Source organism: Periplaneta americana, chromosome 15 (genome assembly GCF_040183065.1).
Source record: "Periplaneta americana isolate PAMFEO1 chromosome 15, P.americana_PAMFEO1_priV1, whole genome shotgun sequence".
NCBI lineage: Eukaryota > Metazoa > Arthropoda > Insecta > Blattodea > Blattidae > Periplaneta > Periplaneta americana.
The window spans coordinates 152,719,437-153,872,869 of record NC_091131.1 but is presented as its reverse complement, the minus strand read 5'-3'; the positions used below and the strand labels follow the sequence as shown (position 1 = coordinate 153,872,869).

At 35.8% G+C, this 1,153,433-nt stretch overlaps 9 protein-coding genes, 3 long non-coding RNA genes and 3 other non-coding genes across 22 annotated transcripts; 8 read left to right on the top strand and 7 right to left on the bottom strand.

Moving 5' to 3' along the window:
• Positions 1–27,591: 27,591 nt before the first annotated feature.
• TRNAS-GCU (transfer RNA serine (anticodon GCU)) lies at positions 27,592–27,665 on the bottom strand. The gene has a single exon. It is a non-coding gene; the product is annotated as a tRNA-Ser (tRNA).
• Positions 27,666–50,143: 22,478 nt separating this feature from the next.
• On the bottom strand, positions 50,144–52,508 carry LOC138715463 (uncharacterized). Its single transcript, XR_011336357.1, has 2 exons — positions 51,569–52,508; positions 50,144–50,976 (listed from the first exon to the last, which is right to left on the bottom strand). It is a non-coding gene; the product is annotated as an uncharacterized lncRNA (long non-coding RNA).
• An 84,088-nt stretch (positions 52,509–136,596) lies between these two features.
• Positions 136,597–143,301, top strand: LOC138715462 (ecdysone receptor-like). 2 transcript variants are annotated; one of them, XM_069848387.1, is made up of 2 exons: positions 136,597–138,207; positions 142,027–143,301. In XM_069848387.1, the coding sequence occupies exon 2, from the start codon at positions 142,233–142,235 to the stop codon at positions 142,776–142,778; it is 546 nt and encodes a 181-aa protein (XP_069704488.1). In that variant the 5' UTR covers positions 136,597–138,207; positions 142,027–142,232; the 3' UTR covers positions 142,779–143,301. The 2 variants fall into 2 exon arrangements, with proteins under 2 accessions (XP_069704488.1, XP_069704486.1); XM_069848385.1 differs by having other exon boundaries at positions 136,597–140,076.
• A 55,499-nt stretch (positions 143,302–198,800) lies between these two features.
• Positions 198,801–203,337, top strand: LOC138715461 (uncharacterized). 3 transcript variants are annotated; one of them, XR_011336355.1, is made up of 7 exons: positions 198,801–198,966; positions 199,098–199,257; positions 200,223–200,379; positions 200,480–200,730; positions 200,993–201,118; positions 201,335–201,532; positions 201,815–203,337. It is a non-coding gene; the product is annotated as an uncharacterized lncRNA (long non-coding RNA). The 3 variants fall into 3 exon arrangements; XR_011336356.1 differs by having other exon boundaries at positions 198,801–199,257; positions 200,996–201,118; XR_011336354.1 differs by having other exon boundaries at positions 198,802–199,257.
• A 19,410-nt stretch (positions 203,338–222,747) lies between these two features.
• LOC138715460 (micronuclear linker histone polyprotein-like) lies at positions 222,748–288,579 on the bottom strand. The gene is made up of 7 exons (XM_069848384.1): positions 288,422–288,579; positions 286,523–288,309; positions 284,614–284,719; positions 267,344–267,498; positions 264,797–264,947; positions 238,694–238,870; positions 222,748–224,214 (listed from the first exon to the last, which is right to left on the bottom strand). Exons 1-7 carry the CDS (start codon positions 288,447–288,449, stop codon positions 224,150–224,152), a joined length of 2,469 nt encoding a protein of 822 aa, XP_069704485.1. The 5' UTR covers positions 288,450–288,579; the 3' UTR covers positions 222,748–224,149.
• Positions 288,580–363,362: 74,783 nt separating this feature from the next.
• Positions 363,363–448,993, bottom strand: LOC138715457 (probable methyltransferase TARBP1). The gene is made up of 11 exons (XM_069848377.1): positions 445,946–448,993; positions 441,100–441,269; positions 427,615–427,686; positions 422,283–422,514; positions 417,654–417,806; positions 403,223–403,384; positions 401,467–401,655; positions 379,715–379,883; positions 378,798–379,105; positions 374,345–374,481; positions 363,363–364,691 (listed from the first exon to the last, which is right to left on the bottom strand). The coding sequence occupies exons 1-11, from the start codon at positions 448,844–448,846 to the stop codon at positions 364,541–364,543; spliced, it is 4,644 nt and encodes a 1,547-aa protein (XP_069704478.1). The 5' UTR covers positions 448,847–448,993; the 3' UTR covers positions 363,363–364,540.
• A 280-nt stretch (positions 448,994–449,273) lies between these two features.
• On the top strand, positions 449,274–478,327 carry Dtd (D-aminoacyl-tRNA deacylase). Its single transcript, XM_069848383.1, has 4 exons — positions 449,274–449,717; positions 449,790–449,880; positions 461,172–461,407; positions 478,146–478,327. Exons 1-4 carry the CDS (start codon positions 449,675–449,677, stop codon positions 478,259–478,261), a joined length of 486 nt encoding a protein of 161 aa, XP_069704484.1. The 5' UTR covers positions 449,274–449,674; the 3' UTR covers positions 478,262–478,327.
• Positions 458,209–458,281, top strand: TRNAK-UUU (transfer RNA lysine (anticodon UUU)). Its single transcript has one exon. It is a non-coding gene; the product is annotated as a tRNA-Lys (tRNA).
• Positions 477,374–898,290, bottom strand: LOC138715458 (A-kinase anchor protein 200-like). Of its 4 annotated transcripts, none has more exons than XM_069848378.1 (10): positions 898,136–898,290; positions 897,871–897,946; positions 736,254–736,321; positions 608,931–609,117; positions 580,308–580,574; positions 496,231–496,299; positions 488,499–488,663; positions 485,082–485,594; positions 483,738–483,800; positions 477,374–480,022 (listed from the first exon to the last, which is right to left on the bottom strand). In XM_069848378.1, exons 4-10 carry the CDS (start codon positions 609,102–609,104, stop codon positions 479,969–479,971), a joined length of 1,305 nt encoding a protein of 434 aa, XP_069704479.1. In that variant the 5' UTR covers positions 609,105–609,117; positions 736,254–736,321; positions 897,871–897,946; positions 898,136–898,290; the 3' UTR covers positions 477,374–479,968. The 4 variants fall into 4 exon arrangements, with proteins under 4 accessions (XP_069704479.1, XP_069704483.1, XP_069704481.1 ...); XM_069848382.1 differs by having other exon boundaries at positions 488,499–488,660; XM_069848380.1 differs by lacking the exon at positions 897,871–897,946 and having other exon boundaries at positions 898,136–898,273.
• On the top strand, positions 648,684–653,055 carry LOC138715456 (uncharacterized). The gene is made up of 3 exons (XR_011336352.1): positions 648,684–648,891; positions 649,314–649,407; positions 652,613–653,055. It is a non-coding gene; the product is annotated as an uncharacterized lncRNA (long non-coding RNA).
• TRNAC-GCA (transfer RNA cysteine (anticodon GCA)) lies at positions 704,836–704,908 on the top strand. The gene has a single exon. It is a non-coding gene; the product is annotated as a tRNA-Cys (tRNA).
• LOC138715455 (piggyBac transposable element-derived protein 4-like) lies at positions 841,493–848,848 on the top strand. The gene is made up of 2 exons (XM_069848376.1): positions 841,493–841,805; positions 841,899–848,848. Exon 2 carries the CDS (start codon positions 841,908–841,910, stop codon positions 843,660–843,662), a length of 1,755 nt encoding a protein of 584 aa, XP_069704477.1. The 5' UTR covers positions 841,493–841,805; positions 841,899–841,907; the 3' UTR covers positions 843,663–848,848.
• Positions 898,291–945,849: 47,559 nt separating the features above from the next.
• LOC138715454 (sphingosine-1-phosphate phosphatase 1-like) lies at positions 945,850–986,542 on the bottom strand. Of its 2 annotated transcripts, none has more exons than XM_069848374.1 (5): positions 985,544–986,542; positions 985,226–985,389; positions 982,499–982,588; positions 966,759–966,931; positions 945,850–947,574 (listed from the first exon to the last, which is right to left on the bottom strand). In XM_069848374.1, exons 1-5 carry the CDS (start codon positions 986,055–986,057, stop codon positions 947,157–947,159), a joined length of 1,359 nt encoding a protein of 452 aa, XP_069704475.1. In that variant the 5' UTR covers positions 986,058–986,542; the 3' UTR covers positions 945,850–947,156. The 2 variants fall into 2 exon arrangements, with proteins under 2 accessions (XP_069704475.1, XP_069704476.1); XM_069848375.1 differs by having other exon boundaries at positions 947,015–947,574; positions 985,226–985,403; positions 985,544–985,711.
• Positions 986,543–1,014,281: 27,739 nt separating this feature from the next.
• CCT4 (chaperonin containing TCP1 subunit 4) lies at positions 1,014,282–1,114,500 on the bottom strand. The gene is made up of 15 exons (XM_069848372.1): positions 1,114,256–1,114,500; positions 1,108,452–1,108,504; positions 1,095,813–1,095,902; positions 1,094,259–1,094,510; positions 1,087,526–1,087,621; positions 1,083,385–1,083,546; positions 1,078,508–1,078,647; positions 1,070,373–1,070,469; positions 1,065,380–1,065,487; positions 1,061,753–1,061,883; positions 1,047,076–1,047,174; positions 1,034,219–1,034,354; positions 1,025,822–1,025,935; positions 1,021,242–1,021,300; positions 1,014,282–1,014,444 (listed from the first exon to the last, which is right to left on the bottom strand). The coding sequence occupies exons 1-14, from the start codon at positions 1,114,362–1,114,364 to the stop codon at positions 1,021,283–1,021,285; spliced, it is 1,605 nt and encodes a 534-aa protein (XP_069704473.1). The 5' UTR covers positions 1,114,365–1,114,500; the 3' UTR covers positions 1,014,282–1,014,444; positions 1,021,242–1,021,282.
• Positions 1,114,501–1,122,559: 8,059 nt separating this feature from the next.
• On the top strand, positions 1,122,560–1,141,548 carry LOC138715452 (hemolymph lipopolysaccharide-binding protein-like). The gene is made up of 4 exons (XM_069848371.1): positions 1,122,560–1,122,757; positions 1,128,272–1,128,383; positions 1,132,686–1,132,955; positions 1,139,935–1,141,548. The coding sequence occupies exons 1-4, from the start codon at positions 1,122,614–1,122,616 to the stop codon at positions 1,140,084–1,140,086; spliced, it is 678 nt and encodes a 225-aa protein (XP_069704472.1). The 5' UTR covers positions 1,122,560–1,122,613; the 3' UTR covers positions 1,140,087–1,141,548.
• Positions 1,141,549–1,153,433: the final 11,885 nt, after the last annotated feature.

Sequence of the window (1,153,433 nt, the reverse complement as noted above, 5' to 3'; positions counted from 1 at the left end):
TCTAATAAAAATAATTTAACAATCTGTATCTTGCGAATTATTGATATGACCATTGATTTCCTATCTCTAATTGTTTAGTTGGGTGTCCTCTATTACTCCTGGAAATTTGTCAGTTGAATTCAGATTCACCTGTACAATCACAATTCACGTAATGAAATTAATTTCGTGTGGTAAACAAAAAAATAAGAAGTATTATAAACTCACAACTCACAAGTAAAGTGCTTGCTTGCTTGCTTGCTTGCTTGGTTTGTTTGCTTGTTTATTCTGATAGAGTTATGGTCATGAGGCCTTCTCTTCCACACTACCAGAAGTGAAATACATAATGAAACAATGACAAAAATAGTAAAGTCATACTTAAATATAAAAATCACTTTCATGCACATTAACAAGCTTACATAAGCTATAATGAAATATTAACTAAACATGATACATAATTAAGTTATTTACCATTGATATCCTAATTCTACTTTAAGACAGGCGTAAATGACAATTTATATACACACAGAATAGCCTATAAAAATCGGCTAACACTCACAAATCAATTTCATGTAAAAGTATATAATTCTTAATTCTTAATTTAAATTGATTAACTGTTCAGCAATCCCTGACATGACGAGGTAAGGAGTTCCATAGGCGACAAACTGACTCAGTGAAAGAGGATGAATAGAAAGAGATACGGTGATGAGGAATGGATAATAAGGCCTGATGTTGATTGTGTAACATTGTAAGATATTCAAAGCGAGTTCTCAGATATTTTGGAGTAGAAGTGAATAATATTCTAAACAGAACAGATAAAGAATGTGCTATTCTACGTTCCTTTAGGCGGATCCAAGAAAGAACTTCAAAAGATGGCGTTATATGGTAAAATTTACGAGTATTGCAGATTAAGCGGACACACACATTATGAACACGTTGTAGTTTTTCAACTAAATTGACAGTTATATTTGTCAAGAGAGAATCGCAGTAATCAAAATGGGGCATCACTAGCGATTGAATAATGTTTCTTTTTATGGAAAGAGGCAGACAGTTTCGCAAGTGATTTAGAGAGTGGAGCAATGAAAATATTTTCTTACAGATGTCAGTTACTTGACTCTTCCAGTTTCGATCTCTGTCCATTAATAATCCAAGATTTTTTATGGTGTCGCTATACTTAATAAACGACCCATTTATTGACAGTCTTAGTACGGTAAACTTGATGAGAAAATATAGGAACCTTTGAACCCCTCTGAGTTGCGTAAAATTACCAAGAAGAATTACAAAATAGAAACAGACACCGTTTAAGACCATACAAGGATCTAATGTAAGTGTTTACACTCTAGCTGATACGCCAACAGCAACAGCTAACTCATTTCAAACAAGATTTCAGCAAAATGTACATCCTGAAGATCCAAACTGCAATAGAGACATTGAATTTCGTGTTAGTTATCTTTAGGAACCATCCACTGTTGTAATAGACACCATCATTTCCCAGGAAGTCACCACACTCATTAAAGGGTTACATACTAAAACATCTCAGAGCCTTTATAGTGTCACCTCTCTACATTTCACTAGTTACTGCAGTTACATTACTCATGACTATATTTAACCTTTTCCTCTCAGCCGAATGCTGAAAAATGCTATTTGTCACAATACCAAAAAAAAAATCTTGTTTATCTGCAAACTTTAAGAACAATTAGCCTCCTATCAAGTATTAGCAAATTATATAAAAGAATCTTATTTCGACGTTATCTGGACACATATTAATCTGCATCAACAGTTTGGATTTCATACTGGTCACTCCACTATGCTAGAAATATAACATGTTGTCGAACATATTACTATTACAGCTCATATCAAGGTAAACAGCATACAGTTGCTTTATTTTTATAATGTCAAAGAGGCATTTGACAGAGTGTGACATAATGGTCTCCTCTGTAAACTCATTCAATTCAACTTTACTGACACACTTGTCCATTGCATTGCTCATTACCTTACATCTCGTATCTTTCAAGTATACCTTCAACACGAACATTCATCCATTACTCCTGTCAAAGCTGAAGCCTCTCAAGGCTCTGTCCTTGGGCCTACATTTTTTATCGTTTGTATACATCTCATTTTCCTAAGCACAGATCTTGTCAGACTGTCTTTTTTGGAGATGATACTCTTGCATATTAATATACTAAGAATCTTCCACTTATAATCCGTATTCTCTAGGGTTATATACGTCAATTTGAAGACTGGTTTACAAAATGGAGAATTAACATTAATACTTGAGGACTGTTTTAACAAAACTCAACAAACGCCATTTTTTTCGAATTGCGGATTTTGACAGATTCTGGTCAATTGTAATGAGAGGAAAATGATGCACTGCTCATAATATCACAAAACTCAATATTTTCCGTTGAAAAGAGTGCATCAATGTAGAGAGTTTTTACAAAACTCAACATCTCCATTTTTAAATTTTCACAAAACTCAACATATCCTCTAACTCAACATTTCACACTTCTATCCTGTTTCACAAGCGACAGTATTTTACAACAATGTAATACATTTGCATTTTGACAACAGTGACACATTTCGGAGCTCAAATATTATACAATATTTTGTTGCTTGCTGCATTAATTTAGTATAAATCTGGCCGCTGTTTTAAGTGCATGTATTTTGTGAATACTGATGAAAACTGGATAAGAACCCTGAGTATTCTAAATCCGTTCAAGCTACTGAAAGGGGCAGGAAGAGTAGAAGCAGAGTACATTAAACTAAGGGTAAGAAATATACAGTTGCGCCTAAAAATAACGACATTCATCCAAACTAGACTGTAATCATTGAGAACAGGGAAAAAGAAAACGTGCTGCAGGTTCTTTCTGCTTAACTGATCTAATTAATTTTCGAGACAATTTATACAGAGATAGCACAAAAGTTGAACAGGATAATTATTTGCTAAGACATATGAAAGTTGATCTACCTAAACGGCATAGAAGGACTTCAAAAAGTTAGAAAGATTTGTGTCTATTTTATATTTCGTAAGAGGTGAAAATGGAGACGATTTCCTAGTAGGCCTATGTGCTGCTACGTTTAGAAAAGTGACAGGTATGTTATTACGACATTGAAGGATTACATAGGTAATTTAGGAAAAAAAATGTTTACTCACAGAAAAATCCTGAAATTTAACTCTTAGATATTGTTTTCAGATTCTTGTGAGTCTCAGAATAAAAATTGCATGATGATTGCTATGCTTGTTGGTTGTCTGGAAAGCTCTGAAGTTTTTAAAGAAATTAAACATTTCTTTCCTATCCGTGGCCATAGCTATATGCCTCCGGACCATGTGTTTCAATTGATAGAGAAAGAGCTGAGGACACATGAACACATCATATTGCCATCATATTATTGTGAAATTATGACAATGTTTGGGGACGTAAAAGTTTTGGGCAAAGACTGGCATACTTATGATTTAAAATCGATGACAAAAAATATTGTAAAAGTCAAATTACCATTTAAAATATCTGAGATGAGAGTACTTACGTACCAAGAACTTGTAAGAATCATGTAAAGTGTTATGTACAAAACACATATTTTTCTGCACCAATAGAAGTTCAAGTGTTTAAACCAAGAAAGACAAGTGCTTCTGTAATGTCTAAAGCATCTGACCTTTCACTGGTGAACCATGTGAGTAAAAACAAAGCTAATGATATGAGGAAGTTAATGAGTTACTTCCATAATGGTATTTCGGAGAGGGGAAGCAAGGTATTTTATGGTTAAGTTTTAAAGGGATGTGCCAAAGATTCTGACAATAGAATGGATTATGATGAACCATTGCACTGAGATTATTGTGCACGATTTTGATATTCAGTGATCTGTGTAATGTATTGCACAAATAGAAATAGTTAATTCGTGCAAATAAAGAGTTCTTGTAACTCAATAACAAATTTTGAAAAAAAAAAAAAAAAGCTTGAAATTAGGTTTCTGTGTGTTCAATTAGCAGTTTTTAATTCAGTAGTACTTCAGCACTATTTTAAAATACGTATTTATGATTTTGATGAGGATTTTACAGCTGCGAATGAAAAATAATTTAACATTTTAAGGTATGTGCATTTAAAAAAAGTGGATATGTTGAGTTTTGTAAAATTCTTAACTTTTCTCATATTTTTTTCCAATAAAATAAGATAACAATAATAGTTGCACTTCATATCAATTAATGCATCTCTGAAAGAGGAACAATGTCCAATTTTTTTCAGAATTATAGCATCAAAGGTCTGAAAATAAACTAAAAAAAACGTTTCCTGTAAAATTTTTAGAGTGGCATTTGTTGAGTTTTGTGAAAACGGTCCTCACTTGTAAAACTCAAGCCGTTATATTCTGTAAGAGACGAGCTCAACTACCTCAAAAAATCAGTGTATTTGGAATCATATCAATTATGAACCTACTGTCAAATATTCGCGCACGCACGCACACGCACACACGCACGCACGCACGCGCACACACACACACACACACACACACACACACACACACACAACAACTACAGGAAGCAGAATGGCAAACATCAAATAATGAAGGAATAACAAAAAAATACTTCAGAACAGTATGGGACCAACTAAAGATCAAACTACCAATCAGCCACAATTTAATAGCAATACTCACAGGACACAGTAAATTCGGAGACTATTTTCACCGATTTAAGATTGTCGAAGATCCTTCATGCTTGTGTACGGAAAGTGTACAAACAGTGCAACATATCCTATGGGAGTCAGAAGACTAAAAAGTGAGAGAGAAGACATTCGCAAAAGTGTAGTGAGATTGAGTGGACAACGGCCAGTAGAGAATAGTGAACTAATAAAAACATTTAAAAACAATTCCTGAAATTTATGCACAGCATAAACTTTGACGTTTTACAACTTAATATGTGATAGAATTAGAATACAAGACAGAGAAAAGCATAAACTGATGTGATAAGAAATGTATAAATCATTTAGAACTATGTAAATACTAATGCATGTAGTATGGCACACTTTTAGTGCAATGGAGCATGCAGCAATAAAATACGGCTTAAAAATATATACACACACACACACACGCACACACACATACGTCTCCATGTGCCCACTATAACATCTTAGGTCCTCACAAAAAACCAGAAGTCTTTTGTGTTTACATATTTTTTCAGTGCTGTTGATCGACCAAAATATTTAATCGATTAATCGAGATTAATCCAGTTTTGATCCAGTTGAAAAAATGTTTTAAGATACTGTAATACACAATTATTGTTAAATTTAACTTGTGTTTGGTGATAAGCATAAATATTAGTATTAGTATTATTTATTAATAGTTCAAAAGTACATAAACTTAATATTAAAACTGATACATGCACAAATGGTGATAATACACAATATTTACACAATTTAATAACAAATTTTCTATCATTTAACTATTCAACTTATGTTGGTTTAACTTACACTTACTTCTGGTTTTAGTGCAAGTTTTCACTCTATCACATTTATTTTAAACATTCAAATTTCTTTACTTGCTAAGTTTGAAATTCTCTTTTTTAGCTCTATAATAAACAAGTTTATATAAATTGTCCCTATTCATCTAATTATCTCTTACAACAGTCATATTTATATTCAAATTTCACTTCCTCGTTTACATAATATTGTATTGATTAAGGCTGGTTGAGTGGAAGAGAAGGCCTTACGGCCTTAACTCTGCCAGCGAAAATAAAACATTATTATTATTATTATTATTATTATACTTAACTATTTCATGTAATAAATATCGCATTGAGGTTAGCAGATGTCGACAGTAAGTGAACAAATTGAATAGCTGAATCAGTACATTCTATGTGTATATGTAGGGCAGTGTCTAACCTCGTGCTTACGCTTGTCAGCAAAATCCTCGACGTAACCTTATTACAGCTGTCAGCTTACTTGTTTAAACACATTATTTGTCAATCTAATTACATGATAACATCAATTCCACTTTAATCAATTCAATCGCATGCACTCATTTACATTCATTGCTATTATGTTTCTAATAAATTTATAACTTAGTACAATCCTGTCTAATTTGAAGTATAGTATTTACCAATTTATAACGTTTTAATCTTTTGATCATTTACTAATCAGTAAAGTTATTTGCAAAAAAACTTTTCCAGTGAGTTATTATTCAGCTATTATAATTACGCTGTTATTACTTGGCGGCCGGGTAGCTCAGTTGGTAGAGCAGCTGGCTACGGACTGAAAGGTCCGGGGTTCGATCCCAGGTGGTGACAGGGTTTTTTATCACTCAGCCTCCTATAAATTGAGTACTGGGTCTTTCCCAGGGGTAAAAGGCGGTCAGAGCGTGGTGCCGACCACACCACCTCATTCTAGTGCCAAGATCATGGAAAGCATGGGGCTCCGTCTCCATGCCCCCCAAGTGCCTTCATGGCATGTTACGGGGATACCTTTACCTTTACGTTATTACTTAATAAATTCATGAATGTATTGTGATGTTATGTGAGGTTTTATGTCCTCACAACTAGATGGCACCTTTTATATTGTTTTGTATGCATTCCCGCTAGATGGCGGTCTCCATATTGTTTGAGGTGCATACCCACCAGGTGGCATATTTGTGTTTGCTCTACCGGGTCCGAGATTAACTATCCTTAGTTTAGTTTTGAGACGAGCAATCTGATTCGCTGATTTAAATGTTAACGGATTTTTCTTGTTTTGCTTGGAGAGCTTGCTGATAGAGAGGGAGTTGACTGCAGGACGCATGGTCGGAGAGTTCACTACAGGACGCGGTGTTGGAGAGTTGACGATAGGATGTTGAGTCGGAGAGTGGCATCACAACAGTGAACTTCGAGTCTGGAGACATCTACGCATGGGAACAGGCAGTGTGTCCGCTCAGACTGGAGTTCGTGCATTGCTGAGTACATCTAAAGCACTTCTATTCGTGAATACGTGAGTCTTCAGGTGGTTACACACCAGATTGGATTGGATTGGTGTATCCGGTTGGAGTGGAATCTTCTGGGAGTGAACCACTACATTGGAAAGAAGGCAGCAGTCTTTGTGATTGGGAATCACATTTTCTACGGGGTGGTGCACGCTGATGGTATACTGACTACGCAGCGTCAGGGATGCCGGAGTCGAGTTAACCACGGAACATCACACACATTTGTTACGAGTTATTTATGGATTGTCGGTGGTGCCGAGGTATGTGCTGGCCATAGGATGCTGGGCACATTGGAATCATGCTGCCAGGTTGTGGACTGCTACTCGGGCTCGAGTGGTATATTTCAGGTTTTGTTATAGTGCTAGTGATATGGAGGTATGTACTCAGTTTTATGGCAGAGGTGAAAGTACGATTACTCCTGTTAGTGCGGAAAGACATGTGTGTCTGGATGATAAGTACGTATTTACTGGAAGTACGTGTTGGACTCATATGGCAGAGTTATGTAGAAGAAGAATGGACATCTTCCCTAGTTGTAGTGTTTGCTACATTTTCGTCAAGTCTCATCAGTCATCTCCTCACTCATTTTAGTGTAGTAATATGTATCATAGTTTTATCATTGTTACTTTTAGTTTTTCATTTAGTATAATATGTATCATAGTTTTATCATTGTTAGTTTTAGTTTCCCATTTAGTATAATAAATTATCATTCAGTTGTTAATGATTTATTATTTGTTATTTACTCGCTCCTATGTAACAATGAGACAACTCGGAGGTGCTTCGATAGAAGCACGATCCAAGGATTTTAGGGAAATTGGACATGACGTCCCACGGATGGTGTGCGACACAATGAAAGCGACGTCTCAGATGCTAAATGACGTCACAGCATTATAAAATAAGTAGTAGATTACTAAATGACGTCACAGTATTATTTTCAATTTTATTTATTAAAACTTCGACGTTAATAAATCTTATTTTTGAAATATGGCTACCATTCTTACTTAGTTAATTATTAATTTTTCTAATAGCAGAAAAGTTTATTCGTTGTTGCTGCCTACCTCTTAGTGAGTAAATTCGTTCAGTAACTATATCCTTATTCAAATTAGATTGTTCATATCTATTTCTATTAAAGTTCCTATGTGTCATTGTACCTCTAAGCAAATGTTCGTCACTTGCATCAACCTCATCAATTGATTCAGCAATGCTTCTCCTTACAGTAGACGTTTCGCTTCCTCTCAAGCACCACGAACTTCCACCAGACTGTGTCACCAGATCTTCACTTGCGCTGACCTCATTAGTTGCTCCAAAACCTTCTTGCTATACATCCACTCAACCACCTCGACTGCCCTCCCTTATGATTCCCTCAGCCTGTGGTACATCTCCCCTAACAGCATCCTCTCTGGCTCCTGTAACTTCTTCCAAACTAGGTTTTCCTTCTCCACTCTTGTTTCTTCTATTGGGATTTCTGTTAACATCGTTCTCAATTTTATTTAAGTAGATTCTTATATCATTCGCTCCTGTAAGCCCATCCATTCTCCAATTTGTTATTTCAGATTGCTTAAGCCTATTAGTAGCATTACTTATCTGCTCAGTTATCTCTACGCTTCTAGATTTTCAATTTCGTGACACACTTCTTCTTCTGTTTGCGTGATGTGGAGAGGATGATCTACTTCTATCTGTCGCCATTTTCCTATTACTATTATTTTTGCAGCTGCTCAATACATCCTCAATATTTTGATTTTTGAGGAATTCTAGGTCGACTATATTCCCATTTATCTTTATTTTATCATTCACTAAGATTGCTTTAAAGCCTTTAAAGTGGGCTTCTTTTAATAATGGTACTAATTTCTTTTGTTTCTCTCTTATTTCTTTCGTGAAGTCATTCTCGATGTAGATCTTAGATCCTTTAAGTTGACTCGTGTTAGCCATAGTGTGTTCTTTGATAAAATAACTGTTTAATTTCACGGCAATTGGTCTATTCTTTCCTCCACCAGCTCTATAACCATTATTTATTGTGCTTACGTCCAAGTTTAGTCTGAAATATTTAGTTAATAAGTCTAACACAACGAAACAAGTGTCACTTCTTTTTTCATAATTATCCTCTTTCACACCATAGTGCACAATGTTATTTCTCCTGCTTTCAATTTCCCATCTTTTCACTATTGCTTTTAACACAACCTCCTCTTGAATAACCTCTTTTAACTTATTTTCCACTTCATTATACCTATTAACTAGCGTATCTAAGTCATTTGAAACTTTTTTTAGTAAAACAATTGCTTTTTGTCTGTCTTCTCTCGTTTCTTTCATGTAGTTTATCCATTCTCTTTGAAACACTTCATCACTGTTGTCTCTTCCTTCCCTAGAGCCTGGCCCAGGGTTTAACTCCACATTTCCAATAATTAATAGGATTGATAAAACAGCCGCGGTCAGAAATATATTGAATCTATCTATCACTACAGTATTTTCACATTTTGTATGCCTGTGGTAATGCCCTGCATTATAGCCTCCAATTCGTGCTCTGTAGGAAACTAGGTCGTCACCCATAACTTCTTCACACACGCTAACCTACTTATAGACACTGTTTACCACTCGACCGCTCTCTACGACTGCACTTTGTGAACTGATAAATATTAAATGTATTAAATGTAAGAAGAAATATAAACAAACTACAAATCCGGAACGTGCAACTAAAAGAGATCGACTGAAACGTAGAGAAAAATATAAGTTTCAACTTACACAATACCTCTATTACAACCAACGGAGGAAAGCAGTGAGGTCTGTCCTACGTTCTAAAGCCGAAAGTTGTGATGTTTCAACTGAAGCTATATTTAAATACTTTTCTGATACACACGGACAGCCTAATCATATGGTTCGCACTGAATATTCTTCCACCCTAAATGTAGATGAACGAATTCAAATGGACGACATGTTCATGGAAACAATAAGTACTGGGGAAATTGAGACAGCCCTAAGGAGTATAGCAGTAGATACATCACCTGGCCCTGATCACATTATTGTGAGAGTAATTAAAAATAAAACAGCAACAGAAATAATAGCTTCTATCGCTACACGAATGTTAAAAACTGGCTTCGTACCCTCCAAGTTTAAACAAGCCCGAACTACATTAATCCATAAAGGTGGTGATACAATGGATTTAACAAACTGGAGGCCTATCACAATATGTTCAGTAATCAGAAGAGTAATTGAACGTGTACTTGACCGACGTATCCGCGAATTCGTGAGTTTTAACCCCAACCAAAGAGGTTTCACCAACTCCTCTGGTACTCACATCAACACTGCAATTCTAGATTCCCTGCTACGTGAAGCCAAAACAAATGCAAAAGATCTGGCTGTTATTTTCATTGATATACGGAAAGCTTTTGATAACATAGGTCATAACCACTTAAGAAATACCTTAAATGCATTACCCATTCCAACTAAACTCACAAATCTGGTCTTCAGCTTACAGACAGGCAATATTACAACGATTCAATCTAACAATGGTAAAACAAAATCCATCACCATAGTCAGAGGTGTGTTACAAGGTTCCCCTTTGTCACCTACTCTTTTCAATCTATGCATTGACCATATTTTGAACGAACTTAGTGAACACGGCATGACTACTCAGTATGGATTTAACTTTTAAGTCCATCTGAAGATCAATTAACTGTAATGGGCTTCGCAGATGATATTGTTATCATTGGTAAAGACAAAAAATCCGCTTTAACACTCTTCAATCACGCAGTTCAACAATTCCATGAAATCGGACTAGACATTAACATTAACAAGTGTAAAGGCATGTGTATTAAAAAGGGTCAGCTGTTTGAGTCCCATTTTCGCTGCTAAGGATTGTATCCCGAATATATATGTTTCCATTCTTTCATTAACCTTTTCCTCACTAGATGGCTACAGACGTTAGTAATATTCCTATATCTGGTGATGTTTTTTGTACTTCTTTCTTACGAGTGGAATTCTATGCTCATATAGCATTCACACACAGTAGTGAGTAGATGCTAGTTAGTTTTGGCGGTTTCTGTTTGTGTTTAGTGTTTTTTGTGCTGTTTTGTGTAAAGATGGATCAAGTTAGTGATTCCGAAACTTTTGATTAGGAATATATTCCTGCAGAAGATTAGGAAATGATACATCAGTATCAGAAGACGAAGTTATAGACCAACAAACAAATTCAGATCAGTTGATGTCTTGTCTTTTCGACAGTGGTTTGAATAGAAGACATCTGGCACCATTTCTTCTGCACCTCCGAGGTCCCCATTCCCTGAAATTTTAACATTGTTTCTGATAACGATAATTCTCAATCTTTTAAATTATTCTTTAATAATGACCTCATCAACATTATATTCGAGGAGACGATTCGGCATGCTAATAAGTTTTCACGGAATGCTGAAAATAATTCGTGGCGGCCTGCTACAGACTCAGAAATAAGTGTATATGGGCATAGTGATACTGCAGAACATTATTCACAAACCTGAAGAACAGAAGTACTGGTACAAATATTCAATGATTGCTACACCATTCTTCCCAAAACGCTCTCATATAGGAGAGCAGATACTACTATCCGGAATGCAATGTGCCACTGAGCGTAATACCCTGCTTTTGAGTCTATCACATGACAAGCAACATTTAATGCCTTGATAACAGCACTGGTATTGTACCTTATAAATTAATCCATAAAAAACATAAGTTGGTAAATAGTTCAGGAGAAAATCAAAGTGGGACAACTACCTGAGCTGGAATCAAGGTGCACGAGATAACTCGGGATAATAATTCAGGTATGAATGTATGTCTATTTCATAGTGATTTTTAGGTATGTAAGAAAATTAGTGATGTACAGTGATTCTGCAATATTAAATGACCTCTACGAAAATAAAAAAGTATTACATTTTTTTTCACAAAACTGGTAAAATATATAGTAAGGGAAGAGGTTAAATGCCACAACATTAATTTTTTTGTATTGAAATTATTTTGTATTATTGAAGGCTGGTCTCCTCATGTTTGACCAGAAATTCTGAGAAGGCCAACACACTTTTTGGTATGATACTTGAAACAAAATAGCATAAATTTGGTTATACGTTACATTGGCTGGTTGATTGGCTCCAGGTAAGACAATTCCAACTAGGCCTAGGCCTAAATATAACATATCAGTTGCATTAAAATGTATTGATTATTTAATCTATCTTGTTAATAAGCAATTAATTGCAATCTGTTTCTGATTTCTTTTGTCAGAGCCAAATTCTGACTGGCCCCACTCTCAATATCAGAATGGATTCAACCAGGGGACAGTGTACATGAGAAAACACAATCTATTTCCCATTTATGCAATAAAATTAATCTTTAATAATGACAAAATGGGCTACTATTCCTAGGAATAGAACACCTAAGTTAGAAACATGATTCTACATTTAACAGTGTCTCTAGGTAAAACATGCTCATGAAATTTAGGTTTTAGTTCAGACATTCAATATCCTGAGGAGTACTTATGAGAAAAAACGATATTCTACATAAAGAAAGTGAAGTAGCTACCGTACAAAATGTTTATTATGGTAAAATATCAATTTGGGAAGCAACAAAATGCTACAAAATGTCAGGATTTTCCTTATCACGGTTTGTAAAAACTCTCAATGAATTTGAGAAAGAAAAATTAAAATAGAATTGAATCTGATGTCCTACACGCCATTAAAAGTTTCCCTCAAGGATCTGCTTCTGGTATTGATGGTCTGCGACCTCAGCATCTAGTTGATTTAGTGTCCATTTCAGCTGGTGACTGTGGTAAAAAGCTCCTTTCATCCATAACTAATCTCTGCAATTTTTTGTCTCAAGGTAAATTAAATGACAATGTACGTACAAATTTCTTTGGTGCCTCTTTGCTTGCAGTTAATAAACCTGGCAGTGGCATACGCCCAATCGCAATAGGTAATACTTTCAGGCGCCTTGTTTCTAAAATTATTTGTCACGCTATTAAGATTGAAAGTGGTCATATTTTTCGACCTCATCAACTAGGATTTGGTTCTCCTAAAGGTTGTGAATCTGTTATACACTCTGTACGATCCTTCTTACATACTTATGATAACTCAGATAAAATTCTATTGAAGATAGATTTTAAGAACGCATTTAACAGCATTGAACGTGATATCATGTTAAACTCTTTTTTAGAAAAATTCCCCAGCTTTTACCCTTTTGTTTGGCAGTCTTATAGATATTCGTCCAATCTATTTTTTAATTCCAAAATTATTTTATCACAAACAGGCTGTCAGCAGGGAGACCCTTTAGGGCCTTTACTCTTCAGTCTTACAGTCCACTCCCTCATCCAAAAATTAACTAGTGACTTAAATCTCTTTTATTTGGATGATGGGACTTTAGCTGGAGATTCCCATGATGTTCTTTGTGATCTACAGAAAATCATTCATCTTGGGTCCGAACTTGGTCTTGAGGTTAATCCTAATAAATGTGAAATTTTTTTTTGCTCTGATATTAACCCAAATATTTTATCTTCTTTCCAGAATATTGCTCCTGGCATTAAAACTGTCACAAAGTCAAATCTGTCCGTCCTGGGTTCTCCCATCTTTTTAGATTCTGTTGATGAAATAGCTACTCAAAAATTGGAGCTCCTGAAAAATCTGTTTGGTCGTCTTGAACATTTTCACCCCCAAGTCTCTTATTTCATTGTCAAAAATTGCCTATTAATCCCTAAATTCACTTATTTTTTAAGAACTACGCCCTTATTTCTTTTTCCTACTTTTCTCCAGCAGGCGGATGATTTATTAAAGCAGTCTTTACAATCTATTTTAAATACTTCTTTTGACAACGACAGTTGGGTACAGGCTTCTCTCCCAATTAAATTAGGAGGCCTCGGTATTCGTACACTTACTGATATTTGTATACCAGCTTTCTTATCTTCAGTCTTTGGCGTTATTGACTTCATCAAATTTATTTTCCCTATTTACAGTGATGCTGTCGACATTTGCTATGTTCCTGAAGCTTTAAATAAGTGGTACGAAAAAACGAATAACTTTGCTCCTCCCCAGAATCCAGCCATTCAAAAAGCCTGGGATGAGATTATTGCAGGTCAAATACTTGATTCTCTTATATCCTCTTTCACATCTGACAAGGACATCGCTCGTCTTAAAGCTCTCCAAGAGAAGGAATCTGGATCTTGGCTCCATGCTCTGCCTTCCTCCTATGTTGGTACCTTGATGGACGGTAAATCTTTCCAAATCGCTACTGCATTGCGTCTGGGCTGCCAAATTTGCCATGTACACCAATGTATATGCGGAGAGACTGTGGATTCCTTTGGACATCATGCCTTAAGCTGTGCCAGAAGTAAAGGTCGCATTCCTAGACATTCTGCTATTAATAACATCATTAGTAGATCTTTAACCTCCTGTGACATTCCAACTCTTCTTGAACCATCTGGTATTAGCCGGTCAGATGGTAAACGACCTGACGGCTTGACATTAATTCCTTGGTCCAAAGGTAAATCACTCATCTGGGATTTTACATGTGTAGATACATTAGCCCTTTCCCATTTAAAATCTTCTGTCAATTGTGCCGGATCTGCTGCTGAATCCGCTTATCATGCTAAACGACGCAAATATGAACATTTAACATCAAATTACATCTTCGTCGCTTTTGCAGTTGAGACCTTTGGTCCGTGGTGTAGAGACGCTAAAGATCTACTCACCCAAATTGGTACACGCCTACTGTCCCGTACCGGCGATCCTAGATGTATCAATTTCCTTCGTCAACGCATTGGAATAGCGGTTCAGCGAGGGAATGCTGCCTCCATCCTGGGATCATTTCCTAACGCTGTTTTGTTAGAAGAGATCTTTCTCATTTAATGTGTAGCGTACCTGCTTGAGCACGGGTAGAAAGTTCACAAGAACAAAACTTCCACGAAAAAGGAGAGAGGATGACCGAACTTTAATGAAGCCATGGTCGAGAATATCCACAAGGCGAGGTGCTCCCCATCGGCAACATGAAGATTAACTCTATGTCTGAGTTACGACGGCTGGCCGGCGTCAAGAGCATGGGCGATGCGGAATGCCCCACGCTGCTGGACATCGAGATCTGCAGCGAGCAGGACGACCCCAACTTCGGCGTCAAGTGCAAGATCTTCGAACTGGACGCTTGCCAAGGCATCGGAAAGGTGTGTCTGGTGTACATGGACAAGAGCGAGTGCGAATCCGATCTTTAGAAGTTGACCAAATTCTACTCCAAATTGTAAAGGGCTTGCAGAAAAATGACTTTCAGATTTCACTTGTTTATTGAGTGTTTATCTGGATTACATTCTCTTCTCATATGAACTTGAATACTAGACACAGAACTTTATTTTTAATTTCATATATTGTATCTTATAGAACAACATTGTATCTTTGAGATGTGAAACAAGTAATTTTAAATAAACCTATTTACAATAAAAAAGAAACTATCTATGACAGTAAGGAGTTCAAAATTTTGGCAAAGTTGACACAAAAAAAAAACTTCATGTTTAATACCTTCATGGCCCCACATTATGATCAGTTGTTCTTTCTTTATGATGACATGTATTTTTAATTCATGTCCATACAATATTATTCTTAAACTACCTGCGCCTAATTAAAAATTCTAGTTTTAGAGAAACAGACATAAAAACTCATTCCACATTTCTTTTGAAGAGTACATATCTGCTCAAGTATAATAATTAATAATTTTCACTTTTTATAAGTAGCGTACTCATCCTCATCAAATTACTCCCACTTATGAATTTACGAATGATATTTTCTTCTTTATCTAAAAATAAAAATAGTTATTGAAATCTGTATAGTCTGTCCTCAGGTGTACTAACCATTCCAAGATACAACAACACACTCGAAACACTTTGCAGATAAATCGTAAAGGTGATGGGCCAAAGAGGTACATAATTAATAGAAAACTACAGAAAGCTTTTAAAACATGAGCCAATGAAAACTAAAACTGAGTTCCAGATACAACACATTCCCTTACTTTTACTACAAAAATAAAATCTCTTTCATGGTTTCGAACACTTAATTGCATTTTAAAAATATGTGATACCTAGAGATAAATTACCTGATTGAGTAAAGGGTCATATCCTCCACTGACAAAAGGATTGCATACTTCACATGCTATATGTCGTCTCAGGTTAACTGCACTGTATACAAACAAGAAAATTAGAACTGATATAAAGACAATAAGCTTAAGTGATATGAGCTATATAAAACATACCGTGTATATAAATGATTGCTACACTTTTGTTTTACATACAACATTACAGCTTTAACCTCCTGAGTCTTGAGAGTATAGTACTTAGTTATAGTGAGGGTCACATAAGAACAGTTCCTAAACAGCAAATATTGCCGTCTTGTTTTTTATTTTAGTAGGTTATTTTACGATGCTTTATCAACATCTAAGGTTATATAGCGTCTGAATGAGATGAAGGTGATAATGCCGGTGAAATGAGTCCGGGGTCCAACACCGAAAGTTACCCAGCATTTTGCTCATATTGGGTTGAGGGAAAACCCCGAAAAAAACCTCAACCAGGTAACTTGCCCGACCGGGAAACGAACCTGGACCATCTGGTTTCGCGTCCAGACACGCTGACTGTTACTCCACAGGTGTGGGCTTGCCATCTTGTCAGTGTTCCCAAATGTTATCAGATATCACACGATCCTATGTACTAAATGACTTATTTACTTACCTACTTTATGTTGGAAGGTTATTCTAAATAATTCAATAATTTGTAATATATTTTCATTGGCAAACTATACGGGAAATGGATCAACATGTCAAGTATTTTGTCTGCCAATACGAAATTCATTGGTTTGACTACACAATTGACTCACGAGACATAACCTGTTGGTGTTGTTGTTTTCTAATGCCAGGTGTTTGACAATAAAATCAGTTGATCTCTTGCACTCCAATATTTTTCAAAGATATTGTCATGGTACGAGACATAACCTAAAAATGTATTTTGTTTGACCACATGAAATTATTAGTACTAACTCCGAAAAATTACCTGACTATAGTCTTGAATTATAATCACAACGCAACACATAGCCTAAAATATATATATATATATATATATATATATATATATATATATATATAGTAATATTAATACTGATATTAATTAATTATTAGTATGTTCAAATTTCACTAGCATCCAGTAACCGGCTCAGAAATCTAGTACAACTTTAATTTCATGGCACTCCAGTACCGACAAATATTGTCGATATTTGTCTCAGCTGCCAACATACCAGTTCTACCATTTGTGGTATTTGTCAGTATCGAAATTCGAAACTAAGTTGGCAAAAGAAAATTCAACCTGCAAACTAGAATATCACTACAATCCACTAGTATATGTAGTAATAGGGGAAAAAATGGTTAGGTTTCACCTTAGGATATGAAGTAAGCTGACCCAGACTTTATACTATACCATACTTCATACATGATTATGATATAAGGTGCATGTGCAGAGACCCAAAGTATAGCATTTGTGCTCTAACTGTAATCTGCAAAAATTTTTCAACATTTTTTCCTCTTATCAGTGACTTTTTTCTGAAGTGTAGAATTATACTGAACTTTAAACAACAAATGTCTCGGGACTCAGGATGATATAGATGTAACTGTGAAAGACAAACTCTGAAAGTTTTACATACTCTAAAACGTTAAATGTAAGATCCATTCGTGACCTGACAAATGTGAAATGTATAATCCAGCTCATCCCATATTTTTTCTAACACCATCTTGTCAATTGTCTTGAGTAATTCTGAACTTCAATTCATCAATATCCAGTGGTAGAAACATTTTATTCTTTACTTACTGCAATGAAAAGATGTCACATGGAGTGAGATCAGGAGAGAAGGAAGGCCACTTCATTCACTATTCATTTGCATCTCCAGCTCTCTCAATCCAACAGTGTAGTAAGCCTAGCTTGGCATTCAGGAATTCACCAAACTCCAGTGAAAATAAGGTTTATTATAAGATGAACATGTTGCCATGTTCTGTAAGCTGCAGCATCATAATGTGAACAAATCACAAAGTATTCGAGATTTTTACACATTAGGCCTAACAACACCTGTCCCGAAAGAAAGAATTCTATCAGTGGTGAAGTCTGGCAGTAAAGATAGTTGATATGAGATAGGTAGACCGCCAAATTTTAAATCACTAAGAGTTTGACTTTCCATGTAGTTCCCCTCGTATTTTATCCCAGAAAGTGTATCAATCATTTATGCACATGACCTTTGTACATCAGCAAAAAAAAATTAAGGTTACAATTCAAACACTTACCATCCAGAGCTTTTAAGGGAGGAATGAGGTGAAATTTGAATTTTCTAAACCAATAGAGATAGACACTTGAAATTTGGTACACAAATGTACCTTAGTATGTTATGTATGTATACCAAATTTGAATATAATCGAACTAAAACTGTATAAGTTATAAATTTTTTTTCTTAAAAAATTATTTTTTTGTAAAAATCTATCTTCTCCCTCAAAATTGAAGTTTTTCGACTGAATTTTTTATCATGCTTTCCTAAATGCTCAGTGAACACACAAACAGAGAGATATTTGTATTTTATTAGCTCACACCTGAGGAAAAAATAATTAAATTCATAAAATAAAAAAAAGTTCTGATATGATGTGCAATTTTTTACATTTCAATTATTATATATATTTTTTTTCTAGCCCTATCTTAAAAATCTCTCTGTTTAAGTGTTAACCACTGATGGGTTACCATGCACAAAAAAAATGGTGGTTCTAGGACAATATTTGTGGGAGGAGATAGATTTTAAAGACTGAGCAATTACAAAAAATTTAAAGCTGAGAAATGAATTATTAAAGTTTTGCATTCAACTAAACATAAAATCATACATATAATTACATATTTTCCTCCTAAAATTTTCCTGGTTGGTATGATGGGCCCTCCCTCTGTTTGGCAGCTTCCTCCAGCTCATTCTTGCAATTTTCAAGGCCCTACGAGCCTTTATCCTCATAGCTTCAGCCTGCTTATTTGCTTTCTTCACGTGCATCTTGTCACGTTGCTTGGAAAGTTGCAGAGTCTTGTTTCCAGGTGAAACACCAGCAGCTTGTTGAGTTTCACTGATGGTTCTGGTGCATCCTGCATTGAACTCACTAACAGCTTGGCACACTGCAGATTCGACCCGTCGTTTTGAAGCAAAAATTTCCTTTGGGCACCGCCTCCATATCATTGAATGAAGACTTTCGTTCGCATTTTTGTGTCTTCCCCATCTGACATCTTTTCAACAGACTGTCAGAAGCAAGCCTCTGGTATATGGGAAGAATCTTTGCAAGATAACATTCTCTTATAGGAGTTCCAACACGTTTCTTATGGGGAGGCGGAGGTTTGCAATCTGCCTCAGCTCGCTTATAAAAGCACCAGGAATTGCTACCAGGAGGACATAGGAAATGTTGGGGCTTGGAGTCTGTAGATATACTGTGGTGCAATGTGGCATAAATAGCTGACTTCATGTTGTGAATGTTCCCAATATTGCTCCGGATACTTTTATCATAATACTTTTGCAACTTTGTAATAACATGCTTTGTTATTGCACCATCTCCTCTACCCCCAAGAGTGACACCTAACACTTTCCACTTATCAACTGCCCCTCTTAGAGCTGTACCCAATCTCTTTCCCATATGGTTAATGCACTCTTCTTTTTCTATTTCTACATTTTTCCCATATGGCTTCACGCTGTTCAATTTTATATATGTTTTTGCATCACCGTCACATAACATAGTTGTATACTGGAAGCCAAACTTTGTCGTTCACTGCCACAGCCTGACTGCTGCTTTCATCTCCATGGCTCCGGAGGACCTTCATGGTTAACGGAACATACTTTAGCATGACCCTCCTGCCACATGTTGTATTCACAAGAATCTTTGTCAAGATCTTTCGCAGCTATATGACACTCTTGGCAGTATTTCGACATAATCTCATAGTCTATAATGAAACCTGTGAGTAAGTCTATTACACAGCCAACACCATAGCATGATGTGTGGCCACGGGTGTGCCAAGTACCATCATAGCTTACAGAAATATTTAATGGTGATGGTATTTCTCCATCAGCATACAATTCTGAATAGGCCTTAGGAACATCACACCTAGCCTCCTCTAAAATTTTCTCAGTAGCAACTTTAATTGCATGATCATGAAATGATCTGCCAGAGAGTTTAGACATATTCATGATCATGGCAAACTGTTCCATAGCTGTATGACCCTTACCAATATATAGAAAGGCTTGGGTCATTGGGTCATACGTTGGTTTATGTCAAACGGTGGATGGTTGGTAGAAGAACTTTCTACTCTGCCTGACGTATAATCTGTACATTTCACAGAGTTGTCTTCACATACACTACAAACCAAAGACATCCTGTTTGCAAATCCATTTTCACAATGAAATTCTATTTTCAGTCCATTATTTTTACAGTCTGGACACAGTGCAACATTTATCAAATTTGATATAGGCCTACGAGAGACATCAATTATGGCATATGTACACTTATCATTGTCACTACATTGGCCTGCATCAAATGAATCACTTTCTAGTTTTTGTTGCCTAACATTTTTCTTGGCAGGCCTAATTAGTGGATCAACATCATGAGATGTGGAAGGTTGTGCAAGATCAGTTTTACTGGTGACAGAAATAATTTGCTCAGTTTTATCTGCCCACCGTTTGTCTCTGACAACCTTCAAACTTCTAAATTGTTTCTTTAATTTAGGCATGTTCATAAATTATAGACCTAACTGTACATGTTAAATATTCACTAAGTAGACATACGCTATAGCCTACACATTACACTTAGTCTAGCGTACATATTACGTACATCACTACTGAACTAATAAAATATATACAAAACACACACGCTATTGGACTAATATTTAACTAACTATCCATTTAAACTATTAAAATAAACTTTTTCTAGGTTATAAATTGAGTTGCACAGAGCAATCACAACATAAACACATGTTCGTGTAACAGTTCATAAATGTTAGAGAAAATATCAACCAAACATGTTGAAAAAGAAAGAATCATAGAACTCACTCAGAAAAACATATGAATATCGAAAAAGAATGCCATCTATTGGTGTTTCAAATAACCATTAACCAGTCTCGAAGGCTCAGTCAATGAACATTTCAAATAACACTGCGAAAAAAAATGTCTAGCATATTCGTAGGCCATAAACGAAGCGCGTGAGTGTCATGTTGACAGCTTGGCCATTTAAATATTGTGCAGGCATTTAATAATGGCTACCAAAACAGCTGATCGGAGGGGCAGAAGTGACTGAAAATCCGTGCACATATTAACCCTTTCCAGCCCAATGATTCCATATGTTATCATAGCCATATTCTTACTTATTATCAAAGAGTTTGAAATACTCTTTGGTTATTATTAAGATAGCTGGCACCCCTGAAATCCCGAAACAAAACACTATCGGGCAGCGTTTCTCCTTCAAGTCAAAATATTTTTTTTAATTTTCAATTTAATTTGGGCTGGAAAGGGTAGATATCAGGGATTAATATTAAAGCAGAAAACTAAAATCCAAATTTTTGATGAAATTTACGAAATTATCAATTTACGTCACTGAATATTATTTCTTTATATCGAAGGAGAAGGACCTTCAAATGTTTTATTGTTGTATACGAATTTCTGACCTCTGTGTACCATAACAAAGGATTCTTTTGTCTGTGGCTCCTCATCATGCCTTATTATCCACTGATTTATTATGCCGCTGGATTAGCAATCTTAGCGGTGTTGTTATATCTTCATGAGACAAGAAATCCTGGACCAAGACAGTAAGATGTTTTTTTTTTTTTGACATACCGGTATTGAATTGACATTTATATATTTAAGATTCAAATGACAATGCTTCATTGCTTTATTCTGCTTATGCACCGACATTAGAGCCAAGCAAGTTGCAAACTTTTGAATAATTTTCTTATTAAAATCCGATATGTAGTTTAACATAATCTTTACAGTGGAAAACATAGCTAATGCGGTCAGTCTCTCTTCTCTCATCGTATTTCTAAGACAGGGCTTTACTCTCTTCAAACACGAAAAGCAACGTTCTGGTTCGGAAGTTGTCATTGGTATGGTGATAGCTATGCGTAGTAGTTCCACAACTTCTGAAAATGAGGCCTGCAAGTTCTCAGATAGAAGAAACTGCAAGAGCTTGTATTGTATTGTATTTATTAACATTCCGTGGTATTCATACATTGCTTACAGCTAGAATATGGAACAAGTCAAAAAATTTAATACTATTTAAAGTCTTAATTTATAGTCACAGTCTAGATGAAATATATACAGACGAGATTTACAATATAGTCTACTAGTACAACACATAGTTTTAGTATCAATTTCATGAAGTGTTATTGAATGTCATGAATTCACCTACAGAATAGAAGGCGTGAGAAATTAGGTACTTCTTTAATTTGGCCCTAAATAATCTTATGTTTTGAGTTTCATTTTTTATATCGATAGGGAGGCTATTAAAAATTTTTACTGCCATATAACGCACTCCTTTTTGATAGCATGATAGACTTGCCGATGGAGTATGAAAGTCATTTTTTTGACGTGTATTTATGCTATGAACTGTTGAATTAGTTACAAAGTTTTCACGATTACATACGAGGAAACTATTAATGAAAAGATGTACTGACAAGCCATGGGCATTATTTGTAGTTTTTTGAAAATAGTCCTACAAGATTCCCTAGATTTGGCACCTACTATTATTCTAATTACTCTTTTTTGTAATAGAAATATACTGTTACTATCTGTGGAATTTCCCCAGAATATTATTCCAAAACTCATTACCGAATGGAAGTATGCAAAGTATATTGTTTTAAGGTATTGATATTTACTGTCTTTTGCATAGATCTAATAGCAAAACAAGCTGAATTTAGTTTGGGAATAATTTCTTTAATATGATTTATGCTCGACCATGCCGAAATGTAGTAATTATAAACCTGGTAGCACACCTTTAATGGACCTCATTAAAGTACACCTACTCATTAAAGGTCAGGTCTTTCAGCCAATGACGACTCAGGTTACAACTGTTCAGCCAATGACAGGTCAGCTTTGTACCGTTATAAAACCGCAAGTATCGATTATTCTCGGATATGCAATCGAAAGAGAATTAGCGAAAAGTCACGGAGGCTGGAAATCCAACTGTCGCAGAAGGTTATGTTCTGTTACTATAATAATTAGCGTTAATTGTAAATAGTATTCAAATAAATTCAATTTGTCATCTCGTTTTTCAATGTCTAATTAATTTTTAATGTTATCTCTGTAGGTTCTTATGGCCTAGCAAGGTCATTGTGAACATCTGTTCCTCGGAAAAAATCAATACTTTCGCGTCTGCGCACATCTCACAACATACGGGACATTGGCCTAGGTCAGATACAAAGAAATTTAATAATATCAAGTTAGAAATATGGTCGAGCATAAAAAGTCGTATGAAACTCGCCTATAATGGTAATTAAGAAGCTCGTATGAAAATTATGAAACTCGCTTGCGCTCGTTTCATAAATATCCATACTCGCTTCTTAATTACCTTCATTATAGGCTCGTTGCATAATGTAGGCCTACTATTTTCCAATTTAACACATTATCGATTTTTAAGCCAAGAAATTTGGTTGTCGTTGTTTCTAATAGGGATCTGTTGTTAATTATTGCGCTAGAAATTTGCGAGGTTGAATTTGCACAGGATTTAAATTGAATTATGTTAGTTTTGTTACAATTTAATACCAATTTATTGACTGAGAACCAGTCACATATTTTGAAGAGAATTTCCTCTGTTGAAGATTGGAATGTGTTGGAGTTATTGGCTGTAATTACTATACTTGTGTCATCTGCAAATAATATAGGATGACCTACCTTTTTTATTAGGGGGGCAAGATCATTTATAAACACTAGAAAAAGTAGGGGACCTACTGCGTCACTGATATTTCTGAATTCTTGTCTCTGATACAACACAGTGAGTTACGTTTTTAGTTTGTCTTTATCGAGAATTGGGAAAAGCTTCACACATACATTTAGGTCATTTTCAGGAAATGAGCTTTTATAGCATTCAAATTTTTCTTGACACAGAAGAGAAGATAATATCAGATGATCTATGAACTGGAATCGGGTGTTAGCTTGTGTGGCAATGAGGTCACACACTTCCTTGGCTGCCGCAACCTTTGTCTGAATCCCTTCAACCTTACGACACTTTTTAGGATTTTCATTTTCACAGATCTCGCAGCTCAACTGTGCACTGTTCCGTATTGTCTGTGTGGCATTAACAAAACTTGATATGCGACTATGCGGTAGCATAGTAGGTTGCGGGTTCGATCCCGACCCAGGTCGATGGCATTTAAATGTCTTTAAATGAGACAGGCTCATGTCACTAGATTTACTGGCATTTAAAAGAATCCTGCGGGACAAAATTCCGCCACACCGGCGACACTGATATAACGCCTGCTGTTGCGAGTGTCGTTAAATAAACCATAATTTAATTTTTTATATGCAGATTTGAACCTTAGAAATATCTAACTGGCGATTTTGCAGTTGGTTGTATAATATATCTACATGATACATCAATAAATGAAAAAAAAGAAAAAAAAAAAAACTAAGCTAGAAATTGAATTCAGGATCTTCCACAGTACGCACCATAGCGCTTGTCTCATTTATTGTGATGTTGTTACATGTTTCAGATTGCATTGTGGTTTGAAAACATTCTACCAATGGCTCCTTCTCATGAACAACAATTATTGTTATTATTTAAAACTCCAGCTTGTTGCCCCAGCTGATGGAATTGTCTTTGAAACACATTAATTTGATACAGACTGTGTGGAGATCGAGAGAAGAAAGCAGGGATACTGGATACATTAGCAAAAAAAATGCGAGCTTTGTAGGCTATTTTGTTTCTGTACAATATTTACAGTCTATTCAGTTCAGTACCTTAACAATTCAGGAGAAATGTGAAATTAAGTGCCCATCAGTTGAATCTCGTAATGGAAAGAGCCGCTAAACAAAATACAAAGGCTCGCATATTTTTTTTTTTTTTGCTAATGTATCCAGTATCCCTGCTTTCTTCTCTCGATCTCCACAAAGTCTGTATTAAATTAATGTGTTTGAAAGACAATTCCATCAGCCGGGGCAACAAGATGGGGAATTTAAAAAACACACTGAAAATATCTTTGATTTATAGTAGTAGAATCTCGATGTGATCACTGGGAGAGCCCTAATACATACCTTGTGTATATGAAAATCGTCGTGTGTGAACAAAGATGCCTTGACGTCATGTATGTATGTATTTATTTATTCACACTGCAATGGGTATATACCCGGTGGCAGTGGTAACTAATTACTCTCAATAATGACAATAATATACTTATTAATTAAAATACAGTTAATAATACCAATAATTAATACTAACAATAATTTATAATAATAATAATAATAATAATAATAATAATAATAATAATAATAATAATAATAATAATAATACTTACTGGCTTTTAAGGAACCCGGAGGTTCATTGCCGCCCTCACATAAGCCCGCCATTGGTCCCTATCCTGAGCAAGATTAATCCAGTCTCTATCATCATATCCCACCTTCCTCAAATCCATTTTAATATTATCTTCCTATCTACGTTTCGGCCTCCCTAAAGGTCTTTTTCCCTCCGGCCTCCCAACTAACACTCTATATGCATTTCTGGATTCGCCCATACGTGCTACATGCCCTGCCCATCTCAAACGTCTGAATTTTAATTATGTCAGGTGAAGAATACAATGCGTGCAGTTCTGTATTGTGTAACTTTCTCCATTCTCCTGTATCTTCATCCCTCTTAGCCCCAAATATTTTCCTAAGCACCTTATTCTCAAACACCCTTAACCTATGTTCCTCTCTCAAAGTGAGAGTCCAAGTTTCACAACCATACAGAACAACCGGTAATATAACTGTTCTATAAATTCTAACTTTCAGATTTTTCGACAGCAGACTGGATGATAAAAGTTTCTCAACCGAATAATAACAGGCATTTCCCATATTTATTCTGTGTTTAATTTCCTTCCGAGTATCATTTATATTTGTTACTGTTGCTCGAAGATATTTGAACTTCTCCACCTCTTCAAAAGATAAATTTCCAATTTTTATATTTCCATTTCGTACAATATTCTCGTCACGAAACATAATCATATACTTTGTATTTTCGGGATTTACTTCCAAACCTATCTCTTTACTTGCTTCCAGTAAAATTCCCGTGTTTTCCCTAATCGCTTGAGAGCCCGTTTTTGAACCTTCTCCAGTGTTGAATCTTTTCCAGTCATGATCGATGCCATGGCGCACCTTGCTCGAACCGCCAAGTTACGTGACGATTACTATAGTACCCATATTGTGTCATTAATTATTTTTCAGAGCTAGAGAGCCGCCCATCTGTTGTGTATGCCTACGACCAGCAGTGGTTCGGTTCGTGGTACTCCCTTGTGAACATCGTTTTCACTCACGCTGTATTTTGCCTTGGCTGTCTAGACAGGTAAAGTCAAATACAATATGAAGGATGCAACCATTAAGGCATTCAAAGCAATAGCATTTTAATTGCTACAAACTAAATTTATTTAGGGCACACTTAACATTACATATTTCAAATATTATGTTCTGGTTGAATTCTTGGCGATAAAACCATTAACTCTGTTGTTCTACAAGAAAGATCTGTCTCATCTTTTTTGGACATTTCTTTCACAGAGCAGGGTTTAAGCTAGAAAATAAATAATTGTGGCAAAAATGAGTCATTCCAAGTCCAATCGCACAAATTTAACCTGGAATTGACTTTCATGTCTCTGATTTAGATAAAACAAATTTTTCACATTCTATGGATTGAAAAAATAAATACGTGTTTTATTATTGTTGTCTATATCGATTATTGTAGTAGATATGTGAGGAGCATCGTTTCAAAACGTGTAATGATCCCGAATTCTAATTTTACAGGAAACAATAAAAACGTTTCTCTCCTAAAGTGTTTTGAATATGTATAAAAATGAACTGCCATCATGTTAATATAGACATTTAAAACTAATACTGATAAAATATGAAATGTGTTTTCTATCACAATGTGGAGCAATTTGACTTTTAATTTGTTACTTAATACGTTTTGAACCTACACAATGAATTTAATACGTTTTGATCCAACACATTTTGTTTCTTACACAATGCTGTTTCATTTATTTACCTTATTCACAAAGATGTCATTTATTATTTGTTATAAGGTAACAGAAATGGTTATTTGAGATTAAAATTGTGTGTTCCGTATTTATTAACGACGAAACAGGCCTATCATAAATTATACTAGTGTACTAACAAAATTGAAGCTACATTGTTTCTTTGTACCCTTTAGTCTAAAATGAATGCACATAAGTAATATAATTATGAAAATACAGTCTTTCAGAGTCTTTCAAAACCTGATTCTTCATGAAGATGTTCACCATATTCATTATTTTCAGTAAAAGATCCTGTATCAATGCTGATGCAGAAACATAGAACCCCACGTCATCCAGTTCTTCCCAACTATCTCCAAATCTCACTTTCAGCAAAGTATCCACATCGTTGCAAACCTGGCTTTCAGGTAATAGCTCCCTGTAAAACAGGTTTTAATAATTTCAAGGAAAAATTGTTCCGGGGCCGGGTATTGATCCCGGGACCCTTCGCTTAGCGCGCGAACGCTCTACCGACTGAGCTACCCCAGGAACCATACACGACACCGTCACAATTTTTCCTTTATATCCACACAACTCAAGTGAGCTGCCAAGACGCCAGAACTCAACTATGAGTGCACACAATACTCTGTATGACTTAAATTGTGGCTTTCTGTTAACGTAACACAGTAACGAATGTATTATGCAAATCTGGCTTTCAGGTAATAGCTCCCTGTAAAGCAGGTTTGAATAATTTCAAGGAAAAATTGTTCCGGGGCCAGGTATCGATCCCGGGATCCTTTGCTTAGCGCGCGAACGCTCTATATCGTTCTTTTTAGCATCAGTGAGATTTGTGGCTCTGTTATTCTTCTTACTCCTCGTTTTATAATACGAGTGCCTACTTTGAAAAGATCACCATATCTAAATGTGGGTTCCATTTTCAAAGTAACCTCTGATTTTCCATTTTTATAGATCCTTTTCAACGTAACCTTTTTCATATCCTTGATTCCGTCAATCTTTTTGTACTGTGAAGCTACAGATTTATAATCCCGAATTGTCCAATTTTCTCCTAGAGTTTTAACGGAACCCACTGTTTCATTTAAAAAAAAAACCCTATATTGATGAGGGGTAATTATCTCGGCTTTCTTATGCAACGTTTTCTCTAAGACTCTGAAAAGTCTATCAGCCGGTAAAAATGAATGGCCCCGCACTGGAAAATTCATTACAACTTCGGAAATATGTGGGGGGGTTGCCTTGCTTTGGAGCCAAAAAGGAAGGACGTGTACTATGTGCATGTTTTTATTATACCCGATGCTTCTGCCAAGAAAAGTCTTATGCAAGTAACATCCTGCTCAAAGCTGAGTGCTTCGAGAAATGATATTATTCCTGATGCCCTATTCCAAATTGAGTCTCGTTCCATATATAGAATGTTGGAAACTTTGTGGGAATGATACACAATGAATTGGAAACGATTAGTTGTAGAAAGGTCCATTTTTCCCCATTGTGTGTATAAGAAAATGCATGTAGTTCAGAATATATTATCTCACAATGTGATGTTTAATTCAATTTATTGTAGTAACACAGCTGATGTGGGTACATAACCTTGCTCTCATTTCAATAGGCCTATGCCTTTTTGTTTTTGTTCTCAACCTTTTCCTGATCCTTTTCGATCTTTCTCCAACTATTGCATAACTATCCATTTTGCACAAAACTAGTAAGCAACCATTATTCGTTACATCGTACACAGACGCTGACAACTTAGGAAAAAATGCGGCACTTCGTTCAGGTCAACCAATGAAAGAAAAACGGTTGGGAATTTAATACGATTTGAACCGATCAGTTTCGCGAACATAACACGATTTGATCCGACGCATCAGAAAGCGCATACAAAAAACACAGAATATAATACGAAAATGCTCCAATTTTGTTATGATTTATGATAGAAGACATGCTTATAAGTGCGAAATCGCATCAAACTAAATTTCGATGGAGGGGGGACTTAACACGTTTTGAAACGACACTCCTCATATATAGTTAGGAGAGTGCTAAGTCTTTTTAATGACACTGATGACAATGATGACAAAATGGATTTATGGCCATTTCCTTTTTTTTTTTTCAGCGAACCTGTCCATTATGCAGGGCACATGTCCCTAATTTTTAAATGGTAAGTTTTTCTTCACTTAACATCAACGAATTCTAAACCAACCCACCCACCCACCCACCTCGGAGTTAGTTCCGTGAAATAGAACCAAAGAAAAGTAACGAAGGAGGAAGTCTTAGATTTGGCGCAGACCGAAAATTTGACAGGAAACGATATCTGTCTATGTATCGTGTATATCTACCTAATATAATCTAATATAATATATATTTGTAATATGTCTAATCTAATGCACATATCCTATCGATTTATCTGTCTACCTGTAGTAAGTTACGAACTCCTGCTTGCACTGAATTCTTGCCATCTGACTAGATGCTGCTAGAAGCACTTTGAAGTACTTCTTAAACGTCACGTTATATGAACTGCATAACCCCCAGGCGCAGCCAACTCACTCAGCTTTTAACATTCTTCATATTGCTACGTTCTGCCTGTGTTCGACTTGCTTACGTTTTCGTAAGTGGCTCGGGATGTATGCGTAACCTTATGTACCTTGAATTTTTCGTCTTCAGCGAAGTGTCCCTGTCTTGCCTTCTCGATGTGATCTGAAAGTAAGAAAATGAAGTGAGAGCTTGAAGCAAAATGATAAAGTTTGTGTTTTCAAGGAAATTAATCGAAATGTTCTCATTTTGCTTGAAAAATAAACTACAATAGGCCTACTTGTCTTTTCACAATGAGCAGTCTGGATATTTCCTAAGCCATTCTGGAGTACCAGGAGGATCGAACTTAGGACTTCTTTATTATTTTTTATTTGGTTATTTAACGACGCTGTATCAACTACGAAGTTATTTAGCGTCGATGAGATGGGTGATAGCGAGATGGTATTTGGTGACTTGAGGCCGAGGATTCGCCATAGATTACCTGGCATTCACCTTACGGTTGAGGAAAACCTCGGAAAAAACCCAATCAGGTAAACAGCCCAAGCGGGGATCGAACCCGCGCCCGAGTGCAACTTCAGACCGCCAGGCAAGCACCTTAACCGACTGAGCTACGCCGGTGGCTCCACTTTATTATTAATTATAATCAATTATTTACCTAATTATAATCAATTATTTACCTAATGCTACTCTGTATCTCATACAGGGTAGCATAATAAGCCAATAGGCTGCAGTTTGTGCGTAGCTGAATACATACTACGAACTAGAAGAACCTGGAGTCAGTGAGAGGTAGGTGACAGGTTTAGAGGGTTGGCTGAGGGGGTAACTCTATCTTGCCCAAAGATTCAGAGACAAGTGAGTTAAGTTCTGTGAGTGGAGCATAGCATTTACTAAGGATCCACACCTGTGGAGTAACGGTCAGCGCGTCTGGCCGCGAAACCAGGTGGCCCGGGTTCGAATCCCGGTCGGGGCAAGTTACCTGGTTGAGGTTTTTTCCGGGTTTTCCCTCAACCCAATACGAGCAAATGCTGGGTAATTTTCGGTGCTGGACCCCGGACTCATTTCACCGGCATTATCACCTTCATTTCATTCAGACGCTAAATAACCTAGATGTTGATACAGCGTCGTAAAACAACCCAATAAAATAAATAAATTTACTAAGGGGATAACTATTTCTGATACAAAAAATGCATTTGTAATTAAAAACATGTGCATAACTCATTTCCCCCTCTAACTCGCATTCTTTCAGAAGATATCCACGAAATAATTGTTTGTCTGCAATTGCATCATGTTCTCCGTTTACGATTTTCTTTTATTTGTCCAAATTAATGTTACTGTAGGGGGCCAAGATTTACACCCGCGCAGCACGGCATGTCACTAATGCTATAGCAGTTGAGTTAGCTGTATTCTGCAGTCACTCCCATTATGTTGACAATGACACTGTTAACAGCATTGACAACTATAGCAGAAAATCTGCATATGAAAGCAGCAAACTGGATGGAGTAGAGAGAGATCACAACAAAAATCTCTGAAGTGGATTCACTCTAACGTGATCTTTCCTCCAGTTCGTTAGCGTGTAGTACTGGACTTCTATTGCCTTCTTGATACTTTACCTTTATCAACTTTAGTTTGATCCAGACATGTGTCACGGAGAAGGGACAACATCTCCTTGGTGTCCTCGTCCAGTGCGTTCAGCTGTTAACAATTACAAACCTTTGTTAACACTACGCAAATTGCGGAATGAATACAGAATCATGTTGAATAAAGACTTTAAGAAAGAGTTCGCTGTCGTTTGGAAAACAGGATGCACGAGCACTTTCATCAACCCTGATTTGTAGAGTAATAATGTGAAAATATAATAATAATAATAATAATAATAATAATAATAATAATAATAATAATAATAATAATAGAAATAATTTCTAACCTAATCGGATTCCTATGGAAGGTCATATTTTTATTCTGCTCTCTTTTTTACAAGCTTAAGTTAAATTGAACACATTTCTAGCTTTTCTGAACACAATGACACGGTTTTTATTCGTCACATAAATTCATATGTCAGCATTAAATCATATTTGATCCAAAAATGGTAGAAAAGCCTATTTTTGGTCATATTAGAATTAAATTTTCTAACAGTTCTGCAAGTATTACTGACATATTTTGTGTCAATAATGGCCAGATATGTATATTGCGTTTCGTTAATTATTTTGAATTTCCTTTCCTTAGAAATATTTTGTGGTTAAATGAAGTTTGAAGATAATTAGATTCGCCAGCGGTAAGTTATCAAAACTACAAAGGACAAAATAATGTTAGGAGTATGAGCAGATTGTTGCTGGTCAGTCTTGCCTTCAGTCCTCCCAATCATGTGACGCTTAAGTGGTTCCAACCCCGCTGTTGCCAGATAGTAATTCGTAAACAGCCTGTGACTCTATTAACATAGCTGTAAAGTAAATAGTCACGCCGAGGGTATTTTTCATCCCTTCCCCCCCCCCTTTCTGTTTTTATAGGCTGAGGAATGTAAGGGGTTAATATCCACAAACAAATTGTAGAATAGTAAATAAAAAGTTCGTTAAAGTAATTTTGCACAATATTTAATTCTGTGGCCGGGAGGAAAAAGGTCTTAAGTAAATTTTTTGTGAAAATGAGTTTTTTATATATTCTGAAAGCGGAAACAATTCTCTACAATCTGGTAAAACGGTTAAAGTCAAATAAGACTCCTGACTGGATTTATAGGGTGTTACCAAATGTCCTAAGTACTTTTTGAATCGAGCACATACAGAATAAAGGACTTAAGAATATTTAATACTTTATTCCTTACAAACATCACATGTTTACTTTCCATGCTTCCCTATTAAAAAGGTCTAACTTGTATTTTAGCCATTTTATCACATACTGATGCCCTTTCCTTTTAAAACTTTAAGCACCAGGGTAAACATTCCTATAATTGTTTAAGACCCATTTTGCATTCCTAATAATTTGAATTTCTCAGTCGACCTAGTTGGTGAGTTGGTATAGCGCTGGCCTTCTATGCCCAACGTTGCGGGTTCGATCCCGGGCCAGGTCGATGGCATTTAAGTGTGCTTAAATTCGACAGGCTCATGTCAGTAGATTTGCTGGCATATAAAAGAACTCCTGCGGGACGAAATTCCTGCACATCCGGCGACGCTGATATAACCTCTGCAGTTGCAAGCGTCGTTAAATAAAACATAACATTTACATTTCTCATTTATTTTCACATGAAAAAAGGTCTTATGTTTAAATAGTCCCTTCTACTCAGTTTGGGTTCTAGTCTTAAAAGGGCTTAAGTGCGGCTATTTTTGGAAATAATCAAGAAAATTGTTAAATGAGCAATATTACCTATTTTAGAAGAAATACAAACAAATAATATCCAGGAAAAGCCTCTTAATTAAAAAAACTCTATAATTGACACCAATTTCAATTTTTCTACTGCTCTCCTGAAAAGTATAAAATTTTTACTTAAGACCTTTTTCCTCCTGGCCACAGATGTTGCACCATATTTGCAAGTTTTTATGTTATATTTTTAGGATATAGGCAATATAAATCAGAACCTTAAATTAATAATGAATGGGGACATTGTAAAATATAGTAACGCAGTTAAAAATTTCGGAGCCCACATGGATATAAATCTAAATTGGGAAGTATGGGTCATACAAATCACTAAAAAAAAGTGTTTTCAATACGCCACTGACTTAGGATCCTAAATGACACTCCCAGCAGCCCTCAAAATACGCTCGACTACTGCGGCGTTCTCTTCACGGTCCTAAATAAGTCTCTTACAGACGTGCCCATAATGCTTCCAAATGTTATCGTCAGCTACACGGTCTATCGCTATTATTCAAAACAGTACATTCCTCCACTGCTCAGTATCTTGCTTCACGTTTCCGTCCCTAGTCATTTAGTTCTGTTTCTAATCCCCCAACACAGAACTTCTGATATTCTTCATCATTTAGGGCCGTATTCATAGACATTCTTAGCGCGGGCTTCCTGTGGATGATCAGCGAACTAACGTTTTTCGTATTCATAAACCAGTGTTAGCGATATCATATGATATGAATCCTGTACAAGTAATCAGTCGATAGCCGGGGCTAGTTTAGCACGCTCGTAGCGCGGGCTAGCGAAATGTCTATGCATAGCACCCTTAGTGATGCAATCCGACTTTGGAATTCTCTCCCGTGCTAGATCAGACACTGTCGGACCCTAACGTCGTTTCAGACTAATCTTAGAACGTTATTAGATAGTAGCTAGACATGTTTATTCTATATTACGAGTAGCTGAAGTTTCAAGCCGTACTGTTACTTTATTATCAGAATCCGTAGCCTGTATCCTAGATAATTTCATTGAGTGCTACAGTACGAATTACATTGTAGTTCAGTTGATATATGTTCAAGTGAAAGAGAAGGTCTACTGACCTTAACTTCACTCTAACAAATAATTCTAATAATAATGATGTCAAGTTCAGAATGTAGCTTGGATCATAATTTTATTCAAAATGTTGATCACAAACTGTACGACCTTCCATAATACTAAATTCATCTTCATAACTTTCACTCCTGTCAGTATGATGATAACTTTACTCATGTCTTAATAAAATTATGCTAAATTAATGTCTTATGCTAATTACTAAACATAGTCCACTGATTAAAGCTATTTTTTCAATTGTTTCTATACATAGGAGTTTAATAGTGCCATAAGAAACCCGGTGTAAAGGAAAATACATATTAAATAAACTGTGTTCGAACCTTCCCGAAATGGCTACCCGAGAACTACTTTTTCAAGAACCTGACTAAGCAAGAAGTCCTTGCATATATCAGAATTTTGTGGGCTAATACTAATATTCAAATCTTAAAATGTGTGTGTAAAGTCAGATTTCTTACTTCAGGAATTATAGAGAAAGCCTTGTGTATGCAAAACAGAAAATGAAAATTTATCTTCTTGTCAGAGTGCATGTTAAAATTGTTTCATTTACATAGATATTTTTAATAATAATAGTTCAAGAACATGAACTACAAACAATATCACTTGTAACATGAAACTCGTAGAAACTATAACGACTAATGAGGAAGTATGTGTCATCTCTGACATACACTTTATTTACAAAAATACAAAGACATTTATGACACATGAATATAAAGTTCCATGCTTTTATAACTTCAACGTAGTTGAAGGTGAATAGTTTCAACATCACTACTGCGTTCTTACTTGCAAATGGCTTTTAAGGAACCCGGAGGTTCATTGCCGCCCTTACATAAGCTCGCCATCGGTTCCTAACCTGAGCAAGATTAATCCAGTCTCTACCATCATATCCCACCTTCCTCAAGTCCATTTTAATATTATCCCCCCATCTACGCCTCGGCCTCCCCAAAAGTCTTTTCCTTTCAGGTCTCCCAACTAACACACTATATGCATTTCTGGATTCATCCATACCTGCTACATGCCCTGCCTATCTCAAACGTCTAGATTTAATTATGTCAGGTAAAGAATACAATGCGTGCAGTTTTGCGTTGTGCAACTTTCTCCATTCTCCTGTAACTTCATTCCTCTTAGCCCCAAGTACTACCGCGTCCTTACTTTCATGAATTCTGTCTATTTTTGGTCAGGCTGTAGAACCACACAGCGGATACATCATCTGATTGTAAGGAAAACACAAACCCTTACAAACATTATGTAACAAGTTAAACACAGGATATGAGGGTTGATGCTGTAGGCTTTGCTCTCATTTCTTAATTATAATAATAATAATAATAATAATAATAATAATAATAATAATAATAATAATAATAATAATGTTTTATTTTCGCTGGCAGAGTTAAGGCCATAAGGCCTTCTCTTCCACTCAACCAGCCTTAATCAATACAATACATAAATTTAAATTACAAATATTTTCACTACACTTAAAAGGTTCTCCAGCAATAATCTTCACTACACATTTATTTAAATTTAGATAAATCTATAAGGTAAAGTAGTAACTTAATTTATGAGCTAATTTAATTCAATGAATTATAATTAATTTAATATTTGAGATAGCTAGTAAAATGATGAAAATTAATTTAATATAAGCTTACTAGGACTATGTTACAGGGAGAATATATATATTTCTATTTCTATAATGAGAATATTAATGTAATTGTCATTAGAGGTTTTGTAAATCTATTTAGAGAAATTAAAGATAATAATAATAAGAATGGACAGATGTTAGTTTCATTATAAGTAACAAATATTAATCAGCAATTCATCTGTTAAGTAAGAATTTATGTAATTTTGACCTAAATGAAGCTATTGTCCAACAACCCCTTATATCACTCGGAAGCGAGTTCCAATTTCTAGCAACTGAAACTGTATAGGATGAAGAATATAAAGATGTCTTGTGGTAGGGTATAATGAGTAAATTGTTATAATGAGATCTTGTACTTAGCTGATGATATGCGGATAAATTTTGAAAACGAGAAGCCAAATATATTGGGGTAGCGGTGCGCAGAATTTGAAACAAGAGAACAAGGGAATGCAGAGCTCGTCGATCACTTAGCCTTAGCCAAGACAGAGTTTGGAAAGACGGGGAAACATGATCATACTTACGAATATTACAAATATAACGGACGCACGCATTATGCACACGTTGTAGCCTGTTGCTCAAATTTGCATTTAGGTTACTTAATATAATATCGCAGTAGTCAAAGTGTGGCATCACGAGTGTTTGTACAAGGATTAATTTTAATTTATCAGGAAGAAAGTTCTTCAGTCGCTTTAATGAGTGAATAATGGAAAATATTTTTTTGGAAGTGTGATTCACTTTATGTAAACAAGAATATGATTAATGTCGATGACAATTGAGGCACTAACATAAAAAACGGGACTGGTCATGCAGAGGTTATTTTGAGAAAAACAAAAGAAAAAAAACTTCACAAAATGCTCTGTACTTGCTTCAAACCTTTGTCTTTTTTTTTTTTGTTACTTTACACTTGGCCACATTTATTTGTCCACAAGGAGTTAATTTCTTTTAAGAAAACGGAACATACAGAAAAATATTTTTGAAAACTGCTCACGTGTCTCCCTTTTTATTTAAATATGTGAACTTTCATAAAAAATAGTAAATAAATTTAAAAATTGTAATCATATTTTACATTATATCATATTACCATTACCTCTGATTGAGGTTCTAGCTGATATGTAGGCCTACACTTATTATCAGGCAGTACATCTCACTTGATATGGGTCAAAGAAAGAACAATTGTTTGTATACATCTGAAGTCCGATTAATGTAATATGTAGCTAATCGGCGATGTATACAATAGAGGGAGAAAGAGGCCATCTATCCCATTATCTCCTGGCCTAGTTGCTTCATAAGTGATACCATGTTGGTATCACTTGTGAGGGACAGACCTGTCTTAGACGGTTGACTAAACAAGAACAACATATCGATGGCTCAGAACCAGACTGTTCAAGTCCATTTTACTATTTTTTTTTTCAGGAAAGCTATTTTAAGCTCCTGACATTCAAAACTTCATGAAATAATTTGGAATAGCTTCATAGCAACCTTATGGTGAGAAATATTACAATTTTGTTCGATTCATACATGCTGACAAGGACATGCAACACAATGAAACACAGATTTCTTTCTTATAAAAATTTGGACTTAGAACAGTCTGGTTCTCAGCCATCGATATATTATTGCTGTTGTTATAGAAACGTTAAAGCACAAAATTAAATTTGTAAACAAGTTGATATCTCTGTAACACACTATTCAGTTGGGTCATCTTCATTGTCCCACAACTCACTGCCAGAATCTTGGGGTGTTGAGAATTTGTGCTTAACATGAATTTGTTGGACTCCGGACTCGTTTCACCGGCATTATAACCTTCATCTCATTCAGACGCTAAATAACCTGAGATGTTGATAAAGCGTCGTAAAATAATCTACTAAAATAAAAAAACACTGAATTTCGAAGCGGGTGAAACATTTTGTTAGAAAAAGAGGACTAAGCATTTGACAAGTCCTATTTTTCAACTTTGCGCTAGAATTCTACAATGTTTCACGCACGTGACAACTTCCATTTGTACATTAAACGATGAAGGGTCGCTCATATAGGCCTACAGTTCTTACCAAAAGTTTAAGGACAGCCCTCTATAAGTGATGTTTTACTCCTGCCTTATACTTATGTGGAAACCCCTGATGTTTATACAGGGACCAAACGCCTGTGAAAAGTGAAGCTTTTACTGCAAATCTAATCTGTCTATCTTCCAAACTGTGGACTACATTAATTAATTTATCTGTTGTGAAATTTACTGAATAATTACATATGAATTTTGAAATGGAGTTAGATATTATCTCCAGCCATTCTTCCACATCCCAATAATCTGCAACTTCACGTCCATACTCTCTGAATTTTTACCTATTTTCATTTATTTCAAGTAAGAAATCCAACCTTTCCACACTTGTAGCAAACTCCACAGTTGATTACTAAAAATGGAGGGAATAAGCTGATTGACAAATATTACCAACTCACTCACAATGTTATGATGTAAATGGCAGTGGCGGATCCGGGTCCATTTACAGCGAATTATAAGCTTAAGAGAATTTTAGAAAATTGCCATTTTTTCCTAAATAAAAAACAAAACAATCTGGAATACAATGCCTGCAAGAATTGACACAATTTTTAAAGCAAAAAGCAACCATTGCACAAGAAATCTTTCAGATATGTCTAACTCTATTCCAAAATGCACAGATCTAAGTCAACCCATTCTGGAATAATTAATTTTTTTCCTAGAAAATATGTAATTTTTCAATAAGTTTCATAATTTAAATATAAATAAGACTGTGGTAAAAGATAATTAGATGAATATAGCAGCAGGGACGATTTATATACACTTGTTTATTATAAAATTAAAAAAAAATGAGAATTTCAATCTTAGCATGTAAACAAGTTTTGAATGTGTAAAATAAATGCGATAGGGTGAAAACTTGTACTAAAACCAGAAGTAAGTGTAAGTTAAAGCAACATAAGTTGAATAATTATATGATAGAAAATTTGTTATTAAATTGTGTGTAAATATTGTGTATTATCATTATTTATGAATGTATCAGTTTTAAGATTAAGTTTATGTACTTTTGAACTATTAATAAATAATACCAATATCAATAAGTTTCATAACAAACAAATCGTTATATGATCCACAGTTTGGAAGATAGACAGATTAGATTTGCAGTAAAAACTTCATTTTTCACAGACATTTGGTCCCTGTATCAATATCTGGAGGCTTCACATAAGTATAAGGACAGAGTGAAACATCACTTATGGATGGGTGTCCTTAAACTTTTGGTAAGAGCTGTAAAATGGGAGCACTCTTAACTCAGATAACTCAAAATTATTACAAGTCCCAATTTCTATCTCAGCGCCTCAATTATGAGATTGTAATAAATTTTATTTCCTATTGTAAATCCGTTCGTCGGTAGGATACAAATTTATTTCGAAACACGTTAGTTGAAGAGTTTCTGAGTCCGCTAAGCCACTTTTCCATAAATGCCTCGACTTAGCAGTATTTGCTGGTGGAATGTCAGTTATTTACACGCGTTGTAAGTTGCTCAGAAATAAATTTGGAACGAATTGAGAATGCGGCACTGAAGAGCAGAGGTGCCTTCCGTAGAGACAAGGCTTCAGTGTTTACTTGCGAATGTTTAGTCGGAAAAAGTGTGACCTGAATTAAGTAGGTATCCTTATTTCTTAGAACTTGCAAAAAGCATCAGAACACTGGAAATTCCAATCTGAGGAATAATAAGTAGACCCAAGCTGTGTCCAATATAATAACCGTTATAGTTTCTTCCCTGGCGATCAAGACAATTCATTAGAAATACGCCAAGGTGAAGGTAAACGTATAGAAAGACGAAAGATATTATGCTTATAAACGATTGCAAAAAAATTAATATATCGATGGCTGAAAACCAGACTGTTCTCAGTCCAACTTTCTGTAAAAAAGAAATCCGTGTTTCATTGTGTTCCAGTTCTTGTCTGCATATATGAATCGAACAAAATTGTAAATATTCCTCTCCATAAGGTTGCTATGAAGCTATTCCAAATTGTTTCATGAAGCTTTGAATGTCAGGAGCTTAAAATAGCTCTCCTGAAAAAAAAAATAGTACAATGAACTTGGAACAGTCTGGTTCTGAGCCATCGATATGTAATTATTATTATTATTATTATTATTATTATTATTATTATTATTATTACTATTATTATTATTATTATTACTATTACTATTATTAAACCCAAACAGAGGCTATCTTCCCATAAACAGACGAACCAAAATAGATACAATCCTCTTCGCAGATGACTAGGTTCTATCGACCACTTCAGAAGATGATCTCCAAAAGTCAATATATTCATTAAACACAGTTGCAAAAGACTATAATGTGACTATTTCTGTAGAAAAGTCAAAAGTTATGGCGTTTAAAGGTAAATATGAAGTAAAATCTGTATTGGAAACAGAATTCTAGAACTTTTCAAGGTAATATCTGCAGTGCTTGGGAAAAGTGACATAAGTCAGTTTTCACAAACCTTTTTTGATTATTTATTGACAACTTACACTGGTTTATGTCAATTGATTTTTTTCTGTATGAATTATTGTAATGGGAGGAATATCTATGTATTTTTTTCCAAGCGAACAGATGTTCCGTAAGTTGTCAATAAATTGTCAAAAAAGGTTTGTGGAAACTGACTTGTGCCACTTTTCCCGAGCACTACGTATTTAGTACAGAAACATACAAGATTAAAGATATGCAATATTTTAGCAAGACTTATTTTAGTCTATGGATCAGAAGTCTGGGCTTGACAAAAAAAAAAGATGTTGAACGTATAACTACCAACGAAATGAAATTCATGAGGAAAACGGCGTGATACTTTGGGATAGAAAACGAAATACAAAAATTTTCGAAGAATTGAACATCCAACCTATTTTAAATTTTCTTCAAATATTTAGAGTTAATTGGAAAAAGCATATAGAGAGAATGCCAACAGAAAGATGGCCAAAAGCAGTGCTACATTACCGCCCTTCTGGACAACGATCTGTTGGAAGACCATGATGATGATGATGATGATGATGATGATGATGATGATGATGACTATTATTATTATTATTATTATTATTACACAGCCATGCAAAATTAAGGGTCATAAAAACTTTTCTAAAAAATTATGCTACATTTACAGTTCCTGAATCCAAAACTGAGCTCAGGTTTTCTCTATCACCATTTTTCTGCAACATCCGTTGACACTTTTGTTTGGAGGCGTTGTTAAAAATTAACAAGAATCTTATCTAGCTATTTGGGTTTCTGATGTGCACCGCGATTTAATACTGTGTATTCTCTTGTTGCAGTATGTGATAGATCCGGTTACCTTTGCAAGAAGACACATGGGCTGTACCGGCAAAGGAAAGGCTGTTGGTCATCCAGAGTCAAGAAAATTTTAGTTGATCAATTCTTTAGAATTCAAGAAATTTGATTCTTAAAAAGCTATTTAGTTCGTAAACGTTATTTAAGTCATTATTCGTTATTTTTAAAATTAATAAATTTCTGTAATAGTAGTAGTAGTAGTATTTATTCCATATTTATAAACCCTATTTTACATATAGTATATTAGGGTTATATTTTAAACTAATCATAACAAATTGAAACTTACAGACTACCATACAATAAATATACACTTGTAAGAGTGTAACATATATAAATTAATTAGATTAATGCCTTGAAATTACAGTCGAAAAACATAGAGAATTTAACATGAATAGCATGTTGCACTTATAGATAATATTATGACACTTAGCTAATATACACACATACACACATACATACATACATACATACATACATACATACATATATACATACATACATGCATACTTACGTATGTAGAGACATAACATATAGATACATACGGTGAATAAACATTAATTTGATTGAAGGCTTGAAATTATAATCGAAATACCTAGAGAATTTAACATGAATAGACATGTTGAACTTGTAGATCATATTAAGACATTTCGCTAAAATATGTACATTTGTAGACATAATATAACAACATGTAGACATATATTTATAAATATACACATGCATACATACATACACTCACACACAGTAATAAATAAACTTTTATAAGTTACTTACCTATTAAATACATTTTTCTTTAAATTTTTATACAATTCTAACATGACTTACGTTAATAAAAAAATAAGTGATACAGCAAAGGATTTAGTATGTATTTTCAAGATTGCAAAAACACACAAGCATATAAAGTTTCATTAAAATACCTAAAAATAAATTTCGATCTATCAGAGAGAATAAGGTTCGGAATACGAGAGACAAAGAATAGTTTTAAAGGACAGGTTGAGTGTAACTATTAGAGGTATCTAAGAAATTCTTTCATCCTAAGAAAGAAAGAAGCGTATTCCGTAATGAAAGTAATAAATTGAAAAAATGTAATTTTTTACCCACAAAAGTGTACCTCGCCCCTTAACAAGGAGTGTTGTCCACCGCTGTGGAGTAACGGTTACCCTGCCTGACTGTGAAACGAGCGGGTTCGAGTTCAAGTCCCGGTTGGGACAAGTTATCTGGTTGAGGTTTTTTCCGTGGTTTTCCCTCAACCCATTAAGAGCAAATGCTGGGTAACTGCGGCATTATCACCTTCATATCATTCAGAAGCTAGATAACCAAAGCAGTTGATAAAGTGTAGTAAAGTAACCCCTAAAAAAAACAAGGAATGTTAGGGCCGATTCAGTCATAACCAAAGCTCGGAACTTGGGGACTTGTGTGTCGTGTGCATGAGTAAGGTTACAGGTACAACGTATACAAAGCTCACGCTGTAAGCGCTCAAGGACAGTCGTATGTACTAAGAAAGTGGTCACATCTACGCACGAGGAAACTGTGTCATGTTGAAGCCAATGACAATCAGAGAATTACAAATAAACGGTCTGCTAGAGGAATTAGAAAATACGTGTTATTCGAATGGGTATTATAGAAGTTTGAAAATACATTTTTTAAATTTTAGGTACAGAATTTCGTGGAGAAATTCGGAGGAGATACATTATTTTCTACGAATGGCGAGTTTATATTTTGTAAGTTGTGCCACACACAAACTAAAGGCTGGAAACGGCATTCATTGAAAGACATTGCAGTTCCTTAAATTGGTAGAAAATTTGTCCATAGCCATGGATCAAGTCGTAGAGGGATCTGCCCTAGTAGTGACACACAAATTCAAAACTATTTTCGAGAAAAATTTAGAATATACTTATCTTTCTCAGATACGAGATCAGCTAGCAACTGCTGAAAATCGAACAAAACAGTGACAGTTAAAACATTTATTTTAAGGTTGCTCCCGTCATTTCATGTGATGTGGAAATAAGTTTTTCTCGTTTCAAATCATGTTTAACTCACTGACGAAGAAGTTATGGGTTCGAAAATCTTCGAATGTAAGTAGCCATACACTGTAACATAATGTACAGAGCAGAACAGTAAATTTTATATATTGCTGATGTTTATTTTTATTATATATATGCTATAAAATACGTGTTTCAACCTACCACAATACTATCAATATGTTGCTTCAGCCAGAAACCACTTTTATAGCAGACCTGACAGTACCTCCGTGCTGGAAGCGGGAGTTTGTTGACATTGAAGTCCGTCGCTTAGCCAAGTGCAAAGACACAAGTCCCCAAGTTCCGAGCTGTGGTCATAACCAGCCGACACTGCGCTCTCATCGTTACAAGCAATTTCAGAGAGCAGTGGCGTGTCTGCATGAGATTGCGCGGCATTTGCGCTTCGCAGCCCACGCTATTGCATAGTCATGAACAGCTGCTCTGTCTTCCTCGACCTACAGTATGTGAATTAACGTATCGGGGCTATTAGTGTGCGCGACTAGCTTATTTTAATGTAATCACGAAATTATCATAATTTTACAATCTTAGATATCGGTAAGGACGAAGCAATAGTAACATCCTGAATCTATTGAAACTTGCGTAATGATTACATATATCAATTATTCATAGACATGTATTTCTTGCGATCTGTTAAAATATGGACAAGGAGAAACCGATTGATGAATGTGGGCTTTTGAAATATATATATATATATATATATATATATATATATATATATATATATATATATATATATATATAATCACTAGTGGCGTCTCCTAAAGACAGATTCTGGGCCGCCACTATCTCTCTTTCTCTCCCCCCTTCTCTCTATAAATAATTAAAATGTAGCTTCTTCCATTACCAAACTTAAGTTCAGGGGCGTACGCAAGGGAATGTTACCGGGTTTGAACTCCCCTCCCTGGAATTTAAAAAATGACATATTTCTATTTAAGTATTTTTTTATACAACTCTGGCTTTCAGGTAGTAGCTCCCTGTAAAGCAGGTTTGAATAATTTCAAGGAAAAATTGTTCCGGAGCCGGGTATTTTTTAAATCCATAATCGTTTTCCGTTCTCTAATTTCTCACTGTCAGAGTAACAAAGTCTATATCGACATAGGCATAGTCCTCCTACCGCTCCTTCATTATAATCGCTGTCCTTGGTGCTGCGGCACGTTTGAATTATAACAATGCTATCTTTATTATAGAGAGACCTACCGCCTACCTATCATATACAAATAACTGTTGACTATATAATTATACAGAGTTGTTTCCGAGCTCTGATAACGAATTTGAATGACATCATATGCGTCAGGAGCCACACGACAGCTGAACTGTGGCACGAGGTGACAGACCAGTAGTGAGTGATCTCACGGAGTGCACGGCGACTCATAGCAGAAATTCCCAAGAAAATCGAGCCGTTTTTGGAGGGGTACATAACAACCCTTTCCGATGCCAAGTACATTTAAGTGAAAATAAAGAAGCCTGCAATAAACGAGGTTTCGTTATTTCCAAGAAAGGCATCTTCTGTGTACTCAATAAGATAGGTAAAGCTCGAATGGAATTAATTTGTATCATCTCGTGGGGCATGATACTTGTGACAGGGAGTGGATTTGCTTGCTTTTTCCACTCTGGAATTAATCCCATCCGAGCTTTGCCTGTCTTATTAGGTATACACAAGATGCCTTTCTTGGAAATAACGAAACCTCGTTTATTGCAGGCTTCTTTTATTTTCACGTAACTGTACTTGGCATCGGAAAGGGTTGTTATGTACCCATCCCAAAAAGGCTCGATTTTCTTGGGCATTGCTACTGTGATATACCGTGCATTCTGACTATGAAATCACTCACTACTGGTCTGTCATCTCTCACCGCAATTACAAAATTAAATAGAGGTTAAAATTTGTTAAAGATAGGATGGCTCTGAAAAGATTAAGTTTCAAAGATTTTATAAGGATATTCATGAATCTGTTCTATGAGAACATAGTATAATATTAATAAATATACTGTAACATAATAATAAAATAATAATAATAAAATTTTAAATACTGATAATATAAATTGTAAACAATTTTAATAATGACCTTGATAAAATTCTGCGTACGCCACTGCTTGAGATGATCCTATATAGAGAATCAATGTATTTCCTCGTATAAAACATATACTTAGTTCTAAAATTAGTAATAAATGATCTACCTTTAGCAATGCAACATCAATCATGTATTAATAAAATTTAACGGATGATGATACTAAAATGATGATGATGATGATGATAATAATAATAATAATAATAATAATAATAATAATAATAATATAGTGTTAAATAAAATTGCAAATCCCTACTGGCGGATTTCCATATGAGCAACAAAACAAAAATAAAAGAGAAATAGTGTCGTGCTCGCAGAAACAACACAAGTTCAAAATGTTTCCCCCTTCCCCATAAAACACAGCCTGCCTGGTTACCTGGTTATCTTGCCCTAAATTCAATCTTGCAAAACTTCGCAGAGGGCATCACATATTTCAAGTACAATTCAAAATATGAAGTAGATACTTTGCATAAATACATTAAACTTTGAATGCTGTCACCAGTGGCTAAAGGTATTGCCAGACGCTCTATGACCGAAATATCGTTTCAATAATTCATATTTTGCTTACAAATTGTTGGGCCCAGGAGGTTTATCAATTTCTCAAAGCCCGTTGTAGACATTTCCACAAAATTGTGGAAACAAGATCGCATTCCTCCATACATCCATTCTTATGTAATCTTTCCTCAAGTCGAACATCAATTTCCCCGTTCCATAACTTTTCGCTGCTTCAAAAGCGAACTCATCCGGTACCTACATCAGCTTTTTTCGATCTTTCTTCAGTAGAGAATAATATATTCAAAACCCACAAGCTACCGTCGAAGAACAAGACTTGGCTGTTCTGTTCCTATAGTGGATCGGTTTGGTGGAAACATAGTTTCTGTTTCGTTTTTAGTTTGTTCCTGTCGCAAGTTTGTCGGGATGGTGGAAACCAGCCTTAAGGTTTACTACTGTATCTCCAGCACATCACGCTTGCTGTTTCATTATTGTCTTCAGGAAAAAAAAATAGTCTGAATCATCATTGCTGTAACAATTAGAAACCAACAAACGTAAGAAAAAATGCTTCAAATTGTTGTAGTTACTGAATAAATGAAATGCTCAAGAATGTTACTGCGCCTACACGACGTGTTTGTTGTTCTATATTACATTATTTCCAGTTTTCTATGTTGTACTGTATTTAGCCCGTTAACTAAACCACACTGTTTACTCAAGTCAGCAAGTTACAGAATATCAACCACGTTAAGCAAGTCTTGTTGTCATTAATGTGTAGTTTATTTTCATACACCTCCACAACGGTTGAGTCCGTTCTATGCAAATATTTTGCAGTTTTCACGAAGCGGCTCGTGCGCGATGACATTCCACAACACACACAGCTGGCTTGCACAAGGCCCAATGACGCAACAATTACCCACTATATCGATCATTTAACACCGCAATTAATGAGCGGCTTAAACTCTTATTAGTTATTATTAAGCCTATTCACATTTCTCTCTGGTCTATATAATACATACATACATACATATACATACATACATACATTCATACATACATACATACATACATACATACATACATACATACATACATACATACATACATACATACATACATACATACATACATACATACATACATACGGGCTATTCCATCTCAAATCGACCGAAACATAGAGAAAATTGACCTTGCAATTTTTAAATATAATGAAACTTTTTCTGTCCGTAGACAACTGTGATACAATGCTTTGTGAAAAGTTTAAGGCATCAGAACTTCATAGTTTTTAAATTAAAAATATTTAAATTTGTCGTATTTTCATAAAATTAGCAACTTTAAGCTGTTGCGGCTCCGAAACCCTTTCACCCAATGATCAAAATCATAGTTTATTTTGATGCTGAAAAGTTAAAGTTTATATTCACATGTAAACAGTTTTTCCTACTTTTTATGGAAATGGAGAAATTTAGATTTTTCTTCATTAAGACGCCTTTGACCACGAAAAAATATTTTTAAAATATATGGTTAGATTCCGCATTGAAAATACAAATAAACACATATTTTTTACTGGTGCACCGTTGATAAGAAAGTATTGAAAATATCAAATAAAGAAAATAAATAGTACGCGCGTGAAGTAACCAGCTGACTGTGAGGCGGAAGCTAGCCGAGACCAATGCTCTGGCCGAGACAAGCAAGGCCAAGAGACAAACACGTGATGTTTCGTCTAGTAGCGCATAACTGGGCTAGCTTTATTACAGGTTTTCATAAACACAGGAGTGAAATGACGCCCAACGCTCGCTTATCTTCAGCTCTCGGCCAGTTCGTGCGGTATTGCGCCGTTCAAGTCCAGACGTGTGAAAATAATTTAATACCCTCGCAACTTATTGCCGAGCCACTAAGCAAACAATGCCGAATCCCTCTTAGTAATGCAAGGTTTTCTCTCAATATTTTTTTACATTTTTACAAACAGGCAAAAAGCCTAAAAGTAAGTAAAATCATATTATCTCTCTCTCTGTATACAATAAAAATGAGGTTTACTTCTTATCATAACCTACCAAATGTCAGCTTCAAAATGAGCTCCCGTTTAATGTTCTGCAGTAAATGGTTCCAGAGTTCTGAGCGCTGAAAGAGGCTTGTTTTTCTAAAATACGCTAAATTTGTCGCTCATCAATACGAAAACCGTTTGACTTTCGATAATATATATATTTTTGCAAATGCACTGTCCTCAGCACCTTGTATAAATAGGGAAAAAATTAGAGTATTAAAAAATGCGAGGTTTGTTATTGATCGATTTCATATGGAATAGCCCATACGCAGGCTATTATTTGTTTCCTGTGCGGAGATAATATATACAGAGTTGGGCAGATAAAACCGGCCCCATCTCATGTCATATGATTTGGAAAATAAATTATGTTGGGTATTGATTTCTTTTCTTTCTTTTTTCTTGAAAATGTAATTATGTTGGCTATACTGTATCTTCCGCGTGTTTTGTGTCATTGTTGTTGCGCCATTGTTGCTTATAACCTCTTCTGGTTGCTGTTTAAAAGTCAGACGTTCTAAACACATGTAAAGAGTTGTTCTTTAAATAAGCATGACTTATTCAATATCAGAGCGAATATTCATTGTGGAGGCGTACGTACAGACCAGCTCTATTAAGGAAACACAACAATTATTCAGAGACAAATATCCGCTTCGCTCAGTACGAGCGAAAAGCAGCATTCAAGATTTGGTGCGAAAATGGCGTACGACTGGATCCATCAGAAATGTAACAAGGAACAGAACTCCTCCTGTCCGGACTCCTCAACTTACGGCGCGAATTAATGAATTTATGACTAGGAGTCCTCGAAAGTCTACCACGAGATTGACTCAACAGGTTCATGTGAGTAGGAGAACTTGCGGACTGCATCCGCAGTATCACCCATGAGGAATTGACACGTGTTTTCATGAACCTGTTAAAACGTGCACAGAAGTGTCTAGATGCAGATGGAGGGCACTTCCAACATTTATTATGAAGGTAAGTGCATTTTATTTTCATTCCATTTGAAGTTTGTTTCAAATCATTAGTACCTATCAATGTCATAACACGGGCCGGTTTTATCTGCCCAACTATGTACATGCAGGCCTACACCACCGCACATGGAAATCGCACGAACTTACATACAAATCCTTGAAGTTATCACTCTACTAGCATCAAACCCTGACCCCTACTGCTAATTGACTCATTGCCTGTTGAAGGCCGAGCACCCATGTGGATGTCAGTGCCCCTCGCCCCTCCGAATCAATTTATCTGCAGTCACGCGTGCGTACCGTTGCTTACGAGATTATACAAGCTGGCGCATAGAGCTTGAAAAACGAGTCTGAAGTGGTTCCCTCGTAATGCCAATTCCGCCGCTCGGAGCGCTGTTCTGCCCTATATATTCATAGCAGAACACTTAAAAGACATTGACATTTGGGGCATTTAAAGGACTCACCATTGCTTATTAAATGCTTCGTACAATATTTTATGGACAATAGACGTAATTTGCAAACTTCTACTCCTCAATTATATTACAATAAAAGGCTGTCATTCTTGATATTAAAACATATTACATATAAACTGAGGGACTGTCTGCTCTGTACTTCAGTTCATACACCAAACATTTCCGGAAATAAATTAACTAGACATCTTACATATACGCACTATAGCCTACCCTTTTCACCTAATATTATTAATATTGTTATTAAATAAGATATTGCAACTAATTAAGGTACTGCATTATCTTTAATTTCCTTGAATTCATAATTAAGCATTTGCAAGAAGGCGTAACTTTTCCCTCTCTTTTAAAAAAAAATACGAACGGCACAATAATTGAGAAGTATAATTATTACGCGATTTTTTCTTGCAGTGGTGTAAACATTTCTATAGGCCTACTGATTAATCTATTGAGCATAGTAATAGTACACGCTGTAGTATTCTTTTCTGAAGCCAAGATTTTCGCAAGAACTGAAGTGCAACACATGTAAAGATGAGGAAATGTCCCACTTTCTTTTGGGAAAACTTGTGAAGCCACTGACTATCTCCTATCGTGTTATAAATATTATGATTATTTCAGATTGTGATACAGTTATAAGCGTACATTCCTAAAACTTAAAAGTAACAATGAGGATGCCCTATGTTATAGGAAAGTTTTAAACGTGTACATTTAACTTTTTTATGAATGATTTCCTGATCAAGATTTTCATTAACTATGTGCCAAACTTTTGAAGTGAAGAGTGCAATAAGAAACTGTTGGACATCTGATCAGTATTTTAATCATGTGCTGGTTACAGTACATTAGATGTCTTCTTGAATATACCTGGTGAGGTATGTATATGAAGTTTGTATCGTCAATATTCAAGTAGCCTACTTATGTATGTAATTTTTATTATCTGTACAGAAAAAATTTAGCTTATGTGATAGTATGAAGTAATCTCTCACGAAATAACAAGGAAGAGAAAGGTGCTTAAATTTAAATATTGAAAACAGGATGATAAGAAGAAAATAATTTTTACTTCCTTTCAATTATTAATGAAACCTGGCCACTCACCATTCGCAGTTGATTTCTATGGTTACAGGTCTATTCTTCATATTCTGTAGCTTTCAAATAATTTCTAAAATAAATATTACGCCTACTTAGCTCTTGTAAAACGAAATTTTCACTTTCACTTTCAACGGAACACTCACTTATATTCAGTTCTTGTATCTTGCAGTAAATTATCCATTTGTGATCATGTTTCCAATATAACCTCCCATTGAAACGACCACTTAAAATCATGAGCTAGAATTTATTATTTTAAAAACATTTCCACGTACATACTGTTATAATTGTTATGAACCACAATACAAAAGACAACACTGTGAAATTGGATTAATGTACCAAGATCAACATCAATACTGGTAGTATAAAATCACATACAACTTAGGCCTAGGCTAGGCCTATATTATTTCATTACTTTATGGTATTAATTAGAAGAATTAATTTTGAAGAATTTACAAATATGCTGAAATAATTTATGACACCTCTTATAGAAATATAAAAATATGTATGTACATTTTGAAACAATGGGTATAGCACCACTTGAAAATGTTGAGCACTTTAACAGTAACTTCTAAATTGTTCCATCACGTTGTCTATAGTGTTCATTTAATGTAGCACTTTTAGAATGAACGTGGTTCACATACATAAGAAGAAATGACGATGGAATGAGTCGAAGATATACAGTTTTCTTTAATTTTTAGCAAATGATGAAATTGAATATATACTGTTACTTCATATCCTAACATAAGTAGAGTTGCCACCATAGATGTAACACCTCCGTAACACCTGAAATGAATATGAAATAAATTAATGTATTGGTAATGATACAAGAATAAAAATAAATTAGGCTAGACATAACCTCACAAAATTACAAACACATGCTAAAACAAAAAAAAAAAAACTTTACGTATCCGTATATAATAAAACTAGATATTCTAGATATAATTTGATTCACACGATAACCACCTCAGCCTATTTCGCAGCAGCCATTATTAGTTACCAGTTTGAGGTGCATTACCTAATCTCATACTAACCTTGTTAAGTTCTCTAACCTAATTCACTGATAATTACGTAACAATACACAGGTCTAAAATACAGACAAATACACATTAATTACCTAATAAGTACAGCATGAAGATAATTCATTACTTTTGTCGGTATTTTCTAAAAGAGAAAGGGAAAACAGTAACAACATTATCTTCAATGTTTACATCACGTCGTTCACATTTTCATTAGGCCTATATCAGTAATGCTTGGTAAGTGAAACAATGCATGAAATTATTTTACATTTCGGGTCACATCATTCGAGAGTCGGAAAATGCAATTCGCCACTTTTAACATAGCATTGCTTGTTATATGAGAGAACTTTGACATTTACCTTAACCTATAAAGATACGACCTGTTGGTACAGAGTTCTTCACATAGCAAAACACAGACAATTTTCGAATATAACTTAGCTGAACAAACTTCAAATAACACTGTAATATGCTTGGCATATTTGTAATATTCGTACTCAATGAGTAATGCACAATTAATCGAACTATTTTCACGATACACAATGCTTTGTAATGGTACTATTCATCATTTCATAGGGCAGAGAGGCGAACCTAGCGGCAGAAATTGTCATGACTCACAGAGACCTACTCTCGATCGTGCTATGCGCCAGCTTGTATAATCTCGTAAGCAACGGTGCGTACACACGAGGGAACTGCAGAGCTTTCCTACAGGGCTAGCAGTCCTTACTACGTCACGAAAACAATCGCCAGTTCGTCACAAAGAAGGCGTAAAATAAGCTCAAGAATAACTACCGGAGAACTTCATTCTGACTAGAAAATACTAAATTTATAATGTACTTCCCACTGACCACCGCTTACACTACCATCCAGGAATACCTCTGGTACTTATGTCTGTTACGCCTTAACCGCGACGCCATCGCACGTCTTATAATCTCAACAACTAAGGCCCGATTGTATAAACCATTTAATCTTAGATCAGAGGTTGAATTGATCCTTGTTTCAGCTGAACTTGGAATTTTGTGTTGTATAAAGTCTAATCTGAGATTAATTTGTCTCAAACAAAAGTCAACTTTGACTGAAGAAATTTCTCCGATTAAGTTAGATGATCCAAGTTCAGTTATTTCTTTTCTGTTTGAAATATACAAGTGACAGATTGTGCAAATAAAATATCCATTATTATTAATATTAATAGATATGATAAGTATATTTATATATATATATATATATATTTCTTTCAATTTCTTGCCTTAATACACAAACAATCTTGTATTTTATAAGGCCCTATCGTGTTCAGCAGTATCAAATAACATAACCTATAATTATATTATGTTTATAACAACCATTAATTATTAATGGATATGATAGGTACATTCATAAATTTTCAGTTAACTGTATTACTAAACGAAAATTGTCGTTTTATAAAGCCTTATTATGTTTAACAGTATCAAACACCATAACATGATAACAACTCTGAGAACAGTCAACCTTCTTGTTATTGTCCGCCATTATTTACATTGCACAAAAAACCAGTGTCTCCAACAGAGTGTACGGAAAGTCGCCAAAAAGTAGTTGTAAAGTCGCTAGATTTCTCATTATCAATAAAGAAAGATTAAATTTTGTCACTATGGGGTGCTAAAAGGTCACTAAATCCCTATTTAAGCAATATAAAAGTTAAAATAAATTGTTGTTGAAAAAGAGTTAAAGTCGCTAGATTAGCTACACTGAACAAACCTGTCCGCTCATCACGTATTTCACCTGTTTATGCGATGTTGCCAAATCCTTTTCACGTGAACTTAGATTGCACTTGAACCAAGGTAATTTGATCGCAGACAAGTTTTATACACTAGAAGAAGTGTCTGAACTCGGTTCACTTTTCGATCTTCGATCAATGTTGATCTTTAGTCAGGGAGTTTTATACAATTGGGCCTAAGTCTTTCAAGCAATTGATTATGAGAGAATGAAAATATCCCTACTAAACTTGGGGTAACTGCAATCTAGTTCTGAGGTAATTGAACTGAAAAGTTTAGTACGTATAACATGTACACAAATGCACATTCCCCTAATTGTCCTACATCATTTCTAAGGTATTTAGAGTCTCGATACGACAATAAAACTCTAGTTGTTGTTTAGTCAACTGTCCGAAGACAAATTTGAACCTGTAACACTAACAAGTCACCACTTATGAGGCAACTAGATCAGGAGATAATGGGGTAGGGTGGCCAGTTCCTTTCCTTCTCCATTGTATACATCATCGATTAGCTACATATTACACTAATCAAACTTCAGACATATGCAAACAATTGTCTTCCTCTGACACCTGTCGGCATGTGAGATGTACTGCCTGATATTAGATATAGGTCCTACATATCAGCCAGAACTTCAATCAGAGGCAAAACTCTAGTATTAGGTGTAAAATATTCCACAGAAATGTTGCAAATCATTATCTCATTTTTTTATAATATTTGCAGTTATCTCCTTTGTGCTTAGTAAGGCATTTGTCATTCGTAATAACCCCAAAAATTACGGAATGTAAAACATTTTGCATTAGACTCGTTCACATTCAAAATTCAGATAAGAAAGAAGACTAACACGATATCAAATCTGCGTGAAACTGTGTGTGAATATTTAAAAAACAAGATTGAAAAAGAATTTCAAATATGTCTTTCTTCTTGTAATGTATCAGCGCTATGTAAATTAACAGTGAAATACAGTTATGGATTGAACTTCTTCCATTGCTGGCGAAAAGTTAACTTATGCACTGAGGTTTCAGAGCTATAGAACTTTTCAGAGTTTCGAAGATTGGAGCTACCTTTATCGTGAAGTAAAGAAGCAACGTAAAAAGTAAAAACAACCCTAATTTTTGGGGTTATTGCGAATGACAAAAATTTGCGTAACTGATTCAGATATTTGTAATGATTCCAAAATATGGAATTCATTTTCCCTACTAACTTTGTTTGTTTGTTTGTTTGTTTTTTGGGGTGGGGCGGGTGCTTTTTTGTGGCCGCGTAGTTCAGTTGGAAGAGCAACTGACTGTGCACTGGAAGGCCCCCGGGTTAAATTGCGAGTAGTGGCAGAATTTTTCTAGTTGCTAAAATTACCAGAATGCCTATCCACTCAGTTCCTATCAAATTGAGATTTTTCCGGGGGTAAAAGGCGATCGAAGCGTGATGCCCACCTCATTCTATTATTAAGCCTCAGGAGCAGATGAGCGGAAGGAATGCGATCTCCATGGTTGTGGCTGCTGATTATGATAAACATCACTCAAACATCCCAGCAATCAGCTTATTATTGATGCCGAAAATATTAGATTAGTTACAATAGGCGTATGAAAATTAATAGATAGTTACTAAGTAACTATTTAACTATTAATAGTTCCTTAATCTAGTGCGATTTATAAAAATTATTAATAAACTTTTCACTTCCTATGCTCAAGAGCAATGACCAATAACTGTTTTTTTTATTTGGTTATTTTACTACGCTGTATCCATCTAGGTTATTTAGCGTCCGAATGAAATGAAGGTGATAATGCCGGTGAAATGAGTCCGGGGTCCAGCACCGAAAGTTACCCAGAATTTGCTCGTATTGAGTTGAGGGAAAACCCCGGAAAAAACCTCAACCAGGTAACTTGCCCCGACCGGGAATCGAACCCGGGCCACCTGGTTTCGCGGCCAGACGCGCTGACCGTCCAGTAACTGTTGAATTCTACATATTTGTTAATGAATATTACTGCTATTGCGTTACATAATGTAACCATTCATTTCACAAACGTACTGCCCCCTGCCGTTTCATCACTCCCTCATATTTTCCTGGTTAACAAACAATAGTGTCAAGGTCACGGAAGCATGAAGTTCTACTACCTTCATACAGCTTCATGGCTTGTGAAGGAGATATATTTCATTTTATTTTGCTTTTTATTTGAAGACGAACGTAGATTCAATCTTCGAAACGTTGTGAAATGTCATATATATTTTGTTTCTCTTATTATCAGTGATGGAGAAAATTCAATTCAAACTTTTTCTCAGAAATCTATCACAGTAGAACCTCTATTATCCGTGGTAATGGAGGGGGTGGAGTGAACGGTTAATTGAAAAAATCGGATAATCCGAACCATATAAGGTTTTCATAAATTAAGTGCATAATACAGCTTCGTAATTTCCTCCATGGTCTTCTGTTGTATCACATTATATTATAGTAGATCAGAAGTTCACTAATTTAAATCTGGTTTTCAACGACAAAACTCCTTATGACGGCTGTCTGTGGAAAGATGGGAATAGTACTGGTCTCATGTTGTAGATTTACATACTTTATACACTTTCTATTTGTATTTCATTAAATCGTGCACAGTTGTAATTCCGATTTCTTATTCTGATGCGAGATGAACCACAGTTTCTCTTTTCTCAAAGCACTCAATTACTTGCACTTTTTTTTTCGTAGCACAAAACGTTTTCTTTTGACACCTGTGGAAGACATGTTGCATAGAAGTTAGACAGTACGGCCCCTCGATGAGGAGACCATACTGTATAAGTGTAAAAGTTTATTTAAAAAAACCGCTCTGTAGAAAAATTTCGTACTAATATAATGTACAGTACTTCATATTTTTTCTGCAGCAAAAAAAAAAATCGAGAGAGAAAAACAGTCTGATAATCCACCAATCGGTTAATAGGATGACGGAAAATCGGGGTTCTACTATATTGTTTTCTCTTTCATTCAGAACGATGAACAATCTGCTTTAAGTGTACTTCTTTAGATATGTAGCTAGAGTAACACTACGTGAAATGATATCAGAAACAAACTATCTTGGCTTGTTCGAAGGAAAATAATAAAAAGTAGATTCAAAATGTAAGAAAGTCAGATTAGCATGGAAGATGACAGTACTACGAGTATTATATATTACCAGATCACAAGTATGAAAATACGTGAGCGGTCTAAAAGCGATGGCTGGTTGAATAATTCTAGATAATATATTTTATATGAAACAAAGTAAAAATTCGCTCCTTAGACACGACTAAGCAGCCATTAAGGTTCTAAATGTAAATATTCTAATGTTTTATTTTCAAAGGAAAATATTTTACATTTTTATGGACATTGAATCTAAGTGGTCTTGGCTACGTAATATATACTGTTTTGTTTCCCTAAAGTTTGCAGCACTTCTCATAGAGAGATCAGCTGTTAATGTGTGTTTTTCAAGGAGCTATTGTTGAAGAAATATTTTGAGAGCCTGCACTGTTAATTCCAGAGCTCCAGGATCAAGGAACCTTTACTCTGTACTAATTCTTTCTGACATTTATTTTAAGTAGATTGGGTTAATAACAATTTAGCAATCTTAAAGTTCAAGTGAATATTTTGACTTAGAAATGTCTTGGCTCCGGCTCAACGATCGCAGAACTTTACACTGTCTTTCTCTTCTATTTCAAATTCTGCGCACCTCAAACACAAGTTATCTGTCGTCTCGTCTTGTGTATTTATGCTCAAAGCATAACCTAAATACTCGATCTGAGATCACTGGTACATTGAGTATACCTCATCATAACACTTCCTGATACTTTTCATCATTCACCGTTTCAATTTATCGTTATTGAAACTTCCTACCTCATACCTTAAGGGGCTATCAGACATTTACTAATTTCAAAACCCGGTCATCAAATAGACTGCTTAGACTGTGAGCTTTCCTAAAGTATAATTTTTTCTAATATATGATTTTTAACATATAAATGTTCTTTATTATTTTAACAATTCGATTCACATTACTATAATTTATTTGATTTTTAGAATTACATATAACTAAACTTGTCTTCATTTTGTTATTGTTATTATTATTATTATTATTATTATTATTATTAATTGTAGGCTTATATTGTTCCTGTATTTCTGCTATTGTATTGCTATTGCTCTAATACTGGTTGAGTGGAAGAGAAGTCTTTATGGCCTTAACTCTGCCAATAGAAATAAATCTATTACTATTACTACTTGGACTCTCACGTTGAGAGAGGAACAGACATTAAGGGTGTTTGAGAATAAGGTTCTTAGGAAAATATTTGGGGCTAAGAGGGATGAGGTTACAGGAGAATGGAGAAAGTTACACAATGCAGAGCTGCACGCATTGTATTCTTCACCTGACATAATTAGGAACATTAAATCCAGACGTTTGAGATGGGCAGGGCATGTAGCATGTATGGGCGAATCCAGAAATGCATATAGAATGTTAGTTGGGAGGCCGGAGGGAAAAAGACCTTTGGGGAGGCCGAGACGTAGATGGGAAGATAATATTAAAATGGATTTGAGGGAGGTGGGATATGATGTTAGAGACTGGATTGGTCTTGCTCACGATAGGGACCAATGGCGGGCTTATGTGAGGGCGGCAATGAACCTCCGGGTTATTTAAAAGCCACTATTGTAAGTAAGTAAGTACTATTACTACTACAGTTATTTTGAAACTGTAAAATGAAGGACTTTAACTCATCTGTAACATCCGTGACAAAATGTGTGTAACATCCGTGACATGGAGAAAACAACTATAAAATATTTACTGATTATGTTTTTGTGAACTAATTGGATGTCATGAGATTTGTATAAATCTCATACTTCTTAAGGCAAAAACCTGTGTTTACACTTTTTGTTAGTAAGGTGTGAAGTGAGTTCATAAATCTTGTAACATCCGTGACGGAACCTTTTCTTTATTTTCAAATTTTATTCAAACAACTTTTTTTCTGTAAAATCATACTTATCTTCTAAATTTATTCTAATAATAAAAGTTGACAAAATGAATTTCATTTTCAATACATAGAATTTGAAAATAGTAAAAATGTAAGATCCATGACAACTGGAATGGCTGTAAAACTATGATATGAGGACAGCAATATGTTTCAGATATTTTGGTTATGACGATGTTGAGAATTCTCAAGACTGAAAACGAAATGAGTCAAATTGTCTAATCCTTTAAGTAAGGTAATGAATTCTGACACTATTCATAAAGAATGCCTCAACACTTGTATATATAAGTTATACAGGGACATCATTTTATTTTTACTTCAAGTTTTATTGTACCTGAGTTTTTTAATGTACTTCACTGCCACTCCTTCTACTAATGAAGTTGCAACTGTCCTCTACACACAGATCCAAGACCGTATATAGTAAACAGCACTGAGTTAGTGAGTATAGTACGTTCCAGAAATATGTTCGCGTTTTCCAGTGACGAAAGAGCTTTCAATATTGAATCATATTTTCGCACAGGTATTGTCCGTTTGCCTACGTCGCATCCCGATTTCCCCCACCCGCTTCTGTTCGCCCCTCTGTAAAATCTGGACTGTCTTAGCTCTTTTCTGAAAACATTAATTTCTGTTAGGAATTGGACGTTTACGTAATATTATACAACTGTTTAAAATAACTTAAAAGGGCCTCGTTAAGTAATTAACTGTCACGTGATTTCCTCCCTTTCTATGATCCTGCGGCATAACCACTTGGACGGACAGTAGATAGTATGAGTAACTTTGTCTGTGCGGGTCGGGCAAAGTGAAGATTGAATTTACAGTACGTAAGGTACTCTTTTATAGAGTAGGTACAGAATTATTTGAACATGAGTTACTAGTACGAAGGACGAAACTGACAATTGGAATTAGATGCAATAGTCTATAGTGCGATAATATGCACATATCCATATTATGATTATTTTTCAATTTAACTTCATCCTCTTTATTGTACGCTAATGTGCTGTAGACAGTATAATATACACTGCATAATGAATACGTTCGCATGACTAACTCAGTTCGCGAGTAAAAACACTTATTATAAATACAGTACTCTCTTAGAGAGGAACAAGGTTAAGGATGTTTGAGAATAAGGTGCTTAGGAAAATATTTGGGGCTAAGAGGGATGAAGTTACAGGAGAATGGAGAAAGTTACACAACGCACAAATGCACGCATTGTATTCTTCACCTGACATAATTAGGAACATTAAATCCAGACGTTTGCGATGGGCAGGCATGTAGCACGTATGGGCGAGTCCAGGAATGCATATAGAGTGTTAGTTGGGAGACCGGAGGGAAAAAGACCTTTGGGGAGGCCGAGACGTAGATGGGAGGATAATATTAAAATGGATTTGAGGGAGGTGGTATATGATGATAGGGGCTGGATTAATCTTGCATAGGATAGGGACCGATGGCGGGCTTATGTGAGGGCGGCAATGAACCTTCGGGTTCCTTAAAAGCCATTTGTAAGTAAGTACTGTATTAAGATTAAACAAAAACCTAATGAATATTATCGAACTCAAAATCGCGATATTTACGTAAATGGATGAACTACTTTTCTTCCCTCCTATATCTGGTAGAGTGATTTGTTTGTGTTTTACGCCAGTATCATCGAACTCCAGTCGTGGAAGGGGATAGTAATCTGTGTTTCCGGTTCTCTAAAGGTATAGCCAGGTTAATATTAAAAATGTTAGTAAAAATAAAATGATGTCCCTGTATTTAGAACACAGTCCTACATTTAATGAATAAAGTTTCCTCTTCCATCTCAGATGTATGTTTACATTTCAGAGTCACGTGACATTACCTGAAGAATGAGGCATCCGAGGGTAGGTTTCAAATGCTACTTTCTATATCTATATGTCCTTGTTATTCACTCTTTATTAGGCTAAACACATTTGTAAGACTTTTTTGCTCCATTAAGGCCGTTTCTTTTTACAGCACTTTCGATTGCATAGAAAATAACACTGGCAGGTATATTGGTAATACATGTACAACAGACAACGAACGTGTAAATAAAAACTGGTGATTTACGGTTGGTAGCGGCAGGGAATCTATTACAGCTTTCAGAAGAGTTAGAACTTTAGTTCCTTCGACAAGAAACGAACATTTCAAGTTTACAGACTGTAGATAAATGTGAAATTATCGCAGACCACTCCGCATCATATTTCTATTAATGACTCTTATTTATTATTCATTCTCATTGTTTACATGTACTATACACCGTATTCGTCATATTATTATATTAATCATCCATATTCATGACTTATTATTTATATTCATAATTAATATTTTATTTATGCCCTTTTTTCATATTCATTGCCTATAGGCTTACTCAGACACCTATAAATATTAATTATTCTCACATCTTGTTCATATTTACATTCACACTCATTATTCACATTTCCTTTCATATTCCCGTTCATTATTCACGTTCCCATTCACATTCAATTATTTATTTTTATATTTCCATTCTCATTCACATTCAATATTTATTTACATTCTCATTCACATTCATTATTCATATCTTTATTCCAATTAAAATGTATTAATTTACATTGACATTCATCCATTCACATTAATTATTCATATTCCTATTCACTTTGAAATTCATTAATTCATATTGACATTCATTCATTCATATTACTAATTCATATTCCTATTCACTTTAAAATTCATTAATCCATATTGCCATTCATCCATTCACATTAATTATTCGTGTTCCTATTCACTTTGAAATTCATTAATTCATATTGACATCCATCCATTCACATTAGTTATTCATATTCCTATTCCCTTTAAAATTCATTAATCCATATTGCCATTCATGCATTCACATTAATTATTGGTATTCCTATTCACATTCAAATTAATTAATTCATATTGACATTCATTCATTCGTTTACATTAATTATTCATATTCCTATTCAGTTTCAAATTAATTAATTTCATTGTCATTAATCCATTCACATTAATTATTCACATTTCTATTCACATTCAAATTTATTAATTCATTTTGACATTCATTCATTCACATCAATTATTCATATTCCTATTCACATTCAAATTTATTAATTAATACTGTCATTCATTCACATTAATTATTTATACTCCTATCCACATTCAAATTTATTAATTCATATTGTCATTCATCCATTCACATTAATTATTCATATTCCTATTCACATTCAAATTTACTAATTCATATTGATATTTATTCATTCACATTAATTATTCATATTCCTATTCATATTCAAATTTATCAATTCATATTGCCATTTATTCATTCATTCATGCATTCATTCATTCACATTAATTATTCATATTCCCATTCACTTTAAAATTCATTAATCCATATTGCCATTCATTCATTCATTCATTCATTCATTCATTCATTCACATTAATTATTCATATTACTATTCACATTCAAATTTATTAATTCACATTACCATTCATCCATTCACATTAATTATCCTTACCCTATTCACATTCAAATTTATTTACTCATATTGATATTTATCCATTCGCATTAATGATTCATATTTCTATTCACATTCAAATTTGTTAATTCATATTGTCATTCATTCACATTAATTATGCATATTCCTATTCACATTCAAATTTATTAATCCATAAACCATTCATCCATTCACATTAATTATCCTTACCCTATTCACATTCAAATTTATTTACCCATATTGATATTCATCCATTCGCATTAATGATTCATATTCCTATTCACATTCAAATTTATTAATTCATATTGACATCCATCCAGTGACATTAATTATCCATATTCCTATTTACATTCAAATTTATTAATTCATATTGATATTCATCCATTCACATTATTGATTCATATTCCTATTCATATTAAAATTCATTCATTCACATTAATTATTCATATTCTTATTCACATTCGTTATTCATAGTCACATTCAATATTCGTATTTGTATTCCCATTCACATCGGTTGTTCATATTCACATTCATTATTTATATTTGTATTCCCATTTACATTCCTTATTGACACTCACATTGATATTTAAATCACATTCACATATTCATATTACTATTCACATTAGAATTCACGTTACAATAATTGATATTCATGTATTCACATTGGAATTTACGTACATTTATTCACAGTACAATTCACATTCATTACTCATACCTCCACATTCATTATCCCTATTCCCATTCACATTCATTATTTACATTCCATTTCATATGAAGTATTTACATTCGACTATTCATATTGAGTGACCGTGTAATAACGAAAAGAACTTCACTTGATTACAACTCAGATATCTTTTACTGAAAAGAAATGTTCATGCAATACGTACGCAAAGAACTTTGGTGGACTCATCTATTATTTTGAACTCGGCTGTGCCTCGTCAGTAAACATGTAGATTCGTCCGTTGTAGCCCTGCATTCCGTAATTGTTGTTTATGTAACTATTAGTGTGGTAAAGTAATATAGTTAGGCACCTGCATCTGTCAAGCATTGTAAATATATGTCCTACTTAAAAGAGTGGTTTAGGGAAAATTAATAATAATAATAATAATAATAATAATAATAATAATAATAATAATAATAATAATAATAATAATAATAATTTATTTAACCTGGCAGAGTTAAGGCCATACGGCCTTCTCCAACACTCAACTAAGTAAAATTAATAGAAAAAATAGAATAGTATGAAGTGTGCACATAGAACAAAACAAATATAATAAATGAGTTGTTTAAGATTGGATAAATATTTTGCATAAGGTCACGAGTAAAATCTTAACGAATGCAGAACAAAACGTTCTTAACAAAAATCTTGACTTTTATCTAATTTAAACCCAATGCATTACTCTGAACATTCATTTTGGAGGATAAATTATTCTGCAAATGTACCGTTACAGGCAAGCTTTAAGCGAAAATAATTACGAAATAAAACAGTTCTGCATGATTTATACTTCATACCTTATGGAATACCTAAAGACTCATTTCATTTCGTATAAATTGCTTTAAGGTTTTTATAGTACCACAGTCTAGTGTATACAGTCACGAAGCTTGAGTTGTGAGGTTGCTAGGAACAATAGACTGTGCAGGTACTATTTCGCATTGTCTGTAATGAGGCGATAGTAGCGATCCTAGTGTTTAGCAAGTATGTATGGATGCATATTTACTACATATTGAGCTTCGTGACTGTATATACTAGACTGTGGCAGTACTTTGATATTATACTCAATTTGCACAGAAGATATTCTTGCGACTAGTTTCCTATATAGGATATTCTATTACGAGTATAATGTAACAGACACGAACAAATTCCTACGAAATTACACTACCTACTAATTTAGAGACTTTATCGAAGACTCTAAATGACAACAACACACAAAATGTTTTTGGCGTAAACTATTTATAATTTAAAGTCGTGCACTGAAGAGAAATGAGATATATTCTTGAGTGGAATTGCTTGAGAAGCTCAAATAGAGCCAGATTTCAAGAAGCACGCAAGCAGCTGGAATTATGTCACAGCTTTCTTAATCCGCAAACTCAGATATGGCACACTATGCTGATAGACTGTCTTGGCATTTCATGCGTTCAAGGACACAGCAATCTCATAATTATTGAATGTTCGAATATCAGTTTCGAAACGACCTTAATTGCAACAATAAATGTTCGCCGCATTACTTAACGGTCGTCAGTTATTTCGCCGCCCGGAGCCATGTCTGTTAAGTGTGTGTCGCCTTCTAGGAAAAGGGATGAGAACTATGCTACCTGTATGTTACATTTGGAATAGTTACAATGTCAAAATTTATCTAACGGATTATTTTCTTGACTTCTAAAATGAGAACATATAATCTGTAGAATGACGATGTGCAATAATTCTAAATATTCTGACAACGTAACAGGTTATTTGTAAAATTGGATAGGAATTTATTTATTTATTTATTATTTTGCTAATAATTGTAACATAAAATATAATATATACAGAAAAACTTTAGTTCGCCCCTGAAAGAGTAGAACTCGTGCTCAGTGGCGGATTCCTGAATTGAAATTAGTAACTATACAACACAATTTGTCTTGTGTGTACTATGCAATTATAATATATAAATTTAAATTTACAATTTTTCAATTTTTATAAAATCCATACATAACTTTTTAAATTTAATACTAGAACTATTAGAATTGACAAGATTAGGATATTAGAATATAAATTTGTTACATATTCTTGGGCCTAAATTACTACTATGATTAAATACTGTAACAGTATTGCATTTTGGTTCAAACAATCTTACAGAATTCATACCTTTTGTTTCATAACTATGAGAATACAGTTCAAAATTATTTCGATTTTTATGTATGAATTTTATTAATACAATATAATAAATTTCTCTTACGTTAAGTACATTAAAGCCTAAAAACAAATTTTGAGATGGAAAATCAATAGGTTTATGAAGACATATTTTAATTATTTTCTTCTGTAATAAATAAAGTGGATTAAAATTGGATGTAAATGAGCTACCCCATCCTATAATTCCATACATAATTACCGATTGAAATAAAGTTAAATATATTGTGCGTAATAAACTTATTGATTATTATTGATTAATTTAATTATTAAATAAAATTATAAGTATCTTCTTAAGTGTCATTAATAATAATCATCATCGTCCTTGCAGGTATTAGGCCTAGTGGCCTGTTACGATCTCCGTCCATCTTTTCAGGGGGCGTCCCAAAGATCGTCTTCCATGTGGTATATAGCGGAGAATTTGTCTTAGGAGTCTGGAACGGTCCATCCCATTGACATGGTTAAGCCATTTTTGTCTATAGTGGTTGAGATGTTCATAAATAGGTGTAATTTTCAATTCTTTTGTAATTAGTTCATTCCTTTTGTGGTCAAGCAAGCTGTAGCCGGCAGTCCTCCTTAGAAATCTCATTTCCGCAGTTGTTAGGCGTTGAACATCTGAGTTTCGGACAGTCCAGGCCTCACTACCACACATGAGGACAGGTCTTGCTAGAACTTTACATGTTTTTAACCTGGTATGTTTTTGGGTTTTCGTGGTTGTGAAAACCTGGTTCATGGTTCTTAAGGCTCCATTAAAATGTTGAATATTTTCAGATGTATCAGTAACAGGTAAATATATCAAATTATAACGTAAATATTTAAATGAGTTTACCTGTTCTAACGTATGGGTTCCAATGCAAATTTTACTGTCATTAATAATACTAATAATAATAATAATAATAATAATAATAATAATAATAATAATAATATTAATAATAAAGCTTTGTGTTCAAGATATATGCTGGTAGACAGAATCTACGAATTTCCCCTCGTTTATCGGATTTTCTTCCCTGGTAATGACGTTGTATGTTCCCTAATTACTGTATGTATTGATACTGATTATTTATCTTTTATGATACAGTAATTTATCTTACAGTAATTTAGCACTGTAAAGTTAATGTGTGCTTTTAAAAACCATGGAAGGGAATATCTTAGTTTTCTGGCCTTGATTCAGGTATTAACATTCATGTTAACCGGCTATCAGGGAACAAGACTTCAGTGAATTCCATTCTTCCGTCCGGTCAGACACTTTTATCTGCTTCACCTTGTGTCACACAAAAGAGTAGTCAAGGATTACAAAATAAGTCAACCATCTCGAATTTGTTACGTAAGACATTCTTCAAAGTAGTTTTCCTTGTAGTTTAAAAAATGACTGATTGTTCCGACTGGCCTGAGAAACCGGAATTGCACAACTAACATCATTTCCTCAAATTAATTAATTTTATTAACAGTCATAATATAAATGAAAGTTGTGTTTTATCTAGAACGACGATTTTCATAGTAATGCACGTTTTTTTTCTATTGATACCGATACGTCATGTTTAAGAAGTATTCATATTTTCGAGTTTCCAACGAAGAATAATCCAACAAGACCAATTTTGTTTTGTATAGATATTTCAACAGTTTTATGAAAAAATACATATTTTAACTTAATATTGCATATAATTGCCTATTTCCTCATTTCTTTTACGTTTTCCAAATTCTTTACGGTGAAACTTTAAAAAGTTCCTTGAAGTAAGAGGGGTGATTCTCACAAATATATTTAAGGATTTTGTGACTCATGAGGATGGCACAAATATTCTAATATTCGTATTTGGTACTTGGTGTGAGTCAGTCTCCAATAAAAACAAAAGAAACTTCTTATTTACAGTCCACAAATGGACGACTAAGTTCCAGCGAATATATATTTTAATAGAGGACAGGGCGCTGGTTCGATTAGTCTGCAAGAGAGCCCGGAATTTCTAGTAGCACACTACTAGTTCCTACCTAAGGCCACTTAAAAACTGGAGACCAGGGGTCTACTTCCCCTTGATTCCTTGGCAATAGTTGAAGAGGCAGAGGAGAGGCTGAGACGAGCATATACGGGTAGAAATTCTCTAAAAATTCATCGCAGTGCGCCCAAAAATTTGCGAAAAGTGGAATCTGTGTCAAGGAGCAGATGAACTCTGGGCTAAGTTCTGGGGATCTTACAAGGGTCCTTCTTTTAAAGTTCGCCATCATTACATCCTGTAATGATGAACGTTCATTTTCATTAACTGAAAAAAGGCGTTCCTTCGTAAAAGAAAACCTGAAAAAACTTAATTATTGCCATTTACTGTAACTGAACTGCACCCGAGCACGAGCTTTTGCTCTTTCTTCAGGATGTTATAATGATAGACCTACAGCTACGACATCTGTATAATCAGAAGGAAATATATTATTATTTATTAAATGTCTTATTATTCTGTTGAGAAGCTTTTATCATCCAGTCTGCTCTTAAAAAATGTGAAATTTAGAATTTATAAAACAAATCATATTACCGGTTGTTTTGTATGGTTTTGAAACTTGGACTCTCACTTTGAGAAAGGAACAGAGGTTAAGGGTGTTAGTGAATAAGGTGCTTAGGAAAATATTTGCAGTTAAGAGGAATGGAGTTACAGCGGAATTGAAAAAGTTACACAACGCAGAACTGCACGCATTGTATTCTTCACCTGACATAATTATAAACACTAAAGGCAGACGTTTGAGATGGGCAGGGCATACAGCACATATGGGCCAATCCAGAAATTCATTTAGAGTGTTAGTTGGGAGGCCGGAGGGAAATAGACCTTTGGGGAAGCCGAGACGTAGATGAGAAGATAATATTAAAATGGATTTGAGGGAGGTGGGATATGATGGTAGAGACTGGATTAATCTTGCTCAGGATAAGGACCGATGGCGGGCTTATGTGAGGGCGGCAAGAAACCTCCGGGTTCTCTAAAAAGCCATTTGTATGTATTTATTAAAGTATGGCAAAGTAGCTGCATTAACATACGTGAAATTATTTGATATTTGTTATCAGAAATTTTTGAAAGTGAAAAGTTGTCTGAATCTCTCATTGAAGTGCACTAAAGCGTTTCATAGTCTGCTTTTTTTTATTTTTTTTTAGTGTATAATAAATGCATATTTCTAAGGTTGTTGGAGTATATAAATCCTCGGTCTAGTTATATAATATTCTGGTAGATTTCAGTCCATATTTCTTAATAAGAGTGAATTAGTTTTTCTTTAGTGCTGTATGCTGATCTGCCGTTTGTATCACTTCCTGATTACCATCTTCATCAACTAGGCTACAAGAATTGCTCCGAGAAAAATCGCCAGTTACATTTTGATACCAGATCAAGACGAAATGATCTTGGATTAATGTGTAGATGCAACCAAAAATCTAAGTTCAGTTTGACTGAAGGTTTTTTTTTCATTTGCCCGATCTGAGATTAATTATCTTTTTATTAATTAATATCTAATCTTCCTCAGCTTGGTGAGGTTGCCAAAGACAAAGAATGTTAAACAGTAACATTAAAAATGTCTTACAAGAAATTTGTTTCCAATAAACTGAAATTTACAGTAGATAATGTTTTACACTAATGAAAATTTGCAGTAAATTAAAAAATACATATACAAAATAAAATAGAATGAGAAAATACAACTGTAATTTGAATTGAAGTACAAGTATCGCCATAAAATCTGCAGAGAACCTTTTAAAAACTATGATAAAATGTTTCTTAATTGTTGTTGTTACTCAAAATTTATAACAGAATGACACGAATTGTTTTGTTATGGTCCCTCTAGCGCCCACCATTAATCCGATTACTTCTATATTCCTGAATTTATATGATGTTTTATAATAAGGGATAGTTGGTTCATAAATTGCCCTTTTCTCTATATTAACCCCCTCGGGTTTATTCTGGTGCATCTAGGATCTGATGGTCGGATCCAGAATATAACTTTTTGTCTCTCCAGTTTTGGCCCGATTTTATAAATACGGTTAATCTAAAGATTATGTTAAACCTAAGTTAAACCTAACCACGAGTTTAACCATATTATAGAGTCTCATTTAAGTTAAACCGTGGTGGAAAACGATTGGTATTACTGCTAGGAAAGAAAAGAAAAACATCGCAACTGTTTAATTGTATTATTGATTTAAAATAGCCGAGCTCGTGGAGAATCTTCATTAAGAAACATCTTTGTTCTTCGATATCAGAGAGAGAGTATCATAAAAAAAATCTAAAGAGGACCAATACAGCGTACTTCAGTATGCTTGTCAGACTTAACCTCAAATAGTTTCTTAACGCTGGTTACCAACGTTATACTCCCAAACACAATGCAACCAAACTAAACCTTGCATGACCATCCGGGACGTAACTCCATACAGAATCAATTAAGTAATGAAGTAATAATATCAGTGTGCGTATTTTATGTGTTGTCTAGAATATTTATGAAACAGAATTCAGTCAAATAATAAAATTATTTTTACGAATCTAGTAAAATTAGGTAATATTATTAGTGTCTTTATAAATCAGGCCCCATAGTGAATTTTACCAGGAGACTGTCTGCCACAAACAGTACAATGCGCAGTAGATTTATAGTAGATTTACGGACATCTCCGAAATCTTCCATCGTTTTCAGTATGCCTACTACCAGAGGAAAAATAGCGCAGCGTAACTAGTAACTGATGAGAGATTCAACAGAATGTTTTCAAAAATAAAAAAGAAATCATTTATCTTTTCAAAGAATCTTTAAATTCAAACCTTAAAACATATTTTTGCATGTTGTATCCGAGTTTCAATTTTTCGAAACAAGGTTAGGACTATAAGCCTAATTCTGAAGGTTAGGACTGTCTGCTTCGAAAGCCTCAATTTATTTTTAAACTTATGTTGATTTATGTATGTATATTTCAAATTGGTGCACTCTACTTCGAAAAATTCTTGGCTGCCGTGTGATATTAATCACTCACGTATAGTCACTCATAAGTTCTTGGAAAACATCTGCAATATCCGTTTGTATTGCGGGAACCGCCATCTTGCACTGTTGAGCCTTGAACTGCAATTTAAACGGCAGAAAACTGCCGATCAAGTTAAACTCAAGTTAACTCAAGACTAACTGGTAGTTTTCTTTCTTTCTTTCTTTCTTTCTTTTTTCTTTCTTTCTTTTTTCTTTCTTTCTTTTTTCTTTCTTTCTCTCAGTTTAACCTCTCCCTTCTAGGTGCATTTACACGACCCACGCCACCCGGGCCTTACAGGGCCGCGACCTGTCGGGAGAGGTATTAATCTATGGATCACATACATACTTTTTTGACCACACAAGGACATGGAGGGCCTCTCCGGATGAGGGATCAGCTCAATGCCAGGGCCACCTCCGATACAACACAAACATTTAAGACATTACACATCATTCACTCACACATATGAAAGGATTAAGGGAAGGATCGCCGTCCATGGCCGGACTTTCAAGAGGTACAATCGCGGCATTTGCCTGGAAATAACTCAGGAAACCATGGAAAACCTCAGTTAGGATCGAACCCCGGACCTCCCGAATGCGAGGCCAGCCCTCTACCACGCCGCTAGCCCGCTCGGTCTAACTGGTAGTTAAGGTTTATAATACGAAGCAGAACGATAAACTTCAGTTTAAACTGAACGTAAGGTGTAAACGGCATTTATAATACGCCAAAGATTGTTCCTAAGATTCTTAAAACACGTGGGCAGCGACAAACAAATGAACGTGGTGAGGCGTCATGTCAGCAGTGATTTACGAGTGCGCCTTGTCACGACTCGGCTGCGCGGATATGGTGCGAAGTTCAAGAGCCAGAGTGTCACGATATAGGAGGACGTCTACCGATGCAATGTCAGAAGCTGCTATTTGGGTTAGCTACGCTCTTATACCGGCGTTGAAATCTCCGAGGTGAATGGCTCTCTTTGAACAGACATTCTTATTATTCTCAACTTTCTTCTTCCGCTTTTCGTCATCACCTCGTCAAATATGGCACACGCTATCCAAGTGAAAGGATAAGTGTGCCATAAACACACCTTGCGCTTCCAAAATTTTCACACAATATTTTGCTTTCTCGAACAATAGAGTCATTGCGTCATTATTAGAGAAAAATAAATAAGAATCCATTATATTTCTGCTTGCTTTTTTAAGGTCTACTGACTCATTATAACTTTCACACATCTAATTGGTGCTTAAAATGAATTATTTTGAAATTTCTTTCACCGACTGGTCATTGTTAAGGGCTTAGAGAATTCTTCTGTCAATAATTTAAGTCATTAAGTTTCACTTATAATCATGTACGTTGTCGCATTTAGTCAGGCCACGGTAATAGAATATCTTAACGTCACACACAATATGATTTATAACTCATTTTGCTAGTTACGACTAGTCTGTTACAACCCGAAGACTATACCACGCAAGAAATCTAAAAATTCAGGCGATTCAGTGTTGTTAATACCTACTAATTTGTACTGAACTTCTCGTGCATAGATTTACAATATTAATAAAACAGCATGACTGGACTTGAAGTGTAACATTTCGTCACAATTTTTAAATAAAGATGAAAGAAATTAACGCTATGGGAATCAAGAAATAATGCCACATTCGCAGTGGAATATTGAGGCAAACATAATTATTTAAGGGGAGATTAACTCTTCTATACAGCCAATATTAAATTTGCTTATTTAATGACCTTAGGAACTACTGAAGATACGGCACTGAAATTTTTGTACAGTGAAGATACAAGGTTTATAAGAAAACTGAAGGATTGTACCTATAGTAATGTCACATTCATTAGGACTATTTCGTGAATAAATAAAAAATGAAAATATATCCCTAACATTCGCTCACAAAATGTTAATAATTGTATATTTATAGATGCTTAACCTATTCAGACATTGTGAAGCTGAAATAGATGAATAACGATTACTGCAATAAAGAAATTGGATGTTATTCAGTAATGCCAATTGAGAAAAGCGAAATACAGGTTTAAAAATGTTAATTACATGTACTGCACTTTTCTCTTGCTATTATAACAGAAATACATTTTCATTATCTGCTGAAATCATAATTTAATTTAAACATTTTATAATATAATGACACCTGAAAGGCTACAACACATGCTGATGGAATGGAACGAAGGGTTAATAAGAAAAGGGAGCGGATTAATGTCAACAAGAGTAAAGTAATGTGGATCTCTAAGGAAGAAAGACAGGAAACAGAATTCAACATTGAATGTGAAGGACAAAACCTGGAGAGAGTGGAAAGTTTTAAATATTTGGGGACACTAATAGCTAGTGATGGAAGAGTAGATCAAGAAGTACTGAACAGGATAAAGAAAGCAACATCAGCATACTATCAAATAAGTAATACAATAGTTGGGAAAAAAGAAATAACCACTAAGACAAAAATACAGATATATAATTCAATAATTAAACCTATAATCCAATATAGTACCGAAAGCTTACCACTCTTAGATAAACATCGAAGTAAATTAACAGCAGTGGAAATGAAATATCTTAGAAGAACTGTAGGAAAGACCAGAAGAGATAGGATAAGGAATGACAGGATAAGAGAAGAAGTTAAAATGAGAAAAGCATTAACAGAGGTGATTTATGAAAGGCAGTTGAAATGGTTTGGGCATGTATATCGTATGGGAGAGGAAACGAAGGTTAAACAGGTGATGGAAATGAGAGTGGAAGGAAGAAAGGGAAGAGGAAGACCAAGGATTAAATGGGAGGATACAACAGAAAGAATAGGCCAACAGAAAGGAAAAACAATGAGATGAAGAGAATGTGTAGAGACCGGGAAAATGGATGAAATGGACGGAGAGAGGCGAACCCGACTGAAGAAGAAGAAGAAGAAGAAGAAGAAGAAGAAGAAGAAGAAGTAATATAATGACAAATAACCTGATTAATACTTTAATTAAATGAACAATTGTTATGAAGGAGTGTCATTTTCTTTAGATGCAATGGGCATGGAATTAGAAGATGAAGATGTAGATGTGGAAGTAGAATTTCGCAATTTATTTAGTATGCCCTAAAACGGATTCATCCTCATCGATTTACGGGGAAACAGTTGGCGACATTGACTAAACAAAAGAATGACCATGCGACAAATTGATAGCGATAAATCGAGCTGCAAAAATTATCGCGATTTATGACTTTGATTGGTTGGAATTCAAAATTTCATTATATTTGATTGGCCGAAAATAGGATGTCATATAAACAAAATAGTCAATAACTATAAGTTCTAAAAAAAAAAGAAAAAATAAGATTTGAATTACCGTAGTTAAATAATGTTGAAATATTTTATACAAATGCCTCATTTTCTCATGAACTATAAATTATAGAAGAATGAAATTTTAAAATTATGTTGATAGCAGTACATTAATGAAATGGACTGTACATTAAATTGTGTATGTCTATTAGTTTTAACAGAAAAAAATATTATAGATAAAAAATAAAAAATTATAAAATCAGCATTATTTTTAAAGATCTTTTTTTTTTTTACACTTTGTACTTCCTGCTAAATCGAAGTCAGTTTCATCAAATACTTTGTATCTTTATCCTTAAAATTTTTCAGTTCAATATTTTCAGTAGTTGCTGATATAATGGATCATTTAATAAGCAAATTTAACACTGACGGTATAGGGCAGTTAATCTCCCTTCACATAAACAATAACATTAGCAAACAAACTTGAATATTCATAATGAGAAAAACATCGTCGTCGTCATCATCATTATCATCCTGCATCATCATCATAATTATATTAGTAATCATTAATAAATAACGCTTCAAGGTTGCTTCTCCATTAGTATTACTTCCCCCTTTCAGTTGTATAATGTTTGTATGAAACAATTTTTCATTTGGTGCTTGCATACAAACTTATTTTGGGTGGTCAAGATAAATGGGACACTATGTATATATATATATATATATATATATATATATATATATATATATATATATATATATTCACATTCTCTGTTATAGAATACGGGTACTAATTTTGAAACTGAATACAGATTTTGCAGTTCCATACATTCAGTGGCGGAAAACACGTTAAAAATACGGTGATATACTTATCCTGTACTTCAATTCAATTCTAGTCCTACTATTACTGCGTCACTCATGTCTTTTGATTGGCTGGATGCTTCGTTTTGACGTTAAACTTATGTATAAAACCTTGACGCTATCAAGCTTCTAAATTTACGTCAGTACGGCCAAATCTATGTTAATGTAATGTTAATGGTCACACTTATTGACCTATTTTTCATGTAAATGTGAAGTTTACGATAAAGTTTGCACTTTGAATGAGGTCTTCTAATAGTATTATATGCAAATAAGCTGCCATTGACAGCTGTTTTGAAGGAGGTTCTTTTCCTTCGTTGTCAAGGCAACAACTTTGTTCGCCCCAGTCAGTTCTTCTTGCTACCATGAATGCACGTTGTTGTCTTTTGTTCTGGTACCCTACTTGGCCCTGTACTTCTTGCTACAAGTTGCACTGCATAAATCACAGTTGCCGCCTCTCCCTTCGTTGTGTGGGTTGTCTGAAATCGTACTTCTGTGTTCTGATGAATATTTTAATACATGAAGTAGCACATTCTAAATCATAAACGTCACTTTATATCACAGTCAACATCTTGACACTATTGTGTAAGCAAATCTTAAGAGAAGGTATGAGATTGAGAAAGTTATATACAGTATAACACGAGTTCGTCGACGTTATACGCAACAGAAGGTAACATAATACAGTCCGATCCGTTTGGGTATGGATAATATTAATTTATTATTATAAAGCTATTATGATAGTACTTACTTACTTACTTACAAATGGCTTTTAAGGAACCCGAAGGTTCACTGCCGCCCTCACATAAGCCTGCCATCGGTCCCTATCCAGTCTCTATCATCATATCCCACCTCCCTCAAATCAATTTTAATATTCTCCTCCCATCTACGTCTCGGCCTCCCCAAAGGTCTTTTTCCCTCCGGTCTCCCAACTAACACTCTATATGCATTTCTGGATTCGCCCATACGTGCTACATGCCCTGCCCATCTCAAACGTCTGGATTTTATGTTCCTAATTATGTCAGGTGAAGAATACAATGCGTGCAGTTCTGCGTTATGTAACTTTCTCCATTCTCCTGTAACTTCATCCCGCTTAGCCCCAAATATTTTCCTAAGCACCTTATTCTCAAACACCCTTAACCTATGTTCCTCTCTCAGAGTGAGAGTCCAAGTTTCACAACCATAAAGAACAACCAGTAATATAACCGTTTTATAAATTCTAACTTTCAGATTTTTTGACAGCAGACTAGATGATAAAAGCTTCTCAAGCGAATAATAACACGCATTTCCCATATTTATTCTGCGTTTAATTTCCTCCCGAGTGTCATTTATATTTGTTACTGTTGCTCCAAGATATTTGAATTTTTCCACCCCTTCGAAGGATAAATCTCCAATTTTTATATTTCCACGAGACATAATCATATACTTTATCTTTTCGGGATTTACTTCCAAACCGATCTCTTTACTTGCTTCAACTAGAATTTCCGTGTTTTCCCTAATCGTTTGTGGATTTTCTCCTAACATATTCACGTCATCCGCATAGACAAGAAGCTGATGTAACCCGTGCAATTCCAAACCCTGCCTGTTATCCTGAACTTTCCTAATGGAATATTCTAAAGCGAAATTAAAAAGTAAAGGTGATAGTGCATCTCCCTGCTTTAGCCCGCAGTGAATTGGAAAAGCATCAGATAGAAACTGACCTATACGGACTCTGGGAGTTTTCATATATGACAATCAACAATGCATAATCATTGTAGATGATTAAAATGGCTACTACAAATCAACAGCGGGCACAATGTGTTCTTTGGTATGCTAAATTTGAGAGTGTTCAAAGAGTTCAAAGGGAATTTCGACATGAGTATGGTGTGCGCAATGTACCTAAATACGGTTCCATAATATTGTGGTATCGAACATTTGTAGAAACAGATTCTGTGTTAAAAAAAAACATGCAGGAAGTCGCAGACGAAACCCAGTGTGGGGTTTTGTTAAAGACAATGTCTATTACATCACATATTTATTTTATGAGGTCTCGCCACCCTCATTCTGTTCATAGTGAACTATTTAAATTTCTAGTTCGATGCAGTACAGAAGATTACAAACGTTCACAACTGCACTGTCTGATAGTCCCTTCACTACTGAACAGAATACCACACCGCGAAACATTTCGTGAACGCATGCGCAATAATAAAACTTGTTTTGTTTGTTGCTATACCATATTTTGGTACGGAGGGAGTATAATTTACTTAGAAATATTGATTGCTATATTCATGTTATATGCTACTCAATACTGTTACATATTGGTACCAAAGTTTCTTGGTGAGTTCCCAAAGCCGTTATGTGCTGGTGTTCAGTGCATTAATCTAAGTCAAACATATCGCATGCATGTAAAGATGGGGTTGTGTCGACATTTCTAAGGGCGTGTAGACATTCCTGCACGCCTAAGGGAATATCAGTCGATGGCAAATCTGTATTTAAAAGATTTCTTGCTAATTATAAAAACTGAACTGCATGACATTTCATGTTACCGGCTTGTAGGCTAAAATCTCAATCATTATCCAAAATCAGTTTGCTAATACTGTATAATGAAAACATACAGCCTTATATTAGATCTGTAATTCTCCTATATTCAGGTCTGTATTCTCAGAACGTGTCGTTACTGCGAATCAGGTATCTGGAAGAAAAAACTGGACTTGAACCAGTAATCGGAATTCAAACAGCGCGTGGATTCATCATTTAAGGGGACACTCAACTTAAAAATTGGAGAAAAAGTGTCATAGAAATGAAAAATTAAATTTCTACACTAATTTACGTGACAGAACAAAATCAATACGCAGAATTCTTCCCCTATTCATTGGGAAGTCACAGTCAAATGCACAAAGCCAAAAAATAAAAAATGATAATTAAAAGTGATATTTCAATTAATGATTGATTAAAAATTGAAATATTTTTTATTTTGAAAAGTATTGGATCTAATGAGCTGAGATTTTGCATGTTACTTTCCATGTGTATATTAAACTTTTTCTCCAAATTTGAAAAAGATTGGTCAAATAGGAAAAAAGTTCCAAAATATAGTTGAGTGTCCCCTTAACGAACTGAAAAAAATAACACGAGATATCATGTGATCACCTTAAGAAGGATGTTCTGAAACTATTCGATGTCAATAAATTCATATGAAGACTCTGAAACTTAGAGGGCATGTTGAATCCGCATACAGATGGATCTTCTGAAACTCAAAAGACATACTTAACTCATATGAAGATGGATGCTTTGGAACTGAACGGACATACTGGTCCACATGGAGACGGATATTTTGAAATAAACATCAGCACATACGAAGGTGAATGCTCTCAAACGAAAAAATCATTCTGGATCCGCACGAAGGTGAATGTTCCAAATCTCAGCAGACAGACTAGACTCATATGAAGATGGATGATCTGAAACCCTTAGATTTGTATAACGTTAATAAAATCTGTAAATTCCAACCGATTGTGCTAATTCTTTCAGAAAGTATTAAATTCGTGTGTCTACACCAGTATCTATCATAGGTTTCGAGGTTCGATGCAAAGAAAATAAATTACGAAAATTTATTTTTTTGCGAGATTTTCAAATATGATTCAAATATGAAAACATCAATAAAAATTACAAATCCCAACAGATACCTCTAATTCCTTTAAAAAATTATTAAATTCATGTGTCTGCACACATATCTATCAGAAGTTTCATGGTCCCATGCATAGAAATATAAGTTTGTTAGGGTATAACGGTCACACGATGATGGATGTTTTTAAATGTAACAAATACCCCAGATTCACTTGAAAGTGGATATTCTGAAAAACAGCAAACATTTCAGACCCACATGCAGGTGGATGTTCAAAAACGTGGCAGACATACTAGACCCACAACAAAGTGAATGTTCTGAAACTTGGCAAACATACTGGACCCACATAAAAGTATGTATTCTGAACCTTGGCAGATATTTTGTTATACAGAGTGTATCAAAACTCGACGGCAAAACTTCAGGAATGGATTACTCCTATAGAGAGTATAAAAAAGTGTATTATAGCATGGGTCCGAAAATACATAATTATAGAGTTATCTGGACTTTTACTAATGTTAGTGCAAGCCGACATGCCTTGATCACTGGACTAAAACGCGACATTCGACAGAAGTTCTCCGTTAATATCTGGGCAGACATTGTTGGTGATTGCTTGTTAGGAACCTACGTTCTTCCGAACAGACTTACTGGAAAGAACTACGCAGATCTCTTGCGCAATGCTTTGCCTGATTACTTGGAAGAATGTCATCTAGCATCCTGTCGATGGTTATTCTTCATGCATGATACTCCCGCACATTTCAATCTTCGTGCCCGCAGGCACTTAATGCACATTATCCTGGGTGCTGGATTGATGGGGGTGGACCAATTGCTTGACCACCACGCTCTCCTGATTTAAACCCCCTGAATTTTTATCTTCGGAGACATTTAAAGTCTTTGATGTATTCGACTGCTGTGCGTGATGAACTAACTCTCCGTGCATGCATAGTGGCAGCCTGTCAGACAGTACGGACCACACCAGGCATTTTTTATTTTATTCGGCACTCAATGTAAAAACAAACGGAGATCTGTATTCAGGCAGGAGGAGGTCACTTTGAACATTTCATCCAATACGTGAACAGAACGGCCCAACTGTGAGTCTGGTAACACTGTTATTATGCATTTCTGGACCCATATTGTAAAACACTTTTTTCTTCTCTCTATATGAAAAATCTATTCCTGAAGTTTTGCCGTCGAGTTTTGATACACCCTGTATAAAAATAATCATTTAAAATTTCATTTAAACTACAGAGATTATTTAAGAGAAGAACTTCAGGAAACTTGGTCAATAGTTTTCTGTAACCTAAAAGAATTTGTTAGGATATGTTGGGCAAATAACTACGATCTGTTTGAAGATATGTTGATCAAGAATTTATAGTGTATTTCAAAAGCTTAAATTAAGAGGAGCGAAAATGGGCCACTACACGATAATCGTTACTGTGGACTAAACAATTGCTACTTTGACAAGGAAAAGAATGATTATTCACTACTTTTTATACATTTTATTTACAGAAAACTTTCTATTATAATGCTTAGAAATGTTCATTATGTTCAATAAAAAATATGCATTACAGCTACTTAGCCTCAAAACTGCGAAAGTTAACACAAAATTGCTAGAGAAAGGGAGATATATTTGACATATAAATAATAGTATGACCTGCCTAACTACCTCTGCTGCTTACTCTCTAAGAGACTCTTGGCTTCTAATGAATTAAAACTTTCGTGTGTAAGACGACACATGTTTAGACGATTATCATTACTTGTTACATGTATAATCAATTTATTTTAAAATCATATACATATCACACTTTGTAATAACATCTAGTGGAGTGAAAAAGCATAAGCTTGTGCTTACTTCGACACATTTATCTTATCCTTCGCATAGCTGAGTCTGTGGAAATCTTATTTACAAGCTGATGAGGTCATTAATATGACATAGTATACCATATTTGTTTGCAACGATATGCCTGCCCACTGATCACTTGTTTCAAAGCAATAAAGCCGAAGCAAGTTGGATGATTGTTACTGTTACAAGACCATTGAAAATTTAATTAACAAAAAATGTTAGCAACAGTATTTTTTTGTCTTTAGTCAGTGTAAAATGTTGAAGATAGCGTATAAACTGGCCATGACAACAAACTGTCTTAGATCTTCTAGGTAGGCCATATTTATAACCCATGACGTCAGCTGTGACAAATTACGTTACCGTTGTCACTAATATGGACATGAGAACAAAAAGAAAATATTTCATATTTGTCTTCCATCCTATGGTTTACAAAGGCGAGTTTTTTTAGTTATGTACGATAATGTTTTAAACATTCAGTAACATATATATATATATATATATATATATATATATATATATATATATATATACATATGAAAAAGGTTTAGATTCACACAAAAAGACAGAATCTAAAAATTTAAAGCTCCAAAAATATATTGGCGTACAGACAGACATACAACCTCATGGTAACTAAAAGAACCACAAGAGATTTACAGAAATAGATGTTTTTCTATTCAATATTCAACGATGCTGTATCAACTAAAGATAATCACTACATGGAGGAGGCAGTCAATATTATCTACTAAGAACAAGAAATGTAAAATACAAAAATAATTAATAAACGATGCTTCGAATAATATTTAATGCTTGAATGACGAGAAAGAAGAAATGGCGGAATTTAATTTTAAAAAAAGTAGGGCGAAAGAAGATTTGGTCCAACATGTTTTACAAATGGAAAATAAATGTAATTTCAAAGCAAATACTATATCATGGGTTGTGTGTCTGGGGTTCAATGCCATTGATCTATACCGCATACTGTTGCGGATTGATTGGTGACTAGGTAACCAAACGCAGGACTCTATTAGTGACTTTAGTGTAATATCTGTTTCATGAAATCCTTTCATTTTTTCTTTTAATTCAGGTTGAATATAGACATTACTTGTCAAAATCTGTTAGCATAGGAATAGGCCGTGTTCTAACCAGAGAACATCGAATTTAATGTCAATAATTGTATAATTGTGACGACTATTTTAACGAAGACAAAGGAACGGAGTACCAGAGTAGCTTCAGTTTTGTTGAAGTCGAACAGATCTGATGATTTGATGACGTGACGAACTCTTCAAGTACGATAAATAAATTGATTTTGCGTGCGTTTCTGTAACATGCATGGAGTTTAAAAGTTACTTATGACCCAGTATCATGCAATAGTTCCACATTTGTGGGTTGAGCAAGCCGTCATTTCAGTCAAACAAATGTGACATAGTTATGCCTACTTTCATTTATCTAGCTCAGATAAGAATACTAATATGGACATTGGACAGACTGACATGCTAGTTTTGCGAAGCACAATCGCAACAGATGTCAACAGTTACTGGAACCTAACTTTATTCTGCGTAACTGTAGTTTAATGCTGGAAATCATCAGCGAATAAGTGGCGAAATGCACTTATAAACACATTAGCAATCACACATAAAATTTAACTTCAATGTAATTTTGTAGATTTAGTTGAACTTAAGAATGTTCCACACAAATCAATGTTATTCTGAAGTTTATTTTTTATAATTGATAATGCAATACCTTTCTTAAATCGCTTATTTAACGACGCTGTATCAACTGCGCTATTAGGTAGTGTCAATGGAAATTGGTGACAGCGGGATGAGTCTGAAGATTCGCCACGAGATTGCCTAATATTCGTCTTATAGTTGGGAAAACCTGTTAAAAACTCAGCTAGTCAACCTAAGCGAAACATAGGTTTTAATGAGATTATTACCTTGTAACTAGAGTTCTGCACTTGGTTACCTAAATCCTTCAAACGACACTCAACAGTGTAGTTATGTATGGAGTACAGCTCGGCGGCACCCGAATCTACTACACAGTTGAGGTCTGCTGTTCAGTGAATATACGAAAACAAAACAAAGCTAGGCGGTTGGAAATGAGTGCTACAGTAGAAGAATTTGGTAGCGAGCACGTTATTAGGAAAGAAGAAAATGTATTTTTCATTTGAAATAGGGTAACGTTGCCTATTTCCGTGATATCCCTAATCCCGTGATACTATTTTAAAATTGAATGTCAGTCAAAGCTTTGCCGTTTGACCATAACGCCAGACATCTTTCTCGAAAGAGTCCATCTTTCGCCTACCTTTGAGATACCGGTGAACTTCATAGCAAGATACCCAATTCCCTAACATTCAGTGAAGAAAATGTACCACGGAATTAGGAATATCACGATATTAGGCAACTTTACCCTACTTAAAATGTTTACAGTCATTTATTATAATGTATAGAGACTCGTAAAGCACGCATTGATAATTTGTCTTATTTTAAGTTTAATGAAACAATACTGAGATCCTTTCTGATATTTTAATTTCTCTTTTTAACCATTAGTCTCAGAAACATCATTTGCGCTCTCTGGAGTCGTTTACAATAATTTTTGTTAGTGTTCAAAGTTTCATATTCATGTAACAAGATAGAAACCTCCATTATGTAGGCTACTTATAAACTTCAACTTTCGCCTTTTGTCGTTAAGTGTTCTAATAAATGTACCATACATATTTTGGAACCAACTTTAAGTATTATTTTCAACTGTTGAAATTGTAATATACTGCACCGTAATAACTGAACAAATTTAATTTGCTCCAATATCCTGTTATTTAAAATGATATTTTCTCTTATACCTATTAATTTGAGAAAAATTCGTTCCGGCACCAGGAATCGAACTCGGGACAACTCGATTCTCGGTACCGGAACGAATTTTCCTCACATTAATAGGTATATACATGTTGACTACTAAATAGTAGTCTTGATTATTTAATCATGAATATAAGTATATACCTTTTCTCTTATTGGCTGTTTTCCACAAAAATTATTAAGCTTGGAATCAAATGTAACAACGTATAGGCTACAGCAGACGCCGGCAAACAGGTAATCATGATTACACCCAGTAGCGTGGAGGGTTCTGACGTCACGTTACTCCCACCAACTTTCACCCCCTCTGTAAACGATCCTTAGTCGATGTGACGGATTGTCTTTGCGATATTAAACATGTGTGAATAGTCAAACGTCCGTTCTAGGTAGATTGGGAAGAAAAATTATTTTGTTATGCTCGTGGAAAAAACGTGATATGCTTACTATGCAACAAAACCGTTATAGGAACGCACAGAAGCATTATAAACAATGCCATAAGAATCACAACTAAATTACAGGTAAGTAATCGTAGTTTGAAGTTCAATATATACACAATAAGCTAAAATAATAATATTAGCTAGATCATTGTTCTGTTTTCACAAATTTTTAAACAAAATTTCGCTCTATCCATTCTATTTCTCTCTATCTCAATTTATAGGGCCGGAACATACGGAGCAGCTTGAAAAATTAAAAACTGAAATATTAAGTAACCAGAATAGAGAGGAGGTGAATGCCTTAAAAAAATTCTTGCCAGTGACATAGTTGCATGGGAAGTCGCAGAATCATTGAAATCTTTAGTGAAGGGGAATTTATTAAATCCTGTTTAATAAGTGTGGCAAGCGTTATGTCTCCTGAACAAAAGGAACAATATGAAAACATTAGTTTGTCTCGTCGTAGTACAGGGAGAAGAATAGAAGATATTTCCTATCTGGTGGACGAGCAACTAAAATCTAGTATCTCCCAATTCATGGCGTATTCACGTGCTTTAGATGAAAGTTCGGACATTGCTCAGTCAACATGGATCTTAAGGTAATTATCATTTATTTTTATATCAACGTCTTGTAATAAAATGTGTACAATTAATTTAATTGTAAAACATTGATGAAAGCATGCTTAACACACGGCAGAGATAATGTGTGCTCATACCTTATATTATGTTTCTGTTACAGTTCGCCACTGTACATGAAAGGGGTGAAGTACTGTAGTGGCAAAAAAAACCAGACCGACCTTGTAGCTGATTTCAGAGCCTTGTTCACTCCAGAGCACGATAGACTGGTAACTAAGACTTTCGTGGTTCGAATCCTGCCTGGGAAGGAAACTTTTTTTTCTTCCTTATTCAAATTTATTCCCAATACCTTTCGATTGCTGGTAAAATTCATGTTCTGGGAATAATAAGTTAATTAAGTAGTAAAATATCGCTGCAATCGAAAAGTATTGGGAATAAATTTAAATAAGGAACAAAAAAAAGTTTTCTTCCCAGGCAGGATTCGAAACACGAAAGTCTTAGTTACCAGTTTATCGTGCTCTGGAGTGAACAAGGCTCTGAAATCAGCTACAAGGGTCGGTCCGGTTTTTTATGCTACTACTGTACATTCCCCTACCACAAAAACTCTCCTCTGTGTGGCGGGTAGTATCTGAAGATCTGCCCCTCACTGGAATACAGGCTTCTCACTCCTTTCATCAGTTTAACTTAAGGGGACACTCAACTTAAAAATTGCAGAAAAAGTGTCATAGAAATGAAAAATTAAATTTCTACATTAATTTACGTGACAGAACTAAATCAATACGTAGAATTCTTCCCCTATTCATTGAGAAGTCACAGTCAAATGCACAAAGCCAAAAAATAAAAAAATGATAATTAAAAGTGATATTTCAATTAATGATTGATTAAAAATTGAAATATTTTTTATTTTGAAAAGTATTGGATCTAATGAGCTGAGATTTTGCATGTTACTTTCCATGTGTATATTAAACTTTTTCTCCAAATTTGAAAAAGATTGGTCAAATAGGAGAAAAGTTCCAAAATATAGTTGAGTGTCCCCTTAAAGTGCTGAATTTTATATTCATCTGTTATTACTGCAGATAATTCCAATAATATTTTAACAGACATAAGATTCTTTTCATCTTGTGACACCAAGTTCAGTTAAGGGAGAACAGATGTGTTTGAATTCTGTATTTGAAAGTGTTGGAAAACGTGTCCTAGTAAGAGTTCCAACTAAGTATGAATATTAATTCAGAGATGTAGAATTCTAGTTTCACGTTCATCAAAAGCAAGGAATGCAGCCAAACTAGTTGTGAATGTGGCCGTGCTGCGAAGAATAACAGGCCTGTATTCGAGATGTACGTATCTTTAAATTCAACAACAAATCTGAATTAAATTAACATAGGGACAGATAGTTGAGACTACTAAAAAAAAAAGAGATACATGTGTCTGGATTTTAATGCGTGAACGAGGTATCGCAATTTGTTTGAACGAAAAATAATATTTGCTCAAGATCCCTTTTTGGATATTCTAACTCTATCCCAAAATTCACTGATCTAAATACATCCAATCTGGATTAATTAATTTTTTCCTACAAAAAATGACATTTTTCAGCAAGTTTCCTTAACAATAAAATTATTACATAATCCGCAGTTAGAAAGATAAAATGATAGACTTTGCAGTAAAAAAGCGTATTTTTTCACAGACATTTGAAGGGTTCAGAACCATAGTGGGCCAAGCGCCATTTACTAAAACCGTAGAGAAAAAGAGTTAAAATAAAGTTATTACCATAATTCAATGGAAACATATAGCAAGTAAAATAAAGTATACACATTAAAACTAAATGATATGTCAATCTTCATTAAATTATGGTATTCACTTAACTTTAACCCTTGCTTTCTCCGTTTTTAATAAATGGCGCTTGGCCCACTATGGGTCTGAACCCTTCATTTGGTCCCTTTATAACCATCAGGGGATTTCATATAAGTATAGGGACAGAAGTGCAACATCTCTTTCGAAGTGGTGTCCTTAAACTTCTGATAAAACCTGTAGCTTTATGGCTTGTGTATGAAAAATTTTACGCCTGCTAGAACTACTTTTCACGGTGAAATTTAATGATGACTTGTCTATGAAAATCTGCTAGAATTACTTTCCCCTGTAAAATTTAATAAACAATCTATGGTGTGCTAAATGTTTTAATAAACTAAAACTAGTCCATAAATAAAATTCAGAACAAAATTTCACCAGCGATATATTCTACCCAGAAATGAAACTGACACGTGACAGAAGCTCTCAACAGAAAGTGATCACAGACGCAGAAAAATTCTAAAATGGGTCGTCTTCTGACATGATGGATATACTAGTCACCTAGCATAACAGCTACAAACTAGTTCGTTGGGTCAATTATGTCATGACAGCCCTCAGAATTATATAGGCTATCTCATGAATGAATGCGTCGTTTCCTAAACGACTAGCTATGATTGCAACATAGCAGATATCAGCGAATGCATCTCCCGAGAAAAAAAGGGTTTCGACTATAAGACTCTCTGTGTCGTAGTCCGTTGTGGATACAAAGATTTCGATACCTTACCTCGAATAGCTGCTCACAATAATTACTACAATTACAACTTAAGTAATTAAGTGTAATTTAACATGGGATTAGATTAAAAATTAGCATATGAGGAAACAAGGAAGCGCGACGAATTTATTCTTCGAAGGAAGATCAAAAGCACGAAATTGCGTTATGAAATAACTCGTGAGTTAAATAACGACAAAGTAACAGTTTCTTTAAATTAAATTCAGCAGTTTCATTACGAGTCGCTATGGTGACACCACAGTCTAGTATATACAGTCACGAAGCTTGAGTTGTGAGGGTGCTAGGAACAATAGACTGTGCAGGTACTATTTCACATTGTCTGTAATGAGGCGATATTAGCGATCCTAGTGGTTAGCAATTATCTATGGATGCATATTTACTACGTATTGAGCTTCGTGACTGTATATACTAGACTGTGAAGCTCTGTGTGAACAGCAATATTTACTGCATAGTTTTACTATATGCAGTTCTCACAATACCAATAATTCTAACAACTTTCTTCCGTAACAAACATATTGTTTTTCTATTATGAACTGACATAAATGCTGATGGCAGCTACTCACTAATAAACAATATTGATTTTTTTTTTTTTCGGAAGATGTACTTCTTTGAGTTCTTAGAGATTTTCCCCTAACACTATTATATTCTTGGTACGCCTATAAAGAAATAATGACGTAGACTATATGTAACACACAATATTTACGTACTTATAAATGGCTTTAAGAAACCCTGAGACTCATTGCCACCCTCAAGTAAGCCCGTCATCGGTCCCTATCCTGAGCAACATTAATCCATCATATCCCACCGCCCTAAAATTTATTTTAATATTATCTTCTCATTTACGTCTTGGCCTCTCCAAAGGTCTTTTTCCCTTCGGCCTCTCAACTAACACTGTATATGCATTTCTAGATTCACCCATATGTACTACATTCTCTGCCCATCTAAAACATCTGGATTTAATGTCCCTTATGATTTCAGGTGAAGAATACAATGCGTGCAGTTCTGCGTTGTGTAACTTTCTCCATTCTCCTGTAATTTCATCTCTCTTAGCCCAAAATATTTTTCTAAGCACCTTATTCTCGAACACCCTTAACCTCTGTTCCTCTCTCAAAGTAAGAGTCCAAGTTTCTTTATAGAACAACCAGTAATATAACTGTTCTAACTTTCAGTTTTTTGAGAGCAGATTGAATAATAAAAGCTGCTCAACCAAATAATAACAGGCATTCCCATATTTATTCTGCGTTTAATTTCCGCACGAGTGTCATTTACATTTGTTACTGTTGCTCCAAGGTACTTGAATTTTTACACCTTCTCAAATGATAAATTCCCAAATTTTTATATTTCCATTTCGTACTATGTTCTGGTTACAAGACATAATCAATAATCATATACTTTGTTTTTTTCGGAATTTACTTCCAAACCTATCCCTTTATTTCCTTCAAGTAAAATTCCCGTGTTTTTCCTAATCGTTTGTGGATTTCTTCCTAACATATTCCAGTCATCGGCATAAACAAGCAGCTGATAACCCGTTCCATTCCAAAGCCTCTTTGTTTTCCTGTACGTTCCTAATGCCATATTCTAGACATGTTGTACGTTTCAGAGACACATTTTAATTAATCGAACTAGTTTCTTGGAAATAACAAGGGCATTCCTACTACTTAAAAGAAAATTCTATGAACTCTACAACACGTACTGCATACTTATGATTTTTTTTTTTTTTTTTTTTTTTTTTTTTTTTTTTTTTTTTTTTTTTACAAATGGAAAATGAAACATACAAATTTAAGAGTGATAGCTGAAATAATTCAAGAAATGTCGATTGAAAGGTCGAGCTACAATTCCATTTCAATTTCATGCAAATGAGCTGTGAGTAATCACATGATCTGACGAATTCTCCAGGGCACTTGAGACGTATTATTTCTTTCACAACACTTCACTTAAGCTTACTACATTTGACGCATATTGACAGGTGAATACAAGCTTTCAAAGATTAGAATCTCTGTTGCCCACATTATTATTTAAATTATGTTTTCTTTATTCACAATAGTGTAGCAGTTACCATTAGTTAATAAGGTTTAAAACCTGCACTATTTTTTTCACAACTTCTTCATCTTTCAGTCTCACGAGGCTAGAAGAATTAATTAAAAGCCATTCTTCAGGAAGATCACATTTCGAGAATTGGAAAGCCTCGATCATGACAAAATATAAAGGTCATTACGCAATCTTTCCAGCGCTGTAAGACAGAGACGCAACGTATATGTATTAGGTCCGATTACAGTCCAATTAGATGCATACTTGCCAATTCTCCATTGCAAATTTTCAACAGGAGTCTCTCATCTTGGCAAGCTCATGATCTTGTTGTCTCGAAATACGTAAATAACAAAATAAATAAATATGTACATAAATAGATAAATGGATAGATAAAAAATAATAATTAATCAACTTATTTATTTATTTACTTATCTACCTATTTATTTATTTACTTATTTATTTATTTAGTTATCTACATATTTATTTATTTATTTACTCGTCTATCTATCTGTCTGTCTGTCTGTCTGTCTGTCTGTCTATCTATCTATCTATCTATCTATCTATCTATCTATCTATCTATCTATCTATCTATCTATCTATCTATCTATCTATCTATCTATCTATCTATCTATCTATCTATCTATCTATCTATCTATCTATCTATCTATCTATCTATCTATCTATCTATCTATCTATCTATCTATCTATCTATCTATCTATCTATCTATCTACCTACCTACCTATCTACCTATCTACCTATCTACCTACCTACCTATCTATCTATCTACCTATCTACCTACCTACCTATCTATTTATTTATATGGCGGAGCTAAGGCCAGCAGGTCTTCACTTCTGCCCAACCAGACTGTGAAAATAAGTAATATCAGCTACCAATGCTATGTAATAAAGGAAAACAAAAATAAAGAAAGGTAACTGGAAGACAGCTCAAAAGAACATTATTAGGATAACAAGAAGAGATTGCGTAATATATTAACAGATTCGGAAAAACGTTTTACATAGAAAATATGATATAAATTGTTGAAATAATTCATTCTAAGTGAAAGGAACATATAGCTGCATATAATGCGACAAAATCTATTACCTTAAGCTCATATTACGAACAGATTATTCACAAGATATTTGTAGCATCAGTTCTAAGAGATGAGTTCCTGTTTAAGTGCGGAGTATTTAATACCCAAGATTTTATAATTATTTATTTCAATATCAAATTTCAACGTAAGGTTCACAGAAGTTATCAGTGTTCTAAATCTCTTTGGCTGTGAAGGAGTGAGAATCAATTTGAAATAAATTAACTCAAGTTATTATAAGTCCATCAAATGGTAATGGGTATGTATGTTGCATGGCATCTGTTTCAATTTTCGAAGTATCTGACCATTTAACTTCTCACTTTTAATTAATATATATTTTCGTTTCTCGGTCTCTGAACGGGTCAAAAAGTCTGATACGAGGGTCACTCCAAACGTACTGCAAAACATTTATTTAAAAATTACATTTTTATCCTACAGCTTGGCTATTTTCACAGAATGTAGATAGTTACATCCTTTAGGAACAAAATGTCACTTTTCCATATAATCTCCGTTCCTTTCAACTGCCTTACGCCACCTTGGAACGAGGGCCTGTATACTAGAGACGAACAACGATCGAGAAAACAAGACTAAAGGCTGATTCACAATAAACCGGGAACGAAAACGACAACAAGAACGAGAACGGAAATATGGTTAAAATAAATGTATTTAAATGTGAACATTCACAATTAACTATTGTGAATGCTCACATTTAAATACATTTTAACATTATTTCCGTTCTCGTTATCGTTTCCGTTCCCGGTTTATTGTGAACCAGCTTTAACAGGCCCGCAAAGCCGAAAACCCGCACGACAGTCTTGTATACGTTACATCCTTGACGTAAAGACTGCTTGTGAGTGTTTCGAGACGTCGAGATTGATCACTCCCGAAGCCCCGAACGTCAAGCAACCTTGGATCACCACAGTTGTTTATACCTGACTGAACTTTTATCTACTTTGGCAACTGTTATATGTATAAACAATCAAGTAGCCTATTTGAAACATCATCTCTACCTTTCAGTGTATAATTATCCGTTCTCCAATCTTTGTTTAATTACTAGACCCTTTTTAAAAGGCTAGGAATTTTCTTTTCATATGTTTGAGATCAAGTGTGCAATCTCAATTAAAAAGATATTAACGTTATGTTTCTTAGAAATGCAAATTTATTTGAGAATTGTTTTTTTTTCTATTTATATAACCATACGTAATATACTACTAGGTTCAAAAAGTTCCCGGAATTTTACTACCATTTTTCGTATTAATATATAACAAGGGATATTATACATTTGTTTTGTTGGTAACATTCATGATGTCATTTTCTTTAAGTGTGTTGATAATGGCGATAGTTGGTTTTGAGTTGTAGGCAATTGTTTATCATAGTGTTTTGTTTGTTCGTCGCATTTTGTAATTATGTCCACAGAGCAACGTACAAACATCAAGTTCTGTGTTTTGATACACAAAACTCCTGCAGAGACATTAAGATTGTTGGAAGAAGCATATGGCGAAGTAGCAATGAAAAAAAACTCAAGTGTATGCCTGGCATAAACGCTTTTCTGACCGACGTAAAACCATAAAAGAGATAGCATCAGAGGTCGGAATATCAGTCGGAAGTGTACACAATTTCTTCACAAGCATCTCAACATGCATTACGTGTCTCAGAAGTTAGTTCCGAAAATGTTGTCGCCAGAACAGAAAGAAACAAGAATGACATGATCAGTATGGCTGATGAAGATGGTGATTTCTTAAACAAAATTATTGCTGGTGATGAACTTGGTGCTACTTGTATGACCCAGTCCCTAAACGACAGTCATCTGAGAGGAAATCGAAAACATCTCCTCGGAAGCAAACATTTCCTAGGGACAATTTCAAAGGCAAAGTTATGTTGGAAGTTTTCTTCGACTCTCAGGGTCTCATCCACCATGAGTTCATTCCAGAAGGTCGTACTGTAACGAAATAATTGTACGTAGAAATCCTCCGTCGCCTCCGGGACGCAGTGAGAACTGCTTTGGACCTCCCACCATACTCTCCTGATCTCTCACCGCCTGATTACTTTCTGTTTCCCCGTCTGAAAGTCATCTGAAAGGACGGAGATTCAATGCTGAAGAGGTTATCGCAAACGCGACGAGAGCACTAAGACGGGTTTCACAAAATGGCTTCCAGGCCTGCTTCCAGGAACTCTACACGCGTTGGCAAAAGTGTGTTGTTGCGGAAGGCAACTATTTTGAAGGGAATGCTGTAGAATAGTGTTTAAGGTACGTTGTTTCTATGATACAAGCAAATTCCGGGAACTTTTTGAACCTAGTATGTATAATAGAACTAGAACATTTTGATAACTAAGATACTGTTCTGTTTTGTCTTTTTGTCTCATTTAATAAACATTTATAATGTTATTTATTTCAATTATGTATGTTATTCAAAGTTACGAAATCTTTCCACGCCGACCAAATGCTATTTCGAGAATGACGAGCGAGACTCGAAGCGCACGATAATGACGAGACGGGACTCGAAAGACAAATGCAACGAAGACAGCGAGCGAGAGCGGGAGTTAGTTTTGTTCATCTTTACTATATACCTGTGATACCTGCACAGTAAAAGCAAAGTCTAGTCTAGTATATAGTCACGAAGCTTGAGTTGATGAGGGTACTAGGAACAATAGACTGTGCAGGTACTATTTCGCATTGTCTGTAATGGGGCGATAGTAGTGATCCTAGTGGTTAGCAACTATCTATGGATGCATATTTACTACGTATTGGGCTTCGTGACTGTATATACTAGACTATGGTAAAAGTCTGGACCAACACGTCTGAGCCACTCTTTAGCAGCGTGCACGAGGGAGTCGTCATCTTCCAATCTCGTTCACATTTCTCCGTTTCATCATTCCGTAGCATTCCCCGATCGCCGGCTGGCGACGCACGGAGGGGGCTGGTCTAGGGATGAGTGGGGTTGCCTGCTCGAAACCTGGGTACGCAGCGAACTTCAAGGCCCATTCACAATGGAAATTAAACATAACCGTAACATAAACACAGAAGTTTGCGCCCAGGCTACCAAATGGGATCATTCACAATGATTCACATAAGCATTGACATAAACATTACCGTAAGACGTTAACATGAAAGTTTGCAAACTCCAAGCTTTCATGCTTATGCTTACGTGATTTGCAAACAGAACACAATCGTGGAGCGCTGAAGTATACGACAGAATATGAGGAAATGGCGCTGTTGTTATGTTTCCATGGTTGCCAAATATATTTGCGGTTATGTTTATGTTTCCATCGTGAATGATGGTATGACTTCTTGATTTTACCGTAACGTTTATATTCTTAAGTTAACACTTACGTTATGTTTAATTTTCATTGTGAATGAGCCTTTAGTGTAGTCAGCTAGATCTTTAAAGGTCGCAATGCTGGATCATAGTGCCCCCTCTCGAAATTTCATTCCAACCTTCTCTCTCCCTTTACTTTCCCTGCATCCCTGCCGTACATAAATTTTCTCACAGAACTACTGAATAAGTTTCTTAATTCGTAAGGCAGGATATAGTCGTTCTGTGCAGACAAGTGGATTAAGACATACATGAAGGCATAGGATGCTTTCTACGTATGCGCAACGTTGTCTTAGGAAATTTCAGGTGACGAATGAGCGTTTCGTCGGTTGAATCGGTGGGTCAAGCACGCCACCAAGCCACTTGGAGGTAACTGCGCGTGCTTTTCTGTTTGTTTATTTGCTAGGAAATTGGGTCCGCGCTCGCTGCGTCTCGTTCCACATACTAACAACGTGGCTCGCAGTGAGAGCTATGCATTTCTCTTGCTTCTAACCTTCCCCAATCCCCACCCTCTCACTCACTGGAGTCAAACTCCGTTCCATTTGTATTTGTCTCTGACCTGCGAGTGGCATATGTCTCTCTCGAAACCATGTACCTCTCCAAAATGAAAGTTTCAAATAGGATGGAAGGACGCATTTTTTTGCTGTCAATATGATGAGAATATTAAATGTATGATTTGTTCACGAGGAAAACGGTTGTATAACATAAAACGCCATTATACTAGGCCTGCATATTACTCATGAAACATTAAAAGTTAGGTGTTAATAATAATAATAATAATAATAATAATAATAATAATAATAATAATAATAATAATAATAATAATAATAATAATATCATCTCTGTACGTAGACCCTTTTTCAGCAGATGTACGAATAATGCGATTAGCTCTTCAATTTGAACTCACTGATTTACTACGGCTAAAGATAACCTCTACAGCCCTGCATTAAATAAATAAATTTACTATGTGACGTCGAATGAAAGCTAGATGTAAGGACTTGACAAATGTTGAACTTTCAAATCTTTGCCAAAAAATAAATATCCGAAGCTTCGTTCTTTCGCTTGTTCTGTTGAAGCCATGTTCGCTACAACTTACGTTTGTGAAAAATAATTTTCAACAATGGAAATAGTAAAAATCAAATTTAGATCACGACTGACAGACAAATACAGTACCTTCGTGATCAACTACGACTGGCAGTAAGTGACGTAATTCCTGATTTTGAAACTTTGTCGCAGAGACATTCTGAAGACAATTAATTTTACGTTGTGATATTGTTAATTTATTGTTCATTTCTTTCTTCGTTACACGTACTAAACATTAGTTTGTAGTTAATATTTGAGGAGAAAAATTCGCTCCGGCGCCGGGGATCGAACCCATGTCCTTGGTTCTACGTACCAAGCGCTCTGCCCACTGAGCTACGCCGAATTCAATCTACAGCACCGGACCGAATTCTCCTCCTTCACTATTTCCCTTTGTGGCCTGACTCCAAGTTAGGCATATATGTTGACGTATATGTCCAATGTCAACTGCCTCAAATATTAATTGTCAATATTACAGAAATTATTCTGTAGGACAAATTAATAAATCTATAATATTAGTTTCTAGCCTTGTACTGTATAAAATTATATTTAAGCGCTTGACGTAAGGAAAATGAAAATCCGTTAATAATTCAGACACTTGCTTCACTTCCCCTTTGGGTTTCCGTCTCCTTCCATAGGTGCTATGCACGTTGCAGGTTACACAGTGGCTCGGCGCACAACTACTTTTTCGCCACGGCTGCTATAAACTATGATAACGCGCAGATTTTTCAAGCCAGGCAGCCAGATTCTAAACTCGTCGTGTTCAAGTGGAAAGTTTCACGGGCAAAAATTGTGTTTGGGGAAATTTTCTCGACATACTGCCGCTTGGCATGATTCCGTAACTTCGTAATCATAACCATCCTTATCAAAGGCTCAGGAAGCAACGGGGAACTATTTCGCTGTAACACATTCACACAATACCAACTTCAGAAGAATTTTCTGCTGGATTTAGTAGCCTCTAGCCATTAGACAATACTTCTCGAGTAATAAACAATATATTTGTAGTAACTGGGTTGCAGATAACCGCAGCATACTCTAATTTAGATCGAATAATGGAATTATATTACAAAATTATTATAGTTTTGACTTTAAATTTACAAGAATTTCTCATAACAAAACCTAAACTTTTATAGGACAAACATAATATTATTAATATGAGTATGAAATGTAAAATTACTCCTAAATAAAATACCCAAATCTTTATATTCATGCTGGTAAAACTTTTGCCTTTTGACTTTTTAAAGAGTCTTAGAGTACCAACATTATAAAGCGAATAAAAACATCAGTTGGACAAGTGGACATCCCTGACGGGAGTTCCATTCACCAATTACAATGTTCAAGACTGACAAACTAATTTATAAAACATGAACAAGGAAAAGGAAACATACACTTATTAAAAACTGAAACAAAATAGAAATAAGATAAAGAAAAAAAGATAAATTGAAATAAGGTGTGAAAGTAGCTTCAAATTAACTAACAACAATATTGTGTAAAATATGATAACAAATAATTCAGTATTTAGAGTAATTCATATTGAAAATATCAACATTCGGATGAAGATGTAATTTATTGTATAACTGTAACATTTGGCGAAACGGGGAATTTTTGTGGGATTCAGTATTTGCCCTTGGTATGAAAAATAAATTTCGAAATTTTGTATTAAGCTTAGGTGCATATAATGTTATATAATAAAATAAACCAACACAGTCCAACTTATTGTTAATAATGTTATAAAGAAAGTTTAAAGCTTGACAATTTCTTCTAATTTGCAAACTACGGAAATGTTGAAGAATTGTAGCATAACTCTCATAAGTAGGATAATTATTATAAAGTCTATAATATAACCATTTTAGAAATTTATTTTGAATTTTTTCTAGTAACAGAATATAACTTATTTGTAATAACTGGGTTCCAGATAACCGCAGCATACTCTAATTTAGATCGAACAATGGAATTATACAAAATTATTATACAGTAGTTCTGACTTTAAATTTACAAGAATTTCTCATAAACAAAACCTAAACTTTTATAGGACAAACTTATAATATTATTAATATGACTATGAAATATAAAATACCTAAATCTTTATGTTCATTTTCTGCTGGTAAAACTTTTACCTTTTGACTTTTTAAAAAGTCTTAGAGTACCAACATTATAAAGCGAATAAAAACATCAGTTGGACAATTGGACATCCCTGACGGGAGTTCCATTCACCGTTTTCACGTGTAACAAGGTGTCCTTCGGTGACGTCATAGTGCGAAATTATTGAACTCAATACAAAAAACTTGACTCAAGCACAGAAAAAAGCTGTTTTAAGATTTTAACAGTCTGTATCCCAAGAGACAGGGCAAGTCACGGCGTCCGACGTACCGCTAACCGATTAAACTATGTCCAAGTTCGCTGTGCGCAAGAATCTTCTTTCGACACCTCAAACGTCAATCTGACAGTTAAGTAATATAATTTCACAAGTGCCGCTCTCTATCGGGTAGACATTAGAGTCATTAGACTAATCTGAACGAGGCATACAGGTGAAGGACGCTCTCGCAACATTTCATATTGATTGCAGTAGACATTTCTTTCAATTAGCTACGCTTTTCAGTATGCAGCACAACAAATTATCCAAAATATTAATTATAATTTATACAAGAAGCTTTAATTTCAGTAAAAATTAGTGACAAGTTAACAGCCTGGAAAGAGATCTTCATTTAATGTCAGACAAAATTTTTAAATTAAGGTTTATTTAACGACGCTCGCAACTGCCGAGATTATATCAGCATCGCCGGTGTGCCGGAATTTTGTCCCGCAGGAGTTCTTTTACATGCCAGTAAATCTACTTACATGAACCTGTCTCATTTAAGCACACTTAAATGCCATCGACCTGAGCCGGGATCGAACCCGCAACCTCGAGCACGTCAGACATTGATCAGAATGTTTATATTTCTTTACTTACCTATTTATTTAGTTATTTATTTGTCTATGTATTTATTTATTTATTATTTAACTATATAGGCCTACTTATTTAATTATTTATGTTGATTTATATTTATGTATTTATTATTTATTTTTTTATTTAACTATGTATTTATTTAATTATTTATTTGTTTCTTTATATGTTGATTTATTCATTTATTAATTCATTTATTCATTGATTGATTCATTTATTTAATATTTATTTATTTACAACCACACTAAGTTGAACCTAAAAAAATAAATTTTGAAAGTGAGTGAATGTAAAGATTTTTTTTATCGAATTCGAGATTCAAATTTAAAGTGTTTGTTTCTTTGTTTCTTATACACATGTCATGGATGTTCTAATAAACATTTCAGGAATTGGGTTTAAATTTTCTAGGATGAGATAGGTTTTGAAATTACGCATTTTTTTTTCAAATTGAGTAACACCACAAACTGTTGAACTGAAAATGATTGAAACTTACAGGCAATGCTCCCTATTCCAGAAGAATTGGGTGCACAAAACAACAGATCTTTAGCTTAGAAAGTTATTTTTATTGCAGAGTCATAGCGTTGGTTTAAATGTAAATATTGAACCAATATTCGTTATGAGTACTGGATATAAGATCAGAAAGGACTGATCGCTTCGGAAGGTGACAATGAAATGTTTGCATTCTCCAAAAAATAATGAAGCATTAAAGAATTATGCCGGGGAATTGACGCTTTTCTTCTACAGAGTGTTCGGAGTTCAGATAATACCATAGGCGTCTTCTCAGCGGATATTCCCCTCTTTGTAATACAATTAAAATAAGTTATTTACGTATTTTATACCGTATAAAAATAACAGAAGTAAATCTAAATACTGTAAGCACAGCTTCAAATACAAAGGTTTTATATTACTTATAAATATACGTAGGCTAAAATTAGTTCATTGTATTTCCAATAACCGATTAAATGAAATAGACTTACTTCTGTTTATATACGTTATAAAACATGTAAATAACTCATGTAAGTTATATTACAAAGAAGGGATATGTCCACTATAAAGACGCCTATATACTAAATGTTACTTTCTTAACTCCGAATGCTCTACAGCAAATATGTCCAAAAACAATAATTATTGTCAATAAAAAATCCAACTTTAATTCTTTGCGATTTAAACCCGATTCCACAGCATAGAAAGCCGGGATTTTAAGCTTTCGGCTGGTAGTTGGTGAATAAATACGATCGAAAATAATTTGCAAGTAATCCAAAATGTAGGGTAGCCGATCACCTGATGAGGTAAAAACTATATTGCCCATTTCCTTGTCGGTTTGGTAACCGAGTTCAATAAGGAAGTCAATGTGCCAAAACTTTACATGGATGCCTACATAGTGTAACAATGTTTTCTCTTTTACACCTCCTGACATGCAATCTCTACTCCAAATATTATGGCGTTACACAGTAGCACGAAACCCTTCCTCTCTCTCTCTCTCTCTCTCTGCAGGCTCTTAAGATGTTCAGAAAGATTGATGATGATGATGATGATGATGATGATGATGATGATGATGATGATGATGATGATGATGATGATGATGATGATGATACTCGAAACAGAACAAAAACAGATAAACATAAATGAAATTCATCAGCATATATCTTAAAGAATAATAAGAGAAATTAAGATTATTAACACAGTCCAGTATATACAGTCACGAGTTGTGAGGGTGCTAGGAACAATAGACTGCCGGTACTATTTCGCATTGTCTGTAATGAGGCGATATTAGCGACCCTAGTAGTTAGCAACTATCTATGGATGCATATTTACTACATATTGAGCTTCGTGACTGTATATACTAGACTGTGATATTAATATAGGTCTTCGGAATTACAATAATTTTAGAAAAATATAAAACAAAACAGAAGACATGTACCCACGCATAACAATCCAGAGGAAAAAGAAGACTCGGCAGATACCTAAAACGATTATAGACAAAATTTACTTAGCCTGAGGTATGACTTGACACTTAGGAATTACACTTAGAAGTTTCACCTGTACTTTTTTTAAATTTTATCACACAGAATATTCATAAAAACTAAGCTAACTACAGTAAAATAAATCAGTTCCGTTAACAAAGTATCCTATAACCATATAACGTCGTTGTTAGTGTAGGTAGCTGTTCTTTCAACTCCTCTAAATTTAATTTCTGTTGCAGCCATGATAAGTTCATGATTCATTTTTCAAATTGCTAGGTTTAAGTTACAGTAGAATCTTAGTAAAATATCTCATGTGACTAGTGTTTCAAGTTTAAAAATGACTATACGTATACTTATTGTTAGAAAAAGTTTTTGCAGTTCAATACTAATATTCGATTATTAATTTTATAGAAAGTTAATATTATGTTTTTAAAAGTTCGAGCTTTAGTTTGATAATTAATGCATTAATTTAAAAAATAATCACGTTAATAGCTTAATAATAATGGTTATTAGAAGAGACAAATTCGCTCCGGCGCCGGTTATCGAACCCGGGTTCTTGGTTCTACGTACCAAGTGCTCTAACCACTGAGCTACGCCGAAGTTCAATCCACAGCACCGGATCGAATCCCCCTCCTCTAGTGCTTTTTCCCTTTGTGGCCTAACTCCAAGTTCGACATATATGTAGACATATATTAAGTCAACTGTCATTATACAAGGAGCGCACTCATTTGAGTGACTTGGTGGCCGGGATTCCACAATATTATACACTGTTTGGCGAAGAATCTACGTAAAGATTAGTTTTTGGTTCTACAGAATATTTCTGTTATGGTAATAATGGTTATTAGTTAATAGTTTCAAAGGTGTTACTATTTACATTTAGCAAAGCACCGTAAGATCAAAACTTTAGGAAATAAGGGATGAAGTTTGAGCCTACCTGAGCTATTTAAATCTGCAGATTAAACTAAAATGCTTATTTCTCGAAAACTATTTATTACATTTCCATTAAACAAATACCATCTTAAAACTAAGAATTACAGCACAATTTTTTAAAAATGACAAAACTGGCCATTTCTTGCTTTATAAGTGTCGAGTCATATCAGTCCAAAACGGATCACTAGATCTATACTCACGATGATATTGATTTTTTTTACTTATGGTTTATTTAACGACGCTCGCAACTGCCGAGGTTATATCAGCGACGCCGGTGTGCCGGAATTTGGTCCCGCAGGAGTTCTTTTACATGCCAGTAAATGTAGTGACATGGGCCTGTCGCATTTAAGTACACTTAAATGCCATCGACCTGGGCCGGGATCGAACCCGCAACCTCGGGCACAGAAGGCCAGCGCTATATCTCCTGTGCCACCCGGGACGACACGATGATATTGATGATGATGATGATGATGATGATGATGATGATGATGATGATGATGATGATGATGATGATGATGATGATGATGGTTGTAATAATAATATATCTTGTTTGTAAAAAATTTGTTGCACGGATTCAAATATTTTTATGATCTTATCAAATCACCATTTAACGAAGTTTTATCGTAATCACTTGATCTGTAGACTTCTGACACTTTATCTGTGACTTCTCGGACCGTTAGTATATAACAGAGAAGGAAGTTGGAAGACAGAGAACAAAGGATCTGCGCATGCGTAAAACAGCACTCCATCCGCGCTACGGCATTTCCAGAAAACATCAGTTCTTTTTTTTTTTAAGTTAGTTATCTAACGACGCTGTATCAAATACTAGGTTATTTAGCGTCGATGAGATTGGTGATAGCGAGATGGTATTCGGCGAGATGAGGCCGAGAATTCGCCATAGATTACCTGGCATTCACCTTACGGTTGGGGAAAACCTCGGAAAAAAACCCAACCAGGTAATCAGTCCAAGCGAGGATCGAACCCGCTCCCGAACGCAACTTCAGACCGGCAGGCAAGCGCCTTAAGCGACTGAGCCACGCCGTTGGCTAACATCAGTTCTTGTCTCTGAATAAGAAGCACGTGTTCCTATCTTGTGTTTCAAAAAGCGTATATTTCCTTCTTTTGTTGTGTTTATTTAATTTTTCTAAATCTGTCGTCGATTTGCAAAAGGGGACATGTCCATTATAACAAAGTGTTGGAAAATCTCAAAAAGTATAACTACGTTAACAAATTAAAATGGACATATATTCTTAATATTGTAGTTGTATTCTTAATATTGTAGTTGTAATCCCCTGGTAGAGGGGAAGAGAAGGCCTGATGACCTTATCTCTACCAGGTTAAATAAATAAATAAATAAAATATATATATATATATTTTTTTTTCTAATCAGATCACTATGGATACATACATTCAGGTTTCATGAATATTTAAATTTTTTAAGTTTGTTATGGTTTTTTTCCGATATCCAAACACTTTGTTATTTTGGACGTGTCTACTTTTGCAAATCGACGACAGATACTCTGTACTCCAAAGACGAGAAAGTCTTTGGGAACTGAGACGAAGCGGCGTAATCTTGTGAATGAATGTTGATTCATAAGATGTCATAAGGTCACACACGTGGGTACTCGTATCTGTATTGGCTAGCTCTCACAGCACAAACAATAACATTGATACACACATATTGATACTACCCTAGTTACAAAATTAGATCACTATTAATCTCCTGGCCTTTTAATCTCTCCATACAGGAAATAACATATGCAGGAGAGCGCATGGTTTTTAAACTGATGTTATAACGGTAATATTATCTATCTACTTCGCTCCAATAGATGACGCAATAGGAAGCACATTCCTTTCATGGTTGATCTTCTGGTTGGAGAACAGTAATATAATAGCGTATTTGTGTATTACGCCTTTGAACTGATATTTTTGTAGTGAGTTGTAGCGAGACAACCCTCCACCGCTCTGAAGTCGGCCGAGCACACCGATGAAGTGTCAATAGTTTAACTCCTGTTAATAAATTAACGTCGTAAGTTTCCTTCCACCTTGTATATCAGCTGCTTATTCTTGGCATTGATATGTTAATAAGGTTTTGTGAGAGGTTTAAAATTAACTGCTCTATAACAGGTAGCTAGTAGGCAATTGCGACCGTTTCGAACGATGTAGTAACGTACGAAGTATGCGATAAAATGAGCCTGCCTTCTTGAGAGATACCTTATGTGCACTTTGGCATTGCTTGTGGTTAAGGGCGCAGTTCTTCACGTGCCGAGACCTCGCATTGTTTCCAGTTTACGACTGCTATTCCAGAAAAGGAACGGACCTAATAGAACTTTTAATTGCCTGCCCCGAGCGAAAATGGAAAGGCTGTAAACATTGATTATCACATCAGGTCGATTCGAATTCATCGCTCTTAAGAGTGCCGTGTTTCTTTTCTTGAAGAAAATTACGTGTTGCAACTTGTTCGTACTCTGCTACTCTGGAAGGGGAGGAAGTTACAAGGGATTCATAGAATCCTTGTAATTGCATGAAACGTTTACGTTCTCGGACGGGACGATTGTAAATTGCATTGGAAAATAGTGAACTGCATTGGAAATAAACCGGACGGTTAATCAATTACCATGTAAACTGCGCTGGATGACCGAGGAATAGAAGTTATAAACTGCACTGAAGCTATGAGCTGATATTTGTTGCATAGACTGTACTATCACTTCGTGCCGATTATTAAACACTTTTTCATCACTAATACTGTACTGTACCACTTCAATTCATTATGCGTGTCGATTATCAAACACTTGTTCAACACTAATACTGAATAGTAAACAGTTGGCAGAAAAATTTAGCACAATAATTGAAAGTATCAACATACACTAAAAACGGTTTAGTAAAAGTACCAAAAAGTACTAAAAATAATAACACCGCTATCCTTGTCATTGTGGAGCACAAACTCTTCTCCTTTATTAGTTACAACGAGCTTTGAAAGAATTACATCGTGAGTTTCATTTCGATTGCTTGGTAATTTCGGATACATCTTCTTGCGTGCATACGAGTATACACATTTCTTTTTATTCGATTTAAATCATTATTGTCAAGACAATTATTACTCTGGAAAGGTAGTTCTCTTAGAATTGTCCGAATCACTTTGCTTGGCCGCGAAGATATATATTATCTTTCATTGCTTTACATTTTGCAATAGCACTCACAATTTGGTGTTCTGACTTATTCATTTCTTTATCATGGTTATGATAACAATATTATTGTTTCCTATCGTATATTTTCGCATTACACTTTCGGAGTGTACATACATCTCCACTTCACTTCACCAGATTTAAGTTCACTATATTTGTAAAATTTAAAATAGTCAAGAATGAGTAACTTTCTTCCTCGCTCACTAGTAGCAACAGGCATTCCGACCGTTAGAGTACACATAACTATAGTGACTGGAGTCTGTTCAAAAACAAACATCAGTTTCAATACGCAGCAAAAGCCTACGTCATGAAGGGGTCAGTTCATGAAGACAAACCCTATCAAATTCAAGCAAGGCGATGTATCGATTGTCGAGAGTGTACAGACCGGGAAAAAAGGTTGTGCAAAACTTAATAAAATGAGATGTGCAATTTACAACATCCAGTGCAATTTACCACATTCAAAATCGGTGCAATTTACATACAGGAAGTTTGAATTCCAGTACAATTTATCACCGCCCCTCGGATGGGCGTTATTGTGATATTTAAATTTTTAAGGAACTGGTTCATATTTTTTATAAGAATTGTGAATATTAGATTCCATAATGTCGAATATTCCAGCAATTTTCTTGGTGAAAAGCGCTAAACGCATAACCAGTAATTGTTCCCTCCTCCCCCCAACCAATCGCAGAAGAATTCGATGTCAAGTTCACAGAAGCTACCACCAATAGCTTAGCTACTATGCCGTAAGATTATCGGGGTTTGGGTTTTAAATATTTGAAATATATAAAAATATCATAATCATGTTTTCTTCAATTGGCTCTCGCTTATACAAGTGATTCACAAGGAGTTACTGCCTATTCTCAATATTTTCAGAATTATACTAATTTGAAGTTGTTACAAATACCTTCTTTTTCTTCAGTTTTAAGGGTAAAAGAATATTACAATTAGAGAATGAAGTAATGACTAATTAGAGATATCTCAAAACAGATTGCAGCATTGTTTTCTTTTTCCAGAAAATTTCACATGATTTTGAGTACCTACATGACCCCCTTTCCATTTAAAATTTCAAAATTGCATCCAAAATGGCGGCTTTTGAGATAGCTGAGGGCTAGAATAGAATGTTTCACTGGCAGAGCATTTGGTCTTACAAATACTGGTAACACCTATAGTAATCGAAAATCAAGCATATGGAAGATATTTATATGAAGAGTCCACTGCAAGAATGATGGATGTCATTTGGAATACAATTTGCAGGAGAAGCAATTGAAAGTTTGAAATGCTTAGCGCTCAAAACTTAACTGTGATTTTCCGATCATTACTGGACAATGACTATCAGTGTTAATGCCATATAACTCTCTATGTACATTCTATATGTCTTAAGCTATGCATTGACAGTCTTGGTTCATTTTCGACAAGAAAGTGACATCCATCATTCTTGCAGTGGACTCTTCATATGGTTCCAGACTTCTGATTCACGCTGTATAATATATCAATTCGACCAACAAATGAGCCGTTCAGAGCAGAAGTGGTGTAAGTCAAAATTGGGTAATGAGGTTTAAATGTAAAATTCTGTAAAATACAGCGCAAAGTAGCAATTAATGTCCTTCGTGCTATCCACTGACTACTAATAGTTTAAATAAATTGAATATTAATTGCTACTTTGCGCTGTATTTTACAGAATGTTTACTTTAACCCTCATTACCCATTTTTTACTTACACCTCTTCTGCTCTCAACGGCTCAAATGTAGAACATCAACAATTTTTTCCTTCAGTAAAGAAATAGGAAGATGAAGCGTTCATGTAATGTAATTAGCCACTTTTCTAAAACTTCGGTCTAATACTTAAGTACCGGTATTTGGAAAAATATCTCATCCAGAAAGTTACACGAACCATAGTTTAATGAAGTCTTCAACCTGCTACTCTATTGGTTGGTTCTGGGACCGATATTCTAAAACTGACAGGGCACGGATGCTGAAGTCATCATGCGTGTCAGGAGTTTATGGAGAAGATAATTTTAATTGGTTATTTTACCATGCTTTATAAACCGCTAAGGCTATCTAGCTTCTGAGTGAGATGAAGGTGATAATGCCTGTGAAATGAGTCCGGGGTCCAACGCCGGAAGTTACCCAGCATTTGCTCTTAGTGGGTTGAAGGAAAACCCCGGAAAAAACCTCAATCAAGTAACGTGTCCTAACCAGGATTTGGACCCGGTCCGCTCGTTTCAAGGTCAGACATGCTAACCGTTACTCCACAGCGCTGGATTACTTGGAAGAAAAAGTTGATAATGCTAATCGAATTCTGGCGGGGAAGAAAAATTATTATCAGATTCAGACCAATTAGGGTTTTAGATCGTCATTCCTGTGTTTCAAAGGCAGAAGGTAATACGTCAATTTTGACGAAAATGAGATTTTGCGATATGATGTGCATCCTGATTGTATCTTTGTTATAGCAAAAATTACATCCACATTTATATTATTTTGTGCGAGATCGTGCGTATTTGCTTGATTTCCGCACAAAACCAATCCGCGGAAAATCTAAAATTCCACATGCAGTATTCCCAACCTAACACACATAACAATTTCCATCTTCTTACCGCTTAAGTGACATATTGATTTTACTGCTTTAGGCTTTTAACATATTATTTTTAGAGACGTTCAATATAGTAATAATTATAAATTGGAAACTTACCACTGCAATTTCACCTGAATTGCACTGTTAATTATTGTTTTTAAATATTTGAAAAAATTAAGTAAACTCTACAACTCCACTAAAATTACTGCATTCGTGATGCAAGTAACATTAAGGGAGCCGTGAAAAAATCAACAAGACTCCAGACTCATCATAGACTGGGGGGGGGGGAAAGACAGACGTATATCACGGCCTGCTGGAGTATAGTAAACACAGAAAACGTTTTAAAGCAACAATGTTGAATTTGCAATTCATTTTGTATTTCAGATGTGTCTGGTAATATCATAAAATAATGTTATCAATTTCAATCAAAGACACAACTATCTGCAAATATTTATTTGCTGCATGAATATAAAGTATATGAACGTTTTCGCCTTGTGGGGCATCATCAGATATATTAAAATTATGTGATCTGAACTTAGATTAAATTAGATCACATCACAATCAACCTACAACATCGATTACTACAAACTTCGGTATGATACACAGTTCTCCAAGACGTTGTCATTTTCTAAACATTGAATAAATTTAACCCAAGATTTTATCCATTTATTCATTTGATTTTAACATGATCATAATTTGCATAACATTATTTAATAAATATGTATTATAATGTAACATGAGTTATATGTACACACAATTCCAATTTAATCATATTTGAATCTACACTACATTGAAATTCATCATTTTATCTCATTTCTTGTTACAATTAGTATACATATAACTCATGAAATATTTTATCACCATGTATTACACACTGTTCGTATTTGCTTTTATAAATCTAATTTAATCTAAGTTCAGATCACATAATTTTAATATATCTGATGATGCCCCACAAGGCGAAAACGTTCATATACTTTATATTCATGTAGCAAGTAAATATTTGCAGATAGTTGTGTCTTTGATTGAAATTGATAACATTATTTTATACAGTAACAATGTTGAAGATAGATATTTTTGTTTTGCAAATTTGCCGTCATTGAACAGAAACCAAGATGGAGATTTCATTGCAACTAATTAGAAATTCCTCTTTCAGGTATGTAATAAACGATCTTCGCACAAAATAATGTACGATACACGAGCGGTATGTTTTCTTTCAATTCTCGGAAATTAAAAAAGCTCAACTACGTTTCGCTTTTTCAAACTTTTCCTCGAACATGAAAATTTCAACATACCGCTCTTGTAACGCATATTACTATTTCTCTCTAAAACTCGTTGCTATGAAACATGATAGCATGATTTTATATAGTAGTTCAAACTTTAAATTCTCGTTCCTGATAAACTACAAAAAAAATTATATAACACATTTTGCCTTGAGCTCACAGATTTGTTACCTTTAATTTCTGAAGATTTAAGTATTGTTAATATTATTAATAGTACCATAAATGTTACAGTTAGGTGTAGACACCAATAACTTAATACATGTTTTTCTACATTTTTCTTGTTTAATAGTTTTTCAGCCTGAAAAATTTCCTTCCTACTAAACTCAAAGAAATTCTAGTACAGACCTTTGTAATGCCTCACTTTGACTAGTGTGATGTATTATATAGCGACCTAAGTGCTGAATTTTGTCAAAAACTTCAACGTGTACATGATGTCTGCGTCCGATTTATTTTCAATATCAGCCGTCATGATCATATAGGACCTATCGGAATATTTTCTACGACTCTCCTGGCTCCTCTTGCAAGATCGACGTTTAGTACATTCTCTTTGCCTACTATATCGAATTATACATGATTCCACACCCAACTACCTTGCCTCTCGGTTTACTCTCCTAGCTTCACATCATAATCGAAATACACGTTTACAGCACGATCTGATGCTATCAATACCACGTCATCAGACATCTCTGTACTCAAGTTCTTTCTCAATAGCCATGGCCCGCTCATGGAATTCACTGCCGTTGGAAATCAGGGGTAGTCTTAGTCCTCAATCGTTTAAAATTAGGTTGTTTAGAAATATTTTAAATGCACATAATTAGTTTTTTTAGATATTATTATTATTATTATTATTATTATTATTATTATTATTATTATTATTATTATTATTATAGTGATATTTAACATTAATTTTACTTTATCACACTCCGTACAGATGTTTAGGTTTGACATACTTGTGGGTTTTCAATTTAGAAGCAGGAAGAAGAAATACTGGGCTATTGCAGTACAATAGTGAAATGATAACATAACGCATGGCATACCCGTAATCGTGGTAACGATGTCTCCGAAGAAACAAAAGCGAAACACTGCAATTATAAACAACTTTCGTCTTAATTATTATTGTTTGTACGATACGTGCTATCTGCACACAACATTATCAGATGATTTTTAAGGAATTTTGTACAAAATAACTTCCGTATTATTTACTGCTAACGATGCAGTTATTCCATAAAACTTGTATATATGTGTGTGTGTGTGTGTGTGTGTGTGTGTGTGTGTGTGTGTGTGTGTGTGTGTATGTGTGTGTATTGTCACAATGTCTGTAATTTTCAGGAAAACACATGACAAAATACGAATCTGCCGATTTCTTAAACGTATTATGCATTGCAATTACTATCAATTCAGCGATTTTAAATGTTACTTATTGGACAACTTGCCTAAAAAACGATATTTTTTGGCGAGACGTAACAAATCTAAAAGTTTAACTTGATTTTTTTTGTTATTTCTTGACTCTTAAATCTGGTTTGAGCTTCGGCTTAGACTTTTATAGCCTACTCTCGGCTTGACATTAGGCTAAATCATCTATGTATTGTGGACACGATATTGTACGTCTACCTAAGCCAACACGTGATATGATGCTAACAATTGAAACATATTTCGAAGTTTCTTGATTCAGAGATATAATGAACCTTGGACCTTCATTATAAACAAAAACTAAAAACGGTTAGAAAGGAAAAAAAGAGTAATACATCTTGATTACACAAAATTGTTACAGATGACACGACTCCTAACAACTTGATTCTTTACAGTTCAAATTTGCATCCTAATGTACAGTCTTAAAGAGTTTAAAAAATTACGTGTTTTGTAACGATTGTTGTGATAAATGCGTAAGAAAAATGTAATTTTGTAGTTAAAAATTAAAAAAAAAAAAAAAATGTGTACGAAGTAACTATGGAATTAACAACAAATTTATAGCTTCAAAATACTAATCAATTAAAGAAATTATACTTATCAATACTTCATTCTCTAATTGTAATATTCTTTTACCCTTAAAACTAAAGAAAAAAAATGTATTTTTAACAACTTCAAATTAGTGTAACTCTGAAAATATTGAGATTAAGACACATATTTTTATGACAGTTTTTACTCACAATGTCTTCAGAAATAAGCTCCTTAAGTGGCTGTAAGTCCTCGTGAATCACCTTAAGAAATGAAGACGAATATGATTATGATGATGATGATGATTATTATTATTATTATTATTATTATTATTATTATTATTATTATTATTATTATTATTATTATTATTATTATTATTCTATATTTTCATATAATAGAAGTTAATTTAATACAATGACTAAAGTTTCATTTCACTACTTTAAAATCTCCCGTTTCTTTCGCCTACTCTGTAATTCGGCCGATAGGGCAATCCCGATTCTTGGTAGCACTAAGTATACGTGAAGGAAAAGCGGTGCCTTCCCTACATTCCGAGCACTGTAAGGCCTTTTACAAAACGGTACGGTTACACAGCAACACTCTGTGATTCCACGAACATTCCTGGGTTTCGAAAGTGGAGTCTGGCGATAGATATAGGCTACCTACAGGTAACTAATATTTCGTGCATAGCCTGACCTGGAAACAAACATGTCTGATCGGATCGCGCTGTTACGTCATCCGCCGGTCTCTCTCCTCGCGATGCACCTCTATTATGACGGGGTCGCGAGGGATGATGCCCCGAAAAATCGAGGTCGTAGAAGTGTGTCGGCTACTTCTGAAAGGAAACCTCTAGTGTAAAGCGTGTTCAACAGGTCGAGAAAATGGTATTTCCGCAACGTCCAAAAGGAATACTACATTAAAATTTCAAACCTGGTCATGTCATCTTTACTTTCATATGTAGAATATCTATATATATAATTTGAACTGGTAATGGAAATTACGGGAAAACGGCTGAACGGATTTTAATAAATGACCCCTCATTTTGAAGCTTGGAACCCAAAGTTTTTCAGAAAAATAGTACTTCTCAGTGAAATGTCAATTTTTCAACATAATTTTCCTATTTCCCAAAATCCATCTCTCGTCAGTTTTGAGAACTAGCTAATTGCATTTCAGAATAAAACAAAACACATACTACAGTAAACAATATTACACGAAGGCCATGATCTCCAAGAATGCTGACATATTTAGAGCTCAAATTAAATTGGTTATTAAAAACTTAATTTACTAAAAATAATTTACAGGTTCGATTCTGTGGTGTGTAATTTTCTGGGTAAAGCTGTGTATTGAATATTAAAAACAACAAAACTTGAGGTGGTTTGATGTTATTATTACCATTAGAAATGAAATATTATTGTAGTTAATGCCATGATGTGACTATTTTTCATTAATTATACATATTAATGCTATATTGATGATATGAAAGTGAAACGTTTTGGGGTTATATAAGTAGATGTAGAGAATAACTTAAATTAGATTTTGATTTCTATATTGTACTGAGTGTCGGCTATATAGTATATATAGTATATGTTACTGAAAGCTATAAAACTTACGTAAGATAATAGTATTATTAAAAATGAAATATTTTTATAGTTATTAATCAAGTGGGATTGGGTCTTTTTCATATATTTAATGGCGGTATGGTGTAGATATTTATATGCGTGGTTCTCTTCAGTATTGGCTCGAGAGAGAGTATCTTTCATTATTATGGACGCAAATAACTTTCCGAATGTCTGGTATTTTTCATTGAAAATAAATCTGAAAAATGTTTATTTGAACGTCTAATGAACTTAGTTTGCAGCATTTGCTGCACAACCTACTAGTAAAATATAAAGTTGAATTTCATGTTATTCGGATCGTGTCACATAATAATGCAAAGTCACATACAGATGATATGTCACCGCATCTTAGGCTGTGTCCCAAAGTTCAAGTTAATACTACACATTAGTGACTAGAAACCAGGGGCCTATTGCATAAAATATAACTAATGACAAGTGACAATTTACCAATGTATGGATGGCAAAGGACAAATCTTAGTAATTTTTGTTGCATAACACAATTTTACTGATTTGTCATAACTAGACTTCGGATTTTAGGTAAAAACCTATTTTAATCCTTAAAAGATAAGTTCATAAAAACTTCCAAGTACACGTTTCATATAAAACTATGTCTAAAATTGGCATTTTAGTAGCACCTAAAAATGTCTATTTTGACGACAAAGTCTATTTTGACCTATTAAGTATGTTTTATCTATAATAGGTCAAAACATCCATATTTCTTTTAAAAAATTGTATTTTAAATTTCGAATGTGTTCCTGGTATTGTTGGAAATAAAGTACGGCATAAAGTGGAGCAAGTTCTGCAGAGAAATGTAGGACTAAAGGAACTGCCTACTGCTTTAGATATCCTAGTAGGGAAGAACACGGATTTACTGTACAATGTAACATTTCTGTTCAACTAGTGTCAGAATTGAAATACGCTCCTGTTACTTCAGTGGATGTGGAGCGTTCATTTTCAGCGTACAAATTTGTGTTGAGTGAGAGACGGCATTTCTTTCTAGTTAAAAATTTAGAAAAAGTATTAGTAATTTATTGTGAAGCTAATTATAGACATTAACGGACAAGACTTGGTAAAAATTGATTATATTTGACTTGTTTGTGTACTGAATTTATTTCTAAAACTTATTTTCACATTTAATTGTTTAGTTTATGTATAACTAGTTACATATTTGTTGTTCTTATACTTTCAGTAGTAGTGTTGGTAACGGTGTATAACCATTTAAAATTACTAAATTCTAGAAGTGAATTCCTGATGATTTGGAACACGTTTTTAAAGAAAACATTATTTTTTGTTAGAGCCTATTTTGAATTCTTTAGATACTATTTCCTATACTATTAAGCCTATTTTAGGCACCTAAAATTACATGTTAACGACTTAAAAATCCGTACCCCAGTCATAACTAGCATATTTTACAAGTGAAATACTGATATTCATGAAAATTATAAGGGAAATGGTATTTCAATGCACAAAATACAGCTAACATTTTGAATTACTAATTACCCGTAACGGTAAAATAACTATATTAAATCTAAAAATATTATGCAATTACAGAAATGGCGTTTATTTAGCATATGAAATTTCAAGGTTACAGCACAATCTAGTATATAGTCACGAAGCTTGAGTTGTTGAGGTTGCTAGGAACAAAAGACTGTGCAGGTACTATTTCGCATTGTCTGTAATGAGGCGATTGTAGCGATCCTAGTGGTTAGCAACTATCCATGGATGCATATTTATTACATATTGAGCTTCGTGACTGTATATACTAGACTGTGGTTACAACGCAGTCTAGTAGGCCTACATACAGTCACGAAGTTCAATACGTAGGGAATATGCATCCAATGACAGTTGAACTTCAGTTACTAGCCGTTAGGATCGCTAATGAGTCATTCCACGTCAAATCGCACAGCAATAAAACACGACCTTCTCGGAAATGGTCGAATTTTTTTTCATGAATTCCAGACATCAAATAAGGAGACCCGTATTTTTTTATTTTCACAATTATTAATTATTTGTGCAGTTATGAATATTTGAAGTTACGCAAATTATGCGCGCACTGTTACATAAACTCGCTTGGAACTTTGTGTCTACATATAATTGAGATTTGCGGTTTGGCGCATTTGAAAGACGAAATACAACACTTTTTATTACTTTAGGCCTATCACAAATAAACTTAAAATTTGGCCTATTTTTTTAATCATTTCTTTTTCAAAGCAAAATTACTATATTAAATAGCCAAGTTAAAAATCTGAAAAAAAAAAATATAGACTTGTTCGCTGATGTATTATCTGTAAACTACTGCATTTATAAATATGAGATCGGCACCCATACATTTGTAACAATTTATTTTCCGGAGGCATGCACGCGCTCGCGATGCCCAGCTAATGAACTGCTTGCAGCCATAGGCTAGAAGGCTGCCCGTGGAAATTTCCCGTTGCATCTGATGTCACCATACTAATCATCAAATGATTAATACCTTAAGGAACAGTAAATATCTTATCTAAAATTATTTTATTATTGTCAGCTCAGGGGGAAGCCCTTCACAGTTTATACTGTAATATAGCCAAGTGTTTGATGATAGCAAGACTGGGTTAGGCAGTAAACTTTATGGCAGTAAACAGATGGTATGAGAGAAAAATAATCAGTTTGGGATTGAATTTCGCGCGCAGTGACGTGACTTCTATACAACATGAGTGATGGTAAAGATCGCGTAATATATAACAAGTGTTTAAATCCATTTACCTTCCTAATCACGCTTTTAAAAAGAAAAGTACACTAAGACGCGTAAGTCGCGACTTATTGATAAAGCTCAATTTAAAGGAGTCTTTGAGTGTGCAAATATGTGATTTGTTCCGTAAAAATCAATCAATTTCCGCATAGGTCAGGTGAAATTATATGTGAAGCCGGTAGTTCTTGTGATATTAATAAACATGAATCAAATGAAAGTGCTGACAGAGGAACTGATTATCTCAGTATTTCTTCTAGCAGTTCTATGGATACAGTGCTAGAAATCAGTAATATTGAGGAATTAAACAAGAGTTTGATGTCAATAGAATCCCCTATCAAGAAAAGAAAGATACAACAAAACGATACCCCCGTGAAAAGTTTCAAAAGTAAAAGGCTCCCTAGCATGTTAAGTTTTTCATGTAGAAGATGCATCATCATCCATTCAAAAGTCAGCCATATTTTATTTTTGACATAATGCAAAGAAAGTACAACCTGAAAATTACATAGTTATTGCAGACTTTTCTGAAAATTATTCATTTATAATACAAGATTCAATACAAGGTGTGCATTGAAACATATGCCAAGCCACAATACAGTACAATTTTAATTTTACTTCCTACTTTATTTTATTTTATATTCTCTTATAGGCCTATTAATATTATATCTGAACTGTGATCGAACACGAGCGCTGCTCATGCGGTCTCAAATTTTGTTAATACTACTGCATCGCCTTTTTTTATATTGATTGTATTATTTTATTTCTATTTCTCTTATTTGTAATTATATTCTTTATTCTGTATATTTAAATAAATAAATAAATCCTTTCGTAGTATATTTCAAAGGAGATACAGAAATTCGTTACAAAAGTAATGTCATCTCAGCAACCATGAAACATGACACCGATCCCTTTCACTCTTTTCAATCCGAAGCAATCAATTTCTTAAAGCAAGAATTCAACGATATGAAAAAAATCATCTACTTTTCCAATGGATCAAGTTCACAAAAAAAAATAAATAAAAATAATTGCTTACATGAAGACGATTATGGAATTAGTGCTGAATGACACTTCTTTGCAATGTCACATGGTAAAGGTCCATGTGTTGGCATTGGAGATACTGTTAAAAGACTTGCCACGAGAGTTAGCCTATACAAGATGTTATAACAACACAAAAAAAACTGTTTGATTAGTTACAAAAACATTTCTAACGTGTCATTTATATTTTGTCCATTCAATAAGCACAAAAACCAGACTGAAAATTTGCAGGCCAGATACTACAATCTAAAACCAATAACTGGTACATTAAAATTATATTCTTTCATTCCGTTGTCAAAAACTGAAGATTTAGTAAAACAATTTGCTTTCAATAAAGAAGGTAGGCGAATGAAAATTTAAAATGTGAATGAAAAGAAACATTTGAAAAGCATAATGTACAATTATTTGAAGATATCATAATAAGTAAATTAGCAGTGTTTCCTCGAGTAACTTGATCCGTACTGGGTGTAATGTTGCAACGTTCAGTCAATTATCCAGCGCCGATAAACCTCTTAGCGCGCTTTAACGCTTCCCGTCCACTGCTGCTGCGCCGACCGCTACACATTCTGTCATAAGTAATTAAATTTCCATTAAACTGTTGGAGATCCCATTCTGACTTTTTCTGGAATTATTAAGAATACTTCAGTGCACCTAGTAGGCATTTTTTTAGATTTTTAATAGGGCTATTTCACATTGATGTATATGTTTTAAAAAGTGAATTATAAAAAAATATTTGAAATAATTATATTAAAATTAGTTAATAAATATTTAATAAAAGACAGTACTTTAAGCTTTTAAATGCATTTTTCAAAAAAATTTTAACATCAATATCGTCAGAAATATGACGCTTTAAATGTTGCATTGTGCGACATTTTTAACGAATTTTAACATGTAATATTTTAAAAACATGTGGACTTAGGAGGAAATAAAAATACACTTGTTGGTTTATGAGACCCATAGAGTTGGTAAAAAAAATATAAACGCAATCAGATATGAAGGTCAAAATTTGTATAATTTTGTGCGATTTGACGTGGAATGACTCCGCTACAGTATTTAAACATAGTTGTAATTTAGGCCCAAGAATATATAACAAATTTATAATTAAATGTCCTAATCATGTCAATTCTAGTAGTTACAGTATTAAATTTAAAAAGTTATGTATGGGTTTTTTAAAAATTGAAAAATTGTAAATTTAAATTTATATATTCTTATTGTGTAGTAGATATAAGACAAATTGTATTATACACTTTTTAATTTTAATTCAGGAATCCGCAACTGAGCACGAGTTCTACTCTTTCAGGGGCGAGCTAAAGTTTTTCTGTTTATATTATATTTTATGTATATGCATATCAACTTCTGTATTTCTAAGAACCGGTCTATTTTACATTGTATTAACCATTTCATACTACAAAAACCTGTCGGATAGGTATGCGTGTACCTACAATTATGTTTCAAGAGTTACACTGCAATTGTGAGTCTCTCTTTACAAAGTGGTAATTTTCCACAGCGCCCGAACTCTTTTATTACGAGCACCGTCTCTGGTTACCACAGTAGCACTTGTCCAGCGTTACATAATACAAACAACTGCTACCACTGCGGCAACTTCTCCGACACCTGCGTCATGCGGGATGCAGGCAATTCCGGCGATATACAAAACTTGACATATTATACTTTCCAAAATAAAATGAAATACCAACACTGCACTGGCTTAAATTTCTTATGCGAAAGATAGTTAATATCTGCTATATTTGACTATAGTTTGACGATGTTGGAACGCGGGAATTTGATTGGATATATTCCAGGTAATTCTGTGTTGTTTTCCGACAGCGTTGGCACTTCTCTCAGAAGTCGAAAAGAAAATACTGGACCTCACAAGTAATCACGTCGTGAACAGAACGAATTTTTTCTTCGCAATGAACTATTTGCAAAAAAAAAAAAAAATTGAAAATCAGAATTTATAAAACGGATATAACATAGACATTACGACGAAGTGAAGAGAAACGACTAGAAGCATTTGAACTGTAGATATGGAGTAGAATGGAGCATTGTGAAATGGAGAGGAAAATAAGAAACGAAGCTGTGTTGGAAAGAGTGGGTGAAGAAAGAATGGTGCTGAAACTGATCAGAAAGAGAAAAAGGAATTGGCTGGGCCACTGGCTGAGAAGAGACTTCCTACTGAAGGATACACTGTGAGACGGTTCCTCGTATAGGATGAGGAGATTTTCATTAGATTAGTATTTCGTGTTAATATTCTTATATGGATAGGATGCGCGGACGTGTAAGTTAGTTTCAAAATCTGAGACGGAAGTAACAGGTGGACAGGAAGGCCGAAAGGAAGCTAGGCGGACAGGAAACATGTGTCCAGGCGTGGAGTTGACTGATGAGGGAATGTATGGACTTTGCCTGCGGGTGGTCAGTAAGATGACGCCAAGCCAGGTTCCAAAAGAGATGATCTGGTATATGTCAGAGAATTGTCAGAACCCCGGAAGTAAGGGGATGTTCTAGTTAACGAACAATTTTTGAAGAACGCGTCTTAAGTGACGTAAGTGTAATCATGGCCAATAAGGATTCTTAATAGAGACACGTGATATATAGATAGGAGGGCGAAATTCTATGTTTGGCGGTTGAAAGTAGGGGATAGATTTGGCAGATAGGAGAAGGCATATAGAACGCGTACGGAGAAGTTGCACTCCACATATTCTCGGCAAACCTAACTCGGAAGTATAACAATTTACGGACTTAGAATTTTTTCAGTGGGTGTAGTAAGAAGTCGTGTGTTGCATTATTATTATTATTATAAGTCTGAATTCTTTTCTCTCATCGCGTTATCAACTATCCGTTATATTACTGGTGTTTTATAGTACAAAAGATATAATTACGTGAACTCAGAAATTAGTATACCAACTTGTGGGAAGTGAGAGCGAGATATTATACACTTGGACGCGCATTTCTGCTAATCTGAAACGAACACTTAATAATAATAATAAACGTTTTCATAGTTCTTACCAACAACTTCTGGTGTGCGCCTACATCATTTCAACCTACGAGCACGTCTCCCAAACCCCATGTCCCGACCGTTTTGCAGCTGACCTGGGACCTCATCCTCTACCGGAGTAATCTCGAGGAGGCTGGCGCCCAAATTAATCAGTGTACGTAGTTAATTATTGACATCGACGTGCCATCCTCGAGATACTTTCCATATATGACGGAGCTGGCAGCCGAGGGCAAGGAAAGGCGTCGTGGGCAACGACGACGACGACGACGACGACAGACGACCGCTGCATATTTCGGCGCCCCAACGAAGGCCGGCCGTTACATATTTTGGCGCCCCAACGAGGTCCGGCGAAGGAATGGTGAACGGGAGAAGAGTTCAAGGCAGAAAAAGATATCAGATGACAAGATATCTGGATCATATGCGGAGACTAAGAGGAAGGCAGAAAATAGGAAAGATTGGAAAAAGCTGGGTTTGCAGTGAAAAACCTGCCTTTATGAGTTTAATTTAAATAATGAATAGTAAAAACAATGTTGGTACTGTAAGGTCTTGTTGGAAAAATAGCTTCATTTAGGTCAAAATTACATAAATTCTTACTTCACAGATTAATTACTGATTAATATTTGTTACCTATAATGGAACTAACATCTGTCCATTCTTATTACAGTATTATCATCATTAATTTCTCTAAATAGAATATATAACCTCCAATAGAAAAATTTCATTATATTAATATTCTCATTATATAAATATATTTTAGATTTATATTTTTCTCCTTATAACATAGTTCTAGTAAACTTATATTAAATTAATTCTCACCATTTTACTAGCTATCTCAAATTAATAATAATTGACTGAATTCAATTAGCTCATAAATTAAGTTACTACTTTACAGGTTTATCTAAATTTAAATAATGTACTAGTCGTTAAAACTTAACTGAAGAATATTGCTGGAGAATCTTTGAAGTTTAGTGTAAATATTGGCAATTTAAATATGTGAAGAGTCCACTGCAAAAATGATGGATGTCACTTTCTTGTCGAAAATGAACCAAGACTGTCAATGCATAGCTTAAGACATATAGAATGTACATAGAGAGTTATATGGGATTAATACTGATAGTCATTGTCCAGTAATGATTGGAAAATTACAGTTAAGCTTTGAGCGCTAAGCATTTCAATCTTTCAATTGCTTCTCCTGAAAAATGTATTCCAAATGACATCCATCATTCTTGCAGTGGACTCTTCATGTATTCTATTGATTAAGGCTGGTTGAGTGGAAGAGAAGGCATTATGGGTATAGACCTATCTCATAAATAAAGGTTTTCATTGTTCATAATGTCATCAATTCGTACCTTGAGGTCGAACACTTGACGTTCTCCGTTCAATGTCATCGCATTAAAAGTGTAACAACACCTGGACGGAAATGTGACAACATTGCAGTGTCGCAACAAGTCAGTATGCGGGTGATGGGAACACAATACTCACGTAACAGTGCCGTACCATAACGTAATGGATCCGTGGCAGCCAAATGTCTTGCGTCTAACATTATCACTTAAAACGAGTGTCACGTAACTGACAAATACGAGTATTTCCTCAATAGTACCCTTATACAATTAAGATCTCTTATAATACAAAAAGTAAGATATTTGATTTTATTTATACATTGTACGGTTTATATAGGGCGTTTATTAAAAAACTTCCCAGTCTAAATAACTAATTATTTAAATTGAATTCAATTCAAACAAAAAACACGTCAATTTAAATACTGAGGGGGAAGTCTGAAACCAGGATTAAGCTTAATTACATTTTAGATTTTACCTCCCGCTCTCCAGCCACCCCCACTTTGAAATTTCAAATGGCACACCTATATTTTTATATTTAAATATGAATAAGCATTCAATTGTTTATACACCTCATTCATTTGTTTTCGATTCGTTTGTTTTCTATCGTCGCCTGGCAACTTGTATTGATTGTAGGATGAAAACACAGCTTATTTTGTGTAATTTCCTAAATTTAATCAATAAGGATGATTTATGTTCTCTAATGAAAGGTATACACCATTTTAAAATAATTTAATACACACACAACTATTATGAAATGCTCAATAAGTTTTTGTAGCTTTACTCTCTTCACCTCTAATCAACAATAACATCAAATATTGGTAAAAAAAAAAACAAATTTCATACTTAAGTAATATAATCAAACTCAAGTTAGTTGTTTAACTGTATTTTATATCAATGTAGGCCTACAATGCTCAAATTTGAACAAATGGAGTATATTTTGTGGTTTAAAAAACTGCCACCTTTTTACTCTTACTTACTTACTTACTTACTTCCTTACTTACAAATGGCTTTGCCGTCATCACATAAGCCCGCCATCGGTCCCTATCCTGTGCAAGATTAATCCAGTCTCTATCATCATATCCCACCTCCCTCAAATCCATTTCAATATTATCCTCCCATCCACGTCTCGGCCTCCCCAAAGGTCCTTTTCCCTCCGGCTTCACAACTAACACTCTATATGCATTTCTGAATTCGCCCATATGTACACGCTCTGCCCATCTCAAACGTCTGAATTTAATGTTCCTAATTATGTCAGGTGAAGAAAACAAACCTTTTTACTCTACCTATTTAAAAGTAAAAACATTATTTTATGGGCTGTTATTTTTCGGAATTTATATTGAATATTACAGCTCATATTTTAATATTTTATAGAGTATATTTGCATGCATATTTCAAGCTTTATAAATTTGGGCTCTAAGAATAACAAAATAGTAACTAACAAAACCGTCCACCGCTGTGGAGTAACGGTTAGTATGCCTGACCGTGAACGAGAAGCCCGGGTTCAAATCTGGTCGGGACAAATTTACTGGCTGAGGTTTTTCCCGGGGTTTTCCCTCAACTCATTAAGAGCAAATGCTGGGTAACAGGCGCTGGATCCTGGACTCATTTCGCTGGCATTATCACCTTCATACGCTAGATAGCCATAGCAGTACATAAAGTGTCGTAAAATAACCAATTTAAAAAAACTAGCAAAACCGCTGTTTTTAAATAGATACAGTCCATATTCTTGCAGCGTATAAAGTTAGCTAAGTCACTACGAGTTACCAGAATGAATTTTATTAGATTGAATTGCTGACATTTTAATTAAGGCATTAGCTCAGCGAGCGCCCCAAGGAGTTACGTAAACCACTAGCCGGTTATCCGATTATTTTGCTAACACAGACAAGTAATTCAGGATTCGATACGAGATCCCTCGAATGTGACGTAATAAAGATTCATCGACCGTGTCGTGGGAAACACGTCAGGGCTGATGAACTCTGCTAGTGACATTCATTTTGTGTGGAGTCATGCAGTGTTCATTTGCAAAACAAGTTACGAAGAAATTATGTTTATGGACTGTCATTCATTTGCTAGCACTGAAATAAACTCAATGTCTTATCTGGCTACCTTCCTCCACGTATGGGCGTATGATTCATCCTCCACTTTCGCCGTGTCACATAAGGCAGCCCGGTTTCTTTAAAAGCAGTCCTTTAATAGGGTATTATTTTTTTTAACATTCACATTCTACAGCAGCCGTGGCGAGAACGTGACTCGCGAGACAATGTGGCTCCCAGTGATAGCTGTGCATTTCGCTTGCTTCTAACCTCCGCCAACCCCCACCCTCTCACTCATGGAGTCAAACTTCGTTCCAGTTGTATTTGTCTATGACCTGCGAGTGGCATATGTCTCTCTCGAAACCATGTACGAAAGTTCCAAGTAGGATGAGAGGACGCATTTTTTTGCTGTCAATATGATGAGAATATTAAATGTATGATTTGTTCACAAGCATTACGAGGAAAACGGTTGTATAACATAAAACGGCATTATACTACATGTTACTGATGAAACATTAAAAGGTTAAGTATTATTGTTGTTGTTATCATCATCATCATCATCTTTGTACGTCGACCCTTTTTTAGCAGATGTACGAATAATGGGGTTAGCTCTTCAATTTGAACTCACTGATTTACTATGTGATGTCAAATGAAAGCTAGATGTAAGGACTTGACTACTGTTGAACTTTCAAATCTTTGCCAAAAAATAAATATCCAAAGTTTCGTTCTTTCGCTTGCTCTGTTGAAGCCATGTTCGCTACAACTTACATTTATGAAAATTATTTTCAACAATTAAAATAGTAAAAACCAAATTTAGATCACGACTGACAGACAAATACCTTCGTGATCAACTACGACTGGCAGTAAGTGACATAATTCCTGATTTTGAAACTTTGTCGCAGAGACATTCTGAAGACAGTTAATTTTAGGTTGTGATATTGTTCATTTCTTTCTTCGTTACACGTACTAAACATTAGTTTGTAGCCTTGTACTGTATAAAATTATATTTAAGTGCTTGACGTAAGGAAAATGAAAATCCGTTAATAAGTCAGACAGTTACTTCACTTCCCCTTCGGATGTCCGCATCCCTCCATAGGTGCTATGCACGTTGCAGGTTACACAGTGGCTCGGCGCACGATTACATTTTCGCCACCGCTGTTCTACAGAAACAAGCCGATGAAGACAATACTCGGGATTCGAACTTTTAACAAACCCGCAGGTTCATTGCCGCCCTCACATAAGCCCGCCATTGGTCCCTATCCTGAGCAAGATTAATCCAATCCCTAGCATCATATTCCACCTCCTTCAAATCCATTTTAATATCACTCTCCCATCTACATCTCAGCCTCCCCAAGGTCTTTTTCCCTCAGGTCTTACAACTAACACTCTATATACATTTCTGGATTCGCCCATACGTGCTACATGTCTTCTCCATCTCAAACGTCTGGATTTAATATTCCTAATTATGTCAGGTGAAGAATACAATGCTTGCAGTTCTGCGTTGTGCAACTTTCTCCATTCTCCTGTAACTTCATCCGTCTTATCCCCAAATATTTTCCTAAACATCTTATTCTCGAACACCATTAACCTCTGTTCCTGTCTCAAAGTGACAATCCAAGTTTCACAACCATATAGCACAACCGGTAATATAACTGTTTTTTAAATTCTAACTTTCAGTTTTTTTAAAGCAGATTGGATGACAAAAAGCTGCTCAATCGAAAAATAACAAGCATTTCCCGTATTTAATTTCCTTCCGAGTGTTATTTATATTTATTATTGTTGCTCCAAGGTATTTGAATTTTTTAACCTTTCCAAAGGATTAATTTCCGATTTTTATATTTCCATTTCGTAATATGTTCTGGTCATGACACATAATCATATACTTTTTTTTTTTTCGGGATTTACTTCCAAATCTATGTCATTACTTGCTTCAAGTAAAGCTGTCTGGTTTTCCCTAATGGTTTGTGGATTTTCTCCTAACATATTCACGTCATCCGCAGTATTATTATTATTATTATTATTATTATTATTATTATTATTATTATTATTATTATTAAGTAAACAGAAGAAAGTGTATTCTCCATTTTGTGTTGAAACATAGCGTCATCTCGGGTTCTTACAAATCAAACAATAAGACCCAGTAAGTTACTTAACGTTACGTTGCAATGCATGTATCGGTGTTTTGGACCACGAGGGCCCGCATCGCGCTAGCTGTACGTGCTATAACGCCCCGCGCTTTGTCCGTTATGCAAATGAGAGACAGGAGTCACCACCGGGCCAGTGACGTCATTACCTCGCTCTGGGAATCAATGTAGCAATGTTTGGGCACACTTACAGCCAAGTCGTGCATTTCTAGCGACATATGTATGACCCTGGTTCATGGCAGCTCAAGTATTTTCCTGCATTTATTTACAAACAGGAGAGCAGAGATTCAACTCAGAATAACAACAATACCGACTAGAAGTGTGGGAATTCGACTCCCAGTTTAGTCAAAGGACAGCATCCTTTTCGTCGTGTACATTCAACAGTTATGTGCAGTGTCACTGATTTTGCACAAATTCGCATATAAAACAGCTAGTCGTACATTGGTATTATTTATAAAACTATCTTTACATTTACGAAAATTGGCATTTTAAAAGTGACACATTTGTTAAAATATATTTGTGATTTCTAATGACATTCCTTTTGCTATTCTTACCTATGTATTTCATTCTTGAACTTTAACATAAAGTGAAGAATATAAATTTAAATATTTGAAAGGAAGGTGTTGAGGAAAATATTCGGACCACTTCAAAATAATATTAGCCGAGAATCAGAAAAAATGAATAAATTTACAATGTACAGAACAATTCACATATGATTGCAAAAATAAAGGCAATATGGTTTAAATGAATAGGTCATGTGATGAGAGCTCCACCAGACGCCGAGAAGAAGACCGCTGGAAAGTTCTTGTATTAGAATTTAGACCAACGGTATACAGAAAAAAAATTGTAAACAACAGGCATAAATAGCTGAAAAATGTTTCTTTGTATACAGTCATCTGGCACAATATTTTTTGTTCTGCAACGAAAAACCTTCACAACTTGTAAAGCTGCTGCTAACAATAATAATAATAATAATAATAATAATAATAATAATAATAATAATAATAATAAAATGAAATTTTTAGTACAATCATTCATTTTCAAATTGAGAAATACTGTCATTAATATTTATCAGACCAATTGCTTATGTTAACACATAAGGTTTTACAACTAGGGACTGGTAATCTATTAAGGAAAAGGGGAACTCTCCTCTATGAGCTTTGTAATCTTTTCAACTTCTCAGACAGATGGCACGCTAAAATAATTATTTTTCGATATAAGATACGAAGTCAAAGAAAAGAAGCATGAAAGAAGAGAAACAGAATAAAATAATAAAAGAGAATGCATTAAAAATGTACGACAGATCTATATCAATGGATAAATAGTATGGTTTCGTTATTAGGAATTGGAAAGCGTCACTGACATTAAAAGAAACCGCTACATAGAGTGTAAGTAATATAACTACAGTCTAGTATATTCAGTCACGAAGCTCAATACGTAGGGAATATGCATCCATAGATAGTTGCTGACCAATAGGATCGCTACTACCGCCTCATCACAGACAATGCGAAATAGTACCGGCACAGTCTCATTGTTCTTAGTACCATGGATGAATATATAATAGGATGCGAAACTGCGGTCAGCACCATCTGACGGAAGAGGGTTGAAATAAGATGATCAGCGCCCGACGTCGTGAGTGGTGAACATTAGAACTACGTAAATCTAGTCTTTCAGGTAAAGCTTCCTGTAAAGCAGATTTGAATAATTTCAAGGGAAAAATTGTTCCCGGGCCGGGTATCGATCCCGGGACCTCTGGTTGAACGTACCAGCGCTCTGCCAACTGAGCTACCCGGGAACTCCACCTGACACCGTCTCAACTTTTCCCTTTATATCCACACAACTCGCGTGGGCTGACGAAACGTCAGAGACCCACATCGAGTGCACACAAACTCTGTGTGACTTGGAATTGTGTTTTTTTTCTGTTAACGTAGACAGTGACGTATATATTATGCAAATCTAGAACTACGTGTTGGGTAGATTACCCAGAGTTTTCTATTTATCCGTTCGTTCGAGACGAACAGACGATGCTCGAGAAGACAAAATGGCAGCCACTTGCTAATGAGTGAACATAAAGTGTTACTAAATGTGTGTATAAGCAGTATATGTTAAACAGTGATGTTTATGGACGTTGTAAAAATAGTGTTGTTGAATGTATTGTAAAGTAATACTAATATCATAAATTTAACTATCTAAGTAAGTAGCGTTTGCAGACTTTTCCATTGCGTTGTACACTAAATACCCAAAGAATACAATCCCAACTATCTAATCTTTTGCTTTATTTTCTGTCTCTATCTGGTTATATTTTCATTGGGTAGTGTAAAATAGATCGTCTGTTTTACCTTCCTGTTGGGTTCGATAAGATTTTTCAATGGAAGATGGTGTGAGAAATAAAAATGTAAATGTTTTATTTTAAATTGGGTTAGTTGAGAATATCGATGAGAGTGGGAGGGAAGGAATATTTTCTGCATAGTTTAACATTTTCGTCACCAGGTGCGCTCCTAAATGCATGGATTAATTAGTTTTTGTTTTCGCTACTTGGTGCGCTGCTATATATAATAAGTTCTCCACCGTCCAATAGATGGCAGCAAGATCAGTTTCTATATTAGCGCCTCTAGCATGTGTTACGGGAAACTCAGTAAGTTTCGCATCCTATTATATATTCATCCATGCTAGTACTCTCAACAACTCAAGCTTCGTGACTATGGGTATATACTAGACTGTGATATGATATAACTCTGCAGAGTTTAACAGCTTAGTTCTTGGATAGAATTCAACAAGAAATTCTAACACCATTTTAGTCCGAAATAAATATTTCTCAGAAAAATAATTTTCCCTTAAATGTTAACACTGTTTTATTCCTTTGCAGTTTTCAAATAAAATGAACGGGTTTCTTGCAAATTAAATAAAGATTAATACGTACCGTTATTTCATGCTATTAGGAAGTCTGACAACCCTGCTGCAGTGACTAAAGGACAGAACTCTGCTGTTCAGAGAGAGTGCGTGTGTTTTTGTACGTGAGCCAGCGATGCCCTGTTGCCAAACTTCGCAAACTTTCAGCGTAATTTTCTAATTAACCATGCACTTAATTACAAAACGCATAATGGACTTTTTATTTATTTTAATGTATTCTACAGTTATATCATTTCCACCGAATCTTCCTAGTCTTTTTTAATCACTAACTCAGAGACAGCGCTTTTACTGCATTCAGCCTCCTACCAAATTATACGGACTATTATTTCCCATGGGATTAAAGACAGCGGAACGAAATGCCATCCACTCATCTCCTAGTACTGAAGTTAAGAAAAAATTACCAAAGCTGACACATTTTAATAGCTATATTGAGAAGGCTTGCTTCTGAATTCGCAAATAAAGCTGTGCGTGTCACATCCCCGCTGTAGTCAAACAATGACGTCATCGTCTGTGTATTTCGATCCCATCAAGTCAGTCAGTTTTTTTCTTCGCAAGAGGGAGCTGTATGAAGGAGACGTAACAATAACATCCTCATTTTTTTTTGCAAATTGTAAACATCCGCAATTTTTTTGTTCCGCGACAGCTGGGGCAGAACCTTGATAGGTTCAGCAGCTTAACGTCTCGTGAATCACAGAGATATGTAACAGTGACGTCCCTTTCTCGGCCAAGCAGTCTAGCCGTAAGCCATGTCACTTCAACCATGACTTCTCCACCAAAGAAACCAGGCTCGATCCCCGAGTAGGGCTACAATGAAATTTGTTGTGCACAAAAGATATGGGACAGTTTTTTAAAACTATTTATTCTTTTCTCTGACATTACTGAATGCATATTCCTAAATTTTTAGCCTTATCATTTCATCGTCTTAAATGTCCTTCTGGGTAGTTATTGTCCTTGCCTCTTCACTGGAGGTACAAGAGTTCAATTCCGGCAGAGGAGCGTTCGCTGGTAATTCTTCTGTGAATTTCGCAATCGTTCAACTGAATTTATTACTTGAGCTGTGAATAAGGTAAATTTGTAATGTTTTCTCTTATGATAAAATTAAGAAACATTATACTATTTCAGAAAATGTTCATTGATTGAATAATTTTTTGCAAACATTCCGTACTATATTTTCAACGGGATGAGTATCAAATTTGGGCTTAAAGATGCCGCTTGAAGAAAATATTATATGAGATGATATTTATTTCCCAGCCAACTTTATTCACAGTTATGGTAGACCATCACATTTCTGCTTTTCCATCCACCATCCCTTTAATAACATATTCGTTTTATAGTACCTCCCTCATGCCAATAACTCTGCTACAGAAAAGAATAATAAAAAATGCCTTAATAAACCTCTTGATTGTCTTTCAAAGCTGCTGTATTCAGAATTTAAAGTATTTGACTTCCATCAAATTTATAACAATGTATTAATGAATTTACATAAAAACCGAAACATATTTAATTTATATTCACATAAATATAAAAATAAAAAGATCAGACAACATATGCTTGACAGTTCCTAAATGTTCTACAACTGTAGCATATAATCATAGTAGCAACTTCGGTCCAAGGCTTTATAACATGATAACAGATAAATTCCCAAACATAAAATTTGTTAACGCTCCTTATTTAAAAAAATCTATTAAAAATTGCTGTTAACAGAGAAAATTTAAAGTTCAATTATAGGCTATGAGTTTTTTCTTCTTTTTTTCTTTTATTACTTTTTATCCTATTATTAAAAAAAAAAGTCTTAACTTTAATTTATGCGGAATGCCCATGAGCACGAGTATGTAACTTACTCTTTCTGGGGGTGCTAGAGTGTTCTTATATATATAAAAAAAATCAATATTTATAAGAAACGTACAAAATATATATCACAGTTGTATGAACACTATTAGAATAAAATAATTATTAAAATTAATAAAATTCAGGCATGTTTCGGAGACTGCCTCTCCATCCTCAGTGAGTCGATCACCTGAACCAGCCGTCGTGGTAAAGTCACTGAGGATGGAGAGGCAGTCTCCGAAACATGTCTGAACTTTATTAATTTTAATAATTATTTTATTCTAATAGTGTTCATACAACTCTGATATATATTTTGTACGTTTCTTATCTAAACCATGAACACTGTTTAATTGACCCATATGTGTGATTTAAATCAATATTTATCTTTGTTCCGGCAATAAAGTATTATTATTATTATTATTATTATTATTATTATTATTATTATTATTATTATTATTATTATTATTATTATTTGCCAAGTATTTCTTGGTTACTTCCTACTCTTCTGTTTTAACTGAATTGCTATATATCCTTCCCTATCTATCCTCTTCTATTCTCTCTCATACCTAGACTGTCTCCCTCCATTTCTCGCTTTCGTATTAAATATTGCATATTCCTTTCCTTAATAATTCACATTATTCATTCATTTTCTACTCTACTCTCAAACCTATCTACTCTTAATCATTCTTTTCCAGCTATTTTCTCCTAAATTAATTAGAGAAAATAGAACTTTTCCTCACGAATATCAAAAATGAGTTACTAATGAAAACCGAATTATATACCCAGGCTCTTTAATAATCAGTGTCGCCAATCGTATATAAATAAACTCATATTATAGAATTCAATATTTCTCATTTTCCCCGACACTTTTTAACCGCCCCAATAATGGTGCTATTTATTGAGAACTATCGGAACTATTTCAAAGTCTGTCAATTTGTTATATCTTCAGTTCTGACTTATCCCGTGGTCAGAAAGTTCGCAAAATCGTAGGTCAGATCTCTTTGAACGTCTGTACACTGGTGTTCAAAAATACCCGACCCTATTAAGCGATAGTGATCGATAATTTGTTAATGAAAATGTGTCTTCTTTAGTTATTATTTCTTTGAAATAGATGGCGAAGATAATAGTCAGTGTCGCGAATCGTACATAAATATACCCGCGTTATAGAATTCAATAGTTTATCTCCATTTTCTGATTGTAAAACAACACTGGGTTTAGCTAGAAACCGCTGATATTGTCAATTATGAGAATAATTTATGCTTAATCTATATAATAATTTTCCCCGACAATTTTTAACCGCCCCAATAATGGTGCTACCTATTGAGAACTAACGGAACTGTTTCAAAGTCTATCAATTTGTTATATCTTTAGTTCTGACTTATTCCGTGGTTAGAAACTTCGCTTACACGATCATAAAATCGTACGTCAGATATCTTTGAACGCCAGTTTACATTTCACATAGAATAAATTCAACATTTTGATTACACAACTTTTAACACTCTATCACTTCGGAATATGTATTATATGTCTTTCTCGTGTTAAATTCTATCGTACCTGGTTAACATGTTTCGGCCTGTTATTGGCTTTCTTCAGAACTGGCTGTTGCTGGTCTTGGCGCCTTTTGTTTTGTTTCCTCAATTCAACTCAATTTCAGAACACACACATTCTTTAACTCCACATTACACTACACAAACACACCCCCACAGGAAACAAAACAAAAGGCGCCAAGACCAGAAACAACCAATTCTGAAGAAGGCCCATAACAGGCCTAAACATGTTAACCAGGTACGATAGAATTTAACATGAGAAAGACATATAATACATATTCCAAAATAAATTCAAATTTATTATTATTATTATTATTATTATTATTATTATTATTATTATTATTATTATTATTATAATTATTATTATTATTATTATTATTATTATTATCATTATCATTATCATCGTCAGCGGTAGTAATATTAGCATTAATTATTGAAGTTGTTGCTGTAGTATGTAGTATGTTGATAATAGTATTGTATTTGAATACAATTTTAAATTCATTATTCACTGTCGGAAATGAACGTGGACGTAAAATTGACAACGAATTTTGCCTGGAATCCCTTCATCAGGGACGGAATTGTTTTACACGCCACAAATCTAGAACACGGGCCTTCCAACTTTACTTTCCTCCTGGAGGAAGCAAAGCTAAGGATAAAATCTATAGTCCTCGGTCGAGCACGAACTCATGAATCTCAGATCTAACGACCAGCATGGCAACCGCAAGACCTCCGGGGACGTCAGCGGCGTGGTGCAAGCTAATTGAAGGGAGGGAGGTACTCGAAAGCCTCTGCTTTACGTAAAGACATCTGGCAGCCAGTCAGCAATCCAGAGCGACTGCCAAAGGCGACACGCGTAGGGGATGACTCAAGTGCGAAATCAACTGGCGAGAGCCGCCTGGCTTCGATCCCATGACCTCTAAAAGCCATGGGAAGTTCATAAACTCCGTAAATACCTCCGTATTTTAGATCTTAGTTCACAAGTACATCCATAACATGTATTATTTTTTGTGCGAGATCGTGCGTATTTGCTTGCTTTCCGCACAAAACCAATACGCGGTAAATGTGGAATACCACATTCAATATTCCCAACGTAACACACATAACAATTTCCCTCTTCTTACCGCTTAAGCGCGACATTCATTTTACTGCTTTAGGCTTTTAACATATCTTTAGAGACGTTTAACATAGTAATAATTATAAAATGGAAACTTACCACTGCAATTTCACCTAAATTGCACTGTTAATTATTGTTTTTAAATATTTGCAAAAATTAAGTAAACTCTACTACTCCACAAAAGTTATTGCATTCCTGATACAAGTAACATTAAGGAAGCCGTGAAAAAATCAACAAGATTCCAGATGCCGATGTTATTACTGCAATATGTTATATAAATAATATTGTTAAAATATTAAAATGAAAAATAAATCATTGCATAACCTTACCGTTTGTTTTAAGTTCGCATTTATAGACTGGGGAAAAAAAAGACAGACGTATATCACGGCCTGCTGGAGTATAGTAAACACAGAAAACATTTTATAGCAACAATGTTAAAGATAGATATTTTGGTATTCCAAAGTTTCCGTCATTAAACAGAAACCAAGATGGAGATTTCATTGCAACTAATTACAAATTCCTCTTTCAGGTATGTAATAAACGATCTTCGCACAAAATAATGTACGATACACGAGCGGTATGTTTGTTTTCATGTTCTCGGAAATTAAAAAAGCTCAACTACGTTTCGCTTTTTCAAACTTTTCCTCGAACATGAAAACTTCAACATACCGCCCTTGTAACGCATATTACTATTAATTTATTTATAGGGAGGCAAGGCTTTTGTTCTGAACTAAATTATATGAGTTTAGATTACAATATAGCTCTATGTTTAAGTTTCAATTCGGTGTTTGAAGTCGATAGCTCAATTCTGTGCATACTTTTTACTTGCTCAAAAACTGAAAAATGTTGAAAAAACTGAAATAGGGTGAAAATGAAGTTAACTAGGTAACAAATAACATACTTTCAATGCTAAAACCCTCTTGTAACATAGGTGAGGCTCTCTTCTTGTGTTTTGAGGTCAATTTTCCTCTTTTTCACAGCCTTCCGGTATCGTCTTCGCTGCTGTTGCTCTAGAGTGCACTGTATGTTGGCCTTCAGGGTTCGAGTCTCGCCTGCAGCATTCATACCAGCCATTGTGTATTTTCCTGGGGTGATACCCATCTTCCGAAATATGTCCAATTCAACTTCGTTGCCACAATTCAAGTGGCAGATAACATCCATGACCCCAAGTTTCAGGGTTGTACGACCTATATACGTTTCTTTGGGGCAACGTCTCGAAATCAAATCATTGAAAGACTCGTTTGCATTCTGAGTCTTGACATGCAAACATCTATTCAGCATACTTGGGTCTGTAAGATTTAACCCACTTCTTGGCGCAAGCAGCTATGTATGGAATATGAAAAATTAAATTTCGTCCATCAATAGTGGGAAAACCTAAACATGTTATAAATGTTTAAAAACTAGAAGAATCTGGCTATAATATGAGACAAGAAAAACACAACAAAATTTTCATATTTTGAAGAAAAATTGCCATTCTAGGAGTAGATGTAGGGTAAAGGTGCCTATTTCCGTGATACCTCTAATCCCGTGATACTTTTTAAAAATTGAATGTGTCAGTCAAAGCTTTGCCGTTCGACCATAGCGCAGACATCTTTCTCGAAAGAATACATCTTTCGCTACTTTTGAGACATCGGTGAACTTCCTAGCAAGATACCCAACCCAGTGACATTCAGTGAAAAAAAACGTATCACGGAATTAGGCAACTTTACCCTATACCTTAAGACTCAGTCGTTGTTAGTTATGTGCCCAGACAAAACATTGTAGCCATGAAGAAGATGAAAAGGTATGAACCAAGTCCCGTGAAAAGCATTATATATAGTTTTATCCTAAGCCAATACTCTGGAATTCTTTCAACTTAATCTTTGACGAGCACAATGCAACTTCAATGACTTTCATTCAGCACTAAGTCTCTGAATGCATTTAACATCCATGTTTGGGTGAGATTAGAATCCACTAAAAGTTTCTGTCATAACAGCTGTCTTCGTCACGACTGTTCAACACAAAGTCGTAAGAAATGGAATACGGTGCCAAAACTCTTTACGTCCACCCAACCGAGAACTGTGTGGGTCAATGGACCGAGTGAATCTGGATCATTTCTGGAAATTCGATGACAAAGGGCAAAGAAAGAGGTAAACATCTGCTAGAAGAATTCTGTTTCAGATTAATTTGCAGAGCTTCAACTGCCAGACATTTGTTCCATAGTATCATTTAACTGAAGATACCAACTGTACACGTGTCTGCCCTCGCATGGATTGGCCCGTGGCTGTATTAAGGCCCGTAACACACTTGAAGAGTTTTCGCTAGCGAAGAGCCTTCCTCCACACACTTGGCGAGTTCTCGCTATCATAGATCACACCTCGCTATGATCATCTATGCACTGCCTTCATGCAGTCAATCACTCGTTGGGGGAAATATTTTATTTTTTATTGGGTTATTTTACGACGCTGTATCAACATCTAGGTTATTTAGCGTCTGAATGAGTCCGGGGTCCAGCACCGAAAGTTACCCAGCATTTGCTCGTATTGGGTTGAGGGATAATCCCGGAAAAAACCTCAACCAGGTAACTTGCCCCGACCGGGATTCGAACCCAGGCCACCTGGTTTCGCGGTCAGACGCGCTGACCGTTACTCCACAGGTGTGGACGGGAAATATTATAGGTTATATTTACGTATATTGTCGTAATTAAATATATTACCTGTAAGTATATTGTCGTACTTTACAATTACGTACGAACGCTATGTTGAATCTGAGTATTCAGATGATGAGGAAATGGACTTACATGAACATATTTTGTTAATGAAAAGAAAAAGTAGACCTAAAATTAAAGCCAGAAATATCTGAAAATCACATTGTATCTTAAGAAAATAAGGGCGACGAAGTTTAATTGGACATATTCCGGAAGATGGTTATCACCCCAGGAAAATACACAATGGCTGGTGTGAACGCTGCAGACGAGACTCGAACCCTGAAGGCCAACATACAGTGCAATCCTGAGCAACAGCAGCGAAGACTGTACCGGAGGGCTGTGAAAAAGAGGAAAATTGACCTCAAAACACAAGAAGAGAGCCTCACAAGAGGGTTTTAGGACCATTAAAAGTATGTTATTTGTTACCTAGCTTCGATTTGAATGATGATACGTTTAGGCGTTATTTCAGGTTGAATGGACCTCAGTTTTTTGCCATTCATGATATGATAGAGAATTCTTTGCTATGTTCTGATTAAAATTATGTAAACTGTTAAGACAGATACATTATTTCAAATGTTGAATTAATACTATTAAATCTCATCAAAATAAAATATAGCCCTATTTATTTTCAGATAATCTGATATTTGTCTCCAGATTTCTTCTTTAAGTTTCGTGTTTTTATAGTTTTCATCCCGCGTGTCATATAAATAGGCCTACGGGTGACATCGTACAAGTACGATAAGTTTCTGACTGCAATTATCAGCCATCTTTCCTCATTTTCAAATAAAAACAATACAATTCATCGCCACCTGTGGTATCTTTTTCTACATTCAATCGTCATAAAGAGTATAAATGTCAAACATCTTTGATAAATGTGTCAAGAAAATTCGCTTAGCTACCGATTCCAGCGAGAAACTCGCGCGAGGTTTTTGCCTCAAACGAGAATCTCTTCCAGTGTGTGGACGTCCATTTGAATCATGTTATTAATCTTTGAATTTTCTTGCAACACATTTCTCGCTAGCGAAAACTCTTCAAGTGTGTTACGGGCCTAACTCCAGTGTTTCACCATCATCACTACCAGACTCAATGTGAAGTCTCCATACTCGGAAAGCGACATTAAATCAAGAGTCTTCAATTATTTCGCATCCCCGTACTTCAGCATAACCAATGCTACTTACTGGAAGATGATTCAGTACGTCGCCGTATCCAGTCAGCGTATAAAATTATTTCATTTTTCTCGTTTGTGTCAGTTCGGTTTCTTTTCATTTGAAAACATGCTGTGGCATCTGAGACTATCGTTAACTTTGATTTATAACCGCGTTTTGTCTCTCATTCCAGCGTTCTTTTTTTTTTTTTTTTTTTCTGCGGAAAGTTGACTATACAGAATTAATTGCTTTTCCAAGTAACACCAGATGGCAAACGTACTGGATTATGTCTGAGAATCCATTTTATACTGTAGAGTTTACTGCATTTTAAAAATGCATGAGTCTCTGTTTTAAAATTAACAATCAGTTACGAAGGAACCTCTAGGCTTTATACAACACACAGCCTGCAGCGTTCCACATGTCTTCAAATTAGTAACCAGTTACGAAACTAATCTGGAGTAGCTGGTTTCCTAGCTGACGGTATATTTTAATGCTCTATAAAATCACTTATCCTCAACATTTCATTTATCTGAGGTTTAAGTGAAAATTATGGCCATAAGTGATCCATGTTTGGTAATGGAATAAATTTGGCTTTTATTCCATGCATCTTCTCAACTAATATGATCCTGAGAGGTGATGGGATAACGATCTATAGTCCCGTCGCTCTAATTTCCGGCAGCCAATCACGTTGCAGGTCGGCTACATTTAAACGTGTGCGTCTTGTGATTTGCTGTGATAAATACTTAATATATAATCGCCCGCCAGTTTGGCTCTTTCGTTGGCGATCGCAGAAAGCACACGAGGACGTTATTTGCCGCTCAATTATTTGCTGAATAACTGTGCGTTTGATTTATTATCATAGGAGCTACGACATGATAATGGAAGGGTTGATAGGAAAAATAACCCATGTCAAAAAAGCACTTTTTTCAGGGGAGCGAAAAAACATTATATCTCGTTATGTAAAAAGGTTAAGAAACTTAAAGTATAGGTATAAATACCCCAATGCTTTATAAATATATTGCGTGTGTTTTAAGCATACACAGACGCCACATGATTTTAGCTTTCCATTAGTACTAATATCTCATTTTCGGCTAAAACTGACATGGGTTGTTTTTCCTTCAATGTTTAATGGCGTGGAAAATACTGTAGATACCTCGTCTGGTAGCTCGGCAACGAAAGAACAAAAATGGCGAACGGTATTACCTACCTAGACTTTATAGAGCCTTGACTTTCTAAGAAGTAAGCAAAGAGGAGGAGTCACACCGGGAATAACAGCGTCGCGACTGTAGTGATAATGAAGCTATGGGGAAACTAGACCATGTATGGGGTTGGTTCCTATCACCACGGCATGGCGCGTCCTCAGGTTGCAGAAACAGGAGACGGCCTCCAGATATGGAGGGGTCATTTATCTGCGGTTTAAGTGAAAATTATAGCCACAAGTGATCCATGTTTGGTAATGGAATACATTTGGCTTTTATTCCATGCATCTTCTAAACTAATAGAATCCTGAGAGGTGATGGGATAACGATCCAGTGATAATGAAGCTATGGAGGAACTAGACCATGTATGGTTGGTTCTTACACCACAACATGGCGCGTCCTCAGGTTGCAGAAAGAGGAGACGGCCTCCAGATATGGAGGGGTCCACCAGCTTGGAAGTTGTACGAAGGGCTAATAACCAATCACCGTAAAAAAAAAACAGCTTGTTACGAAACCATAACATAATTCAAACGTAAACTTACTAGGCACTTGGTCAGTAACTGAGACTCGTTCAGACATGGTTTCTTGTAAACAGTTCTCTTAATCTATCACAAAATATTTCAATACATGGTAATTTCATCACTATAGAATTTTGTTATTCTAGGTTTGATTCGCCATAGATTACCTGGCATTCACCTTACGGTTGGGGAAAACCTCGGAAAAAACCAACCAGGTAATCAGCCCATGCGGAGATCGAACCCTCGCCCGAGCGCAACTTCAGATCGGCAGGCAAGCGCCTTAACCGACTGAGCCACGCCGGTAGCCGTGATGTATTATTGAGCAGTGGTGGTACACATAATCATGAGTTGAGTGATAATTTATACAGGCACATAGTTTCAAACAGTATAAAGAGAAAGGCAAGTGGAGATTTGAATGAAGTTCCTATAGTATAGAATTCTTTAGTTGGCAGAGAAATTTAGACAAAGAAAGATATATTTCTTACCTCTCACTCACTCAGTGGCTGACCGGGCTGACCGGACATCTGCGGGGGGGATGGTGGCAAGAGACAGACACTCTCCATAAAATTATTTGTATGTGCAGTGGCGGATTCTTCTACTTCTACGTTGTCGTCACCGTCATCGTCATCACTATCAGAGTCCAAACTTATTACGAAACGATCCACCGCTTTGTCAATCTTTTCATCCCTTTCCCAATAAAAAATCCTCCTCCTTTTTAACATGTTCACACGCATTTTTCCAATTCTCTGGCGTGAACTTGGACAACGCTTCTTCAAATAATTTTATGACTTCACTGGATTTGAAAGGTACATTATGTTTAGCGACATCATTTGTCACTTGTGCCCAGATGAACTCAATGACACTAAAATTGCAGTGGTATGGTGGCAGTCGCACTAGGGTACGCCGGTGTGGTTCACTTTGAGCTGAGGTATCCAGTTCGTACCTTACCATTTTCTCCTTTTTAAAATTTTATTATGTCCTAATACGATTTTTGTCGCCTTTGGGTCGTACTCTATGTTGTTCTGACGTAACCAAGACAGCATGTCTGATTTAGAGGATACAACAATGGGAGCTGTACAGAATGTAAGAGGCGTTGTCCATTACAATGATGCTGTTTTGTGGAATGTTCGGAAGGAGTTTCTTTTCGAACCAATGTTTGAAATTAACGGCGTTCATTTCTTGACTTAATGCACAATAATAAATCGTCCCCCTTTTCCTAAGGGCACGTTCAGAGGAATGTCACCATCGTCACAAATCCAAATTTTGCTCTTCGTGTGATTAATGTTTATCCATGTTTCGTCCAGGTAAACGATAGGGCGGCCGGTTATTCGTAAGTCGCGCATCCTCCTTAAGAAATGGAATCGCTTAGCAATTATGTCGGGTTTCTCTGTCAGAATCTTCCGTCCGAAGTTATTCTTAGCGTGACGGAAATTAAGTTTTTTTAGTCTTTACCGCACCGACCATTTGCTGCCATAAAATAACCCAGACTTATCGAGAGCATCACGAATATCTTCCACACTCGGACTAAAATCAGTCTTGTACAAGGAGTAAATCTGTCTCTTGATGGCAGCCGCAGTGAATGAGTGTATATTCGTTTTCGTGGGAGTTCTTTTCGGCCGCTTTTTGCCCGGAGTTGAAACTCTTCTTCCTGATTCATCTGCTTCTCTCTTTTCATTTAGGATACGGTAAACAGTGCGTTCAGATACTCCACACACAGCAGGAGTTCGCTTTGCTACTTCGACTATGTTTATTGTAGGGTTTCCGACTTTCAAAGCATCATACTCCTCCACGAAAAACTTATGTATATTGTACACTATTTCCCTGGCGTCAGACTTCAGTGGCTTTCCTCTTGTTCCTACACCAAGACTCACAAACAGTAGGACAAGTACGCCTAATATAAAGCACGATACTTCTAACATTTCAATTATAAAATTATTATAAGGGCCTTCTCAAACTACACTGAAAAATGTTAACACATAGTTGTAATAACATCCGCCACTGACAACCTTTCCAGGTGTCCTGGTGAGGGAGGGGGAGGAAAGAAAGAGGAAATGCTGTTCTACAAGTGTCTGTGTCATAGGATTAGTTCAACTCACCCTCCCTGACCCTTCCCAAGACATCAGGTAGCTCTGCCAACATAGACCTTCCCAAGTATAGTTCCTTACATGTGAAATGTGTTAATATTATAAGAATACGATACTGATAGGATTGAGTGAAGTGTTAACTTATCAGGAGTACCAATATTCTTCTGTCGTAGGTAAGTTATTACTTATCAGGATTGCCAACAACATGTTTACTGCAAGGAAGAAAATCAAGAACGTGGTATAATGGATAAAATAACCACAGTCTTGTCAGATGGTAGAGAAAATCCCGTAAAACGGGAATTTTAGCTACAGGGCGGGTTGGCAGGATTTTCTTTTGCAATAAAGAATCGAATTCAGGATTTTTAGTATTATATTATGTATCATCTATGACTTCTTAAAATTTTTCCAGTTACGATGTTGGTGTAATAATATAAATTTTCGCTTCTAGACTTTTCAAACTTATTTATACTTTTTACATTAATTACTTTTCTCCATTGACCGTTTATATAGGGCGATTCTGCAATTTTACATTGCATCAACTATCAAGACGTTCTGCACTTGTACAAAAATGGTTATCAAATCATTTTCAAGCTAAGTTGCAAGTACCACGTTTTACTCGTGTCTTCAATTATTAAGGGTCATATTACACTCGAATTTTCATTACAATTTAATCTAAGCAATTGTATATGTAATTTTATAAATGGGAACATTAAAAGAAAAAAAAATTGTGAATTGAACATTTATGTTCACCGTGTGAGTCGAATATCAAAATAATACTTAATGTGATTTTATAATGTTTGTTTACACTTTCCATTCATAACAAAAAAGGCGTGTAAATGGAAGCTTTATAGACGACTGCTATCTGTTAATATGTCTGTTTTTGTCTCCACTGGAACATAACAGAAAAAGTGAATATGAGTTTTTATTTATTTTAAGTTTGGATTGTTTCTAAACGACGTATTGATTTGACATTTCAAAACAATCTAAGGGCCTGATTTTTTTAGATACTTAAGTGTGGTTCTAGGTCAGGATGTTTTTTTATGCCAGGACGGGACTTCTTTCACAGTTTGGAGGGAATCTAGATACAATAAATCTGACAACCGAAGCAACGCTGACAACACTGAATAACCGCAATATTATCGCGTTTCGTTATTATTTCGGTCTGTTGTTTTATTTAACATTATACCTTATTAACTTAAGTATAATATTGCCATGTTAATTTAAAACTCTTGAAGAAATTATATCTTCAATATTTCCATTGAATAGTCATTCCATAAAATAGTATCTGAATCAGTTACTTCAAATTGTGAGGTTATGTACCAATATAATTACAATGTAAAATTTTTAGTTATTTGTTACGATGTTTTGCTAATGTTCTTTTTTTCGTTTTATAAATTTTTAGATCTGTTTATTGAGCCATACCTATTTTGTTTTAATATTAAATCAAAATTAAACGTTTTGTCAATAAGAGATTATTTTATTCAACATTGTTTTTGTTGTTGTTGATTTAGGTGTACCGACATTTTGTTATTTTCGAACTGTTACGTAAGTACAACAGAACGACCGAGTCATTGAACAGCCATCCTAACATCTCAGCGTCACATACTGGACGGCAGCTGTTTTGTGAAGTGTGAAGTCATAATTAGAAATCATTGTTCTGATTTCCTCTTTTGTTGCATACATTTCAGTAATCAGTAGTTTTAATATTTTATGGTTGTATTTTGAGCCGCACGATTTCTTTACTTCCCGAAGTTTTGAGGTATTTCATTTCTTCCAACAAGTATCATTAATTGAATTGAATGATAGACTATATCAATGTACAAATGTATTATAATTATATAATTCTACAATGCCAACTGTTAGGCAACTACGATCATTTTATAAACATTTCTAATACAGTGCTGAATCTAATGAATGAATGGTTCCATGCAAATAAACTAGCACTTAATGTTGATAAAACCAGTGCAGTCAAATTTAGTACACACAATAGTGCTCAGGTTTCCTACAGTATTCGATTAAATGGAACTCATCTCAAAGAATCTATAAGCACAAAGTTTCTTGGTTTAGAATTGGATAATCACTTGAACTGGAAAACGCATATAGAATGTATTACTCGTAAATTGAGCTCTGCCTGTTATGCATTAAGATCCTTATCTACTATTGGTGATATAAACTTACTTAAAATGTCATACTTTGCATATTTTCACTCTGTAATGAAATATGGATTAATATTCTGGGGTAACTCGTCTGAAGCTAAACACGTTTTTGTTTTACAAAAGAAAGCTTTAAGAATAATGGCCGGTGTGCATAAAAGGACCTCATGTAAAAATATTTTCCGAAACTTAGAAATCTTGACTTTGCCATGTCAATACATTCTTTCCCTAATGATGCTGTATATTAAGAAGCAAGATAAATTCAGTACTAATCAAGACATTCATCATTTTAATACAAGACATAAATCAGATCTTCATCTACCCTCTGTTAGTCTAAGCTGTTTTAAAAAAGGAGTTCGCTATTCATGTATAACAGTCTTCAATGCACTGCCTAATTATCTTAAAGATTTGAAGAACAACGAGAAAAGGTTCAGAAAAGAATTAACCAAATTTCTACATACTCATACCTTCTACACAATTGATGAATTGTTTATGCTTGTGAATTGAATTATTCTACTTAAATGACATGTACAATTTTATATAGCTCAACTAAAATATGTTTTTATATTGACTTAATCTGTTTACTATGTATTGTATTTTTTGTTTAGCATAACTGATGAATTGTATGTACTGTAAATTGAATAGTATACTGTATAGGTCAACTGATGAATTGTTTAAGCTTGTAAATTGAATTAATCTACTTCATATGAATTGTATAGCTTAACGAAAATAAGTTTGTAAATTGAACTAATTTTATTGTATATGTTTGTATAGTTTGGCTGATGAATTGTATATGTTCTTAAAATGATTACTAGTCTGTGTAGCTCTACTGATGAATTGTATATAGACCTACTGTAAATTGAATGGTAATATGTATAGCTCAACTGATAAATTGTTTATGATTATAAATTGAATTAATCTACTTGATATTAATTGCACAAATTTGTATAGCTTAATGAAAGTATGCTACTTTGTATTGTATATATTTGTATAATTTTGGCCGATGAATTGTATATGCTTTAAATTGAATAGTAATCTATTTAGCTCTACTGATAAATTGTTTGTGTTTGTAATTTGAAGTAGTTTGCATGATATGTATTATCAATTTCTGTATATCACAACTGGTTGAATTGTTTATGCCTTAAATTTAATTAAATTGTTTTGTATTATAATATAGCTCAACTTATGAATGATCGTTTGCGTTTGTAAATTTAATAATCTGATTGGCTATGTATTGTATACTTTTAGTAGAGCCATCGATGTAGATCAGTCGGCAGACTCTCTGGGCTGCTGATCCGGAGCTGCGTTCGGGCTTGGGTTGGATCCCCCTTTGGACTTTGGTTTCTTCGGAGGTTTTCCCCAGCCGTGGGACTGAAGCCGGATGGTCTATGGCGAGTCCTTGGCATCAACCCCTTTGATTTGATTACCTGGTTGGGTTTTTCCGAGGTTTCCCCCACCGAAAAGGCAAATGCCGGGTAATATTTTGGCGAATCCTCGGACCTCATCTCATCTCATTACATCTCGCCAAAATGTAAAAAAATGTAAAAATTGTAACTGTAATATTGTAAAATGTTGACATGTTCCACATCTTAAAGCTTCATTGCTCATGTAAGATCTATGGAATAAAATAAATGAATGAATGAATGAATTATTTCGTTCTTTCAATTTGGCGGGAAAAATATTAATACAGGCAAGGTGCAATGAATTTCATATCCATTTATTTTTTCAATGTTAGTCAATTCCTTCCAAAAACGATTTCTTCTCGAGCAGTATGATCCATTATTTAATTCTATTCTTCTCGAACAACAGCGTGGGCGATTTTTGGTGTAAATTTAATTTGAAAACCACTAATTTCAAGCCACTGAACGATGCGACCAGATTGCAACGTCGTAGCCAGAGAGGGAGGTGGAAGGTACTTTACCTAGGGAGGCCGACCTAAGTTCGTTGACCTCTTACATCTGTATTACTAGAAGAAAGAGCAGTGTGTTAGCGGCGATGTTGCTACAGTGCTGAAACCTTAATTTTATAGTTAACTGTGCATTTAATCACAGAATGTAATATAGGTTTTCTATTCATTTATGTGTACTCTAGCGCCTCTTTCATGTTCACATTTCACTGCGATATGATAATTATGAGGTAGTACTAGAGTCTTTCACTCCTTGGTGAAGCATAGGGCATCATTTGACCCGATTGGCTGCTATATTAGCAATTTGTCCGTTCGGCTTTCTCTCATATCAGTTTTTTCAATCGAAGTAATTTAAGGAACTTAGGTGATTCGCCTTCTGTCCCCGAATACCCTGGTAGGAATTCCACCTTGAGGCCTGGGTACATGCCCGCTTGCTCAATTTATCTGCAAGCATTGTTGAGGTATTTCCCCCTCAACAGAAAAATGCTATGGTTATTCCGCCAACACTCAGTCACCATATCCTCGTTGGTAGGAACAGGGTCCACCACTAGAAGTTGAGGAGACGTAACAAATTCTTAGTAGGATCTTAATAATAATAATAATAATAATAATAATAATAATAATAATAATAATAATAATAATAATAATAATAATAATAACTTACAAATGACTTTTAAGGAACCCGCAGGTTCATTGCCGCTCTTACATAAGCCCGCCATCGGTCCCTGTCCTTTGCAAGATTAATCCAGTCTCTGTCATCATATCCCACTTCCCTCAAATCCATTCTGATATTAGCCTCCCATCTATGTATCGGCCTCCCCAAAGATCTTTTCTCCTCCGGCCTCCCAACTAATACTCTATATGCATTGCTGGATTCGCCCATACGTGCTACATGCCCTGCCCATCTCAAACGTCTGGATTTAATGTTCCTAATTATGTCAGGTGAAGAATACAATGCTTGCAATTCTGCGTTGTGTAACTTTCTCCATTCTCCTGTAACTTCATCCCTCTTAGCCCCAAACATTTTCCTAAGAACCTCATTCTCAGACACCCTATATTCTGTTCCTCTCTCAAAGTGAGAGTCCAAGTTTCACAACCATATAGAACAACCGGTAATATAACTGTTTTATAAATCCTAACTTTAAGATTTTTTTTGACAGCAGACTGGATGACAAAAGCTTCTCAACCGAATAATAGTAAACATTTCTCATATTCATTCTGCGTTTAATTTCCTCCGGAGTGTCATTTATGTTTGTTACTGTTGCTCCAAGATGTTTTAATTTTTCCATCTCTTCGAAGGATAAATCTCCAATTTTTATGTTTCCATTTCGTAGAATATTCTGATCACGAGACATAAACATGTACTTTGTCTTTTCGGGATTTACTTCCAAACCTATCACTTTACTGGCTTCAAGTAAAATAATAATAATAATAATAATAATAATAATAATAATAATAATAATAATAATAATAATAATGACTGGCATGTAAATTGATTGCTCTCTGTTTGTTGTTGCAGATGACAACCGAGTCGAACAGGGCGCTGGTGTGATCAACGGAAGACAGCACTGCCACAGACAGACGCCGTTGCGGGATGCTTCGCCGACGTCGGTAATAGTGCTCGCGAGGCAGAAGAGGAGCGCGGGGTTCGCCTGCTGTAGTGAACCCTACGCCTTACTCACCTGACCATAGACAATCGTAGTGTCTCGGGGGGGAGAGAGGGTCATGGACTTGAAGCCAGAGCTCGTCTACCGCGGGGGTGGCGGTGTCGCGGGGGGCATCATGAAGGCGGGGTTGGGTGCCAGTGCGGGCGGCAACTGCCTCACGGAGGACCTACTGTGCAGCATCAAGACCGAGCCGCGAGTGCACAGTCCCTGCGACCCCGGCACGGGCGCCACGACGTCGGGCGTCGAGCTCGCGCACCATTTCGCCTCCGGCGCCACCGCTACGCCCAGCGGCAGTGGCGGCTCCACTACTCCTAACGGAGGGCTCTTCAGCGGTATCACGTCCAGCAACAAGCGACCGTGGCCAGATGATTGGCTGCCGTCACCGTCCCCCGGGTCCGCGGGGCCTCTCCCGCCCCTCACACCCTCGCCGGGACCTCCAGGCCACGCCTACACCGTCATCTCCAACGGGTATTCCTCTCCGATGTCTTCAGGCAGCTACGACCCTTATAGTCCGAATGGAAAACTCGGTGAGTACTTTACGAAAACGTCACTTTATTTATACTACCGGAATTTTTACATCACATCCTTCTCATTAAACCCGTAAAATAGCTTCGTTGAAGTTTACTTTTTCAGTATACTTTATAAAGATTATGGTTAGTGTACAGAGAATTCTTCCACTGTGGAAATCGGCTTGACTCTCACTGTTGGCTCTGTAGCGGAAGGTGATTTCAGTAAGTTTGTTGTTTAGTCATCTGCCCGAAGATAGATTTGCACCTCATAAATGACACCAGTAAGTCACCACTCATGAGGAAACTAAGCCTGAAAATAATGGGGTAGGTTGACCACTTCCTTCTCCCCTCCACTGCATACATCACTAACTAGTAATATGTTGCACCAATCAGATTAATACAAACAACTTATTATTCTTCCGCTAACACACATCAAGTGAGATGTACTGCCGAATAATGTACATAAGTTTATCAGCCAGAACCTCACTCAAAGGTGGTTTCAGTAAGGTGATGATAATGATGATGATATGAGCCCAGATAATCCCTAAAGGTCCACAGCTGTGGAGTAACGGTTAGAACTTTTGACCGTGAAACTATCGGGCCCGGGTTCAAATCCTGGTTGGGACAAGTTACCTGGTTGAGGTTTTTCCGGGGTTTTCTCTCAACCAGCAAATGCTGGGTAACTTTCGGTGCTGGACCCTGGAGTCACCTCGCTAGCATTATCACCTTTATCTCGCTCACACTCTAAACAACCTTAGCAGTTGATAAAGCATCGTAAAATAACCAATTAAAAATCCCTGAAGGGCAAGGCCTCCTACTAGTATAGGATCAAGTTTTCTCATGGTGAGCCAGACCATAAGACAACTTAAGTCTACCTTTGTTTTCACTCACACTCGCTTGAATATTAACCCTATGTATCTTGATCTTAAATGTATAAATCTTATTACATGCGTAACCTTGCTACAGTTTCAGTCTTTTGATTTCACTAACACTGCCTAAAACTACAACTTTGAGCAGCTACAGCATTTTCCTTGTCCATTCTTTCGTTTCTCCGGCAATATCTGAACCATAACCTTTTGCATGAATTCCTTTTTTTCTATTGTTAGACTCTTTTTACTTGTACCGCTTAAAACTAAACACCGTTTTCATCCACAACTGTCTTATTGTCTATATTTTTGTTTTATTTACACTTAAATATAAACTCTAAACATTTACAATTTTTTACCATATTCAGTCTTTCGGTTTCACTGGCACTGTCTCTCACTACAACCAAAGTCTAGTATATACAGTCACGAAGCTCAATACGTAGTAAATATGCATCCATAGATAGTTGCTAACCACTAGGATCGCTTATCACAGACAATGCGAAATAGTACCTGCACAATATATTGTTTCTAGTAGCCTCAACAACTCAATCTTCGTGACTGTATATACTAGACTGTGCTCTAACTACGTAGCAGTCTTCTGCCTAGCTCTTTCCATCTTCCCCTGTCTCGTGCAGTCCTTGTCCACGTATTCCCACATACGGTTTTGACGACTTCGGACCATCTCTGCTTGGTACGTCCTCTGTTTCTTTTCCCTAGTCTGGGGTCTCAAAGTTTATTTTTCGGGAGCGTGCCAGAACACTTTATCTCAAGGAAACACTTCCTCAAGTAAAGAATGAACATTTTGGCTACTTGCAGAGTTACTGGATTTCCTCAGTCGAGGAATTCTCTGTATAAAACAATGTACTTTACCTATCAGTAGTCCGACCGTGTTTTTTTTTTGCATGATTTACACAAATCACCTATTGTGTATCGTTTCTTATAGTGGCCGGCCTTCTTTCTCTATTAACATTCTCCGAATGTTAATACAAAGATTGACAAAAGACAAAGCTGTCCTTCTACGCGTCACGAAATCTTACAGGGAGCAACGAGGTAGAAATCTCTCCTTTTTTACCGCGACAGTGGAAGGCTAGTAAGTGGTTAGCATCGCGTTCTGGTTTCTGCGTAAGAGTTATGCAGGATTGGATAATCATGACATTAGTTCTACTCTTCCAAAGCTGGAATAATAACGTAAGCAATTTCGACAGTTGTTTTTGAGGATGTCGATTTTCAACAGTAAAATTTTGGAATTTACAAGTCACTTAAAGTATGTTTTTTCTTATGTCGCAAGAATTGCGTGTAACTTCTAAATGCACTTTTCCTTTTCTTGTCGCTCCGTTCATTCATTCATTCATTCATTTACTCATTCGGGAAATTCAAATATGCCCTATTCAAATATAGCAGTCAATCTCAGATCTGAATTCGTATGCAAATCCTTAAATTTGGAACACTATTTACAACTTATGTTGGCAAGTCCATAGCCCAGGCAACATAGGAGTTTTCTTCGGGTCTCCGGGTATTCCTGTTACTCAATCACCATTAGGATTGTATAATTTATATCTATCGCCTGTGGTACACTCTGGATAGTGTCTGACGAACTAAGGGTCTGCGTTTCTCGTCACTAGCGACATATATATCGTTTTTCCATTGGTAAAGGATTATATATAAAACAATGTACTGTACCTATCAGTAGTTCTACCGTGTTTTTTTTTTGCATGATTTAGACAAATCACCTATTATATATTTATATCTTCTTCTGCCCTGAACTTTTTTCCCGTTCACTTTTCCTTCCACTGATTCATTAGGCGGTTTCTTCTTTGCTAGTGATCCAGCCGATTTCCTTTTCTCTTCCTGATCAGTTTCAGCATTATTCTTTCTTCACTCACTATTCCTAGCACAGCTTCAATCGTCCTGTTATCGGGAATAATAAATTTTGCTTTCAAGTTCCATCATCTCAGAAACAGAATTCGACACAGCGAGAGACTAGCTGAGTAGGTATCTGAAGTGTTAGCAATCAACTACTTCTCTTTATGAAGTGTTTTCAATATACATACAGAATTTCCCAGAAATCAGTATTCCCTTTCGCAATAATCTGTGGCCGGGAGGAGAAAGGTCTTAAGTCAATTTTTTTTTTTTTTTTTTTTTGTGAAAATGATTTTATATATTCTGGAAACGGAAACAATTCTCTACAATCTGGTAAAACGGTTAAAGTCAAATAAGACTCCTGACTGGATTTATAGAGCGTTACCAAATGTCCTGAGTACTTTTTGAATGGACCACACACAGAATAAAGGACTTAAAAATATTTAATACTTTATTCCTTACAAACACATAGGTTAAGGGTGTTTGAGAATAAGGTGCTTAGGAAAATATTTGGGGCTAAGCGGGATGAAGTTACAGGGGAATGGAGAAAGTTACACAACACAGAACTGCACGCATTGTATTCTTCACCTGACATAATTAGGAACATTAAATCCAGACGTTTGAGATGGGCAGGGCATGTAGCACGTATGGGCGAATCCAGAAATGCATATAGAGTGTTAGTTGGGAGACCGGAGGGAAAAAGACCTTTAGGGAGGCCGAGACGTAGATGGGAGGATAATATTAAAATGTATTTGAGGGAGGTGGGGTATGATGATAGAGACTGGATTAATCTTACACAGGATAGGGACCGCTGGCGGGCTTATGTGAGGGCGGCAATGAACCTTCGGGTTCCTTAAAAGCCATTTGTAAGTAAGTAAGTATTCCTTACAAACATCACATGTTTACTTTCCATGCTTCCCTATTAAAAATGTCTAACTTGTATTTTAGCTATTTTATCACATACTGATGCCCTTTCCTTTTAAAACTTTAAGCACCAGGGTAAACAGTCCTATAGCCTATTGTTTAAGATCTATTTTGTATTCCTAATAATTTACATTTCCCATTTATTTTCACACGAAAAAAATCTTATGCTTAAATAATCCCTTCTTCTCAGTTTGGGTTCTAGTCTTAAAAGGACTTAAGTGCAGCTATTTTTTTAAATAATCAAGAAAATTGTTAAATGAGCAACATAACCTATTTTAGAATAAATATAAACAAATAACATATAGGAAAAACCTCTTAATTAAAAGAAGTTTATAATTGACACCAATTTCAGTCTTTCTACTGCTCTCCTGAAAAGTATAAAATTTTTATTTAAGACCTTTTTCCTCCTGGCCACAGAATATTAATAGCAGTTAAACATTCTCTTGGTTTTAATTTTAATCCCGTAAGAAATAATTGTTAAATTAGGCACAAAGATGAAGCTCCTTACGGATTGGAAGTCCGTATCGTTTTTAATAGAACATATTTTACTGAATGGATCGGACGTCGTGGGACTCGATTGGCCACCACGTTCGTCTGACTTGACGTCTTGTGATTTTCTCTATGGAATATTATTAAGGATATGGTGCTTTCCTCATCACCAGGAAACTTAGATGAACTTAATCTGTGCGTTGAAAATGTATTTTATGATTGTAGTAATGATACATATTTCCAATCATGTAGCCTACATTTAAATTTCTTGCAAGTCATATGAACTGCATTCAATATAGCTAACAGCGGTAATTTGAGCATGCGTAAAGAGAACTGGCTTTTAGGTCATCTTGTTTGTTTTCCAGACACGGATCAGTTTGAAGACTCTACAAACATGAAGTAAGTTTCAGTTGGAAGAAGGTGAAATTCCTTTCCCTGATTTTCCCCTCGTTAATTAATACCATGAACAACAGTTAATACTTTCATCACGCGAGATCATGGTTAAACACGCTAGTTGGTTGAAGTGCTTGTCCTTCTCATTTACTCATATTTCAGACTTGGAATTGGGACAAGTTGATTCGAATAACGTGAATCAAATCATGACATCCACTGCTGCTGCCTTGTTTCTGTTGCAAAGTTCCGCGTCGGAGCGGTATTACAGATTTTTATGAATTTGCCGGCTATCACCTTGGCAGTGAATCACACGGAGTGACGCACTCCAGGTGCGCGCGCCGCCATGTTCGCGTTTTATTTCTCCAGGAAGCGGTGGGCGGGTTTTTATGCTTAGCTGAGAGCTGAGGTTCAGAGCCTTTGTAAATGGCTGCTAATTCCCAGGCACTTCTTGGATCGTCAGTAAAAGTTGCACATTCTGCACCGCTGTCTCAGATCCTTGTTGTTTCTATTACTCTTGTTGATTTCTTCCTCTCCTACTTCTTTCTTTCCACTAATCTTGTTTCCCCTCCTGTCCTTTTATTTCTCTTCTACTTACTCATTCTCTTTATTTATTTTTGTTTCTCGCGCAATATCTGTGGGTAGAACGACGGATTTTTAAAATTGCGGTCGTGAAGAGTTAAATTTGTTTTTAAATCAACAAGAAATTACTTTTATTATTATTATTATTATTATTATTATTATTATTATTATTATTATTATTACTACTATTATAAAGTAGTTTAAGCGATGATTTTACAGTGTCACACAATTTTATCTGTTTAAATACTGTAGTACGTCTTCAAAACATTTTTAAATGACTCTCAAAATTAAAAAAAAAAAATAAATAAATAAACAATCGCAATTTTGGACGCCTTAATAGTTTCTTCATGTACTTCTGATCAGTCTGTTAGGTTTAGATCTCGTGATATGTCCAATCCATTTAATACGTATGGTTTTAAGTCTTGTTATTATGTCTTACTTTTTAAATACATAATATATTTCTATCGCTCCAAAATAATAATAATAATAATAATAATAATAATTATTATTATTATTATTATTATTATTATTATTATTATCATCATCATCATCATCATCATCATCATCATCATCATCATAATTGTCCGTAATTTTTGCGCATGAATTTTGGTTGTGTCCATGTTTCGCATGTATAAATAGTATAACAGGCTGTCTTAATGCTTTGTAAACGTGTATTCTAGATTTCCTGGATATAACGTTGCTTTTTAAAATATTCGAAAGGGCATGATAGATTTTATTTGCATTTTATATTCTAATGTTGAGTTCCTCTTTCACTTCGTTGAATTAATGTTCCCAGATATTTGAAGTTGCTTACTCGTTAAAATGTTTCAGTTTAACAAGATATAGAAGTAAATACATTTGAGTACTTTTCATCTCTAGAATATGATCTTTGTTCAGATATTACTTTTGTAGAATATTATTTTTATTTTTAATACCTGCATCAATTTTCCTTCATTATGTTAATCATTGCTTGGGGCCAAATTATCTTATTTAACCCTTAATTTGTAATTTGTTGTTTTACTCTTAGAATTACATGTATCTAAACACATCTATATTTTGCTCTTACTACTGTTGCGATTATTATTATTATTATTATTATTATTATTATTATTATTATTTTTGTTATTATTATTATTATTATTATTATTATTATTATATTCCATTGCTGTCTGTGTTGCTATTATTTATGATATTTTCTATGTATTTTTATACTAGTTGAGCGGAAGATAATGCCTAAGGCCTTAACTCTGCTAGTAAAAATAAATCAGTTAAATAAATAAATAAATAAATAAATAAATAAATAAATAAATAAATAAATAAATAAATAAATAAATAAGTAATTTAAATTGTAGGGAAGGTGACCGTAGTATCATTCTTTATCACTAGAATGCATTGTGAATAGTCTACGGGGTCCAGTTTTGAATCATGAATAGAACGTCAACTACATCACAAACGAGACGCAAATGTTCCCTAATAATACCTCGCGAAACGTAGATGATGATGATAATGATAAACGTGGTTTTGGAAGAATTTTAGGTATGGGTCCAAATAGCCATGATAGCTGACGCGTACTTTTTAAACCCCATTAACTAAGTAACAAACGTGGTATAATTATTTTGGTTGCTTGGCTGGCTAGTGTACCAGGGAAATGAGGTTCGTTCCAACAAGCGGTTCATGGATCAGTTCATGTACGGTTCCTGTACCATCTTATGCGCATGCGCTAGTTCAGCATCTGCTATGGGATTGAAACTGGACTGGACGCTGTTGGAACGCTTTCGCGGATCGTTATGTACTAAATCCAGAGATGCTATAATTGTGATGATCTTTGCTAAGAACGGGATGCTTAATTATTATCGTTTCGCAGCTAATTCTAATTGCAGAAAATAGAATTTCGATCATTTTCTATAAAAAGATGACAAAAAATATGGAAGGCAAGAATTCCGATAATTCAACGTCGTGTACTGGGGGACTCTCATCTAAAAATAGTTCCTTTTTTAATTATTAATGTAGGCCTATGTACGTTATTTATTATACTTTTAATCAAAGCTGCATGTTGATATTGTAATTAACTGTTTCAATACCCAAATAATTCCCATTCCCTTTCTTTTTGGCGAAAATTTAAATTAAATCTCTAGTTTTATTATTCGTCTTTACTGTCACTTTTCATCTTTAACCTCAATAATGTGAACAGTCGATCATGTCTTTCTTCAGTATCCAGGAGTCGTTGGTGAGCTTATGCGCATGCGCGTCTTGCGTACTCTTCCGTACATGCCTCAATCCACGGACTATTTCTGACCGTTCCGAACCCGTGTCAAAAGCTTGTTGGAACGCCCGACTGCAGTACATGTTTCCGGTTCAGGACTGGTTCGGATTGTGTTGGAACGCTTTTTCTGTACTGCGCATGCTCACGATGGTTACGGACGGTTCCTGACTGTTGTTGGAACGAACCTATGGAAGTTGTTTCTTTGTACGATTAGATAATTCAATGACCATGGCCGGAACAGGAGCTGTCTGCAGGCAGTTTGTTGTTGGAAGATCCAGGACCTCCTAAATTACCGGACCTGACACTGTAAACGGAAGTAAGCAAACATGGTGGACAACTGAGTGGTTAACGCAACTGTGAAAGTATAAGTACTTCATGTGATGTTTATTGTGTTTCTTATACCATTTGCCTCTAGTATAATTGTTGAAGGCTTTATAAGTTAGTATATAATAATAGAATTGTGATATTATAATTAATATAAATTGTTTTCGTAGAGAACAAAGCTTGGAAGTGTTGTTATGTCGTTAGAAAGACTTAACCTTAAAATGCCTTGCACGTGTAGTGTCCCAGGTTGCAAATCGAATTACGATAAAGAAAGTCCGTTTGTATATGTATTTTTGTTTCCAAAAGATAAAGATTTAAGGGATAGTGGACAAGAAGCATTCATTGTGAACATTTTGTCCCAACAAACAACTCAGTGGTTTGCATAAAACATTTTGATTCTGATTTCGTTATCAGAGAAGATAAATTTCAATGTGCGGACGGTTCGTTTATAACTGTGTCTTGAATAAGTTTGATGGTGCATTAGAACATCTACATACAGTTGAAATTGACAGAAGTACACAGGAAATTCTAATCTGCATTGGTGGCTATGTTTCTCATAGTGTACTTAACTCGTTAGGATCGAATACAGAAAAGTATGTATCATGTGTGTCAACTTTGTCTACAGCCAAGGACTTGATAATTGGAAACAATACAACATTTTCTTATTTTAATGGCTTAAACCGTGGTCTGAAATGCCCTTCCAATTTTGTTGTTAGTTTGTGTACACTTGTGTATAAACTATTTAACATTTTACGAAACGAAAAATTTTAAAATGACTTCTTACAGTTGAACTGTCAGAGGAAGCTTGTCATCAATTTAGCAATGGCTTTCTTCGAATTAAATGCCACAGATTTTGATGTAATGTGTAAATGTGAAGTGACTTTAAGTGAAGTGCAGCAAGTATTGGCCAACATATTTATTAATAATTACTGCAAAGTTCAAAATGAAAAGCATACATTGAAAGACAAAAATAAAACCCATCGAAAGTGTTCCAAGTTTAAAAAATAGGCTGCTGTGCTCTCCAAGCTGTGAATTCCTCATCCTTTTTAGTTGTATAGCCTATCTAACCCCTTGTGTATGTATAAGTGGATATTACAGTGATAAGCTATAGTGAATAGTGTCATTTCATTCTGAATCAACATCAGTGGATATAGTGAGAAACTACAGTGAATAGTGTCATTTCATTCTGAATCAGCATTAGTGGATACAATGAGAAATTACAGTGAATAGTGTCATTTCATTCTGAATCAGCATCAGTGGATACAATGAGAAATTACAGTGAATAGTGTCATTTCATTCTGAATCAGCATCAGTGGATACAGTGAGAAATTACAGTGAATAGTGTCATTTCATTCTGAATCAACATCAGTGGATACAATGAGAAATTACAGTGAATAGTGTCATTTCATTCTGAATCAGCATCAGTGGATACAATGAGAAATTACAGTGAATAGTGTCATTTCATTCTGAATCAACATCAGTGGATACAGTCAGAAATTACAGTGAATAGTGTCATTTCATTCTTAATCAGCATCAGTGGATACAATGAGAAATTACAGTGAATAGTGTCATTTCATTCTGAATCAGCATCAGTGGATACAGTGAGAAATTACAGTGAATAGTGTAATTTCATTCTGAATCAACATCATTGAATATAGTGAGAAATTACAATGAATAGTGCCATTTCATTCTGAATCAGCATCAGTAGATACAGTGAGAAATTACAGTGAATAGTGTCATTTCATTCTGAATCAACATCATTGAATATAGTGAGAAATTACAGTGAATAGTGTCATTTCATTCTGAATCAGCATCAGTGGATACAGTGAGAAATTACAGTGAATAGTGTAATTTCATTCTGAATCAGCATCAGTGGATACAGTCAGAAATTACAGTGAATAGTGAGAAACTACAGTGAATAGTGTCATTTCATTCTGAATCAGCATCAGTGAATACAGTGAGAAACTACAGTGAATAGTGTCATTTCATTCTGATTCAGCATCAGTGGATACAGTGAGATATATAGAATAGTGTCATTTCATTCTGAATCAGTATCAGTGGATGAAGTGGGAAACTACAGTGAATACTGCCATTTCATTCTGAATTAGCATCAATGGGCACAGTGTTAAACTGTACGTAGTAAATAGCTAGCTTTATTTTCAACCAATCTCAGTGAATACAGTGACAAAGTTTAGTGAGTAGGAAGACAGGACTCCATATTATATAATTTCCAGTTGCTGATGAAATCTATTTGTATAATCCAGGTAAGATTTCCTAAATCCTGAAGTAGCAGCTATTCAGTATTATATCACTGCCTTCTATTTCCTCACAAATCTGAATTTTACAAGAGTTAATTGGTCAATTGCCAATATTCATATATAAAAACATATAGGCCTAAGCCTAATATAATAATAACATATTGAAGCTTATAATTAGTTTTCTTTTATTATTGGTGTATATGTAGATATATTTTTATGTTACTGAATGTCCTATGTTCATTTATGTAGTGTAAGGAACTTTATTATTTATTATTTTATTGAGAATTTTGTTAAAATAATCTCATCGATGCCGTATTTATTTTAACTCATTGCAATCTACGAAAGCCCTCTCCTGGCCGCCATCTTGGATGCCAGTGTCAGGTCCGGTAATATAGGAGGTCCTGGAAGATCGCAAATAGTTTACTTGTATGCCGCTAGATGACAGGTAGTGTTGCTCGCCTAAAGAAATCTGTGAACTCTCTGGCTATATTATAAATAAACCACAGTCTAGTATGTACAGTCACGAAGCTTGAGTTTTTGTGGGTGCTAGGAACAATTGACTGCGGCGGTACTATTTCGCATTGTCTGTAATGAGGCGATATTAGCGATCCTAGTGGTTAGAAACTATCTATGGATGCATATTTACTACGTATTGAGCTTCGTGACTGTATACACTAGACTGTGAATAAGCTAAATAAATTTCAAAGAAATTGTCGAACGATTCACAGAATGTACCTTGGGGGGGGGGGGAACTATACCAGACTTGTGACGTTGCTAATGCTGTAATTACAAACGTAGCCTATCAGCGTATTCCGAATCTCACCGGTCCGGTGGCATCAATTACGTCACGTTGCAACGAAAATAAGGAACAAAACTGCTGGAAGAATCGATGCTGTCATGGCGACTGTGTAAGTGGTTATCTGTGCTACGCTAGCAAAATTTTGCGAAATTTCCGTACTGCCATCTCGTTCAAATAAAAGAGATCATAAACAACTTATTTCTTGAACCGGTAGTAATAACTGGTCGGTTGACATGTTCGCTCATAAGCCATTAACATATTGTTTTTACGTTGTGCTCATTACAAACAATACAGCAGAACACACCGCCATGACACAACAGTGCACGATGTCATTCGTCTGCTAATTCCCGCCCTATACAAGAACCAATCAGATTCACTGATGACGGCTGATGGAGCCTGCCAACACTTCTGCAAGTTGATGGCACCGGTGCGACACCGGTGGAGCATCAATGACGTCATCGGTGGAATTCGGAACACCGTGATGCCATCGGATTGCTCACCGGTGAGATTCGGAATACGCTCTATATTTACTTTTTATAAAACTTGTCACAATCTATACGTCTTTCATATACTGAGTAAAGACTGTTTTTACAATTTGACAAACGATTTCTTTTCCTCAAGCGCTGTTATCTATTATGTGGTGATAATAATATGAAATTTACATATACAGATAAAGGACAATGGCCTCTGATAAGGTGTTTTATAGGTTTTTCACATTGCATACCTTGAAAACCGAGGCAAGGTTAAGCACCGCTTTGCAAGCATTATCGAGTCTTTACATTACTGTGGCTTTAGCTTAGACAACTGCTACATCCCAGCTATTTCACTTGTGATGGATTTCATTCTTCCGCTGTATGACTGGTTAATGAATTAATAAACTATTTTGAAAAGAAGATAAATCTCATTTCCCGTACCGAGAATCCAAACTCAGTGATCTGAATTCGTAGGGAGAAGAAAACATCGGTTCCCAGGTTAAGGCTGGTTCACAATAAACCGGGAACGGAAACGACAACGAGAAAGAGAACGGAAATAATGTTAAAATAAATGTATTTAAATGTGAGCATTCACAATTAACTATTGTGAATGCGCACACTTAAATACATTTTAACATATCCGTTCTCGTTCTCGTTTCTGTTCCCGGTTTATTATGAACCAGCCTTTACCGTTGAATAACATTATGTAATGTACGCTATTTGCACATGTATTATTTTTATTTTATGAATTAATACAATATATTCGTGCATGTACTCCGAACGCTTGTTTCTTCGTGCCGACATATCTTATTTGTAAACGACGTCACAGCGAACTGTGCAACAATCTTCAATGTAAGGAAGTTTTATTTACGAACTGTACCAAAACTATAAAAGCTAAGTAAAATCTGAATACAAATTTTAAATGTTCGTGTTTACTTACGTTTTTCATTCGTAATTGATGTTTAGTCAACTGTCCGAAGACAGGCTAGAACCTCATAAGTGACACCAATAAGACATCACTCATGAGTCAACTAAGCCAGGAGGTAATGGGGTAGTGGGTCAGTTCCTTTCCCCCTCCATTGACTAGTAACACATTATACTAATTAGACTTTATCTACCTAAAAAGACCATTTTTCTTCCTCTGACACATATCGTCAAGTGAGATGTATTGCCTGATAATAGGTGTACAGTAGTGGCAAAAAAACCGGACCGACCCTTGTAGCTATTCCAGAGCCTTGTTCACTCCAGAGCACGGTAGATTGATAACTAAGACTTTCGTGGTTCGAATCCTGCCTGGGAAGGAAACTTCTTTTGTTCCTTATTCAAATTTATTCCCAATACTTTTCGAAAATATTAAAATAAAGTTATTTAAATGTGAGCATTCACAAGTAACGAGAAGTTTCCCGGAACCCGGGAACGGGAACATGAAGGTTGGCCAAGCTTTAACTTTGCCGTTCTCGTTACTGATCACGGTGTACTAGATTCATTGTGTTTTCATCAAAAAGCTATTTGGTCGTCGTATATTTTGTAGGAAGGACGCCGTGTCATAATTTCTTCTTCGTGCATCGTTTCTGACTAACCCAGAAATTCAATAGTATCACTTTCAATATAAATTCTACGTGTATATGTGGCCAGACTACCTCGTCACTTGAATTCTTAAATATTCTATGTCATAAATTTTGAAGTTGGTTAACCTGGATTGTATTCATGAGTGAATGCCATTGATCAATATTACACAAATAACATCAGAATGCGTAATATCGACTTTCTATATCATTATTCACATACACATCAATATGCATACGTTTACGTTCTCGGTATATTGTGAATAAAAAATCTTCACGTTCACGTCCTCCGTTTCCCGTTCTAGTTCTGGTTTCCAGTTTATTGTGGACCAGACTTCACCGACTTTGACTTGGCTAGGGTTTTAGAGAGCTGGATTCGAGATGGGTCCATATACGTATGCTTACATTGGCTCATTGCGCGCCCAGTATGTGATGATTGTTCAAGTCCGACAGGTTACCTGGGTGGCATTCGTGAATATGATGCTGACAGATGGGCCATCTTATATTATAATTGGAAACCTTTACTACCTCCAAGACTTCACCCCAGCTTATTTTTATTATTGCAGATGATAGATGAAATGAGGGAGAGGCAAAGACTGTAGGTGGAATGATGGAGGGAAACGGGAATATCATGAGGAAAACCTTCTGCAAAGTCTGCCTTATCCACCACAAATTCCATCACGACCTGGCCGGCCGGGGCTCTGGTTACCGGACAATCTAAAGAAACGAGCGAGCGAAGGAGTTTTGACTCTGCATAAATTGGTCAGCGTTATGATCTCTTCACGCAAGCAACGAGTCTCAAATCAGAGAATGGAGCTAACAGCGAGGAGTTTAATAAGGAGAGAGCGATAAAGATATTGAAGGGTTGATTGCGATAGCATCTCCAGTGAAGTATAATCGGCCGATCTCCTGCAGTATAATCCGTCCAGTTCCTTCACGTGATGCCTCCATAAAACGCCGCTGGCGATGTGGTCGTAAGAGTTCCCAGTTCTGTCGGAGTTTCATTTGCATATAAGGATTCCCCGTCCGCAACAGTCGGAAGGAAGGATCCAGTAACCTGCGCCGTGTGATGCTCGTTTTTATATAGTGAACAGAACGAGCTGCCAGAAGTTTGTGAATTTTATTGGGCAGATGCCCTACATGGTTCTCATCAAGTTACAAGATGCACGTTCAATATACATTATTTATAATTATTTGGCTGATCCTTAGTAGGACTATTGTAAATTAGTTTATAATGAACACATAGGCGTAGCCTACATGCGTGAATATATACGTACAAATGCACAGACCGATTATTTAGTCCTGACAGCTCAGCGACGCGAAAGAGGGGAAGTAATAGGAGGAGTGGGGAGAGTTCCGGAGTAGAGATAAAGGCGAGCGGTCGGTAAAGGAATGCAGTACAGCTTGAGGGTATATGTACGTGAACGACCACAAGTATTATCAGAAAATGCAGACTCTAAATTTCTAAAATTTTATAAGAAAATGAGCTCCCAATTGGACAAAAAGTACAAGCCACCACACCAAGATTTATTAGAACTTAAATATTTGATATAAGTATAAAAAATGGTTGCTAATAATATTTTTCAAACCAGTTGTATCAGAGTTGTAAAAAAATAAAAAAAAAAAAAGAGAATTCTGCAGTTACATCATTTGATAACCATAACATTGTTATGGTCTCTCTGACATCTTTAATATTTTTCCTGCATGTAATAAACACTTATTTCTAAAAAGTAGACAACCTTCAGAACTGTAGAGTTGTTAATTTTAATACAGTTATTTTTTTATTTGTCCTATATAAAAATATTAAAATTCACATAATATTTTGTGACCTAATTGTTCTATTTTAATAGAAATGGGCATTATTGTAGTCTACGTTTTGCATAAATGCATGTTAAATCGGTGTACAAAATTTCAGAATTCTATCTCTATGGAGTTATGAAATAATATGTGAAAATTGTCAACTTTTGGAAAATTTAATTTAAAGTAAAAAAGTTAATTTCTTAAAAATATTATTAATAAGTTTTTTATACTTTTATCAGATATTTAAGTTCTAACAAATCTTGTGATACCTTGTAATTTTTGTCCAATTGTGAATTCATTTCCTTGCAAAATTTTAAGAATTTAGAGCCTGCACTTTCCAGTGATATTTGTGGTCGTTCACGTACATATACTCTTAATTGTCCTGGAAACATACCTCTATACCGCACGCATGACATCCGATCGCTCCGAAGGCAAGCGAGTGAATAACCCAAACACCCCTTGGCGTAACTAAATGGACTCACCTGTCCCAGGCGCACATCTCCGGCGACTGTCAGGACTAAATAATCGTGCTGTACACACATATACACGCAAGTCGCCCTCGGTAGCGTAGTTGGTATAGCGCTGGCCTTCTATGCTCGAGGTTGCGGGTTCCATCCCGGCCGAGGTCGATGGCATTTAAGTGTGTTTAAATGCGACAGGCTCATATCAGTAGATTTACTGGCATATAAAAGAACTCCTGCGTGACAAAAATTTCGGCACACCGGCGACGGTGATATAACCTCTGCAGTTGCGAGCGTCGTTAAATAAAACATATATATTTTTTTGTACACAAATACATACATGCATACCAATATTGTGGGATTTTGACATAAAATTGTTGCAACCTATCCTATTCTAGCCTAAAAATCCGATGCCTACTGGTAACTCGGTCTCCGTGTCAATAATTATAAGAGATCGTCATGATAACTTCTGCGTGAAATGTCCACTATAGGAATACCATGCGGTTGCTTCGTGGAAAAATGAAGAACTACAATGATTTACGAATAGTTTAAACCTTGAAGGAAGAGGATGGAAATGAACATAAGATTCCTGATATTTAATAAGCATGTCATAGTTTTCAAGGTTTGTCCATCGCGCGATGCGTTTTTCGATTGGAATAACAACAAAAAATAAATCTAAATGAAACCCAGAGGTCCAGTAAAGGCAAAACCCACGCGTTCTCCTAGTGTGCGTCGCTTTGAAATGCGATGCTTTTCCTCGCATAAGGCCACAGTAATATCGAATATCTCAACGTTATCCTACCGCTGGCCAGCCACAATGATACCATTGCTATACCAATATGGACATCGCTATGGAAACTGAACAGTTGAAATCGCCACTGCTCGCAGTGAAATGTACCACGTTTTTGCATACAAAGAGAGATTTAGATCTACCAATGCAGTCAGAATTATGTCCACATTTGGGGCTGTTTGGTCTGGAGTTCGATTTATAGTAGGAGAGACTCGGCTAATTCCGCAATATTAAGAAGTAAATCTATAATATTTTTATCAAAATGTTTATTGAAAAATATTGTCAAGGTATGTAGACATAGACGAAACCTTGCATTACCAAATGAGATAAAGAGACCCATTAAAATGCATATACGAGTATATCTGTGGCTGGGAGAAAAAAAGTCTTAAGTCAATTTTTTTTAATGAGATTTCTATATATTCTGAAAGCGGAAAGAATTCTCTACAATCTGGTAAAACGGCTAAAGTCAAATAAGACTCCTGACTGGATTTATAGAGCGTTACCAAATGCCTTAAGCACTTTTTGAATCGAGCACATACAGAATAAAGGACTTAAGAATATTTAATACTTTATTCCTTACAAACCATCACATGTTTACTTTCCATGCTTCCCTATTAAAAAGGTCTAAATTGTATTTTAGCCATTTTATCACATACTGATGCCCTTTCTTTTAAAACTTCAAGCACCAGGGTAAACAGTCCTATAATTGTTTAAGACCTATTTTACATTCCCAATAATTTACATTTCTCATTTATTTTGACATGAAAAAGGTCTTATGTTTAATAGTCCCTTCTACTCACTTTGGCTTCTGGTCTTAAAAGGGATTAGGTGCGGCTATTTTTGGAAATAATCAAGAAAATTGTTAAATGAGCAACATTACCTATTTTAGAAGAAATATAAACAAATAATATCCAGGGAAAAACTCTTAATTAAAAAAAAAAACTCTATAATTGACACGAATTTCAATCTTTCTACTGCTCTCCTGAAAAGTATAAAATTTTTACTTAAGACCTTTTCCTCCCGGCCACAGATATTTAGTTGTACATACATTACAGTTGAAAAGGAACAACTCCGCAACATTGCTAATAAATCCGCAGTAGGACTTGGCTAATTCCGCAGTCGTAAATAATTATGAAATACATTATGAAAGTAACATAAAAGGAACTATTTATATGTAACAATGCTCACTTTCTTCACAACTGTGTAGCAGAACACGAAAAACAGCCAACTTTCGATGTTTCACTGTATTTCCAACAGAGGTGTCGACCAATAACCTTGATTTTTTCTGTAGCACTGCAGAGGACATACCACCTGTTGACAGTCTCTCAAAACTTAACGTTCACGCTATTGTAAAGCCGCAGTAAAATCATATATGCACTACTGCGGAATTACCCGTACTGCGGAATTAGTCGAGTTTCCCCTATGGCTAATAGTACGAAATTAATGTCAGGCGAAGCAACTGTAGGACAATATTTTTGTGCGAGATCGTGCGTATTTTCTTGGTTTCCGCACAAAACCAATCCGCGGAAAGTCTAAAATTTCACATTCAGTATTCCCAACCTAATACACATAACAATTTCCCTCTTCTTACCGCTTAAGTGACATATTGATTTTACTGCTTTAGGTTTATAACCAGGGAAAGGATTTATATGTAAATACATATTTACTTATAAAGCTAATATAATTTATATTTTGCATTATCTTTATGTTTCACAATGTGTAGGGTTGAAAAATCCTACTTTTATTTTCCATATTTTTCCATATTTTAGAGTTTAGTACATATTTTCGTTAATTTCCATATATTTTCCATATTTCATATAAAACAGTCCATATTATATTAGGTTTAACAATAAAACAAAACAAAATTACATTAACTTTTAAAAATACATTTCAACAATAGAGATTTAAACACATGTTCAGTAATCCCTTTAACATCAGAGTTATTTGAAAATTAGCAGTCCTATCAACAATGGGAAAGTAAGTTACAAAACTGTATTAATTTAATTTAAAATTTTTAACAGACTTCAGTTGTGCAGCTCAACAGTTAAATGCCAGTCAGAGTACACATAGGTTCAGTTTTGTAAATCATACTATAAAGACGGTAAATATGCCAAAAGTACGTCATTCAGTCAATTTAAAATCAAAACTAACAAGTTACATTTCAGAATTTAAAGAAGATGGTTTATCAACTGACAATAAAATATTATTTTGTAATTTGTGTCAGTGTGCAGTATCATCTACACTAAAGTTCCTGGTGCAACAACACATTACAACTAGTAAACATCAGGCCAACAAACAACTAAATTCCAAGCAGAGACAATTGTTTTTAACACAACCAACAACATCGAATGTAAGATCTGAGTTTAACATCGACCTGTGCCGTTCTCTCATCTCTGCTGATATTCCTCTCTACAAACTAAAGAATAAGGTCTTCAGGGAATTCCTTGAAAAATATACTCAACATACAATCCCGGATGAGTCAACACTTAGGAAGACGTATGCTCCATCCATCTACGATGAGACAATACAGAAGATAAGAGATGAAATTAAAGATAGTTCAATTTGGGTTTCCATTGATGAGACTCCCGACAAAGAAGGTAGACTTGTTGGTAATGTAGTTATCGGTTTGTTAAGTGAACAATATTCTGAACGAATTCTTTTACATTGTGATGTTCTAGAAAAGTGCAATAACAAAACTATAGTTAAACTGTTCAACGAAGCTATGGGTATCCTGTGGCCAAAGGGTATTATGTACGATAATGTGTTATTCTTTATTAGCGATGCTGCCCCTTATATGGTCAAAGCTGGACAAGCATTATCTGTTGTATATCCTAAATTGACTCATTTTACTTGTGTGGCGCATGCATTTCATCGTGTGGCAGAAGTGGTCAGAGACAATTTCCCTGAAGTAGATTTGTTGATTTCATCAGTGAAAAAAGTATTTCTCAAAGCTCCCAGTAGAGTTAACGTGTTGAAAGAAATGTACCCTGAAATTCCATTGCCACCAAAGCCAATTTTAACTAGATGGGGTACATGGCTAGAAGCAGTTGAATATTATGCCGAACATATAGACTCTATTAACAATGTTCTCCTTGCATTGGACTCTGAAGATGCAGTCTCAATTGATACTGCGAAAACAGTTACCTGTGACATAAGTGTGAAGAATGACTTAGCTCACATTCAGCATACATTTTCATGCATCATAAAAACGCTCAAAAGTCTCCAAAATAGGCACCTTTCACTATCTGAAAGTTTTGAAATTATAAATAGTACTGTGGAACAACTGAATCGTGGTAGAGGTAAAGTTGCAGATGCAGTAAGAGCTAAGGTGGACACTGTACTTTCAAAAAACCCTGGATATGAAGAACTACAAAAGGTTGTTGCTGTGATGAGTGGTGAATCAACAGTGAAGATTAACTTGGACTTATCCCCAGCAGACATTGTGAAATTGAATTATGTACCAGTTACTTCTTGTGACGTCGAACGCTCTTTTAGTCAGTATAAATCTATCCTCAGAGACAATAGAAGAAGATTCACTTTTCAGCACTTGAAAGAAATGTTTGTAACCTATTGTTATGGTAACAGACAATACAAATTGTGTTTTGTTGAAACTACATTGGAAGATAAGGTACGTCCATTATATTTTTTGTTTAGTTTGATTAAAATGTACCAATATTTAACGTACATAGTCATTTTTTTATAATTTTAAGTCCATATTTAATTCCATATTTTGGTAAAAATCCATATTTAATTCCATATTTTGGTAAAAATAACTACATATATATTTACATATTTCATATATTTTTAGTCCATATAAATCCGTTCCCTGTTTATAACATATACTTTTAGAGACGTTCAATATAGTAATAATTATAAATTGGAAACTTACCACTGCAATTTCACCTAAATTGCACTGTTAATTATTGTTTCTAAATATTTGCAAAAATTAAGTAAACTCTACAACTCCACTAAAGTTACTGCATTCATGATGCAAGTAACATTAAGGAAGCCGTGAAAAAATCAACAAGATTCCAGATGCCGATGTTATTACTGCAATATGTTATATAAATAATATTGTTAAAATATTAAAATGAAAAATAAATAATTACATAACCTTACCGTTTGTTTTAAGTTCGCATTTATAGACTGGGGGAAAAAAAAGACAGACGTATATCACGGCCTGCTGGAGTATAGTAAACACAGAAAACATTTTATAGCAACAATGTTGAAGTTAGATATTTTGGTATTCCAAAGTTTCCGTCATTAAACAGAAACCAAGATGGAGATTTCATTGCAACTAATTAGAAATTCCTCTTTCAGGTATGTAATAAACGATCTTCGCACAAAATAATGTACGATACACGAGCGGTATGTTTTCTTTCAATTCTCGGAAATTAAAATAGCTCAACTACGTTTCGCTTTTTCAAACTTTTCCTCGAACATGAAAACTTCAACATACCGCTCTTGTAACGCATATTACTATTATGCGATTGAATGAAAGTTTTGTTTCTTTTTGCACACAAATCATCTTGTGTAAACATGCATTCACTGTCAAGAGCTTTGAAGAGAAAAAGAAATAGCTTGTAAAGACCTACACCTGAGATGTTGCAAATCATAATTTGTCACCCAGTAGACAGAACCAATTCGGCTGCTTTTAGTTGAATGGTGTATACATATAACAAACGTTTATCTCCGTCCGCCAGCGGGAGCGTTAAAAGAAATTCCTGAGCGTTACAATGTGATTGGCACAGTCTTTAAACTCGTAAATCCATGTTGGAAAATTTTTAATGGAAATTTATGTGAAACATCCTCACTAACGCTGAGATATAAAGTACAAATTTAAATTTTATTGACTAATTAGAACGTGTTATTTACTGGAAGACATAAACTTTTACGCTTACTCGTTAAATGTACGTAAAAACATAATAAAAATATCTATATTTCAGGCCAGACTTGTACAGCTTAAACGAAATTGATCTTTTATAGGTACGTAGACTTCATATTTATCATGCTATGGGCCGTTCACATTAAATTATTATAGATCGTTCCGCGTGAACTGTGAAGAATACTATTTCTGTTTCATCAACTTAAATAATACATTGAGCATTGAACTTCACAACGAATGCTTCCATTAAGGAAAATAATGTTCCTGCATTGACAAGTCACTGTTCTAGATTTCTTCTAACATACTGTTCCTTCCTTTCTCTCTCGATTTCTCCTTCTGTCCTATTTGAAGACACAGTTGTCGGCCAACTTTAATGTTTCCTAAGATCAGTAACTGCATAGTATAGGCCATTTAAACCCCACTGTTCATTTTTTCCCCATTTATTGTTTTCTGTTTTATTTTTCTTTCCCTTTTCTTCACTTTCTTTTGGTGCTTCTCTTTTCTTTTCTTTCATGCCTCTCATGGGAAAATTCTATTTCTAGAATATCACAGAAATATACCTTTGAAGGATCACTGAAACCGAAAAACTAGCCTTGTGCTTGTTGTTTTCCTATCTGCTCGTGATTGGATGTTTATATTCATTATCTACGACTCAATTTACCCAGAAATAATGCACATGAAATATAATAACTTCAGAAAAAATTAATAGGTTTAAAGTCCAGCGCTGAAAACGTATTGGAAACCGGAGACTCATTATTAGGAGAAATTTTCGCCCGCGTATAGATGCGTTTGTTATATTTGGGTGAACCTTTGAAAGAGCATTTGAAAAGTTTATAATGCAAAGGGATGGATTTGTTTTTATATAATATATCTCAGATGATTGACGACATTCAGATAGGCTATATGGATCATGCGGAGACTAAGAAGAAGGCAGAATATTGAAGAATGATGGGTTTGCAGTGAAATCTGCCCTTGGGCAAAATGCTATGAACGGATATATATACAGGATGAACCGTAAGTAATGTCATTAATTTCAGAGGAGTATTCTTTGAGATATTTCAAACAAAAAAGTTTTATATAACTTTGCTCGTTTTTGTTTATATTTCGAAATAAAAATTGTTTTATATGAAACATTTCATACCGTGTTTTGGGAGAGACATTGATTTAATTTCCAATATGCTCGGTTAATTTAAGAGAGCAGCGTATTATGATAATAAATGGTTAAATTTGATTTGTTCTGAAAAGTAATTTTAAAATGTTACATTTGTTCGGATCAAAATTCTGCATATTTAAAGCACAAAACTAGAACGCTTTCAATCATTTATTGTCATAATACACTGCTCTCCTAAATTGACTGAGTATATTGGGAATTAAATCAATGGCTTTCCCAAAACAAACAATGAAATGTTTCATATGAAACAATTTTTATCTCGAAAGGGAAGAAAAAACTAACAAAATTGTATTAAATCTTTTTTGTTTGAAATGTCTCAAATATTAACCCCTGAGTTTAGTATATATATACTAGGGAGGATCGGAAAGTAACGCACAACAATTTCTTTACGGTATACTACTTTGGTTAGGACGTTCAAAGTTGGAATATAGTTAGTTTGGCTCGATTAGATGTCACACTGGCGGAACGAGCGATAACTACTGAATAAAGATGAAACGTGTGCTAGCATCGTCTAATTGTGAAGAGCAGCGAGGTGTAGTCCGTTTTTTTCTGAGCAAAACAAAAAAGTCCGAGTGAAACCCACAGGGAAATGTTGGAAGTGTATGGTGCTGATTGTCTGGACCGTAGCAACATCTCCAGGTGGTGCAGATTCTTCGAAGAGGGTCGAGTAAATCTTACCGACGAAACACGTTCCGGCCGACCAGTGACCGCTGCAACTCCACTCAACGACAGAGGCATTGAGGCGGCAGTCATCCACCCTACAGCCCAGACCTCGCACCGTCTGAGTTTTACCTCTTCGGGCCAATGAAAAAGTTCCTATTAGTCCAACGCTTTGGTTCGGATGAAGAAGTGAAATCAGTCGTGCGCAGGTAGTTTTACGCCTAGAAAACGAAGTTTTATGAACGAGGTGTACTGGGGAAATGTGTCGAGAGACTTGGTTCCTGTGTTGAAAAATAGGTAAAACCTGTAGTTTTTCTGCATTATTTCGTTTTGCTTACCTGTTAAATACGTTGCCACAAAAGTTGTTGTGCATTACTTTTCGATCCTCCCTCGTATATAACATTTGAATGCTGATTTCGTTAAAGGGTTGCAAAGGGTAGTGAAGTGCATTCCATCTACAACCTCTCCTATCCTACTCCCATCCTCACCTTCCCGTGGTGCAACCTGTTTTTTACAAACGAGGCTCTGGGGACCGAAACACAACGGTATAACTGTTACATATGTATGGAGGAAATGCCATACCACGCCTATTCAGAGACTCTTAAGGTGGTAGCCCCACCACTGGACTGCCTAGCGATATCCTGGGGGACTATTGTGTTACAGTGAAGTCTCAAATGTTATTCATTTCTATATTAATAGTTATTTATGTACAGTTATATTACCGGTTTTTCTGTATGGTTTTGAAACTTAGGCTCTCACTTTCAGAGAGGAAAAGAGGCTAAGGGTGTTCGAGAATAAGGTGCTCAGGAAAATATTTGGAGCTAAGAGGGATGAAGTGACAGGAGAATGGAGAAAGTTACACAATGCAGAACTGCTTGCATTGTATTCTTCATCTGACATAATTAGGAACATTAAATCCAAACGTTTGAGATGGGCAGGGCATGTAGCACGTATGGGCGAGTCCAGAAATGCATATAGAGTGTTAGTTGGGGCACCGGAGGGAAAGAAGCCTTTGGGGAGACCGAGACGTAGATGGGAGGATAATAAAAATTGATTTGAAGGAGATGGGATATGGTGGTAGAGACTGGATTAATCTTGCACAGGATAGGGACCGATGGCGGGCTTATGTGAGGGCGGCAATGAACCTGCGAGTTCCTTAAAAGCCATTTGTAAGTAAATATTGTTACGTAGTTTTATTGATGTATGCATGTGTTTCTGTATGAGAGAGAAAAAGAAGATTGTTTAAGTTATGCCCTATTATAATAATTTGTAGTAGACCTACAGTTCAAGCCCTATACAACTCGGTCCGAAACATCGCGAATGTGGATGTAACACTGTAAGAAACATGCCCTTGAAAATATCTTTAAATAATCATATTCCGATATACCGTATCAAGGTCAAGCTATAACGGGGGGAGGAGGTAAATGATATCCCCCATAACCCCGTTATATATGGGGATTCTATGGTTTTGCTTTGCTCCCCCCAAGGAAATGTTTCTCTCTCCGCCTATGATTAAAGCTTCGTTGCATTCTGGTAAAGATACGATATGGCTAATAGACAATATCTGTTGGATTGAGACTATTTAACACACATTCATTAGAAACGAAAAAAAAAATTGCAGCCTTCAAATTAATACTTTCAAATTATTAGTGAAATGTTGAATTCTCCGTCTTTTCAGTTCACTAATGTAATCAGAACATCTGGAATATCGTGTAATGTAGCTACTTGGATATATAACAAATTGAAGTGAAAAAAAAAATCGAAAAAGAAAACTCAATATGAAATTCGCTACCTATAATAACAACGCAATAGTAATACTTCGCGAATGTGTCCATATTTCGCTATTAGAACTCTATTTCGCGACTTGTCGCGATTGTTTTATCAGCGTATTATTAATCAGAATAACTTAATTCCTAAAGATTAGTAAAAATCAATTGTGTATCTATTATTTCGTGATTTTCGCGATCTCCATAAATACCCACCCCTGTATATAACTTTGGAACAAAGTAGATACCATGGTTAAGAGCTGTGCTTATGAAACATTTTGGTTCCTCCAGACGTATAAAATTGGATCTTTTAATTTTGTACAACACATTTCTCTCGTAAGCATGGAATTAATATTAACATTACTTTATTCCGTATTCTTACAACTGGGCATTAGTGTTTTTTTTTATTTTATTTTATCCCATTCTATTTTCTTTTTATTTCCTTTGCTTGCTGTCTGTCTTCTATGTCGGTCTGTTTCTATCTCCCTACACAAGTATATCTCTTTCTACTCGACTTCCAACTGGTTCGCGATAAAAGTCATTTTTTTCCAGTTGGCTTCTCAAGCTAAGTGTCTTATGTATGCAAAAGATAATGTGAAGTTAGTGAAGGGATGTGAACCCGGAGCGGCTGGCTGAGGTATCGCTTTGCATGAAATATGATGATGCCTCGCCGCGTAATGGCATGCAGCGCCTCGGTGCGGCTGTTATGTACACTCGCCCGCTTATCGGGAAACACGATAGCGACTGGGGGTCGGTAATGGCCGTGGGAAGTGTAATGGGCAGCTGACAAATGGAAGGGAGTAAAGCGAGAAGAAGAGAAAAAAATACAGAAGTTCAAACACGGCACGAGTTCCTTCCATTACACTTGGTTTTTGGTCGATCTTTTTGAATAAGACGAGAAACGTCGTATCTCTGCACGCGACATTGGATATCGACAGAGAATGCTGCTTTTAGTTTGGTGGATGAAATACTAAATTCATTAAATTCGAAACTACATGTAGGTGGGATTTTTTGTGACTTGGCTAAAGCATTTGATTGTGTAGACCATAGTATATTAGTAAAAAAAATTGAAGTTTTATGGTATTAAAGATGAGATGTTGGGTTGGTTTACATCGTACTTATCAAATAGAAAACAAAAAGTAGAAATAAATGTACCAAATAGTCATAAAGTTACTTATTCAGAATTTAGAAATATTAAACATGGTGTTCCGCAGGGGTCAATTTTAGGTCCATTGTTGTTTCTAGTTTATATTAATGATTTAGCCTTGACCATAAACAATTTATCTAAAGTAATTTTATTTGCAGATGATACAAGTGTAATTATTTCAAGCAAACAATACGATCATTTTATAAACATTTCTAATACAGTGCTGAATCTAATGAATGAATGGTTCCATGCAAATAAACTAGCACTTAATGTTGATAAAACCAGTGCAGTCAAATTTAGTACACACAATAGTGCTCAGGTTTCCTACAGTATTCGATTAAATGGAACTCATCTCAAAGAATCTATAAGCACAAAGTTTCTTGGTTTAGAATTGGATAATCACTTGAACTGGAAAACGCATATAGAATGTATTACTCGTAAATTGAGCTCTGCCTGTTATGCATTACGATCCTTATCTACTATTGGTGATATAAACTTACTTAAAATGTCATACTTTGCATATTTTCACTCTGTAATGAAATATGGATTAATATTCTGGGGTAACTCGTCTGAAGCTAAACACGTTTTTGTTTTACAAAAGAAAGCTATAAGAATAATGGCCGGTGTGCATAAAAGGACCTCATGTAAAAATATTTTCCGAAACTTAGAAATCTTGACTTTACCTTGTGAATACATTCTTTCCCTAATGATGCTGTATATTAAGAAGCAAGATAAATTCAGTACTAATCAAGACATTCATCATTTTAATACAAGACATAAATCAGATCTTCATCTACCCTCTGTTAGTCTAAGCTGTTTTAAAAAAGGAGTTCGCTATTCATGTATAACAGTCTTCAATGCACTGCCTAATAATCTTAAAGATTTGAAGAACAACGAGAAAAGGTTCAGAAAAGAATTAACCAAATTTCTACATACTCATACCTTCTACACAATTGATGAATTGTTTATGCTTGTGAATTGAATTATTCTACTTAAATGACATGTACAATTTTATATAGCTCAACTAAAATATGTTTTTATATTGACTTAATCTGTTTACTATGTATTGTATTTTTTGTTTAGCATAACTGATGAATTGTATGTACTGTATACGTCAACTGATGAATTGTTTAAGCTTATAAATTGAATTAATCTACTTCATATGAATTGTATAGCTTAACGAAAATAAGTTTGTAAATTGAACTAATTTGATTGTATATGTTTGTATAGTTTGGCTGATGAATTGTATATGTTCTTAAAATGATTACTAGTCTGTGTAGCTCTACTGATGAATTGTATATAGACCTACTGTAAATTGAATGGTAATATGTATAGCTCAACTGATGAATTGTTTATGATTATAAATTGAATTAATCTACTTGATATTAATTGCACAAATTTGTATAGCTTAATGAAAGTATGCTACTTTGTATTGTATATATTTGTATAGTTTTGGCCGATGAATTGTATATGCTTTAAATTGAATAGTAATCTATATAGCTCTACTGATAAATTGTTTGTGTTTGTAATTTGAAGTAGTTTGCATGATATGTATTATCAATTTCTGTATATCACAACTGGTTGAATTGTTTATACCTTAAATTTAATTAAATTGTTTTGTATTATAATATAGCTCAACTTATGAATGATCGTTTGCGTTTGTAAATTTAATAATCTGATTGGCTATGTATTGTATACTTTTAGTAGAGCCATCGATGTAGCTCAGTCGGCAGACTCGCTGGGCTGCTGTTCCGGAGCTGCGTTCGGGCTTGGGTTGGATCCCCCTTTGGACTTTGGTTTCTTCCGAGGTTTTCCACAGCCGTGGGACTGAAGCCGGATGGTCTATGGCGAGTCCTTGGCATCAACACCTTTGATTTGATTACCCCCTTTGATTTGATTACCTGGTTGGGTTTTTCCGAGGTTTCCCCCACCGAAAAGGCAAATGCCGGGTAATATTTTGGCGAATCCTCGGACCTCATTTCATCTCACTACATCTCGCCAAAATGTAAAAAAAAATTGTACAACATTGTAAAAATTGTAGAAAATTACTAAATTGTAAAACTATAAAAATTTGTAAAAATTGTAATTGTAATATTGTAAAATGTTGACTGTTCCACATCTTAAAGCTTCATTGCTCATGTAAGATCTATGGAATAAAATAAATGAATGAATGAATGAATGAATGAATGAATGAATGAATGAATGAATGAATGAATGAATGAATGAATGAATGAATGAAGGCCTGTACCTCCACTGCAGAATACCGACAGGCTAAATACAGAGCCATCTTAATAATACGTTCACAAATAAGTTATTTATAAATATGAATTTATTACGTTTACTTACATCAGTTTTGACATTACAGACGTGGACAAATTATTAGCAAAATTGAAGATTTTTATTATAATTTTTACAAAATATGATTCTTCAATTCAGACTACAGTTGACATTTTTGCGTATTTCCAAATTATTAGCAAAATTGAAGATTTATATTGTATATTTTTAGAAAATTTGACTCTTCAATTTGGACTATATTTGATATTTTTGCATATTTACAAATTATTAGCAAAACTGAAGATTTTTATTGTATATTTTTACCAACTCTTCAATTTGGACTACACTTCACATTTTGGATATTTCCAAATTATTAGCAAAACTTAAGATTTTCATTTTATATTTTTACAAAATTTGACTCTTCCATTTTGACTGCAGTTGACATTTTTTGCATATTTATAAAGTTTTAGCAAAATTAAAGATTTTTATTGTGTATTTTTACAAAATGTGGCTCTTCAATTTAAACTACAGTTACATTTTTGCATATTTCTGTCTACTATAATGATGGAAATATGAAAATTGTCAACTGTAGTCTAAATTGAAAAGTCAAATTTTGTAAACAGAATTATCATAAAAATCGTCAATTTTGATAATAATTTGTCCACGTCTGTAGTTACATCAGTTTTCACATGAGTTATACTGAGGACAGAACATCTAGAAGCTTGGAGACGGTTACTTTTAAGCGGTCCGACCACCCCCTCCTCCCGCACTAACAGGTACGGTACCATTCAGCTGCAAAACATTTTCTGAACAGACGTTATTGTATTGTGAGAGCGCAGCTGGATCAGTGAAAGTAGATGGTCAACGTTTTCAGTTTGTAGTGCAACGAACAATTCTGCTGTGTGTGGGTTCTTCTGTAGTGACGTCACTGAAGCCTCTAGTTGTTCTGTCCTCGGTATACATCATTTTTCACAATATATGCTGAAAATGGCAGCCTCGTTCAGTAATGCATCTACAAACTCTTGTTACCATGTTTGCGGCCACCTTTTTGAGCACGCGTACACTTGTTAATTTCCATTGTTACGTTCCTCGTTAATTCCTCCAGAGTGTGCGACCTGTTTTTGTATGAATGAATGAATGAATCCACTGTGTCCCATGAAGGGCTAGGGCCTCCTACAGGAGGGGAAGCTCGGTTGGTGTGGTTCACATGATGAGCTATTTCACGTGAACAATATTTACATTCACATTCACTACGTGAGATACACTAGAGTTTGTCAAATTTTAGATCTATATGAGTTTGTTCACTATCTGTCTCCACTCGTTCCTGTTGCGGGCGATGGTTGACCAGTTCCCTCCCAGCTGCTGCTTGAATGTATCTGCCCATCTTCTTCTTGGCCTGCCTTGTGTTCTCCTTCCTATGTACGGGTCCCACATGGTGGTTTCTCGCGCCCATCTGCCTTGTTGCTGCCTTGCTACATGACCACCCCACTTCCACTTCGTTATGAGGGCTTTTTCTGTGATGTTCTCAGAAGCTGTAATTTTCTGCAGTGCTGTGTTGGAGACCTTGTCTTTCAGTGAAACGCCAACTATCTTCCTCTCTATTTTCCTTTGGCATATTTCGATGTTCGTCTTTTGCCTCTCTGTGAGGGCCCAGGTTTGGCAACCGTATGTTAGCACCGGGAATACACAGGAGTTAAGAGCCTCTAGTCTGAGTCTGCGGTCTATGGACCTGTCAAGGAGTATAAACTTTAGCGCCCAGAAGGCTTTCCAGGATTGTGTTATTCTCCTTTGTATTTCTTTCTCCATCCCTTGGTTAAGTGAGACAGTCTGCCCTAGGTAGATGTGATCGTCCACGTGTTCTATCTCTGTTCCTTGTACAGAGATTGGTGTTGGCGTTCTATTTGAAATTATTTTTGTTTTACTGTAATTGACTGAGAGCCCAACACAGTTGCTGAGCTCGTTCAGTTCGATAAGCATTTGCTGTAGTTCCTGGCAAACAGTACAACATCATCCGCGAATCTTAGGTTGGTTAATCTTCTGCCATTTATTATAATGCCATATTTTGTATCCCATTTGAGCTTTTGTATATCCTTCCTTTAAGGAGAAATCTGAAGATGTCAAATCGGGGGAACGTGGGGACCATAATCCTTGAGAAATGATACGTTCACCAAAAACCTCGCGCAAAAACTGCATTGTTTCATTAGATGTGTGACATACGTTCATCATTGTCCATAAGCGCTGATCCATATTCCCTAAAAGGGGCGATTAATCTCGTTATGGTCGAATTGTTAGGCATTGCCACATCCGGGAATTTCCACGAAATTCGTCTACAACATGTGCATAAGAACGACTGGAAAAATAATGTTCAACAATGAAAACTCGTTGCTCTTGGGAAAATGATATGTTTGTCGAGCAATAAACAAAGGACTGCTGCAAGCGTCAGTGTATACATACAACGCTTGCAACAGGTTTGTTGTCGTTAATACCCATGATGCTATCCAGCGGTAGCCGATAGCACTTTCCAACTGCATTACTCAATATAAGCACTATAATTTTAATCTGTGCGACTTTTGGATCGCTATTTAGTTCTTGTAATCTGTACTTATTAATTTTGTTATTTCACTTCCTTGTTTGTCTCTTCGAGTTGGTTTGAAATATTCAACGGTAAAATTCTTATTGACTCTTCGATCTCGCTACGCACAACGTAAGATCTATCCCGAATAAGGATTTAATCAAGTCTGTAATTCATGCTTCTGGAGATAGAAAAATAATTTCAGAGGCATATTTCATTAGGCCTATATTTGCAATCATTTGACTAAACAAGGATACAAGTTTATTCAGTCATTGAACACAAGAATTTGATGTTACATTCTTGTTCCGGGGAGGTCTTCATAATACAGGATGTTAAAAAATAACGTTTACAACGTTTCAGGGATGATAGAGGAGATAAAAATAAACATCTGTTTTAAGTGACAAAACTTTAGTAGATGCGTCGTTTTGCCGCCAGATGGCCTGAAGGATAGATGACTTGACTTCCGTCACAACACACACTGGTTAATTCTGTTTGTGCACGACCATCTTGTAGGGCCTTATCTGCTGCCTAACAGTCTCCGCGGTGGTAATTATTTTGTTTCTCTACGCGACGTCCTACCAGAACTTATAGAAAATATCCCATTGAACATCAGAGAACGAATATGGTTTCAGCATGACGGTACCCCTCCACACTTTGATCGTCGTGTCAGGAACCACCTAAATGCTACATTCCCCGATCGTTGGATTGGCAGGGGTGGGCCGGTACCGTGGCCACCTCGATCACCGGACCTAACCCCATTGGATTTCTTTTTGTGGGGAGACGTGAAACTTTTTGTGTATGAGACACCGATCGATACGGCAGAAGACTTAGTTGCTCGCGTTGTTGAAGCTGCACATGTTATTAGAGACAATGTTGGCCTTTTTGAGCTCTCGCAGACACTCCATAGTACGAAGGTACCAGTTGTGCAATGCCTTCAATGGACGGCAGTTTGAATACCACCTCTAAAACGACAATTGGTCTTGTTCTTTCTGGATTATACTAACACTTACATACACAATAAACGGCGCATCTGCCAAAGTTTTGTCACTTACAAAAGATATTTGTTTTTACCTCTCTATTATTCCTGGAACGTTGTAAACGTTATTTTTAGCACTCTGTGTATTTGATTTTCGTTGCGTTTTTTAACAGGAGAGGTGGCGGTGCACAACTTCTAATCACCTCTCATGAAGTATGTGCACGTGAGAGGCCAGCAGCCAACTGGTCGGCCTTGGCACTTCATGGGCTATCGGGCTACAGATTGATTTATATTCATTCACATGAACTTATAGTTACGTTGTGGTAGACTGCAGGCTGGAAGCGCCCAGATGAAGACAGAATCGTTCATCTCGCTACAACTTACAGAAAGGCCCCAGAGTCCACGCAGCATCCTATAACATTGAGTGTTCATTGGAGGTGAAGAGGTGACATGCTAAGGAATGCGGCTAGAATTCCCACCACCCCCTTGTTACGCATGTACTATCTCTCATGGAAATAGTTTCGATACAACTTACCTTCGTCCACATCTCAGCAAGCCCATTCTTGTGAACGTTTATAGCCTACAGATCGCTTGAATTGGCTTGACATTTCAAGGGCCGGACCGGGACGAATACTTGCGCCCTATGCAGGGTGGAAGTGAAATAATCCTGCACATTTCCAGAGCGGATAGCTTATGTTGTATGTAACAAAAAATGAATACAACGGTCCTATTCCCCAGCTTCCGAATTGATGGCGTCTACAGTACAAGCTTCATAAAAACATAAACGAATCACTATACATGTAATAACCCCTGCAGTAGCTGAATGGTCAGACTTTCAACCTGTTAACACCTCTTATCAGTTCGACTGTCTCACTTCGACTGCTTCCCCACTAGAGCAGTGTTGCCAACACATAAATTGTATCCCCGTCAGTCTAGCACCTGGAAATCCGTCAGAATCCGTCAAAATTGAAAATAATAATAATAATAATAATAATAATAATAATAATAATAATAATAATAATAATAATAATAATAAGATCCACTCAAAATAACTATATATATATATATATATATATATACATACACACAAATAAAAAACAAATTTTAACATAACTTACCAATCCTGATTAAAATAATAATTCGTCAATCTCTAACTTGATTACGAGGAAATCTGAAACGGGGATTCTTAAACATGGTACGGAACAGGCAGGGCTGTTCAAATAAAAAGTAAAATCTCCCAAAAATTAGACAATTAAAAATGTCAAAAGACGATATAAATCGTAATTTCCGCCAGAAAACCCGTCACCCGTCAAAGCCATTCTTTTCCCGTCCGCTATGTTGAAATTCCGTCAGTTTTAACGGCATTTCCGTCCAGTTGGCAACACTGCACTAGAGTTGGATCGATTCGTGAACGAATCGTTCATTCAAACGACTATAAAGAATCGTAAGAATCGATTCGTGGTGTGAACGAATCGTCGTTGAAAAGAATCATAACGAATCGTCGTTCAAAAGAATAGTAACGAATGGCCATGGTATCGTAACCCACGATTCTATTTACTTGTTTGATGTAACCTATTAGCGGACATTTCCGAACCGTGCCGAATGCTCCCGAGCGAGAGTGAAATCAAAATACTGCATTTGTTAAGTGTGAAAAATAATGAACACAAACCTGAAATTTGCATGGTTAAATAGAGATGTTATGCAAAAAATATTCTTGATAATAAGGTTCAGTTTATAAATTATAATTAAGAAACACTATCTTGAATAATTTCGTAGGCTAATGGAGGTCATGATTAGGGACCGGATTTTTATGTAATCACATATTATATTCCTTTCAACCTAACCGTATATAAATAACAAATCTTTGCGAATCTTGTAATTACCATTAATATAATCAAATTTGATACTACATACTTTTATCCCACATTAGATATTATGGCTTGGTATTACATAAATCTACATATTTAGGGGGTTTATTCATTTTTACTTCCCTAAAAGGAAGAAAGAAACTTCTGTTAGGGAAGTTTACAATTTGAAATAACAGATTTAAAAAGCCTTTTTCCCTACCCAAGAAAATATATATTTCGGCACGAAACATAACGTCCTTAGTTCCAGGCAAACAACAGTTTGTAAATGCCTATAGTTTGAGGTTTTAGTAGATACTTTGTTTCTTACAGGGAGCAACTAAAATGCATGTGTCCCACATCTCCTCTTATTTTCTCCTAATCCAGTAAAGCGAAACAGTGCTTGCAGTACTGTTGTGTCATTTATTTCACTCAGTTCTCTAGTTTTAGTACTTACAGTATAAAGTGCAAGTGAGTTTATCTACTGCTTTTAATAACTAAAATGGCCCCTGTATCTTCAACCCTAACGACAAAAATGAAACCATGGATTGCGATGGACGAAGGTTCCACTACAGATGGAAAAATTGCAATGTGTCAAGTATGCGGTAAAAAAGTCGGGTGCTCTATGAAATCACAAGTGGAGAGTCTTAACTATGATATACCTGCCACATATTGATATTAAATATTTTCATGATTTTACATATTTTGGTACATATTCAGCTTATTTTTCTTACCTTGATATTACATAAAAATCCGGTCCCTAGTCATGATGAATGGTTCCAGCCAATGAGAAAGAGACAGTCCAATGTCTCGCCTCTTATGCCATCTATGCGAGAGATGTAGAACGTTTTTTGTTCTACCCGTGGTTTGCAAAGGAAAGTGTCCTGCGAGTCGTTCGTTGACGATTCAGGAGAATAGTTGGAATCGCAAACTGGAAAGAATCGTTAGAATCAATTCGTAATGTATGATTGAATCGTTGCAATCGACTTGCGAAAAAGAATCGTGTTGCCCAACTCTATTCCTCACTCCCAGCCCTAGCTTTCCCTGTGATGTTTCTCTACGGCCAGGACCGGTAAGCTAGTCCCACATTGTAGGCTAGCTTAAACATGTAATACAAATCATACATATTATATATCATCGTTATAGTTATCATTATAATTTTCAACTTCCCGAGAAGATCTATAGCGAGTAATAGATGAACGCATAAGGAAATGTAGCCATAATATAAAGAAATATAATCTCTGACATGGGTTAAGTGAACTATTCATAATCGTTCAGCTTCTGATGTCACTGTTCCCTTCACCGACAAGAATAAAATGTTTAACGACATCTACTACACGTTTATTGGCACTCGAGTGCACGTATATAATTCATCCACCTGTCCCTGGCATTTTTATGTGCACCATTATTATTCTTATGTAGATGCAAACAGGTTTAATTCTCTGTTCTTGCGGTCTAGCTCCGTGGCCTTGAGTCACTCTTGCGATAAAATGCGACAAAGCGTTTTATTATTAGTCATAGTGCCTGAGGCAATTCCAGCCTTTAGCGATGGATGGCTTCTTAGAGAGTTATAGTTGCATGGAAATAATATGATGGACTGCAGTGTACGGGCATCAGCTAACAATCGAATGCTTGATCTAAACGTACAAGAGACAGCCAAGAAGTATATGTACTCATGTATGTTCTACTGTCTGGATTTGAAAACCGCTTTATTTCGATAACATTAGTCTACATCATCATCATCATCATCATCATCATCATCAAAATAATAATAATAATAATAATAATAATAATAATAATAATAATAATAATAATAATAGTAATAATAATTTTTAATTTTTAACAAAATTGGAATTAAATATATGAAAATCAATAAAGAAAAAACTAAAATTATGGCCTTCTGTAGCTCTGTGCCTAGCAAAATATGTTTAGATTAAAATATATTAGAAAGAGTAAATTATTTTACAATCTCGGATACACATTATCTTTTTTCGATGAAGTAGACATTTCACAGAAAATTTCTAAATACACCAAAACAATGGGAATAATTAACAACATTATGAAAATTTTTCCTAGTACAAAGGCATACTAGACTTGTACTTTGTTATGGCAGTGAGGCATGGACATTGAGGAAGAAAGACGAAAGCAGAATAACGTCTAATGAAATGGAACGAATTTCTTACAGTGCCCTATTGCCAAACTTATTTACTTACTTACTTACTTACTTACTTACTTACTTACTGGGTTTTAAGGAACCCGGAGGTTCATTGCCGCCTCACATAAGCCCGCCATAGGTCCCTATCCTGAGTAAGATTAATCCAGTCTCTATCATCATATCCCACCTCCCTCAAAAATCCATTTTAATATTATCCTCCCAACTACGTTTCGGCCTCCTCAAAGGTCTTTTTCCCTCCGGCTTCCCAACTAACAGTCTATATACATTTCTGGAGTCACCCATACGTGCTACATGCCCTGCCCATCTCAAACGTCTGGATTTAATGTTCCTAATTATGTCAGGTGAAGAATACAATGCGTGCAGTTCTGTGTTGTGTAACTTTCTCCATTCTCCTGTAACTTCATCCCTAATATTTGGCTAAGCACCTTATTCTCAAACACTATGTTCCTCTCTCAAAGTGAGAGTACAAGTTTCACAACCATAAAGAACAACCGGTAATATAACTGTTTTATAAATTTCTAACTTTAAGATTTTTTGACAACAGACTGGATGATAAAAGCTTCTCAACCGAATAATAACAGGCTTTTCCCATATTTATTCTGTGTTTAATTTCCTTCCGAGTATTATTTATATTTGTTACTGTTGCTCCCAGGTATTTGAATTTTTCCACCTCTTCAAAAGATAAATTTCCAATTTTTATATCTCCATTTCGTAAAATATACTCGTCACGAGACATAATCATATACTTTGTCTTTTCAGGATTTACTTCCAAACCTATCTCTTTACTTGCTTCAAGTAAAATTCCCGCGTTTTCCCTAATCGTTTGTGGATTTTCTTCTAATATATTCACGTCATCCGCATAGACAAGCAGCTGATGTAACCCGTTCAGTTCCAAAACCTCTCTGTTATCCTGGACTTTCCTAATGGCATACTCTAGAGCGAAGTTAAAAAGTAAAGGTGATAGTGCATCTCCTTGCTTTAGCCCACAGTGAATTGGAAACGCATCTGACAGAAATTGACCTATACGGACTCTGCTGTACATTTCACTGGGACATTTTAATTAATCGAACTAGTGTATTTAGTCCTATGCCCTTTAAATACACCATAATAAACGTGTTTTGTTGCTGTAAACGGAGTTTTAATGCATTTTTTACTGTTCTTTTAGGTTATTTCAGTTAATCCGGACTTCCGTTAAACTGATTAACTTATCCCTCCAATTGGTCCGGATAAACGGGGTTTTACTGTATTTATTGTGCGTTTAATTTCCTCCCTAGTGTCGGCCCTACTGCCATGGAAAACAAAAACGCTACGTAGTCGTGCATCAACCTGTTGCAATAATTTGTAGACTATTGTTCTCTATGCTAATGCAATGTTGTGTTTATGATTCATAGAGAGACTGCATTGCTGTATACGGTATATATCATTAAATTATTTCATTCTATTATTATTAATGCAGTCAAATTCACACAGGCGTTGTTAATAATGTGAGAGTAGCAAAGTTAGAAGAGGATTTTAAATATTAATGGACTGCCCGCAAAGTGACTAAATCATGTGGGTCAAGAGCTTTTCGTAAGTGAAGAACTACTTTTTTTATGAAGCGGTTGCTCGTAGCTGTTATCATATCTAGTTCGCAATTAGGGCATGACATTATTAGATGCCAGCACTCCGTATTGTACAATTCTCCAATATTTTTTTTTTCTGTCCCGTTTGAATTGCCGAAAGCAATGCGGGATTGCAGCAATCAATCCCGGAAATAATAGAGGGGGATTGACGCTCGGGCTTAATAATATCCAGTCGAACAAAAACATTTGGACCATAAGGCGGATTAAGTCAATTGGATTACGTAATTGAAACGCTGGAATCGTTATTTTTGTAAAACGTAATGTTTTCTGTAATAATAAGGCATTATAATGAGCAATTGGGAGATATTGTGTCCAGAATACAAATATAGCTTGAATGTTTTATAGTTTTAGTTATTTATAAAGAAAATAATGTATAAATCTACAAGGAGCAGAGGTTAAATGACCATAGATAGATCGAAAAAATATTCAATTACAGTTCGGAATAGAAGTTGCACCCAGTCTTGCACAGGTTGTTGTTGTTTAGTACTGTCCGAAGACAGGTCTGAACCTCACAAGTGATACCAACAAGGCACGAGCGCATAGGAATTGAGCACAATATACCTGAACAATCCGTATTTCTTATTCGAGTAGAGCACAAACAACCTGAAAATGTCCATTCGCGTTGAGCACAAACCATTTGACACATTTTCCTTCCCATTTTCTACAGACTTAGGGCTGGTACCATTGATTTTGCTGTTGTGGTTAAAAATGATCGTTAAAAATGTTGGTAAAAATTTAAATCATGTAACTGTCGTAATTAAAAAGATTTACAGTGATAGGTTGTTCGTTTTAAATAATCTAATCGAGAAATTACTCCTGTGTCATATTTTAATAATACATCTGTCAAAATATCTGGTTTTTTTATGTTTCGTCGAGCGGTTTTCTTTTGGCGATTGCAGCTGTTTCCGAATCACTTTACTATACTTGGGAAGGTCTATGTTGGCAGAGCTACCTGATGTCTTGGGAAGGGTCAGGGAGGGTGAGTTGAACTAATCCTATGACACAGACACTTGTAGAACAGCATTTCCTCTTTCTTTCCTCCCCCTCCCTCACCAGGACACCTGGAAAGGTTGTCAGTGGCGGATGTTATTACAACTATGTGTTAACATTTTTCAGTGTAGTTTGAGAAGGCCCTTATAATAATTTTATAATTGAAATGTTAGAAGTATCGTGCTTTATATTAGGCGTACTTGTCCTACTGTTTGTGATTCTTGGTGTAGGAACAAGAGGAAAGCCACTGAAGTCTGACGCCAGGGAAATAGTGTACAATATACATAAGTTTTTCGTGGAGGAGTATGATGCTTTGAAAGTCGGAAACCCTACAATAAACATAGTCGAAGTAGCAAAGCGAACTCCTGCTGTGTGTGGAGTATCTGAACGCACTGTTTACCGTATCCTAAATGAAAAGAGAGAAGCAGATGAATCAGGAAGAAGAGTTTCAACTCCGGGCAAAAAGCGGCCGAAAAGAACTCCCACGAAAACGAATATACACTCATTCACTGCGGCTGCCATCAAGAGACAGATTTACTCCTTGTACAAGACTGATTTTAGTCCGAGTGTGGAAGATATTCGTGATGCTCTCGATAAGTCTGGGTTATTTTATGGCAGCAAATGGTCGGTGCGGTAAAGACTAAAAAAACTTAATTTCCGTCACGCTAAGAATAACTTCGGACGGAAGATTCTGACAGAGAAACCCGACATAATTGCTAAGCGATTCCATTTCTTAAGGAGGATGCGCGACTTACGAATAACCGGCCGCCCTATCGTTTACCTGGACGAAACATGGATAAACATTAATCACACGAAGAGCAAAATTTGGATTTGTGACGATGGTGACATTCCTCTGAACGTGCCCTTAGGAAAAGGGGGACGATTTATTATTGTGCATTAAGTCAAGAAATGAACGCCGTTAATTTCAAACATTGGTTCGAAAAAAAACTCCTTCCGAACATTCCACAAAACAGCATCATTGTAATGGACAACGCCTCTTACATTCTGTACAGCTCCCATTGTTGTATCCTCTAAATCAGACATGCTGTCTTGGTTACGTCAGAACAACATAGAGTACGACCCAAAGGCGACAAAAATCGTATTGTAGGACATAATAAAATTTTAAAAAGGAGAAAATGGTAAGGTACGAACTGGATACCTCAGCTCAAAGTGAACCACACCGGCGTACCCTAGTGCGATTGCCACCATACACTGCAATTTTAGTGTCATTGAGTTCATCTGGGCACAAGTGACAAATGATGTCGCTAAACATAATGTACCTTTCAAATCCAGTGAAGTCATAAAATTATTTGAAGAAGCGTTGTCCAAGTTCACGCCAGAGAATTGGAAAAATGCGTGTGAACATGTTAAAAAGGAAGAGGATTTTTTATTGGGAAAGGGATGAAAAGATTGACAAAGCGGTGGATCGTTTCGTAATAAGTTTGGACTCTGATAGTGATGACGATGACGGTGACGACAACGTAGAAGTAGAAGAATCCGCCACTGCACATACAAATAATTTTATGGAGAGTGTCTGTCTCTTGCCACCATCCCCCCCGCAGATGTCCGGTCAGCCCGGTCAGCCACTGAGTGAGTGAGAGGTAAGAAATATATCTTTCTTTGTCTAAATTTCTCTGCCAACTAAAGAATTCTATACTATAGTAATTATTATTTTTATTACACACACACACACACGCACAATATGTAAGGTTGGCATTACTTCTTCTGAAGAACGCGCACTCCTTTAATGTAGAAACACTTTAATTCTTTGGCAGGTTAACCTCACAGGCAGAACTTGTGTAACAAGTGGACAACTGTGACGACAGTCTTTATATATGCAGAATACAAACACACTCCGACTTTAAGCACAACACGTCTTCACAACGAGAAGAATATCGCTTAAAACTTCCGGCAGATAACACAGACGCTCGACTGGATTCAATTGTCACCCGAAACAAGCGACACGAGCCGCGCAACTAAATGTACCGCTCACGTTCTCATAATATAAATGGTATTGGTGCTCCTGTACTTTGCGTGATGTCATCGGCCGCTCCTGCAAAACACATGACGATCAGCTCCCTGCGAGTATCGGAAACGTAGGCCCCCTAAGTTGCAAGCACAGAGAGAGAGAGTTAGTTAACTGTGTTCATCTTATGTAGAGATGGCCGATATTTCACAAACCGATATTTTGTCACAGGTATTTTTTTGTCACAGATGAACCTGTGACTGATGATGCGAAATATCTGTGACAAAATATCGCTACCGAAATCTGCTCCGTATTCAGTAGTCTGTGACTAAAATATCACTAGTGATCGATTCAGTACTATTATCTCTTAGGAACAGGGAGTCTGTGACGTTCTCAGAACTTTCTCCTCTACGTCGTGGGTTTGCGCATGCGCATGATACAGTAACAGCAATCGGGCGGTGACATTTGATTATTTTTTCGTGATATTTTCTTCAATATTATTTTTTGCAAAGTGATGATTTGTTGCAAAGTTATTAGCGGCATTATAATAGGCCTAATATAATTATCAGTCTGAAATTTTTGTTTTCATAGTTAGTCTGCAGCCTATATATGTTTTATAAATATTTTATGCATTCTCCGAGATCTTTACATTTTCATATAACTGTGAATTCATATTAACTTATATGTATTTTCCACTCAATTTTTACGCAGTAGCAATATTTTTTCAGTTATACTTTTAATTACAAACAGAATAGTTAAAGGAGCCTACAACATTATCTTAATAATGTCACTGAACGTTATGCTCTTCCGAACTTTCGAAGCATTTCTCAGAAGCCGACAACAGCACCTATAGTATTAAAACCGAACGAGACAAAACTGGCTAATTTGGTGGGCAACTTATTTGACTAAACTAACCTTGAGATAGTTTTCTTCGTATTCCCCTTATACACTTTGCATATACGAATCTGTGACAGGTCAGGTTTGGTTAGTTTAAGCTTTTATTATGCCTAGACATATATGATCAACAACTAAACTAGCGTTGAGGTAGTTCTCTTCGTACTCCGCGCATACACCTTACATATACGAATCTGTGACAGATTAGGTTTGGTTAGTTTAGGCTTTGCTATGCCTTGCATATACGATCACCTGCATCTCCACAAAAAATCAAATTCAACGATTTTCATTTCCGATATCACCGAAACTACCTCAGCGCTAGTTTAATCCGATCAACTGCATCTCCACAAAAAATTCCTTATAAATGCAATGATTTTCACGTCCGAAATTGCCAAAACTACTTCAGCGCTAGTTTCACCATCTTATTATAAATGATGTGATTACTTCAGATATCACCGAAACTACCTCAGCGCTAGTTTAATCCGAACAACTGCATCTCCACAAAAAATTCCTTAGAAATGCAACGATTTTCACGTCCGAAATCGCAAAAACTACTTCAGCGCTAGTTTTACCGTCTTATTATAAATGATGTAGTGATTACACGATTTAAATAATACTCCATTGATTACCAGTACCACTTTATCTTTTGTAAAATCCTATCTGAACAACTGTTTTGTTTCGTAATTATTTTCCAATGTTTTTCCGAATACTTATGTTTCGTTAATTTTTATTCTATGACTGAATATTATAATGTTAATGCACGACTTAAAATAATTATCCATTATATTATATACAATAAAAATGATCAATTTTTAAAACGATTAGGATAATCACATAACCTCAATTTCTCCATAGCCAACTACATTTAAAAATGATCAATTGATTCAGTATTTATAATATAACCTCTTGATACAAGAGGTTAACTTTTGACATTTATTTATTTATTAATGGTACATGTACATAATTTATTTGTTGGATTTTCCCATATAAATCACTGATGTGTGGCGCGTATAGAGAAATCGCATTCACATTTCATTGCTCTTAAATATTTCCTGCTAGTTTTTATCGGTGTGACAAAATATCGGTGTAATTCATGCATATTGTGCTTACTTATCGATATAAAATATCGGTGTGACAAAATCACAGATAAAAGTAACAGATATTTAATTGTCACAGTCACAGTTGTCACAGATACTTGAAAATATCGTTTAAGCTCATCTCTAATCTTATGTCTGACCCTGTTCGCTGCAGTGAAGGTCATCCAGTTGGTTAACGTCCAACAGAGTTCTCGCTAACATTCCCTCTTTACGATACCCACTTGTCTTTTTTGTTTCCATAAGACGTAAAGGAGTGAACTTGGGGGACTCATGAGACAAGATCAAGGAGACAGCAGCCACGACCACGCTCTCGGCATACTATGGATATGACAACTATGGAGTCCTCTCTCTTGTTGGCGCTGTTTCCATAATCGACCAACATATCGATGCCAGAAAACCACACGATAAATTAGTGTACAGTAAATGGGGAAACTAACAAGCTATCACGTACTTATTGTTTATGACTTCGGACTACATCGTTAGGTAACCAAGAGAACCCAGGTTCGATATCCTGCGAGGAAAGTTCAAGATTGAATACATATTTTCGTATTATCTCAAGTTGCTTTTACACGAATACTTTACAAGAAAACTTGTCAAAGATTGATCAATGCTAAAAGAGATTTGACAAAGACTGTTTCATATTGCTAAAGATTTGATAAGATTTTAAAATACGTTCATCAAGTTCATTCTAGTCGACCTGGTTGGCGAGTTGGTATAGCGCTGGCCTTCTATGCCCAAGGTTGCGGGTTCGATCCCGGGCCAGGTCGATGGCATTTAAGTGTGTTTAAATGCGACAGGCTTATGTCAGTAGATTTACTGGCATGTAAAAGAACACCTGCGGGACAAAATTCCGGCACATCCGGCGACACTGATATAACCTCTGCAGTTGCGAGCGTCGTTAAATAAAAACATAACATTAAGTTCATTCTAACCTATGTAGATCTACCTACCAATTATTCCAATGTAAATACTGTATGTACGCAATTAATGCCTGTTATTATTCAGTTGAGAAGCTTTTATCATCCAGTCTGCTGACAAAAAATCTGAAAGTTAGAATTTATAAAATAGTTATATTACCGGTTGTTCTTTATGGTTGTGAAACTTGGACTCTCACTTTGAGAGAGGAACATAGGTTAAGGGTGTTTGAGACTAAGGTGCTTAGAAAAATATTTGGGGCTAAGAGGGATGAAGTTACAGGAGAATGGAGAAAGTTACACAACGCAGAACTGCACGCATTGTATTCTTCACCTGACATAATTAGGAACATTAAATCCAGACGTTTGAAATGGGCAGGGCATGTAGCACGTATGGGCGAATCCAGAAATGTATATAGAGTGTTAGTTGGGAGGTCGGAGGGAAAAAGACCTTTGAAGAGGCCGAGATGTAGATGGGAAGATAATATTAAAATGGATTTGAGGGAGGTGGGATATGACGATAGAGACTGGATTAATCTTGCTCAGGATAGGGGCCAATGGCGGGCTTATGTGAGGGCGGCAATGAACCTCCGGGTTCCTTAAAAGCCAGTAAGTAAGTATGTACGCAATTTAGAGAATAACTAGGCTATAAGAAACAACTTATATTTATATTCTTAATTGTACGGTAACCTAAAACTAAGAATATTGAGATTGAACAATGCTTTAAAACAAAATGTTTAAGATCAGTATTTGCATAGGTTTTAAGGTTAGAATCTTCGTCATTACATGTACTGGGTACTTAACTCGAGACATCTGCTTTACAATTTCCTTAAACGCATTATTTTTCTTCATTTTATTGTGGTATTCCACATACCCTACGGCGAGGCGGACAGTTATACATACCTATGTTTAATTCATTAATTGTTGAATAAACTCGCAAGTAACTTTTCTCGGCCAGGACGCCATTTTTTTGTGATTCTTGGCATCATAATTATCGAATCTTGTTGGCTAATTCCTTCAAAGAATTCCCAACATGCTCTTATTTATTTTCAAGATTAAAGGGAGGCAGAGGTGAATATTTCAAAATCCACAAAATTTATCCGATTTGTTTGAAATTGATCATGGATACTAAGTATGTTATTAGTAATGGACATACCAAGTTTCAACTTTCTAAGTGCAATAGTTCTGTAAATATTAATAATTATATAAAACTTTAAATCGTTTGATATAAAATGCTCCATGCACCATATTGTAAGAAATTTTCAATATTTCTTTTTATTTATATGTTCAGAGAAGGTATATAAATAATGATAAGTATTAGTTTATTATGGAAATAATATAGTAATACAGTTATCTTGGTTTTAATTTCATACTTTTAAGGGCACAAAATCAAAAACTAACATCGGAATATCAAAATAAAGATAATAAAAATGGAAAAAACCAAATTTTCATTTTTTCTTCAGTTTTGTTCGAAAATTTCACCTCTGCCTCCCCTTAAATACTTTTAAAATATTTTAAGTGATTAGACAGTAAAACTTGTAAAGTATTGGCAAGTCTTGGAAAGTATTGTCAAGCGTTGAATTTGATGAAGATTTGATAGTTCACAGTTTTAGACACAATGATGACCATACGACTAAGAAATACTGATATTTCTACCTAGTAACACTACAATATAGATCATGGAACGACACAATTTTAAAGATGTGATAGCGATGGTGGTTATGTATAGAAGCCTATTTGTTAAGTACTTTATTTTGGACTACTGCACACATGAAGAAAAAGTGAATTTATTCAGTATCGTCGGCCTGCGTAGCGTAGTCGGTATAGCGCTGGCCTTCTGTGCTCGAGCTTTCGGGTTTGATCCCGGCCCAGGTCGATGGCATTTAAGTGTGCTTAAAAAGGACTTCAAAAATGACTATATTACTCCCTCAAAAGGGTGCTATTCTAATTGAAAACACACTTCAGCACATTCATGGATACACATAGCACACACAAGCTTATATTTATCGCTTCACAACAAAAGGAAAATGTTGTATTTGATCACATTCAACATTTCAATATGTTTCAATATGATTCTGCCTCTTTGAATGCAGAATGTCTTCATAAACAGAAAATGACCGCTCAACATCAACTGAAACCAGAGGTGAAAATTTTCTTTTTATCCTGAACTCTATAAATCAGCACACTTTATTAGTTTTTCAATGTATGGAATCAGAAGAAGAACGGTATTTATTTTCGTTCGCTCAAGAAGTTATAGGCCTATCGGAAAAAATATAAAAATGTTTGCGATATTCTGTCAAAAAGGACTAAAATAAGAGATGTTTTAAAAAAGGGGAAAAAGGGAATATGGACTAAAAAAGGGGACAAAAGGGAAGTCAAAACCATATAATTTGGTCGGTGGAAGATAGTTTTGAACATCGTAATTAATTATTTCATGTTTCGTGTTGAAATAAAAAAGGGATTCCCTTTAAAATCCGGTCTCTAATCATCATCATCATCATCATCATCATCATCATCATCATCATCAACCTTCATGCACTGGGAAACTTCGCCATTAGCTTTTCCAAAACACGCTATGAAATGTTTCATATAAAACAATTTTTATCTCGGAAAGGAAACAAAATCGAGGAAATTTGTATTAAACCTTTCTATTTCAAATATCTCAAAAGAATAAGCCCCTAAAATTAATGACATTACTTACTGTTTTCAAAATTTATCCGCATAACATCAGCTAAGTACCACGTCTCATCATAACAATTTACTCATTATACTTTAACACAAGACATCTTTATATTCTTCATCCTATACAGTTTCAGTTGCTATGAATTGGAACTCGCTTCCGAGTAATACAAGGGATTGTTGGACAATAACGTCATTTAGGTCAAAATTACATAAATTCTTACTTAACAGATTAATTACTGATTAATATTTGTTACTTACAATGTAACTAACATCTGTCCATTCTTATTAGGTCTATTACCATTAATTTCTCTAAATAGAATACAAAATCTCTAATGGCAAAATCTCAATTTATTTTAAATTTATATTTTGCTCCCTATAACATAGATCTAGTAAACTGCCATTAAATTTATTCTCATCATTTTAACCAACTAGCTATCTCAACTTAATTATAATTCTTTACATATTGCGTATAGACTGAACTGAATTAATTAGCTCATAAATTATAGGTTTTATTTCAATTTAAATAAATATGTACTATACATGGTAATGTTTATCTTGTCTCAGTAGCAATAAAACTAAGTCCCTTCAAATGAGGGTGGAGATTATACGAGGGTTGTAAATTTTCAGGATTTCTTTCAAAACCTTGTTATCATACAGGCTACCAGATCTCAGTTTCTTGAAAGACAAACTCAGTGACGTATCTACATAGTACCAAGAGAGATATTTTGTTATTTTATTTTGTGCTACAGAATGTATCAACTAGTCCCTTCCGCCACTGGATGGATGGACGGCATCGCTCCACTCCCCCATCGCCATAACAATACAGACGAAGTAAAACATATCTCCTTTCTCTCTCTTTTCACAGTGAGAAAAGATACATCACACAGACTTTAATCGTTAAAACTTAACTGAAGAATACTGCTGGAGAATCTTTTAAGTGCATTGTAAATATTCACAATTTAAATATGTATGTAACTATTGTATGAAGGCTGGTTGAGTGGAAGAGAAGGCCTTATGGCCTTAACATTGCCAACGAAAATAAAAATTCTACTCTATTCTACTGTTACCCTGTATGTAGGTACAAATTGATCACTAGGGCAAGGCAATTAATGATTTTGCATCTTTTTCTTATGAAGGTTTAAACACTGCTAGCATATATGGAAATGTATGACATTAAAAACTGGTTAAATAAAAGCAATTCGTTAGGGCATTTTTTTTGCATTTTCTTAAGTTTTTTACGGATATGTCATTTTTTAGCAATTTTTAGGTCATTTTGAGCATTTTTTTACACTTTTCAGGAAGTCTGTGACATTATTTGTATTTGATTTGAGATTTTTATTATAATTCAATATTTTCCTTGTCAGTACAATTTCTTGGAATTAAGTAGATGTTTGCTAGCTTCTACCCCTATTTTTCAAGGTATGTGCATAATGAACTTGCCCACTTCTAGGAATTTTATTCAAATTCTTAGAGCGTATGCTAGCTTGTACCCCTATTTTTCAAGGCATAATGAACTTGCCCACTTCTAGGAATTTACCCACACTCCCACAGAGATTCCTTTGTCCAGGTAAACTGGCATTGTTATGCTGTTAATTGAGGTGGTCAGTTGTTTCTAGTCGTCTGTGTGAACAAGTCAAGAGCAAAATGCCTGAAGTAAAGGAAAGTGCTAGTGTTAAATTAAAGGCATTTGTTTCAAAATATGGAGAAAATATTTTTTCAACGGACGGTCGTATTTTATTCTGCAAGATCTGCAATGTAAGAGTAGCTGCTGAAAAAAAGTTTACGATAGAACAACACATGTCACGGGAGAAACATAAACGTGGCCTGCAGAGACTTGAAAATAAATCCAGTGTAAACTTACAGCAAATGCTTCTGGGGGATACGTGTTCAACGTTTTCGCCATTTTGTGAGAAACTATGTGAAGCTTTTCTATCGGCTGATATTCCACTTCACAAACTGAATCATCCTAAGCTGCGAACTTTCTTAGAAGAGGAGACCGGAAAATTAATTCCAGATCCCAGAACATTGAGAAGAACATACATAGCTCGGTGCTATGATAAAACTTTGAAAAAAAATAAGAGAAATGATTGGAGAAAGAAATGTATTCGTATCCATTGACGAGACAACAGACTCTATGGGCCGTTATGTAGCTAATGTTATTGTTGGAGTTTTAGAAGCACACAGCCCTGGAGAACAATTTCTACTACATTGTGAGCAGCTAGACAAAGTCAACTACTCAACGATCAGCTTAGTATTTGACCATGCATTGAGAATATTTTGGCCTGATGGGATTCGAAATTCCAGTGTCTTGCTTTTTATAACAGATGCAGTACCCTACATGATGAAAGCAGCTGCTTCTTTAAGTGCACTGTACCCAAAAATGGTACATGTGACGTGTTTAGCACATGCATTACACCGAGTCGCAGAAGAAGTACGTGCAAATTTTCCTGAAGTGGATAAATTAATTGGATGCGTGAAGAAAGTATTCTTGAAAGCCCCCTCTCGAATTTCAGCATTCAAAACAGAAGCTCCAGAAATCCAATTGCCATTTTCACCTGTTTTGACTAGATGGGGAACATGGCTCCAAGCTTGCAGTTATTATTGCAAGAATTTCGATGTTGTGAAGAAAGTGGTTGATTCTTTTGATAATGGTGAGTCATTGTCAATAAAAAAGGCGCAAGAACTGTTAGCTGATAAAGAAATTGCTGGTAAACTTTCTTACATAAATACTAATTTTGGATTCCTTCCTGATGTCATAACTGCACTGGCAAAATCCCAAGTGACATTAGTGGAACAGCTACAAATAGTGGATAAAGTGGTGAATGATTTGAGCCGTGCATGTGGTAAAGTGGGTGATGCAGTGTCAATGAAAATGAAAAACTGTCTAAGCAAGAACAGGGGGTACACAACATTGTGTTCAATTGGCAGAGCTTTGTCTGGTGAAAATTTTTCTTTTCCTGACTGTGAGTTAAATCCAGGAGATACTGCTTGCTTTCAGTTTGCTCCAATTGTTTCCGTTGAAGTAGAGAGAAGCTTTTCCATTTATAAGTCGGTACTAGCAGACAATAGACAATCATTTTTGTTTGAAAATCTCCGCCAAGTTTTGATTGTTAACTGCAATTCAAAATTGTTGTAAAAGTGCACTTGAAATGAATTTTCTGCAATACAAGGTACTGTAACATGTATTTTTTTTATTTTATGTAGTTCAATAATCAAGTGAGTACTTAACGTAATTAAAAGTATTTTCATTGGCAATGCTTTACTTTTTATTGGTCATTTTTTTGTTTTTTTTTTTAGGTCATTTTTTTGTATTTTTAGGTCATAAATGCATTTTTTATTTTGCATTTTTTACCAATTTATAGGTCATTAAATGCCTTGCCCTATTGATCACTAAACAGAAAACATTTTTATATTACAATAGCTGTCACTAAGTGAAAAAAACAGGGTTATGAACTCTGCTATGGACCCCCTGGTTGTGTCATAAACTTCTCCAATTAAGTTACATTAACAACTTGCGAACCTTTGAGGAGGCGTGTCCTTCACTTTGAAAACCGCAGTAAAATACGAACAACTTCCAATTTTCACTAAAATCTATGTTATAAACGGCTGATTTACATTCAGCATACACCTGCCTTGAATGTGAGCTTGTTAAGTAGTGGATAAAGCAAAAACTGTTTTGTGGAGGAGAGGAGAGGAGAGGGGGACTGCGGGCGATAATAAAACACAGATTTAATGTTCCAGAGCACTGATGCGAGACCTTTCCTTGGGTGTGACTTATTTATCGTATAAAAATCGCATACAACCCACTCATTAAGACTAAAGCTTGTCTCACTTCTTTTCATTTTATTTTCTACGGCTGACTTTTTTTTTCAAGTGTCTTTACCATGTCAGCTTCAATAACCCCTGTGCTGAGAGATATGAAGGTATTTCCTAAGTATGAATGAAATCCGGCCATCCGCTGGGATGCTATAATAGAGAAAGGATGGAGTGAAGTTAAAATGGCTTTTATAGAAGTTTTAAAATAGAAATAATTTTCTGCACGAGAGAGTTCAAAAGCGCACTTGCTCGGAAATTGAGGCTAATTAGTGTTGTGAGGGAGCAAGATTCACTGAACTACAGTAAACCTGGATCATTATTATTATTATTATTATTATTATTATTATTATTATTATTATTATTATTATTATTATTATTATATTATTACTGTATTACATTATATTTTATGATAAATTATACTATAGGGTAAAGTTGCCTAATTCCGTGATATTCCTAATCTCCTGATACTTTTCTTAAATTGAATGTCAGTCAAAGTTTTGTCATTCGACCACAGCGCCAGACATATTTCTCGAAACAGTGCATCTTTCGCCTACTTTTGAGACATCGGTGAACTTCCTAGCAAGATACCCAATCCCGTGACATTCGGTGAAAAAAATGTGTCACGGAATTAGGAGTATCACGGAATTACGCAACTTTACCATACATTATTACATTATATTACGTAACTATGACCACAATACTCCACACTAGTAGATCTGGAAACAATTTTAGTTTTTTACGCACATTACTTTTTTTTTTAATTGGTTATTTTACGACGACTTAACAACTGCTATGGTTATATACCGTCTGAATGAAATGAAGATGATAATGCTAGCGAAATGAGTCCAGGATCCAGCACCGAAAGTTACCCAGCATTTGCTCTTAATGTGTTGAGAAGAAAACCTCGGAAAAAATCTCAACCAGGTAACTTGTCCCAACCAGAATATGAACCATGGCCCCTTCGTTTCACGGCCAGACATCCTAACCGTTACTCCATAACGGTGGACCACATAACTTCTATCTACAGTTCTATAGCTGGTCAAATCAATGGCGTCAAAGAAAATGTGAATGTTCCAAAATCATCAGATGAAAACCCTGCTTGGAAAGCCATAGACAGAAAGGTAGGTGTACTCCCTTCATTCATTCATTCATTCATTCATTCATTCATTCATTCATTCATTCATTCATTCATTCATTCAGTTTTCTGCCCGAGGGTAGATCCTTCACTGCAAACCCAGCATTCTCCAATCTTCCCTCTTTTCTGCATTTCTCTTCGTCTCCGCTACAAACCATATAGGCCTATATATAAGTTACCATTGAATAACGATATAATCATCATGTATTTGCATATACAGGATGATTCACGAGGATTTACCGTCCCTTACGAGGCTTATTTCCGAAGACATTTTGAGCAAAATATGTCATATAAATATTTGTCCTAATCTCAATATTTTCAGAGTTACACTAAGTTGAAGTTATTAGTAAAATACCTTTTGTCTTTAGTTTTAAGAGTAAAAAAATATTAAAAATAGAAAATGAACTATTCATAAGTATAATTTCTTTAATTGGCTAATGTTCTGAAGCTAAAAAATATGTTGTTAATTGCTTTGTACAGATTTTGTTTTCCAATTTTTAACTAAAAATGGCATCTTTCTTACGCTCTTATCATAAAAATTGTTATAGATCATACGACTTTAGGAACTTGATTATTTACAGTTCAATTATGCATCCTAATATACAGTCTTGAAGAATTTACAAGAGTGGCGTGATTTGTAACAATTGTTGTGCTAAATGATTAAAAAAAAATCTGTACGAAGTAACTATGGAATTCACAACACATTTTTAGCTTCAGAATATTAGCTAATTAAAGAAATGATACTTCTGAATAGTTAAATCTTTATCTGTAATATTCTTTTACCCTTAAAACTCAAGAATAATGGTATTTTACAAACAACTTCAAATTAGTGTAACTCTGAAAATATTGAGATTAGGACAAATGTTTATATGACATTTTTTGCTCAGAATGTCTTCGGAAATAAGCTCCATTAAGGGACGGTAAAAATTCTCGTGAATCACCCTGTATAAGTTCTGAATTTTATTAACTAGTCTATTACAGTATATTCGCGCAAGTGCTCGTCACGCTTGGTTCGCGCCGATATAGGCCTATCTCATCTGTAGATGACATCACAGCGGACTATGTAACAGTCTTCTCGAATATTGGGTGTTCATTTCAAAGTGTGTCATGACGTCACTCTTGTGAGTCAGCGATTTGAAGCGAGTTTCAGCTTTTATGTCAGAGAAGTTGCCTATTAATCAAGGCGTTCAATCTGAACTTGAGAACGTGTACGGTATAACTTGAACATCGTAGCAACAGATGGCGGTCTGTACGGTCTGTGTGCTACCATAATCTCTTTCGAACTGTGTTTTGCGCGGGCAAGTCGTACGCAGGGTATTTGTTATCATCGGTTGCGTACCGCAACATTTCACAACACAAATCAAATGCTCCGTGTCCATGTTGACCATCCAAGTTAATGTCAACAAATACTGTACGTAAGTAATCGTCTTAACCCTCTCCCCATATCCCGACAGTAAGAAAAAAACTCACCTCAGTACGTGTTTCCAAGCAGTTCACATTCGTGCCACTACCGGCGTTACCGTACGTATCGGTAAGTTCTCTTCTGAATGAACGCCGTACTTGCTAGGCAACTTCTCTAGCACATAGGTAATACGCCTCTGCGGAAGTGTAGGAAGATTGAATTCTCTAGGCTCATCGGCTAGCCATATGACGACATACAGCGAGCCATGACACACTTTGAACTGAACACTCAGTATAACAAAGCTTTATTAACAAATTGTATCAAAACTCTTAAACAAAAAAGGGTAGCTAAAAACTGAATACTTATTCCAAACGCAATATAGGCCTATAGCAACCCAACTCTTGTACTTTGAGCGTGGAATGCGATTGAAAAATGTTGTAGTTCTCAGTAATTATGTACCAATGTGTGAGATATTAACTATGGAATAATAATTTATAGTATAAGAGAGTAAAATTAAATTTTATGCGCGAGTGGAAAGTTCAGAGCCCGAGACGAAACCAAGGGTTATAATTACCACGAGCGCATAAATTCCGTTTACTATCGTGTGCTATACAGCATTTTACCCATTACTGCTATCTAAATTTAATTTTTAATTGCACACCTTTCCTTTGTAATGTGTTGTTTGTGAAGAAGTAATAAATGAATTAAAGTATGGATTTTATTTCTAACGTTATGGCTACTCCAACACAAGCGTGCACGAGACAGGGTGACCAGATGTGAAAATATCTTTGGAGTACAAAATGATGAGACAATGAGTACATTTTATTCAAAAGGGGGTAATTCCACAGTATTCTCATGCAGTTTTGTAAACTTGAAGTGTTAATTCTATGTCCATTATTGCTTTCATAAGCCTACTGTTCATCTAATTATACTGTATAATATATTAATTCTCAATGTAAACGAAAACAATAATACTAAATATTCTCCCGAATAGGACTATGAGTATTACATGTGATAAATTTAGTTTAGGAACAAAATTACCAACGCAAATAAAAAAAAGACTATTTTTTTTTAATTATTACCACAACCTACGTGTTATGAAGAGTTAAATTTTCAATAGTCATACTTACTTACTTACAAATAGCTTTTAAGGAACTCGCAGGTTTATTGCCGCCCTCACATAAGCCCGCCATCGATCCCTATCCTGTGCAAGATTTATCCAGTCTCTATCATCATAGCTCACCTCCCTCAAATCCATTTTAATATTATCCTCCCATCTACGTCTCGGCCCCCCAAAGATCTTTTTCCCTCCGGCCTCCCAACTAACACTTTGCTGTGGTCGTGCCAGAGAAGCAGTCCCATGCCGAGGCTTATTGGATGGATTCGTAACAAGCTGCTTTTTACGGTGATGGGTTGTTAGCCCTTCGCCCAACCCCCAAGCTGTAGGACCACCCCTTATCGGCTGTCCACTTATATATGAGCCGTTCAGAGGAAAAGTGGTGTAAGTGAAAATTGTGTAACGAGGTTTAAAGTAAAAATTCTGTAAAGTACAGCGCAAAGTAGTAATTAATATGGCTTTCGTGCTATCCACTGACTACTAATAGTTTAAATAAATTGAATATTAATTGCTACTTTGCACTGTATTTTACAGAATGTATACTTTAACCGTCATTACCCATTTTTGACTTACACCACTTTTGCTCTGAACGGCTCATATATTCAACATACTCGCAGCTACCCTCCATATCTGGAGGCCGTCTCCTCTATCCGTAACCTGAGGACGCGCCATGCCTCGTGATAGGGACTCACAATACATGGTTTCAATAGTCATAGATTTTAAAAATGTCGAACATTTTGTTCCATTTTTAAATGCCTGAAGGACAGGAAGACAAAGCTTAAAAATGAGGATATTTCCTCCAAAAGACGGGCGCCCGGTCATCCTGACCCAAGCTATAGGGAAGACCAGGTAACTTGATACCCTAAGGGTGAAACCTAACCATTTTTCCCCCATTACTACAAATGCTAGTGGATTATGGTGATTTTCTAGTTTGAAGGTTGAATTTTCTTTTGCCAACTTCGTTTCGAATTTCGATACTGACAAATACTATAAATGGTAGTGATTTTGTAACTGGTATGTTGGCAGCTGAGGCAAATATCGACAATATTTGCCGGTACTTAGAGTTGAGCTTAAACGATATTTTCAAGTATCTGTGACAACTGTGACTGTGACAATTAAATATCTGTGACTTTTATCTGTGATTTTGTCACACCGATATTTTATATCGCTAAGTAAGCACAATATGCATGAATTATACCGATATTTTGTCACACCGATAAAAATTAACAGGAAATATTGAAGAGCAGTGCAATGTGAATACGATTTCTCTATGCACGCCACACTTCAGTGGTTTATATGGGAAAATCCAACAAATAAATTATGTACATGTACCATTAACAAATAAATACTAATCTAACTGAACAGTAACATGTAAAAAGTTAACCTTATATACCAAGAGATTATATCGTAGTTGATTGTAGATATGGAATCAGTTGATAATTTTTAACGTAGTTGGGTACGGAGAAATTGAGGTTATGTGATTATCCTAATCGTTTTAAAAATTGAACCTTTTTATTGCATATAATATAATCGATAAATTATTTTAAGTCGTGCATTAACATTATAATATTGAGTCAGAATAAAAATTAACGAAACATAAATATTCGGAAAAACAATAGAAAATAATTACAGAACAAGACAGTTGTTCAGACAGGATTTTACACAAGATAAAGTATTGGTAACCAATGGTATTATTATTATTTAAATCGTGTAATCACTATATCATTTATAATAAGATGGTGAAACTAGCGCTGAAGTAGTTTCGGCATTTCGGATGTGAAAATCATAGCATTTATAAGGAATTTTTTTGTGGAGAGACAGTTCCTTCGGTTAAACTAGCGCTGAGGTAGTTTTGGTGATGTCGGAAGTGAAAATAGTTGAATTTGATTGTTTGTGGAGATGCAGTTGATCGTATATCCAAGGCATAACAAAGCCTAAACTAACCAAACCTAACCTGTCACAGATTCGTATATGCAAGGTGTATAAGGGGAATACGAAGGAAACTACCTCAAGGTTAGTTTAGCTAAATAAGTTTTATCTCGTTCGGTTTTAATTCTATAGGTGCTGTTGTCGGCTTGTGAGAAATGCTTCGAAAGTTCGGAAGAGCATAATGTTCAGTGACACGGAGTGAACTAACATGATTTACGTTTGATACCCCTTATTTTCAAATGTAATTAATTATCCCATTTATGTGTAAGTGTAGGTATATTTTAAAAGTGTGCAAGGGCAATGAGAACGATTTGTTGGAGCAGTGTCTGCTAGATGTCAGATCTTTTTGGAACTTATAAAATTGACAATTTTTGCTAACTACCCCATATTATTATATTTAAAAGTTGAAAATTACTTGCAAGTTGATGATTTTAACAATATCTAGATAAATATCACTAAATATCAAGTTTAGAACATTGATTAGGCCTATTAATTGGGTGAAATAACACCCCACACGAGTACCAATGTTTGAAAGCACTGTGCGATTTCCTAAGAGTTAATAACCATAAACAACATACCGGTACTGAACTTATTACAAATAATTTTATTTTAAGTTTAATTATTTTAATTAATACTACCCTGCACTGTTCGTGTTAGAGCTATACATTAAAACTGGATCATACATAAATGAGAGAAGTACATGTAAAGTTATTAAAATAATGTAGGCTCCTGTAACTATTCTGTTTGTAATTAATAGTATAACTAAAAAAAATATTGTTACTGCGTAAAAATTGAGTGGAAAATACTTATACATTAATATATATTCACAGTAATATGAAAATGTGAAGATCTCGGGGGAATATATAAAATATTAACATATATTCAGACTTAATATGAAAACAAATTGTCAGATTCATGATTATATTATTATAATGCCGCTAATAACTTTGCAACACATCATCACTTTGAAAAAAATAATATTGAACAAAATATCACGAAAAAATAATCAAATACCACCGCCCGATTGCTGTTATTGTATCATGCGCATGCGCAAACCCACGACGTAGAGGAGAAAATATCAGTCGCAGACGTTGCAACAGTCACAGAGTACTGAATACGGAGCAGATTTCGATAGCGATATTTTGTCACAGATATTTCGCGTCATCAGTCACAGGTTTATCTGTGACAAAAAAATACCTGTGACAAAATATCGGTTTGTGAAATATCGGCCATCTCTACCGGTACTGGAGTTCCATGAAATTAAAATTGTACTAGATTTCTCAGCCGGTTACTGGAAGATAGTGAAATTCGAACTTATTAATAATTAATTAATATTAGTATTAATATTAATACATAATAGTTATTTTATGTGTTGCGTTGTGGTTATAATTCAAGAATAGTCAGGTAAGTACGAATAAATATAATATACTTGGGCGTGATAATGCACGTGGGTAATGGATAGAAATATTATTTCAAATTTTAATGAATTTCTTTCGTGTTTAGATTTTTATTACTATGTCAAAAAAATGAAATAGTGTTGCAGTGACTCCTCCAAGGAAGAAAATATGTGGCATTCAGAGTACGCTTCAGAAATCTGTAGTTCACGTGTATAATGAGTTGAAGAAAGAAGATAATGAAGAAGGAATTATGCTAACGGAGACAGCAATTACAATCAGAATAGGAAAATTATTAGGAGTAAGTATTCTTAAGCATACATTTCAAAGTGGTATTCAGTTTTTAGGAGTTTGCACTAATAATTTCATGATTGTGGTCAAACAAAACAAATTTTTAAGTTAGGCCTAGATGTTTAATCAAGTCAGTGATTTTCATATTGCCAAACTAAATACATTTAAGATACTGTAATACTGCAGTAGGTGATAGCTTAAATACATTTACAAATTAGACGAACAAATAATCAAACAGCACGAAAGTAAATTTCCAGTTTTCTCTTTTAGTATTAAATTAACCGTTCAGATCACAATTTACATGCCACATCGGCCGAAGAAAATACAAGTGATATTGTAATTATTAACTTGATATTGCAGCAAATATTACATGAATGTTGGCCTGTTATGCTGCTTAAAAATAATTCAGTTTTATATAATAACTATATAACATACTCTATAAAGCATAGGAACGTTGACTCTGGCTGAATAATTTATTCATGACTGGTCTAAGTAATATTAAATATGGTGTTTCTTCAGAAAAGCTACCCCACCCAAAGTACTTGTTAAGATATAACACTCGAGAGGACGAGGACGCACTACTGGGAAACTAACCATTTCTCTTCGTCATGGACCTCTCGCATGTTATATTGGTAATTAGTAACAAGTTTGAGGGAGGGACTACAACAATGCATTAGAATATACAGGTAAGTGTCAAAGGATTTTTGTGCTGAATGTATTTGTGGCTGTGCACTAAAACCACGTGTTCATCACTATGTAAATATCATAGAAATCAATTAAACAAAATAAAATTATGCCTTCTTTGATGTAGCTTTTCTGGAGAATTACCTAAATATTAGCCTACTTAAACCTATCGTAGACCCAACCTAACATGTTGATCATTTTCTATTTATATAGCTGCAAATGTTGGTATCATGCATGAATTTTATGATATAACAATTTTTAGAAGTGTTATGTTATTGTTTGTTATTACAGCTTGGCTTTACTACAGCCACGAATGTGATAAATTCACAGAAGGGGACCCCACTTGTGACACCAGGAAAACATAGACTACGTAAACATCCAGTGACTGATGCTGATGATTTTACGAAAGATGCAATTGCGAGATTTATTTATGACAAGTTACATAAAGGTAGGGAAGTTACAGGAATTATTGTGTTGATTTATGCAATGTAATTCTGATATTAGTCATATGTATAAAAATATGGCATAATTTTCATTTACTGTTACAGGGGAAGTACTAACAGCAGCAAAAGTTCTGGAACATATGAATGATGATTATGAAACATATTTATTTAGAGTATCCTTATCATCGGTGAAAAAAATTTTGAAAGAGATCAAATTTCTATGGAGCAAAGGGGATCCTTATACACATGTACGAGAAAGTGATGTTATTCGTTTTTAAGAGAATATATAAGAAATGTGGAGCGTGAGAACCCTAAACCGGTAGTATTCTTGGATGAGACTTGGATTTTTATGAATGGTAAATTTCAATGTATTGTGAGACATTGAATGATTGAATTTTTTACTAAGAAATAGGTTAACACTTATGTGGAATATGAAATTGCAATTAATATAGGCTACTAGTAATGAATTCAGGTGGGAACAACATGTTTTGCAATTAATAGTTTCATATTATAACTAGAGGTTAGTTATAAAATTCTTGAACGGTTTTCCTGTCTTTAAAATTTTTGTGTCTCTTAGAGTGTCAATGTGAATTGCTTTTCTCTCTCTGTTTTTTTAAGTAGGATCACCCACTTATTCATGAAATAAACCAGGTGAAGTTTCCAGTGACATGAATGGTGTTATTCATAGACCAACAAATGAGGGTGGAAGATTAGATGCCGGAACGAAAGGTGGATTTATACTCGGTAAGTTATATTGATTTATATTTTACATAAATTTGGCAAGAGTAATTTTTTAAATCAGGGTACAAAAATATAAAAATTGGTGACTAAATAAAAACGTGGGAAAGCCTTTCACCAAAGAGGATCTCATGTCATGTTATGTTATGTTTTATTTTCTTTATTTAAATGCTGTGAATTCATGTGACGTAATTATATGCCCAGGTATAATTTTTATTGCAGGTGCTGATTTAATTTTTTCATGCAATTGAAAGAAAAGTCAGGACTACCATAGTGCCCTGTAGTTGAGAAGTGGGTGCAAACACAGTTGTTGACCTGAGAACATTAGGGCAATGCGTTATTGTCATGGATAGTGCTGCATATCATAGCAGACTTGTGAAAAATCAGCCAACAACAAAATGGAGGAAAGAACAGCTACTGGTGATTGCAACTGAATATAATAGATTTGTTGTACTAAATGATAAGAGTTGATGGTGTGAAATCACCGTTTGATATTATATTTCAATATTAATTTCCATACTTTGCAGTTATTATTATTATTATTATTATTATTATTATTATTATCATCATCATCATTACTACTACTACTACTACTACTACTACTACTACTACTACTACTACTACTACTACTACTACTATTGCAACCGTTTCTCTTATTTCTCATAATTAGGCATACTTATAGATGCTACTTTTTTCTTTCAGGTGAAATTGAATCTACATAAGAATCCTAAAACAACAGAGTCTTGCCAATTACTGTTCTGAAGCGGCCTTGTCTTATGTGTTGTGTCTATATACAATTAATTCTTTCAGTTTTTTTTTCCCCCCTTTAATCTAATGAAGTTGTTGGTTGATTGATACCAAGTGTTCAGCAGTTGTTGTCATTTGTTATCTTGCACTCCAATATTTAACCAGATGATTGAAAGCTGTGTAAAGTTAAACAGTCAAGACAATGATCCATATCTTCATTGAGATTTCAGAAATGGCATGGGGAGATTCTGAAATATCAGTTCTTTGTAAATATTTGAGACAATCATGGCCTGTAATAATATGAGTACTGCCACTGTAGATTTTCATAGAAGTTCAGTTATTAAATTAGGTGTATTATTTTTACTATGTATTGTACTATATTTTTGTTTCGCTTAATTGATGAATTATATATGCTGTAAATTCAATAGTAGACTGTAGGCCTATAGCTTAACTGATGAATTGTATGTGCTATAAATTAAATAGTAGGCTGTATACCACAAGTGATGAATTGTTTATGTTTGTAATGTGAAGTAATTTGCATGATATTTATTATCAATTTCTGTATATTTCAACTGATTGAATTGTTTATACTTTTAAATTGAATTAACTTGCTTGCTATGTATTATATTTTATAGCTTAACTGATGAATAATTGTTTAGGTTTGTCAATTTAATAATCTGAGTGCCATGTACTTCATATTTTTAGTGGAGCCACCAATGTAGCTTAGTCGGTAGACTCGTTGGCCTGCAAATTCAGAGCTGCACTCGAGGGTAGTTTGGATCCCCCATTTGGTCTGATTAGTTGGTTTCTTCTGAGGATTTTCCTCCATCGTGGAGCGGATGCCGGATGGCCTATTGCAATTTTTTCATTTGCTTTAGAATCATTCCGATTTTTGTTACCATATTGTCATGTTCTGATCTTGTTATTCTTTTAACAGTGTGGTAAGATGCAGGTATAGATAACCTTACAGTAATTTTGCTACCTTTCAACTACCTCATTACTTCCCACTCCATAAAGTTCATGGATCCACGGAAGTACCAGTCGTCGATGTAATTCGACCATTTTGCTTAAAATATTAAAACACTGTAAAATATTGAGATTTCATGCTGTTACGTCCAATACTGCAGCAAGAATATCTGATTTTGAATCTGATAGTATGACAGCCTTCTCAGATTTATGAAGTTGATACTGGAGATTTTGTAAGCTTAAAAGTGTATCTAAATTTTCACTATCAAAATTAGTCAGTGTTTGAAGTTAGTTAGTTAGTTAGTTAGTTAGTGGCGTTTAAAAAGGGCGCGTCAGCTACTATGGCTATTTGCGCCCTTATCTAAAATCTTTCACTAAACACAAACACAATACAATAACCAGAAAGTTTAAAAAACTAAAAAGCGTTGTCACGGTTAAAATGGGGCAAACAAGTGTTTGAATATAATTCCCTGTAAAAGGGAATATACTGGTATTGTACTACAACACCACTACATCTATGGCTTGGTAAACAGGATCCATCTATAAAAAATACTGTATGTAGTCACTCACTGACCAGATCATTTATCGTTTCTAATGATTTTTAAAATGTCTGGAGAAGTATCACATTTCTTAACATCATCTGTTAAAGTTAACTTATATACTATTCATTTTGAAATAACTTGGGATTGTGTTTTATTAGTAAAGTTTCCCTTGATTGAGCAAGTTTGAGTTCTCCAAGTAGAGTCAAAAAGTCTGTTGGGATTTTGGCTCAGTTTTTTTAATATTTGTGGACTGTGATTTTTTGTTCTAGACAACCATATTATCTGCAAATGATGAGATTATCATAAGATCTATTTCTTTAGTTAGACCATCGACATTAATATTGGAAAATGTATTCCTGAAAACAACAATGTGGGAAGCCCAGATGAATCTGTCTCTATTTACATATTTGTGACAATGAATCAAATAATCAAGTCACTGACCCAGTGTAACACTTTATCATGGACACCCTAAGTTTGCAATTTCTTAAGTGATTTATATTTACAGAGCCATATGATCCTTGAAAATAAATTAAAATTGCTAAGGTGTTTTGTTTTCTGTTTAAAATATCTTTAATATCTTGACTAAAATTTAAAATCTGTCAATTTGTTGAATGTAATTTTCTAAAGTCAACTCAATAAGATGAAAGTTAGTTACTAGATTCCAGGAACCAATTCAATCTATGAAATCATCTCTTCCATAATTTTGGCTATCATACTGGTAAGTGGTATCTGTCGATAACTCGAAAAGATATTAGTTGAATAATTGCTTTTCAAAATTGATGTTATGATAGATTTTCTCCAGACAGATATTGTATTTTAGATGAGATTACAAGATAAAAGTAGTGAGTTTGCTTGTTTGCCAACATATTTAAGAAAATCAGCATGTGTATTGTCTGGACTTGGAGATGTTTTGGGTCTTATGTTATTAAATGAATAGTAATATTCAGTTCTTGATTAAATATTGTTATATAAAGTAGATTGTAGATTTAATATTTCTTTCAGTTTTTCCTTAATAGTCTGATGTACACAGATAAAACTAACACCCACACCACCAACTAATCTAATAGAAATTAAAATATAATTAAATGTAGAAAAAGTAATTAAAAATTATAAATACACGTAATAAACCATACCCCCTAATTTCAACAATATACTATTTTATTCCCTTTTACAGCTTGTAGATAATTATTAATTATAGTTATTACTTATTAGCATAATATTTATTGAACTTATTGGCTATTTCACTTCGTTTGAAAGATGTTATTGTGTACAAAAAGCATTTTTTGATGATCGTTTCATGCTGTATGTTGTGTATAAATCTATGATTTCTGGCCATCTGTTCTGTGTAATGCATCTTTTGTATAGAATTAATAAAATACTATTTTGGTAGTAATTATTTTATTAATTGAGTATTTAATTTTCACCAGCTCACATTTCTTGAATATTTGTTTTTTCTTATTTAAATTTAGGACACAAGAGCCAAAAAGAGACTTCACAGTTATGTATCATACATTTTTTCAATGACAGACGTGGAGTTGCAGAAATAATAAGTGTAAGTGTAACATTATTAAGCAATTTACAAACAAATGAAATCTTTAAAAAGGTATCTAGAAGTGAAATTACTTATGGCTTTTAAGGACCAAAATTATTTTTGTAAGTTGATTTATTATTATTTCAGTTTTAGCCTAGTTGTATTATCCATTTCCTTACTAATTTCAAAAGATAATCAGAAGTTCATTCGAATTCCAACCAAAAGTCAATTGGTTATTAATTTATCTACCTTTAGGAAGTACAGTATATGTACGCTGGAATCTTTGAAGTGAAGTGACAATAATTTAATTGGTCTTGGAACAGATTTGATTCTTGAATATTATATACTATACTTTGTTGTATATTTACGTCTAGTAACCTATTAATGCTAATACTAATAATAATGTAAAGGAATAAAAGAATAGAACATAGCAATACATTTCTCATTATTACTGAAACTATTTAGAATAACCTTCCAACATTAAGGTAAAGTACGGTGAGTAAAGAAATCATTCAGTACATAGGATCGTGATTTTACTACATGTGGTGATATCTGGTAACAGTTGGCAACACTGACAAGGCGGAAATATTTGCTGTTTGGGAACTGAACTTACGTGATCCTCACTTATACCTGGTGGCAGCGAAACTACCTGATGGAACCAGCAGATGTACATATTACATATTACACGTGCCTCAGCCTCTGTCATCTCAATATCAAATCTACAAAGAGACACCTACACCCCACTGCCGGACATTCTTATCTCCCTCCTCCTTACGGGCATACACAGTCTGGCCAATAATACTCAGGATTGTTTATTTCAATATATTGTATGCTTCTATTTCATTTTTAGTAATCATCACAATACCCAAGTATTCTGGTTACCCAGGCTTAAAGGAAGTAGTACACCGTGAGGATTAACATGAATTGTTTTTGTAGTATTTGAATTTGTAATAATACATATTTTTGAAACTTACCTCAATGTAATTGTCAGCCTTTCTTCTTCACTTATCGGGGTCCTCCAATAAGTCTGCTTGGTTATGTAGGGGCGTATGATGCTCAAGAGTTCGTCGAAGGAAGTAGTAGACATTCGATAATACTCAAAAAACTTATTTTCATACTGTCTTATTTCACTATAAAATTTCAAAAACCTTCCATTCTCACGATTGACATGAAAAGGATGAACCCAAAATCTTCTTTCTACCGGCTCTTTAAGGAAGCCGGTAGCTTCAACACAGACGCAACTTGCAGTTTCGACAACATGATAATGAATAGCTGTCAGACTACTTTGAGAGCACGGTTGGGGTCTCAAAATTACGACCTCCCACGCGCAGGGATTGCATTTTCGCGGGAAATATGTGGACCGACGAAGGGAATCAACACAAAGCACTTTTATCGTCCGTGTTTTTGTGGATCTGCACTCTACAGTGAATGAAGTATTCGAACACCGACAAACTTGTAAGAAATATAATATTGTAGATTAATTCACTTGTTTACATGAAACTTTTTTCTACACTTACTGAAGTGTAGGAAATATATGGTATTGAAAAGAAAATTAAAAATATGCATATTTAAAAAGACACGTTTAAGTTTCGTAAGATGTGTAATTGTGTAAATTGAAAAAGTATTCGAACAGTTTAAACTCCAGTGACGATTAGACCTGTGACTCCTAAGCGTCTGATCATGGGAACTTCTTACCACAATGGGGTTCAGTCTCCAGTGGCCAAAGAAAAAAATTGGAAAGCATGAAAATAACTTGCCGCTCAAAAAAAATGTCCGAAGCATATGGAAAAGCAATTCTAAGAAAAAAAAATCCCGTTTAAGTGCACCGAAAATTGCCTGTCATCTTGAACTACAACTAAGTGTGACAGCACAGTTCGTAATTATTTGAAAAACAATGAATATCGTAATAGTCAGAAGAAAATATTTGTTAATGAAATCTTTAGGAAGAACGATTAGAATTCGTGGAGAAAATTATATATACGGAAAACACCTCTAATCCGTTCTGGAACAAAGCGAAATTCACAGACGAGAGCAGATTCATTATTTTTTCTTCAGGTGGAAGATGTGACCAAACACTGGACTCTACTCATGAGTAAATCCTTATTGGTGTCACTTATGAAGTTCCAATCTGTCTTCGGCAAGTTGGCTAAACAACAACATAGTTATATTGAAATTTATTCAGTTTATTTTGTAAATTTTTATTATATATGTTATACTACAGCCCAAGTAACTGAAATGGTTGACTATTGTGTTCATAATTATCTTTGATCGTATGGGATACTTTTCTAAAAAGCCATAACTTTTGTCTTTTTAACTGAGCTTCCTAAACTATATTCTACAGTAACCTTGCATAAATACTGAACGGCTATCTGTAACTCATCATCTTAAATTGGCAAGTATCACTTGTTCATATGCAAACATTATAGAATTTAAAATCTGTGAACCTAATTAAAATGTGTTTCGAGATTGTTTTGCTGATAATAGGATGACCAGAACTCTTAACATTCTGAAACATAGTGCTGTAAAGATGATGATGAAGAGTTCGTCGAAGAAATTGGATATTCGATAAAATTAAAAAAAAAACTTATTTTCATAATGTTTTATCTGAGTAATTTTAAAATTTAACAAACCCTTCATTGACACAAAAAAGAATGAACCCAGGATCTTCTTTCTATTGATTCCTTTACGCAAACTAGCAGCTTCACAGACAGAGCTTGCAGTTCTGAATGACAAGCTGTCAGACTACAATAACGGACCTTCGGCTGGGCCTCAAATTTATCATCACCCACACGAGGGATTGCGTTTTTGTGGGAAATGTGTAGACCGATGAAGGGCATCCCGTCAGCTCTCGGCTGCGCGGAACGAGGAAACCGGGGCAAATTGAACGCTGCGCTTGCCGCCATGATGTAGGAGAGCAGACGCATAATAGCAGTACGTAAATCGCACAATTTAACGCTGTGATGATCTAAAATTGACAGATTAGGTTCATTTTCGACGTTTAACATAAAATTAGAACGAAATTAATATATTCAAAGTTTCATTGATATGGGTCAGAGCATTAAAGAAAAGAAAATACGTACGCAGCAATTGATAGAAAACATACTCATACATCCATAAATAGGCCTACACAATACACATTATAGAATGCATAATTTTACGTTAATCAGCATATTGTTAGGTTTCAGAGAATCGAAAATTATATTAATATACATTACTCTTAGATCACAAGACGTAAATACATGCACATTGATTACACAATTTCTTATTATAATCAAATTCTTAAGTGAAATAAATATGTGATAATCAGTATAGACCTGTTGTTAAGTTTTAGAGAATCGTAAATTATATTACCGGTACTTTTAGGCCACAGGACATAAGTAGCCATGCAAAATATAGGCCTAATGCGCAAATGTAGCAAAATTACATTGCAGTTATAAGTCATTCTTCAATTAATAAAGGGAATGCTATCAATTATAAAAAGTAGCCTACCAGTACCTAATACATTGCAATTAATAGGTAACATGAAGACCTAAAAACTGAACATAATCACATTGTTTAAAAAAAAACATACTTTTTATGAGTGGATTTCTTTACATAATATATTGTTATTTTATATATATATATATATATATATATATATGTAATTTTATGCACATATGTAATATCAATAAGATGACATTCCTTGCTTTTTTAATAATATATATCCGGCAAAATATAAAAGGGTTATTTGTATGTGAACTATATGCATTTATAACCCCCCACCCCCAGTGAAAAATAATGCACTAGGAATATCTGCAAAAAAAAAAACCAACAAAAATTGCTGTGCAAATGACAACATAGACCACTCCCAAAAATATAAAGTAATTTTAATGGCCTACGGGGTTATGTCTCAACCTACAAAAAACAACCTCTATTAAGTTACAAAATCTGCTACAATGTAATAGTAAATGTTTAAATATTTATACATTTAATTAGATAGATCATGTTTATTTGCTGTTAAACGCCAAAAGATGGTTGAACAGAAAATAATAACTTTTCTCTCCCTCCCCCCCCCCCTCCTAGAATCCCATTAGTGATATTTAGTTCCCACAGGAAATCATGTATTCATATCCTTACATCTGAAACATAGCATGTTCTCCAACAGGATCAAACCCACGGTTGGCTAATTTATTAGTCTAGTTAGGCCTATGCATATTGATCATGAACCCTGAATCATAAGTCCACAAAGTAGGCTTAGCTATTATAGCCATTTATTTAGGCTATTTATTTACTTACTTATCCACCTTTAGATTTTGAATCGATTTTTATTATCTTGCAGATAAATTAATTTACATAATAAAAACAAAAAGTTATCTTTCCACTAATTGTATTTAATAACTGATGTGTAAGTCTAAATAATTCACTCAGTGGGATTTCTCTACAGTCTGATATACTTGTACTAACAATTAAGTATTCTTTATTGTCGTAAAGTACTGATTGATTTTTAATGACATTGATAGTGTAACAGCAGAGATAATATATCCTACCTCTTGCAAATGGCTTGGAAAATTAAACAGGGATGGTACAGCATCATCTTTCAAAATTCTATTGCCATTACTTTTTCCAAAAATCTGTGTCTTTAAAATGAGCCGAACACAATTTCACGTTCGGTGAAGACACAAATTTATCTCTTTTAACAGCAAGAAGCCACTTTGCAAGTAGCTCAGGCTTCGTGTTTACCGCTGTTTCTACCTATTTAATGGCGACGTAAACATGCGCAGACTGGTTTCAATTTTGGACAGCTCACCACCGCTCCGTGTGAGTCTAGTATACTATATAACGTCTTTGGTTATGACGGGGATTGAAACTGCTTTCCTCAAAAACAGTTCGAAAAATTTCATTGCAACTTATCTTGGCGGTAGTCTTAAGTAAAGATGATGAGGCTCGTTAAAATGTTCTGGGTAATTTTTCTGTGTCATTCTTTTCACAGTGGTCACTCGAATGCGACAAGTAGCTACACAGTCTAGTATATACAGTCACGAAGCTTAATACTTACTAAATATGCAAACGTAAACAGTTCAAATATGCATCCATAGGTAGTTGCTCACCACCAGGATCGCTACTATCGCCTCATCACAGACTCTTTCCCTTCTTTTGAAAATATTAACACCTTCCTTCCACTATTTAAATATGAATACATAAGGTTTATATGAATGGGCATTTGTTAAAAGGGCAGATGTCACATTTTTTGTGTTTTTTACTTTTTCACAGATAATGAAACTTGAAGGGTAAATACATCATTCTATGTTAAAAGGGCAGCAATATCTTAGTTACAAATAAGTTAAAAATGCTGTCATGATCTTGAGATTCTGTTTAAAGGTCAGATGTCCTGGACATCTGCCTTTTTAACAAAAATTAGTTGTATTGTTAACTTGGGAGCAAATATCACCAGTTAGATCAAAGGCCAATCAAAACCCACTCATGCTGTGTGGAATTTGCATTGTTGTAAACTTCAAAGTTTCAAACCTTGAAAAGCAACATTAAGCATCACGAGTTCTACAGAAGAAGATGAATTCTCTCTTGGAGGAAAAAGAATAGCCAATCCTCAAAGTTATAAAAGAAATGTTGTAAAACAAGCAAGACTGAAAGGAGAAGCTTACACAAATTACTCTGGAAAGAAAATAGATGCCAAAACAGTCGGTGAAAATTGCAGGTAATTTAATATTTCAATATTAGTAACTTAGCGTAGTCCTTATATTTAGGCGCTTTGAATGTAGGCATATTATTTTTTATTGGTATTGCTATTGTTATTATTATTATTATTATTATTATTATTATTATTATTATTATTATTATTAGCTTTAATAATTATAGACTATGTACACGCTAATGATTAACTTTGATTTATCATTGGCACCATTATTATATCCATCAAAGTAAAGAATAATCATAATATAATATTAACATTGTAGATGCAGAATGCAGTGCACACAGAATATTAGAGATGTTGATTACGTGGAAATCTTCAAACAAGTACTGTGAAAGAACTAGATAGTTCTACTATTTTAAACTTCAAAGACTGGTGGATCAAGTTTTATAAGATGACAGCTATTTCCCTGGAAAGTGAAGTTTGTTACAAAATTCATGTGATGCTCTTTGTAAAGAAGTACTATAACTAGCAGATAACTGGAAAGCCAGAAGTAAAATGAATTTATAACCACTGTTATTTCATGCTGTGTGACATGGTGACACAATACGTATTTAGGATATGGCCTTTGATGATTTACAGATACGATAATTATTCATGTTCCTTGTTCTCTAATACGAGTAGTGTAAGACCTTTGCCTCTCAAACAGAGCAGTGCTTAGTTTGTTTTGATCTCTCTGAATTGTGTAGATATGAAACAAAAATATACTTCCACAATTCATTTCGCATATTGTACTTTCTTCATACACAATATTACTTACTTACTTACTGGCTTTTAAGGAACCCGGAGGTTCATTGCCGCCGTCACATAAGCCCGCCATTGGTCCCTATCCCGAGCAAGATCAATCCAGTCTCTACCATCATATCCCACCTCCCTCAAATCCATTTTAATATTATCTTCCCATCTACGTCTCGGCCTCCCTAAAGGTCTTTTTCCCTCCAGCCTCCCAACTAACACTCTATATGAATTTCTGGATTTGCCCTGCCCATCTCAAACGTCTGGATTTAATGTTCCTAATTATGTCAGGTGAAGAATACAATGTGTGCAGTTCTGCGTTGTGTAACTTTCTCCATTCTCCTGTAACTTCATCCCTCTTAGCCCCAAATATCTTCCTAAGCACCTTATTCTCAAACACCCTTAACCTATGTTCCTCTCTCAAAGTGAGAGTCCAAGTTTCACAACCATACAGAACAACCGATAATATAACTGTTTTATAAATTCTAACTTTCAGATTTTTCGACAGCAGACAGGATGATAAAAGTTTCTCAACCGAATAATAACAGGCATTTCCCATATTTATTCTGTGCTTAATTTCCTCCCGAGTATCATTTATATTTGTTACTGTTGCTCCCAGATATTTGAACTTCTCCACCTCTTCAAAAGATAAATTTCCAATTTTTATATTTCCATTTCGTACTATATTCTCCTCACGAGACATAATCATATACTTTGTCTTTTCGGGATTTATTTCCAAACCAATCTCTTTACTTGCTTCCAGTAAAATTCCCATGTTTTCCCTAATCGTTTGTGGATTTTCTCCTAACATATTCACGTCATCCGCATAGACAAGCAGCTGATGTAACCCGTTCAATTCCAAGCCCTGTCTGTTATCCTGGACTTTCCCAATGGCATATTCTAGAGCAAAGTTAAAAAGTAAAGGTGATAGTGCATCTCCTTGCTTTAGCCCACAGTGAATTGGAAACGCATCTGACAGAAACTGACCTATACGAACTCTGCTGTACGTTTCACTGAGACACATTTTAATTAATCATACACAATATTATGGCAGCTAAATGAAGTGAACCTCACTCGTATCACAGAGTACCATAAGTGAAGGGTGTGCTTTTTATGCTGTCAGGTACAATAAATAATTTCTCGTGAATACAATTTCTTTAAAAAATATTCAAGTGAAGAACAAGTGAAAACTAACTTCAGGAATTATAACTTCTGAAGTCTGTTAAGTGAACGAAGTCATGATGTCGAGAAAATGTTCTTCCCTGTAAGTCGTAACAAAATTTGTATCAAATACAAAATTTCGTCCCTCTATGATAAGTGGTTTGCATTTTATTAATAACTTAATAAAATATTGTATCATTTTATGCAAGAAGTCCCTTGCGCCACAATTTACATTATTTTAAATTGATATTCAGTTATATGATTCTTTATATACATTGGAACAAACATTACTATTGGAATTTTCTGTACAGTGAATGGGTAAATTACTAGGAATTTTTTTATGAATATTAATTTTTTTATTTTATAATAAAAAATTTTAGTAATTTACTGATTAATTTTACAGCAAAACACTGTCGTAGGCCTAAGCTTTGATTCCTTGTATGTAAGGATCCATATAAGTGAGTATCACTTAAGAATAATGTCAATTGTAGTGCAAGCGACTTTTATATAAAGTGGTTCAATATTTTAATAAAATAATTAATAAAATGCAAAACACGTATCATAGGCAGTTGAAATTTTGTACACTTGTCACTATTAAGTAGATATATACCAGTGATCAAAATTTGGTGTAAGTATGGTAGTTCTTGATTTCACTGTTGTGAACTCTTAAAACTAAGAAACGGCGAGAAATTTCAGTATAGTGTCCTCTTAAATGCGGAAGCCGGAGATTTTGCACGAGGAATGCAGTTGGAAATATTTAGATTTGTTGTTTTTTTTTATTTACAACATCATTGTTTTCATTTGTTACTTGTAATTTATGAAGTTCATGTTGCTGTAATAATAATGTGTTAAATTGGAAAAATCATATTAAAGAAATTACTCCCAAACTAAATTCAGCTTGGTTTGCTATTAGATCTATGCAAAAGATAGTAAATATCAATACCTTAAAAACAATATACTTTGCATACTTCCACTCCGTAATAAGTTTTGGAATAATATTCTGGGGAAATTCCACAGATAGTAACAGTATATTTCTATTACAAAAAAGAGTAATTAGAATAATAGTAGGTGCCAAATCTAGGGAATCTTGTAGGACTATTTTCAAAAAACTACAAATAATGCCCATGGCTTGTCAGTACATCTTTTCATTAATAGTCTTCCTCGTATGTAATCGTGAAAACTTTGTAACTAATTCAACAATTCATAGCATAAATACACGTCAAAAAAATGACTTTCATACTCCATCAGCAAGTCAATCATGCTATCAAAAAGGAGTGCGTTATATGGCAGTAAAAATTTTTAATAGCCTCCCTATTGATATAAAAAATGAAACTCAAAACATAAGATTATTTAGGGCCAAATTAAAGAAGTACCTAATTTCTCACACCTTCTATTCTGTAGGTGAATTCATGACATTCAATAACACTTCATGAAATTGATACTAAAACTTTGTGTTGTACTAGTAGACTATATTGTAAACCTCGTCTGTATATATATTTCATCTAGACTGTGACTATAAATTAAGACTTTATAATAGTATTAAGTTTTTTGACTTGTTCCATATTCTAGCTGTAAAGCAATATATGAATACCATGGAATGTTAATAAATACAATACAATACAATACAATGAAGGGGTGTATTTAACACTTAAATGTATATTTATGCTGTAATAATTATTAAATGAAATTTTTATACATTGGTATGTTGTCTGACAATAATGTTTTGAAATGTAAGAAGATTCTTTAGAAGTTTTTGCCCTTCAAATTAAAAATATCTGAGTTTTACTTTAAATATTCCTATCCCAAGCGTGTTGAAAAGGAATAACAATGGTGGCCGACTAGGTGATTGCGCTACTCTGGTATATCCACGGACTCTGGATGCACAAAGAGCATTAATTGTACTTCAATGTTCACCCATTTTGATTTGGCGAGTTTGTGTGTCATACTCTTGCTTTGTGTTTTAGTCTAAGCGCACATTTTTACTCTGTCAGATCTGTTTGTGTTGCGTTTTCCGCAAATAACAACATATGAAGTCAAGATCAAGAGGACATAATACACGTGTGCAGTAGTTAAGTTGTTATTTTGAAGATTTTTAAGCAAAAAAAAATTTAGGTTAGCACATGCTTATGTTTGCTTTGTCATGTCTGTTACCTGTCAGATCTGTTACTCCATGTCATGTCTGTTACATCATTCAAAACAGTGCCTTAATTTTTTTTCTAATTATCTATCATAAGGCTCAAACATCTTCGCCTTAAGGACAATCTACTAAGATAATTGTTACTGAAAGAATGGTTTTCTGTTAGTTACTGAAGAAGTTATTATCCTTATATTAGTAACAAATCTGATATTAAGATATTTAAAATGTTTGTATGACTTGAGGCTTTCCCGGCGTTTGATGTAGAATAACTCTTCTCGGGTTCTCAGCCAGGTGAGTTGAAGCTATCTCCAACTCACCTGGCTGAGAACCCGAGAAGAGTTATTTTAAAATATTTGTTCATTTTTGATCTGAAGTTAGTCTGTTACTATTCTAAGACCTATGCACTGTTTAAAGAAAATCTGATATGAAAAATAAAGGAATTTTACTTCTATAAAAGATCCATTGTCTTGTCCTATAACACACCTGACATTTAGCAGTGCCATCAAAGATTCATTGATACTTGTAGAGAATGCTGTAAAGCGAGGTGAGTGTACAGTGGCTGATTACTATGGCAGAAACATTGCACTATACAGGGTGTTTAAAAAATACGGGGCATAATTTCAGGTATGTATTTCCCACATGTAGACAATCAAAATAGTTCATTACAACATGTGTCCGGAAATGCTTCATTTCCGAGTTATGGCCTTCACAACATTGAAATTCACCGGAACGTTTTTCTTTCCGCAGGTCGTTGTCATTATAGAAGATGTTCAAAATGTCCAACTCCTGCTTGCATACAGACCTCACATCGATGTCTCATTGACCTGCGAACACGATCCCAAACTCCAGCGCAGCATTGCCGTCCGCCTTACCGTACATGAAGTGTATCTCTGCCAGCTCTTGATTTGAATACATGTCGCACAGTCTAACACCTACACAACACTGAATGTAACCTTCGCCTCGGAATGAACTGTCAGAGTGCATTCTTAATGTCTCCTTTGACGGCAACGACCTGCGGAAAGAAAAACGTTCCGGTGAATTTCAATGTTGTGAAGGCCATAACTCGGAAATGAAAAATTTCCGGACACATGTTGTAATGAACTATTTTGATTGTCTACATGTGGGAAATACATACCTGAAATTATGCCCCGTATTTTTTAAACACCCTGTATTAATACATGCAGAATATGCAGTAAATAGTACTTTAACTTTGAAGTTTTCAATCGTCCATTTGTTATACAAATTTTGCAAATGACCCATATACAATATTAATGAACATTAACAAGATTATCATCATTTTCGATTTGATCATACAGAATACAGTAAAATGTTAAAAGCTGATTCAAAAAAGTGCTTACTTTCATTGAAAAAATAGCTAAAGTTGTCACAAGTAAACAATCTACTTATTACAGTTCCATAATGTCTTTTTTTGAACTTATTTCTACTCACTGCCCACTTGGAATAACCAAAAGAAATTTAATTCTTTTCTTGCCTTTCTGACGCCACAAGGCAAGTGAAGACAGTGTTTACACATACAGTGTGTGTGTGTATCTAATGCTCTGGATTTAACAATGAAGTCATCATCCTTCTTGCTTCCCAATATTTTGATGGAAGGTCCACAAATGTCCTAAGAGTTTCACAATTAGCCAGGTGCTCCATCTCCATGTCCTCTTCTCTGGTGCACAGTAAGCATTTAGGTGAATTCAGTACTCCAATATGATGGAGGTGTTTACTGAGGCAATCATGACCAGTAATCAATCTAAACATGGCCACGGCAGATTTTCGAGGTAGATCAGGAATTAGTTTTGGATCTTTGAATGATTCTTTCCATTTTAAATTTTGATGTTTTGCCTGTTCGCTGTAACTTATTCTTTTTATGACTTGCTTTATTGATTCATATGGGAACTTGAAATTTGTTTTTAAGTTGATATAAGTTCCTTTCTTTGCTAACATATCTGCTTTCACGTTACCGTTCAGTCCACAGTGGGCCGGGATCCATTGGAAGACCACTTTTTTATTTAGCATTTGAATTTGTTTTACCAGGCAATGAATTTCTTTTACTTTTTCCATTTTAGGGGACGTAGTTGCTCTGATGGACTGGATTGCAGCTTTGGAGTCAGACAGGATGACTATGTTTTTGCACTGGTTTAGCCAAACAAATACATTTGAAGTGATGTATAAATGGCTTCAACTTCGCCATCAAAATTTGTTGTGTACTTGCCAACATTTTTATAAAGAGAAAAGTATTGGCAAGTAGCTCCTGCTCCAGCTCCTTCATTTTGATCCATGAGAGATCCAGCAGTGTAAATGTATAACCAATCCTTTTGTGGATATTTTCTATTAATTGTTTGTAGGGCAATGGCTTTTGCTATTTCTGGATTTATATCTTTTTTGTTGAAGACTTCATCAAGATCAAGGCAGCAATCTACTTTGAAGTTATTAAGTGGATTATATCGAGACATCAAGTTTTCCTTTTCACTTGGTATTTCTAGAATTTGCTTAAGCTTTTCTACCTCTTGTATATATCCGTTTTGGGTCCTCAATGTAAATTTAGAATCTTTGTATTTACTCCATTTATCCCAAATTGGAAGCCTTCTTAATTTTTCATAGGTTAAAAGGGCTTGTGTTTCAAGATCTGTTACATACACATACAGTAAAACCCCGATAAGACGCTGTTCAAGGGACCTGTGTAAACCACGTATTAGGCGGGTATACTAATTTTGACTTATATACAGTATCTATTAGCATTTTTCTTTATTGAAATACATGATTCGTGAAAGGTAATAATATATAGTATTACTCCATTATGTAATTACTGTACTGTACGTCAAACACATTTACAATATGTACTGTACTTAATTCTTTTGGAAAAAGTCATTTATAGTAGTTTGCCATGTGCATGTTCTCCCAGTCCTCGTGTTTACCGCACTTCAGTTTCTGCGATTATATCCTCCGAACGACGTCGCAGCTGTAGTGATTGAGTCGCGATTTTTTATTATCGTTCTTAATGTCAATGATGGGATTCCTAATGAATCAGAGAGTTGTTTCTGAGTAAGAGTACTGTTCTCATCGTACTTTCGTAAGATTTCCAATTTTTCCGACATAGAAAGCGCTTTTCATTTAACGCTCATTGTAATGACATTCACAGACATTTCAATATACAAAAGGACAAAAAACTGCCCAGCAAAAATTTCCAGAATTTTATTATGGCCGAGTGAGGAATGCTGTTTGAGAGAGAGGGTTAGCAAGAGGGTGAGGTATTGTAACTGTATGTAGGCTTTAAGCGCGCAGATGAAGAGTTGAATAAGAGAGCGTAATAAGAGAGTGGAGTACACTAAGGTATGAAGTATGAAGGTTTAAATGCGCAGGTAAAGGGTCGAATACCAATACTTTTCAGGTTAATGGCACCAGTGAGTTCAGTGACCAAGATGTTTCATTGCTGTTACAGTATATTGCTGAAAATTACATCGAAAATATTCCACAAAAACAGCGTATTATGCGGGACTTGAGCGCAACAAACGGGGTATTTTGTAAAGGCGTTATATATGAAATGTGCAGGGACTGGTCAAAAAAATGCGTATTACGCGGGATAGCATAATAAGCGGGCACGTCTTATCGAGGTTTTACTGTAGATGCTTAGCTCAGTTGTAATCATAATGTTAATATTTCCTTCCATGCTTGACAGTAATGCCTACGGGAAGGGGAATCCTGGTAACTCTGGCCCTGTACCTTTTGCGTGCTTCACCAGATGTCAGAAATCACTTTTTTTGGCTGTGACAAATAGTGAGTTGGCAACACTGCCATGTTGTGCACTGGCTCAGATCCAAACAGTTCATATGACATGCTTATCTACTCTACTCTAATGAAAATATTGTTTCTATATAGTCAGAGCTATTAATGGCGAAAACAACTACAATCTTTTCGCTGTAAGAAAAATCCTAATATAAACAATAGCACGTGACTGAAGTGAGGCTTCATTGGCCGCTGTTTGGCGCCATAGATTCTCAGTACGTGTTCCCGCCTACTGTTGTACATTCTGTTTCATGTTAAACATTTCCCGTTACTCGTCAAGTAGACCTAACCTCACTACTATGATTTCGTTTGCTTAGGAAACATTTACTTTATAATTACTTACTTACTTACTGGCTTTTAAGGAACCTGGAGGTTCATTGCCGCCCTCGCATAAGCCCGCCATTGGTCCCTATCCTGAGCAAGATCAATCCAGTCTCTATCATACTGTAATTAAAACTCACACAACTTATTATATACATTTAAGACTATTTGTTTTTCTCCGCTTTTGAGAGGGTTTCTACTCTTATGGTTAATAACCACACACACTGAGGATGCAGAAGCCATACTTCAGTACCACGTGCTCACGTGAACAACTACGAGCTCAAGTGACGCCAGCTTGTTACAAGAACAGATTACCTCAGTATTACTGTTGGTATTCATCCGCGTTCATAGTACATAACAAAATATAAAAGTAGATTTTCTTTTATATATGATTTTATATATGAGTGAAGTTATATGTTTCATCGTATTTAACAACTAGAATTCAATTTTTTATTTTAAAATAATACAAGATGATAGTTTCCAAATACGGACTATTGGCCGTGTCTCACGTCCTGAGCCGAGAGCTCCCTAGTGCTTATAACCACACCTCTTAGGTCTGCTCGGACCGTCACGGCAGCTGCAGTGTGCGGCACGGCAGCATATTACATGTGCTGAAACATTATCCTATGCCAATGCCGGGGTCTTTACTGTTTATAATACTGGAGACTCTAATCGTGGTTACCACTATCGCTATTATCTCTGATGGCAATTTCCTAAAATATATGTGCACACTAGGCCACTCTTCGTTCAGTCTGGACAACTGCTGAATTACCATAGAGCAGCATTTCTCGAAGTATATTCTGGGGTTCCGTGAACCCTACATGATTTTAAATGTTATTTTATACTTTTTTTACTTGGTTATTTAACGACATTGTATCAACTACTAGGTTATTTTGCATCGATGGGACTGATGATAGCGAAATGGTATTTGGCGAGATGAAGTCGCGGATTCGCCAAAGATTACCTGACATTCGCCTTACGGTTAGGGAAAACCTCGGGGAAAAATTCCAACCAGGTAATCAGCCCAAGCAGGAATCGAACCCACACTCGAATGCAACTCTGGATTGATAGGCAAGCGCCTTAGCCGACTGGGCTGCTCCGGTGGCTATTTTAAACTTAGTAGATACAATAAAAATATATACGAGGGGGATCCAGGAAATAACGACAGTTCGCGCATATCCGCCACGCAGCTGACTCCCCTTCCTTGTTTGAAGGTCAACTGGCTTCCTTACCATGTGTTCTCATAATGTTGTGAGTACTGGTTGCAACAAGTCGCCATTGTGCATTTTGTGTTACTTCAAAATGAACGACGTGATTGATAATCCCGCCAACTGTGAGGTGAGGAGTGTGATTCCATTTTTGAATGCCCGACATTTGAAACCTGCAGAAATTTACCGGCAATTGAAAGAAGTGTATGGTGATACTGTAATGAATGAAAGAAATGTGAGAAAATGGTGCGAAATGTTCAACAATGGGCGAACAAATGTCCATGATGAAACTCGACCCGGACGCCCATCATTCATCACAGAAGACCGGAAGACTAAAGTGAACGACAGAATCTTGCAAGACAGGCACATATCACTCGACGAATTGCATATTGCCTTTCCTGACATTTCTCGTTCTTTGCTTGGTGAAATTGTGTCGCAACATCTTGGCTACCACAAAATCTGTGCACGATGGGTTCCACGGCAACTGAGTGACCAACACAAAACTCAGAGAATGGCCTCAGCATTGACGTTCTTGATGCGATATCACACAGATGGAGACGCCTTTCTTGATCAAATTGTGACTGGTGTGTCTCACAACATCCCAGAGACCAAGCGCCAATCACGTCAGTGGCATCATCCCTCATCACCCAAGAAACCGAGAAAATTCAAACAGACTCTCTCAACACAAAAAGTCATGGCTACTGTCTTTTGGGATCGCAAAGGTGTTCGTTTGCTGGATTTCATGCCAAAAGGCACTACGATCAATGCAAATCGTTATTGTGAGACTTTACGAAAACTATGGCGAGCCATCCAAAACAAGAGGCGAGGAATGCTTTCGAGAGGAGTTGTGCTTCTTCACGATAATGCCCGCCCGCACACTGCTGCTTCAACTCGAGAATTGCTGGATCAATTCGGCTGGGAAATCTTTGATCATCCGCCCTATAGTCCAGACCTTGCTCCTAGCGATTTTCACCTTTTCACTAAGCTGAAAGACTTTCTGGGTGGTACGCGTTTTGGAAGTGATGAAGAGTTGAAGAAGACAGTGAACACCTGGCTTAATGAACTGGCGGCAGAGGAGTATAACACGGGAATTCTAAAGCTAGTGAACAGATACGACAAATGTTTAAATGTAGGTGGTGATTATGTAGAGAAGTAAAGGAAGCTTCAGTTATGTAACAGACTGTTTTTTCAAATATTTTTTTTTTAATTATTACAACAACACGGTCGTTATTTCCTGGATCCTCCTCGTAGAAATGTTACGAAAATATGAATCAATAGTAACATGAAACCACGATGATAATGATGATGATGATGATGATGATGATAATAATAATAATAATAATAATAATAATAATAATAATAATCCAAGAATATGCGTAATAATAATATTCCAATAATATGCGTAATAATAATAACTTATGTTTAATGAACATCTAAAACGGAAAATACCCAGAATACTTATCATTTTGATCACTGGATTCTCTGCGTATGTGTTCACTAAAACAAAATACCGAAAAGACAAAATGCAGAAGTACAGCATTCTGCCATAAAACCAGATTGCAGGCTTAAAAAGCAAATACATTCATCCCACTGAACAGAATTATTGAGATAGTAGCTTTCACTTGTCTGTTAATTATTAAACACTAATAAAATATTACAAGGATTCCGCAGTTACACTTTATATTAAAAGGGGCTTCGCAGTGCAAAAAGTTTGAGAAAGACTGCCATAGAGGAAAGAGTTTACGGATGTGTACACATGACAACCGTAATCGCGATTAGGTCGATAATCTCGAGTAGAGATTGTAGTCTACCACTGGTATTAGTGTTTAGTTACATGAATTGATGAGGACAGAATTTGTTTTGTGAGGGGATAGCCTATACATTCGCTTGTCCATGGCTGATCTTGCTCCATAGCTGTCGAAAGGAATCCTGAAAAGGCCGATGTGTTGAACGTAGGGTAGTAGGCACATGCGGTACCCAGCACCTCCTACTTCCCCCCTCTGCATCTCGCCCTGCAAAGAAACAGCTCAGGAAGTGAGGCACGGGCAGTATATTTTCCTGTGTTGTGTGAGTGTTTCGACTGTGAGCCAATCACGGGTATGACAGCCAGGTGCTTGTATTTACATTAGGATTTTTCTTACAGCAAAAACAGTATAAGACATACTCTGGCTGCACTGTGATTTGTCTATACAATTCACCACCATGTAGTACAAACTAAGTGTGCACTAACACTATAAAGAGGCAGACGGGAAAATGGAATTTGAAAATAAAAATATAAGACACACGTTGTTAAACTGTAATTAGAAACAACTTGAGTAGCATTTATTGAAAACTATTATACATGCCAAGGAAGTTTACACAGATACACGACTTTTGTTTCCTTCAAATACAAGTGGACTGTTAAACAACATTTTCGAGCACTTCCTGAAAATATGAATAATCTAATGAAAACTGGACAAAACCGTCAGATATTTTAAGCTGAAAAGTTCACATAAATAAATACAAATATAAATGCTAAAGTTATATTAGTTTTCATAAAGTGGACTATATTTATCACTGCCTATATAATTACTCGAAATCATACTAAGAAATGTCTACAAATCTGCACAAATTAAAAGAATTAATTCAGGAAATACAAGCTAATCAGAACCAAGGCTTCTAAACTTCTCATAGGTTGCATTATTATCGAGCTTGTTGGCGAGGGATTGAGGGGGAAAGGAGAGCGATTCTGACATCACAAGATAGCTAAGCGCGTCAAAGCTCAAATGCTTCAAAGCAGTGTCTCGTGTTTTTTCTGGTTTATGTTGTTTTGAATGCATTATGCCAGGTCAAAGGTGTGCTGTTGCAGTATGCAACAATTATAACCATAAAAATAAAGAGTTGTCTTTCTTTACCATTCCTAAAGATTTAGGAATTAGAAAAAATGGGTAATTGCGTGCAAAATACAGGATAAATTCAATCCTGATACAAGCAGATTATGCTCTGATCATTTGAAAGATGACGATTTTGTTCCTGATTTTCGAGCAGCTTTAATGAAAATAAAGTCGAAACAACCGAGAATGTTAAAGCCTACAGGTAAGTTTAAATAAATCACGTAGGTCTATATAAGTAGCCTATGTTAATACCAGCTTTATATAATTAGATTAGGTTCATCTGTGTTAACCTTCAAATTATTTTCTTCTTTTGTAATCTTTGCTGTGTCGTACATAACTTACAATTAATAAAATAAGCATGCTACTTATACTAACAGTCGCATACCAAAGGGGTGGAGGGTTAGCGACTGATACCAGTAATGTTTTTTCACTATAATTCTCATTATATTGATTTTATATTTACGATTTATGACATTTTGTCCTTATGGCATAATCAGTGGGTTAATCAAAAAAGCCTCCAGTGACAATTCATTGTTGAGTTATAATGATTATTGCAAATGAACGTGCGGCTGACATTTCATTACCAATACATGCTCCTTTTTCCAAACTTTAGAATGAGATATTAAAAAACATTAAATGTTAGAACTTTTATAAACACAAGACTGGAAACTAGCAGACAAAAACGGAGGGCAGACACTGAGAACAGACGAATTGTTAAGAAATATAGAAAAATAATGCAGTGACAAGTGTAAGTACAGTTTTTATGTAGCCTACACGGTATAAACACTTTCAATGTATTTATATTATGCCATGATACATACACAATTGGTTTATACCCATTGTAATATTTTTATTTCAGGCGGTTATGTTTATAATGTACGCTGAGGTCGCTATCACTTTGAAAATAAAGGACCAATGAGCATGGACTCTTCGCGCGTCATCAGCCAATTAGCCATTTGATTGGCTAATGAAAAATGAGATAACCTATTGAGTGTATAGAAGCCTTGAATCAGAACAGAACTTCATGTATATGAATCCATGAACATTGTAAGTTATTTGAAGCGATAATTCATTTAGAAGCGAGGGCAATCAATTCTCTCGATTTTCGACACTGATAATTACACTCTGCACAAAGAATCTATCGTAATGAGGTAATATATACATATCCATTAAATGAGAGAGAAGCCCCTGCTATACAATAAGATAAATGAAAAATTAATATGTAACTGAAACTTCGTACAGTCCTCTTATGAAAGAGTGAACACATGTTGATATGGTACAGCTAATGAATGCTTCAACATTAAATAAGAGTGACTAAACTAAAACTTCTCTTCGTTTCTACCTGACAAATGCATCCTTGCCGGAAGCTTTCAGTTTCTGTTGATATATGGCCTGAGAGTTTGCTGTAACAATGAGAAAAGCATGAGATATTTACATTAGTACACTGCTGAATTGCATACCATGTTGTGAATGGAACTGTCTTCGAAGGAGTCAAACTTTTTAACTAGTTGCATCTTTAGGGACAAACAGACATGATAATGATAATACAGGTAAGGATATACGTGTACATGCCATGAGTTGCAGAGAGGTCGAGCTCTGTACTATGAAGAGATGTCCATACATTGGCAGTGCTACATATAAATTACTATGGTCACAACTTACTTAGGCAGAGCTTGTACTCAGTTTATGACACTGGCAGGGACGGCCGGTCCTTATGTGCTCATGTGCTACAGCACATAATAAATATAGGAGAGAAAAAGATTTTTTTATTTTAAAAACCTCAAAAATATTAATTTTAATTGCAATAGTTACCGTATGTTTCCTTCTCTATTGTTAAAGCATTTGAATCTTCCGCCTTGTCATGTTTCATCATTCACCCTCCACTGTAGTGTGAGATGTGCTAAGCACAAGAAAGATGTCGACAAGGAGGACTGCGCATACTCCAGTTACCCTTTTCTCTTCCCCGTAAGCACCAAAAACCTCGTGAAACTACTCTCCCTTTTGTGCTCACGGAAAAGTAGCCAGACAGAATAGCCAACTTATGTATTTAGTACCTAAAACGTCAGTTATTAAAATAATGTATTTAATTACAAACATTTCTTTTTTCTATTAGAAATTTGGTTTTTAGTCGTTGTTTTCAATTCTTCCAGTTAATAAAATTAGACATACATGTTTGTAAATATATGCATTTTAGCTGTATTCAATTGCGCATTGTTCACCGTTTGACTAAGAAGGTTGGGGACAACTAACACGTGGTTAGTGACACCGGGAAGGCTGCACGTAGTCGTGTTTTTCAAATCCGTGTCTAAAGTGAATGGTTGTTTGCATGGTGTATTATTTTGTGTTGTTAAGTGTTGTGTTCATACTTCTCCGAGGTGAGTGCCAGTGTTGGACCATTGACATGAATTCAGTTGACAATTTGTTAAAAATATTATTTTTTTCTAAATCTCTAGAAGACAAAATACAAATTAAACAGTTAGGTAGACTGGTCCCCAACTTAAACCTAACACAAAAAGCTAAAGGAGCCGGAAGTCAGGAATACACAAGACAGTTCAATAGGAAAGTTTATGATACATGTAACTGGATTAAAGTTGTTGTTATGTTGTTATGTTTATGTATTTCGATCGCTTCTCTATGTAGACGGGGGAAGAAGTGCGTCGTCGTGCTCAAGATGTCCGTGTCCTTGAATCTTATGTTGTGATCGCCCTCTTGAAGGCGTAAAGCTAAACAAGTGTTGGTACCCGGTCCTAAACAGAACAGATAAGAAGCCACTACAACAAAAGGACGGAACCCAGAACGGGAGCAGCGAACAAAGTGGCGCGGACCGCAGCGACAACAGGCCTCGGACCGCGGGCCGCACTATAAATACGCCCGCACAACCAGACACAGGATCAGTTGCCTCAGGTACGCCGAGAAGAGTCTTGCGACCTCGGATACCACTCCACTGAAGATGTCTGCCGCAGTTGCAGACGAAACGTCTGGTATAAAACCAACTAATAGACCACGGCCTCTCAGCCCGGAAAATGAATCTACATCTATTATTATTATTATTATTATTTATCAGCAAGTGTTACCATAATTCTTATATACGTGCCTGAATATATAGGGCTACATCTTCCCTTGAAGGATAAAATACTTGCTACGCTGTACCCCCTTTTTTTAGTTTTTAAATATTTTGATGACTATTATCAGTTATTTACTAGTTATTGATTTAATAATAATAATAATAATAATAATAATAATAATAATAATAATAATACTGATAGCTTTATCAGTAGTAGCAGTAATAATAATAATAATAATAATAATAATAATAATAATAATAATAATAATAATAATAATAATAATAATAATAATAATAATAATAATAATAATAATATAGAGAAATTGATTGAATATTATGTGCTAGTGTAGTGGTGAAACGAGCTATTAAACTCCAAGAACTGAAATCGGCCTTAAATCATCGTCATAAAGAGAAAGATGACATAAATAAATGTGGCGAACGAAATAGCTCATTCTCTTAAGTCTTCCAACGAAGCAGAGTTTTATAAAAGCATAATGATCAAGGTGGCTGAATTATTTGTCCAATGAAAGTTGTTAATTGATTTTGAAAAACTGCGCATTTCTCGACTAAATATCCAAAAGAGAATTCAGGAAATGTTTGATTGTGTTCATGAGGAATATTTTAAAAAGCAAGACAATTTGCATATATTTTTTATTGGCTTTTGATGACAGTAGTGACATTACTGATATGGCAAAGCTTGCGATTTTTATTCGCGGGGTTTATGAAGAACTCAATGTTAGTGCATGAACCACCACTGGTTGTAGTTTTCATGCCATGTATCTCTCCCCCGTCTCCTGAGGCGTGCTCGATGCCCCAGTCATCCACCTAGTACATCACTTCGCCCAACAGAGTGCACTCAGATAATATACCATAGATAGTGCTATTATTTCCTTCATTTTCATACCAAATTTTCCTATTGGCCGGTTGGTTTCGTCAGACAAAGAGAGAGGGAAGACGAGGTTACTTGGCTACGATCAGTTACATTTAACCTCACTCAGGAGCCAGGCCGCATACCGACAAATTTACTCAGGAGCCAGGCCGCGTACCGACAAGTTTACTCAGGAGCCAGGCCGCATACCGACAAGTTTACTCAGGAGCCAGGCTGCATACTGACAAGTTTACTCAGGAGCCAGGCCGCATACTGACAAGTTTACTCAGGAGCCAGGCCGCATACCGACAAGTTTACTCAGGAGCCAGGCCGCATACCGACAAGTTTACTCAGGAGCCAGGCCGCATACCGACAAGTTCACTTAGGAGCCAGGCCACGTACCAACAAGTTTATTCAGCAGTCAACGTTCGTACCGACAATTCATTCAGGAATCAATGCGCATATGGATAGCTACTCTTAGGAATCAGCACTCAGGAAGCAGAGCTCGAATGTATACTACACTTTCTAACTTAAGTTCTTTGTGTTAGATTGTTCGAGAATAGTGTATCATTATATTTCACTCAGCAATTTACGGATTACATGAAATCTTGTTTCAAATATATCTTGGGATTCAGTGCTGCAATAAGTTTGCATCAGATTTATTATTATTGGAGTAGTTATATTAGGGTTGTGATATTATTTTCATTTTTGGTTGTATATGTTTGCGATATTGTGGTGGATCATGTATGGAAATCACTCGCGGATGATACGTCTTGGGTTAAGTGATTGGGATTACATGAAGAGATATAATTTTGATATGTGAGGTTGTATTGAAGTTTCAAGGCAGTTTTGGTGATATCGCGGTGATTACGGTCTCTTTGCTTACATCGTAATAGGCTGTGTAATGAACTAGAATTGTATGGGCCTCGCTATTATTCTAGTACTTGCTACTCCATGTTGGTTATCATTAGTTCCCACACGCTGGTTTTCAGGAATCCGAGTGTATTGAGTTTCCGTTGCTATTCAAATGAGTATTCGTATTTTAAAACTATCATCGGTTACATATTATCTAATTATCATATCTCTCTCTCTCTCTCTCTCTCTCTCTTGGGCATTATTTGATTGTAAGGTACAGAGATTATTGTTAGTACTATCTGCAGAGTTTATGTGAGACATATGTTTAATTAGGCCTACTTATCTGTATATTGATCAGTCGTGTGACAGTTTGTATTGGGTAAATTCTTTGTGAAATACTGAGTCAATGTGTACGTTGAATTTGCTTGCTGCATTTTATGTTAACTGTAATTTAATGGGGCATGTGTTATGAGTTAGCATACTGACTGGGCATTCATGTTAAAGTTTATATGTGGTTGGCTATATATATATATTGAGAGAATATTCCAACGAGTAGATGCTTATAGGTCAGCAACTTGTTATTGAGAATTGGTTTATCATATTGTATCATGACTTCTAAGTACATTGGCCCAGTCTAGTTAAAGTCTCGACGATTTAGTGATTGGTTTATTGGTTATTGAGATTAACTTCCAATATTCTTCAGTTCACTTAATTTCATATCTACATGTTACTTTCATTTTATCATTCATGTTATTGTTATCCATTATTTGTTAATTATATTTGTTACAAAAATTCACACTATTTATTTCTAAGTCTTCCACTGCGCATATCCCAATCATCCAATGTACCATGACATCTGGCGAATAACAGCCCGGTAGAAGATGAAGAAGAGGATGATCGTACGACCGATCGCACGATCGTACTCCTCACTCCTTACTTGTTAGACTGTCTCTCGCGTGTAATCGCTGCCGTTCGAGTTTTGGTCACCATTGGTCTAGACAATGAAATGGAGAGTGACAGGCATGCTGATTACTCCTTGGTCAAAGTGATGGAGTCTCCTCCAAAATACCGATGTTTTATAGAGATCTCTGCCAAACTTTAATATCTTTATAACAAAATTCAATAATCTTTCATTTCGACAATTTTTGCAACAGCATACTAGGAAAAATATTCCAGATGAATTACATTTCTGAAAGGGAATGTCATTATAACGACACAATATGAAGAATTCGCAGCTGTGTGGGAAACATGATTTTTATCTGTATAGACGAACAAATGACCAAGAAGGATATTCCACTGCAAATGTTATTATAGGTACCTGTCAGTGGCAGTTTCTCGGGAGAGGGAAGGGAGGAACGTCCTCCTCACATTTTTCTTTTTTTGAAAGTAAATACCAAATGCCTTGAAATTCGAGGAAGATTCGATCATTTTTAAGTTCACAGCTATAAGAAAACCTCGGTTGATGGAGTTTTAAATGACGCGCAATCATGTGCTGCTAGAAAACTGTGAGATCCGAGATTGTTTGTGTGGAGGAAAGTCAATCCTTTCCTCCTTTACTGCAGTTAACACACATAGACAACAGCGCACTAGCGGCCAGAGAAAGAAGCAGAGTTTTAAAGCAAGTAAATGAACGGATAGGGTGGAGATCCTCCTCTGAATCAGCGCATGGGCGGAAAATAGAAACCGACTGGTCGTGCAGCAAGCTCGCTACCGCTGCGATCTAACGATGCTGCATTCAACCAGACTATAACACATCTAGGAGAAGGCACAATAAAAACAGTTTTAACGCAAAGCTATGAAAGACACCATATAATTTTTTTTTTTTAATTATAAAACGAAATATATTATTCATTGCACTTTATATAAGCTACTATTCATGGTTTGAAACTTTCGAGGATATCTGAAAGTTGAAGTTAGATTTATATAAAACAAAGAGGAAGTAGTTCTACGTTAGTATTGCAGATCTTTTTTGCCCCTGAAATTCACTTCCATTCATTGTCTACTACACAGGACAACAGCCAAGTTGTCAGTTTTGTACAAATATATTTGAAATTGAAAGAACTCCAAACTACATTATTTTTAACATAAAAATATTAATCGGTCATCTACAGCTTTGAACAATAATGATAGTATGACCAGAGCGGTATGACTTTACAAGAATTGACATTCTTCAAACGCATGTGATACTGAATTTGTAAAATGTGCATGTGGCAAAGTAAACCACGTGAGTGGGTGCAGTGTTCTCGCTTTCCTAACAGATTATTTCCCATTCCCATTTCCGTAAAACGGTTTTGGTTATGTGTTAGTAGCTATAATGTCTTTCAACACGTGTGATGCGGTAGTGTGCGCGAAAAATGCTGTGAGGTTGTGAATTTCCTTGTAATTGTTAATTTGTACAATTATCCAACAATGAATGGAAGTGGAAACATATTTTGGACAATTTAGGAAACTCAGTTTACAAGAACAGATTATTGCTATACAAAAGAGAAGGCCAACCCTAACACTATCTGTTTGCTGACAACATAAAGTCCACTGTAGTCTATTCAGTTGTTTTTCACGAGAAATGAGGGGTATTTTGATCTGTGTTCATTATAGATGCTAGAGTCGGGCAAACAGCCTCTTACTCCCGCTCGTTCTCGTAGGTGAGGCTAGCTGGCCGATAATGCCAGTTCCGAGAATCGTATTCTCGAGATTGGCACTCTCGGGAACGAGGAATACTGGGTCCCGGCCTGTTATCGCACGGCTGACTTATCATTATGAAATGCGTACACTGACTGCCGGCTTAATTGCCGCTCATCACTGCAATTCGTGACTCTTTCTGAAATATTAATGTTCATAAAGTAATTTAAGAAGGCACAGCAGTGTGGTATGCAATAAATAATACAGCACATTATGATTGTCGACATTCTTACACTATTTTAATGAACTATTTATTGCCTTTCCGGAGAAGCAAAATAATGCAGTACTTTCAGCCATTACCTAATCCTAAGCTAGTCTAAAATAATAACAAGTTATGGTTGGAGCTATGATATATTTTCTCGCTATCAGCATTTTGTTGACATTCCATATTTAATCATTCGATAGTGTTTTGTATACGCTATAGTAATGGATATCACACGACTGTATTATTATTATTATATTGTGCGTTCACATCTGGATGTTTCGTTGTAATGCAAGGGCATCTTCATCAGCATGGGTAATTATTGCGCTGTGTAAGGACGAAATAAAATAATGCTTATTTATATTATTATAAAGGACCAAAGGCTCTGACAAAAGATATTTTTGTTTTCCAACTGATAAAATGCTGAATGTGAAATGGAAACACTTTTGCAAGGGGAAGGACAGAATTACGAAATAGAGTAGATCCTTTCACAAATTGATCATAATTACTTACAAATGCGTTTTAAGGAACCCGGAGGTTCATTGCCGCTCTCACATAAGCCCGCCATCGGTCTCTATCCTGAGCAAGATTAATTCAGTCTCTACCATCAAATCCATTTTTATATTAGCTTCCCATCTACGTCTCTGCCTCTCCAAACGTCCTTTCCCTCCGGCCATCCAACTAACACTCTATATCCATTTCTGGATTCGCCCATACATGCTAGATGTTCTGCCCATTTCAAACCTCTGAATTTAATATTCCTAATTATGTCAGGTGAAGAGTACAATGCGTGCAGTTCTACGTTGTGCAACTTCCTCCATTCTCCATCCCTCTTAGCCCCAAATATCTTCCTAAGAATCTTATTCTCGAACACCCTTAACCTCTGTTCCTCAAAGTGAGAGTCCAAATTTCACAACCATACAGAACAATCGGTAATATAACTGTTTTATAAATTCTAACTTTCAAGTTTTTTGAGAGCAGGCTGGATGACAAAAGCTTCTCAACCGAATAATAACAGGCATTCCCCACCCCCCATATTTATTCTGCGTTTCTTCCTGAGTATCATTTATATTTGCTTTATCATAACAGAGAATAAAAGAAGGTTATTATTATTATTATTATTATTATTATTATTATTATTAAATTACCTAGTTACTTTACGACGCTTTATAGCTATCTAGCATCTGAATGAGATGATAATGCCAGCGAAATGAGTCCAGGGTCCAGCGCCGAAAGTTACCCAGCATTTGCTCTCAATGGATTGAGGCGAGAAACCTCAGCCAGGTAAAGGTTGGTTCACAATAAACCGGGAACGGAAACGACAACGAGAAATAATGTTAAAATAAATATATTTAAATGTGAACATTCACAATTAACTGGAAGATTGCCGGAGCCCGGAAACGGGAACGTGAAAGTTAATTGTGAATGCTGACATTTAAATGTATTTATTTTAACAATATTTCCGTTATCGTTGTCGTTTCCGTTCTCGGTTTATTGTGAACCAGTCTTAACTTGTCCCAACCAAGATTCGAACCGGAACCCGATCGTTTCACAGTCAGGTGTGCTAACCGTTACTCTATAGCGATTATTATTATTATTATTATTATTATTATTATTATTATCATTATTATCATCATTATCGTAATCATTAGGATTAAGATTATGATTATCAGGATTATTATGATGGTTATTATTTATTACTGTCTTGTAAGTTATCATTAGGTACCGGTACAAGTATTAGAAATCTGATTAATTCTTAATTTGTTATTCTCGTTCCTATAACATATAGGATAATTATTATAAACCATATAGGCCTATATAATTTTATATTGTAACATGGCTAGAATACACTAATGATTGTTCTGTAACAATAATTTATAACGTGCACACCAATAGAAAGTGTAGTTTTCTATAATATAGGCTGGTTCACAATAAACCGGGAACGGAAACGAGAACGGAAATAATGTTAAAATAAATGTATAGTATTTAAATGTGAGCATTCAGAATAGTTAATTGTGAATGCTTATCTTTAAATACATTTATTTTAACAATATTTCCGTTCTAGTTCTCGTTGCCGTTTCCGTTCTCGGTTTATTGTGAACCAGCTTTTAATATTTTCATGTTTCATATCATTGTGTTACAAACTATTTTTTTTATTTAGTTGTTATAAAAGATAGCTTAATTACTGTAAAGTGTAAACCATCTTGGACTATACGAGTATAGCCTCATTTTCAACTACCTGTATTAAAATACCATTTAATACCATCCGTACAATAACGAGTTTTCAAGCGTTGAAGGGTTCCGTACAAATTTTACGGAACAAACGTTTGAGTCATGAGTCCCGAGCTAACAGGTTAACTCGCCGTTATTCGAGAACCAGTAAAAATTTTGAGTTGCCATCACTTTTAAAAGTAATTTCCATCCTTTCTCAACATTTCTCTCGCTTTGACCCCCCATCTAACGTGAAAAACAAAAAAGTTTGCCGCTTACCAGCGGTGAAGTCTGAACAGATCAATCTCCATCGAAGTTAATATATATTTTTTTTCACTTTCCAAAAAAGATTTTCAGTTCGATTTGTTTTTCTATGCTTTTCTTAGACACTGAGCTATCAATCCAAAAAATTACAGCGCAATTGATTAAGTATTATAGGAGCTACGACATGATATATATTTAAAGAACCGGGAAATGTATAAGCCAATGCTTCCTATAGAAGCATGGCCCGAGCGATACTGCTTTCTTATCATTACTACAGTCCCGCATAGACGTCCGAGACTGTCGGGAATGACCTAGTATCGGTAATCTCGGGACCAAGAGAATCTCGTATTCTCTATCAATGAGTCATTTGGCTACGTTAGGTACTCGCGCACTGGGCGAGACTGCGGTGATTACGCAACCGAGAACGGGCAATAATATGAGGCAGTCTGCCCGACTCTAATAGATGCCTGTTGCTAGTAGCCAGAGGTGGGGTGTAGTCAATATATACTGCAGGGCTGTGTCTTCTGCAACCGGTACTGATGATTTTAATTTACAGAGTGAGTATAAATGATTTCCCTGATTACGAAAATTATTTGTGGACAAACGATTGAACGTAGAAAATTTTTAAATATACAAGTGTATGGATAAACTCTCCAAGTTTTTAAACATACCTTATAGGTGCTCGATATGGACTCCACTTGTGTCCCTGCAGACATCAAGCCGATAGTTCAATTCGTCCCACTCACGGCTAAGTGTATCCATATCGATTGCAACGATGGTGTTGATGATGGGGGCGCGTAGCTCTGGCAGATTTTCCAGTAATGGAGGTACAAAAACAGAGTCTTTAACATACCCCCACAGGTACAAGTCACACGGTGTTAAGTCAGGGGAACGTGGAGGCCAGAATAAGAGATGCATTTCGTCTTTGTCGTTGCAAGGCCCTTTCTTTTTTCTCGAACCCACCGTGTCAAGGCATGTTAGAAGAGTGGCTGATGCCACAGCTGGGGAGTGATAGTGTTGATTTCATATATCAACAAAATGGCGCTCCACCTCACTTCCACAACGAAGTCCGGACATTCCTGAACGACCGATTGCCAAAAAGATGGATTGATTGCGCGAGGGGAGACGACATGCAGCTCTTGTCCTGACTTCCACGTTCTCCTGACTTAACAACGTGTGACTTGTACCTGTGGGGGTATGTTAAAGACTCTGTTTTTGTACCTCCATTACTGCAAAATCTACTATAAAATCTCGTCGCATGACAGGGGTGAGAGGGGGTGTGCGAACTGCCATTTAATATTGGGGGTGTATAAGCCCATTTGGATGTGTGGATAGGATGTACAATACATTTATTTTATTGGATGATAGACTTCACACAAATATACCAACGGATGTGTTATTTGGATATTTGAAAGTCGCACGAACGATAACATAATGACCTTGCTATCAAGTAATAAAGATAACTATTGCTATATAAAGCTTAAGTTATCAACGCAACGCATACTATGGCTCACGCCGGACCACTGTGCAAACATAATAAAGCATTTTGTAGTTGTTCAAAGTGTTGGACTTATCCAAGTCAGTGTATTGACAATGAATATTGTGTTAATAAAGCGAAAGAAGCATTAACTAAACATCGTAAAATATTAAAAGATAATAAGTAGTTAGTAGAACAAGTGAAACAACTAGGAAAATCATCAAGTGACTTTCAAGACTGGGATTACGCACCAGAAGACTTTGAAACTCAAAGTAAGTACAATGAAAATAACGGAGTTATGGAAAGATCAGATAGGAAACAAAGACAACTTTCCCGAGATAGAGACATTAACAGGGAAGAAAATAAAGACAGCTCCACGGATGTATCTAATAAAAGTAACATCAGTGAAACCATTCACACCCAACTAAGGACACATAACAAGATACGAAAACATGTCCCGAATATTCTCAGCAAATCTAGAAAAAGGAACCATTACAAACACTAAAAGCAAACCTGTATTGGCTGATAGACCAGATAGATTTTTACTTTCTACTGACAAACATGAGCTGTCATCAGGGGAGAATCGATCTACTAACATACCTACTACAAATGACACAAACACTTTACCCAGAAAAGGTATGGTTTTGCCAGGGAGTAACAAACTACAAATGGGAGGAAATGGATGTAAACTCGAATCAGAAATTCATGCAGGCGATACTAGGAACGAAAGACCAAAGAGAAGAATTACTAACAGACAATCAAATTTACATCAAAGAAAGAGAATTCGATATTATAGCACAGATAGAGAGAGCTCATGCTCTCCCGACGGAAAAAAAGAAACTGACCAAAGTAGAAAAACAGATCAAACGCCAAAAACCGAAACAGACACAATTGACACAATATATGGGACAACAGATAATCAAGAAAGTATACAATAAAAGCTACAGACATAGTTGTTCCTCCATGGCATAAATCTTTAGGAGGAGATCTTCAAGATGGATGTTTCAATTATAAATTGGAGAAGAACTATCTACAGAACATATGAAGACAGTATATATTCAACCAACAGAACTAGATTCCAATATGTGTTGGGAAATACGATCTCAAAGCATACCAAACCAATTGGAAAACAAATGTATACACACAACAATACAGAAATAATCCTGGTACAGCACCAGTATTATTTCTTGATTGTCCTCATATCAAGAATGAAAATGATATAATGAAATTTAATTATAGACTTCGAATAGATACAGAAATACAATATTCTCTTCTACCACTACCTACTCAAAAAGATGACCAATCAATATGGAAAAATGTAGTACCGCTACCAAAAGCAAAGTTTACTGCACCATCAACACCAGGAACAGATGCAACATATGAAGTATATTGTACTGTCTAAAGGATGTGATGTTGGATATTTCAACGTACAAAGTGGATTAGGCCTCCAGGGGAAACCACTATAAAAAAAAACGATGCATGTGACTACCACCCTATATGGCTCTGGTGCATTGGAAATGTCACTCTAAATATCCAATACAACATCCAAATAACAATTTCCCCGATGTCTATCATCCGCAGTTCCACCGACTCATGAGTATCACGACATTCAAGCCATTAGTGTCAACAACTGTAGCGCCACAAATGTACTACTACTTCCATAGTATGAAACCGCTAGGTATCCATTGAAATGTTATTTTCTTTTGGAGTTCTTTTAGTTTACTTAGTTGTTTCTGAAGTGGAATAATTCTATGTGCATATAGGTTTGGTACATATTTAATTATATCAAATATGTACCAAACCTATATGCACATAGAATTATTGATAAAGTTATTAATTTTCTTTAGATGGAACGTTTTGTCCAGACAAAATCTTAGACATGCAACAGAACTTTACGCCTGTATGTTATGTTTGTTCATTTCAATTTATGTCTAGAGCCAATTTTGAAATTCATTGTGAGAGTTAACCAAAAGTAACCGAAATGGATGGATCAACATCAAAAATGAAGTTGAATTTGTTTTGCTGCTATCAGCCCAATACACTAGGACACAATTATCACTAGAAGAATTTGGAATAATAATAATAATAATAATAATAATAATAATAATAATAATAATAATAATAATAATAATAATAATAATAATAATAATAATAATTCTTTATTTATACGGCAGAGTTAAGGCCATAGGACCTTCTCTTACACTCTACCAGGTCACAAAGTATACAAGCAGTTAAAATTTAACAAAAAGTTAAAGAACAGAATACTAATATATTACAAAAAAAAATAATAATAGCATAATAAAATCGACACTAAACAACATGAAAATAATACCATAATAGAAAAAAGAAAGTAAAATACATTGGAATATAGCAAAAGCAACTCATTTAGTACAGGTGAATAAGAATCTGTCTGAAAAATTTAGTCCCAAGGTGAAGTGTGGGGATAAGGTATGTGATAATTATCGCAAATTATTGTCATTCTGTGAACAGAGATGAGTCTCTGATTATACATATTTGAATTGTCAATAGGAAAGGCGAATTTCTATTCCTGAAAAAGAGGATGCTTTGGCTTGTACGAACTGTACCCTAATAGGGATATCCTGAACTAGCACCAACAGATAGTGCACGTGTACTATGAGGGATGCGCTTTGCGTGTGCATTTGTTTTTCGGTATATAAACATTGAGGATATACGTAGTGTATTAGTATATTAAATACTCTTAAAAACAACTAAAAATGGCAAATTTTTGTTATGTTCCTATATGTAAAAACCAGGGAACGCTTTTTGTCTTCAATCAGGTCCCGAAATATTCTGAATATATGCTTTAAACCTTAAAAAATATAAGTAATAAAATTGGGCCTCGAAAGTGCTAGCTGTTAAATAAAAGTAACTACTTCAAGTAAGGAATTGTTGACTATAGTTTCATTTTGGAAGAGGAAAAATAAAAATTAATAAAAACATATGCAACCTCATGTTAGCTTAGATTATATGCAGTAGTTGTAGGAGTCTCTGAATTTTACGCCTGCAGTAAACTCTCGATAAACTGGGATGTTTATTATCCAGGATGATCCCTAGTGAAATCCATTTCGTGAATAATGTTTTTAATGTACTGTACCCTAATTATTAAAGCCATGTTTCAAGTTCAAATTTTCAAAATCATCCCACACAGTATTCAAAACTGCATGTCCTTAACCTACAAAACACACTACTAATCGTGATACTATTGCGATCATATTATATCATCCTATTACAAATTGCATTTGATCTTTCTGCAACTACAGAAAAAATACAAGGAATTCAATCTCGATAGTCTCTTCCCTATAAAAAAAAAAAAACACAATGGTGGCTGCATATCTTGTTTTTAGCGTACGGTTCTTAAATACTAATTATTAAACAGGGCAATATTCACTTTCGACATATTTCCTATTTTTTTATTTGTGCATATTGTTCTCAAAGTTCTCGTTTAGGTTCATGCACATTCAATTTACTCGTATTTATATTCTGCATATTACAGATTTCCCCACCCATTTCGGGGAATCGCTCAATATTATACAGGTTTACGTCATTATTTATTGTAAATTAAATTAAATTATGAGGTAAGAAAATATTGAATTATATTAAATTATACTAGGTTATACAAAATAATTGTAAATATAATTTTGACACGCACAGAAAACCAACAAGCGGGAAAACGTAATCAACTGTAGCATATGACAAAACATAGCCCTACAACATGTTGCGCCACATGGAACACTCCTGCCATCTGAAGGTAAAACTTCGCATAAGATATCCCTATTGCTTCGAATGACTCTCCAATATAAAAAAAAAAAAAACAATGATTAAAAGAAAGAAGTATCCAGAAGAAAAACTCAAAAGATCGATCAAGTGAAGTTTTTGGCTCCAGTGTTAGAAATTAGTGTAATTTCTGATTTTCCCCAGGTGATGAAATACTCGAACAAAATTGATTCAGAACATATAGATCATGTTTCGTATCTCCTGAGGTTTAAAGTACAATCGTGTAAGTGTAAAAAACGTTTAAACAAAAAACCTATAGGCCTAACCAAAGTAAATTAACACTGAAGCAATAGGAGTTTTGCTGGGACTTCAGAAAAAACATATGTGTGAAAAACGTATAAAAAGTTTTACTGTATTTATGGGGAGGAAAAAATATAATTGCATAGAATTTCTAAGGAACACCTCTCTTATGCTACAAGCAATGATGTTATACCACACGAAGACAAAGTCCTACTGTCATTACATACCTCGAATTCTCATGATGTGGCTGCCATACAACATTTTCTGTCTGAATTCCGCAGCCTGCTCAGCCATTGACTTCGAAGCCTTCTTCAGTGTGTCGAGGGGCATCACTCCAAAATCCGTAGCCCCATACGTGTTGAGAGGAATAAAATCAACATCATTTCGACTCCTAAAATCTCTACCTGTAAAACGAAACATAACATGTATATAATGTCTAATCTGTACTGTATAGAAAGCAAGGATTATGATCAATCAATCTTCTTAATGTATCCAGCTATTTGCTGACAACATAAAGTCCACTATAGTCCACTGTAGTCTATTCAGTTCTTGTTTTTCTCGAGAAATGAGGGATATTTTGATCGGTGTTCATTATAGGTGCCTGTTGCTAGTAGCCAGAGTTGGGGTGTAGTCAATATATACTGCAGGGCTGTGTCTTCTGCAACCGGTATTGATGATTTTAATTTACTTCTTTTGTGGTTTATGGATGGACAGTATAGAAGAATGTGTTCCAGATCTTCATCACCACAGACAAGTAGGATTATCAGAAAGGTGAAATCGGTGTAGGTACAATTGAGTGACAATGTGACCTATTCTGGCCCTTGTTAAAAATGTTTGAACATGTCTGGGCAAGTTTTTGTACATTTCCATTTCTCTATCCAATGCTTTTGCTTCAGTAAAGTCTCATTTTAAAAACCTATGGATCAACAATTGGCTCTCTTCTGACAAAGGAAAAATTTTAGTCTGTACAAAAGAAACCAAGGATTATGATGAAACATGCCATTTTAAGCTTACAAGGGGAGTCCACAGTGTTCCAGTTATCGATTTTGTAGAAACTTCATGAGGTAAATTTAGATATGTGGAAAAACAAATATCCACTGGTACTTATTGCATCCAAAATAATGGTAAAAATAGCCTAACTTCAAGCAGTCGGAAATGTAATACTACTTATTGGAGCCTTTTCTTTTTTTTAGTGATGTGTGTATACACATTAAGCTTTAAAATACCACTTACTGCTCATAGCTACTAAAACACACCCTACCAAAATTATTAATATATTTGCAATATTGTGGGCATAGGGTTTATACCAATCTTCATCATTAAGGAGTGGATTCTTATGTAATTAAATATTCTTTTTGCGTGTGATAAAACACAATTAACAAAGTTAAACATTCCGAACATGAAGTTTCAAGTTTAAAACCCGAATTTTATTTCACATAACACATATTTTCACAAAAAAAAATTATGTAAATACATATTTTCAGGAAATATATTATAAACACATAAATCTTGGAGTTTTTTTACTTAAATAATTTTTTCACAAGAACTTTTAAATATTTTAAATCTAAATCAATTATATCACTCAAAATATGTTATCTTTTTTAAGAATTCTTGGTTGCTTCGTGTTTCTAAGCGCTGTGTGGTGTATCCATTTTTGTAATAGTATCGCCTCAAGTTCTGAGAACTGCTAAGCAGCATATCAGTGTTATTATTAGAGAATAAATTAACATGGACAAGAAGGAGAGATTTTGCAACACATAATTAGGAATGTTTATTGTTGCTGAAGATGATTTCATTCCATGCTTTGTTTGTGAAACACAACAGATAAGAGCACGGATATGAATATTATTTAATTTAAACAAATCTCTTGCCTCTCGCTCTTGTCTATCAAGTAAGGCAATATATCTTGTTGTGATTCCCTGTTATCGGGCTTCGTCAATCGATATCCTTCAAGATATACTGAAAGATGGTTGTTTGAAAAACGATTTGGCTTTCCTGTTAGCAAATCTAAGTTTTTTGTGTGACACCATAAAAAAACTCGATACATCCAAAAACCTGTTGTCTGAAGCAGGGAAGTGCATGCCGTGGAAATTAAACTAGACTCGCTACCAGTTCAGAAGTACAAGTACTTAGGGACAAATTCTAGAATGTGTTTGGGAAAAACAGTGGATATAAAAAAAATGTGTAAAGTTGCTCAAGTTGGGTGTGCCTGTAGGTGAAATTGATGGTGTTTATGTTTGTGACAGTCCTCTCTTTAAATATGCACGTCTGACGTCCTGTGATGTGGAAAGATCGTTTTCACAGTATAAGTCGTTGTTCAGAGATAATCGGCATGCATTTGTGATGGAGAATTTGGAGATGACCTTTGTTGTTCACTGCAATTCTCGGCCAACTACTAACACTCAAGTATGGTTGGTGAGTACTTAGTAACATTTCTTTTTTTCAAGCTAAGTAAGGTATTTTTCTCATATTTAAAACAAAATATTTTTTTTTTTTTTTTTTAGCAAATATTTTCGTACTTTTCAGCACACAAAAAATAAATATATTTAAATTTTTAGCACATAAAAATCCGCTCCCTATTCATCATCATAAAATTTCAAAAAAAATTTTTGACGGTGAAGATTGATATAGACCATATGCTCATAATATTGCAGATATATTAATAATTTTGGTAGGGTGTGTTTTAGTATCTATTAACAGGAAGTGGCAACATTTTAATTCAATGTGTGCTATAATAAATGAATAGAGTGTACCTAATCACAGACATGCAGTGAATTTATAAAAAATTATGTTTAAATTCAAAAATTATTTTAAGAGTAAAGATTTACTCTAGAGTAACCATTCTTTTTTTTTTTTTTTATTTTAAAGTTTAATGTGTATACACACATCCCTCAAAAAATGAAAGAGCTCTGATAAATAGTATTACATTTATGACTGCTTGAAGATATGCTATTTTTACCATTATTTTGTGTGCAATGAGTACCAACTTCCCTTAAACAGGTGTTAATTTTTAGATGTTAGCTTTTGAATTTTCTTCTATAACTTATAAGTAGGGGGAAAGGAACTGGCCACCCTACCCCATTATCTCCTGGCCTAGTTGCCTCATGAGTGATGCCTTATTGGTGTTACCTATGAGGTTCAAACCTGTCTTTGGACAGTTGACTAAACAACAACAACTTATAAGTCATTATGTAAGGGACCACAACACCAAGGAGTTTTGTAGCCTAGTGCTGGGGTTCCCAACCTGTTGTCTGTGAACCCAGATTCCTAAGGGTCCACAAAGTGATTTGAAAGGGGTCCTTGGAACCAAGGTATGTATCGGTATTTTAACTAAGTTTAATTTTAACACGTTCTCTGATTTTTATCAGTTTGCTGAATTATTTTTTGTTTATCTTTGATTTTTGAAACACAACATTCAACAAGAATGAGTTTGCCTAAAGGTACGGTCACACGTCTCTACTTTAGCAGTGCTGCAATACAAAAACTGCGCAATTCTCATACTGCGACGTGTGAACAAGGCTGCAACCTGAAAAGTAGCGGCTGCTGAACCTGCTGCCCACTACTTTTTCATGCTGCGCGCAGCATTTTTGATATCGGTTCTGTTGAAACTTTTGCTGCAGTTGCGACCAGTGTTGCCACCCAAATGTGACAATCATACTTTTATTGTTTGGATATATTTTAATGTTAGATGTGATGAAAATAAATTATTTGTAACAGTTACTAAATGCACAACACAGTCTGAGCATATTTGCTGATGATATAATTCATTTTTTTAATTTTCCGTAGTGTAGTTTCAAACAGGAGGGTTGCCAACATTGATTACGTGAATATGCTGTTGGTTATAATTTAAGTATATAGGCGTTTTTAAAAGCGTCATAGTAAAAATAATGCCAATTTCTGAATACAGTTAGGACAGAAAAGCAAATAATAGATAAGTAAGCTTTCGCATGAGTTTCTTAATAATGCGAACATAACCACAAAATGTATATTGAGAAGTCACCACGGAGATGGAAAACCTGCAGCATGACTGCGGCTGCAAAAGTAGCGCCTTGTGTATAAACAGACTCGCAACCTGCAGTTGCAACTTTTGTTGCACTCGGGTTGCACAGCACGAAAAGTAGCGTGCAGCGCGCTACTTTTGGCTTATGTGTGAACATGACACACAACTTTTGCAGCTGCAGTACAAAAGTTGCGCAGCAAAAGTAGCGACATGTGATCGTACCTTAAAGGCTTTCTCTTGGTTGCAAGTCTTGCGTACCTATCCGATATATTTGGTCAGTGTTCATCATTCAGGGTAAGACTGAAGCAACGAAAAAGAAACTGAACTTGCAGTCTCGCTGAGTTATCAATCGAGAACACATTTTATTTCCCACTCTCAATATTGCAGCAACATGATGGACTATCATGTGATATCTTAGGAAGTATACAAAAAAATCTTCATTGATTGACATTGAAATTAAGGGAATATTATCCTTACTGCATTGGAAAAAAGTAACTGTATAAAAATATTCCTTCTTAGTAACGAATAATAGTTCACCTGTCAGAAAAGAAGTGTTTCCAAAAACAAATCTGTTGCAATCTTGGTTACATGCACTACCCATATATCCCAATGTTCCCCTAATGATAATAAGAATTCTTGAAATATAAGAACAAAAAAAAAAAAAAAAAATGCAAGTTGTGAAAAAATTGCAATTTACGATGGAAGTTCGTGAAGTGAATAGTATTTTTACAGGAATGTAGGTTTGAGAAAGGAGGCTTGCTGGCAGATGACAGAATTCTGAGACCTTCACAACATTATGAAGAATAATTTCGTATGTTCACAATTTCACTAATGCTGATTTTCTGATATAAAAAAATTGAAAATATGGCTGATATAAACTCTGGCAAACTTGAAATTGTGGCTGGTAAACTTTGGCACTAAAAGGGTTAATCGAGTGGCATTGGAATCAAAAGTGCCTAACACAGAGTTTGAAAGTCACCGAAAATTCAGTTGAGAATTACTTCCAAATTGCTCAATTGTTACATGAGAGACTTGTAGACCTTTATTTATTCAAACTAAAATTATGACAGTGTATATATATATATATATATATATATATATATATATATATATATATATATATACACACTACTGTGCAAAAGTCTTAGGCAGGTAATAAAACTTGTAAAAAAAGAACAAAAATACCATGAAAAATAAAGTACTTATTACCAAAGTATTTAGAAAACACAGAAAAAAGCAATATCACACACAAGAATCACTGAGTAGGTTCATGACACTAATATGATGTGTGACCGCCTTTAGACAACAATACCTCTTGAATTCTCTTAGGCATACTTTCTTGCAATTTTTGGAGAATTGTGTCAGGAATATTCCTCCACCTGCCACAAGGTAGCTGCAGACTTTGGCTGCTTTTTCCACCTTCTCTTTGCCCAGATAATCCCAAAGACACTTGATAATATTTAAATCTGGACTATGAGGAGGCCAGTCCAACAGCTGAACATCTCTACCTTGTTTTTGCTGCAAGTAGATTTTCATTATATTTTCTGTGTGCTTCGGATCATTTTCCTTTTGAAAGACAAAATCTCTTCCAATTAATCGCAAATTTGATGCCATTGCATGATGAATCAATATTTGTTTGTATTTAACAGCCGTCATCTTACCTTCAATTCTTATTAAATCACTCATTCCATTAACTCCGTATTTCCACACTACCACCCCCGTGTTTCATAGTTGGTTGCAGACATGCCTCCTTTAATTGTTCTCCTTTCCTCCGCCTGTCATACTGCCTTCGATGCCTTCCGAAGATTTCAAATTTTGATTCGTCGCTCCAAAGGACTTGTTTCCATTATTGGCTCCCTATAGTTTGTGTTCTCTTGCGAATGATAATCGCCTTCTCCTATTACCCTTCCGTACGAAAGATTTTTTTGCAGTAACACGTCTATGAAGACCATTTTTGATGAGTAACTGTCATACTGAAGATGCATGTACTTTAGTATTACTGTTTTCAGAAAGTTCTGCTGCCAGCTGTGCACTTGAAGCTGCTCTACTTCTCAGGGCTGTCACTTTCAGATATTGTTCATCCTTTGCAGTCAATTTCTTGGGCCTGCCAGTCTGCTTTCGATCATCTACTGTCCCCAAATGTAGCTTTTCCCTCAGAATCTCCTGTACCACACAACGCGATACACCAGTTTGTCGTGCAATACTTGCAGATATTGTTCATCCCTTGCAGTCAATTTCTTGGGCCTGCCAGTCTGCTTTCGATCATCTACTGTCCCCAACTGTAGCTTTTCCCTCAGAATCCCCTGTACCGCGCAACACGATACACCAGTTTGTCGTGCAATACTTGCTTGACAATGATACTGCTCACTCAAAAAACAAATTTTGTATGTCATTTCAACTGAAATGTTTACCATAGCTGCTTTTTTTCTTGTTCAACCTGCTAAGGAGAGACTCAGTCTATTACTAACTTCAATGTTGTTCTATTCTTAAAGAAACACATTCATTTCATCTAGTACACAGCATTGATTACAACTTGTTCTGTTTATATGCAATTTGTAAACACAGCAATCAATATACCCGAGCGAGGGTTGTGTCATGGGTCTATAAAGGAATGTGGTGTTTCCATGGTTTTAAATTAAGCTTGGTTCTGATGACGGAGACGAATTCTTGTACTTATTTCACCAGTAAGACTTCATTCTAACTTGTTTTAGACTACTTTCATTCTGAATTCTAGGAACTAGAACACAATATAAACGTATTGCATAGGGTGCCTAAGACTTTTGCACAGTAGTGTATGTATATATATATATATATATATATATATATATATATTGTTGTTTTCTAATGCCAGGCGTTTGACAATAAAGTCATTTGACCTCTTGCACTCCAATATTTTTCAAAGATATTATCACGGTCAGCCACTGAAACACAGATTTTGAGGTGTTCCGAATCCATTTCTTGGTTTGAGTTGCACAATGGGCAGTTAGGGGACTGATATATTCCAATTCTATGCAGATGTTTGGCCAAACAATCATGGCCTGTTGCCAACCTAAATGCAGCTACAGACGATTTTCGTGGTAAATCGGGAATTAACTGTGGATTATGATGCAGAGAGTTCCATTTTTTCCCTTGAGATTGTGTTATCAAATTTTGTTTGTTGAAGTCTAAGTATGTAGGTTTAATAAATCTTTTCACAGTGTAATACGTAGATTTAGTAACAGGTCTGTAAGTAGCAGTGCTAATGCATCCACATTCTCGTTTCCCAGGATTCCACAATGGGATGGTATCCATTGGAATACAATTCCTTTATTGAGTGATATTAATTGAGAGAGCATTTGAGTTATTTCTGCTGTTTGAGATGAAGGTGTGTGTGTTTAGAGACTATTGATAGAATAGCTGGTTTGGGGTCTGACAATATAACTGCATTCTTAAATTTATTGATGTGGCATAGAAGATTCCTGAGACTTTCACTTATTGCAATGATTTCTCCATCAAAACTTGTTGTTCCATATCCAAGCGATCTATAAAGTAAGAAGAGAAGCACGTAACACCTGCACCGGCACCTTGTTCTCTGGAGATCAAGGATCCGTCAGTGTATAAATGAAGCCAGTTTTGTGGAGGGTACCTAATATTAATTGTCTCTAAACACAATTGTTTTAGTATTTCAGTATTTCTTCTGTATATATATATACCGGGTGTTCCAAAAATACGGGGCATAATTTCAGGTATGTATTTCCCACATGTAGACAATCAAAATAGTTCATTACAACATGTGTCCGGAAATCTTTATTTCCGAGTTATGGCCTTCACAACATTGAAATTCACCGGAACGTTTTTCTTTCCGCAGGTCATTCCCGTCAAAGGAGACATTAAGAGGGCACTCTGACAGTTCATTCCGAGGCGAAGGTTACATTCAGTGTTGTGTAGGCGTTAGACTGTGCAACATGTATTCAAATCCAGAGCTTGCAGAGATACACTTCACGTACGGTAAGGCGGATGGCAATGCTGCGCTTGCTCATCGTTTGTACCAGGAGAGGTACCCACAGCGACAATGTCCAGATCGGAAGACATTTGTACGTCTCCATTACCGTCTGTGCGAGTATGGAACATTTAACTCTCCTGGTTTGAGAAGGGGACGACCAAGATCTACAACTCCAGAAGTACAGGAGGAGATTCTGGAGGCTGTGAACATGACTCCTTCTATCAGCACATGAAGGGTAGCGTTGCAAGTCAATGTTCCTCATACGACTGTCTGGAGACTGCTGAAAGAGTATCAATTGTATCCTTATCATTTGCAACATGTACAGGCCCTGTCACCAGCAGATTACCCTGCACGAGTTAGGTTCTGTCAGTGGTTCTTGCAGCAGTGTGGTGTAAATCTGAACTTTCCTGCCTTAGTATTATTTACAGATGAAGCACAAGTTCACACGAGATGGCATAACAAATTTCCACAATCAGCATGTATGGGCGTAAGAAAACCCACGTGCAACTGTTCCATCTCATCACCAGGTGCGGTTCTCCCTCAACATGTGGGCCGGTATCATTGGTGATTGATTAGTTGGACCCCATGTACTTGTAAACAGACTTACGGGGCAGGCGTACACAAATTTCCTGGAAAACACCATACCTCATGTTTTAGAAGACACTCCACTGATCAATCGTCAACACATTCACTTCTTGCATGATGGCGCTCCTGCACACTTCAGTCGTACAGCTCGCCGGTACTTGGATCGAAGATTTCCTGATCGATGGATAGGTAGAGGTGGCCCAATTGCTTGGCCTCCACGCTCACCTGATCTGAACCCTCTCGATTTCTACTTGTGGGGCCATTTAAAATCATTGGTTTATTCATCTCCGGTGCCTGATTTGGAATCCCTTCGGAATCAAATTGTGGCATGTTCTGAGGGCATACGCAATACTCCTGGAGTTTGGGATCATGTTCGCAGGTCAATGAGACATCGATGTGAGGTCTGTATTCAAGCAGGAGATGGACATTTTGAACATCTCCTGTAATGACAACGACCTGCAGAAAGTAAAACGTTCCGGTGAATTTCAATGTTGTGAAGGCCATAACTCGGAAATGAAGCATTTCCGGACACATGTTGTAATGAACTATTTTGATTGTCTACATGTGGGAAATACATACCTGAAATTATGCCCCGTATTTTTTAAACACCCTGTATATATATATATATATATATATATATATTTTTTTTTTTTTTCAATTTAGTGGAACACATCACATCATGTTTATTTGCAAATTACATATTTCACGTCAAATTCACAGTCACTTCAAGTCTAAGGCAATGCCAAGCTTTATACCATTAATCTGGTTTTGAAGTGCATCATCTTTGTGACAAGAAGACTGAACTTTCTTCTGCTACGATTTTGATTTTCTTCAACATACAATGGACACTGCAGCAAACCAAATTCTTTGTATGGGTGTAGTCTACGTAGAAGACATTAATATTTTTGTTGCTATAACTTGTCTGGTGCACCCACCAAGTGCCAGGTGAGCATGTGGCCACTGCTTGCTGGCACACCAGATGCCTAATGATCGTCCAGGCAGGAAGTCAGCTTCTGCACAGTCTGATAGTTGCAGATGTATCCCACATACTGGAATGCAGCAATGCATACTTTCAGTTGCGGTATCAATCAATCCATCTTCTTAATGTATCCAGCTGTTTGCTGACAACATAAAGTCCACTATAGTCCACTGTAGTCCATTCAGTTGTTGTTTTTCACGAGAAATGAGGGGTATATACAAAGAACTTGAAATAAAGGGAACAACTGGATAATACGCACGGCAGACCAATATCGATAGTCGACTCTACTCGCTGGCCACTAGTCACCGGGCCGTACCGAGCCGTATCAAACAAAATATAATCGAAATGGTGGTAGTCAAATTCGCGACTATATTCTTAAATAATTCACTCCATTAGTCTAGTTCAAGGTTTTATGTAGTACAACGGCGGTTTTTTGAATGCATTAAAAGAAAATGAAGATGTAATAAGATAATAAACTAGGTTATCACAATGAAATTAACAGGAAAAAAGGTGTGTTTCACGGAATACAATTAAAATGACGGAAAGTAAATTTCCGGTTAATGTTCGCCAAAGCGTAAAGTACGTAATTATGACGGCGTTGCTGTTTTATTTCTGGCCTATGGAAAAATACCTAGCCTTTTACGAAAAAAAATTTAAGGACCATGAAATTATTCACCGCTTTCATTATAGGCCTATTATTTTTTAACAATATTACGAATCAAAAACTGTCATATTATATAATTTTAACTACTACATGGACGAATCAAATCAAGCTAACCTAACCAAAGCTAACCTAACCTAACCAAAGCTAACCTAACCTAACCAAAGCTAAGCTAACCTAACCAAAACTAATCTAACCTAACCAAAGCTAATCTAACCTAACCAAAGCTAATCTAATCTAATCTAATCTAACCTAACCTAAGCTAACCTAACCTAATCTAAGGTAACATAACATAACCTTCGTAAATGCATGGCCTGTAACCGGAGCAAGAAGGGATCTCAATCATTTAATCTGCAAGTACACGCAAAAATAAATTCAAGTAAGGATCACGCTCCCACTGCATGAGAGGTCCGCGCATGCGCTACAGCAAAACTGTTTCTGTCCCGAGCCTCTCATCTAAGGCACTCGTCATAATTTACTCGCAATATTTACGCAAATACACATTGTCGCTAACAGTGGTGCTATCTCTCAATAATGTTCAGAACGAAGGAGGTAGACAGAGAGAGAAAAAATTTCTCCCGCCAACTACGCCACACACCAACGTCATGTTCTTATGTTGGTGACATTGTGTATTTACTTAAATTTGGTGGTAAACGTAACGGCACGGTTCAAAGTGGCCGTGCTAATTCTCCAGTATAGCGAAATAAAGTTCCAATCAGTTACCGGTACTACACAGGTTCAGATCAGGGAAACCAGATGCACCATTACCCCATGTTCTGATATTTGACCAATATTTGAAATTTCGAAAATAAAATATTTCCTCCAAAACCAGTGTTTGAAGAAATGTCCCCATAACACTGGTAACATTCCCAAGCTGGATAGCAATAGTGATTCTGTCTCTCAGGAAGTCAGTCGACCTGGAATCTCCATTGAGTGCTTGCAGTTTTTTCCCCGATGTCTGAAACCAGCATTTTAGCCTCTGAGCACCAAGGTCCCGTCTGAACAGCAAAAGCACTGAACAAGTATCTGTCCTGGAGATCCCGATACTTATTCCTTTTGATACTCACTGCGGATGTTGCAGCAGAACCAGCGACTTTAGAGGTGACAGGAAAATGAGATGGTGCTAAAGCAGAGATGGGCATCATGCCTCACTTGAGAATTTGTGCCTCACTGACCTTCACAAAGCTTATCGCTCTGAGTGACATCATCTTCACAGTCCCCGTTCCTCCCTCAGGCGTGGGCAGGTTCTATCTCAGTTTCATAAGCAATATCAGTGGTGGCATAATGGCATTATTAAGCAATGGTATTGTTGAGCAATGGTAGGCTGAAGTTGTGTGGAGAAAGAAGTTGCTTCGATAAATTTGTGTTTTTAATCTGCTTGATGAGATTTATAAAATATTTGGTAAGTGTGTTTGTTTGCTGAAATAACGGAGTACTAGTGTGAGTGAAATGTGAACTTAATAATTTGTGCAATTTACTATATGCTAATAAATTGTGTGAATATTTTCTCGAAACATCAACAATTAAAATTGTCACCAAATAAAGCGTGAAGGAGCATTTCCACAACTCATCTTTCGATCTATCGTTTACAACAATGAGTCGATGCTATGAATGTTCAAAAGCTATAACTAAACGGGATGATAGTGTCAAAATTCAGTGTAGTGAATGTAAAAACTGGTTCCATGATAAATGTATTCCATTAAATAAAACTGATACTGACATTTTTCATGCTAAAAATGAAGTCTGGGTATGTAAATATTGCGCTGGACAGAAGGAAGAGAGTTCGCCTATTGAGCTACATACAACTGTACCATCCATTGTGGATATATATAACCTTCTGAAGAGAATTGAAACAGAGTTTGCCAATAAGTATTCTACCCTGGAAAGAATTAATAAAGAAACTGAGCAGGAGTTAGGGAAATCACTTGATCTGGACCATGAGAAGTTGGATGAAAATTCACGAGTAATCAAACAACAAGCTGAAAGCATTAAAACATGCTTAGAATCCATTGATGGTTTAAAAAAAGAGAACATGCTACTAAAAAGTAATCTAGAGGAAACGAAAGTTCAGTTAGACGATTTGGAGCAATATGGACGCCGAAATTCAATATTCCTGAAATGGCTAATGAAAATCCGTTGGAAATAGTAAAGAATATTGGATGTGCAATGGACATAGAAATTCTGCCTCAAATGATAGATTCTTGTCATCGATTAGGAAAGTCTTCCGGTCAACCATCTGCTGCAGTAATTGTTAAGTTCGTCCGACAAATGGACAAGGATCAATTTATTCACAGGCGCAAAGTTAAGCGCAACCTGAAAGCTAGTCAGGTGGGCTTTTCTAATAATGACAATATAATATATATAAATCACAGTCTCACACGCTTGCATAGGCACATTTATAGTGAAGCTAGAAAGTTGAAGAAACTTAAAAATTTTGCCTACCTATGGGTTGATAATGCTGGTAATATTAAACTCAAGAGACAAGAAGAGGACAGAAATATTCAGATTTTGAAAACAATAGACGATGTAGCTAAGTTAGCTTAATATCTATAGAATTTTACACATTTTTCAATTATTTTAAACCTCTTTTAAGCATATTATGAGCATTAGTAGTAGATCTTTTACTATTTACTACCAAAATGTGAGAGGTCTCAACACAAAGACAACTGATTTATATTTAAATAGTCTTGTAATTTCACATAAAATTATAGTATTGACTGAAACATGGCTACATCGTGGGGTATATAAAACAGAATTGCATAATTCTAATTAAAATGTTTATTGTTGTGATAGACAGAGCAGAAGAGGTGGTGGAGTCCTCTTTGCGATTTCGTCGGACATAGCCTCAAAAAGTGTCCATTTACCATTTGGTGATATTGAAGCATTATGTATTCAAACAATTATTCATGGCCAAGTATATATTATTATTGGAGTGTATTTTCCGCCTGGCTCAAATTTAGAAAATTATTTGTCATTTTATAGGGTTTTTGAAAATAATACAAATCTTCAAAATAAGCATTTATTAATCGCAGGGGACTTCAATTTGCCTCTTATTACAGGCACAAATTATAATCTTTTATGTGCTGGACCTTGTTACAGAGCTTTGTCACATTTTGTTTCTATGCATGACTTACAATCTATAAATAATATTTTAAATTCTAATGGAAAAACACTTGACTTGATTCTTACTAATTTCCATAGAATTGCCTGTGTATTACAAGATGATTCTCCCCTTATATTTGTTGATACTTATCACCCTGCTTTAAATGTTAATATATCATTAAAGAGACAAAAATCGTTTGTTAAACAGAGTTATACTCGTGTGTATAATTTCCAGAAAGCTTACTTCCTAGAATTGTATAAATTGTTTTCCAATGTTAACTGGCAATTGTTATCACAGTTTACTGATATCGATGTTGCTACGGATTACTTTTACTCAGTACTATATTCTGTAATGGATTCTACAGTTCCAAAGAAAAGAGTTTCAGCTAAAAAGAAATATCCATCCTGGTTTACAAAAGAAATTATAAATAATCTCAAGTTGAAAGAATATTTCAGGAGAAGGATGCATTTATCTCAGTATAATAAAGAACAATTTAAACAAATTAGAAAGAGAGTTAAAACTATGATAAATAATGCGTATCATAGTTATGTTACTGAGATAGATAATACTTTTAAAAACGACTCTAAAGTATTTTGGAACTATATAAAAAATAGGAGAACTAGCAAAAATATCACAGCAAAGTTAATGACTAGGAAAGATCACATTTTTATAGTAATGATTCTATTTCGGAAGCGTTTGCTGATTACTTTAGTTCGGTTTACTCTGTAAACATATCACACAACCCTCAAAAAGAAAATAGGTAATATCGGATTATATTAATTATCCATTAACAACTGAGCCTATAACTAGACAAGAATATTTGACTGCTATAAAAAAATTAAAGCCTAAAAAATCTTGTGGCCTAGATGATTTACCTCCTTATGTATTGAAAGCTTGTTTCGAAGTACTTATGTATCCTTTATGTTTGTTGTATAATTTAATTTAAAAAAACAAAAACTTTTCCGAAAATGTGGAAATTAACAAAGGTTTGCCCTGTGTTTAAATCTTGTGATAATAGTAAAATTGAAAATTATAGACCCATTGCAATAGTTTGTGCCCGGTCCAAGGTATTTGAGCAGATTCTATATACACGAATTTTTCAACATGTTTATAGTGCAACTGATATAAATCAGCATGGATTTTACACTCATAGGTTCTACCACAACAAATCTAATTAATTTTACACAAACGGCATTTAATACATTACATAATCGCAGAAATTTAGACGTGATATACCTTGACTTTTCCAAAGCGTTTGGTAAAATTGACCATAAAATTTTAATTAATAAACTTTCAAGTTTTGGATTATCTTTTTCATACTTACAGTTAATAACGTCATATCTTACAAACAGGCAGCAGTATGCTTCATTCAATCAAGTAAAATCGAAACCATTCACAGTAACTTCAGGTGTACCCCAAGGATCTAATCTTGGTCCCTTGTTCTTTTTACTTTATATCAATGACTTACCTAAACAGATTTTGCACACTAAATGTTTACTATATGCTGATGATGTTAAATTGTATAAAGTCATTGACAAACAACAAGACGTTTTTGATCTACAGCATGATTTGGACAGACTATATAGATGGAGTATCGATAATTCTCTTCTATTAAATCTTAATAAATGTTGCTTTATGACATATTCTAAAAATAAGATAGTTGCTCAAAATTCGTATGAAATTAATGGTGTGAAGCTACCTAGAGTAGAATCATTTAAGGATTTGGGTATTTATTTTACACACAACTTATGTTTTAAAATGCACTTAAATCACGTAGTGATTGATGCATATAGAAAATTAGGATTTATAATCAGAAATACAAAAGAATTAAAAAATATAAATATACTATTGATACTCTCTATAAAACCATGGTTAGAAGTAAGCTAGAGTATGTGTCTGTAATGTGGTCACCTCAGTTCCAGTCCCATCAGATGCAAATAGAAAGGATACAGAAAAGATTTTTACATTATTTATATTTTAAAAAACATCGCGTGTCATCTTACGACAAGCAAATTTCATATAATCAGTTACTTTTCGAATTTAATTATAAAACTTTAAAATCTCGACGATTAATAAATACAGTAGTCAAATTTTACTGTATAAGACTGTTAACGGTATATTGAATAACTGTGATTTTCTTAAATTCCTTCAGTTCAATATATAAAGAACAGAATTACGTCATAGGCAACCTTTTATTATTCCTATTCCTAGAACTGTTTTCTTCAAGAACTCTCCATTGTTTGTTATATGTAATACTTACAACTCTCTGTCTTTAAACTGTGATTCTCAATTGGATTTTAGTTTAACAATTGAAAAATTTCATACAATATTAAAAAGAAATGTATTTCCTTAGATTTTTAAATTATAAAGAAGTGTATTATAATGTTTTCACTCTAGTTTTTAAATAATTTTGTATAATTATATTGACATTCGGCACTATATTAACTACAATATTATATTCTAGCATCTATTACCATTATGTATTTTCTTTCTTTCGTTTGTGTTGTTTGTTTTGTTGTTTTTTTTCTCTTATCTATGTAAACCACCTGTAATTGGAAGCCTGCTTCTGTTGGTGGTGGATTTAAAATAAAATAAAATAAATAAAATTATCAAAGCAGTGTGTACGCGTTAGAAAACGATTATTTCATGAGAAATGGGAGGAAGAGTTTTTTTGCTGTTTAGAAGGGGAGAACATACGATGTATGTTATGCTCGAAAATCCTAGTAGGCATTAATAAATGTAATATACAACGACATTACTCCTTATGTCATAAAGGACATGCTGAATTAGGAGGCAAGACAAATTAAATGTTATTTTTCGTACTATTCTGAAGAAAATTTATGATCTTAACATTTGCATAGTATACTAAATACGAATTATACCTTAAACACGCTGCATTAAAAGGTAGCCTACGAGGAATTAAATGTTGTTTGTAATATTATTTCCAAAAGAAATTTATAAAAAAAAATATCAAATGTGCGTAGAAAACGAAATATGATTTTCTGAAATTATTTTAGGTCGAGAACGTGCAAATCTATTAAGTAATCTTGAGAAATGCCAGAATATTCAAGAAAATAAACATAGACAGCGTGATGGAATATTATTGGCTAGTTACTCAATTTCTCACCTGTGATTTAAATCAATTCAGCTACGGAGAAACAGTAAAGAGGTTTATGATTAAAGCTGTCGAATTAATTTGCCAAATCAAATAAAAGTTTTCGAGTCTCTCACATTAACCAAGCGCTTTCCTAATAATTCGTCACTGACAGCCTTAGCGATTACGATAAGGTGACGCAGGTCACAGCAGTTTATATTTCCCATCCTACTCTGCAGTCTCCTCTCCTAGTAAACAAACTATTTCAAATCGAGTGCCTCACGTAACCGAAAATTGTGCCCATGTATGTGCTAAAGTGTCGACACAAGTGGCATCCCATAGTAGAGATTTTCCGCGAGACCAGGATATCAAGGTCAATCCATCTGGTCTTTTTCCATCAGAACGGCTGATTCCAATAGGTTCCAGGATTGATGGAAAACCAGCAGAAACAAATGCCCTTTTGATGATGTCATTTAATTGAAAGTGCCTGAAAATCTCCCGGTATTTTGGGGGCAACTTAAGCCATGGTGACCATACAGTAGGCATCAACAGCAGCTCCACAAAGACATTTATGTGGGAAACAGATCTTGCACCTGAGTCTTTAGGCCAGAGCAATTTTAAAGGGCAATATTGTCCATTAATGTGCCAATATTGAAGATGGTATTGTCTTAAGCCAAGACCCTGATTCCTTCTGTTGTATTGCATGGTATCTAGCTTGATCGACCTCAGACGATGAAGACGCTAGTAGAGCCTGGTAGATATCAGAGGCATGGATGTGGTCCCATTGTTTCTGAATATCACGAGAAGCTGGGGGTTTGTTGTTTCCTGTAATGCTGAACCATTTCTCCAAAGCCTCATTCACATAACAGATCCCGATTTCATCACCGTTAATTGAGAGAATTGACTTGACGAAATCAAGGACTCCATATGCAGAAGCCAAGAAAGCAGGCAGACAAACATCACTCACATTCCGGATTCCAAGACCTCCAAAGACAATGGCAGAGTGGCTAAAATCCAATTGTTATCTTCAAGACGTATATTGAGAATCGATTCCAGACAGTTTCTCAGTAGATCATCAGTCTCTTGAAGTAGGGATGGAAAAAGCCATAATGGGGTGGTGCGAAGAAAATACGTTAATTTAGGAATTAAATAACAGTTCTTTATGAGAAAGTACGCTGTATGTGTGGAAAGAGACTGCAGACCATCAAACAGTTGCTTCATAATTTCAAATTTTTCTTGCATACTTGACTCTACAGCTGGAATCAAAATGGGAAATCCAAGGAGAGTCAAATTAGATCGAAATATTATCTTAATCTCTGGAGCTACATTATTGGACGTGGACACTACAGTATTGTCTTGTGTAGAGCAGAAGTATAATTCGCATTTATCGGGATTAATCTCCAAACCAATGGATCTGCAGGAATCTATAAGTTTTTCAAGATCGGAAAGAACCATATGTGGATCTCCTCCCCACAAAGTACTGTTGTCCAGGTAAAAGAGGTTCAAGGTACTATTCAAATGGGTAATGAGAGAATTCAGGGTTAGACTAAATGTCAGTGGACCTATCAGATCACCTTGTTGAACTCCAGTCTGCAATGAAATGATGTCAGAATTGCAATACAGGTTAGATGGGTTTCTATACACTTGCCACAAGAATGCATAGAGTTGAGGGATCTTGTTCTTAACAAGTTCAAGCAATGTATCTCTTTCAAGGCAATTAAATTCATTTCTAAAATCAATCTTAAGTAGAACATTTTGACTGCCTTCGTTCTGATTTAGAAATGAACGTACCAAGTGAATGATGACTTCACATCCTTTGGGGGTGCCAAAACCAAGCTGCTGAGGGCGTAAATGATGTCCAACTTTCTCCTTAACAGAAGTGCAAGCTTACTTAGCCGATAATCTGCGAAAGGTATTTCCAACTGCGATTGGACGTATCCCACCATTTTTCTTGTCAATGGCAATTAAAGATGCTCCATATAAATGAGGACAAATTTCAGGATTAACTTTACTGGCCAACATTAGATTAATGATCTAGCATTTAAGAGTTGCCTCCAGAATCTCGAGAAAGTTTAGACTTATCCTTATGTGGAGAAACTTCCAGTGTAAAATCATTATGATCTCTTTAATTTTGGAGACTAAAGATTTGCCAGATTTCTTCTTTGATTGATCAGGTATCCAAAGAGCGATATATGCAAAAAGCAGAAGCTCTTGCCAACATTCTTCAGTATTTTCGGAAATATATTTATCAATGAGTTGAGTCAATTTTTCGGCTGGAAAATTTCTAGCTCCTTTAGGAATTCTTCTTAAATCTCTTATATTAAGTTTAAAATTAGCAACGTTTTTTTATGGAAAAACTCAAATGAAGTATTTTCTAAATGTAATAGAAAATAGTCAGGAGGTTCATTGGGATGAGCCCTAGCCCAGTGTATTCGTAGTCCTTTCAAGCCTTTGTAAGATTTAATATCACTTACTTACTGGCTTTTAAGGAACCCGGAGCTTCATTGCCGCCCTCACATAAGCCAGCCATTGGTCCCTATCCTGAGCAAGATTAATCCACTCTCTATCATCATATCCCACCTCCCTCAAATCCATTTTAATATTATCTTCCCATCTATGTCTCGGCCTCCCCAAAGGTCTTTTTCCCTCCATCCTCCCAACTAACACTCTATATGCATTTCTGGATTCGCCCATATGTGCTACATGTCCTGCTCATCTCAAACGTCTGGATTTTATGTTCCTAATTTTGTCAGGTGAAGTATACAATGTGTGCAGCTCTGCATTGTGTAACTTTCTCCATTCTCCTGTAACTTCATCCCTCTTAGCCCCAAATATTTTTCTAAGAACCTTATTCTCAAACACCCTTAATCTCTGTTCCTCTCTCAAAGTGAGAGTCCAAGTTTCACAACCATACAGAACAACCGGTAATATAACGGTTTTATAAATTCTAACTTTCAGATTTTTTGACAGAAGACTAGATGACAAAAGCTTCTCAACCGAATAATAACAGGCATTTCCCATATTTATTCTGCGTTTAATTTCCTCCTGCGTGTCATTTACATTTGTTACTGTTGCTCCAAGATATTTGAATTTTTCCACCTCTTCGAAGGATAAATCTCCAAATTTTATAGTTCCATGTCGTACAATATTCTGGTCACGAGACATAATCATATACTTTGTCTTTTCGGGATTTACTTCCAACCCTATCGTTTTACTTGCTTCAACTAGAATTTCCGCATTTTCCCTAAGATTTAATATCACTGCCATCTAATGTAAAAGACTGCCTACAAATATGTGGAAAGTTTCAGAGAAAATACACAAATTCAATCTTCTGACATGATTTTTTTGTTCTTAAATTCGGTAATTTGCTAGAAGACGTTGTTAGACATGGGCCACTCTTACCTAAACCTGGAGTAATTTAAGCTTATCAGTTTCTCTTCTGAGTTCATTGTTCAGTTTCCTGTAGTTTCTTCTACCTTCTTCTGTGTTGATGTTTTTTCCATTTTCTCCTCTCCTCCATCTTCTCCAACATTTTCCCTTGACCTAAGGTTTCTTAATTCTCGCACCTTCTGCTGTTGTCTGTATACAGCTTTTAGATGAGTCCAGTACTAATTACTATTCTCAGGTGTGGATTCTAATGTAACGGCTTTCTCTTGAAAATTTTCTTCAAATTTTCTTCTTTCCTCTTCATTCTTCAGTTTTTTCATGTTCAATTTCTTCATCACCTGTTTTCCTCTTATTTTCTTCAGACGAATATCTACTTCGCCTATCAGCAGGACATGATCTGAGTTAATATCTGCTCCCAGTAAAGTTTTCGTATTTTTTAAGAATTTCGGAATCTTTCCTGTACCAGTATGTATTCTATCTGGTATTTGTTTTCGTCCCTTGGGCATGTCCATGTGTAGATATTCTTCGTTTATGTTGTTGGAATAATATATTTCCAACAATCATTGCATTTCTTTTACAGAAATTTATCAAAGATTCTCCTCTGTCATTTCTTTTTCCCAATCCATATTTTCCAACTGTTCTTTCCTTTTGACCTTCTCCTACCACATGCGTTCCAATCGCCTGTTAGGATTACACATCCTTCCTTCTTCTCCTTCTCAACTATCTCTTCTAGCTCGTCATAACTTTCCTCCACTTCCTCGTCTGCTAATCCACTATGTGACATATAAATTTGCACTAGCACTGTCCATCTTCTTCCCTTGTAGTCTCATCATTAGAGCGGTGCAGACGGAGCACATGACAGACAGAATGTCATCATAGCAAGGGTTCCGAAGTTACTCGGCGTGTTCCCTGTGTGCAAGCGACGTCATGTACACGATGTGTTGACGTACAGACGACACAATAGAAATGACACAGTTCCCTAACTTTTCTGCAATTAATTTCCTACAGATACTTTAAAAAGAATTCAAAATTACAAAACTAATTAACCATTTCATCCTAAACAAATAATGTACTGTATACTTTACATGCATGATTTCATACAGAACGCAAACAAAATCACTGTTTATTTGTAACGGATTCATGATATTCTATTCGCAAAAGCACTTGAACAATTATTTTTTGTCTTTCCTTTTCTTTACAATGAGTGTGATTTATTAATGCACATGTGATACGTTATCAGGTTTCTTCCAAATGTTGTTACAATGCACAACAAATGACATTTGTAAGTTATTAACAGAAAACGATTGTCGTCTATCTGATAACATGGCTTTATATGTGGAGAAGCTTCTTTCTACGTCTGTTGAAACAACTGGGGCATACGTAAAATCCTGTACAACATTTTTTTTCAATTTCTGTTAGTTCTTCAAAGGAATCCTTATCTCCAGAAATACTGTCACTAATCTTGCAGAGTTTATAATATCCACTATTTATTTTCAACATAATTGTTATTTTCGCAGATATTATTTTACCACTTTTATCGTCTACTTGAGTTACTTTCTTCCTGATATTTCGCAATATGGAAATCTGATCAACCAGTTTTGTACCAGACTTTTCTAAAGCTGTTATACAATCAGGAATAAACCCATAATTCGATTCAATGTATTCCAATTGTTGTTTTATGCTTGAATCAATCAACAGACATTAGGCTATTGGTATTGCAGATGCATCTTTCACATCAAATGATTGAATAACATTCTGGACCTGGTCGAAATATTTACAGTAATAACTGCAGACCTTCAACCAGGAACCCCAACGAGTAAGTATAGGGGAAGGAGGAAGAGATACACCAGGACATATCTTCTTGAATGCTTTTACGCGGGCAGGTGCTTTAACAAATATATTTTTCACAGCCCCAATAAGTTCATCAACACCAGGAAGATGACGTCTAATTACTTCTGCAGTACAATGACAGGCATGGGCGAGACACGTTACATGAATCATATTGGGGAAATTGAGCTTCAAATATTTACTAGTTTTTATCATGTACGACATTGCATCTGTCACAAATAAGAAAACGTTCTCACTCTCACCACCTGAAGGCCACAGTAAATTCATAGCATTTTCAAATACAGTACACACTGAACTATAGTTCACTACATCTACTATTTCACACGTAAGAAGATGTGGTCCATTAGGTCCTCTTGCATCCATTGCACCGACAACAACAATAACCACATGATGACCAACCGTATCTGTTGTCTCAGCAACTGACACCCAAATCTTACTGTCTTTCAATGTATTTCTTAAGTCATATATACACTTGTTGTAACTTTTCCGTATATATGTCCTGCGCAATGTTGATGGATGTGGAATTGATCTACTGGTATATTTCTCCAAAAAATTGTTGTGTTGTTAAGTTTATGAAGAGGATTATTTGCTGCTAAAAACGCATCACATATTTCTTCATAGAACACGGATGAAGAACTATGACTCTGTTCACATTTTTCGCCTCCTTCTTTCAACTTCATGAGAGCACATTTATGTACATCCCTATTTACATGTCTTCGAACATTATATGCTCTATTTACTGAAACTGATATTTTACACAATTTGCAGAACAGTTTATCTTCGTTGCAACAAAAAATATCACCATATTCGGAAATGTCTCTTAAACTTTGCCGAAGGAATTTGCTCCTCCTTAGGCATCGTAACACTAGAACCAAACTTTTCTTATGTTTCTTCAGTACTGACGTTTGCTTTACCACGCTGTACCTACTGCTTGCAGCTATCCTGTGTACTGCAGAGTCAGCAGACCTCTGCAGGTACACACGGTGAATTTACAACCCTTGCCCTGTTGCCAATGTGACAAACAACTGCTCCCTTTGCACTGCTCTACTCATCATTATCACCCGGTCATCTACATAACACACTGATATTACTTTACCTTTCACACGTGGTCCCAGTAATACACCAACACCATGACTTCCTTTGCACTCACCATTTGAATAAAACAACCTAAATTCATTACTCACCAACTCATCACTATTTTCCCACCTCACTTCTAATATTCCCATCACATCCACTGTTTCTTCTTTCAAGTTTTCCAACTTATCTACTTGCAGAAGAATCCTTACATTCCACGTTCCAATCCTCAATCTTCTTTTCTTCTCTCTGCTGGGTTGCTTCATAATGTGTCCTCCTCTCAGTAAAATAATCGAAAATATACAATCTATACTATGGAATACTCGAGTTGGAGCCTATAATGCACCTATTCCACAAAAGTTTATTATTTTGCAGGTACCATGTAGTAGATAGGCCTGTCAGCCTGGATGGCACAGTCAGTAGAGTGCTGGCCTTCTGTGCCCAAGGTTGTGGGTATGATCCTGGCTCAGGTCAATGGCATTTAAGTGTGTCAGTAGATTTACTCCAGCAGAACAAAATTTCAGCGCACCTGCGACGCTGATATAACCTTGGCTGTTGCAAGCATCGTTAACTAAACTTATTTACTTACTGGCTTTTAAGGAACCCAGAGGTTCATTGCCGCCCTCACATAAGCCCGCCATTGGTCCCTATCCTGAGCAAGATTAATCCACTCTCTATCATCATATCCCACCTCCCTCAAATCCATTTTAATATTATCCTCCCATCTATGTCTCGGTATCCCCAAAGGTCTTTTTCCCTCCAGCCTCCCAACTAATACTCTATATGCATTTCTGGATTGGCCCATACGTGCTACATGCCCTGACCATCTCAAATGTCTGGATTTAATGTTCCTAATTATGTCAGGTGAAGAATACAATGCGTGCAGTTCTATGTTGTGTAACTTTCTCCATTCTCCTGTAACTTCATCCCTCTTAGCCCCAAATATTTTCCTAAGCACCTTATTCTCAATCACCTTAACCTATGTTCCTCTCTCAAAGTGAGAGTCCAAGTTTCACAACCATACAGAACAACCGGTAATATAACTGTTTTATAAATTCTAACTTTCAGATTTTTTGACAGCAGACTGGATGACAAAAGCTTCTCAACCGAATAATAACACGCATTTCCCATATTTATTCTGTTTAATTTCCTCCCGAGTATCATTTATATTTGTTACTGTTGCTCCCAGGTATTTGAATTTTTGCACCTCTTCAAAAGATAAATTTCCAATTTTTATATTTCCATTTCATACAATATTCTCGTCACGAGACATAATTATATACTTAGTCTTTTCGGGATTTACTTACAAACCTATCTCTTTACTTGCTTCAAGTAAAATTCCCGTGTTTTCCCTAATCATTTATGGATTTTCTCCCAACATATTCACGTCATCCACATAGACAAGCAGCTGATGTAACCCGTTCAATTCTAAACCCTCTCTGTTATCCTGGACTTTTCTAATGGCATACTCTGAGCAAAGTTAAAAAGTAAAGGTGATAGTGCATCTCCTTGCTTTAGCCTGCAGTGAATCGGAAAAGCATCAGATAGAGACTGACCTATACGGACTCTGCTGTACGTTTCACCGGGACACATTTTAATTAACCGAAGTAGTTTCTTGGGAATACCAAATTCAATAAGAATATCATATAATCGTTAAATAAAACATAATTTAAATCTAGATAGGCCTATTTGGTGAACAAATGAAAATCCTTATGTAAATAGTATGCGACCTTTGATGTCTGAACTTAATTCTTCCTGTCAACATCTTCCTGAACTTCGTATATCTGTGACTAGGAAATTAAGAGAGGAATTAAGAAATGCAGAATTCGAATCATGGAAAGTAATGCCTGGAAGAGGCAGAGGTGTAGAATTGTACAGCCAAGTACCTAAAGCCAACGCCTGGATTTTTAATAAGTCTGGACTATCTACATCTGAATGGTAACCTGCCTCAAAATGAATGTCAATTTAGCAGCAGTTAGAGGAGTACCTGGTCGCTCTTTGGACGGATCCCGGTGCAGACATGGATGCCCAGAGACTGAAACCCTTGCCCACGTCCAAGGTCAGTGTAACAGAGGTTTACTCCTCCGAAATGATAGACACCATCATGTTCGATCCTTAATTGCAACTGCTTTAAGAAAAAGGTCTTGGATAGTAGAAGAGGAAGTCTTTTGCCTTGCTACTAATGGCTCCTTTAGACGTATTGACGTCATAGTGTATTCCCAGACTACCAAGAAAGGATATATAATTGATCCTACCATAAGGATTGAAACGGGGAGTAGCCAGCCAGAGGATGTTAATAAAAAAAAGATCAACATTTATCTGCCAACAGTTGATTACTTCAAAGCAAAATACCAGCTTGAAGACATTGAGGTGATTGGTCTTCTTATTGGAGCTCGTGGTGTGATTCCCAAGTTCTTTGAAAGCTTCAGGAAGACTTTTGAACTACCACAGACACTTACTGCTGACATCATAACTTCAGTTTTGAAACCTCTTGCCAAACTCTGAGTCATCATATTCACTCTGTTTAATTTCTTTTTATTCACTTTGTATTCATATATGTTTATTTTAATTTTCTTTCCACAAAATTTATGTAAACATTTAATATTGTAAAATTCATGTATACTGAGTCCTTCTGGGCTACCTCCAATGGGAGGCAGTTATTATCTTATCTTATCTTTTAAATCTACATTTAACTTAATATTTACTGTAATACACACAGTAGGTACAGTATATATATCACTTTACAAATAAGATTAAAATTCATTTACAATTTAAGATTGTAGAAAACAAAAGTAAATTTGCTTCCCCACCCCCTCAACAAGGAACTGTTAACTTCGAAGTAACAAAGCTTAGTTCACAACCTACTGTTTAGTTTGGAGGCCAGCAGAATTTTTTCATGGTTTGATGTCACTTTATATTAATAAGTAATACATTATTTTCGAGCATAGCCATGCATGGGTAGTCCGGAAACCAGATAAACCACCCTCGAATAATCGAGAGTATACCGTCCTGTATAATACTTTTAGAACTATGCATCTGCATCAACTGCCGCAGGTAGTCATCACTACAGTTCAAAGAAATGACCACCACAGGAAGAAATAAGAGAAGATCTAGTCATCCTTGACATAATTAATTAATCTGTAGAAAAATATATATGTGAAATTGTTATCCATATTCATTCTACGGTCCACACCTGTGGAGTAACGGTCAGCACGTCTGGCCGCGAAACCAGGTGGCTGGGTTCGAATCCCGGTTGGGGCAAGTTGCCTGGTTGAGGTTTTTTCCGGGGTTTTCCCTCATCCCAATACGAGCAAATGCTGGGTAACTTTCGGCGCTGGACCTCGGATTCGTTTCACCGGCATTATCACCTTCATTTCATTCAGACACTAAATAACCTGAGTTGTTGATACAGCGTCGTAAAATAACCTAATAAAATAAATTCATTCTACTGCAATTTTTATTTACCAGTTGTGTAGACCAATTTACGAACAGTCATTGCCCAGGATGCGACATAGGAGGCTGGTCTATGCTACACCTATTGCAACTGTTTATGTACAGCTTTGGTAGATACACAATACCTGTCCTATGAAGTTTTATTTCAGTCATTATATACTTACATTGTAACTGATTATCTTTCACTCTCTCATGTTTGCCATGCTTTTCACGTTTTGAAACTGTATCACTGCCCAATTTTGGAAGCTTATTTGGAAGCTGGTCTGGCAAATTTTCTAACACATCATCGGGAAGCGGTCTCAAGCTGCCATAGTGCTGAAAGAAACACACATGCAATAAAGTGATTTGGAAATTAATTGTATTACATTATTGTTTGAAAGAAACTGTAATTATAAATTAAGGTATATGTACACCTTTACATACAAAAAATTCAAACAAAATTTGATAACACAATCCCAAGGAAAAAAATGGAACTCTCTGCATCAAAATCCACAGTTAATTCCCGATTTACTACGCAAATCGTCTGTAGCTGCATTTAGATTGGCAACAGGCCACGATTGTTTGGCCAAACACCTGCATAGAATTGGAATATATCAGTCCCCAAACTGCCCATTGTGCAACTCAAACCAAGAAATGGATTCGGAACACCTCAAAAACTGTGCTTCAGTGGCTGGTCATGATAATATCTTTGAAAAATATTGGAGTGCAAGAGGTCAAATGACTTTATCATCAAACGCCTGGCATTAGAAAACAACATACAAAAAATTTTGTTTTGCATAATTTTTCTCTGTAAAATTTTTATACAATTGAGAATGGTACCAGAAAGAGAATGAAGAGAACAAATCCCTTGAAATTATGTCTAAATTGTTTATAAAAATTATTTTGTTTATAATTTTGACATACAACTTGAAACATGATAGCTCATGCAGTTTTTAAGATAGAGCCACAGTTTTTCACTGTTTTACAGCTAAAACTATTCTTTAGTCAATGAAAGAGTAATGGAACGGAGAAAAATTCTCTCCAGCGCCAGGATTTGAACCCGGGTTTTCAGCTCTAAGTGCTGATGCTTTATCCACTAAGCCACACCGGATACCCACCCCGGCGTCGGACAGAATCGTCTCGGATTAAGTTCCAACTCTTGGGTTCCCTCTAGTGGCCGCCCTCTGCACTACGTCATAGATGACTCTTTCATCATATTATGACGCAGAATATCTGCATGGAAATATCATATGTACTTCGGTACATTAAAATAATATCTATTCTTTAGTGAATGACATAGAGCTATTTTTTATTTTCATTTACATTAATTAAATATTACCATATATGTAACTTATATTAATATTTTATGTTGCATATAACATGTAAAAAATCCATAGATAATTATTAACTATATTAATGGTATTTTACTCACTGTCAGACACTAGAGGACATTTCAAGCTTCAAAATGACACCAATATCTTCTTGGTATCACCATATTTGACTGAGATATCATGTTTAAAAGAATTAAATATTCTGAAATTACTATTTGCAGGAAATGAGCCACAAACTTTCAGAGCCTAGAAGACTCCATCACCATATGTCACCCCTTAAGCAGCTTCATGTCGGTCCAGTTTCAGCTTCTTTCTGCCTCTCAAATACCTCCTCCTTGTTTTAACTTCAGGTGTTGAATGTTTTTTTTTTTTTTTGGCATTTTTGTCCTTATTTTCCATTGATGCAACAAATCCTGTGATGGTGCTTGTCCCAGGGTTTATGCTCATCCTCCTCAGAATTTTAATTTCTCCTTTTGGACTCTTATTAAAATGACGTACAACATCACTGACACACAAATTTACAGTTTTATGACTAACAGTAAAAGATTATAAATTACTTCATTATGTAAAAACGTGTTTTCAATCTAATGATCATGCCTTGATATCTATGCATCTATTTTGGGACTAGAAAGAAGTTTATTTTACAAGCAATGCTGGACAAGGGGATTGACTGCTACGAGGATCACTCCAAAAGTAATCCACAATATTTATTTAAAAATTACATTTTTGGCCTACAGTTTTGCTATTTTCATAGAATGTAGATACATCCTTCAGGAACAATACGTCACTTTTCCACATAATCCCCACACCTTTCAACTGCCTTACGCCACCTTGGAATGAGGGCCTGTATACCTGCACGATAAAAGTCTGAACCAACACGTCTGAGCTACTCTCTGGCGCCACTCAAGGGAACGAGTTAAATTAAATTTGAATACAAGCGGGAAGGATGTATCTATGACCTCCATAAATTGCAAAGGTTTAGAATAAAAAATAAATTTAAAAAAATGTGCATTACTTTTGGAGTGATCTTCGTAGAAGTGACCGTGGCTGATGACGCAGAATTTTGGAAAATGGGACTTATCTGAAAAACCATAAGGCATAAATCGAAAATTCTTATATCAAATTAAAGGGGAGAAAATTCTCTATTAAAATGGTTATATTTAGAAAGTTCTAATTTTTCATCATTTTTTGCGTTTTGTGGGTGTACATATGTGTGAAACAAGATCAATATATACAAAAGACATACTTAATACTCTTTCGAGTGCTCCTTATATGTATTATATACCTTAAATACAAGTGACTGAAAGAAAATATATTAAAAAAATGTACGTATTACACTTCAATGCTGTACCAAAGCATACATATAAGCACCACTAACTGTTCGCAGATTGTGAAACTTACACGAGAATCATCCCTGTGCTCAAGCTTCCTTTTCTTCTCCTTCTTCTCCTTTGGCGCTGCTTCATTGTCTGATTCGATCTTCTTAGCCTTTGACTGTGGCACATCATCTAAATTTTCCTTCTCTCGCTTAATGCCTTGCTTTTTAGTTTCATTTTCTGAAAAACCATAACAGGGATAACTGACATTATTTAATTAAAGTTACATAAGTGCAACCAGTGAACACTACTTCTACTTGTTGATTCATCAAAGGCCTCAAAAAGAAAATAACAAGAAAAAAGCACCTGCCCCACAGGTTCTGAGTTTATTTGCTAAAAATATAAAGGTCACTGAAACTGGATAACAAGCCATGACAGGCTAGACCCAGTAAAAGATGACAGTTACAACATAAACGAGGGAAAATAATAAGTCAGGTATATCATTAGTCATAATTTTTTTATGCATATAAAACCATTTTACTAGCCCTGTAAACACTCACAGAGGACTCATCAATGACAACTAAAAACGCATTTATGTAGAAGTAATGAATGAATTACACGGAGCAAAAACTCTTCAGAAACTTATTTTAAGAGGAAATTTGATTACAAGAGTTGAGATTCTCAACCAAGTTCTAAGCGGAAGAAGTGTAGGAAGAATATAGTGATGTGTTGGTCAGATCAAATCTGATCCTCAGAATGACATCTGGAGGCCTACGCCTTCACTGATAGAAGAAGAAAAAATGAGAGGAAGAAGAAAAAGTACCCCTGGGGGTACGAGCATGATATTTAGGGGGTACATGAGCAGCTTTCAAGGAAAAAAAAAAACATACACACACAGAAAGTGAAAATATTTTCCTAATTGTTTAAGGAGACCATGTCTTTTCAAAGTTGGAAACCCTGTGTTTATTTAGCAATTGTTTCAGGAGGCCATATTATTTCAAAGTTTGAAAATCTGTGTTTATACAGCAATTGTTTCAGGAGGCCGTGCTATTTCAAAGTTGGGAAACGTGTGTTTATATAGAAATTGTTTCAGGAGGCCGTGCTATTTCAAAGTTGGGAAACATGTGTTTATACAGCAAATGTTTCAGGAGGCCATGCTATTTCAAAGTTGGGAAACATGTGTTTATACAGCAATTGTTTCAGGAGGCCGTGCTATTTCAAAGTTGGGAAACATGTGTTTATACAGCAAATGTTTCAGGAGGCCATGCTATTTCAAAGTTGGGAAACATGTGTTTATACAGCAATTGTTTCAGGAGGCCGTGCTATTTCAAAGTTGGGAAACGTGTGTTTATACAGCAATTGTTTCAAGAGGCCGTGTTATTTCAAAGTTGGGAAACGTGTGTTTATACAGCAATTGTTTCAGGAGGCCGTGCTATTTCAAAGTTGGGAAACGTGTGTTTATACAGCAATTGTTTCAGGAGGCCGTGCTATTTCAAAGTTGGGAAACGTGTGTTTATACAGCAATTGTTTCAGGAGGCCGTGCTATTTCAAAGTTGGGAAACGTGTGTTTATACAGCAATTGTTTCAGGAGGCCGTGCTATTTCAAAGTTGGGAAACGTGTGTTTATACAGCAATTGTTTCAGGAGGCCGTGCTATTTCAAAGTTGAGAAACAATGTGTTTATACAGCAATTGTTTCAGGAGGCCATGCTATTTCAAAGTTGGGAAACGTGTGTTTATACAGCAATTGTTTCAGGAGGCCGTGTTATTTCAAAGTTGGGAAACGTGTGTTTATACAGCAATTGTTTCAGGAGGCCGTGCTATTTCAAAGTTGGGAAACAATGTGTTTATACAGCAATTGTTTCAGGAGGCCGTGCTATTTCAAAGTTGGGAAAGGTGTGTTTATACAGCAATTGTTTCAGGAGGCCGTGTTATTTCAAAGTTGGGAAACATGTGTTTATACAGCAATTGTTTCAGGAGGCCGTGCTATTTCAAAGTTGGGAAACAATGTGTTTATACAGCAATTGTTTCAGGAGGCCGTGCTATTTCAAAGTTGGGAAACATGTGTTTATACAGCAATTGTTTCAGGAGGCCGTGCTATTTCAAAGTTGGGAAACATGTGTTTATACAGCAATTGTTTCAGGAGGCCGTGCTATTTCAAAGTTGGGAAACGTGTGTTTATACAGCAATTGTTTCAGGAGGCCGTGTTATTTCAAAGTTGGGAAACGTGTGTTTATACAGCAATTGTTTCAGGAGGCCGTGCTATTTCAAAGTTGGGAAACATGTGTTTATACAGCAATTTTTTCAGGAGGCCGTGCTATTTCAAAGTTGGGAAACATGTGTTTATACAGCAATTTTTTCAGGAGGCCGTGCTATTTCAAAGTTGGGAAACGTGTGTTTATATAGCAATTGTTTCAGGAGGCCGTGCTATTTCAAAGTTGGGAAACATGTGTTTATACAGCAATTTTTTCAGGAGGCCGTGCTATTTCAAAGTTGGGAAACATGTGTTTATACAGCAATTTTTTCAGGAGGCCGTGCTATTTCAAAGTTGGGAAACGTGTGTTTATACAGCAATTGTTTCAGGAGGCCGTGTTATTTCAAAGTTGGGAAACGTGTGTTTATATAGAAATTGTTTCAGGAGGCCGTGCTATTTCAAAGTTGGGAAACATGTGTTTATACAGCAAATGTTTCAGGAGGCCATGCTATTTCAAAGTTGGGAAACATGTGTTTATACAGCAATTGTTTCAGGAGGCCGTGCTATTTCAAAGTTGGGAAACATGTGTTTATACAGCAAATGTTTCAGGAGGCCATGCTATTTCAAAGTTGGGAAACATGTGTTTATACAGCAATTGTTTCAGGAGGCCGTGCTATTTCAAAGTTGGGAAACGTGTGTTTATACAGCAATTGTTTCAAGAGGCCGTGTTATTTCAAAGTTGGGAAACGTGTGTTTATACAGCAATTGTTTCAGGAGGCCGTGCTATTTCAAAGTTGGGAAACGTGTGTTTATACAGCAATTGTTTCAGGAGGCCGTGCTATTTCAAAGTTGGGAAACGTGTGTTTATACAGCAATTGTTTCAGGAGGCCGTGCTATTTCAAAGTTGGGAAACGTGTGTTTATACAGCAATTGTTTCAGGAGGCCGTGCTATTTCAAAGTTGGGAAACGTGTGTTTATACAGCAATTGTTTCAGGAGGCCGTGCTATTTCAAAGTTGAGAAACAATGTGTTTATACAGCAATTGTTTCAGGAGGCCATGCTATTTCAAAGTTGGGAAACGTGTGTTTATACAGCAATTGTTTCAGGAGGCCGTGTTATTTCAAAGTTGGGAAACGTGTGTTTATACAGCAATTGTTTCAGGAGGCCGTGCTATTTCAAAGTTGGGAAACAATGTGTTTATACAGCAATTGTTTCAGGAGGCCGTGCTATTTCAAAGTTGGGAAAGGTGTGTTTATACAGCAATTGTTTCAGGAGGCCGTGTTATTTCAAAGTTGGGAAACATGTGTTTATACAGCAATTGTTTCAGGAGGCCGTGCTATTTCAAAGTTGGGAAACAATGTGTTTATACAGCAATTGTTTCAGGAGGCCGTGCTATTTCAAAGTTGGGAAACATGTGTTTATACAGCAATTGTTTCAGGAGGCCGTGCTATTTCAAAGTTGGGAAACATGTGTTTATACAGCAATTGTTTCAGGAGGCCGTGCTATTTCAAAGTTGGGAAACGTGTGTTTATACAGCAATTGTTTCAGGAGGCCGTGTTATTTCAAAGTTGGGAAACGTGTGTTTATACAGCAATTGTTTCAGGAGGCCGTGCTATTTCAAAGTTGGGAAACATGTGTTTATACAGCAATTTTTTCAGGAGGCCGTGCTATTTCAAAGTTGGGAAACATGTGTTTATACAGCAATTTTTTCAGGAGGCCGTGCTATTTCAAAGTTGGGAAACGTGTGTTTATATAGCAATTGTTTCAGGAGGCCGTGCTATTTCAAAGTTGGGAAACATGTGTTTATACAGCAATTTTTTCAGGAGGCCGTGCTATTTCAAAGTTGGGAAACATGTGTTTATACAGCAATTTTTTCAGGAGGCCGTGCTATTTCAAAGTTGGGAAACATGTGTTTATACAGCAATTGTTTCAGGAGGCCGTGTTATTTCAAAGTTGGGAAACGTGTGTTTATACAGCAATTGTTTCAGGAGGCCGTGCTATTTCAAAGTTGGGAAACATGTGTTTATACAGCAATTTTTTCAGGAGGCCGTGCTATTTCAAAGTTGGAAAACATGTGTTTATACAGCAATTTTTTCAGGAGGCCGTGCTATTTCAAAGTTGAGAAACGTGTGTTTATAAAGCAATTGTTTCAGGAGGCCGTGCTATTTCAAAGTTGGGAAACGTGTGTTTATACAGCAATTTTTTCAGGAGGCCGTGCTATTTCAAAGTTGGGAAACGTGTGTTTATACAGCAATTGTTTCAGGAGACCGTGCTATTTCAAAGTTGGGAAACGTGTGTTTATACGGCAATTTTTTCAGGAGGCCGTGCTATTTCAAAGTTGGGAAACGTGTGTTTATATAGCAATTGTTTCAGGACGCCACAGCTTGTAAGGTTGTAACTTTCACGGAAAATTGAGTGCACGAATACTTTTTGTGATTTTCTTAGTTTTTAACACAGGGACTTTAAGCCTTTTTAATCCTTTTCTCATATTAATTGTGATGGATAAGTGGTTAATCAAACCACCTGTTAAAAGGCGAAGACTGGAATCTGAGAGTGAGGTTACCAACCCTGAAAATGATGATTGTGATCAAGTTGCGCTGAAACTTTTCTGCACGTTGCCTGTAACTACAGCAACACCAGAACGGTCGTTCTCAACATTGCGGTGTTTGAAGACTTACTTGAGGAGCACGACGGGAGCAGACAGATTAAATGGACTGGGCTTGATGTATATACATAAAAATGTAGAAGTAAAAGCTCATGAAGTACTGGATGAAATGTCTAAGAAGCCTCGTCGCCTTCTTCTGTAATTGTCATTCTGTCATTGTTTTTGTATTAGTCATTGTAAATGTTAAAATTTAAAAAATATGGTTTATTTAACAATGCTCGCAATTGCCGAGGTTATATCAGCGTCGCCAGTGTGCCGGAATTTTTTCCCTCAGGACTTCTTTTACATGCCAGTAAATCAACTGATATGAGGCCTGTCGCATTTAAACACACTTAAATGCCATCGAGCTGGGTTGGGGTAGAACCCGCAACTTGAGCACAGAAGGCTATACTGACTACGCTACTCAGGTCAACTTGTAAATGTTTGTGACTCGGAAACAAATTGTGAGTATATAAACGTATTTCTCATTACTCCATTTTTACTATCTTCTCAAATCCCTCCCCGAAAAAAAATCCTGCGTCCGCCCCTGATCAAGACTACCTATATTAGTAGTAATATTTGTCTTTAGGATTTTCGTATGCAGGAACTGACTCTATATCAACATCTCTATGTGCTGTTTGTCTTGAGACCCTTTCCAACAAATCAATGAAGCCATATTTACTAAAAAGACAATTATGTACAAAACATGAGAACCTGAAAAGTGAACCTTTAGAGTTTTTTAAGAGAAAGGAAGCTGAAATACAATCTGGCAAACAAAAAATTGCCTCTTTTTCATCTCTGAATATGAATACCCTTGAAGCATCATTCAAAATCAGTTTGAGAATAGGAAAAGTTGGAAAACCCCACACAGATGGTGAATCATATTTACTGCCTGCTGCCAAAGACCTGGTGGCATGTGTTATTGGCGAAAAATAAGCAAATAAGCTGGATTTTACCCCTTTATATAATTATACTGTGTCATGCAGGATCTCAAGTATAGCTATTGATTTGGAAGAGCCACTCATCATCAAACTAAAGTCCACAAAATACTATGCTACTGAGTTGGACGAGAGTAAAGATTGCAATAATATGGCACAGTTGCTAGCATTTGTTAGATATACTGATTCAACCTCTGCTGAGGCAGAGGATTTTCTCTTCTGCAAGGGGCTTCCAGGTAGGACAACATCACAGGAGATATTTGATATTCTTGATGCCTTTGTAACTCAGCACAGTATAGACTGGAAGAAGTACGTTGGAGTTTGCACTGATGGTGCACGTGCTATGACTGGTAAGCATAGTGGTGTGGCTTCAGATCAAAAGGGTTGCGCCACAGGCAAAATTCGTTCACTGTAGTCTTCATAGGGAAGTTCTAGTTGCCAAAAAATGTCCAATCAATATAAAAATAGTATTGGCACAAGCAATGAAGACTGTTAATTTCATAAAACCAAAAGCAGGCAATTTCAGATTATTTTATTATTGTGTTTTTAGTCACTTGTAGTGACGAGTTGTAAAAATATCTGAAATTAACCAAAAGATGTTTTTTATAATGTAATTTGGAAAGGAGAAAAGCATGAATAGTGCTTTTTATTAATATTTACAATAAGTAAGAGAAAGATGTATCCAGATGTTGATGCCATCTCATTGCTGTGTTACAGTTAATGTGACTGATCATGTGTATCTTATCAGATGTGGACAAGAAAACAAAAGAAAGTAGCCTGGCAAAACTACTCGATGAATGGTTTTATGGTAATGCAGTATAGGGGGTTTTAAAAGTTCGGAATCTGTTCATTTAGTAATTGTATATTATGATTATAGTTTCTGGCGATGAAACACATGTAGAATGCCAATATCTACATCTTCTCATAGACTTTGCTTTCTTGAACATTGTATCACTTGTGAATAATTCTGTCGTTTTTAAACTTTTAAACATTTTAAAGTTGATTTTAAACATATGCATATAACCTGTTATTAGTCACATAATACCTATAGAATTAATCAAAGTGTGGTCTTCATACCACAGGACTATTTTAACTTACTACTAATTGTTATCTGTTGCAAGCTGTTGTGATTTACGTTAGAGCCACACTTATGTTCTTTTATAATGAGTATACAGGTTTAATTTTGTAATGCATATAAGTGTTCACTTAATGCAGGCATGTCAAAACCCTGCACATTGTGCAGTTGCGCACATTGTGCACTGGTCTCTGTGCAATGTGCAGTTCCTATTCCCCAGTGGCGTGCAGTCAACCCCATCAACCCCAGCACTGCTGGGGGTAAGTAATTTCTATACACCATTATTTTACTATACTATATTCATTGTTGCATAAATCTAGTTTGAATTTCCCACGCGCGAATCCACTATGATGTGCTGTCAGATGAGAGCTCGCCAGACCCAGCAATACTGAATTTGCTGAGTTAGCGCATGCGCTCTCTTTATTTCGGCTGTGCTTTGCAGGTAAGAGAGTGAAAGGGGGTTAGTCGTGTATAATGTAAGAAACTCTGCAAGCTGGCGTTAGATGACGTCACAATTCTTAGCCAGTGAGAGCTCACTGTCAGCTCGTTGGCTTGGAGCCATAGAGGTATAAATGGTGGATTGATCAGATCAGGATAGCCAATAGTGTAGCCGCAAGGTTTTAAACATATTGATGATAATATTATTGAACATATTTCACTCGTATCAAGTTGGAAGTTTCCTTTTAGCTGGAATGTAAACTTGTTAATAAACAGTAGGCCTGCATAGTTAATTTATTTAATGTTTTATAATGTAGTTATTTCTGGGCTGACTTTTATTGCATTCAGCTTGTTAACTTGGTAAGCGCGGCCAACTACAATTTGAATTTGTGTTTACGCTTAGAATTTACACATGTCGCGAAGTAGCTAATGCAATTCGCTTTGTGGCATTGTCATTGAAATATTCTAGTTACATTAATTTTATTAAGAACATTTGTAATTTATATGAAAAATGAGTATATTGGAGTGCATAATTGAGAAGCTACATGAGCGACCGTTTTCAATTAGGCCTTTTCAAGAAAAGAAGAGCATTATACAGGAAAGTAAGCCAACCCCTGAGTTGCCAGATTTGGTACATAAATCTAAAAATTGTACCAAACATTTTACAGTTTCTTCTTATGAGAAATATTTATGGCTAGCTGGAAGTAGAAAATATAACTCTTTATTTTGTTGGAACTGTCTATTATTTGGCCAAGATAGAAATACCAGCTGGACAAAATCAGGTTACATTAACTTAGGGAGCTTCACAAAAGCAGCAGTTTTTCATGAGCAATCTGTTGGGCACATTAAAGCATCCTATTTAATTGCCTCTTTTGGAAGAGTTCGGGTTGACATGCAACTAAGTGACAGGCTTAAAAATGAAATAACTTTTCATAATAAGAAAGTTCAGCAAAACAGGGAACTCCTTAAGAGATTTATTCATGCTGTGTGTTTTTTAAGCAAGCAAGAACTTGCATTCAGAGGCCATGATGAATCCAGTACTTCCATTAATAGGGGTAACTATGTTGAACTTCTGAAATATACTGCAGAATACGATCCCCTCTTGAAAGCACACTTAGAAACCTCTACAGTATTCAAAGGCGTGTCTAATAGAATACAAAATGTTCTAATAGAAGCAGTAGCCAAATCTTTATTAGAAGAAATAAAATTAGAAATAAAATTAGTCAATTATGTTTCAGTTTTAGTTGACGAAACAACAGATGTCTCTAATACTGCACAATTTTCCATTGTACTCCGGTACGTACATAATGGCCAAACAAAAGAAAGGTTTATTGGCTTTCAAGATGTAAGTGAAAATCGCACAGCTCCAGAGATTGCTGAGCTAATAAGACAATACTTGACGGAATTTGACAGCAATGATAAACTAATCGCACAGTCTTATGATGGAGCGGCCTCAATGGCAGGTCGTATAAACGGAGTACAAGCACTTATTAAACAGACACATTCACAGGCGTTATTTGTACATTGTTATGCGCACTGTTTAAATTTGGTACTATCAAACACAGTCAATAACATAAAAGAATGCAAATTTTTTTAGTATTCTGAGTGGCATTGTTGCCTTCTTCTCCCGGTCACCCAAGAGAACCAAGTTCCTAGATGCGTTTCTACACAGGAGGCTACCTAGTGTTGCATCAACTCGATGGAATTATACAAAGAGATTGGCAAATACAGTCTGTCCACAGAAATGACTTATATAAGGTGTTTGATACAATGCTAGACAATTCAAATGAAATTGAGAAAGATATTTTGGCGCCTGTAAAGGGTTACCTTCTAAATTTGAGAGACTTCACTTTCTGTTTTCTGCTGAGAAGTTTTGACAAAATATTTGCATTTACTAGTGTTCTATATAGCATTCCCAATTCACAAAGTGCAGTCATAGAGAACGGTTGTGTAGTAAGCAGCATATGCAAGTAGGTTAGCGTGTGAAGAAGGTATGGGCGATGACCTAAATTCTTACAGGGCGCGAATCGGGTGCTTCAATGCAGGGCAGTGTTGCAGATGTTCAAAAGGTGAATATGCTATAGTGTCGGATAGAATCAACACATTTGTGGCCACGGCTGTTTTATCAGTTCTACTGATTATTGGAAATGTGGAGTTAAACCCTGGTCCTGGAGATACAGAAGGAAGAGTCTTCAGTGATGAAGTGTTTCAAAGAGAATGGATAGACTATATGAAAGAAACGAGAGAAGACAGACTAAAGGCAAGTGTTCTACTAAACAAAGTAGCAAGTGATATAGATACATTAGTAAACAGGTACACTGAAGTGGAAAAGAAGTTAAAGGAGGTTATCCAAGAGCAGGTGGTGTTAAAATCGATAGTTAAATGGGAAGATGATAGTAGAATTAATAACATTGTAATTTATGGTGTTGAAGAGTGCAATCATGAAAAAGGAATTGATACTGGTTACGTGGTGTTAGAATTATTAACTAAGTATTTCAGTCTAAACTTGGACATAAGTGCGATAAATAACGCGTATAGAGTAGGTAAGGGAAATAAAAGACCAATTATTGTGAAATTGAACAGTTACTTTATCAAAGAACACATCATTGCCAATACGCATCAACTCAAAGGCACAAATATATTCATACAAAATGACTTTGCAAAAGAAATTAGAGAGAAACGAAAGAAGTTAATTCCAATATTAAAAGAGGGAAAGGATTTAGGGCAACTTTAGTTAAAGATAAAATGAAGATAAACGGAAACATAGTTAACGTAGAGTCCTTAAATAATCAAAACATTGAGGATTTATTCAGTTGCGGTAACAAGAACAGAAATAAGGAAATAGAGACTTGTGGAAATAGAGCATCATCTACACCACACGTAAACAGAAGAAGTGCATCACGAAACAGGAAGTCTAGAAGCGTAGAGAGGACTAATAAGAATAGTAACTCATCAAGTGGGCAGAAGAAATCAGAAATAACAAATAGAAGAATTGATGAGCTTACAGGAGTGAATGATATTAGAGCATACCTAAGTAAACTAGAGAACACTGTTTTTACAGATCCCTTTAGAAGAAAGAAGAGTGAAGAAGGAAAACCTAGTATGGAAGAAGATGCTGGAACCAGTGAAGATGCTGTTTGGGGAGCTGAGGCACAGACTGAGAGAACGACCAGTGAGGGTAGGCTGAGGCACGCAAGTGAAAACTCAACAAGGAGAAGCGATTGTGGATCAACCGGCAAAGTCAGCGCAAGTAAAGATCAATTTATAAGAATGCCACATGCCGTTGGTAGTCCGGGGTGCGCGAGAGGAAGTGCTACAATATGGAGGAACTGTGCGTTACCGACCGATGGAGTAGGAGAAGGTGACGAACAGTTATTAAGAGGTAAATTGACAAATAGAAACTCTATCAGAAATAAAGTAGATTCAATCAAAACTATAGATACTGAACGAAACTACCTACTAAGAGATAGGCATCAGCAAAGACTAAATTTTCCTAAAATTAGAAACACTTATTATTAATTAAATTAGATAAGCAGACAGGTTTTGAAAATAAGATAGAATTACGTCAAGGTTTTAAAATAATAAAAATTGAAAATAGAGAATTAAGACAGTTATTAATGTATTCAGATAGCTATATTATTTAGTAAAGGTTCAGAAGATAATTTTGACTTTATAAATTGCTTTACTAATATGTCTTAATTTCAATAATAATGCATTTATAATAAATTTAGTAGGCATTATAATAGTAATGAATTGATAATGAGTACATGCGACACAATAATGAAACTAAATTGAGGTTGATTATGTAAGCAACTTGTCAAGTTTGTTTTTAAGCAGGTATGCGGTAGTCTTCATTGAAGTTACGCAAACGTTTCTGCTGACAAGGAAATATTGTAAGAAATAAAGACAACCTACATATAGAATGTATCGAGTCAGCTAATTCAGGTTCATGACTTACAGTATGTCGACATCTGATCACCTAATTGGAATAATAAGTTATTATTAAAATAAGACCTAAATAATTACAATTAAATTGTGAAAAGGGGCAGATAAAATAAGGTTTAATGTCTTAATGGTTATCACGATTGGTTTAAACATGCACTAAAACCAGATGTAAGTGCAAGTTTGAACCAATAAATTATTGAGATTTGCGATAAAATAATGAGTCTAGGAAATTGTATATTTAGTATGTAGAACTACATTTGTTTATAGATCTTTTGTTATATTATTAAGTTTTGTACTTGTGAACTATATCAATAAATCAATATGTCAATATGTCAATATATAGCATTCTTCAAAGTAAATCTTTTGACATTGCCTTCTGTAGGAAGAAAGTAGATGAAACTCGCAGAAACATATCAGCCATGAGAAATGAATTTGAAACTGTTTTTGCAGAAAAAGCAGATGAAGTCGGAGAACCATGTAAAAGAAATGTGAATTACAAACAAATATATAATGAAATATTTGACAATGTTGACAGCCATCTAGAAAGTCGATTCCAAGACTATGGTAGCTTAGGTTTTATAGGACTAATATCAAGTGAAAATGGAAAATATGATATTTATCAAAAACAGTTCCCACAGATTGAATTATCTAACTTACTTAGTGCCTATGGTTACCATTTTGATGAAGTCAGGTTGCGAAATGAGCTAAATGTGTTCTATGCTGCTGATGATTTTAAAGAAAAAAACTCGTTTGAGTTATTACAAATAATGTCAGACAAATCCATTTCGACATGTTTTCCACAGCTTTCAAAGTTAATTTCACTAATATGTACAATACCAGTATCTACAACTTCAGTAGAGAGGTCTTTCTCAGCATTAAAACGAATTAAAACATATTCAAGAAACAGGACTGGCGAAAAAGACTATCAAATCTGGCGGTACTGTCAATTGAAGCAGATCTCCTTTAAGAAATCAGGCAAAAGGACACATTCTTCGAAAGGACTGTAGGTTTCTTTGCTGTGCAGGACAGGAGAATGGAGTTCACCATTAAGTAACAAAATAGCACTTTCATTCCTGGCGTACGGTTATCCCATAACATACGTGCATTATGTAAGTAGGCTATTTTAAATATTTATATTAATATATTTAAGATGATTAACACTGCACTTATTCCCTATTATGTCAAACAAATTTATGTTTTTTTTTTATTTGCTGGGGTGTCAATGAATGTCACCGCACGCCACTGCTATTCCCCTACCTGGAGGGAGTGAATCGGCTTGGAGGGGAATGCGACAGGGCTGTACATTACCTGCAGTAGCAGAACAGCTTTGGTTTCAGTAGCACAGATCAGTACGGATGCTCATTGAGCTGTGATTGTGAATGCGTTATGAAAAATAAAGTGAGGAGTCCACAGATATAACGAAGAAGAGAAAGCACGAATCATGTAACATAACTGTTATGATGTTTTCCTCAGCCAACTGTAATTATTTTAAAATGAAAGGCTTTCATCATATCATGTGGACCTAATAGTGATGTGAGAATTTAAATCAGATTAGTAAAGTTCTCAAAATATGATATTCACCAGCTCTTATTTCTTAATTAGTACTTTCACGGCAAGACAAACATGACAATGATGTTGTTTTGGAGTCTGTACTAACACAGCCATGAATGGTTAGACGACTTACAACTTTTATTTGATAAGCTGATAAGTGATGAGAATATTGAGTGAAGAATACATATTATGAGGATCTTGAGGTTGTAAGGGAAAGAAGAAAGCAACTATTTGTAAAGCGAAAAAAATTTCTCGAAAAATAATACATAATGGCGAATTTTTATCTCACGTTACTATATTATCTTAATATATTTACGTTAATAAATCTTTAAACCTGACATAAAGAAAATGTCCCCGTTTCACAGCTTGTGAAGTACTCTTTTAACTCAATTCAGTAACGCTCCCAACTTGCTGATACTTGCTCAACGATTTCCAAATAAACTATATATACATTTAAATTCAAGCTTAATTTACCCAATTTATTAATAATAATGTGAATTTATATTAATATACAGCAAGGAAATGATTCCAGTGTAAAAGCCTCACAATGTCCTATTGCATGTAATTGGGAGTAAAATATTTTCTTTAACATTTGTGCACCAATGGTCCCAATAATGCTTGAGGAACAATGAAAAAGTATTACTTTGAAATAATCAGTACCTACAATGTAAAATGAAATACTGTGTTCGTTTTTTGTTGTTTCGAAATTACTGCAATATTTATATTTTCTTCAAATACTGTATACAAATCGTGTAAATAAATGATTCTTTACAAACGACTGCTTTGTGAATTGTTACTGAGTAAGTCTATTGTTTCTTGTGTTACAATTATTGTCAAATATAGACACTGACAATAATTGTGTTTTTTCCTTCTGCTAAGTATGTTTATGACGTCCAAATGTTAATTTAATTGAACACTAGAAGTGCAGAATAGATTCTTGTACTTCCCTCCCGCTAAGAACTGGAAAGAGCAACACGTGAATGACGCAATCTCCACAGACCGGCGTTCTGCGCACATACACTGCACTTTCAGTGTTTGATTTCTGACATGCCTGACTTAATGTATATCACCTGTGTTCAATGTTGTTGTTTTTTATTGTGTCTATTACCCGAAGATAACTTTATATAAGTTGAAAATATTCGTGGAAATATAATTTTAATGTGATGTGACAGAAAATTTATTCTGTACTTATATACTTTGATAAGTTTCTGACTGAAACTATACAACCACATCTATTATAATTCTAATTTATCTGAAACCAAAATTTTAGTATGACTTTCAAATTTAAGGGTAGGCGTAAACCTGATCAAGAATGAGAATAGTGATTTGCTTGCAGACTCTAATTCAATCCTAAACAGATGGAAAAACTATTTTTGGCAACTACTAAATGCACAAAGGCCAAATAGAAATGCTCAGGATGAAATTCAAATACAAACTGCTGAGCCACTTATACCCAAACTCACACTTTTTGAAATCGAAATTGCGATAGAAAATCTGAAAAAGTAGAAGTCTCCAGGTATCGATCAAATTCCAGCAGAATTAATACAAGAGGATGGAAGCGCATTATCTAGTGACATTTATAAGTTTGTACTTGCTATTTGGGAAAAGGAAATTGTACCAGAACAATGGAAGGAGTCCATAATTGTACCTATCTTTAAGAAGGGGGACAAGACTAACTGTACTAACTATCGAGGAATATCACTTTTGTTGAGTCATACGAAATTTTGTCTAATATTCTTTTGAGGAGACTAACTCCCTATGTAGATGAAATTATTGGGGATCATTAGTGTGGTTTTAGGTGTAATAGATAGACTACTGATCAGATTTTTTGTATTCGACAGATATTGGAGAAAAAATGGGAGTATAAGGGTACAGTACATCAATTATTCATAGATTTCAAAAAGGCATATGACTCAGTTAAGAGAGAAGTTTTGTTATTGATTAAAATGCGTCTCAGTGACTCTTACAGCAGAGTCACTTTCTGTCGAACACTTTTCCAATTCACTGCGGGCTAAAACAACGAGATCACAATCATCTTTATTTTTTAACTTCGCTCTAGAATATGCCATTAGGAAAGTCCAGGATAACAGAGAAGGTTCGAATGAAACTGAATGGGTTACATCAGCTTCTTGTCTATGCAGATGACGTGAATATGTTAGGAGAAAATCCACAAACGACTAGGGAAAACATGGGAATTTTACTTGAAGCAAGTAAAGAAATAGGTTTGGAAGTAAATCCCGAAAAGACAAAGTATATGATTATGTCTCGTGAGCAGAATATTATACAAAATGGAAATGTAAAAATTGGAAATTTATCCTTTGAACAGGTGGAAAAATTCAAATATCTTGGACAACAGTAATAAATATAAATGACACTTGAGAGCAATTTTTTTTTTACTTGGTTATTTAATGACGCTGTAACAACTACGAATTTATTTAGCGTCGATGGGATTGGTGATAGCGAAATTATATTTGGCGAGATGAGGCCGAGGATTCGCCATAGATTACCTGACATTTGCCTTATGGTTGGGGAAAAACTCGGAAAAAACCCAACTAGGTAATCAGCCCAAGCGAGAATCGAACCCACACCTGAACGCAACTCTGAATCGGCAGGCAAGCGCCTTAGCCGACTGAGCTATGCCGGTGGCCTGGGGGAGGAAATTAAACGCACAATACATATGGGAAATGCCTGTTATTATTCGGTTGAGAAGCTTTTATCATCCAGTCTTCTCTCAAAAAAGCTGAAAGTTAGAATTTATAAAACAGTTACATTACTGGTTGTTCTGTACGGTTGTGAAACTTGGACTCTCACTTTGAAAGAGGAAGAGAGGTTAAGGGTGTTTGAGAATAAGGTGCTTAGGAAATTATTTGATGAAGTTACAGGAAAATGGACAAAGTTACACAACACAGAACTTGTCGCACGTATGGACAATCCAGAAATGCATATACAGTATTAGTTCAGAGGCTGGAGGGAAAAAGATCTTTGGGGAAGCCGAAATGTAGATGGGAAGATAATATTAAAATGCATTTGAGAAAGGTAGGATATGATTGTAGAGACTGGATTAATCTTGTTCAGGATAGGGACTGATGGCAGGCTTATGTGAGGGCAAAAATGAACTTCTGGATACCTTAAAAGCCATAAGTAAGTAAGTATTGGACAGCATTCTGCAAAAAGGAACTGAACCAACCCACAAATAAAGGTAATATCTCAATAATTAAATAATTCCAAGGATCCATATTTTGATATGTCCTACAATATCCTTTTGTCTAAAGTAATAAGCATTTCATTATATTTACTTGTGAATTTAGTACTGACATTTAGCTTTAAAGTGTATTTTTCTCAATTTAGGTATCATGTGGGTTGGTTCCTTTCTGCAAAATGTGGCTCAATTTGAAAAGCAGAGTGGATTAAGCTACAGTGACTGGTGCAAACAAGCTTCGTTTTGATCACCCTGACTTTCTACCCAGCGACCAGCTAGGTTACGAGCAACGAACTCGGTAACCAGCCAGGCTTCGTCTTGTACATGGCCACCTGACTTACACATCTTTAACCAATACCTAGCAAAAAATTAATCTCCTGCCAATTTCAATTATTGCAATTTTTGGGTTCCAAAAGTGACGAGTTTCATGAGAATGACTTATATATGGATTGTATGCAGAAGTGAAGACAAAGGTGGAAAAGAAAGTAGACTGGAGAAAGCTGGGTTTACAGTGAAGGACTTACCTTTGGGCAGAAAACTATGAATGAATGCAGATTTATGGATAAAATCTATCAGTTCCACTACCTACTACATACAAACAGAAGAAATGAACTGTAAATGGCGATAAGTTAATTTCCATATGGTAAGGTATGGTAAGTGACGAGAATATTGTACGAACTGGAAATATAAAAATTGGAAATTTATCTTTTGAAGAGGTGGAGAAATTCAAATATCTGGGAGCAACAGTAACAAATATAAATGATACTCGGGAAGAAATTAAACACAGAATAAATATGGGAAATGCCTGTTATTATTCGGTTGAGAAACTTTTATCATCCAGTCTGCTGTCAAAAAATCTGAAAGTTAGAATTTATAAAACAGTTATATTATCGGTTATTCTATATGGTTGTGAAACTTGGACTCTCACTTTGAGAGAGGAACATAGGTTAAGGGTGTTTGAGAATAAGGTGCTTAGGAAAATATTTGGGGCTAAGAGGGATGAAGTTACAGAAGAATGGAGAAAGTTACACAATGCAGAACTGCACGCATTGTATTCTTCACCTGACATAATTAGGAACATAAAATCCAGACATTTGAGATGGGCAGGGCATGTAGCAAGTATGGGCGAATCCAGAAATGCATATAGAGTGTTAGTTGGGAGGCCGGAGGGAAAAAGACCTTTAGGGAGGCCGAGTCGTAGATGGGAAGATAATATTAAAATGGATTTGAGGGAGGTGGGATATGATGATAGAGACTGGATTAATCTTGCCCAGGATAGGGATCAATGGCGGGCTTATGTGAGGGCGGCAATGAACCTGCGGGTTCCTTAAAAGCCAGAAAGTAAGTAAGTAATAAGATTCGATTTTAGCTTACTTCTTGAAAAAGCAGATGACAAATCATCCTCCTCGTAACCCGATTCCTCTGAACTACTGCATGAGGCATCTTCCTGACTAGCTCTCTTCTCTTTCAGTCGTATCAACTGAAAATAAAATATTTCAAGTTATAAATCATTTCAGATGGAAAGCACAGTAGGCACTTCATGTTTGAAATGAATAGAGAATCGATCATTCACTTGTCTGATTAAGTTTTCTTTTACTTAAAAAAAGAGAAATTGAAATTGAAATTGAAACAATTGATTCACCATAACTTACCTCTAGGGTAAATTTTCATAAAGCTGAAATATAATAAATGATATCTTTATGATATCTAAACCATAACGTAATTCGTGACTCCTTGGCAGTCCTCAAAGTGAGCATGCCACATTCCGGCCTTCTATTGGGTTGGTGCACAAGTTCGTAATGTTTTTCGTTGCTATGGTAAATGTGTCATTATAGTACTATTAAATGAATGAAAGTACAGAAAAACGTTACGAACTTATGCACCAATCAAATACTTTTACATCGAACAATGTAGAAACAGGATCTGAGAAGGAATGCTTAAGTAGGCCATAACACAAATTAACGAATCCCAAAGTTGAATTTATAAACAAGTTAATTTTTAAATGTTAATATTTTAAGCAACAAGTCTATATAAGGTAAGTATGTGTCTATGAACTATATTAACCACTTCCCTGATTAACCTGAGTTAACTCGGGTTGCTAACCTGTGTCAAAATTTATTATCCCGAGTTAACTCGTTTGAGTCCCATTTTCGCTGCTAAGGATTATATACCGAATATATATGTTTCCATTCTTTCATTAACCTTTTCCTCACTAGATGGCTACAGAAGTTAGTGATATTGCTATATCTGGTCGTGTTTTTTGTACTTCTCCCTTGCGAGTGGAATTCTATGCTCATACAGCATTCACACACAGTAGTGAGTAGATGCTAGTTAGTTTTGGCGGTTTCTGTTTGTGTTTAGTGTTTTGTGGTGTTTTGTGTAAAGATGGATCAAGTTAGTGATTCCAAAACTTTTGATCAGGAATATATTCCTGTAGAAGATTAGGAAATGAAACATCGGTATCAGAAGACGAAGTTATAGACCAACAAACAAATTCAGATCAGTTGCTGTCGCGTCTTTTCGACAGTGGTTTGAATAGAAGACACCTGGCACCATTTCTTTTGCACCTCCGAGGTCCCCATTCCCTGAAATTTTAACATTGTTTCTGATAACGATAATTCTCAATTTTTTAAATTATTCTTTAATAATGACCTCATCAACATTATATTCGAGGAGACGATTCAGCATGCTAATAAGTGTTCACAGAATGCTGAAAATAATTCGTGGCGGCCTACTACAGACTCTGAAATACGTGTATGTTTGGGCATAGTGATACTGCATAACATTATTCACAAACATGAAGAACAGATATACTGGTACAAATATTCAATGACTGCTACACCATTCTTCCCAAAACGCTCTCATATAGGAGAGCAGATACTAGTGTCCGGAATGCAATGTGCCACTGTGCGTAATACCCTGCTTTCGAGTCTATCACACGACAAGCAACATTTAATGCCTTGATAACAGCACTGGTATTGTACGTCATAAATTAATCCATAAAAAAACATAAATAGTTCAGGAAAAAATCAAAGTGGGATAACTACCAGAGCTGGAATCAAGGTGCACGAGATAACTTGGGATAATAATTCAGGTATGAATGTATGTCTATTTCATAGTGATTTTTTAGGTATGTAAGAAAATTAGTGATGTACAGTGATTCTGCAATATTAAATGACCTCTTTACGAAAATAAAAAAAATATGACACTTTTTTTCACAAAACTGGTAAAATATATAGTAAGGGAAGAGGTTAAACAGGACATGATACCAATATAGACATACCGTTTCCTCTTTCTGCTGTTTATATTTCTCCAATCTCTGCTTGCGTTTTTCTTTTCTTCGCTGTTTCTCTAATTGTATGCTCTCAACGGCATTCTTCAGTGAATCCATTGCCAACTTCCGTCCGGCACTAAAAGATATATTTTCTGGAGCGCTGTCTGAATCAGAAGATATTTTCTGTTTGGATGATTTTAGAAGTGGCTTCACAAATTTCCTCGATTCAGACTCTGAAGTGCTTATATTCTGAATGATCCTCTTCTGCGCAGATTCCATTATCGCTTTCCTGGACTCAGCATCTGAATCAGAATCAGAACTCTCGCTCTTCTTAACCTGAGTCTTTAATACAAGACAGCTGTTTACTTTCGGATTACTATGTACCACGCGTTTCTTTGTATGACCTGGTGACTCTGAAGCATTATAACATTGTTGGTCTCCTGGTGGAGATGGTAATCCAATCTGTGTTGAATCTATTTCTTTTTTTGGACTTATATTTGTATCTTTTTTTATAGATGTTGATTGTAGGACTCGAACACCGCTTTCCACTTCTTCCATGAATTCATCGCATTTCTTTTCACTGCAATCTTTTGTTGCCTCTTCATTAAAGTCATCGCTTGGTGAATCATATTTCACATACTCATCATCACTACACGTTTTATGTTCCGACAAAAATTCCGAATCGATTTTATTGCATATGCCTAACTGGGGCTTATGAGATGTTACTGCTGAAGTACTTACACCAGGACTGCAGTCATTATTACTACCTTTCGCTTTCTTGGAAGATTTCACTTTACAAGTCTCATTTTCTGATTCGGTGTTTCTGTTGAATTTGTCATAAGATGTTTGACGTTTTTCATCTAGTCCCTCGTTTGAGGCATTCATAGGTGGCATCCTACTCTTTGTGTCACTCTGAGCTTCAATTTCAGATGTTTTCTTGGACGGTTCATCAGATGAGTTAAACGTTTCGACTGCTTCTTCTTCTTCTTCTTCTTCTTCTTCTCCTCCTCCTCTTCCTCCTTCCGGTTTTATTCCTGGTGACGATGAACTCAGGTTCATAATTTCAGCTTTATCAGATTTCTTTGAAGATGTAATTTCACCTTCATTTTCTACTTCAATATCATGATCCGAAAGTACTAGAACGAGCGCTTTGTCTTCCTCTGTTGGAAATGATTTTCTCTTCGAATTCGTTTTTTTATTTTGTTTATCTGTTACTGGTGGTGAGAAATTTAACAGTTTCTTGCTTCTTAATGACCTATTTGCACCGGTTTTCTTATTTTCCTTTTTAACATTATCTTCCACTGTATCACTTTCAACTTGCACGTCATTTAAATCAGCTTTTTTAATATGCCTACCTTTACTTTCCTTTCTCTTCGATGTAGAATTACTAATTCTATTATCTTTCTTAACGGGTGTCGTACCATCATTTGACGATAAAAACTTTGTATTTCTCGAACTCCTCCTTACACGTGAAACAGAAGTAGGCCTACTACCGGACAGAGTTGTTGCATCTTCTGGTGTTTTATCTTGGATCTTCCTCTTTGTGGTTGACTGTGGTGTTGATGCATTCCCTGAAGATTCTTCAAGAGATTCCAATAAAGCTCTACGCGAAGAATTTCTTGTCTTTGACGCAGACCGTGATGTTTTGCTAGTACTACTAGGGGTCTCATTTTTGGCAATATTTACAGATAGTCTTTTTTGCGATCTTGTCACTACACCAACCATATTTTCACTTTGTACACTGTTGGACTTCGAAGATATTTTAGCTTCTGAGATTTCGAGTTTCTTTTTCTGGGCTAAAAGTAAGATAGAAAAACAAATAAGTTATACGTAACCAGAACAAAAAAAAGAGGCTATGTTATGACTATTACTACTATAAACACTGTTTCTCACGCGTTTGAAACATACCCGATTCACTTTCGTTCCTGTATCTCATATTCTATTGTTTTATATAGTTCAATTTCCTCAAGTTTTACGCTAAAAGTTACTTTCAAACACATTTACGCCACTCCCAAGTCCTACACTGTACACGAGTTGCCACACGCTTTACGATTCTCAGCTGTTATGTAGTGTAGTCAGTGTAGCCAATAACAATATACCACAAAATACTAAAGAAATTTCCCAGAGTATCAGAAATTTCCGGTGAATACTATTATAAAGAGATGGCTTCTTAATATGGAGTATACTAGCCCATTACACGAAAGTATAAATTTTATTAGAATTCACAGGAGAAGAATATTACAAATTCACTTTTTTACAAAGATACTCATGAAAAAAATAGTAGCAAATACTGTACAGAGTTAATACCAGAAACCTGGCTCCTGTATGAGCAACATTAGTGCAAAATTGACATTGGTCTATAGGTGTGATATTATAGAGATTATAGGGTTCCTCGCTATTAATAATGCGACAGTAGCGCCCTAACGACTACCAAATTAAAGCAATAGGTAATAGGATTGCTACCATACACAAATAAATAGACTGACTACTGACAGCACATGGGATGCCGTTTTAATAATGTTTCTGAGTAAAGGAAATGTGTTTAGTGCTGTAAATTGCAGTGAAACAAACTAAACTCTCCGAATCTGTAGTTATTCAGATTTCCTAAAGACCAAGAGAGGTTATGAAGTCATAACCCATAATCATAGTAGTATCACAGTCTAGTATAATAGTCACGAAGTTTGAGTTTATGAGGGTACTGGGACCATTAGACTGTGCAGGTACTAATTCCCATTGTCTGTAATGAGGCGATAGTAGCGATCCTAGCGGTTAGCAACTACCTATGGATGCATATTTACTACGTATTGACCTTCGTGACCACTTTGTAAATGCAGTTGTAATGCGCATGCGCTAACCTCCCCTCCCACAGTTCTTGTTCATGGCGAACGCTGAGTTCGAAGGGAGTACAGGTGCGCCAAAGTGAAGTGAAGTGGTAGTATAAAATAAATAAATGAATACTAGTAATAGTGCTGTGTGTTTAAGTTATAACCAGAGTATTGGCATGTCTTTACGTGAGAAATATTGTTAGATCATAAACTCATTGATGAATATTTCCCCGAAAAATAGATGAAATTATGTGAGCATGTGCGGAAAATAGAGGACAAATATTTTGACCAGATGTGTACAGTTGAAGCGGAAGTAAATAACGCAATCCAATAAGAGTCACGATAACAGCGGCCTAGTATCGCCAACTTAGGTTAAGACACGGATTCTGATTGGTGATCAACGTCGGGGAATGCACAGAGGGGAACACGCAGCGAGTGTGGGAGAAGAAAATGATTTAGGTTTCCGCCATAGCTGCCTTTTCTAAAGCGCGTAATACACTTGCAGAGTTTTCTCCAGCGAGAAATGTGTTGCAAGAAAGAGGCGAAGAGCCTCCTCCACACACTTGGCGAGTTCTCGCTATCACAGATCACATCTCGCTATGATCATCTATGCACTGCCTTCATGCAGAAAGCAGTTTTCTGATTATAGTAATGACTCGTTGGGAGAAATATTATAGGTTATGTATTTACGTATATTGTCGTACTTTTTTATTACAGATGAGTTTATTTTTTTGGAATTATACATAATATTAACATTACTTAAACTATACAATAATAACAGAATAACTTTTTTTTCAAAGAAATAAAATTAATTAATCAAAATAGATTACATTGCAATAAACTAAGAGTAATTTAAAATTAATTGAATTAATTGGAAATAAATTAGTTCAATTAAGATCGCAGGGTCGAGGTGGTTATACGGCATGTCACACCAGTCCACGCTCTGTGTGAGTGGGTTATTCACATCAGATTGGAGCAGATGCGGTGCGATCAACACGAACATTTGCTCAGCCCACGGTGTTAGGTCCATGGGCGTGAATTTGAACTGCCACTGGGGGAGACCTTGGTGTACTCGCATCATGCGGAAGTACTGCGTGAAGTCTGCAGTCAGATAGTGCCACTCGAAACTTCTGTCCAGCAGCCAGATCTTGGGGTCCTCTCGTTTTAGATCGGATTCGCACTCGCTCTTGTGAATGTACACCAGACACACCTTTCCGATGCCTTGGCAAGCGTCCAGTTCAAAGATCTTGCACTTGACGCCGAAGTTGGGGCGCTGCCTGGGGTCGTACTTTACAAATTACGAGAAATATTATAGGTTATGTATTTACGTATATTGTCGTACTTAAATATGTAACCTGTAAGTATATTGTCGTACTTTACAAATTACGTACGAACGCTATGTTGAATCTGAGTATTCAGGTGATGAGGAAATGGAGTTACATTAACATATTTTGTTAATGAAAAGAAAAAAAGGCCTAAAATTAAAGCCAGAAATATCTGAAAATCACATTGTATCTTACGAAAATAAGGACGAGTTTTGGACACTGGTTTCGATTTGAATGATGATACGTTTAGGCGTTATTTCAGGTTCAATGGACCACAGTTTTTTGCCATTCATGATATGATAAAGGATTCTTTGCTATGTTGTGATCAAAATTATGTAAACTGTTATGACATATAGATACATTGTTTCAAATGTTTAATTAATACTATTAAATCTCATCAAAATAAAATATATCCCTATTTATTTTCAGATAATCTCCAGATTTCGTCTTTAAGTTTCGTTTTTTTTTTTTTTTTTTTTTTTTTTAATTTTCATCCCGTGTGTCATATAAATAGGCTTACGGGTGACATCGTACAAGTTCGGTAAGTTTCTGACCGCAATTATCAGCCATCTTTCCTCATTTTCAAATAAGAACAATACAATTCATCGCCACCTGTGATATCTTTTTCTACATTAAATCGTCATGAAGAGTATAAATGTCAAACATCTTTGATAAATGTGTCAAGAAAATTCGCTCAGCTACAGATTCCAGCGAGAAACTCGCGCGAGGTTTTTGCCTCGAGCGAGAATCTCTTCCAGTGTGTGGACGTCCATTTGAATCCATGTTATCAATTTTTTAATGTTCTCGCAACACATTTCTCGCTGGAGAAAACTCTGCAAGTGTGTTACGGGCCTAAGTGGTCTGGCTATAGTATATACTCTAGTTATTTGTCTATGGCAGCGTTTCTCAAACTATGGTCCGCTTGTGGTCCTCTAGGTCTGTCCTTGTGTTCCTTCAAAAAGGACAGAAGAAAAAATAAAATTCAAACGAATTGCGTATCACACTATAGCTGAAAATCTCAGAGTTTGGAAATGACACATGGCAATCGCCTTTCACTTTTTCTCCCAGTACTTTTAAAAAATTTATTACCCTACCTGTCTACCGACTTCCCACTCTACTCTCAACAACAAAAGAGGTATTTAAAGCACTATGAACGTGGTGTTTCTCGCCATCTTTTTCCTGCACATCAGCTGATGACATGTAGCTAAGTACATTGGCATATCTTTCAGATGTACTCTCAAAACTAAACGAACTAAATCTCTCTCTACAAGGAATTCTTTCACTGTTCTCAATGCGCATGAGAAAATAAAGATGTTCGAGAGGAAACTTGGTTTGCGGGTCATTTCCGTAAAACAGAGCATTTTCTTCACTATTTCCAACCCTAGAGTCCTATTTTGGTTGAAAATGCTTTCGTTTTTGGAAAAGAATTATGCAATGACATATGTTCGCATCTCGAAATTCTGAGGTCACAATTTGAAACTTATTTTCCACGTAAATATTACAAATTTTCATGGGTTCGTGATTGCGATATTGAAAATAAACTTTCATTTGAGTGAAAGAGAGACAGTTAATTGAACTCTCGAATGACACCGGACTTAAAATGAAATTCCAAGCGGAAAGTATGGTTAATTTCTGGACCTCATCACAAATGAAAAGAGAATATAGTGAACTGTACAATGGTGCTTTACAGATTATAATTCAGTTTGTTTTACGTATCTGTGTGAGAAAGAGTTTTCATCATTAACTCTAATAAAAACAAAGTAGGCTACCAAAATCGACTCGATGTATGTGACGATCTCCGACTTAAGCTCACCAGCATACATCCAAATACAGAACAACTGCGCAAGAAACTTATTTATTTATGTAGGCTATGTATTTATTTAATTTAATTTAATATATTTATTTAATTAATCTATTTATTAATTTAATATATTTATTTATTTTATTTTATATAATTTAATTGTATTTATTTATTTACTTATTTGTTTAATTTAATTTATTTAATTTTTTTATTACTTTAATTAATTTATTTATTTATTTTTGTATTTATTTATTTTTCTATTTATTTTATTCAATTTTATTTAATTTTATTTATTTATTTAATTTTACATTATTTATTTATTTAATTTTATATTATTTATTTAATTAATTTATATATTTAATTAAATTAGTTTAATAAATTAATGTATTTTAATTATTTATTTATTTTATATAATTTAATCATATTTATTTATTTACTTATTTATTCATTGTATTTACTTACTTATTTTATTTCATTTAATTTTATTTATTTATTTTATGTAAATAATTCATTTATTTATTTATGTATTTATTTGTTTTATTTAATTTTCTTTATTAATTTAATTTTATTTATTTATTTACTTAATTTAATTAATTTATTTATTTATATATTTTATTTTATTTATGTATTTAATTTAATATAATTTATTTATTTATTCCATTCAATTTAAATTAATTAATTTATTCATTTAAATCAATTTAATTTAACTTTATTTATTTATTTTATTTTATTCAATTATATTTATTTATTTTTTGTATGTATTTATTTATTTATTTAATTTTATTTGTTTATTTATTCATTTATTTAATTTTATTTATTTATTTTATTTTATGTAAATTAATTTTTTTTCTTATTTGTTCTATTTTATTTTATTTATTTATTTAATTTAATTTATTTAATTATTTAATTATTTAATTATTTAAATTTAATTTATTTATTTTATTTTATGTATTTATTTTATTTTATTTTATTTTTGTTTGTTTGTTCGTTTATTTATTTAATTCAATTTATTTATTTTAATTTAATTTATTTATTTAATTGAATTTAATTCATTTATTAAATTTAGTTTAATTATATTTATTTAATTTATTTCATTTACTTTATTTATTTATTTTATTTTATTAATTCATTTATTTAATTATCTAGTTTATTTATTTATTTTATTTTATTTATGTATTTATTTGTTTTAATTAAATTTAATTAAATTTTATTTAAGATTATTAATTTAATTTAATTTATTTATTTGTTTGTTCGTTTGTTTATTTATTTAATTTTATTTATTTATTTATTTAATTTAATTAATTTAGTTATTTAATTTAATTTATTTAATTTATTTTTTATTTTATTTATTTATTTAATTTAATTATTTTATTTATTCATTTTATTATTTATTTCATTTATTTTATTTTATTTATTTATTTATTTTAATTTAATTTCATTTAATTCTATTTTATTTTATTTATTTATTTAATTTAATTAATTTATGTTTTAATTTTATTTTATTTTATTTGTTTATTTAATTTAATTTAATTTTATTTATTTATTTTTTTAATTTTATTTGTTTAATTTAATTAATTTATTTAATTTATTTATTTATTTCATTTATTTATTTATTTATTTTAATTTAGTTATTTATTTAATTGATTGATTGATTTATTTATTTTAATTTAATTCTACTTTATTTAATTTTATTTATTTAATTTAATTTAATTTAATTTTATTTTATTTATTTGTTTGTCTATTTATTTATTTTATGTAATTTATTGTTTATTTTAATGTAATATATTTATTTATTTAATTTAATTAATTTATTTATCTCTTTATTTACTTATTTATTTTGTTTATATATAAATAATTATCCTATAAAATGTCACAAGATAGCACAAATGAAGAAGTAGCACGTTGTCTAATTTGCAGAAAAGTATGCAAATCCATTGCAGGAAGAAATATACATATGGGTAAAGCCCATCCAGAAGAGAGAAAAAAACTGGCACATAGGTATACTACAGCATTTTCTCATTCATCAGATTTTAATAACGCAAGCAATCTCTCACCCAACAAAAACAATTACTGACACCTCAGCTACATATCAACACAGTGTGCAAAAACCCCTCGAAACAACAAATCGAAATTCTGTAGTAGTTAACAATCAGGATCCTCTTCAAGTTTTCCAATGGAGTGAAGATGTAATATCTTATCCAGAAAATACACAAAAAGTTTTCATCCAATGAAAGAGTGGGAAGAAAAGCTATGCCACATCCAGTCTGTAGGAACGAGTGAAGATTTTGAAGCTCTAATGGAAGATGTTAGGCATTTTTTCACACAGCAAATACTGAATTGCCAGGACCCCAACACCCAGCTGTGAAGCATTATCAAGCTTGTAAAGTACCGGTAAGCAAAATTAACAGTAAATGTAATTATAAAACAACATCCACCACAAAAGAAATCTAAGAGACAGCGAATGAAAAATAGGCAAAAATATGAGTATGAACTAACCCAGTATCAATTTTACAATCAAAGACGTAAAGTAGCAAGAAAAGTTTTACATAATTTAAATCACAAAGCTACTTGTAGAATCTCGACACGTCTGATAACCGAACATTTTGAACATGTTTTTAGTACTACAAATAATAGCTTCCCTCTTTTCGATGAGGATGAAGATTCCATACAATTTCCTGAAAATATAGTGATTACTGAGAGTGATATTCATAAAGCGTTATTTGGTATTAAAGTTGACACTTCCCCTGGACCAGATAGAATAACAGTACGCGTTTTAAGGCATCTCAAAGCTACCAAATTTCTTACACTGCTTGCAAACACTAGGCTTCATTTTAATCATGTTCCAAAATTCATGAAATTAGCGCATACAATTTTAATACATAAAGGAGACGACGTGAACGATTTAAAACATTGGAGGCCAATTACTATTCACTCCATCATCGAAGAGTCATTGAAAGAACCCTTGACATTAAGCTTCGGTCTTATATTGTATTAAATGCTCATCAGAGAGGTTTTATTAATATACCTGGAACTCATATCAATGCATCTTTAATAAATGGCTGTCTTCAATAATCTAAGCTTAATAAGAAAGACTGTTGTGTCGTGTTTCTGGACGTGTCTAAAGCCTTTGATTCTGTTGGCCATGAACATATTCTTAGAGCCCTTAAATCATCTGGTGTTCCGCAGAACTTATTCAGACTTATTGGTTCCTTATTAACTAATAATACAATTCAAATAGAAACTAACCACACAAAAACCAAGCCAATAAGCGTAAAATGAGGCGTTGCTCAAGGATCTCCATTTTCTCCAATACTTTTCAATTTGGCACTGAATTGCGTTCTTGAAAATTTAACAGATCATGACATTAGCAACCAATATGGTTTTACACCTTCCAATGATCTTCAAAACCTAAGTGCTTTTGCATTTGCTGATGATTTGGCTCTCGTTGGAAAAGATGAAAAGTCAGCAACAGCTCTCATTGATATGGCTGAAAGTAAATTACACGAACTAGGTCTTGAAATTAACACTATTAAAAGCAAGTGTATAATTCTCGAAAGAGGTGTTTTAACTAAAGGAGCTCTCATTTCATTTCATGGATCAGCTATACATAGTACTGATGATAAATCTGAAACAATTCGATATCTGGGAGTTGATTTTCGCGACAAAATATACTTAGATAAAAAGAAAATTATAAAAAATTTAACACGTGATCTTAACAATCTTACACAAACTCCATTACTGAAGCCTGATTAGAAATTGAAGATTGTGAATGAATATATATGGCCTGGGCTCATCTATCCTTTGCAATGTGCTCCACTTGATCAGCTCCCTGACAGCTTCCTTAAAGATCTAGATAAAGTAATTAGAAGTGCTGTCAAAGAAATGATATCTCTTCCTGATGATACACCTAATGACATGCTATATTCTTCTAAAAAAGTACGTGGCCTAGGACTTATTAAGGCTGAATGAGAAGCTAATATTCAGCATTTTAACATCTGTAAACGACTCTCACAAGTCAGTGATGATCATCTCCTTCTTGTCAGGAATCTTGAAGAGGAGAAAAAAACTGCTCTCAAGCGCCTGAAAATTCCTGAAGCCAACATAACACCTCGAACAACTGGAATACATCTACGTGATGAATTGCGAAAGAGATCGTTTGACTCCTGGTGTCAGTTACCTCATAAGGGGAAAGGTGTAGTCATCTATGAAGAATATCCAAGAGCCAATTCATGGGTCAACACCAAAAAGAATTTGTCGTCTTCAGAATATATTAATGCAATCAAGATGTCCTGCAACCTTACTGCAGTACGCTCTGTTCCTGGCAGAGCTTTCAGCATGACCCGTTGCCGTCAACCAGGCTGCAACGAGACAGAAACTCTTGGCCACGTGTTGGGCTTTTGTCGGAAAGGAGAGTTATTGCGTAACAACAGGCATCATAGAGTCCGTGGAGCTATCGCCTGTCTTCTTCGGAACAAGGGTTGGGAAGTTCATGAAGAGGTCCACTGCATTTCTGAAGATGACTCTCACAGAAGAGCGGATATAATAGCAATAAACAGGCAACAACAAAAGACTATTATCATAGATCCAACTATACGCATGGAGAGAGATCTAAACCAAGCTCATCAGGTTGATCAGGAAAAGAGGACCATTTATGAACCTTGTATTCCCTACCTTAGTGCCAAGTATAACATCCCTCTCTTCAATTGGTCAGTGACAGGTTTATTTTTTGGTGCTCAGAGTTCTTTACCAAAATTTACATATTTTTTAAAACAATTATCAATATCATCTTTTGAGAATCAAAAAATCATCTCGCAAATTCTCAAAGATTCCCTGCAGATTATACAATTTCATTTATACCACTCAGACGGCCTTAATTAAGGATATGCTAATTTTACATAAAATCTTTTATTTGTCAGTATAATTTTATAGTCATCTTCTAGGATTTTATTTATTTTATAATTGATAGGCAATGGTGCTTAATTATTACACTTTGTTTTTATAACAATATTCATATTTAATTGATTGTATTTGTTTGCTATTGATTTCTGGATCCTCGTGGTCATCCTTAATTAAGGCCGGATGAGTTTCTCTCTCTCTCTCTCTCTCTCTTTATTTATTTAATTTGTTCTATTTATCTATTCAATTTATTTATTTAATTTCATTTATTTTATTTACTTATTCATTTAATTTACTTATTTAATTTATTTAATACACTTATCTAATATATTTAATTTATTTAATTAATTTATTTATTTTATTTATCTATTTATGTATTTAATTTATGTATATAATTTATTTAATTAATTTATTAAATTTATGTAATTTACTTATCTATTTATTTTATTTATTTATTTAAATTATTCAATTTATTTTATTTATTTACTTGTTTATTTAATTTAATTTACATTAATTTAATTAAATTAATTAATTTATTTATTTAATGTAATTATTTTATTTGTTTAATTAATTAAATTTATTTATTTATTTTATTTTATTTTATTTATTAATTTATTTATTTCACATATTTAATTTATTTATTTTATTTTTTTAATTTAATTTATTTAATTTATTTTATTTTATTGTTTATTTATTTAATTTATTTATATATTTATTTATTAAATTTATTTATTTTATTTTATTATATTTATTTAATTTATTTAACTTAATTTAATTAATTAGTTTATTTATTTAATTTATTTATTTAATTTTATTGATTTATTTATTTACTTATTTACTTACTCATTTATTTATTTATTTATTTATTTATTTATTTATTTTTATATTTATATTTATTTATTACTTATTTTTGGGTATTTATATTGAATGAGGTTTGGGGGCTAGGATAGCCATATCAATATGATTTCGGGTAAGATATCTAAAGGAATATTTATGTTAAGATGTTTGTCCAAAACTGTGGATACTAAAGTGCTATTAACAGTATATTTTTCATATATTCATAGCCATCTTCAATATGGTGTTTTATTATGGGGGAATCATAGTTCATCTTTTAATATTTTTAAATTACAGTAGAAAGCAGTGAGAATTATATGTGGTGTTGGACCAAAAGAACATTGTAAACCATTATTTCAATCCCGTAAAATTCTCACTCTTCCATCGCTATATATATTGCAGTGTTTGTTATATACCAAAATGAATATAGATAATTTCCCTTTGAACTTGCATTTTCACGAACACCATACAGGAAGTTGTAACGATATAAGACTTGATTTATGCAGATACAAGACTACACAAAACAGTTTTTATTATATGTCTCTGAAGTTTTATAATAGCTTACCAAATTCAACTAAAAATTTAAATTATGATTCATTCAAATCGTCAATTAAAAGAAAATTGTATGAACACAGTTTGTATAGCATTAACGAATATTTTAACCTGGCAAATAATTTTGTATGATTTTATTTATATTGACGTTGCTATGCATAATGTACTTCCATCCATCCATCCACCCACCCACCCACCCATCCCACCTACCTACCTACCTACCTACTTACCTACCTACCTACCTATCTATCATTTATTTATTTAATACTTTACACTTGAGCTACATTAGGCATTGCAGCCCGAAAGACAGAAGCATCAGTTATACAAAATATATCACAAAATTAAGAGAGTTCATTGAGCACAATAACATTAATAAATGGTAAAATACATACAGCATGTAATAATAGGGTCTATATACAAATAGAAAATACAAAAGTACATGAATTTTAGAGTATCAATTTTTAACTCAATTAGCTTAGACAATTAAATAATTAATCTGATTTGTTTCTTAAATCTATGTGTGTTAAATGTACTTAGCTCAGGGTAAGCTCTAATTAATGTATTGTGACAGCGACGTGAGATTCGAACTCACGACCAGCGTCCCGCAAGAAAGCAGATCGCACAGGCTCCACGGAACATTGAGTGACGTCGCGCGGTGGAGAGAAGAGAGAGGGTGTATTACGTCAACGCGACGAGTTTGCGCGCGCATCTGGTGCTGGTAGAGAGGAGAGGGCTCTGGATTTCTCTGGAGTGCCATCTCTAGAGACGCGTGGAACTTTCGAGGCTACGTCGCTGTGGTTATAAATTACGGTCGCGAAGGAACGACAGCAGTTTCCAGTTTTCAGTTATTTAGTCAGTGAGTAAGCCAGAGCAAGCAAGCCAGACTTGTGTGCCGGAGTTCGACTCGAGTGTGTGTCCGCATCTGCGTCAGCATCTGAAGGCTTGAGTTCGAGTGCAGTGGACCGCAGTTGGAGGGACCTGAGTTCGAGTGCAGTGGACCGCAGTTGGAGGGACCCGAGTTCGAGTACAGTGAACTGTCTCTGAAGGTCTGTGGTTCGAGATACTGTGAACTCGAGTGACTGAGATAGAAGAACTGTGAACTGAGAACGGGTAGTTCTGATTTGTAAATAGTGCTTTGTAAATATTAGTTAAGATTAACAGTTCATTGTTGTGCGTAATAGTCCAAGTAAATTGTCATTGTCGTCGGTGGAGTGCTATAACGAATACTTTGTTGAGTGAAGATCCAATTGTTGACGAGAGCGTTTAAGGTGAATTGTAGAAAGGAATTATTGTTGTGACGAATAAATTACATTGTTGTTACTAGTAAAATTCACAGTATTATATATTTGGCGTCCAAAATTTCTGCTGTGTTTTAATCCAGCAGTTGTGTGGCATTTGGGAGTATTTAGAAAGAAACTATAGTTTTGTCTCGTATGGTATTCATGAGGATCAAATTTAAATGTATTGTGGTTTTTATGGAAGTAAATCAGCAATGTTTGTTTATAAATTTGTTCTAGATTTGATACACCAAATTCCTGAAAAATTAATTTTGTTGGGATGGCAGTACATGATTGTTACTGCACTCTGGATTGCACTCTGGATGAATTAATGATCATTTGTAAAGGTTTCAATTTTTGTTAGGTTGGGCCAGTGCACACAGTACAGTCATATTGTTTCGGCACTCAGTGCAAGCAGACTGGTTTCATATTTTAGAACCTCGATGAAAGTACAAGGTAAAATACACATTTGATATTTATCATAATTTACCTTTAAAAACACATTTACTAGTATCTATAACTTTAGTGAAAGAAATTTATTGGTTGTGAAAATATTTTGACTATGAAATGAACCCAGTAACTGGGGACAGTGCATTACTGTCTGTGTTACGTTTTAGGTTATTTTTCGACTTGGAAAATGCCAAAATTTAAAGTATTCGTATTCATATTCATATTCATATTCTTTATTTGTCTTAAAATACAAGAATACAAGAGGCCTTGTCAATGTAATAATATAAAAAACAATATGTCAAAATTTAAAAATTAAAAGAGTAAAAAATAATAAAATTTAACTAAAATACTACATCATTTTCAAAAAATTAATTCATACTATAAAAGGGATTATTTTGTAGCCATCTCTTAAGCTGAAGTTTAAATTGTGTTTCATTAAGTGCCTTTATATTTGTTGGTATCTTATTATATACTTTTATTGCAGTAATTACATAGCTTGATTGTGTTTTTTGCAACCTGACATGTGGTACATTTAATTGATCATTATTTCTGGTTTCATAGCGATGCAGATCAGCTATACTTGTATAATTAGTAATATTCTTGTTTACATACATTAAAAGTTCAAAAATATATAGATTGTAGATTGTCATAATATTTCCATTTTTGAAAAGAGATCTACATGATAGTCTGGGTGGTGACATTGTTAAAATATGAACTGCCTTTTTCTGCAGTAACAAAATGTTTGGAAGATCAGAACTATTTCCATATAAAAGTAATCCATATCTAATAACACTTTCAAATAGTGCATAGTAAACTTGTTTTAAATAATGTTTGGGAATCTTGTACATGATACTTCTCAAGAGATAAATTACTCTAGAAATTCTTTTACATACATAACTGACATGGCTGTTCCATCTTAGTTTAATAATAAGATTTATTAAACACAATGTGTGCATTGTTACATTTTAGTCAAAAGTTGTCTTCTTTTGTCTCAGTCCTTGCTTGGCAGGTGAGTATATGGTACTGACTGCAGCTGTGCCCACAGAGGGTGCAGATGCACTGCTCTGAGGCCGAGTGGTATCCTCGTTTGGCACAGATCCTATGGTGGAACCCGTGGGCCTCCGTCCTCGTGAAGATGTGACGTAGCTCGAAGTTAGGCTTCTTCCATTCTTCCGTGTTCATGGCTGGCGTCTGAAGGAATTCCTGGTCCACGTCTGCTGCTTTTTCTTCTCTGTCCCTAACGTGGGCCTCATATGCTGGTTCCATCTTAGTTTAGGATCCAGATACATACCCAGCATCTTTACAGATTCATTTATCACATTATTTTGGGTTTGTTTCAAACTTAGAGTTAACACATGAGTTTTTTCATCATTAACAATAAATCCATTAATTGAAAACCACTTTCTTATTTCAGCAAATACAGCTTGCTTCATAAAATCTAACTCAGCAGTATTATTATGTGTGATAACAAAAGTTGTATCGTCAGCATACATTATAGTTTTAGCCGACACATTGTATGGCAAGTCATTTATCATAATAAGAAACAGGAATGGACCAAGAATAGAGCCCTGAGGAACACCACACTTAATTGGAGCTACAGCACTTCTTTTTCCATTTACATCAACAATATGGGAACGTCCAAGCAAATATGAACGGAAAAATGTTTGTTCTATCCCCCTTATGCCGTAGTATGCAAGTTTCATTAACATAACATCATACAGAATGGAATCAAATGCCTTACTTAAATCATTAAATGTAGCATATGTATAATTTCTATTTTCAAAGGATGTATATATAGTTCTCAATAATTCATCAATTGCATCCTGAGTAGTTTTACCTGGACAGAACCCAAATTGTGAAGGAATAATAAGGTCATGTAGTTCAAAATATTCTCTCAACTGTAAGAGTACAACACTTTCTAGTATTTTACCAAAAATGGGTAAAATAGCAATTGGTCTATAATTTCCAGCATAATTTCTTTCACCTTTCTTATAAATAGGGACAGTTTTTGCTAATTTAAATTTCTGAGGAAAAATTCCATCCTTTAAACATCTGTTAATGCAAACAGTAAGTGAAGATTACCGAAAAAGGTTCCTCGAGTGAGGATGCGATGAGAGTGTTAGGAAACAATGGGTCATGTAGAGAAGTAGCACAATGTTTGGGTGTACTCAAGAGTTCGGTACTCGATAGCATTAACAAAATGAAAAGTTGTTGTTTTCTAATGCCAGGCGTTTGACAATAAAGTCATTTGACCTCTTGCACTCCAATATTTTTCAAAGATATTATCATGGTCAGCCACTGAAGCACAGATTTTGAGGTGTTCCGAATCCATTTCTTGGTTTGAGTTGCACAATGGGCAGTTAGGGGACTGATATATTCCAATTCTATGCAGGTGTTTGGCCAAACAATCATGGCCTATTGCCAATCTAAATGCAACTACAGATGATTTTCGTGGTAAATCGGGAATTAACTGTGGATTATGATGTGGAGTTCCATTTTTTCCCTTGAGATTGTGTTATCAAATTTTGTTTGTTGAAGTCTAAGTATGTAGATTTAATAAATCTCTTCACAGAGTAATACGTAGATTTAGTAACAGGTCTGTAAGTAGCAGTGCTGCCCTTCTTTGCTAAAGCATCCGCATTCTCGTTTCCCAGGATTCCACAATGGGATGGTATCCATTGAAATACAATTCTTTTATTGAGTGATATTAATTGAGAGAGCATTTGAGTTATTTCTGCTGTTTGAGATGAAGGTGTGTGTTTAGAGACTATTGATAGAATAGCTGCTTTGGAGTCTGACAATATAACTGCATTCTTAAATTTATTGATGTGGCATAGAAGATTCCTGAGACTTTCACTTATTGCAATGATTTCTCCATCAAAACTTGTTGTTCCATACCCAAGAGATCTATAAAGTAAGAAGAAACAGCACATAACACCTGCACCGGCATCTTGTTCTCTGAAGATTAGGGATCCGTCGGTGTATAAATGAAGCCAGTTTTGTGGAGGTACCTAATATTAATTGTGATGAATTTACAAGGACACCAACATTGGGTAGGTTCAATAATACTTTTTTTTTAGAACAACTACAGTATGAGATAGTACAACACACAAAAGATTGGATAACTGTTTAATGCCACTTACTCAGAAGGAGTTCCTAAAATGAGCTGAACACATGCACATACCTCAAAGATTCAACAATTCAAAGTGGTGCGCTGGTAAAGCATTCTGCTAAATTTTCATGACGAGAAACCCTGAGATCCCTATGCAGTTGGTTTTAATAAACAACAGGTGATGCATTTCTTCTCTAACAAGCAAACGTTCTGATGGGGGCAGATAAAAAAGTTAAATTTTTTTCTTCCACCATGTTAATAATGTCAAAAGAAGTGCTTATATAAATTTTGGCCACTCGACCGCAATTACGAGAGCCGTAAAGAAATAAATTCGCCAGGGGCCGTTAACAGAAAGGAAAAACACAATTTCATTGGACAAATTCATTAGAACGGACACAGCTTGTTGAGCTATTTTTCAACATATTTTCCATCGGAATTGAGACATTTCTCATATCATAGGATCGACAGAGAGAGGTGCAGAGTCAAACGCTGGTTCCGGACTGAGGCGGCTGACTTCTACAACACAAAAATTGATCCCATGGCATGAAAAATGTCTCAATTCCAGTCGGGGAGTTGACAAATAGCGTAACAATTGTATCTCTTTCAATAAATATTTCCATGAAATTCTGCTTTTTTCTATAAACGACCCCAAGGAAAATCACGTTCTGGATGGCCTCGTAACTGCGGTCGAGTGGCCAAAATTTGTATAAGCAGTTCTTTTGACATTATTAACATGGTGGAAGAAAAAAATTTAACTTTTTTATCTGCCCCATCAGAACGTTTGCTTGTAAGTTGGAAGAATTCATGAATAAATAATTCTCTTTTCCACATCTCATCTGCTTTGAAAATGCAGATGAGATTGGCACATTGTGTATCCATGTAAACAATAAAGTTCTCTAGATTAAAAGGAAAAAACAAGTTGGGAAAATCACTTCAGGGGAATGAGATCAAAATGTTACTGTCCTATTGTATATAAGTGCAAATGGACAGTTCATCCCTTTCCTATTTGTATTTCCCAGGAAAAAACTGAACGATAGGCATATAATAAATTCACCAGCTGAGTCTATTGCAGTGGTTCAGCAAGAGTGGGTGGATGGGAGGTTGGGGGGATGGATGGATGGACGGACGGACGGACGGACGGATTTAGAGGTCTTCTTAATATGAATGAAAAAATTTGTAGAGCATGTGCAAGCAACCATTTCAGGAAAGCCCCATTCTTGTAATAGTCAATAGGCACTGCAGTCATAAAGATCCGCAAGTGATTCTATATGCACTTTTAAAGCACGTGCATATTTTGAGCAACCTCCTTGGCAGCGGAGCACCGAAGTTACTCGGTTAACCGTAGCCGTTACAGAGTTCACGTGTTTTACTTAATTCTAGCAGACAACAGCGTAAGTACTGTTGTATTTAAATATTTTCTGCTACAGGACAAAATATTTCCTTATCCCCAAGGCGGGCTGAAAGGCCTCTAGTGTTGAAGAGGAGTTCATCCTATTATATGACCTGTCAAGTGGGCCTAATGAACACTGACAGTCTGAACATATTACTGTACATAATAATAATAATAATAATAATAATAATAATAATAATAATAATAATAATAATAATAATAATAATTATTATTATTATTATTATTATTATTATTATTAAAGTCCAGGATAACACAGAAAGTATGGAATTGAACGGGTTACATCAGCTCCTCGTTTATGCGGATGACGTGACTATATTAGGAGAAAATCCACAAAAAATTAGTAAAAACACGGAAATTTTACTTGAAGCAAGTAAAAAGATAGGTGTGAAAGTAAATCCCGAAAAGACAAAGTATATGATTATGTCTCGGGACCAGAATAGTGTACGAAATGGAAATATAAAAGTTGGAAATTTATCCTTTGAAGAGCTGGAAAAATTCAAGTATCTCGGAGCAACAGTAACAAATATAAATGACACTCGGGAGGAAACGCAGAATAAATATGGGAAATGCGTTTTATTATTCGGTTGAGAAGCTTTTATCATCCAAACTGCTCTCAGAAAAGCTGAAAGTTAGAATTTTATAAAACAATATTATATTACCGGTTCTTCTATATGGTTGTGAAACTTGGACTCTTACTTTGAGAGAGGAACAGAGGTTAAAGGTGTTTGAGAATAAGATGCTTAGAAAAATATTTGGGGCTAAAAGGGATGAAGTTACAGGAGAATGGAGAAAGTTACATAACGCAGAACTGCATGCATTTTATTCTTCACCTGACATAAATTAGGTGACCTCATCAGTCATAATTTTATTTGTATTTATTTCTACGAATTATGTTACCTAATTACTTTAATTTATCAATAATATTACTCTTCACCACAGAGAATATGGTGGTATATAAGGCTAGTAATGTTATAAATTAAATAAACATTATGTTCTTCAGTTTAAGATTCCACGTTTTATTGATTATTTTACTCACTTTCCGTAGTAGTATATACTCGTAATTCTGTGTGTTATTTTTAAGTGTTTTAAGCAGCGCTTCATGGATCCTGTTTATATTTTTTTTATTTAGCTGCAGCGTTTAACGTTTACCTCACATGTTAATTTATTAGCTGTTAGTATTATAAATAACTTTATCAATTTTATTTCGTCTGTCATATATAACAACACTTAAAGTTAAATAGGCCTTTAATACAAAATAACTCCGCAAATAAAATTTGCAACCGCCATTTTTCAATGAAGAGAAGCACTTTTTTCTCGTCAATTGGGAAAAGCGAAAGCGCTTTACTACAACGCTTTTAAAAACACGCTTGGTTCCACTTTCAAAGTACGTTCTAAAATCGACTCAATCTATCTAAATTTTAAATCTGCCGCCACAAATTTGTACTCGGTTCAACCGAGTAATGACGTCACAATAACTGCTCCGAACCGAACCGCTCCGTCCCCAGTCCTAGTGCTGTTATGCCAAAGAATTAAATTTAATAATGCAACAAACTGGTTAATTTACGATACTTTATTGCAAATCTGTATGAACTCCCAGCTCTCTGTTTTATAATTCCGTCAGCCGGTACGGGTGTAGGCTTGAAAAGTTGGCGTAACGAAATTGGATAGGAGTTGAAAGCGTTCGAAGATAGAAAGTTCCTGATGGTTGTTCATTCAGGTATCAACATGTGGGGCACATCTCCACTACGTGACTACAAGTAGTTGTGCCAGGTGGGAGAGGTGTAGCGCATACGCTGGGTAGACCATGCGGATGGTTGGAGTACAATGTCGGGTGCACAGTCAACTTCGAGAAGGGGCTGTAATTACACGCGTTATCCGATTTAGATGCAATAAACAGCATGCGTTTGCTAAATACACTATTTTTCATGCACAACTGCCAACCTTTGTAACCGCGGGCCGCTACTGCATTTTGTCCCAAGTTTACTTTCATAGTACACTGCTTACTCGAACCAGATATGGGAGAACGATCATCCTCTACCAAAGTATCCCTCTCCTTCTCATCACTTCCCATATAGTCTGTTATAACCAGAATTAGGATCCAGGACACTTTAGCAACCAATGTATGCACAACTTGACTATAGATTTCCTTGAACATAGTAGACAAACATACTGTGAATGTAAACAACGACGTCAATGTCCTTCGTTATATTCTACTGTTAATAGTACAATCTAGTGACGGTGGAAAATGAAGTAGGATACATACCTCACAAGTTTTCATGTCCCTCGGTGACATTGAAGTCATTAGCGTTACATTGAACAACCATGTAGTAGGCTTACATACTTGCAACTAGTTCGAAAAAACTGTTCACTTTATATTGAAAATGCACAGTGATGGCCTGGGACAGACGGAAAAATACTGTACCTCTGATCACAATTTAACAAAAATATTGGTCTTGTAAATCAAAAATAAGGAACACCTTTTAAAACTTTATTATTAACTGACCGAAACCTAAATAAATCTTTTTTGACCCAGCAGGAGGGGAACCGGATTGTACTCTTAACGCACAGGTAAACAAAACTCACCGCACCACCTCACTCCATCTATACTCCGTTGTACTGTTAACTTCACTTCATTCTTAAGTTGTCTCGGACCCTAAACCAGATTATAACTATTGATTTGCCTGCTTCAGCCTGTACATCCACATTTGACCGATTAGGTTATTTGAATATATCTCTCATAGTTAATCTCGATCGAAGAGAAAATAAATATTCCCTTTATTTAACATACCTCTTTGTGGACAAGTATTTCGCATTTGTGTAGTAGCACCACATATAAAACACTGTTGTTCCTGACCAAGATATGTTATATAAGCTTCATAACCAGCTATAGACATCGTTAATGGTATGATTTTTAATGACATTTTAACTAGTATTCTAACACCAGTATCAACTCGATATCTGTACCTATTTGACCATTTTTCATTCTTCACCTGTTGCATTACCCCATAATTTTGATAAATATTAATTATTCTCTCGTTGGAAATTTCTGGAGGTATGTTCATAACACGAACCGTTGCGATCTCCTCATTTCCAGGCAGTGTGTTCAAGCCACTGATTCACCATTCACAAGCATCATTGTAGACATTCCCCCAAATGAATTCATATACTCGTACTTGTTGTAACTGTTGCCATTGTGCATATTTAAGTATGCAGCGTTTTGTTTAACTACCAGTTGTATAGGTAACAGTTCTTCGTCACGTACCTGTAGGACATCTTCAATCCACTGATGTATTTAAAAAACCGTTGGGCATTTTGATCTTTGTTGAAAATAATCATGATTGAATTTTGTCTCGAAACCTTTGTTGCCATTCTACCCTATGACTACACAGATATAATAAAATAACTCCTCCTGCGCCGAGAAGATATTAAGTCGGGCTGACAGCGTACTATAGGCTGATTACTCGGAACGAACTTGCTTGTACAGCTCCTCGAGCGAGACACTACAGATAGGGTAAACTGTTCTTTTTAAGAAACAGTTTCGACTGTAACTGTTTCATGAACGAAACAGTTCAAAAATAACAGTTTCAAAGAAACAGTTTCATAAGAATATGTTTACAACATCAGTGCCACCTGTTCCAACTGTTTCAACCTCTCATCTGCTTCGGGAACATGTTTCGAGGCCCTTGAATCAACTGTTCAGTGTATTATGACAACGAAAGATAGTTTTCGTATGTTACTGTTAAGGGTACAGTAAATAACTACAATTCAAAATAAATCATTTTTAGTAAAAATATCGCATATAACCCTAGGAGAGTTTAATAACGATGAGATTGGCTGATGATATTTTTCGCGGTATATTAATAATTAACACTATGTCAGAGCACCATGAACATATTCTCCATCAATGGACAGCTAACAATTAATATCAGATTTATCAGGGAATTTGATTCGTACAATTAAATTGCGCGATCCTACATAGACTACTGTTGCACGAAGGCCGTGTGGAACATGGATATTAACTTATATCGACTTTCGATTGGAGGTCAATGATAGCGCTAAGCGTGGCTTTTGTAAACAAAGAAGAGAAAAATTGTTTAGAAACTGAATTGTTTATCTGTTGGAACCATGTGGAATGTTATCGAAACAGTTTCAATAATTGTGAAACAGTTTCAAATAAACTGTTCCAGCTTTTTTTTACCCATCTCTACGAGACTCCAGTATTCGTACTCTTATTCAATCGACTCAGTTGCGTATAAGTCACCAAAGCAGAAGCAGTGTGTGCGGCATTATTAATTGGTTCATATATGTAAACTTTGCTATGTTCTCAATGTTAAGTACTGTAGGGCCGCGTTTAGTAGTGAGCTGGATTCCCAAGTTCTGATTATGACGTAATCGCGATAAGCAAGATGTATTGACAACATTCTACAATGATTAGTACTAGCGTACAAAAACATTTGTTCTATATCCACAGCACAGGTATATTGGAATTCCGCTCTATGGATGTAGTGGCAAGTCTTTATTTATGATTATAGGCTCATTGCGTAATACTATATATATTATATATAAATGTTATTATTCACACTTAAAACAGTGCGTGTTTTTCACTCCAAAGGCATAGCTAAGACAAAGTTACCACTAGCACTAGCATTTTCATTCCACTACCACCACAGCCATCATCACTACTGTTCTCCAACCAGGAAATTAACCGCGAAAGGAATATGCTTCTATTGCGTCATCTATTGGAGCGAAGTAGATAGATAATATTATCGTTATAACGTCAGTTTAAAAACATGCGCTCTCCTGCATATGTTATTTCCTGTATGGAGGGATTAAAAGACCAGGAGGTTAACCGTGATATAATTTTGTAACTAGGGTAGTATAAATATGTGTGTATCAGTGTTATCGTTTGTACTTTGAGAGTTAACTAATGGAGATGCGTGTACCCACGTGTGTGACCTTATGAGATCAATATTCATTCACAGCATTACCCCGCTGCGTCTCATTCCCCTGAGACTTTCTCTTGGTTGGAGTACAGTACCATTTCCATCATCTCCACTCAATCGAATTATTTCGTCCATAGCACTGTACTCCAACCACGAGAAAGTCTTTGGGGACTGAGACGAAGCGGGGTAATGCTGTGAATGAATGTTGATGTCATAAGGTCACACACGTGGGTACTCGTATCTGTATTGGCTAGCTCCCACAGCACAAACAATAACACTGATACACACACATATTGATACTACCGTAGTTACAAAATTAGATCACTGTTAATCTCCTGGTCTTTTAATCTCTCCATACAGGAAATAACATATGCAGGACAGCGCATGGTTTTTAAACTGACGTTATAACGGTAATATTATCTATCTACTTCGCGCCAATAGATGACGCAATAGTAAGCACATTCCTTTCACGGGTGATCTCCTGGTTGGAGAACAGTAGACGCGCACTGTTACAGAGGCAGGTGGCAAGTTCGGAGTTACTGGCTCCCTCAGCCATTTCTCGCGGATGGTGGAGTTCATTTCTTGGTGGTAGTCATCAGTAGTTTAGCCACCTTTATAAAATGAGAAGATCACTATCAAGAAATTCAGTTTCGGAACCTATATCTACTGTTATAAACCTTTTGGACTTGTTTTCTTCTAACATCTTTTCATTTCTGCCACCAATTGTGGAAAGTCAAATCGGTGACTATCGAAGACTCACAGAGATAAAATATTTGTCTTTGCTCTGCCCTAAAGCGTTTAACGTTTGTGATATTCCTGCAACGCCGATCATTAATGTTCGGTCATTCTCGAATGAGTCTTCGATCCTGTAATCTCTTCCGCAGAAATCTCATGTTTTTAGCATAGTATTTAAAAGCATTACAACATTTTGCTATTTCTTTTCTCTGTAAATGCAAACTGTGATGTTACGCAGAGGCAGAGATTTAATAAAAGATCAGTACAGGCTATGGAGCGGTAATGTTTTTGAACCGATGATATTGAATGTTATCTCAGGTCGGCATACTGCACGCATAGGTCGCGAGGTTACCTTCTCCTAGCCCCACGTCTCCGCTCTCACAACTAGCTACTAAACGTGGCCTATCAATAAGAGAGGTCCTTCATGAGTTATTCTTGCGCCAAGGTTTCAAATTTCGACTTACAAGATTAACTGGGAAAGGAAAACAGTGGAGGTGTACTGTAGAGCAGGGCCGGGCAACTGGAGCAAGTAAGAGCTGTGAGCGGGATAGACTCTAGTGAGCGGCAGCTGAGAGTGCTGTGCTGGCTTTGTCACGTGGGCAGAGGTGGATTCATACATCTGACTGCAGTACGATAGCACTTTGAGATTCAACATGACGAGATCGATTGTTACAAATATAAAGAAAAAGAAAAAGCTTGTAGAAATGAAAATAGTCCAAAAATCTAGTAAATCAACCAAATAAATGTTTAATCGATTTTCTTAATTACTTAGAAAATGATTGATTTAAAATAATTCATACATGTAACATCGCCTGTCTCCGAATTGTAGCGAAGATACCCGAAGGGAACTTTGTTTCAAGAGAGCGACCACTTTTTCTTTTGAGAACTGTACCTACTTTTAAGAAGGGGGACAAGACTAACTGTGATAACTTTCGAGGAATATCACTTTTGTTGACGTTGTACAAAATTTTGTCCAATATTCTTGTGAGAAGATTAACTTCGTACGTACATGAAATTATTGGGAATCATCAGTGCGGTTTTAGGCGTACTAGATCGACTATTGATCAGATTTTTTTGTATTCGACGGATATTGGAGAAAAATGGGAATATAAGGGTACAGTACATTAGTTATTCATAGATTTCAAAAAAACATATGACTCGGTTAAGAGACAAGTATTATATGATATTCTTATTGAATTTGGTATTCCCAAGAAACTAGTTCGATTAATCAAAATGTGTCTCAGTGATACCTACAGCAGAGTCCGTATAGACCAGCTTCAATCTGATGCTTTTCCAATTCACTGCGGGCTAAAGCAAGGAGATGCACTATCACCTTTACTTTTTAACTTCGCTCTACAATATGCCATTAGGAAAGTTCAGGATAACAGACAGGGTTTGGAATTGAACGGGTTTCATCAGATGCTTGTCTATGCGGATGACGTGAATATATTAGGAGAAAATCTACAAACGATTAGGAAAAACACGGAAATTTTACTTGAAGCAAGTAAGAAGATAGGTTTGGAAGTAAATCCAGAAAAGACAAAGTACATGATTATATCTCATGACCAGAATATTGTACGAAATGGAAATATAAAAATTGGAGATTTATCCGTCGAAGAGGTGGACAAGTTCGAATATCTTGGAGCAACAGTAACAAATATGAATGATACTCGGGAGGAAATTAAACGCAGAATAAATATGGGAAATGCGTGTTATTATTCGGTTGAGAAGATTTTGTCATCTAGTCTGCTGTCAAAATATCTGAAAGTTAGAATTTATAAAACAGTTATATTACCGGTTGTTTTCTATGGTTGTAAAACTTGGACTCTCACTTTGAGAGAGGAACAGAGATTAAGGGTGTTTGAGAATAAGGGTCTTGGGAAAATATTAGGGATGAAGTTACAGGAGAATGGAGAACGTTACACAATTCAGAACTGCACGCATTGTATTCTTCAGCTGATATAATTAGGAACATTAAATCCAGAAGTTTGAGATGGGCAAGGCATATAGCACGTATGGGCGAATCCAGAAATGTATATAGCGTGTTGGTTGGGAGACAGGAGGGAAATAGACGTACACATGGGGAAAAATATTAAAATGGATTTGAGGGAGGTGGGATATGATGGTAGAGACTGGATTAATCTTGCTCAGGATAGGGACCAATGGCGGGCTTATGCGAGGGCGGTAATGAACGTTCAGGTTCCTTAAAAGCCATTTGTTTGTAAGTAAATATATAAATGGATGAGCAAATATATAAATGGATAAGTAAATACATAAATGGACGATGAAATATATAAATGGATGAGTAAGTACATAAATGGACGATTAAATATATAAACGGATGAGTAAAAACCTAAATGGACGATTCAATATATAAATGGATGAGTAAATACATAAATGGACGATTAAATGTATAAATGCATGAGTAAATAAATAAATGCACGATTAAATATATAAATGATTGAGTAAATACATAAATGGAAGATTAAATATATAAATGGATGAGTAAGTACATAAATGGACGATTAAATATATAAATCGATGAGTAAATACATAAATGGACGATTAAATATATAAATGGATGAGTAAGTACATAAATGGACGACTAAATATATAAATGGATGAATAAATACATAAATGGACGATTAAATATATAAATGGGTAAGTAATTATGTAAATGGATGAGTAAGCATACATTTCATTAATAAATTTTTAAATTGCTTATTAAGTATATAAATTGCTGAATAAATGTTTAATGGATTAATAAATATATAAATGGATGAGTAAATGTTTAAATGGGTGAGAAAATATATAAATGGATGGGTAATTATATAAATGGGTGAGTAAATATATAAATAGATGAGTAAATATTGAATGGATGAATAAATATATGAATTCATTAATAAATATATGAATTCATTAATAAATATATAAATTGTTTATTAAATATATAAATTGCTGAATATATGTATAAATGGATGAATAAATATATAAATGAATGAACAAATATACAAATGGGTGAGGAAATAATAAATGGATGAATAAATATATGAATTCACTAGCCGTACCCGTGCGCTCCGCTGCACCCGTTAGAAATAAATATAAAGTAATTACATAATTAAAACAGGACATTTGATCCAGGGAACATTCGTGTTTGATAGAAGGATTAATCGTTTAAAATGTTACTTAGTTTAAATTGCATCCAAATAATTAAAATGCGATCATTTTGGTCCAGAAACACTCATTTGGTGCAATGGCAATTCCTTTAACATGTTTCTTAATTTTTATTACATGCAACCATAGTTTAATGAAGATTGACATCATTTAGATTTAATGTGTATATTTTATTTTACTTGTTATAGGTTTCCATTGAATTATGGTAATAACTTAATTTTAACCCTTGTTTTCTACGTATTCAGTAAATGGCGCTTGGCCCACTATGGTTCTGAACCCTTCAAATAACTTAAATTATATTATATAATATTACATATTATATTATATTATATTATATTATATTATATTATATTATATTATATTATATCAGAAGTTACTGTAATAACATTATAGCATTATGTCCATCTAGAGAAACTACACTTTCCAGTGGTGAAATAATAATTAATTATACAAGTCGGTTAATTTAGCTTCCGATATTACTTCATACAAACACAGAAACATTCTCTGTAGGCTATCTTTCATAGCTTTCGATTGTTTCTGTCCAAGGCCCCTTATATACGAAGTCATTTGTTTTTTAATCCATTACACGGCCTTAGATGGCTGTTATTTTAATTTTAAAACTCATTTATCTCATTAAATATCAGTCCTATCAAAATTTTTCAAGGTATAAAACTTATCGAAAATTATTTTTAAAGAAACGTATGTTATGTAACATTTGTCACAAAAATCAATAATAAGCGAGATATTTCGATTTATTTAATTCAGGCCCCTTTATAACCCCCTTTTAAATAATGTATTTTGATTGCCATATAGCCTAAAATCTAAGTTACAACAAACTTAATTTACATTCCAATTTTCATCGAAATCCGTTCAGCCATTATCGCGTGAAAAGGTAACAAACATACATACAGACAGACAGACAGACAGACAGACAGACAGAGAGACAGACAAACAAAAATTTCAAAAAATCGAATTTCTGTTTCATGGTGGTTAATTATATATGTTAGGACCAATTATTTTTGGAAAATAGAAAATTACTAGAAAAATTTCGGCTACAGAATTATTATTAGTATAGATTAATAAATAAATAAATTGCTTATTAAACATATAAATGGGTGAGTAAATATACAAATGGATAAGGAAGTATATAAATGGATCAATAAATACTTAAATGGATGAATAAATATATACATATGAATAAATACATAAATGGTTGAATAAACATATAAAGGGCTGCCGAACTTTAATTTCCTTTAAATGTAAATTAGAAAAATATCTTATGATGAGTTGCCAGACCTAACGCAGTGCAAATATTTAATGGAATGTGTTCCACTGTATTTATTTTTTTCTTATTTTTATTATCTAAATCGTGTTTATTTATCACTTAACGCCAATATGTATCCCACTGTGTTGTTGTTTTTTTATTATTAATCTATTTTTTGTGTAGATTTTATTGAATCGTCGGTTTCTAGTTTAATTATATAAATCCTATTTAATTTTAATCTAATACTAATATATATATACTAATGTGTTTATTTTTATTTTTACTGTGTACATTTTTTTTATTGAATTATCGGCTTCTGTTTTTATGTGATTCGTATTTGATTCTAACAAAATTAATATGTATTTCACTATGTTTATTTTTTTTATGAGTAAATTTTATGTAACTACCTCTTTTAATCTTACTATGTACCTAAATTGTATCACTATGTAATTCCGATCCAGTTTTATGTTCAACTGTGTAAGCTAGTTTTAATCCTGGTTGAGTGTAAGAGAAGGTCTTACGGCCTTAACTCTGCCAGATTAAATAAAGCCATTATTATTATTATTATTATTATTATTATTATTATTATTATAAGTAGTAGTAGTAGTAGTAGTAGTAGTAGTAGTAGTAGTACTAGTAATCATCATCATCATCATCATCATCATCTTGTAACAGAAAAGTAACATTCTACTGGTGTTTATATGACTACTCCCAATCTCTAGCTGTTGGAGATGTGAAGAAAGATCTAATATATTTTGCTAAGCATATTTTTACAAAACACAGAACAAACATTTCCACATTTAACTGACATTGTGTAGGCTACAACAACTATAATGAGAATAATCCTTATGACATCTTGTGTTTGTCGAAGAACAAAGCTCATAAACACAGTTCAACGCGCTATTTGTCACATCATCCTCGCTGCCTACAATCCCTGCCGCTAGATAGCACTGGCGAGTCATTCGCCACTTTTACCGTGAACTTTCCGGTATTATCATTGTACAGTATTTGACGATACTTAGCGAAACAACAACTGCGGTCTCCATGGAGACGATGCATGACAACAATAGCAATGCCGTTGCTGTGTTACATACATTCTCAGTGGGCCAAGATGTTCAGATCAGCTCTGAAATTCGTTACCCAAAACGCAAGAATTCGAGAATTAATAAAGCCAGAGAGGCTGGTAAACACCGCCATAACGACGATAGGTGTAGGATCTCTACTGGGCACAGGCTACGGGATTTATTGCATCGTGACCGGAGACAAAGGCAGGGTGCCTCTGGGGGTCCACCCGAAAGAGGTGATCCTGAAGGACAGGCATAGGCGGCCCCGTCTGCAGGAGGAGGATCTCAATTCCCCCTCCGAAAAGGAAATCAAGGTGACCGATTACAACAAGTACAAGCCTCGACCACCAGAGCCAGGACCAGAGCCAGACTATAACGCCCTTGCTGGCCAGGACGGCGAATTGGCAGCGGAAGAGACGCCTGTGCCGAGGATCTTCGTGCCCCACGAAAACAGAAACACCGGCCGCTTCACGGTTGTGGAGGGGGGTAAGTTGAGGAGGGTCTACACAGAGGATGAAATTCCAGAACATCAGGACCAAGATGAGAAGAAGGGGGACGACCAACCGTCCTCCCCCCCTCCTCCGCCCCCCCAACAGTAAGGTATGAGCTTACACATTCAACTTACTGGGGATATATATAATGTCAACATTTATATAATTATCTTAGAGGAATTGTTTATTCAATGGCATTTTAGTAGCAGTGTGCAGAACACGTTACGAAATTTAAAATTAAATATTGCTTATAAATAGGAATTATTCACTCAATTACAACTCATGAAATCTTAACAACATTCATTCTTTCACAGAACAATTGCATTTCAATCTAACACAAAGTGCTTCTTAATTTTATTATAAATTAACTATTTATTCAATACTTATATCGCAGAACCATTACTTTACCTTCCCGTGATTTATATAAATGTAACTTAATGGCAATCATTTATTTCCACTGCAAGTACCTACATATAAAAATTATGCATTGCGATATTTTAAATCTTGTTTTACTTGATCATATCAATAAGTTAAGCACCGAAAATATCATATTACTATATTGTTTCATAATTAATGTTAACATATTATGTTAAAAAAAAAGTAATACCAAATATGCTAACATGAAATATTTAATATAAACCTGGTGATAATTTTAATGTGTTCTCACCATGGTGTTAACAGTATCTGTTATGTCAAAAGACTTCAAGCCTGAGCAATAATATCGCAATTGAACGTACTTCATTATTTTCCAGATCCTCGTCCTCGCCGCCCACCTGGTGCTGGTCAGTACCACCACGACCAGATTGGCACCGTCGCCCCCTTCTGAACATCCTACAGCGTGCATTCCATCTGCCACGCCCTCGCCGCCCACCTGGTGCTGGTCAGTACCACCACGACCGGAGTGGCACAGTCGCCCCCTTCTGAACATCCTACAGCGTGCATTCCATCTGCCACGCCCTCGCCGCCCACTTGGTGCTGGTCAGTACCACCACGACCAGAGTGGCACCGTCGCCCCCTTCTGAACATCCTACAGCGTGCACTCCATCAGGCACGCCCTTCTGAACATCATACAGCGTGCACTCCGTCAGCCACTCCCTCGCCGCCCACCTGGTGCTGGTCAGTACCACCTCGACCAGAGTGGCACCGCCGCCCCCTTCTGAACATCCTACAGCGTGCACTCCATCTGCCACGCCCTCGCCGCCCACCTGGTGCTGGTCAGTACCACCACGACCAGAGTGGCACCGCCGCCCCCTTCTGAACATCCTACAGCGTGCACTCCATCAGCCACGCCCTCGCCGCCCACCTGGTGCTGGTCAGTACCACCACGACCAGAGTGGCACCGCCGCCCCCTTCTGAACATCCTACAGCGTGCACTCCACCAGCCACGCCTTCGCCGCCCACCTGGTGCTGGTCAGTACCACCACGACCAGAATGGCACCGCCGCTCCCTTCTGAACATCTTACAGCGTGCACTCCATCACCCACGCCTTCGCCGCCCACCTGGTGCTGGTCAGTACCACCACGACCAGAGTGGCACCGCCGCCCCCTTCTGAACATCCTACAGCGTGCACTCCATCAGCCACGTCCTTCTGAACATCCCACAGGGTGCACTCCATCAGCCACGCCCTTCTGAACATCCTACAGCGTGCACTCCATCAGCCACGCCCTTCTGAACATCCTACAGCGTGCACTCCATCAGCCACGCCCTTCTGAACATCCTACAGCGTGTACTCCATCAGCCACGCCCTTCTGAACATCCTATAGCGTGCACTCCATCAGCCACGCCCTTCTGAACATCCTACAGCGTGCACTCCATCAGCCACGCCCTCGCCGCCCCTGTTGCGCCCCCTTGGTTGCCGCCGCTCCAGCCATCTACGCTCCTCATGCTGTCGCCCCTACATCGCTTAGAAAAGCACGCCACACGGTGTGGCTATGCAAGGGCAATACCAGGACGAGAGTCGAGGTAGTCTGTCTCGTGGGTTTTCTGTCCTTACACAATCTTATGATCTTCAAATTTTTACCAGAGCATGAAAGTGCAATGTTAATACAAAACACCAAATTGCATTGCTGTATAATGTACCATTTCTGACATATTAATTCATAATTAAATTTTTAATCGCTAAGTTTATATTTCATCATTATGCACCATACAATGAACGGTTTCAAATTTCTATTAACATTAAATTTAATAAATTTAATGTAATATTTCCCTCACAAAAACAATATAAACAAATTGTTGTTACTTAATTAAAGATATGCTAACTAAAAAAAAAAAAAAAAAAGCTTTTATTTACAAGTTTAATTTTAAGGTCATCTTCTAAGATTTTATTTTAGGCCTATAATTGATAATCAACGATGCTTAATTGTTACATTTTATATTTATAACAGTATTCATATTTAATTCATTATTACATTTATTTGTTATTAATTTTCTGAACCTCGTGGTTATCCTTAATTAAGGCCGGACGATTTATTTTTCTTTATTTCCCTCTATGACTTTTTTTTCCGCATTTTATATTATCTGCCAAGGATTTTTAAAAATTATATGATCATTATTAGCACTATGAAGAAAGCCCAAATCAGATTTTTAGTTCAGTAGCCTATTAGTTGGTAGAGCAGCTGGCTACGGACTGGAAGGTCCGGGGTTCGATCCCAGGTGGTGACAGGATTTTTTCTCGTTGCCAAACTTTCAGAACGGCCCCGAGGTTCACTCAGCCTCCTATAAAATTGAGTACCGGGTCTTTCCTGGGGGTAAAAGGCGGTCAGAGCGTGGTGCCGACCACACCACCTCATTCTAGTGCCGAGGTCATGGAAAGCATGGGGCTCTACCTCCATGCCCCCCAAGTGCCTTCATGGCATGTTACGGGGATACCTTTACCTTTTTATTTATTAATAATTCCTAAAAAGTTAAAGACAATTGCATGTATTATATGCTGTGAATTTCATGAAATTTAAGAAAATTGTGAATATGTTACATTAATCCACTATGGCCACCGTATAGCTTACAAAATCGTTCGCAATGTTATCAATGATGTCACGGCCATCCATCGATTCCAGAAAATTACATAGATTTCTATTCGCCTACACCTAATTTATCTGGCACGAGCCTCCACTGACAACAGGACGTTGGTATCATGATATCATGACATGGTAGAAAGTAACTTAAGCGCTTTAAGCTTTGTAGGTGAAGAGTTATTATTGAAGATTATAGTAGCAACAGTTATTGTTACAGTCATGTTATAGAAAAAGCTTCATAACCAGCTATAGACATCGTTAATGGTATTGATTTTAATGACATTTTAACCATTCTAACATCAGTATCAACTCGATATCTGTACCTATTTCATCATTTTTCATTCTTCACCTGTTTCATTACCCCATAATTTTGATGAACATTAATTATTCCCTCATTGGAAATTTCTGGAGGTATGTTCATAACACGAACCGTTGCGATCTCCTCATTTCCAGGCAGTGTGTTCAAACCACTGATCCAACATTCATAAGCATCATTGTAGACATTCCCCCAAATGAGTTCATATACAGAGCGTTCGCCTACGGGTGAGGCCAGGAAAGCGGCATGTATTGATACGCCGCTTTGTGCGCGCAGTTGTTGAGACACGCTCGACAATCAAGGACATCAAGGTCGACAAGTTATCAGTTGTGAGCCAGATGTTGCAGTATTTAACACGTACAGTGCAGTTTCTTGACACAGTTGCTTAAATATTAGCGTTGTGCAAAATTTGTTAACAATGCAAAACGCAAAATTCACGCTTGAACAAAGAGTTTTTATGTATGATGCATATGTGAAAACAGAGTCATGTAGAGAGGTGCGTAGGCAATTTGAAGTGAAATATCCGGGTGCTCCAATTCAGGGTAGAGAAACTGTTAGACGTCTTGTTAACAAATTAAGGACAACAGGGTCGATAAATGCTACAATTCCTAAGCGAAAACGAAGAGTATTGACGGGAGAAAAAATTAATGAAATCAGTGCATCATTTACACGCTCTCCTTATAAATCTCTAAGACGTGTTTCACAGGAAGTTGGTGTTTCAAAAACATCAGTCTTTACTGCTGCTAAACTTTTAAAATTAAAACTCTACAGAATATAGTATAGAAATCGGAAGCTTACGGATAGACGATTCCCGCAAGCGACACCGCAGGCAGGCCGCTTTCCTGGCCCCACCCGTAGGCGAACGCTCTGTACTTGTTGTAACTGTTGCCATTGTGCATATTGAAGTATGCAGCGTTTTGTTTAACTACCAGTTGTATAGCTAACAGTTCTTCGTTACGTACCTGTAGGACATTTTCAATGCACTGATGTATTTCAAAAACCGTTGGACATTGTTGATCTTTGTTGAAAATAATCTTGATTGTATTTTGTCTCGAAACCTTTGTTGACATTCTACCCTATGACTACACAGATGTAATAAAATAACTCCTGCGCCGAGAAGATCGCAAGTCGGGCTAACAGCGTACTACTCGGAACCAACTTGCTCGTACAGCTCCTCGAGCGAGACTCCATTATTCGTATTCTTAGTACCAAAGCAGCAGCAGTGTGTGTGGCATTATTATTTGGTTCATATATGTAAACTTTGCTATGTTCTCAATGTTAAGTACTGTAGGGCCGCGTTTAGTAGTGAGCTGGATTCCCAAGTTCTGATTATGACGTAATCGCGATAAGCAAGATGTATTGACAACATTCTACAATGATTAGTACTAGCGTACAAAAACATTTTTTCTATATCCACAGCACAGGTATACTGGAATTCCGACAAGGAGAATAAGACTACGCTCTATGGATGTAGTGCCAAGTTTTTATTTATGATTATAAACTCATTGCGTAATACTATATATATATATATATATATATATATATATATATATATAATATATAAATGTTATTACTCACATTTAAAACAGTGTGTGTTTTTCACTCCAAAGGCAGACAGAGTTATCACTAGCATTAGCATTTTCATTCCACTACCACCAGAGCCATCATCACTACTGTGCTCCAACCACGAGAAAGTCTCTGCCGGATGAGACGAAGGGGGGTAATGCTGTGAATGAATGTTGATGTCATAAGGTCACACACGTGGGTACTCTTATCTGTATTGGCTAGCTCTCACAGCATAAACCATAACATTGATACAGACATATTGATACTACCCTAGTTACAAAATTATATCACAGTTAATCTCCTGGGGCTGTATTCATAGACATTTTTAGCGCGGGCTTTCGGTGGAAGATCAGCGTTTTTCGTATTCATAAACCAGTGTTAGCGATAGGATATGATTTGAATTCTGTACAAGTAACCAGTGGATAGCCGGGGCTAGCTTAGTACGCTCGTAGCGCGTGCTGCGAAATGTCTATGAATAGCACTCCTGGTCTTTTAATCTCTTCATACAGGAAATAACATATGCAGGAGAGCGCATGGTTTTTAAACTGGCGTTATAACGGTAATATTATTTATCTACTTCGTTCCAATAGATGAGGCAATAGTAAGCACATTCCTTTCACGGTTGATCTCCTGGTTGGAGAACAGTACTGCAAGAGCTGTGAGCGCACTGCCATCGTGATCTAGACCAGGCCGTAATGCAGGTTGTGTGACGTCATTCGATGAGTCGGGCTTTTCTATTTGAGTATACGGAGCTGAGTGAAAGATATTACTTTATAGCGTGTCGGCGCTCAATTTTATTTAGTGTAATGTGTGTATAAGACCCCTTCACACTTCTTATTACATAATATGTTGCAGAAATAATTACAAAACTGTGTTATTTTAATGTAAACGGAGTTTTACATGGTAACATAACCTGGTTGCATCAACATTTTAAGTTTGGAATGGAAGCTATTTTTAGATTTAATAAAGAAGAATTATTTATATTCTGATTTTAATTTAGCACGTCTACCTTCCTTACTTGTAGGTACAAAATTTACCACAGTCCCTCCTATGAAATTAGTGTATGTACAGTTGTGTGTTAATCTGGTAGGTTAGATAAATACAATTCATTACAACCCAGTAAAGTAGGGAACAAATAAATAATACAATTAAATTTTTATTCAATGTAATATGTGCATAAGTTCCATTAATGTGTTGCATAATGTGGCAGGAATAATAAATAAAACTGTGTTATTTTTATGTGAAGAGAATTTACCATGTTAACATAACCTATCTGCGTCAACATTTTAGGCTTAAGTTGAGAACGAAAACGGTTTTGAGATTTAATAAAGAAGAATATATTTTTAGGATAAACTTCAGAACACGGTTACCGTCCTTACTTATAGGTAGAAAATTCACCACAGTCCCTCATATGAAATGTACATTACTTAGTAGCGCTGAGGTATAGTTCCGGTAATTTCTGAACTGAAAACAGTTGAATTTATTTTTTGTGGAGATGCATTTTATCCTATAAGCAAGGCATATTAAAATCCTGAACGAACCGAACTAATTTGTATATGCAAGATGTATGAATACGAAGGGAACTACCTCAGCGCTAGTTTAGCCCTAGTAACATATTAAACTAATCAGACTTCAGACTGGAGTACCGTCTGAAACGAATAAATACAATTGAAGTGTAGACAAATTGCATTTATAAGTTATACGTAGCGTTATGCTTAATTATAATGCATAATTGCGAATATGGAAATAAGGCAAGTACTGATAGAATAAACATAACCTATATTAAAATATGCGTGCGATGCAACTGAAAATTGTTGAAACGTGCATAAATGAATGTGCAAGAATTTCGTAATGAAGCATGAGTGCTTTATTTCAACTAATTATAATTCTAGATACTGTAACAGTAATGAAAACTATAGGGTATAATTTTTCGTAATATACTATATATATCTCGTTTTTAGTTCAAATTGTGTATATTATCAAACGTCGTATTACTTACTCGTATAATGTAGGTTATTCACAAATAAAAAGGGCGCAATAATTTAAATTTAATAAGACAAATACGTTAAACTAACAATAATGGATTAGACAAGAGTAACATCGGTAACGCTGCACTTAGGCCTAATCACAACTTACTTTACATGCCAGTCAATGTTTCACTTTCACGTATATATTATTACACATATTTAGCCTACTGTTTATAAGACCAAAATTTCACTTAATCACATAAGGGCGCAATATTTAATCGAAATAAAGGCAGGCATTACACATACGAACTTTGCCTGCAACAACGTAATTTTCACACCAAAAATAATATTATACCTTAAATTGCAAGTAAATTGTGTCTCAAGTGTCTCACAATCACTGTTTAAAATTTTACTGACGCAATTACACTGCATTTCAGATAAATATATGTTATTCTTCATGCACTGCAACTAATTCATATGGTTGAAAGACCGCCTTTCGCGATCAGCTGTTAAGCGAGTCACGTGGTCTGCCTTACGGCCTGTATTAGATCACGATGGCAGTGTGTGAGCGGGATAGACTCTTGTGAGCGGCAACTGAGAGCGCTGTGCTGGCTTTGTCACGTGGGCAGAGGTGGATTCATACATCTGACTGCAGTACGATAGCACTTTGAGATTCAACATGGCGAGATCGATTGTTACAATATAAAGAAAAAAAAAAGCTTGTAGAAATGAAAGTAGTCCAAAAATCTGGTAAATCAACCAAATAAATGTTTAATCGATTTTCTTAATTACTTTGAAAATTATTGATCTAAAATAATTCATGAGAAAATAAATACTTCCACTAGAAACTGCAAATTCCTTTAATGTGTTATTGTAAATATTTAGATATGATCAACTATACACAGGGACATCATTTTATTTTTACTTCAATTTTTATTGTACCTGAGTTTTTGAATGTACTTCACTCTCACCCCTTCTACTAATGAAGTTCCAGCTGTCCTCCACATAGAATGAAGGCCGCATATAGTAAACAGCACTGAGTTAGTGAGTATAGTACGTTCCAGAAATATGTTCGCGTTTTCCAGTGACGAAAGAGCTTTCAATATTGAAACATATTTTCGCACAGGTACTGTTCGTTCGTCTACGTCGCATCCCGATTTCCCCCACCTGCTTCTGCTGCGCCCCTCTGTAAAAGCTGGGCTGTCTTAGCTCTTTTCTGAAAACATTAATTTTTGTTAGGAATTGGACGTTTACGTAATATTATACAACTGTTTAAAATAACTTAAATAAAAGGGCCTCGTTAAGTAATTAACTGTCACGTGATTTCTCCCTTTTCTACGATCCTGCGGCATAACCACTTGGACGGACAGTAGATAGCATGTCTGAATAATTTTATCTGTGCGGGTCGGGCAGAAGTGAAGATTGAATTTACAGTACGTAAGGTACTCTTTTATAGAGTAGATAAAGAATTATTTCAACATGAGTTACTAGTACGAAGGACGAAACTGGCAATTGGAATTAGATGTAATAGTCTATAATGCGATAATATGCACAAAAGAACTGAAACCTGTTTCGAAATGAACGGCCACCATTTTCAAAAATGTGTTTAAATATTCATATTATGATTATTTTTCAATTTAACTTCTTTCTCTATATTGTACGCTAATGTGCTGTAGACAGTATAATATACACTGCATAATGAGTACGTTCGCATGGATAACTCAGTTCGGGAGTAAAAACACTTATTGTTAATACAGTACTGCATTTTGATTAAACAAAAACCTAATGAAAATTATCGAACTCAAAATCGAGATATTTCCTAGTTTACGTAAATGGATGAACTACTTTTCTTCCCTCCTATACCTAGTAAAGTGATTTGTTTGTGTTTTACGCTAGTATCATCGAACTACAGTCGTGGAAAGGGGTAGCAAACTGTGTTTCCGGTTCTCTAAAGGTATAACCAGGTTAATATTAAAAATGTTAGTAAAAATAAAATGATGTCCCTGTAGTTTGTTGTATTTAGAATGTAGCAGATACATATATGAGGCGTTCAGAACCAATTCAGAAGTCAACATGATTAACTCCTTTTCCAAAGATTTTGAGATATTCAAGGTTAAAGTTAAATACACACAATTAATTCTGTGATGTAGTCAAGAAGAATACTGCATTTTGTGGACTTTTTACTGAACTATGGAATTAATCACATTGACCACTGAAAATATGGTCAATTTAATACATTGCCAACTTAGAAACTCTGAAATAACCAAAAGTGGAATTAATCATGTTGACTTTTGAACGCCTAATATATCATATTCTTAGCATAGGCCAGACTTGCTTAAATGAAAAAATCCCTCCCTTTGTGATTCAAGACGGCGCCATGTTCCGTCGGATCCCGGCCACTTAGTCACTCGTAATGAGTGCACCTCTGTACTTGTGTTGGACATTGTGTGTACTGTCACACATACTGTGACACGGTACACGAGAGTAGGCCAACAAAGGGGAACACAGTAGGTAGAACTTAAAAACGAGAGAGATTCGATCCGGCATCGGAGCTTGAATCCGGTGTGGCTTAGTGTATAAAGCGCCAGCACGTAAAGCTGGAAACCCGGGTTCGAGTCCTGGTGCCGGAGAGAATTTTTCTCCGTTCTACCGATTCTTCACCATATGGAAACGCAGAATTACTGCACTGAAATTTTATATGTACTTCGGTACATCATAGTAAGAAAATATCAATTGATGCCGAGAGTATGGAAAGAAGCTCTACCTTTCTGCTCCTTGGTTCTTCGTGTTAGGTCCCGGTACAAAAGAAAGTGAAGTTTCACGATTGTATTATCATTCGGGAGCGAATTTTTATGTGCTAAAAATTTAAATATATTTATTTTTTATGTGCTAAAAAGTACGAAAATATTTGCTAAAATAATTTTTTTTTAATATGACAAAAATACCTTACTTAGCTTGAAAAATAAATGTTACTAGGTACTCACCAACCACACTTGAGTGCTAGTAGTTGGCCAAGAATTACAGTGAACAACAAAGGTCATCTCCAAATTCTCCATTACAAATGCATGCCGATTATCTCTGAACAACGACTTATACTGTGAAAACGATCTTTCCACATCACAGGACGTCAGACGTGCATATTTAAAGAGAGGAATGTCACAAACACAAACACGGTCAATTTCACCTACAGGCACACCCTCCAATACTTGAGCAACTTAACATTTATATCCCCTGTTTTTTCCCGAACACATTCTTGAATTTGTCCCTTAGTACTTGTACTTCTGAACCTGGTAGCGAGTCTAGTTTAATTTTCACGACATGCATCTCCCTATTTCAGACAACAGGCTTTTGGATGTTTCGAATTTTTTTTATGGTGTCACACAAAAAGCTTAGATTTCCTAATAGGAAAGCCAAATCGTTTTTTAAACAACCATCTTTCAGTATATCTTGAAGGATATCGATTGACGAAGCCCGATAACAGGGAATTACAACAAGATATATTGCCTTACTTGATAGACATGAGCGAGAGGCGAGAGATTTGTTTAAATTAAATAATGTTCATAACTGAGCTCTTATCTGTTGTGTTTCACAAACAAAGCGTGGAATGAAATCATCTTCAGCAACAATAAACATTCCTAATTATGTGTTGCAACATCTTTCCTCCTTGCCCATGTTAATTTATTCTCTAATAATAACGCTGATATGCAGTCTAGCAGTTCTCAGAACTTGAGGCGATACTATTACAAAAATGGATCACGGATACACCACACAGCGCTTAGAAACACGAAGCAACCAAGAATTCTTAAAAGATAACGTACTTCTGAGTGATATAATTGATATAGTTTTAAAATATTTAAAAGTTTCTGTAAAAAATTATTTAAGTAAAAAAACTCCAAGATTTATGTGTTTATAATAGATTTCCTGAAAATATGTATTTACATAATTTTTTTGTGAAAATATGTGTTTTTATGTGAAATAAAATTCGGGTTTTAAACTTGAAACTTCATGTTCGGAATTTTTAACTTTGTTAACTGTGTTTTATCACACACAGAAAGAATATTTAATTACATAGGAATCCGCTCCTTAATTATCATTACCTTTCTGGTGAGTATATTCTTCACTTCTTGGTCCCTGGATTGTTAGCATGCATACATGAGGGGCGTAGCTCCTTCGCCTATAGCGTTCATGGCGGATGTGGGCCTGGTGGGCGCCGGCAGAGGGTTCGGTGCATCGTAGTGTGCGGGGCGCTCGGCTACTGTTGACGCCATCATTCGGTCACTTCAGGACCGGAAACTGAAACAAAGAGAAGCGATACCTGTAATGCTCGTACAGTTTACTGTACCTATTTCTATGCTTGCTTCAAGCTTCAGTTAAATAGATTCATTTGGTTGGGTAGAGGTGACGCAAGAAGAGCTTGCCACGGAAAGCTGCGCGAACATTCGGAAATATTCGGGTGCACTCGACCTCGCTTCGATTCGATTGGCAGTTCTCAGTCGTCTGCTGGCTTGATCTTTCGAGTGAGATTTATCATAGCGCATGTAACGTAACCTAACCTTGTTGCAGAGTAACTATACTATAAGCCAGGTTATGAACCGACTAAACCGGAAGCAAAGTTCTATTGCTCTCCCTATAAGCTCTGTTGCCACATAGTAGCGCGAGATTCAAAGCGTATTCAGCGTTTGTCACTGATATGTTTAAAATAATTACTGTATATAGTTCTCGATAACACTATCAACAATATTAGTAATTCAAATTACTGTTTTTAAGAAAGCACGAGCTAATGACGCTGGTACGAAATGCGACTCGTAATGCACGTGGTACTGCAAATGGGCTGGGAAGTTTGGCTACACTGTCTCCGTGATTCCGTTGCCAGATTTTCGTTAGCAGACGACATTTTCACGTGAGGTCCGATGAAAAGCTCCGTACTCCTTTACCCCTCCAACCCCCACACTCAACGTGTCATCGCTGCAGAGGCTACCCCTCTAACCCGCACTTTCCTCTCGCTCTGCCAACTACTTCCTGTTTAGTCGGTTCATAACCTGGCTTTTAGTATAGTAACATAACATTGTTGAAAATAGAGAAGCACGAATTTTTTACACATAAAATCACTGAATGAAATGACAAAGATGTTATAAGAAATATGTAATCGTGTAATAATTGATATTTGACGTTGTAATAAAACACTAATACTATGTGATTTTATTAAAATGTTCCGATAACTAGGGTACTATGGTCGGTTTATTTTAATCTGTATATACTCCTTATGTTACGAGCGGGGCATGTTTCGTTTTTCATAAATTTATGAACATTATAAATAATTCCCTAGTTTGACTGTGTAACGTTTTAATAGCACTTCCTAATTTAGAGCGAAACAGGGGCATTGTTAAGTTCATAAATTTTATAAAGTACTCTGTTATTTAATAAACACACTTTGAACTACATAAAACTCCTGATATCAGGGATAAAACGCAGAATATGTAACGCACACGCTGGCTTCTACCCGCTCTGCACAATACGAACAGCTCAAGACCGCGCTTTCGAATGCGCCCTGTAATCAGCATTAGGTGATTCATAGCAGCCCTGTAACGAGCATGGCGGCACGAGGACCGAATATCGTTCTCTGCGCATCAGTCAAATGGGCAAGCACATTATATTCCAGTTACCTTGGGGCAAGCATTCTTTGTGCTTCCTCTACTATAAATGCCAGGGACGTAGCGTCCATGGATATGGTGGACGTATTGCTACCCCTTTTATCTTTAAAGAAAATACTTTTTATTTTTATACGGATAAATTAATTATTACTCTTTTGTCTTGTATTTCATATCGTGTTTATACGATGTTTTGCTCACGATGAATTTGAACACGTGGATGATGTACGGAGAAACGCATTTGCAATAGTTTACAAGGAACATACCCTGTCTGCAACAAAAAGGCAACTAATTTTAAATATCATACTGCTCGTTTTGAGAACACGTTTACAGCAGATCTCAGTAACATGTATCGCGGTAACTCAGATTTTAGAAAATATATATATATATATATATATATATATATATATATATATATATATATATATATATATAAACTATTAAATAAGTCTATTTCTTAACATCGGCAGAATCTCTATTTCTATTATCAATATAGTTTTCGCAATATTGAACGACTGGGGAAATTTTCCTTCCGACAAGCATCGATTGACACACTATATTAAAGAATCAATACTTACTTACTGGCTTTTAAGGAACCCGAAGGTTCATTGCCGCCCTCACACAAGCCCACCATCGGTCCCTATCCTGAGCAAGATTAATCAAATCTCTACTATTATATCTCACCTCCCTCAACTCAACTTTAACATTATTCTCCAATCTACATCTCGGTCTCCCCAAATATCTTTTTTCCTCCGACCTCCCAACTAACACTCTATATGCATTTCTGGATTGACCCATACGTCTTACATTTCCTGCCCGTCTCAAACGTCTGGATTTGAAGTTTCTAATTATGTCAGTTGAAGAATACAATGCGTGCAGTTCTGTGTTGTGTAACTTTCTCCATTCTCCTGTGACTTCATCCCTCTTAGCTCCAAATATTATCCTAAGCAACTTATTCTCAAACACCTTTAACCTCTTTTCCTCTCTGAAAGTGAGAGGCCAAGTTCCACAACTATACAGGACAACCGGTAATATTTATTTATTTATTTATTTATTTACTTATTTATTTATTTATTTATTATTTTGCTAATAATTGTAACATAAAATATAATATATACAGAAAAACTTTAGCTCGCCCCTGAAAGAGTAGAATTCTTGCTCAGGGGTGGATTCCTGAATTAAAATTAATATAACTGTTTAATACGAGTAAATTCTAACTTTCAGTTTTTTGAGAGCAGATTGGATTACAAAAGCTTCTCAACAGAATAATAACAGGCATTTCCTTTATTTATTCTGCGTTTAATTTCCCCCGAGTGTCATTTATATTTGTTATTGTTGCTTCAATATATTTGAATTTTTCCACCTTTTCAATGGATAAATTTCCAGTTATTATATTTCCATTTCGTACTATGTTGTGGTCACGAGACATAATCATATACTTAGTCTTTTCGGGATATACTGCCAAACCTATATCTTTACTTGCTTCAAGTAAAATTCCCCTGTTTTCCCTAATAGTTCACATGTATAAACGAGCAGCTGATGTAATCCGTTCAATTTAAAACCCTTTCTGTTATCCTGGACTTTCCTAGTGGCATATTCTACTGTAGATCAGATTTAAAAAGGAAATGTGATAGTGCATGTCAATAATATAGTAAATTAAATTCTTAACCGATTGAATGCTAGAATTATACATACAGTTGTCGGCCTGGGTAGCGCAGACGGTATAACGCTGGCTTTCTGTGCCCGAGGTTACGGGTTCGATTTCGGCCCAGGTCGATGGCATTTAAGTGTGCTTAAATGCGATAGGCTTATGTCAGTAGATTTACTGGCATGTAAAAGAACTCCTGTAAGACAAAATTCCGGCACACCGGCGACGCTGATATAACCTCGGCAGTTGCGAGCGTCGTTAAATAAACCATAATTTTAAATTAAATTTTTTTTAAATTAAATTTTTTTAAATTTTACATACAGTTGATTCAAAAGTCCAGCGACATAGACAAACTCTGTTATTAGTTCAGATAGCGAAAAATCGGAAACGAGAAAAGTTGTCAGAAATATGTACCCTAGTTTTCAGTTTAACGTGCTTGAACTTTCAATGTAGAATGCGCCTTGAGATTGTACACTGGTCTACGAGCGTCAATGAGAACGGAAAACGTCATGTTGCCACATGCTTCGTCCTCAAATGGGGCTTTTACATTTTTTTTTGTTATTTAACGACGCTGTATCAACTACTAGGTTATTTAGCGTCGATGAGATTGGTGATAGCGAGATGGTATTTGACGAGATGAGGCCGAGGATTGGCCATAGATTACCTGGCATTCACCTTAAGATTGGGGAAAACCAAACCATGTAATCATCCCAAACGGGGATCGAACCCGCGCCCAAGAGAAACGTGAGACCGGCAGGCAAGCGCCTTAATCGAATGAGCCACGCCGGTGGCTGCATTTACGTTATAGCCACTGCCATCGTGATCTAGACCAGGCCGTAATGCAGGTTGTGTGACGTCACTCGATGAGTCGGGCTTTTCTATTTGCCTATACGGAGCTGAGTGAAATATATTACTTTATAGCGTGTCGGCGCTCAATTTTATTTAGTGTAATGTGTGTATAAGACCCCTTCACACTTCTTATTGCATAATATGTTGCAGAAATAATTACAAAACTGTGTTATTTTAATGTGAACGGAGTTTTACATGGTAACATAACCTGGTTGCATCAACATTTTAAGTTTGGAATGGAAGCTATTTTTAGATTTAATAAAGAAGAATTATTTATATTCTGATTTTAATTTAGCACATCTACCTTCCTTACTTGTAGGTACAAAGTTTACCACAGTCCCCCCTATGAAATTAGTGTATGTACAGTTGTGTGTTAATCCGGTAGGTTAGATAAATACAATTCATTACAACCCAGTATAGTAGGGAACAAATAAATAATACAATTAAATTTTTATTCAATGTAATATGTGCATAAGTTCCATTTATGTGTTGCATAATGTGGCAGGAATAATAAATAAAACTGTGTTATTTTTATGTGAAGAGAATTTACCATGTTAACATAACCTATCTGCGTTAACATTTTAGGCTGAAGTTGAGAACGAAAACTGTTTTGAGATTTACTAAAGAAGAATATAGTTTTAGGATAAACTTCAGAACACGGTTACCGTCCTTACTTATAGGTAGAAAATTCACCAGTCCCCCCTATGAAATGTACATACGTTATATTACTTAGTAGCGCTGAGGTATAGTTCCGGTAATTTCTGAAATGAAAACAGTTGAATTTATTTTTTGTGGAGATGCATTTTATCCTATAAGCAAGGCATATTAAAATCCTGAACGAACCGAACTAATTTGTATATGCAAGATGTATGAATACGAAGGGAACTACCTCAGCGCTAGTTTAGCCCTAGTAACATATTAAACTAATCAGACTTCAGACTGGAGTACCGTCTGAAACGAATAAATACAATTGAAGTGTAGACAAATTGCATTTATAAATTATACGTAGCGTTATGCTTAATTATAATGCATAATTGCGAATATGGAAATAAGGCAAGTACTGATAGAATAAACATAACCTATAACTTCAACACATTAAAATATGCGTGCGATGCAACTGAAAATTGTTGAAACGTGCATAAATGAATGTGCAAGAATTTCGTAATGAAGCATGAGTGCTTTATTTCAACTAATTACAATTCTAGATACCGTAACAGTAATGAAAACTATAGGGTATAATTTTTTGTAATATACTATATGTATCTCGTTTTTAGTTCAAATTGTGTATATTATCAAACGTCGTATTATTTACTCGTATAATGTAGGTTATTCACAAAATAAAAAGGGCGCAATAATTTAAATTTAATAAGACAAATACGGTAAACTAACAATAATGGATTAGACAAGAGTAACATCGGGAACGCTGCACTTAGGCCTAATCACAACTTACTTTACATGCCAGTCAATGTTTCACGTTCACGCATATATTATTACACATATTTAGCCTACTGTTTATAAGACCAAAATTTCACTTAACCACATAAGGGCGCAATATTTAATCGAAATAAAGGCACGTATTACACATATGAACTTTGCCTGCAACAACGTAATTTTCACACCAAAAATAATATTATACCTTACATTGCAAGTAAATTGTATCTCAAGTGTCTCACAATCACTGTTTAAAATTTTACTGACGCAATTACACTGCATTTCAGAGAAATATATGTTATTCTTCATGCACTGCAACTAATTCATATGGTTGAAAGACCGCCTTTCGCGATCAGCTGTTAAGCGAGTCACGTGGTCTGCCTTACGGCCTGTATTAGATCACGATGGCAGTGGTTATAGCGGTCACCATAGTATACTGGGTAAATTACGAAATGATGGCGATAACTAGCAGTGTTGCCAATTCAAGTTCAGGGAAAACCGCCAGAGAAGTATGAAATGCCTCTGAATTTTTATGCTAGCAATGCAAAGAAATGTTTCTTTTTGCGCTGTGAGAAGTTAAATAACAGCTAGGGCCATATTCATAGATATTCTTAGCGCGGGCTTCCGGTGGATGATCAGCGGACCAATGTTTTCCGTATTCATAAACCAGTGTTAGCGATATGATAAGATATGAATCCTGTACAAGTAACCAGTCGATAGCCGGGGCTAGTTTAGTACGCTCGTAGCGCGGGCTAGCGAAATGTCTATGAATAGCACCCTGGATGTGAACTATTTTTCTCCGTTAAATAATTTAACCTGGCAGAGTTAAGGCCATATGGCCTTCTCTAACACTCAACCAGGAGTAAAACTGCGTTACAAAAAACACTACAAATTTACAAATTACACTACAATTTTACACACAAAACTGAATAAGATAATAATAATAAAATGTAACAACAAGTAAGTAGAAATCAGACATAACATATAACCAGTGGCGGTTTTTCGTCCTCCTCACATTTTTCTTCTTCTGCAAGTCAATACTAAATAAAATATGTGCCTTGAAATTCGAGAAAGATTCGATAATTTTTATGTTCACAGCTCTAAGAAAACCTGGGTTGATTGAGTTTTAAACGACATGCGCTCATGTGCTGCGCGAAAACTGTGAGAAGGATGCGAGATTGTTAGTGGTGAGGAAAGGCACTCCGTTCCTCCTCTACTGCAGGTAATACACATAGACAACAGCGCACTAGCGGCCAGAGAAAGAAGCAGAGTTTTAAAGCAAGCGAATGAACGTGGTGGGAGGAGTTCCTCCTCTGATTCTTCGCATGCGCGGTAAATAGTGTAGCAGACAAACCGACAGGTCGCGTGGCAAGCTGGCTACTACTGCCATCTAGCGATATTGCATTTAACCAGACTATAACACCATAGGAGCCATAATAAAAACAGTTTTAACACAAATCTATGAAAGACAACATAATATGAACTTGTTGCTTAATTATAAATCAAATATTATTTATTGCACTTTATAGAGGATACTATTTATGGTTTGAAATTTTCGAGGATATTTGAAAATTAAAAGTCGGGTTTATATAGAAGAAAGCGGAAGTAGTTCTATATTACTAGACAGACGACAGCCAAGTTGCCAGTTTTATACAAATATTTTTGAAATTGAAAGTACTCTATTTTTAACATAAACAAAAAGAAATTAATCGGCCACCGGCAGCTCCTTTAAACCTTAAATGTTCAAACTATATTTTAACAATAATGGTAGTATGACTAGTATGACTTTACAAGAACTGACATTCTTCAAAATCTTGTTGTAAAATGTACATGTGGCAACACAGACCACGTGGGTGGTTGCATTGTTCTCGCTTTTCTAACACTTCCGGTTCCGTGTTAGTAGCTAGTGTCTTCCAACACGTGTGATGCTGTAGTGTGCTCGAAAAATGCTGCGAGGTTGTGAACTTTTTTGTAATTGTTAATTTGTGTAGTTATTCAATAATGAATGGAAGTGAAAACATATTATATTTTGGACAATTTAGAAAACTCAGTTTACAAGAACAGATTATTGCTGTACAAAAGGGTAGGCCAACCCCAACACTACCTGGTCTTACATGTGGAACCAGCAAAGGCGGGAAACTGCAATTTTCCACAACATGGTACCAGAAAGCATCCTGGTTAACAGGTTGTGAACAAAGACAAATTCTTTTCTGTTTTCCGTGTGTTTTGTTTTCAATTTCCAAGGATGTTTGGGCCTTTAGTGGATTCAGTGACATTAAGAATCTGGGCTGCGGGATTCAGAGGCACGTAAAATCATGGGAGCATCTCGATAGCACACTAAAATTAACATTCTTCGGTAAAAAAGAATATCGCATTGACCTAGCATTAAGTGAAGCAGTCAGGGTTTCTCGTGCGAAACACAATGAACAGGTGAAACAAAATCGGCATGTTTTATCCAGTTTAGTGGACATTGTGTGTCTATTAGGAAGGCAAGAACTCACGTTCAGGGGACATGACGAAAGTGAAACATCGTCAAACCAAGGAAATTATCGCGAACTTTTCAAACTACTAATGAAGCGCGATGAAGGGGAAAATTTTAGAACATGGATTGCACCTTCCATCCCCTCCCCAAGTCACTAGGGGACGGTGGGAATTATGGGTAATGAAGGGTGGGGGGCATGCCAACATAAGCTGTGAAGGGAAAAAATTACCTGCTAGAGGGTAATTTCCCTTTTCCTTTCCCTCCTGTCTTCTCTCTCTCTCCTCTTTTTCTTTCTCTCTCTTCATCTCTTCATCTCTTCATGGGGTGGTATTCTGTTCTTCTATGTCCTCGTTGTATATGTTGTTATTCTTCTTCATGTGTTCATCATCATTGTTGAATCCTCTAGTCCTCAGCAGCCGGAATCCTCAACAGTCTCTCTGGAGAACACGTGTTCTTGGTAGAAAAAATTCGGAACTCGTATATATGTTCACGAAGAAGAAAAAAGTGCAACATGCGGGTTGCAAGTGTCAATCATCAAGAATAAATTAATGTGTAGACGTGATGGTATTTAAGATAAATCATCATGAAAGCAATATTTTTTCGCTTGTAATAATGTTGAGGGATCTATATATGTTATAATGAAGCGATTTTAAGTTGTATTTTAAGTGCATAAATTAATGTAAATTCATGCGACTAGATGGCGGGCGGGCGGGTGAGTGAGTGAGTAAAGGAGCGTTGAGTTAACGGGACTTAAGCCACGAAAAGCCAATCAGAGAAAGAAGGGGTGGCGAAATTAACAGGTGACGCTGGACATCTTGGCGTGGCGACAGTTTTGTGCCGACGTGCGAAAGGGTTGGATGTGCGACTGTGTTACTCTACCAGGAACATGGAATCGTTCGTCGATATTTTCGCCGTGCATAACTTTAGGAGCGATATCAGTAATTTGATGCGGTTTTTGCAGCAGAAAGGGTTATTAGCAAGTACGTACACTTGCCCTAAATGTGGTGGCGACATGAAATTAACTTCGCGCACAGATACTGGTGATGGGTTGTCAAATGAGCATCATGTTTTCCAAAAGGCACTTTTCAGTGCCCGACACCCCTCGTCAGGGCTTGCAGCCCCGACACCCCGCTTTTTTCGTCATGTGCTACACGTCGGATCATCATCGGGGCTTGCAGCCCCGATACCCCGCTTTTTTCATCATGTGCTACACGTCGGATCATCATCGGGGCTTGCAGCCCCGATACCCCGCTTTTTTCATCATGTGCTACACGTCGGATCATCATCGGGGCTTGCAGCCCCGATACCCCGCTTTTTTCATCATGTGCTACACGTCGGATCATCGGCGCGATGTTTACGGAGATCGTCAGTGGCCGCCATGATGTTTCGAGGTGGCGCGTGTCTCGGACGGAGCGAGATGAAGCGTGAGAACGCGAGAGAGGGAGGAGTCTGCAAGGAAAGTAGCTAATTGCATGGTAGGTGCGGTGGGGGTAGAGGGGGAAGGGTGCAATCCATGTTCTGGAGTTTAGCCCAGTGCTCCATAATTTTGAGGTATGTAGATCCATGTGGTTATATTCAAGAACGCTTTTTTGGTTTCCACACAGCCACTGCCCTGTACAATTTACTGGACCAACAACTGCAGCCATTGAATTACGAGGGAAAACTTGTTGCGCAATCTTATGATGGTGCAGCACTTATTGCGGGAGAATTAAACGGTCTACAGGCGAAGATCAAGCAGAAAGCTAAACAGGCATTATTTGTGCACTACCATGCACACAGACTAAACCTAGTGTTGTCTAAGAGCTGCAGTAGCATAGCAGGATGTAGGCTTTTCTTTGCCAGTTTCCCTTCGTTTTTTCACCAGTCTTCGAAACGTATGGAGGCGCTTACAAATGTGACTAAACTCAGATTACCAAAAGATGCCCAAACTCGATGGAACTTCAAATCTCGTTTGGTTGAATCTGTAAAAGTGCTTAAGGAAAGTCTTCTAGTAATGTTTGTTGGAATTTTGGAAGACGACTCGAGGAAGTGGGATGATACGACAATTAGGGAAGCTAATGGATTTATTCGTCTATTAGAAGACTTTGAATTTAATTTCTTGCTTTCTGTTTTCAGCGAAGTGTTTTCGAAAACTAGTATTCTCTTCGACATTCTCCAAACGAAAACTAGTGATATTGATTTCTGCGCTAACCGTGCGAGTGAAATGATTGAATTTCTGAAGAAATCAAGAAGTGATGCAGCATATGAGAGACATTTTAAATCAGCTGCTAATGAAACTGGAGACTCTCTTCCTAAAATCAAGAGAAGACGCTTTGCAGCTGAAGATCCAGAAACACATTTCCGTCAGCTGTACTTTAATGTTATTGATACACTGACAACACAAATGCAAGTGAGATTCGATGACCTAAAGAAATTATATTTTCTAAAATTACTCGATGCTACAAAATTTGAATGTTTTTCTAAGAACTTTCCAACTGTTGCATTTTCATCACTAGTGAACTAGGGGAGAGTCGGGTAGTATCGGACATCGGGTAATATCGGACAGTGAGTTTCTTTCATCTACCACACGATGATAGTACCTGATTGACATGGTTACGTTTCTGTGATGTCGCAGAGAGAAACGTAACCATGTCATTCAGGTACTACCATATGGTGGTAGATGAAAAAAACGTACTGTCCGATACTACCCGATGTCCGATACTACCCGACTCTCCCCTATTTCCCTGATCACTTCGACAGTGAGAGTCTTAAAAATGAATTGATAGTGTTTTACAACAGTCGTGATCTACAGCAGAACTGTACTAAACTTCAAGAGTTACTAGTGTACTTTGTTAAGGAAAACATTTGCAAATGTCTTCCTAATATATACAAATTAGCGTGCTTATTTGCGACGATACCAGTGTCTACAGCAAGTGCTGAACGAAGCTTCTCAGCACTGAAGAGAATAAAGACTTATTGTCGAAACACTATGGGTCAAGACAGGCTATCTTCTCTTGCACTTATGTCAATCGAGAAAGAACTGTTGCTGCAAATGGAAAAAGATCCGAAATGGCATGATCAAGTGATGGAACATTTCGCAACAGCAAAGCAGCGACGAGCAGAATTCTTCTATCAGTAATGACTCTCATAAAAGGTAATCAACTTTGTTTTTACATATTCATGTAGACTAATTTATTGCATGTTTAATTCAAGGTGGTGTCAATTTGTGCTGTTAACATCTTTCCTCCTCTTAAGAAATACGCAGGAGCCGCCACTGCATATAACATACATAAAGAAAGAAAAAAAAAGCATAATAAAATGTGAACAGCAGGTCAAAATAAATGAGACATACAAAGTATAAAAAAGTAAGACAATTTATTGATGATAATAATAATAATAATAATAATAATAATAATAATAATAATAATAATAATAATAATAATAATAATAATAAAATAAGAATAGTACAAAGCATACAATGAATACAATATTTTTAAGTACATACAGTAAGGAAAATTATGATTATATGTAGCTCAACTTATCACATTATAGATATACCATTATCGGAAAATATGAAAACAAAAATATAAAATACGTTAAATATCACTAGAACATAAAAAATGTGAATACGTGGAAACATGCAATACAACACTTGTCATAATAGTAAGTTAGTTTCGCAACTCGTCATAAGATAATTTTCCAACCTGGATTTGAAAGATTTCAATGTTCGGCAGCCCTTGACTTCAGGCGGCAGAGAGTTCCAGTGACGAGAGGTAGCAACAGTGAAAGATGAGGAATACAGCGATGATGTGTGAAGTGGAATTTCTAGCGTGTTATCGCCTTGTGATCGAGTATTAATATTACGATAGCGAGAGAGAGTATGAAAACGAGCGAATAAATAATAGGGGGATGAAGTGTGCATAATTCGATATAAGAGAGAAAGTGAGTGCAGATTTCTCCTCTCATGTAACCTAAGCCATGATAACTTCTCGAAAGAAGGTGAGATATGATCATAGTATCGAACATTGCAAATGAAGCGGACGCACGCATACGTAGGTACTATCTAAAATCCTCTGGAACTAGCAGAAGAATCGCTAATTTTGCAGCATTGGGATTGGCGGGTGTGTCGTATAGCTTCAACGGTGTATTCTTCGTTGAAAATTCAAGCACATTAGATTGAAAGCTGCACATTTCCAACAACTTTCGCTTCTTTCCAATTTTCGCTATTTGCACTAATAACAGAGTTTGTCTATGTCGCCGAACTTCTGAATATCCTGTAGGCTATACTTGCATTTAGAAGCATTCAAACCACTGACTACATTAATAGCGTCATAACAGGAAACTAGTCATGGAAAGGGTCCGCGCCAACTGAGCTACCAAGGTGGCTTTAATATTACTTATCTTTACTGAAACGATGATTCACAAACACTACGGGGGAGAGGTGCCTGATTGAACAGTTTGGAAGGCATTGGCTTTTGTTAACTCCCAAACCATCAGTCGATAAAGTTTGGGCAGCCATCCGGTAGAAAATTCTAACAGGTTCACAACTCGATGTGTATGCAGAGCAATCCAAGAAGCGAGAAGTTGGTTCAATAGCCGGATGGATATCGCAGGGCCAGTGTGCGATGGCTCACAATGTGATGGATGACTTCGCATTTGTAACGCATTGGCTCAGTTTATCTCCCCTGCCGCAAATTTGATTTCATGAATGTTAATAATAACTCAATAGCTACTAGTGGCTCGCAAAGGGGGAAGAATACTACTAGCATCAGGGGATAGACATCAAAATGAATATAGTTTCAACCTTACTTTAATTTCCATAAAATATGTCGATTGTTTTATCACTTAAGTCAGCAAATCTGTGAGTGCTATCAGTTGAACTATTTTTGCTGTTAAGAAAGAAGACCTCTATAGGCACAGCAAAAGATGACAAACGTTATCGGGAAATATCAACGAAATTTCGAAGTGAAACGTCATTTTAAATTAGGCCTACTGACTTGTAACAGAATATTATCTAACATCTAGCAATATAAGAACTAATATTCCATGAAAAGTTATTTGCCAGGTAATTAAAGAGACTATCTTCCGTCATCTGGCTTGTATCTTTCTTTCGAATGTCAAAATATTTTGAAAGAATTCCTCGTTGTTTTATATTTATCAATACAAAGTGTTTCGAATTTAGTTCCACAACAGTTTATTTCTAAAACCTTTCCCGTTGCTTGTACGACATTGTACAAGTTACAGTAAAGAGCTCTAGAAAACTAGAACTAAGAATTTTACAATTAATTTTGAAGAAGTTTTTCAGATAAGTCTTTGAAATACAATAAATTAATTTAATGTTGTTCCGTCAATTACTTAACATGTTATACATAAGGTATAAAACCTTTATATTACAATTATTTTATTGTTGGTATTAACGTTTTCTTCGCTGCATATTAGGCTCATACACAGCTCTCGTTTAATCAACATGTAAATACACTGTGTTGTAAACTCTTTAAAAAATACTAACTTCGCAGCATGTAACACATCACTTTTAGATTGAGGGCATCCTCCTTCAATACAAACTATTATTTTGAAAATCTACTGACGTCATAATGCTATACAACACTCCTCCTAGATCGAAGACTGAAGTTAAATAATTCTCGAATTCGTTTATAATATTCAATCCTACGCTACTAAACCCAAAATAGAAGAATACGTTTACAACAGAAAACATTTGACGTGTTAGTCTTATCACCATTAATGATCTTCTCCAACAAATGCATCAACGCTCGAATTGTAATTTTATTTTTAACATAAATTTAATGCCTCTGAGTCGACATAAACTCATCAATATAATATTGGGCTCAAATGGTTACTTCAATACACTCACAGTAAATTTGTATGACACAACAGTTAAATCTGTATTGTAAACAAGTCTTCATATTTAGTATATTAGCATGATATTATTCCCAAAAAGAACTTAATTTTGTTTTAAATCATGAAGACTTGTGATTTTATATCAATTTCTATATATTTATTTTAAGATTTTAATTTTTGATATCAAGGGTATATATATATATATATATATATATATATATATATATATATATATTTAATGCAAATTATGATATCTGATGATGTCGCATGCAGCGTTGAAAACGTTAATACCAACAATTAAATATGTAATACAAAGGTTTTTTTTTTCAACGCCACCAGGTTGTCTTTTCGACATTTCTGGTCTTCTCTCTTGGCGGTGGCTTAGTTGTAACCCACTTCTGAGGTTGGGGCGCCTGGAAAGCGGAGTTACATTACCTCGATGATGTGATAGGATGATTATGATAATGTGGTGCCAGGAGAGGTCTTAAATCTAAACTTAACCTAAATTCCAGACCATGGACGAACACAGGAATAATCTCCTTTAAGGAAAAATTCCTGTGCTCTAACCGGCAATCGAACCCGGGACCTCATGAACTATAGCCAGAAGCTCTGACCACTAGACCATGAGGCTGGTCCAATTAAATATGTAATACAAAGGTTTTATAGCTTATGTAAAACATGTTACCAACAATTAAATACGTAATATAAAGTTTTTATACCTTATGTGGGCTATAACATGTTAAGTCATTGACGGAACAACATTAAATTTATTTATTGTAGAACTAAGAAACTAAATTCAAGGCAATTCACAAATATCATTCAACAATTATCCATATTAAAGAACAGATACCCACTCAGATATTGTATTACGCCTACTTTATATTTCTTGAGGACCTAGTCCCCCCCCCTCCCTCATATTTGCATATATCAAGATATCAACTATTGCGGAACTTCAGGCCCACCTTCTTTTCGTCACAGTCTGAATTCTTCTTCTCTTGACGTAGAATAAGTCTTTCCCACCACCAAATATTGGCACCCGTTCTGGGATCCATGGTGAATTAAAATATGGCAGAATTTCAAAAGCCTAGTGTAACAAACAACATTATGAGCCAAATCAAATACTGATATTCTTAGTAGTTAGGCCATGACCAATGTAACTTGTGTGGCCAAGTCCAATGACGCCACCTTCCTTCCTTACGGGCATGAGGACGCCGAACCTCGTGCCGCGAAGGACTCTCTTAGTAATATTTCGGCACCGAGAACAGCTACAGATCTGTGCTACAACTCGTTCGATTTGTAATTGCGAGTTCTGAAATATTAAAGTGATGATATACACTTTATAATATAATACTTTGAGTAAAGCGTAATGAAAAATTTGTTGTAAACTGGGACTAATTTCGGAATGTCGCTTCACCATCATCATAAACTTCCCCGGTTTAGCTCATTTGACCTGTTCCGTGTGCTCAAGTAGTCTGGAGATGTTAATCCTTCCACCTTGTTGTTGGTCGGCCTCCATTCGATAACGTAATGGTTGTATGCCTGATGTAGGCCTACAATTGAGTTTCTGTCCATTCTTTGGACATCGGTTTTCCAATTCTGTTGGTGAAGCTGTATGTCTTCTACTATGTTGTTTACTTTTAATGCCTTTTTAATATCTATTTTGTTTTATGTTCCAGTCTAGAAATTTCTAATAATCTAAAAGAATTCATTTGTGCTGCTTCCAGTTTCTCTTTTATTAAGTATCTAGATTTCACTTCCACAATGCAGTAGATGCTTTGGAGATAATACAGTATTTTGGATTCGTAATTTCGTTTCAGGTAAAATTTGTTTTCCGAAATGACGTTTAATAACCTCATTTGTTTTGTCTCTTCATATGAAGAGAAAATAATTGCATTGCATGTCTTTCATTAAGTACTTCTCTTAACATAGACCCACATTCTGTATTTGTAAACCGGAACATATATAAAACATTCAAACAACACAATACTGTAGTTTCATTTTCGAAACAGGGTGATGTATTCTACGTGCCGCTATATCCCTGATACAACGCAGATTTTTTTATTCGGTTATATTTTAACGACGTTTTGTCAAGTAATAAGTTATTTACAATGAAATTCGTGACAGCGAGATCATATTTGGCGAGATGAGGCCAAGGATTCGCAGTTGGATTACCTCAGATTCGCCTTATAGTTGGAAAAATTCTCGGAAAAACTCAACAAGGTACTCAGACCAAGAGGGAATCGAACCCATGTCCGAACACAACTTCAATTCAACAGAAAACAGTGTTACAGCCTGAGGTACGTCGGATGATTGTGTATTCATAAATGGAATGTAGTAAGTGGTAACGTTTGTAAGATTAGCAAAAGCTGGAATTTCGCTTATTTGTGAAACAATTAAGGGCAATACTTTTGCAAATGTCTGTAGCTTGAAATTGAAGCTAAATAAGAAATGCAAGTATTTTGACAGACTTCATCTTTCATTCTCTTTTATACAATATTCGTAAATGACCGCATGTTATCCTTACTCCGTCGAAACTTCGTCCCATCAGTTAATTCTGACAACTGAAGATGCTAGTTCAAAAATGGATCTATCACAGAACACTAAGAATTAGTTATGTCCTTTGTAACATCAATTGACACGAAAAAAAATATTTTTTCCTTCTTACTCTTCTTAACCTTCCCTTTTATGTGACAGCGTATATACATGTAGGAGCAACGAGAAAAGATACTATTGAAGACACTAGTGAAGCATTGATTCCATGAAAGAATCAGGTTTTCATGTTGGAGCAACGACAACAGCGAAAACCGACCAAACATTATATACCAGAGAGAGCATTTCTTAACATTTCGACGTTCTTCACGAGAGGGCAGTGTTATCGGCATCGCAATTCTGCCGTCTTTTCTGTCCTTACACAATCTTATAATCTTTCAACATGTACGACTCCGAAGAGGAGGTTTTACTTCAAAGTCCTTTGGTAAACTTGTTTATGATGCAGAACAAAGGAAATATTGTGCTCATCCACTAAACGTAAAAAGAATTATATATGGTGAATTTCATCATTTGAACCGTTCAGAGCAATAGTGGTGTAAGTAAAAATGGGTAATAAGGGTTAAAGTAAACATTCTGTAAAATACAGCGCAAAGTAGCAATTAATATTCAATTTATTTAAACTATTAGTAGTCAGTGGATAGCAAGAAGGACATATTAATTGTTACTTTGCGCTGTATTTTACAGAATGTATACTTTAAACCTCATTACCCAACTTTGACTTACTCCACTTTTACTCTGAACGGCTCATTTGTACACGTACTTATGGGGACAGCCGGACAATTTTTTTTCAATACATGAGAATGAGTGTAGAAACTTTCGATTACATTTGTGAGAATACAAACGACTTATTGTCAAAACAGTGGCGGAATTGTCATGGAAGGCCAATACAAACAAAAGAACGCATTATACTAACTATACGGTATTATCCTTGCACAATATTTTATTTTCAATTACGGTACAGTATTTCTTTTAATCAGTCAGTCCCACTTTAATTAGATAGTTCTTTAATCCTTTTTAAAAGTTACATCAACTGGATTCTCAAATTAAGTGCCTCGTCAGGAGAAAGAGAACCTCATATGAGGCAACAGACTTTTAAAAAAGTTGAGATCCTCGTCATTTTCCATTTCCACTTTCGCGGCTTTATTTTGGAAATAACGCAGCTTTTCTGTTTCAATATTGATTATCTCCCTTGTAAAATTCTGTGTGCAAGTAGACTGCCTCTTGCGACTTGTACCGCTTGTTGTCGGCGCAGAAGATGAGTGTGACGGATTGCTGCCCTCCACTCCAGTCTCTTCAAAATCCAGACTGTCGGTTTCAAAACTTACATCCGCCAGAAAGGTTTCTGTAGGGGCAGGGAAGTTTTCACTGCTTTCTCATGGTTGAAATTGACACTTCAAAAACAACAAACTCTCATAAGGTGGCCAAGTAGTTTGACGATGTTGTTTCCAGCCAACGTTACCAATCTTTTCTCTGGAATGGAACTACCACTTTTCTAAATTTGTCACGTAAAGCCTTCCACCTGTTTCTGACAGTTTCACCTAAGAATAAATGAAAATTTTCATTACATTTAATATGCAATAAATTGAGTGTTCTACGTGAAATGTAGTTAAATTTTATTATTTTACAGATAGTTATCTACTGGGATGTCTTTTAGAAGTTCAGCATTCTCATTTTGAATGGGGACATCAACGGTCTCCAAAATAATCAAATAAGGGTAAAGGTCTTATGGGCAACATTCCAACCACTATATATGCAAATTCCGATCAAAGAAGATTTTTTGAAAATTGCAGATGACTGCTACAATTTATTGAACTTTCTCCATTGTTTAGGGGCTATTCATTCTAAACATATTCGAATAAACAGTCCAAAGTGCTCAGGATCAGTGTACTATAACTATAAGAATCTTTTCTCAATCGTGTTCCAGACAATAACAGATGCAAATTACAAGTTTATTAATATTGAAGTTGGGGGATATGGGAAACAAAGCGATGGAAGACATTCAGAGCTTCTTCCATGTATCACATGCTTTCCAACAAAACACTAACAAGTTCCAGAAGACAATGTACTCCCAAACACAGATATCATTATGCCATAATTATATTCTTGTTAGGGATGAAGCGTATCCTTTATTAAGAAATTTGATGAAACCATACAGTAGAAAATAACTCGATCCAGAAACTGAATATTTCAATTCCCGCTTTTCAAAAGCACGCAGAACAGTTGAATGTGCATTCGCAATCATATACAGTAAACGGAGGTTATTGACAAAATCTATTGAAACCGATGTCAAGTCAGCCGACGACATTGTGAAGATCATTTGTATTGTACGTAATATTATAACTGACAAGGAGGGAGTGGATCATCATTTAAAAGATATTACTATGTTCCCAAGACAACATGGGGAACCACTTCCTTGTGGTAGATCTAATATCAATCCACAGCACGTACGAGACGCTTTCAAACTATATGTTTGTCGGCATACTGTCAACAATATTATCATCTGATCCAGGATCTTCTAATTTAGAGTCCTGTGTGATCTCAAGCAAGGGTCGCCAACCCTTTCGTTTTTGGCAGTAATTTTCAATAGTCTCCCGGCTCCCGTATTTTCTTCTTTTCGAGCATTTTCCTCTCATATTTTTTAGTAATGTAGAAGCTTTATTTCAAACATTTAATTTTGCCGAGAATCATAATGATTTTCATGATGAATTTTGTTGTTCCAGAGATGCATTAAAATGTGCAGTTTCTATAGAAGGTAAATGCTTGGGGGGGGGGGGGAACTGGCGAATATTGTTCTAAGCTTACCAGGTAGTAGTGCTGAGAGAGAAAGATATATATATATATATATATATATATATATATATATATATATATGTGTGTGTATGTATAAAGATGGTGTTTTCTCTCATGAACTATAAGTGGACAGATGTTTGAAACAGGAGCGCGACACATTTGATCAAGTGAGAACCGCAAATCGCACTCAACTTCAATTATTCATGGCGAGAATTTTTTCAATTTGTAAAAAAAATAAATAAATAAATAAATAAATAAAAACCAATACGTGAGGAAAAATCTGTCTCGAAATATTCTTAATTTAAGCTTAACTAGTGTAGAATAACATCATTCTTGTTTTTTTATTAATTGAACTGAATAATGCCAATTTTTTATGTGAAATTCTGTAGATTCCTTAATCTCCCATATTTTCTTAAAAAAATTGCCAACCCTATCTCAAATATTATGTGATATGTTATCATGCATACCATGGTCACTTAATAATAATTTATACTGTTTATACTCGTATAATCATAATGTATAAAGATTATGAAGCAAATTATTGATTATATTATCTTCAGAAGTAAACCATGTTATGATAAGTTTGAGGTTATCTCAATAAAATTAAGTTGTATTACGTGTAGAATTATTTCAACTGCCACTTCATCCCACAGTTTATCCAGGACAAATTTATTGTGGTGATATTTATTACATTGATCCCATAAAGGGTCTCGGATAAATAACAGGTAATAATTTGTTCATTGTCCATTTTGATTATAACGAATTAATAACATTAGCATGTGATTACACAGGAAACAATGAAGATCGTACGATCGATATACTATCGATTTATATCTGTGATAAGCGCGAAGAAAATGGGTTTGGTAGTTTTCGTTTCTTATATCGTTTATCGTTTATCGTCACTATTACCGTTCCTCCAACTTGAACTCCTCCATTAAGGTTACATGCTCAATACTTATCTTTGATGCAGCAGCGTTGCTTCTAGTATCGTTTATAGTTGCTCCAACATGCACGAACCCTTACACACCGCTGCGAGTACGGAAGAGATATTCTTCGACTCCGCGGTAAATCTCCTGCGTATGACTTACTATGGAGTTTTTCTCCAATGTTTCTAATCACATTATTAAAAAAGTTAATGTTCTGCAATTACATAACATTTTTTCCAAATGGAGGTCATTTGACACACGCATCCAAACGATTCTCTGCCGAAGTGTTATTCTTGGTGCATCATGGGAGTTGGTCCGTAATGCATTATAGTCGCGTCGCTGTTATTTCCGGCGTGACTCCTCCTCTTTGCTTAAGCCTTAGAAAGTGAAGGCTCTATAAAGTCTAGGTAGATATTATCGTTCGCCATTTTTGTTCTTTCGTTACCGAGCTACCAGACGAGGAATCTATTTGCCGCTCCGTTAAACATTATCATGTCGTAGCTCCTATGATAATAAATCAACTCTCATAGGAGCTACGACTTGATAATGTTTTATCGAGCCTTAGGTAGTGCATAACGTCATCCGCAGCGAATGACAAGACTCATACAAAGTAGCCGACCTGCAACGTGATTGGCTGTCGGAAATAAGAGCGACACTACTATAGTATGAGGAGTATGTAACAATGGGGTTACCGGTAGGGGAAACGGAAGCACCCTTCGAAAACTTATAATTGAATACTGTATTTGTTCACCACAAACTCCACTTGGACTCACCGGAGTTGGGACCCGGGTTCCCAGCGCGAGAAACAGACAATCAAGCCATTCGACGAACGGTGTTCCACTACGCATAAAAATTAAATGACCTGAAAAGGAGTCCTCATTAAAAGAGCTTTATTCCTTTTTATTCCCATTTCTTACGCCTTCGTTTCCACTCGATTCTCCTGTTTTCTCCCTTTTTCTATTCCGCATTCTCCTGACACTTCCGCTGTCCTTCTAGTCTCCCGTCACTGATACCGTAATTATATTTGTTTCCCGAAATTAATACGCTCGGAACTTCACACTTCCTTCCTGGTGTAAAATGCGCCTCCCACGCAAGACGCGGCTTTTTATCTCAAGACGTATTTTTCCTTCATGGTGCACATCACTTCCTCAATAGTAATAACGGGTTAAACAGCAACATGTGGCAGCGAGGACTCTAAAGGTCAGAGTTTAAACAGAACGAGGCTTTTAGTTCCAATTAGCTCCCAATTACCTGCTAGTTCATAAACTGCACACACTTTCCCGCATCGGTTCACGAAACTCAAATTCTCCAACCCCCAGAAGTGTCGCACAGATATTCCATGAGCTAAGTTGCCAAGCGTCGCGGACTGCAATTATCAGTAAAGCTAAGGCCAGACATCCGATTCTGAGCAAAGTTGTACATGCAGTGAAGTGATTCATATTTCATAACACATGTATTTTTTAACGTGGAACGTTTTTCTGCGTACCATCCGAACAAAAAGTACAGTTTTGCCCCTCATGTGAGTTCCATCGATGCCACCAGCAATGCACGTTACCGGTAAGCTAACCGTTACGTCATATACTGTAGTCACCGTAGAACAGTCTACCAGTTTAAGTGTGATCTGTTGGTCTATCAGTGGGTCTTGAGCTGCGTCTATGGCTGGTTTTCCATCCAAACGGCCCAGGTTCGACCTCCGGCTAGGTCATGCAGACTTTCAGAGGGTTTTTCTCGGGTTACTTCAATTTCCCTCTATAATTCCATCGTCCTTCATTTCATCTATCATCTGCATTAGTAAAAATAGGCTGATGCTGATATAAGACGTAAGTAAAAAATACTAGAATTTTGCAGAAAAAAAATAACAACAGAGAACTTTGAATGTTTGCTGATATTAAAAAAGTGGTCATAAATTGCCATTATTTCTAAGGAAACACACATCAAAGGCTGTTTTCCAGTAAACTGAAGTCTGTAACGCATGTTATTTTAATCTTGTATAAATTCAAACACTTAGTTACTTTTTTCTCTTGTGGACTGTGCCACTTTCTATACCCAAAAACCAGCAGAAGTCGCCCATCATGTGTGGATCCCATCTTCCTTGATACCACTGGTCCATTCATTTAATGTACCTCTAACTGAGGTTCTGGCTGATATGTAGGCCTACATCTATTATCAGGCAATACACTCACTTGATACGTGTCAGAGGAAGAACAGTCGTTTGTATACATCTCAAGTCTGATTAGTGTCATATATAGCTAGTCGATGATGTATGCAATGGAAGGGGAAAGGAACTGGCCACCCTACCCCATTATCTCCTGGCCTAGTTGCCTCATAAGTGGTGCCTTCTTGGTATCACTTGTGAGGTTCAGACCTATCTCCGTATAGTTAACTAAACAACAAAAAACTGATGAAATCTCTTTCCTTGTTCGTCGCTGATAGCTCCCAAGTTTTGGGAAAAAGTCAAGGTGGAAATTGAGTTGAGGTCCATATGGTATACCTTATTTTATTTCAAGGAGTGCAGTTCGGTGGCTCCTTTGAACACCGAACTGCACTCCTTGAAATAAAATAAGGTATACAGGCTTAATAGCAGATAAAACATTATGATATGCAACATTAGATTTTGTTCTTTTTCAATGGCCCTCAATTTTTGTTAGAAATAACAGTCTTCAGCATGACTGGTTGGTTCACGCCAGACCATCGCAACCGCGAAATCCATAGTTCGAGTTTTGTCATCATTCATCCGCTGAATAAGGGTAGAACAACACGTTCTGCAGCATACTTGACGGGCCCATGGCTTATCTCCTTCATCTGCTCGGGATTCAAAGTAAGCCTATTTGTAATAAGTAGACTTCGTGGAATTGCCAAGAGAATCGCAAGGTTTATTGCGCACGCGGTATAGACTGTATGAGGAGAGGGCGTGCAAAGGATGGAGTACGCCTCTGATGTAAGCACTGAGCAGTATACTGCGGTTACAATAAAACCTGTATCCTGCATTCAAGAAATATAATGAATGATCATTGAAGTAGGAAATGTCTAAACATGTAAATACACAATTATTTTATAGTGAGATATATTAACTCAAAATTTAATGTAATATACATCATCCTAGAATGTGTACATTGCAGTGAATAGTTACGTACATTTTGAGCGACTGCAAAGTACCCTCTTCCGATGGTCACTTAAACAGTTTTTAATTTGGGAAAATGTGCGTTCAACATCACACGATGTAGTAGGTACATATTTGAAGAACGAGAAGTCGCTACTTTTTAATACACCAACTTCAGACGTCTTGTCGTGACCTGATGGTATATCATTTATAATATGAAGTTGTGAATAGGTAGAATTTTTAGCAATAATGTTTCTCAACTTACATTTCATTTTTTCTGAAATTAGTGAATTGTTATTTTGGATAACGGTTTGTAATACTTTATCCACTATATTAAGGGCTTCTGAGAGTTGTAGTTTACACGATTCTAAAAGGATGATGCTTTTCGACACGATTTTAAAATTAGAATCAATGAACAGAATATATTCCAATAGCTGTTCAGAAGGCAATGATTTTACAGCTGCAACAGCGAAACTGTCTGTGCTATCCAATGCATCAATTACCTCCATTATTTTGCTGTAATGTTCTGCATAATAATTAGCAGCATCCAACCACATTCCCCAACGGGTCAAGACTGGCTGCGGGGGTAAGGGTTTTCCAGAGGCAATTATTTGGAACAGCAGCACTCTCATTGTAGTATGTTTGATTGAATTCTTGTCTGCACTGAACAAATGTTAATTAAGATTTGACTACTCCAACCACAGTAATGCAAAAACAAGTGCTTACTTAGGTATACATTAGCTGTAGCTGCTCTATCTATTTGGACCGGTCACAACTCATAACATGAACTGCTTATACTACGAGAACGGGAGGTCACTCACCTCCTCTATACTATCGTACATCGACAACATGATTGCATACTGCGTGTGGCAATCCAACGAAGTCTAGTAACAAGCTTCTTTTACTTTTTCTGTATGATCGACACGCTGACGTTTAACTGTAAACTGCCCACATACACTGTGTCCACATTAAAAGTATACAGAAATAACAGCTAGACAAGGTTTATTAAATACATTTCTTCCGCATTGTATAGAGTAACTGAAAAAGTTTTTATTTCCACTAGTACACTTCAACATGAGCACCATTTATAGCTTGACAGATACTAAAACGATGTTCACCAACATATCAGGTGTTATATGCTCAACTGCTTGAATGATACCGCTGTCTCAAATCAATCAAATTACGAACTTTTCTGCAGCACACAAAATTGTTAATAAATTCCCACGCAAAAAATCCAAAGGAGTTAAATCCGGGGATCTAGGCGGCCAGGAAGCTGGCCCACCCCTATCAATCCAATTTCTTGGGAAGGTTACATACAAAAACGTTGTAACATTTCGATGGAAGTGTGGTGGAGTACCATCTTGCTGAAATGTTAAACGTGGCGGAAATTGCGGAAAAGCAAAGTTCTCCAGCATACCAAGACACGTAACTCCCGTCACTGTAGGCTCCATAAAAAAGGGATGGGCCAATTACTCAATTTTTGTGTATTCCCAACCAAACTACCCCTGACTGAGGTTCTAGCTGATATGTATATCTGTTATCAGGCAGTACACCTCACTTGGCGATATGTGTCAGAGGAAGAATAATTGCTTGTATGCATCTGAAGTCTCATCATTTCATTAATTAGTGAAATACGTAGCTAATCGGCGATATATGCATGGGAGGGAGAAAGTAATGGCCACCCTACTCCATTATTTCCTGACATAGTTGCCTGATGAGTGATGCCTTATTGGTGTTACTTATGAGATTCAAACCTGTCTTCGGACAATTGACTAAACAATGTTGTGTATATCAATTCTCGATGCCCGTGCGTCCTATTTTAAACGGTTCAAACCTACCCGCGCAAACTAGAGTCGCTGCTTTCTCTCTCTCAGAAAGCAGGTTGGCTCGCTTTTTTTTTTCCCTCTTGTGAGGGAGAAAGCAAAGATCGCGCGGCGACGAGTCACGTTGGCAATAGAAATACCCCCAGGCACTGTGACGTCAATGGCGTCCTCAACCACCATTGTTCCGAGGGGTATAAATATAACGCATCCCCGCGACTTCAGTCACTCGTTCGTCAGATGGCAAAGAGGTAGCTCTAGCGCGACCTCCGTCACTGACAGCAGTCTCCCAACCAGGCCTACGCTATGGTTGTCTTTTGTTCGGACGTGTCTGCACACGGCCACCACTCCGGGAACAGGGAGCCAAGCTGCGCCCCTGTCTCCTGTATTCTTTCCTACACTAGCCTCACTTCTTACGTAATCTAAACTTATTTTATTCTAGTCTCGCTACAAGCCTCATCACCACCTCCAACCCGCACACTTCTCTCACCATCCTGACTTCGACTCCCAGCTCTTATCCCGGCTTGTTCGATTAAACACAACCATCTCCTCAGCCCCCCCTCTAGAGTCGGTAAGTCGCGAGTGCGCTCTGTTGATCCGCCGATGATAGAGATCACCCTTCCCCGCTCCTGAAGTCGGTAAGTCGCACAGTACGCTGTGTTGATCCTCCGATGCCAGGAGCTTGTTCTCGAAGTCGGTAAGTCGCACAGCACGCTGTGTTGATCCTCCGATGCCAGGAGCTTGTTCTCGAAGTCGGTAAGTCGCACAGCACGCTGTGTTGATCCTTCGAACTAGAGAACTAACCTTCTACCTCATTCCATCTCTCTCGTTATCCTACCCCCACAACACACCTGAGAGCAAGCCGATTTTCCCCAGGCACTCCCGTTACCCCTACCTCCCTCTCATTCAAGTCATACTTTACTATCACCCCTCATAACTCTCCTCGCATCGAAACCTCAGGACGAATTTCTAAACAATTTCTATCACGACTCTCCCGTTACCCCTACCATAGAACTAGGAGGGAACCACAGTTATACTTTCTTTGTTAGCCTATTTCTGTAATAAACAAATGTTATTTTAAAAAAACAGCTTTTCCTTTAAACTTCACCACAGCTTCTTATCATCACCCCACCCACCAGCTGCAGCCATCTTGTCACGTCACTCCCGTTTCCCCTCCCCACCTCGACAACACGTCGGAGAGCGAAACGACCAGGAGTCCGGCGTACGACAACAACAACAACAATTACAATAACAATGACAACAACACTCCAACCAGACATTGGCTTTTGACGAGTCCCTTTCATGTTCAATCTCTCTGTAGGGATTCTGAGAACCCCATATGCGGCAATTATGACGATTAACCTTCCCGCAAACGTGAAAGGTTGCTTCATCACTGAATAGCAACAAATCGATATACCTGGGGTTTTCATCGATATGCCGAATCATCTCATCACAGAAATGAGTTCTCTTGCTACAATCATTTGGTTTGAGTTAATGAAGGAGCTGAAGTTTGTAAGCACGCATATGGAGACGTTTGCGTAGAATATTGTGAACTGTTAAACGAGGAATCTGCAGTTCCCTACTAGCCTGCCTAATTGATTTACGTGGGCTTCTAGCAAATGATTCACGCACCTGATCCACAGTCATTTAGGCCATATGCTGTTTAGAATGTTTCCCTGTCTTTGAAATCAAGCTTCCATTATCGTTTAGAGTTCTATCCCACTCGTAAATGGATTTGCGTGTAGGAGAATCCACATTCCACTCCCTATGTATGCGCTGCTGAACACGCGTAACTGAATTCAGTTCTGCAAACCAGAGCACGCATTGAACTTTTTGCTGTACCGTCCACATCTCTATTGACAAGGAACTAGACTGATATATGTAAATTTTCATTCATTCAACAATAAGCTTCAAACGAAACATTTCACACGACAATGGCCATGCAACACTAAGCTTGAAACAAAACATTGCACGCAACAATGGCCACGAAAAAGATATGAAACGAAATCTTGGAGAGTTTTTCTATTGATTGAGCTTTATCTTAAGGAATTATAATATGCTGTTGTGAAATTATAAGCTATTATTTCTGTATACTCTTAGTGTGGTCACGGTGTACATAACAGAAACTGTTTAGAGAAAATTTCTCTATTACAAGAAGAAACAACTTCATACTCACTTAAAACCATTCATCACAAGCAAACCTAAATCTAAACTGAAACTAACATCAATTCTTCTCCCTGATTTTCCTGTCGGCCTGGTGCTTAGAGTAATATAGTAATAAAATGGACAAACATCTTACCTTTTAGCAAATTCACAATTACGGCATAAATCTAATGACTCGGAGCTTTTCCAGATATTCAAGAATGAAACGTAAGTAAACCTGAGTGCAAAAAGATTTCTACAGACTCTTTAAGAACTTCCATATGCAGTAACGCACATTTTTTTTTATAATTTTCCCTCTATTTAATATATTTTCATGACTTAAAAAAATGAAAGTTCATGGAACATTTTCACACTCATATTCGTTAATAGCACATGGAAATTAACTTAAAACGTCTATTTCCATCCATGTCACAAAAACCTTGTCGACCAGTGTAATTATTCTTCCATATCTCGCGGTGTCAGTCATTTCTTTGTTTCTGGACTGCAGCAGAGTGACTGCTGCAGGGAATTGTTTGAAACTTACCAACATCATACATAGGTCGAGAAAGCAAACAATTATGTCTATTTTAAGTCAAATTTTGAAGTGGAATGTTTCTCTTGATTGTTGTATCCCCCATGCAAACAAAAGTACTGCATATAAATATTTCGTAGCACAGCGTCCCTGAAATAATATTCCTTGTTTACATTATGTATACACATTACATAATTTCCACGTAATATGTATCTCCATTTGCTGAATCTTGTAGTTTTGCATTGAACTTCGTGTGATTGGAAGATTTAAATTCTGCCATGTTAAAAACCGTTTACTAAACTCCACAACTCCGCTGCAAATGTGAGCATGTAATGAAACTGCTTCTGTACTGTGCATATTGCTGTAATATAGTTAGGATAGTCATTCATCGACAGTTGCGGATATACTATGAGTTATTTATGTGAACAGAGTATATATATATAAAGTTGGTTATTTAACGACTCTGTATCAACTACGAGGTTATTTAGCATCGATATTTTTTTTTTAGTTGGTTATTTAACGACGCTGTATCAACTACTAGGTTATTTAGCGTCGATGAGATTGATGATAGCGAGATGGTATTTGGCGAGATAAGGCCGAGGATTCGCCATAGATTACCTGGCACTCACCTTACGGTTGGGGAAAACCTCGGAATAAACCGCTTGAGCACAACTTTAGACCGGCGGACAAGCGCCTTAACCGACTGAGCCATGCCGGTGGCTAACAGAGTATAGTATACATAGCAGACAAGTAGTGACATGATCTATATACGTGGCTGCACACAACCTGAAATGTATGTTTTGGCACGAACTCCCCTCCTCTAGTTATAACTAAAAGGATCAGTAGTAATACAATAGAAAATACCTTAACAAATTCTAAATACGCAACATACTGAACAGCAACTGGACCTGAGCTCTTTAGAGAACATCGTTTTGCTGGATTGCAATTTGTCAATTAGACTGCTGAGCAGTGGGGGAAAGTGCTGTTCATCGATGAGTTCCATTTCTGTGTCATATCATCAGATAGAAGAGAGTGTGCAGAAGGCGAGGTGAGCGTTTTGCACCTTGTATATTATCGACCACAACGCTATTAAATTTAATAAAGGTTTCATTGAGATTTGGGCAGGATTTCTAACGGAATCAACACTGCGGAAGAATATTACGTGCAACACTCATATCACAAATGTATAAGTGGAAAATAAATTAATGGACAAGAAAATCTGGGTGTCAATTGATGAGACTACGGACTCAGTCGGACGCCACATTGCTAATGTAGTTGTAGGTGCATTAAACATAGAAGGTACCGATAGACTTTACTTTCTAACCTCTGAAGTATTAGACAAGGCTAACTATTGCATCATACGTGCTACGAGTTTCATTTGGACATCATGAAAATGGCTTGCTATTTGCCACAGATGCTGCAACCTACGTAAACAGATCGGCAAAGTTTCTTGAACAGCATTATCCGAATATGACACACATGACGTGTCTTATACACACTTGTCACAGACTTGCAGCAGAGGTGAGAGCGCGATTTTCTGACGTTCAGAGACTAATGGCTAATGTTAAAAAAGTGTTGGTTACGGCATCGTATCTTGTTTCTGAATTTAAAAAGAACAATGTGCCGGAGTATCTATTTACTCCGTCTCCAATCATTAGGCGATGAGAAATGTGCTTGAACGAATCCAATGATATTATTGTGACAATTTCCAATCAGTAAAGAAAGTAATTCAGTCATTCATTACAGTGATGCCATAGCAGTAAAAAATCCCAAGAAGTATTTAATGATACAACCATTGAATATAATACAATGTATATTTGGTAGAATTATGGGATTTACTGTAAATTCTACCTATTTACAAACATATACGCCTACGTATATGTATACAGGGTGATTCATGAGGATTTACCGTCCTTTATGGAGATTATTTCCGAAGACATTCTGAGCAAAAAAATATCATATAAACATGGGTCCTATTCTCAGTATTTACAGAGTTACGTTTCATTATTGGAACGCATTGCTGTGAACGCGTGATCTTGGTCAGCGTGCAGTCAGCAGCCAGCGTGAGCGGAAATGAAAAGGGCGTATGCAGTTACGTAGAGCGACGAGTGCAGTTCACAGGCGTGCGGCCAAGTGTACTCAAGCGGACGGCGACAATTTTTATAACGTGTTGTAAACCTTCCAAGACTGTAAATTAAGATGCAAAATTGAACTGCTAATAATTAAGTCTGTGGAAGTGGTGTGATTTCTAATAATTGTTGTGATAAGTGCGTAAGAATAATGAAATTTTCTAGATAAAAATAGACAAAAATGTCTGTACGAAGCAACTAAGGAGTTCACAGCACATTCTTAGCTTCATAATACTTGCCAATTCAAGAAATCATAATTCTAAATGGTTCATTCTCTATTTGTATTATTCTTTTACCTTCAAACTAAAGAAAAAAACGTATTTTACAAACAACTTTAAATTAGTGTAACTCTGAAAATATTGATAATAGGAACTATGTTTATATGACATTTTTTCTCAAAATGTCTTCAGAAATAAGCTTCGTAAAGGACGGTAAATCCTGAATCACCCTGTATATAAAACCTATATAGTAAAACTTAAATCCTACTACTTAACTCTGTCTGACTATACGATACTGTCGAAACCTATTGCAATGTACGTACAAATAAGCATGTTTTCGAAGTTTCTAAATAATGTAAAAAATTACGTCATTGCCAAATTTATTATTATTATTATTATTATTATTATTATTATTATTATTATTATTATTATTATTATTATTATTATTATTGCAGATAATAGGAAAGATTGGATATCGGAGAAACATGCTTTGAATTCCAGAATGTTCATTTCAGTTCACAAGATCTGATAGGAAGAAACTTGACTTTGCGCCGTATTAGGCCCTTCAAGTTAGGCTATTCTCTAATTTAACATTATACCTCTGCATTCTCACGGAAACGGCCGACCAGAGCTCATCGATCACTTTTCGGTTGTGAAGAAGGCAGCCGGGAATAATTCGCTCGAGGGCATGCAGTCGAGAGTTTATAACCGATCGGTTGAAACGTTTGCTCGGTTGGTCGTGAGCACTCCAGGTTGTTGCACTACAATTACATCACCTTTTGATGCCTGATACTCAAAACAGCGTACCTTAGAAGGCTACCATTTGTTTTCATTTCAGATAGCATGAAAGGTAGGAAGTATTTCAACATTTAAATAAGGAAATGTAAATTTTAAATAACACAACTACTGTATTTAAGTGAAATAATGCTTTAAATTATCAATAATGTTATTCAGCATCCTTCTTGCCAAAGTCAAACTTATTACATCAGTAATGAAAACGTTTAATGTAACTTAGTAAATACTATGTGATTGCATGAAAAGGACAGACATTTTGTGATAAGTCTCAAATTTCTTCCAAAGAAGACATAATCTATTTCAGTCACAGTATTTAATAAAAATAAAGCAAATCTACATGTTCACTTTGCTTAACATTTTTTACAATAGCGTATATTAAGAGAATGGAGAAAGTTACAGAATGCAGAACTGCACGCATTGTAGTCTTCACCTGATATAATTAGGAACATTAAATCCAGACGTTTGATATGGGCAGGGCATGTAGCACGAATAGGCGAATCCAGAAATGCATATAGAGTGTTAGTTAGGAGACCGGAGGAAAAAAGACCTTTGGGGAGGCCGAGACGTAGAGAGGAAGATGGATTTGAGGGAGGTGGGGTATGATGGTAGACACTGGATTAATCTTGCTCAGGATAAGAACCGATGGCAGTCTTATACGAGGGCGGCAATGAACCTCCGGGTTCTCTAAGTAAGTGTATTAACAGATGCTTAATCGCAAACAATTATTGACGTTGGAGCTGCTTATGATAAGGTAGATGCAGATTCTATTATTCCATATTCAACGACAATAACACGAAATATCAAGAATGAAGCAAACAAAATTGGTGCTGAAGTTATTCCAAAATTAAAAGAATCAATGGGAAATTGGCCGTTTGGTTTTAAAATTAATAACTTTGTTCATTCTTATCTAGAATTTCCTCCTTAGTTTCTTTCATGTATTTTTTTACGTTTGTCTTGTGATATTCCGAATACAATTGTTACAAAATATATTATAACTCTTCCGTTCAACCAGAGGACAAACACGAACATTTTTTTTATAGTTTTAGTGCTGCTTATACAGGGACATCATTTTCTTTTTACTTCAATTTTTATTGTACCTGAGTTTTTTAATGTATTTCACTCCCACCCCTTCTACTAATGAAGTTCCAACTGTCCTCCAGACAGAATCAAGGCCGCATATAGTAAACAGCACTGAGTTAGTGAGTATAGTACGTTCCAGAAATAAGTTCGCGTTTTCCAGTGACGAAAGAGCTTTCAATATTGAATCATACTGTCGTCCGTTTGCCTACGTCGCATCCCGATTTCCCTCACCTGCTTCTGCTCGCCCCTCTGTAAAAGCTGGGCTGTCTTAGCTCTTTTCTGAAAACATTAATTTCTGTTAGGAATTGGACGTTTACGTAATATTATACAACTGTTTAAAATAACTTAAATAAAAGGGCCTCGTTAAGTAATTAACTGTCACGTGATTTCTCCCTTTTCTACGATCCTGCGGCATAACCACTTGGACGGACAGTAGATAGCATGTCTGAGTAATTTTATCTGTGCGGGTCGGGCAGCAGTGAAGATTGAATTTACAGTACGTAAGGTTCTCTTTTATAGAGTAGATACAAATTATTTCAACATGAGTTACTAGTACGAAGGACGAAACTGGCAATTGGAATTAGATGCAATAGTCTATAGTGCGATAATATGCACGAAAGAACTGAAACCTGTATCGAAATGAACGGCCACCATTTTCAAAAATGTGTTTAAATATCCATATTATGATTATTTTTCAATTTAACTTCATTCTCTAAATTGTACGCTAAAGCGCAGTAGACAGTATAATATACACTGCATAATGAATACGTTCGCATGGATAACTCAGTTCGTGAGTAAAAACACTTATTGTTAATACAGTAACTTTTGATTAAACAAAAACCTAATGAAAATTATCGAACTCAAAATCGCGATATTTCCTAGTTTACGTAAATGGCTGAAGTACTTTTCTTCCCTCCTATACCTAGTAGAGTGATTTGTGTGTGTTTTACGCCAGTATCATCGAACTCCAGTCGTGGAAGGGGGTAGCGAACGGTGCTTTCGGTTCTCTAAAGGTATAAAGGTAAAGGTAAAGGTATCCCCGTAATATGCCATGAAGGCACTTGGGGGGGCATGGAGGTAGAGCTCCATGCTTTCCATGACCTCGGCACTAGAATGAGGTGGTGTGGTCGGCACCACGCTCTGACCGCCTTTTACCCCCGGGAAAGACCTGGTACTCAATTTTATAGGAGGCTGATATAGCCAGGTTAATGTAAAAATTTTAGTAAAAATAAAATGATGTCCCTGTACTTTATATTTATATTCTTATAGACAACATGATTTGTTAAAATTCTATTTAATTGTATTGATTTATTAATTGAAGTGTCGGCTGGAACAACGTTATAAGTTACATTTGGTAAAATTTACAAGAGCTGCAAAAATATGTACGCGTACAACGTTCTTCTTATGAGGGTAGCAAATTTTTGAGTGGACAAATTTCACGTACTGCATTGATGGACAGTTGCAAGCCAAGGAGTATAGCAAGGTAACATGACATACAACATTATTACATGGAAACACGCCGAATGAAAATTTTGTAACTTACAAGATTGTTCCAGCCGACGACGCTTCAATTATTATTTAAATGTCTTATTGTCATTTTTTATTCAGTCTGATAGACTGTATACTTTCTAAGTTCACTAATCTTGTGACAGGACATCAGGCAGTTTAATAATTTCCATAGCACATAATGTAAACAAATCGATCGAAGACAGTTTTCAGTCTATGATACCCTTCAAACGACGGTCGACCGTGATGCTTCATCGGATGTTTGCTATCTGCAGACGTATAAAACGGAGAGACCGATCGACCAACCGACCGCACGTGTATGTCACGATTAGGGACCGGATTTTTATGTAATATCAAGGTGTGAAATATGTACATATTTATGTAAGAAAAATAAGCTGAATATGTACCAAAATATGTAAAATCACGAAAATATTTAATATCAATATCTGGCAGGTATAGAATAGGTAAGACTGCGCATAAAGCAGCGGTAAGCAATATTTAGGCCTAATTACATAATAATTAATAATTACAATGACGCTCCAGCTTTAAATATATACTCACACACTTTATACATGTTTAATGTTCTGCAATTGCTGTGAAGTGCAATAAAGTAAACATTTTACTAACCACTGATTTAAGGCATGAAGTCATAAAAATTAACATCGCTACTGTTCATCGCAATCCATGATTTTATCTTTGTCGTTAGGGTTGAAAATACAGGGGCCATTTTAGTTAGTTAAAAACAGTAGATAAACTCACTTGCACTTTATACTGTAGGTACTAAAACTAGAGAACTGTGTGAAATGAATAACACAACAGAACTTTCGCTTTAATGGATTAGGAGAAAATAAGAGGAGATGTGGGACACATGCATTTTAGCTGCTCTTTGTAAGAAACAAAGTACCTACTGAAACCTCAAACTATAGGCATTTACAAACTGTTGTTTGAAAAATGACATTCCTGTCTCATTCAGAAGGGTAGGATTATTCCAGCCGAGAACCACACTTTCTAATTGCTCAGAAAATCCCATTTCCGTACAGGTCTACTAAACTTAAAGTAAAGAGGTCAAGCATAACCTGAAACGCTATTTATTTTAATCTTTCAACATCTTTCCAGTTTGTTCCTTTACTCCAGCTTCTTTTCAGAAGTTGGCTACTTTATTGCGGCTCATGTCAGACTTGACACGGGTTTCCCCTGGAAGGATTAGAAAGAGGGTGGGTTAGGTTGCAACTGCATGGGAATGGGTTGTTAAGACGTGTGCAGAACAATTATAGTTCGAGACAAATCATGTCGCCCTCGTCCCACTCCACCGCATGAAGGCAACGCTACTTTCTGATTAATTTTACAATACAAGGTTGCCTTTTGTTCACTCATATTTACAGTGGGCGGTATGGGGTGAGTGCCTCTATTACTTCCTGGAACTAAGGACGCTATGTTTCGTCCCAAAATATATCCTTTCTTGGGTAGGTAAAAAGGCTTTTTAAATCTGTGTATTTCAAATTGTAAACTTCCCCAGCAGAACTTTTTTTTTTTTTTTCCTTTTAGAGAAGTAAAAATAAATAAAACCCCTAAATATGTAGATTTATGTAATATCAAGCCATAATATGTAATGTGGGGTAAATATGTAAAAATATGTAGTACCAAATTTTAATATATTAATGGTAATTACAAGATTCGCAAAGATTTGTTATTTATATACGGTTAGGTTGAAAGGAATATAATACAGTATGTAATTACATAAAAATCCGGTCCCTACTTATGGATCTCTAATTATGACATTGTTGGGTTGGTGAATGAAGCAATGAGCAAATCATGTGGAATGGAGATTGCTAAAGTGGATTCTCCTGCAGAGGCATTTACCCGCTGTGCAAAGATGTATTTTCTGACTCCAACTTCTTTCCATCTCAAATGACTGATGTTCCTTATCTTTCTGAAGGACCTACAGAACACCCAGATGATCAATCCACTCTCATCCAGCCAACAACAAGCACTGGTCAAGCAACAGTCCACAGAAGTCCAACCACTAGCGCAGCAACTACATTCAAACAAATTTCATGTCTACCAGATGCAAGCCATCAACGGTTGGGATCCAGAAAATAATGTGCTGCTCAAGCAGAAATTTTTACCAGGAGTCCATTCAAGAATGCTTTGGGAACAAAAGAAAAGCAGAAAAAACAAAACGACAGTGCCAATAGAGAAAATAAAAGCAGAAATAACTTAACATTTCAAGACGAAGAAGAAACTGAAAGATTTTCTGAAAACTGGATACAGTGCAGTAGCTATGTGGGATGGACTCATAAGGACTGTGCTGACTTAGAAACTGGTCAAAAAGATAATTATGGCTGTGATAAGTGCCATTAAAATATATTTATATTTAATTCCATAACAGTAAAAATAATACAGGAGTTTCTTGTGTGTCCAGAGCTACCAGATACAACAATAAATATACTCGTAATAACATAGAGAGTTAGTATAAAACTGTCAAATGCAAAATGTTTTTTTAACCAATTGTTGTTTGCTGTAATAATGTTCTGTAACAAATAAATTTCATGTTCATGTAAATATTGCCTGTTCTCAAACTAAAGGTATGGTCACACGTCGCTACTTTTGCAGCTCAACTTTTGTACTGCAGCCACAAAAGTTGCGTGTCGTGTTCACACGTAAGCCAAAAGTAGAGCGCTGCACACTACTTTTCATGCTGCGCAACTCGAGTGCAGCAAAAGTTGCAACTGGAGGTTGCGAGTCTGTTCACACACAAGGCGCTACTTTTGCAGCCGCAGTCATGCTGCAGGTTTCCATCTGCGTGTTGACTTCTCAATATGCATTTTGTGGTTATGTTCGCATTATTAAGAAACTCATGCGAAAGCTTACTTATCTATTATTTGCTTTTCTGTCCTAACTAGTATTCAGAAATTGGCATTATTTTTACTATAAAGCTTTTAAAAACGCCTATATACTTTAATTATAACCAACAGCATATTCACGTAATCAATGTTGGCAACCCTCCTGTTTGAAGCTACGCTACAGAAAATTAAAAAAGTGAATTATATCGTCAGCAAATATGCTCAGACTGTGTTGTGCATTTAATAACTGTTACAAATAATTTATTTTCATCACATCTAACATTAAAATACATCCAAACAATAAAAGTATCATTGGCACATTTGGGTGGTAACACTGGTCGCAACTGCAGCAAAAGTTTCAACAAAACCGATATCAAAAATGCTGCGGCTGCAACCCTGAGAACCCTGTTCACACGTCGCTACTTTTAAGCTGCGCACAGCATCAAAAAGTAGCGAGCAGCAGGTTCGGCAGCCGCTACATTTTGGGTTGCACCATTGTTTACACGTCGCAGTGCGAGAGTTGCGCAGTTTTTTGTACTGCATCGCTGCAAAAGTAGCGACGTGTGACCGTACCTTTACACCAGCCGGCAAAATATATAACTATCCAGGGCTACCAGACTTTCCACTATAAGTTTAATATTATGTATATGTTTAAATAATTGCAACATGAATTAATTTTACATTTATTTAACAGAATGCTGTTTGGCATATTCCCATATAAAAAGTGCTCCAGTCACATGCACATTGAGAGAGCGAACTACTCCCTGTTGTGGAATTTCTACACACATGTCCAGAAGAGGAAGGAGATCAGCAGGAATACCTTCTTTCTCGTTACTGCAAAACAGGAAAGCTGAGTTATTGACAACAGAATAGACACTGCACTTCTTTCAAAATCAATGCATAACTTTTCACTTTCCTATATGAAAAAAATATATATATATTATATATTGCAACAAGACCAAGACGTGACAACATGTAAAGAAACCTCTACTGGCTGCTTGGATATCTGAAAACAAAAGCCTAAGAATTAAGAACATCCTACACAAGACAATAGTACAACCAGCACGCAACAGAAGCTGCTAGAATCAATACATTCAAAACAAAATAAATATTTATATTAAAACAAAGATAAATTAAAATATCCAACATTCAATCAAAGGGGGAATAGAAAGGAACAGCCATATATCAAGTAGAAATGTAAGGACTATACGAAATAACATGTCCACCACAGAAACCAGATATGTGCAGATTGTGATACACCATCTATGTGTACAAAGCACCGGAACTAACAAAGAAATTGGTGCATTCATATGGCATGGAGAAAGCTTTTTGGCAGGCTTCTCTTTCTCGCATCAGCAGTGAAAGAAGAATAACCACTAATGAGAGATAAACTGGATTATAAGTAGAGCCCGGAAGTTCATGCATTTGCATATTTTTCCTAGAGGGTACAATTATATGCTCATACATTATCCATACGAATTATCAATTACTGAGTTTATGGCTTTATGTTTCAAATAAATGCATTTTTTTTTTCTGTTATTATTCGGTTGAGAAGCTTTTATCATCCAGTCTGCTGTCAAAAAATCTGAAAGTTAGAATCTATAAAACAGTTATATTACCGGTTGTTCTTTATGGTTGTGAAACCTGGACTCTCACTTTGAGAGAGGAACATAGGTTAAGGGTGTTTGAGAATAAGGTGCTTAGGAAAATATTTGGGGCTAAGAGGGATGAAGTTACAGGAGAATGGAGAAAGTTACACAACACAGAACTGCACGCATTGTATTCTTCACCTGACATAATTAGGAACATTAAATACAGACGTTTGAGATGGGCAGGACATGTAGCACGTATGGGCGAATCCACAAATGCATATAGTGTGTTAGTTGGGAGGCCGGAGGGAAAAAGACCTTTAGGGAGGCCGAGACGTAGATGGGAAGATAATATTAAAATGGATTTGAGGGAGGTGGGATATGATGATAGAGAATGGATTAATCTTGCTCAGGATAGGGACCAATGGCAGGTTTATGTGAGGGCGGCAATGAACCTCCGGGTTCCTTAAAAGCCAGTAAGTAAGTAAGTAATAATAAGTATAAGTGCATATTTTCGTCATTTTTATAAATGCATAATATTTTCAATACTTCAAGATCTATACTGCATATTTATAATATTTAGGCCTACAAGATTTTTTCCCTTGTAAACGCAGAAAACAGGGAGCTGTATGGGAGATGCAATGTGTGAATCACCTTGATGAAAAGCAGACACGTCACTGGAAGCTATTGTCACTCTGTTACAGGTGTCACTAATCTAATCTGAGCTCTGTTCCTGGCAATGCAGGGCAAGAAGTAAAGGGGAAAGCAACTAACATTATTTTGAAAAATTCTGGATATCAACAGTTGTGCGATATTCGAGACATTCTTGAAGGAAAATCCTCCATCACACCAAAAGATTTATATCTGTCTGCAGACAAATTAACATTATTTAAATACGCCTCAATAACCTCGTGTGACATGGAAATTAGTTTTTATGATACAAAATTATCTTCAGAGACAACAGACGCAGTTCCTCAATTGGAAACCTCAGCCACATTGGTCATGAACTGCAGGAAAACCACCTCCTCTACTTCAACTTCTAAGTAATAATGTTGTTGTTGTTGTTGTTGTTGTTGTTTTATAATGCCAGGCGTTTAACAATAAAGTCATTTGACCTCTTGCACTCCAATATTTTTCAAAGATATTATCATGACCAGCCACTGAAGCACAGATTTTGAGGTGTTCCGAATCCATTGCTTGGTTTGAGTTGCACAATGGGCAGTTAGGGGACTGATATATTCCAATTCTATTTAGGTGTTTGGCCAAACAATCATGGCCTGTTGCCAATCTAAATGCTGCTACAGACGATTTTCGTGGTAAATCGGGAATTAACTGTGGATTTTGATACAGAGAGTTCCATTTTTTCCCTTGGGATTGTGTTATCAAATTTTGTTTGTTGAAGTCTAAGTATGTAGATTTAATAAATCTCTTCACAGAGTAATACGTAGATTTAGTAACAGGTTTGTAAGTAGCAGTGCTGCCCTTCTTTGCTAAAGCATCCGCATTCTCGTTTCCCAGGATGCCACAATGGGATGGTATCCATTGGAATACAATTCTTTTATTGAGTGATATTAATTGAGAGAGCATTTTAGTTATTTCTGCTGTTTGAGATGAAGGTGTGTGTTTAGAGACTATTGATAGAATAGCTGCTTTGGAGTCTGAAAATATAACTGCATTCTTAAATTTATTGATGTGGCATAGAAGATTCCTGAGACTTTCACTTATTGCAATGATTTCACCATCAAAACTTGTTGTTCCATATCCAAGAGATCTATAAAGTGAGAAGAAGGAATAATGTAAGCTTTTACTCATTAACATTCATACTGTATCGGATAATGTAATTTCTATCTACCTATTAGTCCATATTTATCTACATATTTTGCACTCTTAAGGGCATATTTACATACATATTTAGTAGTTTTAAGGCCTAAACTTCCGCGTTCTAATTATGAGTTTATCATCCTTACATCAAAGTTTAGAAAAGAAAATCCCAATCTGATTGTGAGCAAGAGAAATTGAGGACCATTTTTGCAAAACTTGCTAAGTGAAAAAACTAAATTTTACAGGAGAGACGAAACACTATAGTAAGCAAGTTTTGCTGTATCTCTCACTTATAGCAGAAAGCAAGTTTTGAAAAAACGATCACACTTTGACAGACTACAATGAAGAGAAATAACCCAATTTTACTAAGACACTTTGAACATCATGTAGAGGCCTGCCTTATGATAACGAATCCATTAAAATCTCAATTTTGCAAATTTTGCAGTTAGGAAGTTTTGCAAAAACGGTCTTCAATTGATGAGAAATTACTGGAACAATTAAATCACAACAATAGTGCAAAGTACATATTATTGTCTTAGAAAATGTGTTCTGCGTAAATTTGATGTGTTGTATGGTTTGCTTATTGCTTTAATGTGTTTGTTATATCTTATTTGGAATGATCTGTCACTTTGTCCTATATAGAAATCTGGGCAACTATTAAATTACAGAGAATTAAAGACATGTTCTACCAGGTGCGTCCAACAACTAGAGAAGACATGAAACAAAGAATTAGAGAAGCCTGTGGGTCTCTCAGCTGTGATGAAGTGCAATCACGGATGTTAGGAGGTGATCAGAACATTGTTTAGCACATTTTGAACACTTACTATGAAGAGTGTACATACATAAACAATATACAGCATTTCTCAGAAGATACCAATTTTGTTGCTTTGTGAGTACATAATAAAAGTTAGAAAAAAAAGTTTCAGTAAAAGTTGTTTCTTTTTAAAAATTGTTTCCAATGGTACCTTCAATGACCCATGTTCTCATTTGAAATTTCGAAATTGACCACAGGTACCCCTACTTCCGGTTTGTTACGGGAAATGGTACTGCCACCAATCAATTCTTCACATAAGTTTTGGTTATCAATTTTTTTATGAACAACCAGTATCATATAGTTTTCGAAAAAAAAGGCTGATACGGGTGGTCTGAAACACCTGGCATATGACAATTTAAACGATCTTACTAACCATATGAGACTGACAATTTTTTTATATGCAATAATTTTTAACTAATCTAAATATGAATGTGTCTAGGCCTATTAGTGTCCTGCAATGCTCGAACTTGAGAGAGGCAACTAAGACATTAAAATTTTCGTCTTATTTCGTATGAAAACCTGATCGCAAGATATATGCTAAAATTCTGAAGTGGTTAAAACATGAGTGAAGGACAACGAATATTTTTATAACAAGGAGAAAGAAACACAACAGACGAATATCAAACTTTACTGTACTCGATGAATTTGAATTGAACACAGCGCCTGTAATGCACAATGCTAGGGGATACATATTAGGATTTTATATAAAATAGCGCAAGTGTATCTAGGGAATATTAAAACTGAATTTCAGTAATGTAACCTAACATGAACAATATATAATGATATTGAAAATCATGGACTTGCCACAATGTAACTAACAACACCAATAGGAACACTGAAGCTACGATACATTATCCTGAAACGTGTTTGTTCATGAAGAGAACAAGTTGTTAACTGTACAAAGGTATAGACAGTCAATAAATAATGAAAATTATAATAAAGTATAATGAATGTTACATATATTATGTCCATGTTGAATCTTTCGTACACTATTTTTAACACTTGAATATAAAGAACTGATTAAATGGCGATCTTACTCGTGTTAATTATGTAAGCATGTGTGGCTTACAGCTGTTTCGGTGCTATTCGACACCATCCTCACAGCCTACTAGTTCTCGGCGCTATCTCAACTTCGCTGCCTGTTGTGTGGGTGCGTTCGTGTGATGAAGAGTTGTGTCAAATAGTGTGTGTGTGTGTGTTCTGAAATTGATCTGTGTTGAGAATTTGACTGGGGTGTGTTTTAGTGTGTCTGTATATATCATATTGTTCTAGTGTGTTGAGTTTTTGGTTTTTGGGTTGTATGTGTAGGATTTCCATGTCTGTATTTATGTTATTGTATGTGTGGTTAGCATTAGTTACACAGGCGTATACAAACTCACATGCAATAGTTGCGACAGTTTCTACATTGGAGAGACAGGCAGATCATTCCAAACTCGATACAAAGGACACAATACATTTACATATGCCGAACACATAACTAATGCTAACCACACATACAATAACATAAATACAGACATGAAAATCCTACACATACAATCCAAAAACCAAAAACTCAACACACTAGAACAATATGAAATATACAGACACACTAAAACACACCCTGATCAAATTTCAACACACAGATCAATTTCAGGACACACACACTATTTGACACAACTCTTCATCACATGAACGCATCCACACAACAGGCAGCGAAGTTGAGATAGTGCTGAGATCTAGTAGGCTGAGGATGGTGTCAAGTAGCACCGAAACAGCTGTAAGCCGCACATGCTTACATAATTAACACGAGTAAGATCGCCATTTAATCAATTATTTATATATTATGTAGGCCTATGTATTATAAATGCATGATTAGATAAACTTCAAATCATATTTCTTCATTTAATATTCATTTTATTCTCGGTATGAATAACAAAAATGGGAATTTCCAATTGAATGATTGAAACAAAGTTGTTTTTTTACACCACCTGGCCTACATCAATATGCGACAATGTGAAATCTTATACTGACTGAAATAAATATTTGTATGCATGCTTTTGCTTGCAGAGTGCCTGATATGATAAGCTAGCAGCAATAACATCCATACAGGAAGGGAGCGCTCCAGGTTCGGAAAGCCAACCATACGAGTACAGCCATTGGGCTATTCAAGCGATTTTTAAGATTTTCAAGTCTCCTTTTGAGGAGCTTGTAGTTCACATAATGAGCCAATTTTTTTGTATTCTCTCTTTTCATTATCTTCCTTTATACGAAAATTGAATAAAATCCACAACATGACAGGTTTTTGAAGGTTCCTTTGAGAGCATGAAATAAAAACTACAGTTGATGAGCTTAGAAGAGTGAGCAGCAAACATATTCTAGCGATATCAAGAAGGACGACATTTTTAATGTCTACTGTAAGGTAGATTTCATAATCCATTTCTGCTTCTGCCATTGTAGGCAGCTTTTTACAAGCAGATGCTTGACCTGTCACACAGGAGCCAGATCTCATGCTACAGTAGCCAAGCCATATGAGCTATTCCATCTCAAATCGACCGAAATATAGAGAAAATTGACCTTACAATTTCTAAATACAATGAAACTTTTTTTGTACGTAGAGAACTGTGATACAATGCTTTGTGCAAAGTTTGAGGCATCAGAACTTCATAGTGTTTAAATTAAAAATATTTAAATTTATCGTATTTTCATAAAATTAGCAACTTTAAACTGTTGTAGCTCCGAAACCCTTTCACACAATGATCAAAATCATGGTTTATTTTGATGCTGAGAAATTAAAATTTATATTGACATATAAACAGATTTTCTTACTTTTTATGGAAATGGAGAAATTTAGATTTTTCCTCATAAGAAGCCTTTGCCAAGGAAAAAATATTTTAAAAATATATAGTTAGATTCCGCATTGAAAGTACAAATAAACACATATTTTTTTACCGATGGCATGTTGATAAGAAAGTACTGAAAATATCAAATAAAGAAAATAGATAGTACGCACGTGAACTAACCATTTGACTGTGAGGCGGGAGCTAGCCTAGGCAACCAAGGCCAGGAGACATAAACACATGATGTGTCATCTAGAAGCGCATAGCTTTGCTAGCTTTATCACAGGTTTTCATAAACACTGGAGTAAAATGACGCCCAACACTCGCTTATCTTCAGCTCTTGGCCAGTGCATGCGGTACTGCGCCATTCAAGTCTAGGCGTGTGAAAATAATTTATTTAATACCCTCGAAACTTATTTCCATACCACTAAGCAAACAATGCCGAATTCGTCTTAATAATGCAAGGTTTTTTCTTAATTTTTTTTACATTTTTACAAATGAGCAAAAGCCTAAAAGTAAGTAAAATCAGATTATCTGTCTCTCTGTGTACAATAAAAATAAGGATTACTTCTTAACATAACCTACCAAATGTCAGTTTCAAAATAAGCTCTCGTTCAATGTTCTGCAGTAAATGGTTCCAGAGTTCTGAGCACTGAAAGAGGCTTGTTTTTATAACATACGCTAAATTTGTCGCCCAATAATACGAAAACCGTTTGACTTTCGATAGTATATTTTTGAAAATGCACTCTCCTCAGCACCTTGTATAAGTAGGGAAAAAATTAGAGTATAAAAAAATGCAAGGGTTTTTACTAATCGATTTCATATGGAATAGCCCATATGCATATACATATTAAGAACCCTTTATTAGATATACAGTCAACTCTGGATATAGTGAACTCGGTTATAGTGAACCTAAATTGTTGGTCCCAATCCGTATACATTAAAAAGTATATTAATATTTCCGTTTATAGTGAACCTTCCCTTCGGTTATAGTGAACCTTGCATCCTGACAAATTCTTATTTAAAGTCAGACCTTCTTGTGTAAAATTAAAAGAATGTGTTGAGAACAGCATTCTAAGTTTCTTATTCCTTTAGTCAAAGGACAAAGGTAGGACTAGTGATCCCTAGAGAATGAGCTGTACTGTAAATCTAGGCACCACGTGACGACATTGCCTCACTCACAGTGGAGGACTGACATTCTGTTCTCAGGCATTCTAATCCTCCACCATCAAAGGGTTGCCTTTTGTTCTCAGAAACTTTTCCATTATGACGGATAGCATCGAAACAACGAAAAATGAAATTGCCTTCTTTTATCAAAAGGGGACGGACATTATGTCCAGAGCATAAATGAAGGTAAGATTCTGATGGCTTTCAAACTCCATCAACCCTCTCCCAGTTTCCATTAAATGACCCGGGAAATTCCAAGGCTGAGTACGCAGTCACACCATAACAGCGATTGTCATTTCTACGTGATCAGTCTGTTTCTAGCGTTCCAACAGTGAATATACTGTATAAAAATGTCGAAGCATAAAGTGTTTTCTTTGGAAGATAAGGTGAATATTATAAGTGACATTGAACGTGGCCTTTCGCAAGTGAACGTAGGTCGATAGCATAGTTTAAGTAAATCAACTGTGAGTAACATTATACAGTGTAATCCATTCCACAAAAATGAAATATTTTATTTTCTTGTTCACAATTTCATTAATTTCTGTCATTTAAGGTTAGGGGAGAGACACTTTGGATTTAGTGAACGAAATATGCAAGTCAGCTGATGTTCACTATATCCGGAGTTGACTGTACAAGCACATAATATTTCCACAACATATACTCAATAGCCAATTACTATTCAACACATTCAACACTGTTCAGTATAATACTACACACAACACACAAACATCCCCACTACTGCCAAAACATCCTCCCCTACCACACAAGAAAGGAAATACCAGAGTAAGAGACAAATGCCGCAGTTGATGCACTAGATCATTGCTGATGAAGGCAAAACACCACATCAAAACAGTGCCGTCTGGTTACCAATTAATGTAAATTACCTTTTTAAATACATTTTAACACTTTATTTTAATAATAAATGTCACACACTAAATTTCAAGAAGAATAAAAAAGAGAAAGTTCTGGAAGAAAAATCAGTGGAAGCTAAGAATATGTAACCTGTAGAAAAAAAGGCCAGATGTATCTTGAAGTATTGTGACACAGTGTAGATACAAACAGAAACAAATCAAAGGTGTGAAAATTCAGTTAAAAAGTATTTTTCAGGGAAGAGAACGACTAATTCATTTTCATAAGATCTATGACATCACAGAAAAAAACTAAGAAATGTCAATACTTGTTTATCAAACAAGGGAAATATATGGAGCAACTGCTGGATAATACCCATGGCAGAGCAATGTCGATAGTCGACGTACTCGCTGGCCACTAGTCACCGGGCCGTACCGAGCCATGTGAAACAGAAGACAATCGAAATGGTGGTAGTAAAATTCGCGACTATATTCTTAAATAAATCACTCTATTAGTCAAGTGCAAAATTTATGCCATACAACGACGATGTTTTGAATGCACTAAAAGAAAATGCTTATGTAGTAAGATCTTAAAGTAGGTTATGACAACGAAATAAAGAGAAAAAAGGTGCGGTTCACAGAATATCATTTAAATAACAGAAAGTAAATTTCCGGTTAATGTTCGCAAAAGCATTAAGTACATAATTATGACTGCGTTGCAGTTTTATTTGTGGTCTAGAGAAAATACCTCGCCTTTTACGAAAAAAAAAAAAAAACTTTTAGGGACCATGAAATTATTCACCGCTTTAATTATATTACCATCTATCAATATTACGAAACAAAAACTGTCATAAAGGCCATGACCGACTAGAAACATCAATGCCGAAGAGATAAATCCATTTGGCCGTGATGAAACAAAAGAAAATGCGAGAGAGATTTTAGTTCGAGATAAAATGGACACACAATTTTGATGACCATACTGTTAGTAACTGGAGATCGCTTGTAAGATCTGTCTTAATCTTCTATGTAGAAATGTCGTCCAAGCAAATTGGTGGTCCAGGGAAAAATCATTGCAACAGATGAGAGTAACAGTGATGCTATCTCTCAGTAATGTACAGAACGAAGAAGGTAGAGAGAAAAAGAAACAAATTTCTCCTTCTAACGACACCACAGACCAAAATCATGTTCTTATGTTGGCAACATTGTGTATGTAGTTAAATTTGGTGGTAAACGTAACAGCACGGTTCAAAGCTACCGTGATAATTCTCCAGTATAGCGAGATATATAATCAAATTCTAAAATGAACTGGTGGTGGTCCCGGATGGAAAAATTCAACATGCAAACAGTGGTACAGGTGAGACAAATTGGAAAAAGAAAGTTGTAAGTAATAAAATTCTCTAATTTCCCCATTATATTTGTAGTTAGTACTCACCCTAACAACAGTAGTGTCTTCTTAGGAAATTTGGTATCATTGAGCAGTGTGCTACGTGCAGTTTGTTCTGCTCCAACTACAGTATAGCCATCCTTTTTCTTCATTTCCAAGTACTTCGAGAGTAGATGAGGCTTTACCTGGAAACAAAAGTGAATCTGAATTATTTGAGGATAATCCATGTGTGTGATAAGAAAAAATTAGATGTAATTAGGCTTAAATATTACAAGTGGTACAGTTCACCATGGCTGGGAATAATGCAATTATCATTCCTCAGTGTGTGCTGCTTCTGAAAGTAAAAGAGAAGGAAAAAGCATCCAAAATCCTCTAGCTAACAGTGGTACTCCGGATCAGCAGGCCAACACACTACCACCAAGTTGAAAACACAAACAAGTTTCCTGTCCAAAGTCACGGAAATAAAAACAGAATTGAATCTCCCTAAATCTAAAGAAAACATTTTAAGCAGAGAAAATCCTCTAACCTTCGAACCAATTAACATTCAACTAGATTTAGACGAACCAGTTACAAAATCTGAAACTTCCAAACCTGTACTAAAAGCGCTGGCATTAGAAGCTGTGAACAATAGATACCCACCAGAAGAATGGTTACATATTTACACAGATGGGTCTACTGTCGATAACAACTCAGGATCAGGAATTACGTGTGCGTTATTCTCATTTTATCAACCAGCAGGACATCATACAACAAATTTTGATGCGGAAATAATGGCTATTCATATCTCACTCCAACACCTACTATACAGAATAGATAAATTTCAAAATGCTGTCATTCTCTCTGATTCTAAAGCAGCATTATATGCAATAAATTCATATAAAATGATGTCAATCCAAATTAAAGAATGTCACAAAATGATCCAACAACTTCAAAAACTACAGAAAAGAATTCAATTGCAATGGATACCTGCACATTGCGGAATTGCTGGAAATGAAACTGCTGACTTTCTTGCCAAAAAAGGATCCAATTTGATTCAGAATACAAATACAAGCCTACCTTTTACATCCATCAAAAGACTGATTAAAAATAAATATAAAATCAAGCAAAACCAAGCACTACGTACCAAAGCCAAAGATAAAAAATGGAGCATTTTAATAAAAAAAAACGGAAATTATTCCAGAAATCCCACGTAAATCTGCAGTAGCAAAATTCAGACTGCTTACAGAACACGATTATTTGGCCAAACACTTGAATAAAATAGGAATTTAGAAGAATCCTAATTGCCCTCTATGCAACAAAGAAGAAGAAATGACTGAAGATCATCTACAAACCTGTGAAGTTCTACCTGATGGATCCACCACAGAGAAATATTGGAGAGCAAGAATGCTAATGGCTTCATTGCCAAAGCCCGACATTAGATAACAACAACACTACACCTAAGCTATGCTGATGATTATGCGAGAATTAGACAAAAGTTGGCAAGAAGCAAGAAAATGTCACACTTTACAATTTGTCAAAAATAATACGATGTAGTGGTGGTTGACCCTCACTCAAGTAAAGATTTCATATTGTACGAAATGGAAATATAAAAATTGGAGATTTATCCTTCGAAGGGGTGGAAAAATTCAAATATCTTGGAGCAACAGTAACAAATATAAATGATACTCGGGAGGAAATTAAACGCAGAATAAATATGGGAAATGCGTGTTATTATTCGGTTGAGAAGCTTTTATCATCTAGTCTGCTGTCAAAAAATCTGAAAGTCAGAATTTATAAAACAGTTATATTACCAGTTGTAATGTACGGTTGTGAAACTTGGACTCTCACTCTGAGAGAGGAACATAGGTTAAGGGTGTTTGAGAATAAGGTGCTTAGGAAAATATTTGGGGCTCAGAGGGATGAAGTTACAGGAGAATGGAGAAAGTTACACAACACAGAACTGCACGCATTGTATTCTTCACCTGACATAATTGGGAACATTAAATCCAGACGTTTGAGATGGGCAGGGCATGTAGCACATATGGGCGAATCCAGACATGCATATAGAGTGTTAGTTGGGAGACCGGAGGGAAAAAGACCTTTGGGGAGGCCGAGACGTAGATGGGAGGATAATATTAAAATGGATTTGAGGGAGGTGGGATATGATGATAGAGACTGGATTAATCTTGCTCAGGATAGGGACCGATTGCGGGCTTATGTGAGGGCGGCAATGAACCTTTGGGTTCCTTAAAAGCCATTTGTAAGTAAGTAAGCAGTGTTACTTACATTTCAATGCTACTCACAGTTCCACCCTGGCACTCCTCCTCTTGAACTATGCCATTAGTGTGTCACTCCAACCTCTCTGTCAGTACATGGCATGTAGAGAGATGTCAAGTGTTCAAAGATAGTGGTTGTGGAAGTATTTTCTCACAGCATACAATAATAAGCCAATGTATCTTCTTTCCTCTCCTCCCCCCCTCTCCAGATTTTAAAAAATGAATATGAATTTTTAGATATGTATGATTTTTTTGCATTATTCAGAAAATGTGTTCAACTTTAACTTATTCATGAGTTTATGACAATCTATCATGTACGTTTTCAGATTTTAAAAAATTAATATTGAAGGAAAATTATTGAACAAAAGCCTTTGACCTGCAAACAACTTTTAGCCCTGCTGTAAATAAGTTTGCTTATCCCTGATCACTGAGTGAGTTGGCTCATGCATACCACATGGGACTCGCATTCGGGAGGTCCATGGTTCGATTCTCAGGCCGACCAACTTGACTGTGGTTTTTTCGTGGTTTTCCACAGTTATTTAGGCAAATGCAGGGTTGGAATTATCATTGCCATGGTCCATTTTCTCTTTCCCTCCCGTGTAGAAAAAGAATTTAGATTTCATATCATATCATTCATCTTCATCTCATTCAACAGACATAATCAGGTCAAGACGGATGTCTTCATCCACCTGTGGGAGGGTGCGTCTTCTCAGCAACCGTTCCTGGGTTCTCAGCCTTCTGCAATATCTCTGCCAGGATTCATTCTTTAAGAGTACTTCCAAGGCTGCTTCGACACGTTGGAAGAGCCGTTGGAATGGATCCCGTGCTGCTTAGTCACCTTGGCAGTATGAGCTTAAGAGTGGGGGAGGGTAGGAGGCCCCCATTGGGTGTGCGGATGAGGGGTCACATGCAGCCAGTGGGCTGGTACACCCACATCCTCATTCATCCCATAATATTCTAGGTGCACAATAGACCTCAGTATGACTGACGTGCAAAGGGTTGTCCTAACCCAACCGTAGTCACCGTGACCTAACCTAACCTAGAAGATACATGAGTGCACGTTAAGCTCATAACCAGAAGATCACCTGTCTATTTTTGTAAATCAAGTGCAATCACCCACAATAGGGCACACAACTACCACGATCATAGTAGCAACTGCTCAGGTACCAGGGTGGGAAGGGGTGGAATCCTACTAAAGCCAAATCTCCTCCATTGCTAGTCAAGTTAAGTTTATTGTTGTTAATAAAATAACATTGACAAAAATACAATCTTAGTTCTTCCCTGAAGGAGTAAAAAACTCGTGCTCAGGGAGATATCTAAACACAAAGAAAATTTTTTGACACAAACTGGGTCAAGAAAAAAAAAATTTACAGGAATAAATTAAATTTAAAAATACAATTTCAATTTTAACAATTTAAGTCATACAAATACATATACATATTAACTCTTTAAAAATTAAATTCCTAACGCTATTTTTTAAATTTCTGATACTAAAATTTTCCAAATTCGGGTATTTATCAATTATTTTATTGTATAACCTTGGATCAAAGTAGGTACCATGGCTCAGAGCTGTGCTTGTGAAACACTTTGGTTCCTCTAGTCGTATAAAATCGGATCTTTTAGTTCCATATTTATGATCATACAATTTGAATTTATTTCGGTTTTTATGTATGAAGATTAATAAGGTAATATAATAAATCTGTTTAATTTTCAAAACATTAAAATCAGTAAACAAAAGCTCAGATGAGTAATCAATTGGTTTATTAAGGCATATTTTAATTATTCTTTTCTGAATAAGTATTAGTGGAGTGAGATTAGAATTACAAGCATTTCCCCACCCTAAAATTCCAGAATGTCAGTACTTGGATATAGGAAGGATAATTACGTCCACTGTTCGTTTTTTATAGGGTTCATCGTAACTTTCATAGGGAAACCACAGGCAGGATGAGTGGTTCCAATTTAGGAGACCGAACTTATGTTATTGTTCAATGGTGATGATAAAATGTCAAGAAAAGTTTGGCAAAACATGAAAATATGAAATGAATATTTCAATGCTAAAATATCTTCATTTCTAAACTATTCGGAGCAGGTAAACATCTTTATTTACAACATAAGGCTCTAGGAATTTAACACTCTATATGCATTTTTGGGTTCACTCATACAGTCAAATTCTTCCATTCAAAAGAATGAAATTATGAATAACATTTACTGCAAGACAACTTAAAATGGTTGCAGATCTTACTGACCTCTGATAACGGTATCCACTGCTCTGCTGTGACACTCAGGCTCCTGAACTGCTTGTCTTCTGTGCACTTGAGACTTTCCACAACAAATTCTGAAGCTCCAAACACTTCACACGTGCGACTTAAACCTCCTAGATTAGGTAAACGATCAATGAGAGATGCCACAACTATGAGTCCTTTCTTTTGCTCATGTTCGATTTCTGTTGTTGACTGTATGTCACAATCTGGAATCATTGATCGCCAAGGAACTAGTTTCTTCTGGACATTGTCATGTAGTCTTGTAGCAGGGGTGGTGTCCTCTTCTGTGACAGCTGCAAGTTAGTTCAAGTGATAAAATAATATACCAAGTCAACATTAACAAATCATGCCACGTTCAACATCAATAAAAATTAAGCAGACATTTTTTTGATAATCCATGTTGAATTTTTCGTACACTACTTTTAACACTTCAATTTAGGTAATTGATTAAATGGCGATCTTACTCGTGTTAATTATATAAGCATGTGGGGCTTACAGCTCTTTCGGTGCTACTTGACACCATCCTCAGAGCCTATTAGATCTCGGCGCTATCTCAACTTCGCTGCCTGTTGTGTCGGTGCGTTCGTGTGATGAAGAGTTGTGTCAAATAGTGTGTGTGTTCTGAAATTGATCTGAGTGTTGAGAATTTGATTAACTAAAACACACCCTAATCAAATTCTCAACACACAGATCAATTTCAGAACACATACACTATTTGACACAACTCTTCATCACATGAACGCACCCACACAACAGGCAGTGAAGTTGAGATAGCGCCGAGATCTAGTAGGCTCTGAGGATGGTGTCAAGTAGCACCGAAACAGCTGTAAGCCGCACATGCTTACATAATTAACACGAGTAAGATAGCCATTTAATCAATTATTTAGACATCTTTTATTTACCTGCTGATTTTAGTATCCATGTTGCTGCACTGAATTCCTTTAACAAAGTATCTGGATTCTCAATGGCAATATGATCTGTTTTAATCACACCACAGGATGTAAGAATCTCTCTTGAAACCCATTCTTCACATGTGATATTTGACAACCGAGGGAGTTCATAGAAGATAGTCTAAAGAAAAAAAACCACTTAAAATTAATAATCTATATCTGTGCCTTAGCATGTGTGCACATAAAAATTACGCTAATATGTCATCTATGTGGCTGTTATGATCCAATGCACAATGCATGAAGACTGTAACAATCATAAACTGATTATTTTACAAAAACATTTATTATTTATTTTTATTTATTTATTTAACCTGGTAGAGATAAGACCACCCGACCTTCTGTTCCCCTCTACCAGGGGATTACAACTACAATATTAAGAATACAATTACAATTATAATTACAATTAATATTAAATTTACAAATACAATAAAAATCAAAGTACTAAAAGATTAACTGATTAATAAAAGCTAGACAGTTTATTGTAAAAGTTAAGAAGAGAGAAGCATTTCTTTTATTGATTAAGTACAAATTAAACCTATTCTACACAGTAAGAAAATGCTTAATAAGCTTGCTTTTGAACTCTACTAAATTCCGACAGTCTCTCATGTCACTGGGTAGGGTATTCCACAAGCGCGAGAGCGAGATTGTGTATGATGATGAATACAATGATGTCTTATGTGTTGGTATGCGGCTATTTTGCGTGCGTGTGAAGAGATTATGATATGATGACAGGTAACTGAAACAGGAGGCAAGGTAGGTAGATGTAGAAGTGTGAAGGACTTGGAAAAGGAGAACAAAAGAATGAAAATTTCTACGTTCATTAAGCCGTAGCCAGTTTAGAGTTTGGAAGGATGGGGTAATGTGGTCAGTGCGACGGACATCGCAAACGAAGCGAACACAAGAATTATGAACACGTAATTTCTTGCGACTGGTTGACATTGAGGTTAGTCAGTAGAAAATCACAATAATCGAAGTGGGGCATTACTAGTGTTTCCACTAGTATTTTCTTGAGTGATAGTGGGAGGAATTTTCGAATGCTGTTTAATAATAATATGAGAATTGCGCACAAATGTGCATTTACGAGAAAGGTATCACTGTTCCTTACGGTTCACTAGTGTATTCCCTGAGTGATTTGATTCTGTTTCGACACTCGTTGAAATGATATCTTGCACACGCTTTATCGCAGAGTTTACACATGCATTCCAGTGATGGTTCGTGGTGTTCAGTTCTCCTGCATAGCTTGTGGTGGAAACCGTGTACTGCCAACCTTGTTATCACGCTGTTTAGCTGGATATTTGGACCTGTCCAGTTATGGTTAATCATCGTGTAGGTGGAGTAGAAATTGAGCCATATTTCGTCTCTCTTTTCTTGTCTGATCCTTCTCAGTTGCGTTTCATGACTAGTAGATGGGAGTGTGAGCCTTGTTCGTCAATCTTCAATCAGGAACGTCTCACGGGCCAGCTTGTAAGCTAATCTGGAGGGGGAAAATTTTGAAATCCCTAGTGCGGCCTTTAGGTATCTTGCTTTCACATTTTCTATGGTCTTTAAGTTATTGTATTTGAGATTGCTCCATATGATTTCTAGACCGTACGTTAGAACCGGAAGCACTTTGGTGTAGAACAGAGTCATTGCTGTCGGTAATAACAGTTGTGTGATGTTTGATACATCGTGAATCTCTTTTATGGCTGCTGAAGCACGTCCCTTTATGTGTATCCTGAAGAACTTAGCTGTTGTCTGAACCATTACCCCTAGGTACTTGAAAGCATTTGTGATGAGTAGTGGTTCATTTCTTAGCTATGCTGTTTAAGGAATGTAGTATGGAAAGCACTTTTTTGGTAATATCGGTTACTTAGTTATTCCAGTTTAAATGTGTATCAAAGTAAACTCCAAGGCTTTTAACACAGGAAGCAAAAGGGATTATTGTGTCGTTTAACTTGACTGGAAGAGCAGGAGTAATGTTGCATAACAGACGTTGATGTTCCACTAGGATTGCTTGTGATTTTCATGCATTGAGAGTCAAACCAAACTTTCTGGCCCATGCAGATATAGATTCAAGGTCCTCGTTAGGATTGTGTATTGCGTCATTGAGTGAGTCAGGGACAGGGGAGTTAGGAACAAAAATGCTATATCAATCACATTGATTGGTAGGCCTAATTATTTTATAATAAAAATGTATTCACAATAAATAAAATAACGGTCTAGCCATCTCCATTTTCTGTACTTTTTTTTTGGTAATTTAAAACTCTTCTATCATTATTTATAATAACCCTGTTCATAAGGGCTATTTGTATGTATTTATTTACACTGCAAGTGGGCATGCACCCCGTGGCAGTGGTATATACAATATAAACAATACACAATAAAATGATAAGCAATACACAATAAAATTTACAATACACAATACAATTTTATAACACGTATACAATTTTATACACAATACAATAAGAATACACAATACAATTTAACACAATAATAATAAAACATAAATAAAATACCTGATTTTACAATACAACCTACATAATTATGTATAGGTCCTACTTAAGTTTCAATAGTCTTTCACTTTACTCTCATCTCATTCCCTGTAGTGGCACTATGACGCATTTCACTGACACTCTGTAACACATTTCACTGACACTATAGAACACATTTCATTGACGCTATAAATTATCACTGATCGGAACTGTTCACTGCACTGTAAAACCATAACTTCACTGACTAACCTCGCTTCACTGATACAACAGTTCAAATAAGTCAAATAATTACATCCTCATGCATACTTATAAACAGAACTGCATTTAAACTAAACATTTCTAGTCTAAGGCCCTCTTACACTCTATTTTTAAATAATTTACAATTCAAACCAAGGAAGTAAACTCGTCAGGCTAGATAAATACATGTCACCTTAAAAAATTAAATGTTGAATGTCACCTTAATTTTAATTTTCACTTTATACACAACTTTTTAAGTTATTCTTGAATCTCCTTAAGGAAGGACAGCCCTCAAAGACCGCTGCAGGTAGGTCATTCCAATCATTTATAGTTCTATTTAAAAATGAGAATTTACCTACATCCGTTTTCTGTTTCCTACATTTGATTTTAAAATCATGATCATTCCTACCATAGTACGTTGGCTTTTCTAACCGAGCCGTTATGTCTACCCATGCTTTCTGACCTAGATGTGCTCTATACAATGATGTTATTCTAGTTTTCCTACGTCTGTTTTCCAAAGTTTCCCATTTAAGTTCTTTTATCGTATCATTTCCATCTTCTCTTTTACCTTTAACAAATTTAGCTGCCCTATACTGGATTCTTTCTAAAGAATTTATCTGATATATTCTATAGGGATCCCAACATGTAGTTCCGTATTCCATTAACGGTCGCACTAACGTCAGATATGCTATTTCCCTCGATTTGGGGCTAGCCTTTCTCAAGATTCTCATAATAAAGTGAAGTGCCCTCCATGCTTTACCCGTAACATTATCAACATGCTCTCCCCAAGAAAGTTTGGAGTTTAAATACACTCCTAGGTATTTACAACATTGTTCTTGCGGAATTACAACACCACTGAATTCGTAATTAAGACTAGTTTCCTCTCGGGTTTTACAAAATGTTATAGATTTACTTTTAGAACCATTTATTTTCATCCTATGCTTTAACGCCCAGTTATAAATTTTATTCAAGTCTGTTTGAATAGCATCTACATCTGAATTATTTCTAATCTTTCTATAGATAATGCAGTCGTCTGCAAATAGCCTCACATTTGATGTAATATTCTGGCATAGGTCATTTACGTATATTATAAAGAGTAATGGACCCAGAACGCTGCCCTGTGGCACCCCTGAACTTATATTTCCAATTTCCGATATTTCATGACCTACCCTAACTCTCTGGGTTCTACCTTTTAAGAATTCTTGGATCCATAGCACCACTCTTTTATCTATTCCTAGCCTACTTAACTTATCAATTAATATGTCATGTGGCACCAAATCAAATGCTTTCGAAAAATCAATCACAACTGCATCGATTCTTCCGCCTCTATCTACCTCTTCAGCTAGATCCTGAACCAGCGACGTAATTTGACTATCACATGAGAAGCCTTCCCTAAAACCATGCTGGCGGTTGTAAAACCAGTCTTTCGCATTTAGAACATGACGAATATAATCCGATATCAAATGCTCCATTACTTTACATACGACAGATGTAAGGCTAATCGGTCTGTAGTTTCCAACATCTAATTTATTTCCACCTTTATGCATGGGTACCACTATAGCTGATTTCCAGTCACATGGAATAGCTGCATTGTTTATGGAAACATGAAATATACGCATTAAGTATGGAATTATGGCCTCAGAACCTAATTTAAGAATCTCTGTAGCAATACTATCTGGTCCTCGAGACTTCCGATTTTTTAATTTCGTTATTCTCTCTCTAACCCCTTTGGAAGTTATTTTGAAAGTCTACTCCTATCAGCGGGATTATTATTATTATTATTATTATTATTATTATTATTATTATTATTATTATTATTGAAAACCGAAATGAAATAGGAATTTAATAAGTCGGCCTTTTCTTTGTCATCAGTTATACTTTCTCCGTTCTGATTTCGTAAAAGCACTACTCCGTCATTTTTTCCTTTTCTCCTGCGTACATAATTATAAAACTGTCTCCAATTGTTACTTTCATCTTCTTTTAAAATAGTTTTTAGAAAATTTTCCTGAGCTAACCTCTTTTCACACTCAAGTTTCTTAATTAATTCGACATATTTTTCCCAATGCTCATGGCTTTGTTTGCGTTTACTAAATGCGTAAATGTGTAATATTCTGGGTCCAGATTTTTCTTAATTATTTTAGAAGGTACACATTTAACTAAAGCCTCGAAAATTATACTCTTAAATTTATGCCACACATTTTCCATATTTCCTTCAGTCCTTAGAAAGTCATCATGCTTTTGTCGTAGAAACGTTTGTAATTCATGGACATCGGTTTTGTTGAAATTCCAGACAGACAGTGGACTTGACCTCGGATTTACTGTGTTTTCCCAGAAGATTTCTAATAAGACGCTATTGTGATCACTTATTTTATGAAGACTTCCAGAGTTGACAAAGAGAGAGACAGGTCTTAGTAGGTAAACATCTAAGAGGGCATTGTCACGCGTCGGACCATTTACTACCTGCGTGAAATCTTTACGCCAGATCAATTCATTAACAAGGGTCTGTGCATCTGAATTTGTACCTGAAATCCCGTTCCAGTTAATTTTCGGGAGGTTTAGATCCCCAGCAATTACTACGTTTCGGTCTTCTGATACTGTATTAAGATATTCATTTAGTTTGTGCAAAGTTAAATTGTTTAATTCACTAGGTGGTCTGTAACATGCTATTACATCTAAGGTTTCCCGCCCATTTCTTATCTGAACATTCAATATTTCAACTTCCTCATGTATCCACAGAAGATTGCTACTTATTTCTATCTTAGTACAAACGAAAACTCCCCCTCCCTTTTCACTTCTATCCTTTCTGAAGACTCTATAATCCGACCTAAAAATTTCCGAGTCATTTATGTCTTCCCTAAGCCATGATTCCATCCCAATTATTACATCTGGATTATAAACATCGACCAAGTTCCAAAACGGAATAAGTTTATTTCTAATACTTCGGCAATTAACCTGCAGTAATCCTAGTAGGCCTGTCCTTACTTGAACATTCTGAATCCCCGTGGCACCTCGCCGTCACTGCTGGTCTAAGCTGCCCGCAGATAGGTCTTCGACCGCACCGCCCGCTGGTAGTCCCTCGACCCCTCTTCCCGCAGGTAGACTCTCACCCCCGCTGACCGCTGGTAGTCCCACGCCCCCGCCGTCCACTGATGGTCCTTCGGTGCCGCTGCCCGCTGTTGGATCCTCGATCCCGCCCCGCCATGTTGTAGTAACTACCCGCGCGAAGAGGGATCCCATGTCTGCAGCCCCCCTCCGATTTAGGTGGATTCCGTCTCTTCCGAAGCATCTGTCGTCTATCCAGGAATTTGGATCGACGAAACGCGCACCAAGACACTCCGCTACCCACTCGAAAGCTTTATTCACATGACCCACTTTTCTCCAGTTCACATCCCTCCGTCTGACGATTCCACTGATGACAATCCCAGCTGCCGGATATTTCTTCTTCGTTTCCATCACCAAGTCATATACATCTGCCATGATATAATCAACACCTCTTCGCAAATCGTTTGTTCCTACGTGAAGGACGATGTTTTTCGGGTCCCCTCGTTCCTGATTCTCGATCACGCTATTACCAAATACAATTGTGTCTGTATTGAAGCCAAGTCACTACTTCATCCCATCCTTAGAACACAATTACTACACGTTTCCTATCACAAGTACAAGTGTACAGTAACTTGAAACATTATAAGCAGAAATATAATTAAGGGATGGATTCCAAACTGGCCTTAGTCAAAATGGCAAGTTATGAGAAAAATGACAAAAATTGATAAAACAAATTTGATACTCTAAGTGCCTAATATGGTAGTTGAATTTGTGTTGAGACTTCTTTGAAGTATATTTAGAGTTACTCTACTTTAGTTAAAAAAATGTGAAACGAAAACATAGTTGATCACTACTTAAATCTTAGGTTTTGTAATATTTCAATATAACTGTGAACAATATTAAAGTAGACTGATCATATAATCGCAAAATGGCTTTTGTTGCTTCCTAATACATAATCTTAACTGTATCTAGGGTTACCATCCGTCCGGCAAAAGGAGGACATGTCCTCTTTTTTAATCATTTTATCCTGTCCGGCAGGCATTTAAAAAAAATGTGAAATGTCCGGCATTTCGCACTTCAACTAGAATTAATATGAATATTGAATAATGTGCGATATTATGCAAAGAATATCTAAATAAATGGTGAAAACCTATGAAAGAATTTAACTGCTTTCAACAGTTGAAGCTGGAGCACATAAAAAACATAAAATATGACGACCTATTGACATGCATTGAATTCTTACACTCTAAAAAGTCACTTTATGATTATAAGCTATTTTATCAATTTTATTCTGCAATGTACAAAGATATGCCAGTCAAGTTAATTTTGACAAATATTTAAGTTTAGATAAACAATGGTGCAAATTCTTCAATTCCAATAGTTCTGCGAGCACTGAAACTTTCTCAGGACTCTTCAAAATATGTCAATTCTATTTATTTATCTATCCCAAGTCATAATGGAAGTGCTGAGAGAGTATTTTCCATAATATCTGCTCAGTGGACAAGAGAACAAAATCACATGCTAACAGAGACAGTCAGAGGTATCATGGTGAAATATAATTTCAAGGACATGTCCTGTGAACAGTTCCATAGTTATTTGTTACAAGATAGAAGTTTGTCTCTTCAGGCTCTTGTGCACAAAGTGGGCTCTACCAATAAATAGGGTACAGATGTAATACTGATCCAGCAACTAGTGAGAAAACTGACTAAGGTGAGCCATTATTTTTATCTTTAATTCTGTTCATACTGATTTTTAAAAAGTCCTCCTTTTTCAGCAATGTCCTCTTATTTTAGATTCCATGTCCTCCTATAGAATTTCTTCTCATGGTAACCCTAACTGTATCCTGTAATTTAATTTACAGTTCAAAACAAAGATTCTAGTTCATCATAGTGAACAGATATTATCATTAAGGACCGGATTTTTATGTAATATCAAGATGTGAAATATGTACATATTTATGTAAGAAAAATAAGCTGAATATGTACCAAAATATGTAAAATCATGAAAATATTTAATATCAATATCTGGAAGGTATAGGATAGGTACGACTCTCCAGTTGTGATTTCATAGAGCACCCGACTTTTTTACCGCACACTTGACACATTACTATTTTTCCATCTGTTGTGAAAGCTTCGTCCATCACAAGCACCGTTTCGCTTTACTGGATTAGGAGAAAATAAGAGGAGGTGTGGGACACATGCATTTTAGCTGCTCCTTGTAAGAAACAAAGTACCTGTTAAAATCTCAAACTATAGGCATTTACAAACTGTTGTTTGAAAAGTGACATTCCTTTCTCATTCAGAAGGGTATGATTATTCCAGCCAAGAACCATACTTTCTAATTGCTCGGAAAATCCCATTTCCGTATAGGTCTACTAAATTTAAAGTAAAGAAGTCAAGCAATAAACTGAAAAGCTATTTATTTTAATCTTTCAACATCTTTCCAGTTTGTTCCTTTACTCCAGATTCTTTTCAAAAGTCGGCTACTATATTGCGGCTCATGTCACACTTAACATGAACATGGGTTTTCCCTGGAAGGATTAGGAAGAGGGTGGGTAAGGTTGCAAATTGCATGGGAACGGCTTGTTAAGACGTGTGCAGAACAATTATAGTTCGAGACAAATCATGTCGTCCTCGTGCATGAAGGCAACACTACTTTCTGAGTGATTTTTACAATACAAGATAGTTGTATGAGAAAGGTTGCCTTTTGTTCACTCATATTTACAGTGAGCAATATGGAACTAAGGACGTTTCGTTTCTTGGGTAGGTAAAGAGGCTTTTTAAATCTGTGTATTTCAAATTGTAAACTTCCTTTTTTTTTTTCCTTTTAGAGAAGTTAAATGAATAAAACCCCTAAATATGTATATTTATGTAATTCCAAGCTATAATATGTAATGTGGGGTAAATATGTAAAACTATGTAGTATCCAATTTTAATATATCAATGGTAATTACAAGATTCGCAAAGATTTGCTATTTATATACGGTTAGCTTAAAAGGAATACAATATGTAATTACATAAAAATCCGGTCCCTAATTATCATTAACATCTTTAAGATTTTCCAGAGTCTTTTCATAAAACTGCATGTCTTCTGGACTCATGTAACTTACTGCATCAATTTTACAATATCCTTCCTCTTTTCCACATTAATTCTTTAAGGGAACCTCCGAAATGTGATGATTTCCATTGATCCGGATTTGGTAGTTACACTATTTTCCTTCCTTCTTCCCAATACAGACTAATTATATCTTGTGCACTTTGTCTTTACTCAGGGTACTGCACTGAAGTAGGTGTTCTGCATTCATTATGGTGTATATCTTAAAGTCCTGCTCCAGCATTTCCTTCAGTCTCTTGTCTTGGACTCTCAGTCAGTATACACCCTCCACCAATCTGGTTCAAGATACCTCTCAGCTATTGTTGCCAAGTGCTATTTGCTTTTGGTGGGTGGAGTTTGTCTCAGTTTTTTTGGCCAGAGAATCCTTGAAGTTCCAGTTAGTAGTTAAAATTCTGATAATCTATAGCAGGGCTTGCCAAACTATGACCCGAATGTCAATCGATGAAATCAAATCAGAGGCTCAGATCCTTAAACAAATGCTCATGTACTGTGGTAACATTGATATTGCTATGATATACTGGTTGAAAGCGGCCAGCTGCCAAGTGACCGTGGGTTGGCCAGCCCAAGCGCGAAGTGTGGCAACAGAGCAACCAGAGATTGCACCACAGTAAGCTGACAACAGTGACGTGGCCTTGGCCTATCTAGTCTTGTTGGTTGGAATTCAAGACAAATAAATAATAAAACAACTCTGCCATGAATTGTTATGATCGAGATGGAAATCTGCTTGTCAAAGTAGTTGAGTAACAACACACACATTCCCTCAATAAAAAACATTTATTGAGAATACACATAAATAATAAGGTTGTAACTTTGTCCCATAGAAAATATCTTCGTGACTGAGAATATTCATTAATCAATAAACAGACGGTTACCTTACATTTGCAGGCACTTCACACTTTTGACATCCAACTCCTGATATAGCTCACTCATAACCAATACTGAAAACACACATGGAAACAGTTACAAACAGGTTGGTCACCCCTCACCCTCGACGCAACAATGCATTCCTCCATTTTTGATTTCTAGAACGTTCTCACAAACCATGTTCTGGTGTAATAACAAACCAAACAGAAATAAACTAAATCGCAAATCTCGCGGGTGTTTGCAGTTGGCTTAATGTCCCATCACAGCTTGTAACAAATACTGCACAAAACTAACATCCGCCCTTATAAAATCCGAGTTGACTCCATACTTCCCAGAACAGATCCTCGAACCCAGTTCGATATCCGTGCTTTTCTGTGGCTCACTTTCCACACGTATTTCTTCTGCGATCCAATCGCAGGTTCACACAACCCGTTCGACTCCCGATCTACTTCAGAGCCCGTGCCCTACAAAACATTCACAACAGCGATCCCATCGCGAATTCCCCACAACAATATTCTCGTAATTGGGCCTGCCGGCACACGTCCGACCTGAATGGGTCCCTTCACCAGACTGACCGCTACTATAAACTCGGGCCTCAGTCTTAACCAACCACTACTATAAACTCGGGCCTCGGTCTTAACCAATCAGCAAACGCAATTATAAAATATTAACTGGCCCCTTGCTAAATATTAACTTCTCCCCATCCAATGAAAAATCACAACGGCTATCATTTGAATAAAAGGAAGGAAAGAGAAAAAAAACTAAAGCAGAGGATACGGTAAGACAGAAAAGTGAGAGGAAGTAAGCCATCTATGAGAAGAAAAAGGAACAAAACAAAAGAAAAAGATAATAAGGATAGAAAGAAGAAGAGAAAATGGAAGTAAATGGTAGTGTGCCGAAACATAAATGGCACAACAGCGACTTCTTTCGGTGAACGCTCACACATTGTAGAGCAGTGGAATTGTGAAGTGGTAAATATTATCCAGTTAAGAATAATATTAGCACTCTGACAAGGGAAGGGTTTTGGCTCGAACAGGAATTTCGTATCCAAAATTTGTATACAGGCCCATCTTTACATCTCTATAAAGCTCCCAAAAGCATTCGTTTGTGTAATGTGTGGTTTGTCTGTTAGAGCACTGTACAAGTTGAGGGGTGGGGAGAGCACTGCACAAGTTAAGGGGATGGGACACCTTACCTGTAAGCCTAGCCTAGCCTAGAAGCTAGTGCGAGTGGTAAAATGTCTAAAGCCCATTTAAGAACATTTTTTTCCAACGTTCTGTCTGAAAATATTGCAGCTAATCAAAAATGTTCACTGTTGTGTCAGTCATTGAATCCGCACAAGGACGCAACCTTAATAAATGAATCATTCCAAGGCTAGGCATAGAATGTATGATCATTCCACCTGAAAAAAACAATATTTCCAGCCTCTGGATATCTATTTCCTTAGACAATACAAAATATATGCTCGGAGGATAACAGATTGCTTAAGGACTCTTGCTGGAAATCCAGAACTTAACTTGGGAAATCGAGTGTTTATAATGAAAATGCACTCTGTTATTCATAACCAGTTGTCTGCTCCAGTATACCGCCCTATGCTTCAATATTCCTGGCAGTCAGCTCGTTACGTGAATCCTGAACAAGTCTTGGACTTCAAACTGTAATTCAGGTAGCATTTGATTTTTCGCCAATGGAATGTGGTTCAGAAGATTGTTCAGGTGTTGCTTCTGCGTGTTGTGCTTATTGCTCTGCTCCATGCTGTTTCATGCATTTTATAGAGGATCCTCATGTACATTTTTAAAGAAGTGTATTGACCAATACCAACCAAACGAAGAGTTACACAAATGAATGCTTTTACGGACTTCATCACCATTGTGAGTTAAGCCTCTGTATAAATTTTAACCAAAAATTCCTGTTCGAGCCGAAACCCTTCCCTTGTGAGTTAATCCACAAGCATTTACTAGTACGTAGTTCTTACAGTGTAACTTAACTTTAATTATGGCAGGAAAAGAAAATAAGAGAAAAGTGGACAGTGAGTGTCGTGTGTTTAAACAACAATGAAATTTGGAATATTTTGTGATTGAAAGTGGAAATAAAGTAGTAGGCCTATGTCTGATTTGTAACGAATCAATTGCTGTGTTTAAGGAGTATAATATCTGCAGGCACTATGAAATCAAACATTCTTAAAATGTTCACAATTTATGGGAAAGTTACGGAATGACAAATTTGAAGCAATGGAACGTGGACTATCATCTCAACAGAATATTTTCAAGAAACTGAGCTCAGACAATGAAGCAGGTACAGTGGCTAGTTTACGTGTGTTGCATGAACTGGCAAAAAAGAGGAAAACCTTTTAGTGATGGTGAACTTGTTGAATCGTGCATGATAAGGGTGCAAAGGAGATTTGTCCAGAGAAAGTAGATTTATTTAAGAACATTAGTCTTTCAATACATACAGTTGCCCGTAGAGTGAAAGATATTGCGAAAAACATAACTTACCAGTTGAATGGAAAAACAAAGCAGTTTGAATAATTTTCACTTGCACTTGATGAGTACTTAAATGTTTCAGACACTTCATAGTTGCTCGTGTTTATTCGTGGCATAAACAGTGACTTTGAAGTCATTGAAGAACTGGCATCTACATGCAGCATGCATGGAAAAACTACTGGTGAAGACATTTTCCGTGATGTTGAAAAAACACTTTCTCGGTACAATTTGAAGTGGGAGAAACTTCAGTGTATCACAACAGACGGGGGTAGAAACATGTGCGGCATGAAAAAAGGTTTTGTTGGAAGAGTATTTGAAGCCTGCAATATAGCTGGGTACCCAAAGCCTATGATATTGCATTGTATTATCCACCAGCATGCATTATGTGGAAAAGATTTGGAGGTATCTATTGTCATGGAGCCTGTAGTGGCGACAGTGAACTTTATTCGATCCCATGGACTTAATCACTGCCAATTCTGTGAGTTTCTACTGGAAATAGAAACAGAGTATCCCGATATTCCCTACCATACTTCAGTTAGGTGGTTCAGCTGCGGAAAGGTATTACTGAGATTCTTCGAGCTCAGGAAAGAAATTGAAATTTTCTTGAACGAAAATAAACGGCCCCTGGCTATAAAATTGCTAACTGTGATTGGATTTGGAAGTTGACTTTCCTTGCAGATATAACCAAGCATATTAATGACTACAACCTTAGGTTACAAGAAGGAGGATTGAACTCTGAACTCTACTCTCATGTGAAGGGATTCAGAAAAAAAATGGTGATTTTTTAATCTCAACTTGTGAACAACAGCTTCATTCATTTCCCATGTTGTGAAAAATTCACAGAATTTCCTGTTGCTTTTTGTCAGCAGGTTATACACTCTCTTCAACAACAGTTCCAGAACCGTTTTTATGATCTCGATGCCAATGCAGAAAATATCAGAGTGTTTCAATACCCATTTGAATGCGATGTAGAGAAGTTGGCACATGAATTGCAGCTGGAAGTTGTTAACATGCAGTGTAATGACATATACAAGGAAGGTAATTGGTGGACTTTTTCAACTGTCTGCCAAGTGACACATATACTAATTTGAAAGACTTTCCACGAGAATTAATATCAGTGTTTGCGTCAACTTATGTATGTGAAAAAACATTTTCAAAAATGAAATATGTCACATCAAAGCATAGATCTGTTAAGTCTGATGAACATTTAGAGTCTGTCCTGCTCATTAGAACGACAAATGTTTTGCAATTACTGTATATCACAGAAAAGTCAGCTTCATTCTTCACATTCAATATAGACCATTAATATTACATGTATTACAACAGGTATTAATATGTAATGTTTGCGTGTTACATTGCCATGCAACTATGACTAATAATTTGTCAAGTATTAATTGCAGCAGTTATTGATATGTAAATGTAGGTTTTAGGTCAATAAAACACAAAGTTGTTTACGAACTTTGTTCATTAGACTTAATTTAAACTTACATGACTTAGCCCGTGATTCTTTCTCGGATGGTTAATGTGGCCCTCGCTATGAAAAATTTGGCAAGCCCTGATCTATAGGATTGACTGGGGAAGGTGTTTTGTCTAGTGCCTTAGTAATATTGTTTTTCTCCAAGATTTCGTTTCTTACTTGTTGAAGGGATTATGTGTTTTGTGTTTCCCGTCAGTTTACTGCTTGAAATCAGTTTATATCTGAGTACTGCAGCTGCTTCTTAGAACTCTAATTTGAATGGTTTGTTCCCCATGTACAGTTGCACAGATTCTACTGCTTCAGTTTCCCTTAATTTGTTGTCCAGTGTTACTCCAAGATACTTTGTACTGATATACTCATTGTTGAATTGTAATTGAAATTTTTCTGAATGGTACTGAGGGGGAAGTACTAATATACTGTTTTGGGAGTATTAATTTTCATATTACAGTAGAACCTCGATTATCTGTCGTAATGAAGGGGATGGGAGGAATGGTTAATTGAAAAAGACAGATAATACGTTCTGTTTTATCTTATTTTTATGTTCTTTTAAAGAAGTGTGTGAATATTTTCTGAACTTTCCTTCCAGCAATTTTCTATTGATCTCCATTCTAACTTCACCGAAGTAAAACAATGTCCGGGAATAAAGAGTCATTTTTGCACCAAAAACCTCATGAGGGTTTCCCCAGTGAATAGGGATTATAAAGAATGGACACTTTGAGTCGGTACCTTTGATGTAGCCGGACTGATTTCAATGACCTTCAAGCCAGCTAAAGCGTGAGATTCTGCTTTCTCCCTAGAGTTGGCGCTGACATCACACCAGCTAGCAGTCGACACAGCGGAAATATAACACATATAATTAATACATCTAGGTACATTATGTACTCAAATAAAATAAATTGGATCCATAAAATAATAAATCCGTCATTAACTGTAATATCTAGACTCTAGAGTTCCTTTATAATGAGAGTTGAGACGTTGACCCCAACAACAATTAAAATATGTAATGATGTGATAGCGCTGAAAATGGAAAAACAAAACTCTTACGAGAAGTAAAACCAGATACCTATATTATATTATATACAAATATTAAACGAATTCGATACTTAATTTTATAACATATTATATTATTTTATAATATAATTTATTATATCTGAAATATAAAATATTATTATTACAACTAGTTCGTCACCGAGAAATAAGGAAAACCCGTTAACTTGAATTTATTTGAAGCAAAGCGTTACTGGGTTATGCAATAAGGTAGGCGATGTTTGGATCCTGTGTCTTAACTCTGTTCTCAACAAGTTCTCAATTATTATCTTAGCGTATGCTCGATTACACTAACCTCTAGCGCTTGAAAGTGGAACTATACGCTGGCGCACAGAGAAACAAAACACAGGAAATTTCGCTCAGTGTCCATTCTTTATAATCCCTATTCGCTGGTTTCCCCTTATTTAAGTGCAGTTTGTAGTGGAAAATGCAATTGAATCACTGACTGCAAAAGCACCCTAAGTCACATTTTGGTGAAAAATGAGTTAGTCATTGTACTCGCTACTTGGCATATAGATGCAACAGTCTGAGTAGAAAAACAACCGAAATGACAATAATAATACAGTGAAGAAGGGGGATCAATATTGCATTGAGCGTAAAAACACCCTAAGTGCTGGATTGCGGTTGTTTTTACAATCAAAAGTAGCAGTTGGTTCTACTGGAGAATAGCAGTTTACCGCGCTTTATCACTGCCTTCATTGTAAACCAAGTCAAGTTGTTTGTGTTTTCACAATGGAAGAGTTCAGTGGTTTATATTTCAAGAAAAGAGCAAAACATTCTTCGGAATATCGAAGAAATGTAATAAAAAAGGCCAGAATTCATGGTGAAGAACATATAAACCATAGTGGTAAGAAAGTTCCTAACAAAGAAACTGGTGAAGACTGTTTATGTAGGAAAGCGTGATTAAAAAAATTTGTGAACATGTCAGAATTGACCAGAGTGCGAGAGAGCTACTTCTTTTATGTGACAACTGCTCAAGCCAAAATAAAAACCACCCTTGATAAGACTGAGTGCAGCTCTGGTGGAGTTAGGAAGATCTGACATGACAGAACACTTCTATCTATTCAAGGACATTCATTCTGTCCTGTGACAGTACAGGGTGTAAAAAAGAGACCCCTCAACAAAGTAGACAGTCTCTACACAGTAAGAGAGTTTATGGAACTTGTGGTGCATTGTAATAATAAATTCACTGTCCATACAGTGGATGGACATGAAATAATAGACTTCAAGATATGGTGGTCCACTGTGCAGTGGCGGCTCGTGAACTTGAGGATTGGGGGAGCTGCAGTAGATTTCGGTACATACAAATTTCACTTCTTGATATCATTACTAATAAGTATAGGACAAAAATAAATGCACTACATATCGAAAAATCAAAACTTCCTGACTTAGTTGGGAGATGTCTGTGGCATCATTTGCCATAATCGCTAAAAAAAACTGATACCATCGATTTCATTCTGAATTTCAAATCGGCAGACACTCAACATGCAATCTACCAGTTCATCCTGAATTGTTTTAGAATTACCTTTAAACAGTGGCATGTTCCAAATGATTTGTGAGAGATTCGTTCAGATTACTCACGAAATACACCAGAGTTCTTCGAATCGTTTTTTCATCATATCCCCTAAGGGGAAGTTCATATTGGCCACAAAATTTGATACAATCAATATTTTTTTAATAATTTCACGATTTTTTCTTGATTCTGTTTGAGAATGTTTGTTCTGTTCATTTCACTTAATTGCGCAGCAATATTAGTTTTTCCTAACAGAGCCAATGAAACAACATTTTTCAGGTGAGACTGCGAAGTTTCGTGCTTTTTAATTTTTAGGGGCAAACGTCCTAAATCTGTCACACCACTCCTAGTCTATGCAGTATCATCACCGAAGAGGAGAGAAGGAAAACAAAATACAGAATTTTTTTTTGTTCACATCCACGTAACCACAAATGCTTAGCGTAAATTTCATTGTTATCCTCCTTCCTTACATATATGCACTATTTCGGCTGGATGAAGCTTAAGTAAGATTTAAGTTGGGTAACGGACGACCCTGTAATTTCACTTCATTACATCAATCTTCTCCGCGAGGGAAAGTTGAGAAAAATAAAATTAATATTCTGTAATTCACACACTCTCATGCTTGCACATTTGCACTGGTTAAGTTACGGTACTAAGACGTCACACCAAAGCAACACTCAGATATAATGATGGTCAGCAATGTTCTAAAATTGGAAAAGAAGTCTCTTTCGTATTTTACGTGCTATAGCAAAAGGATTCTACTCGTGCAATCATTTTGAGTTAAGGCAAATCCTAAGGTTCTACTGGAGACTGGATATATACGTAACAATAAGGCAAAAAAGAATATTAATTTCGTTATATTAACTCTATAAGATTCTACAACAATAAGTATGTGAAGAGAAAATAACAATGTTGTCATTAAGTTTCAAGGGAATAGAGAATCCATTTGACATAGCATTACAATAGCGACGTGGGGGTGGAGGAAAGATCTTCCCTTGTGGCCTGGCTCTGCAAGCCACTGTAGCGAAATACGGGTTTTAACAGCGGCAGTTTCCCTCTGCTTCCCTTCACCTCTCTACCCCCTGACCAAGCAAGACACACTCTCTATGAGCTGATCACCCTGCAGATCCCAGGATGACTTTGAATGCAGTGTCAATTCCAATACAATCAAAGAGCAAGAAGATTATGCATAAGATAATAGTATATATTCCTGGCCAGATGAAATATAAAGCAATTTACCAACAATTCTTCTACAAATTAAAACAAATATTATTATTATTTTCCTGTCAAAGCAGGGAGTGCTGCAGCTCTGCAGCTCTTATGGACGAGCCGCCCCTGCCACTGTGTACAAGAAAACTTGCTTTTCTGTGAAGACTGCAATAAGAGATGTACCAAGGGCCAACAAGGTCCAAATTAACATATCATTTTAACATTTTTGCTACAACATGTCAACACCAGGAGTTGTTGTGGCTAAGGAATTCAATCACGGTCTTCAAAATCACAGCTTTTCCTTGAAAATAGACTCCAAAAGAAAAACCAGAGCTACCAACAAAAGAAGCCTACACAGATGGAAGAGTACATTATGTGCAAAGAAACTGGGAGACATTAGAAAGTGTATTCAATATATCCCTGATGATGAATCTTCTTCTTCTTTCTGGTGTGAAATAATGGCATGGCCAACAGCTGTTGTGTAATGTGTTAAAAGATATAGAATGTATTTTGTTTAATATCAGTCTTGTAGTGTGTGTATCCTAAGATTTTTGAACAGGAAAAAATGTTTCTGTCAATTAACAGTTGCAAGCAAAATTCATATACAATAAATTCAATAATAACATAATGGAAAATATTAAAACATAAAAAGTGTAGTGTTAATACAATGGTAATGTTTACCAACCTATTTTCTATGATTTAATTGAAGTTTATTTATAATTTAAAGACTGTGAATATATTTTTTTTAGATCAAGTACCAATTTTTTAGAACTGGTTGCAAAAACAACTTAAGTTCACGTATAATTTTTTTTTTTTTTTTTTTTACATTTGCAATTCCATTTTTAATTTCAACTTTTGGGATATTATGTGAAACAATACATTCTATAATCAGTTAATTTTTCAACTTTTTATACGAATTCATTTAACCGGTATAATGTTTTTTCAAGTTTTCTGAGAATTTGTATTCTGTGACTTAGGGTGTTTTTGCAATCAGCGATTCAATTAATGCACCATTGGATAATCCGATGATTGGTTAATATATAATATATAATAGTATACAACATATATATTATAGAAGATCATAGTAAACATGATACACATAATCACATAAATGTAAATACTCTATATATATATATATATATATATATATATATATATATATATTCATTCAATAATTAATTCATTTAACAAAATCAACTCCATTATGGTGAACAAAAACATATATATTCTGAGATTATGAAATTCATATCTTTTACTATAACTGCCAGTAAAAATTTGTTTAAGCTAAGAAAATATTCTTCCTACGTCACATGATGTTACAGGGACAAAATAATAATAACAAAAATCAATATACACAATATATACAAATAATTCGTTTATCAAAACCTATCCCGTTGCAGTGAATGAAAACATATATTCTGAGGTTATGAAATTCAAATCTTTAAAGAACATCACATAAAATTTGTTTAAGCTAAGAGAATGTTGTTTCTACGTCATATGACGTTACAGAGGCATATTTATAATACATTACATCATTATCATTTAATGACCTCATGCATACCTGCTTGCAATTCGACCTTGCTTACGTATCAATGTGACGTAATAGATGTAGCTACCACAAGAAACTACTCGATCTGCTGTATTTTTGGGAACGAAAATGCGCTGTCTAGTAATTACATATTCTGTTCCTATATATGTAGCTTTAAGAAAAGCTATAATGTCAGCGAATCACACCAAAGGGATTGTTATTCATAAGTTTTAAGTTACATATTTTTACATATTTTGGTGCATAATAAAAATATTTTGGCATATATTACATATTTTGAAGGATATTGCATTTTTTTTTCTTTAATTTTCCCTCGACCTGACTCATAAGTTATATGTTTGAAAATTGTTTATAAGCTTTTCCCTTTGTTTCTAATTCATAAAAATAATTTAATAATTGTAAAATAATAACGAATTCTATAAAAAAAAATGTACATCCCTTTGCCATGCTAACATTTATCCCTTAAGAAGTAACAGTAAAGTAAGAACAAATACCAATGCAAAGGGTGGGTCACTGTACTACTACTGCAGTGAAGGAAAGAGTGAAAATTACCCTGTGGATATAACCGTTTGGTACAAACACTCCCAATCAGTTCCTCTGAAAGAAAACAGTTTTCTTGAGAAGCTTATTCTAGCATCAGGTGATGAAGCCAGCTACTGCTATTGTACCAGTCGTAAAGCATCATGAAATGGAGGACTATTTGGATATTTCAATCTCTATTGTCCTACAAACCAAGTATAACAGTAATTCATTTAAAGAACTGTAGTCAGTCAGTGAACTGGAACATCCTGATTTTCAAATGAATGAGGTTATATTATAATAGGATTTAATTTTTTTAATTGTCTTAAACTTTTCACGATTATTTTCATGTAACATCCACAAACATAATACTCTGTATCACATGTTCATATCAATGATAAATGAAGATAAGACCGACCTTGTAGTATTTAGAAGGGGAGGAAGAGTTACGGAGAGAGAGAGAGAGAATAATGTGTAATGAGAAAATAGTCAACTTCAAATACAGGGTGTGTCAGAAAGAACGGATGGATTTCACATGGCAAGAAAATTGTAAAGATTCATCAAATCAAAAATTTATTGTTATCAACATATTCACCAATACATGCAGTTTATTTATGGAAAACAACATCATCCATATGATGTCCTTGGCTTTCAATATAGGCATCGAGGCGTTTTCTGATGTTCGCCATCACTTTCACAGTCATAGCTGGTGCAATTGCCACGATTTCTTCACGAATCGCTGTCTTCAGTTCGTCCAGTGTATGTGATCGATGTTTACAAACTTACGCCTTCAAATGGTCCCAAAGAAAGAAGTCGCAGGGCGCGAGATCTTACCGTAGCCTCGGACAATCTCAGTGCAATAGAATTTCGTCCAGGTGATTTCTTCTTTAATGTTGAACCTGTGATACGAAATGAAGCCACCCACCGCAAAATTGTATTCCGAGTTGGAATCCTAGCGTGACATCCGATGTCGAAATGAGTCCTGAGTGGCGATCACAGACTCTTCATTTTTCAAAAATGTCTCTACGATGAAAGCACGTTGTACACCAGACCAACACCATATTCTCAACTGAAACTGCATTCTATGGCTGACCCAACAGTCGTGGTCCCCCTCACTATATCTCTCTCTCCTCGTTGCGTATCGATAGTTTGAAATCCATCCGTTCTTTTTGACGCACTCTTTATTTGGGAGTAACAATACAAAAAACAGGGACGACATTCGCTGTGCACTTAAAAGAGAAACAAATAACTGCAATAAGGAGCATCAACAGTATTGGAAATCTCTCAGATATGTCCATGAGCTCAGCAATGAAACTTTTTGAAGCTAAAATCTGGCCTACCTGCACATACGGTCTGGAAATGATATGGGAATATCTAAGCGAAAACAAATGAGAGACCTGGAAAGTATAAAATCAAGATACTTGAAGAGGGCACTCGGACTCTCCAAATACGCGTTGTCAAGGTACGCATACGAGTCAGCACAGGAAACTTTCTTTCTGGAAGACTTAAGACTGAGGATGCTGCTACCAGCCACGGAGAGCTACAAGAAAGTAGCGGAAGAAAGAAGACAGAAATGGAAGGAGATCACAGAGGATTTCTATACAACGAATGCAATGATACAGCGAGACAGGACGAATGCCGGCTGACCACAGGGCTAGCGATGCACGGATATCATCACAGAGTGTGTGCAACCAAGAGATACCACTCCGCAAGCGAAATGTGTATCTGTGAACTGTGCAGGGTCCAATGCGGGAGATATCACATTCTCGAGTGTAGAAAGCGTGTGAACTCCATCAGGGAAACAATACAGGAGATAGTATAACCGTATCTATGCACAGTGTGTGCAATCCCAAACTATTATATCAATGATCCTTGTGTATGGTATTTCTACAGAAATTTCATTTTTTCCGTAGGCATTACAAACTTCTGTTCTTCTTTAATGATACATATGAAGTAGAGATATTTCTTCTGAGAGTGACAATTTTGTTATTCTTCCCTCTCCCTCATTATATTAACTTTCTATAAGGCAAGTAAGTTACCAGTAGACAGTCTCTTTTATTTCTGAGAGTCAATCTGATTGGCTTATTCCTTGCCATTATACTAGATTATAAGTTGTGACATACTGGTTATAATAATTAAACAGTAAAGTAAGTAAGAAAGATGTTTTTCGAGAACACTTTACCTGCAGACTGTAATGTTGAATAGGATGGAAAGCAGTGAAGTAGAAATCTTCTTCCAATTTTTTAGCATTTTTCACTGCATTACCACGCTCCACATTTGTGTGTAAACATGATTCCACCACAGCATACTTCTTTGTTATACAATCAAGATGCTTATTCCTGCATAACGTAAACAGCTTCTGCAGTGTTGTCTGAAACGAAAGAATGGATTCTATAATCACTTGCAGGTGGCGGCGGCAGTGGCAGCAGCAGCAGGAGTGGTAGTGGTAACAAGAAATTAAGGTATACAGTATGTACACCTTTACAGTACATACAAAAAATTGGTACCAGAAAGAGAATGAAGTGAACAGATCCCTTGAAATTGTGTCTAAATTGTTTATAAAAATTATTTTGTTTATAATTTTGACATACAACTGAAACATGATAGCTCATGCAGTTTTTAAGATAGAGCCACATTTTTTTCACTGTTTTATAGCTAAAACTATTCTTTAGTGCCTGACATAGAGCTATTTTTTATTTACATTAATTAAATATTACCATATATGCAACTTATACTAATAGTTTATGTTGCATAGATAATGAAAAAAAATCCATAGATAATTATTAACTACATTAATGTTATTTTACTCATTGTCAGGCACTAGGGGACATTTCAAGCTCAAAATGACACCAATATCTCCTTGGTATCACCATATTTGACTGAGATATCATGTTTGAAAGAATTAAATATTCTAAAATTACTATTTATAGGAAATGAGCCACAAACTTTCAGAGCCTAGAGGACTCTATCACCAAATGTCACCCCTTAAGCAGCTTCATGTCGGTCCAGGTTCAGCTTCTTTCTGCCTCTCAAATACCTCCTCCTTGTTTTAACTTCAGGTGATAAATGTTTTTTTGGCATTTTTGTCCTTATTTTTCATTGATGCAACAAATCCTGTGTTTGTCCCAGGGTTTATGCCCATCCTCCTCAGAATTTTAATTTCTACTTTTGGACTCTTATTAAAATGACGTACAACATCACTGACACACAAATTTACAGTTTTGTGGCTAACAGTAAAAGATTATAAATTACTTCATTATGTAAAAACGTGTTTTCAACCTAATGATCATGCCCTGATATCTATGCATCTACTGTATTTTGGGACTAGAAAGAAGTTTATTTTACAAGCAATGCTGGACGAGGGGATTGACAGCTATGAGGATCACTCCAAAAGTAATCCACAATATTTATTTAAAAATTACATTTTTATCCTACAGCTTTGCTATGTTAATAGAATGTAGATACATCCTTCAGGAACAATACGTCACTTTTCTACATAATCCCAGCACCATTCAACTGACTTACACCACCTTGGAATGACGGCCTGTATACCTGCACGATAAAAGTCTGGACCAACACGTCTAAGCCACTCTTTAGTAGCATGCACGAGGGAACGATTTAAATTAAATTTGAATACAAGGGGGAAGGATGTATCTATGACCTCCATAAATTGCAAAGGTTTAGAACAAAAAATAAATTTAAAAAAATGTTGTGCATTACTTTTGGAGTGATCTTCGTAGAAGTGACCGTGGCTGATGACGCAGAATTTTGGAAAATGGGACTTATCTGAAAAACCATAAGGCATAAATCGAAAATTCTTATATCAAATTAAAGGGGAGAAAATTCTCTATTAAATAGTTATATTTTGAAAATTCTAATTTGCGTTTTGTGGGTGTACATATACCTTAACTCACTATACTACTGCATCTGTACAGTACCTGGGCATACAGACGCACGGTAAAGTGCTGAGCCATACACCATGGCAGTATCTCTTGAACACTGTGGTCCACAAATGCTTCCTGTTCTTCAGTCAAAACTCCAGCAACATGGTACACAACTGCTATGAAGGAACAAATGCTGCCATGCCTCTTCTCTTGGGCCTGGAAGAGAAAACACACCAATCTCCTCAATATCTTTATTATACAACATTAAAAAGTTACAATAATTAAATACAGTGATAAAGCATCTCTGAAAATTCTTGAATCTCCTACAGCAAGGTTTGCCAAACTTTTCATAGTGACGGCCACATTAACCATCCGAGAAAGAATCGCGTGCCAAGTCACGTAAGTTTAAATTAAGTCTAATAAGCAAAGCTCATAAATAACATTGGTATTCAACCTTTGTGTTTTATTGAGCTAAACCCTACACGTTCAAACTGCTTTCTTTTTTCATTCAACTGACAAGTTATGTTTTTGGCAATATCTTCCACTCTACAAGCAACTGTATGTACTGAAAGACTAATATTCTTAAATAAATGTACTTTCTCAGGACAAATCTGCTTTGCCGCCATTATCATTCACGATTTAATAAGTTCACCATCACTAAAAGATTTTGCCCTTTTCGCCAGTTCATGCGAAACTAGCCACTGTTGCTGCTTCATTGTCTGATCTCTGTTTCTTGAAAATATTCTGGTGAGATGATAGTCCACTTTTCATTGCTTCAAATTTATCACCCTGTAACTTTCCCGTAAATTGTGAAAATTAAAAAAAATGTTTGATTTCTTTAAAGACAGCAACTGATTCGTTACAAATCAGGCATAATTACTCTATTTTCAGTTTTAATCATAAAATAGTCCAAACTCCATTGTTGTTTAAACACAGAACATTCACTGTCCATTTTCGCTTTTTTTTTTTCTTTCCCAGCCATAATTAAAGTTAAGTTACGCTGTAAGAACTACTAGTAAATGCTTGTGGATTAACTCAGAATGCTAATACTATTCTTAACTGGATAATATTTACCACTTCACATTTCTATTATGTGTGAGCATGTACCGAAAGAAGTCGCTGTTGTCAGCTTACTGCGGTGCAATCTCTAATTGCTCTGTTGCCACATTTCGCGCTTGGGCTGGACAACCCACAGTCGCCTGGCGGCTGAACGCTTGCAACCAGTAGTCTATATTGTAGCAACATCATTGTTACCACAGTATATGAGCAATTTGTTTAAGAATCTGGGCCTCTGATTTGATTTCATCAATCGAAATTCGTGAATAAATTAATCTTCTTTTATTTTTTTTCAAGTTTATTAGTATTTATTTATTTAACCTGGTAGAGATAAGGCCGTCAGGCCTTCTCTGCCCCTCTACCAGGGGATTACAACTATAATACTTACTTACTTACAAATGGCTTTTAAGGAACCCGAAGGTTCATTGCCGCCCTCACATAAGCCCGCCAGCGGTCCCTATCCTGTGCAAGATTAATCCAGTCTCTATCATCATATCCCACCTCCCTCAAATCCATTTTAATATTATCCTCCCATCTACGTCTCGGCCTCCCTAAAGGTCTTTTTCCCTCCGGTCTCCCAACTAACACTCTATATGCATTTCTGGATTCGCCCATACATGCTACATGCCCTGCCCATCTCAAACGTCTGGATTTAATGTTCCTAATTATGTCAGGTGAAGAATACAGTGCGTGCAGTTCTGTGTTGTGTAACTTTCTCCATTCTCCTGTAACTTCATCCTGCTTAGCCCCAAATATTTTCCTTAGCACCTTATTCTCAAACACATTACAACTATAATATGAACAATAAAATTACAATTACAATTACAATAAAAATTAAAGTACGACAAGATTACCTGATTAATGAAAGCTAGACATTTTATCATAGAAGTTAAGAACAAAGAATATTTTCGTATTTACTGAATTACAAATTAAACCTACAATAACAAAATTCTATAGTGATGAAATTACCGGATATTGATATATTTTGTGATAGATTAAGAGAACTATTTACAAGAAACCATGTCTGAACGAGTCTCAATTACTGACCAAGTGCCTAGTAATTTTGCATTTGAATTCAATTTTATTTCGACAGTCCCTGATGCTAGCAGGTAACGAATTTCAGAGTCTTGGCAGGACTATTGTGAAAGAGGATGAGTATGAGGAGGTGTGATGGGATGGTATTGTTAGTATTGTTTCATGGCGAGAGCGTGTGTTCAGGTTGTGGTGGGAAGAAAGGTAAGTGAAGCGAGACGACAGGTACGAAGGAATATAAGAGTTCAAGATTTCGAAGAGAAGGAGAAGTGAATGTAAATTTCTTTTCTTATCTAGTTTAAGCCAACCTATTGTTTCCAGGGATGGGGTAATATGATCATATTTACGAACATTGCTTACAAAACGTACACACAAGTTATGAGCACGTTGAAGTTTCGTTTTGTTGTCGCTGGAAAGGTTAGTCAGTAAAATGTCAGTATAGTCAAAATATGAACAATATGAAAATATGAACAATAAAATAAACGTTAGTAAATGGGCCAAACAAAAGCAGTTCGCGGGCCATAATTTGGCAAACCTTCTCCTACAATCCTGTCCTACAGTACAATCTAAAGTGGTCAAGTAATTACTATAGTCTCTCACAATACGGGTTGAACACAATTCAGTGAATTCACCAAAGAGTGATCAGAAAAAAATTACAGAACAAGAGCCCCTATTTAATTTTTCTTATAAATCTGTAAAGAACACATTTCAGATTGGATTAGTGTTGTGTTAGTTGACGATAGAGAAAGTGAACATTTTTCTCAGAAGTGGGAAAGTATGGGTCCCCTAAATGGAGCTGGAAATATACAAGACACTGGGGCGTGTTTTTGTTGTTTTTCACTAGAGACTTGATCGAGAGCATTGTTGCTAAAACCAATCGTTATGGACAACAATTTACCACCTCGAAGATCTTCCTCCTTAGGTCTCCCATCAGAAACTGATTTCCTGTGACTGTGAATGAAATGTACGTTATTTATGATGATGAAAATAATGAACAAACCAACAATAAAATCATATTTCTTCACAAAAAGAATAATATCTACTCCAGGGTTTGATGATATGATTTCGAGGGACAGATTCAAACTGATATGTAAATTCCTCAATTTTGCTGACAACTCTAAGCAAAACAGTTACACAGAGCCTTCTAAACTATATAAAATTTCCCCCATATTGTCAGATCTGAACATCAAATTCCAAAGTCTCCCATCTCCCTGGACAAAAGTATGACATTATGGAATCAATCAATCTTCTTAATGTATCCAGCTGTTTGCTGACAACATAAAGTCCACTGTAGTCTATTCAGTTGTTTTCCACGAGAAATGAGGGGTATTTTGATCGGTGTTCATTATAGACGCCTGTTGCTAGTAGCCAGAGTTGGGGTGTAGTCAATATATACTGCAGGGCTGTGTCTTCTGCAACTGGTACTGATGATTTTAATTTACTTCTTTTGTGGTTTATGGATGGACAGTATAGAAGAATGTGTTCCAGATCTTCATCATGATTATTACACCACATACAAGTAGGATTATCAGAAATGTGATATCGGTGTAGGTACAATTGAGTGACAATGTGACCTGTTCTGGCTCTTGTTAAAAATGTTAGAACATGTCTGGGCAAGATTTTGTACATTTTCAGATCATTTGGTTTCTTTTGTACAGACTGTAAAATTTTTCCTTTGAGAGAAGAGAGCCAATTGTTGATCCATAGGTTTGTAAAATGAGACTTTACTGAAGCAAAAGCATTGGAAGAGGTCTTGGTTGCAAATATGTTGCCTGTTTTGCAATATTATCGACTTTCTCGTTTCCAGGTATACCACAATGACTAGGTATCCATTGAAATGTTATTTCCTTTTGGAGTTCTTTCAGTTTACTTAGTTGTTTGTGGAATAATTCTATGTGCAGATAGGTTTGGTACATATTTAATTATATTAAATATAGCCCCCTTGGAGTCTGTAAGTATGCAAATAGATTTTTCAGGAATTTGAGTAACACACTGAAGAGCAGCATCAATAGCTAGCAATTCAGTGTCAAGACTGGAGGAGGATGAACATGGTATGAAATAACTTTCTTGATATTTTGGTATCATTATTAGGATTTAGAGATCTATATGTACAAATTTGAAGGTGATCCTTATATGTGCTGCAGAGTAGTTCCATGGAATCTAACTTAAGAATGTATGGAGGATCACTTTTGAAATGATTTCCTGGAATTTGTATGCTATGTTCTGGAATCACCCATTTCCATGGAGGAATTTCGTTCACAACTGGAGTTTTAGCAATGAGTACACATTATGGAAAGGGAGATTATCTTTCAAACAGTACTTGCCGCTAGAAACATAACAAGAACTTAAGAATTGTGTGAATCTACAATTGGACATGTGTGGTCCTTTGCGGTTTACACTGGCAGTACAACCAAACTTGAATCATCACAAATACAGACAAAAGACAACAGCTATTGTGTTACATTTAGTAGAACCGCTTCTAAATAAAGGCAGGACGTTTGGAAGGATAATTTTTACAACTCACCACAGCTGGCAGCAATGCTGAAAAGCAAAGGGACCGATTGTGTTGCACTAAAATTGAACAGATGTGGGGTTTCTAAATGAATTAGGAATAAGAAACTGGAAAAAGGTGAATTATTTGTTCAGCACTCAAGCCCTCACTGGAGTGACAAAAAATATGTTACTTTGATCTCTAGATTTCACAGTGACGAAACTCGGACAGAAGAAAAAGAGGGATAGAAAAGGAAAAGCCCTATAATAAATATATAGGAGGCATTGACCTCAAGGATCAGCTGTTACAGATGTATCTAGTATAGGGGAAACGTCTGCATAAGTGGTACATAAAGCTCTTCAGAACACTCCTAAATGCCACAGTGGTCAATTCCATGACAAATTATAAGCAAACTAGTGGAAAGAAAACTGATCACTTATCATTCAGAATTCTATTACTATGATGTACCGAAGTACATATTATGATATTTCTGTGCTGGAATTCTGCATTACCATATGGTGAAGAATGAGTAGAACGGAGAAACATTCTTTCCGGCACCAGGATTCGAACCCGGGTTTTCAGCTCTACGTGCTGACGCTTTATCCACTAAATCACACTGAATTCAAATTCCAATGCCGGATTGAATTCTTCTCAGTTTAAGTCTGTACATAGCACGTCAACACGTAGAACTGAAAACACAGGTTCGAATCCCAGTCCTGGAGATAATTTTTCTCTGTTCTACCCATTCTTCACCATTCAGAATTCTGCTTGCTGAGAGATTGTACCTTCAATTCGGAGATTCAGAATAGAAAGTACATAAAAAAATCAGATAACACCACAATTCGACTGAACGAGAGACACTTTCCCAGAATAATTCCACCTAGTGAGAATAAAGCGAGACAGTAAAGAAGGTGTGTTGTGTATTCCAAACATGGAAAGAAAAAAAGACACAATGTTTTTCTGCCATATTTGCAATGTCAGTCTCTGCGTCAAAGAATGCTTCGAGGCATATCACACCAAGAAAAACTTGTAAGGCAATGTGTAAGGTTACCATATATCAGCATTTACGGGGACATGTCCGCTTTTTGATAATAAACATAGTCGTCTGCATACATTTTTGGAAATCCTCTAATTTGTCCGCGTTTTTCATATTGAAGTCTTATTTATTCATTTTTGTTTGTTAGGTCTCATGTTACTGTGAGCTGTGGAAGCATATTGCAATATAAGTGATTGTTAAAAGTGTAAATGCTGTTTATTCACATAAATCCTTCATTTTGTTAATTATAAATAGCAGTGAACTTATCAAGCAAGTTATTAAATTCCATGAATTAGACTTACCATCGATTCTGTGAAAGACTTCTTTCAGTGAAATTTAATTTCCGACAATTTACATGAAAATGTATGTTTGACTATTTGCAAAAGAAATTTTAAATCTTCCATCCGACACTCCAGACAATATGCTTTACTCACCTAAGAAGTACAAAGGACTTGGTCTTCATAAAGCAAGCTGGGAAGCTTTTCTACAGTTTATCAACGCTTGCAAATTGCTTACAAAGACAAACAACATATATGTTTCAAATACACGTGATTTGACCAATGAAATACAAGCAAGTCTGGATAAACTTGGATTGGCAAATATTGACTCCTCTGATCAGATAAATGTACCATCTTTACGAAAACTCCTACGAGACAAAGAGTTTTATTCCTGGTGTACGTTGCCTCAGAAAGGAAAGGGAGTCATTCTATACAAAGAATACACACCTAGTAATAAATGGCTAGCTAAACCGAATGGATTGACCAGCAGCGAATGGAAGGACGCTATTAAGATGACTGCCAATGTCTGCCCAGTACGTGCTCTACCAGGTAGGTCTCAGAATGGAACCCACTGCCGACATTGTCGGAGTGAGAAAGAAACACTTGCTCACATTCTGGGAGCCTGTCCTCATGGAGAACTACTGAGAAATAGTCGTCACCACAAGATTCGATCCCTCCTAGCATTGTCCCTACGAGGAAAAGACTACCAAGTAGAGGAGGAGGTCCATGGTTTGTCCACAAATGGATCTACAAGGCGCACTGACATCATCGCTATCTCGACAAGATCAACAAGCGGATTCATAATGGATCCAACTGTAAGGATGGAAACGTGCGAAAATCAACCTACTGAGGTACATCAGAAAAAATGCGACATATACGACCCCACTATACCATATTATAAGCAAAAATATCATCTAACATCGATCGAAGTTATTGGATTACTGATTGGGGCTAGAGGGACCATCACAAAAAGATTCGCGCATTTTTGCAAGCAGTATGGTCTAGGACAAACTCTTGTCATTGAAGTATCTCTGTCTGCAGTGAAGGGATATATAAAAATCCTAAGAAACTATCTCTACACGTAAATAGATTGATCTTTTCCTATGGCGATCTGCTCACTTAAGTTGGGTCTTGCAACTAGTGCTAAATAGACGACTGTGATCACTTGATAGGAAATGGATACCGTACTAGGAAACTTTATGTTTATTCTGGAATTAATGATCTTTTGTTTAGTCGTTTTCAATTATTTATAATTGTGTTATTTCTTTTTCTTTTCCTTCTCCGTTGTTTTTTTTTTCATTATAATTGTGTACCTACCATTTACTAAAAAAAAAAAAATAAAAAACAATTTTTTTGTAAGCTTTGTCTTCTAGGCAGCCTTCACTTGGAGGAAGCTGAATAAAATTCAGAATAATAAGTAACAAGGAATTGTTAAAGAAAATTAGATCTAATGATAAATATGCAGAAGCTACAGAAGTGATATAAACGAAGAAGTCGGTACAAGGAGTTCGTTGGTGAGAGGAATGTGTAAGCATTTTGAGATTTCAGAATATGGTAACTCTAGTAATGTGGGTTTTGTAATATTACTTTATGAAGCTTAATTAGTATTATGTGTAATTTTCAAAACTAAGCATTTTTTCAGGCGAGTTAAGAGCCATTTTGATAAACTACTGCATTTTTATCAATGACGCATTTAAATTCCCGGTATCCCTGCACTAGCACCAAGTTTAAATGTCTGTCAAAACATTGGCAAAGGGTTAACATTAGTCAGAAAACACCCAACATGGATCACTGGTATGCTAACTAAATATTGTGGGATTTTCATTTATGAAATACTGGATAGAAATGAAATCCTTTCCATACTAGTTTCCACTTTATGAAGTGACTAACAGAGAGTGACATAATGTTGCTGTTACTAGAGGCTCAGTTGCCACCTAATCATGGTACGAGTTCAAAATGAGTTAAGCGCCAGAATATTTAAAATACGAGTATAACTGAGTATTTACACTTTTACAAAAAAAAAAAAAAAAAAAAAAAAAACAAAAAAACAAAATAAAACAAAAGAAGACAAAAACAAAAGCAATAACTACTATCTTGAAAACCATACGAAAATATACAACTCATGACAATTAAAGAAAAATCTAAAATATCTAAAAAAATAAATAAACAAAAGAAGACAAAAACAAAAGCAATAATTAATATCTTGAAAACTATACGAAAATATACAACTCATGACAATTATTAGAAAAAATCTAAAATATCTAAAAAAATAAACAAACAAAAGAAGACAAAAACAAAAGCAATAATTAATATCTTGAAAACCATACGAAAATATACAACTCATGACAATTATTAGAAAAAAATCTAAAATATCTCAAAAAATAAATAAACAAAAGAAGACAAAAACAAAAGCAATACTTACTACCGTGAAAACCATACGAAAATATACAATACAAAAGAACCATTGAATATCTACCAAGGAAAACAACAACTGCTCTCTTCCAACTTTTCACCGGCTTGAGCACCTCAACAAACTAGGAAAATAAAACCCCAAATTCATGTACCATCTGTGATAGCTATGCACTTATGAACAAGGACTGTTTCCTACAATGCAGAAAATTTGATACAGGAAAACAAAGAAGACAATATCTTCAAGGATTATAATGGGAAGCAAATGAATTAACGACTTAAGCTTTCACGGTGAAACAGACCAGAAATCTGTGGTGTTCAGGTAAAGGAGAATAAGTCATTTTTTTGTGCAGATGAAATTTTGTTCCCCAGATGAACACACAAATTAAATTATACAAGTGAATGTGCAAAAATCAAAAGGATACTTGCAGTTGTTGTGTTTTGTGTGGAAAATTATTTGCAATAAGGGTCCGAAGTTTAATTTTCATTTGTCTCCAAATTCATTTTTATGACTTATCTCCCTTTACCCAAACAACACAGAAATAACCTTATGCTATTCCACCATGTTCTGGAACTACACACAAGTTCCTCATCAGGACACACAGACATGACCAGAGAGGGAGCCTACTTTGGCAACTCCAAACAACCCAGTACTCAATTTGTTTAGGAGGTTGAGTGAACCTCAGGGCCATTTGGGAAGTTTTGGCAACATGAAAAATCTCATCACCACCTGGAATTGAACCCAGGACCTTCCAGTCCATAGCCAGTTCCTCCACCAACTGAGCTATCAGCTGCCAAATGAAAAGCATATGTATGTGAAAATGTAGATCATGTTGGTTGCCCAGCACGCATTCTTCAGAATGCAATTCAGCATTTGGCTGATAGCTAGTTTAATTGCTTGATTTAGAATGTATTGTGATTAAACTCAACTATTTTTCTATACTATATATCGGCCATTCTAAAATTAAGGGCAGATTTGAGCTCCTACAATTTTTAAAAAGAAAACTATCATTTTATTCTTCACCTAACATAATTAAGAACATTAAATCCAGATGTTTGAGATGGGCAGGGCATGTAGCACGTATGAGCGAATTCAGAAATGCATATAGTATGTTAGTTGGGAGACCAGAGGGAAAAAGACCTTTGGGGAGGCCGAGACATAGATAGGAGGATAATATTAAAATGGATGAGGGAGGTGGGATATGATGATAGAGAATAAATTAATCTTGCACGGAATAGGGACTGATGGCGGGCTTATGTGAGTGCGGCAATGAACCTGCGAGTTCCGTAAAAGCCATTTGTAAGTAAGTAAAACTACCATTTTGCTCAAACAAATTATATGTATATCAGCTTCTCATATACTTTCATTTATCATTATATAGAATACCACGATCAAAACTGCCTATTTAAAATGAAATAAAATTTCTGATTTTGCTCTGAAACACGAAAGTGACGCAGAAGTTACGTCACCTTCATGGTTACCAGATTTTGTGATATACAGTAATCTTCAAATATGTACATCACTGGGAGGTTAAATGATAAGAAGTTTACTTTCTTAATTTACAAGTATAATGAGAAACAATCATAAATATAGTAATGTGATATGTAATTTAAAAACTTCTTAATATTATGTAACATTGTGCCGGTAGTTTTCCGGCACTCTGTCTTTTCTTTCTCTTTCATTTTATTGATTTTCTTTCTTGATCCTTTGTGACCTGTCCTGTTAATTTCTTTCTACTCTTATACGTAGATGTCTCTGTTTTAGTTTTGTTTTTTCCTGCTAGTTATGTTTCTTTATTATTCAATATACCAGGAGACGAGGCTATTTCAAGAGTACCTCTCTCATTGGTTGATTTTGGATTTTGTCGGTTGCGAGGCATTCTGGCACCTCGCGTCATGTTGGAGACAGAGTCTGGCCCTGACCATGAGGGCTTGAGGTTCAACAGCTGATCCTCAGAGAGGAAACCTCGCAGCTGGGCCGCATGTTTGTAGCGACAGAGTCACTATTCGCTAAGTCATCTGATGCCAAGGAGAAAGCGTTGAGATGTGCATACTTGGTTAAAGAGGGAGAGAGAGAGATTAAGTTTCGTCGGTACGTATGTTTTTTTCTTACATTTCCACTTGGGTTGTTATGGATGATACAGGTTAGACTTTCCATATTTTATAAATTTTGTTATCGCTCTTGTCCACTATTATATATTTACATATTGTATTTCTAGTTATATTTATGACCTCATGACCTCTTTCCTATATATATATATATATATATATATATATTACTATTTGTACATCTGATTTGTCATGACATGGGACATTTATATATTATTTTAACGTACCGAAATACATATGATATTTCCATGCGGATATTCTGCGTCATCATACGATGAAAGAGTAATGGAACGGATCCCGGCCAACTAGTCACTCATAACGAGTGCACCTCAGCACATGTGTGGACTTCGGTCCTACGTTCATAGACATCTATGACGTAGTGCAGAGGGCGGCCACTAGAGGGAACCTAAGAGTTGGAGCTTAATCTGAGACGATTCTGTCCGGCGCCGGGGTTGTATCCGGTGTGGCTTAGTGGATAAAGCATCAGCACGTAGAGCTGAAAACCTGGGTTCAAATCCCGGTGCCGGAGAGAATTTTTCTCCGTTCCATTACTCTTTCATCGTATGATGACGCAGAATATCTGCATGGAAATATCATATGTACTTCGGTACATTAAAATAATATATATGATATGCGTAAATCACTTCGTGATTTAAGACGGCGCTTATTCCGTCGGATCCTGGCCAACTAGTCACTCATAACGAGTGCACCTCAGCACATGTGTGGACTTCGGTCCTACGTTCATAGACATCTATGACGTAGTGCAGAGGGCGGCACTAGAGGGAACCCAAGAGTTGGAGCTTAATCTGAGACGATTCTGTCCGGCGCCGGGGTTGTATCCGGTGTGGCTTAGTGGATAAAGCATCAGCACATAGAGCTGAAAACCCGGGTTCAAATCCCGGCACCAGAGAGAATTTTTCTCCATTCCATTACTCTTTCATCGTATGGGACATTTAGTTTACATATGTGTCTGCTGAGTCATCATGGACAGTGTTTGTTGTAGAAATGCGCATTGGCAGTGTATATAGTGTGTTTGTAGAATGTGTTTCTTTGCCGTCATGTTACAATTAGATAATTCTGATCTTAATTTGATTTATTATGATAATTAGTAGAGGTCTTTGTTAGTTATAATGAACAATTAATCAATCAATCTTCTTAATGTATCCAGCTGTTTGCTGACAACATAAAGTCCATTATAGTCCACTGTAGTCTATTCAGTTGTTGTTTTTCACGAGAAATGAGGGGTATTTTGATTGGTGTTCATTATAGATGCCTGTTGCAAGTAGCCAGAGGTGGGGTGTAGTCAATATATACTGCAGGGCTGTGTCTTCTGCAACTGGTACTGATGATTTTAATTTACTTCTTTTGTGGTTTATGGATGGACAGTATAGAAGAATGTGTTCCAGATCTTCATCATGATTATTACACCACAGACAAGTAGGATTATCAGAGATGTGAAATCGGTGTAGGTATAATCAAGTGACAATGTGACCTGTTCTGGCTCTTGTTGAAAATGTTTGAACATATCTGGGCAAGTTTTTGTACATTTCCAGGTCATTTGGTTTCTTTTGTACAGATTGTAAAATTTTTCCTTTGTCAGAAGAGAGCCAATTGTTGATCCATAGGTTTGTAAAATGAGACTTTACTGAGTTATAATGAACAAGAGCGAGTAAGATTTCTCTCCTTTCTCTCTCTCTCTCTGTCTTTCCATTAGTTTTCGTGTTTCCCTTTGGCAGTTGAGCTGTAACATTGTAATTGTACATTACATATTTTTTCCCCAGCATGAGTTTCACTTTTCTGGCTTTCATCAGTTTTCTGTGTCCCATGTCGGGATTTTTAATGGTTGCTATTGTTATGTACATAGGCATCGAAATATTAGTGTGGTAGATTATCTTTTGTTATTCATTTGTTTATAGTTATTACCTTATTTGTTTTTCTTCTTGATGTTAATAAATTGTTCTTTGTTTAAGGTGAAAGTTTTAGTTTTATTGTTCAACCCAGTTTTCCACAAGGTTTTCATCTTTTATCTAAGGTCAACGGGTTTTTAATGGGCAAACGGAATCCAGCACGGTTCATTGGTACCAGATTGCGTGGTTTTTGGTAATAGTTTGATGCCTTGTTGGATGTGGGTTTTCAGGGCTGATTATTTATTGTTTTTGTTTACTGTTGCATAATGGAGCCTGAACTTGTTGCATGGCATTTGCTCCAAAAGGATGAGTTGGTGTACGAGTTGAGAGTACGTGGGGCAGAGGTCAATCCATCTGCAGACTGTGCGACATTGTTGGCCAAGATCAAGGAACCAGGTTTTGTGCCTAAACATGGCTTGCGTAAATTTCCTCAAGTTACGATTGCTAATAAATTATTTAAGTGTACTGAGATAGTCGATTCCCTTTTGGAAAGAGTTGAAGATCTTAAGGTCGATTTCACTAGGGATTGTTACAGGAGAAATTTTAATAGAATTTCTCATTGGGAAATGTATCTAAAGAACATTATGGGAGTTAATTTGAAGCAGCTCGGTAGGGAAAGGTGTGAGCTTGAGATGCAACGGATGGTCGGTGCTAAGATTAGTTTAATGACTTTGAAAATGTGTGTTCGCAGGAGAGTAGTGAACTACATACTCCGAACGTGAGAGACTCGCAATTTGTGAGTGATTCGGTTCCAATGTGTAGTCAGCCGTCGGTTGGGGCTGTATCAGATGAGGAAACTGTTCCTTATTCGGCTTTTAATTCACCTAAACTTCCTAATTCTTTTGAGTCTGTTTTATCAAAGTGGGTTTCCTTTTCTGCGTCATCATCTCTCACCTTACTTAGTAAGTAAAAGTTGAATATGTTAGTTATAATTTCTGAGAGAAAATGTTGTTGTTGTTTTCTAATGCCAGGCGTTTGACAATAAAGTCATTTGACCTCTTGCACTCCAATATTTTTCGAAGATATTACCATGGTCAGCCAATGAAGCACAGATTTTGAGGTGTTCCGAATCCATCTCTTGGTCTGAGTCGCACAATGGGCAGTTAGGGGACTGATATATTCCAATTCTATGCAGATGCTTGGCCTAACAGTCATGGCTTGTTGCCAATGTAAATGCAGCTACAGACGATTTGCGTGGTAAATCGGGAATTAACTGTGGATTATGATGCAGAGAGTTCCATCTTTTCCCTTGTGATTGTGTTATCAAATTTTGTTTGTTGAAGTCTAAGTATGTAGATTTAATAAATCTTTTCACAGAGTAATACGTAGATTTAGTAACAGGTCTGTAAGTAGCAGTGCTGCCCTTCTTTGCTAAAGCATCCGCATTCTCGTTTCCCAGGATTCCACAATGTGATGGTATCCATTGGAATACAATTCTTTTATTGAGTGATATTAATTGAGAGAGCATTTTAGTTATTTCTGCTGTTTGAGATGAAGGTGTGTTTAGAGACTATTGATAGAATAGCTGCTTTGGAGTCTGACAATATAACTGCATTCTTAAATTTATTGATGTGGCAGAGAAGATTCCTGAGACTTTCACTTATTGCAATGATTTCTCCGTCACAACTTGTTGTTCCATACCCAAGAGATCTATAAAGGGAGAAGAGACAGCATGTAACACCTGCACAGGCACCTTGTTCTCTGGAGATCAAGGATCCGTCAGTATATAAATGAAGCCAGTTTTGTGGAGAGTACCTAATATTAATTGTCTCTAAAGACAACTGTTTCAGTATTTCAGTGTTTACTTCTGATTTCAGTATTTCTTCTGTTAAATTTAGATTATATTCTGTATTCTATAGAGTTAAAGGGTTTGGTAAAATAAAGTAGAAGTCAGTAACAATAACACATGAAATTTAGAAGTTTTTAAATATAAAATTGAGATGTCTGTAAATGATACTGCTAGACAAGCATGTATGTCATGTGTGCATATATATAAAGTTACATAACTCAGATCAGCACAACTACATTCAGTCTGGCATAAATTAAGAGTTATCTTACATCAACATCACAATAATTTAATGAACAATAACTTCCATCATTAAGAGTCTCAACTCGCCTTTGATACCTTCAAACATTGTTAAGATTATGGGGAACGCTTTTTGCTTACCTGTTGAAACATATTCCATAATCCTTCTCGAAGGTGGTGGAAATGGTGCAGGAGTCGTATGAGCAGCCACTCCTGCTGGTAGCGAACACTTGGCTGCTGACCCTCTCTCAGAAGACTATTCTGCAGCCATTTTGCCAATACATCTGCTGATTCCTAAAAAAATGTAAACCAATATTAATAGAAAACTGTCTAGTGAAAGAGAGTTAAGACATAGAATGTCGTTCTTAAGCTCAGAAGTGTCCTTAATAATTATAGCTGGGTCCTCGTGCTCCTGGATAGCAGTCAATCTACCTGTGAAGTGAAAATCGGCATTAGGGTTATTCCAGTGTTGATCCACATTTAGACATAACTTTTAGTACTGTAGCTTTATTCCCATATGAACTTCAAAACATCTGAATATTGCAAATAGTACTGTCCAAGTAGGTAATATTCCTTTAATTTTCAGTCCTCTATCTTAATGACATCAGGGTGAAAAAAATATTTTATATGACTGTTACAGGTGTGACTTGCAAAAATAGGCAGCCCTATACAAACATTTGCTAAATTACATTTAAAAACTCTGTGAATCTGGCTTTCCTTGACATTATATGTATTTTTTTCTGTCACGAGAAAGTATGAGGAAGCTATATCTACTTTCAGAATGATTCTAAATTAATTTGTCCTTTTTTAATGATTTTTTAAATATATGTTGATATAATATAGGTTGAGAGGGTTTGGAATTGAACGGGTTACATCAGCTGCTTGTCTATGTGGATGACATGAATATGTTAGGAGAAAATCCACAAACAATTAGGGAAAACGCGGAAATTCTAGCTGAAGCAAGTAAAGCGATAGGGTTGGAAGTAAATCCCGAAAAGACAAAGTATATGATTATGTCTCGTGACGAGAATATTGTACGAAATGGAAATATAAAAATTGGAAATTTATCTTTTGAAGAGGTGGAGAAGTTCAAATATCTTGGAGCAACAATAACAAATATAAATGATGCTCGGGAGGAAATTAAACACAGAATAAATATGGGAAATGCCTGTTATTATTCGGTTGAGAAGCATTTATCATCTAGTCTGCTGTCAAAAAATCTGAAAGTTAGAATTTATAAAACAGTTATATTACCGGTTGTTCTTTATGGTTGTGAAACTTGGACTCTCACTTTGAGAGAGGAACATAGGTTAAGGGTGTTTGAGAATAAGGTGCTTAGGAAAATATTTGGGGCTAAGAGGGATGAAGTTACAGGAGAATGGAGAAAGTTACACAACACAGAACTGCACGCATTGTATTCTTCACCTGACATAATTAGGAACATTAAATCCAGACGTTTGAGATGGGCAGGACATGTAGCATGTATGGGCGAATCCAGAAATGCATATAGAGAATGGAGAAAGTTACACAACACAGAACTGCAGGGATTGTATTCTTCACCTGACATAATTAGGAACATTAAATCCAGACGTTTGAGATGGGCAGGACATGTAGCATGTATGGGCGAATCCAGAAATGCATATAGAGTGTTAGTTGGGAGGCTGGAGGGAAAAAGACCTTTAGGGAGGCCGAGACGTAGATGGGAAGATAATATTAAAATAGATTTGAGGGAGGTGGGATATGATGATAGAGACTAGATTAATCTTGCTCAGGATAGGGACCAATGGCAGGCTTATGTGAGGGTGGCAATGAACCTCCGGGATCCTTAAAAGCCAGTAAGTAAGTAAGTAAGTATATGTTACAGGTTGGACAGATGTTACGGGTTAGATATAGTACAAAACAATTCCATTAAACTTAATTTGGAGCACATACATTTTATGTAAAGACCAATTTTCCATGGAATTGATAGTTGTAAACGACAAAAATTATGAACAAAACAGTAAGTTATATAAGTTATTGTACACAAAACAAATACAACACAACTCAAGATTTTCAGTACCTATATCTGTTAGAACTAGAAGAAGAAAACATTACACAACTCAATTAACATTGAAATTCTGAGTTCAGACATTACTTTTTAAAAGAAAAGAGACCTCGATCATTAACAACTGTTGGGGGCGGAACCACCTTCAAAATGCTAGAAACTGTCTCAAAAGATTCATCATTTTCTTCTGGCCAAATCCAAAAATTTGATCCGCTAGGATGCATATAACGTAAGAGAACAAGATCCTCCCCTATGTCTAATACAGTAGCATAATAATTTTCCCCTTTACTGCCTTTTACACTACTCCTTAAGTGAATGAACACAAAATCTCCATTTTTCACATGGTTGGTTTTGTTTCTAAAATTGCTCATTGCTTGATGGAAGAACGATAGCAACATCTTTTGACGTTGCTCAGAGGTTTGACCCATAACTAAGGCGCCACTTTTCTCTGCAGTGGCGAAGTAGTGCAGGCTTTGCAACTTTGGAATGTAAGACACTGATTCCCATCTACTTCTAACATTTCTCTTGCAGCTTCAATTTTAGCAGCATTAATATATTTCATTTTAATGCCAGGATTAATTTCTTTTGCACATTTGTAGAACTCCTCTGGATTAGCAATACTGAATTTCCTACTTTTCACTGGAAGCCATACACTATATTTCACTCTTCCACCAACACCATCTACTGCACCCTTTCCGTGGTAGAAAGTAAAACATTTCCAATCTACTTTTACAGTGAAGTCCTTCTCAAAAAATAGCAGATTAGACGTTGTTGTTGTTGTTTTCTAATGCCAGGCGTTTGACAATAAAGTCATTTGACCTCTTGCACTCCAATATTTTTCAAAGATATTAGGCCAGCCACTGAAGCACAGATTTTGAGGTGTTCCGAATCCATTTCTTGGTTTGAGTTGCACAATGGGCAGTTAGGGGACTGATATATTCCAATTCTATGCAGGTGTTTGGCCAAACAATTATGGCCTGTTGCCAATCTAAATGCAGCTACAGACAATTTTCGTGGTAAATCGGGAATTAACTGTGGATTATGATGCAAAGAGTTCCATTTTTTCCCTTGGGATTGTGTTATCAAATTTTATTTGTTGAAGTCTAAGTATGTAGATTTAATAAATCTTTTCATAGAGTAATACGTAGATTTAGTAACAGGTCTGTAAGTAGCAGTGCTGCCCTTCTTTGCTAATGCATCCGCATTCTCGTTTCCCAAGATTCCACAATGGGATGGTATCCATTGGAATACAATTCTTTTATTGAGTGATATTAATTGAGAGAGCATTTGAGTTATTTCTGCTGTTTGAGATGAAGGTGTGTGTTTAGAGACTATTGATAAAATAGCTGCTTTGGAGTCTGACAATATAACTGCATTCTTAAATTTATTGTTGTGGCATATAAGATTCCTGAGACTTTCACTTATTGCAATGATTTCACCATCAAAACTTGTTGTTCCATATCCAAGAGATCTATAAAGTGAGAAGAGTTGGAATTTGGGTTATTTTACGATGCTGTATCAACATCTAGGTTATTTAGCGTCTGAATGAAATGAAGGTGATAATGCCAGTGAAATGAGTCCGGGGTCCAGCACCGAAAGTTACCCAGCATTTGCTCGTATTGGGTTGAGGGAAAACCCCAGAAAAGACCCCAACTTGCCCCGACTGGGATTCGAACTCGGGTCACCTGGTTTCGCGGCCAGACGCGCTGACCGTTACTCTACAGGTGTGGACTACAAGTAATAATTTCGAATGTATTGAAAATTCCTCCATCTGACTCACTTTTACTGGAATGACCCATTTGCATTAATGCAGTTATATCTTTGCAGCCCTCTCAACATGTGCATTAGCATAACTGAAATTTCAAAAGGCTCTTCCCAGAACCATCATGTAAGCAGATGTGATGACAATTCAGTTAGTAAGATTGAAGCAGTTTTTTTTTCTTTTGATTCTATGATATTGCAATTCAGTAATTGAATGCATGGATTGTGGAACTGTATTTTCTTCTCTTACATGAATGATGTTTAAAAATAGAAATAAGTTGAAAAAACTGTAAAATGACTTTAAAACAGAAATATTGAAGTGAATGATTGTTTATTATTTGACGAAATAGCGCATGTAAAAGCTTTTATCAAAAACAAAGTAGAAGCTGATCACAAAAGTTGGAAGAATGCTTTGTCGTCTCATGAAAAGTATTTTGAAATTTTTGTCATACTAATGAAAAGTACAAGGAAACCCTTCATGTAGCACAATCTTTTTTTTTTTTTGCCATATCTGCTCATAACACTAATGTTGAGTGTGTATTTAGTTCATATATTAGTGCAGTGGTCAGATGAGAAAAATAGACTGGTTATCAGAACCATTACAAACATCCTGGTTACATTCTTTAAGGATTATACTTGCAAGTGATTTTCATGACTATTTAATCAGAAATTCATATATATATATATATATATATATATATATATATATATATATATAATTATATAGAAATGTTTGACAAATGTGACTGGTCTACAAGCACAAAACAATAAAGTTTGTAGCTGTTCTCAATTGTCAAGGAATAATGACTTGATTTTCAATAGATAAATAGGCCTATCTTGTAGGTTTTGACGCAACCTTTTCCCCTTAATGATTGTGAACAGATTACAGAAATATCTCGTTTCAGGATGGCATAATTATGGTCATCCTAGCTGTGTGTCACTGTCAACAGCAAATCGGTACTTACCAAATCTAAGAAAGGCTCAAGAAGAAGAATGCTCTGCAACACTCTGTGTTTAAGACGGTGGAGTTTTGAGTTACTATAGTAACGACTTTTGCACAAAGATTCAACTCTGTCCTTCTCTATCAGTTCCTCCATTAATGTTCTGATAAAGTAATGGCTCCTGCTGGTCCCATGCAATATAGTCAGTAACAACTGAACAGCACGTGCTCGCACTTCACTATCCACATGGCAGTTGCTGAAACAGATCCATTCCATCAATGGTATAATACAGTATTATGGCAACAAAAATGTATTCGTAACAAGACTATGTAACGTACACTATAGCATGTTCCAGGCACCAACATAAACCTTTCAATAACTCAATATCAGCACTTCACTACATATAAAAATGTACATAATATTACTGCACTTGAATTCCACCATTGAGACATGAGTATTTACATTTTCATAAAGACAAGAGACATGTTCTTAATTTGGTATCTAATTTCTTAAGCATATTTGTTTATTTCGTATGCTTAAATGACCAATTAAAATCTATTAAATTAATTTCCATAATACAGAAGTATTACATTATTATACAGAGTGATTCAGACCACCTGTAACAGTAATTTATTTTGGAAACTAGTGCATGACAATTTTCGAGACAAAAATATTTATAACTAAACCACATGTGAACTTTCACTTGAGCTTGATTTCATCAATCAGCTCTAACAGGAAGTAGGGTCAGTGGCGTATCACTTTAAAATTTCAAATGGGAGTCGGGGTTAAATAAGGTACCATTTGATAGAGCTCTTCAAAGCAAACAACTTTCATAGGAAACGTTTTTACCAATTCATATTCTTTCAATGAGAAAACGTACAAAAACAATGCCATCAATATTGAGAAATGTTACAAGACGAAAATGTAGACTAGACAATTAATGTGACATGTTACTGAAAGGCTGGACAATTCCAATAATTCTTTTACAAATTTTCAAACTATCTGCCATTCTGAGCAGCACACACCTGTACTTTTCTTCTAACACTGTCAGTGACTTCTAATATTTCGGCGTGGTCAAATGACTGGCAGAGTAGGAAATAATAAAAATGTTTCCTATGGAAGTTGTTCGTTTTGTAAAGCTCTATCAAATGGTGCCTTATTTGACCCGACTCTCATTTGAAATTTTAAAGTGATACGCCACTGAACCTACTTCCTGTTAGAGCTGATTGATGAAATCAAGTTCTAGTGAAAGTTCACATGTGGTTTAGTTCTAAATATTTTTGTCTCGAAAATTTTCATGCACTAGTTTCCGAAATAAATTACTTACGGGTGGTCTGAATCACCCATTGCCTTTTCGTACATTTTCTCATTGAAAGAGTAGGAATTAATAAAAACGTTTCCTATGAAAGTTGTTTGTTTTGAAGAGCTCTATCAAATAGTACCCTATTTGACCCAGACTCCTATTTGAAATTTTAAAATGATACACCACTGACCCTACTTCCTGTTAGAGCTGATTGATGAAATCAAGCTCAAGTGAAAGTTCACATGTGGTTTAGTTATAAATATTTTTGTCTCGAAAATTTTCATGCATTAGTTTCCGAAATAAATGACTGTTACAGGTGATCTGAATCACCCTGTATAACAAATATCATGCATGACAAAATAAGCATCGAAATAGAGGTATAATAATCATTACAAAATCACATCCCTAGCTATATGAATGATAAAGAGAGAGAGGGACTGAGTAGAAAGAGCTGGAGGGTGCAATCGTCGCCCAGCGGTACAGTAGGAACTTTCACTCCTGCCTCTGCTATTGCTACAAGTTCGTTCTAGCAACTTCACTATGTATAACAGCCATATAACATCCCCTCACTTCCCCGTCATTCTCTCACTGAAACCGCATGCCAGGGTGTTCAATCCTACTTTTAGCGATTTTTACTTGGCAGGCAACTTACACAGAATTTGGTCATACTGATTAGCAAAATCTATGGATGGAAGAGAATACAAAATCACAACCACGTCCATATCTTTTTCCAGGACAAAGTTGTTGTTGTTCTTTTCTAATGCCAGGCATTTGACCTCTTGCACTCCAATATTTTTCAAAGATATTGTCATGGTTAGCCACTGACGCACAGATTTTGAGATGTTCTGAATCCATTTCTTGATTTGAGTTGCACAATGGATAGTTAGGAAACTGATATATTCCAATTCTATGCAGATGCTTGGCCTAACAGTCATGGCTTGTTGCCAATGTAAATGCAGCTACAGACGATTTGCGTGGTAAATCGGGAATTAACTGTGGATTATGATGCAGAGAGTTCCATTTTTTCCCTTGAGATTGTATTATCAAATTTTGTTTGTTGAAGTCTTAAGTATGTAGATTTAATAAATCTTTTCACAGAGTAATACATAGATTTAGTAACAGGTCTGTAAGTAGCAGTGCTGCCCTTCTTTGCTAAAGCATCCACATTCTCGTTTCCCAGGATTCCACAATGGGATGGTATCCATTGGAATACAATTCTTTTATTGAGTGTTATTAGTTGAGAGAGCATTTTATTTATTTCTGCTATTTGAGATGAAGGTGTGTGTTTGGAGACGATTGATAGAATAGCTGCTTTCGAGTCTGACAATATAACTGCATTTTTAAATTTATTGATGTGGCAGAGAAGATTCCTGAGACTTTCACTTATTGCAGTGATTTCTCCATCAAAACTTGTTGTTCCATATCCAAGAGATCTATAAAGTGAGAAGAGACAGCACGTAACACCTGCACTGGCACCTTGTTCTCTGGAGATCAAGGATCCGTCGGTGTATAAATGAAGCCAGTTTTGTGAGGGTACCTAATATTAATTGTCTCTAAAGACAATTGTTTCATTATTTCAGTGTTTACTTCTGATTTCAGTATTTCTTGGGTTAAATTTAGATTATACTCTATATTTAATAGAGTTAATGGGTTTGGTTTAATTTGTAAGTTCTCTTTTAAATTCGGGATGTTGATTTTCTGTTTTAATTCTTGAGCCAAGGTTATGAAACTTTTTTTGAGTTTTTAATCTACGGAGAGGACTGTATGAATGCCAATTGTTTCCTGGTAATCTGATAAGTTTTTCATATTGAATCAGTGCTTTTTCTTCTATTGTCATTTTGATGCTGTTAATATTAGTGAGGAATCTCATAGAATCTATTGGCGTTGTTTTGATTCCACCAGTAATGAGCCCCTGAGAGCTTGGTTTTGAACACGTTCTATTTCGTTTACGAAAGGTGAAGTAATTAAAATTTCTCCGCAGTATGTCAGCACTGGCTGTATAAACATTTTCTATGTAGTGTTCAAAGTATTTCTAGAGCAACCCCATTTATTTCCTGCTAGTCTTTTCAGAAAGGAGAATTTCCAGGACAAAGTTAACAGATTTAGAGATAATGTGATGACAGAAATAAAAGGCATGTACATGCATGAGCACACGGATATAAAAGAAATTAATATTGGCATGATAATAATTAAAAGTTTAAGCCTGGATTCATATATACTAAAAGTTAATACTGTTACTCTGTATAGTTTATAATTATACAAACCATGTCCTCAGTCTTTTTAGATGTCATTCTTGTAATTCAGTATTTCTCTTTGGGACTGTTAACAGACTTTAATCCTCCTAACCACCACTTACCAAGCAGTGCATAGTCTACAAGATGCATTGTCTACTCCTTATGGCTAAGTTCTCCATTGTTACGTTTCGGAGTACTGTGAACCAGGTTGAAAAACCATCCTAACAGACATCATGTCCACTTAACCACACTAGGTGTCATTCTTAACTTTTAGTGCATATAAATCCATGTGAATTTGTATATGCCTGTATACACCTGCAACAACTTCTACATAGGACAGACAGGCAGATCATTTCAAACACGTTACAAAGAACACATCACAGCCAGGACAAAATCGCAAAACACTTCTACATACGCAGAACACATCACAAATGCACACTACACCTATAGCAACATAAATACAGACATGGAAATTCTACTCATTCAACCAAAAAACCAGAAACTAAACACACTACAACAATACGAAGTATACAGACACACAAAAACACACCCTCATGATATCCTCAACACACAACTCAATTTCAGAACACACACACTATTTGACTCCACATTACACTACATAAACACACCCCCACAGGAAGCACAATCAGAAAGCGCGAAAACCAGTAACAACCAGTTCTGAAGATAACCTACAACAGGTTGAAACTAGTCAACAAGGTACCTAATTTTAACACATGAAAGTAAATACAGTATATATTCCTAAATGATTACAATGTTTGGTATATAACACACGATACAGTAAAATCCCTTGTATCCGACAACTATGGGACAAAGCCAGTGCCGGATAACCGAATTTGCCAGTTAATTGGAAAATATTTTATAGCTTATTTAAATACATAATTGATATGCTTGTTCGGAGATGCCGCAATCTTGCAAGTACTGTTCCCAAACCTACCTAGATCACTTAACTGGCTATCTCGAAAAGAGGCTGAGGTCGTGAATTAACTGTTCCGCCATTTGTCGGGCAGGCAAGAAAGTACATTTTATTCACCTGATTGATATTTGTGCACCCGAAAGAGGCACATCTCTAATGGCATATAACAGAATTCTGTGGAGTGAACACAATTGTCAGCTTTAAAAATGGTGACTTCCGGCTTCACTTCTAGTGATCTAGATGGCCATTTTTTTGTTTATCTTATGCAGTGATTGTGTGAACATTAATAATACGGCAATCTAGTGGTGGTAGATCCAGGTGCCTTATTCAAAAATGTAGGTCACTACATCAATTTGTAATTTATTTACTGACTTTCCCTCATATTTTTATTTTTATTTTCCTTATTCAAAAGTGTCGTTGTTTTAGAATTGCCAGATATCTGGGTGCTGGATACGAGGGATTCCACTGTAGTACTATGAATAACAATTGTAGACCTAATTAAATGATTAGTCTAGTATATAATACACATGTTAGTACTATACTTAGCACATTTTGAACTGGCAGATCAAGGTAACGTACAAACCACGCACGAGTCAATGAACTGAACTGTGAATTGAAGCACTGGTAATCCCAGCTGACTTTAGTTGCGGAGAATGATCCAGGATTAGAGGTAAGCACACATGGCAAATGCAGTCCATTGCTTGACCTTGATCTGCTAGTTCAAAATGTGCTGAGTATAGTTATTTTAGCCTTTCCTTCCCATTTTGTGTAAAATCCGTTTTTAGGAAAACCCCTATTTAAGGGGGGGGAGGAAACAGAGAAAGTAATCACTCAGAGATTCTTTAAAAAGAGGTTCTACTGTATGTAGACTTATTAAGAACTTACTTGGTAGCTAGTTGGTTTATGGAACACTTCTCTCCAAGCGAAGCAATATACTTGCATGTTTCTGTGATAACCCTGCAGTAACAAATTATATTTAATGTCATATTTAACATCCATATAGCAAAATAAAATGTATTTCAATAATCTCTTCGAAAAATCTTACACTGTAAACTCTAACAACATTGTACAAAACTTAAATTCTCCCTGACTCAAAACACGGTGATTCTGATGTATTTGAATGTGCTAATATGAATATCAATGCATTTTCTTTGTACTACATTATACTGTAAAAGGCTAGCTAGAGTTCACAAATACAAAAATTGGGAGGTATTCATAGCATGTTACACCTTTATATGTTAGTTATAGCAATGTGTTATCAGTAACAGCCAGAAGTAGTATATAAGTAATATGTAAATACATTAAAGGGTAAAGTAAAAATCATGAACATCAAGATGAAATATTAGAATAAAAAATAAAACATTCTGGCCTTCAATGTACGATTCTTACCTAGTAACAATGTTGCAGACACATTTGGAAATTCTTTGAAATTCTTTTATGTAGACCTATGTCGTGAATTTACTACAATATTCTAAAATTAAGTAATCTTTCCAGCAATTAAAAGATATTCTGATAAAAAAATATTATTTTTATTTCGACTGAAAACTATTTAAGATCTTGGTTAACTGGAACGCACATTTCAATGCTATTTGTCATCTCAATTAAGTAGGAAAAACAAAAGAAACATGTTTCTAACTCCTACTTCTGCTAACATATCTGGCTTTCCTCTTACGACACATTAGTTTACCATCATTCATAAGACCTTTTGAACATGATGATTCCGTACTGATCTACAAGCAGCCTGAAAATAGATCCTGACTGACGGAACATCAAACTCCTTCCATGAAGTTCCACTCGAAAGAGCAATCAGAACATCACTATCCCTCACCTTTCTGACTCATATAGTCCCTCATGTCAGGTTACAATATTATGTCCTCATAACTAACAAATACTGTTGTGTTTTCAATATTGTATTGGTCTTCAGGTAGAAGTTTAGTGATGAGGTCCAAGAGAAAAAATGTTTTTAATGTTTTACATGGAATTTATTAATAGCGTTGATTTCACTTGACTTACATGGAAGAGGAAATGGAAGCATGGGCATGGGAATACACAGATATCTAATATTCCATGCTTCATTTAGAAACAATCATGATGTAAACATTAACACACGTCAACTTAAGTGGTCACTTGCAATGTCATCACCAGACTGGCTCAGCAAATTCATTATAAAGAAACAAACTTTCTACTGTACAATACAATAATATTAACAAAATATGAGGATCGAATGAGTAGTGCTCGTGTTCGGTCACAGTTCAGCTCTATTAATATAAGACGATTATAGAAAATAAAATAAAATAGGAACTAAAATTAAAATTACAGCTGCAATGAAATTATATGAGAAATGTAGAAAATAAAATAAAATAAAATAAAATAAAATAGGAACTAAAATTAAAAAAGTACAGTTACAATGAAAGTATATAATATAATATTAACATAGAGAAGAATAATATTGTACGTGAATAAAGTAGGACAATTTATGAAAAATATATATTCCGAAATTATAGAATACAAATATAATATAGGCTAATTAATTCACACCCATGGGCTATAAATTTATTTAATCAAATTGACGACATTAACTCATTTCTAATTTTCTTCTTATATGTTAGTGAGTTACATGTTAGAAGTTCTAGATGTAATTTAGCTAAAGAATTATACAACCGAGAGCCAAAATTAATGCTATGCTTTAGATCAGCAGATGCGAAACATTTAGGTTCTAATAATGTTGAATTATTATTTCGTCTTGTGTCATGGTTATGTGCCTGTAATATAAACTTATTACGATTTTTATGATAAAATTTTAATTAAGTATATTTATAAATTTGTTCAATATTAAATAATTAAATTCAGAATAAATTAATTTAGTTGGATAATCAAAACGTTTCTTCAAATAAATTTTAATTCTTCGTTTTTGTATTAAATTTAAAGGACTAAGATTAATTTTTGTACTTCCACCCCAAACAATAATGCCATATTGAATAATAGATTGAAAAATGGCCAAATAAACATTTCGTAGAACTCTAATGGGTAAGTAGCATCGAAGATTAACGAATTTATAAATTGTTTTAAGTAGCCTCTTACAAAGATAAGTAATGTGATCAGGCCATTTTAAATTTTGATCAATTATACCCAGATATTTCATATGTGTGGCTTCTTTTAATAGTGGACATTTACAACTTTAGGGATCTAAACAATTTTCACTGTGTATTATTAGTCTATATTCATCGCTATTTTTTTAATTTTGAATATTGGCAATTGTTAACGAAAAAGGGACTAATGTTGATTTAGATATATTTAAAGAAAGGAAGTTGGAATCAAGCCATTTTTTAACAATATTAGCACCTATATTAACATTTCTATATGCTTCTTACTAAGAACCACCACTGAACATAACTAGCCTACCATATCATCAGCATATGAATATATAGATCTATTAAATGTTTCTAAATGTATATTTAGCAAATCATTAACACATATTAGAAATAAAATTGTTCCCAGAATTGCTCCTTGCGGTACACCTATATCAATATGTTTATATTCACTAAATTGATTTTTAATTTTGATCATTTGTCTTCTGTTACTAAAATATGATTGGAATAATTTTAAAACTATGCCTCTAACTCCAATAGTATGTAATTTGTCCAAAAGTAAATTATGATTGATAGCAGTGGCGGCTCTAGAAGGGAGTAGCAAGTTAGCGCTATCCCCAGAAATTTTATAAGTAAATAATGCGTATAATAATCAGTGACGACTTACCAATATGCCTACATACTCTTTTAAACATAATAAGAAATACCCCTATTATCTGTAGAGGACTTGTATGTACGTCTGCACTAGCCTTGTTAACTCTGTGTCTGCTAAGGGACTTTGGGTGCTATAGGGGCAGGTGCAGGGAGAGACTCTGGAGGCGTGGCTTTCGCTAGCAGACAGATTATGACGTGTATATACAATCGCTTCACGCCTTGAAATCACTACCTCCTTGATCATATTGCTATACGGTACGCTATACCGTGTTTTATGCTTCGGGTGTTGTGTGAGTTTCTCTTGTCTTGTTAAAAGTGTTGATTATAAGAGAGTAAGTAATTGCTAGTGTACAGAAATGAATTCCGTTAGTAGTTTACACTCACAACCATTTTCATCTAGGTCATTAGAGGTGAAAATAGAAATAAAAAGGCTTGGTAGACCAACACCTGCTATTAAGCTTTCGCAAACAATTTCTACGAAAGGTAGGACTTTAAACAGAATTTTTAACGCTAATATGTTCGAAAAACATGACTGGTTGTGCAGCACTGATGTCAAGAATGCTCTATTTTGTTTTCCGTGTGTGTTATTTGGTGGCGAAGAAGTTTGGACTAAAACAGGAATGACTGATGTGCATCATTTAAATGAAAGGGTTAAGAAACATAAGTCATCGTCAACCCACGTAAAAAATGTCCTTAGTTTAGCCCTCATGGGAAATGTACATATTGCTGCTCAGTTGGATGGTGCCTATAGAAGAAACATTGAACTTCACAACCAGAAAGTAGCCAATAACAGATACGTGCTAAACATCATCAATTGTATTAGATTTTGTGGCTCCTTTGAATTAGCACTGAGAGGTCACGATGAAACGGATTCGTCTTCTAATCCAGGTGTATTTCGTGGTCTCATAAATTTCAGTGCTGAGCTAGACAACTCTCTAACGACCCACCTAGAAAATTCAACAGTTTTCAAGGGGACGTCAAAAACCATTCAAAACGAGCTTTTGACGGTTATGCTAGAAGTCTGTTATGAAGAGATTTCACGGCAGATAAAACTGCGGACTTTCTAGCTATTATTGCAGATGAAACAACAGATGTCTCCAACAAATTTCAGATGGTGGTTATTTACAGATATATCCACAACAACAAGCCTGTTGAGAGATTCTGGGATTTCATTGTTCCTACTGGTCATGATGCACCATCTTTGGCTAAAAGCATAACACACGAGCTTGATCGTCATTTAGGAGCTTGTCCCAGGAAACTGATCGCTCAAACATATGATGGTGCTTCAGTCATGAGTGGCTCATTACGTGGTGTTCAAGCATTGGTCAAACAAACTTATCCAGACGCAGCTTATGTTCATTGCTATGCGCATCAGCTTAATCTGATCATGCAAAATGCCGCATCAGCGAATCGCAATGTGAAAATATTTTTTGCTAACCTTCAGGGCCTCTGTACATTTTTCTCATCTTCTCCACAACGCACAGCAGTTTTAGATGAAGTAGTGAAAAAACGACTACCAAGATCTGTTCCAACTAGATGGAACTTTCAATCAAGGAGTGTGAATACCATATATGAATACCGACATGATCTTATTGACTGTATGAGGGCAATTCAGGATGAAAATACAATATCAAACCCTTCCACCATTTCACAAGCCTGTGGTTTCGAAGAGATTCTCAGAAATGGAAATTTTGTTTTCTGGCTGTCATTTTTCCATCGAATAATGCCTCATATTGACATTCTTTTCGATCAGGTTCAGAAGAGAATTTTCGAGCCTTCATATCTCCATAAACAAATCCAAGCATTTGAGCATGTAGTTTCTAGCATCCGGGATAGTGTGGAAGTTTCTTTTGTGCAGGAGAATACAGTGAAAAAAAAGGAGGATTGAAGATAACTCGAGAAAAAAAAATCAGGAGGCCAAAGAAATCTGTGATATCATAGTACAACAAGCTAAAAGCCGTTTTGAATTCAAAGGTCATCTTTCAGCAGCTATGCTATTTCTACCGGATAGATTTTCAGAATATAGTACTGCTTTTCCTGAAAATCATCTACAAACAGCATACACTAATTATAACTTTTTGGATATGAAGAAACTCCGTACCGAGTTGACTGCTATATACGAAAGAGAAGAGTTTAGGAAAATTACGGGTGCACTCTCCATGTTTGACTTCATAAATGAGAGTAACTTAAATGAAGCATTTAGTGAAAGTATAAAACTCCTGAAAGTACTACTCACCATTCCCATGACCACATCCGAGGCAGAACGGAGTTTCTCTACTCTGAAGAGAATAAAAACATTTCAGCACAACACAATGACGTAGGAAAGACTTTCAGCTCTTGCCATGCTTTCTGTGGAACGAGACCTTATTATGCAAATACCTGATTTCAACCAAAGAGTTATTGACAAATTTGCATCCAGGAAGGATAGGAGAATGGATTTTCTCTTCAAATAGGTGAGTCATATAGGCCTAAGTCTAATTTTGTTAAAGTAAAGTAATTAAGATATTTACTAATCAAACTGCATGGTGCTCGACAACCACTTAGCGTAGTTGTAGTGCTTGAGCAATTTTATGAAAGTTTACAGTATGAAAGTACTGTCACCGAAAATATGCTACCTCCTATATTTCAAGTCACCGACCGCCACTGATTGATAGTGTCAAAAGCTTTCTGTAGATCCAAGAAAATACCCAACATTTATTTCCGATATCTAGTTCATTGATAATTTTTCCAGTAACATTAATAACAGCATCATCAGTAGAAATATTATTGCGGAAACCAAACTGATCTTTACAGAGGATTTTATGTTTTTCTAAATAATTTATTAACTTATTCTTTAAACATTTTTCAAGCAATTTGGAAAATGTTGGAAGTAAAGATATAGGTCTATAGTTATTTAAATTATTTTTATCGCCAGATTTGTATATTGGAATTACTATGGCACATTTCGAAACATATGGGAATATACCTTGAAAAAAACATATGTTAAAAATACGAACCATGGGTTTTGATATATATTTGATATTAATTTTGAAAGTATTATTCTTAATTCTATCTATACCAGGAGCAACATTATTTTTTATTTGTGAGGGGGGAGGGGGAGTGTACAATTTAAAAGAATTGCAACATAGGATAGAACAGATGATTTTTATTGCTGAAAAAGTGAATAAAGTCTTACATGTAATGCCCTAAAACTATATAATACATTTTTAATTTCATGAAAGTTATATACCGCAAAATTAAAAAGAATTACATTTTCTGCCTACTGTTCAATGTCTATTTGCTAAGGATAGCTCAATGAAATTTAGCTACTTTCTGCCTCTTTGCCTAGGAATTCATCATTGGAACTACCGCTATCAATGATAACCGACCACTTCAGATTAACAGATAATCTACCACATAAAACCTTTTTCTTTAACTACATATTACATAATGTGACTGCAGAGGACTGGTGTCCACTGCAGTCATTTCCTACCATCCTCACAAATAATATTTTTACTTATCGAAGTTTAGAAGAGGTATTATTTCTAGCAAAGTAACTATTAAATTGGAACCAGGAACAGTGTCAGCGGAATACACGGTCTTGAGATGCTTAGCCAGCAGTATAGACAGTCTTTCGGGCGTGTGGTAAAATCACTGCCTACAACGAAAGTATTCTTACGCTTCAGATCGTTGCTGGCCGAATCCCATTGGTCCAGTAGGACAAAGCATGCATTTTAATTGGTTAAATTATATCACGCATTGTTCGGACTCTTTTCTTGCGCGTAATTTCATTATAGTGACTTGTCACTATAATGCACTAAATCAAATTTAAATGCAAGAAATGATTGATTAAGACGATATTTGTAAGTACGTGAAGTCAAAAGTGTTTTAAGACCATCTCACTTGGTGGATGGGTGGTCGGTAACCCGGGCGGGAAGCGGGTACCGAAACATAAAAAGTGTTGGAGAGGAGATGCGTCAGGCAGTTGGGTACTTGGAGAAGACCGTAAGAGGTGAATTTGAGATACCCAGAAGCGGCATGGCGTCATCCGACGAAATACCCTGTAAGTAAGCTTGTACATTTGTGTAAATATAGAATAAATCCAGTAGTGTTACAATAACGCAATCATTTCGGACTTAGTTTAGTAGTCATGTAGTTCCCTATAGTATCCTGAGAGCTCCAGTTATTCCCGAAAAGTAGTTTTCCATTGTTGTGTACAATGGTGGTGTCAGAAATCCTGACGAGGAAGAGCAGAAGACGAACGCAGTAGCCATCCGGCTAGCAATCAGTGCGACCTAAGTGACGGTCGCACAACACATCCAATGTTAATAATGTACACATGAAGAGTAGTCTTATCACATAGTGGCCTGGTTCTACTTCCCACCTAACAAAATCTGCAGTAGGCAGTGCCTGATCAACTGCTATACTACTTTGCACTTTAATTCTGCTTCAGAAATGTTTCAAGAGAGATTCTTAAAATTTGGTAAGTATCACAGAGTCTAATAAAAATCCTCCACACTTCTGAAAACAACACATGCTGTAGTTCCTCAAATGCTGACATAATGGTCTCCCAAATATGCTTTTAAGCTCTTCTACTATGTGTGGATTGTTTGCATACATACACTTTCACCTTCCGATTTTCTCATAAATAAAAATAGTACAGAATTAGAACAGACACCGTGAGGCCAACGAACAGCAACTAATATAATATGATACTCAAAAAATTGTAGCGCGGCTTGAACAAAATTCTGGACTATGTGGGTCTATCCTGCTAGAAGTAATCATTCAGCATTGGTTAGATCTTGTGGGGAGAGAGAAGATCAAGCATTTCTGTACCATTCAGAAGTGATGGTTTCATAAAAAATATCAGATTCATAATTCTTGCAACACTCACTACACGCCACATACCAATTTTAATATCATGTATTTAATGGTACTTGGAGAACTAGGTGAAGGTTATCTGTAAAATGGAAAAATGCATGTTTTAAGTTGATTTCATGACATGTCAAAAGCATTTGACAGTATCTCTCATGAAATACTTTTAATGAAATTTAAGTTTTATGGTTTTAGTGAATTAGCTTTAAAATTTTTTAAGAATTATTTAAACAATAGGCAACAGACGGTATATTTTAGTAACAGTTTTTCTCAATACACAACTACTAATATTGGTGTACCACAGGGTTCCATTTTGGGACCGATTTTATTAATTATTTATGTAAATGACTTACTCTATATAATTGATGGCAAATACATAGTCATATTTATATGCGGAAGATCTTGCTATAACAATTAATGGATATGATAAATTGAAAATTATTAATATCTTGATGCAATCAACCAAAAAATAGAAGATTGGTGTTCAGCTAATTCTCTTTGCTTAAACAAAGAGAAGATACAGAACTTAGAGTTTTCCTTAAACAATAGAACCAATTGTAAAGAATCGGTCAAATTTTTAGGAGTGCATATACAATCTACATAGTATCTAAGAAACTCAACAAAGGTATTTTTATGTTAAGGAAATTAAAAACAAATGTTAGTGTTGAGAGCTAAAATCTGTATACTATGCTTATATCCATAGCCATCTGACATATGGAATAATAATTTGGGGTAATGATCCTAAAATAATAAAGTTACTGAAACTACAAAAGAGGGCAGTAAGAATAATCTGTAATGTTTATAACCGTACACATTGTAAACCTTTATTTCGGAGACTTGAAATTTTAACTGTACCGTCTTTGTATATTTTAAGTTGTTTAATGTATGTGCAAACAAATATTAATAATTTTACTACAAATAGCTCAGTGCATAGCTATTCTACAAGGCATAAAAATGATTTAAGAAAATGACAATGTAACTACACTACTACTAATAGCAGCTTTGTAGAGATTTGTAAAAAGTTATATAATGTTTTACCCGACAATGTTAGACATTTAAGCTTGAGGCTTTTTAAGAATGAAATTAAAAATAAATTAATAGACTTGTCACTATATAATATTGGCGAGTATTTTAACTCTATATAGCTGTATACCTTTTAATGAGAATTGTCTATATGATATAAAATGTGATTATTTCCTTGTATGTAACTTATGAACATATTGCTTACTTGTAAATCTTTTTCTGGTATTTAAATGTTTTTTCTTAACATGACATTTTCCTATGCTGCATTGTACAGTCTTTGGAATGAAATAAATATTATTATTATTATTATTATTATTATTATTATTATTATTATTATTATTATTATTATTATCATTATTATTAATCCAGTGTCAAGTGAGTAAGAATTTAAGTAACCACTTCTGAAAAGAATGTCAATGTTGGATCACATAATCCTTCAACATTCTTGAAGCTTAGTTGACCTCTGTGATTCTATAAATCACTTACTGTTATTTGTACAACTTTACATGCAGTTAACTTAGTTGCTCTCATGGTGAGGAATTTGAGATAATTTACGTAGAGATTTACATAGTGATCGCTCTAATCAATAAGTTATGTATCAAGTTTCTCTTCAGCAAGCACTTTTTTTTCTGCCTAGTGGGTTTTTCTTTTAAAAAAATTCATACAGGTGTACGTGTCTCTAAATTCTGCTCAATCATCACAAACACAAGCTAAAGTCATACTGATTTGTTAAATAATAATATGCTCTATGACTAGACATCTGTGAGATTCGCGAGACGCAATAACGCGAATTGTTTTCATTTTGCAAATCTTTTGCATCATTTCTTTACACATCTTCTTCACATAACATAAATAAACGCACTTCTGAATCGCAAAAGAACGCGAATTAGTATAATAATGCGAAAAACAACATGATTAAAGTTTTTAAACAAATTTCTGGTATTCTTGCTCTTTTATTCGCGAAATTTAATAATAAGGTGCACTTTTAAATTATCCATCTATCTGAAACTGGTTTAACAATGCGTACACATCTTCCACTTCCCAATATTCTAGTTCTTGAAAATTAATTTTAAACATTCTCTCCAATCTTCTCTGTTAAACCACTGTCCTTCCTCCAATCTTCTTTCCCTCATTGTTTTTTTTTATTCCATGAATCCATGTAGTATTAGGTCTCCTCTCTTCAACCTCCCAGGAATTCCCATGAATTCCAAAGCAAAACGTGGAGTATCCATATTAATCAAAAAGAAATTTACTTTTATGTAATACTGTCATAATTTCAATTTTTTATGTCAACAAATAAATGAAACCATGTATTTTAATTTCAGTACGTTATTTTACGACGCTTTATCAACATCTTAGGTGGCCGGGTAGCTCAGTTGGTAGAGCAGCTGACTACGGACTGGAAGGTCCGGGGTTCGATCCCAGGTGGTGACAGGATTTTTTCTCGTTGCCAAACTTTCAGAACGGCCCCGAGGTTCACTCAGCCTCCTATAAAATTGAGTACCGGGTCTTTCCCGGGGGGGTAAAAGGCGGTCAGAGCGTGGTGCCGACCACACCATCTCATTCTAGTGCCGAGGTCACGGAAAGCATGGGGCTCTACCTCCATGCCCCCCAAGTGCCTTCATGGCATGTTACGGGGATATCTTTACCTTTTACCTTTTTATCAACATCTTAGGTTATTTAGCATCTGAATGAGATGAAGGTGATAATGCCGGTGAAATGAGTCCGGGGTCCAGCACCTAAAGTTACCCAGCATTTGCTCATATTGGGTTGAGGAAAAACCCCGGAAAAAACCTCAACCAGGTAACTTGCCCCGACCAGGAATCGAACCCGGGCCACCTGGTTTCGCGGCCAGACGCGCTAGCCATTACTCCACAGGTGTGGACCGAAACCATGTATTAAAATATATATAAAACCGTATAACACTGAAATTTGAATCTGAAAATATTCTTATCATGTTTAATATCTTAAGGGCACTGGAAATTTTTTAATGTTAACAAGAATTTCAAAATTAACTATCTCCAATACATTTTGAGCTAGGATCATGAAAATGTTACTGTACAACTTATTCAACACTATTTTCTTATTAAATGTGTCTGAAGTAAAAAAAAATGTAGAGTAATTATCATAGCTCTGATTGCTAATTAATTCATGATACACAAAATCATAGCAGAACACACATCGATTCATACAGGTAGGCTACACATTTCTTAAAAAAAAAAAAAAAAAAAAACTACCAATCACAATCTGTTCAAATTTGTTATTCTGTTTTTCTAAATCTTATTTAAGATCAAAGATTTTGTAAGCTATTCGTTTAAATTTATTTTTTAAAATAATAATATTAATTTATGTGAACTCGTTTAATTAATTTTTTAGATGTAATTTCTTTTTATTTGAATGAATAATCAGAACTTCGCTAAAATTGTTAACTCGCATTAATTTCTCCATACACTGCATATGCACAAAAAAAATCAAGTCTTCTATATTAAATAGTTCTGAGAAAAGTGTAACTTATCTGAAGTTGAAAAAATCGCAAGTTACGGGGAAAGGCAAAAAACAAAAACATAAGAATGGGCGTGGCAGCCAGAGCATCACTTTAAAATCTCATTTTCAGGTATTTAAATGAAGAAATCAGGGAAAAAAAACAATGCATAGGCCTACTTGTTGAACGAAGGTTTCTGGATTTTTTTAAAGGGAAAAATGAAACTTCGAATTTTTTGGCCCCAAATCACTTCCCAGTGTCCTTAAAAACGTGTGTGTGTGTGTGTGTGTGCGTGCGTGTGTATACACGCAGTAATCTATACTAATAATCAATCTGTAGCCGAAATTTTTCTGGTAATTTTCGCTTTTCCAAAAATAATTCGTGTTAACATGTATAATTAATCATCCTGAAACCGAAAATAGCTTTTTTGACAATTTTTTGTTTGTATGTCTGTCTGTCTGTCTGGATGTTTGTTATCTTTTCACGTGATAATGGCTGAACTGATTTATATGAAAATTGGAATATAAATTAAGTTCGTTGTAACTTAGATTTTAGGCTATATGGCATTCAAAATACTTTATTTAAAAGGGAGTTATAAGGGGGCTTGAATTAAATAAATCGAAATATCTCCCTTTTATTGATTTTCGTGAAAAACGTTACATAACAAAAGTTCCTTTAAAAATGATTTCCGATAAGTTTTATTCTAAGAACAATTTTGATAGGACTGATATTTAATGAGATAAATGAGTTTTAAAATTAAAATAACGATGCCACCTATTGGCCTGTAATGAAATGGAAACAAATGACTTCATCTATAAGGGGCCTTGGACAACAACAATCGAAAGCTATTAAACATAGCCTACAGATAATGTTTCTGTGTTTGTATGAAGTAATATCGAAAGCTTTTAAAGATTTTTAAAATAACAATACAATACAATTTCACCGCCACCCCAGATTATAGTGTTTTTGTTCCTGCAATATCTCCTATGTGCAAAATATAAAAATTTTGAGTAGGAAGAAAAAACACATTTATTCATTCCATGGCAATGGTACATAGGAGATCGGGAATTCTTACATTTTCGAAAGAAAGAAATATAATTATATATCACTATAATATATGCTATATCACTATTTAAGTTATTTGAAGGGTTCAGACCATAGTGGGCCAAGCGCCATTTCCTGGAGATGTAAAAAACAAGGATTAAAATTAAGTTATTACCATAATTCAATGGAAACATATAGCAAGTAATATAAAGTATACACATTAAAACTAAATGTTATGTCAATCTTCATTAAACTATGGTTGCATGTAATAACAATTGAGGGGCTTGGAACAAAAGCAGGTAAGTGACATTATTAAAAAAAAATGAGGTGTGTGTTGTCATAGCCCAAAAGGATGTTTCTTTGGGATAAAATCAGGAAAGTGATCACACTGTGCAGTGCTGCTATATGGGCATCATTTCACCAAACTAGTGTATAATATTCCATTGTATGTAGAACTTTAACTGTAATTTCCTCAAAACTAGGTTTCTGTCACTTACCTGCTTTTTGTTCTAAGCCCCTCAATTAAGAAACATGTTCAAGGAATTGTCATTGCACCAAATGAGTGCTCTCTGGATCAAAATGATCGCATTTTAATTTTTTTAAATATAATTTAAATTAAGTAACATACTAAACGATTTATCCTTCTATCAAACACGAATGTTCCCTGGATCAAACGTCCTATTTTAATTATGTAATTACTTTATATTTATTTCTAACGGGTGCAGCGGAGTGCATGGGTATGGCTAGTTTTAAAATAAAACTACCGAAGTAGCAATAACAACGAAATTTTGAAATTGAAAACGAATTTTCCTTAAAAGTAAAAACACTTTCACGGCACTGTAACTATAATGCTTGATTTTTTTTTTTTTTGGCTTCACTGAAATCACCAGATGAATACAAAATAGGCAATCCTTTTTTTTTTCCAAATTCCTCAACACTTTCAGACAGATGAGACAGACAGCAAGTTAGTAGAGGAGATTATTCAGGCATAGAAATCAATTATGTCAAAAATGTAAATAATTATATGCAATTTACAATTGTGACACTAGTGTGGCAAGCCACTACATTAATAATGCTATACACCGTCTGATACAAGTGGAAGAGTTGGTAGTCTCGGGAAATGTGGTAAGTTTCACATGCTTATAAGAAAACTATAAAGTTTCAAAATATACCAATCAATATTAAACATATGTGCGCACATGTACATGACTGCATGCATGTTACCTTTGATCTCTTCGATGTACTGGTCCAAATGTTAAGGCTTCAACCAAGATAGGTGTGAATGGCTCCAAGATGTCCAGTGTTGACATTTTCACAATTTTCTGCAGATGTGTGATCAATATATTAGGTAAACCTGATACTGTATCACCATGTGCGAAGATTTTGCTCGAGTACTGGGGAAAAAGAAGAGAATTGTCAATATGTGCAATAACATATCCTGCATTGTTCAGAATTAGTAACATAAAATGGACAATTAATTTTATTTCAAAAAGGTAAAAGTATAGCCAAGTTTAAAAGACATGATTTACGAAAAAATTAACAATTCTGTTATTGAAAGTGACTTTAGTACAGCCCTGGACATAAGGGAAATGGAGAAACCCCGTCATGTACTTCTTTGCTTACAAACAAACACAAGGTAAGGTAATCTTTCTGCGACAGTGGTGGATTTCAGGTAGCCAGCGAGGACCACAAGTTTGTAAAAGGTACGACAATAGTATCATCATGCAACGGTATTTGATATAATAATTATGTCCATATCCACTTGGTACTTGCATCAGTAATAATATATGCATGGCTTAAAACGTCTTTAATTTATTAATTTCTATCACAATCACTCTCTTGGACAGCCCTGAGGACTAAAAGCCAAGAAGAAAAACAAAACTAATCACATCACTATCACGTAGGCCTAGGTATTTGTACAACCAAATCCACTGTTTCTGGCATGTGAAATAAGTAATGGGAACGTTGAGAGCGAGTATCTTATCTTTGCCACAGTCTGTGGACGAGAAAGCTGACAACTGTGAAAGATTGCTGACGTCACATCTGTTTAGGAGGTGGCACCACTCTCAGCCGAAGTGGCAACAGATGCCACTGACTGGACAGTGTACTCAAGGACACACCCCGAAACACAAAGTTCGAGTGTCCTGCCTTTGATGCAGTTAGTAGACAATAGGACTGACAACTGTGATTGGCAGATTGCTGATGTGACGTGTATTTGGGCGGTACCTTTCTCAGCTGCACTGGCAACAAATGCTCACTGACTGAATTTTTACTCAAGGACACTTGGCAAAAACGCTGGCTGTATCTGCATCAATGGGAAAACTCATATCTTTAATAGATCACAATTTCTGTCCATATATATCATGGAGGAAAACTGTGAGTACAAATGAATATTTTAATTTTTTTTTAACTGGGAGGACTTCATCTCATTGTAATAAACACTAAACAAAAGAAATAACAAAATTATTCTCTTCAACTACAGTTGGCAACTCGGGAGCACTGAAACTGAAAATACTTACTTGTTCAGCCCTATTTAAATAGAATATTATCCAATGTCATTCAAGCTCGCATAAAAATGGATGGCATTTTTCTGCTTGTTAACAATTTGTCTACTTGGTTCATAAAATGTCAGTGGAAGTCTGAGAAGCTAGGCTAGTTGAAAATTGTCAGGCTTGTATGAGTATCATAAGAGCCAACAATTCTTCATGGATGTTAAACAACTTCCCTAATAAATACGATTAATTATGCAGTTTTGTTAAAATCAGTGTGTTCTTCTAATGCAAACAAAAACCACAAAGAAATTTTTTATTTTAATTTCTGATTGGCTTTCAATATTGAACTCCATTTCTTCTATTCTAATTGTTAGAAAGATTAAAAAATTTTAAATATATTTACTTTCTCAGGGCATATTTCATCAGCTGCTACAACAAGGCACTTCATAAACTCCCCGTTCACATTAGAGATTCATATTTGTTAGAGTTTGCTATGAAATTCAATAATTCTTACAATTTTTTTCAGTACTTACAGGAGGAAGTTCATCATCACTTAGGCTATATGTTTCAGCTATTCTAGCTTCATTATTCATGTCTTTCCTAAAGGTAATCATGAAGATAATTATTGTAGAATATTCATATGAGCAGCCTAAAATTTAATGTTCTTTTAAATTTAAATCTGTTACAGGTTTAAATATAAGTTTATGTCACGTGAACTGAATCACACAACATTCACTGCAAAGGCAGCATCACTATGCCATTTACTGTGTGCTCTATATATTAAGATGGAAGTTACTTTATGAATAGCCCTCGTATAACTTAAAAACATCTACAGACATTGAAAATGTACTTCTTCTAACGTGACCCATATCTCAAATTTATATTAACAGTGAATACCAGCTAGTTAGAACAATTACAACTAAAAATAATTTCGACCCATTAAAATATTAATTCATACCTGGAACCCAAAACAAGACTGGCTGCATATATAGATGAACCACTTATAGACAAATCTTGAAATGCTGGTGTACGACATGATTCCAAAAATTTCAGCTATTATATTTGACCTTGGGCCCAAAAATTGAAGCCATTAATACAAATTTAAAACAACTCTTCAATTTCATACATAAATACATCAAAGGCATCAAGATCAGCATTACAAGCTGGGATGTGACAGTATAAAAAGTAAAATACATAATTCTTTGAAAATACTACAGAATCATAGAAAACAAATAAATTTACAATGGATACCATCCCACATTGATATGAACAAGCAGATATTTCAGCAAAGAAGGACACCAAATTAAATAAGTACATGACATATATCCTTCTTCCAAACAACAAGTGAAATATATCTATAGGCCTAATTAAAACAAAACAAAACGAATAATTTAAGAATAACAGCTGTAGCATTATTTTGATCAACTAGGCTACTGAAAACATGATTGCTTAGCTGCACAATTTCACAGATTGAACATCTAAACCTCACCCCAATGCACCAACTGCAAACAGCCAGATACTAGCCTACATGAACGGAGAATTTCTACTACTGTGTCAAGCAATAACCTAAATTCAAGGATAGACTACATGCAATACCAACCCAGCTAGGTAACAAGGTACTATTGGGACACTAACAAGGTACTATTGGGACACTAACAAGGAGAGGACACGCTCTGTATATCACCGAATTAAATGAGATTGTGTGAGATGAAAGTACAAGACGTACTGTTTAAAATCATACCTGGTATGGGTGATCAATGACCCCTCGTTTTGGAAATATTGGCTATTGTTTGTGACATACTTACATTAGGTGCCTAATAGGGAAGCATTAGACTGTGTAACAGCATAGCTCATATGGTTGGATGCTGAGTTGTCATCCAGGCAACCCCAGTTCGAATCCTAATGCCTTCTCATTTTTTAAAACTTGATATATTATTATTATTATTATTATTATTATTATTATTATTATTATTATTATTATAACCAAAAGGACAATTTGGCCCAAGAGTGCAACGTCAAGTAGATGAACTCACTTCTAAACTCGGAAATATATGTGTAACACGTTCATCAGGAAAGCTGGCATCTCAACTCCATAAGCAATACCTGGAGAAAGTAAGAAAGACATATGTGAAAGAGTAGCCATTTCTTCTAATTCTGGACTCGTGGGAAGGGCAGGTAAATCCTTCTTTGTATGATGAAATATTTACAAATGAAGAAAATGAAATAACGTGCAACCTTAAAGTGATTTCACCCAAATGTACTGGATTATGCCAGTCCTGTGATGTTTATTTTTTTATACAGGTGAAGATTTTTATCAAATATTTGCAAAATAGCTCTTTCCTTTTACAAACTGGACGACAAATTGCTTCACGGGAGAATTTCCTCAAAATTCACTCCTTAATTCACTTTCAGTTTTCAGCTCCTATATTCAAAGCCATGTTGAAATATGCGTGGTATGCATCAAAATTAATAAATGAACGAGAAGTGTTTGTGAATGTGAAAGATGTCCGTTTCGCAGCGAAGTGCGGAAAAATGTGTGTGACTGTGGACAATCTTCTTTCATTTGCTGTGCATGGTGCTGGAAATGTGTATGTTTTGTGTCTTTTATGATATTTATCATAATGAAACATGTACAAAATGAAGTGGAATAGAAACAGTACAGACACCAGTGACCTGGCTACGTGAGCAATATTTCCTTGTTTATCCTTTACAATACAATGTTAGTTAATTAGTAATTTGTTTAAAATATGATGAAGGGTTCAATACATTGAGAAATATGATATATATGTAAATAGATTACTGTGATCATACTATTAATCATTATTAAAAGAAAAAAATATAGGACCAGTTAAGACTCGAACTCAGGTTGCCTGGATAACAACTCAGCATCCAACCACATGAGCTACGCCGTTACACAGTCTAATCCTTCCCTATTAGGCACCTAATGGAAGTATGTCACAAACAACAGCCAATATTTCCAAAACGAGCGGTCATTGGCCACCCATACCAGGTATGACTTTAAACAGTACTTCTTGTACTTTCATCTCACACAATCTTATTTCATTCGGTGATATAGGGGAGAGTGGGTAGTATCGGACATCGGGTAATATCGGACAGTGCGTTTCTTTCATCTACCACCATATGGTAGTACCTGAATGACATGGTTACGTTTCTCTATGCGACATCACAGAAACGTAACCATGTCAATCAGGTACTATCATCGTGTGGTAGATGAAAGAAACTCACTGTCCGATATTACCCGATGTCCGATACTACCCGACTCTCCCCTACAGAGCGTTTCCTCTCCTTGTAAGTGGAAAATGGAAGAAATCTAAAATTCAGAGCATTAGCAAACAACAACATTCTTCCATAGGCAGCAATGAAATCTCTCTCCACTTCAATCTTTTGAAAATTTTACACATTCAAGTATTTCTTGTTTTACCTTCGATTTCGCTAGAATAAAATGAATACAAAATGGAAAAAAAAAAAAAAATACAACGAAATAACTTAAAGGAAGTATTGTTTGTATTTATATTCCTAACTGTATTTTCAGGTGCTACCGATAGAATGCAACTTACCTCAAGGAGATAATCATGACACTTGGCAGAGGTCATCATGGATGGATGAAACAACATTTGTATGAAGGCCTCGATGGATGTCCAAAATAATTCGGTCTTGCGAAATTCAAATATCATATTCCAACATGTGTTAATGAGTTTCACAACTGTATCAGTATTTTCAGTTGTCAGGCACCTGAAAATTATCTTCTCTAACACATTCATTAAAGGCACCAAGACATTTCTACCTCCGATTTCTACACACTGTATGACGTCACTAAGAATTTCATTCACATTTCTTATAGATAAAACTTTAGATTCGGCACTATGGCAGGCATGCAAGAAATCTGCTACCACCGACCAGCCTGCCTCCAGATATTCAGAAGTCAACTTTCCCCAAAGGGTTTGCAAGTCCCGTGTAAGTTTCAATTCTGCTTGCTGTTTTGAAGGTGGCACATTTAACCTTCCATTCTTTATTATTTTACTAATTAATACACACTGTTTCTCATAAATTACACAAACCTCAGTTTTACCACATGTACACTGACAGCACTTTCGCAAGGAACATGATATATGCGATAATATTTTCATACAGAAATACTTGCACATTGGTGGAGTGTTGGGCGTTTCGAGCAGTTCCATTACTGAATCTTGTAATTTCATAATACTTGATTTCATATTGGGCAAGTTACTGGCCTCAGCAATGAATGAACTGAGTGCTGTTAAGTGAATATCTGCAACATGAAAATCTTGCAAATGTGTAATTGAAAACATTCTTCTGTGAAAATATACGAAAATTTGATCCAACATCGAATTCACATAGCCTGTTATTGTTTTTCTCACCACATCCCCTGTTCTGTCGTGACATAATGCGTGACTTTCAGTAAGCAAGCAGGAAATCAACTCCAGACTGTACTCCTGAGTTGTTTGACTAGCATATAGTCTCTTTTCACAGTCCTGAAAACAGGACAGAAGAGACTGTAAATATGTAGTCAGAGTAAAGGACCCATCTCCAGTATTGCACAACAGTTTATCAGAGTCGCACAGAAGTATTATTATTCGTGCCACTGTTTTCGTGCTGAGCTGAACTCTTTCTGTTCCAATATCTGAAGCTGGAAGCGTCACAATAACAAATCTGATTGCATCATCCCTTTTAACGAACTTCTTTAGCCACTCTACAGTGTTAAACCAAGATACTGTTCCTCTTTTTAAAGATTCTTCACTTCTTAAACTTCCCAGAAAATCAGCAACAACATGAATGTCGATGGAATTAGTATCTGCAAAATTAATGGCTGCATTCAACAGCATACACTGAATTGCTCCGCGAATGAACACATATTGACAGCCTAGAGCTTGAGAAATGAAATCCTTCAGTATGGTAAGTTCCTCTTTGCTCCATACACAGACTGGAGGAGCACTTGATAATGCATGTGTAACATTGAACAATGGAACAGGAGCCCATGAAATCCTACTGATTGCATTCAATACACAACGAAAGAATATACAACAATCTTCATGGGTAAATTCTAGTATAATGTGCTCAAATAAATCTTTCAGAGCTTCTCCTATTTCTGTCAACATTGTGTCCTCAGACGTTCTACTATACAGAGCAGAGTTATTGATAGCATTCATGAATGGTCCCAAAAAATCCTGAATTACACTGCTTTCGTGACTTACAGTATGTAGCCCTCTTCTTGTATACACTCGAATAAAATTTAAAATACCCCATTTTACAACAGACATATTATCATGGTTTATAACTTTATGAAATACACAGATCAACCACGATACATGCAAAGACACGTTATTCCCATCTGGTCCCAAGCACATATCAGAAAGGTTATCAATCACATGTAAAACTGGTTTGATTAAATGCACTTGCTTCTCTTCCAGTGTTTCCATAACCAAAAACAATTGTTCCCAAATTCTATTTGAGTCTGCTGGATTCCATTTGAAGACTGCACTACGACAGAGAACATTCACTGCAATTTTGTTCTGGCAAATACCATCACATGTTCTTTTCATAAGGTATAATGCCTGTTTTCTGACTAAAGGATCCGAATGTGTAAGACCCTGCTGCAAGATATTCCAGAAGTAATTATCCTCTACAATACTAACTCCAATTTGGATGTTTTTTGAACCATAAGACAAACAAAATTCGATAAGAATACATAGTGTTTGGAATGTATTGGACAGGTCAATGGCTTTGTTATTGAAATTCGTTATTATATTAGTCCATATACTTTTAATTAAATGATCGTCATTTGTAAACATGAGCCACTTTCGAAGAACAGCCAATGCTGTCTTGCCTGCTATGTGTTCTACACCATACGTCAGGAGATTTAATATTACTGTATTCATGACATCGTTAGTGTTAAAGGTTTCAAGTTCATGTGGATGTGTTACGTTTCTTTTAAGTAAAACATCAACTACAGTTTCTAAAATCCTTAAATTCACTTCTGGTACAGTAGACCTTCTGGTGAGAGATTTATTTTCATCAACCACTTTAGGCCTAGGTACAAATAATGACAAATCTTCTACACACTCTGTTAATATGTTAGTTACATAACTTTTAAATACGTCATTTTGTAACAACAGTAACGAATGATAAAGGGCACTACAAAGGATCGAAAAATGTAAGTCTTTGGAATGTTCTTCTTGTTTTATTTCATTCAAACACAGATGAACGACTTGTTTATAATCCACCACGTCATATTTCACAATGTCATCTCCCACTTCACACTTAAATTTCAGCATCGAGTTCAATATTTTCCATAACCTTCTATTATAGTTTGTTTCTTTCTCTGTCAACAGCTGTATCATATCTAAAATAATACTTTCAACTTTGTCTCTGCCAATGAAATCTAGAAAATCCATTACTTCTGTTCTACAAACATCACTTTCGGTTAAAATATTAGCCATAATGACTTCATATACTATTATCACATTATTAGCATAAGATGTGAAACAAAAATTAAAACTAAAGTTTCTTTCTACATGTTTACATTTTTGACAACCACCACGTGCCTACAAAAAACACTCAACTACATTTCACACGGCGAGCATAATTGCAGGGTGGCCAACCATAAAATATGGTATCTCGCTACAAGTCTGACAAAATTCCACTACATTCCGCTACTCGGTAAAGATTGGAAATAACACAAAATAAATAATTTTATGATGACTATTGATTGTATGTATATCTCGTATGTGTTGTGATAAGTTATCGGTATGTCACAAATTGAAGGTGCAGGCCTACAATAACTTATTATAATAAATCATTGACAGCTGTACCGGTAGTTATTAACGTCAGAAATTTCCCAAATATGGTTTCTGGTGTTTAGCTACTAAATTTTTAGTAGTAATAATTCATATAAATTCTATTCAATAATTAGATAGAGAATGGAGCGAGACGGTTCACACGGGAAATGAACGAATGAATGAATTACTACCCCTGACGTGATCAGGGTTACCGTCATATGGGGTGCGTAGTGACTTGAGACAAACGTGCCTTTCTCTATTTAATGTTGCCTAATCTGCATACTATATCCGCGATCGGCTCGCGATTTTTGTACCATTGGTTTGTAGGACTAGAGTAGCTTCATTGTTGCTTTCATTGTGGATGGAGGAAAGTAATGTCACTCTTCCAAAAATCTTGTTAATTAAATTCAGTGTCGCTGCATGTTGGTTGGTGTGATGTGATAACCGTCTTTTATAACCACATAGTTTAGTATTTTTGACGTTTATGAAATGAAGGCGGTTATACAAAGAGTAATGCAAGCAAGTGTAACCGGTAAGATATTTTCATGATACAACTACATTTTTAATAAAGTTTATGTGTCGTTAACGCATCTTTTATTTGCAGTTGGAGATGAAGTGGTTTCTTCCATTGGAAGAGGTCTGTGCGTTTTAATTGGTATTTCGAAAGATGACACAATAAAGGACATGGAATACATGTAAGTTTAACACAGTTGGAGGTACAGTATTTAAATTCTATAAATTTAAATACTGGAATATTAGACTTCACGGACTCATTAAATGATCAGTATGGGGATGTCATTATAAATCATTAATACATTTACATCGTCATTAGGCTTATATACCACCTTTACAGCACAGAATTCTCTTTATAACTTAACATTAAAGAAGGCACTTTTATTCACTAACTAAATCACAAAAGCCACCACAACATAAAGGTAGGGAGAATTAGAATAGCCTATCTGCTGCTTCTGAGATTCGTCCAGTATTTTTACATGAAGGGAGGTGTTAAAGAACAGCAATAGTAGGCCTAATGAGAGAGAGTGCACAGTAGGGGAACCGGTAACAGCAGCAGCTAATATTGAGGTTCTCCTTTTAGTTATATAGGCCCCTAATAGTAATGGGTCACTCATGAGCGAGTCGTTTCGAATGAACTCCCACTCTGGAGCAGCTTTCCGCTCACTCCTTGTTCATCACATCTCACTTCCTTCTTTTGGGAGGACAAGGCAACACATTCGTTTGTTACTCATGACTCGCTCACAACTAGGGTTGACAAGCTTTTAAAAAAAAAATACGGGAGAGACAGGAATTGAGAAAATATCACATAGGCCTAGAAAATTGAGAAATTGTTCAGTTTATTTAGTGAAAGTAACTTTATTCTACATTTTGGTAATCATCATCAAACAGTCAAAGATCTAGGTCTAGTGGCTTGTTCCGGTAATTTTGGTAATTAGGCTTAGAAGAAGAATATTTTGAGACAGATTTTGCGTTGAGTAATAGTTTTTCATTGTTTTTAACAAATTGTAAAAAATCCCTGCATGAATGTGGTAGTTGAAGTCGACTCCAATTTGCAGTTCAGATTTGATTAAATGTGTCGTGCTCTTGTTTCGAACATGTGTCAACTTATACTCTTCATGAGAGAAAAAACAATCTGTATGGACAGTACTACCTGGTATGCTTAGAACAAAACTCACCTGTTTGTCACTAACATTGCTTGAATTTAAACTCATGAGCACTGAAATCCATTTCTGGCAAGCAAGACCTTCAGAGACTGCACATTTCAATTTTTTTTTCCCTGGCACTACAGCCCGTGAAGGACCTAGACCGACCAGCCGGCTGCTGGCCTCACACTCACATGCCGAAGCAGAGGTGAACGATCATCCAACCAGAATGGAGGTATCGTGTGGTTAGCATGATGATCCCCCCCAGCTGTTATAGCTGGCATTTGCAACCGGATTTCACTACCTATCATAGCTCCCCAAGTGCATCACGATGCTGGGTGAGCATTGGTCCCATACACTGGCCGAAATTTCATGAGAAAATTTCTTCCCCCATGAGGACTTGTACCAGTGCGCATTCTGTAACGTGAGTCCTAGGCAGAATGCCTTAGACCGCGACGCCATGGTGCAGGACGCACATTTCAATGATCTGGAAAAAAAAAATGGGTGTAGGCTATATTTGTTATGTTGCTCTAAAATCACTTTGCACTTTTTACACTTTTTAATTTTATTGATGTATTTACACTTGTATACTATTTGCATTACTGTACTTAATAATTGTTTACTCCCTCAAATTTGTGTTTAAAAACAATATCTGAAAAACATGTTTCCCCGTCAGACGGTTTCTTTTCTCTTTGGCAGTCTGCTGTGCTTTCGAGATAATTCTCTCACATGGAGTAGAAGTCACTACTACGCACTTCTTTACCAATCACTTACCCACTTTTTGACCACCAAACAAGGGATTTTCCTTCCACAGCAACATTGGTTCTTGCAGGAACTTATCAATCTCGATAATGGCAGCCGATTTCGGTTGTGGATTTCTTACGAAACTAGATATGCTTTTGTCAAATTCACCTCAGACAATCGATTCCATTTCCGAAATTGATGGAGGTGGAGGAGCAGGGGCGGCCCGTCCCTATGTGCTACAGTGCTACAGCACAATGATAATTTTTGCTCAAATAATGTATTTGCAATACCATAATATTTGATCTGCCATTTGACAATTTCCCATGGTTATGTTCATGACGCGTTATAGAGTGTTTAGTCTTCGCTCTTCGCTCTTTGGTGCCTCAGGGGGTTCGTTGTGCTACTCAAAACTCTACATGAGAATGTAGACAATTAATGTGCATGTGCGAAGCTGAAATCACTGCTCTGATTGGCTATTTTTACGCGGGGAAGTGCTGTAGTCAGCTTCAGCACAACACAGCTTGGAGATTACAAAAGTAAAGCATAACGAAAGAATGCTTGTTTGTGGAAGAAGTCGGAACTATGTACAATGTGTTTGGTAATTCAAGTGTCCAACCACTGCTGCCATCTATCTGGTTTTTGAGGTTCCTCCTGAATCAGTCAGTCTAGAAAATAGAAGCCAAGGAATTATGTGACAGTATAATTCAGGAAACTGCTTATTGTTCCAGTCTTTAACCTACCTAGACGCAACAAAATTGTTAAACAGCAAATTTTTTGACAATTTTTCGCATAATTTTCCTGAACGCGAACTTGAAGTTGCTGTCAACAGCTATACTGTACTGAACAAAAGAATGTTAAAGACACAACTTGGAGTTCTTTATGGAAGACCTGACTTCCGAAATATAGATGGAGCTGTTCAATTGTTACAATACATAACATAGCCTCCAACAATTCACAGGATCCATTCTGTGAAGTAACGAAGTTGTTAAATATTTTGGTTACAACGCCAATGACCACTGCTGAGCCAGGAAGATGTTTTTCTTTCTTTAAACGCATAAAAAAGTTTTTAAGGAACACTATGTCCCAGGATCGCCTCACTGCTCTTGCAATACTGTCAATAGAAAAGAGTATGATGTCCAAGATGGAGGGGTTTAACACCAGGGCAATTGACAAGTTCTGCAGTAGGAAGGAACGTCGTATGGACTTCATACAGTATTTCGTCACTAGGCGAGTCTCAAATTAATATAAATACATATAAGTGTATACAGTAGGCCGATATAGAGATTGTAGCACACTCATTATTTTGACCACCAGCCGCTACTGTGGAGGAGGAGTGACTTCAAACGTCTATGGAGGCTAGTACTTTTCACATGAGGTGATCAGACCTCGCTTGCACTTCTGGAAACATCTTTTGTCTTTAATTAAAGATGGTTTATTAAAGAAATTTGTTGTGGCAGCTTATACAGGTATAAAAGATTATGCATCATGCTTCAGAAGCAGTTCCAAATGTTTTGCTACAAGTGGAGAAAAGCTATCAGTATCACACACATCTCATGCTATGAGAATAAAAAGGTTCTCTCTACACTTTTTATCGAAATTGAGTTATATAGCAAATCATACAAATACGATCCAGATTCATCTCATATAGCAATTTTTATGTCCGAAGCCACAAATGAACGTAAATTAACATTACTGACATTACTTGACTTCAGCATTTGATACAGTTGACACGGACCTTCTATTATGTAAATTAAGACTTCTGAATCTTTCTGAAAGTTCTGTTACTTGGTTTGAATCCTACCTTCGAGAACGTCAACAATGTGTCATTGCATGCGATTATTCTTCAAAATGGTGTGTCGTGAAATCTGGGATTCAACAAGGATCAGTTCTCGGACCTTTACTCTTCATGATCTATATTAATGACGTAACTAATATGATAAAACACTGCAGATACCATATGTATGCTGACGACTAGCAAATTTATTTGCACTTCCACTCTGACGAGACTAGTGACGCAGTAAACAAAATAAACGAAAATTTGAATTCGATTTCACTGTGGGCACACAAATTTGGATTAAGGTTAAATCCAGAGAAATCGCAAGCAATCGTAATGGGACATAATCGTCTACGAAGCACTCTTGATAGTAGTACTATACCACATATAATATTGAATGGGATTATTGTTAAATACAGTGCAACAGTTAAAAATCTTGGCATTTTTATGGATAGCGATCTAAATTGGAACACTCAAGTAACACACATTTGCAAAAAAATATTTTCTCATCTTCACTCCTTGTTCCATATGAAAGAATTTCTACCACATAGTCAAAAAAAGAATCTTATTCAGACGCTTGTAATGCCCCATTTTGATTATTGCGATTCCTTGCTAACTAATGTAAGTTCACTCTTAGCTGAGAGACTACAAAACGTTCATAATGTGTGCATACGATTCATCTGCAATACTCGTAAATTTGACCATATAACACCTTCCCTCCAGTTACTTTCATGGGTGCGTCTGAAGGAACGAAGAACAATACATTCACTGTCTCTTCTGTTTAGAATCATGCATACTTCTACTCCGAATTATCTGTTATCGTGCTTTCAATTTCTTACAACTCTTCGAAACCGACATCAAGCACTTCTTTCTATCCCTCATCATAGAACGTCTTTATACTCATCTTCCTATACTGTAGAAATACCTCGCCTCTGGAATTTGTTACCTAATGACGTCAGGGACTGCCGGACTTTATCACAATTCAAAATTAAATTGGAAAATTTTGTCTTAGTTAATGTTTTAGGTATTACTAGAAGTATTGATTTGTGTTTTTTTTTCTTTTTCTTTTTTAGGCCTAATCTAGATTAAAATTGCAAGTTTCTTGTTTATGTTAGTTAATTAGTTAGGATACAATGATACTTAATCACTCATTTAAAGTTAGTGTGACTGCAACCTGTGTATATTTTTGTGTGGCTGTACTTTGTTTATAGTGTTTTTTTCTCTATCTCTTTATTTCTTGTGTAGCTTTACATTGTATATAGTGTATTTTTTTCTCTCTGTTTATTTCTATTATTGTATTTGTATTCCTGGTGTTGTGGAAGAGAAGGCCTGATGGCCTTAACTACACCAGAATAAATAAATAAATAAATTTAGTTTCTCACATAGAGATCGATGAAAAAGATTCCAACTTCAAAAAAACTTTCAATTTTGAATAAAAATGTTCTATCTACAGTTTGCAGGCATACCAGCCTTTTCACCGTTTGCTACTGGAATTAAGTACTTTAACAGCTTATCAGAATTGGATTTATTTTTATCACTGTATGCTCTTCAATATTGAAAATGCTAATAAAATGCATTTAGTATTAATGTTTTCAGAATATTAATTACTGGTATGTTCTCATCTCGTGCATTATATCCCAAGTCTTTATTTTCATGCAGTCAATTTGGTATACTATCTTATCCAAGGTGAACGGAAACTATAGGGACAAACTTCAAGAGGTGATTCCTGACAGAAAAGGAACGAAAGAAGTTGATATCAACATATGTCCGGAAATGCTTATTTGCCACAAGCTCTCATAACACACACAGTGTGCTTTTTTGTGTTGCAGAGTGTGTGATTGGAGCAAAGTTGAAGCATAATGGTCCGTTATTTATTCCAGGAACAAGGCGAGATAGTTTTCATATGCTGTCAAGCACATGGAAATGGTCAAGAGGCTGCACGGATTTACCGAGCCACATACCCTGACAGACAGGAAAAACCTTTGCAGCCATTTTTGGGCGTTTGTGTGAGCATGGGTTCTTTCATACAGGCAAACATGGAGGGTACACCAAATCTGAAGGAACATGTTCTACATGATGTTGAGAACAACCCCAATACAAGCTCGAGGCAAGTGGCCTGTCAGCATGGTGTAAGCCAAACAACGGTGTTGGATATCCTGCATGAAAACCGGTACTATCCGTATCACCTGCAACATGTGCAGGGAATATCGTCAGCAGATTTATCTCCAAGGGAAAGGTTTTGTCACTGGTTTTTGCAACAGGCCACCACCATTATGGAATTTCTGTCGTCAGTCCTCTTCACTGATGAAGTTACGTTTGGTAGAGATGGCATCATCTTATCAGCAACAGTACAGCCTCAATGTTTGGTCAAGGATTATTGGCGATCACTTACTTGGACAATTTGTTCTTCCACAATGCCATAATGGACAGATGTACGAGGGTATGCTGAAAAGTAATGACTCCTATTTTTTTTTTTGTCGCTGTGAATTCAGTTAAAAATATTAGTGATAGTACATTGTATTCAATGAACTTTCTGCCTTCAGTAAAGCAAGTTTCGTATCTCTGCCAGTAGGGAGCTCTGAGTTATAGATTGAAACATGGCAGCATGTACCAGCAGTATGTCGTTGCTTCTGAAGCAGCATGCTGTGATCGAGTTTTAACAGCAGAAAATGTGCCCCCGACAGACATTCATCGGAGATTGAAGGCTGTTTATCGTGATCAATGTGTCGACATCAGTACTGTGCGATTTTGGTCTGCTCGTGCTCGTAATGAACCTGGTGCAACTCTCAACTTGAGTGACAAAAAGGACGCAGTGGAAGACCACGTACTGCAACTGATGACGTTCATTGGAATCATGTCAATGAACTCATTACAGTGAATCACATAACGCAGGGATTCTGGAAAATTTGTGCATGATAGATGCCTCAAGTGCTCCTTCCTCACATGAAACAGAAAAGATTGGACATCTACCAACACTTGCTTCTGCGCTACAAATGGAAGGCAGTGAATTCTTAAAGAACATTGTCACAAGTGACGTTGGTTCGATCTTGAAAACAAGAGGTCATCAATGCAGTTCCGCCACAAAGGATCACTTGTACCCAAAAAGTTCAAGGCTGTGGCATCAGCAGGCAAACTCATGCTTACAGTTTTTTGGGATATTCGAAGTGTGGTGCATATGGAATTCATGCCTAAAGGCACTACCATTAATTCTGTAAGGTATTGTGAAACCCTAAAAAAAACTGAAAGCATGAATTCGAAGGGTTCGTCCAGATATATGGAGCAGCCCCTCCTACAGCATGACGACGCTCATCTGTGTTATGCGACGATTCGCTGTAATGAGTTCATTGACACGATTCTGATGAGCGGCATCAGTTGCAGTACGTAGTCTTCTACTGCGTCCTTTGTCACACAAGTTGAGAGTTGTACCAGGTTCATTACCAGCACGAACAAATCAACGTCTCACAGTAATGATGTCGACATATTGATCACAATAAACAGCCTTCAGCTTCCAATGAATATCTGTCAGGGGCACATTTTCTGCTGTTAAAAACTCGATCACAGCACGCTGCTTCAGACACAATGACATAGTGCTGGAACACACCACCATGTTTCAGGCTATAACTCAGAGCTCTCTACTGACAGGGATACGAAACTTGCGTTACTGAAAGCAGAAATGGCCACTGAATACAATGTACTATCACTAATATTTTTAACTATATTCACAGCGACAAATAAAAGGAGTCATTACTTTTCAGCATGCCCTCGTATCTGGAATTCCTGCAGAACACTCTGTCTCTTTTACTTGAGAATGTGTCTTTGGCAATACAACAGGTAAATGTGACTGATGCATGATGAAGGCCAACCCACTTCCGCATTATTGTTCATCAACACCTCAACATCTTCCCCGGAAGATGGATAGGACGAGGAGATCCTTTTGCGTGGCCCACTCGATCACCGGACTTAAACCCCCTTGATTTTTACTTGTGGAGGCATCTGAAAAGTGTTGTGTATGGTGAGCAAGTTCTTGATGTGCAGAACCTTGAACAGTAGCCTATGATGGTATTTGGGTACAGGCTGGAATATTCAAAAGAGTGAGACAATCCATGATGCGACGTGTAGATGCTTGCATTGCTTCCCATGGAGGCCACTTTGAACATCTTTTGTAACATGGATGGAATTAATGCCATGCAATGTGTACCGATACTAATTGTTTTATTGCACACTCACTGTCCATTTCCGAACATATGTTGATATGAATTTTTTTGTTCCTTTTCCTGTCAGAAATTATCTCCTAAAGTTTATCCCTGTAGTTTCCATTCACCCTATATATTATGGTGATGAACAGCTGATGAGATTCCTTGCTCATTATAAGGAGTGATTTTTTTAAATATAAGATCAATAAAGAGAAGACTGCAGACATAAATTTTATTTTGAAATGGATACCTGAGGAAGACAGGAAATACTATGAAAGCCTGATTAAAAACAGTACATAACTTCCCCTATTATAAAACATTACCTACCTATGCAAATCAAGCTTTCAGGTATAACTCCCTGTGAACTTTATTTGAATAATTTCGAGGGAAAAATTGTTCCGGGGCCGGGTATCGAACCCGGGACCTTTGGTTTAACGTACCCACGCTCTCCCTCGAAATTATTCAAATCAACTTCACAGGGAGTTATACCTGAAAGCTTGATTTGCATAATACACGTCACTGTTCGTTAACAGAAAACCACAATTTAAGTCACACAGAGTTAGTGTGCACTCAATGTTGGTTGCTTGACGGTTGTCAGCCCACTTTGAGGTCTGTGGATATAGAGGGAAAAATTGGATCGGTGTCTAGTAGAGTTCCCGGGTAGCTCAGTTGGGAGAGCGTTGGTACTTTAAACCAAAGGTCCCGGGTTCGATACCCGGCCCCGGAACAATTTTTCCCTCGAAATTATTCATTACCTACCTAGTTTTTTCGATTTGTTATTCTTAAATTTATTTTGTAAAATTCTGTTACTAAAGATACTAATGCCATGCCATATCTAAGTTTAATTAAGCATCCTTAAATGTATTTTTAAAGTATTGTTAATGATAAAGCTTCCTAGGTCATAATATAAAAACCTACTTTTTATTTACTTTTTTATTTCAATTCTAAAGTATTGTGAATCGTAACTGAGTATGGGCCATAACAATATTGTAAGTAGAAGTTTCAAATGGTTTACAAAAACAATGAAAAACTAAATAGAAAGCAAAGTTAGTGCATTTTTACAGTGAAATCTCACTTTTCACAAATTTATCGCTTACAGAGTTGTTATGGCCCCTACTTTAATTCATCTGATGTCATAATACCAATATTTATTTATTTGTTTATTTATTTATTTTGGTGTAGTTAAGGCTATGAGGCCTTCTCTTCCACACCACCAGAAATACAAATACAATGATAGAAATAAAAAGAAAAATCACATTATAAGCAAAGTAAAGTATATTCACTGCTGAAACTGATGAATGTGATGAGGAAACCCAATGGATATCAAAGATTTTCCTACCTTCAGGAACTGAGCACTTAGACCAACAGAAACTGCTTCAATACCACGCTGATTCTTAGGGCGTGAGGAAAACAGCTTATGCAAGGACTCCATCAATCAATCTTCTTAATGTATCCAGCTGTTTGCTGACAACATAAAATCCACTATAGTCCACTATAGTCTATTCAGTTGTTGTTTTTCACGAGAAATGAGGGGTATTTTGATCGGTGTTCATTATAGATATACAAGGACTCCATAAAGGTCTTTTTTGTGTGTTACCCAAGAGTTAATTTTGGGGTATTCTTCATATAGTGGATTTCTCGTCCTTTATGTGGGGGATGACGCCATTCTTTATTTAAAGATCTTCTTTGAACGACTCAGATGAGTTTGTTATAGATATTAAGCAGCTGTATCTTGGCTTCTCATTGAGTATTAATTAATCAAAGTCCTCGAAATTTTTTAGGACAGTAAATGATGGTATTAGAGGTGTCACTTGGAAAGACTAAGAATCTCTTTAACAGCACTGTGGAGAATTTTGTTCAAATTGGTGAGAAATTTTTCTGAAACGAGGTACAAAGGCGCACACTGTAAAAGATAGACGAGTGTTGACCATATATACTGCTTGGGAGTTTTTTGACTTGGTCGTAATAAATTTGATGCAACAAGATGATTAAGATCAGAGTTTAAATTATTTATTTACTAATTTTTTGATCTAGTACAATCTCATCATTAAAGTCAACATATGCAGACATATGAAAAGACATTACCAACCAATGGGAAGATATCTGGACTTCATGTCTGAACAGAAAATGTCATTACGCAAGATTAAATTCGACAGATATCTTGTGATCAACTCGTTTTCTAAGTCGACGAAATCAAGTTATCATATGTCAATATATTTGCATTTATTTTCTAAAGATCCTGAATTATTACAAAGTAGGCAGTCTTTTAATGTTCTGTGCTTTGATGTGAAAGCTGAAAATCTTCTTTAGCTCCATATATTTGTTACATATTTCTTGCATTACAGCAGTGGCGGTTCCTCGGGGGAGGGAAGGGAAGAACGTCCTCCTCACATTTTCTTCTTTTGAAAGTAAATACCAAATAAAATATGTGCCTTGAAATTCGAGGAAGATTCGATAATTTTTAAGTTCACAGCTATAAGAAAAACTCGGTTGATCGAGTTTTAAATGACGTGCGCTCATGTGCTGTAGAAAACTGTGAGAAAGATGCGAAATTGTCTGTGTAGAGGAAAGGCTCTCCATTCCTCCTCTACTGCAGTTAACACACATAGACAACAGCGCACTAGTGGCCAGAGAAAGAAGCAGAGTTTTAAAGCAAGTAAATGAACGGACAGGGAGGAGATCCTCCTCTGAATCAGTCATGGGCAGGAAATAGAAACCGACTGGTCGTGCAGCAAGCTCGCTACCGCTGCCACCTAACGATGTTGCATTCAACCAGACTATAACACATCATCTAGGAGGAGACACAACAAAAACAGTTTTAACGCAAAGCTATGAAAGACACCATGTAAACTTTTTTTTAAATTATAAATCAAAAATATTATTCATTGCACTTTATATAGGCTACTATTCATGGTTTGAAACTTTTGTGGATATTTGAAAGTTAAAGTCGGGTTTATGTAAAACAAAGAGGAAGTAGTTTTACGTAGTTGGCCCCTGAAATTCACTTCTATTCATTGTTTACTAGACAGGGCAACAGCCAAGTTGTCAGTTTTGTACAAATATATTTGAAACTGAAAGTAGGTACTCCAAACTACATCATTTTTAACATATGTAAAATGTACATGTGGCAACACAGACCACGTGGGTGGGTGCAGTGTTCTCGCTTTCCTCAGATTATTTCCCATTCCCATTTCCGTAAAACGGTTCCGGTTACGAGTTAGTAGCTAGTCTCTTCCAACATGTGTGATGCTGTAGTGTGCTCGAAAAATGCTACGAGGTTGTGAATTTCCTTGTAATTGTTAATTTGTGCAATTATTCAACAATGAATGGAAGTAAAATAATAATATATTTTGGACAATTTAGGAAACTCAGTTTACAAGAACAGATTATTGCTATACAGAAGGGAAGGCCAACCCCAACACTACCTGGTCTTACATGTATGCATGTAGGCTAATTTGTAGCATGTTTCAATCAAGAAGATGTCATTTAGTGCTGTTAATTTCTTTCCTCCTCTTAAGAAATATGCAGGAGCCGCCACTGCATTACAGAGATATTGTCAATTGACGTTTTCCAGTGTTTGTAAGATCATTTATTTCTGTTCATTTATTGCATTGCAGTGCTCGAAAAATTCTCAGTGTTCGAGTGTTTGAAGATGCTAAGGGAAAACGATGGAATCTAAGTGTAAAGGACAAAAGACTTGAGATTCTGTGCGTCAGTCAGTTCACACTGTACTGCGTTCTTAAAGGCAACAAATTGGATTTTCATAATGCAATGGCTGCGGACAAATCTGAAGAATTCTATAATGAATTTCTTGCTATGTTGAGGACTGACTATCAACCAGACCGTATTAAAGGTGAGTTTGTGCTATTTATTCCTAAGTGCAAAAAATCTTTCATCTTTTCGTTCACAGAATATGTGACAAATGTATTAAGAAATGAGACATTTGAAGGTGTAAATTTCCATGCAGCATTCTGTAAAATAATTTAATATCCTTAATTATTATCATAAATTTAATTTCCCGACTAGATTTCTCATGTCCAAACATTTATTCGGTAATTATTTAGTATTAATTGTTGCCACACTATTTATTATCGCCGCGCTCGCATGGTTAACATTTGGCAGGTCTTTCAGCGGCCTCGTGCATAACATTCAGCAGGTCTTTGAAATTTAATTGCATTATTGTTTTCAATTTGTTATGTTGCCGCTCCAATCACTCGCCTCAATTTCAATATTGCAACCAATAAGCTGCTTCCATTATTAAATGACACCTACTTGTCTAATCCACGTGGACTAAAACCGAGGTTGCAATGTCTTGTGCTGAGGACAAACATTAAGGTATGTGATTAAAAATTATTACTAAAGAGTTATTATTAACAGTTAAGAATGTCAACGTACTCGTATATGAAATAATAATAATAATGATGATGATGATAATAATAATAATAATAATACTAGCCATTTAAAAATATAACAAACTAGTGCTTATTCTTATCGAGGAAGTAGATGTGACAACGTTACGCTTAGAGTGAAACCTACAGAGCAACAATCGGGTCCATATCTGTCGAGTAATGGTCAGCACATCTGGCTGCGAAACCAGGTGGCCCGGGTTCGAATCCCGGTCGGGGCAAGTTACCTGGTTGAGGTTTTTTCCGGGGTTTTCCCTCAACCCAATACGAGCAAATGCTGGGTAACTTTCAGTGCTGGACCCCGGACTCATTTCACCGGCATTATCACCTTCATATCATTCAGACGCTAAATAACCTAGATGTTGATACAGCGTCGTAAAATAACCCAATAAAATAAAAAACAATCGGTTGGCAAAATACCATGAGAGCGCGGCAATAATACATATATGGAAAAGAACTGGAGATCAATTCCTGAAAACTAATTATAATAATATGATTTTTTTTTTCCCCCTTGGGGATTAATTGAAGTGAGTTTTTATGGCAGGCAGAGTAACTATCTCATGTCCCCATGTTTTAAATTGCTTCCAGTGCACTTCATTAGAACCAGATACCCAGCTTCGAAGCCGTAATAATATGATGAATTTAAGAAATATCGAAAAATAACGAAAATCTATAGTCCATTTATGGTCTAGTTCTGTAGCCATTACCTACTGCAACCCTTCTCACCCTCATAAAGCAATATATACTCCTGTCAAAGTGACGGAAATTTCTTGACTCCACTTCATTACCCATCACCGGTATATCCCAATACTACAACAGAGCACTCTGGTGACGACTGTAACCAATTCACGAGCACTTCTCTCCATTACAGACTTTATTTTACAGATATCTTCAAAACAGTTAATACCTATACTATACACTCTTTTCCAGCCTTATAGTACTTACTGTGTGATGGAGTAGAGCATGTAATCATATGAATCAGATAAATTGTGTTAGAGGTCAAAAAGAATGATACCCAACACTCATTAAGACAGGTTTCGAAATATCCATACTTTCCATTTGCTGACTAAATAAAAATTACTTCTCTATCCAACAAAATCATTTGCAATACAAATTAATGTATAAATCATCTTTGCAACTACTCTAGTACAATTAATACATGGTATTTTAAGCTATTTCATAGTTAAGTATCAAGTCAAAGATACATGATTCATTCATAAACTGCTGAATGTACATATAGGCCTAGGCTATAAAAAAAAAAAAAAAAAAAAAAAAAAGGTTAAAACGAAAACGGGTGAATTAGAAACACATGTCAGAAGACTTGGAAGATTAAAGACATGCCTGCCCAAAACTCTTTGTGCTAGACAAAGTACATCTACACCACAAGAAAGCCTCTGCTTACTACAAACCTTTATCAATAAAATACATTAAAGGAGATTTGTCACAGTTATGTGAACGCTTTATAAGACTAGTTTTTTTTTAGGACGAAAAGCCAGAGTATGCTAAAGTTTTCGAAGATAATTTTTGGTGTGCGAAACTAGCATATCTTGCCGAAATTTTCGAGACAACTTTTTAAATGCAAGCATGCAACACAAAACAGAAACTATTATTTCAGAAAAAAAAAAAAAAAAAAAAAAAAAAAAACTGAAGTTTTGGGAGTCTTCGGTTATAGCAGGTAAATTATTGCTCTTTCCTTTAGTTGAGAGTTTTGAAAATCGACTTGCTACTACTACTACCACCACTACTACTACTAACTGGCTTTTAAGGAACCTGGAGGTTTATTGCCGCCCTCATATAAGCCCGCCATTGGTCCCTATCCTGTGCAAGATTAATCCATTCTCTATCATCATATCCCATCTCCCTCAAATCCATTTTAATATTATCCTCCCATCTACGTCTTGACCTCCCTAAAGATCTTTTTCCCTCCGGCCTCCCAACTAACACTCTATATGCATTTCTGGATTCGCCCATACGTGCTACATGCCCTGCCCATCTCAAACGTCTGGATTTAATGTTCCTAATTATGTCAGGTGAAGAATACAATGCGTGCAGTTCTGTGTTGTGTAACTTTCTCCATTCTCCTGTAACTTCATCCCTCTTAGCCCCAAATATTTTCCTAAGCACCTTATTCTCAAACACCCTTAACCTATGTTCCTCTCTCAAAGTGAGAGTCAAAGTTTCACAACCATAAAGAACAACCGGTAATATAACTGTTTTATAAATTCTAACTTTCAGATTTTTTGACAGCAGACTGGATGATAAAGCTTCTCAACCAAATAATAACAGGCATTTCCCATATTTATTCTGTGTTTAATTTCCTCCCGAGTATCATTTATATTTGTTACTGTTGCTCCAAGATATTTGAACTTCTCCATCTCTTCAAGACAAATTTCCAATTTTTATATTTCTATTTCGTACAATATTCCCGTCATGAGTCATAATCATATACTTTGTCTTTTCGGGATTTACTTCCAAACCTATCTCTTTACTTGCTTCCAGTAAAATTCCCGTGTTTTCCCTAATCGTTTGTGGATTTTCTCCTAATATATTCACGTCATCCGCATAGACAAACAGCTGATGTATCCCGTCCAATTCCAAGCCCTCTCTGTTATCCTGGACTTTCCTAATGGCATACTCTAGAGCTGAAAATAAAAAAGAATGCCTGAAGAAGTTAATAGTAGAACACCTAAATGCTTTACAAACTTCAGTAACAAAGTACTTCACTAGCTTGACCATTTCAGAGTTAGAATGCGTAATTTCTTCTTTTGGTACTTCCGGTGACGTTCAAAATGTCATCAACCTGACGAGAAAAATTATTGCTAGATTTGTCATGAGATTCTACTATGAAATCAAAGTTTCTAGACAGTTTCAGTTTCAGTGCATTTTTTTGGATTTATGCACGATATCAATATCACACAATAATTGCAAAGAGGGCCATAAACATTTTGCTGCCGTTTTCAACGTCATATGTGTGTGAATCTACCATGAAAATAGTGAAATCTAAACAAAGGAACAGACTGCTGCATCTTGAAGATGATTTACGTGTTGGTCTGTCAACCATAATGCCACATATGTGCAACCCACCAAGTGCAGACTTCACATTAATTTAAATAGGCGAATTTTCAAAAACGATAATAAAAATCTTTTATCGGACATCCAGCATAGATAGACTGGGATTTTTGACACATACTACCTTTGTTTTTTTCTAATGCCACTCAAGTTGCTGCTTGTTTTTTTAGAATTTTCGATTGCATGTTAAAATCCACCTATCTACAACACTCGATGTCCGACACTACATAGAAGTTATCAGTGCTTTTTTCTGGCAGAACTTGCTGGAATGGCGTTCCAGGACCTTCTTGTTGCATTTTTCATCATGGAATATGTGTGAATAACTATGTTTTTAATGTAATTTTTCTTTGAATTCCGCTTAGATCTTAGGACAGTGATGTCAAAGCAAGCGCATTTTTCTGACCTTGATGTCGTGCATGGGCATCAAGCAGCCTGCTGGATTAAGAAAACAGTGGTGCACAAACTTCAAACGGAATGTGAAATTTTATGTCGTTATTTTTATATGGCGTCTTTCTATTTGATATTATCTATATTGTATGTAAAACAAAAGTACTAACACTGATTTCTTAATATTGCACTTGTGTTTTAAATCTTAATAACATAATAAAGAGTTATGAAAGAATATTCACATAAATTTCATAGTACCTACAACTATACTGTACTAGATGAATGAAACACATCGTTCATTAAGAAAGTGATATCCCAAAAAAAGAGATTATGACATGATAAGTTGGAATTGATCTTGATGGTATCTTTAGCCTTATAAAAGTAATCAATGAACTAATCAAAACAATATATTAGTACAAAGCAAAGTTACCTAGGTACTGTATATGTTTTAAGTGTAACTAATATTCTGTAACAAAACTCTTATTGCATTATGCTTAAGGTGATACTAGTGCATAACTTCCTCTCATCAAATATTAAATTATTTTCTCGAAATCTGCTCAAGCTATAGGACTGACGTGTTTACAACATATGGGCACATATCTTTTGCTTATGATGTGATAGTAGTTGCTTTGTTAATTCATTTCCTTACAAACATTAATTTTCCATGCGAATATTTTCAAAATTTGTAATACACTATCTTCAGTAATAAGTATTTATGGTATATTAGATTTACGAAAACATTATTTCAGAATCTGTAAGATTACTAAATAAATAGGCCTATATCTGAAATTTTCACTTTTCTATAAAAAAAAGTTGAAAAAATATTCCTTTTGAATAAAAAAAAAACAAACATGTGAAAAATAGCATTAAAATTAAAACTTACATTCTTATAATGCAATTATACTCCTCAGACAAATCTAAAAATTAAAATGGATACAGTTTTAATAATTTCTCTTCCCTTTATCTACTGAATCAGTGCTGGCCATCCCTGTATATAGCTCGACCAAGCGGCATATACGTCACTCGTCTGTCTCTCTCCTTTCCGCTGTAAAGCGCTCAGGCTCTCCTGGGCTCTGGCGCCTATGGGCATCAATTGACATGACTGCCTTAGGAGGTTAAAAATGACAAAATTCCCACGCAATGAACAGTAATCATCTCCCCATCCTGACTATAACAGTCACTGTCAAACAGAAAATCTTTTCGTGGATACTGTATGACCTGCTTCTTTTCTATGGTTAAAGGAAAGGATACGATCTGACGTCTTCTGGCCAGTTGGTTACTGTTTTATGGCTCTTCTGTCACTTTCCACTGCTGCCCTGCACTGCTTTAAAGAAAGAATTGAAACATTGACTTATAAACAAATGTTACAGCATGTTTTAGATCAGCATGGTGGCCGAAAAAGGAAGAAAGAATCTGTTTTTAGTGATATGAACGATTTCGTTTACAAATAAATCAAGTGTGCGAGGGCTAAGAAATTTGCCAGTAAGTGGGCCTATGATTCAAGAGAAAGCTCCTCTTGAAATAGCCAAAGAACTCAATGTAAGCAATTCTGTAGCTAGCAATGGATGGTTAGAATGCTTTAGAAAACGGGATTGCATTGCATTTTATTCTGTATTGGGTGAAAGAGGTGACATATTTTCAACCATTGATATTGAAAAATGGAATTCAATTCTTGCAGGATATCAACTCGGAGACATTTACAATGTCGACAAGATAGTCCATCTCGAATAAAACTTTGAGTTTTAAGAAAGGAGAGTGTAAAGGTGAAAGTTGGCAAAAGACAGAATAACGCTGTTCTTTCATTATAATGCTGCAGGTTAAAAAGAACTGCTCTTAATGATAGAGAAATCATTGCAACCCGTAAATTCGATCAAATTCAATATTTTCGTGCTGTTTCATAAACACCTTAACCTCAATTAAGGAGCACCTGATTAAATGGTAATATTATAGGGCAACTTGAGGTGACCACTTTAGACAGATTTTAGTGTATGCATGAACATAATATTATCCGAATAAGAAAAATTGGTCCTTGAACTCATGAATTTTATAGACCAAAGGACAGAGAACGTTGAACTATCCATGTGATTATTAGGGAGCGGATTTTTATGTGCTAAAAAATTTAAATATATTTATTTTTTATGTGCTAAGGAGTACGAAAATATTTGATAAAAACAAAATTTTTTTTTTAATACGACAAAAATACCTTACTCAGCTTGGGGAAAAAAAATGTCACTAGGTACTCACCAACCACACTTGAGTGCTAGTAGTTGGCCGAGAATTGCAGTGAACAACAAAGTTCATCTCCAAATGCATGCCGATTATCTCTGAACAACGACTTATACTGTGAAAACAATCTTTCCACATCACAGGACGTCAAACGTGCATATTTAAAGAGAGGAATGTCACAAACACATACATCGGCAATTTCACCTACAGGCACATCCTCCAATACTTGAGCAACTTTACACATTTTTTTATATTCACTGTTTTTACCAAACACATTTCGGAATTTGTCCCTTAGTACTTGTACTTCTGAACCTGGTAGCGAGTCTAGTTTAATTCCCACGGCACGCACCTCCCTGTTTCAGACAACGGGTTTGTGGATGTTTCGAGTTTTTTTATGGTGTCACACAAAAAGCTTAGATTTGCTGATAGGAAAGACAAATCATTTTTTAAATAACCATCTTTCAGTATATCTTGATGGATATCAATTGACGAAGCCCGATAACAGGGAATCACAACAAGATATATTGCCTTACTTGATAGATGTGAGCGAGAGGCGAGAGATTTGTTTAAATTAAATAATGTTCATACCCGAGCTCTTATCTGTTGTGTTTCACAAACAAAGCGTGGAATGAAATCATCTTCAGCAACAATAAACATTCCTAATTATGTGTTGTAAGATCTCTCCTCCTTGTCCATGTTAATTTATTCTCTAATAATAACACTGATATGCTGCCTAGCAGTTCTCAGAACTTGAGGCGATACTATGACGAAAATGGATCACGGATACACCACACTGCGCGTAGAAACACGAAGCAACCAAGAATTCTTAAAAAAGATAACGTACTTCTGAGTGATATAGTTAATTTAGTTTTAAAATATTTAAAAGTTCTTGTAAAAAAATATTTACGTCGAAAACTCCAAGATTTGTGTGAAAATATGTGTTTTTATGTGAAATAAAATTCGAGTTTTAAACTTGAAACTTCATGTACGGAACTTGTAACTTTGTTAACTGTGTTTTATCACACGCAAAAAGAATATTTAATTACATAGGAAACCGCTCCTTAGTGATTATAATCCTCTAATAATAATGTTACAAGAAACGAAATTTCTAGTTTTGTGTGAAAACTATATTAGGTACATGTGAAAAGTAATTATAAAAGAATTAAAAACTAAAAGGCCGGAGAGGGTATGTGGCACTCATATAAATCACTTTATGATGTTGAAGTCTTTGCTACTTATGGTGGACAGTCTCATTTGATCTTTTCGTAAGCAACTTGGGGATGGCAGATTTTATGTGGCATATATAAGTATTTTTTTTTAGTAGGTTGTTTTACGACGCTTATCAACATCTCAGGTTATTTAGCGTCAGAATGAGATGAAGGTGATAATGCCGGTGAAATGAGTTCGGGGTCCAGCACCGAAAGTTACCCAGCATTTGCTCATATTGAGTTGAGGGAAAACCGCGGAAAAAACCGCAACCAGGTAACTTGCGTGAACTATATGACTATTACATGGCCATACTGCAACATAAGGAAGACTGTGTAACAGAGTTATTTATTGTTTAAAATTTCTTAAACATTCAGTTTTCTGAATAATATAATAAATTATGTTGTACATTGTTTTTATTCCAGATGCCACAGAAAATCTTCGACTTTGTATTCAGTTGCAAATTTCGTATCCAATATGAAATTAAAAGTCAACATCATACTAAAATTTACCTTCCTTCAAGGTGTCAAACATTTTGTAAAACTGTCTATTTAGAAGTCTGTAACTTATAGGCAATATCAGATAAACTTCCTTTTTTTTCCCCCTATCTGTGCAGACACATGGTTCCGTGAGAACCATGGTTAGCACCAGTTGACCAACTCTTTTAAGGGCAGGCAGAGGTGAAATTTTCGAACAAAACTGAAGAAAAAATGAAAATTTGGTTTTTTCCATTTTTCTTATCTTTATTTTCATATTCCGATGCTAGTTTTTGATTTTGTGCCCTTTAAAAGTATGAAATTAAAACCAAGATAACTGTATTACTATATTATTCCCATAATAAACTAATACTTATCATTATTTACATACCTTCTCTGAACATATAAATAAAAATAAATATTGAAAATTTCTTACAATATGGTGCATGGAGTATTTTATATCAAACAATATAAAGTTTTATAAAATTATTAATATTTACAGAACCATTGTACTTAGAAAGTTGAAACTTGGTATGTCCATTACTAATAACATACTTAGTATCCATGATCAATTTCAAACAAATTGGATAAATTTTGTGGATTTTGAAATATTCACCTCTGCCTCCCCTTCAGTGAGTGATAAGCTTTGGTCTCAACCTGGAATTGATCAATGTAAAGTATTGACAGGTAATGTTACATTAAACATTTCTTATTGTCAAAGTGAGAAAAGTATAGCTTCTGATTAATACTTTTCTCATGTATAAGTGTATAATTACACAATGTAACCATAATTAAAATATTTTGCAAATCTAGTCTTTCAGGTAAAGCTCCCTGTAAAGCAGATTTGAATAATTTCAAGGGAAAAATTGTTCCGGGGCAGGGTATCGATCCTGGAACCTCTGGTTGAACGTACCAGCGCTCTGCCAACTGAGCTACCCGGGAACTCCACCCGACACCGTCTCAACTTTTCCCTTTATATCCACACAACTCGTGTGGGCTGACGAAACGCCAGAGACCCATATCGAGTGCACACAATCTCTGTGTGACTTGGAATTGTGGTTTTCTGTTAACGTACACAGTTACGTATATATTATGCAAATCTTGTCTTTCAGGTGAAGCTTCCTGTAAAGCAGATTTGAATAATTTCAAGGGAAAAATTGTTCCGGGGCCGGGTATCGATCCTGGAACCTCTGGTTGAACGTACGAGCGCTCTGCCAACTGAGCTACCCGGGAACTCCACCCGACACCATCTCAACTTTTCCCTTTATATCCACACAACTCGCGTGGGCTGACGAAACGCCAGAGACCCATATCGAGTGCACACAATCTCTGTGTGACTTGGAATTGTGGTTTTCTGTTAACGTACACAGTTACGTATATATTATGCAAATCTAGTCTTTCAGGTGAAGCTTCCTGTAAAGCAGATTTGAATAATTTCAAGGGAAAAATTGTTCCGGGGCCGGGTATCGATCCTGGAACCTCTGGTTGAACGTACCAGCGCTCTGCCAACTGAGCTACCGGGAACTCCACCCGACACCATCTCAACTTTTCCCTTTATATCCACACAACTCGCGTGGGCTGACAAAACGCCAGAGACCCATATCGAGTGCACACAATCTCTGTGTGACTTGGAATTGTGGTTTTCTGTTAACGTACACAGTTACGTATATATTATGCAAATCTAGTCTTTCAGGTGAAGCTTCCTGTAAAGCAGATTTGAATAATTTCAAGGGAAAAATTGTTCCGGGGCCAGGTATCGATCCTGGAACCTCTGGTTGAACGTACCAGCGCTCTGCCAACTGAGCTACCCGGGAACTCCACCAGACACCGTCTCAACTTTTCCCTTTATATCCACACAACTCGCATGGGCTGACGAAACGCCAGAGACCCATATCGAGTGCACACAATCTCTGTGTGACTTGGAATTGTGGTTTTCTGTTAACGTACACAGTTACGTATATATTATGCAAATCTAGTCTTTCAGGTGAAGCTTCCTGTAAAGCAGATTTGAATAATTTCAAGGGAAAAATTGTTCCGGGGCCGGGTATCGATCCTGGAACCTCTGGTTGAACGTACCAGCGCTCTGCCAACTGAGCTACCCGGGAACTCCACCCGACACCATCTCAACTTTTCCCTTTATATCCACACAACTCGCGTGGGCTGACGAAACGCCAGAGACCCATATCGAGTGCACACAATCTCTGTGTGACTTGGAATTGTGGTTTTCTGTTAACGTACACAGTTACGTATATATTATGCAAATCTAGTCTTTCAGGTGAAGCTTCCTGTAAAGCAGATTTGAATAATTTCAAGAGAAAAATTGTTCCGGGGCCGGGTATCGATCCTGGAACCTCTGGTTGAACGTACCAGCGCTCTGCCAACTGAGCTACCCGGGAACTCCACCCGACACCATCTCAACTTTTCCCTTTATATCCACACAACTCGCGTGGGCTGACGAAACGCCAGAGACCCATATCGAGTGCACACAATCTCTGTGTGACTTGGAATTGTGGTTTTCTGTTAACGTACACAGTTACGTATATATTATGCAAATCTAGTCTTTCAGGTGAAGCTTCCTGTAAAGCAGATTTGAATAATTTCAAGGGAAAAATTGTTCCGGGGCCGGGTATCGATCCTGGAACCTCTGGTTGAACGTACCAGCGCTCTGCCAACTGAGCTACCCGGGAACTCCACCCGACACCATCTCAACTTTTCCCTTTATATCCACACAACTCGCGTGGGCTGACGAAACGCCAGAGACCCATATCGAGTGCACACAATCTCTGTGTGACTTGGAATTGTGGTTTTCTGTTAACGTACACAGTTACGTATATATTATGCAAATCTAGTCTTTCAGGTGAAGCTTCCTGTAAAGCAGATTTGAATAATTTCAAGGGAAAAATTGTTCCGGGGCCGGGTATCGATCCTGGAACCTCTGGTTGAACGTACCAGCGCTCTGCCAACTGAGCTACCCGGGAACTCCACCCGACACCATCTCAACTTTTCCCTTTATATCCACACAACTCGCGTGGGCTGACAAAATGCCAGAGACCCATATCGTGTGCACACAATCTCTGTGTGACTTGGAATTGTGGTTTTCTGTTAACGTACACAGTTACGTATATATTATGCAAATCTAGTCTTTCAGGTGAAGCTTCCTGTAAAGCAGATTTGAATAATTTCAAGGGAAAAATTGTTCCGGGGCCGGGTATCGATCCTGGAACCTCTGGTTGAACGTACCAGCGCTCTGCCAACTGAGCTACCTGGGAACTCCACCCGACACCATCTCAACTTTTCCCTTTATATATATACAACTCGCGTGGGCTGACGAAACGCCAGAGACCCATATCGAGTGCACACAATCTTTGTGTGACTTGGAATTGTGGTTTTCTGTTAACGTACACAGTTACGTATATATTATGCAAATCTAGTCTTTCAGGTGAAGCTTCCTGTAAAGCAGATTTGAATCATTTCAAGGGGAAAATTGTTCCGAGGCCGGGTATCGATCCCGGGACCTCTGGTTGAACGTACCAGTGCTCTGCCAACTGAGCTACCCGGGAACTCCACCCGACACCGTCTCAACTGTATACCTTAGTGTCATTGTTAAACATCAAGTAAATCATGTTTCTGTTATTAAAAACTTGTGAGGATGAGCGGCACAAGGAGTATGGAAACAGGGAAGACAATATTGAATTGAATTTAATGGATGGGGCACTATGGTCCAGCACTGCGACCTTGTTCAGAATTATTGCGCTAGCCCTCTGGTGATGCATTCCCAAACCCACACCGGCTGACCACACTAAGGTTCTCTCTGTGCCCAGGTTTCAAGCAGGCAACCCCACTCGTCCCTAGGCCAACCCCCTTCATGCTTCGCCGGTGTTCGGGAACGCTATGGAATGATAATGACCTGGAGATAAGGTGACGGAATAGTGTAAATGCCTAATGTGGGGAAAACTGGGAGAACCCCGAGAAAAACCACAACTGCGATCTTGTCTGCCACAAGTGTCACTATGGATTTTTTCAATGAAACAATCCCAGACCTGACTGAGAATCGAACCCGGGCTGCCTGCGTGATAGTCTGAAGGTGTGACCATTCAGCCACCGCAGGGGAAGACAATAAGTAGTGAAAAAAGAAATTATCCAGGAGTCGGGAAGTGAAAAAGGGGGAGGAATTGAGAGTAATAGGAGTGGGATTGTAAGGAGAAATTTAGAAGACTCAAATCCAGTGACTATTGGGAATATGGACAATTTTAGAAGCATGATGGTAAAATAATGCGAGAGAGATGATGGGGATAAAGAAGTGGTGAAAAATATTTTATAGTGACAAGGAATAAAGTGCAAACTACGAAGAGGGGGTGGGAGTGGTCAGTGGAAGAGATAGAGATCAGTGCTGATAACAATAATGACTAGTGAATAGTATTTTTAGAGTAATGAGTGACCAATATTAGTAAACTAGTAAAAAATTAATAGGAACTGTCGAATGGTACTGAATTAAATTAATATCTAGGAATCAGAGTAACGAAGGTGGAATAGTAGCAATTATTATGTGCTGGAAATAAGTTGTTATAGTAAATAGCGAACACAAGAAATAGTTATTAAATACAGCAGAACCCCGATTTTAGGTGGCCTCCATTTAATGTTGAAATTTCATGGTCTCAATAATCACTAAATTGTGCACCAATATTACTTACTTACTTGCTTTTAAGGAACCCAGAGGTTCATTGCCGACCTCACATAAGCCCGCCATCGGTCCCTATCCTGTGCAAGATTAATCCATTCTCTATCATCATATCCTACCTCCCTCAAATCCATTTTAATATTATCTTCCCATCTACGTCTCGGCCTCCCTAAAGGTCTTTTTCCCTCCGGCCTCCCAACTAACACTTTATATGCATTTCTGGATTCGCCCATATGTGCTACATGCCCTGCCCATCCCAAACGTCTGGATTTAATGGTCCTAATTATGTCAGGTGAAGAATACAATGCGTGCAGTTCTGTGTTGTGTAACTTTCTCCATTCTCCTGTAACTTCATCCCTCTTAGCCCCAAATATCTTCCTAAGCACCTTATTATCAAACACCCTTAACCTATGTTCCTCTCTCAAAGTGAGAGTCCAAGTTTCACAACCATAAAGAACAACCGGTAATATAACTGTTTTATAAATTCTAACTTCCAGATTTTTTGACAGCAGACTGGATGATAAAAGCTTCTCAAGCAAATTATAACAGGCATTTCCCATATTTATTCTGTGTTTAATTTCCTCCCGAGTATCATTTATATTTGCTACTGTTGCTCCAAGATATTTGAACTTCTCCACCTCTTCAAAAGATAAAATTCCAATTTTTATATTTCCATTCGTACAATATTCCCGTCACGAGTCATAATCATATACTTTGTCTTTTTGGAATTTACTTCCAAACCTATCTCTCTACTTGCTTCCAGTAAAATTTCCGCGTTTTCCCTAATCGTTTATGGATTTTCTCGTAATATATTCACATCATCTACATAGACAAGCAGCTGATGTAACCCATTCAATTCCAAGCCCTCTCTGTTATCCTGGACTTTCCTAATGGCATACTCTAGAGCAGAGTTAAAAAGTAAAGGTGATAGTGCATCTCCTTGCTTTAGCCCACAGTGAATTGGAAACGCATCTGACAGAAACTGACCTATACAAACTCTGCTGTACATTTCACTGATACACATTTTAATTAATCGAACTAGTTTCTTGGGAACACCAAATTCAATAAGAATATCACATAAAACTTCTCTCTTAACGGAGTCATATGCCTTTTTGAAATCTATGAATAACTGATGCACTGTACCCTTATACTCCCATTTTTTCTCCATTATCTGCCTAATACAAAATATCTGGTCAGTAGTTGATCCATTACGCCTAAAACCACACTGATGATCCCCAATAATTTCATCTACATATGGAGTTAATCTTCTCAAAAGAATATTGGACAAAATTTTGTACGACGTCAACAAAAGTGATATTCCTCGAAAGTTACTACAGTTAGTCTTGTCCCCCTTCTTAAAGATAGGTACGATTATGGACTCCTTCCATTGTCCTGGTACAATTTCCTTTTCCCAAATAGCAAGTACAAGCTTATAAATTTCGTTAGATAATGCGCTTCCACTCTCTTGTATTAATTCTGCTGGAATTTGATCGATACCTGGAGACTTATAATTTTTCAGATTTTCTATCGCAATTTCGACTTCAGAAAGTGGTATTATTATTATTATTGTTATTATTATTATTATTTTTATTATTATTATTATTATTATTATTATTATTATTATTATTATTATTATTATTATATAGGATTAATGTATTTCTATATTAGATTTAACTTTATTCTCTTTGGTGTGAAAACTGTATTTTAGTTTAAAAACTCTTTTTAAATCATTTTTTAAATCTTGACTAATGCTAAAAATAAATGTATAACATACAAAGTTCTTGAAGAATCAATAACTTGGCACTGATGCTGCCTCGCCATCACATGATTTCCCCTCTCTCACCATGTCTACATGAAGCTGCATTCCTATTTGTTTGCTAATTCCAGCCCTTTGTAAGAACCAATCACAAGCAGACTAACACAGCAGAACAGAACACAGACATTCTGCTAATTCCTGCCCTTTGCGAGAACCAGTCACATACGATTATGATGGATGTAGCAGCCATCATCCATGACAATTGCTTCTTGTCTTTGTAGTGCTCGCCGAGGTGTGTGATGTCAGCACTACTGCAGTGACGAGATAACATTTTTTTACTGTTACTGTACATATTACTAGAAAAAAATGGCTGTGAAAAGGAAAACACTTTCTCTCTCAGAAGTAGTTCATTTAATTAGCAAAATGGAAAAAAATGCAAATGATAAGATATCCAAGCTGGCAAGAAGAAGACTTGATAGGCACCCAGCTTCCCCTTAACTTTTACATTTTTTGTACAGTATTGTCCATAATTTACTTATTGCAACTTTTTTTTACAAATAAATTGCATTTTTCAAAAGTATTAAAACATTTTTAAACAAAAGTAGCAAACCCCTATTTAGTATCAACCTCTATTTAAGGTTAATTATTCTGTATCCCCAGAAAAACATTAGAGGGCGGGGGGAGGGGGAGAGAACCTTGACTTCTCATACAATGTACTACTTATCTTTGAGATGTACTACTTGTCTTATCTTAACGTACATTATGTTAAGGAACATGTAAAAGTGGATACTCACCTGTAGTACATAAAACTTTATGTTCTCATTCATTATTGGCAGGGGCAGTTATTTATGGAGATTAATTTTATCATTTGTGTTTTTTTTAATATTGGTGTCGGCGATGATTGTTGGAGATTGATTTGTACTCTTGGCGGAGTTTAATGGAAATTTTGGAAAATATAATTATTTTAGAATTGGAGTATTAACTCAGTAAGAATATTACTTTCCAAATAATCAACATTAAAAGTTCGCTGGATTCTGGAAAAGGTGCGGTATGGCCAGTAGACAATATTTGTTGGATTGAGGCTGTATTTAACACACATTCATTAGAAACGAAAAAAAAAAAAAAAAAAAAAAAAAAAAAAAAAAAAAAAAAAACTTGCAGCCCTCAAATTAACACTTTCAAATTATTAGTGAATTGCTGAACGCTCCCTCTTTAGAGTTCACTAATAAAATCAGAACACCTGAAATGCCACGTAATGTAACCTACTTGGATATGTAACAAATTAAAGCGAAAAAAAAAAAACAGTTACAAAAAATACTCAGAATATCAAATTCGCTATAAAACGATGCAATAGTAATAATTCGCGAATGTGTTCATATTTCGCTATTGGAACTATTTCACGATTTGTCGCGATTGTTTTATCCGCATATTATTAATCAGAATCACTTAATTCGTGAAGATTAGTAAAAATCTATTGTATATCTATTATGTCGTGATTTTCGCGATCTCCATAAATACCTGGCCCTGATTATTGGTAATAATTCCTTCTCTGTCATATAAGATTAACACCTCAATATTTTTAATCCATTTTAGAGAAAAGCCAGGCATAAAAACGTTGTTTACTTGTAGGAAGTTATAGTAAGCCTTTTATTTCCAAATATTGTGTAAGAAAAGAAAGTGTAGGTTCTTGTGATACACAATGTACAGCAAAGCTTCTATACAATAAATCAATCTTATTGATGCAAGATGTAATGCACCGATAATTTAAGAATAATGAATTTCTATAAAAACTTATTCCCATATAATAGCTAACATATAATCCATATGCAACTTATTTATTTTAAAATGCAACTCTCTTATGCAAGGATTCATAGTATATTTTTGGCATAAGCCAATGCCCCAATGATCTAAAAATTAATGAATTGAATGTTAATGACGTGGTGGTTGGAGATCGCTATTTCCTCACATGGTTATAACAAAAACCCGGTATACCTAAGCTAGAAAATGTTCTTAAAATAATCGGAACTACAACCTGCACTGTATTATTAACACCTTGTCTCAAATCAATTATGTACATATTATATAGATTTCATCACCATAGAGTATTAATCACGAATGAGACAAGAACAAATCCAAAGTGTGCACAATTTCATGTGCACGGTGAAATTTTATAATGCTTACGTTTCTAACACGGATGGTCTTCTTCCACATAAATACAATAATGGCACTTCTATATTTTTTACTATATTTTTTAATGGCTTTCTTTTTATATACTTTTGGTGGTCAGAAGAGAGAGGAAATAAAGATCACTCATACACAAATTGTAACGACCACCCTTTATTATGTTAGAAAGTGGTCACTGCATATCTATGTTTTTTCCATTTCAGACGGCAAGTTTGGAGCATACATGCAAGTGAACATTCAAAATGATGGACCAGTTACAATCGAGTTGGAGTCTCCAAAAGGGAAACCTGCTGGTAACTGTGAACCTGACTCGTGTTAGCATTTCAGTTTTGATTTAGTATTTAAAATTATAAACTTGTATAAAGTAATAAATGATGATATCTTATTATTATCGTTATCATTATTACTAATACCACTACTACTACATGTTTCCTTAACTTACTGTTTCACAATACAGAGATTTGGTCTTTATAAGCACCTGTTTTTATTTGTATGCTACATATATTGAAAGCAAATGGAAGGGGAAGAACATCAAACAATTATAAACCATTTCTACAGTCTGTATAATGTTGCAATTTGTTTCCATCTGGAGGACAATAACAGAACTCCACAGTCTTCCTGATGAACTGTGTAACCTGCAGTGTTTGCTTATCTGCTATTCTAAGCTTTCACCCATAGCGTGTTCACTTACAATAGGAACACAACCATCTTCTTAAGCTGTCTCATATTTGTGCTGAATTTGCAGACATTCATTCAAAAAAACTTTTTCAGCTGTCCAAAATTCGGAGTGAATTATTTTGTGGCACGAACAGAAATTACAGAGAAGTACGGTGTCACAACCATAACTACCAACAAACAGGTTCCTTCACAGCTTTCGTCACATGAATCTGGGTTGAACTTATTTCTCTACGTTCTTTAAGTATGCCCTGCAACTGACCAAAATAAAATTATCCACTCTTGTAACTGTGATTACTGTAAAATCTTGGGCGTATGAATCGGTGGTAACACTTCGACAATCATAATGAATGCCTGCTATTTTGTCCATAACACATGTACACTTTGACGACCAGAATAACTATCAAATTATATCTGGGGTTTCAATGACTATTGAACACACCAACAAACTTTGTAAACATATTCGAAACACCAGGGAAAAGGAATATTCGTTGTTTCGTTGGGTATGAAGATATTTTAGTTTAGCTGCCAGCCAGATGTAGCGTGCTGCTGCAAGGGTAAGTACTGTACTATGGATACATCAAGCGTACACCAGTCTATTTAATGAACAAACATATATTATTTGCTGTAGAGATCTGTAAAAGTTTAAAAGTTCTGTTTTGAGTTTCCCCCAAATATAGATCCAAGGTTTACAAGTACCTTTTTTTTTTTCTGGACCGGTAATTCTAATCTAAACAAAGCAGAAAACTCATTTAACAATACAAAATATTTAAATAGTACACATACAAAAAACATCTTAAGAAAATAGTTCTGAAAAATTGTAAAAAAATTTTCCAAAAATTGTTTTGTATTTTTTTGTATGAGTGTGATGCAGTTGACAAATCAGACCTACACATAGAAATTCATAGAAAACCCATTCCCACATTCTGTTCTAACAGTCAAGCAATTCTACAATTATTCTCCCAGCTATTTTACAAACTGTATACTTGCCACCAACAAAAGGTCACACCGTATGGCTATGTAAAAGGAAAGCAATCTCTTGTTGGTGGCCATGAGCTTCTTCCAACCCCCCTCCCCCTTTTTATTTTACTTTGAGTATTTTTTTTTTCGAGATGTCACATTAAAAAAATTAAATGGCAGCAGGATTTTATTTTAAAAATTCAAGGTATTGGTCCATAGAGTGCTGCTTGGGTATTGAGCTGATTAGGCCTTGGAAGTACTTCCATTGAGCTGACAACTGGCCACAACAACACTCACTACACATCAATTACACGCAACTCTCTGCGTCCATGAGGAATGAATGGTCCAATAATTGTAACTTGATTTCACCACAGTGGATAAGAGAGAAATTTTACTCTTCAACAGCAGTTTGGTCTGTTGTCGACTCGGCTGTTTCAGTGGATACCTGCAAACAAAAATTAAAACTTTCACAAACATAAAATAACATCTATCTTATGTACTTTATTGGAGCTCGATTGCGGAGGAGAAATGGTTAGCGTGCAGCTGGTCACTCAGCTGCTTTTTTTTTTGGGATGTATGATGGTAATAGCTCTGTATAATAAAATTTAACTATGGCTTCGTCATCAATAACAATATAACTCAATCATGTCACATGTGTCAGTGCATGCCTCATTTTCCAGAGCAAACATAGGACCAACAGAAGGATTTTCCATTATGTTTGTTGATATGCGAGATCGCAAGATCCTGATTCGAGTCTTGATGAGAATGGGAACTTTTTTTTTCCATTTTCATTTACTATAGCATCACTTACTTACAGACTCTCATTCAATCCTGAACAGATGGAAAAACTATTTTGGGCAACTACTAAATATACATAGGCCAAACAGAAATGATCGGGACGAAATTCAAATACAAACTGCTGAGCCATTCATACCGGAACCCACACTTTCTGAAGTCGAAATTGCGATAGAAAATCTGAAAAAGTACAAGTCTCCAGGTATCGATCAAATTCCAGCAGAATTAATACAAGAGGGTGGAAGCGCATTATCTAGCGAAATTTATAAACTTGTGCTTGCTATTTGGGAAAAGAAAATTGTACCAGAACAATGGAAGGAGTCCATAATCGTACCTATTTTTAAGAAGGGGGACAAGACTAACTGTAGTAACTTTCGAGGAATATCACTTTTGTTGAAGTCGTACAAAATTTTGTCCAATATTCTTTTGAGAAGATTAACTCCATATGTAGATGAAATTATTGGGGATCATCAGTGTGGTTTTAGGCGTAATAGATCGACTATTGATTAGATTTTTTGTATTCGACAGATATTGGAGAAAAAATAGGAGTATAAGGGTACAGTACATCAGTATCTGTCGGATACAGGGGGAGAGCCATTAATCCTTCCCATTGAAGGCTTTAAGGAACCAACCTGGACAAATACCCATGTCCCATCCCTACCTTCCCGTGGTGCAGCTGTTAGTAAGCATAATTTTACAAGCTGAACTAAAGAGAGGGACTACTCATCCATTAGCACTGGTGAGCTTGATGAGTTAATGACTGAATTTGGTATAATTTTCCTCTATCCAATACCTAATTCCCTCTTTACCCTTTCCTATCCAGTCCTCTGACTGAACTCTTACTTTCTTCGACCCCGACAGCATTAGAGCATTCGAGGCCTAGGGGTTCATTTCACTTTCCTTCCTCCTCCTCTTTTTACTTTTCTGTTCCTAGTGCTGACCTGCTATGGCACTAAAATCGTCCTCCAGTGCCTTAAGGAGGGAAAGCTGGTGATCAACAAGATCTCCCAGCTAGGTCCAATGGACCCGTCGACCAACAGCAGGTGTGGTCCTCCAGACATTCTGGGGGTTGTGTGTGAATGAAATAGCCACCAAAACGTTAAAATATGGTGTTCACTTAAATCGGCTACAACTTGCCATTTATCCGCTCCAATATGAAATGAGTACCATTAAGGTAAAATTATCCGGAGGTAAAATTGTCTCCCAATCGGATCTCCGGGCGGGGACTACTTTAATGGTACAGAATCAACCAAGAAATGGATTCGGAACACCTCAAAATCTGTGCTTCAGTGGCTGGTCATGATAATATCTTTGAAAAATATTGGAGTGCAAGAGGTCAAATGACTTTATTGTCAAACGCCTGGCATTAGAAAACAACAACAACAACCAGTAACTGTGCTGACTAGCAGTCGAGCCTATTAAGGGGAGAGGATGGTATTTTTGGTGAAAAATGAGGAAATTTTCAAAAAAGAAAAAAAATTCTTTAAAATACTCTGTGATATGTGTGGAATACATAGCATAACATTTTGTGGGTATTTGTGCCCTCATTGGATGTTGAGTCGCCATTTTTAAACTTCCTGCATTATGGATTTTTAAATCACTCGCCCACTTTTATTGTTGTTTCTGGTAAATTAAATTAAAAAAAAAAAAATGTTTTTTTCTTCTTTAAAATACCTTTTGATATGTGTGGAATGCATTGCATAACATTTTGTGGGTATTTGTGCCCTTGTATGAATGTATTTATTCACACTGCAATGGGTATATACCCGGTGGCAGTGATAACTAATTACACTCAATAAAGACAATAATAAACACAATTAATAAAAAATACAATTAATAATAATACTAATAATTAATACTAACAATAATAATAATAATAATAATAATAATAATAACAACAACAGGGAACATCCTAAATTAAATGAAGCACGATCGGTTAAAATAACATTTAAAGTAAATCTAATTTGTTCCTTAAACCTATGTTCGAACTAAAACCCACGAGTATGATATGTTCATATCTGCGCAAGTACCTTTCAACACTACACTCATTTCGCTGTCAACTCACTCACTGCACTGGAACTACGACACATTTCACTGATTCTATCCTGATTTCACTAACACTTCAAAAACATTTCACTGTTCAAATACTTTGCACTGCCACTATAAACTATAGAGCTTCACTGACAGGAACACGTTTCACTTACTCAACATACTTCACTGACACAACATAATTCTTCACTGATACAACACTTCAATAACAAAATATCAATTACACCCTTTAAATACTGTGTATAATTATCGTCTATTAATAAAGTCCTTAAGCCTATTTTTAAATACATTTTTGTTTGTTGGTAAAGCCTTTAGTAAGTCTGCAGGTAAAGCATTCCAGTCCCTGATAGTACGATTAAGAAAAGAAAACTTTCCAGTGTCCGTCCTCTGTCTTCTTTCCCTCAATTTATATGAGTGGTCGTTCCTTGAAGAGTAATTTGGCGGCTGCAACCTATTTTTTATTTCTCTCCAGGCAGGCTCATCTCTGTATGTTTTGAACATTGCGCATAATCGAATTCGCGTTCTCCTGTCCGTGAGTGTGTCCCATTTTAATGGTGAATTTTTCTGACAATACTTGAGAGCCCGTTTTTTAATCTTTTCCAGTGTCTTAATATGTTCTAGTCTGTAAGGATCCCAACATCGGATGTTGAGACGTCATTTTTAAACTTCCTGCGCTATGGATTTTTAAATCACACACCCGCTTTTATTGGTTTCCAGTAACTTCATTTTTTGCTACATTGCCAGACAAATATGGATATAATTTCTGAACTATTAAAGATACATGCATGAAATTTAGGACACACATTCTTTAGACTGTTAGGAAACTTTTCTCTGTAACAGAATTTTGTTAATTGATTTCATTTTAAAAATACGTCTGTTTGTTTGCAAGAAAGGAAATCAGAAAATTGTTATTAAATTTTAATTGTTATATTACAAACGTAGGGACTAATATCAAAATTCTGTTACAGACAGTTTGTAGAACATGCTTTTGCAAATACATTGCAAAAAACTGTTTGATTCTATCTTTAAAATCGGTTTTAGTACAATCCTGCATTGGGTATATTTTTTTTTCAAATTTGGTCCCCCAAATATTTTTTTTTTTTCCAAAATATTTTTATTTGGTTGAGTTGCCACAGCTATGAGCTCTCTACATACAAAAAATTAACATTTTACACCAAATAGGAAAAAAGTTTAAAAAAATACCATCCTCTCCTCTTAAAGAAATACCACCAACTGCACTTGATCTCTCACATTGGCGGGAATTTTCATTTTCCCTTATTTTAAGTTTCCATGTACATGATATTTAAACAGCTCACCTGATCAGATCCTTGTGTTTCTGGTGCCTTGATATCAGATGTCTGAACAGGCTCTGGCTCGACCTGTAACACGAAGTCATCATCATATAACTTTTAAAATAAAACATCCTTCATTTTTAATGGAGAAAAGTACAATTCGAATAATGTGTATCTTAGCTAATTGGAATTACTTCTTTTAATTCACTCTGAATAAATTTAACATATGCCCACAGTACCCACAATTTGTGTGAAATTTAATTGTTACTGTTTTCATGTGTGTACTGAAAACAGTACCAACAGACAGTATCTCATTGTATATTTAAAAAGGACGTGACTTGATACAAAATTATTTTATTTATTTATTTATTTATTTAACCTGGTAGAGATAAGGCCATCAGGCCTTCTCTTCCCCTTTACCAGGGGATTACAACTACAATATTAAGAATACAATTACAATTATAATTACAATTAATATTAAATTTACAAATACAATAAAAATCAAAGTACTAAAAGATTAACTGATTAATAAAAGCTAGACAGTTTATTGTAAAAGTTAAGAAGAGAGAAGCATTTCTTTTATTGATTAAGTAAAAATTAAACCTACTCTACGCAGTAAGAAAATGCTTAATAAGCTTGCTTTTGAACGCTACTAAATTCCGACAGTCTCTGATGTCACTGTGTAGGGTATTCCACAATTGCAAGAGCGAGATTGTGTATGATGATGAATACGATGATTTCTTATGTGTTCGTATGGCTAGTATGCGGCTATTTTGCGTGCGTGTGAAGAGATTATGATATGATGACAGGTAACTGAGACGGGGGGGCAAGATAGGTAGGTGTAGAAGTGTGAAGGACTTGGAAAAGGAGAACAAGAGAATGAAAATTTCTACGTTTGTTAAGCCATAGCCAGTTTAGAATTTGGAAGGATGGGGTAATGTGGTCTGCGCGATGGACATCGCAGACGAAGCGAACACAAGAATTATGAACACATTGTAATTTTTGCGACTGGTTGACATTGAGGTCAGTCAGTAGAAAATCACAGTAATCGAAGTGGGGCATTACTAGTGTTTCCACTAGTATTTTCTTGAGTGATAGCGGAAGGAATTTTCGAATGCTGTTTAAGGAATGTAAGTATGGAAAGCACTTTTTTGGTAATGTGGGTTACTTGGTTATTCCAGTTTAAATGCGTATCAAAGTAAACTCCAAGGTTTTTAACACAGGAAGCAAAAGGATTATTGTGTCGTTTAACTTTGGAAGAGCAGGAGTAATATTGCATAATAGACGTTGATGTCCCACTAGGATTGCTTGTGATTTTCTTGCACAATTATGTCTTTGGAGATTTGGAAAGAAAAGCAAGTGCATTACCTGAGCTGGGGTCTCAATTGGAGCTGGTGGTGCACTCTCTGCCTTCTGTCCCTCCACTTGAGTGGCTGATGGTACCGGTTGTTCTGCAGCCTGAACTATAGCTTCAGTCTTCTCTTCAATTGGAGCTTCCGTATTTTTTTCAACTGGAGCTTCAGTCTTCTCTTCAACTGGAGCTCCAGCCTTCTCCTCAACCGGTGCCGGTGGAGCCTGGGGTTCTGGAGCCGGTGCCGGTGCTGGTGCTGTCTCTGCCACTTCTTCAGTCTTCGGTGACTCAACAGGGGTTTCTTGTTGAGTAACTTTGGTTTCTTCTACGTTCACTGCGGCAGCTGGAGATGCTGGCTGGACTTCGACAGCATCTTTTGAGTCAGCGGGTTGCACAGGTGTGCTCTCCTGTGGTGTAACTGGCGGGGCTTCAACCTCTGTAGGTGGAGGACTGGCAGGCAGTGGGGGAGGGACTTCTTCAACTGATGGGACGGATGCTGCTGGCTCGGATTCCCTGGCTGGTGTTGGTTGCTGCAATGCAAAATGCAGTGTTGCAACCTCTCCACTCTTTCCGAGAGCTTGACAGTATTTCATCTACAAGGTATATTCTTCACTGATGACAGTGACATTCGATATTTTCCAGCAACAGAGCTAGAAGAATAATGATGTGGCTTCATTTGATTTTTCATTTTTTACACAATAATTAAGATCTTACTCTATTAATGCATCACACCGTAAATAGAGCAAGTCTGAACCATCAAATATCAAACTCAGCCAAGTAACTATCCTTCTCCCCATCTGCTTGGATAAAGTGTATCGAAAGTTTCTATTACATGCAATGACAAGCTATTGTGAAGTTGTAGGGCCTACTCTAAGAAATTCATTTTCATATTAAGCACAATATATATATACTTGAAACCCAGAAAGAACAAACTTAAAGATATCACTTTCAGGATCGACTTCATAGTCGTCACTTATAAAACGAGGAAACACATAAGTAATGAGCATTTCCTTAGCATTTATTTTGGATTATATTGCAGAGCTGCTACTCTTTCATATGCACTGAGCATTCCATTGACATCGAAAGAAATATGGCATCATGGCTAGACGTGAGTGCTTTCGTACATTCAATTGTTTTCCAGCACGTTCAAATGGTTAAATCGGCATTATTATTGTACACAAATACACGAGAAAATATTATAGAGCTAAAAATTATACAAAATGTCGAGAAAGCATTTTACAGAAGGAGAATGAAGTGAGCTAAGAGAACTAGTAATGAAATATAGAGATATCGTCGAAAGTAAAAGATCTGATAAATTGTTCTCTCCAAAAGAAGAAATTGACATGGAACAAAACTGCAGTTGAATTTAATGCAAATTCCGAAAATATTCCTATAATTAAATCATTTTAATTTATTTTTCAGTTATTTTTATGGTAAACAAAATAGAAGTGATATAATTACGAAAGTTTTAACAGCTAATTCCTTCGGTAGAATACAAACGAAACTGCAAATAACACTTCGTTGGCATCTGAATACTTTTCGAAAAAAATACCACTTAAACTACCTGAAATGATGATATAGCATAAAATCTTAAAGCGACCAGTATTTCCAGCAGTAGTGAAATCGGTAAACGTCATGGTTATAAATTTCAATGAGAGACACCAGAATATCCACAACAATGTTCTGGTCGAAATGGTATCGCCTCTTAAACTGTTGGTCATTGTACATCTCTAAAGGGTTTTCCATATCTCTGATATATCTTTTGTTTTGCCGAAACACATTTTCATTTTCATATTCATATAGAACTCAATAAATTCATCAAAATCATAATCATCATCCATTGTATACTGAATCAACTGATTACAATGCATATGTGGAAGCACTTGAGTAAGCTGACAAGCTACCTTATTTGATTAAGTGTTAACTTCAGTGGGATTTATGAACTGAAAATGATTACAAGCAACTGCTTAAGGGTTTCCTTACAATAAGTGTTGACTATGAATTCGGCCCTTAAGATATCCTCCCCAAGAGAGGGAAGATTAGAAGATAAACGTGGTTTATTTTCTGTCAGTTTTCATGCCTTGTTTTGGATTAAGGCGTTACTCAAAATATTACGAGATGTGAGATTAGGAATGAATAGTTTCAATGCTATGTACCGTATTGTATTTTTGGAACTAGGTTGATTATGGGCGACAAACAACCAAATCTCATACTCTTTGGCAGTAAACTACATAAAATCAAAGGAGCCTTGAAATATCCAAATCAATAAGTATAATGATCAGTCTAAATTTTTTATACACGACATACGAATTCCTTAACATAGCAAAGGAATGGTATTTACATGGGCAAAAGTGAGTATTATATATGTAACAATAAAATAAATATAAAATTTAATAATTTTACTTCTAACTATAGATCCATAAATCAAGGAGTACGACAAGGTTGTCCACTGTCACCAAGTCTCTTCAATATATACATGGATGAAATAATACGCTGTTGGTGTGAGGAGTACAAATTGGGAATTCAAATTTCAAGTTCCATAAGACTAAACACAGTTCTTTTCGCGGACGACAAGTATTAGTTGCAAACTCCGAAGACAATTTACAGATGGGTATAGTTAAACTAAATAAAATCATACAAGAACATGGCATGAAGATTTCACCAGAAAAAAAAAAATAATAATAATGGCATTTGAAGGTACAAACCCAATCCGAAGCAAAACTGTTGTTGAAAATGTGGTTTTAGAACAGATAAATTTCTTTTCATACTTAGGATGTAATATATCATATGAAGGAGAGAATGATGTAAGCAGAAAAATTAACAAATTTTTACAAATATTAGGACTGCTAAACCATACCCTAAAACAAAGTTTAGTACAGAAACATTCCAGAATGAAGCTATATAAAACCCTTGCACTACCAACTCTCGTCTATGGAAGCGAAATTTGGGTTCTGAAACAAAGAGATATCAGCAGATTAAGAGCAGCTGAAATGAAATATCTGGGACGAACTGCAGGATACACACTTCTGGGCCACAAGAGGAACGAGGGTATACTGCAGGAACTCAACATGCAGCCATTAGAAGAAAAAATTACAGAATACAGAAACAGATGGCTTGAACACATTTCTCGTATGGAAGCTGGCCGGACACCCCAAGAAATGCTAAAATACCACCCTCAAGGACGACGACGACCTGGACGTCCACAGAAACGTCTATTGGATCCTGTATAGCTGGAACCGAAACAGGCCAACAGTGGCCTAATTTCGTGCCTGGAATATGATGATGATGATGAAAAATATGTATGTAAAAAGTGATCTATGAACTAGAAACTCTTGATTTGTTAATTGTAACTGATTTATCTGACAAATTAAACGTCACACATCACAAGTACTGTGGGCACAAGTTCCACATACTCAAAACTATTGTTCACAAACCTCTTTCTTTGGTTCTTCAACCTGTGCAGGTTGATCCTCCACTTTGGTGATATTTGTGGCTTCACCGGCAGGCTCCTCTGTCTTGGTTTCAACTTCGGCAGCTACAACCTCTTCTTTCTTCTCTCCACCTTCACTGTCCTTTGCTACATCAGCGGCTCCTTCCTGCTGCCATGAAAATAGTTCATTAGCAATATGACAGAAACTGTAACTCGATTCTTGTTAATAAGGCTAAAGTGCGATCTATGCAAATGAATCCAACAGTTATTACTTTCTGTAAACTCCAGTTTATGGGAGTGAAGCGTGGACTATAAGGACAAAAGATGAAAGCAGACTAACAGCTTGCGAGATGAGATTCATGTGCCGAACAGCTGGCTACATCAGGGGCGGGCCATCCCTATGTGCTACAGCACAGTGATAATTTTTGCTCAAATAATGTATTTGTAATACCATAGTGTCTGATCTGTCATTTAAGAATTTCCCGTAGTTATATTCATGACGCATTATCGAGTGTTTAGTCTTCGCTCTTTGGTGCCTCAGGGGGTTCGTTGTGCTACTCTGAACTTCGTATGAGAATGTAGACATTTATGCGCATGTGCGAAGCTGAAATCACTGCTCTGATTGGCTATTTTTACGCGGGAAAGTGCTGTAGTCAGCTTCAGCACAACACAGCTTGGAGATTGCAAAAGTAAACCATAACGAAAGAATGCTTGTTTGTGGAAGAACTCGGAACTATTTACAATGTATTTGGTAATTCAAATATCAGACTGCTGCTGCCATCTACCTGTAGGCCTATGAGGTTCCTCCTGAATCAGCTAGCAAGCGATGGAAAATGGAATCCCAGAAAATTGAAGCCAAGGAAGTATGTGACTGTATAATTCAGGAACTACTCACCATTTCCAGTCTTTAAGCTACCTAGACGCAACAAAATTGTTAAACAGCAACATTTTTGAGAATTTTTCGTATAATTTTCGTGAACGCGAACTTGAAGTTGCTGTCAACAGCTATACTGTACTGAACAAAAGAGTGTTAAAGACACAACTTGGAGTTCTATACGGAAAACCCAACTTCCAAAATATAGATGTCTGTTCAATTGTTACAATACATAGTCTCCAACAATTTACAGGATCCATTCCGTGAAGTAACGAAGTTGCTAAATATTTTGGTTACAACACCAATGACCACTGCTGAGCCAGAAAGATGTTTTTCTTGCTTGAAACGCATAAAAACGGTTTTTAAGGAACACTATGTCCCAGGATCGTCTCACTGCTCTTGCAATACTGTCAATAGAAAAGAGTATGATGTCCAAGATGGAGGGGTTTAACACCAGGGCAATTGAAAAGTTCTGCAGTAGGAAGGAACGTAGTATGGACTTCATATTTCGTCACTAGGTGAGTCTCAAATTAAGATAAATACATATAAGTGTATATAGTAGGCAGATATAGAGATTGTAGCACACTCATTATTTTGACCACTACTGTAGCTACTGGGCTACACTAAGTGGAATCGAAAGAAAAATGAAGATATCCTGCAAGAACTTAATGTGTCATCAATACTGGACTATATCTCCAGATATCAGTTAAACTGGAAGGAACACGTCTCAAGAATGGTTTCATCCAGGATCCCTAAGGCAATAATGAAGTATCGTCCAAATGGGAAACAGTCACTTGGTCGACCTATGAAAAGATGGCAAGAAAAATCACTTTTTCAGGCCGTAACAGTTGTTTTGGGACTAGTACTTGACAGGATGATGATGATGATGATGATGATGATGATGATGATGATGATGATGATGATGTAAACTCCAGACCTTATATGAAGTCTGAATTTTGAACTATATGGCGAGAAAATGTTAACTGTTTTTAGTCCAATAAGGCTGTGTTAACAGCCCCCCCCCCCCACCTCACAATATTCACTTTGACTTTGACAATAAACAAAAACAAGGAGAGATTATTCTGCAAAATAAAGTTCATTATTTTCAATGATTTGCCAGCAGTTATATTTGTCGGAAATACTAATCCCTTGATTTGGAAGCGAAAAGCTCTTGAATATTTGGACAGAACATGTGCTGGCCAAGACAACATTTTGATCCTCTTTTATAATGTTGATGTATCACTTCATTCTAAAATGTTGGTTGATGAGACATTGTGATTTATAGCTCCGGAGAGGAACAGTTTTCCGCCATTGTAAAGATTTTTTTTTTATAATTTATTGATCGATCAGCGCATTTAGCGCTATACAGATACAGATCATTTCTAAATAAAATATAAATACAATACATGACACTGAATTGAGGGCAGCCTAGATTGGGCTCCTCAATCAACAAAAATAATTGTTAATAAGTAATTATTTACATAGGTTGGTGTGATGATAAATTTTGATTATAATATGAGGTCCATTGGAAGTCGGCTCTTGATTCTGGTGGGAAATGTGGACTTCCTTCCGAGAGAGTAGTGGATGGTGCCTGGAACATTTTCTAGGTTGTTATAGAACTTCTTAGCTTGTGAATGAATAAACTGTTTGATTGTGTCAATACCAGTTTCTCTGTGTAGTTGGCTGTTACGGACAAACCAAGGAGAATTGAGTGAAATTCGTAGGACTTTATTTTGAAATGACTGGATGTGTTTAATTTCACTTATTGCAGCTCCTCCCCAGACAGGACAGGCATAAAGCAGTAGAGGTCGTAAAGAGATGTGTAAAGTAGCATGCAATTTTGTAGCTTTAGAGATGATTTCTTGTTGAGGAGCGGATATAATTTAGCGAGTCTTGAGTAGGTCAATTTAACTTTGTTGTTGATGTGATGTTTCCATGATAGACGGCAATCTAAGTGCACTCCAAGATATTTTACAGCTTCATCCTTTGGTTTCCACAGTATCACGTTGGTTGAAAGATTTATGCATGGAGGATTAGCAGGACGACACAAAGTAAATATCACTGGTTCGCATTTATTGTAATTGTAAAGATGAACTATACCTTTGAGAAATAGAAATGAGTGAGGCCACAACACACACCTCACTTCTATTTAGAATATATATGTCGGAAATTTTTTCGTTTAAAATGCTGTGACCTTCAGCATCTTTCAAGAATGTCTTAGAGACAAAAATAGCCTGTTTTTTCCCCGTTAGGTTTTAATGCAATAGACATTGTTGTTGGCTTGTGAGAAATGCTTCGAAAGTTCGATAGGGCATAACAGTGACACAGAGTGGATTAACACGATTTTCTCTTGATATCCGTTTTTTCAACTTTAATTAATTATCCTGTTTATGTGTAAGTTCCAATTGCGTCCAGAGATGGCATGCCTAGTTGGATGGGAATGTGCAAGCGGGGTATGTGGGAATAATGCAGTGCAGTTTGTCTTGTGACAGCCGTAGTTATTGCACAGCATAGGAGAAAATGGTTCCTGCCAACTGTGAGATTCGTGCAGTTATTCAATTTCTGCACACTCAGAAGCAATCTTCAGCAGAGATCCATCACCAATTGTGCAATGTGTATGGACCCGACATTATGAGCGACAAATTAGTAATAATGATTTTACACTTAGCTAAACATGAAAGTCAAGGGAACTACAATAAAATTATTGAAGAGAATAGAAAATATCTATTTAGACTTACATTCGCACCTCGATTTACTAGCTACCTCTGAGCAACGACCATAACAAGGAGGAGTAAAGGGAGTAATGATCTTTGACAAAGAGTATATTCCGTCAATGCTGCTGCCAACTACAGAAAAATTACTTGAAAAGACGTCAAAGCAGGCAATTTCAAAATATCAGGCATACAAGTTATGAAAAGGAGGACATTCCTTGATTTTTTTAAAATTCGCCCAGACCCCGGACAAAGGCCTAAAAAGGAGGACATGTCCGGACAAAAGAGGACGTCTGGACACCCTACTCATTACGAAACTAGCGTGTTATCACCCAGTTTCTCCTCTTGCGTGGTGTGACATTCATCGACATTCATTGTGAGTACATAAACGACATTTCATACAAGTTGAGAGGATGCAAATGAATTTCTTTCCCCTTCTACTTGCACCTAGTCTGTCAGTGACAGAGATGGTAGCTGTTACCTCTTATACCTGCACCCCCCAAGCTGGACACACGAGAAAATAAAATATTAAATAGAGTACTAAGTAAATAATAAAATACAGCCATACAGATGTTTGACAATTACATGTTTGGGTATAATTATTTTAGTGCTGTTCATACAATATTTTCAACTAATAAATTAATTAATTGAAGGAATGTTAGCTTCTAGTATGCATTTAGAGGGGAACGACACAGTGCAGACTGTCCCATTCTGTATGCCGTAGAGTAGCAACTATTATAGCGGTGAAGAAAACATTTATTTTCTGCTGTCAGTAGCTTTTTAATGTGCTAGTTGATTTTAACAGCAAAGAAAATTAAATACAAACGCTTAGTGTAGACTTCCGAAATAAAGATTACTGGTACAAATGTTAAATAATGAAATTTGTCACTGTGTTGAAAGTCAAATAGTCGAATATTTGTGAAATGGACAGAAGCATCTTCCCCTTCACTGATGGTAGAGAGTGTGAGTAGAGGGGAAAGCCTATCAACCAAGCTGAAATGGGGTTAGAGTGAGACATGCGGTGATGGTGTCATGGATGTGAAAAATGTGTGTTTGTGAGTGAGACAGTTCAAAGAGGACCAAACGTCTGTGGCAATGAACCAAAAGAGTCTTGGCCACACATCAGCCAAACGGACAGCAGAATTGTGCAAGAGAAGCAAATACAACCATTACATTCATGAACTGGTCTTGTAATGAGAACGTCACCATTTAAAGTATCAAAAACACCTAACTTTTGCTGCAGCCACTCGTGTTCTGTGTGCCGTACAGCGCTGCCATTTGTCTCACACATTCACAAGTGCCCACATCTTTTAAGCTCAATTGCATGTTTCTATCTGCACCCAGTACCAAAAAAAAAAAAAAATGGACATCTTAGAACTTGAACGCACAGCATATATTATTGATAAATAACTTATAATCACTCATTCACAGAGAGTAAGACTGTTAATCTTAACAATAATCCAAGCATCAATATACTGAATTCAAGTGGAAATGCACTTTTTCAGCTGTTTTTTAATGTCAGACAGTAAGAGTGTACAGATTCTAAGCAGCATTTCAATAATATTAATTTTATTACTTTATCAATTTATTGCCATCCCTCAGATAGAGAACCACCAACAGTCACAGTGCCATCTCTAATAAACACCTATCTAAGGTCTACATTATTAAACATTAAATTATTCGGAGAAACTGAGTTAGTGTCCCGCAAGAAATTTTTCCAAGTCCAATGATGGGACACAGACAAGTAAAGGAGCTGCCACACCATAGATAAAGCTAGTGCTCTAACAGTGACATGTACTTAAACCGTTTTAGCAGATACATTTCACAATAGCTGAGACTCAACATAACAAATGGCGGCAGTTATAATGCATCGTTTAGGGCCGTTTTCTCCAAAGTTAGTTAAACTTGGGACAAATTAAACCCGTTCAACTTTACTATTCAGTTTAAACATGCTTCCATTTTCTCCATAAATATCTGGCAGTCCACCCGTTTAAACTAATGTTGGCACTAGATGCTCATGGCTTCTCATGTGTTGGCTACACTGAACTAGCCAACTAGCCAATCAGAGCCAAGATTACTGATGGTGCGTCAGATTTTCAACAGGTCAGCCACAGATGACGATGTCAGTTGTTTACAGAGAATTAATGCTATAATCAAATCAACGCGAATAAAGAAGGAATGCATCTACTAGATGCACAAATAAATAAATCTTTTATACCCATGTGAAGTGTTGTGTATCATTTAATCAGCTGTTATTTTTTTTAATTTATTGGAAAGCATTCTCGATTCCACTTTTCTCTGATAGGCAAGATCGTACAATAATTTGTGTCTTGTGTTAATGTGCATTATCTGGTGGCATATGTGGATCCACTTTAATATAAAAATTAATTTCCTTTAGTTTATTCCTTTCCCTCCGAAAATCACGATCTTAATTAATTTCAAGAAGACAACTTCCAGCTTTTTAACGTGTTTATTCAACAGTTACTTTTTTCGGAATGCAGTATGATATTCACAATAGATTATATAGCAAATCACAGAACCCATTAAACATTATGAAGAATGAAACTTCAATAAGATACAGATAGTTTCTCCTGAAAATTTTAATATTACTTTTAATAAAACTATGTTGCGTATGTTCTTATAACAGTAATTGAATTTCACATTGATGTATTTGCGAATTGAACACTAAATATGGTTTGTATTTCAAAATTACAATCACCATATTATCAATCATATATCGGAATAGCACTCACGAATTAAATACTGCCAACTATTTGCTATGAACACACTCGTGATGCAAATTAAATCTTTGTTTAAAACTCTAGTGTAGTTATTATTTCAAGATATTTGCTAACATTTCGAGATGTAACCTGTAAGGAGCACTTCTTTTTGTTGCATATGTTGATGATGATGGCACTAAAATGTGTCAGTCATGTCACTATGAAAATTAAAATATTTTTATACACTTGACATGTTGCATTGTAAAAACGTTGTTTTTCAGTACCCCAGATGCATACATTATGGCGATTAATTTAGCCACTCAAGTGAAATGTAGCTTCATCACAAAACACTAGAAGGTCCACAAAACCATCATTCTCCTTCATAGCAGCCTGCATGGAATTACGAAATTCATATCGTTTGACGAGGTCTTCAGGTTTTAGCTTTTGTAGTAACTGTATGCAGTACGGTTTCATTTGCAATCGGGCTCGTACAATTTTCCATACAGTCGATTGCGAAATATCAGTATGTTGATTTCTGAGGGCTGCGAATGAAACTCGCCCTCACTAGCTCCACTGTTTCATTAGAAACACTTGGGCATCCACTGCTTTTACTGATACCAGTTGCCTTAAATTGTCAATGCCATCACAGAATGTTTTGGTGAGTTGGCAGTGTAGTTCCAGGGTATTGTCTGCGGAATGCACGCTGTACAGTAACAAAGGAAAATGACATCTCATATTCCAAAACTGTGAACACTTTCTGCTGCATAGACACCATTTTGAAAACTATGCTTGTGCTACCGTCTGTGTACATGCACCAGAGTTACAACAATGAAAAAGTATAAACTTTCAGAGTTTTTCTTTCAATTCATGATTAGCACAAACATATTGCACCCATAGTTTTCGAAAATATTTGACTTAAAACCTGATGAATCATACGTAATTGCCCTGTATTTAGTTGTAGTGTTCTAGTTGGCATTCTATTCCAGTTCACAGCCATGGTTATTGGTCGTGTTATTGATATTAACTTCAACAAAATTCATGACCTATCTCATGTAAATTCAAGCCTATTAGGCTGTATAAATCACCCATAACCTACCTTTTATAAATCACTATTATAATTACAGGAATATTTCCGAATGATTTGTGAAACATTTGTAGCTACAGGATCTAATTCCTGTACATTTGTAATTTGTACTTTTGTGAAACAGATCCCAGGCGTTCATTTGTTCTGTCTCTCTCCTCAATAAAAGTGTCCATAGACATAATATAAAACCATTCATTATTGCAAACTAAATTTAATATAAATAAAGTTTTGCTCATGTATTTATGTAAAATCATCACTACATCTCTTCGTATTTCTCACATTTCCAGCCATTAATTGAGAAGAAGTTAGGATCGGCAATTTTAAGGAACGTAAACTATTATACCAACCTGAGGGGCAGCTTCTGTGGCCTCAGCTGATGCGCAAGCCTCAGTAGTTTCCACCTTCTCCTCATTACCCTGAAAATAAAGCCACAGACATCTTTAAAATCTCACAATATTGAAAACAAAGTCAAAAACACATTAAAAGCTCAGAGTACTATAAAACTAAACTTAAAAATCATTTGGCTGCAAATTAATGCAAAACTTAACAATGAAGATTTCTAGCATATGAAGGTGTTGGGGAAAACAAATGTCTATTTGTAGCGATTTATGGTATATAGCACATTGTATAGTTGGCAACTGGGATTACAGAAATACAGTAGCATGCAAATTAATCCGAACGACATATTTTCACATTTTCTGTCATTGTTGGCCTCACAGCTGCTCATACCGCTTTAATTGACATCTGTAGTATGTGTAATTCCATTGTTGAAGGTCTGTCGTTATTATTTTTTTTATAATATGTGACATTTTGCCTGTCGTTTTGTACTTATAAGCATTTCAGTTGTGTTGAAGACTTAATACTGCAATTCTGTGTACATTCTGTCGTCTTCACAAATACATACAACTCCACGAAAACGGTCTAAAATTATAACCTTAGCAGAGCATTCTTCTATGACACAGAGGCAAATTGCTGCAGAATGTCACATCGGTTTGGCTACTGTTAATTCGATCATAAAACGATACAGGGAGACTGGATCCATCACACCCCAGAAAAAGGAAACTGTGGCCGGAAAAGGAAGACTTCACCTGCAGATGATTGTTTAATTGTCAGGGAAAGTAAATTAAATCCTAGACTAACTGCTGTCGACTTAACCCACGAGTTAATGGCTACCACTGGGACGAATATTCACGTCACAACAGTGCGGCGTAGGCTTTTGGAAGCTGCACGAAGGGCTCGTAAGCCTATTAAGAAGCAATTGCTAACCCCTGTTATGTGCAAAAAACGCTACATCAACACTGGACAGTGAATGACTGGAAGAATGTACTTTTTTCCGATGAGTCTCATTTCGAGGTCCACAGTCACCGTGTTTCTTACGTACGGAAAGGATCCGAAAAAGTAACAGCAGCTCATCTCCAACAAGCACCCAAATACCCTCCCTAAAGTAATGTTTTGGGGTTGTTTTACACATGAAGGGCCTGGAGCATTAATACCTATTAAGGGAATGATGAAGTTTGACAAATATATTCACTTATTGGAAACCAGAATCGTATCCCAGCTGCAAAAATCATTTCCAGATGGCAGAGGTGTATTCCAACAAGACCTGGCACCATGCCATACGTCTCGAAAAACTACAGAATTCTTCAACAAGAAGAATATTCAGGCACTCCCCTGGCCAGGCAACTCACCCGACATCAACCCCATTGAGAATTTGTGGTCAATTTGCAAAAGAAGAATGCAAAAAATGGATTGTTCTACAAAGGAGAAGATGATTTCTGCCCTCATTGGTGTATGGTTTCGCGATGAAGAAATGAAGAATATTTGTGGGAAATTAGTGGAATCCATGCCAAATCGTCTCAGAGCTGTTATTAGGAACAAGGGAGGCCACACACATTATGAGGTATGTCTTAGATCCTTTTTTTTTTTTTATCCCATTTGAGTGTTTTTGCATAAGTAATTACGTTGTTCGGATTAATTTGCACGCTACTGTATATAATCACAAAAAATTTAAAAGTGGAAATGTCCGTGTAAGGTAATGTTAAACATTTGGTACTTAGTTAGAAATGGCTTTCAAGGAACCCGGAGGTTCTCTGGCACCCGCCATCAGTTCCTATCCTGAGCAAGATTAATCCAATCTCTATCATCATATCCCACCTCCCTCAAATCCATTTTTATATATCCTCCCATCTACTTTTTTACCGTTTTACATCTTGGCCTTCCAAAAGGTCCTTTTCCCTCTGGTCTCCCAACTAACACTCTATAATATGCATTTCTGGATTCGCCCATATGTGCTGCATGCTCTGCCCATCTCAAACACTTGGTACACAGGTAAACCAGGAATGTTCAGATATTAAAACTTGTTTTTCTCGATAATGATCTTTTGTACATTCTCTGTTCCCCCCTCCTCCCTCGACATCCTTAATATATTATTTTATAGGCATAAATGAGAAAATGATGCAACTGTCCCTTCAATAGAATTTCATAAGAAAAATAATGTAAGAAAAAACATAAAGAAAGACATAGTTATTCATTTAATGGTAGACATCCACAACATTTTACAATAACGAATACCCCACTTCATATCACACTCTCCTGCCATTACCGTACTTCCAGAACTAACAAAATAATGCCACTTTAAATATTTCGATACTTCTTTTTGTAAGAGGTGTAAAATACATCTTACTATTTTGTCTGGTTGCAGTGTGTAGAGCCAGAAGTGTATTTTAAGCCTGTCGGGCCCTGGCAGCACCAGGGTCGAGGCCGGGCACATTTATGATTTTCATTTATAGTCAAATTTTGTATTTATAAAAAGTCATATTTTATTCATATTTTAAAAATTTCATAGTGAGGTCTACTCTATATCTAGATTCGAACCTATGTATTTTGGTGTGACATTCCTGCAGAAATGGTGATTACTAGACCGCGGAACTTCATGCAGTTGCATGTTTTTATTGATTTGACATATTCCAGAAATAAAAGTGGATTTTTGCTGATCATGGTTTCTATGTTTGAATGAAGTCAACTTTATTTTACATAAATGCATATTTCGAGGGTCTTCCCCTTTCAAATCCTTGTGTATCTTTCATATCCATTGTGTATCCATTCATATATGTATTTAAAATGAGTAATTAATATACATGGGTTGTAAATAAAGTAGTGGCAACACTGCCAGGTATGGGTCATGTGCATTCGCATGTGATACAAGATAACTGGTGATCGTAGTTGGCGATATTGTCGATGTATTAAATGATAAAACCAGTTGCTATGACAACAGATGTTACTGTGCGGGGTTAAATGTAGAGCACTATTTTTAACTCCTCTAAAGCGTGTTTACTAAACGTGAGCAACGATCGTGGATAAAAATCTAGGTAGCCCGTGGTAGAAATGCGCGCCAATGTCATCAAAGGTTACTTGAAGCTTGTGGCAACGATGCACTACTGTGTCAGATGGTTGCAAGATGGGTCTCTGCATTTCGTACGGTTCGGTATGAGACGGCACATGTGATTCGCACAGGTCACCCATCCATTTGTGACAAGTGGAGTTGACCATCTCTGGACTGTACAAGAATTATTCATCGAGGTTGGACTCGGTCAACAAACTGTGTGGCACATCCTGAAGAAAAACTTCCACATGAGAAAAATTTCAACACGCTAGGTTCTCATAGCTGACAGAAGCACAGAAGTGGCATCGATAAGTAATAGCTCAACTTCACCTACAGAGATACCACAACAAATGGGATATATTCCTGCAATGTATTGTTGCCATTGACGAGACGTGGGCACGAGCATTCGAGTCTCGAGTAAAGCGTCAGTCTAATGCTAATGGATGACACCACAAATGATCACCATGCCAAAAAAAGTGTGATATGAACCCTCTAGGTGAAAGTCATGCTGGTGACATACGACAGTGAAGGTGTCATCATTAGCCATGCAGTACCTCAAGACCAAAATGTTAAACCAGCGTACTACCAACATTTTCTCGAACACAACCTACGTGCAGCTATGCGGCGGAAACATCCACATTTCCTGAGAGAATCCACCTTCCATCTTGCATGATAATTTTCGTTGTCATGTCATGGGAGCAGTGGCTGAATTGCTACAGAGATGAGATTGGGAAGTATTGGAACATCCTTCGTATTCCCCTGACATGTGTCCTTGGTGACTATGACTTGTCTCCATGGTTGAAAGAACCAGTTAGAGGCAAGAGGTTTGCAGATATTGCATCAGTGCTTCATGCAGGAGGGCAGTCCATCAGAGAGATCAACAGAAACAACCTCGCTAACGACATTCAATTGTTTCCACAGACTTGGCAAAAGATATAGGAACACGCTGGTGATTATATTGAAGGGATGTAACTGTATTTGCCAATAAAATTATTACTTTAAATTATTATCATTTATATCGTATTATTAAACCAAATAAACCTCTGAAGTATACTTTTTACTGCACTTTTTTCCATTTTTAGCGCATACCGGTATTTCAACTGTTTGTACTGCATAGTTGCATGTATATTTTCAGGCTTTTTAGTGCATGAAGTCCCGTGGTCTGATGATGATATGATGAAGACGACTACTATCAGTAGGCCTACTACAGAACTCCCAGACCCAGGGCACTTATTTGTTTAGAAATACAGCACTGAATACAGCCCATAAGATTTCATTACTTTGGACAGAAAACATTTCTATTTGACTATTTCAGCAAGGATGAAATAGCTTTACCCGTGTGCAGGCAATCTGTATGAAGAAAAGTGCAACGTTCTGGAAGGTGGTTAAGATTTAAGAGTAGGTACCACCCAACACTGGGTGAAGTTTTGACTAGTTCAACTCTGCGATTGACTGCAATTCTGCTCAGTTTCTTTACAACATGACATTTCAGTACCACAGTATATGTTTTTGTTTAGTCAACTGTCCGAAGACAGGTCTAAACCTCACATGGCATCACTTATGAGGTAACTAGGCCAGGAGATAATGGGGTAAGGTGGCCAGTTCCTTTCCTCCTCCATTGCATACATCGCCGACTAGCTACATATTACACTAATCAGACTTCAGATGCATACAAACAATTGTTTTTCATCTGACACATATCGTCAAGCGAGATGTATCGCCTGATAATGATAATAGATGTACATATCAGCCAGAACCTCAATCAGAGGTAACAGTAAATGTATTGATACTTATATTGCGATGGTTACCTCTGATTGAGGTTCTGGCTGATATGTACAGATACAGAAACAAAATTTAGAGTCCCCTTGTGCAGTAAAAAGAGTCCCTGTATATATGCTTCTTGTGGACAGTCATGCGAAATTGTTGCCTACATACAGTGCCGGATTTAGGCTTAGGCAACCTAGGCAGTTGCCTGGGGGGGGGGGGAATTTCCTGGGGTGGCATTCTCTCTCTCTTCCTTTTTTTTTCCATTTTTATTTTACAGTGTAATTTATTTTTAAAACACTTGTTGGTAAAGTCGATATAGTTTTAAGGCTGGTTCACAATAAACTGGGAACGGAAACGAGAACGGAAATTATGTTAAAATGTATTTAAATGTGAGCATTCACAGTAGTTAATAACAATATTTCCGTTCTCGTTGTTTCCGTTCCCGGTTTATTGTGAACCAGCCTTTATTAGCTCACTGTCGCGGTCGAGGCGAGAGTAAAAGGAAAGTGTGCAACTGCATAATTATATATATTTTTTATTGGGTTATTTTACGACGCTGTATCAACATCTAGGTTATTTAGCATCTGAATGATATGAAGGTGATAATGCCGGTGAAATGAGTCCGGGGTCCAGCACCGAAAGTTACCCAGCATTTGCTCGTATTGGGTTGAGGGAAAACCCCGGAAAAACCCTCAACCAGGTAACTTGCCCCGACCGGGATTCGAACCCGGATAATTATATTGTAATGCCGGTATCACGTTATTATACTATGAAATTTCTTAAATTTAACTGCTTGCATAAACACGAATGCATTGTTGAAAATAAAATTGCATGCGTGTTTATTATTTATCGCTATGAAATTGAATTAAACGACGTTTTATTTAATGACGCTCGCAACTGCCGAGCTTATATCAGCGTCGTTTATCGCTATGAATAGTAACAACTGTCAGTTACATTTTCAATACAATATATAGTTAACAATACTATTTAATCGCTTTCCAGCATGTGCAGTATATAATTCGATATGAAAGGTTTATTCCGCGAAGAGTTGGAGTTTGTTTTTAATTTACTTTATGCTCGACCATGCCGAAATGTAGTAATTATACACCTGGTAGTAGCCCTTTAATGCACCTTATTAAAGTACACCTATTCATTATAGTTCAGTTGTTCAGCCAATGAGAAATCACCATTGTACCATTATAAAACCGCAAGTATCGATTATTCTCGGATATGCAATCGAAAGACAAATAGCGAAACGTCACGGAGGCTGGAAATCCAATACTGTCGCAGAAGGTTATGTTCTGTTACTATAATAATTAGCGTTAATTGTAAATAATATTCAAATAAATTCAAATTGTCATCTCGTTTTTCAATTCAAAATCAATTTCCAGGTTATACAATATTAATGTTCATGTTATTCTCTAGATTATATCAAGGTCAATGACATTCATCCCTCGGAAAAAATCAATACTTTCGCGTCTGCGCACATCTCACAATTTAGAAGGTCAGTTCCGCTCTTCACTTAGATAACCATAACATGAACACTTATGAATAATTTCAAGTTAGAAATATGGTCGAGCATAAAAAGTCGTATGAAACTTGCCTATAATGGTAATTAAGACGCTCGTATGAAAATTATGAAACTCCCTTGCGCTCGTTTCATAAACAAACATACTCGCGTCTTAATTACTACCCTTATAGGCTCGTTGCATAATGTACTATTATAGTTCCTATTGAAGTAATAAATACTCGTAATAATTACATCACCAAGAAAACCAATGTTTAAAAATAAACCACAGCCTAGCTTTCACACATAAATTTTGTTTCAACAATGAACAAGTATGAATCTGTTTCTTTCTATCGAGTCTGATGTGCTTCATGAGATCGACTTGATGACATCATCGATGCTTTCTCTGTGAAGAAAGTGCGAAGGAGATCTTTATAATTTACAAGTAAGAAGCATGTATTTTGATTCCTGTAATTTATTGTTTTCTGAATTGTAACATTTTATTTAGAGTTAATTTAAACTAGACGTGACCTGTATAACAGCTGCTCATTAACTGTTTGTGGAAGTTGAGGGTGGCAAATTTTAGCATTGCCTAGGAGCGGCATTATACCTAAATCCGGACCTGCCTACATACAGGTGGACTCCTATTAAGACTCGCTCCAAATTTTAATTCCGTATCTGTGTATCTATTATCAGGCAGTACATCCCACTTGACGATGTGTGTCAGAGGAAGAACAATTGTTTGTATACATTTGAAGACTGATTAATGAAATATGTTACTAGTCAGCGCTGTCTGGAATGAAGGGAGAAAGGAACTGGCCACCTATCCCATTATCTCCTGGCTTAGTTGCTTCATGAGTGATGCCTTATTGGTATTACTTATAAAGTAGGGCTAGGATTCTGATGAAATTGCATATTTTTTCTCGTAAGCCAGAAACATAGCTGCTTTAGTATTTATGTGTTGTGTGATAAACTGAGTGTTTTAAGACATATTTGTTAGGGCATTTTTTGCATTTTTTGCCTGTTTCAACTCATAAGAGCATCTTTTGTTTTATTCGGTCATTTTTTAGGCATTTTCACTTCATTTTCGCCATAAATCCCCATTATTAATGTAAAATAATGTCTATTTCCTTTTATATTTTCTTTACATATTTTGTTCATTAATACCCATTATTTTGTATGATACTTTAATAGTTTTTCTACACAAATATTGCCATTTTAACGTAGTACATCCCATGTAATGGATCAGTCCAATCACCCCTTCAATATAGACTCCTCTATACCTGCTAATTCCAAATAAGAGTGGCCTTGTGATAGACTACACAGAAACTAAAAGTAAAGTAAATCCATGGAGCTACAGCCCATGAAGGGCCAAGACCGGCCAGCCGACTGCTGACCTAACGTCCACATGCCGACGCAGAGGTGAACGATCATACATGGAAATTACATCAGATAAAATAATTAAAGTGTACTTAGAAAAAATTATGTAAATTTTTTATTTAATTACTAGTCTAAATATTTAGTACAAAACCTCTTTTCCTACTAAGGCAATTATGTAAGATCGATTTTGGGGGCATTTTTGAAAGATTTTTATGTCATAAATGATTTATGGGTCATCAAAATCCTAGCCCCACTTATAAGGCTCAAACCTGTCTTCGGGAAGTTGACTGGACAACAAACATCTGTGACAGCACTTCCAAACAGATCACCAAGGTTCATCTCATAACCTATTAGTATTCTACATCTCTATGTCAATGAATTAGAAGATGTACGTACATAAAATCGTTACATGTTGTCAATATTATCAACATCCGAACATGATATGAATACGACGTTAATTTTATTATTGTGTCCAGTTGCCATTCTCTGTTCTACTGTTAAATATGACAGGATCTTGCATAGTAAAGAACGAAGAGCCATGACGAACGTCAACAATGCATTATCGGACAGGAAGTGGCACCGGATACGTTGCCTACAATTTCATGGTTTGTTGGTTTGCTGCTAGTCGCTAGAAAGAATGTTAACATAGCAGTCCCCATGCCTATTGAAGGGACTCTCTGTACCATAATGCATTGTGTGTGTTTGCAGTATAAAGTGCAATAAGTCCACCAAAAATGTGACGGCAAAAATTCAATTTAAATGATGTTCGAAGGAATGCAGTACATCAGACAGTAAAGGAAGAAATTAATGTGTACCCCATAGTACTATAATAACGCAATAATGACAAATATTATTCTTCATTGTGAGCCTTGTATGCCAGCTCAGCCGCCCGAACAGCTTATTCCACAGGGACGTCATCTATAGGGATATCCTGAACTAGCACCAACAACATTTATGTACAACCATAATCTATACTAATAATAAATCTGTAGCCGAATTTTTTCTGGTAATTTTCGATTTTCCAAAAAAAAAAAAAAAATAATTGGTCCTAACAAATATAATTAACCACCCTGAAACCGAAAATCGCATTTTTGAAATTTTTGTTTGTATGTATGTCTGTCTGTATGTTTGTTACCTCTTCACGCGATAATGGCTGAACCGATTTATATGAAAATCGGAATATAAATTAAGTTCGTTTTAACTTAGATTTTAGGCTATATGGAATTCAAAATACTTTATTTAAAAGGGGGGGTTATAAGGGGGCCTGAATTAAATAAATCGAAATATCTCGCTTATTATTGATTTTTGTGGAAAATGTTACATAACAAAAGTTTCTTTAAAAATAATTTGCGATAAGTTTTATTCCTTGAAAAATTTTGATAGGACTGATATTTAATGAGATAAATGAGTTTTAAAATTAAAATAACGCCATCTAAGACGGTGCAATGAATTAAGAACAAATGACTTCGCCTATAAGCGGCCTTGGACAACAACAATCGAAACAGGGGCCTTGGACATCAACAATCGAAAGCTATTAAACATAGCCTACAGAGAATGTTTCTGTGTTTGTATGAAGTAATATCAGAAGCTAAATTAACCCATTTGTATAATTAATTATTATTATTTCACCATTGGAAAGTGTAGTTTATCTAGATGGACATAATGCTATAATATTATTACAGTAACGTCTGAATAAATCGAGGACAGGTAAGATTAAAATAGCTTCTTATGCACAGAAAATTTGATAGGCTATTTTGTACATTCGTTTTCTGTATTTCTTAAAATAATATTTATGTACACTCATTTTAATCTCAGAGAATTAACGAACAACGAGAGTGTATTGATTTAGTATGCAGTAATAGTACGTTAGCTTAGCAATCCATTATTTTATAATTCAAATTTTAACTATGCTCAATTGAATCGTGTTAAAATACATAAAATTATGCAATAAATGCAATGCAAAAAAAATTGGGTAATGAGCGAAGCAGATTATCTTGCGCTGTTGTAAAAGTTGTTCCCTGGATCGAACGTCCTATTTTAATTATGTAATTACTTTATATTTATTTCTAACAGGTGCAGCGGAGCGCACGGGTACGGCTAGTATGTAAATATATCTGCAGTGCTTGGAAAAAGTGACATACGTCAGTTTCCACAAACCTTTTTTGATAATTTATTGACAACTCACACTGGTTTATGTCGATTTGATTTTTTTTCTGTATGAATTACTGTAATGGGAGAAATACTTATGTATTTTTTCCCAAGCGAGCAGATGTTCCGTAAGTGTTGTCAATAAATTATCAAAAAAGGTTTGCGGAAACTGACTTATGTCACTTTTCCCGAGCACTGCAGATGTTATGTAAATGAAATCGACCACCAAAGGAGATCGTCTTCATTTTCTTACCGCGTCAATTTTTAATACTAATTCAGTCAACTGCAAAATGCTGTCATCTACTGAGCAAAATGAAAGTGAAATCTCGCCCGTGGCAGAGTGGCGACCCGGGTTCGATCCCCGTCTAAGTCACGTATGATTTTGTGGTGGACAAAGCAGGCGCGAGGAGTTTTCCTCGGGGCTCTCCCGTTTCCTTCGTCATTATGATCATGTCATCGCACTCCACAATCAACCTCACTCTGCCTCCAGAACAAATAAAGAATGCCTGAAACTTTTACACATTTGTGTTTAATAAGACTAGGAATAACTGGATAATACCCACGGCAGAGCAATATCGATAGTCGATGTTACTCGCTGGCCACTAGTAACCAGGCCGTACCGAGCCGTGCCAAACAAAACACAATCGAAATGGTGGTAGTAAAATTCGCGACTATATTCTTAAATAATTCACTGCATTAGTCAAGTGCAAGCTTTTATGTAGTACAACGGCGGTGTTTTGAACGCATTAAAAGAAATGCAGATGTAGTAAGATGTTAAAGTAGGTTATCACAAGGAAATGAACATGAAAAAAGGCATGTTTGACGGAATGTCATTCAAATGACGGAAAGTAAATTTGCGGTTAATGTTCGCCAAAGCGTTGAGTACGTTTGGCTTGTTTCTTAAATGAAATTACGAAATGGCGTTCCTGTGCTTAACATTTAATAAAAAAAAAGAAATATAGCAAAACTGTTTTGTCTCGAGACTCTCTCATCTAAGCCACGTAATAAGTTTCAAACAATTATAAAATACGATAATTTGGTCCAGGGAGCATCCGTTTTTGATGCAAAGATAATTCGTTTGGCTTGTTTCTTAAATGAAATTACGAAATGGCGTTCTTGTTCTTAAGTCACGTAATCTACTTGCAATATATTTGCGCAAATATACCTTATAGCTAACAGTGGTGCTATCTCTCAGTAATGTTCAGAACGAAGGAGGCAAAGAAAGAAAAAACAAATTTCTCCCTCCAATGACGCCACACACCAACATCGTGTTCTTATGTTGGCCAGATTGTGTATTTACTTAAATTTGGTGCTAAACGTAACGGCACGGTTCAAAGATGCCGTGGTAATTCTCCAGTATAGCCTAAGACTATTATTAAAAAGTGAACGTGAAGCAATTATAGTAACGAACGAAAGATGTAGCTGAATGGAAATGGAAACCCAATCTTATTTGGTATCGGATCATCTCTGAACCAAATCAACGAATATTTTAGTGAATCATAACTAAATCGATTCTTCGAAATGAATAATATTTCCCATATCTACTGAAGAGCAGTAAAGCGAGATACACTGCAGTACGAGCTGCTGATACACTCATAAGAATTCATTATTGCGACACTCTCCCATGACGACAGAGCGATGCCTCACAAATAAAATGAGTTGCTCAAGACTACATTTCATTCTGATAACACAACTGCATTCGTTCAACGACCGCCAAACGGATTCCAAGTCTAACGCCAATTGTACAAATAAAACCTGTATAATCTGTATTAGTTATTTACAATGTTTCCCTGTGTACTTCAACACGAAGACCACAATACTGTACCAAGAAATAATGAAAGCAATGTATTCTAGCCTAGATCCAAGAAGATGTTAAATTTAATTTTAACGGTAGTAACAAATGCTTGTACTAAGGGACATGCTTATTCCGCTAATATTTGCTCTCTCATAATAACTCGAGGAATTCATTATTTTTTCTAGACTTGGTTACAATGCGTATTTCCGACTGGCTCAGACAACCAGCAGAAATGTATACTCTAGACCAGCCGTGGCGAGAACGTGACTCGCGAGACATTGTGGCTCGCAGTGATAGCTGTGAATTTCGCTTGCTTCTAACCTCAGCCAACCCCCCCCCTCAAACTCACTGGAGTCAAACTCTATTCCATTTGCATTTGTCTCTAACATGCGAGAGGCATATGTCTCTCTCGAAACCATGTACGAAAGTTCCAAGTAGGATGGGAAGACGCATTTTTTTGCTGTCAATATGATGAGAATATTAAATGTATGATTTGTTCACAAGCATTATAAGGAAAACGGTTGTATAACATAAAAAGGCATTATACTACATGTTACTGATGAAACATTAAAAGGTTAAGTGTTATCATCATCATCATCATCATCTCTGTACGTCGACCCTTTTTCAGCAGATGTACGAATAATGCGGTTAGCTTTTCAATTTCAACTCATTGATTTACTATGTGATGTCAAATGAAAGCTAGATGTAAGGACTTGACAAATGTTGAACTTTCAAATCTTTGCCAAAAAATAAATATCCGAAGCTTCGTTCTTTCGCTTGCTGTGTTGAAGCCATTTTCGCTACAACTTACGTTTGTGAAAAATTATTTTCAACAATGAAAATAGTAAAAACCAAATTTAGATCACGACGACAGACAAATACCTTCGTGATCAACTACGACTGGCAGTAAGTGACATAATTCCTGATTTTGAAACTTCGTCGCAGAGACATTCTGAAGACAGTTAATTTTAGGTTGTGATATTGTTCATTTATTGTTCATTTCTTTCTTCGTTACACGCACTAAACATTAGTTTGTAGCCTTGTACTGTATAAAATTATATTTAAGTGCTTGATGTAAGGCAAATGAAAATCCGTTAATAAGTCAGACAGTTGCTTCACTTCTCCTTCGGGTGTCCTCCTCCCTCCATAGGTGCTATGCACGTTGCAGGTTACACAGTGGCTCGGCGCACGATCACATTTTCGCCACCGCTGCTCTAGACACCTCATCGAAATGCACCTTATTCGTGTATCTGTAGTACACTCCTAGATGACTTCCGTTGTTACATGTTAAAATCTTTCATTCGGTGACAAGAATATGTAATACAAAGATGACCCTGGGCCTTTCTCTGTTCTGTAACGCAACAAATTATAGTTGAATCATGGGACTGTAAAAACGTTCTAAGTCGTCCAGGGTAGTTTTTCGGAAAACTACAAAAAAAACCAGTAAATCATGAAATCCTTTTGCACGCATTGATGATTTCAACAGGCCAACACAGTGCTATAGAGGCATCTGACATAGAATGTTTTTGCACAGATTTATGTATTGCATTAAGAGTATGCATTTCAGTCCCTAAGTCAAAACCTAAACGTTTTTGCAGCCCATGATTCAGTTCAGTGACTGCTACAGATTTTATGCAACCAACTCAGCAACATTCTGCACTTACAATTCCAGTTTTTTAAAAAGAGGGAAAACCTTGGAAAAACCTCAACCAGGTAATTTGTCCCAACCAGGATTTGAACCCGGACCCGCTCGTTTCGCGGTCAGGCATGCTAACCGTTACTCCACAGCGGTGGACTTTACTTGTTTTGCTTATATTCCTACTCTGTATGTATTTAGTTCTTCTGTCAGTATGTCTTGTCTGTAATCATCACCGGATGAAAACTCATTTGTAGGTAATAACTAGACTTCGTTGAATTGCCACACGCAGCGTGCAATCAGGTTGCCGATGTACGGTAGTATAGAGGAGGTGAGCGACCGCCCGGTCTCGTAGTATAAACAGTTCATGTTAAGAGTTGTGACCGGTTCAAATAGAGCAGCTACAGCTAATGTATACCTATGTAAGCACTTGTTTTTGCATTACTGTGGTCGGAATAGTCAAAGCTTAACATCTGTTCAGTGCAGACAAGAATTCAATCAAACATACTACAATGAGAGTGTTGCTTTCCAAACAATTGCCTCTGGAATACCCTTACCCCCGCAGCCAGTCTTGACCCGTTGAAAAACGTGATTGGATGCTCTTAATTATTATTCAGAATATTACGGCAAAATAATGGAGCTAATTGATGCATTAGATAGCACAGGCAGTTCCGCTGTTGCAGCTGTAAAATCATTGCCTTCTGAACAGCTATTGGAAGATATTCTGTTCATTGATTCTAATTTTAAAATCTTGTCCAAAAGCATCACCCTGTTAGAATCATCTAAACTACAACTCTCAAAAGCCCTTAATATAGTGGATAAAATATCACAAATCGTTATCCAAAATATCACTAATTTCAGAAAAAGTGAAATGTAAGTTGAGAAACATTATTGCTAAAAATTCTGCCTATTCACAACTTCGTACTATAAATGATGTACTATCACGTCTCGACAAGACGTGTGAAGTGGTGTGCTAAAAAGTAGTGACTTCGCGTTCTTCAAATATGCACCTATTACATCGTGTGATGTTGAACGTACATTTTCCCAAAATAAAAACTGTTTAAGTGACTATCGGAGGAGGTCGCTCAAAATGTACGTAACTCTTCACTGCAATGCACATATTCAAGGATGATGTGAGTATATTACATTAAATTTTAAGAGTTAATATATCTCACTATAAAATAATTGTGTATTTACATGTTTAGACATTTGCTACTTCACTGATCATTCATTATATTTCTTGAATGCAGGATACAGATTTTATTGTAACCGCAGTATACTGCTCAGTGTTTACATCAGAGGCATACTCGATCCGTTGCACGTCCCCTTCTCATACAGTCTATACAGCGAGCGTAGTAAACCTTACGATTCTCGTGGCAATTCCACGAAGTCTAGTAATAACTATTTGATTCAATAATCACTTGACTAGCGATATACCACTCAATTCGACAGCATCTAACCACATACAGTACGTATCTCTCTCAACGAAAGGAAAAATTACTGTCCGTAGACGGCACGCCCAAAACCATTTTCCAGTATCAGGCATGCTTAAAACGTGCATTTATACGAAAATCTAGACTTCCTGCACAACACACTACGTATTTCGTCCGCTGCCGCTCATGCGACACTTTCAGCATGTTCCGCGGCCTCTACTGATAAAGCCGATAATAGTGGTAATGAACCCGCAAATATTTACTTGCAGGCGACTTCATGCTATTTAACAAAGGAGCGGGAATATTAAGTAATAAATAGGCCTCGTCTGGGTACCATTCCGTGGCACGGATCTCGCATATCTCCGCCTCTGGGCAACGTCGCAGTTTGCGATGAGGGGAAGACAGAGAACAAGTTGTGCTAATCTGTGAGAAAAAGTATGACCAAACTCTCACCTTTCAAGCAAGCGGTGATCACAATATTCGTTACACAAGAGTAGAATTAACGCGTACCAGTGATCTGGACAAATGAGGAAACAAGATTCGCGCGTTGTAAGTACGATACAAGATGTATAAGATCGGCTGTTTAGCCGAATTCACGTTTATTTTGATGCATGAAACAGTGAAAGGGAAACAAATGAACACAGCAGTTTTCATAGTTTGCAACCACAGAGCAGCTGCTTCCCAACCGTCAGGGTCGCAGAAGGACGCGTGTTAATCACATACCCGTATGTCCCTATCCTCAGCGGTAAACCGTAGTTAATCATTCCTTTGTTTGGTTCAGCTTGGTCTACTATGGCTCTCACAACCACGTTATTGTACCTCTATTGTAAGATCAATTGAGACCCCATTAACGCTTATTTATCTTTTATAAAGTTGACCTCGCACAAGGACGTGGAAAATCTCGAGAATTTCCTGTTTTTTTATTATTATTTCCTGTGTAGCAGAATCAAATTTCAAGACAATTGCTAGGCAGTATTGGCAATTGGTGGAAAATGTAAACATTTTCGGGAGCTCCCCCCTCCCATTTAACGCACCATTATTATGTAGGTAAGCCCCAAATCGATGGAAATAGCATATCTAATGTTAGTGCGACCGTTAATGGAATATGGAACTACATGTTGGGATCCCTATAGAATATATCAGGTAAATTCGTTAGAAAGAATCCAGTATAGGGCAACTAAATTTGTTAAAGGTAAAAGAGAAGATGCAAACGATACGATAAAAGAACTTAAATGGGAAACTTTGGAAAACAGACGTAGGAAAACTAGAATAACATAATTGTATAGAGCACATCTAGGTCAGAAAACATGGATAGACATAACGGCTCGGTTAGAAAAGCCAACGTACTATGGTAGGAACGATCATGATTTTAAAATCAAATGTAGGAAACAGAAAACGGATGTAGGTAAATTCTCATTCTTAAATAGAACTATAAATGATTGGAATGACCTACCTGCAGCGGTCTTTGAGGGCTGTCCTTCCTTAAGGAGATTCAAGAATAACTTAAAAAGTTGTGTATAAAGTGTAAATTAAAATTAAGGTGACATGTATTTATTTGGTCTGACGAGTTACTCCCTTGGCTTGAATTGTAAATTATTTAAAAATAGCGTGTAAGAGGGTCTTAGACTAGAAATGTTTGGCTTAAATGTAGTTCTCTTTATAAGTATGCATAAGGATGTAAGTATTTGTTTTATTTGAGCTGTTGTATCAGTGAAGCGAGGTGAGTCAGTGAAGTTATGGTTTTACAGTGCAGTGAAAAGTTCCGATCAGTGATAATTTATAGTGTAAATGAAATTTGTTCTATAGTGTCAGTGGAATGTGTTGTAGAGGGTCAGTGAAATGCGTCATAGTGCCACTACAGTGAGTGAGATGAGGGTAAAGTAAAAGACTATTATCAGTACATATGTTGGTTGTAATGTAAAATTAGGTTCACTTATTAATTATTTTATGTATTATTATTAATTGTAATTATTGTGTTAAATTGTATTGTATTCTTATTGTATTGTGTATTGTATAATTGTATTGTAATTTTATTGTGTATTGTTTATATTGTGTATACCATGCACCGGGTGCTTGCCCACTTGCAGTGCAAATAAATACATACATACAGCTTGTCAAAGGAATTTGTCCAATTTCACTTCTAAGTTGCTTTAAAAATATTTTCCTAATGTTCGTGTGGACGTGGCTCATTTGAAAGCTGTCAAAAAATAATTTTACCTCAATTTCCGTAAATTACATTTTTTTTCTCCTTTAGACCATACTTTTTACAGTACCAAGGGAATGGATAGATAAACATAAGCATTCAAATTTGAAATAATGAATAAAACTGTTTCTTTTTTTTATTGTTATCATTAAAATTTTATGAATTTTAAATTTTAAAAAAGTTATATCTCAGAAACTAATTCATATCAGATAAATCTAATACACAGCTTGGTTCTTCCATATATGGAGATTCAATTGTAAAAATTACAAGAGGTTCAATGGTAATTAAGGTACGAGTATAAAAAGTATGGGCTACTCAAAATATTACGTAATATAATTAAACAATTGTATCTCTTCAAGAAATTAACCAATTCTTTTGAAGTTTCATAAAATATTACTGGTTAGATAACTATGCTATAGGTCCAATAGAAAACACAGTTTCAAACAAATTTTCTGCAACACTATCAACAACTTGTGAGCTGGTGCACTGATTTGCAAAACATTGGAAATTTTACAAAGATCATTTCTCCACAATTTATTTCCCGAAGCTTAGTTAATAATGAAGAATAAAAAGCTACGTAAGAGTTTCGTCTTGTTCAAGGCAGTCCGTCATAATTATATGTCTTTGTCCCAAAAACCTGATGCCAGGAACTTTTCTGCGGCTCTAACTCCAAATTTCTTTGGCCGGGGAGAACAGTGTTTTCATTATTTTGATTGTTCTTTTATTTTTGGATCGTAATGATGGATCATGCTTCGTCCATAGTTCAATACGACAAAAAAAAAAAAAAAAGTAGAATCCTGTTCAAAACAGCGCGGCGGCAAAGCGACTTGTGTTTTGTACTATACATAGTCTACATCAGCCGTGGCAAAAATGTGACTCACGAGCACATTGTGGCTCGCAATGATAGCTGTGCATTTCTCTTGTTTCCTACCCGCTCCAACCCCCCACCCTCTCACTCACTGGAGTCAAACTCCGTTCCATCTGTATTTGTCTCTGACCTGCGAGTGGCGTATCGTCGCAATGTCTCTCTCGAAACCATGTACCTCTACAAAAACGAAAGTTTCAAGTAGGATGGGAGGACGCATTTTTTTTGCTGCCAATATGATGAGAATATTAAATGTATTACTTGTTCACAAGTATTACGAGGAAAACGGTTGTATAACATAAAACGGCATTATACTACATGTTACTCATGAAACATTAAAAGGTTAATAATAATAATAATAATAATAATAATAATAATAATAATAATAATAATAATAATAATAATAATAATAATAATATTATTATTATTATTATTATTATTATTATTATTATTATTATTATTCTCTGTACGTCGATCCTTTTTCAGCAGATGTACGAATAATGCGGTTAGATCTTCAATTTAGAAACTCACAGTTATTCAACGTGATGTTAAATGAAAGCTAGATGTAAGGACTTGACGAATGTTGAACTTCTCAAATCTTTGCCAAAAAATAAATATTCGAAGCTTCGTTCTTTCGCTTGCTCTGTTGAAGCCATGTTCGCTACAACTTACGTTTGTGAAAAATTATTTTCAACAATGAAAATAGTAAAAACCAAATTTAGATCACGACTGACAGACAAATATCTTCGTGATCAACTACGACTGGCAGTAAGTGACATAATTCCTGATTTTGAAACTCTGTCGCAGATACATTCTGAAGATAGTCAATTTTAGGTTGTGATAATGTGTCCTATGTTTTATTGTTCATTTCTTTCTTCGTTACACGTACTAAGCATTATACTTTGTAACCTTATACTGTATAAAATTATATTTAAGTACTTTACGTAAGGAAAATGAAAATCCGTTAATAAGTCAGTCAGTTGCTTCACTTCCCCTTCGGGTGTCCGCCTCCCTCCATCTATGCACGTTGCAGATTACACAGTGGCTCGGCGCAAGATTACATTTTCGCCACGGCTGGTCTACATTGACGACCCAGTTCAAAGGCGAAACAACTCAAAATTTTAAGTTTTGAGAAGCCCGGATTCTAAAGCTTTATGTTGCTGTGAAAAATCAAAGGATCGTTGAAATTACTCCATATTCTGAAGGGTAAGGAGAGCCCTCCAACTTAATGAATAACATACTAATTGAGACTTATGATGTTTTGTGTGTACTGTAAGCTTCAAATTAGAGTGTGTCAATTGGATTTTGCGGACCTCTGGAGAAAGAACTAAGGAAAAGACTAGTGAAGTGCTTTGTGTGGAGTGTAGCATTGTATGGGGCAGAAACATGGACATTACGACGTAGTGGAGAGAAGAGAATAGAAGCCTTTGAAATGGGGATATGAAGAAGGATGAAGCGTGTGAAATGAACAGACAGAATAAGAAGCGAAGCTGTGTTGGAAAGGGTGGATGAAGAGAGAATGATGCTGAAACTGACCAGGAAGAGGAAAAGGAATTGATTGGGTCACTGGTTGAGAAGAAACTGCCTACTGAAGATTACACTGGAAGGAATCGTAAACGGGAGAAGAGTTCGTGGCAGAAAAATATATCAGATAACAGACGACATTAAGAGATATGGATCATATGAGGAGGCAAAGAGGAAGGCAGAAAATAGGAAATACTCGAGAATGCTGGGTTTGCAGTAAAAGACCTGCCCTTCGGCAGAACATTATGAATTAATTGGATTTTTCACAGGAACATGAAACTTTAAAATTTAGATTTCATAGAACTTTAAATTTTTAGTCGTTTCCCTTTTGAACTGGATCGTCGATATCTATTAGGTTAAAACTGACAAGCAAACATTCTGATGGAGGCAGATAAAAAAGTTTTTTTTTTCTTTCACCATATTAATAATGTTAAAAGAAGTGCTTATACAAATTTTGGCCACTCGACCGCAATTACGAGGGCCGTAAAAAAATAAGTTCGCCAGGGGCGTTAACAGAACGAAAATACAATTTCATTGGAAAAAATTTATTGGAACGGACATAGGAATTATTGAGCTACTTTTCAACATATTTCCCACCGAAATTGAGACATTTGTTACATCATGGGATCGACAGAGAGGTGCAGACGGCTGTCAAATGCTGGTTTCGATCCCAGGCGGCTGACTTGTACGACACAAGGATCCAAAAATTGATCCCAATAAATCTTCCCCTGCAATTCTGCTTTTTTCTGTATACGGCCCCACGGAAAATTACTTTCTGGATGACCCCGTAATTGCGGTCGAGTGGTCAACATTTGTATAAGCACTTCTTTTGATATTATTAACATGGTGGAAGAAAAAAAAATACTTTTTTATCTACCCCCATCAGAATGTTTGTTTGTGAGTCAAATTGTAGAACAATATGATTATTTCGAGGTGAAGTTCCTGAAACTAAAGTTGAAGGCTTGTGAATAACTTGCGACTTGGAAACATTACTTGAAAAAAGCAAAAGAAGCAAACGTCAGATTTTAACAGAAAAGAAACCACACGAGATTGGAGAACGATTAGGACACACCCAACAAATCATTTTAACGTCTTGCCCAAGAGACTGAAATGTCTAAATCACCAGCACGAAATGCCACAAAATTACATAAATTAGAACCATATAAAACAACTCAGTACACCAGCTTATTCCCGGAGATAAAGTCAGTGTAGATTAAATTTTCTGTAGCTGGATTTTTCGATTAGTTAAAGACAATGAATCAGATAATTTTCAACATCTGCTGTAAATACGAGACCTGTCTAAGTTACGTCTGTGATAGCCTAATTCCGGGACTGAAGAGACCCTCGTGAGATTTCGCATTCAACTCAACCTTACTTCCTGGAGATAATTATACGCAGAAAGAACATTCCTACATGAACTAGGCGGCCTGGGTGGCGCAGTCGGTAGAGTGCTGGCCTTCTGTGCCTGAGGTTGCGGGCTCGATCCCGGTCCAGGTCGACGGTATATAAGTGTGCTTAAGTGCGACAGGCTCATGTCAGTATATTTACTGGCATGTAAAAGAACTCCTTCGGGACAAAATTACGGCACACCGGCGACGCTGATATAACCTATAATCTCCACAGTTGCGAGCGTCGTTAAATAAAACATACTAGTAATTTACAATTTACATGAACTACATCTAATCCGCCATGACGTGAACAAAGATTGATGAAATAAATAAATAAATAAATAAATAAATAAATAAATAAAATTTACATGAACCAAGTAATCTACCCACAAAATAACTTTCGTACGCCTCATTTGTACACACAAATGTCCTCGAATAATGATCTACATTTTGAAGTGCTTTGATCTAATCTACAAGGCTAGGAACAGCAGGACTTGGGAATCATTTACTTCGAGTACAAGAAATTGAAATCTGCCGGAGGGTGACGTTCCTTGAAAACAAGTCTGAATGAGTATCAGTTATAGTCTTTTTGTCTTGGCATATAGTTCCGTAACATTTGGTATTTTGCCCAGTATTCTAAGTGTTGGTCTTCTGCTTTAATAATGTTGTCATAATATTGTATAACAAGTCATCAACCTCTCAAGCTGAAGTGCATCTGTCAGATAAAGTAACAAGAGATTTGCAACGACTAGTAGGCAAGGACTGGGCTTACCTCAAACGCTACATATGATTCGTGATATGAAAAAAATGTAAAATTACAAAACAAAGAATGAGCGCAAAAGTTTGATGAAAAAATGCGACTCGACCTACTTTTCACATAGGTGTTCAAGTTTCTTAATAAAGTACTGTATACTGAAATTTATAGCTATTTAAAAAAGATACGAATTCCATCACCTGGAACTAAGATAAATACATAATACAATCTTCCTTCCTAATATAAATCTTTACCTCGCGATCCATGTGTCTTCTTTTACTGAACAAAGCACCCGTGATCCTGGGACACTGAACAGTAAAAAATTCCAATATCTCTAAGCAGTAAATACCGTTAGCATACTGCAATAGTGGGGTGCAACGTGGCTTTATATACTGCCACCCACCAGGAACCTGATTGGTTATCTGGAGGCTGCCAAGCTACAAGATCGCGTTACATTTGCCCCTCAAAAAGTCGCCAGCACATACATTCCTAACCTTCGCCGAACCGGCAAGATTCCCACAGCCTACAGGAGGGGCAGTTCTCTAGGTCGCACCATGGACAGGGTGTGGTTTTAAAGTCTCGTAGACATATTTTCTTCCTGCAGTCATTGCAACCCCTCTGCTTTGCCTAACGTTTGGGCTTCTTTTGTAATTCCCTTTAACATTAATTTAGTTAGCAGATTCTTGAAACTTTTAATGCAAAATTAATTTCCTACGTCTATTATCACGTCCATTTAAATCCTGTCCAAATTCAACGTCGCAATTTTCTAGCGCAATAATTAATAATAGATCCCTATTAGAAACAACAACAACCAAATTTATTGGCTTAAAAATCGATAATGTGTTAAATTGGAAAAATCATATTGAAGAAATTACCCCCAAACTAAATTCAGCTTGTTTTGCTATTAGATCTATGCAAAAGATAGTAAATATCAATACCTTAAAAACAATATACTTTGCATACTTCCACTCGGTAATGAGTTTTGGAATAATATTCTGGGGAAATTCCACACATAGTAACAGTACATTTCTATTACAAAAAAGAGTAATCATAATAATAGTAGGTCCCAAATCTAGAGAATCGTGTAGGACTATTTAAAAAAAACTACAAATAATGCCCATGGCTTGTCAGTATATCTTTTCATTAATAATCTTCCTCGTATGTAATCGTGAAAACTTTGTAACTAATTCAACAATTCATAGCATAAATACCCATCAAAAAATGACTTCCATACTCCATCGGAAAGTCTATCGTGCTATCAAAAAGGAGTGCGTTATATGGCAGTAAAAATTTCTAATAGCCTCCCTATCGATATAAAAAATGAAACTCAAAACATAAAATTATTTAGGACCAAATTAAAGAAGCACCTAATTTCTCACGCCTTCTATTCTGTAGGTGAATTCATGACATTCAATAATACTTCATGAAATTGATACTAAAACTTTGTGTTGTACTAGTAGACTATATTGTAAATCTCGTCTGTATATATTTCATCTGGACTGTGACTATAAATTAAGATTTTATAATAGTATTAAGTTTTTTGACTTGTTCCATATTCTAGCTGTAAGCAATGTATGAATACCACGGAATATTAATAAATACAATACAATACAATACATAACTTTTGTTTGCAAATTAAAATACAATGTTATATTGAAATATTAAAGTTGGCATGTTCATGCAACATAATTAGAACGAAACAATAGCCTCATCAATTTTAAGTACAGACGTGCCGCCCTCACATAAGCCCACCACCTGAGCAAGATTAATCCAGACCCTAGCATCATATTCACCTTCCTCAAATCAATTTTGAAAAATCAGAGAGAATTCAGGCCTACATTAAACACATAAACAATGGAATCACTTAATCCAAAAGATCAAGATGACATCACAAGAACTATGCTTCAAAGAAGAAATTTGCTCAAAGCAGTTGCTATAGTGAAGTTCACGTAAGAACAGTTCCTAAAGGGCTAATTTCGCCATCTCTTCACGTTGCAAATACCAGATACCACCAACGAAGGTAAAATCACAATCCCATATACAATAATAATAATAATAATAATAATAATAATAATAATAATAATAATAATAATAATAATGTACTATTAACAGTAACGATGTCTTGCTTAGTTACATCTCGCCTTTATGTTGGGAGGTGTTTTCTAAATTGTTCAATAATATGTGAAAGAGTAGACCTATATTTTTCTCCTGAACCTTTCGCACATTATGTTGGTAATTATAGTCCCGTCGCTCTAATTTCCGCCAGCCAATCGCGTTGCAGGTCGGCTACATTTAAACGTGTGCGTCTTGTGATTCGCTGATGAAGACGTTATTAATTTCTTACGGCTTGATAAATACTTAATATAATCGCCCGCCATTTTGGCTCTTTCGTTGGCGTTCGCAGAAAGCACACGAAGACGTTATTTGCCGCTAAATTATTTGCTGAATTACAGTGCGTTTGATTTATTATCATAGGAGCTATGACATGATAATGTTTAACGGTGTGCCAAATAGATTCCTCGTATGGTAGCTCGGCAACGGAAGAACAAAAATGGCGAACGATACTACCTACCTAGACTTTATAGAGCCTTCACTTCCTAAGACGTAAGCCAAGAGGAGGAGTCACACCGGGAATAACAGCGTCGCGACTATAGTAGATTAATATGATCTAATATTAAAATCTATTTTGTCTAGCAACATGAATATCATTGCTTTACGATTCACGAGACCTAATCTAAAAATATATTTTCTTTGATCACGTGAAATGAGTAGTACAAACTCCGAAAACAGAATGTTACTTTAAAATATATGTTTTAGAATACGTAAGGGAGAGTTGGGTAGTATCGGACATCGGGTTATATCGGACAGCGAGTTTCTTTCATCTACCAACAGATTGTAGTACCTGAATGACATGGTTGCGTTTCTGTATGCGACATCACAGAAACGTAACCATGTCATTCAGGTACTATCATTTGGTGGAAGATGAAAGAAACTCACTGTCCGATATTACCCGATGTCCGATACTACCCAACTCTCCCCTACTCCTAATAATTTTGCTATTCTAGTTATAACTGCTATCTCTGTGCGCATAATTCCTTCTTATTATAGTCTTTCTTCAGTTCATTATACATGTGAACTATAGATTCCTCAAGGGTACTCTGAATGCACACGCTTTCTTTCTTGGAGTAGTCGCTGCCATGCTATTTCCTCTCTTTGGCATTATTGCAATAAAAATCTAAACACGAAACAAATTAATTGAAATGTGAAATGGCATTTCTATCACTCACCCAAGTGCATATATCATACCATATATTATATTTATTTACACTTATCTGACTATAATCTTCAATAATAATAATAATAACAATAATAATAATAATAATAATAATAATAATAATAATAATAATAATAATAATAATAATATAATGGTTTATTTAACCTGGCACAGTTAAGGACACACGGCCTTCTCCAACACTCAACCACTGTGCGACGCAACACATAAAATACCTGTTATGTATTAATATTAATACTTACTTACTTACTTGCTGGCTTTTAAGGAACCCGGAGGTTCATTGCCGCCCTCACATAACTCCGCCATTGGTCCCTATCCTGTGCAAGATTAATCCATTCTCTATCATCATATCCCACCTCCCTCAAGTCCATTTTAATATTATCTTCCCATCTACGCCTCGGCCTCCCCAAAGGTCTTTTTCCCTCCGGCCTCCCAACTAACACTCTATATGCATTTCTGGATTCGCCCATACGTGCTACATGCCCTGCCCATCTCAAACGTCTGGATTTAATGTGCCTAATTATGTGAGGTGAAGAATACAATGCGTGCAGTTCTGTGTTATGTAACTTTCTCCATTCTCCTGTAACTTCATCCCTCTTACCCCAAATATTTTCCTAAGCACTTTATTCTCAAACACCCTTAACATATGTTCCTCTCTCAAAGAGAGAGTCCAAGTTTCACAACAATAAAGAACAACCGGTAATATAACTGTTTTATAAATTCTAACTCTCAGCATTTTTGACAGCAGGCTGGATGATAAAAGCTTCTCAACCGAATAATAACAGGCATTTCCCATATTTATTCTGTGTTTAATTTCCTCCCGAGTATCATTTATATCTGTTACTGTTGCTCCAAGATATTTGAACTTCTCCACCTCTTCAAAAGATAAATTTCCAATTTTTATATTTCCATTTCGTACAATATTCTCGTCACGAGACATAATCATATACTTTGTCTTTTCGGGATTTATTTGCAAACCTTTCTCCTTACTTGCTTATTAATACTCATATTAATTATGTTCAAATTTCACTAGCTTCCAGTAATCGGCTCAGAAATCTAGAACAATTTTAATTTTATAAAATTTCACTGCTGTCAACGGCTGTTACTGCTGCCAATATAGCAGTTAGAAAATCATTACCAGTTGTAATATTTTTTTCAGTACCGAAATTCGAAACGAAGTTGGCAAAAGAAAATTACACCTTCAAACTAGAAAATCATCATAATCCACTAGCATATGTAGTGATGGGTGGAAAATGGTTATATTTCATCCTTGGGGTATTAAGTAAGCTGATCCGGACTATACATACAAAACATGTCGCACAGTATTTTTACAGCAGAAGGAGTGACAGGTAACATGTAAATAAATAATATGCTTTACATCTAACTCTGCCAGAAGGGGAGGGGCATGCACGCGCTCAGTAGGTTTACTGATAAGTGGTAACCAACTTCTTGTAAGTACAGAAAAAAAGGTATTTTCTCACGATAAGCACAGCTGAAGATAATTTTTTCCCTGTGGTGTGAGAGGCTATGGAATGTCAATGCTATCAACTGGTCTATTCGTACCATCCATGAAATGGATACGGTGGGTGAAGTCGTGTTGATCACCGCGATATGCTGATCGATCTCTTTTGTGGCTTGTAAAATTTTGTATAGCTTGGCTGATGAATTGTATATGCTTTTAAAATGATTGACTAGTCTGTGTAGCTCTACTGATGAATTGTATATAGGCCTACTGTAAATTGAATGGTAGTCTGTAGGGGAGAGTCGGGTAGTATCGGACAGTGAGTTTCTTTCATCTACCACACGATTATAGTACCCGATTGACATGGTTACGTTTTTGTGATGTCGCATAGAGAAACGTAACCATGTCATTCAGGTACTACCATATGGTGGTAGATGAAAGAAACGCACTGTCCGATACTACCCGACTCTCCCCTATAGCTCAATTGATGGATTGTATATGCTGTAAATTGTATAGTAGTCTGTATAGCTCAACTGATGAGTTGTTTATGATTATAAATTGAAATAATCTACTTGATATTAATTGCACAAATTTGTATAGCTTAATGAAAGTATGCTTGTAAATTAAATTAATCTGCTTACTTTGTATTGTATATATTTGTATAGTTTTGGCCGATGAATTGTATATGCTTTAAATTGAATAGTGATCTGTATAGCTCTATTGATAAATTGTTTGTGTTTGTAATTTGAAGTAGTTTGTATGATATGTATTATCAATTTCTGTATATCACAACTTGTTGAATTGTTTATGCCTTAAATTTAATTAACTTCTTTTGTATTATACATATACCTCAACTGATGATTGATCGTTTGCGTTTGTAAATTTAATAATCTGATTGGCTATGTATTGTATACTTTTAGTAGAGCCATCGATGTAGCTCAGTCGGCAGACTCGCTGGGCTGCTGATCCGGAGCTGCATTCGGGCTTGGGTTGGATCCCCCCTTTGGTTTCTTCCGAGGTTTTCCACAGCCGTGGGACCGAAGCCGGATGGTCTATGGCGAGTCCTCGGCATCAACCCCTTTGATTTGATTACCTGGTTGGGTTTTTCCGAGGTTTTCCCCAACCAAAAGGCAAATGCCGGGTAATATTTTGGCGAATCCTCGGACCTCACCTCATCTCACTACATCTCGCCAAAATATTGCAAAAAATTGCACAAAATTGTAAAAATTGTAGAAAATTACTAAATTGTAAAAATGTAACAATTTGTAAAAATTGTAATTGTAATATTGTAAAATTTTGACTTGTTCCACATCTTAAAGCTTCATTGCTCATGTAAGATCTATGGAATAAAATAAATGAATGAATGGTCCAAGCCAGATAGAATACTTTCTAGGGCCATGGATCTAGGGCTGTGTCGCATGCACTCACATCGTCAAGGACAACCAACTCAACTCGAAAACGTTCATCTCTCCCTGGAAAACGTATTTGTCTTATATCCCCCCCCCCCAAATAACAGGCAGTGTTAATCGGGGATGGCAATTTGATGTAGCATTAACAAGGAATACTTACTTACTTACTTACTTACTGGCTTTTAAGGAACCCGGAGGTTCATTGCCGCCCTCACATAAGCCCGCCATTGGTCCCTATCCTGGGCAAGATTAATCCAGTTTCTACCATCATATCCCACCTCCCTCAGATCCATTTTAATATTATCTTCCCATCTACGTCTCGGCCTCCCTAAAGGTCTTTTTTCCCTCCGGCCTCCCAACTAACACTCTATATGCATTTCTGGATTCGCCCATACGTGCTACATGTCCTGTCCATCTCAAACGTCTGGATTTTATGTTCCTAATTATGTCAGGTGAAGTATACAATACGTGCAGTTCTGTGTTGTGTAACTTTCTCCATTCTCCTGTAACTTCATCCCTCTTAGCCCCAAATATTTTTATAAGAACCTTATTCTCAAACACCCTCAATCTCTGTTCCTCTCTCAAAGTGAGAGTCCAAGTTTCACAATCATACAGAACAACCGGTAATATAACTGTTTTATAAATTCTAACTTCCAGATTTTTTGACAGAAGACTAGATGACAAAAGCTTCTCAACCGAATAATAACAGGCATTTCCCATATTTATTCTGTGTTTAATTTCCTCCCGAGTGTCATTTATATTTGTTACTGTTCCTCCCAGATATTTGATTTTTTCCACCTCTTCGAAGGATAAATCTCCAATTTTTATTGTTCCATGTCGTACAATATTCTGGTCTCGAGACATAATCATATATTTAGTCTTTTCGGGATTTACTTCCAACCCTATCGCTTTACTTGCTTTAACTAGAATTTCCGCGTTTTCCCTAATCGTTTGTGGATTTTCTCCTAACATATTCACGTCATCTGCATAGACAAGAAGCTGATGTAACCCGTTCAATTCCAAACCCTGCCTGTTATCCTGAACTTTCCTAATGGCATATTCTAGAGCGAAGTTAAAAAATAAAGGTGATAGTGCATCTCCCTGCTTTAGCCCGCAGTGAATTGGAAAAGCATCAGATATAACCTGGCCTATACGGACTCTGCTGTAAGTTTCACCGAGACACATTTTAATTAATCGAACTAGTTTCTTGGGAATACCAAATTCAATAAGAATGTTATATAAAACTTCTCTCTTAACCGAGTCATACGCCTTTTTGAAATCTATGAATAACTGAATTAACAAGGAATAGTAAATTTAAAACTACCAAACTACTCGCAGAAAACCAGCTAAGCTGACAGGATGCCCCCTCGGCGCCTTCTCATCTGCTCTGTATGCAGACAACAAACTTCCTGTTCTGGCCACCAATGACTTCAGGTGGGAAGAGACGGTCGAGCTCACCTTGGAACCGAATACAACGCTCGAGGTTATGTGGAAGGACGTCGGATTGATTAACCACCCATCACTAAGGAACACCGCGTCCTTATTGTTTGTAAAGCGCGTCTGTTCAGAGTTCACGCCCCAGTTCCACGCACGAGGACATTAACCACTTCCCTGATTAACCCGAGTTAACTCGGGTTGCTAACTTGTGTCAAAATTTATTAACCCGAATTAACTCGTTTGAGTCCCATTTTCGCTGCTAAGGATTATATCCCGAATATATACGTTTCCATTCTTTCATTAACCTGTTCCTCACTAGATGGCTACAGAAGTTAGTGATATTGCTATATCTGGTCGTGTTTTTGTACTTCTTCCTTGCGAGTGGAATTCTATGCTCATATAGCATTCACACACAGTATTGAGTAGATGCTAGTTAGTTTTGGCGGTTTCTGTTTGTGTTTAGTGTTTTGTGGTGTTTTGTGTAAAGATGGATCAAGTTAGTGATTCCGAAACTTTTGATCAGGAATATATTCCTGTAGAAGATTAGGAAATGAAACATCGGTATCAGAAGACGAAGTTATAGACCAACAAACAAATTCAGATCAGTTGATGTCGCGTCTTTTCGACAGTGGTTTCAATAGAAGACATCTGACATCATTTCTTCTGCACCTCCGGGGTCCCCATTCCCTAAAATTTTAACATTGTTTCTGATAACGATAATTCTCAATTTTTTTAATTATTCTTTAATAATGACCTCATCAACATTATTTTCGAGGAGACGATTCGGCATGCTAATAAGTGTTCACAGAATGCTGAAAATAATTCGTGGCGGCCTACTACAGACTCTGAAATACGTGTACTTTTGGGCATAGTGATACTGCAGAACATTATTCACAAACATGAACAGATGTACTGGTACAAATATTCAATGATTGCTACACCATTCTTCCCAAAACGCTCTCATATAGGAGAGCATATACTACTGTCCGGAATGCAATGTGCCACTGTGCTTAATACCCTGCTTTCGAGTCTTATCACACGACAAGCAACATTTAACGCCTTGATAACAGCACTGGTATTGTACCTCATAAATTAATCCATAAAAAAAACATAAGGTTGTAAATAGTTCAGGAGAAAATCAAAGTGGGACAACTACCAGAGCTGAAACCAAGGTGCACGAGATAACTCGGGATAATAATTCAGGTATGAATGTATGTCTATTTCATAGTGATTTTTAGATATGTAAGAAAATTAGTCATGTACAGTGATTCTGCAATATTAAATGACCTCTTTACGAAAATAAAAAAGTATTACATTTCTTTTTTCACAAAACTGCTAAATATATAGTAAGGGAAGAGGTTACGATGGCTTTGGAACAGATATGACTATCAAGACGTGAATGATGGTAACACTGTCAAGACTAGAACTAGATTGATACATGCAGGAACTATCTGTGGGAAAATTAGCTTCGTAAAGAGCCCAACAAAACTGTGCATTCATCGATCTGAATGTGATCATATCTTTGTGATCAAGTGCTTACGCACACTTACTTCTACCCCTGATAACATATACAGACGTGGACAAATTATTAGCAAAATTGCAGATATGTATTACATATTTTTACAAAATATGATTCTTCAGCTTAGACTATAGTTGACATTTTTGCGTATTTCTAAATTATTAGCAAAATTGAAGATTTGTATTACATATTTTTACAAAATTTGACTCTTCAATTTGGACTATAGTTTACATTTTGAATATTTCCAAATTATTAGCAAAACTGAAGATTTTTATTTTATATTTCTACAAAATTTGACTCTTTAATTTGGACTACAGTTTGCATTTTGGGTATTTCCAAATTATTAGCAAAACTGAAGATTTTTATTATATATTTCTACAAAATTTGACTCTTCAATTTGGACTACAGTTTACATTTTGAATATTTCCAAATTATTAGCAAAACTCAAGATTTTTATTATATATTTTTACAAAATTTGACTCTTCAATTTGGACTACAGTTTACATTTTGGATATTTCCAAATTATTAGCAAAACTGAAGATTTTTATTTTATATTTCTACAAAATTTGACTCTTCAATTTGGACTACAGTTTACATTTTGGATATTTCCAAATTGTTTGCAAAACTGAAGATTTTTATTATATATTTTTACAAAATCTGACTCTTCAATTTGGACTACAGTTTACATTTAGGATATTTCCAAATTATTAGCAAAACTGAAGATTTTTATTATATATTTCTACAAAATTTGACTCTTCAATTTGGACTACAGTTTACATTTTGAATATTTCCAAATTATTAGCAAAACTGAAGATTTTTATTATATATTTTTACAAAATTTGACTCTTCAATTTGGACTACAGTTTACATTTTGGATATTTCCAAATTATTAGCAAAACTGAAGATTTTTATTATATATTTTTACAAAATTTGACTCTTCAATTTGGACTACAGTTTACATTTTGGATATTTCCAAATTGTTAGCAAAACTGAAGATTTTTATTATATATTTTTACAAAATTTGACTCTTCAATTTGGACTATAGTTTACATTTTGGATATTTCCAAATTATTAGCAAAACTGAAGATTTTTATTTTATATTTCTACAAAATTTGACTCTTCAATTTGGACTACAGTTTACATTTTGGATATTTCCAAATTATTAGCAAAACTGAAGATTGTTATTATATATTTCTACAAAATTTGACTCTTCAATTTGGACTACAGTTTACATTTTGAATATTTCCAAATTATTAGCAAAACTGAAGATTTTTATTATATATTTCTACAAAATTTGACTCTTCAATTTGGACTACAGTTTACATTTTGAATATTTCCAAATTATTAGCAAAACTGAAGATTTTTATTATATATTTTTACAAAATTTGACTCTTCAATTTGGACTACAGTTTACATTTTGGATATTTCCAAATTATTAGCAAAACTGAAGATTTTTATTATATATTTTTACAAAATTTGACTCTTCAATTTGGACTACAGTTTACATTTTGAATATTTCCAAATTATTAGCAAAACTGAAGATTTTTATTTTATATTTCTACAAAATTTGACTCTTCAATTTGGACTACAGGTTACATTTTGGATATTTCCAAATTATTAGCAAAACTGAAGATTTTTGTTTTATATTTCTACAAAATTTGACTCTTCAATTTGGACTACAGTTTACATTTTGGATATTTCCAAATTATTAGCAAAACTGAAGATTTTTATTATATATTTCTACAAAATTTGACTCTTCAATTTGGACTACAGTTTACATTTTGAATATTTCCAAATTATTAGCAAAACTGAAGATTTTTATTTTATATTTCTACAAAATTTGACTCTTCAATTTGGACTACAGTTTACATTTTGGATATTTCCAAATTATTAGCAAAACTGAAGATTTTTATTATATATTTCTACAAAATTTGACTCTTCAATTTGGACTACAGTTTACATTTTGGATATTTCCAAATTGTTAGCAAAACTGAAGATTTTTATTATATATTTCTACAAAATTTGACTCTTCAATTTGGACTACAGTTTACATTTTGGATATTTCCAAATTATTAGCAAAACTGAAGATTTTTATTATATATTTCTACAAAATTTGACTCTTCAATTTGGACTACAGTTTACATTTTGAATATTTCCAAATTATTAGCAAAACTGAAGATTTTTATTTTATATTTCTACAAAATTTGACTCTTCAATTTGGACTACAGTTTACATTTTGGATATTTCCAAATTATTAGCAAAACTGAAGATTTTTATTTTATATTTCTACAAAATTTGACTCTTCAATTTAAACTGCAGTTGACATTTTTGCATATTTACAAATTATTAGCAAAATATGAAAATTTTTATTATATATTTTTACAAAATTTGACTCTTCAATTACTACAGTTGACATTTTTGCATATTTCTATCTATTGTAATGATAGAAATATGCAAAATTGTCAACTGTAGTCTAAATTGAAAAGTCAAATTTTGTAAACAGAATTATCGTAAAAAACGTCAATTTTGTTAATAATTTGTCCACGTCTGTATAACAGATTGACCATCCTCATGTTAAAAGCCGTAACATGTGGAAGAGAACAACCACCAGGATCGCCACCGTCGATTGGGAACGACCGCTAGATGGAAGTACAGTTGATATTATCTGTAATATTGACAATTAATATTTGAGGAGAAAAATTCGCTCAGGCGCCGGGATCGAAACCGGGTCCTTGGTTCTACGTACCAAGCGCTTTGACCACTGAGCTACGCCGAATTCAATCCACAGCACCGGACCGAACCTTCCTCCTTCGATGTTTCCCTTTGTGGCCTGAGTCCAGGTTAGGCATATATGTTTTGACGTATACTCGTATGTCCAATGTCAAATGGAAGGTTCGATCCCGGCGCCGGAGCGAATTTTTCTCCTCAAATATTAATTGTCAATATTACAGATATTATTCTGTATGACAAATTAATAAATCTATAATATTCTCATAGCTGCAGTGCATATGTCTGTACAGATTACTGTGCACTTAACCCGGCCATCAAGTCACTCAGCTGAGTGCGCTCCTAGTATAATGGCAGTTGACATTGGACATATACGTCAACATATATGCCTAACTTGGAGTCAGGCCACAAAGGGAATCATCGAAGGAAGAAGGTTCGGTCCGGTGCTGTGGATTGAATTCGGCGTAGCTCAGTGGTCAGAGCGCTTGGTACGTAGAACAAAGGACCCGGGTTCGATCCCGGAGCCGGAGCGAATTTTTCTCCGCAAATATTAATTCAAATGAGAGTTATAACGCGACTTCTTAAGCAGTAGCTAGATGGCAGCATAGTGAAATTGATAAAAGTCGTTCCCGTCAAAGTCTAAAAGGTTGAGCAATCTGTTATATGTAATCTGGGCATCTAGTAAGAATCACCACCACCACGGCTTATTTCCAGTAATAACTGACTTTTGGTCTGCTTATTTTATTTCGGAAGGAACAGTAGACTAGCAACACAATACACGATACAAAAATGAGGGAACCACTGTTCATCTAGATCAGGCCGGGAAACAGCCCAACCTCTCCCCTTACCTTAGTAGCTGTTACGCTGACTGCTCTATTTACAATACGAGTTTACCGCCCCTGGTCTAGAGCCATAACGACACAAAATTAGAGACTTCTGCTGGATTTTTACTAGGGCACCCTGTGCTTTATGAATGATGGCAACAACAGTTCCGCTTCTCCCACAGGATAACGTTGAGAAACGGGAGGTGCTATTTCTGCGAGTAAAATACGCAATTTCTGTATTTGCTATCAAGGCCGCGTACGAGTTGGCACTGCATGAAGTTGGCTGCTATAATATTTTGAAGCGATTCAGCACCCACAACATGCGTTGCTCTCACTGCAGATGTCCTGGCAGTAATCAGTGAAGGTCGCGCTCCGACAAAACATCCAAAGGGTTTATGTCGCACCTGCTCATTTGCCTTACGCCAGCAAGCCGTGTATCCATTCCATGTAGGGATTCATACACTTCCCGAACACACTAGAGCTGTGCACGGGCTCGGGTCTAAAAGAAACGCAAATCATTTTTTATTTCGCGAATGCCTAATGATTGATTAGATGTCCACCTCGTACCCATCCTGAACAGTAGAATACCGGTATCTTTTTTTTATTATTTTAGTAGGTTATTTTACGACGCTTTATCAACATCTTTGGTTATTTAGCGTCTGAATGAGATGAAGGTGATAATGCCGGTGAAATGAGTCCGGGGTCCAGCACCGAAAGTTACCCAGCATTTGCTCATACTGGGTTGAGGGAAAACCCCGGAAAAAACCTCAACCAAGTAACTCGCCCCGACCGGGAATCGAACCCGGGCCACCTGGTTTCGCGGCCAGACGTGCTGACCGTTACTCCACAGGTGTGGACACCGGTATCTTAAGTTTCTGTTTAGTCTGACTTCGTATTTCGTACCGGCATTTGTTTCGTCTCTAGTCCAGAGTGCTGCATTGGAGTTAAATCGCTCGCTTGAACTCGGTCGAGTGTCGCACTCTCGAGTGAGATACGATCGGTCGTGATACGCTCGTAATAAATAGAAGCACAGTACAAGGTCATCTCACCGACATGTCTTATCTTGTATGGAAGGCGACAGATAAGATATACATATGTTTTGCTCACACGGTAAAAATAAGGCTTTATTTTCTGCGTTTATGACAAACGTTTAATGGAACAGTCAATGGAACGTACCAAAACAGGAACATGAAGTTATAAATAAAATAGTATGAAAAACTTCGATATACAGTTATTATTGCTAATTAATAATTATTCAATATTTCATTTACCACATATATAATATGATAGGTCCATATATAGTGTTCCGCCTATATACTGCGACAATATAGAAACATTTTACAAAATATTATTGATATAGCAGTAGATTAATAACAATATTAGTACAGAGATAACGTCACAGAAAATATAATAAAACGAATAATCATGCTGCACAACTGTTACAGACGCAAAGATTGATACACTAATTATTAGAGATTATTATTATTATTATTATTATTATTATTATTATTATTATTACTAGAAAACTTGATACAGTTCTTGCATTATCGTGATTGTGTTCTCCGTTTATAATAATTACATTTACATCCAATAACATCTATCACATGTGGCAAAAACAAAATCACTCCTGTGTGTGTGTGTGTGGGGGGGGGGCCATTTACCTTCAACATTTATATTACATTTTAAAGCAAGTTTTGTAGTTGTACTATGGAGAGGTTAGTTAAACACTGCAAAGTTTTGAAATGATAAACATCTATGATGTTACTATACAGTTAATCACTGTAACAAGAACGAATGTCTAACGCTCGGCTTATACCGTTCGAGGATTTATCGCTCGTGACAATTTTACCCATCATGCATGTGCGCTATCTATGAACTACTTGGCGCTCGAGCGAAAACGTCCGATGTAGACCTATACTCTGTCGTAACCACAGACCACTGATTTTACTGTTTTACGTGGGAAACCGGCAAATCACTCATTTCCAGGCTCCTCTTACTGAAGTGGTAATCTTTCTCAGGTGGTCCTGAACTCTGTGGCCTCTGGCTGTTTTCGGATTTCGGGTCGTGCTCGGGTGATAATTTTAAGCTAATCTCGGGTTTCGGGAAAGATTCGGGACTCGTTCAGATCGGGCCTAAGAATTTCGGCCTGTGCAGACATCTAATACACACAGCTTCGGGAAATGCGAAATGTCACAAGGATTAATAAATTGTATTAATATACTTTCTCATATTTCACACCTTTTTCATATTGCGTGTAATGTCGTTTTCATTTGCTTAAAATATTGAAGAGACCTCAAATAAGAAGATACACTTTCACTTTCTGGATTGCACATAAAAGGCACTCTTTATAATATTTCAAACTATTTAATTTATAAATTGAATAAAACTGCAGCCCGTTATGATGACCTCTTTTCGCTTTTCTTTTCCTTTCAAAATGGGCCATATTTAATGGTTTTTAAGACACAAAAATTACTTTAAAATGGCGGAAAACACAGTTTAAATTTCTGAAACCTCATGAAATAATACAAAATCCAAATTTCAAAAGGCTAAAAATGGATAATTTCTAAGAAAATAGCTCATTTTTCACAAACGTAGCACAATTATATTTGTGCACCTATCTACCAAAAAGCTTACATGTAAGGCGTACTGAAAGCCTGCAGAAACCAAACCTAACTTGCCACAGAACCTCGATCTTAAGAAACCTCACTTATTCCATAGTTCCACAGTTTGCACACACACATTCGTCGGACAATACGCCATGTCTTTAAAAAAAATCACATTTCATCAATATTCAACAGTGATCTCTTTGGAAATCTCAAAATCCACTTTTTACTAATTACATATTCACAAACCTGACGTTAAAATTTGTGCTCATTGACCAATTGGGCATCCAAAAGTAGATTAATAATAATAATAATAATAATAATAATAATAATAATAATAATAATAATAATTAGAAGAAGAAGAAGAAGAAGCATCAACCGACAACCGTACAAACCACGCTGGGTTTTCCCGCTTGAAATACAGATCTATTCGCCAGCCCGCCCGCCTGCCGCAGCGACCAGGGTTGCGTCTTAAGTTGAAGGTTCTGTATATTGGCAACATCTTTAATGGTAGTCATAACTGAATTTTCCAACTTCTACAGATTTAAAAGTTCGTCGTAAGGATGACTTTAGCTTATGCGGGAGAAGGTGACGTTTTACATCGATGTGCTGAGTACTAGCTTTCATATTATAAATGGATATCTGCATAAAGCATCTTCACCGAGGAAAACCTCAGAATAAAACTGAAAGAAGCTGCATATTCTTTGGTACTACAAGAAGGTCTGTACTACACATTTTAACTGCGTACAAGTGAATAGTCAGATACATTTTAGTTGTATGTGATTTGCTTCGCGATTTACATCACTGGGAAAAAATTAATAACAATGAAAACCCTCAAGGGCATTCGAATCTATGATCAAAGAGCTTAATAATAATAATAATAATAATAATAATAATAATAATAATAATAATAATAACAACAATAATAATAATAATAATAATAATTTCTATATGAATGCACTATGTTGGCAAAGGTCCTCATTTTTTAAGTTTTGAAGTTTGTTATTATGAAATTTTTACTACCTGGTAATGCACTTACGAGTACATGGCAGGGGCGTACGCTAGAGGAGGTTTATCGGGTTTGAACCTCCTCCTTTGAACTTTTTGAAAAAATGACATATTTTTAAATTTCAGTATTTGTTTTTATCCATAATCCTTTTCACTTTCTCTAACTTTTTATTGTCAGAGCAACAAAATCTACATCGACGTAAGGCGTAGTTCTCCTACTCCTCCTTCAATATAATCCCTGCAGCACGTTCGAATTTTAACAATGCTATCTTTACTGTAGAGAGACCTACTACCTAGTACCGACCTTGTAATAAAATGAAGCTGACAAATATGAAACTTAACTCGTGAGATATATATATATATATATATATATATATATATATATTGAAAAGATTGTTTTGAAGTTCTGCAGTGCAGATGTTAAATATTGTGTACTGTCGATTTTAAACCTATTTTAAGAGCGTTATTCACAGTTCGTTAGTTTGAGTTCTGACTTTACTGTGAAAAGTTCGTTTAAAGTTTTGCACATTTTCAGTTCATATGTTTGATATAAACTTCACATTATAGTTCCTGTTTCTTTGATATGTCTAAGCGACCGCGAAGCTCAAGTTAAAAATTTTTTTAGCAAAAAGTCGCATAGTGATTCTCGCGAGGTTAGTGAAAATTTCATATTGGCAAATTTTTCTTTGCAGCCCCAACGTGACGATGTTGTCGTGAACGTTCTTTCCGAAACTACAGCAATTTCACATCCCCCTGTTAAAACTCAGTAGATAATAATAACAATAATAATAATACAAAACATTTTAAATACAGATAATGTAAATTGTAAATAATTTTAATAATGTCCCTCCCCTTGACAAAATTCCGTGTAAGCCTTGGTACATGCTCTACAAATTTGAAGAATATGGTAGACCAGCGTTTCTTAAACTTTTTTGAAGTGGGGACCACTTTTTTAAGTCAGAACAGTTCCGCGGACCACCTTACTTTTGTTCCCTTCTAAAGAAAATTTATCCTTTTTGTAGGATATTTTAATATCAATATACCTATATTTTAAAATAAAATCAATTAATTAAAATTAATTAAATTAAAATAATGTTATATTAGTATTAACTAATTAAGCTAGGAGAAAATTCATTTTTATTTCATTAATAATTCTGGGCTATTGGAGTTTGGCTATCTTTAACTTATTAACTAAAAAAAATAAATAAATGTTGGTATTCAAATTAATGAGATAGATGTGCCTTCTGATTCTTGCACAGTTGTTCTATATTTGGACGTATGCTGGTAAGCTTAAGTCGGAGATCGTCACATACATCGAGTCGATTTCGGTACTGTTTTATTAAAGTTAGTGATGAAAACCCTTTCTCATACAGATACATAGAAGAAAACTGAATTATAATCTGTAAAGCACCATTGTACAGTTCACTATATTCTCTTTTCACTTGTGATGCGGTCCAGAAATTAACCATACCTTCCGCTTGGAATTTCATTTTAAGTCCGGTGTCATTCAAGAGTTCAGTTAACTGTTCTCTTTCACTCAATGAAAGTTTGTTAGTTTCAATATCGCAATGAAAATTCGTCATATTTACTTGGAAAATAAATTTCAAATTGTGACCTCAGAGTTGTATTATTGGTGTACGACGTACAGTACGTGACAATTTCAATGTGCAGACTGGGTGTCGGCAAAATTATTAAGAAAGATTGAAAAGGTCCGGTCCTCTGTTATGAATTCGGGTGGTCCCTGGCTGGGTTGCAGGGGCGGCGCCAGGGAAAAGATGGCGGGAAACACCACCTTCATAGTGCTTTAAATCCCTCTTTTGTTGCTGAGAGTAGAGTGGGAAGTCAGTAGACGAATAGGGTAATAAATTTCATAAAATGTCAGTAACTTACTGAGAGAAAAAGTGAAAGGCGATTGCCATGGTCATTTTCAAACTCTGAGATTTTCAGCTTTAGAGTGATATGCAATTCGTTTGAATTTTATTTTTTCTCCTGCCTTTTTTGAAGGACCACAAGGGCAGACCTCGAGGACCACAGGTGGTCCGCGGACCATAGTTTGGGAAACACTGTGATAAGCTATTTTTTTCTGAAATCATCAGCATTTCTTACCTTTTAATTACCAGTCGACATAAAAACTAGAGTTTTAATTGAAATTGTGCACAAATACATCTCACATATCGTATGCATATTATTCTGTCCACAAATTTTTTAACTTTCATATTTATTACCTTTTCTCAGAAACCAGCGACAGAGGCGTGAGCCGTATCTTTAAATACTGTACAATGTCCGCTCGGGACTTAGAACACGTGAACTGGTATCACTTTCTGAGAGAAGAAGAATAATTCGATTTTCTTGTAACGTATAAAACTAAAGATCATTTTCTGCCGAACTTCCTCAAATTTCGGTCATAGATATCCTCTGGAAAACACTGTCCCGTATTCTTCGTGATAACCGAAATACCTCAAAATACGAGGGTTAAAAAGCAACATTATGTAGAAGACCCAGATACGGTACAGTTCGTGTCGCTGAATACTTCAACCAAAAAGGAATTCATAATAATGAACAATAAGGACGACTGTAGAAGCCTTGTTTGAAAATGGTTCATTCTCCGCCTTTAAAGCTGTTATACATACAAATGAAGCATAATTGCTATGGACTGCTAACCCTGGAACACATAGGCGTGGCTGTATGCATCACTGAACTGCCTAATCCCAATTGCTTACCACTTAATACAATCAATATTCTCCCGAACATAAAATAAAAACGATATCAAGTAATGCATACTATCAATGTGAATATGTTCGAGACTGTTGGTTACCAATAATAATTCTTAAAATACATTTCGGCACTGGATTTACATTTACCTTTCGAGGTATACAGAAAGAATACATACATACATACATACATACATACATACATAACAAAGTTTGTGTGACTGCAACCTGTATATATTTTTGTGTGGCTTTACTTTGTCTATAGTGTTCTCTCTCTCTCTCTCTCTCTCTCTCTCTCTCTCTCTCTCTCTCTCTCTATTTCTTGTGTAGCTTTATTTTGTATATAGTGTATTTTTTTCTGTTTATTTCTATTATTGTATTTGTAGTCCTGGTGTTGTGGAAGAGAAGGCCTGATGGCTTTAACTACACCAGAATAAATAAATACATACATAAGCCACCGGCGTGGCTCAGTCGGTTAAGGCGCTTGCCTGCCGTTCTGAAGTTGCGCTCCGGCGCGGGTTCGATCCCCGCTTGGACTGATCACCTGGTTGGGTTTTTCCGAGGTTTTCCCCGACTGTAAGATTAATGCCAGGTAATCTATGGCGAATCCTCGGCCTCATCTCGCCAAATACCATCTCGCTATCACCAAATTCGATCTTAAATAACCTCGTAGTTGACACAGCGTCGTTAAATAACCCACTAAAAACATACATACATACATACATAGGTCGTACATGTATCAATCCGTCTTGTGCAGTGATGGCCAACCCTTAATAAAACTACTGTTAAAAATGTACACGGGTTTCAATTCCTTACTAATTGCCTACTTATGGAAATAAGTTCTAACAATTTATTGATCCAGGCTCAAAAAAGGTTAGCAACCCCTGGTCCAGTGTAACAAATATGAGCCTTCGCGATGTCAAAGAACGTTAAACAAGTAATAAAAATAAAACTATTCATGTCATGAAATCAGCAGTTCTGTAAGGCAATGCCGTGGTCAAAGCTTTAAAGTATTCCTTCTATAGTATTTGCTCAAATTTCGTTATTCGAGGAGATTCTAACGCAGTTAAAATATTTATGAAATGTTCGTGCTATCGCCAGAGAACGGAACGGTGATGAATTTGACAAATTCACTATTTACAGTAGTCTGTTAAGATTTTATATGCGTGGTCAAGATATTGCTTTCTTTTACTGGCATAGAAACAGATAACACCAAGCGATCACGGGACATTTAAACAAGGTGTTGCATAAGGAAGGGTGCGAAATATTTGCCATTGGCGACCTAAGTTCATTTTTTTAAACGAATTTGTATAATAGTATATATTTACTTCGTTCCCGCGTTAAAACTTATTTAGTTTTTTTTATATGACCACTCCATGTATTGTGGGTCCCTATCACCAAGGCATGGCGCGTCCTCAGGTTGCGGGTCGAGGAGACGGCCTCCAGGTATGGAGGTTAGCTGCGAATATATTGAAAAAGCAGTCGCGGACAGCCGATGAAGGGTGGTCCTCCAGCTTGGGGGTTGGGCGAAGCGCTAACAACCCATCACCGTAAGAAAACAGCTTGTTACGAATCCTTCAAATAAGCCTCGGAATGGGACTGATTCTCTGGCACGACCACAGCAAAGGAATAAGGCTATGAGAATTGGTACTTGGAATGTTACAAGTCGATATAGAACAGGAGTGGTAACATTAGTAGCAAAAGAACTAGCTAGATAAAGAACAGATTTTGTGGATCCAGAAATACATATAAAGTGTTAGTTGGGAGGCCAGAGGGAAAAAGACTTTTGGGGAGGCCGAGACGTAGATGGGAAGATAATATTAAAATGGATTTGAGGGAGGTGGGATTTGATGATAGAGACTGGATTGATCTTGCTCAGGATAGGGATCTATGGCGGGCTTATGTGAGGGTGGCAATGAACCTCCGGGTTCCTTAAAAGCCAGTAAGTATATGACCATTAGTAGGCTAGCACCAATAAGGCGTCTATATTTCCTCCTTTCTGCAGAAAACGATAGGCGTATAAATTCCAAAGCCCTGAAGTCTAAACAAACTAGATGCAGGATAGTATAATCGACATCATTCAGACTGTCCACGCCGCTCGGGTTGGCTATTCGAAATATTGAACGAGAACATTACAAAACATTTATAGTCAAGCACTGTCAATCATGTGATAATAATTTATCGCGATTTACGATCATTTTTTCCTTGATACAATACATGAAAATCCTATGCGATTGTGCACTAATTTTGTAAGTGTATTTGATGTTTATGTTTTAAGTTTTAAGAAATCAATTACTTAATGCTACAGATTATGTTGCGCTCAAGTAGTTGGGATAGTTCGGTTTATCCACATGGCAGCACCCCACTAATTATGAACTAGATTTATTACCCGATTGCAAAGACATTGTTACGTCACGTAGATGTGGTCTGAATCACGAGTTCGAAAATCGTGATGATTAAAGTCACTAAGGCCCAATTGTATAAAACTCCCTGACTAAAGATCAACTTTGATCGAAGATCGGAAAGTGAACCGAGTTCAGACACTTTTTCTATTGTATAAAACTTTCCTGTGATCAAATTACCTTGGTTCAAATGTAATCTAAGTTCACGTGAAAAGGATTTGGCAACATCGCATAAACAGGTGAAGTATGTAATGCGCGGGCCATGTTGTACAGATTTGCTCAGTGTTGCCAATATAGCGACTATAACTCTTTTTCAACAACAATTTCTTTTAACTTTTATATTGCTTAAATAGGGATTTAGCGACCCTTTTAGCACCACATAGTGACAAAATTTAATCTTTCTTTGTTGATAATGAGAAATCTAGCGACTTTCCGTACAGTCTGTTGGAGACACTGGTTTGTTTTGTGCATTGTAAATAATGGCGGACAATAAGAAGGTTGACCGTTCTCCAAATTGTTGTCATGTTATAGTGTTTGATACTGCTAAACATAATAAAGCTTCATAAAACGACAATTTTCGTTTAGTAATACAGTCAATTGAAAATTTATGAATGTATCTTTCATATCCATTAATAATTAATGGTTATAAACATAATATAATTATAGGTTATGTTATTTGATACTGCTGAACACGATAAAGCCTTATAAAATATAAGAATGTTTGTATATTAAGGCAAGAAAGTGAATATATATATATATATATATATATATATATATATATATATATATCTGCCACTCGTATATTTCAAACAGAAAAGAAATAACTGAACTTGGATCATCTAACTTAATCCGAGGAATTTCTTCAGTCAAAGTTGACTTTAGTTTGAGACAAATTAATCTCAGATTACATTTTATACAACACAAAATTCCAAGTTCAGCTAGAACGAGTATCAATTTAACCTCTGATCTAAGATTAAATGGTTTATACAATCGGCCCTAAGTGATATTTTATTTTATAACTTGTGACAATTCAGTTACTGCCATATAAAAATGAAAATATAAATCCAACCCTTAAAAAAATAAAAAAAGAAAAACAGAGAAAAAAAGAGAGAGAGAGATAATATAACTAACGGAAAGGATGGTGACAAAGATGCCTTTGGCAATACATATTATCACCCCCTACGTGTCTCTGCAAACGAAACGCGTCAAAGAAATTGTTACAGTGACAACAGTGTCCCATTAAAAGGAAATTTAGTAAAAAATGTTTATGCTATTTTGAATGACTTTTTCATGACGATGCAATAAATCTTGCATCTTGCAAATTTTTCAAACAGATGTCTGTTAGTAATAACGTTGGTAAAAAGTGAGTCTCAAGCTTGTCTATATTTTAAAATGAGAGTCCTTCGTTCTGTATAATTCGAATAAAGTGCACCGTGAAAATATTGCCAGTGTAAGACGAAGGAAAATTACCTTAAAACGTGGACCGTCGGATGTTTTATCAATAGTAATCTCGCTAGAGGTTTTGATTTATCTAGAGAAAATCTAAACTCGAGTGTGATTTAACTATCACACGATTAGAAGAAATAAAGTACTCTAATACAATAAAATAGAATATATTGACTTGCTAAAATTCTATTTCACTAACGTTAGCTTCACCAAAACGTTTGAACGGAGTCGTTATTTTCAGTCGACTATGCGGGAAACAAATGACGATCGCAAACCATGTTTTATAGTACCGTACAGAATTTTCAGTTTTAAATGTTGGTAAACAAAGAAGCAAATGCTAGGGAAGTGATAAAAACAGCTATAAAATAAACAAATACTTGGGAAGTGATCAAATTGTAGCGATAGACAGCTATGATTGCTTGAAACACGTCTTTTCGTACAGTTTTATTGGTCAAAAGTAGTATGACGTAGTAAAAGTGTAATAGTCATCTTAAAAAATTATTTAATGCAGCTAAGCTTAAGAAACGAGCTCAAGACTTCGCAGACCTTATGTCTTTGGCAAGAAAATTACATTTTTTAAATATGGCAATATTTAGAAATGTATTTCATTTCATAGCTGAAGTTTGAAGCAATTTAAAGAAATCAGCCTTCTGACTAATAATTCCACAGACAGAAAATAAACGTTGTTAGGCACGTGGAAACAAATTATGGCTACATTAAAGTTATTATACTGGGTGTAATAAGGTTATTAATTTTAATTCCACAAATTATTTCAGTTTTAACTGATTTAGATATTAAGGCCCAAATTAATTCATACAAACAAATATTACAATGTAGGCTTGGTAATGAGTGTTACAAATATCGTTGGATACAAATCAGGATTGGATATGAAACTCTTTGTCACGAACTTCACCGTCTTGCAGTTAGCTGTGCTGAATGTTTGTCGTGACACTGAAAATCTTACAAGGGCTATGCTATAAGATTTCACATGTTGAGAAGAAACAGCAAGAGTCCTAGAAGAAAAAATTGTTAAACTGAGCGACATTCACACTGTTAGATGGTTGGCAAACAAAGAGAGACGTAAGAGCTCTCCTGCAATAATGGGAAGTCCATCCTCAAAAGCCGGTCCACGGGGAAAACTAGTGGTGGGATGTGACAGCGTTCTGCCGTCACAGTTTCTGAAAAATCGCTGTGACATAATAGCAATTTTGTCACAGTGTGATTTTTGTGTTCGAACGATTCTTGGCGATTGTGAATGTTTCTCATCACGACCCGACAATGTTTATGTTTATCGCTCTTTATCAAATTAGATTGATATACTGATGCCATGCCTCACAGATGGGCATCGTGCCTCACTAGAGAATTTGTGCCTCACTGACCTTCACAGAGCTTATCGCTCTGAGTGACATCATCTTCACAGTTCCCGTTCCTCCCTCACGTAGCTCCTAGGCGTGGGTAGGTTCTATATCAGTTTCATAAGCAATATCAGTGATGGCATAATGGCATTATCAAAGCAGTGTGTACGCGTTAGAAAACGATTATTTCATGAGAAATAGGAGGAAGAGTTTTTTTGCTGTTTAGAAGGGGAGAACATACGATGTATGTTATGCTCGAAAATCCTGTTAGGCATTAATACATTTAATGTACAACGACATTACTCCTTATGTCATAAAGAACATGCTGAATAAGAAGGTAAGACAAATTAAATGTTATTTTTCGTACTATTCCGAGGAAAATTTATGATCTTAACATTTGCATAGTATACTAAATACGACATTATACCTTAAACACGCTGCATTAAAAGGTACGAGGAATTATATGTTGTTTGTACGCATTATTTCCAAAAGAAAATATATATATATATATATATATATATATATATATATATATAAAATCAAATGTGCGTAGAAAACGAAATATGATTTTCTGAAATTATTTTAGGTCGAGAACGTGCAAATCTATTAAGTAATCTTGATAAACGCCAGAATATTCAAGAAAATAAACGTAGACAACGCGATGGAATATTATTGGCTAGTTACGCAATTTCTCGCCTGTGATTTAAATCAATTCAATGATGGAGAAATAGTAAAGAGGTTTATGACTAAAGCTGCCGAATTAATTTGCCAAATTGAATAAAAGTTTTCGAGTCTCTCACGTTAACCAAGCGCTTTTCTAATAATTCGCCACTGACCGCCTTAGCAGTTTATATTTTCCATCCTACTCTGCAGTCTCCTCTCCTAGTAAACAAACTATTCCAAATCGAGTGCCTCACGTAACCGAAAATTGTGCCCATGTATGCCTTATATCAACAATAATGATTAGCGCGGTGAGTATACGAAAACAAAACACGCTCTGAGCTGAATCATTCGTGAAAGAATATAGAGACTGCATATAATGCCTACGCACGTTGGGTTAGCCTCTCAAGGACTTAATGAATTTGGGATAGAAGAAATGATATAGCTCTTCATATGCCTGAACCAAATTCTGTAGCTAGAAAGTGAATTTTCTGGCTCAAGAGTGGGCGGAATACGAACTTTTGTTTCCTTCACTGCCTTTGGATCAGACGCTGGAGGAGATTCATAGTGAAACGTTTCTGGGGGGGGGGGGGGGAAGGTCCCCCAATTTGCTTAAATTTGTGCTGCTGTAGCGGTGCGCATAGCGTCAACTTTCATAACAGACAAACTGCTTAGGTCGGCAGCATACTGCATCGGACATTCTGTCTCAGACAGGACGGTTTTGTCTCGTACCGTTCGATGTGACAGTCATTACATTCATGATATTCGTCCGCTGCAGTATGCTGCCGACCTCATAAGAAGACTGAGACACACTGGATGATTTGCTAAGGGTATCTGAAAATGGGTCTTCAAAAGTAGACCCGAGAGCAGAAATTGATGGATAGGCTTACTTAACTGTAGAAAGGCAACGCTGTATTTGCATTTTCTTTTGTTCCACTTTAATAAAGTATGCCATTATGGATATGGTACGTGCTGTTCTAATATTTTGTACATCTTGATTACACAACTCTTAACACTGTACCACTTCGGAATATGTATGATAAGAATTTCTTGTGCTAAATTTTAACGTACCTTGTTTACACGTTTCAAACTATTTATGGGTCATCTTCAGAACTGGTCGTTGTTGGTCTTGGCGCCTGTGACACACCCTCACAGGAAACAGAACAAGAGGCGCCAAGACGAACAACGACCAGTTCTGAGGATGACCCATAAATAAGTCGAAACATGTAAACAAGGTACGTTAGAATCTAACACAAGAAAGTTTTATCATACATATTCCGAAGTAATATTTTGTCTATATGGAAGAAATTGAGATGAAGATTGAGGTTTTTCTTATCATAATCACGAATATATCATACGGAAAAATTTGTGGCGATCAAGTATTTAGTACATACATGGGCACAATTTTCGGTTACGTGAGGCACTCGATTTGAAATAGTTTGTTTACTAGGAGAGGAGACTGCAGAGTAGGATGGGAAATATAAACTGCTGTGACCAGCGTCATCTTATCGTAATCGCTAAGGCGGTCAGTGGCGAATTATTAGGAAAGCGCCTCGTTAAAGTGAGAGACTCGAAAACTTTTATTCAATTTGGCAAATTAATTCGGCAGCTTTAATCATAAACCTATTTACTGTTTCTCCGTAGCTGAATTGATTTAAATAGCAGGCGAGAAATTGCGTAACTAGCCAATAATATTCCATCACGTTGTCTACGTTTATTTTCTTGAATATTCTGGCGTTTCTCAAGGTTACACTTAATAGATTTGCACGTTCTTGACCTAAAATAATTTCAGAAAATCATACTTCGTTTTCTACGCATATTTGATATTTTTTTTTTATAAATTTCTTTTGGAAATAATATTACAATCAACATTTAATTCCTCGTAGGCTACCTTTTAATGCAGCGTGTTTAAGGTATAATGTCGTATTTAGTATACTATGCAAATGTTAAGATCATAAATTTTCTTCGGAATAGTACGAAAAATAACATTTAATTTGTCTTACCTTCTAATTCAGCATGTTCTTTATGACATAAGGAGTAGTGTCGTATATTACATTTATTAATGCCTAATAGGATTTTCGAGCATAACATACATCGTATGTTCTCCCCTTCTAAACAGCAAAAAAAAAACTTCCTCCCATTTCTCATGAAATAATCGTTTTCTAACGCGTACACACTGCTTTGATAATGCCATTATGCCACCAATGATATAGCTTATGAACCTGCCCACGCCTGAGGGAGGAACGGGGACTGTGAAGATGATGTCACTCAGAGCGATAAGATCTGTGAAGGTCAGTGAGGCACAAATTCTTAAGTGAGGCACGATGTCCATCTCTGATTTAGTATGACTAGTGCCTACAAACTTGGAAATTTCATGTTCTGAAATAAGCACTTAATCGCCTGTATTTTGGATTCTAAAATTTAACTCTCTTCGAATGTTTGATTTGCAGTCACTATCACTGAAGTGCAGGATCTGCATTGCAAACGATCATTGGAAATATAATTTCAAAATTTCTGTAACACTTTCTAAGTGTATTTTTATGCCAAGAATTTTATTAGCAAATTAAACTAATAAAAAGTGTTTAGAAAGTCTGATTTAAATAATAAATACTACCGATAGACTCAAGTATAAGAATGCTCCTGGTGGTGTGTGTCGGCACGAGAGTCATTCCGTACCCGAGCGCTGTTCGAGGCAGTCGTGTGGTGTTGGTGCGGGATGTTCACCCCCGTGCAAAGCGAGGGTGCAGCCTGGCGATCGATGCCAGACACCCGGCGGTAACCATAGCAACGGCAGCATCCCTCGCCACACGATAACGTAGACTCAAATATACATGTGGAACAGTCAAGAGTCGAGGAACTCCAAGATTTAATTACTAGTGGCATTACCCACTGAATACCAACAAGGAAAATCATACTAAATAAGGACCGCCACCACTATGCTTGAGCTCACGAATGCTTTTCATAAAGGCAGCAACAAATGCCGCATGCAATTCTAAGAGACGCCGAATGTCAGTCAAGAATATATTGCATGCTATCACATTTTGAAATTAAAACAATTATGCAGTTATTTTTTTTTGTCTGAAGTTATTGGTACACAATATGTTTGGGAAGAAAAGGTCTCCAGGGTCTTTTTACTTACATGTTGAAGACGAGGTGAAAGGTTAAGGGGAGCTTAAAACGAATCAGTTAATTGATTAAAGTTCACGTTAACACTGTGTTTGTTAAGGGGAGAGGGTAGTATTTTTTTTTAACTTTTTTCCTATTTGGTGTAAAATATATATATTTTTTTTGTATGCAGAGGGCTCATAGCTGTGGCAAAACCAAATAAAAATATTTTGAAAAAATATATATATATATATATATATATTTGGAGGCCCAAATTTGAAAAAAAATTACCCAATGCAAGATTGTACTAAAACCGATATATCTTAACCGTTTTTAAAGATATTTTCAAACAGTTTTTTGCAATGTATTTGCAAAAGAATGTTCTACAAACTTTATGTAACAGAATTTTGATATTAGTCCCTACGTTTGTAAAATAAACAATTACAATTTAATAACAATTTCCTGATTTCCTTTCTTGCAAACAAACGGACATATTTTTAAAATGAAATCAATTAACAAAATTCTGTTAAAGAGAAAAGTTTCCTAATAGTCTAAAGAATGTGTGTTCTAAATTTCATGCATATATCTTTAATAGTTCAGAAATTATATCCATTTTTGTCTGGCAATGTGGCAAAAAAAAAAATGACGTTACTGGAAACCGATAAAAGCGGGCGTGTGATTTAAAAATCCATAGCGCAGGAAGTTTAAAAATGACGTCTCAACATCCGATAAGGGCACAAATACCCACAAAATGTTATGCTATGCATTCCACACTTATCACAGGGTATTTTAAAGAACTTTTTTTTTTAATTTACTCATTTTTGACCAAAAAATACCAACCTCTCGCCTTAAAAACATAAAATTACTTAGTCATACGTTAAAACCAGTAGTTCAGGAGACACTGAGGAAGACGTGACATCACGTCGAAACGGGCCGTCTAACAAAAAAAATTTTAACACTTTTTAACGTATGACTAAGTAATTTTATAAATAAGTTTACTTGCTCGTCAATAGACATTAAATAAGCTTACTTGAACAAATATAACAAATAAATCACCCCGGTATACTACGCGTGGCTAACAAACTTGATGGCTGGCTCATCGGCTGGGGTGTGATAGTTCCGAAGTCATACTGAACTAGACGTGGGGAAAAATAACGCAAGTTAATTTGGAACAAAAAGTAACCTCACCTTGAAATACTACGTTCCAGAATAATAGTTGATCCGAGCTAGTACAAAATATTCTATGTTGGTTTCACTTTTGAAACTACGTTAGACCTATAGACCAGTGTTCCGCAACCGGTGTGCCTTCAAAAGATGAAAGGTGTGACGCGAAAATTGAGATTAAAATGGTGTGTTGACAAAACAAGCCCAATCTCCGAATGTGTTGTGTGTGATGAAAATCTCAGTAATGCCATGGTTCCCAGTAAATTGAAACGACATTTGGTAACAAAACATTCTTTTCTGTCAAAGAAACAAGTATATTGTTATCGTCGGTTGTTGGAACAAAATAAAAAAAATAAAAAAAAAAAAAACAAGTGACGCTCATGACGACGTCGGTACAGCTTTCACAAGAAGTACAGGAAGCTAGCTATAAGGTAGTTGAACTTGTCGTAGAGGTCAAAAAACACACATAATAGCAGAAACGTTAATGTCTAAAAATCGGTCGTCTGAGATGTTCCCAACTGCACGGCCCCTTGCTGACGGTAATAAAGTGTTGATGGACGTAATTGAAGAACATTTAGTAATCCTGCAGCAGAAGTTCAAGAATTATTTCAGAGAGTGTTCAAGATTTTTACTGGGTTCGTGACTCATTCATTATGAATTCAAAACAACTTCCGAATAATATACTCGTACAAGAGGAACTAGCATACAGAATATTGAAATTAAAACTTCTCGAAGTGCCTTTGGAAACATTTTGGTTGTCAATAAGGAGTGAATACCGGGCTATCTCCGAGATGGCAGTTAATATATTATTGCCATTTTCAACCATATATGTGTGTGAACTGGGCTTCTCGACGTTAACTAAAAATTAAAACATTAAAGAGGGAGAGACTCATATCCATCGATGAAGAAATGAGGCTTCCACTGTCAACGATTCCGCCACGGATCAGCCACTTGTGTGCAGCTAAACTGGCCCAAGTATCACATTGAAGGTGTGAGAAAAGTTATTTACTTCAATATTAGTAACAAAAATTCGTATTTTCTACAATGAAATAAATTTAATTACATTACGTAATTATATTAAGAGAGTCACAAGATATGCTTTTGAGGGGATTAATATTTTGGTGTGCCGTGTTGAGTCTAGGTCCATCTAGGGTGTACCGTAAGTATAAAAAGGTTGCAGAACACTGCTATAGACAACACTTGTTCTACAGAGTGGAACATATTTGCCATTTTTGGCAGCAGAAATGGTAATCCTTTCGTCACACTGAATTGTTAAAAACTAAAGTAGCAGTTAAATGGGAAAGATACTAAAAACTTCTTTGAAAGAAATGACATGTCTGTATTATAGTATAGTGACTGTGTTGTGAATTTTATCAAAGGACATGAAACAAAATGTTTTCCACTTTCAGTTACATTACCAATTCTTGAAATTAAACTAAATTCTGTTCAAACATGACTGTATTGTAAACCTTAGTGAGCCAGCAGAGAAAATAACTATAGTTCCTAAAGAGTAAACACATCTTCAGAGTTTCTTATTTTTTTGTCCCTACAAATTTCCTGGTCCATAGAACTGGCTTAAAGTAAATTTGGTCAAGGGTTCAAACATTTTTTTTTTCAAATGATGGATCTAGAACAGGCATGTTCAGCGCGAATGAAAGTCAATTATGGATGTGCAAAAATTCCGTCAGTAATATCGCTTTTATTTTACTATTAGTTTTTCACGAGTAAATTAAAAAAATCCAATTTCAGATGCTGTGAGCCACCTCATGAACATGTGCCAGAAGGCATAAAATAGTGTCGCTGATGCAATAGAATTATGGATGACTCTGAAGTAACTTGGAGGCCATGATGATAACCTATTCCTTGATGAGAAGAGGCGAAAAAAACATCTAATAACACAGGATGTATCTTGACTAGAGCGACAAACTTTGGATTCTGAAAACCTTTCATTGTACACTTTTTGGTACGGACTGCACGGGCTATGGCCGTTCGCTTCCATGTTACAGGCATACTACACTTTGATCGTTAGGGATCACGTCTCTTCCCTCTGAATACACTCTCCGTGCTCAGTATCATACTTCCACCCAATGAGTTGCTATTCTCAATATATTACTTCTACGCAGTATGTTGAGTTGCGCTCAGAATCATACTTCCACGCAGTTTTCTGAGTAGTTATACTCGGAATCATACTTCCACGTAGTTTCTTGAGTAGTTATACTCAGAATCATACTTCCACGTAGTTTCTTGAGTTGCTGTGCTCAGAATCATACTTCCACGTAGTTAAGCCACCGGCGTGGCTCAGTCGATTAAGGCGCATGCCTGCCGGTCTGAAGTTGCGTTCGGGCGCGGGTTCGATCCACGCTTGGGCTGATTACCTGGTTGGTTTTTTTCCGAGGTTTTTAGGTTAGGTCTCGTCAATCGTAAACTGTTCAGTCAAATAAATGAATTTCATGTCAGACAAAATACATTTTAATATTAGATCATACTAATCTACTAATTACCAACAATGTGCGAGACGTCTAGGAGGAAAACCGACTCTTTCACAAATTACTGAACCATTTCGAAAACATTTCGCAACATAAGGTTACCACATTATTTCGCAGTTTTCGGGATAGATGTCGGTAAATATGAAGAAACGACTTTTAACATTTCTGTTAGTTTGTCATTCACTTGTATTGTTTTTTCACACACTAAAAATTACAACACTCATTCCATTTACACACAAGCGTTACTTCCAGGAAGACACGGAGATATTGCAATCATCTTCTGGAGTTGTGCATAGAAAATCATTTTCCGTTTCTGGGAGATACCTAAGCAATAAGTTATATATCCCACAGAGAGCTTGTCTTGTGAATGAATACTCCAAGCTCTGAGATATTCAACAGCACATTCATAAAATTATAATAATTAACACTTAAAATCGGGCATATCTGGGGACAAGTTATTAAATTCGAAGACATTTCGGGGACAAAAAGCAAAATCCGGGGACTCGCCGGGAAACGGGGATGTCTGGTAACCTTATCCCAACTTAAAGATGAGATGTGGTAAATAAGTAAATAAGCAAGACATTGCTATTGTTAATAATAATAATAATAATAATAATAATAATAATAAATAATAATAATAATAATAAAAATAATGCCTCTGAAGTTCTGGCTGATATGTACATCTGTTACCAGGCAATACATCTCACTTGACGATATGTGTCAGAGAAAGAACAATTGTTTCTATATATCTGAAGTCTGATTAGTGTAATATGTAGCTAGTCGGCGATGTATGCAATTAAGGGGCCACCCTACCCCATTATCTCCTGGCCTAGTTGCCTCGTAAGTAGTGCCTTGTTGGCATCACTTGTGAGGTTCAGACCTGTCTTCGAACAGTTGACTAAACAACAACAACAACAATAATAATAATAATAATAATAATAATAATAATAATAATAATAATAATAATAATAATACCACCTCTGTGGTGTAAGGGTCAGCATGCTGGTCTCTTGCGCAGAGGGCCCGGGTTCTATTCCCGATCGTGTTGAATTTCCTGGTTGAGGTTTTTCAGGGTTTTTCCTCAAATGCCAGGAAATTCGGGCCACAACATCCCTGAATATCACCGGCCTTATTCATCACCGAAATCATATTCATAACAAATCAGTAATACATAATATATAGTCGCCATCTAGTTGACAACAATAGAACCAGTCTCAACAATAGTACACAGGCCTTCGGATTTCACCCAAAAGATTAACTCGCGATATGACCAAAGATGTTAAAGCGAGTACCGTATAAATAACAGCGAGAAAAAAATATATAATTATTATTTCAATACATGATTTTACCCTCTTTGATGATATCTGGTATTAGTTGGCAACACTGAAGAGACTGCCAAATTAGCCTTTGAGGAACAACTCTACTATACGACAGGGATAAACAGACATTCCATATCCAATTCTGGCTATCTTCACAGAGTCCGTGAAAGTTCTCATCGATCATCAGTGTAATTCCCTCTAACATGTTACACCAAATGAAGTTGTTAAAAAGATGACTGACAATCCGCTAGAGTTTGTTTTAATCTCATTATTGCATCGATTTTCATGCCTTTCCTCATATTACTTGATAGAAATCTCGTGAAGAGCTCATTCATGACTGCGGGAGTCGTAATTGTTAGCAGTGCGGGCAGAATGACACCAACGCGAGTCAATGGACAATGTTCCTTCCATTGGCTCGTGATTCAACTTCCGGCACGTGTAACATTTAAATGCCACCTACATCCGACGCGACGTCCTCCTGTCACCAGTCGTTGTACGACCAAAACTATGTGCTGCAATATTCACCTGCCCACCATAGACCTCACAGTAGCACACAATAACAATAGTCATAATCCATAATACATCAAGTAGGCTACTGTGCATGTTGTTTCCAGCACATCAAAGAGATCAATAAACGTGAAGATTATGTGGAGTAGTAGTTCAAGTTCAATACTTTTTGGAAAACCCTCACACCGATGATACCCTAGATCATATATGTAACAGATATGTCGGGCATAAGCCCGAGGCTTTGAGGTTAACAACTTTTGTCAGGTTTACTACGCTGCCATCTAGTTATTACATAAGGAGTCACGTCATAATTCCCATTTGAACTGCATTAGCGACTGTGCTGCCATCTCGTGTTCGTTTAAGGCAGACGGGTGGCGATCCTGGCGGTTGTTCTCTTCAAAGTGCTGCCGATTTTAACGTAGCGAGGAGTTATCTGTTACATATATGATCTAGGGATGATACTAATTACGATGTGGGGAGGGGGGAGAAGTATGGAAAGATGAAGATGAAGGTAGGCCTACTGCCAACTTTCGAAACGGTGCAAGATTTTACATTCATCACAAACAATGGAAACAGTTCAAGCTACACCTTTCCTGAGTAACTTGGCGTAACTTTCTCCTTCTTTCAGAAAGAAAACGTAACCATACACGTTTTAAGGTAACATAATATACTCTCTCAGAAATATGCTTCTTGCAGCGAATCATTTCAAAGCCAGGCAGGACGGTCATTCTTTCATAAATGCTCAATCGTCGTGAAGTCAATAATACAAGATAGTTCTATTATACAACTAACCCTTCAAAAACCTTTAACAGTATTGCTCGGAGCGTCACTAGTATAGTCCGCGCGTCCAATTAATACCCAAGAGAAAAGCTTTGTGTTGGATATATCTTTTTTTGAACGCATCAATACTTGTAATGTCAAGTAGTGTTGCCACATTTTTGTCGTAAAGATTATTCGTGGTTACAATTATTGCTATACTGAGATCAAACATTGACTTCTACCACCACCATCCACAGCGAATAAATTGTAAGCTGTAAGATGAAAATCAAATCCAGATACGATAACACTGTTTTTATTCCACGTGGAACAGATATGAGAACGTCAATTACAATTTCATTGCTAACGCAGCATTGGTAGACGTATGTTACCGCTTCTTGTAATAGGCGCAGCATCTGAGAAGGCTTTAATCAATAAACAAACTCTTATCTCTTCAAAAGAAAGTGCACTCCAGGGTTGCCATACGTAGGACTATAGTCGTACGCATACGACTATTTTGACTCATTGTACGAGGTACGACCGCACTCTATGTCGTACGCAATTTTGTACGACTATTTCACTGAAGGGAAAAAAATAATTGGGAACTTATAATGTTGGTCTATAATTAAAATGAAATTTATGGTTAATTCGTCTCTTTCAGACAAGTTTTCATTTAATATATCCTGGACTAATATGAAAGAAACATGCTTTTAAGGGGGAGGGGGTGCTTTGAAAATCGATCTGTAACTATGCTTGTCATTTAAGTCATAATTTGTCATCTTGAGCTCTAAGTTTCGCGTAGACGGCGCAATTATATCAAAATAATATGAGTTTAATTTTATTAACTTCCTTCTTTGTTCGATAAAGGAAATCTTTTTGATCAATAGTACCTCAGAAGCATTAAGAAGTCTAAACGCGCCGACATTATAGAGGTGTCGGGTTTGAGTCGACTGTAGATGAATTAATTTGATATAATTTTCAACCGCCGCATTTATTGGCCTATCTGCCGCCGCGCCGGCCGAAGATCAAACTCTGCTGACTTTAAATATAACAAAGTTGTTTCTAACCAAGCGTCATCGTGCACGCCTTAACTGCGATGACAGTGTTGATGATGAAGAAATGGGTGGTGATTTGTTTCAATGCTGAATGTCATTGTGGATGTGAACTATAATTAGTAGTATTTTTATTTGGAACTGAAATTTACTGGTAGATATATTTATTTTGCGATTCTTCATCAACTGCGTAATGACATGAAGGTGATAATGCCAGCGAAATGAATCCAGCGCCGAAAGTTAACCAGCATTTGCTCTTAATGGGTTGAGGGAAAACCTGGAAACAACGTCAACTATTCGTCTCATTCGGGATTTCAACTCCGGCCCGCTCGTTTCACAGTCAGACGTGCTAACCATTACTACACAGCGGTGGACTAGAAGTATATTAGAAAGTTGAGAAATGTACGACAATTTTTATAAGTTAGTACGACGGTTTCGATTCCTTTATCTGGCAACCCTGGTGCACTCTTTGACACTGCCTGGATATTAAATAAACGATCCATTTCGAAGTAGAGGTCGCGAACGGAAAACTCAATATTTTAATGATACTCTGACAATATTTAGGGTTTGAACAGTATATTACAACTCGTCTGTTAAAGAACAAAAGCGGAAAGAGGGGAGGGGATTAAATGACTACACGAAACGTGCATCTTGCACTCCATATGCAGGTCAATCGAATGACTATCTTTATTGTTTCTTATTCTTTTAGGTTATGTAACGATGTTGCATCAACTACCGGGTTATTATTTTAGAGCCGACGGAATTGGTGATAGGAAGATGGACCATCTCAGATACTTATTTGGCGAGATAAGGTCAAGGATTCGCGACATCTATACTAATAATAAATCTGTAGCCGAAATTTTTCTAGTAATTTTCGATTTTCCAAAAATAATTGGTCCTAACATATATAATTAACCACCCTGAAACAGAAAATCGCTTTTTTGAAATTTTTGTTTGTATGTATGTCTGTCTGTCTGTCTGTCTGTCTGTATGTTTGTTACCTTTTCACGCGATAATGGCTGAAAGGATTTCGATGAAAATTGGAATATAAATTAAGTTCGTTGTAACTTAGATTTTAGGCTATATGCCATTCAAAATATATTATTTAAAAGGGGAGTTATAATGGGGCCTGAATTAAATAAATCGAAATATCTGGCTTATTATTGATTTTTGTGAAAAATGTTACATAACAAAAGTTTCTTTAAAAATCATTTCCGATCAGTTTTATTCCTTGAAACATTTTGATAGGACTGATATTTAATGAGATAAATGAGTTTTAAAATTAAAATAACTGCCATCTAAGGCCGTGTAATGAATTAAAAAACAAATGACTTCGTCTATAAGGGGCCTTGGAGAGCAACAATCGAAAGCTATGAAAGATTGCCTACAGAGAATGTTTCTGTGTTTGTATGAAGTAATATCAGAAGCTAAATTAACCGATTTGTATAATTAATTATTATTTCACCATTTGAAAGTGTAGTTTCTCTTCTAGATGGACATAATGCTATAATGTTATTACAGTAACTTTTGATATAATATAATATAATATAATATAATATGTAACATTATATAATACAATTTAAGTTATTTGAAGGGTTCACAACCATAGTGCGCCAAACGCCATTTACTGAATACGTAGAAAACAAGGGTTAAAATTAAGTTATTACTATAATTCAATGGAAACCTATAACAAGTAAAATAAAATATACACATTAAATCTAAATGATGTCAATCTTCATTAAACTATGGTTGCATGTAATAAAAATTAAGAAACAGGTTAAAGGAATTGTCATTGCACCAAATGAGTGTCTCTGGACCAAAATGATCACATTTTAATTATTTGGATGCAATTTAAATTAAGTAACATATTAAACGATTTATCCCTCTATCAAACACGAATGTTCCCTGGATCAAATGTCCTATTTTAATTATGTAATTACTTTATATTTATTTGTAACGGGTGCAGCGGAGCGCACGGGACCGGCTAGTATAATAATAATAATAATAATAATAATAATAATAATAATAATAATAATCCGTGGCGCTACAGCCCGTGAAGGGCCTAGACCGACCAGCCGGCTGCTGGCCTCACGCCCACATGAAGCAGAGGTGGACGATCATCCAACCATAATGGAGGTATCGTGTGGTTAGCACGATGATCCCCCTAGCCGTTATAGCTGGCATTCGCAACCGGATTTCGCTACTTATCGTAGCTCCCCAAGTGCATCACGATGCTGGGTGGGCACTGGTCCCATACACCGGCCGAAATTTCATGAGAAAATTTCTTCCCCCATGAGGACTCGAACCAGCGCGCATTCCGTAACGCGAGTCCTAGGCAGGATGCCTTAGACCGCGACGCCAAGGCGCGGGACATTTGCGACATGATTAGCTGACATTCGCCTTACAGTTGTGGAAAACTTCGAGGAAAAATCTAACCAGGTAACTATCCAAAGTGAGAATCGAACCCAAGTCTACAATAAGCGGAGCTTCGGATATGAATGGCTATCATCAAACACTTAACATCTTGGAGTCCCTGGAATCAAATCTCTCTCACCTTCACACTTTATCCTTTTGTTTATTGTTTTACCGTTAATTAATGTGTTGTATTTATAGCAGATATTGATATACGCTTCTCACTTTTAGTACCGATATACCAAATTAGTCACATGCAAGATGAATATAAATCTAAAATTAAACGAAATAGAACATCTCAACTGCATCACAAACAGTACATGGAGTAAATATTTTCAGAATCTATGGACAAAAACGGAGGAAAGATTCCCCCTTCTGTTTGCGGTAATACTAACCATGTGACAATTACAATGGAAGAGTTAATTACTGTTATTAAAAATCTCTAGAGCAACAAAGCATCAGGAGAAGGCCACATCAATCTTGAACTATTTAAATTTTCAAGCCAACTTTTCTTGGAAAGATTTCTCAATTTTTTTAATATGATTTTGGATGGACAGGTACCACCACAAAGTTGGGGAAATGCAATTATAATACCGATCTTCAAGAAGAACAATCGCCAGGACTGTGATAATTATCGTGGGATCAGTTTATTCAATTCAGGCTACAAAATCTATACCAATATAATAAAATACAAATAATCAAAATTTTATGACAATCTCATTGGAGAGGAACAAACGGGATTTCGTAAAGGAAGGTCATGCGCAGATGGATAATTTACAATGAAACTATTATTAGAAAAACACTAATAAAAACTCTATATACAGACGTTTAACTCTCTTATACTTATACAATGAGTAACTCGTTTATAAGTCGCGTGTAAATTCCTTACTAATAATCACTACATACGTCGTGTATAACAGTATAACTGTTACACAATACGTCACAGTTTCGTCATTACTTCATTACGAAAGGTAATAGAATATCTGAGGTTCTCTATTACTTCCGGTAGAGCGCTCTAGTGTGCCGTGTGAAGAATCGATAGTACAAATGACTCTGATCGATTACACACTATATTTTGGTCAAAGAGTACAAGCTACAGCAATAATATTCTACTTATTCTGTGCTCTTTGGTGTGTTCTTCTGTGGTTACAAGGCATCCATCATCAAAAAATGACAGTCGATACGAACAGCTGTTAGAGGGGCGGCCATTTTCTCTCTATATACAACGCTTAAACAAGGGGTTTCGTGTGTATAACTACTGCAAAGCAATTCCCATTGTATAGTTACAGATTGTTTATACATCCATCGCTTATGCATGGTTTATTAGTAACGTTTTCTGTCTCAACGCTGCATAAGTCTCGTATAAAAACTATACACGGTTTATTAGTAAGACCGTAAGAATTTAATATCGAGACACATATGGCTTTTGTGGATTTCAAGAAAGCCTTTGATAAAGTAGACAGATCAAGGTTATTACAAATTTTAGTAGACGACAATGTTCCACAACAGTTTATCCACAATATTCGTAACATATATAACCAAAATAAAATAGCAATTAAACAAGATGGTAAGCTATCATCTTGGACACCCATCAATACTGGTGTAAGACAAGGATGTGGATTATCACCCATTCTCTTTATTATTTATATGAACCGAATAATAAAGAGTGGAAGCAAACTCGCCATGGATATATACAAATTAACAGACACCTTAAATTGGATTCAATTCTCTTTGCAGACGATTTGGTATTATTAGCACTTTCAGAAGACGACCTCCAAAGGTCAATATATAATTTGCAGCAAGTAGCAGGCACATACAATATGAAAATTTCAACAGATAAAACAAAAATTATGACATTCTGTGGGAAATACCCAATATAAAGTAAAATTTGTCTCGGTAATAAAATATTAGAAAGATGTAATAGTTTCCCATATTTAGGTTACAATTTTTTTTTCATTTTTGAAGAATTGGACATATCACAGAAAATTAATAAATACACAAGAGCTATGGGCATTATAAATAGTGTGATGAAACCATTCTTGGTTCAGAAACACACCCGCATACGTCTCTACAACACATTGGCACGACCGATGCTCAGCTTTGGCAGCGAAGCATGGACACTGAGGAAAGCAGATAAAAGCAGAATAACGGCTTGTGAAATACGATTCATGCGAAGAACAGCGGGCTGTGCTAAATGAGATCTGAAAAGAAATTGTGAAATTTTAAAGGAACTAAAAACTCAACCAGTTTTAGATTATATCGTTCAATATCAGTCTAAATGGAAACATCATTTGGAAAGAATGGGTAATAGTAGACTCCCAAAGGCAATTTATGATTATGTACCACATGGCCAAAGATCTGTGGGTCGTCCTGCTAAGAGATGGCGTGAAAATTTTATGTGAGACCGTAACAGGCCTTGTGGCAAGTGTTAACTTGTCAGGCAGAAGAAGAAGAAGAAGAAATAGAACGATGAGAGTGCCAGGTCCAAGGATCCCATGCGCACCTGATACAGCCTAGTTCCTGTGGATTACACAAATGGATACAATCGACTTCTTGGAATTCCGTCTAACGCAGAACAGTGCTGTCACTTGAAGAATGCCAACTATTCAAGATAAGATGCACTTCGTGTTATTTTACGCGTTATGTCACAATTGTCTACAGCTACACAGTGACTCAGATTACTTCCGGCCACATTCCATTGATATAAGGTAAGAAATGAGTGAGCTACCCACTAGAGTGACTAGACAATCGCAGATTTCGCAACCGATTAACATGGATGGAAACTTGAATCTGTAATACCGTTACGGCTGTACGAATTGTTTCAAAATGAGAGAGAGATAGAGAGTGAGAGTGTGAGAGAGGGGGAAGGGAGAGGAAGGAGGAGGGTACACTCATGAAAAAAATGTCTGTTTACAAACGTCTTCATAGCGGCCATGCAATACAGCTGTATCGAAATTTTGCTTTTTTTATTGATTCCACTCACTGTTTTCCCTCTCACTCCTTGAGAACGGACCTAACCCTGTTCTGCCGTTATCTTGTTTCTAATTTAGATAATTATATAACTCACGAAACTTATTGTCAAATTCTTGTATTTGCCACCCAGGCCATTCGTCCGGCTTCGACAATCATCGCATGTAAAGGTACGGTCACACGTCGCTACTTTTGCTGCGCAACTTTTGTACTGCAGCTGCAAAAGTTGCGTGTCGTGTTCACACGTAAGTCAAAAGTAGCGCGCTGCACGCTACTTTTCGTGCTGCGCAACCCGAGTGCTGCAAAAGTTGCAACTGGAGGTTGAGAGTCTGTTCACACGCAAGGCGCTACTTTTGCAGCCGCAGTCATGCTGCAGGTTCCCATTTCCGTGTTGACTTCTCAATATACATTTTGTGGTTATGTTCGCATTATTAAGAAACTCATGCGAAAGCTTCCTTATCTATTATTTGCTTTTCTGTCGTATTCAGAAATTGACATTATTTTTACTATAAAGCTTTTAAAAACGCCTATATAGTTAAATGATAACCAACAGCATATTCACGTAATCAATGTTGGCAACCCTCCTGTTTGCAACTACGCTACGAAAAATTTAAAAAATGAATTATATCGTCACCAATTATGCTCAGACTGTGTTGTGTATTTAATAACTGTTACAAATAATTTATTTTCATCACATTTAACATTAAAATATATCCAAACAATAAAAGTATCATTGGCACATATGGGTGGCAACACTGATCGCAACCGCAGCAAAAGTTTCAACAAAACCGATATCAAAAATGCTGCGGCTGCAACCCTGAGAACCCTGCTCACACGTCGCTACTTTAAATTGCGCGCAGCATGGAAAAGTAGCGGGCAGCAGGTTCGGCAGCCGCTACTTTTCGGGTTGCACCGTTGTTCACACGTCGCAGTACAAGAGTTGCGCAGTTTTTTTTGTACTGCAGCGCTGCAAAAGTAGCGACGTGTGACCGTACCTTAACAGGGTTAACCGTAAGTAATGTCATTAATTTCAGGAAGTTATTCTTTGATACATTTCAACCAAAAGCTTAATACAATTCTGCTGGGTTTTGCTTCCTTTTCGACATAAAAATTGTTTGATATCAAACATTTCATAGCGTGTTTTGGGAAACCCATTGATTTAATTCCCAATATGCTCAGTCACTTTATGATAATAAATGACTGGAAACATTTTAGTTTCGTCCTTTAAATGTGCAGAAATTTGATCCGAACAAATGTAACATTATAAAATTCCTTTGCAGAACGGAAAGTCTCATTTCTTGGGATCAAAATTTCTGCACATTTGAAGACAAAACTAAAATTATTTCAATAATTTATTATCGTAGAACACTGCTCTCTTAAAGTGACTGAGCATACTCGGAATTAAATCAATGGCTTTCCCAAAACACGCTATGAAATGTTTAATAAAAACTACTTTTATCTCGGAAAGAAAGCAAAAACGAGCAACATTGTATTTAAAGTTTTGTTTTAAATAGCTCGAAGAATAACACCGTGAAATTAATGACATTACTTAAGGTTCATTCTGCATAGGGCGCCCAATGGGTCAATGAGAGCGTAGATCAGACCTGCAGAACTGTAGCTCCTAAGAGCGACTGCCTTCTACCCCACCCACCTTTTCTACCAGTGTTGTTACACCGTTCTATGCGCTCGCCTGTATCAACAAGACACAACACAATACGCTAACAAGAATTACAAATAAACAGATAATAAAATTCTTAGGAACATACCTTTTGAAAGAGAAAAGCGAATGCGGGAAATAAATTAGTTAAAATACATGTAAAATAATTTTAAAATTTATGTGTGCATATAATGTAAGGTATACTTATATCAACGAAAATTAAACCATCATTATTCCATTTTCATTATCTGAAAAATGTAATAAACCTCCTACATCTATATTAAGTATTAAATTACATAATTCTGATTGTTGTCTTATACAGTGTAAATGTCCGATTATTAAAGAGTCCTCTGAAGTTAAGTATTTAGGCATAATTTTCGATAATCATTTAAAATGGAACCAACACATTAATTACCTTTGTAATAAATTACGTAAAGTAGTATATTATTTTGTTTTATTGAGGAATTACTTGTCAATAAGTTTATTACGTACAATATATTTAACTTTATTTCAATCGGTAATTATGTATGGAATTATAGGATGGGGTAGCTCATTTAAATCCAATTTTAATCCATTTTATTTATTACAGAAGAAAATTATTAAAATATGTCTTCATAAACCTATTGATTTTCCATCTCAAAATTTGTTTATAGACTTTAATGTACTTAACGTAAGACAAATTTATTATATTGTATTAATAAAATTCATACATAAAAATCGAAATAATTTTGAATTGTGTTCTCATAGTTATGAAACAAAAGGTATGAATTCTTTAAGATTGTTTGAACCAAAATGCAACACTGTTACAGTATTTAATCATAGTAGTAATTTAGGCCCAAGAATATATAACAAATTTATATTTAAATATCCTAATCTTGTCAATTCTAATAGTTCTAGTATTAAATTTAAAAAGTTATGTATGGATTTTATAAAAATTGAAAAATTGTAAATTTAAATTTATATACTATAATTGCAAATTGTATTGTATAATTATTAATTATAATTGTATTGTATAATTATTAATTTCAATTCAGGAATCCGCCCCTCAGCACGAGTTCTACTCTTTCAGGGGCGAGCTAAAGTTTCTCTCTATATTTTATAATTTATGTTACAATTATTAGCAAAATAATAAATAAATAAATAAATAAATAAATACATAAATAAATATATGTATGTTGATAAGTGAGTGATAGCTATATGACCGGAGGCAACGAGTAAATGTAATTATAATATTTTAGTGAGAAGTACTGAAGCCAGAGAAAGAAAACTCGTGCGCTTTTTGAAATCTAAAATATACTTGCAATAATAACCACGCGGACTTATATCGGCTAAGTGAACTGGAATGCGATAATGAAGACGTAATTAGAAGCTCGGATGATCGTTTCCAAGACCTCATTCTCGAGTGTGATAGCGCAAAAAAAAAAAGTCAATTATTATGACACTTACATCGCACGCTATGCGGCTTAGAAGCGTTGGCGTTAATTTAAAATGAAACATTGTAAACATCTCCTCTATTTTGCACTGTACCAGTGAGATACACTAAGCCAGAGTTTCTTGTACTGCGGAACCCCATTTAACCTACAGTGTGACTGCAGAACCCTTGTAATCCATTTTCCTTGTTTTGCTATTTTCATTATTAGACTATACAGTATATTATTATTGAGACAAATATAAACATTGGTTTTAAGGATTAATAGTTCCACAACCATTGTAGGATCAATTTAGAAGTTAATACAGTAAACCTTCTATTTAACGGCTATCGCAGTTAAATCCAAAGTCCGTTAAATAGTTATTTTTAATAACAATATTTTAAACATAACACTATAATTTGAGCATATTAATGTTGCACGTTAAATGTACATAAGTACCACTTTTATGACTTCGACATCATTACAGATCACTATGTTACTTGAAGCTAATGTACCCTCGTGATCAGAAATGTCTGGAAAATGTAAACAGATAATTTCGTATAGTTGTCCTATTGGTACATTGACGTTCAAAGGTGTCCGACCTAAGATTGTATGATCGTGTAAGCCAGAGATGGGCATCGTGCCTCACTTGAGAATTTTTGCCTCACTGACCTTCACAGAGCTTATCGCTCTGAGTGACATCTTCACAGTCCCCGTTCCTCCCTCACATAGCTCCTAGGCGTAGGCAGGTTCTATATCAGTTCATAAGCAATATCAGTGGTGGCATAATGGCATTATCAAAGCAGTGTGTACGCGTTAGAAGACGATTATTTCATGAGGAAGAATTTTTTTGCTGTTTAGAAGGGGAGAACATACGACGTATGTTATGCTCGAAAGTCCTATTAGGCATTAATAAATTTAATATACGACATTACTCCTTATGTCATAAAGAACATGCTGAATTAGAAGGTAAGACAAATTAAATGTTATTTTTCGTACTATTCCGAAGAAAATTTATGATCTTAACATTTCCATAGTATACTAAATACGAATTATACCTTAAAAATGCTGCATTAAAAGGTACGAGGAATTATATGTTGTTTGTACGTATTGTTTCCAAAAGAAAATTATATAAAAAAAATATCAAATGTGCGTAGAAAACGAAATATGATTTCCTGAAATTATTTTAGGTCGAGAACGTGCAAATCTATTAAGTAATCAGAATATTCAAGAAAATAAACGTAGACAACGTGATGTAATATTATTGGCTAGTTACGCAATTTCTCGCCTGTAATTTAAATCAATTCAATGATGGAGAAATAGTAAAGAGGTTTATGATTAAAGCTGCCGAATTAATTTGCCAAATTGAATAAAAGTTTTCGAGTCTCTCACGTTAACCAAGCGCTTTCCTAATAATTCGCCACTGACCGCCTTAGCGATTACGATAAGGTGACGCAGGTCACAGCAGTTTATATTTCCCATCCTACTCTGCAGTCTCCTCTCCTAGTAAACAAACTATTTCAAATAGAGTGCCTCACGTAACCGAAAATTGTGCCCATGTATGATGTAAGCGAACTTTCCAACCACGGAATAAGTCAGAACCAAAGATATGAAAAATTGACAAACTTTGAAAGATGAAGGATCGGTGGAGCGGAGAAAAACTCTCCGGCACCGGGATCCAAACCCGGGTTTTCAGCACTACGTGCTGACGCTCTATCCACTAACAAGCCACACCGAATTCCAATTCCGATGCCGGATTGAATCCTCTCAGTTTAAGGCCCACCTCTCTTAGTTTCCCTTTAGTGGCTAACCCTCATGGATTATGTCACAGATGTGTGACAGTGGCACAACGTCCAACACACCAATGTGCAGAGGTGCACTCATTACGAGTGACTAAGTGGCCGAGATCCAACACGAGCCCGCAAGAGCTGGACAAGTGAGCAAGTCTGAGTCGGAACAGTGTTATTTCGTAACTGTGGGTTCCAACCTACTGTTCATTTTTGCAACAGTTCCAAGATCGGAACAGTTCCAAAATAACTGTTGTCTTATTTTTTACCCACCTCTATGTTTTAAGAAGCAGCGATGGACGATGACGCGTGTGCTAACACTTTCCGGGAGGAGTATTCAATGGACAGAGCGCGATCAGATACTCTGGAGGTACTGCAACATTTCAGTGAATTACACGGGACGCTACCTGAGTTCTACGACTCATCTAAGACGTCATAATGTGAATAAAAGGGAGCGGAATACAGCACCTGACAGACTGTTGGATGTGTTTAAGAAAATTAAGCCAAATTAAAACCGTCAAGTAGTGAGAAAAATTATTTTTAGTAGGTTTACGACGCTTTACCAACATCTTAGGTTATTTAGCGTCTGAATGAGATGAAGGTGATAATGCCGGTGAAATGAGTCCGGGGTCCAGCACCGGAAGTTACCCACCATTTGCCCATATTGGGTTGAGGAAAACCCCAGAAAAAAACCTCAACCAGGAAACTTACCCCGACCGGGAATCGAACCCGGGCCACCTGGTTTCGCGGCCAGACGCGCTGACCGTTACTCCGCAGGTGTGGACCCTTGCGATCTAATTATCGCAAGGAATTAAAGAAGATAACAGCGTCGAATGATACAAATGATATAAACCATCACTTCCAATTCGTCACAGGCGATCTGAATTCCGATTTTCTATTAGTTCAATCAAAACGAAGACGATTCAAACTTTGAATATTGTGAGAGTTCCTTAAGTCTATATTGTCCCAAGTGACAACAGGAAACGCCGATTCTAAATAATGGTCAGAATCGATAACGTGGTGACCGGTCAGTGCAATACCGTCTGTTTAGAAGATTCGCGGGCAAAATAGCGTCACTCTGTTAAGTCACAAGGGCGCGATTCGAGAACTTACGACACGGAGTGTCAAAACCGTGGTCATTAGTCATTAGATCGCGGTCATACAACAGCGGTCGTAACTTCCCGACGTCCAGAAGAAAGGTAGGAAATGGCATCTTCTCTGAATAGCACCAGGGTTCGCCCTACAGTCAACTGTAAGTAAAATTATAAGTTCAATTCTTATACTTTACATTTAACTATTTCAGTCTGATACTTTAAAATTAACAGCAATTTTGATACTTCATAAATGATCGTTCAATTTCAATACTCTATACCAGGCGTCTCCAAAAGCGTACTCGCGAGTAAGCTCCTGAACGAAACCGAAGCCAGTACGTAATGAGCGCGCTCCGCCTCACCCATCCCCATCTGTACTGTACTCAATGTTTATGCGCAAACGAAGAGCAGTGGCGGACTGCCATTATCATTGTGTTGGTCGGAGTGTTCCACCGTTTCACAATGTCGTCTAATAATAGACGTTGTACATTCAAGGATGAATAGGAAGAGAAATTTTTTGTGTTAGTAAGAAGAATGTGAAATGCTTAATTTGTTCGAAAATTCTTAAGGGTGTGTTAAAATTCAACATGCGACGACAATACTCGACTCTTCACAAAGACGATCATACAATTACAGGCATGCTGGACACATGAAAATAATTTATTTTGGGGCTATCTGTATATAACTGTTAGTTATACATAATAATCAGTATATTACAATACGTTTACACTCAGTTCCGCATGACATACTTATAGTTTTTCGTTTAATTTTAGGTGAAATGCGTAGGCCTACAAATATTTTGATAAATATAATACAAACACAAATCACACACTTGTCCTCAGTCTTAAACAAAAAAAAGCTTCTTGCTAGCTATGTTCTAGCTTGGAATATTGGAAAATCAATGAAGCCCTTTACAGAAGCAGCATTTATAAAATCGTGCATACAGGACGTTATTAAAATACTGTGTCCAGAACAAAGTCATAGTTTAAAAAAAAAAATTAAATTGTTTCCAATTACAGTTCAGAGAAGGAATTTCAAGATTGTAAATGTAATTCAATCTGAAGTCGAAAACACATTTAACCAGTTTGTAGTTTACTCACTTGCATTGGACGAAATCACAGATAGAAATGATCAAGCTCGCCTAGCCATTTTCATCCGAGGAGTTAATGAACATTTTACTGTGTCGGAATGTCTTCTAGATGTAATTACAAAATCTAACTGGAGAAGATCTTTTCCAGGCACTGAAAGGCACCATAGAACAGAAGGGGTTGAGTTTGCAATGGCTTGTGTCTATAGCCACAGACGGGGCTCCAGCTTAATAGTATGTCAAAATAATATACAAACGTATGATATTTCTTATTCTTTTGATGTTATTATTTGTAAACATAAGCAGACCGTTGCCGTGATCCCCCACTGATCGCTCCCATCTGTTGAGGTAAGAATCTCTTCCCCTTCTCTAGCCTTACAGCACACTGTGTTCGGCGGGCAGCATCGAGAGCACGAATGACTATACGGTTTTTGGAGACCTCTGCTCTATATTTATCTGTTCTAATTTGATATTTTGTTAATAAACTTATTAATAGCCGTCGTCTTCCTAACAAGTGGCCTGTTACGGTCACAAACTAGAATTTTCAGTCCATCTCTTCTTCGGACGACCTAGAGATCCTTTGCCATGCGGATGGTAATGAAACAGTGCTTTTGGAATTCTGTATCGATTCATTCTTTCGAGATGACCCTTCCACTGAAGTTGATATTTGCTGATGAACTGCATAATGGGTTCAATTTGAAGTTCTTGCATTATGTCCTCATTTTTTTATGATCCAGCGAGTATATCCAGCTATTGCTCTCATGAACCTCATCTCACTTGCTGTTATCCTACTGACAGCTTTATTCTTCACAGTCCATGCTTCGCTACCATAGCTTAATACTGGCTGTGCTAAGGTTTTATACAAGCCTATCCTTGTGTGTCTTTGTACTAGTGAAGGTTTCATGATTTTATTAATGATCCCCATTGTTTTATTATATTTACATATTTTTTTCAGCAATATCTACTTCATCATAAGGTGATTGTGTATAGCCAAGGTAAGTGAAAGTATTTACTCTTTCTATTATTTTATTATTCAAACAGATTTTACTTGGTACAGGGAATTTCCCACAATAGTGAATATTTAAACTTGTGATTATTTCGAAAACCTGAAATCACATTCTAAATAAGGAATCCCTCCTATCCATAAGCAAGTTAGAAGTACAATACAGTGTCTAATCCGTTTGTGTTGTCTTGATAAATTTGTTGCTAAGCCTAAAGGACACAACACTCATTACTGACCATGTAAGGGCTGCATAAGGGTGCACTTACTGTACATGAAAAACGCAACGCTGAAATAACTACACATTAAGATATCTGCAAAAACGCTGGGCAATGAATGCTGTCTACAGGGACATCATTTTACTTTTACTTTAATTTTTATTGTACCTGAGTTTTTGTATGTACTTCACTCCCATCCCTTCTACTAATGAAGTTCCAACTGTCCTCGACACAGAACCAAGGTCGCGTATGCGGTCACAGTAAGCAGTACTGAGTTAGTGAGTATAGTACGTTTCAGAAATATGTTCGCATTTTCCAGTGACGAAAGAGCTTTCAATATTGAATCATATTTTGGCACAGGTACTGTCGTCCGTTTGCCTACGTCGCATCCGATTTCCCCCACCTACTTTTACTCGCCCCTCTGTAAAGCTAGTGGCTGGGCTGTCTTGGCTCTTTTCCGAAAACATTAATTTCTGTTGTAATATTATACAATTGTTTAAAATAACTTAAATGAAAGGGCCTCGTTAAGTAATTAACTGTCACGTGATTTCCCGTCTTTCTACGATCCTGCGACATAACTACTTGAACGGACAGTAGATAGCATGTCTGAGTAATTTTATCTTTTCGGATCGGGCAGAAGTGAAGATTGAATTTACAGTACGTAAGATACAGAATTATTTCAACATGAGTTACTAGTACGAAGGACGAAACTGGTAATTGGAATTAGATGCAATAGTCTATAGTGCGATAATGTGCACAAAAAAACTGAAGCCTGTATCGAAATGAACGGCCACCATTTTCAAAAATGTGTTTAAATATCCATATTATATTTTTCAATTTAACTTCATTAATAATAATAATAATAATAATAATAATAATAATAATAATAATAATTTATTTTCGCTGGCAGAGTTAAGGCCATAAGGCCTTCTCTTCCACTCAACCAGCCTTAATCAATACATTCTCTATATTGCACGCTAATGTGCTGTAGACAGTATAATATACACTGCATAATGAATACGTTCGCATGGATAACTCAGTTCGTGAGTAAAAACACTTATTGTTAATACTGTACTGTATTTTGATTATACAAAAATCTAATGAAAATTATCAAACTCAAACTGGCGACATTTCCTAGTTTACGTAAATGGACGAACTATTTTTCTCCCCTCCTATACCTAGTAAAGTGATTTGTTTGTATTTTACGTCAGTATCATCGAACTTCGTTCGTGGAAAGGGTAGCAAACGGTGTTTTCTGTTTTCAACCGTTCATCCAAAGGTATAGTCAGGTTAATATTAAAAATATTAGTAAAAATAAAATGATGTCCCTGTATTTATTCCAAATCTTTTGGATTCAATCCCAAGGTCATAGAGCCATGAAAAGTTTCCATTACACAAGTATGCGAGAGTAAGCATTGAAAACACACGGAATACATTTACTTTATCAATTACAACAGAAATTTTCGTCTCGTTTATTCTTAAGACATCTCATTACGATTTCTTCTTGCACGTCATTTGTGCTCTAGGAACGGATGACAAATTTCCAGTCTTTAGTCATGGTGCAAAAGCAAGATCATTAGGAGTAACTGATCGATTCTCCACGCTTTCGAATTCACAGTTCTTAACAAAGAGGATAATTTTTCTCTCTTCTCACAACTATGGCACTAATAGCTTCCTGGTTACATCTTATGTTTATGTCAGGGTAACATGCTCGACTATTAGCGAGGAATACTAGAAATGTGAAACAAAAAGGCGTGAGTGATGTGAGTTTCAATACCCACCATTACTAGTTCGCACATTCCTTTAGTATGAGTATAAGCAGCGGCAGCGCTAACATAGGCCCTACTGTGAAGCTGCAATAGTAAATTACTGAAAATAAAATTCAAAGACTATCGATATGAAGAGCACAATTTACCTTCAAGACATGTTTTATTCTTTTCTCTTCTTTTTTCATAAAACGAATTATCTTAAATTACCAGGTCATAAGGCATCAAGCTTGATTTCTGTTCCGACGCTTCACGTGAAGTGAAGTACCACTTCACCAATTCATTCTTTTGTTTGGCTATTACTTGTACTCTAACATCTTGCTGTAACTTCGACGCTCACGCGTGTCCGTTGCATCAAAGAAATGGTCCCTGCTATTACCACTTCTGTTAAAGAGTTGTTTTCCTGTCTAAAACGCAAAAAACATTAAGGCTGGCCCATAATAAACCGGGAATGGAAAATTGTTCAAAGAAATGTATTTAAATGTGAGCATTCACAATTAACGAAAAGCTTACCGAAGTTCGGGAACGGGAACGTGAAGGTTTGCGCGCCAAGTTTTAACTTTGCCGTTCTCGTTTCCGATCACAACCTACTATAGTCATTCTGTTGCCATCAAAACTATTTGATTGTCGTATATTTTGTAGCAAGGAAGTTGTGATATAATTTATTCACCCATTCCTTTTAATTAACTCAGAAATTCAGTAGATATGTGACAATACTACCACCTGAATTGAATTCTTAAATATTCTGTGCTATAAATTTTGAAGTTGGTTAACCTGTGTTCATGTTGGCTGGCTTGAACTCGTGAGAGAACGCCATTGGTCCATTATACACAAATAACATCAGAATGCGTAATATCGACTTTACATAATCGTTACTGGCTACATATCGATATTCATAGCCGTTTACGTTCTCAGTTTATTGTGAATCAAAAGTCTTCACGTTCACGTCCTCCGCTTCTCGATCTCATTCTGGTTGTCGTTTCCAGTTTACGTGGATCAGCTGTTAGGCTCAGGATCGTGTCTCTTGTATGGCTATAGAGACCGTGCATGCTCTACTAGTGGCGCCTTGCCGGTGGCAGTGTTTGTAAGCTTTCATAGGATACGGTAGACTCAAGACTATTAATAAGGCCTTGAAGCAGCTTATTAAAAAAGCTCATTTTAAAGGGAGGATAATCTTTGCATTAGTGAACATGTGAACATGGTTTCATTATGGCAGAAGTTAGACAGACGTTTGCAACCTCTTACCCAGGGCCGTCCCGACGATTTGCGACGCCTGGGACGGATACGAAGCGCGAGGCGCCAGCGATTCTCAGTAAGTGATCCCGTCTACTGTTGTACAAGGACATCATTTTATTTTTACTAACATTTCTAATATTAACCTGCCTATACCTTTGGATCAACGATTAAGAACCCGAAACACCGTTTGCTACCTCCTTCCACGACTGGAGTTCGATGATACTGACATAAAATACAAACAAATTACTTTACTAGGTATAGGAGGGAAGAAAAGTAGTTCATCCATTTACGTAAACTAGGAAATATCGCAATTTTGAGTTTGATAATTTTCATTAGGTTTTTGTTTAATCAAAATACAGTACTGTATTAACAATGAGTGTTTTTACTCACGAACTAACCTTTCCATGCGGACGTATATTCATTATGCAGTGTATATTATACTGTCTACAACACATTAGCGTACACTATAGAGAATGAAGTTAAATTGAAAAATAATCATATTGTGGATATTTAAACACATTTTTGAAAATGGTGGCCGTTCATTACGATACAGGCTTCAGTTCTAATGTGCATATTATCGCACTATAGAGTATTGTACTTAATTCCAATTACCAGGTTCGTAATTCGTATCAGTAACTCATGTTGAAATAATTCTCTACCTAATCTATAAAAGAGACCTTATGTACTGTAAATTCAATCTTCACTTCTGCCCGATCCGAAAAGATAAAATTACTCAGACATGCTATCTACTGTCCGTCCAAGTGGTTACGTCGCAGCGTCGTAGAAAGGGAGGAATTTACGTGACAGTTAATTACTTAACGAGGCCCTTTTATTTAAGTTAGTTTAAACAATTTTATGGATATAATATTACGTAGACATCCAATTCGTAGCAGAAATTAATGTTCTCAGAAAAGAGATAAGACAGCCCAGCCACTAGCATTTACAGAGAGGCGAAAAGAAGCAGGTGAGGAAACCGGGATGCGACGTAGGCAAATGGAAAATGATGCAATATTGAAAGCTCTTTCGTCACTGGAAAATGCGAACATATTTTTGGAACGTACTGTTTACTATGATCGTATGGCTACTATGACTGTATATGCGGTCTTGGAGCTGTGTGGAGGACGGCTGAACTTCATTAGTAGAAGGGGAGGGAGTGAAGTACATTCAAAAACTCAGGTGCAATAAAAATTGAAGTAAAAATAAAATGATGTCCCTGTACATTGTTTCATGTTAAACATTTCCCGTTACTCGTCAAAGTAGGCCTAATCTCACTACTATGCATTCGTTTGTTTAGCAAACTGTTACTTTATAATTAATTAATTAATTGGATTCAACTCACTTAACTTACTACATAACTTACATTCAACACTGTTTGTTTCTCTCCACTTTTGAGAAGTTTCCACTCTTATGTTTAGGAACCACACACATTGAGGATGCAGAAGCCGTACTATCACGTGCTTACGAGAACAACCTCAAGTGGCGCCAGAGTATTACAGGAACAGACTACCTTGGTATTACTCTTAGTATTCATCCGCTTACAACGTAAATAACAAAATATAAAAGTAGCTTTTCTTTTACATAGCGCTTCACATATGAGTAAAGACAAATGTTTCGTCGTATTTAATAACTATTTTTTTTTTCAAATAATATAAGGTTATGATTTCCAAATACGGAACTATATTTTCCTGCGTCGTGTGAGTGTTTCGACTGGGAGTCATTCACGGTATGACCACAGTATAGAGAACATACAGTAAAGACACCTAAGCCATTTCGTGGGAACAAATTCTGAGTACGCATGTCTCGAAACCGGGTGTATTATCTGGAACCTCCACCAGATGGATCTCCATCTATGACAGGGCTGGCATAATTTAATATTAACTGAAAACATTCATTACTCATCTTTTAACAATTTTAAAGACATGAGGCAAAGGAATGGCAATATAACCATAATAATAATTACTTCCGTATGCATTCATCATGAAAATATTCACTAATTGACGCTAACGTTGAAGTCACTGTTTGAGGCTTATGTTGGTAAAATTGATCCAAGTACAACATAATACATCATGGCGTCCGTTGCGGTGAAGTGCGAACATGAACGTCAACAATGGATATAAGCAGGGAAAGGATTTATATGTAAATACATATTTACTTATAAAGCTAATATAATTTATATTTTGCATTATCTTTATGTTTCACAATGTGTAGGGTTGAAAAATCCTACTTTTATTTTCCATATTTTTCCATATTTTAGAGTTTAGTACATATTTTCGTTAATTTCCATATATTTTCCATATTTCATATAAAACAGTCCATATTATATTAGGTTTAACAATAAAACAAAACAAAATTCCATTAACTTTTAAAAATACATTTCAACAATAGAGATTTAAACACATGTTCAGTAATCCCTTTAACATCAGAGTTATTTGCAGTCCTATCAACAATGGGAAAGTAAGTTACAAAACTGTATTAATTTAATTTAAAATTTTTAACAGACTTCAGTTGTGCAGCTCAACAGTTAAATGCCAGTCAGAGTACACATAGGTTCAGTTTTGTAAATCATACTATAAAGACGGTAAATATGCCAAAAGTACGTCATTCAGTCAATTTAAAATCAAAACTAACAAGTTACATTTCAGAATTTAAAGAAGATGGTTTATCAACTGACAATAAAATATTATTTTGTAATTTGTGTCAGTGTGCAGTATCATCTACACAAAAGTTCCTGGTGCAACAACACATTACAACTAGTAAACATCAGGCCAACAAACAACTAAATTCCAAGCAGAGACAATTGTTTTTAACACAACCAACAACATCGAATGTAAGATCTGAGTTTAACATCGACCTGTGCCGTTCTCTCATCTCTGCTGATATTCCTCTCTACAAACTAAAGAATAAGGTCTTCAGGGAATTCCTTGAAAAATATACTCAATATACAATCCCGGATGAGTCAACACTTAGGAAGACGTATGCTCCATCCATCTACGATGAGACAATACAGAAGATAAGAGATGAAATTAAAGATAGTTCAATTTGGGTTTCCATTGATGAGACTCCCGACAAAGAAGGTAGACTTGTTGGTAATGTAGTTATCGGTTTGTTAAGTGAACAATATTCTGAACGAATTCTTTTACATTGTGATGTTCTAGAAAAGTGCAATAACAAAACTATAGTTAAACTGTTCAACGAAGCTATGGGTATCCTGTGGCCAAAGGGTATTATGTACGATAATGTGTTATTCTTTATTAGCGATGCTGCCCCTTATATGGTCAAAGCTGGACAAGCATTATCTGTTGTATATCCTAAATTGACTCATTTTACTTGTGTGGCGCATGCATTTCATCGTGTGGCAGAAGTGGTCAGAGACAATTTCCCTAAAGTAGATTTGTTGATTTCATCAGTGAAAAAAGTATTTCTCAAAGCTCCCAGTAGAGTTAACGTGTTGAAAGAAATGTACCCTGAAATTCCATTGCCACCAAAGCCAATTTTAACTAGATGGGGTACATGGCTAGAAGCAGTTGAATATTATGCCGAACATATAGACTCTATTAACAATGTTCTCCTTGCATTGGACTCTGAAGATGCAGTCTCAATTGATACTGCGAAAACAGTTACCTGTGACATAAGTGTGAAGAATGACTTAGCTCACATTCAGCATACATTTTCATGCATCATAAAAACGCTCAAAAGTCTCCAAAATAGGCACCTTTCACTATCTGAAAGTTTTGAAATTATAAATAGTACTGTGGAACAACTGAATCGTGGTAGAGGTAAAGTTGCAGATGCAGTAAGAGCTAAGGTGGACACTGTACTTTCAAAAAACCCTGGATATGAAGAACTACAAAAGGTTGTTGCTGTGATGAGTGGTGAATCAACAGTGAAGATTAACTTGGACTTATCCCCAGCAGACATTGTGAAATTGAATTATGTACCAGTTACTTCTTGTGACGTCGAACGCTCTTTTAGTCAGTATAAATCTATCCTCAGAGACAATAGAAGAAGATTCACTTTTCAGCACTTGAAAGAAATGTTTGTAACCTATTGTTATGGTAACAGACAATAAAAATTGTGTTTTGTTGAAACTACATTGGAAGATAAGGTACGTCCATTATATTTTTTGTTTAGTTTGATTAAAATGTACCAATATTTAACGTACATAGTCATTTTTTTATAATTTTAAGTCCATATTTAATTCCATATTTTGGTAAAAATCCATATTTAATTCCATATTTTGGTAAAAATAACTACATATATATTTACATATTTCATATATTTTTAGTCCATATAAATCCGTTCCCTGGATATAAGTATTTTGACTTCCTAGCGACATAATATTAATGATAGATAATATACATACAAGATTATTCGTATTACTGACCAATAAAATAAATAAATAAATATTTTACTAATATTTTGATAGTGGTTTGATATTAGCGACATCTCGCCAAAATATTGTAAAAAACTGCACAAAATTGTAGAAAATTACTAAATTGTAAAACTGTAAAAATGTGTAAAAATTGTAATTGTAATATTGTCAAATTTTTACTTGTTTCCACATCTTAAAGCTTCATTGCTCATGTAAGATTTATGGAATAAAATGAATGAATGAATGAATGAATGAATGAATGAATGAATGAATGAATGAATGAATGAGTTGGATTCATTGAGAACTAGACCTTACTGAGTTTGAATTTAGGTGCCGATAAGAGTTGTGCCTACTGATTCTTCTTATACTATGGTATGACAGCAACGTGCTTGTGTTTAAATTAGGATTTTTCTTACAGCGAAAAGAGTATAGTCCCTGTGCATTAAATATTACGTATTTTTCAGACAACGTATTTCAGTATATATCTTACTGATGTTTGTTATATAAATATGTACACATTTCACACATTGATTTTACATTTAAAAATCCGCCGCCTACCCGTAACTTACAAAACAGAACGAAGTGCAATTCTTGACGTTTCATCCACATTTAAGTTACGTTTTTGGTAAAAAAAAAAAAAATGGCAGTAAAGCCAGTATCATAAATAGAAGTTCGGTATTTGGTTTCATATCACGTCACCCATTATCTTTTCGAGAACATAACAACATGCAGTCGATATTAGTAGAGAGACCGAAGGGAAGCGAGAGAGAAAGAGATGGACAATATGGCCTCAGAGTTGCCAGTTTGGGCGAAAAGTCACGGATTGGGCTACTCCGAAGACCTGTTTGAGACTAATTTTTACTTCAGGCGATTTGCGAATTTTTGGGCTACTAGAAATTTTGGCGAGCGAAATTTGGGCGGTTAAAACCTCCTCGTCATTTTTTAAAATATCATCTATTTCTTTCGCTCTTTTAATACTTGGCATGACATAGGTTTTTAATCTTTGAATCAATAATTTCTTCTAATAATATATACGATAATTTAACGCACGTGAATCACCACCTATGATAAACCACAATGTTACGCCTCCACGTGTATCAGAAGGGACTTCCCCATCCCCACTCCGTCACGTGTCTGAGGAAAGTCCAGGGCATATACTCGCAGTGCAAAAATTGCAACTTACGTTCAATTAATATAATTAGTTCGTGAGTTTTGGCAAGGAAAACCTGTTGTAGTTCAGCAGCTTTTTTATTGTATTATTCGCTGTCAGTATTATGGGTAGTGTTATTTACAGCAATAGTGATTATAAGTGACTTATTGTCAGCAGCTGCAAAGTAACGGTTAGCATGCCTGATCGTTAAACGAGTGGGCCCGGATTCAACTTTGGTTGGGACAAGTTAACTGGTTGATATATTTTCCAGGGTTTTCCCTCAACCCATTAAAAGCAAAAGATGGGTAGGTTTCGGCGCTGGACCCTGGGCTCATTTCGCTGGCATTATCAACAGTAATCTCACTAGACGTTTTGATTTATCTAGAGAAAATTAAAACTCGAGTGGGATTTAATTGACTATTACACGATTAGAAGAAAGTATATAAAGATTAGAAGTAACGAAGTACTCCAATAGAATAAAATATTAATTGACTTACGAAAATACAACTGTCTTCAAATGTATTATTGTACCATCTCAACATTACAAATATTACGCTAGATGCATGCTAGATGGCAGTAGTGAGCAATGCCTTCTCGTCGAGAAGTTGTAGATCTAGTATACACGATGGCAATGTTACTAGTCAAGAAGGCTTTGTTGATTCAGTTTCATTTTTATTAAAATGCAACATTCCACTTCAATTGTCCGAATCCCAGTAATCAACGTCACTTGACAGATGATTTTCAATAAATCTTAATATTAAACAAAAAATCTTAATATTAAACAATCTCTGATACGTGTCTATCCATAATATCATATAGCAGAAGCTATAACATAACCTAACTAATATACACAAGTGTTAGAAAAGTTTTAATTAACGACGATGACATAAAAAAATAAACATGAATAATTTTAAAAGCAATAATTATTGAATTTTCAAATTTGAATGTGGTTGGTGGTTCAATTGATGTTATATTGGACGTGTGCGTAATAGAAGTGGAACTCGTTGATTTAGGCCTACATGGTGTATTCAACTTATTCAGGATTTCCGAATGGTGCTCTTCATTTATTTGTAAATCGGATTTCAGAAGATCCATAGGTATGATAAGTGATTTTTATTAATTCTTGTTCTTGAATGCCAATGCGAGTCATATTTGAAACTGCTGCGCATCGACTGGAGTGGTTTGTAATTTTATATAGACATATATATATATATTTTTTTTTGACGTCCAGACCAGCGCAGTTTCAAATGTTGGCAAACAAAGAAACAAATACCAGGGACGCGATAAAATTAAACAAATGCTAGGGACGCGATAAAATTAAACAAATGCTAGGGACGCGATAAAATTGTGCGATAAGCAGCCATGATTGGTTGAAATACGTCCTTTCGTACCGTTTTATTGGTCAAAAGTAGTATGACGTAGTAAGAGTGTAATAGTTACCTTAATCTCACTCAGACGCTAGATAATCATCGCAGTTGATAAAACGTCGTAAAATAAATCAATTTAAAAGTTATTAATTTTTATTTTGTGTTTAATTATTTAAGATAAGATGACTATAAACAATGAGTCCGTCATTGCATCTTTCACACTGCGTTTTGTAAAATTTCTTTCTACGATATTATTAATACTTTGGATAATTGCAATGGGAAAGTGAGAGTAACGAATGTTGAGTGGAACTAAGGGCCAGTGGCGTATACTGGTTAAAGGGTTTGGGCTACCGCTGACCCTATTATTACACAAAATATATCTAACAATTACTTTAATTTTAATTACTACGGTAAAACTAATAATAAAAAATTATTACATTATGTTATATTATAAACTTTTTCTTTTGTAATTTCCTTGGGCTACCGCTGGTAGCCCCGGTAGCCCGCAAAATACGCCCCTGCTAAGGGCTAAAGAGCAGATTCATCAAGATACAAACAAAATCCAGCTTCTTTCATCTCCCAATCAAACTTTAAAATGTAATTCCAGTTGCTAATTCATTGGTAAAAAATGAAATTCAGTTGGCGGTTTTGTGACTAGTCATACCGCGATAAAATATGATGATCATTTAAGCGAACTTATTGATTTAAATTGTCCAAGTGTAGGAATGTAGTCATATTTTGTAAGTCCCAGAAAGGAGGCAGTGCCATGATCAAAAGGAAAGCAGAGCTACCAACCAAATGCAGCGGAATACATCCAATAGACAACATAATAAATGTGGACTTCAGAGACAAAGTTAGTTCAACCAATGTACAGCTATTTACAGATGGCTCCAAAACGGAGGAACACGTCGGAGCAGGAGTGGTAGCAGTACAAAAATCATTAGAAATATACACAGGAACTCAAAGATTAGGAAACGAATGCACGGTTTTCCAAGCAGAACTCATAGGAATCAAAATGGCAATTGACTGGATAATATCCCAACGTAAGGATAAAACATCGTATGGCATCCACGTCGACTCTCAAGATGCACTTCATGCAGTAGCAAACAAAAGAACGACACAGCCCATTGCAGTGTACATCAGAAAGAAAATGACTGACCTTAAGAAAACTACCGAAATTTCTCTGATCTGGATCAAATGCCACTCTGGAATTAAGGGCAACGAAAGAGCCGATTATCTGGCCAAAATTGCAGCCAGATATAGCAACACCATAGAATATAACTCCATCCCACTACCCCTTTCTAAACAACTACGGCCTTACTAATAAACCGTGTACAGTTTTTATACGAGACTTACGCAGAGTTGAGACAGAAAACGTTACTAATAAACCTTGCATAAGCGATGGATGTATAAACAATCTGTAACTATACAATGGGAAATGCTTTGCAGTAGTTATATACACGAAAACCCCTGTTTAAGCGTTGTATATAGAGAAAAAATGGCCTCCCCTCTAACAGCCGTTCGTAACGACTGTCATTTTTTTATGATGGTTGCCTTGTAACCACAGAAGAACAAACCAAAGAGCACAGAATAATTTAGAATAATATTGCTGTAGCTTGTACTCTTTGACCAAAATATAGTGTGGTAATCGATCAGAGCCAGTTGTACTATCGATACTTCATACGGCACACTAGAGCGCTCTACCGGATGCAATAGAGAACCTCAGATATTCTGTTACCTTTCGGAATGAAGTAATGACGAAATTATGACGTAGCTGTGTAACAGTTTTACTGTTATACACGACGTATGTAGTGATTATTAGTAAGGAATTTACACACGACTTATAAACGAGCTACTCATTGTATAAGTATATACTCATTGTATATTATATATTGTATTATTGTATAATAGAACGGCCCCGAGGTTCACTCAGCCTCCTATAAAATTAAGTACCGGGTCTTTCCCGGGGGTAAAAGGCGGTCAGAGCGTGGTGCCGACCACACCACCTCATTCTAGTGCCGAGGTCATGGAAAGCATGGGGCTCTACCTCCATGCCCCCCAAGTGCCTTCATGGCATGTTACGGGGATACCTTTTTTACCTTTTATTATTGTATAATACAATTAAGCGTTCCCGGGTAGCTCAGTGGTAGAGCGCTGGTACGTTCAACCAGAGGTCCCGGGTTCGATACCCGGCCCCGGAACAATTTTTCCCTTGAAATTATTCAAATCTGCTTTACAGGGAGCTTCACCTGAAAGACTAGATTTGCATAATATATACGTCAGTGTGTACGTTAACAGAAAGCCACAATTCCAAGTCACACAGAGTTTGTGTGCACTCGATGTGGGTCTCTGGCGTTTCGTCAGCCCACGCGAGTTGTGTGGATATAACGGGAAAAGTTGAGACGGTGTCGGGTGGAGTTCCCGGGTAGCTCAGTGGTAGAGCGCTGGTACGTTCAACCAGAGGTCCCGGGATCGATACCCGGCCCCGAAACAATTTTTCCCTTGAAATTATTCAAATCTGCTTTACAGGGAGCTTCACCTGAAAGACTAGATTTGCATAATTAAGCGTCTGTATGTAGAGTTTTTATTAGTAAGACCGCTAATCCAAAACTACTATATAAACATCTGGAATGCTACATACACACACAGAGGTAGCACTACATACCAAACAGTATATTCCATCCATCACACATAGACTCTCAATATCCCAAACTATATCCTCACCCAATTCCTGACAAACCACGGATGCTTCAAATCATATCTGCACAGAATTAACAAATCACCGTCTCCACTATGCAGCTGCCCCGAGAAAACATCTCAGACAGCAATATATTTACTGACGGAATGCACACACTATTCAACAGACCGGCCTTCAATACTGTCGAAGCAAAATCTGCACCAGATGATGAGGACACACATAACACAGTAAGAGTGACAAGTTTCATCAACAACATCTACTGTTCTCTTCAAGAATAGCATCCGAAATATAAATGTATAATAGTGTAAATATCCTGTGTATAATAATGTAAATATCCTGTGATATGCCCATGGCAAAACACAGGTTGTATACTCAAAACAAACAAATTAAAAAAAAAAAAAAGACGAGCGACTTGGTTCACAAGAGAACGACTAGTTGAGGTAATAAAATTAGTTTTGTTTCCTTGTATGTCTGATCATGAGCCTTCTTTCTGAGACTTATAAAGTATATGTACGACAAAACTTTTTTCTAAGACTGTACATCTACCTTCAAGCTCACAGAACAAAGTGCACTGCAATAATTACATCTGTCATAGCCACTAATATCCTAAAGAAATCAATGAAGTACCATTTTCATGAATTATTATTATTATCGAATCGACAGATGTTACATGTATTATACATCTTCGCCATGTATATGATGTAGGTATTATAATAAACAGAATTTTTGTCTCTCATTAAGATAGAAGATAGTATGAAATTAAAATATTGGGCGATTTTTTCCTCTAAAAGGCGACTTTTAATGAAATAATTGCAAATTTCTGTGAAAACAATCTGACAATCCTGTATGGGCACACAGAGCAAGCACATCAAGAAAATAACTAGCTTATCGATGGTGTTGAAAAGCAACCTCGCATGTCGAGGAATTCAGTTTTACAGGAGAATGCAAAAACATTTGAATAGTTTGAAAACTAACAAATGTCTGACATAAAAGGATATTTAAATCTCTTCTTGTGAAGTTTATATCCATGCCTTGATTTAAAATGTTTGCAGAAGATTCGAGAAAATTTCTTCGATAGAAATCAACTAAAGTTTTATTTTGTTCGTGGTTTTGTTATAAGAGGTTACTGTTCAACTCCATCGTTATCCTTCATTCTAGTCAGAAATCCATGCACTCACCTCAGCGACCTCTTCCTTGGTGACGTCGCCATTCTTGTCCTCACGAGGAGGTTTGCTTTTGTCTTTCTTAGAAAAGCTGATGGACCGGAACGACCATTTCTTTTTCACCTTATCCTTCTTTTCTTTTTTTGCTTTGTTATCGGCATTTGTATCCTCTCCCACACTCTTCTCCTTTTCTTCTGCTGTTGCACTCTCCATCTCCGGCGTGTGTGCAGACTCGATTTCCCCGTCCACTATCTGTTCTGAGCCATTATGCATCACTTCCTCCTGAAACAAACATAGAAGACACATGACTTCCCCTGTCAGCGACAAGGCATGTTTATCATTTGCGAAGCAGATTAACGTACTCGAGGAAATTCCTCATTCTCTTCCGAGTACCATTTCTGCTTCTACCCACGCAAATCAGAAACAAAATGAAGTGTAACTTCTTCGTTTAACACACAATTGAACCATATGCTCTCGCTATGACGGCCAGAGGTACGGATTTGACAGTGAGTTACATACTGTTCTCGCACCAGGAGATTAACCGTGGAAGGAATGTGCTTACTATTGCGTCATCTATTGGAGTGAACTGACACTCGGGAGGAAATTAAACGCAGAATAAATATGGGAAATGCCTGTTATTATTCGGTTGAGAAGCTTTTGTCATCTAGTCTGCTGTCAAAAAATCTGAAAGTTAAAATTTATAAAACAGTTATATTGCCGGTTGTTCTGTATGGCTGTGAAACTTGGACTCTCACTTTGAGAGAGGAACAGAGATTAAGGGGTTTTTGAGAAAAAGGTTCTTAGGAAAATATTTGGGGCTAAGAGGGATGAAGTTACAGGAGAATAGAGAAAGTTACAAAACGCAGAGCTGCACGCATTGTATCCTTCACCTGACATAATTAGGAATATTAAATCCAGACGTTTGAGATGGGCTGGGCATGTAGCACGTATGGGCGAATCCAGAAATGCATATAGAGTGTTAGTTGGGAGACCAGAGGGGAAAAGACCTTTGGGAAGGCCGAGACGTAGATGGGAAGATAATATTAAAATGGATTTGAGGGAGATGGGATATGATGGTAGGGACTGGATTGATCTTGCTCAGGATAGGGACCAATGGCGGGCTTATGTGAGGGCGGCAATGAACCTCCGGGTTCCTTAAAAGCCAGTAAGTAAGTAAGTATTGGAGCGAAATAGATAGATAATATTGCCGTTATAACGTCAGTTTAAAGAACATGCGCTCTCCTGCGTATGTTATTTCCTGTATGGAGGGATTAAAAGACCAGGAAATTAACCTTGATCTAATTTTGTAACTAAGGTAATATAAATATGTGTGTATCAGTGTTATCGTTTGTGCTTTGAGAGTTAGCCAATGGAGATGCGTTTACCCACGTGTGTGATCTTATAACATCAACATTCATTCATAACATCGCCCCGCTGCGTCTCATTCCCCCGAGACTTTCTCCTGGTTGGAGTACAGTACAGTATCTTTGCAGTGTGCTACAGGCAGTGGCGCCGACTTTGGGGGGAGCATGGTGTTTTTTGCTCTGTTGAGGCGGCAGAGTGTCATTTTGCCCCCCCCCCAAAGAATATTAAATTTTATATTACATTTTTCATCTGCAACAACCTCTTGACAAAAGTTACGAAACACTGGCGTTCTAATAAATAATTGGTGCAACGATAAGCCCACAGAGCACTGAGATTGCAGGTTGCATGGTAATTTCACGAAGCTTGTTGATGCCCTTGAAGGTACCCAACTTTAATACCTGGACTGGGTGACTGAATCAATCAATGTATCTATGAATGAATCAACTAACAAATAAATGAATCAATCAATCAATCAATCAATCTATCAATGAGTCGATGGATGGATGGATGATTGATAAATCGATGGATGACTGATTGATTGAATGTACTGAGAGAGGAAGAATTATCAATTAAATGGTAGGCTTACACGATGATAAACGCGTCCTTGCAAGGGCTCTTGTAACTCCTGCATGGTCCAATGTGGTCTGCCTTTGCCGTCCACCCACAAAGAATGAGAAACAACTCGAATATTCGATAAACTGAACCTGAGACACTTCGCAAGATGGGAGAGCTTTGCATGCTGACTATAGCGCCAGGCGTTGAATAGCAATATATAATTTATATTTTTCGTAACCGGTTGTGCATGACTCTAGTACCTACCTTGAAGCTAAAAATAAAGGGAATTTGAAATAAACTAAATAACTTTTCCTGGAAAGCTTACTAATAAGCTCTCTTTTAGTTTCATTTCAAGCGTCCTGCAGAATCGCCAATTCTAAGAAGTCTCAAACAATTCATGAGGCGCGTACATTGTTAGAAGCAATCGACATGGTATCTACAATGCTTGGTGAATCCACGGCGACGCAATTAGAAAGCATTATCTACTAGAATGACATGGTTGCGGGGGAACTGCAGACATTGCGGATAACTGATATGAACAGACAGTAGGAGAACTGGAAGATAACTACGCACTTCAAGTTGACGAAGCAACCGTTGTCCACTAAAATGTCTATTTAATTGCCTACCCAATGGCGAGAAAAGAGTTGTCTTTTGTGCACTTAACGTTCCAAGAAAATACATTTTAATGTAATAAATACTTTCCTAACAGAACATGGAATATTATGGAGTGATTGTGGGTGACATGGAGTGGCGGTATTTAAGCAATGACTGGAATTCACTCAGGCAAAAATTAAGGCAGTAGCTTTGCAAGCAGTAGACTGACTCATTGTATGATTCATCGGGAGACATTGACACCTAAGAAACTCAGTGCTTATCTTGAAGTTTTAGAGGCTGTCAACCTGATTCAAACAAATTTACCCAAAATTTAAAATGTTATGTGATGAAATGGGTTCAGAATATATCAGCTTACTGTTTTATAATTAATATTTGAGGAGAAAAATTCGCTCCGGCTCCGGGGATCGAACCCGGGTCCTTGGTTTTACGTACCAAGCGCTCTGACCACTGAGCTACGCCGAATTCAATCCACAGTACCGGATCGAACCTTCCTCCTTCAATGTTTCCCTTTTTGGCCTGACTCCAAGTTAGGCATATATGTTGACGTATATGTCCAATGTCAACTGTCATTATACTAGGAGCGCACTCAGCTGAGTGACTTGTTTGGCTGAGATTCCGCAGTTAAGTGCACAGTAATCTGTACAGACAAATGCACTGCAGCTATGAGAATATTATAGATTTATTAGTCATACAGAAAAACTAACTTTGAGTCAGGCCACAAAGGGAAACATTGAAGGAGGAAGGTTCGATCCGGTGCTGTGGACTGAATTCGGCGTAGCTCAGTGGTCAGAGCGCTTGGTACGTAGAACCAAGGACCCGGGTTTGATTCCCGGCGCCGGAGCGAATTTTTCTCCTAAAATATTAATTGTCAATATTACAGATATTATTCTGTAGGACAAATTAATTAATCTATAAAATCACTGTCTTATAGCTCTGCGCGATGCCTTTCGAGAGGTAAAATGTTGTAACGGATATCGTGCATCAGACACTATATTCGGTAAATTTTGTCGAGTATGGCGAAGTTCGATATTCGCCGATGTTCGTTCTACCCTGTCATGTTTGTTCGATCGTGTTATGAAAATATTTGCTGTCCTCCTCCCCCATCCCTTCACATTTTAAACCGCTTACAGATTTGAGCACATTTCTTGCGATATTTTTCATATGGAATAAAACGAAGTTTGTGATGTCTTAGTTTCCTCTCTCACGTTTGAACATTGTACAATAGTACTCGGAACTATGGACATACACGTTTTTAAAAATATAGTTCGTTTGATTTATTTATACGTATATTTTATGAATGTTTAGTCATATTAATAACAGAAATTACGTATACTCATTAATTACTATGCGTACCTTTGCAAGATAGTATGTGCCTGACATTCTTACGCAGGTAAAGCATAAAGGACCAGGAGGGAGGGGGAGGGATCGAGGAGAAAGGCACGGAACATATTATCATGGATAAATATACAATAGGATGCGAAACTGCGGTCAGCACCATCTGGCAGTGGGGGGCTGAAATAAGATGATCAGCGCCCAACGTCGTAGGTGGTGAACATTAGAACTACGTGTTGGGTACATTACCCAGAGTTCTCTATTTATCCGTTCGAGATATTGCTCGAGGACTCGACGAGGAGCAAGATGGCAGACAGAAACTTGCTAATAAGTGATCATAAAGTGATATTACGTGTGTGTATAAGCAGTGCATGTTAAACAGTGATGTTTATGGACGTTGTAAAAATAGTGTTGTTGAATGTATTGTAAAGTAATAGTAATATAATAAATTGAACTATCTAAGTAGTTCTTGCAGACTTTTCAATTGCGCTGTACAATAATTACCCAAAGAATACAATCCCAATTATCTAACCTTTTGCTTTATTTTTGTCTCTGTCTGGTTATATTTTAATTGAGTAGTGTAAAATAGATCGTCTCTTATCTTCCTGTTGGCTCCGGTAAGAATTTTCAGTAGAAGCTGCTGTGAGGAATACAAATGTAAATGTTTTATTTTAAATTGGGTTAGTTTTGAATATCGATGAGGGTGGGAGGGAATACTTTCTGCACAGTTTAATATTTTCGTCACCAGGTGCGCTGCTAAATGCATGGAATAATTACTCTTTTCGCTACTTGGTGCGCTTCTAGATATAATAACGCCCCTCCCTCTAACAGGTGGCAGCAAGATCATTTTCTACAACAGCGCCTCTAGTATGTGTTAAGGGAAACTCGGCAAGTTTCGCATCCTATTATATTATATTCATCCATGATAGGGGGAAAGATTGAACAAACGCAAAGCGATCTTCGGTTTTGCAGAGACTCTGCAAACATGAACAGAACATAAGGCTCTTACCGGTTTTAACGAATTCGGTTATTTTAGTTTACATACTTCACTTCTACGTATCGTTGATCCCTATGGAGTAGTGCGAATTTTGTGATATCTTGATATCCTCTCTCATGTTCGAACATTGCACGACACTAGTAGTACAATATATTCCTTCCCCCTCTCTGACCGGAGAACATTGAAAGCGCACAACTATTGTACTTTTTCAATCAAAAGAGCAACAAAATAACCCGCGAAAAGCACGAAAAGCGCACAGAATTTACCTTCCCACTTTTAAAGACTGAGGACTGTCTGCCGGTAACCACAGGCAAGAGTCTGTAAAATTGTAATAGGGTTAGAGCATAGAGTTAGCAGTATGTGTAGTTAAACATTTTGTGCGTTAAAATCTTGTAGGTCATGCAGACACACAGTCTGCGGTTTCAGTTTACGGGCAAGCTTAGTCGACTGACCTCCTTTAGAACTGTCATCGACTGATATTTTTTCTCTCGTACTAATCCTGACATTTACGAATATATCGTCGGTTTACAAGGAAAACACATTTAAGTAAAAAATATTTCTTCTGGGAAAAAGGCGTATATAATGTACATAATATATATGTAAAACTGAGAATTGGAAAATTAAATACATATAAACAGAAACAACTTGCTAAAAATAATATTTTGAGGATTCAGTTTTGTTAAGAGCTTTCAAAACGCCTTTTTCTCAGAGGTAATATTTTTTACTTAATGTGTTTTTAACATATATCAAATATTATTAATTATTTATTCCGTCTTATGGCTTAAGCATTGATTACATATAAAAGAAAACACTGATGTGTTACATCTTATTTAGTCTTAATACTAACGTTTTCGCCCTTTGTAGGGCATCTTCCGGTACGAGATATAACATATCGTCTAAAATCAATTACAAAAACTTTGCTTTACATTTGGAATGACATAACTAGAGTAAAAATATTACTTAGTGACAATATTAATCATCCAAAACAACATTAAAAAGATCATGTCAAATATTAAAAGCAAATTAAAACGACGTAAGTTTGCATAGCTATGATGTTGGCATACAAAGTAGATCTCAATACATTGGTGTCCTAAATATACTGTACTGTTGCCAATAACTTGTTAAAAGTGAATAGAGAAGCATACAGAGAGTAGAAATCAATGTGCTGATCATAGTAAAATCAATAAATTACGTCATTTTAATTTGTTTTTTAATATTTGATATGATGTTGTTTTGGATGATTAATATTGTCACTATGTCATATTGTAAATTTTAAACTAAACAACAACGTAATTTTATTATCTCAACAATAGGATTTGCTCTCCACACAGTAACACAGTATTCGTTAGTGCACTCCACTGACGACAATGACAATTTACTTGGACTATTACGAACAACAATGAACTGTTAATCTTAACTAATATTTACAAAGCACTATTTACAACACGGAACGGTCAGTTCTCAGTTCACAGCTCGTTTGTCTTGGCTAGTTCTTCTAGCTCAGTCACTCGCGTTCACAGAATCTCGAACCACAGACCTTCAGCGACGATCCGCTGAACTTCGAACTCAGGTCCCCCAACTGCGGTCCACTGCACTCGAACTCCGGGCTTCAGGCTCCACAGTTACGGACACAACTCAAGTCGCGCTCTGGTCTCGGAGCTGGCTTCACTGCTACACAAGACTGGCTTTCTGACTGAACTAATCATGAATCACTGTCCGAGTTCACTCGCGTTTCTTCTTTTACAACCACAGCGACGTAGCCTGGAAAGTTCTAGTTCGCGAATTTTCGACGAGCGTCCAGATAGCACTCCAGAGAAAGCACTCGAACAATCCGGACCCCTCCTCTCTCCGCCGCGATCACTCTTTCCCCCTTCTTCTCTCCGCAAGCACCAGATGCGCGCGCAACCCGCCAAAACACGGCCGACTTAGCCTCTCCTCCGTCGGTCGTGAGATCGAATCTCACGTTGTCGTCACAATATTTTTACTCTAGTTATGTCATTTCCAAATGTAAAGCAAAGTTTTTGTAATTGATTTTAGATGATATCTGTTATATCTCGTACCTGAAGATGCCCTACAAAGGGCGAAAACGTTAGTATTAAGACTAAATAAGATGTAACACATCAGTGTTTTCTTTTATATGTAATCAATGCTTAAGCCATAAGACGGAATAAATAATTAATTATATTTGATATATGTTATTAACAAGATGCTTAGCTGACTATTTCTCAACATGAATTGTAAATTAATGTGTTTTGCTTGTAAGCTGACGATATATGCATTTCATTTGCTGCCTTCTTTTGAAACTTTATTAGCATATCAATGGCTCTGTGCAGTGATGGATTAGAAGTATAAAAATTATTCTTGATATGCTTGTGGAAGCATTCGGTTCCATTCGGTAGTGCGTCAGTGGGTAAACCCGTAGACTATAAGTCCAAAGTACAGGAGGAAAGGAACTAGCTTCCCCGACGTAGGTTTACAGAATATAATCGGAAAAACTACTAACTCTGCTGTCCATTTGCGGTGAAACGCTGATCAGGTCCACAAATACATAACGTGTTGTGCACTTCTCATTGGTATGTTTTGGTGCGCTTTCATCACTCTATAAAAACCAACCTGGGTGCGCTTTCAACGTGCAGCCCTCTCTAGCGTCATCGGAGAGAACAGATAGTGTCAGAACTTTACCATACACCACAACTTTCTCTTTTATTCTAGCATTACGAATTAAATTCTTGGACACACTACAAGAAGAATTTATTAATAAAGCCGTTTGACTCCTCATTTATCTTTACTGGCCATTAGAAATGCATTTCAAAAGTTCGATTTTACGAAGGGAACACTGCAATCTAATATTACATTTTAATAATTCAAACATGAATTTCACGGAAATAATGGCCAGTACTGTGTAGGGCGGAATAATAATTAACATTTCTGCATTGTATTATGCATGTCCAGAGTTCGATCACACAGAGGCCAGGTATCATAATTTGGGGTTTTCGAAGCTTCCCCCAGTCCCTGCCGGCGAATGCTAAGATAGTTTCAATTTTATTTCAAAGTGCCCCTTTATACAGATATTACAGAGAGCATATATTTTTTGTTTACAAATCCTGGTTACGTTGTACAGGGACATCATTTTATTTTTACTAACATTTTTAACATTAACTTGGCTATACCATACCTCTGGATCAACGTCGTTTGCTACCCCCTTCCACGACTGGAGTTCGATGATACTGGCGTAATATACGAACAAATCACTTTACTAGGTATAGGAGGGAATAAAGGTAGTTCATCCATTTACGTAAATTAGGAAATATCGCGCTTTTGAGTTTGATCATTTTCATTAGGTTTTTGTTTAATCAAAATACAGCACAGTATTAACAATGAGTGTTTTTACTCACGAACTGAGTTTTCCATGCGAACGTATTCATGCAGTGTACATTATACTGTCTACAGCACATTGGCGTACAATATAGAGAATGAAGTTAAATTGAAAAATAATCATAATACGAATATTTAAACACATTTTTGAAAATGTTGGCCGTTCATTTCGATACAGGCTTCGGTTCTTTTGTGCACATTATCGCACTATAGACTATTGCATCTAATTCCAATTGCCAGTTTCGTCCTTCGTACTAGTAACTCATGTTGAAATAATTATGTACCTACTCTATAAAAGAGTAGCTTACGTACTGTAAATTTAATCTTCACTTCTGCCCGACCCGCACAGATAAAATTACTCAGACATGCTATCTACTGTCCGTCCAAGTGGTTATGTAGCAGGATTGTAGGAAGAGGGGAAATCACGTGACAATTAATTACTTAACGACGTCCTTTTATTTAAGTTATTTTAAACAGTTGTATAATGTTAAGTAGACGTCCAATTTCTAACAGAAATTAATGTTCTCAGAAAAGAGCTAGGACAGCCCAGCCACTAACTGGCGAATAAAAGCTGGTAGGGGAAACCGGGATACGACGTAGGCAAATGGACGACAGTACCTGTGCGAAAATGATTCAATATTGAAAGCTCTTTCGTCACTGGAAAATGCGAACATATTTTTGGAACGTACTGTTTACTATGACCGTAAGGCTACTATGACTGCATATCGGTCTTGGATCTGTATGGAGGACGGTTGAACGTCTTTAATAGAAGGGGTGGGAGTGAAGTACATTAAAAAACTCAGGTACAATAAAAATTGAAGTAAAAATAAAATTATGTCCCTGTCTAAGAGGAACTAACAATTTAGTGGGGGTGCATTTATACAAAATTAATAACTTTCTCGTATCCAACAGATTTTATGAAACTTTGGCCAGAATTTACAGATAAAATATACTTTTGTGTACATACTTCGATTACGATTTTATAAGAGGAACTAAGTTGCCCCTTAAAGGGGGTGCATTTAAACGACATTCATAACTTGTCTCCCATCTTAAAGATTTTTATGAAGTTGCTGGTAGTGTGTATTTTTCGTGTACAAACTCTTGATTACATTTGTATAAGAGGAACTATCCCTTTATGAGGAATATATTTAGATAAAATTAATGACGTCTAAGATATTTATATGAAACTCTGTACTTGAGTTAAAGGTAGCATTTTTTTTTTTCTGAAGCTGTCTTGTAAAACACAATTCTTCTGTCGAAGTTTCTCTGACAAGAGATTTTTATCAGTCTGTGCTTAATATTCACATACCTTCATGAAACAGATTTACGCCGTCTTCCTACTTTTTTCCTACTCGGTGGCATAAAGTGGTTTCTATAATTTTGTGATACTAGTAGAAAATTCTGTGGCCTTCGGGTAAAGGGGAATATGTCAAAATTTGGCCAAAATGAATTGTATTATACTGTTATAACCCTTAAAGCGCGTTCTTTAGTTGGGTAACGGAAAACAAGAGATATCTCTATTAGAAATGGTTAAATCCACGTGTGTAAAATGACACATAACTCTAATATACCGTAATAATAATTTGATTTGGGTAAAAGGAAATATGTAGACTTATTTCCCTATGCACATTTTGGTGGGATTAAATACAGAATTTCTCTTTTCCCATTCTGAAATTTTAAAGTACTGCATCATTTCTAAGGCATATTAATATATTAGAGCTCATAAATACGGTGTGTTGACACTGTAATATCTCCCTAAATAGGAGTAAAATGTTTGTGAGTTGTTAATTAAGATGTTTTCGCAAAGAACTCGTAATATTACAGCACTCTGTTCTACGCGTCTTGACAATTCTTCATCAAGGGCTAAGTGATAGTGTGCTTATGGTAAACAATACTGAACTGAAAGAAATGAGAAAATATAGTTTTTAAAGTCACGGGCGTAAATTTTAACTTTAAAAATATAGTGGTACTGTATTAATTAGACTGAGATATATATATTTTTTTTATGTTCAGAATCCATCCCAGTTTCTTTGTTATGGAATGATGTCACTGATTCGGATGACGACACACTTTATGTATCTGATGACGATTCATCTTCAGAATCTACAGTGGAAAGTCCTAAGAAATACAGCCCGAAAAAGAGAAGTTCGCAGTCAACTACAGAAGATAAAAATGTGGCACAGGATTCGAGCAGGCTTCAATTTACTCGAGAATGGTATTATGATGTATATAGAGTCTTTGGACGCAACAGCACCTTTCAAAATCATGACTCTTAAACGAAGAGGAAGGCAAGAAATCACCTGCTACCTAGACTGTCGTATGATGGATGCACCTCTTCCAAACTCAGAGAAGAGAAAGAAAGATCTCCTGGAACTGCTTCCATTAATTCCTAATGTAATTCATGGTTTTTACCAAAATATTCACACAGTGTCTATAAAAGATTTGGATCCTGATACCATTAAAGAAATGGAAGATGAACAAGATAGGCCTACATAAATATAGAAACAAAACTTCATAAATTTATTTTTATTATCTCATTTATTTATAAATCCATTGGTCTCATTTTCATGTAATCACTTTTCTCTTTTTTGTCACTATAATGCATCATATAAGAGATGGTGTAATGTTAATCAGTATTTTGTTAAAACACAATAAAATATCATATTCAAGTATGATACTAGACTCTTATTTTGCGATATGTTCAAAATGCAGTTTGCATTATTTCATGAAATGTGTAAAGGGAAACATCTACTACAAAAGTAGTCTTGTGTAAAAAGGAGTAACTTGTTTCATGTTCAGAACGTTTTGAAAATAAATACTTTAAAAGTTATTTCGCTTGTATATAATTTAGAACAGGGCTGGCACATTACGTGATTCTGAGAAATGAGCGCTGTGTGCTTTAAAGAGCGGGTCTTGTGAGCGCTGCGACGTATGCATACTGTACGTCATTCAGTGTCGGTGCAGTGGTGACTCTGCAGTATGATGGCGAACTTTGAAGACGGAGCTACCGCTCATACATTAAAGCGGCCCGCTACTCCCAATGCTTTTAATGTATCATGGGAGGAGGAGTTATTTTTCGTAGAGAGCAGTGGATTAGGAAAGTGTTTAATTTGGCATAAAACACTCCAACTGATTAAGAGGTTCAATATCCAACGACATTATTCTTTACAACATGCTACTGAATATGACAAATATGTTGGTAATGAACGCCATAAATTAATACAACTTAAAGAAAATGCTTCTCAGGTACATTATATTAGAGTATCTATTTGATATTTATATTGCATTATAAGTTATTATACATTTAGTAATATATAATTTTAAATTATACAAGTATTATGATATATCATAGTATAGTATATTACAGTTCATGATATATCATATCATATCATATCATATCATATCATATCATATATCATATCATACCATATCATATCATATCATATATCATCATGTCATGTCATGTCATACCATATATTATATATTAACAGGATGACAATAATGCACTTAGTGAATCGGCTATGAGATTTAGCTACAAAAATTTGCCATAAAATTGCAAAGGAATTGAAAACATTCAACGAAGGTGAATTCATCAAGCGATGTTTAATTATATTGGCAGATGAACTCTGTCCACAGCAAGTAGGGGAAGTGGAAGCCATACGCCTGTCTCGTAGAACCGTGGTGAGGAGGTTGCAGTGTGTGCGTATGGGTTATGTAAATAAGCCTAATGATTTGTATGTGTGCACAGAGCGAAATTTATTTCATTAAATTAATAAGAGTCTTATAAATTCTGTACTGTACAATGGATTGATGTAATATCCTTATAAACTATTATGTACTGACAGACTGAATGAATAGAACAACCGTGGCTCTTGTTATATTAATGCAGGGAAGGTAGCTGTAATGCGAGTCCGCCACTGCGTGAGCGTTCTGCTCTGGCTTGCCTTGCGGAGCGAGAGCAGCTCTGGCCGGCTATATGGAGCCGCTCTCATGCCCGGCCCTGATTTAGAATATCCCAATAGTTGGTCTCATATGAAAATTTAGAATAAAAATTATATCACTGATTTACAAAAACTGTTCCAACTTTAAATATAATTTTTCTCAAAACATGTTTTAAAGATATATTCCCCCTTATTAGAAGGCCACAAAATTGTACTTCACAATTTAACCCAACCTGGTTGTTTCAGTAAAAACTTATGTTAGTTCCTATTCAACTGTTTTCGTAACTTGCGAAAAACATATTTAGTTTTTTTTTTTTTTTGTCTTCTTGGTAACTAAACCAGCAACACTGCAGTCCTGTAATATAATTTTTCTCTGTACATAATCACACAGTTCATTTAAATTGTCACTTTTTGTTCCGCAGTTCAAATAATTCCATACGGGTTGTAGGCTAATAGGTAAACCACTCTTCCCTCTGCGCGACATAATCTCGCCTGAAATACATTCATATTTCGATATTATATGACTAAATTACATGAAGGAATGATTAAATAATGAGAAATAGCTTACAACATCTATAGAACTATGGAATTTAGTACAATTATTATAATAGTGTATTACTTCAACTAAATCTCACTACTAGGGCCGACAACTGTTGATAATCTTGTGAAGAATGGCACATATACAAACCCATAGGTTACCGCACCTAGCACCCAAAGTGTTTTAAAGTTAAAGGGTTGTTATAAGATATAAAAAAAAAAAAAGGTTTCGTCGATCCGTTCCGATCGTTCTTTTTAAAAATATATATCACTATTCATTATAGACACAAAATTATTACTTTTTCTTCAATGATCGTCAGTCATCACCATGCACAGACGAGTTTCTGTTAAAGCATGCTACATACCTTAAACTAAAACTGGCAATAGAAATTCAACACTTAGTCCTTCACATTATCGAACACTCTTCTTCCTTTCACACTGAATAACTGTCCCGCGCTACATGCAAGGCCAGCTGGCTGCAGGTCCAACTTCACGATAACATGGTGCTGATATGCCGCTGTCTATTGAAGTTTTGAATAAATAAAGTATTTAATAAATGTGTTCGGACAGGAACAATACCGGATGTTTGGAGAACAGCGAAGGTGAAACCATTATATAAAGGGAAAGGAAACACCGACAACCCTAATTCGTATAGAGAAATCGCTCTAGAAAATAATATTTTCAAGATATTTATGAAAGTACTGACAGCCAAACTAGACAAGGAAACAGAAAATCAAATACCAGATTGCCAGTTTGGCTTCAGGCGGAATAAAAGCACACTACAAGCAGTAAAACTACTCATCGTGAGATGGAGCAGACCCTAAGGAGATTAACAGAGAAACCAAAATACGATGCTGTCTTTATAGACTACAAGAAAGCTTTCAACAGGAAGAAATTGTTGAATAAAGTCAAAACTGATCGGAGACACCCACCCTCTCGGACCAATATTGAACAATATCCTGGCATACAATTACATCGAAATCGACGATGGAATCACCGCCTCGATCAAGATAAGACAAACAAACTGAGTGTTACAAGGGGACCCTGTAAGTCTGCTACTGTTCAACACAGCCATTGCTGACATCACAGACATCCTCAAGAACTCCCGGTCAACAAAATTAATAATGTACGCCAGCCATGGCGAAAATGTGATCGTGCGCCAAGCCACTGTGTAACCTGCAACGTGCATAGCACCTATGGAGGGAGGGGGACACTCGAAGGGGGAAGTGAAGCAACTGTCTGACTTATTAACGGATTTTCATTTTCCTTACGTCTAGCACTTACATAAAATTTTACACAGTACAAAGCTACAAACGAATATTTATTTCGTGTAACGAAGAAAGAAATGAACAAGAAAACAAAGGACACATTATCACAACCTAAAATTAATTGTCTTCAGAATGTCTCTGCGACAGAGTTTCAAAATCAGGAATTATGTCACTTACTGTCAGTCGTAGTTGATCACGAAGGTAAGTCATGATCTAAATTTGGTTTTTACTATTTTCATTGTTGAAAATAATTTTTCACGAATGTAAGTTGTAGCGAACATGGCTTCAACAGAGCAAGCGAAAGAACGAAGCTTCGGATATATATTTTTTGGCAAAGATTTGAAAGGTTGAACATTTGTCAAGTCCTTACATCTAGCTTTCATTTAACATCATATTGTAAATCTGTGAGTTTAAATTGAAGATCTAACCGCATTATTCGTACTTCTGCTGAAAAAGGATCGACGTACAGAGATGATGATGGTATGTATGTATGTATGTATGTATGTATGTATGTATGTATGTATGTATGTATGTATGTATGTATGTATGTATGTATGTACGTATTCACACTGCAGTGGTGGCAGTGGTAACTAATTACACTCAATAATGACAATAACAAACTTAATTAAAAATACACTTAATAATAATACCAATAATTAATACTAACAATAATTTATAATAATAATAATAATAATAATAATAATAATAATAATAATAATAATAATAATAATAGGGAATATCCTAAATTAAATGAAGCACTATCACTTAAAATAACATTTAAAATAAATCAAATTTGTATCTTAAATCTAAGTTCGAACTAAAACCCACGAGTATGATATGTTCATATCTGCACAAGTACCTTTCAACATTACACTCATTTCGCTGTCAACTCACTCACTGCACTGGAACTACGACACATTTCACTGATTCTATCCTGATTTCACTAACACTTCAAAAACATTTCACTGTTCAAATACTTTGCACTGCCACTATAAACTATAAAGCTTCCCTGACAGGAATACGTTTCACTGACACAACACACTTCACTGACACAACATAATTTTTCACTGATATAACACTTCAATAACAAAATATCATTTACAACCTTTACATACTGTGTATAATTATCGTCTATTAGTAAAGTCCTTAAGCCTATTTTTAAATACGTGTTTGGTTGTTGGTAAAGCCTTTAGTAAGTCTGCAGGTAAAGCATTCCAGTCCCTGATAGTACGATTGAGAAAAGAAAACTTTCCAGTGTCCGTCCTCTGTCTTCTTTCCCTCAATTTATATGAGTGGTCGTTCCTTGAAGAGTAATTTGGCGGCTGCAACCTATTTTTTATTTCTCTCCAGGCAGGCTCACCTCTGTATGTTTTGAACAGTGCGTATAATCGAATTCGCGTTCTCCTGTCCGTGTGTGATGATGATGATGATGATGATAATAATAATAATAATAATAATAATAATAATAATAATAATAATAATAATAATAACAACAACACTTAATCTTTCATCAGTAACATGTAGTAACTTATAATGCCGTTTTATGTTGTACAACCGTTTTCCTCGTAATACCTGTGAACAAATCATACATTATATATTCTCATCATATTGTCAGCAAAAAAAATGCGTCCTCCCATCCTACCTGAAACTTTCGTTTTTGTAGAGGTACATGGTTTCGAGAGAGACATTGCGACCATACGCCACTCGCAGGTCAGAGACAAATACAAATGGAACGGAGTTTGACTCCAGTGAGTGAGAGGGTGGGGGTTGTGGGACGTAGGAAGCAAGGGAAATGCACAGCTATCATTGCGAGCTACAATGTGCTCGTGAGTCACATTATCGCCACGGCTGATGTACGCGGACGATATGATCCTGAGTGGACCAAGCAAAAGGGAAATTCTAAGGCAGACATCTCAATAGGGCGTCTCTCTCTCTCTCTCTCTCTCTCTCTCTCTCTCTCTCTCTCTCTTAATGTAAGAGTGGAACAAGATGCGGGAGCAGTTCGTGTATCTCCGGATGACGTCATTGACCGCGACGTTTGAATAGACATCTGCAACCGCTACGATGTTGTGTCCATCTCCGAGGAAAGAATGTCCTTAATAGCGCATATGTATGAAGAAATAAAAGCTTTCATAGGGAAAGTGAAATTGAGGGAGACGTAATTTTCAATGGGTAACTGTTACCACTTCAGTAATCTAAAATTTTACCTAATTTGAATCAAGACCAGTGTAACAAATAATATAATGAAGTACTGAAGGACTTGAGAAAAGAATTTGAGACCATATTTAAGATTTGAATAATTCTAATTTAAAATAATTGAGAATTTCTAAGATGTTTTGGTTATTGTTAATTAATGAAAATATTACGAAACATATCATTTAACTATTATTGTGGTGTAAGTCTAAATTGGATAATTAGGGTTAAAGTAAACATTCTGTAAAATACAGCGCAAAGTAGCAATTAATATTCAATTTATTTAAACTATTAATAGTCAGTGGATAGCAAGAAGGCCATATTAATTGCTACTTTACGCTGTATTTCACAGAAAAATTTACTTTAAACCTCATTATCCAATTTTGAGTTACACCACTTTTGCTCTGAACAGCTCATATTGATATTGACGTATCATAAGAATACATGCTTTAACAACCAACAAGTTTAATTGTAATTTAATTATTACTATTTATTGAATTTTATTTTATTAAATATGGTATAAACTAAAAAAAAAAGAGATACCAAAAACCATTTACTAGAAATGAAGTATTGTTGTTGTTTAGCCAACTGCCTGAAGACAGGTCTGAACCTCACAAGCGATGCCAACAAGACACCACTTATGAGGTAACTTGGCCAGAATATAATGGCCAGTTCCTTGTGTTTAAATAATCACGTAACAAGTATGATTCTTCATGCTTCAAATGTCTTCTTTTTACTCATGAATATATGAGAAAACAAATATTATTATTATTATTATTATTATTATTATTATTATTATTACTGCTGCAAACTACTTAATAAATTTTATTCCTTCCGAAAACAACCGTTTATTATGACAGTACAACTCAAAAGTGCAGCTTTGTGGAATTTCTCCCGCGACAGTTACAACTTAGCTCGCTCACGCGTGCGACATAAATCAGCGATCGGCTATCTTCGGGTATGGCGCTTCTCTCTTCAGCTGACTACGCTATCTACACTTGCTCTCTGTAACAACTTTATGCGTTGGCCTTGAGACGCCTGTCCTACGGGAACTGGTGAAATGGGTCAAAGGAAATGTCCTCCATATAAATTCTGATAAAACCGTCCAGATGATATTCAGAAGAGGAGGAAGAGCTGCCAAGGACGACACGCTGGAACTAAACGACAAACCCTTAGAGGTCGTGAATAGATTCAAATATGTTGGCATTACATTGCGAACAACAGTGACATCTTTCTGCTATAATATACAAAAGAGATCAACAGCAGCTATTAAGGCTACATATAGCATCAATGATCTTTACAAACTGTCCCTAGACATTGCAATGGTTCTGTTCAGTACCTCAGTATCACCAATAGTAACATAATAGACCTGATATGGGAAAATATGACCAGGAATGATATATAAAAAACTGAGAAAATAAAATCTCGATATTTGAAATGCGTACTAAGAGTAGGAATGAAGGCTAGTATACGAGCTGACCAAAGAATCATTCCACAATGAAGACAACAGACTAAAAATGCACTTGACATCCACCGCAGCATACGACAAGCAGATGGAAGAGAGAAGGAAAAAAAATAAGGGAGGGAAATTGACCTCGAGTTCTACGGAAGCGGTGCCATGATTTACAGGAACTGGACGAAAGACAATCAGAAGCAGTGACACATCATCACACGATACGCCCGCCATACATGGGTTTCATCACAAAGTATGTTCAATCAAGAAATACACGAGCCGGGAGAAACGTGTCTGTGAACTGTGTAATCAAAAATGTGAACGTTACCACATGGAAAAGTGCACCAAACGAACAAAGTCAATGTATGAATACACAAAAGATCAGTGAAGTGTCAGTGTATAACTTAAAGCTCTCTAGAGTGCAACTTTCTGTTATTATTGAAGTTTTGAATACATATTACGAACGTTCAGTATGTTTACAATACTCCCAGTTTCACCAATCTGTATTAAATATTTAACATGTCATTAAGGCAGTTTAACAGTAAACTTAACAGAAGAGATGTTTCATCAACTGCTGTTACTGCTAACATTATGCTAAATCCACTGTTAAAAACACAGCCTATTCCCACAGTTAAATCCTTAACATCCTGTTACACGTAAATTACGGCTGCCAGGGAACATACAGTGTCTATCAGTCTTATTCGTACAGGTGAAAATATGTAACAACTTTGGTGATAAAAGACACATGAAATGAAAGTATTACATTTATCTTTGAAAATTCTGTTCAGTAGCATTATGAATACAAATAAAACAAAAAGTAAATTCCATATATACCATAAACACGTAAGTAAACGAAATTTAACAAAATATATAATTTCTCTACCTGTCATTTATATTCGTACAGTTAGTAACAAAATTAAATAACTATACATAAATAACATAAACAATTACGTTCTAATACCTAGATGCATATCCTCTGGCTTTGATCACTGCCTGACACCTTCTCTGCATGGAATTTACCAGAGACCTGCAAGAGAGCGAGCGCGGGATATCGTTATCAGTCGAGGAAGGCACTGACGGAATGAATAGCGATCATCTACGAATATATCCGATAAATCACGAAGTAAAGAAACACACCGAGCGATCGGGTCTGAGGACGAGCGCTCGGTGTTCAAGAGTGCTCTTCCGGTAGCAGTAAGCAGTAGGTGAATTGTAGGCTTGTCTAATCAGTACGTTTCATCAAAACGAATGTTGAAGATGATTCAATAGTATTGACGTCGATCTCAAGCAGAGGCTCGGACACCATCTCTGTTGATGGTAAAAGATTACAAGACACGATGTCAAAAGTATATGCCGAAAATAAAGTTAAATCAGCAGAGTCAGAGTAGTGGAAAAAAAGGGAAAGCAGTTACTAGCTCTGCTTGGACTAAATTCGGAGAAGTTAGGGATAAGAATACCTTAAAGTACATAGGATTGTCCACACCTGTGGAGTAACGGTCAGCGCGAAACCAGGTGGCCCGGGTTCGAATCCCGGTCGGGGCAAGTTACCTGGTTAACGTTTTTTCCGGGGTTTTCCCTCAACCCAATACGAGCAAATGCTGGGTAACTTTCGGTGCTGGACCCCAGACTCATTTCACCGCCATTATCACCTTCATTTCATTCAGACGCTAAATAACCTACTAAAATAAAAAATAAAAATATTCCCAAGTTAATAGGAGTAAAGTTCATATTACGTTCGAGATGAAACAAAATGTATCGCTACTAATTTATTATTTGCATTTCATACTTCGATAGATATTTTTAGTTATCATGTATTAAATGTAATTTCTCGGTTTTATATACCTTTTATAGTAATATAACCAAACATTTCATTTGCATTTACAATATTATTGCGATTAAATTTGTGTCCCAGTTTGTTTTTGAAGTTAAATGTTAAACTGAGTAGGAATGAAATATATTTATACAGAAAATCATTTCAGGCTCTTTCAATCTAAACAAAGAAAATTGTGTAATTAATTAAATTTCCACTAAAATATATAATTGTTGAAAACAATCGAATGATTTCTATGATTATTCCATTGTAGGATTAAATCATTCGAATGTATGAATGAATTGTTCAATAACATTGCAGTATGTTGATTAGTCATTCTATACGTAGGTCTATAGCCTGAGAGCAGCGCTCTTTTTTCTTATCGCCATGTAGGTCAGGTGTTTAATTTAATGAAGATCAGGGTCAGATACTGGGGCTGTTAGAAGAGTCAGTACGCTTCAACCACACAGAACATTCGAAGCTTATCATTCTATTTTTGCGTCATATGATTCTGAACTCAAAGCTCTTATCATTATCTTAAAATGGAACATATTCTGTTATGCGAGTACATATTTTGTGTAACTTCATACGGCTTGTTGTGGTGGTAAGCAAAATCAATCAATAATCGAGTGATATTGTGAATATTTCTATTATTTCGAATGATTTTGATAATCGAATGAATTCATTCGATTTTTATCAATGCTGTACTACGTAGTACTGTAGCATACTGCTTCGTGTACAGTGGTTGAAGCGAGCGCTCGTTCCGACAGGGGAGCGATCCCCGGGCGAGCTCGAGCGAGCGCAGGCCAAACCCGAGCTCGAGCGATTACACACGAAGCGCATTCGGTAAAACCGATCTCAGATATCGTGAAGCATCGCTCTCTTGCAGGTCTCTGGAATTTACCAACGTTTTACATTGCTGCGGAGTGAAATTTCGCCATTCTTCCAGCACAACAGTTTTGAGGTGTTCTTTGGACGAAATTGTATTTTTATGTATATTTTCCTTAAGTTTGGACCACAAATGCTTGATGGGATTCATATCGGATGATTGAGGAGGAGTATGGAGTTGTTTCGGGACGTTCCATATCAACCAGTGTTTGTTCATTTCGGCCGTATGTTTGCTGTCGTTGTCTTGTTGGAAAATGTAGACAGACGGCAAATCCATTTTATTGCACTTTCCTTGACATTATTTTTCAAGATGGTGTTATAGAGTACATTGTCCATAATTGCATCAGTTAAGTCGATGTTACTCACGCCTTTCGAAGACTTATGCCACCAAATCATTATGACGCCACCTCCATGTTTCACAGTGGGAAGATTGTTATCCACTTTATCGGCCTCATTCTTCTTTTTCCACACTCCATGGGCACCATCGGATCCGAAAAGATTAATCTTGGTCTCATCGCTGTCCCAAAATTCTTGCTCGTAATTTACATGAACTTTAGGAAATTTAATTCTTAAAGCTCGATTTTTTCTACTTACAAAGGGACTTTTTCTTATCCTTCTACCATGAAATCCATATTTATATAGGACACGTCGCACCATTGTTTCACTAACAGTCATCCTTGTGGTTTTTGTCATGAGAGAACGTGGTTTCGGCACACTTAACCGTGAATTTGATTTTATCTGTCTTATTTTAAACCTTTTTTCCCTCTCATTTAGTATTTTTTCTTTTGGTTTTCTCTTCTGATTTGCAGTAAATCCACGGTATTTGAATTTATTAACCACGTATTGTATCGTGGAATGACTTTTGTTTACTATATTGCCTATTTTCCGTAAAGAATAACCTTTAAGAGCCAGTCTAACTATCGTATTCTTTAGCTCGGCACTGAGTTCCTTCTACTTGCCCATTTTGAACAGCACTGACTGCTGAAGCAAAACAAACCCTAGAGCACGCGGCAATGCACACTCGCTGTTACCATTAAGGCACGGCACCCCCGAATAAGTCAAAATTACTCAAGTGTACGAATATAAATGACATACAGTTTTACTTTCAAAGTAATGTATTTATTAATATTTTTGTTAATTAGAGCTTAAAATAAAAACTGGTTGTAAATTAACGTTCTAAGAAATGGTTTTAAAGCATGGTACACTACTATTAGTATATGAGTATCATTATTTTGTACAAAATGTTGTCTTATTAGTTTAAATTAGGTATGTACGAATAAGGATGATAGACACTGTATGTTACAAGCTGCATTATTATATTGAGCTATATTTACAATGAAAACAATTAGCTGACAATTACTACTTCAGAATTTTTAATTGTTTAGAATAGATTATGTTCATACATACTAAAATGATTGATATTAATATTAGGGCTGCATCCACAATAAAGAGAAGATGAGTACTTATTGACGTAAGCTTTTGTGTGATTATTATTCCTTATTAATTCCCAGATATAATTGCAGATTTTCAAAACGATATTTCTTTACTTCACTGATTTAACAGTTCATATGTAATTAACACTAATGACGTGTGAGAATATGTTTAATGTTAACGCTTACTATTGTATTCAGCGCCACAATCATGTTCATTTTCTATTGGTCTATTTGATTCTGGATAATTAAAACAATCTTCGCACCCATATCAATTGAGAGTGAAAGTATCACCACCAGTTTTCAAAAGTTCCACTGTACCTTGTGCATGATCCTTCTTAGCATTTCTCTTAATACTTTCATAACATTGATTTGTTTCATAGTTCGCGTTTTCACGTCTAAATGGCGACTGAAATCCTGAGTTGAAGAAACCCATGCTTATTCCTTTTTCCCAATGAAAGTTCCATCACTACGTTTGACTTCAATTACATTCCTATAATTAACTGCTATATCTACTAAAATAATTATGTTTCTCATATAAGGCAACATTACTGCTCCTTATACGTTTCTTTTTCTTGATTTCCGTTGTGATTATGTTAGTCTCTAATACTTGCATAATGTAAAAAATAAAATTTTCCGCTAAAACAAATGACTACACCACAACTATAGGCACATTCAGTAAAATTTCATATAATCACTGCTTCTTTGATTCAAGTTACATTGTTCTTAACATCATGTCACCTAGTCAAAGTACCTCAAATTATTGGTGAAACACTATTACACTAACAGGATGTTTAATTGTTAACACGTTACTTAACATGCTGTTAGCGTTATTTTAACGAAGCTTGGTGAAACTGGGCCTATGTTCTTTAGTCAACTGTCAACAGACAGATTTGAATTTCACAAGTGATGTCAAGAAGGCATTAAATACTATGTCATCGACAAAATTCACTTTCACGAGGGTGACCAAAGTTAATTTTGTCCAGCTAGATTCGCGTTTCGGACCACTGGGCACTGTGGGGGAAATCCGGAAAATTAAAGACGTAATAGATATAGTTCAAAACACTCAACAATCAGAATTATCCAATCAGTGTCCAATGCATTTTACTTTAAACGAGGAAAGTAATTTCCTAACGGGACCCGGGATATCAGGGAAACACTGATAATCAACTTCCCCCCCCCCCGAATCTCTAAATTCCAAAATTCAATGCAAGCTATATTTCACTCCCTCCCCCATATATAGAAATTCTGCCCGATCACTCTACAGCCTGAGGCATAGATTTACATACGTAAAGTCCCGTCGCTCTAATTTCCGGCAGTCAATCGCGTTGCAGGTCTGCTACATTTAAACGTGTGCGTCTTGTGATTCGCTGATGAATACGTTATCCATTTCTTAAGGCTCGATAAACAATATAATCGCCCGCCATTTTGGCTCTTTCGTTGGCGTTCGCAGAAAGCACACGAAGACGTTATTTGCCGCTCAATTATTTGCTGAATTACAGTGCGTTTGATTTATTATCATAGAAGCTACGACATGATAATGTTTAACGGTGTGGCAAATACGATCGTGGATTCCTCGTATGGTAGCTCGGCAACAAAAGAACAAAAATGGCGAACGACATTACCTACCTAGACTTTACAGAGCCTTCACTTCCTAAGACGTAAGCAAAGAGGAGTCACGCCGGGAATAACAGCGTCGCGACTATAATATATTAATTAGTCAGGTCGTCGTTAGTAGATTTTAATGATTTTCTTTAGTTGGTAAATGCAATTTAAAAGACGCTATGGTCATTACAGCGTATTGTGAGTCCCTCTAAATCAGTACTGGAAACAAGATTATAAAGCTGCTGCCGCGGCTCGAAGAGTACGTGAAGTCGACGGTGTAGGTGTCGTTAGTGAGCGTGTAGACACGATGGTTCCAGCGTTTGAACAGTGGAGAAGGAGACTAAAGATTTCCAAGCCCTGGACCAGTGGCTCCCAAACTTTCGGGACTCGCGAACTCTTTCATAAGAGTCTGAATTGAGCGAACACCTTATTAATATAAACAAAATTTAACAACCTTCATTAAATTAAAGTGGTTGTAGTTACGGTAAATGAGCCAACCTTAGAATTCTCCTCCAAAAATAACGCAACAACTCTGAAATCATTGAAACTACGCAAGTTCAAATAAGTACATTTATTTTATATTTAAAACATCAAAAATGAAATTACTCGTAGATAGGCAAGTTATTAACACAATAGCGCATTCCCTATCTTTAAGAGTTCAAATATTTTAATTTGAACATAATTATACTGAAATAATTTCAAATGCATTTAAGTTATAGGGTAGTTTCAATATTTTACATTTAATCTAAAAGTTTTCATTATATAGTTATTCACTTTCTTATTTTTGATATTCAGTGAGAAGGATGCGCATGCTTCCGATGGCACAGAGCTTTGAATTCAGAAACCAAAGAGGTTAAATGAAGTCTCGGATCATTTTCAGCACAAAGTCTATTTCTGGATTTATTTCTATTTATTAATACACTGAAATCCCCCACCCGAACGCAATTACGTACTGGTATCTGAAGTCAGAGGCAAATGAAGCGCAATGGCATACAATTCTTAGCCCTAGTGATCAGCAATCATGACATCATCATTAATCAGACATCTTCCAAACATCTGTGTAGCGTCGCGTTGTGTACGTGTGCGAGCCTCTTATCCAGTGATGTCAAAGCAAGCGCAATTTTCTGACCTTGACGTCGTGCGCGGGCAGCAAGAGCTAAGTATGGAAAGAGGAAGGGTTGTGTATATGAATAAGCAACCTGTTGGATTAAGAAAACAGTGGTGCACAAACTTCAAACGGAACGTGAAATTTTATGTCGTTATTTTTATAGGGCTTCTTTCTGTTTGATATTATCTATATTGTCTGTAAAACAAAAGTACTAACACTGATTTCTTAATATTGCATTTGTGTGTTAAATCTTAACATAATAGAGAGTTAAGAAGGAATATTCATTTAAATTCCATAGTAGTATAATATTATACTGTATTAAGTGGATGAAACACATCATTCATAAAGAAAGTGATATTCCAAAGAAAGAGCTTGGTATGACATGATAAGTTGGAATTTATATTGATGGTATCTTTAGCCTTACAAAAGTAATCAATAAACTAATCAAAACAATATTACAGTGCAAAGCAAAGTTACCTAGGTACTGTATCTGTTTTAAGTGTAACTAATATTACATAACAAAACTCTTATCGCATTATGCTTTTAAGGTGATATTTGTGAGCAACTTCCTATCATCAGAATATTAAATTATTTTCTCGAAATCTGCTCAAGCTATAGAGCTGACATTTTTACAACACATGGGCACGTATCTTTTGCTTATGATGTAACAGTAGTAGCTTTGTTAATTCATTTCCTTACAAACAATTTCCATGCGAATATTTTCAAAATTTTCAATACACTATCTTCAGTAATACGTATATACGGTGTAGTAGATTTACGAGAACATTCTGTAAGGCTACTAAATAAATAGGCCTATATCTGAAAATTTCACTTTTCTATACCAAAAGTTCAGAAAATATTTCTTTTGAATAAAAAAATCAAACTTTTGAAAAATGTGCATTAAAATTAAAACTTACATTCTTATAATGCACTTATACTTCTCAGGCAAATCTAAAAATTAACATGGATACAGTTTTAATAAGTTCTCTTCCCTTTATCTATTGAATCAGTGCTGGCCATCCCTGAATACAGCTCGACCAAGCGGCATATACCACCTCTTTCGTCTGTCTCTTTCCTTTCCGCTGTAAAGCGCTCAGGCTCTCCTGAACTCTAAAGCGCGCGCTTGCTCCTGTGGGCATCAATTGACATGCCTTGTCTTATCTATCAGTCGCCGCGCTGCCGTATATCGAAGGTATCAGTTTCATTAGGGTAGCGTCATAGTAGCGTGGAACTGGTGGGAAAACGGCCTAAACGATAATAAGAGTGCATGGTCAAAGTAGGAAAATTGTTGTTGTAAATTGCCCTTTTCTCTTCCCTTAAGGAAGCCAAAGTCTTTGTGATATCTTTTCTAGTTAGTATAAAAGCATCAATCAACTCCTTCCAGAACTCTATAACGCCTCCAGTACCTAGTGAATGAGTACCCAAACCGTTCTACAATTTGTGTCAAGGAGAAAAGCCTATCGTTTCTACTTGATGGGTATTGCGACCAAGAAGTACGTTAGCATTTGTCGTAAATGGAAAATGAGAACCACGCTACTCGCAACGTGTTCAAAACAAAATATATATCTTATGTTACAGCAAGTTTTCTATTAATTTCTGGTAACTAAAAATAATTGCGTAACTGTATTGTTAATAATGAAATGAACACACAGTTTTCTTAATGTAACTTCGTTTGTACCTTCGCCATTACGCTAGCCACTGACAAATCAATACTGACATCACTGAAAAAAAATCACCAGGCTTTAACCAGCGCTTGAAAATCCTGCAGATTCATATATGCAAGGCATAACAAAAGCCTAAACTAACCTAACCTAACCTAACCTAACCTAACCTGTCACAGATTCATATATCCAAGACATTACAAAAGTCTAAACTAACCTAACCTATCTTAGATTCGTATATGCAAGGCATGGCGTGAAATTTTCGTAATGTCACCTAAGTTATGTTGGTATAACTGAAGGAGGAGCTGTAAGACAGTTGAAGGTGGATAAACGCAGTATAAAGGGAACTAATATATTCCAGTGACCTCTCTGGCATTTTCTACTGGTAATTCATAAAAACTAAGGAACAGAAGCTCCTTCACACATTTCCTGTACAAAATCAATCGCCTATTTGTAGTCTCTTAATTTAGTCCCAGTTATTAAATATCACAAGCAAACATTTAGAAACAGAGTTAATTGTACTAGGTTTGTTTCTGTAGCAGTTTCTAACGGTTCCAACCGTCACGAGCATGCACACATCGACTTTACTGTTCGTATAGCGAAAACTTCAAACTCTTCTTGCTGGTTGGAGTCAGGTGTTCTTGCAGCATATCAAATCGTCATCAAACCATTTTATGGCTGTCAGAAAAACAAATCCCAAATCACACTGACGCATGAAAATAGTTATGCTTTACTTCTATCCACTGGACTAGCACACACGTAATTACGTTTTGCATTAATATTTTATGTTTCTATGCTTATTAAAATGTACTGTCACATTTAATTACATCTTCAATATACGAGATAAGTAAATTATTTGCACAAGGTAGAGTATCCACCGGCCACTGAACAAATATTACATACTTTTATCACCTCCAATGTGGTGCTATAAACCAATTTTCAACACTTTTATCACAGCCACAACACATTTTAATTCTTACTGTAATATATATATATATATATATATATATATATATATATATATACTATGTGGACTTATCACTACATTATAGGGTTGCCAATTTTTTTTGAAGAAAATACAGAGATTAAGAAATCGACAAAATTTCACATAGAAAATTGGCAAATTATTCATTTGTTACTACTGTAAAAGCAACTTTATTCTACACTTCGACAACTAGGCTTAAATTAGGAGTATTTTCAGACAGATCTTCTTTCAAGTAATAGTTCAAGTCAATTGCAGATATGTCGTACTCCTGTTTCGAAGAAAGTTCATAAATAAAACATCATCTTTGTATGAGCATTACTACTTGGTAAGCGTAGAACAAACTAGCCATTTTTTTTTTCAAAACCATGTGAATATTGTTTGATTTTAAACAAGTGAGCACTAAAACTCATTTCCTGCAAGTATTACTTCCGAAAAACTGCATATTTCAATGCATCTCTTGAAGAACAAAATTCATCATATGAAGTCATCGTTCACGGCAAAATTAAATGTTTAGAATAATGGCTTTACATTGCAAAATAAGGGAGAAAAATGCTCGAAGAGGAGAAAAATACGGAAATCGGGAGATTCCGGGAATTAAGAGAGTGTTGACAACCCTACATTAACAATATTTCACAAAACATACACTGAACGAACTAATTATGAAAGTCGCCATATTTTCTTCCCATCACGCTCCACTTCCACTAGATGGCATCCGACACGAGTAGCAGAGATGGCAATATATGCAAACGAAATGATACTAAACGTGAGGAATGTTACTACAAGTAATTTCTTTACTTAATTATGTTTATTATTTTTTTAAGTTAATATTTGTATACCGGTATGTATTTTTCTGTATGTGATTTGATCCTGGTTGAGTAGAAGAGAAGGCCTGATGGCCTTAACTCTGGCAGCGAAAATAAAACTATTATTATTATTATTATTATTATTATTATTATTACAAGTGTGTAATATTATGTGACAGATTGGGTCAGATTAGGTGTGTATTATGTAAGATGTTAGATTAGGTGTGTAGTATTATTAGTATGTTGGCGGCACTGAAACCCACTCCATTCTCTGCTTTAAATTACGTCACAGTAACGAAATATGGTCGCATTCTTCATTCACGCACGACGATTTTCATATGGTACGTATTTGGGGCGGGTTGTGTGAGCATACAGCTCTCCTAGTGATCATATCATATCAATTTCTACTAATCAATACTATAAATCCAAGGTATTTTAGCAATTTCCTATACTGCCAGGGACATAAGTAACCTTCACCAATTATTTTCCAGTACATGAGCGTTCGTGCAGGAATGGTTTGAAATTAATTGAAAACCGATCGCTGATCATACGCAATAGTTTGAAATTGGAACAGTTTTCAAACAGCTGTCAAACTATCACAAACTCGCTGCAGAAAAACGAACCTACTGCAGCGCAAACCGATTGTCCATTTCCTCGTTGCAAACTCCAACCCCCTTTATGCTGACGTATCACTCTTCGAACAGCTGGATAACTCACCTGTATGTCCGTGGCGGAATGTGAGGGGGCGCCGTTCGCGGCCGGCTTGATGTCGCCGCTGCCCTCCTCGATGTGCCCCAGGCGTCCATCCAGGGATTGCTGCTGTTCTTCGGCACCCTCCTTCTTCGGGGTCGTCGTGATGTCCACGGAGCGCTTACTCTGTCGGGCTCCCATCGTACTCAGTCAACTGTAACAGGGAGCGAGCACTACTTACAGCAAGCGCCACTCACAGTTCGTAGACACGTCACTTTTCCAAGTACACACTCTCACAATCACAATGCGTCACCGTGACATCACACCGGATTCCCATCCGCTGTAGTCAACTTCCAGCAAAGGAGAATAATTTCATTTTAAAATGCAATTGCATATAACATTTTATTATCACGATATTGGCGTCGTAATGATTATTACTTGTGAAGGGGCAACTGTATCTTCGACACAACTCACTTTCTGTTCCTCACGTACGTAAAAAACAATCTTGCAAAAGATAATTTTAGAAAGAATATGATAAATACGTGTAACTAACGTTCGTCTTACGACATTTCCATTATAATCACCTCAATTCGTGTTATCCCACGATCTTTATAGCTCCTGTTTTAGTTACATTCGTGTTTCTAGGGAGTAATGCTGGCCCGAGGACGCTTGTCACCGCTTTTCCAGCACTGCTGACGTTCAAAGAAACACAATGACTGCTCGCCAATACTAATCTCAAACCCCTGACCGAAGAACAAGAAGAAAGTAGAGGTTCACTGCGCACGACCAAGCGAGTATGAATCATACTAGTTTCCATGACCTGCTGCGCTGGGCAGCTCGAGAGACCTGCACAGTCTTCCCCCTTTCCCCCTCCCCCCTTATGACTGCCAAGTTACATGAGCGCTATCCAACACGACAATAGTAAGACATCAGTCAACAAATTATGCATTTGATTTATACAACTAAACAAAACTTTACAAACATCCGTTATTACAACAGAACATTTATTCCTCTCTCAATTCAATGGGTGGGGAATTACTGGAAATGACTGACAAGGTAAAAGATTTAGGCATAGTATTCACTTATAATATGGATTTTTCCAGCCATATACTTGTACTTGTCTCAGTCTCTGAAACGTCTAGGATTTATCTACAGACATACCACAAAATTCTCCTCTCAAGATAGTTTAAAAATTCTATTTGTTTCACTAGTTAGATCAAAACTTGAATATTGCAGTACTGTATGGAACCCCTATCAAATTAAATATATTAACAAAATTGAGAGTGTTCAAAAAAGATTCATCAGATTTTTGTTTCTTAAATCATTTGGTTACTATCCCTCCTGGAATAATTAAAGTAGTATCTCGTACTCATCTCTTTTGTCTCTCTTTAATTTTGAAAGTTTGCAACACAGAAGGAATAATATTGATATAAAATGCCTCCATAAGTTATTAACAAGTTCTGTAAATAGTCATCTACTGTCCAGGATAGCAATACATCTACCAAGAGAGAACTGTAGGACCAGTAAAGCATTTAATATAAACTATGCTAGGACATGTTATTGTAAGTACTCTCCACTTCTTAGAATCTGTTCCTTCTATAATAAAATGAGCAATATTGACATCTTTCAGGATAGAACCACTCTTGAGAGAAATAAATAGCGATAGCGTTCAAAACACTCCATAAATATTTTTCTAACAAATAGGTCTTAACTGGTTTGCATATTGTATTTTTGGTCTTCTTTCTTAAATTATTTCATATCAATTATCATTACGAACTCATTCATAATTCTGACAACGTAGGTCTAGTCCCTCATCAGTTATTGTATTATTGTTACTAATCTGTGACTAGTTATTTGCATTTCATCACTGGCTCTATTACTTTCATATAATCTAAGTTTGCTTCATTCTGTAAATACTTTTGTTTTTGTTTACCGAGATTTGCATGTAATATTTGCTTGATATCTTTTGTTGAGTAGTATTGGATTGTAACTGTTTAAGTTTAAATACCATTATTATATGTACTACTACTGTTATTTTCATTTTATCTACTCTGTAATTACATTGTTGAATGGATTAAATAAATAAATAAGTAAATAAATAAATAAATAAATAAATAAATAAATAAATAAATAAATAAATAAATAAATAAATTCGTGTGAATTACATTAAACTGACTATTACACTTTTACTACGTCACACTACTTTTGACCAATAAAACGGTACGAAAGGACGTCTTTCGACCAATCATGGCTGCTTATCGCGCAATTTTATCGCGTCCCTAGCATTTGTTTATTTTTATCACTACCCTAGCATTTGTTTCTTTGTTTGCCAACATTTCAAACTGCACTGGTCAGGACGTCAAAAAACAGAAAATTACAAACCACTCCAGTCGATGGACAGCAGTTTCAAATATGACTCGCATTGGCATTCAAGAACAAGAATTAATAAAGATCACTGGTAATGGCTATGCATCTTCCCTGAAATAAATGAAGAGCACCATTCGGAAATCCTGAATAAGTTGAGGGATACACCATGTACATCACCGAGATCACTTCTTTTACGCACACGTCCAATATAACATCAACTGAACCACCAACCACTGAAACATTCAAATTTGAAAATTGTACTTTCAATAATTGTTTCTTTTAAAATTATTCATGTTTATTTTTATTTCATCATCGTTAATTAAAATGTTTCTGGTTTATTTCATCATCCCTAATTAAAACTTTTCTAACACTCGTTTATATTATTTAGGTTATGTTATAGCTTCTGCTATATGATATTATGAATAGTCACGTATCAGAGATTGTTTAATACTAAGATTTATTGAAAATCATCTGTCAAGTGACGTTAATTACTGGGATCGGGATGATTGAAGCGGAATGCAACTGTTTTAATAAAAATGAAACTGAATCAACAAAGCCTTCTTGACCAGTAACCGTCCACAGAGTTCAATGAAGATTCCATAGTTGGCACAGCTGATAACAAAACAGCTATTCATAACTCACTACTGCCATCTATTAGCGCAATATTTACAATGTTGAGATGGTACAAATTTGAAGACAGTTTTGTATTTTCGTAAGCCAATTAATATTTTATTGTATTGGAGTAATTCGTTACTTCTAATCTTTATATACTTTCTTCTAATCGTGTAATAGTCAATTAAATCCCACTCGAGTTTTGATTTTCTCTAGATAAATCAAAACCTCTAGTGAGATTAGTGTTGACTATTACACTTTTACTACGTCATACTACTTTTGACCAATAAGACGGTACGAAAGGACGTATTACAGTATTACAACCAATCATGGCTGCTTATCGCACAATTTATCGCGTCCCTAGCATTTGTTTAATTTTATCGCGTCCCTAGCATTTGTTTCTTTGTTTGCCAACATTTCAAACTGCGCTGATCAGGACGTCAAAAAAACACAGAAATTTACAAACCACTCCAGTCGATGCACAGCAGTTCCAAATACTGTATGACTTGCATTGGCATTCAAGAACAAGAATTAATAAAGATCACTGGTCAAACCTATCATCCTCCCTGAAATCCTATTTACAAACAAATGAAGAGCACCATTCGGAAATCCTGAATAAGTTGAGGAATAAATAATATACATCAACGAGTTCCACTTCTTTTAAGCACATGTCTAATATAAACCACTAACACCAATCACTAAAACATTCAAATTTGAAAATTGTACTTTCAATGATTGTTTCTTTTAAAATTATTCATGTTTATTTTTTATGCCATCATCGTTAATTAAAACTTTTCTTGTTTATTTCATCATCCCTAATTAAAACTTTTCTAACATTGATTATATTATTTAGGTTATGTTATAGCTTCTGCTATATGATATTATGGATAGTCACGTATCAGAGATTGTTTAATACTAAGGTTTATTGAAAATCATCTGTAAAGTGACGTTGATTACTGGGATCCGGATAAATGAAGTGGAATGCAACTGTTTTAATAAAAATGAAATTGAATCAACAAAGACTTCTTGTCCAGTAACCGTCTTAAAAATCGATAATGTTTTAAATTGGAAAAATCATATTGAAGAAATTACCCCCCAATTAAATTCAGCTTGTTTTGCTATTAGATCTATGCAAAAGATAGTAAATATCAATACCTTAAAAACAATATATTTTGCATACTTCCACTCATTAATGAGTTTTGGAATAATATTCTGGGGAAATTCCACAGATAGTAACAATATATTTCTATTACAAAAAAGAGTAATTAGAATAATAGTAGGTGCCAAATCTAGGGAATCGTGTAGAACTATTTAAAAAAAAACTACAAATAATGCCCATGGCTTGTCAGTATATCTTTTCATTAATAATCTTCCTCGTATGTAATCGTGAAAACTTCAACAGTTCATAGCATAAATACACGTCAAAAAATGACTTTCATACTCCATCGGCAAGTCTATCCTGCTATCAAAAAAGAGTGCGTTATATGGCAGTAAAAATTTTTAATAGCCTCCCTATCGATATAAAAAATGAAACTCAAAACATAAGATTATTTAGGGCCAAATTAAAGAAGTACCTAATTTCTCACGCCTTCTATTCTGTAGGTGAATTCATGACATTCAATAACACTTCATGAAATTGATACTAAAACTTTGTTTTGTACTAGTAGACTATACTGTAAATCTCGTCTGTATATATTTCACCTAGACTGTGACTATAAAGTAAGACTTTATAATAGTATTAAGTTTTTTAACTTGTTCCATATTCTAGCTGTAAGCAATGTATGAATACCATGGAATGTTAATAAATACAATACAATACAATACAATACAATACAATACAATACAATACAATACAATACACCACTGCCATCTAGCATGCATCTAGCGTAATATTTGTAATGTTGAGATGGTACAATAATACATTTGAAACAGTTGTATTTTCGTAAGTAAATCAATATTTTATTGTACTGGAGTACTTCGTTACTTCTAATCTTTATATACTTTCTTCTAATCGTGTAATAGTCAATTAAATCCCAATTGATTTTCTCTAGGTAAATCAAAAACTCTAGTGAGATTACTGTTGACAAAAAAATACGCACGATATTTACTCGCATAATTCACGCACCTGAGTTTTTACCATTAAACTTTTAAAATTATAATATATCCTCGAATATTTCCCGCATTTGCCGGTAATATTTTTTTTTTTTTTTTCAAGAACGTTTCACATTGAGAGGAATTTCATTTACTTTTAATGGTCGATTTAGCACTGCTACCTGCTGCACTGGAAAATACCGTAAGTTGAGGATCTTAAACCCGATGTCCATGCGACAGGCTCCAGTCTGATTTCTGTGCTACTGTTACTCTCACGAAAAATCCATTTTGTCGCTAATAGCGTAACCCTGAACTGCACGACACAATACACGAGACCCTTGAAAGGAATTTTGAGAATTTCCTGTACCTGCGGATTATAGATGACCTTGACCACGTTTTGTTCGTGTTCAGTTGTATTGATAATGTGCTGGCAGTGAGACGAGAAATATCGGTAAAAGGGTGTGTTATAATGCCAGTTAAAATAGTCATGAATAAAACTGAATATACCTGTGATTGAGGTTCTGGCTGATACGTTCAGATACGAAATAAAATTTGGAGCTTCCTTATTGTAGTTTCTCTTATTATCGCCGCCCTCTCATGGTTAACATTCGGCAGGTCTTTGAGCGGCCTCGTGCGTAACATTCGGCAGGTCTTTGAAATTTAATTTTATTATTGTTTTCAATTTCCAATGTCACCGCTCCAAACACTCGCCTCAATTTCAATGTTGCAACCAATAAGCTGCTTCCATTATTAAATGACACCTACTTGTCTAATCCACGTGGACTAAAACCGAGGTTGCAATGTCTTGTGCTGAGGACGAACATTAAGGTAGGTGAGACTTGTACCTTTAGCAATGTGTACCTTTGAACATTTTTTGTTTTTTAATTTTTGCTGTTACCTAGAGGACTCAAACTGAAGTAGATTGTAGAGAAAGCCACTAAGTAGCTCTTGTCGTAGTTTCGGTTTGATTTATTGCAAAGTGTGAGTTCTGTGGACAAAATAATTTTTTTAGTATCAAAAGTAAACATTTCGTTCATTGATATATGTTTTCTAACCAAACTAGATTGTATTTGTTAATCTATTTCAAGTACAGTGAGTTTCCTATCATCTGGTGAGTAATAACATATTTTAATTTCCAAATTTATTCGAATCTCTAGTTTTGGGAGCCACATTTGTTTAAACGTGCACCCTCTTGTACCTTCGAACACAAAACATCTTGTATCGTGGAACATGTTTCAAGGTACATGGTACTATCGGTTTTTGTTTTTCTTTTATTTTAAGATCATGCCACGAAGTAAGTCTGGAGTTAAGAGACCCCCAATTTATCCGGATGCCTTGAAGAAAGCTGTTGAAGCACTTACTGTTCCTCCAGCAAATAAAATCTCAATCAGAGAAGCCTGCTCTGGTTTATGGTGGCAAATACATTTTAAATATGATTGTTAGTTCTACAGCTACATTCCCACCTATATTCCATGTGTTCCAACTTACAAGAGGGTATGTTCCAAGGTACATGAACCTGTGGTACCTCTGAACACATTAAATATCCCTTCATTTTATTTTTTCCTCCTTAATATATCTGTAAAACAGGAAAATACATACAGGAAGTTGTAAAGGAATCTTCAATAATTATTTCAAGCATTTTTTCATTTAAACAATTTCATTTCCTAAAATTAGAAAAAAATAATATGTGAAAAGTGTTTAAAGGTACAATAGTCTCCCCTATGTGATTAAAAATTATTATTAAAGAGTTATTATTAAGAGTTAAGAATGTCAACGTACTCGTATATGAAACAACAACAACAACAACAACAACAACAACAATAATAATAATAATAATAATAATAATAATAATAATAATAATAATAATAATAATAGCCATTTAACAATATAACAAACTAGTGCTTATTCTTATCGAGAAGTAGACGTGACAACATGACGCTTAGAGTGAAACCTACAGAGCAACAATCGGTCGGAAAAATTATCTTTTAAAAGTACACCGCACGTTATTGTATGATGCCGGCATGTTAAGCATGAGGCCGCGGCGATAATACAATATACTGCGCATGTGCGGTAAACAAGAGCTCCTGTATCTATGCTGCTTGTGGACGTCGCGTCGTGCGAAATTGTTGCCTATATATGACTTAGGTGGACTCCAATCTAGACTCACTCCAAATTTTAATTCCGTATTACCAGGCAGTACATCTCACTTAACAATATGTGTCAGAGAAAGAACAATAACATTGTACAACACATTTTTTGCCCTCTGCATAAAAACATGTGTTTATGACCAATTTTTGTACGGTTAATTCAAACAAGATTTTAATTTTTCTCGATCACGTACCGTTTGCTCAGGATTTCGATTTTATTTTTTGTTATGGAAATAAATTACAATTCATATGCAATAGGCAAAATTCCCTCTCTATGGACCCTTTCATTCTCTCTGTTCATCTATCTTCAGATAAACATATTATTTTCAATTTTTCTTGTGCTATCACCTGGTAAGTTTTAATTCATTTTTTAATAAAGAGAGTTGAATCGGGTGATATTCCGTCAGAAACTTCTTTGGGAAATATCTCGAAAATGTATAAATGTTCTCGATATATTGTTACATATGTGCGGAATATAAGTGAAAAGCCAAAGGCATAATCTTACTTCTTTACATAAAAAGGCCCACGAATAGTATTTTGACTGCAGGATAGATCAATACAAGCCCTTTGCTCCTCATTTGTGTTGTGGTCCATGTGCAATTAACTGATGTAAGTGGCTACAGGGTTCTCGATCATCTATGCCATTTATGGTACCGACGGTATGGCACGAACAAAATTATTATTTCACAGACTATTATTTTTGTTTCACAAATGTAAACGGGTATTTTGAAAAATCAAAACATGTTATTCAATACTTATACCTATCCCAAGCCATGCGACTAATTCCTGAAGATATAGGTACAGCTTACAATATTAAAAAAGAGACCATATTAAATATGTTTTTCTCTGAGCCTTTGTCATGCACAAAAGTGAACATTTGTGCAAGGAAAACACTCATTAGCCATTAAAATGTAGGCCTATAATAACTATATTTTAGAAATTATATGGAAGTTGTGCACGACGTTTCCATATTATTATATAGTTTGCAATTGTTATTTGGAACATAGTATTTTCCGGAACAGTTCCGGGCAAAGAACAACATAGCACACCACTACCGTGAAAATGTTGCAATCGAATTTCTGCAGCATCACAATACTTCGTGTAATGTGAAGACAATTATTAAAGCTCTGGTTCCATTCAATTTAAATGTCTTTAATCAAAGTAAACCGCAGGGTGCAACAGTCTGACACTGTAGTTACGTACATACTATTACTCAACTGATAACAGTATCAACACGGAGAGGTTATCTACCGCCAGTTCACGCATTACTCAGTGCATTCCTACAATTTTCCGGGAAGTCGATGCCTTGCAACAAACCCACCCAGTTGCTGTGTGCCCAACTGTAGCGCTGCGGGAGACGTAGTGGCGATAATAAAAATCTTTCCGAAATGTAGCGGAATTTAACAATAATTCATGTTAAAAGCTTAAATTTGTAAAACAGTGTAACTTTTATAAACCTAACAAGAGTAAATTGATGTTATTTCAACGTTGATTTTCTTATTTAAAATTCAACGGGCAACTATAGTCCCGTGCTCTAATTTCCGGTAGCCAATCGCGTTGCAAGTTGGCTACATTTAAACGTGTGCGTCTTGTGATTCGCCGATTCATTCCTTAAGGCTCGATAAATACTTAATATAATCGCCCGCCATTTTAGCTCTTTCGTTGGCGTTCGCAGAAAGCACACGAAGACGTTATATGCCGCTCAATTATATGCTGAATTACACTGCGTTTGATTTATTATCATAGGAGCTACGACATGATAATGTTTATTGTTGTGGCAAATAGATTCCTCGTATGGTAGCTCGGCAACGTAAGAACAAAAATGGCGAACGATACTACCTACCTAGACTTTATAGAGCCTTCACTTTCTAAGACTTAAGCAAAGAGGCGGAGTCACGCCGGAAATAACAGCGTCGGGACTATATGACGTGTATATGGTTAATAATTTTTGAGAGTCTGTATTACTATTATTGTGTTTACGCTATTTGTATGAAGGTTTGAGTACTGTTCTCCAACCAGGAGATCAACCGTGAAAGGAATGTGCTTACTATTGCCTCATCTATTGGAACGAAGTAGATAAATAATATTACCGTTATAACGCCAGTTTAAAAACCATGCGCTCTCCTGCATATGTTATTTCCTGTATGAAGAGATTAAAAGATCAGGAGATTAACTGTGATCTAATTTTGTAACTAGGGTAGTATCAATGTTATGGTTTGTGCTATGAGAGCTAGCCAATAGAGATAAGAGTACCCACGTGTGTGACCTTATGACATCAACATTCATTCGCAGCATTACTCCCCTTCCTCTCATCCGGCGGAGACTTTCTCGTGGTTGGAGCACAGTACTAATGCTGCAGAAATTTTCATTTCGAAATCTGATTAAGACTGTAAGTTTTAAGTTAGCCAACATTGTATAATGTATTAATAAACATAAGGTCACTGTTTGTTAATGTATTCACTTCTGTTAACGGTTTTTTCATACTACTGTATTCTCACTCCCTGAACACCGTTTATTGCCGAAATAGATAACTTACCAGAAAAAATGAATAAAATAAAATCTGAAACGTGCATTTGTAGCTCAAAGAACAGAGAATACGCACTTGCCTCTTTATTACGTTCTATCCATTGCTACGGAAAGTTACAGCCTGGAGATGCTCTTGCCCCAAATCACGGGGTAACTGCATACCCTCGACATTATAATGGTATTTATTTGTTTCATAAAACATGCTTCGATAATTTACGCAACTGACAACATGAAAATACACAAAACTAACTAACCACTTAATTTAATATACCAATAAAATCTTATTTTAAAATTACAAAGGACTCTGGCGTTACTAAGCACTAAAGTTGAACTTTCATATTTAGGGGATGCACTACCCCAACTTACCTTATAATATAATAATATTAAATTAAAATTTGAAGCATCTTGTCTTTACAAAATCAACATGTTTCAATAAAATAATATTATTACTTATATTTATGTTTACAAAATACTCATCTCATCAACGTTTAAGTATTTGTTAATTAATTTTAAATAAAATTATATAATTCACTGCTTTACTTTTCAAACATATAAATTACGTCAGGAAATACAATAAAACCTACTTCTGCTATCTCTTAACATATTTCCAACGAGCTAAAATACTCTAGTCTAGCATGTTGAACATTTCTGATTCCTCCGTATTTCTTCAGTACTCAAAAGCGTACTGGAATGTAGCGGAATTTTGGCAACTCCAGCGGATTTAGTGTTGCTAGAGTTGGGCACACTGTCCAGTTGGGAGACTCACATTAGAGATGGGAAAAGTTGTATTTGTTCTTAACAGTTCCAGTTCCTTGAAACTAAATACTACGTTCCAAATAACAGTACCATGTATAACTAGGTGCACATTGTGGGTCCCTACCACCACGCCATGGCGCGTCCTCAGGTTGCGGACAGAGGAGACGGCCTCCAGATACAGAGCGCAGCTGCAAATATATTGAATAAGAAATCGTGGACAGCCGATAAAGGAGGACCTCCAGCTTGAGGGTTGGGCGAAGGGTTTACAATCCGTCACCGTAAAAAAACAGCTGTTAACATTTAACATCTAACATTTACTAGAGCTGTCGATGGAATAGATCAGGCATGTCAAAACCCTGCACATTGTGCAGTTGTCTCTGTGCGATGTGCAGTTCCTATTCCCCTACCTGGAGGGAGTGAATCGGCTTGGAAGGAAACGCGACAGGGCTGTACATTACCTGCAGTAGCAGAACAGATTTGGTTTCAGTAACACAGATCAGTACGGGTGCTCATTGAGCTGTGATTGTGAATGCGTTATGAAAATAAAGTGAGGAGTCCACAGATATAACGAAGAAGAGAAATCACGAATCATATAACATAACTGTTATGATGTTTTCCTCAGCCAACAGTAATTATTTTAAAATGAAAGGCTTTCATCAGCCCATGTCGAGGTAATAGTGATGTGAGAATTTAAATCAGATTAGTAAAGTTCTCAAAATATGATATTCGCCAATTCTTATTTCTTAATTAGTACTCTCACGGCAAGACAAACATAACAATGATGTTCTTTTGGAGTCTGTACTAACACAGCCATCAAGGTTAGACGACTTACAACTTTTATTTGATAATCTGATAAGTGATGAGAATATTGAGTGAAGAATACATGTGAGGGTCTTGAGGTTGTAAGGGAAGGAAGAACGCAACTATTTGTAAGGCGGAAAATTTTTCTGGAAAAATAATACATAATGGCGAATTTTCCATCTCACGTTATATTATCTTAATATACTTACGTTAATAAATCTTTAAACCTGATATAAAAAAAATGTCCTCGCTTCACAGCTTGTGAAGTACTCTTCTAACTCAATTCAGTTGCTGATACTTACTCTCAAAGTTTTCCAAATAAACTATATATAAATTTAAATTCAAGCTTAATTTATCCAATTTATTAATAATAATGTGCATTTATATTAATATACAGCAAGGAAATGACTCCAATGTAAAAGCCTCACAATGTCCTATTGCATGTAATTGGGAGTAAAATATTTTCTTTAACATTTGTGCACCATTGGTCCCAATAATGCTTGAGGAACAATGAAAGAGTATTACTTTGAAATAATCAGTACCTACTATGTAAAATGAAATACTGTGTTCGTTTTTTGTTGTTTCGAAATTACTGCAATATTTATATTTTCTTCATATACTGTATACAATTCATGTAAATAAATGATTCTTTACAAACGACTGCATTGTGAATTGTAACTGAGTAAGTCTATTGTTTCTTGTGTTACAATTATTGTCAATTATAGACACTGACAATAATTGTGTTTTTTCCTTCTGCTAAGTATGTTTATAATGTCCAAATGTCAATTTAAGTGAACACTAGAAGCGCAGAATAGATTCTTGTACATCCCTCCCGCTAAGAACTGGTAAGAGCAACACGTGAATGACGCAATCTGCACAGACCGGCGTTCCGCGCACATACACTGCACTTTCAGTGTCTGATTTCTGTCATGCCTGGAATAGATTAATCTTATCGATCAACCGATTAATTTTAAAATCCGATTAACTGAACCGATTGAAATTATCGTGTGGTGAAGGAAACATAAATGCCTTGTGAAGTTTGTGCAGCACAAAATCTTGGTGCAACAGACTCAAGGTATGACTGGCAGGTCATTAGTGTAAACTGACGTTCTTGTCTTCTTGTGTTAGAAAGCTAAAAGCAGTTACGCATAGATCCCTCCTTGATGGTTTTTCTTTTTGAAAACGCGGCTTAGGCGGTAATTTGTATTTTCACAGAGTATGTTGTATTGCGGACAAGTTGTCCTCTGTCAAAATAGGTAGTCGAGGTTCACAGTTGGAAGGGGTTAATGATCCGAGTAATGAAATTGCTTGGATTCAATTATTTCGACCACATGCACCTGATTTTGCCCATTAGTTACTTATGAAACAATCAAAGCTCAGCTTTCTGTGGCTCTAGTTTATCAGTTCACTTTCAAAAGATTGTGATTGTTGGTTATTCAGAGGTCATTATTTAGTGTTTTATATTATTTGTGAATTTTAGTTGCAAATACTGGTATGGCATAGTTGTGCACCGCGGTCGCTTGGGAGGCCAAGGCATGGCATAGTTGCGCCCTGAAGAAATCAGGTAGCAGAATGGACATGGCATAGTTGCGCCCTGAAGAAATCAGGTAGCACAATGGACATGGCATAGTTGCGCCCTGAAGGAATCAGGTAGCAGAATGGACATGGCATAGTTGCGCCCTGAAGGAATCAGGTAGCACAATGGACATGGCATAGTTGCGCCCTGAAGAAATCAGGTAGCAGAATGGACATGGCATAGTTGCGCCCTGAAGGAATCAGGTAGCACAATGGACATGGCATAGTTGCGCCCTGAAGAAATCAGGTAGCAGAATGGACATGGCATAGTTGCGCCCTGAAGGAATCAGGTAGCACAATGGACATGGCATAGTTGCGCCCTGAAGGAATCAGGTAGCACAATGGACATGGCAATGAACTTCCGGGTTCATTAAAAGCAGTTAACACTGTTGCCAACATGTCGCCCTACAATCTCGCTAACTTTTCAGAAAAAGTAGCTAAATCTCTTCAAAGTTTGTTTAAAAAATCCCCAGAAATGTCGCTAAAAATTAATAATAAATATCACTATATAAAAATAAGAATACACTCCACTTGATTCAATCATTGATACTACATTTTCTGGCAAATTGTAACACTTTTAAAATATATATTAAATATATTAAAATTAGCAAAAACTACAGTCTTATTTGCTTCACACGAACTGTCGGCACAAAATTCCAAAACTCAATTGCCTCGGGTCGGTTCGGAGTGGAAAATCTCCACGTTGCGAGGAATAACCAAGATTACATTAGCTGCAGCGCGCGACTTGTCACGTGACAATCAAAGTTGCCACCGTTTATGGGTGTTGGAGCAGTAGCATTGAAAGACAGACCTAACCCATGAGAATCACTGAATCAGTATCTTTCAACCCTGATCACTGATCACAAATATATGAGATCAGGCTTTCACGTATTAATCATTAGACTACTCAACATGCACCCATGCCTCTTCTAAAACTAAGAGGTGCACGACTTCAGTTGAATGTTTTAACTTAAAAGAAAGGAAAAAGTGGAAAAATATAAAAATCCACAGAAAAGTCGCTAATCGTATTTTACAAAATTTGTCGTCGAGACTGATTCAAAATTCCCTAGATTTAGCGACTTATCGCTAAATATGGCAACACTAGTAAGTAAATAAGTAATAATTTCAAATGTAACAACCAATCACAATTGTAGAGTTTTGTAGCTTCAATAATAAGCTACTTAGCTTGGTTGGCATATGCAGTTACATATCGGTATCAAAATCGTTTTATTTCACATGTAAGATGGATAATTGTTTGAAACGTGGAAATTTGAAATGGAAACATAAATCGGGAGTGAGTGCTGCGACTAGCCCATCTAGTGATGTGTGTCAATCCGACAAAGGTCAACCATGTGTAAAGTGAAGAAAGTACGATGATAAGAAATCAGATTTGAATTTCCTATATAGGTGACAAGGAGTGTTCAGGACCGAAGTGTGTTGTTTGTGGTGACATCCTTGCTAACAGCTGTCTGAAACTTTCTTTACTTCAACATCACTTCCACCGATTTTAAATTACAGAAAAGTTATAAATCTTTGTTATTAATTAGTTTCAAGGAGTTCCCAGTGATAGCGAATAAAACTATAACAACTAACCTGGACACTGCTGTTACGATTTGTCTGTGTAGATGGCAACAAACTAGGAAGCAAATTATGAACATTAAATCCACACGTTTGTGATGGGCAGGGCATGCAGCACGTATGGGCGTATCCAGAAATGCATATGGAGTGTTAGTTGGGAGGCCGAGACATAGATGGGAGGATAATATTCAAATGGATTTGAGGGAGGTGGGATATCATGGTAGAGACTGGATTAATCTTGCACAGGATAGAGATCTATGGCGAGCTTATGTGAGGGCGGAAATGAACCTGCGGGTTCCTTAAAAGCCGTAAGTAAGTAAGTTAGTAAGATGGCAAAAAACTGCTCACCTGAACGATCGTTTTCCGCTCTCAAAACGTTGAAAAACTACTATAGACAGAAGAAAGGTTTAGCAACTCGACAGTTCCTCAAATTGAAAGTGATATTACAAGGGCACTGGACTACGAGGATGTGGTAAATACCTTCGCCGAGCGAGGAGCAAGACGTAGAGCATTCCAGGACATTTTGGACGAGCCATAATATAAATATTACCAATTTACAAAATTTATAGGCTATGTATTTCATTAAATGTGAGAGGCGGGATTTTATCGCAGCCTTACTAAGTAAAGGCTTTTAAGGAACCCGGAGGTTCATTTCCGCCCTCGCATACGCCCGCCATCGCTCCCTATCCTGAGCAAGATTAATCCAGTCTCTATCATCATATCCCACCTCCCCCACATCCGTTTAAATATTATCCTCCCATCTACGTCTCAACTAACATCTATATACATTTCTGGATCCGCCCATACGTGCTACATGCCCTGCCCATCTCAAACGTCTGGATTTAATGTTCCCAATTATATCAGGTGAAGAATAAAACGCATGCAGTTCTGAGTTATGTAACTTTCTCCATTCTACTGAAACTTCATCCCTCTTAGCCTCAAATATTTTCCTAAGCACCTTATTCTCCAACACCATTAACCTCTGTTCCCCTCTCAAAGTGAGAGTCTAAGTTTCACAACCATACAGAACAACCGGTAATATAATTGTTTTATAAATCTAACTTTCAGGTTTTTTGAGAGCAGACTGGATGATAAAAGCTTCTCAACCGAATAACAACACGCATTTCACATATTTATTCTGCGTTTAATTTCCTCCTGAGTATCATTTCTATTTGTTATTGTTGCTCCAAGATATTTGAATTCTTATAAATTCCCAATTTTTATATTTCCATTTCGTACAATATTCTCGTCACGAGACATAATCATATACTTCGTTTGTTTTTTTTTTTTCGGGATTTACTTCCAAATCTATCGTTTTACTTGCTTCAAGTTAAATTTCCGTGTTTTCCCTAATCGTTTCTGGATTTTCTCCTAACATAATCTCGTCATCCGCATAAATAAGCAGCTCATGTAACCCGTTTAAATCCAAACCCTCGTCGACCTGGTTGGCAAGTTGGTATAGCGCTGGCCTTCTATGCCCAAGGTTGCGGGTTCGATCCCGGGCCAGATCGATGGCATTTAAGTGTCTTTAAATGCGACAGGCTCATGCCAGTAGATTTACTGGCATAGTAGATTTACTGGCATGTAAAAGAACTCCTGCGGGACAAAATTCCGGCACATCCGGCGACGCTGATATAACCTCTGCAGTTGCGAGCGTCGTTAAATAAAACATAACATTTCCAAACCCTCTCTATTATCCTGGACTTTCCTCATGGCACAGTGCATCTCCTTGCTTTAGCCCGCAGTGAGTTGGAAAAGCATCAGATAGAAACTGGCCTATACGGACTCTGCTGTAAGTTTCACTGAGACACATTTTAATTAATCGAACTAGTTTCTTGGGAATACCAAATTCAATAAGAATATCATATAGAACTCTCTCTTAACCGAGTCATATAACTTTTTAAAATCTATGAATAACTGATGTACTGTACCCTTACACTCCCATTTTTTCTCCATTATCTGTCGAATACAAAATATGTGATCAATAATTGATCTATTACGCCTAAAACCACACTGATGATCCCCAATAATTTCATCTACACATGGAGTTAATCTTCTCAAAAGAATATTGGACAAAATCTTGTACGACTCAACAAAGGTGATATTCCTCGAAAGTTACTACAGTTAGTCTTGTCCCTCTTTTTAAACATAGTGTGAATTTTATTAGTAACAACAATGTAATTTATTCGCCACAACAATAATTCCTTTCTACAATTCGCCTTAAACGCTCTCGTCAACAATTGGATTTTCACTCAACACAGTATTCGTTATAGCACTCCACCGACGACAATGACAATTTACTTGGACTAGTACGAACAACAATTAACTGTTAATCTTAACTAATATTTACAAAGCACTATTTACAAATCAGAACTATCAGTTCTCAGTTCACAGTTCTTCTATCTCAGTCACTCGAGTTCACAGTATCTCGAACCACAGACCTTCAGAGACAGTTCACTGTACTCGAACTCGGGTCCCTCCAACTGCGGTCCACTGCACTCGAACTCAGGTCCCTCCAACTGCGGTCCACTGCACTCGAACTCAGGCCTTCGGATGCTGACGCAGATGCGGACGCACACTCGAGTCGAACTCCGGCTGGCTTGCTTGCTCTGGCTTTCTCACTGACTGAATAACTGAAAACTCTGAAAACTGCTCTTTTATAGCAAAATCATAGTTGCGAGAACCTTCTACAGGTGTGTAGAGAATTATCTCGATATCTCTACATCGACAGACTTCTGGAATATTCGGGAAGGTCGTTCCACATTCACTGCGTTAAATAGCAGCTGCGCGCGCAGACTCGTCGCGTTGACGTAATACACCCTCTCTCTTCTCTCCACCGCGCGACGTCACTCAATGTTCCGTGGAGCCTGTGCGATCTGCTTTCTTGCGGGACGCTGGTCGTGAGTTCGAATCTCACGTCGCTGTCACAATAGGTACAATTATGAAATCCTTCCATTGATCTGGTACAATTTCCTTTTCTCAAATATTAAGTACAAGCTTATAAATTTCGCTAGATAATACGCTTCCACCCTCTTGTAGGCCTATTAATTCTGCTGGAATTTGATCCAGACCTGGAGACTTGTAATTTTTCAGATTTTCTATTGCAGTTTCGACTTCAGAAAGTATGGTTCGAGTATAAATGGCTCAGCAGTTTGTATTTGAATTTCGTCCCGATCATTTCTATTTGGCCTATGTACACTTAATAGTTGCCCAAAATAGTTTTTTTTTTTTTTTCCATCTGTTCAGGATTGAATGAGAGTCTGCAAGCAAGTCATCATTCTCATCCTTGATCACGTTTACCCTTGCATGATATTCATTCTTAAATTCCTTTATGCCCTTATATAAATCTCCAATGTTTTTATTCTTACTACTTGTTTCTACCTCATTCCGTTTTTCCTTCATTTAATCTCTCTTTTTATTAAAAAATGTACGACTTGCTTCCCGTCTTTCATTGAAATAAATATCTTTATTCGCCTCAACTGGATCCTGTAAGAATTTCGATTTTGCCTGTTTCCTTCTTTCCACTACCTTGGAACAATCTTCATCTAATCACGGTTTCTTTTTCTTAGTTTCACAATAACCTATGCTCTGCACAGCTGCAATTTTGATAATGTCCCTGATATTTTCCCCACACGCCATTAACATCTAATTCTTCCTCAACTTCGTCGGGACTTCCTAAAGGGCAAACATATTTGAAATTTCGACCTGATAATGTTGCTTAGTTTCCTCGTCCTTTAATTTCGGAATATTGAATCTCCTAATGTTAACTTGTTGCTCTACTCGTTTGGCTACTGAGTCTTTCTCTTAATTCTCTAATTATCAAAAAATGGTCAGAATTACAGTCTGTCCCCCTGAAGATTCGAATGTCTACTATACTAGCATGTCTTCGTTTATCTATCAAGATGTGATCTATCTGGTTGTGTGTCAATCCATCTGGAGAAGTCCAAGTATATTGATGTATATCCTTATGGGGAAATGTACTTTATACAACTAAATTATTTGATGTGACAAAGTTTACTAACCTAACGCTATTATCATTAGTAGTCACGTGTAGGCTCTCTTTTCCAGAAGTCGGTTTAAAAGTATCCTTCAGTCTTACTTTAGCATTGAAATCCCCCAATAAAATTTGCATGTGATATCTAGATAACTGATCAAAAGTGTATTCCAATTCCTCACAGACGCTATCCTTCATATGGTCGTCTTTCTCTTCTGTAGCGGCGTGAGCATTTATAAATACGATATCGTACCATCTACTGCTAGAGGTGGGAAATACCTAAAAACGCCACTGAGTTCATGAGCCGATTTAGAAGTTCAGGTCCCAGTCGGAGAGATACAGGTATTGGGCGGCGGTGAGGGAACAGGCGAGGGCTGATTTACTGTTTCTATCTATCGGATCTATCCATCGCGCTGTCTACGACTGGTTGGAAGTTTCTTATATACTAGCATTAAAGCTTAAGCCAAGACAATTTAGACAACGTCAAGTCACTGCGATATCTATAATAAATGAATAGGAACAAATTTTCAAATATAAATTATTAAATTCCTTCTACAGAAAAAAAAAACTTATAAGTAGAAATAAGTTTGTTTTATTTGAAAAGGCAAAAGACGTCACAACTGTTGGCAAAAAATACAGAATATTAGAGTAAACATTTGGGTTTTTAAGGAACCTGAAGGTTCATTGGTTCCCTCATATAAGCCCGCCATCAGTCCCTATCTTGAGCAAGATTAATCCAGTCTCTACAATCATATCCCACCTCCCTAAAATCCATTGTAATATTATCCTCCATCTCCCCAAACGTCTTTTTCCCCACTGGTCTCCCAACTACCACTATAAATTGTTACCAAGTACCTTTGTAAAAATTGTACTTCCCTGTACGACTGTTTATAGACCTAAGAGAAATATTACGTTCCTACATCCGACAGACGATAATCCTATGTATTGACCTACATTAATATTTACGTTTGTCCTTTGGTCGAAGGTTCATTTCTGGGTCCGTATTGTAAAAGCCCCAACTAACTAACATGATGTGTATATGAGGGGAGAGGACTACCTTGCCAGCTGCTTTGTACACACTATATTATTCTGTGTGCACTTAACTTCAGAGTAAATGTGCCTCAACTTCGAAGTTTATTCATGAGATTCGGAGTAAGATTTCCGGTTAGCGCACAGGAATTTTTCTTTAAAGTAAACTACTCTTATGTTCGTCCATGCTCTGGAATTTCGGTTAAGTTTAGATTTAAGACCTCTCTTGGCGCCACATAACCATGATCATCCTATCATATCATCGGAGTAATGTACTCCGCCCTCCAGGCTCTCCAGTGAGTTACATCTAAGCCGCTGCCAGGAGAGAACACCAGACATGTCAAAAGACTACTTGGTGGAATTAAAAAATTATCAGTAACATAGTAATGAAAGGCCCGTTATACGCCGCATAACTTTGTTTATGCCTGACGTACGAGATACAATAGGTAGAACAAGGAACTACTCCCAAGCACCTGCAGGACGCGACAAATTTACTTTCACTTGAAAAAGCAAGCAAGTAAACCTCTGACAAAGACGACCAGACTATATACAAATCTCTGTGCTGTTATAATCACTTTTTAGTGCAGCAGTCAATACTCGCATCACTTAGAACGGAATTTACTTTAAACAAAATGTGATCCGTAGACTACCTTAGAATCCCAGGATAGTAAAGTCCAAACTTCTCAAAATCGGCAGTGTCGTTTGGTCCATGCTTTGTGCTCTTCTTCACTTTTGTCTCTCTAGTAGGCAGTAATATTTTATTTCACTTCGTTTTGAAAAGAGAGATAGAGGGGGGGTGAGGGGGGGAAAGGAGGAAGATAGATTAGATAGATTAGATAGATAGATAGATAGATAGATAGATAGATAGATAGATAGATAGATAGATAGATAGATAGATAGATAGATAGATAGATAGATAGATAGATAGATAGACAGACAGGCAGGCAGGCAGGCAGATAGATAGATAGACAGATAGACAGACAGACAGACAGGCAGGCAGGCAGATAGATAGATAGACAGACAGACAGACAGACAGACAGACAGACAGACAGACAGATAGATAGATAGATAGATAGATAGATAGATAGATAGATAGATAGATAGATAGATAGAGAGATAGACAGACAGACAGATAGATAGACAGATAGACAGATATCGATAGACAGATAGATAGATAGATAGATAGATAGATAGATAGATAGATAGATAGATAGATAGATAGATAGATAGATAGATAGATAGACAGACAGACAGATAGATAGACAGATAGATAGATAGACAGATATCGATAGACAGATAGATATCGATAGACAGATAGATATCGATAGATAGATAGATAGATAGATAGATAGATAGATAGATAGATAGATAGATAGATAGATAGATAGATAGATAGATAGATAGATAGATAGATAGATAGATAGATAGATAGATAGATAGATAGATAGATAGATAGATAGATAGATAGATAGATAGATAGATAGATAGATAGAGAGATAGACAGACAGATAGATAGACGGATGGATAGAGAGATAGATAGACAGACAGACAGATAGGCGGATGGACAGAGAGATAGACAGACAGACATATAGACGGATGGATAGAGAGATAGACAGACAGACAGACAGACAGACAGATAGATAGATAGATAGATAGATAGATAGATAGATAGATAGATAGATAGACAGATAGATAGATAGATAGATAGATAGATAGATAGATAGATAGATAGATAGATAGATAGATAGATAGATAGATAGATAGATAGATACAGATGGATGGATAGACAGACAGACAGACAGACAGATAGATAGACAGACAGACAGATAGATAGAGAGATCGAGACAGATAGATAGATAGATAGATAGATAGATAGATAGATAGATAGATAGATAGATAGATAGATAGATAGATAGATAGATAGATAGATAGATAGATAGACAGATAGATAAAGAGATAGATAGACAGATAGAGAGATAGATAGACAGATAGATAGAGAGACAGACAGACAGACAGACAGATAGACGGATGGATGGATGGACGGGATGGGATGGGATGGGATGGGATGGGATGGGATGGGATGGATGGATGGATGGATGGATAGATAGACAGACAGGCAGACAGACAGATTTGAATTTCTAAATTTGGATGGAAAACATGACTCTTTTCAATGTAAAATCTGCATTGTTGGGAGAACAGGATAAGAGCAATCGAACCTCCACTGCTAAATTAGAAGGTAACACGTACAGGTAAAAACAAAACCTTTCTCCTTTCTTCCTCATGTTTCACCACCTTTCATACAGACTTGCAATCTAATTTCGACGGAGATACTGCACAGGACTCAGATTATAGAGCCTGGGAAGAGAGATGTGGAAGAGGGGAATCCCGTAGGTAAGAGATGTAGGAATGATCGAAGCCATTCAACGTGTATATCATGAAAAGTGTTGATTTCAGACACAGTAATACCGTATATAATTATGACGGTTCGGATAAAGTAGCTGTATCAGGATAGACATCCTTGGTCCGTATGTTTTGTTTACAAACATTAACTAGGCTGTACTGTCCATTCATTGGTGATTTCGCTAGAAGGTGGGGACCGCTCTTACCAGCAGTTAATGTTTGTAAACAAAACGCAGTGACCAAAAATGCCTATCCTTTTACAGATACTTTATCCGAACCGTAGGCCTAATAATTACAAAACAGTTACTCGCAGACTTGTAATTCATGAACTTCCTGGAAAATTGAACTTCAGCAAATTTACGTATACAATATCCGAAGTGGCATTGCAGTTAAGATTTATATGACAGCGTAAGTTTCTACGGTGTTTCAGTGGCCTAGACCTTCTGCCCGTCACGTAAGTGATCCTGATTTGATTCCTGATGATCTATAGTGACACTTATGGTGGACAAGTTCGTAGTTGAGATTTTCTCGAGGTTCTCCGGCATTCCCGTGTTAGCCATTAACATCATTCTCCCTCATTTCCATTATATTATCATTCCATATCATTCTCAGAGCGCCGGTTGGTTTAGGAATAAGTGGTAATGCCTACTTGAAACCTGGAAGCTCAGCAAACTTTAGTGCAGTCTGCTGGTGTGGGTTGGAAATGTGCTCAGCGGGAGGTCAGTATTCAAAGTGTCCCCAAAGGGACATCGCGCTTAGGATTCATCCTTCTTGAGGAATATAATATCACAGCATATGCCGCCACTATCCATCAAGACATTACCAAAGAGTTAATTCAGTAAAAGAGAGAACATCCATGCGATTATCTTCTTTGACTACCACTTCAGCCAGGAGTGTTTCAGTAGTAAACAGACTTCACTTCTCTACGTGATCAGACAGGAAATATGCCGTATAAAATTGTGAGACACTTGAATTACCGTGTTGGCTGCCTTTTTGAGGATCGGATGCGAGTTGCGTCCATGAACCAAGGCGCACATTGGCCCACTGTGTGTCTTATACAGTATCTTATAAGCAGGCTTCGAGACTTCGGACCCAATAGAGCAGTTCAGTGGGAAATCCGCATAACGGCGTGCTGGGAATGGTGTAAAGCGTATAGTGGGTGGGAATACTGTAGAATGAATGCGAACAAATACGCAAAGAAAATCGCTCTGGATTTGAAGGTTCTGACGAATAATTTGGTTTTCGTACAAACCCATTTTCAAACTGTGTCTGAAACTATTACACGATTAGAAAAGTCAGAGCAAGAGATGCCGGAAGCCCTCAAATTAATTTAGAAAATGACACAGAGAATTAATGAGGCACCAAGTACACCGGTTACTGAACGTGTAAAACAGAAGTGGAAATCAATTTTATGTAAAAATAACGGATATGGAATATTGTGTAACATAAACAGTAAATTAGTGGGCATAGAGTCACCCGAGAATAAAGGACTGTGTCTTAGAGACTGCAATGATATTAGGTTTTTTTCGTTTTGCTCCTATCACGTCATGCGACGTAGAGCGTAGCTTTCTACAGTACAAACTTTGGCAGATAACCGAAAAAGATTTACGTTTGAGACACTGAGAATGTATCTTGTGGTACACTGCAATTCGGTACTGTAACTGCATTTCCTAAAGACGACCAATAGGATAAATGAAATTAAAATTGCTACATGCTTATTTCCACCATTAACAATGTGTATAATTAAACACAAATCCTTATAAAAGACAGGAGAATAAATGCTTTTCACATTCTTTTGACATTGTCATTGTGTAATGTATATTTACTTTCAGAATGTACATATGTGCGTGTTTCCCCATACTACCGTACTCTACTCTAAACAACAACGTTGTTACCTCAACACATCTCTACCTACCTGCAGCGAGTCAACAACCTATAGTGCATGCACAGTAAACTTATTGCATCGGGTCCAAAGTCTCGAAGCCTGCTTATAAGATTGTTCCAGTCCGACAGATGAGCCGGTGGCAAAAGTAAGTCAGATGCAGACAGCGGGCTTATCGTGCAGAAGGAATCCATCTTCAGAAATTTTCCAGGGACGAATTCGAATAATTCGATTCCGAAACTTCAACAGTGCGTTTTGATGTAGCGGTTGCAGTTTACAATGATGTCTAGCTACACAAGAATCACGCTTAACCCTCGACACTTACCTGGGGTCTTTTCTGGCCCCACCCCATATTTTATTCTCAATAGCTACATCTATATACTCCGAAAAGTTTCAGTAACCCAGATATGCCATCCTTGATTGTTTTAGTTTGATTTACAATCAAAATTATTATTATATATATATAGATTATTTTGTCATGTTTATTACTTGGATTCATGGATGACCCCACCTATAGAACACGTTTTTACATTCTAATTACAATTATTTTGCAGTGGTAGTGTTGTTGTAAACAAAGTGAACATGTATTTTGAAAAGTGAACAAATGAAACAAATACATGCTGGGTAACTTTCGGTGCTGGACCCTGGACTCATTTCACCGGCATTATCACCTTCATCTCATTCAGACGCTAAATAACCAAAGATGTTAATAAAGCGTCGTAAAATAATCTACTTAAAAAAAAAAAAAAACAAATACAGCATAACTGCCATGTAGACTATGGGTAAAATGTTGTAGGCTCAAGAGCAAATACAGCACATGGGTTTATATTTTAGTAGTGGCAACTATGCTGCAGCGATGCCGTGCAAAGGAGCCAGGCAATATCATTTATATCACACGTTGCTTGCATGCCTCCCCTCCCTCAGAGCTAATGAACTCGCCCTCCCCCCTCCATGTCCGTTCACAGTGACAACCAGTGTTGCCAACTCGATGGAAATTCCGTCAAAACTGACGGAATTTCAACGTAGCGGACGGGAAAAAATGACTTTGACGGGTGACGGATTTTCTGGCGGAAATTACGATTTACATCGTCTTTTGACATTTTTAGCTGCTGTCATTTTGAATTGTTTAATTTTTGGGAGATTTTACTTTTTATTTGAACAGCCCTGCTGCCTGTTCCCTACTATGTTTAGGAATCGCTGTTTCAGATTTCCTCGTAATCAAGTTAGATGTTGACGAATTATTATTTTAATCAGGATTGGTAAGTAAGTTATGTTAAAATTTGCTTTGTATTTATTTATTTGGTCTTTTTTTTAATTTTGACGGATTCTGACGGATTTCCAGGTGTTAATACTGACGGGAATACAATTTATGTGTTTGCAACACTGGTGACAACAATAAGACGAGCAGTTGTGAGCAAGCGATGGCAGAATACAGTCGCAATGTTGTCGAAGGAGGAACAGAGAAGCTGGTTAAACAGTCAATGTACTAGTGTCACCAAGGATTGCAAGAGGATTGCGGTGCGGCTGCGTTGCCTTACTGAACAGTAACAAGGTGGGTTAGAGCCTTCAGACAAGGACGCGAAAGTGTGTTGGACATGTCTCGATCTGGTCACCCCAGTAAGTGACGAACATGTACAGACTGTGTCCGCGTTAGTGGAGACGAATCGGAACTTACCGATTCGTGAGTCTGTATCTTGCACTAACTCACGTATCGGTAAGTTCCGATTCGTGAGTTAGTGCAAGATACAGACTTAGCACCTTCGACTGTGTTTCACATCCTGAAGGTCCGCCTGAAAATGCGGAAAATTGCCTCAAAATGGGTTCCGCATGATTTAATGGACATGCAGAAATGGCAGCGATATGAGCTTCTCGTACTCTTGCAGCGTGAAGGAGAGGTCCTCTTACGGCGTATCATTACAACTGATGAGACCTGGGCCAGATCTTATGAACCTCAGCTGAAAAGCCAATCGGACGAGTGGCGTCATCACGGGTCACCATGAAAAACAACAGTTCGGCAGACTCCCACCAATGTGAAGGCTATGCTGATTCTTGTCTATGATTGGAATGGTGTGATCTTAAAGCAAAACGTTAATGCGGAGTACTATACTGTTTTCGCTGTAAGAAAAATCCTAATGTAAACATAAGCACGTTGCTGTCATACCCGTGATTGGCTCCCACATGACGCAGGAAAATATAGGTCGTATTTGGGAACCACAATCTTATATTATTTGAAAATAGAAAATTGAATTCTAGTTGTTAAATACGATAAAACATTTAACTTTACTCATATGTAAAACGCTATGTAAAAGAAAAGCTACATTTATATTTTGTTATGTACTATGAACGCGGATGAATACCAACAGTAATACCGAGGTAGTCTGTTCTTGTAACAAGCTGGCATCACTTGAGCTCGTAGTTGTTCACTTAAGCACGTGGTACTGAAGTATGGCTTCTGTACCCTCAACTGTCCATTGTGAAGACATAAGACTTAAAAATAATTTAATTTCAGTAATTATAAAGTAAATGTCTCCAAAGCAAACGAATGCATAGTAGTGAGGTTAGGCCTACTTGACGAGTAACGGGAAATGTTTAACATGAAACAGAATGTACAACAATAGGCGGGAACATGTACTGAGAATCTATGACGCCAAACAACGGCCAATGAAGCCTCACTTCAGTCACGTGCTATTGTTTATATTGGGATTTTTCTTACAGCGAAAAGATTATACGTTCGTTTTTTGTGAAACAATCTGCGAGCACCTCTGAGCAGAAAACGGCGACACTTTGTGGATAACCCACACATCGGGTGCATACAGGAGGTGTTGTATCTGAATTGTTATTTATTTTTTTTATTTTAGTAGGTTATTTTACGACGCTTTATTAACATCTTAGGTTATTTAGCGTCTGAATGAGATGAAGGTGACAATGCCGGTGAAATGAGTCCGGGGTCCAACACCGAAAGTTGCCCAGCATTTGCTCATATTGTGTTGAGGGAAAACCCCGGAAAAAAACCTTAACCAGGTAACTTACCCCGACCGGGAATCGAACCCGGGCCACCTGGTTTCGCGGCTACACGCGCTAACCGTTACTCCACAGGTGTGGGCTGAATTGTTCAATCGCTGGGGCTGGGAAGTGCTCTATCACCCGCCATATTCTCCGGATTTAAGTTCCTGCAACTTCGATCTAATCCCTAAGATGAAGAACCCATTTCGCGGGACCTGCTTCCGAACAGTTTACGTCTTACAGGCAACCGACCGCTCTAGTCGCACCATCAACAGATTAGGCAGTTCCAACGGCTTCCGCATCGCTGAGAACACGTAGTACGCAACGCTGGTGACTACATAGAAGGCTAGTAAAACTTTGAACCATGTAAGTATGATATGTATTGAGAAAAAAATAGTTGCCAGAACTAAAAAATCAACCCATGTATTTGTATCTGTAAAATTAGCTATATTTCTTCCTATAACCATTACAGGTTTGCCATTGACAAAGAGTCTCGTGATACAATAAGTATAGAGAAATGCCTTGAGACTTTATGAAACATATTTTTGTTGTTACAGTGAAAAATAATGTGAATTTATTTCCACTCAACAATAGGATTTTATTCTTCCAACAATAATTCCTTTTTACAATTCGCCTTAAACGCTCTCATCAACAATTGGATTTTCACTCAACACAGTATTCGTTATAGCACTCCACCGACGACAATGACAATTTACTTGGACTATTACGAACAACAATGAACTATTAATCTTAACTAATATTTACAAAGCACTATTTACAAATCAGAACTGTTAGTTCTCAGTTCACAGTTCTTCTAGCTCAGTCACTCGAGTTCACAGTATCTCGAACCACAGACCTTCAGAGACAGTTCACTGTACTCGAACTCAGGTCCCTCCGACTGCGGTCCACTGCACTCGAACTCAGGTCCCTCCAACTGCGGTCCACTGCACTCGAACTCAGGCCTTCGGATGCTGATACAGTTGCGGACGCACACTCGAGTCGAACTCCGGTACACAAGACTGGCTTGCTTGTTCTGGCTTACTCACTGACTGAATAACTGAAAAACACTGCTGTCGTTCCTTCGCGTCCGTAATTTATAACCACAGCGACGTAGCCTCGAAAGTTCGAATTCGCGATTCTTCCACTTCGACGGATTTCTCGGCCTCTCTAGGCAAGCAGAAGATGCGCGCGCAAACTCCCTCGCTGCGTAGGCCCTTTCCCCTCTCCGCCGCGCGCCGTCCCATAGTGCTCCGTGGAGCCGTGTCGGCTCACGCGCATTCTGCTCTCTTGCGGGACGCTGGTCGTGAGTTCGAATCTCACGTCGCTGTCACAATAACAAAGTGAAATAGATTGAAACACAAAATAATATACGAAATAACGCAAGAAGATGTGAATTACAGTCATGGTCCCTTTGAATTATGCCTGGAAATAGCTATTAATCCTTTGCGTGTTTGTTTTTAAAACAATATGTTTAATCTGTAACTACAGTCAGTGTATTGTTATTAGTATCTCTTTGTTGTTACATATTGCTTTAAAAAGAATTTGTTTAATTTGTAATCTTAAGTCATTTTTTCTACTATTCCTTTACTGTACTGTTTACATTTGTTTTTAAATCTTTTGTATTGCCTCTACCATTATATATTGCCCTTCAATAATTTCGGTATTCGTAATTGTAACTCATTACTTGTGTTATATTTTAATTATTGTAATTGTTCCTGAATCATGTATGTAACTTGTAACAGTAAATCATTGCTTGTAATATCTCTTTATTACTCTTAACTGTTTCATTGTTCATGAATTAAGTATTAATTTGAAAGTGAAAGTGAAACTTTGTTATATTAATCTACTATTGAGTATCTTTTTAAGATCGTGATTTACTCTGACACGGTTAGACATTCTTGTATATCTTTTATATTGATTATTCCTCAGACATCTCATTAATCTTTAACAGGAGCCATTCTTTCACTAATGTGCATGCTTCTACATAATTCATGTGAATTGTAACTGTGGCCACTATTTTATATTATCACTTTACTATTGTTTATAGGTTATAAAATATGTATTTTGATGCCAACTATAACCCTAATATACCTCAGGGTGAAATAGGGTTTATTAAATTGGATAAAAAAAATTCTTCTTTCTACTGCTGGTGATGATTACTAAATTAATTAATTGTCTAAATATAATAAGTAACACTTGATGCAATAATAACAATTTCCTTTTTGTGTTATATTTCAATGAGAGTGAATGAGTTCTCTGATAATTGAAAAAATGAAAACACAGATACAGAATAAATAGTCTGCCATTAAACTAATTAAATTAGTTGATTAATTCATTGTTTAAACATGATACAAACGTTCAATTTACTTAGACCGTATATAAAAATGCATTAAGCTATAAAATATCCTAATTATTAACAACAAATATTCTTGGGGTCATAAAGGACCCCAGATAAGTAGTATGAAATTCTAGTTGCGAGGGTTAAAAAAGAAAAGAGCTTTCCAGCCGATCTCGTGCTCTTATCTCTCAGCTATGTTGTGTAGTCTCGTAATGTTTTGTACGCAGGCGGGGACCCATCCTCAGGCACTTTTCAATAGCCAAGATTTTCAATAATAGTCGTCGTACTACATTTGGTGGCCAGTCCTTTGTTAATCGCATGTGTTGGAGAGTTATTTACAAATGGCTTTTAAGGTACCCGGAGGTTCATTGCCGCCCTCGCATAAGCCCGCCATTGGTCCCTATCCTGTGCAAGATTAATCCAGTCTCTATCATCACATCCGACCTCCCTCAAACCCATTTTAATATTATCCTCCCATCTACGTCTCGGTCTCCCAACTAACACTCTATATGCATTTCTGGATTCGCCCATATGTGCTACATGCCCTGCCCACCTCAAAGTCTGGATTTAATGTTCCTAATTATGTCAGGTGAAGAATACAATGCGATGTGTTGGAGAGTAATAAAAAAATAAGAATAAGATTTTTTTCTATTCGGTATCTCCTATCTGAATTTTGATTATCAACGAATTTTCGATCTAAACTTAATAGATTATAATTAGACACCGGAATGTGGCCACTACTCTTTGAAGTTAAGTGAGTACGGAGTTTGTGCAATGAGACAAATGACTTGACGAAGAGTAGTCGCACGAATTCCGCATCAAGGACAGCAACCACAATACACATATAAAAGAATAATTTCTGAGTAGAGCTTCGTTGTGTATTAAAATAAATAAATAGCCTACAGTCTTTGCTGTGAACTTCTAAATTCAATGTTACTGTTTCACTCTTAATGAAATGTTTTAGTCTATATTACAACAATTATAATTATACGTTGCTAAAATGTTGTCTTCGTGAAAGACGAACTTCAAAATAATACTTCAAAACAATTTTCAACTTCATATTCCAAAGCTGGGAGTAAACATTTTGTCAGCTTTCTCTCATCCGTACCAATGTGCACCACCGCTATCCTTACCGAATTCTATTCCTTGCAAGGAAGGAACATGATTTTAATACATTCAACCCCTGAACAAGCGAAAATGGAAGTGTCAGCATATTCGGGTAGTAGGACGATGACTACCAAGTAGTCTATAAGGGTCGTATTCGTAGACATTCTTAGCGCGGGCTTCTGGTGGATGATCAGCGAACTAACGTTTTTCGTATTCATAAACCAGTGTTAGCGATATTTATTTATTTATTTATTTATTTATTTATTTATTTATTTATTTATTTATTTATTTATTTATTTTGCTAATAATTGTAATGTAAAATATAATATATTAGAGATGGGTAAAAATAGCTGGAACAGTTTATTTGAAACTACTTCACAATTGAAACTATTTCGATACGAAACAGTTTCGTGATATAACCTGTTCCAACTGTTCCAAAGAGTGTTACACTGCTCCAGCGATCTCTTCAACGTCCCACATGGTTTCAAGAGATAAAGTGGTAAACAGTTCAATTTCTAAACAGTTTTCCTCTTCTTTGTTGTCTGTAAAGGCCACGTGTAGCGCTATCATTGACCTCCAATCGAAAGTAGATATAATATTATCCATGTTCCACACGGTCTTCGTGCAACAGTAGCCTATGTAGGATCGCGTAATTTAATTGTACGAATCAAATTCCCTAATAAATCTCCTAATTATTAGCTACCATTGATGGAGAATATGTTCATGGTGCCCTAACAAAGTGTTAATTATTAACATACCGCGAAAAATATCATCGGCTAATGTAATCGTTATTAAACTCTCCTAGGGTTATATGCGTTATTTTTACTAAAATCGATTCATTTTTATTGTAGTTATTTATTGTACCCTTAACAGTAACCTACGTCGAAATACACGGAACTGATTCAAAGGCGATTCAACGGCTTTGAAACATGTTCCCGAAGCAGATGAGAGGTTGAAACAGTTGGAACACTTGAAACAGTTGGCACTGATGTAAACATTTTGTTATGAAACTGTTTCTTTGAAACTGTTATTTTGGAACAGCTTCGTTCATGAAACAGTTACAATCGAAACTGTTTTTAGTTTATCCCAACTCTATATATCCAGAAAAACATTAGCTCGCCCCTGAAAGAGTAGAACTCGTGCTCAGGGGCGGATTCGTGAATTGAAATTAGCAAGTATACAATACAATTTGTCTTATGTCTACTATGCAATTAGAAATGATATGATATGAATCCTATACAAGTAACCAGTCGATAGCCTGGGCTAGATTAGCACGCTCGTAGCGCGGGCTAACGAAAGTCTATGGATAGCACTCTTTGTCTAGCTTTCATTACTCAGGTAATCTTTTTGTACTTTGATTTCTATTTTAATTTTAATTGTAATTATAATTGCAAATTTGATATTAATTGTAATTTTATTCTTCACTAGCCGTACCCGTGCGCTCTGCTGCACCCGTTAGAAATAAATATAAGGTAATTACATAATTAAAATAGGACATTTGATCCAGGGAACATTCGTGTTTGATAGAAGGATAAATCGTTTAATATGTTACTTAATATAAATTTATTTAAATAATTAAAATGCGATCATTTTGGTCCAGAGACTACTTATTGGTGCAATGACAATTCCTTTAACATGTTTCTAATTTTTATTACATGCAACCATACTTTAATGAACATTGACATCATTTAGATTTAATGTATACTTTATTTTACTTGTTATAGGTTTCCATTGAATTATGGTAATAATTTAATTTTAACCCTTGTTTTCTGCGTATTCAGTAAATGGCGTTTGGCCCACTATGGTTCTGAACCCTTCAAATAGCTTAAAGTATATTATATAATATTACATTACATATATATTATATATTATATTACATTACATTACATTATATTACATTACATTATATTATATCAGAAGCTACTGTAATAACATTATAGCATTATGTCCATCTAGAGAAACTACACTTTCCAATGGTGAAATAATAATTAATTATACAGATCGGTTAATTTAGCTTCCGATATTACGTCATACAAACACAGGAACATTCTCTGTAGGCTATATTTTATAGCTTTCGATTGTTGCTGTCCAAGGCCCCTTATAGACGAAGTCATTTGTTTTTTTATTTCATTATACGGCCTTGGATGGCAGTTATTTTAATTTTGAAACTCATTTATCTCATTAAATATCAGTCCTATCAAAATTTTTCAAGGAATAAAACTTATCGCAAATTATTTTTAAAGAAACTTTTGTTATGTAACATTTTTCGCAAAAATCAATAATAAGCGAGATATTTCGATTTATTTAATTCAGGCCCCCTTATAATCCCCCCCCCTTTAAATAATGTATTTTGAATGCCATACAGTCTAAAATCTAAGTTACAACGAACATAATTTATATTCCAATTTTCATCGAAATCCGTTCATCCATTATCGCGTGAAAAGGTAACAAACATACAGACAGACAGACATACAAACAAAAATTTCAAAAAAGCGATTTTCGGTTTCAGGGTGGTTAATTATATATGTTAGGACCAATTATTTTTGGAAAATCGAAAATTACCAGAAAAATTTCGGCTACAGATTTATTATTAGTATAGATATTGTAGTTTTAATCCCCTGGAAGAGGAGCAGAGAAGGTCTGACGGCCTTATCTCTACTAGGTTAAATACCACTAGTAGTCAGTGAAGTTCGATGAGTACTGAGAGGCGAATACTTTTGAAATAATGTCGCTCAAACAGGCACTGCATTAAGGAAGAAAGAAGTGCCTCTGTTCCGGTATTTTAAGCATGCGAGAAACACGTATTTAAATTTAACGCAGCAATATCCGAAACATGGAACAAAAGAAACACTTTACTCGGAACCTTTCATTGTAAGCCCTACAATGAAGATCTAAGATATAGAAATGGGAGGAAAATACGTAGATCGGCCTACACAACAGCAGACGCAGTTGCCAAGCACTCGGCGATCTTCAAGCGCTGTATAATTTACTTTGCTATATATTTCATTTTACATAATTAATTTCCACTGGAAACAGAATAATGGAAAGCCATGATTACAAAAGTGTGACCTCTCCCTTGTCAGTGTAGAGAAATTAAATTGTGTTACGTACATAACAATTATCTCCTCCCCGTAGCAGAAGCTACACGTGTAGCCTAATGCATCTACAGGGGCATTTTATTTTTATTTCAATTTTTATTGTACCTAGTTTTTGAATGTACTTCACTCCCACCCCGTCTACTAACGAAGTTCCAACTGTCCTCCACACAGAACCAAGGTCACATATAGTAAGCAGTATTGAGTTAAATGAGTATAGTACGTTCCAAAAATATGTTCGCGTTTTCCAGAGACGAAAACTTCCAATATTGAATCATATTTTCGTACAGGTACCGTCGTCCATTTGCCTACGTCGCATCCCGATTTCCCCCACCTGCTTCTGCTCGCTGCACTGTAAAGACTACTGGCTGGGCTGTCTCAGCTCTTTTCTGAAAACATTAATTTCTGTTAGGAATTAATTGGACGTCTACGTAATATTATACAACTGTTTAAAATAAGTTAAATAAAAGGCCTCGTTAAGTAATTAAATGTCACGTGATTTACTCCCTTTCTACGATCCTGCGATACATCCACTTGGACGGACAGTAGATAGTATGTCTGAGTAATTTTATCTGTGCGGGTCGGGCAGAAGTAAAGATTGAATTTACAGTACGTAAGGTACTCTTTTATAGAGTAGGTACAGAATTATTTCAACATGAGTTACTAAGTATGAAGGACGAAAGTGGTAAATGGAATTAGATGCAATAGTCTATAGTGCGACAATATGCACAAAAGAACAGAAGCCTGTATCGAAATGAACGGCCAACATTTTCAAAAATGTGTTTAAATATCCATCGCCCTGTCCATATTATCATTATTTTTCATTTTAATTTCGTTCTCTATATTGTACGCTAATGTGCTGTAGACAGTGTAATATACACTGCATAATGAATACGTTCGTGAGTAAAAACACTTATTGTTAATACTGTACTGTATTTTAATTAAACAAAACCTAATGAAAATTATCAAACTCAAAATTGTGATATTTCCTAGTTTACGTAAATGGATGAACTACTTTTCTTCCCTCCTATACCTAGTACAGTGATTTGTTTGTATTTTACGCCAGTATCATCGAACTCCAATCGTGGAAGGGGGTAGCAAACAGTGTTTCCGGTTCTCAAATTTAATCCAAAGGTATAGCCAGGTTAATATTAGAAATGCTAGTAAAAATAAAATGATGTCCCTGTACAACGAAACACATTGCAATTCACCACAGTCCGATTCTGACCCCTCCTCAAATGATGCTGGATGCATCCGCAGAAGCTAAATTTAATCTTTGTGCGTGGCTTGCTTAGTTTTCTACAGCAAGCTCACCGGTCAGATTGTTAATGTAATGTGTAATTCTTTGTATGGGAAATATCGAACTTAACATCCGCAAGTCTGCGGATTTTACAGTGAAACTGTGCAGAAAATGTATTTCAGGAGTCATCAGATTTTCCTTTCTAACCATCTGTTTTCTCTTCCTAGTGGTTTTTTTTTATTTATGCGAACTAGATTAATTTATTTATTTTATTGGGTTATTTTACGACGCTGTATCAACATCTAGGTTATTTAGTGTCTGAATGAAATGAAGGTGATAATGCCAGTGAAATGAGTCCGGGGTCCAGCACCGAAAGTTACTCAGCATTTGCTCTATTGGGTTGAGGGGAATACCCCGGAAAAAACCTCAACTCAACCAGGTAACTTGCCCCGACCGGGATTCGAACCCGGGCCACCTGGTTTCGCGGCCAGACGCGCTAACCGTTACTCCACAGGTGTGGACAACTAGATTAAGAACCAGGTAAATAAATCTTCCTTAAACTTAATTTCTGACTTGGAATCCTAACGATTCTGAAGAACTATAATACGTAGTTAGGCCTATGACCTTACAGCACTCCTGCATGAACTTGTGGGCTATACATATCACACAAAAAGTTGTAATAATGTTGGCACCCGCATAGACTGGAGTGACAGCGTAGGCCTATCTGTTCTCACTGAATGTAACTCTACGATAAGAGCTATTATAATAATATTAGGTTAATGCATAAGTTCGTCATCACAACGCAGCGTTGTTAGGAGTTAAAAAAGTATCACGGGATTAGGAGTATCAGGAATTAGGCAACTTTACCCTATACCCTATAATTCTTTATTCTTTAAACTTATTCGATAGTCTTGTCCACTCTCATTGCAGAAGATATTACATTTTAATAAAGTTGTTGGTTTTATGAGGCAATTAAAATCTGATGTGATGTTATAACACGAGGAGTCATCAATATATTGCTCAGTCAGTCATCTAAATGGTTGGCCATGATTCAGATTATTTGTCGGTGTTTTTCACTGCATTGTAATTGTTCACATTTTTTTTTTCAGGATCCACTCTAAACCGATAGTTGAATGATTCAGGAAAGGACAATTCGACAGTTTTCCACAGCCATGCCAGTCAGTGGAAATTTGCTCGCTCTAGCCAATCCTTGCTCATAGATACATACACAGCTCGCTTCCCTTCCCATGGCTGCAAAATGAGCAGCAAGGGTCTTGTATTTTTTTATTTTATTGAGTTATTTTACGACGCTGTATCAACATCTAGGTTATTTAGCGTCTGAATAATATGAAGGTGATAATGCCGGTGAAATGAGTCCGGGGTCCAGCACCGAAAGAGGGTTTTGTATAGTAGGGGGTGTGTACACATCAAAACACATGCCTTTCAGTATAAAAACAGAAGAAGTCCCACCAAAACTTATAATTAGAATGAAAGATGAGTGGAACAGAGAAAAATTCCCTCCAGCACCGGGAATTGAACCCGGGTTTTTAGCTATACATGGTGACATTCTATCCACTAAGCCACACCGAATTCCCATCCAGATGTCGGATTGAATCCTCTCAGTTTAAGTTCCAACTCTTGGGTTCCCTTTAGTGGCCTACCCTCATGCACTGCGTCATAGATGTATGACAGTGGCACAATGTCCATACATGTGCAGAGGTGCACTCGTTATGAGTGACTAACTGGCCGGGATCCGATGGAGTGCACAAAGGTAGACCACTAGAGGGAACCCAAGAGGTGGAACTTAAACTGAGAGGATTCAATCCGACAACGGGATGGGAATCCGGTGTGGCTTAGTGGATAGAGCGTCAGCACGTATAGCTGAAAACCCGGGTTCACTTCACGGTGCCGAAGAGAATTTTTCTCTGTTCCACTCATCTTTCATCATATGATGACGCAGAATTTCTGTACGGAAATATCATAATAATAATAATAATAATAATAATAATAATAATAATAATAATAATAATAATAATAATAATATATATATATATATATATATATAATTTGAACTGGCAATGGAAATTACGGGAAAACGGCTGAACGGATTTTAATAAATGAACCCTCATTTTGAAGCTTGGAACCCAAAGTTTTTCGGAAAGATAGTAGTTTTCAGTGAAATGTTAATTTTCCTACATCATTTTCCTATTTCCCAAAATCCATCTTTCGTCAGTTTTGAGAACTAATTAATTGCATTGCAGAATAAAACAAAACACACACTACAATAAACAATAGACTACTACACGAAGCCATGACCTACAGGATTGCTGACATAGAGTTCAGATGGCTCAGATTCTTTCGCATCATAATGCCAATATGTAGATCTTAATTTGTTAATTTTTTGATAACGTATAAAAAATAATTTGTGCGAGATCGTGGGTATTTGCTTGCTTTCCGCACAAAACCAATACGCGGTAAGTGTGAAATACCACATTCAGTATTCCCAACGTAACACACATAACAATTTCCCTATTCTTACCGCTTAAGCGTCATATTCATTTTACTGCTTTAGGCTTTTAACGTATTATTTTTAAAGACGTTCAATATAGTAATAATTATAAATTGGAAACTTACCACTGCAATTTCACCTAAATTGCACTGTTAATTATTGTTTTTAAATATTTTGCACAACAAAAGCACATTGGTACTAGGATTCACAAAACTGCAACCACAGTCTCCAGTGCATCGACTTCCTGCCAGATGGAGGGTTTATCAAATGCTGCCATCTATAGTGCTAATGCTTCAACTTCGACGGAAACTGGAAAATCGATATTCATGCAAAAAAGTTTTACAATAGAAAAAACTGGTGGTGGTGCTCCAGTGACTCTGAATAACTGCACAAATGTGACAATTAATTTTAATGTGCAGAAATAAATAATTTTGTTATATTTTCAATGTGCAGAAATAAATAATTTTCTTAAAGTATTAACATGAAAAATAAATCATTACATAACCTTACCGTTTGTTTTAAGTTCGCATTTATAGACTGGGGGGGGGGGGGGAAGACAGACGTATATCACGGCCTGCTGGAGTATAGTAAACACAGAAAACATTTTATAGGAACAATGTTGAAGATAGATATATTTGTTTTCCAAAATTTCCGTCATTGAACAGAAACCAAGATGGAGATTTCATTGCAACTAATTAGAAATTCCTCTTTCAGGTATGTAATAAACGATCTTCGCACAAAATAATGTACGATACACGAGCGGTATGTTTGTTTTCATGTTCTAGGAAATTAAAAAAGCTCAACTACGTTTCGCTTTTTCAATCTTTTCCTCGAACATGAAAACGTCAACATAACGCTCTTGTAACGCGTATTACTATTACAGGTCTGATTCTCTGGTCTGTAGTTTTCCAAGTACAGCTGTGTATTGGATATTAATAACTGCAAAACTTAAGAATCTTTGATGACATTATTACCATTAAAAATGAAATATTATTATAGTTAATGCAACACATAATGGTATACTGAAGATATAAAGTTGAAACCTTTTGAAGCTTTAAATAAGTAGACGCAGAGAAAGAATATTTTATATTAGATCTTCATTTCTATAATTTACTGAGTAACGGGTATATGTTACTGAAAAGTATTAAAGTTACGTAAGGTAACAATATTGTTATTAAAAATGAAATACTTTTATAGTTATTAATTAAATGGTGTGGGTCTTTTTCATATATTTAATGGCAGTGTGATATAGATATTTATATGTCTGATTCTCTAATTTTCCTTGGTAGTAATTGAGTCATGCTTCCTATTTTAGCTGCCTCTTTAAACTACATCAAAATTAATTTCATATTTCTTTGGTTTAATCGATTAGATTTGTGATCGCTGCCAAGCATATTTTGTTGTTGGGGAAAATAGAATGCCATTTCACTTCTTGCTACCGTGATGAGTAAGTTTATTTCCCGCAACCAGCAACGAATGAAACACTGAAACTGCTAACGATTTACGATGGACAATTTTATTTAGGGCGCATATAAGATTCTACAACTCTGACATATCATTCGCCTCGTTTTCCGCATCTCAGCAATAGATTCCTCACAACAGCCTATATTACAGAAGATATACGGGCTAACATTCATTGTTGCACAAATTACTCCAGCAGTATTTGGTAGATCAGTATTGTCTGGAGGAAGCGCAAAAATTACAATTCCTAAGAAAAGATCAAAAGGTATTACTTATTGATAAAATAAGAGGCCTACAAGATTTTGTAGTCTCTTGATCACCTCAGCAAGATCTCTTAGTGGCAAAAAGTGATTCTGCCCTCTACATTTCAGGGTAGTTCACGAAACATGCAGCAGCTATACCAAGATGCTAAGTATTTAGTTCAAATCATGACAAAACTTACATTTTCTTAACTTTCACCTACAATCCGCAATGACCTGAAATAGCTACTGCATTGCTGATCTAAATGAGGGGTTGGAAAGCAATGGTGGATTGTTAATGGAGTTTGGACTTTTTCCATTGCTGGTTGTCACAATCAAAAATTAAGACACAACGTTTCGAAGGGTGGTTCTCCTTTCGTCTTCTGCATTACTCCCAAATGAAAAACCCACTGATCGTCCTGACATTGTTACTTGCGATTTCGCATCGAAACTCAAGAACTGAAAACGGATAGGTTCAACGAAAAGTATTTGGCATAAAAAACATTCAGAGGGAGTATGTTTCACTATTATGGAAGCAAATAACTTTCAAAATGTCTGGTATTCTTCATTGAAAATAATCTGAACAATTTTTATTTGAACTTCTTATGGATTTAGTTTGCAGTATTTGCTGCACAAGCCACTAGTATATTTATAATTAGAAATCATTTGTCTTGTGTTACAGAAAATTGGAAAACAATATTAAGATAGGATATTGTTTCCTTTCACTAAACAATTAATTGCTCCTGCTTCCTTCAGTTAGGATTGCTGCAGAGATCATTTCAATAACTGGAAGCACATGTGAGCAGTTTTTTTCCACAACTAATCTCAACGAAACTGAACAGAGATCACGTTTGACAGACAATAATCTCACATGCGTAATGCCACTTGCTAAAAGTAGTAAGTATTAAACCTAACATTGAGATAATTGTTGTAAACAAACAGCGCTCTACTGAAGCAACACAAACTTAAATGTTTGAGAAGTCCTTCATTTATAGCCAGAACCTTCCCAGCGTCAAAAATAACACCAGCGAATAGGGATTATAAAGAATGGACACTGAGCGAATTTTCCTGTGTTTTGTTTTTCTGTGCGCCAGCGGATAGTTCCACTTTCAAGCGCTAGAGGTAGTGTAATCGAGCATACGCTAACATAATAATTGAGAATAGAGTTGAGACACAGGATCCAAACATCGCCTACCTCATTGCATAATCCAGTAACGCTTTGCTTCAAATAAATTCAAGTTAACAGCTTTTCCTTATTTCTCAGTGACAAACTAGTTGTAATAATAATATTTTATATTTCAGATATCATAAATTATATTATAAAATAATATAATACATTATAAAATTAAGCATCAAATTCGTTTAATATTTTTATAATATAATATAATATAATATAATATAATATAATATAATATAGGTATATGGTTTTACTTCTCGTGAGAGTTTTGTTTTTCCATTTTCAGCGCTATCAAATCATTACATATTTTAATTGTTGTTGGGGTCAACGTCTGAACTCTCATTATAAAGGAACTCTAGAGTCTAGACATTACAGTTAATGAAGGATTTATTATTTTATGGATCCAATTTATTTTATTTGAGTACATAATGTACCTAGATGTATTAATTATATGTGTTATATTTCCGCTGTGTCGACTGCTAGCTGGTGTGATGTCAGCGCCAACTCTAGGGAGAAAGCAGAATCTGACGCTCTAGCTGGCTTGAAGGCCATTGAAATCGGTCCGGCTACATCAAAGGTACCGACGCGAAGTGTCCATTCTTTATAATCCCTATTCGCTGATAACACTGTCTAGTGCACTCCTAAGTTTCTTTTTAATTTGTGCTCTAAATGAATTTGTTTTAAGTAATAGTAATTCATAAAAATTAACGCCTTAATTTACAATGAGTTGCGTAATAGCTATACAAAGGTCAGTTTATGTACCACCACCACCACCACCACCACCACCACCACCACCACCACCATTTTTATTATAATGTTACATTGTTCAAAAGGAAAAATAATACTGTTTATTTCTGTAACTTCTACACAAAGATCAAAATCTGCATACACTGGTGCCAGGCTAATCGACGGTTTGCTACAGTCAACTAGCCCGTGAAAAGCAGGTTCCAGCCTGTCACATGACCACACCAATAGATTCAATAGTTCCTTTAGAGATCTTTGGGAACGTAGTCCTACATCATGCAGTCGATTTTGTATTGAGTTGACACAGTGGCCCCTGTAGTCCTGAGAATATCCCTTGTTTTACATGGTCGTCCTGCTCTGTGTATTTTTAGTATTTTTTTTAAGCATTTATTTATTTAGCCTGGTAGAGATAAGGCCGTCAGGCCTTCTCTGGCCCTCTACCAGGAGATTCCAACTATAATATGAATAATAAAATTACAATTAATATTAAATTTACAATTACAAATAAAATTACAATAAAAATCTAAGTACGAAAATATTACCTGGCTAATTGAAGCTAGATAATTTACCAACAGTAATCTCACTAGACGTTTTGATTTATCTAGAGAAAATCAAAACTCGAGTGGGATTTAATTGACTATTACACGATTAGAAGAAAGTATATAACGATTAGAAGTAACGAAGTACTCCAATACAATAAAATATTAATTGACTTACGAAAATACAACTGTCTTCAAATGTATTATTGTACCATCTCAACATTACAAATATTACGCTAGATGCATGCTAGATGGCAGTAGTGAGCAATGCCTTCTCGTCGAGAAGTTCTCGATCTATTATACACGATGGCAACGTTACTAGTCAAGAAGGCTTTGTTGATTCACTTTCATTTTTATTAAAATGCAACATTCCACTTCAATTATCCGAATCCCAGTAATCAACGTCACTTGGCAGATGATTTAATATTAAACAATCTCTGATACGTGACTATCCATAATATCATATAGCAGAAGCTATAACATAACCTAACTAATATACACAAGTGTTAGAAAAGTTTTAATTAACGACGATGACATAAAAAATAAACATGAATAATTTTAAAAGGAATAATTATTGAATGTACAATTTTCAAATTTGAATGTGGTTGGTGGTTCAATTGATGTTATATGGACGTGTGCGTAATAGAAGTGGAACTCGTTGATTTAGGCCTACATGGTGTATTCAACTTATTCAGAATTTCCGAATGAATAATTTTAAAAGGAATAATTACTGAATGTACAATTTTCAAATTTGAATGTGGTTGGTGGTTCAATTGATGTTATATTGGACGTGTGCGTAATAGAAGTGGTACTCGTTGATTTAGGCCTACATGGTGTATTCAACTTATTTAGGATTTCCGAATGATGCTCTTCATTTATTTGTAAATCGGATTTCAGAAGATGCATAGGTATGATCAGTGATTTTTATTAATTCTTGTAGTAGTATATTTGAAACTGCTGTGCATCGACTGGAGTGGCTTGTAATTATATATATATTTTACGTCCAGGCCAGCGCAGTTTCAAATGTTGGCAAACAAAGAAACAAATACTAGGGACGCGATAAAATTGTGCGATAAGGAGCCATGATTGGTTGAAATATGTCCTTTCGTACCGTTTTATTGGTCAAAAGTAGTATGACTTAGTAAGAGTGTAATTGTCATAGAAAAACAAAGAATATTTTATATTTACTGAATTACAAATTAAACCTAGAATTTCAAAATTGTATAGTGATGAAATTACTGGATATTGAAATATTTTGTGACAGATTAAGGAAACTATGTAGGCCTACAAGAAATCAATTACTGACCAAATGCCTACTAAGTTTGCGTTTGAATTCAATTTTATTTCGACAGTCCCTGATGCTATACTAAAAGCCAGGTTATGAACCGACTAAACAGGAAGTAGTTGGGAGGGCGAAAGGAAAGTGCGGGTTAGAGGTAAACCTGTGCAGTGATGACACGTTGAGTGTGGGGGGTTGGAGAGGAAAAGGAGAACGGAGCTTTTCATTGGACCTCGCGTGAAAATGTCATCTGCTAACGAAAATCTGGCAACGGAATCACGGAGACAGTGTAGGCAAACTTCCCAGTTCATTTGCAGTACCACGTGCATTACGAGTCGCATTTCGTACCAGCGTCATTAGCTCGCGCTTTCTTAAAAACAGTAATTTTAATGACTAATATTGTTGATAGTGTTATCGAGAACTATATACAGTAGTTATTTTAAACATATCGGTGACAAACGCTGAACACGCTTTGAATCTCGCGCCACCATGTGGCAACAGAGCTCAGAAAGAGAGCAACAGAACGTTGCTTGCGGTTTAGTCGGTTCATAACCTGGCTTTTAGTATAACAGGTAGCGAATTCCAGAGTCTTGGCTGGGCTATTGTGAAAGAGGATGAGTATGAGGAGGTGCGATGGGATGGTATTGTTAGTATTGTTTCATGACGAAAGCGTGTGTTCAGATTATGGTGGGAAGAAAGGTAAGTGAAGCGAGACGATAGGTACGAAGGAATAGAAGAGTTCAAGATTTCGAAGAGAAAGAGAAGTGAATGTAAATTTATTTTCTTATCTAGTTTAAGCCAGCCTATTGCTTCTAGGGATGGGGTAATATGATCATATTTACGAACATTGCTTACAATTTCGTACACACAAATTATGAGCACGTTGAAGTTTCGTTTTGTTGTCGCTGGAGAGGTTAGTCAGTAAAATGTCAGCATAGTCAAAATAGGGAAATATAGCGTCTGCACAAGGGACTTTTTTAAGCAAGAGGGGAGATGAACATTTATCCTTTTTAGCACATGGATAATAGAATATACTTTTCTGCAGGTTTCTGTGATTTGCATGTCCCAGTTGAGATTATTATCCATGTGAATGCCAAGATTTTTTACTGAAGAACTGAAAGGGATATGCACTGTACTTACTTTAACGGGGGAAATGTCGAGGTGTTTTACAGCGTCGGTTTGCCGTTTGTGTCCTAATATAATTGCTTGTGTCTTTCCAGGATTGATTTTAAGATGGAGTTTCTTTGTCCATGTTACAATCGAGTCAATGTCTTCGTTCAGTTTGCCTATAGCGTCGTTTACTCGGTCTAAGAGGGAAGAGATGTAGCATTGAAGGTCGTCAGCATACAAGTGATAGTGTCTGTCTGCTATGGAATTAGCAAATGCCAATTATTGTTCACACTCTCCAGAAATCATAAGGGATCTGATACCAGCTGCCATACAGGAATGTCTGCGAGTTTGTGGAGGTCACACACATTATTGGATTGACTCAAGGTGTATTTTTGTCAAATCAATCAGATTTGGATTTTTTTTTTTTCAAATTAAGACAGATTTTTGTTTCGTTATGTGTAAGAAGTTTACAATTTTATTTTGTTTTTTCTTTAAGCAATTGACATGTAATATAAATACGTAGAAATTTGTGGCATATTTGATTCAGAAATATTATAATATGCAAGACTTTTTTTTACCAGTTTATAATTATTTATATTAATGTATAGAAAGAAAACTAATTGCTAACAGACACCGCAACAAATTGAGCATTTTTGTCTAAAGCAAAATAAACTAATTTTTAGATGAAGTGTGATGCCTCTTGCGTGTATAAAAAAGCCCTGCTATTTACGAGTTTAACTCCAAGGTTCACAGCAACTGGGCTATTCCATCTCAAATCAACCGAAATAGAGAGAAAATTGACCTTGCAATTTTTAAATGCAATGAAACTTTTTCTGTCCGTTGACAACTGTGATACAATGCTTTGTGCAAAGTTTGAGGCATCAGAACTTCATAGAGTTTAAATTAAAAATATTTAAATTTATCATATTTTCGTAAAATTAGCAACTTTAAACTGTTTTGGCTCCGAAACACTTTCACCCAATGATCAAAATCATGGTTTATTTTGATGCTGAGAAATTAAAATTTATATTGCCATGTAAACAGTTTTTCTTACTTTTATGGAAATGGAGAAATTTAGATTTTTCTTCATTAAGACGCCTTTGACCACGAAAAAATATTTTTAAAATATATGGTTAGATTCCGCATTGACAGTACAAATAAACACATATTTTTTACTGGCGCACCGTTGATAAACTATTGAAAATATCAAATAAAGAAAATAAATAGTACGCGCGTGAAGTAACCAGCTGACTATGAGGCGGGAGCTAGCCGAGACAAGCAAGGCCAGGAGACAAACACGTGATGTTTCGTCTAGTAGCGCATAGCTGGGCTAGCTTTATCACAAGTTTTTAATAAACACAGGAGTAAAATGACGCCCAACGCTCGTTTATCTTCAGCTCTCGGACAGTGCGTGCGGTACTGCGCCGTTCAAGTCTAGGCGTATGAAAATAATTTATTTAATACCCCCGAAACTTATTGCCGAGCCACTAAGCAAACAATGCCAAAGTCCATCTTAATAATGCAAGTTCTTTTCTCAATATTTTTTACATTTTTACAAATGGACAAAAAGCCTAAAAGTAAGTAAAATCAGATTATCTGTCTCTCTGTATACAATAAAAATAAGGATTACTCCTTAACATAACCTACCAAATGTCAGCTTCAAAATAAGCTCCCGTTCAATGTTCTGCAGTAAATGGTTCCAGAGTTCTGAGCGCTGTAAGAGGCTCGTTTTTATAAAATACGCTAAATTTGTAGCTCAATAGTATGAAAACCGTTTGACTTTCGATAGTATATTTTTGAAAATGCACTGTCCTCAGCACCTTGTGTAAATAGGAAAAAAATTAGAGTATTAAAAAAATGCGAGGTTTTTTACTGATCGATTTCATATGGAATAGCCCAACTGTTTGGTAATGAGTTGTTTGCTGCAGTGTGTATTGGAGATGCTTGAAACGCCAACAAGCATTTTGTTTCGAGCGACCGGAAGTTTTTTACCGCAGTGTGAGCCTATTCTTAATATAATGTATATTGTACATTGTTGTTTTGTTTTTCAGAGGACAATTTTACAAGTTACAGAGAGATAAAAATACCAACTATTAGGGTGTTATTTGTAGTGGCAGTGATATTTTCGTTATATTTGTGCTGGACGTCGTCCCCTTTAACGTCAGCCGTGTACTCACGGTAACATCACAGTGCTCGTGACTTCCTAGATGTGCACTGTAGTCTGACAAGGCTGTCCTGTAGTAAATAAAACTACTTTTTAGTTAATTTAAATTAAAATTTCTTTATCAATAAAATTGTCTATCCATTTCGACGTACCTACATGTATCGTATAAGTAGAATAAGTTAAAACTAGGTTTCTGTGTCTCTTTTATGGCCAAGTTTACACCAGTTTACGGTACGGAAAAAAGTTAATTTCAGAGGAAATGGGGGAGATATATTCCACGCGATGTAGTCTACAAGGTCTCCCCTAAAAAAAATCTCCCCCTAAAGACCTGTAAGAAGCACTAATATTTCACAAGATAATAAAAGTTTTTCTTACCCCAGAGAGAACTTACTACACGTTTCACGTGAGCGAAGACTGTTCAATGGAATCTTCTCGGTTTTGTGGCCGCAATATGTACAATCCATTCCATTAACACCGCCACGTTTTGAACTTGTGTTTACATTCATGTTCCTCCACTGCTATGCAAGTATATATAGACACACACAGATAGCCATTCCTATGGATGGGCAATTCGTGCTCACGAAGTGCCAAAAACCTTGTCGTAAGAAAGACAGACGGAGCCAGCAGCAGTCCACTGACACGGTGCGCTGTGGCGGCTCATGCAGGTTGTTGTGACGTCTAATCTATGATTTGTATATCAGAATAACGCATGGTGTAATAATTATAGTAGTTTTATACAAACTGTAGCTAAATACACGTACTAAAATTATATTCTTCATAATTATAATATATTATGTACTAATACTGAAAACATAAATTGAACACGATCTTTTCAAGATACAACAAATACACCGATAATTGCAGCACTTATTTATTATTACATTATTGTTAATATTTATCTCATTTGAAACACAGAACGTGAGAGTTTACAAGTGTTTATAGATTAAAGAGTATGCTTCTATTTTAGAAGATATTATCCTACATTCCTAAACAATCACAAATTCAAGGAAGTACGAGTAATTGTTTCACATGTCACGGAAAATGAAATAAACTTACTCCTGAGATATTTCTGTAGGTTTATAGAGTTTTGACACTTCTTCCTTGCATTAAAATCTGGTTTAAATTTGAATGCACTATGCTGCCAGAAAGTCAAGGAGAATAGCAATGGCCAAGAAGGCTTTTAACAGAAAAAAGGAGCATCTTCTGCGGACCTCTGGAAAAAGAACTAAGGAAGAGACTAGAGAAGTGCTTCGTGTGGAGTGTGGCATTGTATGAGGCATTACGACGAAGTGAAGAAAAGTGAATATAAGCATTTGAAATGTGGATATGGAAAAGAATGGAGCATGAGAAGTGGACAGACAGAATAAGAAATGAAGCTGAGTTGGAAGAAGTGGGTGAAGAAAGAATGGTACTGAAACTGATCAGGAAGAGGAAAAGGAATTGATTGGGTCACTGGCTGAGAAGAAATTGCCTACTGAAGGATAACACTGGAAGGAATGGTGAACGGAAGAGAAGTTCGGGACAGAAGAAGATATCAAATGAAGATATTAAGATATATGGATCATATGCAGAGACAAAGAGGAAGGTATGAAATAGGAAATACTGCAGAATGCTGAGTTTGCAGTGAAATACTTGCCCTTGGGCAGAACATTATGAATGAATGAGTGTAGAAACAAATATGGTTACTAGACAGGAGGCAAATAAGCGTACATTTGGAAATTCTGACGTAGGCAGCATAGTTAGATTTCTGATTTCACAATCAAACTCTAAACCTTCAGGAGCTTCTATCGGCTGCAAGCCAAAAGGATTGCAAACACACTCCATTCTATTCCATTAATAATTCAATTTAAATCCTGTCCAAATTCAACCTCGCAAATTTCTAGCGCAACAATTAACAATAGATCCCTATTAGAAACAACAACAACCAAATTTCTTGGCTTAAAAATCGATAATGTGTTAAATTGGAAAAATCATATAAAAGAAATTACCCCCAAACTAAATTCAGCATGTTTTGCTATTAGATCTATGCACTCACCGATAATAACATATTTGACTTGGTTACAAACTATTTAGCTATTTTTTTTATTTCTAAATTTAATAGTTTTGATGGCACGACAAAAGAATACTATGAAATAAAATTAAGAAATGAAGGCTTACCAACGAGAGAGAGCTTGTATGAACTGTATAAGTATTTCTGTAATGAAAGAGGGATGGAAAATACTAGAATAAGAGAAGATATGCTAGCTGCACATTGCAGATTGAAACGTCAAGTACAACTTAGGAAGGTGAACAAATACGGATTGTAACTACATTCTAGAATGAGTTGAGTCTTGCATAAAACTAAAACCAAGTGCAAGATAAAACAAAAAAAAAATGTTTATTAAATATGTAAATTGGAGAAATTCTATTTAAATAATACTATATCTTTCATTGATTAAGTTCACGTTAACACTTTGTTAAAAACATAAAATTACTTAGTCATACGTTAAAAAGTGTTGAAATTTAAAAAAGGTATGTACCTTCGACAGACGGCCCGTTTCGACGTTATGTCTCGTCTTCTTCAGTGTCTCCTGAACTACTGGTGATCTTGATTCTGCGATTTGCATTTGTCGATGGTAGGGATGGGGGGTGTGTTGCTCTTATGGTGAGGGCCGGTTGTTTGTGTGTTATGACGTATCATGACGTCGAATAATGTGTATATCTTTGTGTAAAAAATTATTGTAAAGTGTGTAATGTAAGGATTCAATTGATTACTTGCATGTACTTTGTCTGTGATCTATAATATAATAAATATCACTACTAGATCTATGCAAAAGATAGTAAATATCAATACCTTAAAAACAATATACTTTGCATACTTCCACTCGGTAATGAGTTTTGGAATAATATTCTGGGGAAATTCCACAGATAGTAACAGTATATTTCTATTACAAAAAAGAGTAATTAGAATAATAGCAGGTGCCAAATCTAGGGAATCGTGTAGGACTATTTAAAAAAACTACAAATAATGCCCACGGTTTGTCAGTATATCTTTTCATTAATAATCTTCCTCTTATGTAATCGTGAAAACTTTGTAACTAATTCAACAGTTCATAGCATAAATACACGCCAAAAAAATTACTTTCATACTCCAACGGCAAGTCTATCGTGCTATCAAAAAGCAGTGCGTTATATGGCAGTAAACATTTTTGATAGCCTCCCTATCGATATAAAAAATGAAACTCAAAACATAAGATTATTTAGGTCCAAATTAAAGAAGTACCTAATTTCTCACGCCTTCTATTCTGTAGGTGAATTCATGACATTCAATAACACTTCCTGAAATTGATACTAAAACTATGTGTTGTGCTAGTAGACTATATTGTAAATCTCGTCTGTATATATGTCATCTAGACTGTGACTATAAATTAAGACTTTATAATAGTATTACGTTTTTTGACTTGTTCCATATTCTAGCTGTAAAGCAATGTATGAATACCATGGAATGTTAATAAATACAATACAATACAATACAATACAATACAATACAATTCCATTCCATCTCTCCAAACCTATCAGTGAATTCTGTTGTAACGTCTTGAAGAGCCTTCTATTTGATATGAAGATTTTCTTCATCCCTCTTCACGATAGTTTCTAGGAAAGAAAAGTGGGGAAGTTGTTTATGTTACGCTTGATACTGCCACATTTAATTATATCTATAAATAGTTAGCTGGTCGATCATATGTCGTGCAATTCTGTAACTCTCACGCATAACGTGCTGACGACATGCGATATCGGTCTCACCTTGTTGACATCCCATTTTTCTCTTTAGTTCTTCTAAAACTCTCTCTCTTGCACATCCATAGCGTGGTCTTTTTTTTTTTCTTTTTTTCTCTTGTACAGAGGAGGGACCGAAGGCTTACACTGCACCCTGAGGTTTATTGTGCTTACCACTCCTATTCTTGTGAATGAATGGGTAGCCGAACGGCCGCGCTCTTGTACAAGTACAGCACGCTGCACCATGAACTTAACCCGGGCTATTGTGTGGCTGATGATATGGGAATTAATGATGGCGAAATGAGTCCGAGGTTCAACGACTAAAGTTACCCAGCAATTCTGCTTCAATTGGTTGAGCGAAAACCCCAACCAGGTAACTTGTCCCAAGCAGGATTTGAACCCAGGTCTGCTCGTTTTATAGCCAGACGTGCTCACCATTACTCCACAACGGTGGACTCATACAGTATTACTTTACCAAAACTTTCCCCGTGTTTATTTGTAAAATGTCTTCTGATATTAAAATGTTATGCGTAAAGAGCTGTAGGATATAAGATACCTATATAACTACACCTTTCTTCTTAACAAAAACGTACTTTTTCCCCCAGTCGTGAATGAAAGAGAAACGATCTGATCGGATTTTACTGTGTTTCATTCATTACGAGCCGCCGTTTACGGCAGACTCGAGCGAACTTACGTCTTGCAAGAACCGTGTACAGACACTACAGCTAGAACAGAGTTCGTTCCATCTGACTGTTCACACTTGTGGAGTAACGGTTAGCGCGTCTAGCCGCGAAACCAGGTGGCCCGGGTCGATTCCCGGTCGGGACAATTTACCTGGTTGAGGTTTTTTCTGGGGTTTTCCCTCAGCCCAATATGAGCAAATTCTGGGTAACTTTCGGTGTTGGACCCCGGACTCATTCCACTGGCATTATCGCCTTCATCTCATTCAGACGCTAAATACCCTAAGCTGTTGATAAAGCGTCGTAAAATAACCTACTAAAATAAAATAAAAATCCATCTGACTGAAATTGTGTTGACAGTTCGAGAGCACGAGCACCCATGGTCATTCCTATGAGAAGTGGCGTGTCGCTGCACCTCTGAAATGTTGGTATAGGCTATATCGCAAACGTGTTCTATTTTGTAATGACGGCGCAGTTGCTACTCTATCTAATTCTATCATACATAAATGTACAGCTGTCCAAAAAAAAGTGGACGCACTCGTGAACAGCGAATATTTTCTAAGTTCACTTCGGGTCGCGCCGATGCATCTGCTTGTAGAAGCAGTGGTAGTGCGCTCGCTTAATGATTCGGAGGTTGTGAGTTCGGGTCTTGTTTAAGTTTTCATTAAATTTTTAATCGTTCTTTAGCGATATACTCTATTTTATATAAGTAATGATTATAATATTTATAATATAAATAATCCTTTTCTTGGTAAAATACGTTATTTTATTTAAACAATTAATTTATATATTATACAATATCTTATTTTAAACAAACCGATATTCATCATTCATATTCTGTTATCGTTCTTTAGCGATATAAATAATATTAACGTTATTTTATATTCTGTTATCGTTCATTAGCGATATAAATGCTCTGTATTTTATATAAGTAATTGTTGTAATATTTATAATATAAATAATCCTTTTCCTTGGTAAAATAGGTTATTTTATTTAAATAATTAATTTATATATTATTCAATATCTTATATTAAACAAACCGATATTTATCATTCATATTCTGTTATCGTTCTTTAGCTATATAAATAATATTCAAGTTATCATTTATATTCTGTTATTGTTCATTAGCGATATAAATAAAATAAATTTAATATTAGGTTTGGAACAATACAGTTGCATAATACTAGTGTTAGTTTTTTTCTTTTTATATTATTACATTATACTATCCTGAAAGACAGTAAAATGAAAAGGAGTGACGATAAATTGAACCTGAGACGTTTACATCTCAATTCCGACGTTCTTTCGACTTAGCTAAGGAGGGGCACAAGTAGAGAAATATTTCCGGAAAAATTAGCTCAATCCTCCTCCAAGATTGTCTGATGATTTGTAGAAGCTCGTCCAGGATACGGGGGCCAAAGGCTAATTGGGATTTCCCGGTCTCTCATAGGGTCAAAATCCCTGATAGAACTGATATTTAACCCTTGCGGTGAATTTCGGTGAAGTTCGGAGGGCCTAATTAGTCAAATCCACTCTCCTCAGCTCCACGCTGGCCCCCCCTGGGCTCTATTAAGATACGAAGGAGAGTGTGATGTGCAGAAAGCAACGGGAAGCTACAGCATTTATCCTTCCCGAGAACAACTGCAAACATGAGCAAAGGAAGCTTCTAATAGAAAAAGGAGCATCTTCTGGGGGCCTTTGGGAAAAAAAACTAAGGAAGAGACTAGTGAAGTGCTTTTCGTGGAGTGTGGCATTGTATCCGGCAGAAACATGGAATTACGACGAAATGAAGAGAAACGAATAGAAGCGTTTGAAATGTGGGTATGGAGAAGAATGAAGCGTGTGAAGTGGACAGACAGAATAAGAAATGAAGTTACGTTGGAAAAAATGGGTGAAAAAAGAATGATGCTGAAACTGATCACAAAGAGAAAAAGGAATTGGTTGGGCCATTGGCTAAGAAGAAACTGGCTATTGAAGGATGCACTGGAAGGAATGGTGAAAAGTTAATGTTATGTTTCATTTAACGACGCTCGCAATTGCAGAGGTTATATCAGCGTTGCCGAATGTGCCGGAATTTTGTCCCGCAGGAGTTCTTTTACATGCCAGTAAATCTACTAACATGAGCCTGTCGCATTTAAGCACACTTAAATGGCATCGACCTGGACCGGGATCGAACCCGCAACCTTGGGCATAGAAGGCCAGCGCTATACCAACTTGCCAACCAGGTCGACATGGTGAAAGGGAGAAGAGTTTGGGACAGAGGAAGATATCAAATGATAGAAGACATTAAGATATATGAAGCATATGCGGAGACTAAGAGGAAGGCAGAAAATAGGAGACTGGAGAATGCTGGGTTTGCAGTGAAAGACCTGCCAATGGGCAGACCACGTATGTATGTATGTATGTATGTATGTATGTATTTTTGTATGTCCAGGATGCCTGGGATTTCGTGGCTGAGAATAGTCGTTATTTGAAAAGACTAGTCGCTTCCATGCCCACTCGACTGCAAGATGTGATCGAGATGGAAGGAAGATGAACTAAATATTGAATCGTGTTTTTTTGTTTTGTTTTGTTTTTTTTTTTTTTTAACGTTTAATTGTTTGAATGTTCTAAGGTAGACGCCAGTAAGTTCGTTTTGTTTAGGCCACGAAAGGTATTTGTGTTGAGAATAAAATCTTTCTTCTTTTCCATTTGCAGCCATAATGCCACAGTAAATAATAATAAAATCATGGTATAATACATTCATGAACCTGATGTTCATTACTACAACAGTCATAAAAGAGATAGGAGCAATTATATTGCTCTCTGTTAAATAATAATAATAAAAAAGGTACAGGTATCCCCGTAACATGCCATGAAGGGACTTGGGGGGCATGGAGGTAGATTAATAATAATAATAATAATAATAATAATAATAATAATAATAATAATAATAATAATAATAGAAGGCTAGTACCAGTGAGAAGGAGAGAAGGTGAGGAGAACCCGTCAGATGATGGTGGAGTAACTTGCTTTAAAATGGTTTATATAAAATACGGTTTATTAGTTGATGCGAAGATGTACATTGAAGAGTGTCATTTACAAGACATTGTTTATTTATGCTTAAAACCCATTCTTGTTCGTCCTTTAAGAACTGCATGTCAAGCATACTGGAATGTCGTATTATGTGACATGAAACAAGAACGAACACCTCCGCGACCTTGGAAGGAAAGCGCCATTGTAAACCAGTGAGCTCTATACTAAACCACAGAGCTCGCTGCGTAAAACCGGCTTGCTTACAAATACTCGTCCATCAAACAAAGCGAATTTTAAGGTTCGCTTTCTAGATGAAATTGCAGGCAGACAGATACTTGTGCTGTGTCAGTGAAGTTTTATAGTTTATAGTGCAAAGTATTTGAACAGTGAAATATTTTAGAAGTGTTAGTGAAATGAGAATAGTGTCAGTGAAATGTGTCGCAGTTCCAGAGCAGTGAGTGAGTGAGTTGACAGTGGGTACTTGTGCATGTATGGACATATCATACTCGTGGGTTTCAGTTAGAACTTAGGGTTACGATACAAATTTTATTTACTTTAAATGGTATTTACATGACCGTGCTTCGATGCTCCAAATTATTATTATTATTATTATTATTATTATTATTATTATTATTATTATTAATTGTCATTATTGAGTGTAATTAGTTACCATTGCCTCCGGGTATTTACCCATTTGCAGTGTGAATGAATACACACACACACACACAAACATATGCTCAATCTATCTGCAGTTTGGATCTATATTACTTACTTACAAATGGCTTTTAAGGAACCCAGAGGTTCATTGCCGCCCTCACATAAGCCCGCCATTGGTCCCTATCCTGAGAAGATTAATCCAGTCTCTACCATCATATCCCACCTCCCTCAAATCTATTTCAATATTATCTTCCCATCAACGTCTCGGCCTCCCCAAAGATCTTTTTCCCCCTGGCCTTCCAACTAATACTCTATATCAGCGGTCGTTAGCACAGAGCACACTGGGGCTAGCGTCTATTACCCGCGGAGAACACAGTGCACCATGCTGCACTCGTAGCTGCTAGAGGGTATCCTCACTACCGCTTCCTGCTGCACGACGGGGCACACGGGACGGCTCCGCTTACCCTCGAGTGCTAACGACCACTGCTCTATATGCATTTCTGGATTCGCTCATACGTGCTACATGCCCTGACCATCTCAAACGTCTGGATTTAATGTTCCTAATTATATCAGGTGAAGAATACAATGCGTGCAGTTCTGCGTTGTATAACTTTCTCCATTCTCCTGTAACTTCATCCCTCTTAGCCACAAATATTTTCCTAAGCGCCTTATTCTCAAACACCCTTAACTTATGTTCCTCTCTCAAAGTGAGAGTCCAAGTTTGACAACCATAAAGAACAACCGGTAAATATAACTGTTTTATAAATTCTAACTTTCAGATTTTTTGACACCAGACTGGATGACAAAAGCTTCTCAACCGAATAAAAACAGGCATTTCCCATATTTATTCTGTGTTTAATTTCCTCCCAATTATCACTTATACTTGTTACTGTTGCTCCAAGATATTTGCATTTTTCACCTCTTCAAAGGATAAATTTTCAATTTTTATATTTCCATTTCGTACAATATTCTCATCACGAGACATAATCATATACTTTGTCTTTCCGGGATTTATTTCCAAACCTATCTCTTTACTTGCTTCCAGTAAAATTCCCGTGTTTTCCCTAATCGGTTGTGGATTTTCTCCTAATATATTCACGTCATCCGCATAGACAAGCAGCTGATGTAACCCGTTCAATTCCAAACCCTCTCTGTTATCCTGGACTTTCAGGCGTATAATCGAGGGAAAATTGCAATATCTTTCAAAATACGTAATATATGTCAAAATACTATACTTATTATTCACCAAAATATGTATAATCGAGGGAAAATTGCAATATCCTTCAAAATACGTAATATATGTCAAAATACTGTACTTATTATTCACCAAAATATGTAAAAATATGTATAATCGAGGGAAAATTGCAATATCCTTCAAAATACTGTACTTATTATTCACCAAAATATGTAAAAATATGTATAATCGAGGGAAAATTGCAATATCCTTCAAAATACGTAATATATGTCAAAATACTGTACTTATTATTCACCAAAATATGTAAAAATATGTATAATCGAGGGAAAATTGCAATATCCTTCAAAATACTGTACTTATTATTCACCAAAATATGTAAAAATATGTATAATCGAGGGAAAATTGCAATATCCTTCAAAATACTGTACTTATTATTCACCAAAATATGTAAAAATATGTATAATCGAGGGAAAATTGCAATATCCTTCAAAATACTGTACTTATTATTCACCAAAATATGTAAAAATATGTATAATCGAGGGAAAATCGCAATATCCTTCAAAATACGTAATATATGTCAAAATACTATACTTATTATTCACCAAAATATGTAAAAATATGTATAATCGAGGGAAAATTGCAATATGCTTCAAAATACGTAATATATGCCAAAATACTTATTATTCACCAAAATATGTAAAAATATTTATAATCGAGGGAAAATTGCAATATCCATCAAAATACGTAATATATGCCAAAATACTTATTATTCACCAAAATATGTAAAAATATGTAACTTTTAACTTATGAGTAATGATCCCTTTGGTGTGATTCGCCGACACTTTTTAGCATGCACATGCGAGTTTCCGTATTCCATCCAATATTTCGTTCAAACATGTTACATACCTTAAGCTAAAACTTGAAATATAACTTGACATTTAATCTTTCACAATGTTGAACACACACCCTTCTTTCTTTCACACTGAATAACTGTCTCACACCACATGCAAGGTCAGCTGCCTGCGGGTCCAACTTCACGACAATATGGTGCTGATATATTGCTGTTTATTGTAGTTTAGATTACAGTTTATGAAGGTTCAATAGGTTTATAATGCTAATTTATCAATGAAATACATTTTCACGAGGGTGACCAAAGTTAATTTTGTCCCGCTAGATTCGCGTTTCGGCTAGCAGAACAAAATTGATAACTTCTTCCCTAACAGATTTTTATGAAACTTTATACAGTAATTACAGGTAGCATACTTGTTTTGTATACAAATCTCATTTTGTGTAAAAGGAAGTGAATTTAGACAAAATTATCAACTTTTCTCCTATCTAACAATTTAATATAGTAGTTACAGCTTAAATTTGTTTTGTATACAAACTCTCATTACCAGAGACCGGAACTTTGCAGAATGCCTTTTCAAATGTGTTAAATCTATCTTCATTTTGAAAGTAAATCTGTACGAATTATACCTTTGTGATTGAAACGTCACAGTTTTATGTTGCCCTTTTCTGCCTTTTTTTTTTAAATATAAATAACTAATTTAAAAAATAAATGCTTTTTTGCCTTTATTTGATTATTTACCTATTTATTAATTTATTATTAAAAACTGCCTACAGGTATATTTTAATTTATTTCTATAACCGCTACAATCAAAGTAACTTCACCGAATGTATATTATTGTCTTTCAGTCAGTTCATATTCTCTTTGCAACAATGAGGTGCCGTGCAAAAATGTATAACAGTAAGCGTTTTAATTATCGTTTGTGTTTATTTGACAAGGGAACAATGAGTGCGGGTCTAACGTTATTTTAACGGTTTTTTTATTTCAGTTTTAATATTTCATATTTAAATATTTCATATCGCAACATATCAATACAACCAAACACAAAAATGCACTTTTCAAGGCTACTGGGAAGAAGATATTTCTTTGCTTCCAACAGTAATTGCAACTTCGAGTCGAAAATCTCAATTTGCATTCCACTTATGTAAAGCTTTTCTTGCTGCCGAAATCACTTTGTAGAAATGCAAGGTTGTGGGTCTAGTGCAAGGTTTTTGTAATTGCCTTTTATTGCGTATTTTAGCTATTTATAATGCTTTTGTCTGTCTATTTTAGATATTTATGATGCCTTTTTGCCTGCCTATTTTAATGAATCATAATTCCTAAACTTCCGATCTCTGCTCATTACATTCGTGTAAACCAAACTATCACATTATAGAAGATGAATTTAAACAAAATTGTCAATTTTTCTCCTAGCAGATTTTCTTCAAACTGTATACGGTAGTTACAGGTACACATATTTGTTTTGTAAACAAACTCTCATTACATTTGTGTAAGGAAACTACCCCATTATAGGGGCGAATTTAGACAAAATTAATAACTTTTCTATGTAACAGGTTGTCATGAAATTTTGCAGTTTAAGTTCTAGCAAGACCTGTCCTCATGTATGGCAGTGAGGCCTGGACTGTCCGAAACTCAGATGTTCAACGCCTAAGAACTGCGGAAATGAGATTTCTAAGGAGGACTGCCGGCTACAGCTTGCTTGACCACAAAAAGAATGAATTAGAAAAAAATTGAAAATTTCACCTGTTTATGAACATTTCAACCACTATAGACAAAAATGGCTTAACCATGTCAATAGGATGGAACGTTCGAGACTCCCAAGACAAATTCTCCGCTATATACCACATGGAAGACGATCTTTGGGACGCCTCCTGAAAAGATGGACGGAGACCGTAACAGGCCACTACGCCTAATAGGCCTACCTGCAAGGACGACGACGACGACGACGATGATGATGATAAAGCATCTTATAGCCCATACATTTCTCTACAATATACTACATTTTTATTGATATGTTCGGATATGTATTTTAAAATCTGTTTTAAGGTCTAGAATAAAAATAACAATAAATTTTTCCCCTAACGAATACTACTTAATATCACAGAAACACAGCTTTCAATATAGGTATAATTATATCAAAAAGTTACACATACTCCTATATTTAAAATTCACTGGAGTGGGAGCTTCCTCTTGTTCACACTTCCTTGTAGCCTCTAACTAATCTCACAATGACAGTAACAGTCTGACGCCAGACACGAAGTCAGCATTTAAACTTCTAACATTCAACTTTGAGGCTCTATCACACAATATTATTTTAGATTACTCTTGTTTGAAGACTGAATCATGAAAAAGTAATACTGAACCATTTTTACTTACACCTTCAAGGGTGACCAAAATTATTTTTGTCCCGATAGATTCGTGATTTGGAACACTGTACATTGTGCGATACGACATAATGGTTAACATATCTGACCGTGAAACAAGCAGGTCCGGGTTCAAATCCTGGTTGGGACAAGTTGCCTGGTTGAGTTTTTTCCGAGGTTTTCCCTCAACCCATATAGAGCAAATGCTGGGAAACTAACAGAACACCACAATAATCGAAATGCGGCATTAATATATACATATATATTTTTTTTAAGAAAATAATCTGCCCTCAATGAGGGTGACCATAAAGATCCAGAATAAAAGCACTACAGAATAATTTAGAAAGACAGGAATTGTTTAGTAAAAAATTCAGAGAAATGTAAACCCAACAGAATCATCAATGGCCAAAATATAAATGGCAATGTAATATTTGGATTGAATCCTTAAGAATATTCAACAAAATTTTTTGAATTTAAAAAAATCAGAGTCCGAGTTCTTTTAAAATATCACATTATGTGAATTTAGGAAGTGTGCCACGTGCACCAAACAAAAGACCAGAAGTACTCCACTGATTAGTGGGAATGTTATATTTCTCACTTAGATAAGGGATGCAGGACTCATAAATGGATTTCTTCTCCTCATGAACGTGTTGTACTAGAGTAAGTTTTAGTGGCTGGGGCAAGAAGTTTCTTAAGCGACTCAAACAGTGAATGGAAGAACAGATTTTTTTTTTTTGCCGTTTAACTTGAAAATTCCCATTTAGATTATTGTCTAAAAAGAAGTCAAGACGAATAGATGTCTGTCCGAAGTTATTAGTACCGAAGAAGTCTGCAACCCATATGATGCTTTACTAGTTTATATTATATTATATTATATTATATTATATTATATTATATTATATTATATTATATTATATTATATTATATTATATTATGTATATATAATTTGAACTGGTAATGGAAATTACGGGAAAACGGCTGAACGGATTTTAATAAATGGCCCCTCATTTTGAAGCTTGGAACCCAAAGTTTTTCGGGAAAGTAGTAATTTTCAGTGAAATGTCAATTTTCCTACATAATTTTCCTATTTTCCAAAATCCATCTGTTGTCAGTTTTGAGAACATTTTATTGAATCACGGCCGACTTGATTGAATTTGAGAACAAAACACACACTACAATAAACAACAGGCTATTAGCCGAAGGCCATGACTGCAGGATTGCCGACATATTTAGAGCTCAATTCAATTTGTTATTAAAAACTGATTCTGCAGTGTATAATTTTCTGAGTACAGCTGTGTATTGGATATTCAAATCTACGAAACTTGAGGTGGTTTGATGATATTGTTACCATTAGAAATTAAATATTATTATAGTTAATATCATGATGCGTCTATTTTTCATTAATTGTACATAATATTAATGCTATATTGATGACATGAAAGTGAAACGTTTTGAGGTTATGTAAGCAAATGTAAGAATATGTTAATTTAGATCTTCATTTCTATAATTTACTGAGTGGCTGCTATATATAACTACAAAACTTAAGTAAGATAATAATATTGTTATTAAAAATCAAATATTTTTATACTTATTAACCAAGTGGGGTTGGGTCTTTTTCCATATACTTAATGGCGGTGTAGTGTAGATATTGATATGTGTCATTGTCTTCAGTATTGGCTCGAGAGAGCGCAAAAATTACAGTTCCTAAGGAAAGATCAAAAGGTATTACTTACTGATAAAATAAGAGGCCTATAAAATTTTGTAGTCTCCAGATCATTTCAGCAAGATCTCTTAGTAGGATAAAATGATTTTACGCTCTACATTTCAAGTTCTACATGCAGCAGCTATACGATAATGCTATTGTTCGAAAGCTTAGCAAACCTGACATTTTTTTAACTTTTGCTTACAATCCACAATGACCTGAAATAGCTACTGCTATCGTTCTGACATTGATACTTGCGTTTTCGCATTGAAACCCCAAAACGGAAGTTGGATAGGTTCAAGAAAAAGTATTTGGCCTAAAAAAATCCATTCAGAAGGAGTATGTTTCATTATTATGGAATCAAATAACTATCAAAAAGACAAGTATTCTTCATTGAAAATAATTCTGAAAAATATTTATTTGAATGTCTAACGAACTTAGTTTGCAGCATCATTTGCTGCACAAGCCACTAGTATATTATATTACTATGATGCACCGAAGTACATATGGAGTTTCAGTGCAGTAATTCTGCGTTTCCATATGGTGAAGAATCGGTAGAACGGAGAAAAATTCTCTCTGGCACAAGGACTCGAACCCGGATTTCCAACTATACCTGCTGGTGTTTTATCCACTAAGCCACACCGGATTCAAGCTCCAATGCCGGATTGAATTCCTCTCATTCTAAGTTCTGCCTACTGTGTTCCCCTTTGTTGGCCTAACCTCGCGTACCGTGTCACAGTATATGTTACAGTAGACACAATGTCCAACTACAGAGGTGCATGCTTACGAGTGACTAAGTTTATATCAATCGTCTCATAAGTAAGTTTAGTGTTCTGTAACATTTTGACGACATTCTTTATTTGGGCAAAGCAATTGACAGGATGCTATGATTATTATTGCGTAATGTGAGCATGTGACAGTCAATTGTTAGTGCAAAGAATATAAAATGGAGGCGATAAAGTTGGTCTGTCCAAAACAACTTCCGACCTGACAAATGGCGCCTTTAGTATGTTACCATGGCAACCATTCAAATCAACCAATCACGAGAGAGGCGTAACCATGGTAACGGGATGGTGCTGCCGTGTCTATGTTTACAATTTGCACGTGAATACCACCAGTGTTGCCAATTCAGCGGTTTTCCCGCTAAATCTAGCTTTTTTTGGATAACCGTCTCGCGGGTAAAATTATATTATCCCGCTTAGCGGGAATACTAGCTGTTTTTAATCTTTAAAGTTTCTGAAATGAAATTCATATTAGCATTATAAGCGGCTTTCATAATTACATTTAATTCGTTCAGTGTGTGTTTTGTGAAATAATGGATGTGTTAATGTAGTGATAATTCCATATTATATATGTTACAGTTAAAACCCGAAATCCGTCAAAACCAGTTTCAACTAGTAAAAACTAGTTTAAGCAAATAAAGATAGATAGAAAGTGAGTTTTCGTGTCAGGTTAGGTTTGGTTTGTTTAGGTTTTTGTTTGATAAAAGCCTAAAAAAAAAAACCTAAACAAAACAAACCTGACCTGTCATTGATTCTAGATCTTACGAAAATTCGCTTTCTATCTATCTATATTTTAAATCTAGTTTTTACTAGTGGAAACTGGTTTTGTCGAATTTTGGGTTTTAACGGTAACATATATCGTGTAATAAGAATTTAAATAAGTTGTGTCTCTGATAAAAGTGTTCAAAATTGCTTTATAGCGCCACACTGGCAATGATAATAGCGTGCAATATTCGTTACATTGGCGGGTGGATGCTGTATCTTGACCATTATTATTATTATTATTATTATTATTATTATTATTATTTAATAAGTATACATTAAAATCTAGAGATATTTGTTAGAAAATCGCGGGTTTTCGAAAGCCATCTAGCGGGATTATACGAACAACTGTTGGCAACACTGGTCCTAAAGCTGCTGCCGCGGCTCGAAGAATACACTAAGTCGAAGGAGGAAGGGGCCATTACTCATTAGTGAGCACGTAGCACAACAATGGAGAGTTTTAATAATGGAGGAGACATTACAGATGAGGCGCCACAGCATACGGACTGGACCTGACTTGAGTCAAGAAGGAAAATCCAGCAGGAATTTACGAATTGTTGTACCCGACTGGAGTCAGGTGGGTTTCTGTTGCTGCTGGAAACAGACCACCGCAACTCAGCGTATGTTTTCCTGGTATCGTTGTCATCACATTGGAATGAGGTGCAAGAAAGACTTACTGAACTTGTAAGAAATCATTCGATTCTTTACGACATTTATAATGAACATTATAATGTGACCATGAAAATGAAGATATGGAATGACTTAATCATAATCAAATTGTTCTTCTCCAATGTAATTTTTTAATTGTGATCCAGTTAGATGTCTTAACGAAGTATGAAACTGATTATGACTTTTCCGCTCAGTGATGAATTCAGGGAGTGACCCGGGAGCAAATTTCCCTCCCCCTCGAATTTCATGATGCCCTCACCCGGAGATTTCAAAATATTTTAACTAAAAATATATCATAGAAATTGTAAATAATATGCAGGGTGATTCACGAGGGTTTACCGTCCCTTACGGAGCTTATTTCCGAAGACATTCTAGCAAAAACTATCATAATTATAAACATTGCCCTAATCTCAATATTTTCGGAGTTACCCTAATTTGACGTTCTTTGTAAAATATCATTATTGTTTTGTTTTAAGGGTAAAAGAATAATACAGGTAAGGAATCAACTATTCAGAACTATCATTTCTTTAATTACCTAGTATTCTGAAATTTATTTTTAAAAGTCATATTGAATTAAGATAATTTTGTGAATGATAATATCAGATAATTATTAATGGATGTGGCGAATAGACAGAGAATTCCTTTCACATCCATTTTACTATAGTCTTCCAACATACTGAACTTTATAATGAACAAGGCTTAGCCTTCAGTTTTACATAATAATAATAATAATAATAATAATAATAATAATAATAATAATAATAATAATAATAATAATAATAATTTTACAACTATTTTAATTTTACAACTCTGGCACATTGCCTGCGAATTTAATATACTGTATAAATTATAACTACATTTACTGGAAGGTTTTCTATCTGAATGTTATTTTAATATCATGTACGCCAGTTAACCACTTTAAGAAAAGTAAGCAAGGTTAAAAAAAAATTTACTTGTGTTTTATAAGTGTGTTTTATCTATATTTTTCACCTACGTTCAAACGTACTTGTTTGTTATTAAACTATCACCTGAAGATGACTTGAAAAGTAAGTCGAAAATATTCGTGATGTATATTAATATTTCTAACTTTATGTAACAGAATCTACTTCTGCCATCTTAACATGATAAGTGATTGACTGAAAATAAAAACTATTATCTGATATTAGTATTCTGAAGCTAAAAATGTGTTGTGAATTCCATAGTTGCTTCATACAGATGTTTTTCGATTTTTAATAACAAAATTACATTTTTCTTACGCATTTATCACAACAAATGTTACAAATCATTTTTCAAGACTGTATATTAGGGTTCATAATTAAACTGTAAAGAATCAAGTTTCTAAAGTACGATTTGTAACAATTTTTGTGATAAGTGCATAAGAATAATGTAATTTTTAGTAAAAAATTAAAAAACAAAATCTGTACAAAGCAATTAACAACACATTTTAGCTTCAGAATATTAGTCAATTAAAGAAATGATTCTTCTGAATAGTTTACTTTATATTTATAATATTCTTTTACCCTTAAAACTAAAGAAAAAAGGTACTTTACTAAGAACTTCAAATTAGTGTAACTCTGAACATACTGAGATTAGGACAAATGTTTATATGATTTTTTTCACTCAGAATGTATTCGGAAATACGCTCCGTAAGTGGTGGTAAATTCTCGTGAATCACCCTGTATAATATAAAAATAAAATTCATGCAATGTTACATTCAATTTAATATAGCATTTCAATACTTAAAATAAATTCTGTTTTGTGGATTCGTTGTATTTCGATCGTACTCGGGGTGGTACATTTTTTATGTGTGAAATGAAATGCATTTAAAAATGACATCGAAGCTCTTCAAAAACAGGTGGCGTGTTCATATCGGTACCTTTTAAAAACTTTAGAAAAGCTACTGGAGGATGAATTCGTCTAATGGGCGAGTAGTAATTACTAGGATACTTGTTGGCCTACTAAAATTTAGGTCGTTTATGTAAAAAGGATACTTAATACCGACGTTATTAGACAATTTTACACAGGATAGTTCATAACATTTTTTTATATAAAATATCAACACTCTTAAGTTAATGGTTATATTAATACTAGTAGTATTTAAAAAATATGAACCAATGGGAGCTATATTTCTTTAATTTATATTTTCCCTTTTACATTGACTGCCTCTCTTGTTAGATAAGATTTGAATTATTGTTTATTTTGCTGTCGGTTTCATTTTCTCCGAGTATAGTATAAATTCCCCCGCGGGGGAAGGGGGAGTCTGAATTCAACACTGTTCCCTCTGTTATACGTACTACTCTTTTCTTTTCTTTAATACACCATTTATAACAATCAAATTCAAGACAGATCCGGTAAAATCCGTTCAAGCCTTGTCCAGTCCGAATCCAGTGGCGCCTTACCTTAAAGCAGTGGTCGTCAGCACTGTGAACTGGTAAAAGGTTGGTTCACAATAAAACGGAAACGAGAACGGGAACGAAAATGTTAAAATAAATATACTTAAATATGAGCATTCACACTTGCCGGAAACGGAAACGACAACGAGAACGGGAACGAAAATAATGTTAAAATAAATATATTTAAATGTGAGCATTCACACTTGCCGGAAACGGAAACGACAACGAGAACGAAAATAATGTTAAAATAAATATATTTCCGTTCTCGGTTTATTGTGAACTAGCCTTAAGTGGTGCAACGAAATATACACCCCCGTGCATAAGGAAGAGGTAGAAAGCATACCCGGCCAGCAGCCGCGGATGAACGCGAGTAATAGACGCTAGCCCGAGGGTGCACTGTGCTGATGACCGCTGCCTTAAAGCTTTACAACGTCCTGAAGCTTAAGGTATGGAATACTGAGAATACATGCAGAGTTTTAAAAGAAAATCCACAGGAAGGACTAGTAGATTGTCAGAAGAACTTGGCGCTTAGAAAATCATACAGAAACTGTAGATCTGTACCTTATGAATTAACAACTATAGGTGAACAGGCTTCACGCAGAGTGAATATCTACCGTCAACTTACCGCTAATCCCATGTAGATCTATCACAGTAATTGTTACATGTTATGAAAAATGGGCATATTACTGCAACAGTCACTCGATCCCCGTCAGCCTGCCGAAGTCGTTGTTAACCCTAGGATGCATAGCCTCTTGGACTTACATCAATGCATAGTGGGGGCCTCAAAGGCCCCCCATTATAAATTCAATGGATATTCTTATCTTTTAAGTTCAATTTCAATCTTGTGGTATTTTTATTCAGTTAGTTAATCAATATAGTGCTATAATAGAATAACTATATACTATGTATATGTTTTCAGTAGCTAAATATGATAAAATTTTCTCTATAATGCACAAGTTCTGAAATTATAGTTCCATTATATAAAATGGTCCTGCGCTGTGTCGTCGTGGCCTAAGGCATCCTGCTTAGGACTCGCGTTACGAAATGCGCGCTGGTTCGATTCCCCATGAGGGAAGAAATTTTCTCTTGAAATTTCGGCCAGTGTATGGGACCGATGCCCACCCAGAATTGTGATGCACTTGGGGAGCTATGATAGGTAGCGAAATCCAGTTATGAAAGTCAGCTGTAACGCCTGGGGGAATCATCGTGCTAACCCCACGATACCGCCATTCTGGTTGGATGATCGTCCACCTCTTCTTCGGTATATGGACGTGAATTCAGCAGCCTGCTGGTCGGTCATGGTCCTTCAAGGACTGTCGTGTCTCGGATTATTATTATATAAAGTGAAGTCCAATGCCCTTTTACTGAAAACAGTCTTCCCAAACAAGAACACTTTGCTCATTGCACACATTCTTAGAACATTTTGAACAACACTGAGGAATTTTTCTTTCTAAGTCACGTAGGCACAAAAAGCATCTTCTTTTCGGCATTATTCTTGGATGAAATCCATATCCACCTCCTGGGGCCGTTTGACTCCACACCGGGCAAATGCTTGAAGGACATTCATGTTCAAGTTTGGATTGTTGACTCTGTACTTCAAATGTGGTCTTATAAGTTCAAGGTTGTAACAGCGCGCCAAGTTTGTTTCTTATGGCTGCTAAACGTCGTCCTTCCAGATTTGTACAGTATAATACAATAGGCTACAATATTAGTTGTGATGAAGTAACTCCATCCATGCTTCGGTATTGACGAATATTCCTTTTACGACACCTAGAGAAAATTTTTGTAATATTATGAGTAGCACCCGGTTAGAAGGTGGTAATGTTTTACTCCACTGAGTTCCATCACTTCCGATCAGAATGTTCGCAGGCAGGGTGTATTTTCTGTATGATTGATGTCAGATGCTTCATCACAACTTATGTACTATGTATTCTGAACTATCTGATCTAGACCTGTATTCAGGTTCATTCTCTGAAGCTTTGCTAGATTCATCCAACCATTCAGAAATTGCGGTTGAAGAATTAGAATTATCTGGGTGTTTATTGTAGTACTTGAAGTAGCCTTTCTTTAGAAACACTAGTTGATGCCATACTCTATACAAAAGATATTCATCCATAGGGGTGAAGGAAAACCTCCGAAAAACCTCACACAGACAACTCGTCTCAAGGGGGGAACCGAACCTCGGCCCGATGGGTTCGGGAGCGAACACATTACTACGAGACCACAGCGTTGGATATTATTTCTAGTAGTAAGACACAAAAATCACAATTAGAATAATAAAAATACTTTCATTTCACAGAACTGAGAACAGCAGCTTACTCTGTCAATGTTAAATCCAAAAATGGTTATAAAATTAAAATGTTGCAACAATGCCACTAGGATACATATTTCAGAAGTGTCAACATTCACATATTAGCAGTAAAACATAAAATTGTATGGCTCTATAATGAATAAAGCAGGACAGGCCTGAGAGGCCCCCGCTGTGCATTATACGTGTAGCATTAACAAACATTAATTTTAAACAGTTTAATTTAATGTATCTCCTTAAATGATCATACAACATGTTCTTAGATATATTTTAAAAGATTACATGAAGTTTGGTGCAATTTCATAATATTTTAACACGTTTTAGAGAGTAATAAAATTGATGAAAGGCCTCAAAGACCCCCGCCATGCATCCTAGGGTAAAACAAAATCAGTTCGGCCCAAACGTAATGAGATTCATTGGGCGTTTGTTCCAAACAGAAGTGCAGTGAATGCGGATCTTTATTGTCACCAGCTAGAACGAGTTCATGAAGTTTTTAGAGAAATACCCGGCAAGAGTTAACCGAAATAGAATTCTCCTGCAACAGAACAATACGAGACTCCATATCACTCGAAAACCACAAAAACAATCCAAGAATTGGGAGGAATCGAACCGCTACCACATCCGGTATATAGCCCTGATCTTAGCCTTCACATTACAATACCCTGTTTCGATCCATGCTCACTTCTTACGTGGAAAAAATTCCCAAAACTTGGAAGCCGTTGAAATGGGTGTCCCTGAATTCTTCGCAACAAAAACCAGAAATCGGTACCGTCGCGGGATAACAAATCTCACTGGGAGATGGCCCAAAATCAAAGATCGAATGTCCGTTACTTTGAATATTACATTATTTCTCGTCACAACACACGCCAACTAAAATTTTGCTCCGAAAGACATTATTTATGAGACAGTATGTGTATGATCATCCACACTCTTGCTAATTTAAACACAGGGCTATTCAAAAAGAAGGAGCAGATTTCAAATAATTATTTTTTCCAAACTACAAAAGATAGAAAAACAATTCCAACGTTCCTAAACAGTCCGGGTAGAAATTCCAATCACGGCCGCATTGGCACTGTTGCTTGTCATGCGCGGTCGCATTGGCGCTGTTGTCTGTAGTAAAATGGCGACACAAAAGGAAAAAGCATGTTGTGTGCTGCAATTAGCGAAACTAGAGTCCATTGAAGTTCAACGTGCTTTTCGCCGTCAGTTTAATAAACAACGGCCTCGTCATAAGCAGATTTACCAGAGGCATCGAAAATTCGTAGAAGATGGTTGCATCTGCAAACAGAAAAGCACGGGACGTCCACGCACATCGAATGAAAATGTCGAGCGTATTCGTACAGTTTACGAAAGGAGCCCAAAAAAATCCACAACACGAGCAAGTAGAGAACTGAACATTCCTCAACTAACGGTATGGCGAGTTCTGAAACACTGTCTGCACATGAAGCCGTACAAACTGCAAGCATTGCATCCTGACGACCACAACAAAAGGTACGAATTTTGCATTAGCATTCTAGATGATATGGAAGAAGACAATTTTTCTGAGCGATTAATCTTTTCCGATGAATCCACTTTTCATCTTTCCGGCAAAGTTAATCGCCATAACGTTAGGAATTTGGGCAAGTGAAAATCCTCTATGTCAGTTATTGAACATGAAAGAGATTCACCGAAGATTAACGTCTTCTGTGTCATATATGTTAACAAACTTTATGGACTTTCTTCTTCATGGAGAAAACTGTGACAGGAATAACCTATCTAGACATGCTTCAAAACTGGTTATTTCCTCAACTTGAAGATGATTCAGACGACTTCATCTTCATGCAAGATGGTGCCCCAGCTAATTTCTCTAACCACGTCCGACGTTACCTGAATGACACCATTCCAGGACGTTGGATTGGAAGAGGAGATCAACTTCATCGCCGGTGGCCTCCCAGGTCTCCAGACCTCACTCCTTGTGATTTTTATCTGTGGAGTTACGTAAAAGATCGTGTTTTTATCCCCCCCTATGCCTGACACTCTTGAAAGTCTGCGACATCGAATTGTTGAAGCTGTGAATTCGATAACTAGAGACCAGCTGATTCGTGTGTGGCAAGAAATGAGCCACCGTTTTGTAACACATGGTGCTCATATTGAATGCATACAACATTGAATCTTTCTCTGTCCAGGAACGTTGGGACGTTGGAATTGTGTTTCTATCTTTTGTAGTTTGGAAGAAATAAATGTTTGAAATCTGCTCCTTCTTTTTGAATAGCTCTGTAAGTCAAATTTCTAAGATTGAAAATCGTATACAGTAAATGCCAGAAGTTGCACGGTTGCCAACGATTGTAGCGTCGACATTCTACTCCGCAGCCCAAGGCCATGCCTCTGTCGCACAAGGTAGACCTAGCTCTCATGTTACAATAGAACGATAATTATCGTTCCACAATAGTTCGTTATTTTTTGTTTACAGAAAAATTCTAACATGGCGACCGTTCTCTTCATGCCAAATAATAGTATCACCTGACAATTTTCAATAAAATGTTTCAATTAGATTAATGGCAAATGGATAAACGCCGCCGAATCTTTTAAAACGGATTGCCGAATCCTACCGATTAGGCATACGCAAAAATATATTAAATCTACAGGCGCAAAAGTTTATCCATGGGCACTTTCAGTTTCAATGAGCCATCTTGCCTACATCTTTAAAACCAACAACCTTGCAAACGTCATTAAAACGCTTAAGACACGCAAAGATGTGTCCACGAAACTGGAACTTGAACGGGGAAATGACCTAATTTTGATGCAAGGTTTCTTTCATGTACAATACATACGGGTACTAGCGGCAGGGAAGCTCCCCATCTCCACTTCATAACCTTAGGATTCAAATCCTGGTTGAAGTTTTCACGGGGGTTTTCCTCAACCCATTAAAAGCAAATCGTCTTTGTTCCGGCAATAACTCCTGTGTGACAGATTTTTGCTCTATTAAATAACTTAAATAGTGATACAGCAAATAATAAAATCTCCTATATGTAATTCTATTTCTTTCTTTCGAAAATGTAAGAATTCACAATCTCCTATGCACTACTGCAGCCGTGGCGAGAACGTGACTCGCGAGACATTGTGGCTCGCAGTGATAGCTGTGCATTTCGCTTGCTTCTAACCTCCGCCAAACCCCACCCTCTCACTCACTGGAGTCAAACTCCGTTCCATTTGTATTTGTCTCTGACCTGCGAGTGGCATATGTCTCTCGAAACCATGTACGGTACGAAAGTTCCAAGTAGGATGGGAGGACTCATTTTTTTGCTGTCAATATGATGAGAATATTAAATGTACGATTTGTTCACAAGTATTACGAGGAAAACGGTTGTATAACATAAAACGGCATTATACTACATGTTACTGATGAAACATTAAAAGGTTAAATGTTATTGTTGTTGTTACCATCATCATCATCATCTCTGTACGTCGACTCTTTTTCAGCAGATGTACGAATAATGCGGTTAGCTCTTCAATTTCAACTCACTGATTTACAATGTGATGTTAAATGAAAGCTAGATGTAAGGATTTGACAAATGTTGAACTTTCAAATCTTTACCAAAAAATAAATATCCGAAGCTTCGTTCTTTCGCTTGCTCTGTTGAAGCCATGTTCGCTACAACTTACGTTTGTGAAAAATTATTTTCAACAATGGAAATAGTAAAAACCACATTTAGATCACGACTGACAGACAAATACTTTCGTGATCAACTACGACTGGCAGTAAGTGACATAATTCCTGATTTTGAAACTCTGTCGCAGAGACATTCTGAAGACAGTTAATTTTAGGTTGTGATAATGTGTCCTATGTTTTCTTATTCATTTCTTTCTTCGTTACACGTACTAAACATTAGTTTGTAGCCTTGTACTGTATAAAATTATATTTAAGTGCTTGACGTAAGGAAAATGAAAATCCGTTAATAAGTCAGACAGTTGCTTCACTTCCCCTTCGGATGTTCGCCTCCCTCCATAGGTGCTATGCACGTTGCAGGTTACACAGTGGCTCGGCGTACGATTACATTTTCGCCACCGCTGCACTACTGCCATAGAAGTATAAATGTGTTTTCTCTGCCTACTGAAAATTTTCATATTTTGCACATAGGAGTTATTGCAGGAACAACGACGAAATGCTAGGTAACTTTCGACTCTGAATCCTGGACTCATGTCTCATTGATAATCAAAGCAGTTGATAAAGCGTCGTAAAATAACCAATAAAAATACAATCACTTCGGCAGGGTTTGAACCCGTAGACCTCGGATACAATGAGTATGTACGTCGTAACACGAAAGCAAGGCGTAGTAAGCCTACAAGGTCTTAAAATCTTCACTGAGGTAAGCAAATGAAATGAAGACTGACTGCTTGCTTCACAACGCACCTCAGTGAGTTGAAGGTCACGCAGCCCGTTACACTTGCATGTACTACAGAACCAGTTTCCAGTCTGTAATCCGCCTCCTTCACAGCGACATAGAAGCTTCTTCCGCTAGGCTGGGCGTCCGCTATGGTTGAAGTAGCCTATTCCTCAGTAAATACTGTACATTCCAGATTTCACTTTCTGCCGACTACAAAAAACTGTAACATTACAGTAACCGCAATTAACACAGATTCTCACTTTACAAGAATTCAAGGTACTAACATCGGCACTTGCACTTCTTCTCCCTCCTCAGCAGGATTGCCAATCCTCCCGTATTTCCCGGGATCTCCCGTATTTGCCCCTGATTTTTAACAGTCTCCCGGCTCCCGTATTTTTCTTCTCTATGAGCATTTTTCTTCCTTATTTTTGCATAATGTAAAAATTGTAATTGTAAAAATTTGATTTTGCCATGAATGATGATTGTTTATTTGATGAGTTTTGTTGCTCAAGAGAAGCATTAAGGTATACAGTGAATGCAAAAAGTGTTCGTATTCTTAGAAAATTTAGATTATAATACACTTTAAGGAGAATCGCAGGATCCGAGAATACAATAATGCACTAATTAAGAATAGAGTTCTGACGCTCACAAATATGCTATCTACATAAACAACAAAAGTAGTATAATATTTGGAAAATTAAATAAAGCTCAATAATGATACATAAGTCGGCACAACAAGTGATCGTATACCTGAAGTAATCATACTAAAAGAAGAGTTGGAGGGGTGGTGTTGCCAGTATGTACTCGTTTGTGTGCCTCTGTGTGTGCAGCTGTGACAGGAGGAGAGCTCCGTCATCAGTGAATGAAGAGCTGAAACGTCAAACTGGGCAGCAACCGTAAAGAAACATGTGAGGAGACAAGAAAAGTTATTATTAAGCTGGATAACCAGTGCAAATCGTTACGTGAAATATCGGAACTTGTTGGGAGACCTCGTCTACCATCCAATCAATTTATGATAGGTTCTCCGCATCAAAAACTGTGAAAAACAAGCCAACAACTGGACGACCTAAAGTTCTAACCGAACATGATGAGCGCGTGATTATTAGGGAAATTAAAAAAGATCCAAAGATTAGTGCAGTAAAGGTTGTCGCAGATTTGGAAAGACGAGGTATGAAAGTTTCAGCCAGCACAGCCATGATTATCATGGTCGTATAGCCAGGAAAAAGTGTTGAGTGAGTAACAAAAATCGCATAAATGATTTAATTTCGCGAAAAAATACCGAGATAAAGGAATGGAGTAAAAGGTAAAGGTAAAGGTATCCCCGTAACATGCCATGAAGGCACTTGGGGGGCATGGAGGTAGAGCCCCATGCTTTCCATGACCTCGGCACTAGAATGAGGTGGTGTGGTCGGCACCACGCTCTGACCGCCTTTTACCCCCGGGAAAGACCCGGTACTCAATTTTATAGGAGGCTGAGTGAACCTCGGGGCCGTTCTGAAAGTTTGGCAACGAGAAAAAATCCTGTCACCACCTGGGATCGAACCCCGGACCTTCCAGTCCGTAGCCAGCTGCTCTACCAACTGAGCTACCCGGCCGCCCCAAGTATTGGAAAAAAGTAATTATTTCGGACGAAAGCAAATTTAATGTTTTTGGTTCGGATGGGAGAAGTAGATGTGGCGACAAAAGAATACAGAGATGGATGCTCAACACCTTGTGCCTACAGTAAAACATAGAAGCGGGTCAGTGCTAGTTTGGGGGTGTATGAGTGCCTCGGGAGTGGGTAGATTGCATTTTACTGATAGTGTGAGGGACCGCAAAAGGTATGGGAACATTTTAAAGCAGAATCTCCTTGCTAGTGTTGAAAAGTTGGGTCTTCAAAGTACTTTTGTTTTCCAGCAAGATAATGACTTCAAACATACTGCGGGAAACACTCGATTGTGGCTGCTCTACAATACTCCAAAACAACTTCACACACCCCCTCTGCTACCTGACACTAACGTCATCGAACATCTTTGCACTATTCTAGACAAAAACATAAGAAAGCATTATTTCTCAAATAAAGAAAGTCTTAAGCACGCTCTTAAAAAAGAATGGGACTTCATTGATTCCACAATTACAGAAAAATTAGTAGAATTAATAGCACAAAGGCTAGAGGCAATAATCGCGGTAAAGGGCAATCCTACAAGGTACTGAAATGCGGTATTGGTTTATAAAGAATTCCTGATAGCAGGTGTACGATAACTTCTTGTGTGTATGAAAATAGGAGTGATTTAATTGTTGTTAAATATATTATAGAAATTATTAGATTTTTTACTTTTTTGCTACACTCAATAAAATGTATAGAGTTTTCAGTCACAATATTGTTATTTGTAAACATTTCAGACGTTTCATTTGTCCTCAGAAGCTATTTTAATCACATTTTGTAGATGTACGATCACTTTGTGCAGTCACTGTATGTACACCTTCACATTAAAAAAATTTTGTTTTGTATAATTTTGCTCTGTAAAAGTTTTATACAATTGAGAACGGTACCAGAACGAGAATGAAGTGAACAGATCCCTTGAAATTATGTCTAAATTGTTTTTAAAAATTATTTTGTTTATAATTTTGACATACATCTTGAAACATGATAGCTCATGCAGTTTTTAAGATAGAGCCACAGTTTTTTCACTGTTTTGTAGCTAAATCTATTCTTTAGTGCCTGACATAGAGATATTTTTTTTATTTACATTAATTAAATATTACCATATATGTAACTTGCAATAATATTTTATGTTGCATAAATTATGTAAAAATCCATAGATAATTATTAATTATATTAATGTTATTTTACTCATTGTCAGGCACTGGGGGACATTTCAAGCTTCAAAATGACACCAATATCTTCTTGGTATCACCATATTTGACTGAGATATCATGTTTAAAAGAATTAAATATTCTAAAATTACTATTTACAGGAAATGAGCCACAAACTTCCAGAGCCTAGAAGACTCCATCATCATATGTCACCCCTTAAGCAGCTTCATGTCAGTCCAGTTTCAGCTTCTTTCTGCCTCTCAAATACCTCCGCCTTGTTTTAACTTTAGGTGTTGATTTTTTTTTTTTTTTTTTGGCATTTTTGTCCCTATTTCCATTGATGCAACAAATCCTGCGATGGTGTTTGTCCCAGGATTTATGCCCATCCTCCTCAGAATTGTAATTTCTACTTTTGGACTCTTATTAAAATGACGTACAACATCATTGACACACAAATTTACAGTTTTATGACTAACAGTAAAAGATTACAAATTACTTCATTATGTAAAAAAGTTTTTTCAATCTAATGATCATGCCCAGATAGATATCTATGCATCTATTTCGGGACATAAAAGAAGTTTATTTTACAAGCAATGCTGGAAGAGGGGGTTGACTGCTACGAAGATCACTCCAAAAGTAAGTGACCGTGGCTGATGACGCAGCATTTTGGAAAATGGGACTTATCTGAAAAACCATAAGGCATAAATCGAAAATTCTTATATCAAATTAAAGAGGAGAAAATTCTCTATTAAAATAGTTATATTTCGGAAATTCTAATTGTTCATCATTTTTAGCGTTTTGTGGGTGTACATATGCCTTAAATCACGTGGTCTTTATAGAACGTAATGCTTGCCAAGATTGGGTTTTAGTGCTCACCCGTTTAAAATATAAAAAATGTTTAATGTTATATAAATTTAGACAAAACTGGCTAGTTTTGTTCTAAGCATACCAAGTAGTAATGCTCATAAAAAGAGGATGTTTCATCTCATTAACAATAATTGGACAGACGTTCAAAACAGCAGCAAGACACATTTAAACTGCAGTCGACTTCAACTATTACGTGAGACAAAATGTATCTCACAATACGTTTAATTTAAGCCTAGTTGCCGAAGTGTAGAATACAGCTGTTTTTTTAGTAACTGAACCGAATAATTTGTCTATTTGCTATGTGAAATTTTGTCGATTCCTTAGTCTCCCGTATTTTCTTAAAAAAGTTGGCAACCCTACTATTCAAATCGCGCGCACGCACGCACACACACACGACACACACATACACAACACACACAAAAAACACACAAAAAAAAACACGAATACAGCTGTTTTTTTAGTAACTGAACCGAATAATTTGTCTATTTGCTATGTGAAATTTTGTCGATTCCTTAGTCTCCCGTATTTTCTTAAAAAAAGTTGGCAACCCTACTATTCAAATCGCGCGCGCGCACACACACACACACACACACACACACACACACACACACACACACACACACACACACACACACACACAACACAACACACACAACAAAAAAACACACACACACAAAACAAAAAAAACACACACACACACACACAAAACAAAACACACACACAACAAAAAAAAACACACACACAACAAAAAAAACACACACAACAAAAAAACACACACACACAACAAAAAAAACACACACACAAACAAAAAAAACACACACACACACACAAACAAAAAAAACACACACAACAAAAAAAACACACACACACAACAAAAAAACACACACACACAACAAAAAAACACACACACACAACAAAAAAACACACACACAACAAAAAAACACACACACACAACAAAAAAACACACACACACAACAAAAAAACACACACACACAACAACAAAAACACACACACACAACAAAAAACACACACACAACAAAAAAACACACACACAACAAAAAAACACACACACACAAACAAAAAAACACACACACACACAAACAAAAAAACACACACACACACAAACAAAAAAAAACACACACACAACAAAAAAAACACACACACAACAAAAAAAAACACACACACAACAAAAAAAACACACACACAACAAAAAAAACCACACACACACACAACAAAAAACCACACACACACAACAAAAAAAACACACACACAAAAAAAACACACACACAAACAAAAAAAAACACACACAACAAAAAAAAACACACACACAACAAAAAAACACACACACACACAACAAAAAACACACACACAACAAAAAAACACACAAACAAAAAAAACACACACAACAAAAAAACACACACACAACAAAAAAACACACACAACAAAAAAACACACACACAACAAAAAAACACACACACACAACAAAAAAAACACACACAACAAAAAAACACACACACAACAAAAAACACACACACAAACAAAAAACACACACACAACAAAAAAACACACACACACAACAAAAAAACACACACACACAAACAAAAAAACACACACACACAACAAAAAAACACACACACAACAAAAAAAAACACACACACACAACAAAAAAAACACACACAACAAAAAAACACACACACAACAAAAAAAACATACACACAAACAAAAAAAAACACACACACACAAACAAACAAAAACACACACACAAACAAAAACACACACACACAACAAAAAAACACACACACAACAAAAAAAACACACACACACACAAACAAAAAAAAACACACACACAACAAAAAAACACACACACACTTCTTACATTCGCTCACAGTATTACACGTGCATACAGAAACAATAATGTGCTGCTTCTTGACTTCCAAAATATTAGCACAGGGTTTCTCAAAGTTTTTCCATCAAGGGGCTAATATAACCTGTACTGTAAGTATAGATCCCCTGCAATCAATTTTATTTATTTTGATGATGACAATAACAATAATAATATTTTTGTGTATTATTATTATTATTATTATTATTATTATTATTATTATTATTATTATTATTATTATTATTCACAAACATGAACATTCATTTTAACGGTTAATAGTTCCATGACTGTTGTAGGACTAAAAAGTTAGTACTGTACAGTAGTTATGTCACTGAAATTAGTTGAGCAGATGTAGTATGCGAAACGTAAACAAAATAAATCTCATTTCATTGTTGATGTGTATAGAACTGTATGTTGATCTTAAAGGTGAGCGAAGGAAATCAAAGATAGGTCTTTGAAAGTATTAGGCCTACCTTTTATCAAAGTTTTCATATTTTTACTTGGTTATTTCACAATCTGTATCAACTACGAGGATATTTAGCGTCGATGGGATTGATATGGCGAAATATTTGGAGAGATGAGGCAGAGGATTCGCCATAGATTACCTGACATTTGCCTTACGGTTAAGAAAACGTCGGAAGAAACCCAACCAGGTAATCAACCCATGCGGGAATCGAGTCAGCGCCTGAGCGCAACTTCGGATCGGCAGGCAAGCGCCTTAGCCGACTGAGCTATGCCGGTGGCTATTATTTTTGTTAAATGTGTTATAAAAATAAGGATTTAATAAAAGAAATACTTCACATGAAACTTGTTTGTTTTTGTGAGTAAAATAAAAATTTAATGGAAAAAGTTTGGGTCCCCATTTAACAAAAATAAAGTTTACCTCGAAATGACTTTGACAACCTACACTAAATCAAGAGTAACTAATGTCATTGTTTTTCTCCTTAAACGAATAAACATTTATTCAAAATAATTGTACTCTCGCAGCAACGTTGTTTTTATGCAGAAAGTTGTACGGTAGCCTCATTTATGCTTATGCATTTAGTCTGTTTCGCTATTTTGTTTTGGTGGACACATAAGCAGAAAATCCAGTGATAAAAGTGATAAACGATAATATCATTTATCCATGATTGGTATCTAAACTGGTTTTTATTCCATGTCCTTAGCAACCTAAACAATGGCTTTATTCACAGTAGTGAATTATAATTTCTTAGATCACTCTCTCCATGACAACCAAGACATTAGCAACAATAAAATCCATACATTCGCGGATAAAATTCAATTTTGCTCTCTTATACTACAGTATTAATTATTATTTTCCTTTCTGACGTTATTTAATAATAATAATGATAATAATAATAATAATAATAATAATAATAATAATAATAATAATAATAATAATAATAATAATGTCTTAGCCTAACAGACGAACAAGCATACTAAGATAACTCTGTTGTCAGGCAGATAAAACTTACAAGAAAATTTATTCTAAATTCATTCTCATACTACCTCTATTCAGTGGCGGATCGTGAACTTGTGGATTGGGAGAGCTGCAGTAGATTTTGGTACATACAAATTTCACTTCTTGATACCATTACTAATAAGTATAGGACAAAAATAAATGCACTACATATCGAAAAACCAAAATTTCCTGACTTAGTTGGGAGATGTCTATGGGACCATTTGCTAATCCCGAAGAAAAACTAATACCATCGATTTCAGTCTGAATTTCAGATCGGCAGACACGCAACTTACAATCTACCAGTTCATTCTGAATTGTCTTAGAATAACCTTAAACAGTGACATGTTCCAAATGATTTTTGAGAGGCTCGTTTAGATTACTCACGAACTGTAGCAACCCCGAAATACACCAGGGTTCTTCGAATCGTTTTTTCATCACGTGCCCTAAGGGGGAGCAGGATTCTATATTGCACACGAATTACTGGATCTTATTTCAGAGATTTTTTTTTGGAAGATATCAGGAATAGGTTGTGACTTCCCCATAGTCCCGATCTCAATCCGTGATTTTTATTTGTGAGGTAACTTAAAAGCCTTACACTATAGAGAAAGTAGAAGAAAATATCAGTACAGAAATTACTTTAATCACACCTGAGGAACTTACACGTGTTAATGGAAATTTTCTATACACATCTCCAGGATATATCACTACTGAGGGAAAGCATTTTCAGGAATTCTTGAAACAAAGGTTAATGCTCATTATTATCAGTTTTAAATGTCAGTTTATGTTTCCGGTAAAAATAGTTACACTGAGCGCTATTAACAGCGGCGACTCTGGCTCTCTTTTCCATGTTGCAGGGACGGAACGGAGTTTGACGGCCCAGAACACTTTTTTAATTGGTTATTTTACGACGCTTTATCAACTGCTATGGTTATCTAGCGTCTGAATAAGATGAAAGTGATAATGCCAGCGAAATAAGTCCAGGGTCCAGCGTCGAAAGTTATCCAGCATTTGTTCTTCATTGGCTGAGAGAAAACCGCGGAAAAAACCTCAACCAGGTAACTTTTCCCAACCAGAATTTGAACCCGGGCCCGCTAGTTTCATAGTCAGACATGCTGTTACTCCACAGCGGTGAAGTCGCCCCGAACACTACTACCCTCTACTTCGCTTTGTTAAAACGTGTTAAGAAATTGAGGCGTTAACAAGTGTTCGATGAAGTTTTAGAATTAAAAAAAAATTAAAGGAAGAATTTACTGTCGAGATGGAAAGCGTAAGAACAAGAGGCAATAGAGCTGTGTTCCGCAACCTTTTTCTACTCACGGCACACCCTGGACGGGCCTAGGCTCAACACGGCACAACAAAATGTTAATCCCCTCAAAAACATATGATGTGACTCTCTTAAGGGTATATGTACGTGAACGATCACAAATATTATCAGAAAATGCAGGTTCTAAATTTCTAAAATTTTATAAGAAAACGAACTCACAATTGGACAAAAATTACAAGGAACCACAACAAGACTTATTAGAACTTAAATATCTGATAAAAGTATACAAAAAGGTTACTAATAATATTTTCCATACCAGTTTCATCAAACTATGAAAAAAACAAAAAAGATTCTGCATTTACATCATTTGGTAACCATAACATTGTTATGATCTCTCTGACATCTTTAATATTTTTCCTGCATGTAATAAACACTTATTTCTGAAAAGTAGACTACTCTCAGACATGTAGAGTTGTTTATTTTAATACAATTAATTTTTTATTTGTCCTACATAAAATACATTAAAATTTAATAATGTTTTGTGACCTAATTTTTCTGTTTTCAAAGAAATGAGTATTATTGTAGTTTAGCTTTTGCATAAATGCATGTTAAATCAGTGTACAAAATTTCAGAATCCTAACTCTAATGGTTGTGAAGTTATGAAATAATGTGTGTGAAAATTGTCAAATTTTGGAAAATTTAATTTAAAGTAACAAGTGAATTCTAAAAAATAATTATTAGTACCGTTTTTTATACTTTTATCAGATATTTAAGTTCTAATAAGTCTTGTTGTGGTACCTTGTAATTTTTGTCCAATTGTGAGTTCATTTCCCTATAAAATTTTAGAAATTTAGAGCCTGCTTTTTCTGATAATATTTGTGGTCGTTCACATACGAGTACATATACCCTTAATATAAATAGGCTACGTAATGTAATCAAATTTATTATTATTATTATAAAAGAGAAATCGACTCTTACATTTATTAACAATTTATGAACTTTAATTCACTCTGAAAATAAACATTTCTATTACTAATATTAAAGTAAATAACTTTCTTCATATATTCGATGTGATACCTGGGCCTGCTTAGCTACACACAGGTGGCTGATTCGTGGCAGAATCGTTGACAGTGCAAGCCTCATTTCTTATCGATGGACTTGAATCTCTCCCTCTTTGATGTTTTAATTTAAGTTAACGTCGAGAGGCCCAGTTCACATATATATGGAGTTGAAAATAGCAATAACATATTAACTGCCATCTTGGAGATAGCCGGATAGCCCTAGTCACTCCTTATTGACAACCGAAATGACTCGAAAGGCACTACGAGAAGTTTTAATTTCAATGTTCTGTCTGCTTTTAAATCTGTCAGTTTCTCTTGTATATTATTCGGAAGATGTTTTGAATCCACAATAAATGGATCACGAACTCAGTCGAAATCTTGAATACTCTATGCAAAATAATTCTAGAACTTCTGCTGCAAGATTACTAAATGTTCTTTAATTAAGTCCATCAACACTTTATTACTGTTAGCAAGGAGCCATATAGTTAGGAACATCTCAAACGACCCATGATGATTGTGTCTGCAGAGAGAGATATTTAATTTTGATGTAATTTTAATTAATTCTAATAATGTCTTACAATAATAGGTAAAAGTTCACGTCACACCTTCCACCTTGTGGAGGCACACCAGTGTGCCGCGACACATCGGTTGCAGCACGCTGCAATAGAGGAATGTTTGTCTAGTGATGGTGGTGAAATCAGAATTTCTAGCTCCCAGGATTTGGCTTTTCTTCTTCAACATGTGACCTGTGCAATCACGCCATTTGTTAGCCGTGACCTCTGTAAATTCTTCATACGATAATCATCGCAATCCAGGCAGTTTGTATGTAGTGGTATTTTGTGCAACGTAACCTTTAACCTGGGTCCAAGTCATTTGTACAGGGTTTAGGATTACAGTGGTAAGGTACCTCGCACAAAATTTATCGTCACATACTGTTGCTTCTGGAAACTCATATTCGGAAAATATGTCATTTTCTCCTAGAATTACGACAGCACAGCACACAGCTAGTACCTTTCACTTTCACGTGTTGTTTGTTACGCCCCTTAGTTACGGTACGTTCTGGTAACGGCTCGGAATTATTACAAGTCGAGCTCAAACCTCCTGACGTTTCGCGAGCGCCAGTAACATGCGAACGCGAGCAGTAGTTTTAAAACTGTGGAGAGCGACACTTTACCTGAGATTGGTTTGACAGGGAGATGCAGAGGGCTTCTTTTTAATAATAATAATAATAATAATAATAATAATAATAATAATAATAATAATAATAATAATAATAATAATAATATCATCAGATTGCATCGAATGAAATTAAAAGTCACAAAATATAGAAAAAATAGTTGAGTCAGACGTAAATAATAATACTCGCTGAGTTTATATCAGTTTTTGTAACAGTTTTACTTTTATTAGTTTAATAAAGTTGTCGAATAACATAAAGGCGGAGGGTGATAAAATAAATTGAATGATAGGCTTAATTTGAAATAGCCCCATCATATTATATTGAAAGAGGTAGAGAATCTCTCCACTCCGCCGTCTCTCTCTCTCTCTCTCTCTCTCTCTCTCTCTCTCTCTCTTAAGGTTTTTCTTTCTTCTTTCCTCGGCAGCTTTTTTCTCAAATACACGGGAGAGTTTTCTTCTGGGAGAAGCGAAAAGTGCGAATCATGTATTTCATTAAAGAAAACTGCTAATATGCCTAATAATGTCCCGGTTAATAGCCTACGCAGTTTACACGTGGTCCCTTGACCAGCGTCTTATCGGGTTTTATTGTATTAACCCATACAATTGGAACCACTGGGGGTAGAAATGTGATTTTTCTTTCTGTGTGTTCAGAAAACATTAAACATTCATCATGTATACACGCCGGATCCCTACAACATATCAATTTTCCGAGCGCACTTTTTATTTGATTTTTAGACTTTCTAAGCAGCCAGTATGCGGCGAGTCTGCGTGCCCATATATTGCAACGCAGCACTGCCGCTATTGGCTAAAGCGGATACAACTGCAAACGTTAGGAGGTTTGAGCGCGACTTATAGTTGCGCTGACTTCACACAACTGTGTTCTGAAGTCGGTCAAGTCGGGCCTTTAGTTCAGTCAGCGCACCGATGTAGCGGTTAACAGTTACTGGTTTGTCCGGGTTCCAATGTGCCCGTGTGCAGCATTCTCGATTAAAATTTGACCGTGGTTAAGTCGGCACTTAACCATCTTCAACGCCAATTTGCGGTGCATCAACCTCGTTCAAAGTTAAACAAGAGAGTTGATGATGGTCAAATTTGATCACGGGTGTGGGACCAATTATAATGAATTGAACATGGTCAAGTCAAGAAAAACAAAATGGCGGCACGATCTGACGCACGTCTCATCGGTGATTGTTGGAACTTATATTTGGTGGACTTTCTGTTCCTGTGGGACCAAACTGCTGGCACCAACGCTACTGTTCCCAACGCATTAAAACAGACATTCAGCTCCGTACAGTTCTCTGGACATAATCCGTGGATCCGCCTGCTTGAACTGATTAAGGTGTTTTCTTTTCGTGGAGTGACAGCTCTGCACAAGCCGCTCAAATCACTAACGTCAGGGTTGTCACTAGAGTCGTGCATAATCGGTTACGAAAAATAGAAATGATATCATATTGCTACTAAACGCGACAGTATGCGAAGCTCTTCCGTCTCGTGAAGTAGTCCAATGTTCGGTTTAACGAATGTCCGAGATTTTCTCGGGTGACGGCTCTGAGTCACGATAGATAGATAATATTGAGACATCCAGGAGTTCCAAGAATCGTTGCAAGGACACGATTATCATCGTGTATCTTTCAACTGATATTTCCTCCTCTCTCTCCATTCATTCATTCATTCATTCAACAATCCACGTATTGGAACAGCACGCATCATGAAGCTGCAATCATTAGAGCTTGATAGTGTTTTCATTTTTGTTAATAACTTTTTATCTCCTTGGAATAATTAAAAGACATAGGTTACATTAACAACTACTCTTTTAGAGGTAGCTTATGCATTTTGAGTTTAAAGTATGAACGTTACAATAGTAAATATGTACTTGCTCTTCTCTTTTGTACATAATTGTAATTTATTTTATTCTTGTATTTGTTTACATGTCAGATTTCAATTATTCATTATGCTTATTTCTTTTGTTGTTACACGTGTCCATTGATTTATATATTAGTTATAAAGATGAATGTACCAAAGTGTCCAATTATAGGCTTATTTCAAGCTAACACTTTTTTTCATTAGGAAAAGTAAATATCCTTCAATTGTTACTCCATTTGTGTAGTTAGAAAATGTCATCAGAGTTCCTGTATGGTTAAGTGCGCCTGGTGTTCTGTCTAGCCAGCAAGACATTAGGCGCAATCGCCTGAAAGTCGGATATTCGGTTGGATACTCAACCTTGCCGGTTGTTCTGCGACCGGTCGAATATAAATCGGTTCTAGGCGCTGTTCTGCAGCTCTCTGGTTGCCATTACTACTATTTTATGAACATTTTTAGTACAGATACACCAAGAATAACGTTATCTATGAAATGAATAATGTTATAGGTTAATATATGTTCCCAAATTTAACAAAACTTGTGAAGGCAGTGCTATATCTCCCACATTCTTCTGCAGCAACAGAGCGTGTTTTTTCTGCTGTTACCATAAATAAAAATAAATTGATGAATAAATTCTAAATCCTCATGATGAATGGACTCCTAACAAAATAAAAGCTAAAACATTCATCTAAACAAAATATTCATATTTTGAAAGAACTTAACTGCCTTAGCAAAATCATTCAAGGTTTAGTTGAAGACCAAGTTTTCAATTTATATATATATATTGACGTTCGATGTGATATATTTTGTTGATATTCTTTTAAGTCTAAATTAAATTTAAAATATCAAACTGCATAACTAAAAAAAAGTTACTATTGTGAAATGATTACAGTACGAGTACAGTGTAAGATGGCATTATATCCTTGATTGTTTCAAAGAGTTACAAATGGTGTGTTTGGTTAACCTGTAATTTTTCATCTATGGTGTGTTCAACTCACTACATCCCAATTTACATATGCATAACTATCCAGGTTTTGCATAGAAATTTGTCTAAAAATGCTATCATGAACACAAGTCGTCATATATGCTCAGAGAAGTTAACCTAGTAGCTTTACAGGGAAAAATTGAGTACGAATTTTTTTCTGCCTGGTGGTAACCCTGACTGCAGTGCGCCACACACCGCTCTCTATGCCCTCATCCACTTCTTGATCTCCGTTACGTTCAGCAAGCGTCAATGAATGTCAATAGAGGAATTCAATGGTACACATCTGCTTTGGTCGCCACTTCCGTAGACGTCATTTTGCCAGACTGCCTTCTTCAACAAGGCAACGCAATTTAACGGGATATTGGCGCGAAGGTTCAACCTCTATTGCCATACCACCGATGTCCGCATCTGATGTGCACCAACATAATTACTTCCGTAGAGACCTCAGATAATGTTTTCCATATTCTGTTAAAGTTAAGAGAATACTACTAGTTCAGCGCTCCCAACCCGGTGAAGCAATATTCTACTACTCTGCTCAATAATTAAAATATGCAATCGTCTTACGGAAATCTTTATTGAACAGTATTTATTAATTTTTAATGGTGTATAGCTAAGCATAGATTACCTAACTGCGGAGAAAGCTGCGAATCTCGTGAAACATACCAGCACATACGTAAATAAACAGTGTTAGGGTATACGTGCAAATAATCTGATATTTCTTTAAGAAAATTGATGTAAAACTACGTCCTATCTACTTTTTGCCTTGCTCTAATATTTTTCCCATAAATGTGTCACGTATTTTACTGTCATATATTTCATGAATTATCGTACTATGAAACGCCTGTCAGTTTAGGGTATACCAGCCGTGAAGAAAAGGCCATGGTGCGCCGAGCCACTGTGTAAGCTGCACCCACCGTGCATAGCACCTATGGAGGGAGGCGGACAACCGAAGGGGAGGTTATTTAGGACGTGTAACGAAGAAAGAAATGAACAAGAAAACATAGGACACATTATCACAACCTAAAATTAACTGTCTTCAGAATGTCTCTGCGACAAAGTTTCAAAATCAGGAATTATGTCACTTACTGCCAATCGTAGTTGATCACGAAGGTATTTGTCTGTCAGTCGTGATCTAAATTTGATTTTTACTATTTTCATTGTTGAAAATAATTTTTCACAAACGTAAGTTACAGCGAACATGGCTTCAACAGAGCAAGCGAAAGAACGATGCTTCAAATATTTATTTTTTTCCAAAGATTTGAAAAGTTCAATATCTGTCAAGTCCTTACATCTACCTTTCATTTAACGTCACATTGTAAATCTGTGAGTTTAAATTGAAAATCTAACCGCATTATTCGTACATCTGCTGTAAAAGAATCGACGTACAGAGATGATGATGATGATGATGATGATGATAATAATAATAATAATAATAATAATAATAATAATAATAATAATAATAATAACAACAACACTTAACCTTTTAATGTTTCATCAGTAACATGTAGTAACTTATAATGCCGTTTTATGTCATACAACCGTTTTCCTAGTAATATTTGTGAACAAATCATACATTTAATATTTTCATCATATTGTAGGCAAAAGAATGCATCCTCCCATCCTACTTGAAACTTTCGTTTTTTATAGAGGTACATGGTTTCGAGAGAGATATTGCGACGATACGCCACTCGCAGGTCCGAGACAAATACAAATAGAATGGAGTTTGACTCCAGTGAGTTAGAGGGTGGGGGTTGTAGGTAGGAAGCGAGAGAAAAGCACTGCCAGCCACAATGTGCTCGTGAGTCGCATTTTCACCGCGGCTGGGGTATACGAACGTCTTTCGATCACAATATGTACTCCAGCATAAATACACTAAGTCGGTTAAGAGTTATCATTAACCTTGCAGGAAGCTTACTTGACGTAATGAATGGATTCACTGATGCTGAATTAGCTGATATTAATTTATTGTACGGAACAGCAAGAGAATCTGCAATCCTGGCAAGGGAGCTCTACTGGCTACGATTTCCAAATCGTGGAATTCCAAATGGACCAATGTTCGTTGCTATGTACCAAAGACTATCTCTTCTATTTCTTCGTCCTCGGATCGACGATCGTTGACCGCAGAGTGATGATGTTTCCTTCATAATGTGATAATGTTTCTAGAAAAAGTCTACACTAGTTAAGGGAATATTAACTTTTGTTAACAATTGAGACATATTATTTCGAATGATTCTCTTATTTCAATAACAATGTTTAAATGTTAATTTATTTTAATTCTTCCGCCATAGTTTAAAAGTGAAATGTCACACACCTCTCTCTCTCTCTCTCTCTCTCTCTCTCCCTCCCTCTCTCTCTCTCTCTCTGATAACATTACTTTATACAATTTTATTTCATTGCAATCTTCAATGCTTGTTTTTTGTTTAGTCAACTGTCCAAAGACAGGTCTGGACCCCACAAGTGACACCAACAAGGCATCACTTATGAGGCAACTACGCCAGAAGACAATGGGGTAGGGTGGTCAGTTCTTTTCCTTTTCCATTGCATATAATGCTGACTAATCAGACTTGTATAGAAACAATTGTTTTTCCTCCGACACATATCAAGTGAGATGATGTACTAGCTGCTAATAGATGTACATATACGAAATTAAAATTAGGAGCAAGTCTTGATGCGAGACCATCTGCATGTAGGCAACAATTTCGCACGACTGTCCAAAAATAGCATATACAGAGGGGCTCTTGTTTACTGCACATGCGCACTGTGTTGTAAGCAAAACATTCAATAAGGAAGCTCCAAATTGTTTTCTGTATCTGTACTTATCAGCCACCTCCATCAGAGATTCTAGCATGCTTAAGACTTATGGAAATAAAAATGTAGGCTATATTCGAAATTCAAACGCATTACAGCACAAAATAAATAAACAGTGAATTTAATTGAATATGTTCTAACGTGAAAGCGATGTGTCTGATACACGTTAAAACCGTTAAATTATTTGATTACCTGTTGCACCACAATGACCTTCATGGTAAGCCTGGACGATAGACAAACTCCACAAGCTTGCAACTCTGCGTACCTAGCCAGGCGTTCGAAGTATTAACTAACCTAAAAACAAGTTATTTTTTCATGTCTAAAAAATAACTTTGAAGATTATGGGTGCTATTCATAGACATTTCGCAGCACGCGCTACGAGCGTACTAAGCTAGCCCCGGCTATCCACTGGTTACTAGTACAGAATTCAAATCATATCCTATCACTAACACTGGTTTATGAATACGAAAAACGCTGATCATCCACCGAAAGCCCGCGCTAAAAATGTCTATGAATACGGTCCTGAGAAATTTTTACATAATGTGGTTCAGTATACTATACCCGATTATCCTTAAAAATATTTACAAGTATAGGGGAAGGTGTTGTACCTTGGGTCATTTTTACATTTAATTTCTATTTTTACCATATTATGATTATTAGGTTGTCCAAATTATAAAATAAGATGAAGCTACTCTTTGAGATATCATTGGTAATCTTTATTTACGAATTTAATTACTCTGATAATTTTTATATTCAATTAAATGTATACAAGTATAATGGACCAAGGTACAACATGAGGTTGTACCTTGGGTCACCCGATGTTGTACCTTGGGTCACATTACAAATTTAGCCTACAAGAAAAGAAACAAGAATACAAATTGTGGATAAACATAAATATGAATGCAAAGTGTAGGCTACATATCTAAAAATCACGAAACTTCTGGAATATAATAGGAAACAAATTAAAGATACAATTCCTTTGCAACATGTTCAAGCAATAATGCATTTTAAGCAGATAACAAACACAAAATCGATCTACTTAACATCATAACTACTGAAATCAACTGCGAATTGTAGTTGGGAAGTTTGTCTCTTAGATTAACCTTGTTGGTAGGGAGGTGGCAGCCTCATGACTAAGCCACATGTCGCCAGCTTTTTTCTCGATTTTCCAGTTCTCTGGAATAGCCAAATTATTTTCATATCTATACTGATATGCAAGTTTCAGAACTTCATTTCTATTTAGACCGTAATGTAGCCTTGCTGCCTGTTTCAAATTACTAATTCAATCTTTTGTGGCAAAGTAAACACTTTCTTCACATCATTGTTAGCTCTGTACACAAACTCATTTTCATTAGAATCCTGCATATTTTTTAAGTGCCTAGACAACGTAGTATTCGAAATATAATTTTTGGCAGCAGTTCGCACTTTAGTTCCATTTGTTAGCACATCCTTTATAGCCATGCGAAGTGCTTCTACATCTACTTTTTCCCGCTTTTTTCCATTCATGCTTCTTGGCATGGTTCTATAAAAATAAAAGTATGACGATATAATATTTCCAACATATTGAGCAATAAACTATATTAAATTAACTAATAATTTATAATGATTTGTACACTTCTGCTCATCATCAGTTCAATGTTGTACCTTGGGTCGACCCAAGGTACAACGCTCCAAGTGGACCGAGGTACAACTACTGCTCATTGCGAACTGAACATCATGTTTAAAAAATTAGGTTATATTCTAACAATAACCTAATATACCATTCGAACAAGAAAGAAACAAAGATCTTACCTTACTATTGGAAATGTCTTGAATTATAACACAGCCCCGTAAAAAAATTAAAGAACTCACTACAAAGAAAATACTTTCTGAGATCAAAAACAAATTTCTTCACAAAGAAAGCAAACCACTGTATCTGAAGATCACCAAAGCTTTGTGAGAGGACTCTTGTGTACAAATATGTAACTTGACTGTAATATTTCATTTTTCAAAACACAAATGGCAGAGAAATGATGAATGACCCAAGGTACAACACCTTCCCCTACTCCTAATTCCATGTATGTATGTATGTATGTATGTATGTATGTATGTATGTATGTATGTATGTATGTATGTATGTATGTATGTATGTATGTATGTATGTATGTATGTATTATGTATGTATTATGTATGTATGTATGTATGTATGTACGCTTGCACACAGATTTCAATAATTAATTCAGACTTCTTGTACGAACTCACGTCAGAACTATGGAACTAAGTGAACTTAAAAACAAAGCTTAAACCACCGGCAGATGACTGTATTATACAAATACTGTTCTCCAACCAGGAGATCAACCGTGAAAGGAATGTGCTTACTATTGCGTCATCTATTGGAACAAAGTAGATAAATAATATTACCGTTATAACGCCAGTTTGAAAACCATGCGCTCTCCTGCATATGTTATTTCCTGTATGAAGAAATTAAAAGACCAGGAGATTAACTGTGATCTAATTTTATAACTAGGGTAGTATCAATACGTCTGTATCAATGTTATGGTTTGTGCTGTGAGAGCTAGCCAATAGAGATAAGAGTACCCACGTGTGTGACCTTATGACATCTTATGACATCAACATTCATTCACAGCATTACCCTCCTTCGTCTCATCCGGCGGAGACTTTCTCGTGGTTGGAGCACAGCAAGTGTATTACACTTCCTGCTCTCTGCTCTCTCGATAACCCTCTTGCTTGTAACAACAGAATTGAAATATTCCACAAATGACACTTTGCTGTGTTGCAATGGAGCACAAGCACAGTTGACATTATTCTGGCTACTTCCATCTCTAGAAACTCGATTGAAGGTTTAAATAACCATTTTTAAATTGAAGTCGAAGCTCTGACACTACGGAGAAAATAAGGTCGTGTGAAACAGTCTAAGTACAAGATAAACCATTAATTTTCAACTACAACACATGGCCTACTGAATTATTTGGCAGCAATGCTTATTCAGTTTATGACTCTATCGTAAATCATTATTGTTAGTCGCATTGCTTTGCCGGAGTTAGGCTAAAATAACTTTGTCGACTTTAATTTTCCGACGTGTTTCTAACAAAATCTTTATTGTAAGAGCCAGTGCTCTGGTGGGACTGAAATAACTTACAGCGGAGTACAATAGCATTATTTCAAGTGTTATACAGTAACGGCATACCAAGAACGATAAGAACTCAATTTCCCATTGTTGGCATTGAAGTTTTAAAAATATTTTGGAGTGAAATATCCCACGTTACAGGCTCTAGCACACAGGCGATTCTGCAACAAAATTATTCAGTATTTTAGCATTATGCTACAAGCTAGGAGATATGGATTCTACTACGCGTGTCATACTCATAAGTATGCTACGGTTGGCAACGTTGTACCGGTTACTATTGTCGTAGGATCGTAAGTGCGCACCGAACACAGACTGATGTAGAAAGCTCGCTCTCACTACTAGTGGCATCTACCACAACTTCATCAACTACCTGTGGTCGACCAAACGAAACGAGTAAAAAAAATCTGTGTCATGTGTCATCACACAGTCATCGTCATCACATACACTCCATCCACACACATTTCTACAAGTTTTTCAACAATACAATTCTTATCACGCCAGCAACGATATTCCCGTAACAGCAGTAGCAAAAACATTAAGATACTGTACAACAAAATTATTTAGAAATGTGAAGGCTTGCCTATACAATACAGAATAATGCACAAGTTGATTAAAATACATTACTAAGTTGTAGGTTAGGTTGTCGATGAAATTGAAATATCGGCTATGGTTCATATAGATGTGTCTGAAATAGTATTAGGTTCAAGTGCTAAAATATTGGAATAGGTTAAGCCTAATTATATTTCTATTTCAAGTTGATCTTTTCCATTAAGTATCATAAATTACAATAATATATAGAAAATATTACTTAAATTAATCATACTTCTTTATACTTTTCAATTACTTACGTAGGAATCGCATTTCATTAGAAAGACTGATTTACTCGTACATATACGGAAAAAGGACTAACAATGATAGATTTCCCCCAATACTTGTATGAACTTCACTGTCCCTACTCTTCGCTTCTGAAAGGTGGTAATCCTATTTACAATGCATAACAAAAATGAAATAATATACTGTGAACCTAAATAACAAAATAAATGTTATTTCTGGTATTGTACAAATTTCTTTTGTTATCTGATATCTGAGCAATAAAAGGTGAAAAAGAGAAGCACTGAATCACCAACTCCGTCGTGCATTGATTCTAATATACGACGAGAGAAATCGTGCGTGTTCTATTGGTTCACATGATCCAATTTATAAACCATCGACACCTTATAGCAGCGATCATCAGCAGAGTGCACCCTCGGGCTATCGTCTCTTACCCGCGGATAAGAGATGCACTGGCGTGCGTCCGTGGCTGTTGACGGGTATGCTTTCTACCTCTCCCTTTTGCACGACGGTGCATATTCCGATACACTCCTTACCCTTTATCCATTTCAGTGCTGACGACCACTGCCCTATTGGGGATGACACTTCAGAAATTTTAAACCCCTTACGAAATGTTCAATTCTTACGATAAGAACGGTTGCTTTTTCTTCAGTTCAACGTCACAGTCACACGCATAACTACTCTGCTACAGCACGATTCTTTCTATCGATAACGAAACCTGTTTCTTGGCACTTATTTTAATCATGCATGAACACATAGTTTCGGTGGTTGTGTAGCCTCTGGAAAACAACGCCGAAATTTGAGTAAACACAACTCGTAGGGCCTACATCTTCGGCAGAGTCGCCCTCGGTAGCGTAGTTGGTATAGCGCTGGCCTTCTATGCTTCTATGCTCGAGGTTGCGGGTTCAATCCCGGCCGAGGTCGATGGCATTTAAGTGTGTTTAAATGCGACAGGCTCATGTCAGTAGATTTACTGACATGTAAAAGAACTCCTGCAGGACAAAATTTCGGCACACCGGCGACGCTATTATAACCTCTGCAGTTGCGAGCGTTGTTAAATAAACCATAATTTCAATTTCAATTTTCTTCGGCAGGTAGTTTTAAGAAGAAAACGCGTTGCTGTACTGTGTAACTATGATTAAAAGTACGTATTTATCAATAGTGTTCACGAAACTCACAAGCAGATATTGCCAATTTGAAGTACCAGTGGAATTGTGTCCCCGCTTAATGTAAGCTAATGAGAAAAACTCACGCACTGTGTCAAGGCAACAATTACCCGAGAACGCCCCACACGCTACCCGTCACAAAGCTGTCTCCTGAATCGGCAAGAATTCCGGTAACTTAGGTTTCATTCGCTCTCTACAAAACGCATAGTCTAGTCGTCAATCCTTCCGCTTCTCGTGTAATCATGTTTGTGCTTACGCATCAGTTCGCAGTACTGGCACTGTAGAGGAAATCTCAACGTCTCAAATATCAGCAGACGGTCGGTTAAAATCGTTCAAGGTATTCGATTATACACACACGTCGATTATCTCGAGGTGTTTAAGAAACTTATTTCGAATGTTACATTGCAAGATACTACAACTTTCCCTTTCCTTCCACTTTAGATAGCAAGATAAGCAACACTCTGGCATATCCTAGGTCTCACAGGGTAATTTTTTCTTCTGTTCACGAAATTACTGTATCTCACAACTAAACATTCAGCTCATGTAGACTAATAAACATATAATCATAAAAACATTATTTGAAATATAACAAAACACATACAAAACTAAACTATTCAGTCTATAATTACTTCTAACAAGTTGATCCCTTTTGGCGATTAGGTAAGCTCAAAACTTTACACAATAAAACATAATTGGTATACTAAAATTATAGGCTATTTTTCTTCAGACTAGTATCGTGGCCAGTCAATGCGACTTTTTCTTTCCCTGCATTCGAATTTTCGTTTGATTTCCTTTTGCTTCTTTAGCACTTGTACAGGGACTTCATTTTATTTTTACTTCAATTTTTATTGTACCTGAGTTTTTTAATGTACTTCACTCCCACCCCTTCTACTAATGAAGTTCAACCGTCCTCCACACAGATCCAAGACCGCATATACAGTCATAGTAGCCTTACAGTCATAGTAAACAGTACGTTCCAAAAATATGTTCGCGTTTTCCAGTGACGAAAGAGCTTTCAATATTGAATCATTTTCGCACAGGTACTGTCGTCCATTTGCCTACGTCGCATCCCGGTTTCCCCCACCATCTTTTATTCGCCAGCTAGTGGCTGGGCTGTCTTAGCTCTTTTCTGAGAACATTAATTTCTGTTAGGAATTGGACGTCCACGTAATATTATACAACTGTTTAAAATAACTTAAATAAAAGGGCCTCGTTAAGTAATTAACTGTCACGTGATTTCCTTCCTTTCTACGACCCTACGACATAACCACTTGGACGGACATAGATAGTATGTCTGAGTAATTTTATCTTTTCGGATCGGGCAGAAGTGAAGATTGAATTTACAGTACGTAAGGTACTCTTTTATGGAGTAGGTACATAATTATTTCAACATGAGTTACCAGTACGAAGAATGAAACTGGTAATTGGGATTAGGTACAATAGTCTATAGTGCGATAATATGCACATTAGAACTGAAGCCTGTATCGAAATGAACGGCCACCATTTTTAAAAATGTGTTTAAATATTCATATTATGACTATTTTTCAATTTAACTTCATTCTCTATATTGTACGCTAATGTGCTGTAGACAGTGCATAATGAATACGTCCGCATGGACGGCTCAGTTCGAGAGTAAAAACACTCATTGTTAATACTGTACTGTATTTTGATTAAACAAAAACCTAATGAAAATGATCAAACTCAAAAGCGCAATATTTCCTAGTTTACGTAAATGGATGAACTACTTTTCTTCCCTCCTATACTAGTAAAGTGATTTGTTTGTATATTACGCCAGTATCATCGAACTCCAGTCGTGGAAGGGGGTAGTAAACGGCGTTGATCCAGAGATATAGGCAAGTTAATATTAAAAATGTTAGTAAAAATAAAATGATGTCCCTGTAGTTTTAGGATCTTCCTTTGCTCTTCTAGCCGTTAAATTTCTAAAAAAGTAAGTTTCCTTCCTTCAGTCTTCTTTTTCTCTTTTTTCCCTCGATTCTTCAACATATTCTTCATACTTTTCTTAGCATCCCTAACATACATTGAAATGTTATGAATTATATGAACTTCTTGTATGCTCTGCAAAGATCTGACTGCATTTGCAATTATTCTATGTGCAATAAGACTTTGTTCATCACGTAAGTTTTTTTACTAGGTGGTGTTTAATAACAGAGAAACCACTCTCTGTTGAATTCCCGTGAGAAAATTATGACTCAACTCGACTACCTGCCACAGATTTGTGGACGATTACCACATAATACTGAAGAAAAGATATTATCCAACCTCTTAGAAATGGTTTCATCGTCAAAGAATGATTTGAAGCTCGTTCTTAAAGTAGATTTTGTTTCATTACAAATTAATCAAAGCCATATTTCACTTTTGTTCTAGTCTGCAATACTACCAGTAATTGTACTGTTGGAATAGACAGCTTCCAATAGCAAGTTAAACCTTAGTTTTCCTTGCTCCGTATTATGAAAAATAACACTAGAATGACAACCCCTAAATAGATGTATATTCAAAGGGCTTCTCTCTAACATATTAATCATTCTTGTCTGAACTTGACTTGACTTCGCTTGAAACAACTTCTTTGACAAGTATATTTGAACTCCAACGTCAGTATTTTATAGTTCACGTAAAATTTGTCATTTGTCTAAAATTCTAGACGAATTTACTGAAGATGTTACTAATTGGGCCAACAGAATAATATCTGTTATTGTGACAATATTTCAGGAGAAAAATTCGCTCCGGCGTCGGGGATCGAACCCGAGTCCTTGTTCTGCATACCAAGCGCTCTGACCACTGAGCTACGCCGAATTCAATCCACAGCACCGGATCGAACCTTCCTCCTACAGTGTTTTTTTCCCCCTTTTTGTGGCCTGACTCCAAGTTGGGCATACACGTTGACGTTTATATTTCAAGTCAACTGCCATTATACAAGGAGCGCACTCAACTGAGTGACTAATGGCCGGGATTCCGCAGTAAAGTGCACAGCAATCTGTACAGAATAATGCACTGCTAGCTAGACGAATTTACTAAAGATGTTATTAATTGGTCCAACAGAATAATATCTGTTATTGTGACAACTAATATTTCAGGAGAAAAATTCGCTCCGGCGCCGGGGATCGGACCCGGGTCCTTGGTTCTACGTACCAAGCGCTCTGACCACTGAGCTACGCCGAATTCAATCCACAGCACCGGATCGAACCTTCCTCCTACAGTGTTTTTTCCCTTTTTACTGCGGAATCCCGGCTATTAGTCACTCAGTTGAGTGCGCTCCTTGTATAATGGCAGTTTATTTTAAATATAAACGTCAACGTATATGCCCAACTTGGAGTCAGGCCACAAAAAGGGAAAAAACACTGTAGGAGGAAGGTTCGATCCGGTGCTGTGGATTGAATTCGGCGTAGCTCAGTGGTCAGAGCACTTGGTATGCAGAACCAAGGACCCGGGTTCGATCCCCGGCGCCGGAGCGAATTTTTCTCCTGAAATATTAATTAAAATTCTAGAGCAAGAAGCTTATTCACAGTATTAGACATTTTACTCGACTGAACAATCACTACAACACATTTCGTACAAGGAGTTGTAAATCTGAGAACAAGAATGGACCAAGTGGGATTGAAGACTGATATTTCCTTAAAAATGGTTCACCGATGTTTTGGGAAATGTTACTTTGCATTTCATGAATGCACATCTTGTTTGGTCCGAAACATTTTAAACAGCTTGGTTTGTACAAACTTTTGATTATCACTAAATGTTTAACATCGTGAAAAAATAATCAAAGCTACTGTATATCAAACGATGGGATCCTCTCCAGTCATCTGGTAGTGCAGTGCTACGAAAACGTTTCTTCCTGTCAGCGAAATGAAATCTACAGGCGGGCTAGAGTATGCAACCTGAAGAATGTTCTCTCACAGCAATGGTTTAAATTAAAACTATCAAGTAGATCTTTAGCTAAAGCACGTCCCAGAAAAACACTGCTCAAATAGGCGTACTCAGTGCGAACGTACTTCTACAGATACACTTTCAAAACACTAAATAGTTACGGATTTCCAAGACTTCTGCAAACTGAAGTACTTAGGTTTCCCCGACTTCTAACTATAAAAATTAATTTCCCTGACTTTCACTGACCATATATGAAGGGTTCAGAACCATAGTGGGCCAAGCGCCATTTACTAAAATCGTAGAAAACAAGGGTTAAAATGAAGTTATCACCATAATTCAATAGAAATATATATATAGCAAGTAATACATCAATCTTCATAAAACTATGGTATTCACTTAACTTTAATCCTTGCTTTCTCTGTTTTTAATAAATGGCGCTTGGCCCACTATGGCTCTGAACCCTTCATATATTTTTTTTTCCTGATTTTCAATGAACCCTTCAAATATGAACCACAGGATGTCCTAGAAAACGAAAACTTCAAAATATACTGGTATAGAGAAATCCGGACGGATGGAATGATTCAAGCCACCAGACCAGACAGGAATTAGCCTCAGAAACCAAGGAGATGTGGAAGGCTACCCGAGTCACCACACACCCAATAATACTCCCAACCAATGGCAACATACCGAAGACATTAGTCCAGCAGCTATACACTCTACATCTGCAACATATTTTACCGCTACTACAAAAATCAGTAATTTTAGACACGTCACATTGTCCGACGTTTCCTAAATGCTGAATAATTTGTGATACTTGATGTAAATCCGTATCATTAAGCCATGCACCATTTTTTTCCTTGTAGAAAAATGAAAAAGAAATCAAATAATAATAATAATAATAATAATAATAATAATAATAATAATAATAATAATACTAATAATGGATCTGCAGTGAAAGACCTGTCCTTGGGCAGAAAACTGTGAATAAAATGAATGCTGTTATGAAATGACGTACTCATACAAGTACCAATAACTGTCATCTTGTACAGTTTTATTCTTAATACACTCTTTCGAAAACTTTTTTTAAACTAATGGCGGGTACTTGACTTTTCATAATTGACCCATTTTTTTATTTTATTGGGTTATTTTACGACGCTGTATTAATATCTCAGGTTATTTAGCATTTGAATGAAATGAAGGTGATAATGCCGGTGAAATAAGTCCGGAGTCCAGCACCGAAAGTTACCCAGCATCTGCACGTATTGGGTTGAGGGAAAACCCCGGAAAAAATCTCAACCAGGTAACTTGCCCCAACCGGGATTCGAACCCGGGCCACCTTGTTTCGATGCCAGACTTGCTGACTGTTACTCCATAGGTGTGGACTCATTGACCCATATGAAGCCAGTTCCGTAGGCCAATTTATCAACAAAGTCGTTGCCCAGAGTGCATCATAGGAGGCTGGTCTACGCTACGCCCGCGATCAGATGAGATAATGCAAATTTGTTGGGATGCCACAAGGGAACTGAAGCTTCCGGAGAACCCCCTTGTGTTACCTGCACCACGGGCTTGCCCAACACTAGTTATAAATCTAGGGTACGCCAGGGATGGAACCTGGATCCAATGTATGGGCTATTCCATCTCAAATCGACCAAAATATAGAGAAAATTGACCTTGCAATTTTTAAATACAATGAAACTTTTTCTGTCCGTTGACAACTGTGATACAATGCTTTGTGCAAAGTTTGACGCATCAGAACTTCATAGTTTTTAAATTAAAAATATATAAATGTATCGTATTTTCATAAAATTAGCAACTTTAAACTGTTGTAGCTCCGAAACCCTTTCACCCTATGATCAAAATCATAGTTTATTTTGATGCTGAGAAATTAAAGTTTATATTGACATGTAAACAGTTTTTCTTACTTGTTATGGAAATGGAGAAATTTAGATTTTTCTTCATTAAGACGCCTTTGCCCACGACAAAATATTTTTAAAATATATGGTTAGATTCCGCATTGCAAGTACAAATAAACATATTTTTACTGGTGCAACGTTGATAAGAAAGTATTGAAAATATCAAATAAAGAAAATAAATAGTACGCGCGTGAAGTAACCAGCTGACTGTGAGGCGGGAGCTAGCCGAGACAACCAAGGCCAGGACACAAACATGTAATGTTTCGTCTAGTAGCGCATAGCTGGACTAGCTTTATCACAAGTTTTCATAAACACAGGAGTAAAATGACGCCCAACACTCGCTTATCTTCATCTCTCGGCCAGTGCATGCGGTACTGCGTCGTTCAAGTCTAGGCGTGTGAAAATAATTTATTTAATACCCTCGAAACTTATTGCCGAGCCACTAAGCAAACAATGCCGAATCTCTCTTAATAATGCAAGGTTTTTTCTCAATATTTTTTTTTTACATTTTTACAAATGGGCAAAAAGCCTAAAAGTAAGTAAAATCAGATTATCTGTCTCTCTGTGTACAATAAAAATAAGGATTATTCTTAACATAATCTACCAAATGTCAGCTTCAAAATGAGCTCCCGTTCAATGTTCTGCAGTAAATGGTTCCAGAGTTCTGAGCGCTGAAAGAGGCTTGTTTTTATAAAATACGATAAATTTGTCGCTCAACAATACGAAAACCGTTTGATAGTATATTTTTTTGAAAATGCACTCTCCTCGGCACCTTGTATAAATAGGAAAAAAACTAGAGTATTAAAAAAATGCGAGGTTTTTTACTGATCGCTTTCATATGGAATAGCCCGTATACAATATTTGACAGTAGCAGCAGTCGGTCTGCAGTCGGATTGAGGGTTCGTGTGAAAGTAAACGTCGTTTTCCATTTAAATACATTACCGACCGCATACTCGCGACAAGCAACCCATAATGACGACTTTTTGCAGTCGATCTTGGCGGCTAGAAGTTGCTCGTGTATAAGAACCCCACTGATCTGTCCACAAACTAGGAGAAAACAGTGCAAGAATTTGCCCAACATTACGTCATTTACTGGAGTGAAAGATTAAGGCGCAGGAGAATGATAGTTCAAAAACATGGGCCCTCCTGCATGTGGACTTCCTTGATCTAGAGTTAAAGACTGGTATAATATCAATCGAATTTTATCAAACGGGTAGTATGTTTACATGCGCTTGGACCCGCGTGTGAAGTGGGATATCATCAAGTTACCTCCGCACGCTGACACTTTCTCCTGCTTGGCCTCACTGAACTTCACATCCCTTTCTCTACAAGTAAAAAATAGTGGTGTTGCGGGTGTCACGATGAGCTTACAAGGCGTTGTTCCAACAGCACGGACAACTATCTGCCGGAACACCGATGTACGTACTCAATTTTCGGTGCTCTAGAACAGCCATTTTCAACCGCTGTGCCGCAAGAAAATAAGAATAATAGCGTAACCAAAGATAAATGGGGTCAAAAATTAACAAATCCTTAATTTTACTGTTAATTTCATAATATATTATACTCATAACATATTAGTTACAGCCACATGTAAGTACTACTTCCCCGAAAATGTTTCTTTTTTTACTCTAAACTAACTGTCTGTACATGAACTGAAATATTTCATTGCAGTGACCCTTTTTACCCTTCTGTATAAGGATAAATGGGGTCAGTGTTTAGGGCAAATCGGGTCACAATTTTTCCCTCTATATACCTGCACGGAACGTTAAAATCAATATTGAACTGATTTAATTTAACACTTTACACCTTCCACAAACAAACACTGTTTTCTTTTCTCCACCAACGAACTGTGTTGCAGTGTAGTCCAAAACCACATGCGTACATGCGTACAGTTTCAAAATTCTAGACACAAGTTCATTTTCTTGTTCTGGAGTAAACGTAGTTTGACGGCCTTTACTTTTAAAGTGATTGACGTCGTTGCAGACATGAATGAGGAACTCCTAACAACTCAGCAGCATGACGTTGGCTTCTTCCCTCGCGAAATGCTTTAATAGCCTTCTGCACGTCGTTCTCAGTCCACGAGTTTGACGTTTTCCTCTTACATTTAACCATCTGTCACAAAGAATTGAAAATAAATACTTAATTTGAGTGGGCTGATTTGAAACATGTTGACCCTATTTGCCCGATATTACTGATCCTATTTAACCAAAATTTAGAACTTTTTTGCGCTAGAGGTTGGTAGTACTGAATACTGTTTCGACGAAGGCGTTAATAGCCATAATCTCTTCTAAAAAGCCTAAACTTAATATTGAAAGTTAATCGCACAAATTCCTCTTACATTTAACCATCTGTCACAAAGAATTGAAAATAAATACTTAATTTGAGTGGGCTGATTTGAAACATGTTGACCCTATTTGCCCGATATTACTGATCCTATTTAACCAAAATTTAGAACTTTTTTGCGCTAGAGGTTGGTAGTACTGAATACTGTTTCGACGAAGGCGTTAATAGCCATAATCTCTTCTAAAAAGCCTAAACTTAATATTGAAAGTTAATCGCACAAATTCTCTGCAATAGTTGTTGTCAAATAATAAAGGAACCGTAAAGCATTATTTAAAATGTATAAAATACTCTTAACTCACCTTTATATTCTCTCTATTCTTTTATTGTCAACACAAAGAATACACACACCAGCTAGCATCAATGGCACTCAACGTGTACAGGAAGTTCTCTTCTTGACCAGTATATATTATGGTAGCACTTGCTTGAACTGGTTTACGCTTGAATATGGAGACAGGGTTTTGAAATTGACCCGATTTAGACTGAATTACCCTAAATGTTATAGCAAAAATTGGAAAAGTAAACTTGAAAATAATAAAAAAGTGAGTCCATAAGAATCAACGTTCAGGGAACGCGGCACAAGTCAACATTCAGTTTATGCGAGCGGCAGAGAAGAGAATGACTGACACGCAGCCAGGGTTGTCAGATCAGTATACTATAAAGTTAGAATATCGGACCAACCTTGAATTGAATTTGAATTTGAAAGGAGCATTACGACCCAACACTGGGACTTTATTAGATCTATTGCGCTGACCTTCAAGCTAGGCGCACTTCCAATCCCATACCGGCTGACCACACTCAAGCCCGGTTCAGACGGTGCGTGTTTCTGTGATGGATTCCAAGGTGGCTGCGCTGATGGGTAGCCTGCGTGCTCACTTCCGGAAGTAATGCGCTCTGGTGGCTCCGTGGATGGCTAGCTTGCTGGATTTCCAGGGTAGGTTCCTTGCTATTTTTCGTGATGGTTTGCAGGCTGGATCCAAAGATGATCATATATCATCTCCACTGAAACCATGTCGCCATGATCGTGGTTTTCCAACTAAACCTGCTTTTTTTTTTTTTCTATATTCTTTAGTTTCTAAGAAACAACAATTAAATATCGGAATTTAGCTGTTTTGCACTTATGGCATAATTACTTTATTGCGATATTTACTACTGTTAATGTAGGACTTTAGTTGTTTTCCACTCACGGTTTAGTTTCTTTTTGACCATGAGTGTTGGCAACAGATGAAACAGCAGATGATTTTGCAATTTAAACTGTGAAAAGAGCCAGCTCCGTGTGAACAACTACCATCACCGTAGGCAACACGGGAGCCAGCCAGTGAGCACGCAGGGCACCCATCAGCGCAGCCACCTTGGAATCCATCACAGAAACACGCACCGTCTGAACCAGGCTTCAGATTCGCTACGGGAATGACGACGAAATGGAGAAATGTTGACGGAATAATGGAGGTACCTAATTTAGAGAAACGGAAGAACCCCTAGAAAAACCCAACAGCGACCATGTCCGCCATAAATTCCACTATGAACCAATCCTGAAAGTATCGTATTTTACATGTTTTTACGAGAAAAAAAAACATACCACTACTGGTTTAGATTATATGAGTGTGCCGCGGGATTTTAAATTACAAGTTTAATGTGCTACATATTGAAAAAAGTTGAACGCTGCTCTAGAACAACGCCCATGACAAAATTAGAGTATATGCAGAGGAGAATGAGTGTTCCCATCATCTTCGTGCCAATATAATATTACTAGTGGCTTGTGCAGCAAATGCTGGCAAACTAAGTCCCTTAGGCGGTCAAATAAAAATTTTTCATATTTATTTTCAATGAAGAATACTTGACATTTTGATAGTTATTTGCTTCCATAATAATGAAACATACTCCCTCTGAATGGGATTTTAGGCCAAATACTTTTTCTTGAACCTATCCACCTTCAGTTTTTGAGTTTCAACGCGGAAACGCAAGTATCAATGTCAGGACGATAGCAGTAGCTATTTCAGGTCATTGTGGATTGTAGGCGAAAGTTAAAAAAATGTCAGGTTTGCTAAGCTTTCGAACAATAGCATTTTGGTATAGCTGCTGCATGTAGAACTTGAAATGTAGTGCGTAAAATCATTTTATCCTACTAAGAGATCTTGCTGAAATGATCTGGAGATTACAAAATTTTCTAGGTCTCTTATTTTATCAGTAAGTAATACCTTTTGATCTTTCCTTAGGAACTGTATTTTTTGCGCTCTCTCTAGCCAATACTGAAGACAATGACACATATCAATATCTACACTACACCGCCATTAAGTATATGAAAAAGACCCAACCCCACTTGGTTAATAAGTATAAAAATATTTTATTTTTAATAACAATATTATTATCTTACGTAAGTTTTGTAGTTATATATAGCCGCCACTCTGTAAATTATAGAAATGAAGATCTGAATTAAGATATTCTCTACATTTACTTACATAACCTCAAAACGTTTCACTTTCATGTCATCAATATAGCATTAATATTATGTATAATTAATGAAAAATAGAGGCATCATGACATTAACCATGATAATATGTAATTTCTAAAATGGTAATAATGTCATCAAACCACCTCAATTTTCGGAGATTTGAATATCCAATACACAGCTGTACTCACAAAATTATACACTGCAGAATGAGACCTGTAAATTATTTTAATAACAAATTGAATCTGAGCTCTAAATATGTCTGCAATCCTGCAGGCCTTCGTGTAATAGCCTATTGTTTATTGTAGTGTGTGTTATGTTTTGTTCTGAAATTCAATCAAGTCGGCCGTGATTCAATAAAATTAGTTCTCAAAACTGACAACAGATGGATTTTGGAAAATAGGAAAATTATGTAGGAAAACTACTATTTTTCTGAAAAACTTCGGATGCCAGGCATGAAAATGAGGGGTCATTTATTAAAATGAGTTCAGCCGTTTTCCCGTAATTTCCATTACCAGTTCAAATTATATATATAGATGTTAAAGAATGGGCTGCCGCGTGAAAGACGCAGCACACTAGACAGAAGAGCGGTGTTCCGCGTATCCGTATACGACCTCGAGCTCACGTAGCATTTCCCGACGCTTTGGAATCCAACATAACCTTGTAGTGTTCATTCTACAGCACGATACCTATTTGTATCCATATCGGTACACGACGGTCCGCCACTGAATGCCAGAAGTCTGACCTCGACGTGATGAGAACTGGACGACTTCGCTTCGATAGGAAGCGGAACTAAGTGTTCATCCACAATCAGCGTATGCCACTGTCACAATAATGACAAGTTAGAAGAAAATCGGCAGATGTGTCCAGAGCAACGGGAGCAATACCTTGGACAACGAGACTAAGCCTAGCCGTCCACTGGCACCGTGAACGGCCGAATATTTTTAGGCCGTATACGGCCGAATGCCGGACAACCGGCAGAAGAGCCGATTGATCGTCCACTGGAGCCGACACTTCGGCCATCAATTATCAGTTGTATGTCCTCGTGCTACATGCTTATACTTAATACATACATACATACATACAAATGACTTTTAATGAATGGCGAAAATATAGAGTATATACGATGCTTAGAGAAAGGTGTCGCCTGGGTAATTTTTATCATCTACGCCTACACAATAAACTTCTGGAGGATAGTGCTATGTTTTTCGATTACTATCGGATGAATGTTGATACATTTCAATAGCTAAATTTTAAATGTAATTCGTCCATCAATCTCAAAATCATCAAATTTCAGAGAAGTTGTACCATCTGAGAAACGTTTGTCAGTGATCTTAAGGTAAGTGTTTAGTATTAGTATTTATTTATTTAACCCTAGATCATATATGTCACATAACTCCTCGCTACGTTAAAATCGGCAGCACTTTGAAGAGAACAACCGCCAGGATCGCCACCCGTCCGCCGTAAACGAACACGAGATGGCAGCACAGTCGCTAATGCAATTCAAATGGGTATTATGACGTGACTCCTTATGTAACAACTAGATGGCAGCGTAGTAAACCTGAAAAAAAGTTGTTAACCTCAAAGCCTATAACCCCGGCATATCTGTTACATATATGATCTAGGATTTAACCTGGTAGAGATAAGGCCGTCAGGCCTTCTCTGCCCCTCTACCAGGATATTCCAACTACAATATGAATAATAAAATTACAATTAGTATTAAATTTATAATTACAATTACAAATAACATTACAATTAGTATTAAATTTACAATTACAATTACAATAAAATCAAAGTACGAAAAGATTACCTTAATAATTAAAGCTAGATAATTTATCATAGAGAAACAAAGAATATTTTATATTTACTGAATTACAAATTAAATCTAGAATAACAAAATTGTATAGTGATGAAATTACTGAATATTGAAATATTTTGTGATAGATTAAGGAAACTATTTACAAGAAATCAATTACTGACCAAGTGCCTAGTAAGTTTTCGTTTTAATTGAAGTTTATTTCGACAGTCCCTGATGTTAGCAGGTAGCGAATTCCAGAGTCTTGGCAGGGCTATTGTGAAAGAAGATGAGTAGTACACGAATAATAATTTGTTAAGCCTTAAAAACTTTATTCCACTTGTTTAACGAAAAAAAAAAAAAAAAAAAAAACACAAGAACTAATTAATTTTTCGGCGTTCATGGCGAAATTTATGGAAACAGTCATCACGTGTTGCCCTGTTCGGCCGAATGAGACCGGAAAAGCCCATCTGAATTGGATCGAATCGGCATTCGGCTGTCTTCGGCCGAATGGGACGAGTGTAATGAACGCGCGCCAATGCATTCTCTTGTTGTGGGATCATTCGGCCGTGTACGACCGTACACGGCCGAGTTCTTATTCGGCCGAATTCGGTTCCAGTGGACGGCCAGCCTAACGCTACGACTTCCTGTGGCATTTCCTATCGAGAAGCAGTACAGTGTCGATGTTAAAAAAAAAAGTATCCAATATTTTAGGCGGTGTTAGTATGCATCAAAACAAGAAAAAAAAATCTAATAAACATGAGTCCTACAACACATACTTTCTGAGATCTGTACAGTTGTTCCTTGGAGGTGCTCAATGTGACGTCCATTCATGACAGTACATTCCTCTGCCCTTCGGCGTAAGGAATCACGTACTCTTTGAAACTGACCTGGTTGTTCTTCATAACCAAAAGTGTAGGGCAGTTATGTCAAAGCAAGCGCATTTTTCTGACCTTCACGTCGTGCGCGGGCAGCAAGCGCTAAGTATGGAAAGAGGAAGGGTTGTGTATATGAATAAGCAACCTGTTGGATTAAGAAAACAGTGGTGCACAAACTTCAAACGGAACGTGAAATTTTATGTAATTTTATATGGCTTCTTTCTGTTTAATATTATCTATATTGTCTGTAAAACAAAAGTACTAATACTGATTTCTTAATATTGCAATTGTGTTTTAAATCTTAATAACATAACAGAGAGTTAAGAAGGAATATTCACTTAAATTCCATAGTAGTATAATATTATACTGTATTAAGTGGATGAAACACATCATTCATAAAGAAAGTGATATTCCAAAGAAAGAGATTGAGTATGACATGGTAAGTTGGAATTTATATTGATGGTATCTTTAGCTTACAAAAGTACCGTAATCAATAAACTAGTAGCCAAAACAATATTACAGTACAAAGCAAAGTTGCCTAGGTAGGCCTACTGTATCTGTTTTAAGTGTAACTAATATTACATAACAAAACTCTTATCGCATTATGCTTTTAAGGTGATATTGGTGAGCAACTTTCTGTCATCAGAATATTAAATTATTTTCTCGAAATGTGCTGAAGCTATAGAGCTGACATTTTTACAACACATGGACACGTATCTTTTGCTTATGATGTAACAGTAGTTGCTTTGTTAATTCATTTCCTTACAAACAATTTCCATGCGAATATTTTCAAAATTTTCAATACACTATCTTCAGTAATACGTATACACGGTATATTAGATTTACGAAAACATTCTGTAAGGCTACTAAATAAATAGGCCTATACCTGAAAATTTCACTTTTCTATACGAAAAGTTGTGAAAAATGAGCACTAAAATTAAAACTTACATTCTTATAATGCACTTCTACTTCTCAGGCAAATCTAAAAATTAACATGGATACAGTTTCAATAAGCTCTCTTCCCTTTATCTATTGAATCAGTGCTGGCCAACCCTGAATATAGCTCGACGAAGCGGCATATACCACCTCTTTCGTCTGTCTCTTTCCTTTCCGCTGTAAAGCGCTCAGGCTCTCCTGGGCTCTAAAGCGCACGCTTGCTCCTATGGGCATCAATTGACATGCCTGATCTAGGGGATTTAGATTTGGGGAACGAGCAGGCCAAGGTTTGGGTCCTCCCCAATCAATCCAGCGGTCCTGAAATGTCAGCGTCAGGTGTTCACACTCATTGTGGAAAAAATGTGCTGGCGTGCCATCATGCATGAACCACATCTGTAGTCTTTGCTGACATGGCACATACTCCAGCAAGGTGGGCAATACGTTAATAAGAAAGACCTGGTAACGAGCCCCAGTTAATCTCTGTGGTAGCACGTATGGCCCTTAATCTAACGCCAAGAACGCCTGTCCATACGTTGATTGAGAATCGGTACTGATGCCTTCTTTCTTCAACTGCATGGGAATTTTCATTGATTACGAAAATTCACACCATCTCTGCTGAACCAAGTTCATATCCGCAACCAAACTTTTGTTTTCAGTATTCCATGCCAGGGGTGTCAACTACGGTATGATTATCTGGTAGCCTGCTGTATTGCAGGGCAGAAAAATGCATTGCCACAAATGGACGTCACATTAAGCACCTCCTATGAACAAGTGTTCAGATCTCAGAACGTATGTGTTGTAGAACCCATGTTTATTAAACTTTATTTTCCTGTTTTGATGCATACTATCGCCTCCTAAAATATTGGATACTTTTTTTCAACACCCTATATACTATAGCCACCAGAGTTCGAGGTGTCGAAGTTTTAGAAACAGCGGGATATCCGTCGGTTTAAGGACAGTGACAGTGAAAAGGCTTTGATGTGTCTATGGGCACAATAGTGCTCTCGAAAAGCTTTCCTTGGTTAGACTTAGGCCTAGACTGTTAGGATAATAATTACAAATCTCTTTTGACAAATGTTGTTTAATCAACTGTCCGAAGACTGGTTTGGACCTCATAAGTGACACCAATAAGAGGGGCAGGTATTTACGGAGATTAATTTTATCATTTGTGTTTTTTAATATTGGCGTCGGCGGAGACGGTTGGAGATTGATTTGTACTCTTGGCGGAGAATAATAAAAATTTTGTAAAATACAATTATTTTGGAATTGGAGTATTAGCACAGTCTAATATATACAGTCGCGCAACTTCAACACTTTTTTTGCCAACATTCACGACACTAGCGCTCAAGCGGCAGGCAAGGCACTGGTCATAGGGTTGATACAGCCAGCACGTGCTTTAAAGGTATGCGAGATGTTATAATAACGTTTTAATCATGCGTCGGAATAAAGGCAATGTGTGCAATGACGAAAATTGCAGTAACAACAAGTTTAAATCTCCGAATTTGTCGTTCTTCAGATTCCCTAAAGACCAAGAGAAAATCATAACTCAGTCATAACCTACAATCCACGCTGTAGGTAGCCTACGTATTGTGTTCTATAAAACATTTATTAGTTATCAGTTACCTATTTGTATGTCAGGAAGGAGAGTTTAAATAAAAACAAAGTAAATACCTGTTACAGTATATTATTGTTTTGCAGAGATCATGTGTAAATGTGTAACCATTCCGATTTTGGATAATGTATCTACAGTTTTTAATGCAAGTAATTCCATAATTTTTTCTTTATATTTTTCAAAAGTTGAATGTTATATTGCATTCAAATAGGGATTATGGTGTTATTTTTTTCAAGAATTCATGGCGTATTATAATCCTTTTGCAAAATATTCACTTCTTGAATAAATCCAGACTGTGTCGATAAATTTCTGATGTGTTGGTGTAGATTCATGTGGCAGACGTATTAAGTTCTCAAGAAATAAAAGAGCCTTTTTAAATTTAATACAAAAAGCAATCTTTTCTGTAATAATTTGCATGACTGTTATTGGTGTTGATTTTACATTACCAGTGATTATTTGAGGCGTTCAGAGCAGAAGTGTTATAAGTCAAAATTAGGTAATGAGGTTTAAAGTAAAAATTCTGTAAAATACAGCGCAAAGTAGCAATTAATATATCCTTCGTGCTATTCACTGACTACTAATAATTTAAATAAATTCAATATTAACTGCTACTTTGCGCTGTATTTTACAGAACGTTTACGTTAACCCCTCATTACCCATTTTTGACTTGCACCACTTCTGCTCTGAAAATAAAATTAGGCCTACATTTTCTGAGTTAATTGAAGTTACAATTTTTTCAACAAAGTTGTGTATCCATTTGTTCTCATCTACGTCATAATAACAGTAAGTGCATGTAAATTACGTATTATATAGGTAGGGTAAGTTAAAATTAAGCTTATGTGTGAAAATTGGAAATGTAATGTAAAATGCGGTAAACTTTCCATAAAAATTTAAACTATAATATTAGCACTATTAGCGACTCAAAATAATAATAAAAAAAATTGAAAAATAATTAACTTCATAAATCAATGTCTGTCAAATTAAGGTTTAAATCTTCCCCTTTTTTATTTTTAAGTTTACCTCAGCGGCCTAGTTTACCCCAATTTGCGGTATGGAAAATAGTTAATTTCTCAGGAAATAGGGAGAGGAGTTCACCACGCGATGTACCCTACGAGATATGCCCTACAATTTTGACTCTTCTCACAGGAAATATAGAGTTCCAATGGTTTATAAATATGTTTAGGAATGAATTGAATTAACCGTCCACGTACAAACAATTATATTATTTCAAACCATGATACGTGATCAGGGCCATGATTCAGTTGTAAGGAGCAGAACGAATTACGTTTATTCCCAGCTTCTGAAACTTGTAGATTAACTGCGTGTGAAATTCTTCCAGGATTCTAAAGTAGAATTAGTAAGAACCATATACACTTATTGTATAGCATAAAAATATAAAATAAATAACGCAAAACTCGTTTTCTGATGTGTTATCATATGTAGTATTCACACTTTTAACTTGCCTGCCGCTAGAGGGTTACTGTCGCGCCAGCTGTCAAATGTTGGCATATTTTATACGTATGAGTTGCGTGACTGTATCTATTAGACTGTGGTATTAGGCCAGTATATGAATATTGCTTTCCAAATAACTAACATTAAAGGTTCGTTGGATTCTGGTAAAGGTGAGGTATGGCCAATAGACAATATTTCTTGGACTGAGACTGTATTTAACAAACATTCATTACAAAAAAAAAAAAAAAAAAAAAAAAAAAAAAAAAAAAAAAAAAAAAAAACCTTGCAGCCCTCAAATCAACACTTTCAAATTATACGTGAAATGTTGAATTCTCCGTCTTTTAAGTTCGCTAATGTAATCAGAACACCTGGAATACCATGTAATGTAGCCTACTTGGATATATAACAAACTATAAATGAATAATTACTATACTTGCGCAAAAACAGGTCTACGTACTGATCAGGAAGAGGAAAAGGAATTGGCAAAGAAGAAACTGCCTGAGGATGCACTGGAAGGAATGGTGGACTGGAGAAGAGTTCGGGGCAGAAGAAGAAATCAGATGATAAAAGACATTAAGATATATAGAATTCAGGGGCGTGGCGTCCACGTTGCCGGTGTTGCCGCCTACAAAAATAGAAATGAAGTATTTTTCTTATTATGTAATTTCTTATAAAAAGAAATTTGTATTTTCTATCAACAATTTCAATCTACCAGTTTCACGTCAGAAAAGATACGGTTGCCATCTAGCGCCGAAGAATTGAACTGATACATACACATCACTTCAGTGTTTCCGATTTACGCCACATATTGCCTGCAGCACTTCAGAGGGAAACTAGTCAAGGCTGGGTGTCAGTGACTTTCCGTGTCATGGTGAGACTGTGACGCGACTATTTGCCGGTTAGACATAAAGGCAAACGTGTGTTATTCTTCCTTCCCTCCACTCCCCAAGTATGTAAATTTACTGGTGAAGTATTCTATGTAGCTGTTATAGAGAGCCTTTTAAACAGTTCTTTAGGATCACTTACATTTAGTGAGAAAATAAATATTATTTTGAATGGTAAACCAACTCCTGAATTAAAAGACTTGAATACTAAATCACATGGACGTTTCGAAAGACATTTTATGCTCGACCATGCCGAAATGTAGTAATTATACACCTGGTAGTAGCCCTTTAATGCACCTCATTAAAGTACACCTATTCATTATAATTCAGTTGTTCTGCCAATGAGAAATCACCATTGTACCATTATAAAACCGCAAGTATCGATTATTCTCGGATATGCAATCGAAAGACAATTAGCGAAAAGTCACGGAGGCTGGAAATCCAATAATGTCGCAGAAGGTTATGTTCTGTTACTATAACAATTAGCGTTAATTGTAAATAATATTCAAATAAATTCAATTTGTCATCTCGTTTTTCAATTCTAAATCAATTTCCAGGTTATATCAAGACTAATCTTCATGTTATTCTCTAGATTATATCAAGGTCAATGACATTCGTGCCTCGAAAAAAATCAATACTTTCGAGTCTGCGCACATCTCACAATTCAGATCAGTTCCGCTCCTCACTTGCATAACCATAACATGAATACTTTAATTTCAAGTTAGAAACATGGTCAAGCATAAAAAGTCGTATGAAACTTGCCTATAATGGTAATTAAGACGCTCGTATGAACATTATGAAACTCGCTTGCGCTCGTTTCATAAACAAACATACTCGCGTCTTCATTACTACCATTATAGGCTCGTTGCATAATGTACTATTAATGTATCATGAAATACAGAATCACAGTGGCCTCCCATAGAGCAAAATTATCACGACTCTTTTACTGGCCGTATTTACATTTTTCAAGTGGGGGGGGGGGGAGAAACGCCTGAACCAAATACTGTATCAAGAATAAGGATAGTTTCCATATGCTACGCGCTCGTCATGAAAATTCTTGAAGTCATGTTGCATCCGTTGTTTCTTTAGCGCGTTTTGGCAAAACGAGAATAGATTTTCATTACACGATGCATTTAAAAAATCGACAGAAAAATACAGTGAAGTTGTGAAAAGAAACAGATATGTAATGTCCCGTTTAATAAGTGCAGTGTGTTAATTGGCTCAGCTAGAACTTTCGTTTAGGAGGAGGGATGAGTCCGATAGCTCTGTCAACAGGGGCAATTATGTGCAACTTTTACAACTCCTTGCTCAAACTGATAATGACAAATTAACTACCATCTTCAGACTGCTACTGTGTTTTCTGGGACATCAAACGGCATTCAAAATGACTCAATTGAATGTGTTTTTCGCGTTCTGATTAATGAAATTAAAAGGGGAATTAGTGAAACAAGTTTTATTGCTGTTGTCATGGATGAATCAACAGACATGTCCAAAACTCAGTTTTATTTTTCGCTATGTCCCATGTGATGGAAATGTTGAAGAAAGATTTATAGATTTTTATGGCGGAAGTAGTGACAGCAAGGCAGTTAGCTTGTCCAAGGTTTTATTCTTTTACATGGAGGAATTTAAATGTGGTGATAAATTTGTGGCACAAACTTATGATGAGGCCGCCGTGATGGCTGGTGAGCACTACGGTATAGAAACAAAAGTTCGAAAAAAAAAATACAAACAGGCCGTGTTGTTCACTGTCACGCTCACAAGCTCAATTTAGTTTTGCAACAATCAACCAGTCATATTCATTTCATTTAGTGTTCTGCCCAAGGCCACGTCTTTCACTGCAAATCCAGCTTTCTCCAATCTTTCCTACTTTCTGCCTTCTTGTTTGTCTCCTCATATGATCCATAGACTATATCTTAATGTCGTCTATCATCTGATATTTTCTTCTACCCCGAACTCTTCTCCCGTTCACAATTCCTTCTAGTGCATCCTTCAGTAGGCAGTTTCTTCTATCAGTGACCCAACCAATTCCTTTTCCTCTTCCTGATCAGTTTCAGCATCATTCTTTCTTCACCCACTCTTTCTAACACAGCTCCATTTCTTATTTTGTCTGTCCACTTCACACATTCCATTTTCCTCCATATCCACATTTCAAATGCTTCTATTCGCTTCTCTTCACTTCGTCGTAATGTCTATGTTTCTGCCCCATACAATGCCACACTCCATACAAAGCACTTCACTAGTCTTTTCCTTAGTTCTTTTTCTACAGGTCCACAGAAAATGCTCCTTTTTCTATTAAAAGCTTCCTTGGCCACTGCTATCCTCTTCCTGACTTCTTGCAGCAGCTCATGTTACTACTTATAGTACATCCCAAGTATTTGAAACTGTCCACTTAAACGGTGAAAAATATTTTTTTTCATACAGTTACAGGATCGTCTTTTTTTTTTTTTTTTTTTTCAAAATCACCAAAAAGAACGAAAGCTCTAGATGATGAGGTAAAAGTATGCGCAACACAACTTCTGGCGGATCTTCAAATATAGTACTTTCAGGTAATTGGTTCGGGAACTTCAGAAACACCCATCATTTGAAGACTCTGTTACTGAAGTGTTCTTGGAAAAGGATCGACGAATTGAAGTGCAAGTATGCGCAACACAAATTCTGGCGGATCTTCTTTCAGGTAATTTTTTCCAGCTTTATTATTACTATTCTTATAATTCTACTATTCTTTGTATAATTCTATACATTGCATATTGTTTTGGAAGAAAGATACTTTTTTCGTAAAATGTTATTAGAACCCTAGATCATATATGTAACAGATAGGTCGGCCTTATAGGTTTTGACGTTAACTTTTGTCAGGTTTACTACGCTGCCATCTAGTTTTAACATAAGGAGTCACGTCATAATTCCCATCTGAATTGCATTAGCGACTGTACTGCCATCTCGTGTTCGTTTACGGCGGACGGGTGGCGATTTTGGAGGTTTTTCTCTTCAAAGTGCTGCCGATTTTTACATAGCGATGAGTTATTTGTTACATATATGATCTAGGGTAGAACGCTCGAAAGAAATTCATCCTCTCCTCGCCTGTGGTATCATTTTCGGGCGGCAACACACGAGAAATTCCCACGCCACGGCACTGATATAGATCATATGGGGAGACAAAGAGGGAGACTGAATGTAGGAAAAATTGGAGAACGCTGGGTTTGCAATGAAAGACCTCCCCTTAGGCAGAACAATGAATCAATGAATGACCTATACTGGTTAGCGCGGACTAATAGTAACGATAGCAACTGCTACAGTTTTAACTGACGCTGCGGACTCTCGCTCCTCAACTGTTAAGAACAGCTGATAAACAAATGTGAGTTCAGAGCTTAAAATCTGTGTCAATAATGAGGTAGATTGTTGAAAGATATGAAAATTGGGAAGTAACTCGGATGACAGGTACGCATATTAATGGTTCTTAGTGGGGCGACAGTCCGCGCGCGACCAGTGGACCGTTAATACAATTTATTTTATTACATTTCAGTTACAACAAAGCAAAGTGCAATACAGTGAAACTTCCCAATAACGGACACTGCCGGGGAAAAATTAAATGTCCGTTATTGAGAAGTGTCCGCTATTTATAAAATCGTTAGTATGTACTGTATACAGCACATTAAAATTTCTCATACATATTCAACACTATATTTTACAGTACAGTACATTAGACAGTGAGATTGTTTACAGTATTCATCCAGAGAGAAATCCCAGATAAAGGCATCTTATTTGCTCTAGCACGACAGAAATATTCATGTTAAATTGTCAATGGCAAGCTCCTCAGTTTTAGGAAAAACTCTTTTTGTGTTCTCATTTGCATTCTCAGTGTATGATTTTAAAATAACATCCTTCTTTTTCAAAATTTCACTAACCTGAGTATTTCCCACATTAAACTTTGTGGGCAGCTCACGAACACTTAGGCCCAATTGTATAAAACTCCCTGACTAAAGATCAACTTTGATCGAAGATGGAAAAGTGAACCGAGTTCAGACACTTCTTCTATTGTATAAAACTTTTCTGCGATCAAATTACCTTGGTTCAAGTGCAATCTAAGTTCACATGAAAAGGATTTGGCAACATCGCTTAAACAGGTGAAATACGTGATGCGCGGACCATGTTATACAGGTTTGTTCAGTGTTGCCAATCTAGCGATTTTAACTCTTTTTCAACAACAATTTCTTTTAACTTTTATATTGCTTAAATAGGGAATTAGTGACGTTTTTAGCACCCCATAGTGACAAAATTTAATCTTTCTTTGTTGATAATGAGAAATCTAGCGACTTTACAACTACTTTTTGGCGACTTTCCGTACACTCTGTTGGAGACACTGGTTTTTTGTGCAATGTAAATAATGGCGGACAATAAGAAGAAGGTTGACTGTTCTCCGAGTTATCATGTTAAGGTGTTTGATACTGCTAAACATAATAAAGCTTTATAAAACGACAATTTTCGTTTAGTAATACAGTTAATTGAAAATTTATGAATGTACCTATCATATCCATTAATAATTAATGGTTGTTATAAACATAATATAATTATAGGTTATGTTATTTGATACTGCTGAACACGATAGAGCCTTATAAAATATAAGATTGTTTGTGTATTAAGGCAAGAAATTGAAAGAAATATATATATATGTACCTAACATATCTATTAATATTAATAATAATGGATATTTTATTTGCACAATCTGTCACTCGTATATTTCAAACAGAAAAGAAATAACTGAACTTGGATCATCTAACTTAATCGGAGAAATTTCTTCAGTCAAAGTTGACTTTAGTTTGAGACAAATTATCTCAGATTAGACTTTATACAACACAAAATTCCAAGTTCAGCTGAAACAAGGATCAATTTAACCTCTGATCTAAGATTTAATGGTTTATACAATCGGGCCTTCATTTCTCATTCTCACTAAGCTTTACAATATCCACTTTCTCTTTTAATGACAAACGTTTACATTTTTGTGACACTTTTTAATGTGACTGTACTTCCGAACACTCAACTTGACAAACTAAGAAAGTACGGACTGCTCACGTACAGTATCACAACTAACAACTGTGCTGCTTACCTTCAATAAAGTACAAGAACGTTCAAATGCACGATAATGATTGTTGCAAAGAATTCCGTTTAATTTACAACCGTCTTTTTCTTTTTTCTTTTTTTCTTTCACTCTGTCCGTTATTTGGAAGTTTTAATTGTTGTTGGGAGATACAATTCACTGTCCGCGTCCGTTATTGAGAATGTCCGCTATTTGGATGAATTTTATCATAAGGGCCAATGTTATTTTGCAGGGGAATTTTTAAATGTCCGCTATTGAGAGGAGTCCGCTATTGGAAAGTGTCCGTCAAGGGAAGTTTCACTGTATAGAGAAAGATCGGTACTGACCATTCATGGTACTGGTAGTTGAAGTCTTGGCCGCTACTATGCTACCACAACCTCCATGAAGAGATATTTGCCGTCAGGTGACTCAACTCGAAATTTGTTCATGTATTCTTTTTTTGGTTTCTCACCTAAGGTCTTCCTGTTTAACAATATTAAAAATTTCGGAAACTTCGTTATTTTCTTTCCAGGATGAAGTCGCCTTTACCTAGAAGTATGCCCATACGCTCGAAATGTTTACATTTTTTTTGTGGCAAAAAAATTAGAAACAGTCTCATAAGACTGTCGTCGTTCACGACTCTGACGTTCTTATATCTTGTTCAATCAGAAAACATGATATACTCATTTTCATGCGAGCATTTGGATTTTTCGGGCAATAAATTTGACGGACACCCCTAGCTTCATCCCATACACTCTATGGGACGAAAATGCTTTCTTCATCACTATCATTCCTAAAGTGGAACATGTTTTATAACGAAACTTCATGAAACTTGATATATTGATAATGATGAATAAAAATTATAGCAGCAATGTAAGAAAATTCGTATCAACGACTTTACTCGTTTTTAATACGGTAATAGAATCGACTTCGTTTGCAGGAAAATATTAGTGCGTCAATTACCAACATTTTAAATTTTAAGGAAAGATTCTGGTTTCTTTATCGATGTCTGAAAAAAAAACAATAGACTCTAAGTCTTGCTAATCCGGCTCCTCCTGCTGTACTTCCTACCACTTTTACTTTATATAGGCCAGGCGTGCACAAGGTTGCGCTCTCCGAGCCGGCTCACAGCTCATGAGCGGAATGCAGATATTAGCTGCGCTCTGTATAAGGGTGGACTGGAAGAAGGGCGGATCTCGTACAAAATATACACAAAAAAAAGTACTAGTGCGAGTGTTCATGGAATGAATTCCCGTCCAGTCTTCGCAAAAGTATCTTGGACTATTATTAATGAATAAAGAAATATTTATTTTACAGAAATAATAGAAATTCTATAGCTACTTAAATGTACAATATCATTTTGTTATATTTTTATTTATCAGTACATGAAAACGAGGTTTTATGCTGTTGGCAGCTGAAAGGAACAGTAGCCTACTGATCGTTATGAAACATCAGTTACAGATGTTCGATGCCTGCCTTTATTGAAGTTGATTATATAAAACAGTTGCTCACAAATATAAATGTTGAACCAAACATAACAGTCATTTTACAGCCAGCCTGTATAGTCGGGGATATTATTGCTAATGTTTAGTCTTGTAAAACTCAACCAGGCTAGTAGCATTATCCAAACGATCTTTAGCTCTTAGGTCACAATGAAGATCAATAAGTTCGAGCTGTAAATCGTAAAATGTTAAATGTTATGTTTTATTTAACGACGCTCGCAACTGCCGAGGTTATATCAGCGTCACCCGTGTGCCGGAATTTTGTCCCGGAGGAGTTCTTTTACATACCAGTAAATGTACTAGCATGAGCCTGTCGCATTTAAGCACACTTAAATGTAATCGACCTTGTCCGAAATCGAACCCGCAACCTCGGGCATAGAAGTAATTGAGAAAGTACCTCTGATGTATTTCAAATTCATAAAAAATAAATACCGACTGTACCTATCTCGGTTAATAATGCAGCTTTAAACTCCTGAACCTTTTCACTGCGATCTTCAGCAACAAAATCGTAAGTAACTTTATGTCTGGACTCGTAATGACGCATTATGTTATGTTTCTTTCTACCTTTCAAAATGTTGTGGTAGATAAGGCACTGAGTATTTAGTCCAGCAGCTATGAAAAATAAGCATTTTTCCATGCGGAACTGAAAGAATTTGCCTGATGATCACTTTTCCGTCTTTTAGATTCCTCCATACTGTACTGTAGCAGTAGGTAAGCAACGTGAAACAGTTACTGAAAATACACACTGCACTCCACTAGATAGCTGAGTGATCGTTTCCCTCTCCTCTACCTATATCAAGTCTATGTCATTCTGACGCTATCTTCCTCTCCGTTTCGGCGAGCGGTAAACACAGCTCTCCCGCTCCGAAGGAGCGCGCGCGCTCGTTGAGCGCTGTTTGTGCAGGTATGATATAGGCCTACCGGTAGTTTTCTGAGGAATCTGCACCGGTGCATGGCCAGGATTCGTACGCAAATGCATAATTTTACTGGTCAGCTGTAATTCATACAAAATAGTATATTATGCAACGAGCCTATAATGATAGTAATTAAGAAGCGAGTATGGATGTTTATGAAACAAGCGCAAGCGAGTTTCATAATTTTCATACGAGCTTCTTAATTACCATTATAGGAGAGTTTCATACGACTTTTTATGCTCGACCATATTTCTAACTTGAAATTATTCAGATGTATACTTTTTATTTGTATCTGACAAGATCGGAAGTGACCTTGTTCTAGGTCGTGAATTGTGAGATGTGCGCAGACGCGAAAGTATTGATTTTTTCCGAGGAACAATAATGTCATTGACCTTGATGTAATCCCGTTAAACTTGATATAACCTTGATTATTGAATTCGACATTGAAAAACGAGATGACAAATTGAATTTATTTGAATATTATTTACAATTAACGCTAATTATTATAGTAACAGAACATAACCTTCTGCGACAGTATTGGATTTCCAGCCTCCGTGACTTTTCGCTAATTCACTTTCGATTGCATATCCGAGAATAATCGATACTTGCGGTTTTATAACGGTACAAAGCTGACTTGTCATTGGCTGAACACCTGTAAGCTGAGTTGTCATTAGCTGAAAACACCTGTACTTTAATGAGTAGCTGTACTTTAATGACATGCATTAAAGGACTGCTACCAGGTGTATAATTACCACATTTCGGCATGGTCGAGCATAAACATTTTTATACATCCTTTGAAAGTCTGTGGTGAGAACTATGAAAAGTTTATCCTGCATATTTTTTTCCATATTTCTGACGTTTTCGCATATAACAGAGCAGCTGCATATATTGTAGCACATTTTCAAGATTTTATTACAGGCTATTAACCTCTAAATCTGGACATTGTTTCGTTGCCAGGAATATATAATTATAGAGGTTAACTGTTTTCGACGGCTGGTAATTCCTTGCATATGAAGAATATGCTGTAGAAAAACCAAAAGAACCACTTCCTGCTTTTGTTTCACTTGTCCTTGAATCGGGAATGGAGGATACTGTACTAATGCACAACAAATAGCGTCCCCAAATATCCCTACTTATCTAACACCCCATATCAACCTTTTATCCATTTTTAACTTATTCTCAGTTGGCACTCCAGCAATCCAAGTGTCAAATACGTGATTTTGTTGTATTTTATGTGGTCATTCGTGATGCCTCCTGCAAATTATTGCAAGTAATAGAATCCCAAACAGAACACATTTATCACGCAGAAGGGTCCAATGGTGGGGTTGTCAAGATAAAACCAGACATTGTGCTATACCCTGGTTACAGCAATGTTCTCAAGGTGATAAAAGTCTTGTGTCAAGAAAGTGCCATCTGCTTGTTTACAAACCCACAATTTGTAAACTAAAATTTTGTACCGCAACCTCGTGTGGCGTTCAATGATCATTTTCAGCATTAAAAATATCCTTGCAAATAACAAAGTATGACATCAGAAAGCCTTGAAAATTTGTTAGTTCTGTTTTGCAACTAGAAAAGGTAAGATAAATAAAGAAATAAATGTGTACATATTGAACCTTAATGTCAAATGGAAAACATACATACTTACCTGGACATATTATTCACATTTCGTTTTGTAGAAAATATTAACCTTACAAAAATTGTTAAAACCCTAATAAAAATGGGATTTTGCATGGTTTTGCATATTTCTTGTTTTATTATGCATATTTCAGATTTAGTTCGTGCATACAAATCCTTATAACTAGACTTCGTGGAATTGCCACGAGATTCGCGAGGTTTACTACGCACGCGGTATAGACTGTATGAGAAGAGGGCGTGCAATGGATGGAGTATGCCTCTGATGTAAACACTGAGCAGTATACTGCGGTTACAATAAAAACCTGTATCCTGCATTCAAGAAATATAATGAATGATCATTGAAGTAGGAAATGTCTAAACATGTAAATACACAATTACTTTGTAGTGAGATATATTAACTCTTGAAATTTAATGTAATATACTCACATCCTTGAATATGTGCATTGCAGTGAAGAGTTACGTACATTTTGTGCGACTGCAAAGTGAATCTCCTACGATGGTCACTCAAACAGTTTTTATATTGGGAAAATGTACGTTCAACATCACACGATGTAATAGGTGCATATTTGAAGAACGGGAAGTCATTACTTTTTAGTACACCAACTTCAGGCTTCTTGTCGTGACCTGATAGTACATGTATAATACGAAGTTGTGAATAGGCAGAATTTTTAGCAATAATGATTCTCAACTTACATTTCACTTTTTCTGAAATTAGTGAATTGTTATTTTGGATAACGGGTTTGTGATACTTTATCCACTATATTAAGGGCGTCTGAGAGTTGTAGTTTAGACGATTCTAACAGGGCGATGCTTTTGGATACGATTTTAAAATTAGAATCAATGAACACAATATTTTCCAATAGCTGTTCAGAAGGCAATGATTTTACAGCTGCAACAGTGGAACTGTCTGTGCTATCCAATGCATCAATTACCTCCATTATTTTGCCGTAATATTCTGCATAATAATTAACAGCATCCAACCACGTTCCCCAACGGGTCAAGACTGGCTGCGGGGGTAAGGGTATTCCAGGGGCAATTATTTGGAACAGTAGCACTCTCATTGTTGTATGTTTGATTGAATTCTTGTCTGCACTGAACAAATGTTAAGCTTTGACTATTCCAACCACAGTAATGTAAAAACAAGTGCTTACATAGGTATACATTAGCTGTAGCTGCTCTATCTATTTGGACCGGTCACAACTCTTAACATGAACTGCTTATACTACGAGACCGGGCGGTCGCTCACCTCCTCTACACTGCCGTACATCGGCAACCTGATTGCATGCCGTGTGTGGCAATTCAACGAAGTCTGCTTATAACATACGAAAAAAAAAATAATAATAATTTTTGTCTGCTGCTGAACTGCAAATGACCACGAGGATCATGAATACAAATGAATTGTGCAGCAATTATTCAGTTTAAACAATGAATTTAACAATTATAATAATAAATTAAGATATATAAAACTTCCAATTTCTGAAGAAGAAAAAAAAAAGATATACCATATATAATATTATCAAATGATAAGTTAACAAGAGTAGGAGCTGATTTAACACAGGAGATCGCAGCATTAATCAAAAGCATACCTAAAAATTTGGAAGACGTGATTACTGCAAGAGGTAGTAATGTACGGTACACTTCAGAATGAAAGAAAAGTGTAAGTGAAGTAGTATAGGCCCACACCAAGCAAGAATGTTAGAGTTAATTAAACATTAATGGTGTAAGTATCAATTGTGCTATTTGTATCATCCTTACACAATTCAACTAAAATATTATAAAAACTGATTTTTTTCATATAAGGGTTATAAAACATTTAAATCTTAATACTGCAACATAAAATATGTAACTCATCACGTTACAATAACACATAAGAAACTGCACTTCTTCCCGTGATTATATATATTTTTCACATATACTGCCGCCCAGTACCTACAGTAATGGCTGGTTCACAATAAACAGGAAACGAGAATCGGAACGAAAACGAAAACGGTAAAATTGTTAAAATGTACACATTTAAATATGAGGATTCACAATTAACGAAAAGCTTGCCGGAGCCCGAGATCGAGAACAGAGAGTTGGCCAAGTTTCAACTTTGGCGTTCACGTTTCCGATCACAGCCCACTAGATTCAGTCTATTGCCATCTAAAAGCTATTTTGTCGTCGTATATTTTGTAGCAAGAAGACCGTGACATAACCTATGCATTCTGTACTGTGCATCATGGAGCAAGTTTTATTTGATGAGATTCTAATATTGAGTGTTGAGGAAAATCCTCACGTTTACGATAAGCGGCGCGCCTCGTATAAAGATGAGAAAATGAAGGAGAATACGTGGCTTTCAATAGCTGCATCGTTGAACACCGATCGTAAGTGAATCATATTTTATTACTGTACTGGTTGTATTACACATTACATATTCACGCTTCAATTCAATAATTACTGTTGTGTTCAGTTTTGTTCTAGTACAAATGTTCCTTCTCTAATTATTTTACGTTATGGTAGACTTAAAATAGGTTGTGATAATAAAGATGCATGGGCATATTTATAGTACCGTACCTAATGATATGTTTCAGTTGAAATTTCGAAGTTGGTTAACCTATGTCTATGTCGGCTGCCTTGTACTCATGAGAGAACGCTATTGGTCAATTATACACAAATAACATCGGGATACGTAATATCGACTTTACATATCGTTATTGACATACTTGTCGATATGCATAGTCGTCTACGTTCTCGGTTTATTGTGAATCAAAAATTTTCATATTCACGTCCTCTGCTTCTCGTTTTCATTCTGGTTCTCGTTCCCGGTTTATTGTGAACCAGCCTTAAGATTTCGTCGCGAATACGGTAATCCAGTTCTTCACATTCCAAATGCAACAAACCCTTCCAAAAGAAAAGTTTCTAGAACTAAGAAATTTATGCTACGATTCCCTATGGACATTAGAAACCATGTTCATAGAAAAAGCGTATCTTCGTCTCAGTCATTGCCATCCCCCTGTTACTTCAGTCAAGGTAGCTTCGCGGGTAAGGCGTAGCGCTGCAAAGCTGAAAAGTCGCGGGTTTAATTCCCAATGGAGTCATGGATTTTCTTCATTGGTCTAATCCTTTCGGCCGCACTATCTCCCTGGTGTTATTCAGTCTCTAACAAAAATTACTACCAAGGGCATTTCCTTGGGGGCAAAGGCGGCGGGCACGTAGGACTCGCATCCTACTGCAATAGGGATATCCTGAACTAGCACCAACAGATAGCGCGCGTGTACTTTGGGGAATGCGCTTTGCGTGTGCATTTGTTTTCCGGTATATAAACATTGAGGATTTACATAGTGTATTAGTACATTAAATACTCTTAAAAACAACTCAAAATGCCCAATTTTTGTTGTGTTCCTATATGTAAAAACCAGAGAAAGTCTTTTGTCGTCATTCAAGTCCCGAAATATTCTGAATATATGGTTTCAACCTTAAAAATTTTAACTAATTAAATTGCGCCTCGAAAGTACTAGCTATTAAACAAAAATAACTACTTCAAGTAAGGAATTGCTGGCTACAGTTTCATTTTGGGAGAGGGAAAAGAAAAATTAATAAAATCATATGCAACTTCGACAGCAAGCTGTGTTCGCTTAGATTATATTCGGTACTTCTAGGGGTTTCCGAAGTTTACGCCTGCAGTAAACTCTCGATTAACTAGGATGTTTATTATCCAGGACGATCCATAGTGAAATACAGTCCACACCTGTGGAGTAACCGTCAGCGCGTCTGGCCGCGAAACCAGGTGGCCCGGGTTCGAATCCCGGTCGGGGCAAGTTACCTGGTTGAGGTTTTTTCCGGGGTTTTTCCTCAACCCAATACGAGCAAATGCTGGGTAACTTTCGGTGCTGGACCCCGGACTCATTTCACCGGCATTATCACCTTCATTTCATTCAGACGCGAAATAACCTGAGTTGTTGATAAAGCGTCGTAAAATAACCTAATAAAATAAAATAAAAATAGTGAAATACATTTCGTGAATAATGTTTATAATGTGCTGTAGACTAATGATTAAAAAATGTTTTTGCTTCAAATTTTCAAAATCATCCTATATAGTATTCAAAACTGCAAAACACAGGAATAATCGTGATACTATTGCGATCATATTATATGATCTTGTTAAACATTGAATTTGGTCTTTCTGAAACTAGAGAAAATCTCTAGTCCATTCTCTACAAAAACACACACACACAAACACACACACGTAGCTGCATATCCTGTTTTTGACTTACGATACTTACAATACTAATGAATAAAGAGGTAATATTCACCTTCGACAAAGTTCCTATTTTTTATTTACTTATTTTTATTCGTGCACCTCATTCTCAAAGTTCTCGTTTAGGTTCATGAAAATTCAATTTCCACGTATATATATTCTGCATACTGCAGACTTCCCCATCCATAATTCGAAATTTTCTCGGGCTTCCAGCCAGGTCATAGGTTGGTGATCCACGGACGTTTCGAGGATGTTCATCTTCCTCTGGCACTATAAATTAAGGAGCTGGGTACCCCTAGACATCATTTAACCCTGAAGATGAGGAAGATGAACATCCTCGAAACGTCGGTGGATCACCAACTTATGACCTGGCTGGAAGCCCGAGAAAATTTCGAATTATCACGTCGCCAGGAAAGCTTCAGTAGTTATTTCCCCATCCATCTCTTAAGGGGAATCGGTCAGTATTACACAAGTTTACACTATTATTTATTGTAAATTAAATTAAATTATCAGGTAAGAAAATATTGAATTATATTAAATTATACTAGGTTATACAAAATAATTATAAATATAACTTTAACACGCACAGAAAACCAACAACCGGGAGAAATGAACTGTAACATATGACATAATATAGTCCTACAACATGTTGTGCCGCATGGAACGCTCCTGCCATCTAACGGTAAAACTTCGCATAAGATATCCCTATTAATGAGGACTGTCTATACAGGTGGAAGTCATAACCTCCCACCACCTTCAGGACCGATTTGGCCTGTAATGAGGTTGGCTTTACGTTTTACAATCATAGTCACTTCGTTGTTTTCAGTCACTCCCTTGCAGGTGTTATCATCTTTCTTGGATAACATCGTTATAAGATACAGTACGCATTCTGACGTCACAATGTACAGTTGTAAGTTCACGACAGCTCTCACTTTTTACACATGACGTTTCCTTTACTTTCAAACGCTTTAACTGAAGTTTCTGTTAACACAATCTTCTTGAAACTTTACATACTAAGTTCATCAATGTTTACTTTCTCATTACAGATTACACCAAGACCATGTATTGTGACGATGCAAAAAAAAAAAAAAGTATTTCTACTTCCAGCCTAGGCGTGCTATATAGCTACTGCCCTTAATAATGAATATAGTACTACAAGATCTCTTTTCATTAACAAATTTGTTACGCGAGAGTGATTTCATACGTGTATTTTGTATAAATGTATAAAATTTAGTGACATATATATATATATATATATATATATATATATATATATATATATATATACTAAACAGTAGCTTATAAATAAGACAAATATCTTCGCTTTCTCCTCTATTTGTTACGTCTTTCCTTCTTCCATTTCTAATTAATTGTTTCCTTGTTGGAATTTTACATAAATAATTTTTTACAAGAACTTTTAAATATTTTAAAACTAAATCAACTATATCACTCAGAAATACGTTATCTTTTTAAGAATTCTTGGTTGCTTCGTGTTTCTATGGGCTGTGTGGTGTATCCGTGATCCATTTTTGTAATAGTATCGCCTCAAGTTCTGAGAACTGCTAGGCAGCATATCAGTGTTATTATATGAGAATAAATTAACATGGACAAGATGGAGAGATCTTGCAACACATAATTAGGAATGTTTATTGTTGCTGAATATGATTTCATTCCGCGCTTTGTTTGTGAAACACAACGAATAAGAGCTCGGGTATAAACATTATTTAATTTTAAAAAATCTCTCACCTCTCGTTCATGCCTATGAAGTGAAGAAATACATCTTGTGATTCCCCGTTATCGGACCATAAGCATAAGCTGCGTAGTGTAGACGTGGTGGCGCCGCTATAGGAAGCTTTTCTCCGACATTGTCAGTCAGTAGCTAGAAACATGTTTTTACATTAAGACGTGTGTTTATTTATTTATTTTATTGGGTTATTTTACGACGCTGTATCAACATCTGGGTTATTTAGCGTCTGAATGATATGAAGGTGATAATGCCGGTGAAATGAGTCCGGGGTCCAGCACCGAAAGTTACCCAGCATTTGCTCGTATTGGGTTGAGGAAAAACCCCGGAAAAAACCTCAACCTGGTAACTTGCCCCGACCGAGATTCGAACCCGGGCCACCTGGTTTCGCAGCCAGACACGCTGACCGTTACTGCCACAGGTGTGGACAAGACGTGTGTTTATTAGCATCTTAAGATGCCTAAAATCAAATCGAGTTTAAGATCGCGTCTGCAGCAATATGTAGATGAATTTAAAAACATTTTTACTACCGACGGAAAAGTGTTATTTTGCCAACAATGTGGTAAATCAGTAAGTGCAGATCAGAGCTCCCAGGTAACCCCACATTTGTCTGGAAACAAGCACATTGCCGCTGCTTCACGTGTGCATTCATGGCAAAACAGTGGATATAAAAAATGTGTAAAGTTGCTCAAGTATTGGAGAGTGTGCTTGTAGGTGAAATTGACGGTGTAGATGTTTGTGACATTCCTCTCTTTAAATATGCACGTCTGACGTCCTGTGATGTGGAAAGATCGTTTTCACAGTATAAGTCGTTGTTCAGAGATAATCGGCATGCATCTGTGATGGAGAATTTGGAAATGACCTTTGTTGTTCACTGCAATTCTCGGACAATTACTAGCAACTGATACTCAAGTGTGATTGAGTACCTAGTAACATTTGTTTTTCAAGCTAAGGAAGGTATTTTTGTCATATTTAAAAAAATATATATATTTTTTTTATTTTTAGCAAATATTTTCGTACTTTTTAGCACATAAAAAATGAATATATTTAAATTTTTAGCACATAAAAATCAGCTCCCTACTGATAACATAGAAACTAAATCGCTTCGGAATGCACAAAATATAGTATGAAGCATATCTTATTGGTCACTTAACTTTATCTTAGGAAGTTAGTAAACAAATAACTTGCCAACATGAAACGAAATAATCTGAGATTATGCTCTCAGGGACCATGGATATCGAAGAACCTACGCAATTATTTTTTCTTTAAACATTTCTTCCAACAACTTCAATAATCTCTATTACATGTAAGACAAGTTGGAACGGGGAAGTCATTTTATCGAATTTGGGGATTTATCACGTTTCTAGGCCGTCCATCTAAGTGGGATACGACTTTTTTAATTTCGTTAACTTGAATTTTGTTTATGTGACCAGCCTCATGGGCTGGTGGTCAGAGCTTCTGACTACAGTTCATGAGGTCCCGGGTTCTATAACGGAACTTCTCTTACTTCTCATCTAAACCGGGTACAATATTACTATTACTATAGTGTACTTCCATGATTTAGTTCCTACCTTAATTATGTTCTCGCAACTTCCCCGTCTGCAAAAAGTACTCCAACTCTCCGACAGGTGTTAGGGCCCTGGAACATGAATAAAAACATCAATATGGAGAAGTGTGTTGACACAGAATCACATACACATAAATATTATGAATATTGTGTACCTTACATAAACAAATAAAACCATTACAATTACTTTCACTGCTTATCTGAACGTATATCAGAGTTCGTATAGGTCAGTTTCTGTCAGATGCGTTTCCAATTCAATGTGGGCTAAAGCAGGGAGATGCACTGTCACCTCTACTTTTTAACTTCGCTCTAGAGTATGCCATTAGGAAAGTCCAGGATAACAGAGAGGGCTTGGAATTGAACGGGTTACATCAGCTGCTTGTCTATGCGGATGACGTGAATATGTTAGGAGAAAATCCACAAACGATTAGGAAAAACACGGGAATTTTACTGGAAGCAAGTAAAGTGATAGGTTTGGAAGTAAATCCCGAAAAGACAAAGTATATGATTATGTCTTGTGACCAGAATATTGTACGAAATGGAAATATAAAAATTGGAAATTTATCTTTTGAAGAGGTGGAGAAGTTCAAGTATCTGGGAGCAACAGTAACAAATATAAATGATACTCGGGAGGAAATTAAACACAGAATAAATATGGGAAATGCCTGTTATTATTCGGTTGAGAAACTTTTATCATCCAGTCTGCTGTCAAAAAATCTGAAAGTTAGAATTTATAAAATAGTTATATTACCGGTTGTTCTTTATGGTTGTGAAACTTGGACTCTCACTTTGAGAAAGGAACATAGGTTAAGGGTGTTTGAAAATAAGGTGCTTAGGAAAATATTTGGGGCAAAGAGGGATGAAGTTACAGGAGAATGGAGAAAGTTACACAACACAGAACTGCACGCATTTTATTCTTCACCTGACATAATTAGGAACATTAAATCCAGACGTTTGAGATGGGCAGGGCATGTAGCACGTATGGGCGAATCCAGAAATGCATATAGAGTGTTAGTTGGGAGGCCGGAGGGAAAAAGATCTTTAGGGAGACCGAGACGTAGGTGGGAGGATAATATCAAAATGGATTTGAGGGAGGTGGGATATGATGATAAAGAATGGATTAATCTTGCTCAGGATAGGGACCAATGGCGGGCTTATGTGAGGGCGGCAATGAACCTCCGGGTTCCTTAAAAGCCAGTAAGTAAGTAAGCAAGCAAGCTTATCTGAATTCGATACAAGAATTGATGTAGATGTATTTATTTTATTAACCTATCTTTCTTCGACATTTTTATGAAAAAAAAAAAGTGTCACAACGACAAACACAACACCAATCGAAATATATGTGTCAGATATTATTTTGGTTGCTTTATTTGACTGATCATGAAATAATATAGCATGAAAATGTTTCCATTTGTGTAAGATTTTCACGTTGACAATTTTATAAGTGAAATTCATCTTACTTTCCACGGTCGGGAAAAATACTGAACTTTGAGACAAAATGACACTAACAAAATATCTCGAAAAGAACTCGTGTAGCTACTAAAGCTCGAGAAATTTCATTTTACAAACCGTTAAGTATTTTTATATTTACATTTTTATATGTAACAAAATTAACAAAGTGTGAAAAGTGAGAGTGCGTACTTAAGACATTGCTTCTGTGGACACTCACCCACACCCAAAAAAGAAAAATTTACAACCAGGCATCGGAAATTTTTAAGAAGCAAGAAGAGTTTACCACTAATGGCTGAAATTATTTCTTCTCACGTCAGTTATATACACGGAAATTGATTTTCTTACTATCCTTGAGCAGTCACTAGCTGAAGGTAATATCCTAAAATCGAAACGCAAAGTTGTAAGTCTAATTAATGTTTATAAGAGTAATTACCATAAGGAATCGTTACTTGATTGATACTAATCAGCCCTTCCATTTTTTCACTTCATTGCACGTAATACAAAAACGACGAAGAAAGTCTTTGGATTTCTTTTGAACTAGATCACCACTGTTTTCTAATACCAAAGGACCTTTCAATTTTAATAAAAATATGTATGTATGTATGTATGTATGTATGTATGTATGTATGTAATGCTCAACCAGATTGATTCAACATCATTTGGTTTCTGGCAGACAAGTACAAAGTCGCCTTAGATGATTTAAAATTTACAAGTTTTTACAAACATTTAAATATTCCCAATCTATACTAGAATTTTCCTCATTACAAATGACACACTGAGGTGATGGTAAAATAACCAGTTTATATAAATATTCTGCCAGGCAGTCGTGTCCTATGGCAATCCTTATGCCAGCTACAGTCTCTTTACGGGGGTGATCAGGAAGTATCTCTGACTCGTCAACAAGACCAGCCCATTTCTTGCCATCACTCTTTATTTAAAGATCTGAGAGAAACTCATTCTTAAATGAGCGGTTAACTAATCGTTTCAAGTTGTGATACGAAAGTTGGAAGGTCGTCCGTAACAATATTTCAGTCCCTTTTTTTGCTAGACTGTCTGCGATCTCATTCCTGAAATACCAACATGCGAAGATATCCACTGGAGGACGACGACTTCTATGGTCTGTCCAAAACAACTTCCGACCTGACAAATGGCGCCTTTAGCATGTTACCATGGCAACCATTCAAATCAACCAATCACAAGAGACGCGTAACCATGGTAACGGCACGGTGTTGCCTTGTCTATGTTTACAAGTTGCATGTGAATACCAGGGCCTAGTGGTGAATACAGTGGCCGGAATGACTGAGTTGGCTGGTTAACGCGTGCTTTGTGTGAATTAAAAATATTATTTAGTTGTATTATTGTTTAAGTGTATCGATAATTATTGTGTTTAAATTATATTACACTATTATCTTCGTTGTCATTGGTGGAGTATGTGTTTTCTAGTTTCTGCTAGAGTTTTTAAACATATGTCTTGTGCAATGTCGGAAGGAAGGAAGGAAAGGCAGGCGGAGAACAAAGAATATTGGACAAGGTGTCCCGTTAAAGAGTCAAGCGCGAGAAATGGTGTGTTACGCAAGAGAGTATTTTGAGAGGAGAAATGATAATGGCGGTCCTCTTTTACTTTTGGCGCAAGTCGTAATGAGAACTGTTGCTTGCGTTAAAATTAAGAGCACTGTTACCAATATTTGAAAAGAAAAAGGCCGTGCAGATTTTTAATTATAAATATTTTTACAGTTTACAATTTTTTCAACGCCTTTCTAACAATATTACATTGAAGAATACCGACAATCATAAAAGTAGAGGCTTCGTATTAAATTAAAACTGTTTTTACAGTTTACAGTCCTTTCGGCGCTTTTCTAACGGTATTTACTACTACTACTACTACTACTACTACTACTACTACTACTACTACTACTACTACTACTACTACTACTACTACTACTACTACTACTACTACTACTACTACTACTACTACTACTACTACTACTACTACTACTACTACTACTACTACTACTACTACTACTACTACTACTACTACTACTACTACTACTACTACTACTACTACTACTACTACTACTACTACTACTACTACTACTACTACTACTACTACTACTACTACTACTACTACTACTACTACTACTACTACTACTACTACTACTACTACTACTACTACTACTACTACTACTACTACTACTACTACTACTACTACTACTACTACTACTACTACTACTACTACTACTACTACTACTACTACTACTACTACTACTACTACTACTACTACTACTACTACTACTACTACTACTACTACTACTACTACTACTACTACTACTACTACTACTACTACTACTACTACTACTACTACTACTACTACTACTACTACTACTACTACTACTACTACTACTACTACTACTACTACTACTACTACTACTACTACTACTACTACTACTACTACTACTACTACTACTACTACTACTACTACTACTACTACTACTACTACTACTACTACTACTACTACTACTACTACTACTACTACTACTACTACTACTACTACTACTACTACTACTACTACTACTACTACTACTACTACTACTACTACTACTACTACTACTACTACTACTACTACTACTACTACTACTACTACTACTACTACTACTACTACTACTACTACTACTACTACTACTACTACTACTACTACTACTACTACTACTACTACTACTACTACTACTACTACTACTACTACTACTACTACTACTACTACTACTACTACTACTACTACTACTACTACTACTACTACTACTACTACTACTACTACTACTACTACTACTACTACTACTACTACTACTACTACTACTACTACTACTACTACTACTACTACTACTACTACTACTACTACTACTACTACTACTACTACTACTACTACTACTACTACTACTACTACTACTACTACTACTACTACTACTACTACTACTACTACTACTACTACTACTACTACTACTACTACTACTACTACTACTACTACTACTACTACTACTACTACTACTACTACTACTACTACTACTACTACTACTACTACTACTACTACTACTACTACTACTACTACTACTACTACTACTACTACTACTACTACTACTACTACTACTACTACTACTACTACTACTACTACTACTACTACTACTACTACTACTACTACTACTACTACTACTACTACTACTACTACTACTACTACTACTACTACTACTACTACTACTACTACTACTACTACTACTACTACTACTACTACTACTACTACTACTACTACTACTACTACTACTACTACTACTACTACTACTACTACTACTACTACTACTACTACTACTACTACTACTACTACTACTACTACTACTACTACTACTACTACTACTACTACTACTACTACTACTACTACTACTACTACTACTACTACTACTACTACTACTACTACTACTACTACTACTACTACTACTACTACTACTACTACTACTACTACTACTACTACTACTACTACTACTACTACTACTACTACTACTACTACTACTACTACTACTACTACTACTACTACTACTACTACTACTACTACTACTACTACTACTACTACTACTACTACTACTACTACTACTACTACTACTACTACTACTACTACTACTACTACTACTACTACTACTACTACTACTACTACTACTACTACTACTACTACTACTACTACTACTACTACTACTACTACTACTACTACTACTACTACTACTACTACTACTACTACTACTACTACTACTACTACTACTACTACTACTACTACTACTACTACTACTACTACTACTACTACTACTACTACTACTACTACTACTACTACTACTACTACTACTACTACTACTACTACTACTACTACTACTACTACTACTACTACTACTACTACTACTACTACTACTACTACTACTACTACTACTACTACTACTACTACTACTACTACTACTACTACTACTACTACTACTACTACTACTACTACTACTACTACTACTACTACTACTACTACTACTACTACTACTACTACTACTACTACTACTACTACTACTACTACTACTACTACTACTACTACTACTACTACTACTACTACTACTACTACTACTACTACTACTACTACTACTACTACTACTACTACTACTACTACTACTACTACTACTACTACTACTACTACTACTACTACTACTACTACTACTACTACTACTACTACTACTACTACTACTACTACTACTACTACTACTACTACTACTACTACTACTACTACTACTACTACTACTACTACTACTACTACTACTACTACTACTACTACTACTACTACTACTACTACTACTACTACTACTACTACTACTACTACTACTACTACTACTACTACTACTACTACTACTACTACTACTACTACTACTACTACTACTACTACTACTACTACTACTACTACTACTACTACTACTACTACTACTACTACTACTACTACTACTACTACTACTACTACTACTACTACTACTACTACTACTACTACTACTACTACTACTACTACTACTACTACTACTACTACTACTACTACTACTACTACTACTACTACTACTACTACTACTACTACTACTACTACTACTACTACTACTACTACTACTACTACTACTACTACTACTACTACTACTACTACTACTACTACTACTACTACTACTACTACTACTACTACTACTACTACTACTACTACTACTACTACTACTACTACTACTACTACTACTACTACTACTACTACTACTACTACTACTACTACTACTACTACTACTACTACTACTACTACTACTACTACTACTACTACTACTACTACTACTACTACTACTACTACTACTACTACTACTACTACTACTACTACTACTACTACTACTACTACTACTACTACTACTACTACTACTACTACTACTACTACTACTACTACTACTACTACTACTACTACTACTACTACTACTACTACTACTACTACTACTACTACTACTACTACTACTACTACTACTACTACTACTACTACTACTACTACTACTACTACTACTACTACTACTACTACTACTACTACTACTACTACTACTACTACTACTACTACTACTACTACTACTACTACTACTACTACTACTACTACTACTACTACTACTACTACTACTACTACTACTACTACTACTACTACTACTACTACTACTACTACTACTACTACTACTACTACTACTACTACTACTACTACTACTACTACTACTACTACTACTACTACTACTACTACTACTACTACTACTACTACTACTACTACTACTACTACTACTACTACTACTACTACTACTACTACTACTACTACTACTACTACTACTACTACTACTACTACTACTACTACTACTACTACTACTACTACTACTACTACTACTACTACTACTACTACTACTACTACTACTACTACTACTACTACTACTACTACTACTACTACTACTACTACTACTACTACTACTACTACTACTACTACTACTACTACTACTACTACTACTACTACTACTACTACTACTACTACTACTACTACTACTACTACTACTACTACTACTACTACTACTACTACTACTACTACTACTACTACTACTACTACTACTACTACTACTACTACTACTACTACTACTACTACTACTACTACTACTACTACTACTACTACTACTACTACTACTACTACTACTACTACTACTACTACTACTACTACTACTACTACTACTACTACTACTACTACTACTACTACTACTACTACTACTACTACTACTACTACTACTACTACTACTACTACTACTACTACTACTACTACTACTACTACTACTACTACTACTACTACTACTACTACTACTACTACTACTACTACTACTACTACTACTACTACTACTACTACTACTACTACTACTACTACTACTACTACTACTACTACTACTACTACTACTACTACTACTACTACTACTACTACTACTACTACTACTACTACTACTACTACTACTACTACTACTACTACTACTACTACTACTACTACTACTACTACTACTACTACTACTACTACTACTACTACTACTACTACTACTACTACTACTACTACTACTACTACTACTACTACTACTACTACTACTACTACTACTACTACTACTACTACTACTACTACTACTACTACTACTACTACTACTACTACTACTACTACTACTACTACTACTACTACTACTACTACTACTACTACTACTACTACTACTACTACTACTACTACTACTACTACTACTACTACTACTACTACTACTACTACTACTACTACTACTACTACTACTACTACTACTACTACTACTACTACTACTACTACTACTACTACTACTACTACTACTACTACTACTACTACTACTACTACTACTACTACTACTACTACTACTACTACTACTACTACTACTACTACTACTACTACTACTACTACTACTACTACTACTACTACTACTACTACTACTACTACTACTACTACTACTACTACTACTACTACTACTACTACTACTACTACTACTACTACTACTACTACTACTACTACTACTACTACTACTACTACTACTACTACTACTACTACTACTACTACTACTACTACTACTACTACTACTACTACTACTACTACTACTACTACTACTACTACTACTACTACTACTACTACTACTACTACTACTACTACTACTACTACTACTACTACTACTACTACTACTACTACTACTACTACTACTACTACTACTACTACTACTACTACTACTACTACTACTACTACTACTACTACTACTACTACTACTACTACTACTACTAATAATAATAATAATAATAATAATAATATCGCTTACACGAAAGATGGGCAACATGACAACATTGCTCCCCCTTCTCTATAAGCTGTCAAGTCGGAAGTAGTTTTGGTCAAGGTATAACGCTCTGAGTGGGGCAAGGGATTTTCTGACCTCGGCAACTCTTGATGTTACAAGATGAGGAAGAGATGCCACTGCCAAAGTGGCAGATTGAGAGTCACAGAGAATGACAACATGACTGTGGCAAGTCGGTCTTCTAAGCAGTTGCTTTAAGGCAAGGTTTATGGCCTCCAATTCGCCATCGAAGTGCGACTGATACTGCCCTAAAAATATTGTATTCCGTGTGCATTATTACTGCATAACGGACTCGTAGGCAGTGAATATACACAAGATCCGACGCAAAAGTTGAGTAAAAACACGAGTAGCTTACAGGCTACATAGACAGCTTACTCAAACGACTGTTTCTGAAGAAATGTCCTCGAATATTTTCAGCGTTAAAGTATTTCTCCTTTATAAGAGTATTTCGTATGATAAAGTGAAAGCAGATAAAATTAAAAATGCTTTCAGTGGCAATTCAAAGTCGACAATGGGTTAAATTACATTAAACACAGGGGAACCTGTCCTAAAATGACATGCCAGAACAAGAAATTGCTATTGGACGTGTGTTTCTTTATAATAAGAATACTGTCTTACACCATGGATGACATTGATTCGCGAACCGGAAGTGCTTCGAAGCTTTTTTCCAACGCCGAGAGGTGGGGCTGTGATTTACAGTGCCATTCTCTTCATAAGAGTCGTTCTATACCGTACAAATCAAAACAATTGAAGGAGTCTGCACACAACAAGTGACGTCTATACTTCGTGCTACAATCTTTCGTTACTTACTAAACTCTCTCTCTCCCCCAAATTAGGCCTATAATGATTCTCTCGAAATCAAAAATGTTTGCTTAGCTCGTTTTACTGAAAGCTCAAATCAGAAAATAAATTCACCTTCGTTATGTTGCTTCAGCAACATTATATTCCAGAATAATGTACAGGAATATCTCATCCCGCAGATACCCTTCGAGTCCCGACATCAAAATGCTTTTTTTATTCGATTGTATTACAATACGCTAATTACATGTGACGTTACTGTATCTTAAAAACATACATTAACGTACTGCTATGCATTGTGTTATTCCAACTAAGGATATGCGATTTTATTACTATAGTATGCGCAACAACCCGCAAGCCTTGAAAGCAGCAATCCAAAATGGTAGGAGCGATAACTCCCGATACGATGTAAACAACTGGATACGCTAGAAGTGACATAGGCAGTTGTTCCAGCCAAGAAATTCATGGTTGTAACGCGTGTAGAAGCACCTCTGATACAGATATTGAAAAACAATGTTTGTGACAGCTGTGTAAGACTATACGGGCTATTCCATCTCAAATCGACCGAAATATAGAGAAAATTGACCTTGAAATTTTTAAATACAATGAAACTTTTTCTGTCCGTAGACAACTGTGATATAATGCTTTGTGCAAAGTTTGAGGCATCAGAACTTCATAGTGTGTAAATTAAAAATATTTAAATTTATCGTATTTTCATAAAATTAGCAACTTTAAACTGTTGTGGCTCCGAAACCCTTTCACCCAGTGATCAAAATCATGGTTCATTTTGATGCTGAGAAGTTAAAGTTTATATTGACATGTAAACAGTTTTTCTTACTTTTTATGGAAATGGAGAAATTTAGATTTTTCTTCATTAAGACGCCTTTGCCCACGACAAAATATTTTAAAAATATATGGTTAGATTCCGCATTGAAAGTACAAATAAACACATATTTTTACTGGTGCACCGTTGATAAGAAAGTATTGAAAATATCAAATAAAGAAAATAAATAGTACGCGCGTGAACTAACCAGCTAACTGTGAGGCGGGAGCTAGCCTAGGCAAGCAAGGCCAGAAGACATAAACACGTGATGTTTCGTCTAGTAGCGCATAGCTTTATCACAAGTTTTCATAAACACAGGAGTAAAATGACGCCCAATGCTCGCTTATCTTCATCTCTCGGCCAGTTCGTGCGGTACTGCGTCGTTCAAGTCTAGGCGTGTGAATATAATTTATTTAATACCCTCGAAACTTATTGCCGAGCCACTACGCAAACAATGCCGAATCCCTCTTAATAATGCAAGGTTTTTTCTCAATATTTTTTACATTTTTACAAATGGGCAAAAAGCCTAAAAGCAAGTGAAATCAGATTTTCTGTCTCTCTCTCTCTCTCTGTACAATAAAAATAAGGTTTACTTCTTAACATAATCTACCAAATGTCAGCTTCAAAATGTCAATGTTCTGCAGTAAATGATTCCAGAGTTCTGAGCGCTGAAAGAGGCTTGTTCTTCTAAAATACGCTAAATTTGTCGCTCAATAGTACGAAAACCGTTTGACTTTCGATAGTATATTTTTGAAAATGCACTCTCCTCAGCACCTTGTATAAATAGGGAAAAAATTAGAGTATTAAAAAATGCGAGGTTTTTTACTGATCGATTTCATATGGAATAGCCCATACAGAGCATTATTCCATTAAAAACTCGATTTTGAAAAATTGTAACTTAACCGTTATTCGCCCAACGCTTCTATTATTGAAAGTGTAAAGTTGGCCAACGAAGCTGTGTTGGAAAGAATGGATGAAGAAAGAATGATGCTGAAACTGATCAGAAAGAGGAAAAGGAACTGGCTGGGTTGAGAAGAAACTGCCTACTGAAGGTTGTACTGTAAGGAATGGTGAACGGGAGAAGAGTTCGGGGCAGAAGATGATGTCAGATCATAGACGACATTAAGATATGTGGATCATAAGAGGAGACAAAAAGGAAGGCACAAAATAGGAAAGACTGGAGAATGCTTGGTTTGCAGTGAAAGACCTGCCCTTAGGCAGAACACTATGAATGAATGAATGAATGAATGAATGAATGAATGGTCGGCAAATAAACAAATGCTAGGGAGCCGATAAAAATTGTAGAATAAGCAGCTACGATTGGCTGAAATACGTCGTTGCGTAGCCTACCATTTTATTGGTCAATAGTATGACGTAGTAAAAGTGTAATAGTCATATTAATACCTAAACGAGACGCATGTACTACTTTGGAGAACTTTAGACAGATCACTCTTTTCAACACTCATAAGGCATTCATGAAAAAACTGCTAATCGATTAGGGCTGTTAATGTGGAATTTATTTGGAGTGGGTCAAAATGCTGGTGTACCTAATAGAAATAATGTAAACAACTTACTGTTAGCGGTGGTACGGAACACAATTACAGTACGTTTCACAAAACAAAGGTTAATTCGAAAGCAGCTTTGCTCAGCCTTGATTTCCAGAACGCACTTAATAGGATAAATCCCCAGTATTTATCGGCTATCTTAAAGAAGTGCAGTTTGCGAGATGTCATAATAACAGCGATCCAGGTATTATACAGGGTGTAAAGGATATAAACTGCTCAAATTACATACATACATACATACATACATACATTACGTATCTGTCTACTGAACAAAATGTCTAGTGCAATTTAATTATTTCTTATAATTTCATTTTTAATTTCTGTGGGTGCTATTCATAGACATTTCGCTAGCCCGCGCTACGAGCGTGCTAAACAGGATTCATATCATATCGTATAGCTAATACTGGTTTATGAATACGAAAAACGTTAGTTCGCTGATCATCCACCGAAAGCCCGCGCTAAGAATGTCTATGAATACGGCCCTAAACTACCATGTTTTTAAGATTGGTAGAAGTCTAATACTTGTTTACATTTCAACTGAACGTGAATGTCACCGCCAATGACCTTGCGCACAACACATACCAATATACGTACAACAGAGTAACGAATGATTGCTTCAGTATATCAAGCACAGTAAATAAAGACTGTATTTTCATTTTCAAAAGAGTTAGACTCACTAAACACTTTTTCTGCATAAAAAATACTTTGACAGTTACAGATACACATTATTTGACTTGTTTCATTCAGTTATTTTAGCTCTATCATCATTTTGTTCACAGTTTATAGGTCTATCGTTTAAACCTACAGGGACATTTTATTTTTACTTCAATTTTTATTGTACCTGAGTTTTTTAATATACTTCACTCCTACCCCTTCTACTAATGAAGTTCCAACTGTCCTCCACACAGAATCAAGACCGCATATAGTAAACAGCACTGAGTTAGTGAGTATAGTACGTTCCAGAAATATGTTCGCGTTTCCCAGTGACGAAAGGGCTTTCAATATTGAATCATATTTTCGCACAGGTACTGTCCGTTTGCCTACGTCGCATCCCGATTTCCCCCACCTGCTTCTGCTCACCTCTCTGTAAAAGCTGGGCTGTCTTGGCTCTTTTCTGAAAACATTAATTTCTGTTAGGAATTGGACTTTTACGTAATATTATACAACTGTTTAAAATAACTTAAATAAAAGGGCCTCGTTAAGTAATTAACTGTCACGTGATTTCCCCCCTTTTTACGATCCTGCGGCATAACCACTTGGACGGACAGTAGATACATAGCATGTCTGAGTAATTTTATCTATGCGGGTCGGGCAGAAGTGAAGATTGAATTTACAGTTCGTAAGGTACTCTTTCATAGAGTAGGTACAGAATTATTTCAACATGAGTTACTAGTACGAAGGCCGAAACTGCTAATTGGAATTAGGTACAATATTCTATAGTGCGATAATATACACAAAAGAACTGAAGCCTGCCTGTATCGAAATGAACGGACACTATTTTCAAAAAGTGTTTAAATATCTATATTATGATTATTTTTTAATTGAACTTCGTTCTCTATATTGTTCACTAATGTGCTGTAGACAGTATAATATATATACGTCCGAATGGATAGTTCAATTCGTGAGTAAAAAGACTTATTGGTAATACAGTACTGTATTTTGATTAAACAAAAACCTACAATGAAAATTATCAAACTGAAAAACGCGATATTTCCTAGTTTACGTAAATGGATGAACTACTTTTCTTCCCTCCTATACCTAGTAAAGTGATTTGTTTGTATTTTACGCCAGTATCATTGAACTCCAGTCGTGGACAGGGGTAGCAAACGGTTTTTCCCTTACTCCAAAGGTATAGCCAGGTTAATATTGGAAATGTTAGTAAAAAATAAAGTGATGTCCCTGTATAAGAAAATGCAGAAAACGTTTCGTAGTAACAACCCCGACTTAGTACTGGCTATATTCCGACATAAAATCAGCTCGCAACAAATTTATAGAGATAGTATTGCCATATGGTTATGTGCATGCGGTAATACATTACAAATTGTTTACACCATTTAACAATTACAGGACCTTTTCAGGAACCATTTCCTTAACATCAATAAAATATTGATTGACTGGTGATGGATAGTGAACTATGCATACACTAGATTTATAATGGGTGTTCAGGGAACGACTGGGATCCTCAGACAAGTGCCATGTCCTTAAGTTTCTTGAAGAAATCTACTCCTCGAGGTAATCGATGCTGTGTCTTCCGTTATCTCCAGGTATTTCTTGCTTGTATGGTGATAACATGCGGATAATGCGAGATGCACAAAAAAAAAAAGTAAACTGTTTACATCAGTTCGTTAGATCGAACTGAATTGGAAACAGTGCTCAAGAGTCCATAATGTTTACTTGAGTAGGATACATTTCTTAGCCCAAGCACAAAATGTAAATTGTGTTTACGGTTGAGAACTGTTTACATCACTACATTTTCTAGTCGAACTGAAAATGGAAACAGTTTTCAAGGGTAAGTTCTGTTTAATCAGTTTATTACCTCGGGACTGAAAGTGTAAACTGTTTTCAAAGATGCTATCTATTTACACAATTTTATGTGTTAGCTTAAACTGAAAATGTGAACTCTATCACTAGTGCTTGATGTATATATCAGTCTGTTCATCTGAACTGAAATTTTAACCTGTTTCAAGCGTGCGTAATGTATTTATTACCGCTTTCGAAATGGGCTACGTCAGCAGTCGAAACTACAACAATTTCAGTAGATTATTCGCTATATTGTGAATGCGGACGTGGCATGCGCAGTGGCTCATTTCGGGGACTTTGATTATTCCGTCGGTCCGATTTTTTTTCCACTACTGTACCTAGATTATAATATATTTCGGCTCTGTTGTTTCAACTTCTGTTCATTTAGAAATGTTTGTAGGTTGTTTTTGTCTCCACATATTACCGTCTCTAATGCCAGATTACAGAAATTAATTACGAATAAGCCTACTTGTTTTACACGTGAACGTTGTAAGTGGACACAGCCTATGTAGCCTATGTATATACACATCTATAAATAAATACTTACTGGCTTTTAAGGAACTCTGAGGTTCATTGCCGCCCTCACATAAGCCCGCCATTGGTCCCTATCCTGAGCAAGATTAATTCATTCTCTATCATCATATCCCATCTCCCTCAAATCCATTTTAATATTATGTTCCCATTTACGTCTCGGCCTCCCTAAAGGTCTTTTTCCCTCCGGCCTCCCAACTAACACTCTATATGCATTTCTGGATTCCCCTATACGTGCTACATGCCCTGCCCATCTCAAACGTCTGGATTTAATGCTCCTAATTATGTCAGGTGAAGAATACAATGCGTGCAGTTCTGTGTTGTGTAACTTTCTCCATTCTCCTGTAACTTCATCCCTCTTAGCCCCAAATATTTTCCTAAGCACCTTATTCTCAAACACCCTTAACCTATGTTCCTCTCTGAAAGTGAGAGTCCAAGTTTCACAACCATAAAGAACAGCCGGTAATATAACTGTTTTATAAATTCTAACTTTCAGATTTTTTGACAGCAGACAGGATGATAAAAGCTTCTCAACCGAATAATAACATGCATTTCCCATATTTCTATTGTGTTTCATTTCCTCCCGAGTATCATTTATATTTGTTACTGTTGCTCCAAGATAAATAAATACATAAATAAATTATGGAAATTACAACAATACAACAAATTGCAATAAAAACAAAATTATTTACACCGACTTTACGAGCCATTACGAGTCACAGTACGAGTGACTGTAAACATTTTAAGTGTCTCAAAAGAAAACTTTTTCCTTTCTGATAAAATACGTTTTCTTCTTTCTTAATGAAGTGTTCGCTACAAGTTCTCCTATTGGAACACTCATGTCCAACCGTCTAGTTTTGTTTTGTTTTGTCATGTTCGCTGAACAGCAGACCTGAAATTTGTACGCCACGCTATACTCCGTACGTACCTACACTGCTGTGGGTTGCTTGACATTAGATAACCAAACGCAGTTCCAATTTTTAAACCAGAGCACGGCTACTGATTCCCCGCGACCGTGACTAGCCGAAAGATGAAACAAAGGCATTGCGTCCTAGATTGTCTATTGCGATGAGATCCGCAACATTCCAGAGTTTTCGAAGGGGTGCAAGATTAATTTATTCGAAGATGTAATTTCTGCAGGGATGTTGATGGTGGTCACATCGAAGAATTTTTGTAACCTATTGCGTTTTTTTTTTTCAAATGAAAAACAAGTAGAGCACTGCCTAAATCGCAATAAACCATTAGTGACTGCACACTAAAGGTACGGTCACACGTCGCTACTTTTGCTGCGCAACTTTTGTACTGCAGCTGCAAAAATTGCGTGTCGTGTTCGCACGTAAGCCAAAAGTAGCGCGCTGCACGCTACTTTTCGTGCTGCGCAACCCGAGTGCTGCAAAAGTTGCAACTGGAGGTTGCGAGTGTTCACACACAAGGCGCTACTTTTGCAGCCGCAGTCATGCTGCAGGTTTCCATCTCCGTGTTGACTTCTCAATATACATTTTGTGGTTATGTTCGCATTATTAATAAACTCATGCGAAAGCTTACTTATCTATTATTTGCTTTTCTGTCCTAACTAGTATTCAGAAATTGGCATTATTTTTACTATAAAGCTTTTAAAAACGCCTATATACTTAAATGATAACCAACAGCATATTCACGTAATCAATGTTGGCAACCCTCCTGTTTGAAACTACGCTACGGAAAATTAAAAAAATTAATTATATAGTTAGCAAATATGCTCAGACTGTATTGTGCATTTAGTAACTGTTAGCTATAAATAATTTATTTTCATCACATCTAACATTAAAATACATCCAAACAATAAAAGTATCATTGGCACATATGGGTGGCAACACTGGTCGCAACCGCAGCAAAAGTTTCAACAAAACCGATATCAAAAATGCTGCGGCTGCAACCCTGAGAACCCTGTTCACACGTCGCTACTTTTAAGCTGCGCGCAGCATGGAAAAGTAGCGGGCAGCAGGTTCGGCAGCCGCTACTTCTCGGGTTGCGCCGTTGTTCACACGTCGCAGTACGAGAGTTGCGCAGTTTTTTGTACTGCATCGCTGCAAAAGTAGCGACGTGTGACCGTACCTTAAGAGTCCCGAGTTTCCAGGTCGCCTGACATCCAGGAACACGTGCCCCCCCCTCCCCACATCGCCCGAGTTCAGTCTCCCTCACTTTGCGTAGGGGTTCTCGCAGCATAACAGTTTGGTGAGCGAGGAGTTACCAGTAGCGGCCGGTGATCAAAATCCTCGGTGAGTCCAGATGCAACTAGTTTAAGTGCCTCCGATAGGAAATGTTTGTTTATGATATTAATTATTATTGTTATTATATTATTAATATCATTATTACTGTATTATTATTATTATTACTATTATTAGTCTATTCTTATTATTATCAATGAAAAATAATAATTTCACTCACCAAATAAGCTGTTATGCTCTGAGTTTCAGTGATTATTTTGTATTTTGTATTGTATTATTTGTTGAAATTCCCCTTTCTTTCTTTTCTTTTTCTTTTTTTTTCCTTTGACAGCAACAAACAAGGCTAAGAGAAGTTTATTTTGCATCACATTACCACATAACCATTTATGTTGTCCATACCAGGATGCAATAGAAACTCGAGTTTTAAGATAACGTGTCAGAAAAATTATCAGCGATGTCGTAGGTATCTCGGTAGGCTCTCTCTTTATTTAAAACATCCTTTCTTTTAGTATTCTTTCTTCTCGAAAAAGGACACTCTAACAATGAATTAACTGCACCAGCATTATTTCTCTCACTTGTTTCTGTTTATATTTTCCCGAAATACATAACAACATTGGCCCAGATTCACTACTGTACTACGAAGTACAATAGTACAACACCCTCGCTTATGTCATAAACTGAGACGTAAGGGGAGAGAATCTCGAGTGGGTTTCTGCCTGCCAAAGAGCTGGAATTTTGTTATTTAATGGCCTAGTTAGGAAGACAAGTCACCACTGCTATTCCCACCCCACTCTACTCTTGAGGCCGGCCCATGGATGGGAGGAGTGAAACCTGACCAGGCCAGCAGAATTGTGCCTCAGCTACAACGTTTTAAGCGTAAACTCGAAGCCCGCGAAAGGACATGAAATGCATTAAGCCAAACCCGGCACGAACGATTCTGGCCTCAGGAACCAATTTTACTGCAAAACAGGTCTATATACATCACAAGCCAGACCCGGCACGAGCGATCCCGGCCTCAGGAACAAATTTTACTGCAAAACAGGTCTATATACATCAAAGTTTTCAAATACTTCTACAACGATATATGCTTCATTCAAATAACTAATACATTATATAAAAACACAAAATTTGATTTCAGTTAAGCCAAGTGACTGAGGCCCGGCCTCACTTGCCTCAGTCAATCAGCCGCCACTGGGAGTTACAATTGTCGATTACACACTTGGCTGTGAAGAGATATGAGGGGTTCACAACCAGAGTGGACCAAGTCCACCAGTGGTCTCTCTGTGAATTAATACAATCTCTGATGAAGAAAACTTAGATTTATTCATTGCCAGAACAAACCAAGTCCATTAACTCATTTGTTACTCCACAGAGGGCAGCATTTCCTATGGAAGGTGAAGGTTGCTAAGCATGAGCCAGAAACTTTAAGACTCAATATCTGAAAATTATTCCAGAAGAACTTGGTCCACTCTGGTTGTGAACCCCTCATCTCTCTTCACTGCCAACTGTGTAATCGACAATTGTTTACTCGTGGCGCACCAAAAATCCATTTTCAAATCTGACCATCGGTTTGACGAAAATCAGGAATTAAAAAAAAAACGATAAAAACAAAAGGAGCTTTTGTAAAATCATTAAATATTTAACATTCAACTTGATTATGATTCGAGTGCAGTAATTTTAAACAAAACTTCAATACGTTATAGATGTCGAGCAAAGAGAGAGGGTTATGTTATAGAAACTCTGCAATGAAATTCAAACCCGGGCGAACAGTCCGAAGCAACTAAACAATGTGGTTAGACAGATAAGTTAAATTTTTTGCAATTATTAACGACAGCAACTATCGAATTACATTTAATTTTGCAATTTAAAGCAGAGGATTCCAAACTTCCTAGTTTCAAAGTTACCTTTTGATCTTACTGTTATCGATTTTTTCACAGCATCCTACACCACAAGTAGTTGGATTCATTAACAGGTTAGGCACTTACAGCTTAAATAACCGTTTCTTAACGATACTTGTTACAGTAATACATTTGAAGTGAAAGAAAAAAAGATTATTTGCATTCAATTGTCGAAGTTACATGTGCATGTACTGTATTAAAAGATAAAACAATAGCTATCCCATTTTCTTTAAATAATAAAGGTAATAAACCAATTTCATCTATACTACAAATTAAAATGCATAATTCTGATTGTTCCGATATAAATTGCAATTGTTCAGTTATTAATGAAGTTAAGGTAAAATACTTAGGTATAATTATTGATAATCATTTAAAATGGAATAATCATATTCATTATATTTGTAATAAATTACGTAAAACATTATGTTACTTTGTTATTCTAAGAAATATTTTGTCAATTAACTGTTTACGTGTAATTTATTTAGCATTATTTCAATCTATATTTATATATGGTATTATAGGTTGGGGTGGAACTTATAAATCTAACCTTTATCCGTTAATTTTACTACAAAAGAAAAAAAGTATTACAAATTTGTTTAAGAAAGCAGAAACATTACCCAATTGAATCGTTGTTTAAACATTTCAAAGTTTTCAACAATAAATAAATGTATTATTTTATTTCATTAAAATATTTTCATAGAAATTTTAATAACTTTGAAAGGTATATACATAAATATGGAACTAAAAATATGAATTCTCTGCGTTTGTGTGAACCAAAATGTAAAACCAATGCAGCTTTTTATCATAGCATGAGTCAAGGTCCCAGATTATTAAACAAATTTTATTCCAATAATATTTCAAACACGAATCCTCTCCAAATTAATAAAAAAAAAATTGTATTGGATTTATAGTTTGGGTTTAAACATATTAAACACTCTCAATTTTAATTTTATTTTTGTCTGTATTGGAATCCCGTCCTGAGCACGAGTCTTACTCATTCAGGAGTGGGCTAGTTTATCTTTCATTGTATTTATTAATTTGTATTCATTTCAAACTTACTAGCAATAATAAATAAATAAATTTGTATAGTATATCATAAATCGTAAGCTATACCACGCAATTTGGAAAGCAATGAATTAAATGTTTTTGTGCGAGATCGTGCGTATCTGCTTGGTTTCCGCACAAAACCAATCCGCGGTAAGTCTAAAATTCCACATTCAGTATTCCCAACCTAACACACATAACAATTTCCCTCTTCTTACCGCTTAAGTGACATATTGATTTTACTGCTTTAGGCTTTTAACATTATTTTTAGAGACGTTCAATATAGTAATAATTATAAATTGGAAACTTACCACTGCAATTTCACCTAAATTGCACTGTTAATTACTGTTTTTAAATATTTTCAAAAATTAAGTAAACTCTACAACTCCCCTAAAGTTACTGCATTCGTGATGCATGTAACATTAAGGAAGCCGTTTGTTTTAAGTTCGCATTTATAGACTGGGGGGAAAAAAGACAGACGTATATCACGGCCTGCTGGAGTATAGTAAACACAGAAAACATTTTAAAGCAACAATGTTGAAGATAGATATTTTTGTTTTGCAAATTTGCCGTCAATGAACAGAAACCAAGATGGAGATTTCATTGCAACTAATTAGAAATTCCTCTTTCAGGTATGTAATAAACGATCTTCGCACAAAATAATGTACGATACACGAGCGGCATGTTTCCTTTCAACCTCGAACATGAAAACTTCAACATACCGCTCTATTGCTATTGTGTATAGTGGCCTCACGGAGAAAGAATAATATACTAACGTAAGAAGAATGCCATTAGGAAAGTTCAGGATAACAGGCAGGGTTTGGAATTGAACGGGTTACATCAGCTTTTTGTCTATGCGGATGACGTGAATATGTTAGGAGAAAATACACAAACGATTGGGAAAACACGGAAATTTTTACTTGAAGTAAAGCGATCGGTTTGGAAGTAAATCCCGAAAAGACAAAGTATATGATTATGTCTCGTGACCAGAATATTGTACGAAATGGAAATATAAAAATTGGAGACTTATCCTTCGAAGGGGTGGAAAAATTCAAATATCTTGGAGCAACAACAAATATAAATGACACTCGGGTGAAAATTAAACGCAGAATAAATATGGGAAATGCGTGTTATTATTCGGTTGAGAAGCTTTTGTCATCCAGTCTGCTGTCAAAAAATCTGAAAGTTAGAATTTATAAAACAGTTATATTACCGGTTGTTCTGTATGGTTGTGAAACTTGGACTCTCACTCTGAGAGAGGAACATAGGTTAAGGGTGTTTGAGAATAAGGTGCTTAGGAAAATATTTGGGGCTAAGAGGGATGAAGTTACAGGAGAATGGAGAAAGTTACACAACGCAGAATTGCACGCATTGTATTCTTCACCTGACATAATTAGGAACATTAAGTCCAGACGTTTGAGATGGGCAGGGCATGTAGCACGTATGGGCGAATCCAAAAATGCATATAGAGTGTTAGTTGGGAGGCCGGAGGGAAAAAGACCTTTGGGGAGGCCGAGACGTAGATGGGAGGATAATATTAAAATGGATTTGAGAGAGGTGGGATATGATGATAGAGACTGGATTAATCTTGCACAGGATAGGGACCGATGGCGGGCTTATGTGAGGGCGGCAATGAACCTTCGGGTTCCTTAAAAGCCATTTGTAAGTAAGAAGAATGCATGCAAACGTGTCTAACGTTTGACGGACTTCGGTACTTGAAACACTAACATACTGCTTGTGCGATTTCCATAATATACTATCATTATGAATAAATATTAGATGTGCTGAATTTCACAAAATACAGACTCCACGACTTGGTAACCGTACGCTACTTCAAGAAAACAAGATCATGTAACCGAGAGCTTTGTGTGGTTCGTGTCACCTGCCTATGATAATGTAGTCGCTGCTACCATCTGTCGCCCAGCCAGATTCCACTCTGAACCGGCATGAAACCTTGAAACTGAAACTCTTACTAGAGCAGTGTTTCTCGACCGCCAGGCCGCGGCACGGTACCGGGCCCTGACATCAATTACACCGGGTCGCGAGATATTATCCTGGAATTTGTCACGTTATTCTTCTAAGCATTTTTCGCGAATAAATATTCTACAGTGGAAATATTTTTAGGACAATAATTTTCATGACTGTGTCGAAAAGCGCAAGTTTAGATCGTTTCTAAACTTTACATTCTAAAATCTAACAATAAAAATTTGTGCAACAAATGCCAGTGGTCGGTCTAAAAGTTGCCTGCAAATCAATTACAACACTGAGTGGCGATTCCTCTGTTCTCAAAACTGAACGAAATAACATGTGTTGCAGATGTCAGTGTACCTGGGATGTATAAACAATTTTCTTTGCTTAAACTGAAGATTAAGACAGTCTGTATACGGTTCTCGACACTGAATAGTCATAGTGAATACACTGTCTCTTCGCAAGTTCGCTTTGCAATATACGTAAGTGCTTGTTTCAAAACCAGTGTTTTGTGATTTTTTTAAGTAATAGGCATGCCAATTTAAATAATAATAATAATAATAATAATAATAATAATAATAATAATAATAATAAAATACAAGGGACTTTCCTTAATTTTGGTATTAAGAAATTTCGTACTGAAGGTGTTTGTGACGCAACAATTACTGATACATCACCTCAAGTCCACAGAGGTCCAGAATAGGCAAAAGGAGGAAAAATGCCCTGACACTGACCAATTGACTTGACCGCAATGTGTTATTTGTGTCTACTGTTCTGGGAAATAAAGTATGAAGGCATCGCAAGTTTTTCGACATCTTAACACAAACATTCCGATTTATTCAACACCCATTGAATTCTTCATTCGTAAAAGATGTGCAATTAAAAAAAAAGTACTGATTTTTTTCCGAGGGACGAATGTCATTGACCTTGATATAATCTAGAGAATAACATGAACATTATTTCCCAAGTTTCAACCACTGGTACTCTTTAAGCCTTAAGATTATGTACGTCACAACTAGTAATACTTGTGTTAATTAAATTCATAAATTTTAAAAAATTGGAAAGGTATTTACGAATAAATTTGTTGGGACAGCACTCTCGTATTACAGAAAAAGAATTTACCGGGCCGCGGTCTCTGGAAGGTTGAGAACCACTGTACTAGAGGGCTGAAGCAATGCCTTCTCGATCTAGATCAGGCCGTAATGTAAGTTGTGTGACGTCACTCGAAGAGTCTGGCTTTTCTATTTGAGTGTACGGAGCTCAGTGAAATATATTACTTTATTGCGTGTCAGTGCACAACTTTATTTAGTTTAATATGTGCATAAGATCCGTTTACTTCTTATTGGATAATAGTTGCAGAATAGTACATTATGCAATGAGCCTATAATGGTAGTAATTAAGACGCGAGTATGTTTGTTTATGAAACGAGCGCAAGCGAGTTTCATAATTTTCATACGAGCGTCTTAATTACCGTTATAGGCAAGTTTCATACGACTTTTCGTGCTCGACCATATTTCTAACTTGAAATTATTCAAAAGTAGGTCATATTATGGTTATGTAAGTGAAGAGCGGAACTGATCTTCTAAATTGTGAGATGTGCGCAGACGCGGAACTATTGATTTTTTCCCCAGGGACGAATGTCATTGACCTTGACATAATCTAGAGAATAACATGAACATTAATATTGATATAACCTGGAAATTGCTTTAGAATTGAAAAACGAGATGACAAATTGAATTTATTTGAATATTATTTACAATTAACGCTAATTATTATAGTAACGGAACATAACCTTCTGGGACAGTATTAGATTTGCAGCCTCCGTGACGTTTCGCTAATTGTTTTTCGATTGCATATCCGAGAATAATCGATATCTGCAGTTTTATAATGGTACAATGGTGATTTCTCATTGGCTGAACAACTGAACTATAATGAATAGGTGCACTTTAATGAGGTGCATTAAAGGGCTATACCAGGTGTATAATTACATTTCGGCATGGTCGAGCATAAATAATTACAAAATTGTGTTATTTTAAAGTGGACAGTTTTTTACATGTTAACATAACCTGTTTGCATCAACATTTTAAGTTTGGAATGTAAGCTATTTTGAGGTTTACCAAAGAAGAATGTATATTGTGATTTTAATTTAGCACATCTACCTTTCTTAGTGGCGGCCGAGTAGCTCAGTTGGTAGAGCAGCTGGCTACGGACTGGAAGGTCCGGGGTTCGATCCCAAGTGGTGACGGAATTTTCTCGTTGCCAAACTTCCGTAACGACCGCGAGGTTCACTCAGCCTCCTATAAAATTGAGTACCGGGTCTTTCCCGGGGGTAAAAGGCGGTCGGAGCGTGGTGCCGACCACACCACCTCATTCTAGTGCCGAGGTCAAAGAAAGCATGGGGCTCTACCTCCATGCCTCCCAAGTGCCTTCATGGCGTGTGACGGGGATACCTTTACCTTTTTACCTCTCTTACTTGTAGATAGAAAATTCACCATAGTCCCCCCTATGAATTTAGTGTACGTACGGCTGTATGTTACTTTCTCTGATAGGTTAGATAAATTCAATAAAATCCAGCATAGTAAGAAACAAATAAATAGTACAATTAAAATTGTATTTAGTGTAGTGTGTGCACAAGTTTAACTTAACTTGTTGCATAATATATTGCAGGAATAATGTGAAGAAAATTCACCATATTAACATAAACTGTTTGAATCAATATTTTAAATTTAGAATGGAAGCTATTTTGAGATGTAACAAAGAAAAATTTAGGATAAACTTAAGAACGCGGTTACCTTCCTAATTTGTAGATAGAAAATTCACCACAGCCCCTCCTATGAAATAGGTTATTTTACTTTTCGTACGTAGTCGATAAATACAATTCAATGCAACCCAGTATAATAAGAAATAAATACAATTAAAATACAGGCAAATTGCATTTGTGGGGTATCATACATAACAATATGCTTAATTATAACGTATTGCGAATATAGCATTGCGATGGTGATTAATAATTGCGAGCGAGAGCTCTATTATGCCCGCTGCGCGCGCGCGGAGCTCTTTTACCTGTAAACATTGCTAAAGGATGTACAGATCTTAGAACACAGCGCATCATGACGGAACTGAAGCACTTAAAGCTTTCAAGGAAGAGTGGAAGATACAATATTTATGCTTCGAACATGGTGATGAAGTCCAGTGTTTGTTGTGTAAAAAAATATCATTTGCAAAAAAGGCAACATAAAACGGCATTATGAGACGCAACATTAATATATATGGGCATTATTTAGGAGAAGAGAGAAATAAATTCATTTCGGGATTGACATCGAAGGTAAATTAATTTACATTTGGGTCAGTAGATTGTATCTAGATTCCTTTTATTTCTTTATTTTAAATGTATTGTTGATGTTTTATTTCTTGCTTGTTTCTGGATATTTACTATTATTAGACTACGTGTTTCTTTAATTTAGGAATAATATTTTATCTTTGATTGCACTTTAACTTATACTATTACTAAGCTCAAAATGCTAATTCACTTTTATTCCAATAACTATTTTCAGGATTTTGAGCAAATATGAACTAAACATTTTGAAAACTTTGATGCAAGAAGCTTTTTTACTAACGTCAGTATAAAATATACTTAAAAATATAATTTCAAAACTATTAGACCTAATTGCACCAAATTTTGTATTATAGATCTGTTTATATAGTTTAAATTTCACAAATTTTGGCCGAAATTGTGGAAGTTTTAAAAGTCATACATATCCCCTTAAAAGATTGACCCCAAAATTACGATGGCTCTCAATATCTCCATTTAATCAATTTGTTTTTTCGTGTTACGTGCATCTCACAAATCACTCTAAGAAAACTCATTACATAATCACGGCTGGAGAGTAAGGACTACATTTTCACAATCACACAATCAATATACTCTATTTCAATCAATATTGCCATTATTATTTTTTCAATAAATACTCAAAAATACTTAGAGATCACACACGTCGAGCAGGTAGACTCTATTAGTTTCTCCTAACCGATGAAGTGAAGTATTTACATAATAAATAATTGTTTTTAACAATAAAATGGTTTACATACAATTAACTTTTCCTATTTCTTTTTTGGTTCCTAAAAAACCCTTCCCTTTGCGATTTTTTATATATATACAGCTGTCAAAAGAAAAAGTGGCCGCTCTCCTGAAACAAAGTTCCCTTCGGGTATCTTCGCTACAATTCGGAGACAGGCGATGTTACATGTTGTTGGAACACGTTGCCTGATATCTACAGTTATAATTGAAGTATACTGTGTGTTATTCGATAGCATAATGGTAGCGTTCAGGCCTCTTATTCATGAGGTCCTGCGTTCGACTACAACCTCGTGCTTTTTATGTCCTTTTTTGTTCTGTTTTTGAGAGAGACAAGCTAGACATAATGGCTCCTTTCTCTTTTATGATTATTTTAGTAATTAAAATCAGGTTCATTAATATATTATGCCATGACTTTATCATTATCATTATGATATTGTGGCTGCAAATAGAAAGAAAAAAAGATTTTATTCTCAATAAAATATCTTTCGTGGCATAAACATAACAAATTTACTGGCGTCGGCCTTAAAACATTCAAACAATTAAGCGTTCAAAAAACAAAACAAAAAGCCACAATTCAATATTTAGTCTATCTTCCTCTTATCTCGATCATCTTGCAGTCGAGTGGGCATGGAATTGACTAGTCTTCGCAAATAGCGACTGTTCTTAGACACGATATTCCAGGCATTCTGAACATACACACATAAATGTTCTGTCCATGGGCAGGTCTTTCATTGCAAACCCAGCAATCTCCAGTATTTCCTATTTTCTGCCTTCCTCTTAGTCTCCGCATATGATCCACATATCCTAATGTCGTCTATTATTCTTTTCAACCAGAGACCCAACCAATTCCTTTTTCTCTTTCTAATCAGTTTCAGCATCATTCTTTCTTCACTCACTTTTTCAAACACAATTTTATTTCTTATTCTGTCTGTCCACTTTACACGCACCGTTCTTCTCCACATCCACATTTCAAATGCTTCAATTCGTTTCTCTTCATTTCGTCGTAATGTCCATGTTCTTTCCCCATACAATGCCACACTCCACACGAAGCACTTCACTAGTCTCTTCCTTAGTTCTTTTTCCAGAGTCCGCAGAAGATCCTTCTTCTTCTATTAAAAGCTTCCTTTGTTCATGTTTGCAGTTTTCTTGGGAAGGATAGGCCTAAATGCGGTAACATCCCGTTGCTTTCCGCACACCACTATCTCTTTCGCATCTTATTAAATTCCAGGGGGCCCAAGCGTGGAGATGAGGAAACTGGATTTGACTAATTGGACCCTCCGGACTTCACCGAAAGTCACGGAAAGGGTTAAATATTAATTCTATCAGGATGTTTGACCCGATCAGAGACCGGGAACTCTCAATTAGCCTTTGCCCCCCGCATCCTGGACTAGCTTCTACGAATCATCAGAAAATCTTAGAGTGTGATTGGGTCAATTTTTCCGAAAATGTTTCCACACTTTTGCTCTCGTAGCTCAGCGGACGGACGTCGGAATTTAGATGTCAACGTCTCAGGTTCAATTCCTCGTTACTCCTTTTCATTTTATTGTGGTTCAAGATAGTATAATGTAATAATACAAAAAGAAAAACTAATACCAGTATTATGCAACTGGATTTTTCCAAACCTAATATTAAATTTATGTTATTTATATCGCTAAAGAACGATTACAATATAAATAACTTGAATATTACTTATACAGTATCACTAAAGAACGATAACAGAATATAAATGATAAATATCGGTTTGTTTAATTAATATATTGCGAAAGAACAATAACAATATAAATAACTTGAATATTGTTTTATAATGCTAATGAAGGAAAACAGAATATAAATGATAACTTGAATATTATTTAAATCGCTAAAGAACGATAATATAAAAAACGTGAATATTATTCATATCGGAATTTCACAGATTTATTACAGATGTATTTAAGAAATTGTAGAAGAATAGTAATTAGTAACAGTGTCCTATTTATTCTTCTTGGAGCCAAATTTGTAACTTTTAAAAGTGTGGTTACTATGTTGAAGTGTATGTGTTGTAACGGATGCTTGATTTGTTATGTATGTGAGTCAGTTATGGGATGCTTGACGTCGTCGCAATGTCGTAATTATAGTTTGATTGTGTTTGTGTGACTATTGTGTATTAATTTATGATGTATGGTACGGAAAGCTGCATATTTGTGTTATAGAAGTGTTACGTATGTGTGTTGTTAATGTTTTTGTATGTTTCAAATTGATACCTGATATTTGTTTTGCAATCGCAATGCCTAATTTACGGATTGTTTATGTTTTGTTTACATCGCGTAAGCTAATTTAATTTTCTTTTCCATTTCTCTTCATGCTTATGTTTTTTGTGCCTAAAACTATAGCCCTAACATACATATGTAAAATAGGGCTAACCCCTATTGGAGATACAATAATACTTATTATTCATATCGTTATAATACGATAACAGAATACAAATGATGACCTGAATTTTATTCATATCTCTAAAGAACGATAACAAAATATAAATAACGTGATATTCATAAATAACGATAACTGGATATAAATGATAATTTGAATATCATTTACATCGCTAAAGAACGATTAAAAAATAGAATGAAAACTTGAAGAAGGCCCGAACCCACGACCTTTGAATCATTAAACAAGCACTCTACCGCTGGTCTACGAGGCGCAGATATGGAACACTTTCATAGTTCCGGAACTGCTTGTACAAGCACATGCATCGTGTAACATCGCCGCAACCCGAAGTGGACTTTGAAAATATTCGCTGTTCACGAGTGCGGCCACTCTTTTTTTGACAGCTGTACATGTATGTTAAATAACTTAGTAATTAGCCCTATTACATAGCCAGAAATTTAGTAACGCAAGTTATTGTAATAATTGCTGCCTTTATTCGCTGCATGTGCGTGTATACTCTTGGTTTCACAAGTAAAGAACCTTCGTTGCAGGGTTGGGTTCAGGAAGCCATAAATCTGACTGACACGCTCCCCCAATTAGTGAAACTGTGAACAAAGATACCGCCAGGAGACCGCCGAGAATGCTGTGTTGTGAATTTTCCATTTTTGAAAGAATCCAACCAGTTGCAAAAGAAAATACATTTAAAGAGTCCAGCCAAGAGCAAACGTGGCAACAGCTTCCCCTGACTGGCCTGTCAATCACTGTCATCTGTGCAGAAGGGGTGTGAGGCCAGGGTTCTTTACTTGTGGAGCCGAGAGTACTATACATCCCTGTTGTCTACGTTACGACGCTATCTAGTGGATGCGCTATGCGATCGTGATCAAGGTCGATCTCTTCTACCATGATTGGGAGCTAATATCGTCTCATCCCTGGAATATAGGATGGCCTATATACGGTAAATAGGCAGGGCATTGGAGAACATTAAAAGTAGACAGAAAGGGTTATATTATATAACTAATTCTTAAATTAAACTGAATACATTAAGCATTCTTGATCTTTTTCCGGAAATTTTATCAGTGTCTATATCTGATTTGTGTGAAGATTTCTCAAAACGTATGCTTACTTTCACTCTGAAATAATTATTCAGCAATATCCATATATTAATGCAGTGGTCTGCAATTTGAATAATTGTATTATCACATTCACATTCGACATGATAACATAACCTTGTAAATCCAGTTGCTCTAGTAATAGAGTTTTGGGGTTAGATTATTTCAGTACATTGCAGTACAGCTGTCGTTTAGTGAAATATCCGAAGGCCAATAAGGCGTCACTCATAAAGCAATTAAGCTAACATAATGGGGGTAGGGTGACCAGTTCCTTTCCCCCCTCCATTGCATACATCGTTGACAGTAACAGGTGAAACTAGCGCTGAGATAGTTCCTGTGATTTCGGAAGTGAAAATCGTTGAATTTATTAATTTTTTGTGGAGCTGCCAGAGTTGCCAGATGTGGCTACTTGTTGCCATTCTGGCGCCTTCCTTGTGGCGACGAAAATTTCCACTTGGCGACCTGGCTGCTTTTCTGGCGTCTTTAATGTTAAAACTATAAAAATAATTTAACTAAAACATTTCTTTTCACAAGACTGTGATGCATTGAAAGTAATATTCTTCAGAACGTAAATATTCGTCAGTTATTGTAGTTCCGTTCATTTTCAAAAGAGGGCAGAGTAACGTTCAAGGTTGCTAGAAAACTTTCCCAGGCTCTAGCACGGGGATCTACAACCTGTATGATCTGTGATTTACAATGATGTTTTAATAATAATAATAATAATAATAATAATAATAATAATAATAATAATAATAATAATGATTTATTTTAGCTGGCAGAGTTAAGGCCGTAAGGCCTTCTCTTCCACTCAACCAGCAAAAAGTGTATATATATATATATATATATATATATATATATATATATATGCATGAACTTACAAAGAATTCAACAATTTGATTTAGATGAGAGTTACATGTATACAAGAGTTATTTACAAATTAAACAACAAAATACTATGAACTATTAATTAAACACTGAAATAAACTGTGTAGCAGAATTAAACTAAAATACATAGAATGTTAATATATTTCAAATGATATTAGATAATAGAAAGAGATTATTATGAGACAATTTTGAAAATACAGCACAATCAGGATGATGTCTAAAGAAAAAAGTAACAGTGTAATCAGTGATAGTTAAAATCAGTATGATTGGAGTGAAATGCTAATAAGGTTATCTTTTAAGCTGTTCTTAAAGGTGTTTGTTGTCTTGCAGCCCCTAATACTTTGTGACAAGGAATTCCATTGACGCGAGGTGGATACTGTAAAAGATGAGGAATAACAAGATGTTCTATGAAGAGGTATATTTAGCGTGCCACAGATAAGTGATCTGGTATATACGTCGTGGTTAGAATATAGATAAGAGAAACGAGACGAAAGGTAATAACACAATTAAGTGGAAATAATGCATATAAATATATTACATTAATGGATTAAATAGGTGTATTTTATTATCAATTAAACTGTTAATTTAAAATAGGCTTACATGAAATTCATTTCTATGCTTTATTTCTAAACTTCGATAATTAATAGAAACAATGTGGAGCAGTAAGGCGTTAATTAATAATAGCGGGGATTCAGCGATTTACCGGGCCTATTAGCATTTAGCAGATTCTTTCACTTGGTACAAGGAGTGGGAGAACCGGACCTGGCTAAATATAATAATTGTAGTTTAATTAAAATTATATATTCAAGCCTCAAAATTCGATACCGGTATTTAATCATATTCAAAGTCACTACCAATTTACAAAAATGGACCATTAGAGTACAGACTCACCTAATGCAGAAAATTTAATTAATATTTTCAGGCTGTTTTCAAGAGGCTACAGATTTTAAGAAAAATTCGAATGAAGAATTTGTAAAGTTTGTAATATCCGTAAACAACAGAATACAGGTTGTACAAACAGCAAAATGCAAGTATCAAAGATACACATCATAGCTGAATAATGCCACTTAATGATCCTGTATCTTTGTATTAAATAATACTAACAATAAAATTATTACAAATTTATGAATGAATATAAATGGTTATGTTCATAATTACACTGTAAGTGTTTTTTTTTAAGTTTATAGCCCTTTCACTATCAACTTCAGAGAGAATTGGCTACTTTCTGGCGCCTTGTTGGTGTATAGTTGGCGACATTGGTCTGGAATCATCTGGCAACCCTGGGAGCTGCAGCTGATCGTCTACGCAAGGTGTACAAGAGGGCTAGTTTAGTCTTGTGGTGCTAGTAACATATTACACTTATCAGACTTCAGATTGCAGTACCATAAGAAACGAGTTAATACAATTGGAGTATAGACAAATTCTGTATTTGTTAGGCTTAATTATAATGTATAATTGCAAATATATAAATAAGCCAAGTATGATAAACATAACCCATAATTTCAACATATCTAAATATCCGTGCGATGCAACTGATAATTACTGAATGATGCATAAATGAATGTCCAAGAATTTTCGTAATGAAGAGTGCTTTATATAAATTAATTATAAGATGAGGTACTATAACGGTAACGAAAACTAATACGATACCATTTTGTAATTTTTCGTATACATTTCTATCTCTTTGTTTTTAGTTCAAACTGTTTATATTATCAAACATATTTATAATGTAGGTTATTGTCACATAAAGGGGACGCAATAATTTAAATTTAATAAAACAAATACGGGAAACAATAATGGTCTGATTACAGAAGAGTAACATCAGTAACGCTATAGGTAGGCATAATCACAACTTAATACACATGTCATTAATTGTGTCCACTGTCAAATGTGTAAATTATTACACACATTCACCAAAAATTCACTTAACCACATAAAAGAGCGCAACATATAATCGAAATAAAGGCAGGTATACAAATACGAATTTTTCAGGCATCAACGTAATTTTCACACCAAAAAATTATTATTATATCTTAAATCGCAAGCCAATTATGCCTGAAGTGTCTCATAATCATTTTTTTAAATTTCATTAATGCAATTACATTACATTTTTAGAGAAATACGTTAGTCTTTATGCGTTCCAACTGTTTCATATGGATGAAACGCCGCCCTTCGCGATCAGCTGTTAAGCGAGTCATGTGATCTGCCTTACGGCCTGTATTAGATCACGATGACAGTGGCTGAAGTATCCACCTTGCGACGTAGAGTGCAGCTGAACCTGCGTGTACCATCGGCGCTGATAGCAGCCACCAACTACACAACTGCTCATAGTAATCCTGAGTTGTAACATTCGGATCTACAGATAGATGTATGCATCATAAACACACCTCGTTCATGTAAAATGGGGATGAAAGTATATTAACTCTAGAATGCTATCGTCATTGTGTAGTACAGTACGATTATTTAGTCCTGACAGTCGCCGGAGATGTGCGCCTGGGACAGGCGAGTCCATTTAGTTACGCCAAGGGGTGTTTGGGTTATTCACTCGCTTGCCTTTACCGACTACTCGCCCTTACTGTCTTCCTCCGACGAGTTTAGCGCTGGGACCTGAGGTAGTCATGCCATCGGTGCGGGGGCGGAGGTTGCAGGTAGATTCTTTTGTTGCTACAGCCAAGCCGAAGCGAGCGGAGTGGGAAGTATTAATCGTCCAAAAATATGCAGTCTTCAGTCTTCTCCCTGATGTCAGCTATGTTAATATTATATGAATTACTCATTAAATATTTCACCGTTACAAGTCATTTTTAAGGAAACATGCTGTGGAAAATTTTTGGTTTTATTCTATTAGAATTTTAGAATATGTGTGATTGGTATCGTGAAAAACAGATTCTTATAATGTCATGCGAAAATCATTTGTTGGTGATATCTTAAAATACAAAATCAAGTAGTTATACTTCTCAAGTGAGTTCAGCAGTACAGTATATTTAAATTGATTACTTTACAAATTTAATTCAATTCTACTAATCACTAAATTTTATAGTATGATTCATCTTTTCATTTATATTATTGTAGTTGTATTATGATTTTTCTTTTTATTTATTTTATTGCATTTGTATTTCTGGTGGTGTGATGGCCTTAACTTCACCAAAATAAATAATAAATAAGTAGCAAATAAATGAATAATAAATAAATAAAATTTTCTACAATACTTTCCTTCTCTGAACACGTAAGCACGAATGGTTGTATATCTCGCCAAAAATACGTTAGAAAACTAATAGGCATACTGCTCTCGTAAATTGGGCGAATGTTTTCAATATAATTGTACTTCCAGATTGCCGCTGTCACTGTCCCCTCCCGCTCCAGTACCGCGCTAGACTAGTCGGAACCGCATACCTCTTAGCACTAAACTCCTCAGAGGATGACAGTATCTCTACTCCGGAACTCTCCCCACTCCTCCGATTACTTCCCCTCTTTCGCGTCGCTGAGCTGTCAGGACTAAATAATCGGTCTGTACTGTATTGTTATTCATATGTAAAAATGGCGCCATAGTCGAAAAAAGGGTTTTTTGAACTCTATTTGTTTCGAAATCCAGTCCAAGGCTGTGGTAACCAAGCCCTTCGGCGAAGTGGGTCAGTGAACTACCGAGAGACAGGGGTCCTGGAAGAGCTGAGATTAGGTCTTCTGGGATGATGTGAATTGGCAGCAGGGTTCACATTGGGGTGGATGGCGGAGGAGCCTTTCATAGGCCAACGGCAGCACCCGAGGCCCGGTTAGGTGGACTACTGCGAAAGGGCAGGAGGATCTCTTTAGCCAAGGCGACGGCAACCTCCTAGGAGTCGGGTCTCCGAAATCAAGTTTCCCTGGTCCTCCAGGCTGGGGGTTGAGCGTGAGACTGACAATCTCACCTCGTAAAACTTTTATTGTTGAGAATCCTAACGAAAGATGCCGAATTCATTGAAACAGCTGGGAGTAAGAAGGTGGAGAAACAAGGCTTTGGCTCGAGACATACGGGCATCTATCACAAAGGAAGCCGAGGCTATAGGATGATGATGGTTTGTTTCGAAATACAATTGTTTATTTTTTTTAGTATTATCTGTATGGTTTGTTTTTTATTTCTAATTTTTACTTACATACAAATAAATTTGTAGAAAACGCAAAATCATATAGATATAACTGCACGAAAATATTTCAGAAAATGTTTACTTTTTTTATTTGGTTTATTCTTGTTTCTAATTTTATTTACATGAAAATCAACAGATTGTTATGATTATGAACCTTGGTACTAGCGGCAGTCCTAAAAGACAACCACCTACGTATCTGCTGAGCGATCGAGAAGTCTCTCCGCAGTCTTGTGTAGCCGAGAATCCACTGGGCAGAGAATTCAAGTGTATTTGGTAGAGGATTCAAGTGACAGCACTGGCCGCTAAGCATATGATGGACTGGGGTGTGAGGTTGTCAAACCGGAGTGCCAACTTTATACAGAGTTGTATTCTAGGGTTACTAGAACCGGTATGGCATAGTTGCGCTCCGCGGTCAATTGGGAGACCTAGGCATGGCACCCCGAAGAAATCAGGAAGCAGAATGGACATGGCATAGTTGTGCCCCGATGAGCATAGTACACACGAAAGTGATTGTCATAAAATAAATAATTAAAAGAATTATAGTGGTAGCTGCATTGAAATCAGGTGGCATAATGAAGAGGGCATAGTACACTCGGAAGTGATTGTTATAAAATAAATAAATTACTTAAAAATGTTATAGTGGTAGCCGGATTTTTTAAGAACATGTATCTGTCTATTTTACCTCTTCTGAATTCCTCGATCACGTGGTTTAAAAAACGGAGTCTTTCACGGTATGTCTTATTATTGCAGTTATTTTTAATTTAAGCTGTTCAAAGTTATATATCTCTTAAAACAGTTAAAAATACTGGAAGGTTGGGATGTTCTTGGTAGAATGATTTATGAATGATTCACATGCATTTGTCGTCAGTTCATTTGATGCTGAGTGACAAGCCCACATTTCAGGAGAAAATGTGGCTTCTGGTGTAATGTATATTTCCTACAAATAATCGCTGTAGGCATCTCTTTGTTCATCCACTGGCTTATCACTCATCAAGTCTTCAGTAAAGCAACTTTCCACTTCATGTGCAAACAGGAAACGAGTCAAAGCCAGGATAGGAGAAGAAATGTCAGAAGGAAGTGAAATAGGAAGAGAAATACGTCAAGGATGCCCTTTATCACCTACCCTGTTCAACATCTACTTGAAGGATTTAGTCGAGAACTGTTTTCAGAACATGGGTGGAGTGATAGTGGGAGGAGGAAGAAGAATAAAGTGCATAAGATTTGCTGCTGATATGGCGTTGTTAGCAGAAGAGGAGATGCTACTATTAGTACCCATTTTGATTTTTTGGAGATTAAAATGACACATTTCATTAAAATCATTGCAAATAAAGTACAATTTACGGAACGTATGCTGGCTAGACATATGGACATTACAAATATTAGTACATTGCATTCCACAAGCTTGTCTGACGTAGGGAACCGGTTGTTACCATCGATCACGAAAAGAGGTCGCTGCAGTTATTATTCACATTGTGCATGCGGGTAGGTGGTAGGGCAATCGTTTAGTGACGCCGTGAAACAAAGGGATGGATAATGCAGACTACCCTCTAAAGATAAATTCTGACCTCGGTCTATACAATAAAAATCATCGTTCTACTTTTAGTGTGTGACTGCAGCTGAGTACTTGTATATAGTCCGGGTCAGCTTACTTCATACCCTAATGGCGAAGTGCATCAACATTGATTAAAAACGCAGTAATCATAGATTACGAAACGACGGTTAAAGAGTAGCCGTGGTTAAAATGTAATTTATGTGCACCATTCATAATCACCGATTACTAAAACATGGCTAGCTGACACCTCATTTAACCAGAGTAAAGTCTATGATGGTACAATGTTTCTACAAAATGACTAAAGGAAAGGATCAACACCGCTGCAAAGATAATAGTCAACGTCTAAAAACGACTGCGCTCAGTATGTTCTACATCGAAATGAACGTATCCTACATTTTCGCGTTGCATTTGTTTGCCATTGGGCGTTGTTATATCTGTGAGTTCCATTTCTTTATTTTTCAGTACTGTTAGGTTAAAATCGTACAAAACGGAAAATTGAATCCAAAAATGATTATGTATATCCCAATGTTAGGTTTAAGTATCGATAGACTTAATTAGCCTACTAGATTTAAATGTAATTGTATAAAAAAAGATGGAATATCCATAAAGGAAAAGATGCAGAAGAATAGTAGAAATGTGTGTACGATCTTGGACTCCATTTACACCAGGAAATTGTGCATTATCCTAAGATCCATCCATAACCTCTCTTTGTTCAGCCAGTGACATAGAGAAAGAGATGCCGGTATTCGAGTATTCCCTCTTAAAATACAGAAAATAACAGTTACATAGAATCTTAATATAAGCAGCCGATCCGTAGGCGAAATATGATTGTTCTTGTGTTATTTCAAGTGTTCCATTTGTAGATTTTGATAAACGAAATCCCCCCTGAAATTTTCTGTCACATAATTCCTCGTAAGAATTCTCTCTTTCCACTAAAGAACCTTCACGCTCACGCTCTATCCAAATAATTCAAGTACTGTACAATAATAATCGTCTTCGAAATAATCACCTGTGGTTCTGGCCGCCATTTTGCTTTACTTGCTTTACTAATCGCTGGTTATCTCCTTTAACCGTTCATATTTGGCCGGTTAGAGATTACTGTGGTTAACCTCCTATTTAAGTCGTAACCGAGGTCGATCCACCGTAAAAATGCTTAATCAGGGATTAGGTGACAATTTTAACCGATGGTTACACTAACCGACGTTGATGCACGTGGGCATAAGAGTGAAACCTAACCATTTTCCCCCCCCCATTACTACATATGCTAATGGATTGTGGTGATTTTATAGTTTTCAGGTTGAATTTTCTTTTGCCAACTTCGTTTCAAATTTCGATACTGACAAATGCTACAAATGATAGTGATTTTGTAACTAGTATGTTGGCAGCTGAGGCAAATATAGACAATATTTGTCGGTACTGGAGTTCCATGAAATTGAAATTGTACTAGATTTCTGAGTCTGTTACTGGAAGCTAGTGAAATTTAATATTAATACATATTAGTTATTTTATGTGTTGCGTTGTGGTTATAATTCAAGACTATAGTCAGGTAAGTTTTCGAAGTTAGTACTAATAATTTCATGTGGTCAAACAAAACACATTTTCAGGTTAGGACTCGTGAGTCAGTTGTTTAGTCAAACCAATGAATTTCGTAATGCCAGACAAAATACTTGACATGTTAATCCCTTTCTCGTATAGTTTGCCTACGAAAATATGTTACAAATTATTGAATTATTTAGAATAACCTTCCAACATAAAGTACGGTAAGTAAATAAGTCATTTAGTACGAAGGATCGTGGGATATCTGGTAACAGTTGGCAACACTAACAAGACGTCAATATTTGCTGTTTAGGAACTGTTCTTATGTGACCCTCACTATATTCATGTACAAAAACTGAAAATGTACAAGGAAAAGTTCTCTAAAAAACCGCCCACTCATACAACAGTGATCGATCCAGCATGCTCACTTGTAATTTTTTGTCAATATTCTAATAAGCAGATATTTTAATTTCCCTGGTCAATTAATGCGCCTCCGATTGAGGTTCTGGCTGATATGTACAGCTATTATCAGGCAGTACATCTCACTCGACGATGTGTGTCAGAGGAAGAACATTGTTTGCATGCATAATATGAAGTCTGGCTAGTGTAATATGTAGCTAATCGGCAATGTATGTAATGGAGGGGGAAAGGAAATGGCTACCCTACCCCAGTTGCCTCACAGGTGGGGCGGAGGTAAACTACACACACTTTTCAGGTATATTTTTTCCTATACCTTTGCTGTACATTTGTGGCATGTAATCTGCACACACAACAAAACCTAGGTGGGTAAGGGTCGTATGTAAACTGCACACACAGCATGACTCGGATTATTTTTTTAATAAATAACATATAAATCGATCGCAATGTCAACCAATATTACAAGCGATAAACACAATTGACAACTGTAATGAAAGGAGAGAGGTACTGTATGAATTAGACTGACTCAGATGGATAGTTACACAGCAGTTCAACACAAAGTATTGGTCCTTGAACACAGTTATTTATAAGTGATATCTATGTTGCAATAAGTGTTGTATTCCACCTAAGTCAAACTTGGCTTCGTCATATTAAAAAAAATATGGTTTAATAAACAAATATAAAAGTGATTCTGAAATCGGCATGTGGTTAAAATTTGTATTCGCTCTACCATTTTTAGATATACATGAAGATGGCGACTGTTTTGTATCTGATTTAGTGGTCATTAAGCCACAAGATGAAAAGCTAGATAACTTTTGTGAGTATTTATTTATTTTAGTAGACACCTACGTAGACGATGACGCTACCTTTCCTCCTTCAATCTGGGCAGCTAAAACAGAAAGCTTGCAGCGTACAACTAATTAATGTCTGTGAGTATCTTCATATTAGATTCAACAAGACATTTTACTCTGCTCATCCTGATATTTATACTTTTACTAACAGGTTAATTGAAGTTCAAATGTACATATACGTGAAAATTCAGGGGATATCTACTGCAGCAAAAATTAAAAATAAGGCTCTTTAAAGAAGAAAGAATCTATTGAGAGAAATACAAAAGATTTTACTGAGAAGCATGTATCCCGATTGGAATTCATTAAGCGAACAAAGTACCACCTACCAATATAAATTATTGGTTAATACGTTAATATTGTAGTAGGAGTATGTTCAAAGGAAATACATGCCATTATAGCTGTGTGTGCAATTTACATTCTGTTTTTATTACCTGGGTTGTTTGAGTGTGCAAATTACATATCCAAAATCGGTGTGTGCAAATTACCTTCTTCTAGGTCATATATCTGAAACGTGTGTGCAGTTTACCGCCCCCGCACAGGTGGTGTCTTGTTGGTATCACTTGTGAGCTTCAGACCTGTCTTCGGAGAGTTGACTAAACAACAACAGTCAATTAATTTCAGAAACTTGATATAAATCAATTAGCATAGCCTTGAGAAAAAATCAGTATCTAGCAGCTATTAATAGCAGCGGTTATAAAGCTAAAGTACTCACAATAATACACAGCAGCAATTCTCTTCAGTCAAGGGGAGCACTTTAAACACGGATTTATGTTTTAGCCTTGGTAGCTGCAGATATTCCAATGAATGTGGTGCAGAATCCAACTTCAGAGTTAACAGCGTATCCTTTCAGATCTAACTTTAAGAAAGAATTTAGATTTCTCGTGCAACCATACAATACGATGAATTCCTCAACACACAGGGAAATCCTGAATTTGGTTATACAAACTTTATCGCAAACCTGATTGCTTGTAAAATTCATCCAGATGAACATTATTCTCATTTCCTTTGCTCAAAACAATTAGATGAAGTCTATAGCCAAAGTATTGCTTATTATTTAAAATAAAGTCTACAGCTTATACCGGGTGTTTCAAAAGGCTACATCTTTTACAGGCATGAACATAGAATCTTGCGGTAAATTTTAAAATACATATCTGAATTAGACTGTTTCAATTACGGTTTTCACAAATGTTCAATATGCCCTCCTCCAGACGACGCACGGCATACATCTACACGAAAGTCAAACTCGTTCAATATTTGAGCATGTCGGTGTTACTGCAGCCGCTGATGTTACTATGCGGCGTTGCAATTCGTCCATATTTGTTAGAAGGGGAGACACATAGACAGAGTCTTTCACAAACTACCACAAGAAAAAAATTAGACAGTGAAATCGGGCGACCTTGGTGGCCAGTGATGAAATTCCTAGTCCGTAGGGCCCTTTCGGCCGATCCATCGTTAAGGAAGCTGAAAATATTGGCGCCGACATCAAATGCTCTATCTAAGCAGTAGGAGTTGCAGCGCCGTACTGTCGACGAAAATCACACTGCGAAGTTGTAACGGACTCTACTTGTTGCAAAAGAGAACGCAGAATGCCATTTTAACGCATACTAAAGAGCAAGCGCTCGCTAATTTCTGCGGCCTTAGCAAATAGCGCGTTGTCGATAGTTGCACCATGTTCCAGAAATCCAACCAGCATCACACCACTACAGTCCCAAAAGATAGTGACCATGACTCTGCCAGCTAATGGCTGTGTCTTGAAACTTCTTGAGATGAGGGAAGATCCACTACCTGTACTCCATAGTCATGGCAAAGTCAGTGGCGATTCCTCCATGAAGGATATGAGGATGATCCTACAGTTTAATTTCGTGCCTCTGAGGATAGAAAACATTTTAATTCCATATTTTGATTTTCAATGCGTCCGGACGTATTAATTTCCTTTAAGCTTCCATTTTCTGTCGTGAGTTGTCACCACTGCACAGCTCAGAAATAATTTCCGAGGAACCATCCAAATCCAAATATCTTACAGCAAAAGGTATTTCTAACAGTGAAGTTAGTGGACAGGGGAGGGTGCGGAGAGCGAAGTATGGCTTGAGTTTAACCGTGTTTGAGGATATGACCGTTTATCCTAATACTACGACCCTTCTTTCTGGGCGATGGAGATCTGTTAGAGATTATAATAGGGATTTTCAAGTACCCTTATAGCCTCCTTAAATGCAGTTCATTGGTCATTTTAAAAGAAAAGAATAAACAAAATAATAAATAGTTTAAAAAGATAATATAAAAAAAATAAAATGAATAAAAAACAAAATTACATAAAAATAAATAAAATAAGCTATAATAAATACAAGAATTAACAGGACTTTAAATGACAGGACAGCCAAAAGAATATCTGAAGTTGTATTTTATCATTTAGAAGAATTTAACTGTAGCAAGAAATTAATTGCGCAAACGTATGGCGGAGCATCGGTAACTATCGAGCAGTACAATGGCTTAGGAGCCATCTTCACAACTAAAAAGGGGGGGGGGGGAGAATCGAATTTCACTACTAATAAATTGCCAGTTCCAGAATGGTGAGTCAAAGACTAACATAGGCCTACTTGTATTGAATTTGAATGCTCTATTATATTATATTATTATTATTATTATTATTATTATTATTATTATTATTATTATTATTATTATTATTATTATCTGTCTTGGTCATCTGTCGTCAATCTCATATCCTACACACAAAAAACATCACGAGCCGCCACTGGGCAATTAGTTAGTGTCATCTACAGGTGCAGAGGCATGCATAAACTAGTGCATCGAATACGGAAGTGCATCAATTCCGGTGGGGACTATGTCGAAAAATGATTTACTCCTCGAAAAGGGAAGCATTTAAGCTTTTTTTGAGTGTAACATCTTTCACTTTCATCAATTAATAAACTAGTTACAGCACAGGAGGCAAAACTCATTGAACTACCCTCGTAATTCATACAACCAGTTTAGCTCGTGCACTACACAAAACTGCTGAAGGAATCCTAAAGTTAACAGTCTTAACCAATGACTATGTCTTGCTATGAAATAGTAATATACGTTACAAGAGCGGTATGTTGACGTTTTCATGTTCGAGGAAAAGATTGAAAAAGCGAAACGTAGTTGAGCTTTTTTAATTTCCGAGAACATGAAAACAAACATACCGCTCATGTATCGTACACTATTTTGTGCGAAGATCGTTTATTACATACCTGAAAGACGAATTTCTAATTAGTTGCAATGAAATCTCCATGTTGGTTTCTGTTTAATGACGGCAACTTCGGAAAACCAAAATATCTTTCTTCAACATTGTTGCTATGAAATGTTTTCTGTGTTTACTATACTCCAGCAGGCCGTGATATACGTCTGTCTCCCCCCCCCCCAGTCTATAAATGCGAACTTAAAACGGTAAGGTTATGTAATGATTTATTTTTAATTTTAATATTTTAACAATATTATTTATATAACATACTGCAGTAATAACATCGGCATCTGGAATCTTGTTGATTTTTTCACGGCTTCTTTAATGTTACTTGTATCAAGAATGCAATAATTTTCGTGGAGTAGTAGACTTTACTTAATTTTTGCAAATATTTAAAAACAATAATCAACATTGCAATTTAGGTGAAATTGCAGTGGTAAGTTTCCAATTTATAATTATTACTATGTTAAACGTCTCTAAAAAATAATATGTTAAAAGCCTAAAGCAGTAAAATGAATGTCGCGCTTAAGCGGTAAGAAGAGGGAAATTGTTATGTGTGTTACGTTGGGAATACTGAATGTGGTATTTCACACTTACCGCGTATTGGTTCTGTGCGGAAAACAAGCAAATACGCACGATCTCGCACAAATAAGACATTTGTCAACTGTAAAACGTGATCTTATTTTGTTACCTCACAAGTTGACAAATTACTATATACAATGTTCTTCCAGGCAAGCATTCAAATAAAGAAGCAGAAACGTATAAGTGCAACAGAAATGCTGGAATAATGTGCCGAAATAAAATCCTCGCTTTGCATTATTCTATGCAGAGTAGCAGATGTTATGAATGAAGAGGATGTAGACCTTACCATAGGAAATAAGCATGTCAAATGTACCTAAATGTAAATTTGTACCCATCACTTCACTGCTTGTTGAGAGATCTCCAGCATACAAATTGATTCTCTCAGATAAACGACAAAGTATAAATCTTAATAATTTATTTTTAAAATATAGCCTATATTGTTATGTACTGCAATACAAAAGAATTGAAAAATATGACAGTCGTTTTCAGGGAAAAAAATGAAAATATGTAGCATCAATTAATGGAAAGTTTATTTTAGAGACAATAAACCAAGGTTTTACAAGTTATTAAATAAATTAACATTTGTTTCCTGAATCCATACTCTTCATGTTGTTAATGATAGTAATATTAGCTTATACTGCAATATTTTAACATGGAAACATCCCGACTTGCCACCACCAAAGACATTTCTACTTTTTTTTATTTGTAGGACGACTCTTTCAAACCAGCAAGGGGTTATCTGTTATCCAGTTTGAAAACGTGCAACTATTACTGGACAACTTATAGGGGGATGCTGGAGGACCACTAGTTGCCTGCAATTACAGAAAAATGACCAGAGTTACAAAAAAAAAAAGTTTATCCTCCACCAAGGCAGCACTAATTTTCGCCGAATTCCTCATTCAGCAGTGTGAAAACTATACCACATTCTCTTAATTTATCCATTTTCCTCTTCGTGTTTGACTATTTGACACACAAACTCGTAATTGAAGAAAGATAATTGCCATCGGAATCCAGTTTGTATTCTGCAATATGCCAATGTCTAGAACATAACCCTCTAGATTCCTAAAAACCTGCTATAAAAATAGATTTCATGATGACAGCTGTGAGTAGACAAACTTGGAAACTATGTAGAAATGTGAAATATGTATAAAATTATATTTAAGGAATTCACAAATGTTCTACAATTTCTATGTGTAACTTTTGGCATGCACCTTGTACGGACAATTCCACGGCATCTATAGTTCTGTCATTACTGTTTTCGCAATTCTCGTTTCAGCAGTAAAAAAGAGCGACAGAAAGAAAAACATGCGCGTGAAATCCATATGTGACGACAGCTGTTTCTAACTGAACAAGTATTCTCCATTGCTGCTCGACCAAGGAGGCGTTTAAATATATAATTTCATAAAAACAACGCTCCGGCAGATGTACGCAATGCCTCAACATAAGCCTTGCAAAAGTGGCAACAGAGCTCATAAAGCGCATTTTCGGGTAGATCCTGAAGCGTAGGCCTACATACATAACGTTTGTCTAAAACAGTTTCTAGCAATGTGAAATGAATGCAATTTCTCATAGTCTGTTTACATTTTTTTAATCATTACCCATGATGGCATCTTACTCATACATTTTACAAGTTCCACAATTGAGTGCTTTAACGTTATGAATGCCATTCATTAGGCCTACTATTTATACCGGTAGATAATTTTCATCATCATCGACGTGCAAGTATTGGGCCTCACTGTTACTGAGGTCCTTTACTGTCTCTAGCCATCTCCTTCTAGATCTTCCAGAAAGTTGACGACCTCTTGGTGTATAAGATTAATTCGGGAAATCTAATTGTAAGCTCAGTTCATTCCATCCGCATGACATTTCCACAGAGTACTGTAACTATGACTGTATTGCAAAAGTGGTTCAACTTACAGCTCCTGGAGAATTTCTTCATTTCTTCAGTGGTCTAAAAGAGTACATCCTAATGTCCGTTTCATGAAGCATATTTCAGCAGATTTTAACCATCCTTCATCTATTTTTCTAAGCGTCCATGCTTCACTACAGTAAACTTAGACTGACAAGCCAAAATTGTGTAGATATTAAAGCCTGGTATGTCGTTGAACTTGTGATGGTTTGAATTCTTGATTTATCACACCAGTCATTTTAATACATTTTGAAATCTTTAGTGATATGTCTCTCTCTCCTAGGTAAGATATTGTGTACTTGTGTAGTCCAAATAATTAAAAGTATTAACTTGTTCAATTATGATATTGTTAATGCAGATTTTACTTCTGATTGGTATGTTCCTTCGAAATGCCATAGTTTTTGTTTTAATAACTGGTGATATTTCCATGCCAAAATCTTCAAACGTTCGCAGCTGTCTGTAATTCATCTTCAGATCTCGCTATAATTACCTGGCCATCAGTAAGTCAATTATTCAGAGAGAATAAAATAAATTTTTGTGTACCAAAATATGAAAATGAACTTAGTTTCCTGCATCGTAAACAAATGTTTTTTATCATTTCATAAATAAATATATTACTTATTTTACGGTTCAAGTTGTTGTTTAGTCAACTGTCCGAAGACAGGTCTGAACCTCACAAGTGATACCAAGAAGGCACCACTTATGAGGCAATTAGGCCAGGCGATAATGGGGTACGGTAGCCAGTTCCTTTCCCCTTCCATTGCATACATCGTCGATTAGCTAAATATTACACTACTCAGTCTTCAGGTGCATACAAATATCATCAAGTGAGATGTACTGCCTGACAAGAGATGTACATATCAGCCAGAACCTCAACCAGAGGATACGGTTTAAGTATTATGTATTAATTTTGTGCACTTTTAAGGAGACACTCAACTATATTTTGGAACTTTTTTCCTATTTGACCAATCTTTTTCAAATTTGGAGAAAAAGTTTAATATACACATGGAAAGTAACATGAAAAATCTCAGCTCATTAGATCCAATACTTTTCAAAATAAAAAATATTTCAATTTTTAATCAATCATTAATTGAAATATCACTTTTAATTATCATTTTTTACTTTTTGGCTTTGTGCATTTGACTGTGATTTCTCGATGAATAGGGGAAGAATTCTGCGTGTTGATTTAGTTCTGTCACGTAAATAAGTGTAGAAATTTAACTTTTCATTTCTATGACACTTTTCCTGCAATTTTTAAGTTCAGTGTCCCCTTAATAAAAGTATTTTCATATTACAGCAGCTTCTAATATTATCCTGTTACCGACAAAATCGGGGCACGTGGTACTGGTGAAGGTGGAAGATGATGGATTCGATTTCCGATGGAGTCAGGCATTTTTGCAATTAACGTGATCCTGTCGGCTGTACCACGAACCTGGAGCGATTCAGCCTCCAATATGAATGACCTTGGGGTAAAGGCGGCAGGCACAGAGGACTAACATTTTTCCTGACACTAATGGCGACTGCCTATGAAAGAGAGTCATAACCTCCCGTTACCCTGTGGGCCTCCATGCTCTATAATAGAAGGAATTTAACCTTTTATCAACGTAAATTAAATTCAGTTCCGCAAGGATTCCGCGACGATTTGTGAAAAATTCATCATGAAACCGCCATGTCCGATAACGAAAATAACGAGGTTATTTAGCTTCTGAATGAAATGAAGGTGACAATGCCGGTGAAATGAGTCCAGGGTCCAGCAACGAAAGCTCCCGAGCATTTGCTCGTATTGGGTTGAGTGAAAACCCCGGAAAAAACTTCAACCAGGTAACTCAACCCAACCGGGATTCGAACCCGGGCCACCTGGTTTCCCGGCCATACGCGCTGACCGTTACTCCACAGGTGTGGACGATATACAGGTTATTCTTGAACGTTCAATAAGAACAAGAGCGAAAGCGGTTACAATAGAGAAAAGCATGTTTGATATAATCACTCCATGTGTGGTGAAACCACAGTCTAATATATAGTCACGAAGCTCAATACCTATGCATCCATAGGTAGTTGCTAACCACTAGGATCGCTAATATCGCCTCATTACAGACAATGAGAAATAGTACCGGCACCGTCTATTGTTCCTAGCACCCTCACAACTCAAGCTTCGTGACTGTATATACTAGACTGTGGTGAAACTGTGAAGCGCAGTCCATTCTAATGTTATGAATTTTTAAAGAAAGCGATGTATGTCGATGTTGATAAGTTACAGTTGTGGTCAGACCGTAATGTCCTTACAATTCATGTTTTGATTTTCAGTTAAGTCAGTTATTAGCACACCAATGTCATCAATCACAAAATAAGCTTAAAAAAAAAAACAAACAAAAGACGCAAATTTAATTCTATGCTCGACCATGCCGAAATGTAGTAATTATACACCTGGTAGCAGCCCTTTAATGGACCTCATTAAAGTACACCTATTCATTAAAGTTCAGGTGTTCCACCAATCAGAAAATACCATTGTAGCAACATGAAAGCGCAAGTATCGATTATTCTCGGATATGCAATCGAAAGACAACTAGCGCGAGATTAGACAATATTAAACTCAGTCGAAAAAAACAACACACAAATTAACATCAATTCACCGTCATCTTCCAGCCTTTCACAAAGCGCATTCCCGCAAATTCATTTCACCAATTGCCGGGAAAAAATCAATACGGTCGAGCATAAAAAGTCGTATGAAACTTGACTATAATGGTAATTAAGACGCTCGTATGAAAATTATGAAACTCGCTTGCGCTCGTTTCATAAACATACTCGCGTCTTAATTACTACCATTATAGGCTCGTTGCATCATGTACTATAATATTACGTAGAATCATTACACATCTCAACAGACACCACGACAATAATGTAATATTACGAATTATTTATGAATTATGACAATTAATATGAAATGAAGTTATAAATTACGTCAACAAATCTTTACATAAATTGAGCTATATATTACAAACACAGTATTATATATTTAAACACGTAGTTTGAAAACATATTTGAATTTAAAATTGCAACAATTTGAAATACACATGAAACTGAAACCACTGTAACATGAGTTTTATGCATTTCAATACTAAATAGAACATAATTAGTTATATAGGTAGATTTATTTATAACCTAAAAATTTTTCCAACAAGTAAAATACATAAAACTCGTGAGTCAATATTAGTTATTATTATAACACCAATTTCATGCTTGCCTGTAAGAGAAAACAAAATTTCACTATGTAATTTAGATATCGTAGAAGCAAACTATCTGACGATGCCGTAAAAGGCGAAAACGTTTATACATTATTTATATTTAACATGTATTAACAAATGTTAATATTAAATTGATAAGTCGTAAGATTGAACATGTTTAACATGATTTATTGTATCATATACGCTGATGTCCTTAGTTTCAGGAAGTACTCGAGGCACTCGCCTCTTACCTGCTATTGTACCAATGAACAAGAAGCAACCCTTTTTTCACACCTACCGCCCCATTGTAAAAATGACTGAGAAAGTTGAACTGCCGTCAGGCGGTGCCAATGTGACGAGGACGTTATGATCAGAGCCGGTTTTTTTATCAGCGCTAAACGCGAAATATAACGGAGAGATGCAGCAAGAAATATATTCACGATTCATCACAAACGTGACTAATTTATGGCTGTAATTTTGTCGCGAATTTTCGCGAAAATTGACCGTTTCTGCGAAAATATTCATTTTTAAGAAATATATTCCTTTTGAAGATGTTGACTGCAAAGGAATGAGAAATCATTTGGAAAGGTATATTAAACCGAAATTCTATTATTCTCTTTTCTGACCTGCAGGACCATCGAAGACTGGGTTTTCCTGATTATTTGCAACATTCCATTTAGAAATACTGTACATTCGTTTTTAAGTTATTATTAGCTGCGAGAGTAATTTAAGGCATGACCGCATCAACTTCTCTTGGGTTTCCCTTTCGCCTCCACGACCAGCGTCAGCCTTGGTTTTCCAGTTTCCTAATCCGCAGGTACGGTGACCCGAGGGCGACCATCAGCTCGGAAATGTTAACACAATTGGGATATCTTATGCGAAGTTTTACCGTTAGATGGCAGGAGCGTTCCATGCGGCACAGGGCTATATTATGTCATATGCTACAGTTGATTACGTTCTCCCGCTTGTTGGTTTTCTGTGCGTGTCAAAATTATATTTATAATTATTTTGTATAACCTAGTATAATTTAATATAATTCAGTATTTTCTTACCTCATAATTTAATTTAATTTACCGTAAATAATAGCTAAACTTTTATAATACTGAGCGATTTTCCTCCCTTAAGAGATGGGTGGGGAAGTCTGCAGTATGCAGAATATAGGTACGAGTAAATTGAATGTTCATGAACCTAAACGAGAACTTTGAGAACGAGGTGCACGAATAAAATAAATAAACAAAATAGGAATATTGTCGAAGGTGAATATTACCTCGTTGATCATTAGTATTGTAAGTACCATACGCTAAAAACAGGATATGGATCCACCAATGTATTTTTTTTTATAGGGAAGGGGCTATTGAGATTGAATTCCTCGCATTTTTTTCTCTAGTTGCAGAAAGATCAAATGCAATGTTTGATATGATATGATCGCAATAGTATCGCGATTATTCGTGCGTTTTGTAGGTTAAGGACATGCAGTTTTGAATACTGTGTAGGATGGTTTTGAAATTTTTAAGTAAAAACATGGTTTTAATAATTAGTCTACAGCACATTAAAAACATTATTCACGAAATCGATTTCACTATGGACCATCCTGGATAATAAACATCCCAGTTAATCGAGAGTTTACTGCAGGCGTAAAATGCTGGCGTAAAGTTCGGAGACTCCTAGAAGTACTGAATATAGCTAATCTAAGCTAACATAGCTCGCTGTCGAGGTTGCACATGATTGTATTAATTTTTCTTTTCCCTCTTCCAAATTTTTAAGGTTTAAAGCATGTCTTCAGAATATTTCGGGACCTGAATGAGGACAAGAGGCTTTCCCTGGTTTTCACAAATAGGAATACAACAAAAATTTGGCATTTTGAGTTGTTTTTAAGAGTATTTAATGCACCAATACACTACGTAAATCCTCAATGTTTATATACCGGAAAACAAATGCACACGCAAAGCGCATCCCTCAAAGTACACGTGCGCTATCTTTTGGTGCTAGTTCAGGACATCCCTATTCAGATGAGGTGGGGTAAAGCAAAAATAAATGTGTGACCCATTCGTCCATCTCGATCACTGAAGCGAAGGATGGCTGTCGTAGTTTAAACACCATAAAAGGGTTGTCTTTTGCAGCTTTAACTAGTCGTCTGCATTCTTTTGTGTGTTTTTCCTCTTCATCCGTAGGAGATTTTTATAGTTCCGTATGGCCTCTCCATATTGTCTTCTAACATGCGAGTCTTCCAATGTTCTTGCTTCGTGAAGGTGTCTCAGAACGGTTGTACGTTCCCGGTAACATTCTGAGTCATACCGAGGTTTAGCCTTCCGTGTGATGGTCTGCGTGTGTTGTGCTGCTGTTATTACATGGTGTATCCTTGTGAAAGTACCACGTCCTGCAGTGTACCGAGTGCCCGAAAACAGTGACCGAACTTATCACCGAAGACTAACCAACAACCTATACACACTTGTGCGCATTTCTTCTTTATTAAAAATAAATGTGAGATTAAATAAAATTTCCAAGAAAACACTAAATTTCTACATTTTTGAAAAGTTGAATAATACTTCAGGCAGTCCTACTTGATGGGAAATATCAGTTTGTTCCTGTCTTTCTGACCGAGATGGGAAGAAATCGTGAAGTTAAGGCTGGTTTACGATAAACCGGGAACGAGAACCAGAATGAAAACGAGAAGCAGAGGACGTGAATATGAAAATTGTTGATTCACAATAAACCGAGAACGTAGACGACTATGCATATCGATATGCATGTCAATAACGATATGTAAAGTCGATATTACGCATTCTGATGTTATTTGTGTATAACTGACCAATGACGTTCTCTCATGAGTACAAGGCAGCCAACATAAACACAGGTTAACCAACTTCGAAATTTCAACTGAAACATTTCATTAGGTACGGTACTATAAATATGCCCATGCATCTTTATTATCACAACCTATTTTAAGTCTACCATAACGTAAAATAATTATAGAAGAAACATTTGTAACAGAACAAAAGTGAACACAACAGTAGTTATTGAATTGAAGCATGAATATGTAGTGTGTAATACAACCAATACAGTAATAAAATATGATTCACTTACGATCGGTGTTCAAAGACGCAGCTATTGAAAGCCACGTATTCTCCTTCATTTTCTCATCTTTATACGAGGTGCGCCGCTTATCGTAAACATGAGGATTTTCCTCAACACTCAATATTAGAATCTCATCAAATAAAACTTGATCCATGATGCACAGCACAGAACAAAATAATGCATAGGTTATGTCACGGTCTTCTTGCTACAAAATATACGACGACAAAATAGCTTTTAGATGGCAATAGAATGAATCTAGTGGGCTGTGATCTGAAACGTGAACGCCAAAGTTGAAACTTGGCCAACTCTCCGTTCCCGATCTCGGGCTCCGGCAAGCTTTTCGTTAATTGTGAATGCTCACATTTAAATGTGTACATTTTAAAATTTTACCGTTTTCGTTTTCGTTCCAATTCTCGTTTCCGGTTTATTGTGAACCAGCCCTTTTCCTCCTCCTGCATTCATTGTATTGTACTCAGAGAAAATGTTACACCAGTTGCAGTATTGAGGTGATTTTGGTCCTGGCAAGTTCATGTGTGCAATCTTCAGTTACTGTATAATGTTTAACATAACTTTTAAGTTTAATTACGTTTCCAAGTGTACAAGTTTCACAGTCGGTTTAATATATATTACGTTTCTTTTTAGTTAAAAGTCACGTACGAGTGTTACAGTGAGTTTAGTTAGGTTAATTTAGTATAAATTAGTTATTAAAATAGTGACGAATTGTTGAATTGTTTAGTATATATATTATCGATATGTCTAAGTTAAGCGGGAGAAGACTACATGGGCAGACGAAAGAAGCAATATATAATTACTTCAATTTATGAGAGAGTAGGCTTCCAAGGGAATAAGTATTCCACTCGAAAAGGTTCAGGAGAGAGTGGCAAAATCGACAGGCATATCATTAAGAGCTGTTTAGAGAATAAAGTCTGAAGCAAAACTAATTGAAGCAGGTGGATCTCCAGCATTTCAGACCCCCGACAAGAAGAGGAAGCGACAGAAAATTGCACTAAATGTAGAAGAGTTCGACAAGACAGAGGCAAGAAGCATAGTGCACAAATTTTATGTGACCGAAAAACGTGCCCCAACCGTGAGTGAGTTGAGGAGAAAATTAGAAATATAAATAGGTTTTAAGGGTCGGAACACTAGTGTAAGAAAATTACTGAACAAACTAGGTTTTAGATAGACTAAAAGTCAAACCGATGTGCGCTCTAATAGAGAAGAGTGACATACGAGAGAAGAGAATTAACTACTCACAATGGAAGGGTTTCGGCTCGAACACGAATTTTTGGTTAAAAATTTGTACAGAAGCTTACCTCACAATGGTGATGAAGACCCTAAAAGCATTCATTTGTGTAACTCTCCGTTTGGTTGGTATTGGTCAATACACTTCTTTAAAAATGTACGTGAGGATTCTCTATAAAATGCCTGAAACAGCATGGCGCAGAGCAATAAGCACAACACGCAGAAGCAACACCTGAACAATCTTCTGAACCACACTCCAGTGCTGAAAAATCAAATGCCACCTGAATTACATTTTTGAAGTCCGAGACTTGTTCAGGATTCACGTAACCAGCTGACTGCCAGGAATACTGAAGCATGGGCGATATACTGTAGCAGACAACTGGTTATGAATAATAGAGTGCGGTTTCATTATAAACACTCGATTTCCCAAGTTAAGTTCTGGATTCTCAGCAAGAGTCCTTATGCAATCAGTTATCCTCCGAGCATATGTTTCGTGTTGTCTAAGGAAATAGATATTCAGAGGGTAGATTATATTTAGTTTTTTTTTAGGTAGAATGATCATACATTCCATGTCCTAGTCTTGGAATGATTCATTTATTAAGGTTGCGTCCTTGTGCGCATTCAATGACTCACACAACAGTATATACTTTTGATTAGCTGCAATATTTTCAGACAGAACGTTGGAGAAAAATGTTCTTAAATAGGCTTTAGACATTTTACCACTCGCACTAGCTTCCAGGTTAGGCTAGGCTTACGGGTAAGGTGTCCCATCCCCTTAACTTGTGCAGTGCTCTCCCCACCCCTCAACTTGTACAGTGTTCTAACAGACAAACCACACATTACACAAACGAATGCTTTTGGGAGCTTTACAGAGATGTAAAGATAGGCCTGTATACAAATTTTGGATACGAAATTCCTGTTCGAGCCGAAACTCTCCCCTTGTCAGAGAGATCGCTAGCTACAGGGGGAAACGAAGGGATATCGTATATGTTGATGAATCATATTTTATTATCGCATGTGCAGAAAAAGTCTTGGAGTGATAGTTCGTTAAATGGAGTATTGCAGCCAGTTTCGAAAGGGAAAAGTTTAATTATGATTCATGTTGGAGGTGAAGAGGGGTTTATTCCCAACGCTTTGGTCATGTGGAAGGCACATCAAACTACTGGTGATTACCACAAGCAAATGAATCAGAAAAATTATGAAAAATGGGTTCGCGAAAGGCTTATACCAAACCTCAAACCTAATTCTGTTGTCTTGTTAGATAATGCCCCGTATCATAATATCGCAGTAAACAGAGCTCCCAATACCAATGCAAGGAGAGACTGGCTCAGTAGACGTGGCATTCCATGGACATACGAGATGGCAAAACCTTCACTTTATTATAAAGTTGTGGAAGGAAGTTAATAAGTAAAGCCCGGATTTCTGAGCACAATCAAACAGTAAAATAAGCAAAAACGAATACACGGAAACAGTAAAATAAGCAAGAAAATGATGAAAATAAGCACCAAAATAAGCAAAAACGAATACACGAAGGTATGGCCTAATGATAAATTATTTGTTTCGTAGAACTCTTACTTTATTGAAGGCTGTTGCAGTATACAAGGAAGGTCATCCTGAGATTTTCCTGTGTGAAGTTCCTGCGTCTGTCAGTGAAGAATGATTTGTAAAGTGAAAATGTTCTTTTGACGTCGCATGACTTCACAGGTGCATGTGAAAAGCACCACAGTTCTTCTTCTGTGAATTCCTCTCCATTATCTGTTTCTTCACCAGAAACCTTTTTAGAAATTTGACACAGTGTTTTGGCGGGGAATCCCAAGGTTCTCTCCTAATTAAAACTACGCAGTATTATTTCACAACATTCTGGGTCAAAATTATAGTTTTGGGTAAAATATGCTGTTTTAATTAAAAATCGTAAAATATGTGAGTAAAAACGTCATCCTGCAAAATAAGCATTTATAAGCATCAACAAACAGTTAAAATTGCTTATCTAGGTATGTCTTACGAAGTATAACATTTCTATTTATCTTTAAAAGTGTGGAAAAGAATATGCATTTTGCTTAGAATCCGGGCTTTACTATAAGACTCTAAGAGTAATCTATTCGATGGATCAGATTTTGGAAGCAGGGCATATTTCAATGTGGCTTCCTCCTTACCACCCGGATCTGAGTCCCATTGAAAATATCTGGGCACAGTGAAGGGATGGGTAGCATCCAGAAACGTGGATCACGATATTGACACAGTGAGAATGCTTTGTGAAGAAAAATTTTCTTCAATCACGGCTGAGGACGAGTGTTTGCAGATGAGTGCAGAGAATTGAAAAGGATTACAGAGAACGAGAAATTCCCGTGGATAATGTAGTGGATAGCGTAATTATCAACTGTGGTGGTGTTGAAAGTGAAGACGTGAATCTGAAACTGAAGCTGAAGACATGCATGAGCCGCTGGGTATGAGATCTCTCTATGATAATGACGGTGAAGAAACCGACACTGCTAATGAAATGCAACTTTCGTGGAAACAAGTGAGTAAATGTTTTTACTTCGCTTAGTAATATCGCGGTAGCCACCCCCCCCCCCGCCCAAGTACAATCCCAATTAGTGGATCTCTCAGTGGCGTCTTAGCGTTGTTAGAGTTTGTTTATTCAGTAGTATTTTGTGAATAGTGAAGTAAGTGTGTGTCTTGTGTCAATTTAATATAATATAGGCTACAGTAATTCACAATTTAAACAAAATGTTTTCGGAATTGCATGGTTTCCCTATTACCTTAAACATTGTAATGACTAATGAGTGTTGTGCTCTTGTTTTTAATAATCGTGGTAGGCAATATGGGAAAACGCGGGAAAGCCTTGAAGTCGGACAGTATGAACATGGTTATTACTTACTTACTGGCTCTTAAGGAACCCGGAGGTTCATTGTCGCCCTCACATAAGCCCGCCATTGGTCCCTATCCTGAGCAAGATCCCATTCCGAGGCTTATTGTTAGGTTTCGTAACAAGCTGTTTTTTACGGTGATGGGTTGGTTAGCCCTTCGCCCAACCCCCAAGCTGGAGGACCACCCCTTATCGGCTGCCCACGACTGCTTATTCAATATATTCGCAGCTACCCTCCATATCTGGAGGCCGTCTCCTCTATCCGCAACCTGAGGACGCGCCATGCCGTGGTGATAGGGACCCACAATACATAATGTACACAAATTCTTTACTGATGAATATGAGGCACTGAATTGCGGAAAGCAAACAATATCTGTGTCGAGGGTTATTGAAAGAACTGCTGCAGCGACAGGTATATCGTCCCGTAGTGTTAGCAGGATTTTAAAAAAACCAAGGGAGGCGCTAGAAAGTGGAAGTGTTCTGCGAACTCCAGGAAAGAAACGTCCAAACAGGACCTCTCAGAAAACTGCAATTGACTCATTTTCTGCCGCCGCTATAAGACGAGTAATTTATTCTTTATATCGGACTGATTTTTTGCCTAGTTTGAAGGATATAAATGACGCATTAATGAAGGAAAGCTTTTTCACTGGAAGGATATGGAGTTTCTGAGAAATTCTTTAAAAAATGAAATTTAGGTATGTTAAAAATACTCAAGGCAGAAATTTTTTAATGGCTAGGTCAGATGTTATTTTAAAGAGATTTAAATTCTTAAGAAAAATGAAAGAATTACGCGCCACTGGACGCGCCGTTATTTATCTAGACGAAACTTAGGTTAATGTGAACCACACGAAAAGCAAAGTCTGGAAAAGCGATGATCACGAAATTGACTTCCCACTTCAAACCCCAATAGGAAAAGGTCAGCGATTTATTATTTTACACGCCGGATGTTCAACAGGTTTCATTCCCAACGCGCTTCTAACTTTTAAATCTAAGTCAACTAAGGACTACCACGAGGAGATGGACAGCACTGTATTTAAGAACTGGTTCATTAATCAATTGTTACCAAACATTCCTCTCAATAGTATCATTGTTATGGACAATGCCTCCTATCTTTCAACAGAACTCAATAAGGCACTGATTTCATCAACACCGAAATCTGAACTGCAGTCCTGGCTTCGTAGCAGTAACGTTGAATTTGATTTACGATCCACGAAATCTGTATTGTATGAACTTGTAAAAACTAAAAAAGACAATTTCAAAATATACGAAATCGACCAAACTGCGACAATGCACTCCCATACTGTAGTGAGACAGCCACCATACCATTGTGATTTAAACGCGATCGAATTAATATGGGCACAGGTTAAAAATAACGTTGCGAAGCGTAATATTTCGTTTAAAAGTAAAGATGTGAAATATTGTTGTTTCAGAGCGCTCTTGCAAAGTGACGGAAGATAATTGGAGAAAGGCCTGTGAACACGTAGAAAAAATTGAACAATTTTATTGGGAGAAGGACGGACTAGTAGATGAAATTAGTGATTGGTTCGTAATAAATTTGAACGACATGGACACCGACACGGACGAAGAACTTCCTGGCGGAGAGGAGTCAGAATTTGAAGAGAAGAGAGTGCCGTCGCTGCTAACTCGTGGTCGTTGGAAGGAGTGTCGACCGTACCGCTGTCACCATAAATGAGGGTAGAGAGATGGTGAGTATTCTTTCTTTTTCTAAAAGGGACTAGACAAGTAAATCCTCATGGACTGTAATACAACAGGTGAGTGGAAAAAACACTATTCATGTGAAAAACATTCACGGTCTTACTAATAAAAACTCTATATACAGACGTTTAACTGTCTTATACATATATAATGAGTAGCTCGTTTATACTGCGTGTGTAAATTCCTGACTAATAATCACTACATACGTCGTGTATAACTGTATAACTGTTACACAGCTACGTCATAGTTTCGTCATTACTTCGTTACGAAAGATAATAGAATATCTGAGGTTCTCTGTTGCATCCGGTAGAGCGCTCTAGTGTGGCGTGTAAAGTATCGATAGTACAACTGGCTCTAATCGATTACCATACTATATTTTGGTCAAAGAGTACAAGCTACAGTAATATTATTCTTATTATTCTGTGCTCTTTGGTTTGTTCTTCTATGGTTACTAGGCAACCATCATAAAATGACAGTCGATACGAACAGCTGTTAGAAAGGCGGCCATTTTTTCTCTATATACAACGCTTAAACAAGAGGTTTCGTGTATATAACTACTGCAAAGCAATTTCCATTGTATAGTTACAGGCTGTTTATACGTCCATCACTTCTGCATGGTTTATTAGTAACGTTTTCTGTCTCAACTCTGCATAAGTCTCGTATAAAAACTATAAACGTTTTATTAGTAAGACTGTAAAAATAAAAGGCATTTAAATCGTATTCAGCTAACGGATGCACAAGATTCTGCTCCGAGAAGACAGTGCAATATTGTAGAAAATCTTCAAACACAGAAAAAAATTGAAGAAAAATACGAGTTCGTAATAAATACAACGAAAGTGTTTCTAAAGATAAGCTTAATTTTGTTATTTGCACACTATGCTATGTAATAAAGGCCAGTTTAAAATACGGCAATTCAAAGGAAATGCAGATGGAAATAATAAAAAATTATTATTATTATTATTATTATTATTATTATTATTATTTTAGGCAAATATCCCCCTAGAAAAAGTGAGCCATCCTGCAGTAAGGGCGTGGATGAGGAAGTATCTTCAGGGGTCTGGAGATCTTCCTACTGCAAGCTGGATGAGGTGGGAATGTGTACCAAAATGTAAACGCGAAAACTAGGACCAATATTATTGAAGATCTTACAGACAAACCGTTTTGTCATAATATTTTGTGATGAAACGACCGAATCTAATGGCGACTGTGTATTTGCGATCCTTACTGCAACCATAGAAATAAAATCAGTTCAGAAACTTTATCTTGCTTCGAGTTCATTTCTAGAAGCAGCAAATGCTACCACAACAAGCCAAGCGGTAGTAAAAACAATTAACGATTTAAACATTAATTATTCAATTGTAAAAGCAATTTGTACCGACAGTGCTGCATACATGTTGAAAAGTGTTAAAACTCGAAAAGTACTAAAAGGAGATCATTTCATTGGTTTCACATGTTGGTGTCATAAATTTAATCTGGTAGGAGAAATATGGCAGAAAAATATTAAAGATCTTAATAATTGTGTTATTTCTGGTCTAAAAAAATGTTTTTAGAAACGCAGGAAAATCAAATTACATTATAAAAGATTTGTTGCAGATAACTACCCTGACCTCACACCAAAATTCTTTCCTATTCCTGTTATGACAAGATGGTCAAGTTGGTTTAATTCTGTGGAATATCTGTTTCAGTATTTTAAAGCAATTGTAGAATTTTTCAATCAGTACAATTATCACCTCAGGGTCAAAACTTAGTTGAGGAATATTTTTGTAATCCATAAAAATGTATAATTCTGAAAATACAAGCTTCCTTCGTTGCTTTGAATTGCAAACTTGATTACACAATCTATATTAGAATTTCAAACACGTAAGGAACTTTTATCACTCTTATTAATGTCAAGGACTGAATCTCTGAAAAGCAAATGTGAACTAATACAGTGTGGTCAATTTGCTGATAAAATTAATAAATTAATTGAAGATGTTGATTCTAAGACTGGAGCGCTAGTCCAGAATTCACTACAAATATGTGATGAATTAACACTTACAAACTAGAAACTATGCTGTTAAATGATTAACGTAATAATGAAATATTTCAACATTAGATCATATTTTTGTGATTTGTTTTTAGGTTATGAAAAGTTATATAAAATAGCTCAGTGTGTATTCAATGATAAATCTGGGCTCAATGTAATTGACGTATTTGAAGCATTAAAAGCAAGAGGTGATACGTTTAAAGAATTTGCTGATAAATGTATGCAGCCATTATGGTTACCAGTTTCAAACGCAGATAGTGAACGGGTTTTTTTTTTTTTTTCACAGTACAATCTTCTTGTGTCAGAAATGAAAAGAAGTAGGCCTATGAAGAAGCAAAATGTTGTCACTTGTTGTATGCTGATGTTTGACGAATGAAAATAAATGAGAGACAGGTTGTTCTGTATACGACTTTGTTTTACACTTCACTTTTTCTAATATACAGAGTGTTAAAAAAAGTATCCAATATTTTAGGAGGTGATAGTATGCATCAAAACAAGAAAAAATGTTCAATAAACATGGGTCCTACAACACACACTTTCTAAGATCTGAACACTTGTTCATAGGAGGTGCTCAATGTGACGTCAATTTATGGCAATGCATTTTTCTGCTCTACAATACAGCAGGCTACCAGATAATCATACCGTAGTTGAAACCCCTGACATGGCATACTGATACGTCGCAAGGAATACTGAAAAGAAAAGTTTGGTTGCGGGTATAAGCAGGGTTCAGCAAAGATGGTGTTGTGAATTTTCGTAATCAGCATGTATGGGCTGATCAAAATTCCCATGCACTTGAAGAAACAAGGCATCAGCACCGATTCTCAATCAACGTATGGGCAGATGTTCTTGGCGATAGATTAAGGGCCATATGTGCTACCACAGAGATTAACTGGGGCTCGTTATCAGGACTTTCTTATTAATGTACTGCCTCCTTGCTGGAGTATGTGCCATGTCAGCAAAGACTACAGATGTGGTTCATGCATGGTGACACACCAGCACATTTTTTCCGCAATGAGCGTGAACACCTGACGCTGACATTTCAGGACCGCTGGATTGATTGGGGAGGCCCCACACCTTGGCCTCAAACTTAAATCCCCTAGACTTTTGGTTATCAAGAACAACCAGGTTAATGTCAAAGAGTGCGTGATTCCTTACGCCGAAGGGGAGAAGTATGCGCTGCCATGAATGGACGTCACACTGAGCACCTCCTATGAAAAAGTGTTCAGATCTCAGAGAGTATGTGTTGTAGGACTCATGTTTATTACACTTTATCTCTTGTTTGAGCCAAACTAGCACCTCCTAAAATATTGGATACTTTTTTTTTAACCCCTGTATAACCAAGTAAGGCTGATTTTCAGAAGGTAGAATTTGTTTACTAGTATAAATAAGTGCACAATATTAAAAATTATCAAGAAATTTTAATGAAGTTACTGCCATATTTTAACCACAAACACGATATTTTGTATATTTTTCATGGAGTGTTTTTAAAAGTAACACCAAAAAAACCCAGCTCTGGTTATGATTCGTCTCGAACTATATTTTAGAACTGGTTGTCCCAACGAGCACAGAATACATAGACACTAGCATTTTAATACCATTGGAAGGAGTGAAGCCGCTTTGATGACCTGACGCCATCTTATTGCTATCAAAACATTGCAAAATAGCTATTACGTTATAGGAGATCTTATGATAATAAGAATTTCATATTGAAATTAGTTCATTTATTAATTAAAACAACGATGCAACATCACAATCAACTGCCCATGTGCTAACCGGGAGCCCAATGTTTTGGTAGCATCATAATGGCGACTGTCCACAAAAGCGGCTTTACTTTCAAGTTGTTCTTGTCTACTCTATACATTCTGTGCTCGTTGGGTTGTCCGACAAAGATATTTATTCAAATATGGTGAATACATTGAGGGATCCATTTCTCTCTCATACCGAATTTTGCACACCTCTACTCCCTCTTACTTATCTGTCCGATTCCACAGTCTTTCTCGGTATCATAACTTAAATACTCGGTCACAATATGATAACACGCTAGAAATACCACTCCACACATCATCTCTTTATTCTTCATCTTTCACTGTTGCTACTTCTCGTCACTGGAATTCTCTGCCGCCTGAAGTCAAGGGCTGCCGAACTTTCATTTCCTTTAAATGTAAATTAGAAAAATATCTTATGAGTTGCCAGACCTAACGCGTTGCAAATATTTAATGGAATGTGTTCCACTGTATTTATTTTTATTTTTTTTGTTTCTTATTTTTATTATGTAACCATGTAAATCGTGTTTATTTATCACTTAACGCCAATATGTATCCCACTGTGTTGTTTTTTTACTATTAATCTATTTTTTGTGTACATTTTATTCAATTTCTGGTTTAATTATGTGAATCCTACTTAATTGTAATCTAATACTAATATGTATACTAATATGTTTATTTTTATTTTTACTATGTACATTTTTTATTGAATTATCGGCTTCTGTTTTTATGTGATTCGTATTTGATTCTAACAACATTAATATGTATTCCACTATGTTTATTTTTATTTTATGAGGTAAATTTTTATGTAACTACCTCTTTTGATCCAGTTGTATGTACAACTATGTAAGCAAGTTTTAATCCTAGTTGAGTGTAAGAAAAGGCCTTACGGCCTTAACTCTGCCAGGTTAAATAAAGCCATTATCATTATCATAGTTCGCACGCCAACAAAAAGGAGCAGCGGAACCAACGGTTCCAGTATACATATAATGACATAAAACATTTGTTAAATTAATTTAAGGTAATATTTATCAAGGTCAGTCATGATATGATAGAAGTTTTCAGGCTTTTACGGGTACTGATCAGAATTATGTCCTGGAATTTCGACATTTCCAATATTTCGGCATTACATACAGGTTCCATCATCAGGGCAGATAAGTAAGACAGAGGGTTCGCCTACTCTGTTGGAATCGTTACACCTGGCTAATCCGGAAGTCTAGCCACATTGTTCTCTACATAGGATGATGCAACACTCAAGGTACAGTATTTTTGTTGACAAGCTGCAAGAGTCCTTGTTTGTACCATTACATGCCTGTAATTTACAGACTATTTGCCCAATCTAGAATCTGGTTTCTCACGTATTTTGTACACTTCATACCCAGGTGCTTCTCTACATTTAATTGCAAGCGTTTAGACATGCAATTGTTTCCACGCTGTAATTATATATTACGTGACAATGTTTAGGTTAATTGTTATAAAACTTTACGTCATATAAAGTGAACAATTTTAAAAGTATTTTGTGATCATGCTGCATATTATGTTTTATTACCGGTACCCTTTCCTTACCGTAAACCTCGTTTGTCACGCTTATTAATAAGCACTTTAACATCTATGGTCATATCGCGTGTGCAGGATCTTGGGAGTATGTCAATAAGTATGTTGACTATTGTTGAGTTTCTGTTTCTATTGCTTGAGCTCATGTATGTGATTTAAATTTTATTTTTTAAATACATATTTAAGATATTGGTGATTAAGGCCATGAATCATATGTGAATCTCCAATCCAATATTTGCCTTTATGAATAAGAGAAACCATGAAAAACCCCAGCCAGATTGGCCGGCCACGGGGTTTGAACCCGGGACCTCCTGAATGCGAGCTTCAAACGTTACCGTCTGGGCCACCTCGCTCGGTCATCGTTAAAATCAACAGTTTAGCTCATACCTGCACAAACAGCGCTCAACGAGCGGTGTTTACCGCTCGCCGAAACGTCAGAATGACATAGACTTGCTATAGGTAGAGGAAAGGGAAACGACCACTAGACTAGACGGCATTTCGGAAGGCGGTTAGCTTCTATATGCGCCAAAGCATTTCTGGTATGTGACGTCACAAGCTTGTACAGTAGAACCAATCAGAATCAGTCTATAACAAGCACTTCCCGAGTTCGTTTGTTCACGTGCGAGTGTTTCAATACATTGAATAAGTAAAACTAACATTTACTGTGTGTATGTAAGGTAAATAAATGGAAGAAGAGACTGTAAAAAGACAAGTATTACACAAGCAGGCGTGAAAAATAGTATTTAAGGTGTATAATTATTTTAAAAATGTTAACGAACAGAACGCTGCCGGCCATCTTGATGCTGGCAGCAACGTTGCCAACATGCAAGAAATGACTCCAGAAGCATGTAGTGTGGGATTGAGAACCGTGCAAAGAATATTGTTAGTGAAGGAAAGAGGGTTTTTCGGTGTCATGCTTACAGTAATCAACGGCTAAGGTCATTATTGTCTTTTGATAATTTAAATTCTCTTCTGCGCTATTTGTATCGCACGTGCGCATGAAGTACGATGTGGCAATGTTGTACGCTGCCTTGCTCTCTCTATCTCTCTCTCTCAACGCAAATGCTAGCAGACAACCCGCCTTCCGAATTGCCGTCGACTCTAGTTATCTAGTGGAGTGCAGTGTGTTGGCCTATTCTCAGTAACTGTTTCACGTTGCTTACCTACTGCTGCAGTACAGTATGGAGGAATCTAAAAGACGGAACATAACATTTAACGATTTACAGCTCCAACTTACTGATCTTCAATGTGACCAAGAGCTAAAGATCGTTTGAATAATACTACTAGCCTGGTTGAGTTTTACAAGACTAAACATTAGCAATAATATCCACGACTACACAGTCTGGCTGTGAAAATGATTGCTATGTTTGGCTCAACATTTATATTTATGAGCAACTGTTTTCTATAATCAACTTTAATAAAAGCAGACATTGAACATCTGTAACTGATGTTTCATTACGATCAGTAGGCTACTGTTCCTTTCAGCTGCCAACAGCATAAAACCTCGTTTTGATATACTGATAAATAAAAATATAACAAAATGATATTGTATATTTAAGTAGCTATAGAATTTCTATTATTTCTGTAAAATAAATATTTATTTATTAATTAATAATTGTCCAAGATAGTTTTGCAAACACTGAACGGGAATTCATTTCATAAACACTCGTAATAGTACTTCCTTTTGTGTATATTTTGTACGAGATCACCCCTTCTTCCAGTCCACCCTTCTACAGAGCGCAGCTAATATCTGCATTCCTCTCATGAGCTGTGAGCCGGCTCGGAGAGCTCAAACCTTGTGCAGGCCTGGTTTAGCTAATCGTTTTCTGCGAGGTGGCCACGTATCCGCTAATGAGTAAATGACAGCTGAAGTAGATACAGCGCTGAATCTTACTCTTACATTACGATTACGTAATTTTTATCGAATCACCCTTCAGCATAGACGTCCGTCTTTTAGAGTTTCATTCACTGAAGTGGGGGGACTGACGCGTCGGAAGGTCTGCGTGTTTGTGAAATTGTTCGACATTTGCGATGAATCGATGGTTCAAGACTTTAAACTTAAATCACCCAACAGCGGAAGTTTCGGAGACAGAGCTTGGACTTCAAATTCAGACAAAAGAACTCGTGATTGTATCATTAAGAAAAACAGGTCTAAATACAAAGAAAGTTTCCTTTCTTTTGATTTGTAGATACTGTATTAAACCATTCTCAATGTGTTTTGTGCCATAGAACGTTTCCAAATAGTTCCACGTTTCCAGCTATCATAAATATTAAAGACTGAAAAATGTAGATCACACTAAAAACGAAAAGACGAAAATTTGGCCAAAAATAACCCGCTTCTCCTCTCAATTAATGATATAGTTAGTGTTTTGCCGGATTAAAGATCTAGCAGACTCAACTACAGCGATTTTGTTCTCCAAATGAACTAATCTACCGACGTGACAGGACTAGTGGTACTTCTCGTTTTTATGCGATGTGAACTTCAACATTTACTAGGGGAGGACATGCTTTTGTGTGAACCATTGCCATCCAAAGGCACGGGAATTACAATATGTACACATTAAATAGATTGCTTACCGTACGGACCAGTGTATTCACATATGCAAGATGACACGACAGCAATGGTTTGGAAATATGCCGGTGCTGCTTCACGAATAACATTTATGGCCTAAAACTCCGACACAAATGCATTCATTACCGGCATGCACTTGTTACGAAAAACACGATTATGCTGTAAAAAGAATCAGTTTTATAAAATTGCCACCGCTGAATGCACGGTTATTTCAGATTTACTACGAAAATTATTTGATATTCCACTCAGACGTGCGTTGGTTGCTTTGAGGGGAGGAAAAGTGTGTCTGTTTGAACTCAAGAGTCGAAATGCGCGCTATTCTCATTGATCACCTTTTCAGCTTGGAATGTGTTGTTCAGACTTGCATATTTAGCAAACATTCACAAAAAAATCAATTAAGTTAATTCTAGGTCTCCAAGAAAGAATAGCGGTACCACTGTTTTCAAGCCCTCTGAGAAAATTCGTGCCTTCAGGAGAAAGGTACAGTTCTGGACCGCATGTCTTCAAAACAATGAGCTTTGATAGCCTCTAACATTTAATAATTTCATGACCAAACTCCAACAAAAACATATGTATATGTAACGAGGGTTTTAAAGAATTGACAGCACCTTCAAGAAATAAGTTAAGTCCTCTAACAGTACTTAAAAAATTCAATGCACGATAATTTGGAAAATAGCTTGAGTAAAAAATCGGTTTGCAGTTAGCACAAGCCTCGCAGCCCAAGGTTGGGAAAAAACAGTTTTATTTAAAAAATGAAAAACATGTTTTTATGTTTTAAGCTTTTTTAAACAATGCCATGAAATAGGCATTTTTAAAATGTGTTGCCGACGTTGTCGTTGGCTAATGCTGAGTTCTTGATCATAAAGCCATTAATTACCACGCGCACGCACACACAAACAGTGTGGTATAGAGGAAAGGGATGGACATATGATTCTGATCCATTTCTTTCTGAAGACTGCATAATGGACAAAGTGGTGAAGAAAAAATTCCAATTTTGTTCAAGAGTTTTGACAAATAGTCATACTCTGTGAGTAATCAAAAGAATGCAACTGCACTTCTTTGGATACTCAGAAATTAAATTTTGTACACTGAGACTCTCCCATCTTCTATAAATTGATATTTTGAGTTGATTAATCTTTTAACTGTTGAAAATGATAAAGTTATTTTTTTAATATGAAACATGTTTTATACATAGAGTTGCCAGATGGATATTGTAAAAATTAGCAAAGTTTCAGATTTTTAAGAAAAATTCGGAAAAGCAGCATTTTAAACATTTTAAATTTATCGCGCTGTTTATTAAATTAAATAAGGTTATTTATTCATAAAATTAATATTAATTAAATTTAATGGTGAATTTCATAAGAATATAGTATTTTCAAATTTACCTCAGTTTGATTGCTTACAATTCTCTGAAAATCTATCATCTATAACATCTATCTTCTTTTTTTACAACATTATAAAAAAGCTTGACAGTCCAATTTTGAATTGGTACAAAGTTATAATTCTGATTTCTAAAACAATGAGGCATCTGTTCCTGCTGTTTGACCATTTGTGGTTCATTGTGAGCTTAAGAGGGATTATTCCACGTGGTCACAAGCTAATTGTACACATCTTTCCACTCTTTAAATAAACACTTTTTTTTATCATCATCAGAATTTCGCTTCTCTAAATATGAGTTTTTAGACGCCCATTACTTTGGGTCTACCATTTAGTAGACTACACAACAGAAACACAAAGACACATTTCCAATCAAACTGAATATCCGGATTTCTACTTTCATGCCACTGTTGAGTGTCGATTAGTGAGCAAGTGATCATGATTGGATGGTTACGTGTACCACAGAGCAAGCTGCCAAACTTGCATGTCTTCTCAACAATCAAAACATTTCATGAAGTAGAAGTGATGTTCGGTGGTTTAATGACTTAGCGGTACAATAGAAAAATTGGTACCCTGTGGTGTACTTTCAATATGTTATCAGTTTTTCATTTTGAAATTTAAAGCTAAGTTTGCAGAAAAAAAAAAGAAGACTAGAATATTTTATAATTTAAGCATCAGTCAAGAGCACCACTGTAAATTCATAACTGTACATTTTATAAAGACCTGAATAGAAGGCAAACATGATTTTATTATTTAGTGTAAGCAAGTAGGATAAAATAAAACAACCTGAAAATGATATAAATAACGTGTATGGAGAAAAAAAAGTGACATGATTTGATTACATAGTTTTTAAACACTGTTTATTATTAACAGAGAAATAAATAATAAACATAACAGAAAATTCTGTTGGCTTAAAAATTAATATATCATATAGTTTTAAACATTATATTTAAAACACTTTAATCTACGGGTATGTATGTATGTATGTATGTATGTATGTATGTATGTATGTATGTATGTATTTAATGCTCAACCAGATTGATTCAACATCATTGGTTTCTGGCAGACCAGTACAAAGTCCCCATAGAGGATTTAAAATTTACAACGGATATTGTTTTAAACAATTTTGAACACTTTGTTTAAAACGTTTTGTTTTAAACATGCCAAGCCTTTCGTAGCCTGACTGCAAATCAATATAGTCTTATCGATCTGGCAAATGACACTTCTGAAAAAGTAGCGTTTGATAAACAACTGGTGGGATCTTGGTGTAACTTTAAGAGACAAAATCCAAATTTACCACAGAAAGTGGTTAAAATACTCCTTTTATTTGTCATACGTATCCGTGCGAGACTTGCTTCTCAACTTCAGCTTCCACGAAATTTAGGTATTACAATAGACTGGCTGCAGAGCGGGACATGCGATTAACCGGACGTGGAAGAACTTAACGGAATCCCGATCCGAATATTGCGACAAAAACAGAAAGCAAATAAATGACGAGCTAGGCATGCATACAAAATGAGAAAGAACAGAGTTTATAGTTACCAAAACAACTTGAAAGGGAGAAAAAGCACAGCAGAAATTTTGAAACATATTCTTGCGACAATTAAGTGTGTAGAAGCAGAGGAAACCAGGAAATGTTGCAGTCCCTATGGACTTAACTACGAGTAAATATGTATTTAATATGTTTTCAATCCCAGGAACGTTAGAAATGATGGTACTGATAACTAGGCCCCGGGAAAAGTATTGCTATCAGCTTAGTATGCAGAATTGCATACCTGCTTTGAGAGGGATGGGGTAAATAACGCTAGACAGCGTGACGCTGGCAGTAGTGCAGTTTGGTTCATGAGAAATGAAGTAATACAGTACATGAAAGTCTCATTATTTGTGCGTCCTTTTGACCAATTTCCAGTGATTAGCTATGAAGCTTACAAAGTGCAATTCTAATTTTTTCTCATTAAGAGACCTAAATATTCCATTGCACTCGACATACTGGTAATAATATTATTTACGTATTGATGCGTTGCAATGAACTATGATATGCATGTGCAAGACATGTGACGTGTATCATATTCGGATAACGTGTTTCAAGAAACTTAGCAGATTTCTTCATATAACTGGCAGCATAGTAACACAATTTGAATTGCAACTCCATAGCACTAACAAAAAATTCACATATGGTGGAATAATTAACCCTCTCCAACACTTCACTCATTAAGAGATAGGGTCTACAGCAACATTCCGCACTAAGGGCAGCCACAACCACATTTGCAACATGACGTCCAACGGAGTCCATGCTTTCATCTATAGAAACCCATAGCTTCTTATTTTGTAATTTACACTTCACTTCACGCAGACATTTCTCATATGCATGTTGCACATACTTCTTCCGCAGTGTTGCTTCTTTAGGAATTTGTTTTCCAGTGTACTTTTCTGAAAAGCCACGGAGTTTCGCGTTTTCTAATTTGTTTAATGGAATATTTGAAGCAATAAACGCGTCACACATATCATCGTAAAATGATCGTTCAAGTAATTGTGAAGGAGATTCATGCTGCACCTTGCTTAAATTCTGTTGTCTGTTACATGCGCGTTTATGCTTATTGCTATTTATATGCTTCTTAACGTTGCATGCCATGTCGGCTGCCAATTTCACGTGACACAATTCACAAAACAGTTCATTACCATGGATGGAAAACACACTTTATTGACGAACGTATTTCCTTAGTGCTTCTATCTTGCGTACTTTTGGTCTCGGCATTCTGAAGACCCGTTTCGATTGCTTTTGACTGAGTTGTACTAAGCTACGCCGGCACTACTCCTACCTGCACAGTGATGCGTGCAAGAGTCCTCGGTTCAAAAACATTAGCTATACTACATCGCGCGTTTCCCTGTAAGCAATACTTTCTCCGGGGTCTGCTGATAACCTAACGAACGAGATGTCCGCTAGGAAGAGTTACAAACTTACAACGAATGTTAGGAAGAGGCACCAAAATCGGAAATCATGCTGCCCACATGATTTTCCGACGAACTTTTAATTCAGGATTCCGTACTTGCGATTATTTAGTACTTCTATAACAACTCTGTACTTCCAAACGACTGAAAATCAGCCACCGTAGTAACCACCTCATAAAGGGAGGAATAAAAGGGACGTGAATAACTATCGGCCAGTGAATTTAACTTCAGCTGTCTGTAAGATAATAAAATTTATTGGAAGAGAGTGGGTGTTTTTTTAGAGGTCAAAATACATTTAGGGAGATATTTACATGTGGATCTGATTGTTTCGTTGTTTCACGATTTGTTTGAGGAGATTGTAAACGTGGGAGGGTCGATGCAATTGTTATAGACTTTAAAAAGGCCTTCGACGTAGTGCTACATGATATTTTGACAAAATTAGTTGCAACTGGATTAGATAGAAGGGTAATTCTCTGAATTCGTGAATTTTTAGATGGGCGTCCTTATAAAGTTGAAGTTGTCAATGCACTGTCGGGAAAGAGGTTAGGCCTACGTAACATCGAAGTTACCTTACGTGTCGGTGATCGGGCCTTTACTAAAAGATTTACCTCTTCTATTATGGCTCAAGTTAGGCTGTTGGCGGATGACTACATCACATACAGAATTATTAGAGATCATTCAGACATATTGACATCACAGATGAATCTTGATGAGGTGAGTTAAGTGGAGTGGAATAAACAAAATTAAAATTAATAAGAATAAGAGTAGATCGGTAGCCTTCGGTAAAACGAGAGAAATGATTGGCCTTAACTACAACATTGATGCTGAAATGGTCCTGCAAGAGAGACATTTCAAATAGGAGTTTATCGTAGCGATAACCTTAGTGGAAGGATCAAAGCAACTATGTAGCTGGGAAAGCATGGATAGTCTTACACTTTATAATGCGAACACTCAAGAAGGGAAGCGCTAGATCCAAGGACTTAGCATACGGATCTCTGGTTCGCCTCTAATGGAATATGAAGCGATTATGTTGGGATATTATAGAGCAAAACAAATAGATTGACTCGAAAGGCTACAAAAACAAATGGCAAAATTCATAAAAGGTGGCAGAGGCCATACGTGAGAAGAAGTCCATGAACTGGGTTGGGACGCTCTAGTGACTAGGTGGAAAAAATGGCGACTCTGTGCACTATTTAAGGGGCATACAGGGCAGAGAGCGTGGAGGACAAAGGGATCGAATTGAAAAACCTACTTATCACTCAAGGGCAGGTAACAATCACAGAATTAAAAGTAGGAAACAGAGAACCAATATAGAAAAGTTTTCGTTTTTAAATAGGGCCATAATAGACTGGAAACAGTTATATGCAGCGGTTTTAAGAGCTCTCCTCTAAGGCTCAATGGGCCGTATTCATAGACATTTTTAGCGCGGGCTTTCGGTGGCTGATCAGCGTTTTTCGTATTCATAAACCAGTGTTAGCGATAGGATATGGTTTGAATTCTGTACAAGTAACCAGTGGATAGCCGGGGCTAGCTTAGTACGCTCGTAGCGCGTGCTGCGAAATGTCTATGAATAGCACCCTAAAAAATTAAAACATAGCTTATAATAATACTAGTATTATAAATAATTTATTACCGGTATACAAAACGCATTTGACAACCTTACTCAAACGCAAGCAATGCCTTCGTGAACGAATTAACTGTACCAAAAAGAAAGGATTTTGAAAATATTAAATTATTTCGCTTCTTGAATGCTGATTAATATTTCATACATCTGTATTCCTCCCTTATGTCCATTCATTCATAGTTTCCTGCCCAATGGCAGGTCTTTCACTGCAAATCCAGCATTCTCCAATCTTCTCTATTTCCTGCATTCCTCTTAGTCTCCGCGCATATGACCCATATTATATCTTAATGCTGTTTGTCATCTGACATCTTCTGCCCCGAACCTTTCTCTGTTTAGTAGGAAGAAAATGTTCATGTTTATTTCGAATAATTATACTGTATACTAGTGGCTTGTGCAGCAAATGCTGCAAACTAAGTTCATTAGACGTTCAAATAAACATTTTTCAGATTTATTTTCAATGAAGAATACCAGACATTCGGAAAGTTATTTGCGTCCATAATAATGAAAGATACTCTCTTTCTCGCCAATACTGAAGAGAACCACGCATATAAATATCTACACCACACCGCCATTAAATATATGAAAAAGACCCAACCCCACCTGATTAATAATTACAAAAATATTTGATTTTTAATAATATTATTATCTTACGTAAGTTTTATAGCTTTCAGTAACATATACTATATATACTATATAGCCACCACTCAGTGAAATATAGAAATCAAAATATAATTTGTTATTCTCTACATGTACTTATATAAACCCAAAAGGTTTCACTTTCATATCATCAATATAGCAGTAATATGTATAATTAATGAAAAATAGTAACATCATGGCATTAACTACAATAATATTTCATTTCTAATGGTAATAATGTCATCAAACCACCTCAAGTTTTGTAGTTTTTAATATCCAATAGACAGCTGTACCCAGAAAATTACACACCACAGAATCGAACCTGTAAATTATTTTTAGTAAGTTACGTTTTTAAAAACCAATTTAATTTGAGCTCTAAATATGTCAGCATTCTTGCAGATCATGGCCTTCGTGTAATATTGTTTACTGTAGTATGTGTTTTGTTTTATTCTGAAATGCAACACGGCCGACTTGATGCTCGCTTCGCTTCTCCTTTACAAAAAAGCGAAGGGAATATCAAGTCGGCCGTGAATGCTATTAGCTAGTTCTCAAAACTGACGACAGATGGATTTTGGAAAATAGGAAAATTATGTTTAAAAATTGACATTTCACTGAAAACTACTATTTTTCCGAAAAACTTTGAGTTCCAAGCTTCAAAATGAGGGGTCATTTATTAAAATCCGTCCAGCCGTTTTCCCGTAATTTCCATTACCAGTTCAAATTATATATATATATATATATATATATATATATATATATATATATATATATATTTTCAATGCCATTTCCCCAGAGACAAAGTCACATCCAAGGCAATGTCTACCAATACTGAGCCAAAGTGGTCGAGTATTTCACGAGTACATGGCACACATCATCCCACATCTCATCCCCCTCCCCCAACTATCTTCTACTGACTGACCGATCGTCCATCTGAAATAGTGTGGGGAACAATGTGGAAGATGACATTAACCCATTGATTCACTGCGTCCTCTACAGACGACGGCAACTTCAATGCGCTTCATGACAATGAGTTAGTTGTTGAGAGCGAGTCAAATTCACGCTGTCCCACAGTATAGAGAACATACAGTAGGGACATATAAGCTGTTTCGTGGGAACAAATTCTGAGTGCGCATGTCACAAAACCGGGTGTATTATCTGAAACCTCCACCAGATGGATCTGCATGTACGACAGTGCTGGCATAATTTAATATTAACTGAAAACATTACATTACTCATCTTTTAACAATTTGAAAGACATAAGGCAAAGGAATGGCAATATAACCATAATAATAATAATTACTTCCGTATGCAATCATCATGAAAATATTCACTAATTGACGCTAACGTTCAAGTCACTGTTTGAGGCTTATGTTGGTAGAATTGATCCAAGTACAACGTAGTACATCATGGCGTCCGTTGCGGTGAAGTGCGAACATGAACGTCAACAATAAGTATTTTGACTTCCTAGCGACATAATATTAATGATAGATAATGATAATGGCTAAGAGCACAAAGATTGTATGTACAAAAAGAATGTAAAAAAGTGTGTGTTATTGGTACTGCCTGATTTGTCTTGGTGTAACTTACTCTTCATCGCAAACTGAAACCGTTAAATTCGGAGTTGCGCTTGGGCGTGGGTTCGATCCCCGCTTGGACTGATTACCTTGTTGGGTTTTTTCTGAGGTTTCCGTACTGCAACGCGAATTCAGGTAATAAATGGCGAATTTTTGTCTTCGTCTTGTCAAATGCCACCTCGCTATCACCAATCCCATCGATGCTAAAAAAACCTAGTAGTTGAAACAGCGTCGTTAAATAACTTCAAAAACACTCTTCATAAAAACTACAGAGCATTGTGACAAGATAAAACCCATTTCGCCACTTCACAACATTTGTTTTTCATTGACATACAACCTTTGTATTCTTACTCACTGCTGTCTAATAATGAAACGAAATTAACCTAAGCTACATTATTTCCCGATTATCTCTGATCACAGGTATTAAGTGGCAGCAATCTCAAAGAAAATGGATACTCAGAAAACAACAACACGAGGTGGTATTTGCGCTGTGAAATTTTGTTGCAATAATAAAAGGAACCTAAGTCAAAATATAAGCTTATTTCGTTTTCCAAAAGACAGAGATAGGTAAGTACAATGAGATGATCACATATCTTAAAAAAATTACGAACTTCTTCTTCACTCAAAAAAAAAAAAAAAAAAAAAAAATTCTGATACATACTCAGTTTAATTTCAGATGTAAAATATGGGTTCAAGCATGTGGCTGTGAACACTTATTCCGGATTATGAGGGATCTTAATGGCTCAATGTATAGGGTATGCAGTTTACATTTTCCACAAGAAATGATTACAAAAAAAGGCACTTCCAAAGTATCCCGATTAACTGCAGATGCTGTTCCAGTGCTAAACATACCTGAATTTCGAAATAATTCAGTACAACATGCACGTTCAGGTTAGTATTAATTTTTGGCAATTGTGAAAGTTTTAACAAAGATGCCAGTGAAAACAATTCCATTTCTGTGAGTTAACCTAAATAACAATTAATTCATCTCTTATTTCTAGATGGAGGACCGCATACTGGCCCATTCCACATTGTACCAGAATTTCAAGAGAGTGCAGTACAACCTACACGTTCTGGTTAGTATAAATTTTTGGCAATTGTGAAAGTTTTTACAAAGATGCCGGTGAAAACAATTCCATTTCTGTGAGTTAACCTAAATAACAATTAATTCATCTCTTATTTCTAGATGGAGGACCGCATACTGGCCCATTCCACATTGTACCAGAATTTCAAGAGAGTGCAGTACAACCTACACGTTCTGGTCAGTATATATTTTTGGCAATTGTGAAAGTTTTAACAAAGATGCCAGTGAAAACAATTCCATTTCTGTGAGTTAACCTAAATAACAATTAATTCATCTCTTATTTCTAGATGGAGGACCGCATACTGGCCCATTCCGCATTGTACCAGAATTTCAAGAGAGTGCAGTACAACCTACACGTTCTGGTCAGTATAAATTTTTGGCAATTGTGAAAGTTTTTACAAAGATGCCGGTGAAAACAATTCCATTTCTGTGAGTTAACCTAAATAACAATTAATTCATCTCTTATTTCTAGATGGAGGACCGCATACTGGCCCATTCCGCATTGTACCAGAATTTCAAGAGAGTGCAGTACAACCTACACGTTCTGGTCAGTATATATTTTTGGCAATTGTGAAAGTTTTTACAAAGATGCCGGTGAAAACAATTCCATTTCTGTGAGTTAACCTAAATAACAATTAATTCATCTCTTATTTCTAGATGGAGGACCGCATACTGGCCCATTCCGCATTGTACCAGAATTTCAAGAGAGTGCAGTACAACCTACACGTTCTGGTCAGTATATATTTTTGGCAATTGTGAAAGTTTTTACAAAGATGCCGGTGAAAACAATTCCATTTCTGTGAGTTAACCTAAATAACAATTAATTCATCTCTTATTTCTAGATGGAGGACCGCATACTGGCCCATTCCGCATTGTACCAGAATTTCAAGAGAGTGCAGTACAACCTACACGTTCCGGTTAGTATAAATTTTTGGCAATTGTGAAAGTTTTTACAAACTTGTCGGTGAAAACAATTCCATTTCTGTGAGTTAACCTAAATAACAATTCATCTCTTATTTCTAGATGTAGATCTACCTGGACCTTCGAATGTATACAACAAAGGGAGTAGATCTGAAGAATGTTCATTATCAGTGACAAATGTAAACACACAAACACCAACTGTGCTCAGTTCCAATACCCCTAGAAAGCGAAAACTAAAACGTAGCATCTGTACTTTAAAGAGAAAAAATAGGAAAATGGAAAAACAAATTGAAACCAATAACGAGAAATCTGTATTGTCAGATGTTACATGTGAAGACTTTAAAGTGTTATGCGAGAAATTCCTCCCTAAAAAATGTATTGATTTTGTTAAACAGCAGGCCGATCTTCATAACAAGACACCCCATCAAAGAAGATACTCCGAAGAATTTTTGAACACTTGTTTGAAAATATATTTTATGGGTCCTAAAGCTTACAGAGGTATGTCCAAAATATTTACATTGCCAACGAAAAGAACCTTGAACAGGATCACAGAAAGTATAGATTTTAAAGCTGGCTTAAACAATTTCATCTTTGAAGCTCTCAAAGAAAAGATTCTTACATTTTGTGACGCTGATAGAAATTGTTGCCTTTGTTTAGATGAAATGTCCATAAAATCTAATTTGTTTTATTGCATAGGGAAAGATGAGGTGGTGGGATTTGAAGATTTGGGGGAAGGAAAAAGTTTTAGGCCAGCTTTAAATGTTTTGGTGTTCATGCTGAAAGGTATATATTACAACTGGCATCAGCCTCTTGCCTATTTCTTTGTTCATAATACATGTTCAGCCTCAAAACTGAAAGATTTGCTGTACACGGTTATTTCAAAAGTGAATGCTATTGGTTTGAAAGTTAGAATAGTTATTAGTGACATGGGAGCCTCAAACATTAAGCTAGCTAATACCTTATTCAAGGATGAACCAGTATTTCTAGTTCAGAATGAAGAAATAATTTATATGTTTGACACTCCACATCTTATGAAGGCGACAAGAAATAATCTTCTAACCAACACTTTTCACTTCAGAGGGGAGACGACCTCTTGGCAATATATTGTGGAATTTTTTAACAAAGACCAAGCATTGCCAAACAGATTGGCTCCTAAATTAACGGATTCACATATGCATCCCACAAATCCAGAAAAAAATGAAAGTGAAATTAGCAGTTCAGGTTTTAAGTTCGACAGTTGTAGCTGCAATGTCGATGAAAATTTCTCTTAGAGGTAGTGTTACAGAAGATTATAAATATGGTGATAAAAAAACAAATCATTCACTGTCACAAAACACCTTAACAGGATTAGCAAGCAAAGCAGTATTATGAGAGAATCAGTACATGTATCAAAACCTAAAAGAGATTTAACTGAAATGTATAATAAAATTATTATTAGTATTTATCTTGTATGTAGAGAAGTTTCCATGGTGTGTTTTCTGGCCTGTATGCAATATTACATTATAATTTTTGAAAGAAGATGCAGTCTTGTGTGTATTTATATTTTCATATGTTAGCGCGATGTATTTTTTTTGTGTTCTTGTGTGGTGTTTGTTTCTTGTGGTCATAGTATTAATAGTGGTAATGTTTCGTCTTTTTTTTTTATGATGTAGTCTGTTATGTTGAAGTGTATCCATTCTCTTATGCTGTGAATTTGATAATGTAAATTTCCTCATTGTTGGGTCATTTGTATGTTGATTAATTTGTATACCATGGACCAAAATGCTGCACGTTTGTGTTCTATTGGATAATTAGATGTGTTGTGGATTCCCTATAAAACTGTCAGCACTTGTTTAATGAAGTATTTCATTTCAATGATGAACATTGAAACTGTCGTATGTATTTTGGTATTAGTACTGTAATTGTGTTTTGGATACATAGTTATGTGTTATAATAGTTGAAGTAAATAATTACTATCATACATCAACCCCTATCAACATCTATGGATTGTAACATATACCTGAAAATTCACTTCCTTCACTCCCATCTTGACTTTTTCCCCGAGAATTATGACGATTTCAGTGATGAGCATGATGAGCGCTTTCATCAAGAAATTTCAACTACGGAGAAAAAGAAAATACCAAGGACAGTGGAGTACCAATATGCTAGCAGACTATTGTTGAACTTTATCTCGTGATTTACTTCATGTCCAGTATAAAAGAAAATGCAGAAAAAGAAAGCTGTAATCTTCTAAACAGTGAATATTTAACCTTTATTATTATATAAAGCAGTATTTTGAATAGATATAAATTCTAAAATTTCTCAAAAACCGTAAGCAACAACGGTTTTTGTCATTTTCGTATTCAGGAGGCTCAAATTATATAAAAAAAAACATGTATCACATGATCAGCGCAGAAAAAAAAAGTTAAAATTTGTTCGCAGTGTTATTAGGCCCACTTTGTACAACCAGGTAGTTAGGCCTACAATTCTGCAATGCTTGGGGAAAGTGGCATTAGTTTCCACAAACATTTTGTAATAATTTATTGACAATTTACGGAACATCTGCTCGCTTGGGAAAAGAGACACAAGTATTTCTCCCATTACAATAATTCATACAGAATAAAATCAAATCGACATAAACCAGTGTAAAGACAGTTTCCCTGGTGTATGTGTTTTGCAACATATGATCCAAGACGAAATGCAATGGATATGAAGATACAGAATAAAACATAAGCACTTAGCTAAAAGTTTATTTCATTTCGTTGATGAACACTGAAATTGTCGTGTGTATTTTGGTATTATTACTGTAAATTGTGTTTTGGACTAAATATTATGTAGTTACATATAATAGTTAAGGTAGATAATTATTAGGCCCACTTTGTATATCTAGGTACGTAGTTTGGCCTACAATCAGGTACTGGTATACAGTGAACATACATTTTTAATTGCTACAAGCTACCCGAATTCTTGTTTATTTATTGAATGTTTCCCTGGTGTATGTATTTTACAACATAGTGTGATCCAAGACAAAATGCGATGGATATTGTGATACAGAATAAAACAGCACGCACTTCGCTAATAGTATATTATTTTATTTCAATCATGAACACTGGAATTTTATATGTAACTTGAAAAGAAAAAGTAAATTTTCATTAGACGTACATTATAAAACAAATATCGCTATATAACGAAGGAGTACAACAGTTATTACATATGAAAGTTTAACCACAATAGTTTAACATGTCTAAATGTGATCTGAACAGCTGAACGTTAGCTCAGCTGTCAGCTCTGCCGATACTAGCGACATAGTTGGATTCATTGAGAACTAGACCTTCTGAGCTCGATTTTAGTACCAACAACATCAAAGGTGCCGACAAGAATTGTCCCTACTGTATGTTCTCTATACTGTGGCTGTCCTCTCCAGAGACATAGTTCTCTGATTATCCACAAGATGTCACCAACGGATGGTTTCAAACTCGCGCGATTTTTCAAACGTAACCGAAACTGTAATACTGTGTGCGCGCCAGCTCTTAAACCGTGAGGTATGAGGAAGTGGGGAAAGGGGGCATATGACTCAGCAAGACCAACTAAGGAGTGTGCATGAATGTTCCCTCCGTAGTACAAACATTAAGGCCCAATTGTATAAAACTCCCTGACTAAAGATCAACTTTGATCGAAGATCGAAAAGTGAACCGAGTTCAGACACTTCTTCTATTGTATAAAAATTTTCTGCGATCAAATTACCTTGGTTCAAATGCAATCTAAGTTCACGTGAAAAGGATTTGGCAACATCGCATAAACAGGTGAAATGCGTGATGCGCGGACCATGTTATACAGGTTTGTTCAGTGTTGCCAATCTAGCGATTTTAACTCTTTTTCAACAACAATTTCTTTTAACTTTTATATTGCTTAAATAGGGATTTAGTGACCTTTTTAGCACCCCATAGTGACAAAATTTAATCTTTCTTTGTTGATAATGAGACATCTAGCGACTTTACAAGTACTTTTTCGCGACTTTCCGTATTACACTCTGTTGGAGACACTGGTTTTTTTTTTGCAATGTAAATAATGGCGGACAATAAGAAGAAGGTTGACTGTTCTCCAAGTTGTTATCATGTTATGGTGTTTGATACTGCTAAACATAAAGCTTTATAAAACGACAATTTTCGTTTAGTAATACAGTTAATTGAACATTTATGAATGTACCTATCATATCCATTAATAATTAATGGTTGTTATAAACATAATATAATTATAGGTTATGTTATTTGATACTGCTGAACACGATAGAGCCTTATAAAATATAAGAATGTGCGTGTATTAAGGCAAGAAATTGAAAGAAATATATGTAAATGTACCTAACATATCTATTAATATTAATAATAATGGATATTTTATTTGCACAATCTGTCACTCGTATATTTCAAATGGAAAAGAAATAAATGAACTTGGATCATCTAACTTAATCGGAGAAATTTCTTCAGTCAAAGTTGACTTTAGTTTGAGACAAATTAATCTCAGATTAGACTTTATACAACACAAAATTCCAAGTTCAACTGAAACAAGGATCAATATAACCTCTGATCTAAGATTAAATGGTTTATACAATCGGGCCTAACTCTCTCGCTTATCGGTTTCACGCCGCGCCGCGTTATATATATTTAGTCTAGTATAGTACAGTCTTACGTCATCAGCCCGCTTATCGCTTCCACGCTGCATTCCTGCCACAGTTTAAGAGCTGGCGCGCAGACAGTAGTAGGGTTTAAAAAGGGTGCGTCAGCTACTATTGCGCCCTTATCTAAAATTCTTAATAAAACAAAGACATAAATAATATAATAATCAGAGTGCTGAAAGAGCTAAAAAGCGTTGTCACGGTAAAATGAGGTACACAAATGCAGTATACACAAGGTGATTTGTACAGAATCATAGAAGTGAGCAATTCTACGACTCCTCTAGGTGATATTCAAAACGAACAAATAAAATAATAAAACTAAGGCCACCAGAGATAAATTGTGTATCACATTTCAAAAACAATAAAATTTTATAAAATATTCGGATGTATAAAGTCCGAAATGTCAACAATGTAAAATCAAATATAAAACAACAAATGTAACCTCCGGATGTAAAGAGTCCGAAGGATAAGTAAAACGGGTCAGTAAAAAATTAAATCACCTTATCCAATCCTGTAGTCGATAAAAATTTTAGAATTGCATTTGTACAATTAAAATCATTTCCAAGAGCGTCACGTAGTGTCGGCCGAATTCCATATTGCCGGCGAACACGGTCATATTTTCTGCAATACAATGAAAATTGTTCCACGGTCAGTGGAACAAGGCACATATCACACTCCGGCTGAGGCTCGCCACGTAGGAGATGGCCATGTGTCAGATGACAGTGGCCAATCCTCAACCGGGTGAGTAAAACCTCGTGTCGTGACGCTCTTGTGGACGAATCCCAAACTCGAACAGTATTCTTTATATTTCGTAATTTGTTTCCCTCTTGTGCAGACCATTCTCCTTCCCATTGCCACCATATTTTATATTTCAAGTAGTTTCTAATGTCCTGCCACCTCTCGCGCCAATATACCAGAGAGCCATTCAGTGCACCAGCCCTGGCTGCAGCATCCGCGGCCTCATTTCCTGGAATTCCTACATGACCAGGAAACCGAATCTGTGCATAGCGATTCTGAAGGGCATAAAATCCCTTCAGTCACGAATTATGTATTTTCTTTAGAAAAGTCTAATTGTTTGTTCTCGAGTCCTTTTAAGTTTTTGTGAATTTTCCAGTCTCATTTTTACATAATGCCTGGATTTCCAGATATGAACTGTCCACTTGAGAGGACAAGATGACTAAAAGGACCTCATCATGTCAGCGCTGGGACAAAAAGAAAAAGGAATTTGTCAAATAAATTTGTGTATAACAGAAAAAAACAAGCGTTTTCAGTCATTTCACACAAAATAAAAAATTTGCTATTTCATTTCAAATAAAATTTATAATTTCAATGAAATTATTCAAAATTTTTGCTCTTCATGACATCTTTCAAAATGGATTATGTTAAGAATATATAATTTCAGTGAAAAATATTCAAAATGGTTGCTATTTAGCCTATAACATTTTTTTGTGTTGTAGTCTCTTCAATAATAAATTTAGCTAAATAAATTAGAGTCGACGGCAATTCGGAAGGCGGTAGTCTGCTAGCGTTTGCGTCGAGACAGATAGAGGGCAAGGCAGAGTACAACATTGCCACATCGTCCTTCACGCGCACGTGCGATGCAAATAGTGCAGGAGAGAATTTAAATTATCAAAAGACAATAATGACCTTAGCCGTTGATTACTGTAAGCATGACACCAAACAAACTCTGTTTCCTTCACTAACAATATTCTCTGCACGGCTCTCAATCCCACAGCACATGCTTCTGCAGTCGTTTTTTGCACGTTGGCAACGTTGCAGCCAGCATCAAGCTGGCCGGCAGCGTTGTGCTCGTCAACGTTTTTAAAATAATTATACACCTTAAACAATATTTTCCGCACCTGCCTGTGCAATACTTGTCTTTTTACAGTCTCTTCTTCTATTTATTTATCTTACATACACACACACAGTAAATGTTAGTTTCACTTATTCAATGTATTGAAACATTCACACGTGAATAAACGAACTCGAGAAGTACTTGTTACAAACTGATTCCGATTGGTTCTGCTGTACAAGCTTGTGACGTCACATGCCAGAAGTGCTACGGCGCATATAGCAGCCGACCGCCTTCCGAACTGCCCTCTAGTCTAATGAGGTCCTTTTAGTCACCTTGTCCTCTCAAGTGGATAGTTCATATCTACAAACCCAAGCATCATGTTGTAAAAATGAGACTGTGGACAATTCACAAAAACTTAAAAGGAGTCAAGAACAAGTAATTAGACTTTTCTAAACAAAAAACATAATTCGTGACTGAAGGGGTTCCAGCCCTGTCGCCACCTGGGATCCCTGATTCCTTAATAAGCAGACACATTCAAGTAGCCTCCTCCTAGCGTTATTCAGACTATCATCAATTCCAGTGGACATATTCCTCCAGCAATAATTTTCAACGATTTTGTTGTAGGCAAGCGGAAGTGCGTGCACAGCTTCACATCGATGCGGTATCAGATCGAGAATAACAAGAGGAATTACGCTTTGTACACTCATTGTCGGTCGGAAGTTGTTGGAATTTGTTTTATAAATAAATTTATCCGCATTCAGTATTTACAACCAGAGCCCTTTACCAGCCAATTGTATTGTTCGTCTTGCTCGAAATATAGCCTAGGATAAAATATTTGCTCGTCATGACCAAAATGCGGCTGCCTGAAAGCCACGATCGTGGTTTGAATCTCGCATCGAGTATGCTTATTGTCGCTGTAATGCAGCGGTGACCAAAGCGGGTGTCGTGATTACATCGTGTAATCACAGACATTCAAACGGGTACGAGGAGTTTCCTGTACATTGCTGTGTGTTTCATTCATGTATTGAAGGCAAGCAATGGCGGTATCATGTCGCTCTACAAACTTTGTCTCTACAAGCAGTAAGAGGTGGTTTCGTAAAGAATGAGAGGGAGAACTTTTTTGTTGTTCTATCGGACAAAATGCAATATGTTTACTTTGCTCAACGGTTCAATTAGGAGTATACAGAAATATTAATTGCCACGCTGAATAATAATAATAATAATAATAATAATAATAATAATAATAATAATAATAATAATAATAATTATTATTATTATTATTATTATTATTATTATTATTATTATTATTACTGATCACTAAGTATGTGTTTCTATAATTCTTCTGTACGTGCATGAATATTGATATTTTTAGATCTTTTCCCTAGAAGGGTAAAATTATTAGGTTTTATCTTCAGTTTTAATCTTCTTAATCTTTAGATGAGGTTAACTATTTATTAATTATTCATTTAATAATAATAATATTATTGTAGAAAAACAGATTCAATATTTTGTGCCAATGAACTGTTAAACTTCAGGAATTGACATGTCTTAAATCATAGCCAGGAAGAGAAAGATGAGATAAATAAATGTAAGGAAGTCAGCTACCTAATGGGGTTTGAAATATCTCGTGCTTTAAAGCCTTTTAATAGAACAGAATTTCTCAAAACAGTACTTACTTACTGGCTTTTAAAGAACCCGGAGGTTCATTGCCGCCCTCACATAAGCCCGCCATTGGTCCCTATCCTGAGCAAGATTAATCCATTCTCTATCATCATATCCCATCTCCCTCAAATCCATTTTAATATTATCTTCCCATCTACGTCCCGGCCTCCCTAAAGGTCTTTTTCCCTCCGGCCTCCTAACTAACACTCTATATGCATTTCTGGATTCGTCCATACGTGCTACATGCCCTGCCCATCTCAAACGTCTAGATTTTATGTTCCTAATTATGTCAGGTGAAGAATACAATGCGTGCAGTTCTGTGTTGTGTAACTTTCTCCATTCTCCTGCAACTTCATCCCTCTTAGCCCCCAAATATTTTCCTAAGCACCTTATTCTCAAACACCCTTAACCTATGTTCCTCTTTCAAAGTGAGAGTCCAAGTTTCACAACCATAAAGAACGACCGGTAATATAACTGTTTTATAAATTCTAACTTTCAGATTTTTTGACAGCAGACTGGACGATAAAAGCTTCTCAAAAGAGTAACGATTAAAATAGCTTAAATAACTTGTCCATAAGTTTTTAATTTTGAAGAACTACGAATTTCTCGACCAAGTATCGAGAGAAGAATTTAGAAAATTTCTGATTATATTCAAGAGGAAGGTTAAAAAAAGAAGCAGGAAAAATCGTATTTTATTCACTGGCTCTTGATGACAGCAGTGACATTACTTATAAAGCAAAGCTTGAGATTTTTGTTAGCGGGATTGATCAAGATGTTAGTACAGGAACCACCACTGGTTGTAGTTTTCATGCCAAGTACCTTTCCTCCGTCTCCTTACTTCACAGACTGTCTGTCGCATGTAGGCTAATCACTGCAGCTCGAGTTTTGGTCACCGCTGTTGCAATGTCATTGTGTCTCCATCTAACTCGAAATATAGACTGAGGATGTATTTGCTCATGTCATTACGTAGCAGCAGTGGTGCGGAAGGCAGTTGCCATCCAGTCAATTTTGATTTATTGCTCTACAGCGGTGCTTACCAAACTTCTTAACCGAAAGATCCACAAAACGTGGAAAAAAATTTAAATACTTCGCGACTCTACTGTAAAAACTCAACGGTAACAACAACTTACAGGAGCAATTGTTTAACTGCCTTAAGAAGTGTTTGAATCAATATGTTTGTACGCGTCGATATGTGCGAGTTTCAGCACGCCGCGTACACCCCTGCAGTTCAGTTTAGTTATGCAAAATATGTTACAAAATTAAAGTGTTCATTTATCACAAAATAGCCTAGAGTAAAATACAAATAGCATATACTGTACCTAATAAATCTATAGAAATATAGCAACTACGCAAAGTACACGTGTATTAAACTTCAAATTTAATTTACGTGAACTGAAAATTCAGTTATCAAATTATTTATAGGCCCAGTATGGTAATGATAGTGTTTACCCAAGGATTATGATAAGCAATCATAACTTTGTTATGACCATAAGCAATATATTTTCACTTCATTTGAAAGTAATGAAATCGTACTTATTAAAATATTCACTTGAAGACATGCCTTTGACATACGACAGAAATCGCTTCCTGTTTCGATAGATTACCGTACAGTTTACAGACGTCAGCAGAAGCTGAAAGTCCAGTCCTTGAACAAGGCAGGAATGCGTACGCTTGTATTTTAGCAGTCTTTAGCAACAGCTGACATATAACGAAAGATACATACCGTATTGGCCCGAGTATAAGCCGCACCCTTAATTTTAGGGGGAAAGGGGGGGGGGGAAAGAAAAATTGAGTGCAGAATGAGAAAAAAAGGAAAATTGAGTGCAGTGAAATTTACCTGTCACATTATACAGTTACAAAACTGTTTACACTATTTAAACACTTTTTCTTCAATTACGGTATTACGTGGGTAAATCACCAAAAATACCGGTACAACTAATCACCGTCTTCTCCAATGTCACTGCTGACTTCACTACTACCGGTACCGGTATTTGTTTCATCACTGTCACTTTGTTCATCACTCTCCGCCCAAAGTACGTCGTCCTCACTGCCATCCAGAGCATTAGACACGCAGCATTTCTTGAAGCTTTGATGATTGAATCTGGTGATATCGTGTGCTATGAAGAGAGAATCCACTCACACATAAGGCTGACAGATGGCTTCTTGATCTTCCTAGATGGAGTGAATGCATGACCCCCTTCTAGAAGCCAATCCGAATACTGTTTTCGGAGATGGTCTTTAAAAGGCTTGTTCACGACGACATCAAGCACCTGCAATTTTGATGTCATACCTCCAGGTATGACGACTAGGTCTGTCTGTCTGCAGTAATTTTCTTCTTTACTTCTGGCGTGAGGTGACCTTTAAAGGCATCCAATATTAACATAGCCCTCTTACAGAGCAGCGCACCTGGTCTGCGATTCCAAACCGTAGCTAGCCAGTCCACCATTAGTTCGGTTGTCATCCATCCTTTCTCTTGGCAACGAATCACTAATCCCTTAGGTAAATTCTCCTTGGGCATAGTTTTACGCTTCAGAATAACGTACGGAGGCAGTTTTCCTCCATCTGCCGTAACCGCCAGCATCACAGTCATTCTTTGTTTTTCATTTCCAGTTGTTCTCAATGATATGCTTTTCGCCCCTTTATTGTCAACTGTCATATTGCTCGGCATGTCCCAAAATACGGGCATCTCGTCGGCATTGCCGATCTGGTGTAATGGGTAAGAGTGGCGCTGACGCAATTCAATGACGTGCCTCTGGAAGTTGACGAGTTTCTCAGTAAAATCCTCTGGCAGTCTCTGTGCTAATGAAGTGCTTCGTCGGAGAACAAGGCCACTTCTACACATAAACCTGCGGCACCAACCTATACTCCCATGGAATTCTGTCTGTGGAATGTTCAGGGTCTTCGCTATTTCCAACGATTTTACCTGGATTACTTGTCGAGAGATAGGCATCCCTTCTTTCCTTTTGTCTTGTACAAAGGAAAGGACCCTACGTTCTAGTTCAGGGTATTTCCCAGCCTTGGGTCCTCTGAAAGATTTTCTGGTTGTATTGGCATTTTTCAGTTTATCCTCCGAGGCGATCCAGCGCCGCACATTAGACTCATCCACACTAAACTTTTTGCCGGCTTCTCTATTAGACGTACTCTTAGCATGACGAATAACTGCAAGTTTGAAACTAGCGTCATAACTGCGCCGAATTCCCAACCTTGTTGAAGCTTTTCTTTCTACGTTTCCGCTCATGGCTGAACCCGTGGCTACGTACAAACTGTTTTAATCTGTCCTATCATACAAAAGAGTACGATCACTGTAATATGAAGACTGGTACATTGTTGCGTCATATACCATACGACTGCTGACAATTTCAAACACAAGCGCGTTGCATTGTTGCTCCATTTCAGAATGATAAAATTACCGGTAGCAACATGCGCCACATTTCAAGTTTAAATTTATCGGCCGCGCAAATAAGCCGCACCCTAACTTTTCGAGTTTGAAATTTGAATAAAAAGTGCGGCTTATATTCGGACCAATACGGTATATTGTGCAGCGTCTCTCGCGAGACATTTTAATTGGCGATGGTTCCGAACTCTGGATTTCCATTGGTCAAGTCAAAAACAGAGATTCAGTCGTGAGAGTTCCTTAAATCTGTATTGTTCTAAGTGACGATCGGAAATGCCGATTTGAAATAATGGTTAAGAATCAGAATCGTGGTGTTTAGTGAATACAATACCGTCTTTTTAGAAGATTCGCGGGTAAAATAGCGTCACTCTGTTACGTCACAAAGAACTAGGTTCCAGAACTTATAAACGGACATGAAACGCCCAAAACGCGGTCATTAGTTATTGGTCAAGACAGCGGTCATGCAGTGGCGGTCGTAACTTCCCGACGTCCAGGAAGAAATTCAGAAAATGGCATCATATTTGAACAACACCAGAGTTCGCCCTACTATCTACTGTTAGTAAAATCATCAGTTCAATCTTTAGACTTTACATTTAACTAGTTCATTTTGGTACTAACAGAAATTTTAATACTTTCTACATCGTTCAATCTCAATACTCAATATTCTATCTGTAGTAAATTGATATCTTGTTAATAAACTTAGTATTAGTGAATTTCTACACTTGTGATTATTTCGAAAGCCTGAGATCAAATTCTAAGTAGAAATCTCTCCTATCCCTACAGTTTATAAATCATATTACAGAGTTAGGAAGTATAACGCAGTGTCTGATTCGTTTGTGTTGTCTTGATAGTAGAATAACTCGCGATTATCTCAAAGATAAGCCATCTGCCCTTGTCGTGGCAAGTGACACGACAAAATACTGGTGTCAGAATTGGTACAATAAATTTTGGTGTCAGATATAGCATAACAAAAATTGGTGTCAGAAATGGGTACAACAATAGGGAGCGCATTTCTATGACCTAAAAAACCGGGATATATGCATGCATTTATGACCTGAAAAACTTAAAAATATGATCAATAAAATTCGAAATATGACTATCAGTAACACATGTACGTTCGATTTTTTTAATTCTAGGCATTAATCATTGATTAAAATACAATGTCTAACCAGTTGGATGTTATATTTAAGCAAATTACGTACTTCAAATGTCCTCTGTCTTTATAACAGGTACACAACATAGCATTCACAGTTTCTCCAACAGGATTGTTCAAATAGCACGGATCAACATTTCAACCTCGCAGACATTTAAGAATTAATTTACATTAAGCATACGAAAGTATTGAAAAAAATCATACCTCAGTCTGCATTCCCAGCTGAATTGTTGCAAATGATAACAACACGCATTTTAAAGTTGTCAAATGAAAACCTTATCCTGTTGTCACTGAGTATTGTCTTATAGGCAGAGAAATTTCTTTCCACGTCAACTTTCATAGTATTACATTTCTCCGAAAATATAGGTATTTTTGGGCTATACTGAAAAATTTTCATAGGATTACATTTTACCACAACTAGCTAGTTATGGTTTGAATGAATGCATTAAATATGAGAAATGCACAAAATATAACATTACGACGCGAATTTTTAATAAATATCCCATTAATGCCCATGGCAGGTTTTCCTACCAAGCAAGTTTTAAATTTTTTAACAATGTATAAATAATTTTTTGTTATGAATAGGCTACTGCAACAATGGGTTCTAAAATATGCTCCGCACGGTATTTTCGAATTTTTTAACGACATAAGTGAACTGACTGCATCAGTACATGGGTTCGAAGTTACGATTCAACTTCTCCTCAAAAGATGGCTTGCAGCCAGATAGAAAGTGAATAAGTAGTACACATTTTAAAAGTAATAAATACTACCTGATTATGAAAATACATAGTCAATAAACCATACTAGTTGAATAACTTGTGTCTGACATAATTTCATAACTTATTATGTGCTTTATTATAGCCTAAACTTTGATGGCAGGTATTCCTACCACTGGGATATAACTTAGTCATTTAAGTATACCTATAGTGATATGAGTATTTTTTTCAGTTCACGGCTGGACACTGTCAATGAAATATGTGATATGATGCAAATACGGAGTAATGAGAATCGCAGACGATTGAATGTTGCCATTCTTCCTCCACGAGAGCAACCTGAGGCCGAAATAGAAGAAGACTCTGTAAAGAGTGATGATAAAGTGGAAAATGATCCTGTTCAGAGAGTGACGCCCAATATGATTCTGATTACGAAAGTAATGCACTACTAGCATCTCCATCATCGCCGCCGACGCCACCACCACCAATATATTTTTTTCCAGAATTGGGGAAAATATTTCGGCACTCAAAATTTCATACCATTCCAACCAAATGGATTATTTCAAAGAAACGCTACGGTGCATTCCAGGTAATGTATCTGACAGAGTTCATAGACTTGATTGTGGACCAATGTAGGACCTACTGCATTCAAAAAATCTATCTACTAACTCTACAACAAAAGACAATATTTTAGTTTTTCTTGGCATTCTTTTGATTTCTGGCTAAAATAAACTCCCACACAGGCGACTTTATTGGGGTACATTACCAGATTTACATAACATTTGGATTTCTGATTCAATGAGGTGGAATACTTTTGACGATATTATGAGACGACTGCATTTTGCTGATAATATGGCAATTTCTAATAATCGCTATTACAAGGTTAGGCCAATTTTCGATATACTAAATAACAAATAACTCATTCAAAATCTGTGACATTCCAGAACACCTGAGTACTGGTGAAACAATTGTCCCTTAATATGGCAGACATTGAACTAAACAGTTCAATCGAGCGAAACCAATAAGGTTTGTATATATTATTTTAATGTACCGAAGTACATATGATATTTCCATGCAGATATTCTGCGTCATCATACGATGAAAGAGTAATGGAACGGAGAAAAATTCTCTCCGGCGCCGGGATTTGAACCCGGGTTTTCAGCTCTACGTGCTGATGCTTTATCCACCAAGCCACACCGGATACCACCCCGGCGTCGGACAGAAATGTCTCTGATTAAGTTCCAACTCTTGGATACCCTCTAGTGGCCGCCCTCTGCACTACGTCATAGTTGTCTATGAACGTAGGACCGAAGTCCACACATGTGCTGAGGTGCACTCGATATGAGTGACTAGTTGGCCGGGATCCGACGGAATAAGCGCCGTCTTAAATCACGAAGTGATTTACACATATATATATTATTTTAATGTACCGAAGTACATATATTTCTCCGTTCCATTACTCTTTCATCGTATGATGACGCAGAATATCTGCATGGAAATATCATATGTACTTCGGTACATTAAAATAATATATATAATATGCGTAAATCACTTCGTGATTTAAGACGGCGCTTATTCCGTCGGATCCCGGCCAACTAGTCACTCATAACGAGTGCACCTCAGCACATGTGTGGACTTCGGTTCTATGTACATAGACATCTATGACGTAGTGCAGAGGGCGGCCACTAGAGGGTTGGAACTTAATCAGAGACAATTCTGTCCGACGCCGGGGGGGTATCCGGTGTGGCTTGGTGGATAAAACATCAGCACGTAGAGCTGAAAACCCGGGTTCAAATCCCGGCGCCGGAGAGAATTTTTCTCCGTTCCATTACTCTTTCATCGCAATAAGGTTTGGTTTCAAGCTCTGGTCTCTTTGTACTGCAGATGGCTATATGCTGCATGCGGAGTCATATTGTGGCTATAGTATACGAACTTACCACCTTCAGGGAAAGGACAGGGGTTTGATGTTGTTTTTGGACTTCTAAAGAAGACTGATATCCAAAAGGGCAGTCATATATTTTTGATAACTATTTCACGTCCATTGATCTTCTGCATGAGCTAGGTGCTGAGGGCATTGGAGCAACAGGAACAATTCGCAACAACAGGGTTTATACAAACAAACTAAAAATGCAAAAAAAGAGAGAGGAGCTATGGAGTCTGTTGTTGCAGATGATGTAATTTTATTGCGATGGAATGACAACTGTAGTTACAGTCGCCAGCAATGTTGCTAAAATGACTCCTATTAGAAAAGCTAAACGTTGGAGTTCCAAGACAAAGAGGACGATTCAAATAAGCCAACCACACTCAGTTGCACTATATAATAGATACATGGGTGGTGTGGATTCCCATGATCAATATGTAGCAACCTACAGAATAAGAATAAGATCCAAGAAATGGTGGTCGCCCTTGTTTGCATGGGGTCTAAATGCTGCCGTCGTAAATGCGTGAAGGCTTTATCGCACCGTGGGACATGATATCTTACTACTAACTTTCCAACAGAAATGCACTTCGCAACTCTTAGTCTAGTACAGGAAACCTAGAAATTCTCCTCGCTCAGCACTTCAAAATCGAGAAGGAGCTAATGATAATGTACGTTTTGACAGGATTGATCACTGGATCATCCGTAGTGAACATCCTAATGCACGATGCAAGTAGTGTGGACGTCGTGCAACATTCGCATGTGAAAAACGTACAGGGTGCGGCATTTAACGTTTCCTATTTTCAAACCCCCATAACTTATTTAGTATACAAGTAAATTACAAGAAATTAATCAGTTTACAACCATTATAATCTTGGAATTACAGTACATCTTACGTTTTGAAAATAATGTCTTTAAGATGTCCTCCATTGGCGTCAATGCATTGTTGCAATCTTCCCTGCACACCGGCCATTACTCGCCGCAATGTTTCAGGTGTAACATCAGCAATTTCTTCACGAATCGCGGTTTTAAGGTCTTCGATGTCATGAAGGATACGACCGTAGACCTTACTCTTAAGATACCCCCACAAAAAGAAGTCTGGTGCAGTGAGATCAGGGGAAACACAGGGCCACTGAATGTCACCTAATCTGGAGATAAGTCGGCCAGGGAAAGCAGCACGAAGTGTGTTCATTGAAACATGTGCTGTATGGGATGTGGCTCCATCCTGTTGAAACCACAGGCGCTGAATGTTCCAGTTACGCCGCACGGAACGATACGGACTTCTCTGCAGAGCCGTTCTCACACGTTCGACATTACCAGGAGTCCGCGCCGTTTTCTGACGAACTGGAGCTTTGTTTTGAACCGACCCCTTTTCACACCACTGACGCACCCACACACTGATTATTTTTCGTGATGGTGCAACTCCACGTTGATTATCACCAAAATTCCGTCTAAACTCGCGCTGGACAGCAACAATTGACTTGGTTGAAACAAACTGTTCCTGTTCAATACAGAAAATGCGCTGTTGCACCGGCCAACGTTCCATGGTTAACTAAAGGCTTTGCTACACCGAATCCCTGTGTTGGGATGTGGCTAACTAAATCCGAGGCTTTGCTACACCGAATCCCTGTGTTTGCAAACATGTTTTACCAACAATGTGAACAGAATCGCCAACTTAAAATGGGAAACGTTAAATGCCGCACTCTGTACTATACCACTGCATCCAGAATGCCAGAAAATCTATCATACTGAAAATTCAGCAGCACATTGTAAAATTATTCTTCTTTTTTCATTTATTTTCCCCAAGTAAATAATTATTTCAAATATCCGTAGCGTTTGTGCGATGTATATCTTACGTCAATGAAATGAAAAGTCCATAACATGTATGCTCTGCAAACATATAGCGAAGTTTTGAATATAATAACTTAATCAGTATATTTTTTATGTCTTTATTTCCCAGTGGCAGGAAATCCTGCCACTTCAATAATAGGCCTATAATATCCTAATAATGTCCGGATTATCTGGAAAAATATTCAGATCTCATTCCATATCATTGTGATGGTAGAATATGAATATTAGTTCTAAAACCCACAAAAATGTTCTGGGCATTAATGGGTTAAAAAAAAGCCTAATAACACAGTAATTCACAAAATACAAGGACATCATTTTATTTTTACTAACATTTTTAATATTAACTTGCCTATACTTCTGGATCAACGCCGTTTGCTACCCCGTTCCACGACTGGAGTTCGATGATACTGGCGTAATATACAAACAAATCACTTTGCTAGGTATAGGAGGGAAGAAAAGTAGTTCATCCATTTACGTAAACTAGGAAATATTGCGCTCATGAGTTTGATCATTTTCATTAGGTTTTTGTTTAATCAAAATACAGTACAGTAGTAACAGTAAGTGTTTTTACTCACGAATTGAGCTGTCCATGTGGACGTATTGATTATGCAGTATATATTATACTGTCTACAGCACATTAGCGTACAATATTGAGAATGAAGTTAAATTTAAAAATAAATAGGCTAAATATGGATATTTAAACACATTTTTTAAAATGGTGGCCGTTCATTTAGATACAGGCTTCAGTTCTAATGTGCATGTTACCGCACTATAGACTATTGTAATCCCAATTACCAGTTTCGTTCTTCGTACCAGTAACTCATGTTGAAATAATTCCGTACCTATTCTATAAAAGAGACCTTACGTACTCTAAATTAAATCTTCACTTCTGCCCAATCCGAAAAGATAAAATTACTCAGACATACTATCTACTGTAACAAGGCCCTTTTATTTAAGTTATTTTAAACAGTTGTATAATATTACGTAGACGTCCAATTCCTAACAGAAATTAATGTTCTGAGAAAGGAGCTAAGACAGCCCAGCCACTAGCTGGCGTATAAAAGCTGGTGGGAGAAACCGGGATACGACGTAGGCAATGGACGACAGTACCTGTGCGAAAATGATTCAATATTGAAAGCTCTTTCGTCACTGAAAAACGCGAACATATTTTTGGAACGCACTGTTCACTATGACCGTAAGGCTACTATGACTGTATATGCGGTCTTAGATCTGTGTGGAGGATGATTGAACTTCATTAGTAGAAGGGGTGGGAGTGAAGTACATTAAAAAACTCAGGTACAATAAAAATTGAAGTAAAAATAAAATGATGTCCCTGTATAACGTTAATATACAGTTTCGTAACAAATATGCTACAAAATTAAAAACTGTCCAAATATGCATTTATATGTCCAATAAAAACCTGTCCATTTTCTTCAGAATGCTTGGAATCAAGTTTAAATCAGTCTGAAAACCGAAACAATCCCATAGGAAAAAATACGCCATGTCATGGAAATCCTCCCCTTAAGTAATGACGATTTCTCGAAATAGGTGCTCAATCCGTTCCATGAAAACGTTGCAGCTGCAACTAGCTGAGGTCCACAACGAACTCATCGAACCAGTAGCAGCTGATGAAACATTACTACAACGTTATTACGCTGGAAGATTCAGGTGTCTTGGCTTGCCCGTAGAAATGAATATGGAAATTTAGTTACAAAAGCCTTGAAAATATTAATCAACTTCACTTACGTAAAGCGAAAAGGGTTTTTCGTCTATAGAAGCATTTAAACTAAATGCAGGAATCGTCTGTTATTGCCTGCAAACAACTGACTTTCATGTCTTTCTAATGTAGGTCCATGTACAGACGCAGAAACAAAATTTGGCCCATATGAATTTTCCAAGTTTCAGTTATAACATAAGGCGCATGGTCACTGTTCTGCACGTACTACTCGGCAAGGCGAACTTCTGACTTGGCCTTGTAGGTCACGGCACTCCAGTCGACCAGAGGTCTGTATGTCACGATATGTGTCACAGCGTTGTTGCACGTATTTCCGCGTAGAAAATTTGCTCTTCTTGTTAGTACAGGGACATCGTTTTGTTTTTACTAACATTTCTAATATTAATCTGACTATACCTTTGGATTAACGGTTGAGAACCGGAAACATTGTTTATTACCCCTTCCACAATCGGAGTTTGATGATACTGGTGTAAAACGCAAACAAATCATTTTACTAAGTGTAGGAGGAAAGGAAAGCAGTGCATCCAACTTGGAAATATTACGTTTTTGAGAGTGATAATTTGGTTTTTATTTAGTAAAAATACAATACAGTATTAACAATACGCGTTTTTACTCACGAACTGAGCTATCCATGCGGATGTATTCATTATGCAGTGTATATTATACTGTCTTGTAGCACATTAGCATACCTTATAGAGAGTGCATTAAAATTTAAAAATATATTTACAAAAATTGTTGAAAATGGTGGCTGTTCATTTCTATGGAGGCTTCAGTTCTTTTGTGCATATTATCGCATATATAAGGCACTGAAAAACTGGAGAGCAGGGATCTACTCTTCCTTGACAGTAGTTATGATGCAGAGGAGAGGTTGAAAGGAGCATAGAGAAATTAATCAGTTTGGCAGAAAAATAGTGGTCTAAGTAATTTGTAGAAAGTGACATTTGTGTATAAGGGGTAGATTAAAGAAGAGATCTTACAAGGGTCCCTCTTTTTAAGTTTGCCCCAGTTACATCCTGCAATGTTGAACGTTCATTTTCAGCATACAAGTTTGTATTATCAGAAAAAGGTGACCCTTCACAAAATCTGGGAAAACCCCTGTAGTTTATTGTCATTTAAACTACGGCAAAAACAGTTGCATTGACACACGTGACATTATTTGGTATTTGTTATCAGAAATTTTTAAACAGTACAGTTACGCGTTATGTGAATCTGTCATTAGAAGTGCAATAAAGAATTCTCAGTTTATTATTTTTTTTTTTTTAATTTCAGTGCATAGTTACATGCATATTTAGGCAGTTTTTATTGCATATAAATCCTCGGTCTGCTTATAACTAGAACAGGCAGCGGAAGCGAATTTGACACACACGTAAGCAAGCACGTTCCGTGTTTTGTATACGATTACTGCGTGTTATAAAGTCAAGACAATACAATCATTGTATATAAGGGTTAATATCGGAAAAGTCTAAAATGCTGGAGAGGTTGACAATAAATGTTGGAAATCATACTTAAATTGTCACAAATGTGATAAAACATAAGTCTGAAAATATGTTATATATATATATATATATATATATATATATATATATATATATATATATATAGTTTTTGCATTACAGTTTTAGAATGCCGAAAACTGTGTATGGCGTACAATTTTGCTTTCCCTATATTTAACTGTTACATTAATTCATTTATCACATCTATTCCGTACCTTACTTTTCTTGCATGTTGTTCGCCTGGTTTCGGTTCCTGCTGCAATGAACAACAACATTCATTTTCAAAGTTTCAAATGAAAATGACCGCCAATTTCTACATCAAGTTTATAACAATCGCACTTATCTGATAAAATTTTTGCAATTTTGCATAAAGAATTGAAACCACCGTTTTTTTTGTATTAGGCCTACTATGTGATGTAGAAATGAAATTGATAATATGAAATATTTTACATATGCGCCCTTGGTTTCAGCCGATGTTGAACGCAGTTTTTTTCGCATACAAGGTCATACTATCCGACACTCGGCGGTAATTTTTTTCATTTGAAACTGCAAAATGTCTTAACTCTGCTTGTTTGTGCTTGCTTTAAATCGAGTTGAGATAACGGGCTTCCTACCTTCTTTATTTTACACTTATCTTTCAAGATTAAAACAGAAAAAAATCTTTGTAAAAGATATTGAACATTATTTATTTTCTTTGGAAACGAATACTGGTAACACTCACAGATAAACATATTAAGACTAAAACACCAAGAAAGACAAATGAACATTTATAGGATTGTAAGAAACCACTAATAAATACAACAATCAATAACACACACGTACATGTGCTAAAAGCGATATCTCAGCTGCAGATTGGAGCTAACTGCCTTCCGGTCTGCATCAAGAAGTCATTCGCGTGTCTGCTGTCCCACGATCACGTGACTACAGCTGCGCTGGTCCAAACACCACCGCAACCACCCGTTTGTCATGCAGCATTTTCCCTTGCCTCATGCCCCGCACGCAAGTCCAGAAGCTAGCTTGGCGAGGTTCAGAGGAGAAATTGAACCTCGGAACCATTCGTAAGCATGTATTCGTATATGTGTGCGATCTCTGCGGTGCAAAGGTTTTCATAGGACAAAAATACATCAGAGCCGCAAGTAAACTTATTAAAGATGCGCAAGAAACAACGAATGATAGTGTAAATTATAAATAAATGTATTTAAACAATTAAATTGTATTTCCTGGGGGTTCTCTGAACCAATGAACGCATAGGACGCACCGCACTGGTTAGTGGGTAAAAAACTCGTGTTATGACGTACCATTATATACGAGCGTAATAAAAGAAGAAGTGTCTCATGTAACGATACTAACATATTTAAGCTACGTAATCTAATTGCCCAAGCTTTAAAAATGGGAAACCTTTCAAATAAATATGCGACACTCTGACCCAATTTTGAGCAAGTAAAATAGCTATTAAAATTTCTATGTAATTTATATGCAATTAATGTAAAGTAAAACATGTTTCCCCCGCCTGTGTGTCTGCCTTTCTGTAGCGGTGGGACTTGCGTGTGCCAATGATCCTGAGAGCTATGCTGAGGTATACAATTTTACCCAATTAATCAAATTATATTTGGTCAATAACAAGAACTGTACTTCTATTAACATGAAATGGTGCATGACCAGTAGAAGATCCTTATATTGTTATCAGACAAATTTGAACAGCATTATACTTCCTATAGGTCAGCGGTGGCGAAAATATAATCGTGCGCCGAGCCACTGTGTAACCTGCAACGTGCATAGCAACTATGGAGGGAGACGGACACCCGAAGGGGAAGTGAAGCAACTGTCTTACTTATTAACGGATTTTCATTTTCCTTACGTCAAGCACTTAAAATATAATTTTATACAGTACAAGGCTACAAACTAATGTTTAGTACGTGTAACGAAGAAATAAATGAACAATATCACAACCTAAAATTAACTGTCTTCAGAATGTCTCTGCGACAAAGTTTCAAAATCAGGAATTACGTCACTTACTGCCAGTCGTAGTTGATCACGAAGGTGTTTGTCTGTCAGTCGTGATCTAAATTTGGTTTTTACTATTTTAATTGTTAAAAATAATTTTTCACAAACGTAAGTTGTAGCGAACATGGCTTCAACAGAACAAGCGAAAGAACGAAGCTTCGCATATTTATTTTTTGGCAAAGATTTGAAATGCAAATCTAGTCTTTCAGGTGAAGCTCCCTGTAAAGCAGATTTGAATAATTTCAAGGGAAAAATTGTTCCGGGGCCGGGTATCGATCCCGGAACAATTTTTCCCTTGAAATTATTCAAAGATTTGAAAGTTCAACATTTGTCAAGTCCTTACATCTAGCTTTCATTTGACATCGCATAGTAAATCAGTGAGTTCAAATTGAAAAGCTAACCGCATTATTCGTAAATTTGCTGAAAAAGGGTCGACGTACAAAGATGATGATGATGATGATAATGACAATAACACTTAACCTTTTAATGTCTCATCAGTAACTTGTAGTATAATGCCGTTTTATGTTATACAACCGTTTTCCTCGTAATACTTGTGAACAAATCATACATTTAATATTCTCATTATATTGACAGCAAAAAAATGCGTCCTCCCATCCTACTTGGAACTTTCGTACATGGTTTCCAGAGAGATATATGCCACTCGCAAGTCAGAGACAAATACAAATGGAACGAAGTTTGACTCCAGTGAATGTGAGGGTGGGGGTTGGCGGAAGTTAGAAGCAAGCGAAATGCACAGCTATCACTGCGAGCCACAATGTCTCGCGAGTCACGTTCTCGCCATGGCTGCTATAGATGAATGGTGAGGTACCAGACAAAAAGAGACAACTGCTGGGAGGTTGGGCTTGATGCAGACAACTCCATATAGCAAAACGTTTTTACGAAATAAAAAAAAAGATCATGAAGAAAATGACAAGATTTAATTTAATGTAACTGAAAGAAAACTACCACAAATGTAAGTGAATAATGAATTATATGAACTGTTCAAGGAGCCAGGTAACACATTCACAAAAATTTGTCGTCCACAATTGGCTTGATACTCGACAAGAATGGAGGAATTAAGAACAGCAAAGAATGTATTTCTATCCATCACAGGGAGAAGTAGATCTAAAGGAAGACCAAGAACAAGATCAGAAGATAAAGACGCCAAAATTATTGCAGCACGTAATCAGATGTCTAAGGCAAAGTGGCAAAAGCTTCTACGGGAAGGGCCCCATACATGCAGAGCAGTGGCGTGTGGTGATAAATAATCCTGGTGGTGCACAAATATTTATTATGATTATGATTATCATATTATTATTATTATTATTATTATTATTATTATTATTATTATTATTATTATAGGTACTAACTACTACATAACTATTAACATATGTTACGTAGGTATATATTTACATAATTTTGTTAGTCAAGAAATTGCAGTTAATCAGTTTCCTATGTAGATCCAGTAATAGCAAAGTAAAGTGTTCAATTTCTATTGCAGCACACCGTAAATAATATTGTTTTCGCTATACTGCGTTTTATAACACAGTTCAGACGTTCACAAGCATTCGATACGTGTGTCGTCTCATCAGCCTTGACTCTAAAAAGTCAGCAGCTTTCTTTATTTCTTTGAAATCCCATCATGGCATACATCAAAATGGCTTGAAGGCCTTCGTTCTGTATAGTGTTTGATGTGCTCTTAAACACTATTCCTCTTTCCAAATGTTCCTTAAGAGTGCGTCTAATTCAGAACTGAAATTGATGAGGCCAAGAAAAATACTAGCGTTTAAAGATGAGTTTCCGTTTTCGTGACCTCTCAAAGCCAACTCAAAAGCTCCACAAAACCGCTCGCACATATCTGTTCTTGGTAACTTTATCATTGTGAAGTGCAACAAGCCAATTGAATCCAATTGTGTATGTATGTTTGTTTGACCCAACACTGCTAATTTAACATTATTGTTGATGTGTGCAGCTGAAGAATCGTGTTTTTTAATTCTTTCATTCATGTGCTTCAAATCAATCATACCTGCAGAACGATAATCTACATTATTTAGTTACTACGCACAGTCCTAAATTCAAACAGAACAATAAATAAAATTCATAAAACGTACTTATTTTTGTCAATAAATGTTCGCCATCGAACAATAGGCGAGGAAAACAAAATATAGCGTCTTTTATATTGCAGTCGCATATTGCATTTTTCGTAAGTCCGAATGTTTAATTTTTGTTGTCACTTCTGTATTACTGTTCTTCGTCACTTATAATTTTAATTCATGTGTAGGTCTACGTATCTTCTTTATTTTGGTCTTTTCGTGTAAAGGTCTTATAGAAAACTACACATTTAAAAGATTTTGCTCACTATTCATAGTAACATTTATGATGGAACGAGCTTGAGAACACATCTGAAAGTGCTCCTAACCCCTCCTACGCTCACAGTACTGCCTCCCTACCATGCTCCAAAGCCTGCCAGTGAAACAGTGCTACTGCGCATGCTCGAATGGAACAGTGTGCCGCACGTGTCGAGCGGTACACGTAAGTCCCAGGCGTCAACAAGAACAGTACACATAGGCCCGATTGTATAAATCATTTAATCTTAGATCAGAGGTTAAATGGATCCTTGTTCCAGCTGAACTTGGAATTTTGTGTTGTATAAAGTCAAATCTGAGATTAATTTGTCTCAAACTAAAGTCAACTTTGACTGAAGAAATTTCTCCGATTAAGTTAGATGATCCAAGTTCAGTTGTTTCTTTTCCGTTTGAAATATACGAGTGACAGATTGTGCAAATAAAATATCCATTATTTTTAATATTAATAGATATGATAGGTACATTTATATATTTCTTTCAATTTCTTGCCTTAATACACAAACATTCTTATATTTTATAAGGCTCTAACGTGTTCAGCAGTATCAAATAACATAACCTATAATTATATTATGTTTATAACAACCATTAATTATTAATGGATATGATAGGTACATTCATAAATTTTCAATTAACCGTATTACTAAACGAAAATTGTCGTTTTATAAAGCTTTATTATGTTTAGCAGTATCAAACACCATAACATGATAACTCGGAGAACAGTCAACCTTCTTCTTATTGTCCGCCATTATTTACATTGCACAAAAAACCAGTGTCTCCAACAGAGTGTACGGAAAGTCGCCAAAAAGTAGTTGTAAAGTCGCTAGATTTCTCTTTATCAACAAAGAAAGATTAAATTTTGTCACTATGGGGTGCTAAAAAGGTCACTAAATCCCTATTTAAGCAATATAAAAGTTAAAAGAAATTGTTGTTGAAAAAGAGATAGAGTCGCTAGATTGGCAACACTGAACAAACCTGTCCCCGCATCACGTATTTCACCTGTTTATGCGATGTTGCCAAATCCTTTTCACGTGAACTTAGATTGCATTTGAACCAAGGTAATTTGATCGCAGAAAAGTTTTATACAATAGAAGAAGTGTCTGAACTCGGTTCACTTTTCGATCTTCGATCAAAGTTGATCTTTAGTCAGGGAGTTTTATACAATTGGGCCATACAGTGTTATTTTTACATAGTATTATAATAAAGAATTATGTCGCTCACATAGTCTACTGCAGCTCATTGATATAAATTTAAGAACATGTGTTATTTGAAGAGGTGATGCAATGCTCCTGTGCTCCTTAAGAGAAATCGCCACTGATGCAGAGACTTCCCTGGATGTAAGTCTGTACAATTCTAAATCCACAGGCAAATCTCCTCGTGTATGGACAAAAAGTATTAATACTTATAGCCTTGAGATACGTCTCCAACGTTCTGCGGCTGCTTGAATACTTCCGATTGGAGCGCTCTCCAAATTAAGCGGGAGAACAAGTAAACGTAGGAACAAATGATACTGTGAGCATATGGTCGAAATGTCGTCCTTGTTTCGTTTTAAGCAGTTCTCAGTAGCGAAATGGCGGCAAGATATGAAAGTACAGATTTGAGAAACTATTCGCACGCATTTCTTTGAATTTACAACCATGAAAAATAGTATTTCTCAAGTGAATGCATTTCTCCACAGGAAATAATTGATTTCAACGATATCTGACAACTTCTTGGTGACCTACAAGTTTAGGAGATCTGAGCATGTATGGACAATCATTCAGATCTCTCGAAGGTAAATCTGTACAGATAGGTCTCCGATAAAGCCCATTCACAATGAAAATTAAACATAACCGCAACATAAACACAGAAGTTTGCGCCCAGACTACCAAATGGGATCATTCACAATGATTCACATAAGCATTGACATAAACATTACCGTAAGACGTTTACATGAAAGTTTGCAAACTCCAAACTTTCATGCTTATGCTTACGTGATTAGCAAACAGAACACAATCGTGAAGCGCTGGAGTATACGACAGAATATGATGAAATGGCGTCGTTGTTATGTTTTCATGGTTACCAAATTAAAGAATGTCACAAAATGATCCAACAACTTCAAAAACTACAGAAAAGAATTCAATTGCAATGGATACCTGCACATTGCGGAATTGCTGGAAATCAAACTGCTGACTTTCTTGCCAAAAAAGGATCCAATTTAATTCAGAATACAAATACAAGCCTATCTTTTACATCCATCAAAAGACTAATTAAAAATAAATATAAAATCAAGCAAAACCAAACACTATGTACCAAAGCCAAAGATAAAAAATGGAGCATTTTAATAAAAAAAAAACAGAAATTATTCCAGAAATCCCACGTAAATCTGCAGTAGCAAAATTCAGACTGGTTACAGAACACGATTATTTGGCCAAACACTTGAATAAAATAGGAATTTACACGAATCCAAATTGCCCTCTATGCAACAAAGAAGAAGAAATAACTGAAGATCATCTACAAACATGAGAAGTTCTACCTGAAGGATCCACCACAGAGAAATATTGGAGAGCAAGAACGCTAATGGCTTCGTTGCCAAAGCCCGGCATTAGATAACATCAACATGGTTACCAAGTATGTTTGCTGTTATGTTTATGTTCCCATCGTGAATGATGGTATGACTTCTTGATTTTACTGTAACGTTAAGTTAACGCTTAGGTTATGTTTAATTTTCATTGTGAATGAGCCTTAAGTCTTGGCGTGTATGGAGCCCTTTAAAGGACTGTTAGGCCGAAGATTACGGAAAACTCTTCTTACGCTAGTTTTTTCATTATTCTGTGTCATCAAGCTGTAACAAATTAAATAAAATTTAGTCCCTTGTTTAACAACGCTGTTATCAACAACCGTTCAATTTGGGCGGAAGAAATGCGACTACTCAGCATTCTGCGACGGAAGACGAGGAAAGCTTACTACTGAAGTAGGCAACCTGAATGTACGGACTGCAATAATTCCCAACACTATCACTAACTTAACATGTTTGCGTTTGAAATAGCAGCGAAGAGTGGGAGGAATGTCACGTGATACAACACTCATCCATTCATGTAAAGGCATGTCTTTCACTGCAAACCTAGTATCCACCAATCATCCCTACCGCCTTCCTTTTCGTCTTAGCATACGATCCATATATCTTAATGTTGTTTATCATCTAATACCTTCTGCCCCGAACTCGTCTCCCGTTTACCATTACTTCCAGTGCACGCTTCAGTAGGCAGTTTCTTCTTAGCCAGTGACCCAGCCAATTTTCTTTTCCCATCCTGATCAGCTTGAATATCATTCTTTCGTCATCCACTCGTTTTATGTTAAACTATTAGCCTTGTTGCCTCATACATTTATAGCTAAACACCAATCTATGTTTCTAAAAGAACGGAACGATCAATTGGCGTCAGGAGAATGTATTGTAATTGGTGACTTCGCTGAAAATTATGCGCTTGTGATACAGGATTCTGTTCAAGGGGTTCATTGGAATTACAGACAGGCCACGATCCACTCTTTTGTTGTATTTTGTTATTTATTTGTATTGGGTTATTTTACGACGCTGTATCAACATCTATAGTTATTTAGCGTCTGAATGATATGAAGGTGATAATGCCAGTGAAATGAGTCCGGGGTCCAGCACCGAAAGTTACCGAGCATTTGCTCGTATTGGGTTGAGGGAAAACCCCGGGAAAAACCTCAACCAGGTAACTCCCTTTTGTTTTATATTACTAAGAAAATAATCTTATAGAAAACAAGAACATTTTAGCAATAACAGAGTACCTACAGCATGACACAAACGCTGTCCATCTTTTTCAAACTGAATTAATGAAATTTGTGAAAAAGGAAATGGCAAACATTAATGAAATAATTTATTTTTCCGATAGAGCCAGCGCGCAATATAAAAATGTAAAAAATGTTGCAAATCTATGCTTCCATGAAGAAGATTTCGGTATTAGCGCTGAATGGCATTTTTTCGCGATATCTCATGGAAAGGGACCTTGTGATGGTATTGGGGGTGCCACTAAAAGACTTGCGGCGAAAGTCAGTCTCCAATTAAGTCAGGATCCCATCACAACGTCTGAAAAATTATTTATGCTCGACCATGCCGAAATGTAGTAATTATACACCTGGTAGCAGTCCTTTAATGCATGTCATTAAAGTTCAGGTTTTCGATTATTCTCGGATATGCAATCGAAAGACAACGAGGGAAACGTCACGGAGGCTGGAAATCCAATGCTGTCGCAGAAGGCTATGTTCTGTTACTATAATAATTAGCGTTAAATGTAAATAATATCCAAATAAATTCAATTTGTCATCTCGTTTTTCAATTCTGAATCAATTTCCAGGTTATATTAAAATTAGTTCATGTTATTCTCTAGATTACATCAAGGTCAATGACATTAATGCTCCTCGGAAAAAATCAATACTTTCGCGTCTGCGCACATCTCACAATTTACGACCTATGCACAAGGTCACTTCCGATCTTCAGTCAGATACGAATAAAATGAATACTTCTGAATAATTTCAAGTTAGAAATATAGTTGAGCATAAAAAGTCGTATGAAACTTGCCTATAATGGTAATTAAGATGCTCGTATGAAAATTACGAAACTCGCTTGCGCTCGTTTCATAAACAAACATACTCGCGTCTTAATTACTATCATTATAGGCTCGTTGCTTAATGTACTATTATCTGGGCTCAAAAAATATGAATAACATTTCCATATTTTTACTCGGGAACAACACATAAAACAATGAAATTCTGAACTCTAGATACGAGAAAACAAAACCAATATCTGGCATGTTGAAGTTGCATTCCTTTATCCCACTTTCAATAACAGAGCTCCTAACCAAACAGCGCTCTTCTGAAAATGAAGGGAAGCTTGTTCGCATTCATAATAGTACATTATGCAACGAGCCTATAATGGTAGTAATTAAGAAGCGAGTATGGATGTTTATGAAACGAGCGCAAGCGAGTTTCATAATTTTCACACGAGCTTCTTAATTACCATTATAGCCGAGTTTCATACGACTTTTTATGCTCGACCATATTTCTAACTTGAAATTATTCACATGTATACATTTTATTTGTATCTGACAAGATCGGAAGTGACCTTGTTCTAGATCGTGAATTGTGAGATGTGCGCAGACGCGAAAGTATTGATTTTTTTCGAGGAGCAATAATGTCACTGACCTTGGTGTAATCCCGTTAAACTTGGTATAACCTTGATTATTGAATTCGACATTGGAAAACGAGATGACAAATTGAATTTATTTGAATATTCTTTACAATTAACGCTAATTATTATAGTAACAGAACATAACCTGCGGCAGTATTGGATTTCCAGCCTCCGTGACTTTTCGCTAATTCTCTTTCGATTGCATATCCGAGAATAATCGATACTTGCGGTTTTATAACGGTACAAAGCTGACTTGTCATTGGCTGAACATCTGTAAGCTGAGTTGTCATTGGCTGAAAACACCTGTACTTTAATGACATGCATGATCGAGCATAAAGATTAATGTACATTACTGTGTTCTTCTGCACTAGATATATGTGATTTTTCTCTATATTATTATATAAATATGAAAAGTTTGGCTTGAATAATTTATTTCTTCTATTCGTGTAAAATAATGTAATTTAATTACAAGTGTTAACTGCTCATTATTATGAGATCGTCGCTTCAAGGACGTAGCCTGACCCAGTGATGTATCCCAGGTCCTGCTCACACCATCAACGCGGAGCATCCGACCTGGTAAGTAATTTAATTCTGATAGAACTATTTGGAATACCATCCTATAATTTTGTAGTGTTAGACAATGGATTTAATGATATTAAAATATATTTTTAAAATAATTTTAAAACATTGTCTACAGGTGAATATATAATATTATAAAAATAAAATGCATAAAACTGCCTCAAATTTTATTTTTAACTCTATAAAGTACATTCTATAAAAAGGGCTTCATTTTACCTTTAACCCTTCAGTACTCGCGTGGATTACAATAGTAATCCACTGATATTTAATCCTGTATTACGTCACCGCCTGCAGCACTGCGTAGCTGAGCGTCAATGCTATTTCTCGTCAGTCTAAGCGAGGCATCACTGGTGTTTAGACGTATTTGTCGCAACGCTTTGCAAAGTCATACGGCGTTTTATCAAGTTATACACAGTTTTTCCGAGTGGATTACCATTGTCAGTTTTTTGCTCAGGTAAGTGAAATAGTTTTTATATGGTTATGAGTGATGTAATGCAGTAACTTTATGAAAAAAAAATGTGTGATATCGTTCAATCCTCTTTTGTAGTTGGCTGCAATGGGTACGGAAAATACAAGCAATATTTGCGAGTGGCTAGATGAAGATCTGGATGACGGCATTGAAAATGAAAGTGATGACGAAAGCAACAGAGAAGATCTTTTGAATGAAGTTCACGATTCTAATTCAGAACAAGACAATGAGGATGATGATTATGGTGATGATGAAAGACTAATGTCTATAAATGATGGAAACTGCTATACGGGTAGAGACAACACGACAATTTGGCAGAAAGAACCAGTAGCTCAACGTGGGAGAAGAAGAGCACAAAATGTAGTGATTCATTTACCGGGCCCTAAAAGAGCTGCAAAAAATGCGCGGACACACACAGAGAGTTTTGACTGCTTTATTGATAAGACAATAATCAATGTAATTGTAAGGTGTACTAATATTTATATTGAAAAAGTGAAGCGTAATTACGGACGTGACAGAGATTGCAAATTGACAAATGACGTTGAAATTCGAGCACTCTTGGGTATTTTGTATCTCGCTGGCGCTTTGAAATCGGGTAGACTGAACGTAAGAGAACTATGGGATAAAAATGGCACAGGTATAGAGTCAATTTACCTGACTATGACCTACAATAGATTCCAATTTTTGTTACGATGTCTACGCTTTGATAACATTCATGACAGGCAGGAAAGAAAAGTAATTGATAAACTGGCTGCTGTACGTGAAGTGTTCGAGTTATTTGTTCAGAATTCACAAAGGTGCTACATTCCAAGCGAATATGTAACTATAGACGAGCAGTTGGTTGCTTTCAGAGGACGATGTCCCATGAAAGTGTGTATGCCTACTAAACCAACAAAATATGGGATCAAAATTTTTGCTATGGTGGATGTGAAAACATATTACACTCATAACTTGGAAATTTATGCTGGTATTCAACCAGATGGTCCATTTCACCAAAGTAACAGTGCACATGCAGTGGTGAAGAGGCTGGTTCATCCCATCAAAGGAACAGGAAGAAATGTGACCACCGATAACTGGTTCACGAGCATACCTCTGAGTTTAGATCTTCTAGAAAATGACAATATTACACTTGTAGGGACCTTGAAAAAAAACAAAAGAGAAATCCCTCGTCATTTCACAACTACTCAAGACAGGCAAGTTAACAGTACATTGTTTGGATTCAATGAAAGCTGCACAATTATTTCGTATGTACCAAAGAAAAACAAAACAGTGTTAGCATTATCAACCATGCATTATGATAAGGCAATGGATGAGGAAACGGGAGGAAGCCAGAAACCTGAAATAATATCATTCTATAATAGAACTAAATGTGCTGTGGATGTCCTGGACCAGTTATGCTCAGCCTATGATGTAAGCAGAAATTCACGCCGCTGGCCTCTGACTATTTTCTTTGACTTACTAAACATAGCAGGTGTCAATGCTCTTGTTGTTTATTCTGCAAACAATCAAAAAATGCTACGGAAAAACTTCCTAAAAACCCTTGCTCTGGACCTAATGAAGCCACTAATTTTCGAGCGTATCACCCGACAGACAATTCCAAGAGAAATAAAGAGAAGAGGAGAGCAACTGTTAGGCATTCCACAAACAAGTCAAGAAGAAGGAACACGGCCAGGAGGTATTGGCAGGTGCTACATGTGTGGTAGAACAAGAAACAAGAGCACAAGACAATCTTGTTTCCAGTGCTTGAAGAGAATTTGTCCTACTCATTCAGATGTAATTTGTTTGAACTGTGTAGAAGAAATGCGTAGGTCTACTCAGATAATTGAATCAGTTGTAGATTAGACTCACGTGTGTAAAGTGTGAACTGCAAACATAAAAATGAAAGTGCATCAATATCCTTCTTACAATACACAAAAACTTCAGTAAAATATTACAAGTGAAGTGAGAATGATTGTTACAGCCCTGAATTTTTTCATTGCTACACCCCTGAGTGAGGTATTTAGTTATCAAATATGACGTAAGAAAGGTCAGCAGCAGTGAACTTTCGTTTCCTGCGGGAGAGATTACATCAAGAGTTCAGGTGACCTTCAAACAGCGAGTGAGTAACAATGCTAGATATCCTACATAATTATGATGATAGTGAACTAACTCGTAACTATGGTGGTAACTTATGACTCAAAGACACGTCCAGTGTGGGAATATTATGCAAACATGTCACTTGAATGCAATTTGTGTACTATAATATATTTCATTATTAATAATTGTATTTAATACGTTCCTTTATGCGTAACATTTCCATTCTCAATACTTAATAACTGAAAACAATATATTTCTTAACCTTTAAATCTAATTGCAATGTTTAAACCTTGTCTGTAAACAAAAACAAATGTGAATTACCATTGTAACCCAGGTGAGTGCAGGGGCCTGTTTCTCAAAAATACTAGTTTAGTAGTTCACCAGTTACTAGTTACCAGAGAATATTTCACCAGCTCTAGTAGATTCTGTTTCTCAAACTATTTTACCAGTCTAGCAACTTGTGACAATCTTTCACTAGTCACATGATCTGCTTCAGTAGTCAGCTGATTGAGTTCATTTGTTTATAGTCATTGGTAAGTATTGTTATTTGATGTTAGAAGGCTAAGTTGTTTGTGTTTTGGTTTTGATTTCTCTTTTCGATTGAAATTCCATCAATTGGAAGCAAATTAACTATACTCAATAAGATTAACGAATGAAAGCATATATTGTTCGGTGCTTTTTCAAGCATATAAACAAAAAATGATAAAGTAAACCAATGGAAAAATAATTTTATAATGTGTGAGGCTGTGGAACCATTACCTCAGAACAAAGATTATGCAACTTTGATACGTACCAATTCAAGTTCACAGTATCATAATATGAACATATTATGTAGTTAATGAATATACTGCCGACATGAATGCCACTTATGACTTGATGAAAAATTCGCTATTTTGTTTTTCGGTTTTACATTTGATCTATTCAAAAATTAGTGTCGTTTTATATTTAATTTGTAGACTGAAGTTGACAATGTCAGAAGAACTGGCAGTGAAGGAGGAAAGCCAGCAAAAATTACTGCAGTTGATGAATTGGTATTAGAATATTAGGAAAAAATTCTGCAAGTGTTGCTGGTCTAGGACAGAGGCATTGGAAAATAATCAACATCCCGATTTGTAAAGCAATTTGTATTTGAAGCTTTGCTGATAATTCATGACTTCTATTTGTTTGTCTTGTTATGACAGAACAACTATCCAAGCTTTTCAGCACTTTACCTAAACTGTTCATTATATTTAAACAATGCTCCAATAAAGGAATAATATTTGTTCTCTCTATATAGTTTTAGCTCTTCTCACAACAACTTCAATCGGAATCACTAAATCACATAAGCTTAAAAAAATAATTACAACATTTTGTTTCGATTATCTGAGAAAGGTTGTCACTGGTAACTGATAATATAGACATCACCAGTCTTTAGAGTCTTGTAGGAATATTCCTGTTGAATACTAGTATAATCAACTAGATTAGTATTTTGAGAAACAGAATCACTTATGAACTGGTGAAATCGACCAATATTACTAGTCTGTGAACTGGTAACTACTACTTTACCCTTGTAGTTTCTAGAAACACAGACTTGTAAAATAAACTAATATTACTACTGTACATACTAGTAATACTAATCCACGAGTTTTGAGAAACAGGCCCCTGGTGTTACGAAATTTAACGCGAGTGACGAAGAAATTGACATATACGGCGATTCTCTATGATGAATATAACCGGAGATGAGCTTAGTTGTAAGTGAAGAGATGTGCAAAATTTTGATAAATTTGATCATAATTAATAATGACTTATATTTTATCCATTAGAATACACTGATAAGAGTTTGAGAAACATCGGAGACCCTAAGGTCAATAATCACCTGATTTTGTTCGATATGGCGTGGAATGACTCATGTACGGAGTATAGCGCAGGGAACACACGGCATGTCTGCTGCTGTTCAGTGAACCGTGTCAAAACAAAACAAGCTAGACGGTTGGAAATGAGTGTTCCAATAGCAGAATTTGTACCGAGCGCTTCATTGGAAAAAAAAAGAAACCTTATTTTATCAGAAAGAAGGTGAAAATTTTCTTTTGATTAAAATGATTAGTCACTCGTACTGTATAGATCAAACATGGGCATCGTGCCTCACTTGAGAATTTGTGCCTCAATGACCTTCACAGAGCTTATCGCTCTGAGTGACACCTTCACAGTCCCCGTTCCTCCCTCACGTAGCTCCTAGGCGTGGGCAGGTTCTATATCAGTTTCATAAGCAATATCAGTGGTGGCATAATGGCATTATCAAAGCTGTGTGTACGCATTAGAAAACGATTATTTCATAAGAAATGGCAGGAAGAGTTTTTTTTTGCTGTTTAGAAGGGGAGAACATACGATGTATGTTATGCTCGAAAATCCTATTAGGCATTAATAAATTTAATATACAACGACATTACTCCTTATGTCATAAAGAACATGCTGAATTAGAAGGTAAGACAAATTAAATGCTATTTTTTCGTGCTATTCCGAAGAAAATGTATGATCTTAACATTTCCATACTATACTAAATGCGACATTATACCACAGTCTACTATATACAGTCACGAAGCTTGAGTTTTGAGGGTGCTAGAAACAATAGACTGTGACGGTTCTATTTTGCATTGCCTGTAATGATGCGATATTAGCGATCCTAGTGGTGAGCAACTATCTAATGTTTGCATATTTACTACGTATTGAGCTTCGTGACTGTATATACTAGACTGTGATTATACCTTAAACACGCTGCATTAAAAGGTAGGCCTACGAGGAATTAAATGTTGTTTGTACGTATTATTTCCAAAAGAGATTTATAAAAAATATCAAATGTGCGTAGAAAACGAAATATGATTTTCTGAAATTATTTTAGGTCGAGAACGTGCAAATCTATTAAGTAATCTTGATAAACGTCAGAATATTCAAGAAAATTAACGTAGACAACGTGATGTAATATTATTGGCTAGTTACGCAATTTCTCGCCTGTGATATAAATAAATTCAATGATGGAGAAATAGTAAAGAGGTTTATGATTAAAGCTGCCGAATTAATTTGCCAAATTGAATAAAAAGTTCTCGATTCTCTCACGTTAACCAAGCGCTTTCCTAATAATTCGCCACTGACAGCCTTAGCGATTACGATAAGGTGACGCAGGTCACAGCAGTTTATATTTCCCATCCTACTCTGCAGTCTCCTCTCCTAGTAAACAAACTATTTCAAATCGAGTGCCTCACGTAACCGAAAATTGTGCCCATGTATGGTTTAGATACTCGTAAAGCAAGTATATACTGTCCGTTACTCAGGAGAAGACGAGCGGAAAGAATGTGACCTTCATGATTATCGCTGTTGATTGTTATAAACATCCCTCAGATAAGCATCCCAGTAGCCAGGTTATTACTCGTGCAGGAAATATGAGTAACAATGCGAATGGAAATTAAAGCTAAGTTGAACAGAAGGAGACCTAATGTTTCCGCTTACTGCAGTACAAATATTGGACGTGTTGTCTTAAGTTATCTGTTCACATCCCTTCCTCCTCAGTCCGCTCTCGTCTTCTCCTGAGTCACCGACAGTAGTCAATGTAAATAATATTGTTTTTATTGTGATTTATTGTATTATTGTAATTTCCACCACATGTAGGCCTATGTATGTATGTATGTATGTATGTATGTGGACAATAAGGTTCAAAAGGAATGGACCGGCGAAGTTCCACAACATAACAGTGCGTACGCCCGTCTCCTTAAAGCTCCAGTTCACAAGATGATACAATTAAACCATGTAATTGTGCTGTATTTTGTTCTAAAATATGTTATAAAATAAAACGAAGGGTTGATTCTAGCTGCATCAGGCCTTTGAGGAGTGAAATAGCAATAAAATTGATAAATATTATAACATAACTTCTAGCGACTTTATTCTTTACAGTTCAATTTGGCATCCTAATATACAGTCTTATAAAGTGTTTACAAGAGTGACGTGATTTGTAACAATTGTTGTGATAAATGCATAAGAAAAATGTAATTTTGTGGTTAAAAATTGAAAAAAAAAATTCTGTACCAAGCAACTATGGAATTCACAACATTTTTAGCTTCAGATTACTAGCCAATTAAAGAAATTATACTTATGAATAGTTCATTTTTCACTTGTAATACTCCTTTACCCTTAAAACTAAAGAAAAAAGGCATTTTACAAGTAACTTCAAATTAGTGTAACTCTGAAAATATTGAGAATAGGATCCATGTTTATATGGCGTTTTTTCCTCAAAATGTCTTCGGAAATATGTTCCATAAGTAGCAGTAACTCCTCGTGAATCACTCTGTATATTTTAAAAAGTGCAATTTAAACATTCAAAACTCTGTAAACAATCGAAAAATCAGCATTGGCTTTTACTTATTGGGTAAAAAATATACTGTGAAACAAAAAAGTAAGCCTATCTAGATTCGTTCTAGAAAATAATGTTCTGGTGTACATAAGATGGCTTTAAATAAAAGATGGATTCCATGCGTTACGTACTGGCATTCAGAATAATTTTTCTATAAAAAATCTTGTTTAAAATATGTTACATTTAATAAATTAAATTTGACCACATAGTTTAAAAAAAAAAAAAACTATTGGAGGTTATGTTTATTTAGAAAAATACATTTCAGAAACAAAATGTGTCCTATATTGAATGTGGTATATTTCGTTACGTACCGATATAAATGTAAACTCGTTTTACACTTGACCATGTTCTTTTCTCAATTTCTCTATATGTAAAAAAAATACAAATTCACTTACACTTAATATTAAATGAGTTATGGTGAAAAAAGTAGTGCATTACGTACTGACGTATTATCGTTACGTACTGACATTTCTGAATTTTATACTGGTGGTTATTATTATTTTGCTGTGTTTCTAAAGAAATAAAGTAACAGCTAAATGCAAATGCCTAGTATAATATACAAAATATATATGCAGTATGCTATTCATGAAATGGAACCCAGAAATTATTGTAAATTATAAATTTAATGTTATACATCTAATATCAGAAAATAACAGAATTTAAATTATAAATCATTGCTTGAACCAATGCATAGAAAATTTTGATGGTAATTGTGTCCATGGGAATCACACCTCTTCAATCTGTTGCGCTTCAGATCTTCTAACACTTATAACACGTCCAAGCTTATCAGTCACAGAAATGCACTCGGCAATCCTGCCTTGGCCTGTAGGTTAAGTATATGAAGCTACCAGTGTTGCCAATTCAGCGGTTTTCCCGTTAAATCTAGCTTTTTTGGATAACCATCTCGCGGGTAAAATTATATTATCCCGCTTAGCGGGAATACTAGCGGTTTTTAATCTTTAAAATTTCTGAAATGAAATTCATATTAGTATTATAAACGGCTTTCATAATTACGTTTAATTCGTTCAGTGTGTGTTCTATGAAATAATGGATGTGTTAATGTAGTGATAATTCCATATTATATGTTACCGTTAAAACCCGAAATCCGTCAAAACCAGTTTCAGCTAGTAAAAATTAGTTTAACCAAATAAAGATAGAAAGTGAGTTTTCGTATAATCTAGAATCAATGTCAGGTTAGGTTTGGTTTGTTCAGATTTTTGTTTGGTAAAAAAAAAACTATACAAACCAAACCTAACCTGTCATTGATTATAGATCTTACGAAAATTCGCTTTCTATCTATCTATCTATCTATCTATCTATCTATCTATCTATCTATCTATCTATCTATCTATCTATCTATCTATCTATCTATCTATCTATCTATCTATCTATCTATCTATCTATCTATCTATCTATCCATCTATCTATCCATCTATCCATCTATCCATCCATCCATCCATCCATCCATCCATCCATCCATCTATATTTTAAAATTACTTTTTGCTAGTTGAAACCGGTTTTGTCGGATTTTGGGTTTTAACGGTAACATATATAGTGCAATAAGAATTTAAATATGTTGTGTCTGTGATAAAAGTGTTCAAAATTGCTTTATAGCGCCACATTGGCAATGATAAAAGTGTGCAATATTCGTTGCATTGGCGGGTGGATGTCGTTACATTGATGGGTGGATGCTCTATCTTGACCATTATTATTATTATTATTATTATTATTATTATTATTATTATTATTATTAAATAATAAGTATACATTAAAATCTAGAGATATTTGCTAGAAAATCGCGGGATTATACGAACAACTGTTGGCAACACTGGAAGCTACATCTTGGCCTTCAGTCTATCTGTCACTGAGATACAACAACACACACACGTCCATTACACCATTATATACTGCAGAAAGCTCATCAAAAAAAAAATATATATATATATATATATATATGCCAATTTCACTCGTAATTTTAACGTTATACTGTTAAATTTGTGGACCTTTCTTCTTGACTCACCACATGAAAGGTCAGCATACACTATTGTGTTTAAACCTAACACTCTTAAAGAATGAACTTTCTGAGTTTTTGATAAGGTGAAATTTGTGCCCACCTTTCGTCTAGAAAATTTTTTGCAGCTTCTATAGCAGCTTGAAACACTTCCTGGATATTAATGTACAGGTTTGTCTTACTCACAACTTGGACAAATTCTTTATAATTTTGTATTGTATTTCCAGATTTTCCAGCCAACCACGCTATCCTTTTGCATGCCCTCCAATAGCATCTACTGCCCCTTTCCCATGGTAAGATTCAAAGAACTGTCATTCTATAGGAAATCCAAATATTTCGGACAAGTACGTCACATGGCTTAAGCTGCAGCGTGTCTCAAACTATGGTCCACAGACCACCTGTGGTCCTTCAAAAAAGACAGAAGAAAAAAATAAAATTCAAACAAATTGCGTATCACACTATAGCTGAAAATCTCAGAGTTTAGAAATGACACATGGCAATCGCCTTTCACTTTTTCTCCCAGTACTGACATTTTATGAAATTTATTACTCTACCCGTCTACCGACTTCCCCACTCTACTCTCAGCAACAAAAGAGGGATTTAAAGCACTATGAACGTGATGTTTTTCGCCATCTTTTCCCTGCACATCTAGCGCCGCAGCTGTAACCCAGACAGAGACCACCTGAATTCATAACAGAGGACCAAAGTACCGAACCTTTTCATGTATTTATGACCTTCTTAATAGTTTTGCCGAATCGCAGTCTGCACATTGAAAAGGTCACTACTGTATGTCTAACACCAATAATAGAACGTGCCAAATTGCACCTTTACTTGTTGAAAATCTGGCAAGTTTCTGCATTAATTTTTTTTTTATTTCTGTTTTTCCAGATGACGATATAAGAAATTTTAGACTCCGCCTATTTTAAAATCCGGGCGAATCATCCAGAAATTCAAATTACAACACTTTTCTAATTATATTTTTTGTAGCCTATCACAAGTAACTTATAACAAATTCTATGCATAGCTGATTCGTCGCTTGCCTGTTAGCAGTCAGCCGTTTGAAATCCTTCTTATGTGGTACAGGCTACTAGTTGTCTATGTCTGTGTTAAATAGTGCCCACTATACACATTGGAAAACTGGCTTCGATCCGGATCTTTGAAAAGAAAGGAATGTGATGGTACGCTTCATTTAGGCAGTGCTAACAATTCAGAAGATATTAATGTCGGTTATTTTAGTGCCATTAAAGAAATATGTAGTCCTAGTGGTAACTGCTCAAAGAAAAAATACTTTCGTAAATATGACAAGAATTACTTGGAACTTGGATTTACTTGGTGTGGCAATAAGAGTGAATCAAAACCTCCTCGGTGCGTTCTTTGTTACGAAGTGCTTTCAAACGAGTGTATGAAACCCGCCAAATTGAAACGGCACTTAGAGACGAAACACGCAAGTGTAAAAAGTAAACCTGTCGAATTATTTCAACGATATTTTGAGTAAGGTGGTCCGCGGAACTTAGTGTGGCCATAAGAGTGAATCAAGACCTCCACGGTGAGTTCTTTGTTACGAAGTGCTTTCAAACGTGTGTATGAAACCCGCGAAATTGAAACGGCACTTAGAGACGAAACACGCAAGTGTAAAAAGTAAACCTGTCGAATTATTTAAACGATATTTTGAGTAAGGTGGTCCGCGGAACTTAGTGTGGCCATAAGAGTGAATCAAGACCTCCACGGTGAGTTCTTTGTTACGAAGTGCTTTCAAACGTGTGTATGAAACCCGCGAAATTGAAACTGCACTTAGAGACGAAACACGCAAGTGTAAAAAGTAAACCTGTCGAATTATTTCAACGATATTTTGAGTAAGGTGGTCCGCGGAACTTAGTGTGGCCATAAGAGTGAATCAAGACCTCCACGGTGAGTTCTTTGTTACGAAGTGCTTTCAAACGTGTGTATGAAACCCGCGAAATTGAAACTGCACTTAGAGACGAAACACGCAAGTGTAAAAAGTAAACCTGTCGAATTATTTCAACGATATTTTGAGTAAGGTGGTCCGCGGAACTTAGTGTGGCCATAAGAGTGAATCAAGACCTCCACGGTGAGTTCTTTGTTACGAAGTGCTTTCAAACGTGTGTATGAAACCCGCGAAATTGAAACGGCACTTAGAGACGAAACACGCAAGTGTAAAAAGTAAACCTGTCGAATTATTTAAACGATATTTTGAGTAAGGTGGTCCGCGGAACTGTTCTGACTTAAAAAAGAGGTCCCCACTGCAAAAAAGTTTGACAAACGCTGGCTTAAGGTAAAAGTCTGCTTGAAATGCTTACAGTCCCATCAGAAAAAATTTTTACTTGTTTTAGGTTGGGAAGAATTTGAATAATTTCTGAAAAAGTTGTTCTTATGCAAATGTCAACAGCATGCTTATCACGTGCCGCATAATCAGAAACAAGAGCAAAGGACTGTTTTGAATCTCACCATCACACTCCCTTTTAAACCAAGCAACAGCTGTAAAAATTGAGATCTGGCGATTGTTCCAATGGGCAGCCTGAATCTCGTCTTGTTCCCTGCAGGTATAGTTTTTAGAAAAATCAATTTGTATAATGACTTCATTATTATCAATATTTTCTTGAGAACACTTCATGTTTGTGACTGTTGCCTTTTCACATACACGTGGTTCAGGAAATGGGGAATATGATCACCGCAACTGTTCTATGCAATCAATAACTTTCACCTTAATTTGGGCTCTTCCGTCCACTGATTCCACTTACATGATGGATTAGCCTGTTCGTCTATTTCACTTATCAGCGGACACTCCTCACAGTCCTGATCACACACAACTTGAGCTATAAACTTGAGAAGCTCAATCTCAACAGGTACATGCTTCTTGTGCAAGGCTTTGAGAAGAATGTTATGTTTTCGTGTATTATGCAGTACGTACATTGTGGGAAATGTCACTCTGTAGACGCACTTAAGCAGGACATAGATCTGCAAATTTAGAAAAACTCACGCCCATATTATCATAGTTCTCTAGACGTAGCGCATATGCTTATTTCACTGACACCAATAGGGATATCCTGAACTAGCACCAACAGATAGCGCACGTGTACTTTGAGGGATGCGCTTTGCGTGTACATTTGTTTTCCGGTATATAAACATTGAGGATTTACGTAGTGTATTAGTACATTAAATACTCTTAAAAACAACTCAAAATGTCAAATTTTTGTTGTGTTCCTATATGTAAGAACCAGGGAAAGCCTTTTATCTTCATTCAAGTCCCGAACTATTCTGAATATATGCTTTGAACCTTAAAAATGTAACTAATTAAATTGCGCTTCGAAAGTGCTAGCTATTAAAAAGTAACGACTTCAAATAAGGAATTGCTGGCTACAGTTTCATTTTGGAAGAGGGAAAAGAAAAATTAATGATAACATACGCAACCTCGACAGCAAGCTATGTTAGCTTAGATTATATTCAGTACTTCTTGGAGTCTCCGAAGTTTACGCCAACATTTTACGCCTGCAGTAAACTCTCGGTTAACTGGGATGTTTATTATCCAGGACGATCCATAGTGAAATCCATTTCGTGAATAAAGTTTTACTGTGCTGTAGACTAATTATTAAAACCATGTTTTTACTTCAAATTTTCAAAATCATCCTCCATAGTATTCAAAACTGCATGTTCTTAACCTACAAAACACAGGAATAATCGTGAGACTACTGCAATCATATATCTTATCAAACAATGCATTTGATCTTTCTGCAACTAGAGAAAAAAATACGAGGAATTCAATCTCGATAGTCCCTTCCCCATAAAAAAAAACACATTGGTGGCTGCAAATTCTGTTTTTAGCGTACGGTACTTACAATATTAATGATTAAAGAGGTAATATTCACCTTCGACAAAGTTCCTATGTTTATTTTTTTTTTTTATTCGTGCACATCGTTCTCTAAGTTCTCATTTAGGTTCATGAATATTCAATTTACTCGCATCTATATTCTGTATACTACAAATTTCCCCATTCGTCTCTTAAGGAGAATCGCCCACTATCATACAAGTTCACGCTATTATTTATTGTAAATTAAATTAAATTATGAGGTAAGAAAATACTGAATTACATTAAATTATACTAGGTTATACAAAATAATTATAAATATATTTTTGACACGCACAGAAATCCAACAAATGGGAGAATGTAATTAACTATAGCATATAGCCCTACAACATGTGCCGCATGGAACGCTCCTGCCATCTAACGGTAAAACTTCGCATAAGATATCCCTATAAATATCTAGTGCGGACTTCTTGGATTTCACCATTAATAAGAACCCTTTAGAAACCTTCTCTCCCAGGAGCTTGGTATGATATCGTATCATCCTCACAGAAATGGAGAATTGCTGTGTGAATGTGTCCGGCAGTTGGTTTTTCGACTTATGGTCCTCTGTTTTCTTGATTATTAAGCCTTCCTTCCGTGCCAAATTAGCAATGAGTTCTTTTCGTTTGGTTGAGCAGTGCTTCAACTCGTTTCCTGCATTTTCCATAACGCTGTCTGCTCTTAAATCCTTTTTTAGGCGTCGCAATGTCAGCAAGATCATCACCTTCCTCAGTTCTTCTCAATTTGTTTCTCAACCTCTGAGCTCGTTTATTCTCTCTACTTTTTTCTTTAAACTGTTCTCTTCCACTTTTAGTTTTTCTGAGTGCAGCTCTTTTCTTCTTAATTCTGACTTTCTCTTTTTCTTTCCATTCTTCATATCGGTCCATCGCACAGTGGTCTAAAATTCATATTTAGGAGGACAAATGTAGAAAATGACATGTAAAAAAAATGAAATTAAACCCTTACATTATTTCTCCTATATAACTGAGTAACACTCAATTGATTATCTTAATCAGCGGAGGTGGCTGCATAGCGATATAAGAAGCCGGTAACATGCCACATTTCGCCATCCAGCATTCTTACTCAGCAAGCGACGTGAGTCTGCAGTTTTCTTTGTGCTGTAACTCTGTTGTAAGTGGTCGATTTCATTCATATTTGGTACCAACATGTCAAGTAGTTCTTTGGCTATGTAACACTGTTTTTGTTACATTTAATGTTATTATAGCATGTCAAATTAGCATGAAGGACACGGGACAAAATATAAATATAACCATCGAGTGCAGACTTTGCTAAGGTAGAGAAGAAGAAAACCCCTTTGTTTCGTCCAAAACTGATTTTTTTTTTCACTTCCTCCAGTATTTACCTCTATTTTAAATCTAGTCTTAAGATGCACAGATTTGCGGAAGTAATAAATTATGAGCACTATTCTTTCGAGATGCAGTAGTGCAATTTTTCTCGGTTGCAGGTATTTCAATATCTGTGAACCGAATCTGCTTCCGCAGTATAATTCAGGAAGTCAAGATGACAGCTTGTTAATTATGTATCAAATAAGCTTTCCGAGTGCCCAAAAGGTGCAATAGTACCTAAAATGTTACATTTTCCCCCATAAGATAATTTATCGTTTGAGAGCAAGAGGATAAGAAATATGCGTTTTATAAATGAAATGGACATTGGCTTAGCGAACTACTTATTAAATTAGGTTCTCATCGTGATAGTAATGAAAATTTATAGAAAACTTACCCCTGGAAAAAATCGTGGCTGCCGAAGAAAGCTTTTCCATTACAGCAAGTATGAGGTCGAAACAAAGACAATCCAGAGAATTAGAGCTTGTATATAAAATAAGTTTACTACCTGTAACTACTGTATAAAGTTTTATAAAAATCTGTTAAGACAGAAGAAAAGTCACATTACAACAGTTTTCGAAACCGAATTTCACTACCTAGTGCAGATTCCTAAATTTATTACGATGCAGGACGGGCACCAGTCTCGTATTCTGGCCGAAATGTCGTTAAAAAATATCTCCCCCACGAGGACTAGGACCAACGCTCATTCCGTAACGCCACTCCAATGACGCCTTAGACCACGCATTGTAATAAAGTACAATTAACAAATAGAAAAATTAAACTTTCCTAAGGAAAGTTTGTTTCATCCCACAGGGCTAAACAGCTTCTGCAACCACTAACAATAGCGTTTGATTGAATGGCATTGTTACACATTGTTCACTGTCACCACACTTACTTCATAATATAACGTTAAAGAGTTCAGTGCACTGCATTTAAGGTTTAATAAACCACAAATCACGTGTGATGGAGAAAGTATAAATTTTGCGCGTTTATTTTGACTTTACACGGAATGTTTATTGATTAGATTGCTATATTCACAAATATAGCCTACCTATATATTTTCCTGTAGCGAAATTTTTGTTCGAATGTAACATCTATACATTTTGGGACTTACTCATTTCAAGAATTTCTGCCAACGAATACGACCTTCATATGAAATCTCGCATCTATAGTAATTGCTCACACGTTCCTGAATTAAACATATAATGACATCACGAAATAGAGCCCGGACGAGAAGTTATGGCACCGGCGCGAGGGACGCATTTTACTTCGTTTGCTTGGATTCGCCCTGACACTGAACTGGAGGGGTGTTGGGTTAGTTGGTTACTAGCATTCCGAGTGTTCAGATCGTTCTGCTACTACCGCTATTGCTAATACTAGTTCATAGTCAAGGACATGAAATAGCATACAATGTATGGAAATTCATGTCAGAATAGGTTGTAAATGGAATACCAATTCCATTGAAAAACGTGTGTGCAAGAGCACTGGCTGCCACTGATATTTCAAAGCGAACCTTGGCAAGAATCAGGAAAGAAGGGGAAAATATTGATGTAGGAACAGCAGATTCTTTCTCCAGTCCGGAAAAATCACAGCCGAAGAAGAAGATTGTTGCAGCTGTAGACAGTTTTGATGAGGAAATCCTAAGAAGACTCATCTATAATTTCTACGCTACGCATAAGCAGAGGCCGACTCTGTAATCTGATATCAGTGTATGATTATGTGAAGAAAGTAGAGAACAATTACATTGAAAGTGAGCACGTGATGGACAGTATTTTGGAGAACATTTCCATAAACTTAGGGACATCTGATTCCAGCACAGATCAGTCGTCTGATTCGGACGGAGAATAAGAATATAAAGATGGAATAGCGGGCTTCCATTAGGTACCTTCGGACTCTGAGTAGGAAAGTGGTGATACTAAGGTAAGACGAATGTTTTTAGAAAGAGAAGAAACGCATATGCCTGCCGCTCTGAGCTTGAGAACCGTAACCCAAACAACCCCCACTCCTCTACCCTGCTGGCCGGGAATTTAAAACTTCGCGCAGGCTGGTGCCATAACATCTCGTCTCAGCTCTAACACGAGTTGAACCAGATTTTATTTGATTTATAGGTGGTTGAAAAAGGATCTGTCAACACAAAGAATATTTTTTTATTCTAATGATTAGTACGGGCACTTTGCGTCATTCATCCAGTGGAATCTACGAGTATCGAGTCGAAGATGTGAAATTCAGTTTGCTGCCGTAGGAGTTGTGTTCATCATGTGAGGCAAACTACATAGTACAGCATTATAATTAATGGAGTAATGTTGAAATTCCGGTAGGGGAAACGGGCGTAATATGCGACCACAAAGAATTGCCACTAGGACAGCAGTCATCAGCACACTGCACTCTCGGGCTAGCGTCTCTTACCCGCAGGTCTCTTACAGCACCAGCGTGCATTCGTGGCTGCTGGCGGGTATGCTTCCTCCCGCGCGACGGTGCATATTGCGATGCATTGCTTACCCGTAACCCATTTCAGCGAGTGCTGACGACCACTGCACTAGGACCTGTCGGAATTCGAACCCGACGTAGAAAGCCGATGCTCTCACCGTTCAACTAACGGTACTCTACTGTACAAAGAATGCTGCACTTACGTTACACTTATTCACAAATAGTGGGCACTCACAAACTATATTTCCTACTGTTGGGATTTGTCAGGGGACGGGATATGGTATACCTTATTTTATTTCAAGGAGTGCAGTTCGGTGATTCCTTTGAACACCCATTTACAGATTTATGACTTTCTACACAACAGCTCTGACAATTCCATCCTGTTCCCTAATCCCAACATTGCACAGTTGTCACAATCCTGATGACCTTCGAAATTATGCAGTGAAACTGACGGGATTCTTGGAATTCGGAAACGATGCGGCAACTCTGCCTCCACGTGGATTTGAGGGGCACCTGTCAATTCTTCTGAACGAGGGTTGTGATTGGTTACTAACAAGAGAAGACAAGATTTCCGTCATAGTAAGGAAGACATTTATTTATGACAACCAATTAGTAGGGGGCAGTAGAAGGTCTGTCGGCAAAGTCCTTTCTATGAAACTGCACTCCATGAAAAAAATAAAGTTTTTATATGTCAAATAGTTACGGAAGCTAGTGAGATTTAAGCTGGGTCCACACTATATATAAAAAAACACGTTATATAACAAAGTTACATAACTTGTTGTAGAAACGGGAAGAAAATGTTATATAACATGAGTTTTTGTGTTATATAGCAAGTTATATGTTATCCATCGGGTGTCGGTAAAGATCAAAGGATGTTATAAAACATCGTTATACAGGGACATAATTTTATTTTTACTTCAATTTTTATTGTACCCGAGTTTTCGAATGTACTTCACTCCCTCCCCTTCTACTAGTAAACTTCCAACCGTTCACGACACAGAGCCGAGGGCGCGTAAGCAGTACTGAGTTAGTGAGTATAGTACGTTCCAGAAATATGTTCGCGTTTTCCAGTAACGAAAGGACTTTCAATATTGAATCATACTTTCGTACACGTACTGTCGTCCGTTTGCCTACGTTGCATCCCGGTTTTCCCCACCTGCTTCTGTTCGCCCCTCTGTTAAGTCTAGTAGCTGGGCTATCTTAGCTCTTTTCTGAAAACATTAATTTCTGTTAGGAATTGGACATTTACGTAATATTATACAACTGTTTAAAATGACTTAAATAAAAGGGCCTCGTTAAGTAATTAACTGTCACGTGATTTCCCCCCTTTCTACGATCCTGCGGCATAACCACTTGAATGGACAGTAGATGGCATGTCTGAGTAATTTTATCTGTGCGGGTCGAGCAGAAGTCAAGATTGAATTTACATTACGTAAGGTACTCTTTTGTAGAGTAGGTACAGAATTATTTCAACATGAGTTACTAGTACGAAGGACGAAACTGGTAATTAGAATTAAGTACAATAGTCTATAGTGCGATAATATGCACAAATGAACTGAAGGCTGTATCCAAATGAACGGCTACCATTTTCAAAAATATGTTTAAATATCCATATTATGATTATTTTTCAATTTAACTTCATTCTCTATATTGCACGCTAATGTGCTGTAGACAGTATAATATACACTGCATAAAGAATACGTTGGCATGGATAACTCAGTTCGTGAGTAAAAACACTTATTCTTAATAAAGTACTGCATTTTGATTAAACAATAACCTAATGAAAATTATCGAACTCAAAATTGCGATATTTCCTACTTTACATAAATGGATGAACTACTTTTCTTCCCTCCTATACCTAGTAAAGTGATTTGTATTTTACGCCAGTATCATCGAACTCCAGTCGTGCAAGGGGTAGCAAACGGCGTTTCCTGTTTCAATCGTTAATAGAAAGGTATAGCCAGGTTAATATTAAAAATGTTAGTAAAAATAAAATGATGTCCCTGTATAACATGTTTGCGCATCATGTAACTTGTTATAAAACACACCCGCTACATAAAACGATACGGGCTGAGTCTGGCTGGAATCATCACGTCATGTGTTTTGCATTATTGCGTAGTATCTTGTACGCATTCCCTGTGCGCTTGGCGTGATTATTCATCTGTGTTTTGAAGTCAACTTGACATAATGAAGTGGAACAAGATTGCAACTTGTGAGTTAATTGAGCAATTCGGGCATTATGGGATCCGACTGATACGGACTACAGGATTGTTTCCGATCTCTGATAACGAATTTGAATGACGTCATGTGCGTCAATAACCACACCGACAGCTGTATTGCGGCGAGAGGTGACAGACCAGTAGAGTGCACGGTGTATCACAGTAGCAATGCCCAAGAAAATCGAGCCTTTTGGAGAGGGGTACATAACAACTCTTTCTGAAGTCAAGTACAGTTACTTGAAGATCATAGAAGCCTGCAAAAAACCTGGTTCGTTATTTCCAAGAAAGGCATCTTTTGTGTACCTAATAAGATTGGCAAAGCTCGGAGGGGATTAATTCCAGAGTGGAAAAAGCAAGCAAATCCACCCCCCGTCACAAGTCGCCGCACCCCACGAGATGATACAAATTAATTCGATTCGAGCTTTACCAATCTTATTAAGTACATAGGAGATGCCTTTCTTAGAAATAACGAAACCTCGTTTATTCCAGGCTTCTTTTATTTTCACTTAACTGTACTTTGCATTGAAAAGGGTCGTAATGTACTCCTCCAAAAATGGCTCGATTTTCTTGGGAATTTCTGCTGTGAGTCGCCGTGCGCTCTGACTATGAGATCACTCATTACTGGTCTGTCACCTCGCGCCACAGTTCAGCTGTCGTGTGACTCCTGACGCACATGATGTCATTCAAATTCGTTAGCAGAGATCGGAAATAACCCTGTACAAAGACAGAAATAAAAAACAAAGTTTTTGAAACTTCCATCACATCGATGTTCCTCTTGCCAAGAAATGACCATCATCTCTCGTAAGATCTGCTTAAAGGTTATTCCACTGTATTGTTTTCTAGCTTGTAATGATGGTCGCACCCAATATTTTCGTTTACAAGGCCTACTACTTCCTGCCAGAATCACACAAGCAGCAAGAACTACACCTTCCGCACTCGACCCCATTTTCAAACGTGAAATTAATTTATCGAGTTATATAATTTGTTACAAAAATACGAGTATTATTTTGATACCAACACAAATATAATATATAGCAAGTTAAAGAAACATGTTGCGTATGAAGTTTGTTATATAACGTGTTTTGTTATATAGTGTGGACCTAGCTTTACAATACAGATGTACAGTTTGGCATGAAAATAAGTAAAATTTACAACCTGCTACTCCTATACTGATAATCTCTTGGATTAGGATTTATTGCCAGGTGAAGTTCCCTCCTGTCTGAACACTGTTTTCAAGGTCTTCAAACAGCCAGACAAGTAACACGAATTGTTGGGTAATAGCGTGTCTTACAGCGGATACATTGTGTTCACCACAATGTCATGTTCTTGAAGGAACCTTTTTGCCAGAAAAGTGGCAGCATACACGTTAAAAATGACGTAAGGAGTCTTGCAATATTTGTCTTTCGACAGGTATCTCACCCATTATATCACAGTAAGAAGCATATTGAGGAACAGATTAGGAATGTGAAGCAGTTTTTTTTAATTAGGATGAAGTAGAATTTACTAGTTTTCAAAAGACAATTTAAGAAAGTTCTAGTTTCTTGTGCACAATTGAAGTGTATTTTCAAACTGGTCTTATGTTCCCAATTAAAAAAATCTTGATGGCTCTAAAAACCGATACACATTTAAAAATCACTGCGACACCATAATTAATATTATAGTTCATATCAATCTTCTGTAATATTATCGATTAACATTCATTTTGGTTACCAGCTTTGAGTAAACTGAATTTTGAATATGTTCAGTTATCAGTTGGCTTCGAGACTTGGGACCCGATACAATTAGTTTACTGTGCTCGCTACAGGTAGTAAAAGGTAGAGATGTGTTGAGGTAACAACGTTGCTGTTTTAGAGTAGAGTATGGTAGTATGGGGAAACACACACATATGGACATTCTGAAAGTAAATATACATTACACAATGACAAAGAATGTGTAAAGCATTTATTCTCCTGTCTTTTATAAGCATTTGTGTTTAATTATACACAGTGATAATGGTGGAAATAAATATGTAGCAATTTTAATTTCTTCATTTATCCTATTGGTCGTCTTTAGGAAGTGCAGTTACAGTACCGAATTGAAATGTAGGCCTACTACAAGATACATTCTCAGTGTCTCAAACGTAAATCTTTTTCGGTTATCTGTCAAACAAAGTTTGTACTGTTGAAAGCTGCGCTCTACGTCACATGACGTGATAGGAGCAAAACGTAAAACCTAACATCATTGCAGTCTCTAAGAGACAGTCCTTTATTCTCGGGTGACTATGTTCATTAATTTGCTGTTTATATCACACAATGTTCCATATCCGTTAATTTTACATAAAATTGATTTCCACCTCTGTTTTACACGCTCAGTAACCGGTGTACTTGGTGTCTCATTAATTCTCTGTGTCATTTCCTCAACTAATTTGAGGGCTTCCGGCATCTCTTGCTCTGACTTTTCTAATCGTGTAATAGTTTCAGATAGTTTGAAAATGGGTTTGTATGAAAACCAAATTATTCGTCAGAACCATCAAATTCAGAGCTTTAATATTATTCTGATTGCAGAACACTCGTCACTCAATGTGTTGATTATTTGCACGATTGTACGGGAGTATTTGGCATAATAAATAGCTGCATTAAGCCATGCAACCCATCTAGTAATAATGGGCTCTGGAGGTAGAGGAAGAGTGTGTGCTAGTTTCTTGAATTTCTCAACTCTCTTTGCGTATTTGTTGGCATTCATTCTACAGCACCCCCACCCACTGTACGCCTTACCACTATACTATGCGGATTTCCCACTGAACTGCTCTATTAAGTCCGAAGTCTCGAAGCCTGGTGATCAGTATCAGTATTAGTGTTAGAGCCCGGACACTTTCTCTGTACGTTCGGAAACTGCTTGTGTGACAGACTGAGCATACGGAGAACAACACTTCTTCCATTCTATCGCATTTCTAGAAGTCCCAGTTGTTAAAATTAAAGAAGAAGAAAAAATACTTCCCGGTAATTACACAGAGTCCGGTAGAGGAACGGGCGATTATTGGTTTATTGACTCAAGAATTTATTTTTTCAAAACGATATAGACCTATATGAAATCATAAAGTTCATAGTCTGTCATTCATTTCTTGACAAGGGCTTCCTTTAAGTGACTACCATTCACGCTTACACACTCTCACATCTCCGATGTACGTAGTCCATAGAGAATAGCATAATTATCCTCTGGAACGTACGCAAAGTTCTTCTCGCTGGAGGCCCTTTCTGCAGTGCTGAAGCATTTTCCTTGAAGATGGTAACTCGTGTTTTAATCGCATGAACAGATGAGACGGGATCACGGTGCCTTAAATTAAAATAAGGAAATTCAGCCTACCAGCCTCAAAACTGTAGTTCTTGTAAAAGCTTTTAATTGTAAAATAAGTTTGAAACTACTTTTACTTTGTGTTGAGATGCTTTAGAAATATAGCCTATGTATTGACAAGGGAAGGGCAAGTCTAATGAATACTAGTCTGTATAGTTCTACTGATGAATTGTATATACTGTAAATTAAATGGTAGTCTGTATAGCTCAATTGATGAATTGTATATGCTGTAAATTGTATAGTAGTCTGTATAGCTCAACTGATGAATTGTTTATGATTATAAATTGAATTAATCAACTTGATATTAATTGCACAAATTTGTATAGCTTAATGAAAGTATGCTTGTAAATTAAATTAATCTCCTTACTTTGTATTGTATATGTTTGTATAGTTTTGGCCGATGAATTGTATATGCTTTAAATTGAATATTAATCTGTATTATTCTATTGATAAATTGTTTGTGCTTGTAATTTGAAGTAGTTTGCATGATATGTATTATCAATTTCTATATATCACAACTGATTGAATTGTTTATGCCTTAAATTTAATTAACATACTTGTTTTGTATTATACATATAGCTCAACTGATGAATGATCGTTTGCGTTTGTAAATTTAATAATCTGATTGGCTATGTATTGTATACTTTTAGTAGAGCCATCGAAGTCACTCAGTCGGCTGACTCGCTGGGCTGCTGATCCGGAGCTGCGGTCGGGCTTGGGTTGGTCCCCCTTTGGTCTCATTGAATGGTTTCTTCCGAGGTTTTCCCCAGCCGTGAAACTGAAGCCGAATGGTCTATGGCGAGTCCTCGGCATCAACCCCTTTGATTTGATTACCTGGTTGGGTTTTTCCGAGGTTTTCCCCAACCAAAAGGCAAATGCCGGGTAATCTTTTGGCGAATCCTCGGACCTCACCTCATCTCACTACATCTCGCCAAAATATTGTAAAAAATTGCACAAAATTGTAAAACTGTAAAAGTTTGTAAAAATTGTAATTGTAATATTGTAAAATTTTGACTTGTTCCACATCTTAAAGCTTCATTGCTCATGTAAGATCTATGGAATAAAATAAATAAATAAATAAATAAATAAATCTGTTGTAAACCGCCGCAATGTTTAATGAGCATTTTGCAAAACCAAGATAAAGATATGTGATATCAAAGTGCGAAATATGTACATAAACTGTAGTAAACATCGGGAAAAATATGTAATTAAATAAGTAATATTAATATTAAAATCACTTTTTATTAAAGCACTAAATTCACAAAAATGTCGTCACAATTTAACTGGTGGCAGGATGCAGGCTGCAAAGTAGATATGCCATTTGCACCCTATTGTACAGCTTGCAAATACAACTTGTCTCTGCCACAATCTATGCTTTTTCTTGTGCCTTAAGATTTCCTAGAAAAAAAAATTTATGTCGCACACATAATGGTATTTTGACTTATCTTACATCTGACGCAAACCCCTCGCTAATAGCCTACTTTCAATTTGCAACAAAGTTAAATGACCGGTGCACCTGACCATCCCAGATTCTGAGAAAGCATTAGTGTAGATACATAGAGTTGAGGCACTCCGAACTACTGTGTTCTATAATATACAAAGGGTTGGAATTCCCAGTTTTATGTTTATTTTTAAAAGAACTATTCTCTTAAGGTGCGTACATACTTAGGCCCAATTGTATAAAACTCCCTGACTAAAGATCAACTTTGATCGAAGATCGAAAAGTAAACCGAGTTCAGACACTTCTTCTATTGTATAAAACTTTTCTGCGATCAAATTACCTTGGTTCAAATGCAATCTAAGTTCACGTGAAAAAGATTTGGCAACATCGCATAAACAGGTGAAATACGTGATGCGCGGACCATGTTATACAGGTTTGTTCAGTGTTGCCAATCTAGCGATTTTAACTCTTTTTCAACAACAATTTCTTTTAACTTTTATATTGCTTAAATAGGGAATTAGTGACGTTTTTAGCACCCCATAGTGACAAAATTTAATCTTTCTTTGTTGATAATGAGAAATCTAGCGACTTTACAACTACTTTTTCGCGACTTTCCGTATTACACTCTGTTGGAGACACTGTTTTTTTTTTTTTTTGCAATGTAAATAATGGCGGACAATAAGAAGGTTGACTGTTCTCCAAGTTGTTATCATGTTATGGTGTTTGATACTGCTAAACATAATAAAGCTTTATAAAACAACAATTTTCGTTTAGTAATAAGTTAATTGAACATTTATGAATGTACCTATCATATCCATTAATAATTAATGATTGTTATAAACATAATATAATTATAGGTTATGTTATTTGATACTGCTGAACACGATAGAGCCTTATAAAATATAAGAATGTTTGTGTATTAAGGCAAGAAATTGAAAGAAATATATATAAATGTACCTAACATATCTATTAATATTAATAATAATGGATATTTTATTTGCACAATCTGTCACTCGTATATTTCAAACGGAAAAGAAATAACTGAACTTGGATCATCTAACTTAATCGGAGAAATTTCTTCAGTCAAAGTTGACTTGAGTTTGAGACAAATTAATCTCAGATTAGACTTTATACAACACAAAATTCCAAGTTCAGCTGAAACAAGGATCAATTTAACCTCTGATCTAAGATTAAATGGTTTATACAATCGGGCCTTAGCGAACAACGAACGAATGATGAAGCGAAACTTCGTTGTTCGTTCGCTGTTTGGAGCAACGTACAAATCATCAGCAAATGGTCAGAAAACATTCACGCTCGCGGATTATCCGCAATAATGGCAGACGTTGTTATTATAGGCAGTCTAACAAAAATTAGGTTAAAAAACAAAATGCGATAGTGGCAGACGTCACTCTACGAAAGTCGCAATCAATATAGAGGCACTGACTTGCTTCATGATTTATGTCGAATGGAATCGGGACAGTTTCAAATCTTCTGTCGCATTTCAGAAACAGACTTCGAAATATTACTGTGCAAAATAGGGCCAAACATTTCCGAGAAAGACACAGGCTGGCGAGAAGCAATACCTATTCAGGAAAGGCTAGCATTAACACTTCGACATCTCGCTACAGGAGATTCGTATACAAGTTCAATGTATTTATTCAAAGTGTCGAAACAGCTGATTACCAGGATTGTTCCAGAAGTATCTACAGCTATAATTGAGGAACTGGAAGATTTTATTAAGGTACGACTGCAAGACAGGGGAAAGTTTCAGTACACGGATACCTCATTGACAATAATTATCTTAAAATACTAAAAAGAGAGATTTGTCTGTGTTTGTCGAATGCGCGTCATGCTTACGAAAAGGCACTTTTCAGTGCCAATAATTTATTTCGTGTGCACAAGGTTGGAACTTTGTTTTTTCTGGACGTGAATTTGTCCAAAAGGAACGACATATGTTTATACACGAACCAAGTTGATTCGTACACTTCATCACTCCTCATTCCAGATCTTTTTATGGACTTCTGTCTTTCCCTCCGGAATGATGTCAGTAGGGACTCAATTTTCTTTTTGACTTCTGCTCCCTACAATAAACAACAAATATACATCCCTGAAAATAAACAAAAATAATTTTCAAATTTTGAGGCGTGTTTGACTCTCCTACGTTGCAGCTGAACATCTTTCCAATAGCTTCCCAAACATCATGTTTTCTTACTTTATTGTGGTAAGTAGGATGCTTGAGATTCCATAAGTTTCCTGCTCCCTATATGCATTAATAAGATTTATAACAGCGTCCAGTTTCGACATCCTGTTAGTGAAATTGAACTAAGCGCTGCGTTCTGCTACGAACTACAAGCTAAGTGGCAAATCCCGTTCATAACGAATACCAACTTCCTTTGATGTACCGACAAGCGACGGCTCACTTCCGAAGGCAAACCAAACGATCGGTTTGCCTTTGCTGCGACGTACACACGTTCCGATTTCAGTCACCGAATGCATTCGTTTGTCGTTCGTTCGCTAAGTGTGTACGCACCTTTAAGCAAGCTTTAGAAAGTGAATTATTTCTATAATTGTGAACAGAACCTAATGACATCAGTTCCGGGCCCTCCCTCTTTACTAGCATCGATACTGTAGTGAGAACAAAAGGCGGCCCTCCAAGCAGTGTGATGGGACAGGGACGTTAAGATTTATCTCCAAGTACAGTAGCATATATAGGATTATAGGTCTATGAAAGAAAATTCAATACTTTACTCTGACAAATGAAACGAATTAAATAAAAAAAATAATAAAAAACTCAATAATTTCCTAGATATGTACAAACAAGTTACATCCTGTACATAATATGTAAAATAGCCTATGTAATATTCCTAACAATATGTAAAAATATGTAAAATGAAACAACTATAATCATATCAGAACTACAAATCGACATGTCATTTTCAGTAGTCTACAAGTAAAGGAATGCAATATGTAACTATCCGGGCCGTAATAACCACTGCGTCGGCTAACAATAAGACACTACTATCTTGCTTCAAAGAACAACAGCGCTAGACTAATTCATCACATCAAAAATGTCTTGACGAACGTTTCATCCAGAACAATATTTTAAAAGAAGCAATAACATTATTATTAGTTTATTTACATTTTAAGATAACATTTCTTCTCAGTGCAAAACAATATTCTGCTCTGGTGTTCCTATACCAGGCAAGGGACAGCCGGTAATAAGGTTTTGCTTGCCTCGTACATGACACACAATAGGTTTAGGGATTAGAGAACCCACCAAGTACAAACATTAAGAATTATGTTAAACTGCGTAAGTTATCAAGATTTTGTAATATTCATTCTACAAAATATAAATAGCAAAGCCTTAGTATTTATTTATTATTTTTTTTTCGTTGTTGGTAACTCTATAGCATCTATCAGTTGCTTTACGGTTGTGCTAACAGATGGAGTTACTTGTCAACAATGTGACGCTGAAACGTGTGTTCAGGTTACTGCCCAGCGACAGTACTGATGTATTTTTATATTGTGATGATTGATTAATTAATATTAACCCGGCACACTCACATTCGTACAAATTTCCAGACTCTAGACACCCAGGGAGTTGTTCTTCAAGAAAAATTCAGAGAGAGCCGAGCCCGAGAATCGAGCCCGGGACCTCCTGATCTGGAAGCAGTATGCTGACCAACAGACCACGGAGGCAGTCCTTAGTATTTACTGTACATGATATTAATTTTATCACAGTCGGAAATCGAATATAAATAAAAAAAACTGAGACTCGATGGAGTAATTTAAAGAATATACGGTACTCGGTTTCTTCGTTAAAAAAAAAGCCATTAGTATCTCTGAGATAAAAATGGTTTCCTCTAGTGATATTATACCACACAATATGGCGAGGCCAGCACTTTGGGACAAACTAGTGTTGTATACAAAGATAGAAATTAAACAAAAAGTGCTTGGAGAGAAGTTTCTCTACAACTGAAAACTTGTTTCGTTGTCTCTCAACTCCGCGAAAAGGTGTACATAACATGCCCCAAACTCTTTCCTTTTCATGTTTAATGAGTGAATCCACTGAATTGTATGAAAGACTGTGTTCCTCTTTTTTAATGCACCTGTACAATATCATTACTGTAACGCGCCTACCATCCATGTGGGCAGCAACACACTAGATCACTAGAGTAACCGGCTCCGGTAACTCGAATGTGTCCGGTCCATTTCTTCTACGACAAATACTGCTGCTGGGTGGCCAGACGTAGCGACACTAATAGGTGGCTATACGTGTCGCTACAAATGTAGCTGCGATGTGTATTTGACTTCTCTGCCTTTGGTTTTCTACGCATAATTGTTGCATCCGAACACGGCACAATTTGGCATTTTGTAGTCTTTAAATCACACGTAGGAAAACCTGTATAAACTTTTTATATAAATTTCTTAATTTTACAATAATAATAATAATAATAATAATAATAATAATAATAATAATAATAATAGTAGTAGTAGTAGTAGTAGTAGTAGTAGCAACCAATGACCAGCGATAAAACCATTAATAAAGTGATACTCGTGTATCTCTTTATTCAACGAAAAACTCAAGTTGCTTAAATACGCTGTAAAGTTATTCTACAAACATCCCCTCTCAGCAGACTACCCTAAGTAATAATAACTTAATCCTTTATTAGGGAAAATGAATTTTAGAAACGAGGAATAATAGTAGTAGTAGTAGTAGTAGTAGTAGTAGTAGTAGTAGTAGTAGTAGTAGTAGTAGTAGTAGTAGTAGCAACCAATGACCAGCGATAAAACCATTAATAAAGTGATACTCGTGTATCTCTTTATTCAACGAAAATCTCAAGTTACTTAAATACGCTGTAAAGTTATTCTACAAACATCCCCTCTCAGTAGACTACCCTAAGTAATAATAACTTAATCCTTTATTAGGGAAAATGAATTTTAGAAACGAGGAATAATAATAATTAATAATAATAATAATAATAATAATAATAATAATAATAATAGTAGTAGTAGTAGTAGTAGTAGTAGCAACCAATGACCAGCGATAAAACCATTAATAGAGTGATACTCGTGTATCTCTTTATTCAACGAAAAACTCAAGTTACTTAAATACGCTGTAAAGTTATTCTACAAACATCCCCTCTCAGTAGACTACCCTAAGTAATAATAACTTAATCCTTTATTAGGGAAAATGAATTTTAGAAACGAATAATAATAATAATAATAATAATAATAATAATAATAGTAGCAACCAATGACCAGCGATAAAACCATTAATAAAGTGATACTCGTGTATCTCTTTATTCAACGAAAAACTCAAGTTGCTTAAATACGCTGTAAAGTTATTCTACAAACATCCCCTCTCAGTAGACTACCCTAAGTAATAATAACTTAATCCTTTATTAGGGAAAACGAATTTTAGAAACGAGAAATAATAATAATAATAATAATAATAATAATAATAATAATAATAATAATAATAATGTCCCGCGCCGTGCCGTCATGGTCTAGGGCATCCCGCCTAGGACTCGTGTTACGGAATGCGCGCTGGTTCGAGTCCTCATGGGAAAAGAAATATTCTCATGAAATTTCGGCCAGTGTATGGGACCGGTGCTCACCCAGCATCGTGATGCACTTGGGGAGCTACAATAGGTAGCGAAATCCGGTTGCGAAAGCCAGCTATAACGGCTGGGGGGGGATCATCGTGCTAACCACACGATACCTCCATTCTGGTTGGATGATCGTCCACCTCTGTTTCGGCATGTGGGCGTGAGGCCAGCAGCCGGCTGGTCGGTCTGGGCCCTTCATGGGCTGTAGAGTCACGGATTATTATTATTATTATTATTATTATTATTATTATTATTATTATTATTATTATATAATAAAACTTCGGGGCAAGCATCTGACATGTTAGGTCTATTCGTGTCCAATTAATTTTCCTTCTATTGTTAGTTGCTGGGAATTCCTTATTATGAAATCAATATTTTTAAACCTGTACACGAGCCTGGCTCTTACGGTAATGCCTAGAAACATTTTTGTTTTATAAATTTAATTTGTACTCACTTTGCTAGCTAAATAAAACAAATAAATAAACAAATAAAATAAACTTTAAATTTATATTAATATATTTATTTCCGCTTTAGTAGATCTCAAAGGAGACTCAGAGTCAAGGAACATACAAGTGGAAAGACATTTATCCCCTGACCGACAATAAATGAAGAATACATATCATGCAAAAAAAAATTGTAATAAAAGTACAAACAATCATGTAAAATGAATGGCCATGCTTTAATTTTTTAGCAATGAAATAGAAAGCGTAAATCAAATGTTATGTAAAGGACACACAGATTAAGACTTTAAAAACAGTGAAATAACAAATGAAAATTATTCATTTTACAGCAGAGAATTACAATAATTTAGTGCAATGTAAATTTACAAATGCGTATGGATACACGAGTAAGCTAATTTTAAATACTATTTCTTAACCTTACTCCTGTTTTTGTTACTTCACCAGAAGGAAAAGTAAATATCGCCACTAAGTTCCTTTCTGGTAATTGAATTTGCAGCCAGGCATACAACACCTTGGCATTTTATTTAGGCCTAATGTATTCAAAAATAAAATAAGTGACATTGATGAGTGCAGTGAAATTTCTTTCTCGAATTAGTTATAAGATATCGCAATTTGTACCATCCCGCCTATCTTATAGTGTTAGAATATCTTTCGTTTCTCAAAAACTTTATCAGACACTGAAACTGTAACATACCCTAAGATTTACCTTTCAATTTCTCCCTCCCCCGAAATTTAATAATCTGAGAAACGTGATCTATAAAGTTTAAGAGAACGTAAACTCTGTTTTCTATTGGATAAGATGTACAATGGGAGAAAGGCATTCTCAAATTTGAAGGAAAACTTGTTCTTTTAAATGGTTAAAATTCTCAGTATATATAACTTATATGTTGTCATAACAACAGAATCAACTTGTGTTTATGAGGAAGTGAAGTAGAGAGGGAGATTGACGTTTAGATGGGAAATTATTATCATGACAGATTTATAAGAATAGGTAAAAGGTAAAAAAGGTAAAAGTATCCCCGTAACATGCCATGAAGGCAATTGGGGGGGGGGGGGGAGCATGGAGGTAGAGCCCCGTGCTTTCCATGACCTCGGCACTAGAATGAGGTGGTGTGGTCGGCACCACCCTCTGACCGCCTTTTACCCCCGGGAAAGACCCGGTGCTCAATTTTATAGGAGGCTGAGTGAACCTCGAGGCAAAGTTTGGCAACGAGAAAAAATCCTATCACCACCTGGGATCGAACCCCGGACCTTTCAGTTCGTAGCCAGCTACTCTACCAACTGAGCTACCCGGCCTTATAAGAATAGGATGCCAATAATAGGGTACAAATAAATAGTTCTTCGCTTATGTATAGTCCAGGCTAAGTTGCTCCATGTTTTAACTCTCTTCAAAAATCTTTCTTTAAAAGTACATACAACATTTTTATTCTTTCAATTTCGATCTAAAAAATTCTTCAATAATAAAATGTATACAAAAGCGTTCTAGCAAACCCTTCACAGCGATTTCGTTTGGTTAAAAAAAGGTACGATTCTTTTGCAGGGCAGACCTCACAAACCAGTAGGCCTATTGTTTATAAATATTATTGCGTTATAAATACACTTCCACTCTGAGTTGTATTTTGGGATATAAGGGTCAAGTTTAAATTGCCGCAACGTCCAATAAGAATTCTGCACAACCAAGAAAAAGAGAACTTTATAATAGATGTGTTTACTTGTACTCTCTTCAAAATATCGTTCTTTGAGAGTACACATTTTTTCTTTTTTTCATCTTCAACCAAAGGCATCCTTCAATAATAAAATAATAATAAAACAGCGTTCCAGTAAATCCTTCACAGCGACTTTATTTCGTAAAAAAAGACAATTCTTTTAAAAGACAGATCTCTCAAATATGTTACAAACACATTTCCTCTTTGAGTTGTGTTTTAGGGAATAAGGGTCATGTTTAAAACTCATTTTTATTTAATGTTGAGATGGTTTAGAAATTCATGTATTGACAAGGGAAGAGCATGTCTAATTTGTTGTAAACCCCCATGACCCTTCTACGGAACCATGAGAAATTAGGTCTTTATAATAGACATGGTGGTTACAGCCTTTCACCAAACCCTTCACCCGCACCGTACTTTCGATTGTTACTGACGAATAATATTGCCTTTTGAAAAACCGTCACAGGAATAAAAGTTAAATAAATAAATTTTCAGGGGTGCCCTTTGGGCGGACGCCGTGTAAGGTGTGAAACGGGCCTAAGATAAATCTTTAAAACAGACTATCCGGAATTAATACTGTCACGGTAGGCAACATTACGAAAGCAATTTGACAGTGAGAAGTAATGGATAATTCGTGTACTTAAATGCAGAGTAATGTAATGGGTAACAAATGCTGAGGAATGTAACGGGTAACAAACACATAGTAATTGCCTCTGCCGATTTCGCAGCAGCTATGCTAGCTTTATCGGTTCGGTTAGATATCATTCCTGTTTTTTAACAATTTGTTTTTGAGACTTGCGCACTATCGTATTTATTTGCTTTATTTCCCTCCTTTTATCTCAAAATTCGGAGGTGAACAGGTCGGTGGGGAAATTACGCGATAACTACAAAATATCGGGAATGAACTGTCATAAATAACATTCAACAATTCATATACTAAACACGTACGATCTTACTAATAAACCGTGTATAGTTTTTTATACGAGACTTATGCAGAGTTGAGGCAGAAAATGTTACTAATAAACCATGCATAAGCGATGGATGTATAACAGAGCCTTCTTTAGTTACAAGCCGGGGCCATACGTCGGCAACACTAATTATCTGTCACCCGGAGGCTGACCGTACAGTACACGTGTTTGTGCTAATGCCGATTTCCAATGTAAATTAATGTTACAATATAAGTGTGTGTCGATGGAATTATATTTGCGGTCGTACCAAACGTTAATTGTTGACGTATTATAAACTAAATGCGTGTTGGTGATAAAAAAAACAAGACAATAAATGAAAATAAAATGGTTGCAGTCTTTGGGAATTTTTACGGCTATGGATGACAAAGTAATTGACTATTCTATTAAATATTGTATAACCACATTTTTATATTCTTATTTGTGATTTGTGTGTATCAGAATTCTAGTCAAATTTTTGGGTATCGCCTGCTATATCAATAAAGTTACGCCGTTGGTTTTCAAAGTCATTGTAAACAGCTGTTTTGTGATCCCATAAATGTTGCAGTTTTGTTGAAGATTCGGAATGCCTGCTATACGTCAGAACTATCTATAATTTGTACATGCATATAATCACTTTGTTGGTTTGGTCAATGTTACTTATGTCCCGCCCACTATAGAGACATAGGCCAATTTTACACATATTTAGTATAACTTGTTGCTTCTTTGACAGGTTAGGTTTGGTTAGTTTAGGTTTTTGTTATAGCTTACCTTGCATATACGATTATAGCGCAACATTGGCAGTGATAAAAGTGAAATATTCGTTCAGTGGGCGTTGGATACTCTACATTCACCGTTGCGTTTTGTTACGTATTATGTTGAAGGGATGTTTTCATTTTTTCATAGATTGTTTTACTTGGCTTAACTGTATTTACATCCTCATACTTTTATTATAATAGGAATGTCAATAGTTTCTTCTGTTTAAATTTTATTTTAGGCCTATTTGCATAATTCACATTCTTAGCTTGTTTTCTGTAGTTATATTTATTTAAAATTATATTTTAAAAAGTTTATAACAAGTAATTTAGGATAACAAATTTGTTATGGTGACTGGCCAGGTTCAAACTAAAACTGGCTTCCTGGACATCTGAAATATTTATAGAAAAGCACGACATAATCACATGAAATTAAAATGCAAATGATATCCTACACCTTTCATGGCAGAGGTGAAACAACATTAAGCGGCAAAACATTGTCAATTTACTAGCCACATAATGGTTAATTGATTGGAATAGGGTATTGCGAAAGTATGTCATTATTTTATTTATTTTTGGTACAAGTAACATTTCTTTAAGTATTTATTTATTTTCCCTTGTACCACCAATAAAAAAACAAGTATGTTTTTTTTTTTTAATTATAAGTGTAGTTGCTACGACACATAGGCACACAGCACTTTCTAGGCATCTGAAATATTTGTAGAAAAACACGATAGATATTCGCAGAAGATAATATTAAAATATATCCTAAACCTTTCACAGATGAAACAACATTAAGTCGCAAAACATTGTCAATTTGCTAGCCACAAATTTGTTAACTGAATGGAACTTAAGAATACTGCGTAGGAACTTACGTCTTTATTGCATTATTGATTTTATTATTTTCGGTGCAAGGAATATCTTTTTTATTTATTTATTTACCTTCGTACTATCAATAAAAACATGTTTTTTTGTAATTATTTTAAGTGGCAGCCTTTGTATGTAAGTAGCCAACTTACGCCGTATTCTGAAGTATAGCTAATTGATTGCAATAAAACACTATTTTCGAACCCGTAATAATTTACATCACTACTCTGAATTTTGATCTTACCTTTGTGCATGAAGTAATATTGAAAAAATACGCGTTACGTATAACGAAAGCAATGAGCAAATACAATAGCACTCTAAAATCTCCCGCCTCCACTCTGCGTTGCCAAACCTACCCATGCCCCGGCTTGTAACTAAAGAAGGCTCTGATGTATAAACAGTCTGTAACTACACAATGGGAATTGCTTTGCAGTACTTATATACACGAAACCCCTTGTTTAAGCGTTGTATATAGAGAAAAAAATGGCAGTCCCTCTAACAGCTGTTCGTATCGACTGTCATTTTATGATGATGGCTGCCTTGTAACCACAGAAAAACAAACCAAAGAGCACAGAATAATTAGAATAATATTGCTGTAGCTTGTACTCTTTGTCCAAAATATAGTGTGGTAATCGATCAGAGCCAGTTGTACTATCGATACTTAACACGGCACACTAGAGCGCTCTACCGGATGCAATAGAGAACCTAAGATATTTTATTACCTTTCGTAATGAAGTAATGACGAAACTATGACGTAGCTGTGCAACAGTTTTACTGTTATACACGAAGTATGTAGTGATCATTAGTAAGGAATTTACACACGACTTATGAACGAGCTACTCATTGTATAAGTATAAGACAGTTAAACGCCTGCATATAGAGTTTTTATTAGTAAGACCAGTATAATATAATTACACATACACACACAATGTTAGTAATTATGGGGGTTTTGCTGCCTTTCTTTGTACTGCTGTGTGTCAGTTCTAATACCGGGCTGACCCTGACGCGTAAAATATTCGTATCAAAGTGAACCTTTAATTACGCAAAGAAAATAAACGTAGGCTATGTACAGTGTACATCTCATACATCAAAATTCAAAATATATCAATAAAAATAAATTAATTATGTTTGATGAGTAAAACACGAACATAGTGACATGAATAAAAGTCTGAATGAGATGAAGGCGATAATGCCCCGATGAAATGAGTCCGGAGTTCAGCACCGAAAGTTAAGGTACGGTCACACGTCGCTACTTTTGCTGCGCAACTTTTGTACTGCAGCTGCAAAAGTTGCGTGTCTTGTTCACACGTAAGCCAAAAGCTACTTTTCGTGCTGCGCAACCTGAGTGCAGCAAAAGTTGCAACTGGAGGTTGCGAGTCTGTTCACACACAAGGCGCTACTTTTGCAGCTGCAGTCATGCTGCAGGTTTCCATCTCCGTGTTGACTTCTCAATATACATTTTGTGGTTATGTTCGCATTATTAAGAAACTCATGCGAAAGCTTACTTATCTATTATTTGCTTTTCTGTCTTAACTACTATTCAGAAATTGGCATTATTTTTACTATAAAGCTTTTAAAAACGCCTATATACTTAAATGATAACCAACAGCATATTCACGTAATCAATGTTGGCAACCCTGTTTGAAACTACGCTACGGAAAATTAAAAAAAATTAATTATATAGTCAGCAAATATGCTCAGACTGTGTTGTGTATTTAGTAACTGTTACAAATAATTTATTTTTATCACATCTAACATTAAAATACGAGTATATCCAAACAATAAAAGTATCATTGGCACATTTGGGTGGTAACACTGGTCGCAACCCTGAGAACCCTGTTCACACGTCGCTACTTTTAAGCTGCGCGCAGCATGGAAAAGTAGCGAGCAGCAGGTTCGGCAGCCGCTACTTTTCGGGTTGCACCGTTGTTCACAAGTCGCAGTAAGACAATTGCGCAGATTTTTGTACTGCATCGCTGCAAAAGTAGCGACGTGTGACCGTACCCTTTACCCAGCTTTTCCTCATACTGAGTTGAGGGAAAACGCCGGAAAAAAACCTAAACCAAGTAATTGTCCCGACCGGGAATCGAACCCGGGTCACCTGGTTTCGCGGCCAGACACACTAACCGTTACTCCACAAGTGAATTTACATACACCTGTTACTTATATAAAAATGTAAAACTACATATTCCGTGAAATTCATGTAACACTTACTCCACGGAGAGGGGGTACGCTTAAATGCATAGTAAACAAGCATGCAGTACGCACAGGGTTGTCTTTCAGTGGCGGTCACTTGCTGTTAGTCTTTCATTCAGAATTGTGTACAGTGGAGCGCCGTAAGGAACTCAGTTCCGATTTAAAGAAAGTTATTGTTCGCCTGGCTCTGAAAGGCTATTCCTATAGGAAAATAGGTAAGTATAGGTCGCGCCAGGGATTTTGGCAGATTGATTTTCTTAATGTGTACTGGAGAGCGAGTTCCTCACCGCTGCAAGATCGGCTGTTATCTCTGTCGCAGTGGAATGGGTAGGACATAATAGTAAACATGCACGCCCGAGTATTTGTGCACTCTGGACAGTCACCTCCAAAAACTAAACAAATATTACAGTAGCCTATATGTGTCTTTGGTATTCCCAAGAAACTTGTTCGATTAATTAAAATGTGTCTCAATGAAACTTACAGCAGAATCCGTATAGGCCAGTTTCTATCTGATGCTTTTCCAATTCACTGCGGGCTAAAGCAAGGAGATGCACTATCACCTTTACTTTTTAACTTCGCTCTAGAATATGCCATTAGAAAAGTTCAGGATAACAGAGAGGGTTTGGAATTGAACGGGTTACATCAGCTTCTTGTCTATGCGGATGACGTGAATATGTTAGGCAAAACTCCACGAACGATTAGGGAAAACGCGGAAATTTTACTTGAAGCAAATAAAGCGATAGGTTTGGTAGTAGATCCCGAAAAGACAAAGTATATGATTATGTCTCGTGACCAGAATATTGTACGAAATGAAAATAAAATCTGTTATATATATATATATATATATATATATATATATATATATATATATATGTATATGGAAATATGTTAATCCTTAGTCAATAGAGAAGACTGAGTTTTACGAAATACGAACATTAAGGGATGGAAAATGGGAGGCAGTAATGATCATAATAATTATACCGATTTATTTTTTTTAACCAGCAGACCTTTAAATTTAAAAGAAAGATTCACTCATAAAATTGGGTTAGACTATTCATCTCATCTCTCAGAATTGTTTCTAAAATGTATAAGGAAAAAAAAATTCAATTTCATGTAGGCTACTCCCTTGAAATAACTTCAGTAATAAGGTATTATTTAGTTCGACTTTGTCCCTAAAGTGGTGGAGTGGGACCAAAATGGGTGAAAAATGAAATTAGATATCTTAGGGGTTTTCGAGACGAAAATTACGAATAATACAATTTGTGAGAATTCAATATGGCAGTTTCAGTACTATGAATTATATTTCAAAAAATTAAACATCGGATATCGCACAGGTAACACATGTACAGTATTTAAGGGGGTATGTAACACCTTTTGATAGTAGGCCTATACATTTAGTAAAATCCAAAGTGTAATTTCTACATATTCTGAATGCATGTTGTTCTGGAATTTAGTATAGTCATCAGCCAGTACCTCTAGATTAATAAACAACTTTTTAGAATCCATAAAATACAGTATTTATTGTGAATGGTAATTATATTTTTCAATTGGTGCAATTTGTGCAGGGAAAATTGGTTTCTCCGATATTTTGTACGATTTCGAATATTTTAAAATGCTTTCTTCTCTGTTCTATTCACAATGTGCGTGTGAAGAAATTATTGCCCTTGTAATATCCATTGCAATCCTATTTATTATACCTTTATATAAATCTAACTTCCGCAGTATGCAATTTTATCCTATTAACCGAATTATATTTTGATTAATAAGAAGAATAGTAATTTTATTAATTTGAATTGTCGCAACACCAGTAGAAGATCCCTAGATTATTGCTGGACAAATCTTGTATATTTATCTGGTAAGGGTAGCATTATATATATATATATATATATATATATATATATATATATACATACATACATATGAAGATTCCACTGCAAGAATAATGGATGTCACTTTCTTGTCGAAAATGAACCAAGACTGTCAATGCATAGCTTAAGACATATACATAGAATGTACATACAGAGGGCATTAACACTGATAATCATTGTCCAGTAATGATCGGAAAATCTCTAAGTTTTCAGCTCTAAACATTTCAAACTTTCAATTGCTTCTCCTGCAAAATGTATTCCAAATGACATCCATCATTCTTGCAGTGGACTCTTCATATATGCGCAATGCAATGCTTTTTCCTTTTAATTTAGAAAATGTACGAGACGTATTGTAAAATCATTACGAACGAAAGTCATTTACATGTATTTAAGGTATTCTTTGAGTCGGACTGTACCGTGGTGTGTTTATTAATTAATAATAACGATACGAGAGGCGAGTGTGAACATATAAACAGCGACAGACAGCCTTATCGCCATTCATTCTCGCAGTTCTCACAAAACATTGGCTCGCCTACTTGAAATGTCATTGAGGTCATCTGCCAAAATCCGTGCCTCCGACTATACTGTTAACTTCACTTCATTCTGAAGTTGTCTAGGACCCTAAACCAGGATATAACTATTGATTTACCTGCTTCTGTAATAGGGTATTCAGCCTGTACATCCACATTTGACCGATTAGGTTGTTTGAATATATCTCTCATAGTTGATCTCGATCGAGGAGAAAATAAATATTCCCATTATTTAACATACCTCCTTGTGGACAAGTATTTCGCATTTGTGTAGTAGCACCACATATAAAACAATGTTGTTCCTGACCAAGATATGTTATATAAGCTTCATAATGAGCTATAGACACCGTTAATGGTATTGATTTTTAATGACATTTTAACTATTCTAACACCAGTATCAACTCGATATCTGTACCTATTTGACCATTTTTCATTCTTCATCTGTTGCATTACCCCATAATTTTGATAAACATTAATTATTCTCTCGTTGCAAATTTCTGGAGGTATGTTCATAACACGAACCGTTGCGATCTCCTCACTTCCAGGCAGTGTGTTCAAGCCACTGATCCACCATTCACAAGCATCATTGTAGACATTCCCACAAATGAATTCATATACTTGTTGTAACTGTTGCCATTGTGCATATTTAAGTATGCAGCGTTTTGTTTAACTACAGTTCTTCGTCACGTACTTGCAGAACATCTTCAATCAACTGATGTATTTCAAAAACCGTTGGACATTGTTGATCTTTGTTGAAAATAATCTTGATTGTATTTTGTCTCGAAACCTTTGTTGCCATTCTACCCTATGACTACACAAATGTAATAAAATAACTCCTTCTGCGCCGAGAAGATCGTAACTCGGGCTGACAGCGTACTATAGGCCGACTACTCGGAACGAACTTGCTCGTACAGCTGCTCGAGCGAGACTCCATTATTCGTACTCTTATTCAATCGACTCAGTTGCGTATGTCACCAAAGCAGCAGCAGTGTGTGTGGCATTATTAATTGGTTCATATATGTAAACATTGCTATATTCTCAATGTTAAGTACTGTAGGGCCGCGTTTAGTAGTGAGCTAGATTCCCAAGTCCCGATTATGACGTACTCGCGATAAGCAAGATGTATTGACAACATTCTACAATGATTAGTACTAATTAGCGTACAAAAACATTTTTGTTCTACAGGGACATCATTTTATTTTTACTTCAATTTTTATTGTACCTGAGTTTTTGAATGTACTTCACTCCCACCCCTTCTACTAATGAAGTTCCAACTCTCCTCCACACAGAATCAAGGCTGCATATAGTAAACAGCACTTAATTAGTGAGTACAGTACGTTCCAGAAATATGTTCGCGTTTTCCAGTGACGAAAGATTTTTCAATATTGAATCATATTTTCGCACAGGTAGTGTTCGTTTGCCTACGTCCCATCCCGATTTCCCCCACCTGCTTCTGCACGCCCATCTGTAAAAGCAGGGATGTCTTAGCTCTTTTCTGAAAAGATTAATTTCTGTTAGGAATTGGACATTTACGTAATATTATACAACTGTTTAAAATGACTTAAATAAAAGGGCCTCGTTAAGTAATTAACTGTCACGTGATTTCCCCCCTTTCTACGATCCTGCGGCATAACCACTTGAATGGACAGTAGATGGCATGTCTGAGTAATTTTATCTGTGCGGGTCGAGCAGAAGTGAAGATTGAATTTACATTACGTAAGGTACTCTTTTGTAGAGTAGGTACAGAATTATTTCAACATGAGTTACTAGTACGAAGGACGAAACTGGTAATTAGAATTAAGTACAATAGTCTATAGTGCGATAATATGCACAAATGAACTGAAGGCTGTATCCAAATGAACGGCTACCATTTTCAAAAATATGTTTAAATATCCATATTATGATTATTTTTCAATTTAACTTCATTCTCTATATTGCACGCTAATGTGCTGTAGACAGTATAATATACACTGCATAATGAATACGTTCGCATGGATAACTCAGTTCGTGAGTAAAAACACTTATTCTTAATAAAGTACTGCATTTTGATTAAACAATAACCTAATGAAAATTATCGAACTCAAAATTGCGATATTTCCTAGTTTACGTAAATGGATGAACTACTTTTCTTCCCTCCTATACCTAGTACAGTCATGTGTTTGTGTTTTACGCCAGTATCATCGAACTCCAGTCGTGGAAGGAGGTAGCGAACGGTGTTTCCGGTTCTCTAAAGGTATAGACAGGTTAATATTAAAAATATTAGTAAAAATAAAATGCTGTCCCTGTATATCCACAGCACAGGTATATTGGAATTACGATAAGGAAAATAAGACTACGCTCTATGGATGTAGTGCCAAGTGTTTATTTATGATTATAAGCTCATTGCGTATATATATTATATATAAATGTTATTACACACACTTAAAAAAGTGTGTTTTTCACTCCAAAGGCATAGCTAAGACAGAGTTATCACTAGCACTAGCATTTTCATTCCACTACCACCAGAGCCATCATCACTACTGTTCTTCAACCAGGAGATTAACCGCGAAAGGAATGGGCTTCTATTGCGTCATATATTGGAGCGAAGTAGATATATAATATTACCATTATAACGTCAGTTTAAAAAAAATGCGCTCTCCTGCATATGTTATTTCCTGTATGGAGGGATTAAAAGACCAGGAGGTTAACCGTGATATAATTTTGTAACTAGGGTAGTATAAATATGTGTGTATCAGTGTTATCGTAATGGAGATGCGTGTACCCACGTGTGTGACCTTATGAGATCAATATTCATTCACAGCATTACCCCGCTGCGTCTCATTCCCCTGAGACTTTCTCTTGGTTGGAGTACAGTACCATTCCCATCATCTCCACTCAATCGAATATTTCGTCCATAGTACTGTACTCCAACCACGAGAAAGTCTTTGGGGACTGAGACGAAGCGGGGTAATGCTGTGAATGAATGTTGATGTCATAAGGTCACACACGTGGGTACTCGTATCTGTATTGGCTAGCTCCCACAGCACAAACAATAACATTGATACACACACATATTGATACTACCCTAGTTACAAAATTAGATCACTGTTAATCTCCTGGTCTTTTAATCTCTCCATACAGGAAATAACATATGCAGGACAGCGCATGGTTTTTAAACTGACGTTATAACGGTAATATTATCTATCTACTTCGCTCCAATAGACGACGCAATAGTAAGCACATTCCTTTCACGGTTGATCTCCTGGTTGGAGAACAGTAGACGCGCACTGTTACAGAGGCAGGTGGCAAGTTCGGAGTTACTGGCTCCCTCAGCCATTTCTCGCGGATGGTGGAGTTCATTTCTTGGTGGTAGTCATCATAAAATGAGAAGATCACTATCAAGAAATTCAGTTTCGGAACCTATATCTACTGTTGTTTTCTTCTAACATCTTTTCCTTTCTGCCACCAATTGTGGAAAGTCAAATCGGTGACTATCGAAGACTCACAGAGATAAAATATTTGTCTTTGCTCTGCCCTAAAGCGTTTAACTTTTGTGATATTCCTGCAACGCCGATCATTAATGTTCGGTCATTCTCGAATGAGTCTTCGATCCTGTAATCTCTTCCGCAGAAATCTCATGTTTTTAGCATAGTATTTAAAAGCATTACAACATTTTGCTATTTCTTTTCCCTGTAAATGCAAACTGTGACGTTACGCAGAGGCAGAGATGTAATAAAGGATCAGTACAGGCTATGGAGCGGTAATGTTTTTGAACCGATGATATTGAATGTTATCTCAGGTCGGCATACTGCACGCATAGGTCGCGAGGTTACCTTCTCCTAGCCCCACTTCTCCGCTCTCACAACTAGCTACTAAACGTGGCCTATCAATAAGAGAGGTCCTTCATGAGTTATTCTTGCGCCAAGGTTTCAAATTTCGAATATCTTGGAGCAACAGTAACAAATATGAATGATACTCAGGAGGAAATTAAACGCAGAATAAATATGGGAAATGCGTGTTATTATTCGGTTGAGAAGCTTTTGTCATCTAGTCTGCTGTCAAAATATCTGAAAGTTAGAATTTATAAAACAGTTATATTACCGGTTGTTTTGTATGGTTGTAAAACTTGGACTCTCACTTTGAGAGAGGAACAGAGATTAAGGGTGTTTGAGAATAAGGTTCTTAGGAAAATATATGGGGCTAAGACGGATGAAGTTACAGGAGAATGGAGAACGTTACACAATTCAGAACTGCACGCATTGTATTCTTCAGCTGATATAATTAGGAACATTAAATCCAGAAGTTTGAGATGGGCAAGGCATATAGCACGTATGGGCGAATCCAGAAATGTATATAGCGTGTTGGTTGGGAGACAGAAGGGAAATAGACGTAGATGGGGAAAAATATTAAAATGGATTTGAGGAAGATGGGATATGATGGTAGAGACTGGATTAATCTTGCTCAGGATAGAGACCAATGGCGGGCTTATGCGAGGGCGGTAATGAACGTTGGGGTCCCTTAAAAGCCATTTGTTTGTAAGTAAATATATAAATGGATGAGCAAATATATAAATGGATAAGTAAATACATAAATGGACGATGAAATATATAAATGGATGAGTCAGTACATAAATGGACGATTACATATATAAACGGATGAGTAAAAACCTAAATGGACGATTAAATATATAAATGGATGAGTAAATACATAAATGGACGATTAAATATATAAATGCATGAGTAAATAAATAAATGCACGATTAAATATATAAATGGATGAGTAAGTACATAAATGGACGATTAAATATATAAATGGGTAAGTAATTATGTAAATGGATGAGTAAGCATACATTTCATTAATAAATTTTTAAATTGCTTATTAAGTATATAAATTGCTGAATAAATGTTTAAATGGATTAATAAATATATAAATGGATGAGTAAATGTTTAAATGGGTGAGAAAATATATAAATGGATGGGTAATTATATAAATGGATGAGTAAATATATAAATAGATGAGTAAATATTGAATGGATAAATAAATATATGAATTCATTAATAAATATATAAATTCATTAATAAATATATAAATTGTTTATTGAACATATAAACTGCTGAATATATGTATAAATGGATGAATAGATATATAAATGAATGAACAAATATACAAATGGGTGAGGAAATAATAAATGGATGAATAAATATATGAATTCATTAATAAATATATGAATTCATTAATAAATATATAAATTGTTTATTAAACATATAAATTGCTGAATATATGTATAAATGGATGAATAGATATATAAATGAACAAATATACAAATGAGTGAGGAAATAATAAATGGATGAATAAATATATGAATTCACTAGCCGTACCCGTGCGCTCCTCTGCACCCGTTAGAAATAAATATAAAGTAATTACATAATTAAAACAGGACATTTGATCCAGGGAACATTCGTGTTTGATAGAAGGATAAATCGTTTAAAATGTTACTTAATTTAAATTGCATCCAAATAATTAAAATGCGATCATTTTGGTCCAGAGACACTCATTTGGTGCAATGACAATTCCTTTAACATGTTTCTTAATTTTTATTACATGCAACCATAGTTTAATGAAGATTGACATCATTTAGATTTAATTTGTATATTTTATTTTACTTATTATAGGTTTCCATTGAATTATGGTAATAACTTAATTTTAACCCTTGTTTTCTACCTATTCAGTAAATGGCGCTTGGCCCACTATGGTTCTGAACCCTTCAAATACCTTAAATTATATTATATTATATTATATCAGAAGTTACTGTAATAACATTATAGCATTATGTCCATCTAGAGAAACTACACTTTCCAGTGGTGAAATAATAATTAATTATACAAATCGGTTAATTTAGCTTCCGATATTACTTCATACAAACACAGAAACATTCTCTGTAGGCTATCTTTCATAGCTTTCGATTGTTTCTGTCCAAGGCCCCTTATAGACGAAGTCATTTGTTTTTAAATTCATTACACGGCCTTAGATGGCTGTTATTTCAATTTTAAAACTCATTTATCTCATTAAATATCAGTCCTATCAAAATTTTTCAAGGTATAAAACTTATCGAAAATTATTTTTAAAGAAACGTTTGTTATGTAACATTTTTCACAAAAATCAATAATAAGCGAGATATTTCGATTTAATTCAGGCCCCCTTATAACCCACCCTTTTAAATAATGTATTTTGAATGCCATATAGCCTAAAATCTAAGTTACAACAAACTTCATTTACATTCCAATTTTCATCGAAATCCGTTCAGCCATTATCGCGTGAAAAAGTAACAAACATACAGACAGACATACAAACAAAATTTTCAAAAAATCGATTTTCTGTTTCAGGGTGGTTAATTATATATGTTAGGACCAATTATTTTTGGAAAATCGAAAATTACCAGAAAAATTTCGGCTACAGAATTATTATTAGTATAGATTAATAAATAAATAAATTGCTTATTAAACATATAAATGGGTAAGTAAATATACAAATGGATAAGGAAGTATATAAATGGATGAATAAATATTTAAATGGATGAATAAATATATACATATGAATAAATACATAAATGGTTGAATAAACATATAAAGGGCTGCCGAACTTTAATTTCCTTTAAATGTAAATTAGAAAAATATCTTATGAGTTGCCAGACCTAACGCATTGCAAATATTTAATGGAATGTGTTCCACTGTATTTATTTTTTTTCTTATTTTTATTATCTAAATCGTGTTTATTTATCACTTAACGCCAATATGTATCCCACTGTGCTGTTGTTTTTTTATGATTAATCTATTTTTTGTGTACATTTTATTGAATTGTCGGTTTCTGGTTTAATTATATAAATCCTATTTAATTTTAATCTAATACTAATATATATACTGTGTTTATTTTTATTTTTACTGTGTACATTTTTTTTTATTGAATTATCGGCTTCTGTTTTTATGTGATTCGTATTTGATTCTAACAAAATTAATATGTATTTCACTATGTTTATTTTTATTTTATGAGGTAAATTTTATGTAACTACCTCTTTTAATCTTATTATGTACCTAAATTGTGTCAGTATGTAATTCCGATCCAGTTTTATGTTCAACTGTGTAAGCTAGTTTTAATCCTGGTTGAGTGTAAGAGAAGGTCTTACGGCCTTAACTCTGCCAGATTAAATAAAGCCATTATTATTATTATTATTATTATTATTATTATTATTATTATTATAAGTAGTAGTAGTAGTAGTACTAGTAATCATCATCATCATCATCTTGTAACAGAAAAGTAACATTCTACTGGTGTTTATATGACTACTCCCAATCTCTAGCTGTTGGAAATGTGAAGAAAGATCTAGTATATTTTGCTAGGCATATTTTTACAAAACACAGAACAAACATTTCCACATTTAACTGACATTGTGTAGGCTACAACAACTATAATGAGAATAATCCTTAGGACATCTTGTGTTTGTCGAAGAACAAAGCTCATAAATACAGTTCAACGCGCTATTTGTCACATCATCCTCGCTGCCTACAATCCCTGCCGCTAGATAGCACTGGCGAGTCATTCGCCACTTTTACCGTGAACTTTCCGGTATTATCACTGTAAAGTATTTGACGATACTTAGCGAAACAACAACTGCAGTCTCTATGGAGACGATGCATGACAACAATAGCAATGCCGTTGCTGTGTTACATACATTCTCAGTGGGCCAAGATGTTCAGATCAGCTCTGAAATTCGTTACCCAAAACGCAAGAATTCGAGAATTAGTAAAGCCAGAGAGGCTGGTAAACACCGCCATAACGACGATAGGTGTAGGATCTCTACTGGGCACAGGCTACGGGATTTATTGCATCGTGACCGGGGACAAAGGCAGGGTGCCTCTGGGGGTCCACCCGAAAGAGGTGATCCTGAAGGACAGGCATAGGCGGCCCCGTCTGCAGGAGGAGGACCTCAATTCCCCCTCCGAAAAGGAAATCAAGGTGACCGATTACAACAAGTACAAGCCTCGACCACCAGAGCCAGGACCAGAGCCAGACTACAACGCCCTTGCTGGCCAGGACGGGGAATTGGCAGCGGAAGAGACGCCTGTGCCGAGGATCTTCGTGCCCCACGAAAACAGGAACACCGGGCGCTTCACGGTGGTGGAGGGGGGGAAGTTGAGGAGGGTCTATACAGAGGATGAAATTCCAGAACATCAGGACCAAGATGAGAAGGGGGAAGACCAACCGTCCTCGCCCCCTCCTCCGCCCCCCCAACAGTAAGGTATGAGCTTACACATTCAACTTACTGGGGATATATATATATATATATATATATATATATTAATGTCAACATTTATATACTTATCTTAGAGGAATTGTTTATTCAATGGCATTTTAGTAGCAGTGTGCAGAACACGTTACGAAATTTAAAATTAAATATTGCTTATAAATAGGAATTATTCACTCAATTACAACTCATGAAATCTTAACAACATTCATTCTTTCACAGAACAATTGCATTTCAATCTAACACAAAGTGCTTCTTAATTTTATTATAAATTAACTATTTATTCAATATTTATATCGCAGAACCATTACTTTACCTTCCCGTGATTTATATAAATGTAACTTAATGGCAATTATTTATTTCCACTGCAAGTACCTACATATAAAAATTATGCATTGCGATATTTTAAATCTTGTTTTACTTGATCATATCAATAAGTTAAGCACCGAAAATATCATATTACTATATTGTTTCATAATTAATGTTAACATATTATATTAAAAAAAGTAATACCAAATATGCTAACATGAAATATTTAATATAAACCTGGTGATAATTTTAATGTGTTCTCACCATGGTGTTAACAGTATCCGTTATGTCAAAAGACTTCAAGCCTGAGCAATAATATCGCAATTGAACGTACTTAATTATTTTCCAGATCCTCATCCTCGCCGCCCACCTGGTGCTGGTCAGTACCACCACGACCAGAGTGGCACCGCCGCCCCCTTCTGAACATCCTACAGCGTGCATTCCATCTGCCACGCCCTCGCCGCCCACCTGGTGCTAGTCAGTACCACCACGACCGGAGTGGCACCGTCGCCCCCTTCTGAACATCCTACAGCGTGCATTCCATCTGCCACGCCCTCGCCGCCCACCTGGTGCTGGTCAGTACCACCACGACCAGAGTGGCACCGTCGCCCCCTTCTGAACATCCTACAGCGTGCACTCCATCAGCCACGCCTTCGCCGCCCACCTGGTGCTGGTCAGTACCACCACGACCAGAGTGGCACCGCCGCCCCCTTCTGAACATCCTACAGCGTGCACTCCATCAGCCACGCCCTCGCCGCCCACCTGGTGCTGGTCAGTACCACCACGACCAGAGTGGCACCGTCGCCCCCTTCTGAACATCCTACAGCGTGCATTCCATCTGCCACGCCCTCGCCGCCCACCTGGTGCTGGTCAGTACCACCACGACCGGAGTGGCACCGTCGCCCCCTTCTGAACATCCTACAGCGTGCACTCCATCAGCCACGCCTTCGCCGCCCACCTGGTGCTGGTCAGTACCACCACGACTGGAGTGGCACCGTCGCCCCCTTCTGAACATCCTACAGCGTGCACTCCATCAGCCACGCCCTCGCCGCCCATCTGGTGCTGGTCAGTACCACCACGACCAGAGTGGCACCGTCGCCCCCTTCTGAACATCCTACAGCGTGCATTCCATCTGCCACGCCCTCGCCGCCCACCTGGTGCTGGTCAGTACCACCACGACCAGAGTGGCACCACCGCCCCCTTCTGAAGATCCTACAGCGTGCACTCCATCAGCCACGCCTTCGCCGCCCACCTGGTGCTGGTCAGTACCACCACGACCAGAGTGGCACCGCCGCCCCCTTCTGAACATCCTACAGCGTGCACTCCATCAGCCACGCCTTCGCCGCCCACCTGGTGCTGGTCAGTACCAACACGACCAGAGTGGCACCGCCGCCCCCTTCTGAACATCCTATAGCGTGCACTCCATCAGCCACGCCATCGCCGCCCACCTGGTGCTGGTCAGTATCACCACGACCAGAGTGGCACCGTCGCCCCCTTCTGAACATCCTACAGTGTGCACTCCATCAGCCACGCCCTTCTGAACATCCTACAGAGTGCACTCCATCAGCCACGCCCTTGTGAATATCCTATAGCGTGCACTCCATCAGCCACGCCCTTCTGAACATCCTACAGCGTGCACTCCATCAGCCACGCCCTCGCCGCCCCTGTTGCCGCCCCCCTTGGTTGCCGCCGCTCCAGCCATCTACGCTCCTCATGCTGCCGCCCCTACATCTGTTAGAAAAGCACGCCACACGGTGTGGCTATGCAAGGGCAATACCAGGACGAGAGTCGAGGCAGTCTGTCTCGTGGGTTTTCTGTCCTTACACAATCTTATGATCTTCAAATTTTTACCAGAGCATGAAAGTGCAATGTTAATACAAAACACCAAATTGCATTGCTGTATAATGTAGCATTTCTGACATATTAATTCATAATTACATTTTTAATCGCTAAGTTTATATTTCATCATTATGCACCATACAATGAACGGTTTCAAATTTCTATAAATATTAAATTTAATAAATTTAATGTAATATTTCCCTCACAAAAACAATATAAACAAACTGTTGTTACTTAATTAAAGATATGCTAACTAAAAAAAAAATCTTTTATTTACAAGTTTAATTTTAAGGTCATCTTGTAAGATTTTATTTTAGGCCTATAATTGATAATCAACGGTGCTTAATTGTTACATTACATTACATTATAGTACATTCTACAGTACAACACAATGTAGAAAAATTTCGAAATCATGGAACTTTGAATAACTTGGCAAGAAAAACCAAGCAAAAATTGCTAAATGCACGTGATGAGAGATTCATAGTTAATCAAGTTGTCAAAATTCCAAGAATAAGCGTTCCACAAATTCGAGTCATGATTAAAGAGTCTTCAAACACGATCAGTAACCAAACTATTCGGTGTGTGTTGTGGAAAAATGATTACCATGGCAGAAGAGCACGTACATTAGTGAGACAAACCGAGCTCGAAGATTGCACTTCGCTAAAGAACATGTTGGTAAGGATGAGGAATTTTGGAACAGGGTAATTTGGTCAGATAGACGACGATAGATCTTTATGGTTCCGATGGCATTCATAGGATGTGGAGAAAGCCCAACAGAGATAAGGACAGAAAACACATTACGTGCAGTGAAACAAGGGGGATGCATACTATTATGGGGATGTATGTCTGCAAATGGTGTGGGGAATATTGACTTCAAAGATGGGATTATGGATAAGTATGTGTACAATAACATTTTAAGGTCAAATATTAGGCAGAGTACACAAAAAATGGGGATGCCACCTGTGTACATGTTCCAACAAGACAATGACAATAGACGTACTGCTTAAATCAATAAGGACTGGCTCATATGGAACACAGCCCAGTAACTGCGAACACCTCCTCAATCACCAGACTTAAATTCTATCGAACATTTGTGGCGAATTTTGAAAAGGAGTGTGAGAAATAGAAGTGTACAACAATAGAGGAACTGAAACATGTAGGCCTAATGAGAGAAAAAAGGGCTAAAATCAAACCAGAACAGTGTAACAACTTGGTAAAATCAATGAGGAGATGCCAAGCAGTAATAAAGTCGAAAGGTTATGCTACAAGATATTAATAATTGTTTTCACAATTATGTAAATAATCAAGCTGTACGAACAAGACTGTTACACAGAAATTGGACATGTTTTTGTTTAATGTACTATTCAGAAGTTTATAATTTATTTTTTGACTTTAATTAACTCCATATGTAGATGAAATTATTGGGGATCGCCAGTGTGGTTTTAGGCGTAATAGATCAACTATTGATCAGATATTTTGTATTCGACAGATAATGGAGAAAAAATGGGAGTATAAGGGTACAGTGCATCAGTTATTCATAGATTTCAAAAAGGCATATGACTCTGTTAAGAGAGAAGTGTTATATGATATTCTTATTGAATTTGGTATTGCCAAGAAACTAGTTCGATTAATTAAAATGTGTCTCAGTGAAACGTACAGCAGAGTCCGTACAGGTCAGTTTCTGTCACATGCGTTTCCAATTCACTGTGGGCTAAAGCACTTTTTAACTTTGCTCTAGACTAGTATGCCATTAGGAAAGTCCAGGATAACAGAGAGGGTTTGGAATTGAACGGGTTACATCAGCTGCTTGTCTATGCGGATGCTGTGAATATGTTAGGAGAAAATCCACAAACGATTAGGGAAAATACGGAAATTTTACTTCAAGCAAGTAAAGAAATAGGTTTGGAAGTAAATCCCGAAAAGACAAAGTATATGATTAAACATAGAATAAAATATTGGAAATGCCTGTTATTATTCGGTTGAGAAGCTTTTATCATCCAGTCCGTTGTCAAAAAATCTGAAAGTTAGAATTTATAAAACAGTTATATTACCGGTTGTTCTGTATGGTTGTGAAACTTGGACTCTCACTTTGAGAGCGGAACATAGCTAGGTTAAGGGTGTTTGAGAATAAGGTGCCTAGGAAAATATTTGGGGCTAAGAGGGATGAAGTTACAGGAGAATGGAGAAAGTTACACAACACAGAACTGCACGCATTGTATTCTTTACCTGACATAATTAGGAACATTAAATCCAGACGTTTGAGATGGGCAAGGCATGTAGCACGTATGGGCGAATCCAGAAATGCATATAGAGTGTTAGTTGGGAGGCCGGAGGGAAAAAGACCTTTGGGGAGGCCGAGACGTAGATGGGAAGATAATATTAAAATGGACTTGAGGGAGGTGGAATATGATGATAGAGACTGGATTAATCTTGCTCAGGATAGGGACCAATGGCGGGCTTATGTGAGGTCGGCAATGAACCTTCGGGTTCCTTAAAAGTCAGTAAGTAAGTAAGTAGTAATGTATTCCGAAGTCCATTGAGTTCTCTCATATGAAAAGAAATTAAATTACATATTTTCATAAGATAAATTATCGTTTTATTTGGAAACAACCTGTTATATACTGTATATTTTACATTTCACTACTTTAATCAGAGAACAAATCCAGATTATCTTTTCTGTCGTCCTTCAGAGGAATCATCTCCATTTTTCACGTAGAAGGGATGATATGTAAACCGTTAAGTACAAATATCGACGAAAAATACATTTTTATTATTTTGGTCCACGTTAATTTTTATTCCTCATTCTTGGATACACTTTTTTTTAGCATTTGTATAATCACTTAATAATAAAGAATTGCTTTACTGTGTTATCGGACAATAACGGATACCACATCGAAACTAGTCAGCCAGGTAATTTAACTTCCCATAATACTAATACAGTAAAGCAGTTATAACTTATTCAATGGTTAATTTTTACTTCGTTTGCATTGTATTTTTTAGTTGGTTATTTAACGACGCTGTATCAACTACTAGGTTATTTCGCGTCGATGATAGCGAGATGATATTTGGCGATATGATGCCGAGAATTCGCCATAGATTACCTTGCATTCACATTACGGTTGGGGAAAACCTCGGAAAAAACGCAACCAGGTAATCAGCCCAAGCTGGGATCGAACCCGCGCCCGGACGCAACTTCAGACCGGCAGGCAAGCGCCTTAACCGACTGAGCCACGCCAGTGGCTGTATTGTATTTTTGGTCCAGGGAAAAATACTAATCTATTATGAAAAATACTATCGTGACTCACTCACCCGTAACGAACTTTTTCTTTACATAAAAGGGAGAAAGGTAAGAGTACCGAAAGTATAGTGAACCATGTACCAGTAGTGAGTCACAAAATGTTGAGAGTGAAAAACAAGCTTCAAGGTCAAGCTTGCAATACAAGAGAACAATAGGTGGTTACCTGATCAGTAATTGTTGGTCTTGCAGCTGTAACGAAGTTTGTCTGAAGTGGTGTTACACTTGCAATTGGTTGACTGATTCTTATAGAATTCATTAAGAGGTAATTCTTCAAAATTTCAGTATTTTCCTTGCATTATGCATGTATTATTTTATCCACAATGATAAAAAAAAATAAGCTGGGTACAGTTTTTGAAGGATCATGATTTTCCTTTTTGCTCCTATAATAATAGGCATAGGTGGTCCAGTACTAGAACATCTGGATACTTTATTTAGAGATAATATGACTGGAATCAGTAGTGGGCCACCATGGGTCTCTACTGGTGCAGTCCTACTATTAGAGCAGCACACATTTGCCTTTTAACATACTGTATTTATTTCACTTCACTCTAGGGCAGCCGTGGCGAAAATGTCATCGTGCGCCGAGCCACTGTGTAACCTGCAACGTGCATAGCACCTACGCAGGGTGGCGGACACCCGAAGGAGAAGTGAAGCAACTGTCTGAATTATTAACGGATTTCATTTTCCTTAGTGAAACACTTAAATATAATTTTATACAGTATAAGGTTACAAACTAATGCTTAGTACGTGTAACGAAGAAAGAAATGAACAAAAAAAAAAACATAGGACACATTATCACATTGCGGCAGAGTTTCAAAATCAGGAATTATGTCACTTACTGCCGGTCGTAGCTGATCACGAAGGTATTTTCTATCAGTTATGATCTAAATTTGGTTTTTACTGTTTTCGTTGTTGAAAATAATTTTTCACAAACGTAAGTTGTATCGAACATGGCTTCAACAGAACAAGCGAAAAAACAAAGCTTCGGATATTTATTTTTTGGCAAAGATTTGAAAAGTTCAACATTTGTCAAGTCCTTACATACAGCTTTCATTTAACATCGCATTGTAAATCTGCGAGTTTAAATTGAAGATCTAATGGCATTATTCGTACATCTGCTGAAAAAGGATCGACGTACAGAGATAATAATAAAATAATAATACTAATAATAATAATAATAATAATAATAATAATAATAATAATAATAATAATAATAATTCACCTTTTAATGTTTCATGAGTGACATGTATAATGCTGTTTTATGTTATACAACCGTTTTCCTCGTAATACTTGTGAACAAATCATACATTTAATATTCTCATCATATTGGCAACAAAAAATGCGTCCTCCCATCCTCCTTGGAACTTTCGTTTTGTAGAGGTACATTGGTTTCGAAAGAGACACTGGACGATATGCCACTCGCAGCTGAGAGACAAATAAGCAAATGGAACGAATTTTGATTCCAGTGAGTGAGAGGGTGGGGGTTGGGGAAGGCAGGAAGTAAGAGGAATGCACAGCTATCATTGCGAGCCACAATGTGCTCGTGAGTCACATTTTCGACACGGCTGCTCTAGGACAACGACAGGAAGAAGAGAGCAAAATTATACACAAGAGCAGATTCGGAAAGCAATAGCTGAAGTTGAGACATAGCAGTGTTCGTAAAGTCGCTCAAATGCATTGCATTCCAAGAGCAACTTTACAGGGAAGCTGGAAGAGGGAGTAAAATTGGCTACACAATTAGAGAAAACTCCTGAGCCTACAAGGTATTTACCGTCGACTGTGCAACAGAAGACTTTTAGCCCTACTGCTGCATCATCTAATGTGCATGGGTCGTCAAACACTGTGAAAACAGAAGACTTTTAGCCCTACTGCTGGATCATCTAACACAGAAGACTTTTAGCCCTACTACTGGATCATCTAATGTCCATGGGCCGTCAAACATTGTGCAACAGAAGACTTTTAGCCCTACTGCTGGATCATCTAACACAGAAGACTTTTAGCCCTACTACTGGATCATCTAATGTGCATGGGCCGTTAAATGTACCCTTCCTTCAAGAGAGTCCTTTTCTGGTCAGAAGAAGACCGAGATTAGACGGAGAACAGAGATTAGACGAAGAGAAGGAGACGAGAGAAGTCCGTGCAGTTGTAACTTCTCCAGCTGTGATAAAATATTATCAAAAGCAGGAACAGATGAAAAAGAAAAAGGCTATTGAAACTGAAAGAAGTAGAAAGAGAACAGAAGAAAAAAAGAATCAGAAAAAAGGACAAAAAAATCATCGTCTGAAGCCTCTGCCCCAGAAATGAACGATTCTCGAGACTCGCATTGGAAAGAAAGTGAAAACACGAAATCAAGAAAGAGAACCTGTCACAGAAGACACCGATATTCAAGATGGAAAATTTGTACTTGTGTCATTCTTTGGTGGGAAAAGAAATTCCATAAAATGTGTATTTATGTGTGATTCAAGTAGTGAAAGGGAAGATTATACGTGTCGAAGCTCTCAGGTCAGCCGGAAGTAAAAAGGACTTTGTTAAAATTGGAAATGATGTGTCAGATATAGGCCTATCCGTATCTGAAATTATTGCAGTGGTACCTCAACCACAACTCAAAATGCAAGATCGTCTACACTTTTACTAAAAACTGGCTGTAACAGAAAAGTTGTAATTAGGGCCTAGTTAATTCACAAGCTCTCTGTGATCCTTTTGTAATTTTCATTTTAGCATTATGTTATAGAGTTTATTACATTTTTATTAATCTATTTTGCCACATTTTAATCCATGGTATTAATAGCTATACTTCGCGGTCAAATTTCTGTATTTGATTGGCCCAGTATAAGGTGCCCATTATAGGTACATACAAAATTTAGGATGCCCAGCAATGGCTCAATGCTGAAGTTTAGGTTTTTAATTTTTTATACAAATATAAGTAATTTATGTTACGCTGTTTAATGTGTTCATAGTAGTAAATAAGTGTTCAATTAACTACAGAAATTATCTTTATTTTTTATACAAATATGTGTAACTTATGTTAAGCTGTTTAATGTGTTCACAGTAGTAAGTGTTCAATTAATTATAGAAATTATCTTTATTTCTTTGTTCTCTTATGTTTCACTTGTAACTCACTATGTGTGCTTAAGTGGCCCACTACTGGTACTTTTACCTAAATCAGGCCACTCTAGGAAAATTAAATTCTGAAAAGATGAAGTTCTAAAAATCTGGGGGAGAGACTTGCACGAAGGGGAGGAGAAATGCGCAAGTGCATACGGTGTATGGAAATTTAGGAATTTCTTTAAAGTACCGGTATGTAATAGTAAGTAAATAAACCATCTACCTAAAAGTTAGGTTTCACAATCTTAAAATATCCTAAATTACTAATTACAAGACTGTAAAAATGCATGAAATTACGGTTGTATCTTTTTGTGCAACTCTGCAGTTTTAATATTGGAAAAGTTTATTCTTCCATGCGTTCACATATAAGTCCCGGGTCCCCCTTAAAATGTGGAGCAAATACGTATTGCTAGACATCGCTCGCCCTAAAAACCACCCCACCCGACACGGTCGTCTGAGAAGGGGGAACTGTCCGACCGGTCTGACTCACCATCACTTCCGGTGTTGCTATACTTCCCCCTACTGTCACGAGTACTGCTGCAACCAGTTATCTCGTCAAACAAAAGGAAGAAGCAAGAGCCATTGAGCGGCTCAACAGAGTGCATGTAAAAATGAAATAACATATCCTTTGTACGTTCAACTTTGTACAAAAATATCTACAATTGTTAAACACAAATTTATGGCAACATTTAAAGTAAATAATATATGCAAGATCAAAATAAACAACAATTCTTCCCTTCACGTTTCCAATTTGGGAAAACTTGCAACACTGCACTACAGCCAACACCCAAACTATCCCCCCAGCTGGTCGACAGGAGTGCTTCCAGATGGCGACAGCTATTAACACTACTGTCTCAACCACAATATGACAGACCTCCAACAGAGTATATATATATATATACGCGATTATTCCACTCCTTAATTTTATTTTGTGGCATGCAATAGCCTCAGTACTACTTCAAGAAACGCATATAAAAATTCAATATCCTCTGCCACATATTCCAGTGAAGTATTTAATTATGTAATAATTACTGTGTTATTTTCTAGTAAAGCAGTACGATGTTTGCACTAAATTTAATTGTCTTGAACACAACAGTACACCTTGACGATAACACTAAGCCAAGATTATAATCAAGGCGGTAAAATCTGAACAAATTCAACACAAATGCACATACAGTAAAATAAGTTTCATACTCACGTTTCGAAGGAAATAGCCAACCGCTGTCCAATCTCCACGTACGTGATTATTACAAACTAGTTTTAGAATATCAGACCTAAACAAGAGAATTAAAATTATTGTTAGAAACCGCCAAAGACAGACGCAACAACACAGATCAACGAACAAGCTTCCCTCCACGCAATAATGTAACTATTGGCAGAAGCGGCACCACACACGCAAGTCACAATTCATAACATAAATGGACAACAATAAAACTTATAAATTATCCGAAAATATTCTGTACCTATGAAGTATTCTTCTTTCTGTAGCTCAATGACTTCTATTCACTTAACACAGATCTCTACAAACCCACTCCACACAACACTATGATCACTATGCCGACTAAGCCGGTTATCAAAGACTATTTGAAAGTGCTGTCAAGATTAATGTCCTTCCGACATGTAACACACTCCTGTGGTAGATGATGAAAATATAAAAGTTACAGCACATACAAATAGATGTCACTATTTACCTTATCGATACCTCTTCGATTGAGCGTAGGTTTGTGCTTCCACCTATACCAAAATAATATTGCGCTTGGCTTATATCTATCTAAGTCATATTTGTATAAATATTTATTTTTATAACTCCGAACATAAACACACAAATACTATAAAATATATGTCCTGTAGCTTAGGCATCTAAAATATCTGGCCGTCTTGGAGTATTTAGTTACTCATTTAATCACAAGATGGCTGCTGCAAACAATACACAGAACGTTTACATAAATCACTACAAACTGTCAAAAGTGTCAAAGTCAAATACGAGATAGAATACATTTGTACTGCCAAACTAGACGATGTAAGATTGCAATATACGTGATAACTTGGAATCGAACCATAATGAAAAACAATAAAAATATACTATAAAAGCTTATATAAAACGCAGAGGAAAACGAAGTTTTAAAACTGAGTTCACTTTATTTATTTATTTGTTTGCTTATTTATTTACTTACCGGTTCTTATTTATTTATTTACTTAATTACATGTAGGCCTACTTATCTATTTGCTCACTTGGTTATTTATTTACCTACTCATTTAACATTTATTTATTCATTTATTAATTAATTTATTTATTTTGTTATTAAGTATAATAGTATGGTACTACTTACATACAATACCGTAATTTGTCCGCGGACATCTTAAAAAGAATGATTTATTAATTATACTGATATAATTTGGAACTTCAAACTTGACTAGACTAATTAACTGATTGCAATTTGTTTTTATTGGGTTATTCTACGACGCTGTATTAACATCTCAGGTTTTTTAGCATCTGAATGAAATGAAGGTGATAATACTGGTGAAATGAGTCCGTGATCCAGCACCGAAAGTTACCCAGCATTTGCTTCTATTGGGTTGAGGAAAAACCCTGGGAAAAACCTCAACCAGATAACTTGCCACGACCGGGATTCGAACCTGGCCAACTGGTTTCGCGGTCAGACGCGCTAACCGTTACTCCACAGGTGTGGACTACTGATTGTAATTAAATTAATTAATAATTTAATGAAGGAATATAATACCATAAATAATTATTCCTACGTAATTTCAAAGTATTTTAATTTGTAAATATGCATAAGTGGACGGCATTATGCATCAACAGGCTGTGCGACATTATTAGTTTTGAGAAAAAAGCGCTAGAAGATTTTGAAACATTTTAAATTCTAGAGACATATATTTCATTCTTGCGGATTTGATAACCACATATATAATAATGTCTCATGTACTTATTCACACTATATGCATAAAAATAAGTTATAGCACTTTTATGGACGATATTTAAATATTGACCTTAGTCGAAATAGACATGATCGCATTATAGTTACACATCAATCGGTTAAGTGCCGAGATATAGCACTTACATTGTTGATGCATATTACTGGGCAAATTTTGATACCCATCAGTCATTTAAGCTCCGAGATAGGGCGTGTATATGGTTGATGTATTATACTTAGACATATACACAATAAATTAATTAATTGTCCAAATACGCTTTAATAAACATTATATACAGTAACTGGAACAATAGTATCTGTAGGATTTATTGTGAAGAATTTTATAGAATCAAACTTTTGATATAAGTGAAATATTTTACTATATATTTTCCACAACTTCCACACTAACTTTTAATGAACTATACTCTATTTTTCTTCATTCTCACTAAACAAAACAATGTAATCGTAATGGAAGGTATTACTACCAGTTTTAAATAACACGAATTCCTACATCAATGGTCGACAAAATCCAATTCACTCATCCGGGCACGGGCATTGGTGTGTCATTTGAGGAATGGTTTCACACTGACCTCGACAGTGCTTATCGCACTATGCGACATCAACTTCTTACTCCCCTTTCCTTAACTCTATCTCCATAGCAACTCTTATAAAACAAGTCCGGGCAGGTTATAATATTCAGTATCAGTGGTGACATTTGACTTAGCAAAGCAGCTGTACAGTTACCCTGAAAAAGAATGAGACGATTCTTGGTCGTCGGAAGTTAAAGTTCTACAGCGCGGTTCACTCGATATCGACGTAGGGATACATAACATGACAGATAGTACAAGAATTGTTACAAGGACCACAACAAGGACAAGGACCAGAATAAGGATCACGAATAACACTGCCATTTAAGGCCAGGATTTCACAACATAGCTCGAGTCCCAAAATATCATTGCTTCACTGTACCGAATGGCAAATGCCTGCTAAGGGATCTACATTCTGGACTGCTGCTATCACTATCTTGTCTCGGTAGCTCATATAGTGGCGTGCCGGTTTCATTGTATAACCGAAACGTCTCGTGTTCGATCCCAGGCAAAACTTTTTTTTTATTGAGGTGTAATTAATTTGTTCAGAGATCCTCGACTGTCTAATTTGTCGAAAAATATGGAATAATTTATGCCCAATTTCTGGGTCTTACAAGTGGGCTGAACCTCGTCAAAAAAAATAAATCTTACTTGGAAGTTAAAAGTATCCTTCCTCAAACAAAAATCATAAGAAACAAAAAGAGACCTGTTAACTTAAAATCTTGTCCACATGCCATCAGCTTCTATTACAGCTCTAAGTCGATCCGGCATGGATGTCACGAGATTGTGGAATAAGTTCTGATCCCCGGCGAGATCTTCCCAGGTGTCAACAACTTGATCCCACAATTCGTCTCGATTTCGAGGGCGTCGGTGGGCATAGGTGGCTATCCTTCTCTTTTTCAATTCCGCCCATAAATTTTCGATGACATTCAAATCAGGTGACTTCGGAGGCCAATTAATGATTTCGATCTCGGGTCTCCTTTGAAACCATCTTTGAATGCTTGCAGCATAGTGCACGGGATGGTTATCCTGCTGGAACAGCAATGTTCCTTCGGGAAAACGTTCTCGGGCGGAGGGAAGGAATATATTTTCCAGAATGTGCTCGTAAGTTTCCGCATTAAACCGGCCATCGATGCGTTCTATAACGCCAGGTCCATCGTAAGACATCCACCCCCAACACGATATGCTAAAGCGCACCGATCTTTCACATCGGTGCACATAGCGCTGATCATGTCGGAGACCATCCTCACTATAGACACGGACAGGACCTTCGTAATCACTCGAGATGGTTGTTTCTTCGGAGAAAATTACATTTCTCCAATCGAAATCCACTCGATTGGTAGCGAAGGCAAGACGGTCGACAGCTTGTGCTTCCCCCAATATTTCCATTTGCGCAGCCCTCCGGCTCCTAATACCGCGGTTCCTCAACCTACTGATCACAGTCTGTGAAGAGCCGGGAAAGTTAGATGCTGCTCTTATTTCGTTAGCAGTCAGAAAGGGGTCCTGTCGAACTGTCTCGAATAAAAGAGCATCCTCTTCCAATGAAGAAATCCGCGGACGCCCAGGAATAGGGCGATTTTCGACCTCCCCAAAATTTTGGTAACGATGAACCCATCTCGCGGCTGTACTTCCAGGAACACCGACCAAACGGCCAGCAGATCTAGCGCCATATCCAGCCTCAACTAGAGCTGTAACTCGCTGTCTCATGTCACGTCGGTTCGCCATTACGATGAGAAATGAGAGATGACGATAATACTTTAGTGTAGACAATGACTATTTAACATGATATAGAATTATTGAAATAAGAGGCATCTTGCATAGTAAGAGTTAATAAATCAACCCTAAATTAAATATCTAAATAACAGGATATAACAGGAAGTCCAATTGTTGCGAAACTAATCAAATTAAATCTAATTACATTAAATAAACAAACCCCAAGTTATGACACCACATTGCTACAGCTAAATTGTATGTTATTAACATAAGCATTGAATAGGTCCGTGGTTGTGCGTTGGACGACAAAACCAAACATCGAAAGTTCGAATCTTGCCGAGTAATGTAACTTCTTGCTTTTTATAATGTAAATCAGACTCATAACTACAATCATTCATATTTCTTACATTATTTATTAATATTTATAGCCAACATTGAATTTGTAAAGAAAAGACTTTAGAAATCTCATATGGAATTTGTGATCTGTAGTGACATAAACATAGATTATCTCTCGGAACTTTTCCGTAAAAGTAAATTAAATTCACTCCTTGAAACTGGAAACCTTATTCGTAGGGTCATTTTCCCATAGCATACAAGCTGAAGTAACACAGCCATTGATAAACGTTTTGTACACAGAATTAGACTGAATTACTATTCGACAGAACCTATAATCAATGGCTTGTCTGACCATGATAAACAAATCCTATGTGTTTCCAATGTCACTGAACAATTTCAAAATATTAATTTAAAAACTAAGAAAGGATCGTAATTGCTGTATCTAGTGATTATTTACATTTATGTCTACAAAATGAATCTTGGAAAAACATATATGATGCTGGTACTACTGATATTAAGAGTAAATATATTGAATTTTTCATTTAATTTCATAATCACTTCAGTGGATGTTCTCCACTCAATGTTGTGAAAAAATTCAAAAGTTAAAACATGTAGATAACGCAGGGACTTCAAAATCTCATGTATTAAAAAGAAGAATCTATATGTAATGAGTTGCAATATAATGATCTTCATGTTCTTAAATACTGCAAGAAGTACAGTGTAATTTATCAAAAATTATGAAAGAGGGAAATAGAATATATTTGAGTAGAAAAGTACAAAATTCAGATAATGCAATTAAACCTATTCGTAATATTATTAAATTTAAACTTGTAGATATCCTAAGAAAGAAAATATTTTTTTCATTAAAACCAATGATTATAAAGTAGAGGATCCCAAATCTATTGCAAATTCTTTTAACGTATTATAGTATATAGTACAGAAATATTATTGACAACTTAAATATTCAAGATTTTGCAAAAGATACTGCAATTGGTTACTTAACAGATGTATTTAATAATTATTATTAATATATGTAATTAGTCAATAACTGCCACAGTGCTTATACATTCAATCATAACATGAATAAAATTGAATGCAAACATTTAGATAAAATAGTTAAAATTAACTGCAGGGGTGAGAATGACATAATCCAAAGCCACACTTTTAACAAAAATTGTTTTGTGCGAGTGCATTTCTTACACATATGGGAAAGCTATTAATAAATTATTGTAATAATTACTCAACAAATGACATAGCCTAAGGACTCTAAACCTTTGTAAAAGTTTGTCTATTATTATATATTTTTTTAATTTCATTTTAATTGTTAGTTTTTAATATATATGCATTTACATTGTATATATGTGTGTGTGTATAAATGCATTCATTAGATTAAGGTTTATAATATTATAACTTGTAATTTTGTATTGTTTGCGATCATTAACACTTAATCTCAGGACTTTGTAAACTATATTTCAACGTGACTTAGCTATTTCAACGTTATTTAGACAAAAAAAATTGTTGTGTAGACTAAGAATCGAACTCGCACTCTTCTACACAACACGCAGAAGTCTTACCGTCTGAGCTATGGAAACGACATGAAAGCTTTCCTTTCTGTGCGGAGTGTCGATCTAGTCATGAAGGTCCATTGTCGATTTAACTACACGATTTATGTATATATTTATGTTTTATTTACGTAATATTATCATATTTTTGCAGTTTTTTAATTGAATTTCGGAACGATACTAGTAACAAACCAAATAGCCTGAATTTAAGTAACTCAATATTCGTTATCTTGTGTATCGGTGTTCTGGTCTCCGATCATGCGCAGTGTCTTACATCTGAGACTTAGGAATATTCAATCGTCTCATCCTTTTCCAGGGAAACTGTACATAAGAGCTAAAAACAACTAGGCTATATAATGTGGAATGAGAGGAAGAGTTCTTTTGCTGTTTAGAGGCGGAGAACACACATTATACGTTATGCTCGAAAGTCCTTTTGAACACTAATAAATTTAATCATATACAACTACATGTCTTATGGCATAAAGAACATTTCGAGTTGAAAGATATGAGAAATTAAATGTTATTTGTATGTACCATTTTCGAAGAAAATGTATAAACATAAAATTTGTCATTGTACGATGCAGAATATCTGCATTGAAAATTCATATGTACTTCGGTACATTAAAATAATATATATAAAATTTGTGCAGAACACTAAATATTACCGGTACTAGAACAATACGAAATATACAAACACACTAAAACACACCCTGATCAAATTCTCAACACACAGATCAATTTCAGTACACACACATTATTTGACTCCACTTTTCAATACTTTTCAACATCAAACGCACCCACACAACAGGCAGAGAAGTTTCGAGATGACGCCGAGATCTAGTAGGCTCTGAAGATGGTGTGATGAAGCACCGAAACAGCTGTAAGCCGCACAGACTTACATAATTAACACAAGTAAGTCCGCTAGTTAATCAATTACTTACAAGCATCTGTTGTTTCTCCGACACTGAACTGTTTCATTACTAGCTAATAATAGTCCATCATATCTGTATTTATTCTCTTGAATACCGAATAGTCTAAAGATTACTTAATATATTTATACGTTCTGGAACTAAACATAGTAAAGTTACAAAAAAAATACCGGTATGTTGAGTTTTTGGTTCTTGGGTTGTATGTGTAGGATTTCCATGTCCGCATTTATGTTATTGTATATATAGTTAGCATTGGTTATGTGATCGGCATATGTAGATGCATTGTGTCATCTGGTTATTGCTTTAATGTGTTCTTTGTAGCGTGTTTGGAATGATCTGCCTGTCTGTCCAATGTAGAACTTGTCACAACTATTACATGTGAGTTTGTATACACCTGTGTGGTCGTATTTATTTGTTTGTGTTTTTTGTGTGTTGAGATGTCTTTGTAGTGTGTTTTCTGTTCTCTATTGGACAGACAGGCAGATCATTCCAAACATGCTACAAAGAACACATTAAAGCAATAACCAGAGGACACAATACATCTACATACGCCGATCACATAACCAATGCTAACCATACATACAATAACATAAATGCGGACATGGAAATCCTACACATACAACCCAAGAACCAAAAACTCAACACACTAGAACAATATGAAATATACAAACACACTAAAACACACCCTGATCAAATTCTCAACACACAGATCAATTTCAGTACACACACGCTATTTGACTCCACTTTTCAACACTTTTCAACAATCAAACGCACCCACACAACAGGCAGAGAAGTTTCGAGATGACGCCGAGATCTAGTAGGCTCTGAGGATGGTGTGATGAAGCACCGAAACAGCTGTAAGCCACACAGACTTACATAATTAACACGAGTAAGTCCGCTAGTTAATCAATTACTTATATTCAAGTGTTAAAAGTAGTGTACACAAGATTCAAAATGGAACAGATGCTTGATTAAAGCTGCCAAATTAATATGTCGAAGTGAAATAAACATTTCTAGAGTAGGAATTACGTTATCCTGGTGTGCTCCTAACAATACACCACTGATCGCATTAACGATTACGATAAGATGGTGCAGGTCGCAGTTGATATTTCCCATTCTACTCTGTCCTCCTAGTATACAAAGTAGGGCCATTGCATATTCCGGCCCTCACACAGCGGAAAATTGTGTCATTTTATACGTAATAATTGCCCTGTTACATACTTGTAATGAGCAGGAAGATACCTCTTCAGTTTCAGAGCGGTTCTTAATTGAAGGGTTCAGAGCCATAATGGCCCAAGCGCCATTTATTAAAAACGGAGAAAGCAAGGGTTAAAGTTAAGTGAATGCCATAGTTTAATACAGATTGACATATCATTTAGTTTGGATGTATATACTTTATACACTGCTCAAAACAATTAGAGGAACACTATGAATTATTTAAATATTTTTTAATTGATGAAAGAGTGATGGAACGGAGAAAAATTCTCTCCGGCGCCGGGATTTGAACCCGGGTTTTCAGCTCTACGTGCTGATGCTTTAGCCACTAAGCCACGCCGGATACAACCCCGACGCCTGTTAGAATCATCTCAGATTAAGCTCCATCTCTTGGGTTCCCTCTAGTGGCCGCCCTCTGCACTACGTCATAGATGTCTATGAACGCAGGACCGAAGTCCATACATGTGTTGAGGTGCACTCGAATGAGTGACTGGTTGGCCGGGATCCGACGGTATAGGCGCCGTCTTAAATCACAAAGTGATTTATTACGCATATCATATATATTTTGATGTACCGAAGTACATATGATATTTCCATGCAGATATTCTGCGTCATCATATGATGGAAGAGTGATGGAACGGAGAAAAATTCTCTCCGGCGCCGGGATTTGAACCCGTAGTGTAGAGGCGGCCACTAGAGGGAACCCAAGAGATGGAGCTTAACCTGAGACGATTCTAACCGGCGTCGGGGTTGTATCCGGCGTGGCTTAGTGGATAAAGCATCAGCACGTAGAGCTGAAAACCCAGGTTCAAATCCTGGCGCCAGAGAGAATTTTTCTCCGTTCCATCACTCTTTCATCATATGATGACGCAGAATATCTGCATGGAAATATCATATGTACTTCGGTACATCAAAATATATATGATATGCGTAATAAATTACTTTGTGATTTAAGACGGCGCCTATACCGTCGGATCCCGGCCAACCAGTCACTCATTCGAGTGCACCTCAACATATGTATGGACTTCGGTCCTGCGTTCATAGACATCTATGAGGTAGATAGATAGATAGATAGATATTTATTAGCCTTAGGAAATACAATGATTTCATGGCATCGTCAGAGTGAATACATAATAAATATGCGGTTACATACATGTTTTTCCGACATACAAGATGTCTACAATAATATACAAATAATATACAATCAATACATTCAGTAATGAAGTCAATTCTCCACAGTTTTCTTCAGACCATTACTTATACAAGGTTCTTGGTTTCCTTATCTTCTTGGGCATTCTCACCCCAGACATGAATCAGATAGAAAAGAAGAGCAGTAAACACAAAAGGAGATACTAACTACTGTAAGCTAAATTTGGAGTGCTAAACTAAGATACTCATTGACAGTAAAAGGCATGTGGAAAAGTAAAATATGTTTCACTGACTTTTTAAATCTAGCATAGCTAAGGGCTTTAGTTTCAACAGGGAGTTTGTTGTAAAGTCTTATCCCTGTATGTGATAAGCTATTGAGACTTTTGGATAACCTATGATGATTAAAATGTAAATTATTGCATGTTCTTGTGCTGTAGTTGTGATAATCAGAGTTTATTTTAAAACTATCATAATTTTGGTGGATGAAACAGACTGTTTCAAGAATGTAAATACAAGGTAGGGGCAAAATATCAAACTCTTTGAATATTTTTTTACTATCCGAGCGAATAGGTACTTTCTTTATAATTTTCAATATTCTGTTTTGCAGTCTAAACACTTGTGCAAGTTTTGATGATGACCCCCAGATAATTATCCCATATGATAATACAGAGTGAACATAGCCAAAGTAAACCGCTCTAAGTAGTTCCTTGGGAGTTATATTGGTTAGGACACGGAAAGCATAACACAAACGACTTAGTTTATCAGTTAAGAATTGAATATGACTTTCCCACGTGAGGTTGGAATCAATCCATATCCCTAAAAATTTTGTACAATCGACGTCCTTTATTCCAGTATTATTAAGTAGTATTTCAATGGAGTCATGTAGTTGTTTCTGACTGAAATACATACAAACGGTTTTACTGACATTCAGTTTTAGTCTATTGCTAGCTAACCACTGTTCTAGTTGTCTTGAGGTTTCATTTATTTTCTCCTGTAAATTATTTTTATCAAGAGCATTGAAAACAATATTGGTGTCATCTGCAAAGAGAACGGTTTTAGCTTGTGTTATCCTTGAGGGAAGGTCGTTTATATACAGGAGAAATAGAATTGGGCCAAGTATGGAACCCTGGGGCACCCCGCTTTTCATGATAGTGGGATATGATTTCATTGAGCCTATTTCAACAAATTGTTGCCTTGCACTTAGGTAAGAAACAAACCAACTTTTAGCTAACCCCCTTATGCCAAACCATTGTAGTTTCTGGATCAGTATCATGTGGTCAACTGTGTCAAATGCTTTGCTCAGGTCCAGGAATAGCCCAACTGTTTGATTCTTGTTGTCTTTTGAATTTAGAATAAATTCCGTGAAAGTGAATATGGCGTTATTAATTCCTTTGCCTTTTTGAAATCCAAATTGAGCATTAGATAGTGCACCATTGCAATCTAAAAACCGAACTAATCTATTATACATAACTTTTTCAAGGATTTTGGAGAATGTAGATAATAGAGATATCGGCCTATAGTTGTTAATATTTTGTTTATCTCCCTTCTTAAATATAGGACATACTTTTGCGAGTTTGAATTGTTCGGGAAATTTACCACTAATTAAAGATGAATTGCAGATGTTTACTAGTGGAGCTATTAGTAGTACGGCACATTTCTTTACAATACCATCCGGAATGTCATCAGGTCCACAGGAAAGATTATTTTTTAGTTGTTTTATTATATCGAGAATTTCATCTGCAGTTACGGGAGATAGAAATATGGTGTTTACATTTCCTGTTCCATGTAATGTTGTTTCCTGACTACCTGTTACCTGGTTATTAGGATTGTCTGCTACATTTGCAAAAAATTTATTAAAAATTTCAGCTATTTCGAAGGAATTTTGAATTGTTTGACCATTATGTATTATTGAAAAGTCTTGATTTGAGACTTTGGTATTTTTACAAGTTTCTTTCTTTACAACTTCCCATATAACTTTACCTCTGTTCTGTGCTTTCATAATGAATTCTCCATTGAATTTCAGTTTAGCTGCATGTATAACTTTCTTTAATATGCTGGTATATCGTTTATAATGTAATTTAAGATCTAGGCTATTTGTAATTTGGCACAATTTATATAACTCCTTTTTCCTCCTACAAGAAGTTACAATCCCCTTCGTTATCCAATTTTTTGAATTGTTGAACTGCTTATTTGTAAGTGTACATTTTTTTAGTGGAAAAGCAACATCAAAATAATGAGTTATTGAGTTTATAAATTCGTTTGTTTTCGCATCCACATCTGTTAAGTTGGTTACTTCAATCCAATTTTCTTTGCTTAGCAAACGTTTAAAATATTCAACGTTTTCATCATTAGTGCAGAGGGCGGCCACTAGAGGGAACCCAAGAGGTGGAGCTTAAACTGAGACGATTCTAACCAGCGTCAGGGTTGTATCCGGCGTGGCTTAGTGGATAAAGCATCAGCACGTAGAGCTGAAAACCCGGGTTCAAATCCCGGCGTCGGAGAGAATTTTTCTCCGTTCCATCACTCTTTCATCATATGATGACGCAGAATATCTGCATGGAAATATCATATGTACTTCGATACATCAAAATATATAAAATATATATTTTTTAATTGGATAAAGGTACAGACATGAAATTAATAAAGTATATTATTGATGGTTATTTATGGCCACATTCATCTCCATGTCAATAAAAACAAATGAATAATGTCAACAAACAACTTTTTAAAACATTGCACTATATAAGAAATTGAATCTTGTCCTTACTTATCAAACTTAAACACCCTTTATAAAGGTCTAGTATCGTGTATGGCCTCCATGACATTCGATGACAGCTTGGCACCTTCGTGGCATGCTCCCTATGAGATTCTGTATTTCCTCTTGGGGGATATTCTCTCATTCCTCCTTTAGAGAATCTCCAAGTTCCTGCAGGGTTTGTACAGCTTGATGTCGGTTCCTGACTTTCCTATCCAAAAGACTCCACAAGTGTTCAATAGGGTTGAGATCTGGGCTGATTGCTGGCCACTCCATTACCTCAATTTCATTCTCCCCTAGGAAATCCCTGGCATGTGCCCTGGCATTATCCTGAACAAGCAGAAATCCAGAGCCTACTCCAATGGCAGCAGGTACTAGATGCTCTTCTAGAACGTCCTCGATATACTGGACAGCATTTAGACGCTGGGGAACAATTATGAGGTCCATACGATTGTTGTACATTATTCCGGCCCATATCATTGTGGAACCTCCACCGAATCTATCAATTTCCTGTACAGCTCCTACAGCAAATCTTTCTCCTGGCTGTCCCCACACTCTTAAATGACCATCACAACGTGTAAGACGATACCTGGATTCGTCCGAGAAGAGCACAGACTGCCACTGGTTCGGGTTCCAATCTGCATGGTTTTCAGTCTTGCTGCCTTATGCTCATTTGTCAAAGGCTGTTTTTAACAGTTCTTTTTGGAGGAATATTCTCTTTCCTTAATCTGCTCCTTACCGTTTGATCTGAAACCTGGATTCCGGAAGCCATATAGAGGTCATTCTGCAGGTATCCTGCAGTTTTTGTATGCTGTCGAAGAGCAGATAGGACAATGTATCTGTCGTCCTGGGGGCTTGTTTTACACTTACGGCCCTGGCCAGGTCTTCTACAATACTGACCTGTCTCTGCCTGTTGCGTAACCTGGACACCACGGAAGGAGAAACCTCAAGCTCTCTAGCCACTTGTCTCAGTGATTGACCTTGTCGTAAAAGAAGTAGAGCATGATACACTTCAAACTCATTTAAATGCCTAATTTTGTCAGAAACTTTAATGAACAAGGCAATAGTCAGCATTTGTCACTATAGCAATGCCAGAAAGCTTACCAATTAGAAGTTGTCAGTGCCTTCCATAATCAAAGATTTCTCCATATTTGTTAGTTCAGTTAATTACTCCGTATTTAGGCCATATATCTTTAAAATTTGTATCCATAGATTAAATTAATGTTTCAATTTACATATTGTCCAATTTTGAGCGTCACAGCTTCAAAAAATACTAACTTATTCAATTTATTACAAGTGTTCCTCTAATTATTTTGAGCAGTGTATTACTTGCTATATGTTTCCATTGAATTATGGTAATAACTTAATTTTAACTCCTGTTTTCTACAGTTTTAGTAAATAGCGCTTGGCCCACTATGACTCTGAACCCTTCAATTAACATGTCTATAATTTTTTGTTCTCTGCTTGTCATTATTAGTTTAGATTTGTACTTGAGTGACTGCACTTCAATACTTATAACATTAATGAATTGACGATCTTCTACACGATCTTATCCAAGTGACGAAAACCACAATGCTGGATATTGAAAGTATGTCGGATATGCATCAACAATGCAAGGACCAGGAACATACCGCTTACCTGCTTGATACAGAACTACATTTAGCATTTATAAATATTCCATATAAAGCAACCTAAGGAATTTCTTTGGAATATTTTCAACTAATTTAGTATATTTAATAGTATTAGGAGATCAAATAATTGATGCATACTTTAATTTAGATCTAACAAATCTTCAATATATACATGTTAATGCCTTGACATTTTTAAAGCCTATTGTGTTTGTAATAATAAAACTTAATATATGAAATTATTCTGACTTCATTTATTTATTTCATTTTTTGATAGTCCAAATTAATTATTTAAATATAATTTTTTATGTACGCACAATTAAAGAGAAAAGTCGGCAATATATTTTATGGCATTAACTCAGTAAGCCACAATTCTTCACCATCCAGTATTTGGAAAAGGATAAAAGACACACTAGTGACATTACGGAGTAATCCACCATTTGAAAGTTGTTACTGAAAAAATGATACTCTGATGGGGTTTTAGCTGATATGTACATTTATTATCAGGCAGTACATCTCACTTGATATGTTAGAGGAAGAACAATTGTTTATACAAATGAAGTCTGATTAGTGTAATATGTAGCTAATCGACGATATATGCAGTGGAGGGGGAAAGGAACTGGCCATCCTACCCCATTATCTCCTGGCCTAGATGCCTCATAAGTGGTGCCTTTTAGTATCACTTGTGGGGTTCAGATTTGTCTTCGGATAGCTGACTAAACAACAACTGAAAAAATTACCGCCAATGAACTGGGGAAAAGTAAACATTTTTAAAAGTCATTAGGTCCTATGCAAATAGAGCCAAAAATGATTCATTAAGGACAAAACTTCTAACAAAAGAGGAACAATTCCACTCAACTAATCTGCACATCTTATTTTCCAACAAAGATCCAGCAGCCACCCTTTTCACGAAAACTTAACTATCTTTAGCTATAAAAAGAACTCAAGTTACTCCTCAACTGGAGAAGACCTAACATATATGCTATGCTTCAGAATGCCTTCCATTCATTACATAATGAAATTCTCTAACTACATACTGGTAATATTTAAATTATTAGTACAGTACAAATACAAATAACTGGGAGCAACAGTAACAAATATAAATGATACTCGGGAGGAAATTAAACACAGAATAAATATGGGAAATCCTGTTATTATTCGGTTGAGAAGCTTTTATCATCCAGTCTGCTGTCAAAAAATCTTAAAGAATTTATAAAACAGTTATATTACCGGTTGTTCCTTATGGTTGTGAAACTTGGACTCTCACTTTGAACGCAGGCACATAGGTTAAGGGTGTTTGAGAATAAGGTGCTTAGGAAAATATCTGGGGCTAAGAGAGATGAAGTTACAGGAGAATGGAGAAAGTTACACAACACAGAACTGCACACATTGTATTCTTCACCTGACATAATTAGGAACATTAAATCCAGACGTTTGAGATGGACAGGGCATGTAGCATATATGGCTGAATCCAGAAATGCATATAGAGTGTTAGTTGGGAGGCCGGAGGGAAAAAGACCTTTGGGGAGGCCGAGACGCAGATGGGAAGGTAATATTAAAATGGATTTGAGGGAGGTGAGATATGATGGTAGAGACTGGATTAATCTTGCTCAGGATAGGGACCAGTGGCGGGCTTATGTGAGGGCGGCAATGAACCTCCAGGTTCCTTAAAAGCCAGTAAGTAAGTACAGTACAGTACATACGAGGTTCATCCAGAAACTAAGTTCCAATCGCGTCCAGAGATGGCATGACTAGTTGGACGGGAATGCACATGCATAGCAGTAGAGAGGGGATATGTGGGAATAATGCAGTGCAGTTTGTCTTGTGACAGCCGTAGTTATTGCACAGAACTAGGAGAAAATGGCTGCATGGATATTGTCTACACCCAACTGCGAGATTCGTGCAGTTATCTGATATCTGTATGCTCAGAAGCAATCTCCAGCAGAGATCCACCACCAATTGTGGCTGACCGTCCCTGGTGACGCCAGAACTGATGGATTAATAGATTATGTTTTATTTAATGACGCTCGCAACTGCAGAGGTTATATCAGCGTCGCCGGATGTACCGGAATTTTGTCCCGCAGGAGTTCTTTTACATGCCAGTAAATCTACTGACATGAGCCTGTCACATTTAAGCACACTTAAATGCCATCGACCTGGCCCGGGATCGAACCCGCAACCTTGGGCATAGAAGGCCAGCGCTATACCAACTTGCCAACCAGGTCGACGAACTGATGGAAAGTGTGAAGCAAGCAGTTTTGCATAACTGGTGCTTCACAATTTCGGAACTCTCTGGTCAATTCCCCCAGATGTCTCCCTCACTGCTGCACGAAATCATCTTGGTTTTCGGAAAGTGTGTGCAAGATGGGTGCCAAAGCAGCTGACAGATGAACACAAAACGAAACGTCTGGCCGCAGCATTGACATTCCTCCAGCAGTACGCAGACAAAGGTGACTAGTTTCCTGATAATATTGTCACTGGGGATGAATCATAGGTGTCGCATGCCACACCAGAAACAAAACAACAATCCCTGCATTGTTGGTATAGTGTTTCACCTATGAGGACCAAATTCAAGTAGACAATCTCTGTCAAAAAAAATCATGTGCTCTTCTGGGATTGATGTTAAGTCGTCATGTGCGAGGTTTTGCCGCATACAAAAAGTACAAAATAAGTTAAAATAAGCGTAGTAAAGGATACTGAATGAAGTGTTGGATGCACAAGAGAGAAATAGAAAATTAAACTTAGTAGATGCAATGGTGAATTAGTTTTTAATAGGAACTGGTAACGAAAGTGGACCAGGTAATAAAGGCAAAGATGAGCAGGTAGAGGTGCAATGGAATAAGAGAGAGATGGAATTCAAGTATCTAGTAGGATCTATAAAATAAGGGGATAGTCATTAGACAAATGAATAGTAAATTTTTTTAAAACCATGTTTTATTTTACCACACTTGCAACTGCTGAGGTTATATCAGCATCACTGGTGTGCTGAAATTTTGTCCTGCAGGAGTTCTTTTACATGCCAATAAATCTACTGACATAAACCTGTTGCATTCATTTTTTAAGAGGCATATTGGTCCGACAAGTTAGCATATAAATGAAATAAGTATAATAAATCCTTCAATAACTGTCCTTTTTTAATCTAATGAGTAATACAAGAAATCATATTAGGTCATTATATAATAAAATATGACTAGCACTTCCGCCAATTAAATGGCATTTTCAGGTCTAATTAGCATATGGTAATGCTTTAAGCATAAATACGTAAGTAAAAAGCAACATAATAAAATATGATAAAATACAGGCTGTGAGATAATTACAACATTATATGAATGACTGCACAAACAGAAAGCACCGTGATAATAATAACTTGAAAAAGGCGTAGTGGTTGTAGTAATTAAACCTCATATAGAGTCTAGATGTTAAAATACAGAATATTTGGGATCATTTAAACCATTTTGCTGCTTGCTTCATATTATATTTTTATAAAGTGTGGGCTTGTCCAAGCATACAGTATATTATGTTAGTACTATTTGGAGGAGAATTAACTTTTATTTGAGAGAGATTGTGGAGGAACTGTTACATAAAATTCTGTTGGAAGTATTTTTAATAGACAATAAATTATACATAAATATGTTAACGGTATCTCAATTCTAACTTCATTTATTGCCAAACTGACAGAGGAAAAAGAAAATAATTATGCATAATAATGCCACTTATATGAATTAAATCTGGTGACTTAACTAGTTTTATAGAAACTGAAATTCTAACATGTCATATGAAAAATTTCAATGGTTGTCTAGAAACATACTCCAGAGTTACGAGATATGTGTACAAGTAGATGCTCGAGATATCTAGCATTTCCTTTAAGTACTACTAGTTTATAGACTTTAGCTTTTAATTGTAAAAGCAGGGTACAATGCAGTAGCACATGGTCGGCAAGAGGCAGCGGTAAGTGGAGTTTGTAAAGAATTTACCTGTATTGGCTATCATTGCAAAGCAAACTCGCGCCAATGGTTAATTTTAAATCCTATACCTTAGGTATACCCTCATAATCTCGTTACAAAATGTTACAAGAAAGACAACATCACATGTTACAACTATGTACAAAAAAAAAAAAATTAGTTTACGAGCCTTTTTCATTCAGCAAGGGGTCGTAGAGATGTGTATGACTAATTTTCTATACAGTTGGCAGTGGCGGATGGTGGATTTGAAAGTTGGGGAGGCCAAGACGTGACTGATGACAGGTTGCATTTTATGTATTAAAAATATAGAGCCTATCATGTATCTCATTACTACAGTGAAACCTGCCTTTGCGGTCACTTCATTTAAACGGCCACCTGGCCAAAAGGCCAATTTTCTCTGGAACCAATTGGATTTTCCATAAGATCAATACAAATTCTCTCTTTATTTAGCGGCCACCTCATGCTTCGGCCAGCGGCTGGGGTCTCTTTGGATTGGAACCTGACTATAACAGTCACTGTCCAACAAAAATTTTTTTTACGGATACTGTTTGACCTATTTTTTCGACGGTTAGAGGACAGAAAGCAATATCACGAGGACAACAGCTAAGTGTACATCAGTACACCGTCCATATCTTGGGGTTAGTTGGTTAGTTTTATGACTCTTTTGTCACTTTCCACTCCGACCCTGCACAGCTATAAATTCTTACTCGTTTTTAAAGGATTGAAACACGGACGTTTTCTATCGAAAATGTCACAGTATGTTTTAGGTCAGTAGTTAACCATTCGAAATTTTTTTATTTATTTTTTCTCCTCTTTCCATCTTTTTCTATTTGGACCAGCTTTTACGAATTTTTCTTCTCTTCATTCAGTTGATTCAGAGGAACTGTGACGTTAGTGAGTCTAACAATAAATCTAGAGTGGTATTAAGTTTAGAGGTGAGACGAAAAATGATTGAAGAAAGCGAGAAGGGAACATCTGCGAGAAAAATTGCAGAAATATTCAAATGTGGAAGGACACAAATACACGGTATAATTAAGATGAAATATTAAAACAATGGGAGGAAAATATGCATGGTGGCTAAAAAAAGAAGAGAGAATCTGTGCTTAGTAATGTGAATGATTTCATTTACGAATGGTTCAAGTGTGAGAGGGCGAAGAAATTGAGTTTTGAAAAGGCTAGTTGCAAGAATGGAAGAGGCTGACAATAATATGCACGATTCTTGTACGCGCACAGTCCTAAAAAGTCAATGAAATTCAGTACTTTCATGCTGATTCATAAAAAACCGCAACCTTAATCAAGCGGCCACCTGATAAAACGGCCATTTTACAAGGTAACTTCAGATGGCCGCTTTAGACAGGTTTCACTGTATTACATACTTGTACAGCAAATTCACTCGATGATCTTCGTCCTTTGCAAACCGATCAATTACTGCTAGAAGAAACTAAAAAAAAAGTCTGCATTTATTTATAAACTATGAATATATTTAATATACCAGTACTGTACAAATAAATATATCTCGTAAGTTCGTAACACAAAAGAGAAAATATGAGCAATACCTGCAAACAAGAGAAAAAAATCTACCAACAAAACAAAACTTTTTACACACGAGCGCAGGGAGATATTTGGAATTAGAATTTAGAAATCTTCTCACTATTCGTGAGCTGCCACAAGGGACAAAGAGTACTTAACCATTTAAAATTTACAAGTTCAGGGAACCATTAATTTTGTTTTGACAATGAATCTCCTACCAGTACATAGCTGCAAATACATTTTTGTGATTGGTGGAAATATACCTAGTTTTAGAGAGGTAGATAAGTGTTACAAAAATGTAAAGAATGTTAATGAACTTTGTTTCATTTCGAATATGTTGTTGTTGTTGTTTTCTAATGCCAGGCGTTTGACAATAAAGTCATTTGACCTCTTGCACTCCAATATTTTTCAAAGATATTATCATGACCAGCCAATGAAGCACAGATTTTGAGGTGTTCCAAATCCATTATTATTATCTGAGAGTATATTGGCTAGTTCAGTCTTCTTGGCTGATGTTATACCACCAGCATTCCACTGTAAGATGTTTAGTTGATTCTGTACCAATAAAGTAGTCCCCGCCCGGAGATCCGATTGGGGGACTATTGGAGTGGTTAAATGGAAAGTTGTAGCCGATTTAAGTGAACACCATATTTTAACGTTTTGGTGGCTACTTCATTCACACACAACCCCCAGAATGTCTAGAGGACCACACCTGCTGTTGGTCGATGGGTCCATTGGGCCTAGCTGGGAGATCTTGTTGATCACCAGCTTTCCCTCCTTAAGCCACTGGAGGACGATTTTAGTGCCATAGCAGGTCAGCACTAGGAACAGAAAAGTAGAAAGAGGAGGAAGGAAAGGGAAATGAACCCCTAGGCCTCGAATGCTCTAATGCCGTCGGGGTCGAAGAAAGTAAGAGTTCAGTCAGAGGACTGGATAGGAAAGGGTAAAGAGGGAATTAGGTATTGGATAGAGGAAAATTATACCAAATTCAGTCATTAACTCATCAAGTTGACCAGTGCTAATGGATGAGTAGCCCCTTCCTTTAGTTCAGCTCGTAAAATTATGCTTACTAACAGCTGCACCACGGGAAGGTAGGGATGGGACATTGGGTATTTGTCCAGGTTGGTTCCTTAAAGCCTTCAATGGGAAGGATTAATGGCTCTCCCCCCTGTATCCGACAGATACCCTTTTGCAGCCTCATTTCGAATATAGGTGATGCTTCAGGAGAGCAATTGATCCTTTCAATGCAGCTAAAGTTACAATCGGAAAAATAGATGCAGGTATTCCAAACCTCTTAAACACATCTTTCATGAAGAGAGTAGCGGTACCTCTTGCTCCAAGCAGAAGTCCGATTACTTCAAGCTCTTCTAGCTGGTACTTTTGGAGATAATATGGAATGGTGGGATTGTAGATATTCTTTTTTTTTCCTTATCCACTTCTGCTGGCTGTTCCTCATTCGTTTCGAAACGCACAGTGGGATCAATTATGTATCCAGATCTTGTAGATTCCTTGAAAGCTATTATAGCTATGTGCCATGTACTGCCAGTGATGAAGAGACCATGTACTTCTTCAAAGGTTTTGTAATCGGCATCTTTAAGGGCAGTGGCTATAATTGATCATACTTGGTGCTGTCTAGCATTTCGCAGAGCTTCGCCATGCGGACAGGATCCCAGGACGTGTGCAAGAGTTTCAACCTCGTTGTGGTAATGCCTACAATAGAAAGAGAGAGGGGGAGGGAGGGAGAGAGCGAGAGAGAGAGCACGTGCTTGCCAATATAGCCGATCATAGTCAAAAAAAGCTGAAAGTAGTGCTACACTTGTCAGCAGCTAGCCACAATTGAGTATTGAGTAGGTTTTTTCCAAATGTGCCTCCTCTCGCAGGTTCTAGTTAGAGTTACTCTCTGCTAACCAGCCATCTTATTGACTGAACTGCTGTTGTCATAATTACTGGGGAGGAGAGTCATACAGTTGCGGCTACTGTCCTGCTCTTGCATAGACACTGCAAGCTGCACGATGTTGATCTGTTTTTAGTGGTACAAATTATTTGTACAATGCATACCAAGCGGGCATCACCAACTGGATGTGGTTGGCTTGACGTAACTTACATCTTACTTGTACTGAATAGTAAGATTAGTATAAAAAGAAAAATGTCCGTCATTTGTTACAACTTGTCTATGATCTTAATTCAGCTGAAATGAATACTCTCATATTATATCCTGGTAAAATATTAGAGGTGCATGGCCTCCCTTGGAAAATCTGGTGCTGACAGTTGATAACATTAATATGTACTTGTTACTTCAAAATGAAAAATAAAATCTTACAAGAGCTAAATGATTATCATGCAGTAGCGGCTCGCCGTAAAAAAAAATAGGTGAAGTGCTGTTCGCATACACAAATGCATGAACAGTTTTACCAATATAATGAGTAGGCCTACTATTCGTAAACTACGTGCAATTTTAATAGTTCTACAACACATGCAAACAAGAAAATTAATTTGTTTCAGGACTCAGTTTCTTTCTTACCAAGTCAATCCTCTATCTTTTAAAGCAGCAAACCTGTCGATGATGTCTTCATAAAATGTCTGACTTTAACTGAGAGTGGGCAGTATATCTCTACGCAAAGTCTCTCCTGTGATGTAGCATTCCGAGTGAAATTTTCAATCTCTTCAAACAGAAAAGCTTCTTTCATCGAAATAATTTTTTAAAGTTACTTTATACAACTTCTCTATTTTCTTAGCACTTTTTAAAACAAAGAATAAATGGAACTGTAGTTCGTCCAGAATTTAAAACATCTTTTTTATCCTCATATTTAAGTCTACAAAACGGTATTTCTAATAAATTACAAACCGTGTCATTTTCAGGATACATATTTCGCACTTATTTATCAATATTTTCTATGTACTGGTACATAAGTGTTTGTATAATAGCACTATAGTGATTAAACATATAATATACACTATGATGTAGGATTAATACACTATATACACTTATCACTAATATACTCAAAATACATTAAATAATAAGTTAATATATACGTACACAGTACTAAACTACATTACGTGTACATTTATGCGCGTGTTAAACTTTCAAATATGAACTGGAACAAAACTGGCAAGGTCATGAGCCCATGAGAAGAAATAATCCACGCCTCGGAAAACAACTTTTAAACTTTGTGAATATGTGGGGTGTATTCCTGATAAAATAACATACAGCCAGCTAATTTACCGCTGCAGGGGTGGCTGCTTGGACACAAGGAATGAGGATACTATTCTCCAGTCAGGTAGTACATACTCAAAAATTTCACAGCCCTTAAACAATAGCCCCCAGCCTTGGAGACCAGCTTCAACCCTTCCCTACTGTTAGATCTGCAAACTGGTTACTCCACCTACAACAAGTCCGTAACTGAAAGACTCAGAAATGCACTTCACTCATACAATCTTTCTCTAGTGCGTGACGTCACGTTACCATGGAAACCAAGTGCTGTATGAGAATGGGAGCCCAAATAATTTCACCTCTACAGTATTGTAAGTTCTAATAGACACCGCTCGGTGCTCGTAACAGTTGACATTATTCTATTCAGCGGACGGTTACAGGTACAATTTATACAACTAAACATTATTCATAATGACTGAAAATAAAACTTTTTTTTTTTTTTTTTTTTTTTTAGAAATATGGTACCGGTAGTAACTAGAATTAATTATTAATACGAGATAAAATTGTGTTTTACGCGTAAATAGGTGAAGTCGTACTTCATCTACTTCACGTGAATAGCCGCCCCTGTTTGATGATGATGATGATGATGAAGAATTAAATGTATGAAGTTCAATGAACTGCAGCATTGGTGGATGATAAAAACCTTTAGCATAAAATAAAGATACTTCAATAAAAAGCAATAATTAACATTTATTTGGAATACATTGCTTGTTTCCAGTAATAATAAAACATAATACAATGATGTGTTCAATTTATCACAATTGCACTACTATGATTCATGTTTTAATTGCTCATCAGATATTTAAAATGTGCACACTACTTGTGACACACTACATATTTATTCATTCTCACATATTCCAAACAAGCCACCCTGATTGTCCTGGACACTGAAACGAACTTAAATTAATTACTGGAAGAGTACAAAAAATATAGGGTTTTCAAAATTGCGAATATTTTTCTGTAAAAGTTTTGCCACAATAATTTGCGGACAATAAATTACAACTTCAGAAAAAAAAAAAACAATACGAGGATGATACAGGAAGACTGATGAACTTACGTAAACAAATAATATTAACCAGTCTTTATAATAATTAACTGTATAAAAATGTTACAAGTGAAGAGCTCAAATTATAAACTTACAAAATATATTCTGTACAAATATCCTATATACACAATGCTTATGCTACAGAAACTTAAATAATAATACGTACAAATTCACATGACATTGAATGGAAGAACTATTTATATTGATATTTTCGACAAGGCTTCACAATAATTTTATAATTTATGTACAGTATACTTATAAGGAAGAGGTCAATGAGCTAAACAACATTTACATTTTTCGAATATTAATGAATACAAATACAGAAATTCCCCTCTTATGTCATTACAGTAATTGAATGAATGGCTGGAAGAATGTGGGATGTCGCTTTCCGTAAGTTTAGAGGAAGAGCGTTTGTTCTCGGTCATAATGAATAGCAGCAGAGCTGCACTAAAGTAACTACATATCACATTATTCCACTCAACATTATTAATACCTTCTTAAATATGGGAAGAGGTATTTATCAGTAAGAATCACATTGTCACATAAAATGACTGACAACCCTTTTCTTCTTATTTAATCTCCCCTGATTGCTGGCAGTAACGTTTAAATGATTCATGCTGCGCCACACAAGGTAACTGATCAATAAGGAGCGGATTCCTATGTAATTAAATATTTTTCTTGCGTGTGATAAAACAAAATTAACAAAGTTAAAAATTCCGAATGTCAAGTTTCAAGTTTAAAACCCGAATTTTATTTCACATAAAACACATATTTTCACAAAAAATTTATGTAAATACATATTTCCAGGAAATCTATTATAAACACACAAATCTTGGAGTTTTTTTACTTAAATAATTTTTTTACAAGAACTTTTAAATATTTTAAAACTAAATCAATTGTATCACTCAGAAATACGTTATCTTTTTAAGAATTCTTGGTTGCTTCGTGTTTCTATGGGCTGTGTGGTGTATCCGTGATCCATTTTTGTAATAGTATCGCCTCAAGTTCTGAGAACTGCTAGGCAGCATATGAATGTTATTATATGAGAATAAATTAACATGGACAAGAAGGAGAGATCTTGCAATACATAATTAGGAATGTTTATTGTTGCTGAAGATGATTTCATTCCATGCTTTGTTTATGAAACACAACAGATAAGAGCTCAGGTATGGACATTATTTAATTTAAACAAATCTCTTGCCTCTCGCTCATGTCTATCAAGTAAGGCAATATATCTTGTTGTGATTCCCTGTTATCGGGCTTCGTCAATCGATATCCTTCAAGATATACTGAAAGATGGTTGTTTAAAACACGATTTGGTTTTCCTATTAGCAAATTTAAGCTTTTTGTGCGACACCATAAAAAAACTCGAAACATCCAAAAACCTGTTGTCTGAAACAGGGAGGTGAGTGCCGTGGAAATTAAACTAGACTTGCTACCAGGTTCAGAAGCACAATTATTACTAAGGGACAAATTCCAGAATGTGTTTGGGAAAAACTGTGGATATAAAAAAATGTGTACAGTTGCTCAAGTATTGGAGGATGTGCCTGTAGTGAAATTGATGGTGTATGTGTTTGTGACATTCCTCTCTTTAAATATGCACGTCTGACGTCCTATGATGTGGAAAGATCGTTTTCACAGTATAAGTCGTTGTTCAGAGAAAATCGGCATGCATTTGTGATGGAGAATTTGAAGATTACCTTTGTAGTTCACTGCAATTCTTGGCCAACTACTAGCACTCAAGTGTGGTTGGTGAGTACCTAGTAACATTTGTTTTCAAGCTAAGTAAGGAATTTTTATCATAGGCCTATTTAAAAAAATATATATATTTTTTTATTTTTAGCAAATATTTTCGTACCTTTTAGCACATAAAAATAAATAAATCTAAATTTTTTAGTACATAAAAATCCGCTCCCTACTGATCAAATTGCTAAATACTGGCTGATGTAATACCAGAGCTTGGCAACATACCATGTTCTTCCAATATGTCAGCGCCACAATTATATAGACATACTGAAAGCATCATACCTACCTGTTTCACGCAAAAACCCAGTTTTGAGAAAATGTAACGTACTACATTCTTCGAGCCATCCATTCAATTTATCATAGTATCATAGTACTTTTGTAATTTTTAAGAATACGTTTAATACAGATGTAGATGTAAAAGAACAAAGTTCGTATAATTTCAGTGAAAGCTATTTTTTTAAGTGTGCAAGTTAAAATGGCTTCTTATATTACAATTATGGAGAGTGAAAGATTGCATGTGAAGCTTAAATGACAGTAGTGAGAGAACAGAAACAGAATAACGTTTTTCTTAGTCTTTTAATTAATAACGTATTCATTTAGAACAGCAGTTCTCAACTTATGGTATACATACTACTGGTGGTACATAAGCCACTGCTGGATGGTGCTGAAAGTGTAAAATAAAAATATAAATTATCATAAAAAATAAACATACATAGCTGTTTTCTGTATATTTTATGGAACACTCGATTCAATAAATTCAAATAATAACTGTAATTGATTAAATAAAGCAATCAATTATTGGTATTGCAGCACAGAAACGTTTATTATGACTCTGGGAGCGACACTTGAAGATTTGTCATTATAAATTTGGTTAGTGGTACATCTGATGTCCTAGATTAAAAATAGTGGTATGTTATTAAAAAAGGTTGAGAACCGCTGATTTATAAGTTTATAAACTGATTTTAATCCGTAAATTAATTATTATTATTACTGCACTAAAACTAACACAATCATTTATGTGTGGTATATATTAAATAAGAATAATTACAACTATATTATGGTGGCAAAAAATCTATAATAGCACATAATCATCATTTGATTATGTTTCATTTATAATACTTACTAATAGGGCTCGGAAGTTGAAGACCTAAAAGTAGTATTGCAACGTAATAATTAGTTGTGTGTTAGAATATGTAAGGTAAGTGTTTGGTTTACACTTCTTCGGAATTCAAAGAGTCTTTGCTCAACACATTGTATTTCAAATGAAAAGAATTAATTAATTATATTCAAGTGTTAAAAGTGGTGTACGCAAGATTAAAAAATGGATGAAAAGAATTGTTTCTTGTGTAAATCACGCTACAGATTTTGTTACCTATGCGGAGGGAACTGTAATCTTCCTTTTGTTTACGTTTATTGTCGAAAAATTGTGACTAGATTTCAGAGTCAATGTTCACCAGGTGCAACAAAGTACCTAGTGATAATGAGGATTCTACCTGAGATAGAGGGAATGTTTTCTTAACTTGAACTATACTACGTTGCAATACTAACTTTATGCTCGACCAAGCCGAAATGTAGTAATTATACACCTGGTAGTAGCCCTTTAATGCACCTCATTAAAGTACACCTATTCATTAAAGTTTAGGTGTTCAGCCAATGACAAATCACCTTTGTACCATTATAAAACCGCAAGTATCGATTATTCTCGGATATGCAATCGAAAGACAATTAGCGAAAAGTCACAGAGGCTGGAAATCCAATACTGTCGCAGAAGGTTATGTTCTGTTACTATAATAATTAGCGTTAATTGTAAATAATATTCAAATAAATTCAATTTGTCATCTCGTTTTTCAATTCTAAATCAATTTCCAGGTTATATCAAGACTAATGTTCATCTTATTCTCTACGTTATATCAAGGTCGATGACATTCGGTCTCGGAAAAAATCAATACTTTCGCGTCTGCGCACATCTCACAATTCAGGTCAGTTCGCTACTCACTTACATAACCATAATATGACCTACTTTTGAATAATTTCAAGTTAGAAATATGGTCGAGCATAAAAAGTCGTATGAAACTTGCCTATAATGGTAATTAAGACGCTTGTATGAAAATTATGAAACTCGCTTGCGCTCGTTTCATAAACATACTGCATCTTAACTACTACCATTATAGGCTCGTTGCATAATGTACTATTTAGGTCTTCAACTTCTGAGCCCTACTTATTAATGTAAAATATTAAAAAACTTTCAAGTGTTAAAATAGTTAAAAAGGTAATATACCTTAAATATCAATAGTGTTGAACAGCTACCTCGCATGTCAATATATTCAATTTTGCAGGAGAGCAAAAAAACACTTTAATATCTTGATAATGAACAAATAAATCTGACATAAGAGAGCACTTAAATATCTTCTTGTAAAGTCTGTACCCATGCCTTGTTTGCAGAAGACTCGGAAAGACTTTTTTGATAGGGATAAAGTGAAATCTTATTTTATTCATTTTTTTAACGTAAGAGGTTGCTGTTTAACATCATCAGCAGTCTTATTTATACTTTTGGTATTATATTTTCGGTAAGACTGTCTTCTGTAGGTGGGGATATATGGACATGGTGGAGTGATGGTATTACTGTATATCAAAGAGTGTGTGTGAATTGAAATTTAATTGTGTATTAAGTACCATATGTGTTGTTTGTATGTTTATACTTAATACACAATTAAATTTCAAATCACACACATTCTGATGCAAACTTTACTGATGCCCCACTTCGATTATTGCGATTCTCTATTCACGAATCTAAATACTGATCTTGTCCATAGACTACAGCGTGTTCACAATATCTGCGTTCGTTTCGTTTGTAACATTAGAAAATTCGATCGTGTAACACCGTCACTAGAATTGTTGTCTTGGAGTCCACTTAAAGAAAGAAGATTCTTCAATTCTCTCTTATTACTATTTAAAATCATCCACACCTCCACACCCTCTTACCTAGCATCTCGTTTTGTTTACCTTTCACTACCTCGAACCCGGAACATGTACTTCTCTCTATTCCTCTGCACAGAACATCGTTCTACTCATCGTCTTTCAGCATATCTATTCCACGCCTCTGGAACTCTCTCCCTGACCATGTCAGAGACTGTCGGACAATATCAAAATTCAAATTTAAATTAAAAAATCACATTCTAGTTCATGGAATTGCTTTTTGAACACCTGTCAGGTTGCGCAACTTCGGCTTAACCCATGACATATAGTAAATATTGTAACTATGCTGTTGTAAAATTGACAATTAATATGTAATGTATTTATTATTATTATTATTATTATTATTATTATTATTATTATTATTATCAGTTATCATTATCATCATTGCTATCTCTGTTTTCTTTCTTTTCGTTGTATTAGCTCGATGAGAGCTCTATAGTGTTCTTTTGACTCTGTTGACCCTCTACAGGGCTTTAACTTAATTTGTATTATTTTCATCAGTGTTTGTATTTATTTTTTGTATTTATATGTGCTATCTGGTAGGATGGAAGAGAAGGCCTTATGGCCTTAATCCTGTCAGATTAAATAAATTAATTATTTTTATTCTTTGATATAAAAATAAACAACAAATGGCTTCCCTACCACCATATCCATATATCTCCCCACTCATAGAAGATAATGTTACCGAAGATACACGATCATAAGCATCAGTAATACTCTGACGACCCAACAACTTGAAAACAGGTGTTCAGCATATTCAATTTCAGGTGGCTAGACTACATCTTTTTGTTTGAACTATTTTAACACTTAGAAATTTTAAAGTTTTACCATATTTTAACACAAAATCGTGAATTCAACAGTAACAATGAAACAATACACACTATTTCTTCAATAATAATAATAATAATAATAATAATAATAATAATAATAATAATAATAATAATAATAATAATGATTATGAGTATGATAAAAAAAGTACCAACATATTTACAACTTTTATAAAAACACAGATAATCTTCAGTTAGTACAATAATTTATAAGTTGATTTAGCTCAGTCAGGAGAGCATTGGTACGTTTAGCCAAAGGTCCCAGGTTCGATACCCAGCCTGAACAGTTTTTGCCTTGAAATTATTCAAATCAGTTTCACAAGGAGCTATACCTGAAAGCTAGATTTGCAGGTTGATTTATAGTTTAAATTTAAGCATCACTGACTGACAGCAATAAAAGATGAAACGACAAGAATACAGTCCTCAGTGTTTCAGCTGTCATGAAGTGAGAGCATAGCCAACTAAAACAGTTTATTCAACATCTTATTATTTAGAATATATTTTACTTTTAATGATGCTCGTACAAATAAGACATTACTAGGACAGAAAAAATAATGATTAAAGAAAATAAGCTTTTCTTTATTTCAATATAATTTTCAATTCGTATTGTATGTACCAAATTTTTTAATGTTTATGTACAAATTTAATTACCACATAGTTAAATATCAGTATAATTAGTCGTATGTAAGTTAACAGCTATCATTTTTAAAAAGATAAAAATACGTAAAACTAAAAATTGATATCATTATCAATACTTGCAACCATGATGTGTTCACAATATTTTATTGTTCACGCAAGTCTTAAATACTGTAGTCAATTTTCAAAAGACCTTCTAACCCTTCGTCTGTCCTCCAAGATTCTCAATTCAGCTGTTCATAAATATGAAGTCTTATTATTAGGGACCAGATTTTTATGTAATATCCAGGTGTGAAATATGTAAGAAAAATAAGTTGAATATGTACCAAAATATGTAAAATCATGAAAATATTTAATATCAATATCTGGCAGGTATAGGATAGCAAAGACTCTCCAGTTGTGATTTCATAGAGCACCCGACTTTTTTACCGCAAACTTGACACATTACTATTTTTCCATCTGTAGTGAAAGCTTCGTCCATCGCAATCCATGATTTTATTTTTGTTGTTAGGGTTGAAGATACAGGGGTCATTTTACTTAGTTAAAAGCAGTAGATAAACTCACTTGCACTTTATATTGTAATTATTAAAACTAGAGAACTGAGTGAAATGAATGACATAACAGAACTGGAAGCACTGTTTCGTTTTACTGGGTTAGAAGAAAATAGGAGATGAGGGACACATGCATTTTAGCTGCTCCCTGTAAGAAACAAAGTACCTACTTAAACCTCAAATTACAGACATTTACAAACTGTTGTTTGAAAAGTGACACTCCTGTCTCATTCAGAAGGGTAGGATTATTCCAACCAAGAACCATACTTCCTAATTGCTCGGAAAATCCCATTTTCATATAGGTCTACCAAATTTAAAGTAAAGAGGTCAAGCATAACCTGAAAAGCTATTTATTTTAATCTTTCAACATCTTTCCAGTTTGTACCTTTACTCCAGCTTCTTTTCAAAAGTCGGCTACTTTATTGCGGCTCATGTCAGACTTGACACGGCTTTTCCATGGAAGGATTAGGAAGAGGGTGGGTAAAGTTGTAAATTGCATGGGAACGGCTTGTTAAGACGTGTGTAAAACAATTATTATAATTCGAGACAAATCATGTCGTCCTTGTCCCACTCCACCGCATGAAGGCAACGCTACTTTCTGAGTGATTTTTACAATACAAAGTAGTTGTATGAGAAAGGTTGCCTTTTGTTCACTCATATTTACAGTGGGCGGTATGGGGTGAGCGCCTCTATTATTTTCTGGAACTAAGGACGTTATGTTTTGTCCCGAAATATATCTTTCTTGGGTAGGTAAAAAGGCTTTTTAAATCTGTGTATTTCAAATTGTAAACTTACACAGCAGAAGTCTTTTTTGCCCCCCTTTAAGAAAGGTAAAAATGAATAAAACCACTAAATGTAGGTTTATGTAATACCAAGCCATAATATTATGTAATTTGGGGTAAATATGTACAAATATGTAGTATCAAATTTTAATATATTAATGGTAATTACAAGATTCGCAAAGATTTGTTATTTATATACGTTTAGGTTGAAAGGAATATAATATGTAATTACATAAAAATCCGGTCCCTACTTATTATGAAGCCTTTTTGATATCAAATATTTTGCTTAATTTGGAGTGAATTATATCTAAAGTGGAATACACTCGTTCACATCAGCAAAGAGTGCCTTTACTTATAAGCATTTTAGCTACATCAGTAACAGTATTACAGACAGTGGTTTTCCGAAATTCCCACAACTTGTAATGCATATAAAAGTAAAATAGCTTGCATAAAAGGATATGGTTTTTTAAAGTATTTGTAAAAAAGTAGATCAGAATAATATTTCACTGTTAACACTTTGAGCCTAGTGAAATGCATATTCATGGTCTACAAGTTACGTATGTTCATATGCTGGGTACACTTTAAAACATGAACTTTTACTGGAATGTAGTAGTAGTGATGATGATGATGATGACGATGATGATGGTGGTGGTGGTGGTGATGGTGGTAGTAGTAGTAGTAGTAGTAGTAGTAGTAGTAGTAGTAGTAGTAGTAGTAGTAGTAGTAGTAGTAGTAGCAGCAGCAGCAGTAGCAATAATAGTTATACTCGTCATGGTGGTAGTGGGAGTTTGTCAACCAGGAACTTGACTGAACTCCATTCAGGGGTGTAGTCGTAAATATAATAGTACCAGGGTGCTTTGTGAAAAGTTTATTATTATGAATATTATTATTATTATTATTATTATTATTATTATTATTATTATTATTATTATTATTGCTATTACTGTAAAACGTAGACAAAAGACTTTTCAAAGAATCGCGTGTAAACCGCATATTTGCAGCAACTGTGTATTATGTGGGTTTTCTAATTTTGACTTATATACAGTATCTTTTATCATATTCTTATTGAATTACATCTTTCATGGACAGCAGTACAATATTATCCCATTATATAACACCGGTACATCAAAAATATGTACAGTACTCATATGTACTTAATTCTTTTGAAGAAAAAGTCTTTTATAGTTGTACTCCTGGTATGTGAAACCTAACAATGAATAACTACATTTTCAAGACGATTTCAATATCAATTTACACTCAATGACATATCATGAGAACAAGAGCTTTGCGAAACTTCAATACACCAAAGGAAAAAAAAACTGACCAGCAAAGTTATTCCAGACCTATGGCTGATTGAGGAAAGTTGTTTGAAAAAGAAGCTGTAGGGAATTGTACGGTATTGTAAACATATGTAGGTTTTTTTAGTTGGTTATTTAACGATGCTGTATCAACTACGAGGTTATTTAGCATCGATGAGATTGGTGATAGCGAGATGGTATTTGGCGAGATGAAGCAGAGAATTCGCCATAGATTACCTGGCATTCACCTTACAGTTGGGGAAAACCTCGGAAAAACCCAACCAGATAATCAGCCCAAGCGGGGATCGAACCCGCGCCCGAGTGAAACTTCATACCGGCACGCAAGTGCCTTGACCGGCTGAGCCACGCTGGTGGCTATATGTAGGTTTAAGTTCGCAAGTAAATACTTTATTATTATTATTATTATTATTATTATTATTATTATTATTACATGATTTATTGCTTATTAGTAATTCCGCTGCATTATACATAGGCCTACTACAAATCCATACTTGTTATAAAAATACAAAATTAAGTAAGATGCAAATACGACGATTATTATTTTAAAAAGTAAGAATGAAAAGAATGCTCCCAGGTGGCAGAAAGAAGTACCAGGGTGGTGCGCTGGCACAACTACACCCTTGACTCCATTCTCCTTACACTGGAATGTAGGACAATTGAAATTACAGAAGTGAAATTGTCAAAGCTTAATTGTACCACTTCTAAAGAATTTTTGTTCTATAGTTTTGTTTACTTTCAGCCTTCCCAATCATTTTTATTATTATTTTTTCAAGCCAATACTACTTTTTCAATCATTTTTTGGCATGTTTTAAGAGTAAGTAGTTTTACCACGTTCAAGAAATCTTCCAATTACGTTTAATGTGCAGATATTTAATGTTCATTCTGATTATTTCAATTTTCTTCACATATCTTCATGAATGTAAACCAGTTTTCAACATGGGCAACAAGGCAATCTACAAAGTAAGGAACTTACTTCATTTCATAACTTTGAACTGTTCACTTTCATTACTAAATTTAGTATTTTCAAAATTGTTATTCGTGAAATTTCAAACTTTTGTAACATGTTCTTTTATTGCTGACACACACATTAAGAGATCCTGGAAAGGAAGTTCAAAATATGGACAGAACAGTGGCATATACTGTCAGCTATTGAGGCTATCACCGAAGCCCATGTCCAAATGAAGAGCAAGGGAAAACCAAAATTATTTATAATTTATAACTTTAAATACACTTTTCATCTACAACTACAGTGAAACCTGTTCAAATTGGAACCTGAATAATTCGGAATCCTGTCTATTTCGGAACAATTTATTGGTCCCGGCGAAATCTGTACGTATTATGTGTAATTTTTCCTGAATAAAACGGAAACTGTCTGCTACTGTTCAAAACGGAAACAATATTTTGGACACACACTATATTTTGTAACTATATTTTGAAACAGCGTGTAATTTCAAGGAATATACGAAATATGTAGGTCACTAAGATAAAAACAAGTTTTCCTTGCAAAATTCTAGAGGGTACGAGGGTGTGTTGGCCTGTCGGTCATAAATTTTATTACCCTGTTGACTAGGCAGACGAGTCCCTTCAAAGATTTTCAATGCTTCACACCCGTATACTGTCGTAGCTAAACAGAGCGCAAGTGTAGTGATTTCCAGGTAAAAAAAAAAAAAGTTGCATAAAATGTGACATTAACATTAAGTGATGAAGTAAAAGTTATCGAGATAAAGGAAAATTAGAAACAAAGTCTATGTGAAATAATATTGAAGTAAAGTTGTGGAAAACTCAGGTGTGACACTTTAAGAAATAAAGATCATAATGAGTGAGTGGCTTGCGGCCGATATTGGTGACACAAAAGGAACCAGAAAGCAACTGTTTATGTGGAAATAAATGAACTCTTGTGGGAGTGGGTTCTTCATGACCTTTCAAAGAACAAGCCAATTTCTGGATCTGTTCTGCAAAGCAAGCCATTGAACTGGGAAAGAAATTAAATAAACCAGAATTCAAGGCTTCTAATAGATGGCTCCTAGTCCAATTAATTAATAATGTGCAGTGATATGCGGTACAGTATTAGAGTATAGTGTTAGATATTAAATAGAATGAGATTAGTAAACTTTAGTAATGTTTAATGACTAATGAGTGAGTTACGATAATATTTATACAGAAAATGAGATTTTAATCAAGATGATTCACCAACGTAATAAGCGACACAAAGCTGATTTAATGCAATGAGTGTTAAATGTAATATTTTGTACTTCTTGCAGTTTGCGGCATGCCATTTTGTTTTTCATGTATATGAATGACAAAATATTCCATTTTAATGTCACACCTGAATAATACAGAAACCTGTCCACAACGGAAAAAAAAAATTAGGACCATGTCACTTCCGTCTTGAACAGGTTTCACTGTACTTTATAAATTTCGCATGTAATACAAAATGCAGGTCATGTTCACTTCCAAGAAGGCTTTGGCTGGTTGTACAGTGGGGGTGGAGAGGGCAGGGAACACGTCAAGGCTTCAGTTTCTCAAATCATGACCTCAACCTGACTGCCTCTGAACTGCTTCCAACATATGGAATGACTGAGGACACTGACACACTACAAAGAGATCTGAAATATGTTAAAGATATTTATGCTCGACCATGCCGAAATGTAGTAATTATACATGTGGTAGCAGCCCTTTAATTGACCTTATTAAAGTACACCTATTCATTAAAGTTCAGGTGTTCCACCAATCAGAAAACACCATTGTAGCAATATGAAAGCGCAAGTATCGATTATTCTTGGATATGCAATCGAAAGACAATTAGCGAAACGTCACAGAGGCTGGAAATCCAATACTGTCGCAGAAGGTTATGTTCTGTTACTGTAATAATTAGCGTTAATTGTAAATAATATTCAAATAAATTCAATTTGTCATCTCGTTTTTCAATGTCTAAATCAATTTCAAGATTATATCAAGATTAATCTTTATTTTAGTTTCTAGATTATATCAAGGTCAATGACATTTGTTTCTAGGAAAAAATCAATACTTTCGCGTCTGCGGACATCTCACAATTTACGAGACATTGCACAAGGTCAGTTCTGCTCTCCAGTCAGATAATAATAACATGAATACTTATGAATAATTTCAAGTTAAATATGGTCGAGCATAAAAAGTCGTATGGAACTTGCCTATAATGGTAATTAAGATGCTTGCGCTCGTTTCATAAACATACTCGTGTCTTAATTACTACCATTATAGGCTCGTTGCATAAAGTACTATTTTCAAATTTTTACAAAAGTACACAATGAAGAATTAATAATAATGTATTTTAAAAATTCAGTAGCCAAGCTATCTGACATAGTATGTGGATGTGTATTTAAACATAATGATGTTGATATTCACATAATTCATTTATTCTGTAGGGATAACCAGCCTGAAGATGAGCAGAAACTACGGACCACACGTTATTGCTGTGATACAAATGTGAAGGAGTAAATCCTACTATTGCAGGCATTGAAGTGTGTGTAGTAGTGTTCTTTTTTATTAATGTTTATTATAGTGGCAATCCCGCAATGTATTTATTTAATGTTTTTTTTAATAGTGTGCTGCTATTTTCTTCTTAGATATGTCAATCATGCACAGTTACAGGATAATCTATTCGTCCAACTCAAATAAAAGACACACTTGCAATCGTAAATAATGGAAGGCTTATTCCAAATCTTCAACAACAAAGTGAACAGAAGGAAAAAAATAAGAATCCCCCACAAAAGTTAATTTAATGCAATCACTTATGAAAAATATTTATGGTTGTCAAGATCAAGTGAGCTTAATAAATAAACTCTTCTGTTGGGCTTGCCTATTATTTTTGAATGACAAAACACCATGGAATACAACAAGTTTCTCAAATCTAAATTATCCATTCACAGAGCAAGAAACGCTTCCTCACGTCTTGGGTTCCTGCCATCATGGAGAATTGCTCCGAATCAACAGACATAATACGGTTCGTTCTCTCATCGCATCTTCAATCCATCAGAATGCTTCCTATGAGGTTTATGAGGAAGTTGGTTGCATCTCTTCTGATGGCTTTACTAGACGTGCTGATATCATCATAATTGATTGGCAGAAGGATAAGGGTGTCATTCTTGATCCCACAATCCGTTTCAAGATCCATGAGCAACAGCCACAAGAGGTGTGTCGTGAAAAACAAGTCATCTATGAGCCTTGTTGTCAGCATCTTGGAGCACAATACCACATTGGACAGTTTTTGGGCTCATGTTCGGTGCCCTTGGCACAATCCCACGAGAAACTTTAAATCAACTTAAACAATTTAAAATTTCTGATGCAACGATTGATGCCATAGGATCTCACGTGTTAAAATCATCCTTAGCTATAATTAGTAATCATTTGTACCCAACAACTTTTATTGTAAATGATTTCCTATGTTTTCATATCATTTATCTTAATGTTTTTTTTTTTCTTTCAAAGTGTCACAAAATTGTTTTTTAATTATTATTCTTTAATAATTGATTAGTAGGCTGATCTATCGAACCCTTATTTATGGCGGCTTTTGTTTATACAAATTATCAGAGTTCAGCCAGTTATATTAGAATTTTTACCATGAACGGTATTGAATATGTTTGATCTGACAGAATAGAGCACGATACAAACATACTCAAAAGGCTTATCGAAGCAGTAAAGCAAGAGTCTCGTTTTAGAGGATATGATGAGTGTGAAGGGTCTCTAAATAAAGGAAATTACAGTAAAACCTCAATTTTGTGTGACTCAGAATTAACATAAAACTGTATTTCATGTAAGGAAGTTAAGTCCACAAAATGATTCCATAAGAGCAATGTATATTCATATTTACTTTAATGTAATTCGCTTTAGAATAAAATCTGCATTTAGCATTAAACAATTTAGTAACTTCCTAATTTTGATTCCTCACTTTAATGTTTTCGAAACATAAGAAATTGTTTAAGCTTATTATAGATATATTAATTTGTCCTACAAAATTTATCTGTAATATTAACACTTAGTACTTTAGGAGAAAAATTCGCTCTGGCACCGGGAATCGAACCCGGGTCCTTGGTTCTACATACAAGTGCTCTGACCACTGAGCTATGCCGAATTCAATCCACAGCACTGGACCGAATTCTCCTCCTTCGATGTTTCCGTTTGTGGCCTGACTCCAACATATATATGCCTAACTTGGAGTCAGGCCATAAAGGGAAACATCGAAGGAGGAGGGTTCGGTCTGGTACTGTGGATTGAATTCGGCGTAGCTCAGTGGTCAGAGCACTTGGTAAGTAGAACCAAGGACCCAGGTTCGATCCCCGGCACCGGAGCGAATTTTTCTCCTAAAATATTAAGTTGTTTAAGCTTGTCATCTTGCAGTATCCAGAAGTTTCAGCATGGATGTACCTGAGCAGAAATGAAGTAAGACAATGTATCACGTGGTTTATGTCCGAAGACCACTTGGTCTTTGGTCTTTATAACTTTCTGTAATGCACTTGGCATCAGCTATGGTGGAATATTACTATGATGTACCGAAGTACATATGGAATTTCAGTGCAGTAATTCTGCATTTCCATATGGAGAAGAATCGGTAGAATGGAGAAAAATTCTCTCTGTCACCGAGACTCAAACCCAGGTTTCCAGCTTTACGTGGAAGTTTCAACTTTGTCTTCATGTCAACTTGATTGATTTCACGAGGGCTGGATCCGAAATGGATCCTTTTACTTAGGTTGTTACAGCCCACTGTACTTCCTATATTCAAGAAATGGATTCGGAACATCTCAAAATCTGTGCTTCAGTGGCTAGTCATGATAATATCTTTGAAAAATATTGGAGTGCAAGAGGTCAAATGACTTTATTGTCAAATGCCTGGCATTAGAAAACAACAACAACAACTTCCTATATGCAATGACTGTCTGAGTCTGCAGATGGCCTGGGTAGCATTTGTGAATCTGATGCTGACAAGGCTGAAGAACTGTGATGGAACAGTAGTGTACAGCGATCAAGGCAAAGCAGATATTATTGCCAGAGATTTACAATGAAGGTTTCAAACGAACAGTCTTGCAAAATGTAATGATAATTTCACTTGTGATGTAGAATTCATACTCCAAAATTATTTCAGTAAACGTCCAGAAAGTTCGCCAGAAATTATTTGTCCTTCAGAAGTAAGAAACATAATAAAAGATCTAAACCCTACGAAATCACCTGGTCCTGATCATGTTCATAATCAATTATTACAAAATCTTCCTTTACCAGCTGTAACACATCTCACAAAGATTTTAAACTCTTGTCTTCGATTAAATTATTTTCCCTATGGATGGAAGAAAGGAGTTGTTATTGCACTTCAAAACCAGGAAAGAGCCCATTATATCCGGAAAATTTAAGACCAATTGAGGACCGTTTTTGCAAAACTTGCTAACTGCAAAATTTGCCAAATTGAGATTTTGGTGGATTCGTTAACATAAAGCAGGCCTCTACAAGATGTTAAAGTTATCTTGGTAAAATTGAATTATTTCTCTTCATTATAGTGTGTCAAAGTGTGATGGTTGCACCTATAACCTACTTGTCTCCATTCAGTTTTTTGTCTCTCCTGTAAAATTTAGTTTTTTCAGTTAGCAAGTTTTGCAAAAATGGTCCTCAATTACTTTATTAAATACTATGAGTAAAATCCTGGCTAGAATCATCTTAAAACTTATTTCACAACAAAAATGTTACATGCCTAATGAACAGTTTGGATTCAGAGAACACCACAGTACAACACATCAACTCTATCGTTTATGTAATCACATAAATTCCACTATAATTAGTGGTCAACACACAGTTTGTGTCTTCCTAGATGTTGAAAAAGTATTCGATACTGTATGGCCTCATGGTTTGCTTATAAAACTGATAACGTCTGACCTACCTGATACCTATGTTCATATCATTAACAGCTTCCTAACAAAAAGAACCTTCAAAGTGAAAATCAATAACACATTCTCTTCCGAAAAAACAATAAATGCAGGTGTTCCTCAAGGTGCAGTTTTATCACCTACACTTTTTAATATCTATACAGCGATCCACACCTGTGGAGTAATGGTCAGCACGTCTGGCCGCGAAACCAGGTGGCTCGGGTTCGAATCCCGGTCGGGGCAAGTTACCTTTATCTAGGTTTTTTCCGGGGTTTTCCCTCAACCTAATACGAGCAAATGCTGGGTAACTTTCGGCACTGGACCCCAGACTCATTTCACCAGCATTATCACCTTCATATCATTCAGATGCTAAATAACCTAGATGTTGATACAGCGTCGTAAAATAACCCAAGAAAATAAAAAATAAATCTATACAGCGGATTTCCCTCACCATAAAAACTGTTGCTTCGCCCAATATGCCTCTAAGAGTTCCGTAGTAATTTTCACTATAAGAAGACCGCAAGAAACATTTGAACTGAAACTTTTTGATGTAGTAATTTCAAATCAAAAAGAAACAGCTTATTTGGGAATACTTTTGGACCATAGACTTTCTTTTAAGCCTCACATGAATAAAAATGCTGCCAAAGGATATGCTATGTTTCAACGTTTCTATCCTTTATTCAAGTCGCCATCGCTGAGTTTGTGTACTAAGAAAACTTTCTATATAACAATAATCAGAGCTAGCCTCCTATATGCATATCCAGCTTGGTCATCTGTCAATGGGTCTCTACTGAGAAGACTGCGTGGTGTACAAAGAACAGTTCTGCGCACAACATCCAATAAATTTTTACATAAAGTTTTGGACATAGCATCAATTGAAGTTTTTTCGGAAAATTTAAAGCTCAAATTTATACAAACATTGAAAAATCATCCAAATCCTCTGCTACAGAAGTTTAATCATCAAACATAAAGAATAAAACCCAAGTTATACCAGCCACATATTTTATAAATTATTCATCATGGATTAACATCAAGGACTGAAGAACTGGGCTGAACAATTTCAAAGTGTTATAAATTAAAGGAGGAGTCAAAAGCAAGTCAACTTGATCTCCGTTCATACAGACTTTCAGTGCAACAAGACAGGTCATCCTTCCTGGCTCTGCAGGCAAGGTTTTGTCGGCTACTGAGCTCCCAGCCCTTAGAACCTAGATCAGCATCGAAACCTGTACTATCTGCAGACATCACCTCAGCCTATTTTTACTGTTATAGATTATGGACGAAGTGAGGGGAAAGTGGAGAGCATTAGTGGAATAAAACGAAAGTATCCCAAGGAAAACCCTCTGCAATGTCTGTTTTGTCCACCACAAATTCCACCCAGACCTAACTGGGGATCGAACCTGGGCAGTCTGGATGGAAGGCCAGCATGCTACTAGCACTGTAACCACAGATGCAGTGGCTCATCAACTTGGTATAGCAAATTATTCTTTAGTGGGAATTTTGAAAAACAAAGTAGCAATTCTCAGCCAGAAAGTGCAATGTGGACTGAAAGCAAGGGAGAGAAGGAACATGAAAAAATGGAAAGCATGCTGATGAAATGGTTTAGTGGAGCTGAAAACATACCAAATGACAAAAATGAAAGCATCAGTGATCTCGGCGAAACTTGCTCTCACAGACTTTAAAGCATCAAATGGATGGGTTTAAGAAATGGCACAGAATCACTAGTTGGACATGGTGTGGAGAAAGTGTTGCATTACTGACAAAACAGTTGAAAACTGGAAAGAAGAACTGCTACTGCCACTCTTGGAAGACTTTGAACCTTGAGACATATAAAATGTGAATGAAACTGGGCTTATTTTATCAACTGATGCCCTGTAAAACATTACACGTGAAAGGTGAAGCATGCCATAGAGGAAAATTGAGTGAGCAGAGAATTACCATTCTCCTTGGCACTAATGCTGATAGCAGCAATAAAATGAAAGCAATAGTGACTGATGAATTCCAGAAATTTCTATGCTTCAAGAGCAATACAACACTACCATGTAAGTATTTCAGCGGCTAAAATTCTTGAATGACCTCTGAATTATTCACCAAGTTTTTGCAAAGTTTTGAAGCACAGATGAGAACAAAACAAAGGAAAGCTCTTCTCTTCATGGATATGTGTCCAGCTCATCCACCAGCCTTACCATTGTGCTTTCTATTCCCATTTGTAAGAGTAAGCTTCAGCCCCTGGACCTAGGAATCATTCACAGCTTCAAAAGGAAATATCGCAAAATGCTTGTTCTTAAGGCACTTCCTTCTGTTGATTGGAAGGCGATGTTGAAATTAAATAGCTTACAGGTAGTGCATGTTCTCACAGTAGCTTGGAAAGCAGTAACTGCTGGAACTGAACAATTGGAAACTGATTCCATAAGGCTGGCTTTAATAAACAAGTAAATGAAGAGTGAGAAAGAGTGGACTTCCACAAAAGGTTGTAACATACCATTTTTTCTAAAAGTAATTTTTCCATGTAGAAAGATATCATCATGTAGCTTCCAAGAAGTTGGGCCACAGATTGGCCCGTTCTGGTCTCATATTAGAGGTCGAGAAGTTTCTTCAGTAGTCTTCTAGGGTAGAAAGATAATGTGCACCATGGAAATTGTGCATACTGAGTTGATGTTGACAAACCTGATATTTTGCTAGTCATACTTCAGTTGTCAATAACTGTGTGGGAACAGAATGATTGTAATTAGTCTGTAGCTCAGTTCTTGGTCTATCATACAATGTTAGTAACTAGTAACCTATTTGCACGGGAAAACACATTGTTTTGTTCGTTTTAGAAAATGAAGCACTTTTCATGTTTTTCTTTTCAGTTCAAAATATTGTTATATACTTGCCTCGAAAACATGACGGCCTCTCTTCTTGGAATTGGTAATCTCTCATAAACCCCCATCCTCTACTCAACCACTAGACACGTGGCAGAAATACAATAGATCCCAGCATTGCCGAATATAGCAGTCATTGCCTCTATCTGTTGGGTTTCACCCGTTGTCAGTGTCCTTTTAGACATTTGTCGATGTGTTGTTTTATACCGTTGTGCGCTTCAATATGTCTAATTTATTCCGGCCATGATTAATAAGTGTTGGAGCAGATGATCCGCAGCCAGGCCTTCTGATTCACCTGAAGATCACGACAAGAACAAACAACACCGTTGAAGAAAACAGAATATCTTATTTGTAGAGGAGCGTGGCTAAGGAAACAAAGTGTTAAAATTATTCTAACGTTAGAAACTCTATCCATAGAGTAATCGAAAGTTGAGGCAGTTTGATAAGTACAAATCTTAATCACTTAACATCGGACGCAACCGGCGGAGTTGGTAAAAAAAATTATATATGGGGCATAGAAATTAAGAATTACGATTCGCCAACTGAAGAGAAAATAAACTAAAGCAGAATTCGGAAGATAGACGATTTTATGCGTGACTTACTTCGTGGAACAGTATGTGAACAGTACGCGAAAGAGATATCACCAACAGCAAATAAACTTACGGAAATATTCTGGCCTGATTTGTACATTATGTTTAAAAAAAATTCATTCGGTTCTATCCAGCACTTTCGGAATTACCAGGAAAAGGGTTTTTAAGGAATATAGTTTGCGAAGAAGAAAAAAAAGCTCATGCCATTTTCCACTTAACAGCTATTATAGCCAATGCCGCACTTTACATTAAAAATCATAATTTCAGAACTAATACAGACCCATGGGCGTAGCTCAGTTGGCTGAGTTGATTGCCGATCCGAAGTTGCACTTGGGTGTGGGTTCAGTTCCTGCTTTGACTGATTTATCTGATTGGGGTTTTTTCGAGGTTTTTCTCAACAGTAAGCCGAATGTCAGGTAATCTATAGCGAATCCTCGGCCTCATCTCGCCAAATACCATTTTGCTATCACCAATCCCATCGACACTAAATAACTTAGTAATTGATGCAGTGTCGTTAAATAACTAAAAAAAGAAAACTAATACAGGCTCAATGAACTTCAATAGTTGTAGAAATTTAAATTTTATATTACGCCTATATTTTACATAACAGAATTTTAAGGTACAGTATAAGAAGTGTACATGCCCCCTTAATTAATTCAATCATATTTCATATCTTATAACGTTCCTTAGGCTTACAGAAAATTTGCATCGAATCAGCAACTAAATTGGCAGAGAAACAAATATATTCTTTTTTGTGCTTTAATATGATGTTACGAAAAAATTATGTAAAAGGGATGACTGGTCTTTATTTCACCGTCCTTAGCAACCTAAATAATGACATTATTCACAGCAGTGCTTAAAAGTTTTCTAACTTACAGCAGTGAATTAAATGTTTTTAAATCACTCTCTACATGACAACCAACATATTAGCATTAATTAAAATGAATATATACGAACTTCTTCGCCAACAACACATTACAAAGAAAAGACCTACAATTTAAAATTAAATTTACATACCAGTAATGAAAAAAATATTGTATAGCACACTAGAGTAAACATTTTAATTGCTTGTGGAAATTATCACCCAAGGCGAAGCGGGTAAAATCTAATTTTACTCTCTTGTACTATAAATTGCTATTCAATGATCACAGTTTCCGAAAATTTTACCAGCGCAACATTCTTAATTAAGTATAAAATTCTGGAACTTCAATAACATGAGAATTTAACACTTATTATATAATTCTGCATTTCTTTGTTTATTTAGGCAAAACATGTTAGTGAAAATATAAATATAAAGTGTTTTAAAAATAAGTTTGTTCATTTTTATACCAATTTTGTTTTAGTAATTTATAAATGAAGGTATATTTACAAAGAATAATATAGTCTCGCTGAAAATTGCAGTTTCACGGAACACAGTTTAAAAAACATTCGCAAATCACAATGACTTCAAGAACTGGCAACTTGGCTAAGGGTTTATCCCTTGCGCGTGCCTCCAGTTAACTGGTGAAGGGTATGAGGGAAGGTCGTCATGTTTTCGTGTGAAGTATACATGTACTATGGAATGCAAAATGAAACATTTTCAAATAAAATTCTACCAGCTAGCAGAAATTGAAGTTTTTCTTTTCCTGTAAAATTTATAATTTACATGTTAAAACATTTTTGCTCCATTTATGTGCTTGTTTATGGAATTTTTAACACATCTTTAAGTTTATTCCTACAGTTTTTATGCTTATCTTTTCCTGAAACTTTTGAAAACATCTGGAAATAATTTTATATCATTTAAACTGACAGATTATATTTAGTTCAAAATTTAATTAGATTAGCCTACAGTTCTACATGTCGAAGTAGTCGTAATGTCTTACAGCTACAGCATTCAGTAAAGATGGCCAAACTTTTTCGAGGAAGAACAAGGGTAACACTTGCACCAGTGCTGTAAGTTTAAACTATCTACTGTATCTATATGATAAGGAACAGGATCTTATTACTGTGTGCAAATACATTCCACAAAATTTGAGAACAGATTAGATGATTTTTGTCGTGTTGAAATGCATAAAATAACGAGAGATACTATTTTTACTGTTCAGAAGTAATTAATTAATTTTGATAATTATAGTACTATTTCGTAACGGTTTCTTTGGAGTACTATGTAGCAAGAAAAACTAGGTCCACATAAAATGGTCAAAAGTTGTAACTTACAATGTAAGCAACTATTACAACCTTTTTACAAGAGAAAACATAGTTTTGTTGATTTTAAAAAATGAAGCAATTTTTCATGTTTATTTTCAGTTCAACATATTGTTGTCATGTGTTATGGAATGAAAAGAAAAAAATATATATATAAAACTTTTTCAAATAAAATTCTAGCAGAAATTGAAAATTTTCCTCTCCTGTAAAATGCTGAATTTGCATGTTAAAACATTTTTGTCTTCAGGAATTCAAATATGGAGTGATGTACCCATTACATTTGATGAGTTTGTGACTTGTGATGATAATGTAATCACAACAGGTATCTGTGATGTTCAGAAAATCTATGATGATCGAAGTCAGTGGTGGTGGTGATTATTATTATTATTAAGAAGAAGAAGAAGAAGAAGAAGAAGAAGAAGAAGAAGAAGAAGACGACGAAATAGTATTTTCATATTAATTTACTACACTGAGTCCGAATGTACTGTCAGTGACTCAGGAGAAGAAGAAAGCGGACTGAGGAGGAAGGGATGTGAACAGATTACGTACGACAACACGTCAATATTTGTACTGCAGTAAGCGGAAACATTAGGTCTCCTTCTGTTCAACTTAGCTTTAATTTCCATACGCATTGTTACTCATGTTTCCTGCACGAGTAATAACCTGGCTACTGGGATGCTTATCTGAGCGATGTTTATAATAATCAGCAGCGATAGTCAAGAAGGTCACATTCTTTCCGCTCGTCTTCTCCTGAGTAACGGACAGTATATCAACATCCAATAATGAGCTGATCAGATGTTGTTGGTATAGACGAATCCAAAGCTGCGTATTTAGTTTGTTTCTGTATCTAGACTTTTATATGCGAAATTGACTGTTAAGTTATAATTTTATTTCTTAGTGCTAGTTTTATTGTCACATGTATCTGTAGACTAATAAGATTCATCACCCATGTAAGTAGAATTAAAATTGTTCTTGAAAAACATTACTGCCTGCATCAAGAATGCTGTGGTTACAACAGTTGCATTCTGTAAGATAAGCTCAGAGGATAGATGTTTAGTTTAAAATCTCGACATGCTTTGTTGACTGTTAGTTCTAGTGAATTCAAACTATAAGCTTCAGTACCCTATGCCATCTGAAGAAGTATTTGTATTCTACTGAGAGACTAGATTAATTATGTAGCATTTTGTTATATACAAGTTTTATTTAGCTAGTCGTAACAGGAAGGTGTTGCGATTTTAATAAATTATAAAAAAAAATATGTTTGATACTGAACTTTGAGAGATGTGGACTATAAACTTTGTGCCTGATGAAATTGAAGATTGTCTGTCATAAAATGCCGATGAGATAATGCTTCTACATATTAACATAACAGCATATTTTTACATACACTATGTGACATCCTATTTAGGATGTGCCACTCAATAGTTAATAGCTAACGATGGCAGTGCATAGTCGTGTAAATATACATGTCATTAAATAAGCATAAAAAATATACCTTTTAATATTATACACACAAAAACATAATAACAAAAATAAAACAGAGTAATTCCAGACATCATTATCACGCAATTGAACTCTTTAAACATGAAAGTATTAACATCAATAATCATCCTTAAGGTACGGTCACACGTCGCTACTTTTGCAGCGCTGCAGTACAAAAAACTGCGCAACTCTTGTACTGCGACGTGTGAACAACGGTGCAACCCGAAAAGTAGTGGCTGCCAAACCTGCTGCTCGCTACTTTTCCATGCTGCGCGCAGCTTAAAAGTAGCGACATGGGAACAGGGTTCTCAGGGTTGCAGCCGCAGCATTTTTGATATCGATTTTGTTGAAACTTTTGCTGCAGTTGCGACCAGTGTTGCCACCCAAATGTGCCAATGATACTTTTATTGTTTGGATGTATTTTAATGTTAGATTGATGAAAATAAATTATTTGTAACAGTTATTAAATGCACAACACAGTCTGAGCATATTTGCTGACAATATAATTCACTTTTTTAATTTTCTGTAGCGTAGCTTCAAATACGAGGGTTGTCAACATTGATTACGTGAATATGCTGTTGGTTATCATTTAAGTATATAGGCGTTTTTAAAAGCTTTATAGCAAAAATAATGCCAATTTCTGAATACTAGTTAGGACAGAAAAGCAAATAATAGATAAGTAAGCTTTCGTATGAGTTTATTAATAATGCGAACATAACCACAAAATGTATATTGAGAAGTCAACACGGAGATGGAAACCTGCAGCATGACTGCGGCTGCAAAAGTAGCGCCTTGTGTGTGAACAGACTCGCAACCTCCAGTTGCAACTTTTGCAGCACTCGGGTTGCGCAGCACGAAAAGTAGCGTGCAGCGCGCTACTTTTGGCTTACATGAGAACACGACACGCAACTTTTGCAGCTGCAGTACAAAAGTTGCGCAGCAAAAGTAGCGACGTGTGACCGTACCTTTAACCTGCCATATTATATGACTGGTTAATACACATATGCTCATAATATGCGATTGCAACATCCATATTGGTACACTGCACCAATTTGCAAGAAATAATAATAGTAATAATAATAATAATAATAATGATAATAATAATTAATGCTGACCTGAGGTGAAGTGCATCAGATATACATATTTATATTCATAAAACTTCAAGAAACTTAGATGTCGGGTAAGTACACACCAATAGAAATAATAGCAAAATATGATAATAGAAATGGGAAGTGTGATAGAAAATAGAACACTTTAATCTGCAAATAAGTGTATTACAGAAGTAATCTAAAAAAGTGAACTCAGTTAAGAAGGTTGTGCAGTGCATTTTGAAATATCATGAACAAAAACAAGCAATTTATTTGATCAGAGTTCATTTATGCATAAATATTAAATTCCTGATAAAAAGTCCTGCAAGAAAATATCAAGATATTACAATGACTCTAGTAAATCAGGCATTGGTCTGTAAAATGTGTACATATCTTCAAAGCTTAGACATATGTATACCGTGTTGAACATTTTACTAACACAGAAACAAATAAAGATGGGAAATGTCAATTTTAATTCTCCTCCAATGAACATGTTGTTGTTATGTTAGTCCAGTGTCTAGGCACTTGACAATAAAGTCATTCGAAATTTTGCACTTCAGTATTTTTGTACAATGTTATTTTCTTGTAGAAATGCTATGCATCTCTTGATGTGTTCCAGTTCATCTCTTCATTTGCATCACACAATACAAGGGAGGATGTATGGGAAATTTCTATCCTGTGAAGGTGGTTTGCCAAACAATCATAATTGCAACAGCAGATTTACATGGCCCTTGGAGTTAGTGAATAAAATTTCCCAGGTTTTATCTTTTGCTCCATACGAATTTTATTGTTTTTGGGCAATTATGAATTTACTTTCATTAGTTGTTTTGTACAATAAATTGGAAGTCCGTTAATAGATGGTTGTAAAATTTCAGTGACCTTTTAGTCAAAATGTCTGGTGTATCATTTCCCTTCATATCACAATGGGAAGTAATCAACTTGTAAACTCATTTTTTTTTACTGTAGATAATATAAAATTTTCTTACAATCCGGAATTTCAGCTTCTTTTATAGACTGTTGTGATGATATAGCTTGTATGGATATCCTTGAATCTGATAATATGAGTCTTAAACATATCTTCCTAGAAAGTTACTATTATTTCGCTTTCATGAACATAATGTTTTGTTGTTGTTGTACTCAGTGAAGAAGATCATCTAGGGATATCTGATAAAGCGAAAAATTGTATGATTAATATAAATATCGTTATTAATCTAAGATTATGTAGCTTTACCTATTTAAATAAAGTCAGAGAAGTGCAAAATTCTCCTTATGATCATTATCAGAAATCATCATCAGATTTATGTGGATTAAAAGTAAAGAATTGCAACATGTGTACTAGAGTGGGTGTGATGCTTGTTAGCAGGGCCGGGCCACATTTCAAATGCTTCTAGTCGTTTCTCTTTGTTTCGTCGTAATGTCCATGTTTCTGCCTCATAATGCCATACTCCACACAAAGCACTTTGCTAGTCTCTTTCTTAGTTCTTTTTCCAGAGGTTCGCAGAAGGTGTTCCTTATTTTAGTACAAGCTTCCTTTGCAATGCTACTCTTCTTTTGACTTCCTAGCAGCAGCTCATGTTACATTAATTTCTAGTTTTCAAACAGAACTTAGATAATACAAAGTGTGTTACTGATATGTTATTAACATACTTTAAATGTAGAAAAAGTGCTATTTATCCAAGTTTTCTGAGGTAAAGAATGTTAATGTTAAATCTTTAACTTCATTAACCTCACAATGGTACAGATAAGACTAGAAACAATCTGTCAACATTCAATATTGGTCATAAATGAATAAAGTTTATAAATATGTATCAAGATATTCCCAATTTAGAGTGTTCAAAGATTTATCCATATCCACACACAACCTTCTTACTTGTAAAATTATCACCATTTTCAGTAATATAATTAATAATATAAACTATGTGTTTTAAAAAAGATGCAAAAGCAAACAAAAATAATTTCTTTCAAAATTATGTATAAAATGAAGCATGTATTCATTTAACTTAAATTTCAGTGTAGAATGTGGGTCGTTCTATACCTATAAGTCTGAAGACATTTGGCAACAGATACAATGTATTAAAGCCCAGGAGAGCGTAAGTGATGAATTTATAACTTAGTTCTACAGTGATTTTCTGCCGGTTTTCAATGCTGTTCTGCGATTTACGTAGTTCCAGAGAGTTGAGGCGTAGTAGTGTACACACTGTTGCATAGGAAGCTGACTTGCAGAGTGCACGGGTTGCGACAATGCAGCAGAACCCTATCACTGTCCTCAATGCGCTGAGTCCTAACATTTCATATGACGGCCAAATGATGGCATATGGTGGGCTGTCTGGAGACTCACTCAGCACACCCAGCTGATAGTTCGTCCACGCACCAATGTGGACACCCACACACACACTCACCACCATTGTAGTGTCACCGCTGAAACATTGCAACCATATACAATTATTATTATTATTATGACTATTACACTCTTACTACGTCATACTACTTTTGACCAATAAAACGGTACGAAAGGACGTATTTCAACCAATCATGGCTGGTTATCGCACAATTTTATCGCGTCCCTAGCATTTGTTTAATTTTATCGCGTCCCTAGCATTTGTTTAATTTTATCGCGTCCCTAGCATTTGTTTCTTTGTTTGCCAACATTTGAAACTGCGCTGGTCTGGACGTCAAAAATACATATAAAATTACAAACCACTCCAGTCGATGCACAGCAGTTTCAAATATGACTCGCATTGGCATTCAAGAACAAGAATTAATAAAAATCACTGATCATACCTATGCATCTTCTGAAATCCGATTTACAAATAAATGAAGAGCACCATTCGGAAATCCTGAATAAGTTGAATGCACCATGTAGGCCTAAATCAACGAGTTCCACTTCTATTATGCACACGTCCAATATAACATCAATTGAACCACCAACCACATTCAAATTTGAAAATTGTACATTCAATAATTATTCCTTTTAAAACTATTCATTCGGCAATTCTGAATAAGTTGAATACACCATGTAGGCCTAAATCAACGAGTTCCACTTCTATTATGCACACGTCCAATATAACATTAATTGAACCACCAACCACATTCAAATTTGAAAATTGTACATTCAATAATTATTCATTTTAAAATTATTCATGTTTATTTTTTATGTCATCGTCGTTAATTAAAACTTTTCTAACACTTGTGTATATTAGTTAGGTTATGTTATAGCTTCTGCTCTGAGAGGATAAAAAGAACTTCTGCTATATGATATTATGGATAGTCACATATCAGAGATTGTTTCATATTAAGATTTATTGAATAGTAACATTACAATGTCTGTATAAAGACACTACTGCCATCTAGCATGCATCTTGCGTAATATTTGTAATGTTGAGATGGTACAATAATACATTTGAAGACAGTTGTATTTTCGTAGGTCAATTAATATTTTATTGTATTGGAGTACTTCGTTACTTCTAATCTTTATATACTTTCTTCTAATCGTGTAATAGTCAATTAAATCCCACTCGAGTTTTGATTTTCTCTAGATAAATCAAAACGTCTAGTGAGATTACTGTTGAAAAATATATTAAGACTAATGGCTTGTGCAGCAAATGCTGCAAACTAAGTTCATTAGACGTTCAAATAACAATTTTTCAGATTTATTTTCAATGAAGAACAACAACCAAATGAAATTGTAAGTTAAAACATAAGAAGTGATTTAGCCAACTCAAGCACAAAACTTCCATCAAAGTGTACGTTACGAATATTCTAAATTTCAAGTGCTCCAATATTATGTGTGTTTATCATCGAACAAACAATGAAAAGAATCTTCAAGATTTATTTATACTCAACAATACAGTGCAATTAATCCACATCAAATAGGTAACGACAGTTGCCCAACTAACAGTCACGATAAACATTCATAAAATTCACAGTGTTAAGTATTTAGATAACGTCATAGAACAATGACCACATGTTGTTAATTGATTGTTTTAACAACCGATAGTATATAAGTGTTTTATGGTCCATGTAACCACTGTAAACATGTATGGGTATAATATGTATATTCACACACACACACACACTATCCAAGTCCACAACATATGTACCTATTGGCCAGGTTTTAAATTTAAATTTAGTATCCTAAATACATCTGAAGATGGTACACTGAGGTACTGAAAACGTTAATGTAAGACATCAATAAATTATAATTGTAATACAGATAAGCAAAGACGGTCTAATTGAATTTTCATTACTTATTAGTCAGCTTATCGGAACAATCAACACAAGATGAAACTATTCAGTTTTTTAGTTTGAATGAGAAAACGCAAGTAACAATGTCAGGACGATCGGTTGGTTTTTCATGTGGGAGTAAAGCAGTATAAAAAATAGCTATTTCAGGTCATTGCGGATTGTAGGTGAAAGTTAAAAAAAAAATGTCAGTTTTGCTATGCTTTCGAACAATAGACATAGCATCTTGGTATAGCTGCTGCATGTTTCGTAAACTACCTTGAAATGTAGAGGGTAAAATCATTTTATCCTGCTAAGAGATCTTGCTGAAATGATCTGGAGACTACAAAATCTTGTAGGCCTATTATTTTATCAGTAAGTAATACCTTTTGGTCTTTCCTTAGGAACTCTAATTTTTGCACTCTCTCGAGCCAATACTGAAGAGAATCACGAGTATAAATATCTATACCACACCGCCATTAAATATATGAAAAAGACCCAACCCCACTTGATTAATAACTATAAAAATATTTGATTTTTAATAACAATATTATTATCTTACGTAAATTTTTTAGTTTTCACTAACATATACTATATATACTATATAGCCGCCACTCAGTAAATTATGGAAATCAAGATCTAAATTAAGATATTCTATACATCTACTTATACAACCCCAAACGTTTCACTTTCATATCATCAATATAGCATTAATATGTATAATTAATAAAAAATAGTCACATCAAGGGATTAACTATAATAATATTTCATTTCTAATAGTAATCATGTTATCAAACTACCTCAAGTTTTGTAGTTTTTAATATCCAATCTGAGTACAGAGCTATACTCAGAAAATTACACACCACAGAATCAGACCTGTAAATTATTTTTAGTAAGTCTTGAAGTTTTTAATAACCAATTTAATTTGAGCTCTAATATGTGAGCATTCTTGCAGATCATGGCCTTCGTGTAATATTATTTACTGTAGTGTGTGTTTTGTTTTATTCTGAAATGCAATTAGTAGTGACGACAGATGGATTTTAGAAAATAGGGAAATAATGTTGAAAAATTGACATTTCACTGAAAACTACTATTTTTCTGAAAAACTTTGGGTTCCAAGCTTCAAAATGAGGGGTCATTTATTAAAATCCGTTCAGCCGTTTTCCCATAATTTCCATTACCAGTTCAAATTATATATATATATATATATATATATATATAGATTTCATTATTAAATTTTCCGTAATTTCAAATTAACTTTCTTGTATTAAAAAGTAGAATCTTTTATTCGAAAAAAAAAAAAAAAACTATGGTTAATGTCAGATAATCAGGTTGTGAATTTTCGGCTTCATCTCACCAAATATCAATTCGCTATCACCAAATATTTTAAATCTTGGGAAATATGAAACGTCACTTATACATTTTAAATCAATTTTACTTGAAATTAGGTTTGTTGTGTCAGAACGCAAAAATATATGTTCATTGTGAAGATGCGATTTGCTCTGATATTCTTGGAAAAACGAAGCTGTTCATGGTTGCTTCCAATGATTTTGTGTAATTTAATGGCACTGTTACTGTTTTAGAAACAGTGACACATTTTGCAACACACCATGATGTAACTGAACGAATTATGAAACAGATATCACAATGTGAGGGCATGGTTTATTTCTTAGGACCAAGCAATTCAAAATAACAGACTTCTTGTAAAATAATCACATATTAATAAATTTAATGCTATCTCAGATGTTGTTAAATTACATTTTAGTTGTGTTTTTCTTACATAAACGTTTTTTCTCCAGATCCCCATAAAAAAGTATAAATAAAGTTTTACTGTATTTTACATGTTAAAGTGTGTGTGTGTATAATAGGACATTGGATAAGTAATGGCAACAATGCTGTAAATCAGTGCTCCTAGCAGTGACCATTGAAATCTTGTACTACGTAATAGAGCAGCAATTGTTTCATAAATTTGCAATATTGAAAGTTTCGAAGTAGCCATATTTTGTAAATACAGTGGCTGTTTCTGATTTGCAGTAAACAATACAGCCCTGAAGGTACGAACAAAGATGCTTAATAAAAATCCAAGTTGCAAGAGAGAACCATGCAACCCAGTGCTTTACAGCATTTCAAGAAGCCTATGGGAGAGAAGTCCTACCATACTGAACTACTGCAAGTTGGGTGGAAGTGAGGCATTCACTTTCAATCAAGAGCTGACATCCGAAGAGCTTTAGATTGATCAGTGAGAAATATATCCAGAAATGCTGCCATCTTTCAAGAATTTGGCAATGTATTATTGACATGGCAGGAGACTATATCTGAAGTATGTAATGTCAAAAGTAACCTAAATAAATTCAGTGAAATGAAATACTAGCGGAAACAGAACAGATGCATATAAAAAATTATATACAGGGTGTTTCAAAAATACGGGGCATAATTTCAGGTATGTATTTCCCACATGTAGACAATCGAAATAGTTCATTACAACATGTGTCCGGAAATGCTTTATTTCCGAGTTATGACCTTCACAACATTAAAATTCACCGGAACGTTTTTCTTTCCGCAGGTCGTTGCCGTCAAAGGAGACATTAAGAGGGCACTCTGACAGTTCATTCCGAGGCGAAGGTTACATTCAGTGTTGTGTAGGCGTTAGACTGTGCGACATGTATTCAAATCAAGAGCTGGCAGAGATACACTTCATGTACATACGATAAGGCGGACGGCAATGCTCCGCTGGCTCGTCGTTTGTACCAGGAGAGGTACCCACAGCGACAATGTCCAGATCGGAAGACATTTGTACGTCTCCATTACCGTCTGTGCGAGTATGGAAAATTTAACTGTCCTGGTTTGGGAAGGGGACGACCAAGATCTACAACTCCAGAAGTACAGGAGGAGATTCTGGAGACTGTGAACATGACTCCTTCTATCAGCACACGAAGGGTAGTGTTGCAAGTCAATGTTCCTCATACGACTGTCTGGAGACTGTTGAAAGAGTATCAATTGTACCCTTATCATTTGCAACGTGTACAGGCCCTGTCACCAGCAGATTACCCTGCACGAGTTAGGTTCTGTCAGTGGTTCTTGCAGCAGTGTGGTGTAAATCCGAACTTTCCTGCTGTGGGTACCTCTCCTGGTACAAACGACGAGCCAGCGCAGCACTGCCGTCCACCTTACCGTACATGAAGTGTATCTCTGCCAGGTCTTGATTTGAATACATGTCGTACAGTCTAACGCCTACACAACACTGAATGTAACCTTCACCTCGGAATGAACTGTCAGAGTGCCCTCTTAATGTCTCCTTTGACGGCAACGACCTGCGGAAAGAAAAACGTTCCGGTGAATTTCAATGTTGTGAAGCCCATAACTCGGAAATAAAGCATTTCCGGACACACGTTGTAATGAACTATTCTGATTGTCTACATGTGGGAAATACATACCTGAAATTATGCCCCGTATTTTTGAAACACCCTGTATATATATGTACGTATAGAGGGCAGTGACCTTACGATTAAGATAGAAGTGGAACAGTGAAGTGTTGAACAGTAAAAATGGAAATATCACTGAATTAATTAGAGAAGAGTGGAACATATTAGCACAGTCTACTATATACAGTCACGAAGCTTGAGTTTTGAGGGTGCTAGAAACAATAGACTGTGACGGTACTATTTTGCATTGCCTGTAATGAGGCGATATTAGCGATCCTAGTGGTGAGCAACTATCTAATGTTTGCATATTTACTATGTATTGAGCTTCGCGACTGTATATACTAGACTGTAATATTAGCTCAAGAAATAAACTCCTCAGAACAAAAGATACAAGTTTTACAAAAGTTACAGAGCCTACACAAGCTACAAGAAGAAAATCAACAATTGATAACTTAAACACTGAAGAAAATAGAAAGAAGATTGAGGTACAACTACAGGAAAACGCGAAAATGAATACAATAAAATATTATGAAGAGAATCAAAAGAAAAAGAAGATGATAATTTTCAGCGTAAACGAAGTAGGACATCAATGTGGAATAGAGATGTATGAGGCAGTGTGCAATGTATGTTGAGAATTATTTAATTTTGACGTAAGTGAAGGACACATTGAAGAAACATACAGATTAACTAATGCCCACGTGCATCAACGTCGGTTAGTGTAACCACCAGTTAAAATTGTCACCTAACCTCTGGTTAAGCATTTTTACAGTGGATCAACCTCGGTTACGACTTAAATAGGAGGTTAACCACAGTAATCTATAACCAGCCATTTTCGAGCGGTTAAAGGAGATAACCAGTGATTAGTAGAGCAAGTAAAGCAAAATGGCGGCCAGAGCCACAGATGTTTACTTCGAAGATGATTATTATTGTACAGTACTTGAATTACTTGGATAGAGCGTGGGCGTGAAGTTCTTTAGTGGAAAGAGAGAATCTTTACGAGGAATTAGGTGACAGAAAATTTCAGGAGGGATTTTGTTTATCAAAATCTACAAATGACTCACTTCCAATAACTCAAAAACAGTCATATTTCTTCTGTTGATCAGCTCCTTATGTTAAGATTCTATGTAACTGTTATTTTCTGTATTTTAAGAGGGAATACTTGAATGTCTCTTTCTCTGTCACTGGCTGAACAAAGAGAGGCTATGGATGGATCTTAGGATAATGAACAGTAACCTGGTGTAAATGGGATCTTGGGTCGTACACACATTTTTACTAATCTTCTGCATCCTTTTCCTTTATGTATATTCCTTCTTTATTATATAATATATTTAAATCTATTTAGTAAGTCTATCGATACTTAACCTCACATTGGGATATAATCATTTTTGCATTCAATTCTCTATTTTGTACGATTTTAACCTGACAGCAATGAAAGACAAAGAAATGCAACTCGCAAATATAACAGCGCCCAAAGGCAAACAAATGCAACGCGAAAATGTAAGACATGTTCACTTCAATGTAGAACGGAGTGAGCGCAGTCGTTTTTAGATGTTGACTATTATCTTTGCTGTGGTATGAATGCTTTCCTTTAGTCATTGTGTAGAAACAGTGTACCATCATAGACTTTGCTCTGGTTAAATGAAGTGTCAGCTAACTATGTTTAAGTAATCGATGATTATGAATGGTGCACAGAAATTACATTTTAACCACGGTTACTGTTTAACTGTCGTTTCGTAATCTATGATTACTGCGTTTTTAACCGATGTTGATGCACTTCGCCATAAGGGTAGAAACAGATCAATTTTCGTTACATTTACAAATATGAGAATGAAAGGATGAATTATGATGAAATGAAGGAATTTGAAAAGAACAAAAATTAGATTGGAATATGATTTTGACTACGAAACAAGAAACAGAAGAAGACTATTGCTTCCATTCTTGAAGGCAGCAAGGAAGAAACGGCATTTTGTTAGAATGTATAAGAACAAGCTGAAAGTGAAAGGGAAATTTTACGATCTGGATTTCTGTCGAGAAAACATAAATCATACGGAGTTTAGGTTGAATGACAATGCAAAGGGAAGTGAAGACTCGGTGAAGAAAGCAAATAAGATAGGCAAACAAGTGAAGATAGGAGTAGAAAGGGACAGAAGATGAGAGGTTATCATCCAAGACAGACCAGGAAGCGGTAAAAACAGACACCGGTGAATAACAAAAAGCAGGAAGTGTGACGGGTCTTCAGCTACACCAATATTTAAATAATGAACTTGGAAAAACAGAATGAATTCAGAAAAAGAAAAAGAAATTCCAAAAATTACAATACCTCCCTTTATTATAATTATCTCTTTAAAAAAGATTTAACAGAAAACCTTCAACATTCAACAACAAGAATATTCTCTTTAATTATGATCTCTATCTTAAAAGGGAATTAACAAGAAACTTCCAACCATCAGTAACAACAACATCTCCATACATTATAATGTCTCTTAATATAGAATCACAACAAACCTTTAGGGAAAAGAACAAAAATAACCAAAAGTATTTCATTGAACAGCAACCCCCTTTTTGCATATCTTTTAAAAAAAAACTCCTAAACCACTCATGTCCTATCTCACAGCCACAGCCTCTAGTTCCCGGTGTATACTTATCAGATAGGATCGTCAATTTTAAGTTGTTGTTTTCTAATGCCAGGCGTTTGACAATAAAGTCATTTGACCTCTTGCACTCCAATATTTTTCAAAGATATTATCATGACCAGCCACTGAAGCACAGATTTTGAGGTGTTCCGAATCCATTTCTTGGTTTGAGTTGCACAATGGGCAGATAGGGGACTGATATATTCCAATTCTATCCAGGTGTTTGGCCAAACAATCATGGCCTGTTGCCAATCTAAATGCAGCTACAGACGATTTTCGTGGTAAATCGGGAATTAACTGTGGATTTTGATGCAGAGAGTTCCATTTTTTCCCTTGGGATTGTGTTATCAAATTTTGTTTGTTGAAGTCTAAGTATGTAGATTTAATAAATCTTTTTACAGAGTAATACGTAGATTTAGTAACAGGTCTGTAAGTAGCAGTGCTGCCCTTCTTTGCTAAAGCATCCGCATTCTCATTTCCCAGGATTCCACAATGGGATGGTATTCATTGGAATACAATTCTTTTAAATTGCCTGATCCCTCCAGCTGAGCTAATTCTGCATTCTTAATCGTCCGTCTCAGAGCCAGTCGAGCACTGACCATGCATTCCAACCACGATCACTACTCTATCCCCCTCCCCTCGAACATTCAAGTAGGAGGTGAAGGTGGAGCGACGCATGCACATCAAAATAGCTAAAGTTTTTGATACCCGGGAACGATGTTACAAAATATATATATAAAGGAAACGATAGCTGAATTAAATTCTGTCAGATAACAATATAAAAAGGCAAGCATACCGTAACAGAAGTGAGAACAAATGAAAGTATTCATAGGTGGACAAAACAAACCCAGTTGACATCAGAAGAAAATGCAGACCTTGGCACAATGGTCAAGAATAATGCAGAAATCAGAATATAAACAACAGATAATGAAAGAATCAAATGGAATCATTGACCTACCCAAACTACTCAGCAAGATATAGTGAAAGATGATCCGAAAACTTATAACTTGAGATCAAGTAGCACACGTGAAAATAAGGCAAGGGCTAGGAATGGAAGTGAAAGTGATCCTACGAGTGGTAAGGGGTCAGATGAAGAGACGAAACAATAATGCGAAGATATAGCAGGAACAGAGAAAGGATAAGATTCAAATCCAGCGACTGTTAAGGATTTTGAGAATTTTACAAATATAATGAAAAAAAGATCCGAGAAGTTATGTAAAATGTTGTGAGTCGATAGGGATGAGTAAAGGAGGAGGAATGTATGGGGAGGGAGACGAGTTAAGATAGCAAATCACAGTACAAGGAAGAAGACTGAGTGAACTGCAAACAAAGAAGAGTGAAAATTAGTGGTCTGTGAACACATGGAAATATCAGAACTAATAACGACCTGTTTTTAGATGGTGAAACACTAATGATAAATATTATTAGTAAGCAAAGAGAGACAGATGGAATAAAAGTATGGAAGGGGCGACAAACTAGGTTAGCAAAACACAGAATAAACTAAACACGTGAGATGAAGGAGAGAAAAAAATGAATGAGTGAAATTAGGGATCAGTGGATTAATGTAAGAAATATATCTAACACTGAACCTATTTTTATAGGAATAAAGCAATTATTAATAATAATAATAATAATAATAATAATAATAATAATAATAATAATAATAATAATAATTGGAATACCTTTTGTAAATCAATTAGAAACTGATATAATTCGTTCAAACCCAAAAACTTACAAAATAAAAAAATAAATAAATAAATAAATAAATCAAGAAGTGAAAGAATAGGTCACTATAGATACAACTGATAAAAATATTTGGTTAAATTATTTTACGAAGCTATGGACACAGAAAGAAACACTCACAACATGTTCAATATCAAATAATGATTACATGGAATGTTTTACAATGGAAGAATTAAATCATGTCTTATCAAACAGCATGAACAATAATGCTCCAGGAGAAGATTTGTTAAATACAGAACTATTCAAATATGTGTCTAAACAATTTAAATTACGTTTACTGATATCTATATCTGTACTAATAATAAATCTGTAGCCAAAATTTTTCTGGTAATTTTCGATTTTCCAAAAATAATTGGTGTTAACATGTATAATTAATCATCCTGAAACCGAAAATCGCTTTTTTGAAATTTTTGTTTGTATGTCTGTCTGGATGTTTGTTACCTTTTCACGCGATAATGGCTGAACCGATTTATATGAAAATTGGAATATAAATTAAGTTCGTTGTAACTTAGATTTTAGGCTATATGGCATCCAAAATACGTTATTTAAAAGGGGGGTTATAAGGGGGCCTGAATTAAATAAATCGAAATATCTCGCTATTATTGATTTTCATGAAAAATATTATATAACAAAAGTTTCTTTAAAAATAATTTCCGATAAGTTTTATTCTATACAAAATTTTGATAGGACTGATATTTAATGAGATAAATGAGTTTTAAAATTACAATAACAACGCCATCTAAGGTGCTGTACTGAAATAAAAACAAATGACTTCGTCTATAAGGGGCCTTGGACAATAACAATCGAAAGCTATTAAACATAGCCCAAGAGCATGTTTCTGTGTTTGTATGAAGTAATATCGGAAGCTAATTAATTGTTTAATTATTATTTCACCATTGGAAAGTGTAGTTTCTCTAGATGGACATAATTCTACAATGTTAGTACAGTAACTTCTGAAACATATAGCAAGTAATATAAAGTGTACACATTAAAACTAAATGATATGTCAATCTTCATTAAACTATGGTCGCATATAATAACAATTAAGAAACATGTTAAAGGAATTGTCATTGCATCAAATGATTGCTCTCTGGACCAAAATGACCGCATTTTAATTATTTCAATACAATTTAAATTAAGTAACATATTAAACGACTTATCCTTCTATCAAACACGAATGTTCCCTGGATCAAACGTCCTATTTTAATTGTGCAATTACTTCATATTTATTTCTAACAGGTGCAGCAGAGCGCACGGGTACGGCTAATTTTATAATAATTGGAAAACATCCACCAGAAAGTTGGAATAGAGCATTGTGATTCCAATTTACAAAAATGGAGCTCGAAAGAATTATGAAAATTATATCTCTTAAATGCAGTTTATAAAATCTATGCAAAACTCTTACAACATAAATTGTGTAATTTCTATAGTGATATATTAACTGAAGAACAAAATTAATTTTGGCAGGGCAGATCTTGTGCCGACAGCTATTTCACACTAAAATTACTTATTGAAAAGAACAGAGAATTCCAAATAGAAACTCATCTATCATTTGTTGATTTCCATAAAACCTTTAACACCATAAATAGGATTAATTAATAGAAGCTGACAAAAATAATGTTCCCAATCAATTAATAACAGTAATATATAATATTTATAAAGAAAACTACATTACAATACAAATAAGAGATAAACTTTCCAACTGAAATGTCATAAATCAAGGAGTACGTCAAGAATGTTGCTTCTTATTATTTATAATATATATTAATACTTTAGTAAGAGAATGGAAACAAAAACCACATGATGGCATTTATATCAATAGACATTCAAATTTAGATATATTACTATTTGCAGATGACATAATACTTTTAGCAATCTCAGAAAATGGACTACAACATTCAATATATCAACTTCAACTCCTTGCTGAAAAATATAATATGACAATTTCAACATCAAAAACCAAAGTTATGGCGTTTAAGGGAAGAATTCCTGTTCGTACCAAGATATGGGTTTATAATAAACCTATTGAACAAGTTTCTTCATTTAAATATTTACGATATCATGTCAGTTATGAAAATGAAATAGACATATGTGCTAAAATTTTTAATTATAACCGAGCAATGGCAGTCATCAATAAAGTGTTTAAACCCTCACTAGTTCAGAAACATAGGAGGATTAAAGTTAAAAAACATTGGCAAGACCGGTACTAACTTATGGTTGTGAGGTCTGGACTTTGAGGGAAAAAGATAAAACCCGAATAGTAGCCAACGAGATGAAATTCCTGTGAAGAACAGCTGGCATTAGATCAGACCGCAAGAGGAACGAAGATATTCTTCAAGAGCTTGAAATATCTTCTATTTTGGATTACATCTATAGTTGCAGAACTAACTGGCAGCAACATGTTCACTGCATGGAAAGGACTCACATTCCTCGTCACATTTCTACCTACTGTCCAAGAAGGAAGAGAACACTAGGAACATCTTTAAAAAGATGGCTTGAGACCATAATGGGCCATATACTTGTTAGGACGATGTTGATAATGATGATGATGATAATAATAATAATCTTGGCACCACAGCCCTTGAAGAGCCTTTGACCAGCCAGCCACATGATGAAGTAGATGTGGACGATCATTCAACCAGAATGGAGGTGTCGTGTGGTTAGCATGATGATCCCCCTCAGCCGTCATAGCTGGCTTTCACAACCGGATTTCGCTACCTATCGTAACTCCCCAAGTGCATCACAATGCACAATGCTGGGTGGGCACTGGCCGAAATTTCATGAGAAAATTTCTTCCCCCATGAGGACTCGAACCAGCGTGCATTCCATAACGTGAGTTTTAAGACAGGATGCCTTAGACGATGATGCCATGGCGCGGGACTAGTGATTAGTGATGTGATAAGATTAGTAGTAAGTAAAATGGGATCGAGATCAGTAAATTGGTAAAAAAGGATAAAGAAAAGAATAGTGAAAGTGACAATTTTGAATAGGTTAAATTAAGTCATTCGGTTTTTAATGAAAGTGTGGGTAGAAGAAATTAGTTGGGGGTGGATAGAAGAGGTTTCAGAAAATAGTGAAGAGAAAAACGAAGCTGTTATAATGCAAAGCAACAACTAGCGATGCCAATTATAGGGAAAGATAGTATGAGATTAGTTGAAAACGGAAGGAAAAAGTAGAGAAATGAATACACTGTATAGTAAAACAAATAGATTAATGTTACTACATGATAATGAAATTTAGAACTGGAAAATAAATATTACTTAGGAGGAGACAAATCTGAGATTATAGTGAATAGGGAAGCAGGTACTAAAATATATATGTATATATGTCACTATAGTCACGACGCTGTTATTCCCTGCGTGACTCCTCTTTGCTTACGTCTTAGGAAGTGAATGCTCTATAAAGTCTAGGTAGGTAGTATCATTCGTCATTTTTGTTCTTTCGTTGCCGAGCTACCAGACGAGGGCTCTATTTGCCACACCGTTTTAAACATTATCATGTTGTAGCTCCTATGATAATAAATCAAACGCACTGTAATTTAGCAAATAATTGAGCGCGAACGCAAATGAAAGAGCCAAAATGGCGGGCGATTATATTAAGTATTTATCGAGCCTTAGAAAATACATAACTTCTTCATTAGCGAATCACAAGATGCACACGTTTAAATGTAGCCAACCTGTAACGTGATTGGCTGCCGGAAATTAGAGTGACGGGACTATAGGTATAAAAACTACATGTCAAGGACAGGAGGGTAGGCATAAATGTGATGTTTGGGTAATAAGAGAAAATAAAGTAGCAGGTATGAAATTTAGGTATAATAGAGCATTTCGCAAGAATGTGTGTATGCAATAAATGTAATTGCGACAGTGTATGCAAAATTGTCAGGTCCACATTACATGAATGTAATCCAGCACCCAAATAACCAGCAATACCAAAACAACGGCTCTTTTGGCTGGGGGGGGGGGGAAGCAGCTCACACTGAAGCAAAAGCTTGAATTACTTGAGAAAATGGAGAGAGTTGTTAGTAGATCCAAATTAAAGGACGAATATAAAGTTGGAAGTTCAACTTTATACGATATAAAGAAAGATGGCAGTCAACTCCGGAAATTCATAAGTAACACTGAATCTACGAAAGTTGCAGAAAATTGGAAAACTATATCAGTCCCACTGGGTGAAGAATTAGATCGTGTTCTAGACGAATGTTTCGCGATTAAAGATCTGAGGGAATGTACACTTCTACAAGAAGCACAAGAAAAAGCAAGGAATTGCACCAGAAAATGAAACTGCAAGGTAAGTGTGGATTTTCCGTGGCTTAACAGATTCAAAGAGAGATATGGAATCCGAAAACTAGACATGTCTGGTGAACAAAGGAGTGGATTAGATTATTAATCAGTTTCAGAAAACTGTGTCTCAGAGTAATGTTAGTGTGGAACAAATATATAACGCCAACGAGATTGGTTTATTATGGAGATGTCTTCATACAACAACACTGGCTTATACAACGGAAACCTCACCTAAACTCTTCAAACAAAATACAGATGGTATGTGGAAATGCTGCAGGTGCACATAAAGTGACATTGATAGTGGTAGGAAAATAATGACACATCCAAGGTGCTTCAAAAGCATAAAGAATCTCCCTGTCCACTACTAGGCACAAAAGAACGCATGGATGGATTGTGAGATATTCAAGGAATGGTTTTACAGCATATTCATGCCTAGTGTGAAGAACATTTAAAGGAGAAGTGTTTAGTGTCGGACAGTAAGGTGTTACTTTTGCTGAACAACTGTCCCCTGCTGAGGACTTAAATGTGGACAATATTTGTGTCCAGTTCCTACGTCCCAATGTAATAAGCCTGAGCCAAGCAATGGACCAGGGAGTCATACAAAACTTAAAGATGAACTATCACCCCCTTTTTATATGCCACTGTGTGAACTAGGAAGGCAGCATCCGTAAATATAAGCAACAGTTCTCACTGAAAGATGCCTTATTTCTTGTCTCTTTTGCGTGCAAGGAAGTAAAATAAAGAATAGAATATTTAAATTTAAATATACAGAATAAAGAATATAATTACAAACAAGAGAAATAGAAATAAAATAATACAATCAATATAAAAAGGAGATACAGTAGTATTAACAAAATTTGAGACCGAATGAGCAGCGCTTGTGTTCGGTCGCAGTTCAGATATATTATTAATAGGCCTATAAGAGAATATAAAATAAAATAAAATAGGAACTAAAATTAAAATTACAGTTACAGAAATTATATAATACAATATTAATATAAGAGAAATACAGAAAATAATAATAAAAAAAATAAATAAATAAAATAAAATAGGAACTAAAATTTAAATTACAGCGGCAATGGAATTATATAATATTAACACTAGAGAAGAATAATATCGCACGTGAAAAGTAGGACAATTTATATATATATATATATATATGTTTTAAATTATAGAATACAAATATAATATACGTTGATTAATTCATATATATATATATATATATATATATATATATAGGCTATAAATTTATTTAATCAAATTGAAGATATTAACACGTTTCTAATTTTCTTGTTATATGTTAGTGGATTACATGTTAGAAGTTCTGGGTGTAATTTAGTTAAAGCACTGTATAACCGAGGGCCAAAATTAATGCTATGCTTTAGACCAGCAGATGTGAGACATTTAGGTTCTACTAATGTTGAATTAATATTTCGTCTTGTGTCATAATTGTGTGTCTGTAATACAAACTTATTACGATTTTTATGATAAAATTTTAACAGCGTATACTTATAAATTTGTCCAATATTAAATACATTAAATTCAGAATAAATTAATTTTGTTGGATAATCGAAACGTTTCTTCAAACAAATTTTAATTATTCGTTTTTGTAGTAAATTTAACGGACTAAGATTAATTTTTGTACTTCCACCCCAAACAATTATACCATATTGAATGATAGATTGAATAATGAATAAAATCTGTTACCTTATATTGCTCTTGGTGTAAATTGTTGACAATGATAATGTTGGAGGATGACGAGACAAGTGACGAAGATTTTCGCGGATTCACATCATGACCTGTGTCTGATATAATGGATTTAGTTCATCATTCAGGCAAAGTTAGGGTTAGTGAATAAGAAATACAAGTGTGGGTGAATGTAGACATTTCCATTCCTGTTTGAAATGACGCTTCCAGGCTAAGATGCCATGGTCTGCTGGTGTAGATATTCCCAGACATTCCGTCTACTACTGCGGCAGAGATATCTTCAGTGTTAGGTATCCTTCGACCTAGGATACCTAACCAATGAAGATGTCTGCCACAGTAGTAGACGAAAAGTCTGGGAATATCTACACCAGTAGACCATCGCATCTTAGCCCGGAAGTGCCATTTCAACTAGACACCGGCCATGAAAGCCTACATGCTAAGATTTCCATTCCTGCCACCCTCTCTTTAAATAACGACGAAATAATTGAACATGTACTGAGGAAACAGGAAGATGAGCAGGTAGAGGAGGATGATAGAGACGTCGAAACGCAAATTACAAAAGTCACATGAAGGTTTGCAGACTTTTATAACACTTGCCAAGCAATGTTCATCTATCTTAGCCCACGACGTTGTGAAACGTCACTGCATACACAGTGAATTTTTGAAGTTATGCTGACAAGTTTGTAAGCAGACAGACATTCAGAAGATGTTTAAATCTGCCACGTTGTCACAGCCTGGATAGTCAGTGTTGCTACATTAGGAAGTTTGTAGTGAATATTCAAACTGAAAATTAGTGTATTTTGTGTTAAGTGATGTGTTTTAATAAAGAAAATCTATAATTTTATGTTATGTAGTTATGATCAAATATTCAAAAAAGGACACAAATCTAAATGCGAAAACTATAGAGGAATATCTCTACTAAATGCAATTTAGTCCAAAATAATAACAGAAAGGCTAAAACCTATAAGTGAAGCGATAATAATGGAAGAACAAACAGGCTTTCGGAAAGGAAGAAGCTGTATAGATAACATATTTGTATTACAACAAGTAATAGAAAAACATAAAGAATTTAATAGAAAAACACATTTAACATTTATTGATTATATCAAGGTGTTTGATAGAATAAACAGAAATGAATTATGGAAAATATTATATAATAGAGGTATTCCATTGCATCTAGTTGAAGTGACTAGAAACATATAATAATTCTAAAATACAAATAGCTGGTGATACACAGATAAGAGTAGAGGAAGTTAACTTAGGTTTGAGACAAGGCTGCAGTATGTCGCCGATTCTATTCAATATATATATGGACGAAATATTAAGAAAATGGTAAATAAAAATAAAGAACTATACACGGAATTTTAATGAAGATAATTTCATAATGACAATGCTATTCGCTGACTATCAGGTAGTAATAGCAAATAATGAAAATAATCTACAGAGAGCAGTATATGAGTTATGGAAAATAAATAAGAACTATAATATGGAGATATCTGTACATAAGACTAAAACTATGGCATTTTGTGGCAAATCTCCTGTAAGATCTAAAATAGTAATAAGAAAGAGTATCATAGAACAGGTAAATAAATTTAAATTTTTGGGCGTTACCTTATCTTATAAAGGAGACTATGATCAAAAAGAAAAAATAGAAAAATTTAATTACATAAATGGAACAATAAGAAGAACCCTGAAATCAAAAGCTAGAAAAGACATATTGTTAAAATTTTATAAGGTGATGTCAGTGTCCAGTTTACTATATAGAAGCGAAACATGGGTTATGAAAAAGAAAGATGCCTCTAGATTACAAACAAATGAGGTGAAATTTTTGAGAAGCGTAGCAGGTTACAGGAAAATAGAACATAAAAGAAACGAAGAAATAAGAGAAGAACTTGAGATATATGAATTAAACAACAAAATAGAAGAATAGAGAAATACATGGATGTCTCACATTTCAAGGATTCAGGAGGACAGGATACCATATAAGTTTTGGAAATATAAACCTTGGGGAAGAAGATATATTGGAAGACCAGCTAAAAGATGGATGGACCAATTTCAGTAGCTGCTACAGGAATCAATTTCCTAATGCATGAAGGATGATGATGATGAGTTATGATCAAGTGACTAAGAAATAAACTTCAAATGGCTGCAATTTCAAAAGGTTGGCATCATAAAATACGAACAGGTAATTTTTAAAATACTTATTCCATTATCTGACAAAATCTCGCGTCCAAAACCTGCTTGGTCCCATTGGTGTGTTCAGAGGATATTTATTTCATTTATTTATTTACTCTGTGGAGTTAAGGCCATCAGGCCTTCTCTTCCACACCACCAGAAATGCAATACAACTACAAGAAAAATTATACATTATGATGCAATTAATCTACTGTAATAACAACAACAGAATAAATGGCATAAAAAAAACAACTGAACATACAAGTAGAAATTGAAGATAATAAAAATTAGTCTAACATATTAAATGATTCAAAAAAAAAAAAACATATACAACAAATAGAGACAAAATAACGGTGACACTCAGCATCATTGTTATTAACTAAGAGACAATAAGCTGTTCTAGTATCCTGACACAAAGACAAGAGAAAGGATTAATCTAGCAAAACAAAATTATTACCACAATACTAAAAATAAAACTTCGCATAAATTTAGCAACTTCTAAACGGATTTCATGAGATAAAACATATTTTTCTAGCTTACTTTTAAACTGTGACAGTGTCCGGCAATCCCTGGTGTTGTCATGTCATTGGTGCCAGTTAAGAGTGGTTATACCAGTCAATAGGGATTATAAAGAATGGACACTTCGCGTCGGTACCTTTGATGTAGCCGGACTGATTTCAATGACCTTCAAGCCAGCTAGAGCGTGAGATACTGCTTTCTCCCTAGAGGTGGCGCTGAAATCACATCAGCTAGCAGTCGACACAGCGGAAATATAACACATATAATTAATACATCTAGGTACATCATGTACTCAAATAAAATAAATTGGATCCATAAAATAATAAATCCGTCATTAACTGTAATGTCTAGACTCTAGAGATTCTTTATAATGAGAGTTGAGACGATGACCCCAACAACAATTAAAATATGTAATGATTTGATAGCGCTGAAAATGGAAAAACAAAACTCTTATGAGAAGTAAAACCATATTACCTATATTATATTATATACAAATATTGAACGAATTTGATACATAATTTTATAATGTACTATATTATTTTATTATATAATTTATTATAACTGAAATATAAAAAATTATTATTACAACTAGTTCGTCACTAAGAAATAAGGAAAAGCTGTTAACTTGAATTTATTTGAAGCAAAGCGTTACTGAATTATGCAATAAGGTAGGCGATGTTTGAATCCTGTGTCTCAACTCTATTCTCAATTATTATCTTAGCCTATGCTCGATTACACTAACCTCTAGCGCTTGAAAGTAGAACTAAATGCTGGCGCACAGAGAAACAAAACACAGGAAAATTCGCTTTGTGTCCATTCTTTATAATCCCTGTTCGCTGGTTATACTATGTGTGTATATATTTTGGGCTGCTCTGCATCTTACTATCAATTTTTCTTACCGAGTGGGAGTCCAGCGGTCACTGCTTGGGTAGAATACCACAAGACATATGGCGACAGTGAGTAAAATGATTGGAGACCATCGGTTTGTAAGAAGATAGTGATCTAATGCATCAACTACTGGTACAACTGGAATCATTAAAATCAAAGCAAGAGCCACGCCTGCAACTATATCCTGGAAGAAAGAAAAGTACATCTGATCATCTTATGTTCTCACAGTACATACAGATATAAATCACAGGCAATACCTAATGCAAGCACTAAGGAGACATAATCTGATGATATCCAATTTAAGTCAGATTATGTTAAAACAAGTTCACACTTTTACTCCAATCATATTAATATTATATATGGTATAAAACTTCTCTCTTAACTGAGTCATATGCCTTTTTCAAATCTATGACTAATTGATGTACTGTGCCTTCATACTCCCATTTTTCTCCAATATCTGTAGAATATAAAAAAAATCTGATCAATAGTCGATCTATTACACCTAAAATCATATAATTTCATCTACATATGGAGTTAATCTTCTCAAAAGAATATTGGATAAAATTTTGTATGACATCAGAGAGGGTTTGGAATTGAACGGATTACATCAGCTGCTTGTCTATGCGGATGACGTGAATATGTTGGGAGAAAATCCACAAACGATTAGGGAAAACACGGGAATTTTACTGGAAGCAAGTTAAGAGATAGGTTTGGAAATAATCCCGAAAAAACAAAGTATATGATTATGTCGTGACGAGAATATTGTACGAAATGGAAGTATAAAAATAGGAAATTTATCTTCTTTTGAACAGGTGAGAAAGTTCAAATATCTTGGAGCAACAGTAACAAATATAAATGATACTCGGGAGGAAATTAAACACAGAATAAATATGGGAAATGGCTGTTATTATTCGGTTGAGAAGCTTTTATCATCCAGTCTGCTGTCAAAAAATGTGAAAGTTAGAATTTATAAAACAGTTATATTACCGGTTGTTCTTTATGGTTGTGAAACTTGGACTCTCATTTTGAGAGAGGAACATAGGTTAAGGGTGTTTGAGAATAAGGTTCTTAGGAAAATATTTGGGGCTAAGACGGATGAAGTTACAGGAGAATGGAGAAAGTTACACAACACAGAACTGCACGCATTGTATTCTTCACCTGACATAATTAGGAACTTTAAATCCAGATGTTTGAGATGGGCAGGGCATGTAGCACATATGGGCGAATCCAGAAATGCATATAGTGTGTTGGTTGGGAGGCCAGAGGGAAAAAGACCTTTAGGGAGGTCGAGACATAGATGGGAAGATAATATTAAAATGGATTTGAGGGAGGTGGGATATGATGATAGAGAATGGATTAATCTTGCTCAGGATAAGGACCAATGGCGGGCTTATGTGAGGGCGGCAATGAATCTCCGGGTTCCTTAAAAGCCAGTAAGTAAGCATGACGTCAATAAAAGTGACATTCCTCGAAAGTTACTACAGTTAATCTTTTTCCCCTTCTTAAAGATAGGTACAATATTATGGACTTTTAAATTCCTCTGGTACAATTTCCTATTTCTAAATAGCAAGTACATGCTTATAAATTTCACTAGATAATGTGTTTCCACCCTCTTTTATTAATTCTGCTGCTATTGCAATTTAGACTTCAGAAAGTGTGGGTTCGGGTATAAATGGCTCAGCAGTTTGTATTTGAATATCATCCCTATCATTTCTATTTGGACTATGTATATTTAATAATTGCCCAAAATAGTTTTTCCATCTGTTCAAGATGGAATGAAAGTCTGCAAACAAGTCACCATACTCATCCTTGATTACATTTACCCTTGCCTGATATCCTTTCTTAAATTTCTTTATGCCTTTACATGGAGTGTTAAAAAAGTATGGAATATTATTCACAACTTCTTACATTTTAATTTCACAGAAAAAAAAGTGTTATACAAAAGCTGTTGGAGATAAACCAATATGATACCAGTGTTCGAAAAATGTTATTCAAGCACATAGGACGTGACAGTAAACATTACTTTTTAAATGACACCCTATATTAAAATTTACATATTCTGAATCTCTATTACATTTTACGTATGAATGTGTAGAAATTTTACCCATTCACCTGTTTCATGTCTTTTAAATATTTATTAAATTTCGTAATATATACTGTATTTCTTTCAATTGTTAAGATTAGGTACGTTCTTGTTGACTAGTTTCAACCTGTTGTAGGTTATCTTCAGAACTGAGTGTTCCTGGTTTTCACGCCTTCTGATTGTGCTTCCTGTGGGGGTGTGTTCATATAGTGTAAAGTGGAATCAAATAGTGTGTGTGTTCTGAAACTGAGTTGTGTATTAAGGCTGGTATTCATAGTCGACACTTTCGATTAAAGTGTCCTTTGGAAGACGCAAAGTATCACTTTTCCGTTGCACAGTCGACACTTTGGTGCAAACGAACACTTTGGATGAAAGTGTAGTTCCGACCACACTTTGAGCCGAAAGTGGCACTTTGTATAAAAATGGCGGACGTCTTGGAAGTTGTCGAATTATTAGAATGTGCGGAAGAGATGCCACAATTAGTGGACAATGTACAAATTAGAGATAGGCCTAAAGACAATCCCGTGGAATTTTATAATGATATAGAATTAAAAAAAAAAACCGTTCCGATTTGATAAAGAAACTTATTGAGATTGCTTATATTTTCGATGACTGGTTGACAAAAACGAATAATAGACGTTTGCCAGTGCCACCAATAATACAGTTATTGACTGCATTAAAATTCTATGCTACAGATAGCCTACGTACCATACATTAATATATATATATATATATATATATATATATATATATATATATATATATATATATAATATTATAGTTCAGGTATTTCTGTAGTAACATTCGTATAGCCTATTTATAACCTCAATTCAATGAAGTGATATGTAGGTAGATATGCCTATATAACCTATTTTTTATTACTGAAACGAATTTGTTAACTTAAATAATATTAAACTAACTTCAATCTAATGTAAGCATAATTATCTTAAATTAGCATTGAGAGACCTCACGTGCCTGCCTTCTAAGCAGATTCCATAATTATATTGGGTTTAAAATGATTTTAATTTGTGTTGACTACCTGTATTTTGAGATAAGATTTATCTTGATGTTGATATAATCATTACTGTTTTGATACCGGTAATATATATTTTCACGCCGGTAAGCAATACATCTACTGTCTCTAGTTCATGTGCAGTCATAACCTCACCATGAAAAGAGATCTCATACTATTAGGCCTATTTTGTTTTGCATTGTAGAAACATTTGGCATTCAAAATATTCCTGAAGAGCAGGCAATAATGGAAACGAGAGAGAGAAAATAGTAATAATAGTAATAATAGTAATAATAATAATAATAATAATAATAATAATAATAATAATAATAATAATAATAATAGCAGTAGTAATGTGTTTATCTCATTCTTTTTTTACTTCTATTCACGAAAAAGACAAAAATGAAAATAACGGAAATAACACGATATATCAATGAAGCAGATACATATAAAACCTAACCTAACGATATAAATTTAATGATTATATACACCGTGTTCCGCTTATAAGTATAATAAAAGAAATAGTTATAATTTCATAACAATGCATGCAAATGGGTTAAGATTGGTACCATTGTAAAGAGGAAATTGGGAAGTTTTAATCCATTGTTGTTACTTATTTTTAGAAGACTCACGCATGCGCAGATCATTAAATAAGAGAATTCGTATCGTATCTTAGTCAGTCAGCATGTGGACGCCACAGCAGAAAGCCTTTTGTGTGCTGTCATTAGCAGAACATAGATCCATAATTCGTGTACAGCGCTTGTTTCGCCGTCAGTACAATCTTAGACCGAGGGAAGCTGTACCGACGTACGTCTCAATAATGAAATGGGATAGGCAGCTCAGAGAAACAGGAAGTTAGTTGTCTAATGCAGGTAAACATTCCAAGCGTAAAGTGTCTGACGAAAATGTCGAACGCATTCGCGAGGCATTTCAGAGAAGCCCGCGGAAATCCATTCGACAGGCTAGTGTGCAGTTGAACATCCCACCAACAACAGTGCATACAGTGCTCCATAAAAGATTGCGTTTGCGAGCGTACAAGCTGCAACTTCATCAGATGATTACGCCGAATGATAAACTGGAACGAAAACGCTTTGCAGAAACAATGTTGGATAAAGTGGACGATGACGACACATTTCTAACTCGAGTCTGTTTCTCAGATGAGGCAACCTTCCACGTCAGTGGAAAAGTAAACCGACACAATTGTCGCATCTGGGGGTCGGAAAATCCAAGTGTCGTAATTGAACACCAACGGGATTCCCCTAAATGGAATGTTTGGTGTGGGATCATGCGTGACAGAATCATTGGTCCCTATTTCTTTGCTGAAAAGACAGTCACTGCAAACACGTACCTGGATATGTTGCAACTGTATGCTGTGCCACAACTCCCAGATGGAGCAATTTTCCAGCAAGATGGGGCTCCACCACACTTTGCCAACATGGTTCGCACATTCTTAGACGAACAATTCCCTGCAAGATGGATCGGAAGAGGATCACCGTACATCACATGGCCTGCCAGATCACCAGATCTAACACCACCTGATTTTTTCCTGTGGGGGTTTGTTAAGGACCAGGTCTACAGGACGCCAGTACGTGATTTGGCAGACTTACAAGAAAGAATTTATGCTGCTGTCAACAATGTTACACCACAGATGCTTCATAACACTTGGGTCGAGGTTGAATACCGGTTGGATATTTCCCGTGCCACCAATGGAAGCCATGTTGAGGTTTATGGAACATAAGGTAACAAAAATTCCCAGTTTTCATTCTTTGTAGCAGTTGGTTTCAACTATATACTTGTATTAATTCAGAAGTTATAGCTATTTCTTTTGTTATACTTATAAGCGGAACACTCTGTATATATATATATATATATATATATATATATATATATACACACACACACACACACACAAAACTTAACCTACTCAGTCCAACTTAACCTAACTATATAAACTAATAGAAGTTATGTAGACTACAAAATCTAACCGAACTGTATAAATCAGTGGAACGGATACATACAAAATCTAACTTAGCGACATAAATCAATGAAAAAGATATGTACAGAACCTAATCTAACTATATAAATTAATGGATCAGTTATGTACTGTACAAAACCTAACCTAATTTCACCAGCAGTATCACTAACTATTTAATAAAATGCTATATATCTGAACTGACTGAAATAATCTAAACTATCGGGAACAAAAAGTAGAAACTGAAATAAAACAACTTTAAATATATATTTTCTTCCTCCCGCAATCAATAGGCTCCCAATTCAAATCACAAGCATTGTAATTTGTAGGTTATATGTCATTAATTTGTTACTGTTTGTTCACTTGTTTTGAAAGGCATTGTGGGACTTCTATTACCAACCAAATTGTAACTCTACACTTTGCTGGCGTAAAGTGACACTTTGTGAAGTGCACTTCTTCAATTGTCTATGAATACCACTAATATGAAAGAGCCACTTTCGTCAAAAGTGTCACTTTGCAAAGTGGTGATATAAAGTGTCGACTATGAATACCAGCCTAAGAATATCATGAGGGTGTGTTTTTGTGTCTCTGTATATTTCGTATTGTTCTAGTATGTTTAGTTTCTGGTTTTTTGGTTGAATGTGTAGAATTTCCATGTCTGTATTTATGTTGCTGAAGGTTGTAACAGTCCCTCACTACACCAGTGTTTAAGTAAGGGAACTTTGAAAACCAAATAAATTCAGAAAAAAGAAAAATAAAAAAATTACAATATCTCCTTTTATTATAATTATCTCTTAAATAGAATTAGCAGCAAACTTTCAACAATTAATAACAAGAATATTCCCTTTAATTATAATCTTTCTCTTAAATAGAATTAACAGGAAACTTCCAACAATAAGTAACAAGAATATCTCCCTACATTATAATCTTTCTCTTAAATAGAATCAACAGCAAATTTTCAAAAAAATAAATAACAAGATTATTTCATTCAGCGGCAGCCCCTTTTTACATATCTGTTAAAATCTGCTAACCCACACATAATCCATCTCACAATCACAATCTCCAAGTTTCCGATGTATACTCATCACATACCACAGGTTAAGTTTTGGATGGCTGATCTCTCCAACTGAGCTGATTCTGCCCTCTTAACGACCCATATCAGGCCAAGTCTCCAACTGATGCCGCATTCCAACCGTCATCCCCACAACCATCCCCCTCCCTTCGAGCATTCAAGTAGGAGGTCGAAGGGGATCGAAGCATGCAGACCGAAATAGTTAAAGTTTGAGACACTGGAAACCATTTTATAAAGATACATATAGAGGAAAGATAGCCGAATTTTCATTCTGTCGGATTACAATATTAAAGATCCAAACATACCGTGACAAGGTGTGGTTAGTATTTGTTATGTGTTCTGCGTATGTGGAAGTGTTTTGTGATTTTGTTATGGCTGTGATGTGTTCTTTGTAACGTGTTTGAAATGATCTGCCTGTCTGTCCTATGTATAAGTTGTTGCATTTGAGTTTGTATATGCCTGTGTGGTTGTATTTGGTTGTTTGTGTACTTTTTATTCTGTATGCAATGTTGTAATTTAATTTCTTGAATGAGGTTGCAATTTTGTGTGTTTTTGTTTTTGTATGTTAGTGTGATGTATTTTTTTGTGTTCTTGTGTTTGTGTTGTATTACTATGTTTTTTGTAATTATGTTTTGTCTTTCGTATTATGTTGTCTATCATGTTAGGGTTGTATCCATTTTCTTGTGCTATGTATTTGATATACTGCAGGAACTCAACATGCAACCATTAGAAGAAAAAATTATAGAATATAGAAACAGATGGCTTGAACACATTTCTCGTATGGAAGCTGACACCCTAAGAAATGCTAAAATACCACCCTCAAGCACAACAACGACCTGGACATCCTTAGAAACGTCTATTGGATCCTGTATAGCTGGAACTGAAACAGGCCAACAATGGCCTAATTTCCTGCCTGGAATATGATGATGATGATGATGATGATGATGATGATGATGATGATGATGATGATGATGATGATGATGTATTTGTGTTTAACTCTTCTTTGTAGTCTTGTTGGTTCATTGGTATGTTGAGTAGTCTGTGTACCATTGTTTGGAATGCAGCTTGTTTGTGTTGTGTTGGGTAGTTGGATGTGTTGTGTATGTGTACTGTTGTTGGTTTCCTGTAGATTTTGAATGTGTGTTTGTTGCCAACTTTTGTTACTATGATGTCTAGGAAATTTATGGATTTGTTGCTTTCAGTTTCTAATGTGTTGTATAGCTTTGGGTGTACTTTGTTTATGTGTTGATGTCGGTTTTGCATCTGTTTTCTGTTTCCTTTGTACAATATTAGTATGTCGTCTACATATCTGTGCCAATATATGATGTTGCCTGCATATTTGTTGTCTTTGTTAGTATATATGTCTGTTCTATGTGGTGTGATGGGTGATCCCATGGATAAGTCTTCGGTGTGAGTGTAATATTTGTTATTGTATGTGAAGTAGTTTTGTTTTGTGATGGTGTCCATAATGTGGATGATTTCATCAATTTCAGAACACACACACTATTTGACTCCACGTTACACCACCCAAACAAACCCTCACAGGAAGAACAATCAGAAGGAGCGAAAACCAGGAAGACCCAGTTCTGAAGATAATCTACAACAGGTTGAAACCAGTCAACAACAACGTACTTAATTTTAACACGTGAAAGAAATACAGTATATATTCTGAAGTGATAGTGATAAAAGTTGTGTAATCAAGATGTATTCATTAAACTTGTTTGGTGGACTTAAAACTTGAAACAAATAAGTACTCGTATGTAAAATCATGTTGAGTAGACCATAAAGCTAAACAAAACACTATAATAACCAAACTTTACAACAGATGCTCAAAATGAGAACCATTCACTGCCAAACAATGTCCCAGACTATCACGAAAGTAGTCCATTATCCATTGTACACTGCTCTCAATTTACGAGAAAACTTCATATCATTTTGCTGCAGGCAGACTTCCTGTTCTCCGGACCAGAGCGTGGAAAGTCAGTCCTATAAAACATCCCAGCAGTTAGTTGCTTCTGAGAATTGCACCAGAACATGTGTGTGACTGTAGATTGTGTATTAAGTAATCAATTGGAAAATGAAGTATACAGTTGAACAGCAAATTTATTTGGTGGAATGTTGCATGTTGAAAGATAACTATAGAAGATGCATTCAGAGATTCTAATCATCATCATCATCATCTTCCATCCCAATGTTAGGCTACGTAGTCCGTTACGGTCTCATGCCATCTCTTAGCTGGGCATCCAATAGATCTTCCTCTAGGGTGATACCGCAAGATCTCCTTAGAGATTCTTCGTCTAACCATTCTGTTTACATGATCTTGCCAGTTATTCCTTAATCTTGTAATGTACTCCAGTACCGATTCTATCCTCACCTCTTCTAGAATATCTTTATTCTCTTTATGATTCCATTTTGTGTAGCTAATAGTGCGTCTCATAAGTCACATTTCTGCTGCTGTAATTCTAGAGGTGTCACATTTTCTGATAGTCCAAGCTTCGCTACCATAAGTCAAGATAGATTGGTAGAGTTTTGTGAATGTTGTTTCTGGATTAGAGTTGGTGTCATGACTGAGTTTACTGTGCCTGAAGCTTTTACAAATTTGTAATTTTGTCTGGAATGTCTGTCATTTGTGTAAATGAAGGAGTAACCAAGATAGTTAAATGAATTTACCTTTCTAATATTTTATTGTCAAGGCATATTATCTGGCTTGAGACTAGATCTTTTTCTCTGAAGGCTAGAACTTCGGATTTCTCAGTAGAAATTTCCATGACGTAATATTTTGCTGCTTTGTTAAGATTGTGTAGAAACAGTTGTAATCCATCCTCAGACTTTGCCAGTAATACTGGAGATTTTAATAATAATTTAAATTTGTGGGCATATTTGTTGTTGTTTCCTAATGTAATGTGTGCATATTACTGTGGAATCCCGGCCACCAAGAAACTCAAATGAGTGCGCTCCTTGTATAACGGCAATTGACTTAATAAAATGTCAACATACATGCCAAACTTGGAGTCAGGCCACAAAGGGAAAAACACTGGAAGATGGGGGTTCGATCTGGTGCTGTGGATTGGACTTCGGCATAGCTCAATGGTGAGAGCACTTGATACGTAAAATCAAGGACCCGGGTTCGATCCCCAGCACCAGAGCGAATTTTTCTCCTCTAATATTAATTGTTACCATAACAGATTTATTCTGTAGGACCAAAAAAAAAAATAATAATAAATAAATAATCTTTGGTATATTCTTCTAGCAACAGTGCATATTTCTGTACAGATTACTGTGGAATCCTGACCACCAAGCACTCAAATGAGTGCGCTCCTTGTATAATGGCAGTTAACTTAATAAAATGCCAACATACATGCCCCACTTGGAGTCAGGCCACAAAGGGAAAAACACTGGAGGAGGGGAGTTTGATCCGGTGCTGTGAATTGGACTTTGGCGTAGCTCAATGATGAGAGCGCTTGGTACGTAAAACCGAGGACCCGGGTTCGATCCCCGGCACCGGAGCGAATTTTTCTCTTCTAATATTAATTGTTAACATAACAGATATATTCTATAGGACCAAAAAAAAAAATAATAATAATAATCTTTAGTAGATTTCAAGATATCAAGAAAGTTATTTCATACCATGTTCATCCTCCTCCAGTCTTGACACTGAATTGCTAGCTATTGATGCTGCTCTTCAGTGTGTTACTCAAATTTCTGAAAAATCTATTTGCATACTTACCGACTCCAAGGGGACTATATTTAATATAATTAAATATGTACCAAACCTATACACACATAGAATTATTCAAATTTAGAAACAACTAAGCAAACTAAAAGAACTCCAAAAGGAAATAACATTTCAATGGATACCTAGTCATTGTGGTATACCTGGAAACGAGAAAGTCGATAATATTGCAAAATAGGGAACATATTTGCAACCAAGACCTCTTCAAGTGATATCTCTATCCAGTGCTTTGCTTCAGTAAAGTCTCATTTTACAAACCTATGGATCAACAATTGGCTCTCTTCTGACAAAGGAAAAATTTTACAGTCTGTGCAAAAGAAACTAAATGACCTGGAAATGTACAAAAACTTGCCCAGACATGTTCAAACATTTTTAACAAGAGCCAGAACAGGTCACATTGTCACACAATTGTACCTGCACCGATTTTACCTTTCTGATAATCCTACTTGTCTGTGGTGTAATAATCATGATGAAGATCTGGAACACATTCTTCTATACTGTCCATCCATAAACCACAAAAGAAGTAAATTAAAATCACCAGTACCAGTTGCAGAAGACACAGCCCTGCAGTACATATTGACTACACCCCAACTCTGGCTACTAGCAACAGGCATCTATAATGGACACCGATCAAAATACCCCTCATTTCTCGTGACAAATAACAACTGAATAGACTACAGTGGACTATAGTGGACTTTATGTTGTCAGCAAACACCTGGATAAATTACGAAGATAGATTTAGTAGATTTCCTCAAAAAGTTTAAGGAAAATATTTTTTCTGCTACACATCACAATTTTTATATTTGGCTATAATATATTTGACAATAATCTGAAAAAAAAAAAAAAAAAGTGAATAACAAGTTATGTTTCAGGGAATTTGAAAGATAAGTGGAGCAAATTTTACACAGAAGTTTTTAAATTTGTAGAAATAGTAGCAATTTTTCAAAATATCTAAAATTTAAATTTACAAAAATGTTAATAATTCAAATAATGTTGAACAAAATGAGATAATTTTGTACAAAGGATATTTATATGTAGCATGATATGCTATAAATTTTCAAATATCTACAGTACACAGTGGGACGGATTGCCGGAACAAAATCTAATATTGATAAATTCCTTTCGAATCGTTGAAAATAGCAAGATGAAGGTAAATTATTATGACATTTGATGAAATATTTGTATGAAAATTATTATTTTAGTATAGAACGCCTATTTGTTAAAAAATCATACAATAATAGAAACTGCATACAACTAATGCGAATAAAAAATTATAGTAAACAGAAATTATTTCACACGCTACTATGAAGAGAAAAGTAATTTATGTAGCAAATTTTATGACTCATGTTGAGAAATCTGAAGCGTCTGTTGTATCTCCAGAAGTGTTGGACCAGCTAGCGCTACTGTCGTCCTCATCTTGGGGTTGCAGTTCTGCACTCGCAGCTCGTACTTGTACTTTAATTACCTCAACTGACAGTTTTGATTTTCTTGAACTTGGATGTCGATTGATCTGGGATATAATGGGATCAGAAGTTACTAACAACATGTGTAGGACATCTAAGTTTCTCTCAAGAGAACACTTCCTAGCATGATCTAACCTGTATTTTCGTAAATCTTTGTGTCTTGCCTCTTGAGCATCTTCAGATAGCATCCCAATAGGAAGCATCACAGTTTATGCAATCTTTCCTCCATGTATCAGTATTTTATGCACTCCAGATGGCATGTAGTACCATGGATATAATTGTACATATAAATGGGTTGTATCATTGGTGTACTTCACAAATACCTCAGTAGATATTATATCCACATGAAATTGTGCATAAAATTACAGAAAATCTGTGAATGAAGTCTTACTAATGCCCGTAATATTGGCTGTAATTTGTTGGTTTTCAAAAAACCGACGTGCAGTATTGCCATCATTTGATGTCCCAGGTGCACCAGATTTTGGCTTGTTAATAAGAAGCCCTAATTGAGAGCGGAATCTAGAAATAATCTCCTCTTTTCTGGCTGCAGAAATATCTTTGTTGTTGCCTCTGACCTGCCAAGAACAATGTTTTTTAAGAAAATAATCCTTTTTACGGTGGCACTGTATTCAACGTCTGTTAAAATTACTTCGAATATTTTTCAAAATATTACGAATGCACTTCTCACCATTAGAATCACATGTTTCAATACATGATTTGTTCAAAACCTATCTATATACTTCATCTAAGTCACCACTTTTATTGGCAAGTATTGGAAATAGATCACGGCGCGAAATCACTCGTAGCGGTTCCGAGTTTGAAAAAAATTAACCACATGCAGGGCGGTCAGTAGGAGCAAATGAAACTAGGTTAGTCTTAAAGTGCATACTTAAACCTACATTCTGACACAAAAATAAATGTGACTCTGTGTGACTCTCCTATTATAAGTCAACGTTTACTTTGATAAATAGTTTTAAAAAATCGCATTTGCCGCCCTTAAGTTAATATGCCGTTTCTAAAAATTCAAAGTTATTATGAACATAAAATTTATATAATAATTATCTACCAACCTTGTTCTTCATTTTCCATTTCAGAGTCACAAAATGTTTCACTCCCAGATCACAGAAAACAAGCTTGCTTCTTACACTATTTCAGCGTGACAGAGCAATAAAACTGGTTACGGAGGGGAATCCTCGTCAAAATCATTGTGTGACGTCCGCATGTTTAGTGCCAAAGCTTCTCTCTCATAGATAAGCATTCTGTGATTCATTAGCAACAACTTGAGATGGGACACGCATAAAAATGAGAAAAAGTGAAAATTGATTTTGTTCCGGCTAGAATCGCAATCTGTCCCACTGTGCAGTAGCTCAAACGATTAAGGAAATTCAAATTTCACCTAAATGTATTCTGAAAATACTCAGAAATGCGTGCCAATACTGAAAAGAATAAGTTAATATTTGGATTAAGTACATCTAAAAATATATAACGATGTAGTTTCACGAAAATGAGTGTGGTTCTTCTAGTTTTTCAATTAAAATAGGTGTCTTCTGACCACTGTGTGATGTAAACATCCATCTCCAAAAGATATGGAAAAACTCTCAGTTCAGATTTACTACTCTTCACAGTAGTGGGGTTTGTCAACAATACGGTGATAATCAACAAAGACAAATATTCCATTAGTGAGCTAACTAATATACGAGTAGCAATTCAATATTTCTGGATATTGGTGTGTCAATCAATCCAAAGAAATGTGTAAGTCTTTTGTATTCATAAACGAAAGCTTAGCAATGGTAATATGATTCCTAATTTAATAAAATTCAAAATTTAATTTCTACATATCCTGAATTAATTTTGAGCAGGAATTTGGTACAGTGAGTAAACAATACTTCTAGCTTAATGAACAATTTTTAGAATCCAAGAAACTTTTATTGTTAAAGATAATTATATTTTTAAATTTGTGCAGGAAAAATCGGTTTTGCTGATATCTTATACAATTTTAAATATTTTATAATACTCTTTTTTTTACTAATGATAGGTACTCGACTGTTCGGCATAAGAAGCCAGTTATGTAGACCAACTGATGGAGTTGTTGCCAAGGATGTGCCATAGGAGGCTGATTTACTATACATCCACGATGAGAGGAGATAATGGAGATTTGTTGGGATGCCACAGAGGAAGTGGAACTCCCGGAGAAAACCCCTGTGTTACCTGGACCACGAGCTTGCTCAACACATATAAATCGGGGGTACACCAGGTATCAAACTCAGGAACACGGAATTATAAGTCCAGCACTCTAGCCACTAGATCACTGTAGCAGTTTATATTTTTTAATACTTTCTCCTCCATTTTATTCATAATGCGTGTGTTAATAAATCCTGACATTATTAGCGGAATAAATAAGTATTTTTTTAGTTTCATGCCATGAATTGTAAAATTTAATTATTTTTACATAAAAAATTATTAATGGAAAAAGAACTTGAAATGATAAAACAGTGTTAAAAAGTCAAAGATTTTTCTTCAGTATGAAATACATTAGCATGCAAAATTTCATGAATTTATCTAAATAATGCGGAAGTTATGAGAAATATGGATTTGGAAAATGTAAGTTACAGGAAATATGTGACAAACTTACCGAAGATGAAAAGTTTTGTCCATATTTAAATGGCAAGTGAAATGATACAGTCTCACGTTTTAGGCCATAACTTTAGAAGTATTAGAGATATTTAAATATTTTAAAGGCTCTGACCCCCTTAAACCAATGAAAGACAACTGCTTTAAAAATTTAGGACTTTGAGAGAGACAGACTAATATCTTTAATATTGGCTAACAGCTTGACTTTAGTAGCATCTCTTCTATTACCAAATATAATGAGGGGTTTAAATATGGTGACAAATCACTGTCACAAGTCGTGATCCCATGAACAGAACTGTGGAAAGATTGAAGAAACTCCTTCGTGTCTCCTGCATGTCTTGAGCTGAATACAGTACCTGTGCAACTGCAATTTACCTTCAGAGAATTTGAAGAGGATTAATAAAGTTTAAGCAAGTTTATTGTACTTGCTGCCTATTAAGTACTTGTACAGATGCAGTGCACAATGAGACTATGAACCAACTAATAGGCCTATGTTAAGTCGCCATGATGAAGAAATACAAATTAAACTATATGCTAGTATTAATAGTCAACTAAGGCTCTAATTCTATACGAAAAGCTATTGAGAATTCCAGGAGACCAATTCTGGGAATCTTATCATAATGTCGAAAGAAGGTTGAAAACACAGCACGGATTTATACAAAGAGTCATGGAATTGAGGGAAATATATCAGATTTGTAATACTCCAGAACCTCATCCGAAATTTTTAAATCCAATACTTTCTAACTCCATCTTATTCTCCGTAGATTTGGAAGATGATGTTTGTAAAAAAGAAACACCAATAGATATATTAAGATCCCTGGCTCTTGAAACAATTAACCTCAAGTATCCAGAAACTGAGTGGCTTCGTGTTTATACAGATGGATTCAAATCGGAGGATGATATTAATGTTGGTGCCGGTGTATACAGCGATATCTTTGCCTCCTATACAGCGGTAGGCACTCATAGGTCAGCTTATGATGGTGATATTGAAGCTATCAGGCTAGCCTTAGCTCAACTGATATGTCATCAAACTAAATTCAAGAATGTCGTCATCCTGTCAGACTCCAAAGGAGCCATAGAATCTGTAGGTTCCTCAGACCCTGAGTCTCCATCAATCCAAGACTGTCAAAATGCCTTACAACTATTACAAGCAAAACACAAAATCGTGGTACTACAGTGGGTCCCCGGGCACTGCAACTTATTTGGCAATGAGCAGGCCGATGCCTTGGCAAAAAAAAGTGCTAAAATTTTACAAACATCTCCTAAACCAACAACCCTTCCAGACAATAAAATTATACATCAAAGAAGTTGCCCACAACATCCACTCCCATGAGATTGCAGAAAGTATATTTGGCAAACACTGGAGAAGGGGCCTTCTATCAATACCTAACGGACCAAGAAGATTGGCAGTCGTGCGTTTCCGCCTTGCAACTGGTCATGATTGCTTGACGCAACATCTCCACCGTTTCGGTATTTATCAACATCCAACCTGTACCCTTTGTGACCTTCATGAAGCGATGAATAGGGATCATCTCCAATGCTGCCCAGCTCTAAAATCACTGACTGAATGTGCCAGATACTGGGAAGTGAGAAGCCTCATGCCTCTGTTTAGTTCTTTAAGGATTTTGTTTAGTTCCTTCATTAGATTTAATTTTAAGTTGTATTAAGTTAATTGTTTTAATCTCGAGGTTGTGTTTAGGTAAAAGATAAGTTATCTATGTATCTGTCATTCGAATAAATAAATAAATAAATAAATAGTCAACTGTTTTAATTAAATTTACTCACCAGAACAGAATGCATTCCGAGATAAAGACGACTCAAGCAAATTATTGAGCACCAACCAACTGCAAACAGGACTCCAAGGCTGACAGAATACTGGAAAACAGTATTTAGACATACGTAAATATATGTATAACTATCCACAAAGAATAGGCATGTTTCAGTGTCAAAAATAATCAAGCTAAGCACTCAATTTAGCAAAGGGATTTCATTTAGATGCGATAAAGGAGCATAGAGGCATGGCGTAGAGCTCCATGTTTTCGTGACCTGAGCACTAGAAAGAGATGGTGCAGTACAACCTACTACAGAGTAGTATATATATATATATATATATATATATATATATATATGTTGTTGTTTTCTAATGCCAGGTGTTTGACAATAAAGTCATTTGACCTCTTGCACTCCAATATTTTTCAAAGAGGTGTTCCGAATCCATTTCTTGGTTTGAGTTGCACAATGGACAGTTAGGGGACTGATATATTCCAATTCTATGCAGGTGTTTGGCAAAACAATCATGGCTTCTTGCCAATCTAAATCCAGCTACAGACGATTTTCGTGGTAAATCGGGAATTAACTGTGGATTTTGATGCAGAGAGTTCCATTTTTTCCCTTGGGAATGAGTTATCAAATTTTGTTTGTTGAAGTCTAAGTATGTAGATTTAATAAATCTTTTTACAGAGTAATAAGTAGATTTAGTAACAGGTCTGTAAGTAGCAGTGCTGCCCTTCTTTGCTAAAGCATCTGCATTCTCGTTTCACAGGATTCCACAATGGGATGGTATCCATTGGAATACAATTCTTTTATTGAGTGATATTAATTGAGAGAGCATTTTAGTTATTTCTGCTGTTTGAGATGAAGGTGTGTGTTCAGAGACTATTGATAGAATAGCTGCTTTGGAGTCTGACAATATAACTGCATTTTTAAATTTATTGATGTGGCATAGAAGATTCCTGAGACATTCACTTATTGCAATGATTTCACCATCAAAACTCGTTGTTCCATATCCAAGAGATCTATAAAGTGAGAAGAGACAGCACGTAACACCTGCACCGGCAAAGCAGCTATTCTATCAATAGTCTCTGAACACACACCTTCATCCGTCGGTGTATAAATGAAGCCAGTTTTGTCTCTAAAGACAATTGTTCCATTATTTCAGTGTTTACTTCTGATTTCAGTATTTCTTCTGTTAAATTTAGATTATACTCTATATTTAATAGAGTTAAAGGGTTTGGTTTAATTTGTAAGTTTTCTTTTAAATTCGGGATATTGATTTTCTGTTTTAATTCTTGAACAATGGATATGAAACTTTTTTGAGTTTTCAATCTACAGAGAGGACTGTATGAATGCCAATTGTTTCCTGGTAATCTGATAAGTTTTTCATATTGAATCAGTGCTTTTTCTTCTATTGTCATTTTGATGCTGTTAATATTAGTGAGGAATCTCATAGAATCTATTGGAGTTGTATGTGTGTATATATATATATATATATATATATATATATATATATATAAGCAAGTTATTAGTGGAATTAGCATGACTACTTATGAAAAAAGAAACAACATAATAAGAAAAAGTAGAATAAAATCGTTTTAGCCTCAAATTACCACAGTAGTGAACAAAGTTTGAATTGGACTGGAATGAAATGGAATATTGTTCTAGTTCATAAAAAAAGTGACTATTCCAGTTCTGTTTCAGTTCGTAAAAAATGGCAGCTTCCATTACAATTTATGAGAAGATGTAACTGAATTCTTGTTTATTAATAAACATACATTCTCCCCCCCCCACAACAACAATAATAATAATAATAATAATAATAATAATAATAATAATAATAATAATAATAATAATAATAATAATAATAATAATAAGAAGAAGATATTGTCACTTTGTAAGAAATGCAATTAAAAATAATTATCGAGACAGAAGTAAAACAATGAAGAGAAAATTAGGGGACACTCTAGTTTGGTGCTGCTTTGTTTTATTGGAAACCACTATAGGATATCTATGTTAAGACAGAGGCCTTAATGTCTAACATTAAAATTAAAATATTCTTAATTTGGGTGGGTCACTGACTGAGAAGAAACTGCCTACTGAAGGATGTACTTGGAAAGAATGGTGAATGGGAGAAGAGTTCGGGGCAAAAGAAGATATCAGATGATAGATGACGTTAAGATTTATGGATCATATGCGGAGATAAAGAGGAAGGCAGAAAATAGGAAGGATTGGCGAATGCTGAACTTGCAGTGAAAAACCTACCCTTGGACAGAAAACTATGAATGAATAAATGAGTACAGCAATTAGCAGAAAATTTACATTTCTGTTAAGTGCGTTCATGTCATGCTGAGGTAGCATATCTGTCACACCTGTTACATATGTATACTAAATTCAATGTATCTTTTGAAAAAGTTTAGAAAAAAAAAATCAAAATTAAATTAACAGAACAACAACAATTTTAGAATTCAGATATCCCACCTATTTCATATGGAATGATTTTTTACTAATTACATTTTTAGCTAATTGGAGGAAAACTCAATATCTGCTGTTCCTGTGTTATTTTACGAGGCGTCAAATGTGCAGTATCAGTGAATGACTATTGGGAAAATGGTAGCAGCAACAGATATTGAGTATTAACGAGTGCCTGTTCTGGAAACGTTCAACGTAGTACGTTACCATTTAATTCTGGAGCTGATCCCAAAAGCGAATAAGCATGCTAGATATGTTTAATCTTACCTGGTACCTATTCATTGTATACAGGATGACGGAGAGTGGAATTGAAACACCAACCATCGCATGTGTTGATGGCATTCCATATTCCAGAGCCCATTTCACTTGTAGGCGAACAACTGGAGGGCATGACGGACGAGGCCACCGCACGACATCTTTAATACCTTGACCTAAAATGACAAAACTATGTACGATTGGAATTATGTCACCTACATTACACGTAGGCCTGCGTGAGATATATAAAGCCCATTGACAGTTAATACATTAATGTCACATTATCTACCTATTATACCACCAAAGAAAATAGATATATAAATTAGTTACCTATATACATTATCACAGTCCATACAAGCACAACTCTTCTTCCAACTGCACCATCAATATTCCAGAACCAAAATGGTATAAAAGACGCATAGAAAATTTCATCCCCAAGTGCTGTACCAAGTACAAACAAATAGTACCACATCCAATTGGTGATGACATATCCCTTTGACTCTGGTTCAGATTCCGAGGAGAATGTTTCATCTTCATCAAGTTCACTCGATATATAACCATTACATTGATTTCTATTATTAATACTCTTCTTTGAATCACAGTTGATATTCAAATTGTGGGCATTACTTTCTTCTACCAACTTACTGTCTGAATGCTTTTTTAGTTTTATGATTCCTCTGTCGGATCTCTCTTTGTCCACAGAGTTTCTAACATTATTTCCAACGTTACAAGTTAAAGCCGTCGATTTCAACTTTGGAGGTTCCAATACTTCAATTCCATAATACCTTTGAATTCTTGCAACTAAATGAGGATCTTTGAGATAATCTATTATGTTTGACATCATTCTTAAATGTCAGAAATTAAATTATTTAATCTGACAATGATTATATATCTACCACCTAGTGTAAAATTTACGTGGTATGTCAATCAGAGGTGTAATTTTTAAAATAATTTGTCATTTTAGAATATACGTAATTAACATACTTCATTTGATGTATAGCTGGAACAAGTTAGTAGTCATAAACTGTCCAAATAAGAACAGTAGTCGCGTGTACGAATTCTCCGAATTTTACAGATGCTGTGGTTCTGTTTAACAAGGGATATTAAATTTCGCTATAATTAAAAAAAACAACAACAACTAAAGATCTCCCAAGCAAATACACTTCATTTTGTCTTCTGTTTGTAATACATTTATACATAGCTCCTCCTAATGCACCAGAATTCAGAAGCTGCCACAAGAGGACCAGAAGTCACGAGAGTAACGTCGTAGCGTTGCCAACACGAAAAATTAAAATATGCTAAAACAAATTGACAGATATGCACGAATAAGCGGCCGGAACTACTGTACAACAAAATTTGGTAACGTACGTGCAGGCTCACCAACGTTTGCGAAACAATGTATGAAAATTAGCGTTTTATAAAAAAAAAATACATAAAATGAGGAAAGATGTCAGTAATTATCCAATTTCCTTCATATCTGACATAAATTATGAACTGTAACACTAGAAATCAGATTTTAAAGGTCAAATAGAAGAGCGAATAAGTCTTCCTGTGTTCACATTGGCAACCCAACCCGTTAGTTCCAGCGTATTCCGATTCCGAATCTCACCGGACCGGTGGACATCAATTACGTCACGCTGCAACGAAATAGAAACATAACTGTTGCACAGCGCTCTTTGCGGTGCCACCGCGAAACACGGCAGATATAAACCCAACGAGTTAGTATCTAGCTCGTTGTATGAACCCCATACTTGTTTTTTTTTTTTTTTTTTAAGATGGGACATGACAGAACGTGACAGAAGCGTTGCGATCGGAAAAACAACTGAATGCCACATAGCGTCATAGACAAATAATAGCATAGCGTGGTAGGCCTGTTGCTATGGTAACAACATGGTGGAGGAATACTGGTGAGACGGTGCACAGGTATCGTCCCCTCTCACTTGCACAGATGACGTCACACTGAGATCAAGATCCAGCCTTGCCTTCAGTGATATAACGTAAAGCATTACATTGAGGCGGTTCTGATCATAATTATGTTACTCGAAGGCATCGTTGATGAAAATAAATATTTGTTACGGGACATTATAATTATCAACAATGACAATATGCTGACGATACAGCAATAATTCTGTGCACTGAAGGTGAAAAATGAATTAATGAACAACCGCAAAAAAAAACAGTGACACAGTTAAGAAATTATTGGTATATTACGAACAAGTATTGAACTCTCTTTTAATTTTGATAATTATTATATTACAGCTGTGAATAGTGCCACGTTTCTTGGAATTTTTGTCGACAACACTTTAAAATGGTAGGCCTATGTTCATATTTATCTTACCTTTTATGGGGAAATGCTATTAATATTAGTAGAGCCTTTATTGCTTAGAAACAAGTTATTGGAACGATTTTATTATTAAAAGTACTGAATCTTGTGAATCTTCTTTTTTTTTCTTTCAAGGAATACAAAATATTGGAATGTTGTATACTTATATCTATAGCCTATGCTGTTTAAGCGTAATGAAACTGAATACATAATAAAATATTAGATTGTCATGATTCTAATGGGACACGTAATGCAGAACTATAATAACAGAACGTCACAGATTAAAGGAATATAAAACGTTTTCTAATTATTGTTTACTAAGTTAATTTCTAGGGAGTCTGCCATGGCAATAACGGTGAACTGAACTGATTTCGTATCGGTATACTGAATTATGTTCAATTAATAATCGACAGTGACTTCAGTTTTGTGTTAATATAGAGCAGAGGTTCCGAAACTTTTTTGACTGACGACACACTTTTTATACTGAACGCCTACGATATCGCGACACACGTATTTGTTTTTATTAATAATAATATAATAATAACAACCAGTACTTTTCTTCTGGAGAAAAAGGTGATGGAACTCTGTGTAGAATATTTTATAGCGGACAGGGAAATGATTACTGTTCACTGCACATGAATTTTGGAATTTTGTCCTTTTTAACCTCCTTTACGTTCAATTAAGACTGTCAAGGTCTAAGCGAAATTCAAAGAAAAATTATATTGAAAACATAGTTATTCAAACATATTTCGGTTCCATGATGAAAAATGTAACAAACATGTGCCCGAACGCCGTTCCAGCGCGTTCCGCCAGAGAAAAGCACTGAAAACAACTTCTATATAGTGTCGAACATCCAGTGTTGTAGATAGGTAGATGTTAATACGCAATAAAAATAATAAAAAAAAACAAGCAGCAACTTGAGTGGCATTGGAAAAAAACAAAGATATGTGTCAAAAATTTCAACCTATCTATGCTGGATGTCCGATAAAAGACTTTTATGAGCGTTTTTTGAAAACTCACCTATTTAAATTAATGTGAAGTCTGCGCTTGGTAGGTTGCAAAGTGTTTATACGTGGTCTTATGGTTGACAGGACAACACGTAAATAATCATCACGTAAGTCTGTTCCTTTGTCTATATTTCACTATTTTCATGGTAGAAAATGTTGATTCACACAATTATGACGTTGAAAACGGCATTTCTATGTGTATTTTTAGTTTATTCAGCACCGTCGACTGATTTGATAAAACATTTCCGCATATAAGGAACTTGGGATTTTGTTTATATTCATCTCCACGGTACGTAAAACCATATTGCAAGTATTAATCACTCTATTTACGAAATGCAGTACGGTACGTTTTTATAAACCCTGGAGGGAAATTTCGCTCACATTATTTGAATTAGCACTGCTGTCATCTAACCCAGAACTTGATTAAGATTGTCTTTTTCGCATTAAAAATTTGCCCATGATAAAATCTAAATAAAACGCTTTTGATAAAATAGTCGCACTATCACCCGCTCACACGTACTGTATAGCTATACTAAAAGTGACCAATATATTCTGACGATTATAAACTCTTGTTTTTATTAGTGGGAAGAGTAAACGAATTACTAAGGCGTTCACTTCCATTCGAATTATCGCCAGAGAGAAAAATTAAACTAAGCATTGTTGCAGGTGTTCACGTTTCATTGGTAAAGTCTGTCTCAAATAAAATTTACCATATCAAAGACTTCGTTATAAATAAAAAAAAATGCGTGGTAAAGACACTTTCTGGATGGCTCCGAGGATGGTGCGTGAAGCACTGAAACAGCTGTAAGCCCGACAAATCTTATATAATTAACACTAGTAAGATCACTTGTTAATCAATTAATTATAGGCATAAAATTTATTTTTCAATTCCAAAATTTCGCGACACACTCTATGGCTTTTAAGAAACACGGAGGTTCATTGCCGCCTTAACATAAGCCCTATCCTGCGCAAGAACCCCTTATATAGAGAGTTCAATTACTTTTCAGTGTTTGCGTGTGTTTAATTTTCAATAAATGGTTCATTATGGCGTACGTTTGGATATAGTACGGACATCATCAGTGCACACGCAAATAATTATTTTTACTTGTTAGAAACATTAATAGCGTGTGGGAAAATATCAGAGGTAGTATCAAAATTGCAGCTGAGCAGAGCATAGGTTATTATGAAACTAAGAAAAAGAAACCGTGGTTTGATGAAGATTGTTGCATGGTAGTAGAAAGAAGGAAACAGGCAAAATTGAAATTCTTACAGGATCCAGTAGAGGAGAAGAGAGATAATTATTTCAATGAAAGACGGGAAGCAACTCGTACATTTAGGAATAAAAAGAGAGGTTACTTGAAGGAAAAACTGAATGAGGTAGAAACAAATAGTAAGAATAAAAACATTCGAGATTTATATAAGGGTATAAAGGAATTTAAGAACGGATATCAGCCAAGGGTAAACGTGATCAAGGATGAGAATGGTGACTTGCTTGCAGACTCTCCATCAATTCTAAACAGATGGATTTTTTTATTTTATTTTAGTAGGTTATTTTACGACGCTTTATCAACAGCTTAGGTTATTTAGCGTCTGAATGAGATGAAGGTGATAATGCCGGTGAAATGAGTCCGGGATCCAGCACCGAAAGTTATCCAGCATTTGCTCATATTGGGTTGAGGGAAAACCCCGGAAAAAACCTCAACCAAGTAACTTGCCCCGACCGGGAATCGAACTCGGGCCACCTGGTTTCGCAGCCAGACGCGCTGACAGTTACTCCACAGGTGTGGACTAAACAGATGGAAAAACTATTTTGCGCAACTACTAAATGTACATACGCCAAATAGAAATGATCGGGACGAAATTGAGATACAAACTGCTGAGCCATTTATACCCGAATCCACGCTTTCAGAAGTCGAAATTGCGATAGAAAATCTGAAAAAGTACAGTCTCCAGGTATCGATCAAATTCCAGCAGAATTAATACAAGAGGGTGGAAGTGCATTATGTAGCGAAATTTATAAACTTGTACTTGCTATTTGGGAAAAGGAAATTGTACCAGAACAATGGAAGGAGTCCATAATTGTACCTATTTTTAAGAAGGGGGACAAAACCAACTGTGATAATTTTCGAGGAATATCATTTTTGTTGACGTCGTACACAATTTTGTCCATTATTCTTTTGAGAAGATTAACTCCGTACGTAGATGAAATTATTGGGGATCATCAGTGCGGTTTTAGGCGTAATAGATCGACTATTCATCAGATTTTTTGTATTCGACAGATAATGGAGAAAAATGGGAGTATAAGGGTACAGTACATCAGTTATTCATAGATTTTAAAAAGGCATATGACTCGGTTAAGAGGGATGTATTATATGATATTCTTATTGAATTTGTTAAATGTTATGTTTTATTTAACGACGCTCGCAACTGCAGACGTTATATCAGCGTCGCCGGATGTGCCGGAATTTTGTCCCGCAGGAGTTCTTTTACATGCCAGTAAATCTACTGACATGAGCCTGTCGCATTTAAGCACACTCGCCAACCAGGTCGACTATTGAATTTGGTATTCCCAAGAAACTAGTTCGATTAATTAAAATGTGTCTCAGTGAAACATACAGCAGAGTCCATATAGGTCAGTTTCTATCTGATGCTTTTCCATTTCACTGCGGGCTAAAGCAGGGAGATGCACTATCACCTTTACTTTTTAACTTCGCTTTAGAATATGCCATTAGGAAAATTCAGGATTTGGCCAGGGTTTGGAATTGAACGGGTTACATCAGCTTCTTGTCTATGCGGATGAAGTGAATATGTTAGGAGAAAATACACAAATGATTAGGGAAAACACGGAAATTTTACTTGAAGCAAGTAAAGCGATCGGTTTGGAAGTACATCCCGAAAAGACAAAGTATAATATGATTATGTCTCGTGACCAGAATATTGTACGAAATGGAAATATAAAAATCGGAGATTTATCCTTCGAAGAGGTGCAAAAATTCAAATATCTTGGAGCAACAGTAACAAATATAAATGACACTCGGGAGGAAATTAAACGCAGAATAAATATGGGAAATGCGTGTTATTATTCGGTTGAGAAGCTTTTATCATTCAGTCTGCTGTCAAAAAATCTGAAAGTTAGAATTTATAAAACAGTTATATTACCGGTTCTTCTATATGGTTGTGAAACTTGGACTCTCACTCTGAGAGAGGAACATAGGTTAAGGGTGTTTGAGAATAAGGTGCTTAGGAAAATATTTGGGGCTAAGCGGGATGAAGGTACAGGAGAATGGAGAAAGTTACACAACGCAGAACTGCACGCATTGTATTGTTCACCTGACATAATTAGGAACATTAAATCCAGACGTTTGAGATGGGCAGGGCATGCAGCACGTATGGGCGAATCCAGAAATGCATATAGAGTGTTAGTTGGGAGACCGGAGGGAAAAAGACCTTTAGGGAGGCCGAGACGTAGATGGGAGGATAATATTAAAATGGATTTGAGGGAGGTGGGATATGATAGAGACTGGATTAATCTTTCACAGAATAGGGACCGATGGCGGGCTTATGTGAGGGCGGCAATGAACCTCCGGGTTCCTTAAAAGCCATTTGTAAGTAAGTAAGAAACATTACATTATTGATATAAATTTTTGCATGACAATAAAGTTTTGCTTACATGATTATTCGTATTATTGGCAGTAATATTTTGTATATTGACAGTGATTTTGGTTTCAGAATATGAATGAACACAAATGTTAAAATTTCGGACCGTATTGGTTGAATAGTGTGTCTCTAAATAAATGAAATGAAACCAATTTGCAAAAGATAGTTAGCCAATGAGACATATTATAATATAAATGAATAATAATAATAATAATAATAATAATAATAATAATAATAATAATAATAATAATAATACATTTGTATTAACAAAAGCCGCCTAAATAAGGGTTCAATAGATCGGCATACTAATCAATTCACAAAGAACAATCATTATAAACAATTATGTGAAATTTGAAAGAAAAAAAACATTAAGATAAATGATAAGAAAACATAGGAAATCATTCTTAATTGTTGCATTCGAAAAGTCATTTTCTCTGGTTATTGCATAACCAACATAAATTTTGAAAAACTTATGGACCCAGAAATAATAAATAAAAATAGAAACATAATAAGTGTCAATAAAAATAGTGATATTAACGTAAATAATAATAATAATAATAATAATAATAATAATAATAATAATAATACTTACGACTTTTAAGGAACTCGGAGGTTTATTGCCGCCCTCGTGTAAACCCGCCATTGGTCCCTATCTTAAGCAATATTAATCCAGTGTGTACTATCAATTTCATTTTAATATTATCCTCCTATCTAAGTCTCGGCCTCCCTAAAGGTCTTTTTACCTCCGGCCTCCCAACTAACACTCTGATGCATTTCTGGAATAATAATAATAATAATAATAATAATAATAATAATAATAATGGTAATGGTGGTAGTAATAATATTAATAATTGTAATGGTAATAATAACTTAATAATAATAATAATAATAATAATAATAATAATAATAATAATAATAATAATAATAATAATAATAATAATAATTTCCACATCAATAATATGTAATATATTTGTAAATGCGTACATTCAAATGTTTCTACTGTCATGAGAAAGACTTTAGCAAGTATTTTACTTTTATGAAGTTATTGTAATGTTAGAATAAACATTCTTGTTTTAAAAATCGTAATTTAGCGTCTTATAAATTAAACTTGTCCGCCCTTCGACAAGCAGTGATCCAAGAGCTCGCTAGTTTGTCCTTCGGAAATCCGCAGTATCTTATGTTGGTTCATTTCGTTTTCGAGTGGCTGTTGGTGCCATACATAACACAGCCCGGCATTCTATTGCATATTTCTTTCGCATAGATTAAAAAAATTCGCGCAATCTTTGTCGCCATGACTAATTTTAAAGCGACTGTTGTGCTTGATTCCCAGCTCTGACGTCACATGCGCAGACCCGACGCATTTGTGTCAACGATCCGCCCGTTGCTTACGAGATTACACAAGCTGGCGCATAGAGCTTGAAAAACGAGTCTGAAGTGGTTCCCTCGTAATGCCAATTCCGCCGCTCGGAGCGCTGTTCTGCCCTATATATTCATAGCAGAACACTTAAAAGACATTGACATTTGGGACATTTAAAGAACTCACCATTGCTTATTAAATGCTTCGTACAATATTTTATGGACAATAGACGTAATTTCCAAACTTCTACTCCTCAATTATATTACAATAAAAGGCTGTCATTCTTGATATTAAAACATATTACATATAAACTGAGGGACTGTCTGCTCTGTACTTCAGTTCATACACCAAACATTTCCGGAAATAAATTAACTTGACATCTTACATATACGCACTATAGCCTACCCTTTTCACCTAATATTATTAATATTGTTATTAAATAAGATATTGCAACTAATTAAGGTACTGCATTATCTTTAATTTCCTTGAATTCATAATTAAGCATTTGCAAGAAGGCGTAACTTTCCCCTCTCTTTAAAAAAAAATATGAACGTCACAATAATTGAGAAGTATAATTATTACGCAATTTTTTCTTGCAGTGGTGAAAACATTTCTATAGGCCTACTGATTAATCTATTGAGCATAGTAATAGTAAACGCTGTAGTATTCTTTTCTGAAGCCAAGATTTTCGCAAGAACTGAAGTGCGACACATGTAAAGATGAGGAAATGTCCCTCTTTCTTTTGGGAAAACTTATGAAGCACTACTGGACAATATTGCCAAAGATATTTCCAGTCAATACGAAGTGATTAGGAAACTTAATCAGAAGCCCCTAAATAGAAAAGTGCTGAAAGTGCAATAAACTGGGCCATTTCTTAATTACATATAGAACACTGGAACTGACTATCTACAAGGACCCCGTGTTATAAATATTATGATTATTTCAGATTGTGATACAGTTATAAGCGTACATTCCTAAAATTTAAAAGTAACAATGAGGATGCCCTATGTTATAGGAAAGTTTTAAACGTGTACATTTAACTTTTTTATGAATGATTTCCTGATCAAGATTTTCATTAACTATGTGCCAAACTTTTGAAGTGAAGAGTGCAGTAAGAAACTGTTGGACATCTGATCAGTATTTTAATCATGTGCTGGTTACAGTACATTAGATGTCTTCTTGAATATACCTGATGAGGTATGTATATGAAGTTTGTATCGTCAGTATTCAAGTAGCCTACTTATGTATGTAATTTTTATTATCTGTACAGAAAAAATTTAGCTTATGTGATAGTATGAAGTAATCTCTCACGAAATAACAAGGAAGAGAAAGGTGCTTAAATTTAAATATTGAAAACAGGATGATAAGAAGAAAATAATTTTTACTTCCTTTCAATTATTAATGAAACCTGGCCACTCACCATTCGCAGTTGATTTCTATGGTTACAGGTCTATTCTTCATATTCTGTAGCTTTCAAATAATTTCTAAAATAAATATTACGCCTACTTAGCTCTTGGAAAACGAAATTTTCACTTTCACTTTCAACGGAACACTCACTTATATTCAGTTCTTGTATCTTGCAGTAAATTATCCATTTGTGATCATCTTTCTAATATAACCTCCCATTGAAACGACCACTTAAAATCATGAGCTAGAATTTATTATTTTAAAAATATTTCCACGTACATACTGTTATAATTGTTATGAACCACAATACAAAAGACAACACTGTGAAATTGGATTAATTTACCAAGATCAACATCAATACCGGTAGTATAAAATCACATATAGGCCTAGGCTATATTATTTCATTACTTTATGGTCTTAATTAGAAGAATTAATTTTGAAGAATTTACAAATATGCTGAAATAATTTATGACACCACTTATAGAAATGTAAAAATATGTATGTACATTTTGAAACAATGGGTATAGCACCACTTGAAAATGTTGAGCACTTTAACAGTAACTTGTAAATTGTTCCATCAGGTTGTCTATAGTGTTCATTTAATGTAGCACTTTTAGAATGAACGTGGTTCAAATACATAAGAAGAAATGGCGATGGAATGAGTCGAAGACATACACTTTTCTTTAATTTTTAGCAAATGATGAAGTTGAATATATACTGTTACTTCATATCCTAACATAAATAGAGTTGCCACCATAGATGTAACACCTCCGTAACACCTGAAATGAATATAAAATAAATTAATGTATTGGTAATGATACAAGAATAAAAAGAAATTAGGCTAGACATAACCTCACAAAATTACAAACACATGGTAAAAAAAAAAAAAAAAAAAACTTTACGTATCCGTATATAATAAAACTAGATATTCTAGATATAATTTGATTCACACGATAACCACCTCAGCCTATTTCGCAGCAGCCATTAGTTACCAGTTTGAGGTGCATTACCTAATCTCATACTAACCTTGTTAAGTTCTCTTACCTAATTCACTGATAATTACGTAACAATACACAGGTCTAAAATACAGACAAATACACATTAATTACCTAATAAGTACAGCATGAAGATAATTCATTACTTTTGTCGGTATTTTCTAAAAGAGAAAGGGAAAACAGTAACAACATTATCTTCAATGTTTACATCACGTCGTTCACATTTTCATTAGGCCTATATCAGTAATGCTTGGTAAGTGAAACAATGCATGAAATTGTTTTACATTTCGGGTCACATCATTCGAGAGTCGGAAAATGCAATTCGCCACTTTTAACATAGCATTGCTTGTTATATGAGAGAACTTTGACATTTACCTTAACCTATAAATATACGACCTGTTGGTACAGAGTTCTTCACATAGCAAAACACAGAAAATTTTCGAATATAACTTAGCTGAACAAACTTCAAATAACACTGTAATATGCTTGGCATATTTGTAATATTCGTACTCAATGAGTAATGCACAATTAATCGAACTATTTTCACGATGCACAATGCTTTGTAATGGTACTATTCATAATTTCATAGGGCAGAGAGGCGAACCTAGCGGCAGAAATTGTCATGACTCACAGAGACCTACTCTCGATCGTGCTATGCGCCAGCTTGTGTAATCACGTAAGCAACGGATCCGCCACACCACACCAGTATTCTTCCACCATGTGGTAACAACAGTTGAGTTGCCAAACGTACCGTTCCCACATGGCGAGTGCTTAATAGCTCTCATGGCAACATTTATTATGTGCATTCTCTGTCGATTTTTGTATTGTTTTCTTACCTTCGCGTCAATTGTCAGTGAATGTATTAACGTCAGCCATCTTACCAGCAATTGCTAGCTTCACGAGCCATTCAATGTACGTGAAAACCGGGGCAAATTGAACATTGCGCGTGCCGCCATGTTGTCGTAGAACAGACGCATAATAGCAGTACGTAAATCACGCAATTTAACGCTGCGATGATCTAAAACTGACAGATTTTTGGCCATTTTCGACGTTTAATTTAAAAGTAGGACGAAACAAACATATTCAAAGTTTCATTAATATGCGTCAGGGCATTAAAGAAAAGAAAATACGTACGGAGCAACTTATAGAAAACATGCTCATACAGCCATAAATATGCCTACACAATACACATTAAGGTCTATTCACACATCTCCGGACGTGACGGTGCTTTCAGTGTCCGTATCTCTCCTTTCCGACATGATTTTTTCACGTCTGTTCTCACATTTCCGTTCCGTGCAGTTGTAACTCGGCAGGATTTTTCAAAGGGTCCCCAGTTGGTCTCTTTTGTTGCTAGAAGAACTACGGTCCACTCCGGTCATTAAGGGACGCGTGCGCGCAGTTGTCACATTTTACATTGACTTCGCCCCACGTGGCGTGGGTATGAACAATCGTATATTTATTTCTAAGGCCCGCTCCCATTTAGCGGAATCGAATCGAACAGAATTTCTCTTCACAATGTATTTAAATGGAAGATAGAAAGAGGCGAGTCGAATCGATCAGAACAGAACTCATGAGCTAGAATATTTATTCCACTGCCGGAATAGAATTTCTTGTTTCGGGTATGATCGTATGCTCTCGTGAAGCCTTCGTGAAAAAACAAATAAGCCACATCCATTATTGGCGGCTTAATTTGTTTACTATTGAAAGTTATTGCTGAAATAGAACATATATAAATATCACAATGTAATAGGAACGAAGAAATATTAATAAATCTTGTGTAGAATTATTCTCTTTTGTATGACAAAACACAAAACATAAAAGTACTGTTCGGTTCGATTCCACTAGTTGTGAGCGGCAGCAGACTTTTCGTTTCGATTCGGCAGCTAAGTGGGAGCGGGCCTTTATACAACAAATTGTACTTTCATTCAATCAATCACGAATTAATGAATGGTTAATTTTGAGTTACTGTGTGTATAAAGATCCGTTATAGAACCATTTTACGGTCAATTTCTTCAAACTAATATAGTTTCATACTTATATCAATAATAATAATAATAATAATAATAATAATAATAATAATAATAATAATAATAAAAGTAACACCGAAAGAATATTGTCAGTTTGTGTTTCGTGTCTAAATCCGCAGCGAAATCTGAAATGGTATATAATAAAATATGACAACATTTTGCTTCTCTTACTTCTTTCTATTCGTCGTCACTCTCTCCTAAATGAACCACAAATCTCTCTTGGTTACTGTCCCTGTCATACTTCATATAATTCTGTTCAGTTTTAATTGCATGTTGAACACAGGAGGACCAATTATGAGGACCGATTGTTGCAGATCCATCACGCAGAAGTTAACACACTAGACTCAACTCGGAGTAATATTGTTTTACCCAACATAAGACTTTAGTTGATGCCAGATTATTTCCAAAGGTCGACCTGGTATAGCGCTGGCCTTCTATGCCCGAGGTTGCGGTTTCGATCCTGGGCGTTTGTGTGCTTAAATGCGACAGGCTCATGTCAGTAGATTTACTAGCATGTAAAAGAACTCCTGCGGGATAAAATTCCGGCACACTGGCGACGCTGATATAACTTCAGCAGTTGCGAGCGTCGTTAAATAAAACATAACATTTAACATTTCCAAAGGATTTAGAACACAGTGGTATGGAGGAAGTCGTAAAACTACGTGTCCATACGAGGCTGCGAGCAACTCCAATGCATGTTTCTTACTAATATTGGCTGATTTGATTTCCTGCAACATAACTCCCTTGATGGATAGGTATGGGGTTGGGCATGGTAATGTTATTGTGCCTTATAAAGTTAATTATATCTTTAACATTGCTGTTCATCTATCATTGCTATCTTGTAAAAAAAAAAAAAAAAAAAAAAAAACTAAGGAATTTACAAGACTTTCAAACAGCAAACAAAAACACTTGTGAATTGTTTGACCATGTTAAGAAAGACTGCAATTAGTGTTAGCATTCAGGGGAGAATTGGCAACATTTATGTTTGCCTCAGAAAGCGGAAACAGAGATTACCCCATCCCCGAGTGGACAGAAAAGGTTGGGAGGGGGGACCATAGACAAATAAATAAAGGGGGGACCGTCTTACTACAGTCTAATATATACAGTCGCGCAACTTCAACACTTTTTTTTGCCAATATTCACGACACTAGCGCTCAAGCGGCAGGCAAGGCACTGGTCATAGATTTGATACAGCCAGCACATGCTTTAAAGGTATGCGAGATGTTATAATAACGTTTTAATCATGCGTCGGAATAAAGGCAATGTGTGCAATGACGAAAATTGCAGTAAGAACAAGTTTAAATCTCCCGATTTGTCGTTCTTCAGATTCCCTAAAGACCAAGAGAAAATCATAACTCAGTCATAACCTATTATCCACGCTATAGGTAGGCCAAGAGGACTAATAATATATATATATATATATATATATATATATATATATATATATATATATATATATATATATATAGGCCTCTTGAGGTAGCCTACGTATTGTGTTCTATAAAACATTTATTAGTTATCAGTTACCTATTTGTATGTCAGGAAGGAGAGTTTAAATAAAAACAAAGTAAATACCTGTTACAGTAGATTATTGTTTTGCAGAGATCATGTGTAAATGTGTAACCATTCCGATTTTGGATAATGTATCTACAGTTTTTAATGCAAGTAATTCCACAATTTTTGTATGCGTGTTTTTTTCTTTATATTTTTCAAAAGTTGAGTGTTATATTGCATTCAAGTAGGAATTATGGTGTTAATTTTTCAAGAATTCATGGCGTATTATAATCCTTTTGCAAAATATTCTCTTCTTGAGTAAATCCAGACTATGTCGATAAATTTCTGATGTGTTGGTGTAGATTCATGTGGCAGACGTATTAGGTTCTCAAGAAATAAAAGAGCCTTTTTAAATTTAATATAAAAAGCAATCTCTTCTGTAATAATTTGCATGACTGTTATTGGTGTTGATTTTACATTACCAGTGATTATTTGAGCCGTTCAGAGCAGAAGTGGTATAAGTCAAAATTAGGTAATGAGGTTTAAAGTAAAAATTCTGTAAAATACAGTGCAAAGTAGCAATTAATATATCCTTCGTGCTATTCACTGACTACTAATAGTTTAAATAAATTCAATATTAACTGCTACTTTGCGCTGTATTTTACAGAATGTTTACTTTAACCCTCATTACCCATTTTTGACTTACACCACTTCTGCACTGAAAATAAAATTAGGCCTATATTTTCTGAGTCAATTGAAGTTAATTGTGTATTCATTTGTTCTCACCTACGTCATAATAACAGTAAGTGCATGTAAATTACGTATTATATAGGCACAGTAGGTTAAAATTAAGCTTATGTGTGAAAACTGGAAATGTAATGTAAAATGCGGTAAACTTTCCATAAAAATGTAAACCATAATATCAGCACTATTAGCGACTCAAAATAATAAAAAAAAAAGAAAAAATAATGAACTTCATAAATCATTGTCTGTCAAATTAAGGTTTAAATCTTCCCCTTTTTTATTTTTAAGTTTACCTCAGCGGCCGAGTTTACCCCAATTTGCAGTATGGGAAATAGTTAATTTCTCAGGAAATAGGGAGAGGAGTTCACCACGCGATGTACCCTACGAGATATGCCCTACAAATTTGACTCTTCTCACAGGAAATACAGAGTTCCAATGGTTCATAAATATATTTAGGAATGAATTGAATTAACCGTCCACGTACAAACAATTATATTATTTCAAACCATGATACGTGTTCAGGACCATGATTCAGTTGTAAGGAGCAGAAAGAATTACGTTTATTCCCAGGTTCTGAAACTTGTAGATTAACTGCGTGTGAAATTCTTCTAGGATTCTAAAGTAAAATTAATAAGAACCATATACACTTACTGTATAGCATAAACATATAAAGTAAATTACGCAAAACCCGTTTTCTGATGTGTTATCATATGTCGTGTGCATACTTTTAACTTGCCTGCCGCTAGAGGGCTACTGTCGCGCCAGCTGTCAAATGTTGGCATATTTTATACGTATGAGTTGCGCGACTGTATATATTAGACTGTCTTACTTCAAAAGGCATCCGCTCAGCGTGCGGTACCCTCTGTCTTTCACGTCCGTGAAAACAAAAAATATCGGTGGCGAGCGAAAACGTTTTGCCGGCACGGATCACGGAGAAGCACTGAACGTGTCGGCGAATGCCGTTGCCGGAGATGTAGGAACGCACCGCTTTGTCTGCAAGGCGACGATATTTTATTTTCTCGGAAGATGCCGCCACGTCACGTCCCGGAGATGTGTGAGTAGACCTTTATAGAATGTATCATTTTACGATAATCAGCATATTGTTAGGTTTCAGAGAATCTAAAATTATATTAACATATATTACTCTTAGATTACAAGACATAAATATATGCAAATTGATTATATTAGTTCTTATTATAATAAAATTCTTAAGTGAAATAAAATATGTGGTAATCAGTATAGACTTGTTGTTCAGTTTTAGAGAATCGAAAATTATATTACCGGTACTTCTAGACCACAGGACATAAGTAATCTGGCAAAATATAATGCGCAAAGGTAGCCAAATTACATTGAATTCATTCTTCAATTAATAAAGGGAATGCTATCAATTATAAAAAGTACCGGTACCTAATACATTGCAAACAATAGGTAACGTGAAGACCTAAAAACTAAACATAATCACTTTATGCAAAATAAAAAAGACATACTTTTTATGTGTGGATTTCTTTACATATTGTATTGTTATTTTAAATAAATAAAATAGATATTATCATTGCTTGCGGAGTGATGGTACATAATTTTTATGCACATATGTAATATCAATAAGATGCCATTCCTTGCTTTTTTAATAAGATATATCCGGTAAAATGTAAAAGAGCTATTTATAGGCGAACCCTGAATCATAAGTTCACAAAGAAGGCTTAGCTGTTATAGCTACGGTATTTATTTATTTCAGGGACGGCCCGTCCTTATGTGCTACAGTGCTACAGCACAATTATAATTTTTGCTCAAATAATGTATTTGCAATACCACCATAGTATCTGATCTGCCATTTGACAATTTTCCGTGGTTATGTTTATGACAAGTTATAGAGTATTTAGTCTTCGCTCTTAGCTCTTTGGTGCCTCAGGGGGTACAATGTGCTACTCAAAACTCTAAAATGAGAATGTAGACAATTATTGCGCATGTACGAAGCTGAAATCACTGCCCTGATTGGCTTCTTTTACGCGGGGAAGTGCTATAGTCAGCTTCAGCACAACAGCTTGGAGATTGCAAAAGTAAAGCGTAACGAGAGAACGCTTGTTTGTGGAAGAACTCGGAAGTATTTACAATGTAGGCCTATTTGGTAATTCAAGTGTCCGACTGCTGCTGCCGTCTACCTAGTTTTTGAGGTTCCTCCTGAATCAGCCAGCAAGCGACGGAGAATGGAATCCCAGAAAACTGAAGCCAAGGAAGTATGTGACCGTATAATTCAGAAAACTACTCGCCGTTTCCAGTCTTTAAGCTATCTAGATGCAACAAAATTGTTAAACAGCAAATTTTCTGGCAATTTTTGGATAGCCTAATTTTCCTGAACGCGAACTTGAAGTTGCTGTCAACAGCTATACTGTATTGAACAAAAGAGTATTAAAGACACAACTTTGAGTTCTATACGGAACATCTGCCTTCCGGAATATAGATGGAGCTGTTCAATTGTTACGATACATAGCCTCCAACAATTCACAGGATCCATTCTGTGAAGTAACACTGTCAATAGAAAAGAGTATGATATCCAAGATGAAGGGTTTAACACCAGGGTAATTGACAGGTTCTGCAGTAGGAAGGAACGTCGTATGGACTTCATATTTCGTCACTAGGCGAGTCTCAAATTAAGATAAATACATATAAGTGTATACAGTAGGCCAATATAGAAATTGTAGCACACTCATTATTTTGACCACCAGCCGCTACTGATTTATTTGTTTTTTATCTGTATATTTATTTATCCATATATGGATTTTGAATGAAAGTTTATTATCTTGCAGATAAATTTATTTACATAATAAAAACAAAAAGTTATCTTTCCACTAATGTATTAATATCTGATGTGTAAGTCTAAATAATTCACTCAGTGGGATTTCTCTAAGTATTCTTTATAGTCGTAAACTACTGATTGATCTTTAATGGTATTGATATTGCAACAACAGAGATAATAATATATAGTACATTTTGCAAATGGCTTGGAAAATTAAACAGGGATGGTATATCATCTTTCAAAATTCTATTGCCATTACTTTCCCAAAAATCTGTACCTTTAAAATGAGACGAACACAATTTTACATAATGTGAAGACACAAATTTGTCTCTTATTATAACAACAAGCTCGGGCTTCTTCAAAGTGAATCTGTAAAGACAGATTGTTGCCTAATTATAAACTTGTTCAACTACGGTATCTAAGATATAAATATTTACAGTTTCAATGTAGCCTCCAGAATTCAATTTTATTATTTTAAAGCGTTTGTACTTACTTGTGAAAAGATATTCCTGATCCTCTAAGCCACGTGTTATTGCACTTATACGCCGTACAGGAAATCACCATTTTTCACTATTTACAAAGCATATCACTTCATATCAACTATAATAATATTTACAAAACCAAAATTCATACTATTATTATCACATCAATTTACATTAGTTTCACACTATTCACTAAAAACACACGAGACAAAACAAAGGACAAGTATGACACTATCGTGTTCAGCGCTCTGTTTCTACCAGTAACATGGCGGAGTAAACATGTGCAGACTGCATTAAATTTTGTGGTAGCCATGTTTGAACTCGCACTGCGTGGACATGACGAAACACAAGAATCACAAAATCGCGGTATTTTTCTAGGTTTGGTGATTTTCATTTCGAAACTAGATAAAAATACATTGTTGAGCGACCATCTCAATAATGCCACAGTATTCAATGTTGACGGTAGAAAAAAATAATCTTTGCCACATTTCAACAAGGAAACTATTGATCGATTTGTGCAACTGAAAACCAGATGAATGAATTTCTTGTACAAATAAGTTGTAAGTGTAATTTAATGTAAATAGTGTAAATAATGTGACCTGTGAACATATTACCGGTATTAGTTATGTCGACAAGCAGGGGCGGATGCAAGGGGGGGGGGATTAAGGGGATATATCCCCTCCCGAAATTTTGAGAAAAATACGAAACAAGAAACAAAAATAATATTAATTTTAATTTGTGAATGTACATAGGAATTAGAGAGTTTTCCACGTAAATTCTCTTTGCTAAAATGTTAAATTCCAAGAACTGCAGGAAGACAAACAAGACAGAGAGTCATGAAGAGTATTTTAGGCTTTTAATTTTCCTTCTCTTCTTAGACTATTTCATTAGTCAGCTCAAGGACAGGTTTTTAAATCATAAGGGAATCCTAAAGTCCATACAAACTTTTCTGCCTAAAAACATAGTGCGAGCATCAGATGAAGATTTAGAAACTGCTGTTGAGGCTATAGTAAATCATTGGCCCACCAGATGCATCACCAGAGTCTTTCTTCAATGTATTGAAGATGTGGAGAAGAAATTTCGTTGATCAGTAAAATCTTCACCTAATACTTACTGATTTTATATCATCTTTGAACAGGTGCAATGAAATTGTTTTTCCCTGCACTCACAAGGCGCTGAAACTTTACTGCACATTGCCTGTAACTACAGCAACACCAGAACGGTCATTCTCAACTTTGCGGAATTTGAAGACTTACTTGAGGAGCACGATGGGAGCAGACAGATTAAATGGACTGGCCTTGATGTATATACATAAAAATGTAGAAGTAAGCTCATGAAGTACTGGATGAAATGTCTAAGAAGCCTCGTCGGCTTCTTCTGTAAATGTCATTCTGTCATTGTATTTGTATTGCAGTCATTGTAAATGTTAAAATTAAAAAATTATGGTTTATTTAACAACGCTCGCAATTGCCGAGGTTATATCAGCGTCGCCAGTGTGCCGCAATTTTTTCCCTCAGGACTTCTTTTACATGCCAGTAAATCGACTGATATGAGGCCTGTCGCATTTAAACACACTTAAATGCCATCGAGCTGGGTTGGGGTAGAACCCGCAACTTCGAGCATAGAAGGCTATACCGACTACGCTACTCAGGCCAACTTGTAAATGTTTGTGACTCGGAAACAAATTGTGAGTATATAAACTTATTTCTCATTCCTCCATTTTTACTATCTCCTCAAATCCCTCCCCGAAAAAAAATCCTGCGTCCGCCCCTGTGGACAAGTATCTCGTAAATTACAAGTTCAAGGAAGGAGAAATACAACGAAAGGAGAAACACATTTATTGTTTAAAATAGCATCGTAGCTAGTCCAGATTTATTTAACATAAATAATTTGTTGATCGTGACAGAATTTATGCATGTATAAATTTGTAATTAAGTACATAGGTCTAATATACACGTAAATTAGGCCTAATTATAAATCAATAATAATTTTGCATGAATATGAATGTGGACCTATTTATATTGCATGAAGAACGGAATTCAAAATAAATTATTGAGGTGCCCCACCAAAAAATATATGCACGAGCCGCCACTGCCTATGCTATAATAAAGTATATATTGACACAATTTTAAGTATAATATAGGCCTAAGCCTAAATCTAAATAGATATTATCTGTCCTCTTTAATAATTGAATCTGTTATTTCGAAATGTAATTTTAAAATGGATTTGAGGGAGGTGGGCTATGATGATAGAGACTGGATTAATCTTGCTCAGGATAGGGACCAATGGCGGGCTTATGTGAGGGCGGCAATGAACCTCCGGGTTCCTTAAAGCCAGTAAGTACGTAAGTTATTTCGAAAACCTAACATGGACTATTCTGCGCAAACTAAGTTACTTCAGTAGCATTTACATTAACCAAACTAAAAGTCCATTTCTATAGATGAAATGTGTGACTTATTTCATGATTTTTAACAACATTATGTTATGTTATATGTCTGGTTAAAAAAAGTAACATGCGCGAAAATTTCATATGTTACGTTTTGGAAAAAATCGATTCAATTATAGTTCCCTTGACTTTGATAAGTAGCCAACTGTAAAATCATTATTATTAAGTTTTTTATAATTATTTTGTAATAAAATAGATATTAATATACTTTTAAGTAGTATGATATAAGCCTAAATCTATACTGTAAATATTTTGTAATAAAATAGATACTGACGGAATTTAAACTACAGTAGGCCTATAATAAGCCTAAATCTAAATACATATTTTCTGTCCTCTTTTTTTCGAACAATGTCCTTTTTTTAAGCTTTATGTCCTCTTTTTAATCGATGTGAATCTGGTCACCCTACACTGGAAGATGTGTACACATTGTTAAACCAGTTGTCAGAATTCAGATAAAAGTTTTAAGACCGCATTGTACTTTCCTACCCAGCAGTTCTCGAGTTACGAAACACAGATAATTTCAGGGAACTGTATCGTCTTGAAGCGGCTTGAAAACATACACTATTTTTGCTACTCAGCCTGTAAAAGCAATAGTGCAAGAGGTGGCTCGGGCTATAATGACAACGTAAAGTAAGCCACGATTTTTTACTTCGTTTTTACATTCTCGTACTGAGATTCAATAGACTCAGTCGAATATCAACATGCAAAGATAATTTTCACAATCCTGTGGCATTCTCAATTTAATGCTGCAAGAATAAATAACGGCATCTGTGACGAGGATCAACACTTCCTCTATCGAAGACAACAGTGACATTAACACTGGATAACATCCCAAGCCCTAGGCGGGATTTGAAAGTTCGCGAATTCCATTGCATGCGTGTTAGGAACTCCGAGTCTTAGCTGTTGTGTACTTGTTTTTTTGAAAGATGGGACATGGCAATTAAGCGGCCGAGTTTGGAACTACAGTGCTATGTTTCCAATATGGACTACCACGCTACCAGCTGATGGAAGGTAGCAATCATAGACTTACTAAATAACCGCTAGACACTCACTGGCGCTAGTGTTATGCTCCCAAATTGAACAGCCGACGGGCGGCCATTTGCTTGGTTGAGATGAATAAGTACAGGTTTAGTTCGTGTGCTATTTTTAATTGCAGCAATGCACACAGATGTAAAGATAAAGAAGGAAGGAATGTTACATTTCACTGATTAGTTAATCTTTAATTTCTACAATATTTTTGGCCCGTATTATGTTACAGAAGACAAACTATTGTACTTATACGGCTGTTTGTGCTTCAGATTTCCTCTGAGTAAAGATTCCCTTAACCGAAAATGGATAGGTGCAATCCGCAGAGAGAATTTCTACCCTACAATGAATCATTCAGTGTTTCAACTCATTTCGAAGATAGTTGTTACCTCTCAAACTACGTTATTACCGTATACATTGTTATTGTCCTTCATCCACTCCATATCCTTCCCTTTCTTCAAACAGCTGTTGCTTCAGTGCATACATGAATAATAAAATTATTCGCCGAATTCGAAGATACAGAATTAATAATAATAATAATAATAATAATAATAATAATATAATAATAATAATAATAATAATAATAATAATAATAATAATAATCTGTGGCGCTACAGTCCGTGAAGGCCCCAGACCGACCAGCCGGCTGCTGGCCTCACGCCCACATGCCGAAGCAGAGGTGGACGATCATCCAACCAGAATAGAGGTATCGTGTGGTTAGCACGATGATCCCCCCAGCCTTTACAGCTGGCTTTCGCAACCGGATTTTGCTACTTATCGTAGCTCCCCTAGTGCATCACGATTCTGGATGGGCACCGGTCCCATACACTGGCCGAAATTTCATGACAATTTCTTCCCCATGAGGATTCGAACCAGCGCGCATTCCGTAACGCGAGTCCTAGGCGGTATGCCTTAGACCACCACGCCACGGCGCGGGACGGTAGAACTAGATCCTGTTTAAATATATATATATATATATATATATATATATATATGAACAAATTTCAGAGCCTAAAAGCTGAAACATGTTCATTAATACTGCATGTACTAACCACTCGTTAAGTAATGGCATAACACATTTCAATTTCATCTCCCAGAACAAGTATTAGGCCACATAGCCTGTTAGAGGAAGGAATTTTCACACCATCGTTCCTTTGGACAACTCAACAGAAACTGTATAAACTACAAAAAGTTAATTTTTTAATATCCCTGATTGAAAGTAACTCTTGTCTTAGTTACGGATTAATGAAACAGTTTTTTATACTACTGCTACTGCTGCTGCTCCTGCTATTTGCTGCTACTACTACTACTACTACTACTACTACTACTACTACTACTACTACTACTACTAATAATAATAATAATAATAATAATAATAATGCTTTTTGATTTTATACAACAGTTTAATCTACAAATTAAATTAAAAAGTAGACATTATTAACCTTGGTTATGAATATTCACATTCGGAGTTCCTATGGAAATGATGCAAGTCTGACAGCCTGGTTGAATCCCGATAAAGCGGATCGAGTTGATAAAAATCCCGATTTGAGGGATAATAGCCTAGAACGCAATTTAAACAAGTTAGTCTGCATTTCCTATTATCCGATATTTTTATTTATATATTGACTCAGATGGTTACATAGAGGTAACCCGCGGAAATTTAGTAAGTCTGTGAGGTAACTCAGCTGATTGCCGTAAGGTAACTCTACTCGCAAGTAATCAACATTGTGTATTTTAGGTGCGTTGAGTGCCAAAAAAAAAAAAAAAAAAAAGAGCGTTTTGATATTGTATTTTACACTAATAACAGACACATACAATTGCTGCGTTTTGTAGTGCAGTGAACTATGTTGAAACATGGACTCATCGTCGATGTACTGTTGCAGTACCGGTTCCGAAAAAGAAAAGTTGCAAAGTTAATTTAGTAGCGAATGGTTAAAACATATTCATGGTTAATAAAAGAAAAAACCGATTAGCCTGTAGTATTCACTGTAGCCTACTGTGTGTCTTTCGTATTTTAGTGTTTCACAGGGAGGCGAATATTAGGGCCTACATTAAAAGCACGCGAATACTACTTTGCAGAAAACGACTATAAATCTCTTTGATAAAATGATGATAAATATGTCACAAAGAACTTGCTAATTTCTTAGATACCAACCCTGAATTATGATAATAGGGGAACATAAATATATTGTAAGTTCACAGGGCTAACGGCTTCGAAGCTGGGTACCTGGTTCTAATGAAGTGCACTGGTAGCAATCTAAAACATGGGGGCATGAGATAGTTACTCTGCCTGCCATTAAAAATTCACTTCACTAAATCCCCAAGGTAAAAAAAAAAAAAAAAAAAAAAAAAAAAAAATTATAAATATGTCTTAAGTTAGCTTCTGATATCCCGATTTCCTTCGCAGAAAACCTAGCAACTCTGCTGACAGGAGACACACGTTATTAAAGATATATCGCAAAGGAAGTATTGTTCCTTTAAACAAAAACATTTAGCTTTCGGACACGCAATACAACACGTATTCAAATAGCGGTTTCGAAATCCCGCGCGTTTTCTACCTAACAAATGGCGGCTTTCTGCTGCTTCAATTTGGGAACATATTTCTCAGTTCTTCGCTACAGCGTGGTAGCAATTGACGTTAAGATGGCTGACGTTGAAACATTCATTGACAATTGACACGAAAGTAAGAAAACAATACAAAAATCGACAGAGAATCAAACATGAAACGTACCAATGCTAACATTGTGTGCACAATAAATGTCGCCAAGAGAGCTATTAAGCACTCGTCATATGGGAACGGTAAGTCTGGCAACTCAACCGTTGTTACCATAGCAACACGCCTACCACGCTATGTGACATTCAGTTTTTTATCCAATCGCAACGCTCCTGTCATGTCCCATCTTAAAAAAAAATAACGGAGGATAAAATAACTTAATTAAAATATATTATACTTTTTACTACAGATTTAGCCCTGTATTATATCCCCTACTGTCAATATTTTATTGAACAGTTATGTGGAAAAAGTAAATGATTTCCTAAGAAAGAAAGATGTTGCAAATTATAAAAGGGCCAATAAATTTTAATATTTTCTTACGTACTTTACATAGGTCACAATGAAGAACTATTTTTGTAACTTTCGGTAAAATTGTCTGTAACTGTAATGTCTATGCAATGTAATCTGTTGAAGATTTATGTAAAATAAATATATGTTATAAATTGAGGGAGTCAAAAGCAAAGAGATGAAAGTGACATTTATAATAATATGAATAAAGTGCATCCAGAGTACAGCTAAGGCACCTAAAATTTTAGTGGAAAATTACATCAGACATTAAAATTGAAATTAAAAATTTCACAGAATTTACGAAAGTTCAAATACTTTCAATCCCATTTTCTCAAAAGTAACAAATGCACTTACATTCCTTTGCTTCTGATCCCCTCAATTATAAGATGAATAATGAACATTAAATCAGTGCTAATTAATTGTTCCTGTTATTTTTATTATCTTCTACAAAGTTAAAGGGCGCAACTAACATCATCCAAGGCCAATAATCAATCTGCTTTAGGCTATTTACAATTTTTCATTTACATTACGAATTTATTGATTAAAACTACGATTTCTTTAACATTTCAAGTGGCAACTCTCCTGGGGAAATTTTTGTACTAAATAATTCAAGTTTCTGGTAGTGGAACTAGAAACAGGTCATTTTTCCGTTCTTCTAATTCTGAAATCAGTGCTTCTTCTATTTCTTCACTTTTTTTTTAAGGCTCTCTCTGATCTTTATATTCATTATAACTGGTTCTAACATTTTGTCTCTAACAAGTCCTAGGAGAGCATTTAAAGACATCTAATCTGAAATGTGAACCATATAATATATGCATTCATTCCCACAGATGCAGTTCTCTGAATAATATTCAGTACAATATATGAAAACATATACATGCTTGTGTTTCTTTGAAAAGCGAAATTCTGATATATTCCCAGCAGAAAAAACATGGTTTGAACATATTGCTTCATTTATAGCACGTAAAGAAAGAAAATTACCTTCCAATGTCAACATTGAAATCAAATCAAAATGTGAACTAATTATAGAACTAAGTCAAAGGATAGAATTCTCTGATAAATCCAGAAGCAAGATTTGTCTCTATTTAGACAAAATAATAGATTAAATGTGGGAGCAGTTTAATTTAACACAAGTGAAAACATATTGAGTAATCAAAACATAGATTAATCAAATAATCACTGCTAAAAAGAAAAATAAACATTCAGAAGACAAATAAGTACTTTAGTAAGATTCTTGGCATCTCTCAGTGCAGTCCCTACCCAGAGATCCGATTGAGGGACTATTTTACCTCCTGGGAATTTTACATTGAGGGACTCCATGTATCATAAGCAGTGAAAAATATAGTTGGACTGCGATGGTGTTAATGCAGCTTCTGTGGGTACCTCTTTGTTACTTGTTAGCTTAAATAACAAATTTAAGCCCCCTCACCACTCATCTACAAAAAAATTTCTGTTCTTCAAAATTCAACATATATGCCTAACTTGGAGTCAGGCCACAAAGGGAAACACTGAAGGAGGAAGGTTTGGTCTGGTGCTGTAGATTGAATTCGGCGTAGCTCAGTGGTCAGAGCACTTGATACATACAACCAAGGACCCGGGTTCGATCCCCGGCGCCGGAGCGAATTTTTCTCCTCAATATTAATTGTCAACATTACAAAGTTTATTCTGTAGGATTAATCTCTTAATACAATGTATAAACAAAGGTCTAAATTTGAAATATAAACAGTTGGTAATAAATAACAAACTGTCTTATAGAGAACATTTTGATAGTGCTGCCCAATATCAGTCACAGATGTTTGTAGAGCAGACTGCACGACAATGTTGAAGTTGAGAACTGTCCACGTTTTCTTGCATATTACAAAGAGGGCTGGCACTTCAACATTACCTACTAAAGTAGGCATACTATTTCACAAAGTTGCGTTATATGTGATGAAAACAGTAATTTTACATACTTGCACAGCTCTTCACTGCATGTGTGGCAGTATTATGCAGTAAAGTACATTCCCTTGCCGGTGAAATTCATGCGTGTTTTGCACTATATTATAACTTACCTCACTTTTCGAAGTGTTAATCCCAGGCACGAATTTTCGATGACAATTTAGCCAACACAAATACTTAGCAAATGTATTGTTTATAAATATTCTTTATTCAATTGTAAACAGCAGTCAAGGCAGACATTTATGGTCAGTGGTGGGATGATGATAATTCGCTGACACGATATTTCTTAGATCAGCATTTCTCAAACTTTTGAAGTGGGAACCACCTTTTTAAGTCAGAACAATTCCACGGACCACCTTACTCTTGTTCCCTTCTAAAGCAAATTTATCATTTTTGTAGCGTATTTTAATACCAGTATACCTATATTTTAAAATGGAATTCGTTAATTAAAATTAATTTATTTCAATTAATTTTATATTAGTATTAACTAATTTAAGTTAATGTTAATAGAAGAACATTTATTTTCGTTTTTTTAATAATTCAAGGCTGTTAGAGTTTAGATAATCTTTAACTTATTAATTAATAAAATAAATAAATGTTGGTACTCACATTAATAATTCTACAGGTTTACTTATTACACTTGCGTGTTTCGTATCCAAGTGCCGTTTCAATTTCGCGGGTTTCATACACTCGTTTGAGAGCACTTCGTAACAACACACCCAGGTTTTGGTTTACTCTTATTGCTACACCAAATCCAAGTTCCAAATAACTCTTGTAATATTTACGAAAGTATTTTTTCTTTGAACAGGACTAGATATTTCTTTAATGGCACTAGAATCACTGATATTAATATCTCCACACACAGCTTCTGAACTATTAGTACTGCCTAAATGATGCGTATAATCACGTTCCTTTCTTTTCAAAGATCTGGTTCGAAGCCAGTTTTCCATTATGTATAAATGGGCACTATATAACAGACATAGTGCAACTACTAGCGTGTACCACATAAGAAGGATTTCAAACAAATAACTGCTTTAAAGGCAAGCAACAAATCAACAATGCACAGAATTTGTTTCAAATTACTTGTGATTGGCTACAAAAAATATAATTAGAAAAGTATTGTAATTTGAATTTTTGGATCTGATTCGCCCAGATTTTAAAATAGGCGGAGTCTAAAATTTCTTATATCGTCATCTGGAATAGCAGAAATAAAAAGAATTAATGCAGGAACATGCCCGATTTTCAACAAGTAAATATGCAATTTGGCACGTTCTATTACTGGTGTACGACATACAGTACGTGACCATTTCAGTGTGCAGACTGGGTGTCGGCAAAACTATTAAGAAAGTCATCAATACATTAAAAGATTCGGCACTTTGGTCCTCTGTTATGAATTCGGGTGGTCCCTGGCTGGATTACAGACGCAGGATGTACAGGGAAAAGATAGCGAGAAACACCACGTTCATAGTGCTTTAAATCCGTCTTTGTTGCTGACAGTAGAGTGGGAATTCGGTAGACGAGTAGGGTAATAAATTTCATAAAATGTCAATACTGGGAGAAAAAGTGAAAGGCGATTGCCATGTGTCATTTCCATACTCTGAGATTTTCAGCTATAGTGTGATACGCAATTCGTTTGAATTTTATTTTTTCTTCTGTCTTTTTTGAAGGACCACAAGGACAGACCTCGAGGACCAAAGGTAGTCCGTGGACCATAGTTTGAGAAACGCTGTCTTAGACTCATACAGCTACAAAAAAGAACATGGTGTATAATTTGCTATATGAAATATACACAATATGGCATCTGAATAAAATTGGTGGTTTTAAATTAGAAACTAGAGTAGCCTTTCTCTCCTGATTAGTACCTAAAATTGAGCCAACCTAACAGCTATAAAATGACTATCGTGATACCTGTGACATACATGTATTCAAAGAAGTGTTGCCAGTAATGGCGTGAACTTAACAGATAGAAAATCACTAAATTAAAGCAGGTAATCAAGTAATGGGGGCAAAATGTTTTATTTTGGAATTTAGTCCTGAAGTTACATTGTACCGACTATATGTTCAGTCACCAGTTTATTTTCGAGTCATATTCTACAAGCACTGTTCAGCAAAGTGGATATAGCAGGAGCACTCCAGTTCTCAGTCACATCATGAAATTCAACTGACAAGCTACATACAGACAGATAAATACTGTAGCATTGATCAAGGATGATGAAAATATATGTTATGGTGAACATATCGAATTAATTTTTTGCAGTATTACATTTTCTCTTTACTTCATTTAGTAGTAAATTATTATAAAACAATATATAGTAGTTATTTAATACAGTATTTATTACTTTTAATTTTTGTACAAAAGAAAAACGCATTACACAGAACAATACAATTAATATATTAGAGCAGGAACAAAATTTGCGATAGTAGTATTAGCGTGTTGAAATTATAATTCTGGTTTCTCTGAAGATCGTTAGTCCTGAAACACACAATGGAATACGAGAATTATTCGACATCATGTAACTGTATTTCATTGCCAATGTAATGACAAAATTTTAGATTATGTTATCACACATTCGTTTTTTCATAAAAACAATCTTCCTTAAAGTGGTAATAAAAAATATTACCATTTACTAGATAAATCTGTGGTGTTCGGGTAAAGGGGTATAAATAATTTTTTTGTCCAGGTGGAATTTTGTTCCCCAGATGAACACAAAAGTTAAATTATACAAGTGGGTGTGCAAAAATCAAGAATACAAGCAGTTGATGTGTTTTATTTGTGTAGAAAATTATTTGTAATAAGGGTTCCAAGTTTAATTTTCATTTATCTCCGAACTCATTTTTATGACTTATCTCTCTATACCCGAACACCACAGAAATATTTTCCAAATCATAAACTGTCTTTATAGTACACTGGTGGCCATAATTCTGGAAACTTTTTTTTTTTAATTCAATTATTATAACATCTGTATTGATTCACAGATTTATACAATTGAAAATATTACTCGTGACTGATTCGTTAATTACGTGGTTATAATAAAGGTATTATATTAAATTCTGAATATTTTAACAATAAATAATCATTACTACGTGGGGAATTATGTTCTTGTCGTTTAAGATCTAAATATTAATTTCAGATTTCATTATAATTTCTCATTATTTTCTATAATAAAAACTGATCCATTGTTGATTTTAAGATTATCGTTGACCAGTAGAAGCATTGTTGAGCACTGTTAGCATAAAATATGGCCATTATTAGTGTGTTTCTATCATTAGCCTGACTTAAGATTTCGTTTGGTTAACACCTGATTGCTTTACAACAAACTTTATTGATCATTTTATCACAATGACTCCACGAAAGGACTGGACACCTTCTAGGGCAGTCACACTTCGAGAAGAAGGCTACAAAGTCAAGGAAATTGCAAGAAAACTTGGTAATGGTTCTACAGTGTCTGGTGTCCAGAAGGTATGGCAGAGGTACAAATCCACAAAATCTTGTAAAACAGCACCTAGGACTGGTAGAAAACCTAAAGTAAGTCCAAGAGATGTGAGGCAGATCTGTCGATTAGCATTGAAAGATCGAAGGAAATCTTCTAAAGAGATACAGGAAGTTCTACACAGCAGTGGACTTAGTATTTCTGCAAGGACTGTTCGAAGGAAGTTATTTGACAATGGACTGAAAGCAAGAGCATCAAGAAAAAAACCATTTCTCAACAAAAGGCAACGAGAAAATCGTGTAAATTGGCGCAAAAATCATCAATCATGGACCAATGATGATTGGGCGAAAGTGATATGGAGTGATGAAACAAGGATTTCTATATTTGGAAGTGATGGAGTCAAATACGTTCGTCGCCGAAATGGAGAAGCTTTGAATCCTGAGTGCCTCATCGCAACCATGAAACATCCTGTTGCTGTCATGATATGGGCATACATGTCCAGGAATGGAGTAGGAAGACCTTAGATTGTTCAAGGGAACTTGAACGCGGAAAAATACAAAAAAAGATATTCTGGAAGCGAAATTGATACCATCCATTGCTGACTTACACCCAAATTGTGATGACTTTGTATTTCAACAGGATGGTGCTCCATGCCATACTGCCAAGAGTGTTATGCAATGGTTTCAACAGAAAACATCAAGGTATTAAAGTGGCCTGGGAATAGTCCTGATCTTAATCCAATTGAAAACTTGTGGACAAGGTTAAAAAGTTTGGGGTCTAAAAAAAATCCCAGCAGCAAAACTCAACTGACTGGAGCATTACCAACAGCTGGTTTCGGATCATCAGCAAGGAAGAACTGCAACGTCTAGTGGACTCAATGCCCTGTAGAATTGATGCTGTCATTAAAAATAACGGTTATCCTACAAAGTACTAAATGTTTACAGAGTGAATGAAAAAATAAAACGAAATTGTTTCTAAGTGTTAATGAGTAAATACTGTATATGTTTTCTCATACACATCATGTTATGAAGTCATGTATTTTCCTTAAAAATAGAATAGACAATGTTTGTTTGATGCTTTCAGTCACGAGTAACATTTTAAATTGTATTAATGTGTGAATAAAAACAGATGTTATAATAATTCAGTACAAACACAAAAAGTTTTCAGAATTATGGCCACCAGTGTAGCTTAAAATTGCAAAGGTACTATAGACACACAAACAGATGAGCAAGCGAACATTTGGGTAGGGAGGGAGCTCGCACTCCAGTTTACTAAAAATGTTGGTTCGCTCACCTTCATTGCAAGGGGGTAAATTCAAAGAACTTTTTTATAACGAAGCTATCAATTAAAAAAAATTGATAGGAGATTTAAAGAAACCACAATAACTGACTGAAACGTCTATATACTACAAATTAAAGTAACAAAATGCAATAGCCTATGTACTTTCTTTACACTGTAATATACAGGGTGTTTAAAAATAAGTACCGAATTTTTAGGGATGACAGAATGAGTTTAGGCAATAATTTTAAGGACAGGAACATGGTGTCCCTGATGAGTCATTTTGGCAGTACATGACACTAAAGTTTCATTGCGTAACATGGAGGATATGCAGCCTGCTGTGATGTATGGAACTATGGTATGAAAGAGGGAATAATACAATTTAAAGCTGATGTTGAAGTAACATCAGGTTCTAAGCATAGGAAATAGAAGTGAAACATCAATTTTTATTCATATTTACTGGCGAGTACCTCACAATAAGTGTTCAAAGTGTCCCTCATTGCCTTGATTTCACAACTCAAATTGTTTTCGAAAGGCGTCATATCAGTGTAAACAAAGGAGAATAGACCTCTAAGTGCTCTACCAGTGCCTAACCTCCTGGTGGATAAACATTTTTTGGCACTGCACAGTGCTGAAATTATGTGTCGGAGATCCTAAGTTCTCTTACTTAAAATGATTGCCTAGACCTAACTAATAATCTCTCAAAAACTCTGTACTATTTCTGAAACAAGTATACTCATGTACATACAAAACCCACATAACCAACATTTCCACGACAACTGTGTGGAAACCTCGCAATGAAAGAGGGAAATGGAAGGATGAACAATTAAAATGTATGAGATTGCACGTCCAAGTACTCAGCGTAAAGATAATTATACAGTATGGGCACTTCGCGCCGGTATCTTTGATGTAGCAGGACTGATTTCAATGACCTTCAAACCAGTTTGAGCGTGAGATTCTGCTTTCTCCCAGGAGTTGGCACTGGCATCACACCAACTAACAGTCGACACAGCGGAAATATAACACATACAATTAATACATCTAAGTATATTATGTAGGCCTACTCAAATAAAATAAATTGGACCGATGAAATAATAAATCCGTCATTAACTGTAATGTCTGGACTCTAGAGTTCCTTTATAATGAGAGTTGAGACGTTGATCCCAACAATTAAAATATGTAATGATTTGATAGCGCTGAAAATGGGAAAACAAAACTCCTATGAGAAGTAAAACCATATACCTACATTATATTGTATACAAATATTAAACTAATTTGATACATAATTTTATAATGTGGTGTATTATTTTATAATATAATTATATATAAAATATAACAGTACATTCGGTTGAGAAGCTTTTATCATCTAGTCTGCTATCAAAAAATCTGAAAGTTAGAATTTATAAAACAGTTATATTACCGGTTGTTCTGTATGGTTGTGAAACTTGGACTCTCACTTTGAGAGAGGAACATAGGTTAAGGGTGTTTGAGAATAAGGTGCTTAGGAAAATATTTGGGGCTAAGCGGGATGAAGTTACAGGAGAATGGAGAAAGTTACACAACACAGAACTGCACGCATTGTATTCTTCACCCGACATAATTAGGAACATTAAATCCAGACGTTTGAGATGGGCAGGGCATGTAGCATGTATGAGCGAATCCAGAAATGCATATAGAGTGTTAGTTGGGAGACCGGAGGGAAAAAGACCTTTGGGGAGGCCGAGACGTAGATGGGAGGATAATATTAAAATGGATTTGACTGAGGTGGGATATGACGATAACGACTGGATTAATCTTGCACAGGATAGGGACCGATGGCGGGCTTATGTGAGGGCGGCAATGAACCTCCGGGTTCCTTGAAAGCCATTTGTAAGTAAGTAAGTAAGTAATAGTACATTATACAACGAGCCTATAATGGTAGTAATTAAGACGCGAGTATGTTTATGAAACGAGCACAAGCGAGCTTCATAATTTTCATACAAGCATCTTAATTACCATTATAGGCAAGTTTCATACGACTTTTTATGCTCGACCATATTTCTAACTTGAAATTATTCATAAGTATTCATGTTATTCTTATCTGACTGGGGAGTGGAACTGACCTTGTGCAATATCTCGTAAATTGTGAGATTTGCGCAGACGCGAAAGTTTCCGAGAAACAAATGTCATTGACCTTGATATAATCTAGAGAGTAAAATAAACATTAATCTTGATATAACCTTGAAATTGATTTAGACATTGAAAAACGAGATCAAAAATTGAATTTATTTGAATATTATTTACAATTAACGGCAATTATTATAGTAACAGAACATAACCTTCTGCGACAGTATTGGATTTCCAGCCTCCGTGACGTTTCGCTAGTTGTGCTACAATGGTGTTTTCTGATTGGTGGAACACCTGAACTTTAATGAATAGGTGTACTTTAATGAGGTCCATTAAAGGGCTGCTACCAGGTGTATAATTACTACATTTCGGCATGGTCGAGCATAAAAAAATATTATTACAACTAGTTTGTCACTGAGAAATAAGGAAAAGCTGTTAACTTGAATTTATTTGAAGCAAAGCAATTACTAGATTATGCAATAAGGTAAGCGATGTTTGGATCCTGTGTTTCAACTCTATACTCAATTATTATCTTAGCATGTGCTCGATTACACTAACCTCTAGCACTTGAAAGTGGAACTAAACGCCAACACATAGAGAAATAAAACAGCAAAATTCGCTCAGTGTCCATTCTATATAATCTCTATTCGCCGAAGTACTGTTTGACTGCTGCTAGTGCCACAATGGTTTGGCTATAGCCTACTTGTAACAAAATCAATCACAAACATATGGATCAGATTCGGAATTTCACTAAAACACATTGTGTATTAGTCAATCCATTCAAATGTATTCCTTAGAAGCAGGAATCATTACATTATTTTACAGTAGTTGTGCAAACTTTTGAAATCATTCCTTAAAAATGGGAAAGTAAAACTAGACGAGACCTCAATGTTACTTCGGCATAAACGTAATACGGCGAACGCCAGTAGGGGAAGTTATCCCCACCCGCGCCGCTCGGCACCTCGCTCGCATGCTCTCTCTCTCTACTATCTGTCCCGCTTCGATGGATCACTGCCTACCACAATGTAATACGTACAAACAGGGACGCATTAGACACCTACCACAATGTAATAAGTACAATCGATGGATCACTGCCTACCACAATGTAATAGGCATTAGACAACAGTCCACCACATGTACTAACACAACACAATACAACACACTCGTAATGACTAGCAAGAAGTCCATGCTCCTCAGCCCACCACATGTACTGACACAACACAAACAACAAAAGTGGGCATTAGACAACAGCATAAAAAAACCAAAGGGAAAAACGTAATACGACAACACAGCCCACCACATGTACTAACACAACACAAACAATGTAATGTGGTTTTTTCATTGAACAACACTCACCTGTTAACTTCCTACTGTCCAATGCACACCATCAGTTCGGCGCTAATTTCTTATTTTTCCCACAGGTTGGACACTCGTAATGACTAGCAAGTAGTCCATGCTCCTCACAGTACCTTACCGTATCCGCCTTCAAATTCTCCCTGGACAATTTGAGGAAGAAGTACACGTCTTCGGTACGGCTCATCACAACATGTGGTTCCATCTGTACATGAAGCTGGACACGGACACAATGGAGCTCTACCAGCGAGCGTTAACACTTATGCCACCCCCGCAATCAACCCCTACCAAGTTACATTCACAAGCCCGCCACTTCTACCCTCGGTCATTGTCCCCAGCGCCATTCTTCTGCAATACATTATGGCAGTTCCCTTTAACATAAATACATTCATTTTCCCTTCTATCCCCAACTCGCCTCGGTAGCCAGAGGTCTAAAGCGTGACCAAAAAGCGTGCGTTTAGTTACGAACTTACTTGGATCGAACCTTACCCTCTGCAAAGTCATAAGAAAAAAAAAAGAGAGAGAGACGAGAGGCTGGAGAGAGAAAGGGAGAGAGAGAGAGGGAGAGGGAGAGAGAGAGAGAGAGAGAGAGAGGCAGACAGGACGAAGTTCCTCTTTTGGTTCATAGATGTCGCATCTTTTTGTTCCACTTTCCTACACTAGATGTCACCCCATCCTAAACCCCTGTTTCCACTCTTTCCCGCTAGAGTGTGTGGTGAGCTTGTAGGGGAGAAGTGGAAAGGGGTCGTGGGCGGAGCTTAGCGTTCGCCGTATTACGTTTTTCCCGTTACTTCACAAGCCTTAGAGTTAGATTTTGTGCTCAGAAGATACTATCAAGTCAACTGAAGCTCTATCACTTACAAAACGAACATTTAAACCAATTTTTTTTGCGTATTTCATTGATTGGATTTTGTATAAAAATCGTACCACACGCACGCACGCACGCACACACACACACACAGAGTATATGTTCTTGTGATCTTGCAAGTTTCCAAATGATATTCTGATGTCAGTGTGATTCCTGACAGTTACTCTGCCAACGACAGCTATACAAATTTTGTTATACTGAATTTGCTTGCAGAATATTATTACTGTTACTTACCTTCCTTCCTTTCACTTCGCCACATTTGATGTCGAGAATACTCACTGCATAGTGTTAACCTGAAACAATTACAGAAACACACTGTATGTTCAACTTATAAATACACATCTCGTCACAAATTATGACAAGGAAAGTTTGCTCAGTTTCTTCATATCCATCATGTCATGGTTCTGAAGGTGTCCTAAGAATAATCATCATAGCAAACAAGGAATTGATTTACAGTCGAACCTACTTTACACTTCTCAGGGAACTGGAAGAGTTCTGAAATTGAGAGAAATTATACATACACATTGCAATGAAAACATATTAATAATAAGTAAGAGCTTCTGTAATTCATCTCAAAGTTTATTATAAATAAATTATATACAGGTACTCCCCATTATATGCAGTTTCGTTATCCTCATTTTCGTATATACGCGATTCATATTTAAATGCCAGTGGTGCCATCTACAGTAGCGTGCAAATTAATCCGAACACGACATATTTTTACATTTTCTGTCATTGTTGGCCTCACAGCTGCTCATACCGGTTTAATTGACATCTGTAGTACGTGTAATTCCATTGTTGAAGGTCTGTTGTTATTATTTTTTTTATAATATGTGACATTTTGCCTGTCTTTTTGTACTTACAAGCATTTTAGTTGTGTTGAAGACTTAATACTGCAATCCTGTGTACATTCTGTCGTCTTCACAAATGGATACAACTCCACGAAAACGGTCTAAAATTATAACATTAACAGAGCAATCTTCTATGACACAGAGGCAAATTGCTGCAGAATGTCACATCGGTTTGGCTACTGTTAATTCGATCATAAAATGATACAGGGAGACTGGGTCCATCACACCCCAGAAAAAGGAAACTGTGGCCGGAAAAGGAAGACTTCACCTGCAGATGATCGTTTAATTGTCAGGAAAAGTAAATTAAATCCTAGACTAACTGCTGTCGACTTAACCCGCGAGTTAATGGCTACCACTGGGGCGAATATTCACGTCACAACAGTGCAGCGTAGGCTTTTGGAAGCTGGACGAAGGGCTCGTAAGCCTATTAAGAAGCAACTGCTAACCCCTGTTATGTGCAAAAAAACGCTTAATGTGGGCAAAATTACATCAACACTGGACAGTGAATGACTGGAAGAATGTACTTTTTTCCGATGAGTCTCATTTCGAGGTCCATGGCCACCGTGCTTCTTACGTACGGAAAGGATCCGAAAAAGTAACAGCAGCTCATCTCCAACAAGCACCCAAATACCCCCCTAAAGTAATGTTTTGGACTTGTTTTACACATGAAGGGCCTGGAGCATTAATACCTATCAAGGGAATGATGAATTCTGACATATATTCACTTATTGGAAACCAGAATCGTACCCCAGCTGCAAAAATCATTTCCGGATGGCAGAGGTGTGTTCCAACAAGACCTGGCACCATGCCATATGTCTCGAAAAACTACAGAATTTTTCAACAAGAAGAATATTCAGGTACTCCCCTGGCCAGGCAACTCACCCGACATCAATCCCATTGAGAACTTGTGGTCAATTTGCAAAAGAAGAATGCAAAAAATGGATTGTTCTACAAAGGAGAAGATGATTTCTTCCCTCATTGGTGTATGGTTTCGCGATGAAGAAATGAAGAATATTTGTGGGAAATTAGTGGAATCCATGCCAAATGTCTCAGAGCTGTTATTAGGAACAAGGGAGGCCACATAGATTACTGAGGTATGTCTTTTATCCCGTTTGAGTGTTTTTGCATAAGTAATTACGTTGTTCGGATTAATTTGCACGCTACTGTAATTCTATGTGGAAGCAATAATACGTGATTCGTGTTATTCACTGTGCTCTGAGGCTTTGTGAATCAACTGTAATAACTATTTGTGACAATTGGAATCAATTCGAAAAATTGCTCAATCATCAACCAAGTTAAGTGTAACTACAGTAGAGTGATCAAATCTCACTCCAAGGTGATCGAAAGAATGCAGAAGATGCTAAGCCATTGGATTGAGCACCATGACTTGCTGGAGCTCTATTCCAGCTAAAAACTAAAGAATTTGTATGCATAAAGACAGAAGAGAGCACATGTCGGTTATACTGCCCACAGTTCAGAGTAGTTGTAAATTGGTGGAAACTTAAAATTTAGTTAGTGTATAGTGAGGGCTATAATTTGACGATGATAAAACAAAATTTTTGGAATTTTTTTTTTTTTATCCAATGCCACCAGGTTGTCTTTGTGACATTTCTGGTCTTCTCTCCTGGCCGTGGCTTAGTTTTAACCCACTTCTGAGGTTGGGGCGCCTGGAAAGCGGAGTTACATTACCCCGATGATGTGATAGGATGATTATGATAATGTGGTGCCAGGAGAGGTCTTAAATCTAAACTTAACCTAAATTCCAGACCATGGACGAACACAGGAATAATCCCCTTTAAGAAAAAATTGTGATATATTGTATATATGGTTTATTTAACGACACTTGCAACTGCCAATGCTGAGTAAATATTATTTCATAATGTTGTTGTTTTCTAATGCCAGGCGCTTGACAATAAAGTCATTTGACCTCTTGCACTCCAATATTTTTCAAAGATATTATCATGGCCAGCCACTGAAGCACAGATTTTGAGGTGTTCCGAATCCATTTCTTGGTTTGAGTTGCACAATGGACAGTTAGGGGACTGATATATTCCAATTCTATGCAGGTGTTTGGCCAAACAGTCATGGCCTGTTGCCAATCTAAATGCAGCTACAGACGATTTTTGTGATAAATCGGGAATTAACTGTGGATTTTGATGCAGAGAGTTCCATTTTTTCCCTTGGGATTCTGTTATCAAATTTTGTTTGTTGAAGTCTAAGTATGTAGATTTAATAAATCTTTTTACAGAGTAATACGTAGATTTAGTAACAGGTCTGTAAGTAGCAGTGCTGCCCTTCTTTGCTAAAGCATCCACATTCTCGTTTCCCAGGATTCCACAATGGGATGGTATCCATTGGAATACAATTCTTTTATTGAGTGATATTAATTGAGAGAGCATTTTAATTATTTCTGCTGTTTGAGATGAAGGTGTGTGTTTAGAGACTATTGATAGAATAGCTGCTTTGGAGTCTGACAATATAACTGCATTCCTAAATTTACTGATGTGGCATAGAAGATTCCTGAGACTTTCACTTATTGCAATGATTTCTCCATCAAAACTTGTTGTTCCATATCCAAGAGATCTATAAAGGGAGAAGAGACAGCACGTAACACCTGCACCGGCACCTTGTTCTCTGGAGATCAAGGATCCGTCAGTGTATAAATGAAGCCAGTTTTGTGGAGGGTATCTAATATTAATTGTCTCTAAAGACAATTGTTTTAGTATTTCAGTGTTTACTTCTGATTTCAGTATTTCTTCTGTTAAATTTAGATTATATTCCATATTTAATAGAGTTAAAGGGTTTGGTTTAATTTGTAGGTTTTCTTTTAAATTCGGGATATTGATTTTCTGTTTTAATTCTTGAACAATGGATATGAAACTTTTTTGAGTTTTCAATCTACAGAGAGGAGTGTATGAATGCCAATTGTTTCCTGGTAATCTAATAAGTTTTTCATATTGAATCAGTGCTTTTTCTTCTATTGTCATTTTGATGCTGTTAATATTAGTGAGGAATCTCATAGAATCTATTGGAGTTGTTTTGATTCCACCAGTAACGAGCCTGAGAGCTTGGTTTTGAACATATTCTATTTCGTTTATGAAAGGTGAAGTAATTAAAATTTCTCTGCAGTATGTCAGCACTGGCTGTATAAACATTTTGTATGTAGTGTTCAAAGTATTCCTAGAGCATCCCCATTTCTTTCCTGCTAGTCTTTTTAGAAGGGAGAATCTTTTACGAGCTTTTTCATAATGTGTAAGGTTTTATACTTATTTCTACTATACTCTCTTTCAGAAACACACATTTGGGCAAAATTTCATAAACCCTTAAAACAACAATAGCCTAACCCTAATATAACAATATAATTTTCCTAGTTTTCAGATAATTGTTGTATTGAGATTTCACTGTAATAACAACAATCCTCACTGTCATTGTTGTTACCACTGTTAATATCTTCATTGCCACTATACTTTTAAAATTTATTGAAATATTTTCGGATATAGATATAACTTAATTTGTTATTACATAAAGAATTTGACACATGACATTTTTGGAAATGTAAAAGTTTGGTTCGACTATAGTTTCTTTACAACCCCAAAACACACAATGTAAAACTCATTTGAAGGGTACACAGGAATAACGATCAAGGTCCATTTTAGAAAGATTCGAGAAAAACGAATTTTAAAGTTTAAGCACTTAATACTTTGTTTTGTGTGTAATTTAATAGAAATTGACGTAGTGGAATGTCAAGAACGATTATTTCTTATTACTAGCTAGACCACATGATAGTACTTCCTTTCCACTATAAGATAGCATTATTAACTCAATTTCGATTTTTGATGGACCTTGATCGTTTTTCCCGTGTACCCTTAATTTGTAATTCTAACATGGAATTACTCAAATTAAATAAAGGTGAACTTTCTAACAACTATTAATTCTATCATATTACATTTTAATATAACTTACGATATCATCAATCTTGAGGATACTGCGGACTGTTTCAGATGCCAAAGTAATTGCACTAGTTGAAACCAGAAGTGGCTGCACTACATTTTCTTCCAGGATATTCGTGATTGCTCCCTAAAATGATGGAAAACATGTAAGGACACTTTTATAGAGACTATTACACTTTTACTACATCACACTCTTTTGACCAATAAAACAGTACGAAAGGACGTCTTTCAACCAATCATGGCTGCTTATCGCGTCCCTAGTATTTGTTTAATTTTATCGCTACCCTAGCATTTGTTTCTTTGTTTGCCAACATTTCAAACTGCACTGGTCTGGACGTCAAAAAACAGAAAATTACAAACCACTCCAGTCGATGCACAGCACTTTCAAATATGACTCGCATTGGTATTCAAGAACAAGAATTAATAAAGATCACTGGTCACAGCTATGCAGCTTCCCTGAAACCCTATTTACAAATAAATGAAGAGCACCATTCGGAAATCCTGAATAAGTTGAGGGATACACCATGTAATCAACGAGTTCACTTCTTTTACGCACACGTCCAACGCTAAAACATTCAAATTTGAAAATTGTACTTTCAATAATTGTTTCTTTTAAAATTATTCATGTTTATTTTTTATTTCATCATTGTTAATTAAAATGTTTCTTGTTTATTTCATCATCCCTAATTAAAACTTTTCTAACACTCGTTTATATTATTTAGGTTATGTTATAGCTTCTGCTATATAATATTATGAATAGTCACGTATCAGAGATTGTTTAATACTAAGATTTATTGAAAATCATCTGTCAAGTGACGTTGATTACTGGGATCGGGATAATTGAAGTGGAATGCAACTGTTTTAATAAAAATGAAACTGAATCGACAAAGCCTTCTTGACCAGTAACCGTCCACAGAGTTCAATGAAGATTCCATAGTTGGCACAACTGATAACAAAACACACTACTGCCATCTACTAGCGTAATATTTATAATTTTGAGATGGTACAAATTTGAAGACAGTTTCGTATTTTAGTAAATCAAATAATATTTTATTGTATTGGAGTACTTCGTTACTTCTAATCTTTATATACTTTCTTCTAATCATGTAATAGTCAATTAAATCCCACTCGAGTTTTGATTTTCTCTAGATAAATCAAAACCTCTAGTGAGATTACTGTTGAAAAAATCTTAATGGATAATGAGTATTTAGAGCAGGGCTGTTCAACTTAGAAGTACCAAATTCATATCACATATGAAGGGTACAGGGAAAGAACGAGCTTTGTCTATTTTAGCTAATTGTTCAAGAGATCAATTTAAACTGTCTTTAGCATATTCTCTCCTTGTATGCCAAATCTAAAATCTGTCACAGCACTTAGACCTTTCACATTATCACAGTGTTTCATTCATAGGATTGAACTACATCAAGGAATCCTACTCCTCACAATATGCAACTCATTTGGGGGAGGGGAGGGGAGGGGAGGGGGAGGAAAGGAAGTCCACTGTTGCGGACTCAGTTTGCTCAGTTCCTTCATATTCATCATGTCATGGTTCTGAAGGTGTCCTAAGAATAATCATCATAGCAAACAAGGAATTGATTTACAGTTGAACCTACTTTACACTTCTCAGGGAAGTGAAAGAGTTCTGTAAATTGAGAGAAATGGTACATACACATTGCAGGCCTGGGTTCAAATCCTGGTTGGGACAGGTTACGTGGTTAAGGTTTTTCGAGGGTTTTCCCTCAACCCATTAAGAGCAAATGTTGGGTAACTCAGTGCTGGATACTCATTTTGCTAGTATTATCATCTTCACATCACTCAGATAAAGCATCGTAAAATAACCAATTAAAAAAAATGACAAAGCTTGTACTTTTCCTGTACCCATCATATATCGTACCATATTCTTATTTTCAATTGTATACATAAAATATGATTTATTATATTACAAAGAACTTCGATTTTAAAACACAAAATAGCGAACTGATTATGATAAATTATACAAATGAGATGCAGAAATTATTTTCTTTGGTAACAATAATTGTTGGGGGGGGGGGGGGAAGGAAACATATTACCTGAAAATTTATTTTATGTAGGTACCCCACAAAGTGCATATAGCAGCTGGAAAGTAAATTTAAGACAGAACTCAAATACCAAACTCTTCAATATGTGTTGCTAACAAGGATTTAAACAACTTCTCCACTGCTTCCAAGTCCTCATTGTTCACAAAACACTGAATTTGTTCAGAGAAACTGATTGAGATGTAATAAGAGATAGTGCCGTGTAGGACCAGTATAATGAAATCCTAGGGACTCTGAAATTACTTTCTTACAGTGAAATTACGTTATATCGTAATAGACTTACATTATTTTTTCTAAAGAAAAAAACATGTTGTGTCATTTCATGTCAAATCAAACAAATCTACACACATTTTCCACCAAACCATCTCCAATATGAAAAAATATTTTTGCTGGATGTAAATATTACTAAAGTAACAGCAATGGCAAAAGATTAGTCCAGTAATGTCAACAGATTCTCAGATGTGATGCAAGAAAGTACATTTAATTTTTTAAGTTTTAAATAATCTATTTCATAGTAATTTGTCATAATTCCATTATTTTGTTAGGCTGGACCAGGAAATTTGACACATAAGTTGTATTTATTTCTATAAAGACATAAATATGTAAACTGTTAAATATTCAAAAATATTTATGCAGATAGGCCTTTTTGGTCATTCTCCGGAAAAAAAAAAAAAAAAAAAAAATTAAAAATCAGCATGTGGCACTGTTTCTACTGCGTGTTCAGTTCAAAGTGTGTCGTGGCTCACTGTATGCCATCATGTGTCTAGTCGTTGAGCCTAGAGAATTCAATTTTCCTACACTTCCACAGAGGTGTATTACTTATGTGTCAGAGAAGTTGCCTAGCAAGTATGGCATTCATTCTGAAGAGTATTTACTGATACGTACGGTAACACCTGTAGTGGCAGGAATGTGAACTGTTTGGAAACACGTACTGAGGTGAGTTTTTTTCTTATTGTTGGGATATATGGAGAGGGTTAAGACGATTACTTACGTATTTGTTGACATTAACTTGGAAGGTCAACATGGACACGGAGCATTTGATTTGTGTTGTGAAATGTTGCCATACACAACCGATGATAACAAATACCCTGCGTACGACTTGCCCACGCAAAACACAGTTCGAAAGAGGTTATGTTAGCACACAGACCGTACAGGCCGCCACCTGTTGCTACGACATTCAAGTTATACCGTACACGTTCTCAAGTTCAGATTGAACGCCTTGTATAATAGGCAACTTCTCTGACATAAAAGTTGAAACTCGCTTCAAATTGCTGACTCACAACAGTGACATCATGACACACTTTGAAATGAACACCCAGTATAATGATGAAAATGTGACATATTACAGTTAATAAGTCACAGATGTACATAAAAAATTTAAAAAGAGGACTCTCATCAAATAGATGGAGGGAGGGGGGAAATGAAATTGGCATCCCAGTTCGTTTTTGGAAGATAATAATCCTTAAATATTGATGTAACCATTTAAACTTGAAAGAAATGTTTCACATACAGTGCCTTAAACTCTTATTTCATCAGTATTAAAATGTAGAAATTTCTTGTTTACTAACTGAATCAGTGAAGATGTGAACCTATATTATCGTCCACTACTGCAATAAACTGACGGGACTGGTACTTCACAAAGAACATAATGAAAGGGAATATGGTATCTGCTTCTGTTTGTGGCCATGTCACCTTTCCTAACCATGAAGTTGACAAGAACGTCTGCTTCTTCACGTGACAGAATGTATCCAATATACTGGTACCATTGTTTATCGGACATTACTGCAACATACTTTCAAACTTTTAAAGTATTAGCATTTACTGAAATTGCAGTTTCACCTGTCACTCTTGATACACTTCCCTCATCATCTGGAGACAATAAATACATCCTTAGTTCCATTGTGTTTATTGGAACAAATCAGTGATGACTTCTCGTACCAGGAACTGTTTTAGCATGCTCGAGCCTATTACCATATTTCTGAGCATGGATCTGGATCTCTTTATCACTTTTGTAAAAGAAAGTAATGCTCAAAACATTGTCTTTAGCCCAGTTATACAGATCTTCTGGGGTTAAAATGTAATCAGTCACTGTGGCTTGCAGGCTAGCATAAATTGTAAGTCATTTTACTGTGCCTCCAATACCAACCATCACATGGGTTCTTACTATATGAGGTTGCAAAAAAAGGTCCATTCTGCAGCAATTTGAAAATAAGTTTCATGGTAACATAAATTCAAAAAATGTTTACAATTATTATACTGTGAACTTGCATCATCACTGAAATAGTACACTTCTTTTCAGCTGGGGAATTATCACCAAATGTTCTAAAATAGTTTTCAAGAAGCAGTGAGCTGTAAGAGCTGTATGGTCAAGAGAGTTACTTATTATACAGAAACTTAAAGAATGGGTTTAGACTGATTATAATACACTACAAAGTGATGCAAAGTAGCCTGAAGAAGTGAAATCCTTGTATAGCATCTTGGCATACAAAGGAATAATTGTCTGCAAAGTCCAGCAATATAACAGCTTTATATTGTGGTAACAGCTTATTCTTCAGTATTCTACGATAAGAGGACTGAGATTTTGCTGTGTAATGAGGACCTCTTAGTTGATCTGTAGTTCTGCAGATTTTCTCAATAAAATCGCCTACAGTACTTGTTACAGAAGTGATCCTCACATGTCCACCATGAATCCACTGTTTGTATGTGATATTATCTTCCATGTCAAAATCATTTTGTCCATAGAGTTCTTCTAGAAAGTTCTGTAGGTGTTCTTGGTTAGGACAATTTAAGCAACTGTGGAGCATACAATTCCGAGAATTTATAGCATACACTGTATTTTCCAGGAGATATTTATAGTTCTTTTTCTCTGGCAGAGCTGCAACCATCGTTTCAAATTTTGGTGAGACATACATATACAGAATGTATACCTTTGAATTCTGCTGGTACACACCATTTCGGACACAGAGTTGGATCGCGTGTTTTGAATTCCAAATATAACTGCTTAAGATTTACAAGTAGTAATCTATTCTGTCTTGTATTCTTCCTGAATTACGAGTTTTAACTAAAATATACTCTTTCTTCCCAGGGAACATTCCAGAAAATTCATCATCTTCAAAAACTGATGTAGGTTCAAGCACAGTATGTTCTGGAAGGTACTACTTGCCCAGATGTTTTGCAGACTTAGCAAGAATTCCATTTCCACCCCCCCCCCCCCCCCAGTGATTGAGCTTTGTTTGCTATGTATTTTGAAACAGAAAATTCTGCAGCAGTTTTCTCAATTGTCCAATTTTTGAGTGCTAAAATCAATAACTTTAATTTTTCTTGTTTTGTTGAAGATGAACTTTTCTCCTTTATTTCTTCTATTAGGACAGTCAGATCTTAGCAACTTGTACAAGCTGGTTTACTTTTATCATCCATACCTTCAGTAAATGAAGACTTTGAATATCAAGAACTTCGGCTATTTCTGAGGTTACAGCATCCTTTATTTCTTTTTTATCAACTCATTTTGAACAGATATGTAGGCGCGAAATGTCACGAAATGGTCCTATTGGCGCGAAATGAGAATTTAAGGAGTAATATCGCGAAATAAGATTTATGAGAATAACGAAACAAATTCCCCCATATTAATTTAAAATGACACAAGAAAGGAGTATTATTCAACATAGTTTAACTTGCAATGTCACCGTGTCATGCTTGATTGTTTAAAATTGTGTTCTATGGTTATACTGAAGATCCAGTGTAATGAAGTTATTAAGTAATGATAAAAGTAGCAGAAATTTAAGTGTACAGAAAATTAATTCGTATATTGTACACAGAATTATGAAGCAATTTTATTAAGGAAATTGAATCTTATGTGAGTAATACAAATTCAAGTTCTGACTTCAAGTAAGTCTCTACTTACATGTAAATGTTTTTGGAGAGGTGGGGGTGGAGGTGGGGGAAGGGGAAGTTTCGTGACTTTTTCTTATGATTAAATAAAGTAATAATAAAGCTCAAATTTACACATGGTAATTATTTTATTTTTCAGATTTTTAGTTACTCTATTAGTATTTAATTCAATGCAGATTAAATATTTTCGTGAAATGTGAAATAATCATCACTCTGCAGCCTTTTATAGTAATGCACCATTATACAGACGACCAATTCATTTTACTATAAAAATCATAAGGAGATGATTGAACTGCAACTGAAAACAAGCACTGTTCATTCGGTCAACTTTATTAATATTATTATTGTTGTTTACTCAACTGTCCGAAGACAGGTCTGAACCTCACAAGTGATACCAACGAGGGTGCATGTTGCCATGCACTACTTACCTGTAACCCATTTCATCAAGTAATGCCGACTACTGATTTAGAGTGTTATGTGCCATTTTTATAGATGCTAAACTAAAAGAAGGCATATCTGTCGGTCCACAAATTTGAAAACTTTTGAAGGACAGCATTTTTCAGAAAAGACTTAACCCCAAGGAATTACCAGCATGGAAATCTTTTGCATATGTCGTCAAAGGGTTTTTAGGAAATCATAAAACAGAAAATTATCGCCAATTAATAGAGACGTTACTAAGAAACTACAAAAATGGCCTGCAGTATGTCACTGAAGATCCACTTCTTACATTCACATTTGGACTTCTTTCCTGAGAACTTGGGGACTGTATCTTCCTCTATTTTATTGCACGAAGAATGGTTTTTATAAGCCTTAATAGTTGGTCAGTTATTAATGTATCAGTTTTACCATATCTAAGCTGCCCTTGGGAATTTTCACACAAAAAATGAGAACAAAGTAATTTTTAATAGGTCAAAAATCCTGATTTTTCAATGTATCAAGTAAGTATCTATAACACAAAACGTGACGTGTTACGAACCTTTCATTGTCATTTTTGTGTTCAGCACATGCAAATTAGTTAAGATCAGCCTATTTTATTAATGTTATGGAAAAAAAGTTCAAATTTGTTGAGTAGTGTAATCATATTCCCTGTAGCACAAATTGCAAATTAATTATTGCCAATTATTTAACTGTCAACATATTTACTGAATGTTACTTAGGGAATAGAGTGCAAAGCAGCAGGGATTAATAAAATAATTAACACAGCATATTAATATGAAACCCCCTAATTGTCGTCTTTAGTATTACTTCCATCTAGCGTCAAAAGTTTCTATTAACACGAAAAAATAATAAAGTGAAAAGTATTCTAAAAATAAAAAAGAAATGACAAAAACCTGTTATATTTTCAGTGATGCATTAAGTTTAATAACGCCACGAAGATTTGAACTTGCAACCTCACGAACTGTTAGCTATCGCTCTACAAACTACGCTAAGAGTTTTATTGCAGTTAGAATGGCATTATAACGAGCAATGGTCATACTCCACTTGAGAACCTGTTATACAGTATATAGTGTTTGTGTTACAATATTCACTATTTAAACACTCTGAACGATCTGTCTATTTTAAATCTCGTATATGAATTATTTTCTCGGAAAATTTTAGTGATTAATAGTTGTGTTCCCCATTGTAACTACTAGAAGAATATACGCATTCTTTTGAACAAAGCCTGGCTGTCCCGAGCACTCACGGAAATACCCGATTCAGACTTAGTCTCTCAGACGCCGGGCATTTTCACTTTGACCAAGTGTACACTGTTTACACTCTAACAGACAACTGAACACTCCAAAAGATAACCTCCTACTGCAGCTATACTATTCACACAACTAAAGTACTTGTTAATGCAGGTACAATATGCCACCATTGAATGGCGCTAGCAGACAACAGCTGAGTTTTGCATGGGAATGACTCATACCGTACCACTGTTTTTGGGATGAGTGATTTATACTCTAAGCACATTTTTATATGGATCTGAGGTCACGCACATCCCTTGTTAGCAAGAAGCTCCCTTACAGTATGATGGAGCATACCATGCTAGCAGGATCACAAGATGTGAGATTATTTTAGTTGTAGGTTTATTCCAACAAAGTCTCTAAACATCATGTTTGGAATAATATTTGGAAGAATTATCTGCATATGCCTCTGACATGCCAAGCTTTTGGCACCATTTTAATGCGACAGTCTACTATATGATGTGACAATTGCAAAGAGTGCTGATAAGGCACCAATTACCATCTTCATTTGCAGATGAACAGTTTCTTTTCTTTTTGTTAGGATCAAAATCAGAATGACGTCAGTACAGAAAAAGGAACTCAATAATGTATTCGGAACATCCTATGAAGTAAATGTTGCGTAAGCAGAAGAAACCAATCAGTTAAATACACTGAAATGCCTTTAGAGCAAATGCAGCTATACTTCATCACTGGTTAAACATGTTCAAAATGTCGACTTACCTTCCTCACATTGATGCCTGCAGTGATATCTCCCTGAGCATGCCGGTTACGCAACTCTGTCACTGTTGCTATGGGATTGAGGCCAGCATTCTCAGCCAATGTGGATGGTATCACCTCCAGCGCATTAGCAAAAGCTCTGTAGGAAAGAAAGAGCAAACATTTAATTTTATTTAGTCCGAATTTCAAAGCTGATTTTTACAGCTAGTGGACATTATGGGTAATAATTTCAACATTAAATGAAATTACTTTAATTAATTTTTAAGTTCAGCATTTAAGAATAAAGTAGCTTTGTTTATATATGTTTATGAGGTTATAAAATTATGTAAATTCAAAGTGTCACTAACATTACTTACTTGGATCTGAAGTTCGTAGGCATAATTTAAATCTCAAATGCAGTAGGTATGTATTTAGTTATTACCAGGGAAAGGATTTATATGTAAATACATATTTACTTATAAAGCTAATATAATTTATATTTTGCATTATCTTTATGTTTCACAATGTGTAGGGTTGAAAAATCCTACTTTTATTTTCCATATTTTAGAGTTTAGTACATATTTTCGTTAATTTCCATATATTTTCCATATTTCATATAAAACAGTCCATATTATATTAGGTTTAACAATAAAACAAAACAAAATTCCATTAACTTTTAAAAATACATTTCAACAATAGAGATTTAAACACATGTTCAGTAATCCCTTTAACATCAGAGTTATTTGAAAATTAGCAGTCCTATCAACAATGGGAAAGTAAGTTACAAAACTGTATTAATTTAATTTAAAATTTTTAACAGACTTCAGTTGTGCAGCTCAACAGTTAAATGCCAGTCAGAGTACACATAGGTTCAGTTTTGTAAATCATACTATAAAGACGGTAAATATGCCAAAAGTACGTCATTCAGTCAATTTAAAATCAAAACTAACAAGTTACATTTCAGAATTTAAAGAAGATGGTTTATCAACTGACAATAAAATATTATTTTGTAATTTGTGTCAGTGTGCAGTATCATCTACACAAAAGTTCCTGGTGCAACAACACATTACAACTAGTAAACATCAGGCCAACAAACAACTAAATTCCAAGCAGAGACAATTGTTTTTAACACAACCAACAACATCGAATGTAAGATCTGAGTTTAACATCGACCTGTGCCGTTCTCTCATCTCTGCTGATATTCCTCTCTACAAACTTTTTAAAAATATACTCAACATACAATCCCGGATGAGTCAACACTTAGGAAGACGTATGCTCCATCCATCTACGATGAGACAATACAGAAGATAAGAGATGAAATTAAAGATAGTTCAATTTGGGTTTCCATTGATGAGACTCCCGACAAAGAAGGTAGACTTGTTGGTAATGTAGTTATCGGTTTGTTAAGTGAACAATATTCTGAACGAATTCTTTTACATTGTGATGTTCTAGAAAAGTGCAATAACAAAACTATAGTTAAACTGTTCAACGAAGCTATGGGTATCCTGTGGCCAAAGGGTATTATGTACGATAATGTGTTATTCTTTATTAGCGATGCTGCCCCTTATATGGTCAAAGCTGGACAAGCATTATCTGTTGTATATCCTAAATTGACTCATTTTACTTGTGTGGCGCATGCATTTCATCGTGTGGCAGAAGTGGTCAGAGACAATTTCCCTAAAGTAGATTTGTTGATTTCATCAGTGAAAAAAGTATTTCTCAAAGCTCCCAGTAGAGTTAACGTGTTGAAAGAAATGTACCCTGAAATTCCATTGCCACCAAAGCCAATTTTAACTAGATGGGGTACATGGCTAGAAGCAGTTGAATATTATGCCGAACATATAGACTCTATTAACAATGTTCTCCTTGCATTGGACTCTGAAGATGCAGTCTCAATTGATACTGCGAAAACAGTTACCTGTGACATAAGTGTGAAGAATGACTTAGCTCACATTCAGCATACATTTTCATGCATCATAAAAACGCTCAAAAGTCTCCAAAATAGGCACCTTTCACTATCTGAAAGTTTTGAAATTATAAATAGTACTGTGGAACAACTGAATCGTGGTAGAGGTAAAGTTGCAGATGCAGTAAGAGCTAAGGTGGACACTGTACTTTCAAAAAACCCTGGATATGAAGAACTACAAAAGGTTGTTGCTGTGATGAGTGGTGAATCAACAGTGAAGATTAACTTGGACTTATCCCCAGCAGACATTGTGAAATTGAATTATGTACCAGTTACTTCTTGTGACGTCGAACGCTCTTTTAGTCAGTATAAATCTATCCTCAGAGACAATAGAAGAAGATTCACTTTTCAGCACTTGAAAGAAATGTTTGTAACCTATTGTTATGGTAACAGACAATAAAAATTGTGTTTTGTTGAAACTACATTGGAAGATAAGGTACGTCCATTATATTTTTTGTTTAGTTTGATTAAAATGTACCAATATTTAACGTACATAGTCATTTTTTTATAATTTTAAGTCCATATTTAATTCCATATTTTGGTAAAAATCCATATTTAATTCCATATTTTGGTAAAAATAACTACATATATATTTACATATTTCATATATTTTTAGTCCATATAAATCCGTTCCCTGGTTATTACTGCCTAGACTTATTTTAACATCCAATTTTAAGATCTACTTTAAAGGACTTAAATTTCATGTTCAGAACAACTAGTCTATATGGAGACATACTGGGCAACTATTCCTATAAAATTAAGGTCCCACAACTGAAACTAACATTGCATATGTAAATCTCTGCTTCACTGGCTGGTCATGATAATATCTTTGAAAAATATTGGAGTGCAAGAGGTCAAATGACTTTGTCAAACGCCTGGCATTAGAAAACAACAACAACAACAACAACAACATTGCATATGTTTCTAAAGACATTCTATAAAATGTTTTCCAATTAATAAAAAAAAATCTACTTTCAGTGTTCCCAATTTCATGTTTAATTCGCGTTTTTTTAAATGCAGCTTACCTCATATTTTGTCATATTCCATATTGTTGGAACAACTTTGAATTTAAACCAGGTGCATTTCTGTTCAAATCCTATCATTTTATTCAAAGCTTTCACTGTAATTTGTTTTTCATCGTTACACTCTTCTGAGGGTACAAGCTCTCAAATTCCTTTTCCAGTTTCTCTTATACCTTACTTACAAATATTGACCTTACTTATGCTATGTGTTTTTTTGTTGCCTTTCTTGAAAAGTTAGTATTTGTGGACAAATTACTTTCTGAAATGATGCTCCTTATGATTCGCAACATATGCAGGCCTAGTTCAATTTTCTTCTACATTTTTCTTTGTATGTATGTATGTATGCATGCATGTACCTATGTATGTATTTATTAACACTACAATTGGGTATACACTCGGTGGCAGTAATATATAAATTACAATAATATTACAATAATTATATTAATAAAATTTACAATAATTACAGCAATAAAAAATAAAATAAACGTAAATTTAATTCTAACTATAAATAAATAAATGCAATAAACCTAGGACTATAAATAAAAACTATGCTATAATAACGTCTATTATAAGCAAAAGTAAACCTAACTTGTAAGTACTTCTATTAAACCCAACTATTATCGACTTAATTAATTACATGACAACTTAAATAATTACACTGTGCCTACAATTAAACTTTCAGTCTAATATTCTCAACCTTTCCTTAAATGTATTAATTTTGAGAGGACCACCCTGAAAGATAAGCTGTTCCAGTCTACTATTGTGCAGTTAACAAAGGAAAATTTTGCCACGTCTGATCTTTATTTTCTGCATTTAAACTTCCTAATATGATCAGCCCTGCCTAAGTATGATGGTATCACCAATCTAGCATTGATGTCGGTCCATACTTTGTGTAGAAAATAGGAAAGACTGGAGAATGCTGGGTTTGCAGTGAAATACTTGTCCTTGGGCAGAACACAATGAATGAATGAATTTTTCTTTAAATAAAAACATGAAAACCTAAGCAACCTTTTCTAAGATGGAAACATTTTAAGAAAAGTTGTCATGTTTCACCATAAATGGGTTTAATTGTATAAATAATTTTACCAATATTCCTGATACGTTATTGAAATATGCAGCCAGAAAATAGTATGTTTACAGGTATTACTCATTATGACTTCTTTCTTTATAAATTAAATATCTGGTAACAATTTTGGCGAAAACGTAATACGGCGAATGCCAGTAGAAGAAGTTATGCCCACCCACATGAAATGTGCATTCGACACAACACTAGCCTATCACGTAGTGTGTGGTGTGAGCTAGTAGGGGAAAAGTGGAAAGGGGTCGTGGGCGGAGCTTAGCGTTCGCCATATTACGTTTTTACCTTTTGTTTCTTCTGTCACCATTTCTATGGTGCGTGGTAAAAAGGGCATAAGTCATAACTCAATACCACCAATTTCGGATTTACACCCTTTTTACCGCGCAACATAGATTTATCCTCTTCTGTTTTTGTTCCTGATATGATCAGGAACTGCCTCATATCTCTTACGAGTTCCAATTTGTGTAGGTCTGCCTCACATTTTTCATGCATTTTGCTCTGCTACTGGTTTTTCAAACCAATTGCTTCAATCTATATATGCTATTACTGTCTTGTAAAATCATTTTATTGTATCTATTTCATCACCATCATTTACCAAACATGAATTTAGGCCATAAGTGGACCTGTTTTGGTCTCAGTTACACAGGGTCTAAGAGTAGTTTTTGTGGACGGCCAGGTCATTTCTTGTGGATGGTAATGTAATACGGCATTAGGTATCCTAGTTGGTGGCATTCAATCGTGACACATGTTTCCCTATAATTTAGAAGTTTTTCTTCTAATGGCTGCACGTGGAATTCCTTTAAAATGTCCTCGTTTCTGTGATGGTCGAGCAGAGTATATTCAGCTGTTCAGTGTATATATCTCATTTCAGCAGCTCTTAATCTTCTGATGTCTTTCTTCTTCAGAACCCAAATTTCACTTCCATATAGAAGAGTCAGGAGGGCTAGTGTTTTATACAATTTTAAACTGGAATGTTGTTGTACCTACTAGATGTGGTTTTAGTGTATAATTTAGGAGTCTTAATATTTAAAAAAAAATTATGATTTTCTTGTTTATGTCAGTCCCACCTTCATAAGAGATATTGCATCCTAGATAGCAGAGGTTATTAACTTGTTCTAAAATATTATTTTCTATTACTATTTTGCTACATATTGGATCTGTGCCTCCGAATGCCATAACTTTAGTTTTACTTAGAGAATTTTTCAAACCATACTAATTTATAATATTATTTAATGTAAATAAACCTTTCTGTAAATTATTCTCACAAATAGTAATCACTATCTAGTCGTCAGCAAATAACATGGTGTTAATTTTTATACTGTTTGAAATTAATTCCTAGCTTGTATTCTTTATGCCAATGCCATCATCTATATATTAAAGTGTTGGTAACAAGAGACATCCTTGTCTTATTCCTTGGTTTATAGTTCTGTGTTCTGAAATAGCACTGTTGAATTTAATTTGTATGGTATTATTGTCATAAATATTACCTCATGTTCTGAAATAGAATGTTTGATATATTCCTGTTATGTAGAATTTAAAAAAAGTTTGGGGTCTCTTTACCATATTGAATGCTTTAGTGAAATCTACAAATGCTAAATGTGTTTCTAAGTTCATTCCTTTCGTTTTTCAAGCAGCAGTTTGACAGAGAATGCTGAATATCTATACAAGATCTACCTTGCCAAAACCTGTTCTGATATTCCAGAAGAAAATTTTCACTTTCAAGTTTTAATCTCTTATTTAAATTCTGGCAGGTATTTAATAGACTAATGCCGCTGGAGTATCTATTTTAGTTTATTATATTTATATTTTATATTGTTTGTAGTACATAGTTCTGGATGATTGGGAAAGAAGGCCTCTCTCCTTAAATCTACTAGAGGAATGAATGAATAATTCTGTGAATTTTACCTACAGAACAATATATAGATCGAAGTGTAATATCATCTTTGTAAGAATTTCTGTCTTCTTGATTTTTCACTGAGATTATCGACAATACAAGTGAACTCAGATTCTACACATTCTTCAGGGGGACTGAATAACTGATGTTAAGTGAAAAATCAATGCGAAAAAAAATGAAGAGACTGAAAAAAAAGTGTGTAAATGACAAGAAATGCCTAATTACAGAGTAAACACAGGATTTGGCTATATTTGGGAACCAATCTGACTATGCAATTACTGCAACTCTCTTTTTATTTTCCTCAATTTTGCTGGCCCAAAACATTTCATTACCATCATGGAATTTTGTTTTTCTCCAATTAGTTTTAGTTTACTTTTCGAACTTGTACCAAATACTGTTAAGTCCCTTTTAAATTGTTTGTAATTTATTTTTCCTTTATTATTTTACGAATTATTAAATCTTCCTATTCTCAGACATCTACTCTAATTTTTTTTAAGCAATATCAATTATATGTATTACTATGTAGCTTGCTAGGCTGATACAGCTTCGGCTTACTTCATTTAGCCATCACTTTCAGATTCTTGTTGAGCCTCTCTACAGTAGGGTGGATCGAAAATGGGCTAATTTTTTTTTAAATTCAAAGTTGGATAAGGGAAAAAAGTTTTATTATGTCCCAATACTTAAGCACAAAAAATTTCAATTTTCTAAAAATATTTTTAGCCGAAATGCAGTGATCTTGAATTTTTAGAATTTTGTAAAATTATTGCAATTTTTTAGTAAATAATTACAGTAAACACACAAATACTGCTCACTTATTTTTTCCGGAATTTAGTGAAGAAGAACTGGGGTGCACGCATTATTTGAAATATGGTTGGTACTGCTTAGCCTCAACACTGGATCCTCTATGGGAAGATGGCAATGGCAACAATGATTCTTCCGCTAGTGATGATGATGAATAGAGGTAAGAAGCATGTAATTATTGACTTTAATATTTTATTGCACATCTTAACATTAAATTGGTAAAAATTGTAATTTTTTTTTTTTTTTTTTTTTTTTGTAGATAGAGTCCTGGATGCTTCTACATCATGTGAAGATTATGACATGTTTCTTAAAACAAATGTTATTTTATTTAGTTTTGGAGTAGAATTGAATCGCTTATTTCGAGAAACCAGTCAAACGCCAAAACAAGAAAAAATGAGCTAAAGGCTATGCCTATGAAGATATACGTACTTTTTAGTGTTGAAAACATCAAATGCCATCCTCCTGTAATGGTCAGGCATTATGTTGAATTTCGTGTTTAGGACAGAAACCAGTCAAGCGACAGCTCTTGGCTGGTTTCTGCAGTAAACTGTGGGTACATTTTGTGTTCATAGTTTTGTGACCAAATGATTGAAAAAGTGTTTTGTGGTTAATGTAGTGGTTTTTTAATAATAATAATAGACCTAGACCGTAGTGAAATGTCTCAAAGTTCAGAAGATGAACCAGTACCTAAAAGGTAACAAGGAGCGGTAAACAAAAACGCTTATAAACATAATAGTATTCACAATGCAAGGATAAAAGGAGAAGGCTATGTTTCTTATTCTGGCAGGGAAGTACCTCAGAAAACCAAGCCCGACATTCTCACTTGTAAGTGCAATGCGAAATGTAATTTAAACATTGATGAGGAAGTGATAAATGAAACATGAAGGTATTTGCATTCTCTTGAAAATAAAAACTCTCAAAATAACTATATTCAGACTTTGGTTGAGGTTACTGAAGTTAAGCATATATGTGAAAAAAACAAGCTCCAGAGCCATAGTTGGCAATGAAAATGTTCATGAAGGCACTTTTAAAGGATCTCATTCTTACAATTATAATTTAAGGACTGAAACAAGTTTGCAAGAATGTGTTTATGAAAATTCATGGTATTTCAACAGATTAGGAAGAATTTGTCAGTTATTGCTTGAAAATACTACCCCTAATGACATTACACATTTTCTTTTAGAAATATGAGTTTTATAACACAATCCTAAACAATTCGAGAATTATGCCTTAAAAATACGTTTGCACCACTTTTTTATTGCAGAGACCAGTTAAGTGGAAAACTTTTTCGTGTTTTTTACAGCTAAGTTAAAATGCACAAAATAATTTTCCTTAGAAAAAAGTATTGAAATCTGTACTACTTCCAGCAAAAAATATTAAAACCACTACCAAACCATTTAGTCTGATGCTAGACAGTTTTTTTTATTTTCCCACAATTGTGTAACTTGGCACTTGACTGGTTTCTGAAATAAGCGATTCAATTAATTTCTTGTAAATAAAACACAAATTTTTTTTTTCCCCTTCTAACATTAGGGTGTGCGGATTACTCTATGGCATGGAATATTTGTGTATATAGTGACACCTCTCCTTACAGACACCTCCAAGATACGGACAGATTTTTATGTCCCAACTGAAATAATGAAAAATTTATCTCTCGTTTACAGACACTCTCAGACACGGACATGGACAGCTGTTTCACAGCCCTAAAGCTTTCTTTACCTCCTGACTGCGGACAGAACTTGGTTTTCAAGACCTAATGTGTTACAAAAATGGAAAATTTAGTTTTGAGAACTGTACAGAAATTCCTTAACATGAAACATAACATAAGGGCCTCGTAGGCTACCACTAGCCCAGCCGGCTACCCCTTGCTAGCTGGAAACGGGTGGATAAACAGACATAAAATTTAACCTGTCTGATGGGTCCAAGGTTTCCGCGATCGTGAAATTGTATTCAACACATGATCGGGTTAGTAGGGTTATTCTCTTCACTTCAATCAGTTGTTCTGTTTCCAGAGACATGGCACCTGAACGTAAAGGTTAAGTTGAAAACTGTAAATTACAGTGCTGCATAACTGTACAGTAGACCTAGAATAAAATTGCATGGCACAGTACTATATTTTCCTTTTTCGGTTTTATCTACTGTAGTTCAAAGTTGCAAAGAATTTACTGCAGTACAGTAGACTGTATTTAGAATTAAACTACAGTAATACATTTCATTTAAAGCGTGAAGGGATACATAATGCATATTATAAATTTACTGTTAGATTGGGGATCCTCCCTCCCAATAAAGGACACCTCCCAGATGCGGGCAGATTGTTACATCCCTTCAATGTCCGTAAATGAGATGTTTCACTGTATATGGTATTTGACAGCCTTCTGCTTGACTATCTACGTATAGACTGTAACCTGAAGTTGTTATGGCTCATTTAAAAGTGCAAGAATAGATCGTGATCATTACTATTATCCTTTGATACAGACCCAGGAACAAAATTGGGACCATTTGAATTTTTCAAGTTCCAGTTATAACATACTGTGCATGCTCAGTGTGCAAATTTTGTTTCCAGGTCTGTACCTAATTTGAAATTAATGTTAATATTTTTGTATTATTAATAAAAATCAGTTGTTAAATATATTCATTTTATTCATTAACTTACAAATCTTGTACTTTGGCATTATTTTTTACTCTTTCCAATCAAAATTTAGATATGGGGATCGAGGGGGGGGGGGGAGGGGGGAGAAATCTCCGAAAATTTTGAAAAATAATTCTAGTTTGAAATGGTTAAAAATTGAAGTATGGCTTCCGTGTTTAGACTACATCAACTCAGAAATCTCCTCATGGAGGTGGCTAGCAATGACATACACTAGAACCCCGATTATCCATCACCCTATTAACCAATCAGTGGATTATCCGACTGTCTTTCTGTCCTTTTTTATGCAGAACAAATATGAAGCTCTATACATTGTTAGTACATATTTCTTCTAAAAATGGATATTAGAAGCCTTTATGTATAAAAATGCTTCTGAGAGCTTCTGGCAATAGCAACAGTTACTTGTGGGAAGGGGTGTTTTTCTCAACTTGTAAAATAGTCACTATCTGCTTTCAAAGAAATGACACCAAGAACCTTTACACAGTTGCAAACCCATGCACCATCCTACAGTGTTGGAGTGGCCATATTGTTTAACTTCTATGCAAAATGTCTTTCACAAATGTCGAAAGAAAATGTGTGCTGTTTAGTAGCGGGGGGGGGGGGGGAGAGGAATGCAAGTAATTGACAGGTTTAAAAAAAAAAAAAAAAAAAAAAAAAAAAAAAAAAAAAAAAAAGGATAAAGTGTATATAGTACTAGAATGCTATGTACTACACGAGACATGTTAAACACAAGACCACGGAGAAAATTATGAAACTCTAGATCTATGTATTAGACCTACACCTATGCACTTAATTTATGAAAATCTTTCATGGTACGGATTATCTGAGTTTTTCGATTAACCGTTCAGTCCTCCCCCTTCATTACCGTGGATAATAGAGGTTCTATTGTACATCCCTCTCTTGCTCCCACTCACTCACTAACAAATAATATTTTTAATTACGCAGAAATACAATAGGCATATACACCATTGCAAAGGCCTCCCAAAAAAGATTCAAGTTCTTGAATCACCTCCTACATTTGTATTGTATTGTATTGTAGTGACTGATTAGATCCTATATTTGTATTAGCTACCAAATCTGAAAGGTCTATATTGTTTTCTTTTACTTCGCTGGAGAAGACACCAGCAATATTATTGGCTGTTGCTGACCCAATTAAAAATGCATGACCGAGATGTTACATTTGCTGCCCACTTCTATTCTAGGATAATATCTACTCTTCCATTTTCATATCCCTCTGACTTCCAAACATCATAAGCATTAGGTCTTTTTTTCCATCGAACTATATGGAATGGGGCTTTACTACATTTGCCATTTCTTTACTTCTTAAAACTTTCGATTCTAGCAATCTCTCTTTGTATTTGTTTACCTGTCAATTATTATGTTAGACATTTTATTTTGGCTCACTTTCTAGAACTTCAGTAGCAATAGCTGTAACTTTTCTTGATGTGATGTCAGCTCTGTCCTTCACTTTGCTAATGCTGGGAGAGATTTTCTCATTTGCAAGGTACATCTTCTCTTCAGTTGTATTTTGACGGTTCTAAGGATACTTCCAAAGCAAATTGGGATCTTTTTTCCACTGAAGAGTCTAACGAGTCGGTAGACATGGTGATGGTACTGGCAGAGGGGTGGTCGAAAGATTAGCCAGATATTGCTTCTTGCTTTTTGCTCATCTCAGTGATACAATTTATTTATTGTTGTAACAACGATTTTGGCAATCACCATTTTTCTATATATTCTTTTATGTGTTAAAAAATTTCTTTCCATTTGAGAAACTTCGTTGTTCTTGTCACAATGGCACATAGTGAAATCTGGACACTTACAAGTCGCAATATTAAACAATTTCCCATCATTCACTTTAAATTATAGAATCTTATTTGCCCTTCCACTTCCCCTATTACAATCAAATTCTAAAACATCTCTTACTTTTCTGTACAGACCAAGAAACAAAATTCAGATGGCCCAAATTTTGTTTCTGGGTCTGTACCAACTGTTGATGATCACAGATATTCGATGGATAGAAACTACGGGAATTGAAGCATTTTTCTAATTATCTTCTCATTTTTTCCTATCTCACTTGAAATCACATTCTCGGCTGGTTCTTTGTTTCCACTCCCCTTCAACTGTTGAGATCTTCTTTTGGAGTTCCTAAAATCTTGTCTGTTCTCGTAACACATTTCTCCCTAGTTGATTTAGCCACCATTTCTTCTGTTTTATAATGCAAAGACACAACAGCAGTAGAGCAAAACAAACTACTACACTGCGAGGCATTATCAAGACTGTACTGTTTGCCAGGCAAATTTCAGTACTGAGTCACCCTCTCAAAACCGGCCCCCCATCCCACAACTCTTACAATAGCACCATTTTCTGAACCCCTGTAAGCTATTAGAAGGTACAGTCAACAATAAATATTGACACTTAATATTTTAGGAGAAAAATTCGCTCCGGCGCCGGGGATCGAACCCGGGTCCTTGGTTCTACGTACCAAGCGCTCTGATCACTGAGCTACACCAAATTCAATCCACAGCACCAGATCGAATCTTCCTCCTTCGATGTTTCCCTTTGTGGCCTGGCTCCAAGTTAGGCATATATATGTTGACGTGTATCCAATGTCAACTGCCATTATACTAGGAGCGCACTCAGCTGAGTGACATGTTGGCCGGGAATCCGTAGGAGGAAGGTTCGATCCGGTGCTGTGGACTGAATTCGGCGTAGCTCAGTGGTCAGAATGCTTGGTATGTAGAACCAAGGACCCGGGTTCGATCCCTGGCACCGGAGCGAATTTTTCTCCTAAAATATTAAGTGTCAATATTACAGATAAATTCTGTAGGACAAATTAGTATATCTATAATAAATATTGAGTCAAAATTACGTCGAATAGAACCTAAAATTTCATTATTTTTATTTATATTATTCAAAATTATTTTTATTTATATTATTCAAACTTTATGTCTATTGTGCTTCAGTGACAATTTATTCTATGCGAAAAAGTTTTCGTGTGCTTCAATACAATGACATTTTGCAACTTTCTATCCCTATTCATAATAAATATTCGAAAAAAAATTTTCGATCCACCCACCCTACTAGTCGGCCTGGGTAGCGTAATTGGTATAGCACTGGCCTTCTGTGCTCAAGGTTGTGGGTTTGATACCAACCCAGGTCGATGGCATTTAAGTGTGTTTAAATGCGACAGGCTCATGTCAGTAGATTTACTGTCATGTAAAAGAACTCCTGTGGGACACTGGCAATACTGATATAACCTCTGCAGTTGTGAGCGTCATTAAATAAACCATAATTTAAATTTTCCATCCAACTCTACAGTTATCACCTACTTGATAATACCACACCTAGTGACAGTGACGTGGATTGAACACACTAAACCAGCAAATAAAGTGTAAAACATCCACACTTTTTTCACTAAGTGTTGTAAATAAAATCTATCAAAGAGACTGTCGAAGTAACAATATTGAACTGACCTGAAGCAATAAGCATCAACTCCAGTAATGGTCTGCGCATACTGTGCAAGCTTCAGACCCAGTTCTGTTTCTGGAGCACCACCTCCAGCAATAAGGGCCCTGGAACAAAATACATCATACCTGTAGTGTCCTGATATTTTTTGGAATGAAGGTAAATTACGTTTAAATTATACAGGAAACTGTAAGTGTTTTTCCTGTAATTCATTCATTCATCATTCCACAAGATCAGCAAGTTCCATTGAATGCTCCACATATACAATTTATTAAGGAAAACACTGGCTCAGAAAAGAATGTCAAATCATTTACACTCAGATGTGTTGTACAACATTCATACGGACATCACTGCCACAAACAAAAACTTATTAGGCCCTATTGCAAAAACAATAGCAAAAAACTCATCATGTTATTAGCACTTCCTCCCAAAAGAAGTTTCCAAAACTCGAATCCTAGTATCTCCTACAACTGGCAGTTTAGTCATAACACAATTTTAAGTTCCATCTGCAGCAATCAGAAGAGGATTAGCTTATTAAAAGATTAAAAAAAAAATATATATATTTTTATTTTTTCAGTTAATATTTATTATTTTTAAATAATCATAACTTAATTTACAATGCTAAAAGAATAGGGTGTATAAATAGTATATGTACCAGTATTCTTTTTAGAGAATCCGTAATGTTATTTTCATATTTCTTAAGTTTCCATGCTATCAAACTCAAGTTTTCGTGAGTTATAAATTCAATGCAGTGAAATGCATTACAATATAGAGTAGGCTAGAAAGACATCAACGAGAAATCAAGTATCATTGAAATCTTACACTGTACCGACATTTCAATGCAACAAAGTACATAATATAACACAGAAAATGAACTTTTATATAATTTTGCTACAGAATAAATACTACTTTTAAAATTCCTAATATACATGATTTCATTAAACACAGAATAAATATGGGAAATGCCTGTTATTATTCGGTTGAGAAGCTTTTGTCATCTAGTCTGCTGTCAAAAAATCTGAAAGTTAGAATTTATAAAACAGTTATATTACCGGTTGTTCTGTATGGCTGTGAAACTTGGACTCTCACTTTGAGAAACAGAGATTAAGGGTGTTTGAGAATAAGGTTCTTAGGAAAATATTTGGGGCTAAGAGGGATGAAGTTACAGGAGAATGGAGAAAGTTAAACAACGCAGAGCTGCATGCATTGTATACTTCACCTAACATAGTTAGGAACATAAAATCCAGACGTTTGAGATGGGCAGGGCATGTAGCACGTATGGGCGAATCCAGAAATGCATATAGTGTGTTAGTTGGGAGGCTGGAGGGAAAAAGACCTTTGGGGAGGCCGAGACGTAGATGGGAAGATAATATTAAAATGGATTTTAGGGAGGTGGGATATGATGGTAGAGACTGGATTAATCTTGCACAGGATAGGGACCAATGGTGGGCTTATGTGAGGGCGGCAATGAACCTCCGGGTTCCTTAAAAGCCAGTAAGTAAGTAATATACATGATTTCAATGTCACTGAAGCCATTTTGCAAAGCTATATAAAGTGAAAATTCCACCATTCCATTTGTATAATTTCACCGGATACACTGTTCAATTTGTATAGTCCAAGTAAAAGATTTACATGAACAATATTAAATTATGTCACATCAATTGTTCAGATTTTTTATTCTGAAGAGTGATCTTGAGAGAGAAAAAGTTTTCAAGAAAAGAAAATGCAGAAGTCTGACGAGGTTTTTGCACTGTACAGTATACTTCTCATCTGGCCAAACCTAGAAAGGTTTGACAGGATTTGATAAACTACACTTGTGGAAAAAAGAGAGATGCAATAGAGGAGGCAAGACCTGTCCTGTGATCGTATCATGTCATGGCTATATCACCAGTGGGTATGGAGGAAGGAGATGGGTTTTAGCCTGAGATTAAATTCCGTGTTGATAGATTCATAAGATATTTACTATCATGAAGCAAAATCACTTTCTGATAGCTCATTCTTTCCTCTTATGTGTCCACATGCCAGGTCTCGCGCCTCCCCATCAATACTTTATAATCATGGTTTGCAATGTGGAGTGTAGTATGACATTCACCTGTTATTAACAATATAAATTCTACCAGTACAATTCAAATATGTATAGTTGGCACAAGAATGATTGGGCACATGGTAGTTTATAGTATCTCAAGTACATGTGCACTTGCACAAAGACTTGACACAATGTTCACAACCTGCTTAATTAAAATAATTATTAGTTACTTAAATCCTCCCATTCCTAAGTTTGCTACATCATTCTTAAAAATAAAAGTGATTAAACTGCATTAATTCAGTATTCTGTTCATTTTCATCAATTAAAATGAGAACATTAAACATACCAAATCACATATATATTTAACATTCTAAGATTGGTTGACATATACTGTACATACAGCTGCTACAGTCTCACATTTGACTGGTGACTTGGTGGCTCCATATTAGAGATAGATTTATGATTTTTGAGATACTTAGCTTTCAAATGCTGGTATGAGAATACATTTTTAACGATTGATATACACTTCCCAGCTTTCCCTATACTTGCAGATATCTTTATCGTTAAATTTGTTCACAGATTTTATTTTTTCATATCCACTCTTAATCATCTCGTTTCTAGGTTTCTTGGGAACCCGGAGGTTCATAGCCGCCTCACATAAGAACAGCACTGGTCCCTATCCTGAGCAAGATTAATCCAGTCTCTATCATTAAATTCCACCTCCCTAGAATCCACTTTAATATTATCTTCCTATCTATGTCTTGGTCTCTCCAAAGGTCTTTTTTCCTCAGGTCTCTCGACTAACACACTATATGCATTTCTGGATTCACCTATAAGTGCTACATGCACTGCCTATCTCAAATGTCTGGATTTAATGTTCATAATTATGTTAGGCAAAGAATACAATGCGTGCAGTTCTGCGTTGTCTTTCTCCATTCTCCTGTAACTACATCCCTTTCACAACTATACAGAACAACCAGTAATATAACTGTTTGCAACCAACTAGGGACAGTGGCTTGAAAGTTACATTGCTGCCAGAAAAGTCACTGACAAGTGCTCAAAGACTTTACTGCCTCACATATGCAACAGAGATGTTGAATTTCACGTGAGAGGATGTAATCTTCTCTGACAAAGTCACATTCTCGACTGCAAATGAGCTGATTTGAGCATACTGTGCACCCAATAGCAGATTTGAATCTACATACAGAAATGACTGTTATTATTCACTGTTGGAATAAGATCACTTCCCACAATGCTAGGATGCTGCTGAGATTCCCCACAAGTTCTCAACGCCACGCTAGAGCTTCTGATCTGCATCTAATTCCAGCTCTATATATGAATGTTATCGTGTAGGACAGCATATTCGTTTCCAGCAGGTTCTTACTTTACTATCAGTTTAACAGGTCCACTTAGGAGCAAAAGATCGAGACAATACATTGGCTCCCGAATTTGTCTGACCTAAATCTCACTCAAAATGCTTGGGACATAATGAAGACTGTGGAAACGCCAACTTGTCAACAAGGAGGCATCTAGTCCATGATTCTGGACATTAAGAAAAACTCACACTCAGAGGATTATTTCGACACTTATCACGTATATGTCTGATCAATTCCGAGAAAACCTTTGAATAGGGACAGAATATTTTGCAATATTTTCTGACATTTTGTGCATCCGCACATGAACCCGGCTTCTATTAAACAGCTTCCTGATAAATGAATCGGTACAATCCATACAGTGAAAGCTGTGGTTGTGCATGTCAGTATGATAAACAAGGTTCCTTCCTCAGCTGCAAGTAGATATTTCATCTTATCTGTGACAACTGGCATGAAACAGGACATCATAGATTTGGATGATGATGGCAAACATGCATTTCTTTTTTTCATTTTGTTGATGTGATCATTAATGATTAATGTCATATCTCCTGCCATGCAATATTCAAAACACAGTCAGATGAAGTACACACTACTTTATAAGGACATTTTTTTTCATTGAATGTACACTTTTTCTTCGTCATTTCAATTCAATACTCAACAGTATGTCCACAATTCCATAAATATTAAACCTTTGTTACAATATAACTTTCGTTGTAGCTTTGAATCTGAACACGACTAACTGGATACTAGTGGGCTATCCAAAGTAGACAGGGTAGTACAGGGCTTATGACTTGTACTTCAATGTTCATGCATCCACGCACACGTAACTTAGTTTTTTTTTTTTTATTTTTATATTAAGTCCTATTTGATTCTTTCAGTCATAATTATATAAGCACTAGTGGCTTGTGCAGCAAATGCTGCTGCAAATTAAGTTCGTTAGACGTTCAAATAAAAAATTTTTCAGATTTATTTTCAATGAAGAATACTTGTCTTTTTGGTAGTTATTTGCTTCCATAATAATGAAACATACTCCCTCTGAATGGATTTTTTAGGCCAAATACTTTTTCTTGAACCTATCCAACTTCAGTTTTTGAGTTTCAATGCGAAAACGCAAGTATCAATGTCAGGACGATAGCAGTAGCTATTTCAGGTCATTGTAGATTGTAGGCAAAAGTTAAAAAAGTCAGGTTTGCTAAGCTTTCGAACAATAGCATTTTCGTATAGTTGCTGCATGTAGAACTTGAAATGTAGAGCGTAAAATCATTTTATCCTACTAAGAGATCTTGCTGAAATGATCTGGAGAATACAAAATTTTCTAGGCCTCTTATTTTATCAGTAAGTAATACCTTTTTAATTTTCTAGGCCTCTTATTTTATCAGTAAGTAATACCTTTTTATCTTTCCTTAGGAACTGTAATTTTTGCGCTCTCTCGAGCCAATACTGAAGACAATGACACATATCAATATCTACACTACACCGCCATTAAGTATATGAAAAACCCAACCCCACTGGGTTAATAAGTATAAAAATATTTGATTTTTAATAACAATATTATTGTCTTACTTAAGTTTTGTAGTTATATATAGCAGCCACTCAGTAAATTATAGAAATGAAGATCTAAATTAAGATATTCTCTACATTTACTTACATAACCTCAAAATGTTTCACTTTCATGTCATCAATATAGCATCATTATTATGTACAATTAATGAAAAATAGACGCATCATGATATTAACTATAATAATATTTAATTTCTAATGGTAATAATGTCATCAAACCACCTCAGGTTTCGTAGATTTGAATATACAATACACAGCTGTACTCAGAAAATTATACACTGTAGAATCAGTTTTTAATAACAAATTGAATTGAGTTCTAAATATGTCGGCAATCGTGTAATAGCCTATTGTTTATTGTAGTGTGTGTTTTGTTCTGAAATTCAATCAAGTCGGCCGTGATTCAATAAAATTAGTTCTCAAAACTGATAACAGATGGATTTTGGAAAATAGGAGAATTATGTAGGAAAATTGACATTTTACTGAAAACTACTATTTTTCCGAAAAACTTTGGATGGCCAGGCATGAAAGTGAGGGGTCACTCATTAAAATCCGTTCAGCTGTTTTCCCGTAATTTCCATTACCAGTTCAAATTTTTTTTATATATATATATATATATGCAGTAACAGAATCATACTGCCCATCATTTTGCGAGAAAATGAAACCGCTCTCAAAACATTTTCACCAGTGCAAGGAAACCAAGATATGCAAGGAAACAGAGACATTTTTGTGTCACGGAAAAAACTTATCAGGACACTAGAACTTCTGGTCACCCTGCTCATAACCAAAATGGAGATACTGTATTTACAATTTATTTTTCTGTTTTCTATGATTGTGAATGAAGAATGAAAGAAAAAAAAAGTTTTAGTAAAAGTTGTTTCGTTTTAAAAGTCCTATCCAAAGATACCTTACACAATCTACATTCTGTTTGAAAAGTTGACTCTAGTTACCTCTACTTCCAGTTCGTTAAAAAAAATGGAAGTATCACCAAACGACTCTTTATATACTGATTTTAGTAATTATATTTCTTTTTGCAAAAACCTAGAATCATGTAGTTTTCGAGAAAATGGAGTGATAAGGATACTTTGAAGCTCCCTGCATACAGTGGTGATATTTGGCCGGTTGTTAAATTAATTCTAGGTAATATCTGCAATTACCATGGACATATGAGGCGTTCAGAGCTAAAGTGGATCGTCACAAATTTTCATAAATTCAGTTTAATTAATTTTCTGATTATCTGAAGTTGGATCTTTTCCGAGCAGTAATGGATCAAGTCTTAATTCCAAGCATTCGCTGGTAGGTGGCACCAGTCACTTTTGACTCAGATTATTTGTTTACGATGTCCTGAGCCATAGTGGATCAAGTCACCAAAGTGTTGCGTAAATTAACATCACAATTGTTTATATTTTATAAATCTAGAATTTGAGAATGGTGAAATAAAATTATTGCTAGTCAAATTAGACAATCCACTAGAGCAAGTTAACTTTAAGTTCTATTATCTCAAAAGTACATCTCATGGACTTGATCCACTTTAGCTTTGAACGCCTCATATACCGTATATATTTAACATAAGTACTGTCTTCGCACTACGAGTTGGCGCGGGGAGCAGATAGGCGGGACGGGGGAACTTTATGCTATGCTCTGACCTGAAAACTTCGGTCCACTTACTTGGCTACAAGGGAACGAAGTCAGACATAAAAGATTCCGCATCTTCGGTATTGTTCTATGACTATCATAACATTTTTCGAAATTGTTACAGAATCATCTGTCCATGATAATAGTCTGTTTATGTTCCAGCCTTGTATATTAACTCGAATCTCTCAACAAAGCCATTAGCCCCACCGCCCCCACCCTGATGGACAATAATAAGTCTTCTGGTCACATTCATGGTAATCAAAACTCCTGTAACATTTTTATCCTGCCAGCACTTGGGAAAAGTTAAATTGGTAGGCCTATCTATTCGCATCTCGTCCAGGTACAAAATCGGGTTTTCCACTTCAATAAGGTTTCTTATTTGCTGTAGATATCTTCAAATATTCTAATTTACAGTGTCTTCCTCTTCAATTATTTTTTTTCTCGATGCACACTTTTTCCACCTGAAATCTTTTTCCTTCAGTATTCGTATTAATGTTGTCTTTCATTTCAAATCAATTCTCTCTTGTAGCAGGGGTAAAAGCTTGTTACTACTTTTTCTTTTTAGTTGGTTATTTAACGACACTGTAATAACTATGTACTAGCTTCTTCAGTGTCGATTGAATTGATGATGGCGAGATGGTAGCAGATCAGCAGGCAAACACGCTATCTCCTGAGCTACGCCGGTGGCCTTCATTCTTTTTTCAAGTAAAATTCTCAATATGTCAACCTCTGGTCAAAGTCATCTACATTTGCGTTTCGGTAGTCTGGACGTTTCCGTTTTTTTTTCTCCCTCAGGTGTCGACAACGCACTTTCTTCTGTGCAGTCTTTCATTTCATTCCTTACACGCTGTATTGTTCTTGTGGACAGATTAGAGTACTTTTCTGCCTTTGGTGTAGGTTTCGTAAGAGGAATGCAAAGGCACCGTTGTTCTTTTTCTTCATCACACAATTAATTTACACTTGCAATAATATTCCTTGCTTCGCTATAGATTGTCAATCCTTGTTTCCTCTTTGTCGACATATTTACAATAAACAAAAAACTGCTATAAACCTAAACTAACAGTATGCAATAACATAAATTCTATTAACTATATTATTATCAACACTATTAACACTAAAAGCAAACGATAACTAAAGCAGTACAAAGACTTGCGGTATACTGAAAACAATCGTCCTGTTGAAACTAATAAAACACTACAATAAAAACCCCACTATTATTTCACAAAGTCGCAAAGACTCTTAAGACATGTGTAGTAGATGTTTGTGAAACAGGAATACTGCAGTGAACAGCGCGGTGCGCATGCGCGACTGTTTCCCCTCCGCCCGTCTAAGTACTTCAGGCGACTTCTCCTGGCGTGACAACAGTACACAAGAGAGAACTGATTATTAAACTTTTTAAATATCACCACTGCCTGCATATATAGATTGTCCTCGCTAAACAATATCCACAGGAAAGTTTTATAACTCAACAACCAGCAAATTTATCCAAGTGCTGTTTGCTGCAAAAGACAGAGGAATTTGCTAAGTTTTTATGGTGATCAATAAATCACGAAGAATGGATTTATGGTACTGCCACCACAAAAACTTAGTGAGAAAAAATATTTTGGCTTAATGTTTTTTCTTCAGGTAGACACACTTAGCAGCTGCCTGCAGCTACTGAGAATGTGTTCTAAGCACAGCATTGGGACTTTGTTATTTGTGCTATGGAGAGACCAATCATTTTTGTGCTGACTGTACAACATAATTATTGTGACAGAGACTAACACAGCATATCTCCGCATCTGTGGCTCAAGCGGTAGTATACTGGTCTTTCATTCAGGAGGCTTGGGTTCAATTCCAGGCCAGGATGGAATTTGTGCTGGACAAGGAAATGTTGCAGTGTTTTTCTCAAGAGTACTATTTCCCTCTATTATTCCACCAGCACTCTTCACCTCCCCTCATTTCATCTATCATCTGCAATAGTTAAATATAGGGCAGGATGTAGCATGAGTTTCTTGTATTCATATACGAAGGGTTTGGGGCTCCTGGCCCTGGGGCTTATCGGGTTCTCATCAGGAGATGGAACCTAACTCTTACAAGACTGAGATAGGAAGGCATGTAAAGTGAAATTTCAATATGATTACCAATATAACAATAATAAATACCCTTTACTTACTTAATTACTGGGTTTTAAGGAACCCGGAGGTTCATTGCCGTCCTCACATAAGCCCGCCATTGGTCCCTATCCTGAGCAAGATTAATCCATTCTCTACCATATCCCACCTCCCTCAGATCCATTTTAATATTATCTTCCCATCTACGTCTCGACCTCCCTAAAGGTCTTTTTCCCTCTGGCCTCCCAACTAATACTCTATATGCATTTCTGGATTCGCCCATACGTGCTACATGCCCTGCCCATCTCAAACGTCTGGATTTAATGTTCCTAATTATGTCAGGTGAAGAATATAATGTGTGCAGTTCTGTGTTATGTAACTTTCTCCATTCTCCTGTAACTTCATCCCTCTCAGCCCCAAATATTTTCCTAAGCTCCTTATTCTCAAACACCCTTAACCTATGTTCCTCTCTCAAAGTGAGAGTCCAAGTATAACATTAAAATATTATAATACTGGCATTAATTTTATTAATGTAGTGTAAAATTCTCCTCGATTTTACGATACTCTTAATAATGATAAACCTCTCCATTATGATTACTTTTAGAGTCCCCATTACATACATTTCTCCTGATATGATGACAAAATAGGTCACAAAAGAGTAAATTATAAACTACAGTAGACCTACTCAGTCATTTAAAGAGTCGACTCAAACTCCTGGACCTTGAAAATCCTGCTACCACCATCAACTATAATTTTTGTCCCTGTCATCCCATTCAGAACAGCTCTGGAACTTAACAACCCTCTTGCCAAACAGGTGTACAGCACTGATGTATGAAGCTCCTCCTTCTGCCTCTTTGGCCGTGCACCGTCAGTGACCAGTGTTTTTCTTTGGTACCATAGTCTGTTGTGTTTTAAATTACGTACATATCAGGTGGTTGTTAAACAACAACTCTTTAGTACGATTCTTGGCATCTCTCCGTGCAGTCCCTACCCGGAGAAACTGAGGGACTCCATGAATCAGAAGCAGTGAAAAATATAGTGGGACTGCGTTGGTGTTAATGCAGCTTATGTGGGTACCTCTTTGTTACTTGTTAGCTTAAACAAGTTTAAGCCCCCTCACCACGACAAGGTGAGTACCCCTCATTTATCGTGAAAAACAACAACTGAATAGACTATAGTGGACTTTATGTTGTCAGCAAACAGCTGGATACATTAAGAAGATTGATTTAAACAACAACTCTGATTATGAGAAGGGAGTTGAAATGTTGTCAACTGCTTTAACGAATTATGGTGAATGGTTTGATGACATTGTTCCACCTGCAGAAGAATACTCTGCAAATTGAGACTGTTGTTTTTCCTGAATGAAAGAAAACATTGCAGAGGAAATTCAAAGCAAACATATGGTAGATGAGGCAGGGGAAGAAGAAGAATAAAATGTGAATCTACCGACCTCAACGCCATTATAAGCTACTGCTTCCTATGAAGCTAAGTTTCTTGCAAATATCCCTTGTGTTCCAGAAGGTCATTTAGTGACTGTCTACGCAAAAATAAGATCTTTGTATGTTCCCCTCTCCATAAGAAGAAATGTAAAACAGACTGTCACTAATGACTTCTTCAAAAGAGGACTAAGAACAAAATTTAGGACAATTTGTTATCTTTTCATGGTTTCTGTGACCAATGTGCAAAATGTGTTTTTTCAAAAAGAGCAAAAAGTGAGTGCACATAATGCATAGTAGGCCTACATTATTGTACTTAACAGTAAGATAAAAATTTCACGTGTTGAAATAAAACTCTAGTTTTTCTTTATATTTGAACGTAAAATAATGAGAAGAATTTATGGACCTGTTTTGGATAACGGCATGTGGAGAATTCGATATAATGAGGAAATCAACCAAGTTATTAAAGGAGAAGATATAGCAAGATTTATAAAATCACTAAGGCTGCAATGGCTTGATCACCTAGAATGGATGAATGAGAATAGAATACATCTAAAAGTGTTTAAAGCAAGATGTTATTCAACAAGAGAGAAAGACCGAGAATATGATGGATGGCTGGATGGAAGATCTGAAAATTATGAACGTGAGGAGCTGGAGAGAAAAGATTTGAAATAGAAGAGAATGGGCACTGATTATGAAGGAGGCCAAGGCTCACATACGGCTGTAGTGCCGAGTAGTAAGTATTTTTCTTTATAATTTTTGTTTTATGCTAAAAAACCCAGATCTCATATTGTAGAATATATAAGATAAGACAATCTCTAGGGAAAAAAATGAAACTCTCTGCATCTTAATCCACAGCTAATTCCCGATTTACCACGAAAATCGTCTGTGGTTGCATTTAGATTGGCAACAGGCCATGATTGTTTGGCCAGGCACCTGCATAGAATTGGAATATATCAGTCCCCTAACTGCCCATTGTGCAACTCAAACCAAGAAATGGATTCGGAACACCTCAAAATCTGTGCTTCAATGGCTGGCCATGATAATATCTTTGAAAAATATTGGAGTGCAAGAGGTCAAATGACTTTATTGTCAAACGCCTGGCATTAGAAAACAACAACATATTGTAGAATATGTTCAAAACCAACCTCTCAGGCTCATTACTGGTGGAATCAAAACAACTCAAATAGATTCTATGAGATTCCTCACTAATATTAACAGCATCAAAATGACAATAGAAGAAAAAGCACTGATTCAATATGAAAAACTTATCAGATTACCAGGAAACAATTGGCATTCATACAGTCCTCTCTGTAGATTAAAACTCAAAAAAGTTTCATATCCATGGTTCAAGAATTAAACAGAAAATCAATATCCCGAATTTAAAAGAAAACTTACAAATTAAACCAAACCCTTTAACTCTATTAAATATAGAGTATAATCTAAATTTAACAGAAGAAATACTAAAATCAGAATTAAACACTGAAATAATGAAACAATTGTCTTTAGAGACAATTAATATTAGGTACCCTCCACAAAGCTGGCTTCATTTATACACCGATGGATCCTTGATCTCCAGAGAACAAGGTGCCAGTGCAGGTGTTACATGCTGTCTCTTCTCACTTTATAGATCTTTTGGATATGGAACAACAAGTTTTGATGGAGAAATCATTGCAATAAGTGAAAGTCTCAGGAATCTTCTATGCCACATCAATAAACTTAAGAATGCAGTTATACTGTCAGACTCCAAAGCAGCTATTCTATCAATAGTCTCTAAAGACACACTTTCATCTCAAACAGCAGAAATAACTAAAATGCTCTCTCAATTAATGTCACTCAATAAAAGAATTGTATTCCAATGGATACCATCACATTGTGGAATCCTGGGAAACGAGATTGCGGATGCATTAGCAAAGAAGGGCAGCACTGCTAATTACAGACCTGTTACTAAATCTATGTATAACTCTGTGAAGAGATTTATTAAATCTACATACTTAGACTTCAACAAACAAAATTTGATAACAATCTCAAGAGAAAAAATGGAACTCTCTGCATCATAATTCACAGTTAATTCTCGATTTACCACGAAAATCGTCTGTAGCTGCATTTAGATTGGCAACAGGCCATGACTGTTTGGCCAAACACCTGCATAGAATTGGAAAATATCAGTCCCCTAACTGCCCATTGTGCAACTCAAACCAAGCAATGGATTCGGAACACCTCAAAATCTGTGCTTCATTGGCTGACCATGATAATATCTTTAAAAAATATTGGAGTGCAAGAGGTCAAATGACTTTACTGTCAAACGCCTGGCATTAGAAAACAACAACATATTGTAATTAAGCATTATGGATTCCTAAATTATACAGGAGTGGTTCCCTATAGAGTATATCTTCCAATTAGCATTTTTTTTTTTTTGTAAATTCTGAATGTAACAATAAATTCCTCTACATTATTTTTTTCTGGTCCACGTGGTATTGTGATTTCACTGTATAGCACGCACAGTGGGCCAATGTAAGCCTAAGTGCAAGGACCTTCCCAAGTATGTCCCTCAAAAAGCCATAGCAAGGAAAAGACTGCCTGCAGCCACCTATCACCGCATGACAACGACCAACTGAATCACAAAATTTTTTAACACCAAATCTTCAGTTGCCATTGTTCTGAGTACTGTTCGTTTTTTTACCTCACTTTGTTTGAGTTTCATCTCAAACATCCTGTTTGCATTATTCATATCAATATTACTACTGTTAGTATTTCCGCACATTATTATCACTACATTTCTGTTTGTTCGTCATCTGTGGAATTCAAAACATTGATAACTGCTATATGTAATGAACAGTTGTGATAGGCAACTTTGAGAGACAAAGATGACTAGCCTGAATCACTACCGAACTTTGATGAACCTTGTGCTGCAAGAGAAAATAAGAAGGCCTGAATAGGATTTTGAAAGTGCATTAGGGTGTTATTCCATTTAAAGGCCAAATGACATTCACTAGGGACTGCAATACAGAAAAGAAAGTGAAAACTAAAAATACTGTAATGACATGTCTTATGTTCAATGTTTTCTGAAACTAATTCTTTAACATTATTTTTGTTTTATTATGTTTTACGAATTTTCACAGCCCTGCAATATATACTGACTACACTCCAACTCTAGCTACTAGCAACAGGCATCTATAATGAACACCGATCAAAATACCCCTCATTACTGAATAGACTACAGTGGACTTTATGTTGTCAGCAAACAGCTAGATACATTAAGAAGATTGATTGATTGATTGATTGATTTTACGCATTTTAATGGGGTTGGGGACAACTCTCCACAGAAAATTGGCCACAGAGACAACTCGCCACATAATTGAAATTCATATCAAAGACTTAGTCCAGTCTTTCTGGAGACAGCTTCAGACCGAAGGATTGATACAGCAACATAATGTTGAAGAAAATTCAGAATAGAGGGCACAGTTCCACTCACTCTTCTCGCTAGCTTTTGTTCCAGTAGAGGATGTCCATGAAGCATTTGACCAAATTCAGGAAACAGGGGAAGGTGATCTGATTCGGGTATTTGATTTCATAGAAGATAACTACATTAAAAGGCGACATGGACGAGGCAGACAACAGCCACTCTTTGCACCTGATACTTGGAACTGCTACGATCATGTCATTGAAAATCTGCAAAGAACTACTAATACATTCGAAGCTTGGCACAGGAGGTTGAACCTATTAATGGGGAAAGCGCGTCCTTCCTTGTATCACATGCTGGAACAACTGCAGTTGGAAGTGGAAGAAGTGGACAGATGCATAGAGAGGTTGGAAGGTGGTCATTCTCCTACCAAAAAGAAGCAGAAGTACATCGACATGGACAGACGAATATCACATATAGTTGAAGAATACCTGCGGTACAAGGCAGAAGGCACCATCATCCGGTACTTGAGAGCTGTAGGCCACAACCTAGCAGGACATTTTTGAAGCCAAATTTACATGTAAATAGCAATTAACAAATTTAGTGGAATTTACAATAATTAATAATTATTATTAATCTCTGTATACATTTCCACAATATAGAGCTTCTGGAAGTCATGGATTTATCTTTCTACCTCAGTGTGGCAAATTGTCTATTTGTGGCAAATTTTCTATCTGTGGCGAAATGTCTATTTGTGGCGAATTGTCCCTATTACCAATTTTCGGTGGCCAATTGTCCCAGTTACCAATTTTCTGTGGCCAATTGTCTGGAACCGATTTTAATGTTGCCCTGCAACTACCATTTTCTGGCAAGCAGCTTTTCCTTCCCCACTGTATTCTATAAAATTAAACATCTACAAAACTGCTCAAGAGTACACTAGCCTTCTCCAAGAACTCTATAATTACTGTTAACAGTGCAGCAAACTGTCTTCTCTTTGGGCAAGTATAATAGTAATTGTTATAATTGAACATTTAACAATTTACGTTATTAATATCTGAAAAATTTCTAATTTCAAACACATCACTGAGCTACTCTCATATTTATTCTAAAAAAATCTTGCAAAAACACACTCCGATAGTCATGATACTCTAGAGTTCAATACCTTTGTTTGACAAGGCATCGTACTACACACAATGCATCATGGAGAGATCTGTCAGCCTCTTCTAACACCAGTTTGTTGCTGCCTCTAACGAGCACAGTCACTGTGCGCCCTGGATTCTGAATTCCAGTTATCTGAAAATTAACATTCATATGTCAAGAGGAAATAAACACACTCAGAGATCCAAAAAAAAAATAATGGTATATGTAGATGATATATTAATTTGGGAAGAAATGAAAGAGCTTTAGAAACTTCTTTAAACAATCATTTCTTTGAAGGGCTGTAATAATCTGGGTTATAATTGAAGACCCGAGAATGATAAGTGGATAAAGACCAAGACAGCAGCTTTGAGATAATCGAGAAAAACTATTTTCATTATTTTTTTTTTTTTTCAAATTCAATAAATGTTTTAATAAAAGGTAAAAGGTAAAGGTATCCCCGTAACATTCCATGAAGGCACTTGGGGGACATGGAGGTAGAGCCCCATGCTTTCCACGACCTCGGCACTAGAATGAGGTGGTGTGGTCGGCACCACGCTCTGACCGCCTTTTACCCCCGGGAAAGACCCGGTACTCAATTTTATAGAAGGCTGAGTGAACCTTGGGGCCGTTCTGAAAGTTTGGCAACGAGAAAAATAGTCACTAAAAAGTTTCGGACATCTTTTAACATTTTATACCATTAAAGTAAACATTAATTGAATCTCCTATGAACAATTAATAAAAAATTGACGATGGAGTTAGCCAGTTCTCACTCTCAATAAAAATTCTGAATTTCTTTCAATACAAAGTGACAAAAATGTGAACTTAAACACTAGCTACATGAACAACTTTACTTAAAATATGTTTTAACATTAAAAAATAATCATTTTATGCCATTATAGTAGAAATTAATTAATTCTCTTTATATTATTTTTAACAAATGTAAGAATAAACGTATCCAGTTCTCACACTCAAAGAAAGAATTTAAATTATTTCAAGACAAAATGTATATGTAAATGTAAATACTATTCGACAAAATAATAATGTCTGCAGTTAGTTAAAATAATAGGAAACATATCATACTAGTGGCTTGTGCAGCAAATACTGCAAACTAAGTCCATGAGAAGTTCAAATAAAAATTGTTCAGATTTATTTTCAACTAGCCGTACCCGTGCGCTCTGCTGCACCCGTTAGAAATAAATATAAAGTAATTACGTAATTAAAATAGGACATTTAATCCAGGGAACATTCGTGTTTGATAGAAGGATAAATCGTTTAATATGTTACTTAATTTAAATTGGATCCAAATAATTAAAATGCGATCATTTTGGTCCAGAGACACTCATTTGGTGCAATGACAATTCCTTTAACATGTTTCTTAATTTTTATTACATGCAACCATAGTTTAATGAAGATTGATGCCATTTAGATTTAATGTGTATATTTTATTTTACTTGTTATAGGTTTCCATTGAATTATGCTAATAACTTAATTTTAACCCTTGTTTTCTACGTATTCAGTAAATGGCGCTTGGGCCACTATGGTTCTGAACCCTTCAAATAACTTAAATTATATTATATAATATTACATAATATTATATTATATTATATCAGAAGTTACTGTAATAACAGTATAGCATTATGTCCATCTAGAGAAACTACACTTTCCAATGGTGAAATAATAATTAATTATACAAATCGGTTAATTTAGCTTCCAATATTACTTCATACAAACACAGAAACATTCTCTGTAGGCTGTCTTTAATAGTTTTCGAGTGTTGCTGTCCAAGGCCCCTTATAGACGAAGTCATTTGTTTTTTAATTCATTACACGGCCTTAGATGGCAGTTATTTTAATTTTAAAACTCATTTATCTCATTAAATATCAGTCCTATCAAAATTTTTCAAGGCATAAAACTTATCGAAAATTATTTTTAAAGAAACTTTTGTTATGTAACATTTTTCACAAAAATCAATAATAAGCGAGATATTTCGATTTATTTAATTCAGGCCCCCTTATAACCCCCCTTTTAAATAACGTATTTTGAATGCCATATAGCCTAAAATCTAAGTTACAACGAACTTAATTTATATTCCAATTTTCATCGAAATCCGTTCAGCCATTATCGCGTGAAAAGGTAACAAACATACAGACAGACAAACAAACAAAAATTTCAAAAAAGCGATTTTCGGTTTCAGGGTGGTTAATTATATATGGTAGGACCAATTATTTTTGGAAAATCGAAAATTACCAGAAAAATTTCGGCTACAGATTTATTATTAGTATAGATGAAGAATACCAGACATTTTGAAAGTTATTTGCTTCCATAATGTTTTTTTATATGCCAAATACTTTTCCTTGAACCTATCCGTCTTCAGTTCTTGAGTTTCAATGCGAAATCACAAGTAGTAATGTCGGGACGATCAGTGAGTTTTTCATGTGGGAGTAATGCAGTAGCTTACTTCAGGTCATTGTGGATTGTAGGTAAAAGTTAAGAAAATGTAATGTTTGTCATGCTTTGAACAAAAGACTTAGCATCTTGGTATAGCTGCTGCATGTTTCGTGAACTACCCTGAAATGTAGAGGGCAGAATCACTTTTTCCCCACTAAGAGATCTTGCTGAGGTGATCAAGAGACTACAAAATTTTGTAGGCCTCATTTTATCAATAAGTAATACCTTTTGGTATTTTCCCTACAACAAAATATGCTTGGCAGCGATCACAAATCTAATCAATTAAACCTAAGAAATTTAATATGAAATTAATTTTGATGTAGTTTAAAGACGCAGCTAAAATAGGAAGCGTGACTCAATTACTACCAAGGAAAATGAGAGAATCAGACATATAAATATCTATATCACACTGCCATTAAATATATGAAAAAGACCCATACTACTTGATTAATAACTATAAAAGTAGTTCATTTTTAATAACAATATTGTTACCTTGCGTAAGTTTTATAGTTTTCAGTAACATATATATAGCCGTTACTCAGTAAATTATAGAAATGAAGATCTAATATAAAATATTCTTTCTCTGTGTCTACTTACTTAAAGCTCCAAAAGGTTTCACTTTAATATCATCAGTATATCATTATGTGTTGCATTAACTATAATAATATTTCATTTTTAATGGTAATAATGACATCAAACATTATTAAGTTTTGTAGTTCTTAGTATCCAATACACAGCTGTACTCGGAAAACTACAGACCAGAGAATCAGACCTGTAAATTATTTTTTATAAGTTATCAAAAAATTACACAAATGAAGATCGACGTATTGGCATTATGATGTGAAAGAATCTGAGCCATCTGAACTCTATGTCAGCAATCCTGTAGGTCATGGCCTTCGTGTAATAATCTATTGTTTATTGTAGTGTGTGTTTTGTTTTGTTCTGAAATGCAATTAATTAGTTCTCAAAACTGACGAAAGATGGATTTTGGAAAATAGGAAAATTATTTAGGAAAATTGACATTTCACTGAAAACTACTATTTTTCTAAAAAACTTTGGGTTCCAAGCTTGAAAATGAGGGGTAATTTATTAAAATGTATATATAATTTGCCTCATAAGCGGTGTCATGTTGGTATCACTTGCGAGGTTCAGACCTGTCTTCGGACAGTTGACCAAACAACAACAATATAATATAAATTACCTTAACAAATTTGCTGCTTCCAGTCTGCACTTCTTCCACTAGTTCAGCAGTGGCAAGATGCTCTGGCACGAAGTGATCCAAACTTGCTATAGGCCGACAACCCAATGTCTGCAAAGTAAAGTTTTATAATGAAATTTCAATAATTTTATTAATCTTTGCAAAACTGTTAAATTTATTGCAAGTGCCAACTTACAAAATTCTTTCTTACAGCTTGTTCCATACATTCGATAAATGGCCTATTATTACATTAACATTACAAATTCTATTAATGATTTGCTAGTTAAACTCTCTTTTCAAATTATAAATCTATTATTTCAGTTAATATAAATTAAATTTCAAGTATTTTTAACGTATTTTTTTTAATACTTTACACAGTCACACCTAGCAGACTCCAGTAAGAATTTTACTTACTCCATCTGGAGATGTTACCAACTAACCAACATTTTATAAATAGCAATACCACAATAATATTTCAACTCTTTGCTATCTTCCTCAGTTTTCGTAATTTTTTAGGACATTTTCCAATTCACATATTTTTTTTTTGTGTCAACTATTACAATTACACAGAACCACGAAACAAGAGACGTCTTATTCAAGGACACCACATTAATGTAATATTTTTAAATATTAATGAAATATACATATGCATTTACTTTTTTGTAAATATTTTAAATGGAAAAAAGGGGGGGGCAGATTTAAGGTCAGTGTTCATAGTTTACAAGAGCCCATGTTAAAACAGAAGTAACAAATAATGCATATCTGGAATCAGCAATTTTATGAAATAATGTAGTTTGCTATTAAGGGTTAGCAACAACAGGCATTACACCTCAGGTTGGTGAGTCAATCTTTCAGATTTTAGCAAAATGACCTGCTTCTCTTATTTCTCTCCCCTTTTTCACATACAATAGAGAAGCACTAAACAACTAACTGGTGCTATTCAAACAGACTTGAATAAAATTTATAACTGGGCGTTAAAGCATAGGATGAAAATAAATGGTTCTAAAAGTAAATCTATACTATTTTGTAAAACCCGAGAGGAAACTAGTCTTAATTACGAATTCAGTGGTGTTGTAATTCCGCAAGAACAATGTTGTAAATACCTACGAGTGTATTTAAACTCCAAACTTTCTTGGGGAGAGCATGTTGATAATGTTACGGGTAAAGCATGGAGGGCACTTCACTTTATTATGAGAATTTTGAGAAAGGCTAGCCCCAAATTGAGGGAAATAGCATATCTAACGTTAGTGCGACCGTTAATGGAATACAGAACTACATGTTGGGATCCCTATAGAATATATCAGATAAATTCCTTAGAAAGAATCCAGTATAGGGCAGCAAAATTTGTTAAAGGTAAAAGAGAAAATGGAAACGATACGATAAAAGAACTTAAATGGAAAACTTTGGAAATCAGACGTAGGAAAACTAGAATAGCATCATTGTATAGAGCACATCTAGGTCAGAAAGCATGGGTAGACATAACGGCTCGGTTAGAAAAGCCAACGTACTATGGTAGGAACGATCATGATTTTAAAATCAAATGTAGGAAACAGAAAACGGATGTAGGTAAATTCTCATATTTAAATAGAACTATAAATGATTGGAATGACCTACCTGCAGCAGTCTTTGAGGGCTGTCCTTCCTTAAGGAGATTCAAGAATAATTTAAAAAGTTGTGTATAAAGTGCAAATTGAAATTAAGGTGACATTCAACATTTAATTTTTTAAGGTGACATGTATTTATCAAGCCTGACGAGTTTACTTCCTTGATTTGAATTGTAAATTATTTAAAAATAGCGTGTAAGAGGGCCTTAGACTAGAAATGTTTAGTTTAAATGTAGTTCTGTTTATAAGTATGCATAAGGATGTAATTATTTGACTTATTTGAACTGTTGTATCAGTGAAGCGAGGTGAGTCAGTGAAGTTATGGTTTTACAGTGCAGTGAACAGTTCCGATCAGTGATCATTTATAGCGTCAATGAAATGTGTTCTATGGTGTCAGTGAAATGTGTTACAGAGTGTCAGTGAAATGTGTGCTAAAGTGTCAGTGAAATGCGTCATAGTGCCACTACAGGGAATGAGATGAGAGTAAAGTGAAAGACTATTGAAACTTATGTAGGACCTATACATAATTATGTAGGTTGTGTTGTAAAATTAGGTATTTTATTTATGTTTTATTATTATTGTGTTAAATTGTATTGTGTATTCTTATTGTATTGTGTATAAAATTGTATATGTGTTGTAAAATTGTATTGTGTATTGTTAATATTGTATATACCACTGCCACTGGGTGCTTGCCCACTTGCAGTGTAAATAAATACATACATACATACAACTGTGTCTATCATACCAACTACAGAGGACAATGATCCACGTGTGTTGAGTACTCAGCTGATTTGCTTCCTGGTCTCTGGTACACCTCAGTTAACTGTCAGTTACTTAACTGCACTTATAAATTTGACTGCACTGATAACTTTCATGAGTTCCCGAAAAGTTAAATGTAGATTTATCAGATCTTGTAACTAACATTTGAGGTAACTTCAAGTTCAGTATCTCTTGTTGTCCATAGATGTCTCCACTAGTATTTTGTCAGTGATTTTTTAGTTATTTTTATTTGCAGAAGTTTTCAGTACTAATATGACAGTGAGCTCTGTACTAGTAGGAGCATGCTTTTTAATTAAGGAACCGTGTGATAAACAATAGTGTACATGTACACTTCCATCTCAGTCGTAATATGATTAAAAAGGCAATAATTGTTATTTGGTGTGATCATCGAGGTAAATAATACTAGTTAAGAGAGGGCTAGATGCAATTTCTGCTACAAAACTGCAACCGCAGTTACATTCGTCCATATGAATGCTTTCATGTGTTCAAATGGACTTTTCAGAGACTGAACTACCACTGGTATTGGTAGAACACCCAAAGAATAAAACATTCCTTGACTGACGACGTAGAATCTGAAGTTTATGAAGAAAATTAAGCCTAAGATATTCGAAATTGTTCGAAGTTGTCTCGGGCTTCCGGCCAGGTCATAAGTTGGTGATCCACCGACGTTTCGAGGATGTTCATCTTCCTCATCTTCAGGGTTAAATGATATCTGAGGGTACCCAGCTCCTTAATTTATAGTGCCAGAGGGAGGAGTCAGCCGAGGAGCTGTGCGCTGATTGGCTGTTATTAGTGCGGACCGCGGCCGATGTGTCGTCTTGCTTTGTGCTTTTCGGCTGAATGACCTTGGGTCTCACGGTGGGCTCGGCGGACGAGTTCTCATGTGTCCTCCGCTGATGACGGCCCGTCGTCCGGACGGTGAGAAATTTAATAGCCGGTGCCCATGCTGCGCTTAGTTGGAGACCCGAGTCCCGGTTCAGGTTACCGCGTTCTGCCGCTATGGCCAGGGTTTCTTTTACTCTTCTATCCCAATAGCCCGAACATTTAGCCAGGACCTCGGCGTTATTGAAATTAGCCCTATGGCTTTTTTCAATGCAATGTTCAGCCAATCCGGATTTTTCGGGCTGCATTAATCTGATGCTTCTTTGATGTTTCGAAAGACGCGTCGCTATTGTGCGTCCAGTCTGTCCAATGTAAACCACATCACATTCACACGGGATGCGGTAGATCCCTGGTACTCTGAGGCCTAGATCGTTTTTTACTGATCTGACCTTATTCCTGATTTTCGGCGGAGGTTTGTGGATTGTTTTTATTCCATGTTTGTGGAGCAGTCTGCTTATCTTTCCCGACAACTTCCCTGTGAATGGTAGACAGACTGTGGCTGGTTTTTCCGCTTCTAGTGAGTTCGTGATCACCAACTTATGACCTGGCTGGAAGCCCGAGAAAATTTCGAATTATCACGTCGCCAGGAAAGCTTCAGTAGTTATTTCGAAATTGTTTTTACAAACACACATTATTATCCTAATATGTCATAGAAAGTAGAACATTTACCATAAGTTACCTTATAATTTTTTTAATTATACCAATAATATAGCAAATTAATTAATTCCGGTTTATATTAATATTATTATTATTATTTAATATCAGTTATTATAGTTCACGAAACAGTAATGCAGTAGCACTGCATGTCGGTTTTTGTTCGAATCAGTACTAACAGCCAGGTAACTACAGGCTGAGGCACAGTTACCAGTTGAAGCACAGATAACTGTAGCTTCAGAAACTACTTTCAAACATATCAGTGCGTTAAATCTTAGATAACTCTGTATGTACAGGTAACTGTCTTTCCAGAAACAAAGTGTAAGTGATTTTGGAGCCGTAATGAAAATGCTGACCGTCTTTCAAAACAAGAGTAGCAGTGGAACCAATAGTTCCAGTATATACTTACTTACAAATGGCTTTTAAGGAACCTGCAGGTTCATTGCCGCCCTTACATAAGCTCACCATCGTCCCTATCCTGTGCAAGATTAATCCAGTCTCTACCATCATTTCCCACCTCCCTCAAATCCATTTTAATATTATCTTCCCACCTACGTCTCAGTCTCCCCAAAGGTCTCTTTCCCAACTAACACTCTACATGCATTTCTGGATTTGTCCAATGTGCTACATGCCCTGCCCATCTCAAACGTCTGAATTTAATGTTCCTAATTATGTTAGGTGAAGAATACAATGCGTGCAGTTCTGCATTGTGTAACTTTCTCCATTCTCCTGTAACTATAGTTCAGGTATTTACTGACATAAATACGTTTTTTGATAAGTTAATTTAAAGAAATAATTTATAATAATAATAATAATAATAATAATAATAATAATAATAATAATAATGATTTATCAAGGAGCCATGACAGTATCTCTACAAAGAATGATGCAACACTCAAGCTATTATCGGTAACAAGCTACAAGCACTTTTACTTTTTGTACAATTATAATAATACCAGTAATCTCCAAACTATATGTCCAACTCAGAACGAATTATTTGAAATGGCCACAGTTTCTCAGTATTTCGTACACTATTTGGACTGCACATACATTTTTTTGCTGTAATGAATACTCACCTTGGTAACAAATTCTATATCTTCTCTCTCGATATCCTTCACCACCATGACTTTGATCTTGTCCAGGAAATGGATTGCTAGATCACTCACAGCATCCCTGAAAATATGTTTCATCGTACACTTAAATAATTTATAAATATAAAGACTTTCACAGAATTCTCTATATCATCATCCATAACCCTATTTTCTCTTTCGTGTGCATGCATGTAACTTTTTATTAAAATAAAGACAAAATAATGTGATGCCATGAAAATCGATTTAGAGATTTCCACGAAAATACAAGTTCCTCAGCATTTGTGGCATACTTTTCATTTCACTGCTCTATGTACAGCTGTTTCTGGTAAATCATAATTCAATGGATTTTATTGATGCTTATTGTTGATGCCGTACAAAATTTTGTCGAATATCCTTTTGAGAAGATTAACTCCATAAGTATATGAAATTATTGGGGATCATCAGTGTGGTTTTAGGCGTAATAGATCGACTATTTATCAAATTTTTTGTATTCGACAGATATTGGAGAAAAAATGGGAGTATAAGGGTACAGTACATCAGTTATTCATAGATTTCAAAAAGGCGTATGACTCGGTTAAGAGAGAAGTTTTATATAATATTCTTATTGAATTTGTTATTCCCAAGAAACTAGTTCGATTAATTAAAATGTGTCTTAGTGAAACTTACAGCAGAGTCCGTATAGGCCAGTTTCTATCTGATGCTTTTCCAATTCACTGTGGGCTAAGGCAGGGAGATGCACTATCACCTTTACTTTTTAACTTCGCTTTAGAATATGCCATTAGGAAAGTTCAGGATAACTCAGAGGGTTTGGAATTGAACGGGTTACATTAGCTTCTTGTCTATGCGGTTGACGTGAATATGTTAGGAGAAAATTCACAAACAATTAGGGAAAACACGGAAATTCTAGTTGAAGCAAGTAAAGCGATAGGGTTGGAAGTAAATCCCGAAAAGACTAAGTATATGATTATGTCTCGTGACCAAGATATTGTACGAAATGGAACTATAAAAATTGGAGTTTATCCTTCGAAGAGGTGGAAAAATTCAAATATCTTGGAGCAACAGTAACAAATATAAATGACACTCGGGAGGAAATTAAACGCAGAATAAATATGGGAAATGCCTGTTATTATTCGGTTGAGAAGCTTTTGTCATCTAGTCTTCTGTCAAAAAATATGAAAGTTAGAATTTATAAAACAGTTATATTACCGGTTGTTCTGTATGGTTGTGAAACTTGGACTCTCACTTTGAGAGAGGAACAGAGATTAAGGGTGTTTGAGAATAAGGTTCTTAGGAAAATATTTGGGGCTAAGAGGGATGAAGTTACAGGAGAATGGAGAAAGTTACATAACGCAGAGCTGCATGCATTGTATACTTCACCTGACATAATTAGGAACATAAAATCCAGATGTTTGAGATGGGCAGGACATGTAGCATGTATGGGCGAATCCAGAAATGCATACAGTGTTAGTTGGGAGGCCGGAGGGAAAAAGACCTTTGGGGAGCTGAGACGTAGATGGGAAGATAATATTAAAATGGATTTGAGGGAGGTAGGATATGATGGTAGAGATTGGATTAATCTTGCTCAGGATAGGGACCAATGGCAGGCTTATGTGAGGGCGGCAATGAACCTACGGGTTCCTTAAAAGCCAGTAAGTAATAAGTATAATTACTTCACTACCAAAAAGGAGGGGGTAGAAAGAATCGTTATTATTCAATTATAGTGGAAAACAGTAATTTAGTCGATATCATCTACAGTGTAATCTCATTAGCAGACATCGGATTCTAGGGCAAATGCCTATTTTGTTTCTTTAGGAGAAAAGTAAAAATAATTATTTATATTTGTGTTTCATGGAAATTGAAAGGTAGTCAAAGAGTTTTATAGTGCCCTAAAATGCCCTAAAACGGTTATTAGAGCCTAATTTGTTAATATTCGCCTAAAAATGCCTAACTCACTGTAAAGTTTCGCATTTTACTCTTACTTTTTATAATTTATACATGCATTCACTGCGAAATTTAAGGCATTTAAAAAGTGGAAAGTTTGCTTCACACCGGCCATGAAACCATTGATAAAGGAAACAAAATGTTTTGAATCTCACGACACTCGCAATAGATTTCACCGAATTTAACATGTTTGGAGGCATAAATGCCGACAAAGAACCAACCTTAGTTTTGAAGCAGGCAACAATCACAACATGTGCTGCTACCGATTCAGAGATATATTATACTGTAAAAATTACTGTTTTCGGTCTGAAACCGATTAGCTGTACTGCCCTTCAGAGTGTCATAAAATCACAATTTTTGGAGAAAGAGTGTTTTTGAAATATTTATGAAAAGTCGTAAAACTGCGAATTAGTAGGGTAAACCGTTACAAAATATTTAAAAGAATGGCCCTCCTAGTGTTAACACTACCAGGAAATGCAACAATAAGTGGAACTTTGTATTTTTGTCCAATTGAATCTCAGTAACAACGGTTCATTTGAATGCTCGTTAACAGTTGCTCTTTCCCTCACCTTATTTGTGTTGAGAAGTTTTGAGCGGTAGGACGTTTTCCTGTGAAGTTTAACGCGATAATGCCGAAAAATATAAGTGCAAAATCTACATTGATCCGGCAATGGCTAACAGAATATTCAGAATTCACTTATGATGGAAAAATAATATTCTGCAAGATTTGTAGCAAACAGGTATGTAACAATAGTTGAAATATATAAATTCTATTAATTTTAATGAGTAGGCCTATAATATTTATACATTGACTGAGCTATCCTGAGGTATAATTCTTTTTAAGACTACTACACTTTAACCTTTTAAATTCCGATAGTTAAAGTATTTGCAGGTCATTAAAATTTTGATTGTTCGAACCCACTAACTTTGTGATAGAAATACGGCAATACAACAATTAGGATTTTATTTTAATTCAGTTTACTTTACATTTTTAGATTTCGCAAGAAAAGAAGTGCCACCTAAAGCAGCATGTGCAAGGAGCGGCTCATAAGGCTAAAGCTCAGCAGAAAAATCAACTGCAACAAACTTTACTAACACAGCCTACTTCATCCAATCTCAGCAGAAATAAGTATGATACCTTGATGTGCCTAAAATGCCTATTTTCATTAAAATAGAGCCTAATTTTACAAATTTTGAGCTTATTTTAGGCGCCTAAAACTGCAATTTTTAGTGCCTAAAAATCCGATGTCTACTCATTAGTCATTAGTACTTTCCTCACTACCACATTGTCCTGTATAGCAGTCTCTTTGTATTAGTACCAGTTCCACTAAATACGAACTAAAACTTTAGCATGCATTCCTGTTTATGATGTTAAGTCCTTCAGTCCCTAGAAAAAATTGTTAATAACATCCACTGTATCATGGGTTTTCCAAAAGATTTCTTCCTAAAGTGGTAAATGAAGCTCTAGGAAAATCCTTGTGTCGAAAAAAAAAAATTATTTTCATAATGACGCACTAAAATGGAAACTTACATGCACCAGTAACAGCAGTGGCAGTAGTAATAATAAAATTGCTTTTTAAAATTAACATAACTCTCAGCAGTAAAAAAAAAAAAAAACAGTTCTATGTGATGTGGCAAAGTCTGTGTTACACAATAAAATGTCGTGTGCAAAGAGAAAAACGAGAACTTTCTTTTATTGAATTGTGCAAGTAAATGATTACATTAAAGTATGCCTTTCTGAATGATATGTAAGCAGCATTGCCAGATTCTCTCATCAGAAATCCAGGACAGTTGATGATACTGCGTGCCTTAACCTGACTACACATTTGAATTAATTCAATTTGCACAACGGATTTTATTCCTTTTATGTATTTCAACTAATTATATAGGGCCTAAACTTTTAATTTTGTTACATTTTTGCTACATTATGAAATTTCCTTTAAATTATTGATAAAGTCTGAAAAATAATGTCATACTACAGTCTGATCTATACAGAAAAAATGCACAATAGTATTTAAAACAGATCAATGATAAAGCAACTTCCAAAGAGAGTAAAGAATAAAGACCTAATACCTGCTATAGTATTATCATTTTTATTCCAATACAACCTGACAAGAGGCACCAGGTAGCATTAATGACGATATTAAAGATATTTTTATTAATTTGTCCTACAGAATAATATCTGTAATATTGACAATTAATATTTGAGGAGAAAAATTTGCTCCGGTGCTGGGGATCGAACCCGGGTCCTTGGTTCTACGTACCAAGCGCTCTGACCACTGAGCTACACCGAATTCAATCCGCAGCACCGGACCAAACCCTCCTCCTTCGATCCCCGGTGCCAGAGCGAATTTTTCTCTTCAAATATTAATTAATGACGATGTTGAACATAAATAGGTCTTGATAAAAAATGAATAAAGAATTTTAAAAATAATTTTATAGAAATGAGAAAAAAATTTAATTTTCCCAATTTTTCTGGAACAAGTGTAACTTGACACAAGACACACCTTTAAAATCCAGAAAAATCCTGGGAAATCCAGGATGTCTGGCAATCCTGTATGTAAGGGAAAATTAAAACAACACTACATTATTAAGCACTGAACCTCTGTGCAACAGGTGATACATACGAGAAAACTAGTGTGACCTTCGTAACACCAACTTCTATCTTCACAAAGAAAAAATATATATATTAGGCTGTATCGAAAATAGGGAGTGAACGAATCCAAATCGATAACAGGGTTAAAAAGTTGCATTAGGAGCCAGTTACTGTGTGTACCAAATTTGGAGGTCCTAAACAAAAGTTTGACCAAAGTGCAATCGCTTGAAATTTTAACAATTTGAGTATTTATGGTCATTATTTTGCAGCTTTTTGCATGATATAGACTGTAACTCGGCTGCAAAAGGGTATCTGTCAGATACAGGGGGGAGAGCCACTAATCCTTCCCATTGAAGGCTTTAAGGAACCAACCTGGACAAATACCCAATGTCCCATCCCTACCTTCCCGTGGTGCAGCTGTTAGTAAGCATAATTTTACAAGCTGAACTAAAGGGAGGGGCTACTCATCAATTAGCACTGGTCAGCTTGATGAGTTAATGACTGAATTTGGTATAATTTTCCTCTATTCAATACCTAATTCCCTCTTTACCTTTCCTATCCAGTCCTCTGACTGAACTCTTACTTTCTTCGACCCTGACGGCATTAGAGCATTCGAGGCCTAGGGGTTCATTTCCCTTTCCTTCCTCCTCTTTCTACTTTTCTGTTCCTAGTGCTGACCTGCTATGGCACTAAAATCGACCTCCAGTGGCTTAAGGAGGGAAAGCTGGTGATCAACAAGATCTCCCAGCTAGGTCCAATGGACCCGTCGACCAACAGCAGGTGTGGTCCTCCAGACATTTTGGGGGTTGTGTGTGAATGAAGTAGCCACCAAAACATTAAAATATGGTGTTCACTTAAATCGGCTACAACTTGCCAGTAAAATTATCAGGAGGTAAAATAGTCCCCCAATCGGATCTCCGGGCGGGGACTACTTTAATGGTACAGAATCAACTAAACATCTTACAATGGAATGCTGGCGGTATAACGTCCCCTAACTGTCCATTGTGCAACTCAAACCAAGAAATGGATTCGGAACACCTCAAAATCTGTGCTTCAGTGGCTGGTCATGATAATATCTTTGAAAAATATTGGAGTGTAAGAGGTCAAATGACTTTATTGTCAAATGCCTGGCATTAGAAAACAATAACAACAACATAGACTGTAACTCTGTGGATTTGCTTAAACTGTGTAATTTAACTGACATTAGTTGGCAGAACATGTGTTAGAAGCTACATCAACCCAGAACTCAGTCAGCAGGTGGCTGCAATCAAGTTCCATCCTACTCACGCTCCATTAAACTTAATTCATTTATTCATTGAATCACTAATTCTCTGATTATTTTCTCTTTCTCAAATCGAAGTATTTACCTTTCTTTTCATATTTTGTAGAAAGTGTACATACAAGGTGTCAACTGCCATGGAAACGAGGGAATTTCTATGTCTGGGACATACTCGTTCTTTACGAATTCTTGCAATTGAAATGTTTTAATGTGACTTACAGCCGAAGGTTCTGTAATAGTATTCCGCTCCCAGTCAGTCATGTCCCCCCTCTCAAAAAGCTGTGATAAAGTTTAGTTGCTGCATATATAGAGTTTATCATTCGTGGTGAACTCTTCATACACGTTTAACCAAGGCACAAACAAAATGTAATGTACACAGTGGACATCATTTCAGTTCTGTGAAACAAGACCTTAACTTTATGATGGAATAATGGCACAAGACTATCAAGGGCTCCCATTTTTCCCTCGTCATTCTATCAACATTCTCTGAACTCCATTCATCATCTCCGTCTCCAAAAATAGGATACCACTTGTGTTTTTGTGATGTTGAATTGATTTGATTGTCCGTCATGGCAGGTGTACCATTACATTTTGTCAAAAGACTGATCGATGGTATTGGTGGTTGATTCCAGACGATTCATAGATATTCATGCATAAGACACACTGCAGCTCCCACAGGTTCATTTTTGCCTGATGGGGACACAACTTGTGTAGATCTGTGAGGTCCAGCAGACCACCGCCAAAGATATGATACATATGGGCTATTCAATATGAAATCGATCAGTAAAAAACCTCGCATTTTTTTATACTCTAATTTTTTCCCTATTTATACAATTTGCTGAGGAGAGTGCATTTTCAAAAATATACTATCGAAAGTCAAACGGTTTTCGTATTATTGAGCGACAAATTTAGCGTATTTTATAAAAAAACAAGCCTCTTTCAGCGCTCAGAAACCTGGAACCATTTACTGCAGAACATTGAACGAGAGCTTATTTTGAAGCTGACATTTGGTAGGTTATGTTAAGTAATCCTTATTTTTATTGTATACAGAGAAACAGATAATCTGATTTTACTTACTTTTAGGCTTTTTACTAATTTGTAAAAAAATATTGAGAAAAAACCTTGCATTATTAAGAGGGATTCGGCATTGTTTGGTTAGTGGTACGGCAATAAGTTTCAAGGGTATTAAATAAATTATTTTCACACGCCTAGACTTCAACGGCTTAGTACCGCATGCACTGGCTGAGAGCTGAAGATAAGCGACCATTGGGCATCATTTTACTCCTGTGTTTATGAAAACCTGTAATAAAGCTTGCACAGCCATGACTGCTAGACGACACATCACGTGTTTATGTCTCCTGGCCTTGCTTACCTTGGTTAGCTCCTGCCTCACAGTCAGCTGGTTAGTTCACACGCGTACTATTTATTTTCTTTATTTGATATTTTCAATACTTTCTTATCAACGTGCCATCAGTAAAAAATATGTGTTTATTTGTACTTTCAATGCGGAACCTAACTATATATTTTTAAAATATTTTTTCCTTGGCAAAGGCGTCTTTAATGAAGAAAAATCTAAATTTCTCCATTTCCATAAAAAGTAAGAAAATCTGTTTATATGTCAATATAAATTTTAATTTCTCAGCATCAAAATAAGCCATGATTTTGATCATTGGGTGAAAGGGTTTCGGAGCTAGAACAGTTTAAAGTTGCAAATTTTACGGAAATACAATAAATTTAAATATTTTTAATTTAAACACTATGAAGTTCTGATGCCTCAAACTTTGCACAAAGCATTGTAACACAGTTCTCTACATACAAAAAAAGTTTTATTGTATTTAGAAAGTATAAGGTCAAGTTTCTCTATATTTCGGTCGATTTGAGATGGAATAGCTCATATACGAATTTGAAGGCTGCCTAACTGTAGATGGCAATGGTGGTGAATTCTAGTGTAGGAAGACTCGTGGATCTAGATAAGAGGCACTGGAGCTCCCATCCCCTCCCAGATTCGTCTTTGCCTCACAAGGACATGGCTGATGTAGATGTGTGAGGTGCAGCAGACCATCACCCGAGGTATGGTATATGGATCTGAAGGCTGGAAAGGAATGTGTGGTGTGGGAGATAGAGCTGGCTTAGCCGGGAAACACAATCAATACACAGGACACAGGAGATGTGGCTAGTCTCTTGTCCTGCATGATAAGCACATCTTTATGTAATACAGCTCCACTGGCATGGCAAATGTGGATCCTGCTCAATGTACGAAAACTACGAGGCTAGCTTGAAACTTCACTGTTCTCCCATACATACCTGAGAATAGACTTTTGAACTAGCAATACATTGCAGCCTGATTTCTTGATCTGCTTCACTATATTAAGAATGTATGCTCGTTCTTCCTTCAGAACTCTATCCATAGCTGCATAGTCAGATACAATTACATTGTGGTCCATCTGGAAAATACAATTGGATTATGTTGAACATTACAGTAACATCGAAGCATACAGAGAGAAGGATTTCATTAAATCATCAGCCCTCATCTTTTTATTAATAAGTTAGTGGTTCTACATTTAATTCCGTACAATACAATAATTCATCATTACTTTGACAACAATCTTCAATGTGTTCAGTGGTTACACATTCATTCACAAAGTCACAAAACACGACTAGTACTAAAATAGTAAAATATTCTAAGGCAATACTTTGGTACAGTTGTTCCCAAAGTGTGCTTCGAGGATCCCTGGGGATCTGCCAACACTTCTCAGGGGATCTGCCATTGGTAATAATGTATATATTTTGAAATAAATAACACGTAATAGAGCCCGGACAAGAAGTTATGGCACCGGCGCGAGGGACGCATTTTAGTTCGTTTGCTTGGACTCGCCTCACACTCAACTGGAGGGTGTTGGGTTAGTTGGTTACTAGCATTCCGAGTGTTCAGATCGTTCTGCTACTACCGCTATTGCTAATACTGAAAACATTGTCCTTCTGAGCGCCCTCATTATGGCATTGTCTAAGGTGTGAAATCATAGAGTAGTTCATAGTCAAGGACATGAAATAGCATACATTGTGTGGAAATTCATATCAGAAGAGTTTGTAAATGGAATACCAATTCCATTGAAAAGCGTGTGTGCAAGAGTACTGGCTGCTACTGGTATTTCAAAGCCAACCTTGGCAAGAATCAGGAAAGAAGGGAAAAATATTGAGGCAGGAACAGCAGATCTTTCTCCAGTCCGGAAAAATCACAGCCGAAGAAGAAGATTGTTGCAGCTGTAGACAGTTTTGATGAGGAAGTCATAAGAAGACTCATCTATAATTTCTACGCTACGCATAAGCATAGGCCGACTCTGCAATCGCTTCTTCCAAGAATGGATATCGGTGTATGATTATGTGAAGAAAGTAGAGAACAATTACATTGAAAGTGAGCACGTGATGGACAGTATTTCGGAGAACATTTCCATAAACTTAGGGACATCTGATTCCAGCACAGATCAGTCGTCTGATTCAGACGAAGAATAAGAATATAAAGATGGAATAGCGGGCGTAATTTCATTAGGTACCTTCGGACTCTTGAGTAGGAAAGTGGTGATACTAAGATAAGACGAATGTTTTTGGAAAGAGATGAAACGCATATGCCTGCCGCTCTGAGCTTGAGAACCATAACCCAAAGAACCCCCACTCCTCTACCCTGCTGACTGGCAATTTGAATCTTCGCGCAGGTTGGTGCCATAACATCTTGTCTCAGCTCTACCATTTTTCTCGACGCAATTATACAGTACTGTACGTGACTGCACTTGTGAAAGTTGGTATATCGGCAAGAGTAGATGGACAGATCTCACCCTTGGGTGAGCTGGCCTTCCAGCTGTTGTAAAAAACACGACTTTCTTTTTTTCAGTTAAGGTAGTCAATTCTATTGAAAATTTTTGTCTGCTTAGCGAGTTATTAGTTCTTATCTGCTTGGTGTGTGTGAATGTTTGTAGTTCTTTCTCATGAGACCAACAGTGTAAGAATAAGTTTTTGTAAATGCGCTCACTGTCTTAATAGTAGATTCAAATAAATTTGATTGACAATGTTATTAGTCAGCAATAAATTTTGACAAGTATGGTGGGTCCCTGTCACCACAGCATGGCGCGTCCTCAGGTTGTGGATAGAGGAGACGGCCTCCAGATATGGAGGGTAGCTGCGAATATATTGAATAAGCAGTCGTGGACAGCCGATAAGGGGTGGTCCTCCAGCTTGGGGGTTGGGCGAAGGGCTAACAACCCATCACCGTAAAAAAACAGCTTGTTACGAATCCGTACAATAAGCCTCGGAATAATTTATCCTTCGAAGAGGTGGAAAAATTAAAATATCTTGGAGCAACAGTAACAAATATAAATGACACTCGGGAGGAATTTAAACGCAGAATAAATATGGGAAATGCCTGTTATTATTCGGTTGAGAAACTCTTATCATCCAGTCTGCTGTCCAAAAATCTGAAAGTTAGAATTTATAAAACAGTTATATTACCGGTTGTTCTGTATGGTTGTGAAACTTGGACTCTCACTCTGAGAGAGGAACATAGGTTAAGGATGTTTGAGAATAAGGTGCTTAGGAAAATATTTGGGGCTAAGCGGGATGAAGTTACAGGAGAATGGAGAAAGTTACACAACACAGAACTGCACGCATTGTATTCTTCATCTGACATAATTAGGAACATTAAATCCAGACGTTTGAGATGGGCAGGGCATGTAGCACGTATGGGCGAATCCAGAAATGCATATAGTGTTAGTTGGGAGACCGGAGGGGAAAAAGACCTTTAGGGAGGCCGAGACGTAGATGGGAGGATAATATTAAAATGGATTTGAGGGAGGTGGGGTATGATGATAGAGACTGGATTAATCTTGCACAGGATAGGGACCGATGGTGGGCTTATGTGAGGGTGGCAATGAACCTTCGAGTTCCTTAAAAGCCATTTGTAAGTAAGTATTTTAAAAAAGAAACTAATTTCGTCCATTGTTGTGCACGCGTTCTGCTTCTGCTACTTTAATTGTGAAGTCAGCTTTTATTCATTCCGTACAAGCAGGCTTATGTGAGGTGTTCCGTGTTAAAATATGTGTTAATAATCACATGTCTTTGATTCAGAACATAATAATATTAATTTAATATTACGAATAATTTTAATTTTCATATTATACAGTGTTATCTGAATGGATCGGTGGCTAGAAGTCAATAAAAATGACAGTTCTACAAATTCAGAAACCAGTCGATCACCTTGTCATATATCACACCTCAGTGCTGTTAATTTAAAAAATGGCTGAATCAACTGAAAAACGAAAATATGATTAATCATATTTAGCTCTTGGATTTACGTATACAGGCAATAAAATTGCTCTGGACGCCCTTTGCGTGTCATGTAACAAAATGCTAAGTAACAGTTCTTTATTGCCAGGAAAACAGCGGAGACATGTGGAAACAAACCAGTCTGAATGTAAGAACAAGCACATGCGTTTTATTTCAATGTAAACTTGAAGGGTTAAAACAGTGTCAGAATACGTTGGCGAAAAGTGCCAAAACTGGCAATGAAAATGACACAGAGGCACCATACCGGGTGAGTAGTGAGACGAGGAAACCACCACTCTTCATATTAGCAATTTGAAGGTAATTTTTTTTTATAATTGCATGTAATTACTGAAAAAAAGACACGTAGTTTATAAATACAGTGAACAAATCAGAACCTGAATAATTCGGAATCCTATTTCGGAACAATTTATTGGTCCCAGCGAAATTCGTATGTATTATTTGTAATTTTTCCTGAATAAATCGGAAACTGTCCAATGTGGAAACGGAAACTTCCTGCTACTGTTCAAAATAGAAATAATATTTTGGACACACTATATCTTGTAACTATATTTTGAAACAGCGTGTAATTTCAAGGAATATACGAAATATGTAGGTCACTAAGATAAAAGAAGTTTTCTTTGCAACATTTTAGAGGGTGTGTTGGCCTGTCGGTCATAAATTTTATTACCCTGTTGGCTAGGCAGACGAGTCCCTTCAAAGATTTTCAATGCTTCACACCCGTAAACTGTTGTAGCTAGACAGAGCGGAAGTGTAGTGATTTCCTGGTATAAAAAAAAAATTGCGTAAAATGTGGCATTAACAATAAGTGATGAAGTAAAAGTTATCGAGTTAAAGGAAAATTAGAAACGAAGTGCATGTGGAATAACGAAGTTCAGTTGTGGAAAACTCAGTGTGACACTTTAAAGATAAAGATCATAATGAGTAGTTTGCGGCCAATATTGGTGACATACTTTAAAAGAAACCAGAAAACAACTGTTCATGTGGAAATAAATGAATTGTTGTGGGAGTGGGTTCTTCATGACCTTTCAAAGAACATGCCAATTTCTGGATCTATTCTGCAAAGCAAGCCATTGAAATGGGAAAGAAATTAGATAAACCAGAATTCAAGGCTTCTAATGGATGGCTCCTAGTCCAATTAGTTAATAATGTGCAGTGATATACAGAACAGTATTATAGTGTAGTGTTAGATATTAAATTGAATGAGATTAGTAAACTTTAGCAGTGTTTAATGATTAATGAGTGAGTTAAAATATTATTTGTATAGAAAATGAAGTTTTAATGAAGATGATTCAACGGAATAAGCAAAAGAAAGCTGATTTAATGTGAGTAGTATTAAATGGAATATTTTGTACTCCTTGCAATTTGCAGCATGCCATTTTGTTTTTCATGTATACGAATGATAAAATATTCCATTTTAATGCAACACCTGAATAATACGGAAACCTGTCCACAACGGAAAAAAAATAGGACCATGTCACTTCCATCTTGAACAGGTTTCATTGTGCTACTGCATGTTTATTAAATCATGGCTATACATGGTAATTAATGTAATTGTAGACATATTGCCAATGTTGAATACGTACATAATATAAATAGATGCATATTAAATTTATATCTATATTAATCTAACGACTTAATTTAATTTCAGGATCCGTGATTTTTTTTTCAAGTCAAAAGAAGTCCGCGATCAAAAAAGTTTGGGAATCACTGCTTTAGTGTGACTACGATTTACGTAAAATAGATTACAAATCAATAATACATAGTATGAACTTATTGTAAAAGGCTAAAGCTTTCACTTAGACTGCGCACAATAAAAATCACCAGTGCTGTAGTAATTATTTACTTACATCCGTTTTCGGTGGAGATATGCAGAATTGGATCAGTCCTATCTTAGCCTTCTCAACTCTTCTGGGTCCATTAACATTGGCAGATTTTTGTGTGAAAACAAGACCATCAACAAGCTCTGTATCCTCCACGGTTCCACCAAGTTTCTTAATGACTCTGATGTCCTGTGTGATAAAAAACATGTCAGAGATCAATGTTGTTTGTTATAAAATTAGCTGATTTTTCTCATGCTACACAACAATTTGGTTCAGGAAAATGACAGACACATTAAAATCACCATATGAATTAATAGAATAAACACAGAATAAGAAACAATAACTCCTGCTTATTAAGGATGTAAGATTACTGATGATATCACAATTGCAACTTGCAACACACACACTACAAATGATAGCAATATTCGTCAAACAGATGGCATAGAAATGCGTTATATGGCAGTAAAAATTTTTAATAGCCTTCCTATGGATATAAAAAATCAAACTCAAAACATAAGATTATTTAGGACCAAATTAAAGAAGTAATTGATTTCTCATGTCTTCTATTCTGTAAGTGAATTTATGACATTCAACAACACTTCATGAATATTTCTGTCTTGTATGAAGTATTGTGTTGTACTAGTAGACTATATTGTAAAACTCTCCTGTATATATTTCAACTAGACTGTGACTATAATTAAGATTTTATAGTACAGTGGAGTCCCTCAGTTGGAAAACTTCTAATTTGGAAAGCTGGCTGACTCCGCCCACTACAGGAACACCACTCAATACGTTACAGATAAGGTGATCACTTTGCTCATACTAGACATTGACATCAAAAGATATAGTAAAGAAAAAGAAAGAAATGTATTTAAACTTATACATGAAAATATTATAAACTCAAATAAAATTTATTTAGCATCTAAATCAGTACACATACAAATATAAGAGTAAATGATTATAGTCTGGGTCAGCTTACTTCATACCCTAAGGGTGAAACCTAACCATTTTTCCCCCATTACTACATATGCTAGTGGATTGTGATGATTTTCTAGTTTGCAGGTTGAATTTTCTTTTGCCAACTTCGTTTCGAATTTCGATACTGACAAATACTACAAATGGTAGTGATTTTGTAACTAGTATGTTGGCAGATGAGACAAATATCGACAATATTTGTCGATACTGGAGTTCCATGAAATTGAAATTGTACTAGATTTCTGAGCTTGTTACTGGAAGCTAATGAAATTTGAACATACCAATAATTAATTAATATCAGTATTAATATTAATATATAATAGTTATTTTATGTGTTGCGTTGTTGTGGTTATAATTCAAGACTATAGTCAGGTAAGTTTTCGGAGTTAGTACTAATAATTTCATGTGGTCAAACAAAATACATTTTTAGGTTAGGTTTCATGAGTCAATTGTTTAGCCAAACCAATGAATTTCGTAATGCCAGACAAAATACTTGACATGTTGATCCCTTTCTCGTATAGTTTGCCTAAGAAAACATGTTACAAATTATTGAATTATTTAGAATAACCTTTCAACATAAAGTACGGTAAGTAAATAAGTCATTTAGTACAAAGGATCGTGTGATATCTGGTAACAGTTGGCAACACTGACAAGATGGCAATATTTGCTGTTTGGGAACTGTTCTTATGTGACCCTCACTATACCAGTGGTAACTCCTCTAAATTAATTTAATGATTTAACGTTAATGACAAAAATATTTTTAAGTAATTTAGATTGATACCCTTTCATAATACATTTACTCAGACAAAAAAATAAGTTGAAACTTGTAGGGAATCTGCTGTGTGGTGTCTCCAATGCTTAAAGACAAGTATGTACAGAGTTTGTACTCATCCTGCTGCTTACATCATGTTCTCTGTCTACCAGTCACTCAATTCATCGTTCGGTAGTGGTTGCGTCTAGGTAAGGGCGAGCACAGAAGACCAATAATGTAATACACAGTACGTACAAACGTACAAAATGATCTTTGATTGGCTAATAGTTTTACCCCATTTATAAACGAAGAGACTCCACTGTACTAATAAGATTTTTTTTTTACATGTTCCATATTCTAGCTGTGAAGTGATGTACGAACACCATGGAGTGTAAATAAATACAATACATAGCAATATCATAACACACAGAGCTCTGTAAAAAAAAGTAGAATAACTGTTTTGCCTGCCATTTGGCAACAAGGCAGTAGCACAGAACAACCTCAAAACACACGTTTCTGATTATTTTGAAGGCTATTTGTCACATTATATGCCCAATACTTAAAAAAAAAAAAAAAAAAAAATTGCCATCACACCACATACATGTTCTTGTCAAAACTAACACAAAGGAAAAATTTATTTCTTTATTCAAATGACAGGTACATAGCTAACTTATCTTTGACCTAAACACAACCTCAAGATTAAAACAATTAACTTGATACAACTTAAAATTAAATCTAATAAAGGAACTAAACAAAATCCTTAAAGAACTAAAAACTAAGAACTAAACAGAGGCATGAGGCTTCTCGCTTCCCAGTATCTGGCACATTCTGTCAAAGGAAAAATAATTTAGAAAAAAGCTTGTGATAGAGATATCACATTTAAGTTTACATAGATCAAGTGCCAAACATTTTACTACAAAGCAGTACTCCCAGAACTATTCTCAATGCCAGAACCTGTACATTAGAGCAAGAGAACTGACCAAAGAACACAGGCCACCCTAGGTCTCATATGCATTATTTACTTGATTTACATTAATTTCGGCAGGCCACATCATTACATTGGTATGCTTAGGTTTGGTATATTTAGGCTATTTTAGATTAGATAGCATAAGGTATGTTAAATTAAGTAGGTTACCTTACGTCAGGTAAGGTAATATAGCTTACGTAAATAGCTCAGATTACTTCAAAGAGGGATAGGTTATGTTAGATTAGATTAGATCAGCCGTGGCGAAAATATGATCGTGCATCGAGCCACTGTGTAACCTGCAACGTGCATAGCACCAATGGAGGGAGGTGGAATCCCGAAGAGGAAGTGGAGCAACTGTCTGACTCAGTAAAGGATTTTTCATTTTCCTTAAGTCAAGCACTTAAATATAATTTTATACAGTACAAGGCTACAAACTAATGTTTAGTATGTACAACGAAGAAAGAAATGTACAAGAAAACATAGGACACATTATCACAAAATAAAATTAACTGTCTTCAGAATGTCACTGCAACAGAGTTTCAAAATCAGGAATTATGTCATTTACTGCCAGTTGTAGTTGATCACGAAGGTGTTTATCTGTTAGTTGTGATCTATACTTGGTTTTCACTATTTACATTGTTGAAAATAATTGTTCACAAACTTAAGTTTTAGCGAACATGGCTTCAACAGAGCAAGTGAAAGAACAAAGCTTCAGATACTTATTTTTTGGCAAAGATTTGAAAAGTTCAACATCTGTCAAGTTTTAAAGATCCAAAACTAATTCCTGATCTACTTTGAAAATCTGCCGTGGCCATGTTTAGATTGATTACTGGTCATGATTGCCTCAGTAAACACCTCCATCGTATTGGAGTACTGAATTCACCTAAATACTTACTGTGCACCAGAGAAGAGGACATGGAGATGGAGCACCTGGCTAATTGTGAAACTCTTAGGACATTTGTGGACCTTCCATCAAAATATTGGGAAGCAAGAAGGCTGATGACTTCATTGTTAAATCCAGAGCATTAATTATAGAAGTGAAGCATTGATATTAAACTGAATGTATCCTTTTCATATTCCAAGGAAAAAAAAAATTGTATTCAAATTACATTAAAAGTTGCAAGGGTTCAACTTCACCTCAAAATATCTCAAAACTAACAAAAATGAGTTATAACCTTCTTGCACCAAGGTCTTCAATTTATTTTAACTACATAGATTTCTTGAAAAAGAGATGAACAGAACAGGTTATTTATTCCTCCAATCTTTACCTGCCAGTCACACAGAATTCAAAGTGTAAGTCGTTTTTTCTTGTGTTGTAATTTTAAGAAACTGTTTTATCTTCCACCCAAATATTTTTATGAACTGCACAGCTTGGCCAGTGATTCACGTGAACTTCGTGGGTAACATTACGCAAAGTGGCAATGTTGTACCTACTGCACCTCATATAAATCTATAAAAACAATCATTTGACTTACCTTTAAGTCCACATTTTTGTCCTTTAATGGATCAATGACTTTCAGAACAGCCTCAACAGCTAATGGTGCAAGTAAACTAGATTGCTGGGACACTACCTGCAGAATGTACCAAATACATTAGTAACAATCAAAATGTGAGTGTAAAATGTTTCTTAACTACTTCGTGTGCCACAAACCTATTCTCATCACATAATACTAGTACATGACGAAATGTTTATACACATTAATTAAATATTTTATTAATAACACAACAAAGCTAATACTAATAATAATAATAATAATAATAATAATAATAATAATAATAATAATAATAATGATTTATTTTAGCTGGCAGAGTTAAGGCCGTAAGGCCTTCTCTTCCACTCAACCAGCAAAAAGTATACATACATATGTATCAACTTACAAAGAATTCAACAATTTGATTTAGATAAGAGCTACATGTATACAAGAGTTATTTACGAATTAAACAACAAAATACTATGAACTATTAATTAAATACTGAAATACAAACTACGTAGCAGAATTAAGCTAAAATACATAAAATGTTAATATATTTCAAATAATGTTAGATAATAGAAAGAGATTATTATGAGACAATTTTGAAAATACAGCACTATCAGGATGCATGTCTAAAGGAAGGAGTAACAATGTAGATAGTGATAGTTTAAGTCAGTATGATTGGAGTGAAATGCTAAGAAGGTTATCTTTTAAGCTGTTTTAAAAGTGTTTATTGTCTTGCAGCCCCTAATACTTTGTGACAAGGAATTCCATTGTTGCGAGGTGGATACTGTAAAAGATGATGAATAACGAGATGTTCTATGAAGAGGTATACTTAACGCGCCACAGATAAGTGATCTGGTATTTAAGTCGTGGTTACAGTATAGATAAGAGAAATGAGATGAAAGGTAATTTGGTGTTGAAGTGTGCAGAATTCGAAAGAGCAATAACAAGGAGTGTAAAGTTCTATGTTCTTTAAGTCGGAGCCACGAAAGACTTGCGAAGGACGGTGATATGTGATCGTATCGTCAGATGTTGCATACATATCTGACGCACATATTCTGAACTCACTGTAACTTGACTGACAGTTCAGAACTTAGGTCAGTTAACAAAACGTCACAATAATCGAAATGCGGCATTACTAGATAATGGTATAAGTCAGCTATCATTTGATTCAAATAGCAGGCAGGCAAGTTCCTTGTGTTATGCTATCATAAGCAGATACTGATGAAAGAACAGAATGTTCATTACAATCAGCAACTAAGAAATTTTCTCACAATATTGCAATGTAAAAAATAAACATGTTTGAAATATTAGATCTAAGTTCAATAGTTTTGTTATGGAGATAAATATGCTTAAAGAATGAAGTGATGGACATCCATAAAAGACATTCTTAAGCTAAAGTCCACACCACTCATGCTCACACCCTGTAATCTTTTCGCTGTAAGAAAAATCCTAATGTAAACAATAGCACGTGACTGAAGTGAGGCTTCATTGGCCGCTGTTTGGCGCCACAGATTCTCAGTACGTGTTCCTGCGTACTGTTGTACATTCTGTTTCATGTTAAACATTTCCCGTTACTCGTCAAGTAGGCCTAACCTCACTGCTATGCATTCGTTTGCTTAGGAAACATTTACTTTATAATTACTGTAATTAAAACTCACTTAACTTATTATATACATTTAAGACTATTTGTTTTTCTCCGCTTTTGAGAGGGTTCCACTCTTATGTTTAATACCCACACACTCCGAGGATGCAGAAGCCATACTTCAGTGCCACGTGCTTACGTGAACAACTAACTACAATGAAAGAGTAATGGAACGGAGAAAAATTCTCTCCGGCGCCGGGATTTGAACCCGGGTTTTCAGCTCTACGTGCTGATGCTTTATCCACTAAGCCACACCGGATACCGGAGAGAATTTTTTTCCGTTCCATTACTCTTTCATCGTATGATAATGCAGAATATCTGCATGGAAATATCATATGTACTTCAGTACATTAAAATAATATATATGATATGCGTAAATCACTATGTGATTTAAGATCACTATGTGATTTAAGACGGCGCTTATTCTGTCGGATCCCGGCTAACTAGTCACTCATAACGAGTGCACCTCAGCACATGTGTGGACTTCGGTCCTATGTTCATAGACATCTATGACATAGTGCAGAGGGCGGCCACTAGAGGGAACCCAAGAGTTGGAACTTAATCAGAGACAATTCGTCCAATGCCGGGGTGGTATCCGGTGTGGCTTAGTGGATAAAGCATCAGCACGTAGAGCTGAAAACCCGGGTTCAAATCCCGGCGCCGGAGAGAATTTTTCTCCGTTCCATTACTCTTTCATCGTATGATAACGCACAATATCTGCATGGAAATATCATATGTACTTCGGTACATTAAAAAAATATATATATAACTAACTACGAGCTCAAGTGATGCTAGCTTGTTACAAGAACAGACTACCTTGGTATTACTGTTGGTATTCATCCGCGTTCATAGTACATAACAAAATATAAAAGTAGCTTTTCTTTTACATAGCGTTTTACGTATGAGTGAAGTTAAATGTTTCATTGTATTTAACAACTAGAATTCAATTTTTTATTTTCAAATAATACAAGATTGTGGTTTACAATACAAACTATATTTTCCTGTGTCATGTGAGTGTTCTGACTGGGAGCCAATCATGGGTATGACAGCAATGTGCTTATGTTTACATTAGGATTTTTCTTACAGCGAAAACAGTATAGGTGGCTTGTCAAGATATCAGGTCGAGCTTGTCTGGTCTACATCCATAGTGATTTCAGTTGCTCATAACGCTTTGGCTTGAAAGGATCCAATGATGAATTGTGACAAAGTTACAGAAACAAGCGCTAATTTTCTACTGATGCATATGTTGACAGATGAGAAATCACATAGGAAACCCCACCAAAAACGTATATGATGAACAGATTTCTAGGTACTAAAAAGGAGAGATTTAGTACTTTATAAAATCCAATTTACAGTCAAATTTGGTTATAGTGAACCTCTGCGGACCAGCATATTTCGTTCACTATATCCGAGGTTCACTAAAACCGAAGTGTCTGTTTTTATACTACTGACGTTGCTGTACATACAACATTAATGCCCGTTTGGATAAGACCACATTCAATATCAGTACTATCTTCCAACTTAAAACACTCTACGCTTCGACATCCTGATGTTCACAGTTCGAAACTTGAATCTAATCTGGCCATGTAGGTAGTAGGCATTGACCAACTTCGCACCTCTTCTCACTAGAGGTATGCTACTGTGTACTCAGCCTTGGAATTTCCCCGGATTCACTTTTACAAAGATGCGGGAGGAAGGAAACCCTAGTGGTATACTGTAATCCTTCTTGTATTTACCCTTTGGTCATCATTCTACTCCCTTTTACAAAAGAAAACTCTTTTTCTTCCTATTCTTCTAATAACCTCTTTTAAAGGGTTCAGAACTAATCAGTCCTTTATCCCTCACTGCGTACACTATTCTCTTTAACATGTTTCAAGCTGTCCAGGAAGCTGAACGAATCCTTTGTCTTTCAGTGCACTTAAGCAGTAGAAAGTTTGAGATTTTGTTCTGAACATATTCTTGGAAGTTTATAGGAGAAAGGGTTTCCTAAATTACCATTTCGGTCATTTTAAAATTATATTTTCTTGCGAAGTTATAGTTTTAGGTTCACTATAACCGAAGTGAGGGTTCACTATAAACAGAAATATTAGCACTTTTTAATGTATGTAGGTCGGGACCAACAATTTAGATTCACTATACCCGAATGTTCACTATAACCGAGTTCACTATATCCAAAGTTGACTGTATGTGAATTTATGTAAAATTAACAATTAATCATTTTAGGAATATGTATTATATGACTTTCTCGTGTTAAATTCTATCGCATCTGGTTTTCATGTTTCGACCTGTTATTGGTCTTCTTCAGAACTGGTCGTTGCTGGTCTTAGATAGATAGATTTATTCGTTCCATAATATTCTTACATTTGCTTTATAGCATAGAATAAAGAACATGTCCAATTCTTACGTTTAACAATAAGATGCAATACATATAAAACAGCCCTTTCTTTAACTTTTTCCTTTCATTAGATAATAATAATTTCCTGCATATCTCATTCCTACAACTTATTATTTTATGTCTGCGACAATTGGTGTGGCAAGCGATGTTGTCACGTTTATCTCTTGTTTTCATTACAGACTAAACGAACTTACTTTGACTCAAAATCAAATTGTGTCTAAACGGCCTTATTTACCCTACAATGACAAGGCTTTGTGTTTCTTTACTTTTGTCATACATGTTCAATATCTTAATTTCACATAATGTTGTCTAACCAAGTCAAGAACCATACTAGACCAAAACAGTATGGCAGCACTGGTCAGCTTGATGAGTTAATGACTGAATTTTGTATAATTTTCCTCTATCCAATACCTAATTCCCTCTTTACCCTTTCCTATCCAGTCCTCTGACTGAACTCTTACTTTCTTCGACCCCAACGGCTTTAGAGCATTCGAGGCCTAGGGGTTCATTTCCCTTTCCTTCCTCCCCTTTCTACTTTTCTGTTCCTAGTGCTGACCTGCTATGGCACTAAAATCGTCCTTCAGTGGCTTAAGGAGGGAAAGCTGGTGATCAACAAGATCTCCCAGCTAGGTCCAATGGACCCGTTGACCAACAGCAGGTGTGGTCCTCCAGACATTCTGGGGGTTGTGTGTAAATGAAGTAGCCACCACCAAAACGTTAAAATATGGTGTTCACTTAAATCGGCTACAACTTGCCATTTAACTCCAATATGAAACACCTCAAAATCTGTGCTTCAGTGGCTAGTCATGATAATATCTTTGAAAAATATTGGAGTGCAAGAGGTCAAATGACTTTATTGTCAAACGCCTGGCATTAGAAAACAACAACAACATATAAAACGCAAATATGAAATATGTACAGAATTAATACCTTAATAACAGTATTATTTTATACAATGTAGTATGTTTATCATTTAATAGTATTATAATATTTACACAGTACTGTGAAATGTCAAGAATTCATCTACAGAATAGAAAGTGTGAGATATTAAGTAATTTTTTAGTTTTACCTTAAATAATGCAGGATTTTGGCTATGATTCTTAATGTCTTCAGGAAGACTATTGAACATTTTTATCGCCATGTAACATACTCCCCTTTTAAAGCATGATAAATTTGATGATGGCGTATGAAAATCATTCCTTCTGTGGGTATTTATACTATGTATGGCTGAGTCAGTTGGAAAATTTTCTTTATTACTTAAGAGGAAATTTATTGTAGAGTATATGTATTGATTTGTTACAACCAGTTCTGAAGAAGACCAATAATAGGTCGAACATGTACACCAGATACGATAGAATTTAACACGAGAAAGTCATATAATACGTATTCCGAAGTGATACAGTGTTAAAAGTTGTGTAATCAAGATGTATAATAATTTTAATTTTATTGAATAGGCCTGTTCCATTTTAGGAGGAATTTATGTACAAAGAGCTGGTACTGCTGAACTAAAGATTCAAATTCTATTAGTGAAAGAGACTGACTGCTGATTGGTCAGTTTCATTTTGCATAACGGAGGTGCACTGACGCAAAAAACTAATTTGTAAGCTCTCACCTAACCTGAACAACTTACCACCCCTTTTATTCTAGGATTGACTTTTCCAAACGAATTTCGGTTCCAGGTAAAATCTTTTTTCCTCTCCTTCTGAGACAAATCGGCACATTTGCACAGTTATTTTTACGAAATGTAAGTGTAAAACAATAAAATTAAACCTAATTAAGTATGCAGTTAATATATACAAGAGTGCTGTATCTGAAACCCTATTCCTAGATTAATTTATAACATATCTGGATGTATATCTAGTGGTAATAAGTGTCGTAATGGATGTGACTTGCATGTAAGGAATAGTGTTGCATGTTGTTACAAGGTCTGATATTTCTGCAATTCTGGTTCATTTTATATAACAGTATTTTATATTTTACCTAGAGTCAGCTTAAAGTCCGAAAATAATGACGTTTGATTTATGGATCAATTTATTTTGAGTATTTCCTTGTTCGAGTTCTGGACGTGACTGATAAAGGTAACAAATGTAGCTTGAGCAACTGAAATCTTTTCAGATGTTATTTTTCCTTATATATACATTAAATAAAAGAATTTACAACTTAGGAAACATATTATGCAATTTATATATATCAAGAGTTAACAATGCACTTCAATAATAACTACTGTACTACCAAAATTCTGTGGCTTTGATCTAGAAAATCGAATGCTAGTGCAGTACTTATCACCTACTAGCTGAGGCATGAGAGTACGCTTCTCATGATTGCGTTAGTTAATGTGTTGCCACATCAGAGGCGTATACTGGTTAAAGGGTTTGGGCTACCGCTGACCCTATTATTACACAAAATATATCTAACAATTACTTTAATTACTATGGTAAAACTAATAATACAAAATTATTACATTATGTTATATTATAAACTTTTTCTTTTGTAATTTCCTTGGGCTACCGCCGGTAGCCCCGGTAGCCCACAAAATACGCCCCTGTGCCACATCTGATAAAATTATTGCCATCAACGTGTTTAACCATATTTAATCAATTACACTCAATATGAGGAACACAATGCATTATACATTGTAAAGAAATGATGACAGTGATGATAGCAGAATGGTCTAATCTTATCGTTCAACATACCTTAGAATTCAGAGCTGTGGAAGCAATCTTAATAAGACTCTCTTTGTCTCCCAACTCAATAGGTCGGGACATTCCAGCAAGAATCTCCACAGCCTTGGCAGCTGCACGCTGGAATGCATCTGAAATTATAGTAGGATGGATCCCTCGTTGAAGCAGCTTCTCTGCAGCCTCAAGGAGACTTCCAGCAACTACAACAACACTTGTAGTCCCATCACCGGCTTCTATGTCTTGAGCTTTAGAAAGTTCGACTAACTGCAAAAATTACACACATATTATTAAAGATCTTTAACAAAACTTAAAAATATTCGGGAAGGGTGAATTTTCACACAAGTGTCCCTATAATAGCATCTCAGAAGTACAGTCAAGTACTGTACTCCACGAGAAAGTCTCTGGGGAATGAGACGAAGCGGGGTAATGGATTGAATGAATGTTGATGTCATAAGACGTCATAAGGTCACACACGTGGCTATTGGCTAGTTCTCACAGCACAAACGACAATACTGATACAAACATATTTATACTACCCTAGTTACAAAATTAGATCGTTGTTAATCTCTGGGTCTTTTAATCTCTCCATACAGGAAATAACATATGCAGGAGAGTGCATGGTTTTTAAACTGACGTTATAACAGTAATATTATCTATCTACTTTGCTCCAATAGATGACGTAATAGTAAGCACATTCCTTTCATGGTTGATCTGGATGGAGAACAGTATTAGGGGATATGACACTGATCAATTTACCATTTACCATTATGCTCACCAATGTCCACACTATAAGCCTATGCTAGTGGTTCCTAAACTATGGTTCACAAAACGCTCGAAGGGGTTGCCCAAAATATTTCTGTAATGTAGGATTTTGAGGTGGTTGTAATCACTGACATAAACATAATTATAATAATTGTGCCACAGGAATCAGACTCACACTTAAGAGTTCACAAATTCTATTTTCCAATAATAGATATGTAAGAGGTATACGTACTGTACATGTGCAGTAATGCACTTTTTATTAATATTCTTTTGATGTCTTTCTCACCTGTTAAAAGGTTTGCAGACATCATGTCTCAACCTCACTTCCATTACAATAGCACATACAGGAACCAAAAAATTTGTTAAATTTAATTTTGAGCTAGATAGAAAATGTCTTTGCATCAATTTATTAACTTCGAACTTTTCCCATGGTCTGCTAACCTCAGACTTTTGATGAACTTGAAAATCAGACCCGTTAAGTCATAACCGTGTTCCTTCTGAGTTCTTGTGGAAGATCACAGAAAATATATCTGTCCTTTTAAGAAAATGAGCAGTAAATGCTGGAGCATACATTGATTTGTAACTTTAGGGAAGGTAATGGCAAACATAGACTATATGTGAGAAAAAATGTAAGGTTCTATTTTCAATGTTTTAGAAGAAACAAATGTTCGAAAATTGGGAGTGACCTTCTGCCCACCCCGTATATTATGTAATACATCCAATTGATTTTCACTTAGAAAATACAAGTTCTTATGTAACAAATTTTATACATTAAGAAATAATAATTCATTACATTACACATACCATTTTTGCTGCGGGATGTGTGACACTAATTTGTTTGAGAATTGTTGCGCCATCATTAGTAATTGTAACTTCTCCATTACCAGCTTGAATCTGCAGAAGATAAAAGCAAATTTCATTATTTTTATAACAAAAATACACCTGTGCTTAAATTCTACAGTGTACCTGATGTATTGTATGTCATCTTAAATATTTTAGATTTCCTACAGTGCCTTATAGATGTAAACCTTTGAAAACTAACTCAGTATCACTTATTTTAGTTATGATCAAAACTAAACCACTTTATGGCAACCAAAACATCAGGCATTCGCAATTAATTCAGACAATGCAAACATGGTTTGAGTGTCAGTGAACAAAACCAAGCTCACGAATCAACCTGAAATGCACGGAGTAGGCTATACATAAAAGAAAGTGTAAGCAGGATATATAAAAGACATTTCCAGCTCACTGGTTGAAAACATACCCATGACTTGAATATGAAAAATTAAAAGATTTAGTTTTCTGTCAAGTTTGCAAATCATCATTCAACGAAAAATGTATTACGTTCTCTTATAAATTAGAACTAAATTTCACTGAATCGGCTTCCGAAATTGAAAAAAAAAAAAAAAAAAGGCATTGAAAATTTCAAAAAGCATGATGCCACAGAGGAGTCATAAAATTGCGATCAATGAAGGCTAAGGTGAACGTTATTTTTGAGCTTTTCAAATGCTAAAAAAAATGGAGATGGAGGCCAGGTTGGTTTTGATGAAGAAATTTCTCGTCACCCAAGAACTTGCGATTCGTGGGCACACTCATGAATCAAGTAACTTTGTTCACCTTCTGAGACTGCAGTTTGAAGATTCCCCAATTTAAAGAAGGGGATGGACCGAGATTCGTTTAAATGTGCTCCCATGGAACTTGCAACGAGATACAGTAGAACCTCTATTATCAGTGGTAATGAAGGGGGTGAGCTGAACAGTTAATCGAAAAAAATCGGATAATCTGTACCACAGAAGAATTAAGTTTCGAAATTTTCTCCGTGGTTACGTGTTTTAACACATTAGGTAGTGTATCAGAGGTTTTTAAGTATAATAGCTCTGTTTGAAAGAGTGAGTGAAGAAAGAATAATGCTGAAACTGATCAGAAAGAGAAAAAGGAATTGGCTGGGTCACTGACTGAGAAGAAACTTCCTACTAAAGGATTCACTCGAAGGAATGGTGAATGGGAGAATACTTCAGGGCAGAAGAAGATATCAAATAATAGACGGCATTAAGATATATGGATCATATGCGAAGACTAAGAGGAAGGCAGAAAATAGGAAAAACTGGAGAATGCTGGGTTTGCAGTGACAGAACACTATGAATGAATGAATGTCAATGGCGGGTTTGTAAGGAAACTTCCAATATTGGATTTCTGTGGAAAGATAGGAAAACTAAAGGTCTCATGTTATAGATTTAATCAATTTATACACTTCATCCTTGTTTTTTATTAAATATCGCACAGTTGTAACACCAATCTCGTATTCCGATGTGAGATTAACCACAGTTCCTCTTTTACAAAACCACTCAATTATATGCACTTATCTTAGATACTTACTTAGCACAACATATTGTATTCTTTTGGCACTTCTGGAAGACGTTTTGCAGATAAATTAAACACGTCACTCGAACAGTAGATCATAATGTGTATTATAATATCACTCTCTATAAAAAAAAAAATAGGCCTATGTACTAATGTATTGTCCAGTACTCAGTATTTTTTCTGCAACAAAAAAGGAGAGAATGACGGATAATCCAACAATCGGTTAACAGGGTGACGGATAATGGGGGTTCTACTGTATTGGAAATCATGAGCCACCACATAACACGTTCTTTGGTTTCTCCGATCATTCAGAACAAACACTATGCAATTATGCTGGACGAAAATATGGATGTCCATCCAGGAGCAAGTGTCTCTCTGCTTCAGGATAGTCATGGATGATCTAAACATAAAAGAATTGTTCCTTGGGTTCTATTTGCTACAAATATAAAGTCTGAGATGTCCTTCACAGATTCAACTGACTGGTCACTAACTGCAGATACAGAGGTCAATGTTTTGGAGCTCAGAACACGGCAGGGACCATAAAGTGGCGTACACACTAGAATGAAGAGGGAAGAACCAAGAGCTGTCTTCGTTTATTGCATGGCTTCTTCTTTGAGTCTCACAGTCCAAGATTCGGTAAAGCAAATTAGTGAATGCCACAACGTACTAAGCCTGGTTCCAGAAATAATCAGTTTCGTCAGGGACTCTCCAAAAAGGTTTAGCATTTTTAAAAAGCTTCAAAGCGATGTTAGTGATGTTGGCCATGGATCATCCAAGAATTTGCATCTTTTTCATCCGACTCGATGGACAGTCCAGTTTCATTCTCTGTCAACGATCCTCTCCAATTACTAGGAACTCTAAATTTAATTGGGGAATTAACAGAATCAGAAAAGTCCAATGCTGGTGCCAAAGCCAATGGTTTTATCATATAAATGACAACTTTCGACTTTTTCTTCCATCTTTCTCTGGTTTGCTATGTTTTCGGCCCTGTGGATACAGTCAATACTGCACTTCGAGTACAATCACTTCACTTTCAGCAGGCCACAGAAATGACCTTTACGTTGCATCAACTTCTAAGAGATCTCAAAATGCAGTTTAAATCTTTCTGGGACAATGTCAATGACAAATCAGAGTGTCTGTGTGTTTCACAGCCGATTCTACCAAGATTAAGGAGGATTCCCCATCAAATAGATTATGCGAAAAACAGAATGCCTCAGAAGGCTCCTACTGCCAAATTTTCAATGAAACTGTTGATACAATCGTAGGGTACATTACAATCCAAATCAAGTCTAAGACTTATGACTTCATGGTAAACGCAGAACAATTTTTCAGTTGGTGCAAAAACTGAGGTGAACAATTTAAAATGATACTGATGAAGAGAGGGTAGTGTTATATTGAGACATGCTGAGTTTCTGGAGCTCGGTGAACAATTTAAAATGATGTTGATAAAGAGGGGGTAGTGTTATACTGAGACATGCTTTTAAATATCTTGAAAATGAGGAATGAAAGTGCTGTCAGTGTGGATAATGTTCTACAGAAAAATCCGCAAATGACGATCATGCTTCCAGAGTTGTTGAAGTTCGTTCGACTCCAACAAACGATCTCTATATCAACTTCTACAGAAGAAAGATAATTTTCGAGTCTGAGATCAACAATGAGTCAGAAGCGTCTAAACCATGTTGGAATCCTGAATGTTCATCATGAGGAGCCCAACTCCTTGGACATGGACTCTATAGCTAATGACTTTATTTCTAGGTGAGAGATGCACAAGCCAACTTTCACTACAAAAATATAGATTGGTTGGTTGGTTGTTTTTTGTTTGAAGACATCCTATTCAGAGATACCGGATTTTAAAGTCTGATTGATGAACTTCATTTTCATACTGATTTTATAGTAACTGAATTAAGAAGGATTTGAGTATATTATCTCCCAATTATATCTTCATCTTACATTTGTATAAGTATTTTTTTTTTTTTTTTAGCATTTTACAAATTTGATGTTCCATATTAGCCATAATGGTTTCAATACTCCAAGGGGAAAGGCCATGTCCATAATTTCATTCATGAAGAGACGAGCCTATACCTTATTATACCAACATAGACCTGCAGTGGTGCAACGTGTTAACAATACTAACAATTATTATCAAGCAACTGAAATAAATGGTAAAAAATGATTCATTGTCTATTTAATGTGTAATAGTTAAAAATGGAACATTTTAATAAAAAACCAGAAGTTCTAGGGCAAAAGAATCAGTGTGCCTGGACCCATTCTGCAACAGAAAGCTAGAGAGGTAGCAGATAAATTAGGAATAAATTACGTTCAGAAAACAATCCTCAATTATTTCCACAATTGAGTCGAGTAATTCTTTGCAAATAATGCATTCCTTGTGAAGACGCAAAACAGTGAAAAGCTAATTGATAAACTTTTCTTCTGTGAAGTTTAATAGAGTGTAATAAAGAGTGTTATAGTATAATATTTTATCATTATACACGTATGGTTCATCAAAACAATAGAACATCACACATTAAGTGCTCTACAGAATTCCAGTACACAATAGGTATGTAAAATGCGACTTATTTTGCCTTAACCTGTACTCAACGGAAACCTGTGGACAACGCAAAAAAAATATGATACCATGTGGTTCCATTATGGGCAGGTTTCACTATATTTTAAAAATTAATTTCTCTCAAAATAGACAAAACTTTCGTGTATGTTTCTCCTTTGTAAGATCTTCTACTCGAGGACAAAATAGTTAACTGTCCAATTTTGTAAACACAATAATAATATAGTTAACTAATCTGAATAGTAGTGTAGTTAAACTAAATTACCATTTTTGTAGATATGAGGTAGCACTTCTTTTTTAGCCATCAATATTGTTCATGTGTGAACTTGTGCCATAAGTGAAACTAAAACCTGAACATAACAGATGAGGTTTTATGTTAACAATATTAACATAAAATTTAAATTTTAAATTAAAAACTGTGCAAGTAAGAAAAAAACCATGATAATTCATTATTGAATAGTCATCACATATATTATAAAAAACTAAACACTTCATCACATAAAAATTCACCAGTGTTAAAAATGTGTTCAAATTTCAATGAAATATGTAAAACATGGGATCTAGATTTCTGCATTTCTTACATGGAATACAAACATTTTCTTATTAATATACTGAAGGTAGTTGATTTTATATAATATTGCTATTTGTTACTCTGTAATTTGCCAATTATAGCTACATTTTACATTTTTGGCTATGATATCTATATTTAACTATTTTTCATTTATTTTATTTTGTATTTTTCATTTATATCTATATCTGTATCTTTTATTTAGATAGTATCTATTTCTCGTTTTTTTTTTTTTTTTTTTTTTTTTTTTTTTAGCTTTTCTCATTTTCCATTTTAACTTGTATTTACACTTGTATCTGTTTCATCTCTTTTTTCATGTTATCTATGTTTTTTTTTTTTGTAAATGAATATCTTACTGTCTATTGTAATTGGGGCTTTGCCCTGTTATAGGTATAAATAAATAAATAAATAAATAAAAATAAAAAATAAATAAACAGAAATACGAGCAATTCTTATTTGTCAATACATATAGCTGACTGATACACCTATTATATTATCAAGCAGTATATCTCATTTGACGATATAATATGCCAGAGGAAGAATGATCGAGGACCTAACATTTTAAATGTGCTAAGTGCCAAAACCAACTTTCTGAGATAATGATGAAAAACACATTGTGAAATGCATGTTGAGATATCTACAACACCATTTTTTGGCACACGAATGAGTCACTTAGAGTTGAGCTACGACAAAGACAATATTTACAAGGATCACTCCAAAAGCAATGCATAACATCTTTTTAATTTTTTTTTAATTCTAAAGCTTTGCAATTTATAGAGGTCATAGATACATCCCTCCCGCTTGTATTCAAATTTAAGTTATTCCCGTGAGTGGTGCCATGATAGCACTCCTTCAAGATGGCTGCTGTACTTTATATTCATTAGAAGCAACATGCTGCAACGAGTTCCTGTACTGTGAGAACGAGACAATGGCAAACATTCACAAGAGGTTGAAAAAGGTGTCTGTAGATGCAGCTGTTGATCGCAGTATGGTTAGTCGGTGAGCAAGCAGATTATTTGGTCAAAGAGGGCATGACAATATTTGGGATACTCCTTGCAGCAACAGACCCTGCACTGCATGAAGTCCTGACAATGTGCAGCATGTTAACAACATGGTTGTGGCTGACAAACCGTAACAATGAAAGAATTGTCACTCCAAGTTGGAATACGAAAAGCAAGTGTATGCAGAATACTGAAACAGCTGGCGTTTAAAAAGGTTTGTGCCAGGTGGGTTCTGAGGATGTTGACAGAAGCCCACAAAGAAACTCCCCCAAAAAAAAACCAGTGTGCAGCAAACATTTGGACCAGTATGAGAATGGTGGAGATGACTTTCCTGCAAGAACTGTGACAGGCTTCACCATTTTGAACCGGAGACAAAGAGGCAGACAATGGAGTGACATCATGCAAACTCACAAAAGAAACAGAAATTCAAAACTGCACCTTCATCAGGAAAAGTTATGACTACTGTGTTTTTCGATTCAGAAGGACTCTTGCTTATGGACATCATGCCACACAGAACCACCATTATTTCTGACCCATATATGGCAACTCTCAAGAAATTTCAAGCTCGACCAAGTTGTGTTTGACCACATCAAAAGAAGCAGAATGTTCTGATATTGCACAACAACACATGGCCACATGTCAGTCACAAGACCACAGACCAGATCAGAAAACTTGGATGAACAACAAATAGACCCCAACGTCTTACAGTTCTGATTGGGCACCACGTGATTACCACAGTCCTGATTTGGCACCATGCGATTACCATCTCTTTGGTAAACGAAGGAATCCCTTTGCGGAACGAAGTTTGAAGATGACAATTTTCTCGTGCACGCTGCTAAGACATGTTGGTCCAGACTTTTACTGTGCAAGTATACAGGTCCTCGTTCCAAGGTGGCATAAGGCAGTTGAAAGGGACAGGGATTATGTGGAAAAGTGACATTTTGTTCCTAAAGAATGTATCTACATTCTGTGAAAATAGCAAAGCTGTAGGATAAAAATGTAATTTTTAAATAAATATTGTGCATTACTTTTGGGGTGACCCTCATAGTATGACATTCTCATATGGATGTTTGTCCCTTAGATTAAATAAAATGAAATTTGAAAAATTGGCACATAGCACATTTAAAATGTTGTTGTTTTCTAATGTCAGGCGTTTGACAATAAAATCATTTGACCTCTTGCACTCCAATATTTTTCAAAGATATTATCATGACCAGCCAATGAAGCATAGATTTTGAGGTGTTCCGAATCCATTTCTTGGTTTGAGTTGCACAATGGGCAGTTAGGGGACTGATATATTCCAATTCTATGCAGGTGTTTAGCCAAACAATCATGGCCTGTTGCCAATCTAAATGCAGCTACAGACGATTTTCGTGGTAAATCGGGAATTAACTGTGGATTTTGACGCAGAGAGTTGCATTTTTTCCCTTGGGATTGAGTTATCAAATTTTGTTTGTTGAAGTCTAAGTATGTAGATTTAATAAATCTCTTCACAGAGTAATATGTAGATTTAGTAACAGGTCTGTAAGTAGCAGTGTTGCCCTTCTTTGCTAAAGCATCCACATTCTCGTTTCCCAGGATTCCACACATTTAAAATGTAAGGGCTTCAATTGTTGCATACATCTCACTCTTCCTGAATACAGAAGAATGGCTAAAGATGAAAATACCCATCACTTCGAAGTCCACAGCCCTCATGATATGCCACAGTAAAACAAGAACATGCTTCCATCGCTTCAATATAATCAACAATCCTATTTGTGTTTGCAGAGAAGCAAACCAAACAGTGAATCATATAATATACGACAGCAAACTATTAAACAAGCACAGGAATAAACTAAAACAGTACCTCGCATATAAAGGTGGGCATTGACCTCTTCAAAACTACAAACTAACTGGAAAATATATACGACAATCTTCCAACTTTGTGAACTCGATTTACTTTACCAGGTTGTAAATACATATAAAAGAGCAGGAAGAACCAGGGTACAGTTAGATTATTGGTGTTTTTTTATGCTGTCTTTTGTTTAAATATGTCACTTAATTGTGACTTTGTTCTAAATGTAGGGCTAGATAATTTGCAATTATTGTATTTCATTGTGATTTTGTTCTGTAGGACTTGAATTTTGAATGTTTTTTATTGTGGTTTTGTTCTAATGTAGTGCTTGATAATTTGTAACTACTTTATTGTGATGTTGTTTTAAATGAGCTCTTGATAGTTTTGAATTGTAATTTACTTAGGCTGGTATTCATAGTCGACACTTTCGAGTAAAGTGTCCTTTGGAAGACGCAAAGTATCACTTTTCCGTTGCACAGTCGACACTTTGGTGCAAAGGAACACTTTGGATGAAAGTGTAGTTCCGACCACACTTTGAGCCGAAAGTGACACTTTGTAGAAAAATGGCGGACATCTTGGAAGTTGTACAAAAGCGCTACATTAGAGATAAGCCTAAAGACAATCCCGTGGAATTTTATAATGATATAGAATTTAAAAAACTGGTTCCAATCTGATAAAGAAACTTATTGAGATTGCTAATCTTTTCGATGACTGGTTGACAAAAACGAATAATAGAGGTTTGCCAGTGCCTCCAATAATGCAGTTATTGACTGCATTAAAATTCTATGCTATAGATATGTACCATACATTAATATATATAATATTATAGTTCAGATATTTCTGTAGTAACATTCGTATATTTATAACCTCAATTCGATGAAGTGATATGTAGGTAGATATGCCCATATAACCTATTTTTTATTACTGAAACGAATTTTTTAACTTAAATAATATTAAACTAACTTCAATCTAATGTAGGCACAACTATCTTAAATTAGCATTGAGAGACCTCACGTGCCTGCCTTCTAAGCAGATTCCATAATTATATTGGGTTTAAAATGATTTTGATTTTTGTTGACTACCTGTATTTTGAGATAAGATTTATCTTGATGTTGATATAATCATTACTGTTTTGATACCGGTAATATATATTTTCACGCCGGTAAGCAATACATCTACTGTCTCTAGTTCATGTGCAGTCATAACCTCACCATGAAAAGAGATTTCATACTATTAGGCCTAGGTCTATTTTGTTATGCATTGTAGAAACTTTTGGCATTCAAAATATTCCTGAAGAGCAGGCAATAATGGAAACGAGAGAGAGAAAATAATAATAATAATAATAATAATAATAATAACAGTAATAATAATAATAATAATAATAATAATAATAGCAGTAGTAATGTGTTCATTTCATTCTTATTTTACTTCTATTCACTATTCACGAACCAGACAAAAATGAAAATAAAGGAAATAACACGATATATCAATGAAGGAGAAACGTATAAAACCTAACTTAATGATATAAATTTAATTATATACATATATATATATATATATATATATATATATATATATATATATATGCACAAAACTTAACCTACTCAATCCAACTTAACCTAACTATATAAACTAATAGAAGATATGTACAAAATCTAACCAAACTATATAAATCAGTGGAACGGTTACATACAAAATTAAACTTAGTGGCATATATCAATGAAAAAGATATGTACAGAACCTAATCTAACTATATAAATTAATGGATTAGCTATGTACTGTACAAAACCTAACCTAATTTCACCAGCAGTATCACTATTTAATAAAATGTTATATATCTGAACTGACTGAAATAATCTAAACTATCGTCAACAAAAACTAGAAACTGAAATTAAACAACTTTAAATATATATTTTCTTTCTCGCGCGATCAATTAGGCTCCCAATTCAAATCACAAGCATTATAATTTGTAGGTTATACGTCATTAATTTGTTATTGTTTGTTCACTTGTTTTGAAAGACATTGCGGGACTTCTATTACCAACCAAATTGTAAGTCTACACTTTGCTGGCGCAAAGTGATACTTTGTAAAGTGCACTTCTTCAATCGTCTATGAATACCACTAGTATGAAAGAGCCACTTTCGTCAAAAGTGTCACTTTGCAAAGTGGTGATATAAAGTATCGACTGTGAATACCAGCCTTAGTGTGCTTTTGTTCTTATGTAGGTCTTGATAATATGTACATGTAATTTCATTTTACTCCTTTTTTGTTCTTGGATATCATATAAATTCTAAATTGGTCTGGGATTACCTACAAAACCTTATAAAACTGGAAAAACACAACAAAGTAACAATTGGATGAGTGCCAGGACATAGAGAATAACAGGCAACAAGAAAGCAGATACTATTGCAAGGAAAGGATCTGCTGAAACATTTACTGGACCAGAGTCAGCATTTGGCATTTGCACCATCATCACTGAATACATATGGAAGAAAATCACTACAATAAAAGAATGAAGAAGTTCACTTGATCACTTACTGTAGATCCCCTAAGATTAAATAGACCCCAACTGAGGACTGCAGTCTTAGGACTTCTAACAGTTCATTGTGTTCTAAGGAAACATCTGCACACAATGGGAATTCTCGAGGAAAACCCACTCTGCAAACTTTGTGGGAAAGAGAATGAAACAGTCTCTCACATAATTTTCAAATCTGAAATACCCATGTTGGAATATGATAGTTCCATAGAAAATTCTCCATCTTGGCAGTTTTCCTTCTTATAAAGTGGTGCTTAGATTTTCATAAGGAGTATGCAAAGACGGAGTAGTATGCAAAGATAACTTAAGCAACATATAAATATGAATTTTTATGGTTAATAGCAGGGTTGAGAAAAACCCGGGTATTTAAAAAAAGACCCAACCCAGTGGGTTTTACTGGGTTTCTTTGGGTTTTTATGGGTTTTTCTCTAATGGGTATTAAATAGTTCAATTTCGTGACTAAGTGATTCAGAACACCAACATATTCTAAGAACTACTTCATGAGCAAAAACTGGTAAATTAAATAAGCAAAGGTTGGTAAATTATTATTAAATATTCTTAAGTTGGCAGCCTGCCCTTCCACTACCTTGCTAATATGTTAGATCCAAGATTCAGAGGGGCAAGAATAACTGCAGATCAAGAGGAAAGTGCAGAAAATTGGCTCACAGAGATTCATCCAGAGTGGGTGACAAGTGTTATGTCTTATAGGATTGCTAATTCTGATTATTTTCCTGCTACTATGTTTTCTGAAGCAGTTGTACAACAGTTCAGTCCAAACAAATGGTGGAGAATAATGGAATTGAAAACAACAAAAAGGGGAACTTGCCAACAGGATTTATTAGCTTTGTGAAAAGTTTAATTTCTTGCCCTGCCAGCACTGCATCCATTGGGAGAATCTTCTCCACCTATGGGCTTGTTTGGTCAAAGTTAAGAAATAAGTTAGGAGAAGAAAAAGCTGAGAAATTAGTGAAGATCTACAGATTTCTGCATGTTAAGAAGGACTGAATTGTGATGTAGTTAATATTAATACCATTCTACAATAAAACACCGTGTTGATGAAAGTAATTTTTTCTTTATAATGAAACATTACCTAATTAATAACTTCTGCTGACAAATTGTTATAGTAAATAAATATGATGCACCTTTTTGTAATATTTTGTATGTTGATTAAATTACGAGAAATAAATATATGGGTTTTTTTGGGTTTTGTGTCGGGTTTTATTGAAGGGGTTTTTTTAAAAAAAAAACCCATATGGTTTTTTTGGGTCGGGTTAAATTACAACAACCCTGGTTAATAGGCCGCCTATTCAGAAGACTTAACAGAACTTATCTCATCCTGATACTTAACGTAACTTATTTTCACGACGTGAATGGGTCACCTTGTTTTTTTCTTGAAATAAAATTAATACACTGCACACTTAAAATTAACACCTACCTACACTTCTGTACACAATTAAAAAAAAAAAGCTTAATGACGTAATGACTATATGGGACAAAGCCTTCTCTGTAGATATGCCATTAACTTAAAAATAAATTCCCGTATTATTCATGCATTAACCAACCGATGGTTCTTTAAAAGCATTCTGTTTCCACGTTACAGAAGTTTCCGGCTTACAGAAGTCATTTTCATGTAAAAAATTGCTCTGTTCTCAGATTTTCTTTCCATATGGACAGGTTTCCTTATTATAGATAGATTTTAGTGTATTTGTCAAGAGAAGGTATGAATCCCAAGGGATTATTAACTCTGAGGAGATCTTCCTGAAAAGTATCTCGTGAATAGATTCCTGAGCTCTAAAACAAGGTAAAGATCTCTTCAACCAATACTTACTTACTTACTGGCTTTTAAGGAACTCAGAGGTTCATTGCCGCCCTCACATAAGCCTTCCATCGGTCCCTATCCTGAGCAAGATTAATCCAGCCTCTGCCATAATATCCCACCTCCTTCAAATCCATTTTAATATTATATTCCCATCTACGTCTCTGGCTCCCTAAAGGTCTTTTTCCCTCCGGCCTCCCAACTAACACTCTATATGCATTTCTGGATTCGCCCATATGTGCTACATGCCCTGCCCATCTCAAACGTCTGGATTTAATGTTCCTAATTATGTCAGGTGACTTACAATGCATGCAGCTCTGCGTTGTGTAACTTTCTCCATTCTCCTGTAACTTCATCCCTCTTAGCCCCAAATATTTTCCTAAGAACCTTATTCTCAAACACCCTCAATCTCTGTTCCTCTCTCTAAGTGAGAGTCCAAGTTTCACAGCCATACAGAATAACCGGTAATATAACTGTTTTATAAATTCTAACTTTCAGACTTTTTGACAGCAGACTGGATGACAAAAACTTCTCAACCGAATAATAACACGCATTTCCCATATTTATTCTGTGTTTAATTTCCTCCCGAGTGCCATTTATATTTGTTACTGTTGCTTCAACCAATAAAGATAGGAAATAATACAATAGATCTTCAAGGTTTCAGTGCTAGGAATATCACCTGAGCCTATCTTTAAACATAACTACTCTAATCTAATTCAATCTACAGTAAAAAATGCCTCATGTGAAAAAAAAAAGTGACTTACCATTTTATCCATTCCTCTAGGTCCGAGACTTGTACGAATTGCATCAGCAACAGCTGCAAAGAAAAAAAAATGATGACTATTAATGTAATTTACTAATTAATATTTTACAGTAAGTGACAGACAAAAAAAAAAAAGGCACACCTGGAAGACCAAACACAAACATCATGTATATAACATCAACAATCATAGCAGATAAATTATTTTTTTTATATAAAAATACTCTTTATATAGAGAATATCCATGCACCAATATTTTGGCTAATTCTCCAATTGTACCTGGGTATATGAAATACTATTCAGATATTTTGTTTTTTTGGGGGGAGGGGGGGGAGGATTTAACGAAGTGATTTTAATGGCAGGTATTATAGAAATGATTATTGTATGTAGTATGCGAGACAACTCTACAATTTGCAACAAACTTTTTACAACTCTTGCTGTGTGCAATAAGTTTGTCACTCTATCTGGAGCAAACCAATAAAAGATGACAAAGCCAAGCAATAACAGTAGCATCAACATGAGGAAAATAACTACCACCATCGTCACCAAACATCACTGTCACTGTCATCGTCACCCAATTATGGCCTGTCACTGCAATGGTCTTCTACTCCCAGGGTTAGGCCTATGCCCTTAGAACTGATGCTATATTAAATACATTCCATACTGGAATATAATATATAGTGTAATAATCTAACATGGTCCATCCACATGGTTGTTCTCATCTGCACAGCAATGGTAGGCACACATATTAGCCATGTGACACGAGTTGATAGTTGTGATATGGTATGTACTCATCAAATTTAACCATGAACATGCTGAAAATGCCCACAATCTTTTTACATACTTTTTGACACCTACTCGACATGTTTTTCATCACTCGAGTTCCCACAGACAATAGAGGCAATCTCATGATGGATATTATATTTGAGATTTTCTAGAGTGTGAGGGTTTGTCTTCTACACTTCAACTTTCAAATAATTCCAAAAATAAAAATCACAGGGGGATAAGATCGAAAGATCGAGGGTGCCACAGATTAACACTACTGTAATGATTCTTTCATTTTACTGCAGGGATGAGACGATATTAGCGCCCAATCACGGTAGAAGAGCTCGACCTTGATCACGGGCGCATAGCGCATCCACTGTAACGTAGACAACAGGGATGTACATGCACATGCAGTGAATAAAGGCAGCAATTATTACAATAACTTGCGTTACTAAATTTCAGGCTATGTAATAGGGCTAATTATTCAGTTATTTAATATACATGTACATACATAAACCGCAAAGGGAAGGGTGTTTTAGGAACAAAAAGAGAAATAGGAAAAGTTAATTGTATGTAAACCATTTTCTTGTTAAAAGCAATTATTTATTATGTAAATACTTCACTTCATTGGTTAGGAGAAACTAATAGGGTCTACCTGCTCGACGTGTGTGATCTCTAAGTCCTTTTGAGTATTTGTTGAAAAAATAATAACGACAATATTGATTGTATGATTGTGAAAATGTAGTCTTTACTCTCCAGTCGTGATTATGTAATGAGTTTTCTTAGAGTGATTTGTGAGATGCATGTAACACAAAAAAACAAATTGATTAAAGCACGAATTTGAGAGCCATCGTAATTTTTGGGGTCAATCATTTAAGGGGATATGTATGACTTTTAAAACTTCCACAACTTTCAGCCAAAAATTTGTGAAATTTAAGCTATATAAACATATCTATAATAATATCTGTATAAAATTTGGTGCAATTAGGTCTAATAGTTTTGAAATTATATTTTTAAGTATATTTTATACTGACGTTACTAAAAAAAGCTCCTTGCATCAAAGTTTTCATAATGTTTAGTTCATATTTGCTCAAAATCTTGAAAATAGTTATTGGAATAAAAGTGAATTGGCTTTTTGAGCTTAGTAATAGTATAAGTTGAAGTGCAATCAAAGATAAAATATTATTTCTAAATTAAAGAAACACATAGTCTAATAAAAGTAAATATCCAGAAACAAGCAACAAATAAAACATCAACAATACATTTAAAATAAAGAAATAAAAGGAATTTAGATACAATCTACTAACCCAAATGTAAATTAATTTATCTTCGATGTCAATTCCGAAATCAATTTATTTCTCTTCTCCTGAATAATGCCTATATATTTTTTTTTAACGTTGCGTCTCATAATGCCGTTTCATGTTGCTTTTTTTGCAAATGATATTTTTTTACACAAACACTGGACTTCATCACCATGTTCGAAGCATAAATATTGTATCTTCCACTCTTCCTTGAAACTTTATCGTATGAGCACTTTTGTTCCGTCATGATGCGCTGTGTTCTAAGATCTGTACATCCTTTAGCAATGTTTACAGGAAAAGAGCTCCGCGCGCAGCGGGCATAAAATAGCTCTCGCTCTAAAGTACTACTGACTATCGCAAGACTGCTTTACTGCAAAGCACATCGAGACTGCAATGGTCTGCAGGCTGGTGATTCCCCAGCTCACCTGACAGTGAATAATTCTGTTCACTTCGTTGATCTAGTGACAAACATACCAGTATACAAAAATAAATAGACAGGCTACATACTGGCAAGCTCATTGGCATCACATAGTCCAGGGCATTGCGCAAATAGAATTGAGAACTGATTGAGGACATGCGACAAACATAATCCTTTATATATGGCATTTCAGTTAATGACTGTACTTTAAGATAATGACTTATGCCTAAGTTTAATGTGTATATTAGCTGGATTTGACTCAATACGTCCTAGAATCAGCACATGCACCCTAAGCATAACTCAGATATTTGTGCTATACTTTTCTACGGTAATGTGCAGTTACACCGTTTTACCACAAATTTGGTCAACAAAAAAATATTCTGAGAAAACTGTGCCTTCTTTGGTGGTTTTTCTGGAGAATTACTCCTTAACTTTTAATCCACTCGTCTTTCCTTTTTCTTTACTTGGTTATTTAACGACGCTGTACCAACTACATGGTTGTAGCCAAGCAAGTAGAACAAAAAGTTTGTATTAGAAGATTCAATATTCTGAAATTGAAGGTCGAAGAAACTAACAAGCAAACATTCTCATGGGGGGGGCAGATAAAAAAGTTAATCATTTTCCTTCCACCATGTTAATAATGTCAAACAAATGCTTATACAAATTTTGGCCACTCGAACGCAATTGCGAGGGCTGTATAAAAATGTTTCCCTGGGGCCGCTTATAGAAAATAAACACAATTTCAATTAAAAAATTAATTGGTACAGATACAGCAACTGTTGAGCTATTTTTCAACATATTCTCCATAGAAATTGAGACATCACTTCATAGCTCAGTTGTAAGGCATCTGACTACAAACTGATAGGTTGTTGAATTGAATCCTGGCAGCTACACATAATGAAACATATATACTTACATGTAAGATTAAAAGTTAGCGAGGAATAGGCCTAATATAAGCAAGATAAATGATAAAAGAATAAGAAAAAAAGAAGAGAGAGGTAGAAAAGAGAGAGATGAAAGAAACATAATAAAAATTTAGGGCCAATTTTAGATATTGCCCCACAATAAATACAGCACTAATGCCTGATTTAAGTTTCCTAAAAGTTAGATAGGTTACACTAACTGAGGGGACAGCTATGTGACATTAAGCTGAGATAATATCAGCATATTCCGAATCTCACCGGACCGGTGGGCATCAATGACGTCATGTTGCAGCGGAATAGGAACAAAACTGCTGGAATGTTCAATGGCTATCATAGCGACTGTACAAGTTGTTATTGTGCTACACTAGCAAGATTTTGCTACATTTCCATACTGTTATCTCACTCAAAGAAATGAGAGCACAAACCAGTAGTAATAACTGGTCCATTGACATGTTCGTTCATAAGCCATTAACGTATTTTTTTTATGTTGTGCATATTACTAACAATATAGCAGAAAACACAGCCATGACACAACAGTGCACAATGTCATTCGTCTGCTAATTCCCGCCCTATACAAGAACCAATCAGATTCACTGATGGCGACTGATGGATACTGCCACCACTTCTGCAAGGTGATGGAACCGGTGCGACACAGGTGGAACATCAGTGACATCATCGCTGAAATTCGGAACACCGTGATGCCATCAGACTGCTCAGCACTGAGATTCGGAATACGCTCTATGTGACAAGGTTAGTGGAAGTGAAACTAGCGCTGAGATAGTTCCGGTGATTTCGCACGTGAAAATCGTTGAATTTATAAATATAAACGGAAACGCACACAAGTTGTGCATATGACTATCAAGAGTTAATAGGCCTATTTCACTACTCGGTTACAATTTTACTTCACGTTGAATTTATAAAGAATTTTGGTTAAATGAGCGCTGAGGTAGTTCCCTTCCCATAGTGCTTCCACACCTTCAGCTGTCTCCTCTGTAATACCAACATAACTTTGGTGACATTACTAAAGTTTCACGCTAGCGAACACTCAGGCTATGCTTTGCATATACGAATATGTGAAAGGTTAGGTTAGTTTAGACTTTTGTTATGTCTTGTATGTACAAATCTGTGAAAGGGTTAGTATAGGTTTTAATTATGCCTTGCATATATGAATCTCTGCGGGATTTTTCAAAGCCTGGTGATTTTTGTTTTGTGATGTCAGCATAATGGCCGACGTGGTTACGATACAGGAATTTTGTGTCTATTTCATTATTATTTGTTGTATTTCGCTGTATTCCAGTGGTTATTGAATTAATACAAGTTTTACGTTCTCTACATTACATCGTATCGTGTTTTATGTCCCTACGTTCCTTTCCTTCGCTTGAAATCACAACGTTTCCACTTCCATTACCACACACCTAGCATTTCACACATAATTTACTACATTTCCGAACTATTTCCTTCAATTTAAATGTTTCCCTACTAAATCCTTAACTTTTGAAATACATCTCCGTAAAAGGTCCCTTACAAATTCGACCATTTTCACTTCCAAAATCACCAGATCTACCTCAACGTTTGCTTTTCTGGGATTTTTTTTTTTTTTTGTGGAGATTCAAGCTGATCGTATTGCAAGACATAATAAAAGCCTAAAACTAACTAAACCTGACCTCCCACTCATTCGTATATGCAAGCTGTATAAGCGGAGTACGAAGGGCAACAAACTTCGGTTTACGGTTTCCTTCTTTCCCCTATAGCCCCATCTTGTGCACACAACTTGCTGCCGTGAAAAGTACTTTTTTTGTAAGAGTGACGATGCGCAGGATAAACTCCAGAACACGGATTGCACTCTTTCCCTCTTACTTCAACAACATTCAACAAACACAGACAGATATGGATAAAAATGCCAAGGTAATCGGTACAAAACATTGATAGGAGACGCCTACTTTCTACACCCGTCGTTTTACGGGATAATTACTAAACTGAGGAAGTTCCATTCGGGGAAATTTCAGTATACGGTTACCTCGCTGCCAATTATCTTAGAATATTAAAATGAGCAGATTTGTTTGTCGAACGTGCACATCATGCTTACGAAAAGGCAGTAGGCCTAATTTATTGTGTGCACAAGGTTGAAATTTTGGAGGAAGAGAGAAAGGAAGGTAACCGTATTCTGAAATTTATCCCAGAATTTGGAATCTTCAGCTCAAGTAAATTTATATTGTAAAGTTAATTACCAATGGAATCCTTAAGTTTTAAAATGCATCTCCACAAAACATGCCATCAAATTCGCTTTGTAATTCGAACATTTTCTATTGCAAAATCGTCGGAATCCGCTCAATCCTCGTTTCACCAAGTTACATATTAATACCCCATAATTGTAATAAAAAATGTATCTAAATTACGATACCTTTTCCTGCATTGATATTACTGCTCCGTATATCAGCTGGTTTACTTTTGTCTTTGTAAGCGCCCGTTTGGGTTTTGCGACTATCTCCTGATCCAGTTTGAGCAGTCATTGTAATTATTTTTGCAGTCTTTTTGAAAATCTACTATATTTCTACCAGGATACTCGATGGAATCTGATTTTATTTACGAAAAGTCCGACACACGCATACTCGTACAGCCATATAATTCACTATCGAATGGAATTAATCGATTATGCTCCACTGCAGTGTTGCCAACAGTTGTTCATATAATCCCGCTAGATGGCTCTAGATTTTTATGCGTATTTATTACTATTAAAAGGTAAAGGTATCCCCGTAACTTCCCATGAAGGCATATGGGGGCATGGAGGTAGAGCCCCATGCTTTCCATGACCTCGGCACTAGAATGAGGTGGTGTGGTCGGCACCACGCTCTGACCGCATTTTACCCCGGGGAAGACCCGGTACTCAATTTTATAGGAGGCTGAGTGAACCTCGGGGCCGTTCTGAAAGTTTGGCAACGAGAAAAAATCCTGCCACCACCTGGGATCGAACCCCGGACCTTCCAGTCCGTAGCCAGCTGCACTACCAACTGAGCTACCCGGCCGCCATTTATTACTATTATTCATAATAATAATAATAATAATAATAATAATAATAATAATAATAATAATAATAATAACCATAGATCAAGGTAGAGCATCCACCCGCCAATGTAACGAATATTGCACACAAAGCAATTTTTAACACTTTTCACAGTCACAACACATTTCAATTCTTATTGTACTATAAGTTATACATATGGAATTATCACTACATCAACACATTCATTATTTTACAAAACACATCGAACGAACTAAATGTAATGAGTTCGATTCCCGTCGGGGCAAGTTACCTGGTTTTTTCCGGGGTTTTTCCTCAACCAAATACGTGCAAATGCTGGATAACTTTCGGTGCTGGACCCCGACTCATTTCACCGGCATTATCACCTTCATCTCATTCTGACGCTAAATAACCTAAGATGTTGATAAAGCGTCGTAAAATAACCTACTTAAAAATAAATGTAATGATGAAAGTTTCTCCCCGACATCACGATCCACTTCCACTAGGTGGCACCCAATACAGCATCTAGCAGGAATGGCAATATATCCAAACGGAATGTTACTACCGGTATGTAGTATTATGTGACAGGTTACGTTAGGTGTGTATTATGTGACAGATTAGGTTAGGTTAGGTGTGTAGTATTATATGAGAGGTTAGGTTAGATTAGAGTAGGTATGTAGTATTATTACTATTTTGGCGACACTGAAACCCCCTCCATTTTCTCCCTCAAATACGTCACATTCACGAAATATGGCCGTGTTCGTCATTCACGCACATCGATTTTATTATATAAGTAAGGTATGTATTTGGGGTGAGTTGAGTGGACATACAGCTCTCCCGGTAATCATATCTAATTTCCAATACTCGATACTAAAAATATCTATGTTATTTGCAAGATATTTTAGCAATGTCATATAATGCCAGGTACATAAGTAACGTTCACAATAATAATAATAATAATAATAATAATAATAATAATAATAATAATAATAATAATAATAATAATAATAATAATGTGTTAAAGCGCACAAGTTTAACTCTCGCAGAAGCTGGTCAATGAAGCTTTCGTTTCAGCACAATGTAAGACATTCAATTTTATACCCATGCAATTAGTAATGATAAGAAACATGTAATTTAAAAATCACTCACTCAAGTTAGCAACTCCCCCGGAGCATCTCCATCTGAATCTTCTTCTAATGCTGTGACTGTGAGGTGCCCGGGGTAATAAGTTATTTCTAGCCTGGACTTTTTCCTTTCTACTTAGCCAAGGTACGTAATATTTCCTCCAAAATATTTGGTGGTACCTGATAATTCTTGCAACACTTGTTGACATGACTCAGACCTGCCCCTATTGTCAGAATTGCATTCATTGTCTGCATCCGTTTTCGTAGACTTCACGACATTCATCATACTAAATATTGTCTCCACTTAAGTGACCTTTAAACCAAGAAAGCACAATAAGATCAACCAACTCTTGAAAAGGATTTATATCAGATGCATCCCTATTACTGGCTACTTCACTCCAGAATTCAATTGTGTTTGTCTTTAAGTTGCACTTCACGTAGCCACTCTTTACGAAATCGTTACTGATACCACAGTCTACTAGGTATATACAGTCACGAAGCTTGAGTTTTGAGGCTGCTAGAAACAATAGACTGTGCCGGTTCTATTTTGCATTGCCTGTAATGAGCCGATATTAGCGATCCTAGTGGTGAGCAACTATCTAATGTTTGCATATTTACTATGTATTGAGTTTCGTGACTGTATATACTAGACTGTGCTGATACTGAGGCCCCATATCTCAATTAATTACGGATAAATAACACAGAGAAAGGTTTAACTATATTGTACCGGTATATTTATAAAACGTGTAATAGTTAACACTGTCACGGTACACGTCTTACACAAATAATATTCTTTAAGCAATTGATTTTAATCTGTCTGTAACCTCTGTATATAAATATATACAGTATTACAGTCTTTGTTGATCATGTGAAGTAGTAGTGTACCGCGGCAGCAGATGTTTGATTTTTAGAATCACTTGCATCTGAGCATGACAACTGCCAATCTGCACATGCGCAGTAACATTTCCAGCATCGTGTAACATGTTCCAAAGGTAATTCGCAGACTAACGTAGCCACTGATTAATCGGCGTCTCTGAATCCCGTAAAAGTAACCTGGCTATAACTGAGGCTAGTTTAGAACGCTCGCAGCATGGGCTAACGTGATGTCTATGAATATGGCCCATTCTTTTTAAGTTTACTAAGTAGCTTGGTTCAACGTTTCTGTTGTGAGGAGGGGTGGTTTGTTACCTGCGGGGGGGACTACCTGCCGCCTACGCTACTGTACTAGAGTGAGTATAAATACCAACTTAAGAATGAGGAAAACTGTACTGTATATCGTACAAAAGTTTTGCGAACCAGTGTACCATATTTCTAAATGTATGAATACCTTCACCTCACATTTACTATCTTTTCTAAACAAATCGTCCTTGAAAGTCTGTCTCTCTCAGTGGTGTATTTCTAAACAAAAAAGTGCCCTGGTGCTGTGAATTTGGTAATACCAGTAGTAATTGTCTTCTTCGTCACCACCACCACTACGTCGTAATACTCCTACTGTGGACGCACGGGGAGAGCTGCAACAATCCAAATGTACCTACAGTATTGCTTTCTGTTTCCTGCAAGGACACATTTAGTAGGTATTAAAAGAGCATTTAATTTCAAGCAACTTGCCTACCTGCAGGGACTAGCACATTTACAATGACGTAGCTCTGAAAAAAAGCTTCGGCGGATATGTATTCCCTATTTCAAACTGCTCCAAATGTCCCACCTCAAAGATTTTTATAATATTTCTGAAACATCCTGTTTCTGGTTAAGCTGTGGATAATGAAAGTTAGTGTTAGTTTACTGGTTTTTACTCTCTGTTGTTAAGATTGATGATATGAAAGTTTATGACGAATTTGATATATGTATGTTAAGAATGAGTGAAGATAGGCCTACATTAAACAAATAGGACACACTCTCTCACCATAGTTGGTCAAGTTACTTTAGCAATTCTGTAAATTGTGAAGTTTTCTCATAAGTGCCTAACTAGTTCAATTCTTCTATGCTATTCCAACTCATAATGCGAATATTTAAAAGACATTGTCTTCAATACAGAGCCAGTAGACAAAAGAAAGGGATCGTCTCTCAGTTGACTCCATTAGCAATGTCATAGTGGTGTAATACAGTACTCAAAATATAAAGTATAATGGTTTTCATAAATATCTTCAAAGTATTGCTGATACCAGCATTTCTAGCACGTCTCCTTGAGTACAATGTACAGTCTGCGAGCATCTGTAGATAGTGTAGCTAAGAATGGTACCACCTCCTATACACGTCACGTCAGCAATCTGCCAACCACAGTCATTAGTCTTGCCGCCCAGACTGCGACAAAAATAAGATACTCGCACTTAACTTCCCCTACGCTAGCGTTCCTGCAGCGTGTCCTTGAGTACAGTGTCCAGTCACTGAATTTCTGTTGTCACTGCAGCTGAGAACGGTACCTCCTCCTAAATACACGTCACATCAACAATCTGCCCATCACAATTGTCAGCTTTATCGCCCACAGACTGCTACAAAGGTAGGACACTCGCACTTAATGTTCGCATTACTTATTTCACATGCCAAAATCGGTGGAGCGGGGAATTTGATTAGCAAGATAGATAGGCAAGTCAGAATAATATGTTATAGATTCAATATCGGTTTCACTTTACTATCACAGCTCAATTAACGATGTACATTATTATTTTCACTGTTACTACAAAATTTGTAACTATTAAAATGTTTATAATAATGCATCTGGACAATGTTGTAAGTTTGAAAATAAATATTTTTACACAGTATGATATAATTTTTGTTTAATCTTAGTGTCCTATATTTTTCTTAGATTTCAGCTTGAGGCGTAGGCCTACTTCAGTGGCGGCTCCTGCGTATTTCTTAAGAGGAGGAAAGAAGGTAACAGGACGAAATGACACCTTCTTGAATGAAACATGCTACAAATTAGCCAACATGCACACATGTAAGACCAGGTAGTGTTGGGGTTGGCCTTCCCTTTTGTATAGCAATAATCTGTTCTTGTAAACTGAGTTTCCTAAATTTTCCATAAAATATAATGTTTTCACTTCCATTCATTGTTGAATAATTGCACAAATTAACAATTACAAGGAAATTCACCTCGCAGCATTTTTCGAGCACACTACAGCATCACACGTGTTGGAAGAGATTATAGCAACTAACTCGTAATCGGAACCATGGAAATGGGAATGGGAAATAATCTGAGGAAAGCGAGAACATTGCACCCGCCCACGTGTCTGTGTTGCCATATGTACATTTTGCAAGTTCAGTATCACATGCTTTTGAAGAATATCAGTTCTTGTAAAGTCATACTACCATTATTGTTCAAAGTTGCCAGTGCCCAACTTTGTATGTTAAAAATAATGTAGTTTGGAGTACCTACTTACTTTCAATTTCAAATATATTTGTACAAAACTGACAACTTGGCTGTTGCCCTGTCTAGTACACAATGAATGGAAGTGAACTTCAGGGGCCAAAAAGATCTGCGATACTAATGTAGAACTACTTCCTCTTTGTTTTATATAAACACGACTTTAACTTTCAAATATCTTTGAAAGTTTCAAACCGTGAATAGTAGCCTATATAAAGTGTAATGAATAAAATTTTTTATTTATAATTTAAAAAAAAAGTTTATATGGTGTCTTTCATAGCGTTGCGTTAAAACTGTTTTATTGTGCCTCCTCCTAGATGTGTTATAGTCTGGTTGAATGCAAGATCGTTAGATGGCAGCGGTAGCAAGCTTGCTGCATGACCACTCGGTTTCTATTTCCCGCCCATGCAGTGATTCAGAGGAGGATCTCCTCCCTCTCTGTTCATTTACTCGCTTTAAAACTCTGCTTCTTTCTCTGGCCGGGTAGTGCGCTGTTGTCTATGTGTGTTAACTGCAGTAAAGGAGGAATGGATTGGCTTTCCTCCACACAAACAATCTCGCATCTTTCTCACAGTTTTCTAGCAGCACATGAGCGCGCATCGTTTAAAACTCGATCAACCGAGGTTTTCTTATAGCTGTGAACTTAAAAATGATCGAATCTTCTCAAATTTCAAGGCACATATTTTATTTGGTATTTACTTTCAAAAGAAGAAAAATGTGAGGAGGGCGTTCCTCCCTTCCCTCCCCCGAGGAACCGCCACTGGCCTACTTGGTCCAAGAAGTTTCATCTGGTAATCCTATTCTAATAAGGAAAACAACTTTTATTCATTGTAATCACGTACTGTACTTTATATCAATCCACATCTTTAAGTAAAGTATTAATCGTATTAATCAACCTCACATGCAAGCAATTAACATAAACATAAATGTTCTCTAACATTAGTCTGCATCACTACAATTTGTATTTCATACATTTATTATTATTTATTCCTCACAAGTGATGCCTTATTGGTATCACTTGTGAGGTTCAGACCTGTCGTCGGATAGGTGACTAAACAAACAAAAAAACATATCCTGTAACATGCGAGGATCTCATTGTTTACATCAGTCCAGTGATTTCAATTGTGAGACTTGAAAGTAAGTGAAAATTCTCCATGTGGGGTGTTGGCCAACACAGGAAGGAAGTCTAGTGATAGGCTGCTACCTTTAAGACTCTAGACAGGCTTGGAGAACAACACTTCCTCTTCTCTGGATGCTGCAGATGGATGGATAGAACACGCATTCTGAAACAAATTCTGCAGTATGCTCCTTTTGGAAGAAGATCCGTTGATAGTCAGACTAAGAGTTGAACTGATGTCAGACGGTAACAGATCACCTGGTGTAATACATGTTTTGGATGCTGCTGCTGCTGCTGATGACGATGATGATGAATGTTATTATTATTATTATTATTATTATTATTATTATTATTATTATTATTATTATTATTATTATTATTATTATTATTTCCTAACCATGATTCTCTGTGCGGACGCCCAAATTATATTTCCAGATTCAAAAGACAACCCAGTAAAACACTGTGTACATAAATTCTTGGTTGGTAATATAATACTATATTTTTACTAATATTAAATAGACAAACACGATATTACCACCATTTGAAAGAAGGTTATTTCAAGTTTTGTACTGCCATTGAGTTTCATTCCTTATTTAGCGGGAAACGTCTACATAATAATTGTTGGACAACATGGCTTCTCTACCAACAGACTGTAACTGGTGTGTGATCGAATATTCACATATCGTCGTTGTTCCTGCAATAACTCCTATGTGCAAACTATGACATTCATTCATTCATTCATTCATTCATTCATTTTATTCCATAGATCTTACATGAGCAATGAAGCTTTAAGATGTGGAACAAGTCAAAATTTTACAATATTGCAATTACAATTTTTACAAATTTTTATAGTTTTACAATTTAGTAATTTTCTACAAATTTTTACAATTTTTTACAATATTTTGACGAGATATAGTGAGATGAGGTGAGGTCCGAGGATTCGCCAAAATATTACCCGGTATTTGCCTTTAAGTTGGGAAAAACCTCGGAAAAACCCAACCAGGTAATCAAATCAAAGGGAGGTAATCAAATCAAAGGGGTTGATGCCGAGGACTCGCCATAGACCATGTGGCTTCAGTCCCATGGCTGTGGAAAACCTCGGAAGAAACCAAAGACCAAAGGGGGATCCAACCCAAGCCCGAACGCAGCTCCGGATCAGCAGTCCAGCGAGTCTGCCAACTGAGCTACATCGATGGCTCTACTAAAAGTATACAATACATAGCCAATCAGATTATTAAATTTACAAACGCAAACGATCATTCATAAGTTGAGCTATATGTATAATATAAAACAAGTAAGTTAATTAAATTTAAGACATAAACAATTCCATCAGTTGTGATATACAGAAATTGATAATATATATATCATGCAAACTACTTCAAATTACAAACACAAACAACTTATCAATAGAGCTATATAGATTACTATTCAATTTAAAGCATATACAATTCATCGGCCAAAACTATACAAATATATATTCAATACAAAGTAGCATACTTTCATTAAGATATACAAATTTGTACAATTAATATCAAGTAGATTAATTCAATTTATAATCATAAACAATGCATCATTTGAGCTATACAGACTACTATACAATTTACAGCATATACAATTCATCAATTGAGCTATACAGACTACCATTTTTCAGTAGGAAGGAAAAACATACTTATTCTTCTATGGCAGTAGTGCATAGGAGATTGTGAATTCTTACATTTTCGAAAGAAGGAAATATAATTACATATAAAGGATATTTTATTATTTGCTGTATCACTATTTAAGTTATTTAATAGAGCAAAAGTCTAAAAATCGATAAATATGTCACATGGGAGTTATTGCCGGAACAACGACGATATACTTTCGCGTATTTCTGAAACACTCTGCATTATTATACTAACTTATATTAAACTTTCATTACAATTAATTTATTTTAAGCTTCAACATTCTGTACGTGCATATTAAGAAGATTCTACAGCAGTCACATGAAATAATAATTACTCCCATCTGGTTACTAGATAATAACAGATAATCTGGATAAGAGAGTTTCTTAAGTCTATGTGGCCTTATAAAAGCCTGTCCCAACATTGGAACTGTCAGAGAAATCAACAGCGTTTAGATAAGAGGTCGCTTTAGAAGAAATGCTGCTGTATGCAGGAGTGCTTCTGTGGGCTGTCGATGTGTCTATGGGAAGTACGGATCTACAATGCTCATCAACGCAAGCCGATTTGCTCAATTTCTCCATCACCAGCAACAAGAATGAGACTGGACATTGGGTCGCTAAGGTATTATTGCACTTTCTGTTTTTTTTTTTTTTTTTTTTAAGTTTAGGCTACGTTAAATGATATTTAGCTACGATTTATTGATTTATCAATGATGTGGTAGTGGTAGCATTAGGAATAGTAATAACTGGAGCCCGGATTTTATATAATATGAAAATGAGACATATGTACATACATATGTAGCTAAAAATGGAAAAATATGTAAATTAGGCACTCAGAAGCAAAGTGATACAAGTGACATTTAATAAGTTTTGAGACAAATGTCTTTGAAGTTGAAAAGAAAATTTAAAAAATCTGTTATAGGACTATGTAGCTGTAAATTTACAGTTGTATATGTTGGTACCTGTTTTTTTTTAACTTCTAAATAGAAATTATCTATGCTAAAACAGTTTAGGTAAAATTGGGTCCTAAAGTCACTTGTATTATTTTTTATTTATTAACAGGGTTACAATGTAAACTACATCTTCCTGTATCCAAAGTGTTTAAATTCTTATCTTCTTCCTCCATTCTTCTCTTGCCTCCCAACCCCATTCTTCCAAGCCTCTTGCCCCGGGTATTTTATTTCCCCGGTATCCTCCATATCTGACGAGCATTCCCCTATCCGCCACCTGGGGAGGCACCCGATGGGAGACTAGCAACTCTACACTGGTTGTACTATTTTGCCACGGAAATATTTTTGTGGAGAAGTAATATAAGTGCAAGGATTTTCATTACTTGTATGTTATTTAAAAGAAGAACAAAAACATTGCTTACAACATTGAAACATTCCTGTCTTAACAGCATTTGAGCTTTCTTATTATCATATTATGACACAAAATGTGTCTATATAACCGAAAGAAGTGGGTCAAGAATATTTTTAATTTTCAATGAAATTCAGCCTTAGTCACTGTCCATTACGTCACTAGCCTCATCTGAATACGTCACAACTCTCTCTGCTGCAACATCTGTGTTTCTGCCATGAAGTGCATCTGTAGGCCTCCTACCGCGAATATTCCTTGAACTTCCTCTCCGATGCCCTCTTCCACGTCCACGTCCTGCAGTCCTTATTATAGGCCCTCCTCATGCTTCAGGCCATCAAAGAAAGAGTGGTGTATGGGTGGGATGAATTTCTTTAGCTCTTGCAAGTTGCTCCACTTAGCAGAAGTTATCCTTATTGGATCACTGTATAGTTGGTCCAGCTCAATGTGTGCAGGCCTTCCACGAAGATGTTTCGAAAAATCACCGCTGTAATATATTACCTCTCTCCATTATGGCAAATGAATTAGTCAAAAACAGAAGAAACGCAACAACGCAATGTAAACAACACACTTGTATTAGTGTGCCTCTGAGTCAAAACTCTGTATGCCAGGCCTGCACAAGGTTTGCGCTCTCCGAGCTGGCTCACAGCTCATGAGCGGAATGCAGATATTAGCTGCGCTCTGTATAAGGGTGGACTGGAAGAAGGGGTGATCTCATACAAAATATACACAAAGGAAGTACTATTACGAGTGTTTATGAAATGAATTCCCGTTCAATGTTTGCAAAACTATTTTGGACTATTATTAATTGATAAAGAAATATTTATCTTACAGAAATAATAAAAATTCTATATCTACTTAAATGTACAATATCATTTTGTTATATTTTTATTTATCAGTACATCAAAACGAGGTTTTATGCTGTTGGCAGCTGGAAGGAACAGTAGCCTACTGATCGTAATGAAACATCAGTTCGATGTCTGCCTTTATTAAAGTTGATTATAGAAAACAGTTGCTCACAAATATAAATGTTGAGCCAAACATAGCAATCATTTTCAAAGCCAGCCTGTGTACATAGTCATGGATATTATTGCTAATGTTTAGTCTTGTAAAACTCAACCAGGCTGGTAGTATTATTCAAAAGATCTTTAGCCCTTAGGTCACATATCAATAAGAAGATCAATAAGTTCGAGCTGTAAATCGTTAAATGTTAAATGTTATGTTCCGTCTTTTAGATTCCTCCGTACTATACTGTAGCAGTAGGTAAGCAACGTGAAACAGTTACTGAGAATAGGCCTACACACTGCACTCCTCTAGATAGCTGAGTGGTCGTTTCCCTATCCTCTACCTATAGCAAGTCTGTCATTCCTCTCCATTTCGGAGAGCGGTAAACATGGCTCACCCGCTCCGAAGGAGCGCGCGCGCTCGTTGAGCGCTGTTTGTGCAGGTATGCTGTATGCATGGTAATACAAGAGTTAAGCCAACAGGGAACAGCACTGACTGGAACTGCACTTATATTACTTTTTCTCTGAACAGAAGTGACATTAAAGATTTAGAATATACACTTATCTCAATATTTACAAAAATGTCACTTGCATCACTTTGCTTCTGAGTGCCTCAAATATGTAATAAATAAAAAAATATGTAATTTAAAATCTAGGCTTTATTAGATGTATTTTTGCACACTGATAAAAATTACAGGTTCACATGTGATTCAACCTCATTTAATTATTGTTTGGAGGCGCAATTAATAATTAAATATTTTTCCATATTTTCTGCTGTCATTGATCGTCTCGTCAATGGCAACCCATACGTAGGAATCATCAAGTTCAGCTCTAATCGTTTCCATTGTGTCAGTGTAGCAGGAGTTCAAATAATTTTTCCAGAGTGTTGATTCATGCCAAATATTCAAGTTGTAGTATTTACGTATGAATGCTTAAAACTTTGGAACTCCAAGTATATACCCTGGTATGTTTGCAGCAACCACTGCCCTACACAAATCTTTATTAAATTCACTAGTAGAAGACGAAGAATGTTTCAGCACCACTTGTGTAAGAATAACATGTTTCTTTTCGATGGAGCACGTTTTTTATTTCTCACATGAAGTCAATTTTTAAATGCTGTTCTAATTCTGACTTCATGGAGCACCCAATGCGTTTGTCACTCATTTTGCATAGTACGATTTTACCATCGTAGTAAAGGAATCGTTAATCGAAATCCAGTCTTTTAATTTGGATGCGAATGACAGTAGACTAGCTACTTGTAGCACTTGATGTCAAAATAAGCTTCTCAAGAAAACAGAAAAAAAAAAAAAAAAACTATCGTTTTCTTTTAGAGCAACTGATTGGGGGTGTTTGTGCGAAACGGTCATACCCACAGGGTAACTTTCAGTCTTTACTTCACCGCGTTAACAGTACAATTACCCACCCTTCTTACTTTACGTTACTTCTTAAGGGATATACAAACTATTAGCATTGCAAAGAGATGTCCATTTTTTGACAGAACACGTTATTATTTTAAACTATTAAATTATATTTATGCACTAGAGACGAAGGGATAAGCTTTATAATCAAATTTAAAACGTATAACTTAAGAATTAAGTAGAGGGAAAATTGGTGAAAAAAAATGTGTATTCTTTCAAAATATGCAATATCCTTCAAAATATGTAACTTAAAAATATGTAATATATGCCAAATATTCATTATGCACCAAAATATGTAAAAATATGTAACTTCGGAATAATGATCTCTTTGATATGATTCGCCGACATTTTAGCTTTCTTTATAGCTACATATATAGGAACAAAATATGTAATTACATAAAATCCGGGCTCTAGTGATAACAGTAGCTACTAATGGTATGCTTAGTACCTGTAATACGTAGTAGTAGTAGTAGTAGTAGTAGTAGTAGTAGTAGTAGACTAGTACTAGTAGTAGTAGTAGACTAGTACTAGTAGTAGTAGACTAGTACTAGTAGTAGTAGCAATAGTAGTAGTAGTAGTAGTAGTAGACTAGTACTAGTAGTAGTAGTGGTAGTAGACTAGTACTAGTAGTAGTAGACTAGTACTAGTAGTAGTAGTAGTAGTAGTAGACTAGTACTAGTAGTAGTAGACTAGTACTAGTAGTAGTAGTAGTAGTAGTAGTAGACTAGTACTAGTAGTAGTAGTAGTAGTAGACTAGTACTAGTAGTAGTAGACTAGTACTAGTAGTAGTAGACTAGTACTAGTAGTAGTAGTAGTAGTAGTAGACTAGTACTAGTAGTAGTAGTAGTTCATTTCTATTTATATTAGCCCTCTTGAGGGGAGGGACATGGGCTGAAAATTGCCCTTGCACGTAGGCTGCGTCGGTGGGTTCATTGTACCTTCTGGATGAAATGCTGTGCATAACCTAAGGCTCCTCGCGCTACTTATTCCCTAAGGGCCTCCTCCAAATTTCCCTTCAGCTTAAAAAATCCCTTTACCTTTCAGCGTAGGCATCATATCGGTCCCTCAATCCTAGGTACCACTAGCACTATGAGCCCCAGGGGAGAAGCCACGGTACACAGCACTACCACTAGCAACCAATGACCGCTCGTTCACGGTCAGACATGCTAACCGTTACTCCACAGCGGTATACTGTACTTATTTAACAACGTTTTCAACTTCGAAGGTCATTTATCGTCCAAGTTCAACATGGACGGGAAACAGTCGACAAATTTTGTCTGGATCCCTTTATAAGGGACGGAATTATTTCCCAATATTTGCTGATGTTGAGACATCATTTTATAAACTGAAAACTGTGCTCTCTAATATAAAGCGTATCATGACAGAAAGAGAAACTACAGAAGCGCTTGATTACAGAGTTGTTTCCGATCTCTGATAACGAATTTGAATGACATCATGTGCGTCAGGAGTCACACGACAGCTGAATTGTGGCGCGAGGTGACAGACCAATAGTGAGTGATCTCATAGTCAGAGTGCACGGCGACTCACAGCAGAAATTCCCAAGAAAATCGAGCCTTTTTGGGAGGGGTACATTACAACCCTTTCCAATGCCAAGTACAGTTAAGTGAAAATAAAAGAAGCCTGCAATAAACGAGATTTCGTTATTTCCAAGAAAGGCATCTTCTGTGTACTTAATAAGATTGGTAAAGCTCGACTGGAATTAATTTGTATCATCTTGTGGGGTGCGGCGACTTGTGACGGGGGGTGGATTTGCTTGCTTTTTCCGCTCTGGAATTAATCCTATCCGAGCTTTGCTAGTCTTATTAAGTACATGCAAGATGCCTTTCTTAAAAATAACGAAACCGCGTTTTTTGCAGGCTCCTATGATTTTCACGTAACTGTACTTGGCATCAGAAAGAGTTGTTATGTAGGCTCGATTTTCTTGGGCATTGCTACTGTGATACACCGTGCACTCTGATTATGAAATCACTCACTACTGGTCTGTCACCTCTCTCCGCAATTCAGCTGTCGGTGTAATTCCTGATGCACATGATGTCATTTAAATTCGTTATCAGAGATCGGAAACAACCCTGTATGTCGTGTAACCAGTTGCTTTATACTCGTAAGTAGAGCAACAACTTTGATAAAACATTTACTATATCCAGAATATTTTCTGCGATATTAATAATTGGTATAGAAATGTTCATATGTAAATAATATATTTAATAATATTTTTTTGCGTATTTCAACTGTTTGAAATGCCATTTTCCCTCCTTAATGTAAGACTTACTGACGCCTAAACTTTCTGTCTCTACACATAACAATAAATTAACTTCGAACTACATTATATCATTGCAGGTAAACCTCAAGCATGGAGACAATTATGGACTACCCTTGCATGTAAACGTTGACCACACTGCAGTCCTGTGTGAACGTTCTGATTCTGTCTATATAGTCGCTACTATTTCAGGTATAGATTTCACTTCAATCCTCAGTTGTAGTAAATTAACATTATTTTTAGAGTGCAAATTATTTCATTTCATATACAATACATAGTTCCTGGTCGAACGTTTCCTTCAGTACCAAGTATAAAAAAGATAGTACACAGACATATAGCGAAATGAAAGTAATTGTTTTCAAGGACCTCGCATTATTTTCTTTTAGTGCTGTTAATATTGAACTACATAAAATGCATGAATAAATTATGAGACATTCATTTTGATGGTCAGTGATCCCCCTTCATCTCCCATTATGTGTATATGACCAATAAATGTAGATTTAATGTATCATACTCATAAGTAAAGGGCGGAAAAATGTGCGTTATGCCTTAAGTTCAGTATCAACGGACTATACTGTTGTCATTCACTCACGTAAAGAGCGGCAAGAGAGTACAGTCTGGTAATGAGAACCTCATCACTCCATTCAATCGATCTATAAATACTGGAATGAAGTTGCAATATAGTTATGATGATTTAAAAACTTACCTCAAATGTTAACTGCCACCGCCTGGATGATTAAAGGATGCATTATACTGACCCACAACATACATGCGTAAATTATCGAAAGAGAAAGTTCGACGTCTCTCATTCAATAAGTTTATCAACATCGAAAGCTTCTTTCCGTGTCACAAGATGTTAGAGGTGCAAATGAAGAAAGCGTCGTAGTATGTCGTTTTTGCCTCCACTCAAAATGTTGCACATAACTGTATAACCGGTATTTTTTTTTTTTTTGCAGAATTTGTGGAATTTTTATTTCACCTCTTCACCTCTAAAATGTGGATTATTAAGTTTCTTGACCGGAATATTTGCAGAAGTCATTTTACATAAATCCACATTAAATTCAGATCGTGTATGCTTTTCATTATTTGATATCGAAGACCTTTGTACGTTTTTGGTATTTTTCTTGCTGTTACAATGCGGCTCTATGTAATATTTCCTACGTATTTTAATTTCACATTTTCGCAAGACACAGAAAATATGTTCCCCTTGCGGAATCAAAATTTCTCTTCCGTATTTGTTTCTTAGACTGTTTAATTCCAAATCCTTCGACTTAGATATTTTAAATTACTTTTATACAATACTACCACCTGCACAAAGGCAATAAACAATAATTTAAATACATAATATTTTAGGAGAAAAATTCGCTCCGGCACCGGGGATCGAACCCGGGTCCTTGGTTCAACGTACCAAGCGCTCTGACCACTGAGCTACGCCGAATTCAATCCTCCTTCGATGTTTCCCTTTGTGGCCTGACTCCAAGTTAGGCATATATATGTTGTGTGTCAACATATATTATATATGCCTAACTTGGAGTCAGGCCGCAAAGGGAAACATTGAAGGAGGAGAATTCGATCCGGTGCTGTGGATTGAATTCGGCGTAGCTCAGTAGTCAGAGCGCTTGGTACGTTGAACCAAGGACCCGGGTTCGATCCCCGGCGCCGCAGCAAATTTTTCTCCTAAAATATTAAGTGTCAATATTAGGCCTACAGATAAATTCTGTAGGATAAATTTATATATATATATATATATATATATATATACATATATACATAATATTCTCTTAGCTACCAGTGCATAATTGCGGATTCCCGGCCAACAAGTCGCTCAGCTGAGTGCGCTCCTAGTATAATGGCAGTTGACATTGGACATATACGTCAACATATATGCCTAACTTGGAGTCAGGCCACAAAGGGAAACATCGAAGGAGAAGAATTCGATCCGGTGCTGTGGATTGAATTCGGCGTAGCTCAGTGGTCAGAGCGCTTGGTACGTAGAACCAAGGACCCGGGTTCGATCCCCGGCGCATGGAGCGAATTTTTCTCCTAAAATATTAAGTATCAATATTACAGATAAATTCTGTAGGACAAATTAATATATATCTATAATATAATTTAAAAACCTGGCTTTCTTTCCCTTTCGACTAGAAGCTGACACTGAAGATCATTTGTTGGTTCCTACTTGTACTGTCGCCCTTTCGTAGTGTATTTATGTTATTGCGCTTGTACAGGGACATCATTTTATTTTTACTTCAATTTTTATTGTACCTGCGTTTCTAAATGTACTTGACTCCCACCCCTTTCACTGATGTCCTTGCTAACGTCAGCCACACAAACTTACGGCAGGTGTTGCTAGCAGTGAAGTAAATAGTACAGAGTACAGTGTGTCAGAAATATGTTGCGTTTTCTATAGAAGAAAGAGCTTATATTATTGAAGTTTATTTTCACACAGGTATGTGTAGCATAACTAAATTTATCTGTGTGGACTGAGCACAAGTGAAGATTAGAGTTACCGAAAGTACGGTACCCTATAATATGGTACGGTACTTAACAGCATTATTTAAACAAGAGTTTTGTTTTACTGTTTGTAAGTACGAAGGACGATGATGAAAACTGGAATATTACAATAGGCTATAACCGAATGTGAACAACAGTTTTTTCACAATTTCCTGATTACACCATTACGGAATATTTTCGTAGAAATGTAATTAATCTGGTAGATAAGTTTAGAAACAGAGTGCACAGAAAGGAAGAAAAGTGTAAGATGGCCAACAAAGGTGACAGAAGATGCTGTAGAAGATACTAGAGAAAGGATGCAGGGAAGTCCTAATAAGTCAGTCAAGAAGTTAGCTGTAGAAATTTGGGTTTCTTACGTTTCAGGAATAAATTAGGTTAGTATATGCTGAATAAAGTAGACATTACATAATGAATGTAATTGCCTGAAGAGTTGAGTTTATGAAAAAAATTGTTGCTATTCTACTGTTTTTTGATAAAATACCGTAAAAGTAATGATCAAACTGAAAATCATAATACTGTATTTCCCTGTAACATAAATGGATACACTACTTTTCTCTCCTCCTGTAGCTAGTAAAATGATTTGTTTATATATTGCACTAGCAACTCCAAACTCTTGTAATGGAAGGGGGGGGGTAACAGTGTTTCCAAGTATAGCCAGGTTAATGTTAAAAATGTTGGTAAAAATAAAGTGATGTCCCTGTACCTGTGACATCATCCATACTTCAGACCAAACTAGCCTGTATCGCGTGGTACCGCACATTTTTCCGTCCTCTACTTATAAGTATTTAAGTCTACCTTCAACTTCCACAAGCAATTTCAGAATGCGTGTTCTAAAAAAAATCACAAGAAATAAATGTTCACGTTAATGTTCAGGTTTATTTTAAGGTAAAAAAGCGCATCTTACACACACAAAAATAGGTATATCTTTCGATACGTTGCGAGTTTTTGTCAAATAATCGGCAATGTAAGTCCAAACTCAACTCTCCTGAAAATCCACCATTTTTCCCCCTCATTTAAAACTCTCATTTCATGTCCATAAGACTTAAAGATAGAATGCTGAAATAAGTCAGAAAGAACTACCGGGCCCTGTGCAATAAATTAATTATTCAAAACCATTGCTGAATGTTAATATCCAAACGAAAAATACATTAATATGTGCATGCTGAGTCTGAAAGTATGGATAATAAAAGTGACATAAAGAAGAAATGAACGAAACTTAGCTGGTAAAATTAATTAAAATTAACTCACAAGCAAACATTCTGATGGGGGCAGATAAAAAAGTTAATTTTTTTTCTTTCACCATGTTAATAATGTCAAAAGACGTTCTTATACAAATTTTGGCCACTTGACCGCAATTACGAGAGCCGTAAAAAAATAAGTTCGCCAGGGACCGTTAACAGAAAGAAAACACAATTTCATTGAAAAAATTTATTTGAACATATACAGTAATTGTTGAGCTATTTTTCAACATATTCTCCACCGAAATTGAGACATGTGTCACATCATGGGATCGACAGAGAGAATCACACTGCTGTCCAACGCTGGTTCCGATCCCAGGCGGCTGACTTCTACGACACAAGGATACAAAAATTGATCCCATGGTATGACAAATGTCTCAATTCCAGTGGGGGGTATGTTGACAAATAGCGCAAAAATTGCTGTATCTGTTTCAATAAATCTTTTCATGCAATTTTGCTTTTTTTTTTCCTGTAATCGGCCCCAAGAAAAATTACTTTCTGGATGGCCTCGTAATTGTGGTCGAGTGACCAAAATTTGTGTAAGCACTTTTTTTTTAACATTATTGACATGGTGGAAGAAAAAATTTTAACTTTTTTATCTGCCCCCATCAGAATGTTTGCTTGTCAGTTGATAAAAAATACTAGTAATTACGAAACAAGTCAAAGACAATTTTCTGTTTAATATTTCTTTGCGAGAATAATGTTTGCACAATCCTCTGTAGTTTTCTTCTTGTTCCTAAAGCACCTCCACGAAGTCCGAGCGCCGGCTACGAGTTGCTGCCAGGTCTGGGGTACTACAAGTTCCACACGGACTACAAGAACTGGTACGACGCTCGTAAGACGTGCATCCAGGAAGGAGCGCACCTAGCCGTCATCAACTCGGAGACCGAGAGCAAAGCCTTGCTTAAATTATGGTTACCCCATCCCAAAATGTTCAACGACTGGAGGAACGACTGGGCCCACATAGGCTTTCACGATCACTATACCGAGGGACAATTCGTCACTATTTTCGGTAAGTTTGAAGTTTGTGTAATTGGAGGCAGGTTGGCTACTGAGGCACGTTGGCACACCAATTTTATTTCAGTAGTTAAGCGACGGATTGCAGCACCACGCAGACGTTATGATCCCTGCTTTATAAAGCACGCTCCACGGAAGTTCAGTCCTTTGTGGGATGCTGTAGAAGAAGAAAGCCATAGTTGTTTTTGCAGCAATCTAAGTAAATTTTCACTATCTCGTGATTATTTTTACAGGGTACACATGTAATAGTGAAATTTAAATACATCGTTGGAAAGTACATTTAAATGGCTCTATTAATTTCATTTCGATAATTCATTATTCAAATTAGCAATTTTAAATCCAAATTAAATAACTAGACCAGTGGCAAGTTGGCACAGTTGTGAGGGGCAGATTGGCACGGTGTGTAACCTAACCCGCTGTATTACTTTAAATTACTACATAAATTATAAAGGGACATAATTTTATTTTTACTTCAATTTTTGTTGTACCTGAGTTTTTTAATGTACTTCACTCCCACTCCTTCTACTAGTAAACTTCCAATCGTCCTCCACACAGAACCAAGGCCGCGTATGCAGTCAATGTGCCTTACGGTGATACTAAACAGTACTGAGTTACTTAGTATAGTACGTTCTATGAATATATTCGCGTTTTTCAGTGACGAAAGAGTTTTCAATATTGAATCATATTTTCGTACAGGTGCTGTCGTCCGTTTGCCTACGTCGTATCCCGATTTTTCCCCACCTACTTCTGCACTCCTCTCTGTAAAGGCTAATGGCCGGGCTGTCTTAGCTCTTTTCTGAAAACATTAATTTCTGTTAGGAATTGGACGTCTACGTAATATTATACAACTGTTTAAAATAACTTAAATAAAAGGACCTCCTTCCTTTCTACGACCCTGCGATGTAACTACTTGGATGGAAAGTAGATAGCATGTCTAAGTAATTATATCTTTTCGGATCGGGCAGAAGTGAAGATTGAATTTACAGTATGTCAGGTAGTCTTTTATAGATTAGGTACAGAATTATTTCCACATGAGTTACTAGTACGAAGAACGAAACTGCTAATTGGAATTAGGTACAATAGTCTATAGTGCGATAATATGCACAAAAGAACTGAAGCCTGTATCAAAATGAATGGCCATCATTTTCAAAAATGTGTTTAAATATCCATATAATGATTATTTTTCAATTTAACTTAATTCTCTAAATTGTACGCTAATGTGCTGTAGACAGTATAATAAACACTGCATAATGAATACGTCCACATGGACAGCTCAGTTCGTGAGTAAAAACACTCATTGTTAATACAGTACTGTATTTTGATTAAACAAAAACCTAATGAAAGTTATCAAATTCAAAATCGCGATATTTCTTAGTTTACGTAAATGGATGAACTACTTTTCTTCTCTCCTATACCTAGTAAAGTGATTTGTTTGTATTTTACGCCAGTACCACCGAACTCCAGTCATGGAAGGGGGTAGCAAAGGTATAGCCAGGTTAATATTAGAAATGTTAGTAAAAATAAAATGATGTCTCTGTACAATACATAATTTACTTATTCATACAATTTGTGATTATATAAGTTCAATTTAATTGATTGTAAGTGTTAAAAATATATGTTAATTGCAGTGGATGAGAAAATGAGGACTTGTAAAAAAAATTGACAGAGTAAGTCCTTCTTCTGATATGATGCTATGAGCTGTCAGGGCTGTAAAATTAGAAAACAGAAGTGTGGCCAAGGATTTTAATATCCCATTCCGGACTCTCACTTGATATTGTATTTGTATTAGAGCTACGGATGAGGACACAAAGGGAAAATTGTCTATTGCGATACTTACTGACTCTCCAGGTAAGAGAGCATTAGAGGAGAGAAAATCGAAAAAGAATAATGAATTTGTTCAACAAAAAATACAAGAGGAGACTTTAGTAGTGAGAAAAGAAATCTTAAGACCAGACGAAAGACAAAGAATAATTCAAGAAGGGAAAGTAACGAGGAAGATAGAGAGACATATTGCATGTATTGTGTTAAATCCAGGGGCGGCTCGTCCATAAGAGCTGCGGAGCTGCAGCACTCCCTGCTTTGACAGGAAAATAATAATATTTGTTTTAATTTGTAGAAGAATTGTTACAGCTTTTATTGGTAAAATGCTTTATATTTCATCTGGCTGGGAATATGTACTATTATCTTATGCATAATCTTTTTGTGCGTCGACTGTATTGGAATTGACACTGCATTCAAAGTCGTCCTGGGATCTGCAGGGTGGGACATCTCGTAAGAGAGTGTGTCTTGCTTGGTCAGGGGGTAGAGAGGTGAAGGGAAGCAGAGGGAAACTGCCGCTGTTAAAACCCATATTTCGCTGCAGTGGCTTGCAGAGCCAGGCCACAAGGGAAGATCTTTCCTCCACCCCCACGTCGCTATTGTAATACTACGTCAAATGGATTCTCCATTCCCTTGAAACTTAATGACATTTTTATTTTCTTTTCACATACTTATTGTTGTAGAATCTTATCGAGTTAATATAACAAAATTAATATATTTTTTTGCCTTATTGTTACGTATATATCCAGTCTCCAGTAGAACCTTAGGATTTGCCTTAACTCAAAATGATTGCACGAGTAGAATCCTTTTGCTATAGCACGTAAAATACGAAAGAGACTTCTTTTCCAATTTGAGAACATTACTGACCATCATTATATCTGAGTGTTGCTTTGGTGTGACGTCTTAGTACCGTAACTTAACCAGTGCAAATGTGCAAGCATGAGAGTGTGTGAATTACAGAATATTAATTTTATTTTTCTCAACTTTCCCTCGCGGAGAAGATTGATGTAATGAAGTGAAATTACAGGGTCGTCCGTTACCCGACTTAAATCTTACTCAAGCTTCATCCAGCCAAAATAGTGCATATACAGTATGTAAGGAAGTATAACAATGAAATTTACGCTAAGCATTTGTGGTTACGTGGATGTGAACAAAAAAAACATTCTGTATTTTGTTTTCCTTGCCTCCTCTTCGGTGATGATACTGCACAGACTAGGAGTGGTGTGACAGATTTAGGACGTTTGCCCCTAAAAATTAAAAATCACGAAACTTCGCAGTCTCGTCTGAAAAATGTTGTTTCATTGGCTACGTTAGGAAAAACTAATATTGCTGCGCAATTAAGTGAAATGAACAGAACAAACATTCTCAAACATAATCAAGAAAAAATCGTGAAATTATTTAAAAAATATTGATTGTATCAAATTTTGTGGCCAATATGAACTTCCCCTTAGGGGATATGATGAAAAAACGATTCGAAGAACTCTGGTGTATTTCGTGAGTAATCTGAACGAGTCTCTCACAAATCATTTGGAACATGTCACTGTTTAAAGGTAATTCTAAAACAATTCAGGATGAACTGGTAGATTGCATGTTGAGTATCTGCCGATTTGAAATTCAGACTGAAATCGATGGTATCAGTTTTTTTTAGCGATTATGGCAAATGATGCCATAGACACCTCCCAACTAAGTCAGGAAGTTTTGATTTTTCGATATGTAGTGCATTTATTTTTGTCCTATACTTATTAGTAATGGTATCAAGAAGTGAAATTTGTATGTACGAAAATCTACTGCAGCTCCCCCAATCCACTAGTTCACGAGCCGCCACTGGTTAAATCTTATTCAGAATGTGCACCAGGTGAAGGGCGGATACAGTGTCTGGAGTGTAAATTATGTCACGTAAAAATGTTACAGATGGGAACAGAAACTTTGTTTGCATAAACTCCTCGGATATTTTTTATAAGACAATGTGATATATAGTCATTTACAAGTTGAAAATTAATTTTTCTACCTTGTTTTTCTAGGATTCAGTTCTTCTTTTATCAGAATGTTTAATGGTTATATATTTATGTGTGTCCGCCGAGTTAGCTCTGTGGTAGCGTGTCTGTCTCCAGACTAGCCGGCCCGGGTTCGATCCCCGGCGGGGTCAGAAATTTTCATGTAAAATTTCTACCTCGGGACGGACTAGGAGAGATGGCGGTGCACAACTTCTAATCACTAAATTGTTCACCAGATACAACCTGGGTTAAATCCCAAATCTCTCCGTAGTGCATATGAAGAGAAGACATATGTCACTGTTGATAGTGATTCGTCCGTCCGTCGGATGGGGACGTTAAGCCTGGCGGACCCCTTGGTGCTATTCGACAGGAGTAGGCTACGTGCCGGCACCGGGTTTCCCCTTCGCCCTTCTCCATCTTCATCGTCACCACTCATTCGATACACTACACTTACACATACATTCACCCTAGAATACACTCCACAGATTCACATCATGTACAGTGTGGCCCGCCGAAGTTGTGTGAAACTATAAAAATGGGTCACAGTCCTGCCATCTATCCGCAATATGCGGAACCCGAATCACGTAAAGTGAAGTGGGTAGGCATTGGGTACATACATATTTATGTGTTTATCATATTGAGTCATTTCCCTGTGTAAAGAAATAAATTCTAAATTTAAGAAAATTCAGTCTTATACAAATCGCGGTGAAATCTAAATTCAAATATGTTTCCACATAGCCAAAAAGCCATGTAGAACGACCAACTTGGAGGATTTCATAAAATGCTATACAAATTACAGAAAAAAAAATGAAACGTAAAATTTGAGTCAACCTGCTTCCCTCTCCACTATCATAAGAACCCTCAAAGACAAAGTTTTAGAGTTTTACAGTTCTCTTACAGTCCCCACATCACTTTATGATATGAATGCAGCTAAGTAGTAGTAGTAGTAGTAGTAGTAGTAGTAGTAGTAGTAGTAGTAGTAGTAGGCCTATTGTTATATTTATTGGCGTTATAAAGGTAGGTGGTTGTAATTGTAATTCTCACGAGCAATCAATATGCTTGACTTAGGGGCTATGAATACATTCCATCTTTGCTCAAGATAATGGCACTATTGTCGATGGCTTAAAGTTTATGTTTATGTTAAAAAATTCTAAAATATCCAGCTTATTAAAATAGAATCGAGAATCATAAATAACATCTATTTTTTTTTTCGTCGTTGGTAACTCTATAGCATCTATTAGATGCTTTATAGTTGTGCTAACAGATGGAGTTACTTGTCAACAATGTGACGCTGAAACGTGTGTTCAAGTTACTGCCCAGCGACAGTCTTGATGTATTTTTATATTTGAGATGATTGGTTAATTAATATTAACCCACTCACAATCACACTCACATTCATACAAATTTCCAGACTCTAGACACCCAGGAAATTCTTCTTCAAGAAAAATTCACTGATAGCCGAGCCCGGGAATCGAACCCGGGACCTCCTGATCTGGAAGTCAGCATGCTGACCAACAGACCACTTCTGTCATCATTATCATCATCATAAACACGACAGCCGTATGTGAACCTTCTTTTTCAAAAGTTCACTATTCTTCTCTATTCATGCCATAGACCTCCAGTCCTTAATTTCCAGACTCCCTATATCTCTTCTCACACAGTCGTCCCATCTCAGTTTTGTTCTCCAGCTTTCTTAGTCCGTTCTGGCGTTATATTGAATACATTCTTTATTATTTCATTATCATTGGTACCTAATAGATTTCCAGTCCATTCCAACCTTTTATTCTTTATGCCTCCAACAACATCTTGTTCATTAAAATAATTTGTAGATTCCAAAGTTGTATTTCCTTTTTCATACCCCATTTTCTTGCATTGGGCCAAAAATGTATCTCAAAATTCTTGTTTCAAATGTTCTTAGATTTCTTTAATGAGATTTTAAGAATGGTCAAGTCTCAGAGGCATATAACAGAACTGATCTCACTAAAATCTCATGCTTCATAATTTTAATGTTTCTAGATATTAACTGTAAGTTTAGATATTTTCTGAGATCATGAAAGTATAAATGTCCAGAGAATATCCGTTTCTATCACACTTCTGTTATCCATCACTAAGCTGCGGATTTTTAGGCACTAAAAACACTTGAAATGGGCAGGCAAAATAGGCATTCAAAATTCTAAAATAGGCATTTAAAAAAGGCACTAACAAATTTCTAATTCTCAACGGCTAACACGACAATAGCGTAGCATTATACACTACTTTCTATAGTAATGTCATTATGGCAGTGAATAATTAAATATTTGTCCAAATGTTGTAATGAGAACTGATGTCTATTGTCTGTAAGAATGTTCTTAAATTGGGAGAAACTCCCTTCCACTTCACATGAAGTGATGAGGCAATACTTCAGGGATCCAATCTCAGCTGGGGACCAAACCAGTGGAAATGCAGTAATGTCAATGTACTGTATTTTCCAATCAGTGCTTCTGATGACTTTTGCTTTGGCATAAATCTCCACGATATACCTCACGTATTACAGCAGAAAACTCAACTCCATACTCAATTCACAAACTCACAAAACGGATACACAGTTTAAAACAACTACCCTAGTCAACTACGGTTCCACAATGATTCATGTGGCTTTCGAAATACATTTTCTCTTATTGGTTGATTTTAAATTATTCGATTTCTCCGCGCTCTGCTGGCAGTAAAACGTAACACACAGAATTATCGATAGTTCTATATCACTTCCCTCTGCTAGATAAAAAAGAAACAAATTACAGATTCAAAAAATATCAATAGAATGGTCAGTAAATTCAAGTATAATATATAATACGGATATTTAGGCAACTTTGAGGCATTTATAAGCAAATAGGCATTTACTAGTGAAATAGGCAATTATAGGGACTATAGAATTCGCATATAATACTCACAATGTCTTAAAATGGATATGTAACCTAAAATCTTCCGCCTTCAGGTTAAGGATTAAAATAGGCATATAGACATAAATCCGCAGCTGATCCATCACAATATTACAACGTGTCGAAGCCAAGGACTCCATACATAAGTACTCTAATAGTTTAATATTTGTAAACAAGACTAATATATTCTAATTTTGAAATTGTGGAACTAAAAATATCACGATGACGACAGCAACTCTTGTTTCAGATACACCTCTGAATGAAGCAGGATTCAGCAAGTGGCAACCTCCTAATCCAGATGGCGGCGATAAGGATGATTGTGGTGTGTTTCGACGAAATTTTGGTACTCTGGGGGATATTCCGTGCAGCGCCAAATTGGCATTCATCTGCGAGCAGTAACTTTTTTCATATATACAGCAAAATATTTAGTCATGTAAAGAGATTCACGAAATGATGTCCGACACTTGAGATGTATTTCAGTAAAGAGTTCATACAAACATGGGTCCCATTCTCAATGAATAACATACAGAAAGAAATGAAATCGTTGAGAAGTATTTGTAGGCTTAATCATAATCTATGAAGAGAAGTTATACAGAATCAAAACAAAACTATTACAATGTCATACGAATATTTCTTTAAATTAACACAGGTATACAATATAATAGTAGTTTTTTAAGTTACGGTACAATGAATTTTTATAAATTGTAACTGGAAAGGAAGTGATACATTCACTTCACATAAAGGTAGTAGATATAAATCCTAAATATTAATTACAGATCTGCATAAGGTAGAATGTATTCTGCCAGCGAGCACGGGACAGTCAACGATAGCAAAAAATGTTCATGCCCTGTCTGATTAGACGCAGACAAACTCTATGTCAACTATTTTATTACCAATTTTTTTGTATGTTAGTAGCTGTACAGATCAAAGAGCTGCAGAACAGCGCGTAGAACCGGTTTGTATTCGACCGGTCGCAGAACAACTGGCGAGGTTGAGCATCCAGCCGAATATCCGACTTTCAAACGGTTGCGCCTGATGTCTTGCTGGCTAGGCAGAACCATAGATACACATTGAAAGACACTCTTTCAGTTTTCCCAATGACGGGACTGCCTCATTGGACAAAGCATAATAAACATATTGAGTGAAAACAAAACCAGACCACAAAAGAGAAAGGAGGAGAACGAACAAAAGGGAAAATTAAGTACAGGAAAGATAATAGCATGCATATAACAGGCCTAAACATAGCAAACAAACAGATTAGATATTCGAGCAAAATTCTCCCTTTTTAGGAAACTAAGTACAGATGGTATTTTAAAATGGCAAGTGATCCTCTGATAGCGGCAAGGGAAACATCACGAATGAAGTCGTTGTTCAGCTGGAACTTCTTGCAGAAACTGGCAAAGAGGCGAGGTATTGTGCCCCTAGCGCACTTCACCATACAGGAACTCTGATGACATTTTGTAACTACATAAATGGACTAACAATTGAAGGAAATTCATTTTTCCTAATTAAAAAAAGTGTTAGCTTGAAATAGGATTAGTAATTGATTGGACACTTTGGTACATTTATCTTCATAACTAATATATAAATCAACTATAGGACACCGGTAACAACAAAGGAAATAAGCCTAATGCATAGATGAAATCTGACATGTAAACAAATTCAAGAATAAAATAAATTACAATTACTTACAAAATAGAAGAACAAATAAATACACACTTACTATTGTAACGTTCATAATTTAAACTCAAAATGCATAGGTTACCTTTGAAAGAGTAGTTGTTAATAGGTATAGCCTTTGCCTTTTAATTATTCTAAGTGGATGTATTATTATTTCAGTAATAAATAATTTTTAAGGAGATAAAAAGTTATTAACAAAAGTAAAAGCACTTTCAAGCTCTAATGATTGTAGCTTCATGATGCGTGCTGTTGCAATACCTGAATGGATGAATGAATGAATGAATGAATGAATGAATGAATGAATGAATGAATGAATGGAGAGAGGAGGAAATAACAATTCAAAGGTACACGATGATAACCTTGTCCTTGCAACGGTTCTTGGGACCTGAATGGCTGAATAATATCTTTCATGACCCAGAGCCGTCACCCGAGGAAGACTCGGAGGTTCGTTAAACCGAACATTGGACCACTCCGCGAGACGGAAGAGCTCCGCATACTGACTATAGCGCCAGGCGTTCAGTAGCAATATATCATTTCTATTTTTCGTAACCGGTTGTGCACTACTCTAGTAGGCCTACAGATTGCTATTTCGGAACGAATTGAGGTGTATGAGGATTACGTATAACCCAGTCTAGTGTATACAGGCACGAAGCTCAATACGTAGTAAATATCCATCCATAGATAGTTGCTAACCACTAGGATCGTTACTATCGCCTCATTATAGACAATGCGAAATAGTATCTGCACAGTCTATTGTTTCTAGTACCCTCATAAACACAAGCTTCGTGACTGTATACTACACTGCGATTCACCCCTTGAGGTTACTGAAGAAAAGGAATAGCGTGCATTGCTGCAATATTTCGTCTCCAGATCCTTCTGTCTATGTGTTGGGTTTGGGATTATACCTGAAACTTAGCAACATTCATCCTACCACGTTGCAAAGTGTCACTCTTCCCTTGTCTCTTTCTAGTCAGTCGTATACCTTATTTTATTTCAAGGAGTGCAGTTCGGTGGCTCCTTTGAACACCCACTTACAGATTTATGACTTCCTACACAAACACCTCTGACAATTCCATCCTGTCCCCTAGTCCCAACATTGCACAGTCGTTACAATCCTGATGACCTTCGAAATTATGCAGTGAAACTGACGGGATTCTTGGAATTCGGAAAAGATGCGGCAACTCTGCATCCACGTGGATTTGACGGGCACCTGTCAATTCTTCTGAACGAGGGTTGTGATTGGTTACTAACAAGAGAAGACAAGATTTCCGTCACAGTAAGGAAGCCATTTATTTATGACAACCAATTAGTAGGGGGCAGTAGAAGGTCTGTCGGCAAAGTCCTTTCTATGAAACTGCACTCCATGAAAAAAAATAGAGTATACTCTGTCGTTGACCAAGTAAGCTACTGAGCTATCTGCTTCAAAAACATTGACCGCTGATATTATTGTGTGTGTAATCAGTGGCGGTTCCTCGAGGGAGGGAAGGGAGGAACGTCCTCCTCACATTTTTCTTCTTTTGAAAGTAAATACCAAATGAAATATGTGCCTTGAAATTCAAGGAAGATTCGATAATTTTTCAGTTCACAGCTATAAGAAAACCTCGGTTGATCGAGTTTTAAACAATGCGCGCTCATGTGCTGCTAGAAAACTGTGAGAAAGATGCGAGATTGTTTGTGTGGAGGAAAGGCACTCCATTCCTCCTTTACTGCAGTTAGCACACATAGACAACAGCGCACTAGTGGCCAGAGAAAGAAGCAGAGTTTTAAAGCGAGTAAATGAACGGAGAGGGAGGAGATCCTCCTCTGAATCAGCGCATGGGCGGGAAATAGAAACCGGCTGGTCGTGCAGCAAGCTCGCTACCGCTGCCATCTAACGATCTTGCATTCAACCAGACTATAACACATCTAGGAGGAGGCACAATAAAAACAGTTTTAACGCAACGCTATGAAAGACACCATATAAACTCTTTTTAAAATTATAAATAAAAAATATTATTCATTGCACTTTATATAAGCTACTATTCACGGTTTGAAACTTTCAAGGATATTTGAAAGTTAAAGTTGGGTTTATATAAAACAAAGAGGAAGTAGTTCTACGTTAGTATCGTAGATCTTTTTGGCCCCTGAAATTCACTTCCATTCATTGTGTACTAGAGGCAATAGCCAAGTTGTCAGTTTTGTACAAATATATTTGAAATTGAAAGTAGTACTCCAAACTACATTATTTTTAACATAAAAAATTAATTGGCCACTGGCAACTTTGAACAATAATGGTAGTATGACTTTACAAGAACTGATATTCTTCAAAAGCATGTAATACTGAACTTTTAAAATGTACATATGGCAACACAGACCACGTGGGTGGGTGAAGTGTTCTCGCTTTCCTCAGATTATTTCTCATTCCCATTTCCGCGGTTCCGATTACGTGTTAGTAGCTATAGTCTCTTCCAACACGTGTGATGCTGTAGTGTGCGCGAAAAATGCTGCGAGGTGAATTTCCTTGTGATTGTTAATTTGTGAAATTATTCAACAATAAATGGAAGTGAAAACATTATATATTTTGGAAAATTTAAGAAACTCAGTTTACAAGAACAGATTATTGCTATACAGAAGGGAAGACCAACCCCAACACTACCTGGCCTTACATGTGTGCATGTTGGCTAATTTGTAGCATGTTTCATTCAAGAAGGTGTCATTTCGTCCTGTTACCTTCTTTCCTCCTCTTAAGAAATACGCAGGAGCCGCCACTGTGTGTAATAGTGAGAGTGTAGCCTATATACATATATTATAGCGTTAAGGAAAACCATTGGAAGTGATTCGTTGTGGTTTAGTGAAATAGTGTATGTATATGTATATATATATATATATATATATATATATATATATATATATATATATATATATATATATAATTTATTTCAAGAAATAGTCTGCCCAGGCATCCTGGGTTGCCAAAAACACAGAATAACACACATATAAGAATAGTAATGATTACAGTAAGATAGATGAGCCAAATTTAAATGTGAACTAGGAGCTTAAGTTTAAGAAATAATAAATTTGTACATATATTTGTAACAATCACACACTAACGAATAGAAAAGGGGGGGGGGTATTATGATATTCCGTATAAATGATTTTTCAGAATTGCCACAGACCCTTTAATGGTTGAAGTAATTATTTTTGGAATGATGTCATGGATTCCAAATGTTTTGATAGTGTTTACAGTTGATCGTGGGATGGTGCCCCTCGCTCCGATCATTAAACCATGTACTTCCCAGGTGCCTTCCATCTGATATTTTTCTCGAAAATACGGAATAGTAGGCTCATAAATTTGTTGTTTTTCTTTGTTGACCTCGGATGGTTGGGTCTGGCTCATCTCAAATCTAACAGTTGGGTCCAGTATAAAGCCTTTACTATTAGTCTTGTCTAGAGCCACGATGTCCGCTCTTCTAATTCCGCCGCCTTCAGACGCAACGCAGTGCACCTCTTCATGGACCTCGAAGGATTTGTTTCTAAGGGCTTGTGCTATTAGTTTTCGGGTGTTATGATGGCGTGAATTTCTCAGGAGTTCTCCATGCTGACAGGATCCTAGGACGTGTGCTAAGGTTTCAATCTCGTTGCAGTATCTGCAACGGAAACCGTCCAAGGATCTCCCATGAAGACTTCTCACTGGTGCTACGTTAGCATTCATCTTAATTGCGTCCCGCCATTCAGAGGAAGATAGATCCTCCTTAGAAAAAATCCATTTATTTCCGGGAGTATATTCTTGAAATAAAATAACACCTTTTCCTTTATGTGGAAGCGCACACCATTTGTCGTACTCTTGTTTCCTAAGATTTTGTCGTAGTTTATGGACATTGATGTTACTTATATCCAGATCTTCAGGTGGAATTTTTAACTTCCTGGAACATACTTTCTTTTCTGCTGCTATGTTCCTTGTAGAAACGACAAGAGGATTCGAGGTTCTCAATAATGTGTTGCAAATATTGAGATGCTGTAAATATGCTTCCCATTGAGCTTTGAAAAGGCTGAGACCCTTATATTTACGTTCGGTGTACAACATCGCGTCGGGCGTGTCTCCTGGCAAACATAAAATTTCCTTCACCGAACTTTTAATTAACTTATCCACATCTTCGAGAAACCGGTCAGAAAGCTGGTGAAGGGGAGCATTTTGAAGAGGATAAACAAGTATAGGCCAAATATACATATTTAAAACATTGAGTTTTTGTTCTGGTTTCAGAAGATAAGTAGATGTTAAAGCTTGGATCTTATTATTTAAATTATTGATTACTTTGGCAATGTCAAACTTAATTTCATCAGAAAAATTAATCCCAAGGTATTTGATTCGTTCATCTCCATCAATACTATTAACAATTGATCCTCCAAGATTCAATGTCGTACTACTTAATTTTCCTTTCTCGATAACGATGGTTTGAGTTTTAGATTCATTTAGACTTAATCCGATCTGCTGTAATGACCGTTTTGTCATGGTAAATATTTCAGATGCAGCAATTGTACTTTTAGCAACAAGTGCAATATCATCCGCAAATCCTAATGTTACTACATTATTTAGATCCGATACAAGGTCATATCCAAATTCTTCAGCCACACTAGGCTCGGATAATTCATCAAAAATGTGGTCTATGCTGAGATTAAAAAGCATTGGGGAAAGAGGAGCGCCTTGCATAACCCCTTGTTTAAACGGTATGGGTTTTGTTTTATGGATTCCAACCTCTATCTGGGTTTCATTTCCACACTGTAAATTTATAATTAAATCCTGTAATTTTTGGGGAAGGGCAGAATTGTGAATGACAGATTCCAAATGCCGATGTCCAACAGTATCATAAGCTTTATGCACATCAAGAAACAAGACATAGACATAGACCTAATAATCTAGTGCAGTGTTTCAAAACATTCAATAGGTAGTTAACAACTTGTAAATATGGAGAAATTGCTTGAATGTTACAATAAGCTAAGTGTGAAAATAAGAGTGCTGAATTCCAAAGAGAGAGGAATAGTGCTGAATGTATATAAGTACTTTAGGAACTGTGGCTCAGGCTGCCAAGCAGACTGCAGATGCTACCGGATTTTCATACAAGCTAGTACTTGCGATAAAAAAAGAATTCCTTACAGCTGAAAAACTATCAACTCCAGTGAAGAAGACAAGCCCTGGAAATCAGAAGACTAGGCTGCAGTTATATGATTCACTGACTCAATCTGGTATTAGAAGGCAAGTTCATTGTTTCTATAGACAGAATAAGTTAGCCACTTTTAAAAAGTTAAAATCTGTTCTCGACGCTGATCCTGATCTTCCAAACATATCATTATCGACACTGAGACGGCTTTTAATTGACATGGGTTTTGAATTCGTGAAAAGAAAGAGAGACTCATTATTGATAGAGAGAGAGACGATATTATTGCTTGGCGACACAGCCAGGGGCTGCTCTACAATAAGAACTGCAGAGCTGCAGAACCGCCATTTAGATGGACTAGAAAAAATTAAAAATATAAAACGTGCTTTTATGTAATCTAGTTCATTGTTTCATTTATTTTTCCAATTCATTCTCCTTCGATTCGAGATTTTACTGTCTGTAGGAGCCTTGAACTGCTCGAGAATTTTAGCTGTAGTGTGCTTTTCGGATCTGTGCTCGGCAGTTCCTGAAGCTCAACGTAGGGTAGTCGGCAGCAGAAAATTGGTTTTCTTCACCGTCCCATAAGACTGCATTAGAGCTGCAACCGAAGCAGCTCTCTCCGAATATACAAAAGTACCGTCAACACCCTCATTTCTTTATGACCTGCGTTAGAACACATAGGCTTCTGGACTACTGTATATCATTACAGTTCCAGTGTTGCGTATTAGTCTGGTAGCGCGTCCACACTATGCCGCTCGGCAATATCAAATACATAGGTATGGACGTATCGTTCGGCCTGTGCCGACTGGCCGATTTGTGCCGAGCGGCTTGCCGAATTCAAACCGTCGAATGTCGGTCTCCATGAAAGGAAGTCGAGCCGAGTTGCATAGTCCCCACGACTACTAGACTCACATGGAGCGCTGATGTTAGGTCCAAAATTGAAACCAGTCCGCGCATGTTTACGCCGCCATGATACTGGTAGAAACAGCGGTAAACACGGTAGTTGCCTGCTTGTGCTGTGTTTTGTTTCGGGTGTTTTTTTGTGAACATTGTGAAAGTGATGTAAATTGTTGTGATAACAGTATGGAATTTTATGTCTTGTAAATATTATTATAGGGTCAATGTTACCGGTACTTATGTCCCGCCCACTATAGAGACATAGGCCAATTTTACACATATTTAGTATAACTTGTTGCTTCTTTGACAGGTTAGGTTTGGTTAGTTTACGTTTTTGTTATTATAGCGCAACATTGGCAGTGATAAAAGTGAAATATTCGTTCAGTGGGCGTTGGATAGTGTAAAATGGTAGTTTCCTGTGCAGCGTACAACTACAATACCACATGGATTACTAGGGTCAGGAATTTCTTTTCACAAGTAAGTACACAAGCTTTAAAATAATAAAATTGAATTCTGGAGGCTACATTGAAAGTGTAACATATGTATATCTTAGATACCGTAGTTGAAAAGGTTTATAATTAGGCAACAATCTGTCTTTACAGGTTCCCTTTGACGAAGCCCGAGCTACTTGCTAAGTGGCTTGTCGCTATTAAAAGAGATAAATTTGTGCCTTCACCTTTCGTAAAGATCTTATTTTAAAATTACTTTATATTTGTGAGTGGTCTACGCTGTCATTTGCACAGCAATTTTTGTTGTTGTTTTGTTTTTGCAGATATTCCTAATGCATTATTTTTCACTGGGGGTTATAAATGTATATAGTTCACATACAAATAACCCTTTTATATTTTGCCTGATATATATAATTAAAAAAGCAAGGAATGTCATCTTATTGATATTACATATTTGCATAAAATTAAGTACTATCACTCCGCAAGCAATGATATATATTTATTTATTTAAAATAACAATATATTATGTAAAGAAATCCACTCAAAAATAGTATGTTTTTTATTTTGCATAATGTGATTATGTTTAGTTTTTAGGTCTTCATGTTACCTATTATTTGCAATGTATTAGGTACCGGTAGGCTACGTTTTATAATTGATAGCATTCCCTTTATTAATCGAAGAATGACTTATAAATGCACTGTAATTTTGCTACCTTCGCGCATTATATTTTGCGTGGTTACTTATGTCCTGTGGCCTAAAAGTACCGGTAATATACTTTTCGATTCTCTAAAACTTAACAACAACAGGTCTATACTGATTATCAAATATTTCTTTCACTTAAGAATTTGATTACAATAAAAACTTGTATAATCAAGGTGCAGGCGCGGCTCCTTAAGGTTGTAGCAAGTTTGCGCTACACCTAAAAAAATTTACGGATATTTTGGTTTAAAATACAAGTTAAATTATTATGGTCTAACAAGTAAGTACACGATTAGTATGATCGGCTGTAGTAAGTTTCTCATCCAACTATAATCGTTTGTAGGAACCTCATCGTTGACTTTCCAAAGTAAACGACCGTACTTCTTATGGAGACTGGCTTGATCTTGGTTATCTCTTCGGGGCGAGGGGATGAGAGGGGTGTTGTCCAGCGTGGATTTTAAGTTGTTGATAAACGAACGGGAGAGCTTTGAAAATGGAAACAGATGGCAGTAGCTCACAGAGCTGTCAGAGACAGAACATGCCCGCCCTGCGACTGCAGTTAGGCGCGAAAACAAGTTTTTTTTTAGGGTAGAGGGTGAGTTTATATCTTATTGGTGTTTCCTTTTCACTGTAGTTTAGAGATGGGTCGGAGTCGTTCATTGATGCGAGCTAGCTCTTTGACTCCCGCTCCTTTTGAGGAGTCGTTCATTGAGAGTCGTTCAGAAGAGCGGAGCGGTATAGTGGCCTCCCTCTTTCTCAACCAGCTCGCTCCTAGTGATCACTCACCCCACGCTTCACCACCGCACCGCTCCGACTCTTCTACGATAACTGCAGAGCGGGTTGTTAACTGTATGACATAGTACACATGCTTCTCAATAGATGCCATTGCAATAGACATTCGAATCGGTTTGCATCGGTCTGTGAATGCGGAGAAAAGCTTCTTGTACACGTACAGTAAGGTAAGTTTCCATGTTATCCCAGAGGGAGAGAGCCAATTTACATTACTTACGCTATTTTACGAACCAGTAACAATCGTGAAGTATCGGTATGTAGTATAAACAGATCAATTAAAAACAGTTCTGAAAGTGTTGGTAAACAGGGACGTCGCTAGGGGGGTGCGAAAGGGTGCGCAAGCACCCCATAAAAATCGGAGCACCCCTTTCCACACTCCAAAGGGCAACTTATTAACAAAATACTAGGCATAAATTATTTTGAAGAACAAAAACAAACAAACAATTTCTTGCATGTGAAAAAACTGCGTCCCATAGTGTATCGTAATGGATTGAATAATAATAATAATAATAATAATAATAATAATAATAATAATAATAATAATAATAATAATCAGATGTATAGTATGCGCGCAAGTCATGAAAGAACATTTTGAATTTTTTATGTACCACATTTTTACAGCTCGCACCCCATTTTTAAATCTCGCACCCCATCCGCACCTCCCTTGCTCTGATCCTGGCGACGTTACTGTTGGTAAAGTAGTATAAATAGCAATTATGAAAGTGTACAATGGTACATAAAAACGGCTAATGTGCAAACATGATCTATTCAGCAATAAGGAGAACAGAAACATGACAATAGGCAACGTTTAAACGTGTCTGTATTGAAGTGTAATTTAAACATCGCACGTCTCACTCTTTGTCATTGCCCATGACCACACTGACAGACGTGCTGCGTATCGTTACAGCTGTAATGGAGCTGTGGAGCGCTTGCTGTTGTGGAGGGAGCGGATCGTTGGGAGTGAGCCAGAAGCAAGAGAGCGAGCTGAAGTTGCCTTGCTCTCCCAAGAGTAGGGAGCGAAATGCAATGAACGACTCGCTCTTTTGTAAGGAGGGAGCGGAGAGCCGCTCCAGAGCGGGAGTCGTTCATTCGAAACGACTCGCTCATGAGCGGCCCATCACTACTGTAGTTACTTGAGTTAAGTTGGTTGAGAGCACGTGGTGGCGCGTGAGAGGCTGTGTTAATAAATTGTGTTGTTTATGTTATTCTACTATATTAAATAGACCCTAGTTAAGATTAATACAATACTCAATCTTTAATAGAACATCCACTTTCATCGCGCAGCTTAGAAGAGAAGTGTGAGATTACTTGGTAGGTCGACTCCGAACATTGAAATTTCGCAGTGCGTGAAAACAAAAAACCAGGTCGTTCAACAGAAAATTAAATTCTGACGCGTACGAGAAGTTTCAGTGGTTATGTGGCTGTGAAATAAGAAAATCTTTGTCCTGTTTTCCTTGTGTCCTGTTCGGAGGAGAGCAGGAGAACATCTTTCAGCCTCTGAAGTCGTCATAGGGATTGTTAGTAAAATTTCTAGTAATTTTGTACACTCGCCGAAAGTTGAATATAAATCGTTTTCTCTGAAAAATTCCATTAGAGACACACAGCCTGAAATCTTTCTGAACTCGTGAGTGCCATAAATAACTGAAAGTTCAGTGCGAATATTCCTTTCATTTATGAACGGATACGCTCTAATGACACTACGAAGAGACTCTTCTGGGAAAACACTGTGGAAATAAATAGGTGAGTTTTGCAAATTTTTACGACTGTAGCATGATAGGCATGATACTGCTTTTGTAGTAAGAAAGTAAACGAACAAAATTTTGAAGCACCAGCCGCCACTGTCAAGGTGCATGTATTTACGTCTTGTGATCTAAGAGTAATGTATGTTAATATCATTTTCGATTCTCTGCAACCTAACAATTTGCTGATTATCGTAAAATTTTACGTTCTGTAATGTGCATTGTATAGGCCTATTTATGGATGTATGAGCATGTCTCCTATCAATTGCTACGTACGTATTTTCTTTCCTTTAATGCTCTGACCCATAGCAATGAAACTTTGAATATATTTATTTCGTCCTAATTTTATGTTAAACGTCGAAAATGGACATAATCTGTCAATTTTAGATCATCACAGCGTTAAATTGTGTGATTTACGTTCTGCTATTATGCGTCTGCTCTCCTACATCATGGCGGCAAGCGCCCCGGTTTCCTCGTTCCGCGCAGCCGAGACTGTAGGGGCTTGGTATGAATCAGTGAACTGTGAGCAGTGTTTGCGCTATGGGGTGGTGGAATGAACAAGTTACCAAGTTAATTGATCTATATCGCAGTCGTCCTGTTTTATGGGATTGTGAATATAAAGAGTGTATGAAGTTATTCAGACTTTCATACGAGTAATTTAAAGAGGGGCAGCACCTTCATCCATCCAAGGGTCCGTGTTCGATTCCTAGTTACGCATGATGAAATTGGTGGTGGATGTTAATGTTATGTTTTATTTAACGACGCTCGCAACTGCCGAGGTTATATCAGTGTCGCCGGTGGTGTGCCGGAATTTTGTCCTGCAGGAGTTCTTTTATACGCCAGTAAATCTACTGACATGAGCCTGTCGCATTTAAGCACATTTAAATGTCAGCGACATGGCCCGGGATCGAACCCGCAACCTCGGACATAGAAGGCTATACCAACTGCGCCAACCAGGCCGACAATTAGTGTTGGACAAAACAGACGTTACAGAGGGGTTTTTCTCGAGTACTCCCGTTTCACTATCATTCCACCAACTCTTACCATCCCCACATGGAAACATGTTTCGCACACAGTTCATTGAACCATGAGCAGTGTGCGCTGATTACTTCCTAAGACAGGCATGCCAGTTAAATTTTACTAATATTGGCCTAACTTGTTCTGAATTTTGTATTTGCTTCTTTCCAACTCTAAATGCTTACGTACTTATCCATCGCTCACGTCCATACCAAAACACTCCCAACACACTCCTAATATCTTCTCATAGCCTATGTATCGATACTCTGTTCTCTATCTTTTTCTTCTATCCCGAAAAATAACAAGTTTTTTTTTTCCTACTTTCCTCCTCAGATTGATCCCATTTGCTTTTTAGAATTTCGTTTTCCAGTTGAATTTCTTCCATCTTCTTCCTTAGCTCTGCCATGCTCTCCTTCATTTCCATTAGGTCTTGTTTCACTGCACTGCCCTCCATTTCACTATTACGCACACTTATTCACCGGTTTAACCCGTGGCGGCTGATTGACTGAGGCAAGCGAGGCGGGGCCTCAGTCACTTGGCTTAACTGAAATGAAATTTTGTGTTTTTATATAATGTATTAGTTATTTGAATGAAGCAGATATTGCTGTAGAAACATTTGAAAACTTAGTGATGTATGTATATAGACCTGTTTTCCAGTAAAATTTGTTCCTGAGGCTAGGATCACTCCTGCCGGGTCTGGCTTGTGATGTATATAGACCTGTTTTGCAGTAAAATTTGTTCCTTAGGCCAGGATCGCTCTTGCCGGGTCTGCTTCTGGATTTCTTGTCTTTTCGCGGGCTTTGAGTTTGCGCTTAAAACGTTGTAGCTGAGGCACAATTCGTCCAGCCTCGTGGCCTGGTCAGGTTTCACCCCTCCCATCCATGGGCCGGCCTCAAGGGTAGAGTGGGGTGGGAATAGCAATGGTGACTTGTCTTCCTAAATAGGCCATAAATAACAAAAATTCCAGCTCTTTGGCAGGCAGAGACCCACACTATTCTCTCCCCTTATATCTTAGTTTATGACTTAAGCGAGGGTGTTGTACTATTGTACTTCTTAGTACATTAGTGAATCTGGGCCAATGTTATGTATTTTGGGAAAATATAAACAGAAACAAATGCAAGAAATAATGCTGGTGTAGTTAATTCATTGTTAGAGTGTCCTTTTTCGAAAAGAAATAATATTGAAAGAAAGGAGAGCCTACTGAGATACCTACGACATTGCTGACAATTTTTCTGGCAGATAATCTTAAAACGCGAGTTTCTATTGCATCATAAATGATTAAGTGGTAATGTGGTGAAAATAAACTTCTCTGTTGGCCTTGTTTGTTGCTGTCAAAGAAAA

Bases quoted from the DNA above. Each gene is read 5' to 3' on its own strand.
- LOC138715462 (XM_069848387.1), top strand. From the start codon at position 142,233: ATGGACTTGAAGCCAGAGCTCGTCTACCGCGGGGGTGGCGGTGTCGCG.
- LOC138715460 (XM_069848384.1), bottom strand. From the start codon at position 288,449: ATGAGATACAGGAACGAAAGTGAATCGG. The intron at 288,310-288,421 runs GTATGTTTCAAA...TCTTACTTTTAG, and splicing joins CAGGAACGAAAGTGAATCGG to CCCAGAAAAAGAAACTCGAA. The intron at 238,871-264,796 runs GTAAGTATATAA...TTCGTTTTACAG, and splicing joins GAAAGATAATCAGTTACAAT to GTAGAGATTTTAGGAGTCGA.
- LOC138715457 (XM_069848377.1), bottom strand. From the start codon at position 448,846: ATGGCTAATATTTTAACCGAAAGTGATGTTTGTAGAACAGAAGTAATG. The intron at 417,807-422,282 runs GTAAGTACCGAT...ACATTTTTTTAG, and splicing joins TTGAGCCTTTCTTAGATTTG to GAATCAGCAGATGTATTGGC. The intron at 379,884-401,466 runs GTAAAGTGTTCT...TTTTTTCTTTAG, and splicing joins TTCAACATTACAGTCTGCAG to ACTATCTTCTATGAACTCCC.
- Dtd (XM_069848383.1), top strand. From the start codon at position 449,675: ATGAAGGCGGTTATACAAAGAGTAATGCAAGCAAGTGTAACCG. The intron at 449,718-449,789 runs GTAAGATATTTT...TTTTATTTGCAG, and splicing joins AATGCAAGCAAGTGTAACCG to TTGGAGATGAAGTGGTTTCT. The intron at 449,881-461,171 runs GTAAGTTTAACA...ATTGCATTGCAG, and splicing joins ATAAAGGACATGGAATACAT to TGCTCGAAAAATTCTCAGTG.
- LOC138715458 (XM_069848378.1), bottom strand. From the start codon at position 609,104: ATGGGAGCCCGACAGAGTAAGCGCTCCGTGGACATCACGACGACCCCG. The intron at 496,300-580,307 runs GTGAGTGCATGG...CTTTATTTTCAG, and splicing joins CCAAGGAAGAGGTCGCTGAG to GGTAATGAGGAGAAGGTGGA. The intron at 480,023-483,737 runs GTGAGCTGTTTA...TTTTGTTTGCAG, and splicing joins AAACACAAGGATCTGATCAG to GTATCCACTGAAACAGCCGA.
- LOC138715455 (XM_069848376.1), top strand. From the start codon at position 841,908: ATGGGTACGGAAAATACAAGCAATATTTGCGAGTGGCTAGATGAAGAT.
- LOC138715454 (XM_069848374.1), bottom strand. From the start codon at position 986,057: ATGATGTCAAACATAATAGATTATCTCAAAGATCCTCATTTAGTTGCA. The intron at 982,589-985,225 runs GTAAGATTAAAC...ACTGTTTTCCAG, and splicing joins ATACAATGAATAGGTACCAG to TATTCTGTCAGCCTTGGAGT. The intron at 947,575-966,758 runs GTAAGAAAAATT...GCAATGTTTCAG, and splicing joins GACCGCTGGACTCCCACTCG to CGGTGACACTACAATGGTGG.
- CCT4 (XM_069848372.1), bottom strand. From the start codon at position 1,114,364: ATGACTGCTCAAACTGGATCAGGAGATAGTCGCAAAACCCAAACGGGC. The intron at 1,108,505-1,114,255 runs GTATCGTAATTT...TTTTCTTTGCAG, and splicing joins TAATATCAATGCAGGAAAAG to CTGTTGCTGATGCAATTCGT. The intron at 1,095,903-1,108,451 runs GTAAGTCACTTT...TATCTTCTGCAG, and splicing joins CTAGAGGAATGGATAAAATG to ATTCAAGCTGGTAATGGAGA.
- LOC138715452 (XM_069848371.1), top strand. From the start codon at position 1,122,614: ATGCTGCTGTATGCAGGAGTGCTTCTGTGGGCTGTCGATGTGTCTATG. The intron at 1,128,384-1,132,685 runs GTATAGATTTCA...TTGTTCCTAAAG, and splicing joins TATAGTCGCTACTATTTCAG to CACCTCCACGAAGTCCGAGC. The intron at 1,132,956-1,139,934 runs GTAAGTTTGAAG...CTCTTGTTTCAG, and splicing joins ACAATTCGTCACTATTTTCG to ATACACCTCTGAATGAAGCA.